This window comes from Nycticebus coucang, chromosome 10 (assembly GCF_027406575.1).
Source record: "Nycticebus coucang isolate mNycCou1 chromosome 10, mNycCou1.pri, whole genome shotgun sequence".
In the NCBI taxonomy this organism is placed as follows: Eukaryota; Metazoa; Chordata; class Mammalia; order Primates; family Lorisidae; genus Nycticebus; species Nycticebus coucang.
This window is the reverse complement of record NC_069789.1, coordinates 27,917,861-28,927,292: the sequence shown is the minus strand read 5'-3', so window position 1 is coordinate 28,927,292 and position 1,009,432 is coordinate 27,917,861. Positions and strand designations below refer to the sequence as shown.

The 1,009,432-nt window shown below is 38.2% G+C and overlaps 3 protein-coding genes across 7 annotated transcripts; 2 read left to right on the top strand and 1 right to left on the bottom strand.

Moving 5' to 3' along the window:
- Nucleotides 1-61,532: 61,532 nt before the first annotated feature.
- Nucleotides 61,533-94,602, top strand: LBR (lamin B receptor). Of its 5 annotated transcripts, none has more exons than XM_053604051.1 (14): nt 61,533-62,054; nt 67,249-67,427; nt 69,423-69,626; nt 73,096-73,179; nt 73,431-73,623; nt 74,660-74,856; nt 79,287-79,341; nt 81,814-82,005; nt 83,297-83,400; nt 84,530-84,655; nt 88,476-88,644; nt 90,999-91,079; nt 91,275-91,397; nt 92,432-92,566. In XM_053604051.1, exons 2-14 carry the CDS (start codon nt 67,263-67,265, stop codon nt 92,476-92,478), a joined length of 1,740 nt encoding a protein of 579 aa, XP_053460026.1. In that variant the 5' UTR covers nt 61,533-62,054; nt 67,249-67,262; the 3' UTR covers nt 92,479-92,566. The 5 variants fall into 5 exon arrangements, with proteins under 5 accessions (XP_053460026.1, XP_053460022.1, XP_053460024.1 ...); XM_053604047.1 differs by lacking the exon at nt 92,432-92,566 and adding an exon at nt 92,610-94,602 and having other exon boundaries at nt 61,536-62,054; XM_053604049.1 differs by lacking the exons at nt 61,533-62,054; nt 92,432-92,566 and adding exons at nt 62,065-62,359; nt 92,610-94,602.
- Nucleotides 94,603-98,206: 3,604 nt separating this feature from the next.
- DNAH14 (dynein axonemal heavy chain 14) lies at nt 98,207-961,127 on the bottom strand. Its single transcript, XM_053607548.1, is given in 84 exon segments — nt 98,207-98,419; nt 98,795-98,941; nt 109,972-110,132; nt 112,295-112,434; nt 113,957-114,069; nt 152,126-152,322; nt 153,649-153,812; nt 154,617-154,806; nt 163,499-163,685; nt 167,967-168,194; nt 170,817-170,919; nt 178,874-179,084; nt 188,189-188,345; nt 193,751-193,836; nt 204,369-204,605; nt 210,410-210,608; nt 210,696-211,105; nt 233,593-233,837; nt 254,945-255,066; nt 255,364-255,594; nt 268,387-268,602; nt 269,891-270,031; nt 287,102-287,197; nt 309,388-309,519; nt 311,376-311,535; nt 315,274-315,368; nt 332,458-332,583; nt 333,316-333,424; nt 335,884-336,065; nt 337,194-337,385; nt 339,961-340,122; nt 353,297-353,494; nt 435,189-435,359; nt 451,532-451,699; nt 454,156-454,293; nt 455,704-455,832; nt 458,337-458,524; nt 460,883-460,944; nt 466,559-466,694; nt 467,819-467,977; nt 502,958-503,074; nt 511,033-511,039; nt 517,678-517,697; nt 533,611-533,858; nt 537,363-537,441; nt 579,804-580,056; nt 580,820-581,028; nt 582,805-582,898; nt 628,234-628,449; nt 641,708-641,842; nt 658,162-658,251; nt 662,289-662,460; nt 672,268-672,344; nt 673,046-673,232; nt 673,834-673,902; nt 675,422-675,567; nt 677,353-677,406; nt 683,249-683,480; nt 692,195-692,471; nt 729,217-729,305; nt 741,420-741,538; nt 741,627-741,731; nt 744,465-744,636; nt 760,273-760,394; nt 778,503-778,748; nt 782,690-782,874; nt 784,418-784,787; nt 785,910-786,251; nt 790,794-791,138; nt 791,846-792,012; nt 799,793-799,890; nt 799,978-800,023; nt 800,484-800,763; nt 822,368-822,497; nt 834,890-835,137; nt 874,931-875,062; nt 877,434-877,578; nt 915,263-915,325; nt 921,071-921,186; nt 922,384-922,536; nt 923,631-923,761; nt 946,724-946,875; nt 953,506-953,643; nt 961,051-961,127. Coding segments are annotated over 84 exon segments (13,554 nt in total).
- Nucleotides 685,260-687,486, top strand: LOC128597293 (SPATS2-like protein). Its single transcript, XM_053607549.1, is given in 2 exon segments — nt 685,260-686,987; nt 686,989-687,486. Coding segments are annotated over 2 exon segments (1,677 nt in total). The 5' UTR covers nt 685,260-685,346; the 3' UTR covers nt 687,025-687,486.
- Nucleotides 961,128-1,009,432: the final 48,305 nt, after the last annotated feature.

The following is a 1,009,432-nucleotide window of genomic DNA, read 5'->3' as shown; positions in this document are numbered from 1 at the left end:
TTGTTGCCGTTGTCGTTGTTATAGCTGACTTGGGCCGAGTTTGAACCCACCAGCTTTGGTATATGTGGCCACTGAGCTATAGGCACCACCAGAGATTTTATTTTTACATCTGTTAACTACTAGAAAGATGAAAACTTCAAATCTAAGAAAAGTCTAAAATTGATAAATTGAATGTAATAAAGTTAGGATGACTGGGTATTTAGCATCAACATACTTTTTCTATGGAATGCTAATGGTCGAGTCACGTAAGAGGAAAAGTTGCTCTCTTTTGGTCAGGAGATACAGTTGAAAATTCCACAATATGAACTATATAAATTTATCTGTCTTTCTAAATAGTTTTCTTTATGAAGTACAGAATCATTGTGAAAGGGTCAATAAATAACTTGTTTTTAATGACTTAGGGTTTTTAAGAATCACATTGCTTTTTTTTTTTTTTTGAGACAGTCTCACTATATCACGCTTGGTAGAGTACTGTGGTGTCACAGCTCACAGCAACCTCAAACTCTTGGGCTAAAGTGATTCTCTTGCCTCAGCCTCCCAAGTAGCTGGGATTACAGGTACCTGTCACAATGCCCAGCTATTTTTTTGTTATTGTTGTTGTAGTTGTCGTTGTTTGGCAGGCGTGGGCTGGGTTCAAACCTGCCAGCTCCAGTGTATGTGGCTGGTGCCCTATCTGCTAAGCTACAGGTGCCACTTATTTCTATTGAAATGTGAAGGAATTGTATGTAAAGATCAAGAAAGGGGAAAATGACTTTTCAGTTATTATCGATGGTCTCTGTTGCACAAACTGCTCTAAACTGAGTGTTAATATCATTGAAGACACATGGTAAGCCTGGAATACTTGCTGATGAATTTAACATATAGAACATCTTTTATTTATTCTGTAAGTGTTTGAACCAAAAGATCACGGTTACTGAGCTGCATAGTTCTATGAAGCATATTAAATACTCCAATTAATAGTATAGAAGAAAAGCCTCTAGAAATTCTAGTACAGAACCACAGGATTCCTAGGCAGAGAGAGAAAATTACGGGCCCAGGTCGGTGGCTGAGAGTGAAGACAACAGATCATCTGAGTAGTACTCTTCTTTTATTGCACCTAATTAAGGTATACAATTTCTAGTGGTTAGAAAATTCAAATATACCTGTGAACTGGTCACTGGATTTGGTCTTTTGTCACCAAATAGTTCTGAGAGAGTAAAGCTTTCCATTTTAATAAAAAATTATTAGAAAAGTTTATGTAGTTCATTAGAGAACTAAGTCTAAAAGACTGATTTTTTTTCCATAAACACAAGGTCTGTATACAAATGACAGCCTCATAGTTTAGCATGTTGTAAATCTGATTTATCTGTTTTCCTTCAATTCCCAGAAAGATTCCTCCAGCAGATAACAGAATTCTGAAAACACATAAAAAGATCACTAATATAGAAACTGGTTAATGGCATGCGTTTGGTGGTTTTTTTGTAAGTGGTTATCCTGAGAAGACTTAGAATAGAAAATCATGTAGGGTGGCGCCTGTGGCTCAAAGGGGTAGGGTGCCGGCCCCATATGCCAGAGGTGGTAGGTTCAAACCCAGCCCTGGCCAGAAACTACAAAAAAAAAAAAATCATGCAGTTGGTATTTTGGATGACACAGCAACTAGCACTCTGAAGAAAAGAAAGCTACATTGACGGTATTAAATGGTAATTCTTCCAGCTTGGCGCCTGTGGCTCAAGCGGCTAAGGCACCAGCCACATACACCTGAGGTGGCAGGTTCAAATCCAGCGCGGACCCACCAAAAAACGACAGCTGCAACCAAAAAATAGCCGGGCACCTGTGCTCCTAGCTACTTGGGAGGTGGAGGCAGGAGAATCGCTTGAGCCCAAGAGTTTGAGGTTGCTGTGAGCTGCGATGTCACAGCACTCTACCCAGGGTGACAGCTTGAGGCTCTGTCTCAAAAAAAGAACATAATTCTCCCATCATGTCCAGAAGTTTCCTTTCTAACCTATAGAAACTGAGGAAATTGGTTCTTAGCTTAAACTTGAAAAATACACTATTGTAACGATACAAAACAAATATGTTGGGCTGCGCCTGTGGCTCAGAGGAATAGGGCACTGGCCCCATATACCAGAGATGGTAGGTTCAAACCCAGCCTCGGCCAAAAATTGCAAAAAAAAAAAAAAATACATTGGGCAGCTCCTGTGGCTCAAAAGAGTAGGGCGCTGGCCCCATATGCTGGAGGTGGCAGGTTCAAACCCAGCCCCGGCCAAAAACTGCAAAAAAAAATAAATAACAAATACGTAGGCTGGGCGCAGTGGCTCATGCCTATAACTTTGGGAGGCCAAAACAAGAGGCTCACTTCAGGCCAGGAGTTTGAGACCAGCCTGAGCAAGAAGAAGACCTCATCTCTTGAAAAACTAGAAAAATTAGCTGGGTGCAGTGGCAGGCTCCTACAGTCCTAGAAACTCTGGAGGCTGAGACTGGAGATCACTTGAGCCCAGGGATTTGAGGTGGCAGTGAGCTATGATGCCATGATGACACCACTGCACTCCAGAGCAAGGCCCTATCTCCAAGAAAAAAAAAGCCATAGAAAACATTTTAAAATTTGGTTCCTACACTAAAGCACATTTTTGCCCTCAATCACATCTGTGGAAGCTTTTTTTTTTCCTTAAGTTTAAAAGCATTTTAAAAACTATTCTCCAACTTCTTTTACCTGAGAAATATGTATCAGTATAGGCTTATTCTTACAACATGGCATTAAATGTTTTGAATTTTGAGGAGTTTTCCTAGACCCATGTATTCTGATGTTTGAGATCATCTAGGTGGACTAACTTAATACTGTAATGCTACGCCCTGTCTGATTGCTGTAAACTGCAAGGCTGTCCCCGTGCCAGCAGGAGACTAGGCAGGTGAAGGTCAGGAGGGATCAATGTGTAGACCTGAGCAAGTCCTGCAGCTCAAGAGCAGCTTTTGGAGAGCTGGCATTAGGCCATGACTTTACCACTAAAATTTCCAGGAAGAGGAGTGGTTTATCTCTGAGAAAAATAATTGGGGATGTTTATATATTTAGAAGAAAGCTCTATTTAAATCGGGTTATTTTCTTTCTACTTATTAAGGGAATGGGAGTTTGAAGCCTGAAGCAGGAATTTACAATTTTTATTACTTGAAGATACTGATGCCTCATCCTGTGTCAGTTGTAAAAATTTAGTTTTGACAGAGTATTTGATCCTCATGTAAAATATGCTTGTTTCCAAAAGCAAACATCATTGAAAGATGGTTTTGAGCCACTGTCTTTGCCACATGCTTAGATTTGTTTGCCTTTATCTGTGCTCCTCCTCTGAGCTCTGGGTTTCCGTTTCGCATGTGCAGTCTGGGCAGTTACTGGGCTGTGGCGGGCTGGTGTCCCCTGTCACTGTACTTGAGCTGTCACTTGTCCTCCAGGGCCTTCTACCTCTACAGTTCACTCCTGAGTTTCTTCATTCATTGTGTCCTCTGCGGCTAATGGTTGGTTTATTTCTTCTCTTTTGATCCAAAAGGGGATAAAAGGTCTGAAGTTCAGGATTCTGAAAGACAAATACTGTTTTGCTGACATTGTTTTACTTTGGTTCTTGGGTATGTATGTGTGTATGTTTTAGGGCTCATACCCTGTTAGTAGTAAGACATGCTTTTCATGATGTGTTTTTAACAAAAGTGGATCAACTAGAAAGAATTCTGTCTTGAGACATCTGTAGTTGATGCAGAATATTTCTGTAATCTTCAATTATAGTGCTTATGTATTGTTACACGTTTTTGTTTATGAAGAAGCCTCTCTACAGTCTGTAAATGTAGGAACACTCTGGAGCTGATGGAGGGAGAGGAAGATTAGCCACACCCATGTTGTGAGCAGAGCAGAATTTCAGGTAGAAGTCAGTCCTTCTAAGATCTAGTTGAAAACTTTCTGTTGAAAGCTTTCTATTGTCTAGCCTCTAGATTTTAAAACCAGGTACAGTGGTGCTCACCTGTAGTCCCCACTATGTGGGAGGCTGAGGGGGAAGGATTGCCTGGGAATTCAAGATTCATGTCCAGCCTGGGTCTTTTTATTTATCTTTTTATTGGGGGGGGGGGGAATACAGGTTCTCATTCTGTGGCCCAGTCTGGAATACAGTGGCCTTATAGCTCCCTGTAACCACAGGCTACTGGGTTCAAGTGTCAACCTCCCAAGTAGCTGGGACTACATAGGAGCATGCCACCATGTCCAGCTAATTTTATTTTTATTTTTTTTAAGGTTTTTTTTTTATAGAGACAGAGTCTCACTTTATAGCCCTCGGTAGAGTGCTGTGGCATCACACAGCTCACAGGAACCTCCAACTCCTGGGCTTCAGCGATTCTCTTGCCTCAGCCTCCCGAGTAGCTGGGACTACAGGCGCCCACCACAACGCCCGGCTATTTTTTGGTTGCAGTTAAGCCGGGGCTGGGTTTGAACCCGCCACCCTCGGTATATGGGGCCGGCGCCTTACCGACTGAGCTACAGGCGCCGCCCTAATTTTATTTTTTTATAGAGACAGGGTCTCATTCAGGCTGGTCTTGAATTCGTGGTCTCAGGTGATCCTCCTGCCTCAGCCTCCCAAAGTGCTAGGATTACAGGACTGAGCCACCACACCCAGCCTGACCAGTCTCTTTAATACATTGACACAAAGAAAATTTTTCCTTTGTGGGGCTACAGCGTATTTTTATGAAAATAGAATAAAAACTTAGAATAAAACGACCCTAGGGTGGTGCCTGTGGCTCAAGGAGTAGGGCGCCAGTCCCATATGCTGGAGGTGGTGGGTTCAAACCCAGCCCCGGCCAAAAACACACACACACACACACACACACACAAAAAGACCCTAAAACATCCATCAGTCAAAAGGTAGTTTTAAAACTTGAAAATAAGTAATTTGAAAACAGTTCATAACTTCTGTGGCAGTTAATGTGTTAAAAAAGAAAATGCCTTCTACTTGATCTAAAGGAAAGCTGGTTCTGTTGTGCTTTCTGCTGACCCTTTGGGGAGTCATAATGAGCATGTGAATGAACACAGGAAAGCTTTGTTGGCATTTATTTTTTGAGGCGTGGGGAGAATCAGTGATGACCCTTTCTAGTGAAAGAACAGCTTACAGAGTTTCTGTTATGAGATTTAGAATGTTCAAAACATTTGCCTTTTCAGACCTACCAAGTTGATAACTAAAGCATATAGTAAAATGGCACAATAGAAAAAAATTTAAAGGTGAATTTTGAATTTCTTAAGGTCCAAGTGAATGGTTGAGCCCATAACCTTTCATAGTCTACACTGCACATTGGAATTGCTTGTCATCTTGTTTTACTGTAAATCTTAGAACTAGAAATGTATATGTATGTCCTTAAAAATTATTCAGAGCTATTTTCTTTGCTAAAGATATAAACATTTGCAGCCCATGAACTGGAACTTTATAATCTGGGGGTGAGCCTAAGGTGGCATATACTGAAATAATGTTTGAAAGTAAGGTGACTTAAACGCATATAAGTCTGTATTTTTAATTTCTGCTTGCTTGGCTCAGATCACTTGAAAAAAAAAAAAAAACGGCATCTATCTCATTGTCAGGAAACATTATCTTCTAAGCTTGGCATCTACTTTTTTAAGAAGGGGAAAGCACCAGGCATGGTGACTCAGACCTGTAATCCTAGCACTCTGGGAGGCTGAGGTGGGTGGATTGCCTGAGCTCATGAGTTTCAGACCAGCCTGAGCCAGAGCAAGACCTTGTCTCTAAAAATAACCCGGTATTGTGTCCGGCGCCTGTAGTCCCAGCTACTTGGGAGGCTGAGGCAGGAGAATCATTTGAGCCCGAGAGTTCGAGGTTGCTGTGAATTATGACGTTGCAGCACTCCTCAAGAGTGATGAAGTGAGACTCTTATCTCAAAAAAACAAAACATAAAGAAGGGGAAGTAGAAGAGATGAGACCAGAAACCAAAATAGCTGGCAAGGTACTATCAGATGGCACCTGGGTTTTACATCAGAGTTTGAAATAGGAATGAATAAAAAGGAGGACCCCTTGTGAGCCAGCCTAGGACTTGCCAGAAAGTAGCAGCTCCTGCTGCACAATACAGTGCCTTCAAGATGATTTTCTGTGTGAATCGCATGCAATTTCTTGTACCCACAAAGTGTTAACCTCTCTGTGCATGACATGTGTCTAGAATGTGTAAAGTTGGGGTTCAGCAGAAAGGGGCCTAGTACTGTCACTGATGGATGGGTGGGCCTGCTGAAGTCATTGAATGTGATGTGATTTAGGTTTGCAGCATCAGACTCCTGTGTTTGCATTAAGCAACCATGTCATTGAATTCTGATTCATCTCCCTCTCAACTTTGTTTCCTACTTTGTAGCTTTGCTGGTTTTAACTGCTTCATGCTGCTGCTTGGTATCCTTCTTTTTAAATAAAAAGATAAAATACTTAATTCGAAGGAGACTTGTTTTATTTTACTAGTTGCTTGCAAATGATCAAAGCTGTATGACGTGAAAAACAGTTTAGTGTTTCCTTGTGTTGATTGTGATTCTGACCTTAAAATATGCTCAGTTCTAAAAGCTTGAGGAGCTGGTCAGGCATGGTGGCTCACGCCTGTAAGCCTAGAACTCTGGGAGGCCCAGGTGGGAGGGTCTTTTGAGCTCAGGAGTTAGAGACCAGTTTGAGCAAGAGCAAGAGCAAGATCCCATCTCTACTAAAATTAGAAAAATTAGCCAGAGCCACTTGGGAGAGTGAGGCAAGAAGGATCACTTTAGCCCAGGAGTTCGAGGTTGCTGTGAGCTATGATGCAACAGCAGTCTACCTAGGGTGACAGAGTAGGACTCTGTCTCAAAAAAATAAAAGTTTGAGGAGCTATATATGATTGGCCTTCTGCATTTCAGTTGATAACTGAGGAGAGTGTCAAGCAATCTGCTTTCCTTTCCCTCAATGCTGCTGTTCTTCTGTCCAATCATGTCCATAGAAAACTCAGTGGCTTACTGGCAACATCCAAGGTAACAGTACAGACTTCGTGAGGAGCCTGTTGACCTGTGTCCACATGCTCTCCACTTTCCTCTGCACTACCAAATACCCTGTGTTTTTCAATATCAATTGTATTTAGTTTGTGAACCAGGACTGGCACGGTTTCAGAATCATGCAACACTGTTCGATACTTCAGAGTTTCAGGGAGCTGAAGGTACACATAAAGCCTGGTGTTCTTATTTTATAACCATCTTACTCCTCACTAGATTTCCCCAGAAGCCAGGTGCTTTCCAGCCGAAAGTATCTTTAGTCTGGTTTGTAAGGAGTCTGCCTGTACATTGGTGTGCAGAGTGTGGTCTTTTCGATGGCTGAATTTTAGTTGTGGCATAATGTCTTTGTTTCTGTTCTCTGACCTCAGAGAAGTGAAAAGAAGACTTAAGACCCTTTCCTTTTTCACCAGCTTGGTTTCTAAATAGGCTTTTTATTTACCTCACCTCCTCTTTCCAGTGGGGAAGCCCCCAGAATAGTGATGAACTGGCCCCCATCTTTATGTTTTCATGTTATACTCTAAGAAACTATATGACAGGAGATGGATGCAGTAGCTCATGCCTGTAATCCTAGCACTCTGGGAGGCTGAGGCTTCGAGACCAGCCTGAGTCAGAGCGAGACCTCATTTCTAAAACTAGCTGGGTGTTGTGGCGGGCGCCTGTAGTCTCAGCTACTTGGGAGGTTGAGGCAAAAGAATCGCTTTAATTGGCCCCACATGCAGGAGGTGGTGGGTTCAAATCCAGCCCTGGCCAAAAAACTGCAAAAAACAAAAACAAAAAACAAGACTGCTTGGGCGGCGCCTGTGGCTCAGTGAGTAGGGCACCGGCCCCATATGCCGAGGGTGGTGGGTTCAAACCCAGCCCCGGCCAAACTGCAACAAAAAAAATAGCCGGGCATTATGGCGGGCACCTGTAGTCCCAGCTACTCGGGAGGCTGAGGCAGGAGAATCACGTAAGCCCAAGAGTTAGAGGTTGCTGTGAGCCGTATGATGCCACAGCACTAAGGGTGGTACAGTGAGACTGTCTCTACAAAAAAAAAAAAAAAAAATCGCTTTAAGCCCAAGAGTTTGAGATTGCTGTGGGCTGTGATGGCATGGCACTCTACTGAGGGCAACAAAATGAGACTCTTGTCTCAAAGAGAAAAAAAAACCTGGCTCGGCGCCTGTAGCCACATACACTGACGGACGGGTTTGAACCTGGCCCAGGGCAGCTAAACAACTATGACAACTGCAACAAAAAATAGCCAGGCATTGTGGTGGGCGCATGTAGTCCCAGCAACTTGGGAGGCTGAGGCAAGAGAATCGTTTAAGATCAGGAGTTGGAGGTTGCTGTGAGCTGTGACACCATAGCACTCTACTGAGGGCAACATAGTGACAGTATCTCATAAAAGAAAAAAACTATATGAAAAAATGATTTGTGAGGGCCCTCAGTTCCAAGTAAGATACTCTTGGAGATTATTGTCATGAGATCTGACATCAGAAGATTCTGTGTGTGACAGCAAGATAGCCAGTTGCTGCTAAATGATGTGCTTAGGTGAAGGCTGAAAGGGCAAGGGTAACGTGTCGTGAGGGCAGTGTTCTTTGGGACTTGGATTTTAGTCCTGTCCTCTAAGCTGTAAAGTGAAGTGTTTGGGTCTTTAGAGGTCACTGTGGCTCTAGTTTCTGTGGTTAGAGCAGCAGTTCTCAACCTGTGAGTCGCGACCCACAGGAACTGTATTAAAGGGCTGTGGCATTAGGAAGGTTGAGAACCACTGGGTTGAAGCGAGGAGGTACCTGGCTGTAGGAGGCTGGAGGCCATCTTCTACAGATGGCCTGAGCTGACAGTGATGGAATCACAGAGCTTGAGACAGCCTTTGTCACTTTGTCACCTCTCTGACAGCTGCAGACGCCAGCAGGAGAAGTTATGTGGGTGAGACTCAAGAATCCTCTCTGTAAATGAGGTGAAAAGAACCGCTAATTTTGTTGTTTCTCCTTGGCCACAGGCCTATCAAGCAAAAGCCTTTGGCTGAGGGGTAATTAACGTAGCATTAACCCAATTTTAATACTGGTGGGGAAAGGCATTGAAGATCTAGTCTTCAAAGCTCTTTTTTTTTTTTTTTTAGTTTCTGGCCGGGGCTGGATTTGAACCCACCACTTCTGGCATATGGGGCCGGCACCCTACTCCTTTGAGCCACAGGCGCCACCCCACAAAGCTCTTTTTAAAAGTCACCTGAGGGCGGTGCCTGTGGCTCAAAGGACTAGGGCGCTGGCCCCATATGCTAGAGGAGGCGGGTTCAAACCCAGTCCCGGCCAGAAACTGCAAAGAAAAAAAAAAAATAAGTCACCTGGTTGCCAGGCGTGGTGGCTCATGCCTGTAATCCTAGCACTCAGGGAGGCCGAGGCAGGAGAATCGCTTGAGGCTGGGAGTTTGAGACCAGCTTGAGCAACATAGTAAGACCCCTGTCTCTAATAAGCAATACAAAAATTAGCCAGGTACAGTAGTATGAACCTGTCATCCCACCTACTCAGGAAGCTACAGCAGGAAGGTTGTTTGAGCTCAGGAGTTTGAGACCAGCCTGAGCAAGAGGGCAACCCCGTTTCTATTAAAACAATAGAAAAAAAGTAGCCGGGTATCATTGTGGGTGCCTGAGGTCCCCAGCTACATGGGAGGCTGAGGGAGGAGGATCGTTTAAACCCAGGAATTGAGCTTGCTGTGAGCTAGTCTGATGCCACAGCACACTAGCCTCACTCTAGAGTGAGACTCTGTCTCCAAAAAAAATAATCTGAGAGGGCTGCGCCTGTGGCTCAGTGAGCAGGGCGCCGGCCCCATATGCCGAGGGTGGCAGGTTCAAACCCAGCCCCGGCCAAACTGCAACAACAAAAAAAGTAGCCGGGCGTTGTGGCGGGCGCCTGTAGTCCCAGCTACTCGGGAGGCTGAGGCAGGAGAATCGCCTAAGCCCAGAAGTTGGAGGTTGCTGTGAGCTGTGTGACGCCATGGCACTCTACTGAGGGCAATAAAGTGAAACTGTCTCTACAAAAAATAATAATAATAATCTGAGAAATGACAATGTCTATCATTCTTGTATGATTGTAGTTTTAAGTCATTGGTCCTGACCCCAAAATAAAAATTAGTCTGAGAAGCTGGGAGCTGGCTTGTGATATGTAACAGAGAGATAGGTCCTCCTGCCACAGCTCCTGACATTGGGTGGATTGTTGGAACCCTGCACGTGGGTCTTGTCACAGCCAGCGGGGAACCCAAGGTGAGGAGCAGGCTGTCACTGGGAAAGACAGGTCCCCATTGATGGGCCACTGAAACCCACGAGAGGACTGCTGTCAGGACTTCACAGCCAGCATTCCCCAGCATTTCCTAAAAGATGTTCTCTCCCAGAAAAATTTGCATGGGTTCATTAAAGGGTGGGATTTTTTTTTTTTTTTTTTTTTTTGTAGAGACAGCGTCTCACTCTACCGCCCTCGGGTAGAGTGCCATGACGTCACACAGCTCACAGCAACCTCTAACTCCTGGACTTACGTGATTCTCTCGCCTCAGCCTCCCGAGCAACTGGGACTACAGGTGCCCACCACAACGCCCGGCTATTTTTTTGTAGGGTGGGATTTTTCTTGATTTAAGGTGATTCCACTCTGTCTAGTAATCCAGGGCTTGGGGCACAACTGAATGGTAAGACACAAATCACCAGTGTTAACTACGGAAATGTATTTTTTAACTGGGAGCTATTCAAATTCCCAAAACTCCTTTGTTTCCTAGGTTTTAAGAAAAGGAGAAGAGCCCGGTGCAGTGGTTCATGCCTGTAATTCTAGCCACTCTGGGAGGCCGAGGCAGGTGGATTGCCTTAGCTCAGGAGTCTGAGACCAGTCTGAGCAAGAGCAAGACTCATCTCTAAAATAGCCCAGGGTTGTGGCCAGCACCTATATAGTCCCAGCTACTTGGGAGGCTGAGGCAGGAGGATTACTTGAGCCCAAGAGTTTGAGGTTGCTGTGAGCTGTCACGCCATAGCATTCTACCGAGGGCAACATAATAAGACTCTGTCTCGAAAAAAAATTTTTTTTTAATTTAAAAATAAAACCAGGGCTTGGCACCTGTAGCTCAAGCGGCTGAGGCGCCAGCCACATACACCAGAGCTGGTGGGTTCGAATCCAGCCCAGGCCTGCCAAACAATGACAACTACAACCAAAAAATAGCTGGATGTTGTGGTGGGCGCCTTTAGTCCAGCTACTTGGGAGGCTGAGGCAAGAGAATCATTTAAGCCCAGGAGCTGGAGGTTGCGTGAGCTGTGATGCCATAGCACTCTACCCAGGGCGACAGCTTGAGGCTCTGTCTCAAAATAATAATAATAATAATAATAATAATAGGGCTGTGCCTGTGGCTCAGTGAGTAGGGCGCCGGCCCCATATGCCAAGGGTGGCGGGTTCAAACCCAGCCCCAGCCAAACTGCAACAAAAAAATAGCCAGGTGTTGTGGTGGGCGCCTGTAGTCCCAGCTGCTTGGGAAGCTGAGGCAAGAGAATCGCGTAAGCCCAAGAGTTAGAGGTTGCTGTGAGCCGTGTGACGTCACTCTACCCGAGGATGGTACAGTGAGACTCTGTCTCTACAATAATAATAATAATACTAATAATAATAATAATAATAAAACCAGGTTTGATTTTTCCTTGCAGATCTTTTGTCTTGACTAAACGCTTAATGGCATCATGTCTCAGATGCTTTCTTGCAACCTGGTGATGTAAACAAAGGATAAAAATAGCTACTTGAAATGCCTGCAAGTTAGTAAAAGGCAAGAAGAGTTGGAATTCTAGATTTTCGAGCTGCTTTCTGGAATCTTCATGGAATAATGTAGCAGGAGTGACTACTGAACAACAAGGATGGGTTGGGGCTATAAACTTAAAAAGAATGATTATAAAGAGGGGTGTGCCAAAGGGCCAAAGATCTAAAAACTATGTATAGAGCTTAGAATGGGGGGTAACCATGGAAACCATCATTTTCAGCCCTGCCAGACAGTGATATCTTAGAGGCAGCTGGTCAGTCATTGGCAGAGCCAGTGCCCCCCTCCCTGGAGCTCACTGCCTCAGCAGAGGAAGCTCTTAAGTGTGGGGAGGAAGAGGTGTAATTGGAATTCAGAGAGGAGCCAGGTCCAATATAATTTACTCAAGATAGTAGCTCATCTTAAAGTTCTCCTTTCATGATAAACCCCATTACAAATGCACAAGGGCCTTAACATCTGGATAAGAATGAAGAGATACAAGCCACATAGCCAAACCTGGAGTGGGGGGTCTCCTGCTGCTTTTTACTTTCCTTCCGGTGAACTACAAGGCGAGGAGGAGGAGAGAGCATTTGTTATTTGCCTCTAAAATACAGCCTTGCTGTAAGTCCATATGTGCTTGGGGAGAGGGGGACAAGGAGATGAGTGAACAATTTTAGCCTAAATTGATTTACCAAAAAACATTATTAATACAGCACAAGTGTAACAATAATACAGAAACATAAAGAAACAATGTATGTTGCTAAGGTAGCAGAGAAGTCAGTTCATCCGAAATTGGCAGATGAGCTGGGCTTCCAGAATGACAGGTGTCATCAGGGGTCAGGGGCCAAGGGCCTTTCTGGCAAAGAGCCACCGGCAGGGCCTGAAGGTGTGAGAGCACAAGGGCTGTTCATGCAGCCTATGAAGGGGTGTGGTTGGAAGCGGGAACCATGGAGTGGAGGTGTAGGATGCGGGTCTGAATGAATGGGATAGACTTGGGAGCCTTTTGCTCTTTCCTCTGAAATCCAACACAAGCCACATCAGATTCCATGGGTTCTAGAGGGCTTCAGAGGTGCTAATGAGAGAAAGTGAGTTGGATTCTGTTTTATAAAGGAAAAGAATTTAAGATGCTGGCACAGGCCAGCACTTGGGAGACCAAGGGTGGATTGCCTGAGCTCACGGTTCAAGACCAGCCTGAGCCAGACAGAGCAAGACCTCATCTCTAAAAATAGCTGGACGTTGTGTCCGGAGCCTATAGTCCCAAGTACTTGGAAGGCTGAGGCGAGAGAATCGTGTGAGCCTGAGAGTTTGAGGTTGCTGTGACCTGTGATACCACAGCACTCTACTGAGGGCGACAAGTGAGACTCTGTCTCAAAAAAAAAAAAAAAAAAAAAGATGCTGGTACAGAAGATGCAGAAATGGTTGATACAGACTCTGTCGTACAGAAACCATGGGGGCATCTGGGTTAACATTCTTCACCATGTTTAGGCCCATATTAGTGGAAAATATATAACCATTTTTAAAAAGCTATCCCCCCAAAATTTATTTTTGAGATAGAGTCTCACTCTATTGCCCTAGGGAGAGAGACTTGGTCTCAAAAACAAAAATAAAAGCCAGGTGCAGTGGCTCACTCCTTTAAGCCTAGTACTCTAGTACAGCTGCCTCTAAGAAATCACTGTCTGGCACGGCTGGAAATGATGGTTTCCATGGTTACCCCCAATTCTAAGGAGGGGGTATGGTTTCCATGGTTACCCCCAATTCTGGGAGGCCAAGGCAGGTGTATTGTTCGAGCTAAGAAGTTCGAGACCAGCCTGAGCAAAAGTGAGACCCAGTCTCTACTAAAAACAGAAAAACTGATGCAAGAGAATCTCTTGAGCCCAAGAGTTGGAAGTTGCTGTGTGCTATGATGATACCATGGCACTCTACTCATGGTGATAGTGTGAGACTCTTGTCTTCAAAAGAAAAAGAAAAAAAAAATACAACAATAAAAATAATGCAAATTGTAAAATATAACAACCATTTAAATAGCATTTACATTTTCTTAGATAATAGTCTAGAGATGATCCAAAGTATACAGGAGGATGTGTAGGTTATATTTGGTATCAGGGTTCGGAGCATCTGTGAATTTTGGTATCCACAGGGGTCCCTGAACCAATTTCCAGCTAATACTGAGTGAAGACTGTATTTTTTTTATTCTGTTTATAAAAGTAACAAGTTAGCATTGAAGAATAATAAGACATGGGGTGGCACCTGTGGCTCAAAGGAGTAGGGCACTGGCCCCATATCCCAGAGGTGGTGGGTTCAAACCCAGCCCCGTACAAAAACTGCAAAAAAAAAAGACAACACTAAAGGTTTAAAAAATTAATAGTTCTACCACCTAGAGATAACATGGATACACACTCACTATATATTCTCCCAGATCATATTCTTTTTTTGCAGTTTCTGACCAGGGCTGGGTTTGAACCCGCCACCTCCAGCATATGGGGCTGGTGCCCTACTCCTTTGAGCCACAGGTGCTGCCCTATTCTGTTGGTATTTATGACCCTTTACAAAGTTTAATACTATAATGTGAATTACTTTCTATATCTACAAATATTATATAGATCTAATAAAATCTCACTAGAGTTGGGCGGCGCCTGTGGCTCAGTCGGTAGGGCGCCGGCCCCATGTACCGAGGGTGGCGGGTTCAAGCCCGGCCCCAGCCAAACTGCAACCAAAAAATAGCCGGGCGTTGTGGCGGGCGCCTGTAGTCCCAGCTACTCGGGAGGCTAGCTGGGAGGCTGAGGCAAGAGAATCGCTTAAGCCCAAGAGTTGGAGGTTGCTGTGAGCTGTGTGAGGCCACGGCACTCTTCCGAGGGTGGTACAGTGAGACTCTGTCTCTACAAAAAAAAAAACTCACTAGAGTTGGTGGAACTTGCGGTGCCCGACCCTGAGCCAGTCACCATGGCCAAGTTACTTTTCTCATTGAAGAGGCCTAGATCAGGGCCAAGCCAGAGCTAGAGATAGGGGCTGCACCACCAACCCATGTGGGTAGACAGCAGTGGGGCAGAGCAGTTCCTGAGGACTTCTGAGCCCCTTTCCTAGGAGGGCAGTAGATGCTGGGTAGGGGAAACCAACGCATTTGTATGCACAAGGCCTCTCCATCATGTACAGTTAGTTTCTAAAGAAAGACTCCCAAGAGGACAGTTGACAAGACAGGCACATGTCCGATGTTCCTGGGTGTGCTCAAAGTACTTGAGCCTTTGCCAATGTGAAGGGAGAAAAGTGGTATCATGTTACTCTTTTGATTTAAATATTGTATTAGGGCTCTCCAGAAAAACAGAACCAAGAGGGCACGATGTGCATATATATATATATATATTTTTTTTTTTTTTTTGCAGTTTCTGGCCGGGGCTGGGTTTGAACCCACCACCTCCCGCATATGGGGCCTACACCCTAATTGCCAACTAATTTACATTGTACATGAACTTTATGGACGCCCTTTCCCCCGCGCCCGCACATGTATGTACACGCACACATTGGTATATTTATTATAAGGAATTGACATCACAGGATTATAGAGGCTGAGAAGTCCCTACATTTTTTTTTTTAAGACAGAGTAGGGTGGGTAGGGTGCCGCACTGTCACAGCTCACAGCAACCTCCAACATCTGGGCTTAGGCGATTCTTCTGCCTCAGCCTCCTGAGTAGCTGGGACTTACAGGCGCCTGCCACAACGCCCGGCCATTTTTTTGTTGCAGTTTGGCCAGGGCCGGGTTTGAACCTGCCACCCTCGGTATATGGGGCTGGTGCCCTACTCACTGAGCACAGGAGCTGCCCAAGTCCCTAAATGTTGTAGTGTGAGTCAGCAAGCTGGACGCCCAGGACAGCTGATGGTACTGTTCAGTCAGAAGGCCAGCATGCTCAAGACCCAAGAGGAGCTGATGTTTCAGTTAAGTCCCAAGGTAAGAAAAGAGATTACGAATGTCCTGAAGAAATACGGCAAGGGGATCACTTTTTTTACTTGCCAGTTTTTTTGCTCTATTCAGGCCTTCCCGATTGGATGAGGCCGGTCCATGTCAGAAAGGGCCATCTGCTTTATTCCATCTCATCCAGAAACACCCTCACTGGAACACCCAGAATAACGCTTGATCTCGTCTGGTTGATCCCCCCATGACCCAATCAAGTTGACATTTAAAATTAACCATCACAGATATGTGGGCTGCCAAAGACCTGGCCGGCACTGGGAATAAGACTTGTCTACTTTAGGCCACATCAAAATACCCTCGGCTTCCTCCCCCACCAAGAGGAAGGGGAACTGTGTAACGTTTACTTCCTTCTTCTGACCGGAAAGAGGCTTTGCCACCATTTAATCACCAAGAGGGAAAAGTAGAACTCAGTTATCTGCGCTGCACCCCATTACTATTCCCCAGTTCCCTCTAATTTGAAGCCAGCCTGTTCCCGCGGCCCCGGGGACGCTCCACGCGGACGCCGTCCTGGACGCGGGCAGGCTCCGGGCTGGACGCTCAGCACAGCGGCGGGCAGCGCGTGCGGGTCAGGGGCAGGGGCAGCCCCGGCGCCCACCGGGTCGGGAGAAGCGTGCGAGCACCTGGCCAGGACACGCCTCAGCAGAAGGTCACCAAAAGCGGTTGTTGGACAGAGGAGCCAGCCTCGACGCCATCGTGTCTCTGGCTGCGGCGGGCTGGCAGGGCCGTGCCCAGTGTCTGCAGTGTCCCGTCTGTGCTTTCAAAGGCGGCGTCATCCCCCCGATTCCCTACGGCCCTCGCTCCCCTTCCCGCCGGCTCCTAGCTTGCATTCATATCCTGGTGCCGAGCTTTGCAGGGAACTGCTCAGTCTTCAGGACAGCAGAGGAAGGAGCAGGGAGGGGTAACTGGACCTTCCCAAAGCCCGAGGGTTCCGGGCCCGGTGGGGGCGGGGTGCGGGCGGGAAGGGGCTTGGGCCACCCCTGGCCAGCGCCCTCCGCAGCGCGTCCCGCCCACACGGGTGTGCAGCGCCCTCTGCTGGCAGATGGCCGCTCTGTGCTTCCCCTACGTCTTGACACTGGATGGGAATGGTTGAGAAGACAGAGAAGTTAAGTAATTTATCCAAGGTGAATGCGGGCATTTGGGCTGAAGAGACCGTATTAAGTCCAAGGTCTTTAGTTACGTAAACAAATGACCACAGAGCTTTCCCCTCTGCCCAGCACACTCCACTGCTCCTGCAAGCTGTGCTGAGCCCTGGGCACCCAACTTTTGGAGGATCATCAGCAAACTGCAGCATGTTCAGAGTGGCTAAAATGGTGGGGGACTCAAAAGCCAGTCCTAAGAGGAACAGAATGGGGTGTTTTAGCCTGGAAGAGGGACACAGGGAATATGAGAGGACTCCACACACAGGAAGGGCTGCTGTGGGGAGGAGGTTCTCAGCCAGAGAGTCTGCGGTGGAGACTACAGACAGGCAGGTTTCTGCAATCCAGAATGTTCCACTGGCCAGGGCTGTCCTCCGACGGAAGGGACTGCCTCAGGTAGTGGACTGACCCCACTCACTGGAGGCCTAGATAACACCTGCCAGCCGCTGGCTGACTGGTTTGGGTGGAATTTGGGTGGACATGATAAGGGTCCTCGTGGTACCTACAGCTTCTTTGGGGGCTACAGGTTACTATTAATCAACAAGGCAGGAAGTGTGACCACACCCTGGGATTGGGAACAAGGCTGTCTTGTCTCTCCCATGTGGTCGAAGGCAGGTCACTGGATCTGAGTGCTCCAGGGAGGTGGGTGCCACACAAGGGGCCTGCCTGGCTCAGGGCAGGTGCAGTGTGGAATCGGAGGCACAGATATCACCTGTGAAGTGGTGGGAACTGAGGCACAAGAACAGGGGGCTGCAGGTTGAATTCTTCGGGAGCCTGACCCTGAGTCAGGAGAAGATCAAAAGATGTATTGTGGCTCACGCCTATAATCCTAGCACCCTGGAAGGCTGAGGCAGATGGATTGCTTGAGCTCAGGAATTTGGAGACCAGCCTGAACAAGAATGAGACCTTGTCAGGACGTTGTGATGGGTGCTATGTTGCTCAGGGTGGTCTTGAATTCCTAGACTCATGTGATCCTCCCACCTCAGCCTCCCAAACAGATTTCTTTTATCTTTTCTTTTCTTTCTTTCTTTTTTTTTTTTGAGACAGAGTCTCATTTTCTCACTCTTGGTAGAGTGCTGTGGCTTCACAGCTCACAGCAACTTCAAACTCTTGGGCTGAAGCGATTCTCTTGCCTCAGCCTCCTAAGTAGCTGCAACTATAGGCACCACCACAATGCCCAGCTATTTTTAGAGATGGAGGCTCGCTCTTGTTCCAGCAAGTCTTAAATTTGTGAGCTCAGGCAATCTGCCCACCTCGGCCTCCCACAGTGCTAGGATTATAGGAGTGAACAGGGTTGATTTCTTAGTAGCCCTGCCCTCCATGGCTCATATCTAGCAGGGTGCATGGATAGGGGCCTCAAGTGGCAGCAGCACAGGGGTCTAGGCATAGGGGTGCTGTGTGCCATTTGGTGTGATCAGTAGGCAAAGCCAGAGCAGAAAGGGTGACATCGTCAAACTTGAGCTTCTCCCTGACCTCCAGTGCTGGTCCTTGCCCCCAGCCTGGCCCAGTGTGCTGGTTGCTTGTGGGATCCAAGGTCTCTCTTCGCCTGCTGTGTCTGTCTGCTCATTTCCCTTTCAGCAGCAAAGGCCCAAAACAGGCTACAGGGACACTAGAGGCCACCCCTTGGGATGTCCAACCCCCACCTGTTCTCATCCCCACTTTTCTCTGGTCCAGCGGTCCAGCCTTGCCTGGTGAGGGGCCCAGCTCCTTACTTGTATTGACAGGAGGACCAGCCCCTGCAGATGACCACTGCATGTGCCCAGAGTTCAGGCAGGGCTACCTGTGGACCCCCTACCCGACCATGCCTTTCTTCCACTTCGTCCTACTCTTTGTCCTGAGGTGGGTACAGGGTTCATGGTCACTCAAAACTACATTCATCTCCCTAAAACAGTAAAAATAAGCCAAGTATGCCTGGATGTGATTCTTGCTCCCTGAAATCCTGATGGGGCTGTTCATGGTGGGGTGTCATCCCCAACTCTGATTCTTCACTCCAGCTTCTAAGAGCTTTGACCTCCCAGGGCAGGACTGTGAAGCAACTGAGACTGCTAGAAGGAATGGTGACCAGAGGGCCCTGTAGCTACAGGACAGGTGAGAGAGTCAGGGCTTCCCCACACACACCAGGACCCATCCACCAAGCATAAACAAGGAAGCATTCTGTCCCCTTGGGGCTCAGGGCTGTTCTATCTCCACACAGGGCATGGAGACCCAGCGTACCTGAGAGAGTTATCTGAGGTCAGCCAGCTGTGGTTATCTGCTCTGGAATCTGGAGCCCCTGGTGCCAAGTCTGGGCCTTGAAAACATCAGATCACATTGCCCATCACTGAGAACACTATTTCCAAGTTTGCCATATTCTCTCTTCTCCTAGATACTTGGGCGAGAATGTTTATGTTGGATCTTAAGCACCAACTGTGCGCTGGGAGCTGTGCTGGATGCATCTTAGCCCTGGTTCATGTGGGGCCTCATTGAGATTTGTCCTGAGAGTACAGGCAAGCTTCAGACACCAGAAAGTCCATCTTCATGTTGTTTGTGTGCCCACGAGTCCTTCTCCAACCCCAGCTGGTTTGAATTTCTTTCATTTAGCCAAAAGACCTGATGATCATATTCTTGGCTATCAGTGACCTTTTTGGAGGCAGTGTCCAGATTCCCCCAGCAAGGCTGGGGGGAAAGTGAGCATGTTCTCCACGGGGTGGTCTGCAGCCAGAGCTGGGTTCCCACTCTGGTTGGCATAAAACGGTTTTCCTGAGCCATGTCTGCTACTTATGCAAGAGTTCATGGATCCAGGAGGCCCAGTCTTCATCACAAATTTGCTATAGTGGATACCCCCATCTGGGAATGGGCTCTGAGGGCCCTGGGAGGTGCCAGGAGAGAACAGATGGAGCCAGCCCATACTCTGAGGCTGAGCACCCTGTGGGTTGTGGTGAGAAGTGGGTGGCTTAAACAGCAGATAGTTATTGTCTTACAGCTCTGGAGGCTGGAGGCTGGAGTCCAAGAGTGAGGTGTTGGCAGGGGTGGCTCCTTCCAAGGCCCCTCCTTGGCTTGGAGACGGCTACCTTCTGCCTGTGTCTTCACATTGTCTTCTCCTCTATATGCATTTGTGTCCATATTTCTCTTTATAAGGACACCAGCCATATTGGGTTGGGTCCCACCTTAATGACCTCCTTCTGCCTTGATTACCTCTATAAATAACCTATTTGCGAATGAGCTTACAGTCTGATATCCTGGAGGTTAGGACTACAGCATATGAATTTGGGGGGGTGGGGAAAGGACAAAATACAACCTATAACATGCTCCACTCTAACTTGCCATGGTTCCCAGTGTCAAGGGCAGGGACCTCTTCTTCTATTTCTGTATCTGTCCCATGGTGCCTATTGCCTACGGCAGGGGCCTGCGTGGCACATTGCCTGCTTGTAGTACACCATCCTGACACACAGCTAACTTCATGTAGGTGATCATGGGTGACTCAGGATGCCTGAGTGTGGGGGGCAGGAAGTAGGGGAAGATGGGAGAAGAAACACCCTAAGTCTTGTTGCTGGCCCAGAAGTCCCTATGCACCCCTCTGCAGGGGCACCCCTCTGCAGGCATGAGACAATTTTCTCTAATTGTCATCACAGGGCGTTTTGCATCTTTCTGGGAGGAGAGCAGAGGGGTGGACTGTGCAGGTGTAGCAGCTGCAGCCCTGTCTGCCACCTTGGAAATTCTAACTCACAAATGGCTATGGTGGGGGGATGCAGGTGCAAGGGCTTAGGGTTGCCAGATATAGGAAATAAAAATACAGGATGTCCAGTTACATTTCAAAATTGCATGGGACATACCTCATTAAAAAAATGCCTTCCTGGCTTGGTGCCTGTAGCACAGTGGTTACAGAGCCAGCCACATATACCGAAGCTGGTGGGTTCGGACCCGGCCCAGGCTAGCTAAACAACAATGACAACTGCAACAAAAAATAGCGGGAGTTGTGGTGAGCACCTGTAGTCCCAGCTATTGGGAGGCTGAGGCAAGAGAATCTTTTAGGCCCAAAAGTTTGAGATTGCTGTGAGCTGTGATGCCACTGCACTCTACCGAGGGCAACATAGTGAGACTCCGTTCTCTGTTTTTATAAAAAGTATCTATAATTATTATTATTAGTATAGATATTTATTTAAAGTAATACATCTACAGATGAAATAATTCTTAAATTTTATGTTTAAGGGATAACCATCTTCATAAAAATACTTTGATGTCAGCTGCATCAATAGATTTCAACTATACAATTACTTCTTTGCCCATTCTTCTCTCTTCTTTCCCAAATAACCTCTTTCAGGTATGGTTCAAAGTAGAATTTATCCTCTTCATATTTTGTCCACTGTTCCTTGGGCAAGATCCCCAGCCTCATCGCCTCGACTTCTTGTTTAGTTGTTAGACTAAAGAAAAGACCTTTCTGAGGGGGACATGTGGGCAGAGACATCAGTGAAATCAGGGAGGGTGCAGTGCAGCTGTGGGGAAAATAATGGAGGCAGAAGGAACAGCACATGCAAAGGCTGCGGTTGAGGAACCACAAGTAGGCTGGTGTGGTAACTGGTACTGTCTCAAATTTTAATAGAGCTTGTTGAAATGCAGATTCTGGGCAGGGCCTACTGCCTTCAACAAGAGCACTTGCATGTGTCTTACTCCTTAAATTTTCTGCTGGCAGTTTATGGGGTGAAGGGTGTGTGGAGGGGTGGAATACATGGTACAGTCTCAGAGCTGGGAATACTCTCCGGGACCACCTGGTCAGACCCCTCCCTTTACTGATGAGGAGACTGAGTTCCAGGGGGTCTCTAAGGATGTAGTCCACAGGGTTTGGTTACCAGAGTAGAGCACGGCTCTGTGCTACAGCCAAGGGCCAGGTCCTAAGTTCAAGGGCGTTTTTGAGAGAAGTCTGGGGAGCAGTTGCATGGTTTCGTAGGAGCCCCCACCCCACACCTGTGCTGTTGTTTTGTGGTTAAGAACTTCCTGCTTGGCTCTGTCTGGCACTGCAGATTCCCCAGATGTCATAGGTGTGGCCCAAGGCTCTCAAGGTCATTTCCACTTTCTTTCTTTCTTTTTTTTTTTTTTTTTTTGGTTCTTGGCCAGGGTTGGGTTTGAACCCACCACCTCTGGCATATGGGACCGGCACCCTACTCCTTGAGTCACAGGCGCCGCCCCTTTCTTTTTTTTTTTTTGAGACATAGTCTCACTATGTTGCCCTCTGTAGAGTGCTGTACCGTCACAGCTCACAGCCACCTCAAACTCTTGGATTTAAGACATTCTCTTGCCTCAGCCTCCCAAGTAGTTGGGACTACGGGCGCGCGGCTATTTTTTGTTGCAGTTGTCATTGTTGTTTTAGCAGGCCAGGGCTGGGTTCAAACCTGCCGACTTTGGTGTATGTGGCTGGCACCATAACCACTGTACTTATGGGCGCCAAGCCCTCATCTCCACTTTCTGGCTTCCTGTGTCCTTGATCTCTGGGAAATACTTGCAGGCCTAACGTTGAGTCCCTTACTAGAGTTCATTTGTTTCTTCTTGTTTGAAAATACACGAGAGAGAGAAACGACCATTAGAACTGTCACTGGGGGCAATAGCCCTAGAAAGATCCTGTCCCTTCTTTCTCCAAGCAGGCCCATCCATCACAGGCCACTGTGGAGGAGGAGCCTCACTCACCAACCCTCAATGGCCGCTAAGCCCCGTGGCTACACAGACTTTCGTCTCCGAGCCCTCGGGGTCGAGCAGCAGGAAAGGCAGCCTTGGGGGCGCTCGAGCAGCCCCGCCCAGCCGGCCGCGCCCCAAGACTCATTTCCCGCCTCTTTGAGGGCTGCAGCCGAGAGCGGGAAGAGAAACCGGAAATGACCTCACCCCCCGCACCCGGCAGCAGAGAGGGCGGCTCCCCGCAGGCTGCGCAGCGGGGTGCGAGACCTGAAGCTGTAGGCCTCGCTCCAGGCTCCACCCTCCTCTTCTAGTGGGCGGGGCTTGGAGAACTTGAGCACCCCTCTTGATCTGAAAGGCCTCCGGTGCAGTCGGTGCTTAGCTGGTGGCTATAGCCCTGCTGCTTGGAACAGCTACAGTGACCGTCGTTTCAGCCACACCCACGGGGCAGGGAGCAAGAGACCTGGGTTGTGTCCAGCTCTCCACTTCAGGGGCCCAGCACAGCCACTGAGTGGGTCTCATTTTCTGAGGGGTTCTACCTCTTTCTTGCCTGTCCTCCCAGGGATCATAATGGGAGTGTGTGTTGGGGGTGGGGAGCTGTGACTCATCGAGGAGAGAAGACGCATCTGGGCTACCCTGAACTGTAACTCCCACCTAGAGATTCTCTCTGCTTCCTCATCCTCTTACTAAAGAGTTGCTTTTTTTGTATGAGTTAAGAGGGTTACTGGTGTAACTGGTTCATGGTACTTGAACTTGAAACAAAACATTTCCTTACACTGAAGTTAAATCCAAGACTTCACTTCCTGAGGGAGTCCATCCACCCAATAGGAATACCCAGGTTCTACGGGCTCTGGAGTCTTGAGGCTTTTCAGGGAGACAACATTAACTGAAAAATGACGAGGTTCATGAATTTGGAAAGGAGAGCTTATTTCTCATGAATGGCCTGTGTGTGGCCATTCCAGATCAGCTGGGAAACAGAGATCTGGCCGGAAACCAGGAACATGTACTTCAAGGTAGGGACAATGGAACTGGAGTTTATGCTGAGCAGTGTGGCCAAATATACCTATTTAACAAGCTGTAGGAAGGGTCATGAATATTTATGAAAGGAGGAATACCTGCACTCAAGCTTTATGCCCTTTTGTGGGGTCATAAAGGTGAACTGAGGACGTGAAAGCCCTCTTTCTGCACGCGCTCAATAGACCGGACAAAACCGCTTCATCTGGAAAGATGCGTTAACTAGGCCGTTTCCTGCCAGTAAACCGTCAAAGCCGGTCAAACCGTCAAAGTGGAGATTTGTATTTGGCTGGGGCAGAGATCAGGGAATAGCTCGAGCCCTGAAATATCTCTTATGGCAGGGGAAGACTCTCTGTGGTGGTGGTGATGAGAGGAAAATTCCTCTCTCCTGAGGATGCTTCAGAGGAGGCTCATGCCAGTGGCATTTTACTTCACAGTGAATTAGCAGAGTTTAACACCTCCCTAGGAATCTGTACGTATGACCTCAGACAGGAGGCTGCCCCCACAGAAGGCTTAAGTTCTGGATTTCTCAAGACTGCTCAGACCCTTAAATTAATGATTATAGAAATAGTAGGAGCTGATCTGCTTCCTCAGAGAAACTGCTGGCATCTTTGTTCTCTTCCTCAGCTTACCTTTTGGGCTAATGAGCAAATAGCCTTCAATAAAAGCTGGGTGGAGAGGGTACTGGTTCCCTGAGTTCCCACCTTTGAAAATTCTATTCTGTGTGTCTTGTTTCCTTCCTTCCTTCCTTCCTTCCTTCCTTCCTTCCTTCCTTCCTTCCTTCCTTCCTTCCTTCCTTCCTCCCTCCCTCCCTCCCTCCCTCCCTCCCTCCCTCCCTCCCTCCCTCCTTCCTTCCTTCCTTCCTTCCTTCCTTTCCTCTTTCTTTCTTTTCATTTCTACTTTTATATTTCTTCAGTCAGTCACCGCCAGATCCACAGGTCTTAACAAACCCTGCCCCGGGGGCAGGACCCCGGTTGGTAGCCCCTGGTTCTGGCCTTGAGGCTGCCAGGAAGCACAGGGCAGAGGCAATCAGTGTGCCTGTTATGCAGATTCTCAGAGGAGCAGTGTGGTTCCACAGTCAGTGAGCCAGACTTTCTATCCCCAGCCACCTTGACCCTCCTTCCCTCATACTTCTTGGCCCCTGAGCTGCCCTTCCTGAGAACTAGGCAGGTCCCCAAGGCACCTGGCACTCCATCGTGCTTTGGTGGCTGGACGCCTGCTTCCCAGCAGCTGTGTCCCTGGCCATTCCTCCAGAGCCACTCTTCCTCTCATCATCCCGCCACTCCTGACAAAGGAGCTGAGGGCTAGAGCAGGACTAGCTTGCTGGATCCAGGGTGGCTTGGGGCAAGGCCATTCCTCATCTTGGTTTTAACAAGACAAAGCTGTGTTGCTTCACCAGGAGATGGAATGAGTGGGGGCACAGACACCTCCTGCCATGCCTGGCTTCGAACAAAACAATTTACCCTGCGGTCGCTGCCAGCCTGTTCTGGGAGCCCAGCAGGTCCAAGACACTGCAACCGGAACGGGGTTGTGAGCAGGCAGGAAGCAGGGACAGCCACGTTGTCTGGGTAGAGTGGCAAGGGTGTTTGCCAGAAACTTCCAGCAGGCCATCTGCTCTCAGACAGCACAGCACATACCCTCAAGACAGGTAGCAGGGGTGACTGAGCTACAAGAGGGCTCCCTGAGGGGAGTTTTTTTTTTTTTTTTGTTAGAGACAGAGTCTCACTTTGTTGCCCTCGGTAGAGTGCTGTGGCATCACAGCTCATAGCAACCTCTTGGGCTTAGGTGATTCTCTTGACTCAGCCTCCTGAGTAGCTGGGACTATAGGCGCCCACCACAACACTTGGCTATTTTTTGTTGCAGTTTGGCCGGGGCTGGGTTTGAACCCACCACCCTCGGTATATGGGGCCGGTGCCCTACCTACTGAGCCACAGGTGCCACCCCTGCTTTTTCTAATTTTAGTAGAGACAGGATCTCGCTATTGCTCATGCTGGTCTCTCTACTTGCATTTTAATGTGTTTTAAACAGCCCATGATCCTCGATGTGACTTTGCAGCCCTCTGGGCCTTGGTCGACTGCCACTCTTGCCTGCCCTCCAGACCCCAGCAAACAACAGCAGACCTGAGGGGGGAGGAACAAACAGCGGAGGAGATAAAGGGAGTTCGTCCTTCGAGTTCTTCAGAAGCAACCCATTCTTCCTGGCTACGCAGGTAGGGCCAGTGAGTTCTACTTTGTCCCACATCAAACACACAAGGATGGCCGGATGCAGACAAGGAGGGGCTGAAGGAGAACTGAGATCACCTCACAGCTGGGTGAGGTGGCAGACATGGTGTCTGTCTCACAAGACCCACTGCTGGTGGAGGGACAGGCCTTTTCTTTCACTAATACTCAGTAGGTGCTGATTAGCAATTTGGGTCTGAGAGGTTGTGCTTCTTGAACTAGAAATCATGGATGGGGCCCTTGTTGGGATAACAGTCAGAAGTGTGGGTGACAGAGGGGAGGGTCACTGACTCTTCTTTTATTCTGGGAGGGGAGCTGGTTGGTGGGTGGTTTATTCATTCAGAAGCCATTTATCTAGAGGAGGTGACAGGTAAAGGTCCTAAGGGTGGGCAGTGTCATATCTGGTGTCAGCAGGTGGCTGAGACAGTGTGGGACTCACAGAGGTTAAGGAAGCTGGAAATGATCAGTGACACCTGGCTGGCTACTAAGGCTGTGGTTGCCACCTTTGGGATAGATTGTATTTTTCTCAAGTATGGCAGAAAAGAGTAGTTGTGATAAGCTGAGTTTCTGAGCAGAATCTAAACTTTTTTTTTTTTTTTTTTTGGTAGAGACAGAGTCTCACTTTATTGCCCTTGGTAAGTGCCATGGCATCACACAGCTCAGAGCAACCTCCAACTCCTGGGCTTAGGCGATTCTCTTGCCTCAGCCTCCCGAGTAGCTGAGACTACAGGCGCCAGCCATAACACCCGGGTATTTTTTGCTGTTGTTGCTGTTTGGCGGGGGCCAGGTTTGAACCTGCCACACTCGGTATATGGGGCCAGTGCCTTACTCACTGAGCCACAGGTGCTGCCCACAGAGTCTAAACTTTGACCAAATCCTGTTTCAATTGATTTTGTAGCATGATAAAAAAAAAAAAAATACTCTGTAGCTGAAAAAAAACCCCAGATCTTGGCCAGCTATACTTTACTGTTGAAATCCTGAATATGGCTGGGCATGGTGACTCATGCCTGTAATCCTAGCACTTCGGGAGGTAGATGGATTGCCTGAACTCACAGGTTTGAGACCAGCCTGAGCCAGAGCAAGACCTCGTCTCTAAAAGTAGTGAGGCATTGTGGAGGGTGCCTGTATTCCCAGCTGAGGCAAAAGAATTGCTTAAGCCCAGGAATTTGAGGTTGCTGTGAGCTGTGATGCCATAGCACTCTACTGAGGGCGACAAAGTGAGACTCTGTCTCAAAAAAAAGAAAGAAATCCTAAATATGTTCCCAAATCAGTCCCACAGAGCCTCTGCCACTGCTGTCCACTCTGGGTAGACAGGCTGTGGGTGTCAGCATCTTGGGGTGCAGGGAAGGCAGCCCCAGAAGCCTCCAGGCTGCACAGGCAGGACAGAGGCCTGGAGGTACAGGGACTCTCAGAGATGCTTCCTCTGCTAACAGGGGAAACCCAGGCCTGTGCTCCCTGTGGCCTCACGTGTCCCTTGTTCCTCCCCAGATGGTCTCCCTGGGTCCCTCCACACCCCCCACTGTAATCTGACCCTGTCCACTTGTGGGGGTCAGGGTCTCAGTGGCTCCTGTCAGTTCATCCCCCTGATCCCCTGCTCCCTCCTAAGACATGAGACTCTCAGGTTTTTGTTTTGTTTTGTTTTCTTTCTTTTTTTTTTTTTTTTGCAGTTTTTGGCCAGGGCTGGGCTTGAACCCGCCACCTCCGGCGGGCCAGCGCCCTACTCCTTTGAGCTACAGGCGCCGCCCATGTTTTTGTTTTCTTTTTAAGGCAAGCATGAAACAAAGTTTATTGAGAAAGAGAAGGTTTACCACAGACAGGGAATGGGTCTCCATTGCCAGGGCAAGTAGGCAAAGAGGCCTTGAGCATAACTGGGGTTCCTTTTATATTGCCTGGGTTGGACCTACCTCGTGATTCAGAGGTCACATTGGAACCAGAGTCTTACTGCACATGCTACCTTTGGCATGCTACCAGAAGGCCCCTTTCTTCCCGATGGCCTGTGCCTGACCGAGCTGAAAACCAGAGAAGGTGGCATAAGCCAGGGACCCCAAGCCACAGCTTCTGAGCCACTGCAGCCATTCCAAGCCTCCCTTCCTATTGGCTGAGTTGAGTGACATCCCCCCACCAAGTCCGTCATTATCCCCAAACCAGGAGTTTGGGCATTTTGAGCCAGTAATGTTTATTATTATTATTTTTTGTGTGGCAGGGGATAATTTGAAGGCTTTTTTCCAGGGTGATACTGAGCCTCTATGCTCCCAACTGCTTCCTGGTCTCCCACTCCCCCAGACCCCCTTGCGACCAGGCCTGGGTTCCACCTCTTCAAATGGGCTCATTGTGAGCTTTGAGCTGAGCTGGGTGGCCAGGTACCTGCAAACTTTGCACAAAAACCCAACAAGGAGAAGAGGAGAGGAGAATGAGGGTGGGGAGGAAGGATTTTTCTCTTTCTTTCCTTTCTTTCTCCTCCCCCCTTCCTTCCTTCCTTCCCTCCTTTCTTCTCTTTCTTTCTTTTTCTTCTTTCTTTCTCCTTCCCCTCTCCCTCCCCCTTCCTTCCTTCCTTCCCTCCCTCCTTCTCTTTCTTTTTCTTCTTTCTTTCTCCTCTCCTCCTTCTCCTTTTTCTCTCTCTCTCAACTGGTCTTGGCCTAGTGGCCTCTGGACTCCCCGCGCCACTGGAACTGCCACTGGGATCAGAGCCCCTGCTGCCTGAGACTCTCAGTCTTCATCCTCTGTCCTCTCTTCTCCCTCCTAGACACCCACATGTGGTCTCGATCATGCCCAAGGGGAACAATCTATGCCCAGGAGTCTGTTATTTGTAGGCTTCCTATGCCTCAAGTTTTTGTTTCACATGACCCACTGTAGAAATCACTGTTGGACAGCCCAGAAGCATCTCAGACACATCATGGCCAAGGCCTATTCCCTCTGTCCCAACATATGTGTGCAAGCATGTACACACACACACTCACACTCATGCTCAGCTGGTGACTCATTCCAGAGGGCCCTGCCACACCTCCAGATTCAGGTCCCCATTCACTGCCACTGTTGTGGCTCAGACCTTCATCATTCCACCCTCAACTACTACTGATCACCTCCTTAATGCTCTCTCACCCTACGCAGTTGGTCTCCCTACTCCCATCCATCTTGATAACTCCTTTCTCGAACAAGAAAAAAAGAGCAGCTTTATGGATATATAATTCACAGATCATACAATCCACTCATTTCAAATGTAGAATTTAGGCCTGGTGCCGTGGCTCATGCCTGTAATACTTGTACTCTGGGGGGCAGAAGCCGGAGGATCACTTGAGCTCAAGAGTTTGAGATAAGCCTGAGGAAGAGCAAGACCCCGTCTCTACAAGAAATAGAAAAATTAATCGGGTGTTGTGGCAGGTGCCTGTAGTCTCCAGATACTTGGGAAGCTGAAGTAGAAGAATCACTTGAACCCAGGAGTTTCAGGTTGGGGTGAATTAGGCTGATGCCACTGCACTCTAGCCTGGGCAACAAAATGAGACTCACTCTCAAAAAATGAAAAGATGTAGAATTCAATGCTGTTTAGTAAATTCACCAAGTTGTGCAACTACCTCCACAACCAATTTACCAGTTGTATAAAACATTTCATCATTCCAAAAAGAAAGCCTGTGCCCATTAACAGTCACCCCCATCCCTGCCCTCAACTCCCAGTCTGAGGCCACCATTAATCTTCTGACTGGACATTTCATAAAAAAGACTCATGCAATATGTGATCTTTTGTGACCAGCTTCTTTCACTTGACATGATTTTTTTTTTTTTTTTTTTTTTTTGTAGTTTTTGGCCAGGGCTGGGCTTGAACCTGCCACCTGCCGCATATGGGGCTGGCGCCCTACTCCTTTGAGCCACAGGCGCCACCCGCACTTGACATGATTTTTTTTTTGTTTGTTTTTTTGTAGACTATACCGCCCTCGGGTAGAGTGCCATGAGGTCACAAGGCTCACAGCAACCTCCAACTCCTGGGCTTATGCGATTCTCTTGCCTCAGCCTCCCGAGCAGCTGGGATTACAGGCGCCTGCCACTACGCCTGGCTATTTTTTTGTTGCAGTTTGGCCGGGGCTGGGTTTGAACCCGCCACCCGTGGCATGTGGGGGCGGCGGCCTACTCACTGAGCCACAGGCGCCGCCCACTTGACATGATTTTTAAGGTATATCTTTCTTGTAGCAAGTGTGTATGGCATTACCACATTTGCCAATCCATTCATCAGTTGATGGACTCAATAACAAATGGATTGTTCTATCTTTTGACTATTATACTAGTTAATACAAACTTCTGCTAGGAAAGTCATGTACCACTTTTTGTGTGGACACATGCTTTCAATGCTCTCCATACCTAGCAGTCACATGGGACCTGCCAAACTATTTTCCAAAGTGGCTGCACAATTTTATAATTCTCCCTGTAGTGAATGAGGGTATTTTTACTCTAGCCCCTCTGGTGTCTGTGCAGCAGTATCTCACTGTGGTTTTGATTTGCATCCGCCTGATGGATAATGATGCTGAGCATCTTATCATGTGTTTATTGATAATTATCTTCTCTGGAGAAATGTCTATTCAGATCCCTTGCTTGTTGTTTATTTCTTTGAGACAGAGTCTCACTTAGTCACCCTCGGTAGAGTTACTGTGGCGTCATAGCTCACAGCAACCTCAAACTATTAGGCTCAAGTGATTCTCTTACCTTGGCCTCCTGAGTTTCTGGGACTACAGGCACCTGCCACAATGCCCAGTTATTTTTAGAAATGGGGTCTTGCTCTTGCTCAGGCTGGTCTTGAACTCCTGAGCTCAAGCAATCCTCCCATCTCAGCCTCCCAGAGTGCTAGGATTATAGACATGAGCAAGGATTATATAGGATTATAGGCACTGAGCCCAGCCTCCTTGCTTGTTTATTAAGCTTATTTTTATTTATTTATTTATTTTTGAGACAGAGCCTCAAGCTGTCGCCCTGGATAGAGTGCTGTGGCTTCACAGCTCACAGCAACCTCCAACTCCTGGGCTCAAGCGATTCTCCTGCCTCAGCCTCTCAAGTAGCTGGGACTACAGGCACCTGCCACAACTCCCGGCTGTTTTTTGGTTGCAGCCGTCATTGTTGTTTGGCGGGCCTGGGCTGGATTCAAACCCGCCAGCTCAGGTGTATGTGGCTGGCGCTTTAGCCCCTTGAGCCACAGGCGCTGAGCCCTTATTAAGTTTATTACTGAGTTCTCCACATAGTCTAGAGACAAGTCTCTTATCAGACATAATGATTTGCAAAATTTCTCCATTCTGTGGGGTATTTTTTTACTTTCATGACAGTGTCCTTTAAAACACAAAAGTTTTGGCTGGGCATGGTGGCTTATGCCTGTAAATATCTAATAGTGAAAGGAAGGAGGAATTAAAGCATCTTAAAAGGAATCACCCATTCATTTAGATGTTCAAGGGATGCAGGCTGGCTAGAACAATCCTGAAGAAGAACAAAGGTGGACAACTCACACTTTCTGATTTCAAAACTTACTTACAAATCTACAGTAATCAAGACTGTGGTAGTGGCATAAGTTTAGAGACATAGATCAATGGAATGGAATTGAAAGTCCAGAAATACACACTCACATTTACAGTCAAATAATTTTGGCAAGGATGCTGGAACAACTAGATCACCACATACAAACGAATAAAGTTGGAACTCTTGAGTGGGGAAATAAATGTTCATTCTCGTGTTTTCAAAAATACTCTAAAAATCACAATCATTCTGAGTCACTCTTTTGCTTAAACATTTCTAGTAATTCTCTGTGGACTGGGACAATTGTCACACTGGTTCTGGCGTCCTGAGACTAGACATAATGGGTGATGATGTGGGAGAAGCAACAGGGAGCAGCCAGCTCGTGTTGGACAACAGTCCTGCTATTCCTCTGACTTCTCCATCACCCTGGCCAGCCACGCAGCTGAGTCACAGTGGTGACATTGACAGTCTGGTCTTTGTAGGCAGCAGGGCCTTAACCCACATATACCTCTGGATCCCTGTGGGCATCTGTTAAATGTGGATTCCTGGAGCCAGTCATTCAGGTCTGTCTCACACCCACCGTGTACTAAGTCCTTTGGATACTGGATTTTCATCTTCAAGGGTTCTTGGTCTTGGTGACTCAAAGAATGAATCCACAGACCACAGATCAGTGTAAGATAAGATTTATTTACAGAAAAGAAAAGAATACAAAAACACCAAAGCTCCTGGCAGAGGGAACCCAGATTGGGGAACAAGCTCTCTGTTCCCTCTCTCCTGACTTTTTGTCCAGGGGAACCACCTGGGGTCATTTAGCAGGAACTCAGTTGTTACATTTAGGGGGCATGGGTCAGCTAAAGTTACAAAGAGCTGCTACAATCCCTTTCATTCTGAGGCCTAGGAAACCTACATGAAATTGACCAGGCCTAGGAAACTTATATGAAATGAACCAGGCCCAGGACAGGTGGGGGTTCTCTGTTCAGCAGCAAGTGCAAGGGGAGGGGAGACCTAAGGTGCTGGTGTCTACCCAGCAGTTGTCTGGCCCCTCTGGCTCTTGGAGCCTCCTGAGGGGCCCCCAGGTCTACCCTCCAGCCTGCTTGTTCCTCTGCCTGCCACCACACCAACACTGAGCGGGGTGGGGGGTGGGGCAGCCACTCCGCCCCTCTGCTCCACTGAGGTGGCTGGGGAGCCACCTGTCCTGTATCACTTTTAGGGCAGGGTTTCATTCTAGTGGAGAAAAAGCCAATGACAAACAGGCTAACATGGATACCACTGGTTACAGCAGAAAACTAGAGTTCTGGGAGGGCTATGCGAGGTCAGGTGACCAGGGAAGATCTCTTAGGAGATGGCATTTCAGCTAAGATCTGAATGACCAGAGGGAGTCTCCACTGAAAATCCTTTTGTGATAGTGAATGTCCCCTCCCCAGGGTATCCTAAACTGACCTGACCATTTTTATTCTTCCAGCAATGACCATTTTCATTTTTAGTTGTGTTTGTATCATGTTCTCTCCTGCTTGTAAACATTTTCATGGTGCAGGAAACTGCACTACCTAGAAGCACTCCTTTGGTCAAGGTCATACAGCTGTCAGATTAAAATCTGTTTTTTTGTTTTGTTTTGTTTTATTTTGTTTTTTGTAGAGATGGGGTCTTGCCCTTGCTCAGGCTGGTCTCAAACTCCTGCTAGGATTACAGGCGTAAGTCACTGCATCTGGCTAATAGAATGATGCTCTTGACCATTACCCTATATGCCACTTCCTCCCAATATAGATCCAGCAATGTCCCATCCAGCAGATTTCTCCACAGACGACATGTACCCAAACATATGTTCTGCTATGAACCTAAAATTTGAAGCATTCTTTTTTCAATTTTACTGGGGTAAATATACATAGAACTTACCATTTTAACAATGCCGAAGTGCACAGACCAGCGACAGTAAGTACATTCATGTTGCTGTGCAACCTTCACCACCATCTGGCTCCAGAACTTTTTCATCTCCCAAACTGACACTCCCTATCTGTCAAATAGTAACTCCCTTTTTTCTCTATGATTTGACCACTGTAGGAATCTCATTTAAGTGGAAACATGAAGTATTTGTCTTTTTGTGTCTGGCTTATTTCACTTAATATGTCCTCAAGGCTTGTCCACGTTGCAGCACATGTCAGAATTTCTGTTCTTTTTAAGGCTGAGTAATGTTCCACTGCACGTAAATGCCACATTTGGTTCATCCATCCATCTCTTCATGGACACTTGGGTTGCTTCCATCTTTTGGCTATTGCGAATAGTGCCGTTATGAACATGATGTAAGAACCATGTTTCTGTGTATTGATTAAAGAAATCAAGCCCTCAGTGTCCTTAACCTAAAGCAGGCTCCCCCTGACTGGTTAGGCAGGCCAGTTGGGGTCCTGAGGGCTGCCCTTCCTGCAGGTGGGGTGGGAGCTACTGGAGGGAAGATGCTGCCATCTCTGCCCCAAGTGTTCCTCCAGCATCCACTGCAGCCCTCAAACATCTCCTGCCTCCTACACTGGCTGGTGAGCCCCCCCCCCCTCCAGGACGAGTGCTGAGTCGTGTTCCTCCTGTTCCAACAGTTTGTAATCCTCCAGCTGGTACCTTTTAAAACTCCAGTTCTTGTGGCGTGGCACGTCCCCACAGGAGAGGGACTGCCCGGCCACAAAGAACTGAGCCTCCCTCAGGTCCGTGGTGCTCAGACTGGGGTTCCACAGAGTACTCCAAAGTGGAGACCTGGAAGTGTCTTGGAACATTTTGTGCATGGTGACTCCCTCTCCTGGGCTGCTTTAGGTGCCACTCCTGTTTGGGGTGTCATAATGGCTGGACCAAGTGTCCCTAATTGAGATAGGATGCCTCTCAGAAGGTGCTCCAGGATGTAGGGGTCCAGGTAGGGCCCGTCCTCCATGGAGGCTGCTCCTGTTTCCTTTCCTGGTGTCCTTTTTTTTGTCTTCACTTCTCCCCCCAACATCTCGGACAGGTGGGGACAAAGTGAGGGCAGTCTGAAGATTTCTCAAGGCATAGTTCTTAGACACTTTATTTGTTCATTTTTGTTCTGTCCTACCAAAGGAGTCCCTCAGGGCTTGTCTCCAAAAACTCACCAGGTTAAATCACTCAGCCCTCCAGAGCCTGGGTAGAAACCAGGAACTGTCGTACTCAGCAAAAGGACCCCTTAAGGCCCCTAACTGTCTCAGCCTGAGTCCCTGCACATCTCAACCTCCACCACCCCCCACCACCCGCTGCAAAATCCAGGAACAGGTTTCAGAACAGAATAAGGGAGTTCCCAAAGACTCCTAGCCACAGGTAAAACAATGGTGGAACTTACCCCAAACCCCTAGCAATGGCTAAACAATGGTGGAAAGCTTACTCAAGCAAAATTTCCCAAGCCAAGTTTGTCCCCATGCCAGCTGCCACGATGTAACCCCCTGACTCACTGTAACCCTGCCCTAGTGCCAACCGCTGGCTGTAGCCCCCCTGAGCCAACTCTGTAACCCCACCTCTGGGCTAACTTTCTGCTTTTGTTTTTGCTTGCTTGCATGGCAACAAAAATGGTATAAAAGACAGCCTGGTTTTCTCTTCAATGCTGTTTGCCCTTTGGGCAGCAACCCACCTGCGCAGGTGTAATAAATCACCATCTGATTTATACCTAAAGTGGGATCTGAGACTTTCTTACAGGTGGCAAATAAATACAACAGAATTAAACCACAGGGTACTGCAAATGGTGACCAGATCACACAGAGAAATGTTTCTTTCTCCACATTTGCTATTCAAAATGTATCTATTACACCACAGCCACCCCTGTCCTTGTGAAGAAATAACCTCAAGCCCCTCAGAGGCATTCTGTGGCGTAATGTACAGTCAAGTCTGAACTCTAATTCACTATACAAGCACTTAGGGAGCATGTCCTGTGCCCCACAAGCCTTGTTCTGGGGCTTGGATGCAACCGGGAACAAAACAGACACATACCCTGGCTTGCAAGAGCTATTCCTTTAGCTCAGAAAGACTGACAAGCATAAAAGGAAAGCCATGTAGATAGTGCTCGGGGGGATGGCCATGCAGCTGGGTTGGTGATCAATACAATGATCAGGAAAGGCTTCACCAAGAAGGGAAATAGAGCAAGACCTAAAGAGGAGAGAGAGAGCTGTGGAGGTGTTGGGGAAGTATTCCGGGAGCAGAGGCAGCATGTGTGAAGGCCCTGAAATGGAAGCTGACAGCAAGGAGGCCACTGTGGCTGGAGCTGAGTGAGCATAGGGTAGGGTGGCAGGGGAAGGGCCGGAGGGGTGGGCAGATTCTGAAGGGCCTTGTGCATCATAGTGAAAGATGGGGAGCCACCAGAAGATTTTAAGCAGAAAAATGACCTCACTTACCATTAAGAAGACCACTCGTGGGGCGGCGCCTGTGGCTCAGTGAGTAGGGCGCTGGCCCCGTATACCGAGGGTGGTGGGTTCAAACCCAGCCCCGGACAAACTGCAACCAAAAAATAGCCGGGCGCTGTGGCGGGCGCCTGTAGTCCCAGCTGCTTGGGAGGCTGAGGCAAGAGAATCACATAAGCCCAAGAGTTGGAGGTTGCTGTGAGCCGTGTGACACCACGGCACTCTACTGAGGGCCGTAAAGTGAGACTCTGTCTCTACAGAAAAAAAAAAAAAAGAAGACCACTCGTTGGCTGTGTGCAGAGTGGTCTGCAAGGCAAGGGCAGAGCAAGGGACCAGTTAGGGGCTGTCGTAATAATTTAGGCAAGAGACGGTGGTAGTGGGGCCATGAGAAATGGTTAGATTTCTGGATATACAGCATTTTGGAGGTAAAACCAACAGGATTTTCCAACAGGCTAGATATTTCTCTTCTAACACAGTGTGGAAGAATAAGAACATGGGACCAGGTATCAACAAGCCTGGCTTCTAGTTCTGGGTCTGCCTCTTAGCCTTGAGATACTGATAAACAAATCAAATTCTCATAGCCCAGTTTCCTTCTTTGTAAAAAGGAGGTGAAAAATGCCTACCCCTTTACTTCACAGGTTATTTGGTTTTTCTTGAGGCAGAGTCTTACTTTGTCACCCCAAGTAGAGTACGGGGGCATCATAGCTCACAGCAACCTCAAACTTCTGGGCTTAAATGAGTCTCTTGCCTCAGCCTCCTGAGTAACTAGGACTACAGGCACCCGGCCATTTTTAGAGACAGGATCTTGCTCTGGCTCAGGCTGGTCTTGAACTCCGGAGCTCAGGCAATCCACCTGCATTGGCCTCCCAGAGGGCTAAGATTACAGGCGTGAGCCACTGCACCCGGGCTTCATAGGCTATTTGTGAAGATCACAGAAGAAACTGCGGGCAAACACTCACTGAAAGCCACAGAGTAGCACAAAAACAGATGATTCATTCATCCACAGTTCTATCAAATCTTGAAACTCAACAATTGGGTTCAGTTGCAATTGTTTCTGCCCACCAGTAGCATCTCTTACTTGGGAGGTGGGTGCCAGAGGGATAGGCCCGCTTTTTCTCTGTTGAGGTACCAGGGGTGGGGACTTCCCCCACACTTCCCCTCCCACTTCCCTGTAGGGAAGCAGTGGTGAAATTGCGTAGATTATGACTCAGGCAGGGGTGCCTAGCTGGGGTCAGAGGGATGCTGAAATTCAACCAAAGAGTGTCCTGCTTCAGGCCCAGGTGTGGGCTGCATCTGCCCCAGGAAAAGTTTTGCTTTGTTTTATTTTGTTTTCCTCTGATTTGCACAAGACAGAGGCTTTAGGCAGCTCAAGTAATTCAGGCTGAGAAGGGTAGGGAACGATGTATGTGAGCATAGCTCTTTCCTTCTAGTGTTTTCTTTGCCTGCAGTTTTGTAGGAGGAAAATTCTCAGGAGAAATCTTTCAAACCTGGATTGATGTGGGTGGGACAAGGCGAAATTGGGGCTCCAGGATCATTTGAATGGTAGAGATCAAATTGAAATAAGCAACCAGGGATCTTACCGAAGGCCCCTTTGGAAGCAGCAGCATTTCAGGGACAGGCGTGCCTCAGGCTGATGTGACGCGTGCCTCTGTACTCCATCCCAGAGGGTGCCCAGTGTGTAGAGGATCAGCTTCCACCTCTTCTTGACCTCCTGCTTCCTTCCTCAGTTGCCCAGCTCCTGACCCTGTGACCTCTCATTTCCTGAGCCTCGGGTCCCAGGAAGCACTTGTGGTTCCCCTTTCCCAGCCTCTCCTGCGGTGATGGGGTGTGGGTGGCAGCAGGTTACCCCCACTGGCCTTAGACTACAGTGAAAGGGCTGCACATTGTCAAGGTCATTTGCACATTTTTGAGGTCATCGTCTCTCTTGCACATTTCCCACGCCAGGTGATCGTGACAACCGGCTTCATTCTTTGGGTTCTGCTATGAGTTGGCTGTTGGGTGAGCCCCGGGTTTTTGCCATCCTGAGTCTAGGTAGCCTTCCACAGAAAGCAGTACCCCAATTACCCTCTGGGGAGGCACCCTTCCCACTCTCCCACCTCCCTCACTTTCATTTCTGGGCCTCTCCTCAGGAGAGCAAATGCCCCAGTCTGAGCAGCCAGGTGAAATTAGACTATGAAAGGCCACTGGGCGGGAGGATTCCCCAAACTAAACTCCCTGCAGAAGTGGAGGCCAGAGCTGGGAGATTCTGGCTGGAGGACATCTTGTGAGCTCCTGGGTTGAGCTCTGCCTGAGGCGTCTGTCCTCAGATCTGTCCCTGACTTTTCTGTTACATACCAATAAAGTAATTTTCCTTTTTCTTTTTCTTCCTCTTGCAGGAAGGAAAGATCCTTACTGTAAATTGCAATTCAGAAAGAGCCCCTGCCCACAACTACATAAGCAGAATAAGAGCTTACATGGGTCACTGTGATCTTGCCCTTGACACAAAGCTCAAGGTCCTTGGCCAAATGAAGCTAAGCTGGTAAAGCTGGGGCTGTGCAGGCTTGTACTTGTACATATTTTATTTATTTCACTATGTGGTGCAATATCACAGTACTAGGTAACTGGAAAAGGACAGTCTCTGGAATTCTGGAGAATCATGAGAAATGTGTCAGAAGCTTGTCCTGCCTCCAAAGTGACCTGGAGGGGTGGGACCCATGAGCCAACTCCCCTGACAACCTGTGACTCCTCCTAGGTCCTCAGCTGCCCCTGGGCACAGCCTGGACTGTCTTGCCTCCCTGATTTGGCTCTCTCTGTGTCCTCTGCTGGGGACAACTTTCCCACCTCTCTTCCTGTCTGCTAAAATTCTGCTAACACTCCACAGCCTGTCTTGGATACCACTTCCTCCTGTTACCCTTGCTTGCTAGTCCCTGGCATGTGAGCTTTCTCATTCTCTCTCTCTTGAAGACTTCCCTTCGACGCCACCGAGACCTGGCCGAGTCGCCTCCCAACTAATTGTGTGACTGTGGGCGTGCCACTTGAGTTCTTTGAATCTGATTGTCTTCACTTGTAAAACAGGAGTAATAACTCTCTACCTTTACAGCACAGACATTGGAAGGTCCAGAGAGAGGCAGGGCCCAGATTGAATAGCCCAAATCAACTGCTCACAGACTCCTGTGCTTCACCATAGATGGTTCCAGACACAGGTTTCTGTGACTCAAAATCTTCAGGTCTGGCTGCAAACTTCCCTGTGATCACAGCTAACAGGGTCAGTGGGCCAGGCCCAGAGAGAGGGTTGGGCAAGGGCTTTCCACATACCACTTGTCAGAGAATAGCCCAGGTTCCTGTCAGTGTCCAAGAATGAGAGGCTTTTGAGAACCCTGAGCTGTAAGAAATCCCCAGGTTGAATTTATACAGAGAGGGAGGACAAACTTCTGAGAGACTCACAGGACCTTTAGCCAGGACAACCTTAACAAACCCCCTCAAGCTCAGCTTCCTCTGCGTTGTGCTTAGTTCAAGGCTTAAACATTCATCGTGCTTCTGTCAGATGAAGAGGAGAATAAGTATCATTCCAGGCTGAAGTAATGAACAGTCCAGAGGCAATGAAGACAGAGATGTGCCCAACAAGGCTGAATGTTTTGATCAAACATTGTGGGTTTCCAAAGATCTCTTTATACCAGAAATATGTGTTTGGCCGATAAAACGCTGAATAAAATTCATCATGTTTCCAGAGCCAAGTCTCATTCTTCTGAGGTTGGGGAGAGGACAGAATCAGACCATATAGTGATGCTTTGAAGAGGGATTATTCTGGGAATGAAGCCCCATTATAGTGGACACAGTTCTGAGTCCTTGGATGAGAAGGAACAGAGGGACGGACTGACCAGCTGTGAATCCTCTGTGGGGAAGGAATCCTCACGACCCTGACAAGAGTACAGCCATTTTGGGAGATAGCTAGCGAGAGAAGGCAAGCCAGGAACCCAACTGCACGACCACAGCAACTTCCTGTAAATCCTCACAACCCTGACAAGAGTACAGCCATTTTGGGAGATAGCTAGCAAGAGAAGGCAGGCCAGGAACCAAACTTCACGACCACAGTAACTTCCTGTAAATCCTCACAACCCTGACAAGAGTACAGCCATTTTGGGAGATAGCTAGCGAGAGAAGGCAGGCCAGGAACCAAACTGCACGACCACGGCAACTTCCTCACCACACTCTTGGAATACTGGGAAACATGAGAACAAGCAATCTCCTATCCTAGTCCTGGCTGACATGGGAGACAAGGCTGTGGTGAGAAGATTAACACTTCTTTGAGGGAGTAATTCTAAGATCAGTCCCTGACACAGCATCATTCACTCTGCAGAGAAAAGATGACTTCCCTCACCTGTCGTAACCCCCACCTACACTCTGACTACACTAATAAAAGCTTCTTGAAACTGTGTGAAAGGGAGCTGACTCCTGGTCAGACTCCATGCTGCTCTTTTCTAATAAAGTGTTTCCTGATACCCGGACTGGCCTCCTTTCCTTCTCACGGACTGTTGTGTGTGCTCAATTCTGTCTCAGCTTCTAATTTGGGAGGAAGATGGTTTAAGGAGATAGTGAGTCCTGGGAAGGCCTGGGAAGGAGGGGACTGGACAGCTGTGGAGTAGGGTGGGAGGGGCTGCCGAGGGGGCAGAACAGGAGAGGGCAGGAGTGAGAGGAAAGGGGGCTTCTCCCTCATCTAAATTCCAGGCACATGTCCTTTCCTGGCCTGTCTGACGCTTTCCTTCATGGAGGTTCTCAAGAAGTGCCTTTGCCTGGTCCACACGGGCCACCCTGCAAGCCCACTGACTCTCCTACTGGAGGGGGCCGGGTCATACCCCATGTTCTGACAATCCCAGACCCAAAAGGATCTGCCCCAGACATTGTGCTGAATCTCTACACAATCCCTCAGACTGCTTCTCATGTTATGTTCTTTCTGGCAACAAAATTGGATCATTAAAAATGTCTTTGAAATTCAGCCTTCTTTCTAATCACAGGAGGAACAATCTTCTGGGAAGAGGTCTTTCCCCACATGCTCTGGGAACTTCTTGGCAGGACGCCCTTCCTTCAGGAGGAAGCCCAGCCCCACAAGTGCTGAGGCTGTGATCCGTGTCCTGTGAAAGCAGGAGTCTGGGCAGGGGCACTCAGGGAAAAAGGCAACCCTGTGGGGAAGGGCAGGGGCTCTCAGGCAGAAACCCATCAACTTTTCTGACTTGGACTTGACTTGGGACACGCTCACCAGCTCTCCAGCACCCAGGTCTCCCAGGGGATCCTGTGGCCATACCCAAAGTTTAGGAATTCAAGCTCTGTGGACATAATCTCCCTCATATTAAAATGTTCCTTCTGCTGCACGCAATCGGCCTTATATTCCTGGAGATTTGGGGCTGGTGGGGGAGGTGGAGTCACGATGGCTTTCCAGTATGGCTCATGCTACTGCACACAGCTCCTCTCTGTTTTCAGGAACCAAACAGAGCCTGGCAGGCCAAAGCCCGGGAAGGGGCTTCCGGGAAACACCTGGGACAGCTGGGCAGCGGCGAGGGGTAACGCTAGCTAACTGAGGGGCTTCCCGTGGCCTGCAATGGCCAGCCTGTCCCAACCCTGAGGACTCTACCTCCTGCGTGTGTTCTTCCTGGAGCCATGCTTCCTCTCCCAGCCTGGGAGTGTAGTTGTTTATTTTGATGTCCAAGAATGCTAATCGAGATCAAAGTGACTGGACTGTAGTTCACTGAGGTGGCGCCACAGTGCGAAGGTGTTTTATTAATACCACACACCCCGGTCAACTCTTTCAGGGCACCAGCTGTTGGGGCTTCCCACCGGGAACGACACACCCTAACCCACTTTGTGAGCTAATAATATCTAATTATTCAGACATTTTCTCAAATAAGTGTGATGGAGCCACTCCTAGTCTTGCTTTTCCAGTCTTACTTACCTGCAGAAGTAGGTGCGGCTGGTGCCAGGTTCAGGGATCTGGGAATGCAGAGAGCTGTCGGAGGAGCTTTGGGCTTCAGTTTCTCTCTCACCTGATGGTCCCAGACACCTGGAGAGCAGTGAAATTCTCCTGCCTGGGCCCTCAGGGTGCCTTTGAGGTGACTGTCACAAGGTAATCATGTTTTCTCCAGGCTATGTCAGGATGCTCCAGTTCATCAAAGTTCAAGTATTTCTCTCCTCAATTGGCACATCCCTATTAAAACTCTCTGCTCTCTTCTCCAGCAATTTTTCAGTAAAAACATTTTCTTGGTCCGCCTGTCCAGTTTTTCTGTTGGCTCCGACTCACATGGCAACTCTTGACCCTCTGTGAGTCTTCCCCGAAGATTTTTCAAGACCAAGCAGGTCAACAGACAGGCAGCTGGGCTCTCTACCTGCTGAAATGCCCTGAGACCCAGAGAACAGCTGGACAGGGCATCAACGTGTGTCCCACATGTCTCCCCGCCTTAGCCACAGACTGACCAATGTTGCTTCCCACTCAAATTTAACCACAGAGGCACCTATTAGTTTTTAGGGAAAGTCAAACTCTATTTTTGATCAAATTGTATCCATGCAAACACTCTTCTTACTGTCCCATTTTGACGATGTGTATAGAGGATTAAACAACATACTACAACAGCCACCAATATCATAACTCATCTGAGGAATTACTGAGAACAAGACATTCTCCTGGCAAGCCTGGAAATCTCTTGTGATGTGGCGCCTGTGGCTCAAAGGAGTAGGGCACCGGCCCCATATGCCAGAGGTGACGGGTTCAAACCCAGCCCCGGCCAAAAACAGCAAAAAAAAAAAAAAAAAAAGAAATCTCTTGTGACTTGGAAGGCAAGCCACCAAGTAACTCAGAAATACTGGAGGAGCAAAGTTCAGTCCTGTAGTAGTAAAGCTGATGTTAAACATTAAGCATTTTATGGCAGTTCCTTGAAGGATTAGTGGAGAAAAATTGCATGTAGTATTTTGGAGATCATTCCCTTGTCACCCTTGAAGATCATTTCCTTGAGTACATACTCTGTTGGCACCTATGAGATCATGTCTCCGAGCATGCAGCCCCTGCATGTCTTTGCTTAGTAATCTTTCTGCCCATTATGTATCTTCTCAATAAAAGGACTCTGTGAGAAGTGCTCGGGGCTGTCCTGCACCTGTGGTTAGCCTCACCTCTTGCAGCGTGTGCTGTCAATCCGTGTCTCATGTGATCATTTATGTGGTTGCGACATCTGGCTCAGTCAGCAGGACCTGAACCGGACCACGTATAGAAGGGGGAAGACACTCATACATAAGTGAAGCCTTCAGCAAACACAAGTGGGAGATTACAGGGAAGCAAAGGGTAATTCCCTGTCCATTGAGTCACAATATCTCTGGCTTTTAAAAACATTATTAAAGTCGACTGGAGTGAAAGTGAAACAAAAAGTTTTTGAAGAATTATTTAAACATGTTAAGAAACATTGGTTGGTTCATTCTGGGAAATATTTACAAAGTTTCATGCTGCCAGGATCTGGGTGCTACCCTGTAGGACAAAGTGTGGCTCCTCTCCTGCGGTGCCAGCAGTGAGAGCGCCGTTTTGTTCTTAATACCAGCCTCATAAGATGAGCTTCCTGGTTTTCATATTGCAACATAAACCAAACCACAGGGGTTATGACTTCTCTGTGTTTCTGCTTTCATGACCCACCAGACAGTGCAGCAAGCCCTGCCCGCTTCCTGTTCACGTGCGTGGGCACGGACCATTTGCTTCAGGATGTGAAGTTGATAGCTAAGCCGCTCCCCAGTCAAGCTCCCCAGCCCATCTAACCTACTCAGAATCACCTATCTTCAGAATAAACCATTTTTGCCTATGTAACAAACACTAGCCAACATCCAGACTCCAGGCCTTTGAAATGAAATGTGGGTCAACTCTCTACTGACGCACAACAATTTGTTATCTGTTGTATTTATTTTATTTTATTCCTTTGATGGTATAGCCAATGTTTCCAGGAGAGCTATTAAGAAAAGGTTTTTCTGATAGAACTAAGTTAGGAGCTGGGTAAAAACAAATAGCCCGAGAGGGGGCTGTTTTGTAATTATTACAAAGGGTACAGAAAGCGTTTTAAAAGGACAGCTAGCCAGACAGCAATGGGCTGATTGTGTGCATTCAGCCCACCGTGGGCACAGCTCTGGGTTGGCACAAAGGGGACATCGAAGTCACGTATGACAAGACTTGCTTTATCGTGTTCACAGTTTATGAGTCAGCAGCCACATTAAGCAACCAGTATATACTTAGGGACTCCAAGGTGAAGGGACAGACACTTCCCAGCACAGAGACAACTCTTTGGGACCCACATGGGATTCCAGCTGCTCTTGGCTGCCTCTCTTAGTCCTCCATACATCACACACCATGGCCTCTGAGTTACATGCCTTTGTTCCCTTCCCAGCTTAAATCCTACTCCGCGGTCATCTGGGGCAAGTCATCCCACCATTCTTCCAGTTTCTTCATCTACAAAATGGGGTTAACTGTACCCACCTCACAGGAAAGTGGAAAAACTACTAGAGCTATCACAGGTAAAATGCTGGCACCTGGTGGAGTTTTACTAACTATTAGGTAATATCATGCATTTATGCATTCACAGACACTGGCCAGCCTGCAGGAGCTGCAGCATTGCTTCGGGCAGGACCAAGCCTTGGTCTGAATCAGTGATTGTGAAGTGGCGTGCTGTGGCTCACTGGTGTGCCATGAGAGGATTTTAGGTATGGGTGAAAATTTTTAAAGACCATTAATTAAATTATTTTCAAAAGAAGTTCAAAGTATGTTTTCTTTCTCTTTTTTTGGATAACATAATTTTTTTTTTTTTTAAGAGACAGAGTCTCACTTTGTTGCCCTCGGTAGAGTGCTGTGGCATCACAGCTCACAGCAATATCCAGCTCTTGGGCTTAGGCGATTATTCTCTTGCCTCAGCCTCCCAGGTAGCTGGGACCACAGGTGCCCGACATAACACCTGGCTATTTTTTTGTTGCAGTTTGGCCGGGACCGGGTTTGAACCCACCACCCTCATTATATGGGGCCCACGCCCTACTCACCATGCCACAGGCGCCGCCCTGGATCACCATAATTTAAGTGTGCTAGGAACTTTACCTACAGGTTTAAGTGTGCTGTAAGATAAAAAAAGGTTGAAAAACACTGGTCTAACTCCTCACATTTCCTTAGTTTTTTTCTCTTCATTATATCCTTTCTAAATACTAATGCCAAGATACACAACTCCTGTCTCACCCAGAACACTCACTGGGTGGCCCAGCTGAGAACCCAGCTTCCTGGAGGAGCCCTTCTGCTCAGCAAGGTCTCCGTCACCTTCCTTCCCAAGTGAAGTCACAGTATGCTCCTGAGGAGTACCACTGGACAGTGATGCAGTGACATGGGACAGTCTTGTAGCCCTGTAACTCCCCTGTGCATGTCCATGTAACCACAGCAACTAGGTCAGCCCAACAGGGTGGCGCTTTTCTTCCTCTGCTCTTCTTCCCTCTTACCCTCTTTTGTCCTCCCCCCCATGTGTTTCTTTATCCATCAACTTTATTGGCTTATTCAAGGACAAGGACCCTGAGCCACTAACGTGAGGAAATAGAGCCTGGACTCGGTCTGCAGTGAGAGGCCCCACACGTACATCATGCAGACACGCAGACATGTCATACCAGCTGCGAGGGTGACACGGAGCCTGCGTCTTTGCTACCCTGGATGTGTCCTCTCTGCCACCAGGCAGCCCTCAGAGGGCTCTGGGCGCTCCAGGCCTGACCCTCTCTGCTGCAGATTCCATCATGATCCAGGGCCTTCCTCCTCCACAGAAGCCTCAGGATAAAGGTGTTGCCTCTTGGTTCTGTCACGCTTGGGGTGATTTCCATGTGAATCTAGCCTTTTCTTTTCTTTTTTAAAAAACTTTTCTGTTTAGAAATTTGAAACAGAAAACAAAAAAAAAGGAGGGAGCAGACATTGTTTTATTCTCTCTGAAGCCCTTCGGGGGAAGAACAAACCCAGAGGCTTTCAGCTCCTGTGCTTTTGGTGCTAGCCTCTCAGATAGATAAAGTTCTAGAAGGGTTTCTGAGAGGTGCCCTCTTCGTCCAGGCCGAGAGCAGGACAGGCAACCCAGACAGCTGCCCTGGAAGTGTGAAACCTGCCCGAGAGTTCACCGACTCTAAGCTACCTTAAAAAAACCCTTTGTTCTTAAAAAAAAAAAAAATGCTTTGTTCTTGTGGCTTTCTCCATCATTTCTATTTGGGGATTGGAAGCTGCTCTTTTTCTTGAAAGAAATACGAACAGAAATGTCCCCTGCAGCCGCTGCCTGAGGCGGAGCCAGCAGAGGGAGCTCAGCATTCCCATCAGTTATTAATTCATGGGATCCAGAGTTTCTAAGCCTGAGGCGGAGCCAGCAGAGGGAGCTCAGCATTCCCATCAGTTATTAATTCATGGGATCCAGAGTTTCTAAGCCTGAGGCGGAGCCAGCAGAGGGAGCTCAGCATTCCCATCAGTTATTAATTCATGGGATCCAGAGTTTCTAAGCCTGAGGCGGAGCCAGCAGAGGGAGCTCAGCATTCCCATCAGTTATTAATTCATGGGATCCAGAGTTTCTAAGCCTGAGGCGGAGCCAGCAGAGGGAGCTCAGCATTCCCATCAGTTATTAATTCATGGGATCCAGAGTTTCTAAGCCTGAGGCGGAGCCAGCAGAGGGAGCTCAGCATTCCCATCAGTTATTAATTCATGGGATCCAGAGTTTCTAATGTTTGGCACGCGGACAAGGGAAGCAAACATTAAAAAACGACCCATACCGTATAGGGCAGAAGTTGTTATAAAACATTCCTGGGCCTATGACCAGACAAAGCAAGTTCATTTCAACATGGACAAGTGTGGCAATGTGACCTGTAGGATCCCTAAGTTTGATCGCTGCACCTGCCATGTGCCCAACTCCCAAGCCCTCTCATTCTGAGGCCAGCACTTTCTTCCTGTAGCCTCAGACTTGCCTCAGTCTATACTGACCTGTGGGGTGAGGAAGGTCTTAAAGGTCCAGGTGTGAATTTGGTGGGTTCTTCCCATAAAATGTGTCTAAAAGGTGGGGCAGAGAGAAGGCCTTGGTGTGTCCAGGAAGGGGCAAAGAACTTGTTCAAGTAATCTGAAGGACTTCTGCCATCTGGTCCCTTGCATTTTATAATAACATGTGACCCAAATACTACAAATATACTTAGGCAGAGTAGTTTCTGATTCTAGAGTATTTCCAAACACTAGGAAAGACATTTTTCTAATTTAAGGATGCCAAAGAACTCTTCTAGCTATCTCAGTCCAGGGCTGCTGGGACTAATTATATACACAGGGGTGTTTTTCCAGCCAAAAGCTTTACTCCAGGGAACCGGGGAACCAGTCTCCTGCTGTGGGGGGCAGTGTTGTGAACCAGCAGGCTTGACAACTGTTCCAAGCATCTAATTGTACTATAGCCACATGGATCCTTTTTGAAAAGCCTTGTTTAAATAATTCCTCAAAAGCAGCATACTTCATTTTCCCCCTCATTAACCTATACCCTATTTTGATAAACATACATTTCAGGCAGTCCTGGAATTTGTTTAAAAATTTGTTCAAAATTTTGTTTTCAAATTTCTTCTGTAAGAGTTTGATGCATATTTGCTGAATGAGTTAATAAAGCAATGAATCAAAACTATTGATTGTTTATTATTGAAATTAAACCCTACACTAGCCTGGTGAAAGGTAGGTATTATTAATTTTTCCATTTTACAGATAAGGAAACAGTCTGAAAATAAAATGTAGGCACTTTGCTTAGGAGCCCAAGTGTAGCTGGAGAGGCCAGGGTTCAAATTTCAAATGCTGGTGTCTCTGACTCCGAAGTCCATGTGATCTCTGTTACTCACTTTTGCTGGTCAGTATTCCCCCATTACTTTCTCTTTCTTTCTTTTTCTTTTTATGAGACAGAGCCTCACTCTGTTGCCCAGGTTGGAGAGCTGTGGTGTAATCATTGCTCATTGCAGCCTTGAACTCCTGGGCTTAAGCCATCCTCCTATCTCAGTCTCCCAAGTAGCTTTGACCACAGGTGTGTGCCACCATGCCCTGATAATTTTTTAAGTTTTTATAGAGAAGGGGTCTCACTATGTTGGCCAGGCTGGTCTTGAACTCCTGGCCCCAAGTAATCCTCTTACCTCCCAAACTTCTGTAATGACAGACTTGAGCCACCATGCCCAGCCTCTCTCTAATATTTCTATCATGAGTTCTCAGAATTGAAAGAAAACTGTTTTTCCCTTTAGTTATCATTTCCCTGTATAAATAATTTTATTTTTTTATTTTTATTTTTTTTTGAGACAGAGTCTCACTATGTTGCCCTCTGTAGAGTGCTGTAACTCTCTGGGCTTAAGTGAATTTCCTGCCTCAGCCTCCCAAGTAGCTGGGAATACAGGCACCTGCCACAACACCTGGCTATTTTTTGGCTGTAGTTGTCATTGCTGTTTGGCAGGCCCAGGGTGGGCTCGAACCTGCCACCTCTGGTGTATGTGGCTGGCGCCCTATCTGCTTGAGCTATAGGCGCTGAGCCCCTGTATAAGTTTAAAGAGAGATATCACATTGTACTTTAAATGCTTACATGTCCAAAATACTTGCCCTGATAAATTGTGTACAATGAACGTGGTTTGATACTTCATTTTTCTCCCTGGAAATCCAGGGGAGTTAACTATAGTTTCACGGACATTCTCTAATACATTCACTGTTGGAAAAATGTTTTCTTGCTTTGCAAAGGACAATCCATGGACATAAAAACACTTTGAAGCTCAATTCTTTGCCACCTTGAATTATGCTGAGATGAATACAGTTGGGCGTAATAGTTTGTTTCTACATTAACTTACACTTGGTATTTTATGTTTAAGCCATTCTCAAGTCATATCTTCCTTAAGAAATTGGAAGAGTTCTTCACTAACTTGCTCACATTTTTCTTAGCTTTAGACTTGCCATAAGAAATTGGAAAATTTTTGAGCTATTCTATATATGAAACCATTTCATGTTGTATTAAAAAATGTATATGATGCAAATACCAGTTAGTCTCTTAGAGCAATGATTCTTAATTTAATGGGCACATCCTAAAACAAAATTTCCAGTGGTTTAACTGAGCATATATGATATAACTGGGTTGAAAAAACATAATTTAAAATCATACTATTTGGCTTGGCGCCTGTGGCTCAAGCGGCTAAGGCGCCAGCCACGTACACCTGAGCTGGCGGGTTCGAATCCAGCCCGGGCCCGCCAAATAACAATGATGGCTGCAACCAAAAAATAGCCAGACGTTGTGGCGGGCGCCTGTAATCCCAGCTACTTGGGAGGTGGAGGCAGGAGAATCGCTTGAGCCCAGGAGTTGGAGATTGCTGTGAGCTGTGATGCCCACAGTACTCTACCCAGGGTGACAGCTTGAGGCTCTGTCTCAGAAAAAACATACTATTTATGTTATTAAAAGAATATTAGTAGTGTTCAAGATAAACAAAGCTGGATGCTAGGTAAAGTGATGAGAACAGATTTTAATCAATAATATACTATCACAATAGGGAAAAGAAGCCACCATGAACTGAACTTAACTTCAATTCGTACAGAGGTTTTATTTTTATTTATTTGTTTATTTTTAGAGACACAGAGTCTTACTTTTGTCACCCTCGGTAGAGTGCCGTGGTGTCACAGCTCACGGCAACCTCCAGCTCTTGGGCTTAGGCGATTCATCTTGCCTCAGCCTCCTGAGTGGCTGGGACAACAAACGCCTGCTACAAGGCCCAGCTATTTTTTTGTCGCAGTTTGGCTGGGGCCGGTTTCAAACCTGCCACCCTTGGTGTATGGGGCCTGCGCCCTACTCACTGAGCCACAGGCACTAGGTTTTAAAGGAAGAATGAGGGAATAAGGAGTGAGTGAGCAGGGCCTCGGGAGTTGGGAAGGTGAAAAATTACAGGAAGTGGGAAGGAGATTAGGTCCAGCTGAAACCCCTCTGTGTTTATTTACTGTTCTTATGCAAGTTAGGTGCCTCCCCTCCCACAGAAGCCAGGGAAACATGGACCCTGTCTTTAGGCATTGACTGGAACCAACGATGGATTCTTTGGGTAGCCTTGCATTTTCTCAGGCAGGCACTGTAAGAGATGTGGCCTTGAGCTGTTAGAAGCCATGTTAGTTAGTCACTAATATGGACAAGCTATAGTTAAGTCATCTGTTCAAGTCCTTGTAGGCTACGGTTGAAATGTAGTTGAGGAAAGGGCTCAGAGAAGGCTGGTGGAGTTTGGCCATCGAGAGCATCTTTGCCGTTAGTATTTTTTTTTTGTTGCAGTTTGGCTGGGGCCGGGTTTGAACCCGCCACCCTCAGTATATGGGGCTGGCACCCTACCCACTGAGCCACAGGCACCGCCCTGCTTTTAGTATTTACGGATATTATTGAGTAGGTATTAATAAGCAAGGAATTTATGTTGCCCTTTTGAATATTAGTATAATATTAAGACTTATTAGTAATAGGAATCCCTAATTTGACTTTATGAATTGAAAACATTAAGAAGGGAGCTGCATTCTGTGAGATTTGTGATCAGGGCTGTAGAATTTTTCCATAAGCTCATACATTATCCACAAGGCATATGGGCAGCAAAGGTACGTTTAAGGACATATGTTTAGCACAAAAGGATCTGAGAAGCCTGCTTTGGCCAGTGGGAGGAGCCGTCTCTAGGCAGGACTGACAAAGGAGAGGTGGGAACCAGACATCTCTCCCGGTCAGGGTGGTAGTCCTGGCCTTGACTTACAGGCCAGTGAGTATTCTCTAGGAGGCTAAGAAAAGGAACACCAGAGAACATTAGAAAAAGTAAAATAGGAAAAAGAAGTGAAAAAAGGTAAAAGGGGAGGAGCTATATATTTGCAGAAATGACAATTTTTAAAAAATTCAGATCAATATGTGGGTACAAATGAGTAGGTTACATTGTTTGCATTTGTTAGGTAAAGTTTAAGTTGTGGTTGAGCTCTTTGCCCAGGGGATGTGCTGATTAGGTGAGAGTTTACCTATCCCTCTCCCCTATTCCTTCTCCTCCCTCATCCTATCCTTGAATTTAGTTGTGTTTTTCTCTCGTGCAGGTGTACAGGTGTGTAGTTCTTTGTCTGTTGGTTTCATGTTAGTATTGGATACTTTGGATACTTGCATTTCCATTTTTTCTTTCTTTCTTTTTTTTTGAGACAGAATCTCATTATGTCACCCTTGGTAGAGTGCTGTGGCATCACAGCTCACAGCAACCTCAAACTCTTGGGCTAAAGCGATTCTCTTGCCTCAGCCTCCCAAGTAGCTGAGACTACAGGCCCCCACCACAAAGCCCAGTTATTTTTTTGTTGTGGTTGTTACTGTTGTTTAGCAGGCGGTTTGAATCCGCCAGCCCCAGTGTATGTGGCCAGTGCCCTAACCACTGAGCTATGGACACCAAACCTTCTTTTTCATTCTTGTGATACTTTACTAAGAAGAATGAGAATTCTTCTGGGTAGCGCCTGCGGCTCTAAGGGGTAGGGCGCCAGTCCCATATGCTGGAGGTGGTGGGTTTAAACCCAGCCCTGGCCAAAAACTGCAAAAAAAAAAAAAAAAGAATGTTCTTCTACTCCATCCAGGTTAATACAAAAATGTAAAATCTGCACCTTTTTATAGCTGAATAGTATTCCACGGTACACATACACCACAACTTATTAATCCATTCACGAGTTGATAGGCATTTGGGTTGATTCCACATCTTGGTGGTTGTGAATTGAGCTGTGGTGAAGATTCTAGTGCAAACGTCCTTATGGGAAAATGGTTTATTTTTTTTCTGGATAGATGCCTAGTAATGGGATTATGGGATCAAATGGAAGGTTTACTTTTAGGTCTTTGAGGATTCTCCACTCTTCTTTCCATAGAGGTTGTATTAATTTGCAATCCTATGAGCAGTGTGAAAATGTTCCTTTCTCTCCACCTTCACACCAGCATCTGCATCTCAGGGACTTTTTGATGTGAGCTATTCTCACTGGGGTTAGGGGATATCTCAGAGTGGTATTGATTTGCATTTCTCTGATGATTAGAGACAAAGAGGATTTTTTCATGTGTTTCTTGGCCATTCATCTGTCTTCTTTGGAGAAGATTCTGTTAATGTCTATTGCCCACTTATAAATGGGATTCTTTGTTCTTTTCTTGTTGACATAATTTGAGTTCTCTGTAGATTCTAGTTATCAGCACTTTGTCAGATTTGTAGCATGCAAATATCTTCTCTGAAGTTTCTGAAGGCTGTCTATTTGCTTTAGTTTTGTAATCTTGGCTGTGCAGAAGCTTTTCAGCTTGATCATGTCCCATTTATTTATTTTGGTGCTGTTGTATTTGCCAAGGGGGTCTTTATAAATTATTTTCCCATGGCAGGGTGTGGTGGCTCACACCTGTAATCCTAGCACTCTGGGAGGCCAAGGCTGGTGGATTGCTTGAATACAGGAATTCGAGACCAAACTGAGCAAAAGTGAGACCCCGTCTCTACTAAAAATAGAAAAACTGAGACAAGAGGATCGCTTGAACCCAAGAGTTGGAGGTTGCTGTGAGCTATGACACCACAGGGAGACAGCTTGAGTCTCAAAAAAATTAAAATAAAGAAAAATAAATTATTTCTCCAGTCAAGTTTTTTGTACAATTTCTTCTAGAATCTTTATTGTTTCATGTCTTAAATTCAAATCTTTTATCCAGCGAGAGTCAATTTTTGTCATTGGTGAGAGGTATGGGACCAATTTTGATCTTCTACATGTGGCTAACTAGTTTTCCCAATACCATTTATTAAATAGGGATTCTTTTTCCCAGTGCATGCTTTTGTTTGGCTTGTCAAAGATTAGGTGGCAATTTGTGGCTGGTTTCATGTCTAGGTTCTCTATTTTATTCCGTGGATCTATATCTCTGTTTTTGTGCCAGTACCATGCTATTTTAATCACTATTGACTTGCAGTATAACCTGAAGCCTAGTAACATGATGCATCCAAATTTATTTTTGTTTCCTTTAATTGCATTAGCAATTCTGGTTTTTTTCCTGGTTCCATATGAAACAAAGTGTTATTTTTTCAAGTTCTTCAAAGTATGACATTAGTGCCTTGCTGGGGATTGCATTAAATCTGTAGATTGCTTTGGGTAGTATGGACATTTGAACAATGTTGATTCTTCTCACCCATGAGCATGGTATGTTCTTCCATTTGCTAACATCTTCTGTTATTTCTTTTCTCAATGTTTTTGTAGTTCTCTGTAGAGATTCTTCATGTCTTTTGTTAGGTATATTCTCAAGCATTTCATTTTCTTTGATGCTACTGTGAAGGATATTGTGTCTTTTTTTTGAGACAGAGTCTTACTTTGTCGACCTCAGTAGAGTGCTGTGGCGTCATAGCTCACAGCAACCTCCAGCTCTTGGGCTTAGGCTATTCTTTTGCCTCCGCCTCCCAAGTAGCTGGGACTACAGGCGCCCGCCACAACGCCAGGCTATTTTTTGGTTGCAGTTTGGCTGGGGCTGTGTTTGAACCCGCCACCCTCGGCATATGGGGCCGGCGCCCCACTCACTGAGCCACAGGTGCCGCCCGTGTAGTTGTCATTGTTGTTCGGCAGGCCTGGGCTGGGTTTGAACCCGCCAGCTCTGGTGTATGTGCCTGGCACCCTACTCACTGAGCTATAGGTGCCGAGCCATCTCTCACTCTTTGATTCTTTCCTCTGTGACTCTTTGACCATGGGCTGGGTTATTTTAATTCTGGTACCTTATTCTGTACTCTGTAGGATCATCTTTTTGTCTTCTTCCCAGAAACTGTCTCAGAATATTCACTTTTAAGTAACAAGGCAAGAATCACTGTAATCTTTATATTATACTTAGTGCAATTAAACCTGCTTAAAGCATGTTTGAGGGAGATGATATAAAATATTGATAAAAGATGAATATTTAAAGCCAAATTTGCATAATTATATTAAATTTCTTCATTTTACTAGAGCAAGAGCAACCTAATTGTACAACATAAAACCTATTTGGAGCACAGTAGTATTTTGAATCATTTTACTCATAACATACAACTACATAAATGACTAAAAATATATGTGACTATTATAACCTTTTAAACAAATTAGATAGAATTACAACGTAGATTTACATAAAAGTTGTACGGAGTCGGCTTGATTGTTATTCAACAACTCTGAATATTAATTAACCTGAGTACTTCAGCAGAAAAAAATTGTATATTCATGCTAAATTACTTAATATATTTTGCATGCTTAATTTTGATACAGGAGGCTAGGATCCCAAGAGATTTCACTAGTGTAACAAACAATAAAACAAATTTCAGAGTGACAACTCTTATGACTCTGAATTGAGTGTTCCTAGACATTCCAGGATTAATCATATCTTCAAACAAAATTTCATTTTCAGGTCTACTTATATGTTACGTGGCTATACAGGCATATATTTTACATACTTAATGTGATGGTTTGAGTGTATATCCCCTCCAAAATGCATATTGAAATTTAGTTGCCATTGTAAAAGTGTAGAAAGAGGGACCTTTAAGAGGTGATTGGGCCCTGAGGGCTCCACCAAATGGTGAGACACCTTCCCTTACAAAAGGGAGAACTGCCGGAGGGTCATGCAGGAAGAAAGCCCTTTCCAGATGCTGGCACCTCCCCAAGCCTCTAGAACCAAGAGCCAATGCATTTTTGCTCATTATAAATTACCCAGTCTGTGATATTCTATTATTGAAGCACACACACAAAAAAGGACTAAGACACATTTTAAAATCTCAGTAAAATGATACTTTCCCTAAGTAATATAATAAAGAAAGATTTATCTTGAGTCATCCACAAAGATTCTGTTTGTAAAATTCCAAGAGTACAAAGTCATAAGCCTTGTCATAGCATTAATCTACAAAGTAGCATTGTAGCAACACACTTTAAAAATGTTATTTCTGGAATACAGTAACGTCTCAGGATATAAAATCAGTGTCCACAAATCAGTAACCTTCATATATACTAACGACAGTCAAGCTGAGAATCAAATCAAAAACACAATATCGGGCGGCACCTATGGCTCAGTGAGTAGGGCGTCAGCCTCATATACCGAGGGTGGCAGGTTCAAACCCGGCCCCGGTCAAATTGCAACAACAACAACAACAGCAACAAAATAGCTGGACATTGTGGCGGGTGCTTGTAGTCCCAGCTACTTGGGAGGCTGAGGCAAAAGAATAGCCTAAGCCCAAGAGCTGGAGGTAGCTGTCAGCTGTGATACTACGGCACTCTACTTAGGGCAACAGCTTGAGGCTCTGTCTCAAAAAAAAAAAAAAGAGTGAGAGAAAAGGGCAAGTTCATATGCAAAGTGCACTCAAGAGAGGGCAGGGATAGGGGAGCTTTGCCCCAAAATGTAGACAAAATGTCTGCAAGCTATATTCTTTTTTTTTATTAAATCATAGATGTGTACATTGATATGATCATGGGGCATCATTCACTAGCTTTACAGACCATTTACCAAGTGCAAGCTATATTCTAATCCCAATTAACCTGGGAAGTCTCTAGCTGACAATGACAGTGGGATCATGTAATAGGAATCATATATGGCAGCTAGAAGTCACTGGCTGGGAGAATCAAGAGGCTGCTCAGGAGACCAAATGGATTTGGGAGGAGGTGTGTAGACAGACCTGAACTTTGGAATCCTCAGCCCTGGGTTAGAATTTCTGCTTCAGCCCTTAACTGGTAGGTGCACCCTTGTGCAAATTGTTTACCTCTGCGTCTTGGTTTCCTCAGCCTACACGTGGGAATGACACCTGTCTCATTTGATTTAACATGGCAGAGCCTTGTTAAACAATAGCCCCCTCTCCTCTCCTTTCCTTTCTCCATCACCCTGATGCCAACTGTAGTTGCTCCCCAGTTTTCCTAAAGGGCAGGGTGCAGTTTTGGAGACAGAGTGGGAGCAGCAGCTGAAGAGACATTGAGTGCTAAACATGAACAATGATGGGCTGAGCCTTACCTTCCTGCAGAAAAGAAGCAACATGGTAATTATACGTGACAAAGATGGACACGTCCCATTCTATACTTGAGCCCCATTTGTCTCTGAGTACAGACCCTGGGTGGGAGGTAGGGTGGAAGGCTGTCCACACACGTTAGCAACTGTGCCAAGACAAGCCAGGCACCTGCTTAGGGTCTAAACCCCAGATGAAATAGGTTTAGAACAGTAGGTTCTAAAAAGAAAGTCACATATTCTGGAGTAAGAAAGATGATAGCAGAACATAGGTGAGAGGATGTTTAGCATAGTGAGGGACAGAGTCTCTGCCATGGGGCAGCAACCTGTGGCAGGGGGAAAGAGAGACACCTGAGCTTGGCTTCTTCCTCCACTCCCGCTGGTGGAGTGTTCATCCAATGAGGGCTGTACTGTTTTTTGCCTTAATCCAGTCTGTGGAAGCTCTGTATCTAGACCAAGAAGGAGAATGTTTACTACAGCTTGGCTTTTAGGAGAACACATATGATTTAATTTCATGATTAGCTAATCCATTAATTTACTCAACTGGGAGAGATGCAATAAGAAATAAGATAGGCTTCCGGCCTTTCAGGAGTGCAGATACCATTAATATGGGAACTCAGTGACAGATGACTCTGGGGAGGGTGAAGAACAGCCACCCTTTACAAGGAGAGACATACCAAGCAATGTATGAAAACAGCTTGTCTTCTGCAGACCTGGGAAGTGGAATGGGAAAGGCAGGATGGACACAGAACAAAAGGGCGGGAGTTGAGCCCACTGCCAACCCATTAAGGCGGTGTTGCTGAAGGCCCTCTGTGTGTCATGCTTTGGAGTTTGAATTTTTTCATGTATTCAGAATTTTCGGGACTCTGCACATCCAATTTTTAGGCTGAATTTCTAAGTAGTTATTAATCACAAAATGGTAAAAGTAAAATAAATTTGAATAATAATTATTTCCTGGACAGTCAAGGACTTTTTAACGCTAAGATTAACCTAGCAGGTTAGATTTTTCAGTTAGAATAGTATGAATAAAAACACTGAAGATATAGTCTTATGTTTAAACATGGACTACAGGGGGATTCAAAGGATTTAAACGCTTTGTTTAAAAACAAAACCCAAACATGACATATCTGCTATTGAAAACACCCTTTCAATAACCCTTTCAAGATTATCCCACATCACAAAGTCCCAAAACACCAGATGCTAGTGTGGATGTGGAGAGAAGGGAACACTTCTACACTGCTGGTGGGATTGCAAACTAATATAGCCTTTTTGGAGAGAAGTTTGGAGAATCCTCAAAGATCTAAAAGTAGACCTTCCATTTGATCCTGCAATTCCATTACTAGGTATCTACCTAGAAGAACAAAGATTATTTTATCACAAAGATGTTTGCACTAGAATGTTTATTGTGGCTCAATTCATAATTGCCAACTCGTGGAAGCAACCTAACTGCCCATCAATCCATGAATGGATCAACAAACTGTGGTATATGTATACCATGGAATATTATGTAGCCATTAAAAAGATGGAGACTTCACATCTTTTACCTGTATGGAGTTGAAATACATTCTTCTTAGTAAAGTATCACAAGAATGGAAAAATAAATATCCAATGTACTCCATGCTAATATGAAATCAATAAACAATTATATGCTCATAAGAACAATAAAACACTAATATTATCCTGTTTGGAGGTAGAAGGAAGCAGGACAGGAGGGGGGGAAGACGTTTGGCAGAAGGAGGGAGGGCATGGGATGGGATCAAAAAAATGAGGACTTTGGGAACTTGAAATAAAATGAAGGTATACTGAGAGTTATGATTACCTGATACACCTTCTAATATGTATAATTGAATTTAACCCTCACAGTTACCTTGCAGAATGAGTCCACTTATTATCCTCAATTTATAGATGAGGAAATTAAGATCTAGAAAACTTGGTAGGGCAGGGCTAAGGACAACACTGGAGCTTCCAACACTGCATTCCTGGTCTAGTGCTACTTCCACAGTCATTCTGTGACCTTTCATTAAAGCAACAGAATGTTTTGATAGATGTTAATAATATTAATGTTATTCTTATTTTTTTTCCCATTATAGGCCCTTACTCCACTCAAGTTTGTTCTCACTAGTTTCTCTTCATACTGAGTCTTGGGACAATCTTAGAATTGCTTCCCTCATTCTTTTTTTTTTTGAAGCAGAGTTTTATTATGTTCCCCCTCGGTAGAGTGCTGTTGCATCACAGCTCACAGCAACCTGCAACTCTTGGGCTTAAGCAATTCTCTTGCCTCAGCCTCCCAAGTAGCCGGGACTACAGGCACCCGCCACAATGCCTGGCTATTTTTTTTTTTTTTTTTTTGTTGTTGTTGTTGCAGTTGTCCTTGTTGATTTTGGGTGGCCTGGGCTGGGTTCCAACCCACCAGCCCTGGTGTATGTGGCAGGTGCCCTACTCATTGAGCAACAGGCGTCCTACCCACTGAGCTATGGGTGCCCTACCCACTGAGCTAGGAGCACTGCCCGCTTCCCTCATTCTTTCCCCCTAACCAATTAATTGACCAAACAAATCAACCATTCAATTCAATAGTCATCTATTATGTGCCAAGAACTAAAACAAAAGTAACATAGACTATCTTCAATAGAATTAAAATTTAATAAATTCTGCCACTTAATTCTATTCTTCTATCTGGCCTGGTGGTAAGGAATGTAAATCAAGGCTGCATGTGCCTATGCCTTTGATCTTCTTGCTAACTCCTGTGCCTGGTGTAGAAGTCGCTTTGGAATCAGGAAGACCTTGGTTTGCCCTTTCTGATTCTCAGTGTCCTCATCACAGTTAAACTTCCTTAATTCTTATTTTTAATTCTTTATTTTTTTTAATAAAAAAAAAGTGAATGAATTTCCTTTGAAGTTTTAAGAGCACATTAGTTCTGCAGCCAGGAAAGAAATAGTTTCCCCAAATGAGAAAGTGTCCTTTGTTGGAGCACATAAAGGGAACCTCATGGCACACCTGTGTGCCCTGGTCAGATAGAAGAGGGGGCCACATCAGCACCCAATCCCATTTCAAGCACCCCCTAACGTACCTCAGCCAGTCTCTTCAGCTAGGTTAGCAGGTCTGAACCCTTAATCCGAGGCTCAGTCTTCTGAGAAGACAGTGGGTTCTGCATAAGCTTGTTAGAGCAGATTTCTAGTGTTTTCTCTTTCAGCTTCAGAGAGGAAAGTGTGAGGGAAAGCCTTCAGTAAGGTCACCATCACCTTTCTCTTTGCCGGTGCTTCTTAAACTTAGGCCTGTTTCTACCAGAATCTTCTGGAGAGCTTGCTAAAACTCAGATGCCTGGGCCTACCCAGAGCTTCAGGTTTAGTTGGTCTGAGATGGGCCTGAGAATTTGCATTTCTTACACGCTCCTAGGTGTGCTGTGCTGCTGAACAGGAACTACCCATGGGTTCCTTGGGGAACCCATGCACTTTGCAAATTGGTTTTCGAGGCCGTGTGGCACAGTGGGTGTAGAATGTGGAACCAGGTTGCCTTGGTAAGCCTGGGGAAGTATTAACCTCCAGGTACCTTTTCCATTTCAACTGTGATGTCATCTACTCCAGACAGCTGTCTTGAGAGTTAAAACAGTTAAAACATAAGAAGCACTTTGAGGAGCAGCTGGCAGAGGTAAAAACTGAACGAATACTTATTAGTTGTTACTATTATTACTACACCAGAGCCTGCTGCTTTTTTTTCTCTGTCACCAAGACATTAAGGTACACATACCTCACATCTTCTAAGTTCCTCCATTGACGCTGAAGACAGCGGTATACTTGGATCTACCTGTTCAATAGTTTCCTCTTCTAATTTGTTTATTAAAAAATAAATATTTAATATTAAAAATATTTAAATATGAAGAAAGAGAGGATAAGAGCTTCAAATATGTATATAGTATGTAGATGTTTCAAATAAAAATTTAATTGCTATTGAGATGGATATAATGAATGCATCATGTTAACCATGAACTCCATTTCTGTGAGAACAGAAACCATTCATATCAAACTACATCTGCAGAAATGTGTTTTTATTAGATGGCTTTTGGGGTGCTTCTACTTTATGAATAAAGGCTTTCTGCAGTTTCCAGTAAACAAAAGTTTGTTTCTTATTAAATAGTACCAACCAAACCCAACTGGATCTCATGCTGCGTAAAACTTTACCTAGACTTATTTCCCGAAAGAGATGTTTCAATCCTGATAGCCAAGTTCCTTTAGAGAACTGGAGCCAAATAGTTGCACATTGGAACATATTCCACTAGAGTGCTGATATTTCATATGTAAAGGTTTCCTGGGCCCATGTGTGTTTTTTGGTTGGTGTTAGTGGCAGTGCTGAGAGGGTTTGCTTCTCCTCACTTGTCCTTTATCACGTAAACAGGGAAGAGGACTGTGCCACTCATGGCCACATTACCCACAGTGATGCCAAGACATGGACTTTTACTTTATAGGTTCCGAAAACCTACAACTTGCTAATTGTGGTGGACAAGCATCTTTCTGAGAACTAAACCTGAAAATCCCCTACTTCCAAGTCTACACAATCTTTAGTATTCTTTAAAAAGAAAGAGAAAAATATCAACAGTTCCTTTATTGAGAAATTAGCCTAGATATTTATCTGATTTTTCACAATACGCTTCAGTCCACTAACCAGAAATGAATAAAAATTATTGCTTGACTTCTCTGATGTCAAATAGGTTTTGTTTTTAAAAATTTCTTCAGTAGGTAATTTGTAAGGCTAATTAAACTGATTCTACTAATTTACATTGTTTTAACTGCAATATAGGATGAGACTTTATGAACCTGATCTTTAATGAGTTTTTTTAAATGAATCTTTTTCTTTCACAAGTGGAAATGATCCAGAAAATGTGTACCTCAAGGGAAATCCAATGAAATCTTGGTTCTGTGTAAAACGTATGAGAAAAGAATAATGTAGCACTACTTGGCTATGAGGAATAGTATTTATCTTGGGTCCCCATAGACCTGGTATAGTGTTTTCATTTCTGTCATTTACAGAGAACAATTCTACAAGGCAGGGCTAATATTTTATCTAAAGAGTTCAGGCAACTGAGGCTTGGGGGTTTGCAGAAAACCACTTAGGACTTCTGACTTTGGAGTACGATGTGCAGTCCATGTCAGAACTGGTTGTCGGGAAAGGCTCTGATGAACTCATACACACTGGATGTGAATGACTGAGAAATCCAATGTATTCACTTTTTTTTCTTTTTTAAGTAGTAAACCTGGGTGTTTGGTAGTTACAAGTGTGAGAAAATGAGGGCTCTGGGCCCCTGAAATACGAGGATATAAATGAAAAATCCTATTTATTATTATAATTTAACATACAATTTAACTTGCATAATTTAAGATAGTGCTTCCAAAACAGAAATTCCTACTTAAATTTACCTAGTAGGGGTGTTAAGAAATACTTTGATTAAAACCACATTGCAAAATGGGGAACTTCAATGGACTGCTTTAAACTCTTCCACCCCAAAGTAAGGAAGCCAACTAACAGATAATGATGACTTGCAAGAACCCCCCTCCCAAAGGTTTAGCATTCATACCGGATTCCGAGTCAACAAGGTAATGATTTAGCGTTTTGAAGGTAAACTAAAACCAGGGTTTTGTGTTGCAGAACAAGCGACGTTGCGGGGTGTAATGCACAGCACTTCTCGTTCCATGCTCCGTCGTCGTTTCTACCCCATCTCCCCAGGAACTTCCCTTGAAAAAAACCCTTCTCTTCATAGGAAATCTTCGAGTTGCGTTCACAATCCTTCCCTCCCGCCACTGGCCGTGGTCTCTGGTCCCGGTCGGTTTCTACTGAGGCGCAGAGGTAGCCCGGACAAAGGAGCCCCTGCTCCCCTTGGAAGCACCCCCCACGGAGGCTGCTGCAGGATTTTAACACGCGAAGGAGAGCACGCGTAGCGTCTTAGAATAAATTTCGGACTGGGATATATAGACAACACTTTGCAAAGTTATTATTTTCTTTGTAGTTTTTTTTATTGTTGGAGATTCACTGAGGGTGCAAAGAACCACGTTACCTCGATTGCTTGTGTCAGATAAAGCCCCTCCCACAATTTTTTTTTTTTTTTAAATCTCTTTCCCCAAGCCACCTTGTACCCCAAGCCCTCTGCAGTAAATCGCCAGGAGGCTGTGACCGGCACCAGGAGGGAAGGGCGGGGAGCGCGCGGGATCCGTGGGCCGCCAGGGCGTCTGGACCGCGGAGATAAGGCGGGATAAACACAGGACTCGGAGCAGCACCAGACGCCCGCCCGCCTGCCTCAGCTTCCCGGGCTCACCCGCCTCACCGCGGCTGGAGGACGCACCACCGCGTGCGACCAATCGACAGCGCCGGCGACGATTCAAAAGGCCGAGGGGCCAATGGGAACGCTGGGCGGCTCCACCGGTGGGGCGGGGCGCGGCGGGGCCGAGGAGGCGCGCGCCCGGGCCGCGGGATCGCCCGGCACGAGAGCGCGCGGAACGGCGGCTGGGGCGCTGTTCTGCTACCCTCCTGGAGCCGTTCGTGTTCCCGCAGCGGACCTGCGCAGGTGAGCGCCTCCGCCTCCGCCCCCGCCCTGCTCACGGCTCCCCGCGGCGCGGCCTCCGAGGGGCAGCGGGGGAGGGCGCGGACCCCGCGGCGGGCGGGCTGGGGTCCCTGGGCACCGAGCCTGGCGCTGCAGCCTTGCCCTCCCCTCCCGCCCCCCTCCTCCTCCTCTACCGGCCGGCCGGTCGGTCAGTGGGTCGGGGCGGCGGCTGCGGAGGCTCTAGCTGGGCCGGGCCGGGCCGCTGCGGAAATGGAGCTGCGCGTTTGAAACTGCGGACGTTTCCCTCCATTCCTTGGGGTACGCGGCGAGTTGGTGTCTCGTGGCGGCGGCGGCGGCGGCCGGGAGGGTTTGTGGGCCCCTTTGTCCCGCCCCGCTCGCCCTCCCGGCCCCTCCGAGCGCGGGTGTGACAGCTGAGTGGGTGGCTTGGCGGTCCTGCCGGTCGGGAGGCAGGAAATTTGCGGCAGCCTGGCGAGGCGGGGCAGGGGGCGCTGCAGTTGGCTTTAATTCGGCGCGGGTTGTCAAGGGCTTGGAGGGTCCTGGTGCTCGCGGTTTGGTGACTCCAGGCGGAGATTTCAGGGTTGCTAGCTTGGACGTGTTGAATTCTGTCGCTCGGATGGTCTCAAAAAACAAATATTGGGGCAGGGTTGAGTGCTCCTGCTAGGCATGATCCTTTTTTCACCTTTTGAAGGTTTAAAAAAAATCTCAATGACAACCTGCCTCGCACTTCCAACAGCCTCAAGGGGCACTTAGTAAGCACTTGATTACAAGAGGGCCTTGTTCCGGTAGCTTCATCCAGAGTGCCGGGAGTTGAGGGGACACGGTAGATAGATTGACTGGATTGCGCGTGGATAACCCAGGGGTTCAGCCTGCAGCGAGTCGATTTGCTCCCCTGTAGCGAGGCGCTGCGCCCGGGCAGCGCCGGGTTGGACCCAGATCCGGGGGATCTTGCACGCAAACGCGTGTAGCTTTGTAGTTTCCCGTTGTAGTAACTGCTCTGTGGGAGATGGTGGGGCTACAGAGAAGAACTGGGGGCTTGGTTGGGGTTCTTATTTAGACTGGGCAACAAATCCAATTTAAGTTTTGTTTCTTAGAGCTGCCTGGGGAAGCGGAAAAAGCGCGAGTAGGAGGGGAATAATGAGTTGCCTTCAGTTTGTATTGGGGAAAAAGGCCCCTCTGCCTCTGCCCTTACAGGCAGGAAGGTGGAGTGTCTGTTGCTTGGTGCAGCAGGAGCACCGGGGTTTCTGTTCCCTTTTTACCAAGTAGTCCTACCCGTGGCTCAGGTGTTGAAGGGAAACTCAACAGTTTCTTGTTTTCTCCCACGTTTAATTAATTTGAAGAAGAGAAAGAAAGATGACCAAAACCTCTAGTGACACTCATCAGCACAGAATAGCAGCAGAGAATTGTCACCTTAGTGACATACTGGAGCTGATATGTGTGAAGGTTCCAGTGCCAGTTAACACTGAAGTTAGCAAGATCTGGCTTAATAGAGAAAAGCCTGAGGGTCCCATGATTTTCTCTTTTGGGGGAGTGAGGACATTGTGTTCAGTAAACAACAATTTTTTTTTTTTTATGAACACACTTGATTAAAACATCCCTTATAGGGCGGCGCCTGTGGCTCAGTCGGTGGGGCGCCGGCCCCATATACCAAGGGTGGCGGGTTCGGACCCGGCCCCGGCCAAACTGCAACCAAAGGGTGGCCGGGCGTTGTGGCGGGCGCCTGTAGTCCCAGCTACTCGGGAGGCTGAGGCAAGAGAATCCCTTGAGCCCAGGAGTTGGAGATTGCTGTGAGCTATGTGAGGCCACGGCACTCTACCGAGGGCCATAAAGTGAGACTCTGTCTCTACAAAAAAAAAAAAAAAAAAAATCCCTTCTAAGGAAAGCCTATGCGTGTGTATCTTGACTCCCTTAGGTGAGTGCATAAAGACATGCTCAGATGTTGTGGAGCTTTTGTGTCCTACCTGGCCCAGTTCACTCTTTTCTTCTTTTTTTTTTTTTTGAGACAGAGTCGCCCTTGGTAGAGTGCTGTGTAGTCACAGCTCACAGCAACAGCAACCTCAAACTCTTGGTCTTAAGCAATTCTCTTGACTCAGCTTCCCAGGTAGCTGTGACTACAGGCGCCCGCCACAATGCCCAGCTACTGGCTCATTCACTCTTGTGGGAGATTATACAAGTCTGAGGATGTGATTGCACCATATGCTCACGTTTGACAATTGTGTGTGGATGTTGTGTAAAGTGGGGTGTGCCTCATGTTGAGCTCATCCTTTGGAACATTTGTGTATAAGATAGTGGTCTCCTAAGGAGAGTGCTGGTTTGTTTAACAACCAACTCAATTCTTTTTTAAAAAAATTAGAGACCTAACAGAAATCGTCTAGGTAATTTAACACAATCATTTTACTTAATTGGTAACAGAAATATCTTTTGGCACTGTCCTGTGTTCAGTATTATACACATACTGTGTATGATGTATAATAGTATAATGGAAAGATGCCAGTAAGTAAATTTTTTAGAACATACAGTACGATCTGCTGTTCAGCACCTTTTAAGTCTGCTTGTGGCCCCTAAGTCCTGAAGAGCTTGCATTTCTTTTTTTTTTTTTTTTTGTAGAGACAGAGTCTCACTGTACCACCCTCGGGCAAGAGCTTGCATTTCTAAAGTTTATAAAGGCTCAGCAGGCAGCCGTAGCTCAATGGGTAGGGTGCCAGCCACATACACAGAGGCTGGCAGTTCGAACCTGGCCTGTGGCCAGCTATGACAACAACAACAAAAGTAGCTGGGCCTTGTGGCTGGTGCTTGTAGCCCCAGCTACTTGGGAGGCTGAGGCACGAGAATCGCTTAAGCACAAGAGTTTGAGGTTGCTGTGAGCTGTGATGCAATGGCACTCTACCAAGGACAACATACTGAGACTCTGTCAGGAAAAAAAAAAGTTTGTAAAGAGTTGTTTGAAGGTTGAGCGTCTTCATGTAGAAAGACAGTTGCCTTCTTTGAATCCTGGTTGAGCGATGTAGGGAAGCTAGTACTAGTAACTGGTTTGATTTGGGAGGGGGGTCCCGGGGAAGGAGGAGACACTGGAGAAGAGAGAAGCTAAGTGTTGAAATAGGCACAGCTGTTGTTACCTTCCCTTTTTGCACCCTTCTTCCCCTCTGAAGGCGTCCTTTGCCTCCCCCTTCCTAAGTGCCCCCTCAGGTGACTCCTCAGCCAACCCTGACTTAATCCTTAAAGCATGTGGGCTTCTTCCATTCATTACCCCCAGTGATGCTATCTCTTAGAAGAAAGCAGGCTCTTTTGCCTAACGTGTTAATTGACTGCCATCCTGTAATCATCTGATGAGTACTATTTTCTTTTTCAAAAAGGCATTATCTATTTAAATAAGTGAAACTTGTTAAGTTTTTTCTTAGGTGATTAACAGTGAAGAAAAGCAGACTTTCTTTTTTTTTTTGTAGAGACAGAGTCTCACTTTATGGCCCTCGGTAGAGTGCCGTGGCCTCACACAGCTCACAGCAACCTCCAACTCCTGGGCTTAAGCGATTCTCCTGCCTCAGCCTCCCGAGCAGCTGGGACTACAGGCGCCCGCCACAACGCCCGGCTATTTTTTGGTTGCAGTTTGGCCGGGGCCGGGTTTGAACCTGCCACCCTCCGTATATGGGGCCGGCGCCTTACTGACTGAGCCACAGGCGCCACCCGAAAGCAGACTTTCTTATGGGAGGTATAGGTAATGCAATGTTCTCCTTAATTCCATAAGAGTCTTCAGAAGACTCTAAATGTTGCTGTTGTGTCCTTAGCTCTTAACAAGAGCTGGTGAGGAATATACATTTATATGTTTGGATAATATATCGAGAATTGCTTACGTGGTGAGATGAAGGTGATTTAGGGAGAGAAAAATCCTATAGCGCAGTGTCTACTTCTTTTTTTTTTTTTTTTTTTTGTAGAGACAGAGTCTCACTTTACCGCCCTCGGTAGAGTGCCATGGCATCACGAAGCTCACAGCAACCTCCAGCTTTTTTTGGGCTTACATGATTCTCTTGCCTCAGCCTCCTGAGCAGCTGGGACTATAGGCGCCCGCCACAATGCCCGGCTATACAGTGTCTACTTCTTGAACTAGGCCCCAGCTAGCTAGTTCACGTAGTGTTGGGGAAGGTTGATGGCACTAGTTTTCTAGTGTGGAAATGGGAATCTGCTGGTCAGTACAGGGAGAAACATTACTACCTAGCAGCTGTAAGGACCTAGCAAACGATTGATATTTTAAAAAGGGTGGCAGGCAAGCCTCATGTGAGAGGCGTTTTTGCAGATTGTTTGTGGCTTCTTGGAGTGTTGCAAATACAAGGCTTCGTGGACCATGTCTTGAATCAGTGGAAAAGAATGTTGTAATTGGGGGTAATTGTTGTAGGCTTGAGAGAGGCTATGAGCTAGCCTAGGTAGGTGGTCGGCAGAGTTACTTGGTGTGCATTTGGGCTCTTTAGCTATAAGAACTGAAAACTTAATAACCCCCAAATTTGCTGTTCAATTTAGATTTGGAATTATTTTTCTTTATGTTGGTGGATGATAGTAATACTAATTGTATATTCTTAATTTTCCATCTGTTTCATAGTTTGTTTTTAATAAAGGCTACTAGTTAAAAATATAAAATGCATTTTTAAAGGCTCTATAAGATGATATACAAATTGACACATTAGAAAATCTCTCCTTTGTAAGATTACGCCTGCTTTTTTGATTAGCAAGAAATAAGGCCACTGTAGTTGAGTAGCATTTTGCATAGTAGTGACAATGTGGTGGCTATATATGTTGTCATAATTAATCTTTAGCATCACGTATGTACCACATAAGTGTGTAAAGTGGATAAATCATCCTCTATAAAGTGATTCCAAATAAGGTATAATGTAGCAAAAAAAGCAGCTTCGGTATTGTCCTAGCTCTACCCTTTTATAACATTTGTTTTTCTGACCTTGAACAAGATAGTTAACTTTAGCTTTCAGTTTTCTCATCTTTCAAATAAGGAGTTCCATACTTTCTCCTCCAGAGGCCTTTTTGGCCCTAAATTTTTTTTATTAAAAAAAATTTTTTTTGGCAGAATGGTGTGTGGCCCTAAAGTCTTGACTGGCTAAATCAGGAAAGTTGTATTTTAGTGATCAACCTATGATAAAAGACAACCATATAACTGTATCCATGTATTGACTCTATTTTTTTCTTTAAAACCATTCAGTCTACTTTTAGAAAATGCCGAGTAGGAAATTCGCTGATGGTGAAGTGGTAAGAGGTCGATGGCCTGGGAGTTCACTTTATTATGAAGTAGAAATTCTGAGCCATGACAGCAGTTCTCAGCTTTACACTGTAAAATACAAAGATGGAACCGAACTTGAATTGAAAGAGAGTGATATCAAGGTAAGAGCTCCTTTGTTTGATCAGACTATGTTTATAGGAAGTGCGAAATAACTATAAGTGTGATTTCAAAGCTCAGCGTTGTAAGGAGGCACAGGGTTGAGCTCCTGCTTTGGGTGAGATACTGTTTTTGGCTTTGGGAATTGCATGAATGAGCCACAATGCTTTGTTCCCAATAAGCTCGCAGTTACAGGGAAAGACAGACATTTATACTTGTTGTTTCCCTGGGCTTAATACATTCTGTGACTGGTTGATGGTGTTGAGTATATCAAGGGTTTCTGTCCCCTGAAACTCTTTAGAGGTAATGACAGCTGAAGCAAGTGCTGAGAACAAAGAGGAAAAAATTGGTTGAAGTTGGGGCTGCTTCTGCAGAGAGGGTAGCATGCCAAAGGCTTGGGGGTTAGGTGGCACAGTCAGCCAGGTGCTGGAAGGGTGGTGGGCCAGGGCCAGTGGAGGGTAAGCAGGACCCAGACTGGAGGGTTTTATTTCCCAAGTCAGGGCTTCATCCTGAACACTTAAGTTTTGATCAAGAGAGTGGCATTAATTAGATTTGAGTCTAGCCCAGGGCTGCTTAACTATCTAGTTAGGACCTGGGTTTTAAACTGTCCAATCCATGGTGTATAAATACTTATGAAAAGTGCCATAAAAATATATTACTCGAAAAAGGAAAAAAAAAAAGACTTGCAAAACAAAAGCCTTGCATTTTTATCATCAGATACAATAGACATAAAATTACTTCGTCAAAATGCTATAAAAATTTCCACATACCTCCTTTCGATTTTGATTGTTCCTTGAAGATCAGTAACAAACAGTTCCTCGATTCATGGCATATGTACCACACTTTGAGTGTTCTAGAACAGGAGCCAGCAAATCATTTGATTAAAGGGATGGATGGTAAATGTTTTAGGATTCATGGGCCATATGGCTTCTGTAGCTCCAGGCAATATGGACGGGATTGGACTTGGCTGTGTTCCAATAAAACCTTATTTATGGGCACTGAAATTTGAATTTCAGATAATTTTGATGTATAGGAAATATTGCTCTTTTGATTTCTTCACAGTCATTTAAAAAATGTAAAAGTCGTTCTTAGCTCAAGAGCCAAACAAAAACTGGGGTAGGAGGATTTGGCCTGAAGCATAGTTTACTTTTTCCAGGTCTAGATCCCTAAAAGCAATGGAAGGAGTGATTTGGAGTGGGTGAGGACATGGTAAAACAATTTCCAGGAATCCAAACTTACTCATTTTCAAGATCTGCTTGTCTGTTTTGTTCAGAGTGAATCTCTGGAACTAATTTCTTTTTTTTTTTTTTTTTTTTGCTGTTTGTGTGCTGATTCTGTTGTCCTATCATCTCAGTTTTAATCAATGTTAATTGTAACCCTTCTTGCATATGTTCCTGGGAATGTATACATCTATTTGTTTAGACACATTTCGTTTCTTGGAAATATCTTCAAAGGACAGTGAGAAAGGGAAAGACTGCGTTTGTCGTGTGAGAGATGGATCACGATTGCAGCATTTTTCTTTCTTTTGTTTTTTTTTTTTTTTTTTTTTTGTAGAGACAGAGTCTCACTTTATCGCCCTTGGTAGAGTGTCGTGGCATCACAGCTCACAGCAACCTCCAGCTCCTGGGCTTAGGTGATTCTCTTGCTTCAGCCTCCCCAGTAGCTGGGACTACAGGCGCCCACCACAACGCCCGGCTATTTTTTGTTGCAGTTTGGCCGGGGCCAGGTTTGAACCCGCCACCCTCGTATATGGGGTCGGCGCCCCACTCACTGAGCCACAGGCGCCGCCAATTGTAGCATTTTTCATTGGCTTCATCTGATAGGTTCTCAGATCCTGTGATTTCTCATGATGATTTTAGAGTTAGCAGTAGTATCACCTTTGTTACCCTCTTCTAGTTTGGGTAACATTTTATACAACATCTGATGATTTCCTTAAGTGCATACTTAAAGTGCATGTTATGATTTTTAGTAAAGCTCTTTGCCTTCTTCCTTCCTTCTAGCCTTTAACTTCCTTTAAGCAAAGGAAAGGTGGCTCAACTTCCAGTTCTCCTTCCAGACGCCGAGGGAGTCGGTCAAGGTCCCGCTCCCGATCCCCTGGTCGGCCACCAAAAGGCTCCCGCCGGTCTGCTTCTGCTTCCCATCAGTCCTATGTTAAGGAAGCAAGGAAGGAGGTGTTGGAAGTTAAATTGACTCCACTGAGATTGGTGCTTGTCTTCATCTTTATACAGTATCTTGTCTTCCCTTTTATGTACATATTTCCTCATGTTATTTGCAGTTAATAATATTAACATGTCAGGGAAACAGCAAATCTAAGGTAATGACTTTGAAAGATTACTTTAAAAAAATGTTTGGAATAGAAAGTATAGCTTTTTTTTTGAGACAGAGTCTCAAGCTGTGGCCCTGGGTAGAGTGCCGTGGCGTCACAGCTCACAGCAACCTTAGACTCTTGGGCTTAAGTGGTTCTCTTGCTTCAGCCTCCCACATAGGCAGGACTACAAGTGCCTGCCACAATGCCTGGCTATTTTTTTTTTGTTGTTGTTGTTGCAGTTGTCATTATTGTTTTAGTAGGCCCGGGCCAGGTTTGAACCCACCAGCCCCGGTATATGTGGCCGGTGCCCTAGCTATTGAGCTATGGGTGCCACCCAGAAAGTATAGTTGTTTTAAATACCAGTGAAAAAGAATGTTTTAACATTACCAGTAGTGCTATTTATTATTGTATTATTATTATTATTATTATTTTTTTTTTTTTTTTTTTTTTTTTGTAGAGACAGAGTCTCACTGTACCGCCCTCGGGTAGAGGGCCGTGGCGTCACACGGCTCACAGCAACCTCCAACTCCTGGGCTTACGCGATTCTCTTGCCTCAGCCTCCCTAGTAGCTGGGACTACAGGCGCCCGCCACAACGCCCGGCTATTTTTTTGGTTGCAGTTTGGCCGGGGCTGGGTTTGAACCCACCACCCTCGGCATATGGGGCCGGCGCCCTACTCACTGAGCCACAGGCGCCGCCCTATTATTATTTTTTTTGAGACAGAGTCTCACTTTGTTGCCCTCGGTAGAGTGCTGTAGCATCACAACTCACAGCAACCTCCAGCTCTTGGGCTTAGGTGATTCTCTTGCCTCAGCCTCCCGAGTAGCTGGGATTACAGGTGCCCACCACAACACCTGTCTATTTTTTTTGTTGTTGTTGTTGCAGTTTGGCCGAGGCTGAGGGTGAACCTGCCACCCTCAGTATATGGGGCCAGCGCCCTACTCATTGAGCCACAGGCACCGCCCTATTATTGTATTTTTTAAAAAAGCAATGTTTAAATTTGAAATAGTTGTAGTTTATAGGTTGAACTAAGTTTTTATAGCATATAAAAATTCATGTGTGAAATGAGATATAACTGTTAAAGAAACATAGTCTTGCTATCTTAGCATCATTATACTTGGTCCCTTTACCTTTTCGAAGAGATGCTCTTTTTTTTTTTTGAGACAGAGTCTCACCATATCACCCTAGGTAGAGTGCTGTGAAGTCACAGCTCACAGCAACCTCAAACTCTTGGGCTTAAGCGATTCTCTTGCCTCTGCTTCCCAAGTAGCTGGGACTATAGGCGCCCACCATAACACCTGGCTATTTTTTGTTGCAATTGTCATTCTTTGGCAGGCTGGGACTGGGTTCGAACCTGCCAGCTCCGGTGTTTGTGGCTGGTGCCCTGGCTGCTGAGCTACAGGTGCTGAGCCTGAAGAGATGCTCATTTTAATGGAATTACTTTCAAAGTGCAAGGTTGGAAATATCAGGGTGTATGGAACCTATAGATCTTGGATGATAACTATTTTAGATAATAGACCAAACAGAAAAAAATTAAAAAAAAAAGAATTAGCATAAAAGTCGTCTTTTATTCTATTTACTTAATATCTCTTTTTCTTGATAAAATGCAGACAGACTTTTAATAACCTAAAAAGCTACATTATATACATATTTTATAGCCAGCTTTAAAAAATTTTTAAATATTGGGAAAGCTTTTATTGCATTTTTTAATGCCATTTTTGTTGTATGGTGTAGTATGGATATGCCATAAATTATATAGATGTAACTTGTTAAAAGCTCCCTCACTGATTGACATTTAGTGTTTTATAAACAAGCATTTTATACAACATCTGATTATTTCCTTAAGGTAGATACTTAAAGTGGAACTGCTAGATTAGATACATAATACAAATTTGAATCTTTTTTTTTGGTAGAGACAGAGTCTCACTTCACCACCCTCGGTACAGTGTCGTGGTGTCTCACAGCAACCTCCAGCTCCTGGGCTTAGACAATTCTCCTGCCTTAGCCTCCCCAGCAGCTGGGACTACAGGCACCTGCCACAACGCTCGGCTATTTGTTTGTTGCAGTTTGGCCGGGGCTGGGTTTGAACCGGTATATGTAGCTGGCGCCCTACTCACTGAGCCACAGGCGCCGCCCCCAATTTTTTTTTTTTTTTGAGACAGAGCCTCAAGCTGTCGCCCTGGGTAGAGTGCTGTGGCATCACAGCTCACAGCAAACTCCAACTCCTGGGCTCAAGTGATTCTCCTGCCTCAGCCTCCCAAGTAGCTGGGACTACAGGCGCCTGCCACAACGCCTGGCTATTTTTTGGTTGCAGCCATCATTGTTGTTTGGCGGCCTGGGCTGGATTCAAACCCTGCAGCTGTATGTGGAGGCGTATGTGGCTGGCGCCTTAGCTGCCTGAGCCACAGGGTCCGAGCCAAAAATTATTATTATTATCCAGAAAATGTCATTCACTTTCTCTATTTAAAATCCCTCAGTGATTTTTTTTTTTTTTTTTTGTCTGGGGCTGGGCTTGAACCCGCCACCCCTGGTATATTGGGCTGGCGCCCTACTCCTTGAGCCACAGGCGCCACTCCCGCCCCAAATTTGAGGCTTTAATACATATTGCCAGATTTTGTCAAGAAAGTTTATATTAGTATCAGTAACATATGGATGCTATTTATTCATTTTTAGTGTTATAATAATTTTCTTTGCCAACGTGATTATCAAATATTTTCAGCTTACTGTTCTAACTTGCCTTTTGATAATTACTAGTGAGTTTGAACACTATAACCATTAGTGACTCTCTTTATCAGACAGATGACTTAGGCTAAGGAACTGATGCTGCATAATACTTTCTGTTATACTTTCATTTTTAATATTTAGGGACTACTATATTTTTCAGTGCAATCTCATTATAGTCTTGGTGACACAAGAGCCACAGACTGGCTTTCTCCTTACCAGTCGAGCCGTGGGCTGACTATATTTTGTATAAGTACCCACTGTTTCTTAATTTTCCAGTTTTGCTTATTTTGGGATAGTGAACGTATTTTCCTCTTTTTTTAACCAATTAATGAACTGATTTAGTAATTTTTACTTTATCTCCTCGTAGCAAATATTAATAGAGTGTCTGTCAGTGAAATTATAACTATTTAGTCTGATTATGTTACATGAAAGCTGATATATCCAATCTTTTGAAAACTGGGAAATTCTAGTTTTATTCTTTTTCTTTTTAATGAAATGAGGCTGAAATTCTTTAGAATTAAGACTGTGAAATCTTTAGTTAACTTTATTGCTTGATTTGACAGTAATAACATTTTTATCATTCTGTTCCTTTTTAATAAGATATAGTTCTTCTGATTAAAGTGTTTATATTCTTCATGTTAGAAGCCATTTGGAAATAGCATCATGAGATACAATGGGGAACCTGAGCACATTGAAAGGAATGATGCGCCTCACAGAAACGTGCAGGTATGAATGTGTTCATTTTCACCTCAGGTGATTATTTTTTTATTCTGTTAAAGTGACTCTCCCTCCAGAAAAACATTGAAAATTCTAATATTTCATAATCTGTTCTAAAATTCTGTCCTTAAATTAAAACTGTAAGAAGTTTATTAGTATACAACTATATTGAGATGTTAAATTAGTTAACATGGTATGTAGTAACATTAGTGGTAATTTTTGACTACAGATATTTAATACTTTAAAAAATTTTCAATTAGGAAAAGTTCCACTTGTCACAAGAAAGTGGTTATACATCAACACACTCTGGCCTACGTCCAAGAACAGAAGAAACAAAATTAAAGGAACTAGATTCTAAGGAAGAGAAACTTGTTACAAAGGGACTTACATCACTGAGAACCTTTGAAGCGACCTCATCACCAACCAAGGACTTGGAGTTTGGAGGAGTACCGGGTAGGCCTCAGAGCTAGGGCCAGGAAGGGGAGGTGGCATGGGCTAGTGACAGTTGTTAGAAGATGGACTGGAAAGGCCACACTGCAGAAATTGGAGGTCGCCATGGTAATGAGCCAGGTTGGGTCTGAGGAAGAGCCTTCCAGAGAAGGAATAGTGAGTACAGAGGTCAGAAGGGGGAGCATTTTGGGAGTAGGGAGGAGAAAGGATGCCCCTCGGGCCATGTGACAACTTTTGGCATTCTGTTCAGAGGTTTTAAGCAGAGAAGTTGAAGGTAATAAAGGAAGGTTGATCTGGGACTTGTGTGTAGTAAGGTTGGTGACCTGTGAGGGGTGGGGAGATCTGCTAAGAATCAGACCTGAGATGGCAGGGCCTGGCTTAGGCAGCAGTAGTGTCTATAAGCTGTCTACATGAAATGAGGTCAAAGAATCTGTTCTACCTGCTGGACAGGTTGATTGTATGTGAGGGTCAAAGATTTCACAAAACCTTAGAGTTGATGAAATTTTATGAGTTAGTAAAAGAAAATACTTGGGTAAGTGGCTCAAAATCCTGCATTGCTTAATTGCATTGTGTTTTGTAAATTATAACCTTTGACGAGCTGGTCTGTTACAGATAGTGTCCAGCATCACTTAAAATCTGTGTATAAGTTACATGTATTTGACACTATCTTAGGAATTTGTAATATAAAGTTTTTTGTTAGGATTGGATAATTTTTAGATGTTTTGATCTTCTGTTTGCTGGCATTTCAACACTTTGCTCCTCTGTGGTTGGAGGTTAAATGTTTTAAAGCGTGGTCTCTAGGGTGGGACTTGGCTGCTCAGTGCTGGACTTCTGCTCATTTATTACTCTTTGGATGCCCATGGTTGCTTGCCCACTGGCAATAATAGGTAGAGAGGGGAGTTTTAGTTGGTATGTTAGCAGTTGGTTTCAGACAGACCTGAGTTTTGACCTTAAATAAAATCTCAAATGATTCTTTAAATAAATAAATAAGTAGACTAGATTGAGATTTGAGCCTTGAATGTTCATTCGGTGTTTGCAGGTGTGTTTCTCATCATGCTTGGCCTGCCTGTCTTCCTCTTCCTGCTGCTGTTGATGGGTAAACAGCAAGATCCCAGTCTTCTCAGTTTCCCTCCTCAGTTGTCAGAGTTGTATGGTTTGTGGGAAACCAGAGTATTTGGAGCCTACCTCCTCTGGTTTTTTATTCAAGCTCTGTTCTACCTACTGCCAATTGGGAAGGTAAGTTTTTGTTAGTGGGGCATGGTATTGTGAGATTTTCCTCACATGTTTCCTCTCATGTATTGTGAGATTTTTCCTCTCTTCCGTGTTTATAGAAACAGGTTTATAGTGGTTTTAAGGTTAGAAGCTGTTGTTGGTTGTAATTCCTGAAATTTACTTGGTTTGTTAAGCCATTTCTCCTGTGTCCTATAATACTTATTTATTAAGCAGGACTTTAAAAATCTGGTTGATAATTATTGTGTAACTTTCCAAACCAAATAGAAAAAAATAACCTATTTTGCAGAATAGGCTGACTCTTGGTGGAGATTGCTGGAGAAAGAAAATTCCCTCTCAGTATGAGTCATTTCAGATGCAGGATTTTTTTTTTTTTTTGAGATAGGGTCTCACTATATTGCCCCTTGTAGAGTGCTGTAATGTCACAGCTCACAGCAACCTCTAACTCCTGGGCTTAAGCAGTTCTCTTGCCTCAGCCTCCCAAGTAGCTGGGACTTTAGGTGCCCGCCATAACGCCTGGCTATTTTTTTTTTTTTTTTTGTAGTTTTGGCTGGCGCTCTACTCCTTGAGCCCCAGACGCCATCCGCCCGGCTGTTGTTGTTGCAGTTGTCGTTGTTTTAGCAGGCCCGGGCCAGGTTCAAACCTGGCTGCTTCAGTGTATGTGGCTGGAGCCCTAATCACTGAGCTACGGGTGCTGAGCCTCAGATGAAGGATTTTAAATGATTAATTGATAGGCGACTGTGCTCATTGGACTGTTTTTTTTTTTTTTTTTTTTTTTGAGACCGTGTCACTCAGTTGGCCTGGGGTTGAGTGCTATGATGTCATAGCTCACCGCAACCTCAGATTCTTGGGCTCAAGCCATCTGCCTCAGGCTAGTCTCTAACTCCTGAGTTCAAGCGTCCACCTGCCTCGACCTCCCAGAGTGTTGGGATAACAGGTGTGAGCCACCGCACCTGGCCTTCAATGGACTTTAAAAAAAAGGCTGAGGCCAGGTGCTAGGATTATAGGTGTGAACCACTGCACCTGACCTTTCAATGGACTTTTAAAAAAAGGGCCGATGCTATGGCTCATGCCTGTAATCCTAGCACTCTGGGAGGTTGAAGCAGGTGGATTGCTTGAGCTCAGGAGTTAGAGAGCAGCCTAAGACAATCACAAGACCCCTTCTCTAAAATTAGCAGGGCTTGGTGGCAGGTGCCTGCAAGTCCCAGCTACTGGGGAGGCTGAGATAGGAGCAAATGGCAGCGGTAGGAGGATAGAGCTGTACTCTGGAAGGCCGAGATGAGTGGATTTCTTGAGCTCAGGAGTTCCAGACCAGCTTGATCAGGAGCGAGGCCTCTGTCTCTAAAAATAGCTGGGCATTGTGGCGAGCACCTGTAGTGCCAGCTATTTGGGAGACTGAGGCAAGAGAATCACTTGAGCCCAAGAATTTGAGGTTGCTATGAGCAGTGACACCACCACAGCACTGTACTATCAAGGGTGACAAAGTGAGCTTCTGACTCAAAAAAAGTATATATATACAGGGGCTGGACACAGTGGCTAATGTCTGTAGTCCTAGCATTCTGGAAGTCCAAGGTGGGAGGATTGTTTGAGCTCAGGAGTTTGAGACCAGTCTGAGGCATGAGCAAGAGTGAGACCCTGTTTCTACTAAAAATAGGAAAACGAGCTGAGTGTCATGGCAGGGGCCTGTAGTCCCAGCTACTCAGGAGGCTGAGGCAGGGGGATCATTTGAGCCCAGGAGCTTGAGGTTGTTGTGAGTACAGCACTCTTGCCTGGGGCAACAGTGTGAGACTGTCTCCAAAAACAAAACAAAAAAAAAAGATGAATTTCTAATTTGCATTTCTTTAAAAAATTGTCAAGAATGTCTTATGTTCTTTACAGATTCACGTAATATCTTCAAAATTTGTCTCCATTGCTAAGTATAATTTTTTCTTCCTTTAGTAGAATACTTTACATGGATATATTTAAAGGAACATGAGATTCTCTAAGCAATGAATAATTTATTTAGAGATCTTATTCTTTGGACTTTGCAAGTTTACCAGCTATCTGTAAACCAAAGGATCAGTTTTACCAGGCGGGGCAAATGGCAGTGGCAGGAGGGTAGAGCTGTAGACTTAAACACTGTGGTATTTCACCATAACTTCAGTGGCTCTCAGAAGGATTTTTGTGATATTGAATCATTAGTCATTTTAATGGTAAGGCTGTATGATTAAGTTCAGATTAATTTAGGGTAAGAGTATTTCAAACTAGATAATATTTATTAAGAAAAGTAGTTTGGGGCAGTGCTTATGAGTGCTGGCCACGTACACCCAGGCTGGTGGGTTCGAACTGGCCCGGGCCAGCTAAACAACAATGGCAACTGCAACAAAAAAAATAGCTGGACGTTGTGGTGGGCACCTCTGGTCCCAGCTACTTGGGAGGTTGAGGCAAGAAACTCACTTAACCCCAGGAGTTGGATATTGCTGTGAGCTGTGATGCTACGGCACTCTACCCAGGGTGACAACTTGAGACTGTGTCTCCAAAGAGGAGAAAAAAAAAAAAAGAAAAGCAGTTTTGGTGGTTAAAAGTCATATGTGTGTGTATATATATGTATATATTTTGTACAAATTACATATGTATTTACTAAAAATACCTATGTAAATATATATTATACAGTTATCTCTTGCTATCCTTGGGGGATTGATATTGGTTCCAGGACCTCATGCAAAGTGTTAGGATGTTTAAATCTCTGATAGAAAATGGTATAGTATTTGCTTGTAACCTATATACATCATCCTCGTGTACCCCCTCACTTCAAGATTACTTACAATACCTAATACAATGTAAATGCTATGTAAATGGTTAAATGCATATTTAGTACAGTTACAAGCTGAATATTTTTGATCTGTGGTTTTTTGAATCCATGGAGGGGGAACCCATGGATATGCAGGGTTGGCTATATATATGTATCTGTATATTCACTGGCTAAAGTCCAGCACAGTATTTTCTAGACACTTGGGATCTACCTATGATCCTTTAATAGGTAAGGATCATCTGAAATTAGCATGTGGGATTTTGTTAATCCGTGATCTCAAACAGATTTCACATTTCTACTCCTGGGAGAGGACAAAGGCTCACTAAAGAAATCCATAGCTGATGAAAGGATAAAAATAGTTTAGTCCAAGGCAAGTGATACTTTATTAGTATTTTACAGTTTAAAATGAATTGCTACATTTGTGAATAGTTACCTTAGGGAGTAAAATACATTGCTCAGCCAGTTGAGTCTGTTTCTTGAGTACCTTTCCCATGGATGGTACTGCTGAAGGTTGTGTGTGATGCCATCTGAAAAGATGAGATGGTCCTGATCCATGAAGCAGTCTCAGTCTTTTAGTGGAGATAAAAGAATCTCATGAAATGGTTAAATACCTACATGTGCATATTTGTATAAATAACTAAGTATTTAAGTAGCATGTGGTCCCTAATAGATTGTATAAGTGGGTAGACTCTGATCAAAGAGGACCTCACAGATGAAACACAGTGGAGTCATGCTCTTATTTTGTAAGCAGTAGTTTCAGATTTTAAAGCTAGGGATCCCCTGGATATAAAGGTTTTTTTTTTTTTATGAGACAGAGTGTCACTATGTTGCCCCGTTAGTGTACCGTGGCATCACAGCTCACAGCAACCTCTATTGGGCTTGAGCGATTTTTTTGCCTCAGCCTCCCAAGTAGCTGGGACTACAGGCGCTTGCCACAACACCCGGCTATTTTTTTTTTTTTTGAGACAGAGCCTCAAGCTGTCACCCTGGGTACAGCCGTGTCATCACAGCTCACAGCAACCTCCAACTCCTGGGCTCAAGCGATTCTCCTGCCTCTGCCTCCCAAGTAGTGGGGCTATAGGTGCCCGCCACAACGCCTGGCGATTTTTTGGCTGTAGCCATCATTGTTGTTTGACGGGCCTGGGCTGGATTTGAACCCGCCAGCTCAGGTGTATGTGGCTGGTGCCTTAGCCGCTTGAACCACAGGCTCCAAGCCCCAGCTATTTTTTGGTTGTAGTTGTCATTGTTGTTTGGCAGGCCCTGGGCCAGATTCCAACCTGCCAGCTCTGGGGTATGTGGCTGGCATCCTAGCTGCTGAGCTACAGGTGCCAAGCTGATATAAAGCTATTTTAAGCACATTTAGTTTTGTGGTGGTACATGGGATGGTTGGGAGGGAGGGTGGCTGTTGCAGTACTCTCAGTACTATGCTAAAAAGTTATTACCAGATTTATATGTAAGATAAATTTCCTGAAGTTAGAATTGCTTCATCAAAGGGCTTGTAATTAAGATTTTTAAAAATTGTTCCTAAATTTCCTTACTAACAGAGATCCTCCTCAGGCATTTTGAAATTTAAATGATTTTAGAAGAGATTTGTATATGAGATGATGATGTGTTTTTTACATTAAAAATTTTTTTTTGTCTTCAGGTTGTGGAAGGAATGCCTCTTATTGATGGAAGAAGACTCAAGTATAGATTAAATGGTGATTATTTTTTTCCCTAAATATTCAACTGATACTAAGGATTTGAGAGCTTAAACTTCCGAGTGTTGTACTTTTTAAACTATTAAAGCTGATTACATCAGAGTAGTAAATAGTAAATTATCTCTTAATAGTTTGACGGGCATGCAAATAAACTGCTTATATCCATAACCAGTGTAATAATTATGCCATGTAAAGTAACATGGCCTCTTGGTTGCTCTTTTCCATCATCCAGTATTATTTTCTTTCTTTTTTTTTTCCAGTATTATTTTCTTAATAGCATTTATCACCATTGGAAATCAGTGCAGTTGTCAAGGATTTTATCATCCTGAGGCAAGACCATGGCCTGAGAAGCCCTACACGGATGTGGGTGTCCTGGCCTACTCCTGGCCTTGCTCACATCCTCTGGGCTGCCTCGAACGTGTGTCACACACTCGTCTTGGGGCCTTTGCCTGGAGAGCTTCCCCCCCAGAATGTCTGGAAGCTCCATATCTGTCTTATTTATGCTGAGAGAAGTCTGCAGGTTCCTTTCTTTCCCCAGCCTGTTTTATTTTTCTCTTTGACAGTTGTGCCTTTCTAGCAGCAGCATATGTGTTCGTTAAGGTTTTTCCACTAGAACGCAGTTTCTGGGGCTGGAACCTGGGTGTGTTCCTTGTGGTACCCCTGGTGTCAGGGAAATGACTGGGCGGATAGTGGGCGCTTATTTCTGAATGCTGGGAATGAGGGCATTGTGGGCTGACTGAGTGGCTGAAGAAATAGGCAGACGTTGCCCCCACTTGGTCTGGCACACTGCATGGTGTGAGTATGTGCTGAGGGCATCCGTCTAGCTTTGACTTTTGAAGACTTTGGCAAAGTATAAATTTTACTAAAGTTCAATATTTTACTAAATTAGTGTTTTCTTTTTTTTGGAAATTACCTTACATATTTTAATGCTTGACCTTTTTATCCAGCCAATTCTCACCTTTCTAACTTTGAATACTTTTTATTGAGTGACTTCTCCAGCATCTGCTCTCTCTGCAATCACTTAATCACTAACAGGGGAGCCAGAGATATTCTAGATGAATTTTAGTGCCAAGCATGTGCAGCATCTAACTTAGCTCAGTGCCTGACCCCTGGTAGGTTCTTAATACTGTTTGCTGCTACTCTCAGGCTTTCTGTTGCTTTTACCAGACGTGTGCTGATGGGACATGTTCTATAATCTTTGACACCTCCAACCCCCAGTGTTGAGCTTACCATGCCAGAGAAGCTGTCTCGGAGGGGAGTGTTGTTTACTTTTTGCCATCAGGTCTTTCCATGTTAGTGTTTTTTGTGTTTCTCTCTGGGGCACCCATTCTTTTCTAAGCAGTCTTTTCCTGTATTTTTGCTTCCCTTCAAGAGGTGTGGGACATTCAGAGGCTGAGCACAGCACTTGGACATGGAGCTACTGGAGCTGCAGAGGAATGGCTGGTCTAACTGCTTGATCCTTTTAAAAATTTCCTCATCTAGTTACTCTAGTTTTACCATTATAAACTAAGGAGAGACCTAAGAAATTTTGAATGATAGAAGCTAGAGAGCAAAAAACTGCCTTGTCTACTATTCTTTTTTTAATCTTCTTACATTTTATGAAAACTAAATGCATATTTTAAAAGTTAAAATCATTAGAAGTTCTTTGGAACAAATGTGATATATAGAAAATAGGGATTTAAATAAATGTGAGGCAGCCGTTTTGCTTTGCAAAAGCTTTGGCCTTAGGATTCTTATAGGAACAGCAGCTACCTCTCTATTAAATGCTGTTTGACTTCTCACTTGGAGTACAGCTCTTTAGGCAGAACTATCATTTAGCCAAAAGAAATAATGGCAAGGCACTGAGCCTCTCTCTGTTGGTCACTGACTTGGGAGCTTTCAGGGCGCTGTTCAGCTTGGGAGTCCCTTTGTGCCCCTCACAGCCCCTGCCTGCCCTGGACGCTGTGCTGTGGCCTTCATTCCGAGGGTAGGGTCTTGAGAGGGTAGAACATGACTATAATTTTGAAACCATTATGGACAAGTTAGTGTAGGTATATAATTTTATAGCTACCAAGATTACCCTACCATTAGACTTTAAAATGTTTTTAACCCACCAGCTCTGTTAGCAGCTATTTGACTTTGCCCATGAAAGTTTGGATTATGTGAATTTTGAGGTTCTTTTCAGCTTTATAATAGTGAATTTGTGTGTGCATCTTTTCAGCTTTCCCTTAATTAAAAGCAGATAAAGACTATTTGAACTGAAAAATATTAATTGTAATTTAAGTGTATTAAAATATTTGAAAAATTATGTGAGATATGGTATCTATATTGAAATTATACCTTGGGGCATTGCTTATTGCAGATTTGTGTGTCTTTAATCTGAGTAATGAAATTAAGACTGTCAAAGTAACACTGCATCGTTTATAATGGTATAAGTCTTGTGTGAGCCCTGGGTTAGTGTTAATGTTCCTTTCTTTCCTTGTTTTTTTGAAGGATTCTATGCCTTTCTCCTGACATCTGCAGTCATTGGAACATCTCTCTTCTGGGGCGTGGAGCTTTCCTATGTGTACAGTCATTTTCTTCAGTTTGCACTTGCAGCCACTATCTTTTCTGTGGTCTTGAGTGTTTATCTCTACGTACGCTCTTTGAAGGCTCCCAGGAGCGAATTGTCACCGGCCAGCTCTGGTGAGCAGTGGTAAATTGCACCTTGGATAAGTGCATCTCAGAGCACTCCAGCAGCCATTTCTAGCCTTGAGTAGATTGCTGTTTTTCTAACTTCCTTTTATGGGAAATGAAGAGAAATAAGAATAGATAAAAAAGCTTAAAAAAGTTAAAGAAAAATGAGTTTGGGTGGCGCCTGTGGCTCAGAGTAAGGCATTGGCCCCATATATCAAGGGTGGTGAGTTCAAACCCAGCCCTGGCCAAACTGCAACAAAAAAATAGCCGGGCGTTGTGGCAGGCGCCTGTAGTCCCAGCTATACTTGGGAGGCTGAGGCAAGAGAATCGCCTAAGCCCAAGGTTTTGGAGGTTGCTGTGAGCTGTGACACCACGGCACTCTACCGAGGGTTAATAAGTGAGACTGTCTCAAAAAAAAAAAAAAAAATCTAAAAAAAAAAGAAAAATGAGTTTAAAGGAAGAAAATATTTTTGATTTTTCCTTTATACTTTCCTATTCATTTCTCTTCCTCCGTTAGTCATTTGATGACTTTACAGGCATCACAATTTATGTCAAATACTATTTTTTTGTCCAAAATAATAAACCCTTAAAAAAACAAAAAATAACAGAGGTTATAAATTGGTTGATTCTGACATAAAATATTTAAACAAGTGATTCTGACCTAAACTATTTAAACCATTAAAAAAAAAAAAAAAAAAAAAGGTTACTGGCCAGGTGCAGTGGCTCCTACCTCTGATCTTAGCACTTTGGGAGTCTAAGGTGGGAAGACCACAGAGGCCAGGGGTTAGAGACCAGTCTGGGCAATACAATAGACTCCATCTCTTGAGAAGATTTGGCTTATGCCTGTAATGTCAGCACTCTGGGAGGCTGAGGTGGATGGATTGCCTGAGTTCATGAGTTCAAGACCAGCCTGAGCAAAGTGAAACTAGCCGTGTGTTGTGGCGAGTGCCTATAATCCAAGCTACTTGGGAGGCTGAGGCAAGAGGATTGCCCAAGCCCAAGAGTTTGAGGTTGCTGTGAGCTGTGACACCAGGGTGATGGAGACTATGTCTCAAAAAAAAAAAAAGTAAAATTAAAAAAGACTCCAGTTTCCTTAAAATTGAGGGATCTAGGCCTCTGGGCCCCAAAGGGTCTAGGAGCTGCCTTTCAGTCGGGGCGGGCATCCCTGGGCTCCTTGGTCTGTCCTGCCCCTCTCTACTCTTCCCACCAGGACTGTCCTCAGGCTCTTGTAGGCCATAGTCCAGTTCTAAAGCCTCGTGAGTGGGTTTGGAACACTGGGTAAAAACTTCTCTTTCCTTAGGAAATGCTGTCTATGATTTCTTCATTGGCCATGAATTAAATCCTCGAATTGGTACTTTTGATCTCAAATACTTTTGTGAATTACGTCCCGGATTGATTGGATGGGTATGTCTTTTTTTCTAATTTCAATTCAGTAGTTCAAATTACTCTCTAGAAGGAAATGTAGACAATTTAAAAATCTATCTACTAAATACAAAATATTTTCTTGCTATAAATATTTTCCAGAGGTTTCAGATACCCTGTTATAAGTTCTAAAAAATTAAAGAGTTTTTCCTTGTTTTATTTTTATTATATCAGTTTATATTTATGTAGGAAAGTGATAGAGTGGATGAATTAATGTAAGAAAAAATGTATTTTCCTTTTTAAAAAGTTTTACCTCATTTTATACTTGCAGGAGAGTTGTAAAAATAGAGCAGAGTTCCCTTACATCCTTCATCCTACTTTATACAATGTTGACATCTGATAACGTAACCATAGTATAAGTTCACACTGCTACGGTGTTATTAACTACAGCCAAAGACTGAGTTTACCGATTTTTCCACTATTGTCCTTTTTCTGTTCCACACTCCATAGGATCCTACAATGCAATTAGTTGTTATTTCTTCTTAGTCTCCTGTAGTCTGTTGTTTAGTTGTTTTTTTTTTTTTTTTGAGACAGAGTCTCACTATGGCACCCACAGTAGAGTGCCGTGGTGTCACAGCTTATTGTAACCTCAAACTCATGGGCTTAAGCGATTCTCTTGCCTCTGCTTCCCAAGTAGCTGGGACTATACGCACCCACCACAATGCTTGGCTATTTTTTAGAGAGCGGGTCTTGCTCTTGCTCAGGCTGGTCTTGAACTTTTGAGCTCAGGCAATCCACCTGCCTCTGCCTCCCAAGTGCTGGGATTATAGGCTAGAGCCATTGTGCCCAGCCCCTGTTTGGTTCTTTTCCTTGTCTACTGTGACCTTGACACTTTTTGAGGAGTACTGGTCACTCACGGGGTCCGTCTGTCTCCTTATGATTGGAGTGAGGCTGTGTACTGTGGCAAGAACCCCATGGATGGTACTGCATCCTTCTTAAGTGCATCGTATTTGTGGTGCTGAGGTGTCTTATTCCTGGCGGTGGGTGTGTTAAGGTGGTGTTTTGCCAGGTTTCTTAGCTGTGATTTTATTTTTTTCTTTTTGTTTTCCCTTTGTAGTGCTCAGATTTCTAGGAAGGTAGTTTGAGATTATAGTGTCCCTTTTTATTTCAGGTTGTTATCAACTTGGTGATGCTTTTGGCCGAAATGAAAGTACAGGAACGTACAGCTCCATCCTTGGCCATGGTTCTGGTTAACAGTTTCCAGCTCCTGTATGTGGTGGATGCTCTCTGGAATGAGGTAATTCATTTTAAGAGCCAAGGCTTTGGAGTCAGCCAGTATTGAATGTGGGCGACATTACCTCTCAGAACTTCAGCTTCTTGCACACAAAGTGAGGGGAGTGCAGCCTGCCCCCAAGGCCTATTGTGAGGAGGACAGAGATGCTGTCTGTGCAAGTGAACGCTGACAGGTGGGACGTTTCCAGGCGTTTGATAGGGCTTCCATATATGTCAGCAGCTCTTTTATTTGAAAGTAATATTCTAAGTGTTGTAAGGTTGGTGGAACTTGGTTTTGTTTTTGTGAGTGGTGACCAATTTATATAAATAAAATTTAATCCCTAATTATGTCACTTGAAAATGGGTGGGTTATTTTTAGGATGGTGTTTTTTGGATTGTCGAGAAGCAGCTAGTTCTTAAATGACAGGGGAGATCTTCTATTGTTAGTGTTTCAAAATACATAGAGTAGCTCACATTAGATGAATATAAAATCCGAAACCAAGGTATGTGGAGAGAGCAGTTTAACCAAAGCCACGTTTCCAGCTCAGCTCTCTTCTCACACCTTGATGAGCCGTTAATGTTTCCTACTACTGGAAGAATGGTGAATGTGTATTTTCTCTGCCTCAGCTGCACACATTTCTTTTAAAAATTATTTCTTCCTCAAGCCTATTTTACAACTATTTTAACATACTTACTCTTACATTTGTGATTATCTCCGAATTCCAAATCCAGTTTTCTTTGAATTTTAATGTCCACAGCGGCAGCTGTACATCGTAGTGTTGCAAAACAATTTTTTCTGATGGTCTGTTGAGACGGTCTGTTGACATTTTGAGAGAAGGCCCCTTCCTTTTGATTTGGAGGCTTTTTTTTTTAACAAACTGTGCAATTTGGTTATCAGTGGACCATGTCCCATCAGGTTGGTCTTTAGTTTTGGGCTTCTATGCAAGACCACAGAGAATATTTAGACAGAACAACTTTGCAAGTTTGATATTTCAGTGATCTTCCTGTTCTTTAGGAGGATGAAGAAGGACCTCTCTGAGGCAAACAGATCTCACTTGCAAATAATGGGTTAGTGTTACCCTGATCATAGATATTGTGTTCCTGCCTCTTAACACAGCCCCTCTTTCAGAGCTTTGGAAGCTACAAAGATGGTGAGAGCATCCAATGTTGAAGACCTTTAGAATTCCAGGGCTACCCAAAATTAAACATGGTTTTGAAATTAAAAAAACTAGGCTCGGCGCCTGTAGCACAGTGGTTACGATGCCAGCTACATGCACTGAGGCTGTCAGGTTCAAACCCAGCCTGGGCCAGCTTAACAACAATGACAATTGCAACAAAATTGCCGGACGTTGTGGTGGGCGCCTATAGTTCCAGCTACTTGGGAGGCTGAGGCAAGGGAATAGCTTAAGCCCAAGAGTTTGAGGTTGCTGTGAGCTGTGACGCCATGGCACTCTATTGAGGATGACATAGTGAGACTCTGTCCCAAAAAAAAGAAAAGAAAAAAAAAAAGAAATTAAAAAACTACCCTTTTGTAAATGCACTTAGTAGGTTTATCTGCTGTTATGTAGTAAGTGGCTCCTAAGGAGCAGGTAAATTCCTTTTCACAAGTAAAATGATGTTTCACTGTTGCTTTATTACTTCAGAGACTTTTTTAACACCTTTATTGAGTAGCTCTCTAGTTAGCAGTGACTTTCCCGTCTGATGGTTTCTAGCTTTCTGTCATGTGCTAGTTCATATTTTGTATAGATTTAGCTAAACATTGACTTCTGTTAACATAAACTTCTGTTAACTTTTGTTAAGGCAAAAGTCTCAAGGCAGTGTTAATGTAGCCTCATAGATAGAGGATTGGATTTGGGACTTTTTTCCTTGCTTTGGTGGTATCTCAACCAGAGTATAATTAGAACTTCTTGAGGAAGATGTTTGATTTTCTTTATCATCTGGCTTTTCACCAGGCAGTTCAGCAGGTGCTTAATAATTTGCTTATTAGGTCCTTTGGTAGAAATATCCTTTGTACTGAGGAATAAGAAAACTGAGAATGTCAGTTTAACTATGAATGCCCCTTTCCTCCAAGCCTGTTTGTAAATGCCTTGCTCAGGAGCTGAGTGGGGCTGAGTGTCCTACCCCAGCTGGCACCAGATGTACGTTTTGTGCCTCCCACTGCCTGGTGCTCTTGTTGCTGTTCCTGCTTCTGATTTTAGTCTGTGCCCATCTTTTTATCAACTTTGTCCTGTTTTGGGCCAGGAAATCAGATGACACGTTTTAAAAGTTTATGTATGTAAGAGTAAGCACTTTGAGGAAAGTTCTCATTCCTCACGTTCTCATTCATATGTGGAAGCTAAAAAAAAGTTGGTCTCATAGACGTAAAAGTATAACAGGATAGTGGAGTCTGGGAAGGTGGGAGAGGGAGGATGGGTATGCTGATTATCCTGATTTGATCACTATACACTGTATGATTGCACCATCACCATGTCCCCCTAAATATGTACAGTTACTACGTATTGTATATGAAATTAGAACTAAAGAGAATAGGCACTCTGTTGTCTAAGGAGTGTGAACCTAAGGGCCTAGCTTTTGTGACACTGCTTTTTCTGTTCTGTGTTTTCTGTTACATGTGGCTTCTGGTTTTCTGTTCTTTGCGACAGCTGATTCTCCGTTCTATGTTGTGTTGTTTGCTTCCTGTGGTAAAATACTCTTTGGAGGTATTAGTCGTTTTCCTTAACCCAGAACTTTGATTCTTCAACAGAGCTTACCCTAGCTAATTTTTCTGTATCCATGGTGTATAGTGAAATTTGAGGCAGTTCAGGCTAGGTCTTGTGAGTTTTGACCATTGTCGTGACTCCACATTCTAGAGCTGGCCTGCAGATATCCAGCTCCAGAGGTGATCTGGCTTATGCTAACCAGACCAGAAGAGGGTAATGCACTTTTATTAATTTACATGAGAAATAAAACAGTTCACTGTGTTGCCAGGTAGCTTATTTTCTTCTGTGGAAAATCTACATGAAAAGCCAGATTGTGATCAGAAATTAGGTTGGGGCACATGGAATTAAAGAGAATTGATTTTTTTTTTTGAGACAGAGTATCATTATGTTGCCTTTGGAAGAATGCTGTGATGTCACAGCTCACAGCAACCTCAAACTCTGGGGCTTAAGTGATTCTCTTGCCTCAGCCTCCTAAGTAGCTGGGAGTATAGGTGCCCGCCACAACATCTGGCTATTTTTTTTGTTGCAGTTGTCATTGTTAGCAGGCCTAGGTCAGGTTTGAACCCACAGGCCCCAGTGTATGTGGCCGGTGCCCTAACCACTGAGCAACAGGTGCCGAGCTGAGAAAGAATTGATCTTATTATCAGGAAACATGGTTTGAACACTTTTCCCCATGTGAGGCAGGGTGCTAGATGCAGGGGTAAGAAAGGCAAAAACATGTGATCCCTATCTTTCAAAGACGTCTAGACCAGTGGAGAGAGAACAGTTTCTGTAACTCGCTGCTGGGTGTTGGCATCCGAGTGCCCAGTTCGAAGGGGGAGGAGCCAGGAAGGCAGCAGAGGGAGCAGAGCTCATGCTGAGGTTGGAGGGGAGATGCCAGACAGAGCAGGTGCCAGGCAAAGCAGGGAGGCATTTTAGCCATCTGTTATCTTAGGCACATGGAGGGCCAGGATGATGTGACAGCACAATAACCTAGTGTGATAGACAGGCCAGAGAAACCAGATCTCTCCCTCTTTAAAAAAAAAAAAAAAAAGTGTTGTTTGGTGACCTGTCCACGGCCCTTATACATTTGCCTATAAACTAGTACTTTATTTGAATACTTTAAAATAGAAGCTTTTTCTCCCTTTATCCCGTTTGTACTTGTAGGAAGCACTGTTGACCACCATGGACATCATCCACGATGGCTTTGGCTTCATGCTGGCTTTTGGAGACTTAGTGTGGGTTCCATTTATCTACAGCTTCCAAGCCTTTTACCTAGTCAGTCACCCAAATGGAGTGTCTTGGCCTATGGCTTCTCTGATTATTGTTCTGAAAGGTGGGTATGGATTTTGGTCTGTGTGTGTGAAACATGTACTGAGTCTGTTGTGGTCTGGTATCTACCTATTGGTAATGTGCCATTTTCAATTGTCATAATTAGCTCTAGTTGGAAGTAGTTTGTGATGAGTGAGTAATAAGATTCTGTTTCTTACAAAGAGAATTGATGGTTCAATCTTGGGTTCTTCAGTAGTTCTCAAAACAGATTTTTTTATTTTACTTATTTTTAATTTTTTTTTGAGACAGAGTCTTACTTTGTTGCCCTTAGTAGAATGCTGTGGCATCACAGCTAACAGCAACCTCAAACTCTTGGGCTCAAGTGATTCTCTTGCCTCAGCTTCCCGAGTAGCTGGGACTACAGGTGCCCGTCACAACGCCCGGCTGTTTTTAGAGACAGGGTCTCGCTCTTGCTCAGGCTGGTCTCAAACTCCTGAGCTCAAGAAATCCACCTGCCTTGACTTCCCAGAGTGCCAAGATTACAGGCATGAGTCACCTCGCCTGGCCCTAAACAGATTATTTTAAACCGTCTTGTTTTAAAATTTAATAAATTTAAATAAATAAATTTTGTTTTAGTAATGATTCATCTTTTCCCTTGAGTGCCTGCTTTTTGAAGGAAGACTGGTCTTGCCTTCCTAGGGCTCACTGGTGCTGTATGTGGTGTGAGGTGTGTGAATGATGCTAATGAGGGATGGAGATGATGAGAGTTCAGGGTAGAGAGAGAACTTTTCATGGGGGAATGTCAGTGTAAACCTGTTGTAGGATATGGTGTTTGATCTGAGTTTTAGTGGGTAAAATGTTTTTCAGGCATAGGAAACAACTCAGCAAGAGTGAGTGGGGACATGTAAGATGAGACTGAGGGAGAATGAGGAGTCCAGTTTGTGTGCAGCTCAAGTCCACGAGGGTAATTTGTGGATTTCCCTTCAGGATGATTTTACTTTGTCATCACTCTGTTTATTAAACACCTCCCCCACAGGTTAAGTAGTGAACATTAGCTTTGGACTTCTGCTATACTTAATAGTATTTGTGGTGGAAGAAATTCAAATCATTGGTTAAAATTAAGGTTTAGTTTCACCATTGTTAGGTATCAGTGTCAGCCATGCTCATGTGTTATTGAAATGGTTTATTTTACAGTTAAGCTAAAAATGGGAGTATCTTAGTCTGTGCTGCTCAAACAGTACCTGAGACAGGTAATTTGTAATGAGTAGAAATTTATTTGGCTCATGGATCTGGATGCTGGGAAGGCCATGAACGTGGCAGCATCCTATGGCAGAAGGCAGAGGGGCAAGAGATGGCGAGAGTGAGAGAGAGAGCAGGAGGGTCCCAGAATCGCTTTTATAACAAACCCACGTTTTGTTTTTCTTTTTCTTTTTTTTGAGACAGAGTCTCACTATGTCGCCCCGGGTAGAGTGCCGTGGCATCACAGCTTACAGCAACCTCAAACTCTTGGGCTTAAGTGATTCTCTTGCCTCAGCCTCCCAAGTAGTTGGGACTACAGGCGCCTGCCATAATGCCCAGCTATTTTTTGATTGCAGTTGTCATTGTTGTTTAGCAGGCCTGGGCCAGCCTCAAACCTGCCAGCTTCGGTGTATGTGGCTGGCGCCCTAACCACTGACCTACAGGCGCCGAGCCACAAACCCACTTCTGAGACAGTAAACCGACCCCTGTGATAGGGACACTGATTCATTCTCTTAAACGCCCCACCTTTCAAACTGTTGAGTTGGTGATTACGTTTCCAACACGTGGACTTTGAGGACAATTCAGACCATATCAGGGAATAGAGTTATTTCTTATTATTTATTGAGGACTGACAATATAATAGTTATAGTCAGTGATAACGTAAGGGCCTATTGATTTGACATTTTGAAACTTGAATTAAGTTATAAACATGGAGGTTTATAGTGGACTTCCCCATATTTTTAAAGTATGAGATGTTCTGGTACTGACTCTAAGCTCATATTTGATTAATCAAGTATTGTGCTATAGCCATTAGGTATCATATATGGCAGATGAGGTAGCCTGTAGTTTTGCTTACACAGAATACTGGCATTGATTTTATTGTAACGTGGGCTGTCTTAGAATTTATTTTTTTCATATATGTAACTATGTTTGTTAGTTCTGCCTTCAGTGTATTCCCTAGGTGGATGATGGAAAGTAGTGTGATGGATTTCAGGAGAGTTATTATCTTTTTACATTCTAGAATTGAGAGGTTTTGAATTATTGCTAAGAATCAGACTGTTTTCTGCTTTGAGAATTTCCTCAGAGCACAGAAATAATTTCTAAGAGAAATTACAAATGCTGTTAAGTATTAGATTATATCTAAATTTCTTAACATAGAAAAATATGTTAAAATTACAGTTTGTGGATATGTAATCTTCCGATGTGCAAATTCTCAGAAAAATGCATTCCGGAAAAATCCCAGTGATCCAAAGCTTGCCCGTAAGTATTGATTTATATTTACATTACATGTACATATACATATTAAATGAAGATTTTATGTCTCCTGGTTTAGAGCAGTGGTTCTCAACCTGTGGGTCGCAACCCACAGGAACTGTATTAAAGGGCCACGGCATTAGGGAGGTTGAGAACCACTGGTTTAGAGGTTGTTAAAGATGTATTTTCATTTTTATATAGATTTAAAAACCATTCATACTTCAACGGGAAAAAGTCTTCTGGTTTCTGGATGGTGGGGCTTTGTTCGCCACCCCAATTACCTGGGTGATCTCCTCATGGCTTTGGCCTGGTCCCTCCCATGTGGTAAGCATCTCAGAAAAGCACTCGTTTCCTTTTTAGCCACCCAAAAGATGTGTCTGTATGTGGGGACTGTGGACAGGGTCAGTGGGTCTTTTGTTGCCCTACGTCTAGGTCGGGTTGGCCATAGCAGATGAGACAGCTCCTGACCTAGGAGCTGTTTTCTTGTATATGTGGCTCCGCATTTATCCAGCTTCTGAGGAGAATTGGAAATTCATAGAGCCTGAAATTTTAAGCTTTTTTTTTTTTTTTAGAGACAGTCTTATTTTATCGCCCTTGGTAGAGTGCTGTGGCGACACAGCTCACAGCAACCTCCAGCTCTTGGGCTTAAGTGATTCTCTGGCCTCAGCCTCCCAAGTAGCTGGGACTATAGGCGCCACCACAATGCCTGGCTAATTTTTGTTGCAGTTTGGCCGGGGCCAGGTTCGAACCTGCCACCCTTGGTATATGGGGCTGGTGCCCTACTCACTGAGCCATAGGCGCCACCCTACTTTTAACTTCTAAAAGCAAATTTTTAAGTTTTCAACAGTGCCTGATAGCTTTTTTCTAAGGAGAATTTTTTTGAGACAGAGTCTCACTTTGATGCCCTCAGTAGAGTGCTATGACATCGAAGCTCACAGCAGCCTTAAACTCTTGAGCTCAAATGATTCTCTTGCCGCAGCCTCTGGAGTAGCTGGGACTATAGGTGCCCTCCACAATGCCTGGCTGTCCCTTTTGCTCAGGCTGGTCTCAAACTCCTGAGCTCAGGCAGTCCTCCCGCCTTGGCCTCCAGAGTGTTGGGAAACCTTTGGTTCTTAAGATGAAGAGAGGGAAGTTCTGTTTCTTTGTGTTTGTCCTCACTCCACAGGAGCTGTGCTGACTGGTCTGTAGGTGCTCCTGGTTGTGTTCTTCCCTGTCCCACGATGGAGAAGGGCAGTTTTTCTTCTTTTGAGTGAAGGAGGGCATGAAATGGAGAAATTCGCATTAAACATGAGGAAAATGTTCTAAGTATGGTTAGAATGGATTACTAACCACTCTTCTCTGATTTGCATTTAATTTAGATACTATCTTCCGCCACACACCAGTGGGTTTTTATGGGTCAGTATAGTTGTTTTTCCTCTTAATTGGAGAAAATGAAGTAATCTTATGGTTCATTTTTAGAGAATTGGGGGAAAGCTGGAAAAAATATTCTGTAGTGAAAATAAAAATACCTGATCCTATTTACTTTGTTATCTACAGGTTTTAATCACATTCTGCCTTATTTCTATGTGATTTATTTCACCATGTTGCTTGTCCACCGAGAAGCCCGTGATGAGAACCATTGTAAGAGGAAGTACGGCCTGGCATGGGAGAAGTATTGTCAGCGCGTGCCCTACCGCATATTCCCATATATTTACTGATTTTGGTCTGTCATATTTTAGAAAATATTCCTGCAATTCTGGCTTCCATTTGCAAAAAACAAGAAAAAAATTCAAAACTAAATTTCTTTTGTTGCACTGTAAATTTTTTTTCCCTTTTGAGTCAGGACTATAGATAGAGCCAAGTAGTAGATCTTTTAATACAAGTAGTAGATCTTTTAATATAGCCACGTTTTTATAACATAAGGAAAAATGCAAATAAGGATGTTAGATTTGCATTTTAAGAGGAAATTTTCAACCCTTAAGAATCTGAAAACAGTCTTATTATAAATGCACTATAAAGAATACTATTGATGTGTAGGGCTTTTGATTACTTTTCAAATTTTGGTTTTTTCTCTTTTGCCAGTTTTTTCTTAAATTAAAATTTTATTATATTTAAAATGCATTTGGTTTATTTTGGTAAGAGAATAGAATCTTCATTTGCTTCTCCTTAAATCATTTACTAGTTATGTAATTTGAAAGTAAAAACTGGGCCTGTATTAAATATTATATGTGAAGAGTGATGAAAGATTATTAGCAGACACTGTTTGAGGGAGACCATTAGTAGCAGTTGGCTTACCCTCAACTTCTTAAACTATGCTTGAAGATGTAAATACATAGCTTACTTTTATGTAATATATGGGGACTTTGGATTTTTCTGTATAATATTTTAAATGTGAGATGATTGTCAGGACTTTTTTTAACAAAAGCATTTTCAGTATTTTAAATTAAGTTTTATAAAGAAATACATGTGAATTAAAAATTTTGAAACAATTAGAATTCATTTAATATTGTATAGAAGATGCTGTTAAAACATAGGAAAAATATTTTTTTTAATCCAAAGTTTGTGAATTTGGCTTTGCTACCTCACTTGCAGGTGTTGGTTTCTTTGTTTTTTCCTTTATAAACTATTGCAAATAGAAAAAATAGAATAAATATATATTTTTGGAGTAACATCAGTATTTAAACGTTTTTACACAGATTGGTGTTTGAAAAAATTGCCATTTCAGGCTAATATTTTTATATATTTGACTTTAAAAAAATTCAACAGTATTTTTGCTGAACTGTTTTTGCTTCAACTATTTAGCTTGTGCAGTTTATACTGTATTTTTTTGTATATCCTTTATACTTACAAAACTTTACTTCCTATAAATGAGTGTTATCTAAAAACTTAAGTGTTAAAGTCATTTCTTTCAGTTTAATAGATGTGCATAAGGTAGCTGTAGCGATTAAATTCTAGTGAAGTTGATAAAGTCTCATTATTCATTGTCCTATGATGGAACAGTAAGCAAATTCATTGAATTTTTATATTCAAAGTTAAATTGTTTTCAGTACCTTAACCATAGAGGAATGTAATAAACATGATGTGTATGTCTGGGATTTTACTATACATTTTCTATATGAGCCATTTAGATATGCAGTGTTCACAATTTAAACTGTATGTAACTTAGCTAAAATGTGATCATGAAGTTGGTTTGCTATAGCATTCCTCATTCTATAATCTTTAAACATTGTTTTAGTGAAATTGTCATTGTCTTAATAGTCCGCAGTTTTTTTTTTTTTTTTTTGCAGTTTTTTTAATTTTGCTTTTCTCCTGACACCCAAAAGTGGTGTCCCAGTATGTTCTGTATTAGATTTGCCAAGGAAGCATTAGAGGAGGAAGAAGGACATTTAATTCTTTCCCTGGTAATGAAAAGAGCCTGTTATATCTACACAGTGCTTCAGTTTCTGGATATCAGCTACGATTTGTTTTTAATTTTGTCTTTGATGTGTTTATTTGACAAGTTTTGTAATGATGTCTTATGTTGGAAATAAAGTTGAAAATGTTGCCTTGATCACTTTGGAGTCTCATTTTTTTGTCTGCAACTCTGTGATTACTGGGACCAAGATAGGAGTCCTTAGATTACCACCCCACCAAGCGTCTGTATTTTTAGGGTCATTTACTTGGGTCCCTCCTGGACCACAGGGAGTTCAAAAGGCAAATGGGCACCCCTGGCAACCTGCTGTTAGGAAAACTAACTCCTTCAGGTTTGATGTAGTTAGTGCTCAATTATCACAATACTTTTACATGAATTTATATTAATCATAGAATCATTTATATGCATTTGAAAGGGGATACGTGTGAGAGACATTTACGGCTGCTGACAGTGTGTAGTGCTCATTCGATTCTCTGGTAGATTCTTAACTATGAGATGTGAAATGAGATCAGACAGCTTCATCTCTGAATTCCCCTTCCTGGCATGATACTACATAGTGGCATTTACATTGCAGAAGGTGGGTTTGTCAAAATTTGCACCAATACTAAACAAGTTAAAAATACCACATACAGGCTCAGCGCCTATAGCTCAGTGGCCAGGGTGCCAGCCACATACACCAGAGCTGGCAGGTTTGAATCCAGCCTGGGCCTGCCAAACAACAATGAGAACTACAACCACAAAATAGCCAGGTCTTGTGGCGGGCGCCTGTAGTCCCAGCTACATGGGAGGCTGAGGCAAGAGAATTGCTTAAGTCTAAGAGTTTGAGGTTGCTGTGATTTGTGATGCCATGGCACTCTACTGAGGGTGACAAAGTGAGACTCTTGGAGTAAAAAAAAAAAAATCACATGATTTATACTTTGTTCCTTAGTTTTACACTGTTTGGGAAACGATGAAGTATAGAATTTTAACAAATGATACAAGATGGGGTCTTACTACCCTGTTTCCCCAAAAATAAGACAGTGTCTTATTTTAAGGTGTGCTCCTAAAGATGCGCTAGGTCTTATTTTCAGGGGATGTCTTATCTTTCCTGTAAGTAGGTCTTATTTTCGGAGGATGTCTTATTTTCAGGGAAACAGGGTAGGTACAATTCACTTGCATATAGACAGTGCAGATTCCTAGAAACAAATAGGTGTTAATATTTTGCTCTTGGCTATTAAACTACTGTTGGTTATAAGTCCCACCCTTTCCACCTTGCCTCTTTACTACAGAGAGAATGGACTATTTGATCTTCATTTGTGTACACATGTGGTATTTCTGCCCATGGACCATTACCAAGGTAAGGTGATGCTAAAATGTGGCTTTGAATTCTAGCTCTGCTCGCCCTTGGCAATGTGGGCCTGGGCATATTACATTAGCTCACTGAGTTACCTCAGTTATAAAATGTGGCTGATATGTCTGAGGATTTTACAGGAATTATTAGTGCTCGATTATACTAAGAATAAAATTAACATAATTCTCTACAGAAATGTTAGATATTAATCTAGTTTACCAGATTCTCAGGATTTGTTTTAGTGAATTGTCATTGTTTCTTTCTTGGTTTTGGAGATAGAGTCTCACTTTGTTGCCCTCAGTAGAGTGCTATGGTGTCACAGCTCACAGCAACCTCAAACTCTTGGGTTCAAGTGATTCTCTTGCTTCAGCGTTTGGAGTAGCTGGGAGTACAGGTGCCTGCCACAACGCCTGGCTATTTTTAGAGATGAGGTCTCTGTCTTGCTCAGGCTGGTCTCAAATCTGCCTCGGCCTCCCAAGTGGTGGATTATAGGTGAGCCCCCAGGCTTGGTCTCATTGTCTGTTCTCTTTTTTCTTTTTTTTTTTTCCAGTTAGAATGGCTTTTATTAAAAAGTCCTGAAACAACAGGTATTGGTTTGGATACAGTTTTAACACTAAAATGTCTAAAAAATTGAAATTTTCAAAAATTCCTTATTTCACAGCCATAGGAACATGTTTCACATTGTTAAAGTTTTGTGGACTGTTAAGAGTCCAAGGACATTTGAGTTCACTCATCACGTCCATTCTGCGTGCAGTGTTCTCACTGGACAAGACATTCTGTTGTGCTTTCTCCTTGAATTCATTAATTAGGAAGTCAGTGCCCAAGGCCATGCCACAGTGCCTAAAATTCCTTCACGAAGGGACAGGATGTTTGTTGCAGATGTAGTCTAAGGCTCCAAGGGTAAACAGTTCTTGGGATATGGCTGCCATAGCAATGGTGTTGTTAGGATAATTCTAACAATCACAAACAATACAATTACAAAAATGATAATCCACATCATAATCCTTACACTTTGGACCATCCATGGCTGTCCTCCCAGTGATTTCCAGCGGGCACTGTAAGGGCTCCTGGGCTGCACTCCCAAAATAGACTCTGTGCTTTAGTTTACTCTGCCGTGGTCTCCACAAACATCTCAGCACTGAGTGGTGCGTTCTTTTTACCTGAAGATGTACATAAGTTGGTTCCCACTCTCATCCTGATGAAAACTTTGTTCTGTGAACTTTATTTCAGCTCAAATTTAATTAGCCGTTTTCTTGATTTCTTTATTCAGATCTTCAAAGTCTTCTTTTGTGTTTCCTTCTAGAATGCAAGTACGGGCTGCCCTTGGTCCCGGGAAGGATACTTCACCAGAAGATGACAGCGTGCACATCCTGGCTCCCGGCGGTATAACTTCTTAGAAAGCCGAGCCCATTTTCCTCACGGGCCGCCAAGTCGGGGCTTCCATGTGGGCACCGCGGAGACTTCTCCATTGTCTGTTTTCCATGGCCAGAAAGGGCTAGTGAAATCAAACTGGACTGCATTTCTTTAAGGGAAGAAGAGCCTTCTCTTTTATCTCAGAAGGCTATAGCCAGGCCAGCAGTGTAGTATTCTGTGTTTACTCAGAGCAGCCAGGGGAAGAATTCCAAAGAACCCTACCCCTGTATATTTTACTGTATATAACTGCACAAGTCACTTCATCAAAAGTTAATAAAAGTACACCCTAGCTGGGCATGGTGGCTCACACCTGTAATTCTAGCACTTTGAGAGACCAAGGCTGGAGGATCACTTGATGCCAGGTGTTCAAGATCAGCCTGGGCAACATATCAGACCCTTAAATAAAGAAAAATGAGCTGGGCGTGGTGGTGTGCACTTGCAGTCCCACCTACTGAGGAGGCTGGGATCACCTGAGCCCAGGAGTCTGAGGTTACAGTGAGCTATGTATGATTTAGCCACTGCACTCCCCATCCTGGATAAAAGGGCTTGTTAAAAAAAAAAAGAAAGAAAAAAGCCCTGATTATCTTGCCAAGTACAGTGGTTTTTACTGGTAGGAGAGTCAAACCTATTATACTAAAGGTTGTGCCAACCTGTGCTAAAGCCTAACTCAGCGTTTCTCAACCTGCGGGTCGCCATGACCTGTTTGTAACAATGAAAATGCATCGTGGTATTAGGGAGGTTGAGAACCACTGGTCTAATTCAAGGGACTTTGCATATCAGGTCTTAACGTGCTTAGAATAACAAGTAGCTGAGAGTCCCCTACAGGTTGAGAATTTCACCTACAGATGAAAGAGATTGTACCTGTTTAGTGTGTTTGAACACATAAATGTTTTTGTGAAGTGTGTTTCATGACATACACACGAATGTCTAACATACAAATTTGGTTGGAGTCAAAAATTAAAATACGTTGGTATGGAAACTTTTTCAAAAATTTATTCTTCATTCATTCTTCTCACATAGCAATGCAACCTGCATTGTGATCCAGTGGCTAGGATGTTTCTTTGTTGATAAATACACCGATGTTAAATAGTTCGTTGATAAACCAGTGGTTGCCAAAATTCTTGACCTCTCAGGTGTCTGGTATACTGGGCATTCAAAAGTGTAGAGTTCTGAATCTGCCTGGTTAGAAGCATTTGGTGTTTCATTTGAAATCTTAAAACAAAACAAAAAAGTCCAATAAATTGCACAGATCAAACAAATCAGTAGCTCACATTTTCTATAAGCTAGGTTTGGGGAGTTTGCTATGAATTTAAGATTAAATGGTTAATATAACTGCATATGGAAATTATGCCTGGATAATTTAAAGAGCAATTATGGCATATTCTTGAGAAGTAACATTGCATGTTAGTATAGCATATAGTTTAGGTTTTAGCAATATTTTGGGCTGTTGCAAATGTTTGCTGTCTGAGGTATATCATCAAATCTCCCTTGTTAAATTGTAGGGAATTGGGGTAGAAGGAGCGGTTTATATTACTGAGGAAAAGCTCAGACGTTTAGGACTTTGTGATAAACAGTTGAGTGGTTTACCTTTGTTGGTGCAAAGTATATGTCGGGAAAATCACAACACATCTCAAGAGGCAGCGAGTCTTCTAGTACTTTTTGTTCATGATTCCACCTTGCTCCCTCGATGAATAAGCCAAAAATGTAAACTCCAGTGTGTATGGGGTCTGAGCCCTAAGATGGAAGAGAGGAAGAGAGGTAGTGTCAGTGGTCCCCCAGAAGAAGCAGTGAGCCCAGCTAGAGGCTCCAACCCAGAGATGAGCCTAACCAGGGGCTAACCAGGTGGTGAACCTGACCATCTGGGGGGCTTCCCCTGACTCCCCAGGGAGGGCAAGCCCAAGGCATGTTGTCCCAAGTTCTAAGGTGAATACTTAATTCTTTTCCTACTCTGACACTTAAAAACGTTTGTAGGCTTTGGTCTATCTATATAATGATGAATCGACAAACATTACCGAATGTAATAACCCGAATTTCTACAATTAGAATCTTATAGCTGAGCTTTTTTAGGAGACAGAGCAGTTACAAAAGGATTAGAAAAGAGTGCCCTGTGCTCAAACATTGTTACCTATGTCTATCATGGTGGCTACCTCTATCATTTAGTCTCTGGAAATTTAAAAAAGGCTGGAAAGGGTTCCATATCATATCTTTAAATGATACAGGTTAAATAAATGATTGAAGTTAAATGATGAAAGATTAAATAAAGTGAGTTTCTGATGAGATCTGTGAAGTGGAAAATTTAGTTGCCAGCATCTCCAATTCCTGGTGACTCCAGGTATGCCTGTGAAGCTGTGCTCTGTCCCTACAGGACCCATCAGGCAGGGCTCTGCCTTCTCCTTTGATCTAGTAGGTCCCTGAGGAGAAGGGAGAGTGCAGCTGTCCTGAGCTCACCCTCGAGGCCCTTTGGGTCAGCTCCTGGACACAGGAGCTGCAGTGTTGAGCAGTCCACGCTGTGCTGCTCTTGGTGACACTTTCTGTGATGTTCACTGAGTGGAATGTACACCTGGAGGTGTAAACTGAGCTCATTTAATTCAGCACCTCCTATTTTGGCTTATTCTCTAACAGACTTTTAATGGGAGTTGCTTTGCATGTGACTTTCACTTCTCTTCCCCTTGACTCACATAAATGAAAAGTTTCACATGATGCAGTTGTCCTTTCATAAAAATCTTGGAAGATGTTAATCTAATGAATTTGACAATCTGATTTCTGTTTATACTTGTATGATTTGGCAGCGGCAAAAATGGGGCTTTCCTCTGAAAAGCCCACATTTCAGGTAATCTGTCAACATCCCATTTTGAGTGGTTGAACTCTCCAAAATGCCAAAAGTAATCTTACTTCACTTAAATGGAAACTGGTTCTTGGAATAAAGTAGAAATAACTAAGCACATCTGATTAAATGTATAGAAACAGAAAGTGAAGTTGGGACGGCAGCTCCTCCCCCCTGCTCTGGTAGCTTACACGCGCCTCTCTGCAGCCTTTCCATATCTAATGGGTTGTTTAGGAAGAGGTTAGGATATAGGCTAGCCTTGGGTTCAAAGTTTATGATCTGAACTCTTCCAATCCTACTTTCTTGACCTATAAAGTGAGGATAATTATCAAGGATTAAATAATTCTGATGGAGAGTTGAGCATGGTATCAGGAATACTGTAAATGCTCAGTAAACATTGGCTAATATGCATCAGGGCTGTCATTATCAGGTAGATTGTCATTTTCTCCCATCCAAGTACTAACCAGGCCCAACCCTCCTTAGCTTCCGAGATCAGACGAGTTCGGGCACGTTCAGGGGGGTATGGCCATAGACTTAGATTGTCATTTTCTGAAGGGTGGAAGCCAGAATTTGTTCATCTCTATATTCCCGACAGCTATGACAGTTTTGTGTACATATTTTCAAGTGAATAAATTAATAAACAATTGAAAAAAAGTCTAAAATACATATAAACTTCACAAATTTCTTCCATTTGCCACCTAATTTCTCCGTAAACTCCAGTAACAGGGCTGCCTTTCTACAAAAGGATACTCCACTGTCCTTGACATTTCAGACCAGGTGAATGCCCCCTATTTTGGATGAGTCTTTCCCTTGGAGATTGCCTCTTTGGAGTTCTACTTCTAGCAGAATTAGAGTCTGGTTCTTTTTTTTTTTTTTTTTGTAGAGACAGAGTCTCACTGTACCGCCCTCAGGTAGAGTGCCGTGGCGTCACGCGGCTCACAGTAACCTCTAACTTTTGGGCTTACGCGATTTTCTTGCCTCAGCCTCCCGAGCAGCCGGGACTACAGGCACCGGCCACAACGCCCGGCTATTTTTTGGTTGCAGTTTGGCAGGGGCTGGGTCCGAACCCGCCACCCTCGGCATACGGGGCTGGCGCCCCACTCACTGAGCCACAGGCGCCGCCCTAGAGTCTGGTTCTTTATGTACCACCCCTTTAAATACTTCTTTTTCTTCTCAGAGTCTTTTCTCCTTTAAGATGGATTCTTCCAGTTCCATCCTTCTCCAGTTTTCTAACGTTCAATCCTTCTATAAGTTCTCTGAATCATTTCCAAGTGCAGTCTGATGAATGCTGAGAAGAGGAAGGCCAGGACTGGACCAAGAGGCCAAACGGCATAATGCTGGCCATCTAAACACACCCTGAGTTTCAGAATGCAATCATAAAGGCATTGGGAAACAAGAAGTATCTATCCCCAGGGGCAGAAACTATGAGAGCTCTAAAGACAGAAGACATGAAGGTTTAGATTAAAGAAACCTCAGTCAATAACATGAACAGTAAAAACTAAATAATGATCTCACTCCTCCACTCAAAAACCCTCCGAATCCTACATACTGATCTCTAAAGAAAATATTGATGCAAAGCCTTGAATGAAATATTATAATTAGGATGATTCAATCTCAGGTAATATTTTAATATAATTAATCACATGGAGAAAAGTGAAAAATCATGTGATTATCTCCATAGATGCTGAAAAGATCTTTCACCACATTTAGCTTTCATTCTTCATAAAAATTCTTTTTTTTTTGTAGAGACAGAGTCTCACTTTATGGCCCTTGATAGAGTGCTGTGGCCTCACATAGCTCACAGCAACCTCCAACTCCTGGGCTTAAGCGATTCTCTTGCCTCAGCCTGCCAAGTAGCTGGGACTACAGGCGCCCGCTACAACGCCTGGCTATTTTTTTGGTTGCAGTTTGGCCGGGGCCGGGTTTGAACCAGTCACCCTCAGTATATGGGGCCGGCGCCTTACCGACTGAGCCACAGGCATACTTTAAACTCCAGATAGTCTAACTATGTAAGCCACCATTTTAATAAGATTAAAGATAAAAGCTGTCTGATTATTTCAATCAATGCAGAAAATCACTTAATAAATTCATTACCAGGCACATCTCCTGGTGACTCAACTATAACTCAGACCTTACCTTACAAATGCAAATGACGTAACCTAATCATATGTACCCTTATATTAATAAAAAAAATACCTATTCACGATTTAAAAAAATCTCAACAAACTAGGAATAGAAGGAAAGGTTTTTTTTTTTTTTTTTAAGACAGAGTCTATTTCACCCTTAGTGAGTGCTGTGGCTCTCAGCAAGCGCTACAGCTCACAGCAACCTCAAACTCTTGAGCTTAAGCGATTCTTTTGCCTCAGACTCCCAAGTAGCTGGAAACAGGCACCCACCACAACGCCTGGCTATTTTTTTGTTGCAGTTGTCATTTTGGTTAGCTGGCCTGGGCTGGGCTTGAACCTGCCATCCTCGGTGCATGTGGCTGGCACTGTAACCACTGTGTTACGGGTGCCGAGTCAGAAGGAAAGGTTTTGAATCTACCAAAACCTATAATTGACATAATACTTAATGATGAAATATTAAATGCTGTTCTGAGTTTTAGGAAAAAGACAAGAATGTTCATTATTAACTTTTTTTTTTTTTTACATAGAGCCTCAAGCTGTTGCCCTGGGTAGAGTACTGTGTCATCACAGCTCACAGCAACCTCCAACTCCTGGGCTTAAGTGATTCTCTTGCCTCAGCCTCCCAAGTAGCTGGGACTACAGGTGCCCGCCACAACACCTGGCTATTTTTTGGTTGTAGTTGTCATAGTTGTTTGGTAGGCCCAGGCTGGATTTGAACCCGCCAGCTCTGGTGTATGTGGCTGGTGCCTTAGCCGCTTGAGCTATAGGCACCGAGCCACATTATTTTTTTATTTTTTTTTTTACGAGCCACATTATTAACTTTTTTTTTAAATTTTTATTTATTTTCTTTTCTTTATTATTTTTTATTAAATCATAGCTGTGTACATTGATATGATCATGGGGTATCATTCACTAGCTTCACAGACCGTGTGACGCACTTTCATTACACTGATTAACATAGCCTTCCTGGCATTCTCTCAGTTACTGTGCCAAGACACTTACATTCCACATTTACCAAGTTTCACATATACCCTTGTAAGATGCACCACTGGTGTAATCCCAGCAATCCCCTTCCCTCTACCCATCTCACCCCTCCCTCCCCTCCCTTTCCCCCTTCCCCCTATTCTTAGGTTGTAACTGGGTTATAGCTTTCATGTGAAAACCTAAATTAGTTTCATAGTAGGGTTGAGTACATTGGGTACTTTTTCTTCCATTCTTGAGATACTTTACTAAGAAGAATATGTTCCAGCTCCATCCATGTAAATATGAAAGAGGTAAAGTCTCCATCTTTCTTCAAGGCCGCATAATATTCCATGGTGTACATATATCACAATTTATTAATCCATTCGTGGATCGATGGGCACTTGGGCTTTTTCCATGACTTAGCAATTATGATTGGGCTGCAATAAACATTCTGGTACAAACATTCTGGTTATGATGTAATTTTTGGTCTTCTGGGTATATGCCCAGTAGAGGGATTACAGGATTGAATGGCAGATCTATTTTTAGATCTCTAAGTGTTCTCCAAACATCATTCCAAAAGGAATGTGTTAATTTGCATTCCCACCAGCAGTGCAAAAGTGTTCCCTTTCCTCCACATCTGCACCAACATCTCTGGTCTTGGGATTTTGTGATATAGGCTAGTCTCACTGGAGTTAGATGATATCTCAAAGTAGTTTTAATTTGCATTTCTCTGATGATTAAAGATGATGAGCATTTTTTCATATGTCTGAAGGCCGCATGCCTGTCTTCTTCAGAGAAGTTTCTCTTCAAATCCCTTGACCAGCCTGTGATGGGATCCCTTGTTCTATTCTTGCTAATGCGTTTGAGTTCTCTGTGGATTCTGGTTATTAAACCTTTGTTGGAGACATAACCTGCAAATATCTTCTCCCATTCTGAGGGCTGTTTGTTTGCTTTACTTACTGTGTTCTTGGCTGTGCAGAAGATTTTTAGTTTGATCAAGTCCCAGTAGTGTATTTTTGAAGCTGCTTCAATTGCCCGGGGGGTCCTTCTCATAAAATACTCACCCAGACCGATTTCTTCAAGGGTTTTCCTCCACTCTCCTCCAGTATTTTTATAGTTTCATGTCTTCAGTTTAAATCTTTAATCCAGTGAGAGTCTATCTTAGTTAATGGTGAAAGGTGTGGGTCCAGTTTCAGTCTTCTGCAGGTTGCCAGCCACTTCACTCAGCACCATTTGTTAAATAGGGAATCTTTTCCCCACTGAATGTTTTTAATTGGCTTGTCAAAGATTAAATAACGGTAAGTAGCTGGATTCATCTCTTGGTTCTCTATTCTGTTCCAGACATCTACTTCTCTGTTTTTGTGCCAATACCATGCTGTTTTGATCACTATTGATTTGTAGTATAGTCTGAGGTCTAGTAGACTAATTCCTCCGGCTCTGTTTTTATTTCTGAGTAATGTCTTGGCTATTTGAGGTTTTTTCTGATTCCATATAAAGCGAAGTATTCTTTTCTCAAGATCTTTAAAGTATGACAGTGGAGCTTTAATATGGATTGCATTAAAATTGCATATTGCTTTGGGTAGTATGGACATTTTCACAATGTTGATTCTTCCCAGCCATGAGCATGGTATGTTTTTCCATTTGTTAATATTTTCAGCTATTTATTTTCTTAGAGTTTCATAGTTCTCTTTATAGAGATCTTTCATGTCCTTTGTTAGATAAATTTCCAAATATTTCATCTTCTTTGGCACTACTGTGAATGGAATAGAGTCATTACCAGTTTTTTCAACCTGACTATTGTTGGTATATATAAAGGCTACCAATTTATGAATGTTGATTTTGTAACCTGAGATGCTCCTGTATTCCTTGATCACTTCTAAGAGTTTTGTAGTACAGTCCCTAGTGTTTTCCAGATATACTATCATATCATCTACGAAGAGTGAAAGTTTGATCTCTTCTGACCCTATATGGATACACTTGATCGCCTTTTCTTCCCTAATTGTGGTGGCTAAAACTTCCATTCCAATGTTAAAAAGCAATGGAGACAATTGGCAGCCTTGTCTGGTACCTGATCTGAATGGAAATGATTCCAATTTAACTCCATTCAATATGATATTGGCTGTGGATTTGCTGTAGATGGTCTCTATCAGTTTAAGAAATGTCCCTTCTATACTGATTTTCTTAAGTGTTCTGATCATGAAGTGATGCTGGATATTATCAAAAGCTTTTTCTGCATCAATTGAGAGAATCATATGGTCTTTGTTTTTTAATTTGTTTATGTGCTGGATTACATTTATAGATTTACGTGTATTGAACCAGCCTTGACACCCTGGGATAAAACCAACTTGGTCATGATGTGTAATTTGTTTGATGTGTTGCTGGATTCTGTTTGTTAGGATCTTGTTGAATATTTTTGCATCTATATTCATTAGTGATATTGGTCTATAATTTTCTTTTTTTGTTGGGTCTTTTCCTGGTTTGGGGATCAGGGTGATGTTTGCTTCATAGAACGTGTTGGGTAGTCTTCCTTCTTTTTCTACCTTTTGGAACAGGTTGAGTAATATAGGTACTAATTCCTCTTTAAAGGTTTGGTAGAATTCTGACATGAAACCATCTGCTCCTGGCCTTTTCTTTTTAGGGAGATTTTGTATGGTTGATGCTATTTCTGAACTTGATATGGGGTCTGTTCAACATTTCCACTTGATTCTGGCTAATTCTTGAATGGTGACATGCTTCCAAGTATCGGTCAATTTCCTTCAGATTTTCATATTTCTGAGAATAAAGTTTCTTGTAATATTCATTAAGGATTTTTTGGATTTCTGATGAGTCTGTTGTTATTTCGTCTTTGTTGTTTCTGATTGATAATATTAGAGATTTTACTCTTTTTTTTCTGATTAGGTTGGCCAGAGGTTTATCTATTTTATTGACCTTTTCAAAAAACCAGCTTTTTGATTTATTGATCTGTTGTATAATTCTTTTGTTTTCAATTTCATTTAATTCTGCTCTAATTTTGGTTATTTCTTTTCTTCTACTGGGTTTGGGGTTGGAATGTTCTTCCTTTTCCAGTTGCTTGAGATGTCCCATTAAGTTGTTAACTTCCTCTCTTTCCATTCTCTTGAGGAAGGCTTGCAGTGCTATAAATTTCCCTCTTAGAACTGCCTTTGCGGTGTCCCAGAGGTTCTGATAGTTTGTGTCTTCATTGTGGTTTTGTTCCAAAAAATTGGCGATTTCTTTCTTAATCTCATCTCTGACCCAGCTATCATTCAGCATAAGGTTATTTAGCTTCCATGTTTTTGTATGAGTATGCAGATTCCTGTTCTTACTCAGCTCAAGTTTTATTCCATGGTGGTCCGAGAAGATGCATGGAATAATTTCTATTCCTTTAAATTTACTGAGGTTAGACTTGTGACCTAAAATGTGGTCAATTTTGGAGTAAGTTCCGTGGGCTCATGAGAAGTATGTGTATTCAGTTTTGTTGGAATGAAATGTTCTGTAGATGTCTGCTAAATCTAAGTATTGGATGGTTAGATTTAAATCTAAAATTTCTTTGCTCAGCTTCTTATTGGGGATCGATCCAACACTGCCAAAGGAGTGTTGAAATTGCCGAATATTATGGAACCAGGGAGGAAATCAAGTTGCTCATGTCTGTTAGACTTTCTCTTATAAATTGAGGTGCATTCTGGTTGGGTGCATAGATATTAATAATTGAAATGTCATCATATTGAGTCTTACCCTTAACAAATATGAAGTGACCATTCTTGTCCTTCCTTACATTTGTTGGTTTAAAGCCTATTGTGTCTGCAAATAAAATTGTGACACCTGCTTTTTTCTGATTACCATTTGCCTGAAATATGGATGACCATCCTTTCACCCTGAGTCTGCATTTGTCTTTTAAGTTAACATGTGACTCTTGTATGCAACAAATATCTGGCCTGAGTTTCTGTATCAGTTTAAGCCGTTCACATTAATGGAGAATATTGATAAGTCTGGTGAAGTTTTGGGTATCGAGTTTTTCAAAAGTCCAGTGGGCATTTTTAATCCTTTCACCAGTGTGGAAATTGGAGTTTGATCCGAAGTTTCTGAGTGAGAGTACTTTTGTGGTATAGGATTGGGTTCGTCATTATGGAGGATAGGTCTGAGAATATCTGGAAGAGCTGGTTTTGTTATGGCAAATTTGTTCAACATATGAATATCATTAAAGTATTTAATTTCTTCATCATAAATGAAACTCAGTTTAGCTGGATAAAAGATCCCGGGTTGAAAGTTATTTTGCTTGAGGAGATTAAACGTTGATGGCCACTCTCTTCTGGCTTGAAAAGTTTCAGCACGGAGATCTGCAGTCATTCTAATATTCTTCCCTTTGAAGGTAATGGTTTTCTATTATTAACTTTTTTTATTGAACATTGGACTAGAAGAAAATTGAAGAACTATATAAATGTTTGCATTAAATTTAAGATAGAGAAATAAAAATGACCTAAATAAATATTTATGATAGAAAGTCTAAATATTGTTAAGAGGTCAATTCTCCAAAAACAAAGACAACTTTAAAGAAAGGTAAAGTTGGAGAACCTTATGCTACCAGATATTAAGATTTACAATAATGCTACAGTACTTAAAATATTATGGTGTTGGTGCAAAGAAAGACATGTCAGTGGAACAAAATAGAGACTCCAGAAATAGACCCAGGCATATACAATTGTTCATGCAATTATCTATGACAAAAGTTAAAGTAGCAGAAGGATGGCTATTTTAATGAAAAAGAAATGGTAATAAGTTAGTTGGGGGCCCATGTGGAGCAAAAAGAACTTTGAGCCCCTCTCATACAAAACACAAACTCAATTTGATGCAGATCATAGACTATAAAAGGTAAAGCAATATAGTTTCTAGAAGATAACAGAGAATAAAGATGATATTTTCATGATCTTGGAGTAGGCAAAGATTTCTTTCTTTCTTTTTTTTTTTTTGTAATTTTTGGCCAGGGCTGGGTTTGACCCCACCACCTTTGATATATGGGGCCAGCGCCTACTCCTTGAGCCACAGGTGCTGCCCCAAAGATTTCTTAAATAGGACATAAAAAAGCACTAACCTTAAAGAAAATGAATATACTGGACTTTGGTATAACAAAGAATTTTTTGTTTATCAGAGGACACCATTAAGAAAATGAATTGGGAAAAAAAAAAAAAGAAAATGAATTGGAATGTCACATACTGGGAGAATATACTTTCAATATATATATTTGATATAGGACTTATATCCAGAATATGTAAAGAGTTTCTATAAATAAATAAGACAAAAACAGCTTAATTATTTAAAAAAATTGTCAAAAACCTCAGAAACTTCACAAAAGAGGAAATTCAAATGTCAATAAGCATTTTAAAAAGTGCTCAACTTCATTAACCATCAAGGAAGTATAAATTAAAAAAAAACCAGATACCACTATACACACACCAGAATGGCTAAAAGTAAAACACTAAAAATACCAAGTGTTGGCAAGGATGTGGAGCAGTCTTCCACTTACTGGTGGGCCTACAGACTGGTGCAACCTCTTTGAAAAACCACTTGGCAACTTCCACACCAAACATGGCTATCTATGACCCTTGGTTTATAGTCATGCACTACATAATGACACTTCAGGGAACAAGTGACCAAGGTGGTTCCATAACATGACAGTGAAACTGAAAAATTACTTTCATTTCATGACATCATAGACTGGAAACAACACATTACCTTTTCTATATTTAGATGCACAAACACCACTGTGTCACACTTGGCACAGTATCCAGTACAGTAACATGCACGACAGCTTTGCAGCCCGGGAGCAATAGGCCATGCCACACAGGCTAGGTGGGTAGCAGGGTATACCACGAAGGTCTGTGGTGCACTTGAAGATGTCCATACAGTGAAGAAATCACCTAATGATGCATTTCTCAGAACATATTCCTGTCACTAAGTGGCATATGCCTGTATTTATTTATTCATTACTATTTTTTCTTATTTTGATTGTAGTCAACCTGGGTATAAAATTGCTTTAGTTTGCATTTACCTGACTAGAGATATTGAGCTTACCTTCACTTTTTTTTTTTTTTTTTTTGCAGTTTTTTGGCTGGGGCTGGGCTTGAACCCACCACCTTCAGCATATGGGGCTGGCGCCCTACTCCTTTGAGCTACGGGTGCCACCCCCTTTCACTTTTTTTAATACTTTGACCAATATCTGCCCCTCAACTTTCCACCAGCATTGATCCTGGAGCATAAAAATAGATTCCTGGATTCTAGAACAAGTTGGAATTTAGTAAATGACAACCAGGGCTCTTCAAATCAGTAGGGGACAATAGTCAGAGAGTGGCGGGGCTGGGGTTTGTGCCCAGCATCTGGCTATCTATGCACTCCTAGACTGGGCAGCCTCCTGGGGTCTTTCTTACTGTGTTTGCTGAGGGCCAGTTTTGGGGGTGTCTACTTGGCACCTGGCTGAGCTCTAGACTGAGTGGGTTGCTGGGGGCAGGCATGTCAGTCAGGAACAGTCTTGAGAGGTTTGCCCACTGATTTGAAACAACACTTTTAAACTCTGACCTTAGCAGCATTCTGTCTTCCTCAATAAATGGGGATAAAGTTCATTCATTATACCAACTTCAATCTTTCATTCATTATTTATAATTTTTTATTTCCCCTAGAAAGAGAGCGGATAGATGAAGTTTGATGGCATTTGGACTTGAGGGAGGGAATGTGCCTCGTTTTTCATCTGCCCCTGTATACCTGGCCTGTGGTAAGTGCTGAATAAGGTTTTGTTGAGGGAATGATTGAATGAGTGAAAAAATGAAGATTTCCCTTTTCTAATCTTTTAAGTATTCCAGTACCTTAAAGGCTCTTGTGACTATGTTGAGTTTTTTTTGGATAATGATGGAGAATTCTTCTGTGTCATCGATGGTGTCAGAAATCACACGGTGGGTGAAAGTGAGCGAGTCCATGGAGATCTTTCGGGCCCTTCCATAGTCTTGAAGCACAGCAGTCAGAAAGGCTGTGGAGAAAAACCCACCCAGGTAGTGTCCTGTGAGTCTAAGGGATTCCTGCAGGGTTAGCGACACTGATGCCTCATGGGGAAGGAGGGGGAGACTGGAGGAGAAAGGTCAAGGAACAAAGAAGACAGGTTTGAGGCAGGGCTGGGTGGTAGGAGTGCCTCAGTCCACCCCCTTGCCCAGGTCTGGGTAAAATCTGGCTAGTCAGCTGTAGGGGCCTCCTGGACATTGTGTTCTTCTTGGTTCAGCACCCTTCCCATGTTCATTGCGTGGACCAGAGGGGCCATCGATCCCAACACCCTATCCATTTCTGGCCCAATCTTGGTTGATCATCCTTCCTCATCCTCTTGACAACAAAGACAGATCCCAGAGGCCAGTATGAGAATATGTCAGAGTCTTACTTAAGAAATGACACCTGGGTCCTGGGGAAGGAGAGCTCTTTTTCCTCTGGAGTTGCTAAGCTACTGCGGCCACTTTCCTCCGATTTTCTCTGATTGCATGTGTGGCAGGACACAGGTGAGAACATCTGGAGCTCCACACGCTGTTACTGCCACCCCTGTCTGTTTGCACTGCTCCCTATGCTCCCTGTTCCAGTGAATCACGTCAGCACCACTAGCTTTCCAAGCCAGAGACCTGGCAGCTGTGCTTTACCTTGTCCCCCTGCCCACTCGTGTCCCCTTCACACATGGAGTCCAGTTGGTTCTGTTTCCCACGTGTCCTTTTCCACACTTCTCTTCTGCCCCGCTCCCATGGCCTTCCTCCCACCAGCCCCAGTTCTGCCTGGACATTGGAGCAAACCCCCAGATGAGCAGAACCCCGTCCTCTTGCCCTTCATCCACACTGCAGCTGTTGGATGTGACCTCCCTGGCCTGAAACCCTTTGGTGGTTCCTCCTGCCACAGGGTGGAGGTGAGTCCTGCAGTGTGTCGGACTCCTCCCAGGGCGGCTGTGCCCGTCTTTCCAGCTTTGTGTACCATTCTCCCTCGGAGGGTCTTTTGTTCTGTCTGTAAGGAACATTTGCCTTCTCTATTGTGCCTCGCTCTCTCTTACCTCTGGTGCTCTCTCTGATGAGATTGCTATTCCCAGCTGGTGTAGTGGGTAAGCCAACTTTTAAAGTCAGGCTGAGTTAAAAGTCTTTGTTCAGTCACTTATTTTTTTGTTTTTGTACAAAGTTATATAACTTACTAGCAGTATAACTTTGGGCAGATTTCTTAACTTCTCTATGCTAAGTTTTCTATCTGGAAATAGGACTAATTATAGTAATAACCTCATAAGATTGTCATGAGACTTGAATGACTTAATTTATACAAAGTCCTTAAAACAGTGCCTGGTAGCCAGCGAATGCCATGTGAGCACGGCTATTTACTCTCTTCTTCCTCTGTCCCCATTTGGATGATACTCAACTTGCAGCAAGCTTCAACTCATCCTAGAAGTTATTTCCTCAGTGCCCCCACCTGGCCTAAAGTTAAGATACCCCTGTTTTATGCTCCAGAAGTATTGATTCATTCACATATTCATCCAGAAAGTCATTCCTCATTCTTCTAATATTTATAGAGGACTTTTATGGTGCTGAGTGCTGGGGATATGACAGCAGTGAAAGCAGATCTGGTTCCTGCCTTCATAGAGCTTACAGTCTGGGGTTGCCCCTTTACAACTCCCTGAGCACCCCCAGCCACACATTCTGGCTAAAGTCTCTTTCCTGTTGAACATCTGTGCTGAGCAGGTGGGATGAGGTCCCGAAGTAAACATTTAGTCATCATTTCTTGTCAAAGGAATAAAGCAATGGGTGCCTGAAGCACAGAATCAGTCTCAGTTAAGGTGCCCATCTCCAGTTCTTTGCTGTGGCCTTTGGGAGGGGTCTGGTGGTGGCCTTTGACACCACAGAATCAATGGCCTGGAGATGAGAGAGTGCCCTGCTAAGGCACAGGTGAAGCCTGGAAGGGTGGGTCCATTTTGGGAAATGAAGAGATTGGAATGAGGGAAGGAAGTGGGTGGGGAGCGAGAAGAGCGATTGCCTAAGTGCACACAAGAGACTCAGACTCAGGCAGTGTGGGGATCCAGGGACTGTCATCTGGGCCCCTCAATCCTAAGGGGAGGGGGAGAGGGCAGTGGTGGGGGGCATAAGTGCAAACTTGCTTGGGACTGATCCCAGTTCTAATGCTCACCTTGTGGGGAGAAGAAAGCTGGGAGCCAGTATCTTGCAGGAAATCCTTCAGAGTAACCACTGTAATTACTGTCCGAATCAACAGGGTGTTTGGATTTTGATGAAGCAGATTGCTTCCAGGATGTGACTAATCTCATATACCTAGTGGAAGGCAGACCACGGGTTGGGTGAGTTAAGGGCACAATTGTACACCTTCAGGGCATCTGGGCAATTCCCTCCACACTCCCCTAGGTTCCTCCCTTTACTTTTCCTCTTGACTTTCCCTGCTCAGGACTCTTGCCCTGTGCAGGCAGTCCCTGAATTATAATCACCTGACTTAGTGTACAGCTCACACATAGGAATGGAGGCTATTATGGTAAGTCCTCAAGTTGTAAATATCCCACTGACACATGACTTGTACTTACAGATGGAAGCTATTACAGGTAGTAGGTCAATAAACCTGCTCCAACTTAAATACAAATTTAACTTAAGGACAAACCTATGGAACTTATCTCTGTTATGACCTGGGGATTGCTTTTATTTGAATGGAAACAAGTTATGGTTTTAAGCTTGTGAGGGAAAAGAGAGACCCTAAAGTTTGGAAGATAGTGGATTTGGGAACAAGGGTAGGTCATAATCCTGGGAATCCTGGGTGGGCCTTGCTGAATCTTGTCTATGGTTTTTGAGTCATGACTTTTTCCAAAGGATTTACAGAAATGTGGGTCAGATGTCTGCATTTGTTCTTGATAAATGGTGTAAGAGGCAGTCTAATACAGACTTTGGAATCCAATTTTCTGGGTTCAAATCTCAATACTTCCATGTTCTAGTGTGAAACTTTGTGCAACTTAATCATGTCTCTGTGTCTCAGTTTCCTCATCTCTAAAATGGGGATGATGATCATGTACTTACTTTACATCATAGGATTACATACTAACCCCAAGTGAGTTAGTATGAGTGGAGCTTTTAGAAAAATGTTTGCCACACTGCAAGGTGCTTGTTAAATGTCAAGCTATGCTTTTTAAGCTATTTTTATTATGACTTAAAACACATTTGAAAATTATATGTAATTAGGGGCCAGGCACTGTAGCTCTTGCCTGTAATCCCAGCACTTTGGGGGGCTGAAGAGGGATAAAAGCTTGAGGCCAGGAATTTGAGACCAGCCTGGGCGACATAGTAAAACCCCATCTCTACAAAAATTAAAACTTAGTTGAGCATGGTGGTGTGGGCCTATAGTCCTAGTTACTGGGGAGGCTGAGCCAGGAGAGCCCTTGAGCTGAGGAGTTGGAGGCTGCAGTGAGTTATGATCACACCACTGCACTCCAGCCTGGGCAACAAAACGAAACACAGTCTCTAAAAACTAGCAAAAACAAATATATGTAATAATTCTTATTTCCTTTCACATTTTCCCTGCTAGTTTCTCGGGACACAATGTAGACTAACAGAGAGACAAAGGTACTAGATTCTACTTATAACTCTTTCTCTTGAAATGGAGTGGGCTTGAATGAAACTCTCAACTGCTTAGGTCTGCACTTCCTCAGCCCAAATGGAAGAGAAGAATCCCTCTCTTGCTTAATTCATATCTTACTGTGAGAAACCAAGGAGACCAAGCATGTGAAATTATGTTATAAACTATTAAGCTTTAAGCAAAAATGACGAAGAAATGTAAAGCAGGTTTCATCCATACCGACGATGTATTGCTGTGAAAGCCACTTTGGCCCATGTATTAAAGAAATTCAGTCGCTGAGTGAGATCGTTAACCCAGGAAGTCAGTGGCTTACATGACATGTAGGCGTGTTTCTGTTGGGATTTAAAGACAATCACATTAATTTTTCTTTTTAGATTTGTCTTTGGGGTTATTAGGAACACTTCTGCAATAGGCTCAATTGCTAGGGAGAAATAACTTGGCAGGAGGATGTCATTTTCCAACTGAAAGTCATAATAAAAAAATTTGAATATTATTGCCAGGGCAAAACAACATTACCTTAACAGTGCTTTGGATAAAACACTTGGAAACTTCCACTCTGGCTGAAGGCTTTAATCATTCTTCTCAAATCCTTAGCCCCCTTTCCTCCTTCCTGGAAGCTTCTCTTCACATTTCATTAGGTATGAGGCAACTTCAGCTTCCTGGCCTTTCCCCCTGCAAAGTTCTATAAACCTCCTCATGCTATCTACTCCTTCTCCCATTTTTCCTTCTATCCCTGAGTCAAGCTGACCCCTGCGACTGCTCTGCAGAGCACTTCTAGAGTATTGAGATATAATTCATATGCATACCATTTACTTGTTTAAAATTATGAGTCAATGGTTACCAAGTTGTGCAACCATCACTACAGTAAATTGTAAAACATTTTCATCGGGTTGGGCATGGTGGCTCACACCTGTAATCCCAGAACTCTGGGAGGCCAAGGTGGGCAATTGCTTGAGCTCAGGAGTTTGAGACCAGTTTGAGCAAGGCGAGACCTTGTCTCTAAAAAATAGCCGGGCATTGTGGTGGGCACCTGTAGTCCCAGCTACTTGGGAGGCTGAAGCAAGACAGTCACTTGAGCTCAAGAGTTTGACGTTTCTGTTAGCTATGATGCCAGGGCACTCTAACCCAGGACAACTGAATGAGACTCCAAAAAAAATAAAATAAAATAAAATAAAAACCCAAACCATTTTCATCATTCCCAAATAAATAAATATTTGAAAATAAAAAAACCACCCTTCTTGTATTCTTTAGTATTCATGTCCCAATTCCCAGTCACCCTGACCCCTAGGCAACCAATAATCTACTTTCTCTCTGTATGGATCTGTCTGTCCTGGACATTTCATGTAAATGGAATCATATGCTATGTGGTCTTTCTTGTGCAGAAGAACCACTGTTTTCAAGGTTTATCCATGTTGTGGCTTGTGCCAGTACTTCATTCATTTTGCTGCCTGAATAATATTTCGTTGTAGGGATGTATCACATTTTATTTATACATTTATCAGTGGATGGACGCACATGAGTTGTCTCCACACTTTGACAATTATGGACAATGCCACCATGAACATTCACGTGAAAGTTTTTGTGTGGATGTGGTTTCATTTTTCTTGGGTATATACCTATGAGTGGAATTTCTGGGTCAAATGGTAACATTGCTTAACTTTTGGAGAAACTGCAAGCTGGGGTGGGGAACCTGTGGCCTCCCAGATCCCCAGGTGTGGCCCCTTGACCGAATCCAAACTTCAGATTTGTTCTGTAAAATTTGGATTTGGTCAGAAGGCTGCACTCAAGGATCCAGAAGTCCACATGTGGCCCCAAGGCTGCAAGTTCCTGGCTAGACGATTTTCCAAAGTGGCTGCACCATTTTACATTCCCATGAGGATCTTTTTGATTCTACCCATCTTAGTAGATACAAAGTTATATCTTATTATCTTATTTAAATTTGTATTCTATGATTATACATGATGTCTAACATCTTTTTACATGTGTACATAGGTTTATAATCTGATACCGGATTCAGGGTTTTGGGAAAGGCCAGTGCTAATTATAAGGGGGAAATTTCATTTCTGGAGCAATAGTTTGGTGTCCAACATCATGTTGTTAATTTCCTACCCTGTTGCTACTAGAGCTTCCATAGCTGATTTTATTCTTTGTCTAAGGTCTAATAAACTTTGTATTTTTACAATTTGACCTTTTTCTTAGGGCCATGACACAGTAATATCTTCATCTTCTTGTTTTGCTTTATTTTTATTTTTTAATTTAAAAATGTTACTCAATTTTTTTTTTTTGCCTACGAAAGCAATATATTTCTGTTTTTTTCTGTCTGTGATGCTTCTATCTGGAAAAAGCAACACATGGTATATTGTCACTATAGAAATATGAGAATATAGAATAGTATAAGGCAGGTATAGAAATCATTAATAATTGTCCAGAGAAAATGGTAGTTTTGTATGTTTTTCTCCAGGTCTCTCTGTCTCTCTCTCTATACATTTATATACGCATAGCCCCCCTCATACATATATATACAGTTGATTCTCCTTTTTGCAGTGGTTACGGTCTATAAAGTTCACTGTGAACACTAAATAGCAAATATGCTGAACCATTGTTCCTGGGCTCAACATTTTCATCAGCCAATCAATATACAAACTTCTTTATGAGTGTTGATGTTAAAGACACCTCATCAAATATATTTTATTGATTCCTCTTTATTCCTTCTTGTATTTCAATTTTCCATTAGTATTTGCTTGTGCTGAAATTTCTGTTCATTCTTCTCTTTTTGGTTTGTTTCATTTCATCTTCGTTTTTATTTTACTTTATTTTTGAGACAGAGTGTCACTTTGTGACTCTTGGTAGAGTGCTCTGATGTCATAGCTCAGAGCAACCTCGAACTCTTGGGCTCAAGTGATTCTCTTGTCTCAGCCTTCTGAGTAGCTGGAACTATAGGTGCCCAACACAATGCCTGGCTATTTTTAGAGACGGGATCTCCCTCTGGCTCAGGCTGGTCTCGAACCTGTGAGCTCAGGCAATCCACTCACCTCGGCCTCCCAGAATGATGGGATTACAGGAGTGAGCCACTGTGCCTGGCCCTGATCTTCATTTTTAAAACAAAAGTTTTGTCTATGTTGTTCTAGTTTAACAGTTAGTTTCTTGCAACATTGAACTCACAGTCAACAACACTATAAGTCATTTCTGAACAGAGCTTCCCTAAAGCATGTATTTTCTCTAGAAGGCAAATCATAGCCTCTTACATTTAGAAACACTGGGGAGCATTTCGGCAGTATGCTTGGGAGCCATTTTAAACAGAGAAACCACCAACAAAACCCAAAAAATAACGTAAAACACTTGTTTACAATACCAGAGCAGAAATAAAATAGGAAGACTTAAACTGTCATGAGTGTTGATTTTAGTGTTAAAAAATTTTAGTGAGTAGGCAAATCATAAAAATCCATGAGAAATGAGGATGGACGTGGTGCGTGTATGTGCATACTTTTATCATTATTTATGAATTTTATGATCTTGGTGCTGTGGCTGCAGTTCATTCACTTTCACTACTGCGTCATCTATTTTATACACCATGTATTCATCCACTGTATTGTGGCATATTTGAGTTGTTTCAGCATTTTTACCATTATAATTTTTGTACATGTCTCAACATTCATGTGCAAAGACATATATACCTTTTTTAATTATTATTTTTATTAAGTCTTTTATACATAGATCATAAATACATTTATGCCATTTTCAATGTGTTGATTATTTGTACAAATTAGAGTGCTTACATCATACTTAATCAACATAGCTTTTACCTCATTTACCCAATTATAGAATTAGGACATTTGTATTCTACACATGATAGATCCAACTTGTACTTGCAATCTGCTCCATAGGTGTGGTCCCCCTACTATCCTTCCCACCCCCTCCCCTCCCCTTCACTCCTTCATCCTAGGCTAAAGTTTTGTTTCCATTTTTCATATGAAAGTGTGAGTGATTATAAATTGGTTTCACAGTAGTACTGAGTACATTGGATACTTTTTTTTCCCATTCCTGAGATACTTTACTAAGAATATTTTCCAGCTCCATCCATGTAAACATAAAAGAGGTAAAGTCTCCATTTTTTTTTACTGCTGCATAGTATTACATGGTGTACATATACCACAATTTATTAATCCATTCACGGGTTAATGGGCACTTGGGCTTCTTCTATGACTTGGCTATTATGAATTGAGCTGCAATGAACAATCTGGTGCAAATATATTTATTGCCAAATGATTTTTGGTCCTTTGGATATACATCTAGGAGAGGAATTGCAGAATCAAACGGCAGGTCTACATTTAGATCCCTGAGTGTTCTCCAAACTTCCTTCCAAAAGGAACGTACTAGCTTGCATTCCCACCAGCAGTGCAGAAGTGTTCCCTTTTCTCCACATCCATGCCAACATCTGTTGTTTTGGGATTTTGTGATGTGGGCTACTCTTACTGGAGTTAGATGGTATCTCAGAGTAGCTCTGGTTTGCATTTCTCTGATGATTAAAGATGATGAGCATTTTTCATGTGTCTGTAGGCCATGTACCTGTCTTCTTCAGAGAAGTTTCTGTTCATGTCTCTTGCCCACAATGAAATGGGATTACTTGTTTTTGGCTTAGTAATAAGTTTGAGTTCCCTGTGGATTCTGGTTATTAGACCTTTGTCGGAAGTATAACTTGCAAAAATCCTCTCCCATTCTAAGGGCTGTCTATTTGCTTTACTTAGTGTGTTCTTGGCAGTGCAGAAGCTGTTTAATTTGATCAGATCCCAGTAATGTATTTTTGATGTTGCTTCAATTGCCCAGGGTGTCTTCCTCATGAAGTATTCTCCCAGGCCAATTTTTTCAAGCGTTTCCCCTGCATTCTCTCTAAGAATATTTATAGTTTCATGTCTTAAGTTTAAGTCCTTTAACCAGTAAGAGTCAATTTTTCTAAGAGGAGAAAGGTGTGGGTCCAGTTCCAGTCTTCCACAAGTTGCCAGCCAATTCATCCAGCACCATTTATTGAATAAGGAATCTTTCCCCTAATTTATATATATATTATATATATAAATATATATATATATATTTTTTTTTGTAGAGACAGAGTCTCACTTTACCACCTTCGGTAGAGCGCCATGATGTCACAGGACTCACAGCAACCTCTAGCTCTTGGGCTTCAGCGATTCTCCTGCCTCAGCCTCCCGAGCAGCTGGGACTACAGATGCCTGCCACAATGCCTGGCTATTTTTTGGTTGCAGTTCAGCAGGGGCTGGGTTTGAACCCACTACCCTTGGTATATGGGGTTGGTGCCCTACTCAATGAGCCACAGGCGCCACCCCCCAATTTATATTTTTAATAGGCTTATCAAAAATCAAATGATGATAAGTGTCTGGGTTCACCTCTTGGTCTTCAAGTCTGTTCCATAGATCTACCTCTCTATTTTTGTGCCAGTATCATGCTGTTTTGATCACTACAGATTTATAGTATAGTCCGAAGTCTGGAAGCGTGATTCCTTCCGATTTGTTTTTATTTCTGAGTAATGTCTTGGCTATTCAAGGTTTTTTCTGTTTCCATATAAAACGAAGTACTAATTTTTCCAGGTCTTTAAAATATGACAGAGGTGCTTTAATAGGGATCGTGTTAAATCTGTAGATTGCTTTAGGTAGTATAGACATTTTAACAATGTTGATTCTTCCCAGCCATGAGCATGGTATATTTTTCCATTTGTTAACATCTTCAGCTATTTCTTTTCTCAGAGTTTCATAGTTCTCTTTATAGAGATTGTTCACGTCCTCAGTTAGATACACTCCCAGATATTTCATCTTCTTTGGGACTATTGTAAAGGGAATAGAGTCCTTGATTGTTTTTTCCCCTTGACTATTGTTGGTGTATATAAAGGCTACAGATTTATGAGTATTAATTTTGTATCCTGAGATGTTACTATATTCCTTGATCACTTCTAGGAATTTTGTAGTTGATTCCCTGGGGTTTTCCAGATATATAGTCATATCATTTGCAAAGAATGACAGTTTGGTCTCCCCTGTTCCTGTTTGGATCCCCTTGATTGTCTTCTCTTGTTTGGTTGCAGTGGCTAAGACTTCCATTACAATGTTAAAAAGCAGTGGAGACAGTGGGCATCCTTGCCTGGTTCCTGATCTGAGCAGAAATGTTTTCAATTTTACTCCATTCACTATGATATTGGCTGTGGGTTTGCTGTAGATGGCCTCTATCTGTTTAAGAAATGTTCCTTCTATACCTATTTTCTTAAGCATTCTGATCAAGAAAGGATGCTGGATATTGTCAAAAGCTTTTTCTGCATCAATTGAGAGAATCATATGATCTTAGTTTTTTAATTTGTTTACATGATGTATTATATTTATGGATTTATGTAAATTGAACCATCCTTGGGACCCTGGGATGAAACCCACCTGGTCGTGGTGTATAATTTGTTTGATGTGTTGTTGGATTCTGTTTGATAGGATCTTATTGAATATTTTTGCATCAATATTCATTAGAGATATTGGTCTATAATTTTCTTTCCTTGTTGGGTCTTTTCCTGGTTTGGGTATCAGGGTGATATCTGCTTCATAGAATGTGTTGGGAAGTATTCCTTCTTTTTCTATGTTTTGGAAAAGATTAAGTAATATAGGTACTAGTTCCTCTTTAAAGGTTTGGTAGAATTCTGATGTGAAGCCATCTGGTCCTGGGCTTTTCTTTTTGGGGAGATTTCTTATAGTTGATGCTATTTCAGAACTTGTTATAGGCTTGTTCACCATTTCCACTTCTTTCTGGCTAAGCATAGGAGGGTGGCATATTTCCAAGTATTGATCTATTTCCTTCAGATTGTCATACTTCTGAGAGTAGAGTTTTATGTAGTATTCATTAAGGATTTTTTGAATTTCTGAGGAGTCTGTTGTTATTTGGCCTTTATCATTTTTGATTGATGAAATTAGGAATTTTACTCTTCTACTTCTGGTTAGGTTTGCCAAAGGTTTATCTATTTTATTGACATTTTCAAAAAACCAACTCTTTGATTGGTTGATCTGTTGTATGATTCTCTTGTTTTCAATTTCATTTAGTTCTGCTCTAATTTTAGTTATTTATTTTCTTCTGCTGGGTTTAGGGTTGGAACGTTCTTCCTTTTTCAGTTGCTTGCAATGTCCCATTAAGTTATTGACTTCCTCTCTTTCTGTTCTCTTGAGGAAGGCTTGCAATGCTATAAATTTTCCTCTTAGGACTGCCTTTGCAGTATCCCAGAGGTTCTGATAGTTCGTTTCTTCATTATTGTTTTGTTCCAAAAATTTTGTAATTTCCTTCTTAACCTCATCTATGACCCAGCTATTGTTCAGCATGAGGTTATTTAGTTTCCATGTTTTCGTATGCATGTGGAGATTCCTGTTGTTACTGAGTTCAACTTTTATTCTGTGATGGTCTGAGAAAATACAAGGAATGATTACTGTTCTTTTAAATTTGCTGAGGTTAGACTTGTGACCTAAGATGTGATCAATTTTGGAGGATGATCCAGGGGCTGATGAGAAGAATGTGTATTCAGTTTTACTAGGATGAAATGTTCTATAGATGTCTATTAGATGTAGTTTAAGTCTAAGATTTCTTTGCTTAGCTTCTTTTTTGAGGATCTATCCAACACTGCCAGAGGAGTGTTAAAGTCTCCAACAATTATGATGCTGGTGGAAATCAAGTTGCTCATGTCAGTTAGAGTTTCTTTTATAAATTGAGGTGCATTCTGGTTGGGTGCATAGATGTTGATAATTGAAATCTCATCATGTTGAGTGTTGCCCTTAACAAATAAGAAGTGACCGTCATTATCTTTTCTTACTTTGATTTGTTTAAAGCCTATTGTATCTGCGAATGAAATTGCAACACCTGCTTTTTTCTGATTTCCATTTGCCTAAAATATAGATGACCATCCCTTCACCCTGAGTCTATGTTTATCTTTTAAGGTAAGGTGAGATTCTTGAATGCAGCAGATGTCTGGCCTGAGTTTTTGTATCCAGTCAGCCAACCTGTGTCTCTTTAGAGGGCAATTTAAGCCGTTCACATTAATTGAGAGTAATGATAAGCCAGATAGAGTTTTGGGTATCGAATTTTTTGAAAGTCCAGTGGACATTTTTAATCCTTTCGCCACTATGGAAGTTGGAATTTGATCAAACATTTCTGAGTGATTTTACTTTGGTGGTGGAGGATTGTGTTGTTCATTATGGAGGATAGGTCTGAGAATATCCTGAAGAGCTGGTTTAGTTATGGCAAATTTCTTCAACATGTGAATGTCATTTAAGTATTTAATTTCTCCATCATAAATGAAAGTCAGTTTAGCTGAATATAGGATCCTGGGTTGAAAGTTATTTTGTTTAAGGAGATTAAAGTTTGATGACCACCCTCTTCTGGCTTGAAAGATTTCAGCAGAGAGATTTGCAGTCATTCTAATGTTCTTCCCCTTGTATGTTATGGTTTTCTTATGTCTTACAGATTCTTTTTTTTTTTTTTTTTTTTGTAGCGACAGAGTCTCACTTTATGGCCCTCGGTAGAGTGCTGTGGCCTCACACAGCTCACAGCAACCTCCAACTTCTGGGCTTAAGTGATTCTCTTGCCTCAGCCTCCCGAGCAGCTGGGACTACAGGCACGCGCCACAACGCCCGGCTATTTTTTGGTTGCAGTTTGGCCGGGGCCAGGTCCGAACCCGCCACCCTCGGCATATGGGGCTGGTGCCTTACTGACTGAGCCACAGGCGCCGCCCCGTCTTACAGATTCTTACAGAAGAATTTTCTCCTTCATTTTAACTTTAGTGAAGTTAATTATAATGTGTCTATGAGAATTTTTGTTTGGGTTGGGTCGTGCCCGTTTTCTACAACTGTCTGCTATCTGAATTTCAGAATCTCTGGGCACGTCTGGAAAGTTCTCTTTAATTATTTCATGAAGCAAAGCATCTGTATCCTTTGCAGCAACCTCATCACTTTCAGGTATTCCTATAAGGTGAATATTAGATCTCTTCGAATTATCCCAGAGCTCTCTGAGAGAATGATCCGTTTTTGTTCTCCACTTTTTTCCTCTTTGAGCATTTGGGAGTGTTCAAAAGCTTTGTCTTCAGTGTCAGAGATCCTTTCTTCTGCCTGCTCCAGTCTGTTACTGAGGGATTCTACTGTATTTTTTAGATCTTTGAGGGCTGCAAAATCTTGCGTCAATGTGTCAAAATCTTTGGTCATTTTGTCATTAAATTCACTGTATTCTTGAGACAGCTTTTGAATTTCTGCTTTGAATTCTAATTGCATCATTTCCTCCATTCTGTCAATCTTATTTGCTATCCAAACTCTGGACTCGATTTCTGACATCTCAGCCATTTGTTTGTGAATGGAATCTTGTGCTGTGTCTGCTTTATTGTTTCTTGGGGGAGTCGATCTACTCTGATTATTTGTGTTGTCACAGTTTTTCCACTGATTCTGCTTCATGATTTTTTTTTCACTGTAGGCTAGGTGATCAGGTAAGGTGAAATTGGATTGAGGTTTCCTGGAGTTGTGGTTAACCAGCCCTTTGTTAAGGATCTGGGACTGATGACTGCAGCTTTTTCCCCTTTAGCTTTGCAAAGGACCTGTACAGTATTACAGTCTGAGGCTGAGGAAACCTGCTTGGTGTGGTAGGGTTAGGTGGCTCTGTCTTGTATTCAGCTGGTTCTTGTCCGATCCTGGTGGATCAGTGACTCTGGTGAAGTTTTAGCTGAAGATTGCTTTCTTGGAGTTGCAGCTTGCCTCAGCAAAGGTGGCCTGCAGTTATCTCACTTCTCTCTCTCGGCTCGGCTCCCAGTCTTTAACTTAATTGGGTATTTTCTGGATGTTATCCTTCCCTCTGGACAGGAGCTTCTGTCAGAGGCTGCTTCCAGTTGGCCATCTTGTCCCCTCTCCCCCATATATACTTTTTGTATACAACATTTCAGTTGGGATCATTTTGAATCTCTAAAAAGATTTTTATTTACATAACAATATAAGAAGCATTTCCCTCTTCTCTACTAATGCAGAAATTATATAATTTGCAAAAATTATTTCGGTAGTTGTTCTAAAAATACCAAATGCATAATTAATGTCTCAGTCCAAACTTCATTTATAATTTTATTCTCCTTGATAATACAAGACCTAAAAGTTCCATATACTCTCCTACCCTGGCTGATATGTTATTGTTGAAATTTTATTCTGGGTTTTTAAATTTCAAATTATTAGACATTCTATCCTTCTTAAAAAATTATATTGGACATTAGTAGTGCTGTTTTATTTTTGTCAGGATTTTTTAATGTTTACCGCATTTATCCTCTTCATTTCTTCTTGCATTTCAAAGTTTCCATTAGCATTTGCTAATGGTGAAATCTCTGTTTATTCCCCTCCTTTTGGTCTGTTTTATTTCGTCATCATTTTTAATAAAAAAAAGTTTTGTCTGTTTGTTCTAGTTTGATAGTTAATTGCTTTCAACATATTGAAGATACTATTCCTGCACCTTTGAAAGTTACCTTTTCTTCTTTCCTAGCTGCTGTTAAGATTATCTACAGTTTTCTTCAGCTTCATTAGGATGTATCTATGTTAAAGGTTTACTTTATTTACTTGTTTTGTATTTTAAATTTATTCTGCTTGGGATTCATTGGACTTCTTACATCTATCAATTCTGGAAAATTCTCAGTTTTTTTTTTTTTTTGTAGAGACAGAGTCTCACCTTACCGCCTTCAGTAGAGTGCCATGATGTACACAGGACTCACAGCAACCTCTAGCTCTTGGGCTTCCGTGATTCTCCTGCCTCAGCCTCCCAAGCAGCTGGGATTACAGGCGCCCGCCACAACGCCCGGCTATTTTTTGGTTGCAGTTCAGCCGGGGCTGGGTTTGAACCCGCCACCCTCGGTATATGGGGCTGGCGCCTTACTCACTGAGCCACAGGCACCACCAAATTCTCAGTTTTTATCCCTTTAACATTTGTCTCTGCTCTCTCTTCTCTCCCTTTGAGTTTCAATTACTCTTATGTTGGACCTTCCCACTTTCTTTCATGTTTTCCATTTGTTAATGGGGTGCATTTTAGTTAAATTATATTGATCTCTGCTTTGGTATACAAATTCTCTTTCCAGCTGCATTCAATCTCCTGCCAAACCTGCCACTGGATTTTAAAATTTATTTATTATATTTTTCATTTCTGGAGGTTCTGTTCGGTTCTTGTTCTAGTCTGGTATGCCATTGGTAATAGTTTCCTGTTCCCTGAAGATATGTAGCATATTTAAAACTCTATATGTCTTTAAACATAGTAAATATGATTAAATTCAAATATCTGAAGTACTTGGGTTCAGTTTGTACTTTTTTTTTTTTTGCTGTGGTTCTTACTCAAGGTACCTTGTTTTCATGTATATGTGGTCATTTTTGACTTATTTTTCATTTACCTTGTAAAGTATTGGTGAGATTTCTTGATACTTAGATGAAAAGTTTCTTTGGATTTATGATTGTTTTTCTGGGTGTACTTTACATTAAATTTGGACTGCAAATCCATAAAAGGAGGTAATTACTCAGAAGCAGGTTTTCTTCCTTCCTTTTCCCTCTCCACTCATTTATATGTAAAGGCAACTCTCTCAGAGACCCTTGTAGGATGAAGGAGCAGGATGACACTTGCTTCTGGTTCACCTTTAGCACGAGGGTGTAATTCTTTGGAGTACGTGTGTTTGTCTCACCTTGGATAGGATTTAGGATTAGCTTTTCTACCTTCCCTTCTCCCCCCACAAACTGCCAAAATGTGGGTAGTTGTGTCAGGATTAGCAAATACCCCTAGGGCAAAACACTTATCATGTTCTACCTAGCTATTTGTGTTCTTGTTTTCTCTTAAGTTTTAACCTGTTAATTTATTATTATTTTATCAGCTCTTTAATACATTTAGTAGTTATTGTTAAAATTTTGTAGTGGAGCATTTTTTTTAGACATAAGTTTGTGTTTTGTTTAAATCAAGTATTACTTATGCATATAAGAAGAAAAAGAAGGAAAAACAAGTGACATAAATAAATTGATTTAAGATACTCCTAAAACTTCTTCCAATTTAGGGTCTGAGGCTGAATGATTGATGTCTGCACAGTATCATTCTCTGTTCCTTCCAAGGCAACAGTGATGCAGCAATTCTTGGAGTCCTCCACTACTGTTTCCAGAGTTTTCTTCCATTGGTAAACATTCTGCCCATGTCACACGATTTTTTTGCACATATCCCAGCAAGAAAAAGATGTCCTGGTGGTACTATGAAGTATTTGGTTGCTTGGCATGGAGATATACCCCATCCCCAGACTAGATGAACTTTTGTTTTGGTTAGTTGAAGGGAAATGGGAGGACTCCTCTGACCCCTACCCGGAATCCATCCATTTATTAGTGAGGTAAGCATTTTATTTATAAACCCTCTCTGAGTCTTTTTACCTCTCCTTCCCTTATTCTCCTCTCTAATTCCTCTCTCCCTCTTCCTCCATTTCTGGGTTGAAAATTCTGATCCTCCATGCTCCTTAAATCCAGTGCTGGTCATGGACTTCCTGGGTGAGTCAGAGTCACCTGTCCAGTGCCTAGTGCATGGGGACACCATGCCCTGGGCCTGGACCACTCTTTTCAGGCTGGTTAGAAGTCTGTCAGGGATGCCTGGTGACCTCCCCAGCCCCAGCCTCAGCCGCCCCCTCCTCATCATAAGTTTCCTTTTCATCCTTGCTTTAGCCTCATCTATTTTTCTACCGCCAGTTTCCAATGTGGGGATCACTCAGTCACAGATTCCACCTTCTTTACCTTTAGGCTGCATTCTAACTCACCTCAAGCCCCTGCACCTTTATTCTGACCTTAAACCTAAACACTTCATATTTTTCTGTAATACCACTTGCCTATGTACAAATTAGACAATGGCTCACAATGGCCTGAAAATGGCATCTTTGACTTTTCAATCCTTACCCTCCTTGACAATTACTGTTGGAGATTGGGCAAATGGTTGGAAGTCCCTTACATCCAGGCCTTCCTCCTCCAAAAGATTCCTTCTTGGTGTTTTATCTTTTGAACCCTCTCAAATTTTTCATGCATGGCCAGAGCAGCCCTGCCCTAGCCACCTTAACCCCCACAACTCTCCTCTATTTTCCTTTGACTCAGCAGACAACTCTCCTCATTCACACCCCACCCAGCCTACCTCCGTCAGCCTCCTCTCTTCCTGCAGAATTCCACCCCTGTCTTCCCTCTCTCCACTTCTCCCCACCCACGTTCTACTGCCCATGGGCAGGACAGGGAAGATGGCAGACACAATTTCCCCACCTCATACTAGATTTAGCCATGCTGTTAGACCTTCTACTTCTGGACCACCACAACCTCTGTACCCTCCCTGAGAAGTTGCGGGAATGAAAGGTATCATCAGAGTTTATGTCCCATTTTCTCTCTCAGACCTGTTCCACATAAGTCATAAACTAGATTTGTTCTCTACAAATCCCACAAAATACATTCAAGAATTCAGATATCTAACCCAATCATATGATCTGACCTGGAATGACCTCACCTCTACCCTAACTTCAGAGGAGAGAGGACCCAGGCCCAGGTCCATGCTAAAAATCTACAAAGAACAGACTGAACCCTGTTGGAGGGCACTAAGGCTGTCCTCCTGGAATACCCCAATTAGAATTACCAAACTGACACTCCTGGAGTATAAGCCTGTAACCACAGGGTCCAGTGTCTCTTGGAGGGACTTAAGAAAGCAGCCCATAAGGCCATCAATTATGACAAACTAAAAGAAATAACCCAGAAACAGGATGAAAATCCTGTACAACTTTTATCCCATCTTAATAATAACCTCCACCACTATGTCACCGTATCACTGGAAAGCAACAAGGGCAGGCTCATTATCAACATGTATTTTATCTCCCAGTTTGCACTCAACATCTGGAAAAAACTCTGAAAATGCCCCAGTGCCCTCAGACCTCTCCCCAACAAGATCTTGTCAACATGGCCTTCAAGGTCTTCAATAACCAAGAAGAGGCCTCTACACGACAGCAACTCTCAGAGCTCCAGTTATTAGCTTCTGCCATTAGACAAACTCCAGCTAGTTCTTGAAACTCCTCTGGACAGTCCAGAAAAGGAAAACCTCCCCTGGGACCATGCTTTAAGTGCAGAAACTGGCCACTGGGCCAGGAAATGCCCAAATCCAACTTCCTCCAAGCCATTGTCTAGCCTGCAGAAGTCCTCAGTGGAAGTCTGAGTGCCCAGGTCCTTCTGCGGATCTGGTCCTCAATCACTCCTAGGACCTGGCTGAATTCTCCAACCTCTTGGGCTTGGCCACTCCTTGGGCCCTGGAGGTACAGGAGGCCACTTGGACAATCACTAAAACTGAACTCCAGGTAACTCTTCAGGTGGAAGGTAAGCCAATCTCTTTTCTCATTGACACTGGGGCCACTTACTCCACCCTACTCTGAGTATTGATGGCAATTTGCTATGGCCTCATGCTACCCTACCCTTGAGGTGCTCCCTTTCTGGACACTCTTTTTTACTTTCATTTCTCATGCAGCATCCCTCTACTAGGCAAAATTATGAGCAATCCTGATGATTCCCATTGGCTCCCACTTCTCACTACCCATCCTACTCCTCTTTAATCCCTCACCTACAACCCCTCCATTCTCTCAATCCAACCTTCCCGCAGACCCCATCATGTGGAATACCTCTCTTTCTTCTACCCAATTCCCATCATGGCCTTCAGGGGCATTAAACCCATTATCCTCAAACTCTTGTAGGCCAGTATTCTCAAACCTACTAACTCCCCCTACAATACTCCCATCCTTCCTATAAAACCCCTGATGATTCATGTTGGTTAGTGCAGGACTTACAGGCCATCAGTGAAATTGTTTAGTTTATTCTCCCTGTAATCCCTAATCCCTATACCCTCCTATCTACTATTCCTTCCAATACCTTCCACTACACAGTTTTAAATCTCAAGGACACTTTTTTTCTTTTTTTACCATCTGCATCTATGAGCTTTCCCAATCCCTATTTTCCTTCATCTGATCTGACCCTGATTTCTTCATCATCCAACAACTCACCTGGACAGTACTCCCACAAGGATTTAAAAACAGTCCTCATTATTTTGGCCAGTCACTTCAGGCTGACCTTCAGCAGTTAACATTATGAGAAAATTTCATAGTTCTTCAGTACGTAAATGACCTCCTCCTGTAAGGCACCCCCCCTCCACTGCCTCCTAGAAAGACATCATTCATCATGCTGCATCATTCACCTAGTCTTTTTCCTCACCACCAAAAGGTAAAAAAGTCCCCTTCCACAGCCCAGTTAACCTCTCCCTCTGTCCAATACCTAGCATCCTCTCGCAGGAATTAAAAAAACTCATCCCCCTGGACCATATTCAGGCCATCTCCTTATCCCTTCCACAAACAAAAAAATAACTTTCTCTCCTTCCTAGGGATTCTAGGATATTTTAGAGCTTGGATTCCCAATTTTGCAGCCTCAGCTAAACCTCTATACACTGCCACTCAAGGCCCCCCAACCCACCTCCTAGACCCACGCCAGCTTTGGTTAAGTTCCTTCCTTTCCCTATAATCCTCTGTGTCCCAAACACTCTCTCTTCATCTCCCTGATCTCTGCTATTCATTGTACTTCTCAGTGTCAGAACATCAGGAATGTGCAATAGGGGTCCTAATACAGAAACCTCCCAATAATCACCTCCCAATACATTTCTCGCAAAACAGATAGAATTCACAGCCCTAGGCTGGCCTTCTTGCCTCTGAACAGTGGCAGCCACATCACTCCTTTTTCTGGAAGCCCAGAAACTTACCTGCTATACCCCCATGTATCTACTTACCCCTCATAACATTCCATCTCTTTTAAAACACCAACATTTATCATCCTTACTTTCCGCACCTCACTTACTCCAGGTTCTAATCCTCTTTATAGAAACCCTCACCTCCACTTTCTCCCTGGTCCCACATATGACCTTTCATTTCCACTAGCTGCCCTCCACTCACATGACCTTCACACTTTTCAAAACTTGTTCCATGATTGCTGGACTTTAGTCATGGTAATCATACACCCTGTCCCCAACATCTCCCTCTTTCTCTTACCAAACCCTGAGGACACCTGGTTTATCAACAGCAGCTCTTCTAAGCCCACTGCCCACTTCATTGCCAGGGCAGGCTTTGCCATTATATCTTCTTCCTGCATTACCCCTCTACTACTCTGCCTCCGAAAGTTCTCACAACAGGTTCTCAGCCTTCACTAAAACCTTACAAATTGCATGAGGCCACTCCATTAACATATGCACAGATTCTAAGTATACTTTACAGATAATCAAACACCATGCAGCCATATGGCAAGAAAGAGGATTTATTACCACCCAAGACTCCTCTATTGTCAATGGCACACTTATTAAAAACCTCCTGAATGGGGAGCGGAGGAAAGATGGCCAAGTGGAGCCAGCTTTCCACAGAGGCTCCCATCCAGAAGGAGAGTTAAAGAACAGAAGTTTAGCAAGTAAGCTGATGGTTTGGAGCTGAGGCACGAGAGAAGGTCGAAGAACACACATCAATCTTGCTGAGATGAGCAGGGAAACAAACAAGGGGTACAAAATCCATCACCGAGCGGATGGGAGCCCCCTCCCCAAAGAGAATGGCTCACAGTATACTTTCTACAAACAAGAAGGCAGAATTCAGATATCTTTCTATTTTATTCCACAGGAGAGACCCTCTAAAAACCGGAAATCCTTCCCCTACTTGTGTGCCATGGCTCTCTCATGCCAGGCATAAAACTGTATAAAACTGTACACATTCCCTACCTGCAATTCTGAACTCCCAGCACTCCCCTCCACTCTCACTCTGGGGTCTAGAAGGCTGTCCCCCATGGAGTCCAGATTCTTGGGCATTTTCTCTAGAGGTGTAGACAAGGCATGGGCTGTTGCAGGTCTATGCTGATTCTGCAGCACAGGTGTAAGGAGAAGACAGTGGACTGAGGGAACCATATGGGAGAGGGAGAGGTAGTGCACAGAGCAGCAGCGGCAGCAGCGGGAACAATAGGGCTCACACCCCTGGGAATATTTTGGAGAGACTCTCTGTCCCTCTCTGGGCAACCAGAGAAAGCTGGGCATCTTCTCCGGTGGCAGCCACTGGTGGAACAGATTTGGGATGGAAACATAGGCCCCGTGAGCAAAGGCTATGCCTGAGGTGGCACCTGCCTGGGTGGAGTGCTGCAGGGATGGAGACTAAAATAGCACACACAGAGACAGCATACTCCCAGGGCAGGGCTGAGTCAGAAGGACTGCTTTAGTGAGCCTAAGAAGCACCCAGCCCCCAGGGGATCATAGCTGAGACAAATGCAGGTGGGGAGAGGCAGAAACTGAGAACTGAGTCTGAGCTCTAACTGCACCTGTCCCAACACAGAGTGCAGTGGAGACAGACAAGCCAGCTCCAGCCAGTGGCACAGACCAGGGCTGAGTTGTGGTTTCTGTGAACTCAAACAGCGCCTGGTCTCCAGGGAAATATAATCAGGACAGAAACACAAATTCTGTGAAAATATGTGTCAGCAACATCAATCAGGGGTGGGGCTAGAACTGAGTGAACCGCCCCAGCTGCCATTAACCACCTGAGGTTGTCAGGCCTCAGATCCCCCTGCTGGATGGTGGCAGAGTGTGGAGGCCTGGCAGAGGAGACATAGATCTCCCTGTGACTCAGGCGGGCACAACCCCCTGAAGCATCTGCTCATTGGAGGGAACTGAGTCACAGCCTTGTGGGGTTACCAGTTACTGGATGTGACAGAGGTGCAAGGTGGGGAAGGAGGCATCAATCTTCCCAGACTAATTCATTTGCTGGGGGGTTCCTTCTGACTCCACTGGATGCCAGAATGAGTCATTCTCAAGCTGCCAGCAGACCTCTGCTATCTAGTTGCCAGCGACCTTTTGAACTCTCCCACTTGAGACAGGTTGCTGACTGGGACAATTGATTTGGAGCTCTTGGACTGGACCAATCACCTGAAGACTATACAAAGTGGTACACTGGGTGTGTGTTTGTAGGAAGGTTCAATTTTCTTTTTCCAATTGTTGCCTGTGGGGGGGTGAGGTGACTTAATTGCTGGTATTTCTCCACAGCTGAGACTTCAACCCAGAGTAACTGATTCACTAGGGGCTAGAAACCAAATGAAAACAAGACAGAGCCACTTAGTCCCACCACACCAAGCAGGTCCCCAGTGTGTCAGGCCATAGCACTGTACAGGTCCTTTGCAAAGCTCTAGGGGAAAAGGTACAGACACCAGTCCAAGCTCTTGGGCAAAGGGCTGGTTAATCACTACTCCAGGAGCCCCCAACCCAACTTCACCTTATCTGCTCATCTAGCCATTTATGGTGTAAAATAATCATGGGGGTGGAATCAGCAGAAAAACTCTGGTAACATGAATAATCAGAGTAGATCAACACCTGCAAGGAATGACATGGCGGACACAACAGAAGATCCCATTCATAAACAAATGGCTGAGATGTCAGAAATCGAATTCTGAATTTGGATCGCAAATAACATAAATAGAATGGAGGTAAAGTTGGAATTAGAACTTCAAGGAGCATTTCAAAAGTTGTCTCAAGAATTCAACAAATTCAAAGACAAAATCACCAAAGATTTTGACACATTGTAACAAGAGCTTGCAGCCCTCAAAGATCTGAGAAATACAGTAGAATCCCTCAGTAACAGAATGGAGCAGGCAGAAGAAAAGATTTCTGAGATTGAATACAAAGCTTTTGAATGTTCCCAAATGCTCAAAGAGGAAGAGAAGTAGAGAGCAAAAATGGATCATTCTCTCAGAGAGCTCTGGGATAATTTGAAGAAAACTAACATTCGCCTTATTGGAATTCCTGAAGGTGATGAGGTGGCTTCCAAAGGCACAGATGCTCTACTTCATGAGATAATGAAGGAGAACTTCCCAGACATGACAGGAGATTCTGAAATTCAGATAGCAGATAGTTTCAGAACCCCAGCACAACTCAACCCAAATAAGACATCTCCTAGACACATTATAATTAACTTTGCCAAAGTTAAATTGAAGGAGAAAATTCTTTATGCAGCCAGACAAAATAAAACCATAACCTACAAGGGGAAGAATATTAGAATGACTGCAGATCTCTCTGCTGAAAACTTGAAGCTAGAAGAGGGTAATCATCAACTTTTAATCTCCTAAAACAAAATAACTTTCAACCTAGGATCCTGTATCCAGCTAAGGTGAGTTTCATTTATGATGGAGAAATTAAATACTTTCATGACATTCACATGTTGAAGAAATTTTTCATAACTAAACCAGCCCTCCAGGATATTCTAGACCTATCTCCTATAATGATCAGAGCAATCTTTCAAAACAAAAGTAAACTCACTCAGAAACTTTTGATCAAATTCCAACTTCCACAGTGGCGAAAGAATTAGAAATGTCCACTGTACTTTTGAAAAACTCAATACCCAAAATTCTACCAGGCTTATCAATATTTACAATTAATGTGAATAGCTTAAATTGTCCTCTAAAGAGGCACAGGTTGGTTGACCGGATATAAAAACTCAGGCCAGATATCTGCTGCATACAATAATCTCATCTTACCTTAAAAGGTGAATATAAACTCAGGGTGAAGGGATGGTCATCTATATTTCAGGCAAATGGAAATCAGAAAAAAGCAGGTGTTGCAATTTCATTCGCAGATACAATAGGCTTTAAATCAAGAAATTAAGGAAAGACAAGGACGGACACTTTATATTTGTTAACATTCAAAATGATGAGATTTCAATTATTAACATTTATGCACCTAACCAGAATGCACCTCAATTTATAAGAGAGACTCCAACAGACATGAGCAATTTGATTTCCTACAGCTCCATAATAGTCAGAGATTTTAACACTCCTTTGGCAGTGTTTGATAGATCCTCCAATAAGAAGCTTAGCAAAGAAATTTTAGACTTAAACTTAACCGTTCAACAATTGGATTTAATAGACATCTACAGAACATTTCATCGTAACAAAACTGAATACACATTCTTCTCATCAGCCCACGGAACATACTCCAAAATTGATCACATTGTAGGTCACAAGTCTAAACTTATCAAATTTAAAGGAATAGAAATTATTCCTTGCATCTTTTCATACCATCATGGAATAAAGTTCAAACTCAGTAACAACAGGAATCTGCATACTCATACAAAAACATGGAAACTAAATAACCTTATGCTGAATGATAGCTGGGTCACAGACAAGATTAGGAAGGAAATTACCAAATTTTTGGAACAAAACGATAATGAAGACATGAATTATCAGAACCCCTGGGATACCACAAAGGCAGTCCTAAGAGGGAAATTTATAGCATGGTAAGCCTTCCTCATGAGAACAGAAGGAGAAGAAATTAACAACTTAATGGGACATCTCAAGCAACTGTAAAAGGAAGAACATTCCAAACCCAAACCCAGCAGAAGAAAAGAAATAACCAAAATTAGAGCAGAATTAAATGAAATTGAAAACAAAAGGATTATACAGATCAATAAATAAAAAGTTGGTTATTTGAAAAAGTCAATAAAGTAGATAAACCTTTGTCTAACCTAACCAGGAAAAAAAGAGTAAAATCTCTAATTTCATCAATCAGAAATGGCAAAGATGAAATAACAACAGACTCCTCAGAAATTCAAAAAATCCTTAATGAAAATTACATGAAACTTTATTCTCAGAAATATGAAAATCTGAAGGAAATAAACCAGTACTTGGAAGCATGCCACATTCCTAGACTTAGCCAGAATGAAGTGGAAATCTTGAAGAGGCCTATATCAAATTCTGAAATAGCATCAACTATACAATATCTCCCTAAAAAGAAAAGCCTGGGACTCAGATGGCTTCACATCAGAATTCAACCAAACCTTTAAAGAGGAACTAGTACCTATATTACTCAACCTTTTCCAAAATATAGAAAAAGAAGGAATATTACCCAACACATTCTATGAAGCAAACATCACCTTGATCCCCAAACCAGGAAAAGACCCAACAAGAAAAAAAATTATAGGCCAATATCTCTAATGAATATTGATGCAAAAATGTTCAACAAGATCCTGGCAAACAGAATCCAGCAACACATCAAACAAATTATATACCATGACCCAGTGGGTTTTACCCCAGGGTCTCAAGGCTGGTTCAATATACATAAATCTACAAATGTAATTCATCACATAAACAAATTAAAAAACAAAGACTACATGATTCTCTCAATTGATGCAGAAAAAGCTTTTGATAATATCCAACATCCTTTCATGATCAGAACACTTAAGAAAACTGGTATAGAAGGGATATTTCTTAAACTGACAGAGGCCATCTATAGCAAACCCACAGCCAGTATCATATTGAATGGAGTTGAATTGAAATCATTTCCATTCAGATCAGGAACCAGGCAAGGTTGCCCATCATCTCTACTGCTTTTTAACATTGTAGTGGAAGTCTTAGCCATCACAACTGGGCAAGAAAAGGAGATCAAGGATATCCATATAGGATCAGAAGAGACCAAATTTTCACTCTTCGCAGATGATATGACTGTATATCTGGAAAACACCAGGGATTCTACTACAAAACTCTTAGAAGTGATCAAGGAATACAGCAGCATCTCAGGTTACAAAATCAACTCTCATAAATCTGCAGCCTTTATATATACACCAACAATATTCAAGCTGAAAAAACAGTCAAGGACTCTATTCTATTCACAGTAGTGCCAACAAAGATGAACTATTTGGGAGTTTACCTAACAAAGGATGTGAAAGATCTCTATAAAGAGAACTATGATGGGCAGTGTCTGTGGCTCAAGGACTAGGGCACTGGCCCCATATATCAGAGGTGGCAGGTTCAAAATTGGCCCTGGTCAAAAACTGAAAAATAAAAAGAATTATGAAACCCTAAGAAAAGAAATAGCTGAAGATGTTAACAAATGGAAAAACATACCATGCTCATGGGTGGGGAAGAATCAACATTGTTAATTCTATCCTACCAAAACTGATATACAATTTTAATGCAATCCCTATTAAAGCTCCACTGTCATACTTTAAAGATCTTGAAAAAACCATACTTCATTTTATATGGAATCAGAAAAACCTCGAATAGCCAAGACATTACTCAGAAATAAAAACAAAGCATGAGGAATCACGCTACCAGACCTCAGACTATACTATAAATCGATAGTGATCAAAACAGCATGGTACTCGCACAAAAAAAGAGAAGTAGATGTCTGGAACAGACTAGAGAACCAAGAGATGAATCCAGAAGGAGAGAGATTAAAGATGGCGGCCAAGTAACAGCTTCCCTGCAACTGGGAACAGTGAGTCTGGGGAGACAAGACTCCAGGTATCTCTGGCTGGTGGTATCTGCCTATAATCATCTCTTTGAGGATACAGGGAGCCAGCAAGGGACTTCTGGACCCCAAGAGGAGGACAAAGACAGTGGAAAACTGGCAAGTGGTTGCATGAGTTCGATTGACCTAATCACGCCGGCAACTGTAAGTACAAGCAGCAGTGAGACTGCAAACCAGAAAGGCCTTACCTGTGAACTGTTTCGGTGTTCTTGGACTTGGCACTCAGTTGAACTGCCTTTGGGAGAGCTTGAGCAGGAGTGTGGAGAACTTTGGGCATTGTCTGGGGCCCCAGACTGAGCCACTGAGATGGGCGCAGGAAGCCATTGTGAAAGAACTGCCCCGGCAAGCTCTGATCTCAGGGTCTCAGAGCAAGGATTGGGTGGGTCAAAGTAACCTACTGACTGAGCAGCCTAAAGACGGGGACTGAGCTGCCTTACAGCATTAAGGCAGCAGAGTGAGATGGTTTTGGCACACTGGAGCCTTGGGCTTTTGGCCTGGGTAGAGTGCCGTGACGTCACAGCTCATAGCAACCTCAAACTCCTGGCTTGGCACTGCCAAGACCTCCACAAGAGCTGTGCAGCGACCCCTGACCGGTGACCCGCACCCACCAGGCCTCCACATTTCCCTGACCAGGAACTGCAGGAGCCATGCAACCCTGCCTCCTGTGTTCTCCCAGCTTCCACACTACCCCATTCACCTGGACAGGGATTCTGGTAGCCATGTGCCCTTTGGAGCCCTCCCTGCCTCTGCAGAGCTCTTCTCCTGGCCAGAGACTGCTGGAGCCTTGGGCTCTCTGTGCCAAAGTCACTGGGCACCTGGCACTCCCAGAACCATGCGCACCACCCCCAGACCTGTTTCTGGATCTGGGTGTGCACAAACTGGAGCTGCTTCCACAACCAGAACTCTGTAGCTAGAGCAGCCCCAGAGGAACTACACAGGGTCACTCCCTACAAAGATCCAGTAACAATAGAGTGATCCCACTGGGGTCTAATCTTGGAGAGACACCTCCCCAACTCTGAGGACAGCCAGAGGCAATGGTGAAAAATAATCATAGGCGAAATCAACAGAAAAACTCTGGCAATATGAATAATCAGAGTAGATCAACTCCCCCAAGGATCAATGGGGCAGAAACAGCACAAGACCCCATGCACAAACAAATAGCTGAGATGTCAGAAATTGAAAGCAGATAAGATCGAATTAGAATTCCAAAAGTTATCTCAAGAATTCAACGGATTCAAAGACCAAATGACCAAAGATTCCCACACATTGAGACAAGAAGTTGCATCCCTCAAAGATCTGAGAAACACAGTAGAATCCCTCAGTAACAGAATGGAGCAAGCAGAAGAAAGGATTTATGACATTGAAGACAAAGCTTTCAGACGCTCCCAAACCCTCAAAGAAGAAGAGAAATGGAGAGCAAAAACAGATCACTCTCTCAGAGAGCTCTCGGATAATTTGAAGAAAACTAATATTTGTCTTATAGGGATCCCCGAAAGTGACGAAGTGGCTTCACAAGGCACAGAGTTTCTTCTCCATGAGATTATGAAGGAGAACTTTCCAGACATGCCAAGAGAGTCCGAAATTCAGATAGCAGACAGTTTCAGAACTCCAGCACGACTCAACCCAAATAAGACATCCCCAAGACACATCATAATCAATTTCACTAAAGTTAATATGAAGGAGAAAATTCTGAAAGCTGCCAGACAAAAGAAAACCATTACCTACAAGGGGAAGAATATCAGAATAACTGCAGATCTCTCTGATGAAACCTTTCAAGCTAGAAGAGGATGGTCATTGACTTTTAATCTCCTAAAACAAAATAACTTTCAACCCAGGATCCTGTACCCAGCTAAACTGAGCTTCATTTATGATGGAGAAATTAAATACTTCAACGACATTCACATATTGAAGAAATTTGTCACAACTAAACCAGCTCTCCAGGACATTCTTAGACCTATCCTCCATAAAGACCAGCGTAATTCTCCACCACAAAAGTAAACCCATCCAAAAAATTTTTGATCAAATTCCAACTTCCACAGTCGCAAAAGGATTAAAAATGTCCACCGGTCTCTCGAAAGGCTTATCAATACTCTCAATTAATGTGAATGGTTTAAATTGTCCTCTAAAGAGGCATAGGTTGGCGGACTGGATACAAAAACTCAAGCCAGATATCTGCTGCATCCAAGAATCGCATCTTACATTAAAGGACAGATATAGACTCAAGGTGAAGGGATGGCTATCTATATTCCAGGCAAATGGAAAGCAGAAAAAAGCAGGCATTGCAAGCCTGTTCACAGTCACAATAGGCTTTAAACCAACAAAAATAATTAAGGATAAGGATGGACACTTCATATTTGTTAAAGGTAATACTCAATATGATGAGATCTCAATTATTAATATTTATGCACCCAACCACAACGCACCTCAATTTTTAAGAGAAACTCTCACAGACATGAGCAACTCGATTTCCTCCACTTCCATAGTAGTTGGAGATTTTAACACCCCTTTAGCAGTCCTGGATAGATCCTCCAAAAAGAAGCTAAGCAAAGAAATCTTAGATTTAAACTCAACCATTCAACATCTGGACTTAACAGACATCTACAGAACATTTCATCCCCAAAAAACTGAATACACATTCTTCTCAGCAGCCCACGGAACATACTCCAAAATCGACCACATCCTAGGCCACAAATCTAACCTCAGCAAATTTAAAAAAATAGAAATTATTCCTTGCATCTTCTCAGACCATCATGGAATAAAAGTTGAACTAAATAACAACAGGAACTTGCATACCCATACAAAAACATGGAAGCTAAACAACCTTATTCTGAAGGGTACATGGGTTATAGATGAGATTAAGAAGGAAATCACCATATTTTTGGAACAAAACAACAATCAAGACACGAATTACCAGAACCTCTGGGATACTGCAAAGGCAGTCCTAAGAGGGAAATTTATAGCACTGCAAGCCTTCCTCAAGAAAACGGAAAGAGAAGAAGTCAATAACTTAATGGAACATCTCAAGCAACTGGAGAAAGAAGAACACTTCAACCCCAAACGCAGCAGAAAAAAAGAAATAAACAAAATCAGAGCAGAACTGAATGAAATTGAAAACAAAAGAATTATACAACAGATCAATAAATCCAAAAGCTGGTTTTTTTGAAAAGATCAAGAAAATAGATAAACCTTTGGCCAACCTAACCAGGAAAAAAAGAGTAAAATCTCTAATTTCATCAATCAGAAATGGTAATGATGAAATAACAACAGACCCCTCAGAAATTCAAAAAATCCTTAACAAATACTACAAGAAACCCTACCTCACAAATATGAAAATCTGAAAGAAATCGACCAATACCTGGAAGCACACCACCTCCCAAGACTTAGCAAGAACGAAGTGGAAATGTTGAACAGGCCTATATCAAGTTCTGAAATAGCATCAACTATACAAAATCTCCCTAAAAAGCAAAGCCCAGGACCAGATGGCTTTACGTCAGAATTCTACCAAACATTTAAAGAAGAACTAGTACCTATACTACTAAACCTCTTCCAAAATATAGAAAAAGAAGGAATATTACCCAACACATTCTACAAAGCAAACATCACCTTGATCCCCAAACCAGGGAAAGACCCAACAAGGAAAGAAAATTATAGACCAATATCACTAATGAATATAGATGCTAAAATACTCAATAAGATCCTAACAAAGAGAATCCAGCAACACATCAACAAAATCATACACCATGACCAAGTCGGATTTATCCCAGGGTCTCAAGGCTGGTTCAATATACGTAAATCTATAAATGTAATTCAACACGTAAACAAACTTAAAAATAAAGACCACATTGATTCTTTCAATTGACGCAGAAAAAGCTTTTGATAATATCCAGCATCCCTTCATGATCAGAGCACATAAGAAAATTGGTATAGAAGGGACATTTCTTAAACTCATAGAGGCCATCTACAGCAAACCCACAGCCAATATCATATTGAATGGAGTTAAATGGAAATCATTTCCACTTAGATCAGGAACCAGGCAAGGTTGCCCATTGTTTCCATTGCTCTTTAACATTGTAATGGAAGTTTTAGCCATTGCAATTAGGGAAGAAAAGGCGATCAAGGGTATCCACATAGGGTCAGAAGAGATCAAACTTTCACTCTTCGCAGATGATATGATCATATATCTGGAAAACACTAGGGATTCTACTACAAAACTTTTAGAAGTGATCAAGGAATATAGCAATGTCTCAGGCTACAAAATCAACACCCATAAATCTGTAGTCTTTATATATACCAACAATAACCAAGCCAAACAAACCGTCAAGGACTCTATTCCTTTCACAGTAGTGCCAAAGAAGATGAAATATTTGGGAGTATACCTAACAAAGGACGTGAAAGATCTCTGCAAAGAGAACTATGAAACTCTAAGAAAACAAATAGCCGAAGATGTTAACAGATGGAAAAATATACCATGCTCATGGCTGGGAAGAATCAACATTGTTAAAATGTCCATACTGCCCAAAGCAATATATAATTTTAATGGAATTCCTATTAAAGCTCCATTGTCATACTTAAAGATCTTGAAAAAATAATACTTCATTTTATATGGAATCAGAAAAATCCTTGAATAGCCAAAACATTACTGAGCAATAAAAACAAAGCAGGAGGAATCACGCTACCAGACCTGAGACTGTACTATAAATCCATAGTGATCAAAACAGCATGGTACTGGCACAAAAGCAGAGAAGTAGATGTCTGGAACAGAATAAAGAACCAAGAGATGGATCCAGCTACTTACCGTTATTTGATCTTTGACAAGCTAATTAAAAACATTCAGTGGGGAAAAGATTCCCTATTTAACAAATGGTGCTGGGTAAACCGGCTGGCAACCTGTAGAAGATTGAAACTGGACCCCCACCTTTCACCATTAACTAAGATAGACTCTCACTGGATAAAAGATTTTAACTTAAGACATGAAACTATAAAAATACTAGAAGAGAGTGCAGGGAAAACCCTTGAAGAAATCGGTCTGGTCGAGTATTTTATGAGGAGGACCCCCTGGGCAATTGAAGCAGCTTCAAAAATACATTACTGGTACCTGATCAAACTAAAAAGCTTCTGCGCAGCTAAGAACATAGTGAGTAAAGCAAGCAGACAGCCCTCAGATGGGAGACAATATTTGAAGGTTATACCTCCGATAAAGGTCTAATAACCAGAATCCACAGAGAACTCAAATTTATTAGCAAGAAAAGAACACGTGACCCCATTTCCGGGTGGGCAAGGGACTTAAAGAGAAACTTCTCTAAGGAAGACCAACGCAAAATCTACAAACACATGAAAAAAAGCTCATCATCCTTAATCATCAGAGAAATGCAAATCAAAACTACTCTGAGATATCACCTAACCCCAGTAAGAGTAGCCCACGTAACAAAATCCCAAAACCAGAAATGTTGGCGTGGATGTGGAGGAAAGGGCACACTTCTACACTGCTGATGGGAATGCCCACTAATACGTTCCTTCTGGAAGGATGTTTGGAGAATACTTAGAGACCTAAAAATAGACCTGCCATTTGATCCTATAATTCCTTTAGTAGGTTTATACCCAGAAGACCAAAAGTCACAATATAACAAAGACATCTGTACCAGAATGTTCATTGCAGCCCAATTCATAATTGCTAAGTTATGGAAGAAGCCCAAGTGCCCATCGACTCACGAATGGACTAGCAAATTGTGGTACATGTATACCAAGGAATAATATGCAGCCTTAAAAAAAGATGGAGACTTTACCTCTTTCATGTTTACATGGATGGAACTGGAACATATTCTTCTCAGGAAAGTATCTCAGGAATGGAAGAAAAAGTATCCAATGTACTCAGCCCTACTATGAAGCTACATTATAGCTTTCACATGAAGACTATAACCCAACTATAGCACAAGACTATGGGGAAAGGGCCACGGAAGGGGAAGGGACTGGGGAGGTTTTGGTGGAGGGAGGGTAATGGGTGGGGCCACTTCTATGGTGCATCTTAGAATGGGTACAGGCAATTGCACTAATGTACACAGCTATGATTTAACAATTAAAAAAAATTATATGTATAAGACCATACAACATATTAAAACACTCAAGATTATGAAAATAATTTGAATATATAAGAACGAGATGCAATAAATTTAATGTTCAAAATTTCAAGTGAAAAAAAAAAAGAGATGAATCCAGCTACTTACCGTTATCTGATCTTTGACAAGCCAATTAAAAACATTCAGTGGGGAAAAGATTCCCCATTTAACAAATGGTGCTGGGTGAACTGGCTAGCAACCTGTAGAAGACTGAAACGGGACCCCCACCTTGCACCATTAACTAAGATAGACTCTCACTGGATTAAAGATTTAAACTTAAGACATGAAACTATAAAAATACTAGAAGAAAGTGCAGGGAAAACACTTGAAGAAATTGGTCTAGGTGAACATTTTATGAGGAGGACCCTCCCCCCCATCAGGGCAATTGAAGCAGCTTCAAAAATACAGTACTGGGACCTGATCAAACTAAAAAGTTTCTGCACAGCCAAGAACACAGTAAGTAAAGCAAGCAGACAGCCCAGAATCCAGAGAACTCAAACGTGTTGGCAAGAAAAAAAAACAAGAAACAAAAAACAATTGATCCCATCTCAGGGTAGGCAAGGGACGTGAAGAGAAACTTCCCTAAAGAAGACAGGCACATGGCCTACAGACATATGAAAAAATGCTCATTATCCTTAATCATCAGAGAAATGCAAATCAAAACTACTTTGAAATCAGCTAACTCCTGTAAGATTAGCCCACATCACAAAATCCCAAAACCAGAGACGTTGGCATGGTTGTGGAGAAAAAGGAACACTTCTACATTGCTGGTGGAATGCATACTAATATGGTCCTTTTGGAAAGATGTTTGTAGAACACTTAGGGATCTAAAAATAGACCTGCCATTCAATCCTACCATTCTTCTACTAGGTATATATCCAGAAGACCAAAAACCACATTATAACAAAGATATTTGTACCAGAATGTTTATTGCAGCCCCATTCATAATTCTTAAGTCATGGAAGAAACCCAAGTGCCCATCGACTCACAGATGGATTAATAAATTGTGGTATATGGTATATGTGGTATATGTACACCATGGAATATTGTGCAGCCTTAAAGAAAGATGGAGATTTTACTTCTTACATGTTTACGTGGATGGAGCTGGAACATATTTTTAGCCAAGTATCTCAGGAATGGAAGAAAAAGTATCCAATGTACTCAGTCCTACTATGAAAGAAATTTATAACTTTCATATGAAATCTATAACCCAATTATAGCCCAATAAGAAGGGGAAAGGGGAGAGGGAGGGGAGGGAAGAGGAGAGGATGGGTAATTGGTGGGACCACACCTATGGTTCAGCTTAGAAAGGTACATGTGAAATTTACTAATTGTAGAATATATATGTCTCAACACAATAGTTAAGAAAATGCCGTGAAGGCTATGTTAACCAGTTTAATGAAAATATTTCAAATTGTATATAAAATTTACCCCATGATTGCATTAATGTACTCGGCTATGATTTAATGAAAAACAAACAAACAAAAAACCCTCCTGAATGTGGCCACTCTCCCAAAGAAAGTGGCCATCATCCACTATAATTGGATCTGTTTTATTGTTTATAAAGAATTCTTTATAAGGAATAAAATCCAATTTCCAAAAGCAACCAAAAAGCCAATATAGAAGCCAAATGGGCTGCTCAATGCCCCTACATTCCCCCCTACCCCAGAAGGCCAGTACTTGGTCCTTTGATAAAGTCTCTCCAGTATATTTCCACATGAAGAGAATGGTTCCTTCAACAGGGAAAATTTATTCTTCTTTCCTCCCAAGCACAGAATATCCTCTCTTTCCTCCACAATAGCCTTAACATTGGCTTCAGACCTCTTTATACCCTTCTTTCTCTGCTCCTTTTTCACCCATGACTATCTTTCCTTTTAAAACAAATAACTCAGTCTTGCACAATCTGCACCCTCATCTCCCTCCAGGGGGCCTCAAAAGCTCGCCTTTTCCCACACATCAGGCTCCAGGCCAAACCCCTGCATATGATTGGCAGACTGAGTTCACCCACATGTCCTCTGTACAACAATATAGACTTCTTCTAGTTTGGGTCGATACCCTCTCAGGGTGGGTTGAAGCCTTCCCCACGACAGGCAAAAAAACCTATGAAGTTGTCTCCACCCTCCTCCACTACATTATTCCTAGATTCAGCCTTCCCAACTCCATTCAGAGTGACAACAGCCCAGCTTTCATTAGCCAGATCACCTCCCAAACCTTATAAGCCCTAGGAGTTCAGTGGCACTTACATGTCCCTTACAGGCCCCAATAATCATGAAAAATAGAAAAAATGAATGACATCCCTTAATCAACATCTCACCAAATTAGTGCTCCAACACAAACAAGATTGGATTCAGACCCCCTCTTTTACAGCCCTTCTGAAATGGTGTATGACAAAACTATTATTCTAGGCCCTGGACCCCCTCCAGACTGTATCATAGGAGACTATTTTCCCATTCTCCACGAAACCAGGTACAAACTTAGAAAAAAAAAATAAACCAGCTCTTACCCCGACCCTCAGTAAAAAAAGTCAGAGACCAATTGGCAGGACAAGTTTTCCTCAGATCTCCCTTGCTCCATAGAACTCTATCTCCTTACCGGACAGGCACTCACACCATGCTTTATAGCATCCCCATGGCCATTTGCCTCTTAGACCCCCCAGTCTGGATCCACCAATCCTGAATAAAGCTGTGCCCTACAGAAAAACCTCCAACACTGGAAGATCCCCCACTGGAAATCACAAGGACTCTCCTCCACCACCTTAAAAGTCACCAGGATCCTCAAAGAATCCACCTCCACATAAATGTGTAACTTTCCTCCCCTATTTTTCCCTTTTCTCCAGAACTTCTCTTGAGATGCCTGACTACTCTCACATGTTCAAAGCTGGAATGATCTCTTGTAGCCTTTAGAGATCTGTGGCTACAAGATACCTTCCAAGACTTCCCCCCCTGAGGAAACCTAGATTTTCCTCTTCTTTCTGGCTATCCCTCCTGTCAGTCCTGGCCCATCTCCCCTCCCCCTCAACCCTGACTGAATAGGTTGTCTTACCCCTGAATCTCATATCTCCATGAATACCGCACCAACCCCCATTTCCATGTCAACTATGCCTGATTCTTTTTTTTTTTTTTTTTTTTTTTTTAGGACCAGAATTCAAAGTATCTGTGTAACTTTATTCAATAGATTTCTCCTCCATTTCCTTACTGATGAAATAAAGGATTAATAATCTCAAAGCTTCCTTCAATCTAGAAAATGCCATCTCTCTCTGATATTATATCACGAGTAACAACAGGTTCCATCTATCCCACAAAGTTGTTTTTTTTTTTTTTTTTTTTTAATTTTTTTATTAAATCATAAGTGTATACAATGATATGATTATGGGGCATCATACACTCACTTCATAAACCATTTGACACATTTTTATCCCAGTGGTTAACATAGCCTTTCCGGCGTTATCTCAGTTACTGTGCCAAAACATTTATATTCTACATTTACCAAGTTTCGCAAATACCCCTGTAATATGCACCACAGGTGTGATCCCACCGATTCCCCTCCCTCTACCCACCCCCCCCTTTCCCACTTCCCCCTATTGTTAAGTTGTAGCTGGGTTATAGCTTTCATGTGAGAGTCCCAAATTAGTTTCATAGTAGGGCTGTGTACATTGGATATTTTTTCTTCCATTCTTGGGATACTTTACTAAGAAGAGTATGTTCCAGCTCCATCCATGTAAACATGAAAGAGGTAAAGTCTCCATCTTTCTTTAAGGCTGCATAGTATTCCATGGTATACATATACCACAATTTATTAATCCATTCGTGGATCGATGGGCACTTCGGCTTTTTCCATGACTTAGCAATTATGAATTGGGCTGCAATAAACATTCTGGTACAAATATCTTTGTTATGTTGTGATTTTTGGTCTTCTGGGTATATGCCCAGCAGAGGAATTACAGGATTGAATGGCAGATCTATTTTTAGATCTCTGAGTGTTCTCCATATATCCCTCCAAAAGGAATGTATTAATTTGCATTCCCACCAGCAGTGCAGAAGTGTTCCCTTTTCTCCGCATCCACGCCAACATCTCTGGTCTTGAGATTTTGTGATATAGGCTAGTCTCATTGGAGTTAGATGATATCTCAAAGTAGTTTTGATTTGCATTTCTCTGATGATTAAAGATGATGAGCATTTTTTCATATGTCTGAAGGCCGTGCGCCTGTCTTCTTCAGAGAAGTTTCTCTTCAAATCCCTTGCCCAGCCTGCGATGGGATCCCTTGTTTTTTTCTTGCTGATGCGTTTGAGTTCTCTGTGGATTCTGGTTATTAAACCTTTGTCAGAGTTATACCCTGCAAATATCTTCTCCCATTCTGAGGGCTGTCTGCTTGCTCTGCTTACTGTGTTCTTAGCTGTGCAGAAGCTTTTTAGTTTGATCAAGTCCCAGTAGTGTATTTTTGAAGCTGCTTCAATTGCCCGGGGGGTTCTCCTCATGAAATACTCACCCAGACCAATTTCTTCAAGGGTTTTCCCTGCATTCTCCTCTAGTATTTTTATAGTTTCATGTCTTAAGTTTAAATCTTTAATCCAATGAGAGTCTATCTTAGTTAATGGTGAAAGGTGTGGGTCTAATTTCAGTCTTCTGCAGGTTGCCAGCCAGTTCACCCAGCACCATTTGTTAAATAGGGAATCTTTTCCCCACTGAATGTTTTTAATTGGCTTGTCAAAAATCAAATAGCGGTAAGTAGCTGGATTCATCTCTTGGTTCTCTATTCTATTCCAGATATCTACTTCTCTGTTTTTGTGCCAATACCATGCTGTTTTGATCACTATCGATTTGTAGTAAAGTCTGAGGTCTGGTAGTGTGATTCCTCCTGTTTTGTTTTTATTTCTGAGTAATGTCTTGGCTATTCGAGGTTTTTTCTGATTCCATGTAAAACGAAGTAATGTTTTTTCAAGATCTTTAAAATATGACAGTGGAGCTTTAATAGGGAGTGCGTTGAAAGTATATATTGCTTTGGGTAGTATGGACATTTTGATAATGTTGATTCTTCCTAGCCATGAGCATGGTATGTTTTTCCATTTGTTAACATTTTCAGCTATTTCTTTTCTTAGAGTTTCATAGTTCTCTTTATAGAGATCTTTCACGTCTTTTGTTAGGTAAATTCCCAAATATTTCATCTTCTTTGGCACTACTGTGAATGGGATAGAGTCCTTAACTGCTTTTTCAATTTGACTGTTGTTGGTGTATATAAAGGCTACCGATTTATGAATGTTGATTTTGTAACCTGAGACGCTGCTGTATTCCTTGATCACTTCTAGGAGTTTTGTAGTAGAGTCCCTAGTGTTTTCCAGATACACAATCATATCATCTGCGAAGAGCGAGAGTTTGATCTCTTCTGACCCTATATGGATACCCTTGATCGCCTTTTCTTCCCTAATTGCGGTGGCTAAAACTTCCATTACAATGTTGAAAAGCAATGGAGACAATGGGCAGCCTTGTCTGGTTCCTGATCTGAGTGGAAATGATTCCAATTTAACTCCATTCAATATGATATTGGCTGTGGGTTTGCTGTAGATAGCCTCTATCAGTTTAAGAAAAGTCCCTTCTAGACCAATTTTCTTGAGTGTTCTGATCATGAAGGGATGCTGGATATTATCAAAAGCTTTTTCTGCATCAATTGAGAGAATCATATGGTCTTTGTTTTTTAATTTGTTTATGTGCTGAATTACATTTATAGATTTACGTATATTGAACCAGCCTTGAGACCCTGGGATAAAACCAACTTGGTCATGATGTATAATTTGTTTGATGTGTTGCTGGATTCTGTTTGTTAGGATCTTGTTGAATATTTTTGCATCTATATTCATTAGTGATATTGGTCTATAATTTTCTTTTCTTGTTGGGTCTTTTCCTGGTTTGGGGATCAGGGTGATATTTGCTTCATAGAACGTGTTGGGTAGTCTTCCTTCTTTTTCTACATTTTGGAACAGGTTGAGTAATATAGGTACTAATTCCTCTTTAAAGGTTTGGTAGAATTCTGACGTGAAACCATCTGGTCCCGGGCTTTTCTTTTTAGGGAGGTTTTGTATAGTTGATGCTATTTCTGAACTTGATATGGGTCTGTTCAACATTTCCACTTGATTCTGGTTAAGTCTTGGAAGGTGGCGTGCTTCCAAGTATCGGTCTATTTCCTTCAGATTTTCATATTTCTGAGAATAAAGTTTCTTGTAATATTCATTAAGGATTTTTTGGATTTCTGATGAGTCTGTGGTTATTTTGTCTTTGTTGTTTCTGATTGATGATATTAGAGATTTTACTCTTTTTTTCCTGATTAGGTTGGCCAGAGGTTTATCTATTTTATTGAACTATGCCTGATTCTTACCTCAGACTCCCTCTTTCCCTAGCCACACTTACACGCCAGCACACTGCTATAATGTTACCAAAACCTCTGAATGTTCTTATGGAGGAAAGAAGTCCTGGACCGACAAAATAATGGGCACTTGAATGCCCCAGAGGTGGAGTTGGGACTACTGTCTGCTGGACCTACCTCATGCATGTAAGATTATCAGATGGAGAAAGAGTCCAGGGCATATCACATCAGCAAGAAACAGGAAAACTCATCCCCCCCCCCAAAAAAAAAGGAAGAAAAACTCTCTTTTAGTACAACCCCACCCCCTTCACCACATAAAGAGTTAAACCTCACTGTCCTGCAAAACCTACAGCAATACTCCCTTATTCCCTGGCTTTTAAACACCTCCTTCTCAGCTGCCCTGAACTCTTCCTCACTCCTCTCCCCCCCAGGATGCTGGATGTGCCTCTCCTTACACCAACATCTTTTCCATCCCATACCCATACCCAAGACATATAACTTCCATTCCAGCAGAGAAAAACATAGCTCTGTTTGGCCCGATATCTATGGGCTTTCCACCCCTAGGCTCCCCTAATTTAACCTGCTTCAATTTCACTAGTACAGGAGACTGTGGGCTTTGTAAAACCTGAGCCCTCCCAAATCGACTCTTCCCTTGTCTAACTCTTCCTGTACTCCTCTGGGAATATTTTTCCTCTGTGACTGCTCCATCTATTGGTGCCTGCATGCTAACCACTCCGGTCTTTGCATTTGAGTTTTCCTCACCCCACCAAATCTCTTTTGTAAATGACTTCTTCCTAACTCAGGCCCTGACGTATCCCCCTACTTCCAGATTAAAAAAAGCCCTCTTCCTCCATGTACTTCTTGGAACAGGTATCATGGCTGGACCTGGCACAGGCATTGCAGGAATTAGTACATCTCACTTTTACCACCAACTCTACCTAGAATTCAATGAAAATATGGAAAAAATAGCCAACTCTTTAGTTAACCTACAATCCCAAATTAGTTATTTAGCTTCAGTCACCCTCCAAAATCGCTGAGCCTTAGATTTAGTTACAGTAGAAAAACGAGGCACATGCATTTTTCTGGGAGAAGAATGTTATTTCTTTGTCAACCAGTCAGGTATAGTCACAGGAAAAGTAAAAGAGCTCTGAGAATGAATAAAACAGAGATAAACAAATATTGAATCATCTAATTCCATGTCATTTAATTCCTGGTCTCCTTGGTTACTTTCTATTTTATGATCTTTCTCATCCTCAGTTTTAGACCAATAGTCCTCAGTTTTGGACCAATAGTCCTCCACCTCATCTCCCAATTTATTGACCAGGCAGTCACCCTAAAAACAAACCGCTCATATCTTTGCCCTATGAGGATATCAACCAGTTCAGACTGAAGACCCAGGAATGTTCTGATGAACACCACCCCCTCCCTCCTCCCTTTTTTTCCTTTATAGGTAGCCCATGACCAACTCCTACAACAGGAAGCAGTGAAAGAGACACAACGTCCATTACCCCGTGTTCTTATAATAGACTAAAAAGACTGGGTTGATAGGGCTGAGCACAAAGGCCCTTAAAATAAAGCTGAGTACAAAAGCCCACTGAACAGGGCCAAGTACACAAGTCCCGCCCAGAAAAGGAAGAGTGCACCAACCTGGGAACCCCTGACCCTTATATTCCCGTCCTGCCCTGCCCCTTACACTGATTTCCTTTTTGAACTCAGCACACTCACATCTAAGTGAATAAATGGCCTAGTTGCCTACACTGTATCTGGACTCTGTTTCCTTTTCTTCATGTCTCAGAAGAACCTCTCACAAAGGGGGAGAGCAGCATATGAAATTTGATGTACTATGTGACTACACCATCAGAAACACACGTGCAGCAGAGACACAGGCATGAAATTCAACACGTTTACAACAATTATGTAACAAACTATATTTCTTGGTATTTCCCAAATTTTCTTTAAAGCACATGAATTGCTTCAAATAGCAAAAGCATAATTAAAATTACTATAAAAATAAATGAAATGCTGCCATATAAAACCCTGTCCCCACTTAAAATATTTAGAAATGTTATACTGACACATGTTCAGATTTGTAAAATGTGTATTATGGTTTAGTTGAAGGACATATCAATAAAGTGAAAATTTATCTAAAAACATTTTACACCTTTAAAAAGAATTCTTAAAAATGAATGAAGTTGGCTGGGTACCGTGGCACATGCCTATTATTCTTGCACTTTGGGAGGCCAGTGCAGGAGGATCTCTTGAGGTCATGAGTTCAAGAACAGCTTGGGCAAGAATGAGACCGTGTGGTGGGCACCTATAATCCCAGCTACTCAGGAGTCTGATGCAGGAAGATTGCGTGAACCCAGGACTCTGAGGTTGCAGTGAATGTGATGGCACCACCACACTCTAGTTGGAGTGACAAAGCAAGATCCTGTCTTAACAAAAAAAGTGATGAAGTTGGTTGGCAGTGAAAGATATGGATTGGAAGCCCCAAGTACATCTGCATCAGTCTTGTGCACTTCTGGCACCTGCTCAGGACTTCTCCTCCTCTTTCTTGGAGAACTCCTGTTCACTTCTGGGCAACTCACTGTCAGCTCTAGGTCTAAGAGTGGCCAGACCCTTGCCATTCACTTGTTCAGAAATTAGCACGGGACTTAATTCATAAGAAGGAGCAAAAGACAAAAAAAAATTTTCTGAGCTTTCTGAGAATATCCTCATTAGTTTTTCTGGACTAAATCATCTTTCTTTTTTTCAGATATCCAGTGGGAGCAGGGTACTAAGTTCACCCAAGGTCTTTGTAAACATTTAAAATATGAGTATGATAAAAAATCAAAAAAGCACAATAGGATATAACAAAATACAAGACTCAAGGTATTTCCCCCCCCCACAAGACCTTCAGTGTTCTCTCACATAAGGTAACCACTGTTAACAGTTCATGCTTTTTGTTTCAAAACTTTACTTGGATTTCTTGAATCTAAAATACACCTGCTTTTATAAGCATGAGTGCTTTAAATAGTATATATATGTTTTAATAATTCTTAAAAATAACTTATTTTCTGGGTGGTGCCTGTGGCTCAAAGGAGAAGGGCACTAGCCCTATATACCAGAGGTGGTAGGTTCAAACCTGGCTCCAGTCAAAAACTGCAAAAACAAACAAACAAACAAAAAACAAAAATCATATTTTCCTAAAAATTTTTAAAAATTCAACAATACATTTTATAGATCTTTACACATAAGCACATACCTCATTATTTGGATTCACCAGAGCTTAGGTAACCAGAATCTTACTACTATGTAGCACATATTCAAATTGTTTTCAGCATTATGTTATTACAAATCTCCTGTAATAAACATCCCTAAGATAAATTTAAATGGAATTGTCAAATTCCCCCGAGAGGTTGTACTAATACATAGTCATACCAAAAGGATGTCAGCATCTTTTAATAGTTACACAATATTTCATCATGTGTATGTACCATAGTTAGCTGAACCATTCCCTTGAACCTGGATATTTATTTCAAGGAAGCAAGTAAATAGGAAATAATAATAATTGCTTGCCTGCCACAGTGGAGGCACTTTCATCTTCAGAAAACAGTTAAATATTTCTTCCAATTCTTCAGTGAGGACGATCTCTCCCTTTATAGCAAGCTGAAGATCTTTTAAAGATTTATGTATGACAGATAATAACTTATCAAATCGTTCAATTTCTTGGTTCAAAAAGGTTAACAAGACAGAATGGATTAGGGGATCATAACCTGGATTTAAAAAAAAGACAAAATTTTGATAGTTTATAAATTAAAAAGAGGCTTTACATGGAGGGGAATAGGTTTTGAAAATTGAAGGAATTTCATATATTTTGATAAGAGGCTGATAAACATTTTCTGTAGAAGGTCAGATGGCAAATATTTTAGGGCTTGTGGGCCATACCCTCTGCCAAATCTAGTCAATTCTGCCCTTGTAGGAAGGAGCCATAGACAATATCTAAGTGACTGTATGTGGCTGCATTCCAATAAAGCATAGCTCACCTATGCACCTAAATGTGAATTTCACATTTGTGTTACAAAGTATGATTCCTTTTTTTTTTTTTTATTAAATCATAGCTGTGTACATTGATATGATCATGGGGCTTCACTAGCTTCACACTAGCTTCACACACCGTTTGACACACTTTCATCACACTGGTTAACATGGCCTTCCTGGCACAAAGTATGATTCTTTTTTTGATTTTTTTTTTTTTTTGTAGAGACAGAGTCTTACTTTATGGCCCTCGGTAGAGTGCCGTGGCCTCACACAGCTCACAGCAACCTCCAACTCCTGGGCTTAAGCGATTCTCTTGCCTCAGCCTCCCGAGTAGCTGGGACTACAGGTGCCCGCCACAACGCCTGGCTATTTTTTTTTGATTTTTTTAACCATTAAAAAGTGTGAAAACTATCTTAGTTTGCAGGTTGTATAAAAACAAGTGGTGGGCTAGATTTTCCCCATGAACCCTAATTTGCAGACCCTTGGTCAAGGCTTTACAATAGTATTATTTTGGGACACTATTGCTCCACATTTGATTTCAAAATGAATGTTTTAAAAGTGTTAGAATATAGATGCTAAAATTTAACTAGGAAAATTACCACAGTCCAGCAATGTAGCTCCTTAGAGCTGGGCCAGGAGCCAACTCTGGGGAACCAGGCCCCTCTCCCAGAGCCTGCCCTGACTCCACTTAGTGCCTCAGAGTCAAGAGGTCTTCTAGCAGAGGGATTGTCTAAACTTCACTGCCCAAAATGCTGTGCCAGCAGGCAGAGAGGTAGAAAGGCAGAGAGAACAGGGACCTAAAACTTTCCCAAGCAGAGCTGTCACTTTCTTCACTTTTGGTCTCAATGCCAACCGCCCCTCCAACTCCCAAACTGCAGGGTTAGTTTCTCTTGTTGCCTGTCTTCCAGCTGGGAGAAAAGGAGGTGGAGATTTAGTTTTCCATCTGTGTCAGTATTTTTACTTCGGTGGAACTTTTGTCCTGTTTCTACATTCCTTGTAATGTCAGAGTCTTTTCCTGAGGAGGCTTAGGTGAGAGGAAGAGGCTCATGTCCCATGCTCACCTTTGAGACTTTTAGAAAGAAATTCCCAAATGGGGCTGGACATCATGCCCTTCAATGTGCGTGGAGCCCCACCAGCACTGTCTCTTTTCTCAACTGTCAGTGGCAACCGCTTTTGCATGTCAGACAACATTTCCATCACCAGTTCATCATTACTCTGCTCAGGTCTACAAAAGAAATTAAGAGAAGAAGGTGATATACAGGGAGAAGGCGGGGATAGGAAGAGATTTGTTAAAGGATACAAAATAACAAATGGGTAGGAGGAATAAGTTCTAGTATTCTACAGCACTGTAGGGCGACTACAATTAACAATAATATATACTTTCAAATAGCTAGAAGGGAGGATCTTGAATGTCCCCCACAAAAAGAAATGATAAATGGGGCCAGGCATGGGTTCATGGCTGTAATCCTAGTACTCCGGGAGGCTAATGGGGATGGATTGCTTGTTTGGATTGCTTGAGCTTAGGAGTTCAAGACCAGCCAGAACAAGAGTGAGACCCCATCTCTTTTAAAAATAGAAAAATTAGTTGGGCATTGTGGCTGGTGTCTTTAGTCCCAGCTACTGGGGAGGTTGAGGCAAGAGGATCACTTTAGCCCAAGAGTTTGAAGTTGCTGTCAGGTATGATGCCGTGGCACTATGCCCAGGGCTTTGGAGTGAGACTCTGTCTAAAAAAAAAGATAAATGTTTGAGATGATGTATATGCTAATTACCCATCTGATCATTATACATTACATGTTTTTTTTTTTTAATTAAACCATAACTGTATACATTGATATGATCAAGGATTTATTGAGTAACTACTACAGGCTTGGTAATTGTGTGTGTGTGTGTGTGTGTATCTGTTTCTGTGTTATTGGAGAATTTAGTTTCTCTACCACATAGATTATATTTTTCTACACATCTATACTCTATCTCTTCAAATGAATATTTAACAATTTTTGATCAATAATTTTTCCTAGTGAGTTCTTACCGGATCTTGAGGTTGGCCCCAGTGGTAGTTCTTGGTTGCATGGTAATGAGATTTTCAATAAAGTTTTGGCTCTCAATCTCCCTGCAGCTCCTTATGGCCTCAGGGTGTACTCCCAAGATCTCTGGAGGATCATCATCCGGTAACGAATAGATAATGTGTAAGTAGTCCTTTACGCTTGCAGATTTAGGCACTGGCTGATAAAACTGAAAATTTAACCACTTTGTTAGTTTTTGTTTCCTTTACTTCTGCTACTTCTGAACACTTGGCTAGTTTTTGCCTGAGTAAGATATTTACTTTCAGAAATGCTTGAAGAAATTTTCCCATGAAATTTTATACAGAAGCTCTTCTCATTTGTATGTGATACATTGTGGACACTGTCAAAAGCACCATCTGGGACTAATGTAACATGTACATGTTATGCACATATAACATTCTTGTTGGGAAAAGAGGGAAAGAAACACTTTAAAGGAAGGCTAGGGCAATTCTGACCACCTCCTTCTTCAAGAAAATATATCCAGTAGATAATGAATGCAATAAATCTTGAACAAATCATTTTACTTTGGTAAAATCTATAGAAGGAATGTAACAATGATTTTAATAATACCACTGACAAATAAGAGAAATGCATTGTTTACATGGTCAGGAAAGTAGGTGGTGGTGGCTTTCTTGATATCTTCAAGAAAAATATTGAAGAAGTAATGAGATCCAGAGAGAAACATCAGAGTCACTGATTAAAAAAAAAAAAAATTACCTGCAGAAGCAGCTAAGATTTTTGAAAAAGAACAGAAAGAGCTAGCAATTTGGAATTGTTATAAAATTCCCAGTGCTTCAAAGCAGTTAGACAATTAAAACATATGATTTCAGAGTATGATTCTATTGTCTGATGTAATTCTGCCAATGCAGTTGTGTGCTGTTATGTTATTGCATACCTTATTCACGTAAAGCATACTTACTGTAATAGTCTGTATACAAAGACGATGCACATTTTACTTGTGGGGTGACTTAAAGGACACTTAATTTAACAGAAATGTTATTTCAAATAGTTTTAAAAATGAAAATCTTAAAAAATAAACAAACAAACAAACAAACCAACAGCATAGCTTTTCCTGTCTCGGCAAGTAGTAAGATATAATTTAATGTTTTCTTGACACAAGGCTCAGCGGAATAGACTATTACCAGTCATTCTATAGGTTCTTTACAAATGAATCTCCTTAAAATGTCACACTTAACCTTTTTGTCTATCTATCCACACTCTTAAGACCCTAGACAGAAATGTGGCTATGATTTCTTTTCCCCTTGATTATACCACACTCAAAAGGATCTCTCACAAGCAGACGTCTTTCTTTTCACCTTCTACTCACCGTTTTTTTTTTTTTTTTTGAGACAGAGTCTGGCTCTGTTGCCATGGACAGAGTTAGAGTGGGTGGCATCACCCTAGCTCATTGCAACCTCAAACTCCCGGGCTCAAGTGATGGTCCTGCTTCAGCCTCCTGAGGAGTTGGAACTACAGGAGTGCCCCATGAAGCTGGACGAATTTTTCTGTTTTTAGTAGAAACAGGGTCTCACTCTTGCTCTAGTTGGTCTGCAACTCTGAGCTCAGGCAATCTTTCAGCGTCAGCCTTCCAGAATGCTAGCTTCCAGTGGCATGAGCCACTGCACTCAACCAACTTCTTTATCTTTTTTTTTTTTTTAGGATGTCATTTTTTTTTGAGACAGAGTCTCAAGCTATCACCCTGGGTAGAGTGCAGTGATGTCACAGCTCACGGTAACCTCCAACTCCTGAGCTTAAGCAATTCTCTTGCCTCGGCCTCCCAAGTAGCTGGGACTACAGGCACAACGCCTGATTTTTCGGTTGTAGTTGTCATTGTTGTTTGGCAGGCCCAGGCTGGATTTGAACCTGCCAGCTCTAGTGTATGTGGCTGGCGCCTTAGCTGCTTGAGCTACAGGTGCCACCAAAAACATCATTTTTGATTTTATTTTTCTCTATACATCTGTTTATTTGGTTTCCACGTTTTGCCTTCACATAATTAAAAAGGCTTAAAATTTAATAACAATAACAATGTTTAAGATAAGGACTAGAAATAAAAACCTTGTAAAGAATGAACAAAGATAAATACATTTGGAAAAGAAATCAGACAATTACTGCAATGAAATATTGAGCAATAATAATAATACTAATAATAATGCAAAAAAAAAGTAAAAAGAGAAGTTAACTGAAGACTCCATACTGAACTTCTTTTTTTTTTTAATTAAATCATAACTGTATACATTGATATGATCATGGGGCATCATACACTTGCTTCATAGACCATTTGACACATTTTCATCACAATGGTTAACATAGCCTTCCTGGCATTATCTCAGTTACTGTGCCAAAACATTTACATTCTACATTTACCAAGTTTCGCAAATACCCCTGTAAGATGCACCACAGGTATGATCCCACCGATCCCCCTCCCTCCACCCACTACCCCCCTCCCCCTCCTCCCTTTCCATTTCCCCCTATTGTTAGGTTGTAACTGTGAGAGCCCCAAATTAGTTACATAGTAGGGCAGAGTACATTGGGTACTTTTCCTTCCATTCTTGAGATACTTTACTAAGAAGAATATGTTCCAGCTCCATCCATGTAAACATGAAAGAGGTAAAGTCTCCATCTTTATTTAAGGCTGCATAATATTCCATGGTGTACATATACCACAATTTATTAATCCATTTGTGGATTGATGGGCACTTGGGCTTTTTCCATGACTTAGCAATTATGAATTGGGGTGCAATAAACATTCTGGTACAAATATCTTTGTTATGTTGTGAATTTTGGTCTTCTGGGTATATGCCCAGCAGAGGAATTAGAGGATTGAATGGCAGATCTATTTTTAGATCTCTGAGTGTTCTCCATATATCTTTCCAAAAGGAATGTATTAATTTGCATTCCCACCAGCAGTGCAGAAGTGTTCCCTTTTCTCCACATCCACGCCAACATCTCTGGTCTTGAGATTTTGTGATATAGGCTAGTCTCACTGGAGTTAGATGATATCTCAAAGTAGTTTTGATTTGCATTTCTCTGATGATTAAAGATGATGAGCATTTTTTCATATGTCTGAAGGCCATGCACCTGTCTTCTTCAGAGAAGTTTCTCTTCAAATCCCTTGCCCAGCCTGCGATGGGATCCCTTGTTTTTTTTTTTGCTGATGCGTTTGAGTTCTCTGTGGATTCTGGTTATTAAACCTTTGTCAGAGATACACCCTGCAAATATCTTCTCCCATTCTGAGGGCTGTTTGTTTGCTTTACTTACTGTGTTCTTGGCTGTGCAGAAGCTTTTTAGTTTGATCAAGTCCCAGTAGTGTATTTTTGAAGCTGCTTCAATTGCCCAGGGGGTTCTCCTCATAAAATACTTGCCCAGACCAATTTCTTCAAGGGTTTTCCCTGCACTCTTCTCTAGTATTTTTATAGTTTCATGTCTTAAGTTTAAATCTTTAATCCAATGAGAGTCTATCTTAGTTAATGGTGAAAGGTGTGGGTCCAATTTCAGTCTTCTGCAGGTTGCCAGCCAGTTCACCCAGCACCATTTGTTAAATAGGGAATCTTTCCCCCACTGAATGTTTTTAATTGGCTTGTCAAAGATCAAATAGCAGTAAGTAGTTGGATTCATCTCTTGGTTCTCTATTCTGTTCCAGACATCTACTTCTCTGTTTTTGTGCCAATACCATGCTGTTTTGATCACTATCGATTTGTAGTAAAGTCTGAGGTCTGGTAGTGTGATTCCTCCTGTTTTGTTTTTATTTCTAAGTAATGTCTTGGCTATTTGAGGTTTTTTCTGATTCCACATAAAACAAAGTATTGTTTTTTCAAGATCTTTAAAATATGACAGTGGAGCTTTAATAGGGAGTGCATTGACATTATATATTGCGTTGGGTAGTATGGACATTTTGATAATGTTGATGCTTCCCAGCCATGAGCGTGGTATGTTTTTCCATTTGTTAACATTTTCAGCTATTTCTTTTCTTAGAGTTTCATAGTTCTCTTTATAGAGATCTTTCATGTCTTTTGTTAGGTAAATTCCCAAATATTTCATCTTCTTTGGCACTACTGTGAATGGGATAGAGTCCTTAATTGTTTTTTCAACTTGACTGTTGTTGGTGTATATAAAGGCTACCGATTTATGGATGTTGATTTTGTAACCTGAGATGCTGCTGTATTCCTTGATCACTTCTAGGAGTTTTGTAGTAGAGTCCCTAGTGTTTTCCAGATACACAATCATATCATCTGCGAAGAGCGAGAGTTTGATCTCTTCTGACCCTATATGGATACCCTTGATCGCCTTTTCTTCCCTAATTGCGGTGGCTAAAACTTCCATTACGATGTTGAAAAGCAATGGAGACAATGGGCAGCCTTGTCTGGTTCCTGATCTGAGTGGAAATGATTCCAATTTAACTCCATTCAATATGATATTGGCTGTGGGTTTGCTGTAGATGGCCTCTATCAGTTTAAGAAAAGTCCCTTCTATACCAATTTTCTTGAGTGTTCTGATCATGAAGGGATGCTGGATATTATCAAAAGCTTTTTCTGCATCAATTGAGAGAATCATATGGTCTTTGTTTTTTAATTTGTTTATGTGCTGAATTACATTTATAGATTTACGTATATTGAACCAGCCTTGAGACCCTGGGATAAAACCAACTTGGTCATGATGTATAATTTGTTTGATGTGTTGCTGGATTCTGTTTGTTAGGATCTTGTTGAATATTTTTGCATCTATATTCATTAGTGATATTGGTCTATAATTTTCTTTTCTTGTTGGTCTTTTCCTGGTTTGGGGATCAGGGTGATGTTTGCTTCATAGAACGTGTTGGGTAGTCTTCCTTCTTTTTCTACCTTTTGGAACAGGTTGAGTAATATAGGTACTAATTTCTCTTTAAAGGTTTGGTAGAATTGTGATGTAAAACCATCTGGTCCCGGGCTTTTCTTTTTAGGGAGGTTTTGTATAGTTGATACTATTTCTGAACTTGATATGGGTCTGTTCAACATTTCCACTTGACTCTGGCTAAGTCTTTGAAGGTGGCGTGCTTCCAAGTATCGGTCAATTTCCTTCAGATTTTCATATTTCTGAGAATAAAGTTTCTTGTAATATTCATTCAGGATTTTTTTGATTTCTGACGAGTCTGTTGTTATTTCATCTTTGTTGTTTCTGATTGATGATATTAGAGATTTTACTCTTTTTTTTTTTTCTGATTAGGTTGGCCAGAGCTTTATCTATTTTGTTGACCTTTTCAAAAAACCTGCTTTTTGATTTATTGATCTGTTGTATTATTCTTGTTTTCAATTTCACTTAATTTTGCTCTAATTTTGGTTATTTCTTTTCTTCTACTGGGTTTGGGGTTGGAATGTTCTTCCTTTTCCAGTTGCGTGAGATGTCCCATTAAGTTGTTAACGTCCTCTCTTTCCGTTCTCTTGAAGAAGGCTTGCAGTGCTATAAATTTCCCTCTTAGAACTGCCTTTGCGGTGTCCCAGAGGTTCTGATAGTTTGTGTCTTCATTGTTGTTTTGTTCCAAAAAATTGGCGATTTCTTTCTTAATCTCATCTCTGACCCAGCTATCATTCAGCATAAGGTTATTTAACTTCCATGTTTTTGTATGAGTATGTAGATTCCTGTTGTTACTCAATTCAAGTTTTATTCCATGATGGTCCAAGAAGATGCAGGGAATAATTTCTATTCCTTTAAATTTACTGAGGTTAGACTTGTGACCTAATATGTGGTCAATTTTGGAGTAAGTTCCATGGGCTGATGAGAAGTATATGTATTCAGTTTTGTTGGGATGAAATGTTCTGTAGATGTGTGCTAAATCTAAATATTGGATGTTTAGGTTTAAATCTAAGATTTCTTTGCTCAGCTTCTTGCTGGAGGATCGATCCAACACTGCCAAAGGAGTGTTGAAATCTCTGATGATTATGGAGCTGGAGGAAATCAAGTTACTCATGTCTGTTAGAGTTTCTCTTATAAATTGAGGTGCATTCTGGTTTGGTGCATAGATATTAATAATTGAGATCTCATCATATTGAGTATTACCCTGAACAAATATGAAGTGACCATTCTTGTCCTTCCTTACTTTTGATGGTTTAAAGCCTACTGTATCTGCAAATAAAATTGCAACACCTGCTTTTTTCTGATTACCATTTGCCTGAAATATGGATGACCATCCTTTCACCCCAAGTATGTATTTGTCTTTTAAGTTAAGATGTGACTCTTGTATGCAACAAATATCTGGCTTGAGTTTTTGTATCCAGTCAGCTAACCTATGCCTCTTTAGAGGACAGTTTAAGCCATTCAAATTAATGGAGAGTATTGATAAGTCTGGTGGAATTTTGGGTATCGAGTTTTTCAAAGGTCCAGTGGACATTTTTAATCCTTTCACCAGTGTGGAAGTTGGAGTTTGAGCTGAAGTTTCTGAGTGAGTTTACTTTTGTGGTATAGGATTGGGTTGGTCAGTGTGGAGGATAGGTCTGAGAATATTCTGAAGAGCTGGCTACTTATGGCAAATTTTTTCAACATATGAATGTCGTTGAAGTATTTAATTTCTCCATCATAAATGAAACTCAGTTTAGTTGGATACAAGATCCTGGGTTGAAAGTTATTTTGCTTTAGGAGATTAAAAGTTGATGACCACCCTCTTCTGGCTTGAAAAGTTTCAGCAGAGAGATCTGCAGTTATTCTAATATTCTTTCCTTTGTACGTAATAGTTTTCTTTCGCGGGGCTGCTTTGAGAATCTTCTTTTTCATGTTAACTTTAGTGAAGCTAATTATGATATGCCTGGGGGATGACTTATTGGGGTTGAATCATGCTGGGGTTCTGAAGCTGTCTGCTATCTGAATTTCAGATTCTCTAGGCCTGTCTGGAAAATTTTCTTTCATAATTTCATGCAGAAGGGCCTCTGTGCCCTTCGAGGCCACTTCATCATTCTCCGAAACCCCAATTATTCGTATATTGCTTTTCTTCGAATTATCTGAGAGTTCTCTGAGTGAGTGATCTGTTTTTGCTCTCCATTTCTCTTCCTCTTTGAGAGTTTGTGAGCATTCAAAGGCTTTATTTTGAATGTCAGAAATCCTTTCTTCTGCTTGCTCCATTCTGTTGCTGAGGGATTCTACTGTATTTTTCATATCTTTGAGGGCTGTAAATTCTTGCTTCAGTGTGTCTAAGTCTTTGGTGGTTTTGTCTTTAAATTCGTTAAATTCTTGAGACAACTTTTGAATTTCTCCTCGAATTCCTAATTCTATTTTATTAATCTTGTCTGGAATCCAAATTCTGAATTCGATTTCTGACATCTCAGCCAGTTGTTTATGAATGGGATCTTCAATCACATCTGCCATATCTTTTCTTGGGGGGGTTGATCTATTCTGGTTATTCACGTTACCAGAGTTTTTCCACTGATTCTGCCCCATGGTTATTTTACTCCCTTTGATTTTTCCCCTGGAGCTTTATTGAGGGCCCGTACAGTGTTGTGGCCTGAGAAACTGGGGCCCTGTCTTGTGTGGTGGTGCTAAGTGGTTCTGTCTTGTTTTCAGCTGGTTTCTGTTCGATCCTATTGTAACGTTTACTCTGGCTTGAAGTCTCAGCTGTGTGGAAAAACCAGCAATTAAGTCACCCCGCCTGCCCACCTCTGGCACCAGTTGAAAAAGGAGAATCAAACCTTCCTACAACCGCATACCCAGGGCACCACCTGAAAAGTCCTCAGTCTATTAGTTCAGTTCAAAAGGTCCAAATCGATTGTCTCAATCGGCACCTGTCTCGGGTGGGAGAGTTCAAGAGGTCTCTGGGAACCGGATCACAGGGGTCTGGTGACTTCTCTGATATGGCTTACTCCAGTGCTGCATGGAGTCAGGAGGAGCCACCTAGCAAATAGATCAGTCTGGGAAGGTTGATGTCTCCTTCCCCACTTTGCCCCTCTGTTGGACCCAGTCACTGGTATCTCTGCAGATGGCTAACCCAGTTGCCTGTAGTGAACAGATACTCCAGGGGTTTGCACCTGCCTGAATTGCAAGGAAGTGTGCCAGGCCCCTGCAGTCTGCCGCTATCTAGCAGGAGGAGATGGGGCCTGACATCTTTGAGTGCTTGATGCAGGTGGTGGGAGGGAGGTGTTCACTTAGCCTTAGCCCCGTCCCTGACTGATGTTGCTAACAGAACAGACAACTTTGCGGGGTTCTGTCTCTGTTTCTGCTAAAATCACCTACAGAAGATGGGCTGTTCTGAGTTCAAATGTCTTTGCTGCTGGAGGTTTGTGTCCAATTACTTCTCTGTGTTGGCCCTGCCCTGGAAGCTTCCCAGGTTTGTGATCAGCGTCAGGCAAATCCTTTGCTCACTTGGTGGCCTCCTCTGGTTGCCCAGGGAGACAGGGATTGTGGCTTCAGAATATCCAGAAGTAAGCCGGTTTGCTTTTGTTTGCATCCTTGTGATCACAGCTTGCCTCAGTGGTGTTGATGTGCGTTCTTCCACCTTCTCTCTTGGTGCGGCTCAAATCCACCAGGATACTTACTAAATTCCTGTCCCTTAAGTCTCCTTCTGGACAGGAGCCTCTGTTGAAAGCTGGCTTCAGTCTGCCATCTTGTCTTTCCCCCCCATACTGAACTTCAGAGTCAAGGCATTCTATGATAGACGTACTCTTATCTGACAATGTGAATGTTACTTTATCTTTTTTTCACTGTCCTACATAATGTCATATTTAATAGTATAGTGAGTAAATGACCTTTGCAATACTGAAGGTTAATAAAAGCCATTAAAAAATGAACATTAAAATTTATTGAAATATGTATTTTAAATATTGCAACAATGCTTATTTTAAATTAACTGAGTAATGTCAAAAGATAAATTCTTTTCTTACCTTATTACTACAGAAAGTGAAGTTATCCTTTAGCACTTCAGGATTACAAAATCGGTAGAGAAGGGTCTTCAGGCATCGCTTGTCCCAGCTGTCCGTCACCCGGCCACCATAAATCACTTCCCCAATCAGGTAGCGCAGTGCTTTCCATGGAATACTGGGGGATCGGCTCAGGGAATTGTCCAACACCTTTATCGAAACCTTTATAAAATCCACCAGTCTCTATTATTTCAGTGTGTTTCAGCTTACTCTGATGTTTTAACATCAACTCTCAAATAGGCACAGATATTTTCTCTTTAAATATGTGGAAACTATACATTTCTTGTTAAATTGTTCCTGAGTATTTAAAAGTTTTCATCACTATTATGAAAGTACCATTTTGCCAATTTTCATTTCTAGGTGTTCATGGTTACAGAAAAGTAATTGATTTTTATATATTTATATTTTTATCTAGTCTCTTTGCCAAATTCTCTGATTAATGGATTGTTTTTACTAGTCTCTTAGATTTTCTAGATACACAATTATATTACAACTAAAAGATAGTTTTCTCTCTTCTTATTCTCTTTTACACTGTTAATATGAGTTATGTAACTTTTTTCCTCATTGCATTTTCTAGAACTTCTAAGACACTGTTGAATGATAATGGTGGCAATAAGTATCCTTGTTTTTTATCTTATTTAAAACAACTTCAATATTTGACAACTTAGAATGACATTCACTGTTGTTTTTTGATGGCCTTTGTCATATTTAAGTAGTTCCTTTTAATTTTCTTTGAGTTTTTTAAAAATTTAAGAATGGCTCTAGAATTCATAATTAATGTCTTTTCTGTATCTATTGAGATGATCGTATAGATTAGGATTATGGATGCCTACTTATTTGGCCATTTTTGCATTCCTGGAATAAATCCAACTTGGTTATAATGTGCTTCTTTTTTTTATAAATTGCTGAAATCTATCAATATTTTATGTAGAATTTTTACAACTCAAGTGCTAAGTAAAATTAGTCTATAGTTCTTATGTATATTATCTTTAAATAATTATGTTGGTTTCACAAAATAAATCTGGGAGATTTGGAATATTTTAATATGAAAATATCTGTTAAAGTTTAAAATGAAGTAAACTATGAAACCATCCCATTTGTATTGTTTTTTATGGCAATTAATATACCCCAAATTTTCATTTAGTTTTGAGTCAATTTTGATAATTTATATTTTCTAGGAAATCAAGTCATCTAGATTTTCAAAGTTTGTCTTACCAAAACCCAATTTTTGAATTTATTTTTCCTTTTTGAATATATTTTATCAATATTAGCTTTTATATTTATCCTTTTCGGTTTTATTATTTATTTATGTGTCTTGCTCTGTTGCCCGACCTAGAATGCAGTGGCATCTCATCATAGCTTACTGCAGCCTCAGACTCCGGGCTCAAGTGATCCTCTTGCCTTTGCCTCCTGAACAACTGAGACTACAGCCACAGGCCACCATGTTTTGCTAATTTTTGAAATTTTTATTGTAGAGACAGGTCCTGCTATGTTGCCCAGGCTGGTCTTGAACTTCTGGCCTCAAGCAATGCTCACTGCGTTGGCCTCCCAAAGTGCTGTGATTACATGCGTGAGCCACTGTACCTGATCTTTTATTCTTTGTTAGTTTATTTTGTTGTTTCCTTTTCTTGTATTTCTTCTTTGTAATAAAGACATTTAAGGCCATAATTTTTTGTCTGAGTATAGCTTTTGTATTGTTATGCCCTTTTTGATATTAAACAGTCTCATTTCCATTGTGTTGGATATTTTGTAACTTCTTTAATATCCTTTTGATAAAAGGTTATCTAACGACATGCTACTTAATTTTCAAGGTAAGATTTTTTGGGGGTCAAATTTTTATTATTTATTAGATTGTGATCAGACAACATGGCCCACAACATCGTTAAAGATTTCTCTTTGTGTCTATGTTCATGACTGAGTTTTGTAACAGTTCCTTGGATATCTGAAAAAATATATGTTCTTTGTTGAAGGAATGTTCATCAATTTCATATTGATCTGTTAATCAATTTTGTTGACTATATTTTTCTATTTGTTTTATTTTTGGTTATTAGAACTGTCCAATCCAGATGGAATTCTTTTTTAAGTTTTCTATAATAATTACATATATATGTGTACATGTACATATGCTCGTGTTTATATATATGTATATGCTACAGCAGCCCCCAACATTTCTGGCACCAGGGACCAGTTTCATGGAAGACGATTTTTCCATGGATTAGAAAAGGGAGGGCTTTATGATTCTCATAAAGTGCAGGCAACCCAGACCTCTTGCATGTAATTTACAGTAGGGTTTGTGTTTCTATGAGAATCTAATGCTTCTGCTGATGTCATAGGAGGTGGAGCTCAGCTGGTGATGTAAGAGAGGGGGAGTGGCTGTAAATACAGATGAATCTTTGCTTGCTCACCTGCCTCTCACCTTCTCCTGTGCAGCTGGATTCCTAACAGGTCATGGACTGGTACCAGTCCAAATCCTGGGGATTGGGGACTGCAGTGCTTACAATAAGCTATTGTCTAATGGATGTAGATATCATATCGTATGATGACTGAGTCTACAAACTCTGAAGCCAGGCTACTCAGGATTGAATTATACCTGTTCTACTTGCTAATTAGGCAAGTTACTTAATCTGCCTGTATTCTGACAGTAAAATGAGGATAACACTACCCTTTTGACCAGGTGTAGTGGCTCACACTTGTAATCCCAACCCTTTTGGAGGTTGAGGTGGGAGGATTATTTGAGGCCAGGAGTTCAAGACCAGCCTGGGCAACAGAGAGATAGCCCATTTCTACAAAAATTAAAAAATTAGTCAGGAATGGCCATATGCACATAGTCTTATTTACTTGGAGAGGGGGGCTGAGGCAGGAGGATTGCCTGAGCCCAGGAGTTAAAGGTAGTGAACTATGATTGTGCCACAATATAATGGGGCAACATAGTGAGACTCCATCTCTTTAAAAAGAAATAGTACCTTATTTTCAAGGTCCTATTGTAAGGTCTAATTACTCCATAAAGCACCTTATACCATGCCTGAGAGTAAGCCTAGAGAGTAAACTCTATAAATGTTATCTATTTTTGTGACCATTACATATTCTTTATAAATTGTTTCTTTCTCCTATTTGCCATTTTTTTTACCTTAAATTCTATTTTGCCTGATACTAATATTGCCATCCTTGCTTTATCCTATTTTTATTTTCTTGGTAGTTTCAAGCTTTCTTTGTTAATTTAAGTGTTTTTCTTATGAATTGCATATATCTGGGTTTTGTTTTTTTAACACAGTTTAGTAGTTTTGTCTTTTAATGTGGGGAGGCAGTCAATTTATACTTAATATAATGGCTTGACTTTATTCCACTTTGCTTTACATTATTATTTTACTTTTTTGTCTCTCACTTTCCCTCTTAGTTTTGATAGTTTTATCAAATTATTATTTCTTTTTATTTTTCTTCTTTGTTAATATAGACATTATGCTGCTTCCTTTAAAGGCTATTTTTCCTTTCCTTGAATCCATTTCTCTATTCAAGTGGAAAGAAGATATCAATTATTTACCTATCAAATATCTAATGTATAGTGTAAATACTTCCTGCACGGGACTGCTTATCTTTTGATTGAGCTTTGAATAGTTGGATAGAAGCATGCTTTGAACGCATATCCTCTGACAGATATAGATATCCAAAGTGCAGCTGTTGGGTGTGGAACCATATATTGTGATAGGAAATTGAGCTGGCAGTGACAGCATTTTGTGAAAATTGAAAAGCCTAATGGATCCTTATAGAGGACACAGAAAGCTACCCATCTAGGGGAGGTCTAGGTGATAGGTACTCTGAGGCAGAATCAAAGGTTTCTCTGAAAGTTAAGTCCATCTGACATATAAATCAATGGGTAATTAAGGGTGACATGTCATGCACTGGAGGCAGAATTCAAAGAAAATGAACCTGGCAAAGATTTAAGTAGGTACTGCTCTCTGTCTATTTTAGCAATAATGAAAACACCAATAATAAAACACAAATAGAAGGCTCTATATAGAGAGTAGTAAAGAAAGACTATTAGGCTAAACTTGCCCCCTCCCACAAAGGGCCAATGTAATCTTGCTTGCTTAAAATGAATAAATAATACTGACAAATGATTCTTTGGAGCCAGTAATGATTATCTGGTCTCCCTTGCTCTGCTTTTTTTTTTTTTTTTTTTGGCCAAAGAAACTAAGAGATTAATTAGTTTGCCGGAGAGATTAAATACTTGTATAACTATAAGTGTTGGCACTGTAATTTGATTTCAGAAAAGCTGGCTTCAAAGTCTGTGTTTTTAAACATTAACCCTTTATTGCCTTATTACAGAGTTCTTTCTCTTACCACTATATAAAACGCTTAGTATTTGTGTAGGTACATAGTAGGCTCTCAGTTTGTATCTTACTGTTATTTATTTGTTATTGCTTATTTTGAAGAGACTATACTTACCTCCAAGTCTGAAGCATTAAATTTATAAATAATATTCCAGCCCAATATTCCATAATTTTTTCTTTCATTGATCACAGCATTGAAAAAACATAGGCTGAATAAAAGCTTTTTCCACCATTCTCCACAGTCACGTTTTTCAAACATCTCTTCTGTTACCTCTCCACTTCCAGTGAATCCAAATGTCTGAAGTAAATTACTTTTCAACCCCTGGGGAGATTCTACAGCAATCTTTAAAACAGATGTGAATAAAAATGACATATGAGGACAGATGCAGGAGTTGGTCCAGTGGGGACTCTTCTTTGTATAGCACTGGTAGAAAAACTAGCTAAGAATGTTAACTGTTCAAGATTCACTGGCAAATCAAAAATTTTATGTTATTCTTTTGCCCTTTGAAAACTTCTATGAAATGATTGTCCTAGATTTTCTATTGTTCCAATTTTTATTTTATTTATTTATTTTCTGAGACAGTGTCTCACTATGTCACCCTCGGTGTGTGCCATGGCATTACAGCTCATAGCAATCTCAAACTCTTGGGCTCAAGTGATTCTCTTGCCTCAGTTTCCCCTGAAGTAGCTGGGACTATAGGCGCCCATTACAAAGCCTGGTTGTTTTGTTTTGTTGCGGTTGTCATAGTTGTTTAGCAAGCCTGGGCCAGGCTCCAACCCGCCAGCCTCAGTGTATGTGGCTGGCTCCCTGCTCACTGAGCTACGGGTGCCGAGCCCCAATTTGTATTTTAAAATAGGAAGTACAATATTGTGATTACAAGTATTCCAGTTTGTTCTAAATATAGGTTTTGGGAAGCACAGCAGTTTAGAAAGTTTGACAATGAAGAGATTCTGTAGTCTAAACTTACATGTCAAGGCAACTAAGTGGCTGTTGCAAGGCAACAGATAGCAGAAACAGGTTGCAAGGCCTCAGCAAGGCAACAGATGTAGGGGACACCAAATCATAACAGAAAAACTGAGCTAACAAATGTATTGAATCATCATTGCTATTAAAAATGAGAAAAGCTAACTGGTTGTTACACTAAATTATTTCACTTGCATTGAAAATCCATTTGGTTGACTTCTTAACTAGGGTAATTGAAATGATGAGACTGGGGGTGGAGTGGGGAAAGAATCAATTGGAGGGCTTTTTAAGTAATGTGGCTGTTAAGTCTGAACTGTGAGGGGTCTGAAATGTTATCCCCTTTGCAAGTTCATATATATATATATACACACAAAAATGTGCACACATACATGAAAGTATATAAGAATAAAACTATTTTCAGGATTCATTGGTATATCAAAAATCTTGTTTTATTTTTATTGTATACCTTATACATATATTATCAAAATTACCTTACTTTCTGGGTTAATATCTTTCTGATATTACCTTGTCAGCATTATATGAGAATAGTTATTCATAGTACCTTTAATAGCAGCACTAACTTTACCACAACTATTTATAGTTTTTGCCAAGTTATTGGGCTATCGAAGGTTTTGATTTGTATCTCTCTGATAGCTAGAAGCTGAACTTTTGATTTTTTCATGTTATTGACATCTTGGGTCCTTTGCCCATTTTTTATGGGCTGTTAATGTTTTCCTTAATTATTGGTAGGTGCTTGTATTTGTATATTAAGAAAATGATTATCTCTGTCTGTAAATAGTGGTATAGGAAAAACTTCCATAAGCCAAGAATAATGGTATGTACTTATAGTCCCAACTGCTTGGGAGGATGAAGTGGGAGGAAGATTAAGCCCAGGAGTTAGAGGCTATAGTGTGCAATGATTCAGCACCTGTGGATAGCCACTGCACTCTAACCTGGGCAACATAGTAAGACCCTGTCTCTGAAAAACAAACAAAAACCCCATAACGTTTTATACAAGTACTAATGCATTAATTCTAACTACATTAAAATGCTTACACTGATGGACACAAAGTGGAATTAGATCAATGGGCCTACTTAAGAGGAAATGTCTTAAATGTCATTATTCCCCTGCTCCCACTACTTTTATCACCCAAAGTCCCCACTTCTGGCCAGAGATAAATGGCCAGAGTCTGACGCTGGAAGATAAATGGAAAGTCTTGAGTCTCAGACTATGAGTTGTGGGTCTCTCCATTCAATCCACGTGCTGCCTTCTCCAGGAGCAGGGTTGTTGGGAAGCGGTTCAGTATTGCCAGTTTGGGTACATGTATTTAGGAGATAGGCAAGAGGTGGGAGCAGTGTGACAGGAAGTTTCTTAGTTTTCCAAGAGTGAATCTGATTTACTCTCAGGCTAGATTAGGACTCTATCAGAAAAGTGCCACATCCACCTGATTTCCTCTATTCCATGCCAATTCTGTTAAAGTTGCAAGTGTGTATGTGCTCATGTGTCGGAGCACAGAATTCTGCCTATGCCATTGGTCAGTTGTCTCTGCCATTAGGACTCCATCTGGTCACTTGTTGAACAGAACTGACTAAGTCTTAGTATTTATTCAACCTCAATGGTGGATATGAATGGAAGTCACAGATAAATCCTTAGTTCCAACATTTTTGTAAATAATTCTAATCTAATTTCTGGCAGACTCATAATAACTGTAATATGTGTAGTTAAGGGGAACAGAGACAAGGAAAAAGCTAGAGAAGTGATGGACAGGAAAAGGTCACAAATCACATATTTTATAACATTCTTACTTGAGAAAACAAACATCTAAACTGTGAATTACTCGGAAGCAGGGATCTACTTTAGCATTCTCCCTGGTCTGCAGCATAAGGCTAAGTACAGACATCTAGTCCTCTCTTTTAAATTCAGAGTTATGAATGCAAGATGAGGTACATTCAAACAGGAATTCTTAGTCAATATTAAAATCTGTTATACTTTGTTCTTACCTTTAAACTCATTTGAAGAATAGGAATCGGAAAAGAACTATCTGATTTTGAGCTTAACCATAGTCTGAAATCAGGGTCTACTGTTAGAGCTGGATTATTAAATCTGCAAAATAAAAAGTTTTAAATGTTTTATAGTGAAAAATTTAAACACCGACATCTTCTTAAAGTCACACCATTTCAATCAATGCTTGAAGTGACCTTGTAAATCATTTTAATGTGAATGATCTTATTATATTACTATATGAGCCTTTATGTGGTAGCCTTCATGATTTATTTATAAACAGATTATAATCCATTGAATAAAACAGAAACCAATGAGTCCATATTGATATAAATACATAAATAAGCAGATGGAAGAAAAGGAAACTCCTCTCTTTCTTACAGTGGAACATAATTAAATAAATGTTAAGGAATTGTGGAGTTAGAAAGCCACCATTTGGTAAATTAGTATTTGGTAATAGTTCAGTGAAAAATTATCAATGGATACATGTGAAACTTGGTAAATGGTCTGTGAAGCTAGTGAATGATGCCCCATGAATATATCAATGTACACAGCTATGATTTAATAAAAAAAAATAAATTGAGAATGTAGGATATATCCTACAAGACAAAAAAAAAATTATCAATGGATGTTTAAGCTAGTGAGAAAAAGTTGGAAATATATACATGATCTGAAAGATCTCACAAGTGAAAGATACCACTTTAATCAAATAATCTGGTTAATTTCACTAGTAATGAACTAGATTGATACCATTTGCCTCTTTTTTTTGTTTATGTCTTTTATTTTTTAAATTTTTAGTTCAAATTAATATGAGGGTACGCATGTATAGGTTACATTATTTTCATTTCTAAGGTAAAGTTCAAGTTCTAGTTGAGCCCTTCACCCAAGGGGCATACTGAACACCTTCACGTTGTGAACATTAGGTGAGATCCCACCAATTGCCCTCCCTCCTTCCCCCTCCCCTCCCCTAGACTATATTTGTGTTTTTCCTTCATGTGGATGTGTAGTGGTTTATATATTGGTTTCACTACTGAGTACGTTGGATACTTCCCCCCCATTCTTGTGATACTTTACTAAGAAGAATGAGTTTCAACTCCATCCAGGTAAACACAAAAGATGTAAAGTTTATGGCTGAATAGTACACCATGGTATACAAATACCGCAGTTTGTTAATCCATTCATGGGTTGATGGGCACTTGGGTTGCTTCCACATCTTGGAGATTGTGAGTTGAGCTGCAATAAACATTCTAGTGCAAATGTCCTTGGGGTAAAATGATTTTTTTCTTCTAGGTAGATACCTAGGACTGTGGGATCAAATGGAAGATCAACTTTTAGTTCTTTGAGAATTCTCCATACTTCTTTCCATAGAGATTTTATTAGTTTGCATTCCCACCAGCAGAGTAGAAGTGTTCCCTTCTCTCCACATCCACACCAGCATCTGCAGTTTCAGGATTTTGTGATGTAGGCTAAACTCACTGGGGTAGGTAGTATCTCAGAGTGGTTTTGATGTGCATTTCTCTGATAATTAGGGATGGAGAGCATTTTTTTCATGTGTTTTTTTTGGCCATTTGCCTACCATCTTCAGAGAAGTTTCTGTTGAAGTCTCTTGCCCACTTATAAATGGGGTTTGCTCTTTTCTTATTGAGTTCTCTGTAGATTTTAGTTACCTACCCTTTTAGATTCATAGTATGCAAGTATCTTCTCCTATTCTAAAGGTTGTTTGCTTTAGTTGTGGAAGCAGCTGAAGATTTTAAGCTTGATCATGTCCCATTTATTTATTTTTGGTGTTGCTGCAATTGCTAAGGGGGTCTTCTTCATAAAATCTTTTTCGAGGCTTTTGTCAAGAGTTTTTCCCATACTTTCTTCTAGAATTTTTATTGTTTCATTTCTTAAATTTAAATCTTTTACCCAGCAAGTGTCAATTTTTGTCATTGGTGAGAGATGCAGGTCCAATTTCAGACTTTTACATATGGCTAACCAGTTTTCTCAGCTTTTATTAAATAGGGATTATTTTCCCTAGTGGATGCTTTTGTTTGGTTTATCAAAGATCAGATGGTGAAATAAGGCTAGATTTATCTCTAGGTCCTCTATTCTATTCCATAGATCTATATCTCTATTTTTGTGGCAGTACCACAAAACTGTGGCATGCTGTTTTGATCACTACAGACTTGTAGTATAACCTGAAGTCTAGTATCATGATGCCTCCAGATTTATTTCTTAAAATTATATTGGCCATTCAGGTTTTTTTTTTTTCTGGTTTTATTTGAAATGAAGTACTATTTTTTTGAGTTCTTCAAAGTATGACATTAGTACTTTGATGGGGATTGCATTAAATCTGTAAATTGCTTTGGGTAGTAAGGACATTTTAACAATGTTGATTCTTCCCAGCCCTGAGCAAGGTACGTCCTTCCATTTGTTAATGTCTCCTGCTATTTCTTTATTTTTTATTTATTTATTTTTTTGTAGAGACAGAGTCTCACTGTCCTGCCCTCGGGTAGAGTGCAGTGGTGTCACACGGCTCACAGCAACCTCTAATTCTTGGGCTTACGTGATTCTCTTGCCTCAGCCTCCCGAGTAGCTGGGACTACAGGTGCCCGCCACAATGCCCGGCTATTTTTTTATTGCAGTTTGGCCGGGGTTGGGTTTGAACCCACCACCCTTGGCATATGGGGCTGGTGCCCTACTCACTGAGCCACAGGCACTGCCCTTTCTTTTTTTTTTTAATATTAAATCATAGCTGTGTACATTAATGCGATCATGGGGCACCATACACTGGTTTTATAAACATTTTGACACATTTTCATCACACTGGTTAACATAGCCTTCCTGGCGTTTTCTTAGTTATTGTGTTAAGACAATTATATTCTACATTTACTAAGTTTCACATGTACCCTTGTAAGATGCACCGCAGGTGTAATCCCACCAATCACCCTTCCTTCCACCCATCCTCCCCCCTCCCTCCCTTCCTTCTCCTCCTTCCCCATATTTTTAGGTCATAACTGGATTATAGCTTTCATATGAAAGCCATAAATTAGTTTCATAGAAGGGCTGAGTACATTGGATACTTTTTCTTCCATTCTTGAGATACTTTACTAAGAAGAATATGTTCCAGCTCCATCCATGTAAACATGAAAGAGGTAAAGTGTCCATCTTTCTTTAAGGCTGCATAATATTCCATGGTGTACATATACCACAATTTATTATTAGTGGATCGATGGGCACTTGGGCTATAGTTTTCTTTTTTTGTTGGGTCCTTTCCTGGCTATGGAATCGGGGAGATATTTGCTTCCTAGAAAGTATTGGGGAGGATTCCTTCCTTCTCTATATTTTGGAATAGGCTATGCAAAATAAGCACTAGTTCTACTTCAAAGGTTTAGTAGAATTCTTGTGTGAAACCAGCTGGTCCAATGTCTTTCTCTTTTGGAAAATTTTGTACTATTGCTGCAATTTTAGTGCTTCAGTATAGGTCTATTCAAAATTTCTTATTATTTCTGGTTGAGTTTAGGAAGGTGATGTATTTCCAGGTATTAGTCCATTTCTTCTACATTTTCAAATTTCTGGGTATGAAGTTTTTGTAGTAATCATTGAGGATCTTTTGTATTTCTGTGGTATCTGTTGTTATTTCCCCTTTTTTGTTTCTGATTGAGGTTTTAGAGATCTTACTATTGTGTTCCTGATTAGTCTGGCCAATGGTTTATTGATTTTATTAATCTTTTTGAAGAAATAACTTTTTGTTTCACTGATCTACTGAATAATTTGTGTGTTCTCAATTTTATTTCATTCTTCTCTGATTGTGGTTATTTCTTCTCTTCTGCTAGATTTGGGGTTGAATTGTTCTTTTCCAGTTTCTTGAGTTGGTCTATTAGGTTGTTGACTTCCTCTTTTTCTGTTTTTTGGATGAAGGCATCTAATGCTCTAAATTTTCCTCCTATGGCTGCCTTTAGAGTATCCAACAGGTTTTGATAGCTTGTGGCTTCATGGTTGTTTTGTTCAAGAAATCTAATGATTTCCTTCTTAATCTTATCTTTAATCCAGCTGTCATTCAGCATAAGGTTGTTTAGTTTCCATGACTTTATGTGGAAATGAAGATTTCTGTTGTTGTTGAGTTCAACTTTTATTCCATGATAGTCTGAGGAGATACTAGGAATAATTTCTATTATTTTAATTTTTTTGAGTTTTTATTTGTGCCCTAAGAAATGATCAATTTTGGAGGATGATCCATGGGTTGATGAGAAGAATGTGTGCCTAATTTTTTAGGATGAAATGCTCTGTATATGTCTGTTAAGTCCATTTGTTCTAGGTTCATGTTTATATCTATTACTTGTATGTTTAGTTCTGCTGAGAGGATCTGTCTACTTCTGCCAGAGAGGTGTTGAAATCTCCAGCTATTATGGAGCTGGAAGATATCATATTTTTCAGATCATTTAGATTTTGTTTTATATATCTAGGAGAGTTTAGGTTGGGTGCATAGATGTCAGTGATTGAAATCTCTTCATTTTATATGCTTCTCTTGGTATATAGTGTCCATCCTTATCTTTCCTTATTTTTGTTGGTTTAAATCCAATTGTATCTGCAAATAAGATCATAACTCCTGCTTTTTTTCCAATTTTCAATTGGCTGGAATATTGTTTTCGATCCCTTCACTTTTAGTCTTGTTTTATCTTTAGAGGTTAGATGTGTTTCTTGGAGACAACAAATACTGGGTTTGAGTTATTTTATCCAGTCAGTCATCCTGTGTCTCTTTAGTGGACAATTCAAGCCATTGACATTTATTGACAGAATTAATTTATAGGTATGGTGGAGTTTGTTTGCCTTGTTTTGTGGAGGTTCATTGCTTAGTTTTATCTCTTGTGCCATTGTGGAAGCTTGGCTTTGTTCTTTAATTTCCAAGTGTGTTTACTTTGGTGATGGACCATGGTGCTGGTCAGTATGAATAATGGGTCTGAGTACTTCCTGTAGAGATGTTTTAGTTGTGTTAAATGTCCTTAGAATTTGCATGTCAGTAAAATATTTGATTTCTCCATTGCATATGAAACTCAGTTTAGCAGGATACAGATCCTGGGCTGAAAACAGTGTTGTTTAAGAAGGTTAAAATCTAACGACCACCCTCTTCTGGCTTGAAAAGTTTCATCTGGAAGGTCTACTATCATCTGCTCTTTTTCCCTTCGTAGGTAAGACTTTCCTTACATTTGGCTGCTTGCAGAATTTTCTTTCATATTGACATTAGCAAAGTTAATTACAATGTGTCTAGGAGTTTCTTTATTGGGATTTGAATCATACTGGGCTTCTGAAACTATCTGCTATCTGAATTTCTCTGTTGTCTGCAGTGCTTGGGAAATTGTCCACCATGATGTCTTGAAGTAGAACTTCAGTGCTTTTAGGACCATCCTCTTCCCTTTCAATTATCCCTGTAATTTGAATGTTTTATCTTTTGGAGTAATACCATAACTCTTTATTGGAATATTTTGTTTTTGTTATCTTTTTTCCTGTCTCTTTGAATGACTGGAAAGTCATGTCTTCAATTTCTGAAATTTTTTCTTCTCTATGTTCTACTCTATTACTGAGGTTCTCCACTATGTTTTGAAGCTCCTTGAATGCCCCTTTCAATTTCTTAAACTTTGCTATATCTTTCTTAATTATATCCCAGATCCATGGTGACTTTATCTTTAATTTCACTAATTTCTTGAGATGACTTTTAGAATATTTTTTGATTTCTTTTTCCATTCTCCTCAATTCCATTCATCTTAATTGCCATTCATATTCTGAATTCTATTTCTGTCATTTCAGCAATTTCTCTATGGATGATGTTTCTGCTATATTTCTCTTGTAATCTCTTGGGGGAGTTGATCTACTTGGATTTTTTAGGTTGCCAGGATTCTTCTGCTGGTTTCATCCCATTTTCTCCTTGTGTTCAACTTCCCAATTTTGACTTCTCTCAGTTCACTTCAGTTCAACTTTTCTCCTTCTGGATAGGAGTTTCTGGTGAAAGCTGCCTCTATTTGGCTTTTTTTTTTTTTAAGAGACAGAGACTTACTTTGTTGCCCTTGGTAGAGTGCAGTGGAGTCACAGCTCACAGCAACCTCCAGCTCTTGGGCTTAGGCAATTCTCTTGCCTCACCCTCCTAAGTAGCTGGGGCTACAGGCACCCCCACAATGCCCAGCTATTTTTTTTGTTGCAGTTTTGCTAGGGCAGGTTTGAACCCTCCACCCTCAGTATATGAGGCCAGCTCTCTACTCATCGAACCACAGTTGCCACCCCTATTTGGCCATCTTGACCTTCCCCATTTGCCTCTTGATATGATGTACTGAGAAGTATACAACCTCACTCCTGTGGTATTCTTGCCATACGCTTAACTGTAATCTAATCATGAGAAAATACCAGACAAACCCACAGTGACGGACACTTCAAAGCACAGCCAGCTCTCCATATCCATGAGTTCTGCAACCTTGGATTCAACGAACCATGAATAGAAAGTATTTGGGGAAAAAAAACTTCCAGAACAATATTTCATTGTCGCTGGCTCCTCCTTGTATGCCAGTCTGATATGTTCCATCACCAGGACCAGGAAAAAGCTCATAGTCAGTATAAATTCTTGAGGGACAAACTGGATCATCACAGGCAGGACCACCAGAACCTCATCTATGGCAGCCAGGTAGTTATGGAGAAGGTGGGGAAGACACATGGCCACAGCCCCTGTCAAGCAGCTTATTAGGGTCAGAGCTTTCTGGCAGGAAGCTGATGCTTCATGGTTATCTCCAGGCCAGTGTGGCATACAGATAGGCAACGGACCAGGGCCCTCATCTTCACTTCCAGCACCACAGGCACTTGGGGCTCCAAAGCTCCAGAATCTGGGTGTCACACCAGGATCTCTGGTTCTTCCCAGGGCCCCATGGTCGTTGTAGTAGCTCCAATGACTCTCAGATCTTGCAAGGGTCTCACTACATGGTGTCTGGTTGGTTCCAGCTTCCAAGTGGGAATTCTTGCCACCTCCCATCATTGCCCCTTTCTTCCCATCTTCTGATTCTCCTAAGTCATGAAATAATTATGGAAAAAAGAATTTTTTTTTTTTTAGAGACAGAGTCTCACTTTGTCACCCTTGGTAGAGTGTCATGGCATCACAGCTCACAGCAACCTCCAGCTCTTGGGTTTAGGCAATTCTCTTGCTTCAGCCTCCCAAGTAGCTGGGACTACAGGTGTCCATCGCAATGCCTAGCTACAAAAAGAGAAATTATTAAATAGTTTTAAACTGCTAAAGGAATAAATATGAGAATAGTATTAGAAAAGTTTTTAAATATTTAAGTCTTGTAGTTGCATTTTGGTTTTATAGTTTCCTTGTGTGTGTTCAAAGCATAAAAATAACAGCATGAAGAGTAAAACACAGTTTTACTGTAGAATGTACGTTATCATCCAAAGTAAAGCAGACAGAAAAGCAAAGCTGGAGAAAAACTATAGCATGTAATTAGTTAAAACATTACTAATTCAACACATTGCTAATTCTTCACCAAAAGTTACAGTAGTCAACTTTCAAATACTTCCACTGTAAACAAAAAGGCTGAACCTATGGGAATTTCTATCTGACTAAGTGCTTGGGAAGTACAGACTGGAAAAGGAGGTTGATTCAGAGAAAATCATAATAGAAACTAAATATGGGCTGCAAAATAAATCATCATTGAAAGTATGACTAAAAGCTATTATGCTTTGCTGTTTGGAATCACATAGAATATTAAAAACTATGCTTTAACTTATACATTGGCATATATAGTGTGTACAAACACACATATATCTATCCAGTGTAAAAGCTTGAGGAGAGAAAAATATAAACAAGATAGAGAACAAAAACTAAAGAGACCTTTTTCTCCTAAAAACTGATGTATTCTCAGAGTAGTTTTCAAATTATTGGAGAAAAAGAATTCATATAAGATAGCTTAAGTTTCCTTTGTGTAGCCTGCCATATTATTTTATCATAGTATATGCACCGTATATACACTGCCATTTCCATATTTACTTCAGTTTTGATAATTAATCTGATTCCTTAAAATAAATGTAAAATTCTTACGATTCTACAATAGTGCAAAGTCTTGGCATAAATGATGCTGCAAAGTGGCAGTTCTGGAGGAAGACCCATTGCTGTGTTTTGTTGAGTGCCTTAAAAATGAGATCTTCAGCTTTAGTTGCCTGGCCACGGCCCAAAGAAATCATGGTCACATGATCTGTTGTTCCTTTTAGCTCCTGTGCCAATCTCAGGAGAACGTTGGTGAGGTCAATTCCTGTGTAACAAAGTGGAGAAGTACACAAAACTGTGAGCTTAATTTAATAACAAACAGTGAGTTTAATTATTTCTTAAAAAACACAATTTTATTTAGTGGTGGTGTGAGAAGGTATAGCCATAGTGGAAAAAGAAAATTAGAGCCCAGAGTTCAAATTTTGCTTCTACTATTTACTAGTTGGGTGACTATGTTTCCTAACGTATGGGGATGATGATATCTAAAGACAGCCCCACCTGCTTATTGCCCACCATGCATCTACTTATCTCTTCCTCCTCTGTCATCCTACCCCAGTGTCATTTGAGATGGCCTGGTACCCAGCTAAAACACTACATTTTTAGCCTTTCTTGTGGCTAGCTATGGACATCTAAATTTTGGGATTAGGTTGAGGCAGCACAAATTTGTTGCAAAAGTGATGTATAATACTTTGGATACCTCCTTAAAGGGAAGAGGTGTGCCCTCTGCTTCCTTCTATTGTTTAGGACATGGCTGTGATGGCTAGAGCTTTAGCCACCATTTGGGTGAACTCTTGAAGAAATAAAAAGCACCTACTATTAGTGTGTCTGGCATATGGCCAGGTGCTTTGCACAGAAATGACTCAGGTGAGAAAGGCTCTAGGTAGAGGCACTCTGGACAAGGTTTTATGTCATGGGATCAAAATTTGAAAATGGTGAATCCTAAGGACACATTTGATTTGGAGACTATGAGGAACGGATAATTGGAGAAAATATTTTGCTTAGAAGAAAACATTTTACTTAGCATTTATAGAGCAAAGACAAGAAAATGAAAAAAATTAGAGTCTTTTTTTGGTTAGTTTATTTTAATTGTTTGTGATTCATTGAGGGCACAAAGAATTAGGTTACACTGATTACATTTGTTAGATAAAGTCCCATTTGTAATTGTGTCCCACCCCCAAGAGTTGTGCCATACACTGTGACACCCACCCCTCTCCCTATTCCCTTCTCCCTTATTTCCCTACCACCTCTTGTATTAGCTCATCTATTGCCTTTATATTAGAATTGAGTGCATTTGATTTTCTTCTCCATTCTTGTGATGCTTTACTAAGAAGAATGTGTCCCACCTCCACCTAGGTTAATACAACAGATATAAAGTCTCCATCTTTTTTAATGGCTGAATAGTATTCCATGGTATACATATAACACAGCTTGTAGGTCCATTCCTGGGTTGGTGGGCATTTAGGCTGTTTCCACATTTTGGTGATTGTAAATTGTGCTGTGATAAACAGTCTTGTTAGTGCAAATGGGTTTTTTTTTCTTCTGGGTACATGCCTAGTAATGGATTGCAGGATCAAATGAGTAGTCTAATTTAAGTTCTTTGAGGATTCTTCATATTCCTTCCAAAAGGGTTGTATTGGTTTTCAGTCCCACCAGCAGTGTAAAGTATTTCCTTCTTTCCACCTTCACTCCATCTGAAGCTTCGAGACTTTGTGATGTGGGTCATTCTCACTGGAGCTAGGTGATATCTCAAGGAAGTTTTGATTTGCATTTCTCTGATGATTAGGAATAATGAGCATTTTTCATATGTTTATTAGCCATTCTTCTGTCTTCTTTAGAGAAAGTTCTGTTCATGTCTCTTGCCTAGTGATATATGGGATTGGTGGGTCTTTTTTTGTTGATTAATTTGAATTCTCTGTAGATCCTAGTTATTAAGCTTTTGTCTCATTCATAATATGCAAATATCTTTTTCTATTCTAAAGGTTGTCTATTTGCTTTGTTGTTGTTTCCTTAGCTGTACAGAAGCTTTTCAGTTTAATTGAGTCCCATTTGCTTATTTTTGTTGTTGCTGCAATTGCTACAAAAATCTTTTTCATAAAATCTTTCCCCAGGCCAATATCTTCAAGTGTTTTCCCCACATTTTCTTTGAGGATTTTTTTTTTTTTTGCTGGGGCTGGGTTTGAACCCGCCACCTCCAGCATATGGGGCCAGTGCCTTACTCCTTTGAGCCACAGGCACTGCCCTGAGGATTTTTATTATTTGATGCCTTATATGTAAATCTTTTATCCACCTTAAGTCAATTTTTGTAAATGCTGAGAGTTGCAGGTCCAGTTTCAGTCTTTTTCTTTTTTTTTTTGTAGAGACAGAGTCTCACTGTACCGCCCTCGTGTAGAGTGCCGTGGTGTCACACGGCTCACAGCAACCTCTAACTCTTGGGCTTACACGATTCTCTTGCCCCAGCCTCCCGAGCAGCTGGGACTACAGGCGCGCGCCACAATGCCCGGCTATTTTTCTGTTGCAGTTTGGCTGGGGCTGGGTCCGAACCCGCTACCCTGGGCATATGGGGCCAACGCCCTACTCACTGAGCCACAGGCACAGTTTCAGTCTTTTAGTTCTTCCAACACTGTTTATTTATTGAATAAGTGTTCTTTTCCCCAATTTATGTTCTTGTTTGGTTTATCATATCAAAGATCAGGTGGCTGTTAGATGTTAGTTTCATCTCATGGTTTTCTATTTGGTTTCAAATATCAAAATCTCTATTTCTGTGTCAATACCATGCTGTTTTGATCTCCATAGCCTTATAGTATAGCCAAAGGTCTGGTAGGATGATGTTCCCAGCTTTGTTTTTATTACTAAGAATTGTCTTGGCTATATGGTTTTCTCTGGTTCCATACAAAATAAAGAATTATCTTTTCCAAATCTTGAAAGTATGATGATGGCATTTTAATGTGCATTGTGTTGAATTTGCAGATTGCTTTGGGAAGTATGTATATTTTGACAATGTTGATTCTTTCCAGCCAAAAGTCTGGTATGTTCATCCATTTGTTAATATCTTCTGGTATTTCTTTTTTTAGGGTTTCATAATTCTCTTTGTAGAGGTCCTTCACATTTTTTGTTAGGTATATTCCTAAGTATTTCATTTTTTTTTGAAGCTACTGTGAAGGGAATTGTGTCCTTGATTAGGTTTTCTTCTAGGCTGTTACTGGCATATACAAAAGCTACTGATTTGTGGACACTGATTTTATATCCTGAGATGTTACTGTATTTTTTTCTTTTTTATAACTTTCAGGAGTCTTGTATCTGAGTCTTTGAGGTTCTCTAAGTATAAGATCATATCTTTGGCAAAGAGGGAGAGTTTGACCTCCTCTGCCCCTATTTGGATGCTCATTATTTCCTTCTCTTGTCTGATTGTATTGGCTAGAACTTCCAACACTCTGCTGAATAGTAGTGACAACAGAGAACAACTTTGTCTGGTTCCAGTTCTAAGTGGAAAAGCTTTCATTTTTACTCTATTCAGTATATTAGTAGCTACGGGTTTGTCCTAGATAGCTTCATTCAGTTTAATACATGTGCTGCCTATGTCTATATTATTAAGTGTTCTAATTAGAAAAGGATACTAAATTTTATCAAATGCTTTTTCTGTATCTATGGAGAGGATCATATGGGCTTGGTTTTTGCTTCTGTTGATATGGTAAATTGCATTTATGGATTTGTGTATGTTAAACCAGCCTTGCATCCCTGGGATGAAACCTACTTGATTGTGATGAATGATTTTTTTTTTTTTTGGTATTTATACCAATGTTTGACAGAGGTTATATTGATAATGGGATTATGAATTGTCTTTCTTTTTTCTTTTTTTCAGTTAATATTTTCTTCTTCTTTTTTTATTTTTACATATATATGTGTTTATTAGGTTTCCATTTTTTTGCCTTCACAAAATTAAAAAGGCTTAAAGTTTAATAACAATAACAATGTTTAAGATAAGGACTAGAAACAAAAACTTCATAAAGAATGAATGAACATAAATACATTCAGAAAAGGAATCAGACAATTGCTACATCAAAATATTAAGTAATAATAATAATGCAAAGAAAGTAACATTCACATTGTCAAATAAGAGTATGTCTATTATAGAACACTTTGACTCTGAGATTCAGTATGGAGTCATTATTTAACTTCTTATTTTTTTTAAGTCTCAAAAAATAGACAACTAATATTTATAAATAAAAGTAAAAGATAATTTCAAAAAACAGATCATGCCAAATCTTATAGACAATAGGAAAAGAAGAAATACTTCAAAATCATTCTACTTGATCTGGGTACACCTGATATTAAAATTGGAGAAAATGTATTATTATAAAGGGGAAATTACAAACATATGTCACTTATAAATGGGAGTGCAATACCCTAAACAACATATTAACAAGTTGAATTAAAAATTAATATTTAAGTAATATACTTTGGTCAAAATTAAATCCAATTTATGTGAGAATTAGTCACTCTTTTCTTTTCTTGTTTCTTTTTTTTTCTTCTTTTCCTTTCCCTCATCCCTTCCCTCTTTCTCTGTCTGGTCTCCCCTTCCCCCATGCCCCACCATGTCACTAATTGTCATTAATTGTCTTCATATCAAAATTGAATACATAGGATTCATACTTCTCCATTCCTGTGATACTTCACTAAGAATAATGTGTTCCACCTCCATTCAGATTAGTACAAATGCTGCAAAATGTCCATTTTTATGGCTGAATAATATTCCATGGTATACATATACCACAGCTTACCAATCCATTCCTGGGTTGAAGGACATTTAGGCTGCTTCCACATTTTGGCAATTGTAAATTGGGCTGTCATAAACAGGCTAGTACAAGTGTCTTTATAATAAAAGGCTTTTTCCCCTTCTGGATAGATGCCCAGTAATGGGATTGCAGGATAAAATGGGATTCTAGGTTGAGTTCTTTGAGGTTTCTCCATACTTCCTCCCAGAAAGGTTGTATTAGTTTGCAGTCCCACCAGCAGTGTAAAAGTGTTCCTTTCTCTCCACATCCACACCAGCATCTGCAGGTTTGAGATTTTGTGATACAGGCCATTCTTGCTGGGGTTAGGTAAATCTCAGGGTGGTTTTAATTTTCATTTCTCTAATAATTAGGGATGATGAGCATTTTTTTCATTTTTTCATGTTAAACCAGCCTTGCATCCCTGGGATGAAACCTACTTTATTGTGATGAATTTTTTTTTTTTTTTGGTATTTATACCAAAGCTAGCCATTCGTCTGTCATCTTTAGAGAAGATTCTATTCATCTCTCTTCCCCATTGATGTATGGGATTGTTGGTTTTTTTCTTGTGGATTAAGTGAAGTTCCGTATAGATCCTGGTCATTAACATTTATCTGATTCAAAATATGCAAATATCCCTTCCCATTGTGTAGGTTGTCGATTTTCTTTGGTTGTTGTCTCCTTGGCTGTACAGAAGCTTTTCAGTTTAATTAAATCCCATTTGCTTATTATATGATGATTTTTTTTAATGTATAGCTGTAATCTATTGGCTAGGATTTTATTGAGAATTTTTGCATCTATATTCATTAGTGAAATTGGTCTGAAGTTCTCTTTTTTAGTTGGGACTTTTCCTGGTTTTGGTATCCAGGTGATGTTTGCATTATAGAATGTGTTGGGGAAGATTTCTTCCTTCTCAATGTTTTTGGAATAATTTCTGCAGTATGGATAGAAGCTCTTCTTTGAAGGTTTTATAGAATTCCACTGTGAAGCCATCTGGAACAGGGCATTTTTTTTTTTTGGGAGATTTTTATTGTTTTTTTGATCTCAGTTCTTGATATCAGTCTGTTCAAGAGATCTATTTCTTCTTGATTAAGTGTAGGGAGAGGGTGTGATTCCAGGTATCGATCCATTTCCTCCATATTGTCAAATTTGTGGGCATAGAGTTTCTTGTAGTAATCAGGGATAATTTTCTCAGTGTTTGTATATCCACAAAATTGATGGAGAAATCCATCAATTTTGAAGCTTAGTTTAGCAGGATACAGAATTCTGGGCTGAAAATTGTTTAAGTCTGCTGTCATCCTAATGGCTCTGCCTCTTTAGGTCAGTTGGCACTTACTCCTAGCTGCTTGCAGAATTGTTTCTTTTATCTTGACTTTGGACAGGTTCCTTACAATGTGTCTTGGAGAAGTTCTGTTTGAGTTGAGATCACCCAGGGTTCAATATTCATCTGAAAGGAGTGTGTCGAGATTGTTTGTAAAACTTGGTAAGTTTTCATTTATGATAGTCTACAGTAGGGCATCCATTCCTTTGGGGCAATCTTCTTCCCCTTTATTTTTATTTATTTTATTTTATTTTTTTTGAGAAAGAGTCTCACTTTGTGGCTGTGTCATCAGAGCTCACAGCAACCTCCAACTCTTAGGCTCAAGCAATTCTTTTGCCTCAGTCTCCAAGTGGCTAGAACTACAGGTGCCTGCCATAACACCCAGCTTTTTTTTTTTTTAGAGATGAATTTTGCTCTGGCTCAGGCTAGTCTTGAACTCCTGAGCTCAGGGCAATCCACCTGCCTTGACCTCCCAGAATGAAAGGATTACAGGCATGAGCCACTGCATCTGGCCTTCTTCCCCTTTAGGGATTCCTATTATTCATATATTTGTACACTTCATGAAGTCTCATAGTTCTCTAAGTGACCTGCTTTCTTTCTCTTCTTTTCTGTCTCTTTGCCTCCCTGGGTTAACTCAAAAACTTTATCCTCTAGCTCTGAGGTTCTTTCTTCTCCATGGTCTGACCTATTTTTGATACTTTCTACTGCATCTTTACATTCTCTGATTGTCTCCTTTATTTCCTTAAGCTCTGCCATATCCTTTCTATATTCTACATATCTCTCATCTGACTTTAGGTTCTGTCTTTCTGTTTTCTTGTCCATTTCTTTTATTGTCTTTATCACTCACATTTTCAATTCCATTTCTGTCAAGTCCATTAATTCTTTATAGGTGCAGTCTTCTGCAGTAGCTGCCTCATGGTCCCTTGGGGTTGGGGGGGAGTTCTTCTGTTTTAATTTTTCATGTTGCCTGAATTTTTCTGCTGGTTCCTTCTCATGTCTTCTTTTTTCATGTTCACCTCTGTGTCCCTCCTTTTCCTTCTTGCTTCCTCTTTTGCTTCAAATTCCTTTGTCTCAGAGATTATGTCAAAAGGAAGAGAAGTATACAACATAAGCAAGGAGAAACAAGAGGAAAAGAAAGAAAGAATAAAAAAGGAGAAAAAGAAAATAAAAAGAAAAAAGGGAAGGGGATGAAAGTAAAGAATTGAAGAACAGGAGAGAATGAGGACAGGAAGAGAGAATGAGAATGATAGAAGAAATACTATTGATTTCATGGTCAATGTCAATGTTAAGGCCACACTTGTAAACCAAGGATTTTGAGGGGCTGGGCTGGATATGTTCCTCTAAATCAGGAGCTCCTTACCAGCCTCAGCAAAGCCAAACTCTTTTTCTACCAAAAATAGAAAGAGAAAGAAAAGAGCAAAAACAAGAAGGAAAAAATAAATAAAAATGTAAAAGAAATAGAAAAATTCCACAGTGTGGACTTGTGAATGCTGTCTTCCCAGAGCCAAACTAGAATGGCTCTCTAGACCATGATCTCTTGGCCTCCTTGAATCAGACTACTGCTGTGACCTCCTGGCCAGGCCACAGTCATGCCATCCCATTACTCATCAAGAAAAGAAAAGATGAAACAGAAAAGAAAAAAAATAAAATAAAATAAGAATAGGTCAAGAAAATTAAAAATATAGTTGTATCAAATAAAGGAGAGAGAGGGAAAAGAAAAAGGAAAGAAAGAAGAAAAACCAAAAAAAGGAAGTGATAGCTGTTGCACAAGTGATTTATGTGGGAAAGATGAGGAAAGTACAAGAGTTTCTATCAAAAGAGAGATTGAAGAGGAGTGAAATGGAGAGAGGCTAAAATACTGTGACAAAAAATACAGTAGTCCTTGCTCATGATGAAAGTAAAAAATGGGAGGTAAGAAAAGAACCAGTCAAAAAAATTAGCAAAAACAAAAGACAAAAAGCCAAACAAACAAAAACTGAAACAGCCAAAAACAGCAGCAATCTCAGCAACATAGAAGAGAAAAAAAAAATACTTAGAAAAAATGTATATAGTGGGAAGGACCAACCTTAATAGAAATATATATATTGCAATATATTGCCACAAGGAATATATACATTCCAGGTGGTGTTGAATTTTCTTTTTTAGGAGACAGAGAACACAGCCAGCAACTCTATGGTTCTTATTCCTAACTTATTTGCCTTTGGCAATTGCCTGATTGTTTCCTCAGCATTCAGACCCTGTCAAGTTGGGATCTTAAAGCTCACAAGAATCCTTCAGGGGCAGGTCTCACACCTATTCCTGTGGGGTGCAGGAGTCTCTCAGCCTGTCCCAAGAGTGGAGTTCTGATCCTGGCAGGCAGAATCAAGACAGCTGTGCTGTAAGCCCCGGCTAAGACCTCACACCTTCCCACAATGGCAGATCCCTGGGCACTGAGACCTTCCGATTATGGCTGCCTTGTCAGCCACCAAACCAATGGCAAATCCACTCTAAGCAATATTCAAATGTAGTCCCTGTATTCGGTTCAAATCCACCCATTCTTCCAAGCTTTCCACTCAATGTGAATCTTCCCCCCTAAACCAAAAACTCCAGAAAGGCTTCCTCCTGTCCCAGACCTCCATGGAGTGGGGGTGGGGGTGGGGCTGGCCAATCCTGGCAGGTCACAATCATTTGCCTGATTAGTCAGATTTCTGCTGCTCTGTATCAATCCCTTTATCCAGCTCACCATCTCCTTGTTGTGCTTCCTGAGCTAGGACTCCTGAGCTAAACCCCGTGCCAGGTTTGGCTGGGTTCTCTCTTTCCCAGTCTTAGGAGGAGAGCTCAACTGAATGATCCTTCTGGTCTGATCTTGCTCCATCCCCTCATATTTGAAGTTTTGAAGAATACAAGGGTTGGACCAGGAGGCCCAAATTTCTGATAGTTTAATTCATAACATATATTTTTGTAAAAGTCAATGTTAATTAAAACAATTAATAAATGTATAGGCAATCACAACTTTCAGATCAGTAATATGTGTTTGAAAGGTATTTTCTGTGCAGGAAATTAGCACTGACTGATACATTTTTTCATATTTATGAATCTGAGTTTAATACCTCTTTATTCTTTTACATTAAAAAATTATTCTTAATACATTCTCAAAGTTTAAATTAAAGTTTTAATTGGTATTTTTCCAGAAATGTTTAAATTAGATTAGGAAAATATTTTAAACATAGAGTAACTTGACTTCTCCACATCTTTTGGGTGATAACATTTCATCATGTTCACTATTCACAAATAGCTTACCATGAGAGTAAATAAGTACCAATGGAGTTCTGGCATTGGATTGTTCAAATGATTCTTTCAGATTTACTTCAGTTCTTTGAAGATATTCACTTCCCATTTTTTCAATAATAAACTTTTTTACTGAATTTTTTAAATGTTCTGGTCTAAGGATTTTTACCTACAAAAGAAACTGTGTAAGATAAAGTAAATATAAAACTCCCTAAGGAATATTCCCTATGATAAAATGAACAAAAATAGGAAATATTCAGTATTTAGCTTTTCATCCAGAGTTTTCTGGTGTTTCTACTGCTGAGAAAGTTTAATGGGAGAGAGTCTACACATGATAGGGAGACTGTCACTGTGCTCTTGGCCCTCATGGGACCCTTCCTAGACATCAGGACTATGTTTTGCCTCTATTTCACTCACACTCTGAGTGAAGTCTCACTTTTAATGTAAAGATGCAAGTAACACTTCCTGATTCTACAAAAGGAGACCTTTTGTCTGAGTTTTTCCTGCTTTGCTATCCTTGTCTAGAGCAAGAAAATCCCATGGGAGCAAGAAGGATGAAAAAATCCAGGATGATACAACTGGAAGAGTACTAATTTTCTCATTAATAAAATGAAGACGAATGGCACAATCCTTGTATGTTTAAGCAAATAGAATACAAATCTGAAAAGAACTTTAGATGGACTAAAGGTTTTGGAAACAGTATACATATAATTAAAATTCAGAGTCTATTGGAGATTATTGCCAATTTTAGAAGAAAGACCTTTCCAATAAAAACTGTTTTATGCAAATCATTTACATGTTATACTTTTAAGTAATAACCATAAGATATGTCTTTGGCACATTCAGTACCCAGGATGCCATTATTTAAGGCAAAACTGAAACTGCACATTTGTGTGTCTGTGTAGATGTACTAGGTTGAATGATGGGAAGTTGTAATTTTTACCCATTAGAAAGTGCCAAATATTTGTAATTTTATATGTTTAACATAATACATTTAATCATTATGCCAAATTCTATTATTTTCTGTTACCTTTAGGGAAAGTTAATCTTAAAGTTTTATTTTAATGAATCACTTCTTTTTAAAAATGAAAAATTAAAAAATTTTTTGTCCAAATAGCAGAGTTTTTCCTGTACATTTAACTAATGAGACAATGTTAGAATGAGATCCAGTATATGCAATTAATGACACAGTATTAGAAGCAGTTGAGTGAAACAAATGACTAGGTGTGTTCCCCTGACACCATCACTGCAGAGTCTATGTTACCAAATGTGATCTTGATCCTTTGTCACCATCATGCTACTAGCTCCTCCTTGACTGTATTGGTTATTCAATCATTTATTAAATTTCTCAACTGTTAAAAATTTTAACCTCAAGGGCATTTTTTGAGGGGTGTGAGAGAAAGAGAAGATAGAAAAAATGGAGTTACATTAGCTCTTTTCTAAGCAGCCACAAATAGTTCTAAAATTTTCTGCATGTCCATATCTCCTCATTAAGATCTTTCCCCCCCTTCTCTTTATGGTCTAATAGGCAATAGCAGTCAAAAGGGGTGAAAAACTAGACAAAGTTCTTGTGTTCATGGAACTCAAAGATATTCTCTTTCTCTAGGTCAAGCCTTATTTCTACTACATTTTACCCTAGTATCTTATGTGGCAATCTCAATATCTTACAGGTCAGTCCCAGTTTTAAATATTCAAAATTCTTCTCTATATGTACATTCAATACTTTATTGGACCATGTCTTCTGACTTCTGGTTTGGAAAATAGAATCACTATACTCATAAGGGCTGTAGTTCACAAACTACAATCACTAGGAACTTATTGGGGGAAGGTAATGTAGCACGACTCTTAAAAGGTAGTTGTTTTTGTTCTTCAGATAATTCATACTTGCTACATAAAATTCAAGTGATACAAAGACATAAGAATTGAAAAATGATTTTCAATTTATAGAAAATAACCATAGACAGGGTTAGGGCTAGGGCTCCTTATAGATATTTTATGGCTCCTCATAGATACTTTCTACACATATACAAGCATCTCTCTACACCCCCTCCTTTCCCACAAACAGAGTTGTTCTATATAGATTGTTTAGCGTTTTGTATTTGTCAATTAGTGTAGCTTAAATGTATTTTCATGTCATGATAATCCCAGTAATCCACACATAGAGTAGATGTATCAATCTTCTGAACGTTGCTAGGTAGATAACAAAAATTAGAAGAGTGGGTTGGATAGCAGAAAAATAATTCTCCATTAGAAGAAAAATGAAGATGCAAATATGATATTATACAGCAACTAACATTCAACTTCAGTTTTGGGAAGTAATAGGTAGCATTAAAGACTGTACTGTGCTAGACCAAGGGCTAGACACTACTTAGCTCTAGCTATTGCCATTGAGGTATGTGGGCTCAATATTGACTGATTTTCTACCTTTTGATAAAGCCAGAAATATTGATTTTTATTTGAAATCTCTCAATATTCAAATTTTGGCTCAAAAATTAAGAAACCCAAACCCAAACCAGATACAAATACATGTTCATGGAAGAATTATTCACAATAGCCAAAAGGTGGAAACAACATTTGTTGTCCATCAATGGATAAAGGGATAAACAGAACGTGATTTATGCATAGAATGGAATATTACTTAGTTTCAAAAAGGAAGGATATTCTGAGACATGCTAACACATCAGTGAATTTTGAAAATATTGTACTAACTGAAATAAGTCAGACACAAAAAAACAAATATGTAATTTGAGACAAAAAGTAGCCAGGAGGAGGGAATGGGGAGTTACTATTTAACAGGTATAGAATTCCTATTTAAGATGACCACAAAGTTCTGGAAATGGATGGGAATGATGGTTGCACATTATTGTGAATATACCAATGTCACTGAATTTCACACTTAAAAAGGCTTAAAAGGGATTATTACGATTAAATGAAATAATGTATATATATATTTTATCACAAAAAATGGAGAACAATTCACCTTAGATGCATGTAAAATTTAAAAATTAGTGAATGATATTTATTTTAGTTATTTTTACTTAAAAACTTGCTATGGTCTGAATGTTGGTGTTCCCCCCACCCCATTCATGTCTTGGATGAATCTTCCAATGTGATAGTACAAAGAGGTGAATCCTTAGGAGAGGATTGGGTCATGAGGGCTCTACCTTCATGAATGGGGTTAATTCCATTACAAGATTTGAGGGGACCTATTTATCAGTGTGAGGACACAGCAAGGAGGCAAGTTCTCATGAAACTGAGGTTGAAATCCATTTGTTTAGTGATAAGTTGTACTTGAAAAGTTGGAAAAAACACCAAAACACAATGGCAAGACAAATCAAAAGCATATCTACTAAGCCAGAGGCAGTCTTTTTTAAAAATTCTCTATTTTCCATTTTTCTGGAGACAATAATAAAGCAAAGAGACAACCTACAAAATGGGAAAGGATATTTGCATATTTTCAATCAGATAAAATCTTGATAACTAGGATCTATAGAGAACTCAAATTAATCCACATGAAAAAAGCCAACAATCCCATATATCAATGGGCAAGAGACATGAATAGAACCTTCTCTAAAGATGACAGACGAATGGCTAACAAACACATGAAAAAATGTTCATCATCTCTATATATTAGAGAAATGCAAATCAAAACAACCCTGAGAGAATGGCTCACATCACAAAATCTCAAAACTGCAGGTGCTGGCGTGGATGTGGAGAGAAGGGAACACTTTTACACTGCTGGTGGGACTGCAAACTAGTACAACCTTTCTGGAAGGAAGTATGGAGAAACCTCAAAGTGCTCAAGCTAGACCTCCCATTTGATCCTGCAATCCCATTACTGGGCATCTACCCAGAAGGAAAAAAATCCTTTTCTCATAAGGACACTTGTACTAGACTGTTTATTGCAGCTCAATTTACAATCGCCAAAATGTGGAAACAGCCTAAATGCCCACCAACCCAGGAATGGATTAACAAGCTGTGGTATATGTATACCATGGAATAATATTCAGCTATTAAAAAAAATGGAGACTTTACATCCTTCGTATTAACCTGGATGGAAGTGGAAGACATTATTCTTAGTAAAGCATCACAAGAATGGAGAAGCATGAATCCTATGTACTCAATTTTGATATGAGAACAATTAATGACAATTAAGGTTATGGGGGGGAGGAAAAGCAGAAAGAGGGATGGAGGGAGGGGGGTGGGGCCTTGGTGTGTGTCACACTTTATGGGGGCAAGACATGATTGCAAGAGGGACTTTACCTAACAATTGCAATCAGTGTAACTTGGCTTATTGTACCCTCAATGAATCCCCAACAATAAAAAAAAAGAAAAAAAAAAAAAGGTATTTAAGCTTTAGAAAAAAAAAATTCTCTGTCTAGGGTGAATTTTTAAAATGTCACAAAAATAAAATTTAAGGCAGAAATCAAAAGAAGGATTATTGATGGTCCAGGCTGTCATTTTCTGAAAATTAAGTAGACATGAGATGATGTATTTTCTCCTCACTAAACTGGAAGGTAAAAAGATTTTTCAAACAATGGGGATCAATTTGGGGTTATCTACTTGGGAAAGCACAATATAGTATGACTTACAAGAGCACAGATGTTAGAGCCAAACTGTTTGAGATCCAATTCTGGATCTATTAGGCAATTTATGAGCATTGGCTTCCTAATCTGAAAAATAAGAGAATCTGCCTACTCTCCAAGACTATTATAGGGATTAAGTGGTATGATGTATATGAAGTCTTAACATATACTAAACTTTTGATGTCTCGGGGGAGCTCATAAATGATATCCATGCACATCTCTAACCCACCAGCCAGCTTCTGAAATAATTGAGAAATAGAAGAGTCAGGTAAAATATTGCCTTTATTAATAATAAAGGCCATGTTGATGGATACAGATTAAGTCTGAGGTAACAAGGTATTTCTTGATAATGAACTTAGAATTGGACATAACTTATCTGTTGCAAACAGTGCTGGTTAGCCATTGGCCTCCCCCTGAGGGACCATGGTCTGTTCCTGTACAATTTATGAAAATTGAGAAGTAGTATGGTGTTTGGAAAAAATTAGAAAATCAGAGAAGTAGTATGCTGTTTGCAGGCAGACACATCACAAAAAGGGACAGAGAGGAAAGGACTGAGGTATGCACTCTCAGTTCACCTCCCGTGTTTATCAGTCTGATAAGGCTTCCTCCTCTCTAGGGAGCAGTAAATGAAAGGGCAGACAGATGCTGGAAATGATATTCTAACTAGATTCTTTCCACATGAAAGAGACATTAAGGGTGGAGTACAAGTGCTTTCTTCTAACATCACTGTTTACTGAATGTTAACTTAAACAAAACAATACATTTTACTCATAAATATTTAATTTTTTTTTAATATTTAATTTTGAAGGGCTTAAGTTACTAATAGATTATTCAAAACATTTATAATATAAGGCAGCGCCTGTGGCTCAAAGGAGTAGGGCGCTGGCCCCATATACTGGAGGTGGTGGGTTCAAACCCGGCCCTGGCCAAAAACTGCAAAAAAAAAAAAAAAATTATAATATTAATATTTTGTCACAGCACATCTTACCAAAATAAGTCTTTGAAATGGAGTGAGTTTCTCCCAAGGAAAATTTATAGGATTACGCATATCTTCATTTTCATTCCAAACTTCACCTACATATAATTTAGAGAAGGAAACTGAGATCAATAATGAAGTACTTGGTATCACTAAAAGATATAATGAAAATTTGTTACAAAATTGTTAAGTATTTTTAAAAACATGGCTGACTTTTATTTCTATTTTATTTATTTATTTTTTATTTTTTGAGATGGAGTCTCATTTTCTTGCCCTGGTACAGTGCTGTGGCATCATAGCTCACAGCAACCTCAAACTCTTGGGCTCAAGTGATCCTCTTGCTTCATCCTCCCAAGGAGTTGGTACTATAGGCACTGGCCACAACACCTGGCTGTTTTTAGAGACAGGGTCTCACTCTTGCTCAGGCTGGTTTTATGCTTCTGAGCTTAACCAATCCACCTTCCAGAGAGCTATGATTAGAGGTGTGAGCCACCGCTCCCAGCCCCATGGCAGACTTTTCAAGTGAGCTTGGTTTCCTTAGGATTTGAGACATCACTACTTCCTTAATACCTCAAAAGAGGTAGACATTAAGGTAGATTTAAGTTTCAGCTTGGTCCAACTGAAGTGGTTGATGAATAGTGGTAAGATGATGGACAGGTGAAAGAATAATATGCAAAGCAAAGGGCATAGTCAATGCTTTATAACCTGCTCTAGCAGATGTGACATTTTTTCTGATAAATATAAACTAGTAACTCTAGAGGTTAGGGATTTCTATTCAAAACCCATCTGGAATATATATATGTATGTATTATATTTTTATTTCAGTTCCATTTTATATATAATATAATGGAGTAATACATATATATAAAATGGAACTGAAATAAAAATATAATATGGTTATGAAATTTTTGAACAATTAAATATTATATTTATATATTTTTTAATACTGACCCATCTACTACTTCAATAGAGTCCTAGTGGATCGGTCTTGCCACCTTGTCAGTCTTGTCTTCCTACCTTGAAAGGTGGGAAGTCTTTCAGTTTTCAACTGTCTCAGATGAAGTTATCATCTCTGCCTACTTTTTTCCCTATGGTATTTTCACATTGTCTAACTTTAAATACAACTTAGATGATAGAAATAGCTTTTTGGAATATTGTTATGTTATTGTTAAAAAACATGATACATTAACATATATATTTGGGGTTATTTGCAAAATAAAAAAATGTTCACTTTACAAAAAATGTCAATAAAGAGTTATTTAAAATAAAAGTTACTTTTGTCTTACAGTATAATAAATTATGGGTTATAAATAGATTAGTGATAGATGTAACAAAACAAAACAATGACTTAGAGAGAAAACACTAGGGGAGGAGGAGACTTTAATCAGAACTGGAAATCAAGAGGGTATAAAAGAAAAAAATCAGACATAATTGGCTAGATGAACATTTAAACATTTGTATAGTATAGATACTATAAACAAATCGATAATAAACGTATTTGGAAAAAATATTTGAGTAAAGAGGCTCAAATATATAATACAACAAAATGTTAATTATACGTAACACTAGTAAGATTCTTACAAATGGTCAAAAGGAAATAAACAATCTAGTAGGACAAAGTGGGATAAAGTATATGAATAGGCAAATCCAAATGACCAATACACATCAGAAAAGATACTTAATCAACTGAGGTCTGTGTTCTAACAAAAAAAGAACTAAAAAAGAAAAAAATACTTAAACTTTCTAACAGAGAAATTAAAATAAAAGTATTTCAAACATTTCAGATGTGCAAAAATTAAAAAAAATCAATACTCTTGTTGGAAAAGGGGCATTCATATTGCTAGCAGAAATATAAATTATCAGACTTTTAAAGAAAGCAAGCTGGCAGCAAAAAATGATTTACTTTTGACTCAGTAATTCCAATTCTGATTATTTATTCTATAGTAATAAACCTAAAGGAAATATGTATAAAGATGTTTATGTTGTTGCATGGCATAATTGTATATTATGGCAAAAATCTGGAAGCAAAGTAGGGGAAAATGTAGAAGGAAACAAATTAGGTTGTATCCTGAGTGGGGATGTTATGGATGAAAGTGGCAGGAAAAAAATAGGAAGATAAGTTCAAAATGAGAAAAGAAAAGGGAAAATATGTGCTAAAAATAGTAAATGATTTTCATTTAAAATAAGCACATAATTTTAAAAACACATCTGTTAAAATGAGGGTTGTTTTATGTAGGCTTGTTCAGACTCAGTGTTCAAAACTAGTGTGGTGTAATAAAACTAGTGCAGTCTACTTAATCTCTTTGAAATACTAATTTTTTATTAGGGTTTTCCATCAACAAAAATGAAGTTCAAAATAATCACTTCGGGAGGCAGAGCATGATGGCGGACAGGACGGATGTGTAGCCCACCTCTCCCAAGCCACCAGGTGAGAGGAAAGGCGGTCTGGACCTTCCCTGTGTGTGGATTATTGGAGTGGACAGACAGCTGGAGACGCCCAGCGAACTGGCGGTTTGCTACATATGAGGGGTAATTTAAAATCACAGACTCTGTTGTAGAGATTCATCCCTGCTTGGCCGTGCCGGCCAGCAGGCCCCTCCCCCATGGAGGTCAGCAGCTTGTAAATGCTGACAAAATCCAATTGACAAGTAATTAATCCTGAACTGAGGGAGGCATCCAAAAGGAGAGCCACTCAAAACCACAGGGAGCTGGGCAAACTGTTGGACAATTGAAGGGAAGGGATCCTGCCCGGGAAACAGACATTTTGAACTACCCAAAAGGGCGGGCACCTTTCCCCCAGGTGTTGGAGGGGGCTGGCGGTTCAGGCTGCGCAGCGAACTGGCGGACGCCCATCCAAAACTCTGAACCATAAAACTCAGAATAAATCCCCCAACCGCTCCAACCACGGGAACGGCTTGAAGCCTAGGACCCGGCTTTGGATTCTGGGGCTGCGGAGCAACTGAAGCCGTGGACCGGCTTTGGCTGCTGAAGCCCAGGGAACCAGCTACAGGAGATACCGCGCGAACTCAGCACCACTCCCCTTATGGCCGATTGCAGTCGCCAGTTTGCGGGGGAACCTGGGAGCAGAGTGGAGGGACTTAGGAAGCGTGGACACCTGCACTGAGTGGGAGGGTCGGTCACAAGTGCTGTCCGGAGGAGAACAGCCAAGGTTGCACAATTCTTAGGCAACAAACTTTTACAGAAACTCCAAAATGGCGATGGCCATGGAAGGTGGTTACCATGGTAATGGTATAAACTGTAAACCAGGTATAAGTCTCAAAACCACTCACAGCGCCACCTGGTGTCCAGAAAGTATATTGCAGTATGAATATATTCCTACGAAAGTTGATCCCTACAGCAGACATATAGACATTTATAGGTATATTTCTACCACAAGAATACTTTTGCAGTTGGTGCCTTTTTTTTTGTTTTTTGTTTTTCGTGGTTTTTTTTACATTTTTTTTGCTGTTGTTTTCTTTTTGTCTGATTTTCCCTCACCATTTTCTTAGAGGAGATTTCGATAATTTTTTATTATTACATTTTATATAGATATATTTTTTATTTCTATGTCTTCTAATTTTAATTTCTTCTTTCTTCTCACTTACCATTCCCTCTAACACCACTTTTCTCTCTCTTTTTTTCCTTTCTTTCAATTATTTTATGATTATCACTATTTTTATTGCAGTTGTTCTTATATTGCTGTTGTCGTGTCTATTGCTTGTATGTTTATGTGTTTCCGTCTATCTCTGTATCTATGGGTCCATGTGCCTGGTAACCTTTGTATCTATTTATTTGTTCATTTGGTCTCAATGAGCTTGGTGTTACGACCTGTAACCCTGAGCTCCTAACACCCCCCTCCACTCTCACTCCGTGATCTGGAGACCTGCCCCCTCAGGAGTCCAGATTCTTGGCTGAACTCTCAAGAGGTATAGACAGGACCTGGACTGCAGCTGGCCAGTGCTGACTCTGTAGCAAAGGAGCGAGAAGACAACGGTCGGCTGAGAGGGAATTACACTGGAGTGGTGGTGCCCCGAGGTGCAGAGCAACAGCCATCTTCAGCAATAACAAGGCCCACCCCCAGATATCCCATAGCCTCTCCTCCTGTCTTCCTGGGCAACCAGATGAGGCCGAGCATCGTCTCAGATGGCAACCACCATGGAACAGACCTGGGACTGAAACACAGGCCCCGTGAGTAAAGGGTTTTCCTGAGACGGTACCGACCTGGGTGGAACACGGGGACTAGAAAACACACCCGCAGAGCCGGGAAACTCCTAGGGTGCGGCTGATCCAGAGAACCGCTCTACTGAGCCTAAGACACACTGGCCCTTAGGGGATCACCAGCCTATAGACAAAGGAGGCCAAGAGGCTACAGCCAACAACTGATCATGCTGCGAATACAAACCTGCAGGACTAAAGACAGGGCCTGAGGCACAGGTTCTGGGAACTCAAATCAGCCTCTCTTCTGCAGAGGAATCTGGCAAGGTCAGAAACAAACTCCCACAGGGTTGTTCCCTTCACCCAGTAACATAAACTAAGGGTGGGGCTGGAACTGAGTGAACACCTCCAGCCTCCATCAAGTGCCCGAGGTTGACAGGCCACACCACTCCCTACTGGATAAAGACAGAGAATAGGGGACTAGTCGAGCAGACACAGACTACCTTGTGACTTAGGCAGGTGCAAACCCCTGGAGTATCTGCTTACTGCAGACAACTGACTGGGTCACAGCCCTGTGGGGCTAGCAGAGACTGGGTGTGACAGAGCTGCAAGGTGGGGAAGGAGGCATCAATCTTCCCAGACTGATCTATTTACTGGTGGCTCTTCCTGACTCCACGCAGCACTGGAGCAAGCCATTTTAGAGCAGTCACCAGACCCCTGTGACCCAGTTCCCAGGGACCTCTTGAACTCTCCCACCCGAGGCAGCTGCTGACTGAGACAATTGACTTGGACCTTTTGAACTGAGTCACTCACCTGGGGACTATCCAGGTGGTGCCCTGGGTGTGTGGTTGTAGGAAGGTTTGATTTTCCTTTTCCATTTGTTGCCTGTGGTGGGTGGGGTGACTTAATTGCTGGTATTTCTCCACAGCTGAGACTTCAACACAGAGTAACTGTTTCACTAGGGTCACATAGAAACCAGCTGAAAACAAGTCAGAACCACTTAGCCCCTCTACACCAAACAGGGCCCCAGTTTCTCAGGCCACAGCACTGTACGGGTCCTTGACAAAACACCAGAGGAAAATCAAAGGGAGTAAAACAATCATGGGGCAGAATCAGCGGAAAAACTCTGGTAACATGAATAACCAGAATAGATCAACCCCCCCAAGGAAAGATACGGCAGATGTAATTGAAGATCCCATTCACAAACAACTGGCTGAGATGTCAGAAATCAAATTCAGAATTTGGATGGCAAACAAGATTAACAAAATGGAATTAGGAATTCGTGGAGAAATTCAAAAGCTGTCTCAAGAATTTAACGAATTTAAAGACAAAACCACGAAAGACTTAGACACACTGAAACAAGAATTTGCAGCCCTCAAAGATATGAAAAATACAGTGGAATCCCTTAGCAACAGAATGGACCAAGCAGAAGAAAGGATCTCCGACATTGAAGATAAAGCCTTTGAACGCTCCCAAACTCTCAAAGAGGAAGAGAAATGGAGAGCAAAAATGGATCACTCACTCAGAGAGCTCTGGGATAACTCGGAGAAGGCAAATATCTGTCTCATAGGAATTCCTGAAACACATGAAGTGGCCTCACTGGGCGCAGAGGCCCTTCTGCATGAAATTATGAAAGAGAATTTTCCAGACATGCCTAGAGAACCTGAAATTCAGATAGCAGATAGCTTCAGAACCCCAGCACGACTCAACCCCAATAAGACATCCCCCAGGCATATCATAATTAACTTCACTAAAGTTAATATGAAGGAGAAAATTCTCAAAGCTGCCAGGAGAAAGAAATCTATTACCTTCAAAGGGAAGAACATTAGAATGACTGCAGATCTCTCTGCTGAAACTTTTCAAGCCAGAAGAGGGTGGTCATCAATGTTTAATCTCCTCAAGCAAAATAACTTTCAACCCCGGATCTTGTACCCAGCTAAACTGAGTTTCATTTACGACGGAGAAATTAAATACTTTAATGACATACATATGCTAAAGAAATTTGCCATAACTAAACCAGCTCTTCAGGATATTCTCAGACCTATCCTCCATAATAACCAACCCAATCCTCTACTACAAAAGTAAACTCACTCAGAAACTTCTGATCAAACTCTAACTTCCACAATGGCAAAAGGATTAAAAATGCCCACTGGACTTTCAAAAAACTCAATACCCCAAATTTCACCAAACTTATCAATGCTCTCCATTAATGTGAATGGCTGAAACTGCCCTCTAAAGAGACATAGGTTAGCTGACTGGATACAAAAACTCAGGCCAGACATTTGTTGCATACAAGAGTCACATCTTAACTTAAAAGACAAATACAGACTCAGGGTGAAAGGATGGTCATCCATATTTCAGGCAAATGGTAACCAAAAAAAAGCAGGAGTTGCAATTTTATTTGCGGACACAATAGGCTTTAAACCAATAAAAGTAAGGAAGGACAAAAATGGTCACTTCATATTTGTTAAGGGTAAGACTCGATATGATGAGATTTCAATTATTAATATCTATGCACCCAACCAGAATGCACCTCAATTTATAAGAGAAACTCTAACATACATGAGCAACTTGATTTCCTCCAACTCTATAATAGTCAGAGATTTTAACACTCCTTTGGCAGTGCTGGATCGATCCTCCAACAAAAAGCTGAGTAAAGAAATTCTAGATTTAAATCTAACCATCCAGCATTTAGATTTAGCTGACATCTACAGAACATTTCATCCCAAAAAAACTGAATACACATACTTCTCATCAGCCCACGGAACTTACTCCAGAATCGATCACATCTTAGGTCACAAGTCTAACCTCAGCAAATTTAAAGGAATAGAAATTATTCCATGCATCTTCTCAGACCATCATGGAATAAAACTTGAGATGAGTAACAATAGGAATCTGCATACACATACAAAAACATGGAAGTTAAATAACCTTATGCTGAATGATAGCTGGGTCAGAGATGAGATCAAGAAGGAAATTGCCAAATTTCTGGAACAAAACGACAATGAAAACACGAACTATCAGAACCTCTGGGTCACAGCAAAGGCAGTTATAAGAGGGAAATTTATAGCACTGCAAGCCTTCCTCAGGGGAATGGAAAAAGAGGAAGTAAGCAACTTAATGCGACATTTCAAGAGACTGGAAATGGAAGAACAATCCAACCCCAAATCCAGTAAAAGAAAAGAAATAACCAAAATCAGAGCAGAACTAAATGAAATTGAAAACAAAAGAATAATACAACAGATCAATAAATCAAAAAGCTGGTTTTTTGAAAAGGTCAACAAAATAGATAAACCTTTGGCCAACCTAATCAGGAAAAAAAGAGTAAAATCTCTAATCTCATCAATCAGAAATAACAAAGACGAAATAACAACAGACTCCTCAGAAATCCAAAAAATCCTTAATGAATATTACAAGAAACTATACTCTCAGAAATATGAAAATCTGAAGGAAATCGACCGTTACTTGGAAACACGTCACCTTCCAAGACTTAATCAAAAACAAGTGGAAATGTTGAATGGGTCCATATCAAGTTCAGAAATATCATCAACCATACAAAATCTCCCCAAAAAGAAAAGCCTGGGACCAGATGGTTTCACGTCAGAATTCTACCAAACCTTTAAAGAAGAATTAGTACCTATACTACTCAACCTGTTCCAAAAGTTAGAAAAAGAAGGAAGACTACCCAACACATTCTATGAAGCAAACATCACCCTGATCCCCAAACCAGGAGAAGACCCAACAAAAAAAGAAAATTATAGACCAATATCACTAATGAATATAGATGCAAAAATATTCAACAAGATACTAACAAACAGAATCCAGCAACATATCAAACAAATCATACATCATGACCAAGTCGGTTCTATCCCAGGGTCTCAAGGCTGGTTCAATATACGTAAATCTATAAATGTAATACAGCACATAAACAAATTAAAAAACAAAGACCATATGATTCTCTCAATTGATGCAGAAAAAGCTTTTGATAACATCCAACATCCATTCATGATTAGAACACTTAAGAAAATTGGTATAGAAGGGACATTTCTTAAACTGATAGAGGCCATCTACAGCAAACCCACAGCCAATATCATATTGAATGGAGTTAAATTGGAATCATTTCCACTTAGATCTGGAACCAGACAAGGCTGCCCATTGTCTCCATTGCTCTTTAACATTGTAATGGAAGTTTTAACCACCGCAACTAGGGAAGAAAAGGTGATCAAGGGTATCCACATAGGGTCAGAAGAGATCAAACTTTCGCTCTTCGCAGATGATATGATTGTATATCTGGAAAATACTAGGGACTGTACTACAAAACTCTTAGAAGTGATTAAGGAATACAGCAGTGTCTCAGGTTACAAAATCAACATTCATGAATCGGTAGCCTTTATATACACCAACAATAGTCAAGTTGAAAAAACAATTAAGGACTCTATCCCATTCACAGTAGTGCCAAAGAAGATGAAATACTTGGGAGTTTATCTAACAAAGGACGTGAAAGATCTCTATAAAGAGAACTATGAAACTCTAAGAAAAGAGATAGCTGAGAATGTTAACAAATGGAAAAATATACCATGCTCATGGTTGGGAAGAATCAACGTTGTTAAAATGTCCATACTACCCAAAGCAATATATAATTTCAATGCAATCCACATTAAAGCTCCACTGTCATACTTTAAAGATCTTGAAAAAATAATTCTTCGTTTTATATGGAATCAGAAAAAACCTCGAATAGCCAAGACATTACTCAAAAATAAAAACAAAACAGAAGGAATCATGCTAGCAGACCTCAGACTATACTACAAATCGATAGTGATCAAAACAGCATGGTACTGGCACAAAAACAGAGAAGTAGATATCTGGAACAGAATAGAGAACCGAGAGATGAACCCGGCCACTTACCGTTATTTTATCTTTGACAACCCAATGAAAAACATTCAGTGGGGAAAAGATTCCCTATTTAACAAATGGTGCTGGGTGAACTGGCTGGCAACCTGTAGAAGACTGAAACTGGATCCACACCTCTCACCATTAACCGAGATAGACTCTCACTGGATTAAAGATTTAAACCTAAGACATGAAACTATAAAAATACTAGAAGAGAGTGTAGGGAAAACCCTTGAAGAAATTGGGTTGGGCGAGCTTTGTATGAGAAGGACCCCCCGGGCAATTGAAGCTGCTTCAAAAATACACTATTGGGACTTGATCAAACTAAAAAGCTTCTGCACAGCCAAGAACACAGTAAGTAAAGCAAGCAAACAGCCCTCAGAATGGGAGAAGATATTTGCAGGTTATGTCTCTGACAAAGGTTTAATAACCAGAATCCACAGAGAACTCAAACGCATTAGCAAGAAAAGAACAAGGGATCCCATTGCAGGCTGGGCAAGGGACTTGAAGAGAAACTTCTCTGAAGAAGACAGGCGTGCGGCCTTCAGACATATGAAAAAATGCTCATCATCTTTAATCATCAGAGAAATGCAAATCAAAACTACTTTGAGATATCATCTAACTCCAGTGAGACTGGCCTATATCACAAAATCCCAAGACCAGAGATGTTGGCGTGGATGTGGAGAAAAGGGAACACTTTTGCACTGCTGGTGGGAATGCAAATTAATACATTCCTTTTGGAAAGATGTTTGGAGAACACTTAGAAATCTAAAAATAGATCTGCCATTCAATCCTGTAATCCCCCTACTGGGCATATATCCAGAAGACCAAAAATCACACCATAAAAAAGATATTTGTATCAGAATATTTATTGCAGCCCTATTCATAATTGCCAAGTCATGGAAAAAGCCCAAGTGCCCATCGATCCATGAATGGATTAATAAATTGTGGTATATGTACACCATGGAATATTATGTAGCCTTAAAGAAAGATGGAGACTTTACTTCTTTCATGTTTACATGGATGGAGCTGGAACATATTCTTCTTAGTAAAGTGTCTCAAGAATGGAAGAAAAAGTACCCAATGTACTCACCCTTATTATGAAACTAATGTAGGACCTTCACCTGAAAGCTATATCCCAGTTATAACCTAAGAATAGGGAGAAAGGGGAAAGGGAAGAGAGGGAGGGGGGAGGGAGGGGGATTAATGGGATTATACCTGCGGTGCATCTTACAAGGGTATATGTGAATCCTAGTAAATGTGGAATGTAAAGGTCTTAGCAAAATAACTAAGAAAATGCTACAAAAGCTATGTTAACTAATGTGATGAAAATGTGTCAAACGATCTATGAACCAAGTGTATGGTGCCCCACAATCATACTAATGTACACAGCTGTGGTTTAATAAAAAAAAAAAATCACTTCATTAGATTATTATGAAGATTACATTGAAATAACATCAATGCTTAGAATATAGTTATGTTTCTACTTTCATTTTTTAATAATGTAAGTTATTGAACTATAAAATTGAAAATCTATATACACACGTGTACTTGAGTTAGATTAAAACATTGACTGCATTCTTACTCTCCTCTGGTGGTTTTGTACTTTCCTTCGGTGAAACATTTTCTGGGCAGAAAGGTGTGCTGACCAAAGAATAAACATTCTCACTGTTCTTGAAATTATTCCATTGCAATACGTTTGATAAAAGGGATCTGCATAGAAGTGAAAATGGTTCCAGTTGACGGCTGACATACTGGCACTGCTTCCACCTGGTGCCTGAAAGCCACTGAAGATGTTGGTTTCTACGGATTGCAAATAAGCCTAATAGAAAAGGAAAAAAATTATATTAGAAGAGATAAATCCTTTACCTTTTAATTACTCATTAGAAAGCAGATAATTAACACAAATTTGTTATTGAGAAAAGAAGCTATTTACATAAATATTACTAAAAGGCAATTCTTTTTATTGTGGTAAAAACATATAATATAAAATTTATCAACTTAACCATTTTTAAGTGTGTAGTTCAGTTAGTGATAAGTACATTCATTTTGTTGTGAAACAGATCTCCAGAACTTTTTCTGCAAATCTGAAACTACCTGGGATGGAGGAACCTGCAAGCTTCTGATTTTAATATTCTTCTTTCTTATTCAACAAAGGAGGAAAGAAAAGCTTCATTTTTCTTTGCCACACCCCTTTTACTGAAAAGGTTTCTTCTGCAAAATTTGGATTCTGTCAAAAGGCACTTACAGACCTAGAGGGCCACATTTCACCTTAAGCCCTCAGGTTTAGAGTGCCCCTCCTTCCAGATCTGGAAAACCACCATTCTACTTTTAGTTTCTAGGAATTCCACTACTAAGTGGAATCATCCAATATTCGTCTTTTTGTGGGCTAGCTTATTTCGATTAGTGTAATAGCTTCAAGGTTTATCCATGTTGTAGTATGTGACAAGAGTTTCTTCTTTTTAAAGACTGAATAATATTCCGTTGTATATTTATGACACATTTTGTTTATCCATTTAACCAGTGGCGGACATTTGGGATGCTTCCACCTCTTGGCTATTGTAAATAGTGCTGCTACGAATGTGCATGTACAAATATCTCTTTCATATTTTGCTTTAAATTATTTTGGATATATGCTCAGTGTGGGATTGCTGAATCTTATAGTAGCTCTGTTTTTCATTTTTTGAGGAAACTCCATACTTTTTTCCATAGTGGTTGCACCATTTTATAATCCCATGAAGAGTGCATAATTCCTTCACGTTCTCATCAATACTTGTTGTTATTATTATTTTTTAGTAGCCATCTCAATGGGTAGGAGGTGATACCTCATTGTGGTTTAGATATGCATTTCTCTGATGATTAGTGATATTGATAACCTTTCATATGTTTGTCAGCCATTTGTATATAATTTTTGAAGAAATGTCTATTCATGTCCTTTGTCCATTTTTAAATTGGGTTATTTGATTTTTATTTTGTTGAGTTATAGGAGTTCTTTATATATTCTGCACATTAACTCCTTATCAGATAGATGATTTGCAAATATTTTCTCCCATTCTATAGGTTGATTATGTCCTTTGATGCACAAAAATTTTAAGTTTGATGCAATCCCATTTATCAACTTTTGTTTTGTTATCCATTCTTTTGGTGTTAGATCCGAAACGCCAATTTCTGAGTCCCATGTCACAAAGCTTTTCCCTTGTGTTTTCTTCATACAGAAGCTTTCTTGTACAGATGAATCACTTTTCTCTTGCTGCTTTCAAGATTCTGTCTTGCCTCTGACTTTAAACAGTTTGATTATAATGTGTCTTGGTGTGTTTCTTTTTTAATTTATGCTGGTGGCATTCCTTGAGCCTCTTGAATCTGTATGTCTATTTCTCTTCTCATATTTAGGAAGATTTTGTTGATAATTTTTTCAAATAAATTCTCTACTCATTTCTTTCTGCTTCTTCTCATTCTCCTCCTCCTTCTCTCTCTCCTCTTCCTTCTTGTCCCATAATGCATATATTGGTCCACATGCTAATCTTCCATAAGTCCCTTAGGATTTTTTTCCTTTTTTTCTTTTTGCTCCTCTGATTTGATAATTTAAATGATACATCTTCAAGCTTGCTGATTCTTTTTTCTGTCTAATTAAATCTGTTGTTAAATCCATCTAAGAAAGTTTCAGTTTAATTATTGTATTTTTCAGCTCTAGAATTTGTTTCATTCCTTTTTATAGTTTTTATGTCTTTGCTGATAGTCTCATTTTGTTCATGTACCATTTTCCTGATTTCATTTAGTTCCCTCACTGAATATCTTTATGACAGTTATTTTAAATTCTTTGTCAGGCAGCTGATAGATCTGCATTTATTTAGGGTTGGTTCCTGCAATTGTATTTTGTTTCTTTGATTGAGCCATGTTTCCCTATTTCTTTGTATGTCTTATAATTACTTTTTCTGGGATTGGGCACCTGGAAAAACAAATACTTCTTTCAGTCTTTGATACTTTGGTAGCTTTGTGCAGGGGAAGATCTTTACCAATTAGCTAAGCTGGAAGTTTTGGGATCTCTTTATATATATATGTTTTATTTTATTTATTATTATTATTATTTTTTTTTGTAGAGACAGAGTTTTATTTTATCATCCTTGGTAGAGTGCCATGGCGTCACACAGCTCACAGCAACCTCCAACTCCTGGAGCTTAGGCGATTCTCTTGCCTCAGCCTCCTGAGTAGCTGGGACCACAGGCATCCGCCACAATGCCGGGCTATTTTTTTGTTGCAGTTTGGCTGGGCTGGGTTGAACTCACCCCCCTCAGTATATGGGGCCAGCGCCCTACCCACTGAGCCACAGGTGGAGCCCATCTCTTAAATATTTTTATGATCTCTTGCTCCTCCTTATTTCTTCCTGTAAAACTGTACTTCTAATTTGCTCTGACCTTTGTCTTTAGTGGCTGCCAAACTCTGGCACCAGTCTTGTCAGTATTCTGAGTCAGGCAAGAGAGAAACCAGTCCCTTGGCAGGATCCTATACAAGCCAGAATATTGAATGCATTGTATCATTCATGTGTTTGTTTCCATACACCAGTGGAACTTTATATGGGAGGTTTCCTCCCAATTGCTTCGCATTATGCCATATGGCAGGAGGGCAGGAATAGACATGTGTCAAATGACGCAAAATTTCCTATCTCTTTCACTAGAATCTGTTCTTTGTTTTACAATGGCCCAGATGCTGTTGCTTCTCAACTGACTTCTAGAGTTCCACAGGTATGTGGATCTCTATATTGTCATTAACTTGGTGTCTCTGTGGGTAAGGAGAGGGTATAGTTTCCTAATCTGCTATCTTGCTGACATCACTCTTCCCCTACCCATAAAAGGCAAATTTTAAAGGAGATTTATATGTAAAAAATTGTAGGATGGACCTGGAACATATTCTTAGTAAAGTATCTCAAGAATGGAAGAAAATGTATCCAATGTACTCAGCCCTACTATGAAACTAATTTAAGGCTTTCATATGAAAGCTATAACCCAGTTATAACCTAAGAATATGGGGAAGGAGGAGAGGGAGAGAAGGGAGGGCGGAGGGAGGGTGATAAGTGGGATTACACCTGTGGTGCATCTTACAAGGGTACATGTGAAACTTAGTAAAGGTAGAATATAAATGTCTTAACACAATAACTAAAAAAAAAAAAGAAAACATTGTAACATTTGATTATGATTGGAATCCTGATAAGGGTTAAAAGTCTTTGTTATTTATCATGGTGCTCACTATTCAGTGCAAGAAAAAATTGGAAACAACTTAAGTGTCTAAGTTAAGGCAGGTGGTGAAATACATTTTGATATATCCCAAAATTGGAATGTTGTGGAAACATTAAATAAAGTCTAACTATATGGATAGAGATTACTTGTGTTGTTTATTTGAAAAATGATAGGCATACATGAATCTGTACAACTAAGTCATCTTTTCTTTTAGAAATACATAAATACACGTGTAGGAAAAATATAAAATACACAAAAATAATAGTGATACTATCTTTGGATGATGGAATCACAAAAATTTTATTCTTTTTTCTTATCAGAAATTCTAATGGTTTTAATAATAAACACATATTACTTTTATAGTTATAAAATTATACTGGAAGCTATTTTTTTTTTGTTTGTTTGTTTCATGAAGTACACTGGGAATGGTTTCATGATACCAAGTGCAATAGACACCTCTTAAACTGGCTGCCCAAAATGAAATCCCGGCTCCCTCCTTGCATGACTTTGTCTTTTGGTAATAGATGATTATTTCAGGTGTGGACTCCTGACCATGGCCGTAACACTCAGATTCATCCTCCTGGGAATATGGAATCTAGAACTTTGAGGCACAAAGTCTGAGAACTGTTCAAAGCTGAGTCATGTAATAGTAGTCACTGGTTCTATTGCTTTGGTGTTTGGTGTTTACATTTTTCTTGGGCTTTTCTGAAATACACTATAATCCTTCCAAAAAATTTTTTTTGAGACAGTCTCAAGCTGTCACCCTGGGTAGAGTGCTGTGGTGTCATAGCTCACAGCAACCTCAAACTCTTGGGTTTCAGCAGTTCTCTTGTCTCAGCCTCCCAAGTAGCTGGGACTACAGGTGCCCGCCACAATACCTGGCTTTTTTTTTTTTTTTTTTTGGTTGTTGTTGTCGTCGTTGTTTGGCAGATCCAGACTGGATTTGAGCCTGCCAGCTCCGGTGTATGTGGCTGGTGCCCTAGATGCTGAGCGACAGGCGTTGAGCCTCTTCCAGATTTTTTGATTGTTTTTGTTTAAACTATTTAGTTATTTTTTTGTCTTTTGCAAGCAAAATAATTGTAACAAATCCATAAGACCATTCACTGATTCAACAGTCAGTTACCAAACATCTACTTGGTACCATGCTTTGGTATAAGTAAAAACAAGCAAAAACCAAAACACAATAGAACTATCCATATTTATTATATACTTCATAGCAAATATTTTCATGTTTTTGTTCTGACTTCTAGTCTTTGCTAATAGTCTTCAAACACTTGACAAAGTTTAACTGAAATGAGCATTTTCCCCATAGTGTGAATGTTAGATTTCCTTTAACTTATATATTTGTGAGACTTAAAATGTACAACACAGCACAGTAACACAAATGTATTTAATGACATTTAAATGTATACTTAAAATTGATTAAGGTGATAAATTCTGTTATGTGTTTAATCGCAATGTAAAAAAGTATAGATATTACAAATACATAGCACAGGAACACTTGAAAAGATTGAATAGTTAAGTAATTTTTTCTAACCCTTTGGGATAAGGAAGATTTTTGTGGTTCAAATTTGCAAAAGGTTTTCACAAGAAAGTGAAGGAAAGTTTCTTTGGGTGAGGTAAAGTTTAACTCTTTATTTATTTATTTATTTATTTTTATTAAACCATAGCTGTGTACATTAGTATGATCGTGGGGCACCATACACTTGGTTCATAGATCGTTTGACACATTTTCATCACATTAGTTAACATAGCTTTTGTAGCATTTTCTTAATTATTTAGCTAAGACCTTTACATTCCACATTTACTAGGATTCACATATACCCTTGTAAGATGCACCGCAGGTGTAATCCCATTAATCCCCCTTCTTCCCACCATTAACCAAGACGGACTCTCACTGGATTAAAGATTTAAACCTAAGACATGAAACTATAAAAATACTAGAAGAGAGTGTAGGGAAAACCCTTGAAGAAATTGGGTTGGGCGAGTTTTTTATGAGAAGGACCCCCCGGGCAATTGAAGCTGCTTCAAAAATACACTACTGGAACTTGATCAAACTAAAAAGCTTCTGCACAGTAAAGTTTAACTCTTGATGGTATTTACTGTGTGTGTGCATGTTCTTAATAATTATCATTAGATATTTTGCTTTGAAAACTAGGAATACAAATAGTAATTGTCATTTATTTATTCATTTATTCAAAAAGTATGAGTGCTACTTATGTAATCAACATTATAGTGTATACAATGATGAATTAGTCTAAGAACTAATCTGCTTTCAATCTGCTTTCATTTTAATCAGTTATATAAGTATTCACCTTAGAGATCTTTTAGTATTTTATAAGGAGACATGTTTTTAACAGATTTTTATAAATTCAGAGTAATTTCTTCTACTTACTATTAAGTCTAGGCTGGAGTAAAGCACTTTTAATATTTATCAATATACCAGAATATAAAAATATATGCCATTCTTTTTCTGGTAGGAATCCAATGTCATCCTGCGTTAGATTTTCTTTAGCATTATTTTGCATGATTGTAGTGCAAAGTCGAAAAGAGAAGCAAAGTTTATCTTGATTAAATAGAGCTGAAGAAACTACCTATAGGGGAAATATAATTGTTAGGCTAGGTTATTTAATCACCTAGATTAAATAAGTGTGCAAAAGTTTTGTTAAAAAAAATCTCACCTTAAAAACATTTCTTGTCAATACAGTTATTGCAGTTTTAATATGCTTGTCTAAGAGATCTTTCTCATTTTCCAAGTTAGTATCTTTTGTAATCTTGTGAAGTTTTCTCAGAGATATTCTCTCCTTTTTCAAATTACTTTCTTGTTCTCTGATTTTGAAAATTACTGATGAAACAAAAATTTGACGAAACCATCTTAGGGAGAATTGGTACATGTAGTTAATTTGTGTAAGATCAGAAACCAGAAAGTAGAGCAGGGCACCTCTGGTAGCAATGGGGAGATAGGTTTTGCGTGTTGTTTGGATTTTATGTTCAGCTTTTTTTGTCGCTTTGATGCGCTTTGAAATTTCATTTGATGTCATTTTGGATTTTCTTAAGGTATCTAAAATTTCCTCATCATCCAATACACATCCTAAAGACAAACAAAAATACATTTAAATAAAACTGTAATAATAATAAATAGCTATAATATAAATAATAAATATTAATATTGATTAAATAATAATATTAAATAGCTGTTTCCTTATTCTATGCTCTTTATGTCACAGTTTTTACTATTGGCTTTTTGTTGGTTTTATGTCAGAGATTGGCTCTTATAATGTGAAGTTAGATCATATTTCTAATTAATTTGATTAATAGCACACATACCCTACTTCCCACTTTCTCTATCACTTCTTCTTCTTCTTTTTTTGTTTGAGACAGAGTGTCAGTATGTTGCCCTTGGTAGAGTGTGGTGGCATCACAGCTCACAGTTCTCTTGCCTCAGCCTCCTGAGTAGGTGAGACCACAGGTCCCCACCACAATGCCCGGCTATTTTTTGGTTGCAGTTGTCATTGTTGTTTAGCAGGTCCAGGCTGCCTTTGAACCACCAGCCTCGGGGGATGTGGCTGGTGCCCTACTCAGTGAGCTACGGACGCTGAGCCTCTCTATCACTTCTTTCTATTACTTTAGTGTTTGTAGACTCAACTTGTATTATGGGCATATAAGTGACCATTCTATCATAAAGAATATTTCTACTGTGACTCACTATACGAATGGAACAAATGTTAAAATAAAGTTTCCAGGATGAGTGTGGTGGCTCACCCTTGTAATCCTAGTACTCTGGGAGGCGAGTGTGAGATGAGTGCTTGAATTTAGGCACTTGAGACCAGCATGAGTGAGAGTGAGACCCTGTCTCTAAAAAAAAAAGAAAAGAAAACAACTAGCTGGACATGGTGGCACATGCCTGTAGTCCCAGCTACTTCGGAGGCTGAGGCAGGAGGATTGCTTGAATCCTCCTGAGGCAGGAGTTTTAGGTTGCAGTGAACTATGAGATACCACTGCACCCTAGTCATGGTGACACAGTGAGGCTCTGTCTCAAAAAATTTCCAGAAAATAACAACTATACCATTATTCCATGTTGTGGTCTAAAGTTTTGTATTCTATTCTATATTATTAAGCAAATAAACCTGATCATGACCAATGGAATTCATTTCTCAATCCACTAATAGATTCCAAATCCCCTTTGGAAAAGTATTTCTCTGTAAAACTCAGATAATAACAGATAATAATTGTACCCTCTTCAAATATTTAAGACATCTCTCCAATTTCCATCATAAACTCTTTTATTTTATGGGCTAAACTTTCCCATTTTCATGAAATGCCTTTTTTTTTTTTTGCAGTTTTTGGCCGGGGCTGGGCTTGAACCTGCCACCTCTGGCATATGGGGCCTTTCAGCCACAGGTGCCGCCCCCTGAAATGCCTTTTTTATGATACAATTTTTAGACTCCTCACTATCTTTGATTCCTTGTCTCTGGACACACCTTAGTTTGAAAAGAGCCTTCTTAAAATACAGCATCCAGAACTAAACATAATATTTCAGCTTGATATGATCATTGTAGGGAATAATGAGATTATAGTATTCTACAATTTGGATACTATATTCTTACTGATGCAGATAAAGCTTGTTAAGCAATGATTGGACCAAAGATGTGGGCTTAGGTCATAGTACTCACCCTACTACATCATTTCCCACAGGGGTTGAGTAGTCACAGGAAGGATAATATATTTACAAAGAGGCAATAAAAATGGCCAGATTTAATAAAATTTACAAAGGGGTAGGAAAAATTATATATAGAAATAAGAAGTCTATTAAGTTAGTTTTTCCCAAGAGCATCTTTTTTTAAAATTACTATTAGTGAAAGATTTTAAAAATATCTCAGACACTAATTATTATGGGCAACAAGTGATAGGAAATAAATGCCAAAGGCATAATAAAAGCATATAGTGCTCTTGAACAACTTTTCACTTGTCTCATTAAATCCATATTTTAGGCAAAGGTTATGGCAAAATATGATGGTTCATAAAATGGGAGTGGCTGTGCTTCTCAATTTTGCTACACTAACTGCATCACCTTCTATGTATATAATAAGTGCTTGGATATTTTGCTACCTAACAAGTTACCAGCTCATGGCTCTAACCTTATAAGAGAAACAGATATAGAAAACTTAACTGTGTAACTAGTCTTGTCATTAATAGAAGTCTGGCTTCTTCATGTTATAGAGAAACATCTTATTAGGTGTAATTAACACAGAAAAGGAATAAAGTCAGATCATTCCAGGCATAAATGTGTATTTAAAGTTTCCATAGTAAACAAATATACTTCTAAATGAAGATTTGCCTGTTTTTCTAAGATAAAATAAGTTTTGAGCTTTTTTGGGTAAGTATGGTGCCAAAAATCGAGTTATAGACTTCCTTTCTTTTAAACAATTCTCCATTCAACACATATCTCTTTTTGGAATTGGGCCAAGACAATTGCACTCTAAGGCTGCAACACTCTGGAAGATACTTGAGAGGAAAGACTTACTCTTCCAAATGTCTTCCCTACATAATTTTTTTTCTGTTTGATGTTTTAATTACAAAATGTCAAGTCTTACAAGGTCTTAAAATAATCATTTCCCCAAACAGTACAGCAATTGTATGCTGTAAAAATATTAGTTCTTTGTCAGACGTTGAGAACACGCTGAACAAGTCTGTGTTTCTACACATCTCAGCAGATCTTAGAGTGGCAATACTGGAATTCCTCATCACAGCCATTCTTGTATTGGCTGCAAGCCTCATAGCTAAGGGCTTTTGGTTGTAGCACTTTGTCAGGGAAGGGATGTCAATGGTAAGTTAAATACCTAACACTGGAGAACTACATTCCTTTGCTGGGGAGCATTTACAACCATAACATGGGGAAGGCTTAAATTAATAAAAATTTATTTCAGATACAAATTATTGAGGGTACAAATAATTAGATTTCATTGTGTTTGTTAGGTAAAGTTCAAGTTGTAGTTGAGTCCTTCACCCAAGGAGTGTGCTGTATACATGTTTTGTTTACATTGTGCTCACTCGCTTACCAATCTCCTTTTCTCCTCCCCTTTTCTTTCCTCCCTCCCCTGGAAATTAACTGTGTTTTTCTCTTGCATGGGTGTGTAGTTGTTTATATATTGATTTCATACTAGTATTGAGTACATTGGATACTTGCTTTTCCATTCTTGTGATATTTTACTAAGAAGAATGCTCTTCAGCTCCATCCAGGTAAATACGAAAGATATAACGTCTCCATCTTTTTTATGGCTGAATAGTACTCTATGATGCACATATACCACAGGTTATTAATCCATTCATAGGTTGATGGGCACGTGGGTTGATTCTGTCTTGGTGATTGTAAATTGAACTGGATGAACAGTCTCACAGTTCTTCCTTAGTCTTCCAGGGAACAAGAACAAGTCTGCCAGTTAAAGTACAGTGATGAATTTAAGCCTTCCCTGTACTTTAACTGGCAGAATTTGTGACTGTGAATGTGATTCCAGTTCTAGATGATCTTAAGGGATGACCCTTTTCTTGGTGGTATGGCCTCCTTTTAGCAACTGTGATGGTGGCTGGAGGATGAGCAAGAGGGTATGTGGACCAAGGATGTGGAAGGTGGGCCCACTACATCCCTGCCCCAAAGTACCTATGTTAACACTTGGTTAGCATTATCCTGCGTATCTTTCTATACACATGTGAAGATAGAATGGTAAGTGGATAGATTGTTCAATAGATAGATTTTTAAAATGAGAAATGGCTTCTACTATAACACCTACTATGTTTTAAATAACTAGTAAATTTACCTTCACTAAAATTAAGAAAAATAGAATGGATGAATCTGATAGAATTGCTGAGATAAATATTTCTTGATGACAACAGGTATTATTTCCTAAAACATTATTCTAAAATAATGAGAAAAAATTATGAAAGCAATTAAAATACTGAATCTTTATTTATTTATTTTTCTATTTTAATCCTTATTTCAACTTAAATGCAATAATAATTTGATAAGGTACATACATACAAAACCCATATATCCTGAATTAGAAAAGAGTTTCCGTGAGACTGTATCTCAAATCATCCCTCTAAATCCTAATTCTCTACTGGTAAAATTTTACCCAATATTTATTTTTCTTTTCACATGGCCCTTTTCTGAGCCAATTAAACGTATTTTTGTTTCATTTTGATTTATGCTGAATGCAACATAAAAATATAACAAGGTAAAAATAAACATTGTATAAGAAAACTAAAAAAAAAAAAGTGGCTTCCACAGACACACATGGTTTTCATCAAGTATATGTTTCCACAATGAATACTTATAAATATGCAAATAAAACATTACCCTAAATGCTTATCTTGCCATTAATGCCATTCAATTTCTAGGCGATGCCATTCTTGCTACGGAAAACATTTTTTTTATAAGTTTCTCCCCAAACTTAACAAATAGTATATTATAATTCCCAAAAAGTCTTAAAAAAACTTTCCAATGTGGAAGATTCACATGAAACTTTGTTTCTTCAAGAAAATAAAATCATTCTTACTATGGGAAGAAAAGAATATTAAAAGAAATCAGCCATGGGCAGTGCCTGTGGCTCAAAGGAGTGGAAGCTGGCCCCATATACTGGATGTGGCGGGTTCAAACCTGACCCAGGCCAAAAACTGCAAAAACAAACAAACAAACAAAAAAAAACAAAAAAAATTCAACCTTTTTTTATTTACATTTTTTTTATTGCTAAATCATAGCTGTGTACATTAGTGCAATCGCCTGTACCCATTCTAAGATGCACCATAGAAGTGGCCCCACCCATTACCCTCGCTCCACCAAAACCTCCCCCCTCCTTTCCCCTTCCTTGGCCCTTTCCCCATAGTCTTGTGCTATAGGTGGGTTATAGCCTTCATGTGAAAGCTATAATGTAGCTTTATAGTAGGGCTGAGTACATTGGATACTTTTTCTTCCATTCCTGAGATACTTTGCTAAGAAGAATATGTTCCAGTTCCATCCATGTAAACATGAAAGAGGTAAAGTCTCCATCTTTCTTTAAGGCTGCATAGTATTCCATGGTATACATGTACCACAATTTGCTAGTCCATTCGTGGGTTGATGGGCACTTGGGCTTCTTCCATGACTTAGCAATTATGAATTGGGCTGCAATAAACATTCTGGTACAGATGTCTTTGTTATATTGTGACTTTTGGTCTTCTGGGTATAAACCTACTAAAGGAATTATAGGATCAAATGGCAGGTCTATTTTTAGGTCTCTAAGTATTCTCCAAACATCCTTCCAGAAGGAACGTATTAGTGGGCATTCCCACCAGCAATGTAGAAGTGTGCCCTTTCCTCCACATCCACACCAACATTTCTGGTTTTGGGATTTTGTTATGTGGGCTACTCTTACTGGGGTTAGGTGATATCTCAAAGTAGTTTTGATTTGCGTTTCTCTGATGATTAAGGATGATGAGCTTTTTTTCATGTGTTTGTAGATTTTGTGTCGGTCTTCTTTAGAGAAGTTTTTCTTTAAGTCCCTTGCCCACCCTGAAATGGGGTCACGTGTACTTTTCTTGCTAATAAATTTGAGTTCTCTGTGGATTCCGGTTATTAGACCTTTATCGGAGGTATAACCTTCAAATATTTTCTCCCATTCTGAGGGCTCTCTGCTTGCTTGACTCACTATGTTCTTGGCTGTGCAGAAGCTTTATAGTTCGATCATGTCCCAGTAGTGTATTTTTGATACTGCTTCAATAGCCTGGGGAGTCCTCCTCATAAAATATTAACCCAGGCCGATTCCTTCAAGAGTTTTCCCTGAACTTTCTTCAAGTATTTTTTTATTTTTATTTTTATTTTTTTTATTAAATCATAACTGTATACAATGATATGATTATGGGGCATCATACACTCACTTCATAAGCCATTTGACACATTTTTATCACAGTGGTTAACATAGCCTTTCCGGCGTTATCTCAGTTACTGTGCCAAAACATTTACATTCTGCATTTACCAAGTTTCGCAAATACCCCTGTAATATGCACCACAGGTGTGATCCCTCCGATTCCCCTCCCTCTACCCACCCCCCCCTTTCCCACTTCCCCCTATTGTTAAGTTGTAGCTGGGTTATAGCTTTCATGTGAGAGTCCCAAATTAGTTTCATAGTAGGGCTGTGTACATTGGGTATTTTTTCTTCCATTCTTGGGATACTTTACTAAGAAGAATATGTTCCAGCTCCATCCATGTAAACATGAAAGAGGTAAAGTCTCCATCTTTCTTTAAGGCTGCATAGTATTCCATGGTATACATATACCACAGTTTATTAATCCATTCGTGGATCGATGGGCACTTGGGCTTTTTCCATGACTTAGCTATTACGAATTGGGCTGCGATAAACATTCTGGTACAAATATCTTTGTTATGTTGTGATTTTTGGTCTTCTGGGTATATGCCCAGCAGAGGGATTACAGGATTGAATGGCAGATCTATTTTTAGATCTCTGAGTGTTCTCCATATATCCTTCCAAAAGGAATGTATTAATTTGCATTCCCACCAGCAGTGCAGAAGTATTCCCTTTTCTCCGCATCCACGCCAACATCTCTGGTCTTGAGATTTTGTGATATAGGCTAGTCTCATTGGAGTTAGATGATATCTCAAAGTAGTTTTGATTTGCATTTCTCTGATGAGTAAAGATGATGAGCATTTTTTCATATGTCTGAAGGCCGTGCGCCTGTCTTCTTCAGAGAAGTTTCTCTTCAAATCCCTTGCCCAGCCTGCGATGGGATCCCTTGTTTTTTTCTTGCTGATGCGTTTGAGTTCTCTGTGGATTCTGGTTATTAAACCTTTGTCAGAGATATACCCTGCAAATATCTTCTCCCATTCTGAGGGCTGTCTGCTTGCTCTGCTTACTGTGTTTTTAGCTGTGCAGAAGCTTTTTAGTTTGATCAAGTCCCAGTAGTGTATTTTTGAAGCTGCTTCAATTGCCCGGGGGGTTCTCCTCATGAAATACTCACCCAGACCAATTTCTTCAAGGGTTTTCCCTGCATTCTCCTCTAGTATTTTTATAGTTTCATGTCTTAAGTTTAAATCTTTAATCCAATGAGAGTCTATCTTAGTTAATGGTGAAAGGTGTGGGTCCAATTTCAGTCTTCTGCAGGTTGCCAGCCAGTTCACCCAGCACCATTTGTTAAATAGGGAATCTTTTCCCACTAAATGTTTTTAATTGGCTTGTCAAAAATCAAATAGCGGTAAGTAGCTGGATTCATCTCTTGGTTCTCTATTCTGTTCCAGATATCTACTTCCCTGTTTTTGTGCCAATACCATGCTGTTTTGATCACTATCGATTTGTAGTAAAGTCTGAGGTCTGGTAGTGTGATTCCTCCTGTTTTGTTTTTATTTCTGAGTAATGTCTTGGCTATTCGAGGTTTTTTCTGATTCCATATAAAACAAAGTAATGTTTTTTCAAGATCTTTAAAATATGACAGTGGAGCTTTAATATGGAGTGCGTTGAAATTATATATTGCTTTGGGTAGTATGGACATTTTGATAATGTTGATTCTTCCTAGCCATGAGCATGGTATGTTTTTCCATTTGTTAACATTTTCAGCTATTTCTTTTCTTAGAGTTTCATAGTTCTCTTTATAGAGATCTTTCACGTCTTTTGTTAGGTAAATTCCCAAATATTTCATCTTCTTTGGCACTACTGTGAATGGGATAGAGTCCTTAACTGCTTTTTCAATTTGACTGTTGTTGGTGTATATAAAGGCTACCGATTTATGAATGTTGATTTTGTAACCTGAGACGCTGCTGTATTCCTTGATCACTTCTAGGAGTTTTGTAGTAGAGTCCCTAGGGTTTTCCAGATACACAATCATATCATCTGCGAAGAGCGAGAGTTTGATCTCTTCTGACCCTATATGGATACCCTTGATCGCCTTTTCTTCCCTAATTGCGGTGGCTAAAACTTCCATTACAATGTTGAAAAGCAATGGAGACAATGAGCAGCCTTGTCTGGTTCCTGATCTGAGTGGAAATGATTCCAATTTAACTCCATTCAATATGATATTGGCTGTGGGTTTGCTGTAGATAGCCTCTATCAGTTTAAGAAAAGTCCCTTCTATACCAATTTTCTTGAGTGTTCTGATCATGAAGGGATGCTGGATATTATCAAAAGCTTTTTCTGCATCAATTGAGAGAATCATATGGTCTTTGTTTTTTAATTTGTTTATGTGCTGAATTACATTTATAGATTTATGTATATTGAACCAGCCTTGAGACCCTGGGATAAAACCAACTTGGTCATGATGTATAATTTGTTTGATATGTTGCTGGATTCTGTTTGTTAGGATCTTGTTGAATATTTTTGCATCTATATTCATTAGTGATATTGGTCTATAATTTTCTTTTCTTGTTGGGTCTTTTCCTGGTTTGGGGATCAGGGTGATGTTTGCTTCATAGAACGTGTTGGGTAGTCTTCCTTCTTTTTCTACATTTTGGAACAGGTTGAGTAATATAGGTACTAATTCCTCTTTAAATGTTTGGTAGAATTCTGACGTGAAACCATCTGGTCCCGGGCTTTTCTTTTTAGGGAGGTTTTGTATAGTTGATGCTATTTCTGAACTTGATATGGGTCTGTTCAACATTTCCACTTGATTCTGGTTAAGTCTTGGAAGGTGGCGTGCTTCCAAGTATTGGTCTATTTCCTTCAGATTTTCATATTTCTGAGAATAAAGTTTCTTGTAATATTCATTAAGGATTTTTTGGATTTCTGATGAGTATGTGGTTATTTCGTCTTTGTTGTTTCTGATTGATGATATTAGAGATTTTACTCTTTTTTTCCTGATTAGGTTGGCCAGAGGTTTATCTATTTTATTGACCTTTTCAAAAAACCAGCTTTTTGATTTATTGATCTGTTGTATTATTCTTTTGTTTTCAATTTCATTTAATTCTGCTCTAATTTTGGTTATTTCTTTTCTTCTACTGGGTTTGGGGTTGGAATGTTCTTCCTTTTCCAGTTGCGTGAGATGTCCCATTAAGTTGTTAACTTCCTCTCTTTCCGTTCTCTTGAGGAAGGCTTGCAGTGCTATAAATTTCCCTCTTAGAACTGCCTTTGCAGTGTCCCATAGGTTCTGATAGTTTGTGTCTTCATTGTCATTTTGTTCCAAAAAATTGGTGATTTCTTTCTTAATCTCATCTCTGACCCAGCTATCATTCAGCATAAGGTTATTTAACTTCCATGTTTTTGTATGGGTATGCAGATTCCTGTTGTTACTCGTCTCAAGTTTTATTCCATGATGGTCCGAGAAGATGCATGGAATAATTTCTATTCCTTTAAATTTACTGAGGTTAGACTTGTGACCTAAAATGTGATCAATTTTGGAGTAAGTTCCGTGGGCTGATGAGAAGTATGTGTATTCAGTTTTGTTGGGATGAAATGTTCTGTAGATGTCTGCTAAATCTAAATATTGGATGGTTAGGTTTAAATCTAAGGTTTCTTTGCTCAGCTTCTTGCTGGAGGATCGATCCAACACTGCCAAGGGAGTGTTGAAATCTCCAACGATTATGGAGCTGGAGGAAATCAAGTTACTCATGTCTGTTAGAGTTTCTCTTATAAATTGAGGTGCATTCTGGTTGGGTGCATAGATATTAATAATTGAGATCTCGTCATATTGAGTATTACCCTGAACAAATATGAAGTGACCATTCTTGTCCTTCCTTACTTTTGATGGTTTAAAGCCTACTGTATCTGCAAATAAAATTGCAACACCTGCTTTTTTCTGATTACCATTTGCCTGAAATATGGATGACCATCCTTTCACCCTGAGTCTGTATTTGTCTTTTAAGTTGAGATGTGACTCTTGTATGCAACAAATATCTGGCTTGAGTTTTTGTATCCAGTCAGCTAACCTATGCCTCTTTAGAGGACAGTTTAAGCCATTCACATTGATGGAGAGTATTGATAAGTCTGGTGGAATTTTGGGTATCGAGTTTTTCAAAGGTCCAGTGGACATTTTTAATCCTTTCGCCAGTGTGGAAGTTGGAGTTTGATCCGAAGTTTCTGAGTGAGTTTACTTTTGTGGTATAGGATTGGGTTGGTCATTGTGGAGAATAGGTCTGAGAACATCCTGAAGAGCTGGTTTACTTATGGCAAATTTTTTCAACATATGAATGTCATTGAAGTATTTAATTTCTCCATCATAGATGAAACTCAGTTTAGCTGGATACAAGATCCTGGGTTGAAAGTTTTTTTGCTTTAGGAGATTAAAAGTTGATGACCAGCCTCTTCTTGCTTGAAAAGTTTCAGCAGAGAGATCTGCAGTTATTCTAATATTCTTACCTTTGTACGTTATAGTTTTCTTTCGCCGGGCTGCTTTGAGAATCTTCTCTTTCATGTTAACTTTAGTGAAGCTAATTATGATATGTCTGGGAGATGGCTTATTGGGGTTGAATCGTGCTGGGGTTCTGAAGCTGTCTGCTATCTGAATTTCAGATTCTCTAGGCATGTCTGGAAAATTTTCTTTCATAATTTCATGTAGAAGGGCCTCTGTGCCCTTGGCAGCCACTTCATCGTTCTCCGAAATTCCTATAACCCTTATATTGTGTTTTTTCGAATTATCTGAGAGTTCTCTGAGTGAGTGATCCGTTTTTGCTCTCCATTTCTCTTCCTCTTTGAGAGATTGGGAGCGTTCGAAGACTTTATCTTCAATGTCAGAAATCCTTTCTTCTGCTTGCTCCATTCTGTTACTGAGGGATTCTACTGTATTTTTCATATCTTTGAGGGCTGTAAGTTCTTGTTTCAGTGTGTCTAAGTCTTTGGTGGTTTTGTCTTTAAATTCGTTAAATTCTTGAGACAATTTTTGAATTTCTCCTCGAATTCCTAATTCCATTTTATTAATCTTGTCTGCAAACCAAATTCTGAATTCGACTTCTGACATCTCAGCCAGTTGTTTATGAATAGGATCTTCAAACACTTCTGCCGTATCTTTTCTTGGGGGGGTTGATCTATTCTGGTTATTCATGTTACCAGAGTTTTTCCGCTGATTCCGCCCCATGGTTTACTCCCTTTGGTTTTTCCCCTGGGGTTTTATCGAGGGCCCGTACAGTGTTGTGGCCTGACAAACTGGGGCCCTGTCTGGTGTGGTGGAGCAAAGTGGTTCTGTCTTGTTTTCAGCTGGTTTCTGTTTGATCCTATTGCAACTTCTACTCTGGCTTGAAGTCTCAGCTGTGTGGAAAAATCAGCAATTAAGTCACCCCGCCTGCCCACCTCTGGCCCCAGTTGGAAAAGGAGAATCAAACCTTCCTACAATCGCACACCCAGGGCACCGCCTGAAAAGTCCTCAGTCTATTAGCCCAGTTCAAAAGGTCCGAATCAACTGTCTCAATCGGCACTTGTCTCGGGTGGAAGGGTTCAAGAGGTCTCTGGGAGCTGGATCACAGGGGCCTGGTGACTCCTCTGACACAGCTCACCCCAGTGCAGCGTGGAGTCAGGACGAGCCACCCAGCAAACAGAGCAGTCTGGGAAGGTTGACGTCTCCTTCCCCACTTTGCCCCTCCGTCGGACCCAGTCACTGGTATCTCTGCAGATGGCTAACCCAGTTGCCTGCAGTGAACAGACACTCCAGATGTTTGCACCTGCCTGAATCGCAAGGAAGTCTGCCAGGCCCCCGCAGACTGCCGCTATCTAGCAGGAGGAGATGGGGCCTGACATCTTTGAGTGTTTGATGCAGGTGATGGGAAGGAGGTGTTCACTCAGGCTTAGCCCCATCCCTGATGGATGCTGCTAACAGAACAGAACAGAACAGACCACTTTGTGAGGTTCTGTCTCTGTTCCTGTCGTCGCCTACAGAAGACGGGCTGTTTTGAGTTCAAACGTCTTTGCTGTTGGAGAATTGCGTCTGAACACCTCTCTGGGTCGGCCCCGCCCTGGAAGCTTCCCGGGTTTGTGAGCCGAGTGGCCGGTGGCCTCCTCTGGTTGCGCAGGGAGACAGGGGGTGTGGCCTCAGAATATCCAGAAGTGAGCGTTCTGCCGTTAAAGAAAAAACGGCTGTTGATCTACCTCCAGGGAACTGCTGCTCTGGTGTGGGTGCTCAGGCGACCCTTTTCTCCTCTGTCCCGCGCCCCAGAGTCAGCACTGAGCGGCCGCAGTTTGTGCTGGGTCCACACCCCTTAAGAGATCCCCCAAGAATCAGAACTCTTGGAGGATGGGCCCCCAGACCCCGATTGGGAGTGGGGGGGGGAAGCTAGAGTTTCTTTCAGTTTTACGGAATACTACGGTCCGGGGAGGGCTCCTGCACTGCACCGCAGGGAGGGAGGTGCCGCCAAGGCTTGATTTCCCCTCAGCAGAGTGCCCTCTCCTCGCTCATGTATCCCAGAGTCAGCGCTGACCTGACGCAGCTCAGGCACTGTGCACTCCCCTCGAGAAATCACCCAAGGAGCCAAACTTCTGGGGGATAGGCCCTCAGACCCCGAGTGAGAGTAGGGGCTCTCAGCTCTCAGCGGGGAGGCCAGAGTCTTATTCAGTCTTGGGCCCCGTATGCCCGGGGAGGGTTGGTGCACTGCACCGCAGGGAAGTGCCGTGAGGCGTGACTCCCCCTCAGCCCGGTGCCCTCTCCTCACTCGCGCGCCTCAGAGTCAATGCTGACCAGTCGCAACTCGGGGACTGTCCACTCCCCTTGAGAAATCACCCAAGGATCCGAAGTCCTGGGGGACAGGCCTCCAGACCTCAGTGGGCGGGAGGGGAGCGCCGGGTATTCAGGGTTGCCGGCAAAGGATTCCCAAAGTTTTATTCAGCCCTATGTCCGGCAGGAGAATGCCATGGCACCCCAGTAGGGGAGGTAGGTCCAGTTTTTAGAAGGTCTCTCCCGTGGAGTGTAGTGGGAGGGCCTTTAATTTCTGCCCGCTTGTTCAATTGTGGGGCTCATATGCCGGTCTCATGGGGGAGGGGGACTCCCGTCCACTTGGTGGTGGATTTTGTACCTTTTGTTTGCGTCCTTGTGATCACAACTTGCCTCAGCGGTGTTGATGTGCGTTCTTCAGCCTTCTCTCTTGGTGAGGCTCAAGTCCACCAGGATACTTACTAAATTCCTGTCCCTTAACTCTCCTTCTGGACGGCAGCCTTTGTTGAAAGCTGGCTTCAGTCCGCCATCTTGTCTCTCCCTCTCCCTCTTCAAGTATTTTTATAGTTTTCTGTCTTAAGTTAAAATCTTTTATCCAGTAAGAGTCTATCTCAGTTAATGGTGAAAGGCGGGGGTCCAGTTTCAATATTCTACAGGTTGCCAGCCAGTTTACCCAGCACCATTTGTTAAATAGGGAATCTTTTCCCCACTGAATGTTTTTAATTAGCTTGTCAAAGATCAAATAACGGTAAGTAGCTGGATCCATCTCTTGGTTCTTTATTCTGTTCCAGACATCTACTTCTCTGCTTTTGTGCCAGTACCATGCTGTTTTGATCACTATGGATTTATAGTACAGTCTCAGGTCTGGTAGCATTCCTCCTGCTTTGTTTTTATTGCTCAGTAATGTTTTGGCTATTCGAGGATTTTTCTGATTCCATATAAAATGAAGTATTATTTGTTCAAGATCTTTAAAGTATGACAATGGAGCTTTAATAGGAATTCCATTAAAATTATATATTGCTTTGGGCAGTATGGACATTTTAACAATGTTGATTCTTCCCAGCCATGAGCATGGTATGTTTTTCCATCTGTTAACATCTTTAGCTATTTGTTTTCTTAGAGTTTCATAGTTCTCTTTGTAGAGATCTTTCACGTCCTTTGTTAGGTATACTCCCAAATATTTCATCTTCTTTGGCACTACTGTGAAAGGAATAGAGTCCTTGACTGTTTGTTTGACTTGGTTATTGTTGGTATATATAAAGGCTACAGATTTATGGGTGTTGATTTTATAGCCTGAGACATTGCTATATTCCTTGATCACTTCTAAAAGTTTTGTAGTAGAATCCCTAGTGTTTTCCAGATATACGATCATATCATCTGCGAAGAGTGAAAGTTTGATCTCTTCTAACCCTATGTGGATACCCTTGATCGCCTTTTCTTCCCTAATTGCAATGGCTAAAACTTCCATTACAATGTTAAAGAGCAATGGAAACAATGGGCAACCTTGCCTGGTTCCTGATCTAAGTGGAAATGATTTCCATTTAACTCCATTCAATATGATATTGGCTGTGGGTTTGCTGTAGATGGCCTCTATTAGTTTAAGAAATGTCCCTTCTATACCAATTTTCTTAAGTGCTCTGATCATGAAGGGATGCTGGATATTATCAAAAGCTTTTTCTGCATCAATTGAAAGAATCATATGGTCTTTATTTTTAAGTTTGTTTACGTGTTGAATTACATTTATAGATTTATGTATATTGAACCAGCCTTGAGACCCTGGGATAAATCCGACTTGGTCATGGTGTATAATTTTTTTGATGTGTTGTTGGATTCTGTTTGTTAGGATCTTATTGAGTATTTTAGCATCTATATTCATTAGTGATATTGGTCTATAATTTTCTTTCCTTGTTGCGTCTTTCCCTGGTTTGGGGATTAAGGTGATGTTTGCTTTATAAAATGTGCTGGGTAATATTCCTTCTTTTTCTATATTTTGGAAGAGGTTTAGTAATATAGGTACTAGTTCTTCTTTAAATGTTTGGTAGAATTCTGACGTAAAGCCATCTGGTCCTTGGCTTTTCTTTTTAGGGAGATTTTGTATAGTTGATGCTATTTCAGAACTTGATATAGGCCTGTTCAACATTTCCACTTTGTTCTTGCTAAGTCTTGGTAGGTGGCGTGCTTCCAGGTATTGGTCGATTTCTTTCAGATTTTCATATTTGTGAGAGTAGGGTTTCTCGTAGTATTCGTTAAGGATTTTTTGAATTTCTTAGGGGTCTGTTGTTATTTCATCATTACCATTTCTGATTGATGAAATTAGAGATTTTTCTCTTTTTTTCCTGGTTAGGTTGGCCAAAGGTTTATCTATTTTCTTGATCTTTTCAAAAAACCAGCTTTTGGATTTATTGATCTGTTGTATAATTCTTTTGTTTTCAATTTCATTTAGTTCTGTTCTGATTTTTGTTATTTCTTTTCTTCTGCTGCGTTTGGGGTTGAAGTGTTCTTCTTTCTCCAGTTGCTTGAGATGTTCCATTAAGTTATTGACTTCTTCTCTTTCCGTTTTCTTGAGGAAGGCTTGCAGTGCTATAAATTTCCCTCTTAGGACTGCCTTTGCAGTATCTCAGAGGTTCTGGTAATTCGTGTCTTGATTGTTGTTTTGTTCCAAAAATATGGTGATTTCCTTCTTAATCTCGTCTATAACCCATGTATCCTTCAGCATAAGGTTGTTTAGCTTCCATGTTTTTGTATGGGTATGCAGTTCCTGTTTTTATTTAGTTCAACTTTTATTCCATGATTGTCTGAGAAGATGCAAGGAATAATTTCTATGTTTTTTAATTTGCTGAGGTTAGATTTGTGGCTTAGGATGTGGTCGATTTTGGAGTATGTTCTGTGGGCTGCTGAGAAGAATGTGTATTCAGTTTTTTGGGGATGAAATGTTCTGTAGATGTCTGTTAAGTCCAGATGTGGAATGGTTGAGTTTAAATCTAAAATTTCTTTGCTTAGCTTCTTTTTGGAGGATCCTTCTAGCACTGCTAAAGGGGTGTTAAAATCTCCAACTACTATAGAAGTGGAGGAAATCGAGTTGCTCATGTCTGTGAGAGTTTCTCTTATAAATTGAGGTGCGTTGTGGTTGGGTGCATGAATATTAATAATTGAGATCTCATCATATTGAGTATTACCTTTAACAAATATGAAGTGTCCATCCTTATCCTTAATTATTTTGGTTGGTTTAAAGCCTATTGTGTCTGTGAACAGGATTGCAATGCTTGCTTTATTCTGCTTTCCATTTGCCTGGAATATAGATGACCATCCCTTCACTTTGAGTCTATATCTGTCTTTTAATGCAACGCCTGCTTTTTTCTGCTTTCCATTTGCCTGGAATATAGATGACCATCCCTTCACTTTGAGTCTTTATCTGTCTTTTAATGTAAGATGCTATTCTTGGATGCAGCAGATATCTGGCTTGAGTTTTTGTATCCGGTCCACCAATCTATGCCTCTTTAGAGGACAATTTAAACCATTCACATTAATTGAGAGTATTGATAAGCCTTTCGAGAGACCGGTGGACACATTTAATCCTTTTGCGACTGTGGAAGTTGGAATTTGATCCAAAAGTTTTTGGGTTGTTTACTTTTGTGGTGGAGAATTACGCTGGTCTTTATGGAGGATGGGTCTAAGAATGTCCTGGAGAGCTGGTTTAGTTGTGGCAAATTTCTTCAATATGTGAATGTTGTTAAAGTATTTATTTCTCCGTCATAAATGAAGCTCAGTTTAGCTGGGTACAGGATCCTGTGTTGAAAGTTATTTTGTTTTAGGAGATTAAAAGTCGATGACCATCCTCTTCTAGCTTGAAAGGTTTCATCAGAGAGATCTGCAGTTATTCTGATATTCTTCCCCTTGTAGGTAATGGTTTTCTTTCATCTGGCAGCTTTCAGAATTTTCTCCTTCATATTAACTTTAGTGAAATTGATTATGATGTGTCTTGGGGATGTCTTATTTGGGTTGAGTCGTGCTGGAGTTCTGAAACTGTCTGCTATCTGAATTTCGGACTCTCTTGGCATGTCTGGAAAGTTCTCCTTCATAATCTCATGGAGAAGAGACTCTGTGCCTTGTGAAGCCACTTTGTCACTTTCGGGGATCCCTATAAGATGAATATTGGTTTTCTTCAAATTATCTGAGAGCTCTCTTAGAGAGTGGTCTGTTTTTGCTCTCCATTTCTCTTCTTCTTTGAGGGTTTGGGAGCATTCCAAAGCTTTGTCTTCAGTGTCATAAGTCCTTTCTTCTGCTTGCTCCCTTCTGTTACTGAGGGATTCTACTGTGTTTCTCAGATCTTTGAGGGATGCAACTTCTTGTCTCAATGTGTTGAAATCTTTGGTCATTTGGTCTTTGAATCCATTGAATTCTTGAGATAACTTTTGGAATTCTAATTCGATCTTATCTGCTATCCAGATCCTGAATTCAATTTCTGACATCTCAGCTATTTGTTTGTGCATGGGGTCTTGTGGTGTTTCTCCCCCATTGATCCTTGGTGGAGTTGATCTCCTCTGATTATTCATATTGCCAGAGTTTTTCTGTTGATTTCACCTCATGTTTGTTTTTCACCGTTGCCTCTGGCTGTCCTCAGAGTTGGGGAGGTGGCTGTCCAAGATTAGACCCCAGCGGGATCACGCTATTGTTGCTGGATCTTTGTAGGGAGTGACCCTGTCTAGTTCCTCTGGGGCTGCTCTAGCTAGGGAGTTCTGGTTGCAGAAGCAGCTCTAGTGTGTGACACACCTGGATCCAGCAACAGGTCTGGGGGTGGTGCGCATGGTTCTGGGAGTGCCAGGCGCCCACTGACTTTGGCACAGAAAGCCCATGGCTCCAGCAGTCTCTGGCCAGGAGAAGAGCTCTGTGCAGAGGCAGGGAGGGCTCCAAAGCACACGCAGCTACAAGAGTCCCTGTCCAGATGAATGGGCTAGTGTGGAAGCTGAGAGGACATAGCAGGGAGGATGCAGGGTTGTGTGGCTCCTGCAGTTCCTGGTCAGGGAATCTGGAGGCCTGGTGGGTGTGGGTCACCGGTCGGGGGTCACTGCACAGCTCTTATGGAGGTCTGGGCGGCGCCAAGCCCAGGAGTTTGAGGTTGCTATGAGCTGTGACTTCATGGCACTCTACCCAGGGCAACAGCGCAATGCTCCAGTGTGCCAAAACTGTCTCACTGTGCCCCTAAGGATTAAGGCTGTAAGGCAGCTCAGTCCTTGCCTTTAGGCTGCTCAGTCAGTAGGTTACTTTGACCTGCCAAATCCTTGGTCTGAGACTCTGAGGGCAGAGCTTGCCGGGGCAGTTCTTTCACAATGGCTTCCTGCGCCCAGCTCAGTGGCTCAGTCTGGGGCCCCAGAAAATGCCCAAAGTTCTCCACACTCTTGCTCAAGTTCTCCCCAAGGCAGTTCAACTGAGTGCCAAGTCCAAGAACACCAAAACAGTTCACAGGTAAGGCCTTTCTGGTTTGCAGTCTCACTGCTGCTTGTATTTACGGTTGCCGGCGTGATTAGGTTGATTGAACACACGCAACCACTTGCCAGTTTTCCACTGTTTTTGTCCTCCTCTTGGGATCCAGAAGTCCCTTGCTGGCTCCCTGTATCCTCAAAGGGATGATTATAGGCAGATCCCACTGGCCAGAGATGCTTGGAGTCTTGTCTCCCCAGACTGGCTGTTCCCAGTTGCAGTGAAGCTGTTACTCGGCTGCCATCTTTAATCCCTTCCCTCAACTTTTAAAATAGGTAAACATCTATACCAAAAAAACCGGTCTTTTCCTATATCATCCCTTCAAATGTAACACAAAAAATGTTCACTACAATAATCTCTCAGATTACTTTCATATAAAAACTTCAGAATACATAAAGCACATATTTAAGTTTTCACAGATGCCATTTAGATTTCATATATTAAACAGCTACAGCGTAGCTCACAATGGCACAAATATGCTTAACACATAAACACTATTAATATTTCATCCATGGTTAACAGAAATAACTGCATGGTTTGAAAAGTGGTTTAACTTATGTGTGGTCATTAAAACTCAGTAAGTATAGTGTACCCTCAATGAATCCCCAACAATTAAAAAAAAAAAGTAAAAAAAAAAATAGAGCCCTAGTAAAAAACTTGAGAAGAGGTGGTTTTTAAAATGTTAGTTGCTTACTTACAATGTAGACTCCAAAATGGTATCGGTAGACTTTATGGATTCTGTTATATTAAAATCCATTAGCCTTTCTTGCACTTTAAAAAAGAAAAATTTTGGCTGTGCAGGCTATGTTAATCAGTTTGGTGAAAATATTCCAAATTGGGCTCTGTGTCTATGGCTCAAGCAGCTAAGGTGCTAGCCACATACACCTGAGCTGGCGGGTTTGAATCCAGCCCAGGCCCACCAAGCAACAATGACAGCTGCAACCAAAAAATAGCTGGGTGTTGTGGCGGGTGCCTGTAGTCCCAGCTACTTGGGAGGTGGAGGCAGGAGAGTCCTTTGAGCCCAGGAGTTGGAGGTTGCTGTGAGCTGTGATGCCACTACCGAGGGCGACACCTTGAGGCTCTATCTCAAAAAAAAAAAAAAGACAAATATTTCAAATTGTATATAAACCAGCACATTGTACCCCATGACTGCATTAATGTACACAGCTATGATTTAATAAAAACAATTTTTTTTGAAAAAAGTCAATAAGTAATTCAAATATGGTCATATAAAGGCAGGCAATTAATCCAATGTCACTATAAAAATCAAAGCCATGAAAATAAAGGCAGAAAACTTGTTTTCTCTACTTTTCATTTACATAGGTAGATATCAGGACCTTACTGTAGAAAATATAACAATTCTTACATATGGTTTCCCTAGAACATAATGGAGTTTCAGAAACTACAAAAGATGTATAGATGTATAGATCTATAGTTTATTTCATGAAATGCTTTTCTAGCCCATTTCAATTCTTCATTCATAATAAACAAATCTTTAACCCTAGCAAACTTCCTGGGGTCCTTTTGAATCAAGAAGATGATATCTTCAATTTGTACTTGACCTTGTCTGCCAATAGACAGTTCATTTCAGTAATGAACTCTATCAAAGTAGATATTCTTCAAGAGGAGCTATTCTTCAAGAAGATCTACTGACTTAGTAGAAGGATTCTTTTCATCTCCAAAGCCATACATCATACATCTCAATTCTTCAGAAAAAAAGTCTCTGTCTTTTACCCTGTCCATCTTCTGCACCTCCTCTGATTTCTTCATTTTCTTCCTCAAAAGCAGGGTCTTCCTCCTCATCTGCCACCCCATCAGCCCACCAGCCTACAGCACCTCGCAGGCTCCCACCCAGCAGGTTTCACTACTTGCACAGCCTCACTTCTGGTGACTTCCACATTAAAGTTTTGATTGCATTGTATTGTATTTTTAAATTAAAATACTTAACAGTTTTATTTTCACATTTCACAATACAAATGAAAACTTCCCCTTTTGGGGGTTTACTTCTTCCCTTCAAAACTATTCTCCCTTTGATAGGAAGGAGGAGCAAGTCTTCCTTACCATGCTATTCAGAAAACACCCAGAGTCACAGCACCAAGATCTCCTGGTGAGACAGAGCAAGTCATATGAAACTGACACACAGAAAACTCCGTTTACCCTTATCTGTCATTCCAGGACCAGTGGGCACCAATACGGGAAAGCAGGAGGTCTCATCATGGGGGGCCCAGGCATCATTGACATGTGACCTCCCATGGGTGGCCTCATTCCAGGACCAGGTCCCAGTGGCATCATCCCAGGATGAGGAGGATCCGGAAGATTGGGGGGAAGTGGAATCATCTCCCTGCAGGAGGAGGAGCAGAGAATGGAGTAGGAGGTACTTTTCCTTGTTGAAATGCAGCTGTTGTTTTGTCAATCAGGCTCTGGGCCTGCTCTTCCATCCATTTCTGATAGTAGTTAGTCCTTCACATTCTCCTTGTGCTTCCTCCCACTGCAGTGCGTCTTTCTCATAGATGGAGAGTCCTGGGTGAGATATGTATTCCAGTCGTCACAATAACTTGGACATATTCCCTCCTGGCTGTTGGTGACTCCTTTCTAATGTGAGTTTTTAAAAACAAGCCTCCATACCAGTGTGGGAGGAAAGAACAGTAGAGCAGGAGAAGGAAGTCTGCTCTGTTGGTAATAAAGCTCCAAGTTCATCCCATCATGGGATGATGTCCCCTAGAGACATGTGGTCCTTAAAAATCGTTTACCACTTCCTTAAGAACAATCTTGTTCCAACGGGTGCCAGTTTGGGCTGCAATCAGCTTCTTAAGGTCTCTAGTGGTGTCATGGGTGTGTCATTGCAAACAACGTCCATCATCCAGGCTGGAGCTCCAAACTCAAACTTCCAACGTGGAGACACCACAACTTCCAGCCTCAAGCGCTATGATGGAGGAGATTTTAAAAACCATGAGAGATTCTTTTGCAATCTCCACGCATTTGCAAACCACCACAATGAGCTCTAGAGGATGTCTTATCCTTGGCCAGAAGAAGCTGGTGAGAGTTTTCTAGCACTCTGGGATGCTGAGGCCAGTGGATTGCTTAGCTCCAGAGTTGGAGAGCAAGAGCAACACCCATCTCTATCACCAGTGGAAGGCCCATCCAATCTCCACTTCAGCCTTTCAGACCAACCTGAATCTTTATTTTTAAAAATGATAATACACATTTTAATTTTAAATATCATAGGTTGACTTCTCTGCATGAAATAAGAGGTGATTGCACTCAGATTTCTGATTTTGATTGCTTATTTTGTGATTTCATCATCAAGTAGTATTTGTTTGTTTTATTTTTAATTCTTGTTTTTTTTTTCTTCATGTTTTAAAATGGCCAAAATTACTTCTGGGGAATGTCTATTTCATACTCTATCAAAACTTTCTGTTTCTTTCCTTTTCACAAATTATATTTTATTTAGTGCTATTGGTAAATTTTTGCCTTTTTTTAAAACCTAGTTTTCATTTTACTAAAGTGTTTGGTAATATTGAGCTTGCACCCCAGACTATGAACCTTTAGATTAGACAAATGATATTTAATCAGTAGTGAACATTATAATTATGTAGCGAGCTTCAAAAATAAATACAAGCCAGGGTTCCTTTTGTCAAAGTTCAGATTCAGTAAATCTGTGGTGGTACCCACTGGGTTTGTTTTAAAAAGAAAGAAAAAAAGTGATAAACGTTATAGATGATATCTATATATCCCCTTAAATGAGAACCAAAGTATTTGAGAAAATTTAAATTTCCAGTGAGTCACAAGATAAAACAGAAAGGCAGTCCATTGTTAGATAAACTGTATACTGCCACAACTGAGTTAGGGACATACACTAGTGTGACTCAAGAATTTAAGTTTAGTTCCTGTAAAGACCATGGTTTCTCACAATGGTGCTGATTTTTGAGAAAAATAAAAAAAGAGGAACCTTCCCTCAGTCTTCTTACACTCCCTTGTCTAAGAAACTGGACAATGGTTTCTTAGATATCTCTTGTGGTGAAAAGGAAAACATTCTTTAACTATTTGAATAAACAGCATACTTCAGTGAGATATGTAAAAGTCATCATTCCCTTTTGAAAGATCTTTTGGTTTTTAATACTTGGGGGAAACCTAATCTTTCAGTTTCTATAATCTAACTTGAGACACGTTACAGATGTCAGGTGCCTGAAGTGTGGGCATAAACCCTAACAGAGAAATAACCAACCTTAGTAAGTTTTGCCTTACAACTTAACATTGATTATATGGTGGCCATGTACAAAGAAATAATGAACTAAAGTGAAGGTGGAAAGTGAGGAACATCATATTTCACAGTGTTTAAGCTTAGAAATGGGGTGGTTCACCTATATTCATTAGTTATCCGGTGGAAATGGAGATCTGGTGTTTTTGGTACCAATTCAGAATGCGATGCTTATCACTTTTCATTCTGCCTTTCACAGAGGTCTCTCAATATCATTAAATATCTTGACTTACCTTGTGTTTTCTGCAGTAAACTTAATGTTTTTTCCTCCAGTTCATTAAGAATTACAGTATCATGGGAAATATTCTCCAATAATTGGGAACGCTGTTCTTCTAAATGAGGAACTTCATGAGTTACTACAGTAGATAAGAGTTGATCTTGCAAACCTTGGAATGTTACCGCAAAATTGATTATAGTAACAAAGTTATAAACTGATGGAAGAAAATGGGGGTTGTCTATATCTGTAGACAAATATAACCTAAACGTGAGAAAGACATCAGTTATTCAAGGAACATACAGAGAAAAAAAATAAAACCAGTTCATTTAAGAAGGCAAAAAATATAATATCTTTCCTGAAAGTAAACAAGTTTAATTTTTTTGAGGCAGAGTCTCACTCTGTTGCCCTGGATAGGGTGCCATGGTGTTGTAGCTCACAGAAACCTCAAACTCCTGGGTTTGAGCAAGTCTATTGCCTCAGCCTCATGAGTAGCTGGGATTACAGGCATCTACCACATTGCCTGAGTGGTTTTTCTATTTTTAGTAGAGACAGGGTCTCGCTCTTGCTCATTCTGGTCAACAAGATTAATTTTTAGTGTTACTCAGCTTTGTACACAAAGTAGGTTCTCATATATTACACTATCTGAATACATTTTCTACTTACAAATTAAAAAATACAATCATACATTATGGCCAAGCCATTGTATTTGGTTTACAAATAAAGATAGAATAAAAAAAAAAAGCCAAATAGAACTTTTGATTTGCCACTGTGTCATTGTAAAGACTGGTTTTTATCCTGAGTGAGTGAGAAGTCAATAGAGGAACTTGAGGAGAGGAGTGATGTAATCTTTTTAAATTGGACCTCTGTAGGGGCTATTATGAGACAAGCCTGGGCAGAGGAGAGGGGAACAAGATGGAGGCGGGGAGGCTAGTTAACATGTGAGAGCTAATGGTGGCTTGGAGCAGGTTGGTGCCATTGGGAGTCAAAGTGAGGAGTGGTCAGATTAATAAAGCAGGGAGAATTCTTTTTTTTTTTTGTAGAGATAGAGTCTCATTTTATCACCCTCAGTAGAGTGCTGTGGCATCACACAGCCACACAGCTCACAGCAACCTCCAGCTCCTGGGCTTAAGTAATTCTCTTGCCTCAGCCTCCTGAGTAGCTGGGACTACAGGTGCCTGCCACAATACCTGGCTATTTTTTTGTTGCAGTTTGGCCGAGGCCAGGTTTGAACCTGCCACCCTCCGTATATGGGGCTAGCACCCTACCCACTGAGCTACAGGCGCCGCCCAGCAGGGAGAATTCTTCATCCCACTTTATGAAGGGTGAAATTCAAGCTCAGAAAGGTTAAATAAGTTGCCCATATCACTAAAAGTGAGAAAGTGACAGAGTGGGGTCAGTCATTAAAGTCTATCCTCTTAAAATAATACCTTCCACCACACATTTCTAACACAGGGACCAGGTTGTCAATTCAGGAAAATGTAATTTCCGTAACATTTCTAGAGTTGTTGCTTAATCAACCATATCATATCCAGCGAGAAAAAAGAATGGACTCATGCAGTGTTTTCCAAAGTATATCCTATACAACACTGAAGAGGGTTCAGTGAATGAAAGAGTTTTTTAGGTCTTATAGGAAAGATCCCATTTACCATTATTTAACCTACTGCTTTTATAAACCATGAGATCTCCCCCTTTGATTTTGAGTGACAACTATTAAGTCCTCAGAAATGTTAGTTTGAGGACCATACTTTGGAAAATGTCCTATAAACAGCAGGAAGGGGACTGGAAGAAAAAATTTTAGGGAGTAAGAATTTAGTGAGAGACTCTGCAGCTCTGTACAGTGGAGAAGACACACTGACCAACATATTTAAGATTTACCACTTCTACTCAACATCATACTATTAGAAATCCTAATTAGAGTAATCAGGCAAGAAAAATCAATACAGGGCATCCAAATTATAAAAGAGGAAGTTAAATTAACGAGATTTGATTAAACAAAAATCTTCTGCATAGCAAAAAAAAAAAAAAAAAGCATAGGAGTAAATAGACTGAGAATCTGGGAATCCACAACCAACTCAAACAACTCAGCAAGAAAAACAAAACAATTCTATTCAAAAGTGGGGATGACACAAACAGGCATTTTTTGAAAGGAGATAGAGAAATGCCTAACAAACATGTGAAAAACACGCTCAACATCACTAATCATCAGGTAAATGCAGATTAAAACCATAATGAGATACCATCTTCAATTAGAATGGTCATTATTAAAAATAAAAAAATGGTAGATGGGACAGAGCAAGATGGTGAACTAGAGACATCTCCTTGCTGTCTACTCATGGTGAGGTAGGTGAAAGTGGACTTCAGCCACCTCTGGCAGGGAGAATCTGCACAGCAAGATCGCTCTGGGGGCACAGTGAAACAGCAGGAGACTTCAGGAGCCAACAAAGAGGTCTGGAGCTGAGGAAAACCAATGCAGAAGATAGGTGCTTTGTAGGGGCAGAAGCTGGCCAGTTGGCCAACTCTCCCACAGAGGTCTGGGGATCGGAAAGGGCGGTCTTGTCATATTTTGATTTTGAACTGGGCTGCTTGCTAGAGAAGTGAGTTAGACTCAATCAGCATCTGGAGGCTGGGGTTGAACACCAGGCTGGGTGGTTTCCCCACTGCTGGCAGGGTGGTACCCTTGTGGGAAGGCCATGGGTGTGGGAAGAACAGTCTGTGGGGTCCTAGTGCATGGCTGTTTCTGCTAAATATGAGTGGCCAACCTTGGGGTGAACTGAGTGGTCTACACCCCCAAGGTGGGCTGCTTTGTTGTCAGGGAACACTTATGGCCTTCCTGGGAAGTCTGGCAAGAGCTTTAGGATCCCAGGGACTGAATTTTGAGGAAACTAACAGGCCCGGATTGAGGGCCAAGAAGTCAGGAAGACAAGATCAGATCTCCTTTCATTTAGCCAGTGGCCTACTGTTCAAGAAAACACATGCACAGTAAATCCAACATGTATTCTCTGTATCCTACTACCACAGCACCACCTGGTGTCCAAGAAATATATTGCAACACATGCATATTGTTTTACATTTTTTATTTCTTTTCTCAATAATTTTTCTTTAGATTTTCTTTTTTTCCCCTCTTTTTTTTTGGTTATGGTTTTATTTTAAAATTTTACTTTGTTCCATAGCAAAGGCTTCTCCCTTTTTGTTATAGTTTGACAGCCCCTTTTCTTCTTCTTTTTTAATTTCTCTCTTTTGGTAGAGATTTTTCTACTTTTCTCAGCTTTCTCACATACATTTCTTATAGGATAGCAAAGGCACCTTTCTTTTTCTCTTTATGTTATACAATTATATTTTTACTTTAAAAAGTCTATTATTATTATTTTTTATTTTTCTCTTCTCTGAGAGTTAGGGAGTCACAGCATTGGTCTGGCTGAGGGGTCCAAACAAACATTGGGCTGGCTCAAGGAAGCCACAAGCTCATGATCTTGGGTGTCTTTCTAGCTTTGGGCTTTGGAAAGAAGTTATTGGTATGTTTGCATTCTGATATACTGCTGATTTCTTTCTGTATTTGGCAGAGATAGGGTCTTTCTTTTGCCCAAGCTGGTAAGGAGCACTTGCCTTCCAGGGACTCAATCTGCTGGGTCTTCCAAAGTCCTAGAGCTGTGGGTGTGGTTAAAACACTCTGGCTAACACCACTATTTCTCCTGTTGGTCTCTCTCTGTCTTACTATCCTTTTTCTGCCCTTTTTATTCATTCTTTCCTTCCACCTCTCTTCTTTTCTTTTTACTCTTTATTTTTTTATTTTATTTCTCCCTTTTCATTCTTTACCATTACCTGCCTTTTGGCCTTATACCAAAAGGGCACTGGAACACCTAAGCTCTGAGACAAGGTAATTTAAAGTGAAGGAGGTAGTGAGAAGGAAAAAGAGGGGGAAGCCAGTGAACAAGTAGAAAGCACACAAGAGAAGAAACTGGCACCTGTGGCTCAGTGAGTAGTGTGCCAGCCCCATATACTGAGGGTGGTGAGTTGAAACATGGCCCAGCCGAACTGCAACAAAAAAATAGCCAGGCATTGTGGCAGGCGCCTGTAGTCCCAGCTACTGGGGAGGCCAAAGCAAGAGAATTGCCTAAGCCTAAGAACTGGAGGTTGCTGTGAATTGTGTGATGCCATGGCACTCTACCAAGGGTAATAAAGTGAGACTCTTCTCTACAAAAAAAAAAAAAAAAAAAATTCTGGTAATGTGAAAAACCAGAATAGAACACTCCTCGCCCACCCCAGGGATCATGAGGTAGCTACTGCACAGGATTCCACCTATAAAGGATTAATGGAAATGACAAAAAGGGAATTTACATTTTATTTTTTTTTTTAAGAAAGGGAATTTAAAATATGAGTGGCAAAAACAATACAGTGAATTGATGGGAAAGTAGAATAAAGGAACCAAAAAATGGACAAAAGATATGAAGAATATAGAAAGGCTATGGCAGAGCTTAAGGACTTAAAGGAGTCAATCAGGGAACTTAAAGAAGCAGCAGATAGCATCAATAACAGATTAGATCATGGAAAAGAAAAATCTCAGAGATCAAGGATAAAGCTCTTTAACTAACCCAAGCAGTTAAAGAGGCAGAAAAGAAGAGAGAGAAAGCAGACTATTCACTGAGAGAATTATGAAGTATTTAACCATATGAATTATAGGTATTCTTGAAGTAGAAGAAGAATACCTCAAAGGAATGGAAGCCCTACTGTAGTATCCCAAGTATCGCTAAAGACTTCAAGACACTCCTTTTATTTATTATTATTTTTTATTTTTTTGAGACAGAGTCTCACTATGTCACCCTTAGTAGAGAGCTGTGGCATCACAGCTCACAGCAACCTCAAACTCTTGGGCTGAAGCAATTCTCTTGCCTCAGCCTCTCATGTACCTGGGACTATGGGTGCCAGCCACAATGCCCGGCTATTTTTGTTGTTGCAGTTGTCATTGTTGTTTAGCTGGCTTTGGCTGGGTTCAAACCTGCCACCTTTGGTGTATGTGGCTGGCACCATAACCACTGTGCTACAGGCACTGAGCCAAGACACTCCTTTTAGAGGGATACTGAACTCCAGGTCATTGCAACACAAATAGAGCATCTCCAAGACACATTGTAATGAACCTGTGCAAAGTCAAGACAAAAGATAGAATTCTGCAAGCAGCCAGGAGTAAATGACAATTCACCTACAGGGGCAGATTCATCAGGATGACAGCAGACTTCTCAGCTGAAACTTTCCAAGTGAGAAGAGAATGGTCAGCTACCTTTAATCTTCTTAAACAAAATGATTTTCAGCCCAGAATTCTGTATCCTGCTAAACTATGCTTCAAAGCTGATGAAGAAATCAAATGGTTTATTGATATGCAAACATTGAGGAAATTCACCACAACAAGACCAGCTCTACAGGCAATAATTAGACCAATTTTCCACATTGACCATCACAATGGACCACCAGCAAACCAAACACCCGCAAACTAAAGAACAAATTCTAGCTTCCACAATGGCACAAAGGTTAAAACTAAGCAACAGACTTTCACAAAATAAGATGAAGAGAACTCTATCACACTTATCAATTCTCTTAATAAATATTAATGGCTTGAATTCTGCACTGAAGAGGCACAGGCTGGCTGATTGGATAAAAAAGCATAAGCCGTCCATATACTGTCTCCAGGAAACGCACCTAACCTGAAAGACAAAACAAGACTCAAGGTAAAGGGTTGGAAAACAATATTCCAGGCAAATGGAAACTCAAAGAGGGGTTGCAATCTTATTTTTAGATACAAGTGGATTTAAAACAACTAAACTTAAGAAAGACAAGATGGTCACTCTATACTGGTCAAGGGAACTATACATAAAGGGGACATTTCAATTCTAAATCTTTATGTGCCTGACTTAAATGCACCCAGATTTATGAAACAGACATTGATTGATCTGAGCAATATAACGTCATAATAGCTGGGGATTTTAACACCCTGCTGGTTGAACTGGACAGATAATCTAAACAGTAACTAAACAAAGATACAAGGGACTTAAATGTGACCTTAGAACAAATGGGCTTAATGGACATGTACAAAACATACCATCCCAAAGTTAAGGAATATATGTTCCTCTTACCAGCTCATGGAACATACTCCAAAATAGATCATGTCCTAGGTCACAAATCAAACCTCAACAAAATTAAAAGAATTGAAATTATACCTTGCATCATCTCAGATCACAAGGCAATAAAGGTGGAATTCAACTCCAAAAAAAATTTTAATTCCCACACAAAAGCATGCAAATTAACCTTATGCTAAATGATGACTAGGTTAAGGAAGAGATAAAAGAAATTATTAAATTATTGGAACAACAATGAGGCTACAGTAGCCTTTGTACATGCCAATAACAGCCAAATCACGACACTAACAAAGATGTAATTCCCTTCACAGTAGCTTCAAAGAAAATGAAATGCCTAACAAAAGAAGTGAAGGAATTCTACAAAGATAATTATGAAACCCTAAGAAAAGAATTAGCTGATGACATTAACAAATGTAAGAACATATCATGCTCTTGTCTATGCTACCCAAAGCAATCTACAGATTCAATGCAATCCCCATCAAAGTATGATGTCAAACCAGCATCATATCTTATAGAACTAGAAAAAATGGTTCCTTGTTTTGTATGGAACCAGAAAAAAACCCATATAGCTACGGCAATTTTTAGTAATAAAAACAATACTGGAGGCATCACCCATCAGTCTTTAGGTTATATTACAAGTCCACAGTGATCAAAACAGCATGATATTGACACAAAAATAGAGATATAGACAAATGGAACTGAATAGAAAACCAAGAGATGAAACTAATCTCTTATAGCTATCTGATCTTTGATAAATCAAACAAAAAACTTATAATGGGGAAAAGAACCCCGATTCAATAAGCGGTGCTGGGAAAACTGGATAACAACCTGCAAAAGACTAAAACTGGACCTGCAACTTTCACCACTTATGGAAATTGACTTAAGATTTTTAAAAGATTTCAATTTAAGAAATAAAATGATAAAAATCCTAGAAGAAAGTGTAGGAAAAACTCTTGAGGATGTTGGCCTGGGGAAAGAGTTTATATGTGAAACTTAGTAAATGTGGAATGTAAATGTCTTAGCACAATAACTAAGAAAATGCCAAGAAGGCTATGATAACCAGTGTGATGAAAATGTGTCAAACGGTCTATGAAACCAGGGTATGGTGCCCCATGATCACATTAATGTACATAGCTATGATTTAATAATAATAAAAAGAGAAGACTTCCATGACAATTGCAACAACAAAAATAAACAAATGGAACTTAATTAAACTGAAAAGCTTCTGCACAGCTAAGGACACAATAATTGAAGCAAACAGACAACCTTCTGAATGGGAAAAGATATTTGCATGCTATGAATCTGAAAAAGGCTTGATAACTAAGATCTATAGAGAACTCAAATTAATCAACAAAGAAAGAGCAAACAATCCCATCTGTCACTGGGCAAGAGACATGAACAGAACTTTATCTGAGGACAGATGAATGCCTAACAAACATGTGAAAAAATGCTCATAGTCCCTAATCATCAGAGAAACACAAATCAAAACCACCCTGAGATAACACTTAACCCCGGTGAGAACAGCCCACATCACAAAGTCTGAAAGTTGTAGATGTTGGTGGGGGATTGGACTGGGGAACTCTTTTGCACTATTGGTGGTACTGCAAACTAATACAGCCTCTTTATTTTTATTTATATTCTTATTATTTATTTATTTTTATTAAATCATAACTGTGTACATTTATGGGGTACAATATGCTGATTCGATATACAATGTGTAATGCTTACTTCAAAATGATTAACATTACCATCATCTGACTTATTTATTGTGGTAAGACATTTATACTCTACTCTTAGTAGTTCTGAAATGTGCCATTGCATAGTGCCCAATATGTTAGGTCCCACCAAATATCCTTCCTCCTCCCACCAACCCTCCTCCCTTTCCTTCTGTCTCCTCTCCCCCCCTACTTTGTAGATTATAGTTGTGTTTTATCATTCATATAAATGTGTAAGTGATTGTATATTGGTTTCATAATAGTATTGAGTACATTGGATACTGCCCCCCCATTCTTGAGATACTTTACTAAAAGGAATATGTTTAAGTTCCATCCAGGTAAATGTAAAAGATGTAAAGTCTCCATCCTCTTCTCGGCTGCATACTATTCTATGGTATACATATACTGGTTTTTTTTTTTTTTTTTTTTTATACCAAATTTGTTAGTCCATTCATGGATGATGGATATTTGGGCTGCTTCCATGACTTGGCAATTATGAATGGGGCTGCAATAAACATTCTGGTGCAAATGTATTTGTTGTTAAATTATTTTACTTATTTATTTATTTTTTATTAAATCATAACTGTATACATTGATATGATCATGGGGCATCATACACTCGCTTCATAGACCATTTGACACATTTTTATCACAATGGTTAACATAGCCTTTCCGGCGTTATCTCAGTTACTGTGCCAAAACATTTACATTCTACATTTACCAAGTTTCGCAAATACCCCTGTAAGATGCACCACAGGTGTGATCCCACTGATCCCCCTCCCTCCACCCCTCCTCCCTTTCCCACTTCCCCCTATTGTTAGGTTGTAACTGGGTTATAGCTTTCATGTGAGAGCCCCAAATTAGTTTCGTAGTAGGGCTGAGTACATTGGACACTTTTCCTTCCATTCTTGAGATACTTTACTAAGAAGAATATGTTCCAGCTCCATCCATGTAAACATGAAAGAGGTAAAGTCTCCATCTTTCTTTAAGGCTGCATAATATTCCATGGTGTACATATACCACAATTTATTAATCCATTCGTGGATTGACGGGCACTTGGGCTTTTTCCATGACTTAGCAATTATGAATTGGGCTGCAATAAACATTCTGGTACAAATATCTTTGTTATTATGTGATTTTTGGTCTTCTGGGTATATACCTAGTAGAAGAATTATAGGATTGAATGGCAGGTCTAGTTTTAGATATCTAAGTGTTCTCTAAACATCTTTCCAAAAGGAATGTATTAATTTGCATTCCCACCAGCAGTGTAGAAGTGTTCCCTTTTCTCCACATCCACACCAGCATCTCTGGTCTTGGGATTTTGTGATATGGGCTAATCTTATGGGAGTTAGATAATATCTCAAAGTAGTTTTGATTTGCATTTCTCTGATGATTAAAGATGATGAGCATTTTTTCATATGTCTGTAGGCTGTGCTCCTGTCTTCTTCAGCCTGCAATGGGATCACTTGTTATTTTCTTGCTAATACGTTTGAGTTCTCTGTGGATTCTGGTTATTAAACCTTTGTCAGAGACATAACCTGCAAATATCTTCTCCCATTCTGAGGGCTGTTTGCTTGCTTTACTTACTGTGTTTTTGGCTGTGCAGAAACCTTTTTAGTTTGATCAGGTCCCAGTAGTGTATTTTTGAAGCTGCTTCAATTGCCCGGGGGGTCCTCCTCATAAAATATTTGCCAGACCGATTTCTTCAAGAGTTTTCCCTGCACTTTCTTCTAGTATTTTTATAGTTTCATGTCTTAAGTTTAAATCTATAATCCAGTGAGAGTCTATCTTAGTTAATGGTGAAAGGTGTGGGTCCAGTTTCAGTCTTCTACAGGTTTCTAGCCAGTTCACCCAGCACTATTTGTTAAATAGGGAATCTTTTCCCCACTGAATGTTTTTAATTGACTTGTCAAAGATCAAATAATAGTAAGTAGCTGGGTTCATCTCTTGGTTCTCTATTCTGTTCCGTACATCTACCTCTCTGTTTGTGTACCAATACCTTGCTGTTTTGATCACTATTGATTTATAGTATAGTCTGAGGTCTGGTAGCGTGATTCCTCCTGCTTCATTTTTATTTCTGAGTAATGTCTTGGCTATTTGAGGTTTTTATGATTCCATATAAAATGAAATATTATTTTTTCAAGGTCCTTAAAGTATGACAGTGGAGCTTTAATAGGGATTGCATTAAAGTTGTATATTGCTTTGGGTAGTATGGACATTTTAATAATGTTGATTCTTCCCAGCCATGAGCATGCAACATTTTCAGCTATTTCTTTTCTTAGAGTTTCCTAGTTCTCTTTATAGAGGTATTTCATGTCCTTTGTTGGATAAACACACAAATATTTCATCTTCTTTGGCACTACTGTGAATGGAATTGAGTCCTTAACTGTTTTTTTCAGCTTGAATATTGTTGGTATATATAAAGGCTACCGATTTATGAATGTTGATTTTGTAACCTGAGATGCCACGATATTCTTTGATCACTTCTAAGAGTTTTGTAGTAGAAACCCTGATGTTTTCCAGATATACAGTCATATCATCTGTGAAGAGTGAAAGTTTGATCTCTTCTGACCCTATATGGATACCCCTGATTGCCTTTTCTTCCCTAATTATGGTGGCTAAAACTTCCATTACAATGTTAAAGAGCAGTGGAGACAATGGGCAACCTTGTCTGGTTTGTGATCTGAGTGGAAATGATTTCAATTTAACTCCATTCAATACTATATTGGCTGTGGGTTTGCTGTAGATGGCCTCTATCAGTTTAAGAAATGTCCCTTCTATACCAATTTTCTTACGTGTTCTGATATTGAACAGATGTGGGATATTATCAGAAGCTTTTTCTGCATCAATTGAGAGAATCATATGGTCTTTGTTTTTTAATTTGTTTATGTGCTGAATCATTTTTATAGATTTATGTATATTGAACCAGCCTTGAGACCCTGGGATAAAACCGACTTGGTCATCATGTATAATTTTTTGATGTGTTGCTGGATTCTGTTTGCTAGGATCTTGTTGAATATTTTTGCATCAATATTCATTAGTTATATTGGTCTATAATTTTTTTTCTTGTTGGGTCTTTTCCTGGTTTGGGGATCAGGGTGATGTTTTCTTCATAGAACATGTTGGGTAGTATTCCTTCTTTCTCTATATTCTGGAACAGGTTGAGTAACGTAGGTACTAGTTCCTCTTTAAAGGCTTGGTAGAATTCTGACTTGAAGTTATCTGGTCACGGGCTTTTCTTCTTAGATTTTGTATGGTTGATGCTATTTCAGAACTTGATATAGGCATGTTCAACATTTCCACTTGATTCTGGCTAAGTCTTGGAAGGTGATATGCTTCCAAGTATTGGTCAATTTCCTTCAGATTTTCATATTTCTGAGAATAAAGTTTCCTGTAATATTCATTAAGGATTCTTTTTTTTAATTTCTGAGGTGTGTGTTGTTTCGTCTTTGTCATTTCTGATTGATGAAATTAGAGATTTTACTCTTCTTTTCCTGGTTAGGTTAGCCAAACGTTTATCTATTTTATTGACTTTTTCAAAAAACCAACTTTTTGATTTATTGATCCATTGTATAATTCTTTTGTTTTCAATTTCATTTAATTCTGCTCTAACTTTGGTTATTTTCTTTCTTCTACTGGTTGGAATGTTGGAACGTTCCAACATTCCAATGTTCCATCCCCAACCTTTGGGGTTGGAATGTTCTTCCTTTTCCAGTTGCTTGAGATGTCCCATTAAGTTTTTAACTTCCTGTCTTTCCGTTCTCTTGAGGAAGGCTTGCAGTGCTATAAATTTCCCTCTTAGGACTGCCTTTGCGGTATCCCAGAGGTTCTGATAATTTGTGACTTCATTGTCATTTTGTTCCAAAAATTTGGCAATTTCCTTCTTAATCTCATCTATGACCCAGCTCTCATTCAGCATAAGGTTATTTAACTTCCATGTTTTTGCATGAGTATGCTGATTCCTGTTACTGAGTTTGACTTTTATTCCATGGTGGTCCAAGAAGATGCAAGGAATAATTTCTATTCCTTTAAATTTACTGAGGTTAGACTTGTGATCTAAGTTGTGATCGATTTTGGAGTATGTTCTGTGGCTGATGAGATGTATGTGTATTCAGTTTTGTTGGGATGAAATGTTCTGTAGATGTCTGTTAAATCCAAATGTTGGATGGTTAGGTTTAAATCTAAAATATCTTTGCTGAGCTTCTTCTTGGAGGATCGATCCAACACTGCCAAAGGAGTGTTGAAATAACCAACTATTATGGAGCTGGAGGCAATCAAGTTGCTCATGTTTGTTGGAGGTTCTCTTATAAATTGAGGCGCATTTTGGTTGGGTGCATAAATATTAATAATTGAAATCTCATCACATTGAGTATTACCCTTAAGAAATATGAAGTGACCATTCTTATCCTTCCTTACTTTTGTTGGTTTAAAGCCTATTGTATTTGCAAATAGAATTGCAACACCTGCTTTTTTCTGATTTCCATTTGCCTGAAATATGGACAACCTTCTTTTCACCCTGAGTCTATATTTATCTCTTAAGGTAAGATGAGATTCTTGTAGGCAGCAGATATCTGGCCTGAGTTTTTGTATCCAGTCATCCAACCTGTGCCCTTTAGAGGACAGTTTAAGCCATTCACATTAATGGGGAATATTGATCAGTCTGGTAAAATTTTGTGTATTGAGTTTTTCAAAAGTCTAGTGGACATTTTTAATGCTTTTGCCACTGTGGAAGTTGGAATTTGATCAAAAGTTTCTGAGTGAGTTTACTTTTGTGGTAGAGAATTGGGCTGGTCATTATGGAGGATAGGTCTGAGAATATCCTGAAGAGCTGGTTTGGTTATGGCAAATTTCTTCTACATGTGAATGTAATTAAAGTATTCATTTTCTCCATCATAAATGAAACTCAGTTTTAGCTGGATACAGGATCTGGGGTTGAAAGTTATGCTGTTTTAGGACATTAAAAGTCGATCACCACCCTCTTATGGCTTGAAAAGTTTCAGCAGAGAGATCTGAAGTCATTCTAATATTCTTCCCTTTGTAGGTAATGATTTTCTTATGTCTGGGTGCTTTCAGAATTTTCTCCTTCATATTAACTTTAGTGAAGTTATTTATGATGTGCCTGGGGGATATCTTATTTGCATTGAGTCGGCTGTGGTTCTGAAACTATCTCCTATCTGAATTTCAGAATCTCTTGGCATGTCTGGAAAATTCTCTTTCATAATTTCATGGAGAAGAGCCTATGGGCCTTGCAAAGCTACTTCATTGCTTTCAGGGATTCCAATGAGGAAGATGTTAGCCTTCTTCGAATCATTTCAGAGCTCTCTGAGAGAATGATCCGGTTTTGCTCCACATTTCTCTTCCTTTTTGAGAGTTTGGGAGCATTCAAAAGCTTTGTCTTCAATGTCAGAAATCCTTTCTTCTGCTTGCTCCACTCTGTTACTGAGGGATTCTACTGTATTTTTCAGATCTTTGAGGGCTGCAAATTCTTGCTTCGATGTGTCAATGTCTTTGGTGGTTTTGTCTTTAAATTTGTTGAATTCTTGAGACAACTTTTGAATTTCTCCTCGAATTTCTAATTCCAACTTTTGAATTGCTCCTCGAATTTCTAATTCCAATTTTCCTCCATTCTATTAATCTTGTTTGCAATTCAAGTTCTGAATACGATTTTTGAGTTCTCAGCCATCTGTTTATGAATGGGATCTTCACTTACACCTGTCATATCTTTCCTTGTGGGGCGGGGGTTGACCTACTCTGTTTTTTTATGTTACCGGAGTTTTTTTTTGCTAATTCTGCCTCATGATTATTTTACACCATTTGACTAAGTGAGTGGATAAAGAAAAGTTGGGTTCGGGGCTCCAGGAGTAGTGATTAAGCAGCCCTTTGCCCAAAAGCTGGGACTGGTGTCTGTATCTTTCCCCTGGAGCTTTGCTGAGGACCTGTACAGTGCTGTGGCCTGAGTAACTGGGACCTGCTTGGTGTGGTGTGGCTAAGTGGCTCTGTCTTGTTTTCTGCTGGTCTCTGTCCGACCCTAGTGAAACAGTTACTCTGGATTGAAGTCTCAGCTGTGGAGAAATACTAGGAATTAAGTCACCCCCACAGGCAACAATTGGAAAAGGAAAATCAAACCTTCCTACAACCCCACACCCAGGGCACCACTTGGATAGTCCTCAGGCAATTGGCTTAGTTCAAAAGGTCCAAATCAATTGTCTCAGTCAGCACCTGTCTCAGGTGGGAGAGTTTAAAAGGTCTCTGGCAACTAGATCGCAGGGGTCTGCTGATAACTCAAATATGACTTGCTCTGGTGCTCCATGAGGTCAGGAGGACCCACCCAGCAAATAGATTAGTCTGGGAAGGTTGATGCCTCCTTCCCCACCTTACTCCTCTTTCACCCCCAGTCACTGATAACCTTGCAAGGCTGTGACCTAGTTGCCTCCAATGAGCAGATACTCCAGGGGTTTGCACCTGCCCAAATCACAAGGAAATCTATGTCTCCTCAGCCAGGCTGCTGCTCTGTGCCACTATTTGGCAGGGGGAGGTGAGGCCTTACAACCTTGGGTGCTTGATGAAGGCTGGGCTGTTCAATCAGTTCCAGCCCTGCCCCTGATTGATGTTACTGACAGAAAAGAACAACTTTGTGGAATTTGTTTCTGTCCTGGCTAAATTCCCCTGCAGAAGAGTAGCTGTTTTGGGTTCACAGAACCTGTGCCTCAGGCCCTGTCTTTGCTCCTGCAGGTTTGTATTCACAGCATCGTTAGCTGTCAGTTCTAGCCTCCTGCCCTCCTTTGTCTAGGCTGATGATCCCCTGGGGGCTGGGTGCATCTTACACTCAGTAAAGTGGTCCATCTGGGTCAGCCCCACCCTGGGAGTCAGCCAGCACTGTGTGTGCATTTTCTAGTCTCCGTGCTCCACCCAGGCCGGTACCGCCTCAAGCAAACTTTTTAATCACAGGGCCTGCATTTCCATCCCAGATCTGTTCTGCCAGTGGTTAGCACCTGAGAAGATGCCTGGCCTCTTCTGGTTGCCCAGAGAGCTGGGGATGTGACTCCAGAATATCCAGGGGTGAGCCCTATTATTGCCAAAACGGCTGCTGCTCTGCGCCTTGGGACACCACTGCTCCTGTGTGGTTCCCTCTCAGCTGACTGTCTTCTCCTCACTCCCATGCCACAGAATCAGCACTGGCCAGCAGCAGTTCAGGCCCTGTCCACACCTCTGGAGAAAACCCCCAAGAATCTGGACTCTGGGGGGAGAGGCCTCCAGACCTCAGAGTGAGAGTGGAGGGGAGTGCTGGGAGCTCAGAATTGCATGTAGAGAATATATATAGTTTTACACAGTTTTATGCCTGGCACGAGAGTGCCATGGCACCCTACTAGGGGAAGTAGGTCCAGGTTTTTAGAGGGTCTCTTGTGTGGAGTGTAATGGGAGGACTTTTGAACTCTGCTCGTTTGTTTATGGCGTACTCCGAGTCGAGTTTGTTTATGGGGGATTCCTGTCCACTTGGTGATAAATTTTGTACCTTTCATTTGTATCCTTGGGGTCGCAGCTCACCTCAGCAGGGTTGATGTGCGTTCTTGAACCTTCTCTCTTGCCACAGCTCTAATCTGCCAGGTTACTTGCTAAATTTCTGTCCTTTAATTCTCCTTCTGGATGAGAACCTCTGTGGAAAGCTGGCTTCAGTCAGCCATCTTGTCTCCTTCCCCCGTTTGCTAGGATCTTATTGAATATTTTTGAATTGATATTAATTAATGATATTGGTCTTCTTTTTCTGTTTTGGAAAAGGTTATGTAATGTACCTCTTTAAAGGTTTGGTAGAATTCTGATTTGAAGCCATCTGATCCCGGATTTTTCTTTCTTGGGAGATTTCATATAGTTGATGCTATTTCAATGCTTGATATAGGTCTATTCTAATTCTTTGTGGCTCAGTCTAGGAAGGTGATGTACTTCCAGTTATTGGTCCATTCCTTCCAGATTTTCATACTCCTGTGGTAGTCATTTAGGACTTTTTTGAATTTCTGTGGTATCTGTTGTTATTTCCCCTTTATTGTTTCTGATTGACAATATTAGAGATTTTACTTTTCTGTTTCTGGTTATGCTAGTCAAAGATTTATCAATTTTGTTAATATTTTCAAAAAACTAAGTTTTTGTTTCATTAATCTTATGAATAATTCTTTTGTTTTCAATTATATTTAATTCTGATCTAATTTTGGTTATTTCATTTCTTCTGCTCGGGTTGGGGTTGGAACGTTCTTCCTTTTCAAGTTGTTTAACATGACCCATTATGTTGTTGACTTCCTCTCTTTCTGTTTTCTTGATGAGGGCTTCCAAGCCTATAAATTTTCGTCTGAGTACTGCCTTTGCAGTATCCCACAGGTTTTTTTTTTTTTTTTTTTTTAAGAGACAGAGTCTTACTGTACCACCCTCGGGTAGAGTGCCGTGGCGTCACATGGCTCACAGCAACCTCTAACTCTTGGGCTTACGCGATTCTCTTGCCTCAGCCTCCTGAACAGCTGGGACTACAGGCGCCTGCCACAACGCCCGGCTTATCCCACAGGTTTTGATCATTTGTGTCTTCATTATCATTTTGTTCCAAAAATTTGGTGATTTCCTTCTTAATCTCATCTTTTATCCAGTTATCGTTCAGCATAAGGTTATTTAGTTTTCATGACTTTGTTTGAATATGATTTCTGTTGCTTTTGAGTTCAACTTTTATTCCATGATGGTCCAAGAAGATACAAGTAATAATATCTATTCTTTTAAATTTTCTGAGGTTAGATTTGTGTCTTAAGGTATGATCAATTTTGGAAGATGATCTGTGGGTTATGAGAAGAATGTATATTCAGTTTAAACAACATAAAATGTGCTGTAGATGTCTGTTAAGTCCATTTGTTCTAGGGTCAAGTTTAAGCCTATTCTTTGTTTAGTTTCTTCTTGGAAGATGTATCCAGAACTGCCACAAAGGTGTTAAAATCTCCAAATATTATAGTGCAAAAAGATATCAAGTTGTTTATATCTGTTAGGATTTGCTTTATAAATTGTGGAGCCTTCTGGCAGGGCACCTAAAGTAAATTATTGAAATCTCTTCATGTTGAGTGTTTCCCTTGAGAAATATGTAGTGCCATCCTTATCTTTCCTTATCTTCATTGGTTTAAAACCTATTGTGTCTGCAAATCCATTTGCCTGTATTATAGATGTCCATCCCTTCACCTTGAGTCTTTTTTATTCTTTGAGGTAAGATGAGTCTCTTGTATGCAACAGATACCTGGCCTGAGTTTTAGTATCCAGTCAGTCAACCTGTGCCTCTTTATAGGAGAATTTAAACGATTAAACAGAATTTAAACAGTAATAGAGAATTGATAGGCTAGTAGTTTTTTGTTGTCATGTTTTTCAAAGGTCCAGTGCATATTTTTAATCCTTTCACCATTGTGGAAGTTAAGATTTGTTCAATAAATTCTGGGTGAGTTTACTTTTGTAGTAGACTATTGTGCTGGTCATTATGGAAAATGGGTCTGAGAATATCCTGGCCAGCTGGGTTAGTTATAGTAAATTTCCTCAACACGTGTATGTGAGTAAAGTATTTTATTTCTCCATCACAAATGAAACTCAGTTTAGCTGGGTATAGGATCTGAGGCTGAAAGTTGTTTTGTTTTAGGAGATTGAAGGTTGATGATCATCCTTTTCTGGCTTGAACATTTTCGACTGAGAGCTTTGCAGTCATTCCAATAGTCTTCCTTTGTAGACAATGCTTTTCTTATGTCTGGATGCTTGCAGAATTTTCTCCTTCATATTAATATTAACTTTGGCAAAGTTAATTACAATGTGTCTAGGAGATGCTTTATTTGGGTTGAGTCTTGCTGGGGTTCTGAAACTGTCTACTATCTGAATTTCTGTATTTCTTGCCATGCTTGGAAAATTCTCCTCCATTATATCTTGGAGTGGAGCATCTGCGCCTTTAAGACCATCCTCTTCTCCTTCAGGAATTCTTACAAGACAAATGTTTGCTCCTTTGGAGTGGTCCCACAACTCTCTCAGGGAATGGTCAGTTTTTGCTCTCCACTTCTCTGCCTCTTTGAGCATTTAGGATTGTTCAAAGTTTTGTCTTCAATTTCTGAGATCCTTTCTTCTACCTGCTCAACTCTGTTACTTAGGGATTCTACTGTATTATGAAGCTGCTCCTCAAATGACTTTCTCATTTCATTGAGCTCTGCTATCTCTTTTCTCATTATGTCCATATCCTTGGTGATTTTGTGTTTGAATCATCGATTTCTTGAGACAACTTTTGAACTACTCTTTGGATTTCTATTTCCATCTTTTCCTACATTCTATTTATCTTACTTGCCGTCCATATTCTGAATTCTATTTCTGACATTTCAGCCATTTGTCTATGAATGGCATCTTATGTTTTATCTCCTTTGTCATTTTTTGGGGGAATTGATCTACTCTGATTATTCATGTTGCCAGAGTTCTTCCATTGGTTCCACCCTCTGAGTGTTTTCTGCAACTTGGCAATTAAAAATGGTAGGGTAAGATTGGATTGGGGGCCCTAGGAAGTAACATTAATTACTTAACCAATAAGCTGGGGCTTGGGATTGTGGCTTTTCCCCTATAGCCTTACAAAGGTCCCTTTCAGAGCTATAGCCTGAAGACCTGCTTAGTGAGAGAGCGCAAGCTGTTTCGGTTCTGAAATCAGCCACCTTTACCCTAATCTTACCCAGATCAAGAGTTCTAATAAGTTTGATACAGACAATACAATCACTGCTCAACAGGTAGAGTTCAAAGGGTATCCAATGACCTGATGGTAGAAATCCATAGACAGTCCATCCAGCAAACCCAAGGGGATAGAACATGGTGAGCCACTAATTCAGGAAAGATGTCTGGCCTCTGTCAGAAAAAAGACATCAGCAGCTTCACCCTTGAAAGTCTGAGCAGTGCCCAGCTCTAGAAAGTCCAAACCGACATCAGCAATTCTGCCCTTGAAAATATGAACCAGGAATTAGCAGCCTGCCCTGGAAAGTCCCAATGGGGTGTCAGTGGCTCTGCTTTTGAAAATCTAAACCAGGCATCATCACCCCACCCATGAAAGTCAGCCCAGGGCATCAGTGGCTGCACTTGAAAGTCCGAACCAGGTGTCAATACCCCCACTCCTGTGAAAGTGCTAACAGGGCATCAGCCCCCACTGCAAATGTTCAAATCAGGTGTTAGTGCCCCGCCCACAAAAGTCTGAATTGGGTGTCAGGCCACCGCCCTCCGCATATTGTAGTGATTGTTTCTCTCTCACAGTAGACCCTCTCTTCCTGCCGAATACAGCCACTTTAGAAGGAACTCTGCAGAGTCCTCAAAGAACTCAAATTAAACCTCCCATTTGACCCTGCAATCCCACTACTAGAAAAAAAATTATTTTATCATCAAGACATATGCACTAGAATGTTTATCACAGCTCAATTTACAATATTCAAGATGTGGAAACAACCTAAACACCCATCAACTCAGGAATGGATTAATAAGCTGTGGTATGTGTATGCCATTGAGTACTATTCAACTGTATGAAAAACTGGTGACTTTACATCTTTTGTATTAATGTAGATGGAGTTGAAACACATTGTTTTTAGTAAAGTATCACAAAAATGGAAACGCAAGTATCCAATGTACTTAATTTTAGCAAGTAAAAGCAAGTATCAAGAATGGAAAAGCAAGTATCCAATGTACTCAATTTTATTATGAAACCAGTAGATAATCTTACACATGCTCACATAGGAGAAAAACCTAATTCCATGCAAGTTGGGGGAGGAGGAATAGTGACAAGAGGGGGAGGGGAAATTGATGTGTTTCCACTTAAAGGGCACAAAGTATGGCACACTTTTTGGGTGTGGGACACAACTACAAGACAGACTCTACCTAGCAAATTCAAAAATTGTGACCTGGTTGTTTGTACTCTCACAATAACCTGAAGTAAAAAAAAGAACAGTAGATGTTGGCATAGATATAGTGCAAAGGGAACATCTGTACACTATTGGTGGGAATGTAAATTAGTACAACCTTTTTGGAGATCAGTATGGAGATTTTCTCAAAGAACTCAAAGTAGATCTACCATTCCTTCCTATAATCCTACTACTGTGTTATCTATCCAGAGGAAAAGAAGAATTGATATATAAAAAGATACCTGTACTTGTATGTTTATGGCAGGACAATTTATAATCACATAGATACAGAATCAAAGAATTCCATAAAATATTTTTTGCAGCAACTTGTATGGAACTGGAGGCCATTATCATAAGTGAAGCAACTTGGGAACAGAAAAACAAATGCCTCATGTTTTCACTTAGTTATTGGGAGCTAAACTATGGCTACAGAAGGGCACATGGAGTGGTGGTATAAGTCACTGGAGACTCACAAGGGAGGCGGGTGGGAGGGAGTGAAGGATTAAAAATGACCGATGGGGTATGATGTATACTACTTGGGTGGCAGGTACACCAAAAGCCCAGACTCCACCACTATACAATATATACTTGTAATTGAATTCAACTTTTATCTTGTAACCCTATTAAAATAAAACAGGAAGAAAAAAAAGAATGTATAGTGAAAATTTACAAATAATAATAAAATATCAGTACTTGTTATTGTAAATTCCAAGTAGCCAGTTAGATTCTCATAGAACACTTTCATTGATTTCTGCCAAACTCATATATCCATAGCCAGTCTTGGTTTGATGATGGAAATTTTACTCCAATCCCCTGACTTTTTTCCCAATAAATTTATTGTCATTAACAACAATGATAACAAAAAGGAGTCATTATCACTTGGTAAAGGGTCAGCCTGTTAGAATTCCTGTGAAGAAGTTAATTCACTAGGTTTGAGATTTGTTAGTCTTCTAATTTCCCTTGCTGATTACTTGCTATTCTATTGGCAATCTTTTGATTATGAAACGACTTTCCTGTTGCTTTACCTACAAAGAGAGAATGCACATGAAGAACAACTCAAATATCTTATTTCCTAGGAATCACATTTTTGTGGTAATCAAATTTGACTATAAGCTGCTTTAAGTTGGCTAGTAGGAGCTTGTTTCCTGGAGTGCACTACTGCTGGGAACATGGGTACAATATTTTTACCTCCCTAGGCAAAATATCTTTTTGCTCTAGATATTAACTATGGATTTTGTTTTTATCTAAGGCAGCAGAAACTTTTCTTTCCCAAACAAAATTTTAGGCAAACAGATCAAATAGAGCTCCTCAGGATCAATAGGGCCAGGCTTCCTGCTTGTTACTCTCCCTGCATAGCTTCTGAAGAATCTTTATGGAATCTGCAGATTTCATCACAGTTTGAGAAGTGTTGGTTTGGAGTGAATTGATAAACATCTGTACTCTATTATATATATTGATGAGTGCAACTGTTAACACAAAACCTAAAAGAATATTTCAAATGCAATCTCACTTTTTCCTCTAGAAGCTTATCAGTACTGAAATAAAAGAACTTCAACATTATTTATCTTAAACAACATGGGCATTTGATTCAATTTTTTAACTATAAGAGACATCACCTAAATTTGGGATTGTATTCAACCTCAGAATCATCAATCTTTATGATATATTGTCCTCTTTTCTGATAGACATCCTTCTTCAAAATTGCCTTTAAACCAGGAGTTAATGTTTCCAGCAGATTCTGAAAAACACAATAAAGAAAACAAGAACAATCACCTTAAAACCAATTGGCTGAAAAGACAGCATTCAAAAAATTTAAATCTTACCAAATATTGGGACTCCAGTGAAAGACAGTTCTAACAGAATTAAACATTGAAAACTCACTGTATGTACGTATATATGCATGTATATTGCATTATTTTTTCCTGATAGTTACCTGTCATTTAAAACTTGTAGTCTTTATGCTCAGTGCATACAAAATAGTTGTCAGCTGCATAAACATATAAAAATAAGGGATTAACCCACACTGCCCAAATACCTGTAAGAGGATACTTCCTCCTATTTTCATAGCATTTTCAATTTTTTTTGTGTAATTGCTATCCTCAATGGAGAGCTCCTGCAGCGTTGGTCCTACCATCTGACGGATCCAGTTGTATGCTTGCTTATGTGGGTCAATCACCAGTGGCCACCGCTGGCTATTCATGATGAAGATGGCATTCTCTGTTGAATGCTGACCAAGAGGCAGCCCTTGATTATGCCATCGGCCGATCTGGAATGAAACCATAAGGACTTTCACTATTTCATAAACTTCTTCACATCTTTAGCATCTTACAGGATCATAGCCCATGAGAGGGTCTTTATCTAACAAATGCAATCAATGTGACCTGGCTCTTTGGACCCTCAATGAATCCCCAACAATAAAAAGTATTTGCATCTATGAAGCCTGAAATAATAGTGAATTATAAAAATATAATAATACTTACTTTATATTGCACCTACCATCCACCAAATGTGCATTATCTAGTGAAATTACTATGACAATTCTTGTTTCTCAGTTGGGGGACTGAGGCTAAAGGAGGTTGGGTACCTGCAGATAGTCATACTCTCAGTATAAGAGGAAGAGCTATAATTTGACTTAGAAGCTGACGTCAAACCTGAAAAGCTTTTCACTCTTTACACCACTTCTCTTTTCCTGCCATTCCTATTTCATGGCAGTAAGCAACAGGTTGTGAGAAAAAGGCCAAGATGGCCCATAGAGGTAAGAGAAGGAATAGGACACCAGGAGACTTTCCAGCAAAATGCAGCAAGAGTTTCTCTGAGAGAAGCCAAAGATACTTTCCAGTTTTGGAACTGAGGAACAAGGTTTTGTTTTTTAAGTCTATGAAGAATTGCATGCTCTGGAATTCAACATACAAAAGAAAATTGGCAAGATGATAATGAAGAATCCTGAAAAGTACAAGTATCCCTGTTGGCTGGACTGTAGATTGCATTTGATTAGATGCAAAGAGGACAGAAATAAATGGCAATGTGGTGAGAGAAATACACCTGAGCCCAATAAGCAGAGTTTCTTTTTTCAAAAATGAATCATTCTCTCGACTTTAATGCTTTTCTTTATTTTATCTTTAGGAAGTATTTCTAAAAAATTATTTATAAAATAAAGTATTTATAGAAAATTATTTCTAAAAAATTTCTTTATTTTACCTTTAGGAAGTATTTCTAAAAAATATCGTTTAGTTTTGCCTATTTTAAACTGTACATAAATGGAATCTTAAATCTTATCTTGTATTTGACTTCATCCATTTGCTGGGTAGTGTTTATTCATTCTCATTGCTGTAGAGCATTTCACTTTATGAATATATCAAGATTTACTTATTCATTCTTCTATTGAGGGCACTTGGATTGTTTCGAGTTTTTGGCTGTTGTGAATAATGCTATAATGAACATCCTTTTATATGGCTATTGATCCCATTTTGTACATATTTCTTCTGGGTAAAAAACTAAGAGTGGAATGTTGGGTCATAAGGTATATATATTTTTAATATTAGCACCTAATATCAGTTTTCTAAGGTGATAGTAGCGTTTTTTATTCTTACCAGCAATTCTGAGAGTCTCTGTTACTCAAAATCCTTGTTAATACTTGATATTGTCAGTCTTTTCCATTTTAGTCTATCTGGCAATTGTGTTTTGGTATTTCATTTTGAGTTTTATTTACATTCTGGCAATGATCCCTTTAACAAGGTTAAGCACCTGGATATGTTTATTGGCTATTCAGATATTCTCTTTTGTAAGATGCTTATTCAAGGCTCTTGCCAATTTATCTACTGGGTTGTATGTCTTTTGCTTACTCACCTAGAGATACTCTGGGTGGGTCCTTTGTTGAATAGATGTATTATAAATATCCTCTTCTATTTGTCTTCTTGTCAGTGGCATCTTGATGAACAGAAGGTTTAAATTTTGATGTAATTACATTTATCAATTTTTTCTTTGTGGTTAGTCTTGTTTAAGAAATCTGTTTTCTTAATCTACAAGCATCCATAATTTTCTCCTAATGTATGCTTTATTAATTTGCCTTTCACATTTAGGTCCATAATCCAACTGCATTTGAATTTTTGTATGTGGCGGGAAGTAATGGTCAAGTTTTTTTTTTTTTTGTCATAAATCAAATGTCTTTGTATGGTTGGGATTGTTTCTGGGCTTTCGATTCTGCTCCATCAGTGTAGTTGTTTTTCCTTACAGTAGTATTTACATGGACAAACAATACTGCTCTCCCAATTACTGTCGGTTTAAATTAAATCTTGATATTTGATTATTAAGTCCCCTCCCACAACTTTATTGGCATTGTCTTGGACATTTTGGCTCTTTGCCTTTTATTACACCTTTTAGAATTAGCTTGTCAAGTTACATGCACATGCATACACACACAAGTATACGCACACACACACAAACACACACACCCTGTTTGGGATATTGATTGGGATTTCACTGGATCTATAGATCAATTTAGAAAGAATTGGCAACTTAGGATATTGGGTCTTCCAAGTAATGAATTTGATGTAACTCTTTATTTATTTACATTCCTTAAAATTTATCTGTTACTTATAGTTTTGTTACAGAATAAGTTTTGCACATCTTGTGCTTGATTAATTTTTATGCTCTGATAAATTGTATTTAAAACACTGTACACTGTTGTTTGTATTGAAAAGTGCAATTGTGTTTTATTTATTTTTTCAGTTCAAAGATTTTATTGTATAAAAAGTTCCACCAGTCAGTAAATTTAGAGGAAACTAAAAAAAAAAAAAAAAGAAAAAAAATCAAGATTTTAGGGCTCTTATTTTTGTTCTTTTGTAATTGTGTAAAACATGGGGAAAAAGCAGAATTTTAATGTGAAGACTTTTTTGCTATAATTATTAGTTTTAGAGGCATTGTTAGTTTAGTGTGCATGCAGAGTCCATTTTCTATATCTCTCCCCAAGTATCTTCCTTTTTTAATTAAAATATAACTATATACATTTATGGGGTACAATATGGAACGTGTAAATCAAACTGATTAACATAACCATAACCTCACTTATTTATTTTTTGTGATAAGACATTTATAGTTTTCTCTTAGTTATTTTGAAGTGTACCCTTTCATTGTGCACATGAGGTGAGATGTCACCAAATGCCCTCCTCTTACCAATAACCCTCTCACCTCTTTTGGTAGACTATATTTGTTTTTTATCATTTGTATGAATCTGTAAGTATTTATATATTGGTTCAATTATTGAGTACATTGGATTTTTTTTTTCCATTCTTGAGATATTTTACTAAGAAGGATATGTTCCAACTCCATCCATGTAAACATAAAAGATGTAAAGTCTCCATCCTCTTTTATGGCTGCATACTATTCCATGGTGTATGTATACCACAATTAGTTAATCCATTCATGGATTGATGGGCATTTGGGTTGCTTCCATTACTTGGAAATTATGATTTGGGTTGCAATAAACATTCTGGTGCAAATGTCTATGTGGTAAAATGATTTTTGTTCTTCTGGGTAAATACCTAGTAATGGAATTGTGGGATCAAATGGAAGGCCAACTTTTGATTCCTTAAGGACCCTCCATAACTTCTTTCCATAAAGGTTGTATTAGTTTGCAATCCCACTAGCACTGTAGAAGTATTCCCTTCTCTCCATCCACATCCATGCCAGCACCTACAGTTTTGGGGTTTGGTAGTGGGCTATTCTTACCGGGATTAGGTGATATGCCAAAGTGGTTTTGATTTACATTTCTCTGTTGATTAAAAATGATGAGCCTTCAGAAACTTATCTGAAGATGACAGACAAATGGCCAAACAAACACATGAAAAAATGCTCATCTTTTTGTGTGTGTGGGCGGGGGGGGGGGGGCCAGGGCTGGCTTTGAACCCACCACCTCCAGTATGTGGGGCCAGCACCCTACTCTTTTGAGCCACAGGCACTGCCCGTGAGAATCAATTTTTATTAGTGGAGAGAGGTGTAGGTTCAGTTTTGGTCTTCTATAGGTTGCTAGCTAGTTCTCCCAGTACCATGTGTTAAATAAGGAATCTTTTCCCCAAAGAATGTTTTTGTTAGACTTACCAAAGATCAAATGACAGTACATGACTGGATTCATCTCTAGATTCTCTATTCTATTTCATATACCTACATCTCTATTTTTGTATAAGTAATCATGCTGTTTTGATCACTATAGATTTGTAGCATAACCTGAAGTCTGGTAGTGTGATGTTTCCAGTTTTGTTCTTATTTCTAATTATTGTATTGATTATTTGGGCTTTTTTTCCTGATTCCATATAAAATGAAGTATTATTTTTTCAAGTTCTTTAAAGTATGAAATTGGTGCTTTGATGGGGATTGAATTAAAACTGTAGATTGGGTAGTATGGAGCTTTTTTTTTTGTTTGTTTGTTTTGGAGAGAGTCTCAGTATGTCACCCTCAGTAGAATGCTATGGCATCACAGATCACAGCAACCTCAAACTCTTGGGCTCAAGTGATTCTCTAACCTCTGCCTCCCTTGTAGCTAGGACTACAGTGCAAGGCTATTTTTTTTTTTGTTGTTGTTGTTTGTTCAGCAGGCTCAGGCTGGAGTTGAATCCACCAGCCCTGGAGCATGTGGCTGGCACCCTAACCACTGAGCTATGGGTGCCAAGCCAGTATGGACATTTTAACAATGTTGATTCTTCCCAGCAATGAGCATGGTGTGTTTTTCCATTTGTTAACATCTTCAGATATTTCTTTTCTCAGGGTTTCATAATTGTCATTATAGAGATCTCTCACATCCTTTGTTAGATATATCCCCAGGTATTTCATCTTCTTTGGCACTACTGTAAAAGGAATAGAGTCCTTGATTATATTCTTGGCTTGACTATTGTTGGTATACATAAAAGCTACAGATTTTTAAGTATTGATTTTGTATCCCGAGACACTGCTATATTACTTGATCACTTCTAAGAGTTTTGTAGTTGAATCCCTGGGGTTTTCCAGTATAAGATCATGTCACAGACTTCTAGTACTATGTTGAATAACAGTGGCAACAATGGGCATCCTTGTCTAGTTCCACATCTGAGTGGTAATGTTTTGAATTTTACTCTAGTCTCCATGAGACTGACTATGGGTTTGCTGTAGATGGCCTCTATCAGTTTAAGAAATGTCCCTTCTATGCCTATTTTCTGAAGTATTCTAATCATAAAAGAATTCTGAATATTATCAAAAGCCTATCTGCAGCAATTGATAGAATCATAAGGTCTTTGTTTTTTATTTTATTTATGCGATGTGTTATATTTATAGACTTACATATGTTGAATTAACTTTATAACCCCGGGATAAAACCAACTTGATCATGGTGTGTAAGTTTTATTTATTTATTTATTTTTGAGACAGAGTCTAACTATGTTGCCCTTTGTAGGGTGCTGTGGCGTCACAGCTCACAGAAACCTCAAACTCTTGGGCTCAAGTGATTGTCTTGCCTCAGCCTCCCAAGTAGCTGGGACTATAGGAGCCCACCACAATGCTTGGCTATTTTTTGTTGTAGTTGTCATTGTTGTTTAGCTGGCCCAGGCTGGATTCAAATCCATCAGTCTTGGTGTATGAGGCTGGCACCTTAACCACTGTAATGCAGGCACTGAGCTGGTGTATAAGTTTTTTGCTGTGTCATTGGATTCTGTTCGCTAGGATCTTATTGAATATTTTTGCATTGATATTCATTAATGATATTGGTGTACAGTTTTTCTTTCCTTTTTTGGGTCCTTTCCTGGTTTGGGGATCAAGGTGATATTTTCTTCATAGAATGTGTTGGGGAGGATTCCTTCCTTTTGTATGTTTTGGAAAAGGTTATGTAATAGGTAGTAGTTCCTCTTTGAAGGTTTGGTAGTATTCTGCTGTGAAACTGTTCCTGGGCTTTTCTTTTTTGAGAGATTTTTGTATAGCTGATGGTATTTCAGTTCTTGACATAGGTATATTCAAAATTTCTAATTCTTTCTGGTGAGTTTATGAAGATGGCATACTTCCAGGTATTTGCCCATTTCCTCCACATATTCATATTTCTGAGAATAGAGCTTTTTGTAGTCATTGAGGATTTTTTTGAATTTCTGTGGTATCTTTTATTTACCCTTTACCATTTCTGATTGACATTACTAGATGTGGGGAGTGCGCTGTGGGTGGCAAGGGTCCCTGCAACCTGGGAAATGCTGAGAGCATGACCCCCAGCCACTTCTCCTCCTTTAACAACATTCTTTCCACCTGCCAGAAGTCACGGAGCTCATGCATACTTTCCTTGTTATTGGCAAGTACACAGTTTTTCCCTTTTAAGGTTGATCTCTACCCCATGTGTTAAGATTTAAAAACCTTGTTAAGAAATGTATAAATAAATCTGTTTCCACAGTTCAGGTGCTGGCTGCAGCTATCAGCTGTGTCAGTCCTCTGAACACCATCCTATCTGTCAGCTATCTTTCTTTGCCTTTCCCTGTCTTTCATGGCTTTATTTCTCTAGTTCCCACCATTTCCACTCAGGTCAACTCTCCCTTCCGGTCCTGGGTTGCAAGAGGTCTGTTCTCTCACCAGTACACAATTAGACATTTTCTTTTCTGTTTCTGGTTAGTCTAGCCAAAGGTTTATTAATTTTATTAATCTTTTCAAAGAACCAACTTTTTGTTTCACTGATCTTCTGAATGATTCTTTTGTTTTCAATTTCATTTAATTCTACTCTAAATTTGGCCATTTCTTTTCTTCTGCTGGGTTTGGAGTTGGATTGTTCTTCCTTTTCCAGTTGCTTGAGATGGTCCATTAGGTTGTTGACTTTCTTGCTGTTTTCTTTTCTTTCTTTCTTTCTTTTTTTTTTTTTGTCAACCATAGCTCACAGTAACCTCAGACTCTTGGGCTCAAGAGATCCTATTGCCTCAGCTTCCCAAGTAGCTGGGACTGTGGGCACCTGCCACAATGCCTGGCTATTTTTAAAGATGGTGTCTTGCTGTAGCTCAGGGCGGTCTCAAACCTGTGAGCTCAGGAAATCCGTCTGCCTTGGCCTCCCAGAGTGCTCTCAATTCAAGAGCCACCATGCCTGGCCTCTTTCTTTCCTTTTTTTTGAGACAGAGTCTCACTATGTGGCCCTCAGTAGAGTGCTATGGCATCACAGCTCACAGCAACCTCAAAGTCTTGGGCTTAAGAAATTCTCTTGACTCAGCCTCCCCAGTAGCTGGGACTACAGACACCCATCACAAGGCCCAGCTATTTTTTTTTTGTTGCCATTGTCATTGTTTGTTAGGTGGCCCTGGCCAGGCTTGAACCCACCAGCCTTGGTGCATGTGGCTGACACTGTAACCTCTGTGCTGCCGGCTCTGAGCCTCTCTTTTTTCTTAATGAAGGCTTCTAATGCTATAAATTTCCCTCTTAGAATTTGCCTTTACAGTATCCCACAGGTTTGATAGTTTGTGTCTTCTTTATCATTTTGTTCCAAAAGTCTGGTGATTTCCTTTTTAATCTCAACTTCAACCCCACTGTAATTCAGTTTAAGGTTATTTAGCTTCCATGACTTTGTTTAAGAATGAAGATTTCTGTTGCTGTTGAGTTCAATTTTTATTTCATGATGGTCTGAGAAGATATAAGGAATAATTTCTATTTAAAAAAATTTTTTTTTTTTGTAGAGACAGAGTCTCACTCTACCGCCCTTGGATAGAGTGCCATGAGGTCACATGGCTCACAGCAACCTCTAACTCTTGGGCTTACATGATTCTCTTGCCTCAGCCTCCCAAGCAGCTGGGACTACAGGTGCCCACCACAACACCTGGCTACTTTTTTGTTGCAGTTTGGCCGGGGCTGGGTTTGAACCCACCACCCTCGACATATGGGGCTGGCGCCCTACTCACTGAGCCACAGGTGCCACCCTATTTTTAGACTTGTGTCCTAAGTTATGATCAATTTTGGAGGATGATCCATGGGCTGATGTGAAGAATGTATATTCAGTTTTATTAGGATGACAGGTTCTGTAGAATTCTGGTAAGTCCATTTGTTCTAGGGTCAGGTTTAAGTATAATATTTTTTTGTTTAGTTTCTTCTTGGAGGATATATCCAAACTGTCAAAGGGGTGCTAAAAATCTCCAACTATTATAGTTCAGGAAGATATCAAGTTGTTCATCTCCATTAGAGTTTTTATTTTTTATTTATTTTATTTTTTTTATTAAATCATAGCTGTGTACATTAATGTGATCATGGGGCACCATACACTAGTTTCATAGACCGTTTGACACATTTTCATCACACTGGTTAACATAGCCTTCCTGGCATTTTCTTAGTTATTGTGCTAAGACATTTACATTCCACATTTACTAAGTTTCACATGTACCCTTGTAAGATGCACTGCAGGTGTAATCCCACAAATCCCTCCCTCTCTGCCCACATCCCCCCTCCCTCCCCTCCCTTTCTCCCTTTCCCCTCTTCTTAGGTTGTAACTGGGTTATAGCTTTCATGTGAAAGCCCTAAATTAGTTTCATAGTAGGCTGAGTACATTGGATACTTTTCCTTCCATTCTTGAGATACTTTACTAAGAAGAATATGTTCCACCTCCAATCCATGTAAACGTGAAAGAGGTAAAGTCTCCATCTTTCTTTAAGGCTGCATAATATTCCATGGTGTACATATACCACAATTTATTAGTCCATTCGTGGATCGATGGGCTCCATTAGGGTTTGCTTTATAAATTGATGAGCATTCTGATAGGGTGCATAAATGTTAATTATCAAAATCTCTTCATGTTCAGTGTTTCCCTTGACAAATATGTAGTGACTATCCTTATGTTTCTTTATCTTTGTTGGTTTAAAGCCAATTGTATCTGCAAATAAAATTGCAACCCCTGCTTTTTTTTGATTTTCATTTGCCTGTATTATAGATGTGCATCCCTTCACCCTGAGTCTATTTTTATCCTTTAAGGTAAGATGAGATTCTTGTATGCATCAGATATCTGGTCTGAATTTGTTTATCCAGTCAGCCAAAGTATGCCTTTTAGAGGACAATGTAAACAATTCACATTAATTGAGAGAATTGATAGGTATAGTAGTGTTTTGGCTGTTTTGTTTTTTGAAGTTCCAGTGCATATTTTTAATCCTTTCACTATCATGGAAGTTATGTTTTGTTCAATAAATTCTGAGTGAGTTTACTTTGGTGGTAGACTGTTGTGCTGGTCATTATGGAAAATGGGTCTGAGAATATCCTGGCCAGCTGGTTTAGTTATAGTAAATTTCCTCAACATGTGTATGTGAGTAAAGTATTTTATTTCTCCATCACAAATGAAACTCAGTTTAGCTGGGTATAGGTTCTGAGGCTGAAAGTTGTTTTGTTTTAGGAGATTAAAGGTCAATGATCATCCTCTTCTGGCTTGAAAGTTTTTGGCTGAGAGGTTTGCAGTCATTCTAATATTTCTCCCTTTGTAGACAATGCTTTTCTTATGTCTGGATGCTTGCAGAATTTTCTCCTTCATATTAACTTTGGCAAAATTAATTATAGTGTCTAGGAGATGCTCAATTTGGAGTGAGTCATGCTAGGGTTCTGAAACTATCTACTATCTCAATTTCTGAATCTCTTGCAATGCTTGGGAAATTCTCCTCCATAGTATGTTGGAGTAGAGCTTCTGTGCCTTTAGGACCATCCTCTTATCCTTTAGGAATCTCTATAATTCAGATGTTTAACCTTTTGGAATGATCCCACAACTCTCTCAGGGAGTGTTCTGTTCTTGTTTTCCATTTTTCTCCTTTGAACACTTGAAATTGTTGAAAAGGCTTGTCTTCAATTTCTGAGATCTTTTCTTCTGCCTGCTCAACTCTATCACTTATAGACTCCATTCAGTGGAGCTCCTTGAATAACTTTTCACTTCCTTAAACTCTGCTATATCTTTTCTCATATGTCTATATCCTTAGTGATTTTGCCTTTGAATTCATTAATTTCTTGAAACAACATGTGAACAATTCTTTGGGTTTCCATTTCTATCTTTTCCTCATTCCATTCATTTTGATTGCCATCCATATTCTAAATTCTATTTCTGACATTTCAGCTATTTGTCTCTGAATGGCATCTTCTATTGTATCTTCGTCATTCCTTGGGGGAGTTGATCTACTCTGATTATTCATGTTGCCAGAGTCCTTCCACTGGTTCCCATGAGTATTTTCTGCAATTCTGCAATTGAAACTGGTAGGATTGGGAGTCCCAAGAACTGAAGTTGACCAGCCCTTTAGCAATGAGCTGGGGCTTGCGATTGTGGCTTTTCCCTTACAGCCTTACAAAGTTCCCTTTCAGAGCCACTGCCAGAGACTCTGATGACTGGCTTGATTATGCAAGTTGGCTCTGTCTTGAAGTCAGCCAGCCTCTCCCCAATCCCAATGATTAAAGGTATTAGGCTAGATTTTCAGCTGTGAAAGGATACAGACACTTGAGGCACCCCACTCTCCACCGGTGACAGGTGGAGGAGGAGAATCTGTCCCTCTCCACTATAAAACAACCACTGCTCAACCTCAGAGGATCTCTGGATGGACAATCCTGTTCAAAAGTTCTAATCAGTTTGTCCCAGGAAGTACAATCACTGCTCATGAGGGAGAGTTCAAAGGTTCTCAAAAGGACAGACAGTAGGAATTTACAGACAGTCTGTCTGGCAAACCCACGGGGCTGGAGCCTGGTCCCCTCCAGTGAGTAAGAGAGTCAGGAAAGTTTGCCCACTAAAGTCAGAAGATGACCATCAGTGCCTTTTGCCCCTACTGTGCACGGTTAATGCACACCTTTCTCTCCCTGTGCCCCCTGATTCCACATGAGTCACTGTTTCTGCGCTGCTATCCAGTGGCTCACACAATGCCTGGGCCTCTTGATGAATTCACCTAACACTCTGGGTTCTGCAGGAGCCAGACATTCAGACCTCTAGGCAAGGTGTGGGGGTAGCGGGTGGGGGGAGAGTGGACTGTGTGATTAGAATTGTAGGGAAAATATTTGATCACTTTTATGCCAGGCAGGATGATGCCTAGGCTCACAGGTGGGACCTGCCTGGAGAAGGAGGACTGGAGTTTTACGGCTCTCTCCCATGGGGTAAAGTAAGAAGTCTTTGTTCCCCATTTACTTGCAGAGAGCCCACAATGGGCCTCTAGCTTGGAGGAGGTTTCTCCCATCCTGTTGGTGATGGGCTTTGATCCTGGAATTTGTTTCCTTGGATCCCCTTTCTTGGAGTAGCAGCTTATCTCAGCAGAGACGATGTGCACCTATCTTCTATCTATGCTCAGCTCCCCACCTTCAGCTTCACTGAGTCCACTTCTGCCCAGTTTCTCTCCCTCTGGACAGGAACCTCTGGTGAAAGCTGTCTTAGTTAGCCATCTTCTCTCTCTCTCTCTACAATTGGATTTTAATTCCAGAAACCGATATCCTTTTTTCCCTTTCCTCACTGTATTATCTAGGATCTGTAGTGTAAAGCTAGGGAGATAGTGAACATTCTTTTGCCACATACCTCAAAGGAAAAACTTTCCACAAGTGCATCATTATTTTCAATTGTTATTTCTTCTTTGACTTATGATTAGCATAGGAACATAATTCCTAATTTACAAAAATGGTAATTTTTCACTATCTTTTATTGACTTCCAGCTTAATTGCCTTTTGGTCAGGTAACATGCTTTGTTATGATTTCAGTCCTTTGAGAGTTTCTGAACCTACATTTTTGGCCCATTGGATGGTCAATGTTGTCAGTGTACTATATGTGCTTGCATAGATTATGCAAACTGCAGGTGTAGGCTACAGTGTTATATATTTTCCCATTAAGTAAATTTGTTGATTATATTCAAATCTTCTCTGTTCTTACTGCTTTTTATGTGCTTGTTCTAAGAATTCCAGAAAGAACAGTGTTAAAATCTTTCATGATTGTAGATTTGTCTATTTTTCCTCATAGTTCACTTAATGTTTTCTTTATATTAGTTGAGATCATGTTATTAGATGCAAGTTTAGAATTATTAACATTTTCTTGGAGAATTAAAGCAATTCTTACACTATAGTGAGCTTATTTTATTCTAGTTATCATTTTTTGTCTTGAAGTCTATTATGTCCTTCTGTTTTTGTAATCTATGATAAATCTCCCATTTTTTACTTTCGGGGATATACCCAGAAGACCAAAAATCACACCATAACAAAGATATTTGTACCAGAATATTGCAGCCCAATTCATAATTGCTAAGTCATGGAAAAAGCCCAAGTGCCCATCGATCCACAAATGGATTAATAAATTGTGGTATATGTACTTTCAATCCTTCTTAAGGGTTGGATAATCAATTTAAGTAGATATCAGCGGGGAAAATAATCTAAAATTATTCTCTTAATATTAAAAAAAGTACATGCAGACTTGGCGCCCGTAGCACAGTGGTTACACTGCCAGCCACATACACTGAGGGTGGTGGGTTCGAACCCGGTCTAGGTCATCTAAACAACTGCAACAAAAAAATAGCTGGGCATTGTTGTGAGCACCTGTAGTCCCAGCTACTTGGAAGGCTAAGGCAAGAGAATCACTTAAGCCCAAGAGTTTGAGGTTGCTGTGAGCTGTGACTCCATGGCACTATACTGAGGGCAATATAGTGAGACTGTCTCAAAAAAAAAAAAAAAAGTACATGCAGTTCTCTTTTATCCTTTAAACATCAGCAGAGGATTTATATAAATACACAATTATATGAATAATCATAGCTCTAGATTTTCAGCTGTGTCTAAGCTTACTTCCTGTAGTTCAATTCAGTTCATCAATTTTATTAATGAAAAGGGCTTTAGGGAGTGAAATTGCCTATATTCATTGGAATAAGGTAGTAAGATTGCAATGGGTAAAAAGATATTTTGTGATTTTTGCCCAGAGGATAAAAAACAAAGAGATTGAATTAATTGAGGCACTACAACTATACATAAAAAAATTTAAGGCCTTGAAACAAACTGTAGTATTTTCATTATCAAAATAAATTTGAGGAAAAGATCCCAGCCCCAAACTACACATAGCCAAAATCCAAATCAATAATAATAGCCACTTAACTGGATAATAGAAATATGTTACTACCTCATATTTTTCTGCCATGACTTCAATTAAAGAAAAGTTGGGAGACAAAGAAATGCCATTTTCACTGCAAAGCTTCTCCCATTTATTCACAATCAACTGGCGAAATTCTGGTGATAAAACTCCACTGTAGACAATGCATGCTGATGAAACAAGTATGTCACCCACAATTCCTCCCAATTTGTTGTCTATTTGATTGATTGTTTCTTGCCATCGAATCTAAATGTTAAAATGAAAATGAATTATTTGATATAAAATATGATAATGATGAGATATTTTAAAAAGTAATGGTCTCTGAGTTGCACCCATTATTGCTCTTACCATTATTATTCTCAAACTGTAGCTATATAAAGGTAATTAATGGATACTATTAAAAAATGAATTGTTTTCTGAGAGGAACATTAATCTTTTTATTGACTTTGTCAATAGTGTCATATTTGCTAAGACAAAATAGCCATTTCAAATCTGTTGTGTAATAAAGCAGGATAATTTTTAAAATATCAATTCATTATATTATGTTCAATAATAATAAAAGATAAAACTTATTGAATATTCACCTATTTCCCAGACAAATCTCATTTGACACTTTCAATTTCCTGTTAAATAAATCCTAGTGACTTCATTTTAAGAAGAAAAATTTGAAGTTTAGAGAAATTAAACAACTTGCTCAAGATTGTAGAACTTCTGAGGCATGTAGTTGGGATCTGACCTCTTCTCACCCTCTCTCTTCAATCATGTATGTGCTTGATTGGTCAACAAATAAAGCATATTGATCAAGAGCCCTCTCTTTTGGAAAGCTAAAATCTGAGACAATGTGATATGCCACTGCCTCTCAGTATATATACTTGGCTCTCAGGGACATCCATCAACTTTTGAGGGCTATAATCTCCCTTCACTTTCATAATCTTCTCCCCACTCTTCTATGACATGTATTTATTTAAGATATTAAGCTAAATTGAAATTATATTGAGAAATTTGTAACATCCCTCCTCCAGTTAAGAATAACTAGGGATTCAATATTAAATATGGATTTAAGGGCAGAGGAGGCAGATGAATTAGAGGAAAAATAAAATACAGATGAGATAAAAGGGGTCAGAAGATTGGTAGACCAAAATAAAATTTTCTTTTTCCTCCCTAATGAAATTGCCTCCCGTTTCGTTTGCCCATGTTTTATATATTCAGGTTGGATCGTTTCAGGGCTAGAAAAGGAAAACTAATGATGTATTCATTGGAAGTTTACTTTGGGCTTCATCAGACAAAAGAGTACTGATGTCCTAGGAACAAGAGAAAATAACCTAGGATCTTTTTAGTCTGTTACCTTTATTTTAAGCCTACTTGAACAAGATTTCTTTATTTTCTCTCCATAGGACTGTCTACTGTCCTAGAAATTGGAGAGTAAGATAGTTTTAGAAAGTATATGATGTAGCCTGCAGTGAAAATAATGTCTTGAGGTTTGTCAAGCCCCACAGAAAATAATGAAGCACATAAAACCTAAGGAAAGTCATGCCTTCTCATCTTCGAGGACAGTTAATAAGACTGACGCATGCTGCAAGCGCCTGTTGACCAGTTTTCTCCGATTTGCTAATACGTGTTTTTCATTAACAGTATCTTTGAAGGCTGCTTGCAGAGACACCAAGTGTTCTTCAATCTGAAAGACAATTAATTTTTTATTGAGAATAAGACATTTCATCCTTCATTTTCACATCCTGGAAAATCTTTCTGGATTAAATATACATTGTAGAAATAAAATGATTCCTTGATATTGAAGTCCATATTTTTAAAAAAAGCTTCTTCCTTCTTCAATAGGCTTTCTTATAGGCATTTGAAGATTATCAATTTCTGATTTATTTTTCACATAGAAAATTTCATATCATATTTGAGTTATTTCTCTAAGAAGATGGTTGAAATTGTTTTTCACCCCAGATACAATGAGCGGACCAAAGGAAAGCATGAGTTTTTGAAGTTAGGCTGGTATGATGGAAATGACTGCTAAACCGTCCTTAGGATGTCAGTGAAAAGCATATTTTCATGAATAGCTGATAAAATGTTTTTAAAAATTGTCACTTACCTTTATAACACTCATACTCAAAATATTTGGTGTATTGTTATGGAAATAATTAAGAATATAGTCCAAAATTTTGGCTATCGACAAATGCCCCCACATTCTTGACTCCAACCTTCCTTCTCAGTTTCATCTCCTTTATTACTCTTCTCCAGTTATATCACTCCTTAGCCAAATTGCTTGATTTTCTATCTCCCACATATTCCTTAAATTTCCTTGTCTCTGGGATTTGGCATTTTTTTTTTTTTAAATACATGGATCCTTCCTTAAAGGGAATTTAAGTAAACCCTAGCTGTTATTTAAAGTCCTGATCAACTTCCAGCTATAATGAAGCCTCAGCCTTGTCAAATCCACACTGACATATTGTTTATTACAGTTGTTTGAGAAGTAATTATATATTGCCAAATGTCATCTTTAGAGTTGTTGTCATATAGTCTTATTAGCCTTTATATTGTTATTTCTATTTTTGAACTATTTTTATGTCTCCTAAAAATCTTCAAAAATGGGGTTTAGCAGAGAGATTTGAACATGGTATATACAGTACGTTTAATTGTACAGGCAAAAGTTTGGTTTATAATTTCTTCTTTTTTTTTATTTATTTTTATTTATTTTTATTAAATCATAACTGTATACAATGATATGATTATGGGGCATCATACACTCACTTCATAAACCATTTGACACATTTTTATCACAGTGGTTAACATAGCCTTTCCGGCGTTATCTCAGTTACGGTGCCAAAACATTTACATTCTACATTTACCAAGTTTCGCAAATACCCCTGTAATATGCACCACAGGTGTGATCCCACCGATTCCCCTCCCTCTACCCAGCCCCTATTCCCACTTCCCCCTATTGTTAAGTTGTAGCTGGGTTATAGCTTTCATGTGAGAGTCCCAAATTAGTTTCATAGTAGGGCTGTGTACATTGGGTACTTTTTCTTCCATTCTTGGGATACTTTACTAAGAAGAATATGTTCCAGCTCCATCCATGTAAACATGAAAGAGGTAAAGTCTCCGTCTTTCTTTAAGGCTGCATAGTATTCCATGGTATACATATACCACAATTTATTAATCCATTCGTGGATCGATGGGCACTTGGGCTTTTTCCATGACTTAGCTATTATGAATTGGGCTGCAATAAACATTCTGGTACAAATATCTTTGTTATGTTGTGATTTTTGGTCTTCTGGGTATATGCCCAGCAGAGGAATTACAGGATTGAATGGCAGATCTATTTTTAGATCTCTGAGTGTTCTCCATATATCTTTCCAAAAGGAATGTATTAATTTGCATTCCCACCAGCAGTGCAGAAGTGTTCCCTTTTCTCCGCATCCACGCCAACATCTCTGGTCTTGAGATTTTGTGATATAGGCTAGTCTCATTGGAGTTAGATGATATCTCAAAGTAGTTTTGATTTGCATTTCTCTGATGAGTAAAGATGATGAGCATTTTTTCATATGTCTGAAGGCCGTGCGCCTGTCTTCTTCAGAGAAGTTTCTCTTCAAATCCCTTGCCCAGCCTGCGATGGGATCCCTTGTTTTTTTCTTGCTGATGCGTTTGAGTTCTCTGTGGATTCTGGTTATTAAACCTTTGTCAGAGATATACCCTGCAAATATCTTCTCCCATTCTGAGGGCTGTCTGCTTGCTCTGCTTACTGTGTTCGTAGCTGTGCAGAAGCTTTTTAGTTTGATCAAGTCCCAGTAGTGTATTTTTGAAGCTGCTTCAATTGCCCGGGGGGTTCTCCTCATGAAATACTCACCCAGACCAATTTCTTCAAGGGTTTTCCCTGCATTCTCCTCTAGTATTTTTATAGTTTCATGTCTTAAGTTTAAATCTTTAATCCAATGAGAGTCTATCTTAGTTAATGGCGAAAGGTGTGGGTCCAATTTCAGTCTTCTGCAGGTTGCCAGCCAGTTCACCCAGCACCATTTGTTAAATAGGGAATCTTTTCCCCACTGAATGTTTTTAATTGGCTTGTCAAAAATCAAATAGCGGTAAGTAGCTGGATTCATCTCTTGGTTCTCTATTCTGTTCCAGATATCTACTTCTCTGTTTTTGTGCCAATACCATGCTGTTTTGATCACTATCGATTTGTAGTAAAGTCTGAGGTCTGGTAGTGTGATTCCTCCTGTTTTTTTTTATTTCTGAGTAATGTCTTGGCTATTTGAGGTTTTTTCTGATTCCATATAAAACAAAGTAATGTTTTTTCAAGATCTTTAAAATATGACAGTGGAGCTTTAATAGGGAGTGCGTTGAAATTATATATTGCTTTGGGTAGTATGGACATTTTGATGATGTTGATTCTTCCTAGCCATGAGCATGGTATGTTTTTCCATTTGTTAACATTTTCAGCTATTTCTTTTCTTAGAGTTTCATAGTTCTCTTTATAGAGATCTTTCACGTCTTTTGTTAGGTAAATTCCCAAATATTTCATCTTCTTTGGCACTACTGTGAATGGGATAGAGTCCTTAACTGCTTTTTCAATTTGACTGTTGTTGGTGTATATAAAGGCTACCGATTTATGAATGTTGATTTTGTAACCTGAGACGCTGCTGTATTCCTTGATCACTTCTAGGAGTTTTGTAGTAGAGTCCCTAGTGTTTTCCAGATACACAATCATATCATCTGCGAAGAGCGAGAGTTTGATCTCTTCTGACCCTATATGGATACCCTTGATCGCCTTTTCTTCCCTAATTGCGGTGGCTAAAACTTCCATTACAATGTTGAAAAGCAATGGAGACAATGGGCAGCCTTGTCTGGTTCCTGATCTGAGTGGAAATGATTCCAATTTAACTCCATTCAATATGATATTGGCTGTGGGTTTGCTGTAGATAGCCTCTATCAGTTTAAGAAAAGTCCCTTCTAGACCAATTTTCTTGAGTGTTCTGATCATGAAGGGATGTTGGATATTATCAAAAGCTTTTTCTGCATCAATTGAGAGAATCATATGGTCTTTGTTTTTTAATTTGTTTATGTGCTGAATTACATTTATAGATTTACGTATATTGAACCAGTCTTGAGACCCTGGTATAAAACCAACTTGGTCATGATGTATAATTTGTTTGATGTGTTGCTGGATTCTGTTTGTTAGGATCTTGTTGAATATTTTTGCATCTATATTCATTAGTGATATTGGTCTATAATTTTCTTTTCTTGTTGGGTCTTTTCCTGGTTTGGGGATCAGGGTGATGTTTGCTTCATAGAACGTGTTGGGTAGTCTTCCTTCTTTTTCTACATTTTGGAACAGGTTGAGTAATATAGGTACTAATTCCTCTTTAAAGGTTTGGTAGAATTCTGACGTGAAACCATCTGGTCCCGGGCTTTTCTTTTTAGGGAGGTTTTGTATAGTTGATGCTATTTCTGAACTTGATATGGGTCTGTTCAACATTTCCACTTGATTCTGGTTAAGTCTTGGAAGGTGGTGTGCTTCCAAGTATCGGTCTATTTCCTTCAGATTTTCATATTTCTGAGAATAAAGTTTCTTGTAATATTCATTAAGGATTTTTTGGATTTCTGATGAGTCTGTGGTTATTTCGTCTTTGTTGTTTCTGATTGATGATATTAGAGATTTTACTCTTTTCTTCCTGATTCGGTTGGCCAGAGGTTTATCTATTTTATTGACCTTTTCAAAAAACCAGCTTTTTGATTTATTGATCTGTTGTATTATTCTTTTGTTTTCAATTTCATTTAATTCTGCTCTAATTTTGGTTATTTCTTATCTTCTACTGGGTTTGGGGTTGGAATGTTCTTCCTTTTCCAGTTGCGTGAGATGTCCCATTAAGTTGTTAACTTCCTCTCTTTCTGTTCTCTTGAGGAAGGCTTGCAGTGCTATAAATTTCCCTCTTAGAACTGCCTTTGCAGTGTCCCAGAGGTTCTGATAGTTTGTGTCTTCATTGTCGTTTTGTTCCAAAAAGTTGGTGATTTCTTTCTTAATCTCATCTCTGACCCAGCTATCATTCAGCATAAGGTTATTTAACTTCCATGTTTTTGTATGGGTATGCAGATTCCTGTTGTTACTCAATTCAAGTTTTATTCCATGATGGTCCGAGAAGATGCATGGAATAATTTCTATTCCTTTAAATTTACTGAGGTTAGACTTGTGACCTAAAATGTGATCAATTTTGGACTAAGTTCTGTGGGCTGATGAGAAGTATGTGTATTCAGTTTTATTGGGATGAAATGTTCTGTAGATGTCTGCTAAATCTAAATACTGGATGGTTATGTTTAAATCTAAGATTTCTTTGCTCAGCTTCTTTCTGGAGGATCGATCCAACACTGCCAAGGGAGTGTTGAAACCTCCAACGATTATGGAGCTGGAGGAAATCAAGTTACTCATGTCTGTTAGAGTTTCTCTTATAAATTGAGGTACATTCTGGTTGGGTGCATAGATATTAATAATTGAGATCTCATCATATTGAGTATTACCCTTAACAAATATGAAGTGACCATTCTTGTCCTTCCTTACTTTTGATGGTTTAAAGCCTACTGTATCTGCAAATAAAATTGCAACACCTGCTTTTTTCTGATTACCATTTGCCTGAAATATGGATGACCATCCTTTCACCCTGAGTCTGTATTTGTCTTTTAAGTTGAGATGTGACTCTTGTATGCAACAAATATCTGGCTTGAGTTTTTGTATCCAGTCAGCTAACCTATGCCTCTTTAGAGGACAGTTTAAGCCATTCACATTGATGGAGAGTATTGATAAGTCTGGTGGAATTTTGGGTATCGAGTTTTTCAAAGGTGCAGTGGACATTTTTAATCCTTTCGCCAGTGTGGGAATTGGAGTTTGATCCGAAGTTTCTGAGTGAGTTTACTTTTGTGGTATAGGATTGGGTTGGTCAGTGTGGAGGATAGGTCTGAGAATATCCTGAAGAGCTGGTTTACTTATGGCAAATTCTTTCAACATATGAATGTCATTGAAGTATTTAATTTCTCCATCATAGATGAAACTCAGTTTAGCTGGATACAAGGTCCTGGGTTGAAAGTTATTTTGCTTTAGGAGATTAAAAGTTGATGACCACCTTCTTCTGGCTTGAAAAATTTCAGCAGAGAGATCTGCAGTTATTCTAATATTCTTTCCTTTGTGCGTAATAGTTTTCTTTCACTGGGCTGTTTTGAGAATCTTCTGTTTCATGTTAACTTTCGTGAAGCTAATTATGATATGTCTGGGGGATGACTTATTGGGGCTGAATCGTGCTGGGGTTCTGAAGCTGTCTGCTATCTGAATTTCAGATTCTCTAGGCATGTCTGGAAAATTTTCTTTCATAATTTCATGCAGAAGGGCCTCTGTGCCCTTCGAGGCCACTTCATCATTCTCAGAAATCCCAATCATTTGTATATTGCTTTTTTTCAAATTATCTGAGAGTTCTCTGAGTGAGTGATCCGTTTTTGCTCTCCATTTCTCTTCCTCTTTGAGAGATTGGGAGTGTTCGAAGACTTTATCTTCAATGTCAGAAATCCTTTCTTCTGCTTGCTCCATTCTGTTGCTGAGGGATTCTAGTGTATTTTTCATATCTTTGAGGGCTGTAAATTCTTGCTTCAGTGTGTCTAAGTCTTTGGTGGTTTTGTCTTTAAATTCATTAAATTCTTGAGACAACTTTTGAATTTCTCGAATTCCTAATTCCATTTTATTAATCTTGTCTGCAATCCAGATTCTGAATTCAATTTCTGACATCTCAGCCAGTTGTTTATGAATGGGATCTTCAATCACATCTGCCGTATCTTTTCTTGGGGGGGTTGAGCTATTCTGGTTATTCATGTTACCAGAGTTTTTCCGCTGATTCTGCCCCATGGTTATTTTACTCCCTTTGATTTTTCCCCTGGAGCTTTATCAAGGGCCCGTACAGTGTTGTGGCCTGAGGAACTGGGGCCCTGTCTTGTGTGGTGGGGCTAAGTGTTTTTGTCTTTTTTTCAGCTGGTTTCTGTTTGATCCTATTGCAACGTCTACTCTGGCATGAAGTCTCGGCTGTGTGGTAAAATCAGCAATTAAGTCACCCCGCCTGCCCTCCCCTGGCACCAGTTTGAAAAGGAGAATCAAACCTTCCTACAACTGCACACCCAGGGCACTGCCTGAAATATCCTCAGTCTATTAGCCCAGTTCAAAAGGTCCAAATCAACTGTCTCAATTGGCATCTGTCTCTGGTGGGAGAGTTCAAGAGATCTCTAGGAACTGGATCACAGGGGCCTGGTGACTCCTCTGACACGGCTCACTCCAGTGCAGCGTGGAGTCAGGAGGTGCCACCCAGCAAACAGAGCAGTCTGGGAAGTTTGACGTCTCCTTCCCCACTTTGCCCCTCTGTCGGACCCAGTCACTGGTATCTCTGCAGATGGCTAACCCAGTTGCCCGCAGTGAACAGACACTCCAGGGGTTTGCACCTGCCTGAATCGCAAGGAAGTCTGCCAGGCCCTCGCAGTCTGCCACTATCTAGCAGGAGGAGATGGGGCCTGACATCTTTGAGTGCTTGATGCAGGTGATGGGAAGGAGGTGTTCACTCAGGCTTAGCCCCATCCGTGATTGATGCCGCTAAGAGAACAGAACAGAACAGACAACTTTGTGGGGTTCTGTCTCTGTTCCTGCTGAAATCGCCTACAGAAGGCGGGCTGTTCTGAGTTCAAACGTCTTTGCTGCTGGAGGTTTGTGTCCTCTTTGCTGCTAGAGGTTTGTGTCCAATCACCTCTCTGGGTCGGCCCCACCCTGGAAGCTTCCCGGGTTTGTGAGCAGTGTCAGGAAATCCCCCCACTCACCGGTGGCCTCCTCTGGTTGCCCAGGTAGACAGGGGGTGTGGCCTCAGAATAACCAGAATTGAGCCGTTCTGCTGTTAAAGAAAAAATGGCTGTTGATCTGCCTCCAGGGAACTGCCGCTCTTGTGTGGGCACTCAGCCGACCGTTTTCTCCTCTGTCTCACACCCCAGAGTCAGCACTGAGCGGCCGGAGTTTATGCTGGGTCCACACCCCTCGAGAGATCCCCCAAGAATCTGAACTCTTAGGGGACAGGCCCCCAGACCCCGAGTGGGAGTGGGGGGGGAGCTAGAGTTTCATTCAGTTTTATGCCCAGCCATATTGTTGCCCAGGGAGGGCTGCTGCACTGCACCCATGGAAGTGCTGCCAAGGCTTGATTCCCCCTCAGCAGAGTGCCCTCTCCTCGCTCACGTGTGTCAGAATCAGCGCTGACCTGATGCAGCTCGGGCACTGTGCACTCCCCTTGAGAAATCACCCAAGGATCTGAACTCCTGGGGGACATGCCTCCAGACCCTGAGTGAGAGTGGTGGGGAGTGCTGGGTGCTCAGCAGGGAAGCTAGAGTTTTGTTCAGTTTTGTGCCCGGCCGTATTGTTGCCCAGGGAGGGCTGCTGCACCGCACCACAGGGAAGTGCCGCCAAGGCTTGACTCCTCCTCAGCAGAGTGCCCTCTCCTTGCTCGCATGTCTCAGAGTCGGCGCTGACTTGACGCAGCTTGGGCACTGTGCACTCCCCTTGAGAAATCACCCAAGGATCTGAACTCCTGGTGGACAGGCCTCCAGACCCTGAGTGAGAGTGGTGGGGAGTGCTGGGCGCTCAGCGGGAAAGCTAGAGTTTTGTTCAGTTTTGTGCCTGGCCGTATTGTTGCCCGGGGAGGGCTGCTGCACCCCACCTCAGGGAAGTGCTGCCAAGGCTTGACTCCCCCTCAGCAGAGTGCCCTCTCCTCGCTCGCGTGTCTCAGAGTCGGCGCTGACCTGATGCAGCTTAGGCACTGTGCACTCCCCTTGAGAAATCACCCAAGGATCCGAACTCCTAGGGGACAGGCCTCCAGACGAGTGAGAGTGGGGGGGAGTGCTGGGTGCTCAGCGGGGAAGCTAGAGTTTTATTCAGTTTTATGCCCGGCAAGAGAACGCCACGGCACCCCAGTAGGGGAGGTAGGTCCAGTTTTTAGAAGGTCTCTCCTGTGGAGTGTAGTGGTAGGGCCTTTAATTTCTGCCCATTTGTTTAATTCTGGGGCTCTTGAGCCGGTCTCATGGGGGAGGGGGACTCCCGTCCGCTTGGTGGTGGATTTTGTACCTTTTGTTTGTGTCCTTGTGATCACAGCTTGCCTCAGCGGTGTTGATGTGTGTTCTTCAACCTTCTCTCTTGGTGTGGCTCAAGTCCACCAGGATACTTACTAAATTCATGTTCCTTAACTCTCCTTCTGGACGGGAGCCTCTGTTGAAAGCTGGCTTCAGTCCGCCATCTTGTCTCTCCCCTATATTTCTTTTCTTATGGTTTTGTAATTTTCTTTATAGGGGTATTTAGTTTTTCTTTATAGCTACTATAAAGGGAGTTGTGTCTTTAATTAGCTTCCCATCATGGCTATTATTGGTGTATACAAAGGCTACTGACTTGTGGACATTTGATTTTATATCCTGAGACGTTACTGTATTTTTTGATCACTTCTAGGAGTCTCATGGTTGAGTTTGTGGGGTTCTCTAAGTATAAGATCATATTATCAGCAAAGAGGGAGAGTTTGACCTTCTCTGCTCCCATTTGGATGCCCTTTATTTCCTTCTCTTGCCTGACTGTATTGGCTAGAACTTCCAGCACTATGTTGAATCGTAGTGACGATAGAGAAAAACCTTGTCTAGTTTGAATTCTAAGTGGAAAAGCTTCCAGTTTTACTCCATTCTGTAAAATGTTAGATGTGGATTTGTTGTAGATGCCTTTGATCAGTTTAAGAAATGTGCCACCTATGCCTATATTCTTCAGAGTTTTAATTAAAAAAGGATGTTGAATTTTATCAAATGCTTTTTCTGCATCTATTGAGAGGATCATAAGATTCTTGTTTTTGCTTCTGTTGATACAGTGAATTATGTTTATTTATTTGTGTATGTTAAACTAGTCTTGCATCCCTGGGATGAAGCCCACTTGATCATGATATATAACTTTTTTAATGAGAAGCTGTGGTCTATTGGCTAGTATTTTATTGAGAATTTTTGCCTTTATATTCATTAGTGAAATTGGTCTGAAGTTCTTTTTAGTTGGGTCTTTTCCTGGTTTTAGTATCAGGGTGATGTTTGCTTTGTAGAATGTGTTGGGGTAGATTTTTTCCTCCTCAATGTTTTTGGAATAATTTCTGCAGTTGGGAATATACTCTTCTTTGAAGGTTTGATAGTATTCTGGTGTGAAGCCATCTGGACCAGGGCATGTTTTGCTTGGAGATGTTTTGTTGTTTCTTTGATCTCAGTTCTTGAAATTGGTCTGTTCATGAGATCTATTTCTTCCTGGCTAAGTCTAGGGAGATGGTGTGATTCTAAATATTAATCCATTTCCTTCACATTGTCAAATTTCTGAGCATAGAGTTTCTTGTTGTATTCAGAGATAATCTCTTGTATCTCTGTGGCATCTGTTGTTATTTCTCCTTTATTGTTTTGATTTGAGGTTACCAGAAATTTTACTCTTCTGTGTCTAGTTAGTATGGCCAAAGTTTATCTATTTTATTTATTTTTTCAAAAATCAACTTTTTGTTTTGTTAATTTTCTGAATGATTCTTTTGTTTTCAATGTCATTAATCTCTGATTTAATTTTGGCTATTTTCTTTCTTCTGCTGAGTTTAGGATTAGATTGTTCTTCTTTTTCCAATTCCATAAGATGGTTTGTTAGTTTGTTAATGTGCTCTCCTTCTGTTTTTCAGATGTAGGCATCTAAAGCCATAAATTTTCCTCTCAGGACTCTTTTTGCTATATCCTACCAGTTTTGGTAGCTTGTGTCTTCACTGTTGTTATGCTCAAGGAAGTTAATGATTTCCTCTTTTATCTATTCCTGCAAACAACTGTCTTCAGCATAAGATTATTTAGGTTCCATGCCTTTGTTTGGAGACATTTTTGTTGGAGTTGTGTTCCACCTTTAATACCTTGTGGTTAAGAAGATACGAGGTCAAATTTCAGTTCTTTTGATTTTGTTGAGGTTTGTTTTGTGTCCTAGGATATGATCAATTTTGGAGACTGTTCCATGGGTCAATGAGAAGAACATGTATTCTTTAGCTTTAGGATGGAGTGTTTTATATATATCTATCAAGTACATTCGTTACTAGAATCACATTTAAGTCCCTTGTATCTTTGTTTAGTTTCTTTTTAGAGGATCTGTCCAGCTCTGTAAGAGGAGTGTTAAAGTCCCCTGCTGTTATGGTATTATGGGATATCATATTGTTCAGACTAAGTAAGGTCTGTTTCAGGAATCTGGGAGCATTTAAGTTGGGTGCATAAATATTTAGAATTGAAATGTCTCTCTGTTGTATTTTTCCCTTGACTAATATGAAGTGTCCATCTTTGTCTTTGTTGACTTTAGTTGCTGAAAATCTTCTGGTATCTGAAAATAAGATTGTGACCCCTCTTTTCTTCTGAATTCTATTTATCTAAAAATTGTATTCCATTCCTTATCCCTGAGTTTTAATTTGTACTTTGAATTTAGGTGTGTTTCCTTTCCTATAGACAACAAATGAATGTCTTGTTTTTTTTCTTGTTGTCCAGTTAGCTAGTTTATGCCTCTTCAGTTGGGAATTCAAGCCATTAACATTTATTGAGATAAATGATAAGTGTGTCATTCTATTCATCTTATTTTGTGAAAGTCTATTGCTTAGTTTCATCTTTTGCACATTGTGGAAGCTAGGTTTTGCCCTTTAGTTTCTGGGTGTTTACCTTGCTGGTGGTTTATTGGGGTGGTCAGTGTGTAGAATAGATCTAAGTATTTCCTGTAGAGCTGGTCTTGTTGTGGCAAACTTCCTCAATGTTTGCATATTAGTAAAAGATTTGACTTCTCTGTCAATTTTAAAGCTTAGCTTTGCAGGATATAGAATTCTGTGCTAAAAATGTTTTTTTGTTTAGGTAGATTAAAGATAGATGACCATTGTATTCTGGCTTGAAAGTTTCATTTGAGATGTCTGCAGTTATCTGGATGGATTTACCCAAGTAGGTCAATTGGCACTTACTCCTTGTGGTTTGCAGATCTCTTCTTTTGTCTTGACTTTGGACACATTCATCACAAAGTGATAGACAAACTCTATTCAAGTGGAGATGACCTGGGGTCTGATATCCCTTTGAAAAGAGTGTGTCAGAATCTTTGGTGATATTTGGGAAATTTTCATTTATAATATCCTCTAGTATGGTTATTTTCCACCTTCTCAGCAATTTCCTTCATTATTTTTATCATCCATATTTAAAATTGCCCTTCTGTCATTTCTAATATTTCTTTATTGGTGAAATCCTCTGCAGTAGCTACCTCCTGGTCTCTTGGTTGTGATGGTGGTGGTGGGGTTGTTCTGGTCTGGTTTTTCATGTTGCTAGGATTTTTCTGCTGTTTTTTCCTCATGAGAGTTTTCTTTTTCCTTGCCCTACTTTTCCCTTTCACTTCCTCTTGCTCTTTAAGTGACTGTGCCTCTGAGGTGTTGATGTGTCCTTTTGGTACAGGACTAAAAGGATAAGAAGATTGAAGGTCAAGAAGGGATAAAAGATAAAAAAAAAGAAAAAAAGAAGGAAAAAAAGAAAGGAAAGAAGGTGAGTAAAAGGGAAGGTTGACAAAAAAGAAGAGAGGTACAAAAAGAGAGACCAGAGTACAGTAGGGTACTTAGACCCACACTTAAAAAACTCCAACCTCTGAGGCTGATGGGTTGTGTGGTTCCCTTGATGTCTGCAGCTCTTTGTTAGCCTGAGCAGACACAGTATCCCACCTTCACCAAATAGAGAAGAAAAACAAAAATACTATAAATCAAATCAAACCAACCAAATAAAAACCTTACAGGATAAAATTGGGGGAAAAAAAATAACAGGGGTGGAAAAACTAGCAAAAATGAAGTTCTTATTATTAAAGAAGCAACAATGAAAAATTATATTTACAAGAGAAAACTGAAGAAAAGAAGAAAAAGAAAAATCTAGGGAGAAAATGTTAAAAAAAGAAAGAAAAAGAAAAAGAAAACAAAACTATATACATCTCTCTCTCAACAAGTGGCCTTCTGGGGTATAAGATACTAATCAGAATGCTGATACAATTGTATAAGATGAAGACTGGAGGCCTCTGCTGACTTCTTTGCTCTCAAACCCTGTAGGGTTGAGAGCCTGAATCTCTCCTCAGCCCACTTAATAGACATGCTTCGACCTTTCAAAACCACAACCTTTGGCTAAGCAGAGGCTTTCTAAGGAAAGCATGTGAGACTGGGATTTCTCCTGAAGTGGCTGCCTGCTTATCAGGTGCTCCAGAATCAGCCTCACTCTGTGGGCTGAGGCTGCAAGGCAGCTCTCCCACTACTGAACAATGAAAGCTCCATTCTTCCCTGGTGTCTTAGTCCTGGCTCTAGGTGCTATTCAAAGTCACTTGCTTACTGGCCCAAGGTCTCCCAGCATGGGCATCACTCTGGGATCCAGAGGGCCAAGCCTTCAGGGCAGCTCTCCCGTAATGGCTGCATGCAGCCTGCAGCCAAACAATGAAAGCTCTATTCTGGCCCAGTGGCTCAGTCCTGGCCTCTGGGCACAGCTTAGTCACTTGCTCACTTGCCCAAGGTCTCCCAAGGTAACTCAACTGACTGCCCAACTCCAAAAAAACAAAACAATCCACAAGGAAGGCTTCCCTGTCTGCAGACTCATATTGCTGCTTAGTTGCAGCCGTTGCAACTGCTGCAGCTACTCTGGCCTCAGACCTAATGCAAACACTTGCCACCTCTCCACTGCTTTTGTCCTTTTAGGGTCCAGAAGTCTCCCATTGCCTCCTTGTGTCACCAAAGGGATATTAGGTTCATTTGGTCTATTGTGCAATTTAAGTCTAATGTTGATTTTCTGTCTAGATGATTTGTCCAATGCTGAAAGTGGGGTGATCAAGTCCTTAGATATTATTGCACTGGGGTCCATCTTTAGCTCCAACAATATTTGGTTTATATAGCTGGGTCCTCTGATATTTGGTGCATATATATTTACAATTGTTATTTTCTCTTGCTAAATTGATCTTTTGTCATTACATAATGATTTTCTTAGCCTCTTTTTATGTTTCTTGACTTAAAGTCTATTTTATCTTTTATAAGTATGGTTACTCCTGCACACTTTTAGTTTCCATTTGCATGGAATTTCCTTTTTCATTCCTTCACCTGTAGTTTGTGTGTCTTTTTAGGTGAAGGTAGTTTCTTGTAAGCAGATAGGTTTTTTTTTTTTAAATTCAGCCAGTTTACATATTTTTCATTGGAGAATTTAAGCTGTTTATTGCATTTAAGACTGTTATCAATAAGTGAGGACTTCTGTAATTTTGTTAATTGGTTTTAGATTGTACTATATATCTTTTGTTTTATTTCTCTCATATCTTTGTAATTTGACAGTTTTCTATAGTAATAATATCTGATTCTCTTTCTCCTTTTTCCATGTATCTACTTTATTAGTGAGTTTTATATTTTCATATATTTTCCTGATGGTAGATATCATTCTTTCATTTCCAGATGTAGAAATTCCTTAAGCATTTCTTGTAGGGTTTGTTTACTGATGGATTCTCTTGTATTTTTCTGGTTGGGGGATCTACATGGATTTAATACGTTTGGGGAATTTGAGCTTCCTGAATCTGAATGTTACTATCTTTTTCAAGACTCAGGAAATTTTCAGCTACTATTTCATTAAATAGCTTTTCTATGCCTTTCCTTATCTCTTCTTTTGCTGGAACTCCCAAACTCTTTTTTTCTTTTTTTGGCTCTGTGCCTGTAGCTCAGTGGCTAAGGGTACCAGCCACATAAACTGGAGCTGGAGGGTTTGAATACAGCCCAGGCCTGCCAAACAAGGACAACTTCAACCAAAAAATAGCCAGGTGTTGTGATGGGTGCTTGTAGTCCCAGCTACTTGGGAGGCTGAGGCAAGAGAATTGCATAAGCCCAAGAGTTGGAGGTTTCTGTGAGCTGCGATGCCATGGCACTCTACTGAGGGTGACAAAGTGAGAACTCTTTTTTTTTTTTTTTGTCTGATTGAGTTATTTCAAAAGACCTGTTTTCAAGTTTGTAAATTCTTTCTTTGTCTAAAATAGAGATTGTTAGTTTTAATAATCTTTTCAAAGAGCCAACTTTTTGGTTTCTTTTATTTTCTGTACTTTTAAAGAGTCTCTATTTTGTTGATTTCTGCTTTACTCTTTTAATTATTTATTTCTGCTAGCCTTGAGTCTAGTTTATTTTTATTTGTCTAGTTCCTTGAGGCGCACAGTTAAGCTATTGATTTGAGATTTTTCTTGTTTTTTAATTTAGGCATTTACAGTTATAAATTTCTCTTTGGGTACTGCCTTTTTTGTATTCCATAAGTTTTGATATGTTGCATCTCATTTTCATTTGTCTCTAAGTATTTTGTAATTTCCCTTGTGATTTTTTTTCTTTGACCCATTGGTTATTTAAGAATATTATATTTAATTTTCAAATATTGTTAATTTCTCATTTTTGTCTGTTATTTATTTCAAACTTCATTCTATTGTGGTCAGAGAAGATACTTTCTATGAAATATGTTGACATTTTGTGTCCTACCAAATGGTCTATCATGGAGAATATTTTATGTGTGCTTAAAAAGAATGTGTATGCTGTTATTGTTGGGTGGAGTATTATGTGTATATGTCTGTTAGGTCTATTTGGTTGGTGTTATTCAAATTCTCTAATTGTTTTTCTTCTCCCTGGTTGTTCTATCTGTCATACCTTTTAAAATCCATGATTTTTGGCTTATTTAAGCTTTCAATTTTTTTTTAAATTGACATTTAGTGACTAAAAATGTCTTGGAAAACAAGGCATATTATTCAGGTTTTAAAATTATTTACAAAGAGGTTCTAGTAATTGTTATAAAAAAGAAGTGGACACTTTTGTTAAATTAAAAATTATTTCTTGAATGCTCTATTTTCCCAAATTGTATAATGTTTAATATTTTTCTTAAAAATGTTGAAGAAGGGCGGCACCTGTGGCTCAGTCGGTAAGGCGTCAGCCCCATATACCGAGGATGGAGGGTTCAAACCCGGCCCCGGCCAAACTGCAACCAAAAAATAGCCGGGCGTTGTGGCAGGCGCCTGTAGTCCCAGCTACTCGGGAGGCTGAGGCAAGAGAATCGCATAAGCCCAGGAGTTGGAGGTTGCTGTGAGCTGTGTGAGGCCATGGCACTCTACTGAGGGCCATAGAGTGAGACTCTGTCTCTACAAAAAAAAAAAAAAAAAAAAAGTTGAAGAAAATATTTCTTTTGTGGGTTTATTTCATTCATTGATTTTTGTGTGAGAAGGAAATAGGGTTAATATTAAGTGTTATACATTATGCAGGCATCATAATTGTTAAAATGTTGGCATATTTTTGTAAGTGATTGCTAAATGGTTCTGCCCCATGATCCAGAGAACACCTCTGCATGCAGGCACTAACCACCTTGGGCCTATACCTTCTTTTTAAACTCAGCCAGCCACCTCTAATACTTTGCTTCTACCCCAGGACAAGTGATCATTCTGACTGCTTGGTGCCTGTGCTTGCTAAATGTTTTGAATAAAAATATATTACTCCTGGATAGAAATATGTTATAGTGTCATACCTAAGTGTTATTATAGTGTCATAGTTAAGTGCATCAGATTTAGAGTTAGACCTAGGTTAAAATGTGGGCATCATTCACATAGTAGTTGGAGGTCTTCAACAAATTAAGTCTTTCAAATTTATTTTCTCCAATTTTAAACATCTACTTCTGAATGTTGTTTTGAAGATTAAATAAGAAAATGTATATAAAACACTAACACTATGTTCTTGTCACATAGGAAGTATTCAATAAGTGTTAGCTATTATCAGAACCTATCAAAATAAAATTATATAAAATATAAGATATAATGAAGTATTAGGAATAAAGTGATACATCAAAATAAAGTAAATTCATTTCAATTTATTTCCTTCAAAAACATCTAATTAATTTTATATATTTGAATTATAAAGAATGGTTATTGGCCCAGGTAGGTAACATAAGTGTTTGAAGTAAGTGGGGCTGATTATAACCAAATGCGAATACTAGCTTAGGTTGCCAGACCTCCTAAGTTTTCAAAGAGAAGATAAAAATTCAGATTTAAAATAAAATCTCCCAATTTTTAAATGTTGAAACCTTCATCAATATGTGAAGGTAAAAAGAGAGGAGATTGTATAGGCCAAAAGATGTCAACAGACTGAATTTGCAGGGTAGTGCACCATTTCTGAAGTATATTACTTTACCCCCAGCTCAAAATGCATGTGAAATAAATAGGTGACAGGGATATCAATTTTAATTCTAGTTTTCATAATGATAATGATACTTTTAATTTAAAATCAAGACATTTAAGAAATAATCATGCCTTTACAAAGCAACAGATAATTGATATAAAGAAGTGAAGTACAGATTTTTCAAGAACATGGATTGATACTGTTTAAGTCTTTGGTAGAATGAAGTTATAAAGATCTCTCAGGAGAAATTTGGTGAAATGGTAAAGTAAAATGTTAAAACAATGATAATTAACATCATAGTATTTTATTATGGGACAAGCACTAGAGCTTTACATATAGCATCTACATTATTTACTTAATTCTCATAATTAATCTCTTCTTTCCACATATTATCCCCGTTTTATCTTTAACTGATAAGCTCTACTAATATCATGACTTTTCCCTGATTTTTTTTGTCTAGTTTATAAATGCATTGAGAATTTAACAAGTACAATAACACTCACCAGCTGTAAACCTCTTTGTTTTTCTGCCAATCGTTGTCGTGCAACTTTAAGAGCATTTTGAGCTTCAGCTACTTGGACTTGTTTAGGGACCACCAGCTTAAAGAGAATGTCAGAGCATTTAATTATCAAAAAAATGAGGTTTACTGTTAAAAATATCACTTATATTTGAAACGCATTTATGGGGGGGGAATTGGGAGTGATTACACTAACTGGTTTTAATATTCTATCAAGGAAAGAAGCATTGAAGATGGCAGAAAAGACAATCTTGCCTCACCTACACCACCCTTCCTCCATCCAGTAGTACCATGCTAACACTCCAAGTGGAGAGAGAAACTGTGTGCCCAGAGAAGGATGAGTGAAGTGATTATGGAATTTGCACTGAAACTCAGGGCCACCCTGGCAGAAGGGAAACACAGCATGGGGTATAATTCTGCCAGTGCCCATGGGGGGAGTATTTAGACCAGCCTCTGTCCCCAAACTTCAGTTCTGGCTAGTCCCACCACTAGCTAAGAAAAAGCGGCCTGAAGGTTTGGACTAAATTCTTAAGGCAGTCAGGTTATAAAGGCTGCAATCCTTGGGCAATTCCTGTGGTGGTGCTGGTTCAGGGTCAGTGGACTTGGCATGAGACACTAGTGAGACACTAGTAAGGGTGACCAAACCAGGTCCTGTGTCACCTCTCCTCCAACTATAAGGCAGTGCAGCTCAGGAGAGTCTTCTTCCACTTGAGGAAGGGAAAGGGAAGAGCTCAGAGGACTTTGTTTTGTAAGTTGGGTGCCTGCTAAGCCACAGTAAAATAAAGCATCAAGCAGATGTTAGAAGTTTCTGGGTCCAGGCCTTAGTTCCTGTAAGTAATTTCTGGACCCACCTTCGACCAGTCGGGAAATATGCTGCCGTGAAGGGAAGAAGCCAGTCGTGGCAGGATTCACCACTTCCTGACTAGAGAACCTTTGGGTTTTGAAGAAACATCAGAGGCAGCCAGAAAATAGTCATCACAGACTTTGAGTGACACTGGGCTGGCTTCAGGGATGACCTGATGCTTGGGCTGTGAGGTAGTGCTCACATCACTCCTCTCTCAACTCTAGCAGCCCAGCTCAAAAGGTGAGGGAAGAGAATGAGAGGCTTTACCTGTAATCCAGGGAATGCTCTTGTATCTTACCTAAGTCCATCCTACTATGAAACTAATTTAGGGCTCTCACATGAAAGCAATAACCCAGTTACAACCTAAGAATAGGGGGAAGGAGGAAAGGGAGGGGAGGGAGGGGGAATGTGGGTAGAGGGAGGGGGACCGGTGGGATCACACCTGCGGTGCATCTTACAAGGATATATGTGAAACTTAGTAAATGTAGAATGTAAGTGTCTTAGCCCAATAACTGAAAAACGCCAGGAAGGCTATGTCAACCAATGTGATGAAAATGTGTCAAACGGTTTATGAAGCTAGTGTGTGATGCCCCATGATCATATCAATGTACACAGCTATGCTTTAATAAAAAAAAAAAAAAGGCAGTACCACCAGGAGTCTGCAAGAGTCACAGCATTACTATGCTTGGGTTAACCCCAGTGCTGATATAGCTTCAGTAACCAAATATTTATAGCATAACACCCAATCCCTTTCAAATACATGGGTAAAACTTTCTCAAGAAGGATTAATTCGAACAAGTTCAGACTGTGAGGATTAAAATAAATACTTAACTCTTCAATGTCCAGACGTTGACAAATATCCACAAGCTTCAGGAACATCCAAGAAAACACAGCTTCACCAAATGCACTAACTAAAGTACTAGTGACCAATTCTGGAGTGATGGAGATATGTGAACTTTCAAAGAATTCAAAATCTTTGTCCTGAAGAAGCTCAATGAACTTCAAGACATCACAGAGAAGGAATTCAGAAGCCTATCAGAGAAGTTTAACAAGGAGTTTGAAATAATAAAAAAAAATCAAGCAGAAATTCTGGAGTTTAAGATTTCAAACTGACAAACTGAGAATAGCATCAGAATCTCTCAATAGTAGAACTGACCAAGCAGAAGAAAGAATTGGCTTGAAGACAGGGTATTTAAAAACACACAAAAGGGAAAAAAAGAATAAAAGAGAAGGAAGCATGTCTATAAGATCTAGAAAATAGCCCAAAAGGGCAAATCTAAGAGTTATTAGCCTTAAAGAGGAAGTCGAGAAAGAAACTGGGGCATAAAGTTTATTCAAAGAAATAACAGAGAATTATCTAAACCTAGAGAAAGATATCAATATGTAGGTGCAGGAAGGTCATAGAATATAAAGCAGATATAACTCAAACAAGAATACCTCAAGGAATTTAATAATCAACCTCCCAAAGATCACAAATAAAGAAAAGGTCTTACGGGAAATAAGAAAGATGAAAGAAAGTAACATATAAAGGAGCTTCAATACCTGGTAGCAGAATTTTCAGTGGAAACCTTATAGGCCAGGAGAGAGTGGAATGACATAGTCAGAGGAAAAAACATCAACATAACCTTATAATATTATATCCTGCAAAAATATTCTTCAAGCATATAGAAGAAAGAAACACTTTTAGACAAACACAAGCTGAGGAATTTCATCAACACTGGATTTGTCCTATAAGATACACTAAAAGGAGTTCTTAAATCTGAAAGAAAAAGAGGCTAACAAAGGGTAAGAAATCATCTGAAGGTTTTCAACTCACTGGTAACAGTAAGTACAAAAATATCGATATTTTTGCATATTGCTGCAATAGGGTGTATAAACCATTTACATCTTGAGTAGGAAGGCTAAAAGACAAACTGTCAAAAATAACATTTGGAAAGAGCATAATTCGAAATGGATGGAAACAACAAAGTTTAAAAAGCAAGGGGGTGGATTTAAAGGATAGAATTTCTGTTGGATTTCTCATTGTTTATTTATAAACAGAGTTGTCATTTGTTTACAATAATTCATTATAAAATGTTTTTTGCAAATCTTATGGTAATCTCGAATCAAAAAAACACAAAAGATAAACAAAAAATAAAAAGCAAGAAATTAAAACGTACTAGCAGAGAAAATTCCTTTTAATAGAGGAAGACAGGAGGGAAGTGAGAAAGAGAGGACTACAAAATAACCAGATATCAAATAACAATATGGGAGTCATGTGTCCTTTTCTGTCAATAATAACATTGACTTCAAATGGACTAAACTCTCTTATCAAAAGACATAGGAGGGCAGAATGGATGAAAAAACAAGAGCCAAGTATATGATGTCTGTAAGAAACCAACTTCACTATAAAGACACACGTAGACTGAAAATAAAGGTATGGAAAAAATATTCCACACAAATGGAAACCAAAAAAAGAGTGCAAGTTGCTATTTATATCTATCAGATAAAACAGATTTCAAGATAAAAACTGTAAAAAGAGCCAAAAAATGATACAGGAGTCAAAATGCATTTAAATGTGCATCCAACATTGGAGCAGCTAGATATATAAAGCAAATATTATCAGAGCTAAAAATAGACCCTAGTATAATAATCAGTGAAGACTTCAATACTCCACTTTCAGCATTGGATATATCATCAAGATAGAAAATCAATAAAGAAACCATTGAACTTAATCTGCACTGTATGTCAAACAGACCTTAACAATATTTATAGAACATTTCATCTAATTAGCCACAGCATACACATTCTTTTCCTCAGCTCATGGATAATTCTCAAAGACAGACCATATATTTGTTATATGGACAGGCCATAAAACAAGTCTTGAAAAAAAACTGAAATCATACCAAGTATTTTCTCTGATCACATTGAAATAAAACTAAAAATCAAGAAGAACACTTGAAACTATACTAACACATGGAAATTAAACAATATGCTCTTGGATGACCAGTGGATCAATTAAGAGATAAAAAAAGCAGTTGAAAAAATTTTCAAAATAAATGAAAACAAAAACATAACATTATGAAAACCTATGGGGTACAGCAAAATCAGTAATAAGAGGAACAGTTATAGAAATAAGTGTATAAAAAAATAGAAAAACATCAAATAAAAAACCTACCTGTGAACCTCACAAAACTAGAAAAACAAGAGCAAATCTAACTCCAAATTAGTAGAAGAAAAGAATTAATAAAGATCAGAGCAGAAATAAATGAAACTGAAACAAAAAATGCAAAAGATCAAAGAAACAAAAGTTTTTTTTTTATGAAATCATAGCTGTGTACATTAATGCAATCATGGGTACAATATGCTGGTTTTATATAAATTTGAAATATTTTCATCAAACATTAAGACAGTCTTCACGGCATTTTCTTTGTTATTGTGTTAAGACATATATATTCTACACCTAGTAAATTTCACATGTACTCTTGTAAGATACAATGTAGGTGTGATCCCACCAACTACCTTCCCTCCACCCATCTTCTCCCCTCCCCTCCCTCTGATTTCCTCTTCTTCTTGGGCAATAATTGGGTTATAGCTTTCATAAGAAAGCTATATATTGGTTTCATAGTAGGGCTGAGTACATTGGATACTTTTTCTTCTATTCTTGAGATACTTTGCTAAGAAGAGTATGTTTCAGCTCCATCCATGTAAGCATGAAAGAGGTAAAGGCTCCATCTTTCTTTAAGACTGCATAATATTCCATGGTGTACATATACCACAAGTTATTAATCCATTTGTGGGTCAATTAGCACTTGGGCTTCTTCCATGACTTAGCAATTATGAATTGGGCTGCAATAAACATTCTGGTACAAATATCTTTGTTGTAATGTGATTTTTGGTCTTCTGGGTATATACCTAGTAGAGGAATTGTAGGATCGAATGGCAGGTCAATTTTTAGATCTCTAAGTGTTCTCCAAACATCTTTCCAAAAGGAATGTATTGGTTTGCATTCCCACCAGCAGTGTAGGAGTGTTCCCTTTTCTCCACATTCACATCAATATCTCTGGTTTTGGGATTTTGTGATATGGGCTAATCTTACTGGAGTTAGATGATATCTCAAAGTAGTTTTGATTTGCATTTCCCTGATGATTAAGGATGATGAGCATTTTTCATAAGTCTGTAGGCCATGTGCCTGTCTTCTTCAGAGAAGTTTCTCTTCAAGTCCCTTGCCCAGCCTGAGGTGGTATTGCTTGTTCTTTTCTTGCTAATACATTTGAGTTCTCTGTGGATTCTGGTTATTGAACCTTTGTCAGAGACATAACCTGAAAATATCTTCTCCCATTCTGAGGACTGTGTGCTTGCTTTATTTACTGTGTTCTTGGCTGTGCAGAAGCTTTTAGTTTGATCAGGTCCCAGTAGTGTATTTTTGATGCTGCTTCAATTGCCCCGGGGTCCTCCTCATAAAATATTCACCCAGGCCAATTTCTTCAAGAGTTTTCACTGCACTCTCTTCTAGTTATTTTTATAGTTTCATGTCTTAAGTTTTAATCTTTAGTCCAGTGAGAATCTATCTTAGTTAATGGTGAAAGGTGTGGGTCCAATTTCTTCTACAGGTTGCCGGCCAGTTCACCCAGCACCATTTGTTAAATAGGGAATCTTTTCCCCACTGAATGTTTTTAATTGGCTTGTCAAAGATGAAGTAATGGTAAATAGCTGGGTTCACCGCTTGGTTCTCTATTCTGTTCTATACATCTACTTCTCTGTTTTTGGGTCAGTACCATGCTGTTTTGATCATTATCGATTTATAGTATAGTCTGAGGTCTGTTAGCATGATTCCTCCCGCTTTGTTTTTATTTCTGAGTAATGTCTTGGCTATTCAAGGTTTTCTCTGATTCCATACAAAATGAAGTATTATTTTTTCAAGATCTTTAAAGTATGACAGTGGAGCTTTAATAGAAATTGCATTAAAAATGTATATTGCTTTGGGTAGTATGGACATTTTAACAATGTTGATTCTTCCCAGCCATGAGCATGGTATGTTTTTCCATTTGTTAATATCTTTAGCTATTTCTTTTTAGAGTTTCATAGATCTCTTTATAGAGATCTTTTTTTCCTGATAAGCAATTTTTTTATTAAGTCAAATACATATAGATCATGAATAGATTCATGCATATGTAGGGTACAATGTGCTGATTTTTTTTATACAATCTGACGTGGTTAGATCAAACCAATCAACATAGCTTTCACCTCATTTACTTGATTATTGTGATAAAACATCTATGTTCTACACTCGACAGATCTGATTTGTACCCTTGTCATATGCTCCATAGGTGTGGTCCCCCCGTTTACCCTCTCTCTGTCAAATCCCCTCCATTCCTTCCCTTCCCACTCCATTTCTCTCCTTTATCCTGGGCTATAGTTGTATTATATCTTTCATAAGAAAGTGTGACTAAATATAAGTAGGTTTCATAGAAGTACTGAGTACATTGAATACTTTTTCCTTCATTCTTGAGACATTTTACTCAGGAGAATATGTTCCAGATCCTTCTATGTAAACATAAAAGAGGTAAAGGCTTCATCTTTTTTTTTAAGGCTTTATAATATTCCATGGTATATATATACCACAATTTATTAATCCATTCATGGGTCAATGGGCACTTGGGGTTCTTCCATGATTTGGCTATTATGAATTGAGCTGCAATGAATAATCTGCTGCAAATATCTTTTTTGCAAAGTAATTTTTGGTCTTTTGGATATACTCCTAGTAGAGGAATAGCAGGATCCAATGGCAGGTCAATTTTTAGATCCCCAAGTATTCTGCAAACTTCTTTCCAAAAGGAATGTATTAGCTTGCATTCCCACCAGCAGTGCAGAAGTGTTCCCTTTTCTCCACATCCATGCCAATATCTGTAGTTTTGGGATTTTGTTATGTGGGCTACTCTTACTGGAGTTTGGTGGTATCTCAAAGTGGTTTTGATTTGCATTTCTCTGATGATTAAAGAAGATGAGCATTTTGCCATGTGTCTGTATACCATGTGCCTGTCTTCTTTGGAGAAGCTTCTGTTCAAGTCTCTTGCCCATAGTGAGATGGGATCACTTGTTCTTTTTTTATTAATAAGTTCGAGTTCTCTGTGGATTCTGGGTATCAGACCTTTGTTGGAAATGTAACCCGCAAATATCTTCTCTCATTCTGAGGGCAGTCTAATTGCTTGTAATTACTGTGTTTTGGGCAGTGCAGAAGCTTTTTAGTTTGATCAGATCCCAGTAATGTATTTTTTGGTATTGCTTCAATTGCCCTGGGGGTCTTCCTCATAAAGTTTTCTCTCAGACCAATTTCTTCAAGTGTTTCTTCTGTACTCTTTCCAAGAATCTTTATGGTTTCATGTATTAGGTTTAAGTCTTTTATCCAATGAGAGTCAATTTTTGTTAGAGGTGAAAGGTGTGGGTCCAGTTTGTCTTCTACAAATTGCCAGCCAATTCTCCCAGCACCATTTGTTAAATAGGGAGTCTTTCCCCTAATTTAAGTTTTTGATAGGCTTATCAAAAATCAAATTATGATTGCTAAGTCATGGAAAAAGCCCAAGTGCCCATCGATCCATGAATGGATTAATAAACTGTGGTATAGGGCAGCGCCTGTGGCTCAGTTGGTAGGGCACCGGCCCCATATACTGAGGGTGGCAGGTTCAAACCCGGCCCCGGCCAAACTGCAACCAAAAAATAGCCGGGCGTTGTGGCGGGCGCCTGTAGTCCCAGCTACTCGGGAGGCTGAGGCAAGAGAATCACTTAGGCCCAGGAGTTGGAGGTTGCTGTGAGCTGTGTGAGGCCACGGCACTCTACCGAGGGCCATAAAGTGAGACTCTGTCTCTACAAAAAAAAAATGAATAAAAAAAATAAACTGTGGTATATGTACACCATGGAATATTATGCAGCCTTAAAGAAAGATGGAGACTTTACCTCTTTCATGTTTACATGGATGGAGCTGGAACATTCTTCTTAGTAAAGTATCTCAAGAATGGAAGAAAAAGTATCCAATGTAACAACCCTGCTATGAAACTGATTTATGGCTTTCATATGAAAGCTATAACCCAGTTATAACCTAAGAATATGGGGAAGGGGAAGAGGGAGGGGAGGGAGGGGGGAGGATGGGTGGAGGGAGGGTGATTGGTGGGATTACAACTGTGGTGCATCTTACAAGGATACATGTGAAACTCAGTAAATGAAGACTTATAATTGTCTTAACACAATAATAATTAAGAAAATGCCAGGAAGGCTTTGTCAACCAGTGTGATGAAAATGTGTCAAACTGTGTATAAAACCAGTGTATGGTGCCCCATGATTGTATTAATGTACACAGCTATGATTTAATAATAAAAAAATAAAAGAAAGAAAATCAAATGATGATAAGTGCCTGGGTTCATCACTTGGTTCTCAATTCTATTCCATACATCTACATCTCTATTTTTGTGCCAATATCATGCTGTTTGGATCACTATACATTTATAGTATAGTCTGAATTCTGGTAGAGTGATTCCACCTGATTTGTTTTTATTTTGGAGTGATGTCTTGGCTATTAGAGGTTTTTTCTGATTCCATATAAAATGAAGTCCTAGTTTTTCCAGATCTTTAAAGTATGACAGAGGTGCTTTAATGGGAATTGCATTAAATCTGTACATTGCTTTGTGTGGTATGGACATTTTAACAATGTTGATTCTTCCCAGCCATGAGCATGGTATGTTTTTCCATTTGTTGACATCTTCAGCTATTTCTTTTCTCAAAGTTTCATAGTATTCTTTATAGCTATCTTTCACGTCCTTTGTTAGGTATACTCCCAGATATTTCATTTTTTTTTTTTGGCACTACTGTAGAGGGAATAGAGTCCATGACTGTTTTTTCATCTTGACTATTGTTGGTATATATGAATGCTACTGATTTGAGAGTATTGATTTTGTAGCCTGAGACACTGATGTATTCCTTGATCACTTCTAAGAGTTTTGTGGTTGAATCCCTGAGGTTTTCCAGGTATACAATCATATCATCTATGAAAAGGGAAAGTTTGATCTCCTCTGACCCTACATTGATACACTTGATTGCCTTCTCTTGACTAATTGTAATGGCTAAGACTTCTATTACAATGTTAAAAAGCAGTGGAGACAATGGGCAATCTTGCCTGGTTCCTGCTCTGAGTGGAAATGATTTCAATTTAATTCCATTCAATATGATATTGGCTGTGGGTTTGTTGTAGATAGCCTCTATCAGTTTAAGAAATGTCCCTTCTATACCAATTTTCTTCAGTGTTTGGATCATGAAAGAATGCTGGATATTATCAAAAGCTTTTTCTGCATCAATTGAGAGAATCATATGGTCTTTGTTTTTTAATTTGTTTATGTGATGAATTATATTTATAGATTTACATATATTGAGCCAGCCTTGAGACCCTGGGATAAAACCCACGTGGTCATGATGTATAATTTGTTTGATGTGTTGCTGGATTCTGTTTGTTAGGATCTTGTTGAATATTTTTGCATCTATATTCATTAGTGATGTTGGTCTATAATTTTCTTTTCTTGTTGGGTCTTTTCCTGGTTTGGGGATCATGTTGATGTTTGCTTCATAGAATGTGTTGGCAGTATTTCTTCTTTTTCTGTATTTTGGAAAAAGTTGAGTAATATAGGTACTAGTTCCTCTTTAAAGAGTTGGTCAAATTCTGATGTGAAGCTATCTGGTCCTGGGCTTTTCTTTTTAGGGAGATTTTGTATAGTTGATGCTATTTCAGAACTTGATATAGGCCTGTTTAACATTTCCACTTCATTCTGGCTAAGTCTTGAAAGGTGGTGTGCTTCCAAGTACTGGTCAATTTTCTTCAGATTCTTATATTTCTGAGAATAAAGTTTCTTGTAATATTCATTAGGGATTTTTTGAATTTCTGAAGAGTCTGTTGTTATTTCATGTTTACCATTTCTGCTTGATGAAATTAGTGATTATATTCTTTTTTTCCTGGTTACATTAGGTTTTATTGACCTTTTCAAAAAATCAACTTTTTGATTTATTGATCTGTTGTATAATCCTTTTGTTTTCAATTTCATTTAATTCTTTTCTAATTTTGGTTATTTTTTTCTTCTGCTGGGTTTGGGATTGGAATGTTCTTCCTTTTCCAGTTGCTTGAAATGTCTCATTAAGTTGTTAACTTCCTCTCTTTCCGTTCTCTTGAGGAAGGCTTGCAGTGTTATAAATTTCCCTCTTAGGACTGCCTTTGTGGTATCCCGGAGGTTTTGATAATTCACATCTTAATTAGCGTTTTGCTCCAAAAATTTGGTAATTTCCTTCTTAATCTCATCTGTGACCCAGCTATCATTCAGCATAAGGTTATTTAGCTCTCATGTTTTTGTATGAGTATGCAGGTTTCTGTTGTTACTGAGCTCAACTTTTATTCTATGATGGTCCGAGAAGATGCAAGATGTTTTAAATTTACTGAGGTTAGACTTGTGACCTCAGTGTGATGTGATCAACTTTGGAGTATGTTCCATGGGCTGATGAGAAGAATGTGTATTCAGTTTTGTTAGGATAAAATGTTCTGTAGATGTCTGTTAAATCCAAATGTTAAATCGTTAAGTTTAAGTCTGAAATTTCTTTACTTAGCTTTTTATTGGAACAAAAGTTGTTTCCCCCCACCCCCCAAGAAGCTTTTTATTTATTTATTTCTTTTTCTTTTTTTTATCAATATTAAATCATAGCTGTGTACATTAATGCGATCATGGGGCAACATGCATTGGTTTTTATAAACAGTTTGACACATTTTCATCACACTGGTTAACATAGCCTTCCTGGCATTTTCTTAGTTATTGTGTTAAGACAATTATATTCTACATTTACTAAGTTTCACATGTACCCTTGTAAGATGCACCACAGGTGTAATCCCACCAATCACCCTCCCTCTGCCCATCCTCTCCCTTCCCTCCACTCCCTCTCCCCCTTTCCCATATTCTTAGGTTATAACTGGGTTATAGCTTTCATATGAGAGCCATAAATTAGTTTCATAGTAGGGCTGAGTACATTGGATACTTTTTCTTTCATTCTTGAGATACTTTACTAAGAAGAATATGTTCCAGCTCCATCCATGTAAACATGAAAGAGGTAAAGTCTCCATCTTTCTTTAAGGCTACATAATATTCCATGGTGTACATATACCACAATTTATTAATCCATTCGTGGATTGATGGGCACTTGGGCTTTTTCCATGACTTAGAAATTGTGAATTGGGCTGCAATAAACATTCTGGTATCTTTGTTATAATGTAATTTTTGGTCTTCTGGGTACATACCTAGTAGAGGAATTATAGGATTGAATGGCATATCTATTTTTAGATCTCTAAGTGTTCTCCAAACATCTTTCCAAAGGAATGTATTAATTTGCATTCCCACCAGCATTGTAGAAGTGTTCCCTTTGGCATGGATGTGTTTTTTAAAAAAATAAATGAAATTGAAAACTTATAGCATGACTAAGAAAAAAAGAGAGAAAACCAAATAAACAAAATCATAGATGTACATTGGGTACTTTTTCTTCCATTCTTGAGATACTTTACTAAGAAGAATATGTTCCAGCTCCATCCATGTAAACATGAAAGAGGTAAAGTCTCCATCTTTCTTTATTTAAGTCAGCCCTACTATGAAACTAATTTGGGGTTTTCACATGAAGGCTATAACCCAGTTACAGCCTAAGAATAGGGGGGAGGGGGAAGGGGATGGGAGGGAGGGGGGAGGTGGGTGGAGGGAAGGGGATTGGTGGGATTACACCAGCGGTGCATCTTGCAAGGGTATATGTGAAACTTGGTAAATGGTCTGTGAAGCTAGTGAATGATTCCCCATGATCATATCAATGTGCACAGCTATGATTTAATAAAAAAAAAACAAAAATAAAGAAATTATAGATGCAGAAAGACATTACAGCTGATACTGTAGAAATCCAAAGGACTGTTAAGAGACTACTGTGAGTAACTATATGAATTAGAAGATGTAGAAGAAATGTAGAAATTCCCAGACACATACCACTTACCAAGATTGAACCAGAATGAAATCCAAAACCTAACAAAGCAATGGCATGTAATGAGACAGAAGCAGTAATGAAAAGTCTTCTACTAAAGAAAAGCCCAGTACCTGATGGCTTCACTCCTGAATTCTACCAAGCATTCAAGAAAGAAGTAATACCAATCCTACTTCAAGTATTATAAAAAACTGAGAAGGAGGAAATACTTCTAAACTCATTCTATACTGCCTACGTAACCCTGATATGATCTGTTAAGTATAGAGTATAAATATCTTAACACAATAATTATGAAAATGAGATGAGGTATATATTAACCAGTGCAATGTAAGCATTCCTAATTCTATATGAAATCAGCAGACTGTACCCCATAAATGCATTAATGTATATATGATCTATTGTTTATGATTTAATTAAAAAAACCAGACAGAAATATGACAAAAAAAGAAAATAATAGGCTAACATCTTTGATGAACATAGATGCAAAAATCCTCAGCAAAATACTAACAAACTGAATTCAACAACATACTAAAAAGCTTATTCATCATGATCAAGTGGGATTGTCCAGGGGATGCAAGGATATTTAATATACACAAATCAATTAATGTGATGTATCATATCAACAGAAGGACAAAAACCATATGATCATTTCAATTGAAGTGCTTTTGATAAAATTCAAAATCCCTTCATGATACAAGCTCTCAAAAAACTGGGTTTAGGAGCAATTTACCTCACCACAATAAAGGCCGTATGTGACAGACCTGCTGCTAGTATCAGTCTGAATGGGGCAAAACGGAAAACCTTTCTTTCCTCTGAGATGTGGAACAAGACATGGATGTCCACTTTTACCACTGTTATTCAACATAGTACTGGAAGTTCTAGCTAGAGCAGTCAGACAAGAAAAAGAAATAAAGACCATCCAAATTGAAAAGCAAGAAGTCAAATTATTTTTGTTTGCAGGTGATCTGATCTCATGTCTAAAGACTCCACAAAACTTTTAGCATTGATAAAGAATTATAGTAAAGTTGCAGTATATATACAAAATCAACATACAAAAATAAGTAGCATTTCTATTGGGTAACAGTCAACAATCTCAAAAAGGAACCAAGAAAGTAATCCTATTTACAATGGCTATAAATAAAATAAAATACCTAGGAATAAACTTAACAAAGAAGTGAAAGATCTCTATAATGTAAACTATAAAACATTGGTGAAAGAAATTGAAGAGGACAACAACAACAACAAAAAGGAAATATTTTTCTTGCTTATAGATTGGAACAATCAATATTGTTCATACCACACAATTGGCCATACTACCCAAAGCAATCTACAGATTCAATTTAATCTTCATCAAAATTCCACTGACATTTTTCACTGAAACAGAATAAATAATTTTAAAATTTATGTGGAACCACAAAAGATTCAGAATAGCTAAATTCATCCTAAGTAAAAAGAATAAAACTGGAGGAATCACATTACCTGATTTCAAATTATACTAGAGCTGTAGTACGAGAGTTTATTCTCTCACAGTTCTAGAGGATAGAATGTGAAATCAAACTACAGGAGGCCAATATTTCCTTGGAGTGCTCTCCGAGATAGTCTATTCTTTTCTTCTCCCAGCTTCTGGTGTTCCCAGGAGTTGGTTGGCTGTGGCTGCATCACAACATTTAGCCTTTTTTCCACTTCTATCTATAATGCATTGGTCCAGGCATTTGTAATCTCTTGCCTACTTTGGCATACGCCTTTCTACAAAACTGACTTGTCCAGAATGGCCTGCTTCACCACACTACCTGCATCCTGAAGTTTGCGGCCTGCCCAGGACTTTGGCTCTGCTCTCTTCCTGTTTGAAATCTACAGTAAATTGGAGGCGGAGCAAGATGGTGGCCAAGTAACAGCTTCCTTGCATCTGGGCACCGTGAGTCTGGGGAGATAGGACTCCAGGCATCTCTGGCTGGTGGGATCTGCCTATCATCACTCCTATGAGGATACAGGGAGTCAGCGAGAGACTTCTGGACCCCAAGAGGAGGACTAAAACCGTGGAAAACCGGCAAGTGGTCGCGTGTGTTCAATCTGTCTAAACCCGCTCACAACTGTAAGTTCAGTAGCAGCGAGACTGCAAACCAGAAAGGCCTTACCTGTGAACTGTTTTGGTGTCCTTGGACTTGGCACTGAGTTGAACTGCCTTGGGGAGGGCCTGAGCGGGAGTGCGGAGAACTTTGGCCATTGTCTAGGGCCCCAGTCTGAGCTGCTGAGTCAGACGGAGCTAATAGTGTTTGGCAGTGGGTCACACAGAACCATTGTCAGTGATCTGCCCCGGCAAGTTCCGCCCTCAGGGTCGAAGAGCTACAAATGGGTGGGAGCTGGTAACCCAGCAACCAAGTAGCCTAAGGGTGGGATCTGAGCCGCCTTGCAGCCCTAACCCTCAGGGGCAGAGTGAGACCGGTTTTGGTACACTGGGTAAGTGGATAGCCACTTCAGCAGTGATTCCAGCGAGAAAGCTGGGAAAGCTTCTGCTCAGCAAGTTTACAAGTTCAAAGTGCCTTTTAAGTGGGCTGAAGAGAGATTTAGGGTGTCTACCTGCTGGGGTTTGAGAAATCAGCAGCCTCCAGTCGTATCAGACCTGTGATTAACATCTCATACCCCAGAAGACCACATGTTGCCCAGATAATATTCAATAACATATACAAACTGCTTTGTTTTTGGCTGTGTAATTTTTTCTTTTTTTTTGTTTGGTTGTTGTTTTTTGTTTATTTTGACGTTGTTGATGTTCTTTTGTTTTTTAATTTCAATCTTTTCCATACAGATCCCTTTTTCTTTCTCAATTTTTCTAGTTTAATTATAATTTCCCATTGCTACCTTTTTTAATCACTAGAACTTCATTTTTGCTAGTGTTTCTACCACTATCATTTGGTTTTTCACCCAATTTTATCCCCGTAAAGTTTTCTGTTTGCTTGTTTTGGTTTGATTTATAGCATTTTTGTCTTTCCTCTCTACTTGGTGGAGGTGGGGTACTGTGTCTGATCAGGTTAGCAAAGAGCTGCTGACCTCAAGAGAACCACCCAACTGGGCACCCCCAGAAGGTGGGTTTTTTTTTAAGGTTGTGTCAAAGTACCCTACTGTACACCTATATTGCCCTGTCTCCCTCTTTCTGTGCCTCTCTTCTTTTTGTCAATATTCCTTATACCCACCCCCTCTCCTTTCTCTATCTTTCTTTTTTTTCTTATCACTCGGTCCTCCTTTCCTTCATCCCTTTTTTGCTCTTCAACCTTCTCACCCTTCTGGTCCTGTAACCCTTAGTCCACAGGCACAAGAACTTAAAGAGCAAGAGGAAGTGAAAGGAAAATTAGGCCAAGGAAACAGATAAAAGAAATCACTCATGAGGAAGAATCAGCAGAAAACTCCAGGCAACATGAAGAACCAGTCTAGAACAACCCCACCAAGGGACCATGAGGTAGCTACTGCAGATGATTCCACCTGTAAAGAAATGTTAGGAATGACAGAAAGGGAATTTAGAATACACATGTTGAAAACAATGAGAGAAATGATGGAAACAATGAAGGAAATTGCTAATAAAGTGGAAAATAACCAAAAGGAAATCCAAAAACAGAATCAAATAAGAGATGAACGATATACAGAATATAAAAAGGATATAGCAGAGCTCAAGAAACTGAAACGGTGAATTAGGGAACTTAAAGATGCAATGGAAAGTATCAGCAACAGGTTAGACCATGCAGAAGAAAGAATTTCAGAGGTAGAAGACAAAGTTTCTGAGATAACTCAGATAGTAAAAGAGGCAGAAAAGAAGAGAGAGAAAGCAGAACATTCACTGTCAGAATTATGCGACTTTATGAAGCGTTCCAACATACGAGTTATAGGAATTCCAGAAGGGGAAGAAGAATGCCCCAGAAAACGGAAGCCATACTAGAGAATATTATAAAAGAAAATTTCCCAAATATCACCAAAGATTCTGACACACTGCTTTCAGAGGGATATCGGACCCCAGGGCGCCTCAACTCTAACCGAGCTTCTCCAAGACACATTGTGATGAACCTGTCCAAAGTCAAGACAAAAGAAAAGATTCTGCAAGCTGCCAGGAGTAAGCGCCAGTTGACCTACAGGGGCAAATCCATCAGAGTGACTGCAGACTTCTCTAATGAAACTTTCCAAGCAAGAAGACAATGGTCATCTGCCTTTAATCTACTTAAACAGAACAATTTTCAGCCCAGAATTCTGTACCCTGCTAAGCTAAGCTTAAAAATTGACGGAGAAATCAAATCATTTACGGATATATAAACATTGAGGAAATTCGCCACAACAAGACCAGCTCTACAGGAAATACTTCAACCTGTTCTGCACACTGATCACCACAATGGATCAGCAGCAAAGTAAGAACTCAGAAATTAAAGGACAGAACCTAACCTCCACACTGATGCAAAAGATAAAACTAAGCAATGGACTCCCACCAAATAAGACGAATAGAATACTACCACACTTATCAATTATCTCAATAAATGTTAATGGCTTGAATTCCCCACTGAAGAGACATAGATTGGCTGACTGGATTAAAAAACACAAGCCATCCATTTGCTGTCTGCAAGAAACACACGTGGCTTCAAAAGACAAATTAAAGCTCCGAGTCAAGGGTTGGAAGACAACTTTTCAAGCAAATGGAATTCAGAAGAAAAGAGGAGTTGCAATCTTATTTTCAGATACATGTGGATTTAAAGCAACTAAAGTCAAAAACGACAAAGATGGTCACTTTATATTGGTCAAGGGAAAACTACAACAAGAAGACATCTCAATTCTAAATATCTATGCACCCAATTTAAATGCTCCCAGATTCTTGAAGCAGACCTTACTCAGTCTGAGCAATATGATATCTGATAATACCATCATAACAGGGGACTTTAACACTCCTCTTACAGAGCTGGACAGATCCTCTAAACAGAAATTAAACAAAGATAGAAGAGATTTAAATGAGACACTAGAACAACTGTGCTTGATAGACGCATATAGAACACTCCACCCCAAAGATAAAGAATATACATTCTTCTCATCACCCCATGGAACATTCTCCAAAATTGATCATATCCTGGGACACAAAACAAATATCAACAGAATCAAAAGAATTCAAATTTTACCTTGTATCTTTTCAGACCATAAGGCACTAAAGGTGGAACTCAATCTAACAAAAATGCTCAACCTGACCCAAAGGCATGGAAATTAAACAATGTTCTGTTGTATAACAGATGGGTGCAGGAAGAAATAAAACAGGAAATCATTAACTTCCTTGAGCATAACAACAATGAAGACACAAGCTACCAAAACTGTGGGATACTGCAAAAGCAGTTTTGAGAGGAAAATTCATCGCTTTAGATGCCTACATTCGAAAAACAGAAAGAGAGCACATCAACAATCTCACAAGAGATCTTATGGAATTGGAAAAAGAAGAACAATCTAAGCCTAAACTCAGTAGAAGAAAAGAAATATCCAAAATCAAATCAGAGATCAATGAAATTGAAAACAAAAGAATCATTCAGAAAATTAATGAAACAAGGAGTTGGTTTTTTGAAAAAATAAATAAAACAGATAAACCATTGGCCAGACTAACTAGAAATAGAGAAGTAAAATCTCTACTAACCTCAATCAGAAACGATAAAGGGGAAATAACAACTGATCCCACAGAGATAAAAGAGATCATCTCTGAATACTACCAGAAACTCTATGCCCAGAAATTTGACATGTGAAGGAAATGGATCAATATTTGGAATCACACCCTCTCCCTAGACTCAGCCAGGAAGAAATAGAGCTCCTGAACAGACCAATTTCAAGCACTGAGATCAAAGAAACAATAAAAAAGCTTCCAACCAAAAAATGCCCTGGTCCAGATGGCTTCACTCCAGAATTCTATCAAACCTTCAAGGAAGAGCTTATTCCTGTACTGCAGAAATTATTCCAAAAAACTGAGGAAGAAGGAATCTTCCCCAACACATTCTATGAAGCAAACATCACCCTGAGACCAAAACCAGGAAAAGACCCAAACAAAAAGGAGAATTTCAGACCAGTCTCACTCATGAATATGGATGCAAAAATTCTGAACAAAATCCTAGCCAATAGACTACAGCTTACCATCAAAAAGGTCATTTGTCATGATCAAGTAGGCTTCATCCCAGGGATGCAAGGCTGGTTTAACATACGCAAGTCCATAAACGTTATCCACCATATTAACAGAGGCAAAAATAAAGATCACATGATCCTCTCAATAGATGCAGAAAAAGCATTTGATAAAATCCAGCATCCTTTTCTAATTAGAACACTGAAGAGTATAGGCATAGGTGGCACATTTCTAAAACTGATTGAAGCTATCTATGACAAACCCACAGCCAATATTTTACTGAATGGAGTAAAACTGAAAGCTTTTCCTCTTAGAACTGGAACCAGACAAGGTTGTCCTCTGTCACCTTTACTATTCAACATAGTGCTGGAAGTTCTAGCCAATACAATTAGGCAAGACAAGGTAATAAAGGGAATCCAAATGGGAGCAGAGGAGGTCAAACTCTCCCTCTTTGCTGACGACATGATCTTATACTTAGAGAACCCCAGAGACTCAACCACAAGACTCCTAGAAGTCATCAAAAAATACAGTAATGTTTCAGGATATAAAATCAATGTCCACAAGTCAGTAGCCTTTGTGTACACCAATAACAGTCAAGATGAGAAGCTAATTAAGGACACAACTCCCTTCACCATAGTTTCAAAGAAAATGAAATACCTAGGAATATACCTAACGAAGGAGGTGAAGGACCTCTATAAAGAAAACTATGAAATCCTCAGAAAGGAAATAGCAGAGGATATTAACAAATGGAAGAACATACCATGCTCATGGATGGGAAGAATCAACATTGTTAAAATGTCTATAGTTCCCAAAGCAATCTACCTATTCAATGCCATTCCTATCAAAATACCTACATCGTACTTTCAAGATTTGGAAAAAATGACTCTGCGTTTTGTATGGAACCGGAAAAAACCCCGTATAGCTAAGGCAGTTCTTAGTAACAAAAATAAAGCTGGGGGCATCAGCATACCAGATTTTAGTCTGTACTACAAAGCCATAGTGCTCAAGACAGCATGGTATTGGCACAAAAATAGAGACAAAGACACTTGGAATCAAATTGAAAACCAAGAAATGAAACTAACATCTTACAACCACCTAATCTTTGATAAACCAAACAAGAACTTACCTTGGGGGAAAGACTCCCTATTCAATAAATGGTGTTGGGAGAACTGGATGTCTACATGTAAAAGACTGAAACTGGACCCACACCTTTCCCCACTCACAAAAATTGATTCAAGATGGATAAAGGACTTAAATTTAAGGCATGAAACAATAAAAATCCTCAAAGAAAGCATAGGAACAACATTGGAAGATATTGGCCTGGGGGAAGACTTCATGAAGAAGACTGCCATGGCAATTGCAACAACAACAAAAATAAACAAATGGGACTTCATTAAACTGAAAAGCTTCTGTACAGCTAAGGAGACAATAACCAAAGCAAAGAGACAACCTACACAATGGGAAAGGATATTTGCATATTTTCAATCAGACAAAAGCTTGATAACTAGGATCTATAGAGAACTCAAATTAATCCACATGAAAAAGCCAACAATCCCATATATCAATGGGCAAGAGACATAAATAGAACTTTCTCTAAAGATGACAGATGAATGGCTAACAAACACATGAAAAAATGTTCATCATCTCTATATATTAGAGAAATGCAAATCAAAACAACCCTGAGATATCATCTAACCCCAGTGAGAATGGCCCACATCACAAAATCTCAAAACTGCAGATGCTGGCGTGGATGTGGAGAGAAGGGAACACTTTTACACTGCTAGTGGGACTGCAAACTAGTACAACCTTTCTGGAAGGAAATATGGAGAAACCTCAAAGCGCTCAAGCTAGACCTACCATTTGATCCTGCAATCCCATTACTGGGCATCTACCCGGAAGGAAAAAAATCCTTTTATCATAAGGACACTTGTACTAGACTGTTTATTGCAGCTCAATTTACAATCGCCAAAATGTGGAAACAGCCTAAATGCCCACCAACCCAGGAATGGATTAACAAGCTGTGGTATATGTATACCATGGAATACTATTCAGCCATTAAAGAAAATGGAGACTTTACATCCTTCGTATTAACCTGGATGGACGTGGAAGACATTATTCTTAGTAAAGCATCACAAGAATGGAGAAGCATGAATCCTATGTACTCAATCTTGATATGAGGACAATTAATGACAATTAAGGTTATGGGGGGGGGAAGCAGAAAGAGGGATGGAGGGAGGGGGGTGGGACCTTAGTGTGTGTCACACTTTATGGGGGCAAGACATGATTGCAAGAGGGACTTCACCTAACAATTGCAATCAGTGTAACTGGCTTATTGTACCCTCAATGAATCCCCAACAATAAAAAAAAAAAAAAAGAAATCTACAGTAAATTTATATTCTCTTAAATTAAGCCTGCTCCAGTAAAACCCTTCAGGAGAGTTTCCACGATACTTTACTTTTTTCCCTCCTGAACCTTAATTCTCCTCCCTTGTGAATTAATATTTGTAAAGTACTTAGAACAATGTCTGGTACCTGCTGTTCTGTTAACATTTGTTCAACAAATAAAAATACATCTTAGGCACCAATTGTACTTTGTAGTAAAATGCAATCTACTTAGAAAGACTTTCTCCCACTATTGTCCTCTTCTCTATTGTTAATTATTTCAGCAGCATGCTGCTTTTCCTTGACACTTTCAAGAAACTTGTTAACAAATAAAAATACATTATATTCTCATGCATTAGATAAGAAAGATATAATCTGAAGTTTTTCTCAATCTACACTCAATTGAAATTTTATTTCATATAAGAAATATTCAACTACTTTTCAACAGTGGAATCAGAGATATATAACTGGCCATAAAAATGGCCCTAGTACTGGGGAAGTAGAAAAAATAGCATTGTATAGGCATGAAAACAGACACAAACTGAACAGAATAGAAAAATCAGAAATAAATCCACACATCTATAGTGAATTTATTCTTGACAGAGGTTCCAAGAACATACATTGGGACAAAGATAGTCTCTTCAATAAATGGTGCTGGGAAAACTGGACATCCATATGCAGAAGAATGAAACTAGACCCTTCTCTCTTGCTAGATACAAAAATCAAATTAAAATGGATTGACAACTTAAATCTAAGACCTGAAACTATGAAATTACTAAAAAAGACATTGGAGAAACACTTAAGACTTTGGTCTGGGCAAGGACTTGAGTAATACCCCCAAATCACAGGCAACCAAAGTTAAAGCAATGGAATGACATCAAGCTAAAAAGCTTCTGGACAGCAAAGGAAGCCATTAACAAAGTGAAGAGATAGCCCACAGTATGGGAGAAAATAGTTGCAAAGTACCCATCTGACAAGAGATTAACAACCAGAATATATAAGGAGTTAAAACAACTCAGTAGGAAAGAAAATCAGATAATCCAACTCAACATGGGCATAGGATCTTAACAGACATTTCTCAAAAAAAGACATACAAGTGGCTAACTGGTATATGAAAAAATGCTCAATGATAAGTTACGGTATACTTTAAAATAACTAAAAGTGTTAGAATTGGAATGTTCCTAACATAAAGAAGTGATAAATGCCTGAGGTGATGGATACCCCAATTACTCTGATTTGATTAATTCACATTATATGCATGTTTCAAAACATCATGTATACTATTTAAGGAAATGTAACTATTATGCACCCATAATAATTAAAAATAAAAATTAAATTATGCAAAAAGAAAGACATTTACAAGTCTTTCCTATAATTATATTTACATGTGGGATGTTATTGTGAAAGATATTCAAACAAACTACTATGCTCTTATTTGATAATGCAGTTGTCATAAATAAAAAAAAATCTATTAGGAGTATGATATCTATATGAGTTAGCATAACATATCCAATTAAAGTTTTTTTTTTTTTGAGACAGAGTCTCACTATATCACCCTGGGTAGAGTGCCGTGGCATCACAGTTCACAGCAACCTCAAACTCTTGGGCTTAAGTGATTCTCCTGCCTCAGCCTCCCAGGTAGCTGGGGTTACAGGAGCCTGCCACAATACCAGGCTATATTTTGCTTGTAGTTGTCATTGTTTGGCAGGCCTAGGCTGGATTCGAACCCTCCAGCTCCAGTATAAGTGGCTAGCGCCCTAGCCGCTGAGCCACAGGTGCTGAGCCAATTAAAGTGTTTTTTCATTAGGTATTTTTTCCACAGGAGTTCATTCAAACATTGTGAAAGAAAAATTATTTCTGGGACTTAGATGAATCATTTCTAAATCTCTACAGATATGTAGGAGGGAAAAGCATACCTTCTGTGCTTCGTGGTAGTTGTTCAAAGCTATGACCCATTGGCACATAGAGCAGCAAGCAACAGAAACCAAAGCTATCTTGTTTGGGTTGAAATCAGGTATCATTAAAATTTTTTTCAGCTTCATAAAAACCTTGAGAGAATACAGTTCATGCATTACATGAGAAAGATATAATCTAAAGTTTTTCTCAATCTATACTTGATGGAAATTTTATTCATATAAGAAATATTCAACTACTTTTCAACAGTGGAATCAGAGATACATACCTGGCTACAAAAATAGCCCTAGTACTGGGGAAGTGGAAAAGCCTTTATGATAAACATTCTGCTATTGCTATTTTGTTCTTGTAGAAGCTTTTATATGATTTTAAAAGAGAAACTCCATTTTAAAATAAAAATATACTAACTTTCTTAAAAAGCATAATCTGGCACAATGGCCATTGCAACCTTAACATAAAAATACTTCTGTGAGGACATTTACCCAGCAACTGCCCATCCAATCTCAGACTGGCACCCTTGTTATTGATCCTTGTAGCCAAAGGTAGTTATCTTAAAACAATTAAGCAATCCTTTCCATTTTTCCTTTGAAAACCTTTATCTTCCTTTACCTTCCTGAATATGCACATAGTTTACTGTGGCATATGTATTCCCGTTGCAATTCCCTATTCCTGAATAAATATCATTTTCTTTAAGAGAGCCTCTCTCTGTTAACAGTTAGGCTGACATTATCCTCTTCTTTCCATTAGCATAGATCATCATTGTAACTAATTAATTATCTCTCCAATTAGTTGTTTAATATGTGTCTTTCTTTACAATGTAAGCTTCATACAGCAAGCCTTGAAAACTACTCTTAAAGTCTCTTACAAGAAAGATGTTCTTTCAATATTTATTGAGCGAATTAATGAATACTCACCTCCTCAGTTTAGGACAATGCTGTATGTACACCTGCGAATTGATTAATCTGCCTGTAAGCTTAGATCTCAGCTCAGCTCCTATGTAATATCCCAGTTTCAATATTCTTCCAGTCCCTATCTGTTGCCACTTCTACATTTTCAGGTCCTTGTTATAGCAGCAACTATTTCCCAGTACCAAAATATGTATTAGTTTCCTGTGGCTGTTGTAACAAATTACCATAAAATGGATGACTTTTAAACAACAGTTTATTCTCTCACAGTTCTAGAGCATAGAATGTGAAATCAAGCTACAGGAGGCCAATATTTCCTTGGAGTGCTCTCTGAGACAGTCTATTCTTTTCTTCTCCCAGCTTCTGGTGTTCCCAGGAGTTGGTTGGCTGTGGCTGCATCACAACATTTAGCCTTTTTTCCACTTCTATCTATAATGCATTGGTCCAGGCATTTGTAATCTCTTGCCTACTTTGGCATACGCCTTTCTACAAAACTGACTTGTCCAGAATGGCCTGCTTCACCACACTACCTGCATCTTGAAGTTTGCGGCCTGCCCAGGACTTTGGCTCTGCTCCTTCCTGTTTCAAATCCTACGGTAAATTTATATTCTCTTAAATTAAATCTGCTCCAGTAAAACCCTTCAGGAGAGTTTCCACGATACTTTACTTTTTCCCCTCCTGAACCTTAATTCTCCTCCCTTGCGAATTAATATTTGTAAAGTACTTAGAACAATGTCTGGTACCCGCTGTTCTGTTAACATTTGTTCAACAAATAAAAATACATCTTAGGCACCAATTGTACTTTTGTAGTAAAATGCAATCTACTTAGAAAGACTTTCTCCCACTATTGTCCTCTTCTCTATTGTTAGTTATTTCAGTGGCATGCTGCTTTTCCTTGACGCTTTCAAGAAACTTGTCAAGTTTGGATGTGCAGGCAGTTTACTCTCTGATCTTTTAACTTACCATTGTCCGATGATTCTAATACAGAATTTCAATTTTAATAGTTCTATCTGACTTCATGTATGTATACATGTTATAAATGAGGGCTGCATTAATTATGCATTAACTAGAGATCAACTTTTTACCTTATCAGGTATGTTGTCCTTGTCAAGGTTAATCAATTTTTTTAAGAAACCAGTTTCTGAAAGAAGTAACTTTGCTGTTGCCCAGTTAGGTTTCTTTTGCAGAAGAATACACACTGCATTCATGACAGTCAGCACAAGGAAGGGAGGTCGTGTGTATACTCTGTGATAAATGGTGAAATATCTAATTACAGTACAATTAAAATAAAATATACTATAAGCTATTGCAGAAGATAAAATGCACAGATATTAACAGGTATTTTAAGAAGGAAAACTACTGTTGAGGAACAGCTACTTCACTATTTGTGTATCTTTGAAAATTTGACTCTCTTTAATATATGGGTACCTTTGCTTTAGGAAGATGAAATGCATAAAACCAAAATATATACAGAACATATGAGTTAGAGACTAATTATTTTTATTGTAAAAGTTTTCACTGTAGAGTTTTTTAAAAATAGGAACCCTCCTATTTTATTTTAGTGTTTATTCACTAATGACTACTTGACAGAGACACTGTCTGTGTATATGTGGGGGGTAGTTGAAGTCAGCCCTGTTCCTGTGATTTAAAGAGTGTGTAATGTCCCACTCTCCTTAAACACATCCTTTGGCATTTTTTTATCCAGATCAAAAGTTTCCACCATAAAGATAATTGATAGAACAGGGTCAGGGGAGGGAAGGTAGGTGAGAATTTATCTCTCAAGTCATTAACAGGGTGTTCACTTTTGAAACATTGGAGGCTGTCTCTTAGGTGTGTCTTACTTAACTGATATGCTACTGGATCATTAGATAAGAAGTTGACAGTTTGGAAAATATGGGATCAGAGTAACATTCATCAGATAGAAGTTTCAATGAGAGACCATGAGAGGGGTGGTGGAGACTTGGAACTAGGAGGGAAATCCATCCACAATATTGACTTTCCTCAGATGAAAATTGCACAGACTTCGAAAAGAAGAAAGGTAACAAAGCCAATTTTACATGTATGACATTACCCAAGAAGGTCTTCTGCCTTAAATTTCATAACTAGAAATTCTAATCTTTTTTTTTTTTTGCAGTTTTTGGCCAGGGCTGGGTTTGAACCGGCCACCTCCGGCATATGGGGCTGGTGCCCTACTCCTTTGAGCCACAGGGGCCCCCCGAAATTCTAATCTTTATGTTCATTTGGATTAGTAGTCTACTTGTAAAATAAAGATAGTTTTCAGGAGGATTGAACAACTAATTCATAAACTCCTTATTTGGAACTAATTTTTTAAATTTCTTTTCTGAGATTATCAATTTAGCCCTGCTGAGACAATAAGAAAGACTACAGAAGAACTGGGAAAAGAGAGACAAGGTCCACAGAAGAGAAGCTAGAGCTCTAACAACCAACCTTTCCTCAATTTTACCCGAGTTTGATTCTACTTTAAACAAATATGATATGGATATAGTTAAATCAGTATGAAATTATCTATGACATTTAATTTAAATGAAAGGGAAAATAGGGTTAAAATGACTGTAATTCAATATATGTGCCACTTTTCAGGAACAAATATCTGATTCAAAGTGAGACCTATCTATTCTGGAAATCTGCTTTGAAGTTCTCTATTACTTCACAGAAGTAGTCTATCTTGGATCCATCTTGATTTACCCTAATATGCATTTTTTACTATCTTTTCTTTTCTCATGGCTAATGTTGCAAAGTGGCAAAAGATTAAACTACCATAGGGAGATCATTTGCATTTTGATTATGGAAGCTAGGAAAAAGAATGCATGTGCCAGATGTCTCTGCTTCATGTCCTAAGATTAGCAACAAAGATGATATTATAAAGTAGCCTCATTTATGTGGCATTTTAAGTGGGCAAAGTCTTATGCACATTAAAAATATCACAAGCAGGAATCTATAAATACAAGCAAACAAGCAAGCAAGCAAGCAAACAAACAATGTATAAGCAAAGATTTCATGAACAAGGCTGGTTTTCTTTAGCTTTGGTAGTTCTAGGGAAAGAGAAAGGGTCTGTTTGATCATACGAAATCTCTTAGCAAGAAAGTAATCTTTACTGAGCAATTGTCTTATGCAACATTCTAACTTGATCAGTCTTCTCAATGTGTTTCACTGTTGCCTAAAATGGATGTTCAGAGATACGTTATACAGATAGAAGGTGGCATTGCCAGGATTCCAACCTCAGAAGCTTGGTGTGGCAGCCCATGACACACTGTTCATCAGAGATTAGGCTAAAAGGGATTTAAGCTGATCTTGCTCAGAAATATCTGCCAGAGAAAAAGCTAGGACAATAGAAATTTTTGGAATAAAGTCATGAGATACAAGGGGTTGGAGAGAGCTATGCTGGGGAAGGATTGGCCCTTCTTACTGCTTTGATGTCACCTCCTGACATACCCTCTTACTGAGTTTTGGCCATCTTGGTCTTTGGTAGTTTTTGAAATCTGAATTTTGTGTTAATAAAGTATTTCAAGAATGGGAAAAAAATCCAATGTACCCAATACTAATATGAAACCAACATAGAAACAACTACACAAAAGAAAAAACACACGTGTATAGTCTAGCAAGGGGGAGGGAAGAGGAGAAGAAAGAAAGGGTGAGGAAGGAGGGCAATTGGTGAGAACTATGTGAGGGTGTTCACATAGTTCTCTCTTCTTTGCCCTCTGGGTGAAGGGCTCAACTACAACTTGAACTTGACCTTACAATTGTAAATAATGTAACCTAAACATTTGTACCCTCATATTAATCTGAAAAAAAAAAAAAAGAATTTTGTGTTTTCCATTTCCTCTGCTCAGAACACTCTTCCTTTAGATACCTGTCTAGTTTTCTTTTAAACTTCATTCAGTGATCTGCCCCAATGTTACCTCATCAAAAAGAGCTTCCTCAACCATTACCTGCTATTATCTTAGTGCCTGGAATGGGGAGTATGCACTCAAGACATTTGCTGAACAAATAAATGAGTGCATAAAAATAAATGGATATGAATGAAGTTAAAAGGAAAAGGAAGTAAAAATTCACCTTCCTTCTCTTGTCTTTGTGCATTTGTGTTTTTCAACTTTAGGTGGATTAAATTCAATACTGTAATGTGTTTTATTCTTCACCATAAAAATAAATTGGTTAAAAAGAAATATATTTTATTTTTGATAACAAAATAATTATGCTATTTTCTATTCTTATTCCAAAAGTTAATAATGGTTTAAAATATCATGGTAGATTTGCTCTGTGTTTCCACATCTTTTATTGAAATATTACTTTCTATAAATAGTAGAAAACAATGTATTTCAAGATAATGCAGATTCCTATTGTTTTTTTTTTTTTGAGACAGAGAACTCAAGCTAAAAATTTTGCCAACAAACATTCAATTTAGAACTAAGAGGACCATATCTTTGTACCTCAAAGTATTTCATTCCTTCCTGTATTTTCTTACACTGTTTAATGCCCACAACCCCCAGCATTGAGTTTGGAAAAAGGCACAGCAAGGGGAAGTACTTCCTTTGCAATGTTAGCATTCCCTTGTGGTAATAGCCAGCATTGCAGTCTCAGGTATGTGTTATCCACATTCCTTCAGTTCCCACATGCTCTCTAGCTAATCTGGCATAAGCAGCAGCAGTATAAACATTGTCGTTTTATTTTCGAAACTATAGGCCAGGTAATAACTTCATTTTATAAAGATACACATTTTTACATCTCAGAAATTGGGATTGGTTCAGTTTATAACAAATGTCACATCACAGTTTAACTGGCAGCATTTTTTTCTTAGAGAATAAGAAATACTTGTACGGCTTATAATTGATGGCATCATAAAATTGATAAGATATGGTATATACCACACATAACAAAAATTTTAAAGTAACCAAGATGGTAAAAATTAAACATGTTTTAGCCTGAGCTTTTCCAACTCAAAAGGAAATTAACTATGTTCCTTACCTTAATTCAGCAATATCAGCTTTATCCAGGGAATTGAGAGCCACAAGTGCCTTGTCTAAGGCTGGAAGCACCCCTTTTAGTTCATTGGCAGTTTTCTGCAGTAAAAATATAAGCCCTCAAATACGAATGAATGAATATAGTTGTATATTTAAAGTTTTTATATGTCGATCTTGCAAAATAGAATTTGACATTTTTACAATCCCTATAAGTTAGGTATTTGCATGACTTGGATGTGCATACTTGCTTATACTGTTGGAAATGGGTTTTACAGTCCTGAATGTAGTGTATTATTCAACACCTGGTGAGAAGTTATCTAGGGGAAGAAAAACACGGAGTGGCTTCTGCCTTTTCTTTTAGGCTCAGTGTAGTATTAACAAATGCCCTTTTGAGGAATGGTCCAGTTAAAGGTAGAATTACAGGGAAAGTAAGGAAGCTTGAACTTCAGCCTCTTATCTGCATAGACCCCTTCCAATGTTCCAGAAGGAGTTCTGCCAAAATTCTGGCAGGGATATTTATATAGATATAAAAATAATATAATATAATATAATAATAATATAATATAATATATATATATTTTCCAACTCAACACCTTAGTTAGATCCCCAAAATTTTCACAACCACTCCACTGGTGTGTGTGTATATATATATATATATATATATATATATATATATATATGTATTAATATAAACTTTTCCTGTAGTGTCTGGTACAAGAAATATGTGGATAGTGAAGGAGAAAACAAAGTTTTCAATACTTGGTTCCAGAAGCTGGTCTGTGGAAAAATCTTTCCATTTATCAGATGAATAAAATTGTAAGTGGATGGTTAGATTTTCTTTTCTTTCTCTTTCTTTTTCTTTCTTCCTTTCTTCCTTTCTTTCTTTCTTTTCTTTCTTTTCTTACTTAGTAAGAAAAGTCTTACTTCTGTCACCCTGGGTAAAGTGCCAGGGCATCATTGTAGCTCACAGAAACCTCAAACTCTTAAGTTCAGGAGATCCTCCTGCCTCAGCCTCTCAAGTAGCTGGCACCTGCCATGATGCCTGGCTAATTTTTCTGTGTTTTAGTAGAGCCAGGATTCTTGCTCTTGCTTAGGCTGGTCTCAAACTCCTGAGCTGAAGCAATCCTCCTGCCGTGGCCTCCAAGAATGCTAGGATTACAGGCATGAGCCACTCCTGGTCAGGTTTAGATTTTCTTTGATAGCTACTCAAAATGGAAGCGGACTCCTTCAGGAGCATACTTGTTAAGCAGCATATGCTATTCTAAATCTTCCAGACATTCTTCTTCTTTTTTACTGGGAATTGTGTAAAATCAAATTCATCAGAATACCTGGGTTAAATTTTTTTTTTCTTCAAAGACCAGGACTTCCCAGGCCGGATTGCAGTGGTGCAATAATAGTTCTCTGTAGGCTTAAACTCCATAGACCCACAGATAGCTGGGATTATAGGCATTACACATCATGGCCAGAAAAATTCCTGGGTTTTTAAGTAATAATTGCTGCATTTGGAAAGATATTTTGGAATGTTTTGATGAAATAAGTGAGAAATTTCAGATTCATTACATAGAAATGCATGCAATGTGCCTTATTTTATAATTTTATTTATAAATAAATAATTAAGATAAAATTTGTGGAATATGAAATAGAAATGATTAAGTCATAAAATCAATTATTATTATTCTGATATAGAGGAGCAAATTAGAGTGAAAAATTTCACATTATACCACAAAGTGATAATTTATTAAGAGTAAAAAATAAATTTAGAATATAAGTAATGAAATGGTTCTTGGTTTGGTAATCCAATTAACAAAGAACAAATCACATGATCACATTGTAAAAATTTAATTTTTTATTGCATTTTCAAGAAATATTGGCATTAAAGAAAATAACATAAATATCAGAAAACATCTTAATAATGAGATCTGATAGAAAATTGGTTAAAGAATGTCATTATTTCAAACAGTACTTGACATTAGCCACTATACAAGAAATCTTGAAATGCCATTGCTGCTTATGCTAAATTTGATAACAATCCTAAAAACATTCATGACATTGTCAATGAGTTATAGATTTGAAAGAAACTTCTTAACAATTAAAAACGAAAAACACATTTCGATCAACTATGCTAACAATTTTTTAGGAAATGATATTACAAAATCATTTTTTTTTTATTGTTGGGGATTCATTGAGGGTACAAGAAACCACATTGCACTCATCACATTTGTTAGGTAAAGTCCCTCTTACAATTGCAAAATCATTTTTCATACAAAAAAGTGATCATAAAGTATGCAGTGAAAAAATGTAGGAAAAAAGTATTATAGGAGAGTGTAAGGCTAACCAATAATACTTTTCTAGATTTTGTGATGTTTATGATAATTTTGCATTTCATTGTGATTTCTTTACTTATTCTAAATAAATATTCACTTTCATATCTGATTGTGTACTAGTGATTTTGCATTCTTTTTAAAAATGTGGCCTCAAATTGTATTAGTTCTAGGCCCTAATGAACCTGGATTTGTCTCTGAAGCCAGAGGGGAAAAACAGCCTTCGTGGTATGGCAGCCCCTCTTTTGAATTTCTTTGTGCCCATTTCCATTTGGCCTCAAATTTTAAAGATAGAAATTAAGCTGTACTCATATATTTAATATATTGATCAACAGTAGTACCTTCAGGTGATTGACACAGGAAGGGCCAGTAATGTGCCCTTCCTGTTACTTTAATGCTCAGGACATAAGGAGGCCTTGCAGTTTACTTGTGTCCAAGCAAGGGAATTTACCTAATCTGTTATCTTATTTGAAATAAGTTAGCTCTTAAAACATGGACAGGTAACTTACGAAGATTTCTTAAAGAAACACTGGATTGAAGGTACTGAAGGTAATGGTAATAATAAAAGCATAGATGAACAAGAAAAAAGCAGGCTGACACTTTTTATTCTTGACATAAACTTTTCTTTAACCATGTTGTACAATAAAAAGTAATGGTGAGCTAATCAAATTTGATAAGAATCCAGCCAAAAAAATTTGAAATCACCAAGTCTATTTGAAATATACATTCACATTTACTATTATTGATAATAAATCTTGTCCTAGGTGTTTATTGGGCTTTGGAATATTAGCCAAAGATAGTAGCTCATGCATTTAATTTATAAATAATATTGGGGTAAAGGCACGTATATTTCTATTTTTTAAAAGATGGAGTTGTGTGATTAAAAACCGTTTGCACATGGAAGATGGGTAAAATTCCACTCTCCACTTCCTTTGAGCTGGAGTGCCTACAGATCAGACCAGAGTTAAACATTTGGTAATTTGCTAAACTACTCTAGCTCCTGCTGGGATTCTGATTAGAGAGTATGGAAGGGAATGTCTAGTTTAAAAAGAAGGGATTATTTAGTCAACAACAGAAGTGACACACATCACAAAGCTAGTCCCTAGAACTGCCTTTTTTTTTTTGCAGATGTTCTTCTTCTGATACAGCCCCAGTGAGTTTCTATTCATTGTAACCAGAAAGCCTGCTATGATTTTAGGTCTCTCAAGGATGGGAATAATATTTTTGTACAACATGAAGTACATTACTTTCTTTCTTTTTTTTTTTTTTTAGTGTAAGCCGAATTCACAGCAGAATCCCTTTATTGAAGAGCTGGCAGGCAACTGGCTCACACCCAACACAGGTGTGAAAGCAGCCCCAAATGTTTAAGGATCAGTTTTTTTTTATTATTAAATCATAGCTGTGTACCTTAATGCGATCATGGGGCCCCATACACTGTTTTTTTTTTTAATTTTTTTATTAAATCATAAGTGTATACAATGATATGATTATGGGGCATCATACACTCACTTCATAAACTATTTGACACATTTTTATCCCAGTGGTTAACATAGCCTTTCCGGCGTTATCTCAGTTCCTGTGCCAAAACATTTATATTCTACATTTACCAAGTTTCGCAAATACCCCTGTAATATGCACCACAGGTGTGATCCCACCGATTCCCCTCCCTCTACCCACCCCCCCCTTTCCCACTTCCCCCTATTGTTAAGTTGTAGCTGGGTTATAGCTTTCATGTGAGAGTCCCAAATTAGTTTCATAGTAGGGCTGTGTACATTGGGTATTTTTTCTTCCATTCTTGGGATACTTTACTAAGAAGAATATGTTCCAGCTCCATCCATGTAAACATGAAAGAGGTAAAGTCTCCATCTTTCTTTAAGGCTGCATAGTATTCCATGGTATACATATACCACAATTTATTTTTTTTTTTATTTTTATTTTTTTTTAATTAATTAATTTATTTTTATTGTTAAATCATAGCTGTGTACATTAGTGCAATCAAGGGGTACAATGTGCTGGTTTCATATACAATCCGAAATATTCTCATCAAACTGTTTGACGTAGCCTTTGTGGCATTTTCTTAATCACTGTATGTAGGCATTTGTATTCTGCATTTAGTAAGTTTTGCCTGTACCTGTTCTAAGATGCACCATAGGTGTGGACCCATCCATTACCCTCCCTCCACCCTTACTTCCCCCCTCCCTTGCCCTTCCTTGGCCCTTGCCCCATAGTCTTGTGCTATAGTTGGGTTATAGCCTTCATGTGAAAGCTATAATTTAGCTTCATAGTAGAGCTGAGTACATTGGATACTTTTTCTTCCATTCCTGAGATACTTTGCTAAGAAGAATATGTTCCAGCTCCATCCATGTAAACATGAAAGAGGTAAAGTCTCCATCTTTCTTTAAGGCTGCATAATATTCCATGGTATACATGTACCACAATTTGCTAGTCCATTCGTGGGTCGATGGGCACTTGGGCTTCTTCCATGACTTAGCAATTATGAATTGGGCTGCAATAAACATTCTGGTACAGACGTCTTTGTTATATTGTGATTTTTGGTCTTCTGGGTATAAACCTAGTAAAGGAATTATAGGATCGAATGGCAGGTCTATTTTTAGGTCTCTAAGTGTTCTCCAAACATCATTCCAGAGGGAACGTATTAGTGTGCATTCCCACCAGCAGTGTAGAAGTGTGCCCTTTCCTCCACATCCACACCAACATCTCTGGTTTTGGGATTTTGTTATGTGGGCTACTCTTACTGGGGTTAGGTGATATCTCAGAGTAGTTTTGATTTGCATTTCTCTGATGAATAACGATGATGAGGTTTTTTTTCATGTGTTTGTAGATCATGTGTCTGTCTTCTTTAGAGAAGTTTCTCTTCAAGTCCCTTGTCCACCCTGAGATGGGATCACGTGTTCTTTTCTTGCTAATATGTTTGAGTTCTCCATGGATTCTGGTTATTAGACCTTTATCGGAGGTATAACCTGCAAATATTTTCTCCCATTCTGAGGGCTGTCTGCTTGCTTTACTTACTATGTTCTTGGCTGTGCAGAAGCTTTTTAGTTTGATCAGGTCCCAGTAGTGTATTTTTGATACTGCTTCAATTGCCTGGGGAGTAATGGCAATTTTTTTAAAAGAAAAGGGAAAAACAATAAGGTGGATTGTCCTGTCTAGTCAGTTACCTCTACCTTCTTTGTTTTTGAGATCTCTCAAAACTCTGCAAGTTGTAGAAGACTTATAAATAGGCAGCTGATTCTTGTCCATCCAAATGCAAATAAGGCGAGTGTACTGGAAGGCAATCTGTCACCACCCTGTGGTAGACCGGTTTCGCATCTATTTGCAAATTTGTTTCAACATACTTTATTTTTTATTTTTTTTTTTTTTAATTTTTTTTATTAAATCATAAGTGTATACAATGATATGATTATGGGGCATCATACACTCACTTCATAAACCATTTGACACATTTTTATCCCAGTGGTTAACATAGCCTTTCCGGCGTTATCTCAGTTACTGTGCCAAAACATTTATATTCTACATTTACCAAGTTTCGCAAATACCCCTGTAATATGCACCACAGGTGTGATCCCACCGATTCCCCTCCCTCTACCCACCCCCCCCCTTTCCCACTTCCCCCTATTGTTAAGTTGTAGCTGGGTTATAGCTTTCATGTGAGAGTCCCAAATTAGTTTCATAGTAGGGCTGTGTACATTGGATATTTTTTCTTCCATTCTTGGGATACTTTACTAAGAAGAATATGTTCCAGCTCCATCCATGTAAACATGAAAGAGGTAAAGTCTCCATCTTTCTTTAAGGCTGCATAGTATTCCATGGTATACATATACCACAATTTATTAATCCATTCGTGGATCGATGGGCACTTCGGCTTTTTCCATGACTTAGCAATTATGAATTGGGCTGCAATAAACATTCTGGTACAAATATCTTTGTTATGTTGTGATTTTTGGTCTTCTGGGTATATGCCCAGCAGAGGAATTACAGGATTGAATGGCAGATCTATTTTTAGATCTCTGAGTGTTCTCCATATATCCCTCCAAAAGGAATGTATTAATTTGCATTCCCACCAGCAGTGCAGAAGTGTTCCCTTTTCTCCGCATCCACGCCAACATCTCTGGTCTTGAGATTTTGTGATATAGGCTAGTCTCATTGGAGTTAGATGATATCTCAAAGTAGTTTTGATTTGCATTTCTCTGATGATTAAAGATGATGAGCATTTTTTCATATGTCTGAAGGCCGTGCGCCTGTCTTCTTCAGAGAAGTTTCTCTTCAAATCCCTTGCCCAGCCTGCGATGGGATCCCTTGTTTTTTTCTTGCTGATGCGTTTGAGTTCTCTGTGGATTCTGGTTATTAAACCTTTGTCAGAGTTATACCCTGCAAATATCTTCTCCCATTCTGAGGGCTGTCTGCTTGCTCTGCTTACTGTGTTCTTAGCTGTGCAGAAGCTTTTTAGTTTGATCAAGTCCCAGTAGTGTATTTTTGAAGCTGCTTCAATTGCCCGGGGGGTTCTCCTCATGAAATACTCACCCAGACCAATTTCTTCAAGGGTTTTCCCTGCATTCTCCTCTAGTATTTTTATAGTTTCATGTCTTAAGTTTAAATCTTTAATCCAATGAGAGTCTATCTTAGTTAATGGTGAAAGGTGTGGGTCCAATTTCAGTCTTCTGCAGGTTGCCAGCCAGTTCACCCAGCACCATTTGTTAAATAGGGAATCTTTTCCCCACTGAATGTTTTTAATTGGCTTGTCAAAAATCAAATAGCGGTAAGTAGCTGGATTCATCTCTTGGTTCTCTATTCTATTCCAGATATCTACTTCTCTGTTTTTGTGCCAATACCATGCTGTTTTGATCACTATCGATTTGTAGTAAAGTCTGAGGTCTGGTAGTGTGATTCCTCCTGTTTTGTTTTTATTTCTGAGTAATGTCTTGGCTATTCGAGGTTTTTTCTGATTCCATATAAAACGAAGTAATGTTTTTTCAAGATCTTTAAAATATGACAGTGGAGCTTTAATAGGGAGTGCGTTGAAAGTATATATTGCTTTGGGTAGTATGGACATTTTGATAATGTTGATTCTTCCTAGCCATGAGCATGGTATGTTTTTCCATTTGTTAACATTTTCAGCTATTTCTTTTCTTAGAGTTTCATAGTTCTCTTTATAGAGATCTTTCACGTCTTTTGTTAGGTAAATTCCCAAATATTTCATCTTCTTTGGCACTACTGTGAATGGGATAGAGTCCTTAACTGCTTTTTCAATTTGACTGTTGTTGGTGTATATAAAGGCTACCGATTTATGAATGTTGATTTTGTAACCTGAGACGCTGCTGTATTCCTTGATCACTTCTAGGAGTTTTGTAGTAGAGTCCCTAGTGTTTTCCAGATACACAATCATATCATCTGCGAAGAGCGAGAGTTTGATCTCTTCTGACCCTATATGGATACCCTTGATCGCCTTTTCTTCCCTAATTGCGGTGGCTAAAACTTCCATTACAATGTTGAAAAGCAATGGAGACAATGGGCAGCCTTGTCTGGTTCCTGATCTGAGTGGAAATGATTCCAATTTAACTCCATTCAATATGATATTGGCTGTGGGTTTGCTGTAGATAGCCTCTATCAGTTTAAGAAAAGTCCCTTCTAGACCAATTTTCTTGAGTGTTCTGATCATGAAGGGATGCTGGATATTATCAAAAGCTTTTTCTGCATCAATTGAGAGAATCATATGGTCTTTGTTTTTTAATTTGTTTATGTGCTGAATTACATTTATAGATTTACGTATATTGAACCAGCCTTGAGACCCTGGGATAAAACCAACTTGGTCATGATGTATAATTTGTTTGATGTGTTGCTGGATTCTGTTTGTTAGGATCTTGTTGAATATTTTTGCATCTATATTCATTAGTGATATTGGTCTATAATTTTCTTTTCTTGTTGGGTCTTTTCCTGGTTTGGGGATCAGGGTGATATTTGCTTCATAGAACGTGTTGGGTAGTCTTCCTTCTTTTTCTACATTTTGGAACAGGTTGAGTAATATAGGTACTAATTCCTCTTTAAAGGTTTGGTAGAATTCTGACGTGAAACCATCTGGTCCCGGGCTTTTCTTTTTAGGGAGGTTTTGTACAGTTGATGCTATTTCTGAACTTGATATGGGTCTGTTCAACATTTCCACTTGATTCTGGTTAAGTCTTGGAAGGTGGCGTGCTTCCAAGTATCGGTCTATTTCCTTCAGATTTTCATATTTCTGAGAATAAAGTTTCTTGTAATATTCATTAAGGATTTTTTGGATTTCTGATGAGTCTGTGGTTATTTTGTCTTTGTTGTTTCTGATTGATGATATTAGAGATTTTACTCTTTTTTTCCTGATTAGGTTGGCCAGAGGTTTATCTATTTTATTGACCTTTTCAAAAAACCAGCTTTTTGATTTATTGATCTGTTGTATTATTCTTTTGTTTTCAATTTCATTTAATTCTGCTCTAATTTTGGTTATTTCTTTTCTTCTACTGGGTTTGGGGTTGGAATGTTCTTCCTTTTCCAGTTGCGTGAGATGTCCCATTAAGTTGTTAACTTCCTCTCTTTCCGTTCTCTTGAGGAAGGCTTGCAGTGCTATAAATTTCCCTCTTAGAACTGCCTTTGCAGTGTCCCAGAGGTTCTGATAGCTTGTGTCTTCATTGTCATTTTGTTCCAAAAAATTGGTGATTTCTTTCTTAATCTCATCTCTGACCCAGCTATCATTCAGCATAAGGTTATTTAACTTCCATGTTTTTGTATGGGTATGCAGATTCCTGTTGTTACTCGTCTCAAGTTTTATTCCATGATGGTCCGAGAAGATGCATGGAATAATTTCTATTCCTTTAAATTTACTGAGGTTAGACTTGTGACCTAAAATGTGATCAATTTTGGAGTAAGTTCCGTGGGCTGATGAGAAGTATGTGTATTCAGTTTTGTTGGGATGAAATGTTCTGTAGATGTCTGCTAAATCTAAATACTGGATGGTTAGGTTTAAATCTAAGATTTCTTTGCTCAGCTTCTTTCTGGAGGATCGATCCAACACTGCCAAGGGAGTGTTGAAATCTCCAACGATTATGGAGCTGGAGGAAATCAAGTTACTCATGTCTGTTAGAGTTTCTCTTATAAATTGAGGTGCATTCTGGTTGGGTGCATAGATATTAATAATTGAGATCTCGTCATATTGAGTATTACCCTTAACAAATATGAAGTGACCATTCTTGTCCTTCCTTACTTTTGATGGTTTAAAGCCTACTGTATCTGCAAATAAAATTGCAACACCTGCTTTTTTCTGATTACCATTTGCCTGAAATATGGATGACCATCCTTTCATCCTGAGTCTGTATTTGTCTTTTAAGTTGAGATGTGACTCTTGTATGCAACAAATATCTGGCTTAAGTTTTTGTATCCAGTCAGCTAACCTATGCCTCTTTAGAGGACAGTTTAAGCCATTCACATTGATGGAGAGTAAGGATAAGTCTGGTGGAATTTTGGGTATCGAGTTTTTCAAAGGTCCAGTGGACATTTTTAATCCTTTCGCCAGTGTGGAAGTTGGAGTTTGATCCGAAGTTTCTGAGTGAGTTTACTTTTGTGGTATAGGATTGGGTTGGTCATTGTGGAGGATAGGTCTGAGAACATCCTGAAGACCTGGTTTACTTATGGCAAATTTTTTCAACATATGAATGTCATTGAAGTATTTAATTTCTCCATCATAGATGAAACTCAGTTTAGCTGGATACAAGATCCTGGGTTGAAAGTTTTTTTGCTTTAGGAGATTAAAAGTTGATGACCAGCCTCTTCTTGCTTGAAAAGTTTCAGCAGAGAGATCTGCAGTTATTCTAATATTCTTACCTTTGTACGTTATAGTTTTCTTTTGCCGGGCTGCTTTGAGAATCTTCTATTTCATGTTAACTTTAGTGAAGCTAATTATGATATGTCTGGGAGATGGCTTTTTGGGGTTGAATCGTGCTGGGGTTCTGAAGCTGTCTGCTATCTGAATTTCAGATTCTCTAGGCATGTCTGGAAAATTTTCTTTCATAATTTCATGTAGAAGGGCCTCTGTGCCCTTGGCTGCCACGTCATCAGCCTCCGAAATTCCTATAACCCTTATGTTATTTTTTTTCGAATTATCTGAGAGCTCTCTGAGTGAGTGATCCGTTTTTGCTCTCCATTTCTCTTCCTCTTTGAGAGATTGGGAGCGTTCGAAGACTTTATCTTCAATGTCAGAAATCCTTTCTTCTGCTTGCTCCATTCTGTTACTGAGGGATTCTACTGTATTTTTCATATCTTTGAGGGCTGTAAGTTCTTGTTTCAGTGTGTCTAAGTCTTTGGTGGTTTTGTCTTTAAATTCGTTAAATTCTTGAGACAGTTTTTGAATTTCTCCTCGAATTCCTAATTCCATTTTATTAATCTTGTCTGCAAACCAAATTCTGAATTCGACTTCTGTCATCTCAGCCAGTTGTTTATGAATGGGATCTTCAATCACATCTGCCGTATCTTTTCTTGGGGGGGTTGATCTATTCTGGTTATTCATGTTACCAGAGTTTTTCCGCTGATTCCGCCCCATGGTTTACTCCCTTTGGTTTTTCCCCTGGGGTTTTTTCGAGGGCCCGTACAGTGTTGTGGGCTGAGAAACTGGGGCCCTGTCTGGTGTGGTGGAGCAAAGTGGTTCTGTCTTGTTTTCAGCTGGTTTCTGTTCGATCCTATTGCAACTTCTACTCTGGCTTGAAGTCTCAGCTGTGTGGAAAAATCAGCAATTAAGTCACCCCGCCTGCCCACCTCTGGCCCCAGTTGGAAAAGGAGACTCAAACCTTCCTACAATCGCACACCCAGGGCACCACCTGAAAAGTCCTCAGTCTATTAGCCCAGTTCAAAAGGTCCGAATCAACTGTCTCAATCGGCACTTGTCTCAGGTGGAAGGGTTCAAGAGGTCTCTGGGAACTGGATCACAGGGGCCTGGTGACTCCTCTGAGACAGCTCACCCCAGTGCAGCGTGGAGTCAGGAGGAGCCACCCCGCAAACAGAGCAGTCTGGGAAGGTTGACGTCTCCTTCCCCACTTTGCCCCTCCGTCGGACCCAGTCACTGGTATCTCTGCAGATGGCTAACCCAGTTGCCTGCAGTGAACAGACACTCCAGGGGTTTGCACCTGCCTGAATCGCGAGGAAGTCTGCCAGGCCCCCGCAGACTGCCGCTATCTAGCAGGAGGAGATGGGGCCTGACATCTTTGAGTGTTTGATGCAGGTGATGGGAAGGAGGTGTTCACTCAGGCTTAGCCCCGTCCCTGATGGATGCTGCTAACAGAACAGAACAGAACAGACAACTTTGTGAGGTTCTGTCTCTGTTCCTGTCGTCGCCTACAGGAGACGGGCTGTTTTGAGTTCAAACGTCTTTGCTGCTGGAGAATTGCGTCTGAACACCTCTCTGGGTCGGCCCTGCCCTGGAGGCTTCTGGGTTTGTGAGCCGTGTCACCGGTGGCCTCCTCTGGTTGCCCAGGGAGACAGGGGGTGTGGCCTCAGAATATCCAGAAGTGAGCGTTCTGCCGTTAAAGAAAAAACGGCTGTTGATCTACCTCCAGGGAACTGCTGCTCTGGTGTGGGCACTCAGGCGACCCTTTTCTCCTCTGTCCCACGCCCCAGAGTCAGCACTGAGCGGCCGCAGTTTGTGCTGGGTCCACACCCCTTAAGAGATCCCCCAAGAATCAGAACTCTTGGGGGATGGGCCCCCAGACCCGGATTGGGAGTGGGGCGGGGGGAAGCTAGAGTTTCATTCAGTTTCACGCAATACTACGGTCCGGGGAGGGCTCCTGCACTGCACCGCAGGGAAGTGCCGCCAAGGCTTGATTTCCCCTCAGCAGAGTGCCCTCTCCTCGCTCACGTGTCCCAGAGTCAGCGCTGACCTGACGCAGCTCAGGCACTGTGCACTCCCCTCGAGAAATCACCCAAGGAGCCGAACTCCGGAGGGATAGGCCCTCAGACCCCGAGTGAGAGTAGGGGCTCTCAGCTCTCAGCGGGGAGGCCAGAGTCTTATTCAGTCTTGTGCCCGGGGAGGGCTCCTGCACTGCACTGCAGGGAAGTGCCGCCAAGGCTTGATTTCCCCTCAGCGGAGTGCCCTCTCCTCGCTCACGTGTCCCAGAGTCAGCGCTGACCTGACGCAGCTCAGGCACTGTGCACTCCCCTCGAGAAATCACCCAAGGAGCCGAACTCCTGGGGGATAGGCCCTCAGACCCCGAGTGAGAGTAGGGGTTCTCAGCTCTCAGCGGGGAGGCCAGAGTCTGATTCAGTCTTGGGTCCCCTATGCCCGGGGAGGGTTGCTGCACTGCACCGCAGGGAAGTGCCGCGAGGCGTGACTCCCCCTCAGCCCGGTGCCCTCTCCTCACTCGGCGCGCCTCAGAGTCAATGCTGACCAGTCGCAACTCGGGGACTGTCCACTCCCCTTGAGAAATCACCCAAGGATCCGAAGTCCTGCGGGACAGGCCTCCAGACCTCAGTGGGCAGGAGGGGAGCGCCGGGGATTCAGGGTTGCCGGCAAAGGATTCCCAAAGTTTTATTCAGCCCTATGTCCGGCAGGAGAACGCCACGGCACCCCAGTAGGGGAGGTAGGTCCAGTTTTTAGAAGGTCTCTCCCGTGGAGTGTAGTGGGAGGGGCTTTAATTTCTGCCCACTTGTTCAATTGTGGGGCTACAGAGCTGGTCTCATGGGGGAGGGGGACTCCCGTCCGCTTGGTGGTGGATTTTGTACCTTTTGTTTGCGTCCTTGTGATCACAACTTGCCTCAGCGGTGTTGATGTGCGTTCTTCAGCCTTCTCTCTTGGTGAGGCTCAAGTCCACCAGGATACTTACTAAATTCCTGTCCCTTAACTCTCCTTCTGGATGGGAGCCTTTGTTGAAAGCTGGCTTCAGTCCGCCATCTTGTCTCCCCTCTCCATACACTGGTTTTATAGACCGTTTGACACATTTTCATCACACTGATTAACATAGCCTTCCTGGCATTTTCTTAGTTATTGTGTTAAGACATCTACATTCTACAATTACTAAGTTTCACATATACCCTTGTAAGATGCACTGCAGGTGTAATCCCACCAATCACCTACCCTCTGCCGACCTCCCCGCTCCCTCCCCTCCCTTTCTGTCTTCCCCCTATTCTTAGTTTATAACTGGGTTATAGCTTTCATGTGAAAGCCATAAATTAGTTTCATAGTAGGGCTGAGTATATTGGATACTTTTTCTTCCATTCTTGAGATACTTTACTAAGAAGAATATGTTCCAGCTCCATCCATGTAAACATGAAAGAGGTAATGTCTCCATCTTTCTTTAAGGCTGCATAATATTCCATGGTGTACATATACCACAATTTATTAATCCATTTGTGGATTGATGGGCACTTGGGCTTTTTCCATGACTTATCAATTATGAATTGGGCTACAATAAACATTCTGGTACAAATATCTTTGTTATAATGTGATTTTTGGTTTTCTGGGTATATGCCTAGTAGAGGAATCATAGGATTGAATGGCAGGTCTATTTTTAGATCTCTAAGTGTTCTCCAAACATCTTTCCAAAAGGAATGTATTAATTTGCATTCCCACCAGCAGTGCAAAAGTGTTCCCTTTTCTCCACATCTGCGCCAACATCTCTGGTCTTGGGATTTTGTGATATAGGCTAGTCTCACTGGAGTTAGATGGTATCTCAAAGTAGTTTTGATTTGCATTTCTCTGATGATTAAAGATGATGATCATTTTTTTTCATATGTCTGAAGGCTGCACGCCTGTCTTCTTCAGAGAAGTTTCTCTTCAAGTCCCCTGCCCAGCCTGCAATGGGATCACTTGTTCTTTTCTTGCTTATAAGTTTGAGTTCTCTGTGGATTCTGGTTATTAAACCTTTGTTGGAGACATAACCTGCAAATATCTTCTCCAATTCTGAGGCCTGTTTGCTTGCTTTACTTACTGTGTTCTTGGCTGTGCAGAAGCTTTTTAGTTTGATCAGGTCCCAGTAGTGTATTTTTGAAGCTGCTTCAATTGCACAGGGGATCCTTCTCATAAAATACTCGCCTAGACCGATTTCTTCAAGGGTTTTCCCTGCACTCTCTTCTAGTATTTTTATAGTTTCATGTCTTAAGTTTAAATCTTTAGTCCAGTGAGAGTCTATCTTAGTTAATGGTGAAAGGTATGGGTCCAGTTTCAGTCTTCTACAGGTTGCCAGCCAGTTCACTCAGCACCATTTGTTAAATAGGGAATCTTTTCCCCACTGAATGTTTTTAATTGGCTTGTCAGAGATCACATAATACTAAGTAGCTGGATTCATCTCTTGGTTCTCTATTCTGTTCCAGACATCTACTGTGTTTTTGTGCCAGTACCATGCTGTTTTGATCACTATCAATTTATAGTATAGTCTGAGTTCTGGTAGCGTGATTCTTCCTGCTTTGTTTTTATTTCTGAGTAATGTCTTGGCTATTCAAGTTTTTTTCTGATTCCATATAAAATGAAGTATTATTTTTTCAAGATCTTTAAAGTATGACAGTGGAGCTTTAATAGGGATTGCATTAAAATTGTATATTGTTTTGGGTAGTAGGGACATTTTAACAATGTTGATTCTTCTAAGCCATGAGCATGGTATGTTTTTCCATTTGGTAACATTTTTAGAGATCTTTATAGAGATCTTTCACTTCCTTTGTTAGATAAACTCCCAAATATTTCATCTTCTTTGGCACTACTGTGAATGGAATAGAGTCCTTAACTATTTTTTCAGCTTGTCTATTATTGGTATATATAAAGGCTACCGATTTATGAATGTTGATTTTGTAACTTGAGACGCTACTGTATTCCTTGATCACTTCTAAGAGTTTTATAGTAGAATCCCTTGTGTTTTCCAGATATACAATCATATCATCTGCGAAGAGCAAAAGTTTGATCTCTTCTGACCCTATATGGTTACCCTTGATCGCCTTTTCTTTCCTAATTGTGGTGGCTAAAATTTCTGTTACAATGTTAAAGAGCAGTGGAGACAATGGGCAGCCTTGTCTGGTTCCTGATCTAAGTGGAAATGATTTCAATTTAACTCCATTCAATACTATATTGGCTGTGGGTTTGCTGTAGATGGCCTCTATCAGTTTGAGACATGTCCCTTAAATACCAATTTTCTTAAGTGTTCTGATCATGAAGGGATGCTGTATATTATCAAAAGCTTTTTCTGCATCAATTGAGAGAATCATATGGTCTTTGTTTTTTAATTTGTTTATATGCTGAATTATACTTAAAGATTTATGTATATTGAACCAGCCTTGAGACCCTGGGATAAAACCGACTTGGTCATGATGTATAATTTGTTTGATGTGTTGCTGGATTCTGTTTGTTAGGATCTTGTTGAATATTTTTGCATCTATATTCATTAGTGATATTGGTCTATAATTTTCTTTTTTTGTTGGGTCTTCTCCTGGTTTGGGGATCAGGGTAATGTTTGCTTCATAGAACGCATTGGGTAGTCTTCCTTCTTTTTCTACATTTTGGAACAGGTTGAATAATATAAGTACTAATTCCTCTTTAAAGGTTTGGTAGAATTCTGACATGAAGCCATCTATCTGGTCCCGGGCTATTCCTTTTAGGGAGATTTTGTGTGGTTGATGCTGTTTCAGAACTTGATATGGGCCTGTTCAACATTTCCACTTGATTCTGGCTAAGTCTTAGAAGGTGATGTGCTTCCAAGTATTGGTCAATTTCCTTCAGATTTTCATATTTCTGAGAATAAAGTTTCTTGTATCATTCTTCAAGGATTTTTTTAATTTCTGAGGAGTCTGTTGTTATTTCATCTTCGTTGTTTCTGATTGATGAGATTGGAGATTTTACTCTTCTTTTCCTGGTTAGGTTAGCTAAAGGTTTATCTATTTTATTGACCTTTTCAAAAAACCAACTTTTTGATTTATTGATTTGTCGTATAATTCTTTTGTTTTCAATTTCATTTAACTCTGCTCTAATTTTGGTTATTTCTTTTCTTCTACTGGGTTTTGGGTTGGAATGTTCTTCCTTTTCCAGTTGCTTAAGATGTCCCATTAAGTTGTTAACTTCCTCTCTTTCCATTCTCTTGAGGAAGGCTTGCAGTTCTATAAATTTCCCTCTTCGGACTGCCTTTGTGGTATCCCAGAGGTTCTGATAATTTGTGTCTTCATTGTCGTTTTGTTCCAAAAATTTGGCAATTTCCTTCTTAATCTCATCTCTGACCCAGCTATCATTCAGCATAAGGTTATTTAACTTCCATGTTTTTGTATGAGTATGCAGATTCCTGTTGTTACTGAGTTCAACTTTTATTCCATGGTGGTCTGAGAAGATGCAAGGAATAATTTCTATTCCTTTAAATTTACTGAGGTTAGACTTGTGACCTAAGATGTGATCGATTTTGGAGTTATGTTCCATGGGCTGATGAGAAGTATGTATATTCAGTTTTGTTGGGATGAAATGTTCTGTAGATGTCTGCTAAATCCATATGTTGAATGGTTAGGTTTAAATCTAAAATTTCTTTGCTCAGCTTCTTATTGGAGGATCAATCAAACACTGACAAAGGAGTGTTGAAATCTCCAACTGTTATGGAGCTGGAGGAAATCAAGTTGCTCATGTCTGTTAGAGTTTAAAGTACATTACTTTCATTTAATAGTGTGTGTAGTAGGGACTCAATAAATATTTGCTGGGATAAAAATAAAAGGTATCCATATTTGGTGCATTATATATTTAAGAGCACTATATATTTGGTGCACTATTTATTTAAGAGCAATCAGTTTGACTTATTTCAGCTCTGAAACACCAAAGAGGTTAGGGAATAATTTTTCAAATCTCCAGATTATTTTTACTAACTATATTTCAATTTTACCTGAGCATAATCTTCCACAATTCTTATTTCTTCTGCCATAATTTCTTCATCCTGTTTAACAAGCATTTGAACTTTCTCAGCTATTTGTGACTCTTTCTGTAGTTTTTCCATTAGAGTTTCTGTTTCCTAATGGACAAAAATAGTTCTTAGAATGGATTTTAGTATGTGTGCTGCTGAAGCAAGCACTTTAGAATGGATTTTAAGAGAGATCATTTTGTTTTTAAAAAGAGAAATCAAGTAGCTCATTTCATTACTTTAAAATTTATCAAATTCAGCCTGAAATATACTTAACAGACTCATTAGATGTAAATACCACTTCATAAAATACACATAAAGAATAATGAATGAGATTTTTAGAATATATGAAAGACTGAAAGTTACCACAGAATCAAATATTTAACTAGGGAATCCTTTTATATAAACTTCTGTGAGTCAGACCATTAAGTTTGTGAACTCATCCTAGAAAAAGTGCTACATATCTCGTTGCTAAATATCACTATGCTCACCTTTGAAGTACTCTCCTTGGCCATCTGGTGACCATAGTGATAGTCAGCAAAGAGAATGTAGCACTTTTTCTAGGATGAACTTCTGAACTTAAGTGATCTCATATACTCATTATCACATTTAATTTTTAAAATGTAATAATGTTACTATTACATTTTATTGTTATTGTTGTTTTTTCATTTTACAGATAAGAAAATTGAGACTAAAAGAGGTGAAGTAATTTCTTCAAGGTTATTCAGCCTCATGGTAACAAAGCTGGAATTTTAGCTTATCCTTGTCAGGTATCAGACCTTTGCTTTCAAACACCATTGTATGACTATCAAGTCTTGAAAAGACATTTCAAATCAAATATACCTGTGTCTTTTGGCCTATTTGAGGGCCAAGAATAAAGAGCTCCTCCTGCATATCTGTAACTAGTGTGGTTGCTTCCAGAATCTTGGATAGACCAACATAGAAATGGTCCCTGAAGGAAAAATAATATTAAGACGTTTTAAGATATAATAAAATATTAGCAACCATAATTTGATTATATATTACAAGAATTATACTAAATTATGGCCAAATGGGGTTTATTTCAAGAATGCAAGACTGGTTCAACATGAGAAAATCATCAATCAATATCATTCATCATATCAACAGACTGAAGAAGAAAATTTGCTTCCATATTAATATTAATCCATATAAAAAAGCATTTGTTAAAATTCATGACAAAACTCTTTTAGAAATAGGAATAGAGAGAAATTTCATCACCTTGATGAAGAACAGGTATTATTAAAACAAAATGGATTCTTAAAGGAAAAACTTAAAAAGATAACTGAGCATCTGAGTCTCAGCTCTCACTAGAGCACATGCATAAAGACAGGCAGTTTGGGCTTTAATTGTCATAATTCCCCATAAAGGCATACCATACTTACTATTTATTTATTTATTTATTTATTTTCATACCTACTATTTAAACAGAATTTTTGGGGTGGAAAAGAGGCCCAGATTGGTTGAAGAGACCCAAACCACACTATTAACCATTCCTACTTTTTTCCCTCATCTACCCCTGGGAAACTGATCTACTGAAATCTGTGAGTAGCAACAAAGAGGAAGGTGGGGGACTATAACTTGGTGGCATTTTTGGCCACCTAGCTGTAATTGCTGGATATGTGCAGTTATGTATATTGATGATAATAATGAGCTTTAGGTGACAATGACAAGAGGTGAAGAAATTACTTCACCTCTTTTAGTCTCAATGTAGCCACACATTGGTGGGGTAAGAGATGGTCTAGAATAGTACAAGGCATTAAAGAAGAAAATATTGAGCCACCTAGAGAATGTGTCTGGGCATATGGTATAAGGCAAGACATGAGAAGACTGGAAAAAAAGGTGACAAGATTGTGACAGAATTTGGTCATGGTCATAATGATTACATGGCTGTGGATGGAGAGCAGCACTGGAGGTGAGGAGTGAAAGGAAGGTCCATACTTTCTCTTGACTCTTGCTTGTAGAGCACCTGGACAATTTACCTAGACTATTAACATTACCTTCAATTTAACTGCTGACCAACAAAAATCTTTACCTGTAGACTCTCAGAAATCTCTTAGGAGCTGCTGACCCCAGGAGTAAACAGCTAGCCTCTACTTGAAACAATAGAACAAGATAAATTTTTGGAACACTGACATTATTCTTTTTAGCTTCATTATATTCAGGCTATCTTAACTGCTCCAAATTTAACTAATGTTGAACCTGTGATGTCCCACCTGACCTTGTTAACAACAACATAATAAAATTAGACCTTTACTCCAAATTAGCAAAATGTTGCTACTGAGACTGCTGCTACTTATATAAACATCATGCCTGTACTTGCCTGCCACACACAAAATAGTCTAGACTCTATAGCATGAGTAGTAGTAAAAATTTACATTGCCCCTGACTTCCTGCTGGCTGGTTGAGGTACAGTATATGCAATTGCTAATAACTCTTGTTGCACTAGGATTAATTCTTAAGTGGGTTGGCTCCAGAAAGGGAGCCTTAGCTATTGCCTATCCTCCAAGTCCAAGGTATCATAGTCATGGTCGTTCTCATCCAATGTTCCCTAAGACAAATGGAATTGATTTGGTCCAACCCTCTATCAGTAGAATTAATTAGGGTTATCTGATGAAGTGGTCTGATTTTTAAAAAGAATTCTTAGCTGGAAAAATGACAGGTTTGGGTGATGGACTTGTAGAGGAATGGTTCCATAGTGGACCTTTGGCAGGCTTCATGTTTTTGCATAGGTCGTATGTTTCTGCATAGACAATAATTAACTACAACTATTCTAAGTGTTGGTAGAACACACTTGATCTTCCCAGAACACAAGAACATGAGGTGCTTGTGAGCAGATGCTATCAAATCATTTCCCACATTTCTTCATTTTCCCAGAGGTTGTCATGAGACACTTTCTCAGTGTTCACTGAGTCCTGATTAGGTATGTGGCTTTCTGCCTCACATTTTCTCCCCCACCTCCTCAAGTACAGCTGCTGACTATTAAACTGCTTCTGCATGACATGGGTTCCCCAGCAATAATGTTCCACTGTGTTTCAATCATCTGACCCCTTTTATTATATATTTTTTGTCATCCCACGGGACAGGGACATGGAGAGCGGTACTATTAGCTACTCTTGCTCTCATTGTCTATGTAAGTAATAAACTACCTGAACCGAACAAGGGCTTATTGTTTGCATACTGGCTGAAACTGTCAGCCTTGCATTGATATGGACAGGCTTTGAATGCACAGGGGAAATATCAATTTTATCTATTGTAAGATCTTTTGCACCTTCTGCCTTTTTCCTCCACCAAAAAGGCAGATTTGGGCTCATCATTTTACATTTGTGTCTCTTTTTATGAATCAAAGCACCAAAATAAAATATATGTTTCTGATTGGGCTCAAACTCTTACCTCTTTTTTTGCATCTCCTTTTCTCGTAAGCTCAAAATTTGTGCAAATGTTTCCATGAATTGCAAGTAATTATTGGGAGTGACATAATAATGTCTTCTAGTTTCTTGAAAGTATTTCGTGCTCAAATCTTTTATACTTTTGTGAATTTGGACACATGTTGAGGCAAGTTTTTCTTTTAAGTGCTGAAGAATAATAATTTTTAAGAATTATGAGAAAGCAATCTAAATATACATAAAAGAGCAAGTTGAACACTGGATAATTTGAAATATTTTATCATTTCTGAGATGTGAAGATGTAGAGAAAGGTCATGCATGAAAAGGACCAAGAAAATACAAGTTAGGCTAGGATGGGTGGTAGAGTGGAAGAGGTAATGATTAATGGCATATCAGACTCATTCTTCTAGACTTTATCCTCATTTCTGCTACAGTCATACAAGGATTTAGGGCACAAGCATCAATGGCTAAGGATTATGGTTGCCTTCCTTTTCTTTTATTTTTTTTTTCTTAAAATGGTTATTAATAGTCATATACTTCAGGAAGTATCTTGTAAGCAAATCAGAGTAGAAAGAGTATTCTCTTTGCCGAGATCAGAAAAGGATTCTGATTCAGATATAATATAGTCCTGGTTACCCATCTGCAGTCGGCTAAGCCTAGCCAATTACTGGTCACTTAATACAGCTGCATTTTCTTTTTGGTTTTACGTGGTCTTTATCTATCTTGACCTTTGCTTTTCTTGGACACTTGGACAAGTAAGGTTGCAGTCCCCTTTCTAAGTCTCACATTGAGTTTCAGGCTTCTATACATTTACGACTCCTTTGGTAAACAACTATTACCCCTTTTCCATCAGCTGAGGCCTATGAGATTTTCAGTGTAATCACTCTAGAATAGATGTTCACTTGTGGCTCAAATTCTGAGCTAATTATGTGGTTGTGACTTGTGCTCTCATTTGTTTGCTGTTGTAGCCAAGCCAAAACAATTTACAAAGAATTCACAGAAGGCTGCAGCATCCTCTCCATAGAATCTAGTATGCACAATGGAGATTGTTTTCCTTCATGGAAATCCACTGTTAATTATGGGGCAGAACAGTTAAAAAGGCCCAGGCAGATGCCCCGAATCTGGGCATCTTTGAAATAGAATGAATTGGGAAGAAAAACATGTGGGGATAAAGAGTCAAGACAAACACTTGACACATTTTATAATTTAGCTTATAGCTGCCTAATTTTGTCCATTTTGTTTTCATTACTATTCAGAAGCATAATACTATCAGATGCTATCAATAAACTGAAACCTTCATTTGCATTAGATACTTACCTCTCTTCTCCTGAAATTCACCTTTTCTCTTAAGAATGAATTCGCTACAAGAAGGAGAGCTTCATCTGGCCACTTCTTATACCAATCGATTGTGCAGGAGCTAATCAAAGAAGGGTATACTCTACAATTTTGGCGCAAATTAGGTCCTTCAGGACTCATGATTATGAAAATATGAAGATTTTTATATATTCTCTGAAATAGAAGTTGGTAAAATGTAATCCACTGCTTTGAAAGAATATTTTATTAAAAATTCCATTGAAAATTTATTTTAATTCTTTCCTTAATGGGTACATTACAGACTGATCAATTGTACATCAATTGCCTGTTATAAACAGAGCCCTTTCAAGCAAAACTAACAGACCCACAGAATCCTTCTGAGGAAAGTAGCCGTGTCCTTGTGCATATGACTCTGTCCTTTTGCCTTCAGTTGCATGGACCATGTAGGGGAGGCACTTGACCCAGAACATCCCTTACATAAATCAACTTTTATGAGGACATCTGGTGCTAGAGTTCTTTCTGTTCAGTAGTGGGACCTTATATCAGATGGTGATGGGTCAGACTATTTAACTCTTTTTTCTGGGGAAATGTGCATTAAGGCCACAGAAACTCAAAGTGAGAAAATAGTCAGATAAATTAGAGTTAAAAGAAACAGACTGACATTATAGGTAAAGCTCCACAGGAGGTAGAAATAAACTACAGCAAACAGATTACAGTTAAGCAATATTAGATACTATACAATTTTACTGGCCGTAGGGTAAGGGCTAGTTTCTTTGAAATTTGCCTGTATCCCCTTTCCTCATAGGACCTGGATATTCTTCTGCTGCTGTTTCTGGGTCTTTGGCAGGTCTGGCCATGAGGCACAGATTCCTTTCTTCTTATTTCCATGTGTCACTTTATAATAAACCCACACTACTGAAAACAGCCTCAGTGAGTCAGTGGTCCTTTTAACTCAGAGTCCAACTATATAAGGTGATGATGTCTTTAATTATTAAGCAACCTAATTTGCCAAATAAGTATAGTAAAGCTAAAAGAAAACTAAAGGGTAATATATTTTTTCTTTTCCCATTTGTCTTTAAAAATTTATAAAGACCAATAAAACTGCTAGATGCCAATGCAATACAGAAATATTTAAATTAAAAATAAAAGTACCTCTCTTTGCTTTCCCTATCCCCAAAACTCCTATTTGGACATTAACAACTTAAAGTGTGCTTTTATTATTTATTATTGTTACAAGACATGTCAAATCATTGTTGGAAATATAGTATAATGTATACATATAATGAAATAAATATTTAAAGTTACTTCTGACTAGGATTCTTAGTTTATTACTTTTAAAAAAATTTCTGGAGTATACTATTCTCCCTATTCTAAGTTAGAATTTCTTTGTTCTTCCTTACCATTCATAGTCTAGTGAATAAATTAAATATGTAAAGGTGTCAGATGCCACATGTTATCAGGATAAGTGCTATCTTTCTTTCAATCCAAGCATCAATTCTTATCACCTTGTTCTCTGTAATTAGATTCATTTTTGGATTTTTTTCTTTTTTAGAACTTCTTCTTGTGACAGATTACTATGTATCTGTTGAGGGATAGTAAGTGGCCAGGTTCAATTTTTAAATGACCTTATGATAGACAAAAACTGGCACCAGAAATAAGTTGACCTGTGGTCCTCCCCCAGTGAACATTTTGGTTTGGGTAATCATGTCTGTTCATTCACTAAGCCACTGGTCAGTCATCATGCTTCACAGACACAGAAAGCCCCATTCATTTGGTCTAGTAAGTCTATATCTCTCATCAAACCAGTTCTTTCAGTTACCCTGCTGCTAAGCTCATTCTGAATAGCTTCTACTCTATCTGGCCAATACCTTTCTGTATCCATCACCTTAGGGTCAACTCTAGGGCTATTCAAAGAGACGAAAGACTTCCTATTTCTTACGTTTCAGGACTTGTTACCAACATAGCTGAAACATAAACCTCATTAGCTAGGAAGGAATGTCAGTGTAAGAAATAATCTTGGGATCTTAGTTTTCATTTGCTTGCTTCCAGGATTTTTTTTTTTTTTTTTTAGAGACAGAGTCTCACATTTTCGCCCTTGGTAGAGTGCCATGGAGTCACACAGCTCACAGCAACCTCCAACTCCTGGGCTTAGGCTATTCTCTTGTCTCAGCCTCCTGAGTAGCTGGGACTACAGGTGCCTGCCACAATGCCCAGCTATTTTTTGTTGCAGTTTGGCCGGGGCCAGGTTTGAACCCACCACCCTCGGTATATGGGGCTAGCGCCCTACCCACTAAGCCACAGGCACCACCTGCTTCCAGGATTTTTTTAAACCACTGATGGCAAGTAAGGCTCAGACTTTTTTTTTTTTGAGACAGAGTCTCAAGCTGTCACCCTGGGTAGAGTGCCATTGTGTCATAGCTCACAACAACCTCCAACTCTTGGGCTCAAGCAATCCTCTTGCCTCAGTTGTTTTTCTATTTCTAGTAGAGATGGGGTCTAGCTTTTGCTCAGGCTGGTTTCAAACTCGTGAGCTCAAGCAATCCACCGACCTTGGCCTCCCAGAGTACTAGGATCAGATTCTTATTAATCTTTGATCTACCTAAGGTATGGTGTGTCTGTGGATAGGGATGGTGGTCATTATTTTAGCTTTAAAAACTCATTTAAAGAACTAAAGAAATTATATCCAACTTGAAAATCATGTAAAATTATAAACATGGTCTACTTTTAATTTAACATGACAGTTTAATAAAGTCAACCCACATAAAAGTACCTTTTGAAAGAATGAAAGTAAAAACTGCCTTTCATCCATATGATCAAACTGTTCATCAAGAGATTTGATATGTTTTGCAATAGAGTCCAGCTCATCATTTTCAAACAAGTCAAGTATTCTTCCCAAATTGATAATGCAGTTCAAATCTTCCATAAATAAATCCTTAGGTAAAACATATATTTAAACCATGAATAAGTAAATTATTCATATATTCTACTTTAAATTTACCAAATGGAGAAAGCAATAGTGATTAAGGAGAACTGGGACTAATTTTTTTAAAAAGCTAACATCTTAATTTAAACTTATCAAAACTTTTTTTTTCTGAGTCAAAATAAACTTCATTAATCCATCCATTCTAAAACACTAGAGAAACAAATACTTGGTACTGATAGTATGATGAACAACTGTATCAGGCACTGGGGAAAGAGATATGGGTACAATAATGAATTGTGTGGGAACCCTGCTTCAGGTAGTTTATAAGAGCCCTAAACATATCAATATTTTTCTTTGAATAGTAGTAGATGAACTGGAAACAACATGGCTGAGGATTATTTTATTTTATTTATTTATTTTTATTAAATCATAGTTGTGTACATTAATATGATCATGGGGCACCATACACTTGGTTCATAGACCGTTTGACACATTTTCATCATACTAGTTAACATAGCCTACCTAGCATTTTCTTAGTTATTTTGCTAAGACATTTACATTCCACATTTACTAACTTTCATATATGCCCTTGTAAGATGCACCGCAGGTGGATTATTTTAATTTAACCAAGTTTATATCTCTATAGAGTTCCATCTCTGATGCTAAAGATAACTGAGGAGAAAAAGTAGTGAAAGAAACTCTACCAGAAGAGTTAGTATGAAAGTATAAAAAGTATAAAAGTTATTATAAAAGTATGCTTTTGAGGAAATATCTAAGTGTTCTTTTAAAAAGGAAAGTATTAAAAAAGTCTGTAGCATTATCAACTCTCTTCAGGATAGATCTTACACACTCACAGGTTCATAATATTTCAGAATGGCAGAAATTTTGTGGGTAGTCTGGAGTAGAGGCCAACACTTTTCAAGTTTCTTCTGGCCATATCAATGCTTTACATGTGACTCAAAAAGAGTAGCAATCATTGTGTTTAATCACCTCTATCAGTTCACCATCATATATTAAGTGAGATAGAAAATCAGTTAGTCATCTCTGTTGAGCTGCTGAGCTGCTGAGCTGTTGGCATGTCCTCAGGCGAGCAGGTGGCTACATAACCACATCCAGGACCTAAGAAAGAGACCAGCAGTATCCCTGGATGTGTCCTGGATATAAGGACATAGAATATTCTTCAATACTGACCAAGTTAGGACACAAAACAATTCTCAACTTTTTTTTTTTTTTTGAGACAGAGCCTCGCTTTATCACACTGGGTAGAGTGCTATGGTGTCATAGCTCACAGCAACCTCAAACTCTTAGGCTAAGATGATTCTCTTGCCTCAGCCTCCCAAGTAGCTGGGACTACAGGCACCTGCCACAACCGCAATTTTTTAGAGACAAGGTCTTGCTCTTGCTCAGGCTTATTTTGAAGTTGTGAGATCAAGCAATCCACCTGCCTTGGACTCTCAAAGTGCTGGAATTGCAGGCGTGAGCCACCATACCTGGCCAATTCTTATATTAAAGAAAATTAAAATCGGTGATCACAGGGTCCTGAAAAGATGGAAGAAGGAGTTAAAATTGTCAGACAAGGAGGTGTAGGGACAGGAGCTAGAGGTTAGGGGTGAGAAAATAAAAGAAAGAGAAATAGACTGAGGGATTTAAAGATACTACAATGCTGGCTTTGAAGATGGGGGAAGAGACTGTGAGTTAAGAAATGAAGCTGACTTTTAGAAGCTACAAAAGGCAAGGAAACAGATTCTCCCCTAGAGCCTCCAGAAGGAATGCAGGCCTGCTTATCCTCTGATTTTAGCCTCGTAAAAGCCAGTTTGGATTTCTGACCTCCAGAACCACAAGGTAACAAATTTGTGTGGTTCTCAGTTAGTAGTAATTTGTTACAGCAACAATAAGAAACTAATACAGTGGTTAAGAATTCAGTGTTTGGGGGGAGGCGGAGCAAGATGGCAGCCGAGTAACAGCTTCCTTGCATCTGGGCACCGTGAGTCTGGGGAGATAGGACTCCAGGCATCTCTGGCTGGTGGGAACTGCCTATCATCACTCCTATGAGGATACAGGGAGTCAGCGAGAGACTTCTGGACCCCAAGAGGAGGACTAAAACCGTGGAAAACCGGCAAGTGGTCGCGTGTGTTCTATCCGTCTAAACCCGCCCACAACTGTAAGTTCAGTAGCAGCGAGACTGCAAACCAGAAAGGCCTTACCTGTGAACTGTTTTGATGTCCTTGGACTTGGCACTGAGTTGAACTGCCTTGGGGAAGGCCTGAGCGGGAGTGCGGAGAACTTTGGCCATTGTCTAGGGCCCCAGTCTGAGCTGCTGAGCCAGACAGAGCTACTAGTGTTTGGTGGTGGGTCACACGGATCCATTGTCAGTGATCTGCCCCGGCAAGCTCCGGCCTCAGGGTCACAGAGCTAGAAATGGGTGGGAGCTGGTAACCCAGCAACCAAGTAGCCTAAGGGTGGGGTCTGAGCCGCCTTGCAGCCCTAACCCTCAGGGGCAAAGTGAGACCAGTTTTGGCACACTGGGTAAGTGGATAGCCACTTCAGCAGCGATTCCAGCGAGAAAGCTGGGAAAGCTTCTGCTCAGCAAGTTTACAAGTTCAAAGTGCCTTTTAAGTAGGCTGAAGAGAGATTTAGGGTGTCTACCTGCTGGGGTTTGAGAAATCAGCAGCCTCCAGTCGTATCAGAACTGTGACTAACATCTCATACCCCAGAAGACCACGTGTTGCCCAGACAATATTCAATAACATATACAAACTGCTTTGTTTTTGGTTGTGTATTTTTTTCTTTTTTTTTTTTTTTTGTTTGGTTGTTTTTTTTGTTTGTTTATTTTGACGTTGCTGATGTTCTTTTGTTTTTTTAATTTCAATCTTTTCCACACAGATCCCTTTTTCTTTCTCAATTTTCCTAGTTTAATTATAATTTCCCATTGCTGCCTTTTTTAATAACTTCAACTTCATTTTTGCTAGTGTTTCTACCAATATAATTTGGTTTTTCACCCAATTTTATCCCTGTAAAGTTTTCTGTTTGCTTGTTTTGGTTTGATTTATAGCATTTTTGTCTTTCCTCTCTACTTGGTGGAGGTGGGGTACTGTGTCTGACCAGGTTAGCAAAGAGCTGCTGACCTCAAGGGAACCACACAACTGGGCACCCCCAGAAGGTGGGGTTTCTTAAGGTTGTGTCAAAGTACCCTACTGTACACCTATATTGCCCTGTCTCCCTCTTTCTGTGCCTCTCTTCTTTTTGTCAATATTCCTTATACCCACCCTCTCTCCTTTCTCTATCTTTCTTTTTTTCTTATCACTCGGTCCTCCTTTCTTTCATCCCCTTTTTTTTGCTCTTCAACCTTCTCACCCTTCTGGTCCTGTAACCCTTAGTCCACAGGCACAAGAACTTAAAGAGCAAGAGGTAGTGAAAGGAAAATTAGGGCAAGCAAACAGATAAAAGAAATCACTCATGAGGAAGAATCAGCAGAAAACTCCAGGCAACATGAAGAACCAATCTAGAACAACCCCACCAAGGGACCATGAGGTAGCTACTGCAGATGATTCCACCAGTATAGAAATGTTAGGAATGACAGAAAGGGAATTTAGAATACACATGTTGAAAACAATGAAAGAAATGATGGAAACAATGAAGGAAATTGCTAATAAAGTGGAAAATAACCAAAAGGAAATCCAAAAACAGAATCAAATAAGAGATGAATGATATGAAGAATATAAAAAGGATATAGCAGACCAGAAGGAACTGAAAAGGTTAATTAGGGAACTTAAAGATGCAATGGAAAGTATCAGCAACAGGTTAGATCATGCAGAACAAAGAATTTCAGAGGTAGAAGACAAAGTTCTTGAGATAACTCAGACAGTAAAAGAGGCAGAAAAGAAGAGAGAGAAAGCAGAACGTTCACTGTCAGAATTATGGGACTTTATGAAGCGTTCCAACATCCGAGTTATAGGAATTCCAGAAGGGGAAGAAGAATGCCCCAGAGGAATGGAAGCCATACTAGAGAATATTATAAAAGAAAATTTCCCAAACATCACCAAAGATTCTGACACACTGCTTTCAGAGGGATATCGGACCCCGGGTCGCCTCAACTCTAACCGAGCTTCTCCAAGACACATTGTGATGAACCTGTCCAAAGTCAAGACAAAAGAAAAGATTCTGCAAGCTGCCAGGAGTAAGCGCCAGTTGACCTACAGGGGCAAATCCATCAGAGTTACCGCAGACTTCTCTAATGAAACTTTCCAAGCAAGAAGACAATCGTCATCTACCTTTAATCTACTTAAACAGAACAATTTTCAGCCCAGAATTCTGTACCCTGCTAAGCTAAGCTTCAAAATTGACGGAGAAATCAAATCATTTACGGATATACAAACATCGAGGAAATTTGCCACAACAAGACCAGCTCTACAGGAAATACTTCAACCTGTTCTGCACACTGACCACCACAATGGATCAGCAGCAAAGTAAGAACTCAGAAATCAAAGGACAGAACCTAACCTCCACACTGATGCAAAAGATAAAACTAAGCAATGGACTCTCACCAAATAAGACGAATAGAATACTACCACACTTATCAATTATCTCAATAAATGTTAATGGCTTGAATTCCCCACTGAAGAGACATAGATTGGCTGACTGGATTAAAAAACACAAGCCATCCATTTGCTGTCTGCAAGAAACACACTTGGCTTCAAAAGACAAATTAAAGCTCCGAGTCAAGGGTTGGAAGACAATTTTTCAGGCAAATGGAATTCAGAAGAAAAGAGGAGTTGCAATCTTATTTTCAGATACATGTGGATTTAAAGCAACTAAAGTCAAAAAAGACAAAGATGGTCACTTTATATTGGTCAAGGGAAAACTACAACAAGAAGACATTTCAATTCTAAATATTTATGCACCCAATTTAAATGCTCCCAGATTCTTGAAACAGACCTTACTCAGTCTGAGTAATATGATATCTGATAATACCATCATAACAGGGGACTGTAACACACCTCTTACAGAGCTGGACAGATCCTCTAAACAGAAATTAAACAAAGACGTAAGAGATTTAAATGAGACCCTAGAACAATTATGCTTGATAGACGTATATAGAACACTCCACCCCAAAGATAAAGAATATACATTCTTCTCATCACCCCATGGAACATTCTCCAAAATTGATCATATCCTGGGACACAAAACAAATATCAACAGAATCAAAAGAATTGAAATTTTACCTTGTATCTTTTCAGACCATAAGGCACTAAAGGTGGAACTCAACTCTAACAAAAATGCTCAACCCCACCCAAAGGCATGGAAATTAAACAATCTTCTGTTGAATAACAGATGGGTGAAGGAAGAAATAAAACAGGAAATCATTAACTTCCTTGAGCATAACAACAATGAAGACACAAGCTACCAAAACCTGTGGGATACTGCAGAAGCAGTTTTGAGAGGTAAATTCATCGCTTTAGATGCCTACATTCGAAAAACAGAAAGAGAGCACATCAACAATCTCACAAGAGATCTTATGGAATTGGAAAAAGAAGAACAATCTAAGCCTAAACTCAGTAGAAGAAAAGAAATATCCAAAATCAAATCAGAGATCAATGAAATTGAAAACAAAAGAATCATTCAGAAAGTTAATGAAACAAGGAGTTGATTTTTTGAAAAAATAAATAAAATAGATAAACCATTGGCCAGACTAACGAGGAATAGAAAAGTAAAATCTCTAATAACCTCAATCAGAAATGATAAAGGGGAAATAACAACTGATCCCACAGAGATACAAGAGATTATCTCTGAATACTACCAGAAACTCTATGCCCAGAAATTTGACAATGTGAAGGAAATGGATCAATATTTGGAATCACACCCTCTCCCTAGACTTAGCCAGGAAGAAATAGACCTCCTGAACAGACCAATTTCAAGCACTGAGATCAAAGAAACAATAAAAAAGCTTCCAACCAAAAAATGCCCTGGTCCAGATGGCTTCACTCCAGAATTCTATCAAACCTTCAAGGAAGAGCTTATTCCTGTACTGCAGAAATTATTCCAAAAAACTGAGGAAGAAGGAATCTTCCCCAACACATTCTATGAAGCAAACATCACCCTGATACCAAAACCAGGAAAAGACCCAAGCAAAAAGGAGAATTTCAGACCAATCTCACTCATGAATATAGATGCAAAAATTCTCAACAAAATCCTAGCCAATAGATTACAGCTTATCATCAAAAAAGTCATTCATCATGATCAAGTAGGCTTCATCCCAGGGATGCAAGGCTGGTTTAACATACGCAAGTCCATAAACGTTATCCACCATATTAACAGAGGCAAAAATAAAGATCATATGATCCTCTCAATAGATGCAGAAAAAGCATTTGATAAAATCCAGCATCCTTTTCTAATTAGAACACTGAAGGGTATAGGCATAGGTGGCACATTTCTAAAACTGATTGAAGCTATCTATGACAAACCCACAGCCAATATTTTACTGAATGGAGTAAAACTGAAAGCTTTTCCTCTTAGAACTGGAACCAGACAAGGTTGTCCTCTGTCACCTTTACTATTCAACATAGTGCTGGAAGTTCTAGCCAATACAGTTAGGCAAGACAAGGAAATAAAGGGAATCCAAATGGGAGCAGAGGAGGTCAAACTCTCCCTCTTTGCTGACGACATGATCTTATACTTAGAGAACCCCAGAGACTCAACCACAAGACTCCTAGAAGTCATCAAAAAATACAGTAATGTTTCAGGATATAAAATCAATGTCCACAAGTCAGTAGCCTTTGTATACACCAATAACAGTCAAGATGAGAAGCTAATTAAGGACACAACTCCCTTCACCATAGTTTCAAAGAAAATGAAATACCTAGGAATATACCTAACGAAGGAGGTGAAGGACCTCTATAAAGAAAACTATGAAATCCTCAGAAAGGAAATAGCAGAGGATATTAACAAATGGAAGAACATACCATGCTCATGGATGGGAAGAATCAACATTGTTAAAATGTCTATAGTTCCCAAAGCAATCTACCTATTCAATGCCATTCCTATCAAAGTACCTACATCGTACTTTCAAGATTTGGAATAAATGATTCTGCGTTTTGTATGGAACCGGAAAAAACCCCGTATAGCTAAGGCAGTTCTTAGTAACAAAAATAAAGCTGGGGGCATCAGCATACCAGATTTTAGTTTGTACTACAAAGCCATAGTGGTCAAGACAGCATGGTACTGGCACAAAAACAGAGACATAGACACTTGGAATTGAATTGAACACCAAGAAATGAAACTAACATCTTACAACCACCTAATCTTTGATAAACCAAACAAGAACTTACCTTGGGGGAAAGACTCCCTATTCAATAAATGGTGTTGGGAGAACTGGATGTCTACATGTAAAAGACTGAAACTGGACCCACACCTTTCCCCACTCACAAAAATTGATTCAAGATGGATAAAGGACTTAAACTTAAGGCATGAAACAATAAAAATCCTCAAAGAAAGCATAGGCAAAACACTGGAAGATATTGGCCTGGGGGAAGACTTCATGAAGAAGACTGCCATGGCAATTGCAACAACAACAAAAATAAACAAATGGGACTTCATTAAACTGAAAAGCTTCTGTACAGCTAAGGACACAATAACCAAAGCAAAGAGACAACCTACACAATGGGAAAGGATATTTGCATATTTTCAGTCAGACAAAAGCTTGATAACCCGGATCTATAGAGAACTCAAATTAATCCACATGAAAAAAGCCAACAATCCCAGATATCAATGGGCAAGAGACATGAATAGAACTTTCTCTAAAGACGACAGACGAATGGCTAACAAACACATGAAAAAATGTTCATCATCTCTATATATTAGAGAAATGCAAATCAAAACAACCCTGAGATATCATCTAACCCCAGTGAGAATGGCCCACATCACAAAATCTCAAAACTGCAGATGCTGGCGTGGATGTGGAGAGAAGGGGACACTTTTACACTGCTGGTGGGACTGCAAATTAGTACAACCTTTCTGGAAGGAAGTATGGAGAAATCTCAAAGCACTCAAGGTAGACCTCCCATTTGATCCTGCAATCCCATTACTGGGCATCTACCCAGAAGGAAAAAAATCCTTTTATCATAAGGACACTTGTACTAGACTGTTTATTGCAGCTCAATTTACCATTGCCAAAATGTGGAAACAGCCTAAATGCCCACCAACCCAGGAATGGATTAACAAGCTGTGGTATATGTATACCATGGAATACTATTCAGCCATTAAAAAAAATGGAGACTTTACATCTTTCGTATTAACCTGGATGGACGTGGAAGACATTATTCTTAGTAAAGCATCACAAAAATGGAGAAGCATGAATCCTATGTACTCAATCTTGATATGAGGACTATTAATGACAATTAAGGTTATGGGGGGGAGCAGAAAGAGGGATGGAGGGAGGAGGGTGGGGCCTTAGTGTGTGTCACACTTTATGGGGGCAAGACATGATTGCAAGAGGGACTTTACCTAACAATTGCAATCAGTGTAACTGGCTTATTGTACCCTCAATGAATCCCCAACAATAAAAAAAAAAAAAAAAGAAAATTAAAATCATAATAAGTTTTTTATCTGATCCCAATGGAATAAAACTAGAAATTAATAGAACCTTCAAAAACAACAAATGCATGGAAATTAATCAATAGGTTCCTAAATGACCAATGGGTGAAGGAAGAAATTAATCATGGAACTTAAAAATTCTTTCAAACAAATGAAAAAGAAACACAACATACCAAAACCCATGAGACATGCCAAAACAGTACTAAGAGTATTAAGAAACACAACATACCAAAACCCATGAGACATGCCAAAACAGTACTATGTACTAACAGTACATAGCAATAAATGCCTATATTAAAAAGAAGAGATATTTCAAATAACCTAATGATATGTCTTAAAGAACTAGGAAAGCAAGAACAAACCAAACTCAAAATTAGTGGAAGAGAATAAATAACAAAGACCAGATCAGAAATAAACAAAATTGAGACTAAATATTACAATAGAGCAATAAAACAAAACTTTTTTTTTTAAGGATGAACACAATCAACAAATCATCAGTTGGGTTAACTAAGAAATAAAAACAGAAAAGACACAAATTCATAAATTCTGAAGTGGAAAAGGAGACATCACATAAGATACCACAGAAATACTAAAGGATCTTAGAGGCTACTATGTTAAATCATATACCAATAAATTAAAAATCCTTGAGGAAATGAATAAATTCCTGCATGCATACAACCTTGGGGTTACAAAGTCTTGGGGTTAAGCGATTCTCTTGCCACAGCCTCCCAAGTAGCTGGGACTACAGGCACTTGCGACAACACCCGGCTGTTTTTTTTATTGTAGTTGCCATTGCTGTTTGGCAGGACTGGGCTGGGTATGTGGCTGGCGCCCTAGCAGCTGAGCTTTAGGTGCCGAGTCATAGGATAGCTTTTACAAAAAACACAGAAAATAGCAAATGCTGGTAAGAATGTGGACAAAAGATAACTCTTATCATTGTTGGTGAAGTGTAAACTAGTGCAGCCATTATGGAGAAAAAAGCATGGAGGTTTCTTAAAACACTACAAATAGAATGAGCAAGATTGGACCCGAAGAAATGGAAAACATGAACAGTCAATAACAAGTACTAACACTGAATTGGTAAGGAAAAGTCTCCCCCAAAAGAAAATCCTATACTGGCTTCACTGCTGAATTCTACCAACCCTTTAAAAAAGAATTAATATCATTTCTTCCCATACTATTCCAACTCCTTCTATGAGGCCAATATAACTCTGATAGCAAAACCAGGCACGGTCATAACAATAACAACAACAACAAAGAAACCTACAGGCTGATGTTCCTGATAAATACAGATGCCAAAATCGTCGACAAAACACTAGAAAACTGAATCCAAGAGCACCTCAAGAAGGTAATACATCATTATCAAGTGGATTTGTTTCAAATATGTAAGAAGGTCCAACATACATAAATCAATAAATGTGATGCATCACATCGACAGAATGCAATACAATAACCATTTTGATCATCTCAATAGATGCATAAAAAGTGTCTGATAAAATTTAACATCCTTTCTTGATAAAAATTCTCAATAAATTAGGTATAGAAGGACATAATAAAGGCCATATATGACAAACCCATAGCTAGCATCATCCTGAACCAGGAAAAGCTGAAAGCCTTTACCCTGAGAATGGAACAAGATAAGAGTGCTCACTCTCACTATTCTTATTCAACATAGTACTGCAAGTCTTAGCCAGAACAATAAGACAAGAGAAAGAAATAAAGAGCATCCAATTTGAAAAGAGGAAGTCAAATTGTCCCTATTTGCAGATAACGTGATCTTATAGATACCTAAATACTCCAAAACTCTTAGGAGTGAAAATGAACTAAGTAAAGTTGTGGGATACAAAAATCAGTAGTTTTTCTATACGTAAAGAATGAACTAACTGGAAAAGAAATCAAGAACCCAATATCAGATACAATAGCCAAAACCACCCAAATACCTACAAATAAGTTTAATCAAGGAGCTGAATGAACTCTATGAGGAAAACTATAAAACATTGACAGAAAAAAACTAAAGAGGTACAAACAAGTGGAAAAGAATTCCATGCTCATGGATTGAAAAAACTAATATTAAAGTGTCCATATTATCCAAAGCAATCTATAGATTCAATGCAATGCCTGCAAAATATCAATGGTAGTCTTCACAGAAATAGAAAAAAAAAACATATAATTCTCATGGAACAAGTAAAGACCTCTAATAACCTAAGGATTCCTGAGTGAAAAAGAACAAAGGTGGAGGCATCACACTACCAGACTTTAAAATATACTACAAAGCTACGGTATCCTACATATTACGGTACTAGAATAAAACAGACACATAGCCCAATAGCACAGAACAGAGAACCAGAAATTATTCCACGTATCTACAGCCAACTCATTGTTGACAAAGGCATCAAGAACATACAATGAAATAAGGACAGTATACTTAACAAACAGTGCTGGGAAAATTGAATGCAGAAGAATGAAACTAGACTCCACCTCTCACCCTGTATAAAAATCAACTCAGTATGGATTAAAGACCTAAATATAACACCTGAAACTATACATCTAGTTGAAGAAAACACAGGGTAAAAATTCACGATATTGATCTGGGAAAGGATTTTATGAATAAGATTTCAAAAATAAGGCAACAAAAGTAAAAATAAAAGAATGGGCTACACCAAACTAAAAAGTTGTCTGCACAGCAAAGGAAAGAGTCAGCAGAGAGAAAAGACAATATATTGAACTGGAGAAAATATTTGTAAACTACTTATATGAGAAGGGATTAATATCCAGAATATTCAAGGAACTCAAACATCTCAATAGTAAAACCCCAAACAATCCAATTAAAAAATGGGCAAATGATTTGAACAGACATTCCTCAAAAGAAGGCACTCAAATGGCCAACAAGTATATGAAAAAAAGCTCAACATCAGTAATCATTAGGGACATGCAAACCCAAACCATAATGAGGTACCATTTCACTCCAGTTAGGATAGCTTTCCTTCTTTCTTTCTTTTTTTTTTTTTTGAGACAGAGTCTCACTATGTTGCCTTTGGTACAGTGCTATGGCATCACAGTTTCACAGCAACCTCAAAGTCTTGGGGTTAAGCGATTCTCTTGCCTCAGCTTCCCAAGTAGCTGGGACTACAGGCACTTGCGACAACACCCGGCTGTTTTTTTTATTGTAGTTGCCATTGCTGTTTGGCAGGACTGGGCTGGGTATGTGGCTGGCGCCCTAGCGGCTGAGCTTTAGGTGCCGAGTCATAGGATAGCTTTTACAAAAAACACAGAAAATAGCAAATGCTGGTAAGAATGTGGACAAAAGATAACTCTTATCATTGTTGGTGAAGTGTAAACTAGTGCAGCCATTATGGAGAAAAAAGCATGGAGGTTTCTTAAAACACTACAAATAGAATGAGCATATAATCCAGCAATCCCACTACTGGAAATTGATCCAAAGAAAACAAAGTCAGTATATCAATGAGATATCTGCACACCCATGTATGGCAGCACTATTCCCAGTAGCCAAAATATTCAATTAATGCAGGTGTCCAACAACATGTGACTGGATAAAGAAAATGTGATGTATATACACCATGGAATACTATTCAGCAATAAAAAGAGAATTCCTGCCATTCATAGTAACATAGGTGGAATTGGATGACATTATGGTAAGGGAAACAAGCCAAGAAGAGAAAGTTAAACACTATATGTTCTCATTCATTTGGGGAAGCTAAAAAAAGTTGATCTCATGGAAGTAAAAAGTAGAGCAGAAGATAATAGAGGCTGGCGAGTGTAGGGAGAAGAGAAGGATAGGGAGAGATTTGATAAAGGATACAAAATTACACCCAGACAGGAGGAATACACTTTTAGTGTCCCATCGCACTATAAGATAATTATAGTTATTAATAATATATTATACTTTCATGTAGCTAGAGGGAGGATATTGAATGTTTCAACACAAAGAAATGGTATTTGAGATGATGAATATGCTAATTATCCTAATCCGATTGCCTAACACTGAGCATTTCAAAACATCATTATGTATCCCATAGTATGCATAATTCTTGTTATTAAGTTTTAAAAAAAGGAGGGAATGGGCAAGCCACAGACTGGAAAACATATGTGAAAATACGTATCTGACAAAATTTATATTCTATAAGAAAGTCCTAAGCCTGATGTGTAATTAGAGCAGAAGAATAAAGGAGAGAAACATAAACCTCGGGGATGTAAGTACACACTGTAGATTACAGATAATGGACACAGATAATAGTTTTATATAAAACAGATTACAGAATTTATTCTGATACAAGATGGATGTTTTTAGCTACATATGTAATTACTTAGATTAATTCCAATTTATCAATTCAAATTAAAATAAAAGACTTAGAAAAATCTTTCATTGTAATGTTTATTCAAAACATTCTGTGGCATGATTACAAATATACAAACTCTGTGGGCTATGGCTGAATAAGAACAGAGAATAATGAAAAGAATTTATATGGTAGGCTAATAAGACTATAGATTGATATTTTCTTTTCAAGTATTAAATTTCTGAAGCGGGCTAAATAAATATAAACTTTAGCAAATAATAAAGACAAAAAATACTTACTTGTCCTGGGATTAAATTAAGAACCATCAGAACAGTGGGGTTCCCTTCTAATCCTGCTTGACTAAACACCTTTTTTAAGACTTCTCTGAATTCTGTGTGGGTGTAACTGTGAGATATAGAGACTCGATACAGTTTGTTATCTTCCATGTAACAGGCCAATGTTGCACAAGTTTCTTTTCCACATCCATCGATTCCAATCTTTGGGAAAAAAATACAACAGATGCCATCTATATATTGTTTGGGAATCTTTCAATGTACAGTTTTTTATTTGTGCTAGAAATTTTGAGAAGTAAAAATACCTTGACTATATTTATAACTTTTTTTGAAATATATTAAATATAATTTAAGTATTTTATCAAAGTTTTATAAGATACTCATCCACATTTAATATTTTTATTTTTCACAGCCTCTTGAAATACGAGATAATTTCACTGGAAAGATAATCTGAAAAAACAGCACAGATAGTTTCATAAACCATCATTATGTCACTGTTAGTATTTGATTCTTCATTTATAAGAAACTAGATAAATCTTTTACATTTTTGTTTATATTATTTTTTAAGTCAGGTTCTTTGTTGCCCTGGCAGAAGTGTAGTGGCTTATTACAATGTGTCTAGGAGATGCTCTGTTTATGGTGAGATGAACTGTGGTTCAAAATCCATCTAAGAGGAGTGTGTCAGAATCATTGGTGATGCTTGGAAAATGTTCACTTATGATATCCTCTATTAGGGCTTCCATACTTTTGGGTCTCTCTTCTTCTCCTTCAGGGATACATGTAATTTGTATATTTGTATATTTTGTGAAGTCCCATAATTCTCTAAGATTATCTCTCCTTTTACTCTCTTCTTTTCTTCCTCTTTAAATGCTTGAGTTAGCTCAAGTGCCTTATCTTCCAGCTCTGTGATTCTTTCTTCTCTAGGACTCAATCTGTTATTGATACTTTCAATATATCTTTAAATAGCCTGAATGACTCCTTCAAATTCATAATCTTTGATATATCCTTTCTGATTTCATCATGTCTTTCATTCATTTCTTGGGTCAATTTTTTGACTTCCTTTTCATTGTTATTCACTTTCCCTTCAATTCCCTTCATTGTTTTTGTCATCCATACTCTAAATTCCCTTTCTGTCATTTCTATAATTTATTTATAGGTGGGATCTTCTGTGTGCTACCTCATGATTCCTCTGGGGGTTGATCTATTCTGGTTTTTCACGTTGCCAGAAATTTTCTGTTGGTTTTGCCTCATGTACGTTTTCTTCTTGTTTACTTGCTTCTCCTACTAGTCCTCTCACTTCCTCCTTCTCCTTAATTTCCTTGTCCTTGTACCTGAGTGCTGAAGTATCCTTTTGGTACACAGATGAAAGGTAGAGAAGAGAGATGGGAGAAAAGACAGAAATAAAGATGTAAAAGAAAAGACAATAACAACAACAAAAACAATAAAACAAACAAAAAAAAAAAAGAAGAAGAAAGACAGACAGAAAGAAATGATAATGATAATGGCGTTTGGCAGAGGACAGTGACCTGCACCTGGAATCACACTCTAGAGGGCTGAGGCAGAAGGATTCTTTGAGATCAGGTGCTCGTCACTGTCCTGATCAAGTGTGAGACGCTGCTACCATCAATGGAAAAGAAAAGGAGAAGACCATGACATGGTGGCGGCTTGGGTCTGCAGTCCCTGGGAAAATTCAATCAGGAAGGACACAATAACACAGGGATCTGAGGCCTTTAAGAGTGAGGCCGGGTGGGGGGAGGAGACAAGATGGCTGACTGAAGCCAGCTTTCCACGGAGGCTCCCGTTCAGAAGGAGAGTTAAAGGACAAAAATTAGCAAGTAACCTGGTGGATTTGAGCTGCACTAAGAGAGAAGGTTGTAGAACGCATGTCAACCCCGCTGAGGTGAGCTGCGACCACAAGGATAAAAACAAAAGGTACAAAATCCATCACCAAGCGGACGGGAGTCCCCTCTCCCATGAGAACGGCTCAGAGTGCCCCACAAACAACCGGGCAGAGTTCAAAAGTCCTCCCACTACACTCCACGGGAGAGACCCTCTAAAAACTGAACCTACCTCCCATACTGGGGTGCCACGGCGTCCTCCTGCCAGGCATAAAACTGTATAAACTGTATATGGTCTCTACCTGGAATTCTGAGCTCCCAGTGCTCTCCTTCGCTCACACTGGGGTCTGGAGGCCAGTCCCGGTCGGTCAGTGGAGAGGGGACTGCACCAGAGTGGCAGTTCCCTGAGGCACAGTGCGACAGCCGTCTTTTGGTGATAATATGGCCAGGCATAAAACTGTGTAAAGCTGTGTGTGTTCTCTGCCCGCAACCCCAGGCTTCCAGTGCTCCCCGTGCTCCACTCTGCTCTCACTCCAAGGTCTGGAGGCCTGTCCCCCAGGGGTCCAGACTCTTGGGCGATTGCTCGAGGGGTGTAGACAGTGCTGGGCTGAAGCCTGTCGGTGCAGACTCTGGGGTACGGAGCAGAGAGAGGACGATTGGCTGGAGGGGAGCTACACCAGAGCAAACGATTCCCTCTTTTGCTAGCAATACGGCTCACTACAGAATATTCTGAAGCCACACCCCCTGTCGCCCTGGGCAACCAGAGACTCTGAGTTTGCCTGAGGCAACATAAACTTGCAAACCAGGGAAACTCCCAGGGCAGGGCTGACCCAGAGGTCCGCTTTACTAAACCTAAGATGCACCTGGCCCTCAGGGGATCGTCAGCCTATAGACAATACAAGAGCAAAGACAAGCTGATTTGGAACTCAATTCAGCTTCTCCTCTGCAGGGGAAACGCAGAGTTGTTCTTTTCTGTTCTGTCAGTAACATTAATCAGAGGTGAGACTGGACCTGAGTGAAAACCTCTCAACCTTCATCTAGTGCCTGAGGTGGTCAGGCCTCACCTCCTCCTGCTGGAGAGAGGCAAAGCACAGTGGCCTGGCAGATTTCCTTGTGATTCAGGCAGGTACAAACTCCTGGAGTACCGATTCACTACAGGCAACTGGGTCAGCCAACTGCAGGGCTATCAGTGACTGGGTGTGAAATGGTGCAAGGTGGGGAAGGAGGCAGCAACCTTCCCAGACTGATTTATAGGCTGGGTGGCTTCTCCTGACTCCACGCAGCACTGGAGCAAGCCACACCAGAGTAGTCACCAGATCCCTGTGATCCAGTTCCCAGAGACCTCTTAAACTCTCTCACCCGAGACAGGTGCAGACTGAGACAATTGATTTGGACATTTTTGAACTGAACCAATCACCTGAGGACAAATCAGGTGGTGCCCTAGGTGGTAGAAAGGATTGATTTTTCTTTTCCAATTGTTTGCCGGTGGGGGGTGGGGTGACTTAATTGCTGATATTTCTCCACAGCTGAGACTTCAATCCAAAGTATCTGTTTCACTAAGGTGGAACAGAAACCAGCTGAAAACAAGGCAGAACCATTTAGCCCCACCACACCAGACAGGGCCCCAGTTTCTCAGGCCACAACACTGTACGGGCCCTCGACAAAGCCCCAGGGGGAAAAATCAGAGGGAGTAAAACAACCATGGGGCGGAATCAGCGGAAAAACTCTGGTAACATGAATAACCAGAATAGATCAACCCCCCCCCCAAGGAAAGATATGGCAGATGCAATTGAAGATCCCATTCATAAACAACTGGCTGAGATGTCAGAAATTGAATTCAGAATTTGGATTGCAGACAAGATTAACAAAGTGGAATTAGGAATTCGAGGAGAAATTCAAAAGTTGTCTCAAGAATTTAACGAATTTAAAGACAAAACCACCAAAGACTTAGACACACTGATGCAAGAATTTGCAGCCCTCAAAGATATGAAAAATACAGTAGAATCCCTCAGTAACAGAATGGAGCAAGCAGAAGAAAGGATTTCTGACATCGAAGATAAAGCCTTTGAACGCTCCCAAACTCTCAAAGAGGAAGAGAAATGGAGAGCAAAAATGGATCACTCTCTCAGAGAGCTCTGGGATAATTCGAAGAAGGCGAATATCCGAATCATAGGAGTTCCAGAAACAGATGAAGTGGCCTCACTGGGCACAGAGGCCCTTCTGCATGAAATTATGAAAGAGAATTTTCCAGACATCCCTAGAGATTCTGAAATTCAGATAGTGGACAGCTTCAGAACCCCAGCACGACTCAACCCCAATAAGACATCCCCAAGGCATATCATAATTAACTTCACTAAAGTTAAAATGAAGGAGAAAATCCTCAAAGCTGCCAGGAGAAAGAAAACCATTACCTTCAAAGGGAAGAATATTAGAATGACTGCAGATCTCTCTGCTGAAACTTTTCAAGCTAGAAGAGGGTGGTCACCGAATTTTAATCTCCTAAAGCAAAATAACTTTCAACCCCGGATCTTGTATCCAGCTAAACTGAGTTTCATTTATGATGCAGAAATTAAATACTTTAATGACATTCATATGTTGAAGAAATTTGCCATAACAAAACCAGCTCTTCAGGATATTCTCAGACCTATCCTCCATAATGACCAACCCAATCATATACCACAAAAGTAAACTCACTCAGAAACTTCGGGTCAAACTCCAATTTCCACAGTGGCGAAAGGATTAAAAATGGCCACTGGACTTTTGAAAAACTCGATACCTAAAACTTCACCAGACTTATCAATATTCTCTATTAATGTGAACAGCTTAAACTGTCCTCTAAAGAAGCATAGGTTAGCTAACTGGATACAAAAACTCAGGCCAGATATCAGCTGCATACAAGAGTCACATCTTAACCTAAAAGACAAATACAGACTCAGGGTAAAAGGATGGTCGTCCATATTTCAGGCAAATGGTAATCAGAAAAAAGCAGGTGTTGCAATTTTATTTGCAGATACAGTAGGCTTTAAACTATCAAAAGTAAGGAAGGACAAGAATGGTCACTTCATATTTGTTAAGGGTAATACTCACTATGAAGAGATCTCAATTATTAATATCTATGCACCCAACCAGAATGCACCTCAATTTATAAGAGAAACTCTAACAGACATGAGCAACTTGATTTCCTCCAGCTCCATAATCGTCGGAGATTTCAACACTCCTTTGGCAGTGTTGGATTGACCCTCCAACAAGAAGCTGAGCAAAGAAATCTTAGATTTAAACCTAACCATCCAACATTTGGATTTAGCAGACATCTACAGAACATTTCATCCCAACAAAACTGAATACACATACTTCTCATCAGCCCATGGAACTTTCTCCAAAATCGATCACATCTTAGGTCACAAGTCTAACCTCAGTAAATTTAAAGGAATAGAAATTATTCCATGCATCTTCTCGGACCACCATAGAATAAAACTTGAGCTGAGTAACAACAGGAATCTGCATACTCATACAAAAACATGGAAGTTAAATAACCTTATGCTGAATGATAGTTGGGTCAGAGATGAGAGTAAGAAAGACAACGCCAATTTTTTGGAACAAAACGACACTGAAGACACGAACTATCAGAACCTCTGGGACATCGCAAAGGCAGTTCTAAGAGGGAAATTTATAGCACTGCAAGCCTTCCTCAAGAGAACGGAAAGAGAGGAAGTTAACAACTTAATGGGACATCTCAAGCAACTGGAAAAGGAAGAACATTCCAACCCCAAACCCAGTAGAAGAAAAGAATAAACCAAAATTAGAGCAGAATTAAATGAAATTGAAAACAAAAGAATAATACAACAGATCAATAAATCAAAAAGCTGGTTTTTTGAAAAGGTCAATAAAATAGATAAACCTCTGGCCAACCTAATCAGGAAAAAAAGAGTAAAATCTCTAATATCATCAATCAGAAACAACAAAGACGAAATAACCACAGACTCATCAGAAATCCAAAAAATGCTTAATGAATATTACAAGAAACTTTATTCTCAGAAATATGAAAATCTGAAGGAAATTGACCAATACTTGGAAGCACATCACCTTCCAAGACTTAGCCAGAATCAAGTGGAAATGTTGAACAGGCCCATATCAAGATTGGAAATAGAATCAACCATGCAAAACCTCCCTAAAAAAAAAAAAGCCCTGGACCAGATGGTTTCACGTCTGAATTCTACCAAACCTTTAAAGAGGAATTAGTACCTATATTACTTAACCTGTTCCAAAAGGTAGAAAAAGAAGGAAGACTACCCAACACGTTCTATGAAGCAAACATCACCCTGATCCACAAACCAGGGAAAGACCCAACAAGAACAGAAAATTATAGACCGATGTCACTAATGAATATAGATGCGAAATATTCAACAACATCCTAACAAACAGAATCCAGCAACACATCAAACAAATTATACATCATGACCAAGTTGGTTTTATCCCAGGATCTCAAGGCTGGTTCAATATATGTAAATCTATAAATGTAATCCAGCACATAAACAAATTAAAAAGCAAAGATCATATGATTCTCTCAATCGATGTAGAAAAAGCTTTTGATAATATCCAGCATCCCTTCATGATCAGAACACTTAAGAAAATAGGTATAGAAGGGACATTTCTTAAACTGATAGAGGCCATCTACCGCAAACCCACAGCCAATATCATATTGAATGGAGTTAAATTGGAATCATTTCCACTCAGATCAGGAACCAGACAAGGCTGTCCATTGTCTCCATTGCTTTTTAACATTGTAATGGAAGTTTTAGCCACTGCAATTAGGGAAGAAAAGGCGATCAAGGGTATCCATATAGGGTCAGAAGAGATCAAACTTTCACTCTTCGTGGATGATATGATAGTATATCTGGAAAACACTAGGGACTCTACTACAAAACTCTTAGAAGTGGTCAAGGAATACAGCAGCGTCTCAGGTTAGAAAATCAACATTCATAAATCGGTAGCCTTTGTATATACCAACAGCAGTCAAGTTGAAAAAACAGTTAAGGACTCTATCCCATTCACAGTAGTGCCAAAGAAGATGAAATATTTGGGAATTTATCTAACAAAGGACGTGAAAGATCTCTATAAAGAGAACTATGAAACTCTAAGAAAAGAAATAGCTGAAAATATTAACAAATGGAAAAACATACCATGCTCATGGCTGGGAAGAATCAACATAGTTAAAATGTCTATACTACCCAAAGCAATACATAATTTCAACGCACTCCCTATTAAAGCTCCACTGTCATATTTTAAAGATCTGGAAAAAACAATACTTCATTTTATACGGAATCAGAAAAAACCTTGAATAGCCAAGACATTACTCAGAAATAAAAACAAAGCAGGAGGAATTACGCTACCAGACCTCAGACTATACTGCAAATCAATAGTGATCAAAACAGCATGGTATTGGCACAAAAACAGAGAGATAGATGTCTGGAATAGAATAGAGAATCAAGAGATGAATCCAGCTACTTACCATTATTTAATCTTTGACAAGCCAATTAAAAACATTCAGTGGGGAAAAGATTCCCTATTTAACAAATGGTGCTGGGTGAACTGGCTGGCAACTTGTAAAAGACTGAAAGTGGACCCACACCTTTCACCATTAACTAAGATAGACTCTCACTGGATCAAAGATTTAAACTTAAGACATGAAACTATAAAAATACTAGAGGAGAGTGCAGGGAAAACCCTTGAAGAAATCGGTATGGGCGAGTATTTTATGAGGAGGCCCCCCTGGGCAATTGAAGCAGCTTCAAAAATACACTACTGGGACTTGATCAAACTAAAAAGCTGCACAGCCAAGAACACAGTAAGTAAAGCAAGCAAACAGCCGTCAGAATGGGAGAAGATATTTGCAGGTTATGTCTCCGACAAAGGTTTAATAACCAGAATCCACAGAGAACTCAAACGCATTAGCAAGAATAGAACAAGGGATCCCATCACAGGCTGGGCCAGGGATTTGAATAGAAACTTCTCTGAAGAAGACAGGCGTGTGGCCTTCAGACATATGAAAAAATGATCATCATCTTTAATCATCAGAGAAATGCAAATCTAAACTACTTTGAGATACCATCTAACTCCAATGAGACTAGCCTATATCACAAAATTCCAAGACCAGAGATGTTGGCGTGGATGTAAAGAAACGGGAACACTTTTGCACTGCTGGTGGGAATGCAAATTAATACATTCCTTTTGGAAAGAGATATGGAGAACACTTAGAGATCTAAAAATAGATCTGCCATTCAATCCTGTAATTCCTCTACTGGGCATATACCCAGAAGACCAAAAATCACATCATAACAAAGATATTTGTACCAGAATGTTTATTGCAGCCCAATTCATAATAGCTAAGTCATGGAAGAAGCCCAGGTGCCCATTGATCCACGAATGGATTAATAAATTGTGGTATATGTACACCATGGAATATTATGCAGCCTTAAATAAAGATGGAGACTTTACCTCTTTCATGTTTACATGGATGGAGCTGGAACATGTTCTTCTTAGTAAAGTATCTCAAGAATGGAAGAGAAAGTACCCAATGTACTCAGCCCTACTATGAGACTAATTTAGGGTTTTCACATGAAAGCTATAACCCAGTTACAACCTAAGAATAGTGGGAAGGGGGAAAGGGAGGGGAGAGAGGGGGGACCTGGGTAGAGGGAAGGGGATTGGTGGGATTACACCAGCGGTGCATCTTACATGGGTATATGTGAAACTTGGTAAACGGTCTGTGAAGCTAGTGAATCATGGCCCTAAAAAAAAAAAAGGGTGAGGCCAATGCCATAGTGCCCCCGCCTAGGCCTTAGGGCAAGGCTCTGTCTCAGAAATGGAAAACAGAATGAAGCTGGACCAAACAGACCAGAAAAGACAGAAAAAAACAAAACAAAACAATGAACCAAACAACCAAACAAAAAACCTTAGTAGTCGCTTAAGTAATTTATGAGGTCAAGATGGGAAAAATTAGAAAGAAATCCAAGATAGAGTGAAAGAGGAGAGAAAAATAAAGAAAATGAAAGAGAAAAAAAATGACAGGAAAGCCTGTATAAAAGATAGAAGCCTTAAAATCAAGAAACAAACAAACAAAACAACTCCAAAACAAAAACAAAATAACAACAAAAATCCTATGAAAACAAATATGTTTTGTTTTCAACCTCACTGCAACCTTAAACTCCTAGGCTTAAGTGATACTTCTGCTTCAGCCTCCCAAGTAGCTAGGACTATGGGCACCTGCCACTATTCCCAGCTAAGTTTTCTATTTGTAGAGATCAAATCTTGCTCTTGCTAAGGTTGGTCTTGAACTCCTGGCCTCAAGCAATCCTACTGCTTCAGTCTTCCAAAGTGCTAGGATTATGGGTTGTAATCATTAATAGGTTATTATAATATATGAATTATATACTATAATCATCTATATATAATCTATAGATAGATTATAGCAGTTTCCTTACTGAATAGTATTCTATTGTATGGACATACCACATTTTGTATCCACTGATGGACAGCTGGATTATTTCCACTTCTTGGCTACTATGAATAATGCTGCCACTAATATTTTCATAAAAACCTTTGAAAGGGGGTGGGGCTTTGGTGTGTGTCACACTTTATGGGGGCAAGACATGATTGCAAGAGGGACATTGCCTAACAATTGCAATCAATGTAACCTCAATGAATCCTCAACAATAAAACAAAAACAAAAACAAAAAAAAACCTTTGAAAGGACAGTTGTTTTAGTTCATGTAGATACACAGTAATGAAATTCTTCAGTTATTTGGTAAATCTATGTTAAACTTTGTAAGAAATGGCCAAACCACTTTCCAAAGCAGTTGTACTATTTCACACTCCCACCAGCAATGTATGAAAGTTCAGTTTCTCCATACTTGTCAACACTTGTTTTTAATTTTCTTTTTGATTATAGCCATTCAAGTGTGTGTTTAGTGTTATCTCACTGTAGTTTTAATTTGCATTTCCTTAATGACTAATGAAGTTAAATATCTTTTCATGGGCTTGTTAGTCATTCATGCATCTTATTTCATGAAACATCTATTAAATTTCTTCTCCATTTAAAAAAATACACTTAGAAGAGTTTTAAATTTATAGAAAAATTTCCAAGATAATGCAGGGAATTGTCACATATCCCATATACAATTTTCCTTATTATTAACAAAAAAACATTAATATATTACATTTGTTACAATTAATGAACCAATATTGATGTTATTAACTAAAGTCCATATTTTATTAATATATTCTTAGTTTGTGCCTAATGTCCCTTTTCTGTTCCAGGATCCTCTCCAGGATACTATACAGGGTAGACATAAAGTTCAAATTGCACACAAACTTTATGTTCGCCTTGTATTCAATTTACTAGTCCATATCCTTAGGCTTTTCTTGGCTGTGACTGTTTCTCAGAGTTTCCTTATTTTTGATGACTTTAACAGTTTTAAGGAGTACTGATTAGGTATTTTGTAGGAAGTTCCTCAGTAGGGATTTTCCTGATGTTTTTTTCATGACTGGATTGGGGTTATATGTTCTTGGGAGGATATCCATAGAGGTAAAGTGCCATTTTCATCACATCATATCAGTGAAAAATACTATCAACCTGACTTATAACTTTTGATGCAGATGTTGGTCAGCTGGATGAGGTAGTGTTTGTTAGGTTTTTCCACTGTAAAGCTACTCTATTTTTTCCCCTTTCTGTACTGTTTGGGAGGAAACTACCATGTGTCACCCTCAGTTAAGTAGTAAGGGCTTATGCTACAACTTCTTGACAGTTGGACTATCTATTGATATATACATTGCTTGGAATTCTGCATGCAGATTTATCTATTCTCCCCCATTTACTTATTTATTTAATCATTTATTCATGTCAGTATGGACCCAAGGATATTTATTTTGTACCGTGGATTATAGCCCAAAATTACTTTATTCATTTTGTTGTTCCAGCTTTGGCCATTGGGAACTCTTTCAATTGGCTTTGTGTCTTTGACATAGTGTCCTCCTCCCCTTTCTTTTTGCACTTCCTTTCTGGCACTAAAAGGTGCTATGCTCTAGGCTCATCTTGTATATTTTCTGTGTTATAATCACCCATTTTCTGGCACTAAAAGGTGCTATGCTCTAGGCTCATCTTGTATATTTTCTGGCTTATAATCACCCATTTTCCCCAGGAGCTATGGTTCCTTTTGTTGAGCATGGGATTAGAAACCAAGATCTGGATGCTGGGAATATTCATTTCTACTAGAGTGTCACTGCCTATAAGCCCTCTCAGGCTCATACAGCAAAGAAATAAATGTCTGTATACTAACTCTTGTATATATACATTCCTATATTATATTTCTATATGCAGTCATCAACATTAAGCTAAACATAAGTTCAAGTTATGTCTCTAACTCTAATCCATTACTGTATATGGATCATTCTAACTTCTTCCCCTCTGTTAATTGGTAACTTCCCACTCCAACAATGAGAAAACTGGCTTCCACCAACCACCATCCATTTACTCCATTATTCAATTCCAGGGTACATATGTTGTGGTATCAGAATGGTTAACTTTATCCCCAAGGGGAAACTACTAACCCGAGCACAGTACTTATGTACAGTTTCTTTTGCCTAGAGTCTTACAGACTTCACTCATTTCCAAAGTTCCTTAGGTCAGTTCCTTTCCCCCAACCTCTTTAGGAGTTTGTGTCACACATTTGCAACATGGTTTTATTGTTCTGTTACATTCTGATTTTATCCTGTGATTACCAGGCCTCCTAAGTTATTTTTTTAAAAATTTGTATACACTAAGGTTCTCTCTTTGTGCTGTGAATTTCTATGGGTTTTTATAATTATATAGTGTATTCTGTTCACCATTCTAGTATCATACAAACTTTTTAATACCCTAAAAAACATCCTGTGCATCACTTTCCCTTAAAACCAAACTCTCAGCAATCATTTATCTTTTACAATTTTCATTTTTTAAATTTTTTAAATTATTGTTAAATCATAGCTGTGTACATTAGTGCAATCAAGGGGTACAATGTGCTGGTTTCATATACAATCTGAAATATTCTCATCAAACTGTTCAACATAGCCTTCATGGCAGTTTCTTAGTTATTGTATAAAAACATTTGTATTCTGCATTTAGTAAGTTTCACCTGTACCCATTCTAAGATGCACCGTAGGTGTGGCCCCACCCACTACCTTCCCTCCACCAAAACCTCCCCCCTCCCTTCCCCTTCCTTGGCCCTTTCCCCATATTCTTGTGCTACAGTTGGGTTATAGACTTCATATGAAAGCTATAAATTAGTTCATAGTAAGGCTGAGTACATTGGATACTTTTTCTTCCATTCTTGAGATACTTTGCTAAGAAGAATATGTTCCAGCTTCATCCATGTAAACATGAAAGAGGTAAAGTCTCCATCTTTCTTTAAGGCTGCCTAATATTCCATGGTATACATGTACCACAATTTTCATAGTTTTTCCTTGTTTAGAATGTTATACAATTGGAATCAAGTAATATGTAGCCTTTCCAGATTGGTTTCTTTTACTTGGAAACATGCCTTTAAGATTCACCCATATCATTTTGTGGCTTGAGAGCTCATTTCTTTTTATTTCTGCATCATTTCCATTGTATCCACATAGGACAGTTCATTCATTTGCTTTACTGAAAGACATCCTGGTTGCTTCTAGTTTTTGGTGGTTATGAATACAGTTGCTATAATTATTCATGTGCAGGTTTTGTGTGGACATGTTTTCAAAGCAGTTAGGTAAATATGTGGGAGCACAATTTCTGGATCATATGGCAAGACTATCTTTAGCTAGCTTTGTAAGAAGCTACTGCCTATCTTCCAAAGAGACTGTGCTATTTTGCACTTCAAGCAACAATGAATGTAGCTTCTTGTGCACTGTATCCTTATGAATAATTGCCATTATCATTTATTTGGATTTTGATCATTTTAATAGGTATGTGGTAGTATCTCATAATTGTTTCCCTTAATGACAATTGAAATTGAACATCTTTTCATATACTTTCATGAGATATGTTTATTTCTTTCCTCTTATTCTTATTTGACATGTAATAAATGTACATATTTATGGAATATGAAGTATTATTTCCATATATGTATGCAATGCATGATGACCACATTAGGATAATTAGCATATTGATCACCTCAAACATTTATCATTTGTGTTGTGAATATTCAAAGTCTTCTCTCCTAGCTTTTGAAAATATAGTAGAATCTCTAGAAGTTGATCACCCAAAGGACTGTAACAAACTGGTCAACCTATAGAGGTGGCCAACATAAGGAACCAGGCCTACTGTACTGATATGTATATGTAGTGCATGTCCAGTTTATAAAAATTAGGTCAATTTAAGGAGGTGGTCAATGTAGGGAGTGGTCAACTATGGAAGTTCTACTGTATACAATACATTACAGTTAATCATATTCAGCCTATGGTTCTACAGAACATCAGAACTCATAACTCCCATCTAGCTATAATTTTATATCCATCGACTAAACTCTCCCCATTACCCCTACTCTTCCCAGCCTTTAACACCCACAATTTTACTCTCTACTTCCACTAGCTTGAAATTTTTTCTCAGCTCCCACATGTAAGTGAGAACACGTCGTTTTTATTTTTCTTTGCCTGACTTATTTTGCTTAATATAATGTCCTCAAGACTTTTCCATGTTGTTACTTATTGCAGAGCTATTTATAATAGCTAACAACCTAAATGTCCATCACCAGAAGAATGGATAAAGACAATGTGGTATATATAAACAATGAAATACATGTAATATTCATCCACAAAAAAGTATCTGTTTATTTTTAATTAGGTTGTTTGTCCTTAGGAATTTTTACAAATAAGATTACATAGAATGTGCATAAAGGTGGTTTTACTTCTTTTCCCCCCAACCTGGACGCCTTTTCCATCTCCCTTTTATGCCTCATTGTACTGGCTAGAACCTGTAAGTATACATAGAGTGTTAAGTGGAAATTGTGAGATGGAACATTCTTGCTTTGTTCTCAATTGTAGGGGAAAAACATTTAGTTCTTCACTGTTAAGCATGAAGCTAGGTACAGAGTTTTCATAGATGTCCTGTGTAATTAGGTTGATGAAGTTCTCTTCTTTTCTGCTAAGAGGTTTTTTGGTTGTTGTTTTAATTGTAAGTGATGCTGGATTTTGCTAAATTCTTTTTTCTCAGTCTATTGAGATTACACACACACACACACATAAATATGTACAGTATATGATTTGATGTTCTGCTATATGTATACATTGGGAAATGATCACCACAATCAAGCTGATTAATATATCCATAACCTTCACATAGTTACCATTGTGTAACTATGTATGTATGTATATATGTGTATGACAATTAAGATCTACCCTCTTAATTTTCAAGTACATTATATAATATTATTAACTACAATTATCATGCTGTGTATTAGACATCCAGAATTTATTTATCTTGTATCACTGGCTTACACTGTATATCTTAATTTATCACAACCTACTTCAGATTAATAGTAACTTAATTTCACACCAGCAGTGCATCAAAAAAAAATAGTAACTTAATTTCAGAAAAATTTAGAAAGTTTGCTGCAATATAGCTCCATTTCCTCTCTTCTTTTGTGCTATTTATAGTTACATATATTACATCTTTATACATTATAAGCCTAACAAAATTTGTAATTATAATTTTATGCTATTATTTTTGAAAGCAGTTATGAGTGAAAATTATATATTTATGGTCGATAGTAGGCAGAATACCCCGTTGGCACCCTGTTGTCCTCCAAACATGTCCACATCATGATCCCTGTACTCTATGAATATATTATCTTACATGGCAAAAGAGACTTTGCAGATGTGATTAAGATTAAAGACCTTGAAATAGTGAGATTATCCTGGATTTTCTTGGTGGGGCCAGTCTACTTTAATCAATTTATCCTTGAATGCAGAAGAAGAATGAATTTTTTTTCTTTCTTATTTTTTAGTTTTGTTTTTGAGACAGAGTCTAAAGCTGTCACCCTCAGTAGCTCACAGCAACCTCAAACTCTTGGGCTTAAGTGATTCTCTTGCCTCAGCCTCCCAAGTAGCTGGGACTACAGGCACCCACCACAACACCTGGTTATTATTTTTGTTTCAGTGGTCATTGTTGTTTTAGTTGGCTGCAGCTGGGTTCAAACCTCCCTCAGCTGGGTTCATACCTCCCTCAGTGTATGTGGCCAGTGCCCTGCTGACTGAGCTATGGGAGCTGCCAGAAAATTTTCCTGATTTAGAAAGAGAGATGTGTGATGAATGAAGGATCAGAGAGATATGATGTTGCTGGCTTTGCAATGAAGAAAGGTAGCCCCAAGAAATGCAGGAAGCCTCTAGAAGCTAGTTAGCAAGGAAACAAATTCCCTTTTGAAGCCTCAAAAAAAGAATACAGTTCTGCCTACACTTTGATTTCAGTCCAGTGAATTCCAGGTCATACTTCTGACTTGCAAAACTGTAAATAATAAACTTGTTTAAGCTACTGTATTTGTGGTAATTTGTTTCATAGGCTCTAGAAAATTAACATATGGCCTTATTATTTATGTAATTGCTTGTACTGGTGCTGTTTACTTTTTGTGTGCACTTAAGTTACCATATGGTGTCATTCTTTCTCAGCCTGAGATAATTTCCTTAAGTATTTATGTAAAGCAGCCAATAGAATCTCAGTCTGTTTATCTGGGATTATCTGGGATGTCTTTATTTCTCTTTCAATTTTTATTTATTTTTTTATTTTTTATTAAATCATAGCTGTGTACATTAATGTGATCATGGGGCACCATACCCTGGTTTCATAGACCGTTTGACACATTTTCCTTTCTTTTTTTTTTTTTTTGCAAAGGTCTCAAATGTTTTTATTTCTTTTTTTTTTTTATTAAATCATAGCTGTGTACATTGATATGATCATGGGGCATCATTCACTAGCTTCACAGACCGTTTACCAAGTTTCACATGTACCCTTGTAAGATGCACCGCTGGTGTAATCCCACCAATCCTCTTCCCTCTACTCACCTCCACCCTCCCTCCCCTCCCTTTCCCCCTTCCCCCTATTCTTAGGTTGTAACTGGGTTATAGCTTTCATGTGAAAACCCTGAATTAGTCTCATAGTAGGGCTGAGTACATTGGGTACATTCTCTTCCATTCTTGAGATACTTTACTAAGAAGAATATGTTCCAGCTCCATCCATGTAAACATGAAAGAGGTAAAGTCTCCATCTTTATTTAAGGCTGCATAATATTCCATGGTGTACATATACCACAATTTATTAATCCATTCATGGATCAATGGGCACCTGGGCTTCTTCCATGACTTAGCAATTATGTATTGGGCTGCAATAAACATTCTGGTACAAATATCTTTGTTATGATGTGATTTTTGGTCTTCTGGGTATATGCCCAGTAGAGGAATTATAGTATTGAATGGCGGATCTATTTTTAGATCTCTAAGTGTTCTCCATATCTCTTTCCAAAAAGAATGTATTAATTTGCATTCCCACCAGCAGTGCAAAAGTGTTCCCTTTTCTCCACATCCACGCCAACATTTCTGGTCTTGGGATTTTGTGATATAGGCTAGTCTCACTGGAGTTAGATGGTATCTCAAAGTAGTTTTGATTTGCATTTCTCTGATGATTAAAGATGATGATCATTTTTTTCATAGGTCTGAAGGCTGCACGCCTGTCTTCTTCAGAGAAGTTTCTATTCAAATCCCTGGCCCAGCCTGTGATGGGATCCCTTGTTCTATTCTTGCTAATGCGTTTGAGTTCTCTGTGGATTCTGGTTATTAAACCTTTGTCAGAGACAAAACCTGCAAATATCTTCTCTCATTCTGAGGGCTGTTTTCTTGCTTTACTTACTGTGTTCTTGGCTGTGCAGAAGCTTTTTCGTTTGATCAAGTCCCAGTAGTGTATTTTTGAAGCTGCTTCAATTGCCCGGGGGGTCCTCCTCATAAAATACTCGCCCATACCGATTTCTTCAAGGGTTTTCCCTGCACTCTCCTCTAGTATTTTTATAGTTTCATGTCTTAAGTTTAAATCTTTGATCCAGTGAGAGTCTATCTTAGTTAATGGTGAAAGGTGTGGGTCCACTTTCAGTCTTTTACAAGTTGCCAGCCAGTTCACCAGCACCATTTGTTAAATAGGGAATCTTTTCCCCACTGAATGTTTTTAATTGGCTTGTCAAAGATTAAATAACGGTAAGTAGCTGGATTCATCTCTTGATTCTCTATTCTATTCCAGACATCTACCTCTCTGTTTTTGTGCCAGTACCATGCTGTTTTGATCACTATTGATTTGTAGTATAGTCTGAGGTCTGGTAGCATAATTCCTCCTGCTTTGTTTTTATTTCTGAGTAATGTCTTGGCTATTCAAGGTTTTTTCTGGTTCCATATAAAACGAAGTATTGTTTTTTCCAGATCTTTAAAATATGACAGTGGAGCTTTAATAGGGATTGCATTGAAATTATGTATTGCTTTGGGTAGTATAGACATTTTAACTATGTTGATTCTTCCCAGCCCATGAGCATGGTATGTTTTTCCATTTGTTAATATTTTCAGCTATTTCTTTTCTTAGAGTTTCATAGTTCTCTTTATAGAGATCTTTCACGTCCTTTGTTAGATAAATTCCCAAATATTTCATCTTCTTTGGCACTACTGTGAATGGGATAGAGTCCTTAACTGTTTTTTCAACTTGACTGTTGTTGGTATATACAAAGGCTACCGATTTATGAATGTTGATTTTCTAACCTGAGACGCTGCTGTATTCCTTGACCACTTCTAAGAGTTTTGTAGTAGAGTCCCTAGTGTTTTCCAGATATACTATCATATCATCCGTGAAGAGTGAAAGTTTGATCTCTTCTGACCCTATATGGATACCCTTGATCGCCTTTTCTTCCCTAATTGCAGTGGCTAAAACTTCCATTACAATGTTAAAAAGCAATGGAGACAATGGACAGCCTTGTCTGGTTCCTGATCTAAGTGGAAATGATTCCAATTTAACTCCATTCAATATGATATTGGCTGTGGGTTTGCTGCAGATGGCCTCTATCAGTTTAAGAAAAGTCCCTTCTATACCAATTTTCTTGAGTGTTCTGATCATGAAGGGATGCTGGATATTATCAAAAGCTTTTTCTGCATTGATTGAGAGAATCATATGGTCTTTTTTTTTTAATTTGTTTATGTGCTGGATTACATTTATAGATTTACGTATATTGAACCAGCCTTGAGATCCTGGGATAAAACCGACTTGGTCATGATGTATAATTTGTTTGATGTGTTGCTGGATTCTGTTTGTTAGGATGTTGTTGAATATTTCGCATCTATATTCATTAGTGATATCGGTCTATAATTTTCTTTTCTTGTTGGGACTTTCCCTGGTTTGGGGATCAGGGTGATGTTTGCTTCATAGAACGTGTTTGGTAGTCTTCCTTCTTTTTCTACCTTTTGGAATGGGTTAAGTAATATAGGTACTAATTCCTCTTTAAAGGTTTGGTAGAATTCTGACGTGAAACCATCTGGTCCCGGACTTTTCTTTTTAGGGAGGTTTTGTATGGTTGATGCTATTTCCGAACTTGATATGGGCCTGTTCAACATTTCCACTTGATTCTGGCTAAGTCTTGGAAGGTGACGTGCTTCCAAGTATTGGTCAATTTCCTTCAGATTTTCATATTTCAGAGAAAAAGTTTCTTGTACTATTCATTAAGGATTTTTTTGATTCCTGAGGAGTCTGTTGTTATTTCGTCTTTGTTGTTTCTGATTGACGAGATTAGAGATTTTACTCTTTTTTCCTGATTAGGTTGGCTAAAGGTTTATCTAATTTATTGATGTTTTCGAAAAACCAGCTTTTTGATTTATTGATCTGTTTTATTATTCTTTTATTTTCAATTTCATTTAATTCTGCTCTTATTTTGGATATTTCTTTTCTTCTACTGGGTTTGGGGTTGGAATGTTCTTCCTTTTCCAGTTGCTTGAATGTCCCATTAAGTTGTTAACTTCCTCTCTCTCCGTTCTCTTTTTTTTTTTTTGTAGAGACAGAGTCTCACTGTATGGCCCTCGGTAGAGTGCCGTGGCATCACACAGCTCACAGCAACCTCCAACTCCTGGGCCTAAGCGATTCTCCTGCCTCAGCCTCCCGAGCAGTCTCTCCGTTCTCTTGAGGAAGGCTTGCAGTGCTATAAATTTCCCTCTTAGCACTGCCTTTGCGGTGTCCAGAGGTTCTAATAGTTTGTGTCTTCATTGTTGTTTTGTTCCAAAAAATTGGTGATTTCTTTCTTGAACTCATCTGTTTTTGTATGAGTATGCAGATTACTGTTGTTACTCAGCTCAAGTTTTATTCCATGGTGGTCCAAGAAGATGCATGGAATAATTTCTTTTCCTTTAAATTTACTGAGGTTAGACTTGTGACCTAAGATGTGATCAATTTTGGAGAAAGTTCCATGGGCTGATGAGAAGTATGTGTATTCAGTTTTGTTGGGATGAAATGTTCTGTAGATGTCTGCTAAATCCAAATGTTGGATGTTTAGGTTTAAATCTCAGGTTTCTTTCCTCAGCTTCTTGCTGGAGGATCGATCCAACACTGCCAAAGGAGTGTTGAAATCTCCGACGATTATGGAGCTGGAGGAAATCAAGTTGCTCATGTCTGTTAGAGTTTCTCTTATAAATTGAGGTGCATTCTGGTTGGGTGCATAGATATTAATAATTGAGATCTCATCATGTTGAGTATTACCCTTATCAAATATGAAGTGACCATTCTTGTCCTTCCTTACTTTTGATGGTTTAAAGCCTACTGTATCTGCAAATAAAATTGCAACACCTGCTTTTTTCTGATTACCATTTGCCTGAAATATGGACGACCATCCTTTCACCCTGAGTCTGTATTTGTCTTTTAGGTTAAGATGTGACTCTTGTATGCAACCGATATCTGGCCTGAGTTTTTGATCCAGTTAGCTAACCTATGCCTCTTTAAAGGACAGTTTAAGCCGTTCACATTAATGGAGAATATTGATAAGTCTGGTGAAGTTTTGGGTATCGAGTTTTAAAAAGTCCAGTGGCCATTTTTAATCCTTTCACCAGTGTGGAAATTGGAGTTTGATCCGAAGTTTCTGAGTGAGTTTACTTTTGTGGTATAGGATTGGGTTGGTCATTATGGAGGATAGGTCTGAGAATATCCTGAAGAGCTGGTTTTGTTATGGCAAATTTCTTCAACATATGAATGTCATTAAAGTATTTAATTTCTGCATCATAAATGAAACTCAGTTTAGCTGGATACAAGATCTGGGGTTGAAAGTTATTTTGCTTTAGGAGATTAAAATTCGGTGACCACCCTCTTCTGGCTTGAAAAGTTTCAGCAGAGAGATCTGCAGTCATTCTAATATTCTTCCCTTTGAAGGTAATGGTTTTCTTTCTCCTGGCAGCTTTGAGGATTTTCTCCTTCATTTTAACTTTAGTGAAGTTAATTATGATATGCCTTGGGGATGTCTTATTGGGGTTGAGTCGTGCTGGGGTTCTGAAGCTGTCCGCTGTCTGAATTTCAGAATCTGTAGGGATGTCTGGAAAATTCTCTTTCATAATTTCATGCAGAAGGGCCTCTGTGCCCAGTGAGGCCACTTCATCTGTTTCTGGAACTCCTATGATTCGGATATTCGCCTTCTTCGAATTATCCCAGAGCTCTCTGAGTGAGTGATCTGTTTTTGCTCTCCATTTCTCTTCCTCTTTGAGCATTTGGGAGCGTTCAAAGGCTTTATCTTCGATGTCAGAAATCCTTTCTTCTGCTTGCTCCATTCTGTTACTGAGGGATTCTACTGTATTTTTCATATCTTTGAGGGCTGCAAATTCTTGCATCAGTGTGTCTAAGTCTTTGGTGGTTTTGTCTTTAAATTCGTTAAATTCTTGAGACAACTTTTGAATTTCTCCTCGAACTCCTAATTCCACTTTGTTAATCTTGTCTGCATTCCAAATCTGAATTCAATTTCTGACATCTCAGCCAGTTGTTTATGAATGGGATCTTCAATTGCATCTGCCATATCTTTCCTTGGGGGGGGGGGTTGATCTATTCTGGTTATTCATGTTACCAGAGTTTTTCCGCTGATTCCGCCCCATGGTTGTTTTACTCCCTCTGATTTTTTCCCCTGGGGCTTTGTCGAGGGCCCGTACAGTGTTGTGGCCTGAGAAACTGGGGCCCTGTCTGGTGTGGTGTGGCTAAATGGTTCTGCCTTGTTTTAAGCTGGTTTCTGTTCCACCTTAGTGAAACAGATACTTTGTATTGAAGTATCTGTGGAGAAATATCAGCAATTAAGTCACCCCACCCCCCACCGGCAAACAATTGGAAAAGAAAAATCAAACCTTCCTACCACCGTGCACCTAGGGCACCACCTGATTTGTCCTCAGGTGATTGGTTCAGTTCAAAAATGTCCAAATCAATTGTCTCAGTCTGCACCTGTCTCGGGTGAGAGAGTTTAAGAGGTCTCTGGGAACTGGATCACAGGGATCTGGTGACTACTCTGGTGTGGCTTGCTCCAGTGCTGCGTGAAGTCAGGAGAAGCCACCCAGCCTATAAATCAGTCTAGGAAGGTTGCTGCTTCCTTCCCCACCTTGCACCACTTCACAACCAGTGACTGATAGCCCTGCAGTTGGCTAACCCAGTTGCCTGTAGTGAATCGGTACTCCAGGAGTTTGTACCTGCCTGAATCACAAGGAAGTCTGCCAGGCCGCTGCGCTCTGCCTCTCTCCAGCAGGAGGAGGTGAGGCCTGACAACCTCGGGCGCTAGATGAAGGTTGAGGGGTTTTCACTCAGGTCCAGTCTCGCCCCGAGTAACGTTACTGACAGAACAGAATAGAACAACTCTGCGTTTCCCCTGCATAAGAGAAGCTGAATTGAGTTCCAAATCAGCTTGTCTTTGGTCTTGTATTGTCTATAGGCTGACAATCCCCTGAGGGCCAGGTGTGTCTTAGGTTTAGTAAAATGGACCTCTGGGTCAGCCCCGCCCTGGGAGTTTCCCTGGTTTGCAAGTTGGAGTTGCCTTAGGGAAACTCAGAGTCTCTGGTTGCCCAGGGAGACAGGGGGTGTGGCTTCAGAATATTCTGTAGTGAGCCGTATTGCTAGCAAAAGAGGGCTGCTGCCTTATGGCTCAGGCAACCGTTGCTCCGGTGTAGCTCCCCTCCGGGCAACCGTCCTCTCTCCACTCCCGTATCCCAGAGTCTGCACCGACTGGCTGCAGCCCAGCACTGTCTACACCCCTCGAGCAATTGCCCAAGAGTCTGGACCCCTGGGGGACAGGCCTCCAGACCTTGGAGCGAGAGCAGAGGGGAGCGTGGGGAGCGCTGGAAGCCTGGGGTTGTGGGCAGAGAACACACACAGCTTTACACAGTTTTATGCCTGGCCGTATTGTCACCAAAAGATGGCTGTCGCACTGTGCCTCAGGGAACTGCCACTCTGGTGCAGTCCCCTCTCCGCTGACCGACTGGGACTGGCCTCCAGACCCCAGTGTGAGCGAAGAGGAGTGCTGGGAGCTCAGAATTCCAGGTAGAGGCTATATACAGTTTATACAGTTTTATGCCTGGCAGGAGGACGCCGTGGCACCCTAGTAGGGGAGGTAGGTCCAGTTTTTAGAGGTTCTCTCCCGTGGAGTGTAGTGGGAGGACCTTTGAAGTCTGCCCGGCTGTTTGTGGGGCACTCTGAGCCGTTCTCATGGGGGAGGGGACTCCCGTCCACTTGGTGATGGATTTTGTACCTTTTGTTTGTATCCTCATGGTCGCAGCTCGCCTCAGCGGGGTTGACGTGCGTTCTACAACCTTCTCTCTTAGTGCAGCTCAAATCCACCAGGTTACTTGCTGAATTTTTGTCCTTTAACTCTCCTTCTGAACGGGAGCCTCTGTGGAAAGCTGGCTTCAGTCAGCCATCTTGTCTCCTCCACCATTTGACACATTTTCATCACACTGGTTAACATAGTCTTTCTGGCATTATCTTAGTTAGATTTACATTCCACATTTACTAAGTTTCACATATACCCTTGTAAGATGCATGGCAGGTGTAATCCCACCAATATCCCTCCCTCTGCCCACCTCCCCCCTCCCTCACTTCCCTTTCCCCCTTCTCCCTATTCTTAGGTTGTAATTGGGTTATTGCTTTCATGTGAAAACCCTAAATTAGTTTCATAGTAGGGCTGAATACATTGCATACTTTTTCTTCCATTCTTGAGATACTTTACTAAGAAGAATATGTTCCAGCTCCATCCATGTAAACATGAAAGAGGTAAAGTCTCCATCTTTCTTTAAGGCTGCATAGTATTCCATGGTGTACATATACCACAATTTATTAATCCATTCATGGATTGATGGGCACTTGGGCTTTTTCCATGACTTAGCAATTATGAATAGGGCTGCAAAAAACATTCTGGTACAAAAATCTTTGTTATGATGTGATTTTTGGTTTTCTGGGTATATGCCTAGTAGAGGAATTATAGGATTGAATGGCAGATCTATTTTTAGATTTCTAAGTGTTCTCCAAACATCTTTCCAAAAGGAATGTATTAATTTGCTTTCCCACCAGCAGTGTAGAAGTGTTCCCTTTTCTCCACATCTACGCCAACATCTCTGGTCTTGGGATTTTGTGATATAGGCTAATCTTACTGGAGTTAGATGATACCTCAAAGTAGTTTTGATTTGCATTTCTCTGATGATTAAAATTATGAGCATTTTTTCATATGTCTGTAGCTCATGCACCTGTCTTATTCAGAGAAGTTTCTCTTCAAGTCCCTTGCCCAGCCTGTGATGGGATAACCTGTTCTTTTTTTGTTTATATGTTTGAGTTCTCTATGGATTCTGGTTATTAGACCTTTGTTGGAGACATAACCTGCAAATATCTTCTCCCATTCTGATGGCTGTTTGCTTGCTTTACTTACTGTGTTCTTGGCTGTGCAGAAGCTTTTTAGTTTGATCAGGTACCAGTAATGTATTTTTGAAGCTGCTTCAATTGCCCGGGGGGTCCTCCTCATAAAATACTCGCCCAGACTGATTTCTTCATGGGTTTTCCCTGCACTCTCTTCTAGTAGTTTTATAGTTTCATGTCTTAAGTTTAAATCTATAATCCAGTGAGAGTCTATCTTAGTTAATGGTGAAAGGTGTGGGTCCAATTTCTTCTACAGGTTGCCAGCCAGTTGACCCAGCACCATTTGTTAAATAGGGAATCTTTTCCCCACTGAATGTTTTATATTGTGTTGTCAAAGATTAAGTAACGGTAAGTAGCTGGATTCATCTGTTGGTTTTCTATTTTGTTCCAGACATCTACTTCTGTGTTTTTGTCCCAGTACCATGCTGTTTTGATCACTATCAATTTATAGTACAGTCTGAGTTCTGGTAGCGTGATTCCTCATGCTTTGTTTTTATTTCTGAGTAATGCCTTGATTATTGGAGTTTTTTTCTAATTCCATATAGAATGAAGTATTATTTTTTCAAGATGTTTAAAGTATGACAGTAGAGCTTTAATAGGGATTGCATTAAAATTGTATATTGTTTTGGGTAGTATGGACATTTTAACAATGTTGGTTTTTCCCAGCCATGAGCATGGTATGTTTTTCCATTTGTTAACCTTTTCAGCTATTTCTTTTCTTAGAGTTTCATAGTTCTCTTTATAGAGATCTTTCATGTCCTTTAGTTTTTTTAAATATAGAATTTTTGAGTTTTTTTTAATCCTTTTTAATGGAATTTTATTTATTTATTTATTGGCTTAGAACAACAGAAATTTATTCTCTTTCAGGTCTGGAGGCTGAAAGTTCAAAATCAAGGCATTGGCTAGGTTGGTTCCTTTGTATACTCAGAGGGAAAATCAGTTCCATGCTTTTGTCCTTGCTGTGCCGTAGTTTGTAGCTGGTTAACTCCAATCTTGTCACGTGATCATTGTTCCCATAAATCTGTTGTATTGTCCTTCTTCTAAAGTTGCCAGTCATGTTAGATTTATGACCCACCCTACTTCAGTATGACTTCAGCCTATTGCATCTGCAAAGACCCTATTTCCAAATGAGGTCATATTCTGAGGTTCTAGGAGGGACATGTATTTTGAGAAGACTGTTCAATCCAGCACAATGGGAGGCCTGCCTTGTCTTTTAGTCAAAATAGAAAATAATAGAAAATTTGGGACAGGGGATCAGGAAGGAATGAAGAAAATGAGTGTCACCCACACTGAAAGACATAAAGATGCAAGTGAGGGGTGGTATTTATTGTATTTTCATTTCAATACACTAATCTTCCCCCTGCAAAAATTAGATACATTTTGGAAAAAGACATTAATTTAGTGCAAACTTAACTATATAGTTTCTAGTTGAGCACCTTAACCAGATAACCATAGCAAGTGAAAATTAAGAACAGCTTATATCACATGGCATTCAACTGCTGATTTCGCAAACGACTTCTATTCCAATCAAAAGCTTCCTGTATTAATCTGGAACGGACAAAAGTATCCATCTCAATCTTGCCCTAAGGCTAGATTTAGAGTTTTCCCACTCTTTGTCAGTATATTCCAAAGAGACTTGGATCAGCTGTTTTTTTTTCCAGTATGATACTGGATCATTCTGTTGATGACTTCATGGATTAGATGAGCAGGAAGTGGCTAATGCATTAGAGGCATTGGTAACACATGTTCCCACAGAGGGAGTATATCAAAATCCAATGTATCAAGTAATAGTCTGTTGAAGAATACTTACCTTTTTTAAAAAAAATTAAATCATAGATGTATACATTAATGTAGTCGTGGGGTACAATGTGCTGGTTTTATATACAATTTGGAATATTATCATCCAACTGGTTAACATAGCCTTCATGGCATTTTCTTAGTTATTGTGTTAAGACATTTATATTCTACACCTAGTAAATTTCACATGTACCCTTGTAAGATGCACCATAGGTGTGGTCCCAACAATTATCCTCCCTCCACCCATCCTCTCCTCTCCCCTCCCCTCCCTCTTCCCTCCCTTTCCCCTTCGTCTGGAGCTATAATAGGGTTATAAATTGGTTTTATAGTAGGGCTGAGTATATTGGATACTTTTTCTTCCATTCTTGAGATACTTTGCTAAGAAGAATATATTCCAGCTCCATCCATGTAAACATGTAAGAGGTAAAGTCTCCATTTTTCTTTAAGGCTGGATAATATTCCATGGTGTACATATACCACAATTTATTAATCCATTTGTGGGTCGATGGGCTTCTTCCATGACTTAGCAATTATGAATTGGGCTTCAATAAACATTCTGGTACAAATATTTTGTTATAATGGGATTTTTGGTCTTCTGGGTATATACCTAATAGAGGAATTGTAGGATCAAATGGCAGGTCTATTTTTAGATCTCTGAGTGTTCTCCAAACATCTTTCCCAAAGGACTGTATTAGTTTGCATTCCCACCAGCAGGGTAGAAGTGTTCCCTTTTTTCCACATCCATGCCAACATCACTGGTTTGGGGATTTTGTGATTATGGGCTAATCTTTTTTTATTTTTTTATTGTTGGGGATTCATTGAGGGTACAATAAGCCAGGTTACACTGATTGCATTTGTTAGGTAAAGTCCCTCTTGCAATCATGTCTTGGATATGGGCTAATCTTACTGGAGTTAGATGATATCTCAAAGTAGTTTTGATTTGCATTTTTCTGATGATTAAGGATGATGAGCATTTTTTCATATGTCTGTAGCTCATGCACCTGTCTTCTTCAGAGAAGTTTCTCTTCAAGTCCCTTGCCCAGCCTGAGATGGGATCACTTGTTCTTTTCTTGCTAATACATTGAGTTCTCCGTGGATTCTGGTTATTAAACTTTAGTGGGAGACATAACCTGCAAATATCTTCTCCCATTCTGAGGGCTTTCTGCTTGCTTTGCTTACTGTGTTCTTGGCTGTGCTGAAGCTTTTTAATTTGATCAGGTCCCAGTAGTGTATTTTTGATGCTGCTTCAATTGTCTGGGGGATCCTCCTCATAAAATATTCACCCAGGCCCATTTCTTCAAGAGTTTTCCCTGCACTTTCTTCAAGTATGTTTATAGTTTCATGTCTTAAGTTTAAATCTTTAATCCAGTGAGAGTCTATCTTAGTTAATGGTGAAAGGTGTGGGTCCAGTTTCAGTCTTCTACAGGTTGCCAGCCAGTTCACCCAGCACCATTTGTTAAACAGGGAATCTTTTCTCACTGAATGTTTTTAATTGGCTTGTCAAAGATCAAATAATAGTAAGTAGCTGTGTTCACCTCTTGGTTCTCTATTCTGTTCCATACATCTACTTCTTTGTTTTTGTGCCAGTACCATACTGTTTTGATCACTATTGATTTATAGTATAGTCTGAGGTTTGGTAGCGTAATTCCTCCTGCTTTGTTTTTATTTCTGAGTAATGTCTTGGCTATTTGATGTTTTCTCTGATTCCATACAAGAGAAAGTATTATTTTTTCAAGATATTTAATGTATGACAGTGGAGCTTTAGTAGGGATTGCATTAAAATTGTATATTGGTTCGGGTAGTATAGACATTTTAACAATGTTGATTCTTCCCATCCATGAGCATGGTATGTTTTTCCATTTGTTAAAATCTTTAGCTATTTCTTTTCTTAGAGTTTCATAGTTCTCTATATAGAGATCTTTCAGTCTTTGTTAGGTAAATTCCCAAATATTTCATCTTCTTTGGCAGTACTGTGAATGGAATAGAGCCTTGACTGTTTTTTAGGCTTGAGTATTGTTGGTATATATAAAGGCTACAGATTTATGAGTGTTGATTTTGTAATCTGAAATGCTGCTGTATTCCTCTATCACTTCTAAGAGTTTTGTGGTAGAATTTCTGGTGTTTTCCAGAATATAATCATATCGTCTGCGAAGAGTGAATGTTTGATCTCTTCTGACCCTATATGGATACCCTTGTTCGCCTTACTTCCCTAATTGTGATGGCTAAGACATCCATTAGAATTTTAAAAGGCAGTGGAGATAATGAGCAACCTTTCCTGGTTTTGATCTGAGTGGAAATGATTTCGATGTAACTCCATTCAATATGATATTGATGTGGGTTTGCTGTAGATGGCCTGTATCAGTTTGAGAAATGTCCCTCCTATACCAATTTTCTTAAGTGTTCTGATCATGAAAGGATGCCAGATATTATCAAAGATTTTTCTGCATCAATTGAGAGAATCATATGGTCTTTGTTCTTTAATTTGTTTATGCAATGAATTATATTTATAGATTTACATATATTGAACCAGCCTTGAGACCCTGGGATAAAACCCACGTGGTCATGATGTATAATTTTTTTGATGTGTTGCTGGATTCTGTTTGTTAGGATCTTGTTGAATATATATATTTTTTGTCACTAAATCAGTTTTATTAGAGTAAGATAATTGCAGATTTACAAGTCTTTTACCTCTCCATTACCTTACATTTGTATTTCTTTTTTTTTTTTATTGTTGGGGATTCATTGAGGGTACAATAAGCCAGGTTACACTGATTGCAATTGTTAGGTAAAGTTCCTCTTGCAATCATGTCTTGCCCCGATAAAGTGTGACACACACCAAGGCCACACCCCCTCCCTCCTTCCCTCTTTCTGTTCCCCCCATAACCATAATTGTCATTAATTGTCCTCATATCAAAATTGAGTACATAGGATTCATGCTTCTCCATTCTTGTGATGCTTTACTAAGAATAATGTCTTCCACGTCCATCCAGGTTAATACGAAGGATGTAAAATCTCCATTTTTTTAAATGGCTGAATAGTATTCCATGGTATACATATACCACAGCTTGTTAATCCATTCCTGGGTTGGTGGGCATTTAGGCTGTTTCCACATTTTGGCAATTGTAAATTGAGCTGCAATAAACAGTCTAGTACAAGTGTCCTTATGATAAAAGGATTTCTTTCCTTCTGGGTAGATGCCCAGTAATGGGATTGCAGGATCAAATGGGAGGTCTAGCTTGAGCGCTTTGAGGTTTCTCCATACTTCCTTCCAGAAAGGTTGTACTAGTTTGCAGTCCTACCAGCAGTGTAAAAGTATCCCCTTCTATCCACATCCACGCCAGCATCTGCAGTTTTGTGATTTTGTGATATGGGCCATTCTCACTGGTGTTAGATGATATCTCAGGGTTGTTTTGATTTGCATTTCTCTAATATATAGAGATGATGAACATTTTTTCATGTGTTTGTTAGCCATTCGTCTGTCGTCTAGAGAAAGTTCTATTCATGTATCTTGCCCATTGATATATGGGATTGTTGGCTTTTTTCATGTGGATTAATTTGAGTTCTCTATAGATCCTAGTTATCAAGCTTTTGTCTGATTGAAAATATGCAGATATCCTTTCCCATTGTGTAGGTTTTCTCTTTGCTTTGGTTATTGTCTCCTTAGCTGTACAGAAGCTTTTCAGTTTAATGAAGTCCCATTTGTTTATTTTTGTTGTTGTTGCAGTTGCCATGGCAGTGTTCTTCATGAAGTCTTTCCCCAGGCCAATATCTTCCAGTGTTTTTCCTATGCTTTCTTGGAGGATTTTTATTGTTTCATGCCTTAAGTTTAAGTCCTTTATCCATCTTGAATCAATTTTTGTGAGTGGGGAAAGGTGTGGGTCCAGTTTCACAGACATCCGGTTCTCCCAGCACCATTTATTGCATAGGGAATCTTTCCCCCAGGGTATGTTCTTGTTTAGTTTATCAAAGATTTGGTGGTTGTAAGGTGTTAGTTTCATTTCTTGGTTTTCAATTTGATTCCAAGTGTCTATGTCTCTGTTTTTGTGCCAGTACCATGCTGTCTTGAGCACTATGGCTTTGTAGTACAGTAATCTGATGTAGTACAGTAATATGTAGTACAGTATGCTGATGCCCCCAGCTTTATTTTTGTTACTAAGAACTGCCTTAGCTATACGGGGTTTTTTCCGGTTCCATACAAAACGCAGAATCATTTTTTCCAAATCTTGAAAGTACGATGTTGGTATTTTGATAGGAATGGCATTGAATAGATAGATTGCTTTGGGAAGTATAGACATTTTAACAATGTTGATTCTTCCCATCCATGAGCATGGTATGTTCTTCCATTTGTTAATATCCTCTGCTATTTCCTTTCTGAGGATTTCATAGTTTTCTTTATAGAGGTCCTTCACGTCCTTCATTAGGTATATTCCTAGGTATTTCATTTTCTTTGAAACTATGGTGAAGGGAGTTGTGTCCTTAATTAGCTTCTCATCTTGACTGTTATTGGTGTACACAAAGGCTACTGACTTGTGGACATTGATTTTATATCCTGAAACATTACTGTATTTTTTGATGACTTCTAGGAGTCTTGTGGTTGAGTCTTTGGGGTTCTCTAAGTATAAGATCATGTCATCAGCAAAGAGGGAGAGTTTGACCGCCTCTGCTCCCATTTGGATTCCCTTTATTTCCTTGTCTTGCCTAATTGTATTGGCTAGAACTTCTAGCACTATGTTGACTAGTAAAGGTGACAGAGGACAACCTTGTCTGGTTCCAGTTCTAAGAGGAAAAGCTTTCAGTTTTACTCCATTCAGTAAAATATTGGCTGTGGGTTTGTCATAGATAGCTTCAATCAGTTTTAGAAATGTGTCACCTATGCCTATACTCTTCAGTGTTCTAATTAGAAAAGGATGCTGGATTTTATCAAATGCTTTTTCTGCATCTATTGGGAGGATCATGTGATCTTTATTTTTGCCTCTGTTAATATGGTGGATAACATTTATAGACTTGCGTATGTTAAACCAGCTTGCATCCCTGGGATGAAGCCAACTTGTTCATGATGAATGACTTTTTTGATGATAAGCTGTAATCTATTGGCTAGGATTTTGTTCAGAATTTTTGCATCCATATTCATGAGTGAGATTGGTCTGAAATTCTCCTTTTTGTTTGGGTCTTTTCCTGGTTTTTGTATTGGGGTGATGTTTGCTTCATAGAATGTGTTGGGGAAGATTCCTTCTTCCTCAATTTTTTGGAATAATTTCTGCAGTGCAGGAATAAGCTCTTCCTTGAAGGTTTGATAGAATTCTGGAGTGAAGCCATCTGGACCAGGGCATTTTTTGGTTGGAAGCTTTTTTATTGTTTCTTTGATCTCAGTGCTTGAAATTGGTCTGTTCAGAAGCTCTATTTCTTCCTGCCTGAGTCTAGGGAGAGGGTGTGATTCCAAATATTGATCCATTTCCTTCACATTGTCAAATTTCTGGGCATAGAGTTTCTGGTAGTATTCAGAGATGATCTCTTTTATCTCTGTGGGATCAGTTGTTATTTCCCCTTTATCATTTCTGATTGAGGTTACTAGAGATTTTACTTTTCTGTTCCTCGTTAGTCTGGCCAATGGTTTATCTATTTTATTTATTTTTTCAAAAAACCAACTCCTTGTTTCATTAATTTTCTGAATGATTCTTTTGTTTTCAATTTCATTGATCTCTGATTTGATTTTGGAGATTTCTTTTCTTCTACTGGGTTTAGGCTTAGATTGTTCTTCTTTTTCCAATTCCATAAGATCTCTTGTGAGATTGTTGATGTGCTCTCTTTCTGTTTTTTGAATGTAGGCATCTAAAGTGATGAATTTTCCTCTCAAAACTGCTTTTGCAGTATCCCACAGGTTTTGGTAGCTTGTGTCTTCAGTGTTGTTATGTTCAAGGAAGTTAATGATTTCCTGTTTTATTTCTTCTTGCACCCATCTGTTATTCAACAGAAGATTGTTTAATTTCCATGCCTTTGGGTGGGGTTGAGCATTTTTGTTAGAGTTGAGTTCCACCTTTAGTGCCTTATGGTCTGAGAAGATACAAGGTAAAATTTGAATTCTTTTGATTCTGTTGATATTTGTTTTGTGTCCCAGGATATGATCAATTTTGGAGAATGTTCCATGGGGTGATGAGAAGAATGTATATTCTTTATCTTTGGGATGGAGTGTTCTATATGCGTCTATCAAGCACAGTTGTTCCAGGGTCTAATTTAAATCTCTTCTATCCTTGTTTAATTTCTGTTTAGAGGATCTGTCCAGCTCTGTAAGAGGAGTGTTAAGGTCCCCTGTTATTATGGTATTATCAGATATCATATTGCTCAGACTGAGTAAGGTCTGTTTCAAGAATCTGGGAGCATTTAAATTGGGTGCATAGATATTTAGAATTGAAATGTCTTCTTGTTGTATTTTCCCCTTGACCAATATAAAGTGACCATCTTTGTCTTTTTTGACTTTAGTTGCTTTAAATCCACATGTATCTGAAAATAAGATTGCAACTCCTCTTTTCTTCTGAATTCCTTTTGCCTGAAAAATTGTCTTCCAACCCTTGACTCGGAGCTTTAATTTGTCTTTTGAAGCCAGGTGTGTTTCTTGCAGACAGCAAATGGATGGCTTGTGTTTTTTAATCCAGTCAACCAATCTATGTCTCTTCAGTGGGGAATTCAAGCCATTAACATTTATTGAGATAATTGGTGAATGTGGTAGTATTCTATTCGTCTTATTTGGTGGGAGTCCATTGCTTAGTTTTATCTTTTGCCACAGTGTGGAGGTTAGGTTCTGTCCTTTGATTTCTGAGTTCTTACTTTGCTGCTGATCCATTGTGGTGGTCAGTGTGCAGAACAGGTTGAAGTATTTCCTGTAGAGCTGGTCTTGTTGTGGCGAATTTCCTCAATGTTTGTATATCTGTAAATGATTTGATTTCTCCGTCAATTTTGAAGCTTAGCTTAGCAGGGTACAGAATTCTGGGCTGGAAATTGTTCTGTTTAAGTAGATTAAAGGCAGATGACCATTGTCTTCTTGCTTGGAAAGTTTCATTAGAGAAGTCTGCAGTCACTCTGATGGATTTGCCCCTGTAGGTCAACTGGCGCTTACTCCTGGCAGCTTGCAGAATCTTTTCTTTTGTGTTGACTTTGGACAGGTTCATCATAATGTGTCTTGGAGAACCTAGGTTAGAGTTGAGGCGACCTGGGGTCCGATATCCCTGTGAAAGCAGTGTGTCAGAATCTTTGGTTATATTTGGGAAATTTTCTTTTATAATATTCTCTAGTATGGCTTCCATTCCTCTGGGGCATTCTTCTTCCCCTTCTGGAATTCCTATAACTCGTATGTTGGAAAGCTTCATAAAGTCCCATAATTCTGACAGTGAACGTTCTGCTTTCTCTCTCTTTTCTGCCTCTTTTACTATCCGAGTTATCTCAGAAACTTTGTCTTCTACCTGTGAAATTCTTTCTTCTGCATGGTCTAACCTGTTGCTGATACTTTCCATTGCATCTTTAAGTTCCCTAATTGACTGTTTCAGTTCCTTCAGCTCTGCTATATCCTTTTTATATTCTTCATATCATTCATCTCTTATTTGATTCTGTTTTTGAATTTCCTTTTGGTTATTTTCCACTTTATTAGCAGTTTCCTTCATTTTTTCCATCATTTCTTTCATTGTTTTCAACATGTGTATTTTAAATTCCCTTTCTGTCATTCCTAACATTTCTTTATAGGTGGAATCCTCTGAAGTAGCTACCTCATGGTCCCTTGGGGGGGTTGTTCTGGACTCGTTCTTCATGTTGCCTGGAGTTTTCTGCTGATTCTTCCTCATGAGTGATTTCTTTTATCTGTTTCCTTGCCCTAATTTTCCTTTCACTTTCTCTTGCTGTTTAAGTTCTCATGCCTGTGGATCTGAATAATATTTCTTCATTCCACTTTGGATTCAAAGTCTTTTTAATGGTTTTCGTTTGCACACTTGTAAGAATTCCATTCCTTGGGTCATATAATGTCACTCACACATAAGGATCACTAGCTCCCAAGATATCCTTCTTGGCAAGGCCTACTCCAGCGATAACTTTCACTCTCACGATTCGTGAATTTTCCTCGTCCTCCAGGAGCCCGAAGACCTCTACTGCGCAAGTTGCCATTTCCCCCTTGTTGAATATTTTTGCATCAATGTTCATTAGTGACGTTGGTCCATAATTTTCTTTTCTTGTTGTTTCTTTTCCTGGTTTGGGGATCACGTTTATGTTTAGTTCGTAGAATGTGTTGGGTAGTATTCCTTCTTTTTCTGTATTTTGGAAAAGGTTAAGTAATATAGGTACTACTTCTTCTTCTTCTTTTTTTTTTTTTTTGTAGAGACAGAGTCTCACTGTACCACCCTCGGGTAGAGTGCCATGGCGTCATACGGCTCACAGCAACCTCTAACTCTTGGGCTTACGCGATTCTCTTGCCTCAGCCTCCCGAGCAACTGGGACTACAGGCACCCGCCACAATGCCCGGCTATTTTTCTGTTGCAGTTTGGCCGGGGCTGGGTTTGAACCTGCCACCCTCTGCATATGGGGCCGGCACCCTACTCACTGAGCCACAGGTGCCGCCCTGGTACTACTTCTTCTTTAAAGGTTTGGTCAAATTCTGATGTGAAGCCATTTGGTACTGGGCTTTTCATTTTAGGGAGATTTTGTATAGTTGATGCTATTTCAGAACTTTATATAGGCCTGTTCAACATTTCCACTTCATTCTGCCTAATCTTGGAAAGTGGCATGCTTCCAAGTATTGGTCAATTTTCTTGAGATTTTTATATTTCTGACAATAAAGTTTCTTGCAGTATTCATTAAGGATTTTTTGAATTTCTGAGGAGTCTGTTGTTATTTCGTCTTTGTCATTTCTGATTGATGAAATTAGATATTTTACTCTTTTTTTCCTGGTTAGGTTAGCTAAAGGTTTACCTATTTTATTGACCTTGTCAACATACCAACTTTTTGATTTATGGATCTGTTGTATAATCCTTTTGTTTTCAGTTTCATTTAATTCTGCTCTAATTTTGGTTATTTTTTTTCTTCTGCTGGGTTTGTGATTGTAATGTTCTTCTTTCTTTTCCAGTTACTTGCAATGTCCCATTAAGTTGTTAACTTCCTCTCTTTCTGTTCTCTTGTGGATGGCTTGCAGTGCTATAAATTTCCCTCTTAGAACTGTCTTTGTGGCATCCCAGAGGTTCTGATAATTTGTGTCTTCATTATTATTTTGTTCCAAAAATTTGGTAATTTCCTTCTTAATCTCATATATGACCCAGCTATCATTCAGGATAAGATTATTTAGCTTCTATGTTTTTGTATGGGTATGCAGGTTCCTGTTGTTGCTGGGTTCAACTTTTATTCCTTGATGGTCCAAGAAAATGCAAGGAATAATGTCTATTTTTTAAATTTTCTGAGGTTAGAGTTGTGACCTAAGATGTGATCAGTTTTGGAGTATGTTCAGTGGGCTGATGAGAAGAATGTGTATTCAGTTTTGTTAGGATGAAATGTTCTGTAGATATCTGTTAAATCCAAATGTGGTATGGTTAAGTTTAAGTCTAAAATTTCTTTACTTAGGTTCTTATTGGAGGATCTATCCAACACTGCCAAAGGAGTATTAAAATCTCTGACTATTATGGAGCTGGAGGACATCACATTGCTCATGTCTGTTAGAGTGTCTTTTATAAATTTAGGTCCATTCTGGTTAGGTGCATAAATGTTAATAATTGAAATCTCATCATGTTGAGTGTTACCCTTAACAAATACGAAGTTTCCATCCTTACCTTTCCTTATTTTTATTGGTTTAAAGCCTATTGTATCTGTGAATAAAATTCCATTTGCCCGAAATATAGATGACCATCTCTTCATCCTGATTTTATATTTATCTTTTAAGGTAAGATGAGATTCTTGTATGCAGCAAATATCTGGCCTGACTTTTTCCATCCAGTCAGCCAAACTGTGCCTCTTTAGAGGACAATTGAAGCCATTCACATTAATTGAGAATATTGATAAGCCTGATAGAATTTTTGGTATCCAGTTTTTCAAAAGTCCAATGAACATTTTTAATCCCTTTGCCACTGTGGAAGTTGGGAGTTTACTTTTGTAGTGGTGCACTGGTCATTATGGAGGATAGGTCTGAGAATATCCTGGAGAGCTGGTTTAGTTATGGCAAATTTCTTCAACATGTGAATGTCATTAAAGTATTTAATTTATCCATCATAAATGAACCTCAGTTTAGCCTGATACAGGATTCTGGATAGAAAATTATTTTGTTTTAGGAGAGTAAAAGTTGATGACCACCGTCTTCTAGCTTGAATGGTTTCAGCAGAAATTCTATATTCTATAATTCTCAATCTGCAGTCATTCTAATATCCTTCCTCTTGTAGGTTATGGTTTTCTTACGTCTGGCTGCTTTCAGAATTTTCTTCTTCATATTAACTTTAGTGAAGTAAATTATGATGTGCCTGGGGGATGTCTTATTTAGGTTGAGTCATGCTGGGGTTCTGAAACTGTCTGCTATCTGAATTTCAGAATCTCTTGGCATGTCTGGAAAGTTTTCCTTCATAATCTCACGAGGAAGAGCCTCTGCCTTGTGAAGCAATTTCATCACTTTCATGGATTCTGATAAGGTGAATATTTGTTTTCTTTGAATTATATCTGAGCTCTCTGAGAAAATGATTCATTTTTGCTCTTTGTGAGTTTGGGAGTGTTCAAAAGCTTTGTCTTCAATGTCAGAAATCCTTTCTTCTTCTTGCCCCATTCTGTTACTGAGGGATTCTACTGTATTTTTCAGCTCTTTGATGGCTTCAAATTCTTGCTTGCCTCAATGTGTCAAAATCTTTGTTGATTTTGTCTTTGAATTCATTGAATTATTGAGATAACTTTTGAAATGCTCCTTGAATTTCTAATTCCAACTTTACCTCCATTCTATAAATCTTATTTGCAATACAAATTCTGAATTCCATTTCTGACATGTTAGCCATTTGTTTATGAATGGGATCTTCAGTTGTGTCTGCCATGTTGTTTCTTAGGGGAGTTGATCTACTCTGGTTATTCATGTTACTGGAGTTTTTTTGCTGATTCTGCCACATGATTATTTTATAACATTCAACTGGATGAGTGGATTAAGGGAAGTTGGGTTTGGAGGCTCCTGGAATAGTGATTATTCAGCCCTTTGTCCAAGAGCTGGGACTGGTGTCTGTGCCTTTTCCCCTACAGCTTTGCCAAGGACCTGTACAGTGCTATGGCTTGACACACTGGGCACCTGCTTGGTGTGGTGAGGCTAAGTGGCTCTGTCTTGTTTTCAGCTGGTCTCTGTCCTACCCTAGTTCAGCTGTGGAGAAATACCAGCAATTAAGTCTTCCTGCCCGCCTTGGGCAACAACTGGAAAAGGAAAATCAAACCTTCTCAGAACCACACACCCAGGGTCCCACTTTGTATAGTCCTTGGGTGATTGGTCCAGTCCGAGAGATCCAAATCAATTGTCCCAGTCAGAACCCTGTCTCAAGTGGGAGAGTTCAAAAGTCTCTCGCAACTAGATAACAGGGGTTTGCTGGTAGCTTGACTATGACTCGTTCTGGTGCCCCATGGAATCAGAAGGACCCACCCCACCAGCAAATGAATTAGTCTGGAAAGGTTGATGCCTCCTTTCCCACCTTGGACCTCTGTCACACTCAGTCATTGGTAACCCTGCAGGGCTGTGACCCTGTTCCCTCCAATGAACAGATGCTCTGCCAGGGATTTGTGCCTGCCTGAGTCACAGGGAGATCTATGTCTCCTTGGCTAGGCCTCCACATTCTGCCACCATCTTGTAAGGAGAGCTGAGGCCTGACAACCTTGGGTAGTTAATGGAAGCTGGGACAGTTCACTCAGTCCCAGCCCTGTCCCTGGTTGATGTTGCTGACACTTATATTTTTGCAGAATTTGTGATTCTGTCCTGGCTGTATTCCCCTACAGACCAGGTGCTGTTTGAGTTCACAGAAACTGTGACTCAGCCTGTGCCACTGCCCAGAGCTGGAGTGTCTGTCTCTGCTGCAGTCTGTGTTGGGGCGGGTGCTGTTAGAGGTCACACTCACCTCTGAGTTCCAGCATCTGCCTGTCTGCCTTTGCCTCAGCTATAATCCTGGGAGGGCTGGGTGTTTCTTAGGCTCACTAAAGTAGTCCTCTGGCTCATCCCCTCCCTGGGAGTATGCCATCTCTGCACACATGTCTTCAATTCTCTGTCCTGCCCCACTCTGCCTAGGCCAGTACTGAGTCAGGCATATGCTTTGCTCACAGGGCCTGTGTTACTGTTCCTGATCTATTCCATTAGTGTCTGCCACCGGAGAAGATGCCTAGCTTTCTCAAGTTGCTCAGAAAGACAGGGAGTGTCCTTCCAAAGTATCCCCAGGGTGGGTGAGGGGGGCACCGCCTCACCCTTTCCTGTTTGGTTCCTTCAGTTCACCATTTTCTCCCTACCCCTGTGCCACAGAATCAGCATAGACCTGCAACAGCCCATGCCCTGTCCACAGATCTCGAGAAAATGCCCAAGAATCTGGTCTCCATGGGGGACAGGCTTCCAGACCTCCGGGTGAGAGTGAAGGGGAGTGCTGGGAGTTCAGAGTTGCATGTAGAGAATATATACAGTTTTGTACAGTTTTATGCCTGACAGGAGAATGCCATGGTGCCCTAGAAGGGGAAGGAGCTCTGATTTTTAGAGGGTCTCCCCTGTGGGATAAAATGGGAAGACTTTGAACTCTGCTCGCTTGTTTGTAGAAAGTATACTGTGAGATGTTCTCATGGGGGAGGGGACTCCCATTGGCTTGGTGATTGATTTTGTACCTATTGTTTGTATGTTTGGGGTCACAGCTTGCCTCAGCAAGGTTGATATGCATTCTTCAATCTCTCTTGGCTCAGCTCCAAACTATCAGCTTGCTAAACTTCTGTCCTTTAATGCTCCTTCTGGATGGGAGCCTCTGTGGAAAGCTGGCTCCAGTCAGCCATCTTGCCTCCACCCCCATGAATAATTACCTTTTACCATCTCCCCTTTACTAGGCACTACTGACATTTTTAATTGAATACATTTTGTTGTGGGAGGGATATCCTGAGCATTGTAGGATTTTTGAAGCAAACTTAACCTCTTCTTACTAGATACCAGTACTCCACTCCCACCAAAGTAGTGACAACCAAATATGTCTCCAGATTTTTTCGTATCTCTCCTGGGGCGGGACGGGGGGACAAAAATTAGAAAATAATGATTTAATGCATAGATTTAAGTTGAAAATAGATTCAGTTTATTTACCCAAAGGTATTTAGTGTAAAGGTTATCTTCAACACTTTTCTCTAGTTTTTCCATACATAGGTAATGTTTCATACTCTGTGCCTAAAGGGAGTTAAGTTATTAACTCTGGTCATTAAGGTAGTAGAGAGATTTCTTTTCTTTTCCTTCCTTTTTTTGCAGTTATTTTTATTCTTATTTTTTTTGGCTAGGGCCGGGTTTGAACCTGCCACCTCTGGTATATGGGGCCGGCACCCTATTCCTTTGAGCCACAGGTGCTGCCCTTTTTTTTTTTATTGTTGGGGATTCATTGAGGGTACAAAACCAGGTTACACTGATTGTATTCGTTAGGTAAAGTCCCTTTTACCCCCAAAGTCCCTTTTACCCACTCTTGCCCCCAAAAGGTGTGGCACACACCAAGGCCCCACCCCCTCCCTCTTTCCCTCTCTCTGCTCTTTCTTTCCCCACCCCTACCTCCTTCTTTCTCTCTCTGCTCTCCCCTTTCCCCACCCCACCGTGTCCTTAATTGCCATTAATTGTCCTCATATCAAAATTGAGTACATAGGATTAATGCTTCCCCATTCTTGTGATACTTTACTAAGAATAATGTGTTCCACTTCCATCCAGGTTAATACAAAGGATGTAAAGTTTCCATTTTTTTTTTTAACAGCTGAATAGTATTTCATGGTATACATATACCACAGCTTGTTAATCCATTCCTGGGTTGGTGGGCATTCAGGCTGTTTCCACATTTTGGCGATTGTAAATTGAGCTGCAATAAACAATCTAGTGCAAGTGTCCTTATGATATAAGGGTTTTTTTCCTTCTGGGTAGATGCCCAGTAATGGGATTGCAGGATCAAATGGGAGGTCTAGCCTGAGTTCTTTGAGGGTTCTCCATACTTCCTTCCAAAAAGATTCTATTGGTTTGCAGTCCCACCAGCAGTGCAAAAGTGTTTCCTTCTCTCCACATCCTCACCAGCAACTGCGGTTTTGAGATTTTGTGATGTGGGCCATTCTCACTGGGGTTAGATGGTATCTCAGGGTGGTTTTGATTTGCATTTCTTGAATAATTAGTGATGATGATCATTTTTTTCATATGTTTGTTAGCCATTTGTCTGTCTTCTTTAGAGAAGGTTCTATTCATGTCTCTTTCCCATTGATATATGGGATTGTTGGCTTTTTCATGTGGATTAATTTGAGTTCTCTATAGATCCTAGTTATCAAGCTTTTGTCTGATTCAAAATATGCAAATATCTTTTCTCATTGTGTAGGTTGTCTATTTGCTTTGGTTGTTGTCTCCTTAGCTGTACAGAAGCTTTTCAGTTTAATGAAGTCCCATTTGTTTATTTTTGTTGTTGTTGCAATTGCCACAGAAGTCTTCTTCATAAAGTCTTTCCCTGGGCCAATATCTTCCAGTGTTTTTCCTATGCTTTCTTCGAGGATTTTTATTGTTTCATGGCTTAAATTTAAGTCCTTTATCCACCTTGAATCAATTTTTGTGAGTGGAGAAAGGTGTGGGTCCAGTTTCAGTCTTTTGCATGTGGATATCCAGTTCTCCCAGCACCATTTATTGAATAGGGAGTCTTTCTTCTAAGGTATGTCCTTGTTTGGTTTATTCAAGATTAGGTGGTTGTAAGATGTTAGTTTCATTTCCTGGTTTTCTATTTGACTCCAAACTGGCCATACCACCCTGAACACTCCTGATCTCTTCTGATCTCAGAAGCTAAGGAGGGTCAGGCCTGGTCAATACTTGGATAGGAGATTTTTTTTTCAATTTCAGATTAATATGAGGTTGTAAATTATTAGGTTACATTGTATTTCTAAGGTAAAGTTCAAGTTGCTATTGAGTCCTTCACACAGGGAGTGTACTATATACTCTTACATTATGAACATTAGGTAAGAGCTTACTAATACCCCTCCCTCCTTCCCTTTTCTTCTCCCTTATCTACCTCAACTTGAATGTTTTTCTCTTGTGTGGGCATGTAGTTCTTTTTCTGTTGGTTTCATGTCAGTATTGAGTACATTGGATACTTGCTTTTCCATTCTTGATACACTTTACTAAGAAGAATGCTTTTCAACTCCATCCAGGTAAATACAAAAGATGTAAAGTTTCCATCTTTTTTATGGCTGAATAATGTTCCATGGTATACATATGCCACAGATTATTAATACATTCATGGGTCGTTGGGCACTTGAGGTTTTTCTGCATCTTGGCAGTTGTGACTTGAGCTCCAATAAACATTCTAGTGCAAATGTCCTTGTGATAAAATGATTCTTTACTTCTAGGTACCACAATCATATTACTTAGTAATATCCAAAGGAAATCTACTTTTAGCTCTTTGAGCATTCTCCATGCTTCTTTCCATAGAGGCTGTATTAGTTTACAATACCACCTGTAATTGAAAAGTATTCCCTTTTCTCCACATCCATGCCAGCACCTTTGGGATTTTGTTATGGTGGCTGTTCTCACTGGGTTAGGTGATATCTCAGACTGGTTTTTATTTGCATTTGCATTCCCTCTGATGAGTAGAAATGATGTGCATTTTTTTTCATATGTTTGTTAACCACTTGTTTTCTTCAGAGAAGGTTCTATTCATGTCTCTTGGCCAGTGATAGATGGGGTTGTTTGCTTTTTTTTGTTGATTAATTTGAGTTATCTCTAGATTCTAGTTATCGATCCTTTGTCAGATTTATAACATGCAAATTTTTGTTTCCATTCTGAAGGGTGTCTGTTTGCTTTGATTGTTGTGTCCTTAGCTATGCAAAGCTTTTTGGCTTAAGTCTGATTTATTTATTTAATTCATGCTGCCATTGCTATTTACATTGCAATCTTTCCCCAGGCTAATGTCATCTAGAGTTTTTCCCACGCTTTACTCCAGGATTTTCATCATCTTGTGTCTTAGTGTGTGCTTGTGTTTGGTTTGTCAAAGATTAGACAGTGATATATGGCTGGGTCCATCTCTAAGTTTTCTATTCTATTCCATAGATCTATACCTCCATTTTTTGTCACTGTAGCCTTGAAGTGTAAACTGAAGTCTGGTAACAGGATGCCTCCAGATTTGTTTTTAACTTTTAAAATTGCATTGACTATTTGTTTTTTTTTTTCTGTTCCACATAAAATGAAGTACTGTTGTTCTCAAGTTCTTCAAAGTATGATGACAGTGACTTCATGGGGATTGAATTAAATCTGTAGATAGCTTTGGGTAGTAAGGACATTTTAATGTTGATTCTTCCCAGCCATAAGCAAGGTATATTCTTCCATTTGTCCATGTCTTCTGGTATTTATTTTCTCAGGGTTTCATAGTTCTCTTTATAAAGATCCTTCTCATCCTTTGTTAGATATATTTCCAGGTATTTAATTTTCTTTGAAGCTACTATGAAGGGTATTGTGTCTTTGATTTGATTCAGAGCTTGTCTGTTATTGGCATACATGAAGGCTACTGATTTGTGGACATTGATTTTGTATCCCAAGACATTACTGTATTCATATATCACTTCCAGAAGCCTTGTGGTTCATATCCTGTGCTTTTTCAATATAAGATCATGTCATCTGCAAAGGGCAAGAGTTTGACCTCCTCTCTGTTCCCATTTGAATACCCTTGATAACCTCATCTTCCCTGAGTGTATTGGCTAGAACTTCCAGTACAATGTTGAATAGCAGTGGTAATAGGAGACATACTTGCCTGGTTCCAGGTCTAAGTGTGAATGGTTTCAGTTTTACTCAATTCAAGATGACATTGGGTGTCGTTTTATTGTAGATGTCCTCTGTCAGTTTAAGAAATGCCCCACCTATGCCTATTTTCTTAATTCCCTTTAATTAATCCTTTTGCACATATCTATTTAAATAAAGGAGTGTTTAAATGAAGTTTTAGCTTTTCTGAATGCCAGAAAAAAAGTCCTTTTTGGAATAAAAGCCATAAATTAAATAACAAAATAGTTATAATAAACTATAACATAAATAACTAAATAGCAGGCATAAATAATAACTTAAACAGTCATAAATAATATACTTTATGTAACTGCCTTAATGTGTTGGATGATGACTATTCATCAATTTTATTCACATCAAATGCCTTCCAAAAGCAGATACCATTTTTATGTGTTCACACATTTCTTGTGCACACTGTAGAGAGGAAAAGAGTCATGTCCTGTGACTCAATTATTGTGATTTTTCATAATATGTATAAATAAAACTTCTGTAAGAAAAGTAGATGTTATGGAAATTTCTTAATTTTCATTTTGCAAACTTAAAATACATTTGAAAAATTTAAATTCCTACCAGTAACATGTGACTGTCTGGTAGTCGAAGGACTCTTGTGGCTCTTATGATGTGGTCTATGGCTTCCTTGAAGAACACCAGAGAACTAGAAATCTAGTAGAGAAAATATGACAAATAAACTGATTACAGGTATGAAAAAATCAAATGTGGATCGTGGTTTTACATACAATTTACTTATAGAAATGAAAATTACTATTTTATTACCCAATGGTATACATCTATTAATCTGGTTTGCATTAATGTTTAGGGAAAGTAAATTTGCACAGTAAGGATTATGGTTATGCTGATATTCTTGTGAGCAATATTATGGAGGTGGCAGTAGGGTTTAGAAGAGAGTGAAGAGAAGAACAAGCAGTATCTAGGCTGCTTTTCAATTTTTCTGTCTTGGCAGGTAGGACAAATGGTGAGAGGAAGAGACTTAGGAAATTGTACTCCGGTATCTGTGATTTTTTGGGTGCTTTTGTTGCAACACACCTCTGCCTGCAACAAAATGTGAAAGTTGTAAAAAGTCATAACCATTTTTCTGTCCCCTGTTGCTACTTTATATCTGGTTGCCACACTCTCTTTTGTATGTTTTAAACTTCATTAGCTCTATTTATTTAACTCCTTAGATCCTCAGTTATACACCTTGTCTTTAAAATTACATCCTACTGAGTGGATGTAATTATGAATTACAAATCTTTGGGAAAAAATAATAAGAAGTTAACTGATGACTCCCCAGACTGAACCTCAGAGTCAAAGTATTCTATAATAGACATACTCTTATCTGACAATGTGAATGTTACTTTCTTTGCATTATTATTATTATTATTGCTTAATATTTCAATGCAGCAATCGTCTGATTTCTTTTCTGAATGTATTTATCTTTGTTCGTTCTTTACGAGGTTTTTCTTTCCAGTCCTTTTCTTAAACATTGTTATTGTTATTAAATTTTAAGCCTTTTTAATTCTGTGAAGGCAAAAAGAACTACAAAATAAGAGGAAACTATATAAAACTGTACGTCTAGTGGTCAGCTTGGATTTGAAGGCACACTTTTCTCCCTAGTCTCTCTCCTCTCCCTTTCTCTTTCACACATACATCTTAAAAATATTTTATTTGACACACACATATATGCATAAATAAATAAATATATACATGTATAGCACTTCTCAGATTTTTATACAGTATATGGCTTTACCTCCAAAGATGTTGAACTCAACTTCATCTGGCATTCCTTAAGTACACTGGCGAGTTTATTATAGTCACTGGTATTCTGATAGATTTTTTTTCTGTGAGGCTTGTATATATCCAGGAAGTCCACAAATACAGTTGCATCATTCATCAGGTCTTCTTCAGTCCATGGAATCTATTGTAAGGTAAGAATTTGACATTATCTGTTAACAGCACAATTCTTTTCAAAAAATGAAACTGATAATCAAAACTAATGTTATATAACTCTCTCAGAGAAGCTCCTGGAATGGTAGATATGAGACTTAGGAGTTCTCAACATTTTTTGTGCTGTTAGTACTTTTTGAAAGTAAAACCTGTGACCTCCATCTCAGATAATTTTTAAAATTTCTATAGTACAGGTCATTCCATGGACACAATGCAGCTGTGGTGGACTACAGGAGGTAGCAGGAGATCTGGAGCTGTGGAGTTCTGATTCAGTAGGGGAGTGCCTAGGAGCACATGGGGATCAGCCCTCTTCCCACAGAGGTCTTAGGAGGAGAGGAAGCCATTCTACAGTTTTTGGATTTGTAGGGAAGCTGCGCATTGAGTGGAAAGCTGGGAAGAGCAGTGGACTTGAACAGTGTACAGTAATTAGGCTTGAATACCAGGTGAAGTAGATTTACCATTGGCTTATCTGGGGGCAGGGCTGCCATGGTGGGAAGGTCTGTGGATAGACCTGTCTGCAGGGGCCTAGAACATGGCTGTTTCTGATGTGCCTGCTGAGATTGGGTTTCCACTCTTGGGGCAAACGGAGTGGCTCTTGCACCCCTGGGAACAGTTGTTGGCAACAATTTAGAGACTTGTCTCCTAAGGATTCTGGAGAGCTTTAAGACCCCAACATGGTGGGGACTAAATGGTGAGGAAACAATTAGGTGCTCACTGTGGGCAACTAACTCGGCATGACAGGACCTGTTCTCAGAAGCTAGCGAGTAGCTTCTGGCGTGTGTTCTCTGACTCCTAAAACCATAGCCCCATCTGGTGTACTGGAAATACATTGCAATGGGACTATATTGTTTGCTTGTGTGTCTATATCTGTATTCATATTATAGTTGCTCTCTTCTGATATATATTTATAATATATATAATATATATTTAAATATTTTAAGTATTTTTTATAAATATATCTTTATTTAAAAATTTTTAAAGTATTTTTTTTTGTTTTCTCTTTTTTTGCTGAGGAGTTGTCTTTGGGTATTTGAAGTTTTTTTTTGTTTGTTTTTGCTAATTTGTATGGTTGGTTCTATTCTTTTTTTTATTGTTAAATCATAGCTGTGTACATTGGTGCAATCAAAGGGTACAATGTGCTGGTTTCATATACAATCTAAAATATTCTCATCAAACTGTTCAACGTAGCCTTCATAGCATTTTCTTACTTATTGTATGTAGGTATTTGTATTCTGCATTTAGTAAGTTTCACCTATACCCATTCTAAGATGCACCATAAGTGTGGCTCCACCCATTACTCTCCCTCCACTCAACCTCCCACCCTTCCCCACCCTTGGCCCTTTCCCCATATTCTTGTGCTATAGTTGGGTTATAGCCTACATATGAAAGCTATAACTTAGCTTCATTGTAGGGCTGAGTACATTGGATACTTTTTCTTCCATTCCTGAGATACTTTGCTAAGAAGAATATGTTCCAGCTCCATCCATGTAAACATGAAAGAGGTAAAGTCTCCAGCTTTCTTTAAGGCTGCATAATATTCCATGGTATACATGTAACACAATTTGCTAGTCCATTCGTGGATCGATGGGCACTTGGGCTTCTTCCATGACTTAGCAATTATGAATTGGGCTGCAATAAACATTCTGGTACAGATGTCTTTGTTATGTTGTGATTATTGGTCTTCTGGGTATAAACCTAGTAAGGGAATTATAGGATAGAATGGCAGGTCTATTTTTAGATCTCTAAGTATTCTCCAAACATCCTTCCAAAGGAACATATTGTGTGCATTCCCACCAGCAGTGAGGAAGTGTTCCCTTTTCTCCACATCCATGTCAACATCTTTGGTTTTGGGATTTTGTTATGTGGGCTACTCTTACTGGGGTTAGGTGATATCTCAAAGTAGTTTTGATTTGCATTTCTCTGATGATTAAGGATGATGAGATTTTTTTCATGTGTTTGTAGATTGTGCATCTGTTTTCTTTAGAGAAGTTTCTCTTCAAGTCCTTTGCCCAACCTGAGATGGGATCACTTGTTCTTTTCTTGCTAATACGTTTGAATTCTCTGTGGATTCTGGTTATTAAACCTTTATTGGAGATATAAACTGCAAATATTTTCTCCCATTCTGAGGGCTGTCTGCTTGCTTTACTTACTATGTTCTTGGCTGTGCAGAAGCTTTTTAGTTTGTTCAGGTCCCAGTAATGTATTTTTGATACTGCTTCAATTGCCTGGGGAGTCCTCTTCATAAAATATTCACCCAGACATATTTCTTCAAGAGTTTTCCCTGAACTTTCTTCAAGTATTTTTATAGTTTCATGTCTTAGGTTTAACTCTATTATACAGCGAGAGTCTATCTTAGTTAATGGTGAAAGGTGTGGGTTCAGTTTCAGTCTTTTACAGATCGCCAGCCAGTTCAACAAGCACCATTTGTTAAATAGGGAATCTTTTCCCCACTGAATGTTTTTAATTGGCTTGTCAAAGATCAAATAATGGTAAGTAGCTGGATTCATCTCTTGGTTCTCTATTCTGTTCCAGACATATACTTCTCTGTTTTTTTGTGCCTGTGCCATGCTGTTTTGATCACTATCGATTTATAGTACAGGCTCAGGTCTGGTAGCATGATTCCTCCTGCTTTGTTTTTATTGCTGAGTAATGTTTTGGCTATTCGAGGTTTTTTCTGATTCCATATAAAAGGAAGTATTATTTTTTCAAGATCTTTAAAATATGACAATGGAGCTTTAATAGTAATTGCAGTAAAATTATATATTGCTTTGGGTAAAATCAACATTTTAACAATGTTGATTCTTCCCAGCTATGAGCATGGTATGTTTTTTCATTTGTTAACATCTTCAGTTATTTCTTTTCTTAAAGTTTCATAGCTCTCTGTGTAGATATATTTCACGTCCTTTGTTAGGTATACTCCCAAATATTTCATCTTCTTTGGAACTACTATGAAAGGAATAGAGCCCTTGACTGTTTTTCCAGCTTGGCTGTTGTTGGTATATATAAAAGCTACAGATTTATGGGTGTTGATTTTGTAGCTTGAGATATTGCTGTATTCCTTGATCACTTATAAAAGTTTTGTATTGAATCCCTACTGGTTTCCAGATATACGATCATGTCATCTGCAAAGAGTGAAAGTTTGATCTCTTCTGACCCTATGTGGATACCCTTGATCGCCTTTTCTTCCCTGATTGCAATGGCTAAAACTTCCATTACAATGTTAAAGAGCAATGGAAACAATGGGCAGCCTTGCCTGGTTCCTGATCTAAGTGGAAATGATTTCAATTTAACTCCATTCAATATGATATTGGCTGTGGGTTTCCTGTAGATGGCCTCTATGAGTTTAAGAAATGTCCCTTCTTAGCCGGGCGTTGTGGCGGGCGCCTGTAGTCCCAGCTACTTGGGAGGCTGAGGCAAGAGAATCGCTTAAGCCCAGGAGTTGGAGGTTGCTGTGAGCTGTGTGATGCCACGGCACTCTACCGAGGGTGATAAAGTGAGACTCTGTCTCTACAAAAAAAAAAAAAAAAAAAAAAAAGAAATGTCCCTTCTATGCCAATTTTCTTAAGTGTTCTGATCATGAAGAGATGCTGCATATTATCAAAAGCTTTTTCTGCATCAATTGAGAGAATAATATGATCTTTATTTTTTAGTTTGTTTGTGTGCTGAATTACATTCATAGATTTACGTATATTGAACCAGCCTTGAGACTCTGGGATGAATCCCACTTGGTTATGGTGTATAATTTTTTTGATGTGTTGTAGGATTCTGTTTATTAGGATCTTATTGAGTATTTTTGCATCAATATTCATTATAATATTGGTCTATAATTTTCTTTTCTTGTTGGGTCTTTTCCTAGTTTAGGGATCAAGTTGATGTTTGCTTTGTAGAATGTGTTTGGTAATATTCCTTCTTTTTCTATATTTTGGAAGAGGCTTAGTAATATAGGTACTAGTTCTTCTTTAAAGGTTTGGTAGAATTCTGACATAAAGCCATCTGGTCCTGGGTTTTTGTTTTTAGGGAGATTTTGTCTGGTTGATGCTATTTCAGAACTCGATATGGGCCTGTTCAACATTTCCACTTGATTCTGGCTAAGTCTTGGTAGGTGGCATACTTCCAAGTATTGGTCGATTTCCTTCAGATTTTCATATTTCTGAGAGTAAAGTTTCTCATAATATTCGTTAAGGATTTTTTGAATTTCTGAGGGATCTGTTGTTATTTCATCATTACCATTTCTGATTGATGAAAATAGACATTTCACTCTTTTTTTCCTGGTTGGGTTGGCCAAAGGTTTATCTATTTTATTGATCTTTTCATAAAACCAACTTTTGGATTTATTGATCTGTTGTATAATTCTTTTGTTTTTAATTTCATTTAATTCTGCTCTGATTTGGTTATTTCTTTTCTTCTGCTGGGTTTGGGGTTGGAATGTTCTTCCTTCTCCACTTGCTTGAGATGTCCCGTTAAGTTATTAAGTTCCTCTGTTTCCGTTTTCTTGAGGTAGGCTTGCAGTGCTCCGAATTTCCCTCTTAGGACTGCCTTTGCAGTATCCCAGAGGTTCTGGTAATTCATGTCTTGATTGTTGTTTTGTTCCAAAAATATGGTGATTTCCTTTTTTCTTGTCTATAGCCCATCTATCCTTCAGCATAAGGTTATTCAGCTTTCATGTTTTTGTATGGGTATTCAGATTCCTGTTGTTATTTAGTTCAACTTTTATTCCATGATGGTCTGAAAAGATGCAAGGAATAATTTCCATTTTTTAAAATTTGCTAAGGTTAGATTTGTGGGTTAGGATGTGGTCGATTTTGGAGTATGTTCTGTGGGCTGATGAGAAGTATGTTTATTCAGTTTTGTTGGGATGAAATGTTCTGTAGATGTCTATTAAATCCAGATGTTGAATGGTTAAGTTTAAATCTAAAGTTTCTTTGCTCAGTTTTTTTTGGAGGATCTATCCAGCACTGTGAAAGGGGTGTTAAAATCTCCAACTACTATGAAACTGGAGGAAATCAGATTGCTCATGTCTGTTAGAGTTTCTCTTATAAATTGAGGTGCATTCTGGTTGGGTGCATAAATATTAATGGTTGAAATCTCATCATATTTAGTATTACATTTAACAAATATGAAGTGTCCATCCTTATCCTTCCTTATTTTAGTTGGTTTAAAGCCTATTGTATCTGCAAATAGGATTGCAAGTCTTGCTTTTTTCTGCTTTCCACTTGCCTGGAGTATAGATGACCATCCCTTCAACTTGAGTCTATATTTTTCTTTTAAGGTTAGATGAGATTCTTGTATGCCGCAGATATCTGGTCTGAGTTTTTGTATCCAGTCAGCCAAACTGTGCCTCTTTAGAGGACAATTTAAACCATTCACATTAATTGGGAATATTGATAAGCCTTTTAAGAGTCCAGTGGACATTTTTAATCCTTTCCAACTGTGGAAGTTGGAATTTGATGAAAAGTTTCTGGGTGGGTTTACTTTTGTGGTGGAGGATTACACTGGTCTTTATGAAGGATAGGTCTGAGAATATCCTGGAGAGCTGGTTTAGATACGGCAAATTTCTTCAACATGTGAATGTCATTAAGATATCTAATTTCTTTATCATAATGAAACTCAGTTAGCTGGGTACAGGATCCTGGGTTGAAAGTTATTTTGTTTTAGAAGATGAAAAGTCAATGACCATCCTCTTCTAGCTTGAAAGGTTTCAGCAGAGAGATCTGCAGTTATTCTAATATTCTTCCCTTTATAGATTATGGTTTTCTTTCATCTGATTGCTTTCAGAATTTTCTCCTTCATATTAACATTAGTGAAATTGATTATGATGTGTCTGGGGGATGTTTTATTTGGGTTGAGTTGTGCTGGAGTTCTGAAACTGTCTGCTATCTGAATTTGAGAATCTCTTGGCATGTCTGGAAAGTTCTCTTTCATAACCTCATGAAGAAGAGAGTCTGTGTCTTGTGAAGCCACTTCATTGCTTTAGGGGATCCCTATAAGATGAATATTGGTTTTCTTCAAATTATCCCAGAACTCTCTGAGAGAGTGATCTGTTTTTACCCTCCATTTCTCTTCCTCTTTGAGAGTTTGGGAGCATTCGAAAACTTTGTCTTCAATGTCAGAAATCCTTTCTTCTGCTTGATCCATTCTGTTACTAAGGGATTCTACTGTGTTTCTCAGATCTTTAAGGGCTGAAACTCTTGTCTCAATGCATTAAAATCTTTGGTCATTTGGTCTTTGAATTTGTTGAATTCTTGAGACATGTTTTGGGTTACTGCTTGGAATTCTAATTCAATCTTATTTGCTATCCAGATTCTGAATTTAATTTCTGACATCTCAGCTATTTTTTTGTGCATGGGATCTTGTGCTGTGTCTGCCCCATTGATCCTTGGAGGATTTGATCTACTCTGATTATTCATATTGCCAGAGTTTTTCTGTTGATTTTGCCTCATGACTGTTTTTCACCATTGCCTCTGGGGGTCCACAGAGTTGGGGAGGCGTCTCTCCATGGTTAGACCCCAGTGAGATCACTCTATTGTTGCTGGATCTTTGTGGGGGTGTGTGTGTGACTGTGTAGCTTCTCTGGGGCTGCCCCAGGCAGGGAGTTCTGGTTGTGGGAGCAGCTCCAGAGTGTGGCACATCCAGATCCAGCACAGGGCGGGGGGTGGTGCACATGGTTCTGGGAGTGCCTGGCACCCGGTGACTTTGGCACAGAGAGTCCAAGTTTCCAGCAGTCTATGTCCATGAGAAGGGCTCTGAGCAGAGGCAGGGAGGGCTCTGGAGGGCATGCAGCTACCAGAGTCCCTGGCCAGATGAGCAGGCGGGTGTGAATGCAGGGAGGGTACGGGAGGGAGGATGTGGGGTTATGCAGATCCTGGGATTCCTGCTCAGGGCGTGTGGAGGCCTGGTGGGTGCAGGTCATGGGTCACAGCGCTGCTCGTATGGAGCTCTTGGTGGCCGCGGGTCATGGGTTGCGGGTTGTGGGTCACAGCCCTGCTGGCATGGAGGTCTGGGAGGCTGTGGGTTACGGGTCATGGGTCACAGCGCCGCTGGCATGGAGGTCCGGATGGCTGCGGGTTATGGGGCATGGGGTGTGAGGCCACGTGGTTGCCGGTGGAGATCCTGGTCTGGGGGTGTTTGGCGTGGCCCCCTGAGTCTCTTGCTGTGGAGGGCAGTTGGACCGGTGGACCAGGGAGGGCGGGCACTGCTCAAGAACCTTCTCCCTCAGTCTCAGCAGGGGTTAGGCTTGTGGTTCATTGGGTAAGGGGGAAGGGCATACTGGAAGTTCAGAATGGCAGGGAAGATCTTAGTTCGATATTTCTGCCTAGCAAGAGAATGATCAGAGTCACGGAGTGGTCCCTCTGAGGAAGTAGTCCCCACTTCCCACAGCACTCACCCCTGGGGTTAGGCAAGAGGTCCACCCTTCACCACTTGTCTGTAGAAAACCTGCAGGAGCAAACAAAGATAGAAAAGAAAAGAGACAGAAAAACAAAGAGAAACACAGCTTTCTTGGGCAAGGGGACAGATGCTCCTCCTTCCAGATGAATTTTGTATCTGAAGTTTGGTTTCTTGGAGTCCCAGCTTGCCTTAGTAGAGGTGACCTGCAGTTATCATCTCTCTCTCGGCTGGGCTTCCAGTCTTCAGCTTAATTGGGCTGTTTTGGACATTATCTTTCCTTTTGGACAGGAGCCTCCCTCGGAAGCTGTTCTCAGTCGGCCATCTTGCCCTTCCATCAGCCATTTCCCCGGTTGGTTCTATTCTTAATTTCCATTTTTACTTTCTTCAAGAGTAAGGGCTCCTGTATTTTTGTCATGGCATTTCAGCCTAATTTATTCTCTCTCTCTATTTTATTTCTATTTCTTTCTCTCTTTCAGTAGAGAATTTTTCTCAACTAACCCATGTAAATTTTTCATACAGCAGCTAAGATATTCCTCCCTTTTTCTTTCTTTTTTCTGCTTCCTTCTTTCTCCTTTACCTGATACAACTGTAGTTTTAATTTTCATTATCTATTCTTATTTTTTTCTCTTTTCTATGAGTGCTTTGATGTCACAGCATTGGTCTGGCTGGGAGGTCACAGCAGTGGCCTGTCTCAAACAGATCAAGAGGCCACAGTCTAGAAAGGCTTTGGGAAGACAGTATTGGTAAGTCCATACTACTGAATTTTTCTTTTTCTTTTTTCCCTTCTTTTTTGTTTTTGTCTCTTTTCTTTCTCTTCCTACAGTTGGCAGAGGTGAGGTCTTGCTTTGCTCAGGCTGATAAGGAGCTTATGATATTGAGGGACCCACCCACCTCTAAAATTCTTGTGTGCCAGGTGTGGCTGTAGCACTGTGCTGAACAATACCATTTCTCTTGCCACGTTCCTTCTCTCTTTCTGTCAATTTTCTCTCTTGTTCTTCAATTCTTTCCTTTCCTCCCATTTCCTTTTTTCCCTTCTCTTTTCTCCTTTGTTTCTTTTCCTCTTCTTTCTCCCTCCTCACTCTTTACGCTTTTATTCCTTTTGGCATTTGGCATTATACCAAGAGGCCACCTTAAGACCTAAGCTCTGAGGTAAGGTTATTTAAAGCAAAGGAAGCAGTAAGAAGGAAAAAGTGGAGTAAGGAGGTGAACAAGTAGAAAATGCAGATAAGGAGAAATCAACAGAAAAATTTTGGCAACATGAAAAACAAAAACAGGACAACACCCCCAAGGATCCATGAAGAAGCTCCTGCAGAGGACTCAACCTATAAAAAATTAATGGAATTGACAGAAAGGGAATTTAAAATATGGATGATAATGGCAATAAAGGAAATTTACAAGAAAGTGGAAAAACAGAACCAAAAAACAAAAAATGGATAAAAAGCATGAAGACTATAGAAAAGCTACATTAGGGCTTAAGGGAATGAAGGAATCAATCAGGGAGTTAAAAAATGCAGTAGAAAGTATCAAAAACTGATTAGACCATGGAGAAGAAAGAATCTCAGAGCTAGAGGATAAAGTTCAAGAGCTAACCAGATAGTAAAGAGACAGAAAAGAATAGAGAGAACACAGAATAATCCCTCAGGGAATTATGGGACTTCACAAAGTGTTCAAATTATATGAATTATAGAGATACCTGAAGGAGAAGAAGATTGTCCCAAAGGAATGGAAGCACTACTGGAGGATATCATAAGTGAAAACTTCTCCAGTTTTATTAAAGATTCTGACAACTCCTTTCAGAGAGATTTTGAAACCTGGGTCATCTCAACTCAAATAGAGCTTCTCCAAGACACATTATAATGAAACTTTCCAAAGTCAAGACAAAAGAGAAAATTCTCCAAGCAGCCAGGATTAAAGGTCAATTGACCTACATGGGGTAGATCCATTAGGGTGACAGCAGACTTTTCAGCTGAGACTTTCCAACCCATGGGAGAATGGTTATATACCTTTAACCTTCTTAAACAAAAAAATTTTCAGCTCAGAATTCTGTGTCCTGCTAAACTAAGCTTCAAAATTGACAAGGAAATCAAATGGTTTATTGATATGCAAGCACTGAGGAAATTCACCACAATAAGACCAGCTCTACAGGAAATACTTAGACCTATTCTCCACATTGACCATCACAATGGACCATCATCAAAGTAAATACCCCAAAACTAAAGGTCAAAACTTAGCTTCCATGGTGGTGCAAATGATAAAACCAGAAGTTCTCAACTATAATACAGTTTCTTGTGATCCACAGTAACTGTATTAAAGGATTGTGGCATTAGGAAGGTTGAGACCACTGGATAAAACTATGCAACAAACTTTCACAAAATAAGATGAATAGACCTCCACCACACTTATCCATTCTCTCAATAAGTGTTAAAGGCTTGAATTTCCACCAAAAAGGATGGGGAATTCAAGCCATTTCCCCACTAATCAGGCTGGCTGATTGGATAAAAAAGCACAAGCTATCCACATACTGTATCCAGGATATGCACCTAACTTTGAAGGCCAAATCAAGACTCAGGATTAAGGGATGGAAAACAGTATTTCAGGCAAATGGAAAACATAATAAAGTGATGCAATCTAATTTTAAGATACAAGTGGATTTACAGCTACTAAAGTTAAAAAAGATAGAGATGGTCACTTGATCACTTCATACTGGTCAAGGGAGCAGTACAACAAGAGGACATTTCAATTCTACATATTTATGTATGCAACTTAAATGTTCTCAGATTTATGAAACAGATTTTGATTAGTCTGAGTAACATGATATCCCATGACACTATAATGTCTAGGGACTTTAACACTCCTCTGACAGATCCTTAAACTAAACAAAGATACAAAGGACTTAAATGTGACCTCAAAACAAATGGGCTTAATAGAGATATACAGAAATACCATCCCAAAGCTATAGAATATACATTTTCTTCTCAGCCCATGAAACATACTCTAAAATAGATTATATCCTAGGACACAAATCAAATCTCAACAGAGTTAAAGGAATCAAAATTACACCTTGTATATTCTCAGACTGTGAGGCAATAAAGGTGAAACTCAACTCCAACAAAAATTTTCATCGCCACCAAAGGCATGTAAATTAAACAACCTTATGCTGAGAGTTGGATGAAGGAAAAGATGACAGAGAAAAGTTTTAAATTCTTCAGACATAAAAATGAAAGTACCTATTACCAAAAGCTGTGGGATAATGCAAAAGCAGTCAGTCACAAGAGGGAAATTTATCACATTAGATGCATTATATATATATATATATATATATATATATATAAAACAGAAAGAGTGCACATCAGCAAACCAATGAATCATCTTAAGGAAATATAGAAAGAAAAAAACAATCCAATCCCAAACCTAGGAGAAAAAAAGAAATAACCAAAATTAAACCAGAGGTTAATGAAATTGAAAACATAATAATCATTCAGAAAATTAATAAAATAAAAATTTGGTTCTTTGAAAAAAATAAATATAATTGATAAACCTTTGACCAGATTTACTAGAAACAGAAAATAAAAATCTCTAATAACCTCCATCAGAAACAAAAAAGGAAAAATAGCAATATCTCAGATACCACTGAGATACAAGAGATTATCTCTGACCACTACAAGAAACTCTATGCCCAGGAACTTAACAATGTAGAGGAAAATGGTCCAATACCTGAAATCACACCCTCTCCCTAGACTTGACCAGGAAGAAATATATTTCTTTAACACACCAATATCAAGCACTGAGATCAAAGAAACAATAAAAAAACTTTCAACAAAAAAATGTCCTGGTCCAGATGGCTTCACACCAGAATTCTATCAAACCTTCAAAGAAGAATTTATACCCATACTGCAGAAATTATTCCCAAAAATTGAGAAGGAAAGAATCTTCCCCAATACATTGTATAAAGCAAACATCACCCTGATATCAAAACCAGGAAAAGACCAAAATAAAAAGGAGAAATTCAGACCAATTTCACTAATGAATATAGATGCAAACATTCTCAATATAATCTTAGTCAATAGATTACAAATACACATTTAAAGATTATACATCATAATCAAGTAGGCTTCCTCCCAGGGATGCAAGGCTGGTTTAACATATGCAAATCCACAAATGTAATTCACCATATCAATAGGAGCAAAAACAAATACCATGTTATCCTTTCAGTAGACACAGAAATCACTTGATAAAATTAAGCATATTTTTCTAACAAGAACACTTAAGAATATAGGCTTGGTGGCACATATCTTAAACTGACTGAAGCTATCTGTGACAAACCAACAGCTAATATCATGCTGAATGAAGAAAAGTGAAAGCTTTCCCACTTGGAATAGGAACTAGACAAAGATGTCCTCTATCAACAGAAAGTTTTAGCCAATGCAATCAGGCAAGAGAAGGAAATAAAGGGCTCCTTTGGGAGCAGAGGGGGTGAAATTCTACCTCTTTCTGATGATGTGATCTTATACTTAGAGAATCCCAAAGTGTACATATACCACAATTTATTCCATTCATGGATCGATGGGCACTTGGGCTTTTTCCATGACTTAGCAATTATGAATTGGGCTGCAATAAACATTCTGGTACAAATATCTTTGTTATGTTGTGATTTTTGGTCTTCTGGGTATATGCCCAGCAGAAGAATTAAAGGATTGAATGGAAGATCTATTTTTAGATCTCTGAGTGTTCTCCATATATCTTTCCAAAAGGAATGTATTAATTTGCATTCCCACCAGCAGTGCAGAAGTGTTCCCTTTTCTCCACATCCATGCCAACATCTCTGGTCTTGAGATACCCCATGAACATATCAACGTACCCAGCTATGATTTAATAAAAAAAAAAAAAAAAAAAAAAGAGAATCCCAAAGAATCCACTGCAAGACTTCTGGAAATTATCAAGGAATAAAGTAATGTCTCAGGATATAAAATCAACGTCTACAAATGTAGCCTTTGTATATGCCAACAATAGCCAAATAGAGAAGTTAACCAAAGACACAATTCCCTGAATAGTAGCTTCAAAGAAAATGAAAGACCTAGGAAAATACCTAACAATAGAGGTGAAGGAACCCCAAAGACTCAACTGCAAGACTTCTGGAAATGATCAAGGAATACAGTATGTCTCAGGATATAAAATCAGTGTCCACAAATGTAGCCTTTGTATGTGCCAAGAATAGCCAAGAAGAGAAGTTAACCAAAGACACAATTCCCTGTAGCTTCAAAGAAAATGGAAGACCTAGGAAAATACCTAACAAAAGAGGTGAAGGACCTCTACAAAGAGAATTAAACTCTAAGAAATAGCAGAAGACATTAACAAATGGAAGAACATACATGCTCATGGCTAGAAGGCATGAACATTGTTAAAATGTCTACCCTACCCAAGCAATCTATAGATTTAATGGAATCTCCATTAAAATACCAACATCATACTTTGAAGATTTGGAAAATACAGTTCTTCATTTCATATAGAACCAGGAAAAAAATCCTGTATAGCCAAGGCAATTTTTAGTAATAAAAGCAAAGCTGGGGGCATCACCCTATCAGACTTTAGGCTGTATTATAAATCCATAGTGATCAAAACAGCATGGTATTGGCACAAAAAATAGAGACACAGACATTTGGAATTGAATAGAAAATCATGAGATGAACTAACATCTCATAGCCACCTGATCTTTGATAACAAATAAACAAGAGAAATACAAATACACTGGAGAAAAGAATTCCTATTCAATAAATGGTGCTGGAGAATTGGATAACTACAAGTAAAAGACTGAAATCAGACCTGCACCTTTCATCACTCAAAAAAATTGATTCAAGATGGATAAAAGACTTAAATCTAAGGCATGAAATGATAAACATCCTAGAAGAAAGTGTGGGAAAATCTCTTTAAGATGTTTGCCTGGGGAAAGATTTCATGCAGAAGACTTCTGTGGCAATTGCAACAACATAAATAAATAAATAAACAAATAAATAAATAAGTAAATAAACTGAAAAGCTTCTATATAGCTAAGGCTACAACCACCAAAGCAAATAGATATCTTCACAATAGGAAAAGATATTTGCATGTTATGAATCTGACAAAGGCTTGATAAATAGGTTCTACTTTGAACTGAATTAAACAACAAAAAAAGAGCAAGCAATTCCATCTATCACTGGGCAAGAGACATGAATGATCCTTCTCCAAGGAATACAGATGAATGGCTTACAAGATATGGAAAAATGCTCATTGTCTGTAATCATCAGAGAAATGCAAAGCAAAACCCTGTTAAGATATCACCTAACTCCAGTGGAAATAGCCTACATCACAAAGTCCCAAAGCTGCAGATGCTTGCGTGGAGGTGGAGAGAGGGGAAACATTTTCATATTATTTGTAGGACTGCAAATTCATACAGCCTCTTTGGAAAGAAGTATTGAGAATCCTCAAAGAATTCCAATTAGATCTTCCATTTGACCCGGCAATCCCACTACTAGGCCTCTACTCAGAAGAAAAAAAATTTTATCATCGGGACATTTGCACTAGGTTATTTATTGCAACTCAATTTACAATCACCAAGATGTGGAAACAACCTAAATTCCCATCAACTCAGGAATGAATTAACAAATTGTGGTACATACATAGCATGGAATACTATTCAGCCACAAAAAAGATAGTGACTTCACATCTTTTTATTATCCTGGATGGAGTTGAAACATATTCTTAGTAAAGTATCACAAGAATCAAAAAGCAATTTTCCAATGTACTCAATACTAATATGAAGACAGTTGACAATCTAATGCATGCCCACATAGGAGAAAAATTCATTTCAACTCAAGTTGGAGGGAGGGGTAATGGGGGGAGTGGAGGGGGAAAGCTGTGCTCCCACTGAATGGGCACAGTGTGGGGGTGTTTGGTACACCTTTTTTAGTGTGGGACATTACTGCCAGAGAGACTCTACCTAACAAAATCAAATATTTTGACTTGGTTGTACCCTTACATTAACCTGAAATTAAAAAAAAATGTACATAGTACAATACAGGGATTACAAAGGAAACCAAATACATATGTTATAATACTTTTTTTTTTTTTTTGAGACAGAGTCTCACTATGTCACCCTAGGTAGAGTGATATGGTGTGACGCTCACACCAACCTCAAACTTTTGGGCTTAAGCGATTCTCTTGCCTCAGTCTTCTAAGTAGCTTGGACTACAGGTGCCCGCCACAATGCCGGGCTATTTTTCTGTTGCAGTTGTCATTATTGCTTAGCTGGAGGTTGGGTTTGAACCCGCCAGCCTCCGGGTATATGGCCGATGCCATAACCACTGTACTATGGGTGCTGAGCCAGAATTTGTTTTTTTTTTTTCTTTTTTTGAGAAAAAGCCTCAAGCTGTTGCCCTGGGTAGAGTGCTGTGGCATCACAGCTTACAGCAACCTCCAACTCCTGAGCTTAAGTGATTCTCCTGCCTTTGCCTCCCAAGTAGCTGGGACTACAGGTGCCTGCCACAATGCCTGGCTGTTTTTTGTTTGCAGCCTTCATTGTTGTTTGGTGGGCTGGGCTGGATTCAAACCTATTTATATGGCTGGTGCCTTAGCCGCTTGCGCCACAGGCGCTGAGCCAGAGAATATAGTTTTATTTAAGAACTTACAAAGAGTCTGTGGATCCAAGATTAAGAACCCCTATTGCTGGAAATATCCTGCAATTCCACTGACAATTTGAGAAAAATAATCTTCCCTTAGTCAATTGTTAATTACCATCACAGTATTGCCTATCTTGCCTATCTTTCATACCAAGGTAATGGGCTGCCTCTTCTTTGAAGTTTGAACATTGCCCTCTTCCCTAAAACTAGATAGATTAAATTGCTGCTTCCTTCTTTGTTCTACCAATATGTGTATTATGTGTCAGAACACTTTTAGGTTGTAAGGTGCTTGGTGGCAGGGTCCACTCTAGTTCTATGTAGTTCTCAGCAGCATTCGCAAGATGCTTGTTTGACAAATGGTTAAATGAAAGTGGAGGGGAGGTTTGGTTTAATAATTAAGAGATTATCTGTCATCAGATATCCTGGGTTTAAATAATGGCTCCACCACTTAACTAGTTAGTTGTTTGACCTTGGGCAAGTTCTTCATCTGTAAAATGAGGATTATAATAGGACCCACATCATAGGGTATTATGAGTTAAGATTAAAGCAAGTAATAATATGTAAAAGTCTTAAAACAGCTCTTGGCACAGTGTACTAATTATTATTAGAGTTATATTCTATTTCTTTAAAAAGTCACTGATTAAGTAATATTGTTTAAACCTGAATTCTCACATGACCAGTTTACACCTTTACATACGTAAGGAAACTTTGGGTAATATAATTTTTATTTATTTATTTTTCTTTCTTTATTTTTTTATTAAATCATAGCTGTGTACATTGATATGATCATGGGGCATCATTCACTAGCTTCACAGACCTTGACACACTTTCATCACACTGGTTAACATAGCCTTCCTGGCATTCTCTCAGTTACTGTGCCAAGACACTTACATTCCACATTTACCAAGTTTCACATATACCCTTGTAAGATGCACCGCAAGTGTAATCCCACCAATCCCCTTCTCTCTACCCACCTCCTCCTTCCCTCCCCTCCCTTTCCCCCTTCCCCCTATTCTTAGGTTGTAACTGGGTTATAGCTTTCATGTGAAAGCCCTAAATTAGTTTCATAGTAGGGCTGAGTACATTGGGTACTTTTTCTTCCATTCTTTTTTTTTTTTATTCTTAAATGACTGTGATTCTTTACTGGTGCAATAGATGTACCTTTTGTATGCCAAACCATTTCTTGACTTTTTTTTTCTTTTTTATTTATTTTTTTTATTGTTAAATCATAGCTGTGTACATTAGTGCAATCGCTTGTACCCATTCTAAGATGCGCCATAGATGTATTCCCACCCATTACCCTCCCTCCACCAAAACCTCCCCACTCCCTTCCCCTTCCTTGGCCATTTCCCCATAGTCTTGTGCTATAGTTGGGTTATAGTCTTCATGTGAAAGCTATAATTTAGCTTCATAGTAGGGCTGAGTACATTGGATACTTTTTCTTCCATTCCTGAGATACTTTGCTAAGAAGAATATGTTCCAGCTCCATCCATGTAAACATGAAAGAGATAACGTCTCCATCTTTCATTAAGGCTGCATAATATTCCATGGTATACATGTACCACAATTTGCTATTCCATTCGTGGGTGGATGGGCACTTGGGCTTCTTCCATGACTTAGCAATTATGAATTGGGCTGCAATAAACATTCTGGTACAGATGTCTTTGTTATATTGTGACTTTTGGTCTTCTGGGTATAAACCTACTAGAGGAATTATAGGATTGAATGGCAGATCTATTTTTAGGTCTCTAAGTGTTCTCCAAACCTCCTTCCAGAAGGAACATATTAGTGGGCATTCCCATCAGCAGTGTAGAAGTGTGCCCTTTCCAACACATCCACGCCAACATTTCTGGTTTTGGGATTTTGTTATGTGGGCTACTCTTACTGGGGTTAGGTGATATTTCAGAGTAGTTTTGATTTGCATTTATTTGATGATTAAGGATGATGAGCTTTTTTTCATGTGTTTGTAGATCTTGTGTCGGTCTTCTTTAGGGAAGTTTCTCTTCAAGTCCCTTGCCCACCCTGAGATGGGGTCATGTGTTCTTTTCTTGTTAATATGTTTGAGTTCTCTGTGGATTCTGGTTATCAGACCTTTTTCAGAGCTATAACCTGCAAATATTTTCTCCCATTCTGAGGGCTGTCTGCTTGCTTTACTCACTATGTTCTTGGCTGTGCAGAAGCTTTTTAGTTTGATCAGGTCCCAGTAGTGTATTTTTGATACTGCTTCAATTGCCTGGGGAGTCCTCCTCATAAAATATTCACCCAGGCCGATTCCTTCAAGAGTTTCCCCTGAACTTTCTTCAAGTATTTTTATAGTTTCATGTCTTAAGTTTAAATCTTTTATCCAGTGAGAGTCTATCTTAGTTCATGGTGAAAGGTGTGGGTCCAGTTTCAATCTTCTACAGGATGCCAGCCAGTTTACCCAGCACCATTTGTTAAATAGGGAATCTTTTCCCCACTGAATGTTTTTAATTGGCTTGTCAAAGATCAAATAACGGTAAGTAGCTGGATCCATCTCTTGGTTCTTTATTCTGTTCCAGACATCTACTTCTCTGCTTTTGTGCCAGTACCATGCAGTTTTGATCACTATGGATTTATAGTACAGTCTCAGGTCTGGTAGCGTGATTCCTCCTGCTTTGTTTTTATTGCTCAGTAATGTTTTGGCTATTCGAGGTTTTTTCTGATTCCATATAAAATGAAGTATTATTTTTTCAAGATCTTTAAAGTATGACAATGGAGCTTTAATAGGAATTCCATTAAAATTATATATTGCTTTTGGCAGTATGGACATTTTAACAATGTTGATTCTTCCCAGCCACGAAAATAGTATATTTTTCCATCTGTTAACATCTTTGGCTATTTCTTTTTTTAGAGTTTCATAGTTCTCTTTGTAGAGATCTTTCACATCCTTTGTTAGGTATACTCCCAAATATTTCATCTTCTTTGGCACTACTGTGAAAGGAATAGAGTCCTTGACTGTTCGGCTTGGTTATTGTTGGTATATATAAAGTCTACAGATTTATGGGTGTTGATTTTGTAGCCTAAGAAATTGCTATATTCCTTGATCAATTCTAAAAGTTTTGTAGTAGAATCTCTAGTGTTTTCCAGATATACGATCATATCATCTGCGAAGAGTGAAAGTTTGATCTCTTCTGACCTTATGTGGATACCCTTGATCGCCTTTTCTTCCCTAATTGCAATGGCTAAAACTTATATTACAATGGCTAAAACTTCCATTACAATGTTAAAGAGCAATGGAGACAATGGGCAACCCTGCCTGGTTCCTGATCTAAGTGGAAATGATTTCAATTTAACTCCATTCAATATGATATTGGCTGTGGGTTTGCTGTAGATGGCCTCTATTAGTTTAAGAAATGTCCCTTCTATACAAATTTTCTTAAGTGCTCTGATCATGAAGGATGCTGGATGTTATCAAAAGCTTTTTCTGCATCAATTGAAAGAATCATATGGTCTTTATTTTTAAGTTTGTTACGTGTTGAATTACATTATAGATTTACGTATATTGAACCAGCCTTTAGACCCTGGGATAAATCTGACTAAGTCATGGTGTATATATTTTTTGATGTGTTGTTGGATTCTGTTTGTTAGGATCTTATTGAGTATTTTAGCATCTATATTCATTAGTGATATTGGTCTATAATTTTCTTTTCTTGTTGGTTCTTTCCCTGGTTTGGGGATCAAGGTGATGTTTGCTTCGTAGAATGTGCTGGGTAATATTCCTTCTTTTTCTATATTTTGGAAGAGGTTTAGTAGTATAGGTACTAGTTTTTCTTTAAATGTTTGGTAGAATTGTGACGTAAAGCCATCTGGTCCTGGGCTTTTCTTTTTAGGGAGCTTTTGTATAGTTGATGCTATTTCAGAACTTGATATAGGCCTGTTCAACATTTCCACTTCGTTCTGGCTAAGTCTTGGTAGGTGGTGTGCTTCCAGGTATTGGTTGATTTCTTTCAGATTTTCATATTTTTAAGAGTAGAGTTTCTTGTAGTATTTGTTAAGGATTTTTTTAATTTCTGAGGGGTCTGTTGTTATTTCATCATTACCATTTCTGATTGATGAAATTAGAGATTTTACTCTTTTTTTCCTGTTTAGGTTGGCCAAAGGTTTATCTATTTTATTGATCTTTTCAAAAAACCAGCTTTTGGATTTATTGATCTGTTGTATAATTCTTTTGTTTTCAATTTCATTTAGTTCTGCTCTGATTTTGGTTATTTCTTTTCTTCTGCTGCGTTTGGGGTTGAAGTGTTCTTCTTTCTCCAGTTGCTTGAGATGTTCCATTAAGTTATTGACTTCTTCTCTTTCCATTTTCTTGAGAAAGGCTTGCAGTGCTATAAATTTCCCTCTTAGGACTGCCTTTGCAGTATCCCAGAGGTTCTGGTAATTCATGTCTTGATTGTTGTTTTGTTCCAAAAATATGGTGATTTCCTTCTTAATCTCATCTATATCCCATGTATACTTCAGCATAATGATGTTTAGCTTCCATGTTTTTGTATGGGTATGCAGATTCCTGTTATTTAGTTCAACTTTTATTCCATGATGGTCTGAGAAGATGCAAGGAATAATTTCTATTTTTTTAAATTTGCTGAAGTTAGATTTGTGGCCTAGGATGTGGTCGATTTTGGAGTATGTTCCGTGGGCTGCTGAGAAGAATGTGTATTCAGTTTTTTGGGGATGAAATGTTCTGTAGATGTCTGTTAAGTCCAGATGTTGAATGGTTGAGTTTAAATCTAAGATTTCTTTGCTTAGCTTCTTTTTGGAGGATCTATCCAGGACTGCTAAAGGGGTGTTAAAATCTCCAACTACTATGGAAGTGGAGGAAATCGAGTTGCTCATGTCTGTGAGAGTTTCTCTTACAAATTGAGGTGCGTTGTGGTTGGGTGCATAAATATTAATAATTGAGATCTCATCATATTGACACTTTAACAAATATGAAGTGTCCATCCTTATCCTTAATTATTTTGGTTGGTTTAAAGCCTATTGCGTCTATGAACAGGATTTCAATGCCTGGTTTTTACTGCTTTCCATTTGCCTGGAATATAGATGACCATCCCTTCACCTTGAGTCTATATATGTCTTTTAATGTAAGATGCGATTCTTGGATGCAGCAGATATCTGGCTTGAGTTTTTGTATCCAGTCCGCCAACCTATGCCTCTTTAGAGGACAATTTAAACCATTCACATTAATTGAGAGTATTGATAAGCCTTTTGAGAGACCGATGGACATTTTTTTTTTTTTGTAGAGACAGAGTCTCACTGTATTGCCCTCGGGTAGAGTGCCGTGGCGTCACACGGCTCACAGCAACCTCTAACTCTTGGGCTTACGCGATTCTCTTGCCTCAGCCTCCCGAGTAGCTGGGACTACAGGCGCCTGCCACAACGCCCGGCTATTTTTTTGTTGCAGTTTGGCCGGGGCTGGGTTTGAACCCGCCACCCTCGGCATATGGGGCCGGCGCCCTACTCACTGAGCCACAGGCGCCGCCCGACCGATGGACATTTTTAATCCTTTTGCCACTGTGGAAGTTGGAATTTGATCAAAAATTTTTTGGATGGGTTTACTTTTGTGGTGGAGAATTATGCTGGTCTTTATGGAGGATAGGTCTAAGAACGTCCTGGTTTAGTTGTGGCAAATTTCTTCAATATGTGAATGTCGTTGAAGTATTTAATTTCTCCATCATAAATGAAGCTCAGTTTAGCTGGGTACAGGATCCTGGGTTGAAAGTTATTTTGTTTTAGGAGATTAAAAGTCGATGACCATCCTCTTCTAGCTTGAAAGGTTTCATCAGAGAGATCTGCAGTTATTCTGATATTCTTCCCCTTGTAGGTAATGTTTTTCTTTCGTCTGGCAGCTTTCAGAATTTTCTCCTTCATATTAACTTTAGTGAAATTGATTATGATGTGTCTGGGGGATGTTTTATTTGGGTTGAGTCATGCTGGAGTTCTGAAACTGTCTGCTATCTGAATTTTGGACTCTATTGGCATGTCTGGAAAGTTCTCCTTCATAATCTCATGGAGAAGAGACTCTGTGCCTTGTGAAGCCACTTTGTTACTTTTGGGGATCCCTATAAGACGAATATTGGTTTTCTTCAAATTATGCGAGAGCTCCCTGAGAGAGTGGTCTGTTTTTGCTCTCCATTTCTCTTCTTCTTTGAGGGTTTGGGAGCATTAGAAAGCTTTGTCTTCAATGTCAGAAATCCTTTCTTCTGCTTGCTCCCTTCTGTTACTGAGGGATTCTACTGTGTTTCTCAGATCTTTGAGGGATGCAACTTCTTGTCTCAATGTGTCGAAATCTTTGGTCATTTGGTCTTTGAATCCGTTGAATTCTTGAGATAGCTTTTGGAATTCTAATTTGATCTTATTTGCTATCCAGATCCTGAATTCAATTTCTGACATCTCAGCTATTTGTTTGTGCATGGGGTCTTGTGCTGTTTCTGCCCCATTGATCCTTGAGGGAATTGATCTACTCTGATTATTCATATTGCTAGAGTTTTTCTATTGATTTCACCTCATGATTGTTTTTCACCATTGCCTCTTGCTTTCCTCAGAGTTTGGGAGGTGTCTGTTCGAGGTTAGACCCCAGCGGGATCACTCTATTGTTGCTGGATCTTTGTAGGGAGTGACCCTGTCTAGTTCCTCTGGGGCTGCTCTAGCTAGGGAGTTCTGGTTGTGGAAGCAGCTCCAGTTTGAGACACACCCGGATCCAGCAACAGGGCTGGGGGTGGTGCGCATGGTTCTGGGAGTGCCAGGCACCCAGTGACTTTGGCACAGAGAGCCCAAGGCTCCAGCAGTCTCTGGCCAGGAGAAGAGCTCTGTGCAGAGGCAGGGAGGGCTCCAAAGCGCACGCAGCTACCAGAGTCCCTGTCCAGATGAATGGGCTAGTGTGGAAGCTGGGAGGACATAGGAGGGAGGATGCAGGGTTGTGTGGCTCCCGCAGTTCCTGGTCAGGGAATCTGGAGGCCTGGTGGGTGTGGGTCACTGGTCGGGGGTCACTGCACAGCTCTTATGGAGGTCTGGGCGGTGCCAAGCCCAGGAATTTTAGGTTGCTATGAGCTGTGACTTCATGGCACTCTACCCAGGGCAACAGCCCAATGCTCCAGTGTGCCAAAACTGTCTCACTCTGCCCCTAAGGATTAAGGCTGTAAGGCAGCTCAGTCCCCGCCTTTAGGCTGCTCAGTCAGTAGGTTACTTTGACCCACCCAATCCTTGCTCTGAGACCCTGAGGGCAGAGCTTGTCAGGGCAGTTCTTTCACAATGGCTTCCTGCGCCCAGCTCAGTGGCTCAGTCTGGGGTCCCAGACAATGCCCAAAGTTCTCCACACTCCTGCTCAATCTCTCCCCAAGGCAGTTCAACTGAGTGCCAAGTCCAAGAACATTGAAATAGTTCACAGGTAAGGCCTTTCTGGTTTGCAGTCTCACTGCTGCTTGTACTTACAGTTGCTGGCGTGACTAGGTTGATTGAACACGCGCAACCACTTGCCAGTTTTCCACTGTTTTTGTCCTCCTCTTGGGGTCCAGAAGTCCCTTGCTGGCTCCTGTATCTTCAAAGGGATGATTATAGGCAGATCCCACTGGCCAGAGATGCCTGGAGTCTTGTCTCCCCAGACTCGCTGTTCCCAGTTGCAAGAAGCTGTTACTCAGCCGCCATCTTTAATCTCCCCCCTTTTTCTTCCATTCTTGAGATACTTTACTAAGAATAATATGTTCCAGCTCCATCCATGTAAACATGAATATAATTTTTATTTTGAGGTACTGTGGCTGACCTTTGCGAGGGCAAGACTCGACTCCCATAAGTATGTTCTTACCAATTTTCTACTCCTCTGCATCTATTTCTTGGTCTGTAAAATCTCAAAACTGAGTTCTGATGGGCATTTATAGGAGTTTTGGACTTTCTCTTGAGACAGTAATAAGCTCATTTTAGATTATTTTTATGGAAAGTCTCTCTATGTATATTCCTTCCTCCATTCTTCAAAAATTCAATTATCCCAGATATATTTACCAATCACCAACTAGGGGTGGGAAAATGCTAAATTCCAGGGATTTATTAAATGATGAAAATTAATGACTTCATTTTCATGGAACACACAGGTTACAGAGAGAGATAAGTAATTACATTATAATAAATTCTATGATAGGAAAAGTCCACAGTCCTATGAAAATATAAAAAAGGGAGGGAGACAAGATGGTGGACTGAACCCAGCTTTCAACAGAGGCTCCCATCCAGAAGGAGAGTTAAGGGACAGGAATTTAGTAAGTATCCTGGTGGACTTGAGCCTCACCAAGAGAGAAGGTTGAAGAACGCACATCAACACCCCTGAGGCAAGCTGTGATCACAAGGACGCAAACAAAAGGTACAAAATCCACCACCAAGTGGATGGGAGTCCCCCTCCCCCATGGGACCGGCTCAAGAGCCCCACAATTAAACAAACGGGCAGAAATTAAAGGCCTTCCCACTACACTCCACGGGAGAGACCTTCTAAAAACTGGACCTACCTACCCTACTGGGGTGCCGTGGCGTTCTCCTGCCGGGCATAAAACTGAATAAAACTTTAAAAATCCTTTGCCAGCAACCCTGAATCCCCAACACTCCCCTCCCGCCCACTGAGGTCTGGAGGCCTGTCCCCCAGGAGTTCGGATCCTTGAGTGATTTCTCAAGGGGAGTGGACAGTCCCCGAGTTGCGACTGGTCAGCATTGACTCTGAGGCATGTGAGTGAGGAGAGGGCACCGGGCTGAGAGGTAGTCACGCCTCGGCAGCACTTCCCTGTGGTGCGGTGCAGCAGCCCTCCCCGTGCATCAATACAGCCAGACATAAAACTGAATGAAACTCTAGCTTCCCCCCCCCACTCTCACTCGGGGTCTGGGGACCTGTCCCTCAGGAGTTTGGATCCTTGGGTGATTTCTCAAGGGGAGTGCACAGTGCCCGAGCAGCGACTGGTTAGTGCTGACTCTGAGACACGCAGGCGAGGAGAAAGCACTCTACAGAGGGGGAGTCACTGTACTGAGGGGGAGTGCCTCGGCGGCACTTCCCTGCGGATTAGGTGCAGCAGCCCTCCCCGGGCAACATTACGGGGCCGGGCACAAAACTGAATAAAACTCTAGCTTCCCCGCTGAGAGCTGAGAGCCCCTACTCTCACTCGGGGTCTGGAGGCCTATCCCCCAGGAGTTCGGATCCTTGGGTGATTTCTCGAGGGGAGTGCACAGTGCCCGAGCTGCATCAGGTCAGCACTGACTCTGAGACACGTGAGCGAGGAGAGGGCACTCTGCTGAGGGGAAATCAAGCCTTGGTGGCACTTCCCTGTGGTGCGGTGCAACAGCCCTCCCCGGGCGGGCGTAAAACTGAATGAAACTCTAGCTTCCCCCCCACTCCCAATCGGGGTCTGGGGGCCTATCCCCCAAGAGTTCAGATTCTTGGGGGATCTCTTGAGGGGTGTGGACCCAGCATAAACTGCGGCCGCTCAGTGCTGACTCTGGGGCGTGAGACAGAGGAGAAAAGGGTCGGCTGAGTGCCCACACCAGAGCAGCAGTTCCCTGGAGGTAGATCAACAGCCGTTTTTTCTTTAATGGAAGAACGCTCACTTCTGGATATTCTGAGGCCACAACCCCTGTCTCCCTGGGCAACCAGAGGAGGCCACCGGTGAGCGGGGGATTTCCTGACACTGCTCACAAACCCGGGAAGCTTCCAGGGAGGGGCCGACCCAGAGAGGTGATCGGACGCAAACCTCCAGTAGCAAAGAGGACACAAACCTCCAGCAGCAAAGACGTATGAACTCAGAACAGCCCGTCTTCTGTAGGCGATTTCAGCAGGAACAGAGACAGAACCCCGCAAAGTTGTCTGTTCTGTTCTGTTCTGTTTGCAGCATCCATCAGGGATGGGGCTAAGCCTGAGTGAACACCTCCTTCCCATCACCTGCATCAAGCACTCAAAGATGTCAGGCCCCATCTCCTCCTGCTAGATAGCGGCAGTCTGCGGGGGCCTGGCAGACTTCCTTGTGATTCAGGCAGGTGCAAATCCCTGGAGTGTCTGTTCACTGCAGGCAACTGGGTTAGCATCTGCAGAGATACCAGTGACTGGCTCCGACGGAGGGGCAAAGTGGGGAAGGAGACGTCAACCTTCCCAGACTGCTCTGTTTGCTGGGTGGCTCCTCCTGACTCCACACTGCACTGGGGTGAGCCGTGTCAGAGGAGTCACCAGGCTCCTGTGATCCAGTTCCCAGAGACCTCTTGAACTCTCCCACCCGAGACAGGTGCTGATTGAGACAGTTGATTTGGATCTTTTGAACTGGGCTAATAGACTGAGGACTTTTCAGGTGGTGCCCTGGGTGTGCGGGTGTAGGAAGGTTTGATTCTCCTTTTCCAACTGGGGCCAGAGGTGGGCGGGCGGGGTGACTTAATTCCTGATTTTTCCACACAGCTGAGACTTCAAGCCAGAGTAGAAGTTGCAATAGGATCGAACAGAAACCAGCTGAAAAGAAGACAGAACCACTTTGCTCCACCACACCAGACAGGGCCCCAGTTTCTCAGGCCACAACACTGTACGGCCACTCGATAAAGCCCCAGGGGAAAAATCAAAGGGAGTAAAATAACCATGGGGCGGAATCAGCGGAAAAACTCTGGTAACATGAATAACCAGAATAGATCAACCCCCCCAAGAAAAGATACGGCAGATGTGATTGAAGATCCCATTCATAAACAACTGGCTGAGATGTCAGAAATCGAATTCAGAATCTGGATTGCAGACAAGATTAATAAAATGGAATTAGGAATTCGAGGAGAAATTCAAAAGTTGTCTCAAGAATTTAACGAATTTAAAGACAAAACCACCAAAGACTTAGACACACTGAAGCAAGAATTTACAGCCCTCAAAGATATGAAAAATACACTAGAATCCCTCAGCAACAGAATGGAGCAAGCAGAAGAAAGGATTTCTGACATTGAAGATAAAGTCTTCGAACGCTCCCAAACTCTCAAAGAGGAAGAGAAATGGAGAGCAAAAACGGATCACTCACTCAGAGAACTCTCAGATAATTCGAAAAAAAGCAATATGAGAATTATAGGGATTTCTGAGAACGATGAAGTGGCCTCCAAGGGCACAGAGGCCCTTCTGCATGAAATTATGAAAGAAAATTTTCCAGACATGCCTAGAGAAACTGAAATTCAGATAGCAGACAGCTTCAGAACCCCAACACGATTCAACCCCAATAAGTCATCCCCCAGACATATCATAATTAGTTTCACTAAAGTTAACATGAAAGAGAAGATTCTCAAAGCAGCCCGGCGAAAGAAAACTATTACGTACAAAGGTAAGAAGATTAGAATAACTGCAGATCTCTCTGCTGAAACTTTTCAAGCCAGAAGAGGGTGGTCATCAACTTTTAATCTCCTAAAGCAAAATAACTTTCAACCCAGGATCTTGTATCCAGCTAAACTGAGTTTCATCTATGATGGAGAAATTAAATACTTCAATGACATTCATATGTTGAAAAAATTTGCCATAAGTAAACCAGCTCTTCAGGATATTCTCAGACCTATCCTCCAAAATGACCAACCCAATCCTATACCACAAAAGTAAACTCACTCAGAAACGTCGGATCAAACACCAACTTCCACACTGGCGAAAGGATTAAAAATGTCCACTGGACCTTTGAAAAACTCGATACCCAAAATTCCACCAGACTTATCAATACTCTCCATTAATGTGAATGGCTTAAACTGTCCTCTAAAGAGGCATAGGTTAGCTGACTGGATACAAAAACTCAAGCCAGATATTTGTTGCATACAAGAGTCACATCTCAACTTAAAAGACAAATACAGACTCAGGGTGAAAGGATGGTCATCCATATTTCAGGCAAATGGTAATCAGAAAAAAGCAGGTGTTGCAATTTTATTTGCAGATACAGTAGGCTTTAAACCATCAAAAGTAAGCAAGGACAAGAATGGTCACTTCATATTTGTTAAGGGTAATACTCAATATGATGAGATCTCAATTATTAATATCTATGCACCCAACCAGAATGCACCTCAATTTATAAGAGAAACTCTAACAGACATGAGTAACTTGATTTCCTCCAGCTCCATAATCGTCGGAGATTTCAACAGTCCTTTGGCAGTGTTGGATCGATCCTCCAGCAAGAAGCTGAGCAAAGAAATCTTAGATTTAAACCTAACCATCCAATATTTAGATTTAGCAGACATCTACAGAACATTTCGTCCCAACAAAACTGAATACACATACTTCTCACCAGCCCACGGAACTCACTCCAAAATTGACCACATTTTAGGTCACAAGTCTAACCTCAGTAAATTTAAAGGAATAGAAATTATTCCATGCATCGTCTCGGACCATCATGGAATAAAACTTGAATTGAGTAACAACAGGAATCTGCATACTCATACAAAAACATGGAAGTTAAATAACCTTATGCTGAATGATAGCTGGGTCAGAGACGAGATTAAGAAAGAAATCGCCAATTTTTTGGAACAAAACGACAATGAAGACACAAACTATCAGAACCTCTGGGACACCGCAAAGGCAGTTCTAAGAGGGAAATTTATAGCACTGCAAGCCTTCCTCAAGAGAACGGAAGGAGAGGAAGTTAACAACTTAATGGGACATCTCAAGCAACTGGAAAAGGAAGAACATTCCAACCCCAAACCCAGTAGAAGAAAAGAAATAACCAAAATTAGAGCAGAATTAAATGAAATTGAAAACAAAAGAATAATACAACAGATCGATAAATCAAAAAGTTGTTTTTTTGAAAAGGTCAATAAAATAGATAAACCTCTGGCCAACCTAATCAGGAAAAAAAGAGTAAAATCTCTAATCTCATCAATCAGAAACAACAAAGACGAAATAACAACAGACTCATCCGAAATCCAAAAAATCCTTAATGAATATTACAAGAAACTTTATTCTCAGAAATATGAAAATCTGAAGGAAATTGACCGATACTTGGAAGCACGCCACCTTCCAAGACTTAACCAGAATCATGTGGAAATGTTGAACAGACCCATATCAAGTTCAGAAATAGCCTCAACTATACAAAACCTCCCTAAATAGAAAAGCCCGGGACCAGATGGTTTCACGTCAGAATTCTACCAAACCTTTAAAGAGGAATTAGTACCTATATTACTCAACCTGTTCCAAAATATAGAAAAAGAAGGAAGACTACCCAACACATTCTATGAAGCAAACATCACCCTGATCCCCAAACCAGGAAAAGACCCAACAAGAAAAGAAAATTATAGACCAATATCTTTAATGAATGTAGATGCAAAAATATTCAACAAGATCCTAACAAACAGAATCCAGCAACACATCAAACAAATTATACATCATGACCAAGTTGGTTTTATCCCAGGGTGTCAAGGCTGGTTCAATATACGTAAATCTATAAATGTAATTCAGCACATAAACAAATTAAAAAACAAAGACCATATGATTCTCTCAATTGATGCAGAAAAAGCTTTTGATAATATCCAGCATCCCTTCATGATCAGAACACTCAAAAGCACTTAAGGACTCTATCCCATTCACAGTAGTGCCAAAGAAGATGAAATATTTGGGAATTTACCTAACAAAAGACGTGAAAGATCTCTATAAAGAGAACTATGAAACTCTAAGGAAAGAACTAGCTGAAAATGTTAACAAATGGAAAAACATACCATGCTCATGGCTAGGAAGAATCAACATTATCAAAATGTCCATACTACCCAAATCAATATATAATTTCAACGCACTCCCTATTAAAGCTCCACTGTCATATTTTAAAGATCTTGAAAAAACATTACTTCGTTTTATATGGAATCAGAAAAAACCTTGAATAGCCAAGACATTACTCAGAAATAAAAACAAAACAGGAGGAATCACACTACCAGACCTCAGACTTTACTACAAATCGATAGTGATCAAAACAGCATGGTATTGGTACAAAAACAGAGAAGTAGATATCTGGAACAGAATAGAGAACCAAGAGATGAATCCAGTTACTTACCACTATTTGATTTTCGACAAGCCAATTAAAAACATTCAGTGGGGAAAAGATTCCCTATTTAACAAATGGTGCTGGGTGAACTGGCTGGCAACCTGCAGAAGACTGAAATTGGACCCACACCTTTCACCATTAACTAAGATAGACTCTCATTGGATTAAAGATTTAAACTTAAGACATGAAACTATAAAAATACTAGAGGAGAATGCAGGGAAAACCCTTGAAGAAATTGGTGTGGGTGAGTATTTCATGAGGAGAACCCCCCGGGCAATTGAAGCAGCTTCAAAAATACACTACTGGGACTTGATCAAACTAAAAAGCTTCTGCACAGCTAAGAACACAGTAAGCAAAGCAAGCAGACAGCCCTCAGAATGGGAGAAGATATTTGCAGGGTATATCTCTGACAAAGGTTTAATAACCAGAATCCACAGAGAACTCAAACACATCAGCAAGAAAAAAACAAGGGATCCCATCGCAGGCTGGGCAAGGGATTTGAGGAGAAACTTCTCTGAAGAAGACAGGCGCACGGCCTTCAGACATATGAAAAAATGCTCATCATCTTTAATCATCAGAGAAATGCAAATCAAAACTACTTTGAGATATCATCTAACTCCAATGAGACTAGCCTATATCACAAAATCTCAAGACTAGAGATGTTGGCGTGGATGCGGAGAAAAGGGAACACTTCTGCACTGCTGGTGGGAATGCAAATTAATACATTCCTTTTGGAAAGATATATGGAGAACACTCAGAGATCTAAAAATAGATCTGCCATTCAATCCTGTAATTCCTCTGCTGGGCATATACCCAGAAGACCAAAAATCACAACATAACAAAGATATTTGTACCAGAATGTTCATTGCAGCCCAATTCATAATAGCTAAGTCATGGAAAAAGCCGAAGTGCCCATCGATCCACGAATGGATTAATAAATTGTGGTATATGTATACCATGGAATACTATGCAGCCTTAAAGAAAGATGGAGACTTTACCTCTTTCATGTTTACATGGCTGGAGCTGGAACATATTCTTCTTAGTAAAGTATCTCAAGAATGGAAGAAAAAGTACCCAATGTACTCAGCCCTACTATGAAACTAATTTGGGGCTCTCACATGAAAGCTATAACCCAGTTACAACTTAACAATAGGGGGAAGTGGGAAAAGGGGGGTGGGTAGAGGGAGGGGGATCGGTGGGATCACACCTGTGGTGCATCTTACAGGGGTATTTGCGAAGCTTGTTACATGTAGAATGTAAATGTTTTGGCACGGTAACTGAGATAACGCGGGACAGGCTATGTTAACCATTGTGATAAAAATGTGTCAAATGGTCTATGAAGCGAGTGTATGATGCCCCATGATCATATCAATGTATACAGTTATGATTTAATAAAAAAAATAAAATATGCTGCAAAAATAAAAATAAAAACCTCCAAAAAAAAAAAGAAAATATAAAAAAGGGCTATTTAATCTGGAAAGGAGATGGAGTTGGCCAAAAAGGAGACGGTGTTGGCCACCAGGAGGTAGGAAGCATGAGCTACATATTTTTCAAAAATTTACCTTTATTATAAAATGACAAATTATGGATGTATATATTTATGGGATAAAAAGTAGTATTATGATTTGTGAATATAATATGAAACAAGTTAATTGACATATTATTCAGCTCAAATACTTATCATTTCAGGTGGCAAGAAATTTGATATTTACTCTCTCAGCAATTCTGAAATGTACAATGTACTATTATTAACTATGATAGTGATAGAATCAGATTGCTGACCTACCCAGATAAAACTAACCACTCAGGATGGATCCCTTTCCTAGGAAGCATATCCCTTCCAGAAAATAGTAAATGCACCAATCCTTGCCTCTCTGACTCTTTTCCCACCTACCTGTCCAGGTAGAAATCCCCATCCACCATTGCCCGTGTGTAGAATTCCCTTTCAGATTTCACTCTACTTGCAGGCAGGTGGAATAAAGGCCATATTGACCACACACGACTGGGACTCCATTTTCATCTCGCGTCTTGGAATAATCTTTCATCTTTGGGTCTGTAAACTCTCATATGGAGCTATGACTGAGATGGGGAGAAGCCCCTTTAGGAGGGCTGAAGTATACCCCAATCAGACCCATTCTTCCAATGAGAGAAAGGAAAATGGGAAACCTCTCCATCCCTGACTAAACTTCGTCCATTTAATGGCGAGGGGAACATTTGTCTAAAACTCCTTTTCTGAACTTTTAAAAACTTCTCTTCCTATTCTTACTCTTAATTCCTCTTTCCCTCTCCCTCCATCTCTGGGCCTCTCTCAAGCATCCATATATAGTCTCTTTCTGCACCTTTTTAAACTTCCTTTCCCTCTGGTCATGGCTTCTTGACTGGTGGTCACATGTAGAAGATCATTCTTTGGGTGTTTAAGGTAACACACAAAGACCAAGCCCTCTCTAACCAAGGTCATACATGGAGATGGGGCATTCTCTCTGACTCCAGCCTCCTATTGTCTCTTACAAGCTCACCTGTCCAGTGCCCTCTCAGGGGTCTGGATAATTTTTTCCCAGCTGATAGCCACATGCAGAGGCCAGGTCATCTCTGGCTGCAGCCTTGGCCATTTCACCCCTCCTTAACCTCATTTATTTTTTTGCCTCAAGTTTTCGATATGGGTACTACTCACTCATGGATTCCCCCTTATTCACCTCTAACCTGTCTTTTAACTAACTTCAAGCCTCTAAATCTCTGTTCTGGCCTCAAACCTAAATGTCACATCTCTTTCTGTAATACTGCTTGGCCTATGTACAAACTTGACAGTGGCTCACATTGGCTTAAAATGGCACCTTCAATCTTTCAATTCTCCCTGATCTGATTAACTACTGTCAAAAATTAGGCAAATGGTCAGAGATCCCCTTCATCCAGGCATTTCTTTTACTCCAAAATATTCCTTCTCTGTGTTTATCTTGCAAACTCTCTCAGATTCTACTCGTGCAGGGGTCACCAGCTTCCTCTGACCCATAAGAATCTCTATTGTTTATTACTAACCTGGCAGAAAGCCCTTCCCCTTCTGCCTTTCCATAGCCCCTCCTGCTCCTTTCCAACCCTGCACCTACAATTCCTTCATTTTTAAAATCACAACCCCTGGTAAATTCCTCTGTGTGGGATACCTCTTTTCTGTCTATAGCCTCCCATCATTCACCCATTCTCATTGTCCTCCAACCCTCACATCCATATTCATCCCCCCTCTCTTCACTGGCCCCACCCACCCTCCACTGCACATGGTAGAAAGAAAAAAATGGCAGAATTCCCTCAGGACATTCAGACCCCCAGCCTTCAAGGTATGGCAGCACCTCTTAGAGCTCCAGTGTTTAGGCAAGACTCCATAGGGCACTCGAAAAAACACAATTTTTTCCCTCAAGATCATGCTTTAAGTGCAGCGGACCAGACTTTTAGGCAAAGCAGTCAGCCTATGAAGGTCTTTATTGGAAGTCTGACTGCCTAGGTCTTTTTGAAGATCTAATTTTGCAGTTGCTCCTAGGACCTAGTGAAATTCCTGGCCTCTTAAGCCTAGCTGCAAAAGACTGACAATCCTGGAAAAGTAAACCGACACCATCCTGGAAAACTAAACTCCAGGTATTTTTGCTAGTGGAAGGTAAGTCAATTCCTTTTTAACATGGGAGCAACCTTTTCATCACTTCCATCTTAATAGCCAGAGATCTTGGGGATGGGTATTAATGTCCACTCAAGATTATTGGCAGCCATGACAATTTCTGTTGGCTCCTGCCTCTCACTGTTCACCTTTCTCCTTAGTTATTATTCCTTAGTTATTATCTTGAGAGGGTCACTAATTATGATTTTTTTGCATTCTCAGTTTCGGACCAGTAACCCTCCATCTCATCTTTCAATTTATTTACCAGTCACTCCCCCAAACAACTGGCCCTATGTGGATATCAACCACTTCAAACTGAAAAGCCAAAGTGTTCCTATAAACATCACTCCTTCCTGTACCCTTCCCATTCTATTTTTAGAGACAGTGCACTCAATCCCTTATGGCGCAGGAAACAGCCAAAGAGACACCACACCCATCACCCTGCCTCCTTATAATAGATTAGAAAGACCAGAATGATAGAATCAGATTACGGACCCACCCAGATAAAACTAACCCACCCAGGAAGGATCCCTTTCCTAGGAAGCATATCCCTCCCAGAAAATAGTAAATGCACCAATCCCTGCCTCTCTGACCCTTTTCCCACCACCTGCCCAGGTAGAAATCCCCATCTGCTGTTGCCCACCTGTGGAATTCCCTTTTGGATTTTACCCTACCTGCAGTCAGGTGGAATAAAGACCACAATGACCATGCACAGCTGGGTCTCCATTTTCCTTTCATCTCATACCTTGCAATAATCTTTCCTCTTGGTCTGTAACCTCTCTAATAGAACCTTCATAGTTGACCACCTCCCTACCTTGGCCACCTCCTTAAGCTGACATACTTTTCACAGACTAGACATGCACCACATGTATGTATCAATACAATAGGTCTAGTTGCTTATGTTGACCCCACTTTATGTTGGCCAGTTTGTTACAATCCTTTGGGTGGCCAGAAGTTCTATTGTATATTCACCATACTGTGCAATATATGACTAACTAAATATATATTAGTACTTCTCTGATTTTTCTCAGAAACACATTGTTCCTCCTAACTGAGGTTTTGTATCTTTTGGTGACCATCAACTCCTTATTTCTCCCAATCCCAAGCCTCTGCTAACCACTGTTCTACTTTCTGCTTCTATGACATATTGCTTTAGATTCTACATATAAGTGAAAACATGTGGTGTTTGTTTTTCTGTGCATGGCTTATTTCACTTAGCATAATGGTTATGAGCTGAATCTTGAAGGACGACCAGGGGAAACCTGCAGGTTGTAAAGGAAGAGGCAATAGGCCTATATTGCATTCTGGATAGAAGAAGAGACTGAAATGCTCAGATTTATGGAATGAATGGGGGCTTGGAATGTAGTGCCAGTCACCAAAGTAGGGAATACTAGGGCAGGGCATCTCTGTTGTAGATAAAGTTCAATGGCTGGAGGCTGAGAATGGGTTTATACATGCTGAGTGTGAAGTGCCCAGACTAACATGAGATAGATTTGGAAGTTGAGACTCTTTATACCAAACCACCTGCCTATATTTGAATTGTAAATGTAAAGCCTAGTTCTTCTCAGTATTACGATAGCTTATATGTGTATTGAGTCCTTACTCTGTTTCAGAAGCTATTCTAAACATTTTACACAAATTAGCACTATTAATTCTCACTACAGTCCTATGAGATAGGTACAATTACCACCCTTACTTTAAAGATGAGGAAACTGAGACACAACAGGATCACTTTCCCAAGAATGACTCATAAATGGAGAAGCTGGGCTTTCGGCTTGGGCAGAGCCTGTCTTTGTAATCCCTTTTTATTCAACTGCTATTCAGGCTGTTAGAGAAGAAAAAAAAAAATGATAGAAGAGTGAGCTAGAGACTCTGGTGTCTGAGTGAAGGAAATTGGAAACAAGATGACTCTGAGCATCACCAAAGAGCAGCCTCAAGGAGGAAAAGGAAGAAGAGGTGCACACTAGATAGAGACTGGAAGATTCTAGATAAGTGAGTGAACATGGTGGTCAATGTGAGGGTGGAAAGGAGTTAACCTTGGGTCCTAATGAAAGATTATTGGGCGGCACCTGTGGCTCAGTGAGTATGTGAGCCGAGGGTGGCTGGTTCAAACCCAGCCCCGGCCAAATTGCAACCAAAAAATAGCTGGGCGTTGTGGCGGGCGCCTGTAGTCCCAGCTGCTCGGGAGGCTGAGGCAAGAGAATCGCGTAAGCCCAAGAGTTAAGAGGTTGCTGTGAGCCGTGCTGCACTCTACCCGAGGGCGGTACAGTGAGACTCTGTCTCTACAAAAAAAAAAAAGAAAAAAAAAAAGAAAGATTATTATACCAGATGTTTTAAAGAGATCAAAGGAGATGAGAAATATGAATCATATCAGTAAGGATCTGGCTGAATAACAGAAAATTTGGATGGAACTAAAAGAAGTAATGATAAAACTTTCCAGATATATATATATATATTTAATAGACAGGATCTTGCTCTACTGCCCAGACTGGCCTTGAATTCCTGGATCTAAGGACTCCTCTGATCTCAGCCTCTGGAGTAACTGGAGTATAGGCTTATGGTACTTTGCCTGGATCCAAGAAATAATTTTTAAAAGCTTTCTGAATTTGTGACTTATCTCAGAAAAAAAATATATATACACACACACATATTTATAAAATAGACTTACACTAAGTCATGGGCTACAAAATAACATTTCAGTCAATGATGGACCACACATATGCTGGTCTATCACCTAGTGACATCTAGCCATTCTAATGTAGCACAACGCATTACCTACATGTTTGTGATGATGCTGGTATAAATGAACCTACTGAGCTATCAGTTGTATACAAGAATAGCACATACAGTACATAGTGGTTGATAACGCTAATAAATGACTATACTATTGGCTTACATATTTACTATCCTTTTAATCATTGTTTTAGAGTGTACTCCTACTTGCATACATATAAAAAAATTAACTGTAAAGCAGTCTCAAGTACATCCTTCAGGAAGTTTTCCAGAAGAAGGCATTGTTATCATAGGAGAAAACAGCTCCATGCATGTTACTACCCTTTAAGATCTTCCAGTGGGACAAAATGTGGAGGTGAGAGAGTGATATTGATGATCCTGACCCTATGTAGGCCTTGGTTCACGTACGTGTTTGTGTTTTTAACAAAAAGTTTCAAAAGTTAAGCATTAATGTACACAGCTACGATTTAATAAAAAAAAGTTTCAAAAGTTAAAAAAAGGTTAAAAATAAAAAAGCTTATATAATAAGGACATAGAGAAAAAAATATGTTTGTACAGTTGTACAATGTATTAGTGCTTTAAATTATCCTATTATAAAGGAGTCTAACAGTTAAAAGAACTGAAAAGTTTATAAAGTAAAAATGTTACAGTAAACTAAGGCTACTGAAGAAAAAAATTTAAAAAATACATTTAGTGTAAGCTACGGTAATGGCATAGGTCTTCACCTTCACTCATCTGACTCACTGACTCACTTAGAGCAGCCCTACACAGATGTATCATTTTTATGTGGTATTTTTACTATACTTTTTCTAACTTTAGATATATTTAGATAAACACTTACCATTGTGTTATAATTGCCTACAGTGTTCAGTACAATAACATGTTGCACAGGTAGCCTATACAATGTGGCCTAGGTGTGTAGTAGGCTATACATTATTATGTTTGCATAAGTACACTTTGTGATGTTCACACAAAGATTTGTTAGATTCACCTAACAATGAATTTCTCAGAAGGTGTTCCATTGTTAAGTGATAACTTGACTAAATATACACATATATGTTATATTCTGAGTTTATATGCATGAATGTATAACTATCTTTATCTCTATGTATAAAATTTGTATTATAAAATTCTCTTTTACTGTTGTAAAATATTATTTCTTGGACTGCGTAGGATGAGAGAAAGTGTTACTACCAAAGAAGACATAAAAAGAAAAGAAGAGTCACTGGTGGAAAGGAAATATTTTTAATTTTCTTGAGAGAAGATGGCAAAGAAGTCTTAGCAGTGGAGCTGAGCTCGCTGGTTCATTTAGTCACATTCGTTTTGTGTAACTCAGTACACTGAAACACTTTCCTTTGTGACCTAGACTAAAAAACAGGCATTGCGAAAACTAAAGTTCAAATGGATGGAGAAGAAGAGTCTTCCTGAGAATGGACAGATTGATAGTCCTAAAAACATAGGCAGTTTTGAGGCTCCTAATAGGAGCAAAGAATGAGCAAAGACAATAAGATCTTATCATCTCCACGACATCTATACTTTAGACATTTTCAAATGAAAATGGAATTGTTGAGATACTTTACTAAGAAGAATATGTTCCAGCTCCATCCATGTAAACATGAAAGAGGTAAAGTCTCCATCTTTCTTTAAGGCTGCATAATATTCCATGGTGTACATCTTACAAGGGTATATGTGAAACTTAGTAAATGTGGAATGTAAATGTCTTAGCACAATAACTAAGAAAATGCCAGGAAGGCTATGTTAACCAGTGTGATGAAAATGTGTCTAACAGTCTATGAAACCAGGGTATGGTGCCCCATGATCACATTAATGTACACAGCTATGATTTAATTAAAAAAAACAAAAATAATATTTATAAGTCAAAAAAAAGAAAATGGAATTGTTAATAAAATAAACTTAATTAATGGTATAGAAATGTTTGAAGACTTTTATAAAATAATATTTTTGCTCAAGAATCTATTTAAAATAATTTAAAATATAAACTTACCTGAAAATAGGTCCTAAATTCTTTTGAAAGCAACTGGAAGAAAAGCCTTTGTTCAGTGGCATCATTTAAGCGATCATAAAACACTCGAGTTGCTTCATGAATAAAAAGTCGAGCAGCCATCTCTCTGGAGTTAATAATAACCTTTTCAGCTTGCAGCAATCCTAAGAGAAGCTATTTTTAAAAACATTTTTTAAACATCATCACATTAATATATGAAGTAAAGACTCACATTTTGCAGCTCATGTCACATAAAAACAATTATTCAAGGTAAGAATTGTCAATTTCTACAAGAAGTAATCGAAGTTTTGATGAGATGGGAAAGTTATAAGTCAGAAAAAGGCATTTAATGACTCTTGGTGGAGGGACATTAGGGATTCCTCAGCCACATCTAATGGAGGCCTTGTGATGGGAGTCTGGACCATAGTGCTGACTTGGAGGCAGGGTGTTGAAGGTGAAAACTCATGGGATAAGCGTCTAACTAACATGCTTTTCATTTTCTCCCCTTTTATAACTTCATGTTGACAGTACCAGTGAGTAGGAAATAAATAGAGAGATAGACGGAGAGATACAGAGAAAAAGAGAGAGACTAAATTCAGTAAAATTACATCTCCTCAACTTAAAAAAAAAAAAAAAACTAGAGAAAGAAAAAAAGTGAGGCAAGATTGCTGACTAGAGACATTGGTCGCTAGATTATCTCAGAAAGAAGGAAATGTCTTAGATGAGAACAGCTCTGAACACAGCCCAGGTGTAAACCTGAGGGAAAAGTTCCCAAACCTACTAGAGAAGGGAAGAAGTTGCAAAGCAGAACAATAAGGAGCAAGATTTTTGGTAAAGATCAAGCTCTATTGAAAGGGTAGGTAGAGTGTTTAATTTTCCTCTCCTCACATCTTTTGCGGTCTGCAGGCTCTTGAGCTGTTGAAGAGCTAGCTTCTTTACTCTCACGAGCCCTAAAGCTGCTACTGTCAGTGAACTGAGAGCTTCTTCAAAACACAACACGGGGCTCACTCCCCATCACCACAGACCCAGAGATGAGGAGACAGGTACCATACTGCTTTTTCATCCATTGTGTACTTTTGTCCTGCCCTCGGAGCTTCATCTCCCAAGACCTGCTCAGACTATGGTGGCCACAGAGGACTGGTGAGCCCCAGAAGAACTGTGTGATCTCAGAATTTGGACATTCAAGCTGGGCTGCCTTTGGGGGAGAGGAGAGTATAGCAAGCTAGGGGAGGGGCCCTTGGGACAAAGGGACCAGGGTGCCAGCTTTCCTCCATTTAGACTCTTCTTCCTCTCCCTCATATTATAGCTGCCAAGACAGCTGTGGCAGTTCCCAAGTAGGTTGGTATGTGTGCCTCAAGGATAATTGAGCTGAGGTTTTCAGAGCTGCTGTTTTTAATTTGTCAGCAATGCTGACCACACCTAGGTTTCCATAAAGAGTGGGGCTTATGCCTTTCCTCTTAATACCTGCAGCAGACCAAGGGGTGCTCAGACTATGAGCTCCTTGCCTGCCAACCCTCCCTGGTGCTGCTTGCCTGACAGATCCAGCACAGCAGAGCATAACCCAAAGCGGAGAGTCATTAAGACTACTTGAGCAGTCCGTGGACAACTAGAACCAGCACACTTCTTTTGGCATAGTCAAGGATTGAACTTGGGGGACCAGAAGACTGGACCACAGGCTGGATCCTATACTCTTAGGACTCAACCTTGTTGCACAGTGGGGGAAATTTGAGAACTAATCCTGAGAAACAAAGGAGCCCAACAGGCAGAAATAAAAGGAGCATGTGGTGTGGGTCCAAGCTGGAGTGCACTTGTGGAGCACCCTTCCTCCCACAGGAATACTCTGCAGTCAGTCCAGGGCAGGATCCTTGACAGGGAAAATTCCAGCTTGCAGAAACATTTCTGGCAAACTTGGCTGGTTTAGGTTGCTGCTTGTGCCCAGATACCTGAAGGAGACCCCAGGTCAGGGGAGGAGGGAGAAAAGAGCAACCCACTTTCACCTGCCAGACTATGAATCCCAGACTGCCTCTCTCTGTGAGTAGGGCCATGTCAGCAACTCCAGGTGACTTTTCTCTGCAGCCTGAGAGCTGATCCTTGACCCCTGCCAGGACAGCTCTTGGGCTTTTGTGGAGCCTTGAATGCAGGCTCACCTTGTCCAGGCACACATAGTCTCCCTTCTCCCACTTGCTTTGGATGTGGTGAAGCACAAAAAGGAGTGACTTGTGAGCTTTAAGACCTCACCTAGGACATGCCAGTGCTCCTGATTGGCTAGAGCCAGTTACAAGCCCCCCAGAACACCACTGCTGTTTTCCGCAAGTGCCACTTACTGGCAGGGAGGACAACTAGTACAACCCAGTACAGCATTTACTGATTCATTTATATAGGTCTTGGCTGAATTCCACCCACAAGTGTCACCTACTGATTTAAATATTAAACTAGGCATCCAAATATAATTCATATTATTAAGAAGGATACGAGGCTGGGGGAAGAGAAAGAATTTAAAAGACCTCCATCTCCCCTTGTTTACAAGAGACAGGGAATTTGCTCACATAGTACATCACTATTGCAGCTTACAAATAACTAGCAATGAGAAAACCACCACACTAAGGATATCTATAACTGAAGTATTTACCAGAACAGAGATCCCCAGCAAAGTGCCCATAAGCAAAGCCAAAGATCCTTACTCAATATATGCAATAGGGATACTCCTAAGAGGGACAGGGGAAAAAGTCCCATATAAACAAAAGACAATCCTACAATAAGAAGCAACAGCTACTCCAGGTATGAGGAAATCAGCACAAGAACTTCAGAAGCATAAAAAATCAGAGTGAAAGGAACCTCTGCAAAAGCGTCACACCATCTCTCTGGCTAACCAAAAAGAAAATACTGAAATAGCACATAAAAATTTCAAATACAGATTGTAAGGAAGGTTAATGAGATCCAAGAGAAAATGGAAAACCAACTCAAATAAACCATAAAAATAATTCAGGTAATGAATAAAAAAATTACTAAAGATATAGATATATTTAAAAACACAAAATAGAACTTCTGGAATTGATAAACTCATTTAGAAGAATACAAAACATGTTGGAAAATTTTATGAATAGACTAAACCAAACAGAATAGTGTCAGAGTTTGACAACAACTAATTTTTTTTTGAGACAAAGTCCACTCTGTTGCCCCATGCTAGAGTGCTGTGCTATAAACCTGGCTTACAGGAACCTCAAACTCCTGAGTTTAAGTGATCCTCCTGAGTAGCTGGGACTATAGGCACCCACCACAATGTTTGGCTAATTTTTCTATTTTTAGTTGAGACAGGGCCTCACTCTTGCTCAGGCTGGTCTCAAACTCCTGAACTCAAGCAAGCTACCTGCCTCAGTTTCCCAGAGTGCTAGGATACAGGCATGCTCCACTGTACTCAGCCTGAAGACAATTCTTTTGAATTATCCTACTCAAAAACAAAAAAGAAAGGGCTAGGCATAATGGTTCATGCCTGAAATCCTTGCACTCTGGGAGGCAAAGGCAAAAGGATCACTTGAACTCAGGAGTTCAAGACCAGCCTGAGCAAGAACAAGTCCATGCCTCTATAAAAAAATAGAAAATTTAGCCTGGCATGGTGATGCAGGCCTGTAGTAACAGGTAGTTGGGAGGCTGAGGCTGAAGGATCACTTGTGCCAGGAATTTGAGTTTGCAGCGAACTCTGATGATGCCATTGCTCTCTAGCTAGGGTGACAGAGCAAGATTTTGTCTCAGGAAAAAAAAGAAAAGAAAAGAAAAGAGTAAAGAACCAAGAGAAACCATACAGTATACATTCTTTTTTTGTTTGTCTTTGTTCTTTTGGCATATTATTTTAAGGTTCATCCAAGTTGTTGTGTGTATAAATAACTCATTTCTTTTCATTATTGCCTAGTATTTTATTGTATGAATATAGAAAAATTTGTTTATCCATTCACTTTTTTTAAACAAAAAAGAATGTATACTGTATGGTTCCATTTATGTAAATTCTAGAAAATTAAAACAATACTGACAGAAAGCAATTCTGTAGTTGCCTGAGGGGGTGGTGGCAGAAAGGCTTTGAAGAAGGATTACAAAGGGCACAGGGACACTTTTAGGAATAATGGATATGTTCATTATACTGATTGTTGTGATGGTTTCGTGGTGTATACATGTGTCAAAACTCATCAAATTATACAGTTTAAATATAAGCAATTTATTGTATGCCATTAAATGTACCTCAATAAAACTGTAAAAAAATGCAAAGGAAAAAAAAAGAATCAAGAGGAATATACAAAATCTACAAAAATATGGGATTATATAAAATGACCAAATATAAGAACCCCAAATATCCCAGAAGGTGAAGAAGAAAGAGCAAAAGCCTGGAAAATCTATTTGAAGGGATAATTCAGGAAAACTTCCTTGGTCTTGCTAGAAATTTAGCATCCAGATACAAAAATATTGATGAATACTTGCAAGATTCATAGCAAAAATGGTATCTGCAAGGGCATATAGTCATCAAACTGGCCAAAGACAACACACAGCTCCTACAAGCTGTGAGGTGAAAACATCAAGTAGAATAACTTACAAAGAAAAACCCAATAGACTTTTCAACAAAAACCTTACAAGCCAGAAAGGAATAGGTACTAAATTTACTTTCCTTAAGGAGAAAAATTCTCTAGCCAAGAATTTTGAACATTGCCAAATATAAATAAAGTCTCTTTCCAAGACAAGCAAACACTAAGAGAATTTGTCACCACTAGACCTAGTCTACAAGAAATGATTAAAAATGTTCCATACATGGAAATTAATAACCAATACTCACTAGCATAAAAGCACTAAAAAGTTAAAACTCACAGCTTTTATAAAACATTAGTACAAGGGAGAGAATAAAGCAACTATGTAATAATCAGAATGATGTCCGGTAGAGTATTCAATATATAATCACTAACTTTGAATGTGAACAGTCATAATGCCCCCTTAAAAGATAGAGCTTGGCTGAATGTATAAAATGTAAACCCCAAATATATGCTATTTCCAAGAAACCCATTTGACTTGTAAAGATTCTTACGGACTCAAGATAAAGGAGTGGAAAAAATATTACATGCAAATGGCAACCAAAAGTGAGCAGGAGTAGCTATTATAATATCAGAAGAAATAAGATTTTTATTTATTTATTTATTTATTTATTTATTTATTTATTGTTGGGGATTCATTGAGGGTACAATAAGCCAGGTTACACTTAATTGCAATTGTTAGGTAAAGTCCCTCTTGCAATCATGTCTTGCCCCCACGAAGTGTGACACACACCAAGGCCCCACCCCCCTCGTCCTTCCCTCTTTCTGTCCCCCCCCATAACCACAATTGTCATTAATTGTCCTCATATCAAATATGAGTACATAGGATTCATGCTTCTCCATTCTTGTGATGCTTTACTAAGAATAATGTCTTCCATTTCCATCCAGGTTAATACGAAGGACGTAAAGTCTCCATTTTTTTTAATGGCTGAATAGTATTCCATGGTATACATATACCACAGCTTGTTAATCCATTCCTGGGTTGGTGGGCATTTAGGCTGTTTCCACATTTTGGCGATTGTAAATTGAGCTGCAATAAACAGTCTAGTACAAGTGTCCTTATGATAAAAGGATTTCTTTCCTTCTGGGTAGATGCCCAGTAATGGGATTGCAGGATCAAATGGGAGGTCTACCTTGAGTGCTTTGAGGTTTCTCCATACTTCCTTCCAGAAAGGTTGTACTAGTTTGCAGTCCCACCAGCAGTGTACAAGTGTTCCCTTCTCTCCACATCCACGCCAGCATCTGCAGCTTTGAGATTTTGTGATGTGGGCCATTCTCACTGGGGTTAGATGATATCTCAGGGTTGTTTTGATTTGCATTTCTCTAATATATAGATATGATGAACATTTTTTCATGTGTTTGTTAGCCATTCGTCTGTCGTCTTTAGAGAAAGTTCTTTTCATGTCTCTTGCCCATTGATATATGGGATTGTTGGCTTTTTTCATGTGGATTAATTTGAGTTCTCTATAGATCCTAGTTATCAAGCTTTTGTCTGATTGAAAATATGCAAATAACCTTTCCCATTGTGTAGGTTGTACCTTTGCTTTGGTTATTGTCTCCTTAGCTGTACAGAAGCTTTTCAGTTTAATGAAGTCCCATTTGTTTATTTTTGTTGTTGTTGCAATTGCCATGGCAGTGTTCTTCATGAAGTCTTTCCCCAGGCCAATATCTTCCAGTGTTTTTCCTATGCTTTCTTGGAGGATTTTTATTGTTTCATGCCTTAAGTTTAAGTCCTTTATCCATCTTGAATCAATTTTTGTGAGTGGGGAAAGGTGTGGGTCCAGTTTCAGTCTTTTACATGTAAACATCCAGTTCTCCCAACACCATTTATTGAATAGGGAGTCTTTCCCCCAAGGTATGTTCTTGTTTGGTTTATCAAAGATTAGGTGGTTGTAAAATGTTAGTTTCATTTCTTGGTTTTCAATTCGATTCCAAGTGTCTATGTCTCTGTTTTTGTGCCAGTACCATGCTGTCTTGAGCACTATGGCTTTGTAGTACAGACTAAAATCTGGTATGCTGATGCCCCCAGCTTTATTTTTCTTACAGAGAACTGCCTTAGCTATATGGGTATTTTTCCGGTTCCATACAAAATGCAGAATCATTTTTTCCAACTCTTGAAAGTACGATGTTGGTATTTTGATAGGAATGGCATTGAATAGGTAGATTGCTTTGGGAAGTATAGACATTTTAACAATGTTGATTCTTCCCATCCATGAGCATGGTATGTTCTTCCATTTGTTAATATCCTCTGCTATTTCCTTTCTGAGGATTTCATAGTTTTCTTTATAGAGGTCCTTCACCTCCTTCGTTAGGTATATTCCTAGGTATTTCATTTTCTTTGAAACTATGGTGAAGGGAGTTGTGTCCTTAATTAGCTTCTCATCTTGACTGTTATTGGTGTACACAAAGGCTACTGACTTGTGGACATTGATTTTATATCCTGAAACATTACTGTATTTTTTGATGACTTCTAGGAGTCTTGTGGTTGAGTCTTTGGGGTTCTCTAAGTATAAGATCATGTCATCAGCAAAGAGGGAGAGTTTGACCTCCTCTGCTCCCATTTGATTCCCTTTATTTCCTTGTCTTGCCTAATTGTATTGGCTAGAACTTCCAGCACTACGTTGAATAGTAAAGGTGACAGAGGACAACCTTGTCTAGTTCCAGTTCTAAGAGGAAAAGCTTTCAGTTTTACTCCATTCAGTAAAATATTGGCTATGGGTTTGTCATAGATAGCTTTAATCAGTTTTAGAAATGTGCCACCTATGCCTATACTCTTCAGTGTTCTAATTAGAAAAGGATGCTGGATTTTATCAAATGCTTTTTCTGCATCTATTGAGAGGATCATGTGATCTTTATTTTTGCCTCTGTTAATATGGTGGATAACGTTTATAGACTTGCGAATGTAAACCAGCCTTGCATCCCTGGGATGAAACCTACTTGATCATGATGAATGACTTTTTTGATGATAAGCTGTAATCTATTGGCTAGGATTTTGTTCAGAATTTTTGTGTCTATATTCATGAGTGAGATTGGTCTGAAATTCTCCTTTTTGTTTGGGTCTTTTCCTGGTTTTGGTATCAGGGTGATGTTTGCTTCATAGAATGTGTTGGGGAAGATTCCTTCTTCCTCAATTTTTTGGAATAATTTCTGCAGTACAGGAATAAGCTCTTCCTTGAAGGTTTGATAGAATTCTGGAGTGAAGCCATCTGGACCAGGGCATTTTTTGGTTGGAAGCTTTTTTATTGTTTCTTTGATCTCAGTGCTTGAAATTGGTCTGTTCAGGAGCTCTATTTCTTTCTGGCTGAGTCTAGGGAGAGGGTGTGATTCCAAATATTGATCCATTTCTTTCACATTGTCAAATTTCTGAGCATAGAGTTTCTGGTAGTATTCAGAGATAATCTCTTGTATCTGTGTGGGATCAGTTGTTATTTCCCCTTTATCATTTGTGATTGAGCTTACTAAAGATTTTACTTTTCTATTCCTCGTTAGTCTGGCCAATGGTTTATCTATTTTATTTATTTTTTCAAAAAACCAACTCCTTGTTTCATTAATTTTCCGAATGATTCTTTTGTTTTCAATTTCATTGATCTCTGATTTGATTTTGGATATTTCTTTTCTTCTACTGAGTTTAGGCTTAGATTGTTCTTCTTTTTCCAATTCCATAAGATCTCTTGTGAGATTGTTGATGTGCTCTCTTTCTGTTTTTCGAATGTAGGCATCTAAAGCAATGAATTTTCCTCTCAAAACTGCTTTTGCAGTATCCCACAGGTTTTGGTAGCTTGTGTCTTCATTGTTGTTATGCTCTAGGAAGTTAATGATTTCCTGTTTTATTTCTTCCTGCACCCATCTGTTATTCAACAGAAGATTGTTTAATTTCCATGCCTTTGGGTGGGGTCGAGCATTTTTGTTAGAGTTGAGTTCCACCTTTAGTGCCTTATGGTCTGAGAAGATACAAGGTAAAATTTGAATTCTTTTGATTCTGTTGATATTTGTTTTGTGTCCCAGGATATGATCAATTTTGGAGAATGTTCCATGGGGTGATGAGAAGAATGTATATTCTTTATCTTTGGGATGGAGTGTTCTATATGCGTCTATCAAGCACAGTTTTTCTAGGGTCTCTAGATTTAAATCTCTTCTATCCTTGTTTAATTTCTTTTTAGAGGATCTGTCCAGCTCTGTAAGAGGAGTGTTAAGGTCCCCTGTTATTATGGTATTATCAGATATCATATTACTCAGACTGAGTAAGGTCTGCTTCAAGAATCTGGGAGCATTTAAATTGGGTGCATAGATATTTAGAATTGAAATGTCTTCTTCTTGTATTTTTCCCTTGACCAATATAAAGTGGCCATCTTTGTCTTTTTTGACTTTAGTTGCTTTAAATCCACATGAATCTGAAAATAAGATTGGAACTCCTCTTTTCTTCTGAATTCCTTTTGTCTGAAAAATTGTCTTCCAACCCTTGACTCGGAGCTTTAATTTGTCTTTTGAAGCCAGGTGTGTTTCTTGCAGACAGCAAATGGATGGCTTGTGTTTTTTAATCCAGTCAGCCAATCTATGTCTCTTCAGTGGGGAGTTCAAGCCATTAACATTTATTGAAATAATTGATAAGTGTGGTAGTATTCTATTCATCTTATTTTGTGAGAGTCCATTGCTTAGTTTTATCTTTTGCCACAGTGTGGTTAGGTTCTGTCCTTTAATATCTGAGTTCTTACTTTGCTGCTGATCCATTGTGGTGGTCAGTGTGCAGAACAGGGTGAAGTATTTCCTGTAGAGCTGGTCTTGTTGTGGCAAATTTCCTCAATGTTTGTATATCCGTAAATGATTTGATTTCTCCGTCAATTTTGAAGCTTAGCTTAGCAGGGTACAGAATTCTGGGCTGAAAATTGCTCTGTTTAAGTGGATTAAAGGTAGATGACGATTGTCTTCTTGCTTGTAAAGTTTCATTAGAGAAGTCTGCAGTCACTCTGATGGATTTGCCCCTGTAGGTCAACTGGCGCTTACTCCTGGCAGCTTGCAGAATCTTTTCTTTTGTCTTGACTTTGGACAGGTTCATCACAATGTGTCTTGGAGAAGCTCGGTTAGAGTTGAGGCTGGGGTCTGATAGCCCTCTGAAAGCAGTGTGTCAGAATCTTTGGTGATATTTGGGAAATTTTCTTTTATAATATTCTCTAGTATGGCTTCCATTCCTCTGGGGCATTCTTCTTCCCCTTCTGGAATTCCTATAACTCGGATGTTGGAACTTTTCATAAAGTCCCATAATTCTGACAGTGAACGTTCTGCTTTCTCTCTCTTCTTTTCTGCCTCTTTTACTATCTGAGTTATCTCAAAAACTTTGTCTTCTACCTCTGAAATTCTTTCTTCTGCATGGTCTTACCTGTTGCTGATACTTTTCATTGCGTGTTTAAGTTCCCTGATTGACTGTTTCATTCCCTTCAGCTCTGCTATATCCTTTTTATATTCTTCATATCGTTCATCTCTTATTTGATTCTGTTTTTGAATTTCCTTTTGGTTATTTTCCACTTTATTAGCAGTTTCCTTCATTGTTTCCATCATTTCTTTCATTGTTTTCAACATGTGTATTCTAAATTCCCTTTCTGTCATTCCTAACATTTCTGTATAGGTGGAATCCTCTGAAGTAGCTACCTCATGGTCCTTTGGCGGGGTTGTTCTAGACTGGTTCTTCATGTTGCCTGGAGTTTTCTGCTGATTCTTCCTCATGAGTGATTTCTTTTATCTGTTCCCTTGGCCTAATTTTCCTTTCACTTCCTCTTGCTCTTTAAGTTCTCGTGCCTGTGGAAGTTGCAGGCAGGTTTAGACGGATTGAACACACGCGACCACTTGCCGGTTTTCCACTGTTTTAGTCCTCCTCTTGGCGTCCAGAAGTCTCTTGCTGACTCCCTGTATCCTCTCAGGGGTGATGATAGGCAGATCCCACCAGCCAGAGATGCCTGGAGTCCTATCTCCCTAAACTCACGGTGCCCAGATGGAAGGAAGCTGTTACTCGGCTGCCATCTTGCTCCAAGAGTCACATCTTAACCTCAACTGCTGAAGGCCAGGGCCCCTCAGCCGCGCGCTGGCTACGGTCGCTTCCCAGGATCCCCCACCAAGAAATAAGATTTTAAATCAACAATGGTAAAAAGATGAAGATGGTCATTACATTAATATTAAAATTAATATTATATTGATTTTTATTAATATAAAATAGTTTATTATTTGAAATTGCACATGAACTATGTGGATACCCTGTATAATGACAAAGGCATCAATTCAACATGAAAATATAATAATTCTAAATATACATGCACCTAACACAGAAGCTCTCAGATTCATAAAACAAATTCTACAGAGCCAAGGAAAGAAACAGTAACATCATAATAGCTGTGGACTTTACACTCCATTTACAGAACTAGACATATCATTGAGGTAAAAGATAAACAAAGAAACAATGAACTTAAACGGGACTCTAGAATAAATGGATTTGTCAGATATTAACAGAAAATTCTGTGCAAAAGCTGCAGGATACACATTCTTTTCTTCAGCACCAGGAACATTTGTCAAGATGGATCATATGTTAGGGCACAAAACAAGTCTCATTAAATTTAGAACAATTGAAATTATACAAAGTATCTTCTCAGATCACAGAGAATAAAACTGGAAATCAATTCCAAGAGAAATTCTCAGAATTACACAAATACATGGAAATTAAACAACCTGCTGCTGGACAATTCTTGGGTAATTCACAAAATGAAGATGGAAAAAAATTTTCTGAATTGAATTATGAAGATAACACAAGCTTCTCAAATCTGAGGGATACAGAAAAAGCAGTGTTAAGGGGGAAGTTGACCGCCTTAAATGCTTATGCCAAAAGGCACTGGACAAAGAACAAACCAAACCCAAATTTACCGAAGGAAAGAAATAACAAAGCTCAAAGCAGAACTAAACAAAAACCTAACTAACTAAAACAAAAAGTTGGTTCTTGGAAATGATCAATGTAATTGATAGACCATGAGCTAGATTACCAGAATAGAAGAGAGAGAACAAATAAGTTCAATCAGAAATCAAAAAGGAGACCTTACAACTGACAGCACAGAAATACAAAATATCATCTGTGACTATCATGAAAACCTCTATATGTACAAAATATAAAACCTGGGAGAAATGAATAAATTCTTGGAAGCCCACAACCTTCCTAGCTGAATCAAGAAGAAATAGAAAGCCTGAACAGATCAATAATCAATAGTAAGACCAAAACAGTAATAAAAAGTCTCCCAACAAAAAGGTCACAATCCAGACAGATTCACATCCAAATTCTACCAGACCTATGAAGAACAACTAGCATTAATTCTACTGAAACTGTTCTGTAACAGTGAGGAGATCACACTCCTTAACTTGTTCTATGAAACAAGTATTATCTTAATACTAATGCCAAGAATTGACAAAGCAAGAAGGGAAAACAATAGACCAATATCTCTTATAAATATAAATGCAAAATTCCTCAACAAAATAGCAATAAACTGAATTGAATAGCACATCAAAAAGATAATCTACCATGATCAAGTGAGTTTCATTCCAGGGATGCAAGAATGAATCATTATATGTATGTGATTCACCACATGGACAGTAGTAAAAACGAAGACCATATGATCTCAAGAGATGCAGAAAAAGCATTTAATAAAATCCAACAGGAATTCATGACAAAAACCCTTAATAAACTAGGCATAGAAGGAACATACCTTAGAATAATAAAAAGCATATATGATAAACCCATAGCCAGTACCATACCAAATGTGGAATAGTTGAAAGCATTTTCCCCAAGACATGAACAAGACAAGGATACGTACCAACACCACTTCTATTGAAAATAATACTGGAAACTCTAGTTGGAGTAATCAGGCAAGAGAAAGAAGCATCCCTGTTTGCTGACAATGTGATTTTATATCTAGAAAATCCCAAAGACTCCACCAAATGACTCCTGTAACTGACAAATAAATCTGGCAAAGTCACAAGTTACAAAATTAATATACATAACTCAGTAGCATATTTGTATACTATAATAGCCAAGTTTAGAGGCCAGTCAAGGCAATACCATTTACAATCGCTTCAAGGAAAATAAAATACTTAGGAATATACTTAACCAAGGAAGCGAAAGATCTCCACATGGAGAACTACAAAACACTAATGAAAGAAATCATAGATAACACAAATAAATGGAATCCAATGCTCATGGATTGGAAGAATCAACATTGTTAAAATGTTTGGGGGGATTTGTAGATTTAATGCAATTCTCGTCAAAATACCAACGTCATTTTTCAAAAATCTAGAAAAAATAATTCTAAACTTTCTAAGGAACCCCAAAAGAGCCCTAATAGCCTAAGCAATCTTAAGCAAAAAGAAAAAATCTGGAGGCATCACATTACCTAACTTCAAATTACACTACCAGGCCATACTGACCAAAACAGCATGATATAAATGTATGCACATAGACCACTGGAACAGAAGAGAGAACCCTGAAATAAAACCACATAGCTATGATCAACTGATTTTTGATGAAACAGACATAACAATACACTAGGGAAAGGATGCCCTAATAAATAAATGGTGCTGGTAAAATTGGATATCCATATGCAGAAGAATGAAACAGTACCTCCATCTCTTATCAAAACAATTTACTCAACATGGATTAAAAATGTAAATGTGAGAACTGAAATCATTAAAAATTGTAGAAGAAACTATAGGAAAACCTCTTTTAGACATTTACCTCAGCAAAAAATTTATAATTAAGTCTCCAAAAGCAAATACAGCAGCAGCAGCAGCAGCAGGAAAACAGGACTTGATTAAATTAAAAAGGTTCTCCATAGCAAAGGAAATAATCAATAGGATAAAGAGATACCCTACAAAATGGGAGAAAACATTCACAAACCATACATCTGACAAAGGACTAATATCCAGAACCTACAAATAACTCAAATTAGCAAGAAATAAACAAACAACCCATTATATTAATAAAAGTGGGAAAAGACATGAACAGAGTTTTTAAGCAGAAGGTATATAAATGGTTGACAAAGATATCAGAAAATGCTCCATATCACTGATCATTAGGGAAATGAAAATTGATTACGTTTTTTTTTTTTTTTTTTTTTTTTGCAGCTTTTGGCCAGAGCTAGGTTTGAACCCACAACCTCCAGCATATGGGGCCAGCGCCCTACTCCTTGAGCCACAGGGGCTGCCCGGGAAATGAAAATTGAAACCACAATGAGATACTACTTTAACCTTTTCAGAATGAGCATATAAAAAAAAATTAAAAAAAGAGATCACTGATCATTAGGGAAATGAAAATGGAAACCCTTTTCAGAATGAGCATATAAAAAAATGTAAAAAAAGAGATGCCATGAAAAAAGAATGTTTATGCATTGTTGATGGTTCTGTAAATTAGTATAACCTCTATGGGAAATAGTATGGATATTCTTCAATGCACTAAAAATAGACCTATCTTTTGAACCAGCAATCTCACTATTGGGTTATCTACCCAAAGGAAAGCAAGCCATTTCAAGAAAAAGACACTTGTACCCAAATGTTTATCCCAGCACAGTTAACAATTGCAAGGATATGGAATCGACCTAATTGTCTATCACCTGATGAATGGATAAAGAAAATATTATGTATATGGAATACTACTCAGAAATCAAGCAAGAGAAAGATATAAAGGGCATCCCAACTGGGAAAAAGGAGGCAATACAATATGATCTTATATCTAGAAAACCTTAAAGACTCTTACAAAAGATTCCTAGAATTGATAAATAAATTCACCAAAGTCTCACGTTACAAAATCAATGTACACAAATCAGTAGCATTTCAATATATTATTATAATAACAATCAAGCTCAGAGTCAAATCAAGAATTCAATACCAGTTAAAATAGCTGTAAGGAAAATAAAATACCTAGGAAAATACTTAACCAAGGAGGTGAAAAATCTCTACAAGGAGACCTACAAAAACACTAATGAATGAAATCATAGATGACACAAACAAATAGAAACACATCCCATGCTCATGGAATAGAAGAATCAACATTGTTAAAATGTCCATACTGACTAAAATGATTTACAGATTCAATGCAATTCTCATCAAATACCAATGTCATTTTTCACAGATCTAGGAAAAATAATTCTAAACTTACTAAGGAATGAAAAAAGAGCCCAAATGGCCTAAGTAATCTTAAGTAAAAAGAGCACATTTGGAAGCATCACATTACCTAACTACAAACTATACCACAGGGCTAAAATAGCTAACTAAAATAGCATGGTACTGGTATAAAGGTAGAAACACAGACCATGGAAACAGAATGTAGAACCTAGAAATAAAACCATATGGCTATGACCAACTGATTTGTGACAAAGCAGACAAAACACACTGGGAAAAGGATGCCCTATTCAATAAATGGTGCTGAAAAATTAGATAGCATATGTAGAAGAATGAAATAGGATCCCTAATACTCATCATATACAAATATTAACTCAAGATGGATTAAAGACCTGAAACAATAAAAATTTTGGAAGAAACAAAATTCTTCTAGACATTAGTCTAGGCAAAGAATTTATGACTAGGATTCCAAAGGTAAATACAGCAACCAAAAATAACTAAATAAATAAGTGGGACTTCATTAAATTAAACATACATCCAACCAAGGGCTACTATCCAGAATCTACAGAGAACCAAAATTCTTTTAGACATTAGTCTAGGCAAAGAATTTATGACTAGGACTCCAAAAGCAAATACAACAACCAAAATAACTAAATAAATAAATGGGACTTAATTAAATTAAAAATGCATCCAACAAAGGGCTACTATCCATAATCTACAAAGAACTCTACCAAATCATCAAGAACAACAACAAAAAAAAAACAATCCCATTATAAAGTGGACAAAAGACATGAATAAAAATTTTTCAAAGGATATATAAATGGCCAACAGAAATATGAAAAAATGCTCAGCATTACTAATCATCAGGGAAATGCAAATTAAAACCAAATGAGACACCACCTTCCACCATCAAAATGGCCATTATTAAAAAAAAAAAAAAAAAAAAAAGACATTAGTGTGGATGTGGTGAAATAGGAATGCTTTTACACTGTTAGTAGGCCTATAAATTAGTGCAACCTCTATGGAAAAAATTATGGAGATTCCTTAAAAAATAAAAGTAGACCTCTTACTCAATCCAGCAATCCCACTACTGGGTATCTAGCCAAAGGAAAAGAAGCTGTTAACCGCAAAAATATACCTGTGAATGTATTATTGCAGCACAAGTCATAATTGCAAAGATGTGAAATCAACCAAAGTGCCCATCAGTTGATGAGTGGATACAGAAAATGTGGGACTTATATATATCATGGAGTATATCTCAGGCATAAAAGGGAATGAAATTATTTCATTTGCAGTAATTTGGATGGAACTGGAAACCATTATCCTAAGTGAAGTATCTCAGGAATGGAAAAGCAAATACCACATGTTATCACTAATAAGTGAGAGGCAAATACTGAGTACATATGGTCTTAAAGAGATATAAAGGACACTGGAAATTAAGAAGGGAGAAGGTGGGAGATGGGTGAGGGATAAAAACTTGCTTACTCAGTACAATGTACACTGTTCTAGTGATGGCTACACTAACAGCGTTATACAGTTCATCCATGTAACAAAAACACTTGTATCCCCTAGTATCTAGAGATAATAATTGTAAAAAAATAAATGCAAAGTCTCTAGAGAATTAATTTTGGAACAAACCTTAAACACATCTCGAAGATTAAACATGTAGTGACATTTTGTTGGAGTCGGTAACATATTCTGACGTACTTGATGGTATACAGCTAGGCAACAAGATATTATCTGATGCTTACTTTTCTGAACATCGGCTGTGAAGTTATTGATGGAGAAATACATTCCCAAGTGAACCTTTAAAAAGAAATGCTATAATTTAGTTTGTCCAATATTTTAAGTATAGACTATTTCTGGTTACACTTTATTAAAAATAGATTTTTTCTTTTTTTACCATAATGTAGGACTAGTTTCAGTAGAATTATTAAAAGTAAAATCCATTTAAAACAGGATGGTGGGCCTGAGATGCTCTCTCTGCTGTTGCATTTCCTGGAGGCCTCATGTTTCTTGGTTGCAGCCTCTGTGACCCTGGTGACCTGTAGGTTCTGGGAGGTTCATTGAGGGGACACAAGGACACTCTGAAAGTCAGGAAATAGCCACTCCATCACCGAAGCACAGAGACAAGGAAAATTAAGAAGAGGAAGAGAGAAGAGAAAGAAGAGGAAGGACGTGAACAAGAAGAAAACACACATGAGTAGGAATGAACAAAAAAATTCTACCAATATGAAATACCAGAACAGATCAATCCTTCCAAGGGATCACAAGGCAGCAATTACAGAGGATCCCATGGATAAAGAACTTGTAGAAACGACAGAAAGGGAATTTAGAGTATCCATGGCAAAAAAGATGAAGAGAATTGTAGGGACACTGGATAACAACCTAATGAAAATTGAAAAATTGCCCCCAGAAATGAATGAAAGACCAGATGAAATAAGAGAGGATATATTTGAGCTTAAGGAATTGAAGGAGTTATTATGGGAAGGGAACACTTTTACACTGCTGGCGGGACTGCAAACTAAAACAACCTTTTTGGAAGGAAATATAGAGAACCCTCAAAGAACTCAGGCTAGACCTCCCATTTGATTCTGCAATCCCATCACTGCGCATCTACCCATAAGAAAAAAAATCCTTTTACCATAAGGACACTTGCACTAGACTGTCTATTGCAGCTCAATTTAAAATTGCCAAAATGTGGAAACGGCCTAAATGCCCACCAACCCAGGAATGGATTAACAAGCTGTGGTATATGTATACCATGGAATACAATTCAGCCATTAAAAAAATGGAGACTTTACATCTATTGTATTAACCTGGACGGAAGTGGAAGACATTATTCTTAGTAAAGAATAGAATGGAGAAGCATGAATCCTTTATACTCAATTTTGATATGAGGACAATTAATGACCTAGTACACAGTAGGGGGTGGAGGAAGGAGAGGGCAGCAAGAGGGAAGGAGTGAGAGGGGTCGGGGGTCACGGTATGTGACACACCTTTTGGGGGTGGGATCCAATTATAAGAGGGACTTTACCTAACAAATACAATCCATTTAATCCGGTTCTTTGTATCCTCAACGAATCTCCAACAATTAAAACAAACATGTAATATAGATACGCATACACATGTGAGATATATGTATATATATCTATATCCTGCATATCAGATTAAATGAGAACAGAAATAAAAGAAAATATGGGTACTTTGAAAAAGTAAAATAAAATAAAACAGGATGGTGGACTATAAAAAGAAATTTTGGTTGCTGCAAACTGGGAAAAATTTCAATTGGTCTAACTTTGGTGAATTGTGTAAAAGCATGTGATTGTGTTCTGCAGACAATTTATGCTTCACCTCTGTATAAACTAGATATGTTGGGAATTCTTCCATTTCATTTCTCCTCAGTAGATAGTACTAAAAAGAAGCATAAAGTGATAGAACTATTACCTCAGTCTGGACCTAATATATAGGTATATTTTCTTCTAAAAATTCTGAAACAACTTACTAGAAAAATGGTTCAACTTGAAATTTAGTGGGATTAGAAAAATAAATCATGCACCTAAAATAATGAGGAGGTATATGGCACATTTCCTGTGTGAGGGACATAGCTACAACTTAGACTTTGCTTTACAAATGCAATCAATGTAGCCTGATTGTATGTACCCTCATACTAATAAGAAAAAAGAAAAAAAATCTTATGTGAGATTACTAAATTCTCCAAAATGAATCTTGTGTTTTCTTCTTTATAAAATTTAAAACTGACTTTTTAAAGTCAATTTTTAATAAGTATTTCCTAATTTTGATGTAGGTGATCAGTAGTCTACACTTGAAAGAAAATCCTGTTTTAGAAGAAAGTATGCAAATCTAGACAGAGGTAATAGTATATGCAGTATGTTTTGCTCAATGATAAAATGAAATGAGCAAATCAATTCAAGCAAAAATCAGGGTGTGCTTATTAAAAATGAAGATTCCTGAGCTTTATTTCAGATACACTGAATCAAAATCTCTAAGAATAAAGTCCTGAGATCTGCATTTTAAACATGCATTAAACAGGAAAGGAACCACATGTGTTTTTTATGCACAATAAATTAAGCTTTTGATATATAGAGACAAATTATAACAAAAGGCCAGAAAATACAGTCAGAAATAAAATCCATCCTCTCAGGAGAATTTTCTTTCATTATTAGAGGATTTACGTTTTCACATAATTCCGCATTTTATGGAATTAATTTTTTCAGTGGAAAATGAATTAGATGTATTACCTGGAAAATCGTACGTAAGGCACCTGGTGAAGGATGAGGCATTACCAGTATAGAGAAATGTTTGAGAAGACGTGGGCTGATATCATTCCCACCACCTAGAGGAAAACAAGCTGCAACTATTGAGAGATCTTGAATATTCTGTGGGAAGAATAAAATGGAAGAATAACTAAATGTATCTGTAGGAAGTGAACTATATAACTACTTCTCTGCCCCAAATGAACAAAAGATTTTAAAACGTGTAGACAAAAAGATTAAGATTACTATTTACTGCAAAACAAAAATTGCGATGGTAATAGAAATCTATAGCTTGGGAAGTAACCCAACTTAAAATACAATTTCAAGACGTGTTACTTTTAGGAGATTTCCTAAATGAGATAGGGAAATGGCTTATTTGTAAAAGAAATCATTGGAAAATAATCAACATGTGAATGAGGCTAGCAAAAAGGCTTCTGGTGATAAGTGAGAAGAGTCTGTTGAGTGTGTCTTCAAAATGGCCAGGATTGGCTTGAGGTGAGAAGGTGTTTGATTGTTAACAGAATACTATGTAATGGTAAATTGACATACTACAGCATCCTAGCTTTCTATGGCTGGGTGAAATCAAAACAGATAATTTAGTCTACTCAGAATAAAGTTCTTTTCATAGCTTTATTCTTGCTTGTGCCCAAGGCCACAGAAATCCCATGAAAGGTATGCTTTCCGGTCAGTACAGGAAATAGCCAGAAGCTATTTTCTGCCTTCTCTTTTTTTATAGTTTACTGGATTCTCCCTGGTAGGCTGCATCTGTGTTCTTCCTTTCTGCTATCTGAGCTGATGGCACTCACAAGCCAGTGTACCTCATTTAGCATCATAGGCTCAAGTTTGTTTGAGACATAAAACTGTAAAGCAACCATCTAATTTTACTAATGAGCAATATGAGCCCCAGAATGTTTGAGTGGTAGAGTCAGTTCTGAAACATATGTCTTACGATTAACAGAGAAGGAACAGAGAGAAAAGTGCATTTGAACATATTTTGTTTTTTTCTGAAAACTTAAGCCATTCTGATTTAGTTCGATGTAACAAAGATAATTTCACAGGATTACCTTCTTGAGAGCTGTTTTGATTTTACAATCCTTCTGTTAATCTTTGACCTATGTTCTTGAAAATAAAGATGTAGATGGGGCTTATACAGAGATTAAGGATGTATTTGGTAGGCCACATTTTTACTAGTTTTTCTATAACTCAATTTTGATGCATTGAAAAATTTGATTAACTATTAATACAGTTAATACTAGTGAGCATTAGATACAGAAACTAAATCTCTAGGACATATTTGCAATTCTTAGTAAGATTTAAACTGACTAAAATTAGAATTTCTATTTCTATAACCCCCACAGGCTCAATTGCAAAGATCTAATTGGCCTGGTTAATTTAAGGTCTCAACTTTGCTTAGCATGTACATATGGTTAGACTATCTACATTTCTCCCTTTATTCATTCAACATTGCTATAAATATTTAATTCATTGTAAGTAACAGTATTTAGTGAGAACAAAACTTAGTATATACTGTACCTTCCATACATTTTTTCCAGTTTCATAAACTCCTCCCAAATCTAATAATTGTCTTATCAATTCTAAGGGTGGCTCTGCTCCATATCTATCTGATGCTGACATATTCACATCATCAATGAATATTACAATCTTAAAGATAAAAGATTTTAAAACATATTATAATTTGTAAGGTTTTACATATAGCAAACAATACTTTTCTTTAAATTATGAATTATGAATATTAATAATGCTATGGGGTAAGAACAAAATTATATATGATGTCTGTTTTTCTATTAAAAACTGCAGATCAGGCTCAGCACCTGTGGCTCAAGCAGCTAAGGCGCCAGCCACATACACCTGAGTTGGTGGGTTTGAATCCAGCTTGGGCCCACCAAACAACAATGATGGCTGCAAACAACAACAACAAAAATAGCTGGGCATTGTGGCAGGGGCCTGTAGTCCCAGCTACTTGAGAGGCTGAGACAGGAGAATTGCTTGAGCCCAGGAGTTGGAGGATGCTTTGAGCTGTGATGCCACAGCACTGTACCCAGGGCCACAGCTTGAGGCTCTGTCTCAAAAAAATAAAATAAAATAAAAACAGCAGATCAGGTGGTGCCCCCTCAGTGGGTAGAGTGTCAGCCACATACACCCAGGCTGGAAGGTTTGAACCCAGCCTGGGATAGCTAAACAACAATGACAACTACAACAATAATGACAACAACAGCAACAACAAAAACCTGCAGATCAAATATTATTTTGAAAATATGACGTTAGAAAACAGTTTTAAAAATAGAAATTCAACTCACCCTCTATAGATCTATCATAATTATGTCTGGTAATAGTTAGAAATGTAATATAATTGTGGCTATTATACTGGAATGTTGCTATTATTCACTCAATATCTATTTTCTAAGTGCCTACTATTGGCAAGGCACTGTTGTGTGTATTTAGCTTTAATTCACATGCACCATGGTTTGGGAATAAAACTATCATCTGGAATTAGACTTTTAAAATTCTGCTTCAAATGCTGTTGTCATGAACAATAAACAAAACATTCAGACTTATTTTTAATTTTTAAACTTGTGTTACTTCCCACCTTTATATTATATGCTAAAGTGTACTGACTGTAATCTCTGTGTGTATTAGCCCTGTTAGATTGTATTTATTTTTTTAAACCAGGCACTTGTTAGAAAAACATAAATAGCCTTTTGTTTGATCTACCTAATTATCTAATTTGTAACTGTCTGTATTTTTTTTTTTTAAAGTAGGACATTCAGCTTCCCCTCAATATATTCTATCACAAAGTGACTGAAATTTCTCTTGCTTGCGTTTTCTATTGGCATAATCCTTCCGCAAGCCCTAATACTGTGCTGGTCTGCAAGGGTTGAGGTGTGATCCTACACAGTGCCAACAGTAGGGGTCAGAGGAGGCCTATATCACCCCTTCCCCAGCTCCAAGCAGCCTAGCTTGGAGTGATCCTTCTGACTGGAAGAAAAAGAGGGACAAGAGTAAGAGACTTTGCCTGGTAATCCAAGAAATTCTCATTTATCATACTCAAGTCCACCAAAGCTGTGTATCTAGGGGTCTGCAAGAATTGCAGCATTCCTGGGTTTAGAGTGTTCTCTACTGCTGAATGGCTGCAGTGACTGTAGGCTTAGGTTATAACACTCAATCCCCTTTGAATTCATGGAATGGTCTCTCAAGAAAGTCTTAAGAAGGATGGATACAAACAAGCCCAGACTGCAAAGATGGAAATAAATACCTAACTCTTTAATGTCCAGACATTGACATATGTCTATAGCATCAAGAACATCCAAGAAGGCATGATTTCACCAAATGGACTACGTAAGGCATCAGTGACCAAGTCTCAAGTGCTGTAGATAAGTGACTTGTCATTCAAGGAATTCAAAATAATTGTCCTTAGGAAGTTCAATGAACTTCAGAATAACAGAGAGAAAAAATTCAGAATTCTATCAGAGAAATTTAACAAGAAGCTTAGAATAATTAAAAAATCAAGCAGAAATTCTGGAGTTGAAAAATTCAATCTGAAAAACTGAAAAATGCAACAGAGTCTCTCAAAAGCAGAAGTGATCAAGCAGAAGAAAGAACTATGAGCTTGAAGATAGAGAAGAAAAAAAGATCAAAAGATGAAGCACGTCTACAAGATCTGCTAAAAAGTCTCAAAAAAGCAAATCTAAGAATTGCTGGCCTTAAAGAGGATGTGTATATATATAGAGAGATCAGGATAGAGGTTTATGAAAACAAAGAGTAACAGAGAATTTCTAATGTACAGAAAGATATGAATATTCAGGTACAAGAAAGTCAAAGAATACCAAACAGATTCAGCCCAAATAAAACTACCTCAAGGCATATAATAATCTATTGGTGTGATTAGATTGTTCAAATTTTAACTCTTTCAAAATTTCTAAAGTTTACCCAGGTAAGCAAAGACTCAGCAAGTTTATCCATATCTTCAGTTAAAATGAAGGACATATGAAGCACATTCTTAAAAGCTCTTGTAATTGAATTGAGCCATGTTCTAGGAATATTCAGGAGTGTATGTTACACATATCTTTTTAATTAGCATTAATTAAAATAATTTATCACTTGAACAACATAAGCATATTATTTAACAGGTATAGGAGGTGTTTTACCCTGTTGTTTTGTGGTGGTCCAAGAGTATCTTTAGCTCTCCTTATCAACTTCTTAAGAATCTTCTCCTTGGTTTTGGCAGCTGTCATACTGGTGCTAAAATTTATTGAGGAGACTATAATTCCTCCATTTCTATTATTTTTAGAAGAATTTTCATTAGTTATAACTTCTGGTTTTTTAGTAGCATTATCTATGATAAAAAAAGAAAAACAAACTTAGAACACTTTAAGACTATTTTTGATTTAAGATGTCAAGAAATTTAAAAATTATACAATTGTATGATATTGTCATTTTAAAGAAATTATTCTCATAGAAGGAAAACCAACTTTGGGATATTGCCTTACTTTTTTATGGTAAACAGTATCTCTTTGCAACCATAGCCAAATTCAATTGTATGAAAGCTCAGAGAATTCTCTGTTCATCTAAGTGTGACAGACCCATATAATTTAAGATCTAAAAATAATAGAGGAGAGTGCAGGGAAAACTCTTGAAGAAATTCGTCTGGGCGAGTATTTTATGAGGACCACCCCCCCGGGCAATTGAAGCAGCTTCAAAAATACACCACTGGGACTTGATCAAACTAAAAAGCTTCTGCACAGCCAAGAACACAGTAAGTAAAGCAAGCAAACAGCCCTCAGAATGGGAGAAGATACTTGCAGGTTATATCTCCGACAAAGGTTTAATAACCAGAATCCACAGAGAACTCAAACGCATTAGCAAGAAAAAAACAAGGGATCCCATGGCAGGCTGGGCAAGGGATTTGAAGAGAAACTTCTCTGAAGAAGACAAGCGCATGACCTTCAGACATATGAAAAAATGCTCATCATCTTTAATCATCAGAGAAATGCAAATCAAAACTACTTTGAGATATCATCTAACTCCAGTGAGACTAGCCTATACCACAAAATCCCAAGACCAGAGATGTCGACGTGGAAGTGGAGAAAAGGGAACACTTCTGCATTGCTGGTGGGAATGCAAATTAATGCGTTCCTTTTGGAAAGATATATGGAGAACACTCAGAGATCTAAAAATAGATCTGCCATTCAATCCTGTAATTCCTCTTCTGGGCATATACCCAGAAGACCAAAAATCACAACATAACAAAGATATTTATACCAGAATGTTTATTGCAGCCCAATTCATAATTGCTAAATCATGGAAAAAGCTCAAGTGCCCATCGATCCACGAATGGATTAATAAATTTTGGTATATGTACACCATGGAATATTATGCAGCCTTAAAGAAAGACGGAGACTTTACCTCTTTCATGTTTACATGGATGGAGCTGGAACATCTTCTTAGTAAAGTATCACAAGAATGGAAGAAAAAGTACCCAATGTACTCATCCCTACTATGAAACTAATTTGGGGCTTTCACATGAAAGCTATAACCCAGTTACAACCTAACAATAGGGGGAAGTGGGAAAGAGAGGGGAGGGAGGGGGTGGTGGGTAGAGGGAGGGGGATCCGTGGGATCATACCTGTGGTGCATCTTACAAGGGTATTTGCGAAACTTGGTAAATGTAGAATGTAAATGTCTTGGCACAGTAACTGAGACAATGCCAGGAAGGCTATGTTAACCATTGTGATGAAAATGTGTCAAATGGTCTATGAATTGAGTGTATGATGCCCCATGATCATATCAATGTACACAGCTATGATTTAATAATAAAAAAAAAGATCTAAAAGTAGCAAGCATCTCTGTGCACCAAAGTCATAAAAATGAAGGCATATTTCGTAAATGAAGATCATCCAGAGGGTAATTTGGAATGGTGGTATGGCAACTTAAAACAAAAACAAAATCAAAATCTGCCTCTGGCAGGAATTTTGTGGGCTGGTTTCCTCTCCATTTCCACTGTTATCTCTGGGCCACTACATTTTTTCTCATTGAGAAATGGTGTTGCTGCTCTCAAAACTACTGAGTCAGAATTTTGAAGATGAGGTTCCTGAAACTCCACATTACTAATGTATGGCCTGATTTGAGAACTCCTAAAGAAACATAACTTCTCTATTGTACTATGTCTAAAAGCAGGAAAGAATACATTAGAGAGATATTGCCTTCCATTACTTCTGGACTTGGTCTATGGTTCCACTGATAGGCCAAGTATCAGCTTTCTGGTAAGTAGATAAATACTCCTCTACTATAACCATTCCACTTTTTGAGTAGGGCAGAATAGTTTGAAAGGCTATTGGATAGTTTTTCAGAACTTAAAAAATTTTAAATTACCAGTTGAAATCCTCATTTTGCTATTTCTTTTTTTTATTGTTTTGGAATTCGTTGAAGGTACAAAGAATTAGGTTGCATTGATTGTGGTTCTTAGGTAAAGTCCCTCTTGTAATTGTGTCCCACCCTCATGAGGTGTGCCATACACCATGAACCCCCAGCCCATTCCTTCTCCCCTCTCACCATTCCCTCCTTTCCCTACCCCACCCCCTGTATCAGCTCATCTACTGCCTTCATATTAGAATTCTGTTATCTCTGAATACATATAAGAAATGATATATATGATTGAGTTAGAAACATTTTGAAACTGTACCATAGTATATACCTGGATTTCCAGTTGGTGTCTTATGAGTTTCGGAAATCAAGATGTTGATATTCTGTTTTAGGCTATTGAAATAAAATGTTTTAAGGATTCAAATTTAGTTTATTTACCATAATGGCTGTATTAACAACAATAACAACAACAAAAAAGGAACAAAATGTGGTTGATTTTACTTCTATTTCCTACAAGAAAACAATTTTGTTTTCTGCTTGCACTTTCATATATAAAATTAGCATCACCATTAGAACTAATATCAAAACTAACAAAATATGAGCTTACTTTAACAAGAAAACTAGGCAAGACTATTAGGTATTTTCTTTGGCTAATAAGCCATTAGTTCCCTTGTGCTTTTATAAAATGCATTTTGCCTATGGATCATTCAGAAAAAGCCCCATTCATCTTTATTTTGGCCTTGTTTTTAGGTATTTGTTTTTCTTATGTTTGATTGAAAATATTAAATAGCTGTCTTTATCTATTGTTAAAATTCACTTTAGTTTAAAAATTGAGCATATCGCAAAACATTTTTTCAGACTTCATTATTTATGACATTTAGGTAAAGAATGATTCCTAGCTCATGCCTGTAATCAGAGCACATTTAGAGGCCAAGGTAGAAGGATTGCTTGTGGCCAGGAGTTTGAGACCAATCTTAGAAACATAGTGAGATCTTATCTCTACAAAAAAATACAAAAATCAGCCTGGTGTTATGACAAACACCTGTTTCGTTCCAGTTACCTTGGAGATTGAGGCAGAAGGATTGCTTGAGCCCAGGAGTTTGAGGTTACAGTGAATTATGATTATGCAACCACACTCTACCCTGGGCATTAGAGTGAGACTCTCAGAAAAAAAAAGGGGAATATTTTTTATTGTATTGTATCTTAAATGTTTCAAATATTATTTCTCTGAATTTTAAGGCCTTATTTAAGTGTAATAGGAAACAATTTCAAATTCAGTAGTATAATAGGGTAGATGATGGTGGCTTGGACTAAAAGTAGCATTGGAAAAAGAGAAGTAGAGGAATTTAAGACGTACGTGAAGACAGAATAGACTTGACTAGAAGACTAGATGTGGGTAGGGGAAAATGGAGACTCAGGCATTGGGAGGAATCAAAAGGGCTCTTAGAGATGGATTGGTGAGAGGAAAGAGGGAATTCAGGAGTGTTTCCCAGGAATCAGGCTTGAATCACTGCTTCTAATTTATTGAGATGAGAAACACTGGAAGAAGACAGGTTTGAAAGAGATATTAAGAGTTGACATTTATGAGGTATCCAACTATATGGCATAGACAGTTGGGTATGTGAGTCTAGTGATATTTCATCTTCTTTTTCAATTCAAACAACAGCAGCCTTTGGTAACAGAAATAGAAACAACTTAAAAAATTTTCACTTTTTACTTACACAATTTATATCTCTAAGGCAATAAAATCAATATAATGGAAAACTTTACTTGTATGCTTTGGGTGCATTTTACCTGAAGAAAAATAGTTTATATTGGTACTTTATGTTACATAAAACAATTGAGAATTTAAACTCAGTTATATTTATATTAATGTAAGAATTCACCACTTATAGGAATGAATCTAGTTATTAATACTTTGGAAAAGTAAAAAAAAAATCTTTTTTTTTGCAGTTTTCGCCTGGGGCTGGGTTTGAACCCCCCACCTCTGGTATATGGGGCCGGCGCCCTACTCCTTTGAGCCACAGGTTCTTCCTGGAAAAGTAAGTTTTTTTCTCAATAGAAAATCAGAATAGACCAACAATAAGTAAAAAGATTGAATCAGAAATAGAAAGTCTCCTGTCAAAGAAAAACTTGGAAGTGGACAGTTTTATACTGAATTTTACCAACCATGTAAAGAGGAATTAATACCAATCCTTCTCAAACTCTTTCGAAAACTTGAGGTTGAGGGAATATTTTAAAACCTATTTCACAAGGCCAGAATTACCCTGATACCAAACCCAGAAAAGTACATTACAAGAAAAGAAAATTATAGCCAATATCCCTGATGAGCATAGATGTAAAAATCCTCAACATACGACTAACAAAACCAATTTGACAGCACATTAAAAGAATAATTCACCATGATCAAGTGGGATTTATCTCAATAAATTTGATATGTCATATTGACAGAATGAAGGACAAAAGTTATACAATTATATCAATAAATGCAGAAGAAACATTTTGACAAAATTCAACACTTTCATAAAAAAAAAAAAACCTCTCAACAAATTAGGTATAGAAGGAAGGTACTTGAACACTAGAAAGGGCCATATGTGACAAGCCCACAGCTAACATCATACTCAGTAGTGAAAAGTTGAAAGAATTTCCTCTGTTATCAGGAACAAAATGAAGATGCCTATTCCCACCACTTCTTTTCAATATATGGGGATGGGGAATCTGAAGCCTTGGGGCCACATGCGACCTTGTTTTGCGAGTGTGACCTTTTGATTGAATCCAAATTTTACAGAACAAATCCTCACACTTTATGGGGGCAAGACATGATTGCAAGAGGGACTTTGCCTAACAATTGCAATCAGTGTAACCTGGCTTATTGTACCCTCAATGAATCCCCAACAATTAAAAAAAAAAAAAAGAAATTTAAGGAATTTGTTCTATGAAGTTTGGATTTAGTTAAGGGGCTGCAGGCTCTAGCCAGAGAATTATGCAAGAAAAGAAATAAAATTCATTCAAAGAAGAAGTCACATTTTCTGTGTTTCTGACAACAGGATCTTGTATGTAAGGAACTCTAAAGACAACACCAAAAAAAAAAAAATCCTACTAGAAATGATAAACTCAGAAAATTTCAGGATACAAAACCAACATACAAAAAGCAAGTCACATTTCTATAAGTTAACGTGAACTACCTAGAAAGAAACTAAGAAAACAATTCCATTTACAATACCATAAAAAAATAGTTAGAAGTAAATTTAACCTGAAGGTAAAACATCAGTATATTAAAAAATCTAAAACACTGATGAAAAAAATTGACAAAAATACAAATAAGTGGGAATATATCCTGTCTTCATGGATTGGAAAAATTAATATTGTTTAAACATCCATATTACCCAAAGTAATCTATACATTTAATGCAATCTCTATCAAAATTACAATGTCATTTTTCATTTTTCCTGTGGAACACAAAAGACCTGACTATCCAAAGCAATCTGGAACAAAAAGAGCAAAGATGGAGTCATCACATAACTTGATTTATAATCAAATCAGCATAGTACTGGCATAAAAACAAACATAATGACTAATGAAACAATACCAAGAGCCACCCATACACTTACAGTCAACTGATTTTCTTTTTTTTTTTTTTTAGAGACAGAGTCTCACTTTATGGCCCTCTGCAGAGTGCCGTGGCCTCACACAGCTCACAGCAACCTCCAACTCCTGGACTTAAGCAATTCTCTTGCCTCAGCCTCCCGAGTAGCTGGGACTACAGGCGCCCGCCACAACGCCCGGCTATTTTTTGGTTGCAGTTTGGCCGGGGCCGGGTTTGAACCCGCCACCCTCGGTATATGGGGCCGGCGCCTTACCGACTGAGCCACAGGCACCGCCCAGTCAACTGATTTTCAATAAAGGTGCCAAGAATACTCAATGAGGAAAGGACAGTCTCTTCAATAAATGGTGTTGTGCAACCTGGATATTCACATGAAGAAGAATAAAATCGGACTCTTATCTCATACCACATATGAAAATCAACTCAAACTGAATAAAAGACTTAAATGTAACACCAGAAACTATAAAACTACTAGAAGAAAGTGTAGGGGAAAAGCTCCACAACATTGGTCTGGGCAATGATTTTTTTTTTTTTTTTTTAGATAACATAACCAACAAAAGCATAAATAGTGAAATGGGATCGTATCAAATTAAAATGCTTGTGAACATCAAAAGGAATAATTAACAGAGTGAAGAGAAAACCCAAGGAATGTGAGAAAATATTTTCAAACCATACATCTGATAAGAAGATAGGATTCAAAATATACAAAGAACTCAACTCAATAGCAAGATAACAAATAACCTGATTAAAAAATGGGTAAAGGACTCGAATAGACATTTTTCAAAAGAAGATATAAAAATAGTTAGCACATTTGTGGAAAAAATGCTCAATATTGGTATACATCAGGGAAACACAAATTAAAATTATAGTGAGTCACATTATCACTTCAAACCTATTAAAATGGCTATTATCTACAAGGCAAAAAATAACAAATGTTGGCGAGGATGTGAAAAAAGAGAATCCTGTACCAGGTAAAAAAAGTACAAATTCACAGTAAGAGTCCACTGAAAGCTTTTAGGTGGGTGGAGATGTGATTAATTTTCCTTCCTTCCCCCTATAGAGTATTTATCATACTTTTTATTGGAGTATAATGTATATAAAGAAAAGACAGCATGGGGGCTAGGTGTGGTGGCTCATTCCTATAATCCCAGTACTTTTGGAGGCTGAGGCAGAAGGATCCTTGAGCTCAGGAGTTTGAGACCAGCCTGAGCAAGAGCAAGACCCCATCTCTACCAAAAATAGAAAAAACTAGCCAGGCACCATGGCCTGGCACCTGTAGTCCCAGCTACTCCGGAGGCTGAGGCAGGAGGAACTAGTGACTCAGTGAATTTTGCAATGAACTCTGCACCCTAAGAGTACCTTCCCACTCCCCCAGAGTAACCACTATCTTGACTTCAAACTATTTGCATGTTTGTGTACTTTACATATACATGAAGTCATAGAGTGGGTATTATATGGTTTTTTTTTGGGGGGGGGCATGTTATTTGGGGAGAAAAAAGAGAAGCCTTTACATAGGTGTGGTGAGAATATAAATTCGTACAGACACTATAGAAAATAGTATGAAAGTTCCTCATAAAACTAAAAATAGAATTACCATATGATTCAGTGATTCCACTTCTGTGTATATATTCAGAAGAAATGAAATCTGTACTCCCATGTTCACTGCAGCATTATTCACAATAGTCAAGTTATAAACTCAACTTGTGCCCATCAATTGAAGGGATTAAAAATGTAATATAAAATGTAATACATAATGTGTATATATATATATTTGCAATGAAAGGCTATTCAACTTTAAAAAAGAATGAAATACTATCATTTGCAACAATATGAATGAACCTGGAGAACATTAGGCTAAGTGAAACAAGCCAAGCTCAGAAAAACAAATACTGCATAATCTCATAGAGTGAGATTAGAATAGATAGAACAGAGTAGAATAGTAGAAGCAGGGGATGGGAATAAGGAGGGAGGAAAAGGGGGGATGTTGGCCAAAGGGTATAAACTTTCAGTTGAACAAGAAAATATCTATTGCCCAGCATGGTGATTGTAATTAATAAAAAGTATTATATATTTCAAATCGCTGAAAGAATAGATTTAATTGTTCTAAAATGATAAGTATCTTAGGTGATGGATATGTTAATTAGTTGATATAATCATCCACAGTGCATACATACATCAGAATACGACATTGTACCCCATAAATATATACAATTATTATTTTTCAATTAAAAATAAAAATTTAAATGAAGAAAATTAAAGAGAGATTAGGAAAAAGTTTTCATTTTCTTTTTTGAACAATTCTGCATTTTTACATAACAGATTTTCTTTTTAATAACAAGGCACATTTATATACTAAAGCAAACATTTTTACCAAACAAATCAAGTTTAGTGCTTAATGTATACAACCTTGATTTTTTAATTTCATTATATAATAGGACATCTCCCAAAATTGAACCATATTTTATATCAAATGTTCCTGCACCCTCTAAATTTTCAAGCATTTGGTTAATGGCGGCAGTTTTCCCAACACCAGATTCTCCTAAGGGGAAAAAATACATTAGGTTAGATTTATATGCAAGAAAGTGACACATGTTAACATATTAAAATGAACCAATAACATTTTCCTTCATCTGAAAATTATATGAAAAATATATTTTTGTTATTCCCTTTCAAAAATATGGTTGAGAGTGGCTAAATTAGGGAGTTGATATATGAAACCCTCTCAAGTTGTTGGAATTGTTTACATCTTTTACAAAAGTATGGATTAGGAGTTAACCATTATTTTTATGTAATGTTCATTTAGGCCTATCACAAATCTTTTTGATTATATACCACAATAGAAATACTCTATACATTGAAATTCCTTGAAAATGTTTACTAACACCATCTGAGGGAGAAATTTGATGATAAGCTCCTTATTGAACCAGAACAGGAATTCTTGAGTTTACAATTTCCTAAATATTAAAGTCAAAAGAAAAATTTCTAAAAAAAAGAGAAAAATTTCTTAGACTAAATTAGCAGCAAGATATAGGTTATCTGAGAGTTACATTGCTTGTATTCTTGAATATGGAACTGGGAAAGCAATACTATGGCACTGGTGATAGGCAACACAAGTTAAAGAACTGGAAAAAGTAATCAATGAATTGAAATAGTGTTAAAGAGTAGGAACTGTATCAAACTCCTTTGATAATGGTAAAAGAAAAGTTTTAGTACTGGGTTAAGGGGCGGCACCTATGGCTCAAGGAGTAGGGTGCCAGCTCCATATACCGGAGGTGGTGGGTTCAAACCCAGCCCTGGCCAAAAACTGCAAAAAACCCCCCCAAAACAAAAAAACTGAGTTAAGGACTTGCGTATAAATTTAATTAAACCAATAATGTTACCAGTTAGGACCTCAGTACAAAGGCTATGGAGGCCAAACATAGATTAACTCATTAGTTCTACTTCTGGAATTGGCCCTAAAGGTACTGCAAAGATGAAAAAAGATTTATAATATCCTGTATTCACAAACGTGCGGAAGTGGTCATTCATATACTGTTGGTAACAATATAAATTGATATAGTAACACAAAATTTTCAGGGCATATTTTTACCCACTTACAAAATAATCTCAGTCTAAACCTTCCCCTAACTCAGAAATTCACCTTCTGTCAAATATTTTTAATACCTGTGAGAAGAACAGGGTAGGAATTCTTTAAAAGAAGGCTCATGAGAAAAGACAGGCATATAGTAGTTCTGGTAGCAGTATAATTAATGCCCTCTCTACATTCTGCAATCTTCAAGAGGTTTTCACCAGATCCTTGATGATCAATTAGTACTGAAGGTCCTAAGTTAAAAAAAAAGTTTCAAATAACCTACAAAGAAATATTCAGCTAATATTTTATGTACTTAATACTTTCTAGAAAAGTCTGCATGTTACAAAGCAATTTAAACATATACAGATAAGCCAAACTTGTTACAAGAGCCTGACATTTCTGTTGATTTCACAAGTTGTACTTCTCAAGCATAAACTCACTGCATACATCCCAAGTCCCCCATAAGCAAATGCCATGACTTTCCTGCCACCAAATTTGCTAATCTGCCCTCCTGTGTAAGCATCTCTTTCTCTAAAGTCCTGCAAGAATGAAGTAGCTCTTCTGTCAAAGCCTCCTGCAATCCATTTTTTCCCCCTGCAATCCTTTCTTAGGAACTTCACTTTTTGAGTAACTCTTCTCCCCTACTATTATCAATCTGTTCCTTTCAACTGGAATTTTCTATCATACAAATATGTATGAACTAGTATGTCTAATCTTTTTATTGATTTAACTATTTGAAACTGACATTTTAAAAAGTAAAAGCCAGTTGAATATAGGCAATTTAATTTAAAGCACCCCCCCAAACAAAACTTCCTAGGATGCTACAGTTTTCCATAAATATTTTCCTACCCACTGCTTTTCCCTATTACATGGCCATATTTCTAAAGAGTTAAATACAACATGGACTTAGGTACTCATATGTTATTAATTTTTAAATTAAAAATTAGTGGAATAGCTAATACATTCACACAACATGTAATTTAAAAGTATTCATTTAAATACATAATTTAATATGTTCTCACTCCTGTATTCCAGTTACCCAGTTCACATATTTCGTATACTGTTCAGCCATTTCCTTTTTTTCAAACTTGGTGGATTTTAGAGATCCTTCTATATTAGTAATTCTTTTCTGATTAATATCATTCCATTTAATAAATGTTTCATAAATTTTTCACCACTATTTCAGTGATGGTGGATATCTATAGTATTTCCAATGTTTTACTATAATTATACACTGAGTTTATGTAACATGTGATTCTACATATATGTGGAATAATTTCTTATAAATGGATTTGTTGTGTCAATACAAATGGGCCTATGATTTATAATTTTGATGGGTATTGACAAATTGCCCTCCAATGTTTGAGAGTCTGTATCCTCCTAACCTTTGCAGTATTACAGATTAAAAATTCCATCCAATTAATTTAATTCACATTTTCATGTTATGAGTCACCTCTCTTTAAATTTGAGAGCAATTTTGTTTTCTGTGAACTATTTATATTCTTTACCCATTTTTTAATTATTATTAAATCATAGCTGTGTACATTAATGCAATCATGGGGCACCATACACTGGTTTTATATACCATTTGACATATTTTCATCACACTGGATAACATAACCTTCCTGGCATTTTCTTAGTTATTGCATTAAGACATTTATATTCTACATTTAGTAAGTTTCACATGTACCATTGTAAGATGCACCATAGGTGTGATCCCACCAATCACCCTCCCTCTGCTCATCCTCCCTCCTCCCCTTTGCTCCCACTCCCCCTTCTCCATATTCTTAGGTTATAACTGGGTTATAGCTTTCAAATGAAAGCCATAAATTAGTTTCATAATAGGGCTGAGTACATTGGATACTTTTTCTTCCATTCTTGAGATACTTTACTAAGAAGAATATGTTCCAGCTCCATCCATGTGAACATGAAAGAAGTAAAGTCTCCATCCTTCTTTAAGGCTGCATAATATTCCATAGTGTACATATACCACAATTTATTAATCCATTCATGGGTCTATGGGCACTTGGGCTTCTTCCATGATTTGCCATGAAATGGGCTGCAATAAACATTCTGGTACAAATATCTTTGTTATAATGTGATTTTTGGTGTCCTGGGTACATACCTAGTAGAGGAATTATAGGATTGAATGGCAGGTCTATTTTTAGATCTCTAACTGTTCTCCAAACATCTTTCCAAAAGGAATGTATTAATTTGCATTCCCACCAGCAGTGTAGAAGTGTTCCCTTTTCTCCACATCCACAACATCTCTGGTCTTGGGATTTTGTGATATGGGCTAATCTTATGGGAGTTAGATAATATCTCAAAGTAGTTTTGATTTGCATTTCTCTGATGATTAAGGATGATGAGCATTTTTTCATATGTCTGTAGGCTGTGCGCTTGTCTTCTTCAGAGAAGTTTCTCTTCAAGTCCTTTGCCCAGCCTGAGATGGGATCACTTGTTCTTTTCTTGCTCACATGTTTGAGTTCTCTGTGGATTCTGGTTATTAAACCTTTGTCGGAGTCATAACCTGCAAATATTTTCTCCCATTCCAAGGGCTGTATGCTTGCTTTATTTACTGTGTTCTTGGCTGTGCAGAAGCTTTTTAGTTTGATCTGGTCTCAGTAGTGTATTTTTGAAGCTGCTTCAATTCTCTGAGGGGTCCTTCTTTTAAAATATTCACCCAGACATATTTTTTCAAGAGTTTTCCCTGCACTCTCTTGTAGTATTTTTATAGTTTCGTGTCTTAAGTTTAAATCTTTAATCCAGTGAGAGGCACATCACCTTCTAAGACTTAGCCAGAATCAATTGGAAATGATTAACAGGCCTATATCAAGTTCTGAAATAGCATCAACCATAAAAAATTTTCCTAAAAAGAAAAGCCCAGGACCAGATGGCTTCACATCAGAATTCTACCAAACCCTTAAAGAGGAACTAGTCCCTATATTACTCAACCTTTTCCAAATATAGAAAAAGAAGGAATACTACCCAACATGTTCTATGAAGCAAACATCAATCTGACCCCCAAACCAGGAAAAGACCCAACAAAAAAAGAAAATTATAGACCAATATCACTAATGAATATTGATGCAAAAATATTCAACAAAATCCTAACAAACAGAATCCAGCAGCACATCAAACAAATTATACATCATGACTAAGTCGGTTTTATCCCAGGGTCTCAAGGCTGGTTCAATATATGTAAATCTATAAATATAATTCATCATATAAACAAATTAAAAAACAAAGACCATATGATTCTCTCAATTGATGCAGAAAAAGCTTTTGATAATATCCTGCATCCCTTCATGATCAGAACACTTAAGAAAATTGGTATAGAAGGGACATTTCTTAAACTGACAGAGGCCATCTACAGCAAACCCATAGCCAATATTGTATAGAATGGAATTAAATTGAAATCATTTCCACTCAGATCAGGAACCAGGCCAGGTTGCCCATTGTCTTCACTGCTATTTAACATTGTAGTGGACGTTTTAGCCATTGCAATTAGGAAAGAAAAGGCCATCAAGGGCATCCATATAGGGTCAGAAGAGATCAAGCTTACACTCTTCACAGATGATATGATTGTATATCTGAAAACACCAGGGATTCTACTAGAAAACTCTTAGAAGTGACTAAGGAATACAGCAGCATCTCAGGTTACAAAATCAACATTCATAAATCAGTAGCCTTTTAAAAAATTTATTTTTAATTTAATTTTATTATTAAATCATAGCTGTGTACATTAATGTGATCATAGGGCAGCATACACTGGTTTTTATAGACCATTTGACATATTTTCATCACACTGGTTAACATAGCCTTCTTGGCATTTCTTAGTTATTGTGTTAAGACATATTCTACATTTACTAAGTTTCACATGTACCCTTGTAAGATGCACTGTAGGTGTAATCCCACCCATCACCCTTTCTCTGCTCATCCTCCTCCCTCCCTCTCCTCTCTCTCCCCCTTCCCCATATTTGTAGGTTATAACTGGGTTATAGCTTTCATATGAAAGCCATAAATTGGTTTCTTCGGTAGCCTTTGTGTATACCAACAATACCAACAATAACGAAGCCGAAAAAACAGTCAAGGACTCTATTCCTTTCACAATAGTGCCAAAGAAGATGAAATATTTGGGAGTATACCTAACAAAGGACATGAAAGATCTCTACAAAGAGAACTATGAAACTTTAAGAAAAGAAATAGCTGACGATGTTAACAAATGGAAGAACATACCATGCTCATGGTTGGGAAGAATCAACATTGTTAAAATGTCTATACTACCCAAAGCAATATATAATTTTAACACAATTCCTATTAAAGCTTCATTGTCATATTTTAAAGATACTTTGTTTTATATGGAATCAGAAAAAACCTCGAATAGCCAAAACATTACTCAGCAATAAAAACAAAGCAGGAGAATCACACTACCAAACCTGAGACTGTACTATAAATTGATAGTGATCAAAACACCCTGGTATTGGCACAAAAACAGAGAAGTAGATGTCTGGAAGAGAATAGAGAACCAAGAGATGAATCCAGCTACTTACCATTATTTGATCTTTGACAAGCCAATTAAAAACATTCAGTGGGGAAAAGATTCCCTATTTAACAAATGGTGCTGGGTGAACTGGCTGGCAACCTATAGAAGATTGTAACTGGACTCACCTTTCACCATTAACTAAGATAGACTCTCACTGGATAAAAGATTTAAACTTAAGACACGAAACTATGAAAATACTTGAAGAAAATCCAGGGAAAACTCTTAAAGGAATCGGCCTGGGTGAATATTTTATGAGGAGGACTCCCCAGGCAATTGAAGCAGTGTCAAAAATATACTACTGGGACCTGATCAAACTAAAAAGCTTCTGCACAGCCAAGAACATAGTGAGTAAAGCAAGCAGATAGCCCTCAGAATGGGAGAAAATATTTGCAGGTTATAGCTCTGAAAAAGGTCTAATAACCAGAATCCACAGAGAACTCAAATGTATTAGCAAGAAAAGAACATGCGATCCCATCTCAGGGTGGGCAAGGGACTTGAAGAGAAACTTCCCTAAAGAAGACCGACGCAAGATCTACAAATACATGAAAAAAAGCTCATTACCCTTAATCATCAAATAAATGCAAATCAAAACTACTCTGAGATATCACCTAACCCCAGTAAGAGTAGCCCACATAACAAAATCCCAAAACCAGAAATGTTGGCGTGGATGTGGAGGAAAGGGCACACTTCTACACTGCTGGTGGGAATGCCACTAATACGTTCCTTCTGGAAGGAGGTTTGGAGAACACTTAGAGACCTAAAAATAGACCTGCCATTCAATCCTATAATTCCTTTAGTAGGTTTATACCCAGAAGACCAAAAGTCACAATATAACAAAGACATCTGTACCAGAATGTTTATTGCAGCCCAATTCATAATTGCTAAGTCATGGAAGAAGCCGAAGTGCCCATTGACCCACAATGGACTAGCAAATTGTGGTACATGTATACCATGGAATATTATGCAGCCTTAAAGAAAGATGGAGACGTTATCTCTTTCATGTTTACATGGATGGAGCTGGAACATATTCTTCTTAGCAAAGTATCTCAGGAATGGATGAAAAAGTATCCAATGTACTCAGCCCTACTATGAAGCTAAATTATAGCTTTCACATGAAGACTATAACCCAACTATAGCACAAGAATGTGGGGAAAGGGCCAAGGAAGGGGAAGGGAAGGGGGAGATTAGGGTGGAGGAAAGGTAATGGGTGGGGCTACACCTACGGTGCATTTTAGAATGGGTACAAGCAAAACTTACTAAATGCAGAATACAAATGTCTACATACAATAACTAAGAAAATGCCATGAAGGCTACGTTGAACAGTTTGATGAGAATATTTCAGATTGTATATGAAACCAGCACATTGTACCCCTTGAATGCACTAATGTACACAGCTATGATTTAACAATTAAAAAAAAAAAGAAAAAAAAAAGACCTAGAACATCCATCACTCAAAAAAAAAAAAAAAAAAAAGTCAAGCTGAAGAAACAGTCAAGGACTCTATTCTGTTCACAGTAGTGCCAAAGAAGATAAAATATTTTGGGAGTTTATCTAACAAAGGACATGAACTATCTCTATAAAGAGAACTATGAAACTCTAAGAAAAGAAATAGCTGAAAATGTTAACAAATGGAAAAACATACCATGCTCATGGCTGGGAAGAATCAACATTGTTAAAATGTCCATACTACCCAAAGCAATATACAATTTTAATGCAATCTCTATTAAAGGTCCACTGTCATACTTTAAAGATCTCAAAAAAATAATACTTCATTTTATATGGAATCAGAAAAAAGCGTGAATAGCCAAGACATTACTCAGAATTAAAAACACAGCAGGAGGAATCATGCTACAGACCTGAGACTGTACTGTAAATCGATAGTGATCAAAGCGGCATGGTACTGGCACAATAACAGAGAGGTAGATGTATGGAACAGAATAGAGAACCAAGAGATGAACCCAGCTACTTACCGTTATTTCATCTTTGACAAACCAATTAAAAACATTCAGTGGGGAAAAGATTCCCTATTTAACAAGTGGTGCTGGGTGAAGTGGCTGGCGACCTGTAGAAGACTGAAACGGGACCCACACCTTTCATCTTTATCCATTTTTATAGAAAATGAGTTTCTGATGTTTTAAAGTTTGGTTTGTGAAGGCTCTTTATGTAATAAGAAAATTAGCCCTTGTGATTTGACTTTATTTATTCCTTATTTATATGATTGTGTGAGCCTATCTTTTCTTGTTGGCTTCTACAATTTGTGATATATGTAGAAATACCATCTCCACTCCAAGATTATTTAAAATTTTCACATAATTTCTTTTACTGTTTGTATGCTTTTAAAGAAAACATTTCATTTTTAATTTACCTGTCACTTGGTTGAACTAATGCCATTTGTTGAATTACCCACTTTCTTCAGTGATTTGAAGTGCCTACTTTAGGAATTTGCTAAATTCCTAAAAATGTTTGTGTCTATTGCTGAGCATCCTCTTTTTTTAATGACTGTTTAAAATTTTTTTTTAAGTTGTACTATGATTATTATATTTGTTTGAGCTAGTCTGTCCTCATTATTTCTTGGCTACTCTTACTTGTTTAACTTTTCTATATGGAATTTGGAATCAGAATTATGCTCCTGTGGTATGTTTATTGGGATTATCTATACTTCATGGAATAATATAGGAAGAATTAACATCTTTAGTATATTAGATCTTCTTACTCAAGAGCAGGGCATGCTTTTTTTATTTGTATATTTCAGAAATATTTTCAAGTTTTCTTCAAATCGATTGTCTTATTAAACTTAATTTTAAGTATTTAATTTTTTTTACTTTTTGACTTTATAAATGAAATCTTTTCCTTTATCTTACAACTGGTTTTTGTTTGTACATATGAAGAATATTGATTCCTATGTAATGTTTTGTATTTAGTTTAAAACTAAATTCTTGTTTACAGAAGTTTTAGTAGATTGTTGGGTTTTCCAGATATTATTAACCACTTCTTTCTAAATTTTATATCTCTGATTTCTCTTTTCTAATTGCATTGGTTAGCATCTATAAAAAGACATTAAATTAAAATACAGTAGAGCCCTCTATAGCTTGCCACCTCACTACAATTGACAGCCTCCTTAAGTTGACCTAATTTTCATAGAATGGGTATATGCCACATGTATGTATTAGTACAGTAGATCTAGTTTCTTATGTTGATCACCTCTGTATGTTGACCAGTTTGTTACAGTTCCTTGGGTAGTCAGTTTACAGAGGTTCTACTGTATTGGATTTTAATGATAATGCTTCAAGTTTTTACCCCTTAAGTAGACTCTATTGTTGTTATTGAACTCTTAACTCCTGTTGTATTTTTCATGTCTAGAAGGTCTATTTGGTTCTTTTTCAAACTGTGTCACTTTTAAATAGATTCTTATTATTTTCAGGTATTTTCAAGGTTAATTTTTATTTTTTTAAATGCAGTAAGCATGGCTATCTTAGAATATACACCTCATAATTCCATATTCAAGGCTTGTTAATTTGTGGCTGCAATTTTGTTTTAGTTATTTATCTTTAATAAAGTATTAAATTCCAAAAAATTATTTGTAGAAATAACTTAAGGTTGGGTAATAGTTCTATTATTCAGAAAATATTTCCATTAGCTTATTAAGTGGATCCTGGGAGATTAGAGAGGGAGTACCTTAATCCCAATTTAAGGTTTAAAGTTCCTTAGACCCTCATAGTGATCCAGACAGTGTATCTGGCCTCAGATGATGTATACCTGGATAGGTAAGTGCTGCTTAATTTAGTTCACCTTTATAGAGACAGTATAGGCCTTCATCAACCCAGATTAAATTATAGATGTACATGTGTGAAAAAGTGGGGGAAAGGAAACTTTGAGTTTTGTCCTCTTTGACCCCTGAATAACTAAGCTAACTATATGACAACTTGACTGATTCTATCAAAATTTCATGTAATTAGTTAAATCGATATTGTACTCTCAATAATCACTATAAACTTTTCAGTAGTTTGTGGTGAATTCAATATTACTACAAAATTCATATTTAAACCCTTCAGACAGAAATCTGAATAAAATATATTATTCTTGATCTGTGAGTAAAATGTTTCCTTCAGATAACAACTTCACCATAATAGTGGTAAAGAAAATTCTGGCATGGTCTGTCACATCTGTACTCAATATTGGGATGTATATATATATATCATATAAATATATGAAATAAAGAATAAATATACATATCTCAACATCAAATATATATATATCTCAACATCTTATAAGCCCTTAGCGTTTGGGTTCCAGGAGAAAGGGCTTCATGTTTTTTCCTTTCAACCTGTTCCCCTATACCAACATCACATCAAAAGGTCTTGTCTAGCCATAGTTCTATTTTTTTTTTTTATACTCAGTCTATTTTCCTCCATTACCCCCAATTTAATTAAGGGTACTATAAGGCCATCTGAAACAATAGGTTTTGGTGGAAAGGCAACACTTCAATCAGATCTTTGCTGTTAAACTGGCTCCCACCTAGCAGAGAGCATTTAATATGAGCCTTTTGAGAAAATCTTAGGTTCAGAGTATTATCTTTTGATGCTTGGGAGGTAGAAACAGTTAACATTTTAAAAATCATGAGAGACCAATTTACTAGACTTTCAATTTAGATTGCAGGCTGCAGGGGGAGAAAGTCTCCCTTATCAGAACTTTTTATCTTTGCTCACAAACTAGTGAGCTTTTATCTAAAATAATATTTTTCTTACTGGGCTTCAACAAGGACAAAAACATAACCAATGCACACCAGCATTACGGCTTTCAAGCCACTTGTCCAGGAGTTATAGGATTGGTAAACAGATGGTTTGCTTCCAAGATACCACAAGTAACAGCTTTGCCAGATGTTTAGTCATGGCATATCAAGGGTCAAATCTGCAGCATTGTGCCCACTGCTCAGCATCTGACTTTTAAGTCATTGTCAGGTATTTCAGGATTTAAAAATTGGATTAATGTGCTGGTACAAATGATTAGGTTACAATGTTTGCATTTGTTAGGTAGAGTCTCTATTCTAGTTGTGTTCTGCACCCAAAAGGTGTGCTGTATACCCTTATGTTGTGCTCATGAAGTGGGCACAATCCCTCTGAGGTCCTCCCCTTTTCTCCTCCCTTCCTCTTTCACCCTGTCTCATATTGAATTGAATTGAAATTTTCTGTTGTGTAGGTGTGTATTAGATTGTCTACTGGTTTCATATTAGTATTGACTACATTGGATATTTGCTTTTCCATTCTTGTGATACTTTACTAAAAAGAATTTCCTTTACTTTTCCTTTCCCCTTTCCTTTCCTTTCTTTTCTCCCTCCCTTCCTTCCTTCCTTCCTTCATTTATTCCTTCTTTTCTTTCTTTTACTTTCTTTCTTACAGAATTTCACTTTGGCACCCTTGGTAGAGTGCCATGGCATCATAGCTAACAGCACCTTCAACTCCTGGGCTCAAGTGATCCTCTTGCCTCAGCTTCCTACACCTGGCTATTTTTTAGAGAAGGGGTCTTGCTCTTGCTTGGGCTGGTCTTGAATTCCTGAGCTCGGGTAATCCACCCACCTCAGCCTCCCAGAGGGCTAGGATTATAGGGGTGAGCCAACACGCCTGGCCAAAAGAATGTGTTTCAACTCTATCCAGGTAAATACAAAAGATGTAAAGTCTCTATCTTAATTTATGGGGACAGAGTATTCCATGGTATACATAAACCAGATTGCTAATCCATTCCTGGATTGATAAGCATTTAGATTGTTTCCACATTTTGGTGATTGTAAATTGAGCTGTGATAAACAATCTAGTGCAAATGTCTTTATGAGAAAATGATTTTTTCTTCTTCTGGGTAGAAGCCTAGAAATGGGATTGCAGGAACAAATGGAAGGTATATTTTGAGTTCTTTGAGGAGTCTCCAAACTTCTTTCCAAAGAGACTGTATTAGTTTGCAGTCCCTCCAACAGTGTAAAAGTGTTCCCTTCTCTCCACATTTGTACTAGCATCTGCAACTTTGGGACTTTGTGATGTGGGCTGTTCTCACTGGGTTTAGGTGATATCTCAGGATGGTTTTGATTTGCATTTCTCTGATGATTGGGGATGATGAGCATTTTTTCATGTTTGTTAGCCATTCATCTGTCTTCTTCAGAGAAGGTTCTGTTCATATCCCTATCCTAGATAAGATTGTTAGATTTTTTAAATTGATTCATTTGAGTTCTCTGTAGATTCTAGTTATCAATCCTTCATCAGATTCGTAACATGCAAATATCTTTTTTCATACAGAAGGTAGTCTATTTGCTTATTGTGTCCTTAGCTAAGCAGAAGCTTTTTAGATTAATTAAGTCTCATTTGTATATTTTTTATCATTTCAAGTCTTAGATGTAAATGTTTTATCCATCTTAGTTAATTTTTGTAAATGGTGAAAGGTGCAGGTCCACTTTCATCTAGTGGTTTTCTATTCTGTTCCAGATGTCAGTAACCAATACCATGCTGTTTTGATCACTGTGGATTTGTAACATAGCCTTCAAGTCTGGTAGAGTGATCACACTGGTTTTGTTTTTATTACTAAAAATTGCCTTGGCTATGCTGTTTTTTTTTTCCTGGTTCCATACAAAATGGTGAATTATTTTTTCCATACTTCTTCAAAGTATGTTGTTGGTATTTTAATGGGGATTGCATTAAATCTATAGATTGCTTTGGGTAGTATAGACATTTTAACAATGTTGATTCTTCTCAGCCAGGAGCATGATATGTTCTTCCATTTGTTAATATCTTCTGCTATTTCTTTTCTTAGGGTTTCTTAATTCTCTTTGTAGAGGTCCTTCACCTCTTTTGTTAGGTATATTTCTAGGGTGTTTGATTTTCTTTGAAGCTACTGTGAAGGGAATTATGTCATTGATTTGATTTTTATCTTGACTGTTATTGGCATTTAAAAAGGCTACTGATTGTGGACATTGACTTTATACTCTAACATGTTACTGTATTTCTTGATCACTTCCAGGAGTATTGTGATTGTATCTGTGGTTTTCTAAGTATAAGATCATGTCATTGGCAAACAGTGAGAGTCTGACCTTCTCTGCCTCCTTTTGGATCCCTTTATATCCTTCTCTTGCCTCATTGCATTGGCTAGAACTTCCAGCACTATGTTGAACAGTGATAGAGGACATCTTTGTCTGATTCCAGTTCTAAGAAGCAAAGCTTTCAGTTTTACTCCATTCACTATGAGATTGGGTTTTTCATGGATGGCTCCAATAAGTTTAAGAAATACGCCATGTTATGCCTACTTTCTTAGGAGTTATTGTTAGAAAAGGATGCTGAATATTTTTTATTGTTTCAAGTTAATTGGGGGTACAAAGAATTAGGTAACAATGTTTGCATTTATTAGGTTAAGTTCCTCTTATAATTGTGTCCCACCCCAAGAGGTGTGCCGAACATTCTAACATTATGCCCAGTAAGTGTGCGCACACCCATCTCCTTCTCTCCTCCCTTCTCCCCTTCTTAGTTTCTTGTTTTACCATCCCTCACCTTGAATTGATTTTGAGTTTTTGTCTTATGTGAGCATGTATTCAATTCTCTACTGGCTTCACATTACAATTGAGTACACTGGATTCTTGCTTCTTCATTCTTGTGATACTTTACTAAGAAGAATGTGTTCCAACTCCATCCAGGTTGATACAAAAGATGTAAAGTCTTCATTTTTTTTTTGAGACAGAGTCTCAAGCTGTCACCCTGGGTAGAGTGCCATGGTGTCATAGCTCACAGCAACCTCCAACTTGGGCTTAAGGGATCCTCTTGCCCCAGTTTTTCTATTTTTAGTAGAGACGGGGTCTTGTTTGTGCTCAGGCTGGTCTCGAACTCATGAGCTTAAGGAATCCACCTGCCTCAGCCTCCAGAGTGCTAAGATTACAGGCATGAGCCACGCACCCAGTGTCTTCATCTTTTTTAATGGCTGAATAGTATTCCCTGGTATACGTGTATCCCAGCTTTTTAATCCATTGTTGGGTTGGTGGGCATTTAGGTTGTCTCCACATTTTGGCTGTTGTAAATTGAGCTGCAATGAACAGTCTAGTGATAGAATAGTCTTGATAGATAGAATAGTGCAATGAATAGTCTTGGCCTTATGATAAAATAATTTTTTTTCTCTAGGTCTGGTAATGGGATTGCAGGATCAAGTGGGAGGTCTAATTTGAGTTCTTTGGGAATTCTTGATTATCAAAGAAATGCAGATCAAAACCCCCTGAGATATCACTTAATCCTAGTGAGACTAGCCCTTATGAAAAAGTCTCAAAGCTGCAGATGCTGGTATGGATGTGGAAAGAAGGGAACACTTTACACTGTTGGTGGGAGTGTAAACTAATACAACTTTTCTGGATGCTAAATTTTGTCTAATGCTTTATTCTGCATCTATTGAGAGGACCATATGGTCCTTTGTTTTTGCTTCTATTTAAATGGTGAATTACACGTTCAGATTTGCGTATTTTTTTTTTTATTGTTGGGGATTCATTGAGGATACAATAAGCCAGGTTACACTGATTGCATTTGTTAGGCAAAGTCCCTCTTGCAATCATGTCTTGCCCTCATAAAGTGTGACACACACCAAGGCCCCACCCCCTCCCTCCCTCCCTCTTTCTGCTTTTCCTCCCCCCCATAACCTTAATTGTCCTCATATCAAAATTGAGTACATAGGATTCATGCTTCTCCATTCTTGTGATGCTTTACTAAGAATAATGTCTTCCACTTCCATCCAGGTTAATACGAAGGATGTAAAGTCTTCATTTTTTTTTAATAGCTGAATAGTATTCCATGGTGTACATATACCACAGCTTGTTAATCCATTCCTGGGTTGGTGGGCATTTAGGCTGTTTCCACATTTTGGCAATTGTAAATTGAGCTGCAATAAACAGTCTAGTACAAGTGTCCTTATGATAAAAGGATTTTTTTCCTTCTGGGTAGATGCCCAGTAATGGGATTGCAGGATCAACTGGGAGGTCTAGCTTGAGTGCTTTGAGGTTTCTCCCTACTTCCTTCCAGAAAGGTTGTACTAGTTTGTATGTTAAACCAACATCGCATTCCTGGGATAAAGCCTACTTGTCATGTATAATTTTTTTAATGTGTAGCTGTAATTTATTGGCTAATACTTTATTCACTATTTTTTTTGCATTGATATTCATTAGTGAAATTGGTTAGTGAATTGTAGTTCTCCTTTTTACTTGGGTCCTTTCTTCGTTTGGTATCAAGATAATGTTTGCTTCATAGAATGTGTTGGGAAGGTTCCTTCCTTTTCAATGTTTTGGAATAGGTTCTGCAGTATAGGTATAAGCTCTGCTTTGAAGGTTTGATAGAATTTTGGTGTGATGCTGGTCAGAGTCAGGGCTTTTTTTTGTTGTTGGAAGCTTTTTATTGTTTTTTTAATGTCGGTGCTTGATATTGGACTATTTAAGAGATCTATTTCCTCTTGGTTAAATCTAGGCAGATGGTGTGAGTTTTTTGTAGTAGTCAGAGATAATCTCTTGTATTTTGGTGATAGATGTTATTTCCCCCTTTTTTGTTTCTGATTGAGGTTTTTAGAGATCTTTTCTCTTTCTAGTTAATCTGGCTAAAGGTTTGTTGATTTTGTTTATCTTTTCAAAGAACCAATTTTTGTTTTATTAATTTTCTGAATGATTCTTTTGTTTTCAATTTCATTTATTTCTGATTAACTTTGGTTATTTCTTTTCTTCTGCTAGGTTTGGGATTGAATTGTTCTTCCTTTTTCATTTCTCTTTCTTTTTTTGTTTGAGATAGAATCTCACTATGTCACCCTTGGTAGAGTGCTGTGACATCACAGATCACAGCAACCTCAAACTCTTGGGCTTAAGTTATTCTCTTGCCTCAGCCTCCTCAGTACTATAAGAGTCAGCCACGATGCCCAGTATTTTTTTTTTTTATTGCAGTTTTCATTGTTGTTTTAGCATGTCTGGGCCGGGCTCGAACCTGCCAGCCTCGGTGTATGTGGCTGGTGCCCTACTCACTGAGCTATGGGTGCTGAGTCACTTTTTCACTTCTTTGAGATGCTTTATTAGGTTATAGATGTGTTCTCTTTCTGCTTTCCAGATGTAGGCATCTTCTGTGATAAATTTCCCTCTTAGGACTGTCTTTGCAGTATCCCACAGGCTTTGGTAGCTTGTGGCTTCATTGTTGTTCTGTTCAAGGAATTTAATAATTTCCTCTTTATCTCCTCCTTGATCCAATGTCACTCATCATAGGGTTGTTTATTTTTCATGCCTTTTAGTGGGGATGAAAATTTTTATTGGTGTTGAGTTCAACCTTAATTGCCTTGTGGTCTCAGAAGATAAAAAATATAATTACAACTTTTAATTTTTTTGAGGTTGGATTTGTGTCCTAGAATATGATCTATTTGGATTATGATCCATGGGCTGATGACAACTTATATTCATTAGCTTTGGAATGGTATGTTTCTATATGTCTATTAAGACCAATTGTCCTAGGGTGGCCCTTAAGTCTCTTGTTTAGAGGCTCTGTCCAGTACTGTGAGAGGGGTTTTGGAGAGTCCTAAGGTATTATGGTGTTGTAGGATACCATATTGCTCAGACCAATTAAGGTCTGTTTCATAAATCTGCAAGCATTTAGGTTTGGTGCATAGATAATTAGAATTGAAACGTCCTCTTGTGTATTGTTCCCTTGACCAATAAGAAGTGACCATTTTTGTCTTTCTTAACTTTAGTTGCTTTAAATCCATTTATATCCAAAAATAAGATTGCATCCCCTCCTTTCTTCTGATTTCCACTTGCCCAAAATACCATTTTCTATCCCTTTATCCTGAGTCTTGTTTTGTCCTTTGAGGTTAGGTGTGTTTCTTATAGACAACATATAGATGGCTTGTGCTATTTTATACAGTCAGCCAGCTGTGCCTTTTCAGTGGGGAGTTCAAGCCATTTATATTTATTGAGAGAATTGACAAGTGTGGTGAAATGCTTTTCATTTTATGCAGGGAGAATGGGGACCAAAGACCCCATTCTTGGCAGGGGAGGGCACCCTCAGAAAAAGGGAAAATTAAAAAGTAAGCTGAAAGAGTAAGAACAAAGAAAAGTCAGCTAAATTTAATTTGTCACTTGATTGAATTAATAAAAGCTTGTTTGACTTCATTATGGGTGAGGGGAACAATTATATAGTGGGGATAAAAATGTAGTAAGTTTAACAACCTGTGTTCTGGCTTGACCAATTAGTTGAGAAATGAGGTCCAAATAAATAGTAAGAGTTTTTGAGGTATTATTTGGAAGAAAAATCCATTCTAAAATGTGGGTATTCTGTACAATTATTCCTGTAGGAGAATGAGAAGTAGGAAAAATAAAAATTACCATGGGTTCATTTAAATTTATTCTACAAATTTGAGCTTCTCAAAATTTCTTTCTATGAGTTATAGTTTATTAGTAGTTTCTGGAATTAAATTATGAGGACTTTTTATATCAGGGGATTCCCCTAAGATAGCATTTAAATGAGTTAAAGAATTGGTTTAAATACCTAAGGATGGATGAATCCAGTTTATCCAGTTATCCAGTGATAACTTAATAATTTTTGAAAATCATTAAAAGTGTTAAGTTTATCTTTTCTAATTTCTACCTTTTGAGGTCTTAAAAAATTATTTTCAAGCCTCATTCCAAGATACTGATATGGAGAAGTAGTCTGAATTTTATTACTAGCAAAATTAATCCTATCTTGGCGATGGCTGTTTGTTAAGTCCTTGAAACATGCAATTAATTTTGAGCGAGTAAGTGCAGCACAAAGAATGTCATCCATATAGTGAATAATATAACACTGAGCATGCTGCAGTCTGATAGGGCTAAGAATTTGACCCATATATAGTTGACAAATAGTAGGGCTACTGAGTATCCCCTAGGTCATACTTTTCATTGATATCTCGCTGTTGGTTCCTGATTATTTATTTTGGGAATACTGAAAGCAAACTTTTCACAATCAGAAGTAGCTAAAGGAATATTAGAGAAACAATCCTTTAAATCTATTATTATTAAGGCCAATGTTTAGGTATCATTGCCAGAGAAGGCAATCCAGGTTGAAACGTCCCCATGGGTTGAATAATAGTATTAATGGCTCTTAAGTTTGTAAGTATACACCATTTGCCTGATTTCTTTTCAATGACAAAAAAAAGGTGAGTTCTATGGAGATAATAAAGAAGATTCAATATGACCAGCTTGAAGCTGTTCTTTTACTAAGGACTCCAAAGCCTCCAGCTTAAGTTTTGGTAGTGGCCACTGCTCTACCCAAATAGGGTTTTCAGTTTTCCATTTTAAAGGAATGGGTGCAGGAGGCTTAACAGTGACCATTCTCAAAAAGATTACCCCAAATCTCTTCAGTTAATGTTACTTTGGGGAGCAATAGGAGTAATTTTTCCATCCTCTTTTCTTCCTAAACCTTTTCCTGGTGTAAATCCCATTTTTTGCATTATGTGTTGACTCCGAAGTTTGTAACTTGCAGGAGGAAAAGAAATGTCTATGCCCTATTGTAAATCTCGGCCCCATAAGTTAATTGGAATGGGCACAATCATAGGCTTAACAGTATCCTTCTGTTATTCAGACTTTCAAAATTAAAAATCATGGCACTTTGAGAGACTTTTTATTAGGTGTGTCAACTCCTATTAATACAGTGTTAAGAGCTTGTCTGGGCAAGTGTAAAGGCCATTGTTTATTTAAAATAACAGAAACGACTGCTCCAATATTTACAATGCCTAAAAAAGGCTTTCCATTGATAGTGACTATACATAAAGGGCCTTCCTTCTGTAATTTGTTCTGTCCAATAAGAGACCTTACCAGTTGGGTCAGTACTTCCAAACCCACCAGATCACTTCTGATTAGAAGTTCTGGTCTTTATATAAGGGAGGAATATTAATTGAGCTATATGGTCTCCTGCTTTAGCTTGTCAAGGAATATTTGAACTAATTATAATTTGAATTTCTTCCTCATAATCTGAGTCAATAACTCCTGTATGAATTTAAACACATTTTAATGTAAGGCTTGACATTCCTCATAAAAATCGTACAACCCCAGGGGGAAGGGGCCCCTAAACCCCTGTTGGTACTTTAAGGGGAGGCTCCCTGGTAATAAAGAAATATCTATAGTGCTGCACAAGTCAATGCCAGCACTGCCTATTGTGGTGGGGGACAGCTGTGATACTGTGACCTGCTGGTTTATTGACTGTGATTTTGGAACGTTATCATTGGAGGGTTTTGTTGAGGGACAAAACTCTGGAGTGGAAATGACCCATTTTTTAGTCTGGGCCTGGCCCCACATTCAGTTTCTCTGAACTGTAGTGAGAGGTTTACCTTTAATATCAAATTTGGAGCAACATAACATTTTCTAATGTTTTCTCTTCTTACATCTAGGACACCCGGTAGGTGGTTCTTTTTGTTTAACGGAATTAACTCCTTTTTCCTTGGAGGAGGATTGTTGACATTGTTTTTTAGTATGTCCCATTTGGCCACAAGAATAGTACTTTCCTTCAAAGCCAGTGCTAGGGCCTTTTGCTTTCAAGCCAGCTAAGGCTTGGACACTAAGTGTTGCATTGTAAAAAGGACCTCCTATGTACATACACATTTTTATATACATAAAAAGTCTGTTTTCTCCTGGAGGAACTTTATTTTTTACTGGCCTTATGGTGGCCTGGATTCCAATATTTGCAGCTTCATATGCCATGAGTTCTATGATCATTTTTCTTCCTGCCTCATTGGGCAATATCTTTTCTGCCATGTCTTATAGACATGCTATGAAATCTGGGTGAGGCTCATTGACCTTCTGTCACCCTGTTGTAAAAGATGGACAGGTTTTGCCCTCATTTTGGATTTTGCTCCAGGTTTCTAAGCAACTTTGGTGTAGTTGCTCAATGGCCTTGGGGGTGATTTCAGCTTGACGGCTGATATCATTAAATTCTCCAGTTTTTAATAATTCATCCTCTATAATCAGGATATTTCTCTGTATTACTATGAGCTGTAATTTGCACAGCGTGTGACCACCAATTATGGAATTGCAGAAATTGAGATTTGTTCAAGCTAGTTCTTGCTAAAGGTTCCCAGTCATAAGGCACAAGTTTTTGTGCTTTGGTTATAGATTTTAAAGAATTCGGAACAAAAGGAGAGTTGGCATCATATTGTGACACTGTAGCTTTAAGATCTTTTAAAAGTTTCAAGGCTTCCCACCATGCCCGTTGGGGCCCAGTGGTCCCTCCTGATCATCTGCCACTGGGTCAGGAGATATTAAAATAACTGGATAATTCCATGCTTCCTCTTCTCCTCAAGCCCTTGCTTCCATTATGTTGCGGTTTATGCAAGAATCCATGAGCGGGCAGGTTTATGACTTGGGCTAAAAAAGTTGTTTAGCGGCTCAAGGATCTTTTTTGTATTGTTATTACATTTAATAGAACTATCTTCAGGGAATTAATCCACATGAAAAAAGCCAACAATCCCATATATCAATGGGCAAGAGACATGAATAGAACCTTCTCTAAAGAAGACAGACGAATGGCTAACAAACATATGAAAAAATGCTCATCATCCCTATATATTAGAGAAATGCAAATCAAAACCACCCTGAGATACCATCTAACCGCCATAAGAATGGCCCACATCACAAAATCTCAAAACTGCAGATGCTGGCGTGGATGTGGAGAGAAGGGAACACTTTTACACTGCTGGTGGGACTGCAAACTAGTACAACCTTTCTGGAAGGAAGTATGGAGAAACCTCAAAGCACTCAAGCTAGACCTCCCATTTGATCCTGCAATCCCATTACTGGGCATCTACGCAGAAGGAAAAAAATCCTTTTATCATAAGGACACTTGTACTAGACTGTTTATTGCAGCTCAATTTACAATCACCAAAATGTGGAAACAGCCTAAATACCCACCAACCCAGGAATGGATTAACAAGCTGTGGTATATGTATACCATGGAATACTATTCAGCTATTAAAAAAAATGGAGACTTTACATCCTTTGTATTAACCTGGATGGAAGTGGAAGACATTATTCTTAGTAAAGCATCACAAAAATGGAGAAGCATGAATCCTATGTACTCAATTTTGATATGAGGACAATTAATGACAATTAAGGTTATGGGGGGGAAGGAAAAGCAGAGAGAGGGAAGGAGGGAGGGGGGCGGGGTCTTGGTGCATGTCACACCTTCTGGGGGCAAGTCATGATTGCAAGAGGACTTTACCTAACAAATGCAATCGGTGTAACCTGGCTTATTGCACCCTCAATGAATCCCCAACAATAAAAAGTACAAAAAAAAAAAAAAGAGAAATGTTTCCAGGGACAGGCTGGTAATGAGGGTCTGGAGACAGGTGTCTTGAAGATATAGTAAACTTTGTTGGTTGCCTTGCAGGTGGTAGCTGCTGTGGCTGCCTCAAGGCTTTTTGAAAGGGAAGAGTGGATGGCTTTAAAGGTGGGGGAGGTGTAACTCCTTCAGTATCAAAATCTATGAGTGACTCTGCAGACAGGGGAACTGACTTCTGTACATTTTCTCCAACATCCTGTACTGAAACCTCACTTAAAGAATCTTCTGAAGTTTCTAGATTTTTATGAGAGCTATTTAATGATTCTGCCAATGTGAACAATTCCTCAGCACAAGATGGTGGCATAAGCAGTGCAGGAATAGTAGCCCAAACTGAATAAGTTGAAAGAGGGAGAGAATGACCCGATTTCTGAGCTTGAATAAACTCTCTGCCTACCCTTTCCCAATCAGTGATGTTTAAAACTCCCTCCATTGTAAACCAGGGACAGAAATTTGACAGCACGTCAAACAAAGAACACAGAACCTCTGAACTGACAGAGACCTCCCTTTCTTTAAGAACAAGAGTATTAGTTTAAAATTAGGAGAGAGGTGAGACTTGGAATTTCCCATTGTTACTTTGAAAATGCTTCTGGATGCTTTGAGGAATTTAACCAAAGCTGAGAAGTTTCATTTCCAGGAATTGATGGCTGAGAACAAATTACCTCACAAATGTCGTTCAGGTGAACTTCAGAATCCACAGGAACCCATTGGACACCAAATGTTGGTGGGCTCCAAGGGTCAAGCCCCACGTTGGACACCAAATTTTGGGGTCCCACCCCAAGGGCAGGGTCCCCTAAGACTGACTAAGGGTTGGCGCGGCCAACTGAAGAAATATAAAGTTTAGGAACTATAAAGTTAGGAATGACGATAAAGAAAGACATGAGACACAGACTAGAATTTTCAAAGGTAGGAGCTCATGGGACCACCACATGTTCATGAGCTCTGGTGAGTCTTTGTTCCACATAGTTTTTATTGAAATCTATATGCCCAGCTGGCAAGCTGAGGAGGGAACAAAGACACCAGCAATTTCTCTGAGTGAGCGTATCAGTTCTTATTGATATTAACTTTAAAGATTTGAGCAGTTTTGGAGTATCTGAAACTTAAGCCTCATGTGGGGAAAGGCTCCTGTCTGGAGTCACACACACAGAGTCCTAGGGTGGTGTTAAACTCTGCTAGTTCACTGTGGAGTAAAACACCACTGGTATTAATCTCCTTTGAGGAATCAGTGAGAGAGAGACTTTTTCTTCTTATCACCACCACAGAGGATTTTCCTCTGCGATAAGGGGTGTGAGCCCTTTTACCGTATCTCAGGTAAAAGGGCTCACATCCCTTTTACCGTCTCTGCCCTAGCCAAATGCAAATCTCCACAATGGGTATCTGCTTTGTTTAATGGGCAGGAAATGACCTAGAAGGTGCATATATTCTAGGTCTTGTTCATAATCTCTTTTATGACCATTTAGTTCCTCAGAGTGTTCACAGACTCAGCAGGGTATCACCGTAAGCTGTATCTCCAATAGGCCAGAGTTTCAGGAAAGGTCACAAACTTGTTCAGATAAGAAATTTAGCAATGGCTAGCTTAAAGGTAAATGAGCTGACTTTTCTTCCTTTGAGGCCCAGGCGCCGCCCCCTTCAGCTTCCTGTTTTTTTTTTCCTTCAGCTTACTTTTTAATTTTCCCTTTTTCTGGGGTGTCCTCCCCTGCCAAGAATGGGGTCTTTGGTCCCCATTCTTCCTGCAATCTTATTTAGTTGAAGTCCTTTGCTTAGTTTTATCTTTTGTGCCATTGTGGAAGCTAGATTTTGTCCTTTAGTTTTGGGGTGTTTGCTTTTCTGGTGGTCCATTGTGATTGCCAGTGGAGAGACCAGGTCTGAATTTTTCCTGTAGAGCTGGTCTGATTGTAGCAAATTTTCTCCCTGTTTGCATATCAGTAAAAGATTTGATTTCTTCATTGAATTTGAAGCTTCATTTAGAGGGATACAGAATTCTGGGCTGAAAATTAATTTGTTTAGAAAGGTTAAAGGTAGATGGCCACTCTCTTCTGGCTTGAAAATTTTCAGCTGAAAAGTCTGATGTCATCCTGATGGATCTATCCTTGCAGCTAATTGGTGCTTACTCCTGGATGCCTGCAGAATTTTCTCCTTCTTCTCAGCTTTGGACAGGTTCATTACAATGTTTCTTGGAGATGCTCTGTTTGTGTTGGGACAATCTAGGGTTTGATATTCCTCTAAAAGTAACCTATAAACCCATGAATGGATTAACAAATTGTGGTATATGTATACCACAGAATACTAAGCAGCCATAAAAGAGGATGGATACTATACGTCTTTTATGTTTACCTGGAGGGAACTCAAACATATTCTTTTTAGTAAAGTATCTCAAGAATGGGGAAAAAGGTATCCAATATACTCAATACTACTATGAAACCAATATATAATCACCTACATATTCATATGAATGATAAAACACAATTATCATCGAAAAAGAAGGAGGGAAGAGGAGGGAAAGGGGAGAGCAGGGGCAATTGTGGGAGGAGGGAGAGCATTTGGTGGGACCTCATCTATTGTGCATAATGAATGCTACATTTCAAATCTATTAAGAGTAGAGTATAAATGTCTGACCACAACAAATAAGTAAGTGAAGTGATGGCTATGTTAATAAATTTGATATAAGCATTCCACATTGTATATCAAATCAGCACACTGTACCTTATAAATATACACAGTTATGATTTAATTAAAAAAATAAAAAATAAAGTGACATGCTCTGCAGTTTACTGTTTGTAACTTGCTTTTCTCACATACAAATATATTATAAAAACTTTCATTTCAATAAATATATAACTGTTTTATAAAAAATAAAAGTAGAGTGTCAGAATCTTTTTTTTTTTTTTGTAGAGACAGTTTCACTTTATTGCCCTTGGTAGAGTGCCGTGGTGTCACACAGCTCACAGCAACCTCCAACTCCTGGGCTTAGGCGATTCTCCTGCCTCAGCGTCTAGCTGGGACTACAGGCGCCCGCCACAACGCCCGGCTATTTTTTTTTTTGTTGCAGTTTGTCTGGGGCTGGGTTTGAACCCGCCACCCTCAGTATATGGGGCTGGTGCCCTGCTCACCGAGCCACAAGTGTCTGAATCTTTGACAATGCTTGGGAAATTTTCATTTATGATATCCTCCAGTAGTACTTCCCTTCCTTTGGTTCATTCTTCTTCCCTTTCAGGGATATGCATAATTTGAATGTTTGAACAGTTTTTTTTTTTTTTTTTCTTAAGAGACAGAGTCTCACTTTGTGGCCCTCGGTAGAGTGCGGTGGCATCACAGCTCACAGCAACCTCCAGCTCTTGGCTTAGGCCATTCTCCTGCCTCAGCCTCCCAAGGAGCTGGGACTACAGGCACCCGCCACAATGCCCGGCTATTTTTTTGTTGAAGTTTGGCCGGGGCCAGGTTCGGAACCCACCACCCTTGGTATATGGGGCTGGCACCCTACTCACTGAACCACAGGCATTGTCCTGAATAGTTTTTGAAGTCCAATAAATCTCTAAGCAAATACTATGCTTTTTTGCTATTCTTTTCTCCCTCCTTAAATGTCTGAGTTAGCTCAAGAGCTTTTTTTTTTTTGGCTGGAGCTGGGTTTGAACCTGCCAATTCCAGCATTATGGGACCAGCACCCTACCCCTTTGAGCCACACATGCTGCCCTAGCTCAAGAGCTTTATCTTCTAGCTATGAGATTCTTTCTTCTCCATGATCTAATCTGTTATTGATACTTTTTACTGCATCTTGATATTTCCTGATTGACTCCTTCAATTCCTTAAGCTGTGATATATCTTTTGTAACTTTTTAATTTCTTTCATTAATTGTTTGGGTCAGTTTTTGAATTTCTTTTTGGTTATTCTCCACTTTTTCTTCTATTCTCTTCATCGTTTTTGCCATCCATATTTTTAATTTCCTTTCTGTTATTTCCACAATTTCTTTGTAGGTGGAATCATCTGAGGTAGTTACCTCATGATCCCTTCTTTGGGGAGGGGTTGTCAAGCTATCGAAATCTGTTCTGGTTTTTCATGTTGCCAGAATTTTTCTGTTGGTCTTCTCATGAGTGCTTTTTTTTCTTGTTAACTTCCTTCCCCTACTTCTTCCTCTCACTTCCTCCTTCTCTTTAGATTACCTTGTCTCTGTGCTTAAATGTTGAAATGTCCTTTTGGCACAGGGCCAAAAGGAAGAGAAGGATATAGAGTGAGAAGGGAAAAAAGAAAGAAAAAGGAAGAAAATATATGGGTAGAAGGGAAAAATTGAAAAAAAAAAAAAGGAAAGAAGAATAGAAAGAGAGAGACAGGAGTAATAGTGGTGTTCAGCAGGGTGCTTTGAGTCACACCCACAATTTCAGGACTCAGGGGGCCAGGATGGGTGGGTTCCTTGAAGCCAGGAGCTCCTTACCAGCTTGAGTAAAAACTATGCCAAATACAGAAAAAAAATAAGCTACCAATACCACTCTTCAAAGGCCTATACTAACATCCTGAAGAACATCCTAGACATTGGGCTCAAGGCCTCTTTGACCCAGGCCAATGCTGTGTCACCCCAGGCCAGGACTCAGAGTGAGGCTCTGTTCCATAAATAGAATCCAGAATGAAACAGAATAAAACAAATGATAATAATAATTAAAATAATAAAAGTATATAAAGAAAATAAAAAATAAAATTATATATTATGTAAAAAAATCTTAGTTGTTTGAGAAATTTATGTGTGAAAGATAAGAAAAACAGACAAATCTCTTCCAAAAGAGAGGAAAAAGGAGAAACATAAAAGAGAGAAGTAAAGTGTCAGAAAACTATAGCAAAAAGGGAGCTTTGATATTGAAGAAAATAAATATTAAAAAAATAAAATAAAACAAACAAAAAAACTAAGGAAAAAGTTGAAAAAACAATCACAGTATATTGCCTGGATACCAATATATTGCCTGGATGAATGTAGGAAAAAAGAGAAAAAAGGAATGCAATATTTCCTAGACACCAGTGGTGCTCTGTGATAAGAAGATGCAAAACACACACCCTGATTCTGCTGTATAAGCTGGGGGCTGGAAGCCACTGTCTAGTTGCTGAGAAACCCAGTCAGGTCTTTCTGATTTATTTGCTTTCAGTCAGGGGTTGTTGACTTTACTAGCATCCAATCCCCATAGGTTTTAGAGCCTGAAACTCTTGCCAGGTGACTTAGGAGACATGCCTCAACCTTCCAAACAGTGCTCCTTGGCCACAAAGTGGCTTTCCCAGAAGAATGGGAGCCACCCAATTCACCCCAATGGTGGCTGCCTGAGCTCAGCAGGTGTGCCAAAACCGGCCTTGCACTAGGACCCTGCAAGTTCTTTCTACTGGAAAGCCCCCCACTCAATGGTGGTACCTAGCTAGTAGCTGAACCAATGAAAGGTCCATCACCTTGGTGGTTCAAACCCAGCTGCCAGCCACTGTTCAAGTTTACTTGCTTGCTTAATCCCTCACAGGTAGTTCTGTTGAGCACTCATGTCCAAAAAACAGACAGACAAACAAACTGCAGGGAAGAACTTCCCTGTCTCTAACCCTCTGCCAGAGGGTCACTGTCTTCTGCTTGCACCCAGGCACTTGCTTTCTGTCCTGGCCTTCCACAGTTCCTGACCTCCTCCTTGGCTGTTGTAGTCCCCTGACAATTCACTGTGCCCCCAGAGTGATGTTTCTGGGCAGAACCCCCCAGCCAGAGGTGACTGGAGTCCTCTTTCCCCAGTCTCACCATGACTGGCTGTTAAAGAGATGTCTCTAGTCCATCATCTTCTCTCTGATATTCAGGATTTGTTTTATAGCATTGCCTCATGTGTAACTATTAAAATATGTATTATGACACAAGTTCTGTCTGCTTTAAAAAAGATCCAAATATAATAATGGCTTTTAAAAGACGGAATTTTATTCCTGTCCAGAATTTATATGTTAGCTTCACAATCCAGGCTTCTTTTTTTCCCTTGCCATCCTCAACATGTATCTTCTATATCTAAGTCCTTGGTGGTTGCTTTAGGTCTCACACAGCATCTCCAACCCAGGAGCAAGAAGGGAAAAGGAAAACAGAACAAGACAAATGTACATTCCTTCCCTTTAATTGTATAATATAAAATTTGCCTGATTCATTTCTATTCACACTTCATTGTCTAGAGCCTGGTCACATAGCCCCACCTAGCCACTAGGGAGGTTTAGGTGGATGATGAAATGTCTGCATCAATTTTTTTTTTTTTTTTTTGGTTTGAGTCACTGCAAAGAATAGAGAGGGAGTGACAAGCAGCAGTCTATGTGACATAGGGTATGAAAACAAGAGGAATATGGAAAAAAAGATGGTCAGTTTACCATAATATTATAAAATTAACTCTTATTACTATTTAAATTTTTCATCATTTGCCTTTACCTTTTCCCACTTTGCAATCGAAGAAGGAACCATTAATTATATGTTCCTCTAGGCTCCCCCACAACAAAGTGGGTAGATATATTAGAACACTGATTGCTTAATTAATGTCTGGAATGAATAAATGACTTAATGAATGTTGAGTGAGCCCTCCCCCCCAAATATCCTGATAATAACAGATTAGGATTGCTCTCTTTTTATTTTCTATTTTTTTTAAGTAAAATTTTAGATGTTTTAAAATTAAATTTTACACAAGAAGTATTATGAGGAAAAACTACTCAAATTGCGTAAGGTGATTTTTGAAGCATGTCTAGGATGTCCAAACTCTCATGTTATAGTTTACCATGGAAAAAATTATATGGTGACATTTAAAGTTCTATTGTAGATTTGGTTTAAAAGCTTGGTAGGGCTTCTACCCTCCAACTAGGGTAAGTTGTGACAAGAGGATGTAAGTTTTAGATTTGGAGAAAGTATTTCTGATTTCCTATAGGATAGGTATAATAGGATGTTGAGTTATGTACAAATGATAATCAGTTTTTTTTTTTTTAATTTTTTTATTAAATCATAACTGTATACAATGATATGATTATGGGGCATCATACACTCACTTCATAAACCATTTGACACATTTTTATCACAGTGGTTAACATAGCCTTTCCGGCATTATCTCAGTTACTGTGCCAAAACATTTATATTCTACATTTACCAAGTTTCGCAAATACCCCTGTAATATGCACCACAGGTGTGATCCCACCGATTCCCCTCCCTCTACCCACCCCCTCCTTTCCCACTTCCCTCTGTTGTTAAGTTGTAGCTGGGTTATAGCTTTCATGTGAGAGTCCCAAATTAGTTTCATAGTAGGGCTGTGTACATTGGGTATTTTTTCTTCCATTCTTGGGATACTTTACTAAGAAGAATATGTTCCAGCTCCATCCATGTAAACATGAAAGAGGTAAAGTCTCCATCTTTCTTTAAGGCTGCATAGTATTCCATGGTATACATATACCACAATTTATTAATCCATTCGTGGATCGATGGGCACTTCGGCTTTTTCCATGACTTAGCAATTATGAATTGGGCTGCAATAAACATTCTGGTACAAATATCTTTGTTATGTTGTGATTTTTGGTCTTCTGGGTATATGCCCAGCAGAGGAATTACAGGATTGAATGGCAGATCTATTTTTAGATCTCTGAGTGTTCTCCATATATCCCTCCAAAAGGAATGTATTAATTTGCATTCCCACCAGCAGTGCAGAAGTGTCCCCTTTTCTCCGCATCCACGCCAACATCTCTGGTCTAGAGATTTTGTGATATAGGCTAGTCTCATTGGAGTTAGATGATATCTCAAAGTAGTTTTGATTTGCATTTCTCTGATGATTAAAGATGATGAGCATTTTTTCATATGTCTGAAGGCCGTGCGCCTGTCTTCTTCAGAGAAGTTTCTCTTCAAATCCCTTGCCCAGCCTGCGATGGGATCCCTTGTTTTTTTCTTGCTGATGCGTTTGAGTTCTCTGTGGATTCTGGTTATTAAACCTTTGTCAGAGTTATACCCTGCAAATATCTTCTCCCATTCTGAGGGCTGTCTGCTTGCTCTGCTTACTGTGTTCTTAGCTGTGCAGAAGCTTTTTAGTTTGATCAAGTCCCAGTAGTGTATTTTTGAAGCTGCTTCAATTGCCCGGGGGGTTCTCCTCATGAAATACTCACCCAGACCAATTTCTTCAAGGGTTTTCCCTGCATTCTCCTCTAGTATTTTTATAGTTTCATGTCTTAAGTTTAAATCTTTAATCCAATGAGAGTCTATCTTAGTTAATGGTGAAAGGTGTGGGTCCAATTTCAGTCTTCTGCAGGTTGCCAGCCAGTTCACCCAGCACCATTTGTTAAATAGGGAATCTTTTCCCCACTGGATGTTTTTAATTGGCTTGTCAAAAATCAAATAGCGGTAAGTAGCTGGATTCATCTCTTGGTTCTCTATTCTGTTCCAGATATCTACTTCTCTGTTTTTGTGCCAATACAATTCTCTGTTTTGATCACTATCGATTTGTAGTAGAGTCTGAGGTCTGGTAGTGTGATTCCTCCTGTTTTGTTTTTATTTCTGAGTAATGTCTTGGCTATTCGAGGTTTTTTCTGATTCCATATAAAACGAAGTAATGTTTTTTCAAGATCTTTAAAATATGACAGTGGAGCTTTAATAGGGAGTGCGTTGAAAGTATATATTGCTTTGGGTAGTATGGACATTTTGATAATGTTGATTCTTCCTAGCCATGAGCATGGTATGTTTTTCCATTTGTTAACATTTTCAGCTATTTCTTTTCTTAGAGTTTCATAGTTCTCTTTATAGAGATCTTTCACGTCTTTTGTTAGGTAAATTCCCAAATATTTCATCTTCTTTGGCACTACTGTGAATGGGATAGAGTCCTTAACTGCTTTTTCAGTTTGACTGTTGTTGGTGTATATAAAGGCTACCGATTTATGAATGTTGATTTTGTAACCTGAGACGCTGCTGTATTCCTTGATCACTTCTAGGAGTTTTGTAGTAGAGTCCCTAGTGTTTTCCAGATACACAATCATATCATCCGCGAAGAGCGAGAGTTTGATCTCTTCTGACCCTATATGGATACCCTTGATCGCCTTTTCTTCCCTAATTGCGGTGGCTAAAACTTCCATTACAATGTTGAAAAGCAATGGAGACAATGGGCAGCCTTGTCTGGTTCCTGATCTGAGTGGAAATGATTCCAAATTAACTCCATTCAATATGATATTGGCTGTGGGTTTGCTGTAGATAGCCTCTATCAGTTGAAGAAAAGTCCCTTCTAGACCAATTTTCTTGAGTGTTCTGATCATGAAGGGATGCTGGATATTATCAAAAGCTTTTTCTGCATCAATTGAGAGAATCATATGGTCTTTGTTTTTTAATTTGTTTATGTGCTGAATTACATTTATAGATTTACATATATTGAACCAGCCTTGAGACCCTGGGATAAAACCAACTTGGTCATGATGTATAATTTGTTTGATGTGTTGCTGGATTCTGTTTGTTAGGATCTTGTTGAATATTTTTGCATCTATATTCATTAGTGATATTGGTCTATAATTTTCTTTTCTTGTTGGGTCTTTTCCTGGTTTGGGGATCAGGGTGATATTTGCTTCATAGAACGTGTTGGGTAGTCTTCCTTCTTTTTCTACATTTTGGAACAGGTTGAGTAATATAGGTACTAATTCCTCTTTAAAGGTTTGGTAGAATTCTGACGTGAAACCATCTGGTCCCGGGCTTTTCTTTTTAGGGAGGTTTTGTATAGTTGATGCTATTTCTGAACTTGATATGGGTCTGTTCAACATTTCCACTTGATTCTCGTTAAGTCTTGGAAGGTGGCGTGCTTCCAAGTATCGGTCTATTTCCTTCAGATTTTCATATTTCTGAGAATAAAGTTTCTTGTAATATTCATTAAGGATTTTTTGGATTTCTGATGAGTCTGTGGTTATTTTGTCTTTGTTGTTTCTGATTGATGATATTAGAGATTTTACTCTTTTTTTCCTGATTAGGTTGGCCAGAGGTTTATCTATTTTATTGACCTTTTCAAAAAACCAGCTTTTTGATTTATTGATCTGTTGTATTATTCTTTTGTTTTCAATTTCATTTAATTCTGCTCTAATTTTGGTTATTTCTTTTCTTCTACTGGGTTTGGGGTTGGAATGTTCTTCCTTGTCCAGTTGCGTGAGATGTCCCATTAAGTTGTTAACTTCCTCTCTTTCCATTCTCTTGAGGAAGGCTTGCAGTGCTATAAATTTCCCTCTTAGAACTGCCTTTGCAGTGTCCCAGAGGTTCTGATAGCTTGTGTCTTCATTGTCATTTTGTTCCAAAAAATTGGTGATTTCTTTCTTAATCTCATCTCTGACCCAGCTATCATTCAGCATAAGGTTATTTAACTTCCATGTTTTCGTATGGGTATGCAGATTCCTGTTGTTACTCAATTCAAGTTTTATTCCATGATGGTCCGAGAAGATGCATGGAATAATTTCTATTCCTTTAAATTGACTGAGGTTAGACTTGTGACCTAAAATGTGATCAATTTTGGAGTAAGTTCCGTGGGCTGATGAGAAGTATGTGTATTCAGTTTTGTTGGGATGAAATGTTCTGTAGATGTCTGCTAAATCTAAATATTGGATGGTTAGGTTTAAATCTAAGATTTCTTTGCTCAGCTTCTTTCTGGAGGATCGATCCAACACTGCCAAGGGAGTGTTGAAATCTCCAACGATTATGGAGCTGGAGGAAATCAAGTTACTCATGTCTGTTAGAGTTTCTCTTATAAATTGAGGTGCATTCTGGTTGGGTGCATAGATATTAATAATTGAGATCTCGTCATATTGAGTATTACCCTTAACAAATATGAAGTGACCATTCTTGTCCTTCCTTACTTTTGATGGTTTAAAGCCTACTGTATCTGCAAATAAAATTGCAACACCTGCTTTTTTCTGATTACCATTTGCCTGAAATATGGATGACCATCCTTTCACCCTGAGTCTGTATTTGTCTTTTAAGTTGAGATGTGACTCTTGTATGCAACAAATATCTGGCTTAAGTTTTTGTATCCAGTCAGCTAACCTATGCCTCTTTAGAGGACAGTTTAAGCCATTCACATTGATGGAGAGTAAGGATAAGTCTGGTGGAATTTTGAGTATCGAGTTTTTCAAAGGTCCAGTGGACATTTTTAATCCTTTCGCCAGTGTGGAAGTTGGAGTTTGATCCGAAGTTTCTGATTGAGTTTACTTTTGTTGTATAGGATTGGGTTGGTCATTGTGGAGGATAGGTCTGAGAACATCCTGAAGAGCTGGTTTACTTATGGCAAATTTTTTCAACATATGAATGTCATTGAAGTATTTAATTTCTCCATCATAGATGAAACTCAGTTTAGCTGGATACAAGATCCTGGGTTGAAAGTTTTTTTGCTTTAGGAGATTAAAAGTTGATGACCAGCCTCTTCTTGCTTGAAAAGTTTCAGCAGAGAGATCTGCAGTTATTCTAATATTCTTACCTTTGTACGTTATAGTTTTCTTTCGCCGGGCTGCTTTGAGAATCTTCTCTTTCATGTTAACTTTAGTGAAGCTAATTATGATATGTCTGGGAGATGGCTTATTGGGGTTGAATCGTGCTGGGGTTCTGAAGCTGTCTGCTATCTGAATTTCAGATTCTCTAGGCATGTCTGGAAAATTTTCTTTCATAATTTCATGTAGAAGGGCCTCTGTGCCCTTGGCTGCCACTTCATCAGACTCCGAAATTCCTATAACTCTTATGTTATTTTTTTTCGAATTATCTGAGAGCTCTCTGAGTGAGTGATCCGTTTTTGCTCTCCATTTCTCTTCCTCTTTGAGAGATTGGGAGCGTTCGAAGACTTTATCTTCAATGTCAGAAATCCTTTCTTCTGCTTGCTCCATTCTGTTACTGAGGGATTCTACTGTATTTTTCATATCTTTGAGGGCTGTAAGTTCTTGTTTCAGTGTGTCTAAGTCTTTGGTGGTTTTGTCTTTAAATTCGTTAAATTCTTGAGACAACTTTTGAATTTCTCCTCGAATTCCTAATTCCATTTTATTAATCTTGTCTGCAAACCAAATTCTGAATTCGACTTCTGACATCTCAGCCAGTTGTTTATGAATGGGATCTTCAATCACATCTGCCGTATCTTTTCTTGGGGGGGTTGATCTATTCTGGTTATTCATGTTACCAGAGTTTTTCCGCTGATTCCGCCCCATGGTTTACTCCCTTTGGTTTTTCCCCTGGGGTTTTATCGAGGGCCCGTACAGTGTTGTGGGCTGAGAAACTGGGGCCCTGTCTGGTGTGGTGGAGCAAAGTGGTTCTGTCTTGTTTTCAGCTGGTTTCTGTTCGATCCTATTGCAACTTCTACTCTGGCTTGAAGTCTCAGCTGTGTGGAAAAATCAGCAATTAAGTCACCCCACCTGCCCACCTCTGGCCCCAGTTGGAAAAGGAGAATCAAACCTTCCTACAATCGCACACCCAGGGCACCACCTGAAAAGTCCTCAGTCTATTAGCCCAGTTCAAAAGGTCCGAATCAACTGTCTCAATCGGCACTTGTCTCGGGTGGAAGGGTTCAAGAGGTCTCTGGGAACTGGATCACAGGGGCCTGGTGACTCCTCTGAGACAGCTCACCCCAATGCAGCGTGGAGTCAGGAGGAGCCACCCTGCAAACAGAGCAGTCTGGGAAGGTTGACGTCTCCTTCCCCACTTTGCCCCTCCGTCGGACCCAGTCACTGGTATCTCTGCAGATGGCTAACCCAGTTGCCTGCAGTGAACAGACACTCCAGGGGTTTGCACCTGCCTGAATCGCGAGGAAGTCTGCCAGGCCCCCGCAGACTGCCGCTATCTAGCAGGAGGAGATGGGGCCTGACATCTTTGAGTGTTTGATGCAGGTGATGGGAAGGAGGTGTTCACTCAGGCTTAGCCCCGTCCCTGATGGATGCTGCTAACAGAACAGAACAGAACAGACAACTTTGTGAGGTTCTGTCTCTGTTCCTGTCGTCGCCTACAGGAGACGGGCTGTTTTGAGTTCAAACGTCTTTGCTGCTGGAGAATTGCGTCTGAACACCTCTCTGGGTCGGCCCCGCCCTGGAGGCTTCTGGGTTTGTGAGCCGCGTCACAGGTGGCCTCCTCTGGTTGCCCAGGGAGACAGGGGGTGTGGCCTCAGAATATCCAGAAGTGAGCGTTCTGCTGTTAAAGAAAAAACGGCTGTTGATCTACCTCCAGGGAACTGCTGCTCTGGTGTGGGCACTCAGGCGACCCTTTTCTCCTCTGTCCCGCGCCCCAGAGTCAGCATTGAGCGGCCGCAGTTTGTGCTGGGTCCACACCCCTTAAGAGATCCCCCAAGAATCAGAACTCTTGGGGGATGGGCCCCCAGACCCCGATTGGGAGTGGGGCGGGGGGGAAGCTAGAGTTTCATTCAGTTTCACGCAATACTATGGTCCGGGGAGGGCTCCTGCACTGCACCGCAGGGAAGTGCCACCAAGGCTTGATTTCCCCTCAGCAGAGTGCCCTCTCCTCGCTCACGTGTCCCAGAGTCAGCGCTGACCTGACGCAGCTCAGGCACTGTGCACTCCCCTCGAGAAATCACCCAAGGAGCCGAACTCCTGGGGTATAGGCCCTCAGACCCCGAGTGAGAGTAGGGGCTCTCAGCTCTCAGCGGGGAGGCCAGAGTCTGATTCAGTCTTGGGCCCCGTATGCCCGGGGAGGGTTGCTGCACTGCACGGCAGGGAAGTGCCGCCAAGGCTTGATTTCCCCTCAGCAGAGTGCCCTCTCCTCGCTCACGTATCCCAGAGTCAGCGCTGACCTGACGCAGCTCAGGCACTGTGCACTCCCCTCGAGAAATCACCCAAGGAGCCGAACTCCTGGGGGATAGGCCCTCAGACCCCGAGTGAGAGTAGGGGTTCTCAGCTCTCAGCGGGGAGGCCAGAGTCTGATTCAGTCTTGGGCCCCCTATGCCCGGGGAGGGTTGGTGCACTGCACCGCAGGGAAGTGCCGCGAGGCGTGACTCCCCCTCAGCCCGGTGCCCTCTCCTCACTCGCGCGCCTCAGAGTCAATGCTGACCAGTCGCAACTCGGGGACTGTCCACTCCCCTTGAGAAATCACCCAAGGATCCGAAGTCCTGGGGGACAGGCCTCCAGACCTCAGTGGGCGGGAGGGGAGTGCCGGGGATTCAGGGTTGCCGGCAAAGGATTCCCAAAGTTTTATTCAGCCCTATGTCCGGCAGGAGAACGCCACGGCACCCCAGTAGGGGAGGTAGGTCCAGTTTTTAGAAGGTCTCTCCCGTGGAGTGTAGTGGGAGGGGCTTTAATTTCTGCCCACTTGTTCAATTGTGGGGCTACAGAGCTGGTCTCATGGGGGAGGGGGACTCCCGTCCGCTTGGTGGTGGATTTTGTACCTTTTGTTTGCGTCCTTGTGATCACAACTTGCCTCAGCGGTGTTGATGTGCGTTCTTCAGCCTTCTCTCTTGGTGAGGCTCAAGTCCACCAGGATACTTACTAAATTCCTGTCCCTTAACTCTCCTTCTGGACGGGAGCCTTTGTTGAAAGCTGGCTTCAGTCCGCCATCTTGTCTCCCCCCCGATAATCAGTTTTATATAAAAAGCTAAAGCTAAAGAGGATTAAGTATTAACACTAACATATGAAATATAACTCAGAGATTTTAGGTAAATATAACCATCTACTTGTATTTATTGAGACAAAATATTGTATAAAACAACCTTGGTATTTTGGTATTTCCAACTGAAATAAATTTAGAGTTAGAACATTCTGATAGCTCTGGATACTTTCTGTCAAAAACTATTGCACCCAAACTTTGAAATTCTTCAATGAGAGAAACCTGATCTCAAAGCAATTCAGTTCAAATGGCATTTATTGAATTTATATTTGCAAGAACTCTATTAAGAAGCTTCATCATTAAGTTCCTGTCTCAAACCACTAACTAGGCCTCCAAAGTGCAATAGTTTTCTCTATCTTTCTGCTATATGTAGAAGTAGAAAATTAAGAATTAAAACAATGTAGCATATATGGGTATTTTAAAACTGTGACTCTTTTCTAATTAGTAATTTCCTTTATAACTAAATACGAATTTTTAAATGTTTTTCTTATCTTATAAGTAGTATTTTCTATTTTCTCCTTTCAGTAATCACAACTAATTAAAATAAATTTAACTGTTAGTAAGACTTTCAGTGCATTAGACTTTTATAATGTGCATCTTAATCAAATGCATTCCAAATTTCTCAGAAAGTTATGTTCAAAGGTTACTTTTAAAAGGCACATTTGTAAACATAGGTCTCAACTGATCTCTACCCAAACTAAGAATACATTAGTCCTCAAAGATGCTGACATAGCTACTTCTATAAATATTCAATATTTTAGAGAATCAATACAAGTATTAGTCTTATAATTATTCTTACCTCTTTGAATTAGTGTCTGATCACTAGGCACTAAATCTGACCAGGGCATGAATTCACATTGTTGTATATCTAAAAAGTACTCAAAGATAGAACTTTCATCAGTTGGTAGCTTGAGGCCTAAATCCAAAAATAATACACAAATGAATTCAAGTAATAAAGTTGTTCAATTATGAAAATTTTCACCAACCATATGAACGCTATATGGCTATAACTCCCAGGCTATACCCAACTTTATAAAATAGGCCTTTAAAATATTTTTCCAATATTTAATGTAGAAGAGCAAAGTTTTATTAACTTTTTGTCCTTTCTACATCCAAAAGCAAGATGAATTATGATTTGATATTCTTTGAAATCATACCCCAAAGTGCTGCTTATTACCATGTGTTTGGATGATTAAATGCCCAAAACAAATTGATTGTGGTCAAACCAATACATTATAGAACTTTGATAGTTATTTGTAAATGACATTTATTTTTACCCTGTAAAACTAATACATTTCTTAGAAAAGTTTAGGAATATAGAATAAAACGAATTTTATTATGGATTTACTACATAAAGAAAAATGTAAATATTTCATATATTCTTTCAATTATTTATAGCATTTTACATACAGTAAAATTCATTTTCATACCCTTTAGGATTTTCCATACAAATTGAGGAGCATTTTGTATACAGTTCTATGAGTTTTTTCTCAGATGCATGGATTTTTGTTATATGTAGGACACAAAACAATTCTAAAACTCTAAAGAAATTTCTCACTGCTACCTCTTTTGTATTCAGACCCTCCTCCTAGTCCTAATCCCTGGCAACCATTGATTTGTTCTGTTTTTGTGTTGCGTTTTCTAGAATGATGTAAAATGTGTAACTATGATAGTTAATTTTATGTGCCATTTTGACTGGCCTAGGGGATGTCCACATAGCTGGATGTGTCTGTGAGGGTGCTTCCAGAAGAGAGTAGCATTTAAATCAGTAGACTGAGTAAAGAAGGCAAGGAAATGTGGGTGAGCCTCATCAAATCTGTTTATATCTGAATGCAACAAACAAGCAGAGGAGGGGAAGATTCTCTTTTCTAGAGCTAGGGTTGTCTTCTCTTGCCCACTGACATCCGAGCTCCTGGTATTCTGGTCTTTGGACTTGGGCACTTACCAGCATACCATCCCCTCTTCTTGGCCTTGGACTGGAAATTATGCCACTAGCTACTCTGATTCTCAAAGGCTTTGGACTCAGACTAAAATTATCTTGGTTATGCAGCTTGCAGATGGCATATCATGTGACTTCTCAGCCTCCATAAACACATGAGCCAATATAGCAACACATATTCTATTGTTACTGTTTCTCTGGAGAACTTGATCAATATAGTAACTGTTTGATACTAGGTTCTTTCAGTTAGCATAATGCATTTGAGATTCACTCATGTTCTTGCATGTATCAAAAATTCATCCCTGTTACACATTCCATCATGTGTATCTGACCCATATACAAAATTAGGAAACCACTCACCCATTAAAGGACATTGAGTGTATTTCCTAATTTTGTCAATTGTGAATAATACTGCCATAAATATTTGCATAACTTTTTTCTTGGTGTGAATGTAAGTTTTCATTTCTCTAGGATAAATATTTAGAAATGAGATTTCTGGGTTATATGGTAAGTATACATTAACATTTTAAGAAAATGCCATACTGCTTTTCAGAGTGAGTAAGTGGCTGTATCATTTTTGTCTTTCCATTAGTAATATATGAAAGTTCTTGTTGTGATACATCCATATTTACACTTAGCATTGTTGGTATTTTTAAATTTAATCATCCTAATAGGTACATAATGGTATCTCACTGTGATTTTCATTTCCACAATGACTAATAATGTAGAGCATCTTTTCATGTGCTTATTCACCATTTGAACATCTTCTCCGGTGAAATGTGTATTGTTTCTTTCTTTCTTTCTTCTTCTTCTTCTTTTTTTTTTTTTTTTGTAGAGATAGGGTCTTGTTATGTTTTTCAGGCTGGAGAATAGTGGTATGATCATAGTTCAGTGCAGCCTTGAACTTGTGGGCCCAAGCAATCCTCCCAGCTCACTCTCCCAAGTAGTTGGGACTACAGGTGTGCACCACCATGCCCAGCTAATTAAAAAAATTTGATTTTGTAAATATAAGGTCTCACTGTGGTGTCTAGGGTGGTCTTAAACTCTTGCCCTTTAGTGATCCTGTCTTTGCCTCTCAAAGTGCTAAGTGTATAAGCATAAGCCACCACACCTGGCCTAGTTTTAAGATATATATATATATATATATATATATATATATACATACACACACACATACACACACACACACGCATATGTATTCTGGGTATAAGTCCTAGGCTGAGTGTGATTTGAAAATATTTTCCATCCTTGTAGACTGGACAAATGTATGTTGTGATTCAGTCTGCTTGTTGAGCAAGAGAGGCCTTACTTCATACAGTCTGCTAAAATAAATTCCAAGCTAACTCAAATAAAACCCTTTTGTAAATGATTATATTATTAAAAAAAAAAAGAAAATATTTCCCTTGAAATCTGTGTCTTGTCTTTCTATATTCTTAACAGTGTCTTCTACAAAGCAAATATTTTTAAATTTTAAATTATGTTTTCTTTTGTGGACCATAATTTTGGCGTTGTACAAATAGAACTCTATGCAAAGGACACAAAGGATTTTCTCTTGTCTTTTCTCAGAATTTTATAATTTTACATTTTATATTTAGGTCTATCACCCATTTGTGTTAATTTTAATATATAATATTAGCCAATTTTTTTTAAGGGAAGCATGACACAAAGTTTATTGAGAAAGAGAATGATAGGTTTATGGAGTAAGAGCAAGATATAAGCTTATAGAACAAGGTATATTCTCCATAGGCAGTGAGCAGGCCCTAATTGCTGTGACAAAGAAAATGCAAGGAAGCCGAGTTAATACTTTTTTTTTAAACATATGGATATTCAGTTGTTCCAGCACTATTTGATGAAAAAGCTGTTATATTAGTTTTCTAGGGCTTCCAAATAAAATGCCACAGATTAGGTAAACTGAACAACAGAAATTTATTTTCTCTCTTTGTGTGTCCAAATTTCCTCTTCCTACTAAGGACATCAATTAGAGTGGATTAACTATGTTGAAGTTTTTGGAATCAAAGATTCTCACTATGAAAGAAGGGATATATAATTATGGAATGTGAGAAAGCAAGAAAAAAATGCTGTAAGATTGAAGACATCATATAAATTCATGATTTCTAAAATACATGTATGTGTGTATGCATATTTATATATGTTATGTATATTTATATATGCGAGCATATGTGTATGTATATGTATATAAAACATATCTACTGCTTTGCTTTTCTTGCTCAAATGACCGTGAAGCAAAGATACACTAGTAGGCAGCGAGCATATCTGCTACCCAAATATTGGTCTGTAACTCTATTCATCACTAAAAGGCATCTGAGATTCTTGGAAAAATAGCTGGTTCCTTCAGACATTTTGAGGCCATGTTATTTGGGGTCTATAAGATTTAGAATTATGTCTGAGAATTTAGACCTTTATTTCTTGTGATGATTTTTATATAAAATTCTGATTCGTTTGACAGTTTGTATTTGCAGTGTCTTTTTTTTTACTTTCCAGTTTCCTTTCTAGTTTTTTAGATATGTCTCTTGGAAACAGCAAATAGTTTTACAGTTTAAAAGAAAATCTAACAATATTTGTCTTTTAATTAAAACAATTCATCCATTTATATAACTGTAATTACTAATACAGTTGGATTAAAATCTACTATTTACCGTAAGCTTTCTATAAGCAGCACCTGCTCTATGTTTCATTTACTTTCCTTTCTTGGTATAAATTGAATAATTTAAAAAATTATTTCATTTTTCTCCCTCTGTAAGTTTGGAAATTGTATGCTATTAACTATATTTTTAGTAAATATCTTAGAGATTATAAGATTAATTCTTGACAAAATTAAGATTGGAATAATATTAGTTCTTCTAATCCATTACTATTATCTTCCCTCTTGAAAGATGTAAGAACTTTGGAATACTTCAACTTCTTTCACTTTCTTTCCACTCTTATCTGTACTTGTTCAGTATTTCAATTCTCCATGTCTTTTAAATCCTGCAAGTTACCAGAATTATTTTTATCTTTATTTTATATAATAAAGATTCATTTGTATTTATCCACACATGTATCACTTTCAATGTCTTTTATTTGTTCCTTAAAGTGCCAACTCTCATTTGAAATAAATTTTCTTCTGTTGAAGAACAACATTTTCTTTTATATTTTACTTTTATAAATAAAATGTTTACATTTTATATTTAGGTCTATCACCCATTTGTGTTAATTTTAATATATAATATTAGCCAATTTTTTTTACACATAACTTTTACGTTTACTATTATAATAAATTGTCTCTATTTTTGTTAGCCTGAAGGAGTTATTTTACCTTTTTGCCTATGTAATGTTGCATTTATTTTTATATAGGGAAGGTATGATATAAAGGCCTTCTTCCATTATTTTTCTGCATGTAGATTCCAATTTTCAGAACACCATTTATAGAAGAGACTATCCTTTCCTCATTTTGTGTTCTTGGCACTTTCGATGAAAATTGGTTGGCTTTAAATGTGTAGATTTATTTCTGAGCTCTCTATTCTGTTTGATTTTATGCCAGTACCATGCAAGTATGTTACTATAGCATTGCAGTATATTTTGAAGTCAGGTAGTGTGATGCCTCCAGCTTTGTTCCTTTTGCTCAAGATTGTGTTCTCTATTTGGGATCTTTTGTATTTCTATACTAATTTTAGGATTTTTTTTTTATATTTAATTTTGAGAAGAATGCCATTGGTATTTTGATAGGGATTGCATTGAATGTGTAGATTGCTTTTGGCAGTATGGACATTTTAAACATTAACTCTTCCAATACATGGTAGATATTTCCATTTATTTGTGTGTTATCCAACTTCTTTTATCAATGTTTTAAAATTTTCAGTTTAAAGATCTTTCACTTCTGTGGTTGAATTTATTCCTAAGGATGTGTGTATGTGTGTAAAGGCTTGTTACTATTGTAAATGAGATTCTTTTCTTGACTTTTTTCAGATAGTTTACTGTCAGTGTATAGTATATATATTGTGTGAAACTTTACTAAATTTAGTAGTTCTAACATTTTTCTTGGGAAGTCTTTCGTTTTCTATATATAAGATCATGCCTTCTGCAAAAAGGAACAATTTAACTTCTTTCTTTCAAGTATGGGTGTTTTTTCTTTCTTTATCTTGCCTAATTGCTCTGGCAAGGACTTCCAGTACTGTGTTGAATTGAAGTGGTGAGAGTGAATATCCTTGTCTTGTTTTGGATCTCAGAAGAAAAGTTTTCTTTTCTTCCCCATTGAGTATGATGTTGGCTGTATGTTTGTCATATATGACCTTGATTATGTTGAAATAAATTACTTACATTCTTAAGAGAATTTTTTATCATGAAAAGATGTTAAATGTTGTCAAGTGCTTTATCTGTATCTATTGAAGTGATCATATGGTTTTCATTCTGCATCTTTTAATGTGATGTATCCCACTTATTAATTTGTGTGTATTGAACTATCCTTGCATGACTGGGATAATCCCACTTGATCATGGTGAATATTTGTAATGTGCTGTAGAATTTGTTTATTATTATTTTGCTGAGGATTTTAGTATGCATGTTCATAAGAGTTATTGGCCTATAGTTTTCCTTCCTTCTTTCTTTTTTAATGTGTTCTTCTTTGGCTTTGGTATCAGGGTAATGCTGGCCTTATTTAATGAGTTTGGAAGTATTCACTTATGGAATTTTGTTATAGCAGCACAAATGGATGAAGATGGCTATCAGTTCATTACTTCTAAGAAGTATGTAGTTTGCTTTCTTAACTTTTTGATAATTATAGTTTCAATTTCTTTCTTTTTTTTTAAGATGGCAGTGAACCATTACAAGAAATTTTATTAACATACTCTCTAATAATCACAAACCTATACAGCTATGTTCAGTATTTTCAAGGAGAGTGACTTTTTCTGACAAAACATTTATAGCCAATTGTGGGACTCTGCCAAAAAATGATGGCATTTGCAATAACAGAATCGACAGTTTAATCAGTAAAATGGAATGACAGACATGAAGAAAAAGGTAGATAAGAGTTTGGCTGACCAAAACTAACCATTTCTCAAGGCTGTGTTAACTGGGTATTTAGTTACCTGGGACCTAACTTACTTGGGGATTGTGATGGGACCAGCATAGAGGCCACCCATATCCAGCCTGTTCTGACAACCAGGATGTCTACTCATTTTTTCTATGACCCTTCCCGAGACGTGCCAGTTAGAGATGGCATGATGGACATTCTACAGAGCTGAAGCAATGGCCCACAAGGGCCAGGGCTACCACACTGGTGACTGTGCTGCTGGTGCCTGTGATGGCTCTTCTGGAATCCATATCTTACACACGATGGCTATCGGCAGGAAGAACTTCCGCAGGACTGCTCAGAGCTCAGGGATCAAGTCAAACTGCATAATCTCACACAAGTAGGGGTAGTACATGGAAGCATGTGCTTTGAACTTTTCATCATTTATTTTGAGGGTTTTAGTTAGAAGTAACAACAGGACACTTGTCCAGGTCTCCCAATGGCTTTCAAAATTCACTGTGATGAAGTAGGCAAGAGTTTCACTGCACACAGTTAGAAGTCACTGCTGTATTTCTTCCCAGGAATTTCTGTGGTTCTCATCAACATACATTCAAACAGAACCCTCAAACAACAGTCCAAACTGCTGCGTTCTTGTTTTAGAAGATTGGGTGCTCGTAATTGGAGTTGAAGTTTGAGAATGAATGGGACTCCTGCAAGCAGTTCAACAGCTTGAAGAGGTTCTGGGAGGATGTACTTAACGCATGTGTACTTATACATGCCCTGGTCCTCCCTCTCTTTGTGGATATCTGCATCCAGTGTGTCTCACTGTGCAGCAACCATGTGCTCTGCATCCTCCTTTTTGTTCGTGGCAGTGTAGAACAGGATGCTGTCAAAGGTCTGTATTAATTCCAGCTGGACCTAGTTTAAACTAAGTGTTGAGTACATGTGATGCTTGTTTTCCATTCTTGTGATACTTTACTTAGGAGAATATTCTCCAAATCCTTCCCAGTTGTTAGAAAAGATACAAAATCTTTTTTATGGCTGCACAGTATTTGGTGGTGTACATACACCACAGTTTATTAATCCATTTATGGTTGATGGGAACTAGGATTTTTACTTATCTTTGTGATTGTGAATTGAGCTGTTATAAATATTTGAGTGCAAATGTCCTTATGGTAAAATGACTTTTGTTCTTTTGGGAAAATACCCAGTAATGGGATTGCAGGATCAAATGGAAGGCCTACTTTTAGTTCTTTGAAGAATCTCCATCCTTCTTTCCACAAAGGCTATACTAGTTTGTAGGCCCACCAACAGTGCATGAATACTCTCTTCCCTCCACCATTATGGCAGCATCTGCTATTATGCAACCCTCTGATATGGGTCATTCTCACTGAGGTGAGGTAATGTCTCAAAGTGGTTTTGATTTGTATTTCTCTGATAAGGAATGTTGAACATTTTAAATGTGTTTATTGGCTATTCATCTGTCCTTGTGAGAAAAGATTATGTTCCTGTCTCTTTCCCTGTTTTTAATTGGGTTCTTTGCTCTTTTCTTGTTGATTTGCTTGAGTTTTTTGTAGACTCTGGTTATTAACCCTTTGTCAGAGTCATAGCTTGCAAATATCTTCTTCCATATTTAGTTTGTCTCATTGCTTTTTTGCGTTCTTAGATATGCAGAACCTTTTTAGCTTGATCATATTCCATCTATTTATGTTTGTTGTTGCTGTGATTGCCAATAGGGTCTTCTTCATAAGTTATTTTCCTAGGTTAATAAGATTTATAGTTTTTTTATACATTTTTCTAGAATTTTTATCATTTCATGTCTTAAATATAAATTTTTTATCCAATGGGAGTTAAATTTCATAAGTCATGAGAGATTTGAGTCTTCATTTACATGTGCCTAACCAGTTCTCCCAGACATTTATTAAACAATTATTCTTTCCGCCATATATGTTTTTCTTGGCTATATCAAAGATCAGATGGCAATATGAGGCTTGTTTCATCTCTAAGTTCTCTGTTCTGTTGCATGGATCTTTGTCCCAATTTTTATAGATGCTGTTTTCATCACTATATACTTGTGCTATAACATGAAGTCCACTAGTGTGAATCCTCCAGAATGGCATTGACTACTTGGGTGTTTTTTCCTTGTTCCGAACAAAAAATGTAACTATTGTTTCAAGATCTACAAAATTTGTTCTTGATATTTTAATAGTGATTGCATTAAATCTGTAGATTGCCTTGGGTAGTGTAGACATTTTAACAATGTTGATTCTTTCTAGCCATGAGCATGGTATGTTCTTCCATTTGTTTTCTTCTCTATTTCTTTTCTCAGTGTTTCATAGTGTTCTTTGTAGAGATATCTTACATCCTTTGTTATGTATATTTTATTTAATTAATTAATTTTTTGGGGGGATTAATTGAGGTTACAAGAAATCAGGTTACACTAATTGCATTTGTTAGGTAAAGTCCCTCTTACAATCATTTTTTTTTTTTTGAGGAAATGAGATTTTTATTTTTTTTTAGAGTAGTTTCTTTCTTTTATATTTATTCACTTTTATTTTTTATTAAATCATAGCTGTGTACATTGATATGATCATGCAGCATCATACACTAGCTTCATAGACTGTTTGACACATTTTCATCACAATGGTTAACATAGCCTCCCTGGTACTATCTCAGTTACTGTGCCAAGACATTTACATTCCACATTTACCAAGTTTTGCATATACCCCTGTAAGATGCACCGCAGGTGTAATCCCACCAATCCCATTCCCTCTACCCACCACCCCCTCCCTCCCATCCCTTTCCCCCATCCCCTTATTCTTTGGTTGTAACTGGGTTATAGCTTTCATGTGAAAGCCCCAAATTAGTTTCATAGTAGGGCTGAGTACATTTACCTTTTCTTCCATTCTTGAGATACTTCACTAAGAAGATGTTCCAGCTCCATCCATGTAAACATGAAAGAGGTAAAGTCTCCATCTTTCTTTAAGGCTGCATAATATTCCATGGTGTACATATACCACAATTTATTAATCCAATCGTGGATCGATGGGCACTTGGGCTTTTTCCATGATTTAGCAATTATGAATAGGGCTGCAATAAACATTCTGGTACAAATATCTTTGTTATGATGTGATTTTTGGTCTTCTGGGTATATGCCCAGCAGAGGAATTACAGGATGGAATGGCAGATCTATTTTTAGATCTCTAAGTGTTCTCCATATATCTTTCCAAAAGGAACGCATTAATTTGCATTCCCACCAGCAGTGCAGAAGTGTTCCCTTTTCTCCACATCCATGCCAACATCTCTGGTCTTGAGATTTTGTGATATAGACTAGTCTCGCTGGAGTTAGATGATATCTCAAAGTAGTTTTGATTTGCATTTCTCTAATGATTAAAGATGATGAACATTTTTTCATATGTCTGAAGGCTGTGCGCCTGTCTTCTTCAGAGAAGTTTCTCTTCAAATCCCTTGCCCAGCCTGCGATGGGATCCCTTGTTTTTTTCTTGCTAATGCGTTTGAGTTCTCTGTGGATTCTGGTTATTAAACCTTTGTCAGAGACATAACCTGCAAATATCTTCTCCCATTCTGAGGGCTGTTTGCTTGCTTTACTTACTGTGTTCTTGGCTGTGCAGAAGTTCTTTAGTTTGATCAAGTCCCAGTAGTGTATTTTTGAATCTGCTTCAATTGCCCCGGGGATCCTCCTCATAAAATATTTGCCCAGACCGATTTCTTCAAGAGTTTTCCCTGCACGTTCTTGTAGTATTTTTATACTTTTATGTGTTAAGTTTAAATCTTTAATCCAGTGAGAGTCTATATTAGTTAATGGTGAAAGGTGTGGGTCCAGTTTCAGTCTTCTACAGGTTGCCAGTCAGTTCACCCAGCACCTTTTGTTAAATAGGGAATCTTTTCCCCACTGAATGTTTTTAATTGGCTTGTCAAAGATGAAATAATGGTAAGTAGCTGGATTCATCTCTTGGTTCTCTATTCTGTTCCAGACATCTACTTCTCTGTTTTTGTGCCAATACCATGCTGTTTCGATCACTATCAATTTGTAGTAAAGTCTGAGGTCTGGTAGCTTGATTCCTCCTGTTTTGTTTTTATTTCTGAGTAATGTCATGGCTATTTGAGGTTTTTTCTGATTCCATATAAAATGAAGTATTATTTTTTCAAGATCTTTAAAGTATGACAGTGGAGCTTTAATAGGGATTGCATTGAAATTATATATTGCTTTGGGTAGTATAGACATTTTAACAATGTTGATTCTTCCCAGCCATGAGCATGGTATGTTTTTCCATTTGTTAACATTTTCAGCTATTTCTTTTATTACAGCTTCACAGTTCTCTTTATAGAGATTTTTCACATCTTTTGTTAGGTAAATTCCCAAATATTTCATCTTCTTTGGCACTACTGTGAATGGGATAGAGTCCTTCACTGCTTTTTCAACTTGACTATTGTTGGTGTTTATAAAGGCTACCCGATTTATGAATGTTGATTTTGTAGCCTGAGATGCTGCTGTATTCCTTGATCACTTCTAGGAGTTTTGTAGTAGAGTCCCTAGTGTTTTCCAGATACACAATCATATCATCTGCGAAGAGCGAAAGTTTGATCTCTTCTGACCCTAATGGATACCCTTGATCACCTTTTCTTCCCTAATTGTGGTGGCTAAAACTTCCATTACAATGTTAAAAAGCAATGGAGACAATGGGCAGCCTTGTCTGGTTCCTGATCTGAATGGAAATGATTCCAATTTAACTCCATTCAATATGATATTGGCTGTGGGTTTGCTATAGATGGTCTCTATCAGTTTAAGAAATGTCCCTTCTATACCAATTTTCTTAAGTGTTCTGATCATGAAGCAATGCTGGATATTATCAAAAGCTTTTTCTGCATTGATTGAGAGAATCGTATGGTCTTTGTTTTTTAATTTGTTTATGTGCTGAATTACATTTATAGATTTACATATATTGAACCACTTGGTCATGATCTATAATTCGTTTGATGTGTTGCTGGATTCTGTTTGTTAGGATCTTGTTGAATATTTTTGCATCTACATTCATTAGTGATACTGCTCTATAATTTTCTTTTCTTGTTAGGTTTTTTCCTGGTTTGGGGATCAGGGTGATGTTTGCTTCATAGAACGTGTTGGTAGTCTACCCTCTTTTTCTACCTTTTGGAACAGGTTGAGTAATATAGGTACTAATTCCTCTTTAAAGGTTTGGTAGAATTCTGACATGAAACTGTCTGGTCCCGGGCTTTTCTTTTTAGGGAGGTTTTGTATAGTTGATGCTATTTCCAAACTTGATATGGGCCTGTTCAACATTTCCACTTGATTCTGGCTAAGACTTGGAAGGTGATGTGCTTCCAAGTAACGGTCAATTTCTTTCAGATTTTCATGTTTCTGAGAATAAAATTTCTTGTAATATTCATTAAGGATTTTTTGAATTTATGAGGAGTCTGTTGATATTGCATCTTTGTCATTTCTGATTGATGATATTAGAGATTTTACTCTTTTTTTCCGGATTAGGTTGGCCAGAGGTTTATCTACTTTATTGACCTTTTCAAAAACCAGCTTTTTGATTTATTGATCTGTTGTATTATTCTTTTGTTTTCAATTTCATTTAATTCTGCTCTAATTTTGGTTATTTCTTTTCTTCTAGTGGGTTTGGGGTTGGAATGTTCTTCCTTTTCCAGTTGCTTGAGATGTCCCATTAAGTTGTTAACTTCCTCTCTTTTCGTTCTCTTGAGGAACACTTGCTGTCCTATAAATTTCCCTCTTAGAACTACCTTTGTGGTGTCCCAGCGGTTCTGATAGTTTGTGTCTTCATTGTCATTTTGTTCCAAAAAATTGGCAATTTCTTTCTTAATCTAATCTCTGACCCAGCCATCATCAGCATAAGGTTATTTAACTTCCATGTTTTTGTATGTGTATGCAGAGTCCTGTTGTTACTCAGCTCAAGTTTTTTTTCTTGGTGGTCCGAGAAGATGCAAGGAATGATTTCTGTTCCTTTAAAGTTACTTAGGTTACTGACCTAAGATGTGGGCGATTTTGGTATAAGTTCCATGGGCTGATGAGAAGTATGTGTATTCAGTTTTGTTGGGATGAAATGTTCTGTAGATGTCTGCTAAATCTAAATATTGGATGGTTAGGTTTAAATCTAAAATTTCTTTGCTCAGCTTCTTGTTGGAGGATTGATCCAACACTGCCAAAGGAGTGTTGAAATCTCCGACTATTATGCAGCTGGAGGAAATCAAGTTGCTCATGTCTGTTAGAGTTTCTCTTATAAATTGAGGTGCATTCTGGTTGGGTGCATAGATATTAATAATTGAAATCTCATCATATTGAGTATTACCCTTAACAAATATGAAGTGACCATTCTTGTCCTTCCTTACTTTTGTTGGTTTAATGCCTTTTGTATCTGCAAATAAAATTGCAACACCTGCTTTTTTGTCATTACCATTTGCCTGAAATATGGATGACCATTCTTTCACCCTGAGTCTGTGTTTGTCTTTTAAGTTAAGATGTGACTCTTGTATGCAAGAAATATCTGGCTTGAGTTTTTGTATCCAGTCAGCTAACCTATGCCTCTTTAGAGGACAGTTTAAGCCATTCACATTAATGGAGAATATTGATAAGTCTGGTGAAGTTTTGGGTATCGAGTTTTTCAAAGGTCCAGTGGACATTTTTAATCCTTTTGCCTGTGTGGAAGTTAGAGTTTGATCCAAAGTTTCTGAGTGAGTTTACTTTTGTGGTATAGGATTGGTCATTGTGGAGGATAGGTCTGAGAATATCCTGAAGAGCTGGTTTGGTTATGGCAAATTTCTTCAACATATGAATGTCATTATAGTATTTAATTTCTGCATCATAAATGAAACTCAGTTTAGCTGGATACAAAGTCCTGGGTTGAAAGTTATTTTGCTTTAGGAGATTAAAAGTTGATGACCACCCTCTTCTGGCTTGAGAAGTTTCAGCAGAGAGATCTGCAGTTATTCTAATTTTATGCCCTTTGTATGTAATGGTTTTCTTTCGCCAGACTGCTTTGAGAATCTTTTCCTTCATATTAACTTTAGTGAAGCTAATTATGATATGCCTGGGGGATGACTTATTGGGGTTGAATCATGCTGGGGTTCTGAAGCTGTCTGCTATCCGAATTTCAGAATCTGTAGGCATGTCTGGAAAATTTTCTTTCATAATTTCATGCAGAAAGGCCTCTGTGCCCATTGAGGACACTTCATCATTTTCAGAAATTCCAATTATTCGTATATTGATCTTCTTAGCATTATCCCTGAGTTCTCTGAGAGAATGATCCCTTTTTGCTCTCCATTTCTCTTCCTCTTTGAGAGTTTGGGAGCGTTCAAAGGCTTTATCTTCCACATCAGAAATCCTTTCTTCTGCTTGGTCCATTCTGTTGCTGAGGGATTCTACTGTATTTTTCATATCTTTGAGGGCTGTAATTCTTGCTTCTGTGTGTCTAAGTCTTTGGTGGTTTTGTCTTTAAATTCGTTAAATTGTTGAGACAACTTTTGAATTTCTCCTTAAATTCCTAATTCCATTGTATTAATCTTGTCTGCAGTCCAAATTCTGTATTCGATTTCTGACATCTCAGCCAGTTGTTTATGAATGTGATCTTCAATTACATCTGCCTTATCTTTTCTTGGGGGGGGGGTTGATCTATTCTGTTTATTCATGTTACCAGAGTTTTTCTGCTTATTCTGACCCATGGTTATTTTACTCCCTTTGATTTTTCCCCTGGGGCTTTATCGAGGACCTTTACAGTGTTGTGGCTTGAGAATGGGGCCCTGTCTTGTGTGGTGGGGCTAAGTGGTTCTGTCTTGTTTTCAGCTGGTTTCTGTTTGACCCTAGTGTAACATTTACTCTGGCTTGAAGTCTAGCTGTGTGGAAAAACCAGCAATTAAGTCACCCCGCCTGCCCACCTCTGGCACCAATTGGAAAAGGAAAATCAAACCTTCCTACAACCGCACACCCATGGAACCACATGAAAAGTCCTCAGTCTATTGGTTCTGTTCAAAAGGTCCAAATCAATTGTCTCAATTGGCACCTGTCTCAGGTGGGAGAGTTCAAAAGGTCTCTGGAAACTGGATCACAGGGGTGTGGTGGCTACTCTAATATGGCTTACTCCAGTTCTGCACGGAGTCAGGAGGAGCCACCTAGCAAATGATCAGTCTGGGAAGGTTGATGTCTCCTTCCCCACTTTGCCCCTCCATCGGACCCAGTCACTGGTATCTCTGCTGATGGCACACCCAGTTGCCTGTAGTGAACAGGTACTCCAGGGATTTTCACCTGCCCGAATCGCAAGGAAATCTTCCAGGCCTCTGCAGTCTGCCACTATCTAGCAGGAGGAGGTGAGGCCTGACATCCTTGGGTGCTTGATGCAGGTCCGGGGGGGGGCGGGGGAGAGGTGTTCAGTCAAGCTTAGCCCTGCCCCTGATTGATGTTGCTAACAGAACAGACAACTTTGCAGGATTCTGTTTCTGTTTCTACTAAAATCGCCTGCAGAAGACAGGCTGTTCTGAGTTCAAACATCTTTGTTGCTGGAGGTTTGTGTCTGATTACCTCTCTGAGTCGGCCCTGGCCTGGAAGCTTCCCCGGTCTGTGAGCAGCATCAGGCAAATCCTTTGCTCACTGGTGGCCTCCTCTGGTTGCCCAGAGAGACAGGGGGTGTGGCTTCAGAATATCCAGAAGTGAGCCGTTTTGCTTTTGTTTGCGTCCTTGTGGTTGCAGCTTGCCTCAGCGGTGTTTATGTTTGTTCTTCAACCTTCTCTCTTGGTGCAGCTCAAATCCACCAGGTTACTTATTAAATTTTTATCCATTAACTCTCCTTCTGGATGGGAGCCTCTGTGGAAAGCTGGCTTCAGTCCACCATCTTGTCTCCTACAATCATGTTTTGCCCCCCAAAGGTGTGGCACACACCAAGACCCCACCCTCTCCTTCCTTCCTTCTCTTCTCTCTGCTTCTTCCACCCCCAACATGTCATTAATTGTCCTCATTTCAAAATTGAGTGTAGGGAAGTGCCAGCCCCATATGCTGGAGGTGGTGGGTTCACACCCAGCCCCAGCCAAAAAGTACAAAATTGAGTACATAGGATTCATGCTTCTCCATTCTCGTGATGCTTTACTAAGAATAATGTCTTCCAATTCCATCCAGGTTAATACAAAGGCATTAAAGTCTCCATTTTAAAAAATGACTGAATGGTATTCCATGGCATACATATACCACAGCTTGTTAATCCATTCCTGCGTTGGTGGGCATTTAGGCTGTTTCCACAATTTGGTGATTGTAAATTGAACTGCAATAAACAGTCTAGTGCAAGTATCCTTATGGTAAAATGATTTTTTTCCTTCTGAGTAGATGCCCAGTAATGGGATTGCAGGATCAAATGGGAGGTGTAGCTTCAGTTCTTTGAGGGTTCTCCATACTTCATTCCAAAAAGATTGTATTAGTTTGCAGGCCCACCAGCAGTGTAAAAGTGTTCTCTTCTCTCCACATCCATGCCAGCATCTGCAGTTTTGAGATTTTGTAGTATGGGTCATTCTTGCTAGGGTTAGATGATATCTCAGGGTGTTTTTGATCTGCATTTCTTTAAGAATTAGGGATGATAACTATTTTTTCATATGTTTGTTAGCCATTCATCTGTCTTCTTTAGAGAAGTTTCTATTCATCTCTCTTGCCCATTGATATATTGGCCTTTTTCATGTGGATTAATTTGAGTTCTCTGCAGATCCTAGTTATCAAGCTTTTGTCTGATTCAAAATATGCAAATATCCTTTCCCATTGTGCAGGTTGTCTGTTTGCTTTGGTTGTTGTCTCATTAGCTGTGCAGAAGCTTTTCAGTTTAATTAAGTCTCATTTGTTTATTTTTGTTGTTGTTGCAATTGCCATGGCAGTCTTCTTCATGAAGTCTTTTCCCAGGTAGATATATTTCAGTGATTTTCCTATGCTTTCTTTGAGGATTTTTTTTTTTGGCCGGGGCTAGGTTTGAACCTGCCACCTCCGGCATATGGGACCGGCACCCTACTCCTTGAGCCACAGGCGCCGCCCTTCTTTGAGGATTTTTATTGTTTCATGCCTTAAATTTATCCATCTTGGATCAGTCCTTTATTCATTTTGAATCATTTCTTGTGAGTGGAGAAAGGTGTGGGTCCAGTTTCAGGCTTTTACATGTGGATACCCAGTTCTCCCATCACCATTTATTGAATAGGGAGTCTTTCCCCCAAAGTATGTCCTTGTTGGTTTATTGAATATTAGGTGGTTGTAAGATGTTAGTTTCATTTCATTTTCTATTCAATTCCAAATGTCTATGTCTCTATTTTTGTGCCTGTACCATGCTATTTTGACCACTATGGCTTTGTAGTTCAGCCTAAATTGTGGTATGCTGATGCCCCCAGCTTTGTTTTTATTACTAAGAACTGCCTTAGCTATATTATTTTTTTTCTGATTCCAAACAAATTTCAGAATCATTTTTTTCCAAGTTTTGAAAGTATAATGTTGGTATTTTTCCACCTGATTTTATTTTATTATTTTTTTAAGTCATATACGTATAGATCATGAATACATTTATGCATATGTGGGGTACAATGTGTTGATCTTTTTTATACAATCAAACTAATCATCATAGCTTTTGCCTCATTTACTTGATTATGATGTTGGTATTTTAATAAGGATGGCCTTGAATTAGTAGATCGCTTTGGGAATTACAGCCATTTAAACAATGTTGATTCTTTCCAGCCATGAGCATGGTATGTTCTTCCATTTGTTAATGTCCTCTGCTATTTATTTTCTTAGGGTTTCATAATTTTCATTATATATGTCATTCACTTTTGTTAGGTATATTCCTGGGTATTTCATTTTCTTTGAAGCTATGGTGAAGGGAGTTGTTTCCTTAATTAGCCTTTCATTTGACTGTTATTGCCATGTACAAAGGCTACTGACTTGTGGACCTTGATTTTATGTCCCGAGACATTACTGTATTATTTGATGACTTCCTGGAGTCTTGTGGTTGAGTCTTTGGGGTTCTCTAAGTATAAGATCATATCATCAGCAAAGAGGGAGAGTTTGACCTTCTCTGCTCCCATTTGGATTCCCTTTATTGACTTGTCTTGCCTAATTGTATTGGCTAAAACTTCCAGTGCTATGTTGAATAGTAATGGTGACAGAGGACAACCTTGTCTGGTTCCAGTTTTAAGAGGAAAAGCTTTCAGTTTTACTCCATTCAGTAAAATATTGCTGTGGGTTTGTAATAGATAGCTTCAATCAGTTTCAGAAATGTGCCACCTATGCCTACAGTCTTCAGTGTTCCAATTAGAGAAGGATGTTAGCTTTTATCGAATGATTTTTCTACATTTATTGAGAAGATCATATGGTCTTTATTTTTGCTTCTGTTAATATGGTGGGTAACATTTATGGACTTGTGTATGTTAAACCAGCCTTGCATCCCTGGGATGAATCCTACTTGATCATGTTGTATAACTTTTTTGATGATAAGCTGTAATCTATTGGCTAGGATTTGGTTGAGAATTTTTGCATCTACATTCATGAGTGAAATTCGTCTGAAATTCTTCTTTGTAGTTGGTCTTTTGCTGGTTTTGGTATCAGGTTGATGTTTGATTCACTGAATGTTTTGGGGAAGATTCCTTCCTCCTCATTTTTTTGGGAATAATTCTGTATTACATGAATAAGTTCTTCCTTGAAGGTTTGATATAATTCAGGTGTGAAGCCATCAAGATCAGGGCATTATTTTGATTCCAAAAATTGATCCATTTCCTTCACATTGTCAAATTTCTGAGCAGAGAGTTTCTGGTAGTATTCAGAGATGGTCTCTTGTATCTTTGTGGCATCAGGTTTTGTTTCCCCTTTATCATTTCTGATTGAGGTTAGTAGAGATTTTACTTTTTGATTTCTAGGTAGTCTGAGCCAAGGTTTATCTATTTTACTTATTTTTTCAAAAAACTCAACTCTTCATTGGAGAAGATGGCAGCCGAGTAACAGCTTCCTTGCATCTGGGCACCGTGAGTCTGGGGAGATAGGACTCCAGGCATCTCTGGCTGGTGAGATCTGCTATCATCACCCCTGAGAGGATACAGGGAGTCAGCGAGAGACTTCTGGACCCCAAGAGGAGGACTAAAACTTTGGAAAACCCGCAAGTGGTCGCATGTGTTCAATCTGTCTAAACTCACCCACAACTGTAAGTTCAGTAGCAGCGAGACTGCAAACCAGAAAGGCCATACCTATGAACTGTTTTGGTGTCTTTGGACTTGGCACTCAGCAGAACTGCCTTGGGGAGAGCCTGAGCGGGAGTGCGGAGAAATTTAGCCTTTGTCTAGGCCCCAGTCTGAGCCGCTGAGCCAGACAGAGCTAATAGTGTTTGGCTCTGGGTCACAGGCAGCCATTATGAGTGATCTGCCCTGGCAAGCTCCGCCCTCAGGGTCGCAGAGGTAGAATTGGGTGGGAGCTGGTAACCCAGCGACCAAGTAGCCTAAGGGCAGGGTCTGAGCCGCCTTGCAGCCCTAACCCTCGGGGGCAGAGGGAGACCAGTTTTGGCACACAAGGTAAGTGGATAGCCACTTCAGCAGTGATTCCAGCGACAAGAACTTCCCTGGGAAAGCTTCTGCTCAGCAAATGAACAAGTTCAAAGTGCCTTTTAAGTGGGCTGAAGAGAGATTTAGGGTGTCTACCTGCTGGGGTTTGAGAAACTAGCAGCCTCCAGTCGTATCAGAACTGTGATTAACATCTCATACCCCAGAAGACCACGTGTTGCCCAGACAATATACAATAACATATACATACTGCTTTGTTTTTGGTTGTGTTTTTTTTTGTTTATTTTGATGTTGTTGATTGTTGTTTTGTTTTGTAAGTTCAACCTTTACCATACAGATCCTTTTTGTTTCTCAATTTCTCTAGTTTAAGTATAATTTCCCATTGCTGCCTATTTCAATAATTAGAACTTCACTTTTGTTAGTGTTTCTAGTGCTATTATTTGGTTTTCCACCCAATTTTATCACGTAAAGTTTTCTGTTTGCTTGTTTTGGTTTGATTTATAGCATTTTTGTCTTTCCTCTGTACTTGGTGCAGGTGGGGTACTGTGTCTGATCAGGTTAGCAAAGAGCTGACGACCTCAAGGGAACCACCCAACTGGGCACCCCCAGAAGGTGGTTTTTTTAAAAGATTGTATCAAAGTACCCTGTACACCTATATTGCTCTGTCTCCCTCTTTCTGTGCCTCTCTTCTTTTTGTCAATATTCCTTTTACCCACCCCCTCTCCTTTCTCTATCTTTCTTTTTTTTCTTATCACTCGGTCCTCCTTTCTTTCATCCCTTTTTTGCTCCTCAACCTTCTCACGCTTCTGGTCCTGTAACCCTTAGTCCACAGGCACGAGAATTTAAAGAGCAAGAGGAAGTGAAAGGAAAATTAGGGCAAGGAAACAGATAAAAGAAATCACTCATGAGGAAGAATCAGCAGAAAGCTCCAGGCAACATGAAGAACCAGTCCAGAACAACCCCGCCAAGGGACCATGAGGTAGCTACTGCAGATGATTCCATCTATAAAGAAATGTTAGGAATGACAGAAAGGGAATTTAGAATACACATGTTGAAAACAATGAAAGAAATGATGGAAACAATGAAGGAAACTGCTAATAAAGTGGAAAATAACCAAAAGGAAATTCAAAAACAGAATCAAATAAGAGATGAACTATATGAAGAATATAAAAAGGATATAGCAGAGCTGAAGGAACTGAAACAGTCAATTAGGGAACTTAAAGATGCAATGGAAAGTATCAGCAACAGGTTAGACCATGCAGAAGAAAGAATTTCAGAGGTAGAAGACAAAGTTTTTGAGATAACTCAGATAGTAAAAGAGGCAGAAAAGAAGAGAGAGAAAGCAGAACGTTCACTGTCAGAATTATGGGACTTTATGAAACGTTCCAACATACGAGTTATAGGAATTCCAGAAGGGGAAGAAGAATGCCCCAGAGGAATGGAAGCCATACTAGAGAATATTATAAAAGAAAATTTCCCAAATATCACCAAAGATTCTGACACACTGCTTTCAGAGGGCTATCGGATCCCAGGTCGCCTCAACTCTAACTGAGCTTCTCCAAGACACATTGTGATGAACCTGTCCAAAGTCAAGACAAAAGAAAAGATTCTGCAAGCTGCCAGGAGTAAGCGCCAGTTAACCTACAGGGGCAAATCCATCAGAGTGACTGCAGACTTCTCTAATGAAACTTTCCAAGCAAGAAGACAATGGTCATCTACCTTTAATCTACTTAAACAGAACAATTTCCAGCCCAGAATTCTGTACCCTGCTAAGCTAAGCTTCAAAATTGATGGAGAAATCAAATCATTTACAGATATACAAACATTGAGGAAATTCGCCACAACAAGACCAGCTCTACAGGAAATACTTCAACCTGTTCTGCACACTGACCACCACAATGGATCAGCAGCAAAGTAAGAACTCAGAAATTAAAGAACAGAAACTAACCTCCACACTGATGCAAAAGATAAAACTAAGCAATGGACTCACAAAATAAGATGAATAGAATACTACCACACTTATCAATTATCTCAATAAATGTTAATGGATTGAATTCCCCACTGAAGAGACATAGATTGGTTGACTGGACTAAAAAACACAAGCCATCCATTTGCTGTCTGCAAGAAACACACCTGGCTTCAAAAGACAAATTAAAGCTCCGAGTCAAGGGTTGGAAGACAATTTTTCAGGCAAATGGAATTCAGAAGAAAAGAGGAGTTGCAATCTTATTTTCAGATACATGTGGATTTAAAGCAACTAAAGTCAAAAAAGACAAAGATGGTCACTTTATATTGGTCAAGGGAAAACTACAACAAGAAGACATTTAAATTCTAAATATTTATGCACCCAATTTAAATGCTCCCAGATTCTTGAAACAGACCTTACTCAGTCTGAGCAATATGATATCTGGTAATACCATAATAACAGGGGACCTTAACACTCCTCTTACAGAGCTGGACAGATCCTCTAAACAGAAATTAAACAAGGATATAAGAGATTTAAATGAGACCCTGGAACAACTGTGCTTGATAGACGCGTATAGAACACTCCATCCCAAAGATAAAGAATATACATTCTTCTCATCACCCCATGGAACATTCTCCAAAATTGATCATATCCTGGGACACAAAACAAATATCAACAGAGTCAAAAGAATTCAAATTTTACCTTGTATCTTCTCAGACCATAAGGCACTAAAGGTGGAACTCAACTCTAACAAAAATGCTCGACCTCACCCAAAGGCATGGAAATTAAACAATCTTCTGTTGAATAACAGATGGGTGAAGGAAGAAATAAAACAGGAAATCATTAACTTCCTTGAACATAACATTAATGAAGACACAAGCTACCAAAACCTGTGGGATACTGCAGAAGCAGTTTTGAGAGGAAAATTCATCGCTTTAGATGCCTACATTCGAAAAACAGAAAGAGAGCACGTCAACAATCTCACAAGAGATCTTATGGAATTGGAAAAAGAAGAACAATCTAGCCTAAACTCAGTAGAAGAAAAGAAATATCCAAAATCAAATCAGAGATCAATGAAATTGAAAACAAAAGAATCATTCAGAAAATTAATGAAACAAGGAGTTGATTTTTTGAAAAAATAAATAAAATAGATAAACCATTGGCCAGACTAACAAGGAATAGAAAAGTAAAATCTCTAGTCAGCTCAATCAGAAACGATAAAGGGGAAATAACAACTGATCCCACAGAGATACAAGAGATCATCTCTGAATACTACCAGAAACTCTATGCCCCGAAATTTGGCAATGTGAAAGAAATGGATCAGTATTTGGAATCACACCCTCTCCCTAGACTCAGCCAGGAAGAAATAGAGCTCCTGAACAGAAAAATTTCAAGCAGTGAGATCAAATAAACAATAAAAAAGCTTCCAACCAAAAAATGCCCTGGTCCAGATGGCTTCACTCCAGAATGCTATCAAACCTTCAAGGAAGAGCTTATTCCTGTACTGCAGAAATTATTCCAAAAAATTGAGGAAGAAGTAATCTTCCCCAACACATTCTATGAGGCAAACATCAACCTGATACCAAAACCAGGAAAAGACCCAAACAAAAAGGAGAATTTCAGACCAATCTCACTCACAAATATAGATGCAAAAATTCTGAACAAAATCCTAGCCAATAGATTACAGCTTATCATCAAAAAAGTCATTCATCATGATCAAGTAGGCTTCATCCCAAGGATGCAAGGCTGGTTTAACATACGCAAGTCTATAAACATTATCCACCATGTTAACAGAGGCAAAAATAAAGATCACATGATCCTCTCAATAGATGCAGAAAAAGCATTTGATAAAATCCAGCATCCTTTTCTAATTAGAACACTGAAGAGTATAGGCATAGGTGGCACATGTCTGAAACTGATTGAAGCTATCTATGACAAACCCATAGCCAATATCTTACTGAATGGAGCAAAACTGAAAGGTTTTCCTTTTAGAACTGGAACCAGACAAGGTTGTCCTCTGTCACCTTTACTATTCAACATAATGCTGGAAGTCCTAGTCAATAGAATTAGGCAAGAATAGGAAATAAAGGGAATCAAATGGGAGCAGAGGAGGTCAAACTCTCCCTCTTTGCTGATGACATGATCTTATACTTAGAGAACCCCAAAGACTCAACCACAAGACTCCTAGAAGTCATCAAAAAATACAGTAATGTTTCAGGATATAAAATCAATGTCCACAAGTCAGTAGCCTTTGTGTACACCAATAACAGTCAAGATGAGAAGCTAATTAAGGACACAACTCCCCTCACCATAGTTTCAAAGAAAATGAAATACCTAGGAATATACCTAACGAAGGATGTGAAGGACCTCTATAAAGAAAACTATGAAATCCTCAGAAAGGAAATAGCAGAGGATATTAACAAATGGAAGAACATACCATGCTCATGGATGGGAAGAATCAACATTGTTAAAATGTCTATACTTCCCAAAGCAATCTACCTATTCAATGCCATTCCTATCAAAATACCAACATCGTACTTTCAAGATTTGGAAAAAATGATTCTGCGTTTTGTATGGAACCGGAAAAAACCCCGTATAGCTAAGGCAGTTCTCTGTAAGAAAAATAAAGCTGGGGGCATCAGCATACCAGATTTTAGTCTGTACTACAAAGCCATAGTGCTCAAGACAGCATGGTACTGGCACAAAAACAGAGACATAGACACTTGGAATCAAATTGAAAACCAAGAAATGAAACTAACATTTTACAACCACCTAATCTTTGATAAACTAAACAAGAACATACCTTGGGGGAAAGACTCCCTATTCAATAAATGGTGTTGGGAGAACTGGATGTCTACATGGAAAAGACTGAAACTGGACCCACACCTTTCCACACTCACAAAAATTGATTCAAGATGGATAAAGGACTTAAATTTAAGGCATGAAACAATAAAAATCCTCCAAGAAAGCATAGGAAAAACACTGGAAGATATTGTCCTGGGGAAAGACTTCATGAAGAAGACTGCCATGGCAATTGCAACAACAACAAAAATAAGCAAATGGGACTTCATTAAACTGAAAAGCTTCTGTACAGCTAAGGAGACAATAACCAAAGCAAAGAGACAACCTACACAATGGGAAAGGATATCTGCATATTTTCAATCAAACAAAAGCTTGATAACTAGGATCTATAGAGAACTCAAATTAATCCACATGAAAAAGCCAACAATCCCATATATCAATGGGCAAGAGACATGAATAGAACTTTCTCTAAAGACGACAGACGAATGGCTAACAAACACATGAAAAAATGTTCATCATCTCTATATATTAGAGAAATGCAAATCAAAACAACCCTGAGATATCATCTAACCCCAGTGAGAATGGCCCACATCACAAAATCTCAAAACTGCAGATGCTGGTGTGGATGTGGAGAGAAGGGAACACTTTTACACTGCTGGTGGGACTGCAAACTAGTACAACCTTTCTGGAAGGAAGTATGGAGAAACCTCAAAGCACTCAAGGTAGACCTCTCATTTGATCCTGCAATCCCATTACTGGGCATCTACCCAGAAGGAAAAAACTCCTTTTATCATAAGGACACTTGTACTAGACTGTTTATTGCAGCTGAATTTACAATCGCCAAAATGTGGAAACAGCCTCAATGCCCACCAACCCAGGAATGGATTAACAAGCTGTGGTATTTGTATACCATGGAATACTATTCAGCCATTAAAAAAATGGAGACTTTACATCCTTCGTATTAACCTGGATGGACGTGGAAGACATTATTCTTAGTAAAGCATCACAAGAATGGAGAAGGCTGAATCCTATGTACTCAATTTTGATATGAGAACACTTAATGACAATTATGGTTATGGGGGGGCACAGAAAGAGGGAAGGAGGAAGGGGGGTGGGGCCTTGGTGTGTGTCGCACTTTATGGGGGCAAGACATGATTGCAAGAGGGACTTTACCTAACAATTGCAATATGTGTAACCTGGCTTATTGTACCCTCAATGAATCCCCAACAGTAAAAAAAAAAAAAAATGAAGTTGTTAAAAAGAAAAAAAAAAGAATCATTCAGAAGATCAATGAAACAAAAAGTTGGTTTTTAAAAAAGATTAACACAATTGAGAAACCTTTGGCCAATTGATAATCCTTTCCAGAAATAGAAAAGTAAAATTTCTAATATCATCTATCAGAAATGATAAAGGAGAAATAACAGCAGACACTTCAGAAATTCAAAAATTCTCAATGATTACTACATAAATCTCTTTTCCAAGAAATATGAAAATCTGAAGGAAATGGACCATTACCTGGAAGCATGCCACCTTCCTAGACTCAACCAGAAAGAAGTAGAAATCTTGAATAGGCCTATATCAACCACTAAAATAGCATCAACAATACGAAATCTCCCTAAAAAGAAAACTCCAGGACCAGATGGCTTCACATCCGAATTCTATCAAACCTTTCAAAAGGAAGTACCTATATTATACAATATTTTCCAAAGCATAGAAAAAGAAGGAATACTTCCCAACACATTCTATGAAGCAAATATCACCCTGATACCCAAACCAGGAAAGGATCCAACAAAAAAAGAAAATTATAGACCAATATCATTAATGAATATTGATGCAAAAATATTAAATAGCAAAGATCTTAGCAAACAGAATTCAACAACACATCAAAGAAATTATACACCATGATCAATTTGGTTTTATTCCAGGATTACAGGGTTGGTTCAACATACGCAAATCTGTAACTGTAATACATCACATCAATAAAATAAAAAACAAAGACCATATGATTCTCTCAATTGATGCAGGAAAAGCCTTTGATAATATCCAGCATCCTTTCATGATCAGAACACTTAGGAAAATAGGCATAGAAGGGACATTTCTTAAACTAATAATCTACAGCAAACCCACAGCCAATATCATATTGAGTGGTGTAAAATTGAAAACATTTCCACTCAGATCAGGAACAAGGCAAGAATGCCCAATGTCTCCACTGCTAGTCAACATATTAATGGAAGGCTTAGCCATTGCACTGAGATAAGAGAAGGTGATCAAGAGTATTCAAATAGGGTCAGATGACATCAAACTCTCCCTCTTCATTGATGATATGATCCTATACTTGGAAAATACCAGGGACTCAACTTCAAAACTCTCAGAAGTGACCAAGGAATACAGCAGGGTCTCAGGATACAAAATCAATACTTACAAGTCAGTAGCATTTATATACGCTAACAATAGTCAAGCTGAAAAAACAATCAAGGACTCTATTCCTTTTACAATAGTGCCAAAGAAGATGAAATATCTGGAAATTTACCTAACAAAGGATGCGAAAGATCTCTATAAAGAGAACTATGAAACTCTGAGAAAAGAAATAGCTAAAGATGTTAACAAATGGAAAAACATATCATGCTCATGGCTGGGAAGAATCAACATTGTTAAAATGTCCATACTACCCAAAGCAATCTACAGATTTAATGCAATCCCTATTAAAGCACCATCATCATACTTTAAATAACTTGAAAAAATAGTACTTAATTTTATATGGAATCAGAAAAAACCTCAAATAGCAAATACATTACTCAGAAATAAAACAAATCAGGAGGTATCACATTACCAGACTTTAGGCTATACTATAAATCTATAGTGATCAAAACAGCATGGTACTGGCACAAAAACAGAGCAGTAGATTTATGGAACAGTATAGAGAAGCAAGAGATGAACCCAGCTTTATGGAACAGTATAGAGAACCAAGAGATGAACCCAGCTACTTATCATTATTTGATCTTCGACAAGCCTATCAAAAATATTCGGTGTGGGAAAGACTCCCTATTTAACAAATTGTGCTGCGTGAACTGGCTGGTGAAGCATAGAAGACTGAAACTGGAAACCATGGAAAGTTTTATTTTATTTTATTTTATTAAATCATGACTGTGTACAAGACACGAGAACCAAGCAGAAGACAGAATTTCAGAGCTTGAAGACAAAGTTTTCAAATTAACCCAGAGTCAAAAATAAACAAGAATCAAGATCAAGAAAACTGAACAAGCTATCTCAAAATCATGAGATTATGCAAAATGAACAAATGTAAGAATTATAGGTACTTGTGGGGGAAAAGAAGAAAAATTGTGAAAAACAGTTGAGAGAATATTGGAGGAAACTTCCCTGGTGTTAGTAGAGATTTAGATATTCAGATATAAGGTCAGAGGATGCCTGGAAGTTTGAAGGCAAACAAGACATCTCCAAGGCACATAGTCATCAGCCTTGCCAATGAAAGGGAAAATCCTACAAGCTGAAAGACAAAAGCAAAGTTAAACTCATCAGACTAACAGCCAACTTCTCAGCAGAAACTTTACAAATCCAAAGGATTTGGGGTCCCATTTTAAGTCTTCTTAAACAGAGTAACTGCTAGCCAAGAATTTTTTTTTTTTGGCAGTTTTTGGCCAGGGGTGGGTTTGAACCCACCACCTCTGGTATATGGGGCCAGCTCCCTACTCCTTTAGCCACAGGTGCTGCCCTACTAGCCAAGAATTTTTTGTAGGAATCTTTGTCATTGGTCCAAGGAATGTTCAGCAACTAGTAGTTTAATTTCTATGTATTTATGCAGTTTTAAGAGTTTCTCTTGGAATTGGTTTCTCGTTTTATGTTCCACTGTGGTCTGAGAACATAGTTGGTATGATTCTGATTTTTCTAAATTTGCTGATATTTTTGTGGCCTAACTTACGATGATCTATCCTAGCAAGTGTATATTCTACAGTTGTTGTGTAGAATTCGCTGACATTGTGTCCTGAAATGTGGCTTCTCTAACATTCCTCTCCAGAATAAGAGATTCTTCTGGATTCTCTTGGTAGATCCTCTTTCATAACTGTTTTTTCCATATCCTCCTCAGTCCTAGACAAGTTACAATTACTAATTCTTTGTTTAATGATGCCCATAATAGAGTTTATCCGGACTACTGGATTTCTCTTTTAAATCACTACATTTTTCATGTCCAGTATGTCTATATGGTTCTTTTTCATAGACATATGTTCTTTGTTCATTTCTACTTATTTTTGTTTCATAATTCCTTACTTTAAAATGGATCTTTTTGAAAACCTTAAACATTTATATTAAAATCTCTGTGAGGTAATAATAATTTCATCAAGAATGAACTAATACTATGAGTAATTTTGGTGGTATTCTTTCTTTAGTTTTCATTACTTGTTGAACAGTTTTTATTTGCAAAATGATTGTGAGTATAAGGTTTTTTTGCTCTTCCTTTTTTTTCTCTTCTGTGTTTCTAGTCTGGCTTCCACCTGTCTCTTTTTCCCTTTCTATATTCCATCCTGATCTAGTTTTACATTGGGATTTCAGGTGACAGGGCAAAATTTCATATTCACTGTTTAAAGATAAATAATTGAAATAATGAATAATTTATTAACTTGTCTTTAGTTTTGCAGGGAGAACCAATATAGAGTTTGAAGTATTTCTGCCTGACAAGTAAATCAATGCAGTTTATTTATCTTTTTTTTTTTTTTTTTTTTTTTGTAGAGACAGAGTCTCACTTTATGGCCCTCGTAGAGTGCCGTGGCCTCACACAGCTCACAGCAACCTCCAACTCCTGGGCTTAAGCGATTCTCTTGCCTCAGCCTCCCGAGAAGCTGGGACTACAGGCGCCCGCCACAACGCCCGGCTATTTTTTGGTTGCAGTTTGGCCGGGGCCGGGTTTGAACCCGCCACCCTCGGTATATGGGGCCGGCGCCTTACCGACTGAGCCACAGGCGCCGCCCGCAGTTTATTTATCTTTAGGAGTTAGAGGCATGGAGTGAAATCATTAACTTCAACAAGTCTACATGCAATGCTCCAAGATTAAAAGTTAATTTCCATTGGAAATAACATAAAATCTTTGCCATCCAGCTATATTAAGTGGAAATTTTTATAAATATAGTAATGTGCCGCATAACGTTTCAGTCAATGACAGACTACATATATCACAAGGTTCCTATAAAATTATAACAGAGTTGAAAAATTTCTACTTTCTAGTGATGTTGCAGCTGTCATGACATTATAGCTATTGTAATGTCATAGCATAACTCTTTCCTCAGGTGTTTATGGTGATGCTGGTGTCAATAAGCCTATTGTGCTGCCAGTTGCATAAAGGTATAGCACTTACAATTATGTACCGTATATAATACTTGATAATGACTGTTATAGGTTTATTTATTTAGTTGGCTATACTTTTTATTATTTTAGAGTATACTCTCTCTGTCTCTGAGAAGCCCTCAGCCTTGGGCAGGCCCTTCAGGAGGTATTCCAGAAAAAGGCATTGTTATTGTAAAGATGATACCTCCATGTATATCACTGCCCCTGAAGACCTCCTAGTGAAGGTTGAAGACACTAATATTGATGGTCCTGTGTAGATCAAGGCTATTATGGGTGTTTATGTGTTAGTTTTTACAAAAAAGTTCAAAAAGTAAAAAAAAAAAGTTGAAACTAGATAAGGATAGATTAAAAATATTTTTGTTTAGTTGTACAATGTGTTTGCATTTTAAGCTAAATGTTATTATAAAGGAGTCAAAAAGTTAAAAAAATTAAGTTTATAAAAGTAAAAAATGGTACAGTAAGCTAGTGTTAATTTAAATGAAAAAATTAAATAACTTTTGTGTAGGATTAGTGTACAGTGTTAGAAAAATCTATAGTCATTTACAGTAATATCCTAGGTTATTATGTTTACTCATCACTCATCCACTGATTCACCCAGAGTAACTTCCAGTCCTGCAAGCTTCATAATTCATGATGTCCTATACTGGTGTAATATTTTATATGGTATTTTTACTTTACATTTTTTACATTTAGATATATTAATATACATTAGTATTAAATATTTACTGTTTTCTTATTATTTCCTACTGTAGTCAGTGTAGTAACATGTTATACAGGTTTATAGACTAGGAACAGTAGGCTAACCATAAAGTCTAGGAGTATAGTAGGCTACACTGTCCAGCTTTGTGTAAAAATACTCCATGATGTTCGCACAATGATGAAATAGCCTAACAGCACATTTCTGAGAATGTATATTCATTGTTAATCAACATATGACTGTAGCCTCAAAAGGGCATTTTAAGAGTTACATCAAACAAATCAGTAGAATTTGTATTTTCTATTTATTTATTTTTTAATTAAATCATAGCTGTGTACAGAGATGTTGGCGCAGATGTGGAGAAAAGGGAACACTTTTGCACTGCTGGTGGGAATGCAAATTAATACATTCCTTTTGGAAAGAGATATGGAGGATTTGTATTTTTGATGTACTGTTTTTAGTTCTCATCTTTATTTAATAAGGTCTTCTAAATGCATTCATTATCAATATTTTGTCTCTTTTTGGTGCCTACAACTTTATGTGTTCAAAGTTCCTTTAATCAATAAAAACTAATTGAGAAGGTTTATTACTTTAAAGTATTAAGTTAGATTCCATTTGTTAGAACTTATTAAAAAAGCACAAGTACTAAAGAAATCTAAGGATTTATATAATAATTAAAATTAAAAAATGAACATAATACTTTTTTCTTTTTGCATTATTTTTTGACCGGGGCTGGGTTTGAACCCACCACCTCTGGTGTATGGGGCTGGCACCCTACTCCTTTGAGCCACAGGTGCCACCCATAAATATAATACTTTAATATTGCTTTTCTACGGAACGTCCTTTTACATGGTGGAATGGTTAATACAGATCCAGCTACATAGTTGATGGGCTCAGCTTAGCTGAGCTCATCATTTTAAGTCTTTATCTTTTATTAACATTATAGCTTCTTATACTATCTAAGATCAAAAAGGAATCTAGTTTTCTTCAGTTCCTTTCCTTGGAATGAGGGTGTTAAGTATATTTCTTAGCCCTCTTTTACCTTTAATCTTCACCTTTTGAAAGATGGACCTAATCAATATAAGCCTAAGCTTAATTTTTAATTAGTATTCTAAAATAAACACAATTATGACTTTTGATCCAGAACTTACCGACTTGCAAGTTGTTTTCAAATAATTCATGAATAAGTTTGTTAAAATCATATGCTACTTTTGCAAGAGAATCAGCTTCTAAACTGGGACAAAATATTATATCATCTTTATGTCCATCTTCACGGTTTAAAGTTCCTCCAAATGCCCAAGTAAATGCAAACACAAAAAGCTTTTTAATCATTACTGTCAATTTATCAGGATTTTTCTCCAGGTACCACGTAATTTCATCCCTGCAATAAGTACATATGGAGAGAATGAAGGTTAAAACTTTTAGAAAGCAGTTTAGAAATTTATTTAAATATCTTATCAAACTTCATTATTACCACCTGTAATACAGTTAAATGTTGACATAAAAGTTTCTGAGTTCATGTATAATTTTCCCTTTGATAGCATGTAACAATGTAAATTATACATTGTTACTATGTTTATTTCTTTTTTTGTTTTTTATTAAATCATAATTGTGTACTACTATGTTTGTTTCTGAAGAACTATATGTGTAAGAGATTTATAGTCAAACTTCATTGAAAATATACCTTTAATATATGTTTTTATTTAATGTGTGTACGTACAAGAGCTGACATTTAAGTTTATCAACTCATCCTAGAAAAAGTGCAACACATAGAGGGATGGAGGGAGGGGGGTGGGGCCTTGGTGTGTTTCACACTTTATGGGGCAAGACATGATTGCAAGAGGAACTTTACCTAACAATTGCAATCAGTGTAACCTGGCTTATTGTACCCTCAATGAATCCCCAACAATAAAAAAAAAAAGAAAAAGTGCAACATAACACATTGTTGAATACAACTATAATCACCTTTGAAGTACTCCCCTTGGTAAGCTATGTACCAACACCAGTGCTTAGTCCATCCTTCAAAGCAATTTTGGAACTCATTCTAGAATGGCCATCAGAACTGTCATTGAGAAACACAAAAACAAAACACAAAAACATGCAACAATAATAATGAACTCCACTCAGCCAGACACTGCCACATGTTGACATGAACATAACTGTGAGACACTGATAAACCAAGGTTATGAAACATTATTGAGCTGTTTGTACAGTGCTGCCAATGTAAGCACATAGCGGAAAGTTCACAAACTTAATTGTCACACCTTAGTACAACAGTTCTGATGGTCTTTTTGAGAAAAAGACTTCCAAAATTGCTTTGAAGTGTGGACAAGGCATTGGTGTTGGTGCATAGCTTCCCAAGGGAAGTACATGAAGGTGAACAAGATACTCAACAATGAAGTACGTGGCATTTTTTCTAGGATGAACTTGCAAACTTAATTGCCAAAGAATGTGTACTTTTACAATATGCCTTTACTAAATATATGTTTAATATGTTTTTATCTAATATATGTATATATGTTTCCCTTTTATTTTAGGTCAACTTATTAGTCAAGCATTTGCTTCTCTTTTGGGAAAGATCTGATAATACTTCATTTTCTGTGAAAAGGCATAAATGAATAATCATTCATCCTGTATTCCTCTCAACCAAATTCTGAGGGGCTGATTTAGTCCAACTTGATTTAGTTCAATCTGGCTGTAAAACCAGGTAGTATAAATCTGGGGGGAGTCCTCTCTAGTCTGGATCAACCAGGGTTATCCATTGTTAGTCGGATTCTGAAATTATCTATAGTCACAGGGTTAATGGCAATAGGGCTGAACAAGAGGTTTGGGCTGGATTTCAAGACATTTTGCATAGTTTAAGATTTAAAATTATCCACAAATTGCAAAAAATATGTCACTGACCAAGAATTTAACTGGAATTTTTTAGCAACCATTCATGTACAATTCATTTGCACAGTTTCTGTCTGAATTTTAAAGCCATGTGTAACAGCTCATTCAGCAAATATTTACTGAGTGGCTACTAAATATCAGTTACTCTGTACAAAACATCATCTGATCCCTTTTTCACAGAATTAGAAAATTAATAGTAAACCATGATAAGTGCAAAGAATGAAGAATCAAGCCTATCATGGAGAATAATAGTAGGGATAACTAATTTAGATTGTGAAAGTCAGAGGCTTTTTGAAGAAGCAACTATTAAACTGAGACCTGAAGTTGAGATTTGGTAAAAGATAGGAGGAAGAACATTTTGGGAAGAAGGAATACATGTGTCAAGATCATGAGGTCAAACTACTATGGCATATTGGAGGAACTGGGGAAAAACAAACAAGTGTTATTTGAGCACAGTTAGAGAGAGATTAGGAGATTATTCTGGAAAGGTAGGCAGGGCTTTTAAAGTTGTACCAAGATATTTTTCTTTCCACTCTGAGTGTAAGGAGAAGTTATAAAAAAACATTATATATTTAAAAAAGATCAAACTATTGCATATAAGTACCAGAAGACATGTGCAAGCGTATTAATTACAGCATGATATTTTAATAACAAAAATTGAAAACAAGGTAAATGTTTATCAGTGGATAAATAAACTGTGATGCTGTGATATATGTATATAATGACAATGGATTATTTGCAGTGAAAATGAATGAAGAACAGATACATGTGCAATATACTAATGGGAGAAACGTAATGGTGAACAAAAAATGCAAGTCACAGAAGCTCATTCAGAGTGATTATTCATTTAAAGTCCAAAAGGGCACAAAACTGAAAAATATAGTATTTGTGAATGTATTAATAAACACAAAATCCAAGATCACAGTTATCTCAGATGATGGGATGGCATAAGATACAGGGAGTATGTGGGTGACTTGAAAACTAACATAATATGTTTTTTCTATAACTATGTGTATATGGGCATTTGTGGCATTGCTATTTATATCTTATGCATATTTTATAAATATTTTTATATGACTACTAAGTATGTAATAAAAATTCAAAATAGTCTCTTCTTGTTATGTTGAGAATGAAGTACAAGAATCGGAGAAACCAATTAGAAGGTTATTGCAACAATAGAGGCAAGAGATGATGGTGTGTTGGGAGGCTGTAATCAAGATGGTGATAAGTGAAGGGATGTGAGTTAGAGCTGACAGGTAGAGTGGGGACCATATTTTGAATATGTTATTATTTAAAAGCAATTATGAAATAAATGTCTCAGGGATTTATAATGAGATGTAGGAAGGATCCAACAGTGACTCTTATCTTACAAAATGGTAGAAGAAATGTAGAACTAATTATTTACATAGCTGTAATTTACTCAGAATTTACTATGTACCAGGCTCTATTCTAGATAACAGATCATATTGCTATTTCAGTTTTACAAGTAAAAAAACCAAAGCTTAAAAAATAGTAACTGGTTCAACGATTCACAGCTCATAAATAGCAGATTCGTGAAATAAATTCATGTCAATTTTATTCCTTCTTAAATACGTACAGAGTAATCTGCGGCCTTAAGGCCACCTGTGGCCTTCTAGGTCAATATGTGCAGCTTTTTGGCTGAATGAAAATATTATAGAACACATACTTTTATCAAAAGAGATGCAAGAGAAAAGGATGAAACTTTCCTTGCTTCTTTTGGTGCTTAAAGAACAATCTTGAAATCAGAAAGCCCAGGTTCCCCACCCCTGGATTATTTCAAAATTTAGCATAAAAATTGGGTAATCTTGTATTAGCTATAAATAGGACTCTAAGTAGGAATAATATAAATTTAAGAGATTTTTGATTTTATGAAATCACAGAAGTATTGGTTTATTGAGAAGTCATCTTTTGTGTATTTGAGTGTTTGGCACCTAGTGGGTACTAAAATATTTGTTAAATGAATGTAACTGACCTTTCTTCTATATCTTTGAATTTGGTAGAATCTTCTTGAGAATTCACTTCCTCAGTTGGAGTGTCACTCAAATCATCATCTTAAAAGGAAAGAGTATTTTTATACAATTAACAGCAGACCTGAAATTTACCTGGCTAATTGATGACATTTAACCTTTAACATTGTTTAGTAAGGGAACTATCATAGGAGAACATCTTAGTTACACATAAGAATTAATGGGATAAAGTGAGAATTACTTTTGTAAGTAAAAGAGGAGCACAGAATATTCTTACAATTGCCTGAATTGATTTTTTTAATTTATTTGAAGCATTGAGCTGCATATTATTGTTCATTTTTTTCATAAATTCGATTGTTCCAAAATGAAAACTTTGAAACATTCAGGGACTACCTCCAAATATAGTGCACATTACAAACTAAACAATAGATGGGTCCTTCTAAAGTAGAGCATGAAAAAAGCAGCATGTTTATAAGTAAGAATTTTATCAAACATACAGCAGGTGTGCTTTAGACAGATGATAGGTGTCTCTCTCCCTTCCCTATCACCAGATTTTTTTGACCAAGTTATCCATTCTACAGAGTAATGCAAAGAGTAATCAATCATTCTCTTTAGCTTATTTTTTCTTTTATAATATTTGTTTTCTTAATATTAAAATACATTTCCTTCAGAACATTTAGAAAATACATGTAAGTATGCAGAAGAAAATAATTATCCATAATTCTATCACTTATAGATAATAGCCATAAAATGTTGATGCATTCCCTTCACAGGGCCTAGGGGAGTGTTAGTTTGCCTCCTATGGGTAAGTGGCAGCTTGAGTGGGAAATGGAGGCCGCCCAGGTTAAGAAATGGGTTGGAATTGTGTGCACATGAGTGCTTAGAGAGTCTTTTATATAAAGACAAATTATGTAAAATGTATTAATATTTTAAAATTTAAACTTAAATAAAAAATTAAAAAGAGACTTGGGCTCTTTTCCTGCTTTATTATTTTAAGCCTATCTTAATGTCATTAAAAGTTCTCTGAAACACAATTTTGTTGCATCATAATTTATTAACCCATTCTATACCTGTTAGAATTCAGATTACTGAATAATTTGCTATGAATAAATTTCTTTTCACATAAACATTTGTACAATTCTGTGATTATTTCTTTACAAAAAGTTCCTAGAATAAAATATACCAGGCCAGAATATCTTTTTTTTTTTTTTTTTTTGGTACAGACAGAGTCTCACTGTACCGCCCTCGGGTAGAGTGCCGTGGCGTCACACGGCTCACAGCAACCTCTTAACCCTTGGGCTTACGCGATTCTCTTGCCTCAGCCTCCCGATCAGCTGGGACTACAGGCGCCCGCCACAATGCCCGGCTATTTTTTGGTTGCAGTTTGGCCGGGGCTGGGTTTGAACCCGCCACCCTCGGCATATGGGGCTGGCGCCCTACTCACTGAGCCACAGGCGCCGCCCTTAGGCCAGAATATCTTGATGTTTTTAGCTTATATTGACAAATAGCTTGCCAAAAAAGGCTGAATCAGGTCATACCTCAGTTACCTTCTGTGAAAGTTTATACTTCATCACTTTGTAGCCATCAATATGTTTCATTATTTAAGAAAATTCCTTAATTAATACACAAAAATTTTATCCTATTTTTATTTTATTTTATATATATATATATATTTATTAAATCATAGCTGTGTACATCATTATGATCATGGGGCACCATACACTTGTTTCATAGAATATTTGACACATTTTCTTTTTTTTTTTATTAAATCATAGCTGTGTACATCAATATGATCATGGGGCACCATACACTTGTTTCATAGAATATTTGACACATTTTCAACTCATTAGTTGACATAGCCCTCCTGGCATTTTCTTAGTTACTTTGCCAAGACATTTACATTCCACATTTGCCAAGGCTCACATGTACCCTTGTAAAATGCACCACAGGTGTGATCCTTTCAATCCCCCTCCCTCAACCCACATCCCCCCTCCCTCCACACGCTTTCCCCCTTCCCCCTGTTCTTAGGTTGTAACTTGGTTATAGCTTTCATGTGAAGGTCCTAAGTTAGTTTCATAGTAGGGGTGAATACATTGGATATTTTTTCTTCCATTCTTGAGACACTTTACTGAGAAGAATATGTTCCAGCTCCATCCATGTAAACATGAAAGAGGTAAAGTCTCCATCTTTCTTCAAGGCTGCATAGTATTCCATGGTGTACATATACCACAATTTATTAATCCATTTGTGGATCGATGGGCACTTGGGTTTTTTTCCATGACTTAGCAATTATGAATAGGGCTGCAATAGAGATTCTGGTACAAATATCTTTGTTATGATGTGGTTTTTGGTCTTCTGGGTATATGCCCAGCAGAGGAACTACAGGATTGAATGGCAGATCTATTTTTAGATCTCTAAGTGTTCTCCGTATATCTTTCCAAAAGGAATGTATTAGTTTGTATTCCCACCAGCAGTGCAAAAGTGTTCCCTTTTCTCCACATCCACGCCAACATCTCTGGTCTTGAGATATTGTGATATAGGCTAGTCTCACTGGAGTTAGATGATATCTCAAGGCGATCAAGGGCATCCACATAGGGTCAGAAGAGATCAAACTTTTGCTCTTCGCAGATGATATGATTGTATATCTGGAAAACACTAGGGACTCTACTACAAAACTCTTAGAAGTGATCAAGGAATACAGCAATGTCTCAGGTTACAAAATCAACATTCATAAATCAGTAGCCTTTATATATACCAACAATAGTCAAGCTGAAAAAACAATTAAGGACTCTATCCCATTCACAGTAATGCCAAAGAAGATGAAATATTTGGGAGTTTATCTAACAAAGGATGTGAAAGATCTATATAAAGAGAACTATGAAACTCTAAGGAAAGAGATAGCCGAGAATGTTAATAAATGGAAAAACATACCATGCTCATGGCTGGGAAGAATCAACATTGTTAAAATGTCCATACTACCCAAAGCAATATATACCTTCAATGCAATCCCTATTAAAGTTCCACTGTCATACTTTAAAGATCTTGAAAAAACAATACTTTGTTTTGTATGGAATCAGAAAAAACCTCGAATAGCCAAGACATCACTCAAAAATAAAAACAAAGCAGGAGGAATTATGCTACTAGACCTTGGACTATACTACAAATCGATAGTGATCAAAACAGCATGGTACTGGCACAAAAACAGAGAAGTAGATGTCTGGAACAGAATAGAGAACCAAGAGATGAATCCAGCTACTTACCATTATTTAATCTTTGACAAGCCAATTAAAAACATCCTGTGGGGAAAAGATTCCCTATTTAACAAATGGTGCTGGGTGAACTGACTGGCAACCTGTAGAAGACTGAAACTGGATCCACACCTTTCACCACTAACCAAGATAGACTCTTACTGGATTAAAGACCTAAACTTAAGACATGAAACTATAAAAACACTAGAAAAGAGTGCAGGGAAAACCCTTGAAGAAATTGGGTTGGGTGAGTTTTTTATGAGAAGGACCCCCCGGGCGATTGAAGCAGCTTCAAAAATACACTTTTGGGACTTGATCAAACTAAAAAGCTTCTCCACAGCCAAGAACACAGTAAGTAAAGCAAGCAAACAGCCTACAGAATGGGAGAAGATATTTGCTGGTTATGTCTCTGACAAAGATTTAATAACCAGAATCCACAGAGAACTCAAACACATTAGCAAGAAAAGAACAAGGGATACCATCACAGGCTGGGCAAGAGAATTGAAAAGAAACTTCTCTAGAGAAGACAGGCGAGTGGCCTTCAGACATATGAAAAAATGCTCATAATCTTTAATCATCAGAGAAATGCAAATTTATCCTATTTTTAAATAAAATTTCCTGTCATTATCTATGAGATTAAATATTTTCTTAAAAACTTTTATTGGAAATTTAGGTACTTGTTCAAAGATCCCTGTGATCTGATAACTTTTATATCTGTCCCCCTACTCTGTCCCCAGTCATTTTATAGCTGAGAATGTTCATGAAGAATATCCCATATAAGTGCATACTGTATTCTATGGTAGCAGCAATGGCATTGAATATTTGAGGGTTACATAGTCTTGAAAAATTTTAGAGAGTAATTTAAAAATTTTCTCATTGTGGTAAAATTATATATATTATAATAGAATTTACCATTTTAACTATTCTTAAATATAAAGTTCAGTGGTATTAATTATAGTCACATTGTTGTGCAAGCATCACTAGTATCTTCAGAACATTTCATTGTTTCATTTTGAAATTCTATACAGTAATTCCCTTTTCTCCTCCATTTCTCAGTCCCTGAGAACCACAGTTCCACTTTCTATATCTTTGCATTTGACTATACTAAATATGTCATTTAAGTGGAATGATGTAATATTTTTCCTTTTGTGTTTGGCATATTTCACTTACATTATGTCCTCAAGGGTCTCCATTTTGTGTCAGAATTTCATTCTGTTTGAAGGCTAGTAGTCCACTGTGTGTGTATACATACCCTGTTTCCCCGAAAATAAGACAGTGTCTTGTTTTAAGGTGTGCTCCCAAAGATGCGCTATGTCTTATTTTCAGGGGATGTCTTATCTTTCCTGTAAGTAGGTCTTATTTTCGGAGGATGTCTTATATTCAGGGAAACAGGGTATATACATACATATATATGTATGTACACACACATATATATATTCAGGGAAACAGGGTATATACACACAGGGTATATATTTTTGGAGGATGTCTTATATTCAGGGAAACAGGGTATATACACACACATATATACACACATCACAGTTTGTTCATTCTTCCATTGATGAACATATATGTGATTTCCACTTTTTGGTCACCATGAATAATGCCTGTATGAACATTGGTATACAAATATCTACTCGAATCCCTGGTTTAAATAATTTTGGGTACCTTTCTGTCTTAGGACTGCCTTTGCGGTATCCCAGAGGTTCTGATAATTTGTGTCTTCATTGTCTTTTTGTTCCAAAAATTTGGTAATTTCCTTCTTAATCTCATCTATGATGCAGCTATCATTCAGCATAAGGTTATTTAACTTCCATGTTTTTGTATGAGTATGCAGATTCCTGTTGTTACTAAGTTCAACTTTTATTTCTTGGTGGTCCAAGAAGATGCAAAGAATAATGTCTATTCCTTTAAATTTACTGAGGTTAGAGTTGTGATCTCAGATGTGATTGATTTTGCAGTATGTTCTGTGGGCTGATGAGAATGTGTATTCAGTTTTTTTGGGATGAAATGTTCTGTAGATGTCTGTTAAATCCAAATGATGCATGGTTAGGTTTAAATCTAAAATTTCTTTGCTCAGCTTCTTATTGGAGGATCTATCCAACACTGCCATAGAAGTGTTAAAATATCTGACTATTATGGAGCTGGAGGAAACAAGTTGTTCATGTCTCTTAAAAATTGAGGCACATTCTGGTTGGGTGCATAAATATTAATAATTGAAACCTCATCATATTGAGTATTAACCTTAACTATTATGAAATGCCCATTCTTATCCTTCCTTACTTTTTTTGGTTTAAAGCCTATTGTATCTGCAAATAGAATTGCAACACCTGCTTATTTCTGATTTCCATTTGCCTGAAATATAGACGACCATCCCTTCACCCTGAGTCTATATTTATATTTTAAGGTAAGATGAGATTCTTGTATGTAGCAGATATCTGGCCTGAGTTTTTGTATCCTGTCAGCCAACCTGTGCCTCTGTAGAGGACAGTTTAAGCCATTCACATTAATGGAGAATATTGATAAGCCTGGTAAAATTTTGGGTATTGAGTTTTTCAAAAGTCCAGTGGACATTTTTAATCCTTTCACCACTGTGGAAGTTGCAGTTTGATCAAAAGTTTCTGAGTGAGTTTAATTTAGTGGTAGAGGATTGGGCTGGTCATTATAAAGGATAGGTCTGAGAATATCCTGAAGAGCTGGTTTGGTTATGGCAAATTTCTTCTACATGTGAATGCCATTAAAGTATTTAATTTCTCCATCATAAATGAAACTCAGTTTAGCTGGATACAGAATCCGGGATTGAAAGTTATTTTGTTTTAGGAGATTAAAAGTCAATGACCATCCTCTTCTGGCTTGAAAGGCTTCAGCAGATAGATCTGCAGTCATTCTAATATTCTTCCCTTTGTAGGTTATGTTTTCTTATGTCTGTCTGTTTTTAGAATTTTCTCCTTCATATTAACTTTAGTGAAGTTAATTATGATGTGCCTGGGAGATGTCTTATTTGGGTTGAGTCATGCTGGGGTTCTGAAATTGTCTGCTATCTGCATTTCAGAATCTCCTGGCATGTCTGGAAAATTCTCTTTCATAATTTAATAGAGTAGGGCCTCTGTGCCTTGTGAAGCCACTTCATTGCTTTTAGGGATTCCAATGAGGCTGATATTAGCCTTCTGAATTATCCCAGAGCTCTCTGAGAGAATGATCTGTTTTTGCTCTCCATTTCTCTTCCTCTTTGAGAGTTTGGGAGCATTCAAAAGCTAAGTCTTCAATGTCAGTAATCCTTTCTTCTGTTTGCTCCACTCTGTTACTGACAGATTCTATTGTATTTTTAAGATCTTTGAGGACTGCAAATTCTTGTTTCAATGTGACAAAATCTTTGATGATCTTGTCTTTAAATTCATTGAATTCTTGAGACAACTCTTGAATTTCTCCTTGAATTTCCAATTCCAACTTTTCCTCCATTCTATTATTCTTGTTTGCAATCCAAACTCTGAACTCAATTCTGACATTCTGGTCATCTGTTTATGAATGAGATCTTCAGTTACGTCTGCCATGTCTTTCCTTGGAGTGGTTGATCTACTCTGGTTATTCATATTACCAGAGTTTTCCCACTGATTCTGCCCCATAATTATTTTACACCATTTGACTTTTCTCCTGGAGCTTTGCCAAGAACTCGTACAGTGCTACGGCCTGAGAAACTGGGGACCTGTTTGGTGTGGTAGGGCTAAGTGGCTCTGTCTTGTTTTCAGCTGGTTTCTGTCCAACTCTAGTGAATCAGTTACTCTGGGTTGAATTCTCCGCTGTGGAGAAATACTAGCAATTAATTCACCCTGCCCCCTACAGGCAACAATTGGAAAAGGAAACTCTAACCTTCCTATAAACACACACCCTGGGTACAACTTGGAGAGTCCTTGGGCAATTGGCCCAGTTCAAGAGGTCAAAATCAATTGTCTCAGTCAGCACCTATCTCACGTGGGAGAGTTTGAAAGGTTTCTGGCAACAAGATTGCAGGGGTCTGCTGACAACTCAAATATGACTCCCTCTGGTGCTGCGTGAGGTCAGGAGGACCCACCCAGCAAATAGATTAGTCTGGGAAGGTCCATACAATGCTGTTTTGATCACTATTGATTTATAGTATAGTCTGAGGTCTGGTAGCATGATTCCTCCTGCTTTGTTTTTATTTCTGAGTAATGTCTTGGCTATTCAAGGTTTTTTCTGATTCCATATTAAAAAAAGTATTGTTTTTTCAAGATCTTTAAAGTATGACAGTGGACTTTAATAGGGATTGCATTAAAGTTGTATATTGCTTTGGGTAGTATGGACATTTTAACAATGTTGATTCTTCCCAGCCATGAGCATGGTATGTTTTTCCATTTGTTAACATTTTCAGCTATTTCTTTTCTTAGAGTTTTATAGTTCTCTTTATAGAGATCTTTCACGTCCTTTGTTACATAAACTCCCAGGAGGACCCACCCAGCAAGTAAATTAGTCTCAGAAGGTTGATGCCTCCTTCCCCACCTTGCACCTCTGTCACACCCAGTCACTGATAACCCTGCAGGGCTGTGACTCAGTTGCCTCCAATGAACAGATACTCCAGGGGTTTGCACCTGCCGGAATCACAGGGAGATCTATGTTTCCTCAGTCAGGCTGCTGCTCTCTGCCACTATCCGGCAGGGGGAGGTGAGGCCTGACAACCTCTGGGTGCTTGATGGAGGCTGGGGCTGTTCATTCAGTTGCAGGCCAGCCCCTGATTGATGTTACTGACAGAACAGAACAACTTTGTGGAATTTGTTTCTGTCCTGGTTAAATTCCCCTGCAGAAGAGAAGCTGTCTTGAATTCACAGAACCTCGACCTCAGACACTGTCTTTGTTGCTGCCCGGTCTCAGCTGCAGTTTGTATTCACTGCATGGCTAGCTGTCAGTTCCAGCCTCTACCTGCCATCCTTTGTCTAGGCTAATGATCCCCTGAGGGCCAGATGCATCCCAGACTCAGTAAAGCAGTCCTCTGGGTTAGCCCTGCCCTGGGAATCTGCCAGCTCTGCACATGCATATTCTAGTCCCTGTGGTCCCCCTAGGTCAGTACTGCCTCAGGCAAACCCTTTACTCATGGGGACTGCATTTCCATCTCAGATCTGTTCTGCCAGTGGCTGCCACCAGAGAGACAGGAGTTGTGACTCTGGAATATCCAGGAGTGAGCCCTATTGTTGCCACTGTGGCTGCTGCTCTGTGCCTCAAGGCACCACTGCTCCTGTATGGTTCCCTCTCAGCAGACCGTCCTCTCCTCACTCCTGTGCTGCATAATGAGCAGTGACCAGCAGCAGTACATGCCCTGTCCACACCTCTCCAGAAAATACTGAAGAATCTGAACTCCTAGGGGACAGGGTTCCAAACCTCAAAGTGAGAGTGGAGGGGAGTTCTGGGAATTCAGAATTGCAGGTAGAGAATATATACAGTTTTATGCCTGGCAGGAGAGCGCCATGTAGGGGAAGTAGGTCCAGTTTTTAGAGGGTCTCTCACATGGAGTATAATGGGAGGACTTTTGAACTCTGCTTGTTGTTTGTATGGAGTACTCCAAGCTTTCTCATTGGAGAGGGGACTCCCATCTGCTTGGTGATGGGTTTCACAACTTTTGGTTGTATTCTTGGGGTCGCAGCTCACCTCAGCAGGGTTGATGTGCATTCTTCAACCTTCTCTCTTGGTGCCTCTCTAATCCACCAGGTTACTTGCTAAATTTCTGTCCTTTAACTCTCCTTCTGGATGGGAGCCTCTGTGGAAAGCTGGCTTCCGTCAGCCATCTTGCCTCTGCCCCCTTTTGGAATAATTTCTACAGTATGTGAATAAGATCTTCCTTGAAGGTTTGATAGAATTGTGGTGTGAAGCCATCTGGACCACAGCATTTTTTTCTTGTGTGTTTTTTTTATTGTTTCTTTGACCTCAGTGCTTGAAATAGCTCTGTTCAGGAGCTCTATTTCTTGCTAAGTCTAGGGGGAGAATGTGATCCCAAGTATTGATCCATTTCCTTCTCATTGTCAGATTTCTGGGCATAGAGTTTTTTTGTAGTATTCAGAGATAATATCTTGTATCTCTGTGGGACCAGTTGGTATTTCCCCTTTATCATTTCTGATATTTTCACCAGAATGACATTTGCACCAGAATGGAATTGGAAACAGAAGAACAATCTAAGCCTAAACCCAGTAGAAGGAAAGAAATATCCAAAATCAAATCAGAGATCAATGAAATTGAAAACAAAAGAATCATTCAGAAAATTAATGAAACAAGGAGTTGGTTTTTTGAAAAATAAATAAAATAGATAAACCGTTGGCCAGACTAACTAGAAATAGACCTACCATTCAGAAATAATGAATTATTATTTATGAATGAAAATTATTTTAGAATAATTTCATTGTGATTGAAAATTATTTTGGAAGAATTTTGGAATTATTTGAATACAAGGAATACAGCAGTCTCTCAGGATACAAAATCAATACTTACAAATAAGTAGCTTTTATATATACCAACAATAGTCAAGCTGAAAATATGGTCAAGGACTCTATTCCTTTTACAGTGGTGCCAAAGAAGATGAAATATGTGGGAACTTACATAACAAAGGATGTAAAAGATCTCCATAAAGAGAACTATGAAACTCTGAGGAAAGAAATAACTGTAGAGGTTAAGAAATGGAAAAACATAACATGCTCATGGCAGGGTTGAATCAACATTGTTAAAATGTTTATACTACCCAATGCAATATACAGATTTAATGCAATCCCTATTTAAAATAACAATGTCACACTTGAAAGATAGTTTGTTTCAGGAAAATAGAAAAGAGGAAATCATGAACTTCCTTTACCAAAGCAGCAATGAACACACAAGCTACCAAAACCAGTGGGATACAGCAAAAGCTGTCCTGAGAGGAAAATTTATACTTTTAGATGCCTACATCTGAAAAAAAAAAAAAAAAAGAGCACACCAACAAACTCACAAGCCATCTTTTGGGAAAAAGAAGAACAATCTAACTCTAAACCCAGCAGAAGAAAAGAAATAGCCAAAATTAAATCAGAGATTAATGAAATTAAAAACAAAACAATCATTCAAAAATCAATAAAACAAAAAGTTATTTTTTGAAAAAATAAATAAAATAGACAAAATGTTTGCAAGACTAACTAGAAACATAAAAGCAAAATCTCTGGTAACCTCAATAGGAAATGATAAAGGGGAAATAACAACTAATCCCACAGAGATACAAGAGATCATCTCTGAATACTACCAGAACTCTATGCTGAGAAATTTGACAATGTGAAGGAAATGGATCAATATTTGGAATCACACCCTCTCCCTAGACTTATCCAGGAAGAAACAGAGCTCCTGAACAGACCAATTTCAAGCACTGAGATTAAGAAAACAACAAAAAAGCTTCAAACAAAAAAATGCCCTAGTTCAGATGGCTTCACATCAGAATTCTATCAAACCTTCAAAAAAGAGCTTATTCATATAATGCAGAAATTATTCCAAAAAATTGAGGAGAAAGGAATCTTCCCCCACACATTCTACGAAGCAAACATCACCCTGATACCAAAACCAGGAAAAGACCCAAACGAAAAGGAGAATTTCACTCCTGAATATAGATGCAAAAATTACCAACAAAATTCTAGCCAATAGATTACAGCTTATCATTAAAAAAGTCATACATCACGATCAAGTAGGTTTCATCCCGGGGACGCAAGGCTGATTTAACATACGCAAGTCTATAAACGTTATCCACCATATTAACAGAGGCAAAAATAAAGACCACATGATCCTCTCAATAGATGCAGAAAAAGCATTTGATAAAATCCAGCATGCTTCTCTGATTAGAACACTGAAGAGTATAGGCATAGCTGGCACATTTCTGAAACTGATTGAAGCTATCTATGACAAATCCACAGCTAATATTTTACTAAATTGAGTATAACTGAAAGCTTTTCCTCTTAGAACTGGAACGAGACATGGTTGTCCTCTGTCACCTTTACTATTCAACATAATGCTGGAAGTTCTAGCCAATACAATTAGGATATAAAATCAATGTCCACAAGTCAGTTGCCTTTGTATACACCAATAATAGTCAAGATGAGAGGCTAATTAAGGACACAACTCCCTTCACCATAGCTTCAAAGAAAATGGAATACCTCAGAATATACCTAACAAAGCAGGTGAAGGGCCTTTATAAAGAAAATTATGAAATCCTCAGAAAGGAAATAGCAGAGGATATTAACAAATGGCAGAACATACCATGCTCATGGCTGGGAAGAATCAACATTGTTAAAATGTGTATACTTCCCAAAGCAATCTACCTATTAAATGCCATTCCTATTAGAATACCACATCGTACTTTCAAGATTTGGAAAAAATGATTCTGCGTTTTGTATGGAATTAAAAAAAAAACCCATATAGATAATGCAGTTCTTAATAATAAAAATAAAGATGGGGGCATCACCACACCAAATTTTAGGCTGTACTACACAGCCATAGTGCTCAAGAAAGCATGCTACTGGCACAAAAATAGAGACATAGACAATTGGAATCAAATAGAAAACCAGGAAATGAAAGTAACATCTTTTTTTTTTTTTTGAAAGTAACATCTTACAACCACCTAATCTTTGATAAATCAAACAAGAACATACCTTGGGGGAAAGACTCCCTATTCAATAAATGGTGTTGGGAGAACTGGATATCTACATGTAAAAGACTGAAACTGGACCCACACCTCTCTCCACTCACAAAAATTGATTCAAGATGGATAAAGAACTTAAATTTAAGGCATGAAACAATAAAAATACTCAAAGAAAGCATAGGAAAAACACTGGAAGATATTGTACTGGGGAAAGACTTCGTGAAGATGGCTACTATGGCAACTGCAACAACAAAAATAAACAAATGGGACTTCATTAAACTGAAAAGCTTCTGTACAGCCAAGGAGACAACAACCAAAGCAAATAGACAACCTACACAATGGGAAATGATATTTGCATATTTTGAATTAGACAAAAGCTTGATCTCTAGAATCTATAGAGAACTCAAATTAATCCACATGAAAAAAGCCAACAATCCCATATATCAATGGGCAAGAGACATGAATAGAACCTTCTCTAAAGAAGACAGACGAATGGCTAACAAACATATGAAAAAATGTTCATCATCCCTATATATTAGAGAAATGCAAATCAAAACAACCTTGAGATATCATCTAACCCCAGTGAGAATGGCCCACATCACAAAATCTCAAAACTGCAGATGCTGGCGTGGATGTGGAGAGAAGGGAACACTTTTACACTGCTGGTGGGACTGCAAACTAGTACAACCTTTCTGGAAGGAAGTATGGAGAAACCTCAAAGCACTCAAGCTAGACCTCCCATTTGATCCTGCAATCCCATTACTGGGCATCTACCCAGAAGGAAAAAAATCCTTTTATCATAAGGACACTTGTATTAGACTGTTTATTGCAGCTCAATTTACAATCGCCAAAATGCGAAACAGCCTAAATGCCCACCAACCCAGGAATGGATTAACAAGCTGTGGTATTAACCTGGATGGAAGTGGAAGACATTATTCTTAGTAAAGCATCACAAGAATGGAGAAGCATGAGTCCTATGTACTCAATTTTGATATAAGGACAATTAATGACAATTAAGGTCACGGGGGGTGGGTGGAAGGAAAAGCAGACAGAGGGAAGAAGGGAGCAGGGTGGAGCTTGGTGTGTGCCACACCTTCTGGGGGAAAGACACGATTGCAGGAGGGACTTTACCTAACAAATGCAATCGGTGTAACCTGGTTTATTGTACCCTGAGTGAATCCCCAACAATAAAAACAAAAACCAAGAAAGCCCAGCAACTGCCCATAAATAGCATAAAGACATCCATACCCATATATTGAAGAACATTCAGAGAAAAGAGAGGACAGGTTGTTAATTGCATTAATGTTTGCAATTGTGTAACTCCTTCGTTTTGTCTATATGGGAAAAGATAATAAAATGAGCTTCAGAATTATATCCAAAAAAAGAGATAAGAATACAATAGAATAACATATTCACATAGTGAGAATAAAATGTCTATTCACTTAGAATTCTAACCCTGTTAATCAAGACTTTAACATAAGATTACAGAAGATCAATCTGGGTGGTCAGGGCATGATGGCAGACAGGAAAGACATTTACCGGAGTTGTCCTGGAGCAACAGAAAGAGAGGGCTAGAGCAGTCCCAGCATGGAATATTGGCATGGAGTGGTAATTCAGAGTGTCCAGTGAGGTAGTGGTCTATTGGACTTACCGGAGACCCAGCACACTAGGCAAGATTCTGTGAGCATGCCCCAGCTGTGGCAGTAGCAGCAGCTAGCCCCCCACCCTCATGGAGGTCCCAGAGGAAGCCTTTAGCTGTTTTTAGTTCTTGGGAGAAGCCGGGCATTGAGTGGAAAGATTGGAGAACTATGCCTGATTTGGGTGCAGTCTGGAGAGGTTCTGCTGTGTCTGGCAGCTGGTGAAGCATCCATGTGGGGAATCCCCGGGCAGGGGCTGCCACTGTTGTAAAGGTCTCCAGAAGGTTGTAAGGGCAGGCTGGGGGCATAAGGCATGGTAGTCTGAGTTCCACCTGTGGGGAGCAGACCTACACTTGTGATAGGTCCAGGGACTCTGGAAAGATTGGAGAAGTGTGCACTCCTCAGTGGACTTTGGTGGCCAGATTGGGGTGCTATCTGGAGTGGTTCTGCCATGGTCTGGTAGCAGGCGGAACATTCATGGGGGAAAGTCCCTAGTTGGGGGCTGCCATTGTCACAAAGGTCACCAGAAGACTGTTAGGGTGGGCTCCTGCTGGGGGCTTATGGTGTAATGGTCACTAGGAACTGGGAAACAGCACTAACACTGGGAACCAGAGACGTTAAAAGCTATGTTGCTTGTCCCCCAAATTTACTACACCACCTGGTGTCCAGGAAGCATATTGCAACATAAATATATTCCTACTAAAGTTGGATCCTGATGGTATATATATATATTTGTGTGTGTGTATTTTTTGTTTGTTTGTTTTTCTTTTCTTTTTTGGTGGTATTTTTCCCCCTCTTCTTTCCTTCCTCTATTGGTAGCTGAGATTGCTTACATCAGTCTATTTGACCTTTTTTTCCTCTTTACTTTGTTTCAATGTGTTTAGTTTTTTGCTAAGTTGTTTGGTTGGTTCTTTTCCTAACTTCCCTTTTTATATTCAACAAGAGCAACGGTTCTTGTATCTTTTTTTTTGTTGTTGTTTTTGCAGAATTTTAGCTTGATTTATTCTCTCTCCCTACTTCACTCCTCAGTATCCTCTCAGTTGATAGAGACTCTTCTACTCTTCTCTTCTCTCCCACATAAAGTTCTTCTGCATCAGTGAAGATATTCCCCTCATTTTAAAATTTTCTTCTTTCTTTCTTTATTCCTCTTCCCTCCCTCTCCTTTAATTGATTCAATAGTACATTTAATTTCCTTTATCTATTCTTTTATTTTTATTTTTATGTTTTTCTTCTTTTTCAAACTTTTCTTTGTTGTGGGTGGGTGTGACACAGTGGTAGTCTGGCAGGTAGACAACAGCAGTTGTCTGGTTCAACGAGGCCAGGAGAACTTTCAACCATTGGCCCCAGGAAGAAAGTATTAGGGAGGTCATGCTGTAGAACTCTTCTATTTTTTTTCTTTTCTCTTTCTTTTTTCATCCTAACTCAGTTTTTCTGTCTTGGTTCCTGTGTTTGCTTTTGCTTTTTTTCTTTTCTTCCCATTCTTGGCAGAGGAAGAGTCTGGCTGTGTTCAGGCTGGTAAGGAGAACCTGATTTACAGGAACACAACCAGCCTAGCTTCTCAAAACCCTTGAGCTATAGGTGCAGCCATAGCACCATGCTGAGAAATAACATTTTTTTCTATCACTCTCAATCTCCCCTCCTGTCCTCCTTCTTAATTGTTCTTCAATTTTCTTCTGTTATTCTCCCTCCTCCCATTTTGCTTTTCTTTGTTTTCTTTTTCTTTCATTTGTTTTTTGTTTACTCTTTTCTTCTTTTTTCTCCTGTTTTTCCTTTTCTTTCCTCTTGCTTCTCCTTGCTTTCTCAAACCCTCCTCAAACTTCATACCAAGAGGCCTCTTCATCACTTAAAATCTGAGATAAACTATGTTGATTGGTTTGATGTAACCACATCAGATTGTATATGAAAAAATAGGCACATTGTACCCTACGTATGCATGAATGTATTCATGATCTATGTGTATTTAACTTAATTGAAAAAATGGAAAAAAATCTGAGATAAGGTAATTTGAAGCAAAGGAGGAAGTGAGAAGGACAAAGGTGCACAAGGAAGTGAACAAGAAGTAAGCACACAAAAGGAGAAACCAAAAGAAAAATTCAGGCACCAGAGGTGACAGCACCACCAAGGAGGAGGCCCTTTGGCTTCTGAACTGGACACAAGAGGGAGAGCTGTGGGCAAGGCACTGTGCCTCACAGGGTACCAGGAAGGCACCCAACCACCAGAGGCTCCTGACCAGAAGGAGAGTTAAAGGACAGAAATTTGGCAAGTAACCTGGTGGATTAGAGCTGCACCAAGAGAGAAGGTTGAGAATGCAAATCAACCCTGCTGAGGTGAGCTGTGACCCCAAGGATACAAACAAAAGGTACAAAATCCATCACCAAGCAGACGGGAGTCCCCTCCCCCATGAGAACAGCTTGGAGTACCCCATAAATAAGCAAGCAGAGTTCAAAAGTCCTCCCATTATACTCCACAGGACAGACCCTCTAAAACCTGGACCTACTTCCCCTACTAGGGTGACATGGTGCTCTCCTGCCAGGCATAAAACTATATAAAATTGTATATATTCTCTACCTGCAATTCTGAACTCCCAGCACTCCCCTCCACTCTCACTCTGAGGTCTGGGACCTGTCCCACAGGAGTCCAGATTCTTGGGTGATTTCTCAAGGGGTGTGGACAGGGCCTGGACTGCAGCTGGTCAGTGCTGATTCTGTGTACAGGAGTGAGGAGAGGATGGTTAACTGAGAGGGAACCATGCTGGAGCGGCAGTGCCCCGAGGTGCAGAGCAGCAGCTGTTTTTGGCAACAATAGGGCTCACCCCTGGATATTCTGGAGTCACACCCCCTGTCTCACTGGGCAACCAGAGGAAGCCAGGCATCTTCTCAGGTAGCAAACACCGGCGGAACAGATCTGGGACAGAAATGCAGGCCCTGTGAGTAAAGGATTTGCCTGAGGCCGTACCAGCCTGGGTGGAGCACGGGGACTAGAAAACACATGCACAGTGTTGGCTGACTCCCAGGGCAGGGCTGATCCAGAGGACTGCTTTACTGAGCCTAAGATGCACCCAGCCCCCCAGGGGATCATCTGCCTAGACAAAGGAGGGCAGGAGGCTAGAACTGACAGCTAACCATGCTGTGAATACAAACCTGTAGCAGCAAAGATAGGGCCTGAGGCACAGGTTCTGTGAACTCAAAACAGCTTCTCTTCTGCAGGGGAACTTAGCCAGGACAGAAACAAATTCCGCAAAGTTGTTCTGTTCGATCAGTAACATCAATCAGGGGTGGGGCTGGAACTGAGTGAACATCCTGCAGCCTCGATCAAGCTCCCGAGGTTGTCAGGTCTCACCTCCCCCTGCCAGATAGAGGCAGAGAGCAGTGGCCTGGCTGAGCAAACAGATTTCCTTGTGACTAAGGCAGGTGCAAACTCCTGGAGTATCTGCTCATTGGAGGCAACTGGGTCACAGCCCTGTGGGGTAATCTTTGACTGAGAGTGACAGAGATGCAAGGTGGGGAAGGAGACAGCAACCCTCCCAGACTAATATATTTGCTGGGTGGGACTTCTTGACCTCACGGAGCACCGGAGCAAGTCATATTTGAGTGGTCAGCAGACCCGTGCGATCTAGTTGCCAGAGACCTTTTAAACTCTCCCACATGAGACAGGTGTTGACTGAGACAAATGATTTGGACCTTTTGAACTGAGCCAATTGCCCGAGGACTATCCAAGTGGTGCTCTGGGTGTGTGGTTGTAGGAAAGTTTGATTTTCCTTTTCCAATTGTTGCCTGTGGGGGCAGGGGCAGGGTGACTTAATTGCTGGTATTTCTCCACAGTGGAGATTTCAAATCAGAGTAACTGTTTCACTAGTGTTGGAAAGAGACCAGCTGAAAACAAGACAGAGAAACTTAGCCCCACCACACCAAACAGGTCCCCAGTTTCTCAGGCCGTAGCACTGTATGGGTCCTCGGCAAAGCTCCAGGGGAAAAGTGAAATGGCGTAAAATAATCAAGGGGTGGAATCAGTGGAAAAACTCTGGTAACATGAACAACCAGAGTAGATCAACCCATCCAAGGAAACATATGGCAGATGTAACTGAAGATTCCATTCATAAACACGTAGTCGAGATGTCACAAATCGAATTCAGAATTTGGACTGCAAACAAGATTAATAGAATGAAGGAAAATTTGGAATTAGAAATTTGAGGAGAAATTCAAAAGTTGCATCAAGAATTCCATGAATTTAAAGACAAAACCACCAAACATTTTGACACATGGAAGCAAGAATTTACAGTTCTCCAAGATCCTAAAAATACAGTAGAATCCCTAAGTAACAGAGTGAAGCAAGCAGAAGAAAGGATTTCTGACATTGAAGACAAAGCTTTAGAATGCTCCCAAACTCTCAAAGAGGAAGAGAAATGGACAGCAAAAATGGATCATTCTCTCAGAGGCTAATACCCACCTCATTGGAATCCCTGAAAGCGATGAAGTGGCTTCACAAGGCACACAGGCCCTTCTCCATGAAATTAATAAAGATAATTTTCCAGACATGCCAAGAGATTCTAAAATTCAGACAGCAGACAATTTCAGAACCACAGCACGACTCAACCCAAATAAAACATCTCCCAGGAACATCATAATTAACTTCAATAAATTTAATCTGAAGGAGAAAATTCTGAAAGTATCCAGATGTAAGAAAACCATTACCAACAAAGGGAAGAATATTCGAATGACTGAAAATATGTCTGCTGAAACCTTTCAAGACAAAAGAGGTTGGTCATCGAGTTTTAATCCCCTAAAACAAAATAACTTCCAACCACAGATCCTGTATCCAGCTAAACTGAGTTTCATTGAAAGTAAATACTTTAATGACATTCACATGTTGAAGAAATTTGCTATAACCAAACCAGCTCTTCAGGATATTCTCAGACCTATCCTCCATAATGACCAGCCGAATTCTCTACTACAAAATTAAATTCACTCAGAAACTTTTGATCAAACTCCAACTTCCACAGTGGTGAAAGGATTAAAAATGTCCACTGGACTTTCAAAAAACTCAATACCCCAAATTTTATTTATTTTTTATTTACTGTATATATATATATATTTTTTGTAGCGACAGAGTCTCACTTTATTCTTGGTAGAGTATTGTGGCATCACAGCTCATAGCAACGTCCAGCTCATGGACTTAGGTGATTCTCTTGACTCAGTCTCCCCAGCATCTGGGACTACAGGTGGCCGCCACAACACCTGGCTAATTTTTATTGCAGTTTGGCTGGGGCCAGGTTTGAACCTGCCACCCTTGGTATATGGGGTCAGCACCACACTCACTGATCCACAGGTGCCGCCTAACCCAAAATTTTACCAGACTTATCTATATTCCATTAATGTGAACGGCTTAAACTTTCCTCTAAAGAGGCACAGGTTAGCTGGCTGGATACAAAAACTTAGGCCAGATATTTACTGCATACAAGAATCTCATCTTACCTTAAAAGATAAATATAGACTCAGGGTGAAAGCATGGTGGTCCATATTTCAGGCAAATGGTAACCAGAAAAAAGTAGGTGCTACAATTCTATTTGCAGATACAAGAGGCTTTAAACCAACAAAAGTAGGAAGGATAAGAATGGTTACTTCATATTTGTTAAGGGTAATACTCAATATGATGAGATTTCAATTATTAATATTTATGCACCCAAGCAGAATGTGCCTCAATTTATAAGAGAAACTCTAACAGACATGAGTAACTTGATTTCTTCCACTCCATAATAGTCAGAGATTTCAACACTCCTGTGGCAGTGTTGGATAGATCCTCCAATAAGAAGCTGAGCAAAGAAATTTTAGATTTAAACCTAATCATCCAACATTTGGATTTAGCAGACATCTACAGAACATTTCATCCCAACAAAACAGAATACACATACCTGTCATTAGCCCACAGAACATACTCCAAAATTGATCACATCTGAGGTCACAAGTCCAACCACAGTAAATTTATGGGAATAGAAATTATTCCCAGCATCTTTCCGGACCCCCATGGAATAAAACTTTACCTCAGGAACAACAGGAATCTGCATACTCATACAAAAACATGGAAGTTAAATAACCTTGTGCTGAATGATATCTGGGTCATAGATGAGATTAAGAAGAAAATTATAAAATTTTTTGAACAAAACGACAATGAAAACATGAATTATCAGAACCTCTGTGATACTGCAAAGGCAGACCTGAGAGGGAAATTTATAGCACTGCAAGCCTACCTCAAGAGAATGGAAAGACAGGAAGTTAGAAACATAATGGGACATCTCAAGCAACTGGAAAGGGATGAACATTACAACCCCAAACGCCGTAGAAGAAAAGAAATAACCAAAATTAGAGCTGAATTAAATGAAATTGAAAAGAAAAGAATTATACAACTGATCAATAAATCAAAAGGTTGATTTTTTGAAAAGGTCAATAAAAATAGATTAACCTTTGGCTAACCTAACCAGGAAAAAAAGAGTAAAGTCTCTAATTTCATCAATCAGAAATGACAAAGACGAAATAACAACAGACTCCTTAGAAATTCAAAAAATCCTTAATGAATATTACAAGAAACTTTATTCTCAGAAATATGAAAATCTGAAGGGAAATGACCAATACTTCGAAGCATGTCACCTTCTAAGACTTAACTAGAATCAACTGGAAATGTTGAAAAGGCCTATATCAAGTTCTGAAATAGCATCAATCATACAAAATCTCCCTAAAAAGAAAAGCCCAGGATCAGACGGCTTCACATCAGAATTCTACCAAACCTTTAAAGAGCAACGAGTTTCTATATTACTCAACCTGTTCCGAAATATAGAAAAAGAAGGAATACTACCCAACATGTTTTATGATGCAAATATCACACTGATCCCAAACCAGGAAATGCCCCAACAAGAAAAGAAAATTATAGACCAAGATCACTAATAAATATAGATGCAAAAATATTCAACAAGATCCTAATGAAGAGAATCCAGCAACACATCAAACAAATTATACATCATGACCAAGTCTGTTTTATCATGGGGTCTCAAGGCTATTTCAATATATGCAAATCTATAAATATAATTCAGCACATAAACAAATTAATTCAGCACATTAAAACAAACAAAAGCCATATGATGCTCTCAACTGATGCAGAAAATGCTTTTGATAATATCCAGCATCCCTTCATGATCAGAACACTTAAGAAAATTGGTATAGAAGGGACATTTATTAAACTGATAGAGGCCATCTCAGGCAAACCCACAGCCAATATCTTATTGAATGGAGTTAAATTGAGAACACTTAAACTCAGATCAGGTGACAGACAAGGTTGCCCATTGTCTCCACTGCTCTTTAACATTGTAGTGGAAGTTTTAGCCATCTCAATTAGAGAAGAAAAGGCAATAAGGGTATCCATGTAGGGTCAGAAGAGATCAAACTTTCACTCTTTGCAGATGATATGATTGTATACCAGGAAAACACTAGGGATTCTACCAAAAAATTATTAGAAGTGATCAAGGAATACAGCAGCATCTCAGGTTACAAAATCAACATTCATATATCTGTAGCCTTTATATATACCAACAATAGCCAAGCTGAAAAAACAATTAAGGACTGTATTCCATTCCCAGTAGTGCCAAAGAAGATGAAATATTTGGGTGTTTATATAACAAAGGACGTGAAAGATCTCTATAAAGAGAACTATGAATCTCTAAGAAATAGCTGAAAATGTTAACAAATGGAAAAACATACCATGCTCATGGCTTGGAAGAATCAACATTGTTAAAATGTCCATATTACCCAAAGCAATATACAATTTCAATGCAATCCCTATTAAAGCTCCACCGTCATACTTTAAAACTCTTGAAAAGGGGGGCGGAGCATGATGGTGAACAGGACAGACGTATAGCCCACCTCTCCCAAGCCACCAGGTGAGAGGAAAGGTGGTCTGGACCTTCCCTGTGTGTGGATTATTGGAGTGGATGGACAGCTGGAGACACCAAGCGAACTGGCGGTTTGCTATATATGAGGGGTAATTTAAAATCACAGACTCTGTTGTAGAGATTCTTCCCTGCTCGGCCGTGCAGGCCAGCAGGCCCCTCCCCTACGGAGGTCAGCAGCTTGTAAATGCTGACAAAATCCAATTGACAAGTAATTAATCCTGAACTGAGGAAGGCATCTGAAAGGAGAGCCACTCAAAACCACAGGGAGCTGGGCAAACTGTTGGACAATTGAAGGGAAGGGATCCTGCCTGGGAAACAGACATTTTGAACTACCCAAAAGGGCAGGCACCTTTCCCCCAGGTGTTGGAGGGGGCTGGCGGTTCAGGCTGCGCAGCGAACTGGCAGAAGCCCATCCAAAACTCTGAACCATAAAACTCAGAATAAATCCCCTGAGCGCTCCACCACGGCTTGAAGCCTAGGACCCAGCTTTGGCTTCTGGAGCCGTGAAGCTACTGAAGCCGTGGACCGGCTTTCGCTGCTGAAGCCCCGGGAACCAGCTACAGGAGATACCGCACGAACTCAACACCACTCCCCTTATGGCTGATTGCAGTTGCCAGTTTGCGGGGGAACCTGGGAGCAGAGTGGAGGGACTTAGGAAGCGTGGACACCTGCACTGAGTGGGAAGGTCGGTTGCAAGTGCTGTCCAGAAAAGAACAGCCGAGGTTGCACAATTCTTAGGGACAAACTTTTACGGAAACTCCAAAATGGCCATCGGCCATGGAAGGTGGTTACCAGGGTAACGGTATAAACTGTAAACCAGGTATAAGTCTCGAAACCACTCACAGCGCCACCTGGTGTACAGAAAGTATATTGCGGTATGAATATATTCCTACGAAAGTTGATCCCTACAGCAGACATATAGGTATTTATAGGTATATTTCTACCACAAGAATATTTTTGCAGTTGGTGCCTTTTTTTTCTGTTTTTTTTTTGGTTTTCGTGTTTTTTTTTTTTTTTGCTGTTGTTTTCATTTTGTCTGATTTTTCCTCACCATTTTCTTAGAGGAGATTTCGATAATTTTTTATTATTACATTTTATATAGATATATATTTTTTATTTCTATGTCTTCTAATTTTAATTTCTTCTTTCTTCTCACTTAACATTCCTTCTAACACCACTTCTCTCTCTCTCTTTTTTTCCTTTCTTTCAATTATTTTACGATTATCACTATTTTTATTGCAGTTGTTCTTATATTGCTGTTGTTGTGGCTATTGCTTGTATGTTTATGTGTTTCTGTCTGTCTCTGTATCTATGGGCCCACATGACTGGTAACCTTTGTACCTGTTTATTTGTTCATTTGGTCTCAATGAGCTTGGTGTTACGACCTGCAACCCTGAGCTCCTAACACCCCCCTCCACTCTCAATCCGTGATCTGGAGACCTGCCCCCTCAGGAGTCCAGATTCTTGAGTGAACTCTCAAGAGGTGTAGACAGGGCCTGGACTGCAGCTGGCCGGTGCTGACTCTGTAGCAAAGGAGCGAGAAGACAACGGTCAGCTGAGAGGGAATTACACCGGAGCGGTGGTGCAACGAGGTACAGAGCAACAGCCGTCTTCAGCAATAACAAGGCCCACCCCCAGATATCCCATAGCCTATCCTCCTGTCTTCCTGGGCACCCAGATGAGGCTGAGCATCTTCTCAGATGGCAACCACCATGGAACAGACCTGGGACTGAAACACAGGCCCCGTGAATAAAGGGTTTTCCTGAGACGGTACTGACCTGGGTGGAACACGGGGACTAGAAAACACACCCGCAGAGCCGGGAAACTCCTAGGGTGGGGCTGATCCAGAGAACCGCTCTACTGAGCCTAAGACACACCTGGCCCTTAGGGGATCACCAGCCTATAGACAAAGGAGGCCAAGAGGCTACAGACAACAACTGATCATGCTGTGAATACAAACCTGCAGGACTAAAGACAGGGACTGAGGCACAGGTTCTGGGAACTCAAATCAGCCTCTCCTCTGCACAGGAATCTGGCAAGGTCAGAAACAAACTCCCACAGGGTTGTTCCCTTCACCCAGTAACAAAAACTAAGGGTGGGGCTGGAACTGAGTGAACAACTCCAGCCTCCATCAAGTGCCCGAGGTTGACAGGCCACACCACTCCCTGCTGGATAAAGACAGAGAATAGCGGCCTAGTCGAGCAGACACAGACTACCCTGTGACTTAGGCAAGTGCAAACCCCTGGAGTATCTGCTTACTGCAGACAACTGACTGGGTCACACCCCTGTGGGGCTAGCAGTGACTGGGTGTGACAGAGCTACAAGGTGGGGAAGGAAGCAGCAATCTTCCTAGACTGATCTATTAACTGGTGGCTCTTCCTGACTCCACACAGCACTGGAGAAAGCCATTTTAGAGCAGTCACCAGACCCCTGTGATCAAGTCCCCAGGGACCTCTTGAACTCTCCCACCCGAGGCAGCTGCTGACTGAGACAATTGACTTGGACCTTTTGAACTGAGTCACTCACCTGGGGACTATCCAGGTGGTGCCCTGGGTGTGTGGTTGTAGGAAGGTTTGATTTTCCTTTTCCATTTGTTGCCTGTGGTGGGTGGGGTGACTTAATTGCTGGTATTTCTCCACAGCTGAGACTTCAACACAGAGTAACTGTTTCACTAGGGTCAAATAGAAACCAGCTGAAAACAAGTCAGAACCACTTAGCCCCTCTACACCAAACAGGGCCCCAGTTTCTCAGGCCACAGCACTGTACAGGTCCTCAACCAAAAACCAGAGGAAAATCAAAGGGAGTAAAAAAATCATGGGGCGGAATTAGCGGAAAAACTCTGGTAACATGAATAACCAGAATAGATCAACCCCCCCCCAAGGAAAGATACGGCAGATGTAATTGAAGATCCCATTCACAAACAACTGGCTGAGATGTCAGAAATCGAATTCAGAATTTGGATGGCAAACAAGATTAACAAAATGGAATTAGGAATTCGTGGAGAAATTCAAAAGCTGTCTCAAGAATTTAACGAATTTAAAGACAAAACCACGAAAGACTTAGACACACTGAAACAAGAATTTGCAGCCCTCAAAGATATGAAAAATACAGTAGAATCCCTTAGCAACAGAATGGACCAAGCAGAAGAAAGGATCTCCGACATTGAAGATAAAGCCTTTGAACGCTCCCAAACTCTCAAAGAGGAAGAGAAATGGAGAGTAAAAATGGATCACTCACTCAGAGAGCTCTGGGATAACTCGAAGAAGGCAAATATCTGTCTCATAGGAATTCCTGAAACAGATGACGTGGCCTCACTGGGCACAGAGGCCCTTCTGCATGAAATTATGAAAGAGAATTTTTCAGACATGCCTAGAGAACCTGAAATTCAGATAGAAGATAGCTTCAGAACCCCAGCACGACTCAACCCCAATAAGATATCCCCCAGGCATATCATAATTAAATTCACTAAAGTTAATATGAAGGAGAAAATTCTCAAAGCGGCTAGGCGAAAGAAATCTATTCCCTTCAAAGGGAAGAACATTAGAATGACTGCAGATCTCTCTGCTGAAACTTTTCAAGCCAGAATATGGTGGTCATCAACGTTTAATCTCCTCAAGCAAAATACTTTCAACCCTGGATCTTGTACACACCTAAATGAGTTTCATTTACAACGGAGAAATTAAATACTTTAATGACGTACATATGATAAAGAATTTTGCCATAAATAACCAGCTCTTCAGAATATTATCAGACCTCCATATATTATCCTCCATAATAACCAACCCAATCCTCTACTACAAAAGTAAACTCACTCAGAAACTTCTGATCAAACTCTAACTTCCACAATGGCAAAAGGATTAAAAATGCCCACTGGACTTTCAAAAAAACTCAATACCCCAAATTTCACCAAACTTATCAATACTCTCCATTAATGTGAATGCCTTAAACTGCCCTCTAAAGAGACATAGGTTAGCTGACTGGATACAAAAACTCATGCCAGACATTTGTTGCATACAAGAGTCACATCTTAACTTAAAAGAAAAATACAGACTCAGGGTGAAAGGATGGTCATCCATATTTCAGGCAAATGGTAACCAGAAAAAAGCAGGAGTTGCAATTTTATTTGTGGACACAATAGGCTTTAAACCAACAAAAGTAAGGAAGGACAAGAATGATCACTTCATATTTGTTAAGGGTAAGACTCAATATGATGAGATTTCAATTATTAATATCTTTGCACCCAACCAGAATGCACCTCAATTTATAAGAGAAACTCTAAGAGACATGAGCAACTTGATTTCCTCCAACTCTATAATAGTCGGAGATTTTTATACTCCTTTGACAGTGCTGGATCGATCCTCCAACAAAAAGGTGAGTAAAGAAATTCTAGATTTAAATGTAACCATCCAGGATTTAGATTTAGCAGACATCTACAGAACATTTCATCCCAACAAAACTGAATACACATACTTCTCATCAGCCCACGAACTTACTCCAGAATCGATCACATCTTAGGTCACAAGTCTAACCTCAGCAAATTTAAAGGAATAGAAATTATTCCATGCATCTTCTCAGACCATCATGGAATAAAACTTGAGTTGAGTAACAACAGGAATCTGCATACACATAAAAAAACATGGAAGTTAAATAACGTTAACTTCCATACTGAATGAAAGCTGGGTCAGAGATGAGATCAAGAAGGAAATTGCCAAATTTCTGGAACAAAATGACAATGAAGACACGAACTATCAGAACCTCTGGGACACCACAAAGGCAGTTCTAAGAGGGAAATTTATAGCACTGGAAGCCTTCCACAGGAGAGCGGAAAGAGAGGAAGTAAGCAACTTAACAGGACATCTCAAGAGACTGGAAATGGAAGAATACTCCAACCAAAATCCAGTAAAAGAAAAGAAATAACCAAAATCAGAGCAGAACTAAATGAAATTGAAAACAAAAGAATAATACAACACATCAATCAATCAAAAAGCTGGTTTTTTGAAAAGGTCAACAAAATAGATAAATCTTTGGCCAACCTAATCAGGAAAAAAAGAGTAAAATCTCTAATCTCATCAATCAAAAATAACAAAGATGAAATAACAACAGACTCCTCAGAAATCCAAAAATCCTTAATGAATATTACAAGAAACTTCACTCTCAGAAATACGAAAATCTGAAGGAAATCGACAGTTACTTGGAAGCATGTCACCTTCCAAGACTTAATCAAAAACAAGTGGAAATGTTGACAGGCCCATATCAAGTTCAGAAATATTATCAAGCATACAAAATCTCCCCAAAAAGAAAAGCCCGGGACCAGACGGTTTCATGTCAGAATTCTACCAAACCTTTAAAGAGGAATTAGTACCTATACTACTCAACCTGTTCCAAAAGGTAGAAAAAGAAGGAAGACTACCCAACACATTCTATGAAGCAAACATCACCCTGATCCCCAAACCAGGAAAAGACCCAACAAGAAAAGAAAATTATAGACCAATATCACTAATGAATATAGATGTAAAAATATTCAACCAGATTCTAATAAACAGAATCCAGCACAATATCAAACAAATTATACATCATGACCAAGTTGGTTTTATCCCTGGGTCTCAAGGCTGGTTCAATATACGTAAATCTATAAATGTCATTCAGCACATAAAGAAATTAAAATCAAAGCCCATATGATTCTCTCAGTCGATGCAGAAAAATCTTTTGATAACATCCAACATCCATTCATGATCAGAACACTTAAGAAAATTGGTATAGAAGGGACATTTCTTAAACTGATAGAGGCCATACACAGCAAACCGAGAGCCAATATCATATTGAATGGAGTTAAATTGGAATCATTTCAACTTAGATCAGGAACCAGACAAGGCTGCCCATTGTCTCCATTGCTTTTTAACATTGTTATGGAAGTTTTAGCCACCGCAATTAGGGAAGAAAAGGCGATCAAGGGCATCCACATAGGGTCAGAAGAGATAAAACTTTTGCTCTTCGCAGATGATATGATTGTATATCTGGAAAACACTAGGGACTCTACTACAATACTCTTAGAAGTGATCAAGGAATATAGCAACGTCTCAGGTTACAAAATCAACATTCATAAATCAGTAGCCTTTATATATACGAACAATAGTCAAGCTGAAAAAACAATTAAGGACTCTATCCCATTCATAGTAATGCCAAAGAAGATGAAATATTTGCGTGTTTATCTAACAAAGGATGTGAAAGATCTATATAAAGAGAACTATGAAACTCTAAGGAAAAGATAGCAGAGAATGTTAATAAATGGAAAAACATACCATGGTCATGGCTGGGAAGAATCAACATTGTTAAAATGTCCATACTACCGAAAGTAATATATACCTTCAATGCAATCCCTATTAAAGTTACACTGACATACTTTAAAGATCTTGAAAAAACAATACTTCGTTTTATATGGAATCAGAAAAAAACCTTGAATAGCCAAGACATTTCTCAAAAATAAAAACAAAGCAGGAGTAATTATGCTACCAGACCTCAGACTATACTACAAATCGATAGTGATCAAAACAGCATGGTATTGGCACAAAAACATAGAAGTAGATGTCTGGAACAGAATAGAGAACCAAGAGATCAACCCAGCTACTTACTGTTATTTAATCTTTGACCAGCCAATTAAAAACATCCAGTGGGGAAAAGATTCCCTATTTAACAAATGGTGCTGGGTGAACTGGCTGGCAACCTGTAGAAGACTGAAACTGGATCCACACCTCTCACCACTAACCAAGATAGACTCTTACTGGATTAAAGACCTAAACTTAAGACATGAAACTATAAAAATACTAGAAGAGAGTGCAGGGAAAACCTTTGAAGAAATTGGGTTGGGTGAGTTTTTTATGAGAAGGACCCCCCTGGGTGATTGAAGCTGCTTCAAAAATACACTTTTGGGACTTGATCAAACTAAAAAGCTTCTGCACAGCCAAGAACATAGTAAGTAAAGCAAGCAAACAGCCCAAAGAATGGGAGAAGATATTTGCTGGTTATGTCTCTGACAAAGGTTTAATAACCAGAATCCACAGAGAACTCAAACGCATTAGCAAGAAAAGAACAAGGGATACCATCACAGGCTGGGCAAGAGAATTGAAAAGAAACTTCTCCGAAGGAGACAGGCGAGTGGCCGTCAGACATATAAAAAAATGCCCATCATCTTTAATCATCAGAGAAATGCAAATCAAAACTACTTTGAGATATCATCTAACTCCAGTGAGACTAGCCTATATCACAAAATCTCAAGACCAGAATTGTTGGCGTGGATGTGGAGAAAAGGGAACACTTCTGCACTGCTGGTGGGAATGCAAACTAATACATTCCTTTTGGAAAGATATATGGAGAGCACTTAGAGATCTAAAAATAGATCTGCCATTCAATCCCGTAATTCCTCTGCTGGGCATATAGCCAGAAGACCAAAAACCACATCATAACAAAGATATTTGTATCAGAATCTTTATTGCAGCCCTATTCATAATTGCTAAGTCATGGAAGAAACCCAAGTGCCCATCGATCCACGAATGGATTAATAAATTGTGGTATATGTACACCATGGAATACTATGCAGCCTTGAAGAAAGATGGAGACTTTACCTCTTTCATGTTTACATGGATGGAGCTGGAACATATTCTTCTCAGTAAAGTGTCTCAAGAATGGAAGAAAAAATATCCAATGCATTCAACCTACTATGAAACTAACTTAGGACCTTCACATGAAAGCTATAACCAAGTTACAACCTAAGAACAGGTGGAAGGGGGAAAGCATGGGGAGGGAGGGGGGAGAGAGGGGGATTGAAAGGATCACACCTGTGGTGCATCTTACAAGGGTACATGTGAGCCTTGGCAAATGTGGAATGTAAATGTCTTGGCAAAGTAACTAGGAAAATGCCGGGAGGGCTATGTCAACTAATGAGATGAAAATGTGTCAAATATTCTACGAAACAAGTGTACGGTGCCCCATGATCATATTGATGTACACAGCAATGATTCAATAAAAAAATAAATAAATAAATAAAAAAGAAAAGAAAAGAAAAAAGAAAAACCGGAAGAATTACTTTTAATTGAATTAAAAGGGGCAGAGTTTTAAAAATCAGACTGCCATGAAAACTGCTTTACTCAAATCTTTGATCCACAGACATAATTAGGTTACTTATGAGGACAACTGAAGTTTATACATGTGAGCAAGTTCCAGTTATGTCATAAGATTGGATCCAGCTTTCTTTTGCAAGCTGGAGAGTTTGTATAATATTACTATCCTATGGCTAGAGTTTTGAGATAAAAATGTATTGTAATGGGGTCAAACCGAAGGTATATTTCAAAATAACTAAGAGTAAATTATAAATGTCTTACCACAAAAAAGTAAATAATGTATACGTTAATCAGTTAGATTTAAGCATTCCACATTGTATATCAGATCATCATATTGTGCCCCATAAATGTGTACAGCTATGATTTAATTAAAAATTAAATTTAAAAATCCATTGTAAAAAAAAAAAAGAAAGATGGAGACTTTACCTCTTTCATGTTTACATGGATGGAGCTGGAACATATTCTTCTTAGTAAAGTTTCTCATGAATGGAAGAAAAAGTACCCAATGTACTCAGCCCTACTATGAAACTAATTTAGGGCTTTCACATGAAAGCTATAACCCAGTTACAACCTAAGAATGGGGGAAGGGGGAAAGGGAGGGGAGGGAGGGGGGTGGTAGGTAGAGGGAGGGGGATTGGTAGGATTACACCTGTGGTACATCTTACAAGGGTATATGCGAAACTTGGTAAATGTGGAATGTAAATGTCTTGGCACAGTAACTAGGAAAATGCCAGGAAGGCTATGTTAACCATTGTGATGAAAATGTGTCAAATGGTCTATGAAGCTAGTGTATGATGCCCCATGATCATATCAATGCACACAGCTACAATTTAATAAAAAAAAAAAGCAAAAGAAAATTAGAGTAGAATTAAATGAAATTGAAAACAAAAGAATTATACAACAGATCAATAAATCAAAAGTTGTTTTTTTGAAAAGGTCAAAAAAATAGATAAACCTTTGGCTAACTAATCAGGAAAAAAAGAGTAAAATCTCTAATATCATCAATCAGAAATGACAAAGATGAAATAACAACAGAAAAAATTCAAAAAATCCTTAATGAATATTACAAGAAACTTTATTGTCAGAAATATGAAAATCTGAAGGAAGTTGACCAATACTTGGAAGTACATCACCTTCCAAGAATTAGGCAGAATCAAGTGGAAATGCTGAATAGGCCCATATCAAGTTCTGAAATAGGATCAACCATACAAGACCTCCCTAAAAAGAAAAACCCGCGACCAGATGGCTTCACGTCAGAATTTTACCAAACCTTTAAAGAGGAATTAGTACCTATATTACTCAACCTGTTCCAAAAGGTAGAAAAAGAAGGAAAACTACCCAACACGTTCTATGAAGCAAACATCACCCTGATCCCCAAACCAGGAAAAGACCCAACAAGAAAAGAAAATTATAGAGCAGTATCACTAATGAATATAGATGCAAAAATATTCAACAAGATCCTAACAAACAGCATCTGGCAACACATCAAACAAATTATACATCATGACCAAGTTGGTTTTATCCCAGTGTCTCAAGGCTGGTTTAATATACGTAAATCTATAAGTATAATTCAGCACATAAACAAATTAAAAAACAAAGACCATATGATTCTCTCAATTGATGCAGAAAAAGCTTTTGATAATATCCAGCATCCCTTCATGATCAGAACACTTAAGAAAATTGGTATAGAAAGGACATTTCTTAAACTGATAGAGGCCATCTACAGCAAACCCATAGCCAATATCGTATTGAATGGAGTTAAATTGAAATCATTTTCACTCAGATCAGGAACTAGACAAGGCTGCCCATTGTATCCACTGCTCTTTAACATTGTAATGGAAGGGTGGTGCCTGTGGCTCAAGGAGTAGGGTGCCGGTCCCATATGCCGGAGGTGGCAGGTTCAAACCTAGCCCTGGCCAAAAAAACATTGTAATGGAAGTTTTAGCCACCTCAATTAGGGAAGAAAGGCGATCAAGAGTATCCATATAGGGTCAGAAGAAATCACACTTTCACTCTTTGCAGATGATATGATTGTATATCTGGAAAACACCAGGCATTCTACTACAAAACTCTTAGAATTGATCAAGGAATACAGCAGCGTCTCAGGTTACAAAATCAACCCTCATAAATTGGTAGACTTTATATATACCAGTAATAGTCAAGCTGAAAAAACAGTTAAGTACTCTATTCCATTCACAGTAGTGCCAAAGAAGATGAAATATTTGGCAGTTTATCTAAAAAAGGATGTGAAAGATCTATATAAAGAGAACTATGAAACTCTAAGAAAAAAAATAGTTGAAAATGTTAACAAATGGAAAAACATAGCATGTTCATGGCTGGGAACAATGAACATTGTTCAAATATCCATACTACCCAAAGCAATATATAATTTTAATGCAATCCCTATTAAAGCTCCACTGTCATACTTTAAAGATCTTGAAAAAACAATACTTTTTTTATATGGAATCAAAAAAACCTTGAATAGCCAAGACATTATTCAGAAATAAAACAAAGCAGGAGGAATCACACTACCAGACCTCAGACTATACTACAAATCGATAGTGATCAAAACAGCATGGTACTGGCACAAAAACAAAGAAGTAGATGTCTGGAACAGAATAGAGAACCAAGAGATGAATCCAGCTACTTACCATTATTTGATCTTTGACAAGCCAATTAAAAACATCCAGTGGGGAAAAGATTTCCTATTTATCCAATGGTGCTGGGTGAACTGGCTGGCAACCTGTAGAAGACTGAAACTGGACCCATGCCTTTCACCATTAACTAAGATAGACTCTCACTGGATTAAAGATTTAAACTTAAGACATGAAACTATAAAAATACCAGAAGAGAGTGCAGGGAAAACCATTGAAGAAATCAGTCTGGGCGAGTATTTTATGAGGAGGACCCTCCGGGTAATTGAAGCAGCTTCAAAAATACACTACTGGGACCTGATCAAACTAATAAGCTTTTGCACAGCCAAGAACACAGTAAATAAAGCAAGCAAACAGCCCTCAGAATGGGAGAAGATATTTTCAGGTTATGTCTCTGACAAAGGTTTAATAACCAGAATCCACAGAGAACACAAATGTATAAGCAAGAAAAGAACAAGTGGTCCCATCTCAGGCTTGGCAAGGGACTTGAAGAGAAACTTCTCTGAAGAAGATAGGCGCATGGCCTACAGACATATGAGAAAATTCTCATCTTCTTTAATCATCAGAGAAATGCAAATCAAAACTACTTCGAGATATCATCTAACTCCAGTAAGATTAGCCCATATCACAAAATCCTAAGACCAGAGATGTTGGCATGGATATGGAGAAAAGGGAACACTTCTACACTGCTGGTGGGAATGCAAATTAATACATTCCTTTTGGAAAGATGTTTGGAGAACACTTAGAGATCTAATAATAGATCTGCCATTCAATCCTATAATTCCTCTACTAGGCATATACACAGAAGACCAAAAATCACATCATTACAGAAATATTTGTACCAGAATGTTTATTGCAGCCCAATTTATAATTGCTAAGTCATGGAAAAAGCCCAAGTGCCCATCAATCCACGAATGGATTAATGAATTGTGGTATATGTACACCATGGAATATTACACAGCCTTAAAGAAAGAATCATGTTTACATGGATGGAACTGGAATATATTCTTCTTAGTAACGTATTTCAAGAATGGAAGAAAAAGTATTCATTATACTCAGCCCTACTATGAAACTAATTTATGGCTTTCACATGAAAGCTATAACCCAGTTACAACCTAAGAATGGGGGAGGGAGGGAGGGGGGAGGGAGGAGGGAGGGGGCAGAGAGAGGGAGATTGGTGGGATTACACCTGGGGTGCATCTTACCAGGGTATATATGAAACTTAGTAAATGTAGAATGTAAATGTCTTAACACAATAGCTAAGAAAATGCCAGTAAGGCTATGTTAACCAGTGTGATGAAAATGTGTCAAATGGTCTGTAAAACCAGTGTATGGTGCCCCATGATCGCATTAATGTACACAGCTATGATTTAATAAAAAAAATTGTTTTGTTTAAGAAGGTTAAACTAATGAACACTCTGATTTGAAAAGTTTCAGCTGAAGTTCTGCTGTCATCCTGCCATTTTTCTCTTTGTAGACAAAGAGTGTTTTTACTCTTGGCTGCTTGCAGGATTTTCTTTTTCACACTGACTTTGGTGAAGTTAATTACAATGTGTCTAGAGGATGCTTTATTTGGATTGAGTCATGCTGGGGTTCTGAAATTGTCTACTATCTGTATTTCTATGATTTCTATGTCTCTCACAATGCTTGGAAATTGTCCACCATAATTTCTTGATGTAGAGCTTCAGAATTTTAGGACTATCCTCTTCTCCTTCAGGAATCCCTATAATTCATATATTCAATCTTTTGGAGTAATCTCATAACTCTCTCAGTGAATATTCTTTTCTTGTTATCTCTTTTTTTTTCTTTTTTATCTCTTTGAATGTTTGGGTTAGTTCAAAAGCCTTTTCTTCAACTTCTGACATTCTTTCTACTCCATATTTTACTCTATTTACTGAGGCTCTCTACTATGTTTTGAAGCTCTTTGAATGCCTCTTTCAATTCCTTAAGCTTTACTATATTTTTCTTACTTATGTTCAGATCTATGGTGAATTTGTATTTAATTTTGTTGATTTCTTGAGACTTTTGAACTACTTTGTGGATTTCTACTTCCATTTTCTCCTTAATTCCATTCATTTTCTTTGCCTTCCATATTCTGAATTCTATTTCTGACATTTCAACAATTTCTCTATGCATAGTTTTCTGCTCTATCTCCCTTATAATCTCTTGGGGTAGCTGTTCTGCTCTGATTTTTCATGTTGCCAGGATTCTTCTGCTGGTTACTCCCCATGTGTCTTTTCAGCTTATTTTTTTTTATATGAATTATACTTTTTTTTTTAGCTGAAATGTTAGTTTTTTCCCTAAACAGGTATTGAGGGATAATCTAATTGGGGACTTTGGACAGCACCCAGAGACCTATTGAGCAACGAAAACTGGTGGGGTGAGATCAGATCTGTGGGCTCCAGAAAATGGAGTTTATCACTTCTTTGCCAATAAATGGGTGTTTGTGCTTGTGACCCTTTCCCAATAGCCTTCGGCAGCTCCTTTTTTAGTGGGGAGGGTAGTGTGAGAGTATCTGAGGGCCAGCCTTGCTTGGATAGCACAAACTGATTCTGTCCTGGTGTCAGCCTGTCCTCTACTCACTTTAAAGGAGCTGCTTTATTTCACTGGTGGCCCTGCTATAAAAGATTCAAACTGCTGTTGTCCCCTGATAGTGACAGCTGGAGGAGGGGAATCCATAGGGTAAAACCACTTCTTCTGCCCCCCACAGTGCCAACTCCACTTTCTGTAAAATTCAAGTTAACTACTAACTGGGCCCCCTGCTAGTGGTGGCTGGAGGAGGGCTATCAGCAATAGTTCTATCTTTCACCACTCTGGCAGCACAAATTTACCTTGTGCAAACCACTTCACAGAAGCTTCTTTGTCGTCCTCCCCCTCCCACCACTGGCTACAGACTGTATACAATGCAGCCATCATCCGAGGATAGGGAGGGGAGCTGGGAGTTGCCAGGTATACACACTGGGCAGGATCTCTCCAAAGGTCCCCCTTTGCAGGAGGGAGAGCCAGGAGAGAACAAGCCATGCCAGTGTTAGTGCTATGGAGCTATAATTTCTCCTTGTAGTGGGGGGCAGGTCACACTTAGCTCAGTGGTCCTCACTAGTAGACATCTGTTAGATATCTCATCAAACACATTAGACTCTGCAGGAGGCAGTTCTTTAGGCAACCGGAGAGGGGGGATGGTCTGTGGTCTCAGGAACATGGAGACAAAATTTGTTCACTTTTTTTGTCCAACAGGATAGGAAATCAAGAGTTAGAAATTCGTAGGTGCAGGAGAACTAGGACTTTGTGGCTTTCTCCTATGGAGTGAGATTTGAGGTCCTTTGTTCCCTGCTCACTCAGGGCAAGCCTGCAGGAGCCCCTCCCCATTGGGGGAGTCTCTCTTCCCCTTTGGCTCTGGGCCCCTTCAGTTGAGTTTTTCCATACTCATCTCTTTTCTTCCTCTTTCTTGCCCTTGAAGTTTGTTTCAGTGAGGATGATATGCACCTTGAATTTTTTCTCCTTGTGTTCAGCTCCCCAAGTTTGACTTCTCTGAGTTCACTCAGTTCAACTTTTCTCTTTCTGGATAGGAGTTTCTGATGAAAGTTGCCTCTAATCAGCCATCTTGCTCCCAACCCTGAATTTTTTTTATAGCTTCTTCTATGAAACATAGTTTATCTTCAGTGTTTTATGTCCTCAGGCATAAATTTACTTCTGCATATCTGTAAGCTTTGGTATGTAATGCTTATTTTCTGTATTTCTTTATTACCTCCCTCTCCAATCAAAATGGTTAGAAAATCCAGGTAAAACTCAAGGTCAGAGCCTTAGTTAATAGTTTTATGGAAAATCTTATAAAGAATACCTGTCCACACAGGTGCCTTTAGAAGATGAGGCATGCTTCCAACCATGGTATCTTGTTAGATAGATAGAAATAAGCTTAGTTAACAGTGACATAATGGTTACTATAGAGTTTCTGGTTTGGGTTATGAAAAATAGAGTTTTTAGATAAAAGTCTTCTTTCATGGGCAACGTGATTTCCTATAATTTTGGAAAAGCTTTGTTTTAAACTTTCCAAGGACTATAGACTCCAAACTGTTTGGGACACTATAATTATTAAATGTTTTAGAAAACCACATTTGTTCACTTACAGTGCTACATTAAATTTGACAAAGGCAGTTCTTTGATAAACAACATTATAATTAATTATTTGTGATTTCTTCTTTGTTTTGTAACTTCATTAGTATATAAATTGCCTAAGTTGACTGGCAGATAAGCGTTAATTGACTTTTCCCCTGTAGGTCTACTACTATTTCACCTTCTGTATTTGATTGGTTTATTTTCAAAAAGCAATGAAATGTGAAAATTTCTCTATCCTGTTGTAACCATACTGCATAGGACATCTCCTGACACATAGAAACTGATCAATAAATACTTATTAAAGGAAATAATTCAGTCCTAAATAGAATTTTCAACATAATATCCCCAAGGATTACTTATGACACCACTTTTCAATTTGATAAAGGGCTTTGATAAAAAACCCCGAAAGTAGAATCATACTTAAATGATAAAAAGTGAATGCTTTACAGCTAAGGAGATAACAACCAAAGAATATAGACAACCTACACAATGGGAAAGAATATTTGCATATTTTGAATCAGACCAAAGCTTGATAACTAGGATCTACAGAGAGCTCAAATTAATCCACATGAAAAAGGCCAACAATCCCATATATCAAGGGGCAAGGGAGATGAATAGAACCTTCTCTAAAGAAGACAGATGAATGGCTAACAAACATATGAATAAATGGTCATTATCCCTAATTATTAGAGAAATGCAAATCAAAACCACCCTGAGATATCATCTAACCCCAGCAAGAATAGCCCACATTACAAAATCTCAAAGCTACAGATCCTGGTGTGGATGTGGAGAGAAGGGAACACTTTTACACTACTGGTGGGACTGCAAACTAATACAACCTTTTTAGAAGGAAGTATGGAGAACCCTCAAAGAACTCAAGCTAGACTTCCCATTTGATCCTACGATCCCCTTACTTGGCATCTACCCAGAAGGAAAAAAATCCTTTTGCCATAGGACACTTGCACTAGACTGTTTATTGCAGTTCAAGTTACAATCGCCAAAATGTGGAAACAGCCTAAATGCCCACCAACCCAGGAATGGATTAACAAGCTGTGGTATATGTATACCATGGAATACTATTCAGCCATTAAAAAAATGGAGACTTTACATCCTTTGTATTGGCCTGGATGGAACTGGAACACATTATTCTTAGTAAAGCATCACAAGAATGGAGAAGCAAGAATCCTATGTACTCAATTCACATATGAGGAGAGTTGATGACCCAGAACACAGTGGAGGGTGGGGGAAAGGGAGAGCAGGGAGAAGGAAGGAGGGAGGGAGGTGGGGGAAGGGGGAGTAAAGCCAGGGAAAGAGGGAGGGGAGTGGGGAGTCATGGTGTGTGACATACCTTTTGGGGGCAGCACATAATTATAATAGGGACTTTACCTAATAAATGCAAAAAATGTAACCTTGTTCTTTGTAGCCTCAATGAATCCCAAACAATAAAAAAAATTTTTAAAAAGTCAATGTTTTTTCCTCAGATTAATAGTGTTAATATATCTGCTTTCAACACATCTGTCCAATATTCCTATGCAGTTTCTACTCAATACAATAAGTTTTAAAAAAGCATACTAATTAGAAAGAAATTATATTTTATTCACAGATGACACATTCATTTATGTAGTCAATCCAAAGGAGAGTACCAAAAAACAAACCAACAAAAAGATTAATGAAACTAATAAGTAAATTTAACAGATATGCAGAATATATATCAATGTACAAATATCAAGTGCATTTCTAAATACTAATAATGACTAGAAATTGAAATTTTAAAATATCATTTATAACATTACAAATTTAATTATTAGAGATAAATTTAAGAGAAATATACACTAAAAATTATAAGTCATTGCTAAGAGAATTAAAGAAGATGTAAATTGGGTGACATATCATGTTTACAGATCTGAAGACTCAATATTGTTAACATGTCAATCTTTCATAAATTAACCTATAGATTCAATGAAACTCCAAAGGCCAATAAGCACATAAACAAATGATCAATGTCATGAGACTCTGGATAGATGCAAATTAAAACCACAGTAAGATATCACCAAAATTAAAATGTCTGTCAATACTAGGTTTTGGTGTAGATGGCAAGAAACTAGCACTGTCATAAAGTTGGTGAAGATTGCCACCTGATCCTTGATAAACCAAATAAAAGCGTACACATGGCAAAAGAATCCCTATTTAACACATGGTGCTGGGACAACTGGTTAGCTACATGTAAAAACTGAAATTAACCCACACTTCTCACCACTTACAAATCATGATGGATAAAAGATTTAAATCTAATGCACAAAACAATAAAAACTCTAGAAGAAAGCATTGGAAAAACTCTTAATGACATAGGCTTTGGGAAAGATTTTATGAAGAAGATCCCATTTGTAACAGTAGGAACATCAAAAATAAATACATGGGACCTGATCAAAATTAAAAGCTCATGCATAGGAGAAGACATTTGTATGTTACAAATCTGACAAAGGGCAAATAACCAGAATCTACAGAGAACTTTTAAGCAAATTGATAAGAAAAGAGCACACGACCCCATTAATGACTGGGCGAGACACATGAACAAAACCTTCCTCCAAGAAGACATAATGGCCAAAAACACAAGAAAAATTGCTTATCGTCCCTAAGCATCAGAAAAGTACAAATCAAAACTACTTTGAGATATCACTTAACTCTGGTGAGAATAGCCCACATCACAAAGCCCCAAAGTTGCAGATGCTAGTGAGGGTGCAGAGAAAAGGGAGTACTTATACACTGCTGGTAGGATTGCAAACTAGTTCAGCCTTTTTGGAAAGCAGTATAGAGAATCCTGAAAGAGCTAAAAGTAGATTTTCCATTTGATCCTTCAATCCCATTACCAGGTATCTGTCCAGAAGAAAAAAAAAATCATTTTAAAGGACATTTGCCCTCAAATGTTTATAACAGCTCAAGTCACAATTGCAAAGATGTGGAAACAACACAAGTTCCCATCAACCCATAAATGAATCAGTAAACTGTGGTATATGTATGCCCTGGAATACTATTCAGCCATAAAAAGATGGAAACTTTACATCTTTTGTGTTGATCTGGATCCTTAGTAAAGAATCTCAAGAATGGAAAATTAAGCATCCCATATACTTAATATTAATTTGACACTAGTATATGAACACTACAGGCCTAAATGAGAAAAACGAAACAAAACAAAACAAAAACACGGGGAATAGGGGAGAGGGAAAGGGGTTCAATATGCTTGACCTAATGGATACAATGTAGGGGTACATGGCACACCTCCTGGGTTAAGGACTCAAATACAACTTTTCCTAACAAATACAAACAATGTAACCTATTGTATGTACCCTTATATTAATCCCACTCCCAAAAAGGTAAGAAACCAATAACTGCTGCCACGGGAGTGGTTTAAAGGGAAGGCTTATACACTATTGGTGGGAATGTAAATTAGTACAAACTCTATGGAAAACTGTATGGAGATTTCTCAAAGAACTAAAAGTAGATTTATAATTCAATCCAGAAATCCACTCCTGGGTATCTACCCAAAGGAATAGAAGGCATTATACAAAATAAGTTAATTGTCCATCAACTGATGAGTGCATAAAGAGAATATGATATGTATACACCATGGAATACTATTCAGTAATAAAAAATGAGAAAATGTCCTTTTCAGGAACTTGCATGGGACCAGAGGCCATTATACTAAGTGAAATAACTCAGAAATGGAAAATGAAATACCACATATTCATTTAAAGTGGGACCAAAACTATAGATACTTAAAGTCATATAGAATAGACTAACAGATAGTGAATACTTCCAAGGTTGGAAGTATTTATCCCTTTCCTCGTGAGAACCTATTGGGTATAATATATACTATTTGGTACATATACTATTTGATGGGTACACTGAAAGCTCATATCTCACAACTGTACAATAAATCTATGTAACAAAACTGCACTTGTACCCCTTAAATACATTGAAATGGTAAAATTTTAAAAAGACAAAAGGAAAAAATATTTGAAAAATACTTATAAATATAATGATATAACAACTGTTGGTAGGATTGCAAACTAATACAGACTCTTTGGAAGGAAGTATGGAGAATGCTCAAAGAGCTAAAAGTAGACCTTCCATTTGATTCCACAATCCTATTACTAGGTATCCACCCAGACGAAAAACAAACAAACATTTTACCGTAAGGACATATGTACTTCACCACTCAATTCACAATCGATGGGCATTGTGTTGATTATATATATATATACCGTAGAATACTATTCAGGCACAAAAAGATGGAGAATTTACACCTTTTGTATTAACTTGAAAGGAGCTGAAGAGCATTCTTCTCAGGAAAGCATTGCAAGAATGGAAAACCAAGTATCCAATTTACTAATATGAAACCAGTAGATGAACAACTACACACCCACATGAGGGAAAACACAATTTCAAGTTGGGGGGAAGGGGGCAGAAGGGGAGCAATGGGAGGAGGGAGATTGATAAGCTCTCACCTAGTAGGCACAATTTAAAGGTATATAGCACACCTCCTGGGTAAAGGGCTCAGTTGTCAATTGGACTTTACCTAACAAATGTAACCTAACATTTGTACCCTCACGTTAATCAGAGATTAAAAAAAAATTTCTTTCTGGATGTTCTGGTATATGAATGTTAACCTTTCAACTTCTTTCATCTTTCATCTTTTCACATATACACATACACACGCGAACATTTATGTATTATATAGATGAGTATTTTAATGTGCTTAAAATATATAATATTTAATCTCTTTAGCCCTTCCGATGCATTCTCAGGGAGTGTTGACTGTTCTGGTTCTTACTAATTTGTTTCTCAACTAAGCAATCCGGCATTTAACTTATTTATTGTGTTTTTAAAACTATTATTTCTTTACTCCTAACCTCTAGTTTTATCTTTTAAACTACTTCATGCTTTGTTTCCAGTACTCTCATGTTCCTGGCTTGAGCTTCTAAGGGATTTAGAGGTGTGCATCTGGGGAAGGAGTAGATATTCTTGAAAGCAGAGAACTTGTGTGTTAAAAATCCGTATCTACCCTGGCATTGCTCTTTGCTAGGCATGGTCTATCCTTTTTAATCATTTAAGCTTCGAGATTTGAAGGGAGGCAGGAGGAGAAAATATGTTTTTACTTGATCCTTAACCTAGTCAGGCTTCACTCTCAATATGATATTTTGTTATTTCCCCTAGCTGTGCTGTGCTATGCTAACTGGCAAAGGCAAGGAGAATAGCCCATTAAGAGTCATGAGGAAAGGGCGGTGCCTGTGGCTCAAAGGGGTAGGGTGCCGGCCCCATACACGGGGCTGGGAGATGGTGGGTTCAAACCCAGCCCCGGCCAAAAAAAAAAAAAAAGAGTCATGAGGAAATGGAGAAAGGGTAAACCTAAATGCTATCTCTCTCACTGTATCTCTTATTCATGGCACCCAGCTCTTTTCTGTTCAGGTTCGCTATTTCCTCCTCCTGGGATCTAACTATCCTATGCCATTCCAAAGATTTATCAAAATACTTATATTAGTTTAAAAGATTCAAAACTGGTTTTGGAGAGAGTTAGGAGCCTGTGTTAATTTGCTATCTTACCAGGACCTACATGGTAGCATTTGAACATAAGCACTCTAACAGCAGAGACCATGCCTTTATCCATAAATCTGCTGATCTCTCCTTAAGGATATTTTATTACTTTCCATGTTTATGCCTTTGTATGATTATAGTTTATACCTAGGATTTTGAACAGTTTTCTCTACTATTTATAGCTATAAGAATCTTTAAGAAATAGCAAAACCATTTTTGCCTAATAGAGACCCTGTAATGGTTCTTTATACTCATTTTTCTTGTGACTCTTCAACACTTCAATATGTTATTAACTTAATTTTGACCTGCTCCCTTATAAATGGTTTTTAGTTTGTTCCATGTACATGTCAGTTGTTGGTCAAAATAGACAGAAAAGTCCTGTATTTCCAGGAATTTTGTAAAACCCAATTTAAGATGATAAATTGGCATTAACTAGCTAAGATACTATATCCTTGACTAAGTGAAAAAAAAATTCCCCAATATGACTTAGGGAAAAAAAAAAACTCACTTTTTCCAAGTCCTCCACATTCAATCAGAATTTCAAAGAAAGCATCAAGAATTCTGCAGAGGGTTATGACAATTGTTACATCCTGTGTAGGATATGGCTGAAATTTCTCATACTTCTTTATAAATTGTAGTCCATCTGTGATACTTTTTTTAAACAGAAGGTCAAGACAATCCACTCCTGATTTACTTATAACTTTAGAAGTTTTCAAAAGCCATGACTTAGCATAAGGCTCCCATCCTAGATCAACAGGATCCTAATAACAAAAAGCACAATATGGTCTTACATATATAAATACAAATATAGCATCCTCCTACTTTCTTATTATCTTTTTACTTCACCACTGCCTCCTACAAGATTTGGTCTATACTTATCATTCATTTAAAGGGCAAATGATCAGAACAGCTTATGGAGTTACTTTTCTGGAATGATTTGTGATTTTTAACCATGGTCTTACGAGAGAAAAAGCAATTGGGGGAAGTGTGTTGAGACTATGTGCATGTAGTGAGGGGAACTGCCCTCCCAGAAGCCAGTCAGTTCTATACTTAGCTTTACGCATCACATTCAGTTAAGCAGATTTGACTGTAGCGTTAATTAAATTCTAGCTAATAATTTCAGGTACAGAAAATATTTATTCTTTGTTGTGTCTTCTACTTACTCACCACTGTTTTCTAAGACTTGGAGTGAGTACGAAAAGGACCTAGAGCAATATTCCTCTAGTGGAAAAAATAAAATAATAGTAGCAGCCTAACATGTCTATTGAAAGCACTACTTACCACAGTTGTAGAAAATACTGACACTCCAGTTACTAAGAAAATTATTAACAACATTAGCGGTTACATTCATATTCAATTCTAGATTATGAGGCTTTGGGAGGTACAAAGCTTCTGAACTACTGTGGTCACACTGCTGAATACACAGGCAAAAAGAAAGTAAACATAAAATTCTGTAGATAATGGCTGGTTATTATCCTAAACAACATCTTTTCTTTGTTAAGAAATTTGTTATTACAAACTTACCATATAGACCATTGCACATCGACTGACAGTAGCAGGACTGGCCTGAGAGAGACTGTCCACTTCAAAAATCAGTCTTATTTTATTAGTTAAAGCTATTCTCTCGCTGTTTGCTAGGCATAATGTTCTAGTGTCATCTAGCACAGAGTTCAGATTTTCTACCCAAAAGGTATCCACAGGACCATCTAAGATAATCCACTGCCAATCAAAATCTGGAGAGAAAAATATTCATAATGTAACTGAGAATGATGTCAATCTTCTTTCATTATAATCTTATAATTTTATATTTAGAAAATATTTTCTGAGATGAAAATGATACCTAAAAAACATGTGAATGTGTTTATATGTAGCCTCCAGTATTTACTAAATATCAACAAATATTCATACTATACATTTGATAACACTTTAAGCATTGTTTAAACATTCTTAGATTGTTAAACAGGATAATTAACTCTTAAATGTGGATAGGAGAAAGATTCATGATTTTATCTTTTTCATAATAATATGATTTGTGAGCTTGCCCCTTACACCCTGCAATATTTTTCAGATATATTTCCCCTGAGATGGCAAAGCGAAATTAGACACCTTTGAGGAAAGAATCAAATGGACAGAGATTAGAGTATAGGGTGGACATAAAGTTTGTGTGCTAATTAGTAAACTAATTTAAATTGCACATGAACTTTATGTCCTCCCCATATATCGCACTTGGAAGCCATTTACTCCTCTTTCCACACTGTCATAGTCCCTTTGGGCTGCTATAACAGAATACCTCAGGCTGGATGACTTACAAAGAGAAATACATACATTTCTCACAATTCTGGAGGCAGATTTGGAGTTTGGTGAGGGCTGTCTTTCTGGTTCACAGATGGTGTCTTCTTCATCTTTACACAATGAAAAGGATGAGGGGTCTCTCTGGGGTCTCTAATATCATTCATGAGGATAAACCCTTATGATCTCATCACCTTCCAACCCCTTACCCTTTTAATATCATCACCTTGGGTGTTAGGATTTCAACATATGAATTTTGTGGGGACACATTCAGACCATAGCATTACACTCTGTAACTTCAGCTGTTCTTATAGTTTTAGAAAAATTCTGTTGGTCAGGACAGGGGAGTTGTTAATAGGTCTGTAATGCAGAAAAAAACTAGTTTACCACTGAAAGAAATTTAAGTATCTCAGAAGAATCAAAGAGTAGAGTTGGGAAGAATCAAAGAGTCCATATAGCTACTACTGCTAAGATGGGCTCTGACTAGCTGAAATATCTGCCCTAGTGACTGTCAAAAAGCCTTGTGAAAGAAACATTATACCTAATCATTGTACTCCTCCCAAAATGACATACAAAAATGAGGGAAGCAGAAGCAGAAGTAGAAGCCTCTTTCAAAGTCTGGATCATAAATGTACTACTGGTAGATGTGTTGATACGAGGTTCAATCTGTAGTAGTGAAAGCAGTGTTTGGAACTCCTCTACAAGACTTGTCAGCTTCTTGTGCATAGGACAAACAGGAACCTTGTCATATACATACATTGTCCCCTGCCTCATAGCAAAGTGTCTGGAAAATCATGGGTGTGTATTTCATTCTTGGGATGTATTACCTGGCCTGAGAATGCATAGATTGTTTGGATTTTCACTTCACAGGGAAAACCAGGGGCAACCCACTTGCTACCACTGCTTTTCACATCATTAGTTATTTCTACCTTTAGTATCTACCTGTTCTTGTGAAAGACTAATAGTCATTTATAAAATGAAGGGCTATTTAAGCCCTGTACTTATACAGCATGATAATATATGTATACATTATAATATGTGATAATACTATATAAATTTTAAGTAAACACAAGATAAAAAATAAAATGTAAAACAAAATATCACTATTCAAAAATGTATTTGAAGATATAAATATAACTAATATTGGTTCAAAGTTTGTTTCCTACATTATTTCTATAAATAATACAAGAATGATCTTTATTGAAATTAGTAACACTTACTGTGACTTTCTGAAATTTTAACATCTTTCTGCATCTCCTTCTCAAAAATAAGATCATCAGCATCTGCTATATCAGATGTTTCAAGTTTGAAAATCTAAAATATATAATCAATAATATTTAAATTTTTATTTGCTGACATTTTCCAACCCTATCCATACATTTTCTTTCTCTCTCTCTTTTTGAGACAGAGTCTTGCTCTGTCACCTGGGCTTGAGTACAGTGGCATCATCATACCTCCCTGCAACAAATTCTTTTTCTTTCTTTCTTTCTTTTTTTATTAAATCATAACTGTGTACAATTATGGGGTACAGTGTGCTTATTGGATATATCATGTAAAATACTTAAGTCAGACTGATCAACATAACCAGCATCTCACTTACTCATTCGTTGTGGTAAGACATTTATACTATACTCTTAGTAGTTTTGAAATGTACCCTTGCATTATGCACAATAGGTAAGGTCCCACCAAATACTCTCCCTACTCCCACCTTTCTCCTGCCCCTCCACTCTCCCTCTTCTCCCCTACTTGTGTTTTATTGGTCATTTGGTGATGATATGTTGGATTCATAACATAATCTAGTACATTGGATACTTCCCCCCCATTCTTAAGATACTTTACTAAAAAGAATGTGTTTCAGTTCCATCCAAGTAAATGTAAAAGCTGCTAAAAAGCTTCTTTTTTATTGTTTGGGATTCATTGAAATACAAAGAATTAGGTTACACTGATTGTGGTTGTCAGGTAAAATTCCTCTTGTAATTGTGTCCCACCCCTAAGGGGTGCGCCATACACCATATCCCCATCCCCCATCCCCCTCCGCTCTCTTTGATCTCTCATTCCCCTACCCCCACCACCTTGTATTACATCATCTATTGCCTTCATATTAGAATTGAGTACATTGGATTCTTGCTTCTCCATTCTTGTGATGCTTTACTAAAAAGAATGTGTTCCACCTCCATGCAGGTTACTACAAAAGATGTGAAGTTTCCATCTTTTTTAATGGCTGAATAGTATTCCTTGGTATACATCTACCACAGCTTGTTAATACATTCCTGGGTTGGTGGGCATTTAGGTTGTTTTCCACGTTTCGGCAATTGTGAATTGAGCTGCAATAAACAGTCTAGTACAAATGTCCTTATGATAAAATGATTTTTTTTTCTTCTGGGTAGATGGCTACTAATGGAGAATTGGGGAGGTCTAACTTGAGTTCTTTCAAGGTTCTCCATACTTCCTTCCAAAAACGTTGCATGAGTTTGCAGTCCCACTTGCACTGTGTAAGTGTTTCCTTCTCTCCACATTCACACCAGCGTCTGCAGCTTTGAGATTTTGTGATGTGGGCTATTCTCATTGGGGTTAGGTGATATCTCAGCGTGATTTTGATTTGCATTTCTCTGATGATCAGGGATGTTGGGCATTTTTTCAAATGTTTGTTAGCCATTTGTCTGTATTCATCAGAGAAGTTTCTGTTCAGAGGTACATGGGATTGTTGGATCTTTTTATGTTGATTAATTTGAATAATCTGTCCATTCTAGTTATCAACTCTTTGTAGATTGATACTCTGAAAATATCTTTTTCCATTCTGAAGGTTGTCTTTTTGCTTTACTTTTCATGTCCTCAGCTTGCAGATGCTTTTCAGCTTAATTAAGTCCCATTTGTTAATTTTTGTTGTAGTTGTAATGGCCACTGAAGTTTTGTCATAAAATCTTTCCCCAGTCCAATAGCATCAAGAATTTTCCCCACAGTTTCTTCTAAGATTTTTATCATTTCATGTCTTAGATTTAAGTCTCTTATCCATCTTGAGTCAAGTTTTGTAAGGGAGAAAGGTATGGATTGAGGTTCAGTATTTTGCATGTGGATAGTCAAATCCACATGCAACATCTGTTGAATAGGGATTCTTTCCCCCACTGTATGCTTTTGTTTAGTTTATCAAAGATCAGATGGCATATAGAGAATGGTTTCATCTCTTTATTGTCTATTCTGTTCCATATGTGTATGTCTGTATTTTTGTGCCAATAACTGTACTGTTTTTATTACTGTGGACTTGTAATTTAGCTTGAAGTCTGGTAGGTTAATACCTCCAACTTTGTTTTTGTAAATAAGAATAGCTTTACCTGTACAGGGTTTTTTATCTGGTTCTAAAAAAAATGAAGTTCTATTTTATCCAGTTCTTCAAAACATGATGTTGGCATTTTAATGGGGATTGTTTTGAATCTGTAGATTGCTTTGAGTAGAATAGACATTTTGACACTGTTGATTCTTGCCAGCCAAGAGCATGGTATATTGTTCCATTTGTTAGTGTCTTCTGCAATTTCTTTCCCTAGAGTTTCATAATTCTCTTTGAAAAGATCTTTCACCTGTTTGTTAGGTATATTCATAGGCATTTCTTTTCTTTGAAGCTACTGTGAAGGGAATTGTGTCCTTTATTTGCTTCTCAATTTGTCTGTTATTGGAGTATACAAAGGCTACTGATTTGTGGTTATTGATTTTATACCCTGAGACATTACTGTATTTCTTGATGATTTCCAGGAGTTTTGTGGTTGAGTCTGTGGGGTTTTCTAAGTATAACATATCATCAGCAAAGAGGGAGAGTTTGACCTCCTCTGCTCCCATTTGGATGCCCTTTATATCCTTCTCTTGTCTGATAGCATTGGATTGGCTAGAACTTCCAGAACTATGCTGAATAATAGTGGTGCTAGTGGACAACCTTGTCTGGTTCCAGTTCTAAGTCAAAAAGCTTTCAATTTTACTCCATTCAGTATGATGTTAGCTGTGGGTTTGTCATAGATGGCTTCAATCAGCTTAAGAAATGTGCCACCTAGGCAAGATGGTGGCCGAGAAACAGCTTCCTTGCATCTGGGCACCGTGAGTCTGGGGAGATAGCACTCCAGGCATCTCTGGCTGGTGGGATCTGCTTATCATCACCCCAGTGAGGATACAGGGAGTCAGCGAGAGACTTCTGGACCCCAAGAGGAGGACTAAAACAGTGGAAAAATGGCAAGTGGTCATGTGTGTTCAATCCGTCTAAACCCACCGGCAACTTTAAGTTCAGCAGCAGCGAGACTGCAAACCAGAAAGGCCTTACCTGTGAACTGTTTTGGTGTCTTTGGACTTGGCACTCAGTTGAACTGCCTTGGGGAGAGCCTGAGCGGGCGTGCAGAGAACTTTGGCCATTGTCTAGGGCCCCAGTCTGAGCCGCTGAGCCAGACAGAGCTAATAGTGTTTGGCTGTGGGTCACAGGGAGCCATTGTGAGCGATCTGCCCCGGCAAGCTCCGCCCTCAGGGTCGCAGAGCTAGAATAGGGTGGGAGCTGGTAACCCACCAACCAAGTAGCCTAAGGGTGGGGTCTGAGCCGCCTTGCAGCCCTAACCCTCAGGGGCAGAGTGAGACCGGTTTTGGCACACTGGGTAAGTGGATAGCTACTTCAGCAGTGATTCCAGTGACAAGCACCTTCCTGGGAAAGCTTCTGCTCAGCAAGTTTACAAGTTCAAAGTGCCTTTTAAGTGGGATGAAGAGAGATTTAGGGTGTCTACCTGCTGGGGTTTGAGAAACTAGCAGCCTCCAGTCGTATCAGAACTGTGATTAACATCTCATACCCCAGAAGACCATGTGTTGCCCAGACAATATTCAATAACATATACATACTGCTTTGTTTTTGGTTGTGTTTTTTTTTTTTTTTTTTTTTGGTTTGGTTGTTTTTTTTTTTTGTTTATTTTGAGGTTGTTGATGTTGTTTTGTTTTTTACTTTCAACCTTTTCCATACAGATCCTTTTTCTTTCTCAATTTTTCTAGTTTAATTATAATTTCCCATTGCTGCCTTTTTCAATAATCAGAACTTCATTTTTGCTAGTGCTTCTACCACTATTATTTGGTTTTTCACCCAATTTTATCCTGTAAATTTTTCTGTTTGCTTGTTTTGGTTTGATTTATAGCATTTTTGTCCTTCCTTTCTACTTAGTGGAGGTGGGGTACTGTGTCTGATCAGGTTAGGAAAGAACTGCTGACCTCAAGGGAACCACCCAACTGGGCACCCCCAGAAGGTGGGTTTTTTTAAAGGTTGTGTCAAAGTACCCTACTGTACACATATATTGCTCTGTCTCCCTCTCTGTGCCTCTCTTTTTGTCAATATTCCTTTTCCCCACCCTCTCTCCTTTCTCTACTTTTCTTTTTTTTTTCCTATCACTCGGACCCCCTTTCTTTCATCCCTTTTTTGCTCTTCATCCTTCTCACCCTTCTGGTCCTGTAACCCTTAGTCCACAGGCATGAGAACTTAAAGAGCAAGAGGAAGTGAAAGGAAAATTAGGGCAAGGAAACAGATAAAAGAAATCACTCATGAGGAAGAATCAGCAGAAAACTCCAGGCAACATGAAGAACCAGTGAAGAACAACACCGCCAAGGGACCATGAGGTAGCTACTGCAGATGACTCCACCTATAAAGAAATGTTAGGAATGACAGAAAGGGAATTTAGAATACACATGTTGAAAACAATGAAAGAAATGATGGAAACAATGAAGGAAACTGCTAATAAAGTGGAAAATAACCAAAAGGAAATCCAAAAACAGAATCAAATAAGAGATGAATGATATGAAGAATATAAAAAGGATATAGAAGAGCTGAAGGAACTGAAAGAGTCAATTAGGGAACTTAAAGATGCAATGGAAAGTATCAGCAACAGGTTAGACCATGCAGAAGAAAGAATTTCAGAGGTAGAAGACAAAGTTCTTGAGATAACTCAGATAGTAAAAGAGGCAGAAAAGAAGAGAGAGAAAGCAGAACGTTCACTGTCAGAATTATGGGACTTTATGAAGCATTCCAACATACGAGTTATAGGAATTCCAGAAGGGGAAGAAGAATGCCCCAGAGGAATGGAAGCCATACTAGAGAATATTATAAAAGAAAATTTCCCAAACATCACCAAAGATTCTGACACACTGCTTTCTGAGGGATATCGGACCCCAGGTCGTCAACTCTAACCGAGCTTCTCCAAGACACATTGTGATGAACCTGTCCAAAGTCAAGACAAAAGAAAACATTCTGCAAGCTGCCAGGAGTAAGCTCCAGTTGACCTACAGGGGCAAATCCATTAGAGTGACCGCAGACTTCTCTAATGAAACTTTCCAAGCAAGAAGACAATGGTCATCTACCTTAAATCTACTTAAACAGAACAATTTCCAGCCCAGAATTCTGTACCCTGCTAAGCTAAGCTTCAAAATTGATGGAGAAATCAAATCATTTATGGATATACAAACATTGAGGAAATTCGGCACAAGACCAGCTCTACAGGAAATACTTCAACCTGTTCTGCACACTGACCACCACAATGGATCAGCAGCAAAGTAAGAACTCAGAAATTAAAGGACAGAACCTAACCTCCACACTGATGGAAAAGATAAAACTAAGCAATGGACTCTCACAAAATAAGATGAATAGAATACTACCACACTTATCAATTATCTCAATAAATGTTAATGGCTTGAATTCCCAACTGAAGAGACATAGATTGGTTGACTGGACTAAAAAACACAAGCCATCCATTTGCTGTCTGCAAGAAACACACCTGGCTTCAAAAGACAAATTAAAGCTCCGAGTCAAGGGTTGGAAGACAATTTTTCAGGCAAATGGAATTCAGAAGAAAAGAGGAGTTGCAATCTTATTTTCAGATACATGTGGATTTAAAGCAACTAAAGTCAAAAAAGACAAAGATGGTCACTTTATATTGGTCAAGGGAAAACTACAACAAGAAGACATTTCTATTCTAAATATTTATGCACCCAATTTAAATGCTCCCATATTCTTGAAACAGACCTTACTCAGTCTGAGCAATATGAGATCTGATAATGCCATAATAACAGGGGACTTTAACACTCCTCTTACAGAGCTGGACAGATCCTCTTAACAGAAAGTAAACAAAGATATAAGAGATTTAAATGAGACCCTAGAACAACTGTGCTTGATAGACGCATATAGAACAGTCCACACCAAAGATAAAGAATGTACATTCTTCTCATCACCCCATGGAACATTCTCCAAAATTGACCATATCCTGGGATACAAAACAAATATCAACAGAATCAAAAGAATTGAAATTTTACCTTGTATCTTTTCAGACCATAAGGCACTAAAGGTGGAACTCAACTCTAACAAAAATGCTCAACCCCAACCAAAGGCATGGAAATTAAACAATCTTCTGTTGAATAACAGATGGGTGAAGGAAGAAATTAAACAGGAAATCATTAACTTCCTTGAGCATAACAACAATGAAGACACAAGCTACCAAAACCTGTGGGATACTGCAAAAGCAGTTTTGAGAGGAAAATTCATCACTTTAGATGCCTACATTCGAAAAACAGAAAGAGAGCACATCAACAATCTCACAAGAGATCTTATGGAATTGGAAAAAGAAGAACAATCTAAGCCTAAACTCAGTAGAAGAAAAGAAATCTCCAAAATCAAATCAGAGATCAATGAAATTGAAAACAAAAGAATCATTCAGAAAATTAATGAAACAAGGAGTTGGTTTTTTGAAAAAATAAATAAAATAGATAAACCATTGGCCAGTCTAACGAGGAATAGAAAAGTAAAATCTCTAGTAACCTCTAGAAATGATAAAGGGGAAATAACAACTGATCCCACAGAGATACAAGAGATCATCTCTGAATACTACCAGAAACTCTATGTCCAGAAATTTGACAATGTGAAGGAAATGGATAAATATTTGGAATCACACCCTCTCCCTAGACTCAGCCAGGAAGAAATAGAGCTACTGAACAGACTAATTTCAAGCACTGAGATCAAAGAAACAATAAAAAATCTTCCAACCCCAAAATGCCATGGTCCAGATGGCTTCACACCAGAATTCTATCAAACCTTCAAGGAAGAGCTTATTCCTGTACTGCAGAAATTATTCCAAAAAATTGAGGAAGAAGGAATCTTCCCCAACACATTCTATGAAGCAAACATCAACCTGATACCAAAACCAGGAAAAGACCCAAACAAAAAGGAGAATTTCAGACCAATCTCACTCATGAACATAGACGCAAAAATTCTCAACAAAATCCTAGCCAATAGATTACAGCTTATCATCAAAAAAGTCATTCATCATGATCAAGTAGGCTTCATCCCAGGGATGCAAGGCTGGTTTAACATACGAAAGTCTATAAACGTTATCCACCATATTAAGAGGCAAAAATAAAGATCACATGATCCTCTCAATAGATGCAGAAAAAGCATTTGATAAAATCCAGCATCCTTTTCTAATTAGAACACTGAAGAGTATAGGCATAGGTGGCACATTTCTAAAACTGATTGAAGCTATCTATGACAAACCCACAGCTAATATTTTACTGAATGGAGTAAAACTGAAAGCTTTTCGTCTTAGAACTGGAACCAGACAAGGTTGTCCTCTGTCACCTTTACTATTCAACGTAGTGCTGGAAGTTCTAGCCAATACAATTAGGCAAGACAAGGAAATAAAGGGAATCAAATGGGAGCAGAGGAGGTCAAACTCTCCCTCTTTGCTGACGACATGATCTTATACTTAGAGAACCCCAAAGACTCAACCACAAGACTCCTAGAAGTCATCAAAAAATACAGTAATGTTTCAGGATATAAAATCAATGTCCACAAGTCAGTAGCCTTTGTATACGCCAATAACAGTCAAGATGAGAACCTAATTAAGGACACAACTACCTTCACCATAGTTTCAAAGAAAATGAAATATGTATACAGTTCTGATTTAATAAAAAAAAAAAAAGAAAATGAAATACCTAGGAATATACCTAACGAAAGCGGTGAAGTACCTCTATAAAGAAAACTATGAAATCCTCAGAAAGGAAATAGCAGAGGATATTAACAAATGGAAGAACATACCATGCTCATGGATGGGAAGAATCAACATTGTTCAAATGTCTATACTTCCCAAAGCAATCTACCTATTCAATGCCATTCCTATCAAAATACCAAGGTCGTACTTTCAAGATTTGGAAAAAATGATTCCTCGTTTTGTATGGAACCGGAAAAAACCCTGTATAGCTAAGGCAGTTCTCTGTAACAAAAATAAAGCTGGGGGCATCAGCATACCAGATTTTAGTCTGTACTACAAAGCCATAGTGCTCAAGACAGCATGGTACTGGCACAAAAACAGAGACATAGACACTTGGAATCGTATTGAAAACCAAGAAATGAAACTAACATCTTACAACCACCTAATCTTCGATAAACCAAACAAGAACATACCTTGGGGGAAAGACTCCCTATTCAATAAATGGTGTTGGGAGACCTGGATGTCTACATGTAAAAGACTGAAACTGGACGCACACCTTTCCCCACTCACAAATATTGATTCAAGATGGATAAAGGACTTAAATTTAAGGCATGGATCAATAAAAATCCTCCAAGATAGCATAGGAAAAACACTGGAAGATATTGGCCTGGGGAAAGACTTCATGAAGAAGACTGCGATGGCAATTGCAACAACAACAAAAATAAACAAATGGGACTTCATTAAACTGAAAAGCTTCTGTACAGCTAAGGCGACAACAACCAAAGCAAAGAGACAACCTACAGAATGGGAAAGGATATTTGCATATTTTCAATCAGACAAAAGCTTGATAACTAGGATCTATAGAGAACTCAAATTAATCCACATGAAAAAAGCCAACAATCCCATCTATCAATGGGCAAGAAACATGAATAGAATTTTCTCTAAAGATGACAGACGAATGGCTAACAAACACATGAAAAAATGTTCATCATCTCTATATATTAGAGAAATGCAAATCAAAACAACCTTGAGATATCATCTAACCCCAGTGAGAATGGCCCACATCACAAAATCTCAAAACTGCAGATGCTGGCGTGGATGTGGAGAGAAGGGAACACTTTTACACTGCTGTTGGGACTGCAAACTAGTACAACCTTTCTGGAAGGAAGTATGGAGAAACCTCAAAGCACTCAAGCTAGACCTCCCATTTGATCCTGCAATCCCATTACTGGGCATCTACCCAGACTGAAAAAATCCTTTGATCATAAGGACACTTGTGCTAGACTGTTTATTGCAGCTCAGTTTACAATCGCCACAATGTGGAAACAGCCTAAATGCCCACCAACCCAAAAATGGATTAATAAGCTGTGGTATATGTATAACATGGAATACTCTTCAGCCATTAAAAAATATGGAGACTTTACATCTTTCGTATTAACCTGGATGGAAGTGGAAGACATTACTCTTAGTAAAGCATCACAAGAATGGAGAAGCATGAATCCTATGTACTCAATTTTGATGTGAGGACAATTAATGACAATTAAGGTTATGGGGGGGAGGAAAAGCAGAAAGAGGGACAGAGGGAGGGAGGTGGGGCCTTGGTGTGTGTCACACTTTATGGGGGCAAGACATGATTGCAAGAGGGACTTTACCTAACATTTCTAATTAGTGTAACCTGGCTTATTGTACCCTCAATGAATCCCGAACAATAAAAAAATAAAGAAAACAAACAAAAAAACAAAACAAATGTGCCACCTATACCTATTTTCTTAAGTGTTCTTGTTAGAAAAGGATTCTGAATTTTGTCAAATGCTTTTTCTGCATCTATTGAAGGGATCATATGGTCTTTATTTTTGCTTCTATTGATATGATGTATTACATTTATGGATTTGCATATGCTAAACCAACCTCGCATTGCTTGGATGAAGCCTACTAGATTGTGATGTATAATCTTTTTAATGAGTAACTGCAATCTATAAGCTAAGATTTTTGTTGATTATTTTTGCATTGATATTCATTATTGAAATTTGTCTGTAGTTCTCCTTTTTGGTGGGTCTTTTACTAGTTTTGGAATCAAGGTGATTTTTGCTTCATAGAATGTGTTGGGGGAAGGTTCCTTACTTTTGGAATAGGCTCTGAAGTATTTGCACAAGTTCATCTTTGAAGGTATGATAGAATTCTGATGTGAAACCATCTGGTCCTGGCCTTTTTTGTTGTTGTTGGAAGCTTTTTAAATTGTTTCTGCAATCTTAGTGCTTGATATTAGTCTGTTCAAGAGATATATTTCTTCCTGGTTAAGTCTAGGCAGATGGTGTGATTCAAGATATTAGTCCATTTCCTCCACACTGTCTAATTTCTTCTTTTTTTTTAATATCATAACTGTGTACATTACTACATTTGTGGGGTACAATGTGCTGATTTTATATATCATTTGGAATGTTTACATAGAACTGGTTAACAGCGTTCACCTCAGTTATTTAATTGTTGTGCTTAGACATTTATACTCTACTATTACTATATTTGACATGTACTCTTGCAATATGCATAGTAGGTGAGGTCCTACTGATTACCCTCCTGCCACCCATCTATCCCCTCCATCCTTTTGCCCTCCCCTTTTCTCCTTCTTTCTGGGTTACAATTGTATTATATCTTTTGTATGAAAGTGTAGGTGATTACATATTGATTTCATAATAGTATTGAGTACATTGGGTATTTTTTTCCAATTCTTGAGATACTTTACTAAGAAGAATATGATCCAGCTGCATCCATGTAAACATAAAAGAAGTGAAGTCTCCATATTTTTTATGGTTGCATAGTATTCCACGGTATACATATACTACAATTTATTAATCCATTCATGGGTCAATGGGCACTTGGGTTTCTTCCATGACTTGGAGAACATTAATTGGGCTGCAATAAACATTCCTGAGCAAATGTCTTTGTTGTAAAGTGATTTTTGGTCATTTGGATATATACCTAGTACAGGAATTGCAGGATTGAATGGCAGGTCAACTTTTAGTTCCCCAAGTGCTCTCCAAACTTCTTTCCAGAAGGGATGTATTAGTTTGCATTCCCATCAGCAGTGCATAAGTGTTCCCTTCTCTCCACATCCATGCCAACCTCTATAGTTTTGGGATTTTGTTATGTGGGCTACTCTTACAGGAATTAGATGATATCTAAAGTGGTTTTGACTTGCATTTGTCAGATGATTAATGATGAGCATTTTTTCATGTGGTAGGTCATGCACCTGTCTTCTATAGAGAAGCTTCTGTTCAAGCCTCTTGTCCACAATGAAAAGGGATCACTTGTTCCCATAAGTTTGAGTTTTGTGTGGATTCTGGTTATCAAACATTTGTCAGAAGTATAACCTGAAAATATCTTTTCCTATTCTGAGTGTTGTCTGCTTGCTTTACTTACTGTGTTCTTGGTGGTGCAGAAGCTTTTTAGTTTAATCAGATCCCAGTAATATATATTTGGTGTTGCTTCAATTGCCCAGGGGGTCCTCCTCATAAATCATTCTCCAAGGCAAATTTCTTCAAGTGTTGCCCCTGCACTCTCTCCAAGAATCTTTATAGTTTCATGTCTTAAGTTTAAATATTTTATCCAGTAAGAGTCAATTTTTGTTAATGGTGAAAGGTGTGGGTCCAGGTTCAGTCTCCTACAAGTCACCAGCCAGTTCACCCAGCACCATTTGTTTAATAGGGAGTCTTTCCCCCAATTTATGTTTTTGATAAACTTATCAAAGATCAAATGATGATAAGTGTCTGGTTTCATCTCTTGGTTCTCTATTCTGCTCCATGCATCTACCTCTCTATTTCGTGCCAGTACCATGCTGCTTTGAGCACTACAGATTTATAGTATAGTCTGAAGTCTGGTAGCACGATTCCTCCTGATTTGTTTTATTTCTGAGTAATGTTTTGGTTATTTGAGTTTTTTTCTGATTCTATAAAAAATGAAGTACTATTTTTTCCAAGATCTTTAAAGTATGACAGTGGTATTTTAATAGGGATTGCATTAAATTTGTATATTGCTTTGGGTCTTATGGACATTTTAGCAATGTTGATTCTTCCCATCCATGAGCATGGTATTTTTTCCCATTTGTTAACATCTTCAGCTATTTCTTTTCTCAGAGTTTCATGGTTATCTTTATAGAGATATTTCATGTCTTTTGTTAGGTAAATTCCCAAATATTTCATCTTCTTCAGTACTACTGTAAAAGGAATAGAGTCCTTGACTATTTTTTGACTGTTGTTGGTATATATGAAAGCTACTGATTTGTATTGATCCTGAGATGCTGCCATATTTCTTGATCACTTTTTTTTTTCTTTGCATTTTGGCCAGGCCTGGGTTTGAATCCGCCACGTCTGGCATATGGGGCCTGCACCCTACTCCTTTTAGTAGCTACAGGCACTTCCACTTCTTGATCACTTCTACGAGTTTTATAGTTGAGTCCCTGGGGTTTTTCCAGGTGTAAGATCATATCCATCTGCGAAGAGTGAGAGTTTGGTCTCCTCTGACCCTATTTGGGTACCCTTGATCGCCTTTTCTTGACTAATTGTGATGGCTAAGACTTTCATTTCTATGTTGAATAGCAATGGAGACAGTGGGTATCCTTGTCTAGTTCCAGATCTGAGTGGAAATGTTTTCAGTTTTACTCCATTCAATACAATATTGGCTGTGGGTTTGCTATAGATAGCCTCTATCAGTTTAAGAAATGTGCCTTCTATACCTATTTTCTTAAGTGTTCTGATCATGAAAGGATGCTGGATATTATCAAAAACTTTTTTCTACATCAATTGAGAGAATCATATGGTCTTTGCTTTATATTTTATTTATGCAATGTATTATATTTATAGATTTATGTATGTTGAACCAAACTCGAGACCCTGGGATAAAACCAATTTGGTCATGGTGTATAATTTGTTTGATGTGTTGTTGGTTTCTGTTTACTAGGATCTTATTGAATATTTTTGCATCTATATTCATTAAAGATATTGGTCTATAATTTTCTTTCCTTGTTGGGTCTTTTCCTGGTTTGGGGATCAGGGTGATATTTGCTTCAGAGAATGAGTTGGGAAGTAGTCCTTTTTCTATTTTTTTGGAAAATGTTATGTTATATAAGTATTGGTTCCTCTTTAAAGGTTTGGTAGAATTCTGATGTGAAGCCATCTGGTCCTGGACTTTTCTTTTTGGGGATATTTTGTATAGTTCATGCTATTTCAGTACTTGATATCAGTGTATTCAACATTTCCAATTCTTTCTGGCTGAGTCTAGGAAGGTGGTGTACTTCAAGGTATTGGTCTATTTCCTGCAGATTTTCATATTTCTGAGAATAGAGATTTTTGTAGTATTCATTAAGAATTTTTTGAATTTCTGAGGTGTCTGTTGTTTTTTTGCCTTTATCATTTCTGACTGAAGATATTAAGGATTTTACTTTTCTGTTTATGGTTAGATTAGCAAAAGGTTTATCAATTTTGTTAAACTTTTCAAAAAAACCAACTTTTTGATTCATTGATCTGTTGAATGATTCTTTTGTTTTCAATTTCATTTAATTCTGCTCTAATTTCAGTTATTTCTTTTCTTTTGCTGGGTTTGGGGTTGGAATGTTCTTCCTTTTCCAGTTGCTTGAGATGGCCCATTAAGTTGTCGACTTCCTCTATTTCCATTCTCTTGATGAAGGCTTGCAATGCTATAAATTTCTCTCTTAGGACTGCCTTTGCATCATCCCACAGGTTCTGACAATTTGTGTCTTCATTATCGTTTTGTTCCAAAAATTTAGTAATTTCCTTTTTAATCTCGTCTATGACCCAGCTATCATTCAGCACAAGATTATTTAGCTTCCATGTCTTTGAAGGAGTATGAAGATTCCTGTTGGTATTAAGTTCAAGTTTTACTCCACGAAGATCCAAGAAAATACAAGGAATAATTTTTATTGTTTTAAATTTGCTGAGGTTAGACTTGTGACCTAAGATGTGATCAATTTTGGAAGAAGTTCCATGGGCTGATGAGAAGAATCTGTATTCCGTTTTGTTAGGATGAAATATTCTAATTTCATCTGCTAATAGGTATCTGCTAAGTCAATTTGATCTAGGGTCAGATTTAAGTCTAAAATTTCTTTGCTTAGTTTATTCCTGGAAGATCTATCTAACACTGCCAAAAGGTTGTGAAAATCTCCAACTTTTATGGTGCTGGAAGGTATCAAATCATTCATGTCTGTTAGGGTCTCCTTTATAAATTAAGGAGCATTCTGGTTGGGCGCATAAATGTTCATAATTGAAATCTCTTCATGTTGAGTGTTTCCTTTGACAATTATGTAGTGACTATCCTTATCTTTCATTACCTTTGTTGGTTTAAAGCCTATTGTATCTGTGAATAAAATAGCAAACCTTGCTTTTTTCTGATTTCCGTTTGCCTGAATTATCGATGACCATCCCTTCACTCTGAGTCTATTTTTATCCTTTAAGAGAAGATGAGATTCTTGAATACAGCAGATATCTGATCAGAGTTTGTGTATCCAGTCAGCCAACCTTTGCCTCTTTAGAGGATAATTTAAACCATTCATATTAATTGAGAGAATTGATAAACTTGGTAGTGTTTTAGGTGTCAATTTTTTTTGAAAGTCCAGCAGACATTTTTCATCACTTTGCCATTGTGGAACTGGGTTTTGATCAAAAATTTTTGAGTGAACTTACTTTGGTGGTAGAGCATTGTGTTGGTCATTGTGAAGGATGGGTCTGAGTATATCCTGGAGAGCTGGTTTAGTTATGGAAAATTTTTTCAACTTGTGTATGTCATTAGAGAGTTTGATTTCTCCATCACAAATGAAAATCAGTTTAGTAGGGTACAGGATCCTGGGCTGAAAGTTGTTTTGCTTTACAAGATTGAAGATTAATGACCATCCTCTTCTGGCTTGAAAAATTTCAGCTGAGATACCTGCAGTCATTCTAATATTCTTTCCCTTTTAGGTATGATTTTCTTACATCAAGCTGCTTGCAGAATTTTCTTCTTCATATTAACTTTGGCAAAGTTAATCACAATGTGTCTAGGAGACATCTCCTGTCTAGGAGATGCTTTATTTGGATCAAGTCTTGCTGGGTTCTGAAGCTATCTGCTATCTGAATTTCAGTATCTCTTGCCGTGCTTGGGAAGTTCTCCTCTATTATATCTTGGATTAGAGCATCTGTGCCATTAGGAACATTCTCTTCTTTAGGAATTTTTATAATGTTTGCTCTCTTGGAGTGGTCCCACAACTCTCTCGTAGAGTGATCCGTTTATGCTCTCCACTTCTATGCTTCTTTGAGCATTTGGGATTATTCAAGAGCTTTGTCTTCAATGTCAGAGATCCTTTCTTCTGCCTGCTCCATTCTGTTACTGAGGGATTCTACTGTATTTCTCAGATCTTTGAGGACTGCAAGTTTTTGCCTCAATATGTCAAAATCTTTGGAGATTTTGTTTCGAATTCATTGAATTCTTGAGACAACTTTTGAATTACTCCTTGAATTTCTAATTCCATCTTTAGTTCCATCTTATTTGTCATCCAAATTCTGAACTCAATTTCTGACATCTCAGCCATTTGTTTATGAATGGGATCTTCTATAGTTTGTCCTTTGTCGACCCTTAGGGGATCTACTCTAATTATTCATGTTTCCAGAGTTTTTCTGCTAATTCTGCCCCATGGTTATTTTTACTGTTTGGCTAGAGAAGCAGGTAAGGTGAAATTGGATTGAGAGCTCCTAACCCTTTACCAAAGAGCTAAGACTGGTGACTGCGGGTTTTGCCCTATAGCTTTGCAAAGGTCCTGTTTGTTACTGCAGCCTGAGACTCTGGGGACCTGCTTGGTGTGATGGGGTTAGGTAGCTGTCTTGTATTCATCTAGACTCTGTCCAATCCTAGTGAATCAGTGGCTTTGGGCTGAAATTTCACCTGTGGTGAAATATAAGCAACTCAGTCACCCTACTCCACATGGGCAACAAGTGGAAGTGGAGAATCAGACCTTCCCACCTCAACACAACCAGGGTACAACTGTGGGCATCCCTGGGTGATTGGCCAAGGTCAAGAGCTCTAAACCAATTGTGCCAGTCACCACAAACACAGATCAAGTGGGAGAGTTCAAAAGGTCTCCAGCAATTAGACAGCAGGGGCCCACTGGCAGCTCACATGTGACTCACTCCAGTGCTTCATGGAGTTAGAAATAGAAATGCCTGCCCCACCTTGCAGCTCCACCACACCCAGACATTCGTAACTCAGTGGGGTTGTGTCCCAGTTCCTTCCAATGAGCAAAGAACTTGAATAGATATTTCTCACACAAGACATATAATTGGCCAACAGGTATAATGAAAAAAAAAATGCTCATCAGGGAGGTATAAATTTAGACTACAACAGGTATCATTTCACACCTGTTACAATAGCTATTAACAAAACAACCAAAAGATAGTAAGTGCTAATGATGATGTGGAGAAGAGGAAACCCTTGCATACTGTTTATGGGAATGTAAATTAGTGTAGCTCTTATGAGAAACAGTAAGAAGGTTCCTCAAAATACTCAAAATATAACTGCCATATGATGCAGCAATACCATTACTGGGTATATATCCAAAGGAAATGGAATCATTATGTTAAGGAGATACTTGCATTCCCATGTTCATTGTAACATTATTCACAATAGCCAAGATATGAAATCAATTTTAGTGTCATGTTCATCAATGGATGAATGTATAAAGAAATGTGGTGTGCACACTCACAATGGAATACTTAAAAAAAGAAGTAAATCCTGTCATTCACTATAACACGGATGAACCTAGAGGACAGTATGCTAAGAGTGACAAGCCAGGCATAGAAAGACAAAAACTGCATAATCTTACTTATATGTAGGAACGTCAAAAGTTGAATTCATTAAGCAGAGAGTAGAAGAATGGTTTCCAGGAATTAAGGGGTGAGGTGGAAGGAAATGAGGGATGTTCTATAAAGAATACAAAGTTTCAATTAGTATGAATAAGTTCTAATGATCTAGAATACATCATGTTGTCTACAGTTAACAATGCATTATGTATTTGAAGATTGCTAAGAGAGGATCTTAAATATTCCCCTTATAGAAAAGACAACTATATAAGGTGATAGATTTGTTGATTAGCTTGATTGTATTAATCATTACACAATGTATACATATACCAAAACATCAAGCCATAAATGGTAAACATATAACTTTTTTCAATTAAAAAATAGTGGGGTTTTGGTTGAAAATTTCTGTATATATTAATTTGATGGAGATTGACATTTTTGTGATGAAATTCTTTCCATATGGGAATATGGCGTATCCTTCATTTAGTCAAATTTCCTCAACTGTCTTTGTTTCCCTGCCCTATATCCCATAGGACAAGTTTCTTTCTTTTATATTCATTCTAATACATTTTATCAATTCTTACTACTTATAACATTATTGTTCTTATTTCTACATCTAACTGGCAAGCATTAGAATTTTATCACAATGCTGCTCTTACAGAGATGATCAACAGTGGTGACTAGATCAGGTTCCATGCTATCTATGAAAATTATACAGGCAAAGAGGAGGGAAGGACCTTGCTCTACAGCAGGCCTTCCTACCAATACAGAGACCTGACTGGAGGTCGTGCAGCTGTACTGCTCCAGAGAGAAGGTATGGCTGACTTGGTAGTTCTGGGCACTGACTGCTGCCATTATGACATCCCAATACCAGAATGCTACTTCTGCCCAGGGGTCAGATCTGTGACTGCTGCCTCTTCCTTACCTCTGTTAGATGGGGAAGAAATGGAGAAGCCTAGTGCCATGGGCAGGTGATCTGCACCCCTGCTGTTGCTGTCACTGCTATCAGGAGACATGAGAAGACTGGGAGACCATGGTGGGTACCTGTTGCTGTGGCCTGGGCAATCCTTTTCAACTCAACCTCCTGCAGGACCCGGGGGGAGTGCATGCCCATGGCCCTCTGTGCCCACTGTAGGGGTGGATAGACTTCCACTGCCACTGTTGCTTATTCCCAAGAGGCTCCAAGCAGGGCAAGAGCCACTTCAGGTACTGCCTTTGCATTTTGGAAGACTGCAGGGTATGGACCCGCATGTAGGTACCTTGTGTGCTGTGCCCTTTGGGTACCCCACTCCATCCATACACATAGCATTGTGGCTACACTGGTCTGCACATGTACATGCTGTATCCTGTAGACCTGGTCTGTCTTTCATTGGTGCCCTTCCCCACAGACCCCCTTAGTCCCAGGTTCCCACTCTGTCACACACATATGCTGTGGGTCCACTCTACAGCAAGGGCCCATTCTGTTTTGCAGACCTATTCTGCCCCATGAGCCTATTCTGTTGCCTATGCCCATGCATGTGTGCTGTGTCCAGCAGAACTCTTCCATCCATGCACTGTCTGGTCCAGCAGGCCATCCCTACCTTGCATGCACATAGTGCAGCATGGATCCACTCTACCATAGCAGCCTGGTGACAACCACAGGGGAAGAGGTTGAGCAACACTGTTAAAGGCTTACAGTGCATCAACCCCTCTGCTGCCTGATAAGCTTTTGGAATAGGACCCAAGAACAACATCCAGAGACTCATCCTCATCTTCACTGAGAAAAAGAGGTCCCAGCAGAGGAGAACTAGGTGTACTATATCTGCTATCTGCTTTGAACTGAGAAAAGAGGCTTTTCTCTGCTTTGAACTGATGAGAAGGAACCAGCCAAAAAACTCTGGCAACATGAAAAACAGGTTGTCTCGACACCTCTAAACAACATAGTAGTGCTTAGGTAAGAAATTCCAACAAAAAAATTGTTGAAATGACAGATAGGGAATTCGGATCATGGATGTCAAGTAAGACGAATGGAATTGAGAAGGTAGAAAACCAACTCAAAGCACCCAAAAGGAAAACAAAACAAAACAAAACCTCATGACATGAATAAAAAATTGATCAAAGAGACAGATAAGAGATAACATAACTTAAAGGAATGAAGTTATTTAGAAAATTTCAAAATACAGAAGAAAGCTTCAACAGCAGTTTAGACAATGAGAAGAAAGAATTTCAGAGCTTGAAGACAAGGATTTTGAAGATACCCAGTCAGTAAAAATGTAGAGAAAAGAACCAAGAAGAACGAACAATTACTTTGAGAAATATGGGACTATGTAAAGTGAGCTAACGTAAGAATCACAGTATAGTTGAGGGAAAAGAAGAAAAGGTAATAAGTAAAGAAAATCTATTTGAGAGAATAACTGAGGAAAATTTCTCTGGTATTGCTAGAGATTTAGAGATCAAGACACAAGGTGATTATCAAACATCTGAAAGATTCATAGCAAATAAAATATCACTGTGACAAAAAGACATCAGCCTACCCAAAGTGAAAGTGAAGGAATCTTACAAGCTGTCAGATGAAAGCAACACAGAACTCATCAGAAAGGAAAACTCATCAGACTAACAGAAGACTTCTCAGCAGAGACCTTTCAATACCAAAGAGATTAGGGTCCGATCTTTAGTCTTCTTAAATAGAATAACTGCCAACCAAGAATTCTGTACCCTACAAGACTAAGTTTCATAAATGAGAGAGACATAAAATTTTTCCCAGACAAGCAAACACTAAGAGGATTTTTAATCACTGTACCTCCCCTACAGGAAATGCTTAAAGTATGTAGTATATGGAAAACAATAATCAATACTGACTAATGTAAAACCATCTGAAAATTAAAGGTCACAACTCTTACATAACAGTATGACAAGGGAGAGAACAAAGCAACTAGATTTCATGTACCATGATGAACTTCTGTTGCAAGAACAGTATCCCACATATCAATACAAACATTGAACATAAATGGTCTTAATGCTCCATTTAAATGATGCAATCTGACTGAACGAATATGAAAACACACCCAGGTACATACTGTCTCTAAGAAACCCATTTAACTTGAAAAGATACTCAGACTTAAGGTAAAGGATTGGAAAAAATATTCCACGTGAATGGAAACCAAAAGTGAGCAGGAGTAGCTATTCTTATATCAGATAAAATGTATTTTAAATCAACAATTATAAAAAAGACAAAGATGGCTGTTATATCTTCAGCAAGAATATATAAAAATACTAAATATATATGCAACTAACACAGGAGCTCCAGACTTATAAAAAAATTATACTAGATATAAAGCAAAGAAATAAACAGAAGAATTATAATTGCTGGGGACTTCAACAATCTACTGACAAAACTGGACAGATCAATGAGACAGAAGATCAACAAAGAAACACTGGACTTAAAAAGAACTATAGAATAAATGGATGATGATGGTGGACAGGACGGACGTGTAGCCCACCTCTCCCAAGCCATCAGGTGAGAGGAAAGGGGGTCTGGACCTTCCCTGTGTGTGGGTTATTGGAGTGGACAGACAGCTGGAGACACCCAGCGAACTGGCGGATTGCTATCTATGAGGGGTAATTTAAACCACAGACTCTGTTGTAGAGATTCTTCCCTGCTCGGCCGTGCCGGCCAGCAGGCCCCTCCCCTACGGAGGTCAGCAGCTTGTAAATGCTGACAAAACCCAATTGACAAATATTTATTCCTGACCTGAGGGAGGCATCCAAAAGGAGAGCCACTCAAAACCATGGGGAGCTGGGCAAACTGTTGGACAATTGAAGGGAAGGGATCCTACCCGGGAAACAGACATTTTGAACTACCCAAAAGGGCAGGCATCTTTACCCCAGGTGTTGGAGGGGGCTGGCGGGTGCCGATCCAAAAGGGAAACTCTGAACCATAAAACTCAGAATAAGTTCCCCGAACGCTCCAACCATGGGAACTGGCTACAGATGCTGAAGCTGCGGATCCGGCTTTGGCTGCAAAAGCCACGAACTTGGCTTCAGCCCCAAACTTGGCTTCAGCCCCGGGAACCAGCTATAGCAGCTAAAACTGCAAACCCGCCAGCGACCACATGAACTCAGCACCACTCCCCCCACAGCTGATTGCAGTCGCCAGTTGGCAGGAGAACCTGGGAATAGAGTGGAAAGACTTAAGAAGCATGGACACCTGCACTGAGTGGGAAGGTCGGTCGCAAGTGCTGTCTGGAAAAGAACAGCCGAGGTTACACAATTCTTAGGCGACAAACTTTTACAGAAATTCCAAAATGGCAATTGGCCATGGAAGGTGGTTACCATGGTAACAGTATAAACTGTAAATCAGGTATAAGCCTCGGAAACACTCACAGCGCCATCTGGTGTCCAGAAAGTATATTGCAGTATGAATATATTCCTACGAAAGTTGATCCCTACAGTAGACATATAGATAAATACAGGTATATTTCTACACGCAAGAATATTTTTGTAGTTGGTGCCATTTTTTTGCTTTTTTTTATTTTGGTTTTCTTTTCTTTTTTTTTGTTTTGGTCTGTTTTTTCCTCACCATTTTCTTGGAGGAGATTTCGATAATTTTTTTTATTACTTTTTATATAGATATATTTTTTATTTCTATGTTCTCAAATTTTAATTTCTTCTTTCTTCTCTTTTAACATTTCTACTAACACCACTTTTTTCTCTCTTTTTTCTTTCTTTCAATTATTTTACGATTATCACTATTTTTATTGCAGTTGTTCTTATATTGCTGTTATCGTGGCTGTTGTCTGTATGTCTATGTGTTTCCGTCTGTCTCTGTATCTATGGGCCTGTGTGCCTGGTAACCTTTGTATCTGTTTATTTGTTCATTTGGTCTCAATGAGCTTGGTGCTACGACCTGCAACTCTGAGCTCCTAGCACTCCCCTCCACTCTCACTCCGTGATCTGGAGAACTGCCCCCCACCCACAGGAGTTCATATTCTTGGGTGAACTCTTGAGAGGTGTAGACAGGACCAGGACTGCAGCTGGCCAGTGCTGACTGCTGCAAAGGAGCAGAGCAACAGCTGTCTTCAGCAAGGTATGATTTTCTTACATCAAGCTGCTTGCAGAATTTTCTTCTTCATATTAACTTTGGCAAAGTTAATCACAATGTGTCTAGGAGACATCTCCTGTCTAGGAGATGCTTTATTTGGATCAAGTCTTGCTGGGTTCTGAGGCTATCTGCTATCTGAATTTCAGTATCTCTTGCCATGCTTGGGAAGTTCTCCTCTATTATATCTTGGATTAGAGCATCTGTGCCATTAGGAACATTCTCTTCTTTAGGAATTTTTGTAATATAATGTTTGCTCTCTTGGAGTGGTCCCACAACTCTCTCATAGAGTGATCCGTTTATGCTCTCCACTTCTATGCGGTAAGTAGCTGGATTCATCTCTTGGTTCTCTATTCTGTTCCAGATATCTACTTCTCTGTTTTTGTGCCAATACCATGCTATTCGAGTTTTTTTTCTGATTCCATATAAAACGAAGTATTGTTTTTTCAAGATCTTTAAAATATGACAGTGGAGCTTTAATAGGGAGTGTGTTGAAATTATATATTGCTTTGGGTAGCATGGACATTTTGATAATGTTGATTCTTCCCAGCCATGAGCATGGTATGCTTTTCCATTTGTTAACATTTTCAGCTATTTCTTTTATTAGAGCTTCATAGTTCTCTTTATAGAGATCTTTCACGTCTTTTGTTAGGTAAATTCCCAAATATTTCATCTTTTTGACACTACTGTGAATGGGATAGAGTCCTTGACTGCTTTTTCAACTTGACTTGTTGGTGTATATAAAGGCTACCGATTTATGGATGTTGATTTTTGTAACCTGAGACGCAGCTGTATTCCTTGATCACTTCTAGGAGTTTTGTAGTAGAGTCCCTAGTGTTTTCCAGATACACAATCATATCATCTCCGAAGAGTGAAAGTTTGATCTCTTCTGACCCTATATGGATACCCTTGATTGCCTTTTCTTCCCTAATTGCAGTGGATAAAACTCCAATACAATGTTGAAAAGCAATGGAGACAATGGGCAGCTTTGTCTGGTTCCTGATCTGAGTGGAAATGATTCCAATTTAACTCCATTCAATATGATATTGGCTGTGGGTTTGCTGTAGATGGCCTCTATCAGTTTAAGAAAAGTCCCTTCTATACCAATTTTCTTGAGTGTTCTGATCATGAAGGTGTGCTGGATATTATCAAAAGCTTTTTCTGCATCGATTGAGAGAATCGTATGGTCTTTGTTTTTTAATTTGTTTATGTGCTGAATTACATTTATAGATTTACGTATATCGAACCAGCCTTGAGACCCTGGGATAAAACTGACTTGGTCATGATGTATAATTTGTTTGATGTGTTGCTGGATTCTGTTTGTTAGGATCTTGTTGAATATTTTTGCATCTATATTCATTAGTGATATTGGTCTATAATTTTCTTTTCTTGTTGGGTCTTTTCCTGGTTTGGGGATCAGGGTGATGTTTGCTTCATAGAACGTGTTGGGTAGTCTTCTGTCTTTTTCTACCTTTTGGAACAGGTTGAGTAATATAGGTATTAATTCCTCTTTAAAGGTTTGGTAAAATTCTGACGTAAAATCATCTGGTCCTGGGCTTTTCTTTTTAGGGAGGTTTTGTATAGTTGATGCTATTTCTGAACTTGATATGGGTCTGTTCAACATTTCCACTTGATTCTGGCTAAGTCTTGGAAGGTAGCGTGCTTCCAAGTATCGGTCTATTTCCTTCAGATTTTCATATTTCTGAGAATAAAGTTTCTTGTAATATTCATTAAGGATTTTTTTGATTTCTGACAAGTCTGTTGTTATTTCGTCTTTGTTGTTTCTGATTGATGATATTAGAGATTTTACTTTTTATTTTTCTGATTAGGTTGGCCAGAGGTTTATCTATTTTTTGACCTTTTCAAGAAACCAGCTTTTTGATTTATTGATCTGTTGTATTATTCTTCTGTTTTCAATTTCATTTAATTCTGCTCTAATTTTGGTTATTTCTTTTCTTCTACTGGGTTTGGGGTTGGAATGTTCTTACTTTTCCAGTTGCTTGAGATGTCCCATTAAGTTGTCAACTTCTTCTCTTTCTGTTCTCTTGAGGAAGGCTTGCAGTGCTATAAATTTCCCTCTTAGAACTGTCTTTGCGGTGTCCCTGAGGTTCTGATAGTTTGTGTCTTCATTGTCGTTTTGTTCCCAAAAATTGGCAATTTCTTTCTTTCTTTCTTTTTTTTTTTTTGTAGAGACAGAGTCTCACATTATGGCCCTCGGTACAGTGCCGTGGCCTCACACAGTTCACAGCAACCTCCAACTCCTGGGCTTATGATTCTCTTGCCTCAGTCTCCCGAGTAGCTGGGACTACAGGCGCCCGCCACAACACCCGGCTATTTGGTTCCAAAAAATTGGCGATTTCTTTCTTAATCTCATCTCTGACCCAGCTATCATTCAGCATAAGGTTATTTAACTTCCATGTGTTTGTATGAGTATGCAGATTCCGTTGTTACTCAATTCAAGTTTTATTCCATGATGGTCCAAGAAGATGCAAGGAATAATTTCTATTCCTTTAAATTTACTGAGGTTAGACTTGTGACCTAAGATGTGGTCAATTTTGGAGTAAGTTCCATGGGCTGATGAGAAGTATGTGTATTCAGTTTTGTTGGGATGAAATGTTCTGTAGATGTCTGCTAAATCTAAATATTGGATGTTTAGGTTTAAATCTAAGATTTCTTTGCTCAGCTTCTTGCTACAGGATCGATCCAATACTGCCAAAGGAGTGTTGAAATCTCCGACGATTATGGAGCTGGAGGAAATCAAGTTACTCATGTCTGTTAGAGTTTCTCTTATAAATTGAGGTGCATTCTGGTTGGGTGCATAGATATTAATGATTGAGATCTCATCATATTGTGTATTACCCTCAACAAATATGAAGTGACCATTCTTGTCCTTCCTTAGTTTGATGGTTTAAAGCCTACTGTATCTGCAAATAAAATTGCAACACCTGCTTTTTTCTGATTACCATTTGCCTGAAATATGGATGACCATCCTTTCACCCTGAGTCTGTATTTGTCTTTTAAGTTAAGATGTGACTCTTGTATGCAACAAATATCTGGCTTGAGTTTTTGTATCCAGTCAGCTAACCTATGCCTCATTAGAGCACAGTTTAAGCCATTCACATTAATGGAGAGTATTGATAAGTCTGGTGGAATTTTGGGTATCGAGTTTTTCAAAGGTCCAGTGGACATTTTTAATCCTTTCGCCAGTGTGGAAGTTGGAGTTTGATCCGAAGTTTCGGAGTGAGTTTACTTTTGTGGTATAGGATTGGGTTGGTCATTGTGGAGGATAGGTCTGAGAATATCCTGAAGAGCTGGTTTACTTATGGCAAATTTTTTCAACATATGAATGTCATTGAAGTATTTAATTTCTCCATCATAGATGAAACTCAGTTTAGCTGGATACAAGATCCTGGGTTGAAAGTTATTTTGCTTTAGGAGATTAAAAGTTGATGACCACCCTCTTCTGGCTTGAAAAGTTTCAGCAGAGAGATCTGCAGTTATTCTAATATTCTTTCCTTTGTACGTAATAGTTTTCTTTCGCCGGGCTGCTTTGAGAATATTCTCTTTCATGTTAACTTTAGTGAAGCTAATTATGATATGACTGGGGGATGACTTATTGGGGGTTGAATCGTGCTGGGGTTCTGAAGCTATCTGCTATCTGAATTTCAGATTCTCTAGGCATGTCTGGAAAATTTTCTTTCATAATTTCATGCAGAAGGGCCACTGTGCCCTTCGAGGCCACTTCATCATTCTCAGAAATCCCAATTATTCGTATATTGCTTTTGTTTGAAATATCTGAGAGTTCTCTGAGTGAGTGGTCCGTTTTTGCTCTCCATTTTTCTTCCTCTTTGAGAGATTGGGAGTGTTCGAAGTCTTTATCTTCAATGTCAGAAATCCTTTCTTCTGCTTGCTCCATTCTGTTGCTGAGGGATTCTACTGTATTTTTCATATCTTTGAGGGCTACAAATTGTTGCTTCAGTGTGTGTAAGTCTTTGGTGGTTTTGTCTTTAAATTCGTTAAATTCTTGAGACAACTTTTGAATTTCTCCTCGAATTCCTAATTCCATTTTATTAATCTTGTCTGCAATCCAAATTCTGAATTCGATTTCTGACAGCTCAGCCAGTTGTTTTTTAATGGGATCTTCAATCACATCTGCCGTATCTTTCCTTGGGGGGTTGATCTATTCTTGTTGTTCATGTTAGCAGAGTTTTTCGACTGATTCCACCCCATGGTTATTTTACTCCCTTTGATTTTTCCCCTGGGGCTTTATCGAGGTCCCGTACAGTGTTGTGGCCTGAGAAACTGGGGCCCTGTCTTCTGTGATGGGGCTAACTGGTTCTGTCTTGTTTTCAGCTGGTTTCTGTTTGATCCTATTGTAACGTTTTCTCTGGCTTGAAGTCTCAGGTATGTGGAAAAACCAGCAATGAATTCACCCCGCCCGCTCACCTCTGGCACCAGTTGGAAAAGGAAAACCAAACCTTCCTACAACCGCATACACAGGGTGCCACCTGAAAAGTCCTCAGTCTATTAGTTCAGTTCAAAAGGTCCAAATTGATTGTCCCAATCGGCACCTGTCTCGGGTGGGAGAGTTCAAGAGGTCTCTGGGAACTGGATCACAGGGGTCTGGTGACTCCTCTGATATGGCTTACTCCAGTGCTGCGTGGAGTCAGGAGGAGCCACCTAGCAAATAGATCAGTCTGGGAAGGTTGATGTCTCCTTCCCCACTTTGCCTCTCCATCAGACCCAGTCACTGGTATCTCTGCAGATGGCTAACCCAGTTGCCTGTAGTGAACAGATACTCTAGGGGTTTGCACCTGCCTGAATTGCAAGGAAGCCTTCCAGGTCCCTGCATTCTGCTGCTATCTAGCAGGAGGAGATGGGGCCTGACATCTTTGAGTGTTTGATGGAGGTGGTGGGAGGGAGGTGTTCACTCAGGCTTAGCCCCGTCCCTGATTGATGCTGCTAACAGAACAGAACAGAGCAGACAACTTTGTGGGGTTCTGTCTCTGTTTCTGCTAAAATCGCCTACAGAAGACGGACTGTTCTGAGTTCAAATGTCTTTGCTACTGGAGATTTGTGTCCGATTACCTCTCTGTGTCGGCCCTGCCCTGGAAGCTTCCCGGGTGTGTGAGCAGCGTCAGGCAAATCCTTTGCTCACTGGTGGCCTCCTCTGGTTGCTCAGGAAGACAGTGGGTGTGGCTTCAGAATATCCAGAAGTGATCTGCTTTGCTGTTAAAAAAAAAAACGGCTGTTGATTTGCCTCCAGGAACTGCTGCTCTGGTGTGGGCACCCAGCCGACCCTTTTCTCCTCTGTCTCGCTCCCCAGAGTCAGCACTGAGCGGCCGCCGTGTATGCTCTGTCCACACACCTCGAGAGATCTCCCAAGAATCCGGACTCCTGGGGGGCAGGCCCCCATACCCCCGAGAGAGAGTGAGGGGAAGCTAGAGTTTCATTCAGTTTTATGCCTGGCTGTATTGTTGGCTGGGGAGGGCTGCTGCACCACACTTCAGGGAAGTGCCACCAAGGCGTGGCTCTCCCTCAGCCGAGTGCCCTCTCCTCGAGTGCCCTCTCCTCACTTGCGTGTCTCAGAGTCAGCGCTGGCCAGTCGCGGCTCGGGCACTGTTCACTTCCCTCGATAAATCACCCCAGGATCTGAACTCCTGAGGGACAGGCCCCCAGACCTTGAGTGAGAGTTGGGGGGAGAGCTCAGAGCTCAGTGGGGAAGCTAGAGCTTCATTCAGTTTTATGCCTGGCCGTATTGATGCACGGGGAGGGCTGCTGCACCGCACCGCAGGGAAGTGCTGCCGAGGTATGACTCCCCCTCAGCCCGGTGCCCTGAACACACTCGCATGCTTCAGAGTCAGCACTGACCAGTTGCAGCTCGGGGACTGTCCACTCCCCCTCAACTCCTGGGCGACAGGCCTCCAGACCTCAGTGAGTGGGAGGGAAGTGTTGGGGATTCAGGGTTGTCGGCAAAGTATTTTTAAAGTTTTATACAGTTTTATGCCTGGCAGGAGAATGCCATGGCACTCTAGTAGGGGAGGTAGGTCCAGTTTTTAGAAGTCTCTCCTGTGGAGTGTAGTGGGAGGGCCTTTCATTTCTGCCCGTTTGTTTAATTGTGGGGCTCTTGAGCTGGTCTCATGGGGGAGGGGGACTCATGTCCACTTGGTGGTGGATTTTGTACCTGTTGTTTGCGTCCTTGTGATCACGGATTGCCTCAGCGGTGTTGATGTGCGTTCTTCAACCTTCTCTCTTGGTGTGGCTCAAATCCACCAAGATACTTACTAAATTCCTGTCCCTTAACTCTCCTTCTGGATGGGAGAATCTGTTGAAAGCTGGCTTCATTCCACCATCTTGCCTCTCCCCTCCCGGATTCAGAATTTGGATGGCAAACAAGATTAACAAAATGGAACTAGGAATTCGTGGAGAAATTCAAAAGCTGTCTCAAGAACTTAACGAATTTAAAGACAAAACCACCAAAGACTTAGACACACTGAAGCAAGAAGTTGTAGCCCTCAAACATATGAAAAATACAGTAGAATCCCTTAGCAACAGAATGGACCAAGCAGAAGAAAGGATTTCCAACATTGAAGATAAAGCCTTTGAACGCTCCCAAACTCTCAAAGAGGAAGAGAAATGGAGAGCAAAAATGGATCATTCTCTCAGAGAGCTCTGAGATAACTCGAAGAAGGCAAATATCCAACTCATAGGAATTCCTGAAACAGATGAAGTGGCCTCACTGGGCACAGAGGATGTTCTGCATGAATTTATAAAAGAGATTTTCCAGACATGTCTAGAGAACCTGAAATTCACATAGCAGATAGCTTCAGAACCCCAGTACGACTCAACCCCAATAAGACATCCCCCAGGCATATTATAATTAACTTCACTAGTGTTAACATGAAGGAGAAAATTCTCAAAGTGGCCAGGCGAAAGAAAACTATTACCTTAACAGGGAAGAACATTAGAATGACTGCAGATCTCTCTACTGAAACTTTGCAAGCCAGAAGAGGGTGGTCATCAATGTTCAATCTCCTAAAGCAACATAACTTTCAACCCCAGATCTTGTACCCAGCTAAACTGAGTTTCATTTATGATGGAGAAATTAAATCCTTTAATGATACTCCTATGCTGAAGATATTTGCCATAACCAAACCAGCTCTTCAGGATATTCTCAGACCTATCCTACATAATTAACCAACCCAATCCTCTACTACAAAAGTAAACTCACTCAGAAACTTCTGGTCAAACTCCAAATTCCACAATGGCAAAATGATTAAAAATGTCCACTGGACCATTGAAAAACTCAATACCCCAAATTTCACCAAACTTATCAATACTCTCCATTAATGTGAATGGCTTAAACTGCCCTCTAAAGAGACATAGGTTAGCTGACTGGATACAAAAACTCAGGCCAGATATTCGTTGCATACTAGAATCACATCTTAACTTAAAAGACAAATACAGACTCAGGGTGAAAGGATGGTCATCCATATTTCAGGCAAATGGTAACCAGGAAAAAGCAGGTGTTGCAATTTTATTTATGGATACAATAGGCTTTAAACCAACAAATTAAGGAAGGACAAGAATGGTCACGTCATATTTGTTAAGGGTAAGACTCAATATGATGAGATTTCAATTATGAATATCTATGCACCCAACCAGAATGCACTTCAATTTATAAGAGAAACTCTAACAGACATGAGGAACTTGATTTCCTCCAACCCCCTAATAGTCAGAGATTTTAACACTCCTTTGGCAGTGATGGATTGGTCCTCCAACAAAAGCTGAGTAAAGAAATTCTAGACTTAAATCTAACCATCCAGCATTTAGATTTAGCAGACATCTACAGAACATTTCATCCCAACAAAACTGAATCTATATACTTCTCATCAGCCCACGGAACTTACTCCAAAATCAATCACATCTTAGGTCACAAGTCTAACTTCTGTAAATTTAAAGGAATAGAAATTATTCCATGCATCGTCTTGGACCATCATGGAATAAAACTTGAGATGAGTAACAACAGGAATCTGCATACTCATATAAAAACATGGAAGTTAAATAACCTTATGCTGAATGATAGCAGGGTCAGAGATGAGATCAAGAAGGAAATTGCCAAATTTTCGGAACAAAATGACAATGAAGATATGAACTATCAGAACCTCTGGGATACCACAAGGGCAGTTCTAAGAGGGAAATTTATAGCACTGCAAGCCTTCCTCAGGAGAACAGAAAGAGAGGAAGTAAGCAAGTTAATGGGACATCTCACATGACTGGAAATGGAAGAACACTCCACCCCAAATCTAGTAGAAGAAAAGAAATAACCAAAATCAGAACAGAACTAAATGAAATTGAAAACAAAAGAATAATACAACAGATCAATAAATCAATAAGCTGGTTTTTTGAAAAGGTCAACAAAATAGAAAAAACCTTTGGCCAAACTGATCAGGAAAAAAAGAGCAAAGTCTCTAATCTCATTAATCAGAAATAACAATAGACTCCTCAGAAATCCAAAAAATCCTTAATGAATATTGCAAGAAACTTTACTCTCAGAAATATGAAAATCTGAAAGAAATTGACTGTTACTTGGAAGCATGTCACCTTCCTGGACTTAACCAAAATCAAGTGAAAATGTTGAACAGGCCCATATCAATTTCGGAAATAACATCAACCATACAAAATCTCCCCCCAAAAAAAGCCCGGGACCAGATGGTTTTACATCAGAATTCTACCAAACCTTTAAAGAGGAATTAATACCTATATTACTCAACCTGTTCCAAAAGTAGAAAAGAAGGAAGACTGCACAACGTTCTATGAAGCAAACATCACCCTGATCCCCAAACCAGGAAAAGACCCAACAAGAAAAGAAAATTATAGACCAATATCACTAATGAATATAGATGTAAAAATATTCAACCAGATTCTAACAAACAGAATCCAGCAAAATATCAAACAAATTATACATCATGACCAAGTTGGTTTTATCCCTGGGTCTCAAGGCTGGTTCAATATACGTAAATCTATAAATGTAATTCAGTACATAAAGAAATTGAACTCAAAGGCCATATGATTCTCTCAGTCGATGCAGAAAAATCTTTTGATAACATCCAACATCCCTTCATGATCAGAACACTTAAGAAAATTGGTATAGAAGGGACATTTCTTAAACTGATAGAGGCCATCTACAGTAAACCCACAGCCAATATCATATTGAATGGAATTAAATTGGAATCATTTCCACTCAGATCAGGAACCAGACAAGGCTGCCCATTGTCTCCATTGCTTTTTAACATTGTAATGGAAGTTTTAGCCATTACAATTAGGGAAGGAAAGGCAATTAAGGGTATCCACATAGGGTCAGAAGAGATCAAACTTTCGCCTTTCACAGATGATATGATTGTATATCTGGAAAACAGTAGGGACTCTACTACAAAACTCCTAGAAATGATCAAGGAATACAGCAGCGTCTCAGGTTACAAAATCAACATTCATAAATCGATAGCCTTTATATATACCAACAATAGTCAAGTTGAAAAACAATTAAGGACTCTATCCCATTCATAGTAGTGCCAAAGAAGATGAAATATTTGGGAGTTTATCTAACAAAGGATGTGAAAGATCTATATAAAGAGAACTATGAAACTCTAAGAAAAGAGATAGCTGAGAATGTTAACAAATGGAAAAATATACCATGCTCATTGTTGGGAAGAAGCAACATTGTTAAAATGTCCACACTACCCAAAGCAATATATAATTTCAACACAATTCCCATTAAAGCTCCACTGTCATACTTTAAAGATCTTGAAAAAAAAAATACTTCATTTTATGTGGAATCAGAAAAAACCTCGAATAGCCAAGACATTACTCAAAAATATAAACAAAGCAGGAGGAATCACGCTAACAGACCTCAGACTATATTACAAATCGATAGTGATTAAAACGGCATGGTACTGGCAGAAAAACAGAGAAATAGATGTCTGGAACAGAATAGAGAACCGAGAGATGAATCCAGCTACTTACCGTTATTTAATCTTTGACAAGCCAATTAAAAACATTCAATGGGGAAAGATTCCCTATTTAACAAATGGTGCTGGGTGAACTGGCTGGCAACCTGTAGAAGACTGAAACTGGACCCACACCTTTTACCATTAACCAAGATAGACTCTCACTGGATTAAAGATTTAAACCTAAGACATGAAACTGTAAAAATACTAGAAGAGAGTAAAGGGAAAACCCTTGAAGAAATTGGGTTCAGCGAGTTTTTTATGAGGTGGACCCCCCCGGGCAATTGAAGCTGCTTCAAAAATACACTATTGGGACTTGATCAAACTAAAAAGCTTCTGCACAGCCAAGAACACAGTAAGTAAAGCAAGCAGACCGCCTTCAGAATGGGAGAAGATATTTGCAGGATAACCTTTGTCTCTGACAAAGGTTTAATAACCAGAATCCACAGAGAACTCAAACGCATTAGCAAGAAAAGAACAAGGGATCCCATCGCAGGCTGGGCAAGGGACTTGAAGAGAAACTTCTCTGAAGAAGAGAGGCATGCATCCTTCAGACATATGAAAAAATGCTCATCATCTTTAATCATCAGAGAAATGCAAATCAAAACTACTTTTTGATATCATCTAACTCCAGTGAGACTAGCCTATATCACCAAATCCCAAGACCAGAGATGTTGGCATCGATGTGGAGAAAAGAGAACACTTCTGCACTGCTGGTAGGAATGCAAATTAATACATTGCTTTTGGAAAGAGATATGGAGAACACTTAGAGATCTAAAAATAGATCTGCCATTCAATCCTGTATTCCCTCTACTGGGCATATATCCAGAAGCCCAAAAACCACATCATAACAAAAATATTTGTACCAGAATCTTTATTGCAGCCCTATTCATAATTGCTAAGTCATGGAAGAAACCCAAGTGCCCTTCGATCCACGAATGGATTAACAAATTGTTGTATATGTACACCATGGAATACTATGCAGCCTTGAAGAAAGATGGAGACTTTACTTCCTTCATGTTTACATGGATGGAGCTGGAACATATTTTTCTCAGTAAAGTGTCTCAAGAATGGAAGAAAAAGTACCCAATGTACTCACCCTTATTATGAAACTAATTTAGGACCTTGACATGAAAGGTATAACCCAGTTGCAACCTAAGAATATGGGGAAGGGGGAAAAGGAGGGGAAGGGAAGGTAGGTTGAGGGAGGGGGATTAATGGGATTACACCTGCAGTGCATCTTACTAGGGTATATATGAATCTTAGTAAATGTGGAATGTAAAGGTCTTAGCAAAATAACTAAGAAAATGCAAGGAAAGCTATGTTAACTAGTGTGATGGAAATGTGTCAAACGGTCTATGAACCAAGTGTATGGTGCCCCATGATCATACTAATGTACACAGCTATGATTTAATAAAAAAAATAAAACACAAAAAACCCACAAAATATACTGATAGGAAACAGCAACAACAAAAAAGAATACATAGACCTAATAGACATATATAGGATATTCTATCCAAAACTGTAGAATACACATTCTTCTCATCAGTACATGGGTCATTTACCAAAATTGATCATGTGTTAGCCCACAAAACAAGTCTCAGCAAATTTAGAAAAACTGAAGTCATTCCAACTTCTCATATTATAGTTGAATAAAACTAGAAATCAATATAAGAAGAATTCTCAAATCTTTAAAAAGATATAGAAATTAAACAACCTGCTTCTGAACAAATTCTTGGTTCTAACAAAGTTAAGATGAAAATAAAAAGATTTTTTGAACTGTGCATAAAATGTGACACAAGAATCCATAATCTATGGGATACAGAAAAAACAGCATCAGGAAGGAATTTCATAGCCTTAACTGCTTACACCAAAAAGATAGAAAAATCACAAATTAGCAACTTAAAGCACCAGGAGAAGAACAAATCAAACCCAAAACTAGTAGGATAAAAGAAATATCAAAGTTTAGAACATAACTAAATGAAATGGAAATCAAAAAACAATACAAAGGCTCAATGAAATAAAATGTCCTTTGAAAAGATAAACAAATTTGATAGATAATTTGCTAGATTAATCAGAAACAGAAGAGAAAGGATTTAGAGAAGCTCAATTGATAATGAAATGAGACAATACACCAGATATCACAGAGATACCTAATATAATTTATGATTACCAAGAAAACCTCTACACACACAAACTAGAAATCTATATGAAATGGATAAATATTTAGAACACAAGACTTCCCCCAAATGAACCAAGTATAAATAGAAATCCTGAACAAGCCAACAATGTGTAGTAAGACTGAAACAGTAATAAAAAAAACCTCCCAACTAAAAAAAAATCCCCAGATGAGATGGATTTTTAGCTAAATTCTACCAGACCTGGAAGGAGGAACTGGTACTCATTCTACTGAAAGTGCTCCATTAGCATTAAGAAGGAGGGAAACCCCCCCATTGAAGGGAGTATCACCATGACACAAAAGCCAGAAAAAGACACAACAAAAAAGAAAACTAAAGATCAATATGTCTTATGAATATAGATGAAAACATCCTTAATATTCTATTAGAAAATAAAATTCAACAGCACATCAAGAAAACAATCTACCATGAACAAACGGGATTTATTCCAGGGATGCAAATTTTGTTAAATATATGCAAATCAATAAATGTGATTCACTAGATAAACAGAAGTGTAATAATCCCACTAGGTTCCAACAAAGCATATGATAAAATGCAGCATCTCTTCATGATGAAAATCCTCAAAAAGTAGGCATGGAAGGAGCATATCTCAAAATAATAAAAATCATATATGACAAATTCTCAGCCAAATTCATACTTGAATGGAGGGAAAATTGAAAGCATTCCTCATAAGCAGCAGGACACAAATGCCTACTGTCAGCACTGTTATTCAACCCAGTAATGAAGTTCTTGTCAGAACAATCAGGCAAGAGAAAGAAATAAAGGGCACCCAAATTGGGAAAAAGGAGGTTAAACTATCCCTGCTTGCAGCACTATGATCTCGTACCTAAAAAACACTAAAAACTCCACCAAAGACTCCTAAAATTGATAAATAAATTAAGCAAAGTTTCAGGTTAAAAATTAATGCACATAATTCAATAGGACTTCTCTTTTTCTAATTTCTGATTATTATGGGTACAACATAGTGGCATATCTTTATTGGCTGCATTTAATGTCTTGGTACAGGAATATAATTTGAACTAATCAAATCAGGGCAATTTGAGGTATTCATCATCTCAAGGATTCAACTTTTTTTATGTGTTAAGAACACTCCAATTCTACTCTCATAGTTATTCCAAAGTATATCCTAACTTATTGCTGATTACAGTCACTTAGTTATGCTATCAAAACAATAATATTTCTATATACTAATAATCCAGCTGACAGTCAAATCAAGAACTCAATACCATTTACAATAGCTACAAAGAAAATAAGATACATAGGAATATACTTAATCAGGGAGATAAAAGATCTCTACCAGGAGAACGAGAAAACATTGATAAAAGAAATCATAGATAACACAAAGAAAATAAATAAACATCTCATTCTTATGAGTTAGAAAAATAAGCATCATTAAAATGTCCATATTATCCACAGTAATTTACAGGTTCAATGCAACTTCCATCAAAATTCAAATATCATTTTTCATGGATCTAGAAAAGTAATCCTAAATTTCGTATGGAAGCAAAATGGAACCCTAATAGCCCAAGCAATAATGTGCAAAAAGGGCATCCAGCCATCGTTTCTTGGAGAGTGGTTAGCGTTCTTCTGTGCTTCTGGTGTTAATGGCACTCTGGGATGTGGCTGTGGCCTTCATGCAGAAGGAGTGGAACCTATTGAGTCCTGCTCAGAGGAGCTTATATGGGGAGGTGATGTTGGAGAACTACAGCCACCTGGTTTCACTGGGAATTACATTTTTCAAACCAAAACTCATCATACAGCTGGAGCAAGGGGATGAGCCCCGGAGAGAGGAGAATGAATGTCTTCTGGACCTTTATCTAGCTAAGACTTCACCAGAATCACTGACCCACCAGGATTGGACAAGAACTAGTTGAATACAAGACTGAGCCTCCTTACACCACCACACCAAGCAGGTTTCCCCAGCCTCAGACTGTAATACTGTACAGGTCCTTTGCAAAACTAAAGGGGAAAAAGTTGCAGTCATCAGTCCCAGATCCTTAACAAAGGGCTGGTTAACCACAACTCCAGGAAACCCAAATCCAATCTCACCTTACCAGACCACCTAGCCAACAGTGAAAAACAATCATGAGGCAGAATCAGTGGAAAATCTCTGGCAACATGAACAATCAGAGAAGATCAACTTCCCCAAGAAACAGTAAAGCAGACAAGCACAAGATCCTATTCACAAATGGCTGAGATGTCAGGAATAGAGTTCAGAATTTGGATAGCAAATAAGATCAACAACATGCAGGAAATGATGAAATTAGAATTTAAAGCAGAAATTCAAAAGATGTCTCAAGAATTCAAGGAATTTAAAGACAAAATGACCAAAGATTTTGGCACATTAAAACAAGAATTTGCAGCCCTCAAAGATCTAAAAAATACAGTAGAATCCCTCAGTAACAGAATGGAGCAGGCAGAAGAAAGGATCTCTGATATTGAAGACAAAGCTTTCGAATGCTCCCAAACACTCAAAGAGGAAAAAAAGTGGAGAACAAAAGTGGATCATTCTCTCAGAGAGCTCTGAGATAATTTGAAGAGGTCTAATATTCGCCCTATGGGAATACATGAAAGTGATGAGTTTGCTGCGAATGATACAGATGCTTTGCTTCATGAAATAATTAAAGAGAATTTTCCAGACATGCCTAGAGATTCTGAAATTCAGATAGCAGACAATTTTAGAACACCGGCATGACTCAACCCAAATAAAAATTCCCATAGACACATTATAATTAATTTTGCTAACGTTAATATGAAGGAGAAAATTCTGAAAGCTGTAAGATGGAAGAAAACCATTACATACAAAGGGAAGAATGTTAGAATGATTGCAGATCTCTCTGCTGAAACCTCACAAGCTAGAAGAGGATGGTCATAGACCTTTAATCTCCTTAAACAAAATAACTTTCAACCCAGAATCATGTTCCCAGCTAAACTGAGTTTCATTTATGATGAAGAAATTAAATACTTCAATGACATTCACCTGTTGAAGAAATCTGCCACAACTAAACCAGCTCTTCAGGATATTCTCAGACATATCCTCCATAATGAACAACACAATCCTCCACCACCAAAGTAAAAGCACTCAGAAATTTTTGATCAAATTCTAACTTCCATAGTGGCAAAAGGATTAAAAATGTCCACTGGACTTTCAAAAAACTCAATACCCAAAACTCTGCCTGGTTTATCATTACTCTCAATAAATGTGAATGGCTTAAATCGCTCTCTAAAGAGTCACAGGTTGGCTGACTGGATACAAAACTCAGGTCAGACATCTGCTGCATTCAATAATCTCATCTTACCTTAAAAGATAAACATAGACGGGGTGAAGGGATGGTCATCTATAATTCAGGGAAATGGAAATCAGAAAAAAGCAGGTGTTGCAATTTTATTCAGATACAATAGGCTTTAAACCAATCAAAGTAAGAAAAGACAATGATGGTCACTTCTTATTTGTTAAGGGCAACAATCACATGATGAGATTTCAATTATCAACATTTATGCACCCAACCAGAATGCACCTCAATTTATAAGAGAAACTCTAACTGACATGAGTAACTTGATTTACCCCAGCACATAATTGTTGGAGACTTTAACACTTCTCTGGCAGTGTTGGATAGATCCTCAAAAAAGAAGCTAAGAAAAGAAATTTTAGAATTAAACTTAACCTTTCAACATTTGCATCTAATAGACATCTATAGAACATTTCATCCTAACAAAACTGAATACACATTCTTCTCATCAGCCCATGGATCATCCTCCAAATTTGATCACATCTTAGGTCACAAGTCTAACCTCAGCAAACTTAAAAGAATAGAAATCATTCCTTGTATTTTCTTGGACCACCACGGAATAAAAGTTGAACTCAGTAACAACAGGAATCTCAACATGCATACAAAAACATGGAAACTAAAGAACCTTATGCTGAATGATAGCCGGGTCATAGATGAGATTAAGAAGGAAATTACCAATTTTTTGGAACAAAACAACAATGAAGACATGAACTATCAGAACCTCTGGGACACCGCAAAGGCAGTTCTAAGAGGGAAATTTATAGCACTGCAAGCCTTCCTCAAGAGAATGGAAAGAGAGGAAGTCAATAATGTAATGGGACATCTCAAGCAACTGGAAAAGGAGGAACTTTCCAACCCTAAACCCAGCAGAAGAAAAGAAATAACTAAAGTTAGAGTAGAACTAACTGAAATTGAAAACAAAACAATCATACAACAGATAAACCAATCAAAGAGTTGGTTTTTTGAAAAGGTCAATAAAATAGATAAACCATTGGCTATCCTAACCAGAAGTAGAAGAGTAAAATCCCTAATTTCATCAATCAGAAATGATAAAGGTCAAGTTACAACAGACTCCTCAGAAATTCAAAAAATCCTTAATGAATACTACATAAAACTCTACTCTGAGGAGTATGAAAATCTGAAAGAAATAGATCAATACTTTTAGATCTCTAAGTGTTCTCCATACATCTTTCCAAAAGGAATGTATTAATTTGCAATCCCACCAGCAGTGCAAAAGTGTTCCCTTTTCTCCACATCCACGCCAATATCTGTGGTCTTGGGATTTTGTGATATAGGCTAGTCTCATTGGAGTTAGATGATATCTCAAAGTAGTTTTGATTTGCATTTCTCTGATGATTAAAGATGATGAGCATTTTTTTCATATGTCTGAAGGACGCATGCCTGTCTTCTTCAGAGAAGTTTCTCTTCAAGTCCCTTGCCCAGCCTGCGATGGGATCCCTTGTTCTTTTCTTGCTAATGCGTTTGAGTTCTCTGTGGATTCTGGTTATTAAACCTTTGTCAGAGACATAACCTGCAAATATCTTCTCCCATTCTGAGGGCTGCCTGCCTGCTTTACTTACTGTGTTCTTGGCTGTGCAGAAGCTTTTTAGTTTGATCAAGTCCCAATAGTGTATTTTTGAAGCAGCTTCAATTGCCCGGGGGGTCCTTCTCATAAAAAACTCACCGAATCCAATTTCTTCAAGGGTTTTCCCTGCACTCTCTTCTAGTATTTTTATAGTTTCATGTCTTAGGTTTAAATCTTTAATCCAGTGAGAGTCTATCGTGGTTAATGGTGAGAGGTGTGGGTCCAGTTTCAGTCTTCTACAGGTTGCCAGCCAGTTCACCTAGCACCATTTGTTAAATAGAGAATCTTTTCCCCATTGAATGTTTTTAATTGGCTTGTCAAAGATTAAATAACGGTAAGTAGCTGGATTCATCTCTTGGTTCTCTATTCTGTTGTAGACATTGACTTCTCTGTTTTTGTGCAAGTACCATGCTGTTTTGATCACTATCGATTTGTAGTATAGACCTACCATTCAATCCTGTAATTCCTCTACTGGGCATATACCCAGAAGACCAAAAATCAAATAGTAATGAAGATATTTATACCAGAATGTTTATTTCAGCCCTATTTATAATTGCTATATCGTGGAATAAGCCCAAATGCCCATCGATCCACGAATGGATTAATAAATTGTGGTATATGTACACCATGGAATATTATGCAGCCTTAAAGAAAGATGGAGACCTTACCTCTTTCATGTTTACATGGATGGAGCTGGAACATATTCTTCTTAGTAAAGAGTCTCAGGAATGGAAGAAAAAGTACCCAATGTACTCACCCTTATTATGAAACTAATTTAGGACCTTGACATGAAAGCTATAACCCAGTTACAACCTAAGAATAGGGGGAAGGGGGAAAGAGAGGGGAGGGAGGGGGGAGGTAGGAGGAGGGAGAGGGGGATTGGTGGGACTACACGTGTGGTGCATCTTACTAGTGTATATGTGAATCTTAGTAAATGTGGAATGTAAAGGTCTTAGCAAAATAACTAAGAAAATGCCAGGAAGGCTATGATAACTAGTGTGATGGAAATGTGTCAAACGGTCTATGAACCAAGTGTATGGTGCCCCATGATCATACTAATGTACACAGCTATGATTTAAAAAAAAAAAAAAAGAAAGAAATAGATCAATACTTGGAAACATGCCACCCTCCTAGACTTAGCCAGAAAGAAGTGGAAATGTTGAACAAGCCTATACCAAGTTCTGAAATAGCATCAACTATAAGAAATCTCCCATAAAGAAAAGGCAAGGACCAGATGGCTTCACATCAGAATTCTACCGAACCTTTAAAGAGGAACTAGTACCTATATTACTTAATCTTTTCCAAAACATAGAAAAAGAAGGAATACTTCCCAACTCATTCTATGAAGCAAATATCACCCTGATACCCAAACCAGGTAAAGACCCAACAAGAAAAGAAAATTATAGACCAATATCTCTAATGAATATTGATGCAAAAATATTCAATAAGATCCTAGCAAACAGAATCCAACAACACATCAAACAAATTACACACCACAACTAGATGGGTTGCATCCCAGGGTCCCAAGGATGGTTCAATATACATAAATCCATAAATATAATACATCACATAAACAAATTAAAAAGCAAAGACCATATGATTCTCTCAATTAATGCAGGAAAAGCTTTTGACAATATCCATCAGAATGCTTAAGATAATAGGTATAGATGGAACATTTCTGAAACTGATAGAGGCATCTACAGCAAACCCATAGCCAATATCATAGTGAGTGGAGTAAAATTGAAATAATTTCCACTCAGATCAGGAACCAGGAAAGGATGCCCACTGTCTCCACTGCTTTTTAACATTGTAATGGAAGTCTTAGCCACTGCAATCAGGCAAGAAAAGGCAGCCAAGGGGATCCAAACAGTAGCAGAGGAGACCAAACTGTCACTCTTCGCAGGTGATATGATTATATATCTGGAAAACCCCAGGGAATCAACTACAAAATTCCTAGAAGTGATCAAGGAATATAGTAACGTCTCAGGATACAAAATTAACACTCATAAATCTGTAGCCTTTATATACACAAACAATAGTCAAAGGGAAAATACAATCAAGGATTCTATTCCCTTTACAATAGTGCCAAAGAAGATAAAATATCTGGGAGTGTATATAACTAAGGATGCGAAAGATCTCTATAAAGAGAACTATGAAACTCTGAGAAAAGAAATAACTGAAGATGTTAACAAATGGAAAAATATACCATGCTCATGGCTGGGAAGAATCAACACTGTTAAAATGTCTATACTACCTAAAGCAATTTACAGATTTAATGCGATCCCTATTAAAGCACCTGTCTCATATTTTAAAGACCTGGAAAAATTAGTACTTCATTTTATATGGAAACAGAAAAAACCTCGAATAGCCAAGACATTACTTAGAAATAAAAATAAATCAGGAGGAATCACGCTTCCAGAGTTCAGACTATATTATAAATCGATAGTGGTACTGGCACAAAAATCGATGGTACTGGCACCAAAATCAAGAGGTAGATGTATGGAACAGAATTGAAGACCAAGAGGTGAACCCAGACCTTATCATTATTTGATTTTTTATAAGCCTATTAAAAATATAAATTGGGGGAAAGATTCCCTATTCAATAAATGGTGTTGGACGAATTGGCTGGCAACTTGTAGAAGACTGAAACTGGACCCGCACCTTTCTTCTCTAACAAAAATTGACTCTCACTGGTTAACAGACTTAAACTTAAGACATGAAACTATAAATATTCTTAGAGAGAGTGCAGGAGAAATGCTTGATAAAATTGGCCTGGGAGAATACTTCTTGAGGAAGACACCCTGGGCAGTTGAAGCAACATCAAAAATACATTACTGGGATCTGATCAAATTAAAAAGCTTCTGCACTGCCAAGAACACACTAAGTAAAGCAAATAGACATCCCTCAGAATGGGAGAGGATTTTTGCAAGTTATACTACCGACAAAGGTCTAATAACCAGAATCCACAGAGAACTCAAACTTATTACTAAGCAAAAACAAGTGATCCCATTTAATTGTGGGCAAGAGACATGAACAGAAGCTTCTCTGAAGAAGACAGGCTCATGGCCTACAGACACATGAAAAAATGCTCATCATCTTCAATCATCATCATGCAAACCAAAACCTCTCTGAGATACCATCTAACTCCAGTAAGAGTAGCCCACATCATAAAATCCCAAAACAACAGATGTTGGCATGGATGTGGAGAAAAGGGAACACTTCTGCACTGCTGGTGGGAATGCAAGCTAGTATGTTCCTTTTGGAAGGAAGTTTGGAGAACTCTCAGGGATCTAAATGTAGATCTGCCATTTGATCCTGCAATTCCTCTTCTAGGTGTATATCCAAAGGAAAAAAAAATCATTTGGCAATAAAGATATTTGCACCAGATTGTTCATTGCAGCTCAATTCATAATAGTCAAGTCATGGAAGAAGCCCAAGGGCCCATCGACCCATGAATGGATTAATAAATTGTGGTATATGTATACCATGGAATACTATGCAGCAGTAAAAAAATGGATACTTTACCTCTTTTGTGTTAACATGGACGGAACTGGAAAATATTCTTCTTAGAAAAGTATCTCAGAAATGGAAAAAAATATCAAATGTACTCAGTACTGCTTTGAAACCAATTTATAATAACTCACACTTGCATATGAAAAATGAAACACAATTTTAGCCTAAGATGAAGGAAGGAAGAGGAGGGAGAGGGCTGAGGAGGGGGTGAGAGAGACAGTAGGGGATAGTAGGGAGACCACAACTATGGAGCACGTTGCAAGTACAAGTTGGATCTATCATGTGTAGAGCACAAATGTCCTAATGTTATAATTGGGTAAATGAGGTGAAAGCTATATTGATTAGTATGATGTAAACATTCCAATTTGTACAAATAATCAACACACTGAAATTGGCATAAATGTATTTATGATCTACATGCAAAAGACTTGATAAAAAAAGAAAAATAATGTGCAAAAAGAACAAATCTGGAGGCATCGTATTATCTAACTTCAAATTGTACTACAAGGCTGCAGTAACAAAAACAGCATGGTTCTGGTAGAAATGTAGGCACACAGACCAATGAAACAAAATAGAAAACATAGAAACAAAACAATATAGCTACAACCATTTGAATTTTGACAAAGCAGACAAAAACATATTCTGGGGAAGGTATAGCTCATTGAATAAACGGTATTGGGAAAAATCACACAGCCAGATGCAGAATGAAACTGGATCTCTGTTTCTCCTCATGTACAAAAATTAACTCAAGATGGATTAAAGACTTATATGTAAGACTTGAAACCAAGTAAAATTCTAAAAGTAAACATACGGAAAACTCTTTTAGGCAACAGCTTAGGCAAAGAATTTATGATTAGACTTCAAAAGCTAATATAGCAACAACAAAAATAAAAGAAAATGGGACATAATGATACTAGTTTCTGCACAGCAAAGCAAATAATGAACAAAGTAAACAGACGATCTACAGAATGGGAGAAAATATTCACCAAATTATGAATCCAGCAAAGACCAATATCCTGAATCTACAAAGAATGGAAACAAATCAGCAAGAAAAATAAAAAACAAACAACCCCATTAAAAAGTGGACAAAAGATAGGAACAGAAATTTTTTGAAAGAAGATAGAAAAATTGCCAAAAAACATATGAAAAAATGTTTAATATCAGAAATTATCAGGGATATGAAAAAAGTTAGGGAAGAATTGATGGTACTACATAAAATCACAACTATAAAAGTAACACCTAGAACAAAAAAAATGGACTATTGGCCTTCCAAATTATCAGAAAGAACACACAAATAAATCAAAGCAAACACAAACTGGATAATAAAAAACAATCATAACATAAAATAAATGACAACAGTAACCTAAAAAAGTTATAATCAATATATGCAAATGGAATAGTTTAATGATAAAAAGAAAAATATTATTTTATAATAATATTAAGTAAATGTTAAAATGTTCTAAAAATAACAGAAACTATCAGAGACAATATTCTGTAATCACAATGTAATAAAATTAAAACTTAGTAATGTCATCAGCAATGTGAAGATTCTATTACCTAAGAATTAAAAAAAAAACAAACAAAAAAACAACTTGCAAATAATTTTTGCATCAAAGAGCAAACAAGCCAGGCATGGTGGCTCACATCTCTAATCCCAGCATTGGGGGAGGCTGAGGCAGGAGTAGTGCTTGAGGCCAGGAGTTGGAGACCAGTCTGAGCAACATTTTGAGACCTCCTATCTACAAAAATTACCAAACTTAGCTGGGTATAGTAGCATACACCTGTAGCCCAGCTACTTGGGAGCTTGAGGCAGGAAGATTGCTTTAGGCCAGTCTGAGCTTGCAGTGAGCTGTGATTATGCCTCTGTACTTTAGCCTGGGTAATAGAGACTCTGTCTCAAAAAAAAAAAAAAAAAATCCCAAAACAAACCACAAACAAAGAAAGAAACAAACAAAAAACAGAAAGGTAAAAAACCCAAAGAGCAAACAAACAGAAATTGCGGAACATCTATGAAATAGATTCTAAAAAAATGCTGATGAAGAAGAACTAGTTTTAAGGATAGTAAAACTTGTTACAAAGCTAGTGTAACTAAAATTGTGTCATTTTGCTATCCACAGAGGGGCAGAATAAAGAATGCAGAAATAGACTCAAATACACATAGCTCTTTTTCATTTTATATTAGTGGGAAAGAGAAGAATTATTCAATTGTGTCAGAATAATTTTCCATATGGGAGAAAATTAGGAAAGTAAATTACACACATGTGAAAGAAACGTTTGAAGAGTTTATTGTATGGTGGTTATTAAGCAACCATCAATACATTAGAATAATCTTATGTTAAGGCAAGTCTTTCCAGGTGTGACTGAAGAATAGAAGCTAACAAAGAATATACTGATAAGCTTAAGTTCTTGAAATAGAGAAAATATGTGTAGTGCATAGGACAAGTGATTAATTACCTTTTAATATAGAAAACATTCCCATACCAATATAAAATATAGCAACACTCAATACAATTTTTACTTTCTTGATATTAGATTATTATATTTCTAAATCAAAAGGAATGTGTATATAGTTAAAAATCTCAATATATATTCCCCAAGTTATCTTCAGACATGTATAAATTTCTACTTCACCATCTAGCAAATGAGAAATACTATTTTCCTTTATTTAGCTTTGCTAATCTGGATTTAAATGTCATCTTTTAGTAGTATATTTTAGCTAACAATGTTTACCAGTTATCTCTACTTAATACTAATGAAGTATAACTTGCTAAATTATTTTTTGCTGTTCATATTTATCCCTTGGTAAATCTTTTATCACTTACCTTATTCAATTTCCCACTGAAGCTTTTTAAAATCCCATTAATTTATAAAGTATATTGCTGGTGCTGGAATCATTAGACTAGTAGACTTAATTCATGTTGTGTTCCTTTAAAAGCAAATACTTTTAACTTCATTCTGTTGTTTACCTGCTACTTTAAAACTCAATGGCTTGCTTTTTGTTTTTTAAATAAATTATTTTTCTCTTTCCATAACTGTTTACAATATTTTTAAAATTCACTTTACACTAATAAAAATTTACCTTTACCAATCTTTGGATAAGCAATTAAATAATTAAACAATCCACAGTAAGTCAAATAAAAATACTCATTCAATACTAAACTTACATTAGATAAATCTGAGATTCTTGTCCTTATTCTATAATCAATTTCTTTCCTTGAATGACTTGAAGTGTTAAAATATACATAACTTCGAATCATTGCTGTTAATAATCCATCAGTCCATTCCATAGTGTTAGGATCCAGTTGTCCATACAGTTCACCAAGAGTGATACACTTTGGATTTAAAACACAAATATCTACATTTCCTCTTCTTCCTAAAATCTGGGAAAAGTCCAGTGTGGTTTAAAAGACAATAATTATGGTACAATTATTTCATTTTTTGCATTGCTATTACCAAAGGGTTTTAGAAGAAATCTTTCCTGGCAAAGACAGACTCCCTAAGAAGGTTGCAATTTTCAAGAGGCAGTAAAATTAACTTATCAAAATTATCTGTAATCTTTTAATTAAATTCTGAGAACTGCTAACAGTACCTTCAACCCCCTAAATGGGAAAAAATCCCAGTGTGCCTAATTCAGGAACATAAATTTATGGCCACTCTATATAAGAACTGGGGTGCAGTATGTTTGGAGGTAGGGGCGAGCATAGAGGTTAGAGACAGCAAGATATACTTTAATTTTTAGGTCAGAATTGGTACTCAAGAAGACCAAATTTCCAACATTCTAACTAACCTGAGTGTTGCTTGAAGTGGAAAAATTACAGATGTAAATACCTACATTAAGCAAGAAAGATCTCAAATCAAAAATCAAACTTTACATCTTAAGGAAACAAAAAGAGCAAACTAAACCTCAAGTCATCAAAAAGAAGGATATAATTATCAGAGTGTAGATAAACAAAATATCAAATAAAAAGTAGGGAATAATCAATAATTCCAACACTGGCTTTTTGAAAGATTAACAAAATCAACAAACTTTAGCTAGATTGTCTAAGAAAAAAAAAGAGAAGACACAGATAAATATCACCAATGAAAGTGTGGACATTATTTACCTTATGGAAATTAAAAGAATTATAAGACAACATTATGAACAATTTTGCACCAGCAATTATATAATCTAGATATAATGAAAAAATTCCTGGAAGCAAATTACTGAAACTGACTCAAGAAGAAATAGAAAAATCTCAACAGACAAATGACAAAGACTTTGACTCAGTATCAAAAACTCCAACAAAGAAAATTCCAAGTCAGATGGTAGATGAATTCTACCAAACATCTAAAGAAAAATTAAGACCCATCCTATCTGAACTTTTGGGAATAGAAAAATAGGGAACACCTCCTAAAACAGGTAATACTGCCTAACACAAAGCCAGTGTTCTACAAGGCCAGCATTACCATGATACCAAACTGAAAGATATCACAAGAAACAATATCCTTTGTGCATAGAGATGCAAAGATCCTCCCTAAAGTGCTAATAAAGTGAATTCAATAGCATATTTAAAGGATTCTACACCAAGACAAAGTAAGACTCATCCCTAAGAAAATCAATCAATGTAATATACAATATACAATAATAAAACAAAGGAAAGATACCACACGATCACATCAAGAGTTGCAGAAACAGCATTTAACAAAATTTTATACCCTATCATAACAAAAACACTCACAAAATTAGGAATAGAAGGGAACACTTCTTTAACATAATAAACAGTATTTATGTAAAACCCACAGTCAATATCATATCAATGGTGAATGATTGAAAGCTTACCCCTAAAATCACAAATAAGACAAAGATTCCTTTTCTCACCACTGTTATTAAATCTTGTAAGGGAAATAAATCCAGGCAATTAAGCAAGGAAAGAAATAAAAAGCAGTTGAATTGGGAAGAAAGAAGTAAAATTATATCTAAATACCAAAGAATTCACAAAACCACCTTTAGAAGTAATCAAAAAACTCTGCAAATTTGCAAAGTACAAGATCAACACACAAAAATCAGTTGTTTCTATACAACAGAATTTAAAAAACAATACCATTTACAACAGCATCCTAAGAATAAAATGTCTATGAATAACTTTAATGAGAAGGGAAAGATTTATGTACTAAAACTGAAATATTGCTGAAAGAAATTGAAACTTAAAAAATGAAAAGATACCTGCATTCATTGACTGGAAAACTTAATGCTGTTAATATGATAATGTTCACCAAAGTGATCTATAGATTTAATCCAAACTCTACCAAAATTTTAATGATCTTTTCTGCAGAAATGGAAGAGCCATTCCTCAAATTCAAATGGCATTGCAAAGGGCCTCAAAAAGCAAAAATAATATGCAAAAAGTAAAACAATTTGGAGAACTCATACTTTCTAATTTCAAAACTTACTATAACTTACTATAGAAATATCTGCTTTGGGGATAAAATCTGATAACTCCAGTGGATGCCTGAAACTGCTGATAGTACCAAGCCTTGTGTATACTATGTATTTCCTATAATAATGATAATATAATAAATAATAAGGATATGATATAATAATAAAAATTATATGAATGTGGTCTCTCTTTCTCAAAGTGTCTTATTGTGATGATGTAAGACAATAAAATCCCTATGTGATGAAATGAAATTAGGTGAATGATGTAAGCTTTGTGAAGTAGTGTTTAAAACTTAATAATAAGCTGTGGTATATGTACACCATGGAATACTATTCACCCATTAAAAAGAATGGAGACTTTACATCCTTTGTATTTACCTGGATGGAAGTGGAACACATTATTCTTAGTAAAGCATCACAAGAATGGAGAAGCATGAATCCTATGTACTCAATTTTGATATGAGGACAATTAAGGAGACGGTGGGGGTGGGGGAAGAGGAGAGCAGAGAGAAAGAAGGAGGGAGGGGTATGGAAAGGAAGAGCAGAGAGAGGCAAGGAGGGAGGAGGGTGGCACCTTGGTGTGTACCACAACTTTTGGGGGCAAGGCACTAGTATAAGAGGGACTTTACCTAACAAATGCAATCAGTGTAACCTGGGGTTTCTTGTTCCCTCAATGAATCTCCAACAATAAAAAAAAATAAAATAAAAAATTATTTATTTCTGGAATTTTCCATTTAATATTTTCAGACCATGGCCACAGGAAACTGAAACTGCATAATGTGAAACCAAACATAATTGGGGACTAGTGTACAAAGGTATATGGTAATCGAAACACATATATGCTGGCCTAAAGATAGACATAGAGAGCAATGGAATAGAACGACGAGTCCAGAAATAAACCTACACAAAGACCATTCAATGGGCGAAAAGAATAGTGTCTAACAATTGGTGCGGGGAGAACTGGATATCCACATGCAAAAAAATGAAGTTGGTTTCCACTTTACTCCATATAAGTTAACTTAAAATGAATAACTTAAATATAAGAGCTAAAACTATGAGAAGAAAACCTAGGAGGCAAGTCAGCATTACCTTAGATTTGACACCAACAGATAAGCAATAAAACAAAAGAAAAAACTGAATTTTATAAAAACTAACAACTTGATTCGGGAGCAAGATGGCAGCCGAGTAACAGCTTGCTTGCATCTGGGCACCGTGAGTCTGGGGAGATAGAACTCCAGGCATCTCTGACTGGTGGGATCTGCCTATCAACACCCCTGCACGGATACAGGGAGTCAGCGAGAGACTTCTGGACCCCAAGAGGAGGACTAAAACAGTGGAAAACCGTCAAGTGGTTGCGTGTGTTTAATCGGTCTAAACCCGCCCGCAACTGTAAGTTCAGTAGCAGCGAGACTGCAAACCAGAAAGGCCTTACCTGTGAACTGTTTTGGTGTCTTTGGACTTGGCACTCAGTTGAACTGCCTTGGGGAGAGCCTGAGCGGGAGTGCGGAGAACTTTGGCCATTGTCTAGGGCCCCAGTCTGAGCCGCTGAGCTAGACGGAGCTAATGGTGTTTGGCGTTGGGTCACAGGAAGCCATTGTGAGCCATCTGCCCCGGCAAGCTCTGCCCTCAGGGTAGCAGAGCTAGAATTGGGTGGGAGCTGGTAACCCAGTGATCAAGTAGCCTAAGGGCGGGGTCTGAGCTGCCTTGCAGCCCTAACCCTCAGGGGCAGAGTGAGACCAGTTTTGGCACACTTGGTTAGTGGATAGCTACTTCAGCAGTGATTCCAGTGACAAGCACTTTCCTGGGAAAGCTTCTGCTCAGCAAGTGAACAAGTTCAAAGTGCCTTTTAAGTGGGCTGAAGAGAGATTTAGGGTGTCTACCTGCTGGGATTTGAGAAATCAGCACCCTCCAGTCATATCAGAACTGTGATTAACATCTCATACCCCAAAAGACCACGTGTTGCCCAGACAATATTCAATAACATATACATACTGCTTTGTTTTTGGTTGTGTTTTTTTCTTTCTTTTCTGGTTTGGTTGTTTTTTTTTTTTTTTGTTTATTTTGATGTTGTTGATGTTGTTTTGCTTTATAAGTTCAACCTTTACCATATAGATCCTTTTTCTTTCTCAATTTTTCTAGTTTAATTATAATTTCCCATTGCTGTCTTTTTCAATAATTAGAACTTCATTTTTGCTAGTGTTTCTACTGCTATTATTTGGTTTTTCACCCAATTTTATCCCGTAAAGTTTTCTGTTTGCTTGTTTTGGTTTGATTTATAGCATTTTTATCTTTCCTCTCTACTTGGTGGAGGTGGGGTACTGTGTCTGATCAGGTTAGCAAAGAGCTGCTGACCTCAAGGGAACCACCCAACTGGGCACCCCCAGAAGGTGGGTTTCTTTTGAGGTTGTGTCAAAGTACCCTACTGTACACCTATATTATTCTGTCTCCCTCTTTCTGTACCTCTCTTCTTTTTGTCAATATTCCTTTTACCCACCCGCTCTCCTTTCTCTATTTCTCTTTTTTTTCTTATCACTCGGTCCTCCTTTCTTTCATCCCTTTTTTGCTCTTCAACCTTCTTTCCCCTCTGGTCCTGTAACCCTTAGCCCACAGGCACGAGAACTTAAAGAGCAAGAGGAAGTAAAAGGAAAATTAGGGCAAGGAAACAGATAAAAGAAATCACTCATGAGGAAGAATCAGCAGAAAACTCCAGGCAACATGAAGAACCAGTCCAGAACAACCCCGCCAAGGGACCAAGAGGTAGCTACTGCAGATGATTCCACCAATGAAGAAATGCTAGGAATGACAGAAAGGGAATTTAGAATACACGTTGAAAACAATGAAAGAAATGATGGAAACAATGAAGGAAACTGCTAATAAAGTGGAAAATAATCAAAAGGAAATCCAAAAACAGAATCAAATAAGAGATGAACGATATAAAGAATATAAAAAGGATATAGCAGACCTGAAGGAACTGAAAGAGTCAATTAGGGAACTTAAAGATGCAATGGAAAGTATCAGCAACAGGTTAGACCATGCAGAAGAAAGAATTTCAGAGGTAGAAGACAAAGTTTCTGAGATAACTCAGATAGTAAAAGAGGCAGAAAAGAAGAGAGAGAAAGCAGAACGTTCACTGTCAGAATTATGGGACTTTATGAAGCGTTCCAACATACGAGTTATAGGAATTCCAGAAGGGGAAGAAGAATGCCCCAGAGGAATGGAAGCCATACTAGAGAATATTATAAAAGAAAATTTACCAAATATCACCAAAGATTCTGACACACTGCTTTCAGAGGGCTATCGGACCCCAGGTCACCTCAACCCTAACCGAGCTTCTCCAAGACACATTGTGATGAACCTGTCCAAAGTCAAGACCAAAGAAAAGATTCTGCAAGCTGCCAGGAGTAAGCGCCAGTTGACCTACAGGGGCAAATCCATCAGAGTGACCGCAGACTTCTCTAATGAAACTTTCCAAGCAAGAAGACAATGGTCATCTACCTTTAATCTACTTAAACAGAACAATTTTCAGCCCAGAATTCTGTACCCTGCTGCTAAGCTTCAAAATTGATGGAGAAATCAAATCATTTACGGATATACAAACATTGAGGAAATTCGCCACAACAAGACCAGCTCTACAGGAAATACTTCAACCTGTTCTGCACACTGACCACCACAATGGATCAGCAGCAAAGTAAGAACTCAGAAATTAAAGGACAGAACCTAACCTCCACACTGATGCAAAAGATAAAACTAAGCAATGGACTCTCACCAAATAAGACAAATAGAACATTACAACACTTATCAATTATCTCAATAAATGTTAATGGCTTGAATTCCCCACTGAAGAGACATAGATTGGCTGACTGGATTAAAAACACAAGCCATCTATTTGCTGTCTGCAAGAAACACACCTGGCTTCAAAAGACAAATTAAAGCTCTGAGTCAAGGGTTGGAAGACAATTTTTCAGGCAAATGGAATTCAGAAGAAAAGAAGAGTTGCAATCTTATTTTCAGATACATGTGGATTTAAAGCAACTAAAGTCAAACAAGACAAAGATGGTCACTTTATATTGGTCAAGGGAAAACTACAACAAGAAGACATTTCAATTCTAAATATCTATGCACCCAATTTTAATGCTCCCAGATTCTTGAAACAGACCTTACTCAGTCTGAGCAATATGATATCTGATAATACCATAATAACAGGAAACTTTAACACTCCTCTTACAGAGCTGGACAGATCCTCTAAACAGAAATTGAACAAAGATATAAGAGATTTAAATGAGACCCTAGAACAACTGTGCTTGACAGACGCATATAGAACACTCCACCACAAAGATAAAGAATATACATTCTTCTCATCACCCCATGGAACATTCTCCAAAATTGATCATATCCTGGGACAAAAAACAAATATCAACAGAATCAAAAGAATTCAAATTTTACCTTGTATCTTCTCAGACCATAAGGCACTAAAGGTGGAACTCAACTCTAACAAAAATGCTCGAACCCACCCAAAGACATGGAAATTAAACAATCTTCTGTTGAATAACAGATGGGTGCAGGAAGAAATAAAACAGGAAATCATTAACTTCCTTGAGGATAACAACAATGAAGACACAAGCTACCAAAACCTGTGGGACACTGCAAAAGCAGTTTTGAGAAGAAAATTCATCGCTTTAGATGCCTACATTCGAAAAACAGAAAGAGAGCACATCAACAATCTCACAAGAGGTCTTATGGAATTGGAAAAAAAAGAACAATCTAAGCCTAAACTCAGTAGAAGAAAAGAAATATCCAAAATCAAATCAGAGATCAATGAAATTGAAAACAAAAGAATCATTCAGAAATTAATGAAACAAGGAGTTGGTTTTTTGACAAAATAAATAAAATAGATAAACCATTGGCCAGACTAACGAGGAATAGAAAAGTAAAATCTCTAGTGACCTCAATCAGAAATGATAAAGAGGAAATAACAACTGATCCCACAGAGATGCAAGAGATCATCTCTGAATACTACCAGAAACTCCATGCCCAGAAATTTGACAATGTGAAGGAAATGGATAAATATTTGGAATCACACCCTCTCCCTAGACTCAGCCAGGAAGAAATAGAGCTACTGAACAGACCAATTTCAAGCACCAAGATCAAAGAAACAATAAAAAATCTTCCAACCAAAAAATGCCCTGGTCCAGATGGCTTCACACCAGAATTCTATCAAACCTTCAAGGAAGAGCTTATTCCTGTACCGCAGAAATTATTCCAAAAAATTGAGGAAGAAGGAATCTTCCCCAACACATTCTATGAAGCAAACATCACCCTGATACCAAAACCAGGAAAAGACCCAAACAAAAAGGAGAATTTCAGACCACTCTCATTCATGAATATAGATGCAAAAATCCTCAACAAAATCCTAGCCAATAGATTACAGCTTATCATCAAAAAAGTCATTCATCATGATCAAGTAGGCTTCATCCCAGGGACGCAAGGCTGGTTTAACTTACGCAAGTCCATAAATGTTATCCACCATATTAACAGAGGCAAAAATAAAGACCACATGATCCTCTCAATAGATGCAGAAAAAGCATTTGATAAAATCCAGCATCCTTATCTAATTAGAACATTGAAGAGTATAGGCATAGGTGGCACATTTCTAAAACTGATTGAAGCTATCTATGACAAACCCACAGCTAATATTTTACTGAATGGAGTAAAACTGAAAGCTTTTCCTCTTAGAACTGGAACCAGACAAGGTTGTCCTCTGTCACCTTTACTATTCAACGTAGTGCTGGAAGTTCTAGCCAATACAATTAGGCAAGACAAGGAAATAAAGGGAATCCAAATGGGAGCAGAGGTGGTCAAACTCTCCCTCTTTGCTGATGACATGATCTTGTACTTAGAGAACCCCAAAGACTCAACCACAAGACTCCTAGAAGTCATCAAAAAATACAGTAATGTTTCAGGATATAAAATCAATGTCCACAAGTCAGTAGCCTTTGTATACACCAATAACAGTCAAGATGAGAAGCTAATTAAGGACACAACTCCCTTCACCATAGTTTCAAAGAAAATGAAATACATAGGAATATACCTAACGAAGCAGGTTAAGGACCTCTATAAAGAAAACTATGAAATCCTCAGAAAGAAAATAGCAGAGGATATTAACAAATGGAAGAACATACCATGCTCATGGATGGGAAGAATCAACATTGTTAAAATGTCTATACTTCCCAAAGCAATCTACCTATTGAATGCCATTCCTATCAAAATACCAACATCGTACTTTCAAGATTTGGAAAAAATGATTCTGCGTGTTGTATGGAACCGGAAAAAAACCCGTATAGCTAAGGCAGTTCTCTGTAACAAAAATAAAGCTGGGGGCATCAGCATACCAGATTTTAGTCTGTACTACAAAGCCATAGTGCTCAAGACAGCATGGTACTGGCACAAAAACAGAGACATAGACACTTGGAATAGAATTGAAAACCAAGAAATGAAACTAACATCTTACAACTACCTAATCTTCGATAAACCAAACAAGAACATACCTTGGGTGAAAGACTCCCTATTCAATAAATGGTGTTGGGAGAGCTGGATGTCTACATGTAAAAGACTGAAACTGGACCCACAGCTTTCCCCACTCACAAAAGTTGATTCAAGATGGATAAAGGACTTAAATTTAAGGCATGAAACAATAAAAATCCTCCAAGAAAGCATAGGAAAAACACTGGAAGATATTGGCCTGGGGAAAGACTTCATGAAGAAGACTGCCATAGCAATTGCAACAACAACAAAAATAAACTAATGGGACTTCATTAAACTGAAAAGCTTCTGTACAGCTAAGGAGACAATAATCAAAGCAAAGAGACAACCTACACAATGGGAAAGGATATTTGCATATTTTCAATCAGACAAAAGCTTGATAACTAGGATCTATAGAGAACTCAAATTAAAGCACATGAAAAAAGCCAACTATCCCATATATCAATGGGCAAGAGACATGAATAGAACTTTCTGTAAAGACGACAGACGAATGGCTAACAAACACATGAAAAAATGTTCATCGTCTCTATATATTAGAGAAATGCAAATCAAAACAACCCTGAGATATCATCTAACCCCAGTGAGAATGGCCCACATCACAAAATCTCAAAACTGCAGATGCTGGCGTGGATGTGGAGAGAAGGGAACACTTTTACACTGCTGGTGAGACTGCAAACTAGTACAACCTTTCTGGAAGGAAGTATGGAGAAACCTCAAAGCACTCAAGGTAGACCTCCCATTTGATCCTACAATCCCATTACTGGGCATCTACCCAGAAGGAAAAAAAATCTTTTTCTCATAAGGACACTTGTACTAGACTGTTTATTGCAGCTCAATTTACAATCGCCAAAATGTGGAAACAGCCTAAATGCCCACCAACCCAGGAATGGATTAGCAAGGTGTCGTATATGTATACCATGGAATACTATTCAGCCATTAAAATAAATGGAGACTTTACATCTTTCGTATTAACCTGGATGGAAGTGGAAGACATTATTCTTAGTAAAGCATCACAAGAATGGAGAAGCATGAGTCCTATGTACTCAATTTTGATATGAGGACAATTAATGACAATTAAGGTTGTGGTGGGGGAAAGCAGAAAGAGGGACAGAGGGATGGGGTTGGGGCCTTGGTGTGTGTCACACTTTATGGGGGCAAGACATGATTGCAAGAGGGACTTTATCTAACAATTGCAATCAGTGTAACCTGGCTCATTGTACTCTCAATGAATCCCCAAGAATAAAAAAAAAATCTAACAACTTATGTGTATTAAAGGTTATTACCAAGAAAGGGAAAAGATATCTCATAAAATAGGAGAAAATATTTGCAAATCACGTATCTGCTAAAGCTTTAGTGTCCAGAATCTATAAAGAACTCTTACAATTGATAAAGACAATCTAATTTAAAAATGGACAAAAAGCATGAACAGACATATCTCCAAAGAAGATACACAAATGGCCAATAAGCATCTGAAAAGGTATTCAACCTTCACTAGTCATTAGGAAATGCAAATCAAAACCACAATAATATTCTATTTCATATCCACCAGAATGGAAAAAAATAGGGAAAGTAAGTGTTGATGAGAATGTAGAAAAATAGGAAGGTTCATAAATTGCAAATGGCAATTTAAAACAGTGTAATTGCTGTGAGGAACAGTTTGGTTCTTCACAAAACTGAAAATTAAACACAGGATTACCATACGACCCACCAATTCTACTGCTAGGTATATATCTCAGAGAAATGTCAACATGCCACTGAAAAACTTATACATAGATGTTTAATACATCATATTCTTTATATCTAAAAGGTGGAAACAATCCAAATAACCATCAAGGGATGAACAGATAAATGAATGGATAAACAAATATTCTATACAATTAATATTCAACTATAAAGTTAAATGAAGTACTGACACATGCTATGACATGGATAAACCTCAAAAACATATGCTAAGTTAAAGATGTCAGACACAAGAGACTTCATAATGTATGATTCCTTGTATACAAAACTCTGGATAGGCAAATCCATAGAAACAGAAAGCACATTGCTGGTTGCCAGGGAAAGGGGGAGAGAATGGAAAGTGAATTCTTAATGGGAAGGGGGTGTTCTGTTGAGAGTAATAATTAGAAGGAGGTGATAATTATGCAACATTGTGGATGCACTGAATGTAACTAAATTTTACACTTAAAAAAGATTAATTAGAGGGTGCCTGTAGCTCAGTGGTGAGGTTGTGGCCACATGCACCAGGGCTGGTGGGTTGGAACCCCGCCCAGGTTGGCTAAAACAAACAAACAAATATAAAAAAAATAGCCAGGTGTTGTGGTGGGCGACTGTATTCCCAGCTACTTGGGAGGCTGAGGCAAGAGAACTGCTTGAGCCCAAGAGTTGGAGGTTACCGTGGGCTATGATGCTATGGCACTCTACCAAAGGTGACAAAGTGAGACTCTGTCTCAATAATAAAAAAAAAAAGATTAATTAGATGTTTCATGCATTTTACCTCAATTTTTACCTGGTAGTACATGGGGACGTTATACCCTACCACCCAAGTAATCCTACTCGTGGGTATACAATTTCTAAGGACACATACACACCCAGGGGCATATACTAAAAGCATAAGAGAGGGTTTGGTTTTTATGATGACGAGAAAAGAGAAGTGAAGTTTAGGAAATAAAAACTAAGAAAATGCTACAAAAGCTATGTTAACTAATGTGATGAAAATGTGTCAAACGATCTATGAACCAAGTGTATGGTGCCCCACGATCATACTAATGTAGACAGCTATGGTTTAATAAAAATAAATAAATAAAAAAAATAAATTAAACAGAAGGTCTTTGAGCAGGCCATTGAAAAGAAAGTTATGAACTAAGGAGGATCGATAAAGCAATTCCATTATCCAAGGTCCTACCATCATCCCTAAATATGATTATTGTAATTATATACTTTTAAAACAAAAATTTAAAACTATTAAACATGAAAGAATCAATAAATAAATTATAGTATAGTCAAATATACCGAATACAGTCATTGGAATAATACTTGTGAGAAGTCTTTACTAACTTGGGTTGATTCTTAGCATAAAAGTGAAGATGCCAAGATTAGAAAAATTGAGCTTACTTATATAACATACTACTTCAATTATTTTGGAAGTGGAAGACATTATTCTTAGTAAAGCATCACAAGAATGGAGAAGCATGAATCCTATGCACTCAATTTTGATATGAGGACAATTAATGACAATTAAGGTTATGGGGGGGAGGAAAAGCAGAAAGAGGGATGGAGGGAGGGGGGTGGGGCCTTGGTGTGTGTCACACTTTATGGGGGCAAGACATGATTGCAAGAGGGACTTTACCTAACAAGTGCAATCAGTGTAACCTGGCTTATTGTACCCTCAATGAATCCCCAACAATAAAAAAAAAAAATTTAATTAAATAAAAAAAATATATATATAGTGTAGGAAAAAATAATCAAAGGAAATGTAACAAAATGCTTTTAATCATTTTTTCTAGGTGATTGTTGCTTTTTATTGCTTATTTTCCAAACTTCTCACAATTGTATGTAACTACTTTTGTACTTAAAAAACTTTTTAATAAAGAAAATTACTGCCCATAGTCTTGTGGTGAGGATTAAAGGGGGAAATTCAAGTAAAAGTGTTTTATTATAGCACGTAGCACTTTATTATAGCGTTTAACATTATAATATAGCACTTTATTATAGCATTTAACATTCTATAAATATTTGTTATTATTTAGTTACTATTATTGCTATAGTAACTCACTTCTTATTAATTATAATGATTAAGAACTAATGGAGATCTGTTGAGGAGAGTTTAGAGGAAAGGGATAAAAGATTATGAACCATTACATGCATGATTTTAAAGTAGGATATTTAATATTAACTGAAAAAAATCCATGAAACTGAGAATCTGATTTTCTAAAACTTTTGGAATTACCAACAATGAGTTTTTAAATAAAGTAACTGAAGTACATACTATTTACTAGAGTCCAATTTCATAGTGAATAAAATATTTTATGTCTAGGAAAGGGCTAATCTAGAAATTCAAGGACAATTTAACAGTGGTAGCGGATCTCTTAATATCAACATAAAAGATAAAATATATGCTAAAAATAACTTAATAAACTCTAGCTGTTGAAAAGCCAAAGTATAATGGGAATAGAAAAAGTATGATAAAATATATTACTCACTAGAGACAAAGTGCAAATATCACATTAAATGCAGAAATATTAAATACATTCCAGATGAAGTAAAGAACAAATATTCTAGTTCACATTGTCATAATGTCACAATCCTCTAACATTAACATAGAAGATTAATCAAGTCATTAAGAATATGTTATAAAAAATTGGAAAAATCACAAAATTATTTTTAGTCAAAGATCATTCTATTGATACCTAAAAATAAATTAGAAGTTAGAAGTCCATTTAGTCTAAGATGCCTAAATAAAAATAATATATAATTCAATAATTTTATTTTATTGAGCAGTTACCAGTTTGAGAACGAGATGAAAGAATCTTACTCACTGTAATGATTGCTAAGTACACAATCCCTGGCAATAAATTTAATAAGTAATAAAAATACCTATGTGAAGAAAACATAAAATGTTAACTAAAGTATAAAATAAGATATGAACAAGTGGGCAAACATTTTATTTAGTAGAATGTTACCTTTGAAGTAGAGTACCCTTCTTCCTCTGATAAGACGTCTACAGCTGGTAATAGTACTAATGCTTTTTCTAAAATTCTTCTGACCGTTGTTTTACCTCCACCTGTTGGGCCTACTAACATCACACCAACACAAGCCTAAAATAAAATTTGGAGGTTATTCATTCAGAAAATAATTTTAAAAGTCTGTTTACAAATACATCTCTGCCTATATCCATTGACTCTTCCTTCAAATTATTGTTCATTTCATTATAAACTGGCTTTTGCTTGAAGTCTCATTTTAAAATTCAATTTTTCAATTCTTTATATTTAAGTAGCTTTCCCTGGGTTTGGGCTCTGTAATGTAGTTTATGAGGATTTTTCTCCTTTTCTAACTTTTCTCTTTTTATCTAAGCTCTGACTCTCATTTCCATGTGATTCTTCCCTAATTTTACCTTATCCCTTTTTCTCTTCTACATAACCCCTATCCAATCTTATTACTTTGACCTTTAACTATGGCCTGGATTCTAATGACTCCCTAATATACACGTTTTCCCCAGTCTTTTGTTTTAAGTGTGAGAGTGAAATTTCAACTAGTCTACCAAAAATTTCCATCTGAATGTCTCATATGATTCTCAAACTCAACAAAATCTAATCTATACCTTTTTTCCTCCCTTATAGCTTTTCTTATTTCCCTAATCTAGTTAAATAAAACAGCTATGTACTAATTGTCCAATGCATAATGTTTGCCTTTTTTTCATCTCATCTCTTGCAAAACTTTGTTTGTTTTCGTCATCTCTCCATTCCAACCACAGTGGCCTTACATTGGTTTTGTGGACTCAATGTTTGTGCCTCCCTTGAAATGCATATGTTGAAGTCCTAACCCGCAATTGATGACATTTGGAGGTGGTGACTTTGAAAGTTAATCAGGTTTGGATGAGTTGAGGGTGGGTCCCCTATGATGGATTAGTTTTCTTATAAGAAGAGGAAGAGAAACCAAAATTCTCTCCCTCTCCCTCTCTCCTTTCTCTTTTTCTCTGCTATGGGAGGACCCAGAAAGAAGGTTGCTGTCTGCCATCCAGGAAGAGGGGTATCACCAGAATAAAATCTGTCAATAAAATCTTGATCTCGGACTTCCTTGTTTTTAGAATTGTGAGAAATGTCTGTTGTTTAAGCCACCCAGTCTATATTTTTTTATAGCAGCCTAAGATTCCTGTGCCCTCACCATCTCTCCCAGACTGTTTTAAAAGCATTAAATAAATTATTTTTTATTATGTATCATATAAATATATTAAAATTCAAATATGGATAAAGCTAAAATATCTTTTCACTTACTTCACTATCTCTGTACCATGGAGGTACTGATATGACAGACCCAGACTCTACACATCTGGCAAAATGAGAATGGAAATTGCATATTCAAAAATGAAGCTATCTTGCCCCTAGTGGGTTATAAAAAGTGGCAGCCAATGCTCAGGGATAAATTCTATTCCCTGCTTAACCTTCTGAAACGAGGCTGCTGGTTAAATGGAGCTCTTTGATTCACAGATTCCAATAATCTGTGAATTCAGATTAATGAATCTTGTATACTGATGGTTCAGCTAAACTGAAACCTAACATCTCTCATTGTTCAGCTTCAGCTATGAAGAACCAAAATCAGACTGGTTTACTCTATTTAGTAGACAAAACTCTGACTCTATGGCTTTGCCAATGCCCAAGCTATTTTGTCTGCCACTTGAAAAACTATAAACTAGGTGACTAACGGTACACTCCCTTTGGGGCTGTCAAATCTGGAAATAATTGATGGCTGCTAACCAAATTATCTGAGTTACTCATGGGCCCATGGTGAGGATCCATTATGTAATGAGACTGTTGTGCAGAAAAAAGGTATTAATTGATCATGCGCTGCCTAGATTGCTAATATTGCTGTATTTGATACAACATTATACCAGACATTAAAATGTTCAACATTATAGACTGGTACATACTAAAGGACTATGTGTTTCTGATGTAGAAGCTACTACTGAATGCTAGATTTATGACTCCTGCCAAAAGTTGATGCACTTGTTTCACAGTGGGGGAAGTCATATCCAACAGGGCATGACCTCACAACCTCCTGGCAGATTGACTATGTCAGATGTTTGATCACCTCTCTTAGGACTATTGGTGATGCCTTATTGATGTTGATACGATTTCAGCTGACCAGTCCAATCAACTAACTCCAGCCATGCCATTGTCTCTTGAGACTAATTTGTATCATGTTTGAATTTCTAATTTCTAAATTTCTAAAATGATTTGCAGTTTGATGATGGTATACCTTTTATTGTAAAAGTCACTCAACAATTAGCAGATGATCAAGGTATCTGATGGACCTTTCACACTCCCTATGATCCAAAGGCATTTAATATTTAGTGCTGGAACAGCTGCCTCAAAAACTGACCTAAAAAAACTTCTGATGCTGTCTCTTTCATGTTCTTTGCCCACATGCCTTACCAAGGAATTTTATTCACTGAATGTGGTTATCCCCAGAAAGGGATCATTTCCTTTCATCTGCTTTGTGTGTGATTATCAGTACGAAAGAGATGAGGGATTATAGAGACTCATTTTGAAAATCTGGGATTTAGCCCTGACCATTCCAAAACATGGTGCTTCTTTCTTTCCTCTAATGACAACCACATGTCACCCCAGTTGGGACACCATTCCATGTGGAAGGCTTCCAAAATGGGGCTGAGGGATTAAAATTTAATTCTTGTTAAACTACCTGGATTCTCTCAGGTTGATGTAATCTTAGATCATAAGAATAAAGACAATTTGATTGAGTACACTGTCAGCTGAGTTCTAAAGTGGCCCAAGAAGGCCAAAGTGAAGGATACAATAGTTCTCTATAAGTTTTATGAAAATACCCTTACATTCTACATTTACCAAGTTTCGCAAATACCCCTGTAAGATGCACCACAGGTGTGATCCCACCGATCCCCCTCCCATGATATCAATGTATACAGTTATGATTTAATAAAAAAAAAAAAAGAAAATACCCTTACATCCTGCTTGTATCTAGCCTTTCAGTATAAAAGGTTTGAGTGTAATTAGAATGGGTCAATTTACTGAAATGAGACCTGCTAATTTTGTGGCAGTGTAATGAAAGAAAAAGTCTAGACACCTGAAGAGAAAAAATATTTCAGACTCTAGAGGATATGGGGGAACTTGAAAATATTTTGTCTTTCATAACCGCCCTTATAATCTTCCTCAAAAAGGAAAATGCCCTGAGGTAGTTATTCCAAACTAATGAAGGAATCTTGATATAACTGACTTTTGGAACTATCATTTCCTGACAGTTGGAAGTGACTATGATTTAATCATTATTCTGCTGAACCTTACAGAAAGGTCTATCAGAAATAACAGGGATAATCTCAGCTATAGCATCTTCAGTGAAAAATACTTGTCAAAACCTCTAGATATCTTGGATATCTTCTCCACCCCTATTCCCATTGCTCAGTCATCCCTTGGGACAGGCAAATGCCATCTGGCTGATAGCAAACAGATAAGGTTAGACTGACTGTGTATAAGTAGTCATTTCAAAAATAAGAACTAGACCTAATTATTAGAACTGAACCAAGAACCCATGTTGGAGTCATTATCAACCTGTATCAAGATCTCACTTAGGGAAAACATTAATTAAGATTGAATTTCTTATGTAGAAGCCAGACATTAACTTGACTCCCTCCTAAAAATATCCAGTGCTTAAAAAGCATCACCTTGAACCTAGAAGACATTCAGATCAGCCTCAACTGATAGGCCAGATGTATTATATGTCTAGAATTGGACTAGACATTTCTTCCTTTGTGGGCCAAGGTGAAGTTTGTGCAATTGACAAGAAATCATGCTATACCTAGGTTAATGCCTCAGAAATCAAGAAGAATGATCAATATAGAAACTTAAGGAGAAGTCTACCTGGCTTTCTAAGGTGACTTCTTATGGAATTAATTTAGTTGTTTGGGCCTGGGACCTTGGATGGGCATGATTAATACTTAATAATTTATTAATAATTAAATAATAATTATGTTAGCCTCAATAATTTATCAATAATTTATGTTAGCCTCATCCTGCTGTTTGAAGTCCTATTGATAGAACCCTTAATTATTACAGATCCTGCATAAGATAAACTGAATGTATTTTTGGGCCTAGCCCTTGTCAGTCAGATTAATCAGAGTGGTCAACAGAGTGGCATACTCATGGGAAAATTTTCCAGAAGCTAAGATGGTGTATAAACATGGGGTTGATATTGTTGGGAGACAATTTTGTAATGGGTCTCTGATATTTCTACATGCCTTCTGATCAGAGGCACTAGCAACTTTGTTCAATACTGTATTTTCAAGGATGTTTGTGTAGGAAACAGTTTTTGAAGAGAGAGGTAGCATCTCCTCCTATTAGGATAGGGGACAGATTTATTTTCTATTCAAAAGAAAAAAATACTGGGTTTGAGGCAGGAGCCCTGTGTTACCTCAGTGGGTCGGATTGAGCAGGGATTTGCCTCGATTCCAGACAAGCTGTTATTACATACCACAAATCCTGAGGTTTGTAGAAAAATCATTCTCCTGACTCCCCTCTGGACTGTCTTGTCAATTTTATTGAGTTCTTCAGATTAAGAAGTATTTAAAGCCATGTGTTTGGAATTGTTTCATTCCTTCTCTTTCTTTCTCTCTCTTTCTTTCTTTCTTTCTTTCTTTCTTTCTTTCTTTCTTTCTTTCTTTCTTTCTTTCTTTCTTTCTTTCTTTCTTTCTCTCTCTCTCTCTTTCTCTCTCTCTCTCTCTCTCTCTCTCTCTCTCTCTCTCTCTCTCTTCTTTTCTTTCTCTCTGATATGTTAAAAATAAAGCTAAGCCAGTGAAAGGCAAAGTAGGATAGTTTAATGCTTAATAATGTGGTCATTGATAAAGCAGCATAAATAATGCAGTTGTTATGAACCAGATTCCTTTTCCCAATGCCCTGTTATAGCTTGACTAGGGCAGGAGGTGTTCCTTTGGAGTCCTGACCCCAAAGTGCTTTGTGCCCAGAGCCGTAGAGACAGGTGTTGCGTGCAGCTGGGACCAGTGGGGAATGCCCAATTCCACGCTGGGAACATGCGCCTTGTAGGGGCTGCAAATGGCCCACCGAAGGGCTCTTTCTGGAAGGCACATGGTGGCTGGGCGGCCTTTCTGGGGGCTGAGACTGAGCGGGTGTCCCGACCTGCTCCGTGGAGGTGTCTGGGCAGCTGGTGGGGAAGAGACACCCAACGCCCTCTCCTAGAGGCCGTGGGGTAGGCACAGTTGGGCAGGTCCATGGAGACAGTGTCTCCCCGCTTCCCGGGGGAAAATTCCACATTAGAAATGAGTCTGAGAAGAATGGTAAAGAGAGACCTAAAGTATATTAAGGTAGGCACCACAGCCGGGCTGAGGCGCTTGGAGAGAGGTTATGTCGCTCTCTGTCTTGGTTAGAGCCGTTTGGTAGCTCGACTTCAGTCTGAGGCAACATTACAGATTTATTTGGGATTTAAGGCTTAGTTAAATATGCCCTTCAAAAAGTTTTATGACTTTTTAAATATGCTACTTTTGTTATCTGGATATTAATAAGACCCAGAATGAGGGTCAGGGAGCAAGGAAGCTGTTCCCATGTCAATTACCCGGGGCTGTATTTTTGTGCTCCTTATTATTCTTGGGTATATCTAATTTACATCTAAATGTACTGACTAATTTTGATCCAATCATGTCAGAAATCATAGGTGCTGTGTGGGAGGAGATGACAGCCCTACCAGCAGGGATTGCCAGAGTGAGAGTCCCTTGGGGCAATGATTTAATGCCCGAGTCAGGCAGGGCTGTCAGAATTGGAGGCCAAATTATGACACCTAACACTGGCAATGGGCCTACACGGAGGCTGCATGGGGCAGCTGCGAGGTGAACGGGTGAGGACCCCACCTCCACCCCAGCTTCTCCTCCTCTCCTCCCTGCCATCCACTCAGCCCTGCTGGCCACTCTGGGCCCTGAAAAAAGAAAGAAAGAAAGAGAGAGAAAAAGAGAGAGAGAGAGAGAGAGAGAGAGAGAGAGAGAGAGGAGGGGGGAGGGAAGGAAAGGAAAGGAAAGGAAGGAAGGAAGGAAGGAAGGAAAGAAGCAAGGAAGGGGAAAGAAATAAAGAAAGAAAGAAAGAAAAAGAAAGAAAGAAAGAAGAAGGAAAGGAAGAAAGAAAGAAAGAAAAAAGAAAGAAAGAAAGAGAGAGAGAGAAAGAAAGAAAGAAAGAAAGAAAGAAAGAAAGAAAGAAAGAAAGAAAGAAAGAAAGAAAGAAAGAAAGAAAAAGAAAAAGACAGACCTCCTTTCGGGGCTAAGGTTGGGTGTGTTTGGTCCTAATATCCTTATAAGACTGGGGTAGGGGGTCTCCAAGCTCAGGGTTTTTTCTCCTGTAACATAACTTACCATGTGTGCAAGTACACATATGACTGACCTGGCCATTGTATTAGCCTATGGAAATTAGTCTTAGGGAACTGGCACAAATGTTGTATGGCTACAGCTATTGCTATAAGTAATAAACTACCTTCTGGCTCTGATTCAGGAATCTTATATCTTCTGACAATATAAAACTGTGGCAAGCTAACTTGTTACCTTACAATCAGGGTAGAATCTTAACAAATATGCTCATGGACAAAAAGATGTAATGTAATATCATAATATGAAAACTCTCATCATAATTATGAATTCGATTCTATCTCAATTAAAACCTGAACAGGATTTTTCTTTTTGGTAGAAGTCAATGGGCTGATTAAAAAAAAACCTATGAAAGAGAAAGCACTTGGGCTAATTCTGTGACTTGACAATATGAATTGGGCTGTAATAAACATCTGGTGCAAATGTCTTTGTTGTAAAATGATTTTTGAACATCTGGGTATATACATAAGACCAATTGCAGGATTAAATGGTAGGTCTACTTCTAGTTCCAATTGTGGTATATGTATACCATGGAATATTACCCAGCCGTAAAAAAGATGGTGACTTCACATCTTTTATGTTTACTTGGATGGAGCTGGAACATATTCTTCTTAGTAAAGTATCTCAAGAATGGAAAAAAAAAGTATCCAATGTGCTCAACACTACTATGAAATCAATATATAATCACCTACATGCTCATACGAATGGTAAAACATAACTACTCCAGAAAGGAGGAGGGAAGAAGAAGGAAAGGGGAGGAGAGGGGGAGGGTGAGGAGGCAAGGGGGAAGGTTGGGAGGAGGGAGGGTATTTGGTGTGACCTCATCTAATATGTATAATGCAATGGCACATTTCAAAACTATTAATAATAGAGTATACATACTGCACTCAAGGGTGGAGCAAGACAGTGGCTGAGTAACAGCTTCTTTGCAACCGGGTGTGGTGAGACTGGGGAGAGAAGACTTCAGACATCTCTGGCTTGTGGGCTTTGCCCAGAAACATCCCTTTGAGGACCCAGGGAGACAGCAAGAGATTTCTGGACCACAGAAGTAGGGGTCCAGAAAGCAGTGGAGAATGGGCAAGTGGTTGTGTTCAGGTAGTGGCTGCCACTGCTCTATCAACAACAGCAGCACAGTTGCAAACAGTAAAGGCCTTTCCTGTAGGCTGTTTTGTTTTTTATGGACTTGGGCACTCAGTTGAACTACCTTGGGAGAACTTGGGCAAGAGTGTGGATGTGTTTAAGCATTGTCTAGCGCCCCGGACTCAGCCAGAATGGAACTAATATTGTTTGACTGTGGGCTGCCAGAAGCCATTATGGGAGAACTGCCCCTGCAGGCTCTGCCCTCAGGGTCGCAGAGCTAAGCTCAGGCTGAAAGAACTTGGGTGAGTGCTCTTGTGACTGAGCAGGCCAAAGACTGGGACTGAGATGCTGGGGAAGAGTGGAGCGTTCAGGATTTGGCAGTAGAAAGGCTGCCTTGCAACCTCGGCCATTGAGGCATAGAGTGAGACCAGTTTTGGTGCACTGGATAAGTGGGCAGACACTTCAGGAGACATCCTGGTGAAAAACACTTTCCTGGGAAAGCTTCTACTTAGCCCAGGTTAATAGTTTAAAGAGTCTTTTAAGTGGGCTGAAGAGAGATTTAGGATCTCAACCCAGTGGTGTTTGAGTAATCAGCAGAGATTTTCAGTCTCCATCTCATATAGCTATATCAGCATTGTGATTAACATGTCATACCCCAGAAGATCACCTGTTGCCCAGACACCAGACAATATTCAACAAGATTTATATATTGCTTTTATTTTTTGTTTTTAATTTTAACATTTCCCCTCTAGATTTTTCTTTTTTTCTTTTCTTTTTCACTTTTCTGGTTTAAATATAATTTTCCATTGCTGCCCTCTTTAATAATAAGAGCTTTTTGCTAGTGTTTGTGCACCCATTATTTGTTTTTTCCTTCAATTTTATCCCATAAGGTTTTCTGTTTGTTTTGGTTTGATTTTTAGTATTTTTGTCTTTTCTCTCTGTTTGGTGGAGGTGGGGTACTGTGTTTGTTCAGGCTTACAAAGAGCTGCTGATCTCAAGGAAACCACCCAATTCAGCACCCCAAGAGGTTGAGGGTTTTTAAGGGTGGGTCAAAGTACCCTACTGTACACCTTTATTACTCCTGTCTACCTCTTTCTGTGCACTTCTTTTTATCAATATTTTCTTTTATTCACCCTCTCTAGTTTCTCTTTTTACTCTTTTTAAATATTTTTTTTCCTTCTTGCTCTTCAATCTTCTCATCCTTTGGTAAGGACCAAAAGACTCATTGAAATTGTAGGCCAGAGGCACAATAACTTAAAGAGCAAGAGGAAGTGAAAGGAAAATTAGGGAAAGAAAATAGATAAAAGAAAACACTCATGAGGCAGAATCAGCAGAAAAATCCTGGCAACATGAAAAACTAGTCCAGAGCAACCCAACCCCCAAGGGACCAGGAGGTAGCTACTGCAGAGGATTCCACCTATAAAGAAATGTTAGAAATGACAGAAGGGAAATTTAAAATACAGATGATGAAAACACTGAACGAAATGATGGAAACAATGAAGAAAATTGCTGATAAAATGGAAAATAACCAAAAGCAAATCAAATAAGAGATGAACAATATGAAGAATCCAAAAAAGATATAGCAGACCTAAAGGAATTGAAGCAGTCAATTAGGGAACTTAAACATACAATAGAAAGTATCAACAACAGATTAGACCATGCAGAAGAAAGACTTTCAGAGGTAGAGGACAAAGCTCTTGAGATAACTCAGATAATCAAAGAGGCAGAAAAGAAGAGAGAGAAAACAGAATGTTCATTGACAGAATTATGGGACTTTAAGAAGTGTTCAAACATAAGAGTTATAGGTATCCCAGAAGGGGAAGAGGAATGCCCCAGAGGAATGGAAGCCATCCTAGAGAATATTATAAATGAAAATTTCCCAAATATCACCAAAGATTCTGACATACTCCTTTCAGAGGGATATCGGACCCCAGGTTGCCTCAACTCAAATAGAGCTTCTCCAAGACACATTGTGATGAACCTGTCCAAAGTCAAGACAAAAGGAAATTTTTCAAGCTGCCAGGAGTAAATGCCAATTGACCTACAGGGTCAAATCCATCAGGGTGAACAGAGACTGAAACTTTCAAGCCGGAAGACAATGATTATCTACCTTTAATATAATTAAACAGAACAATTTCCAGCTCAGAAAAAATTCTATATTTTGCTAAGCTAAGCTTTAAAATTGATGGACAAATCAAATCTATTACTGACATGCAAACACTGATGAAATTTGCCACAAGACCAGCTCTACAGGAAATACTTCAACCTGTTCTACACACTGACCATCACAATGGACCACCAGCAAAGTAAACACCCAGAAATTAAAGGACAGAACCTAGCTTCCACAATGATGCAAAAGACAAAACTAAGCAATGCACTCTCACAAAATAACATAAATAGAACTCTACCACACTTAGCAATTCTCTCAATAAATGTTAATGACTTGAATTCCCCACTGAAGAGGCATAGATTGACTGTTTGGATTAAAAAAACCCATAAGTCATCCATTTGCTGTCTGGAGGAAACACACCCAGCCTCAAGATTAAAACTCAGAGTTAAGGGTTGGAAGACAATTTTTCAGGCAAACGGAATTCAGAGGAAAAGAGGAGTTGCAATCTTATTTTCAGATACATGTGGATTGAAAGCAACTAAAGTCAAAAAAGACAAGGAAGGTCACTTCATATTGGTCAAGGAAAAAATACAACAAGAAGACATTTCAATTTTGAATATTTATGCGCCCAACTTAAATGCTCCTAGATTCTTGAAACGGACCTTAATTAGTCTGAACAATATGATATCCTATAACACCATAATAACAGGAGACTTCAATACCCCTCTCTCAGAGCTGGACAAATACTGTAAACAGAAATTAAACAAAGATATAAGGGACTTAAATAAGACCCTAGAATAACTGTGCTGGATTGATGTATGTAGGACACTCCATCCCAAAGCTACAGAATATACATTCTTTCAATTGGTCCATGGAACATTCTCCAAAATTGATCATATCCTAGGACACAAAACAAACCTCAACAGAACCAAAAGAATTGAAATTTTACCTTGTATCTTCTCAGACCACAAGGCATTAAAGATGAAATTCAACTCCTACAAAAATGTTCAACCACACACAAAGTCATGGAAATTAAACAAGCTTATGCTAAACGACAGTTGGGTCTTGAAAAAAATGAAAGAGGAAATCATTAACTTCCTTGAGCATAATAACAATGAAGACAACCTGCCAGAACCTGTGGGATACAGCAACAGCAGTCCTGGGAGGAAAATTTATTGCTTTAGATGCCTACATCCAAAAAAGAGAAAGAGTACATCAACAAACTCACAAGACATCTTATGGAATTGGAAAAAGAACAATCTAAGCCTACACCCAGCAGAAGAAAAGAAATATCCACAATTAAATCAGAGATCAATGAAATTGAAAACAAAAGAATCATTCAGAAAATTAATGAAACAAAGAGTTTGTTTTTTTAAAAAAATAAATAAAATAGATAAACCTTTGGCAAGACAAACTATGAATAGAAAAGTAAAATCTCTAGTAACCTCAATCACAAATGATAAATGGGAAATAACAACAGATACCACGTAGATATAAGAGATTATCTCTGGATACTACAAGAAACTCTATGCTCAGAAATTTGATAACGGGAAGGAAATGGATCAATATTTGGAATCATACCCTCTCCCTGGACTTAGCCAGGAAAAAATAGAGCTCCTGAACAGACCAATTTCAAGTACTGAGATCAAAGAAACAATAAAAAAATCTCTCAACAAAAAAATGCCCTGGTCCAGATGGCTTCACACCCGAATTCTATCAAACCTTCAAGGAAGAGCTTATTCCCATACTTCAGAAATTATTCCAAAAAATTGAGAAGGAAGGAATCTTCCCCAGCACATTCTACAAAGCAAACATCACCCTGATACCAAAAACTAGCAAAAGACCCAACTAAAAAGAACTTCAGACCAATTTCACTAATGAATATAGATGCAAAAATTCTCAACAAAATCCTAGCCAATAGATTACAGCTTATCATCAAAAAGTCCTACATCATGATCAAGTAGGTTTCATCCCAGGGAATCAAGGCTGGTTTAACATATGCAAGTCCATAAACGTTATTCACCATATCAACAGAAGCAAAAAACAAAGACCCTATGATCCTCTCCATAGATGCAGAAAAAGCATTTGATAAAATCCCGCATCCTTCTCTAATTAGAATACTGAAGAGTATAGGCATAGGTGGCACATTTCTTAAACTGATTGAAGCTATCTATGACAAATCCAGAGCTAATATTTTACTGAATGGAGTAAAATCGAAAGCTTTCCCACTTATAACTGGAACCAGACAAGGTTGTCCTCTATTGCTATTACTATTCAATATAGTGCTGGAAGTTCTAGCAAATACAATCAGGCAAGAGAAGGAAATAAAGGGCATCCAAATGGGAACAGAGGAGGTTAAACTCTCCCTCTTTGCTGACAATATGATCTTATACCTAGAGAACCCCAAAGACTCAACCACAGGACTACTGGATATGATAAAAAAATATAGTAACACCTCAGGATATAAAATCAATGTCCACAAATCAGTAGCCTTTCTATATGACAATAACAGTGAAGATGAGAGGCTAATTAAGGACACAACTCCCTTCACCATAACTTCAAAGAAAATGAAATACTTAGGAATATACCTAACAAAAGAAGTGAACAACCTATATAAAGAAAATTATGAAACCCTAAGAAATGAAATAGCAGAGGACATTAACAAATGGAAGAACATACCATGCTCATGGCTGGGAAGAATCAACGTTGTTAAAATGGCTATAATTCCCAAAGCTATCTACCAAATCAAGGCCATCCCTATTAAAATACCAACATTGTACTTTCAAGACTTGCAAAAAATAATCCTTAATTTTGTATGGAACCAGAAAAAGCCCCATATAGCTAAGGCAATTCTTAGTAATAAGAAAAAGGCCAGGTTCATCAGCCTACCAGACTTTAGGCTGTACTATAAGGCCATAGTGGTCAAAATGTATGGTACTGGCAGAAAAATAGAGACATAGACATTTGGAATTGAATAGAAAACCAGGAAATGAAGCTAACATTTTATAGCCACCTAATTTTCAATAAACCAAACAAGAACAGACACTGGGGGAATGAATCCTTATTCAATAAATGGTGCTGGGAGAACTGGATATCTGGAGAGGTACTGGCCCTCCACCAAAGCAAGTGACATGGCCTCATGTGCTCCCCGAGGAACGTTGCCCTAAGATGGAAAAACTTCTTTTTTTTTGACATGCCTGGGCTAGTAAGAACAATCAGTTAAATGTTCACAGAAAGGAAAGTTACCGGAGGGCTTTGCACGGTTGCAGCTGGGGGCTGGGCACCTGTGGAAGTTGCGGGAAGAAGTGCTCTGCTCTATTCTCCGTTTAGCAAACTATTCTTTCTTAAGTTTTAGGGAACTAATTAATTAAGAACAAGACAGCTAGAAGCCATTGTGGTTAAGCCTTCAGCAAAGTGTGGAGCAAAGGTTCTTGATCTAGAACTAACTATGTAAGTGTCTAGCAGCATATGTGCTGAACAAAGAATTTCTTAGCAATCTTTATGATTTCACCATTATATGTTCCTTTTTCTATTTCTATATCTTTTTTTCTTTTGACTAGTGCTGTGTATAAAAACACCCAATAAATGTGGGTAGTTACCAATGGCCTGAGCGAGCCTTGGTCTTCCCCTCATAATAATCATTCTGTGTGCAGTGCTTATCTCTGAGTCTCTGAGCATCTAGTTCTGAGGACAATAACAGATATCTACACGTAAAAGACTGAAACTGGACCTGCACCTTTCTCCACTCACTGAAATTGATTCAAGATGGATAAAAGACCTAAATTTAAGGCATGGAATGATAAAAATCCTCAAAGAAATCACATGAAAAACAATGGAAGGTATTGGCCTTGGGAATAAGAAGACTTCATTATGAAGTGGCAATTGCAACAACAAAAATAAACAAATGGGACTTTATTAAACTGAAAACTTCTGTACAGCTAAGGAGACAACAACCAAAGTAAATAGACAACCTACACAATGGGAAAGGATATTTGCATATTTTGAATCAGACAAAAGCTTGATAACTAGGATCTATAGAGAACTCAAATTAATCCACATGAAAAAAGCCAACAATCCCATATATCAATGGGCAAGAGACATGAATAGAAACTTTTCTAAAGAAGACAGATGAATGGCTAGTAAACATGAAAAAAAATGCTCATTGTCTCTAATTATTAGAGAAATGCAAATCAAAACCACCCTGAGATATCATCTAACCCCAGTGAGACTGGCCGACATCACAAAATCTCAAAACTGTAGATGCTGGCATGGATGTGAAGAAAAAGGAACACTTTTACACTGCTGGTGGGACTGCAAACTAATACAACCCACTATGGCCTTGTAATAGGATTTACAGGATCAAATGGGAAGTCTAGATTGAGTTCTTTGAGGATTCTCCATATTACTTCAAAAAAGGGTGGTTTTGATTTGTATTTCTCTAATAATTAGAGATGAAGAACATTTTTTCATATGTTTGCTAGCCATTTCCATTTACCTAGAAGGAAAAAAATACTTATACCACAAAGACACTTGCACTAGACTGTTTATTGCAGCTCAGTTTACAATTGCTAACATGTGAAAACAGCCTAAATGCCCACCAACCCTGGAATGGATTAAGAAACTGTGGTATATGTATTTCATGGAATACTATTCAGCCATTAAAAAGATGGGGACTTTAAATCCTTTGTGTTAACCTGGATGGAAGTGGAACACATTATTCTTAGTAAAGCTTTACAAGAATGGAGGAGCATGAATCTTATGTACTCAATCTTGATATGAGGACAATTAATGACGTAATACATGGTGGAGTGTGGGGGAAGGGGAGAGCAGAGAGAGAGAGAAGGAGGGAGGGCTTTGGGCAAAGGAAGAACAGAAAGAGGGAAGGAGGGAGGGGGTGGGGTCTCGGTGTGTGATATACCTTTTGGGGGCAGGACACAATAATAGGAGGGACTTCACCTAACGAATGCAATCAGTGTAACCTGGTATCTTGTACCTTAATAAATCCTCAACAATTAAAAAAAAAAGAATAGAGTATAAATTTCTTACCACAACAAATAAGTAAGCAAGGAGATAGTTATGTTAATCACTTAGATGTAAGCATTCCACATTGTATATCAAATTAGCACATTGTACCCCATAAAATGCATTAATGCCCACAGTTATGATTGAATAAAAAAATATTAATTGTTGGTTATAGTTCTGCAAGATATAGTTCTGCAAGTTCTCCTTAGATATGAAGAAGAAAAGGGATCTCTAGGGATCTCTCTGTGTTATTCTTTATAACAACATGTTAATGTGCCTTTATTTTAAAGTAAAAGAAGTTCAATTAAAAATTCAATCAACTCTAAAAAAAAAAAGAGAAAGCTAAGACAAATAGCTTAGAAAGATTTGAAAATTACAGCTTAGAAAAATTTGCAAATAATAAAGATTAAGTATGAAGACTTATGATGAAAATATGGTAATTAAGACTGTGTGGCATAGCTATAAAGTCAGGGAAATAGATCAAAAAATATATAATAAATAAATCAAGAAATCAATTCTATTAGATATAAGAACTTGACACATAATAGAAGCAACAAATCAGTATGGAAAAGTCTTGGGAAAATTGGTTATCCAGGTGTGGCACCCATAGTTCAGCGGTTAGGGTGCCGGCCACATGCACCAGGGCTGGTGGGTTCACACCTGCCCTGGGCCTGCTAAACAACAATGACAACAACCAAAAAATAGCCAACAATAACCAAAAACAGGCGTTGTGGCGGGCACCTGTAATCTCAGCTACCTGGGAGGCTAAGGCAAGAGAATTACTTAAACCCAAGAGTTTGAGGTTGCTTTGAGCTATGATGCCATGGTACTCTACCAAAGGGTGACATATTGACACTCTTTCTCAAAAAAAAAAAAAAAAAAAAAAAAGAAAGAAAGCAAATTGGTTATCCATTTGGAGAAATATAGATCCTTACCTGAAACCTTACAGAGAAACATTCCAGACAATTTAAAAATAGGAAATGCAAATTATCTAAAATTTTTAGGGAAGAGGTGATAGAGTAAGATGGTGAAATACAATCTGCTAGCCATCATTCCCAAATTGAACAACTATCCATGCAGGAAAATGTCTTCACAAGATCTAAATAATCAAGTGAGAGATCATAGTACCTGATTTTACCATAGTATCAAGAAAATATGCATTGAAGTGGGTAGAAAGAACAGAACAGTCTCACACTGCCTACACTGCTCTCCCTCAACCCCAGGCAGTAAAGAACAGAGAGAGTCTGTCTGTTGGGAGTGGGAGAGGAAATTGTATGTGGGACTTTGCCCAGCAACTTAGTACCAGTCCCACCCCAGTGAAACACAGCACCGCGTATAACCTTGTGGGCCCTCATTAAAAGCTGGTGTCCACTAAGAGAGCATTTAGACTTGCCCTAGGCCAGAAGGGAATCTGCCTCAGCAGCAGGAACCTGAGTCCCAGTGCATTTCACCACTGACTAAAGTGGCATGAAGGCCATAGCAACTTTAGCCCTTGAGTGACCTCCAGTGCTGTGCTAGTCTGGGAGGTCATAGGGTTTGTCTTTATGATATAAGCGTTTTCTTAGAAAACACATTTGCAGGGGTTTTATAAGTATGTATTTGGGGATGAAGTTAAACAGATTAAATTCTTGAGAGTTAACATGAGGGATCAAATAATAAAGTTTAGGGAAATAGTTAATTAATAAATTACTTTATTTTGAAGAATATTATATGTGTAACTGCTCTCTTTGTATTATTAATTATGTATATTGTTATTACTATTATTATATTTTCCCTCTTGATCTTACCCAGTGAAATCCAGGCCATTCTATACTTACTTCAAGTTGATTATAAAACTGTATGATCTTCTCTCTCTGAGATGGCCATTTTTGTAAGCCTAATTCTTGTGTTGCAATAGCTATTGCTTTCTGAAAGGAAATAATAATAAATAATTTAAAATGCATTGCAAATTGAACTCTTAAATTTTAATTTACTGCTCTTTAACATAGTAGTTCTTAATTTTTTTAGTTCACCAAACTTTGTCTCTGAGAATAGTGAAGAATATTATTATTCTCTCTGGAAAAATGCAATACATATGAAATTCTATGTTCATAGACCTCTGGTAGCTCATGGACCATCCCCTAGATTAACAACTCATGCTTTAAGAAATACTTACTTACTATTTGTTACCAGTATACTCCCATCCAATTATCCTACACTAAAAGAAAATGTAAAAGTTCTTTAACTTTTTGCAATTCTACTCACTGTTAAGGAAGGCTTTCAGTTTTGTAAAGATTATGTTAATGTTTCAATCCACAGAGAACTCAAACGCATCAGCAAGAAAAAAACAAGGGATCCCATCGCAGGCTGGGCAAGGGATTTGAAGAGAAACTTCTCTGAAGAAGACAGGCGCACGGCCTTCAGACATATGAAAAAATGCTCATCATCTTTAATCATCAGAGAAATGCAAATCAAAACTACTTTGAGATATCATCTAACTCCAATAAGACTAGCCTATATCATATTTTAAGATAGCAAATAAAAATTGTATAATTGAAGTCATGATGTTGTTATTTATACATTATTATATGTTATTAATATATTTCAAGAAGTGGATGCAGCTTGATCTTAAAAGATATTTAATATTTTTTACAAATGTAAAGGAGGGATTTTTCAGTTTGGATATAAATGATAACTATGTCTACAGCAAAAATTGGCATGTACCACAGCATCAAGATAGATTTCTGTAAAGAAACCATGTAATCTTTCAAAATTTACATAAACAAGGAAAGAAATTAATGAAATAAATATTACAATCAATCTCTTAAATTAGTTTGAGGAACATTTTATGAGGTTTCTTAGAATGCATACTGGTTGCAGCCCATCCAACTTTAAAGGAAAAAATGACCACATACTTTGCAATCAGGTTTAAATGTGGCATACTTTTCTAATTCCAATGTTATAAACTAGCAAAGAATGTTTGCTTATTCCACCACTTCTACTGTGACATACTCTTGAGTATACAGACATGTAGCAATAATGGGGGGGTTAGTCTCGCAGTGCCTTGGAAGGGCCCAAATTTGCCTTAAATCTTCCTCAATCAAATAAGTATTTTGTTTATTAGTACTTGAGAGAATTTGAATGTAGGATGGGTTCAACTGCACAAAAGGAAAAGATTTTTTTACCACTTTTTTTTTTATATAGATACAAAGTGAAGAGGCCACCTCTTAGCACTGAAATGGTATGTAGTAAGTACATGAATATGCCTTGTTTAATTACAGAAAATTCCCAAACTTGTACTATTTTTTTTTTTCCCATGTAGAAAGACAGGAACATTTCCAAAGCTTTCCTGGACAGCGGATTAATGACCAGTAGCTTTAGTTTGTTTGTACATAGGTACAGTTGGAGCACTATGTATGTACTCTTTGGACTACTTTGACAGAGTAGGTTTTTGAATGTAATAAGATAAGTCAACTTGAGTTGTAATATATTTTGGGGAATCAGTTCACTACAAATTGTGACTGTAAACCTTGTACTGTAAATGTTTTGCAGTTTTCCCCCAATAAAATTTTTGGGAAAAAAAATTGGCATTTACCCTTTCTTTTCTGATCTCTCCCTTACTTTTCATTCCTGTGTCCCTACCATGAGAGAGAATAAAGTGGCTGAAGGAGATACTCGGTAGGACTATACAGAGGAGCCAGCCAATCAACTGAGAGGCTTTTTAAAATGGCAAACCCTTTTAAATGCAGTTTTTGATGTGGTGGCTATAAATTCTCTGAATTTAATAGTATAAGGCTTGATACCTGCCTGGATATAAGCAAAAAGTCACATAAGTGTAGAATAAAAATAGCATTAGATGCACAGAAGATTAACAGGCCACTTTTGTAAGCCTAATTCTTACAAATAACAAAAAAAAAGATAGATAGGTCATCTTGCCGGGCTAAGGATTTCCACAGATTTCTAACTTTGGAAGAATTGAAATGAAATCATAATCCCTAAAGTATTCACAGTCCTATATAATGTTACTTGGAGCCAATTGGGTGACAAAGTATATCTTATTTGATGATGTGGTTTTAGTAATTCTCAGCTAATCTTTTGGTCACTCCGAGATAATTATTCCTACGCACTTTGGATATTGTTATAGATAGATATGTGAATAAGTTGGAAGATTACAGTTGCCTATTATATGTGATTCATATTCTTGCATCTCAAATGAACAAACTGCAAATAGCATACCTTCAGAGTCTTCAGCATAGTCATTGTATAAGACATTGAAAATTCAACATTAAATAAAAGACTAAATTACTCCAAATTTTACATTAAAATAATACCTTTAAGTAACACTTCTATGAACCATACATTATAATTTTTGGTTTGAGTAACAATTAAACAATTGAACGCTTACTTATTAATGTAAAAATTATACAAATGGGGGGTGTAGCTGAAAAACTAATATTCTTGTATAGAAAACTGTTCCATAAGGTCAGCCTGCCACATATTGACTTGTAAAACTGATAAAAGATGAATATTTAATGAGGCTTAAAAGTAGAACCATTAGTGTGCATGTAGAAATGCTATTAGAACAATAATGCTACTTTTCAAATTGTGACTTGAACAATGCTAAAGGTAACACAATAGCACCCAAAACTTATAACTGTGAGAAAGGAGAGTAGGGAGTTTGTATGTCTTGTCTGGCAGAGATAGAAAGATGCTCACATAAGACAGAGAAAGCAAAACTTGTCAACAGACATTTTCCTTCCTTTTTTTCTATCAAAGTAAAAAATCCTCAAACCGTAAAAATAAATTGAAATCGTCAAAATTTTTGTAATAGTTTAGAGACAAATATCTCCACTATACTTCTCCTAGAAACCTCACAGAGCAAAAAAGGAAAATATACCAAATTTCATTTTCCCCAACATAAGGAAACAAAGAAAATCTGTAAAAAGTCTAAAACACATATAAGTATTAAAAAGATAGCCAAGCTTAGTTAAATTAGACTTTGTATTTACAAACTATTGGTCCAGAAAAGTCCAACTGCTTTCAATTATGAGGAACAAATAATCTCTCAAACCTCATTATATCACCTAATGAATGGTCTTTTCTTTGTATAGACTGAGTCAAAGTTATAAGTGTGCCTTTGACCCAGAAGTTTAAAATTATTTTTTAAAAATAGGTAGGATCTCAGGGAAAGGAATCAGTAAATTTAGTGGCTTGATACATGATAAAGGCCTGGAAAAGTCAGAAAAAAAGGAGAAATTCAGGGTAGAAGGAACAGGGAGAAGAGGCAGACATGGAGAAGAGAGGAAGGCAACTAAACTGTGAAAGGCATTATATACCAAAATATTTAATTTCAATTTTATACTGTAGGCAACATTGGTCCAATGGTTGCTTTACTAATGTAACATAGTTTTTAGGAAAGCAACTCTGGTAGCCATTTGAAAACATACCTGAATGCAGGGAGTGGTAGGAGGCTATATAATAGTATGAAGAAGAGATATTGGGATCCCACTTAGACTAAGGCAATGAGTATGAGGTTATACATGTAAGAGAAACAATAAAGGGCTCTACAATTATATAATTTTAATGATTAAAAATATTTACATTTAATTCTTTTTCATAAATTTGATCTCATTTGGTTATCAAAGGACCCCTGGGAAGAACAGGGAAGAACAGGCATTATTATCATCATCTCAAAGATGAAAAAATTGAGGGACAAAATATATAATGCTTTTTATTGCTGAAAGTTACACAGTTTTTTTGTTTGTTTGTTTGTTTGAAACACTGAAAGGTACTTTTTCCCCTGTGGGGAAATATATATCCTCAGGGATTTTTACCCTCCAAATTACAACAGGAATAGAGTCTTTCAGGAAGATTTGTAATATTTTTAATCAACATCTAGTTTAATAACTTAATTGATATTCTACATCTAAATGACAGGGGATGATTTTCAAAGTTTTTTTTTTACCTCCAATGCAAGTTGACTTGCTTTTGAAACTATCACTCCAGGAAAAATATCTCCTATAATCCTTTCAAAAAGTGGGACATCTTCAGGAGGACATTTTGGCAAACTAGCTTCTCTTACAGCCTCAATAATGATCAGAGTTTCCTCTGCTTCAGAAAGATTGTCAATATAGTCACTTTAATGGTAAAAGAAAGGAGACACAAAGAGCAAATTAGTAAGTCCATTTTTCTCACATTAAAGACAAGTAATATTCTTCTTTAGAGTGACTATCCCAATGTCCTTTCCTCTTCCCCCTCAGTGGATAGAAGTCTTGTATTTGGGGTGGGATTAATCATGTTTTCAGCTCCAGGGATTTGCTGTGCCTGGTCTAGAATAATTAACAATGTCAGTCCTTGGACACTGATCAGGGATGGGTATTGTACCAATTATAAGTAAGGGTTTTCAGTTGCAAGTAACAGACATGAATTTAGGCTAATATAAAAAGAAAAATAACATATAGATTTAAAAAAAAAATAACAGGGCCAGAACTAGGCTCACAAGCTATGAAGTTTGGAACAATGCCAAATCATACTACAGAACTAATCTTGTGATGCCATGACTGCCACCAACAATTGATCCAGAGAGCGATGCCTGTCATACCAACACATTACTGATGTTGGCACTAGAGCTGCTCTCTGCCTGTGCTATTTCTGGTAACTGGCTATAGCTACTGCCACTGCTGTGACCCTTGCCAGAATAAATTCTGTGTATAGTCTATTTCTTTGTCCACCAGCTTTGAGTTCAGATTCTGAGGCAGCTGTGTCTGATTTTCCAAGGTTGTATGTCAAAGATATAGTTACAAGGAAGTTTGGGAAAGCAAGTATATGGCATAATAAATATTTGTTAAAGGAACATAACCTCAGCTCTAGTCAATTATTGCCATTGCAGTAACTTGGATACAGTGATTGAAGGGTAGACAAATAACCTGTGCATTCAGAGTGAAGTTCAGGACTTCAGTGTCTCTTGTTACTTACTATCAGAAGCCATCCTGCCATCAAAAAAAAAAGCCAGATGAAGACAAGCCAGTCCTTGGAGGATTGCAGTCTACCTAAGAGAATTTAATCTGAAACCCTAATCAAAGTAATCATATTCCACCTCATCTATGATTTTCTGATTAGATAAAACAATACATTTCCTCTCCTGTTTAAGCCAACTTAAGTTTTCTGTTAATTTTAACAAAAGCCTCCTAACTATTATAAGTTACCACAAAATACACCTGTTATCCCATAATAACATTATTTCATATATTAGATACTTTGGTATGTATTGTATATGTTAAACACATAACCAAAAAGTAAGTAACTACATGTGATAGGATACGACTTTTGAGATGGAAAGGAAGAAAAGTATTCCCTGCAGAGGTGTCCCTTCCATTTTTCTGTTTATCAATGTCTGAAATTTTAAAAATCAGGATGGTGATAGTTTCTAAAGTCTTTTATCCCTAGCAAAAATAATTATTGTTAGATAATATTTACTAGGTACTTTTTACTAAGAATTGTGATTAATTCTTTAACAAGTCATTTCAGTAATCTTGCCAACAACCTAAATAAGTAGAGAGAGATTGATCCTCAGTAGGTAATGTGCCCAATGTTATATAAATGGTAATGGCTGAACTGGGCAGGGGAGGCAAGCATTAAATACAGATAGGGAGAGATAATGGCTTATATAAAATATTATATTGTTATAAAATACTATTATCAGATAAAGGCAAAACTTCATTAAAATATTGCAAAAGAGTAGTTTCAGAAATGGCTTATGAAATTACCATCAGATCTATCTACTGTAATTTAAGAACAAGTAATAAAAGCTTTTTTTTTTTTTTTTTTATTTTATAAGGCTCAGTGAGTAGGGCGCCAGCCCCATATGCCGAGGGTGGCGGGTTCAAACCCAGCCCCGGCCAAACTGCAACAAAAATATAGCCGGACGTTATGGTGGGTGCCTGTAGTCCCAGTCACTCGGGAGGCTGAGGCAAGAGAATCGCGTAAGCCCAAAGTTAGAGGTTGCTGTGAGCCATGTGATGCCACGGCACTCTATCGAGGGCGGTACAGTGAGACTCTGTCTCTACAAAAAAAAAAAAATAAAAATAAATAAATAAAAAAGCTTTTAGATTAATGTCAACATTGAACTAAAATTTAAGAAAAGGATAGTGATTGTGACCTTATTTTACCTGTTATGATTAACTTCATGATACAAGTTCTTGGGAATTAGTTGAGACTTATTTTGAGGTCTAGTATAGTAGTAAGATTTCTAAAATGTTTCAACTGTTATTAGTAATTCTCTAGATGCTGACAAGTGAATCGTTCCTACCAAGGGGTTCTTTGGAAACCTTAGCTGTTGGATAATTAGTTTTCTTTCTAAACAAAAGAAGCAATTTAGAAAATTCTTTTAAGAAAAAAGAGTGCAAAAATGCCTATGGTAGGCAGAAAAATACCCTCTGCAAAGATATATTCACTTAGCAGGGGTCCTCAAACTACAGCCCGCAGGCCACATGAGGTGGTGTGATTGTATTTGTTCCTGTTTTGTTTTTTTTTACTTCAAAATAAGAAATGTGCAGTGTGCATAGGAATTTGTTCATAGTTTTTTTTTTTTAAACTATAGTCCAGCCCTCCAATGGTCTGAGGGACAGTGAACTGGCCCCCTGTTTAAAAAGTTTGAGGACCCCTGGTAGAGTCTATGAATGTTATCTAATATGGCAAGAGTGGTGATTAAGAATCATTTAAGAAGATTATATCATCATCAGAAAGTGATAGATTGACTTCCTCTTTCCAGATTTGTACACCATTTATTTCTTTCTCTTGCCTGATTGCTCTGGCTAGAACTTCTAGCACTATGTTGAAGTGGTGACAGTGGGCACCCTAAAGCTTTTCAAAGGAAGGTAGACAAATGACTAATAAACACATGAAAAACTGCTCAGCATCACTAATCATCAGGGAAATGCAAATTAAGAACACAATGAGATACCACCTTCCCTTAGTTAGAATGGCTTTTATTAAAAAGCCCCAAAACAATAGATGCTGGCATGGATACAGAGAGAAAGGAATGCTATACACCACTGGTGGGACTACTAATTAGTACAATCTATATGGAAAACAGAATGGAGAGTCTTCAAGGCACTAAAATTTGGCCTACCATTTAATCCAGCAATCTCACTACTGGGTATTTATCCAAAGGAAAAAAAGTCATTTTATCAAAAAGTTATTTGCACATGAGTGTTTACTAAAACACAATTCACAATTGCAATGATGTGGAATCAACCCAAATGCACATCAAGTCTTTTGTGGCTTTTGGATTTTGAGTCTTAGTTTTAAAGGTCTTTATATGCCATTTTGGACATTTTGTTTCTTCAAATACTTTTATGTTTTAAATTTTTACCTTTAAATTCTTTGGTCCTTTTGGAGTGTATCCTTAAATTATGTGGACTATGGTTACAATTTTATTTTTATCCAGATGTCTATTTAGCTTCCTAATACCCCTTTTTGTCCACAGATTTATGATGTATTATGCCTAAAGCATAAATTCCTATTTCTGGCCTTTCAATACCATTTTAATGATTTGTCATTCTTCCCAGGAGCCAATATCACAATGTTTTAACAATAATTACAGAAGCTTTATAATATGTCTTACTATTTAAAGGGATATTTGCCCTTCATTATTCTTGCTTTTCACTATTTTCCTAGCTACTCATATTTATTTTTCCACTTGAACTTTAGCATCAGCTTTCCTGAAGGCAAAAAGAAAAAGTATTTTTACTAAGGCTATACTTAGTTAATAAATTAAAAATTAGAATATTTAAATCTTTATGATGTTATGTCTTTTAAGATGTTATGATGAGTCTGATTCAAGATGGTTGACTAGCTGTAGCCAGTGTAAGTCTCTCCAATGGACAGGGCTCGAAATTAATGACGATGTATATTCACACTTTGAATACAGAGAGAGAATACTGAATTCCAACAAAGTGACAGAAATCAGAAAAGCAGAGAAAAGCAAAGCTGGGCACTCTACTCAGCTGGAATCAGCAGGAAGACAGAAGGAGTTCCCTGACATGGGGAAAATGGGAATGAGAGATTCCACAAGCCTGCCAGAGACTTTTAAAATCCTAGATACAGGGGGTGGTGCCTTTGGCTCAAAGGAGTAGGGCTCCAGCCCCATATGCCAGAGGTAGCGGGTTCAAACCCAGCTCCAGCCAAAAACTGCAAAAAAAAAAAAAAATCCTAGCTGCAGGAGAACCCCAAGCCCTCGTGGCCCCCCAGGCGAATACAAAGACCTATCTGAGAGTGTGCAGAAGCATTGCTTCAAGTTGGATGAAGCCTTGCAGGCTTTTGAGCCCTGAGCCAATCAGAAAGCCCAGTCCCCAGAAGTCTCTGTCCTGTTCTCAGGCTATACCCTATGCTGCACTACCACAGGACCACCAAGGGAGTTGGGGGTGGGACTCAGGTGTGGGCACTTTTGGGTATCCTAAGGACAGAAACTGTTGCTGCCACTGAGGGAAAACGATCTGAGCAGTCTGAACCCCCAGCTGCCTGCCTCTACCTAGAGGAACCTGTTCTCCTTAGAGGCAAGTTTATGGCACAACTGGCTCTCTCACACCTGAGTATTCTAGCTGCAGCCCAAAGCCATTCTGGGAAATGAAAAGGGAGAATTTAAATAAGCTTAATCATAAATGTAAAAGGAGCCATTACCGGGCGGTGCCTGTGGCTCAAGGAGTAGGGTGCTGGCTTGCACATACCCAGGGTGGCATCAAGCCTGGCCCCAGCCAAAACTGCGTGGGGTGTTGGGTAAGGTACCATTACCATAGATAGCACAGAAATACAAAAGATCATTAAGAAGTCTAAACACTACAATTAAATAAGTGAGGTGAATGATATGTTGACCAGTTTGATGTAAACATTCCAAATTGTACACAAAATCAGCACATTATACCCTATAAATGCAGTAATGTACACAGTTATGATCTAATAATAATAATAAAAAAGAATACTATGAACATCTGTATGCCCCCAAAATAGAAAATGTGGAGGAAATGGATAAATTCCTGGAAACATACAACCTTTCAGTTCTTAACCAAGAAGAAAAAGAGACCCTGAACAGACCAATAATGACTAGTAAAACTAGTGAGATTGACTCAGTAATAAAAAATCTCCTAACCACCTAGCCCAGGATCAGATGGATTCACCTGAATTCTATCAGCTATTCAAAGAAGAACAGATACCAATTCTACTGAAACAGTTCCAAAAGATTGTGAAGGAAGAGATCCTCCCTAACTCGTTCTACAGTGCCAGTATTACCCTGATGCCAAAGCCATGAAAGGATTCAATGAAGAGAGAAAACTACATACCAATATCCCAGATTACCTCAACAAGAAACTAGCAAACTAAGTCCAATGGCACGTGAAAAATATAATACACCACAATTAAGTGGGTTTTATCCTAGGGATGCAAGGATGACACAAGTCAGTAAATGTGATTAACCACATAAAGAAAATTAAAAGCAAAAAACCATATGATCATATCAATGGATGTAGAAAAAGTGTTCAAAAGGAATGGTAAAACATAACTATAGTCCAGAAAGAAGGAGGGAAGAGGAGAGGGGAGGGGAAGGAGGGGGAAGCTGAGAGAAAGGAGAGTTTTTTTGGGATCCAACCTAATGTGCATAAGGCTATGATACATTTCTATACTATTAAGAATAGAGTATGAATGTTTTTGCCACAACAAATAAGGAGACAGTTATGTTAATCAGTTAGATGTAAGCATTCCACATTGTATATCAAATCAGCACATTGTTTCCCATAAATGCATTAATATACACAGTTATGATTTAATAAGAATTAAAAAAGAGCATCTCTTCATGATAGAAACACTAAAAACTTGGAATATAAGAAATATACTTCTAACCAATAAAAGCCTATGTGACAAACCTGTAGCCAACATCATATTGAATAGGGAAAAAAGCGATTGCTGGTTCCACATTTTGGCGATTGTAAATTGAACTGCAATAAACAGTCTAGTACAAGTGTCCTTATGATAAAAGGATTTCTTTCCTTCTGGGTAGATGCCCAGTAATGGGATTGTAGGATCAAATGGGAGGTCTAGCTTGAGTGCTTTGAGGTTTCTCCATACTTCCTTCCAGAAAGGTTGTACTAGTTTGCAGTCCCACCAGCAGTGTAAAAGTGTTCCCTTCTCTCCACATCCACGCCAATATCTGCAGTTTTGAGATTTTGTGATGTGGGCCATTCTCACTGGGGTTAGATGATATCTCAGGGTTGTTTTGATTTGTATTTCTCTAATATATAGAGATGATGGGCCTTGGTGTGTGTCACACTTTATGGGGGCAAGACATGATTGCAAGAGGGACTTTTACTTAACAATTGCAATCAGTGTAACCTGGCTTATTGTACCCTCAATGAATCCCCAACAATAAAAAAAAAAAAAGCGATTGCTGGGAGGAGGGAGGGCATTGGGTAGGATCTTGCCTAATGTGCACAATGCAAGGGTATATTTCAAAATAACTAAAAGTGAATTTTAAATGTCTTACCACACAAAATAAGTAAGTAAGATGATGGCTATGTTAATCAGTTTGATTTAAGCATTCCACATTGTATATCAAATCATCACATTTTACTCTGTAAATGTATACTTATGATTTTAATTAAAGATTAATAAAAAAGGAAAAAGAAAAGTAAAAATAAAAGAATAGGGAAAAAGTTGAAAACATTCCCCCTAAGAACTGAAACAGACATGTATGCTCACTTTCCCCACATCTATTCAAAATAGTACTTACCGGAAGTTCTAGCCAGAGCAATCAGGCAAGAGAAAGAAATAAAGGGAGTCCAAATTGGAAAAAAAAAAGTCAAATTATCTCTGTGTTGCAGCTTGTATAGCCTATGGCAAGGAGGAGTGAGAGTTATAAGAAACATCTATATAGCCCAATAATGGAACACCCTGGTGAAAAGGGCATAGGGAGGGATTTAGCTCTCTTACGAAGCTTGAAAGCGAGATGAGAGGGTTAGAGAATTGGCAGTCTCTGCACCTGTGGTGTTAAGAATCATATTAGGCTGGAGAAGAAGGCAGTCGGGACCGTGCACATTCTATCATGGACCTGCTTACTCTGACTTCGTTGCTTCTCCTGCCTGCAGAACACCAGCACCAGTGTCTCTCTGCTGAAGCTTACTAAGCTCTGCTAAAGACTGCTACTGCTAAGATCTATTTTTCTAAGACTGCTTTACTCCCTCAAAGATTATCTTTCTCTCTTTCTCCCTTCTTCTAGGGCAGATAGCCCTCAGGCACCTAAGAGCAATTGTTCCTGAGCGAGATTAACAGCATAGCAGTCTGCATCCAGAACCTAGATAAGCAGGGAGCCAGAGACCTGGCTAGTCCTGGGAACTGATAAGTGGCCACCACGAAGGGACCCTGACATCTCTGTTTGCTGATGATATGATCAAATACCTAGAAAGCCCAAGGACTCACCAAAAGATTGGTGAATAAATTTGCCAAAGTCTTAGGTTATTAAAATCAGTGTATGAAAATTAATTCCATTTTTATACATTGGTATTGACTAAGCTGAATACCAAACCAAGAACTCATTCCCATTTACAATAGCTGTAAAAAAACCAACCAAACTAAAAAAAAAAACCTTAGAATAAATTTAACCAAGGGGGTGAAAGAGCTCTACAAGAACTACAAATCACTGATTATAGAAATTATAGATGATCCACAGAAATAGAAAATAACATACTAATGATCAGAATAATTAATATTATTCAAATGACCATACTACCCAAAGCAATCTACAGATTCAATGCAATTGAATCAAATACAACAAATTTTTAACAGAATTAGGAAAAAAATTTAAAAATTCATATAGAATCAAAAAACAGCCCAAACAGCCAAAGCAATACTAAGCAAGAAGAACAAAAGTGGAGGCATCACATTACCTGTCTTCAAATTATTCTACAAGTAGAAACATAGATCAATGGAGCAGAAAAACTAATCCAAAAATAAAACCATATACCTAAATCAACTGATCTTTGACAAAGCATTGAAAAACATCCACAGGGAAAGGACACTGGAGGCTATAAATGGTGCTGGGCAAACTGAATAGCCATATGCAAAGAATAAAATTGGATCTTCATTTCTCATCATATACAAAAATTTACTCAAGTTTAATTAATTTAAATGTAAGACCTAAAATAATAAAAATCCTAGAGAAAAATCTAGGAAAAACTATTCTGGGCATAGGTCTACCCAAGGAATTTATTACTAAAACACCCATAAGAAATGCAACAAAACAAAAATAGACAACTAAACTAAAATGTTTCTGCATATCAAAAGAAATAAAATAGTAAATAGATAACTTATAGAATGGGGTAAAATATTTCCAACTGTATGTCTGACAAATGACTAATATCCAAAATCTACAAGGAGCACAAACAACTCAGCAAGTAAAAAACAACCCATCAAAAAGTGGAAAAATGGCATGAACAGGCATTTTTCAAAAGAACAAAAACAAATGGCTAAAAAAATACATGAAAAAATGCTCAACATCATTATTCATCATTGCAGGGAAATGCAAATTATAACCACAATGAAATATCATCTTATTCTAATTAGAATAGCCATTATTAAAAGTAAAAAATAAACAGATGTTGGTGTGTAAACAATGAAAAGGGAAGGCTTATCCACTGTTGGTGGGAATGTAAATTAATACAATGTCTATGGAGGTAAGTACAGAGACTTCTCAAAGCACTTAAAGGTAGATCTACCTTTTGTTCCTGCAATCCCACTACTAGGTATCTATCCAAAGGAAAAGAAATCACTATGTCAAAAAGACACCTGCACTCAACTGCAAAGCTATGGAATCAACCTGACTGCCCATCAACTGATTAGCAGTATATACACATACCATGGAATACTAGTGGTATAAAATGTGGTATATATACAGATACCATGGAATACTATTCATCCATAAAACAGAAAGGAATAATTTCTTTTGCAGCAACTTGGATGGAGGACTGGAGGCTATTATCCTAAGTGAAGTAATTCAGGAACAAAAAATAAATGCTGTATGTTCTTACTTGAAGTGGGGACTAAGCTATAGCAATGCAAAGAAAGGCAGAATGTATGATGATAGACACTGGAGAGTTAAAGGAAGGTATGAGGGATGAGAAATTACTTATGGGGTACAATGTACACTATTTGGGTGATGGGTACACTAAAAGCTCAGACTACTATATAATATATATCTAACAGAATTCAACTTCTTACCCCCTGAGTCTTCTGAAATTTTAAAAAAGATGTTATGATATTATAAATGTGGTGTGTTATTTCATTTATTCACATTTTAATTTACTTCAGTCCTGTGTTAAAGTTTTCCTCAGATGAGTTTTACACATTTCTCACATAGATATGCTCATATAGGTTTGACATTTCTCATTAACTTATTTCATTAGCTTCCTGATGGAATATTTTATTCTATTATATCTTTTAGCATGTAAATGTAAAGAACTTTTTGTTTTTTGAAAAGCAAAGGCTGTATTAGGGAAAGTACTCAGTGATTTTGTGCATTTTTTCCTCTTCATTGATATCCTTAGATAACCTCTAACATATTTTACTATGACACTCCATGGGCTCCATATTTTATTTTTTATTAAATCATAGCTGTGTACATTAATGTGATCATGGGACACCATACCCTGGTTTCATAGACCGTTTGACACATTTTCATCACGCTGGTTAACATAGCCTTCCTGGAATTTTCTTAGTTATTGGGCAGAGGGAGGGAGATTGGTGGGATTACACCTGCAGGGCATCTTACAAGGATGTATGTGGAATGTAAATGTCTTGGCTCCATATTTTAACTTGTCATCATTACTTAAAATTCTACAAATTATTTCTCCTATGTTCTATAACTCCCTTTTACTTAACACTCAATTCAAAATGCAACTGACCTTTTAAACTCCCGTTTCTTCTTGCCAGCCATTACTAAAACTGTCTTCAAGGACCTCAAGCCAAAATCATAATGATCCTATCAAACATTAAAGTATTTGAGTTATTAAAATTCATAAAGAAAAATGGAAAAATTTGAAAATAACTATATACAGTATATACTGAAATTACTGGTCACCTATTCTATGAGAGGAAACAGTGTTATGAATCCAAGAACCCCTCAGCTCTGCTTCTCATGCTTTTATTTCTCTTCCAAATTGATACCAATAAAAGCCTTTCTTAAGAGAAAGGTTAAGAAACAAATATTCATTAATCTTGTAGATCCTAGAACAACAATTGTCAAAGTGTGGTACTCAGATCAGTAGCATCGGTAACACTTGAGAAACTGTTAGAAATGAAAATTCTCAGGTCCCATACCAGACACACAGAATTCAAAACTCAGGGAAAAGCCCAATACTTTGTATTTTAACAAGTCCTCTAAATTATTTTGATGTACAATGAAGTTTGAGAACAACAGTTCTAGATATTAACTTCCTTTTCCAGAAGTCTATAATTTAAAATAACAGATGCTTGATTACTCCCCAGATTATGGAGGAAAAGCTTGGATTCTTGACTGATTTTACATTTTGCCTTAAACGTAATCTCATACATAGACTTCATTTGTTGATAGGAATTCTAGCTCCAGTATTTGGTAAGGTCTCAGGTCGTTTCTGGACCAGAAAGGTCTTATTGATTTTTATATAACCACTTTTAAACATTCGGAGAAAAGCAGTTCTTTACCTGTTGTGACAGCTGTTTGCTAGCTAATTCATAAAGGTTAGCTAGCCTTCCAGAGAGTGGTTTTGCAGATTTGAAACCAAATGAAAACAGTATTACTTCAGCAACCATTTGATAATGGGGCACCATCATTGCCACTGGGCGAAACAGAGATTTTAAGTTATCTGGAAGCTCTACTCGACCTCTATGCCTGAAGAGGAAAAGAAAATAAAAACAAAAACCCCAGCACTTTTCAGTTTTTCAAATGAAGAACCACATCATATACTTTTCTCCCAAATAATTCTATTGCTTTCTATGTGACCATTATCTGACAGTAAAAATAGTTTTTATTGTACATTTGATCTCATGGTGCTTCTTGGTTTATCATATTTTCTTCCAGTGTCTCTTCCTATAATTCACCTCACAACAGTTCCCTCTGATTCCCTGGGTTACCGTAACATTCATTCAGATACTTATTGAACTTGCCCAACATCCATTCCTTATAACCACCATATTCTCATTCCTCTTGCCACTGTCATCAGCTTTTCTGCCTGTGTCCTCTTTGTGAAAAACTGATGACCTTTTCCTTCCTCTTTGAATATTCATGAAGTGAAAATGTGTCTTGGTGAGATTATCTATATGAACAGCTATAAAGTTGTAGCTGTTAATAAATAATGTGGGTAGTAGAAGTGTTCAGAGGTTGACTGAGCATGAATGACAAACATACAGTGTCAGACAACTCCATTGATAAATAAGATTTTAAAAAAGGAGTTTGGTCTGTGTCCTCTCCCGCCAGACTCATTAATACTTACCCAGGATTCATGGTGATAAATATTGCACAAGACAAATTAATACGAACTTCTTTTCCTTCCAGAACAAACCTATAAGACATTATAACATTCAGCACTCGAACTGTTTCCTCTAGTCCCAAATATATTAGTGAGTTAGGGGACTTTTTTAAAAGTTGTGTTACATTTAAATCCAAACAAACCATATCAGAAAAAAAAGTAAGAGAAAGAGAAGAGGTTCATCTTGAGCCAAAGTTGTGACCTCTGCTGGGATCCAGATATACTTGATTATGTATAAAGTTGTCTGATGAGCTTTATGGGACCTGGGCCTAGAAGATACCCATCTGAATGAGTGGACTTACACAGGAAAAGGAACCTGAGGAGACCCTTAGGGTATAAAAGAGCTCTGCCTGGATCCTACAGTAGAATACAAGTGGGACACAACAAGAGTTCCTGCTTCATCATGGAACACAGCCTAAGTCCCAAGTCTCCCTGCACCAAGTTAAAAAACTTTGGTACCACTGTGAAATAGAATCCTTGGCATGAACATCAGTATCCTATCATCAGCACCAGTGGTAGAGACAATGGGGGAAAATCCTATGGTGATTTTTTGGATAGTTGATATCAAAGAGGGTGGTCAAAATGGGAAAGCAATTGGGACAAAATCTGAGGACTCTTTGGACAAAAAGGGGAAGACTTTGCAGAGGCAAAGACTTGTTGAAAGGTGACTTACTATGAGCCCCCCAGCTACATCCATAGACATACGAGGCCTGGTAACACTAGTTTTAACAGTTTCAACAAAATCCATGAGAGTAAAGCCACAATTTAGTGTCCATTAGCTTAAGTTAGAAATACTGTAGAACCTCTGTAAGTTGATCCACCAGGAGACTGTACCAAACTGGTCAACATACGGAGGTGGTGAACATAAGGAACTACACTGATATGTACATGTAGTGCATGTCTGATCTATGTAAATTAGGTCAACTTATGGAGGTGGTCAGTGTAGGCAGGTGGTCAATTATGGAGGTTCTACTGTATTAGATTATAATACAAATTTTAAATCCACTAATTCATTTATGCATGTAAAGTAAATCATGTGAATTCCAAATTTATCTGCTGAGAAAAAATTTTTGCTTGTATCACAAGACACTAGTAATCTAAACAAATATTGTTAATATAGAACTTTTCAATAAAAGCACATTAATTCAGAGTAATGAGACAAGAGTTTCAACTATGTGGCCAGGATAATTTCTTTTTTAAAAAGGATGCAGGATTAAAGAAAAAAAAAGGGCAACTTTTGTTTGTTTTTTTCAAATGCAATATCCTAAGATGAAAAAGTAATAAGAGAATTTAAGCTGAAAGAAAAAGTAATTAGAACATATTTTCATCAGTGTCCTGGCAGCTCAGGAGACTGTTCAAAGAGTTTTATCTATTTTCACATAATTTGCCAAGTAAAGAAAACACTCAAGATAAATGCCAGTTATTTTGGTACATGCTTTCAAAAAAACTCCCGAAATCTCAAACCCTTGTTGTAGAATACATTTAACAATTTACTAAACAGTAAATGTGTATCAGATTTTCACTCAAAAGTATAAACACATTCAACAAATACCTGACAGAATAGCTGTCTTTCGCAGCCTTAATTGTTAGGATCTGTGAGGCAATGACAGAGAGAACTTCCATATCAATTCGATTGAATTCATCAAAACAACACCATGCTCCTGACTGAACTAGTCCAAAGAAGAATTGTTTCACTACCTTTAAAAATAAGAAGATTGCCAAAATTATTATAACAGTGTGAAATTTAATTGGGATATTAATTTGTATACATTCTTCCAATCTTACCCAATCCAAGCAAACACCTGTTACATTTCCTCCCCTCAGGCATTTTCATAGGGCTGAAATCAGCAGCTGCTTAGACTCCAGACCAGTTAACTATTCTGCCTGTGTCTTGTAAAAGCCTAAACACGCCATAGCGAGCTAAAGCTCAAGGACTGTACAAACAGGGCCACAGTACAGACAGATTGCACATTGCATAGAGCAGTGTCAGACCACTCTTGCGGCTGCCATTCACCTCACAGAACTGCCCCTTGGTGCACTGACTTTAGGACAACTCTCCATTGTAAAGTGTCAGAATCAGGGGCTCCCTTTTCTGAATCAAGTAAAGACTGTGGGTTTAGTGGTTGGCTGCTGTTGGTTAAAGCAGAGGATTGAGCTGGACCCATTGTAGATTCTGGGCCAGACTGGAATGTGCCCAGTGAAGGTATGTATGTAGCAGCCACTAAGCTTCTCCCACTTGCTAGGATTCAGGCCCAGGTTGTCCAAGTGCACCAATGTTCCCTGAGAGGCTGAAGTCTTGACTGAAATCTTTTGAGCTGTAGATGTTAGCAACTAAAACAAAACGACAAAATGAACAAAAAACACTGACAGGCTACACAGAACTTCCAGAGGTAGGTCCAAATTGAGGGATGCCCAAACTAAACTATATCAGGAATTTTGGTAAATACCACAGAAGGAAGAACAAGAGACCCTTGAACAGGGATAGATACAGAAGTTGGTTCCTCTCATTGGGTAGCAGAAATCAGATCTTGTCTTTATTTAAAATTCTGATTTTTTTTATCATGGATTTTTTTTGGCATTAATTTTGATTTCAAAATATTACACTAAAATATTTTTTATCTTGATTACTGGGCTTCTTAGCTTTCCTTTATATTCTTCTCAGCAGGCAAGTGCCTCACTCACCTCACCCCAGATAGCCTTTCTGGGCCTCATTGGAAGGTAGTTTCCAGGGAAGAGGCAAGAGACTGCATTTGGTAAGTGTTCTACAAATAATAATTCAGTCAACTTATTCATGTTTATTGATATTTTTAATGTGCTAAATGAGCATACATTGGAAATGCAAGAACTGACTGGTAATGAATGTGCTTTGAATAGCAAATAAAATGACAGCAATAAAATGTAAAATCTTTAAACTCAATATGCAAAACAAGTTGCAGTATTTTGAAACAGAGCAAATTTGCACAATGGTACATGCAATTTTAATGACGCATACTTCAGTATGTTATAACATATTCATTGCTTGGATAATGTGCACATAAAATAAGACTGACAAACTAGTGATCATCCTCTACGTGAACTCCCAAACATTTGTGTGAATTGTAATGGCCTTGATCTTAAAGAGTATAAAAAGCTAGGACTTAATTTTATATTAATAAAACTGTACTCTTAATTGTATTATATATTTATGTACATATAAGATTTTATTTGAAAAGAATCCTACAGTCAAAAATTTTGAAAACCACTATCTTACCGAGTAATTTACTTAAACTAAAAGCAACATATGTGTTTTTAAGTTTCTATTACATTCTAGGTTTCTATTCTATTCTATTCTTATCCTATTCATTGAAAAGAATAGTGTTTAAAGGTCTATTAATACTTAATGTCTAAGATAGATATTTTTCCTTTTCTTTTACTCTTCAGTGAATTGTTATATGTATACAGTATAACAATTTTTTTTCCTAAGTATATATGTTTAAGATTTACCTTGTAATCCAAGTCCTCAAAACAGTTGAAGACCACACAATGTTTGCCTAAGGACTGGAAAGCAAAAATATTATTTTGACATATATCTTGAATTATGACACAAAATACTAATATTAAAACTGTCACAGTATTAAAATGTCTTTGTTATTTTAACAATACTCTTACAATATAAAGATGCATTAGATACCAATTTAGAGATTTAAAAAACTCCATGTAGTATTATGTAAATTCCATATACTGTTACAGCTCAGTCAATAAGTTCCTAGAATGCTGAGGTCGCGTTTTTACACAAATCTACAAATAAGAACTAGGAAAAATATCAAAGTGTTGCAAGCTATATACTTTTTTTTTTTTCAAGTGTAGTTTTTTTTTTTTTTTTTATTGTTGGGGATTCATTGAGGGTACAATAAGCCAGGTTACACTGATTGCAATTGTTAGGTAAAGTCCCTCTTGCAATCATGTCTTGCCCCCATAAAGTGTGACACACACCAAGGCCCCACCCACCTCCCTCCTTCCCTCTTTCTGTTCCCCCCCATAACCATAATTCTCATTAATTGTCCTCATATCAAAATTGAGTACATAGGATTCATGCTTCTCCATTCTTGTGATGCTTTACTAAGAATAATGTCTTCCACGTCCATCCAGGTTAATACGAAGGATGTAAAGTCTCCATTTTTTTTAATGGCTGAATAGTATTCCATGGTATACATATACCACAGCTTGTTAATCCATTCCTGGGTTGGTGGGCATTTAGGCTGTTTCCACATTTTGGCGATTGTAAATTGAGCTGCAATAAACAGTCTAGTACAAGTGCCCTTACGATAAAAGGATTTTTTTTCCTTCTGGGTAGATGCCCAGTAATGGGATTGCAGGATAAATGGGAATCTAGTTTGAGTGCTTTGAGGTTTCTCCATACTTCCTTCCAGAAAGGTTGTACTAGTTTGCAGTCCCACCAGCAGTGTAAAAGTGTTCCCTTCTCTCCACATCCACGCCAGCATCTGCAGTTTTATTTTATTTTATTTTATTTTTTTTTGTAGAGACAGAGTCCCACTTTATGGCCCTCGGTAGAGTGCCGTGGCCTCACACAGCTCACAGCAACCTCCAACTCCTGGGCTTAAGCGATTCTCTTGCCTCAGCCTCCCGAGTAGCTGGGACTACAGGTGGCCGCCACAACGCCCAGCTATTTTTTGGTTGCAAGCATCTGCAGTTTTGAGATTTTGTGATGTGGGCCATTCTCACTGGGGTTAGATGATATCTCAGGGTTGTTTTGATTTGCATTTCTCTAATATATAGAGATGATGAACATTTTTTCATATGTTTGTTAGCCATTTGTCTGTCGTCTTTAGAGAAAGTTCTATTCATGTCTCTTGCCCATTGATATATGGGATTGTTGGCTTTTTTCATGTGGATTAATTTGAGTTCTCTATAGATCCTAGTTATCAAGCTTTTGTCTGATTGAAAATATGCAAATATCCTTTCCCATTGTGTAGGTTGTCTCTTTGCTTTGGTTATTGTCTCCTTAGCTGTACAGAAGCTTTTCAGTTTAATGAAGTCCCATTTGTTTATTTTTGTTGTTGTTGCAATTGCCATGGCAGTCTTCTTCATGAAGTCTTTCCCCAGGCCAATATCTTCCAGTGTTTTTCCTATGCTTTCTTTGAGGATTTTTATTGTTTCATGCCTTAAATTTAAGTCCTTTATCCATCTTGAATCAATTTTTGTGAGTGGGGAAAGGTGTGGGTCCAGTTTCAGTCTTTTACATGTAGACAGCCAGTTCTCCCAACACCATTTATTGAATAGGGAGTCTTTCCCCCAAGGTATGTTCTTTTTTGGTTTATCAAACATTAGGTGGTTGTAAAATGTTAGTTTCATTTCTTGGATTTCAATTCAATCCCAAGTGTCTATGTCTCTGTTTTTGTGCCAGTACCATGCTGTCTTGAGCACTATGGCTTTGTAGTACAGACTAAAATCTGGTATGCTGATGCCCCCAGCTTTATTTTTGTTACAGAGAACTGCCTTAGCTATACGGGTTTTTTTCCGGTTCCATACAAAACGCAGAATCATTTTTTCCAAATCTTGAAAGTACGACGTTGGTATTTTGATAGGAATGGCATTGAATAGGTAGATTGCTTTGGGAAGTATAGACATTTGAACAATGTTGATTCTTCCCATCCATGAGCATGGTATGTTCTTCCATTTGTTAATATCCTCTGCTATTTCCTTTCTGAGGATTTCATAGTTTTCTTTATAGAGGTCCTTGACCTCCTTCGTTAGGTATATTCCTAGGTATTTTATTTTCTTTGAAACTATGGTGAAGGGAGTTGTGTCCTTAATTAGCTTCTCATCTTGACTGTTATTGGTGTACACAAAGGCTACTGACTTGTGGACATTGATTTTATATCCTGAAACATTACTGTATTTTTTGATGACTTCTAGGAGTCTTGTGGTTGAGTCTTTGGGGTTCTCTAAGTATAAGATTAGGTCGTCAGCAAAGAGGGAGAGTTTGACTTCCTCTGCTCCCATTTGGATTCCCTTTATTTCCTTGTCTTGCCTAATTGTATTGGCTAGAACTTCCAGCACTATGTTGAATAGTAAAGGTGATAGAGGACAACCTTGTCTGGTTCCAGTTCTAAGAGGAAAAGCTTTCAGTTTTACTCCATTCAGTAAAATATTGGCTGTCGGTTTGTCATAGATAGCTTCAATCAGTTTTAGAAATGTGCCACCTATGCCTATACTCCTCAGTGTTCTAATTAGAAAAGGATGCTGGATTTTATCAAATGCTTTTTCTGCATCTATTGAGAGGATCATGTGATCTTTATTTTTGCCTCTGTTAATATGGTGGATAACGTTTATAGACTTGCGTATGTTAAACCAGCCTTGCATCCCTGGGATGAAGCCTACTTGATTATGATGAATGACTTTTTTGATGATAAGCTGTAATCTATTGGCTAGGATTTTGTTGAGAATTTTTGCGTCTATATTCATAAGTGAGATTGGTCTGAAATTCTCCTTTTTGTTTGGGTCTTTTCCTGGTTTTGTGTCAGGGTGATGTTTGCTTCATAGAATGTGTTGGGGAAGATTCCTTCTTCCTCAATTTTTTGGAATAATTTCTGCAGTACAGGAATAAGCTCTTCCTCGAAGGTTTGATAGAATTCTGGAGTGAAGCCATCTGGACCAGGGCATTTTTTGGTTGGAAGATTTTAGATTGTTTCTTTGATCTCAGTGCTTGAAATTGGTCTGTTCAGGAGCTCTATTTCTTCCTGGCTGAGTCTAGGGAGAGGGTGTGATTCCAAATATTGATTCATTTCTTTCACATTGTCAAATTTCTGGGCATAGAGTTTCTGGTAGTATTCAGAGATGATCTCTTGTATCTCTGTGGGATCAGTTGTTATTTCCCCTTTATCATTTCTGATTGAGGTTACTAGAGATTTTACTTTTCTATTCCTCGTTTGTCTGGCCAATGGTTTATCTATTTTATTTATTTTTTCAAAAAACCAACTCCTTGTTTCATTAGTTTTCTGAATGATTCTTTTGTTTTCAATTTCATTGATCTCTGATTTGATTTTGGATATTTCTTTTTTTTCTACTGAGTTTAGGCTTAGATTGTTCTTCTTTTTCCAATTCCATAAGATCTCTTGTGAGATTGTTGATGTGCTCTCTTTCTGTTTTTCGAATGTAGGCATCTAAAGCGATGAATTTTCCTCTCAAAACTGCTTTTGCAGTATCCCACAGGTTTTGATAGCTTGTGTCTTCATTGTTGTTATGTTCAAGGAAGTTAATGATTTCCTGTTTTATTTCTTCTTGCACCCATCTGTTATTCAACAGAAGATTGTTTAATTTCCATGCCTTTGGGTGGGGTCGAGCATTTTTGTTAGAGTTGAGTTCCACCTTTAGTGCCTTATGGTCTGAGAAGATACAAGGTAAAATTTGAATTATTTTGATTCTGTTGATATTTGTTTTGTGTCCCAGGATATGATCAATTTTGGAGAATGTTCCATGGGGTGATGAGAAGAATGTATATTCTTTATCTTTGGGATGGAGTGTTCTATATGCGTCTATCAAGCACAGTTGTTCTAGGGTCTCATTTAAATCTCTTATATCCTTGTTTAATTTCTGTTTAGAGGATCTGTCCAGCTCTGTAAGAGGAGTGTTAAGGTCCCCTGTTATTATGGTATTATCAGATATCATATTACTCAGACTGAGTAAGGTCTGTTTCAAGAATCTGGGAGCATTTAAATTGGGTGCATAAATATTTAGAATTGAAATGTCTTCTTGTTGTATTTTTACCTTGACCAATATAAAGTGACCATCTTTGTCTTTTTTGACTTTAGTTACTTTAAATCCACATGTATCTGAAAATAAGATTGCAACTCCTCTTTTCTTCTGAATTCCATTTGCCTGAAAAATTGTCTTCCAACCCTTGACTCGGAGCTTTAATTTGTCTTTTGAACCCAGGTGTGTTTCTTGCAGACAGCAAATGGATGGCTTGTGTTTTTTAATCCAGTTAACCAATCTATGTCTCTTCAGTGGGGAATTCAAGCCATTAACATTTATTGAGATAATTGATAAGTGTGGTAGTATTCTATTCATCTTATTTTGTGAGAGTCCATTGCTTAGTTTTATCTTTTGCATCAGTGTGGAGGTCAGGTTCTGTCCTTTAATTTCTGAGTTCTTACTTTGCTGCTGATCCATTGTGGTGGTCAGTGTGCAGAACAGGTTGAAGTATTTCCTGTAGAGCTGGTCTTGTTGTGGCGAATTTCCTCAATGTTTGTATATCCGTAAATGATTTGATTTCTCCATCAATTTTGAAGCTTAGCTTAGCAGGGTACAGAATTCTGGGCTGAAAATTGTTCTGTTTAAGTAGATTAAAGGTAGATGACCATTGTCTTCTTGCTTGGAAAGTTTTATTAGAGAAGTCTGCGGTCACTCTGATGGATTTGCCCCTGTAGGTCAACTGGCGCTTATTCCTGGCAGCTTGCAGAATCTTTTCTTTTGTCTTGACTTTGGACAGGTTCATCACAATGTGTCTTGGAGAAGCTCGGTTAGAGTTGAGGCGACCTGGGGTCCGATAGCCCTCTGAAAGCAGTGTGTCAGAATCTTTGGTGATATTGGGGAAATTTTATTTTCTAATATTCTCTAGTATGGCTTCCATTCCTCTGAGGCATTCTTCTTCCCCTTCTGGAATTCCTATAACTCGTATGTTGGAACGCTTCATAAAGTCCCATAATTCTGACAGTGAACGTTCTGGTTTCTCTCTCTTCTTTTCTGCCTCTTTTACTATCTGAGTTATCTCAGAAACTTTGTCTTCTACCTCTGAAATTCTTTCTTCTGCATGGTCTAACCTGTTGCTGATACTTTCCCTTGCATCTTTAAGTTCCCTAATTGACTCTTTCAGTTCCTTCAGGTCTGCTATATCCTTTTTATATTCTTCGTATTGTTCATCTCTTATTTGATTCTGTTTTTGAATTTCCTTTTGGTTATTTTCCACTTTATTAGCAGTTTCCTTCATTGTTTCCATGATTTCTTTCATTGTTTTCAACATGTGTATTCTAAATTCCCTTTCTGTCATTCCTAACATTTCTTTATAGGTGGAATCCTCTGCAGTAGCTACCTCATGGTCCCTTGGCGGGGTTGTTCTGGACTGGTTCTTCATGTTGCCTTGAGTGTTCTGCTGATTCTTCCTCATGAGTGATTTCTTTTATCTGTTTCCTTGCCCTAATTTTCCTTTCACTTCCCCTTGCTCGTTAAGTTCTCATGCCTGTGGACTGAGTAATGGGCTGATAGCAATCTGAATGAACATCTTAATAGCAACAATGCTATATACTTAAAATACCATTAAAGTTTGTGTAACAGGAAAATAAAAAGAACTTTTTTTGTTCCAGATATAGAAAGCACTTACTCTTGCTAGATCTTTGACTGTCTCAGTTTTTCCTGTTCCAGCTGGACCAGCAGGGCAGCCTCCTAGATTGAAATGTAGTGCTCCTGTAAGAGTCAGCCAGCATCGGTCTGTGAGAGGCGTAATAACCAACCTTGGGGTACAGCCCAAATACTCATAGCCATAAGTAAAGCTGGCATCTCCTTGTGATACATAGCACAACTTGTGTTTTTCATTCCACTTATATTGTAAATGTCTGCAAACAATATCATAAATGCTCCTATTATATGGTGAAATTATTTTTATTTTTTCACATGCAGAAACAATTAAAAAATAGAAATACAAAAATTAAAATCAAGTGAGGAGAGTAATTTAAAATTCATCAATGACTGTATTAACTATGAAATATTAGAATTCAAAAGACTACAAACAATGAGCATGCTTCCCTCTGAGGCAAATGACCTTGTTGAATCATGCTGCTTTGGCGTGATGTCAGCTTAAATGGAGGATTTATATAAGAATCATGTCTAATGAAGTTTATTTTGATTTCTAGTAAGATTTTACTGAAGATAATTTTCATCAATTCAACAATCTGGATCCTTATGATAAGGGTACTTGACAGTAATGCTATTTGTTTTATGTATCAAAATATTTGAACTTTGGAGGAATTTATTTGCATTCATCTTATGAACACTGTGTAGCTAACCATAAATTTTCTCCTATGCAAGACTTTGAGTTAAATTTATGAACTACAGTAGAACCTCTGAGGGTTGACCACCCAAGAGACTGTGACAAACTGGTCAACATACAAAGGTGCTCAACATAAGGAACTAAGCCTACTGTGCTGATACAAACATGTGGTGCATGTCTAGTCTATGAAAATTAAGTCAACTTAAGGAGGTGGTCAGTGTAGGGAGGTGGCCAACTGTGGAGGTTCTACTGTATTTGTAGCTTTGTATTCATTCTTGACTCTATGTTATGTCTCCATGAGTGCTGATTCAATTTTCTAAATAAATATTTGGGCATTATCAATGAAGAAACAGCAAACGATATTTTGGAAAGAATTTTACATTTGATATTTTTAGAAAACACTAAAATATCATCATGGGGTAAATCATAACATTTTTAATGATTTAGGGCTGTTTTTATTTTGAATTACAAGTGGAGTCAGGCACAATATCTTCTCAGCAGTTAGAGTTACAATTTTTCACAGGTGCTGGTTTTTCCCTTTGCCTTTCTTCTCTAGTTCCACACAGTTTCAATTTGTGCTATCATATAGTAGCTTAGTTTTAAATTCCTTCCAGAGCAACAGGGAAAATTATAAAGAAAGTTTTAAAATGAGTAAATTTTTAAATTAAGTTTAAATTAAAAATAAATTTAAATGAATTTGAACTACCATCTTTAAGTGTCAGATGAGAGAGCATATATTCATAAGAGAGTGAGAGAAGTATTTGTTGAAGAAAATGCACTTTCTTTACCTCTTTCATGTTTACATGGATGGAGCTGGAACATATTCTTCTTAGTAAAGTATCTCAAGAATGGAAGAAAAAGTACCCAATGTACTCAGCCCTACTATGAAACTAATTTGGGGCTCTCACATGAAAGCTATAACCCAGTTACAACTTAACAATAGGGGGAAGTCGGAAAGGGGGTGGGTGGGTAGAGGGAGGGGGATCGGTGGGATCACACCTGTGGTGCATCTTACAGGGGTATTTGCGAAACTTGGTAAATGTAGAATGTAAAGGTTTTGGCACAGTAACTGAGATAACGCCGGAAAGGCTATGTTAACCACTGTGATAAAAATGTGTCAAATGGTCTATGAAACGAGTGTATGATGCCCCGTGATCATATCAATGTATACAGTTATGATTTAATAAAAAAAAAAGGAGTTTGCTATCCTAAGAATAGGCATTTGTTTTATGATTCAAGTGCTAAAGCATTATTTAAATAGAAGATCAATTTATTTAAATAAAAGGGCAGTAAAAGCAAGTTGATAAAGATGGCCAGTTAGGAAACAGAGCTTATCTGCCTGCTGATAAAGCCGGCAGCTCCAGACTGTGCGCCCGGAGCCCTGATTTGGACACCAGGAAACCTTAAAAAGGCTTATTCCATTAAAAGCAAGATGGCTGAACTGAATACTCACTTGAATGTCAAGGAAAAGATCTATGCGGTTAGATCAGTTGTCCCCAATAAAAGCAATAATGAAATAGTCCTGGTGCTACAGCAGTTTGATTTTAATGTGGATAAAGCCATGCAAACCTTCGTGGATGGCAGTGCAATTCAAGTTCTAAAAGAATGGAATATGACAGGAAAAAAGAAGAACAATAAAAGGAAAAGAAGCAAGTCTAAGCAGCGCCAAGCCAACAAAGACGCTAGAGACAGGGCGGAGAGGCCTGACGTGGGGCCCCTGCAGCCTCAGCCCCTGCAGCCTCAGCCCCTGCAGCCACAGAGCAGACTCGTGAACTGCTGCAAGAAGGACAGCTCGTCCACCCACTCTGCCAGCGAGAAACCAGCCCTGCCCCCTAGACAGAAAAAGATCTCGATACTCGAAGCACTTTGTGGGGTCACAGAAGGCAACAGACTACTGCAACAGAAACAATCCTTAGATGGGAACCCCAAACCTATACACGGAACAGCAGAGAGGTCAGATGGCTTACAGTGGTCAGCTGAGCAGCCTTGTAACCCAAGCAAGCCTAAGGCGAAAACATCTCCTGTTAAGTCCAATGCCCCTGCAGCTCATCTTGAAATAAAGCCAGATGAGCTGGCAAAGAAAAGAGGCACAAATATTGAGAAATCAGTGAAGGATTTGCAACGCTGCACTGTCTCCCTCACTAGATATCGCATCATGATCAAGGAAGAAGTGGACAGTTCCGTGAAGAAGATCAAAGCTGCCTTTGCTGAATTACACAACTGCATCATTGACAAAGAAGTTTCATTAATGGCAGAAATGGATAAAGTTAAAGAAGAAGCCATGGAAATCCTGACTGCTCGTCAAAAGAAAGCAGAGGAACTAAAGAGGCTTACTGATCTAGCCAGTCAGATGGCAGAGATGCAGCCGGCCGAACTCGGGGCAGAAATTAAGCACTTTGTCAGCGAGCATAAATATGATGAAGAGCTCGGGAAGGCTGCCCGATTCTCCTGTAACATTGAACAGCTGAAGGCCCAAATAATGCTCTGCGGAGAAATTACACATCCAAAGAACAACTATTCTTCAAGAACTCCCTGCAGCTCCCTGCTGCCTCTGCTGAACGCTCACACAGCAACCTCTAGGAAACAGAGTAACTTCTCCCGGAAATCATCCAATCACAACAGGCCCTCTGAGGGCAAACCAGCAAACCCCAAAGTGGTGAGCAGCCTTCCCATCACTGCCGACCCCTCTCACCAGCCCATGCCAGCTAACAAGCAGAATGGGCCTTCTAGCCAGAGACGAAGATTTAATCCACAGTATCATAACAGGCTAAATGGGCCTGCCAAGTCCCAGGGCGGTGGAAACGAAGCTGATTCAATGCGGAAGGGCAATGCCCTCCATGAACACAGGAAACAGCCGCACAACGGTTTCCGTCCCAAAAACAAAGGCGGCACCAAAAATTAAGAGGCCCCCTTGGGGACAAAGACCCCGGAGGCCCCAGCCTATTCTGAAAAGCCCAGAAGAAGGCAGCACGCTCCAGACGCCTCCGAGGCCAGGCCCTTCCAGGGTAACGTGGGGAGGGTCTCACAGTGCAATCTCTGCCCCACGAGAATAGAAGTCTCGACAGACACCACGGGTCCTCTCAGTTTCTGCTGTGACGTTGGTGGCCTGAGCTAGGAGAGAAAAGAGCAGTTTTCACTCACTTTGATTCCCTGCCCGAGGTGCTGACCCAACTGGCTGCCAAAAGAGAGTCAATCAGAATATACAAATCCTGTATGGTTGTGTCATCCTCTCGTAAATCATTTTTACTAATTGTAATAATCAGCTCTAGCTTGCTTCATAATTTTCATGGCTTTGCTTGATCTGTTGACGCTTTCTCTCATCAAGACTTTGCAGCATTTTAACCAGGCAGTATTTACTCATTTGTTAGGAAAATCAAGATGTGGCTGAAGATCAGAGGCTCAGTTAGCAACCTATATTGTAGTGGTGATGTCAGTTATTGATCGTCTTTAGAGAGTTAATGTTGAAAAAAAAAAAAAGAATTCTTAATGATCAGACAAAGATGATCTGCTGAGGACACGTGCGCTTTTGTAGAATTTAACATCTGGTGTTTTTCTGAAATATATATATATATACATATATATATACATATATTGCTTTATTTGAAACAAATTAAAATATGCTGCATTTGAAAAAAAAAATAAATAAAAGATCAATTTCCAGAGCCTCCCCTAAAATAGAAGTTCTCAAATTTTTTCAGTTTACCTCAGTAACTTTTATCATGAGGATCCTCAGCCAAAAGAAATAACTTTTTATTAACTTTAAGGTCTCTTTTTATCAACTTTTAGGCCCAAATAGCTTAATAAGTATTTTTGTCTTAATGACTTAGTTCATTTTGGGGGAAAAATTGTACAAATAAATTGAAAGAAAAAATTATGTTATTTCATTCTTTAATAACAAGATACTTATTAATGGGATGTGTAAGCTTGTTGTGCATTGCACCGGTTCTCAAACCTTGTGATCAGGAGGACTAAAGATTGCCAACATCATTTCCTGTGTCATAAGGATTTTCATGGAATACTTTTAATCAGGGAAACTGCCAAAAACCTAGTTTTGTAAGGGTAAGAAATCACTAAAAGGTATCTAGCATGATCTTGTGTTAAGTCTGTGAACTATTTTAAGCAGCTAGTATGTTTGATATTCAATAGATGTACATTGCTATTATTCCTTGTAAGTACTCTTTTAGTAGGTTGGGGCACCTTGGCACTTAGTTTGGGAACTGTAACCCTAAACTCAGATACAAGCACAAGCACTGTCAGAATATATATTTACATACGTATTCTATATTTACATACATATATACATATAGCACGTATACGTGTGTATGTATATACATATATTCTGTTTTTTAAAATGAAATTATTTGTTTACTTTTTTTTTTTCTTGTTTGGGATTCATTGAGAGTACAAAGAACCAGGTTATACTGGTTGTTATGTAATTGTGTCCCACCCCCAATAGGTGTGCCATAAACTGCAACCCCCCACCCTTCCTTTTTCCTCCTCCCCTCTCCCTGATCCCTCATTCCCTTGCCTACCCAACTCCCTGTATTAGCTCATCTAATGCCTTTATATTAGAATTGAGTACATTGGATTCTTGCTTCTCCATTCTTGTGATGCTTTACTAAAAATAACGTGTTCCACCTCTATCCAGGTTAATACAAAAGATGTAAAGTCTTCTGCATAGCTGAGGACACAACAAGTAAAAATATATTTTCAGGGTATCAAACTGACAAAGGGTTGATAACTAGAATCTACAGAGAAGTCAAATCAACAGAAAAAAAGTAAACAATCCCATCTACCTCTGGGAAAGAGATATGAACAGAACCTTCTCTGATGAAGTCCAGACAAATGGCTAACAAACATTTGAAAAAATGCTCATTGTCCCTGATCATCAGAGAAATGCAAATCAAAACCACCTTGAGATATCACTTATCCTTAGTGAGAATAGCTCACATCACAAAGATTCAAAGCTGCACATGCTGGTGTGGATGTGGAGAGAAAGGAACACTTTTACACTGCTGGTGGGACTGCAAACTAATACCTTTTTGGAAGGAAATGAGGAGAACCCTCAAAGAAGTCAAACTAGACCTCCCATTTGATCCTGCAATCCCATTACTGGGCATCAACCCAGAAGAAAAAAAAAATCATTTTATCATAAGAATATTTACACTAGACTGTTTATTGCAGTTCAAGTCACAATTGCCGAAATGTGGAAACAGCCTAAATGCCCTCCATTCAAGCAATGGATTAACAAGCTGTGGTATATGTATACCATGGAATACTATTCAACCATTAAAAAAGATGGAGACCATATTCTACTGTTTTATTTTGTAAGAGAGCTAATAAATAATAATGAAATACTAGACTTTATGCAGAGTAATGGTTCATAAACATGCTACAGCTTCTTTGGTAATTAAAAGAATATCCTTTGGGTTATCTATTCATTTTGTTGACTTGTTTCCTTAGCTTTCCAGAAGATTTTTAGCTTGATGTAATCACACTGTCTATTTTTGCTTTGTTGCCTATTATTTTTTTTTTATTTTTTGATAGAGACAGAGTCTCACTTTATCACCCTCTGTAGAGTGCTATGGCAGCATAGCTCACAGCAACCTCCAACTCCTGAGCCTAGGTGATTCTCTTGCCTCAGCCTTCCAAGCAGCTGGGACTATAGGCACCCACCACAAAGCTCAGCTATATTTTTGTTGCAGTTTGGCCGGGGCCAGGTTTAAACCCACCACCCTTGGTATATGGGGCCAGCGCCCTACCCTTTGAGCCACAGGTGCTGCCCTGGTTGCCTATTCTTTTGTGGTCCCACACAAAAAGCTTTTGGCCAAACCAGTGTCTGGCCAAACTTAATTCAAGTCTTCAGTCAAATTGATTTGATTGTTGAGTATGGTGAGAGATAGGAGTCTGGTTTCATTCTTCTGAAAATGTTAATACTTATTAAGTTTTCCCCAGCACCATTTATTGAAAAGATAGTCTTTTCCTCTTTGTAAGTTTTTGATGTCTTTGTTGAAGATGAGTTGGTTGTGAATGTGTGGGGTTATATCTGGATTCTCTATTCTGTTCCATGGGTCCATATGTCTGTTTTATGCTAGTATCATGTAATTTTTGTTTCTATAGCTTTGTAATAGATTTTGAAGTGAGATAGTGTGGTGTCTCCAGCTTTGTTCTTTTTGCTCAGGATGGTTTTGGTTATTGGAGTCTTTCGTGGTTCCATATAATTTGTGGGTTTTTTTCTATTTCTGTGAAGAATGTTATTGGCATTTTGATAAGGATTGCATTGAATTTTTTTTTAATTAAATCATAGCTGTGTACATTAGTATGATCATGGGGCACCATACACTTGGTTCATAGACCGTTTGACACATTTTCATCACACTAGTTAACATAGCTTTCCTGGCATTTTCTTAGTTATTTTGCTAAGACCTTTACATTCCACATTTACTAAGATTCACATATACCCTTGTAAGATGCACAACAGGTGTAATCCCATTAAACCCCCTCCCTCCACCTACCTCCCCCCTCCCTCCCCTCCCTTTCCCCCTTCTCCCTATTCTTAGGTTGTATGGAGCTGGAACATATTCTTCTTAGTAAAGTGTCTCAAGAATGGAAGAAAAAGTACCCAATGTACTCACCCTTATTATGAAACTAATGTAGGACCTTCACATGAATGCATTGAATTTCTAAATTGCTTTAGGAAGTATTGTAATTTTAACAAATTGTTCTTCCAGTTGATAAACATAGAATATCTTTTCATTTCTTAAAATGTCCTCTCCTAGTTATTTCTTTAGAAGAAAATTTATAGTTTTCTTATATAGAACTTTCACTTCTTTGGTTAGACTGATTTCTAGATATTTTATGTATTTTTTACCTATTGTAAATGAGGTTGTTTCCTTGATTTATTTTTCAGATTGCTTAATGTTGGCATCCATAAGTGCTACTGATTTTTGTAAGCTGATTTTTGTATCCTGTGACTTTACTGAATTAGTTTATAAGTTCTAACAGTTTTATGGTTGGAGTCCTTAGGTTTTTCTAGGTGTTCATGTCATCTGTGAACAAGACTAATTCAACTGCTTCCTTTCTGTTTCAGATGCATTTTATTTCTTTCTATTGCCTAATTGCTCTGGCCAGAACTCCCTAGAGTTTAAAGGAAATTGTCATACCTAAAATAAATTTATGATACTACAGAATTTCTTAAAAATTAACTTTTCTTGAGGAAAAAACACCTTAAAAGATATAGGCAAGACACCTGTTTCTCTATAAACAAAGAAAAACTTTAAAAAATTATTCAAAAGTTTGAAATGCCACATTTATTACAGGAATCTTACTCTTAATCTCCTTGTCAAAGGTAGTAGCTTTTTATTTTTATATTTTACTAATTAACTCTGGGTAGAAGGATGGTAGTTTGGAGTTAACGAGTTGGTAGTAAATGTTCTGCAATTTGTTTTTCCATCCTAGCCTATTCCAGAATTGACAGCACAGGGGAAGGAAGAGGCTTGAAGTAGAGTTCTCAATACCCACGAACAAGTATTATTCTCTGTCTGAATGCCAAAATGCAACTACTAGAAGAGAATTAATTAGGTTTAAAAGATAAAAGAGAAGTAAAAATGACAGGATGGAAAAAAAGAGAAAGAAGGAAAAATAGGAATATGGTACAATACTCCCCTCCAATCTATGGAGATTACATTTCAAATCCCCTGATGGATGCCTAAAACTGCATATACAGTAGAACTGCCACTGACAGAGCTGACCACTGCCCTATATTGACCACCTCCTTAAGTTGATCTAATTTTCAGAGACCAGACATGCACCACATGTATGTTGACCAGTTTGTTATAACCCCTTGTGTGGTCAACTTAGAGAAGTTCTACTGTAGTTCCAAACCCTATATGTACTGTACTATGTTTTTTCTGACACAAACATACCAATGTTAAAGTTTAATTTAGGCACAGAGATTAACTGCAATGACTGATAATAAACTACAATTATGACAATATATTATAATAAATGTTATGCAAATGTGGTTTCTCTTTCAAAATGTCTTGTTGTATTGCACTTACCTATTTTCAGACTATGGTTGACTGTGGGTAACTGAAACCATAAAAAAAAAAACCACAGAAAAGGGGAGACTACTACTCAAATTCCAGTTTGATTAGAATTTCGATAAGTCCCTCAAAATTAAAATGCTAGTTTGACAAAGTTTGAGGGTGAGGAATCAATTTACCTAAAAATATGTTTATAAGAAGTTACTGCACATAGTTATAACTTAGATTTACCTACCTTGTCCACTCAAAATTCTCTGCATTGAAGATATTTTTAAGTAGTAAATTTACCACTATATCTCTGCAGTAAACATAAAGGGTAAGCAATGCCCCTAGTACAACTTTTGTTCGAGAGTTACTAGTATCCAACACTACCAGCTCTGCAATTTCTTCTAGATGACGTATCACACCAGCATGGACTTTTTCCATCTCTTCTCTTGAATGAAAACTTCTAAAACTTTTAAGACAATCATTATAAAACATGATCTGGCTCTGAAAAGATAAGAGATATGAATGATAATTGAAACAGATTTTATTTTAAATTAAAACAGATATTTTCATGAAGTATATGTGGTATATGTGTGAGTACATTTATGTGTACACAAAAGAGTTTATACATTTAAACATATTTGAGGGTTAAAGATTGAACTTTGAATAATGTTTACAGGAACCTTATTCATTTGTACTTTATTATTTTTGTGTTCTTAATCGATCATCGTTAAGTAAGAATGTGGAGACAGTAACAATGGTTAAAAACTCCAGAAGAAATTAGGTCTGTTTTTTCTACTGAACTCAGAATTAATTCAGGGTGTCCTGTATTAATCTGCACACAAACTTTATGCAAATCCTATATACATTAAGTCTTCAATAATAGTTTTAGAGTTCATATAAATTGTTATTTCACTCATCTTTTTCACTCTACTCTATTCTACTCTAATATGAGGAAATTGTCCTCTTTCCTCATATACCAGAGCTATTTTAAGAATGCTGGATTAAAATCAAGTTGACTCTGGAAGTTAAAAGAGGGAGAAACATCAAGATATTTTATAGGTTTCTGGCTTGCACAATTGGGTAAGTTGTGATTCCAGTCACTTGCTAAAATAGTAACTATGGAAAGAACAGTATGTTGTGGCTAATGGGGTATGATTAATTCATTTGGGGATATACTGACTTGAATTGTCTAAGAAACATAGTAGAAGGAGGTGGAGCATGATGGCAGACAGGACAGACGTGTAGCCTACTTCTCCCAAGTCATCAGGTGAGAGGGAGGGGTCTCTGGATCTTTTCCCCTCATGGATTATTGGTGTGGACAGACAGCTGGAGATGTGCACGGAATTGGCAGATTGCTGTATATGAGGTGTGATTTAAAACCACAGACTCTGTTATAGAGATTTTCCCTGCCTGGCTGTGCTGGACGGCAACCGGCCCCTCCCTCATGGAGGACAGCAGTTTGCAATTCCTGGCAAAACCCAATTGATGAAAATTTATTCCTGAGTGGAGTTTGGTGACCAGATAGGGGTGCCTCTCAGAGCCACAAGGGGCTAAGCAGCCTGATGGAAAATTGAAGGGAAAGGATCCTGCCTGGGAAACAGACATTTTGAATTGTCCAAAATGGTGGACACCTTCTCCCAGAACAACAGGAGTGATTAAAGAGATCGGACCATTCCTGGTGGGGAATATTGGTGTGGACTGGTAGTTCAGTCAGTGATGTGAATTGGTGGGTGGCTGGACTCAAAAGTCCAGATTCAAAAGGGAGACTCTCCATGTAAACACGAAAGAGGTAAAGTCTCCATCTTTCTTTAAGGCTGCATAATATTCCATGGTGTACATATACCACAATTTATTAATCCATTCGTGGATTGATGGGCACTTGGGCTTTTTCCATGACTTAGCTATTATGAATAGGGCTGCAATAAATATTCTGATACAAATATCTTTGTTATGGTGTGATTTTTGGTCTTCTGGGTATATGCCCAGTAGGGGGATTACAGGATTGAATGGCAGATCTATTTTTAGATCTCTAAGTGTTCTCCATATCTCTTTCCCAAAGAACTGTATTAATTTGCATTCCCACCAGCAGTGCAAAAGTGTTCCCTTTTCTCCACATCCACGCCAACATCTCTGGTCTTGGGATTTTGTGATATAGGCTAGTCTCACTGGAGTTACATGATATCTCAAAGTAGTTTTGATTTGCATTTCTCTGATGATTAAAGATGATGAGCATTTTTTCATATGTCTGAAGGCCACGCGCCTGTCTTCTTCAGAGAAGTTTCTCTTCAAGTCCCTTGCCCAGCCTGCCATGGGATCCCTTGTTCTTTTCTTGCTAATGTGTTTGAGTTCTCTGTGGATTCTGGTTATTAAACCTTTGTCAGAGACATAATCTGCAAATATCTTCTCCCATTCTGAGGGCTATTTTCTTGCTTTACTTACTGTGTTCTTGGCTGTGCAGAAGCTTTTTAGTTTGATCAAGTCCCAATAGTGTATTTTTGAAGCAGCTTCAATTGCCCGGGGGGTCCTTCTCATAAAAAACTCGCCCAACCCAATTTCTTCAAGGGTTTTCCCTACACTCTCTTCTAGTATTTTTATAGTTCCATGTCTTAGGTTTAAATCTTTAATCCAGTGAGAGTCTATCGTGGTTAATGGTGAGAGGTGTGGGTCCAGTTTCAGTCTTCTACAGGTTGCCAGCCAGTTCACCCAGCACCATTTGTTAAATAGGGAATCTTTTCCCCACTGAATGTTTTTAATTGGCTTGTCAAAGATTAAATAACAGTAATTAGCTGGATTCATCTCTTGGTTCTCTATTCTGTTCCAGACATCTACTGTGTTTTTGTGCCAGTACCATGCTGTTTTGATCACTATGGATTTGTAGTATAGTCTGAGGTCTGGTAGCGTGATTCCTCCTGCTTTGTTTTTATTTTTGAGTAATGTCTTGGCTATTTGAGGTTTTTCTGATTCCATATAAAATGAAGTATTATTGTTTCAAGATCTTTAAAGTATGATAGTGGAGCTTTAATGGGGATTGCGTTGAAATTATATATTGCTTTGGGTAGTATGGACATTTTAATAATGTTGATTCTTCGCAAGCATGAGCATGGTATATTTTTCCATTTGTTAACATTCTCAGCTATCTCTTTTCTTAGAGTTTCATAGTTCTCTTTATATAGATCTTTCACGTCCTTTGTTAGATAAACTCCCAAGTATTTCATCTTCTTTGGCAGTATTGTGAATGGAATAGAGTCCTTAACTGTTTTTTCAGCTTGACTATTGTTGGTATATATAAAGGCTACCGATTTATGAGTGGAAATGCACACTAATACGTTCCTTTTGGAAGGATGTTTGGAGAATACTTAGAGATCTAAAAACAGACCTGCCATTTGATCCTATAATTTCTTTACTAGGTATGTACCCAGAAGACCAAAAATCACAATATACAAAGACATCTGTACCAGAGTGTTTATTACAGCCCAATTCATAATTGCTAAGTCACAGAAGAAGCCCAAGTGCCCATCGACCCACGAATGGATTAATAAATTGTGGTACATGTATACCATGGAATATTATTCAGCCTTAAAGAAAGATGGAGACTTTACCTCTTTCATGTTTACATGGATGGAGCTGGGACATATTCTTCTTAGCAAAGTATCTCAAGAATGGAAGAAAAAGTATCCAATGTACTCAGCCCTACTATGAAGCTAATTTATAGCTTTCACATGAAGGCTATAACCCAACTATAGTTCAAGAATATGGGGAAAGAGCCAAAGAAGTGGAGGGGAGGGGGGAGGTTGGGGTGGCGGGAGGATCACCGGTGGGGCTGCACCTATGGTGCATCTTAGAATGGGTACAGGTGAAACTTACTAAATGCAGAATACAAGTGTCTTCATAAAATAACTAAGAAAATGCCTAACTAAAATAACTAAGAAAGCTATATTACACAGTTTGGTGAAAATATTTTAGATTGTATATGAAACCAGCATATTGTATCCCTCGATTGCACTAATGTACACAGCTATGATTTAATAATAAAAAAAGAAGTTTGAGATAATAGGTATTATTGTGGACCCCATTTATCTGGACCCCATTTATCACATGTATCCTTAAAATTGAGTCAGTTTTTCTTCATCTAAGCAGAGTGAGATATGACTACAGAAGAATTATCAGAGAGATACAACATTTCTGAGTTTGAAGACGGAGGAAATGGCCACAAGGTAGGGAATGCCAGGGGCTTCCAGAAGCTAGAAAAGACAAGGAAACAGACTTCCACCCATGACCCTCCAGAAAAGAACACAGCTCTGCTGACAACTTTGTCTTAGCCTACAGAAGCCTGTTTTGGCCTTCTAACCTTCCAAACTATAAGAAATTTGTCATATTTTAAGCACCCAAGTTTTCAGTAACTTTTTAATAAAAGCAGTAGAAAACTAATGCAATGAAATATAGTGACAATTCTAGGAAAATAATTTATAGTTTATTTTCATTCAACATTATGAAAAAATTTTAAAGTATTGGAAAGTTGAAGGAATTATTCAGTGACTGTCCATATATATCTAGTGCATACTTTCTACAATTAACTTTTTTCAATATTTACTTTATCACAAATATGTCTATACACATATATCTTATTTTTAATGCATTTCAAAGCAATCTACAAATATCAGTAGCCTTCATAATTGTTCATTTTCCAAATCTTTGCTTTCTTGACAATGTAGCCACAAACTAAATACTTGTACAATAATACTTCATTTTATTGTGCTTCACTTTTTTGTGCTTTGTAGATAACATGTTTTTTTACAAATTGAAGGTCTATGGCAACCTTACATCAAGCAAGTTCATTAGTGCCATTTTCCCAACAGTAGGAGCTCACTTCTTATCTATGTGTCACATTTTGGTAATTCTTGCAATATTTCAAACATTTCTTTATTATATCTGTTGCGGTGATCTGTGAGAAGTGACCTCTGATGTTATTCTTTTAATTATTTAGGGGCAGTATGAACTGTGCCCATATAAAATGGTGACTTAATCAATAAATATTATGGGTGTTCTGACTGCTCCACTGTCCAGCTGTTCCCTCATATTTCTCACTCTCATAGGGCCTCTCTACTCCAAGAGACACAATAATGCTGAACTTAGGCCAATTAATAACCTTACAATGGGTTTAAATGAAAAGAAATTTCACATGTCTCTCTTAAAATGAAAAGTTACAAATGATTAAGCTTAGTGAAGAAGATATGTCAAAAGTTGAGATAGGTTGAAAAGTAGGCCTATGCAAGTCAAACACTTAGCCAAGCTGTGAATGCAAAAGAAAAATACCACTCCAGTGAACACAAAAATGATAAGAAATTGAAACAGCCTTACTGCAGATATGATAAGGTTTGAGTGGTGGGGAAAAAAAGATCAAACGAGCCCCTACATTTCCTTAAGCCAAAACCTAACCCATTAAGGCCCTAACATGCATCAGTTTTATGGAATTCTACAAGGTCAGGAAGCTTTAGTCTAAGAATTGTTAGAAGATAATAGAGGTTGGTTCATAAGGCTTAAGGAAAGACACCGGTGTATAACATAAAAGTAAAAGGTGAAACAGCAAGTGCTAGTGTAGAAGCTATAGCATGTTATCCAGAAGCTTGAGCTAAGATAATTGTGAAGGTGGCTATAAATAGCAACAGATTTCCAAAGTAAATAAAATGTCTTCTATAGGAATATGATACCATGTAAAGTTTTTATAGCTAGACATGAGAAGCCAATGCCTGGTTTCAAGCTTGAAAGAAGAAGCTGACTCCCTTGTTAAGAGGGTAGTAGTGTAGCTGGTGACTTTAAATTGAAGTCAGTGCTCATTTACTATTCTGAAAATCCTAAGTCACTTAAGAATTATGCTAAGTCTACTCTGTATATGGAGCAACAAAGCTTGGGGCCATGGCACGCCTGTTTCCAGCATGACTTATTGGATATTTCAAGCCCCTCTATTCAGAACTACTGATCAGAAAAAAGATTCATTCCAAAACATAATATTATTGCTCATTGAAAATACATCTAGTTGGCTGGTGCCTGTGGCTTAAAGGAGTAGGGCACTGGCCCCATATGCCAGAGGTGGTGGGTTCAAACCCAGCCCTGGCTAAAACTGCAAAACAAACAAACAAACAAAAAAATCATTTAAAAAAGAAAAAAAGAAAATATATCTAGTCATTCAAGAGCTCCAATAGAGATTAATGTTGACTTCATGCCTGCCAACATAACATCTATTATTCATCCCATGGATCAAGAAGTGTGACTTTCAAGTCTTATTATTTAATAAATACATTTTGTACAGCAGTTGTGGACATAGTGATTCCACTGATTGATCTAAGCAAAGTAAATCAAAACCATTTTAGAAAGGATTTACCATTCTAGATGCCACTAAGAACATTTGTGATTTGTGGAAGGAGGTCAAAATATAAACATTAACAGTAGTTTGGAAGAAGTTGATTTCAACCCTCATGGATGACTTCAATGGTGTCAAGACTTCAGTGCAGGATATAACTGTAGATATGGTGGAAATAGCAAGAGAACTAGAATTAGATATAGAGTTTGAAGATGTGACTGAATTGCTGTGATCTCATGATAAAACTCGAATGGATGAGGAGCTGCTGCTTATGGATAAAGAAAGAATGGTTTTCTTAAGATGAAACTACTCCTGGTGAAGATTCTATAAATATTGTGGAAATGACAACAAGGATTTAGAGTATCCTACAAATGTAGTTCATAAACCAGGGTTTGAGACAATTGACTATAATTTTGAAAGAAGCTCTATTGTGGGTAAAGTGCTATCAAAAAACATCACATACCCATTACCCTCCCTACACTTACGGTGCATCTTAGAATGGGTACAGGCAAAACTTACTAAATGCGAATACAAATGTCTTCATACAATAACTAAGAAAATGCCATGAAGGCTATGTTAAACAGTTTGATGGAAATATTTCAGATTGTATATAAAACCAGCACATTGTACCCCTTGACTGCACTAATGTACACAGCTATGATTTAATAAAAAAAAAATCACATACTATGGAGTAATCTTTCATAAAAAAAGAACCTACCAATGTGGCAAACATCACTGTTGTCTTATTTTAAGGAATTGCCACAGCCACTTCAGTCTTCAGCAACCAGCACCCCGATCAGTCAGCAGCCGTCAACATTGAGGTAAGGTGTTCTACTAGCAAAAAGTTTACAACTTGCTGAAGGCTCAGATGGTTGCTAGCGTTTTTCAGTTATAAAGTATTTTTAGTTAAGTTATGTAATTTTTTAGATGTATATGTTATTATACACTTACTGGACAACTGCTATATAGAATGAACATAACTTGTATGCACTGTGAAATCAAAATTTCTTGTGACTTGCTTTTATGCAATATATACTTTATTGCAGTGATCTGAAACTAAACCAACAACATCTCCAAGGTATGCCTGCATGTATACATTAAAGTGGCCTTGACTTACCACAATGAGTACCACTTGTCCTGGACGAGATACTACCCATACAGGAAAAGGCTGGCAGGTCCAGTCTTCAACCCCTTGACTTACAAATCTATAAACAAAAAAATTATTTATATTATTTATATCTAATCACTGATTATAGCCATTTAATGATTAAGCATAACAAAGTCACAGGGGAATTTTTTTTAAGATCTCTGATTTTTTTTTTCTAATTTAGGTATATGTATCAGACCAAATACAAGAGGTCACAAAGCCTTAATCCATGAATAATGCATAAATCTTAAATTCTTCTTTAACATTATTCCACTTTCCAATAGGCCATTGAGTTTCTAGGATGATAAAAATATATTAAACTAAGAAATGACATGTCTTAGCTTTGAATTACTAATACTATCAATGTAAAAATCTGTATTTAAAATAATTTCTACAAAATAGAATACTGGGCTCAAACCAGCAAATCAATTTTATTTATTTTTATTTCATTTATTTGAGATAGGGTATCACTTTGTCACCAGAGATAGAGTGTCCTGATGTCATCATAGCTCACTAAAGTGATCCTCCTGCCCTATAGGCATGCACCACTATTCCCAGATAAATTTGGTATTCTTTGTAGAAACAGGGTCTAGCTCAGGCTGGTCTCAAACTCCTGGCCTCAGGCAATCCTCCCATCTTAGCCTCCCAAAATGCTAAGACTTCAGGTGTGAGCCACCACATCTCACCCCAGTATGATTTTATAGTGATGTCCTGCATTTATTTAGCTTAAAAAATTATAATGGAGAGAATAGAATAGAATTTATGAAAAATATGCATGACAATTTTATTTAAGGCAAATATTATGCAGCATATTAGGTAAATATGCACCAACAGTATATGTTTTGATATTGTTATGGAATTTTTTTAATACAGAAGTTTTAAATTTCTTTATAATTAAGTTCATCAGTCTTCTGCTTTACAGTTCCTCTATTACTGAACCATCTTTTAGAAAGTCTGCACCTAAATTTCATTAAATTTCTTCTAATATTTAAATAGCTTTTTAAAAACTTTTCAACCTTAAATTCATTTAGAATTTGTCTGAATATCTGGAAATATCTGTATTACATCTTAAATTTTTTTATTATTTTTGGGGATTTATTGAGGGTACAAAGAACCAGGTTACATTGATTGTATTTGTTAGGTAGAGTCCCTCTGATACTTGTATCCCACCCCAATGAGTGTCACACACTGTGACCCCCTCTCGTTCCCTCCCCCTGCCCACCCATCCCCTACCTCCACTGTGTACTAGGTCATTAATTGTCCTCATATCAGAATTGAGTACATAGGATTTTTGCTTCTCCATTCTTGTGGTGCTTTACTAAGAATAACGTGCTCCACTTTCATCCAGGTTAATACAAAAGATGTAAAGTCTCCATCTTTTTAATGGCTTAATAGTATTCCATGCTACACATACACCATAGCTTATTAATCCATTCCTATGTTGGTGAGAATCTAGGCTGCTTTAGCATTTTGGTGATTGCAAATTGAATTGCGATAAACAGTTTAGTGAAAGTGTTCTTATGGTAAAAGGATTTTTTTTTTTTCTGCTGTGTAGTTGCCCAGTAATGGAATTGCAGGACCAAATGGGAGGTCTAGCTTGAGTTCTTTGAAGGTTCGCCATACTTCCTTCCAAAATAGTTGCACTAGTTTGCAGTCCCACCAGCAATGTAAAAGTGTTCCCTTTCCTTCACATCCATGCCAGCATCTGCAGTTTTGAGATTTTGTGATGTGGGCTATCTCAATGGGTTTAGATGATACCTCAGGGTGGTTTTTTTTTTTTTTTTTTGCAGTTTTTGGCCAGGGCTGGGTTTGAACCCGGCCACCTCCGGCATATGGGGCCGACACCCTACTCCTTTGAGCCACAGGCGCCGCCCTCTCACGGTGGTTTTGATTTGCATTTCTCTAATAATAAGGGATGATGAGCATTTTTTCATGTTTGTTAGCCATTCGTCTGTCTTCTTTAGAGAAGATTCTAGTCATCTTTCTTGCCCAGTGATATAAGGAAATGTTGGCTTTTTTCATATTGATTTGAGTTCTCTGTAGATCAAGCTTTTGTCCAATTCAAAATGTGCAAATATCCTTTCCTATTGTGTAGGTTATCTACTTGCTTCGGTTGTTGTCTCCTTAACTGTACAGAAGATTTTCAGTTTAATTGAGTTCCATTTGTTTATTTTTGTTGTTGTTGTAATTGCCACAGAAGTTTTCTTCATAAAGTCTTTTTCCAGCTGATATCTTCAAACGTTTTTCAAATGCTTTCTTTGGAGATTTTTATTGTTTCATGCCTTAAATTCAGGTCTTTTATCCATTCTGAATCAATTTTTTGGGAATGGAGAAAGGTGCAGGTCCTGTTTCAGTCTTTTACATGCTGTTTTTACCACTATGGCCTTGTAGTAGAGCCTAAAGTCTGGTAGGCTAATGCCCCAGGCTTTGTTTTTATTACTAACAATTGACTTAGCTATACAGGTTTTTTTCTGTTCCATACAAAATTAAGAATTATTTTTTCCAAATCTCGAAAGTGTGATGTTAGTATTTTAATAGGGATGGCAATGAATCTGTAGATTGCTTTGGAAAGTATAAACATTTTAACAATGTTTTTTCTTTCCAGCCATGAGCATGGTATGTTCTTCCATTTGTTGATATATTCAGCTATTTTTTTCTTAAGGTTTCATAATCTTCTTTATAGAGGTCCTTAACCTCTTTTGTGAGGTATATTTCTAGGTATTTCATTTTCTTTAAAGCTACTGAGAAGGGGATTGTGTCCTTAATTAGCTTCTCATCCTGGCTGTTATTGGCCTATACAAAGGCTACTGGCTTGTGGACATTGATTTTATATCCTGAGACATTGCTGTATTTTTTGATCACTTCCAGGAGTCTTGTGGTTGAGTCATTGGGGTTCTGTTCAGAATAAGATCATATCATCAGCAAAGAGCGAGAGCTTGACCTCCTCTGCTCCCATTTGAATGCCCTTTATTTCCTGCTCTTGCCTGATTGTATTGATTAGAACTTCCAGCATTATGTTGAATAGTAGTGGCATAGAGGACAACCTTGTCTGGTTCTAGTTCTAAGAGGAAAAGCTTTCAGTTTTACTCCATTCAGTAAAATACTAGCTGTGGGTTTGTTGTAGATGGCTTAATCAGTCTAAGAAATTTAAATTTTTCTTTTTTTATTGTTCGGGATTCATTGAGGGTACAATAAGCCAGGTTACACTGATTGCAATTGTTTAGTAAAGTCCCTCTTGCAATCATGTCTTGCTCCCATAAAGTGTGACACACACCAAGGCCCCAACCCCCTCCCTCCGTCCCTCTTTCTGCTTCCCCCCCATAACCTTAATTGTCATTAATTGTCCTCATATCAAAACTGAGTACATAGGATTCATGCTTTTCCATTCTTGTGATGCTTTACTAAGAATAATGTCTTCCACGTCCATCCAGGTTAATACGAAGGATGTAAAGTCTCTATTTTTTTTAATGGCTGAATAGTATTCCATGGTATACATATACCACAGCTTGTTAATCCATTCCTGGGTTGGTGGGCATTTAGGCTGTTTCAATATTTTGGCGATTGTAAATTGAGCTGCAATAAACAGTCTAGTACAAGCATCCTTATGATAAAAGAATTTTTTCCTTCTGGGTAGATGCCCAGTAATGGGATTGCAGGATCAAATGGGAGATCTAGCTTGAGTGCTTTGAGGTTTCTCCATACTTCCTTCCAGAAAGGTTGTACTAGATTGCAGTCCCACTAGCAGTGTAAAAGTGTTCCCTTCTCTCCACGTCCACGCCAGCATCAGCAGTTTTGAGATTTTGTGATGTGGGCCATTCTCACTGGGGTTAGATGATATCTCAGGGATGTTTTGATTTGCATTTCTCTAATATATAGAGATGATGAACATTTTTTCATGTGTTTGTTAGCCATTCGTCTGTCATCTTTAGAGAAAGTTCTATTCATGTCTCTTGCCCATTGATTTATGGGATTGTTGGCTTTTTTCATGTGGATTAATTTGAGTTCTCTATAGATCGTAGTTATCAAGCTTTTGTCTGATTGAAAATATGCAAATATCCTTTCCCATTGTGTAGGTTGTGTCTTTGCTTTGGTTATTGTCTCCTTCGCTGTACAGAAGCTTTTCAGTTTAATGAAGTCCCATTTGTTTATTTTTGTTGTTGTTGCAATTGCCATGGCAGTCTTCTTCATGAAGTCTTTCCCCAGGCCAATATCTTCCAGTGTTTTTCCTATGCTTTCTTTGAGGATTTTTATTGTTTCATGCCTTAAATTTAAGTCCTTTATCCATCTTGAATCAATTTTTGTGAGTGGATAAAGGTGTGGGTCCGGTTTCAGTCTTTTACATGTAGACATCAAGTTCTCCCAACACCATTTATTGAATAGGGAGTCTTTCCCCCAAGGTATGTTCTTGTTTGGTCTATCGAAGATTAGGTGGTTGTAAGATGTTAGTTTCATTTCTTGGATTTCAATTCGATTCCAAGTGTCTCTGTCTCTGTTTTTGTGCCAGTACCATGCTGTCTTGAGCACTATGGCTTTGTAGTACAGACTAAAATATGGTATGCTGATGCCCCCAGCTTTATTTTTGTTACAGAGAACTGTCAGGGTTTTTTCCGGTTCCATACAAAATGCAGAATCATTTTTTCCAAATCTTGAAAGTATGATGTTGGAATTTTGATAGGAATGTCATTGAATACGTAGATTTCATTGGGAAGTATAGACATTTTAACATTGTTGATTCTTTCTGTCCATGAGCATGGTATGTTCTTCCATTTGTTAATATCCTCTGCTATTTCCTTTCTGAGGATTTCATAGTTTTCTTTATAGAGGTCCTTCACCTCCTTCATTAGGTATATTCCCAGGTATTTCATTTTCTTTGAAACTATGGTGAAGGGAGTTGTGTCCTTAATTAGCTTCTCATCTTGACTGTTATTGGTGTATACAAAGGCTACTGACTTGTGGACATTGATTTTATATCCTGAAACATTACTCAACTTTTTTTTTTTTTTTTATTGTTGGGGATTCATTGAGGGTACAATAAGCCAGGTTACACTGATTGCAATTGTTAGGTAAAAGTCCCTCTTGCAATCATGTCTTGCCCCCATAAATTGTGACACACACCAAGGCCCCAACAGCCTCCCTCCGTCCCTCTTTCTGCTTCCCCTCCCATAACCTTAATTGTCATTAATTGTCCTCATATCAAAATTGAGTACATAGGACTCATGCTTCTCCATTCTTGTGATGCTTTACTAAGAATAATGTCTTCCACGTCCATCCAGGTTAATACGAAGGATGTAAAGTCTCCATTTTTTTAATGGCTGAATAGTATTCCATGATATACATATACCACAGCTTGTTAATCCATTCCTGGGTTGGTGGGCATTTAGGCTGTTTCCACATTTTGGCGATTGTAAATTGAGCTGCAATAAACAGTCTAGTACAAGTGTCCTTATGATAAAAGGATTTTTTCCCTTCTGGGTAGATGCCCAGTAATGGGATTGCAGGATCAAATGGGAGGTCTAGCTTGAGTGCTTTGACCTCCTCTGCTCCCATTTGATTCCCTTTATTTCCTTGTCTTGCCTAATTGTATTGGCTAGAACTTCCAGCACTATGTTGAATAGTAAAGGTGACAGAGGACAACCTTGTCTGGTTCCAGTTCTAAGACGAAAAGCTTTCAGTTTTACTCCATTCAGTAAAATATTAGCTGTGGGTTTGTCATAGATAGCTTCAATCAGTTTTAGAAATGTGCCACCTATGCCTATACTCTTCAGTGTTCTAATTAGAAAAGGATGCTGGATTTTACCAAATGCTTTTTCTGCATCTATTGAGAGGATCCTGTGATCTTTATTTTTGCCTCTGTTAATATGGTGGATAACGTTTGTGGACTTGCGTATGTTAAACCAGCCTTGCATCCCTGGGATGAAGCCTACTTGATCATGATGAATGAGTTTTTTGATGATAAGCTGTAATCTGTTGGCTAGGATTTTGTTGAGAATTTTTGTATCTATATTCATGAGTGAGATTGGTCTGAAATTCTCCTTTTTGTTTGGGTCTTTTCCTGGTTTTAGTATCAGGGTGATGTTTGCTTCACAGAATGTTTTGGGGAAATTCCTTCTTCCTCAATTTTTTGGAATAATTTCTGCAGTACAGGAATAAGCTCTTCCTTGAAGGTTTGATAGAACTCTGGAGTGAATCCATCTGGACGAGGGCATTTTTTGGTTAGAAGATTTTTTATTTTTTCTTTGATCTCAGTGCTTGAAATTGGTCTGTTCAGGAGCTCTATTTCTTCCTGGATGAGTCTAGGGAGAAGGTGTGATTCCAAATATTTATCCATTTCCTTCACATTGTCAAATTTCTGGGCATAGAATTTCTGGTAGTATTTAGAGATGATCTCTTGCATCTCTGTGGGATCAGTTGTTATTTCCCCTTTATCATTTCTGATTGAGGTAAGTAGAGATTTTACTTTTCTATTCCTCATTAGTCTGGCCAACGGTTTATCTATTTTATTTACTTTTTCAAAGAACCATCTCCTTGTTTCATTAATTTTCTGAATGATTCTTTTGTTTTCAATTTCATTGATCTCTGATTTGATTTTGGATATTTCTTTTTTTCTACTGAGTTTAGGCTTAGATTGTTCTTCTTTTTCCAATTCCATAAGATCTCTTGTGAGATTGTTGATGTGCTCTCTTTCTGTTTTTCGAATGTAGGCATCTAAAGCGATGAATTTTCCTCTCAAAACTGCTTTTGCAGTATCCCACAGGTTTTGGTAGCTTGTGTCTTCATTGTTGTTATGCTCAATGAAGTTAATGTTCATGTTCTATTTCTTCCTGCACCCATCTATTATTCAACAGAAGATTGTTTAATTTCCATGCCTTTGGGTGGGGTCAAGCATTTTTGTTAGAGTTCCACCTTTAGTGCCTTATGGTCTGAGAAGGTACAAGGTAAAATTTCAATTCTTTTGATTCTGTTGATATTTGTTTTGTGTCCCAGGATATGTTCAATTTTGGAGAATGTTCCATGGGGTGATGAGAAGAATGTACATTCTTTATCTTTGGTGTGGACTGTTCTATATGCGTCTATCAAGCACAGTTGTTCTAGGGTCTCATTTAAATCTCTTATACCTTTCTTTAATTTCTGTTTAGAGGATCTGTCCAGCTCTGTAAGAGGAGTGTTAAAGTCCCCTGTTATTATGGCATTATCAGATCTCATATTGCTCAGACTGAATAAGGTCTGTTTCAAGAATCTGGGAGCATTTAAATTGGGTGCATAAATATTTAAAATTGAAATGTCTTCTTGTTGTATTTTTCCTTTGACCAATATAAAGTGACCATCTTTGTCTTTTTTGACTTTACTTGCTTTAAATCCACATGTATCTGAAAATAAGATTGCAACTCCTCTTTTCTTCTGAATTCCATTTGCCTGAAAAATTGTCTTCCAACCCTTGACTCGGAGCTTTAATTTGTCTTTTGAACCCAGGTGTGTTGCAGACAGCAAATGGATGGCTTGTGTTTTTTAATCCAGTCAGCCAATCTATGTCTCTTCAGTGGGGAATTTAAGCCATTAACATTTGTTGAGATAATTGATAAGTGTGGTAGTATTCTATTCGTCTTATTTTGTGAGAGTCCATTGCTTAGTTTTATCTTTTGCATCAGTGTGGAGGTTAGGCTCTCTCCTCTAATTTCTGAGTTCTTACTTTGCTGCTGATCCATTGTGGTGGTCAGTGTGCAGAACAGGTTGAAGTGTTTCCTGTAGAGCTGGTCTTGTTGTGGCGAATTTCCTCAATCATTGTATATCTGTAAATGATTTGATTTCTCCATCAATTTTTAAGCTTAGCATAGCAGGGTACAGAATTCTGGGCTGGAAATTGTTCTGTTTAAGTAGATTTAAGGTAGATGACCATTGTCTTCTTGCTTGGAAAGTTTCATTAGAGAAATCTGCGGTCACTCTGATAGATTTGCCCCTGTAGGTGAATTGGCGCTTACTCCCGGCAGCTTGCAGAATCTTTTCTTTTGTCTTGACTTTGGACAGGTTCATCACAATGTGTCTTGGAGAAGCTCGGTTAGAGTTGAGGCGACCTGGGGTCCAATATCCCTCTGAAAGCAGTGTGTCAGAATCTTTGGTGTATTTGGGAAATTTTCTTTTATAATATTCTCTAGTATGGCTTCCATTCCTCTGGGGCATTCTTCTTCCCCTTCTGGATTTCCTATAACTCGTATGTTGGAACGCTTCATAAAATCCCATAATTCTGACAGTGAACGTTCTGCTTTCTCTCTCTTCTTTTCTTCCTCTTTTACTGAGTTATCTCAAGAACTTTGTCTTCGACCTCTGAAATTCTTTCTTCTGCATGGTCTAACCTGTTGCTGATACTTTCCATTGCATTTTTAAGTTCCCTAATTGACTGTTTCAGTTCCTTCGACTCTGCTATATCCTTTTTATATTCTTCATATCATTCATCTGTTATTTGATTGTTTTTAGATTTCCTTTAGTTTATTTTCCACTTTATTAGCAGTTTCCTTGCTTGTTTCCATCATTTCTTTCATTGTTCTCAACATGTGTATTCTATTTTTTTTTTTTTTTATTGTTGGGGATTCATTGAGGGTACAATAAGCCAGTTACACTGATTGCAATTGTTAGGTAAAGTCCCTCTTGCAATCATGTCTTGCCCCCATAAAGCGTTACACACACTAAGGCCCCACCTCCCTCCCTCCATCCCTCTTTCTGCTTCCCCCCCCATAACCTTAATTGTCATTAATTGTCCTCATATCAAGATTGAGTACATAGGATTCATGCTTCTCCATTTTTGTGATGCTTTACTAAGAATAATGTCTTCCACGTCCATCCAGGTTAATACGAAGGATGTAAAGTCTCCATGTTTTTTAATGGCTGAATAGTATTCCATGGTATACATATACCACAGCTTGTTAATCCATTCCTGGGTTGGTGGGCATTTAGGCTGTTTCCACATTTTGGCGATTGTAAATTGAGCTGCAATAAACAGTCTAGTACAAGTGTCCTTATGATAAAAGGAGTTTTTTCCTTCTGGGTAGATGCCCAGTAATGGGATTGCAGGATCGAATGGGAGGTCTAGGTTGAGTGCTTTGAGGTTTCTCCATACTTCCTTCCAGAAAGGTTGTACTAGTTTGCAGTCCCACCAGCAGTGTAAAAGTGTTCCCTTCTCTCCACATCCATGCCAGCATCTGCAGTTTTGAGATTTTGTGATGTGGGCCATCCTCACTGGGGTTAGATGATATCTCAGGGATGTTTTGATTTGCATTTCTCTAATATATAGAGATGATGAACATTTTTTCATGTGTTTGTTAGCCATTCGTCTGTCGTCTTTAGAGAAAGTTCTATTCATGTCTCTTGCCCATTGACAAATGGGATTGTTGGCTTTTTTTCATGTGGATTAATTTGAGTTCTCTATAGATCCTGGTTATCAAGCTTTTGTCTGATTGAAAATATGCAAATATCCTTTCCCATTGTGTGGGTTGTCTCTTTGCTTTGGTTATTGTCTCCTTAGCTGTACAGAAGCTTTTCAGTTTAATGAAGTCCCATTTGTTTATTTTTGTTGTTGTTGCAATTGTCATAGCAGTCTTCTTCATGAAGTCTTCCCCCAGGCCAATATCTTGCAGTGTTTTTCCTATGCTTTCTTTGAGGATTTTTCCTCTTAAACCTTCTCACCCTTCTGGTCCTGTAACCCTTTGTCCACAGGCACGAGAACTTAAAGAGCAAGAGGAAGTGAAAGGAAAATTAGGGCAAGGAAACAGATAAAAGAAACCACTAATGAGGAAGAATCAGCAGAAAACTCCAGGCAACATGAAGAACCAGTCTAGAACAACCCCGCCACTGGACCATGAGGTAGCCTCTGCAGATGATTCCACATATGAAGAAATGCTAGCAATGACAGAAAGGGAATTTAGAATACACATGTTGAAAACAATGAAAGAAATGATGGAAACAATGAAGGAAACTGCTAATAAAGTGGAAATGACCAAAAGGGTATCCAAAAATAGAATCAAATAAGAGATGAGTGGTATGAAGAATACAAAAAGGATATACCAGAGCAACAGTAACTGAAACAGTCAATTAGGGAACTTAAAGATGCAATGGAAAGTATCAGCAACAGGTTAGACCATGCAGAAGAAAGAATTTCAGAGGTAGAAGACAAAGTTCTTGAGATAACTCAGATAGTAAAAGAGGCAGAAAAGAAGAGAGAGAAAGCACAACGTTCACTGTCAGAATTATGGGACTTTATGAAGTGTTCCAACATATGAGTTATAGGAATTCCAGAAGGGGAAGTAGAATGCCCAAGAGGAATGGAACCCATAGTATAGAATATTATAAAAGAAAATCTCCCAAATATCACCAAAAATTCTGACACACTGCTTTCAGAGGGATATCGGACCCCAGGTCACCTCAGCTCTAAACGAGCTTCTCCAAGACACATTGTGATGAACCTGTCCAAAGTCAAGACAAAAGAAAAGATTCTGCAAGCTGCCGGGAGTAAGCGCCAATTCACCTACAGGGGCAAATCTATCAGAGTGACCGCAGACTTCTCTAATGAAACTTTCCAAGCAAGAAGACAACGGTCATCTACCTTTAATCTACTTAAACAGAACAATTTCCAGCCCAGAATTTTGTACCCTGCTAAGCTAAGCTTAAAAATTGATGGAGAAATCAAATCATTTACAGATATACAAACATTGAGGAAATTCGCCACAACAAGACCAGCTCTACAGGAAATACTTCAACCTGTTCTGCACACTGACCACCACAATGGATCAGCAGCAAAGTAAGAACTCAGAAATTAAAGGACAGAACCTAACCTCCACACTGATGGAAAAGATAAAACTAAGCAATGGACTCCCACCAAATAAGATGAATAGAAAAGTACCACACTTATCAATTATCTCAATAAATGTTAATGGCTTGAATTCCCCACTGAAGAGACATAGATTGGCTGACTGGATTAAAAAACACAAGCCATCTATTTGCTGACTGCAAGAAACACACCTGGCTTCAAAAGACAAATTAAAACTCCAAGTCAAGGGTTGCAAGTCAATTTCTCAGGCAAATGGAATTCAGAAGAAAAGAGGAGTTGCAATCTTATTTTCAGCTACATGTGGATTTAAAGCAAGTAAAATCAAAAAAGACAAAGCTGGTCACTTTATATTGGTCAAGGGAAAAATACAACAAGAAGACATTTCAATTCTAAATATCTATGCACCCAATTTTAACGCTCCCAGATTCTTGAAACAGACCTTACTCAGTCTGAGCAATATGATATCTGATAATACCATAACAACAGGGGACTTTAACACTCCTCTTACAGAGCTGGACAGATCCTCTATAGTGAAATTAAACAAAGATATAAGAGATTTAAATGAGACCCTAGAACAACTGTGCTTGATAGACGCATTTAGAACACTCCACCCCAAAGACAAAGAATATACATTCTTCTCATCACCCCATGGAACATTCTCCAAAATTGATCATATCCTGGGACACAAAACAAATATCAACAGAATCAAAAGAATTGAAATTTTACCTTGTATCTTCTTAGACCATAAGGCACTAAAGGTGAAACTCAACTCTAACAAAAATGCTCGACCCCAGCCAAAGACATGGAAATTAAACAATCTTCTGTTGAATAACAGATGGGTGCAGGAAGAAATAAAACAGGAAATCATTAACTTCCTTTCTCTAAAGATGACAGACGAATGGCTAACAAACACACGAAAAAATGTTCATCATCTCTATATATTAGAGAAATGCAAATCAAAACAACCCTGAGATATCATTTAATCCCAGTGAGAATGGCCCACATCTCAAAATCTCAAAACTGCAGATGCTGGCGTGGATGTGGAGAGAAGCGAATACTTTTACACTGCTGGTGGGCCCACAAACTACTACAACCTTTTTGGAAGGAAGTATGGAGAAACCTCAAAGCACTCAACCTAGACCTCCCATTTGTTCCTGCAATCCCATTACTGGGCATCTACCCAGAAGGAAAAAATTCCTTTTATCATAAGGACACTTGTACTAGACTGTTTATTGCAGCTCAATTTACAATCACCAAAATGTGGAAACAGCCTAAATGCCTACCAACCCAGGAGTGGATTAACAAGCTGTGGTATATGTATACTATAGAATACTATTCAGCTATTAAAAAAAATGGAGACTTTACATCCTTTGTATTAACCTGGATGGAAGTGGAAGACATTATTCTTAGTAAAGCATCACAAGAATGGAGAAGCATGAATCCTATGTACTCAATTTTGATATGAGGACAATTAATGACAATTAAGTTTATGGGGGGAAAGCAGAAAGAGGGACGGAGTGAGGTGGGTGGGGTGGGGCCTTGGTGTGTGTCACACTTTATGGGGGCAAGACATGATTGCCAGAGGGACTTTACCTAACAATTTCAATCAGTGTAACCTGGCTTATTGTACCCTCAATGAATCCCCAACAGTAAAATAGTAAATAAATAAAAATAAAAATAAAAATAAAAAATAGATGCCCAAACTGATTTCTTCAAGGTTTTTCCCTGCACTGTCCTCTAGTATTTTTATAGTTTCATGTCTTAAATTCAAATCTTTAATCCAATTAGAGTCTGTCTTAGTTAATGGTGATAGGTTTGGGTCCAATCCCAGTCTTCTGCAGATTGCGAGCCAGTTCACCCAGCACCATTTATTTAATAGGATTTCTTTTCCCCACTGAATGTTTTTAATTGGCTTGTCAAAGATCGAATAACGGTAAGTAGCTGGATTCATCTCTGGTTCTCTATTCTGTTCCAGATATCTAATTCTCTGTTTTTGTGCCAAAACCATGCTGTTTTGATCACTATCGATTTGTAGTAAAGTCTGAGGTCTGGTAAAGTGATTCCTCCTGTTTTGTTTTCATTTCTGAGTAATGTGTTTGCTATTTGAGGTTTTTTCTGATTCCATATAAACGAAGTATTGTTTTTTCAAGATCTTTAAAGTATGACAGTGGAGCTTAAATAGGGAGTGCATTGAAATTATATATTGCTTTGGGTAGTATGGACATTTTAATATGTTGATTCTTCCCAGCTATGAGCATGGTATGTTTTTCCATTTGTTAACATTTTCAGCTATTTCTTTTCTTAGATTTTCATAGTTCTCTTTATAGAGATCTTTCATGTCTTTTGTTAGGTAAATTCCCAAATATTTCAACTTGTTTGGCACTACTGTGAATGGGATAGAGACCATAACTGCTTTTTCAACTTGACTATTGTTGGTGTATATAAAGGCTACCGATTTATGGATGTTGATTTTGTAACCTGAGAAGTTGCTGTATTCCTTGATCACTTCTAGGAGTTTTGTAGTTGAGTCCCTAGTGTTTTCTAGATACACAATCATATCATGTGCGAAGAGCGAAAGTTTGATCTCTTCTGACCCTATATGGATACCCTTGATCACCTTTTCTTCCCTAATTGCGGTAGCTAAAACTTCCATTTCAATGTTAAGAAGCAATGGAGACAATGGGCAGCCTTGTCTGGTTCCTGATCTGAGTGGAAATGATTCCAATTTAACTCCATTCAATATGATATTGGCTGTGGCTTTGCTGTCTATGGCCTCTATCAGTTTAAGAAATGTCCCTTCTAGACCAATTTTCTTGAGTGTTCTGATCATGAAGGGATGCTGGATATTATCAAAAGCTTTTTCTACATCAATTGAGAGAATCATATGGTCTTTGTTTTTTAATTTGTTTTTATGCTGAATTACATTTATAGATTTATGGATATTGAACCAGCCTTGATACCCTGGGATAAAACCAACGTGGTTGGTGCATAATTTGTTTGATGTGTTGCTGGATTCTGTTTGTTAGGATCTTGTTGAATATTTTTGCATCTATATTCATTAGTGATATTGGTCTATAATTTTCTTTTCTTGTTGGGTCTTTTCCTGGTTTGGGGATCAGGGTGATGTTTGCTTCATAGAACGTGTTGGGTAGTCTTGATTCTTTTTCTACCTTTTGGAACATTTTCAGTAATATAGGTACTAATTCCTCTTTAAAGGTTTGGTAGAATTCTGACATAAAACGATCTTGTCCTGGGCTTTCTTTTTAGGGAGGTTTTGTATAGTTGATGCTATTTCTGAACTTGATATAGGCCTATTCAATATTTCCACTTGATTCTGGCTAAGTCTTGGAAGGTGACGTGCTTCCAAGTATCGTTCAATTTCCTTTAGACTTTCATTTTTCTGAGAATAAATTTTCTTGTAATTTTTATTAAGGACTTTTTGGATTTCTGGCGAGTCTGTTGTTATTTCTTCTTTGTTGTTTCTGATTGATGATATTAGAGATTTTACTTTTTTTTCTGATTAGGTTGGCCAGAGGTTTATCTATTTTGTTGACCTTTTCAAAAAACCAGCTTTTTGATTTATTGATCTGTTGTATTATTCTTTTGTTTTCAATTTCATTTAATTCTGCTCTAATTTTGGTTATTTCTTTTCTTCTACTGGGTTTGTGGTTGGAATGTTCATCCTTTTCCAGTTGCTTGAGATGTCCCATTAAGTTGTCAACTTCCTCTCTTTCCGTTCTCTTGAGGAAGGCTTGCAGTGCTATAAATTTCCCTCTTAGAACTGCCTTTGCGGTGTCCCTGAGGTTCTGATAGTTTGTGTCTTCATTGTCATTTTGTTCCAAAAAATTGGCGATTTCTTTCTTAATCTCATCTCTGATATAGCTATCATTCAGCATAAGGTTATTTAACTTCCATGTTTTTGTATGAGTATGCAGATTCCTGTTGTTACTCAATTCAAGTTTTATTCCATGATTGTCTGAGAAGATGCAAGGAATAATTTCTATTCCTTTAAATTTACTTGTGACCTAAAATGTGGTCAATTTTGGAGTAAGTTCTGTAGGCTGATGAGACGTATGTGTATTCAGTTTTGTTGGGATGAAATGTTCTGTAGATGTCTGCTAAATCTAAATGTTGGATGGTTAGGTTTAAATCTAAGATTTCTTTGCTCAGCTACTTGCTGGAGTATCGATCCAAGACTGCCGAAGGAGTGTTGAAATCTCCAATGATTATGGAGCTGGTGGAAATCAAGTTACTCATGTCTGTTAGTGTTTCTCTTATAAATTGAGCTGCATTCTGGGTGGGTGCATAGATATTAATAATTGAGATCTCATCATATTGTGTATTACCCTTAACAAATATGAAATGACCATTCTTGGCCTTCCTTACTTTTGTTGGTTTAAAGCCTACTGTATCTGCAAATAAAATTGCAACACCTGCTTTTTTCTGGTTACCATTTGCCTGAAATATGGATGACCATCCTTTCACCCTGAGTCTGTATTTGTCTTTTAAATTAAGATGTGACTCTTGTATGCAACAAATGTCTGGCTTGAGTTTTTGTATCCAGTCAGCTAACCTATGCCTCTTTAGAGGGCAGTTTAAGCCATTCACATTAATGGAGAGTACTGAGAAGTCTGGTGGAATTTTGGGTATCGAGTTTTTCAAAGATCCAGTGGATATTTTTAATGTTTTCGTGAATGTGGAAGTTGGAGTTTGATCCGACGTTTCTGAGTGAGTTTACTTGTGTGGTATAGGATTGGGTTGGTCATTGTGGAGGATAGGTCTGAGAATATTCTGAAGAACCGGTTTACTTATGGCAAATTTTGTCAACATATAAATGTTATTAAAGTATTTACTTTCTCCATTATAAATGAAACTCAGTTTAGCTGGGTACAAGATCCTGGGTTGAAGGTTATTTTGCTTTAGGAGGTTAAAAGTCGATGTCCACCTTCTTCTGGCTTGAAAAGTTTCAGCAGAGAGATCTGCAGTTATTCTAATATTCTTTCCTCTGTACGTAATGGTTTTCTTTTGCTGGGCTGCTTTGAGAATCTTCTCTTTCATGTTAACATTAGTGAAGCTAATTATGATATGCCTGGGGGATGACTTATTGGGGTTGAATTGTGCTGGGGTTCTGAGGCTTTCTGCTGTGTGAATTTCAGATTCTCTAGGCATGTCTGGAAAATTTTCTTTCATAATTTCTTGCATTAGGGCCTCTGTGCCCATCGAGGCCACTTCATCATTCTCAGTAATCCCAATTATGCGTATATTGCTTTTCTTCGAATTATCTGAGAGTTCTCTGAGTGAATGATCCATTTTTGCTCTCCATTTCAATTCCTCTTTGAGAGATTGGGAGCATTCGAAGACTTTATCTTCAATGTCAGAAAGCCTTTCTTCTGCTTGCTCCTTTCTGTTGCTGAGGGATTCTACTGTATTTTTCATATCTTTGAGGGCTGTAAATTCTTGCTTCAGTGTGTCTAAATCTTTGGTGGTTTTGTCTTTAAATTCGTTAAATTCTTGAGACAACTTTTGAATTTCTCCTCGAATTCCTAATTCCATTTTAGTAATCTTGTCTGCAATCCAAATTCTGAATTCGATTTCTGACATCTCAGGCAGTTGTTTATGAATGGGATCTTCAATCACATGTGCTGTATCTTTTCTTGGGGGGGTAGATCTATTCTGGTTATTCATGTTACCAGAGTTTTTCCGCTGATTCCCCCCCCATGGTTATTTTACTCCCTTTGATATTTCCCCTGGGGCTTTATCAAGGGTTTGTAGTACAGTGTCGTGGCCTGAGAAACTGGGGCTCTATCTTGTGTGGTGGGACTAAGTGGTTCTGTCTTGTTTTCAGCTGGTTTGTGTTCGATCCTATTGTAACATTTACTCTGCCTTGATGTCTCAGCTGTGTGGAAAAACATCAATTAAGTCACCCCTCCCACTCACCTCTGGCACCAATTGGAAAAGGAAAATCAAACCTTCCTACAACCGCATACCCAGGGCACCACCTGAAAAGTCCTCAGTCTATTAGTTCAGTTCAAAAGGTCCAAATCGATTGTCTCAATCGACACCTGTCTCGGGTGGGAGAGTTCAAGAGGTTTCTGGGAACTGGATCACAGGGGTCTGGTGACTCCTCTGATATGGCTTACTCCAGTGCTGCATGGAGTCAGGAGGAGCCACCTAGCAAATAGATTTGTCTGGGAAGGTTGATGTCTCCTTCCCCACTTTGCCCCTCCATCGGACACAGTCACTGGCATCTCTGCAGATGGCTAACCCAGTTGCCTGTAGTGACAGATACTCCAGGGTTTTGCACCTGCCTGTATTGCATGGAAATCTGCCAGGCCCCTGCAGTCTGCTGCTATCTAGCAGGAGTAGGTGGGGCCTGACTTCTTTGAGTGCTTGATGCAGATGGTGGAGGGAAGGTGTTCACTTAGGCTTAGCCCTGTCCGTGATTGATGTTGCTAAAAGAACAGAATAGAACAGACAACTTTGTGGGGTTCTGTCTCTCTTTCTTCTAAAATCGCCTGCAGGAGATGGGCTATTCTGAGTTCAAATGACTTTGCTCCTGGAGGTTTGTGTCCGATTACCTCTCTGAGTTGGCCCTGCCCTGGAAGCTTCCCGGGTTTGTGAGCAGCGTCAGGCAAATCCTTTGCTCACTGGTGACCTCCTCTGGTTGCCCAGGGAATCAGGGGGTGTGGCTTCAGAATATCCAGAAGTGAGCCATTTTGCTGTTAAAGAAAAAACGGCTGTAGATTTGCCTCCAGGAACTGCTGCTCTGGTGTGGGCACCCAGCCGACCCTTTTCTCCTCTGTCTCACGCCCCAGAGTCAGTACTGACCGGCCGCAGTTTACGCTCTGTCCACACCCCTCGAGAGATCTACCAAGGATCTGAACTCTTGGGGGACAGGCCCCCAGACCCTGAGTGAGAGTGGGGGGGAGTGCCTGGAGCTCAGCGGGGAAGCTAGAGTTTCATTCAGTTTTATTCCTGGTGGTATTGTTGCCAGGGAGGGCTGCTGCACCGCACCGCAGGGAAGTGCCGCCAAGGCTTGACTCCCCCTCAGCCGAGTGCCCTCTCCTCGCTTGCGTGTCTCAGAATCAGCGCTGACCAGTCGCAGCTCAGGCACTGTGCACTCCCCTCGAGAAATCACCCAAGGATCCAAACTCCTTGGTGACAGGCCCCCACACCCTGAGTGAGAGTGGGGGGGAGTGCTGGGAGCTCAGCGCGGAAGCTAGAGTTTCATTCAGTTTTATGCCTGGCCATATTGTTGCCCAGGGAGGGATGCTGCACCACACCACAGGGAAGTGCTGCCAAGACATGACTCCCCCTTAGCCGGGTGCCCTCTCCTCACTTGCAAGCCTCAGAGTCAGCGCTGACCAATTGCAGCTCAGGGACTGTCCACTCCCCTTAAGAAATCACCCAAGAATCCGAACTCCTGGGGGATAGGCCTCCAGACCTCAGTATGAGTGGAAGGGGAGTGTTGGGGGTTCAGGGATGCCAGCAAAGGATATTTATAGTTTTATACAGTTATATGCCTGGCAGGAGAATGCCCTGGCACCCTAGTAGGGGAGGTAGGTCCAGTTTTTAGAAGGTCTCTCCCATGGAGTGTAGTGGCAGGGTCTTTAATTTCTGCCTGTTTGTTTAATTGTGGGGCTCTTGAGCCGGTCTCATGGGGGAGGGGGATTCCCATCCGCTTGGTGATGGATTTTGTACCTTTTGTTTGTGTCCTTGTGATCACAGCTTGCCTCAGCGGTGTTGGTGTGCGTTCTTCAACCTTCTCTCTTGGTGCAGCTCAAATCCACCAGGATATTTACTAAATTTTTTCCCTTAACTCTCCTTCTGGACAGGAGCCTCTGTGGAAAGCTGGCTTCAGTCCACCATCTTGTCTATCCCCTCTCCTATTTTATGTATTTTTTCAAAACCCCCCAACTTTTTGTTTCATTAATTTTCTGAATGATTCTTTTGTTTTCAATTTCCTTTATTTCTGATTTAATTTTTGCTGTTTGTTTTCTTCTGCTGGGTTTAGGCTTAGATTGTTCTTCTTTTTCCAATTCCATAAGATGGTTTGTAAGTTTGTTGATGTCCTTTCTTTCTGTTTTTTTCTTTTTTTTTTTTTTTGCGTGTGGGCATTAAAAGTGATAAATTTTCCTCCAGGACTACTTCTGGTGTATCCCACAGGTTTTCGTAGCTTATGTCTTTATTATTGCTTTGCTCAAGGAAGTAAATGATTTCCTTTTATCTCTTCCTAAACCCAACTATCATTTAGAATAAGGTTTAATTTCCATGCCTTTGTGTGGAGTTGAATATTTTGTTGGAGTTGAGTTTCATCTTTATTGCCTTGTTGTCTAACATAAGGTAAATTTTCAATACATTTGATTTTGTTGAGATTTGATTTGTGTCCTAGGATATGATCAATTTTGGAGAATGTCTCATGGGCTGATGAGAAAAATACATATTTTTTAGCTTTGGGATGGAATATTCTATATACGTCTATCAAGCACAGTTGTTCTAGGGTCACATTTAAGTCCCATGTAGCTTAGTTTTTGTTTAGAGGATCTGTTCAGCTTTGTAAGAGAAGGAGTGTTAAAGTCTCTTGCTATTATGGCATTATAGAATAAACTATTGCTCAGACTAATTAAGGTTTGTTTCAAGGATCTGGGAGTTTTTAAGTTTGGTGCATAAATATTTAGAATTGAAATTTCTTCTTGTTTCCCTTGACCAATATGAAGTGTCCATGTTTTCTTTTTTGACTCTAGTTGCTTTAAATCCACTTGTATTTGAAAATAAGATTGCAACCCCTCTTTTCTTTTGATTTCCATTTGCTTAAAAACTTGTCTTCTATACCCTAAACCTGAGATTTAATTTGTCCTTCAAGGTAGGTGTGTTTCCTGCAGGCAGCAAATAGATGGCTTTTTTTTTTTAATCCAATCATTCCGCTGGTGCCTTTTCCATGAGTAATTCAAGCCATTAACATTTATTGATATAATTACAAGTGTGGTGAAATTCTATTCATCTTATTTTTTAAAAGTCCACTGCTTAATTTTGTTTTTTGCATCATTGTGGAAGCTAGGTTTTGTCCTTTAGTTTCCAGGTGTTTACTTTGCTGCTGGTTCATTATGATGGTCAGTGTGTAGAATAGGTCTAAGTATTTCCTGTAGAGCTGCTTTTGGTGTGGCAAGCTTCCTCAGTGTTTGCATGTCAGGAAATGATTTGATTTCTCTGTCAATTTTAAAGCTTAGCTTAGCAGGATATAGAATTATGGGCTAAAATTTATTTTGTTTAAGTAGACTAAATGTAAACAACCATTGTTTTCTATATTGAAATTTTCATCTGAGAAGTCCCCAGTCACACCAATGGATTTGCCCCTTTAGGTCAATTGACACTTAACTCCTGGAAGCTTGAAGAATTTTCTCTTTTGTCTTAACTTTGGACAGGTTCATCACAATGTACCTTGGAGAAGCTTGATTTGAGCTGAGATAACCTTGGGTCCAATATCCCTCTGAAAGGAGTATGTCAGAATCTTTGGTGATATTTTGGAATTTTCATTTATGATATCATCTAGTAGGGCTTTCATGCCTCCAGGGTGTTCTTATTCCCCTTCTGGGATACCTATAACATGTGTGTTTGAATGCCTCATGAAGTCCTGTGATTCTGCCAGTGAATGTTCTACTTACTCTCTCTTTTTTTTTTTCTGTTTCTTTAACTGCCTGACTTAGCTCAAGAGCTTTATTCTTTACCTCTGAGATTCTTTCTTCTGCATGATATAGTCTATTATTGATACTTTCTACTGCATCTTTAAGTTCCCTGATTGACTGCATCAACTCCTTCAGCTTTGCCATATCATTTCTATATTCTTCATATCATTTATCTCTTATTTGATTCTGTTTTTGGATGTCCTTTTGGTTATTTTCAACTTTCTCAGCAATTTCATTCATTGATTTTACCATACATATTTTAAATTCTCCTCTGTCATTTCTAACATTTCTTCACAGATGTAATCTTCTGCAGTAGCTGCCTCATGATCCCTGGGGTCTAGTTTGGTCTAGTTTTTTATGTTGCCAGGATTTTTCTGCTGTTTATTCCTCATGAGTGTTTTCTTTTTTGTCTGTTTCTATGTCCTAATTTTTTCTTTCAATACCTCTTACAGGAAAGTTACCTTGCCTCTGACATAAGGTATTGAAGTGTCCTTTTGGTAAGGGACTAAAAGGATGAGATGAGTGAAGAACACAAAGGGATAAAAGACGAGAGAGAGAGAGAAAAGATGAAAGTGAAAGGAAAGGGGATAAGTAAAAGGGAAGATTGAGAAGAAGAAGAGAAAGAGAGAGAGAAGAAGAATAGTGGGTACATTAGGATACTTTGACTCTCACCAACAAATCCCAACCTTTGGCGGGGGAAGTTGGATTGGATGAGCTCCTTGATGGTTACAGCTCTTTGCCAACTTGGGCTGATGTAGGACACCACCTCCACCAAATAGAGAAGGAAATAAAAAATACTGTAAATCAAACCAAACCAACCAAACAAAAAAGCTAAAGAGATAAAATTAGTGGAAAAAGCAAATATCAGGGGTAGAAAAAGAAGGAAAAATGAAGTTCTTATTATTAAGGAAGGCAAAAATGAAAAAATATATTTGCACAAAAACCATGAAGATAAAAAGAAAAAGAAAAATCTGGGGGTGGGGGGAATTTTGAAAAAGAAAAAAAATTGAAAAGAAAAGATGAACAGAAAAACCAACAATAATAAAAAATTCAACAACAACTACAATAACAACAAAAACTATATATAAATATCTTGCTGAATATTGCCTGGGCAACAGGTCCTCTTCTGGAATATGAGATGCTAATTACAATACAGCTATATAAGATGGAGACTGGAGGCCTCTGATGACTTCTTTGCCCTCAAGCCCTATAGAGTTGGGAGCCTGGATCACTCCTCAGCCCGCTTAATATACACATCTCAACTTTTCTAATCTGTGTCCCTTGGCTAAGCAGTAGCTATCCAGGAAAGGGTGTGTTGCACTGATCTCTCTGCAGGTGGCTGCCTGCTTGTCAGATGCACAGGAATGGCCTTGCTCTAGGATGCTGAGGACTGAGCCTGCAAGAAAACATTCCCACAATGGCTGTGTGCAGCCTGCAGCTGAACAATAAAACCCCCAATCTGCCCTGGTGAAAAAGTCTTGGCCTCTGGGTGCTGTTCAAAGTCACTTGCACACTTGCCCCAGGTCTCCCAGAATCAGCCTCACTCTAGGACTCTGAGAGATGAGCCTGCAAGGCAAATCTACCACAATGGCTATGTGCAGCCAAACAATGAATAGTAGAGAGTTTCAGAACTCCACCAAGACTCAATTTGAATAAAGCATCTCCTAGAAATATTGTAATTAACTTTTCCAAAGTTAATATGAAGAAGAAAATTCTGCAAGAAACCAAATGTAAGAAAAGAATTACCTACAAAGGCAGAAATATTAGAATGACTGCCGATCCCTTAGATGAAACCTTACAAGGCAGAAGAGGATGGTCACTGACTTTCAATCTCCTAAAACAAAACAACATTCAGCTCAGAATCCTGTATCCAGCTAAACTGAGTTTCCTTTGAGATGGAGGAATCAAATACTTTATTAACATAGACATATGGAGGAAATATGCCATAAATAAGCCAGCTCTCCAGAAAATACTGAGACCTATCTTCCATAATGATCAGCACAATGGTCTACTCACCCAGAAACTTTTGAAAACACTTAACTTCCACAATAGTGAAAGGATTAAAAATATCCCCTGGACATTTGAAAAACATGACACCCAAAACACTACCATGCCTACCAATTCTCTCAATTAGTGTGAATGGCTTGAATTGTTCTCTAAACAAGGACAGGGTAACTGACTGGATACAAAAACTCAGGCCAGATTTCTGTTGCCTACAAGAGACTCATCTTACCTCAAAAGATAAAAAAAGACTCAGGGTGAAGGGATGGACATCTATAATACAAGCAAATGGAAATTAGCAAAAATCAGGGGTTGTAATTTTATTTGCAGATGCAATAGGATTTAAACCAACAAAAATAAGGAAAGACAGGGATGGACACTATGTATTTGCCAAGGGAAACACTCTACATGAAGAGATTTCAATAATTAACATTTATGCACCCTACCTAAATGCTCCTCGATTTATAAAGAAAATCCTAATGGATATGAACAATGTGATATCTTCCTGCACTATAATAGCTAGAGATTTTAACACCCTTTTACCAGTTCTGGATAGATCCTCCCAGAAGAAAATGAACTAAGAAATAATAGACTTAAACTTGGGGCGGCGCCTGTGGCTCAGTGAGTAGGGCGCCAGCCCCATATGCCAAGGGTGGCGGGTTCAAACCCAGCCCCAGCCAAACTGCAACAACAAAAAAAATAGCCGGGCATTGTGGCGGGCGCCTGTAGTCCCAGCTGCTCGGGAGGCTGAGGCAGGAGAATCGCAAAAGCCCAAGAGTTAGAGGTTGCTGTGATTCGTGTGACGCCATGGCACTCTACCTGAGGGCGGTACAGTGAGACTCTGTCTCTAAAAAAAAAAAATAGACTTAAACTTGACTATAAGACAAATGGACTTAACATATATCTACAGAACATTTCATCCTAATAAACCTGAATACACATTCTTCTCATCATCCCACAGATCATCTTACAAAATTGATCAAATTTTAGGACACAAATCTAATCTCAAGAAATTAAAAAGAATAGAAATTATTCCTTCTATTTTCTAAAAAAATCAGGGAATAAAAGTTGAACTCAACAACAACAACAGGAATCTTCATACTGAAACAAAGTTATGGAACTGAATCATCTTATCTTGAACAATAGCTGGGTCAAAGAAGAGACTAAAAAGGAAATCTTCAAATTTGTGGAACAAAATGATAATGAAGACCCAAATTATCAAAATATGTAGGATACTGCAAAGGCAGTCCTAGGAGGGAAATATATAGTGTTGGAAGCCTTCTTCAAGAAAACAAAAGGATGGAAGTCAACAACTTAATGGGTCATCTGAAGCAACTGAAGACGAAGAACAATCCAACCCCAAACTCAGCAGAAGAAAAGAAAAAACTAAAATTAGAGCAGAATTAAATGAAATTGAAAACAAAAGCATCATTCAGAAGGATCATTCAAAAGGATCAATGAAACAAAACATTGTTTCTTTGAAAAGATGAACAAAATTGATAAACCTTTGGCTAGCCTACCCAGAAACAGAAAAGTAAAATCTGTAATAACTTCAATCAGAAATGATAAAGGTGAAATAACAACAGATTTCTCAGAAATTAAAGAAGTCCTCAATCATTACTACAAAAACTCTATTCTCATCAATATGATAATCTGGAGGAAATGAACAAATACCTGGAAGCACACCACCTTCCTAGACTCAATCAGAAAGAATTACAAATATCATCTTAATCCCCAAACCAGGAAAGGACCCAAAAAAGAAAGAAAACCTTAAACCAATATCATTAATGAATATTGATGCAAAAATATTCAATAAGATCCCAGCAAGCAGAATTCAATGATACATCAAAAAAGTTACTCACCAGAATCAAATTGGTTTTATTCCTGGGTTAGAAGTTTGGTTCAACATACATAAATCTATAAATATAATACTCTACATAAATAAAATAAAAAAGACATGATTCTATCAATTCATGCTGAAAAATCTTTTGATAATATTCACCATCCTTTCATGATAAGAACACTTAAGAAAATAGGCATAGATGGGACATTTCTTAAACTTATAGAGGCCATATACAGCAAACCCACAGCCAATATTATATTGAATGCAGTAAGACTGAAAATATTACCACTCAGATCTGGAACTAGACAAGGATGCGCATTGTCTCCACTGCTATTCAATATAGTAATGAAATTTCTAGTCATCACAATCAGGCAAGACAAGGGGATAAAGGGTATTAAAATGGGGTCAGAGGATGTCAAACTCTCACTCTTCACTGATGACATGATTTTATACCTGGAAAAAGTGAAGGACTCAATTAAAAAGCTCTTAAAAGTGATCAAGGAATATAGCAGGGTCCCAGGTTAAAAAATCAATACAAATCAGTGGCTTTTATATATGCCAAAAATAGTCAAGCTGAAAATGTAGTCAAGGACTCTATTCCTTTTACAGTGATGCCAAAGTTAATGAACTATCTCAGAATTTATCTAACAAAGTATGTGAAAGATCTCTACGAGAAATCTGAAACTCTGAGAAAAGAAACAGCTGAAGATGTTATCAAATGGAAAAAACATACCGTGCTCATGGCTGGGAAGAATCAACATTGTTAAAATGTCCATACTACCCAAAGCAATCTATAGATTTAATGCAATCACTATTAAAGCACCAATGTCATATTTTAAAGACTTTGAAAAAATAGTACTTGGTTTTATATGAAATCAGGAAAAATCTTGAATAGCTAATCCATTAGTCAGAAATAAAAACAAATCAGGGAGTAACACATCACCAGACTTCAGGCTATACTATAAATCTATAGTGATCAAAGCAGCATGATTGCGGAGCAAAAATAGAGATGTAGATATATGGAACAGAATAGAGAACCTAGAGGTGAACCCACTTATCATCATTTGATCTTTGATAAGCCTATCAAACACTGATTGGGGGAAAGATTCCGTATTTAACAAATGGTGCTGGGTGAACTTGGTGGCACCCTGTAGAAGACTGAAACTGGACCCTGACCTTTCTCCAGTAAGAAAAATTGATTTTCACTGGATAAAATATTTAAACTTTAGCCATGAAACTATAAAAATACTAGAGGAGGGAAAACACTTGAAGTTGGCCTGTGAGAATGTTTTATCAGGAAGACTACTCCCCCACCCCCACCGGCAACTGAAGCAACACCAAAAATATATCACTGGGATCTGATCAAACTAAAAAGCTTCTGCATAGCTAAGGGCACTGTAAGTCAAGGAAACAGACAGCCTTCAGAATGGGATAAGATAGTTGCAGGTTATTTTTCTGACAAAAGTCTGATAACTAGAATTCTCAAAGAACTCAAACTAATAAATGAGAAAAGAATAAACAGCCCCATTTCTTTGTGGGCAAGAGACTTGAGAAGAAGAAACTTCCCTGAAGATGACTGGTGCATGGCCTAGAAACATGAAAAAATGCTCATCATCTTTAATCATCAGAGAAATGCAAACCTAAACTATTTTGAGATATCACCTAACCAGTAAGATTAGCCCACATTAAAAAATCCAAAAACTGCAGATGTTGGCATGGATGTGGTGAGAAAGGAAAACTATACTGCTGGTGGAACTACAAACTAATACAGCCCTTTTGGAATGAATTATAGAGAATTCTCTAGGAACTAAAAGATGATCTACCATTTGATCTTACAATTCCATTAATAGGTATTTAAGCATAGGAACAAAAATTACTTTACAGGAAGGCTCCTGTGGCTCAATGGGTGGGACACCAGCCCCATATACTGAGGGTGGTTGGTTCTAGCCTGGCCCCAGCCAAACTACAACAAAAAATAGCTGGGCGTTGTGGCTGGAACCTGTAGTCCCAGCTACTTGGGAGGCTTAGGCAGGAGAATCGCCTAGGTCCAGGAGCTGGAGGTTGCTGTGAGCTGTGATGCCACAGCACTCTACCAAGGGCAATAAAGTGAGACTTTGTCTCTAAAAAAGAAAAAAATCTTTTTACAACAAAGACATTTGCACCAGAATGTTTAGTGCAGCTAAATTCACAATAGCCAAATTGTGGAAGCAACCTAAATGCCCATCAACATATGAATGAATAAATAAATTGTGTTCCATATATACCATGGAATAATACACAGCCATAAAAGAGGGAGACATTACATCTTTTATGTTTGCCTGGATGAAGCTGGAACATATTCTTGTCAGTAAAGTAATTCCATAATGGAAAAAAAAGTATCCAATGTACTCAATACTGTTACAAAACCAATGTAGATATTCTTACTTAGTCATACAAATGATATATCACAAATATATTCCAGAAAGAAATTGGGGAGAGGAGGGAAAAGGGAAGGGAGATGGGAGGGTGAGGTGAGATAGGGTATTTTGTGCAGGTGCACGGTTTTCAGCACCCCAGAAAGGTGGCTTTGTCCCATATGTGCTCCTCGTGGTATGAGAACCTAAGATGGGAAAATTTCATTCTCAGCTATCAGTAAGACTCAGGGGTTAATTTTTCCCTGCTTTCTAAAACAGCAGAGATGCAGGGGTTAATTCCTCCCTGCTTGCTGAAAAGGCCTTGAGAAATGTTTCCCTGAGGTGCCTGCCAAGTCATAGCTGGAGATTTAGCACCTATCTGGAGCTAAACTGTTGCTCTTCATTCCCTAACTTCAAATTACACAAAAGTTTCATTTAACCTTTTAGGGAGGTGGGTGAACAGAACTGACAGCCTGGTGTCCTTGTAGTTTATCTTTAATTTATATGCTCCAGACGTAGAAATGACATGTAGATGCTTTGTAACATTTATGCTGAGGAGAAAATTTTTATGGCAGTCTCAACTAGTGCTTTTGTTCTTTATTCTTACTTATTCTTATCTGATGAGTTTGGATATATGATACAGTGAATAAAGATGAACGATGGCTGTAGGCTTGAGCAAGCCTCCAGTCTTCCCTTACTTAATAAATCATTCTGTTTGCAGTGACATCTCTGTGTTTGTTGGTTTGGCTAGTGAACAGCAACAATTTTGTGGTATCTCACCTAACATACACAATGCAAAGGTACATTTCAAAAAAACTAAGAGTATATTATAAATGTAATATACTCAATATAAACAACTAAGAGTATATTATAAATGTTTTCCCACAAGTGAGGTGATGGTTATGTTAATTAGTTTGATTTAAACCTTTTACATTGTGTATCAAATAATCACATAGTATCCCATAAATGTATACAGTATGATTTAATAAGAATTAAGTTTAAAAAATAAATTAAAAAGGTTGAAAAACATTGCACTAGGGAAATGAAAGTTATAACCACAATGAGATATTACTACTCACCTGTCAGAATGGCTATAATCAAAAAGACCAAAGATAACTAGCATTCGTGAAAATGTTGAGAATAGGGAACCCTTGTGCACTGTTGATGAGAATAAAATCCCTATAGATGCTATGGAAAATAGTATAGAGGGTCCTCAAAAAATAAATAGAATTATCACATGATCTAGCAATCTCACTTTTGGGCATACATGTATATCTAAAAGAAATGAAATCAGTATGTTGAAGAGACATCTACATTTCCATATGTGTTGCAACATTATTCACAAGCCCAAGATATGGAAGGAAGCCACCAGGGTGTCCATCATCAGATGAATGGATAAAGAAAATGCAGTATATAATATACAATGCAATACTACTAATATTTGTTCTTACAAAAGAAGGAAATTCTATTATTTGGGATAACATGGAGGAACATGGAGGACATTATACATGCCAAATGAAATAAGCCAGGCCCAGAAAGACAAATATTACATAATCTCATTTATGTGTGGAATGTAAAAATGATTCTTTACTCACAATAGAAAGTAAAATGATGGTTATCTGAGACTAGGGTGGGGGTGGGGGTGATGTTGGTGATGAGTGGCAGGGATGGGGCAGAGGAGAAGTTGGTCAAAGAGTACCAAGATTAAGTGAGGAAAGGAGAAATAATTTTTAGCATTCTATTGCTCAGCATGGTGATTACAAGAATGATAACATCTTCTGTATTTCAAAATTGCTAAAAAAATGACTTGAAATATTTTCACACCAAAAAATAAGTGATGTGTGGTGATAGATAGGTTAATTAGTTTGATCTAATCATTCTGCAATGTATACTTTCATGAGGACATTATGTTTTATTCCATAATATATACAATTACTATTTCTCTATTAAAAATACAAAATAAAACATTTAAAAAACTTTTCAAACTATGAATAGGATAAAACATCTTTAGTTTGATAGAGTATTTTCCACAAACCTTTGTATCATGGCCAAGCACTAGATGCTTTCCCAAAAAAATTGGAACAAAAAAATGTGTGCTCACTGACATCTGTACTTTTCAGCATTATACAAAATTTATTATTCAAAACAAGACAAAAAGAAAATGATATTTTAGAAAAAAATTATAAAGAAAGAGACAAAAATATTATTAGTAAATAACAAGACTATGTAACCAAAAATTTCCCAGGGCAACAATAGAAAAAAAAGCTTGTCTGTCTTATTTAAATGCCCAGATACATTTTTCCCCCAGGATTCCTTGCCTACATAAGTCCCTCTTTATATGTAAGATGACATCTGGTTCTTACCACATCACCCAAGAATAAGAAGTGGCACAAAGGAGAGCCAGCATAGTTATTTATGTCAGTAAATTATAATCTCTGTTCTAGAAACCTTGTATGGTCATTCAGAATAAGATTAATAAATGTAGATATGAAAACTTAAATATGAATAGCCTTTCTATAATTAAAAATAATTAGAAATGCAATAAAACTGTTCTAGGTAAATTAGTATTAAAAGTTCACACACTGAGGTTTTATCTTCATTCTAGCAAGGATAGATTAAAATATATAAAGGGTAACATTAAAAAGACTAAACCAACTAAATTCCAGGAGGTAAAAGTGAAACAGAAATGCATAGTGAGGTGAGCAGAAACTAGAGGCCTATTGATCACTAAATCTTTTGAAAGTAAGCAGAGGTAGACATGAGTTCAGATCCTGGCCTGTTTTCAGATACATACGAACCTCAATGTACACAAAAACTATCTGAATATTGTTCACGATTACTCTCTCAAACAGATATTTACACCATTAATAAGATTACCTTCCATTTAGTCATGTGTCATTATGCTCTATCAAAACCTTATGCATAAGGGACTTTACTTCATACTCTTTTCTGGAAACCCTCAGTTTAGACTAGTAGATAATCAAGTTTTGAAAATGTATATATGTATATTTTATGATTTCAGAATTTGAAAAATGTACTTACTTTTTTAGCACATCAAACATGCTTTTCTCTATATTTAGCAGCCACTGTTCTATAGCACTTCTTAAGCGAATTTTCCTAAAATTTGTTTCAAAAATAGTATTATGAAGAATTATTTTATGTCAAATTTCACTCCTTTAATAAGCCTATAGGATAAGTTTTCTACACACTTTTATAATATTCATGAGTGATTATAATATTATTATACATAATGCTGTCTTTAGGATTTTCTAGATGTTAATTTGGAAAGCCATGCAGAAAACATTACCTTGCTTTAAGAAATTCTGACATCAAGACCATAAAGAATGTAAAAAACAATAAATAAACTCCAGGAAAAATAGAAATATACAATATAAATAAATTTTTACTAAAAATGATTGAATTCTTCATTAGATCTTTTAAACAGCAGGGTCAGGTCAGGGGTTTTCATATGTATATCTTGAAACAAACTTGTAACCCTGGGATAAAACTGACTTGATCATGGTGTACAACTTTTTTGATGTATTGTTGAATTCTGCTTGCTGGGATCTTATTGAATATTTTTGCATCAATATTCATTAATGATATTGGTTTATGGTTTTCTTTCTTTGTTGGGCCCTTTCTTGTTTTGGGGATTAAGATGATATTTGTAATTCTTTCTGATTGAGTCTAGGAAGGTGGTGTGCTTCCAGGTATTTGTTCATTTCCTCCAGATTATCATATTGATGAGAATAGTTTTTTGTAGTAATGATTGAAGACTTTTTTAATTTCTGAGAAATCTGTTGTTATTTCACCTTTATCATTTCTGATTGAAGTTATTACAGATTTTACTTCTCTGTTTCTGGGTAGGCTAGCCAAAGGTTTATCAATTTTGTTCATCTTTTCAAAGAAACAATGTTTTGTTTCATTGATCCTTTTGAATGATCCTTCTGAATGATGCTTTTGTTTTCAATTTCATTTAATTCTGCTCTAATTTTAGTTTTTTCTTTTCTTCTGCTGAGTTTGGGGTTGGATTGTTCTTTGTCTTCAGTTGCTTGAGATGACTCATTAAGTTGTTGACTTCCATCCTTTTGTTTTCTTGAAGGCTTCCAACACTATACATTTCCCTCTTACGACTGCCTTTGCAGTATCCTACATGTTTCAATAATTTGGGTCTTCATTATCATTTTGTTCCCCAAATTTGAAAATTTCCTTTTTAGTCTCTTCTTTGACCCAGCTATCATTAAGGATAAGATGATTTAGTTCCATGACTTTGTTTCAGTATGAAGATTCTTGTTGTTGTTGAGTTCAACTTTTATTCCCTGATGAATTGAGAAAATAGAAGGAATGGTGGTGGAGACAAGATAGCTGATGAAGCCAGCATTCCACAGAGGTTCCCGTTCAGAAGGAGAGTTAAAGGACAAAAATTTAGCAAGTAACCTGGTGTATTAGAGGTAAGCCAAGAGAGAAGGTTGAAGAATGCACATCAACCCCAATGAGGTGAGCTGTGACCCCAGGGATACAAACAAAAGTACAAAATGGATTGCCAAGCAGATGGGCATCCCCTCCCCAATGAGAACAGTCATAGTATCCCATAAACAAATGAGCAGAGTTCAAAGGTCTTCCCATATATTTAGAGGGGAGAGACCATCTAAAAAACTGGACCTATGTCCCCTACTAGGGTGCCATGGTGCTCTCCTGACAGGCATAAAACTGTATGAAACTATATATTATCTACCTGCAATTCTGAGCTCCCAGAACTCCCCTCCACTTTCACTCTGAGGTCTGGAAGCCTGTCCCCCAGGAGTCCAGGTATTATCTTGAGAGATGTGGACAGGGCATGGACTGCTGCTGGCCAATCCTGATTCTGTGGTATGGGAGTGAGGAGATGACAGTCGGCTGAGAGGGAACCACACTGGAGTGGGGGTGCCCCGAGGCACAGAGCAGTAGCCACTTTTTTGGCAACAACAGGGCTCACCCCTGGATATTCCACAGTCACACCCCCTGTCTCTCTGTGCAACCAGATGAGGCCAGACATCTTCCCTGGTGGCAGCCACTGGCAGAAAAGATCTGGCATGGAAACGAGGCCCTATGAGTAAAGGGTTTGCTTGAGGTGGTACCGGCCTGCATGGAGCCCAGGGACTAGAAAACACATGCACACAGCTGGAAGAATCCCAGGTGGGACTGACCCAGAGGACAGCTTTACTGAGCCTAAGATGCAGCTGGCCCTCAGGGGATCATCAGCCTAGACAAAGGAGGTCAGGAGGCTAGAATTTACAACTAACCATGCTGCAAATACAAATGACTGGGCAGCAGCAAAAACAGGGCCTGAGCTGCAGGTTCTGTGAATTCAAAACAGCTTCTCTCTGCAGGGGAATTTAGCTGGGACAGAAACAGATTCCACAGAGTTGTTCTGTTCTGTCAGAAACATCAATCAGGGGTGAAGCTGGACCTGAGTGAACAGCCCCAACCTCCATCAAGCACCGAGACTGTCAGGCTTCACCTCCCCCTGCCAGATAGTGGCAGAGAGCAGTGGCCTGACTAAGGAGACATAGATTTCCCAGTGATTCAGGCAAGTGCAAACCTCTGGGGTATCTGCTCATTGGAGGCAACTGGGTCATAGCCCTGTGGGGTTGTCAGTGACTGGGTGTGACAGAGGTGCAAGGTGGGGAAGGAGACATCAACCTTCTCAGACTAATCTATTTGCTGGGTGGGTCCTCCTGACCTCACGGAGCACTGGAGCAAGTCATATTTGAGTTGAGTTCTCAACAGACCCTTGAAATGTAGTTGCCAGAGATGTTTTAAACTCTCCCACTTGAGTCAGGTGCTGACTGAGACAATTGATTTGGACCACTTGAACTGGGTGAATCGCATGAGGACGTAATATTTCTCCACAGCTGAGATTTCAACCCAGAGTAACTGATTCACTAGGTTCGGACAGAGAACAGCTGAAAACAAGACAGAGCTACTTAGCCCTACCACACCAAGCAGGCCCCCAGTTTCTCAGTCTGTAGCATGTACAAATACTTGGCAAAGCTCCAGGGGAAAAGGTACAGACACCAGTCCCAGCTTTTGGGAAAAGGGCTGGTTAATCACTACTCCTGGAGCCCCGAACCCAACTTTTCTTTATCCACTCATCTGTCATGGTGTAAAATTATCATGGTGCGAAATCAGCAGAAAAACTCTGGTAACATGAATAACCAGAGTAGATCAACCCCCCTCCAGGAAAGATATAGCAGACGTAACCTGAAGATCCCATTCATAAACAGATGGCCGAGATGTCAGAAATTGACTTCAGAGTTTGGATTGCAAACAAGATTAATAGAATGGAGGAAAAGTGGGAATTGGAAATTTGAGAAGAAATTCAGAAGTTGTCTCAAGAATTCAACACATTTAAAGACAAGATAACCAAAGATTTTGACACCTTGAAGCAAGAATTTACAGCCCTCAAAGATCTGAAAAAATAAAATAGAATCCCTCAGTAATAGAGTGGAGCAAGCAGAAGAAAGCATTTCTGACATTGAAGACAAAGCTTTTGAACACTCCCAAATTCTCAAAGAGGAAGAGAAATGGAGAGCAAAAATGGATAATTTTCTCAGAGAGCTCTGGGATAAATCGAAGAATGCTAATATCTGCCTCATTGGAATCCCAGAAAGCAATGAAGTGGCTTTGCAAGGCACAGAGCCTCTTCTCCATGAAATCATGAAGGAGAATTTTCCAGACATGCCAAGAGATTCTGAAATTCAGATAGCAGACAGTTTCAGAACTCCAGCACGACTCAACCCGAGTAAGACATCCCCCAGGCACATCATAATTAACTTCACTAAAGTTAATATGAAGGAGGAAATTTTGAAAGCAGCCAAATGTAAGAAAACCATAACCTGTAAAGAAAAGAACATTAGAATGACTGCAGATCTCTCTGCTGAAACGTTTCGAGCCAGAAGAGAGTGGTCATCAACTTTTAATCTCCTTAAACAAAATAACTTTCAACCCAGTATCCTGTATCCAGCTAAACTGAGTTTCATTTATGATGGAGAAATTAAATACTTTAATGACATTCACGTGTTGAAGAAATTTGCCATAACCAAACCATCACTTCAGGATATTCTCAGACCTATACACCATAATGACCAGCACAATACTTTACTACAAAAGCAAACTCACTCAGAAAATTTTGATCAAACTCTAACTTCCACAGTGGCAAAAGGATTAAAAATGTCCACTGGACTTTCAAAATTTTACCATGCTTGTCAGTATTCTCGATTGATGTGAATGGCATAAACTGTCTTCTAAAGAGGCACAGGTTGGCTGAATGGATACAAAAACTCAGGCCAGATATCTGCTGTATATGAGAATCTCATCTTACCTTAAAAGATAAATATAGACTCAGGGTAAAATGATGGTTGGCCATATTTCAGGCAAATGGAAATCAGAAAAAAGCAGGTGTTCTAATTCTATTTGCAGATACAATAGGTTTTAAACCAACAAAAGTAAGGAAGGATATGAATGGTTACTTCATCTTTGTTAAGGGTAATTCTCAATATGATGAAATTTCAATTATTAATATTATGCATCCAACCAGAATGCACCTCAATTTATAATAGAAACTCTAACAACACGAGCAAGTTGATTTCCTCCAGCTCCATAATAGTTGGAGGTTTTAACACTCCTTTGGCAGTGTTGGATAGATCCTCCAAGAAGAAGGTGAGCAAAGAAATTTTAGATTTAAACCTAACCATCCAACATTTTTATTTAACAGACATCTACAGAACATTTCATCCCAACAAAACAAATACATCTACTTCTCTTAAGCACACAGAACATACTCCAAAATCAATCACATCTTAGGTCTCAAGTCTAAACTCAGTAAATTTTAAAAAAATAGAAATTATTCCTTGCATCTTCTCGGACCACCATGGAATAAAAGTTGAACTCAGTGACAACAGAAATCTGCATACTCATAGAAAAACATGACAGTTAAATAACCTTATGCTGAATGATAGCAGGGTCATAGATGAGATTAAGAATGAAATTTCGGGATTTTTGGAACAAAATGACAATGAAGACACAAATTATCAGAACTTCTGGGATATGACAAAGGCAGTCCTTAGAGGGAATTTTATAGCACTGCAAGCCTTCCTCAAAAGAATGGAAAGAGAGGAAGTTAACAACCTAATGGGACATCTCAAGCACCTGGAAAATGAAGAACACTTCAACCCCAAACCCAGTAGAAGAAAAGAAATAACCAAAATTAGAGCCAAATTAAATGAAATTGAAAACAAAAGAATTATACAACAGATCAATAAATCAAAAAGTTGGTTTTTTTAAAAGGTAAATAAAAATGATAAACCTTTGGTTAACCTAACCAGAAAAAAAGAATAAAATCTTTAATTTCATCAATCAGAAATGACAAAGATGAAATAACAGACTCCTAAGAAATTCAAAAAAAATCCTGAAGAATACTATAAGAACTTATACTCAGAAATATGAAAATCTGAAGGAAATTGACCAATACTTGGAAGCATGTCACCTTCAAAGAATAGCCAGAATCAAGTGGAAATGTTGAACAGGCCTATATGAAGTTCTGAAATAGCATCAAGCATACAAAATCTCCCTAAAAAGAAAAGCCCAGGACCAGATGGCTTCACGTCAGAATTCTACCAAATCTTGAAGGAGGAACTAGTACTTACATTACTCAACCTGTTCCAAGATATAGAAAAAGAAGGAATACTAATAAACACTTTCTATGAAGCAAACATCACCCTGATCTCCAAACCAGGAAAAGACCCAACAAGAAAAGAAAATTATAGACCAATATCACTAGTGAATATAGATGCAAAAATATTCAACAAGATTCTGACAAACAGAATCCAGCAAGACATCAAACAAATTATACATCATGACCAAGTCATTTTATCTTAGGGTCTCAAGGCTGGTTCAGTACATGTAAATCTATAAATATAATTCAGCACATAAACAAATTAAAAAACACAGACAATATGATTCTCTTAATTGATGCGGAAAAAGCTTTTGATAATATCCAGCATCACTTCCTGATAAGAACACTTAAGAAAATTGGTATAGAAGGGACATTTCTTAAACTAATAGAGGCCATCTATAACAAACCCACAGCCAATATCACATTGAATGGAGTTTAATTGAAATCATTTCCACTCAGATCAGGAACGAGGCAAGGTTGTCCATTGTCTCCACTGCTTTTTAACATTGTAATGGAAGTTTTAACCATCACATTTAGGGAAGAAAAGGTGATCAAATGTATCCATATATGGTTAGAAACATCAAACTTTCATTCTTCACAGATGATATGATTGTATATCTGGAAAATACCAGGGATTCTACTACAAAATTCTTAGAAGGTATAAAGGAATATAGCAGCATCTCAAGTTACAAAATCAACATCCAGAAATTAGTAGCCTTTATATATACCAAAAATAGTCAAGCTGAAAAAACACTTAAGGACTCTATTCCATTCACAGTAGTGCCAAAGAAGATGAAATATTTGGGAGTTTATCTAACAAAGGACATGAAAAATCTCTATAGAAGAACTATGAAACTCTAAGAAAAGAAATCGCTGAAAGGGTTAACAAATGGAAAATCATACCATGCTCATGGCTGGGAAGAATCAACATTGTTAAAATGTCCGTAGTACCCAAAGCAATGTACAATTTTAATGCAATCCCTCTTAAAGATCCACTGTCATACTTTAACAATCTTGAAAAAAATAATACTTTGTTTTATATGGAATCAGAAAAAACCTCAAATAGCCAAGACATTACCCAGAAATAAAAACAAAGCAGGAGGAATAATGCTACCAGACCTCAGACTATACTATAAATCGATAGTGATCAAAAGAGCATGGTACTGGCACAGAAACAGAGAAGTAAATGTATGGAAAGAAATAGAGAACCAAAAGATGAACCCAGCTACTTACTGTTATTTCATCTTTGACAAGCCAATTAAAAACATTCAGTGGGGAAAAGATTCCCTATTTAACAAATGGTGCTGGGTGAACTGGCTGGAGACCAGTAGAAGACTGAAACTGGACCCACACCTTTCACCATTAACTAAGAGACACTCTCACTGGATTAAGGATTTAAACTTAAGACATGAAACTATAAAAATACTAGAAGAAAGTGCAGGTTAAACTCTTGAAAAAATTAGTCTGGGTGAATATTTTATGAGGAGGACCCCTGGGCAATTGAAGCAGCTTCAAAAATACACTACTGGGACCTGATCAAACTAAAAACCTTCTGCACAGCCAAGAACACCATAAGTAGAGCAAGCAGACAGCCCTCAGAATGGGAGAAGATATTTTCAGGTTATGTCTCCAACAAAGGTTTAGTAACTAGAATCTACAGAAAACTCAAACGTGTTAACAAGAAAAGAACAAGTGATCCCATTGTAGGCTGGGCAAGGGACTTGAAGAGAAACTTCTCTGAAGAAGTGAGGTGCATGGCCTACAGACATGAAAAAATGTTCATCATCCTGAATCATCAGAGAAATGCAAATCAAAACTACTTTGAGATATCATCTAACTCCAGTAAGTTTAGCCCATATCACAAAATCGCAAGACCAGAGATGTTGTGGATGTGGAGAAAAGGGAACACTTCTACACTGCTGGTGGGAATGGAAATTAATACTTTACTTTTGGAAAGATGTTTGGAGAACACTTAGACATCTAAAAATGGACCTGCCTTTCAATCCCATAATTCCTTTACTAGGTATATACCCAGAAGATCAAAAATCACATTATGACAAAGATATTTTCAGCAGAATGTTTATTGCAGCCCAACTGCTCATTGATCCACCAATGGATTAATAAATTGTGGTATATGTACACTATGGAATATTATGCAGCCTTAAAGAAAGATGGACACTTTACCTCTTTCATGTTAACATGGATGGAACTGGAACATATTTTTCTTAGTAAACTATCTGAAGAATGGAAGAAAAAGTATCCAATGTACTCAGCCCTACTATGAAACTAATGTATGGCTTTCATATGAAAGCTATAACCCAGCTATAACCTAAGAATGTGAGGAAGGGGGAGATGGAGGGGAGGGGAGGTGGGAGAATGGGCAGAGGGAGGGTGATTGGTGGGATCATACCTACAGTGCATATTATAAGGGTACATGTGAAACTTACTAAATGTTGAATATAAATGCCTTAACACAATAACTAAGAAAATGCCAGGAAGGCTATCTTTAACCAGTGTGATGAAAATATGTCAAATGGTATATAAAACCAGTGTATGGTGCCTTCTCATTGCATTATGTACACAGCTATGATTTAATTTAAAAAAAGAAGATAGAAGGAATAATTTCTATTCTTTTTAATTTCTTGAGATTAGATTTGTGTCCTAAAATTTGATCAATTTTGGAAGATGATCTGTGGGATGATGAAAAGAATGTGTATTCAGGTTTATTAGGATGAAATGTTCTGTAGGTATCTGTTAAGTCCATATGTCTTATAGTCAAGTTTAAGTTTATTATTTCTTAGTTTATTTTCTTCTTGGAGGATCTATCCAGAACTGGTAAAAGGGTGTTAAAATCTCTAGCTATTATAGTGCAGGAAGATAGCGCATTGTTCAAATCCATTAGGGTTTTCTTTATAAATCGAGGAGCATTTAGGTAGGGTGCATAAATGTTAATTATTGAAATCTCTTCATGTAGAGTATTTCCCTTGGCAAATACGTAGTGTCCATCCCTGTCTTTCCTTATTTTTGTTGGTTTAAATCCTATTGCATCTGCAAATAAAATTACAACCCCTGGTTTTTACTAATTTCCATTTGCTTGTATTATAGATGTCCATCCCTTCACCCTGAGTCTTTTTTTATCTTTTGAGGTAAGATGAGTCTCTTATAGGCAACAGAAATCTGGCCTGAGTTTTTGTATCCAGTCAGCTACCCTGTCCTTGTTTAGAGAACAATTCAAGCCATTCACACTAATTGAGAGAATTGATAGGCATGGTAGTGTTTTGGGTGTCATGTTTTTCAAATGTCCAGGGGATATTTTTAATCCTTTCACTATTGTGGAAGTTAAGTGTTTTCAAAAGTTTCTGGGTGAGTAGACCATTGTGCTGATCATTATGGAAGATAGGTCTCAGTATTTTCTGGAGAGCTGGCTTATTTATGGCATATTTCCTCCATACGTCTATGTTAATAAAGTATTTGATTCCTCCATCTCAAAGGAAACTCAGTTTAGCTGGATACAGGATTCTGAGCTGAATGTTATTTTGTTTTAGGAGATTGAAAGTCAGTGACCATCCTCTTCTGCCTTGAAACGTTTCAGCTGAGAGATCTGTCGTCATTCTAATGTTGGACTATACTGCCTTTGTAGGTAATTCTTTTCTTATATCTGGTTTCTTGCAGAATTTTCTTCTTTAACTTTGGCAAAGTTAATTACAATATTTCTAGGAGATGCTTTATTCAAATTGAGTCTTGGTGGGGTTCTGAAACTGGCAACTATCTGAATTTCTGTATCTCTTGCAATGCTTGAGAAATTCTCCTCACTAATAGAGCATCTGTGCCTTTAGGATCATCCTCTTTTCCTTCAGAAATTCCTATAACACAAATGTATGATCTTTTGGTGAGATCCTACAACTCTCTTAGGGAATGATCAGTTTTTCTTTCCTTTTCTCTGCCTCTTTAATCACTTGGTAAGATTCAAAAGCCTTATGTTCAATTTCAGAAATCCATACTTCTACATGCTCAACTCTATTTCTGAGGGATTCTACTGTATTTCAAAGCTCCTCAAATAATGTTTTCATTTCCTTGAGCTCTAATATCTCTTTTTCCATTGTGTCCATCTCTTTATTGATTTTGTGTTTGAATTCATTAATTTCCTTCGACAAATTTTGAACAACTCTTTGGATTTCTCTTTCCATGTTTTCCTCTATTCCATTCATTTTATTTGCCATCCATCTTCTCAGTTCTATATCTGACATTTCAGTTGTTTGTTTATGAATGGCATCTTCTGACATATCTCCTTTGTTATTCCTTGAGGGAATTGATCTACTCTGAATATTCATGTTACTAGAGTTCTCCTGCCAGTTCTGCCCCATGATTATTTTCTGAAGTTTGGATAGTAAAACTGGTAGTGTGAGTTTGGATTGAGAACCCTAGGAATTGTAGTTAACCAGCTCTCTACCAAAGAACTTGGGCTGGTGGTTGTGACTTTCCTGAACAGCTTTACAAATGTCCCTTTCAGACCTGCATCCTGAGACTCTGAGGACCTGACTGGTGTGATAAGTCTAGGTGGCTCTCTCCTTCAGTTAGCTAGCCTCTGTCCAATCATAATGAGTCACAGATTTAGGTCGAAATATCAGCTGGGGAGGGATACAAGCAATTGAGACACCCCACTCCCCAGCAATCAGAACTGCGGGAGGAGAATCAGTCCCTTCCACTAGAACATAACCACGGCTGAACCTTAGAGCATCTCCAGGTGGACAGGCCAGGTCATGAGCTCCAATCCAGTTTTCCTAGGTAGCACAATCACTACTCAACTGGGAGAGTTCAGAAAGTCCCCAGCAATCTAACAGCAGGGATCCCCAAGATGCTTCGACCCCAAAACCCAAGATGCTGGAGTCTGGCTTGATCTGCTGCTCAATGGAGTCAGGAAGGACCTCCCAGCAAAAGAGTCAGTGCAGGGGAGTCAGTGCCTCCTTCCCCACCTTGCACCATAGCCATGCACTGCCACCATAGCCATGCACTAACCCCATGGGGCTTTGGCCTGGTTCCCTTGAGTAAGCAACATTGCCAGGGATATGCACCTGTTAGAGTCAAAAGGGAGTCAGTGCCTCCTCTCCCACTGCACACTGCCACTGGCAACTCCAAGGTGCTGAGGCCTGGTTCTCTATAGTGCACAACAGAATTTGGGTAGTGTTCAAGCAGAGCGTGTGCCAGGATGGTCTGGTGGGCACCATCACAGCACGTTTTTCTTCCCTACACAGTCTGTGCCACTGCCCCAGCCATGCTCCACCACCAGCAAACATGAGGGGCTGTATCCTGCCTTCCTCCAGTGGCCAAAAAAATTGTGGAAGTGCTACACCAAAGTCTGACCAAGGGTGTGAGGCCCATTGCCTGCCAGGTGCAATGGCATTTCTCTCTCTCCTGCTTGTTTAACTTTTCCCACACCCCACAACTTCCACTTGAGTCACTATTTCAGCATTGCAGTCCTGCTGCCCACACAATACCCAGGCATGTCACAGAATTGCCAAACACTCTGGGCTCTGCAGGGGGTAGGCCTATAGTCCTCCAAGAAAGGGGAGAAGGGTGGACTGGGAGTTCAGAATTGCGGGCAAAATCTTTGTTCAATTTTACGCCAGGCAGGAGAATGCCTAGGCTCACAGGTGGGACCTCTCTGGAGAAGGAGGCCTGGTATTTAGTGGCTCTCTGCTGTGGGATAAAATAAGAGGTCTTTTGTCATTGCTCACTTGTAGAGAATACACAGCAAGCCACCCTCTTGGAGGAGGGGTCTTGAGTACTCTTGATGATGAGTTTTGTACCTGGAATTTGTTTCCTTGAAGTTGGAGCTTGCCTAAGCAAGGATGATGTGCACTCATCAATCTTCTTTCTCAGCTTAGGTCCCGAACTTCAGCTTCATTGAGTTCATTCTGTCCATTATTTCTCCCTCCAGATGAAGTCTCTGTCAAAAGCTGGTCCAGTTGGCCATCTTCCATTTCATTCTTAAAATTAATTTACATCAGAAGCCACATACCAGAAGTTGGATAATCCTTCCTGGGGCTGGCCAGTTGCACCAGTGTAATGGAAGGACCTCAATAATTATTATTGCCTGGGAGCTGATCATGATAAAACCAGACATATGTGGAAGCAACAGTGCGAGTAGTATCAACAGCCTCAAGCAATTAGAAAGTTTCCTTCCTATCTATGCTCATATAATAAAATCAAAAAGAGGACAAGACTAAAAACTTAGGCAACTTAAGGTAGAGCTTAATGACAGAGCAAAAGGCAAGTGCAAATTAGACTGTCCCCAGGAGTTTGAAGATTACTTTCTTTACTGTTAATTAAAGCAAAGATGAGAAGTTTATGTATCATAGGGTTTACAGGAAGGCAAAAGTGTATTTGCTCAAGGATATTATCTTTGAAGAAATAGTTTGCTTAGCAAACTTTATGAAATATTAGAAATTTCAAAGAAGTATTAAATAATGAATATGTATGGAGTCTAAACATTTAGGTTATAATATTTATCATACTTTGGCAACAGAAGACCTTCTCCTTCAGCAGATATGAGCATTTTTACAGCAGGAGGGCCAATTTCATGTTTCCATATCAATAAGTGTTTTACATTTTCAAAACATTTCACAAGATGAGGCTGTGAAACAGAAACAAATGTCAGTAACATTATAAAACCCTGACCCTCTCAGGAGATAATATTGCTGAATAGAGAATAATATTATTACCTGTACAGATGCAGGATTTCTGCTATTTGCTAGAATATCAAGAAGCTCAGCATTGCTCAGAAAGTAAAATCTTGGGAAAATAACTCTTTTAATTTCAAGATAGTCCTGTCCAGAACCGAAAGAAATTCAATTCAAAATATGTTTAGTCATGATATGAATTACATCCTTATTTAGGACTACATTTACTAACAAAGGCCCCAATATTAAAGTTATAGCATGCATAGTAGAATCAGTCAAAATAACATCTCATGCTTAATGAAAGCTATACTTAAAAAGCAAAAATTTTCATAAAGCAAATCTAAAATGAAAACCAAAATGAATGAACACCCTCAACTCTGACACACACAGACACCCACACACATACACACTCCATTTTCTTATTGATTATTAATAAAGCCCAGTATCTTGGTATTATCAGCATTGATTTCTAATGCTTTCAACTTTCTGCTCTTATTTCCTATAGGTGGAGTTATCATCTTGGAGAATAAGTTATCATTTCACATATGATGTCACATTTGACTGTACAGAGAATTTCTACACTTTCTATCCCTCTCCACAACTTAGAGGCATTAACTCTGGTCTTAAGTAACTCCTTTTCAGAGGAAGAAATGCTCCTTCACTCATTCCAGGCTAAGTCACCCTTGGCTTTATTTATTACTCTCCCCTATTGTCACCTCACTCTTGCAACAAGTCTTCCTTTAAATTGTTCTCATTGAAAAACCATAGGAAGTCCTCCTTTTCCCTTTATTCTCTTCTAGCTGCTGTCTACTTGCCCATCTTCTCTACACACAAGTTCCTGAAAAGATAGTCTCTTAACTCAAAATCTTTATATACTCATCTGTCAGTTTCATCTGTCAGTTATCTCACATTCCGCCATCTGGCCCCCAATTTACCAAAATTGCTGGGAGCTTTTTACTCGTCATGTTGTATGGTATTTTCATATCTTTTAACACTGTTGACTCTTTTGTTTTGACTTCTGGCATTTCACTCTTCCATCCCTCAGCCACTTTTTATATTTTTCACTTGAGAGTCCCTTTTGTCCCCTAAACCTTAATGTTGACATCTCTTGAGTTTTATCTTCATCACTCTTCCTACACATCATCCTCTTCTTGAATTATTTGATACCTACATGCTTGCTCTTCAGTTCAGATCATTTCTTATGCCCCAGATTTATATAACCAATCACTAATTGAAGATGTTAGCTTTAATGTACCATAAATAATAGATTTTCAACATGAACCAAGCTTGTTTCCACACAAGCCACCTTGTCCTCTACCTCCTATCTCTGTGTATGAGTAGCTTCCACTTCTTTTGCTAAGCTGTCAAAATCCAGGACCTATTTCCTTTATCCTCTACTTAGCTGATGCTCTTGGCTCCACCTGAAGTTTTGTCACCAATGCTTTGTGTTAGCCCCCAAATTTCCAGTCTGGTTTTTAAATATCTGTTTTTACTGTCTCCAATCCACATTCTCGGCTTCTTTCCAGAAAGATATTTCTCAGGTAAATTATTTCATTCTTAAAATCCTTCAGTGGCTACTCATAAAGTTAAAACCCATTGTGATATTCAAGACCTTTTACCCACTGTCCCCTGTTTCCTTGGAGAATCTCATCTCTGACCATTTTCCCATTTGCAGCCTATGTTTCATCTGTACCATCCTGTTCACAAATTCAGACTGCGCCATACTTGCTAATGGCTCTATGTCTTTGTTCTTTTTACCTTTGCCCAGGTGCTTTTGTTACCCACCTACTCATCTCTATTCAGACTCTTTTACCTAAAGAACACCTGCATTTCTTTCAAGACCCAGGTAAGGTTATCATTTTCCCCAAGCTGATTTAATTTCATCCCTTTTATATAGTCATACCATCCAACCTATCATAGCATATATCGCATTTTATCATACTATCACCTTACTTTTTTGTTTCCTAAAATAAATTTTGAGTTATATAATAGTAGGGAACATGTCTTTTATTTTTGTAGTTCCAACACATAAGCACCAGTGCATGGTACCAAGTAGGTGCTCAATATGTTAATAAATGGAAGACTACTAGTCTGTAATGATCCCCAGTAATAGTCAAAAAATGTCTAAGAAAGAATTGGAAGGGTTGCCAAAGGCTATTATTAACCACAACTATTATGAGTGTGGCCCCTTATTCCTGCCCTAGAGCACAGATTTGAATAGAGGAGGGCCTGCCTAGGCAGAATACTTCTTATAGGCTGTTATAGCTGATAAGCATTTTGGAGGAATTACCACAACCACTGTGACTTGTGTTCATCAAGGAAAATTGATGAATAACTGAGTAAAAATCTTGGTTATGAATTAAAGTGATTATATGCACTATGAATCACAATTATTAAATCTAATATTAAACGATATATATGTCTGATATTGAATGTTCTGGCAGTGTAAAAATTTATGGAATCAATAATTTAATTTACAACTCATAAAAATATTCTAGTTCAACTTTTGATGAATTTACCAACTTGACAATAATGTTGCTGATAACTGTAACCTTCATTAAGGACTTTCTTTGTGCTAGCTCTTATACTTTAAATGCATCATCTCATTTAACACAAAGACTCTCAAGGTGAGGTTATTTTCAATTTAAGGATAAGGAAATCTGGGCACACAAAAGTTTGGTACTTTGTGAAAAGTCATAAATAAAATAAACATTTTATTTTACACTGTAGATAGGAAGAGTTTGAAAAATTATTGGCAACTGGAATCAAGAACAATAATCTGCATTGAAATTAGTTTCTGTAATAGATTACATAATAGTACTTTTACTTTACTTTTGTAAGGTTAAATAATTCTCCACTATAGAATTGCTATAGTTTTACCTCAAGGCTTTTCTTTATACTTTCAAGATGTATATTACAATTTTGCAAAATTTCCAGTATTCCTGCAGAGTTGGTTATTTGCAAAGCATTCTGTTTGTTTTGTACTTTTGACATTATTTCTTTCCATGTGGCAATCACCTGAACAAAAAGCTTTTTTTCTGCTGGGAGCTGCCTTTAAAAATAAAATTAAATGAAATTTTATTTTTTGAAGGCCCTATAATTAAAATCTATAATCTAAATACATTGTCTTCAAAATATTGTTTATCTTTTAAAATGTTAGATATATTTTTCATGATGAATCATTAATTAAAGATACTTTTTAAGAGCCTAGTAATGTAAAAGTGATTTACATAGTAAGAGATACTAGGAGAAATTAGACATACAATCATCATTTAACTTATACTTTAGAATTATATTTAGCATGTAGTGGAACATACATATATATACCAGTTCTACATAAAGCAAGAAGGGATTTATGTACTAAGAAATGTAATTTTAAAAGGGCTACTGAAATTTTAGAGAAAAATTGGATCTGGAAAAAGCTCCCCAGAGAAGAAAATATTTAATTTAGGTTTTAAAGGAGTAATAGGGAAGTAAAACTCAATGGAAATCAAGCAGGAGGATGTGGGGAGGAGAGGATGGAAGGAATCACACCTAACATGTACAATGTATACTATCTGGGTGATAAGCACACTTATAACTTAGATCAGATTCAAGCAGTACAAAAGCAATCCACATAATCAAAGTATTTGTATCCTAATAGTATTCTGAAATAAAAATTAAAAAAAAAATAAAGGATGAGTAGGGCTTTGATGTATAAGGGAAAGACTGAGGTGGCATTCAGCCTAATAACAAAAAGGATAAAGGTATGTATAAAAAAATTAAAATTGTTATCTAATATTAGAGGATAAAGAAAGGTAAGGCTGGTGTCAGTCTTGATGTTGCAATTTATTTTCTCCCCTTGGAAAAGGGAAGCAAAACCCACATGTGGCATTGTAGTTCAATTATAATATTAATTTTAGTTTTGTGTCTGCTGCTATGCAAGTTGAATGAGGGAAGTATTTTCAAAAGTTGCCTGGTCTAGTTCTTTTAGTTTCTCTGTTTTTCCCAGCCCACCACCATTCCATTCTAATCTCAACTTGATTGAAGCTCTTATATGTATGTGGGAGAACATTGATTGGCTTAGAAATTGAAGTGGGGAGGAAATTAGAGGGAAAGCCTTTCTCTTCCCCTCTTCATTCATCTAGTGTTACTTTGAAACTGCTGTTCCCTCTTGAATATTCTCAGTGTTGGCAGATATCTGTAGGATATATTGCTGGGGTTTTTAGAGTCCCCCCAACAGGAACATCTATATTGCACCATTCCTTGGCTCTCTCCAGCTGAACTCTTAACAACCATTCTTCCTGCTCTTGTTCTAAGTGGTACACTCCTGGGATTCTCCTGTTATGGCCATAGCCATCTTTGGTGGAAATCTTTCAAGATGGCTCTAGTTTAGAACCTTCTAGTATGTCTCCATGATCTCAGTCAGCATTTCTTGACTTGAGCACTGTTGACATTTTAGACAAGATAATCTATTTTTGTGTGCATGCGTGTGAGAGAAGACTTTCCTATGCACTGTAGGGATGTTTAATAGTATTCTGGTCTATATCCACTGAATGCCAGTAGCACCTCCACATTTGTGACAATTAAAAATGTTTCCAGACTTTGAGCAATGTCCCCTAGAGGACAAAATCACCTTTGTGATTCATGTATTCTTGTATTTCTTCCTTGCTGTGCTAGTAAAGGCTGCTTCAAAATCCTTCAGAGGAGAGACAAGCCCTAATTTCTTTTTTTTTTAATTTTTTTTCTCATGATGCTTATTATTTATTATTAAATCATAGCTATGTACATTAATGCAATCATGGGGCACCCTACACTGGTTTTATATACCATTTGACATATTTTCATCATACTGGTTAACATAGCCTTCCTTTTCTTAGTTATTGTGTTGAGACATTTACACTCTACATTCAGTAAGTTCCACATGTACTCTTGTAAGATGCACCAAAGGTGTGATCCCACCAATTACCCTCCCTCCACTCATCCTCCCCCTCCCCAACCTCTCCCCCTTCCCCATATTCTTAGGTTATAATTGGGTTATAGTTTTCATATGAAAGCCATAAATTAGTTTCATAGTAGGGCTGAATACATTGGATACTTTTTCTTCCATTTTTGAGATACTTTACTAAGAAGAATATGTTCCAGCTCCATCCATGTAAACATGAAAGAGATAAAGTGTTCATCTTTCTTTAAGCCCATGCCCTAGTTTTTAATGGTCCTACTCTGCAGGACAATATATGCCAAACTCGCCCAAGAATCCTCTCACCTTATCCTATTGGGTGATTGGCCTAAAAGTCCTGCAGCCTAGAAAAAATATTATCAAGATGGAGACTTAAATCTCCCCTTCTGTTAAGTGCCCCTTCCATCTCAATGGGAGGCAGGTTCTAGCACAGTCTGCACAATTAGTTTGGAGTGGGGGTAAATGGCAAGCATTCTTCACTGCCATTAATTAAATCCCTTTAAAGAATTTTCTCCTTTAACGAATCTCTTGTCCCTTTCTTCTTTTCTGTCCCTGCCCCAGTATGAGAATTTACTGTCCTTCTCCATTAGTCAAAGACAGATCTATTACAAACTAATTTTTCTTTCATTTGGACTTATTGTATAGGAGCCTTCAGCATCCCTTAATTAAAAGCCTTCTTTTCAACCTCAGCAAATCCCATAAAAGAACAATTTAGTTACATTTTGAACTCCCTTGTTTAAGAGTCTAATCTCTCCATTAATTAAAAAGTATCTAGTAAAATATAGTATTAAAGTTTGAATTTAAGTCTCAAAATTGTTGCATACATAAAGGGTATACTCCTTAGGTGCATAGTTTCAACTTTGAGAACTTTGTAAATAATTACATATCAACAGAATAGAAGGGAAGGGGTTTCAAGATGGCTGACTAGAAGCATCCAGTATTCGCCTCCACAAAGAAACAGAACTGCAAGTAGAGAATCACAATTCAAATGGATCATCTAAGAGAGAATACTGGAATTCAACAGAGAAGTGACAAGGAACACCTAAAGCAAGAAAAGAGAGGGAATCAAGGCTGGGATCATCTGGGAACCTTGAAAGGCTCCCTAACATGGGGAAAGGGTAAGTGAGTGATCCCCAGATGTATACATTCCCACTACAGATTTATGCATTGTTAGCCAGGATTGAGCCCCCTTACACTGTGGAGCCTGAGACTAAGAGGGAACTGCATGGAGACCACATGAAGGCATTGCTTCATAAAGGGAGTTTATAGTGTGTCCCACCTTCCCCAGCCCAAAGCAACTACAGTAAAGTGCTATATTGAGAGCCCAGCCCCAATCAGACTGCATTCTGTCCAGGGGAAAAGTAGTTTGTGCATATACTACTATATGCACAAACTTTCTATATCCCTGAAACCCCACTGAAATTCCCCTTCCTGAAGCCACTACAGTAGTTGGCTGCTGCTGTCAGGGCTAAAGCACAAGCCATTGGCAATACCTTATTACCCATAGCTGTGAAACAGATGCACATTTTCATGCACCTGAAGACAATTCTGTTGCCCCAGCCACTGCCAGAGACTACTTCTACTATACTGTACCATAAAACCAAAGTGCAAGTAAAGTGAATGCTCCTCAAGTGTCTGCATGTAGCTGCTTCCACTGATAGCAACTTGAGATCCCAAGTAAAAGGCTGCAGTGCAGCCACTGCTGCCCTATCCAAACATTGTGCCTGGGAATCATTCTCTATCTACCAGATCCAGTACCTTCATACATTACTGGGAACCTAAGGATAGGTACATCCAGCCTGGCATCCTCCTAGGACCCCTGCCACAAAGACCTACGTATGCTGTTCTGGAGCTTGGTGACTGGCCAGCCCAATCCATTACTATCGGCATCTGAGCTTACTTCCCAGGGGCCTGAGATTTGGTTCACCTAACCTGCTGCTATATCATCCAAGTACTTGTCTTTGTTAATAAGCATACAAACAAACAGAATAAATGGAAAGACATCCATGCTCACGGATCAGAAAAATTAATATTTTTAAAATGAACATACAACCCAAAGCAATCTATAAATTCAATATAATCCCAATGAAAATGCCAATGTTTATCATGTTTTACAGAAATAGAACAAAACAACCTTAAAATTCATATATAATCAAAAAATAGCCCCCATAGTCAAAGCAATCTTAGTGAAAGAAAAAAGCTGGAGGCATCACACTACCTGACTTCAAAACGTAATATAAGTTAAAGAGTGTCAAAAACAGTATGGTATTGCTATAAAAACATAGACATATGGAACAGAATAGAGGGTAGGTATAAATTCACTTATTTATAGCCAACTGATTTTCAACAAAGGTGTCAAGAATATACACTAGGGAAAGGACACTCTTTTTAATAAATGGTTCTGGTAAAATTGGATGTCCTTATGCAAAAGAAACTAGACCCTTTTCACTCACCATATACAAAAATCAACTAAAGATGGATTAACGATTTAAAATAAGAGGCCAAACTACTAGAAGAAAACATTGGGAAAACACTTTCAGACATTGGCCTAGGCAAAGAATTCATGACTAAGATCTCAACAGCACAGGCAACAAAAACAAAAATAGAGAAATAGGATTATATTAAATTAGCGCCTGTGGCTCAGTGAGTAGGGCGTCGGCCCCATATGCTGAGGCTGGCGGGTTCAATCCCAGCCCTGGCCAAACTGCAACAACAACAACAACAACAAAATAGCCAGGCGTTGTGGCGGGCGCCTGTTGTCCCAGCTGCTCAGGAGGCTGAGGCAAGAGAATCGCGTAAGCCCAAGAGTTAGAGGTTGTTGTGAGCCATGTGACACCACGGCACTCTACTCGAGGGCGGTACAGTGACACTCTGTCTCTACAAAAAAAAAAAAAAAAAGAATTTGAATAGTAAAGGAAATAATTGACAGAGTAAAGAGAAAACCTACTGGATGAGAGAAAATATTTTCAAACTATTTGACAAGTGACTAATATCCAGAATACACAAGAAGTCGAACAACTCAATAGCAAAACAACAACAACAACAACAAAACCCAAGATGTGTCTGTAGGTCATGCCCCTGTCTTCTTCAGAGAAGTTTTTCTTAAAGTCCCTTGCCCAGCCTGAGATGGGATCACTTGTTCTTTCTTGCTAATACGTTTGAGTTCTCTGTGGATTCTGGTTACTAAACCTTTGTCAGAGACATATCCTGCAAATATCTTCTCCCATTCTGAAGGCTGTCTGCTTGCTTTACTTGCTGTGTTCTTGGCTGTGCAGAAGCTTTTTAGTTGGATCAGGTCCCAGTAGTGTATTTTTGATACTGCTTCAATTGCCCGGGGGGTCATCCTCATAAAATATTTTCCCAGGCCAATTCCTTCAAGAGTTTTCCCTTTACTTTCTTCTAGTATTTTTATAGTTTCATGTCTTTTTTTTTATTGTTGGGGATTCATTGAGGGTACAATAAGCCAGGTTACACTGATGGCATTTGTTAGGTAAAGTCCCACTTACAATCATTTCTTGCCCTCAGAAGGTGTGGCATGCACCAAGGCCCTGCCCCCCTCCCTTCTTCCCTCTCTCTGCTTTTCCTCCCCCCCATAACCTTAATTGTCATTAATTGTCCTCATATCAAAATTGAGTACGTAGGATTCATGCTTCTCCATTCTTGTGATGCTTTACTAAGAATAATGTCTTCCACTTCCATCCAGGTTAATACGAAGGATGTAAAGTCTCCATTTATTTTAATAGCTGAATACTATTCCATGATGTACATATAATACAGCTTGTTAATACATTCCTGGGTTGGGGGGCATTTAGGCTGTTTCCACATTTTGGCGATTGTAAATTGAGCTGCAATAAACAGTCTAGTACAAGTGTCCTTATGAGAAAAGGATTTTTTTCCCTCTGGGTAGATGCCCAGTAATGGGATTGCAGGATCAAATGGGAGGTCTAGCTTGAGTGCTTTGAGGTTTCTCCATACTTCCTTCCAGAAAGGTTGTACTAGTTTGCAGTCCCACTGTCAGTGTAAAAGTGTTCCCTTCTCTCCACATCCACGCCAGCATCTGCAGTTTTGAGATTTTTTGATTTGGGCCATTCTCACTGGGGTTAGATGGTATCTCAGGGTGGTTTTGATTTGCATTTCTCTAATGTATAGCGATGATGAACATTTTTTTACAAACAAGAACATACCTTGGGGGAAAGACTCCCTATTCAATAAATGGTGTTATGAGACCTGGATATCTACGTGTAAAAGACTGAAACTGGACCCACACCTTTCCCCACTCACAAAAATTGATTCAAGATGGATAAAGGACTTAAATTTAAGGCATGAAACAATAAAAATCCTCAAAGAAAGCATAGGAAAAACACTGGAATTTATTGGCCTGGAGAAAGACTTCATGAAGAAGATTGCCACGGCAATTGCAGCAACAACAAAAATAAACAAATGGGACTTCATTAAACTGAAAAGCTTCTAAGGAGACAGCTAAGGAGACAACAACCAAAGCAAAGAGACAACCTACACAATGGGAAAGGATATTTGCATATTTTCCATCAGACAAAAGCTTGATAACTAGGATCTGTAGAGAACTCAAATTAATCCACATGAAAAAGCCAACAATCCCATATATCAATGGGCAAGAGACATGAATAGAACCTTCTCTAAAGAAGACAGATGAATGGCTAACAAACATATAGTTTCATGTCTTAAGTTTAAATCTTTAATTCAGTGAGGGTCTATCTTAGTTAATGGTGAAAGGTGTGGGTTCAGTTTCAGTCTTCTACTGGTCTCCAGCCAGTTCGCTTAGCACCATTTGTTAAATAGGGAATCTTTTCACCACTGAATGTTTTTAATTTTCTTGTCAAAGATCAAATATTGGTAAGTAACTGGGTTCATCTTTTGGTTCTATATTCTGTTCCATACATCTACCTCTCTGTTTCTGTGCCGGTACCCTGCTGTTTTGATCACTATCAATTTTTAGTATAGTCTGAATCCTTAATAATCAGAGAAATCCAAATCAAAACTACTTTGAGATATCATCTAACTCCAGGAAGTTTAGCCCACATCACAAAATCCCAAAACCAGAGATGTTGGCGTGGATGTGGAGAAAAAGGAACACTTCTACATTGCTGGTGGGAATGCAAACTAATAGGTTCCTTTTGGAAAGATGTTTGGAGAATACTTAGAGATCTAAAAATAGACCTGCCATTTGATCCTATAATTCTTCTATGAGGTATATATCCAGAAGACCAAAAATCACATTATGACAAGGTATTTGTATCAGAATGTCCATTGCAGCCCAATTCATAATTGCTAAGTCATGGAAAAAGCCCAAGAGCCCATTGACTCATGAATGGATTAATAAATTTTGGTATATGTACACCATGGAATATTATGCAGCCTTAAAGAAAGATGGAGACTATACCTCTTTCATGTTTACATGGATGGAGGTGAAAAATATTCTTCTTAGCAAAGTATCTCAAGAATGGAAGAAAAAGTACCCAATGTATTCAGCCCTAATATGAAACTAATTTATAGCTTTCATATGAAAGCTGTAACCCAATCTCAGAACAAGAATTTTGGGAAAGGGGCAAGGGAGGGGAAAGGAGAGGGGAAGATGGATGGAGGGAGTGTAATTAATGGGTCCACACCTATGCTGCATCTTAGAAGTGTACGGCTGAAACTTACTGAATGTAGAATATAAATGTCTGAACACAATAACTAAGAAAATGCCATGAAGGCTATGTTAACTAGTTCAATGAAAATATTTCAAACTGTATATAAAACCAGCACATTGTACCTCAGGATTGCATTATTGTACCGAGCTATGATTAAAAAAAAAAAAAAAACTAACAAAACTCCCCCCAAACCACTACCAGAAACAATAAAACCCCCAAACAACAAAAACTAAAACAAATAAACTCTTTAAAAAGTGGCCAAAGAACATGAGTCGACATTTCTCAAAAAAAGATAAACAAATGGCCGAAAAACATATGAAAAAATGCTCAACATCATTTATCAGGAAAATGTAAATGAAATCTCCCAGGAGATATCATGTTATATCATCAGAATGACTATTATCGAAGAGTTGAAAAATAATAGATGTGTTAAGGATGCAGAGAAAAGGAAATGCTTTTGGGGGGATTTAAATTAGTAAATTCTTCATTGAAAACAGTATGGAGGATCAGAGAGACAAGATGGCTGACTGAAGCCAGCTTTCAACAGAGGCTCCCCTCCAGAAGGAGAGTTAAGGGACAGGAATTTAGTAAGTGTCCTGATGGATTTGAGCCGCACCAAGAGAGAAGGTGGAAGAATGCACATCAACACCGCTGAGGCAAGCTGTGATCACAAGGATGCAAACAAAAGAAAAATGGCTCACTTCTGGATATTCTGAAGCCACAGCCCCTGTCTCCCTGGGCAACCAGAGGAGGCCACCAGTGAGCAAAGGATTTGCCTGACGCTGTTCACAAACCTGGGAAGCTTCCAGGGCAGGGCTGACACAGAGAGGTAATCGGACACAAACCTCCACCAGCAAAGACGTTTTAACGCAGAACAGGCCGACTTCTGTAGGTGATTTTAGCAGAAACAGAGACAGAACCCCACAAAGTTGTCTGTTCTGTTCTGTTCTGTTAGCAACATCAATCAGGGACAGGGCTAAGCCTGAGTGAACACCTCCCTCCCACCACCTGCGTCAAGCACACAAAGATGTCAGGCCCCATCTCCTCCTGCTAGATAGCGGCAGACTGCACGGGCCGGGAAGACTTCCTTGCAATTCAGGCAGGTGCAAACCTCTGGAGTATCTGTTCACTATAGGCAACCGAGTTAGCCATCTGCAGAGATACCAGTGACTGGGTCCAATGGAGGGGCAAAGTGGGAAAGGAGACATCAACCTTCCCAGACTGATCTATTTGCTAGGTGGCTCCTCCTGACTCCACGCAGCACTGGAGTAAGCCATATCAGAGGAGTCACCAGACCCCTGTGATCCAGTTCCCAGAGACCTCTTGAAATCTCCCACCCGAGACAGGTGCTGATTGAGACAATCAATTTGGACCTTTTGAACTGAATTAATAGACTGAGGACTTTTCAGGTGGTGCCCTGGGTATGCGGTTGTAGGAAGGTTTGATTTTCCTTTTCCAACTGGTGCCAGAGGTGGGCGGGTGGGGTGACTTAATGGTTGTTTTTTCCACACAGCTGAGAGTAAATGTTACAATAGGATCAAACAGAAACCAGCTAAAAACAAGACAGAGGGCGGCGCCTGTGGCTCAGCGGGTAGGGCGCCGGTCCCATATGCCGGAGGTGGCGGGTTCAAACCCAGCCCCGGCCAAATTAAAAAAAAAAATAAAAAAAAAAATAAAAACAAGACAGAACCACTTAGCCCCACCGCACAAGACAGGGCCCCATTTTCTCAGGCCACAACACTGTACAGGACCTCGATAAAGCCCCAGGGGAAAAATCAAAGGGAGTAAAATAACCATGGGGCGGAATCAGTGGACAAACTCTGGTAACATGAATAACCAGAATAAATCAACCCCCCCAAGAAAAGATATGGCAGATGTGATTGAAGATCCCATTCATAAACAACTGGATGAGATGTCAGAAATTGGATTCAGAATTTGGATTGCAGACAAGATTAATAAAATGGAATTAGGAATTCGAGGAGAAATTCAAAAGTTGTCTCAAGAATTTAACGAATTTAAAGACAAAACCACCAAAGACTTAGACACACTGAAGCAAGAACTTACAGCCCTCAAAGATATGAAAAATACAGTAGAATCCCTCAGCAACAGAATGGAGCAAGCAGAAGAAAGGATTTCTGACATTGAAGATAAAGTCTTCGAATGTTCCCAATCTCTCAAAGAGGAAGAGAAATGGAGAGCAAAAACGGATCACTCACTCAGAGAACTCTCAGATAATTCAAAGAAAAGCAATATACGCATAATTGAGATTTCTGAGAATGATGAAGTGGCCTCGAAGGGCACAGAGGCCCTTCTGCATGAAATTATGAAAGAAAAATTTCCAGACATGCCTAGAGAATCTGAAATTCAGATAGCAGACAGCTTCAGAACCCCAGCACGATTCATCCCCAATAAGTCATCCCCCAGTCATATCATAATTAGTTTCACTAAAGATAACATGAAAGAGAAGATTCTCAAAGCAGTGCGGCAAAAAAAAACTTACGTAAAAAGGAAAGAATATTAGAATAACTGCAGATCTCTCTGCTGAAACTTTTCAAGCCAGAAGAGAGTGGTCATCAACTTTTAATCTCCTAAAGCAAAATAACTTTCAACCCAGGATATTGTATCCAGCTAAACTGAGTTTCATTTATGATGGAGAAAATAAATACTTCACTGAATTCATATGTTGAAAAAATTTGCCATAAGTAAACCAGCTCTTCAGGATATTCTCAGACCTATCCTCCACAATGACCAACCCAATCCTATACCACAAAAGTAAACTCACTCAGAAACTTCGGATCAAACTCCAACTTCCACACTGGCAAAAGGATTAAAAATGTCCACTGGACCTTTGAAAATCTCGATACCCAAAATTCCACCAGAATTATCAATACTCTCCATTAATGTGAATGGCTTAAACTGTCCTCTAAAGAGGCATAGGTTAGCTGACTGGATACAAAAACTCAAGGCAGATATTTGTTGCATACAAGAGTCATATCTTAACTTAAAAGACAAATACAGACTCAGGGTGAAAGGATGGTCATCCATATTTCAGGCAAATGGTAATCAGAAAAAAGCAGGTGTTGCAATTTTATTTGCAGATACAGTAGGCTTTAAACCATCAAAAGTAAGGAAGGCCAAGAATGGTCATTTCATATTTGTTAAGGATAATACGCAATATGATGAGATCTCAATTATTAATATCTATGCACCCAACCAGAATGCAGCTCAATTTATAAGAGAAACTCTAACAGACATGAGGAACTTGATTTCCACCAGCTCCATAATCGTCGGAGATTTCAACACTCCTTTGGCAGTATTGGATCGATCCTCCAGCAAGAAGCTGAACAAAGAAATCTTAGATTTAAACCTAATCATCCAATATTTAGAGTTAGCAGACATCTACAGAACATTTCATCCCAACAAAACTGAATACACATACTTCTCATCAGCCCATGGAACTTACTCCAAAATTGACCACATTTTAGGTCACAAGCCTAACCTCAGTAAATTTAAAGGAATAGAAATTATTCCTTGCATCTTCTCGGACCATCATGGAATAAAACTTGAATTGAGTAACAACAGGAATCTACATACTCATATAAAAACATGGAAGTTAAATAACCTTATGCTGAATGATAGCTGGGTCAGACATGAGATTAAGAAAGACATTGCCAATTTTTGGAACAAAATGACAATGAAGACACAAACTATGAGAACCTCTGGGACACTGCAAAGGCAGTTCTAAGAGGGAAATTTATAGCACTGCAAGCCTTCCTCAAGAGAAGGGAAAGAGAGGAAGTTAACAACTTAATGGGACATCTCAAACAACTGGAAAAGGAAGAACATTCCAACCCCAAACGCAGTAGAAGAAAAGAAATAACCAAAATTAGAGCAGAATTAAATGAAATTGAAAACAAAAAGATAATGCAACAGATCAATGAATCAAAAAGCTGGTTTTTTGAAAAGGTCAATAAAATAGATAAACCTCTGACCAACCTAATCAGTAAAGAAAGAGTAAAATCTCTAATATGATCAATCAGAAACAACAAAGACGAAATAACAACAGACTCCTCAGAAATCCAAAAAATCCTTAATGAAAATTACAGGAAACTTAATTCTCAGAAATATGAGAATCTGAAGGAAATTGACCAATACATGAAAGCACATCACCTTCCAAGACTTAGCCAGAATCAAGTGGAAATGTTGAACAGACCCATATCAAGTTCAGAAATAGCATCAGCTATACAAAACCTCCCTAAAAAGAAAAGCCCGGAACCAGATGGTTTTACGTCAGAATTCTACCAAACCTTTAAAGAGGAATTAGTACCTATATTACTCAACCTGTTCCAAAAGGTAGAAAAAGAAGGAAGACTACCCAACACATTCTATGAAGCAAACATCACCCTGATCCCCAAACCAGGAAAAGACCCAACAAGAAAAGAAAATTATAGACCAATATCACTAATGAATATAGATGCAAAAATATTCAACAAGATCCTAACAAACAGAATCCAGCAACACATCAAACAAATTATACATCATGAACAAGTTGGTTTTATCCCAGGGTCTCAAGGCTGGTTCAACATACGTAAATCTATAAATGTTATCCAGCACATAAACAAATTAAAAAACAAAGACCACATGATTCTCTCAATTGATGCAGAAAAAGCTTTTGATAATATCCAGAATCCATTCATGATCAGAACACTCAAGAAAATTGGTCTAGAAGGGACTTTTCTTAAACTGATAGAGGCCATCGACAGCAAACCCACAGCCAATATCATATTGAATGGAGTTAAATTGGAATCATTTCCACTCAGATCAGGAACCAGACAAGGCTGCCCATTGTCTCCATTGCTTTTCAACATTGTAATGGAAGTTTTAGCCACTGCAATTAGGGAAGAAATGGCGATCAAGGGTATCCATATAGGGTCAGAAGAGATCAAACTTTCACTCTTCGCAGATGATATGATTGTGTATCTAGAAAACACTAGGAACTCTACTACAAAACTTGTAGAAATGATCAAGGAATATGGCAGCGTTTCAGGTTACAAAATCAACATCCATAAATCAGTAGCCTTTATATACACCAACAACAGTCAAGTTGAAAAAGCAGTTAAGGACTCTATCCCATTCACAGTAGTGCCAAAGAAGATGAAATATTTGGGATTTACCTAACAAAAGACGCGAAAGATCTCTATAAAGAGAACTATGAAACTCTAAGAAAAGAAATAGCTGAAAATGTTAACAAATGGAAAAACATACCATGCTCATGGCTGGGAAGAATCAACATTATCAAAATGTCCATACTACCCAAAGCAATATATAATTTCAACGCACTCCCTATTAAAGCTCCACTGTCATATTTTAAAGATCTTGAAAAATCAGTACTTCGTTTTATATGGAATCACAAAAAACCTCGAAAAGCCAAGACATTACTCAGAAATGAAAACAAAAGAGGACGAATCACACTACCAGACCTCAGACTTTATTACAAATCGATAGTGATCAAAATAGCATAGCACTGGCACAAAAACCTAGAAGTAGATGTCTGGAACAGAATAGAGAACCAAGAGATGAATCCAGCTACTTACCGCTATTTGATCTTTGACAAGCCAATTAAAAACATTCAGTGGGGAATAGATTCCCTATTTAACAAATGGTGCTGTGTGAACTGGCTGGCAACCTGCAGAAGACTGAAATTGGACCCTCACCTTTCACTATTAACTAAAATAGACTCTCATTGGATTAAAGATTTAAACTTAAGACATGAAACTATAAAAATACTAGAGGAGAGTGCAGGGAAAACCCTTGAAGAAATTGGTCTGGGTGAGTATTTTATGAGGAGAACCCCCCGGGCAATTGAAGCAGCCTCAAAAATACATTACTGGGACTTGATCAAACTCAAAAGCTTCTGCACAGCCAAGAACCCAGTAAGTAAAGCAAACAAACAGCCCTCAGAATGGGAGAAGATATTTGCAGGGTATATCTCTGACAAAGGTTTAATAACAAGAATCCATAGAGAACTCAAATGCATCAGCAAGAAAAAAACAAGGGATCCCATCGCAGGCTGGGCAAGGGATTTGAAGAGAAACTTCTCTGAAGAAGACAGGCGCGTGGTCTTCAGACATATGAAAAAATGCTCATCATCTTTAATCATCAGAGAAATGCAAATCAAAACTACTTTGAGATATCATCTAACTCCAGTGAGACTAGCCTATATCGAAAATTCTCAAGACCAGAGATGTTGGCGCGGATGTGGAGAAAAGGGAACACTTCTGCACTGCTGGTGGGAATGCAAATTAATACATTCCTTTTGGAAAGATATATGGAGAACACTCAGAGATCTAAAAATAGATCTGCCATTCAATCCTGTAATTCCTCTGCTGGGCATATACCCAGAAGACCAAAAATCACAACATAACAAAGATATTTGTACGAGAAAGTTTATTGCAGCCCAATTCATAATTGCTAAGTCATGGAAAAAGCCCAAGTGCCCATTGATCCACGAATGAATTAATAAATTGTGGTATATGTACACCATAGAATATTATGCAGCCTTAAAGAATGATGGAGACTTTACCTCTTTCATGTTTACATGGATGGAGCTGAAACATATTCTTCTTAGTAAAGTATCTGAAGAATGGAAGAAAAAGTACCCAATGTACTCAGCCCTACTATGAAACTAATTTGGGGCTCTCACATGAAAGCTATAACCCAGTTACAACCTAACAATAGGGGGAAGTGGGAAAGGGAGGGGAGGGAGGGGGTGGTGGGTAGAGGGAGGGGGATCGGTGGGATCATACCTGTGGTGCATCTTACAGGGATATTTGCGAAACTTGTTAAATGTAGAATGTAAATGTTTTGGCACAGTAACTGAGATAATGCCAGGAAGGTTATGTTAACCATTGTGATGAAAATGTGTCAAATGGTCTATGAAGCGAGTGTATGATGCCCCATGATCATATCAATATATACAGTTATGATTTAATAAAATAAATAAATAAATAAATAAATAAATAAAAAAGAAAACAGTATGGATATTTCTTAAAAAACTATAAAAAGAACTATTATTAAATCCTTTATCCTATTACTGGGTATTTGCCCAAGGAAAATCTCCATTATAAAAAAAGGATACCTGCACAAGTATGCAAAGATTTAGAATCAACTTAGTGTCCATCCATAGGTGATTTGATAAAGAAAATGTGATAGGCTGGGTGTGCTGGCTCACACCTTTAATCCTAGCACTCGGGGAAGCTTAGGCAAGGCTGAGACAGGTAGATTGCTTGAGCTGAGGAGTTTGAGATCAGCCTGAGCAAAACAAGACTCTGTTTTTACTAAAAACACAAAAAACAGCTAGGTGTTGTGGTGGGTGCCTATAGTCTCAGCTACTTGGGAGGCTGAGGCAAGAAAATTACTTGAGCCCATAAGTTTAAGGTTGCTGTGATCTATGGCTGCAAGTCATTCTATCCTGGGGCAACAGAATGAGAATGAGGGATGAGAAAATACTTAATGGGTGGAATGTACTCTATTTGGGTGATAGCTACACTAAAAGCCCAGACTTTGCTAGAACACAATATATCCATGTAACAAAACTGCACTTGTACCCCCTAAATGTGTGAAAACAAACAAAAAGAAAATGTGATATATATATATATATATAATGACTATGATTCAGCCATAAAAATAATGAAATTATAATCATTTTGAAAGGCTTATTTCTTGATTAGTGACATAAAAATATAAATAATTGGGAAAGAAGAGTCAGATACATAATTTTAATCCTGAATCCACAATATTATGTATATATTTCATTCTGTAATATTAGTGTGGTTTGTGGTTTTGATATGAATAATAAACAAATTTTTAGCAGCATTTATAAATTAATGAGAATTTTATTCTGTGGACCAGATAGAAGAATAGAGATCCTGGGAAACTGTTAAAAATAAATAAGTAAAAATAATAATTTTGCACATTATACTATCATAACTATTAAAGAAATTTTTTCTTAAAGATGACAGAAAATATATTACCAACCATGCATTTTTAACTATATGAGTATATTTTAAACAGTTACCTTTGTATTTCCAAAGAATAAAAGATTGGTTCAAGATAAAGCCAATTTCTTTGACATTTCATCCATTCTTCAAGGGTGTAAGAGAAGAGAGCCAAGTTTTGATCCCATTCTGTCACAAGATCCTACAAGGATTAAAAACTCACAGACATATGAAATCTAAATATATGAAATTATTCTATAAGAGTCACATAACAGAAACTGAAGTCAAAGGTGATTCATTGACATGCAGAAAATAATTAATAGAAAGTCATATAAAAGAATACAGCACTAATATATTTAGTTTGGGGAAAGATTTAAGATTTCCTGTTCACTCAATTTTCTGTTTTATTTATTATGCAATATAGGATGCCATTGCACATGAACTTTATGTACATAAACATTTTTGTATATAAATACTTTTGTAAATGATTTAAATAGCTGACACATATATGTAAATTAACATGAATGTTTCCAATTCAACACATTTCCTACTTCCTATTGCAGAAGAAACATAACCAAAAATTTGTTTGGTATGCATAGTAGTTCAGTTCTTTCTTCAAGCATTTTTTGCACATACGTACATGTACATGTAATATCTTTAATAGTTTATTACTAGTGGATAGGAGAAAATATTTTCAAACTATCCATCTAACAAGTGACTAATATCCAGAATACACAGTAAGTCAAACAACTAACTCAACAGTAAAATAATAACCAAAAACCCCAACAAACTCCTCCCCAAACCACCTGCAGCAACAAAAAATCACCCCAAACAACAAAAACCAAAACAAATAATCCCATTAAAAAGTGAGTAAAGGAAAGCGGACGGGCAAGATGGCCGACTGGAAACAGCTTCCAAAAGAGGCTCCTATCTAAAAGGAAAGATAACGTCCAGAAACAGCCCAATTATGCTGAAGACTGGGAGCCCAGCTGAGAGAGAAATGTTAACTGCAGGTCACATCTGCGGAGATAAGCTGCAAATCCAAGAAACCAACCTTCAGGTACAAAATTCATCTGAAAGAAAAAGTGTTCATCCCTCCCCCAAGAAACCTGTGTTTTTTTTGTTTTTCTGTCTCCTTTCTTTTTTTTTTCTCTTTATTTGCTCCTGTGGGTTTTCTACAGACAAGTGGTGAACTGTGGACCTCTTGTCTCACCCTATGGGTGAGTGCTGTGGGAGGTGGGGACTACTTCCCCAGAGGGACCCTGCTGTGACTCTGAAGACTCTCTTGCTAGTCAGAAAAACTGAACTAAAGTCTTCCCTGCCATTCTGAACTCCCAGCACACTCTTTCCCCCTTACCTAATGAACCAGAAGCCTAAGCCCTGCTGAGACTGAGGGAGGAGGTCCTAGATCAGTGCCCCCTCTCCATGTCTTCTGGATCAAGTGCCCCCAGCAGAGACTCCGGGGGCCACACCGAGCCTCTCCCCACCCTCTGCCAGGCAACCTTGCCTGTTCAGCCACCCATTCCTGCCTAAGCCAGGGACTCCGTCGGCTACCATGTGACTCTGCACCCCACACCCACAGGGCCTCCACATGCCCACCTCAGCCAGGGATTTCACCCATAATTGCATGGCCCCACACCAGATACTCCCAGAACCGTGTGCACCATCCCCTGCCCTGTTGCCGGATCTGAGTGTGCCACACTATGGAGCTGCTGCCACAGCCAGAACTCCCTGCTGAGGCAGTCCCAGAGGAGCTACACAGGGTCACTCCCCACAAAGGTTCAGCACAATAGAGTGATCCCTCTGGGGTCTAATCTTGGAGAGACACCTCCCCAACTCTGAGGATGGCCAGAGGTAGTGGTGAAAAACAATAATGGGGCAAAATCAACAGAAAAACTCCGGCAATATGAATAATCAGAGTAGATCAACTCCCCCAAGGAACAACAAAGCAGACACAGCACAAGCTCCCATGCATAAACAAATGGCTGAGATGTCAGAAATCAAATTCAGAATCTGGATAACAAATAAGACTGAATTAGAATTTCAAGCAGCAAGCCAAAAGATATCTCAAGAATTCAACTAATTCAAAGGCAAAATGACCAAAGATTTTGACACATTGAGACAAGAAGTTACAGCCCTCAAAGCTCTGAGAAATACAGTAGAATCTCTCAGTAACAGAATGGAGCAAGCAAAAGAAAGGATTTCTGACATTGAAGACAAAGCTTCCAAATGCTCACAGACTTTCAAACAGGAAGAGAAATGGAGGGCAGAAACTGTTTACTCTCTCAGAGAGCTCTGGGATAATTCAAAGAAAACCAATATTTGCTTTATAGGGATCCCCAAAAGTTACGAAGTGGCTTCACAAGGCACAGAGACTCTTCTTCATGAGATTATGAAAGAGAACTTTCTGGACATGCCAAGAGATTCTGAAATTCAAATAGCAGACAGTTTCAGAACTCCAGCACGACTCAACCTGAATAAGACATCCCCCAGACACATCATAATCAATTTCACTAATGTTAATATGAAGGAGAAAATTCTGAAAGCAGCCAGATGTGAGAAAACCATAACCTACAAGGGGAAGAATTTAGAATGACTGCATATCTCTCTGCTGAAACCTTTCAAGCTAGAAGAGGATGGTCATCGACTTTTAATCTGTTAAAATAAAATAACTTTCAACCCAGGATCCTATATCCAGCTAAACTGACTATCATTTATAATGGAGAAATTAAATACTTTCATGACATTCACATGTTGAAGAAATTTGCCATAACTAAACCAGGTCTCCAGGATATTCTCAGACCTATTCTCCATAATGACCAGTATAATCCTCCACCACAAAAGTAAACTCACCCAGAAACTTTTGATCAAATTCCAACTTCCACAGTCACAAAAGGATTAAAAATATCCACTGGACTTTAAAAAGGCTTATCAATATTCTCAATTAATGTGAGTGGTTTAAATTGCCTCTAAAGAGGCACAGGTTGGCTGACTGGATACAAAAACTCAGGCCAGATATCTGCTGCATACAAGAATCTCATCTTACCTTAAAAGATAAATATAGACTCAAAGTGAAGGGATGGTCATCTATATTCCAGGCAAATGGAAAGCAGAAAAAAGAAGGTGTTGCAATCCTATTCACAGGTACAATAGGCTTTAAACCAACCAAAATAATTAAGGATAAAGATGGACACTTCATATTTGTTAAAGGTAATAATACTAATTATGATGAGATTTCAATTATAATATTTATGCACCCAACCAGAATGCGCTTCAATTTATAAGAGAAACTCCAACAGACATGAGCAACTTGATTTCCTCCAGCTCCATAATAGTCAGAGATTTTAACACTCCTTTGGCAGTGTTGTATAGATCCTCCAAGAAGAAGCTGAGCAAAGAAATTTTATATATAAACCTTACCATCCAATATTTGGATTTAGCAGACATCTACAGAACATTTCATCCCAACAAAACTGAATACACATTCTTCTCATCAGCCCACGGAACATACTCTAAAATTGATCAAATCTTAGGTCACAAGTCTAAGCTCACCAAATTAAAAAAAAACAGAAATTATTCCTTGCATCATCTCAGACCATCATGGAATAAATGTTGAACTCAATAACAACAGGAGTCTGCATACTCATACAAAAACATGAAAGCTAAATAACCTTATGCTGAAGGACAGATGGGTCTTAGAAGAGATTAAGAAGGAAATTAACAAATTTTTGGAATGAGAAGACAATGAAGACACGAATTACCAGAACCTCTGTGATACTGCAAAGGCAGTCATAACAGGGAAATTTATAGCACTCTAAGCCTTCCTCAAGAAAACAGAAAGAGAGGAAGTTAACAACTTAGGGACATCTGAAGCAACTGGTGAAGGAAGAAGATTCCAACCCCAAAACTTGCAGAAGAAAAGAAATAACCAAAATTAGAGCTGAATTAAATGAAATTGAAAACAAAAGAATTATACAACAAGATCAATAAATCAAAAAGTTGGTTTTTTGAAAAGGTCAATAATATAGATAAACCTTTTCCTAAGCTAACCAGGAAAAAAAGAGTAAAATCTCTAATTTCATTAATCAGAAATGGTAAAAACGAAATAACAACAGACACTTCAGAAAATCAAAAAATCCTTAACAAATATTACAAGAAATTTTACTCTTAGAAATATGAAAATCTGAAGGAAATTGACCAATACTTGGAAGCACGCCACCTACCAAGACTTAGCCAGAACGAAGTGGAAATGTTGAACAGGCCTATATCAAGTTCTGAAATAGCATCAACTATACAACATCTCCCCAAAAAGAAAAGCCTGGGACCAGATAGCTTCACATCAGAGTTCTACCAAACCATTAAAGAAGAACTAGTGCCTAAATTACTAAACCTCTTCCAAAATATAGAAAAAGAAAAAATACTCTCCAACACATTTTATGAAGCAAACATCACCTTGATCCCTAAACCAGGGAACAACTCAACAAGAAAAGAAAATTATAGACTAATATCACCCCTGAATATAGATGCAAAAATATTCAATGAGATCCTAAAAAACAGAATCCAACAACACATCAAAAAATTATATAGCATGACTAAGTGGGATTTATCCCAGGGTCTCAAGGCTGGTTCAATATACGTAAATCTATAAATGTAAGTCAGCACATAAACAAACTAAAAAATAAAGGTCGTATGATTCTCTCAATTGGTGCAGAAAAAGCTTTTGATAACATCCAGCATCACTTCGTAATCAGAACACTTAAGAAAATTGGTATAGTAGGGACATTACTTAAACTAATAGAGGCCATCTACAGCAAACCCACAGCCAATATTGTATTTAATGGAGTTAAATTGAAATCATTTCTACTTATATCAGGAACCAGGCAAGGTTGCCTATTGTCTCCATTGCTCTTTATCATTGTAATGGAAGTTTTAGCCATTGCAATTAGGGAAGAAAAGGTGATCAAGGGTATCCACATAGGGTCAGAAGAGATCAAACTTTCACTCTTCACAGATGATATGATTGTATATCTGGAAAACACCAGGGATTCCACTACAAAACATTTAGAAGTGATCAAAGGATACAGCAGTGTCTCAGGCTACAAAAGCAACACCCATAAATCTGTAGCCTTTATATATACCAACAATTGCCAAGCTGAAAAATAGTCAAGGACTTTATTCCTTTCACAGTACTGCCAAAGAAGATGAAATATTTGGAAGTTTACCTAACAAAGTACATGAAAGATCTCTATAAAGAGAGCTATGAAACTCTAAGGAAAGAAATAGCTGAAGATGTTAACAAACAGAAAAACATACCATGCTCATGGCTGGGAAGAATCAACATTGTTAAAATGTCTATACCACCCATAGCAATATATAATTTTAATGCAATTCCTGTTAAAGCTCCATTGTCATATTTTAAAGATCTCGAGAAAATGATACTTCGTTTAATATGGAATCAGAAAAAAGACTCGAATAGCGAAAACATTACTCGGAAATAAAAACAAGCAGGAGGAATCACGCTATCAGACCTGAGACTGTACTATAAATTGATATTGATCAAAACAACATGGTACTGGCATAAAAATAGAGAAGTAGATGTCTGGAACAGAATAGATAACCAAGAGATGAATCCAGGTATTTACCATTATTTGATCTTTGACAAACCATTTAAAAACATTCAGTGGGGAAAAGATTCACTATTTAACAAATGGTGCTGCGTGAACTGGCTGGCAACCTGTAGAAGACTTAAACTAGACCCTCACCTTTCACCATTAACTAAGATAGACCTCTCACTGGATTAATGATTTAAACTTAGGTCATGAAACTATAAAAATACTAGAAGAAAATGCAGGGAAAGCTCTTGAAGGAATTGGCCTGAGTAAATATTTATGAGGAGGACCGCATGGGCAATTGAAGCAGCATCAAAAATACACTACAGGACCTGATGAAACTAAAAAGCTTCTGCACAGCCAAGAACAAAGTAAGTAAAGCAAGCAAACAGCCTTCAGAATGGGAGAAGACATTTGCATGATATGTCTTCGACATAGGTTAAATAAAAAGCATCCACGGAGAACTCAAACATATTAGCAAGAAAAGAACAAGTGATCCCATCTCAGGCTGGGCAAGGGACTTGAAGAGAATCTTCTCTGAAGAAGACAGGTGCATGGCCTACAGACGTATGAAAAAATGCTCATCATCCTTAATCATCAGAGGAATGCAAATCAAAACTACTGTGAGATACCATCTAACTCCAGTAAGATTAGCCCACATCACAAAATCCCAAAACCAGAGATGTTGGCATGGATGTGGAGACAAGGGTACACTTCCACATTGCTGGTGGGAATGCAAACTAATATCTTTCTTTTGGAAAGATGTATGGAGAACACTTAGAGATCTAAAAATAGACCTGCAATTCGATCCTATAATTCCTCTACTAGGTATATATTCAGAAGACCAAAAATCACATTATAACAAAGATATTTGTATCACAATGTACAAATTATGCAGTCAAATTCATAATTGCTAAGTATTGGAAAATTCCCAAGTGCCCATCAACTCATGAATGGATTAATAAATTTTGGTATATGTACACCATGGAATGTTATGCAGCCTTAAAGAAAGATGGAGACTATACCTTTTTCATGTTTACATGGGTGGAGGTGGAAAATATTCTTCTTAGGAAAGTATCTTAAGAATGGAAGATAAAGCACACAACGTACTCAGCCTTAATATGTAACTAATTAATAGCTTTCATATGAAAGCTATTGGTGGGACACATCTTAGAAGGTTACAGGTGAAACTTACTAAATATAGAATATAAATGTCTGAACACAATAACTAAGAAAATGCCATGAAGGCTATGTTAACCAGCTCGATGAAAATATTTCAAACTGTATATAAAACCAGCCCATTGTACCTCAGGATTGCATTATTGTACACAGCTATGATTTAATAAAAAAAAAAAAAAGACAGACACTAGATCTGCACATTATACCACTTACAAAAGTTGATTCAACATGGATAAAAGATTTAAATACAAAGCATACAATAATAACAGTCCTAGATGAAAGTGTAGGAAAGAAACCTGCGGATATTAGACTGGGGAAATATTTTATGGGGAAGACTTCAGTTGACTTAACTAAATTGAAAAGCTTTTTCACAGTTAAGGATTTATCTTTTTATTATCTTTCTCCTTTCTTTCTTTACTCCACTTTCCTTTCTCTCCTCTATTAGATACAATGGTATTTTTAATTTCCTTTATCTATTCTTATTTTATTGTTATTTCTTTTTTTTTTTTTGCCGACAGCTGGGGGAGGGGTCACAGCTATGGTCTGGCAGGTAGGCTACAACAGTTGTCTTGCTCAAGAGGGCTAAGAGACCTTTCTATCTCTGGCCCACGGATGATAGTATTGGGAAGACCACATTGCAGAATTTTTCTATTTTGTTTGCATTCTTTTTTTTTTTTATTAAATCATAACTGTATACATTGATATGATCATGGGGCATCATACACTCGCTTCATAAACAATTTGACACATTTTTATCACAGTGATTAACATAGACTTTCTGGCATTATCTCAGTTACTGTGCCAAAACATTTACATTCTACATTTACCAAGTTTCGCAAATACCCCTGTAAGATGCACCACAGGTGTGATCCCACCGATCCCTCTCCCTCTACCCACTCCCGCCCTTCCCACTTCCCCCTATTGTTAAGTTGTAGCTGGGTTATAGCTTTCCTGTGAGAGTCCCAAATTAGTTTCATAGTGGGGCTGTGTACATTGGGTACCTTTTCTTCCATTCTTGGGATACTTTACTAAGAAGATGTTTCAGCTCCATCCATGTAAACATGAAAGAGGTAAAGTCTCCATCTTTCTTTAAGGCTGCATAGTATTCCATGGTATACATATACCACAATTTATTAATCCATTCGTGGATCGATGGGTACTTGGGCTTTTTCCATGACTTAGCCTCGTTCTCAGAAATTCCTATAATCCTTATGTTGCTTTTTTTCGAATTATCTGAGAGTTCTCTGAGTGAGTGATCCGTTTTTGCTCTCCATTTCTCTTCCTCTTTGAGAGATTGGGAGCGTTCGAAGACTTTATCTTCAATGTCAGAAATCCTTTCTTCTGCTTGCTCCATTCTGTTGCTGAGGGATTCTACTGTATTTTTCATATCTTTGAGGGCTGTAAGTTCTTGCTTCAGTGTGTCTAAGTCTTTGGTGGTTTTGTCTTTAAATTCGTTAAATTCTTGAGACAATTTTTGAATTTCTCCTCAAATTCCTAATTCCATTTTATTAATCTTGTCTGCAATCCAAATTCTGAATTCGATTTCTGACATCTCAGCCAGTTGTTTATGAATGGGATCTTCAATCACCTCTGCCGTATCTTTTCTTGGGGGGGTTGATCTATTCTGGTTATTCACGTTACCAGAGTTTTTCTTCAAAGGTTTTCTCTGCACTCTCCTCTAGTATTTTTATGGTTTCATGTCTTAAGTTTAAATCTTTGATCCAGTGAGAGTCTATCTTAGTTAATGGTGAAAGGTGTGGGTCCAGTTTCAGTCTTCTACAGGTTGTCAGCCAGTTCACCCAGGTTAACCATTTGTTAAATAGGGAATCTTTTCCCCACTGAAGGTTTTTAATTGGCTTGTCAAAGATTAAATAATGGTAAGTATCTGGATTCATCTCTTGGTTCTCTATTCTGTTCCAGACATCTACTTCTCTGTTTTTGTGCCAATACCATGCTGTTTTGATCACTATCGATTTGTAGTATAGTCTGAGGTCTGGTAGCGTAATTCCTCCTACTTTGTTTTTATTTCTGAGTAATGTCTTGGCTATTCAAGGTTTTCTCTGATTCTATATAAAGAGAGGTATTATTTTTTCAAGATCTTTAAAGTATGACAGTGGAGCTTTAATAGGGATTGCATTAAAATTGTACATTGCGGGGCGGCGCCTGTGGCTCAGTCGGTAGGGTGCCAGCCCCATATACCGAGGGTGGCGGGTTCAAACCTGGCCCCGGCTGAACTGCAACCAAAAAATAGCTGGGCATTGTGGCGGGCGCCTGTAGGCCCAGCTGCTTGGGAGGCTGAGGCAAGAGAATCGCTTAAGCCCAGGAGTTGGAGGTTGCTGTGAGCTGTATGATGCCATGGCACTCTACCAAGGGCCATAAAGTGAAATTCTGTCTCTACAAAAAAAAAAAAAAAATGTATTTAAAAAAAAATACTGCTTTGGGTAGTATGGACATTTTAACAATGTTGATTCTTCCCAGCCATGAGCATGGTATGTTTTTCCATTTGTTAATATTTTCAGCTATTTCTTTTCTTAGAGTTTCATAGCTCTCTTTATAGAGATCTTTCACGTCCTTTGTTAGATAAATTCTCAAATATTTCATCTTCTTTGGCACTACTGTGAATGGGATAGAGTCCTTAACTGTTTTTTCAACTTGACTACTGTTGGTATATATAAAGGCTACTGATTTATGAATGTTAATTTTGTAACCTGAGATGCTGCTGTATTCCTTGATTACTTCTAAGAGTTTTGTAGTAGAGTCCCTAGTGTTTTCCAGATATACTATCATATCATCTGTGAAGAGCAAAAGTTTGATCTCTTCTGACCCCATATGGATACCCTTGATCGCCTTTACAATCCCTTATTTCAATGGGCAAGAGAGATGAATAGAACCTTCTCCAAAGAAGACAGATGAATGGCTAACGAACAAGAAAAAATGCTCATCGGTCCTAATTATCAGAGAAATGCAAAGCAAAACTATCCTGAGATATCTCCTAACCCTACTGAGAATGGTCCATATCACAAAGACTCAAAATTGCAAATTCTGGTGTTGTAGTGGAGAGAAAGGAACACTTTTTCACTGCTGGTGAGACTGCAAACTAATACAATACTTTTGGAAGAAAGTATGGAGAATCTTCAAAGACCTCCCATTTGATCCTGCAGTCACATTACTGGGCATATTCCCAGAAGGAAAAAAAAAATTTATCATAAGAACATTTGCACCAGACTGTTTATTGCAGCTCAATATACAATTGCCAAATTGTGGAAACAACCTAAATGCCCACCAATCCAGGAACTATTCAGCCACTAAAAAGGATGGTGACTTTACATCTTTTGCATTAATTTGGACGAAGTTAATATACATTCTTCTTCTTTTTTATTATTAAATCATAGCCGTGTACATTAATGCAATCATGGGGCACCATATGCTGGTTTTATATGCCATGTGACATATTTTCATCACATTGGTTAACAGCCTTCCTGGCATTTTCTTAGTTATTGTTTTAAGACATTTATATTTTACATTTAGTAAGTTTCACATGTACCGTTGTAATATGCACTGTAGGTGTGATCCCACCGATCACCCTCCCTCTGCCCATCGTTCCCCCTCCCCTTCCCTCTCTCTCTCCTCCTTCCCCATATTCTTAGGTTATAATTGGGTTATAGCTTTCATATGAAAGCCATAAATTAGTTTCATAGTAGGGCTGAGTACATTGGATACTTTTTCTTCCATTCTTGAGATACTTTACTAAGAAGAATATGTTCCAGCTCCATCCATGTAAACACGAAAGAGGTAAAGCCTCCATCTTTCTTTAAGGCTGCATAGTATTCCATGGTGTACATATACCACAATTTATTAATCCATTCGTGGATCGATGGGCACTTGGGCTTTTTCCATGACTTAGCAATTATGAATTGGGCTGTAATAAACTTTCTGGTACAAATATCTTTGTTATAATGTGATTTTTGGTCTTCTGGGTATATACCTAGTAGAGGAATTATAGGATTGAACACCAGGTCTATTTTTAGATCTCTAAGTGTTCTCCAAACATCTTTCCAAAAGGAACACATTAATTTTCATTCCAAACAGTTGTGTAAAAGTGTTCCCTTTTCTCCACATCCATGCTAACATCTCTGGTCTTGGGATTTTGTGATATGGGCTAATCTTACTGGAGTTAGATGATATCTCAAAGTAGTTTTGATTTGCATTTCTGTGATGATTAAGGATGATGAGCATTTTTTTCATATGTCTGTAGGCTGTGCACCTGTCTTCTTCAGAGAAATTTGTCTTCAAGTCCGTTGCCCAGCCTGAGATGGGATCACTTGTTCTTGATTCTCTGTGTATTCTAGTTATTAAACCTTTGTAGGAGTCATAACCTGCAAATATCTTCTCCCATTCTGAGGGATGTCTGCTTGCTTTATTTACTGTGTTCTTGGCTGTGCAGAAGCTTTTTAGTTGATCAGGTCCCAGTAGTGTATTTTTGAAGCTGCTTCAATTGCCCAGGGGGTCCTCCTCATAAAATATTTGCCCAGACCGTATTCTTCAAGAGTTTCCCTGAACTTCCTTCTACTATGTTTATACTTTCGTGTCTTAAGTTTAAATTTTTAATCCAGTGAGAGTCTATCTTAGTTAATTGTGAAAGGTGTGGGTCCAGTTTCAGGCTTCTACAGGTCACCAGACAGTTCACCCAGCAGCATTTGTTAAATAGGGAATCTTTTCCCGCACTGAATGTTTTTAATTGCCTTGTCAAAGATCAAATAATGCTAAGTAGCTGGGTTCATCTCTTGGTTCTCTATTCTGTTCCAGATATCTATCTCTCTGTTGTTGTGCCAGTACCATGCTGTTTTGATCACTATCGATTTATAGTACAGCCTGAGGTCTGGTAGCATGATTCCTCCTGCTTTGTTTTTATTTCTGAGTAATGTCTTGGCTATTTGAGGTTTTTTTCTGATTCCATATAAAGAGAGGTATTATTTTTTCAAGATCTTTAAAGTATGATATTGGAGCATTAAAAGGGATTGGATTAAAATTGTACATTGCTTTGGGTAGTATAGACATTTTAACAATGTTGATTCTTCCCAGCCATGAGCATGATATGTTTTTCCATTTGTTAATATTTTCAGCTATTTCTTTTCTTAGAGTTTCATAGTTCTCTTTATAGAGATCTTTCATGTTCTTTTTTTAGATATACTCCCAAATATTTCATCTTCTTTGGCACTACTGTGAACAGAATACAGTCCTTAACTGTGCTTTTCAGCTTGACTATTTTTGGTATATATAAAGGCTACCGATTTCTGGATGTTGATTTTGTAACCTGAGACGCTGCTGTATTCCCTGATAACTTCTAAGAGTTTTGTAGTAGAATCCCTGGTGTTTTCCAGGTATACAATCATAATCTGCGAAGAGGGAAAGTTTGATCTCTTCTGATCCTATATGGATACCCTTGATCGCTTTTTCTTCCCTAATTGCAATGGCTAAAACTTCCATTATAATGTTAAAAAGTAGTGGAGACAATGGACAACCTTGCCTGGTTCCTGATCAGAGTGGAAATGACTTCAATTTAACTCTATTCAATAATATATTTGCTGTGGGTTTGCTGTAGATGGCCTTTATCTGTTTAAGAAATGTCCCTACTATACCAATTTTCATAAGTATTCTGATCATGAAGTGATGCTGGATATTATAAAAAGCTTTTTTTGTGTCAATTGAGAGAATAATATGGTCTTTGCTTTTTAATTTCTTTACATGTTGAATTATATTTATAGATTTACATATATTGAACAAGCCTTGAGACCCTGGGATAAAACTGCCTTTTTCATGATATATAAATTTTGATTGATGTGTTGCTGGATTCTGTTTGCTAGGATCTTGTTAGGATCTTGTTGAATATTTTTGCATCTACATTCATTGGTGATATTGGGGTATAATTTTTTCATGTTGTGTCTTTCCCTGGTTTGGGAATCAGTGTTATGTTTGCTTCATAGAATGTGTTGGGTAGTATTCCTTCTTTTTCTATATTTTGGAACAGCTTGAGTAATATAGGTACTAGTTCCTCTTTCAAGGTTTGGTAGAATTGTGACGTGAAGCCATCTGGTCCCGGGCTTTTCTTTTTAGTGAGATTTTGTATGGTTAATGCTATTTACGAACTTGAAATAGGCCTGTTCAACATTTCCACCTTATTCTGGCTAAGTCTTGGAAGGTGATGTACTTCCAAGTATTGGTCAATTTCCTTCATATTTTCATATTTCTGAGAATTAAGTTTCTTGTAATATTCATTAAGGATTTTTTCACTTTCTGAGGAGTCTGTTGTTATTTTGTCTTTGTCATTTCTGTTTGATGAAATTAGAATTTTTACACTTTATTTTCTAGTTAGGTTAGTCAAAGGTTTATCAATTTTATTTACCTTTTCAAAAAACCAACTTTTTGATTTTTTGATCTGTTGTATAATTCTTTTGTTTTCAATTTCATTTAATTCTGCTCTAATTTTGGTTATTTCTTTTCCTCTGTTGGGTTTTGGGTTGGAATGTTTTCCTTTTCCAGTTGCTTGAGAAGTCCCATTAGGTTGTTAATGTCCTCTCTTTTCATTGTCTTCAGGAAGGCTTACAGTGCTATAAATTTCCCTCTTAGGACTGTCTTTGCGGTATCCCAGAGATTCTAATAATTCGTGTCGTTTTGTTCCTTGTCGTTTTGTTCCAAAAATTTGGTAATTTCCTTCTTAATCTCATCTATGACCCAGCTATCATTCAGCATAAGGTTATTTAACTTCCATGTTTTTGTATGAGTATGCAGATTCCTGTTGTTACTGAGTTCAACTTTTGTTCCATGGTGGTCTGAGATGATGTGAGAAGTAATTTCTATTCCTTTAAATTTACTGATGTTAGACTTGTAACATAAGATGTGATCAATTTTGAAGTATGTTCTATGGGCTGATGGGAAGTATGTGTAATCAGTTTTGTTGGGATAAATTGTTCTGTAAATGTCTGTTAAATCCAAATGTTGGATGGTTAGGTTTAAATCTAAAATTTCTTTGCTCAGCTTCTTATTGGAGGATCTATTTAACAGTGCCAAAGGAGTGTTAAAATCTCTGACTATTATGGAGCTGGAGGAAATCAAGTTGCTCATGTCTGTTAGATTTCTCTTATAAATTGAGGTGCATTCTCCTTGTGTGAATAAATATTAATAATTGAAACCTCATCATATTGAGTATTACCCTTAACAAAAATGAAGTGACCATTCTTATCATTCCTTACTTTTGTTGGTTTAAAGCCTATTATATGTGCAAATAGAATTGCAACACCTGCTTTTTTCTGATTTCCAATTGCCTGAAATATGGATGACCATCCTTTCCCTCTGAGTCTATATTTATCTTTTAAGGTAAGATGAGATTCTTGTATGTAGCAGATATCTGGCCTGAGTTTTTGTATCCAGTCAGCCAACCTGTGCCTCTTTAGAAAACAGTTTAAGCCATTCACATTAATGGAGAATATTGATAAGCCTGGTAAAATTTTGGGTATCGAGTTTTTTTAATGTCCAGTGGACATTTTTAATTTTTTTTGCCACTGTGGAAGTTGGAGTTTGATCAAAAGTTTCTTAGTGAGTTTACTTCTGAAGTAGAGGATTATGCTGGTCATTATGTAGGATAGGTCTGAGAATATCCTGAAGAGCTGGTTTAGTTATCGTAAATTTTTTCAACATGTGAATGACATTAAAGTATTTAATTTCTCCATCATAAATGAACTTCAGTTTAGGTGATACAGGATCCTGGGTTGAAAGTTATTTTGTTTTAGTAGATTAAAAGTCGATGACCACCCTCTTCTGGCTCGAAAGGTTTCAGCAGAGAGATCTGCAGTCATTCTAACATTCTTCCCTTTGAATGTTATGGTTTTTTAACGTCCAGCTGCTTTCAGAATTTTCTTCTTCATATTAACTTTAGTGAAGTTAATTATGATGTGCCTGGGAGATGTCTTATTTGTGTGAGTCATGCTGGGGTTCTGAAATTGTCTGCTATCTGAATTTCAGTATCTCTTGGCATGTCTGGAAAATTCTCTTTCATAATTTCATGGAGAAGAGCCTCTGTGCCTTGCAAAGCTACTTCATCGCTTTCAGGGATTCCAATGGGGGCAGATATTAGCCTTCTTTGAATTATCCCATAGCTCTCTGAAAGAATGATATATTTTTCTCTCCATTTCTCTTCCTCTTTGAGAGTTTGGGAGCATTCTAAAGCTTTGTCTTCAATGTCAGAAATCCTTTCTTTTGCTTGCTCCACTCTGTTACTGAGGGATTCTTCTGTATCTTTCAGATCTTTGAGGGCTAAAAATTCTTGCTTTAATGTGTGAAAATCTTTGGCGATCTTGTCTTTAAATTCGTTGAATTCTTGGGACAACTTTTGAATTTCTCCTTGAATTTCCCATTCCCACTTTTTCTTCATTCTATTCTTCTTGCTTGAAATACAAACTCTGAACTTGATTCTGACATCTCGGACGTCTGTTTATGAATGGGATCTTCAGTTATGTCTGCCATGTCTTTCCTTGGAGGGGTTGATCTACTCTGGTTATTCATGTTACCAGTGTTTTTTCGCTGATTTTGCCCCATGATTATTTTACACCATTTGTATTTTCTCCTGGAGCTTTTCCAAGGACCCATACAGTGCTACAACCTGAGAAACTGGGGACCTGCTTGGTGTGGTGGGGCTAAGTGACTCTGTCTTGTTTTCAGCTGGTTCTGTCTGACTCTACTGAATCAGTTACTCTGTATTGAATTCTCAGCTGTGGATAAATACTAGCAATTAAGTCACCCCACCCCCCACAGGCAACAATATAAAAGGAAACTCAAACCTCCCATAAACGCACACCCTGGGTACCACTTGGATAGTCCTTGGGTGATTGGCCAAGTTCAAGAGGTCCAAATCAATTGTCTCAGTCAGCACCTGTCTCGGGTGGGAGAGTTTAAAAGGTTTCTGCCAACTAGATTGCAGGGGTCTGCTGACAACTCAACTCAAATATGACTTGCTCCAGTGCTCCGTGTAGTCAGAAAGACCCACCCAGCAAATAGATTAGTCTGGGAAGGTTGATGCCTCCTTCTCCATTTTGCACCTCTGTCACACTCAGTCACTGATAACCCCGCAGGGCTGTGACCCAGTTGCCTCCAATGAGCAGGTAATCCAGGGGGTTGTGCCAGCCGGAATCACAGGGAGATCTATGTCTCCTCAGCCAGGCTGCTGCTCTCTGCCACTATCTTGTTAGGGGGAGGTGAGGCCTGACAACCTCGGGTACTTGATGGAGGCTGGGGCTGTTCACTCTGTTCCAGCCCTGCCCCTGATTGATGTTACTGACAGAACAGAAAAACTTTGTGGAATTTGTTTCTGCCCCAGCCAAATTCCCCTGCAGAAGAGAAGCTTTTTCAGTTCAAAGAACCTGTACCTCAGGCCGTGTCTGTGCTGCTGTAGTTTGAATTCACAGCATGATTAGCTGTCAGTTCGAGCCTCCTGCCCTCCTTTGTCTCAGTTAATAATCCCCTGAGGCCGGGTGCATCCCAGGCTCAGTAAATCATTCCTCTTGGTCAGCCCTTCCCTGGAATCTGCCAGCTCTGCGGGTGCATTTTCTAGTCCCCACGCTCCACCCAGGCCAGTACTGCCTCAGGCAAATCCTTTACTCCTGGTGCCTGCGTTTCCATCGCAGATCTTTTCTGCCAGTGGCTGCCACCAGAGAAGATACCTGGCCTCCTCTGGTTGCCCAGAGAGACAGGTGCTGTGACTCTGGAATATCCAGGGATGTGCCCTGTTGTTGCCAAAAAATGGCTGCTGCTCTGTGCCTCGGGGCACCACCACTCTGGTGTGATTCCCTCTCAGCCGACCATCCTCTCCTCACTCCCATGCTGCAGAATCAGCACTGACCAGAAGCAGTCCATGCCCTGTCCACAGCTCTCACGATAATATCCAAGAAACTGGACTTCTCGGGGACAGGCTTCCAGAACTCAGAGTGAGAGTGGAGGGGAGTGCTGGGAGTTCACAATTGCAGGTAGAGAATATGTTTTATAAAGTTTTATGCCTGGCAGGAGAGCGCCATGGCACCCTAGTAGGGGAAGTAGATCCAGTTTTTAGAGGGTCTCTCCTGTGGGATATAGTGGGAGGACTTTTGAACTCTGCTCATTTGTTTATGCGGTACTCCGATCTATTCTCATGGGGGAGTGAACTTCCATCTGCCTGGCGAAGCATTTTGTACCTTTTGTTTGTATCCTTGGGGTCGCAGCTCACCTCAGCAGGGTTGATGTGTGTTCTTCAACTTTCTCTCTTGGCACAGCTCTAATCCACCAGGTTACTTGCTAAATTTCTGTCCTTTAACTCTCCTTCTAGACGGGAGCCTCTGTGGAAAGCTGGCTTCAGTTAGCCATCTTGTCTCCGCCCCTCTGGATTTTTTTTCTTTTTTAAAATTCTCTTCTTTATAGCCAGTTCCTTGGCCTTTTTCCTATTGTTTTTTTTTTTAATTTATATCCCTCTTTCACATCATTTGGATGTGTCAAAAGAAGACTAATGTTTTCAATACCACTGAAGATTTCATTAACCTTCCTCAGTCAATAACGATAAGTGTTTCTGGTGAAGCAGAAGCTGCACACTTGTCAAAGGTCAAAGGCCGTAGCCTCAAGGGGTCCCCAGATGCAGGAAAAGTGAAATGCCCACTCCTGGGCTCTCACAGTCAAGGATACTTCTAGGTTAGGGGCTCAGCTGTCCCAGCCTTTGACGCCAGGGACACACCCTACCAAACAGGTTTGGGATTTGCCTTCCTGAGATTGACAGGAAGGCAAAACAAAATATGGCTGTGATTTCAGAACCAACACTCTGGAAACCCCCTGCACTCCTTTTCCCCTCCTGTGCCAGAGACCACAGACACCTTCATCTTCACTCGCCACCTTCTCCATGCCCTTTCCTACATTCTTCTTAGTAAAGCATTATAAGAATGGAGAAGCAAGAATTCAATGTACTCAATTCTGACATGAGGACAATTGACGCTAATACATGGTGGGAGGAGGGGGAATGGAGGAGTGCAGAGAGGGAGGTATGTATGGGGCCACAGTTGTGTGACACACCTCTTGGGGTCAGGAATCTCTTATTAGAGGAACTTTACCCAGCAAATGCAAGCACTGTAACCTGGTTCTTTGTACCCCCAATGATTCCCTCCCCCCAAAAATATTAGGTATGTTACTGAATATGGGGCTGCACAGTGAGGCACTTTTTAATATATTTTTAAATATATAATCTAAATTTATCTTGAATTAAACTTTTTGATATTTGCTTATGAATAATTAATGCTTCCATAAAGAAACTGTTTTTAGTATTCTAAATATTTCACCATTTTTATATGAGTAACATACAATTCAAAAGCATTATAAAATTGTAGAATACATCACTTCTTGTTATTTTGGCTAAGATCAAAGGTAGTATATGTACTTATCAGTATAATGCAAAAAATTAAAGTGATTAGTAACTATAGAAAATGAATACATTTTTTCTTTGTTATAGTATTTACCTTAATGGGACCAATATAGGAAGATCCTTTTATTGTTGAAAGTATGACTTGAGATTCTTCTAATTGTGATAACATGTCATCTATAGATGAAATTATTAGGATAGAGCAAATCTCTGAGTGGTGAAGAACTAAATGTAAAGGAGTAGTGTTCCAAAGATCAATAATCTTAAAAAGCATTTTTTCAAGAGCAGCTTCATTAGTTGCTGAATTTGATATATCATTTATTTCATTTTCATATTGAAACATCTGAAATAAATAAATTATTCTTTAATCTTAAGAGGAAAAATAGTTCCTGATACATTTAAAATGGAAAAAGTTAAATGCTTGTTTTGAAAGGCACATAAAAGTATTGAAGATCTGATTCTAGTTAGGTTTACATCCTAATCAGAGATTTCATGGCCTAAACTTCATGACACAACCCTTTGCATTTTTAAATCATTGTATTTCACATTATTCATGCTCAATGAAAATTTATAATTTACCTCTGATTTCAGTCAAAGTAAAGAATATATATGCTCTGTATACATGCAGATGGTGGTATTATTTCCTTCAGCTTTCTTCTGCACTAATTAAAACTGCTTGCTTAATTTTTGACATGTTTTTACTTTTTATAATAATTATTGGTATATATTTGTCTAAGAGAATGTAACTCTAATGGACCCAGATTTCCACGTTTTCCCTTTCTTTGCTTCATTTCCTTAAGAATAAGTGTTATCTCAAAATACGGGAGTGGAATATATGTATATAGCTCTTTTTGCCATGTATACTGACTTTCAATTCTTATGGGACAAGATTAAGATATAAGATCTCCAGATTCACTCACTGTGATAGAGATATTCAGAGAGCTTCTTATGTCCACCTTTTAGAATGAATGAGCCAGGTTTATTGCTTTTAATCCCTGTTTAGGAGTAAGAATCTATTAGTATTCCTATATGTCGTTTCCACTGGGTTAAAGAATGATGCTTAATCCCTATGTGTTGGTAAGGCAGCTCAGTGGGGACAATGAACAAATATGACTAGTTCTTATCATCTTTTTTATGGGCCTTCCAAACATGGATATAAGGATGGTAGGATAAGGTGACTGCCTGTGGACTTCAATAAAAACTTTGAGAAGGTAGCCTAACTTTTTATATAGACTATTCAGCCAAAGGCAGGTAAGGAACATAGGAACATCAATGTTCTATGCTGAAGAAAGAATTTTGTACCTAATACTAACATTCTGAGATTGCCAAAAACTAAATCCAGAAGCTAATAATATGTAAAGCAAAGTTTCTGCCAAATGAATCTAGCTAGCCCTGTCAAGTCCTTATGGTCAAAGCTTAGGGCCTGACAATTTTCTAATTGACTTTGGTAATATCTGTGTGGTTTCAGATGAATCTTAATGCCTATAATTAATTATTTACTTTTACTATAAAGCATATGGCATGTGATCATTGAAAATGATCAACCATAAAATGGCATACTATTCACTCTTCCCTATTAACTTACTTTATGATGCGTTTTTCATGTGATAGGCTGTTCAGAGCCTGCACAATAGTGTGGACCAAATGGCTATCATGACAATTTATTAATCTGATAGGATCATAAATGCACTGCTAATATTCCTATCCTGGAAAATCATGAGGCAAGTTTTACTAAATAAAGGCTGAGTTTCTGGGCCAAATACTATCCATGTAAAATCTAAATAAATATTATACTGGGTAAGTTGGCAGACTTCTACAAGATGAGGAAAACCATCCAGGAACTTTTAGAGTTTACTTGAGATTATCATCAGACTATCTCCTTATCCCCTCTATTATTATAATTAACTTCAAGATGGAGAAGGTCTTATTTTAATTCCCAACTGTAGCATTTTTTGAGGCTGAAGACTTTGTTTGCTTTTGTTTAGATGTCAAACTGTCTTAATTTTGATGCTTCATAAACTACATGAGCGTTTCTTTTTGAAGTATCCATTCATGTTAGAAATGTAAAGATAGCTCACTAAAACTTCGAGGTATTACAGGCTACCATTCCCATGTAGGCCACTAGCTACTGCCTTATATCCTTACCTACTTTTGCTTGCTGCTAGTCTTAGTCTGTCAAATTCTCACCTTATACACCTAACTTGCCAAGAAATTGTCATGATAATCCAAGAATGAAGATGAAAATATCATTGAAATTGTGCTGTTTTTTCAGCATGCTGATTTTAATAAACTCATCAGTTGGTATTGGCCCTTATGTTCTGAAATTATCTAGCTCTCTTGCTGAATTTCATTTTGGAATATATATAGATTATGAAACTATGATAATAATTCAGAAAAAGTTGAGAAATAAGATATGATGAGCAAGAAAAGATACAATAGTTATTTTATAATTTTTCTAGTGTTAACAATTAGGAAAATGGAGCTAATATTGAGGTCAGGAAGACAAAGGAGGAATAAACTTTGAGAGATGGAGAATGAAGACTAATTTTTTGACATTAATTTTGTGATATAGCTTAGACTTATTAAACAAGAAATTGAAAATGTGAGTTTGGGCTCGGCACAGATAGCTCAGCGACTAGGGCACTAGCCAAACACACCCGAGCCTACCAAACAACAATGACAACTACAACAAGAAAATTGCCAGGCGTTGTGGTGGGCACCTGTAGTCCCAGCTACTTGAGAGGCTGAGGCAAGAGAATTGCTTAAGCCTAAGAGTTTGAGGTTGCTGTAAACTGTGATGTCACAGTACTCTACTAAGAGTAACATAGTGAGACTCTGTTTCTAAAGAAAAAAAAGAAAAGAAAAGAAAATGTGAGTGGCACTGAGGAGGAAGGTTGAGATTAGGGGTGATGACATAAAACAATTTTAAAAAATCAATTAAAGGTTTCTTTTAAAATTCTTCTTTTTAAAAGTGTTCCCTTCTCTCCACATCCATGCCAGCATCTGCAGTTTTGAGATTTTGTGATTGCTGGTGGGACTGCAAACTAGTACAACCTTTCTGGAAGGAAGTATGGAGAAACATCAAAGCACTCAAGCTAGACCTCCCATTTGATCCTGCAATCCCATTACTGGGCATCTACCCAGAAGGAAAAAAAATCCTTTTATCATAAGGACACTTGTACTAGACTGTTTATTGCAGCTCAATTTACAATCGCCAAAATGTGGAAACAGCCTAAATGCCCACCAACCCAGGAATGGATTAACAAGCTGTGGTATATGTATACCATGGAATACTATTCAGCCATTAAAAAAATGGAGACTTTACATCCTTTGTATTAACCTGGATGGAAGTGGAAGACATTATTCTTAGTAAAGCATCACAAGAATGGAGAAGCATGAATCTTATGTACTCAATTTTGATATGAGGACAATTAATGACAATTAAGGTTATGGGGGGGAAGCAGAAAGAGGGACGGAGGGAGGGGGTTGGGCCTTGGTGTTTGTCACACTTTATGAGGGCAAGACATGATTGCAAGAGGGACTTTACCTAACAATTGCAATCAGTGTAACCTGGCTTATTGTACCCTCAATGAATCCCCAACAATAAAAAATAAAAAATAAAAAATTCTTCTTTTTAAGTTCACTAAAAATTATTCCCCATGTTCCTCATTATGAGATCATTTACCAAAGAATTGTAGCTATAAAATGTTTTCAATTACATTAGATATTATCAAACATGAAACATTAAATATACATGAAGCTTATTGTTAGACATGAAGTTAGACATGAAAAAGAAACTTTTAAACCATAAAATATTATAAAAATTATATTTTATAACAAAACTTTCATGGCAAATCAAATAGCTGTCAATTATGCATTTTAAATGTAATGTTGAGTTATTGGTAGCACTATTCTAACCTGGTCTTAATATATTTTCATCTCACATAAAAATGAATGTAGTAGTTTTGATTTTTCCATTCTTATGTATTCTCTACGAGAAGCAGAACTTTTCAATAATGAAACACTAATTTCATTTGTCACACATGAAAAACAATATTACTATTTTCTAATCACCTAGATAATTATTGTATCATGAATGGATTATCTATTGTCTCCAATTAAACATATTTCCATATAACCTATTATCTATTAATATATTCATATTTTCTAGACATTTTATAAGCATCTCCCTTTCCTAATTCTGATTCATTGTAGAGTTATTTTCCTACTTAAAATTCACTCCTCCGGTACTTCAATCTACCTTTTTCAAACTATTTATATTACCTTGAGGATTCGAAGGTTCTCTAGTGTACAGTTTTTATCAACTGACTTTCCAACAATCTCCTGAAGAGCTTCCCAATGCCGTGGCTTGAGACAGGGGTTGCCCAGAGCTATCATGATAGGCAGTTCTTGCTTAAACTGTGTCACTGATTGCTGAAGATGTGTTACCATATCATTGCTAGGTAAACCTATAAATAACAATGGGTCAGTGGGCTCACATGTTAATTATATTTTTAAACAGAAAAAAATTGAGAAAATAAGAATTTTTCTTTAAAATGTGGTGCTAACCAATATAATAATAGTTATTCAGTTATTAGTCCGCATTAAACTAATACAAATAATGAGCTTTATTAACATCGCCCCCCATAAGAATCAACTATGGATTAAAATAAAGAGAAATAGTTATCAGGACTTTTAGGGACAGCCATATTATCTTAGAAAATTTGATACCAGCGATGATCAGCTACCACAGGGTTTCCCTGGTTTTCACCAACAAGCTAGAAATATAAGACAGATGGGTGCACACACATTAGGAAGACTGCTGTATATGTAAGGCTTTTAAATTTTTCTAAGTAAGGAAGAAAATCAAAGGAAAAATTACCAACACTATCATTTCATAAAAACAATGTTTTAACATCAAATATAGGTGACAAATTTGCCATACATTAGCATTGGTTTGTCCTCTGGCATTGAGAAACCACTGATGCACAGGTCTCAAAACTTCTGAAGTTTCAACCCCTATAATCTTTTCTCTTAGAAACTTAGAAAAGCGGATATAACACGGAAATAGCCAAAGTTAGGGACTCAGGAGAATTGAAAACTACACTCATACTCTCAAAAAACTAATTTATATAGATAGACCTTCTTTTAAAAAGCCATAATGAACAGTAAAATGTTTTCCAATATCTGGTTAAACAAAAGGTCAAGGGGATAACTTTGGTTTTTGCCAATCTAGACTTTGGCAAGCAGCAAGATTTTGTGTGGGAAACTATGTATAAAATAAGGAGTTGTATACTTTTTATTTTATATACTATTGTTTTGTGAAGCAAAATATTGAGAGGTAATTTGCACAATGAGTGGTTATGTTAAAGCACTGAGACTACGATATGCTCCCAGTTTTTCTCCTTTCTAAATGCTTTGATGTAGTTATATTTCTTGTGTGATTTAAAAACAAGCAAATTAAAGTGTTTTTCTGGCTTTTCTATAGAATAAATTTTAGCTTGAGGTCTAACTGAATCTTAGCAAAGATATTCTCTTGGCCAGGTGAACAAGATTTTCCTTTTGGAAGTTATAAGAGCTTGCAAAATACTCTTACAGGAATAGTATTTCTGCATTCGCAAAATTTCAAATTTAATGATTAGCATAAACAAACCTCTTGAAATGGCATTTTAGCTGTTTTTTTCACTGCCCAAAAGGATATTAGAGGCATACAGAGGATTTGAGTATTCTGACCAGTACCTTAAGAAGAGCCAGAATCAGAGCAAAGTGTCCAGGGTTCTACCCAGAGAAACAACTTTTAAATAAAACAAGAACTGTTATCAATAACTTAATAATTTTTTTTCAGATTTAATCTCTTTCTTGCTTCAGCAAACAATTCCTATCTACACTCCTGAATTGTTGCTCCAGTTCAGGGAACAAATTAAGAAACAAAACCAAGGATAATGATGTTGCTTCTCAGAAGCCATTTTGTGTGTTATTCTAGATGGGAAAATTTGAGAAATATATTTTTACCTTTTTCCAGCATAACAATTATCTGTGTCCATTTTGAAACATTTCGCTGTACTAGCTCTGTATCAATATTTTGAAGAGAACAATTCCTCCATTCCCAAAAGAATGCTCCCCACTCCCCTTGTGCTTCCCATAATAATTTTCTCAAAGTTAAGTCATATTCAATGTCAGTGATATCCGAAAGCACAATCTGTGTAATATCTTCCACATTAAGAGAATGCATATGAGATTGGTAATCATTGAAACAATTCTGATAACTTGAACATGCTTTAGCTCTGTTAGCTAAACTTGTAGCTTCCTCTGAGAGAGTCTGGATCATTTCCATTTCTGTTGACACTCGAGTACCAATGTATAACAGAATAGGAGTTCTTATCTAAGAAAATAACAGTAAGACATTTTATGAGACCAAAACATTCGGAATTTAAACATGTGTTACTGACAGGTAAAACATTTTACTATGTAATCTAAGCTTTAACATGGTAAGTGGGTGAAGCTGCCACTACCATTACCATTTGGCCCAGACAAAGGCCCAGAAGATTTCAGGTTTTTCTGTTTGTTTGTTTTTTAATTTTTTAATTTTATTTATTTTTTATTATTAAATCATAGCTGTGTACATTAGTGTAGTCAAGGGGTACAATGTGCTGATTTCATATACAATCTGAAATATTTTCATCAAACTGTTTAACATAACCTTCATGGCATTTTCTTGGTTATTGTATGAAGACATTTGTATTCTGCATTTAGTGAGTTTCGTCTGTACCCATTCTATTGTGCCATGAGGCCCCTTGGCAGGCTGTTGAAGCCTATGGTAAAAATTACTAGCTCTGCTGCTATTTGTTGCCTACATTCATTTATAGTCAAAAAAATACTAAATTTCAGTTAGAGGCTAGTGAAAATAACAATGAAATTTTATTTATCATTCAAGGTCACAAATCACCAAAATTCGGTCAGTGAATCACATGTTACAATACTTGGATTTTATTATTACACTTACAGTATAGTAGTATATTATAATATGATAATATACAATAATATTAATAAAATAATATATTACAATTATATTGTTATATTATAATAAACTAAATAAATTTATTATTATAAATTTATATATAATAAATAATATAATATAAATTATAATATAATAAAGTATAATACAATAATATATTATTTAATATATTATAATATTATATTATTTATCCAAGACTGCATAGAAAGCAAATAGCCAAATGCTTATACTTACATGAGATTAAGATAAAATGATGGGACCACACCTATGGAGCATATTGCAAGGGTACAAGTCAAATTTATCAAGTATAGAACACAAATGTCTTAACATTAAATAAATGAGGTGAAAGCTAAGATAATTAGTTGGATCTAACCACTCCAATTTATACAAAAATCAATACATAAATCCCATACAGGCATAAATGTATTCATGATCTATATGAATTAATAAAAGGAAAAAAAAAGAAAAGAAAAATAAAAAATTGCTTACTTTAGCCTTTAAATTACTAACATCAGTTCGTAGACCAGTCACATATGATTCTAAATTATCTCTGAATTTAGTTATGGTGGCATCTTTGTTTGTTTCATTTAACTTTATAGATGTTTTTAGTTGACCAAACTTGATAAGAAGGATTCTGTATATGGCAAATTGCTCTTCTGGAATATGGACCTGGTAATTCCTTACAACAGAATATAACTGAGCAATTGTTAAATACTTGTCTTCTATTGTAGATATTTTTTTGGAAATTTCATCCAAAAAAGTAAAATGTATCACAAATTCCTCTATTTCAGTGGGATCACATTCCAGTTGTTGCAATGATGAATCTACAAGCTGAAATCATTAACATATCAATTATTGTTATGTAACGACTTTCTACTATTTTAGAAGACTAATTACTCTCTTTAGTTTCTCTGACTTACATAACTATAATTTCATAAAAAATGAAAACATTCCTAAACATAATTCTAAGTATTATTTAAATATTAGGGCATCAATATGAGAAAATCCTTCTACTGTTTATAAAAGGCACTTGAATATATCTCACATAAAAATAAATGTTACCGTGACATAAAAGAAGTGTTATAATGAATAATGGCTTTTAAAAATGAATGTAATGTAAGTAGCAAAAATATGATTGAAAAGTGAACAGTGCATAATAAGTGCTACCACTTTGGGGGCATTTATGTGCTATGTTCTTTAGGTACATTATCTCACTTTATTTAGATTATATGTTTGCTAATTAGATATTTTTTCCCCTAGTTTTCAGAGGTTGAAACTGAGTCTCAAAGGGATTCATTGAGTTACAGAACTATGATTCAAACCTAAATATTACTCCAAGTTCCGTTCTGTCCCACCCTACTCCTATCCATTATAAACATATTAATAATAATGGTCATAATTTTTACAAGTAAAATTTATAAAGTAGTTTAATTTCAATACTGAGATTGTATTTTTTATATTTTTCTTATGTTTCAAAGCATACCAATAGAGAAAAGCATTTAATCACAAAGAAACTAAGAGAGGAAGAAAGAACAAAGTATAATGCAAAATAACCAGAAAACAAACAAAAATGACAGTCATAAATCCTTATCTATTAATTATATCAAATGTAAATAGACTAAATTCTCCAAACAAAAGGCACAGAGTGTCTGAATAGATAAAAAACAAAACCCATCTATACACTCCCTATGAAAGACTCAAACTTTAAGGATGTATATAGACTGACCGTGAATGGATGTAAAATAATATTCCATGAAAATGGAATGTATGAAAAAGTAGGAGATATATTTATATTAGATAAAACAAATTTTAAGGCAAAAATTTAAAAAAACAAATGATAAGAGAGTCAGGTCAGAATGAGGATATGACAGATGAAAATATATATGCTTTAAGTTTAGAGGACTATATATAAAACACAAATAGATTTGAAGGTAGAGATAGATTGAAACACAATAATGGTAAGCAGCTTCAACCTCCTACTTTCAGCAATGGACATACAATCCAGACAGAAAGCTGATAAAGAACATTTATTAGACTTAAAACTCATTCTGCTAAATGAACCTAACAGACATATACAGAGCATTCTGTCCAATGAAGCAGGATACAGCTGTGTGTCACGGAAGATACTTGCCAATATGGTCCCTCAGGAAGCCAAAGCTAGAGATGCCATAGCCCAGGGTTTCAAGGACTCTATGAGCCAGGAGAATGTCATAGCTCCCCAGCTAAGTCCTAAGAACAAGGCTCAGGCTCAGAAATAAAATACAGAACAAAACAGAACAAAAAAAGGGATATCTTGGCTGTCATTTAGGAGATTAATGAAGGAAAGATGAGAAAAGTAAAAACATCACCACAAAATAAACAAAGGAGAGACAAGAAAAAGAAGAAAAAAGAAGGAAAACCTGTAACAAAGATGGAAATCTTGGTATTAAAAAATTATATTAAGAAATACATAATACAATATATTGTCTGGATACTAAATGGCACTCTGGGGTTAGAAAACGTGGAGGGGGTGCTTCTGCTGCTCCTGTGTGTTGCGGGGGCAGGAAGGAAGTTACTAGCTAGTTGCTGTGGAGACCTGGCCTTGTTTTCTTGGTTTATTTAATAATAATCTGGATGGGATTGTTGGGCCAGCATTTGGTGGGTGTCTCTGCAGGATTCAGCCCAAGGGTGTCTGTGGTGCCCAGCAGGTGGAGAGCTAACTCATGTGCTGGGACCCTGGGTCTTCCTCCCCTGAGGCTCTGTCACAATGGTGGCATCCATCTACCAGCCTCCTGCCAAATCCACCTTCCCTGTGCCATACAAGTTTGTCCATGGGCTCAGATCCACCCAACATGGTTCCAGGAACTCCCAAGTTAAAAAAGCTATAGAATGCCTTCTATGTGTCCAATTGTTTGCCAAAGGGCTGGTTTCTGCACACACGCCAGAGACCAGTGAGATTTCAGTTCCTGCTCCTTTCTCCCCACTTCCTTTGCCTAATGGGATAGCCCTTCCCAGAGTTTGGTCTGGTCCCCCGTCCACCACAAAAGGGGATACAGTTTGGGGTAGGGGAGACTCTCCTGTTGGCTTGATCCCTTCAGGATTGCATGTGTAGGCTTTGTCTGTAGGTTACTAGACACCCTTACACCTGCTTTTTATGTAGATATTCCTTCTCTGCTGGCCTCTTTGGATCCTGGAGTCACTTGCTGTCTTACTGTGCCCTCACAATGATGTTTCTGAGTGGGAAAATCCAGTAAGAAGTGGCTTGAGTCCCCTGGCCCTGATCTTATTGAAAGCAGCTGGTGAGATGTCCCTAGTCTTCAATCTTGGAGTTGCCTCTTTTTAAGAGTCTTAACACATGTATACATCAATGTTCATAGACAAACTACATCCATAAACAAAATATAGATAACTTCTATTGTCCCCAAAAGATTCCTGTGTCTGGTTATTGGTGCTATAAATTAAATTTGTCTTTTTCTTTTGTTTGTTTTTGTAGTTTTTGGCTGGGGCCGGGTTTGAACCTGCCACCTCTGGTACATGGGGCTGGTGTCCTACTCACTGAGCCACAGGCGCCGCCTAAATTTGCCTTTTTCAAATTTCATATACATGGAATCATATAGTAGATATTCCTTTGTTTTTGTCTCCTATTCCTCAAAAGGATCTTTTAAAGTTCATCTAAGTTGTTGCGTGTGGCAATTAATTCCTTTTTGATGGTTATATAGTATTAAAATAAATATCACATTTTTCTTATCTATTTACCTGTTGGTAGATACTTGGATTGTTTCCAGGTTTCAGCAAAGTGTCTTATGACTAATTTGAGTGGAAGTCTGTGGATTTGTTTTCATTTCTCATGGGTAAATAATATGGCATGGGACTGCTGCATCAAATAATAAGTGAATATTTAACTTTAAAATAATTGCCATTTTTTCAAAGTGACTGTACCATTTTCAATTCTAACCTGTATTGTATGAAAATTTTAATTCCTCCAAATATTTTGTATTGTCAGTCTTTCTAATTATAGTTATTCCAATGGATGTGTAGCGTGTTGTCATTATAGTTTTAATGCTCATTACTCTTAAGAGTATGATGTTTAATATGCATTGTATCTTTATGCCATTTCCTTTTGTGAAGTGTGGTCAAATATCTTGCCCACATTTTATTAGATCATTTGTCTTACTTTTTGTTTTTGTTGTTGCTGACACAGAGTTTCACCCTGTTCCTTGAGCAGAGTGCAGTGGTGTCATCATAGCTCACTGCAGCTTCAGACTCCTGGGCTGCAGGCATCCTGCTGCCTCAGCCTCCCACAGTGCTAGGTTTGCAGGCATGAGCCACCACATCCAGCTTTCTTACTATTTTTATTGGTACTTTGGTTTGTAAGAGTTCTTTATATATCCGGGATATAAATCCTTTGCAAGATACACATATTCCAGTATTTTCTCTCTTTAAACATGTGATTCCATTGTTTTCTTGCTTACATAATTTCTCTCCAGAATTCTACTGTATTTCTTGTTTTGGTTTCTTATTGACTTTATTTTTTGTTTAGCTTCTTTCTGCTTTTAAGATTTTCTATACTGTTTCACTGTTTCAAACTGTTTCACTGGTTTGCAGTAGTTTGCTTATGTTTTTGGTGCCTCTTTATTTCACTGGTTTCATTGAACTTGTCAAAGTCATTTGTTTAATGTTCACCAAATTTGGAATTATTTTGCTATTATTTTTCTTTTTTCTTTTCATTTTCTTCTTCTTCTTGCAGATTTTGGCCGGGGCCAGGTTTGAACCCACCACCCCTGGCATATGGGGATGGCACCCTACTTCTTGAGCCACAGGGCTGCCCACTATTATTTTTCATATATCTTTTCTGTCCATCCCTCTCTCCTCTCTTTATGGAACTTAATAAGACATACGAGAGATAATTTGGTATATCCTATAGGTTACTGAGTATTTGTTTTTGTTTGGCTATTTGTTCTCTCTGTGCTTCTTTTGTTATGATGCTATTGCTGTTTCCACAAGTTCATATCTTTTTCTACAGTATCTAATCTGATATTAATCTCATCAAGTAAAATTTTCATTTAAGATACAGGTAATGTTCCATGTTTATGGGTTTCACATCTTTGGATTCAACCAAAGATGGAATGAAAATATTTTAAAAATATATAAAAATAGAAATATATATAACAAGTAGTTACATAGCATTTACATTGTATTAGGTATCATAAATAATCCAGAGGTGACATTTTTTTGAGGAAGTGATATTTGATCAAAGACTTAAACAAATACATTACACAATGGAATTTTATGAGGATACTATTAATCATGTATATATCCTAAGTACATATTTAAAAATAATAATTTACCATATCTGAAACATTCTTATGCAATAGGAATGTTTGAAATACTTACTTCCAGTAGATATTCACTCTTTTTTTCAATTAGAGATTGTAAGAGTGTGTGGCTCAAATGTATAATGTTCTCAACATAAGGTAAACATTCTGACTGATAATCAAGACTAAGAACGTTGAAAACACCAATGCGCTTTTCAATGGCCATATTTGTAATATGTCTAAAATAGTTTCTGAATCTACTTAGTATAGCTTCAAACTCTGTTGATGTTAATTCTCCCATAGATGATATTTTCATACTCATAATTTTGGCTTTCTCTACCATGGTACAATACTTTCTAAACTTCCAGCTGTAAACATTAACTAGGCCCATTGAATTACCAATAATAGTCAGGAGACTCACAACCTGTAAATAAAAATATTAGAAAAGTTAATCACAATTTTTCATAAAAGTGAAAAAAGTATGGTTTGATATGATAATAGTTTCTTATGTGAGGTTTACTTATTAAGAACCTCTATTAAATATCTAAATATTTTGGGAACATAAGATTTTAAGAAGTTTAGATGCTTTTGAATATTTTACTTTTATGTTAGGGCTTACTAGGCTATTTGACTTTATGATTAGCATGTCCCTTTTGAACTACTATACTGGAGACAGCAATCATTTATGTCCTTGCTTATCACCCTGTTTTAAAATTGGGCCAGTCTTTTATCTGACTTCACCTAATTCACCGAAGACATAGCTAATATGGATTGAGTAGAATCTTGACCTAAGCTAAGCCATTTAGATTCTCTGGTAAATTTGGACAAAAATACCAAGTTAGATGGTAATGGGAAGAGGAGGGACATGACAAGTCAACATATTGGCAAGCCAATATCAGAAGAGAGCCATAAAAGGGAAAGTTCATTTTCATAGAAGTTGGAGAAAACACACAGAGGTGAGCAAAGATGAGAGATCATATGAAAGACAAATGGGAGATCAGCTGGAAATGATTTTTCAATTGTTATTCATTAGGATCTTCTAATTTTCAGTAATTCCTTTATCTAAGAATTTGATTGTGTTTCTGCTTCTTAAGCCAAGCATTCACTTAAATGAATTGCTTTTAAACTTACTTTATTTTGGTAAGCAGGATCCATTTCAAAAAGGATTTCACAGTCTGGCCATCTGGTCTGCCTCTTATATTTTACTATACTGTCTGTCTTATTAGCTAAATCCAGAATTGAAGAGAAATCAATAAACACAGACAGGTGAGGATCTTGGTGAAGAGGTGTAATTGTGGCTAAAATACATAATTCAAAAATTAATACTTTCAGAAGTCCCACTGAAAGCAACACTTTAAAATTATCTTTGACATCTGGAATAATTGAAAACTGAAGCTTGTGTACTATGACAGACTGTATTCTATACTGATAGATGGAACTACAGGTAGCTGTAAACATTTAGATTTAATATTATAGAAACACAATACTCATAGGTAACTGGGAGAAATCAAGAGTTATGATTTAAATAGAAAATGAGAATAAAATATTCAGCAAACAGATATTTGAACTGAATCTGCTATGCAGAGATTATTAATCCATCATGAGGGTACAAAGATTAGGAGACACAGCCTCCTCTGCTCTCAAGGAGTTCATAGTCTAGCTGGACAATTGGATGTCCGTAGGCCAATTATAATGATAATGATAACTTTTACCTACACTTCACTTCTTATACAAAAATCAACTTAAGATAAATCAAATGTCTAAACATAAACACAAATCTATAAATCTTCTTTTTTTTGTCATTCTTTTTTTATTATTGTTAAATCATAGCTGTGTACATTAGTGCAATCAAGGGGTACAATGCGCTGGTTTCATATACAATCTGAAATATTCTCATCAAACTGTTCAACTGTTCAACGTAGTTAAAGAACCTGTCATTCTTTATTTTTTTCTCTTTTTTTTTTTATTAAATCATAGCTGTGTACATTGATATGATCATGGGGCATCATTCACTAGCTTCACAGACCGTTTACCAAGTTTCACATATACCCTTGTAAGATGCACCGCTGGTAGGGGGGAGGTGGGTAGAGGGAAGGGGATTGGTGGGATTATACCAGCGGTGCATCTATAAATCTTCTATAAGAAAACACATGTGATCTTGATTTAGATACACAGCGTTTAGATACAAAACCCAAAGCATAATCTATAAAAGTCTAATAAGCTATACATTACCAAAATTAAGTAGTTTAGTTTAATTAAGGAGAATGAAAAGATACCTATTTGAATAAAATATTTGTAAGTAATATATATGATATAGGACTTTGTATCCAGAGCATATATAAAAACCTCTCATAACCCAACAATATCTAAAAAATCCCCAATTTAAAAATATGGGCAAAATATCTAAAGAATCATTTAATGAAAAAGATATGTAGATAGAAAATTAGAATAAGATGAACAGTACCATTAGTTACTCATACAATGCAAATTACCATGAGATATCACTACAATGTATTAGATGTACTAGAATGCTAAAATTTTTTTAGAAATCTGATAATACCAAGTGGTAATGAGGAAATAGAGCAATTAGAAACTCTTACACATTGTTAGTAGGAATGCAGAGTGATATCACTTTGTAGAACAGTCCGGCAATTCTCATAAAGCTGAAACATACTACCCGTATTACTTGGCAATTTCACCTTTAGATATATACCCAAGAAAGAGGAAAATTTACATTCATCCAAAAGGCCACATTTCCATTTACATGACATTCTGGGAAAAGTATAGCAATAGGGAGAGAAATCAGATCAGTGGTTGCCAGGGATAAGGAGTTGGGACTACAAAGTGTCCATAGAAGGGAATCTGAGGATAATTGAACTGTTTTGTATGGAACTGCAATGGTAAGTATGTAAGTGTGCATTTGTCAAAACCCACAATACTGTACTTACAAAGTGAATTTTAATCGTGTGTAAATTTTAAAAAGTCAATCAAGATGTTGGGAGAAGCCAAGATGAAGTGCAGACTGTGACAAATTAATCTAACTGTATTACAAATGAACAACATAATCTCATTGAAGAGGGTGGGAAAGAAAAAAGTTGACTTAAGCAACTTTAGGTAATAGTGTTTGGACTGGAAACAATAAGGTAGATTAAAAACAATAAAAAAAAAACCTCAAAAAACTTTACACAAACATTGTACTTTAATTGCCCCTTTTTTTTTCAGAGGTTTGGTATGACAATACTGAGATTACTGTTCAACTATAGTCAAATCTGGACAGGGATTCATTCTGAAAAATGCATTTCCAGGTAATTTCTTTGTTGTGTGAACATCATGAAGTGTACTTACACAAACCTAGATAATCTGAATACTATAAGAAATTATATGCCCAGAAATTTGACAGTGTGGAGGAAATGTATCAAAACTTGGAATCATAAAGAAGCAATTAAAAAAATCTCCCAACAGAAAAATGTCCTGAACCAGATGACTTCACACCAGAATTCTGTCAAACATCAGAGCTTATTGCAGAATTTATTCCAAAATTATCCCAAATTATTCTAAAAACTTGAGAAGAAAGGAATCATCCCCAACACATTTTACAAAGCAAGCATCACCCCAACACCAAAACCACACACTTTCATAAGAATGGTAAAATACAACTATAGCCCAGAAGGAAGGAGGGAAGAGGAGGGTGAGGGGAGGGGAGGAGAGTGGCTGGGTGGAAGAAGGCTAACCAGTGGGACCTCACCTATTGTGCATATTGCAAGGGTAGGTGTCAAATTTATTAAGAGTATAAATGTCTTAACACAATAATTAAATAAGTGAGGTGAAGGCTATGTTAACCAGTTTGATATAAGCATTCCAAATTGTATATAAAATTAGCACATTGTACCCCATAAATGCAGAAATGTACACAGTTATGATTTAACTAAAAAAAATTGAATAGAAAACAAAAAAGAAAAGAAACACACTTGATTAATGGAGCGTCTTACAATGCCCATAGTGTGATCAGATAAAAAAACAAAACAAAACAAAAAGAAAACAGGAAAAGACCCAGTTAAAAAGGAGAACTACAGGCCAATATCACTAATGAATACAGTACAATGTGCTGGTTAACATAGCATTCACCTCACTTATTTAATTGTTGTGTTTAGACATTTATACTGCCATCCACGACAAACCCATAGCTAATATTATACCAAACGGAGTAAAACTGAGACAATTCTCACTTAGAATTGGAAACAGACAAGGATGTCTCATCACTACTACTATTCAACGCAGTTCTGGAAATTCTAGCCAATGCAATCAGGCAAGAGAAGGATATAAATGGCATCCAAATGGGGGGAAAGGAGTTTAGACAGTCACTCTTTGCCGATGTCATGTTCTTATATTTAGAGAACCCCGAAGACTCAACCATGAGACTCCTGGAAGTAATCAAGAAGTACAGTAATATCTCAGGGTATAAAATCAATGCCAAAAAATCAGTAGCCTTTGTATATGCCAAAAACAGCCAGGCTGAGAAGCTAACCAAAGAAACAATTCCCTTCACGGTATCTTCAAACAAAATGAAATACCTAGGAATATACCTAATAAAAGAGGTGAAGGACCTCTACAAAGACAATTATGAAACACTGAGAAAAGAAACAGCAGAAGACATTAACAAATGGAAGAGCATACAATGCTCATGGTTAGGAAGAATCAACATCTTTAAGATGTCCATAATTCCCAAAGCAATCTACAAATTCAATGCCATCCCTATTAATAGACCCAACAGCATACTTTGAAGAACTGGAAAAAATAGTTCTTTGTTTCATATAGAAAAAAAATACCGTATAGTCAAGGCAATTCTTAGTAATAATAACGAAGCTGTGGACATAATTGTACCAGACCTGAAGCTATATTGCAAGTCCATAGTGATCAAAGTAGCATAGTATTAGCACGAATAGACAGACAGACATCTGGAGCCAAACTGAAAATCAAGAGATGAAACTAATATCTTATTGCCACTTCAGCTTCGATAAACCAAACAAGAGCATACATTCAGGAAAAGAATCTCTATTCAATAAATGGTGCTGGGAAAACTGGTTGATTCAAGATGAATAAAATATTTAAATCTAAGATGTAAAAGGATAAAAATCCTAGAAAAAAAGTGTAGGAAAAACTCTTGAAGATGTCAGCTTGGGGAAAGATTTTATGAAGAAGACTTCAGTGGCCATTGCAACAACAAAAATAAACAAATGGAGCTTAAACTTAAAAGCTTCTACACAGCCAAAGACACAAAAATCAAAGCAAATAGACACCTTCAGAATGGGAAAAGGTATTTGCATATAATGAATCTGACAATGACTTGATAAGTAGCATCTATAGAGAACTCAAATTAATCAACAAAAAGAGTTAACAATCCCATCTATCACTGGGCAAGAGACATGAATAGAACCTTCTCTGAGGAAGACAGACCATATGGCTACCAAAAATATGAACAAATTCTCATAGTCTGTAATCAGCAGAGAAAGGCAAATCGAACCCACCCTGAGATATCACCTAACCACAGTGAGACTGGCCCACACCACAAAATCCCCAAACTGCAGATGCTAGCATAGATGTGGAGAGAGGGGAACACTTATACACTCTTGGGACTTCAAACTAATTCAGCCTCTTTGGAAAAAAGTATGGCGAATCCTCAAGGAACTCAAATTAGACCTCCCATTTGACCCCTCAATCTCAGTACTAGGCATCTACACAGAAGAAAAAAAATCATTTTATCATAAGGACAACTAGACTGTTTATTACAGCTCAATTTATAATTGCCAAAATGTGGAAACAACCTAAATGTCCACAAATCCAGGGATGGATTAACAAACTATGGTATATGTATACCATGGAATACTATTCAGCCATAAAAAGATGGAGGCTTTACATATTATGTATTAACCTGGATAAAATTGGAATGCATTCTCCTTAATAATGTATCACAAGCATGGAAAACCAAATACCCAATGTACTCAATATTAACATGAAGCCAGTAGATGATCTAATACTCATCCACATAAGAGAAAAACTCAAGTCAATTCAAGTTGTGGTGGGAAGGGGATTGGTGTGCTTAATGGACATAATATAATAGCATATGGCACACCTTTTGAGTGCAGGACACAACTATAAGAAGGACTGTACTGAACAAATGCAAATATTGTGACCTAGTTGTTTGTACCCTCACATTAACCTGAAATATAAAATAATAAAAAAAATCACCTCAAAGTCATGAAAAACAAAGAAAGATTAAGTATCAGACATAAATTGAAAAATAATTAAGAGAAATTATAATTAAAAGTAATGTCTGATCATAGACTGAATCCTGAAACAGAAAATAGGTATTAGTTAAACTTGGAAAACACACATAAAATCTGTCATTTCTTTAATACTCTTGTGCTAATATTAATATTTGTCCAAGGTAGACAAAGTGAGACTCTGCCTCAAAAATAAATAAATTAATTAAAAATAAATTACTGGAGAGAAAGAAGTTTACAAAGGAAGGCATCACACATCAGACTTCTATAATATTAAAAGCTAGAAGGCAGTGGAACAAATCTATGGACTACTAAGGAAAGTGGGTAAATGTGTGTGGACTCATCCTAATAAGAAACTACAGCTTTCTACAATGTGTCTAAGTATATAATGTTGCAAAATATTAGTATCTCTGGATCTTACTGAGCAACAAACCTCTACCTGGATGAGTTAAAATGGAGTGGAGCAAGAATTATACAACCTTTGTGGCATTTCTTAATTTAAAAACAAATACCTTTTTTTGCATGTTTCACCTTAACAGTACAATGCAAACTTTAAAATAAATATGGGATTTGAAGAGACTTACTGATTCAATTTTAGCCAGTTTGGGGGAAAGAAGAAACATAATAGGAGGTAGTAGTTACAAAGCATAGTGAAAAATATTGAATTCTTAGGGCCTGAAAAGGCCAAGGAAGAGGAAGGGAGGGGGGAGGTTAAGGTGGAGGGAGGCTAATGGGTGGGGCCACAACTACGGTGCATCTTAGAATGGGTACAGGCGAAACTTACTAAAGGCAGAATGCAAATGTCTACATACAATAACTAAGAAAATGCCATGAAGGCTATGTTGAACAGTTAGATGAGAATATTTCAGATTGTATATGAAACCAGCACATTGTATCCCTTGATTGTACTAATGTACACAGCTATGGTTTAACAATAAAAAAAAATAAAATAATGTATTATATACCCCTAGATTTGAAAGAAGGAACTTTAAGCTCAGCAAACTATGATGATATGATTGGAGACAATGACACATTTATGGAGCTGCCAAGTGTTTTAAGATCTTTGTAAAACTTATTCTGAGAAAAGTATAAATTCTTTGGCTGACTGTAATTTCAGATTATTTATGTACACATAGCAGGAAAATAGTCATTTAAAATCTACTTAAGGTGGAAATTATATCTCCATTATATTATGACATAAAATATATATATATATATATATTTTATTTATTTATTTATTTATTTTTTTATTGTTGGGGATTCATTGAGGGTAAAATAAGCCAGGTTATACTGATTGCAATTGTTAGGTAAAGTCCCTCTTGCAATCATGTCTTGCCCCCATAAAGTGTGACACACACCAAGGCCCCACCCCCCTCCCTCCTTCCCACTTTCTGCTTCCCCCCCATAACCATAATTGTCATTAATTGTCCTCATATCAAAATTGAGTACATAGGATTCATGCTTCTCCATTCTTGTGATGCTTTACTAAGAATAATGTCTTCCACGTCCATCCAGGTTAATACAAAGGATGTAAAGTCTCCATTTTTTTAGGCTGAATAGTATTCCATGGTATACATATACCACAACTTGTTAATCCATTCCTGGGTTGGTGGGCCTTTAGGCTGTTTCCACATTTTGGTGATTGTAAATTGAACTGCAATAAACAGTCTAGTACAAGTGTCCTTATGATAAAAGGATTTCTTTCCTTCTGGGTAGATGCCCAGTAATGGGATTGCAGGATCAAATGGGAGGTCTAGCTTGAGTGCTTTGAGGTTTCTCCATATTTCCTTCCAGAAAGGACTTAAATTTAAGGCATGAAACAATAAAAATCCTCCAAGAAAGCATAGGAAAAACACTGGAAGATATTGGCCTAGGGAAAGACTTCATGAAGAAGATTGCCATGGCAATTGCAACAACAACAAAAATAAACAAATGGGACCTCATTAAACTGAAAAGCTTCTGTACAGCTAAGGAGACAATAACCAAAGCAAAGACACAACCTACACAATGGGAAAGGATATTTGCATATTTTCAATCAGACAAAAGCTTGATAACTAGGATCTATACAGAACTCAAATTAATCCACATGAAAAAAGCCAACAATCCCATATATCAATGGGCAAGAGACATGAATAGAACTTTCTCTAAAGACGACAGATGAATGGCTAACACACACATGAAAAAATGTTCATCATCTCTATATATTAGAGAAATGCAAATCAAAACAACCCTGAGATATCATCTAACCCCAGTGAGAATGGCCCACATCACAAAATCTCAAAACTGCAGATGCTGGCGTGGATGTGGAGAGAAGGGAACACTTTTACACTGCTGGTGGGACTGCATAAAATATATTTTTCATTTGCCTTAGGTGTCATAGAATTGTATAGCACATCAACTGAAAAAAATCCAAGCTTGGGAGGCGCCTACGGCTCAAGGAGTAGGGCGCTGACTCCATATACTGGAGGTGGAGGGTTCAAACTTGGCCCTGGCCAAAACAAACAAACAAACAAACAAAAACAAACAATACAACAACAACAAAACAAACAAAGAAGTCCAAACTTTAGGCTATTTTTTTCTAATTTTCATCTTTTATGCACTCTAAGGCTATATGTATAATTCATACGTCCTCAAGTATTTCAAATTCACATTATTTGATCCCAGGAACTATGAGTTTATGATCTATTAATATTTCATAATGCTTGCTACATCCTTTGAAAAAAGCATCAGATGCCTAAATTTAAGAAAATATTGCCAAAGAAGATAATGCAGCTCCCTAAGCTTTTAAAATACTTACTTATACATTTTTCAATATTAGTCACCATATTTTGAATTTTTACTGAAAACTCCAATCTGTTGGGATCTATAAAGAGATTTGTAGGGAATTTTAGTAATCTAGAAGAGAAAACAATAGAAGCATATTTCAGAAGAATATAGTAGCTAACACATACAATTATAATTTTTATAATGTGTAATACTTACTCATCGTTCATATCTTTGCTCTCAAACTCAGTTGTAATTTCTGTGTCTATTAGAATTGAATGAAAGAAAAAGAGAACAAAATTGATTTATATTCACATCAAATAAAATAACCAGTTGATAGATATCAGTGCTTTACAAATATTATAATAAACTAAAGAGTTCATGTAAAGGGCAGTATTGAAGGAGCATAACCCAACTTTAGCCTCTGATTAAAGACAGCTGAGAACTAACATCCCAAGTCTTATTTATATTGATGAAGTTGTGTTCATGCCCTCTCAGTAAGAATCTGTTAATGTATATGTATTCAGATGAAAACAAATAATGGTGTTACACAAATTACAATTGATGTGTAAATTCATGCTCTCCACAGCACTGTTTACCTTAAAGTTTATAAAAGTCATAATCTATAAATTGATAATATATGAAATATTAAAAATTTCCCCTCATTTGTATTTTCCAGCTCTTATGTTATTTCTCCTTAATTTTTAATAGTCTATTTGTCTTACCTGAAAGAATATATTCAAGATTATGAATAAATTTTTGTGGTGTTTTGGCTTTGGGGAGAAATTCTTCCTTTGAATTAGTTTGGGCACAACTGTCTTCATTTTTTGACATTTCATTTTCTTTAGACATCACAAATTTTTCAGGGCACTGGTCAGACTCATGAAAGTTCTCTTCAAAATTTTCTAGAGAATCACTCTCAGGAATTCTCAAGCATAGATTTATTTTAAATATTGGTGCAGATATTTTTCTCAAATCCTTCTCCACTTTAGTAGCACTCGAAACCTAATTTAATAGATACGTTAGGATGCCAGTGACAATATATAGCATAACATTTAATTTAGGATAATAACAACAAAAATCTTAAATGATAAATAATAGCTTATTTTAACATCATATTACTATTTACCTGATGCTCACACACTTTTTTTTTTTACTTTGTCATTAAGTCTGAAATGACACATCATAAGGAAGGAATTTTCCCCCAAAGGCTGTGTAAATAGACATCAGTATAAATACATATTAATCACTTAAAGAATATTAAAAATAAAAATTCTTAGGCCTTATATCCAGAGATTTTGAATTAAAAACCAGAGGCATCACTCATAATCCTTTAAAAGTTGAACGGGTGATTCTACTGCATTCTCAGGTTTAAGAACTACAAGTCAAGAATACACTTTAAATCCATAACTAATAGATCCTAGTTCTTCATTTTAAAATATTTATACTAGTATAGTTATTCCCACAAGAAAAAAACCTAGCATATAAATATCTTATTGTTCTTAAGCTTTGTCTAGGCTTGAGTTTTCAATGTATTGATCCTTCATATCCCATAAATAATCTGTTATGTTCTAGGCATCTATTGCATAATTACTGCTAAGTGTTTCTCAGGGTAATGATAGAAGTCCAACCTCTAGTTCTAGTCATTTAGCAAATAAAGGCAGTCAATTGTATAAACAAACTCCATTAGCAGCTTATGAAGCTGCTGGGAAAAAAAAGTGTGTGTAGATACTGAAGGTGATACACAAGTCTTAAAAAGTTCACACAAACAGATACAAGTTTCTATATGGGATGATGAAGAAGCTGTAGAAATGGAAAGTGGTGATGGTTGCATAACACTGTGAATGTACTTAATGCCACTGAATTATACACTTAAAAATTATTAAAATGGTAAATTTTATGTTTGCATGTTTTGTCACATAAAAGAAAGTTCACACAAGAGTTTCTTACAAATGTATAGTGTAACCAATTAGCTTTTTCTGGAAAATAATCTGTAATTAACTCTGGAAATGACTGGGGCCCTCAAGCCATATGTACTTTCTAATATTATAGTATCAAGTCATTCTGAAAATATAATTATAGTTACTATTTGATGAGTGCTTATCACATCCTAGACACTACAGTTGAACAAGTTACCTCCCCCTCATCCTCATAATAACCCTAGGAAATAGAAATTATTACTCACATTGTGTAACCAGTGTCAAGTGCCTTGTTTTGAAAATTTTCTGTCCATTTCTTATTATGAAATCATGACCTTTACCCTACTTCTTTCCATCAGACACTCTGTTGTGTAAGTTTCCCCTAACTATGTGCTTGTTCAGAAACTCAGTCTAGAGATTGAGTCTTGAAATAATTCAGACCCCCCGGGGGAGATAGGATCACCATTAATCTATAAATAAATAGGGTCCAGATGGCCCTGCAGTAGATTCATCTTGTGGAGCAACAATTCAAGATAGTTATCAGGACAAGTCAGTTGGAAATTTGTGACTCCAAAGTCTGTCATTATAGTATGAACTGGGGCTTAAAAATATTTTTAAGTACTTACTTAAGTACTTACTTTTCTTAGTAAAGAAATATTTTGGCAGTTATGCTTTTTGTGCCAACAAGAATGTACCAGTAAATAGTCTGATTTCCTCTAGATTAAAAACTGCAAGGGAAAAATAGTCACATCTAAGTGAAACTATAAATTCTACACCCTATAATGGGGGGTGAAGGAATGAGTAGGAAGCACCAATGATTACCAAATCTATGACTTTACTTCTTATCCCTTTCTCGAGATGATGATCTACGAGTTCTGACCATTAAGTTCACCAACTCAACATAGAAAAAGAGCTGCATACCTCATTGGTGAATAAGCACTTATGATCACCTTTGAAGTCCTTTTCTTGGGAAACTATGCACTCATGCTAGCATCTAGTCTACCCTCCCAAGAAATTTTGGAACTTTTTCTGGACATCAGAATTTCCACTATCTTATCCTTGATGTCCTGAATACCATAAAATGTCTTCCTTTTAATATTTCCTTTATTCTTGGATAAAGAAAAAAGTTATTGGGGCTAGAACAGGTGAGTAGGGAGGGTGTTCCAATAAAGCTATTTGTTTACTGGTGAAAAATTCCATCACAGACAGTGCCATGTGAGCTAAAGCATTGTCTTGATGCAAAAACCATACCTTTTTCATGCCAAGATTTTCAGTTAAAATTTTCCTAAATTTTTCTCTATCAATTTTTACTTGGTCTGCTATGCTTTTCACAGCTGGCTGATGACTCTGATGCACAATTGAACACATTTTAGCAATGTTTTCATCATTTCAACTGGCCACCCTGACCTCTCTTCATTAGTCACACTTTTTATCCCCTCAGAAGAACATTTAATCCATTTGTACACCACTGTTTTCTTCATGACATTATCCCCATAAACTTGAACTAACATGTTCCTAATTTCACTTCCACTCAGGCAAGCACTGTCACATGTTGATACAAATACAGCTGCAAGACACTGATACACTAATGTTATGAGAACTTACAGTGTTGTTTGTACAGTGCTGCCAATGTAAGCACATGGTGGCAAGTTCATGAATTTAATTATCAGATCTCATATATGTGCAGCATTCTTATAGATATTTTCATCTGACTGCTCATAGATACTTCTGACTTAACATATCCCAAAATAAACCAGTAGAATCCCTCAGTAATAGAGTTGACCAGGCAGAAGAAAGGATCTCTGAAATTGGAGACAAAGCTTTTGAACATTCCCAAGTACTCAAAGAGGCAGACAAATGGAGAGCAAAAATTGATCATTCCATTAGAGAGTTGTGAGATCACTCCAAAAGATCAAACATTTGTCTTATAGGAATTCCTGAAGGAGAAGAGGATGGCCCTAAAGGTGCAGATGCTCTACTCCAAGAGATTTTGGAGAATTTCCTAAGCATTGCAAGAGACACAGAACTTCAGATAGCAGATAATTTCACAACCCCAACAAGACTCAATCCAGATAAAGCATCTCCTAGACACATTGTGATTAACTTTTCCAAAGTTAAGACAAAGGAGAAAATTCTGCAAGCAGCCAGACATAAGAAAAGCATCACCTACAGTGGGAGAAGCATAAGAATGACAGCAGATCTCTCAGCCGAAATATTTCAAGCCAGAAGAAGATGGTTATCAAACTTCAGTGTCCTAAAACAAAATAACTTATAGCCCAGGATCCTGTATCAGCTAAACTGAGTTTCATTTGTGATGGAGAAATCAAATAGTTTAATGACACAGATATGTTGAAGGAATTTCCCATAACTAAAACAGCTCTTCATGATATTCTCAGACCCATCTTCCACAATGACCAGAACAATGCTCTACCTCCAAAGTAAACTCTCCCAGAAATATATGAACAAAACCCAACTTCCACAGTGGTGAAAGGATTAAAAATGTCATCTGAAAATCATGACACTCAAAACACAACCAGGCTTATGAATTCTCTCAATTAATGCAAGTGGTTTAAATTGTCCTCTACAGAGGCACAGGCTGGCTGACTAGATACATAAACTCAGACAGGATATCTGCTGTATACAAGAATCTCACCTTACCTTAAAGGATAAAAATAGACTCAGGGTGAGGGGTTGTATATTACAGGAGTTGTATAATACAGGCAAATGGAAAGCAGAAAAAAGCAGGCGTTCCAATTTTAGTAGAAGATACAATTGGCTTTAAACCAACAAAGATAAAAAAAAGATAAGGAAGGTCACTACATATTTGTCAAGGGAAACACCAAACATGAAGAGATTTCAATAATTAACATTTATGCACCCTACCAGAATGCTCCTCAATTCATAAAGCAGACCCTAATGGATATGAACAACTTGATATCTTCCTGCACTATGATAGTTGGAGAATTTAACACCCCTTTGACTGTTTTGGATAGATCCTGCAAGAAGAAATATTAGAATTAAAACTCACCTAGAACAAATGGACTTTACAGACCTCTACAGAAGATTTCATCCTAATAAAACTGAATATACATTCTTCTCATCAGCCCATAGGCCAGCCTCCAAAATAGATCATATCCTAGGACACAAGTCTAACCTCAGCAAATTTAAAAGTATAAAAGTTATTCTTTATATCTTCTCAGGCCACCATGGAATAAAAGTTGAACTCATCAACAGCTGGGTCAAAGATGAGATTAACAAGGAAATCACCAAATTTTTGGAACAAAATTATAATGAAGACACAAATTATCAAAACCTGTGGAATACTGCAAAGGCAGTCTTAAGAGGGAAATTTATAGCATCAGAAGCCTGTATGAAGAAAACAGAAAGAGAGAAAGCCAATAACTTAATGGGTCATGTCAAGGAGCTTGAAAGGAAAGAATATTCCAATACCAAACCCAGCAGAAGAAAAAAACAAAAATTAGGGCAGAATTAAATGAAAATGAAAACAAAAGAATTATTCAGAAGATCAATGAAATAAAAAGTTGGTTTTTTGAAATGATTAACAAAATGGATTAGCCTTTGGCCAACCTAACTAGAAATAGAAAAGTAAAATCTCTGATATCATCTATCAGAAAATAGAAAGGAGAAATAACAACAGACGCTTCAGAAATTCAAAAAATCCTCAATGATTACTACATAAATCCTCAATGTTTATTACATAAACTACATAAATTGCTACATAAATACTACATAAATCTACTCCCAGAGATATGAAAATCTGAAGGAAATAGACCAATACCTGGAAGCACACCACCTTCCTAGACTCAAACAGCAAGAATAAAAAATCCTGAATACATCTATATCAATGACTGAAATAGCATTAACAATACAAAATCTCCCTAAAAAGAAAAGTCTGGGAGTTGGCCTCACATCCTAATTCTATCAAACCTTTCAAGAGGAACTTGTACCTATATTATACAACCTTTTCCAAAGCATAGAAAAAGAAGGAATACTTCCCAACACATTCTACAAAGCAAATGTCATCCTGATCCCCAAACCAGGAAAGGATCCAACGAAGAAAGAAAATTATAGACCAATGTCATTAATGAATATCAATGCAAAAATATTCAATAAGATCTTAGCAAACATAATTCAGCAACACATCAAAAAAAATTATACACATTGATCAAGTTGATTTTATTCCAGAGTTACAGGGTTGGTTCAACATATGCAAATCTATAAATATAACACATCACATCAGTAAAATAAAAAACAAAGACCATATGATTCTCTCAATTGATGCAGAAAAAGCTTTTGATATTATCCAACATCCTTTCATGATCAGAACAATTAAGAAAATGGGCATAGAAGGGACATTACTTAAACTAATAGAGGCCATCTACGGCAAACCCACAGCCAATATCATATTGAGTGGTGTAAAATTGAAAACATTTCCACTCAGATCAGGAATGAGGCAAAGATGCCCACTGTCTCCACTGATATTCAACATAGTAATGGAAGTCTTAGCCATCACAATCAGGCAAGAGAGGTGATCAAGCATACTCAAATAGATCAGAGGACATCAAACTCTCACTCTTTGCTGATGATATGATCCTATACCTGGAAAATCTCAAAAACTCAACTTCAAAAGTCTTAGAAATGATCAAGGAATACAACAGCATCTTAGGGTACAAAATCAATACTTAGAAGTCAGTAACTTTTATATATGCCAACAATAGTCAAGCTGAAAAAACAGTTCAGGACTCTATTCCTTTAACAATAGTGTCAAAGAAGATGAAATATCTCATAATTTACCTTAAAAAGGACATGAAAGATTTCTATAAAGAGAACTATGGAATCAGAAAAAACCTCAAATAGCAAATACATTAGTCAGAAATAAGAAAAAAATCAGATCACATTACCAGACTTCAAGCTGTACTATAAATCTATAGTTATCAAAACAGTATCATACTGGCACAAAAACAGAACTGTAGATTTATGGAACAGAATAGAGAACCAAAAGATGAACCCAGCTACTTATTATCATTTGATCTTCAAAAAGCCAATCAAAAATATTCAGTGGGTGAAAGAGTCCCTATTTAACAAATGGTGCTGGGTGAACTGGCTGGTGATGTGTAGAAGACTGAAACTGGACCCCCACCTTTCATCATTAACAAACATTGATTAGAAATGAAAATATAAAAATACTATGAGAAAGTGCATGGAAAACACTTGAAGAAATTGTTCTGGGAGAATATTTTATGAGGAGGACCCCCTGGGCAATTGAAGCTACACAAAAAATTCAATTACTGGGACCTGATCAAACTAAAAAGCTTTTGCACAATCAAGAGCATAGTAAGTAAAGCAAACAGACAACCTTCTGAATGGGAGAAGATTTTTGCAGGTTATGCTTCTGACAAAGGTCTGATAACTACAATCTACAGAGAACTACAACTAATCAATAAGAAAAGAATAAATAACCCCATTTTTATGTGGGCAAGGTACTTGAACAGAAATTTCTCTGATGAAGACAGGTGCATGGTCTAGACACACATGAAAAAATGCTCATCATCCTTAATCATCAGAGAAATGCAAATCAAAACAACTTTGAGATATAATCTAACTCCAATAAGATTAGCCCACATCACAAAATCCCAAAACTACAGACGTTGGTGTGGATGTGGAGAGAAGGAAACACTTCTACACTGCTGGTGGGAATGCAGGCTAATACGACCTTTTTTGGAAAGAAGTTGGGAGAACACTCAAGGAACTAAAAGTAGACCTACTGTTCGATCCTGCAATTCCTTTACTAGGAATTTGATCACCCAGATGATCAAAAATTATTTTACAACAAAGACATTTGCACCAGAATGTTTACTGCAGCCCAATTCATAATAGCCAAGACATAGAAACAGTTCAACTGCCTCTCAACCCATGACTGGATTAACCAAGTGTGGTATATGTACACCATGGAATACTATGAAGTCATAAAAAAGATGGAGACTTCAGAGGGGAGGGGAGGGAGATATGGGAGGAGGGAGCGTACTTTGGCGGACCTCACCTAATGTGCATGATGCAATGCTACATTTCAAAACTATTAAGAAATGAGTATAATTGTAATGGATGTGTTACTTAGTTCAATGTAAGTATTTTACATTGTATATTGAAGCCATACCCTAAGCCCCATAAACACATCAATGTACAAAGTTATGATTTAATAAAAATAAATAAAAAATTAAATAAAGTAAAAAATACCAAAATTAAGAATTTGTATCACCAAAATATCTTTATGGGGACAAAGTTGTGGGGAAGGATATACAGCAAGTATCTGGAGAAATGAAGAAAGGTACTGGTAATAGAAATGTAACTTCTACTGTTGGTGGAGAGCAGGATGGCAGTATTACAAAATGAAGTGCGGATATCCCATAACTATATCCCCAAACCCAGAAATCTACACTCCAGTTTATAAAGCAAAGAGAAATTTTTATGCAATCCACAAGAAAACTACTAAGAGGTTGTTTATCACAACCAAGTACTGGTAAAGTCTCAGAAATAGCTTAAATATTTATGACTAGGAGAATAGGTACATAAAATTTAACATATGGAAATATTATGTAGTGGTTAGGAACAATAAATTATATGTCTATATGTTTTTTGTGTATATACTGTAATGACACTTAGGGAATATGATTTGGGGATATAAAGCACTTAGATTAAATAAAAAGGTGCAAGATTTTCATGGAAAAAATTATAAAAGACATTAAAGAGTACTTAACATAATCATAATAAGAAGACTCAATATAATGAAATATTTCTATGAAATATTAAATAAATTAAAATAAATAATTCCGAGGGGAGGGGAAAGATGGCTGACTGGAGTCAGCTTTCAACAGAAGCTCTCATCCAGAGGGAGAGATAATTGGCACAAAAAAACCCAATAAAGCTGAAGATTGGGTGCTGAGCTGAGAGAGAAGATGGATAGCTTCACATCATCTCTATTGAGGAAAACTGCGACTCCAGGGAAGCAAATTTCAAGTACAAAAACCATCCCAAAGAGGATGAGTGTCTGCCCCTTTCCCCAAGAAAGTGGCTTGCTGTGAAATCTCTACAAGCAAGTGGTGAACTAAAGATCTCTTGTCTCACCGAATGGGAGACAGTCGCTGGAGGCTGGGACTCCTTCTCCAGGAAGACCCTGCTGTAAGCCTCATCATTCTCTTGCTCTGTATGAAAGTTGAACTTTTCCCTACCCAGTCCAGCCTTCCCCCATCGCCTGGTGACCTAGAAGCCCAACCCCTGCAAAGACTAGAATATCGGCAGTTCTTTGCCAGGACCGGGCATTGCATGGGCTGCAGCAGCACAGATGCACTGAAACAGTGAATCCAGTAGCAGTGCAGAAAGTCTGGCCTGCCTCTGCAAAAGTGGAAATCAGCAAGTGGAGGTTCAAGATGCTGTATGGTGTTTGCAGGCTCGGGAACCTGTGGGGAGGCATAGGGACCCTGTGCAGAGGCACCTACCACACAGCATCAGCAATAGTAGAGCCATCCCACCAGGGTCAAATTTCAAAGAGATACCTCCCCAATTATGGGGACTGCCAGAGGGAGCCAGGCCTTGCCCTGCAGGGGTACCAGAAGAGCAGTGCAGCTGGGGCGGAGGCACATTCTCTGAGGGAGAAAATCATTTGCTGCTTTGTTAACCTCTGGTTAGGAAAAACCTCAGGAGGAACACTCCCCAGTTTCCATTGAGCACTCGAGGTAGTCAGGCTTCAGCTCCCCCGCCGGCAGGTGTCAGAGTGTGGTGGCCTGGCCAAGGAGGCATTAACTCCCGTTTGACTCTGGCAGGTACAAATCCCTGGTGCATTTGCTCATTGTAGGGAACTGGGCTACAGCCCTGCAGGGTTACCAGTGACTGGTGTGATGGAGGTGCATGGTGGAGAAGGAAGCACTAGTCCCCTGGACTAACTCTTTTGCTGGGCAGGCCTTTCTGACTCCACAGAGTGCCAGAGCAAGTCACACTTGAGCTGCCAGTAGGACCCCAGCTGCCCAGTTGCTGGAGAGCTTTTGAACTCTTTCACTTGATATGCATTTGTGCTGACTGGGAAAATGGCTTTGGAACTCTTGACCTGGGCTGATCACCTGGGGAACCTCCTGGGTTGTACCCTGGTTGTGTTGTAGTGGGAGGTTCTGATTCTCCTCTTCCAGTTGTTGACCATGGGGGCAGGGTGTCTTAGTTGTTTGAATTTCTCCACAGCTGAGATTTCAGCCCAAAGCCACTGCTTCACTAGGATTGGGCAGAGACTAGCTGAATACAAGACAGAGCCACCTAGCCCCATCACACCAAGCAGGTCCCCAGACTCTCACGCTGCAGTATTGAACAGGACCTTTGTAAACCTGTAGGGCAGTGGTTCTCAACCTTCCTAATTCTGCAACCTTTTAATATAGTTCCTCATATTGTTGTGACCCCTAACCATAAAATTATTTCTGTTACTACTTCATAACTGTAATTTTGCTACTTTTCTGAATTGTAATGTAAATATCTGATATGTAGGATGTGTTTTGCGATGCTCTTAGGGTTTGTGACCCATAGGTTGAGAATCACTGTTACAGGTGAAAAGCCACAGTTACCAGTGCCAGCTCTTTCATAAAGGGCTGGTTAATTATAACTCTGGATCCTTCATTCCAATTTCACTTTACCAGCTTCTCTAGCCAAATGATGAAAAATAATCATGGGGTGGAATCAGTGGAAAAACTCTTGCAACATGAATAATCAGAGTAGATCAACTCCCCCAAAGAATGACAAATGAGACACAACAAAAGATCCCATTCATAAACAAATGACTGAAACGTCAGAAATTGAGTTCAGAATTTGAATGACAAATATGATTAACAGAATGGAAGTAAAGTTGGAATTAGAAATTCAAGGAGTAATTCAAAAGTTGTCTCAAGAATTCAATGAATCAAAGACAAAATCCCCCAAAATTTACTCACAATGACAAAAGAAATTTCACCCCTTAAACTTCAGAGAAATCCAGTAGAATCCCTCAGTAACAGAATGGAGCAGGCAGAAGAAAGGATCTCTGACATTGAAGACAAAGTTTTTGAATGCTCCCAAATGCTCAAAGGGGCAGAGAGATGGAGAGCAAAAATGGGTCATTCCCTGAGACAGTTGTGGGACCACTCCAAGACAGCAAACATTCCCCTTATAGGAATTCCTGAAGGAGAAAAGGATGTTCCTAAAGGCACAGATGTTCTATGAAGAGAACTTCCCAAGCATGGCAAGAGATACCGAAATTCAGACAGCAGACAGTGTCAGAACTCCAGCACGACTCAATCCAAACAAACCATTTCCTAGACATATTGTAATTAACTTTGCCAAAGTTAACATGAAGTAGAAAATTCTGCAACCAGCCCGCAAATGTAAGAAAATCATAACCTACAAGGGGAAGAATATTAGAATGATTGTAGATCTCTCAGCTGAAACTTTTCAAGCCAGATGAGGATGGTCATTGTTCTTCAATCTCCTAAAACAAAACAACTTTCAGCCCAGGATCCTGTACCCTGCTAAACTGAGTTTCATTTGTGATGGAGAAATCAAATACTTTAATGACATTCACATGTTGAAGAAATTTTCCACAACTAAACCAGCTCCAGGATATTCTGAAACCCATCCTCCACAATGACCAGCACAATGCTCTACCACTAAAGTAAGCTCAATCAGAAATTTTTGATCAAAACCCAACTTCCAGAGTGGTGAAAGGATTAAAAACATTCACTGGACTTTTGAAAAACTCGACACCCAAAATACTACCAGGCTTATCAATTCTCTCAATTAATGTGAACGGTTTACATTGTCCTCTAAAGATGCAATGGTTGGCTGACTGGATACACAATATCAAACCAGATGTCTGCTATATACAAGAATCTCATCTTAAAGGACAAATATAGACTCAGGGTGAAGGATTATAATTCAGGAAAATGGAAATCAGAAAAAAGAAGGGGCTGTAATTTTATTCACAGACATGATAGGCTTTAAACCAAGAAAAGTAAGGAAAGATAAGGATGGTCACTTCATATTTGTTAAGGGAAACACTCAACATGAAGAGATTTCAATTATTAACATTTATGCACCCAACCAGAATGCATCTCAATTTATAAGGGAGACCCTTACAGACATGAAAAATTTGATATCTTCTACCAACACAATAGTTGGAGATTTTAACATCCCTTTGGAAGTATTGGATAGATCCTCCAGTAAGAAACTAAACAAAGAAATTTTGGATTTAAACTTGACCCTACAACAAATGGACTTAAACGATATCTACAGAACATTTCATCCTAATAAAACTAAATATACATTCTTCTCATAAGCCCATGGAACAGCCTCCAAAATTGATCACATCTTAGGTCACAAGGCTAACCTCAGCAAATTTAAAAGAAATTATTCCTTGTATTTTCTTGGACCATCCAGAATAAAAGTTGAATTAAACAATGTCATGAATCTTTATACTCACACAAAGACAAGGAAGCTAAATAATCTTATGCTGAATGATAGCTAGGCGATAGATGAGATTAAGAAGAAAATTGACAAATTTTTGGAACAAAATGATAATGAAGACACAAATTATCAGAACCTGTGGGATAGTGCAAAGGCAGACCTAAAAAGGAAATGTATAGTGTTGCAAGGCTTCCTCAAGAGAATGGAAAGAGAGGAAGTTGATGACTGAATGGGACATCTCAAGCAACTGGAAAAGGAAGAATATTCCAACCAAAACCCAACATAAGAAAAGAAATAACCAAAATTATAGCAGAATTGTATGAAATTGAAAAGAAAAGAATTATTCAAAAGATCAATGGAGCAAAAAGTTGGTTTTTTGAAAAGATTAACAAAATTGATAAATCTTTGGCTAACCTAACCAGAAACAGAAAAGTAAAATCCCTAATGTCATCAATCAGAAATGATGGGCAGCACCTGTGGCTCAGTGAGCAGGGCGCTGGCCCCGTATAACGAGGGTGGCGGGTTCAAACCCAGCCCCGGCCAAACTGCAACAGAAATGACAAAGGTGAAATAACAGCAGACAACTAAGAAATAAAAAAAATCCTTAATGAATACTATGAAAAACTTTGTTCTCAGAAATATGAAAATCCAAAGGAAATATACCAATATCTGAGAAGAATATGTTCCAGCTCCATCCATATATTCTTCTCAGTAAAGTATCTCAAGAATGGAAGAAAAGTATCCAGTGTACTCACCCCTACTATGAAACTAATTTAGGACCTTCACATGAAAGCTATAACCCAGTTACAACCTAAGAATAGGGGGAAGGGGGAAAGGGAGGGGGGGGTAGAGGGAGGGGCATTGAAAAGATCACACCTGTGGTGCATCTTACAAGGGTAATATGTGAGGCTTGGTAAATGTGGAAGGTAAATGTCTTAGCAAAGTAACTAAGAAAATGCCAGGAGGGCTATGTCAACTAATGTGATGAAAATGTGTCAAATGGTCTATGAACCAAGTGTATGGTGCCCCATGATCATATTGATGTACACAGCTATGATTTAATAAAAAAAAAGAAAAAAAAAAGGAAATATACCAATATCTGAAAGCACACCACCTTCCTAGACTGAGCCAGAAAGAATTGGAAATTTTTTTTTTCCTTTTTTTTTTTTTTTTTTTTTTTGTAGAGACAGAGTCTCACATACCGCCCTCAGGTGGAGTGCCATGGCATCACACAGCTCACAGCAACCTCTAACTCTTGGGCTTACGCGATTCTCTTGCCTCAGTCTCCCGAGCAACTGGGACTACAGGCGCCTGCCACAACGCCCGGCTATTTTTTTGTTGCAATTTGGCCGGGGCTGGGTTTGAACCCGCCACCCGCGGCATATGGGGCTGGCGCCCTACTCACTGAGCCACAGGCGCCGCCCAGAATTGGAAATTTTTAATAGAATTATATCAAGTACTGAAATAGGATCAACTATACGAAATTTCCCAAAAAGAAAAGTCTGGGACCAGATGGCTTCACATCAGAACTCTACCAAACCTTTAAAGAGGAACTAGTGCCTATATTACATAACTTTTTCCAAAACATAGAAAAAGAAGGAATACTTCCCAACACATTCTATGAAGCAAATATCACCTTGATCCCCAAACCAGGAAAAGACTCAACAAGGAAAGGAAATTATAGATCAATATCTTTAATGAATGTAGATGCAAAAATATTCAATAAGATCCTAGCAAACAGAATACAGGAACACATCAAGCAAATTATACACCATGCCCAAGTTGGTTTTATTCCAAGGTCTCAAGGTTGGTTCAATATATGTAAATCTATAAATATAACACATCACATAAAATAAAAAGTAAAGAAAATATGATTCTCTCAATTGATGCAGAAAAAGGTTTGAAAATATCCACCATCTTTCATGATCAGAACACTTAAGAAAATAGAAATAGAAGGGACGTTTCTTAAACTGATAGAGGCCATCTACAGCCAACATCGCAATGAATGGAGTAAAATTGAAAACATTTCATTCAGATCAGGAACGAGGCAAAGTTGCCCATTTTCTCCACTGCTTTTTAACATTGTAATGCAAGTCCCAGTCACGGCAATCAGGCAACAGAAGAAGGTGATCAAGGTGATCCAAATAGGGTCAGAGGAGATCAAACTTTCACTCTTCACAGATTATGATTTTATACCTGGAAAACCCAAGGGACTCAACTACAAAACTCTTGGAAGTGATCAAGGAATGCAGCAGCATCTAAGGATACAAAATCAATACTCACAAATCAGTAGCTTTAGTAGTTAAGCTGAAAAAAAAAACAGTTAAGGACTCTATTCCTTTTTACAGTAATACCAAAAAAGATGAAATATCTCGGAACTCACCTAACAAAGGATGTGAAAGATTTCTATAAAGAGAGCTATGAAACTCTGAGAAAAGAAATAGCTGAAGATGTTAACAAATGGAAAAACATACCATGCTCATGGCTGGGAAGAACCAACATTGTTAAAATGTCCATACTACTGAAAGCAATATAAAAATTTAATGCAATCCCTATTAAAACACCTCTGTCATACTTTAAAGATATGGACAAAATAGTACTTCATTTCATGTGGAATCAGAAAACACCTTGAATAGCCAAGACATTACTCAGAAGTAAAAGCAAATCAGGAGGAATCATGCTACCAGACATCAGCCTATACTATAAATTTATAGTGATCAAAACAACATGGTACTAGCACAAAATAGAGAGGTAGATGTATGAAACGGAACAGAAAATCAGGAGATAAACTCAGACACTTATCATTTGATCTTTGATAAGCCTATCAAAAATATAAATTGGGGGAAAGATTCCCTATTTAACAAATGGTGCTGGGTGAATTGGCTGGCGACTTGTAGAAGACTGAAACTGGACCTACATCTTTCACCATTAACAAAAAATCAACTCTCACTAGATAAAAGATTTAAACTCAAGACATGAAACTATAAAGATTCTATGAAAGCTATAACCCAGTTATAACCTAAGAATATGGAGAAGGGGGAGAGGGAGGGGAGTAAAGGAGAGAGGATGGGCGGAGGGAAGGTGATTGGTGGGATCACACCTATGGTATATCTTACAAGGGTACATGTGAAACATACGAAATGTAGAATATAAATGTCTTAACACAATAACTAAGAAAATGCCAGGAAGGCTATTTTAACCAGTGTGATGAAAATATGTCAAATCAGTGCATATAAAATCAGTGTATGGTGCCCCATGATTGCATTAATATACACAGCTATGATTTAATAATAATAAATAATAATAAAAAAGATTCTTGGAGAGAGTGCAGGAGAAACACTTGAAGAAATTGGCTTGGGAGAACATTTTATGAGGATGATCTTCTGGGCAACTGAAGCAATACTAAATATACATTACTGGGAACTGATCAAACTAAAAAGCTTCTGCACAGCCAAGAACATAGTAAGTAAAGCAAGCAAGACAGTCCCAGAACGGGAGAAGATTTTTGCATGTTATTTTTCTGACAAAGGTTTGATAACCAGAATCCACAGAGAACTCAAACATATTAATAAGAAAAAAACAAGTGATCCCATTTCATTGTGGGCAAGGGACTTGAACAGAAGCTTCTCTGAAGAAGACAGGCCCATGGCCTACAGACACATTAAAAAATGCTAATAATATGTAATCATCAGAGAAATGAAAATCAAATTCACTTTCAGATATCATCTAACTCCTGTAAGAGTAGCCCACATAACAAAATCCCAAAACTACAGATATTGGCATGGATGTGGAGAAAAGGGAACACTCCTGCACTGCTGGTGGAAATTCAAGCTAATATGTTCCTTTTGGAAATAAGTTTGGAGAACACTTAGGGATTTAAAGGTAGACCTGCCATTCAATCCTGCAATTCTTGTACTAGGTGTATATCCAAAAGATGAAAAATCACTTTACAACAAAGATATTTGCACCAGATTGTTTATTGCAGCTCAATTCATAATTTTCAAGTCACAGAAGAAGCCCAAGTACCCATAGACCCATGAATGGTTAATGAATTGTGGTATATGTATACCATGGAATATTATGCAGCCTTAATAAAAATGGAGACTTTATCGCTTTTATGTTTACCTGGATGGAGCTGGAACATATTCCTCTTAGTAAAGTATCTCAAGAATGGAAGAAAAAGTATCCAATGTACTCAGTACTATTATGAAACCAATTTATAATCACCCACACTTTTTATATGAAAGATAAAACACATATGAAAGTGTAGCCCAGAATGAAGAAGGGAAGAGGAGGGGGATGCTAGGGGAGGGAGGATATTGGATGGAGGGAGGGTAAATGATGGGATCACACCTATGGTGCATATTGCAAGGGTATATGTCAAATCTAATAAGTGTAGAGTATAAATGTCTTAAAACAATAATTAAGTAAGTGATGCAAAAGCTATGTTAACCAGTTTGATGTAAGTATTCCAAATTGTACATAAAATCAGCGCATTGTACCCCATAAATGCATTAATATATATAAAAAAGTTGTAAACCAGCATCACATATTACATTATTTGAAATACCAAAAAAAAAAAGAAAAATAATAAGAAATAAGTACAGGGAGGCTGAAAAACAGTAAGGACTCTATTCTGTTCACTGTAGTGCCAAAAAAGATGAAAGATTTGGGAGTTTATCTAACAAAGGACGTGAAAGATCTCTGTAAAGAGAACTATGAAACTCTAAGAAAAGAAATAGCTGAAAATGTTAACAAATTGGAAAAGATACCATGCTCATGGCTGGGAAGAATCAACATTGTTAAAATGTCCATACTACCCAAAGCAATATACAATTTTAATGCAATCCCTGTTAAAGCTCCACTGTCATACTTTATAGATCTCGAAAAAATAATACATTATTTTATATGGAGTCAGAAAAAACCTCAAATAGCCAAGACATTACTCAGAAATAAAAACAAAGCAGGAGGAATAACGCTACCAGACCTCAGACTATACTACAAATCGATAGTGATCAAAACAGCATGGTATTGGCACAAAAACAGAGAGGTAGATGTCTGGAATAGAATAGAGAATCAAGAGATGAATCCAGCTAATTACCGTTATTTAATCTTTGACAAGCCAATTAAAAACATTCAATGGGGAAAAGATTCCCTATTTAACAAATGGTGCTGGGTGAACTGGCTGGCAACCTGTACAAGACTGAAACTGGACCCACACCTTTCACCATTAACCAAGATAGACTCTCACTGGATTAAAGATTTAAACCTAAGACATGAAAATATAAAAATACTAGAAGAGAGTGCAGGGAAAACCCTTGAAGAAATCGGTCTGGGCAACTATTTCATGAAGAGGACCCCCTGGGCAATTGAAGCAGCTTCAAAAATACACTACCGGGACCTGATCAAACCAAAAAGCTTCTGCACAGCCAAGAACACAGTAAATAAAGCAAGCAAACACCCCTCAGAATGGGAGAAGATATTTGCAGGTTATATCTCTGACAAAGGTTTAATAACCAGAATCCATAGAGAACTCAAATGTATAAGCAAGAAAAGAACAAGTGATCCCATTGTAGGCTGGGCAAGGGATTTGAAGAGAAACTTCTCTGAAGAAGACAGGTGCACGGCCTACAGACATTATGCAGCCTTAAGGAAAGATGGAGACTTTACCTCTTTTATGTTTACATGGATGGAACTGGAAAATATTCTTCTTAGTAAAGTATCTCAAGAATGGGAAAAAAAAAAGTACCCAATGTACTCACCCCAACTATGAAACTAATTTAGGGCTCTGACATGAAAGCTATAACCCAGTTACAACCTAAGAATAGGGGGAATGGGGAAAGGGAGGGGAGGGGGGAAAGGGGGAAAGAGAGGGGAGGGAGGGGGCATGTGGGTAGAGGGAGGGGGATTGGTGGGATCACACCTGCGGTGCATCTTACAAGGATATATGTGAAACTTAGTAAATGTAGAATGTACGTGTCTTAGCCCAATAACTGAAAAACGCTAGGAAGGCTATGTCAACCAGTGTGATGAAAATGTATCAAACGGTTTATGATGCTAGTGTGTGATGCCCCATGATCATATCAATGTACACAGCTATGATTTCATAAAAAAAAGAAGAAAAAATGCTCATCATCTTTAATCATCAGAGAAATGCAAATCAAAACTACCTTGAGATACCATCTAACTCCAAGATTTGTGATCTAGCCCAAATCCCAAAATCCCAAGACCAGAGATGTTGGCGTGGATGTGGAGACAAGGGTACACTTCAACACTGCTGGTGGGAATGCAAATTAATACATTCCTTTTGGAAAGATGTATGGAGAACAGATAGAGATCTAAAAATAGATCTTCCATTCAATCCTACAATTCCTCTACTAGGTATATACCCAGAAGACCAAAAATCACATTGTAACAAAGATATTTGTACCAGAATGTTTATTGCAGCCCAATTCATAATTGCTAAGTCATGGAAAAAGCCGAAGTGCCCATCGATCCATGAATGGATTAATAAATTGTGGTATATGTACACCATACATAGAGTATTATGCAGCCTTAAAGAAAGATGGAGACTTTACTTCTTTCATGTTTACATGGATGGAGCTGGAACATATTCTTCTTAGTAAAGTATCTCAAGAATGGAAGAAAAAGTATCCAATGTACTCAGCCCTACTATGAAACTAATTTATGGCTTTCATATGAAAGCTATGACCAGTTATAACCTACAAATATGGGGAAGGGGGAGAGGGAGGAGAGGGAGGGGGGAGGATGGGCAGAGGGAGGGTGATTGGTGGGATTACACCTGTGGTGCATCTTAGAAGGGTACATGTAAAACTTAGTAAATGTAGAATATAAATGTCTTAACGCAATAACTAAGAAAATGCCAGGAAGGCTATGTTAACCAGAGTGATGAAAATGTGTCAATCTGTTTATAAAACCAGTGTATGGTGCCCCATGATCGCATTAATGTACACAGCTATGATTTAATAATAAAATAAAAGAAATAAATAATTCTAACAGGCTAGAAAAATTATAAAGAAAAAAAGTGGTAAAGCATTTGTGAGAAGTACAAATGGCAAGAGCCTGGCTCCTTACCTTGGAAGATGAAAATAGTCTCAAGAATAAAACACTTAACTGGCTTTGAACAAGTTAAAAGATTATAAAGCAGCTAAGCTGGTTGTAATAGACTAACAGTACAGATTAAAAGGTAATTAACATCTTCCCTGTTTTATAATATACATTCCATTTTAAGAGTTAATTCTAACACGTACCCTTTGTGCACTCTCCTATACATTGTTCCCCTTAAGTCTTAGGCAAGACCACCCATATATCATGTGTGGGCAGACAGTCTCCTTGGTTCCTGAATAATCATGATATATCAGCTAATGCTATATTGTAAATGTTGTTGAAACACAATAAAATGTCTGGTGAGATTTCAGATGAGGCAGCATTCTCTCAATGTGTTTTCTGATGTTTGCCTCTCTGAGCCTTACTGGTTGTTGCTCTGGCAATAGCTGAGTATGAGAATATTTATCATGCTGACCTCTGCTTTATCCAGGTTCCAAGAAAGTCAGCAGGGGAAAATAGTAATTAAGTGCCCCAACATACTTACAAATTCTAAGCAATTTATATCAAATTCCAAATAGAGTTTGATTCTAAAATGTAAATTGAAGAGCAAATGGCAGAGACTAGGCAAGACACTGACAGAGAAAGAGAAAAAGGGCATTCTGCCCGACCATATAGGAAGCCTTATTTCAAAGCTATGGAATTAATCCAGTATGGAATTTGGGAATTCCCACAGTCATAGCCAAATAGACAAACAGAACAGAGCAGCGTTCAGAAACAGAAGCTACAGTATGTGGACTCATCTAATAAATAATAAAGAATCGAGCTACCACTGCATATCAGCAGTGAAAGGACAACCTGGTAAATAAGTTATGCAGAATGCAGTGGTTACTCATATAGAAATAAATGAAGGTAGATCCCTATCACACACCATCTACAAAAAATCACTTCCAGATAAAGATAAATATAAAGGGAAAGCTTTAAAACTGTTAGAAAAATATAGGACAATATCTTTATGACCTCAGTTTGGAGAATAATTCCAAACATTAACATAAATTAAAGTATCAATTAATTCCATTACATGGAGAGTAAGAAATTTTGTTAATAAATACATAAAGGGAATAAAAATAATGTGTTCTAGTAGATAATTGCAATATATAAAGAATTCCTACAAATTAATATGAAAAAACAAAATATTCAAGAAAAATGGAGAAAATATGTAGAAAATAAGTCTCCCATGATGTATGAAAAAATGCTTAAACAAATTAGTCATAAGGTAAATGCAAGTTAAAACCTCAGTAAAATGCCATTTCACACCTATCTAATGCCAAATACATTAACTGTTGATTAGAATTGGTGAGGATATGGAACAATAAAAACAAAGTATATTAAAGGTCACTTATATTGCTGTAGTCATTTTGGAAAAACAATTCCACATTACTTGCTATAGTTAAATGTACCTTTTTGCCAGAAATTACACTCCTTTGCAATATATAAACCAATACATAGTAACACATTTTCATATGTATCATAGGAGACATTTAAGAATATACATAGCAGAACTGTTTGTAATAGTAAAAACAAAAAGTGAAAACAACTTAAATGTATATCAGCTACAGAATGAGTAAATAAATTGCTTCATCAAGAAATGATAATATCTTCCTATTTTATGTCATTGTGCTGTTTATGTTCTTTAACAGTAACTTTGAACCATGAACCTTCATTCCTGAAAATAGTGTTTTTACATGTAACAGTGTGTCTTCAGTAAAACTGAGTATATGCTCCTCCTGATTATTTACCTATATATGTACATATAATGCTCTTCATTTTTAAAGAACACCTTGAATGACATGTTTTCATTACAGGTATAATTGATCTAATTTTATTGTGACTTTTTCTATTCCAAAGGTGCTGTTTGAGAAAATTCTGCAAAGTACACTGTTATTAAACAGATACCAAAGTAGAAAAAAAAAAAAAAAAGAGAAATGATAATAGGAGGCACTGACAACTTTCAAGCTGGGTGAAGACTCGATGGACATTTGCTTATTCTTGCAGGTGTGATAGACTTTATAAATGTAATGCATGCATATTATACAAAGTTTAGACAACATAGAAAGGTATACATAAGAAAACAAAAATTTTACCCGTTTATCACCACAGATAACCACTGTTAATATTTTTGTGCATGTATTTCCAGACTTCAAACTATGGAATTAAGTGTATTCAGTTTTACTAAAGCATGCATACATTTTCCTTTGTTACCAAATATACCTAAAATGCTTTTTAAAAGAAAAATATGTATGAAGTACGTATTATACAGTGATTATACAATGCTATCTCATAAAAACACTACTTTTACCAAATAGAACAAGCACTTATGACATAGTTTAAATCTCAAGAAAATAACACTTGGGGAACAACAAATTCTTCATGGCAAGAAAAGATTTCCTTACATAGTTTCTTTAAAATTCTTCCAAGGTTTTCATATTTAGCTTCTGTCATTTTTAAGTTAGGAACATAATCAAAAAAGGTGCTTGTACAAAAGCAAAGAGAGTTCTATTAATAATACAGTAGTGGAAGAAGTAGGAAGTGGTTGCTACTTTAGCCTGGATGGCCTTCTCTGACCATTCCCATGTAAAATAACATACAGTATAATTCTGTAGTCTCTTCTCTTCTTAAATTGTCTTCATAGTACTTACTCATCACTTACTTCATTTATGTCTCCTCTTATACAATATATGCTCAAAAAGGTCAGGGAATTTGTTCTGCTGACTGCTGTATTTCAGTCCTTAGTCCAGTGCCTGGGACATAATAATTACTCAATAGGGTAATTAGGGCGCCAATCCCATATGCCAGAGGTGGCGGGTTCAAACCCAGCCCTGGCCAAAATACACACAAACACACACGCACACACACAAAAAATAATTACTCAATAATTACATGCCAAATGAATGAACAAATGACCCAAATGAGATAAATGCTATTATCTATCTAGCACCTATCTGGGGGGGTGGGGTGAGGGATGTTGGGTAAGGAATTGTGAATAGTAACTATAATATTACACCTTAAATTTCAAAATATATTCATTTTACATCAAAAAAGTATTTGTTTTTCTTCTTCAAAGAGCATTTTACCTCATTAACTTCAGTGTGTGTTTTTACTTCTGATGTTAGAACACAAGTTCCATGTGAGTTTGAAATATTAACAAGTTCTTCCCAAACATCTGTCATCTTTTCAGTAGAAAAGCTGTCCATGGTTGTTGCTCTAAATTGAGAAGGAAAAAAATAACTTAAAAAATCATATATATCACTAATATTAAAAAAAATAAAGAAGTTTTACAACTCAACAACAAAACAACCCAAGTAATAAGGTAGGCAAAGGACTTGACTAGACATTTCTTCAAAAAATATGTACAAATGGACAATAAGCACAAGAAAAAATGCTTAACATCACTAGTCATTACAGAAATGCAAATCAAAATTATAAGGCAGTAATGTATTAGTTTATGCTAATTAGGATGACTATTATTCTTTTTAAAAACAGAAAATAATAAAATGTTTATGAGGATTGGAACCCTGGTGTATTGCTGGTAGAAAGTAAAAATGTACAGCTACTGTGGGAGACAGTAGGATAGTTCCTCAAGTCAAATATAGAATTACCATATAATCCAGCTAGTGCACTCAAAAGAGCAGAAAGCTAGGACTCAAACAGATATTTGCACTCCATTCTGTAGCAGCATTATTCACAATAGCCAAAAGGTACAGTCAAAATGTCCATCACTAGATGAATGCATAAATAAGATGTGGTATATTCATGCAATGGAATATTATTCAGCTTTAAAAAGGAGTAAAATTTGGCCATAGTGATCAAAACAGCATTGTACTGGCATAAAAGTAGAGACATAGACATTTGGAATCAAATAGAAAACCAGGAAATGAAACTATCATCTTATAGCCACCTAATCTTTGATAAACCAAACGGGAACATACACTGGGGAAAAGAATCCTTATTCAATAAATGGTGCTGGGAGAACTGGATATTCACATGTAAAAGAATGAAACTGGACCTGTACCTTTCTCCACTCACAAAAATTGATTCAAGATGGATAAAAGACCTAAATTTAAGGCATGAAATAATTAAAATCCTCAAAGAAAGCATAGGAAAAACACTGGAAGATATCAGCCTGTGGAAAGACTTTATGAAGAAGACTTCCATGCAATTGCAACAACAAAAATAAACAAATGGGACTTAATGAAACTGAAAGCTTCTGTACAGCTAAGGAGACAACAACCAAAGAAAACTGACAAGAGGGGAGACAAGATGGCGGACTGAAGCCAGCTTTCAACAAAGGCTCCCGTCCAGAAGGAGAGTTAAGGGACAGGAATTTAGTAAGTATCCTGGTGGACTTGAGCCTCACCAAGAGAGAAGGCTGAAGAACGCACATCAACACTGCTGAGGCAAGTTGTGATCACAAGGACGCAAACAAAAGGTACAAAATCCACCACCAAGCGGACGGGAGTCCCCCTCCCCCATGAGACCAGCTCTGTAGCCCCACAATTGAACAAGTGGGCAGAAATTAAAGCCCCTCCCACTACACTCCACGGGAGAGACCTTCTAAAAACTGGACCTACCTCCCCTACTGGGGTGCCGTGGCGTTCTCCTGCCGGACATAGGGCTGAATAAAACTTTGGGAATCCTTTGCCGGCAACCCTGAATCCCCGGCGCTCCCCTCCCGCCCACTGAGGTCCGGAGGCCTGTCCCCCAGGACTTCGGATCCTTGGGTTATTTCTCAAGGGGAGTGGACAGTCCCCGAGTTGCGACTGGTCAGCATTGACTCTGAGGCGCGCCGAGTGAGGAGAGGGCACCGGGCTGAGGGGGAGTCACGCCTCGCGGCACTTCCCTGCGGTGCAGTGCACCAACCCTCCCCGGGCATACGGGGCCCAAGACTGAATAAGACTCTGGCCTCCCCGCTGAGAGCTGAGAACCCCTACTCTCACTCGGGGTCTGAGGGCCTATCCCCCAGGAGTTCGGCTCCTTGGGTGATTTCTCGAGGGGAGTGCACAGTGCCTGAGCTGCGTCAGGTCAGCGCTGACTCTGGGATACGTGAGCGAGGAGAGGGCACTCCGCTGAGGGGAAATCAAGCCTTGGCGGCACTTCCCTGCGGTGCAGTGCAGGAGCCCTCCCCGGGCACAAGACTGAATAAGACTCTGGCCTCCCCGCTGAGAGCTGAGAGCCCCTACTCTCACTCGGGGTCTGAGGGCCTATCCCTCCGGAGTTCGGCTCCTTGGGTGATTTCTCGAGGGGAGTGCACAGTGCCTGAGCTGCGTCAGGTCAGCGCTGACTCTGGGATACGTGAGCGAGGAGAGGGCACTCTGCTGAGGGAAAATCAAGCCTTGGCGGCACTTCCCTGCGGTGCAGTGCAGGAGGCCTCCCCGGACCGTAGTATTGCGTGAAACTGAATGAAACTCTAGCTTCTCCCCGCCCCACTCCCAATCCGGGTCTGGGGGCCCATCCCCCAAGAGTTCTGATTCTTGGGGGATCTCTTAAGGGGTGTGGACCCAGCACAAACTGCGGCCGCTCAGTGCTGACTCTGGGGCGCGGGACAGAGGAGAAAAGGGTCGCCTGAGTGCCCACACCAGAGCAGCAGTTCCCTGGAGGTAGATCAACAGCCGTTTTTTCTTTAACGGCAGAACGCTCACTTCTGGATATTCTGAGGCCACACCCCCTGTCTCCCTGGGCAACCAGAGGAGGCCACCGGTGTCACGGCTCACAAACCCAAAAGCCTCCAGGGCGGGGCCGACCCAGAGAGGTGTTCAGACGCAATTCTCCAGCAGCAAAGACGTTTGAACTCAAAACAGCCCGTCTCCTGTAGGCGACGACAGGAACAGAGACAGAACCTCACAAAGTTGTCTGTTCTGTTCTGTTCTGTTAGCAGCATCCATCAGGGACGGGGCTAAGCCTGAGTGAACACCTCCTTCCCATCACCTGCATCAAACACTCAAAGATGTCAGGCCCCATCTCCTCCTGCTAGATAGCGGCAGTCTGCGGGGGCCTGGCAGACTTCCTTGCGATTCAGGCAGGTGCAAACCCCTGGAGTGTCTGTTCACTGCAGGCAACTGGGTTAGCCATCTGCAGAGATACCAGTGACTGGGTCCGACGGAGGGGCAAAGTGGGGAAGGAGACGTTAACCTTCCCAGACTGCTCTGTTTGCGGGGTGGCTCCTCCTGACTCCACGCTGCACTGGGGTGAGCTGTCTCAGAGGAGTCACCAGGCCCCTGTGATCCAGTTCCCAGAGACCTCTTGAACCCTTCCACCTGAGACAAGTGCCGATTGAGACAGTTGATTCGGACCTTTTGAACTGGGCTAATAGACTGAGGACTTTTCAGGTGGTGCCCTGGGTGTGCGATTGTAGGAAGGTTTGATTCTCCTTTTCCAACTGGGGCCAGAGGTGGGCAGGCGGGGTGACTTAATTGCTGATTTTTCCACACAGCTGAGACTTCAAGCCAGAGTAGAAGTTGCAATAGGATCGAACAGAAACCAGCTGAAAACAAGACAGAACCACTTTGCTCCACCACACCAGACAGGGCCCCAGTTTCTCAGGCCACAACACTGTACGGGCCCTCGATAAAACCCCAGGGGAAAAACCAAAGGGAGTAAACCGTGGGGCGGAATCAGCAGAAAAACTCTGGTAACATGAATAACCAGAATAGATCAACCCCCCCAAGAAAAGATACGGCAGATGTGATTGAAGATCCCATTCATAAACAACTGGCTGAGATGTCAGAAGTCGAATTCAGAATTTGGTTTGCAGACAAGATTAATAAAATGGAATTAGGAATTCGAGGAGAAATTCAAAAACTGTCTCAAGAATTTAACGAATTTAAAGACAAAACCACCAAAGACTTAGACACACTGAAACAAGAACTTACAGCCCTCAAAGATATGAAAAATACAGTAGAATCCCTCAGTAACAGAATGGAGCAAGCAGAAGAAAGGATTTCTGACATTGAAGATAAAGTCTTCGAACGCTCCCAATCTCTCAAAGAGGAAGAGAAATGGAGAGCAAAAACGGATCACTCACTCAGAGAGCTCTCAGATAATTCGAAAAAAAATAACATAAGGGTTATAGGAATTTCGGAGGCTGATGACGTGGCAGCCAAGGGCACAGAGGCCCTTCTACATGAAATTATGAAAGAAAATTTTCCAGACATGCCTAGAGAATCTGAAATTCAGATAGCAGACAGCTTCAGAACCCCAGCACGATTCAACCCCAAAAAGCCATCTCCCAGACATATCATAATTAGCTTCACTAAAGTTAACATGAAAGAGAAGATTCTCAAAGCAGCCCGGCGAAAGAAAACTATAACGTACAAAGGTAAGAATATTAGAATAACTGCAGATCTCTCTGCTGAAACTTTTCAAGCAAGAAGAGGCTGGTCATCAACTTTTAATCTCCTAAAGCAAAAAAACTTTCAACCCAGGATCTTGTATCCAGCTAAACTGAGTTTCATCTATGATGGAGAAATTAAATACTTCAATGACATTCATATGTTGAAAAAATTTGCCCTAAGTAAACCAGCTCTTGAGGATGTTCTCAGACCTATCCTCCACAATGACCAACCCAATCCTATACCACAAAAGTAAACTCACTCAGAAACTTCGGATCAAACTCCAACTTCCACACTGGCGAAAGGATTAAAAATGTCCACTGGACCTTTGAAAAACTCGATACCCAAAATTCCACCAGACTTATCCTTACTCTCCATCAATGTGAATGGCTTAAACTGTCCTCTAAAGAGGCATAGGTTAGCTGACTGGATACAAAAACTTAAGCCAGATATTTGTTGCATACAAGAGTCACATCTCAACTTAAAAGACAAATACAGACTCAGGGTGAAAGGATGGTCATCCATATTTCAGGCAAATGGTAATCAGAAAAAAGCAGGTGTTGCAATTTTATTTGCAGATACAGTAGGCTTTAAACCATCAAAAGTAAGGAAGGACAAGAATGGTCACTTCATATTTGTTAAGGGTAATACTCAATATGACGAGATCTCAATTATTAATATCTATGCACCCAACCAGAATGCACCTCAATTTATAAGAGAAACTCTAACAGACATGAGTAACTTGATTTCCTCCAGCTCCATAATCGTTGGAGATTTCAACACTCCCTTGGCAGTGTTGGATCGATCCTCCAGAAAGAAGCTGAGCAAAGAAATCTTAGATTTAAACCTAACCATCCAGTATTTAGATTTAGCAGACATCTACAGAACATTTCATCCCAACAAAACTGAATACACATACTTCTCATCAGCCCACGGAACTTACTCCAAAATTGATCACATTTTAGGTCACAAGTCTAACCTCAGTCAATTTAAAGGAATAGAAATTATTCCATGCATCTTCTCGGACCATCATGGAATAAAACTTGAATTGAGTAACAACAGGAATCTGCATACCCATACAAAAACATGGAAGTTAAATAACCTTATGCTGAATGATAGCTGGGTCAGAGATGAGATTAAGAAAGAAATCACCAATTTTTTGGAACAAAATGACAATGAAGACACAAGCTATCAGAACCTCTGGGACACTGCAAAGGCAGTTCTAAGAGGGAAATTTATAGCACTGCAAGCCTTCCTCAAGAGAACGGAAAGAGAGGAAGTTAACAACTTAATGGGACATCTCACGCAACTGGGAAAGGAAGAACATTCCAACCCCAAACCCAGTAGAAGAAAAGAAATAACCAAAATTAGAGCAGAATTAAATGAAATTGAAAACAAAAGAATAATACAACAGATCAATAAATCAAAAAGCTGGTTTTTTGAAAAGGGCAATAAAATAGATAAACCTCTGGCCAACCTAATCAGGAAAAAAAGAGTAAAATCTCTAATATCATCAATCAGAAACAACAAAGACAAAATAACCACAGACTCATCAGAAATCCAAAAAATCCTTAATGAATATTACAAGAAACTTTATTCTCAGAAATATGAAAATCTGAAGGAAATAGACCGATACTTGGAAGCACGCCACCTTCCAAGACTTAACCAGAATCAAGTGGAAATGTTGAACAGACCCATATCAAGTTCAGAAATAGCATCAACTATACAAAACCTCCCTAAAAAGAAAAGCCCGGGACCAGATGGTTTCACGTCAGAATTCTACCAAACCTTTAAAGAGGAATTAGTACCTATATTACTCAACCTGTTCCAAAATGTAGAAAAAGAAGGAAGACTACCCAACACGTTCTATGAAGCAAATATCACCCTGATCCCCAAACCAGGAAAAGACCCAACAAGAAAAGAAAATTATAGACCAATATCACTAATGAATATAGATGCAAAAATATTCAACAAGATCCTAACAAACAGAATCCAGCAACACATCAAACAAATTATACATCATGACCAAGTTGGTTTTATCCCAGGGTCTCAAGGCTGGTTCAATATACGTAAATCTATAAATGTAATTCAGCACATAAACAAATTAAAAAACAAAGACCATATGATTCTCTCAATTGATGCAGAAAAAGCTTTTGATAATATCCAGCATCCCTTCATGATCAGAACACTCAAAAAAATTGGTCTAGAAGGGACTTTTCTTAAACTGATAGAGGCTATCTACAGCAAACCCACAGCCAATATCATATTGAATGGAGTTAAATTGGAATCATTTCCACTCAGATCAGGAACCAGACAAGGCTGCCCATTGTCTCCATTGCTTTTCAACATTGTAATGGAAGTTTTAGCCACCGCAATTAGGGAAGAAAAGGCGATCAAGGGTATCCATATAGGGTCAGAAGAGATCAAACTCTCGCTCTTCGCAGATGATATGATTGTGTATCTGGAAAACACTAGGGACTCTACTACAAAACTCCTAGAAGTGATCAAGGAATACAGCAGCGTCTCAGGTTACAAAATCAACATTCATAAATCGGTAGCCTTTATATACACCAACAACAGTCAAATTGAAAAAGCAGTTAAGGACTCTATCCCATTCACAGTAGTGCCAAAGAAGATGAAATAGTTGGGAATTTACCTAACAAAAGACGTGAAAGATCTCTATAAAGAGAACTATGAAACTCTAAGAAAAGAAATAGCTGAAAATGTTAACAAATGGAAAAACATACCATGCTCATGGCTAGGAAGAATCAACATTATCAAAATGTCCATACTACCCAAAGCAATATATACTTTCAACGCACTCCCTATTAAAGCTCCACTGTCATATTTTAAAGATCTTGAAAAAACATTACTTCGTTTTATATGGAATCAGAAAAAACCTCGAATAGCCAAGACATTACTCAGAAATAAAAACAAAACAGGAGGAATCACACTACCAGACCTCAGACTTTACTACAAATCGATAGTGATCAAAACAGCATGGTATTGGCACAAAAACAGAGAAGTAGATATCTGGAATAGAATAGAGAACCAAGAGATGAATCCAGCTACTTACCGCTATTTGATTTTTGACAAGCCAATTAAAAACATTCAGTGGGGAAAAGATTCCCTATTTAACAAATGGTGCTGGGTGAACTGGCTGGCAACCTGCAGAAGACTGAAATTAGACCCACACCTTTCACCATTAACTAAGATAGACTCTCATTGGATTAAAGATTTAAACTTAAGACATGAAACTATAAAAATACTAGAAGAGAATGCAGGGAAAACCCTTGAAGAAATTGGTCTGGGTGAGTATTTCATGAGGAGAACCCCCCGGGCAATTGAAGCAGCTTCAAAAATACACTACTGGGACTTGATCAAACTAAAAAGCTTCTGCACAGCTAAGAACACAGTAAGCAGAGCAAGCAGACAGCCCTCAGAATGGGAGAAGATATTTGCAGGGTATAACTCTGACAAAGGTTTAATAACCAGAATCCACAGAGAACTCAAACGCATCAGCAAGAAAAAAACAAGGGATCCCATCGCAGGCTGGGCAAGGGATTTGAAGAGAAACTTCTCTGAAGAAGACAGGCGCACGGCCTTCAGACATATGAAAAAATGCTCATCATCTTTAATCATCAGAGAAATGCAAATCAAAACTACTTTGAGATATCATCTAACTCCAATGAGACTAGCCTATATCACAAAATCTCAAGACCAGAGATGTTGGCGTGGATGCGGAGAAAAGGGAACACTTCTGCACTGCTGGTGGGAATGCAAATTAATACATTCCTTTTGGAGGGATATATGGAGAACACTCAGAGATCTAAAAATAGATCTGCCATTCAATCCTGTAATTCCTCTGCTGGGCATATACCCAGAAGACCAAAAATCACAACATAACAAAGATATTTGTACCAGAATGTTTATTGCAGCCCAATTCATAATTGCTAAGTCATGGAAAAAGCCGAAGTGCCCATCGATCCACGAATGGATTAATAAATTGTGGTATATGTATACCATGGAATACTATGCAGCCTTAAAGAAAGATGGAGACTTTACCTCTTTCATGTTTACATGGATGGAGCTGGAACATATTCTTCTTAGTAAAGTATCCCAAGAATGGAAGAAAAAATATCCAATGTACACAGCCCTACTATGAAACTAATTTGGGACTCTCACATGAAAGCTATAACCCAGCTACAACTTAACAATAGGGGGAAGTGGAAAAGGGGGGGGTGGGTAGAGGGAGGGGAATCGGTGGGATCACACCTGTGGTGCATATTACAGGGGTATTTGCGAAACTTGGTAAATGTAGATATAAATGTTTTGGCACAGTAACTGAGATAACGCCGGAAAGGCTATGTTAACCACTGGGATAAAAATGTGTCAAATGGTTTATGAAGTGAGTGTATGATGCCCCATAATCATATCATTGTATACACTTATGATTTAATAAAAAAATTAAAAAAAAAAAAAGAACAAAGCAAACTGACAACCTACACAATGGGAAAGGATATTTGAATATTTTGCATCAGACCAAAGCTTGATAACTAGGATCTACAGAGAACTCAAATTAATCCACATGAAAAAAGCCAACAATTCCATATGTCAATGGGCAAGATGAATAGAAACTTCTCTAAAAAAGACTGATTAATGGCTAACAAACATATGAAAAAATGCTCATTATCCCTATCTATTAGAGAAATGCAGATCAAAACCACCCTGAGATATCATCTAACCCTAGTGAGAATGGCCCACATTACAAAATTTCAAAACTACAGATGCTGGCATGTATGCGGAGAGAAGGGAACACTTTTACACTGCTGGTGGGACTGAAAAAAAATAGAACCTTTTTGGAAGGAAGTATGGGACAACCCTCAAAGAACTCAGGCTAGACCTCCCATTTGATTCTGCAATCCCATTACTGGGCATCTACCCAGAAGGAAAAAAATCTTTTTACCATAAGGACATTTTCACTAGACTGTTTATTGCAGCTTAATTTACAATCGCCAAAACGTGGAAACAGCCTAAATGCCCACCAACCTAGGAATGGATTAACAAACTGTGGTATATGGATACCATGGAATACTATTCAGCCATTAAAAAGATGGAGAATTTACATCTTTTGTATTAACCTGGATGGAAGTGGAGCAGATTATTCTTAGTAAATCATCACAAGAATGGGGAAGCAAGAATCCTATGTACTTAATTCTCATGAGGATAGTTGATGACCTTGTATATGGTGGAGGGTGTGGAAAGGGGAGAGCAGAGAGAGGGAAAGAGGAAGGGGATGGGGGGTTATGGCATGTGACACACCTTTTGGGGGAGGGACACAATTATAAGAGGGACTTTACCTAACAAATGCAAAGAATGTAACCTGGTTCTTTGTATCCTCACTGAATCCCCAATGAATCAGCACCAAGCCAGACGGATATCATTTTGAAAGCCAGATCATGTCTTTTCTCTGCTGAAAGCACTCCGGCAGCTCCTCATAGCCAAACCCACAGTCCTTATAAGGCTCTGAAAAGCCCCACACAAAGCAGCCCATTCCTGCTCTAACCTCATCTCACCTTATGCACTCCCTGCCTCCAGTGGGGTTAATTAGACTCCTCCTTGCAGACACGTTACTGCCTCAGGGCTTTTGCACTTCCTGTTTTCTATGCTTTTAATTCTGCTTCCTAGAAATATGCACCCCGTGGACCATCACCCACACCTGCTCTTACTTGCCTCTCTCCTAGGCCACGATGCTAACAACCCTCAGCGTCCTATCTGAGCAGCAGAAGCACACATTCTCCATCGTTCCTTTCTCTTTTCTCCACAGCATTTATCGCCATCTACCATGCAGTATCTATTCCTTTTTATGTTTGTTGTCTACTCCCTACCAGATGCTTACTAAAGCCTAAACAGACAAAGAGGAAGAGGCTCTGTGATCTCGAAAGGACAGTTTTAAACCACGAGGGTGCTTGCGTGCTAATGTGTGCGCACGTGGTACACGCAGAACCGGGACTTGCTTTCTTTAACACGTGTCTCCTGGTCGCATGTTCGTGAGGGAGCAGACCTCAGCCAATGCACGTTACAGACACTATGAATAACTGTGAAAGGACTTTAGAAAAAGTGGCCATACACACTGGCTTATCTTAGTCTGCAGAACAGTGGCCATACACGCTAGCTTATCTTAGTCTGCGGAAGTGTATTAAGAAAGCTAGACCCAAAATACATCAAAAAAGATAAAAAAATTCTAAGTATAAAATAAAGTCTAAATGGTTACAGTAAAAAAAGAAATAAATAAAATTGAGAAAGCTAATGCAAAATGCACATGAAAATAAAAAAAAAACAAAAAGGAGTGAAATTCAGATACACGCTATAATGTCAACCTTAAGATATTATGCTAAATTAAATAAGTCAGACACAAAGGCACAAACATTGTATAAATCCACTAATATGAGGTACTTAAGTATGTAAATCTATAGAAACAGAAAGTTACCATGGCTAGAGGCAGAGAGGGTAACCGGTTGATACATAGTATTCATTGTTAACAAGTATAAAGCTTCCATTTGGGGTGATGAAAAAGTTCTGGAAATGGATAGTGTTGATGGTTGCACAACATTGTCCACTGTGAATGGACTTAATGCCCCTGAATTGCACACTTACAAATGGATAAAATTATTTTGTATTATGTATAATTTACTGCTACAAAATCTTGTCTCATTTCATGAAAATGAGGAAGAGCAGGAAGTGAAAAAATTGAGGAGAAAACCTACATATTTTATGAAAAGTAGTATATACTAGATAGGAAAATCACTAAATAGTTGTGTTCTATGTAAGTTAAAGTCCTGGCCCTGGTTCAAACTAGTTATAAGGCCTTAGTGTTATCGATTCAGTAATAATTAGAGAAACAGAATAGATTATCTTTAATATTTTTAAATTCATTTTTTCAGCTCTATAGTTATGATAATGTCTGATTTGACTAAAATGATATTGCTAAATTTGGGTAGTTTTGACAAATTATAAAGTATTCCACCATCTGAATTAACATTTCATGTTTCACAAGTTACTGTGGATAGATTCAGTTGTGGAAAATAAGAAAATGCTTTGTTTTCAACAGTAGTATTTAAATAGAAGGTAAAAATATTTTTCAAATAGTTTCTTAGTTGGAGAAATATTCAATAGATATTTCTTGCGATTAACTCAAATTCTAATTGGACCTCGTAGCTCCTTCCTTAATCATCCTCATGTATCTTGAAGATGTAGGTCTGAACTTGGAAGTCAGTCTATGACCTATGACCAATTTTTACCAGGTGTCCTTTATTTGCTAAAGCTGACAAACCTATTCATTGTTTATTTGAAATTCAATTGGCTAAGGTCTGCTCCCTCATACATGAAAGTCAGATCCATGTCTTTTCTCTGCTGAAAAGAGAGCAGCTCCTCATAGCCAAAGCCAAAATCCTTTCAAGGCTCTGAAAAGCCCCACACAAAGCAGCCCATTCCTGCTCTAACCTCATCTCTCCTTATGCGCTCACCTTATGACTCCTAGCTGCATACACGTTACTGCCTCAGAGAGTTTGCACTTCCTGTTTGCTCTGTTTTTAATTCTGCTTCCTAGAAATATGAAGCCCGTGGACCATCACCGACATCTGCTCTTGCCCGTCTCCTATGCCACGATGCTAACCCTCAGCTAACCTGATGGATGTTTTGACTGTAACTTTTGGCTATTGTGAATAATGCTGCTACAGAATGGAGTGCAAATATTTGTTTGGGTCCTAGCTTTCTGTTGTTTCAAGTGCACTAGCTGGATTATATGGTAATTCTATATTTGACTTGAGGAACTATCTGACTGTCTTCCACAGTAGCTGTACATTTTTACTTTCTCCCAGCAATACATCATGAAACAATGAAATTGAAATTGAAATTCAAATAAAAAATGAATAATTTTTAGTATAGGTAATATTTGGCACTTACTTATATAAAGAAGGATTTGTTATTTATCTGAAATTCAAATTATATGGAGAATCCTGAATTTTATATGGCAACCAGACCAATGCAGAATTTCAAGAAAAAATTTTGAAATTTTTCTTAAATGTTATAGACAATATAAGTATTACCAAACAATAGGTTTAGGTAATTGAAAAAAGAAAAAAAAAGTCTTCTACAGGAAGAATTTTCAAATCCTAGCTTAAATTATTGTATATTCCCTCCATAAATGGCAATATACTAAGAAAATTATGATTAAAAAATACTTTTCTAAGTAAAAAAGTGATTTACCTGATGAGCTCTTCATTCTTCTTTTCCACTGAAAATGGAATTCTAGCAGAATCATTAAATAATTCCAAAAGTAGTGTGATTGCAGTGTTCATAAGTTGTCGAATGAGTTCTTGAAATATGTAGTCAACTAGCATCACAAACCTGAAATTTTTTTCTAATAAACGTCGATATTTAGGGAGCTTGAAATGTGTTGTGTCATCTGAGTGTTTTGACTCAAAATATTCTTTGATTTCTTTCTTTTCTGCAACCTAAATTTAATAAACAATTGAGACAAGTGATGATTTTCTATGTTAACATACCATGATCTTTATGTTCTCTTATTTTAATTTTTTTAATTATTATGGGTACCTAATAGTTATATATATATTAATAGGATACATGTGATCTTTTGATACAGGCATACAATGTGTACTAATCAAAGCAGGGTAATTTGGGTATCCATCACCTCACGAATTTATCATTTCCTTGGGTTAGGAACATTCCAATTTCACTCTTTTGATTATTATTGTTTTTCTAATTTTTTTTTCCAGTTTTTGGCTGAGGCCAGGTTTGAACCCACCACCTCCGGTATATGGGGCTGGCACCCTACGTCTTTGAGCCACAGGCACCTCCCACTCTGTTCTGATTATTTTAAAGCAGAGGTGCCAAAACTTTTTTTCTCTGTAATGCATTGGAAAAATAGAAGCTGTCTTGGCACTTATGAGTTAATATTTAGCTTCCCCCACATATTAGTGAGAACATGTAAGATTTGTCTTTCTGTGCTTGGCTTATTTCACTCAACACAATGTTCTTCAGTTACATCAATGGAACTAATTACAGCATTTTATTCTTTTTCATGGCTGAATAATATGTGTATTCCATTGTGTATATGTACTATATATTTTTTATCTATTCATCTGCTACTAGATGCTTAGGTTGATTCCAAAATCTTGGCTATTGTAAATACTGCTGCTATAAACATAAAAGAGCAGGTATTTTTTATTTATATATATATATATATTTTAATTAAATCATAGCTGTGTACATCAATATGATCATGGGGCACCATACACTTGGTTTATAGACCATTTGACACATTTTCATGACACTAGTTGGCACAGCCCTCCTGGTATTTTCTGAGTTACTTTGCTAAGACATTTACATTCCACATTTACCAAGCCTCACATATACCCTTGTAAGATGCACCACAGGTGTGATCCTTTCTATGCTTCTCACTCTACCCACATCCCCCCTCACTCCCCACCCTTTCCCTTTTCCCCCTATTCTTAGGTTGTAACTGGGTTATAGCTTTCATGTGAAGGTCCTAAATTAGTTTCATAGTAGGGGTGAGTACATTGGATACTTTTTCTTCCATTCTTGAGATACTTTACTGAGAAGAATATGTTCCAGCTCCATCGATGTAAACATGAAAGAGGTAAAGTCTCCATCTTTCTTCAAGGCTGCATAGTATTCCACGGTGTACATATACCACAATTTATTAATCCATTCGTGGATCATTGGGCACTTGGGTTTTTTCCATGACTTAGCAATTATGAATAGGGCTGCAATAAATATTCTGGTACAAATATCTTTGTTATGATGTGATTTTTGGTCTTCTGGGTATATGCCCACCAGAGGAATTATAGGATTGAATGGCAGATCTATTTTTAGATCTCTAAGTGTTCTCCATATCTCTTTCCAAAAGGAATGTATTAATTTGCATTCCCACCAGCAGTGCAAAAGTGTTCCCTTTTCTCCACATCCACGCCAACATCTCTGGTCTTGTGATTTTGTGATATAGGCTAGTCTCACTGGAGTTAGATGATATTTCAAAGTAGTTTTGATTTGCATTTCTCTGATGATTAAAGATGATGAGCCTTTTTTTATATGTCTGAAGGCCGCACGTCTGTCTTCTTCAGAGAAGTTTCTCTTCAAATCCCTTGCCCAGCCTGCGATGGTATCACTTGTTCTTTTCTTGCTAATACGTTTGAGTTCTCTGTGGATTCTGGTTATTAAACCTTTGTCAGAGACATAACCTGCAAATATCTTCTCTCATTCTGTGAGCTGTTTGCTTGCTTTACTTACTGTGTTCTTGGCTGTGCAGAAGCTTTTTAGTTTGATCAAGTCCCAATAGTGTATTTTTGAAGTTGCTTCAGTTGCCCGGGGGGGTCCTTCTCATAAAAAACTCACCCAACCCAATTTCTTCAAGGGTTTTCCCTGCACTCTCTTCTAGGATTTTTATAGTTTCATGTCTTAAGTTTAAATCTTTATCCAGTAAGAGTCTATCTTGGTTAACGGTGAAAGGTGTGGGTCCAGTTTTAGTCTTCTACAGGTTGCCTGCAAGTTCACCCAGCACCATTTGTTAAATAGGGAATCTTTTCCCCACTGAATGTTTTTAATTGGCTTGTCAAAGATTAAATAACGGTAAGTAGCTGGATTCATTTCTTGGTTCTCTATTCTGTTCCAGACATCCACTTCTCTGTTTTTGTGCCAATACCATGCTGTTTTGATCACTATCGATTTGTAGTATAGTCTGAGGTCTGGTAGAGTAATTCCTCCTGCTTTGTTTTTATTTTTGAGTAATGTCTTGGTTATTTGAGTTTTTTTCTGATTCCATATAAAATGAAGTACTGTTTTTTCAAGATCTTTAAAGTATGACAGTGGAACTTTAATAGGGATTGCGTTGAAGTTATATATTGCTTTGGGTAGTATGGACATTTTAACAATGTTGATTCTTCCCAGCCATGAGCATGATATGTTTTTCCATTTATTAACATTCTCTGCTATCTCTTTTCTTAGAGTTTCATAGTTCTCTTTATATAGGTCTTTCATGTCCTTTGTTAGATAAACTCCCAAATATTTCATCTTGTTTGGCATTACTGTGAATGGGATAGAATCCTTAATTGTTTTTTCAACTTGACTATTGTTGGTATATATAAAGGCTACCGATTTATGAATGTTGATTTTGTAACCTGAGACGTTGCTGTATTCCTTGATCACCTCTAAGAGTTTTGTAGTAGAGTCCCTAGTGTTTTCCACATATACAATCATATCATGTGCGAAGAGCTAAAGTTTGATCTCTTCGGACCCTATGTGGATACACTTGATCTCCTTTTCTTCTCTAATTGCGGTGGCTAAAACTTCCATTACAATGTTAAAAAGCAATGGAGACAATGGGAAGCCTTGTCTGGTTCCTGATCTAAGTGGAAATGATTCCAATTTAACTCCATTCAATATGATATTGGCTGTGGGTTTGCTGTAGATGGCCTCTATCAGTTTAAGAAATGTCCCTTCTATACCAATTTTCTTAAGTGTTCTGATCATGAAGGGATGTTGGATGTTATCAAAAGCTTTTTCTGCATCGATTGAGAGAATCATATTTTGTTTGTTTTTTACTTGTTTATGTGCTGAATTACATTTATTGATTTACGTATATTGAACCAGCCTTGAGACCCTGGGATAAAGCCAACTTGATCATGATGTATAATTTGTTTGATGTGTTGCTGATTCTGTTTATTAGAATCTTGTTGAATATTTTTGCATCTATATTCATTAGTGATATAGGTCTACAGTTTTCTTTTCTTGTTTGGTCTTTTCCTGGTTTGGGGATCAGGGTGATGTAGGCTTCATAGAACGTGTTGGGTAGTCTTCCTTCTTTTTCTACCTTTTGGAACAGGTTGAGTAGTATAGGTACTAATTCCTCTTTAAAGGTTTGGTAGTATTCTGATGTGAAACCATCTGGTCCCGGGCTTTTCTTTTTGGGGAGGTTTTGTATGGTTGATGTTATTTCCGAACTTGATATGGGCCTGTTCAACATTTCCACTTGATTCTGGTTAAGTCTTGGAAGGTGACAAGCTTTCAAGTATCAGTCCATTTCCTTCAGATTTTCATATTTCTGAGAGTAAAGTTTCTTGTAATATTCATTAAGGATTTTTTGGATTTCTGAGGAGTCTTGTTATTTCGTCTTTGTCATTTCTGATTGATAAGATTAGAGATTTTACTCTTTTTTTTCCTGATTAGGTTGGCCAACAGTTTATCTATTTTGTTGACTTTTTCAAAAAATCAGCTGTTTGATTTATTGATCTGTTGTGTTATCTTTTGTTTTCAATTTCATTTAGTTCTGCTCTGATTTTCGTTATTTCTTTTTTTCTACTGGATTTGGGGTTGGAGTGTTCTTCCTTTTCCAGTTGCTTGAGATGTCCCATTAAGTTGCTAACTTCCTCTCTTTCTGTTCTCCTGAGGAAGGCTTGCAGTGCTATAAATTTCCCTCTTAGAACTGCCTTTGCAGTGTCCCAGAGGTTCTGATAGTTCGTGTCTTCATTGTCATTTTGTTCCAAAAATTTGGCAATTTCCTTCTTGATCTCATCTCTGACTCTGCTATCATTCAGCATGAGGTTATGTAACTTCCATATTTTTGTATGAGTATGCAGATTTCTGTTGTTACTCAGCTCAAGTTTTATTCCATGATGGTCTGAGAAGATGCATGGAATAACTTCCATTCCTTTAAATTTACTGAGGTTAGACTTGTGACCTAAGATGTGATGGATTTTGGAGTAAGTTCCGTGGGCTGATGAGAAGTATGTGTATTCAGTTTTGTTAGGATGAAATGTTCTGTAGATATCTGCTAAATCTAAATGCTGTATGGTTAGATTTAAACCTAATATTTCTTTATTCAGCTTTTTGTTGGAGGATTGATCCATCACTGCCAAAGGAGTGTTAAAATCTCCGACTATTATGGAGCTGGAGGAAATCAAGTTGCTCATGTCTGTTAGAGTTTCTCTTATAAATTGAGGTGCATTGTGGTTGTGTGCATTGATAATAATAATTGAAATCTCATCAGATTGAGTATTATCCTTAACAAATATGAAGTGACCATTCTTGTCCTTCCTTACTTTTGTTGGTTTAAAGCCTATTGTGTCTGCAAATAAAATTGCAACACCTGCTTTTTTCTGGTTACCATTTGCCTGAAATATGGATGACCATCCTTTCACCCTGAGTCTGTATTTGTCTTTTAAGTTAAGATGTGACTCTTGTAAGCAACAGATATTTGGTCTGCTTTTTTGTATCCAGTCAGCTAACCTATGTCTCTTTAGAGGACAGTTTAAGTCATTCACATTGATGGAGACTATTGATAAGTTTGGTGAAATTTTGGGTATCAAGTTTTTCAAAAGTCCAGTGGACATTTTTAATCTCTTGATCATTATAGAAGTTGGAGTTTGATGAGGAGTTTCTGAGTGAGTTTATGTTTGTAGTGGAGGATTGGGTTGGTCATTATGGAGGATAGGTCTGAGAATATCCTGAAGAGCTGGTTTGGTTGTGGCAAATTTCTTCAACTTATGAATGTCGTTAAAGTATTTAATTTCTCCATCATAAATGAAACTCAGTTTAGCCAAGTACAAGATCTGGGGTTGAAAGTTATTTTGCTTTAGGAGATTAAAAGTTGATGACTACCCTCTTCTGGCTTGAAAAGTTTCAGCAGAGAGATCTTCAGTCATTCTAATGTTCTTACCTTTGTAGTTAATGGCTTTCTTTCACTGATAACCTTCAGAATTTTCTTCTTCATGTTAACTTTAGTGAAGCTAATTATGATATGTCTGGGGGAAGACTTACTGGGGTTCAATCGTGCTGGAGGTTGGAACTTCTGCTATCTGAATTTCAGAATCTCTAGGAATGTCTAGAAATTTCTCTTTCATAATTTCATGCAGAAGGGCCTCTGTGCCCATCGATGCCACTTCATTGTTTTCCGGAACTCCTATTATTCGTATATTGACTTTTTTCGAATTATCCCAGAGCTCTCTAAGAGAATGATCCGGTTTTGCTCTCCATTTCTCTTCCTCTTTGAGAGTTTGGGAGCGTTCAAAGGCTTTATCTTCAATGTCAGAAATCCTTTCTTCTGCTTGGTCCATTCTGTTGCTGAGGGATTCTACTGTATTTTTCATATCTTTGAGGGCTGTAAATTCTTGCTTCAGTGTGTCTAAGTCTTTGGTGGTTTTGTCTTTAAATTCGTTAAATTCTTGAGACAACTTTTGAATTTCTCCTCGGATTCCTAATTCCATTTTATCAAGCTTGTCTGCAATCCAAATTCTGAATTTGATTTCTGACATGTCTGCCAGTTGTTTATGAATGGGATCTTCAATTTCATCCGCCATATCTTTCCTTGTGGGGGTTGATCTATTCTGGTTATTCATGTTACCAGAGTTTTTCCACTGATTCTGCCCCATCGTTGTTTTACTCCCTTTGATTTTCCCCTGGGGTTTAGTTAAGGGCCCATTCAGTGTTGTGGCCTGAGAGACTTGGGCCCTGTGTGGTGTGGTGGGGCTAAGTGGTTCTGACTTATTTTCAGCTGGCTTCTGTTTGGCCCCAGTGAAGCACTTGCTCTTGGTTGAAGTCTCAATTCTTTGAGTCGGCCCTGCCCTGTAAGTTTCCTGGGTCTGTGAGTCACCTCAGGCAAATCCTATACTCAGCGGTGGCCTCCTCTGGTTGCCCAAGGAGGCAGGGGGTGTGGATTCAGCCATCTCAGGGAACTGCCATTCTGATGTGGTTCTCCCCCAGCCTCACTCCTGTGTCCCAGAGTCAAGACTGACCAGCTGCAGTTTGGGCACTGTCGAAGCCCCGACAGATCCCCCAATAATCTGGACTCTCAGGGGACAGCCCTCCAGATCCCAGAGTGAGGGCGGGGTGGGGCACCGGGTGCCCCAAGCCCCTGGCAGTGAGCACACTCAGTTCCTCCCAATCTTTAGCCGCACAGCCACAGCCGAAGCCTCCAGGTTTCAGAGTGAGGGTGGGGTGGGGGTAGTGGTGGAGGCCCAGGGCCACCAGCAGTGAACACACTCAGTTCCACTTAGTTCTTTGCCTGGCCACCTGCAAGGTGCTCAGGTCTCCAGATCACAGAGTGAGTGCGGGGGGAGCGCTGGGAGCCAAGAGCCGCCAGGAGTCCAGAGCCGCAGGAAGCCCAGAGCCACCAGGAGCCCAGAGCCGCTGGCAGCAAGCACACTCAGCTCTTCCCAGTCTCTCACCCGGCCACACCGCCGCAGCTCAAGCCTTCAGGCTTCAGAGTGAGGCCGGGGTGGCGGGAGCAGCTGGAGCCCAGAGCCACTGACAGCGTACAGCCTCAGTTAGACCCAATTCCTTGCCTGGCCACACGGCAGGCACTCAAGTCTCCAGACCACAGAGCAAGGGTAGAGGGAGCACGGGGAGCCCAGAGCTGCCGTAGCGAGGTCACACAGTTCCGCTCAGTTTTATGCCTAGTTGTATTGTTGCCCAAGGAGGGCTGCTGCACCACGCCTCAGGGAAGCACCGCCCTGGTGAGGGTCACCCTCCACTGACTGTCCTCACCTCTTTCCCTTGCCCCAGAATCAGCGCTGACCAACCACAGCTCGGGGACTGTCCTCTCCCCTCTAGAAGTCACCCAAGAATCCGAACTCCTGGGGGACAGGCTTTCAGACCTCAGAGAAAGTGGAGGGAAGTGCTGGGAGCTCAGAGTTGCCGGCAAAGGATATTTACAGTTTTATACAGTTTTATGACTGGCAGGAGAATGCCTAGGCACCCTAGTAAGGGAGGTAGGTCCAGATTTTAGTAGGTCTCTCCCGTGAAGTGTAGTGGGAGGGCCTTTGATTTCTGCCCGTTTGTTTGTGGGGCTCTTAAGCCAATCAGATGGGGAGGGGAGACTCCCCTCCGCTTGGTGGTGGGTTTTGTACCTTTTATTTGCGTCCTTGTGGTCGCAGCTCTCCTCAGCGGGGTTGATGTGGTTCTTCAACTTTCTCGCTTGGTGCTGCCCTAATCCATCAGGTTACTTGCTAAATTTTCGTCCCTTAACTCTCCTTCAGGACGGGAGCCTCTGTGGAAAGCTGGCTTCCGTCTGCCATCCCTCCAGGCCAGGTATCTTTTTAATACGCTAACTTCCTTCCTTTTGGGTAACTAGCAGTGAGACTGCTGGGTGACATGACAGTTCTATTTTTACCTTTTGAACATACTATCCTTCATAGTGGTTTTTTAATTGATAGTCCCACAAATAGTCTGTGAGGATTTGAAGGTTTCCCTTTCACCATATTCTGCAGCATTCATTACTCCCTGGTTCCTTTTTTTTTGCTTATTAAGTCATATATACATAGATCATGAATACATTTATGCCTTTTCATTAAAATATTATGGGTACATAATTCAATGTGTTGATTATTTGTATTTTAACTGCAGTGAGGTAACATCTCATTGTAGTTTTGATTTGCATTTCTCTGATGACTAATGAGGTTGAGCATTTTTACATATACCTATGTGTCATTTGTGTCTCTTCTTTTGAGAAATTCTAGTTTACAGTATTTTTATTAGCCTGAGTAACATACTGGAACTCAACTTATCAACAATTTTCATAAAACTTCACTTCATGTTTTCACTATATTTAAACATCAAACAAAAAGAACACAATTTATCTGTGTTGGGGCCTATGAAGTTTGGTGCCTCACTTATAAGCAAATAACAAGTTTTGGAAATCAAACAAGGAAATACATACAAATAAATATCTACATGTTCCTACACAGAGGGACCTTCTTCAAATACACTGAATTTTACCCAAGGGGGAGAGTAAATATGAATGTAAAGTTTCCTAAAACCAGTCCAATGCTGCCTCCTCTATGCTAGGTTATAGGAATTTGACTTTTTAAACACATATATGCTATGTAAAACACAACTAAGAAAAAATTTAAGTTTACCAAACCTGATGTTAGAGTTTCATTTGAAAAATAATATAATGACATGCCATAAGACAATTGCTAGGAGGTTATTGGAGAATGACATGTTTTGGACAAAAATATAGAATGACATCAGTACTACAATAACCACCAAACACTTCTAAATTGTGCTTAGAAAAATAATCCTGAGGTTATTCAAAATAGTTCCTTTTAGGGACATAAATACTTTTTACTCTAAAAGAACTTTGAAACTCTAAAGGTATTTTGGGTTTTATTTATTGGTTTGATCATGCTTTTAATTTCTTTATTCCACTGATATTAAATATCTGGTAATAGTCATCATTTTCAACTTGTATTCTAATTTTTTTAAAAAAGTAATTGTATTAGTTTTTATGCTTCCCTTCTTCATGTTTCATTTTATTCACATATATTTTCTTTTTAAAAAACAATTGGTTAAGTGCCTCACTATTCACCCTTCTTCTCTATTGCTGCTGCTGCTGTTGCTGCTGTTTCTTTTCCTCCTGATTACAGCTACCGTTTATGAGAGTTTACCACATCAGGTCTTACAACAATCATTTGACACACAGATATGGTGAAGAGGCAATATAATTTGTTTATAGCTGAGACAGAGGATGAACTGATCATAAGTGAGGAGGACATTTTTCACTAATTCAGATAATGAACAAGAAAAATTTGTAGAGGCACAAGATGAAATTATTTGTTCTGAAGAAGAGAGTGAAGAGCAAGAAAATGATGACGGTGGTGAAGAAAAAATGCAAATATGGAGCCCAAGAGAAGACCACATCCAGCTGTAAAAATAGAATAGCCTATAGCTCAGATTATGGCACCATCAGGAATGATATGGAACTCACAGCCAAAAATGGATCAGGATGATAACAAACAGCTAATACTATGAGGACTTAACCAGGAGTACAATCAAGAATAGAACCCAAATCTCCCTTAGATGCTTTTCAACTATTTACTGATGATAAAATTATGGATGTAATTATCAAATTTACCAACCAGAAACTACATCTAGTCAAAGAGTTATATAAGGACATATACATCCAAAATTCTGGCAATTTTGTAAAAGAAGTATTAGGACTAATTGGAATTCTTCCAAATTGTGGTTTGTACTGGAAAAATAAAGACAACATCCAAGATCTCAGTGAGGAGACTTTTCTGTTTTGCTGTGCTATGTTTTCAGAATACAGAATGTGACTCCTACTGAAATGTCTGTTTTTATGATGCTATAACACGTGAAGCTCACAGATAGCTTATAAATTTGCTCTAGTTTGAGAATTTTGGAATATGGTTATGAATAAGCTCTCATGTACTATAATCCTTATGAGTCTGTTGCTCTCGATGAGGAATTGGTGTCTTTCCATGGGCATTGTCCATTCAGACTTCATATACCAACTAAACCTGGAATTACAGTAAATATTTTGTGTGATTCTTCTGCAAACTACTAAGAGTAGTTTGCAGCAAAGCCACACATAGAGAAATCAGAGGACCTTCCAAGAAATTACAATAATGCTTTTGAGATTGTAAAAAGACTAGTTCAGAACTGTAATTTGGATCAGTACAGAAGAAATAAATGTTACCAGGCACAATAAGTTTACCTCCCTCACTGTGGCTTTCTACTTGTTCAAAAGAATCTAACCACAGTTGGTACTGTTGTCAGTGATAAAAGGGATTTGCTTCTAGAACTCAGGTGCGCATTAATGAAAAACTCTTCATCCATACAATAAGATTTGCCTTCTCTCCCTATGTGACATTAGTAATTATGTCCCAAAGACATGAAAGGTAGTTGCAGTACTTCCCACCCAGCGTGAAGATATGAAGGTAACAGATAACAAAAATAATCTAATTTTATAATGCTACTAAAGCAGGTGTTGATATACTTAATAAGTGCATAAGAATGTATTTCTGTCACTGAGGAACTCAGCATTGACCCCTCACAATTTTCTTCAACATCATTGACATTGCAGCAAATAATTTGTATGATTTTTTTTAGGAAACAAATAGCCACTGCTCACCACTTCCTTCAAAGAAACAATCTAGAAGAAGATACTTTTTGAAAGATTTGACAGAACATTTCTGTGAAGAAAACATAAGAAGGTGTATCCAAAATGTGCATGGTCTCCACAAAATATCAGTCAAGGACAAGGTGTGGTGATAAGAAGAACAGTTCATTTCAAACCAAAAGGAAGAGTATGAGACAAGCAGCGAAAAGCTTACCAAAAAAAGGGAATTGCTACCTTTGTCTCTGTGAAAGAGATAAATGAAGGCATGCAGTGAATGCAGCAAATACATCTGTCCCAGCCACACATTAAAAGAAAATATAAAAATAACACGCAGAGAATGTACAGACACACATAAAAAGAAGAAAATATAATGACAAGAACATGCAGAGAATGTGATTAAAGTGTTGTTAGGTACTTATACAATGATATGTAAATCAATGGGCTTTTCATGAAATTAAAAAAATAACATTTTTTGCAGTATTGGCCATGTCTCTCTGGAGGAATGATTTACCAGTGTAATGCTATTCTCTATTGATATAATATTTGCTTCAAAAAAAGATGGGCTAACAAAAAAAGATGGGGTAGTTCATATACCAATTAAGAGAGCAGTCATACTAGACCTGGAAAACAGAATACTAACTTTATTCATAATAAAGTAATATTATTCCCCCCGGTATTACTCATGGCATACTACTCCCTGCCTTAGCTGCATGAAGGACAAGCTTCTTTGTCTAAACCTAAATTCAAATCCCTCCCTAACCAACTGTGCCTACCTTTCCTGGATTCTCTCTCAGTGAACACTCAAACAAACTTTTTTCCCCCTTTTTTGGAGGGGGCTATATTCTCCCAGGAGCTTGTACATGATTTGAAAAACTTGTGTTCATAATTCATGGATTTTTTTTACTAATAAGTGATGAAGCAGAGTCTACTAACTATTCAAAATAAAGACTTTTATGAAAATTTTTTAAAAAATTCAAATTTGAGAGTACAATTGTTTAGGTTACATTGTTTTCATTTATAAGGTAAATTTCAAGTTATAGTTGATCCCTTCACCCAGGAGCTGTGCTGAACACCCTCACATTGTGCACATTAGGTTAGAAACCACCAATCATCCTCCTTCTGCCCTCCTCTCCTATTTCAGCTCTCCCTTTCCTTTCACTAGGTACTTGGGTTTTTCTTTTCTGTGGGTGAGTAGTTGTTTATACATATATTAGTTTCATATTAGTATTGAGTACACTGAATACTTGTTTTTCCATTCTTGTGATACTTACTAAGAAGAATGTGTTTCAACTGCATCCAGGTAAACACAAAAGATGTAAAGTCTCCATCTTATGGCTGAATAGTACTCCATAGTATACATATATCACACTTTGCTAATCCATTCATGGGGGCGTTGGGCACCTGGGTTGCTTCCATGTCTTGGCAATTGTGAACTGAGCTGCAAAAAACATTCTAGTGCACATGTCCTTCTGGTAAAATATATTTTTTTCCTGTTGGATAGATACCTAATGGCTTGTAGGTCAACTCTTTTTGAGACTTCTTTGAGAAGTCTACATATTTCATTCTGTAGATGTTGTATGAATTTGCAATCCCACCAATAGTGCAAAAGTGTTGCCTTATCTCCATACAATAGCCAGCATCTGCAGATTTAGGATTTTGTGATGTGAGCTAATCTCACTGGGATTAGGTAATATCTCAGAGTGTATTTCTCTGATGATTAGGGATGATGAATCGTTTTTCATGTTTGTTGGCCATTCATCTGTTTGCTCTTTTTTAGTTGATTTAGTTCTCTGTAGATTCTAGTTATCAGCCCTTTGTCAGATTTATAACATGCAAATATCTTCTCCCATTCTGAAGGTTGTCTGTTTGCTTCAGTTGTGGTACCATTAGCTATGCAGAAAGTCTTTACCTTGATCATGTCCCATTTATTTTTTTTGTGTTGCTATAATTGCCAAGGGATTGTTCGTCATAAAATCTTTTCCAAGGCTGATTTAGTCAAGAGGTTTCCCCACACTTTCTTCATGCCTTAAATTTAAATATTTTATCCAGTGAGAGTCAATTTTTGTCAGTGGTGAGAGGTGCATGTCCAATTTCAGTCTTGACATGTGGCTAATCAGTTCTCCCAGTACTTTTGTTAGATAAAATTCTTTCCCCCAAAGTCTGCTTTAGTTGGGTTTATCAAAGATCAGATTGTGATATGTGGCTAGGTTCATCTCTAGGTTCTCCATTCTATTTCACAGATCTACTGCTCTATTTTTGTGCCAGGACCATGCTGCTTTGACCTGTAGCATAACCTGAAATTTGGTAATGTGAAGCCTCCAGATTTGTTTTTATTTCTTAAAATTATATTGGTTATTTGGGTTTTTTTCTGGTTCCATATAAAAATGTATGAACATTTTAACAATGTTTATTTTTATTTTTGCAGCCTCAAGCATGGCATGTTGCTCCACTTGTTAACATCTTCTATTATTCTTTTTCTCAGCATTTTATAGTTCTCCTTATAGAGATCCTTTGTTAGATATATTTCCAGGTATTTCATTTTCTTTGAAGCTACTATAAGGATGCTTCATAATACCACTGTGAAGGGTATTGTGCCTTTGATTTTATTATCAGCTTGATTGCTATTGGCAAATATGAAAATATCCCAAGATGTCACTAATATTTCTTGATCACTTTTAAGAGTTTTGTGTTGAGTCCCTGGGGTTTTCCAGGTATGAGATCATGTCATTTGCAAAGAGCAAGAGATTGACCTGCTCTGCCACCATTTGAATACCCTTAATAACTTTCTCTTGCCTGCTTGTACTACCTAGAACTTCCGACACTATGTTAAACAGCAATGGTGATAGTGATTATCTTTCTCTGGTTCCGGTTCTAAGTGGAAATGCTTTCAGTTTTACTCAATTCAATATGATATTGGCTGTGGTTTCTTTTTTTTTTTTTTTTTTATAGAGACAGAGTCTCACTGTACTGCTCTCGGGTAGAGTGCCGCGGCGTCACACGGCTCACAGCAACCTCTAACTCTTGGGCTTACGCGATTCTCTTGCCTCAGTCTCCTGAGCAGCTGGGACTACAGGCGCCCGCCACAACGCCCGGCCATTATTTTGTTGTTGCAGTTTGGCTGGGGCTGGGTTTGAACCCTCCACCCTTGGCATATGGGGCCGGCGCCCTACCCACTGAGCCACAGGCGCCGCCCTGGCTGTGGTTTCTTTTGGCCTCTAGCAGTTTAACAATTGTGTCACCTATGGCTATTTTCTTAAGTGTTCTTGTCAGAAAAAGATGCTGGATTTTTTTTTTTTTTTGAGACAGAGTCTCTCTATGTCACCCTTCGTAGAGTGCCGTGGTATTATAGCTCATGGCAACCTCCACCTCTTGGACTTAAGCAATTCTCTTGCCTCAGCCTCCAAAGTAGCTGGAACTGTACGCACCTTCCACAATGCCTGGCTATTTTTTGTTGCAGATGTCATTGTTGTTTAGCTGGCCCAGGCCAGGTTCCAACCTGCCACCCTTGGTGTATGTGGCTGGTGCAATAACCACTGTGCTACAGGTGCCAAGCTGAGGATGCTGAATTTTGTCAAATGTCTCTTCTGAATAAATTGAGAGAACAATATTGTCTTTGATTTTGCTTTTATTTATGTGGTGAATTATATTTATGGATTTATGTATGTTGAACCAACCATGGATCCCTGGGATAAAACCATGATGTTTAATTTTTTTTAATGTGTAGATGTATCTTATTTGATAGGATCTTACCAAATATTTTTGTGTCAATATACATTAATGATCATGCCCTAAAGTTTCCCTTTTTTTGTTGGGTCCTTTGCTGGTTTTGAAATCAGGGAGATAATTGCTTCATTGAAAGTGTTGGTGAGGATTCCTTCCTTCTCTAAGTTTTGGATAGGTTATGCAATATAAGTACTAGTTACTCTTTCAAGATTTGGTAGATATCTGCTGTAAAGCCATCTGGTCTAGGGATTTTCTTTGTTAGAAGATTTTGTATTGTTTCAGTGTAATTTCAGTGCTTGATAATAGGTCCATTCAAAACTTCTAATTCTTTTTGATTGAGTTTAGGAAGGTAGTATGTTTGCAGCTATTGGACCACTTCCTCTACATTTTAAAATTTCTGGGCACAGAAATTTTTGTAGTAATTATTGAAAAATTTTTGTATTTCTGTGGTATTTATTGTAATTTCCCCTTTTTGTTTCTTACTGAGGTTATTAGAGGTCTTACTTTTCTGTTTCTTGTTAATTTTTCCAAGGGTTTATTAATTTTATTAATCTTTTCAAAGAATTAACTTTTTGTTTCACTGATTCTTATGTTCTCAATTTTATTTAATTCTGTTCTAATTTTAGTCTTTCTTTTATTCTGCTAGGTTTATGGTTGATTGTTCTTCCTTTTACAGTTGCTTGAGATGTCCTTTAAGTTGTTGATTTGGTCTCTCTGTTTTCTGGATGAAGGCGTCTAATGCTATAAATTTGCTTCTTATGACTGCCTTTGAAGTATCCCACAGGCTTTGATACCATGTAGCTTCATTATCATTTTTTTATTAAATCATAGCTGTGTACATTAATGCAATCATGGGGTACCATGCACTGGTTTTATATACAATTTGAAATATCTTCATCACACTGGTTAACATAGCCTTTCTGGCTTTTTCTTAGTTATTGTGTTAAAACATTTATATTCTACATTTAGTAAGTTTCACATGTACCCTTGTAAGATTCACCATAGGTAATTGGTGAGACCACACCTTTGGTGCATTATCATTTCATTCAAGAAATGTAATGATTTCATTTTTTTCATTGTTAAATCATAGCTGTGTACATTAGTACAATCAAGGGGTACAATTTGCTGGTTTCATATACATTCTGAAATGTTCTCATCAAACTGTTCAACGTAGCCTTCATGGCATTTTCTTAGTTATTGTATGTAGACATTTGTATTCTGCCGTTAGTAAGTTTCATCTGTACCCATTCTAAGATGCACCGTAGGTGTGGCCCCACCAATTGCCCTCACTCCACCCTAACCTTCCCCCTCCCTTTCCCTTCCTTGGTCCTTTCCTCATAGTCTGGTGCTATAGTTGGGTTATAGCCTTCATGTGAAAGCTATAATTTAGCTTCATAGTAGGGCTGAGTACATTGGATACTTTTTCTTCCATTCCTGAGATACTTTGCTAAGAAGAATATGTTCCAGCTCCATCCATGTAAACATGAAAGAGGTAAAGTCTCCATCTTTCTGCTCACTCTCAGAAAGCCTTTGGCAGCACCCCAGTTTGTTGGGGCAGGCATCCCCTTTGGGCACCAGGCATCTTCAGTCTAGTCACGCCAAACCTGATCTCTGTTCTCTTTCTTCCTCTTTCTTGCCCTTTCAAGTTTGTCTCAGTGAGGTTGATGTACATCTTGATTTCTTCTCCTTGAGTTCAGGTCCCCAAGTTTTGACTTCCAAGTTCACTTCAGTACATCCTCTTTCATTCTAGACAGGAGCTTCTGGAGAAGCCTGCTGCTAGTCAGCCATATTGTCCCTCCCTCCTTTTATGAACATCTTTACAACTTACAGGATCATCGAGACCATTGTGTCCAGCTTCTTGAAGAAATGGTTCACCAGGTTCCTACTGAGGGTTCACTTGAAGAAGTTCATGGGTACAAGCCACTGTACTGCAGATCCAGATGCAGACGGCAAAAGCAAAGGATTTCCCTGATTGGCAGTGTTATGAAATAGCCAAATGTGGTGATACCTTGAGCTGTTAAGCTGTCTCTGCAGCTGCCTATCCCTGGCATCTGTCACCAGCATGCAATTTTCCATTTGCCTGGCCTCATTCCCTGGACTGCTGATGCCCATCACCCCATTGTCCTCTGAGTTTGTTCCCACTCTGTAGTGATGTAAGTGTGCAGGAATGCAGTAAAGACCCTGTCCTATGCCAGCAGCTCTTGATAGGAGCCCATCTTATTACCTCAGACACTGTCTCCATTCAGGTAGGATATGTCTCTTCCCAGCCTGAAAAGGTATCTAATCTACTAATACAAGTTTAGGTATCTGAGTAAAATCAATTTTTCCAATCAATGAAACCTCACTGACTTGTTGGGTTCTCTGTACAGCAGGTTGTCTCTTTAATTGTTTTAAGTGCACAAACAATCCATTGCAAATGAAGTCCTCCCAAATGAAGTTTCCCCAAATCCATTAAGGCATCACACTCCCAATGTGTGCATTCATGAAGATACCCCGCAAGAAGTGAAACCAAAGCCTCAACAAATCCATGAGACTTTTTCCACCATTTGCCATTTTAAATGTCAGAGTGTTCCAGTCTTTAATTTTAAATGAGATCAAAATTTAGCCAGGGTATCAAGGCTCCAGCAGCCACTTTAGAAGCTATGCTAGTCAGCTGATTTCTTCTTGTCATGCTGATCACCTGCTTGGGTTCAGCCACAGCTAGTATCAGGGCCATTATTTCAATGGCATACTTAGTATCCTTATGTTCCTCTGTCCAGAAATCCCCCTTTTCCTAAATGGCAGTGGACTCAATTATCCCATGCATCTTCATCTTCATCTTCCCTCCTCCATATAGCATGATAAAGAACCCTCTTTTGAATCAGAGGTAGCCAAACAAAAAGCAAAGCCCTATATCCAAATGGAAATTGCATGCATCCTGGAACTGAAGAGAGGGAAAATATAAGGAAATATATTTAATGCAATAATGGGAGGAAACTTACCAAGAGAGGGAAATGAACATCCAAGTTCAGGAATCTCAAAGAACCCCAACTCTAACACAAGTAGGTTATATCAGAGGGAAATTATATGCAAATTGTTAATAGTCAAAAGGAAAGTGACCAAGGGAATTCATTACCTGTAGCCTATGAAAAATTCTCAAGGAAGTCTTACATTTAAAAGTGAAAGATGATAACTGTCACCATAAAACCATTCAAAACTATAAAACTCACTGGTAGAACTAATAGACAAAGAAGAAAGAGAAAGGAATCAACCATATTACTACAGAAAACCACCATCGACACAAATAAGCAATAAGAGGGGAAGGATGAAGGAAAGAATATTCAAAACAACAGGAAAAATCAATAAAATGATAGGAGTAAGTCCTCATCCATCAATTATTACCTTGACTGTAAATGGATTAAATACCCCATTAAAAAAATATAGAGCAGCTGAAAGAATAAAACACCAAGAATCCACTATATGCTGCTAACAAGACACTTACCTCACCTATAAAGACAGACTTAAAGTAAAGGAATAAAAAAAGACAATCCATGCAAAGAAAAGCCAAAAGCAAGCAGGAGTAGCTATACTTATATTTGACAAAGTAGATTTTAGGTTAAAAGCTGCAAAAAGAGAGAAAGAAGTATATTATAAAATAATAAAGGGACAAAGAGAGTGCAATAATTGTAAATATATATTGTACTCAACACCAGAGTACCCAGATATATGGAGCAAATATTAGGTCTAAAGGGAGAGATAGACCCAAATACATTAATAGTTGGTGACTTCAATACACCATTCTCAGCAGTGGAGAGATTAACTGGACAGAAAATCAACAATGAAGCAGTAGATTTAAACCACATCATAGGTTCAAAGGTCCTAAGAGACATTTAATCAATCAATATTCTTTTCATCAGCACATGGAACATTCTCCAGGAATGACCATATGGAAAGACACGAAATAAGTTTCAAAAAAAGTTTATAAATTGAAATCATATCAAGCTTCTTATCTGACCACAAATGTATAAAACTAGATATCAATAACAACAGAAACACTGGAAACTATGCAAATACAGGAAAATTAAACAATATTGGATGACCAATATTGACCAACAAATGGATGAAGGAAGAAATTAAGAATGAAAATAAAACATTCCTTGAAACCAATGAAAATAAAAACATGGCATATCAAAACCTATGGGATGCAACAATAGCAGGATTAAGAGGCAAGTTTATACCAATAAATGTCTACATCAAACACTAAAAATATTTCAAATTAACAGCTTAATCATGAACCTCAAGAAACTAGAAAAACAAAAACAAAACAAACCCCAAATTAGAACAAAAAAAGAGAAAAGAAATAATAAAGATCAGAGAAGAAATAAAGGAAATAGAGTCTGAAAATATTACAAAGGTCAAGGAAACAAAAAGTTGAATTTTAGAAAAGATAAATGAAATCAACAAGCCATTAGCTAGACTAAGAAAAATGAGGGAGGATTTAAATAAATAAGATCGGAAATGAAGAAAAATGGGTCATAATAGGTACCACAGAAATAGAAAGGATTATTGGTAACTACTATGATAAACTATACATCAATAAATTTAAAAATCTAGAGGAAATGAATCTGGACATATACAACCTACTAAGTTAATCCAAGAGAAATAGAAAACCTTAACAGACCAAAAACAAGTTACAAGATTGAATCAGTAATGAAGATTCCTCATACATATAAAGGCCAAAGACTGGATGGCCTCACCACTGAATACTACAGAACCTTAAAAAAAATTAATATCAATTCTCAAAGTATTCAAAAAAATAGACAACAGAGAAAATTCTTTATAAGTCATTCTATGAGGCCAGCATAACCAAAACAAAAAAGGGCATAACAATATAAGGAAACTACTTGCCAATATCACATATAGATATTAATGCAAAAATCCTCAACAAAATATTTGCAAACCAAATCCAACAACACATCAAAAAGCTAATTCACCATAATCAAGTGAGATTTATCCAAGCAATGCAAGAATGGTTTAACATATGCCAATTAATAAATCTTACAAGAAATAAACAGAATGAAAGACTTAAACTATATGATCATCTCAATCAAGATGGGAAAAGATTTCGATACAATTCAACATCTCTTCATGATAAAAACTTTTAATAAATTCAGTATCAAAGGAAAGTACTTCATCATAAAGGCCATATGAGAAACCCATAGCTAACATCTTATTGAATAGGAAAAGGTTAAAATAGAGCAAGGATGCCCACTCTCAACTTTTTTCTTCAACATGGTATTGGAAATCCTCGTCAGAGCAAATAGGTAACAGAAATAAATAAAGGGCAGCCAAACTGGAAAGGAAGAAGTCAAATTGTCCCTGTTTGCAAACAACTTGATCTTATTATCTTGAAAAACCCAAAACTCCACCAAAATACTCTTAGAACTAATCAACGAATTCAGTAACATGGCAGGATACAAAATTAATGTACAAAACCCAGTAGTATTTGTATACATGAACAACAAACTCTTTAAAAAGGAATCAAAAAGTCAATCCTATATACTATAGCTACAAAAAATAAAATAGCCAGGAATAAATTTAAGCAAGGACTATTATAAGGAAATTCACAAAACACTGATGAAAGAAACTGAAGACAATACAAATAAATGGAAGAACATTTCATGTTTATGAATTGAAAAATTAATATTTTTAAATAAAATAATATGGGCCAAACATGGTGGCTAACACTTGTATACCCAATACTTTGAGACACTGAGGTGGGAGAATTGTTTGAGGCCAATAATTCTAGATCAGCTAGATAACATAGTGAGACCTTGTCTTGATAAAATTAATGTATGTATATGTATGTGTCTATTTATACACACACACACATATATACATGGAATATATATATACACACATACACATATGTATATGTATACTATAGGATAATATTTAGAAATAAACTTATCCTACATCAAGCACACAAAGTAAATTCAGTGTGAGTTTAAAATGACATGCTTTTCTTCCAGAGGCTTAAGACGCTTGGACCCCCCCTGGGTTACTCACAGAGTTAGGCTCTTTGGAAAATTCCTTAGGCCTTTTCTCTGAAGCAGTGCACCCCATGAAGCCTGAGATCCAAGGGCATGCCGCCCTTCCTCAGAGATACGGGCCAGAGGGTTGACATATGTTAACAACATATTGTCAGAGGTCTATAGGTGGTCTGCCCTGAAGGAAGGTCACAGTCATTACTTCATACTGAGTAAACTGAGTGAATGCTTGAAGATATTCTTCTATTAATTCTGTTCCCCATAGCTGTTTTTGTCTTTGTGCCCTGCTCGGAAAACTAGTCACTGTTTAAAGGAAGAGATTTACTACACAAGTAGTTACATTGATATGATAAATTTCCTTTCAAGTTCAAATTCAGCTAATAGATGATGGATTAGGTGTGTACATGACTGGAAGAGTATGAAACTTAAACGTGGAATAAAGAACTTTGCTATATGCCATCAAACGGTGTATAGTCTGTTTCTTGACTTAATAATTACAGGAGCAGGTTTACACCTACAGCAAAGCTGCTGCTCGTTCATGTCTCGGGTCACGCAACATATTGGCGTAGTCGGCAGGATCAGAGGATAGCGAAGGAGCAGTAAGACTTTCTGGACACCGGGCTGGAGGACGGCGGCCTCCACCAGGACGCCTCGGAGCGATCTTCGCTGAAGCCGGTTGAGGTAAACTTGAGAACCCTGTAACTGGGACAGTGCAATTGCCACGCAGAGTATGTGGGACGTCTCCAGCATATCAAGAAACATGGGAGGGAATAATATGAGTCTTCAGCTCTCTTCTTCTTTGGAGGACCAATATATTGCCATTTTAAAAACTCTGATTTCTGCCACTAAAATTCCAGTAAAAACCAGTAACCTGAGGGAACTTTCCTGTGTGGTTGTTAAGCATTGCCGCTGGTTTACACCTGACCGGAAAGTCCAGCTTAATTTAAAAGTCTGGAAGAAAGTGGGTCAGGCTCTGCGTCGTGCCCACCAAAAAGGCAATTTTATAAGCAGGGAAATTTGGGCAACTTTTAAACTGGTTCAAATTGCGTTGGAACCGTTTCAACCGTGTTCAGAACAAGATTCTGAGACTGAGGACATTGGCGCTGACGAGTTGCCACCCCCTCCTTCTTTGCCCGAGCTGGATAAGTTACACCAGCCAGAGCAGATTGCGGAAATTCTCAGAAATTCTGAACATGAGTGTGATTTGCCAGCTTCCCATTCTGAATCCCAATCTGGTAAGCCTCAAAAGAAATATGTGGGTGACCTAATTAGTCTTAAAAGTGATGCAGAGACCTGTCCAGAATTAGTGGAAATGGCTGATGAATCAGCTCAAAAAGAGTCTGAGTTTGAACACCTTAAAAAGGTTATGACTGAAAATTTTCATACAATGAATCAAAGAATTGCCTTCTTAGAAAAGAAGGGAGCTGCAATACTCTCCTCTAGAGCAAGCTCTAAAGCAGGTTCTTGTAAAGATGTGCTTCCACCTTACAAGCCTCTAACTCCTTCTGCACCAGCAGGTCCTATAGGCTGGAGGGAAGGCCCCTTCTATCCTGTGTGGCCTAATCCTCCAAATACTCGCTTCACAGTACAGCATCACTTTCCTTTAGATATTTCTGAATTGGCTATATCTAATGAAAACTCAGTTCAAATTTCAGAATCAGGTTATAATAAGGAGTCTGTTGTACAAGCATATCCTGTTTTCAGGGAAATTCAAGAGAATGGTCAATCAGGAGTTGCTCAGCATGCTCCTATACAAATAAAATTTTTAAGAACAATGAAAGATGCCGTTTTCGCCTATGGACCCACTTCACCCTTCGTAATTGGCATTTTAAATTCATATTGCACAAATCATATTTTTATTCCTGCTGACTGGGAAACTTTAGCTCGTACTACCTTGAGCCCTGGTCAGTTTTTACAATTTAAGGCTTGGTGGCTGGAAGAGGCAACTTTGCAAAACCGAGCTCAAGGAACTCCAGTTAACTCTTTAATGGGTTCTGGCCCTGCGGCTGACATTCACCAACAGCTGCAATTAACACAAGATTTATTAATGCAGGTTAAAGATGTTTGTATTAGAGCTTGGCAAAGACTAGAGGAAAAAGATGGGGTTAAACAATTTTTTACAAAAATCATGCAAGCAAACAATGAACCATACTCTGAATTTGTAGCTAGACTTCAGACAGCAATTGAAAGGTCTGTTCCTGGAGAGCAGGCCAGACAGATGCTTCTATTACAATTAGCATTTGAGAATGCCAATTCAGATTGTAAGTTAGCCCTGACCCCCGTCAAGAATCAGGACAATGTTTCCATTGAACAATATCTCCGCACCTGTAGGGATATTGGTTCTGGAGCATTTCAGGCAAAGCTTAATGCTGCCGCCTTGGCGGAGGCACTTAATGGGACTAAAAAGAAGGCAAAATGTTTTAATTGTGGGAAAATAGGGCATCTGCCTTCTGAATGTTGCAAGGCTAAAATTGAGAGTACTACAGCTGCGGTAACTCAGAATGTTAAGCTGCAAGCACCTCGCCTATGCCGCCGCTGTGGAAAAGGTAAACATTGGACTAATGAATGTAGATCTGTTAGAGATAAAGACGGCAAACTCCTGCCACCCAAAGTAGAATTTATTCTGGCTCAGGAATCAAAAAACGGGATATCAGGCCCAGCTCAGGGCCTGAAAACAAATTCGAGCAATTAAGGTCCATTTCCAGTGGACAATGGGGTAACACATGCACAGGCGAATCAGAACAATTAATTGAAATAGAGCCTGTAAAATTACATGTTCAAGATCTCTTTCATGCAACTCAAGGAAGTGCAGCATTAGACATACCAATACTATATGAGGAAGAAATCTTAGCTGGACAAAAACCTAGAAAACTTCAGACTGGAATATATGGCCCTATTCCACCAGACTCTGTGGGACTTATTTTGGGTAGAAGCAGTTTAACAATGGAAGCTTTGAACATACATCCTGGAGTTATTGATTCTGATTTTCAAGGGGAAATTATGCTTATGGCTTCTTCTACTCAAAATATAAAATTAAAAGCTGTCAAATAATTGCACAAATTTTAATACTGCCCTATCATAAAGGACAGGTCGCTCCCGTAAAGCGGGAAGGTGGCTTTGGCAGCACAGGAAAACAGGTTTTTTGGCATACTTTCCTTAATGACTCTAGACCTCAGTGTACAGTAACTTTTGCTGACAAAATAACAATCACTGGACTAGTAGATTCAGGAGCTGATGTTTCGATAATTGCTTCCTACATGTGGCCTAAGTGCTGGCCAAAAAAGAAAATCGAGGCTACTTTTGTTGGTATGGGAACTTTAACTGATATTGAACAAAGTACAAATATTTTAAACTGCTCTGGCCCTGAGGGTCAGAAAGCTCAACTACGCCCTTATGTGGCTCCTATTGCATTATCTATTTGGGGCAGAGATCTTTTACAACAGTGGGGAGCTATGATTACTATTCCAACTATTTCCAAACCAGCCAAGACTATAATGATGAATATGGGTTATAATCCCATTGACCCCACTCCTACTTTAAAACCTGAAATTGTAAGAATGGGAAATGACAAAACTGGACTAGGCTTGCCTGCTCTTCATGAGGGTTTTACATAGAGGCTCCTGTTCAGTGCTTCGCCCTGCCGTTAAAATGGTTAACAGATAAACTCATATGGGTTGAACAGTGGCCGCTCCCTTATGAAAAATTAGAAGCGCTTCATAATATAGTTCAAAACCAGTTAAAATCAGGCCATATAATGCCCAGTACCAGTCAATGGAATAGCCCAGTATTTCTAGTAAAAAAGAGATCTGGGAAATGGAGAATGGTGACTGATTTAAGACGAATCAATGCAATTATTTCTCCGATGGGAAACTCCCAATCTGGAATACCTAACCCATCTCTAATTCCTAGAACTTATTCTATCATCATAATTGATTTAAAAGACTGTTTCTTTACCATTCCCCTTCATCCTGAAGATGCCGAAAGATTTGCTTTCACTATTCCTGCCTTGAACTCAGAAAAACCTGCAAGACGCTTCCATTGGAAGGTCCTTCCTCAAGGCATGTTGAATAGCCCCACTTATGTCAACTTTTTGTAAATCAGCCTTTAGAGATAGTAAGGACACTTTTCCCGGAGGGTATGTGCTTACATTATATGGATGATATCTTAATAGCACACCCTGATAAGGAAAAGTTACAACAGATGTTTGAAGCTGTAAAGGAAAACTGCCAGCAGTTTGGACTTGTAATTTCTGAGGACAAAATACAGTGTACAGATCCATGGGAGTATTTAGGATATAAAATAACTAGACAAAAAACAATTCCACAAAAAGTAACTATTAGAAGAGATACTTTAAAAACTCTGAATTATTTTCAAAAACTATTAGGAGATATAAATTGGATTAGACCTAGTTTAGGAATTCCCACATATGCTCTAAAAAATTTGTTTGCAACCTTAGAAGGACCAGCTGATTTAAAAAGCCCTAGAGTATTAACTGCTGAGGCAGAAAAAAAATTACAGTGGATAGAACAGCATATCCAGCAATCTTAGATAGATAGAATTGATGAAGTCGGTCATTTTTATTTATATGTGTTTCCTTCCAATCATTCTCCTACTGGACTGTTAACACAAGAAAATAATTTTATAGAATGGTGTTTTCTACCTAACAAGACAGTTAAGAAAATGGAAACATGTATATACAAAATAGCCGCAATAATTTTAAAAGGACGTCAAAGATTTAGATAATTAATTGATAAAGACCCAGAAAAAATATTTGTGCCTCTTACTAATTCTCAAATTAATAATTTATTTATCTTCAACATTGAATGGCAAATTGCTCTTTCAGATTACCTAGGAATTATAGATAACCATTATACTAAGGATAAAAAAATTCAATTTCTTAAAAAAACCAATTGGATATTACCAAAAGCTATTAAAGAACATCCGTTAGATAATGCTCTCACTTTTTATACTGATGCTAACAAGAAAGGAATTGCAGGATATATAGGAGAAAAAATACAAAAGGTCGAACAGTCTCCTTATCAATCTGTTCAGAAAGCTGAATTATTTGCTATACTAATGCTACTAAGTGATTATCCAGATCGAGAGATAAATATTATTAGTGACTCAATCTTTTGTACAATTGTAGTACAAAACATTGAGACTGTTACTTTAACTGAAAATAATTCAGAAATATATAAATTTTGTAGTTTGACAAATAAATTTGTTGTTTCACAAACTACAAAAGTTAGTAAGAGCCAGAGTAAAAGGTATTTATATTACACATATTAGAGCCCATACAGGATTACCCGGACCTTTATCAGAAGGCAATCATATGGTAGATCAATTAATAGGGTCAGTACTTACTGCCCAACAAGAACATAATATTCATCATTCTAATGCAAGATCATTAAAACAGAGACATGGCATCACTTGGCACTCTGCCAGAGCCATAGTCCGATCTTGCCCCACTTGCCAACCTTTAGTATCACCTCCTTTACCCAAGGGAGTTAATCCTAGAGGATTGAAATCTAATCAGCTATGGCAAATGGATGTGACTCAATTTCCAGAATTTGGTAAGACAAAATATATACATCATACTGTAGATACTTATTCTCATTTTTCATGGGCAACAGCATTATCATCTGAAAAAGCAGATGCTGTTATTACACATCTATTAGAATGCTTTGCTATTATGGGCAAACCTGAAACTATAAAAGCACATAATGGATCAGCATATATTTCAAATAAATGCAGAGAATTTTTTAGTCTCCATCAAATAAATCATTTAACAGGTATTCCTCAAAATAGCCAGGGTCAGGCTATAATAGAAAGACAGAATAGAACATTAAAAGATATGCTCAAAAGACAGAAGGGGGAAGGACAGTATACCACCCCAAAAAACAGATTATCTTCAGCACTATTTACTTTAAATTTTTTAAATTTGAATGATGAAAATGAAACTCCAGCATTTAAGCACTGGAGTGTGGTTACACCCTCATCTACTAACCAACCAGTATATTACAAGGACAACATCAATAATCTGTGGATCCTCGCCACTGTGGTAAAATGTGGAAGGGGATTTGCTTATATTTCCACAGGAGACCATAACTTTTGGGTTCCAGATAAAAATATTAAACTCAGAAGAGTTACCCATGGAGAAACAACGACAGAGAAATCGGATGAAAATTCGAGTGAACAAATTAGCCACGAGATTCCAGCGTCTAACCTTGACCCACAAGAATGGAAAGAAGAAAAAGATGACATCAGAACACCCAGAAATGGTGACCATGCAACAAATGCAGAAACTGGGGAAAGCCGCCGTGACAATTATACACAAACAAAAGCGTAAGTTAACACCTGTAAATATTTTTTTAGCAATGTTTGCTTTCCTTATGTTAACTGTAGAAGGAAAGGAATTTCATTATTGGACATATGTTCCTAATCCACCGCTACTGCGAGGGGTTAGTTGGACAGAACCCACAGTCCCCGTATTTACAAATGAATCTGTCTGGCTCCCAGGACCTTTTAATACCCGAGGACCATTTAAACCTGAAGAAGAGGGAATGAAGCTTGTTAATTATACTTCAGAGGTCACCGGTCCTCCTATTTGCTTTGGTCAACAATATCAGTGTTTAAATATATCTGTACAGTACTGGCTAAGTCATTACGACCGGCCAGCTTCTGGGAATGATGTCAAACATGAGATGTTTATGCTAAGTGCTAATTCCATCTCTCGTTTTATCCCGGGTTTTACTCCTATAGATGTGGAAGCTCCTCCTTGTAAGGAGCACAGTTTTACATTACAAAGGGAATGGGTGCATTGGACTCGATGTAAAGGAAATCAAACTTTTTTCTTAACTAATACTTCTAAAGGTCCTATAATGGACTGGAGTCCAAAGGCAACTTTACTGGACAGCAATAAGAGACCTATTAACATTGAGTTGCCAAGAGATGAGTTTACCTATCTTATAAATAAAAATAAAATCAGTATTAATATGACAACACCTATGAGTTGGACAGATGTTGGGTTTGCACCCCCCGCACCTGGAATTTATGGCTTTCCTAAACAAAATCATTTGTGGAAAGTAGCAGCAGCTCTAAAACCTATGAAGGGTTGGACTGGTGGATTGTTTTACCATCAAACCACCACATCTCATACTTGTGGTATGGAATTTACTGTTCATGATGAAAGATACATTCAAGCTTGTGTTCAATTACCCTTTGTGTGGCTTAAAGGCAACATAAAGTGGAATGAAAAAACAGGAGAATTATTTTGTCCTGTGTGTCAACTGTTTACTTATATTAATAGTTCTCTAAGTTTTAATCCTCAAAAGGAACAGCTGTATTTGTTGAGAGCCAGGACAGGTGTGTGGATGCCAGTGAATTTGACCAGACCGTGGCAAGAATCTCCTGCCCTGACAGTTCTTCAACTTCTGGCTGATCGAGTGTTGAGAAGAACAAAGAGATTTATTGGATTTTTATTTGCTATTATTCTAGAAATTATTGCTGTGACAGCTTCTGCTGCTGTCTCTGGCGTGGCTTTAACTCAAGGGATCAAAACACATAATTTTGTGGCTAATTGGCATAAAGACTCTGAACAATTATGGACTGCTCAAAAACAAATTGACATGGAGTTATATAATGAAATTGCTGACTTAGAACAAGCTGTTGTTATGTTACGGGATGAATTAGTTAGCTTAAAGAAACAAATGAAGTTGAAATGTGATTGGAATATAACTACTTTTTGTATAACCCCTGTTAAATATAATGAGAGTAAATTTCCTTGGGAGATTGTTAAAAAGCATTTGTTAAACCATGATAATTTGACTGAGGAAATTGTAAATTTACAACATGAGATATATTCCACTTTTGAAAATAAGTTACAAAGGATAGATGGAGATCAGATTTTACAAAGCATAGCTGATGGAATTGAACGAATGAATCCTATCCCAAAAATACAAGGACTTATAGGAAGTTCTGTAGGATCATTAGCATTATTTTTAATTATTGGATTCATTTTATATTTGATTTGTAAACGAGTGAAGCATGCACAAAGAGAAAATGAACGTTATGCGCAAGTGTTTGCTTTAATGATGACAGATATGAATAATATTCATCAAAAACAAAAGGGGGAAATGTAGGATAATATTTAGAAATAAACTTATCCTACATCAAGCACACAAAGTAAATTCAGTGTGAGTTTAAAATGACATGCTTTTCTTCCAGAGGCTTAAGACGCTTGGACCCCCCTGGGTTACTCACAGAGTTAGGCTCTTTGGAAAATTCCTTAGGCCTTTTCTCTGAAGCAGTACACTCCGTGAAGCCTGAGATCCAAGGGCATGCCGCCCTTCCTCAGAGATACGGGCCAGAGGGTTGACATATGTTAACAACATATTGTCAGAGGTCTATAGGTGGTCTGCCCTGAAGGAAGGTCACAGTCATTACTTCATACTGAGTAAACTGAGTGAATGCTTGAAGATATTCTTCTATTAATTCTGTTCCCCTATAGCTGTTTTTGTCTTTGTGCCCTGCTCGGAAAACTAGTCACTGTTTAGAGGAAGAGATTTACTACACAAGTAGTTACATTGATATGATAAATTTCCTTTCAAGTTCAAATTCAGCTAATAGATGATGGATTAGGTGTGTACATGACTGGAAAAGTATAAAACTTAAACGTGGAATAAAGAACTTTGCTATATGCCATCAAACGGTGTATAGTCTGTTTCTTGATTTAATAATTACAGGAGCAGGTTTACACCTACAGCAAAGCTGCTGCTCGTTCGCGTCTGGGGTCACGCAACAGAATACACATATATAGACACATATATGAGAAAATTTGGACAATTAAGTTTGTGAATTCATCCTAGAAAAAGTGCTACATACCTCATTGCTGAATATCACTATCATCACTTTCAAGGTACTCCCCTGGAGAAGCTATGTACCAATGCTAGCACCTAGTCCACATTTCAAAGCAATTTTGGAAATCTGTTTCTGGAATGGCCATCAGAGCTGTCATTATATGAAAGTCTGACAAGTAAGTTCACAAATTCATCCTAGAAAAAATGTTACATATTTCATTGCTGAATACCACTATGGTCACCTTAAAAGTACTCCCCTTGGCCATCTGGTGACAATGCAAGGTATATGGCACACATTCTAGGTGCAGGACACAACATTGTAACATTGCAACCTAATTGTTTGTACCCTCACATTAATCTGAAATAATAATAAAAAAAAAACTATCCAACCATCTAGAAAGTCAGTGTAATCCCTATGAAAATATCAATTACATTCTTCAAAGAAATAAAATAAAAATCCTAATTTTTTTATGGAACCATGGAAGACTCTAAATAGCCAAAGCACTCCTGAATAAAAAGAAGAAAGCTGGAGGCATCACACTACCAGATCTCAAAAATATGCTACAAAGCTCTGGTGACCAAAACAACATGGTACTGGCATAACAAAAACAGATGCACAGACCAATCAGAATTAGAGAACCCAGAAATTGATCCACGTATCTACAGCCAAGTTATTTTTGACAAAGTACAAATATAACTAGCATATTCTCTAGCAATCCTGCTACTGAAATGTATCCAAAGCAAAGGAAATCATCCTATTAGAGAGACAAGAACATTTACTGGAGAAAGGACAGTCTGTTCAATAAATGGTTCTAGAAAGTGGAACATCCACATGTAAAATAATAAAACTAGACTCCACCTCTCTTCCAATGCAAAAATCAACTAAAAATGGATAACAACATAAATATAAGTCCCATACAATACAACTGCAATAAGAAAACACAGGGAAATTCAACCAGGACATTGATCTGGGAAAAGATATTATGAATAAGACTCCAAAAGCACATGAACCAAGAACAAAGTAAATAAGATTATATCAAACTAAAAAGAAAGCTTGGCAGCTCTCCTAGCTCAGTGTATAGGGTGCCAGCCACATACACTGAGGCTGGAGGGTTCGAACCTGGCAGAGACCAGCTAAAACAACAATGGCAACTGCAACAACAACATCAAAAACAAAAAGAAAAATAGCCAGGCATTGTAGTGGGTGCCTGTAGTCCCAGTACTTGGGAGGCTGAGGCAGGAGAATCACTTAAGCCCAAGAGTTTGAGGTTGCTGTGAGCTGTGACACCACAGCACTTTTCCCCAGGGTGACAGCTTGAGACTCCATCTCAAAAAAAAAAAATAATAAAATAAAATAAATAAAAAGAAATAAAAAGAAAGGTTCTGTATAGCAAAGAAACAACTAAGTGAAAAGACAACCTACAGAATGGGAGAAAATATTTGTAAATTACTCATCCAACAAGGTGTTAATATCCAGAATACATAAGAAAAAACCATATCAACAAAACCCCCCAAATGACACAATTTTTAAATGAGCACATGATCTGAATAAACATTTCTTGAAAGAACATATAAAAATAACCAAAAAATATATGAACAAACCAACATCACTAATCATCAGAGAAATGCAACCAAAACCCTAATGAGTTATCATTTTACCCCAGTTAAGATGGCTATTATCAAAAAGATTTTATGAAAAGATAAGGACACAGAAAGAAAGGAACTTTTATATACCCTTGGTATTATGCAAAATAGTATAGCCACTATGGAGAATAGTATGGTGTTCCCTCAAAAGGTATAAATAGAGCTATCATATTATCTAGCAATCCCACTACTGGAAATTTATCCAAAGTAAAGGAAATCATTACATTCGACATCTCTGCACCCCATGTTTATTGCCCCACTATTCACAGTAGCCAAGATACACAATTCATCTAGCTGTTTAACAACAGATAAATGAATGAATAAAATGTGGTGTACATGTGTGTATACACCATGGAATATTATCTAGCCATAAGAAAGAATGAAATCCTGTCATTTGCATCAACATGGATGGAACTGGAGAACATTATGTTAAGTGAAATAAGCTTGGAACAGAAAGTTAAAAATTCCATGCTTCTACTTATATGGGAAGCTAAAAAACATTGACCTCAGAGTAGTAAACAGGCTGGGAAGAGCAGGAGGAAGGGGGAGATAGGACAATATTTGTTAAAGGACATAAAATTACAGATGGAAAAAATAAGAGCAAGTGTTCTATACCATTGTAGGGTGACAGCAGTTAACAATATTATCTAGTTTCAAATAGCTATAAAGAGGATGGTGAACGTTCACAAAACAAAGAAATGGTAAATATTTCAGTTGATGTATATGCTAATTACCCTCATCTAAACATCAGACATTTTATGTATTAAAATATCACATGATTATGTGTAATTATTATATGTGAATTCTTAAAATTATGTGTAAAAGCATTCATGTATTCATTTCCAAAATTGTATGCATGCCAAATATTCCTGGAAAGTCAAATTTTTAAGAAAGATTTACAATAATGAAAACTCTTTCTAAGGAATAGTGCCTTTGAAACTTAAAGCATGCGTCATATTTATTAAAAACTCCATACCTCAAAGATATATGGAGAACACTCAGAGATCTAAAAATAGATCTGCCATTCAATCCTGTAATTCCTCTGCTGCGCATATACCCAGAAGACCAAAAATCACAACATAACAAAGATATTTGTACCAGAATGTTTATTGCAGCCCAATTCGTAATAGCTAAGTCATGGAAAAAGCCCAAGTGCCCATCAATCCACGAATGGATTAATAAATTGTGGTATATGTATACCATGGAATACTATGCAGCCTTAAAGAAAGATGGAGACTTTACCTCTTTCATGTTTATATGGATGGAGCTGGAACATATTCTTCTTAGTAAAGTATCCCAAGAATGGAAGAAAAAGTACCCAATGTACACAGCCCTACTATGAAACTAATTTGAGACTCTCACATGAAAGCTATAACCCAGCTACAACTTAACAATAGGGGGAAGTGGGAAGGGGGGGTGGGTAGAGGGAGGGGGATCGGTGGGATCACACCTGTGGTGCATCTTACAGGGGTATTTGCGAAACTTGGTAAATGTAGAATGTAAATGTTTTGGCACAGTAACTGAGATAACGCCAGAAAGGCTATGTTAACCACTGTGATAAAAATGTGTCAAATGGTTTATGAAGCGAGTGTATGATGCCCCAAGATCATATCAATGTATACAGTTATGATTTAATAAAAATAAATAAATAAAAAATAAATAAATAAAAACTCCATATCTCCTCTGACATTTTTACATTACCCCTAATAAAGAGCTCTAAAATCTGTGAATCCTCTGAACTTGGGAAAATTAACAGGGACAAATGTAGTCCAGTGTAATCAAATTATATCAAGTTTGAGTCTAGACTCTTGAACTTTCAGTAAGATTTCTTCTCAGAGGAGAAAATGCCAGAATTTTTGTGGGAAATCCTATAGCATTTGTTCTCAGACCAGCAGCATCAAGCATCAACTGTGACCTTTTTAGAAATATAAATTCTATCATACTCCTACTATTTCATAAAAGATTGAAAGACTAAATGGCAAGTTCAAAATGTCAGACTAGAGACATTTAACTGGCAGCTCTCAGAGAGATCAGGGGTATTCTAGCCACCTCTTTCTGGATTGTCGCTCCCAGAAACGTTTTTCTGGGGACACAGTGAGATTGTGTGGGATTCCAGGAGCTGAGAAGGAGGTCAGGAGCCCTGGAACACTGGCACAGAAGGCCACTACAACATCCGAGCAAATAGACAAGTAAAATTAAAGAGAATGAGAAAGCAAGAGTAGTGAGCAGGAGAAAGAAGTGAACAAGAAGAAAACACACATAAAGAGGACCAACAAAAATTCTTGCAACATGAAAAAACAGAAAAGAGCAACTCCCCCAGGAGATCATGAGGCAGCTACCACAGAAGATCCTACATGGAAATGACAAAAAGGGAATATAGAATTATGGATACCAAAAACAATGAAGGAAATTGAAGGGAAAGTGGAAACCCACCAAAGGAAAATCCAAAAATTGACCCAAGAAAGGAATACTGAAATTTAAAAGGATATATCAGAGCTTAAGGAATTGAAGGGGTCATTCAGGGAACTTAAAGATGCAGTAAAAAAATATCCATAACAGATTAGACCAAGGGGGAGAAAGAACCTCAGAGCTAGAGGATAAGGCTCTTGAGGTAACTCAGACAGAAAAGAAGGAAGTAAAAGCAAGGTGGCACCTGTGGCTCAAAGGGGTGGGATCCCAGCCCCATATGCCAGAGGTGGCAGGTTCAAACCCAGTCCCGGCCAAAAACTGCAAAAAAAAAAAAAAAAAAAAACGAAAGAAAGAAAGAAAGAAAGAGAGAGAGAGAAAGAAAGAGCAGAGCATCTCTTAGAGAATTATGGATTCCACAAAGAGTTCAAAAAATACAAATTATAAGAATCCCTGAAGGAGAAGATCATGCCAAAGGTATGGATGGCCTACTTGGAGGATATAATAAATTAAGATTTCCCAAGCATCACCAAAGATTCTTACACTCTCCTTTTAAACAGATTTGTCTCACTGCAACCAGAACATCTCCTAGAAACATTGTAATAAACCTGGCCAATGTCAAAATGAAAGAGAAAATTCTGCAAGCACCAGGAGTAAGCACCAATTAACCTACAGAGACAGATCCATCAGGGTGACAGCAGACTTTTCAACTAAAAATTTCAACATCAGAAGATGGTGATCATCTACCTTTCTTACACAAAACAATTTTCAGCCTAGGATTCTGTATTCTGCTGAACTAAATTTCATTTTTGATAGAGAAATCAAATCTTTTCCTGACATGCAAACATTATGGAAATTCGCCCTAATAAGACCAGCTCTGCCGGAAGTGCTCAGACTCTTGCTTTACATTGACCATCACAATGAACCACCAGCAATGTAGACGCCCAGAAACTAAAGGACAAAACCTACCTTCCACAATGGTTCAAGGAATAAACCTAAGCAATGAACCCTCACAAAATAAGATGACTAGAACTTCACTACACTTATAAATTCTCTCAATAATGTAAATGGCTTGAATTCTCCATGGAAAAGGCACAAGCTGGCTGACTGGATAAAAAAAAAAAAGCACAATCCAAGTACATGTTATCTTCTAGAAAAACATCTAACCTCTAAGGACAAAACAAGAGGGAAAGGGTTGGAAAATAATATTTTAGGCAAATAGAAATCAGAAGAAAGGAGGGGTCATAACTTTATTTTCACAAGTGGATTTAAGGCAACTAAAGTGGAGAAAGACAAAGATGGTCACTATGTACTGGTCAAGGGAACAATAAAACAAGAGGACATTTCAATTATAAATATACATGCCCTGATTTAAATGCTCCTATATTTAAGAAATGAACACTAATTGTTCGAACAATATGATACCCTACATTGCAATAATAGCATGAGATTTCAACAGCCCTCTGACAGAACTGGCTAGATCCTCTAAACAGAAACTAAACAAACAAGGAACTTAAATGCAACCCTAGAACAAGTGGGCATAATGGGCATATACAGAACACACCTATCTCAAAACTAAGGAATAGACATTCTTCTTATCAGCCTATAGAACTTCCTCGAAAATAGATCATATCTTAGCTCATAGCTCATCTTAGCTCAATCAAACCTAAACAAAATTAAAAGAATTGAAATTATGCTTTGTTATCTTTTCAGACCATAAGAATAAAGGTAGAGCTCAACTACAACAAAAACTTTTATCCCCACATGGAGTTATGAAAACTAAACAACATTGTGCTGAATGATACCTTGGGTCAAAGAGGAGATAAGGAAATTGTATTCCTCAAACATAATAACAATTAAGTCACATGCTACCAAAACATGTGGGATAATACAAAGCAATCCCAAGAGGGAAATTTATTGTATTAGATGTCTATATCCAACATGTAGGAAGTGTACACATCAAAAACCTAATGAATCATCTCAAGGAAATGGAAAAGGAGGACCTAGCAGAATAAAATAACCAAAATTAAATTAGAAATAAATGAAATTAAAAACAAAAGAATGATTCAGAATATTAATGAAACAAAAATTTGGTTCTTCTAAAAGATAAACAAAATCAATAAACCTTTGGCCAGAGTAACTTGAAACAGAAAACTAAGATATCTGATAATCTCAAATCAGTTATGAAAAGGGGAAATAACAACAGATACCACAGAAATACAAGCGCTCATCTCTGATTACTACAAAAAACAAAAAACAAACAAACAAAAAAACAAAACTCTTGGCCCTGAAATTTGACAATGTGAAAGAAATGGACCAATGCCTGGAATCACACAAACTCCCTAGACTGGTATTGAACAGATCAATATCAAGCACCAAAATTGCAGCAGCAATAAAAAAGCTCCCGACAACAACAACAACAACAAAAACAAAACCCCCTGAAACAGATGGCTTTACACCAGAATTCTATCAAATCTTCTAAGAAAAGCTTGTTCCTATACTGCAGAACCTATACCAAAACACTGAGAAGGAACCCTCCCAACATGTTTGATGAAGCAACCTGATACCAAAATCAGGAAAAGATCTAACAAAAATGGTGAATCATAGATCAATTTCACTAATAAAAATCAATCCAAAAATACTCAATAAACTTCTAGCGAATAGAATGCAGGTACACATTAAAACATATATATATATATATATATATATATATATATATATATATACATCATGATCAAATAGGCTTTATCTCAGAAATGTGAGTTTTGTTTAACATATGCAAGTCTATAACTATAATTCAGCAAATAATTAAAATAGAAAACAAAGTTCACTCAAAATATATGAGGAAAAAGCATTTGATAAAATTCAGCATTGTTTTCTAACAAGAACATTTTAGAAAATAGGCATAGATGTCACATTTCTTAAACTGATAGAAGAAAACTAAGATAAACCCACAGCCAATATCATAATAACATTGGAGTAAAACTGAAAGTATTTCCACTTAGAATTAGAACTAGAGAAGGATACCCACTATTGCCAATACTATTCAACAAAGTTCTAGCCAATTCATTCAGGCAAGAGAAAAATATTAAGGGCATCCCAATCAGGGCAGAGGAGGTCAAACTCTCACTTTTTGCTGATGATATGATCTGATACGTAAAAAACCCCATGGACTCAACCATAAGCTCTTGGAAGTGATCAAGAAATGCATTAATGGCTCAAGGTATGAGATCAATGTCCACAAATTAGAGTCCACAGAGAACGCAGATGTTATTAGCAAGAAAAGAACAAGTGATCTCATCTCAGGCTGGGCAAGTGACTTGAAAAGAAACTTCTCTGAAGAAGATAAGTGCATGGCCTAAAGATATATGAAAAAATGCTTATCATCTTTAATCATCCAAGAAATGCAAATCAAAACTACTTTGAGATAACATCTAACTTCAGTGAGATTAGCGCGTATCACAAAATCCCAAACCAGAGATGTTGGCGTGGATGTGGAGAAAAGGGAACACTTCTACGTTGCTGGTGGGAATGCAAACTAATGCTTTCCTTTTGGAAAGATGTTTGGAGAACACATAGAGATCTAAAAATAGACCTGCCATTCGATCCTACAATTCCTCTACTAGGTATATATCCAGAAGACCAAAAATCACATTATAACAAAGGTATTTGTACCAGAATGTTTATTGCAGCCCAATTCATAATTCTAAATCATAGAAGAAGCCCAAGTGCCCATTGACCCATGAATGGATTAATAAGTTGTGGTATATGTACACCATGGGATATTATGCAGCCTTAAATAAAGATGGAGACTTTACCTCTTTCATGTTTACATAGATGAAGCTGGAACATATTCTTCTTAGTAAAGAATCTCAAGAATGGAAGAAAAAGAATCCAATGTACTCAGCCCTACTATGAAACTAATTTATAGCTTTCATATGAAAGCTATAACCCAATTATAGCCTAAGAATATGGGGAAAGGGGAAAGGAAAGGGAGTGGGGAAGATGAGTGGAGGAAGAGTAATTGGTGGGACCACACCTATGGTGCATCTTACAAGGGTACATGGGAAACTTACTAAATGTAGAATATAAATGTTTTAACACAATAACTAAGAAAAAGCCAGAAAGGCTATGTTAACCAGTGTGATGAAATATTTCAAATTGTATATAAAACCAGGGCATGGTACCCCATACTTACATTAATGTACACAGCTATGATTTAATAATAATAAAAAAGAGCAAACAATCCCATCTATCACTGGGCTAGAGACACGAGCAGAACTTTCTCTGAAGAGTACAAATGGCCAAAAACTTATGAAAAAATTCTCATTGCCCCTAGTCATCAAAGAAATGTAAATAAAACCATCCTGAGAATAGCCCACATCACAAAAGTACCAAAAGTACCAGAACTACAGATGATGACACCTAACCCCCCATGAGAATAGCCCACATCACAGAAGTACCAAAAGTACCAAAGCTGTAGATGCTGACATGGATGTGGAGAGAAGGGAATATTTTTACATTGCTGCTGGAATTAAAAACTAGTACTACCTCTTTGGAAAAAAGTATGGAGAATCCGCAAAGAACTCAAAACAGACCTTTCATTTGATCATGCAATTTCATTACTAGATATCTACCTAGAAGAAAAACATCATTTTACCATAAGGACACTTGCCGTAGATTGTTTAACCACAGCTCAATTTACAATCAATCACCAAGAATTGACCCACATGCCCATCAACAAATGAATGGATTAATAAACTATGGTATATGTATACCATGAAATACTATTCAGCCATGAAAAGATGGAAAGTTTATATTTTTTATATAACCTGAATAGAGTTGGACCACATTCTCTTTAGTAAAGTATCACAGGAATGGAAAAGCAAGTATGCAATGTATTTAATACCAACATGAAGCCAATAGATGAACTAATACACATCCACACAAGAGAAAAACTCAATTTAATTCAAGTTGGGGGTGGGGGGATAACGGGTGGATGTGGCACAGGGAGAGGGAAGAAGGAGGGAGGTTGTTGTGCTCTCACCTAATGGGCACAATGTAAGGGTATATAGCATACCTCCTGGGTGAGGGGCACAACTACAACAGAAACCTTACCTAACGAACCCCAACACCATAATCTAATCAACTGTATACTCATTGTCTGAAAATTTTTAAAAAGAATAAATGATATATAAAAGATAAAAATAAATAAAAGATAAAGGAAATGGAAATCCTCAGGGTATGCCTACTAGAACAGAAATCTAGGTAATTCTTTGGTCATGGAATTTTGAAAACTACTGTCCTTACTCTTTAAATATGTCAAATATCATAATGAAATTCCAAATAATTATAGTAGAGATAACATCAGGCCTTTGTAACCTCACTCAGGAAATGGGAAAATTCCTTGAAGAATGTAGCCCCTTGGGACCTGGCTGATGTGCTTGCCAGATTAAGGAGCTATGCCACAAATAGAGGCTCATAACCTGTTTGAAAGGTAACAACTGAAGAGAAAAAAAAACGCAAAGATTTAGCGATACTGAATGCTTTAATAATAATGTTAAGGACCATCATTTCTCAGTTTTATAATTTCACCTTTATTAATTCTACATACTTCCATGGGGTGAATAGTTTTGGTAATTATCAAACATCAGGTTTGGAAGTGGGTCTAACAGATTCTTGTCTGAAATTAATTTAAGAGAAATCTCTTAACAGGTATTTATGAACAGATTCTGGGATCTGATTCAATATCAGCTGAATAGGAAGAAGTAGAATGACTCTGAGTGATATTTTACTTTTATCTCAGTGGCCTACCTAATAATCTTGTCAATTACTTTTTGATTTATACTATCTTTGGCCAAATTTTCTGCATGGCTGGGCTTGAGAAGGTTATGGAACTATGAGAAATAAAGATAAGGAATGGGAGGTGTTCAAACTTTGCAGTTTTATTTGTCATTAAATAGCTGCACTTCATCTTCTTGTCAAGAGGTAAAACCTTAAGGCCATTAGCAACCCTCTATTCATCACAAGTTCAATTCAGAGAAATAATATATAAAAATAGTTTGAGGGACACCTACTCCATCCATTCCTCCAGAAAGCTTCAAGTATCCACCTATATTCAGCTTAAATAGCAGAGGCAACAAGTCCCTAACTAGATGATACCACATCATCTAGTTCCTCAACATACTTCATTTGTTGAATTATGCATTCATGTATTGCCATTACTGTTTGGGAAACTATATAAAACAGCCCTGTGAAAGGAGTAATACATATAGCATATAAGAATGTTTTGAGGACTTTGCTCATTATATTATGGAGTTTTCTTTATAAAATCCTTAGCAAAATTTTGTTTAATCCTTATGTTTCTCCTGAACAATGGGTATTTCTTTATCTGTGAATTTTGTAACTAATCACATTAGCCTTTGTATGTCAGAGCAAGTTAAACTGTAAGCATCTTTATGTTGCATATATAAACATATATATTCATTAATACATATGTACACACATGCATTTTGTTTTTGCATTTTACACCCACCTGGAAAAGTTTTTGTATATATTAAATGCATGGTACTATTATTAACCACCTTTATTGCTCTACCTGTCCATTTCTGATACTTTTTCCAGGGATGGAATCACCTGCTTCAGTCAGTACATAGCAATTCTGGTAAATAAGAAATAATTAAAGAATTACCTTCAAAAATGTACTTTGCATCTTGGAAGCTGCTTTATCTCTAACATCCTCAAGTTTTTTCATTGCCTGGGTAGCTTGTTGTAACTGCTCTTCACAAAATTCATCTAGAGAATAGGTTCGAGAACTATCCAGCTAATAAGATGATAGTAAATGTTGAGTGTTGTAAAGTCAAAATCCATGTACCAAAACAAGAGATAAAATATTTGATCATATTTTTAAATCAGAAAGAAGACCATACTTTATTATTTCTTCTTTAGGTACTTTATGCCTTATATGCTATCTGCCTTATATGTTATTTAAATTCAAACACTAATAGTTAAATCTAACTAAATATTAATTAAAAGACATAAAAATATGTTGTTATTTCAAGTGATAACTAAGATTAATCCAAAGCAGAAAAATGTAAGAGTAGAGGTGTTTTTGAAAAATCTGTGAACACAGGGAACCCACCAATCCTAGGAATTACTTTTACTTGTGAAGTCACAATTACTTGTAAAACTTAAAATCATAAACATAAAATGAGGCTAAAATTGAATAATCCAGTCAGGTACATTTTATTGTGAATTTATTCCGAATCCAGGAGGGAGGAATTCCTATCAACTATGCTACAAATTTTTCTCAAGTAATCTCAGACTGTAATGTTCCATCAATTCGTGTATGTACGTACGTTCCATCATTCTTCCTCCTTTCAGTATTATTTTTCCTAAACTGTGTTCTCTTGTGAAAATACATTTTCATTAATAAATATGCTCTTATCTTTAACTCTAGTTATGCTATGAAAATGAATAATTTGTCTTTTCACAAAACAAAACAAAAAGAAAGTAATTCTCCTGCCTTAAAATTTTGAGTTTAATCTTTGAGTTCTCCTTCTACTAGTCCTGTATCTGATTACCAGGTCCCAATATTTCCACTCATATGTATCTCAGAAATCTGTCTTCCTTTCTGGTCTCACCACCAACATCCTAACTGAAGTCCTTATTGTTTACACCTGTATTATCCCAGTGCCTACCCACTTCCAATTCCTGTCACAGGTATCATAATTGTTTTCCTAAAATAGCATGTCTAGAAATTTTCAATAGTTGTTATTTGAGAGTAATTCTAAAAATTTATCCAACATAAGAATTACCTGAGGGAATTGTTAAAAATGTAGATTACCAGCACTACTTACTACTTGCTTCCTCAAAAGGAGACACTAATATCTACATTTTTATTAAACACCCAAGCTTCTACCCAATAAAACCACTCTTAAATATGAAATATAATCTAAAGAGTCAACTCTACCTGATTCTTCAGACTTGGATAAGCAACACTCTCTCTTGAACTGAGTTTTATCAATTGAAAGTAAAGATCTGGATAAAATGATCCACATATATTCTTTAACCTCTAGTTCTAAAAATTTCACCCCCTTTAAAGGTGTGCTTTCATAATATTCCATGGTGTACATATACCACAATTTATTAATCCATTCGTGGATCAATGGGCACTTGGGTTTTTTCCATGACTTAGCATTTATGAATAGGGCTGCAATAAATATTCTGATACAAATATCTTTGTTATGGTGTGATTTTTGGTCTTCTGGGTATATGCCCAGTAGAGGGATTACAGGATTGAATGGCAGATCTATTTTTAGATCTCTAAGTGTTCTCCATATCTCTTTCCAAAAGGAATGTATTAATTTGCATTCCCACCAGCAGTGCAAAAGTGTTCCCTAATAAATGTGGAATGTAAAGGTCTTAGCAAAATAACTAAGAAAATGCTACGAAAGCTATGTTAACTAGTGTGATGAAAATGTGTCAAACGATCTATGAACCAAGTATATGGTGCCCCATGATCATACTAATGTACACAGCTATGATTTAATAAAAATAAATAAATAAAAAAATAACATAAAAATAAATAAATAAAAAAATAACATAAAAATAAATAAATAAAAAAATAACATAAAAAAAATGTGCTTTCATCCCAGCAGAGTATACTCATTAATACCATTTATGGCATTAACTTCTGAACATTCCCATTCTTCATATTAATAACGTTGCTTTATCCCCCTTACCTCTTTATTGTGGATCTTCACTGGTGTCTGCATCCCCAGGCAGTACACAGTTTTCCAATGCTAAATGTACAACTGGCCACCTTCCAATCTCTGGCCCAGCTTGATTCTCTTGGCTAAAAATCTTTGTTTTCTCTCTATCTGAGTCTGGCTTCTCCATGTACAGTTTCAGAAACTCCTATTCTTGCAAACCATCCTCACTAACCCACTTTAGGAGTTTCCCTACCTTGTGGGCATATTAAGACTCTACTTTTCCCTTGTTTTATTATTCTTGACCTGAAATTCATGACCCAACCTAACTTTCAAAAAATATATATTGAATGCCTTACTCACATCCATAGAAATGGTTTACTTATGGATTAATAAATCTATATTTGCTTTGTTCCAAACTCTATTTCATTTTCCTCATTTCCATATATCAATATTAGCTTGCAACATTGTACCTTTACCAACCTTTACAAGGCATATTGTAGGCATATTATCTTCATGTTCATTACAGTTTTTGAGAGTAACTGCATCTTCACAAAGTCCTTTTATGTAAAGCAGACAGGCTTGAAATAACTCATCAGCCCAGAAAAGATGGCGGCACAAAAATGACCTGAAAGTTAAAAAGTTTCCACAGATTTTCTCTCATTCAAAATGAATGAAATTAATTTGGAGATAACAAGCCTAATTTTCTTTATATCCCTGTAGTCAAAATGTATTACAGTTACCACATTTTAAATGATAAAGTTTAGGAGTTGTATTTGGCTGATAATGAATGTTGCAGGCATGGCTTTGGGTCCTGGGTGGGTTGAATAAGAGCAAAATAGGAGGAGTAAAGAACTAATGATATTATTCTGTTATGTCATAGAGTTCTAAGAGTTCTAAAATATCAGGCAGTGTAGGATAATATTTAAAAATAAGCATATCCTACATCAAGCACACAAAGTAAATTCAGTGTGAGTTTAAAATGACATCCTTTTCTTCCAGAGGCTTAAGAGGCTTGGACCCCCCTGGGTTACTCGCAGAGTTAGGGTTTTGGAATTTCTTAGGCCTTTTCTCTGAAGCAGTACACCCCGTGAAGCCTGAGATCCAAGGGCATGCCGCCCTTCCTCAGAGATACAGGCCAGAGGGTTGATATATGTTAACAACATATTGTCAGAGGTCTATAGGTGCTCTGCCCTGAAGGAAGATCACAGTCATTACTTCATACTGAGTAAACTGAGTGAATGCTTGAAGATATTCAATTCCCCTGTGGCTACTTTCATCTTTGTGATCTCCTTTTAGCTACCTGTCCCCAAATTAGTCACTGTTTAGAAGAAGAGTTTTACTACAAAATGATTGTATTGATATGATAACAAAATATTTCCTTTCAAGTTATATTTCCTTTCATGTTAAATTTCAAATAGGTAAAAGAAGATAATGATGAGACTAACAGATAATAGATTAGGTATGTACATGACTGGAAAAGTATAAAACTTAAACTTGGAATAAAGAACTTTGCTATATGCCATCCCACCGTGTATAGTCTGTTTCTTGACTTAACAATTACAGGAGTGAGTTTACACCTACAGCAAAGCTGCTGCTCGTTCATGTCTCTGGTCACGTAACAGGCAGTGTTATCTAAGAGGAATTATATGTCCTCAATTATTATTTATTATAAATGTATAATTTATACAAATTATATACATTTATTATTATTTAGATTTATAACAATAAACTTAATAAATTTCTTCAACTTATTTTTCCTCCAATTACAAGAAAATCACTAACTGGATTAGGGCCTATTTGGAGAATGCCTCTTTGTTTCTTTTCTTTTTGGTAGAGACAGAATCTCACTTTATGGCCCTCTGTAGAGTGCCGTGGCCTCACACAGCTCACAGCAACCTCCAACTCCTGGGCTTAAGTGATTCTCTTGCCTCAGCCTCCCGAGCAGCTGGGACTACAGGCGCCCACCACAACGCCCGGCTATTTTTTGGTTGCAGTTTGGCCGGGGCTGGGTTTGAACCCGCCACCCTTGGTATATGGGGCTGATGCCTTACCGACTGAGCCACAGGCACCAGATCATAAATACATTTATGCATATGTGGGGTACAATATATTGATTTCTTTTTAATACAATCTGACATGGTTACATCAAACCAATCAACACAGCTTTCACCTCATTTACTTGATTACTGTTTTAAGACATTTATGTTCTACACTTGACAGATTTGACTTGTACCCTTGCAATATGTTCCATAGGTGTGGTCCTGCTTTTTAACCTCCCTCTATCAAACCTCTCCCCTCCTCTCCCTTCCCATGCCATTTCTCTTTCATCCTGGGCTATAGTTGTGCTCTATCTTTCATAACAAAGTGTGAGTAAATATAAGTACATTTCATAGAAGTACTGAGTACACTGAATACTTTTTCCTCCATTCTTGAGATACTTTACTGAGGAGAATATGTTCCAGGTCCCTCCATGTAAACATAAAAGAGGTAGTTGTGGTATATGTATACCACGGAATACTATACAGCTTAAAAAAATAGAGCCTTTACCTCTTTCTTTTTCTCTTCTTTTCTTTTTTGGAGACACAGTCCCACTTTGTCACCAGGCTAAAGTGAAGTGGCCTCATCATAGCCCATTGCAATCCAAAATTCCTGGGCTCACCTGATCCTTCTGTCTTAGCCTCAAAAGTAGCTGTGGTACCAGATACTTGTGGACTATACAGAAAGCCCACTGTCTAAAGGACAATAAAAGGGCCAGCCTAGCAAGACAAAAAATGTTAGGCAACCACTGTGCTCAGCTAATTTTCTGTTTTTAGTAGTGATGGGGTCTCACTCTTGTTTGGACTGTCTCAAAATACTGTGCTCAAGCAATCTTCCTGCCTTGGAGGATTGTTTCCTAAATTTTCCAACCATCTATATAATAATGTAGGGAAGATAAGCCTTTTTCTCCCTGCCCCTTTGTACTGGTTCAATCAGGGTCACAAAGGTGAAAAAAATCACTGCTAACAACACCAAAAATAATAGAAAGACAGAACTGGAGGAGAAAAGAAGAGAGCAGAAGAAATAAGGTTCCATAAAAATTGGAATGTAAAGCAAATGTCCTTGTGCAACAGTGCATGGAGAATGTGGGGGGCACTTTGCCCTTTATGATCTATGTGGTGTGGCTTATTTTAAAGGTTATTAAATTCATAAGAAATATAATGATCAGAAAATAACTCTTTCTTGTCTTTCTATTTTACAATTGAAAACTTTATAATACCACAAAGCTAGTGAAGCTTCAGTTTCCTGGACCCTTCATTTGCACTGAGTATTCTAAAACCTTGCATTACTTATTATAAAATAAGTCTCCACAAATTATACAATCTTCATGTAACATGAAACTACTCCCGGATATGGAAAAATTTGTTGACATTTCTCTGAATATATGATATAGGGGAAAAGAGAGGGTAAAGACAAGTGGCATATCATGAAATATCACACAAAGCAAATATAATCTTATTAAGAGGATGACTATAAAAAATTCAGGTAATAATGAATTCATACTACTTAGTGTTGGTTGAAGCATTCTTTTTCCCTTTTAAAAATATACTCAATTTTGGTTTAATATTTTAACACACATATGAATAAACTGGGAAGGGTGAGTATAAAAATAATTTTAGGCATTAAAAATATAAAAAAATTAGTTTTAATGCATGTTTTGACAAGAAAAAATAATATATCAAATTATTACTGTATTCAAGTATAAGTATTATGAGGAACTCACCACAAATTTCTTTTGTCACAGAAGAAAACTAAACATGTGCTCCAAAACTTTACTCATACACCAGCTAGAACTTCTTGGTATGATAGCATATATCACAAAAGACTATTAAAACTCAGGTATAAGATTCCAGAAAAAATAGAATAGACATACTTTTTGTTATTCTTTCTGCTGAGCACAACTAAAATCTCTGGATATTATATATAAAGTAACCATAAGAAGACAGTGAAAGGCGGAGAAGAAAAGGAAACCTGGTTAGGAGTGACATGGTGCTAAGTTCCCTAGGTATTCTTTTTGCTTCATGTATCTCATTCTTGAAGCTGAAGAAACTAGTAACCTGGAAACACCAATAGGGAAGGACACAAAAAGCCCACTGTTTAAAGGACCAGAAAAGGGCCAGCCGAGCAAGACAAAAAGTTTTAGGCAATAGCCATTCTAGTCCAGCCAAATACCACAGAGGAAAAAAGGGTTGGGTGTGGAGCCTAAAGTTCTGCTCTTGGAAAACTGTAATGAGGTATTCAAATGCCTCCATGGAAGTTTTCATGGAAAGCCAAGACGGGAAATGGGACATTCATCCCCACTGGATGGTAACACACAAGAAAATAGAAATAGTCAAGCAAAGAAATAGAGGGCATAAAGAGAACCAAATAGAAACCATAGAACTAAAAAATACATTGACAGAATTTTTAAAAACTTGATGAATGGGTTTAATGACAGAATGGAGTAGATAGAGAAGCAAAGCAGTGACCTAAAACATCTCTCATGAAGCTGTGCAACTATAAAAAAAGATCTAGCATTTGTGTCTGGAGTCTCAGAAGGAGAGGATAATGAAGGCAGGGCTGAAAAAATCCTTGAAGAAATAATGAGTGAAAATTTCCAAATTTAACAAAAGATACCTAAACCTAGAGATTAAAGAAACTAAGGAAATTCAAAACACGATGAGGACAAAGAAATCCACATCAAGACATAGCAAAATTAAAATTCTAAAAACTAATGGCACAGAAAAAATTTCAAATTAATTAGAGGAAAAACATTTTATCTATATAAGACAAACAATTCAAATGACCATGGAAGTCAGAAGAAAGTGACACAATATTTTTCATGTTCTGAAAGAAGAGGATTGTCAACCCAGAATCCTATATTTGTCAAAGAAGGGAAAAGCAAGACATTCTCAGATAAAGGAAATGTAAGAGAATTTGTTGCTAATAGACCTACCTTAAAAGAATGGCTAAAGTTCTTTAAACAGAAATTAAACAACCAAACAATAAAAGAAGGAACATTGGAACATTAGAAAGAAGAAGAAAAAAAATGTTAAACAAAAATATGAGTAAATGTTAGACTATCCTTCTCAAGAGTTTTCTGATGGTTTCATTATGGTAGCAAAAATTATAATAGTGATAGGGTTCCATCCAAATGTATGTAGAAAAATATATAATACATTAAAAACAGAAGAGGGTAAACAGGTATAAAGGTAAGTTTTCTTTTTTTTTTAATTAAATCATAGCTGTGTACAGTAGTATGATCATGAGGCACCATACACTTGGTTCATAGACCGGTTGACACATTTTCATCACACTTGGTAACATAGCCTTCCTGGCATTTTCTTAGTTATTTTGCTAAGACCTTTACATTCCACATTTACTAAGATTCACATATACCCTTGTAAGATGCACCGCAGGTGTAATCCCATCAATCCCTCTCCCTCCACCTAACTTCCCCCTCCCTCCCCTCCCTCCCCTCCCTTTCCCCCTTCTCCCTATTCTTAGGTTGTAACTGGGTTATAGCTTTCATGTGAAGGTCCTACACTACTTTCATAATAAGGGTGAGTACACTGGCTACTTTTTCTTCCATTCTTGAGACACTTTACTAAGAAGAATATGTTCCAGCTCCATCCATGTAAACATGAAAGAGGTAAAGTCTCCATCTTTCTTTAAGGCTCATAATATTCCATGGTGTACATATACCACAATTTATTAGTCCATTCGTGGATCGATGGGCACTTGGGCTTTTTCCATGACTTAGCAATTATGGATAGGGCTGCGATAAATATTCTGATACAAATATCTTTGTTATGATGTGATTTTTGGTCTTCTGGGTATATGTCCAGTAGAGGGATTACAGGATTGAATGGCAGATCTATTTTTAGATCTCTAAGTGTTCTCCATATCTCTTTCCAAAAGGAATGTATTAATTTGCATTCCCACCAGCAGTGCAAAAGTGTTCCCTTTTTTCCACATCCGTACCAACATCTCTGGTCTTGGGATTTTGTGATATAGGCTAGAATCACTGGAGTTAGATGATATCTCAAAGTAGTTTTGATTTGCATTTCTCTGATGATTAAAGATGATGAGCATTTTTTCATATGTCTGAAGGCCGCTCGCCTGTCTTCTTCAGAGAAGTTTCTCTTCAAGTCCCTTGCCTAGCCTGTGATGGGATCCCTTGTTCTATTCTTGCTAATGCGTTTGAGTTCTCTGTGGATTCTGGTTATTAAACCTTTGTCGGAGACATAACCTGCAAATATCTTTTCCCATTCTGAGGGCTGTTTGCTTGCTTTACTTACTGTGTTCTTGGCTGTGCAGAAGCTTTTTTGTTTGATCAAGTCCCAACAGTGTATTTTTGAAGCAACTTCAATTGCCCGGGGAGTCCTTCCCATAAAAAACTCGCCCAACCCAATTTCTTCAAGGGTTTCCCTGCACTGTCTTCTAGTATTTTTATATTTTCATGTCTTAGGTTTAAATCTTTAATCCAGTGAGAGTCTATTTTGGTTAATAGCGAAAGGTGTGGGTCCAGTTTCAGTCTTCTACAGGTTGCCAGCCAGTTCACCCAGCACCATTTGTTAAATAGGGAATCTGTTCCCCATTGAATGTTTTTAATTGGCTTGTCAAAGATTAAATAACGGTAATTAGCTGGGCTCATCTCTTGGTTCTCTATTCTGTTCCAGACATCTACTTCTCTGTTTTTGTGCCAGTACCATGCTGTTTTGATCACTACCGATTTGTAGTATAGTCTGAGGTTTAGTAGCGTGATTCCTCCTGCTTTGTTTTTATTTCTGAGTAATGTCTTGGCTATTCGAGGTTTTTTCTGATTCCATATAAAATGAAGTATTGTTTTTTCAAGATCTTTAAAGTATGACAGTGGAGCTTTAATGGGGATTGCGTTGAAATTATATATTGCTTTGGGTAGTATGGACATTTTAACAATGTTGATTCTTCCCAACCATGAGCATGGTATATTTTTCCATTTGTTAACATTCTCAGCTATCTCTTTTCTTAGAGTTTCATAGTTCTCTTTATATAGATCTTTCACGTCCTTTGTTAGATAAACTCCCAAATATTTCGTCTTCTTTGGCACTATTGTGAATGGGATAGAGTCCTTAATTGTTTTTTCAACTTGACTATTGTTGATATATATAAAGGCTACCAATTTATGAATGTTGATTTTGTAACCCGAGACGCTGCTGTATTCCTTGATCACTTCTAAGAGTTTTGTAGTAGAGTCCCTAGTGTTTTCCACATATACAATCATATTATCTGTGAAGAGTGAAAGTTTGATCTCTTCTGACCCTATTTGGATACCCTTGATCACCTTTTCTTCCCTCATTGCGGTCGCTAAAACTTCCATTACAATGTTAAAAAGCAATGGAGACAATGGGCAGCCTTGTCTGGTTCCTGATCTGAGTGGAAATGATTCCAATTTAACTCCATTCAATATGATATTGGCTGTGGGTTTGCTGTAGATGGCCTCTATCAGTTTAAGAAATGCCCCCTCTATATCAATTTTCTTAAGTGTTCTGATCATGAAGGGATGTTCGATGTTATCAAAAGCTTTTTCTGCATCGATTGAGAGAATCATATGGTCTTTGTTTTTTAATTTGTTTATGTGCTGAATTACATTAATAAATTTATGTATATTGAACCAGCCTTGAGACCCTGGGATAAAACTGACTTGGTCATGATGTATGATTTGTTTGATATGTTGCTGTATTTTGTTTGTTAGAATCTTGTTGAATATTTTTACATCTATATTCATTAGTGATATTAGTCTATAATTTTCCTTTCTTGTTGGGTCTTTTCCTGGTTTGGGGATCAGGGTGATGTTTGTTTCATAGAACATGTTGGGTAGTCTTCTTTCTTTTTCAAACTTTTGGAATTGGTTGAGTAATACCGGTACTAATTCCTCTTTAAAGGTTTGGTAGAATTCTGACGTAAAACCATCTGGTCCCGGGCTTTTCTTTTTGTGGAGATTTTGTATGGTTGATGTTATTTCTGAAATTGATATGGGCCTGTTCAACATTTTCACTTTATTTTGGTTAAGTCTTGGAAGGTGACGTGCTTCCAAGTAATGGTCAATTTCCTTCAGATTTTCATATATCTGAGAGTAAAGTTTCTTGTAATATTCATTAAGGATTTTTTGGATTTCTAACGAGTCTGTTGTTATTTCGTCTTTGTTATTTCTGATTAATGAGATTAGAGATTTCACTGTTTTTTTCCTGATTAGGTTGGCCAAATGTTTATCTATTTTTTTGACCTTTTCAAAAAACCAGCTTTTTGATTTACTGATCTGTTGTATTATTCTTTTGTTTTCAATTTTATTTAGTTCTGCTCTGATTTTTGTTATTTCTTTTCTTCTACTGGATTTGGGGTTGGAGTGTTCTTCCATTTCCAGTCACTTGAGATGTTCCATTAAGTTGCTTACTTCCTCTCTTTCTGTTCTCTTGAGGAAGGCTTGCAGTAGTATAAATTTCCCTCTTAGAACTGACTTTGTGGTGTCCCAGAGGTTCTGATAGTTTGTGTCTTCATTGTCGTTTTTTTCCAAAAATTTGGCAATTTCCTTCTTGATCTCATCTCTGACCCAGCTATCATTCAGCATAAGGTTATTTAAATTCAATATTTTTGTATGAGTATGCAGATTCCTGTTGTTATACATCTCAAGTTTTATTCCTTGATGATACGAGTAGATGCATGGAATAATTTCTATTCCTTTAAATTTACTGAGGTTAGACATGTGACCTAAGATGTGATTGATTTTCGAGTAAGTTCCGGGGGCTGATGAGAAGTATATGTATTCAGTTTTGTTGGAATGAAATGTTCTGTAGATGTCTGCTATCTAAATGCTGGATGGTTAGATTTAAATCTAGAATTTCTTTATTCAGCTGTTTGTTGGAGGATCGATCCATCACTGCCAAAGGAGTGTTAAAATCTGCAACTGTTATGGAGTTGGAGGAAATCAAGTTGCTCACGTCTGTTAGAGTTTCTCTTATAAATTGAGGTGCATTCTGGTTGGGTGCATAGCTATTAATAATTGAAATCTCATCATGTTGAGTTTTACCCTTAACAAATATGAAGTGACCATTCTTGTCCTTCCTTACTTTCGTTGGTTTAAAGCCTATTGTATCTACAAATAAAATTGCAACCTGCTTTTTTCTGGTTACCATTTGCCTGAAATATGGATGACCATCCTTTCACCCTGAGTCTGTATTTGTCTTTTCAGTTAAGATGTGACTCTTGTATGCAACAAATATCTGGCCTGAGTTTTTGTATCCAGTCAGCTAACCTATGTCTCTTTAGAGGGCAGTTTAAGCCATTCACATTAATGGAGAGTATTGATAAGTTTGGTGAAATTTTGGGTATTGAGTTTTTCAAAAGTCCAGTGGACATTTTTAATCCTTTTTCCATTGTGGAAGTTGGAGTTTGATCAGAAGTTTCTGAGTGAGTTTACTTTTGTGGTAGAGGATTGGGTTGCTTATTATGTAGGATAGGTCTGATAATATCCTGAAGAGCTGGTTTGGTTACGGCAAATTTCTTCAGCATATGAATGTCACTAAAGTATTTAATCTCTCCATCATAAATGAAACTCAGTTTAGCTGGGTACAAGATCCAGGGTTGAAAGTTATTTTGCTTTAGGAGATTAAACGTTGATGACCACACTCTTCTGGCTTGAAAAGTTTCAGCAGAGGGATCCTCCCTCAGAAAGGTCCCACTTGTGAGCCTAGTTATCATCCTGCCCAGCATAAAACTGAACAAATACACTCCCCGCAATACTGAACTTTCAGTACACCGTTCCCTCCTTGTCTGGTGGTCTGACAGTCTACCCTCTGCAGAACCCAGAGTGTGTGGCTAATCCCTAGGAGGTCTGGGCAGTGTACAGATAGAAGTGTGGAAACAGTGATTCGAGTGGAGGCCGGGGAGCGGGACACGGGAAGAGAGGGACTTTGGGAAACAAAAACACATGTGACATTGCCCTGCAAGTGCAGTGCAGACACACTCATTCTGACAACTGGTTGGGAATTTAACGGGTGGGTGGGTGGTGACCCCTGTTCTGATTTTCAAGGGTGAAGCTGATGACTCCTGGTTTGGACATCTAATAGTGGCACAGCTGGCACTGGTTTGGAATTTCAAGGGTGGAGTGGCTGGAACCTGGTTTGGAATTTCAAGGGTGGAGTGGCGGGGGGGGGGATGGCAGGGCACCACAGAAGCTTGTATCTCTCCCAAGATGAGATTAAATCCTAATACATCAGGAAGAACTCTAGAAAAATGAATATCAGAGTAGATCAACTCCCTAAGGAAGGGCAAAGGAAATAAAACAGAAGATGCCATTCATAGGTAAATGGCTGAAATGTCAGAAATAGACTTCAAAATATGGATGGCAAATAAGATTAATAGAATGGAAGAAAAATTTGAAGTTGAAATTCAAGGAGTAGTTCAAAAGTTGTCTCAAGAAATCAATGAATTCAAAAACAAAATCTCCAAGGATATGGACAGAATGAGAAAAGAAACAGCAGAGCTTAAGGACATGGAAAAGTTATTCCAGGAGCTTTATAATACAGTAGAATCCCTTGTTAATAGAGTGGAGCAGGCAGAGGAAAGGATCTCAGAAGTTGAAGACAAAGCTTTTGAATGCTCCTAAACACTCAAAAAGGCAAAGAAGTAGAGAGCAAAAATTGATCGTTACCTGAGAGAGTTGTGGGGCCACTCCAAAAGAGCAAACATAGGAATTACTGAGAGAGAAGGGGATGTCTGAAGACACAGATGCTCTACTCTAAGATAGAATTGAGGAGAATTTCCCAAGCATGGCAAGAGATACAGAAAAACAGATAGTAGACAGTTGCAGAACCCCAGCACCACTCAATCCAAATAAAGCATCTCCTAGACACACCATAATTAACTTTTCCAAAGTTAAGATGAAGGAGAAAATTCTGCAAGCAGCCAGACATAAGAAAAACATTATGTAGCTTAAGAGGCTAAGGCGCCAGCCACATACATCAGAGCTGGCAGGTTTGAATCCAGCCCAGGTCTGCCAAAGAACAATGAGAACTACAACCAAAACAATAGCCAGGCATTGTGGCAGGTGCGTGTAGTCCCAGCTACTTGGGAGGCTGAGGGAAGAGAATCACTTAAGCCCAGAACTTGGAGGTTGCTATGAGCTGTGATGCCACAGCATTCTACCCAGTACACAGGGTGATAGCTTGAGGCTCTGTCTCAAAAAAACAAACAAGCAAATAAACAAAAAAACTAAAAGCAAAGCAAATATTTCTCCTATAAAAGGAGAAATATTGGAATGACTACACATCTCTCAGCAGAAACTTTTCAAGCCAGAAGAGGATGTTCATCGACCTTCAGTCTCCTAAAACAAAACCACTTTCAGCCCAGGATCCTGTATTCAGCTAAACTGAGTTTCATTAGTGATGGAAAAATCAAATACTTTAATGACTTACACACATTGAAGAAATTTGCCATGACTAAACCAGCTCTCTGGGAAATACTCAAACCCATTTCCATAATGACCAGCTCAATGGCCTGCCACCAAAGTAAACTCACCCAGAAAGCCTTGAACAAAACCTACCATCCACCATGAAGAAATGATCAAAAATTTCTACTGGATATTTGAAAAACATGACAAACAAAACACCACCATGCTTATCAATTCTCTCAATTAATGCAAATGGCTTAAATTGTCCTCTAAAGAGGCACAGCTTGGTGGACAAGATACAAAAACTCAAATGAGATATATGTTGCATATGAGAATCTCATCTTACCATAAAAGATAAAAAAGGATTCGGGGTGAAGGGATGGTCATCTATAACACAGGTAAATGGAAATGAGAAAAAAAAAAAAAACAGGGGTTGCAATTCTATTTGTAGATACATTAGGTTTTAAACCAACAAAGACAAGGGAAGATGGACACTACTTATTTGTCAAGGGAAACACTCAATATGAAGAGATTTTGATATTTAACATTTATTTACTCTACTAGAATACTCCTCAATTTATAAAGAAAACCCTAACAGATATGAACAATTTGATATCTTGCTATACTATAATAGCTAGAGATTTTAACACTCCTCTGGCAGTGTGGATAAATCCTCCAAAAAGAAACTAAACAAAGAAATAGTGGTCTTAAACTTGATCCTACAATTAATGGACTTAACAGACATCTACAGAACATGTCATCCAAATAAACCTGACTATACATTATTCTCATCAGCCCATGGATCATCCTCCAAAATAGATCATACCTTAGGACACAAGTCTAATCTCAGCAAATTTAAAAGAATAAAAATTATTCCTTGTATTTTCACTAACCATCACAGAACAAAAGGTAAACTCAACAGCAATAGGAATCTTCATACTCAAATCATGGAAACTAAACAATCTTATGCTGAATGATAGCTGGGTCAAAGATGATAGTAGAAGGAAATCAGCAAAATTTTAGAACAAAATGACAATGAAGACGCAAATTATCAAAACCTGTGGGATGCTGCAAAGGTACACCTAAGATGGAAATTTATAGCATTAGATGCCTTCATCAAGGAAACAGAAAGAGAGGATGTTAACAACTTAATAGGTCATCTCAGGCAACTGGAAAAGGAAGAACATTCCAAACCCAAACCTAGCAGAAGAAAAGAAATAACCAAAATTAGGGCAGAATTAAACAAAATTGAAAACAAATGAATCATTCAGAAAATCAACAAAACCAAAAGTTGGGTTTTGAAAAGATTAACAAATTGATAAAACTTTGTTAACCAAACCATAAATAGAAAAGTAAAATCTCTAATACTGTTAATCAGAGACAATAAATGAGAAATAACAACAGACATTTCAGAAATTAAAAAATCCTGTATTATGACTACAAAAACTCTATTCTCAGAAGTATGAAAATCTGAAGGAAACAGACCAATACCTGCAAGCAAGCCGCCTTCCTAGATTCAGCCAGAAAGAATTAGAAATTTTGAATAGACCTGTATCAAGCACTGAAATAGCACCAACTATGCAAAATCTCCCCCCAAAAAATTCTGGGACCAGATGACTTCACCTCAGAATTCTACCAACCCTTTAAAGAGGAACTGGTACCTATATTACATAACCTTTTCTAAAAAATAGAAAAGGAAGGAATACTTTCCAACACATTCTATGAAGCAAATATCACCCTGATTCCCAAACCAGGAAAGGACCCAAGAAAGAAAAAAAACTATCTTTTAATAGATATTGATACAAAAATATTCAATGAGATCCTAGAAAACAGAATACAACAACACATCAAACAAATTACACACCATGATCAAGTGGGTTTTACCCCAGGATTACAAGATTGGTTCAACATACACAAATCTATAAATATAATACATCACACAAATAAAATAAAAAACAAAGACCATATGATTCTCTCAATAGGTACAGAAAAAGCTTTTGAAGATATCCACCATCCTTTCATGATCAGAACTTTTAAGAAAATAGGCTTAGATGAGTCATTTCTTAAACTGATAGAGGCCATCTAAAGCAAACCCACAGCCAATATCATATTGACTGGAATAAAATTTGAAATCATTTCCACTAAGATCTGTAAGTAGACAAGGATGCCCTTTGACTCCACTGCTATTCAACATAGTAATGGAATTTCTAACCATCACATTCAGGAAAGAGAAGACAATCAGGGGTACCCAGATGGGGTCAGAGGAAATCAAACTGTCACTCTTCACAGATGACATGATCTTATACCTGTAACCCTCAGGCACTCAACTACAAAACTCTTAGAAGTGATCAAAGAATACAGCAGCATCTCAGGATATGAAAACAATACTTACAAATCAGTAGCTTTTATATATACCAAGAATAGTCAAGATGAAAATACAGTCAAGGACTCTATTCCCTTTACAGTAGTTCCAAAGAAGATGAAGTATCTGGAAATTTACCTAACAAAGGATGTGAAAGAGCTCTATAAAGAGAACTATGGAACTCTGAAAAAAGGAATCACTGAAGATGTTAACAAATTGAAAAACATACCATGCTTATGGCTGGGAAGAATCAACATTGTCAAAATGTCCATATTACACAAAGCAATATACAAATTTAATGTAATCCCTCTACCTCTGTCATACTTTAAATAACTGAAAAAATATTACTTCATTTTATGTGGAATCAGAAAAAAACTCAATTAGCCAAGACATTGTTCAGAAATAAAAACAAATCAGGAGACATCACATTACCAGACTTCAGGCGATACTATAAATCTATAGTGATCAAAACAGCCTGGTACTGACACAAAAATAGACAGGTAGATATATGGAACAGAAAAGAGAACCAAGAGATTAACCCAGCCACTTATCATCATTTGATCTTTGACAAGCCTATCAAAAGCATTATTGGGGGGAAAGATTCCCTATTTAACGAATGGCACTGGGTGAACTGGCTGGCAACCTATAAAAGACTGAAACTGGGCCCTTCACCTTTCTCCAGGAACAAAAAATTGATTCTCACTGGATAAAGATTTAAACTTAAGACATGAAACCATACCGGACATTAAACCTAAGACATGAACTATAAAAATACTAGAAGATAGTATAGGAAAAATACTTGAAGAAATTGGCCTATGAGAATTTTTTAGGAGGAGGACCCCTGGCAGTTCAAGCAACAGTGAAAATATATTATTGGGATCTCATCAAACACTGCACTGCTAAGAGCACAGTAAGTAAAGCATGCAGACAGCCTTCAGAATGGGAGAAGATATTTGCAGGTCATGTTTCTGACAAGGGTCTGATAACTAGAATGCACACAGAATTCATACTAATCAATAAGAAAAGAACAAAGAACCCCATTTCCTTGTGGGCAAGAGACTTGAACAGAAGCTTCTCTGAAGAAGACCGTCACATGGCCTACAAACACATGAAAAAATGCTCATCATCTTTAATCATCAGAGTAATGCAAATCAAAACCACTTTTAGATATTATCTAACTGCAGTAAGATTAACCCACATCACAAAATCCAAAAATTTCATATGTTGGCAGGGCTGTGGAGAGAAGGGAACACTTCTACACTACTGGTGGGAATGCAAGCTTTTTTTTTTTTTTTTTTTTTGTGGTTTTTGGCCGGGGCTGGGTTTGAACCCGCCACCTCCGGCATATGGGACCGGCGCCCTACTCCTTGAGCCACAGGCGCTGCCCGGGAATGCAAGCTAATAGTCCTTTTTGGAAAGAAGTTTGGAGAATACTCAAAGTAGGCTTAAAGTAGGCCTGCCATTTGATTCTGCAATTCTTCTACTAGGTAGATACACAGATGATCAAAAATCATTTTACAACAAAGACATTTCTATCAGAATGTTCATTGCAGCCCTATTCATAATTGACAAGTCATAGAAGCAGCCTAAGTGCTCGTCGACCCATGAATAATTTATGTATACCACGGAACATTATGCAGCCATAAAAAAGATGGAGACTTAACATCTTTTATGTTTACCTGGATTGAGTTGGAACATATTATTCTTAGTAAAGTATCTCAATAATGGAAGAAAAAGTATCCGATGTACTCAATACTATTATGAAACCAACATATAGTCACCTACACTTTCATATGAATGATAGAACAAAACTATAGTCCACAAAGAAAGAGGGAAGAGAAGGGAGAAGAGAGGAGATGTGAGAAGTCAGAAGGAGGGAGGGTGTTTCTTGGGACATCTTCTATTGTGCATAATGCAGTGGTACATTTTAAAACTATTAAGAGTGCAGTATAAATGTATTACCACAACAAACAAGTAAGTGAGGTGTTGGTTATGTTAACAAGTTTGATGTAAGCTTTCCACATGGTATATCAAATTAGCACATGGTACCCCATAAATGCATTAATGAATACAGTTATGATTTAATTAAAAAAATAAAAGAGATTATTACCGACTACTCCCCAAAACTCTATGCCCAGAAATTTAACAATGTGGAAGAAATGGACCAATACTTGGAATCACACTATCTTCCTAAACTTCACCAGTAAGAAATAGGTTTCTTGAACAGACTGATATCAGGCACTAAGACTGCAAAAACAATTAAAATGCTAACAACAACAACAACAACAACAACAAAGCCTGAGACCAGACGGCTTCACATCAGAAGTCTGTTAAATCTTCGAAGATGAGCTTGCACGTATATTACAGAACCTATTCCAAAACATAGAGAAGGTAGGAACCTTACCACAAAACGTTCTATGAAGCAACCATCACCCTGATTCCAGGAAAGGACCCAACCAAAAAGGAGAACCAGAGTCCAATTTCATCAATGAATATCAATGCAAAAATACTCAACAAAATCTTAGCTGATAGATTACAACTACACGTTAAAAATTATACATCACGGTCAAGTAGGCTTCATTCAAGGGATGCATGGCTAGTTTAACACACACAAATCCAAAAAAGTAATAAATATATCAATAGAGACAAAAACAAAGACCATATCATCCTTTCAATAGATGCAGAAAAAGCATTTGAAAACATTCAGCATCCTTTTCTAACAAGAAAATAGGCATAGGTGGCACATTTCCTAAGATGATTGAAGTCACCTACAACAAACCCACAGCTAACATCATACTGAATGGAGTAAAATTGAAAGCTTTTCCACTTAGAACTGGAACTGGACAAGGATGTCCCATATCACCTCTTTTCAACATTGTGCTGGAAGTTCTAGCCAATGCAATCAGGCAAGATAAGGAAATAAAGGGCATCCAAATGGGAGTAGAGGAGATCAAACTCTCACTATTTGCCAATAATATGATCTGATACTTAGAAAACCCCAGATACTCAACCACAAAACTCCTGGAAGTCATTAGGAAATACAGTAATGTCTCAGTATAAAATCAATGTCCACAAATCGTAGCTTTTGTATATGCCAATAGCAGCCAAGTTTGAGAAGCAAATAAAGGACACAATTCCCTTCACAGTACCTTCAATGAAAATGAAATACTTAGGAATATACCTAACAAAAGAGGTGAAAGATCTTTTCAAAGATAATTATGAAACCCTAAGGAAAGAAATAGCAAAGCACACTAACAAAAGGAAGAATACATCATGCTCTTGGCTGGGAAGAATCAACATTGTTGGAGGCGGAGCATGATGCCGGACAGAACGGATGTGTAGCCCGTCTCTCCCAAGTCATCAGGTGAGAGGTAGGGGGCTCTGGATCTTTTCCCCACATGGATTATTGGTGTGGATAGACAGCTGGAGACATGCAGTGAATCGGCGGATTGCTGTATATGATTTGTAATTAAAAACCACGGACTGCTGTAGAGATTTCCCCTGCCCACAGTGCTGGTGGGCAGCCGGCTCCTCCCTCATGGAGAACAGCAGTTCGCAGTTCCTTAGGAAACCTAATTGATGAAAATTTATTCCTGAGCAGAGTTTAGTGACCAGAAAGGAGTGCTGCTCGGAGCCACAGGGGGCTAGGCAGCCCAGTGGAAAATTGAGTGGAAGGGATCCAGTCCGGGAAACAAACATTTTGAATTGTCAGAAATGGCGGACACATTTTCCCAGAACAACAGGAGTTATTAAATAGACCAGACCATTCCTGGCAGGGAATATTGGTGTGGACTAGCAGTTCAAGCTGTGCGGCAAACTGGCGGGTGGCTGGACTCAAAAGTGACCATCCTTTCACTCTGAGTCTATATTTATCTTTTAAGTTAAAGTTTGACTCTTGAATGCAGCATATATCTGGCTTGAGTTTTTTAACCAGTCAACTAACCTGTGCCTCTTTGGAGGACAGTTTAAGCCATTCACATTAATGGAGAATATTGATAAGTCTGGAAAAATTTTGAATATCGAGTTTTTCAAAAGTCCAGGTGACATTTTTAATTTCTGCAGTGCTGTGACCCAGTTGTCTCCAATGAGCAGACACTCCAGAGGTTTGTACCTGCCTAAATCACAAGGAAATCTGTATTTGCTCAGCCAGGCCTCTGATCTCTGCCTCTGTCCTGCAGGGGGCCGTGAGGTCTGACCACCTTGGGCACTTGATGGAAATCACCAATATTGGGAAGAAAATGACAATGAAAACACGAATTATCAGAACCTCTGGGATACCACAAAGGCAGTCCTAAGAGGGAAATTTATAGCACTGCAAGAATTCCTCAAAGGAACAGAAAGAGATGAAGTTAACAACTTAATGGGGCATCTCAAGCAACTGGAAAAGGAAGAACATTCCAACTCCAAACCAAGTAGAAGAAAAGAAATAACCAAAATTAGAGCAGAATTAAATGAAATTGAAAACAAAAGAACTATACAAAAGATCAATAAATCAAAAAGTTGGTTTTTTGAAAAGGTCAATAAAATAGGTAAACTTTTGGCTAACCTAATCAGGAAAAAAAGCGTAACATCTCCAATTTCATCAATCAGAAACGACAAAGACGAAATAACAACAGACTCCTCAGAAATTCAAAACATCCTTAAAGAGTATTACAAGAAATTTTATTCTTAGAAATATGAAAATCTGAAGGAAATTGACCAATACTTGGAAGTAAGTCACCTTCAAAGACTTAACCAGAATCAAGTGGAAATGTTGAACAGCCCAATATCAAGTTTTGAAATAGCATCAACCATACTAAATCTCCCTAAAAAGAAAAGCCCAGAACCAGATGGCTTCACTCTACCAAACCTTCAAAGAGGAACCAGTACCTATATTACTCAACCTGTTCCAAAATGTAGAAAAAGAAGGAAGACTACCCAACACTTTCTATGAAGCAAACATCACCCTGATCCCCAAAACAAAAAAACACCCAACAAGAAAAGAAAATTATAGACCAATATCACTAATGAATATAGATGCAAAAATATTCAACAAGATCCTAAGAAACAGAATACAGCAACATATCAAACAAATTATACTTCATGACCAAGTCGGTTTTATCCCAGTGTTTCAAGTCTGGTTCAATATACGTAAATCTATAAGTGTAATTCAGCACATAAACAAATTAAAAAACAAAGACCATAGGATTCTCTCAATTGATGCAGAAAAAGGTTTTGATAATATCCAGCATCCCTTCATGATCAGAAGACTTAAGAAAATTGGTATAGAAGGGACATTTCTTAAACTGATAGAGGCCATCTACAGCAAACCCACAGCCAATATTGTATTGAATGGTGTTAAACTGAAATCATTTCCACTCAGATCAGGAACCAGACAAGGCTGCCCATTGTCTCCAATACTCTATAACATTGTAATGAAAGTTTTAGCCATTGCAATTAGGGAAGAAAAGGTGATCAAGGGTGTCCATATAGCTCAGAAGAGATCAAACTTTTGTTCTTCACAGATGATATGACTGTATATCTGGAAAACACCAGGGATTCTACTACAAAACTCTTAGAAGTGATCAAGTAATACAGCAGCGTCTCAGGTTACAAAATCAACATTCATAAATTGGTAGCCTTTATATATACCAACAATAGTCAAGCTGAAAAACAGTTAAGGACTCTATTCCATTCACAGTAGTGCCAAAGAAGATGAAATATTTGGGAGTTTATCTAGCAAAATACATAAAAGAACTCTATAAAGAGAACAATGAAACTCTAAAAAAAGAAATGGCTGAAAACATTAACAAATGGAAAAACATATCATGCTCATGGGTGGGAAGAATCAACATTGTTAAAATGTCCATACTACCCAAAACAATATACAATTTTAATACAATCCCCATTAGAGCTCCACTGTCATGCTTTAAAGATCTTGAAAAAATAATACTTTGTTTTATATGGAATCAGAAAAACCTCAAATAGCCAAGACATTACTCAGAAATAAAAACAAAGCAGGAGGAATCACGCTACCAGACCTCAGACTATACTATAAACTGATAGTGATCAAAGCAGCATGGTACTGTCACAAAAACAGAGAAGTAGATGTATGTAACAGAATAGAGAACCAAGACATGAATCCAGCTACTTATCATTATCTGATCTTCGACAAGCCAATTCAAAACGATCAGTGGGGAAAACATTACTTAATAAATGGTGCTGGGTGAACTGGCTGGCAATCTGTAGAAGACTGAAACTGGACCCACACCTTTCACCATTAAGTAAGATAGACTTTCACTGGATTAATGATTTCAACATAAGACATGAGACTATAAGAATACTAGAAGAACGTGCAGGGAAAACCATTGAAGAAATCATTCTGGGCAAGTATTTTATGAGGAGGACCCCCAGTGCAATTGAAGCAGCTTCAAAAATACACTACTGGACCTGCTCAAACTAAAAAGCTTCTGCACAGCCAAGAACACAGTAAGTAAAGCAAGCAAACAGCCTTCAGAATGGGAGAAGATATTTGCAGGTTATGTCTCCAACAAAGGTTTAATAACCAGAATCCACAGAGAACTCAAACATATAAGCAAGAAAAGAACAAGTGATCCCATCACTGGCTCAGCAAGGGACTTGAAGAGAAACTTCTCTGAAAAAGACAGTTGCACGGCCTACAGACATATGAAAAAATGTTCATCATCTTTAATCATCAGAGAAATGCAAATCAAAACTACCTTGAGATACCATCTAACTCCATTAAGATTAGCCCATATCATAAAATTCCAAGACCAGAGTTGTTGGCGTGGATGTGGAGAAAAGAGAACACTTCTACGCTGCTGGTGGGAATGGAAATTAATACATTCCTTTTGGAAAGATGTTTCGAGAACACTTAGAAATCTAAAAATAGGTCTGCCATTCAATCCTATAATTCCTCTTAGGTATATACCCCAGAAGACCAAAAATCACATTATAACAAAGATATTTGTACCAGAATGTTTATTGCAGCCCAATTCATAATTGCTAAGTGATGGAAAAAGCCCAAGTGCCTATCAATCCACAAATAGATTAATAAACTGTAGTATATGTACACTATGGAATATTATGTAGCCTTAAAGAAAGATAGAGACTTTATCTCGTTCATGTTTACGTGGAAGGAGCTGAAACATATTCTGCTTAGTAATGTATCTCAAGAATGGAAGAAAAATTATCCAATGTACTCAGCCCTATTATGAAACTAATTTATGGCTTTCATATGAAAGCTATAACCCAGTTATAACCTAAGAATATGGGGAAAGAGGAGAGGGAGTGGAGGGAAGGGGGAGGATGGGCAGAGCGAGGGTGATTGGAGGGATTACACCTGCGGGACATCTTACAAGGGCATATGTGAAACTTAGTCAATGTGGAATATAATTTTCTTAACACAATAACTAAGAAAATGCCAGGAAGGCTATGTTAACCAGTGTGATAAAAATGTGTCAAATTGTTTATAAAACCAGTGTATGGTGCCCCATGATTGCATTAATATACACAGCTATGATTTAATATTAATAATAAAAAAGAAAAGCCTGGGAACCACTAACAGCACCACCTGGTGTCCAGAAATCATATTGCATTATAAATATATTCCTACTAAAATTGACCACTACATCATACGTATAGATGTATATTTATATATATATATATATATATATATATATACAAGAATAATATTTTTGTGGTTGGTACCTTTTTGTGTCTCTCTCTCTCTTTTTCATCTTTTGTTGGAGGAGCTATTTGTTAATGTAGAAAAAATTTTTTCTTTCGTTAATTTTTATTTTTTTATTTTTAATTTTTTTCTTTCTTCATTTTTACCTTTTTTATGAACACTCTTTTTTTTTTCTTTCTCTCTTCCCCTTCTTCTATTTTTATGGTTTATGAGGGTGCTTACATCAGATTTTTAGAGGTTATTATTTTTTCAATTATTTTACAATTATCATTATTTTTATTGTAGTTGCGTTTTTTGGTCTGTATGTCTATGTGTTTCTGAGTGCTCGTGCATCTGTGGACTTGTGTTTCTGGTAGGCTTTTTATCTGTTTATTTGCTCATTTGGTCTCAATGTGTTCGGCATTTTGCTAAATCCTTGGGTTGGTATTTTCCCTAACTCCAATTTTCACATTCAACAAGAAAAGTGGGAATGGGGGATGAGGGCTGATTGGAGCCAGCTCTTAACAGAAGCTCCATTCTGGACGGAGAGATAACTGCCAGAAAGAACCCAACAAAGCTGAAGGAGGGGAGCTGAGCTGAGAGATAAGATAAATAATTGCTCATCCTCCCTTCTGAGGCAAGCTTCGACTACAAAGAAACTATTTACAGGTACAGATATCATCCCAAGAGGTTGTGTGGCTGTCCCCTCCCCTAAGAGAGTTGTTTGCTTACTGTGCGATCTCTACTGGTGAGTGATAAACTAAGGCTCTCCTTCCTCACCCCACCAGAGGGAATTGCTTGAAGTTGAGAATCCTTCTCAAGAAAGCCCCTGCTGTGAGTCCAGCAATTCCCTTGTCTGGCAGGAAATTTGAACAAAATATTTTCCTTGCCAGCTCGATCCTTCAGTCTACCCCCCACCCCCAGCCTGGCAGGCTAAAGTCCAACTACTCCAGAATCCAAAATGTCTGCATTTCTTGGCGAGGACTGGGCATTGCATAGACAGTGGAAGTACAGCTGTGCTGTACCTGTGAATCCAGTAACTGTACAGAAAAACATAGAGGGTAATGTGACTGACCTGGCCCCACAAAAAGAGTATCTCAGCAGTAGACAGAGGCTTGGGTTCCTGCACTGCAGGTGGAGGCTCGGAAACTGCTGAGGTGTACAAACCCAAGAGGAGGCACCTCCCACCCAACTTCAGCATTAGTAGAGTGATCCTTCTGGAGTCCAACTTTGGAGAGTAAGCCCCCCAACTCTATGGCCTGCGAGAGGGAACCAGACCTTGCCCTATAGGAATTCCAAAGCTTCAGAACAGCCACAACAAAGGTGCAGTGGCTGAGGGAGAAATTGTTTTGCTGTCTGGATATTCTCAAATATGGGCTGAGCTCAGGTGGAACTTTCTTCAGCTGCCATTGAGCACCTGAGGCAGACAGACCTCAGCTTCCCCTGCTTGATGGTGGCAGACTGTGGTAACCAAAAGGAGGAGGCAATGACATCACTTTGATGCTGGAAGGCACATAGCCCTGGACATTTGCTTATTGAACAGAACAAGGCCACAAAGCCTTGCTTATTGGAGACTGTCATTGGAACTACCAGAGACTGGGGTGACCAAAGTCCAGTGCTGAAGGATGACCAAGATCAGGCAAAAGGCATCAACCCCCTGGCTCTAACCCTCCTACTGAATGGGCCTCTCTGACCATTCAGAGCACCAGAGGTGCTCAAATCACACTTAAGCTTCCAATATACCCCTAACATCTATTTGCTAGAATCCTCTTGAACTCTCCAGCTAGTGAGTGGTGGCTGTCTGGGACAGTTGGTCTGGAACTCTTGAACTGGACAAATTACCCAAGGACCCTCCAAGGTGAGACCCAGGTTTCACTGTTGCGGGAAGGTTTGATTGTCCTCTTCTAGTTATTACCGGTGGGGGAAGGGATGTCCCTGGTTGCTTGTATTTCACCAAAGCTGAGACTGCAACCTAGAGCTACTGATTCACTAGGATTGGACAGAGATCAGCTGAATACAAGACAGAGCCAACTACCCCCACTACACCAAGCAGGCCTCTACAGTCCGAGTCTGTAGTACTGTACCGGTCCTTTGCAAAATTGTACAAGAAGAGCATCTTACAGGGGTATTTGCGAAACTTGGTAGATGTAGAATGTAAAGGTTTTGGCACAGTAACTGAGATAACGCCAGAAAGGCTATGTTAACCACTGTGATAAAAATGTGTCAAATGGTCTATGAAGCGAGTGTATGATGCCCCATGATCATATCAATGTATACAGTTATGATTTAATAAAAAAATAAATAAAAAAAAATAAAAAAAAAAAGAAGAGCTGCAATCACCAGTCCCAGGTCCTAGGTGAAGGGCTGGTCAACCACAACCGTAGAAGTTTCCAGTCCAATTTCACCTTACCTGCTCATCTTGTTAACCACTGAAAAACAATCATGGGGCAGAATCGGCAGAAAAGCTCTGGCAACATGAATAAACAGTTCAACTCCCCCAAGGAATGACAAAACAGCCAATCTAGAGGATCTCATTTACAAACAGATAGCTGAGATGTCTGAAATCGAATTTAGAATTTGGATTGCAAACAAGATCAACAGAATTGAAGTAAAGATGGAGGTAGAAATTGCAGGATTAATTCAGAAAATGTCTTAAGAATTCAATGAATTCAAATACAAAATCACCAAGATTTAGACACATTGAGAAAAGAAATTGCAGCCTTACATGATATGAGAAATACAGTAGAATCCCTTAGTAACAGAATGGAACAGGGAGAAGAAAGGATCTCCAACATCCTAGACAACATTTTTTTTTTTATTAAATCATAACTGTATACATTGATATGATCATGGGGCATCATACACTCGCTTCATAGACCATTTGACACATTTTTATCACAATGGTTAACATAGCCTTTCCGGCGTTATCTCAGTTACTGTGCCAAAACATTTACATTCTACATTTACCAAGTTTCGCAAATACCCCTGTAAGATGCACCACAGGTGTGATCCCGCCGATCCCCCTCCCTCTACCCACCACCTCCCACTCCCTTTCCCACTTCTCCCAATTGTTAGGTTGTAACTGGGTTATAGCTTTCATGTGAGAGCCCCAAATTAGTTTCATAGTAGGGCTGAGTACATTGGGTACTTTTTCTTCCATTCTTGAGATACTTTACTAAGAAGAATATGTTCCAGCTCCATCCATGTAAACATGAAAGAGGTAAAGTCTCCATCTTTCTTTAAGGCTGCATAGTATTCCATGGTGTACATATACCACAATTTATTAATCCATTCGTGGATCGATGGGCACTTGGGCTTTTTCCATGACTTAGCAATTATGAATTGGGCTGCAATAAACATTCTGGTACAAATATCTTTGTTATGTTGTGATTTTTGGTCTTCTGGGTATATGCCCAGCAGAGGAATTACAGGATTGAATGGCAGATCTATTTTTAGATCTCTGAGTGTTCTCCATATATCTTTCCAAAAGGAATGTATTAATTTGCATTCCCACCAGCAGTGCAGAAGTATTCCTATTTCTCCACATCCACGCCAACATCTCTGGTCTTTAGATCATAGTTCTCTTTATAGAGATCTTTCATGTTTTTTGTTAGGTAAATTCCCAAATATTTCATCTTCTTTGGCACTACTGTGAATGGGATAGGGTCCTGCTTTTTCAACTTGACTGTTGTTGGTGTATATAAAGGCTACCAATTTATGGATGTTGATTTTGTAACCTGAGATGCTGCTGTATTATTTGATCACTTCTAGGAGTTTTGTAGTAGAGTCCCTAGTGTTTTCCAGGTACACAATCATGTCATCTGCGAAGAGCGAAAGTTTGATCTCTTCTGACCCTATATGGATACCCTTGATCGCCATTTCTTCCCTAATTGCAGTGGCTAAAACTTCCATTACAATGTTGAAAAGCAATGGAGACAATGGGCAGCCTTTTCTGGTTCCTGATCTGAGTGGAAATGATTCCAATTTAACTCCATTCAATATGATACTGGCTGTGGGTTTGCTGTAGATGGCCTCTATCAGTTTAAGAAAAGTCCCTTCTAGACCAATTTTCTTGAGTGTTCTGATCATGAAGCGATGCTGGATATTATCAAAAGCTTTTTCTGGATCAATTGAGAGAATCATATGGTCTTTGTTTTGTATATGTACACCATGTGATATTATGCAGCCCTAAATAAAGATGGAGACTCTACGTCTTTCATGTATACATGAATGGAGCTGGAACATAGTCTTTTTAGCAAAGTATAACCAAAATGGAAGAAAAAGTATCAAATGTACTCAGCCCTACTATGAAAGTAATTTATAGCTTTCATATGAAAGCTGTAACTGAACTGTAGCCTAGTAATATAGGGAAAGGGGAAAGGGAAGGTAGGGGAGGGGGGAGGCTGGGTGGAGGGAGGGTAATTGTTGGGACCACACCTACGGTGCATCTTACAATGGTACATGTGAAATTTACTAAATGTAGAATATAAATGTCTCAACACAATAACTATGAAAATGCCATGAAGGCTATGTTAACCAGTTTGATGGAAATATTTCAAATTGTATATAAAACTAGCACATTGTACCCCATGATTGCATTCATGTACACAGTTATGATTTAGTAAAAAAATTATTAAAAAATAAAAAAACTATAAAAATAGGAACATTAAATAAATAAAAAGGGATAAAGTCATTAAGTGGGTGTAACAGTTATAAATATACATACACATACATACAATGAACATTAGAGCACCTAAATGTGTAAGTCAAATAGTAAAGGAACAAAAAGGAGAGGTATATTGCAATGCAACAATAGTAGAGGACTTTAGTGCCCTGTTTAATAAGAAAATGTTGAAGTTAAACAACACTTTAGACCACATTGATCAAAAAGACATATACAGAACATTAGATCCAACTGCAACAGAATGCCCATTATTCATTCTCAAGGGCACATGGGTCATTCTTTAGGCCACAAAGCAAGTCCTATGAATTTTAAGAGGATTGAAATATCAATTATACTTTCCAAATACTGTGGTATAAAAATAGAAATCCATAGAAGAAATTTTAGAACCACAAATAGATCAAAATTAAATATCTTCTCAAACAACCAATAAGTCAATTAATAAATTTAGAGTGGAATTTAAGAATATCTTGAGACAAACAAAAACAGAAACACAACACACCAAAACTTATAGGATGTAGCAAAAGTAGTTCTAAGAAAGAATATTATAGCAATAAATGCCTACATACAAAAGGATAAAAGTCTCAAACAACTTAAAGTTACAACTCAAGAAAAAAAAGAACTATGCCTAAAGTTAGCAGAAGGAAAGAACAGTAAGAACAGCAATAAATGGGTCTGATGAGCTGGTTACTGAGCTTGGGGTCCCCTCTGCAACTGTTGCATCTCCATTACCGTTGAAGTGTCTGTGTAGCAGCCTCTGTCACCTTGTGACCTACAGGTACTCTGAGATCTGTAGAGAGGACACAAGGACATCCTGGAAGCTGGGAAATGGCACTGTTGACATTCGAAGATGTGTCTATATAATTCTCTATGGATGAGTGGGCCTGCCTGGACCCTGCTCAGCAGAATTTGTACTGGGATGTCACGTTAGAGAACAACAGAAACCTGGTCTTCCTAGGTCTTACTATTTCTAAGCCAGACCTCATCAGCTGTCTGGAGCAAAGCAAAAAACCCTGAAAGGTGAAGACACACCAGACAGTAGTCAATCACCTGGCTATATCTAATCATTCTACCCAAGATTATTTGCAAGAGCTGGGCACAAATATTTTATTCCCAGAGACAATCCTGAGAAGATATCAAAGGTGTGGCCCAGAAAATTTTAACTTAAAAAAGGACTGGGAAAGTGTGGATGAGTGTAAACAGCAGAAAGAATGTTCCAGTAGATGGGACCAGTGTTTAACAGATACCCATAGCAAAATTTTCCAATGTAGAAAATGTTTGAAAGTCTTCAGACAATTTTCAAATCTAAACAGACATAAGATGATATATACCGTAGTGAAAACTTTTCAATGTGAAAAGTGTGTGAAAGCCTGTTACCTATGGTCACACATTCCTGAACATAAGATAATCCAATATTGGAGAAAAACAGTACACATGTAAAGAAGGTAGCAAAGTCTTCAAATCTTGCTCAAGACTGCCTAAGCATAAGAGACTACATACTGTAGAGAAACTCTGCAAATGTGAAAATTATGGCAAATATCTTAGTCACAGATCAAAATATTTTAACCATAAGAGTATTGACACTGTAAAGAATGTGATACACTTACCAACCAGTATAGACAGCTTTCTGTACATCAAAGAATTCATTCTGGAGAGAAACCTTACAAATATCAAGAATGTGGAAAAGCCTTTAAATATTACTCACACCTTTCCAGCCATAAAAAATTCATTCTGGAGAGAAATCCTACAAGTGTGAAGAATGTGAAACTCTGGACATAAAAGAATTAATTCTGGAGAGAAACTTTGTAAATATGAACAGCATGACAAAACATTCAACTCACATCCAAACCTCACTGTACATAAAAGAAATCATACAGAAGAGAAACCCTCCAAATATAAAGAACGTGGAAGAACATTTACCTTGTGTTGATAAGTTGCTAAGCAAAAAGGAATTCACATTGGAGAGAACATGGTGGGGGTGGGGGAAGGGGAGAGCAGAGAGAGAAAGAGGGAGGGAGGGGTAGGGAAAAGGAAGAGTAAAGAGAGGGAAGGAGGGAGGGGGGTGGGGCCTTGGTGTGTGCCACACCTTTTGGGGGCAAGACATGATTGTAAGAGGGACTTACCTAAAAAATGCAATCAGTGTAACCTGGTTTCTTGTACCCTCAATGAATCCCCAACAATTAAAAAAAAAAAAGAAAGAACAGCAATAAATGAAATAGAGATTAGAAAAACAATAGAAAAGATCAACCAATTTAATCATTCACACTTGCATATGAAAAATGAAACACAACTTTAGTCTAGGATGAAGAAGGGGAGGGAGAGGGGAGGGGAGGGGGTAGGAGGGATAATAGGGGATAGTAGGGGGACCACACCTATGGAGCACATTGCAAGTACAAGTTGGATAGATAGAACACAAATGTCCTAATGCTATAATTGAGTAAATGAGGTGAAAGCTATGTTGATTAGTATGATGTAAGCACTCCAATTTGTACAAATAATCAACACATTGAAAATGGCAGAAATGTATTTATGATCTATGTACAAAAGACTTAATAAAAAAATAATAAAAAAAGGAGAAGAATCTAAAAATAAAAAATAAAAATAAAAAAAAGAAAAGATCAACAAAACTAAGAGTTGTTTTTTGAAAAAAGTAAAATCAACAAACACTTAGCTGGGGCGGCACCTGTGGCTCAAAGGGGTAGGGCACTAGCCCCATATAAAAAGGTGTGGTCAAACCCAGCCCCAGCCACAAACTGCAAAAAACAAACAAACAAGCAAGCAAGCAAACAAGCAAACAAGCAAAAAAACCCCACTTAGCTGGACTAAGGGGAAAAAGAGAGAAAACTCAAATGAATAAAAAATGAGAGAGGCTACATGACTGAAACAATCATGTATCAATAAATTAGTAACCTAGAAGAAATGAATAAATTCCTATATAACATGTAACCTACTGAGACCTAGTTATGAAAAAATGCAAAATCTGAACAGACCAAAAACAAAAGTAAGAAAAATGAATTTGTAATAAAAAGCCCAGAACCTGATAGCTTCACAGTGGAATTCTACCAAATATTTAAAGAACTACTACCAATAATGCACAAACTCCTCTAAATATCAAAGAGGACAGAATACTTCTAAAATTCTTTTTATAAGGCCAGCATTATCTGAATATCAAAGCTAGGCAAGAATATTATAGAGAAGAAAATTGTAAATGGTTGTAAATTAAATGTAGTTGCAAATATCCTCAACAAAACACTATCAATATTAATTTAATAATACATTAAAGAGATCATTCATCATAATCCAGTGAGATATATCCCTGGCTTGCAAGGATGGGTTGACATATGCAAATCAATAAATGTGACACATTACATTAACAGAATGAAGGACAAAAACCATATGATCATTTTATTAGGTATAGATCTTCATTTGATGAGCTTCAACATTATTTCATGATAAAACTGTCAAAAATTACGTATAGAAAAATGTACCACAACCACAATAAAAGCCATAATATAATAAGCTCACAGCTAACATTATTATACTCATTGGCAAAAAATCGAAAGCTTTTCCTATAAGACCCCCCAAAAGAAAAGTATTTCCACTCTCACCACCTATATTAAAGATAGCATTGGAAGCTCTTGCCTGAGCAGTTAAGCAAGGGAAAGAAATGAAAGTCATCCTAATAGGGAAGAAAGAAGTAAAATTGTTGCTGTTTCCTGACTACATGCTCATAAATATAGAAAATCCTTTAAGAATTTCACCAAAAAAAAGATAGAATTAATAAAAAAGTAAAGTTGCAGAATAGAAAATCAATATATAAAAATCACTAGTGTTTTTATACTCTAATGACAAACTATTCAAAAAAATAAATCAAGGGAATAATACCAATTACAATATCTGAAAAAAAGAATAAAATACTAGTGAATAACTTTTGCCAGGGGGTAAAAAACTGAAAACTATAAAATGTTAATAACAGAAGTTGAAGGAGACACAAATAAATGAAAAGATATACATGTTCATGGATTGGAAAAATTATTATTCTTTTAGAGACAGAGTCTCACTTTGTTGCCCTCAGTAGAATGCCATGACGTCACAGCTCACAACAACCTCCAGCTCTTGGGCTTAGGCAATTCTCTTGCCTCAGCCTCCTGAGCAGCTGGGACTACAGGTGCCTACCACAATGCCTGGCTATTTTTTTGTTGCAGTTTGGCTGGGGGTGGGTTTGAACCCACCACCCTTGGTATATGGGGCTGCCACCCTACCCACTGAGCCACAGGCACAAGCATAAAAATTATTACTTCTAAAATACTCATACTACCCAACAAAATTACAGATTCAATGCAATTGCTATCAAAATTCTAACTTCCTTTTTCATAGAAATACAAAATATCCTAAAATACATACGGAATGACAAAAAGCCCTGACCAGCCCAGGCAATCATGTGTGTAAAGAATAAAGCAAGATGTACCATACTACCTGATTTCAAACTACACTAAAAAGCTATAGTATTTAAAATAGCATGGTACTGGCATAAAAACAGACATATAAACCAATGAAACTTTTCATAAACCCACATATATATAGTTAATTGTTGACAAAGGTGCTCCATTTTTGACACATAATGGAGAAAGCACAATATCTTCAATAAATAATGTTGGGGAAATTGAATATCCATATACAGATGAATTAAACTGGAACATTATCTTATACCATGTACAAAAATCAACTCAAAATAAATTGAACATTCAAATGTAACACCCTAAACTGTAAAACTACTACAAGAAAACAAAGAATAATACACAACACTGATCTAAGCAATAATTTTTGGATTTGACTCCCAAAACACAGGAAACTAAGCAAAACTAGACAGATGATATTACATCAAGCTAAAAATCTTGTGTTCAATAAACAACTTAAAATACAACTTAAAAATTGTTAAGAAAAATGTTTGGAAGCCATACATTCAATAAGAGGTTAAAGTCAAATAATTTAAGGGACTCAACTCCATCATAAGAAAACAACCCAATTTTAAAATGGGCCAAGGACCTAAATAGGTATTTCTCTAAAAAAGACATACAAATTGCCAACAGATACATGAAGATCTTTAATATCACTAACCATTTGGGAAATGGAAATTAAAACCACAATGAGATATCACCTCAAATCTGTAAGAATGGCTACTAAGAAAAAGATAAAAGATAATAAGTGCTAACAAGGATACAAAGAAAAGGGAATTCTTATATTCTGTTGATGAGAATGCATAGTAGTACAGCCATTATGGAAAATTATGCAGAGTTCCCTCAAAAAAACTAAAAACAAAATTAACATATTATCCAACAATCCCACTTCTGAGTATTTACCCAAAAGATTGACAAATCTTTTGTCAAAGAAATGTCTGCATTTCCACGTTCACTGCAGTGCTACTCACAACAAAATAGTAGTTTTGGAATAAAACTAAATGTCCATTAACAAATGAATGGATAAAAATACATGGTTGTACATGCAATTGAGTACTATGCAACCTTACAAAAGAAATTAATTCTGTCATGAGACAATGTGAATAGAATTGGAGAAAATTATGCTAAGTGAAATAAACTAGGCACAAAAAGACAAGTACCCCATGTTCTCACTTACAAGTGGAAGCTCAAACAATCAAAAACTCATAAAAGCAGTGAGTACAATGAGTGAGAATGATGTTATTTACCAGAGGCTGTGAGTGGTGGTGGTGGTGGGAATGGGGAAATGAGGGTCAAAAGGTAAAAAAACCTCAGATCAGAGTTGTGATCTATTGCACAGCATGGTGAATACAGTTAATGATAGTGTGTCGTATGTTTCAAAATCACTAAAAGAAGAAATTTTAAATGTTTTCACTATAAAAAAAATGGTAAATTTGCTTGGTGCCTGTAACTCAAGCAGCTAAGGTACCATTCACGTAAACCAGACCTTGCAGGTTCAAATCCAGCCCAGGCCTGCCAAACAACAATAACAACTACAACCAAAAAATAGCTCAGCATTGTGGTGGGCACCTGTAGTCCCAGCTACCTGGGAGGCTGAGGCAAGAGAATCACTTAAGCCCAGGAGCTGCAGGTTGCTGTGATCTGTGATGCCATGGTACTCAGAGTGACAGCTTGAGGCTCTGTCTCAAAAAAAAAAAAAAATTAAATAACTATTTGGCATTATGGATATGTTAATTAGCTTTATTTAATCATTCCACATTATATTCATGAATCTTAAATTCACTTTGTACTGCATAATTATATGCAACTATAATTTGTGAACAATAAAAATAATACTTAAATCATAAAAAAGAAAGAATAATTAGCACCAATTCTACACAATCTTCCAGAAAATAAGAAGAGGAAAAACCTTCCAGTTCATTTTATTGAAGCTAAATAATCCTGATATCAAAATATTATCCAACAAAATTATCAAAAATCAGTTAGTATTGCATTATGACCAGCTGGGATTTATTTCAGGTATTCAAAACTGGTTTAGTATTCAAAAATTGATATAAGCTATCATATTATCAGGTTAAAGAAGAAAAACCACATGATCCAATCAAATGACACAGAAAAATCACCTGACAAAATTCAGCGCACTTTTATGATAAAAAAAACTCTCAAGTTGGGTGGCACCTGTGGCTCAGCCGGTAGGGCGCCGGCCCCATATGCCGAGGGTGGCGGGTTCAAACCCAGCCCCGGCCAAACTGCAACAAAAAAATAGCCGGGCGTTGTGGCGGGCGCCTGTAGTCCCAGCTACTTGGGAGGCTGAGTCAAGAGAATCGTCTAAGCCCAAGGATTGGGACGTTGTTGTGAGTTGTGTGACTCCACGGCACTCTACCGAGGGCGATAAAGTGAGACTCTGTCTCTAAAAAAAAAAAAAACAAAAAAAACTCTCAGGAAAGTAGGAATAGAATGAAACTTTCTCAATCTGACAAGAAGTGTTTATAAAAAACTTACAGCTAACATCTTAATAGTAAAAGTCTCCAAGCTTTCCCCTAAGATAATGACCAATTCAGGGATGTGTATTCTTCACTATTACTATTCAACATATGCTGGAAGTTCTGTCCATTATATAAAGCAAGAAAAGAAAAGAAAGGCATACAGATCTAAAAGGAAGAAATAAAACTGTCTCCAGTCACACCTAACATGACTTTTTAGTGAACCCCAAGAAATACACAAAAAATTCATAGAACTATTAAGTGAGTTCAGCAAGGTCACAGTATATAAGATCAATATACAAAAATCAATTGTAATTCTATATGTATGCTAGCAATAAACACATGGATACATAAATTAAACATATGAAACAATTTATAATTATTCAAAATAAAAAATACTTAGGAATAAATCTAACAAAATATCTGTGGTGATTAATTTTGTGCATCAACTTTACTGGGCCACCAGATACCTGAATGTTTATTTCTTAATAAATATTATTCTGGGTGTTTCTGTGAGGTGTTACTGGATGAGATTAGTATTTGAATTGGTAGACTGAATAAAACACATTGCACTCCCAATGTGAATGGGCCTCATTCATTATGATTTGAATATCCTCTACAAAACTCATGTTGAAATTTAATTGCCACTTATGATTATTAAAGGGTGGGACTTTTATGAGATGATTAGACCATGAAGTCACTGATCTCATGAATGAATTAATAGCTTCACTGCATTTGCTTGCATTCCCACAAGCAGTGAAGAAGTGTTCCCTTTTCTCCACTTCCACGCCAACATCTTTAGTTTTGGGATTTTGTGATGTGGGCTACTCTTACTGCAGTTAGATGATATCTCAAAGTGGTTTTGATTTGCATTTCTCTGATGATTAAAGATGATGAGCATTTTTTTATGTGTCTGTAGACTGTGCGCCTGTCTTCTTCAGAGAAGCTTCTGTTCATATCTCTTGCCCACAATTACCCATAATGAAATTGGATCACTTGTTATTTTCTTATTAATAAGTTGGAGCTCTCCATGGATTCTGGTTACTAGACCTTTGTTGGAAATATAACCTTCAACTATCCTCTCCCATTCTAAGGGCTGTCTACTTGCTTTACTTACTGTGTTTTGGCAGGGCAGAAGCTTTTTAGTTTGATCAGATCCCAATAATGTATTTTTGATGCTGCTTCAACTGCCTGGGGGGGTCCACCTCATAAAGTATTCTCCCAGGCCAATTTTTTCAAGTGTTTCCCCTGCACTCTCTCCAAGAATTTTTATAGTTTCATGTCTTAAGTTTAAGTCCTTTAACCAGTGAGAGTCCATTTTTGTTAGAGGAGAAAGGTGTGGATCCAGTTTCAGTCTTCTACAAGTTGCCAGCCAATTCACCCAGCATCATTTGTTAAATAGGAAATCTTTCCCCCAATTTATATTTTTGATAGGCTTATCAAAGATCAAATGACGATAAGTGTCTGGGTTCATCTCTTGGTTTTCAATTCTGTTTCAAACATCTACCTCTCTATTTTTGTTGCAGTACCATGCTATAGATTTATAGCATAGTCTGAAGTCTGGTACCATGATACCTCCTGATTTGTTTTTATTTCTTTTGGAAAGAAGTTTGGAGAATGCTCAGGGATCTAAATGTAGACCTGCCATTTGATCCTGCAATCCCTGTACTAGGTGTATATCCAGAAGACAAAAAATCACTTGGGAACAAAGATATTTGCACCAGATTGTTTGTTGCAGGTCAATTCAGAATTGCCAAGTGCCCATCGACCCATGAATGGATTAATAAATTATGGTATATGTATACCATAGAATACTATGCAGCATTAAAAAAGATGGAAACTTTACCTCTTTTATGTTTACATGGATGGAGCTGGAAAATATTCTTCTTAGTAAAGTATCAGGAATGGAAAAAAATATCCAATGTACTCACTACTACTGTAAAACCAATGTATAATCACTCACACTTTCATATGAAAGATGAATCACAACTATAGCCCAGGATAAAGGAGGGAAGGGGGAATGGGAAGGGAGAAGGGTAGTTTGATAGAGGGAAAGTTAATGGTGGAACCACACCTATGGAGTATATTACAAGGGTACAAGTCAAATCTATCAAGTATTGGGTGGTGCCTGTGGCTCAAAGGAGTAGGGCGCCAGCCCCATATACTGGAGGTGGTGGGTTCAAACCTGGCCCCAGCCAAAAACTGCAAAAAAAAAAAAAATAATATATATATATATCAAGTATTGAACACTGTGATTAAGTAAATGAGGTGAAAGCTATGTTAATTACTAGGATGTAAGCACTCCAATTTGTACAAATAATCAACACACGGAATCCCACAAAGGCATAAATGTATTCATGATCTATGTATATATGACTTAATAAAAAATAATAAAAAATTAAAACATTTGCTCTACAAAAGACCCTGTTAAAAGGATGAAAAGACAAGCCACACAGGATTGGTCAGTAACAACCCTGTTTTCTTACAACCCCTTGGTCTAATCCTTGTGTTCCAACCATCTCAAAGAATATCACTTTAACCAGAGGGAGAAGTTGAGTGAAAGCCCAAGTTTCTACATTTATGCCCTCCCAGGTCAGTAAAGCTTTCAGGCCAGAGAGTTATTTTATAATTTAGCATATTAGCTAATGGTCTAATGCCTGGAATCTAGTAGACACCAAATAAATATTCTTGAATTTTTTAGAAAAAGGCAAAAGAAAAACTGGGAGAAAATATTTATAAACTACATATCTGACAAAGGACACATATTTAGAATATTAAAAGAACTCTCAAAACTTAATGGTAAAAAAGTAAACAATTCAATTAAAAAATGGAAAAAAAGACATGAAATAAATTTCACCTAAAGGGATATACAGATGCCAAGTATATGAAAAAATATTCAACATTAGGGAAATACAAATTAAACCACAATATTAGAGGAAAGCAAAATGAAACTATGATATTACTACACACCTATAAAAATGTCTGAAGTGGAAAACAGTGACAAACACCATTGGTGTCAAGGATGTAGAGGAATTGAATCACCCATAGTGAATCACTTTTGGCGAGCATGAAAAATGATGCAATCAATCTGGAAAACCATTTGGTATTTTCTTAAAAAACTAAATGCAATTACAATGTGGTCCAGCAGTTGCACTCTTGGACTTTTATCCAAGATAAATGAAAACTTAAGTATACAAAAACCTGTACACAAATGTTTATAGCAGCTTTATATGTAATAGCCAAAAACTGGAAATATATACTTCAACAGGTAAATTGTTAAAGAAATGGGAGAACATCCTTGACATGGAATGCCACTGACCAACAAAAAAAGAAATATTGCTGTATACAGCATCCTGAATGAATTTCTAAAAAGTTATGCTAAATGAATAGAATCAACCCCAAACTACACTACATTTCTATGTTTTACTCAACACATAATAATTTTACATATTATGGCTACATGTGATATTTCAGTATATGTATACAATACGAAATAATCAAATCAGGGAAAGTTAGCATATTCATCACCTCGAAGTCTTATCTTTTCTTTGTGTTTGGTAACATTGAAAATACTCTCTTTCAGCTACCTGAAATTATCGTTTTGTCATCTTATCATGCCATAGAACAACCCATTTTATAGTGCCATAGGACACAAGAACTTATTCCTCCCATATGGCTATAACATTGTATCCATTAACCAACCTCTCCTTAACCTCTTCTACCCACACCCTTCCCAACCTCTTATAACATAATTCTACATTCTGCTTCAATGATCTCAATTATTGAGCTCCCATGTATGAGAGCATGAAGTATTTGTCTTTCTATGCTTGATTTATTTCAAGTAAAATAATGTCCTCCAAGCTTGATGTTGCCTTAAATGGTAAGATTTTAATCTTTGTATGGGTAAATAATATTCTGTTATGTATATATACCATACTATTTTTATATATTCATTTGTTGATGGACTTTTAGGTTGATTCTGCATCTTGGTTATTGTGATTAGGGCAGCAATAAACTTGGGGGTACAGTTATCTCTTCAATATACTGATATTCTTTCCTTTGGATAAATATTCAAACCCAGAAGGAATGTTGGATCATATCATACCTCTGTTTTTAGTTGCTTTTTTTGTTTGTTTGTTTGTACTTTTCATGGTAGTCATTCTATCTGGAGTGGGATAATATGTCATTGTGATTTTGATTTGTTTTTCCTTGTTGATTGGTGATGTTGAATATTTTTCATCTGATTGTTGGCTATGTGTATATTTTCTTGGTCTCAAGTGATCCTTGTACTTCAGCCTACCAAAGTACTGGGATTATAGGCATTGAGAAACACACCCAGCCAACATTCTTTTTTTGAAAACCACTTTATTGAGATATGATTGACATACAAAAAGCTGTACGTAATCAATATATATAGCTTGATGCATTTGGAGATAAGTGCATGTCTGTGAACTATTGCTCCAATCTATGCCATAAACATATCTTTCACCTCCAAAAGTTTCCTTCCAAAAGGAAATTGGAAGGAAATACCAATTTGAAATACCATTTCTCTTGAAATACCATTATTATTTGTAAGAAGAACATTTTTGAAAAGACAAAGTTACAGAAATAGAGAACAGATTGGTGGTTGCCAAATGTTAAGGAGAGAGAGAGAATGGCAGGGAAGTGGGTATATCCATAAGAGGAGAACATAAGGGATCATGTGGTGATAGAAACGTGTCTTGATTACTTAAATGTTTTGCAAGATGTTACCATCTTGGGAGAAACAAGGTAAAATGTATGCGAGATCTCTCTATATTGTTATTCATAACTGCATCTCAATCCATAATAATCTCAAAATAAAAAGTTTAATAAAAATAACAATAAAAAACACTTGGCTGCTGGAGATTTTAGAAGGTAAAATTAACTATAATCTATCTAAAATAGCTTAATCATTCCTCTTCCTGGAAGTAAAAGGTTAGATAAAGTGACCAAGGGAACTCATCAAGGTTTTTCATAATACCATCACCATAGAATGGTATACTAGGAAATATAGTAAATGTTTAATAGTCTTTAAAAGAATACAAATGTGTTAAGTTTAATAATAAAGGTAATGGAATGAGACTTTTTAATCACCGAATGAAAATTCAGTTATATCTGCTACCAAGCTACATTTTTAAAATATAGCTTTCTTTTGAAATTTTTATAAATATGTTACATATCAAGACTTACCTACTCTTCTCTGTCTTAATTCTTTTAACATTCAATTTCCAGGTAACAAATGCTTTATTAATTCTGAAAGGAAAAATACTTATGTTTATAAATCATATATTTATAGGCAACAAATTTAGTAAAGGTTAGTAATATTAACCCCAGTAAGAGTAGCCCACATCACAAAATCCCAAAACAACAGATGTTGGCGCGGATGTGGAAAAAAGGGAACACTTCCGCAATGCTGGTGGGAATGTAAGCTAGTACGTTCCTTTTGGAAGGAAGTTTGGAGAACACTCAGGGATCTAAATGTAGACCTGCCATTTGATCCTGCAATTCCTCTTCTAGGTGTATATCCAAAGGACCAAAAATCATTTGGCAATAAAGATATTTGCACCAGATTGTTCATTGCAACTCAATTCATAATTGCCAAGTCATGGAAGAAGCCCAAGTGTCCATTGACCCATGAATGTATTAATAAATTGTGGTATATGTATGACATGGAATACTATGCAGCAGTAAAAAAAAATGGAGACTTTACCTTTATGTTTACATGGATGGAGCTGGAAAATATTCTTCTTAGTAAAGTATCTCAGGAATGCAAAAAGAGTACCCAATGTACTCAGTACTACTGTGAAACTAATTTATAATAACTCACACTTGCATATGAAAAATGAAACACAACTTTAGTCTATGATGAAGGAGGGAAGGGGAGGGTGAAGAACAGGGAAGGGGTGGGAGGGATAGTAGGGTATAGTAGGGGGACCACATGTATGGAGCACATTGCAAGTACAAGTTGGTTCTATCATGTGTAGAGCACAAATGTCCTAATGCTACAATTGGGTAAATGAGATGAAAGCTATGCTGATTAGTATTATGTAAGCATTCCAATTTGTACAAGTAATCAACAAACTGAAATGGGCATAAATGTATTTATGATCTATGTACGAAAGACTTAATAATAAAATAAAATAAAACAAAAAATAAGATTTTCTTATATAATATTTCCAAAAAAAAAAAATTCTCCAAATTTCATTCATCCTGAGCTATCTAAAGTAAACAGTAAACCATATAAATTTTCTCCCAAACTATTAACAGAATATAAAACTAAAGATAAATGTAAGTGAAAATCCTTATACTTCTCAGAGATGCAGGATTCATGTAGCTGCAACATTTCAATTAATATTAAAAACCATAAAATATGTTATTTTCTTATACATTATTGGCTTATTTTGAAAAGAGATTTCTATTTCGAAAAGTTAAGATTTATTTTTTTATTTTTTTTGAGACACAGTCTCACTATGTCACCCCTTGTAGAGTATCATGGCATCACAGCTCACAGCAACCTCAAACTCTTGGGCTTAAGTGATTCTCTTGCCTCAGCCTCCCAAGTAGCTGGGACTATAGGCACCTGCCACAATGCCCAGCTATTTTTTGGTTGCAGTTGTCATTGCTGTTTAGCAGGCCAGACTGGGTTCGAACCCACCAGCCCCTAACCACTGAACTATGGGTGCTGAGCCAAGATTCAACTTTTATTTATAATAAAAAGCCACATTGATAAAGACATTTTTGTTAATGATAAGTAAAAAATTAATATATGTCATTTTGATATTATTTAATGCTTATGTAAAAAACATGCATCTATAATTTTTTTTTTTTTTGTAGAGACAGAGTCTCACTGTACCGCCCTCGGTAGAGTGCCGTGGCGTCACACGGCTCACAGCAACCTCTAACTCTTGGGCTTACGCGATTCTCTTGCCTCAGCCTCCCGAGCAGCTGGGACTACAGGCGCCTGCCACAACGCCCGGCTATTTTTTTTTTTTTGGTTGCAGTTTGGCCGGGGCTGGGCTTGAACCCGCCACCCTCGGCATATGGGGCCAGCGCCCTACTCACTGAGCCACAGGCGCCGCCCATGCATCTATAATTTTAAAAACTCAAAGAACCTACATGAGAAAGAATTGAAAAATTTCTCTGGTTAGTATTCATCATTTATAATTTTCATTCATGAAATAGAAGTGCCAACTGTTTCTATTAATGTAAATATCCTTCAACTTCCCTAAATGAATATTACTGCATAGTCTAGTGCCATATCACAATCCCTCCTTCAGTAGCCTTTGTATTTTGAGCACACCACCCTTAAATAGACTTTGAGATGTGATACTTGTTTGCCAAAGTGAGATTCCTTCTGTAGCTGGTAAGAGCCAGTTGGGGAGAGGAAAATTATGGGATAGGAGTGTGTCCAAGAAGCCAATCAAACAACCAGTCTTGGAGATTACATTGGCTGATCTTAAATCAAAGAAGGCTGAAAGAGGCCTGAAACCATCCAAGCAGTTCAAGACAATGCCATCATGATGTCCTTCAAATAACCGTAACTTGAAAATTAGAAATTCCTCAAACAAATATAGTAACTTGACCTTAAACTGGGTTCCAAAGAGGCATTACAAATAAGTTCCTATTTCATTTTAATTTACATCCACAGAATTATAGTATTTCAGGATTGTAGAAGATCCCTGAAAACCCACATGAATCCAGGGGAACCCAGTGATGGTGGAATATGTATCTGTACCAGGCCGTATAAACATCTCCGACCATCCTATCTAAGGTAGTAACACACACACACACACACACACACACACGCCTCTGTTTTATTTCTTTGTTTTATTATCTTTATGAACCTTATTACTATCTAAAATTGTCTTGTTTCTTTTCTTTTTTTTTTTTTGCATTTTTTGGTCGGGGCTGGGTTTTGAACCCATCACCTCTGGTATATGAGGCCGACGCCTTACTCCTTGAGCCACAGGTGCCGCCCCATTGTTTATTTTCTAGTTTATTTTCTATCTTCCTCCAGTAGAAAGTAAGTTCTATACCAACAGAGCTTTTCTATATATTTTTCACAGTTTTATCTCTAGTGCTTCTACGTAGAATGAAAGAGGTACACAGCATTTGTTCAATAAATGACTAACTTCACTGCCACAAAATTCATGCAGTTCTCTTATAGAAAAGTTTATTAGGTCCTTGGTTATTTAAGCTATTTACCATATTAAATATAACAATTTAAAATATTATTCATTCTTTTCCTGGTCCCTAGCAGACAAGAATACATCCCAAGAAAAGGCTGACACTAGAGGAGAAACAAGAAAACTATAAAACTAGACACAAACACTAAAACAATAGTCTGGAACTACTCTGGTTCCTGGGACTCAGGAACCATGATGTAATGGGTTATGATGTAATGTTACGTACCTTAGAACTAGATAAAACTAAATATCAACAAGTTTCTCCAACTTTCCTTACTCTGTTTTATTTTCCTTTATAACATTTAATCACCACCTGATATTTACATATTTATATGTTTATTTCCCTCTTTCTACTATAAAAAATTATTTGAAATTATTATTTGTTTTGTTCAATACTGTATCATCAGCATCTAGAACAGTGGTCTCAACCTTCCTAATGCTGTGGGCCTTTAATACACTTCCTCTGGGTCGTGACCCACAGATTGAGAACCGCTGATCTAGAATAATGCCTAGTTCTTAGCAGACTCTCAACTTTTAATAAATAAATAAATGTATGGAAAAATAATAAAGTAAGGTCAACATAGTTGACTCTCAAACAATAGGGCTTTTAACCGCTAAGTTCACATATATGTGAATATTTTCCTTCTTCTGCCGTTCCTGAGAAAGCAAGACTGAAACTGGGCCCAACAGAGTTAAAATGATCTGGTAACCAGTAAACTTTCTTGAGCTCCATAACAAAAAAGAAAACACTTTATTACAATCCTCTTGCAACAAATGGATCGATAGGCTGAGACTGATTAGGACCCATACAGCTGGCTGGAACTAGGCAGAATACACTTACTCACCTGATACGTGACCTTTTGACATCATAGGGCTAAAAACTCCACCCTCAGATCATGCTAACCCTGACATTTTCTGAATATGTGACCTATGAAGAAGCATGTAGGGTCAAAAACAACCCTTTCCTTCTAGCCAATCATTCTCCGGCCATGAAATCCCACTTTTTCAAAATTTCACCCTTAAATCTATGGCTACATGGGAAGTATAGGGAAACAGATTTGAACCTGATTCCCATCTTCCTGTTTGGCTGCCTGGCAATAAAATTTTCTCACTGCAAAAATCCAATGCTTTGGCATTTGGCTTTCCATTGGGCAAATGAACCCAATTTGGTTCAGAGACAAGACCAACTCCTCTTCCTCATTCTACTGCATGAAAGCATTTTTTTTTTACATTTATGTACTTGCCACGTTTATTTCTATAACACTCTTTTAATCACCCCAAAGTACCCAAAGCCATCCTAAGCTGATGAAAACATAAGGTCCATCTATTACCTAGAACTCCGATTCACCTTGGACCAGTGGTTCTTCTCATCTGGGGATTTTTTTGTCTTTTCTTCTTTTTTTTTTAATTGTTGGGGATTCATTGAGGGTACAATAAGCCAGTTTACACTGATTGCATTTGTTAGGTAAAGTCCCTCTTGCAATTGTGTCTTGCCCCCCAAAGGTGTGGTACACACCAAGGCCCCCCCCACCTCCCTCCTTTCCTCTCTCTGCTTTTCCTTTCCTCACCCCTCCCTCCTTCTTTCTCTATCTGCTCTCCACTTCCTCCACCCCCACCGTGACCTTAATCATTATTAATTGTCCTCATATCAAAATTGAGTTCATAGAGGACTCATGCTTCTCCATTCTTGTGATGCTTTACTAAGAATAATGTCTTCCACTTCCATCCAGGTTAATACGAAGGATGTAAAGTCTTCATTTTTTTAATGGCTGAATAGTATTCCATGGTATACATATACCACAGCTTGTTAATCTATTCCTGGGTTGGTGGGCATTTAGGCTGTTTCCAGATTTTGGCAGTTGTAAATTGATCTACAATAAACAGTCTAGTATAAGTGTCCTTATGATAAAAGGATTTTTTTCCTTCTGGGTAGATGCCCAGTAATGGGATTGCAGGATCAAATGGGAGGTCTAGCTTGAGTGCTTTGAGGTTTCTCCATACTTCCTTCCAAAAAGGTTGAACTGGTTTGCAGTCCCACCAGCAGTGTAAAAGTGTTCCCTTCTCTCCACATCCACGCCAGCATCTGCAGTTTGGGGAATTTGTGATGTGGGCCATTCTCGCTGGGATTAGATGGTATCTCAGGGTGGTTTTGATTTGCATTTCTCTAATAGATAGGGATGATGAACATTTTTTCATATGTTTGTTAGCCATTTGTCTGTCTTCTTTAGAGAAGGTTCTATTCATGTCTCTTGCCCATTGATATATGGGATTGTTGGCTTTTTTCATGTGGATCTTTATTATGATCCACTTCCATTTAACAAATAGTAAATATATTTTATCTTTCTTCCTTAGCATTTTCTTTTGTCTAGCTTACTTTATTATAAGAATATAGCATATCATATATATGTATGTATAAATAAACATAATAATATGTGTTAATTGACTATTCTCATTATTGGTAAGGCTTCCAGTCAACAGTAGGTTACTAGCAGTTAAATTTTGGAGGAGTTGAAAAGTTGTACTCAGATTCTCCACTGCATGAGAATGGTCAGCATCCCTAATCCCCATAGTGTTCAAGGGTCAACTTGACTATAAAGTATTTTTACAATATTTATCCAAAAAGATTAAAATTAAGAGTTTTAATATTTAAATAAGATTCATTTATCTAAAAAATTTTTATGGAATACCATATTTCACCAGTTATTTCCCACAAATATGGCATTACTATAGTAGAACCCAGATGTTACCCAGGCAATTGCTCTTTCAACAGGATCAGACTACAAAGAACTGGTTTCATTTTCTTTCATCTCACCGGAAATTGTAAAATATCTTAAACTGCCGTAATAAATAGTAAAATCTTCTTTCTGACAGCCATTCTGGAACAGATACAAGTTCTACTTCCTCTTTATCATCACCTATTTTAATAACCTAGAAATATAAAGTGCAAAAGTATGACTTTATTTCATTTGAAAATATGTATTATTTTCAAGAAACTAAGAAAGCCTATATTTGACTCATAACTTTTTGCCTTCATAATGAAGCTTCTTCTACATCTAAAACCTTCAACCACTTTACCTACACTCAAATTTATTTCCCTTAAACATACTGCTTCTATACTTGCCATTTGCTAATGCTATTTCTTGTGCTTCCAAAGATAGAATATAAGAAAAACCTCCTCCGCACCCTGAGATATTTTCACAAATAGCTGCTCAATTTTGTCTCATAATTTTCATATTTTCTATAAAAGTAATGTTTATGAACTTAATTTTAGCTACATTTCTGTATACTTTTATACAAAGTAACAGATATTATAATATATATGGATTGTAAAGGGCTTTAAAAGTCCAAGGTGGCTTATAATCCCACTACCAGATTCTTCATTTGACATTCAAAGACTACATGCCCTTCCTCAAGGAATTCTCTCTCTTCCCTCAAATCCCTCTCCCTCATCCAAAGGTTAACATTTTAAAAACATTTCTTCTAGAGATAAAAGTATGCCTATATCAGCACATCTGTATCTATGTATATATTTTATTTATAGAGCAGTTGTCCTTGCATTCTTATGCGATATTGCACATTAGAAACTTTTCCACATCTGCACATACAAAACTACTTCATATAGATGTGGTTTTTCCCAGGCACACGTAAGAGTTTATTTTAGTTCGGAAGCTGGGAAAGCAGAGAAAGGCAGATAGTCATAAAACAAATGGTCAAAACAAGTAATTGGATAATTTCAACTTGTGTTAAGTATCAAAGAGCTATATAAGAGTATAGTAGGAAGATTTCTACATTTTACAATGAAGTTTCTGACAAATGTGCTAATGAAGAGCATCCTTTTCTTTATTATTATAATTCCTATTATGCCAGCAAATGCCCACTCCTTAAAAAAAGTATACCAAATATTAATAAAGTACTTGAGAGGTGAAAAAATTCTTAAAATTGAATCCTCAAACCTAAATTTCTACAAAGAAGAAAAAATGTCACTATTCAATAACTTTTTCAAGGAGAAATCTTATACCTAAACTCTTCCTCAAATGACCAGGTATCTCTGAATAGATTAATTTATGCAATTAAAATCTAAATTGGATAATATTTTTCTATTATAATTACAAATGCTGATATTACCTTTGATATAAATGAAGCAGTAGTAATCCAGTATTCTTTACAATGTTTAGCTGTATGGGAAGAGACTACCTGAAGATCATATGGATTGTAAAGAGCTTTAGAATTATTCCGAGGAAGGCAATATACAAATTCTCCATCGTCTTTCAGACATTCCTGAGATTAAAAAAAATTTAATTAGACTAAATTAACTATTAAAGTGGCTAAAAAGATTGCTGATAAGTTAAAATAATTTTAATATAGATTAAAAATAAGAACAACGTCATTGAGGAAGGCTAATATCAAATTGTGTCTATAATCAAAATTTAACAAGATCTTACAGAAGATTTAATATATTCAAATATATAACATGATATAGTGACAAAAAATTCAGAAAAATGTATCTATATGCTTACTAACACTTACTAGTAGGCATTGGCTAACCCCCAAAACTTGACAATACACCTTTTACATATATACCACCTTCCAGTAAATTTGTCTGCCTTTTGGGCATATCAAATTTATCATTTATTTTGAAAATGAAGGTGGTAACAATAGGTAATATTTGTTAAATAAGCAAAAAATATTTAATAATTGGTTCACATACATTATCTCTATAATCACAAGTTTAAACTCTTAAATTTATGAGAACTAAGGTTTCAGATGTAGGTGTAGGAAGAGAAGATCCTATTCAATCTTAAATCAGGTATAATAAATGAGGTTTCAAGATATAGACTTTCATTCCTTTCACAGCTTCTACCCTCTAGTCATGAGACCTTGGAAAAGCTAAAATTTCTATGAAGAAAGAGGCCAGTGGGAAGAGGCCAAGGAGAAAATGGAAAGCATAAAGAAATACAGAGAAGATCAGATAGAAAATTAGGTACCAGGGAGTAAGAGAGTGAGGATACGATATCAAAAAAAAGATTATGATTGCTTTTTAAATCACAAAAAAAGCTGATATTCAGAAACAAAAGAGTAGACTCAAATTTCAGGCAGATGGTGCCCTTTCCTGGGAACCCAATGAGTTACAAGAAGTGGTAAAAATGAGACAGATGAAAATATTTTGAAGTGTTATAGATTTTTATATGCCTTATCCATTCTCCATTCTTTAAAAAGTAAAATGAAATGATGTCAAATACTTTTGCATTTGCCATGATTACAATGATTATATTTTGAAATTAATGTAATGCCTGAAGTGGATTAAATAAAAGTTAAGATATAATTTCAACATCGATTTTTAAAGATCAAAATGGAATAAAATAGAATAATACCTTTATAGTAGTCTTCTGACTTGAAATTTCACAACTTTTGTATTTCAAACTGTATTGTGGTAGTATAGTTTGCCAACCAAGCTTTTCTCTTAGCCTAATAATATTTCTTATCATGTCATCATCTTCTGGTTCTGGCATAGAACATTTTAAAAAGTCCAATGTAAGTGAAAATATGGGCATCACTTAACGATAATGTATAATATTCCAAATTTTTCTACATAGAGAAAAAATTTAATAGTAACTTATACTTAACCTTTACATAAAGGTGATACATATATAGGAGGAGAAAATATAGTGTAAAATTCAGTTTTAACAGGAGCTGAAAACAGGGAACAGTATTTAACTATTTAAGAAAGATATCACAAAAGATCTAATTCCATAATTACACAGATAGTTAGCAAAAGAAGATACTAGGAACAGAAGCCAGGTATTAGGCTTTTCCTAATAAATCCCTGAGCTATTCTGGAGCCAGTAGGATCAGAAAATCAGGGATGACAATGTGGGGTGGAAATATTCTTCCTAAGAATATGCATCTCATATGTCATAGACCCTTTTCCGATCGTATCTTTCTTGATCTCTTGGCTGGCAGCTAATGATTCTCTCTTTGATATAGTCTCTATTCTTGGCTTTTATTCACTGTGCTATACAGGTTGGTCCTTAAACTTCTTTTTTGATAGAACAAATCATGCACGGAGAAACAAGTAAAAAGCCATACTGGCCAAACTAACAATGCTAAGAAGTTACATTTCTGGTCCTCCAGAAAATAACAAATACCATCTGACTAAAACAACTTCTTTATTAAGGATTAAATGAGACTTGAACTCTTAGATAAAACAGTGCTATTACTAGGATGAGACAGGAACCTCATCCTTTTTTTTTTTTTAAAGACTAAGTTCTTTCTTAAATTTTATGCCATAGGCGCCTCACCTGTCATCTGAGTCTGAGCCTTTTCAGTTGCTTAATAATGGAAATTAATTAAAAATACTTTTGAAAAGAAAGCTAGCTAACACTGGACCTTAAAAGAAGAGGAGATATATTAAAATTAATATTTAGAAGCTCACATAAACTATGTCCAGCAAAGGGATAAATGACACTATAGATCCAGATTTAAAAATGTATAACTTCTGTATATACAGAAGTCAAAATAATGTGATGTTGACTTAGAAAAACTGATGAGTAGAACAGATTAGTGTCTAGAAATATAACCATGTATAAAAGATAATCTGGTAAGTGAAAAAGGTACAATTCTAATCAACAGAGGAATGATTAACTATTCAACAAGTCAAAATAGGAAAGTGATTAGCCATTTAGAAAAATATGCAATTATTGTAAGCATAAATTATAGATTGATTACAGATATAAATGTGGAAAACAAATTATAGAAATAGAAGAAGAAAATATGGGAGAATATGTTTATAAACATTGGGTAGCAAAGACTACCTGAAAAAGAATCAAAGTACATTGAAAATAAAACAATGTTAAATTTGACTTCCTCAAACTTAGCAACTCATACAAGGAAAGCCACCATACACAAGGTTAAAATATAATTAACAAGTTCAGAAAAGATGTTTATAACCTATATAACAGGCTAGAGATTAATATACCAAATATGTAAATAATTGTCAATCAGTAAGAAATAAACGATACTGTCATAGAAAGATGAGCAAACAATTCACAGGAAAAAACCAACAGCCCATAAATACACAAAAAAGTATTAAACCTCATTAGTAATCAGGGAATTGAAAATTAACACAAAGGAAAAGCATTTCTCACTCAGACTGGAAAAAAAATTAAAAATTGGAAAATATCAAAAAAATTAAACATCTAGAGCAAGATGGCAGACTAGAGACATCTAAATACCAGATACTCACAGTTAGATTGGGGATTCCAACCACCTCTGGCTAGAGTGGCCTGCCCAGAAACATTGTTCTGGGGACACAGTGAGATAGTAGGCGACTTCAGGAGCCCATTCTCAAACTTAGCAAGTAGGAGGTGGCCGGGAGCAGTGCAGTACCAGCACAGAAGGCAGGTGCCTGGGTGTGGCAGAGGCTTGCTGGCACTCTGGCAGAGTGCTAGAGACAGAGAAGGTCTGTCCTGCAATTTTCTTGGACTTGGGTGCTCACTGAAGCTTTCTGGGAGGGTTTAAATGACCAAGTGAACTTGAACAGTAACCAGCAATGAGGAATGAACTATCAGGCAGGGTGGAATTCCCATTGGTTTGGCTGATGCTAGGGCCTGTCATTATGGGAGGGCCTCCAGAGGCCAATAGCCCACAGGGTCCCAGCACATGGCTGGCTCTGGCATGGCTGCTAAGTTAAGCAGCCACACTAGGAGTGAGTTGGGCTGCTTCCCATTCCCTAGAAAAGCCTCTTGTGGCCAAGGAGCACTGAGCTAACACAGACATTTAAGAGAAGAGAGTAAAAGCAGAGCACTGCTTAGAGAATTATGGGACTTCATGAAGTATTTAAACATACAAATTATAGGTATCCCTGAAGGGAAGAAGAACAATCCAAAGTTATGGAAGTCCTACTGGAGGATATCATAAATGAATATTTCCCAAACAACACCAAAGATTCTGACACCCTCCCTTTAGGTGGATCTTGAACCAGGGTTCATCTAGAATACTTAAGAATATAGGTATACGTGGAACATTTCTTAAACCAATTGAAGCCATCTATGACAAACCTACAGCTAACATTATACTGAATGGAATAAAACTGAAAGTTTTTCCACTTGGAACTGGAACCAGACAAGAATGTCCTCTATTACTAGTACTATTCAGCATAGGGCCGGAAGTTCTTGCCAATGCAATCAGGCAAGAGAAGGATATAAAGGGCATCCAAATGGGGGCAGAGGAGGTCAAACTTTCACTCTTTGCCAATGATGTGATCTTATACTTTGAGAACCCCAGAAACACAACCACAAGACTCCTGGAAGTGATCAAGAAATGCAATAACATCTCCGGGCATAAGATCAGTGCCCACAGATCAATCACCTTTGTATACTACAATAAGAGCCAAGTCAAGAAACTAGTCAAGGACACAATTCCTTTCACAGTATCTTCAAAGCAAATGAAATATTTAGGAATATATCTAACAAAAGAGATGAAAGATCTTTTCAAAGATAATTATAAAAACCTACAAAAATAAATAGCAGAGGATATTGACAAGTGTAAGAACATGCCGTGCTCTTGGTTGGAAAGAATCAATATTGTTAAAATGCCTATACTACCCCAAACAATCTAGAGGTTCAATGCAACCCCCATTAGTAACAATAGCATACTTTGAATAACTGGAAAAAATAGTTCTTTGTTTTTGTATGGCACCAGAAAGACCTCTGTATAGCCAAGGCAATTCTTAAAAAGCCAGAGGCATCACTCTACCAGACTTTAGGTTATATCACAAGTCTACAGTAATCAAAACAGCATGGTATTTGCACAAAAATAGAAACATAAGACATATGGAACAGAATAGAAAATCAAGACATGAAACCAGTCTCTTATAGCCATCCGATCTTTATAAACCAAACAAAAGCATACAGTGGGTGAAAAATCCCTATTTAATAAACGGTTCTGGGAGAAGTGGATAACCAAATGCATAAGACTGAAACTGGACCAGCACCTTTTACCACTTATAAAAATTAACTCAAATACCCCTGTAATATGCACCACAGGTGTGATCCCACTGATCCCCCTCCCTCCACCCACCCCCCCTCCCTTTCCCACTTCCCCCTATTGTTAAGTTGTAGCTGGGTTATAGCTTTCATGTGAGAGTCCCAAATTAGTTTCATAGTAGGGCTGTGTACATTGGGTACTTTTTCTTCCATTCTTGAGATACTTTACTAAGAAGAATATGTTCCAGCTCCATCCATGTAAACATGAAAGAGGTAAAGTCTCCATCTTTCTTTAAGGCTGCATAGTATTCCATGGTATACATATACCACAATTTATTAATCCATTCGTGGATCGATGGGCACTTGGGCTTTTTCCATGACTTAGCAATTATGAATTGGGCTGCAATAAACATTCTGGTACAAATATCTTTGTTATGTTGTGATTTTTGGTCTTCTGGGTATATGCCCAGCAGAGGAATTACAGTATTTGCGAAACTTGGTAAAGGTAGAATGTAAATGTTTTGGCACAGTAACTGAGATAACGCCGGAAAGGCTATGTTAACCACTGTGATAAAAATGTGTCAAATGGTTTATGAAGTGAGTGTATGATACCCCATGATCATATCAATGTATACAGTTATGATTTAATAAAAAAAAATTAACTCAAGATGAATAAAAGACTTAAATCTAAGACATGAAATGATAGAAAAAAATTCTAGAAAAAAATGTGAGAAAAACTCTTGAGGATGTCAGCCTGGGAAAGATTTTATGAAGAAGACTTCAGCAGTAATTACAGCAACAATAAAAATAAACAAATAGAACTTAATTAAACTGAAAAGCTTCTGCACAGATAAGGACAGAACAATTAAAACAAATAGACAAGCTTTAGAATGAGAAAAGATATTTGCACGTTACAAATGTAACAAAGCCTTGATAACTAGAATCTACAGAGAACCCAAATTAATCAACAAAAAAAGATAGCAAACATCTATCACTGAAGAAGAGACATGAACAGAAACTTTTCTGAGGAAGACAGACAGATGGCTAACAAACATACAAAAAAAATGCTCATAGTTCCTAATCATCAGAGAAATGCAAATCAAAACCAGTGAGAATGGCCCACATCAAAAAGTCCCAAAGCTGCAGATGCTGGTGCAAATGTGAAGAGAAAGTAACATTTTTACACTGTCAGTGAGAGTGCAAACTAATATAGCCTCTTTGGAAAGAAGTATGGAAAATCATCAAAGAACTCAATATAGACTTTCCATTTGATCCTTCATTCCCATTACTAGGCATCCATCCAGAAGGAAAAAAAAATTATCATAAGGACATTTGCACAAGATTGTTTATCACAGTTCAATTTACAACACCAAGATGTGGAAACAACTGAAGTGCTGATTAACCCATTAATGGATTAATAAACTGTGGTATATGTATACCATGAAATACTACTTAGCCATAAAAAAGATGGAGACTTTACATCTTTTTTATAGTAACCTGGATGGAGATGAAACACATTCTTCTTGGTAAAGTATCACAACAATGGAAAAGTAAGTATCCAGTGTACTCAATACTAATATGAAGCCAGTAGATGAACTAATACATGCCTACACAAGAGAAAAACTCAATTCAAGCTGGGGATAAGAGGAACAAGAGAGGAGGGTAGATGAGAGGAGGGAGAGAAATTGGTGTGCTCCCAGCTAAAATGTACAATGTAAGAGTATATGGCACACCTCCTAGGTGGGACACAACTACAACAGGAACTTTACCTAACAAATGAAAACTGTATTACTGTAATGTAATCATTTATACCCTATTAATTGTAATAAATAAATAAAATAATTTTTTAATGTATAAAAATTGTGAAACAGAAAATGTTGACAATAATATTTCTCTTGTGCAATATTATAAAAGTATAAATTAGCACATTCGTTTTTGATGATTTGGCAGGTTTAACAGATTTAATAAAGACTGCTGGGAAACAGAAGCAATTTAGGGCAAATAAAACAAAGAATACATCTTCAGAATAAATAGTTAGGAACACACATCTTCCAAAAAGCTACAAAAATACAATTTTCTAAAAAAGAGTTTAATTCATGACAGAATTATGAGTATTCACTAAAAACAAGCAATACATTATGTACTTAACATTAGAGGGTGATACACCTCCCTAGAATGCTGAGTGTATGGGTCTGATCCAAGATAACCATTCTTTTCTGTTTTTTCTTTTTTTTTTTCTGAGACAGAGTCTCACTTTTTCACCCCTGGTAAAGTGCCATGGTGTCATGTTTCACAGTAACCTCAACCTCTTGGGGGCTCAAGGTATTCTCTTGCCTCAGCTTCCTGAGTAGCTGGGACTACAGGTGCCTGCCACATTCTTTAAGAAATATGAGAAGACTGGTGCACATCCTGTTTTCACGCTGAGTTAAGAAAACAGGTATGAAGGGCAAGGTCAAAAATTCACAAAGTTCAAGAGGCAGACATCTAGAGAAAAATCATAAACAAGAATAGGTAGCACAATAAAGACCGAATTAATTTTGTCCGTTTTAACACAATACAAATCTTTTGTTAATAGCTACAATAAAACCTCATCAATGAATGTTGAGGCTAAGCTTCCAGATCTCTCACTTTATAATTTTATGAGGAAGCAATACTATATGATAGAATTTTCAGCAGGGGTGAGGGATAGAGTGAAGGCAATATTAAAGAAGAGTTCTGGCAGCTAAGGGTAAAACTACATATCCACTTCCTCAGGATAAAAACAAATACTTTCCTTTAAAATTTTAAAACAGAGTTTCTGCTGATTGGGAATTTACAATATAACGAGCATATTATTTTATAATGTGAATATCCTTGTAATGAAAGATAATATGTGAATCATCAAATGAGTAATACTGTTAGTAAGTGCTGCATTAATCTTAAATAAAGAGACTTTAAACAATGTAAGGATTTAGATGGATGAAAAGCAAAAGAGGGAAAATTAGACAAGATGTCATCTAAAAAGAGTGAGTTAATTCCAAATGAATCCATCAACATGGATGAATATGAAAAGAACAGCAGGTTGCAATAGGATACAATAAAATGACATGTATGCATACATATTAAACTTTTATTGAAGCATAAATATATATACGCAGCAACTAGTATGCTCATAGTTTAATGAATTTTAAAATTTAACATACTCCTGCAATCAGTACATGAATCAAGACAGAAAAAAAACAATCAATCCTAGCATTCCTGAAGTCTATTATGATCTATGAACAATAGACTTAATAAAAAATAAAAATAAAATTATGTTAAAAAACAAACAAACAAAAAAAACCCTTCCAGTTACCATTCCCACTTCACCCCATTCCCACAAGTGATGACTATATTGATTTCTAAGATGAGAGATGAGTTTTGTTGTCACATCTCATTCCTGACACCACTTACTAGGGCCCAGGACTGGCCAGGTCTTCGCCCGGTTTAACTAGGTTCCTGATGCAGACTGCTAAGTTACCTTGCTCAGGTCTGTTAGGTGCCTAGTTTAGCACCTAGGTATCTGTTAGTTCTGTTAGGTATCTAGTTTAGCTGGGGGAAGAGAGAGAAAGAGAGAGAGAGAGAGAGACTTAGAGGGGGTAAAGCAGTCTTAGAATAGATAGATCTTAGTCTTTAGCACAGCTTGATAATCTTCAGCAGAGAGAATGGTGCTGGCATTCTGCAGGCAGAAGAGGAGACAGAGTCAAAGTAGGCAAGTCTGTGATAGAATGCGCATGCTCCTGACTGCCTTCTCCTCCAACCTAATATATGGCTGATCTCATGCCTCTGAACGCCACAGATGTAGAGACTGCCAATTCACCACTGCTGTCATCTTGTGAGCTCTCATGCCTGTTAGAGCTAAATCCCTCTCTATGCCCTTTCCACCAAGGTGTTCTCTTATTGAGCTATACAGGTGTTTCTTATAACTCTCACTCCTCCTAGCCATAGGCTATATGGGCTGCTACATTTTGTCTATTTTTTTCTTTATGTAAATGAAATCACAGTATGTGTTCTTCTATATCTGTAGCTATATCAATATTGTGTGTGAGCTTCTGTATACACAATAAAATGCCAATTTAGGAGAAGTATTAGTTATCTGTGGCTGTTTATCTAGCTGTCCTAAAACTCTGAGGTCTAAAACAATAAATATTATTTCACAGTTTCTATGGATTAGAAATTCAGAGAGGCTTTGGTAAGTGGTTCTGACTCAGAGTTTCTCATGAGGTTGCAGTCAAAATGTTTGCCAGGGCTGCAATCAGCTGAAGGCTCAAATGGGTCACCTTCCTGGATAGCTAACACACATGGTTATTAGCAGGAGGCCTCCATTCTTCACCACATGGACTTCTCCCTAGGGCTGGTTAAGTATCTTCAGGAGGTGACAGCTAGCTTCCATTGGAGAGAATGATCCAAGAAAGAAGGTAAGAGATGCTGCTGCTATACCTTTTATGACTGAGTCTTAGAAGTTACACTCTGTCACTTTCACCATATTGCTTGTTAGAACTAAGTCATTAAGTTTGGCTCTTCTCTCCCTTTAAAGAGGGAAATTAAGACTCCACATTTTGGGGGAAGAAGTGGCAAAGAATTTGGACAAATTTTTAAAAACTACAATGGGTAAATGTAAATGTAGAAAAAGTATAGGAAGTCGGAGCATGATGGTGAATGGGATGGACATGTAGCCCACCTCTCCCAAGTCATCAGGTGAGAAGGAGGGGGCTCTGGATCTTTTCCCCACATGGATTATTGGTGTGGACAGACAGGTGGAGACATGTAGCTAATTGGCATACAGATTGCTGTATATGAGGTGTAATTTAAAACCAAGGACTCTGTTGTAGAGATTTTGCCTGCCTGGCCAAACTGGCCAGTTGCTGGCCCCTCCCTCATGAAGGACAGCAGTTCGCAATTCCTGGCAAAACCCAATTGATGAAAATTTATTCCTGAGCCAAGTTTGGTGACCAGAAAGGGGTGCCATTCAGAGCCACAAGGGGTTAAGCAGCCTGATGGAAAATTGAAGGGAAGGGATCCCGCCTGGGAAACACATTTTGAATTGTCCGAAATGGTGGATACCTTCTCCCAGAACAACAGGAGTGATTAAATAGACCAGACCATTCCTGGCAAGGAATATTGGTGTGGGCTGGCAGTTCAGGCTGTGCGGTGAACCGGCAGGTGGCTGGACTCAAAAGTCCAGAATCAAAAGTGAGACTCTGAGCCACAAAACTGAGGAAAAGGTCTCCGAGCACCGCAGTGGCGGGAGACGGCTGCAACAGAAGCCAGCGGCAGCCAGCCCCTCCCCCACAGATGATTCCAGTTGCCAGTTTGCGGGAGAGTGGAAGGATTTGTGAAGTGTGGACTCCTGCACTGAGTTGGGAGGTCAGATAGGAGCTCCGGAACAGAGCAGCCGAGGTTGGACAACAATTAGGAAACAAACTTTATAGAAACTCCAAAATGGCGATGGGCCAGGTAGGGTGGTTACTGTGGTAACAATGTAAACTGTGAATCAGGTATAAGCCGGGGAACCGCTCACAGCGCCACCTGGTGTCCACAAAGTATATTACATTATAAATATATTCCTATGAAAGTTGATCCCTATGTCATACATATAAGATGTACATTTGTATATACATATAAGAATAATATTTTTGTGGTTGGTGCCTTTTTTTTTCTCTCATTATTTTCTTGGAGGAGCTACTGTTGATTTTTTATTTTTTAATTTTTTTCTATTTTTAATTTTTTCTTTCTTCGTTTTGAACTTTTTTATGAGCACCACTTTTTTTTCCCTTCTCTCTTTTTCTTTTTCCCTTCTTATGGTTTCCGAGAGTGATTACATCAGATTTTTAGAGGGTTATTTTCATTCATTTGTTTTGTTTGTTTTTTCCCTTTTTTTCAATTATTTTATGATTATCACTATTTTTGTTGTAGTTTTTTTTTTTTTTCATTGTCTTTGTGTCTATGTGTTTATGATTGCTCGTGCATCTCTGGGCTTGTGTGTCTGGTAGCCTTTCTATCTGTTTGCTCATTTGGTCTCAATGTGTTTGGTGTTTTGCTAAATCCTCAGGTTGGCTATTTTCCCTAACCCCAATTTTCACATTCAACAAGAACAAGGGGGAACAATGAATGACTTCTGATTGGAGCCACCTCTCAATAGAAGCTCCAGTCTGGAGGGAGAGATAATGACCAGAAAGAACCTAACAAAGCTGAAGGAGGGAAGCCGAGCTGAGACATGAGATAGATAATTGCTTGTCTTCCCTGCTGAGGCAAGCTTCGACTCCAAAGAAACTATTTTCAGGTACAGACCTCATCCCAAAGAGGTAGTGTGGCCATCCCCTCCCCTAAAGAGTTGCTTGATTTCTGTGTGATCTCTACTGGTGAGCGATAAACTGAGGCTCTCTTCCTCACCCCACCGAAGGGAATTGCTGGAAGTTGGGACTCCTTCTCCAGAGAGCCCCTGCGGTGATTCAAGGAATTCCCTTGTCTGGCAGGAAATTTGAACAAATATTTTCTTGCCACCTTGATCCTTCAGCCTACCCACCATGCCCCCACCCCATCCCTGCCTGGCAGTCTAGAAGTCCAACTCCTCCAGAATCCAGAATGTCTGCATTTCTTGGCTAGGATCAGGCATTGCATAGATGGTAGCAGTACAGCTGTGCTGTACCTGTGAATCCAGTAACTGCACAGAAAGACAGAGGGAAAGGTGAATGACCTGGCCCCCCAAAAAGGGTATCTTAGCAGTAGACAGAGGCTTGGGTTCCTGCATTGCAGGTGGAAGCTCGAAAACTGCTTAGGTGCACAAACCCAAGAGGAAGCACCTCCTGCCCAACTTCAGCATTAGTAGAGTAATCCTGCTGGAGTCTAACTCCAGAGAGTCATCTCCCCAACTCTGTGGCCTGCCAGAAGGAACAAGACCTCACCCTATAGGGATTCCAGAGCTCCAGAACAGCAGCAACAAAGGTGCAGTGGCTGAGGAAGAAATTCTTTTGCTGTCTGGATATCCTCAGGTTTGGACTGAGCTTAGGTGGAACTTTCTTCACATGCCATTGAGCACCTGAAGCAGGCAGACCTCAGCTTCCCCTGCTGGATGGTGGTAGACTGTGGTAACCATGAGGAGGAGGCAACTACACCTCATGTTGACTCTGGCAGGCACATAGAACTGGCACATTTGTTTATTGGACAGAACAGAGCCCCAGAGACTGGGTTAACAGAGACTGCTGGTGGGAATACTAGAGACTGGGGTGACCAAAGTTCGGTTGTGAAGGATGACCAAGGTGGGGTAAGAGGCATCAACCCCCTGGCTCTAAATCTCCTACTGGACAGGCCCCTCTAGCCCCTCAGAGCACCAGAGGTGCTCAAATCACACTTAAGCTGCCAACAGACCCCTAACATCTAGTTACTGGAGTCATCTTGAACTCTCCAGCTAGAGAGTGGGGCTATTTTGGACAACTGGTCTGGAACTCTTGAACTGGACAAATTACCCGAGGACCCTCCAAGGTGGGACCCTGGTTTTACTGTAATTGGAAGGCTTGATTGTCCTCTTCCAGATATTACTGGTGGGGGAAGGGACGTCCTAGTTGCTTATATTACACCAAAGCTGAGACTGAGTGTAGAGTAAAAGGGTTTGAACACAATAATTAAGAAAATGCCATGAAGGCTATGTTAACCATTTCAGTGAAAATATTTCAGACTGTATATGGGACTGGCACATTGTATCTCATGATTGCATTATCGTACACAGCTATGATTTAATAATAAAAAAAGAGTTAAAAAAAGATCAATAGAAAATCAATCATAAAGTAGTGGGGCCTTGAAAATTGGGAAAGTGACATCTTGGAAAATTCTTACCATACTAAAGACTTTGTTCTTTGAAATTTTGCTGAGCCTCCTTTGCCAGTCGAAATATTATCCCAATATTAACCCAAGCCTAAATTTGGGGAAAAAAGTAAACAACCTCTTTTGAGGTTGTCTCAATGGAAACTACTGATATTCCTCATGAACTACCTCCAAAGCTTCTGCTAGAGGTCTTAATCTTAGATTTATAACGAGGCTTATTCCTGACAATGCCATGGACCAAGTAAAAGGTGTGACTCATAAAGACATACCATAACCCCTCTGTCCAAGGGCTTGAAAAATATTTCCAGTTTATATTTACGGTAGTCTAAAGACTGGGTCTGAAAAATGATTCTAAGAATGATGAATAAAAACTGAAGAAATGTAAAAAAAAGAAAGAAAAAGTATAAAACCATAAATGGAACAGATAGTCACCAGTTTCAGGATAGTTGTTATCTGACTCTTAACAGTAACCTCTAGGAAAGAGAACAGGGAGAGGGAATGGTGGAGAATGGCTTTAGCTGCTCTGTAATGTTACAGTTCAATAAGTATGTAACATTGCTGTGTAACAAATTATACACTTAGTGTCATCAAACACCCTAAATTTATTATCTCACTTTTTCCTCCGGTCATGAATCTGGCAAATTTTAGCTAGGTCCCCTACTCAGGGTCTTCCAGGGCTGAAATAAAAATGTCAGCTGCCTATATTCTTATTTGAAGGCTAGGCTACTCCTAGGGTTTTGGGTGGAATTCATTTCCTTGTGGCTATATGACTCAGGTCCCCATGTGGTGGTTTTTTTTTTTTTTTTTTTTTTTTGCTAGCTGTTGGCCAGGTACTATTATCAGTTACTTTTAACCACTTATGGGTCCTTGCCATGTGGCCCCATTCACAGTGTGGCAGTAGATCATTCAAAGGCAATGGGAAGGCCTCTGCTATTGCTTCTGGTCTCATCAAGGGCTTATCTGATTAGGTCATAATTACCCAGGATAATCTCTCTTTTGATTAACTCAAACTCAACTGATTAAGGGCCTTAAATATATCTGTAAAAATGCTTTTGTCATACAACATAACATAAAAGCATGGGAATGATATTCAATCAAATTCACAGGCTCTGCCTTCATTTAAACGTTAGGAATCAGAACACAGGAATACTAGAGGATATCTTATAATTCTGCCTACTATAACTTCCTTTTTGAAAAATGACAATATGTTAACATTAGTGAATACATGATTAAAAAAAATTAGAGACAAGTCTGTTGAGCAGTCTGTAGTGCAGTGGCATGATCATGGCTCACTTTAACCTCCCATTCCTGGGGTCAAGTGATCCTTCTACTTTGGCCACCCAAAGTCCTGAGATTAAGTTATAAGCCACTGTGTGTGAACTATTTTCTTGAACTTTTTATATCTTTAATGTTTCATAATTTTTTAAGAACATGAAAAAAAATCCTATGTACCTTTAGCTATCTATGTATTCATGAATTCATAGAAGCTAAATAAAGAGATCTAATAAAGAAATATCATCTTTAAAGGATTAGAGTTTTATTTATCTGGCAGTCATTAAGCCTGAATTGTTGGCCTTTCTTATACTGGATATCAATTTCAAAACACTAAAGAACAATGTGCCAATATATAAAGAATTCTTCATGTGTAGCAACATGTGCCATTGAAATAAAAGTCACCATATTAATCTTCCAGATAAATAACAAATTACTACAAATTTAGGGCTTAAAACAACACATATTATCTCACAGTTTCTGTGGGTCAGGAGTCTTGATACAGCTTAACTGGATCCTCTGCTTTAAGTTTCAATGTCTGAAACTGAGGATAGGGCTGGATTCTAATTTGGAGGCTGTACTGGGAAAAGATCTGCTTTGAAGCTCCCTTCAAGTTATTAGCAGAATTTCTTTTCTGGGGCCATAGGAGTCATAGAAGCTTGTTTCTTCAAAGCCAACAAAGGAGAGTGAGAGAGACACTAGAATGAATCTGATAGCAATAGGGAATCTTCTACAACATAATATCATCACAGCAGTGACAGCCCATCACCTTTCCAATCTGCAGTATTCTATTGCTTAGAAGCAGTCACAGGTTCCACCCACACTCAAGGGAAGGAGACTACTATGTCTATGCACGTTTTGTAGTGAGGCATTTATAATTTTGAGGATATTTCTTTTTAAAAAGGAAGAAGCATCTGTGAGTGAGGGGCTCTAAAGTTTAAGCTTCAATAGCTTTATGATCAATCCACCTTTGTCATGGTATTTCAGTGAAATTAGAAAAGGAGACTTTTCCTATAAAACTTAAAATATTAATACAAACACAAAATTCAAGTGTAGAGACAATACAAATAGGAAACTTCAGAAGAGGAAAATCTTTTTCAGTGGAACTATTTGAGGATTTGAGACATAAAATTGTAAAATAGAACAATGCCAACAAGTTTTACTACCATCATGTTTTACTGCAAATTTATCTTATTTATAGTTCTAAAACAATGCCTTTAAAGATTGCTAATTAAGAACACAGTCATTCAGGTAAAGGATTAATAAATTTTGGTATATGTATAACACGAAATATTGTGCAGCATTAAAAATGGAGACTTTACCTCTTTTTTTTTTATTAAATCATAGCTGTGTACAATAATGCAATCATGAGGTACAATGTGCTGGTTCCATACACAGTCTGAAATATTTTCACCGAACTGGTTAACATAGCCTTCATGGCATTTTCTTATTGTGTTCAAACACTTATACTCTACACTTAGTAAACTTCACCTGCACCCTTCCAAGATGCACCCTAGGTGTGGACCCACCAATCACCCTCCCTACCCCTCCCTTGCCCCCTTCTCAATATTCTTGTAACTGAGATTGGGTTATAGCCTTTGTATGAAAGCTATAAATTAGTTTCATATTAGGGCTGAGTACCTTGGGTTCTTTTTCTTCCATTTGTTGGATACATTGCTAAGAAGAACATTTTCCACCTTCATCCTTGTAAATATGAAAGAGGTAATAGTCTCCATCTTTCTTTTCAGCTGCATAATATTCCATGGTGTACAAATACCACAATTTGTTGATCCATTCATAAGTTGATGGGCACATGGGTTTTTTCCATGACTTATCAATTATGAATTGGGCTGTAATAAACGTTCTGTTACAAACATCTTTGTTATAGTGTGATTTTTGGTCTTCTGGTTATGTACCTAGTAGAGGAATTATAGGATCAAATTGCAGATCTATTTTTAGATCTCCAAGTATTCTCCAATCATCGTTCCAAAAAGACCGTATTAGTTTGCATTCCCACCAGCAGTGCAGAAGTGGTCCCTTTTCTCCACATCCATGCCAACATCTCTGGTTTTGGGATTTTGTGATGTGAGCTAATATTACTGGAGTTAGATGATATCTCAAAGTAGTTTTGATTTGTATTTCTCTGTTGGTTAAGGATGATGAGCATTTTTTCATGTGTCTATAGGCCGTGTGCCTGTCTTCTTCAGAGAAGTTTCTCTTCAAGCCCAGCCTGAAATGGGATCATTTGTTCTTTTCTTGCTAATACGTTTGAGTTCACTGTGGATTCTGGTCACTAAACGTTTGTTGGAGGCATATCCTGCAAATATCTTCTCCCATTCTGAGAGCTGTCAGCTTGCTCTACTTACAGTGTTCTTAGCTGTGCAGAAACTTTTTAGTTTCATCAGGTCCCAGTAGTGTATTTTTGATGCAGCTTCAATTGCCTGGGGGGTCCTCCTCAAAAAATATTCACCCAGGCCAATTCCTTCAAGAGTTTTCCCTGGGCATTCTTCTAGTATTTTTATAGTTTCATGCCTTAAGTTTAAATCTTTAATCCAGTGAGAGTCTGTATTAGTTAAAGGTGAAAGGTGTGGGTCTAGTTTCAGTCTTCTACAGGTCGCCAACCAGTTCACCCAGCACCATTTGTGAAATAGGGAATCTTTTCCCCACTGAATGTTTTCAATTGGCTTGTCAAATATCAAATAACGGTAAGTAGCTGGGTTCATTTATTGGTTCTCTATTCTGTTCCATATATCTACCTCTCTATTTTTGTGCCAGTACCATGCTGTTTTGATCACTATTGATTTATAGTATAATCTGAGGTCTGGTAGTATAATTTCTCCTGCTTTGCTTTTATTTCTGAGTAATGTCTTGGCTATTCAAGGTTTTTTTCTGATTCCATATAAAATGATATATTATTTTTTTGAGATCTTTAAATTATGACAATGGAGCTTTAATAGGGATTGCATTAAAATTGCATATTACTTTGGGTAGTATGGACATTTTGACAATGTTGATTTTTCTGAGCCATGAGCATGTTATGTTTTTCCATTTGTTAACATCTTCAGCTATTTCTTTTCTTAGAGTTTCATAGTTCTCTTTATAGAGATCTCTCACGTTCTTTGTCAGATAAACTCCCAAATATTTCATGTTCTTTGGCTTTACTGTAAATGGAATACATCCTTGATTGTTTGTTCAGCTTGGCTATTGTTGGTATATAGAAAGGCTACAGATTTATGGGTATTGATTTTGTATCCTGAGACATTGCTGTATTCCTTGATAATTTCTAAGAGTTTTGTAGTAGAATCCCTGGTGTTTTCCAAATATACAATCATACCATCTGCAAAGAGTGAAAGTTTGATTTCCTCTGACCCTATATGGATACCCTTGGTCACCTTTTCCTCCTTAATTTCGATGGCTAAAACTTCAATTGCAATGTTAAAGAGCAATGTAGACAATGGACACCCTTGCCTGGTTCCTGATCTGAGTGGAAATGGTTTCGATTTAATGCCAGTCAATACAATATTGGCTGTAGGTTTGTAGATGGTCTCTGTTAGTTTAAGAAATGTCCCTTCTGTACACATTTTCTTAAGTGTTCTGATCATGAAGTGATGCTGGATATTATCAAAAGCTTTTTCTGCATCAATTGAGAGAATCATATGGTCTTTTTTTAAATTTATTTATGTGCTGAATTATATTTATAGAGTTACATATATTGAACCAGCCTTGAGACACTGGGATAAAAACCACTTGGTCATGGTGTATAATTTGTTTGATGTGTTGCTGAATTCTGTTTGCTAGAATCTTGTTGAATATTTTTGCATCAATATTCATTAGTGATATAGGTCTATAATTTTGTTTTCTTGTTGAGTCTTTTCCTGGCTTGGGGATCAAGATGATGTTTGCTTCATAGAATGTGTTGGGGTAGTATTCCTTCTTTTTCTGTATTTTGGAAAAATTTGAGAAATATAGGTACTAATTCCACTTTAAAAGTTTGGTAGAATTCTAAGGTGAAGCCATCTGGACCTGGGCTCTTCTTTTTAGGGAGATTTTGTATAGTTGATGCTATTTCAGAACTTGATATAGGCTGGTTCAACATTTCCACCTCATTCTTGCCAAGTCTTGGGAGGTGGCATGCTTCCAAGTATTTGTTGATTTCCTTCACGTTTTCGTATTTCTGAGAATAAAGTTTCCTGTAGTATTCATTAAGGATGTTTGAATTTCTGAGGAGTCTTGTTATTTAGTCTTTACCATTTCTGATTGATGAAATGAGAGATTTTCATCTTTTTTTCCTGGTTAGGTTAGCTAAAGGTTTATCTATTTTATTGACCTTTCCAAAAAACTAACTGTTTGATTTATTGATCTGTTGTTGTATAATTCTTCTGTTTTCAATTTCTTTTAATTCTGCTCTAATTTTGGTTATTTCTTTTCTTCTACATGGTTTGGGATTGGAACGTTCTTCCTTTCCAATTGCTTGAGATGTCCCATTAACTTGTTAATTTCCTCTCTTTCTGTTCTTTTGAGGAAGGCATGCAGTGCTATAAATTTCCCTCTTAGGACTGCTTTTATGGTATCCCAGAGGTTCTGAAAATTCGTGTCCTCATTGTCATTTTGTTCCAAAAATTTGTTTATTTCCTTCTTAATCTCGTCTATGACCCAGCTATCATTCAGCATGTTATTCAGTTTCCATGTTTTCATATGAGTACACAGGTTCTTTTTGTTACTGAGTTCCACTTTTATTCCATGATGGTCTGCGAAGATGCAAGGAATAATTTCTATTCTTTTAAAATTGCTGAGGTCAGATTTGTGATCTGAGATGTGATCAGTTATGGAGTATGTTCCATGAGCTGATGAGAAGAATGTGTATTTAGTTTGTTAGGATAAAATGTTCTGTAAATATCTGTTAAATTCAATTGTTGGATGGTTAAGTTTAAATTTTCTTTGCTTACCTTCTTTTTGGATGATCCATCCAATGCCACTAAAAGGGTGTTAAAATCTCCAACTACTATGGACCTCGAGGTAATCAAGTTGCTCATGTCCGTTAGAGTTACTCTTATAAATTGAGGTGTATTTAGGTTGGGTGCATAAATATTAATAATTGGAATCTCATCATATTGAGTCTTGCCCTTAACAAATATGTAGTGACCCTCCTTATCTTTCCTTACTTTTGTTTGTTTAAAGCCTATTGTATCTGCGAATAAAATTGCAATGCCTGCTTTTTTCTGTTTTCCATTTGCCTGGAATATAAATGACCATCCCGTCATCCTGAGTCTATATTTATCTTTTAAAGTAAGATGAGATTCTTGTATGCAGCAGATATCTGGTCTGAGTTTTTGTATCTAGTCAGCCACCTGTGCCTCTTTAGAGGACAATTTCATCCATTCACATTAATTGAGAATATTGATAGGCTTGGTAGAAATTTGGATATCAAGTTTTTCAAAAGAGCAGTGGACATTTTTAATCCTTTCACTACTGTGGAATTTGGAATTTGATCAAAAGTTTCAAAGTGAGTTTACTTTTGTGGTGGCGAGTTTCACTGGCCATTATGGAGAATAGGTCTGAGGATATCCTGGAGAGCTGGTTTAGTTATGGCAAATTTCTTCAACATATAAATGTCATTGAAGTATTTAATTTCTCCATCATAAATGAAACTCAGTGTAGCTGGGTACAGGATCCTGGGTTGAAAGTCATTTTGTTTTATGAGATTAGAAGTCAATGACCACCCTCTTCTGGCTTCAAAGGTTTCAGCAGAGAGATGAGTAGTCATTCTAATATTCTTCCCCTTGTATGTTATGTTTTTTTTTTTTTTTTTTTTTTTACGTCTGGGCTGCTTTCAGGATTTTCTCCTTCATATTAACTTTAGTAAAGTTAATTATGATGTGCCTGGGGTATGTCTTATTCGACTTGAGTCATGCTGGGGTTCTGAAACTATCTGCTATCTGGATTTCAGGATCTCTTGGCATGTCTGGAAAGTTTTCTTTCATAATCTCATGAAGAAGGGCCTCTGTGCCTTGTGAAGCTACTTCATCACCTTCAGGAATCTCTATAAGGCGAATATTGATTTTCTTTGAGTTATCCCAGGCTGTCTGAGAGAATGATCTGTTTTTGCTCTCCATTTCTCTTCCTCTTTGAATGTTTGGGATCGTTCAAAAGCTTTATCTTTGATGTTGGAATCCCTTCTTCTGCCTGTTACATTCTGTTACTGAGGGATTCTACTGAATTTCTCATGTTATGTAAGGCTGCAACTTCTTTTCTCAATGTTTCTAAATCTTTGGTGATTTTGTCTTTGAATTCATTGAATTCTTGAGACATCTTATGAGTTAATTCTACAATTTTTACCTCCATCTTTACTTCCATTCTGTTGATCTTGTTTGCAATCCTAATACTAAATTTGATTTCAGACATTTCAGCTATCTGTTTGTGAAAGGAATCCTCTGGATTGGCTGTTTTGTCATTCCTTGGGGGAGTTGAACTGTTCTGTTTATTCATGTTGCCAGAGTTTTTCTTCTGATTCTGCCCCATGATTGTTTTTCAGTGTTTAGCAAGATGAGCAGGTAAGGTGAAATTGGACTGGAACCTTCTACATTTGTGGTTGACCAGCCCTTCTCCTAGGAACTGGGACTGATGACTGCAGCTTTTCCTGTACAATTTTGCAAAGGACTGGTACAATACTACAGTCTGTGACTCTAGAGGCCTTCTTGGTGTAGTTGGGATAGGTGACTCTGTCTTTTATTCAGCTGATCTCTCTCCAGTCCTTGTGAATCAGTAACTCAGGTTGCAGTTTCAGCTTTGGTGAAATACAAGCAACTAGGACATCGCTTCCCCCACCGGTAATATCTGGAAAAGGGCAATTAAACCTTCCTATTATAGCAAAACCATGGTCCCACCTTGGAGGGTCCTCGGGTAATTTGTCCAGTTCAAGAGTTCCAGACCAATTGTCCCAGACAGCTCCCACTCTTTAGCTGGAGATTTCAAGAGGACTCCAGCAACTAGATTTTAGGGGTATATTGGCAGGTCAAGTGTGATTTGAGAGCCTCAGGTACTCTGAGGGGTCAGAGAGGCTCATCCAATAGGAGGTTTAGAGCCAAGGGATTGATGCCTTTCACCCTACCTTGGTCGCCCCAGTCTCTGGTATTCCCAGTGGCAGTCTCTGTTAACCCAATCTCTGGGTTCTGTCCAATAAGCAAATGTGCCAGGGCTATGTGCCTTCCAGAGTCAAAGTGAGGTTTGCCTCCTCATGGTTACCACAGTCTACCACCATCCAACAAGGGAACCTGAGGTCTGCCTGCCTCAGCTGTCAATGTCAGGTGAAGAAAGTTCCACCTGAGCTCAATCCAAACCTAAGGATATCCAGACAGCAAAAGAATTTATCCCTCAGCCACTGCACCTTTGTTGCAGCTTTTCTGGAACTCTGCAATCCGTATAGAGTGTGGTCTGGTTCCCTCTGGCAGGCCACAGAGTTGGGAGATGACTCTCCAGAGTTAGACTCCAGCAGGATTACTATACTAATGCTGAAGTTGGGTGGGAGTTGCCTCCTTTTGGGTTCATGCACCTCAGCAGTTTCCGAGCTTCCACCCACAGTGCAGGAACCCAAGCCTCTGTCTACTGCTGAGATACCCTTTTTGGGGGGCCAGGTCATTCACCTTTCCCTCTGTCTTTCTGTGCAGTTACTGGATTCACAGGCACAGCACAGCGGCACTGCTACCGTCTATGCAATGCCTGATCCTAGTCATGAAATGCAGACATTTTGGATTCTGGACGACTTGGACTTCTAGACTGCCAGGCCAGAAGGTGGGGGTGGGGTAGGTAGACTGATGGATCAAGGTGGCAAGGAAAATATTTGTTCAAATTTCCTGCCAGACAAGGGAATTCCTGGACTCACAGCAGGGGCTCTCTTGAGAAGGAGTCCCAAATTCCAGCAATTCCCTTCAGGGGGGTGAGGAAGGAGAGCCTCAGTTTATCACTCACCAGTAGAGATCACACAGTAAGTAAGGAACTCTTTTAGGGTAGGGGACAGCCACACAACCTCTTTGGGATGAGATCTGTACCTGAAAATAGTTTCTTTGGAGTCAAAGCCTGCCTCAGCAAGGAAGACGAGCAATTATCTATCTCATCTCTCATCTCATCTCCATCCTTCAGCTTTGTTGGGTTCTTTCTGGATGTTATCTCTCCCTCTGGATTGGAGCTTCTATTGAGAGCTGGCTCCAATCAGCCATTGTTCCCCATTGCCCCTTGTTCTTGTGAATGTGAAAATTAGGGGTTAGGGAAAATAGTCAACCTGAGGATTCAGCAAAACACCAAACACATTGAGACCAAATGAGCAAATAAACAGATAGAAAGGCTACCAGACACACAAGCCCACAGATGCACAAACAATCAGAAACACATAGACATACAGACAAAACAAAACCCAACTACAATAAAAATAATGATAATCATAAAATAATTGGGAAAAAAATGTGAAAACAAACAAACAAAAAACCAAATAAACAAAATAACCTCTAAAAATCTGATGGAAACACTCTCAGAAACCATAAAAAGGAAGAGCAGGAAGCAAGAAGGAGAAATAAAAATTGGTGTTCATAAAAAAGTTAAAAAAGAAGAAAGAAAAAAATTAAATAGCAAAAATAACAATAAAAATATAAAAAATAAAAAATAATTAACAATAGCTCCTCCAAGAAAGGATGAGTAAAAAAAAGAGAAAAAAGTCACCAGCCACAAAAATTTTATTCTTGTATATATATAGAAATATACATCTATATGTTGGACGTGGGGGCAACTTTAGTAGGAATATATTTATAATGCAATATAATTTCTGGCCATCAGGAGGTGCTGTGAGCAATTCCTAGACTTATACCTGATTCACAGTTTACAATGATAGCATGGTAAGCACCCTATGTGGCCGATAGCCATTTTGGATTTCTATAAAAGTTTATTTCCTAATTGTTGTCCAACCTCGGCTGCTCTGTTCCAGACAGCACTCCTGTCCAACCTCCCAACTTGGTGCAGGAATTCATGCTTCACATGTCTTTCCACTCTGCTCCCATGTTCTCCTGCAAAATGGCAACTGTAATCGGCTGTAGGGGAGGGGCTGGCTGCTGCCAGCTCCCGCTGCTGCCGTCTCCCATTGCTGCGCCCGTGGAGACCTTTTCCTCAGTTTTTGTGGCTCAGTCTCACTTTTGAGGCTGGACTTTTGAGTCCAGCCACCTGCCAGTTCACTGCATAGCCTGAACTGCCAGTCCACACCAATATTCCCCACCAGGAATGGTCCGGTCTATTTAATCATTCCTATCGTTCTGGGAGAAGGTGTCCACCATTTTGTACAATTCAAAATGTCTATTTCCCAGGTGGGATCCCTTCCCTTCAATTTTCCATCAGGCTGCTTAGCCCCTTGTGGCTCTGAGCAGCACCCCTTTCTGGTCACCAAACTCTGCTCAGGAATAAATGTTCATCAATTGGGTTTGCCAGGAATTGCAGACTGCTGTCCTCCATGAGTGGGGGCGGCTGCCGGCCAGCATGGCCAGGCAGGGCAAATCTCTACAACAGAGTCCATGATTTTAAATTACACCTCATGTACAGCAATCTACCAATTCTCGGAGCGTCTCCAGCTGTCTATCCACACCAATAATCCATGCAGGGAAAAGATCCGGAGCTCCCTCCCTCTCACCTGATGACTTGGGAGAGGTGGCTACCCGTCCGTCCCACCTGCCATCGTGCTCCGCCTCCCAACTTTACCTCTTATATGGATGGAGCTGGAATATATTCTTCTTAGCAAAGTTATCTCAAGAATGGAAGAAAAAGTATCAAACGTACTCAGTACTATTATGAAACCTATATATAATCACCCACACTTTCATATGAATGATAAAACACAACTATAGCTCAGAATGAAAGAAGGAAGAGGAGGATGAAGGGAGGGGAGAAGTGAGGCTGTGTAGAGAGAGGGTAATCAATGGGACCTCACCTATGGTGCATATTGCAAGAGTACATGTGAAATCTCTTAAGAGTAGAGTATCAATGTCTTAACACAACAATTAAGTTAGGCAAAGGCTATGTTAACCAGTTTGATGTAAGCACTCCAAGTTGTATATAAAGTCAGCACATTGTACCCCATAAATGCATTAATGTACACAGTTATGTTTTAATAAAAGAAGAACAGTCTTTGAATAGTCTGCCAATTTTTTAATCCAATGTCATTTTAGATTTTTGAAAAAGGATTTAAAAATTATAATAATTCTTTAAGCAACCAAACACATAAAATTTAGTAAGACTGTTTTTTCTAAAATTGGTGTCCAACAAAAGCACACAAAGCACAAAATAATTTGGAAAAGTCTAGTGTTTTCTAAACAAGCTGGGTCAGTGATACCACATACCTGTTTTATCATATGACACAATACTGGCTTTCTTAACTTTTGCACGATCCTGAGTGCAAAGCTTTTTTTCTTTTAATTTCCCTTTTTTCTTATGGAAAGCTGATTCTGGAGCAACTATACATTGTTGAGGTATACTTTCTTTAAGGTAATCTGAAAATAAACCATTATTAACTAAAAGACTAACATGAGCTATAAATTATCAATAATACCATAGTAATTCCACATACAAAGCAATAAAGTCAATCATTATATAAGGCAGAATAATACAGTAGTTAAGAGCTCAGGCTCTGAGTTCAGTCACCTGGCATTCAAGCTTAGATATAAACTTAGATACTCATAATTCTGGGATTTACTTACTTTATTCACTCTGAAATGAGAATTGTCATAGTAAGAACGTCATAGGGTTGTTATAATAATTAAATTAGTGAATACATTTAAAGCACATAGTAAATGCTTACTAAGGTAAATGTAAGTTATTAATTTTATTATTATACTAAATCTTTAAAGTATGAATCTTCATATGAAATAAATACAGAAAAATGCCCTTTTTAAACTGTAATTTGATAACTTAGCAAAGAAAATATATAGATGTATAGTATAAATGCAGAAAAGAAACAAAGGGCCTATTTCTCATTTCTTCCATGGCTTGCCTAATTGGTGGATCTTCAACATGTAGAAGAATGGGGAAATTATTAAAAATATGACTTTTAGGAAACAAATTTTACTTGTTCTTCTAATTTATTTAATGGACATAGCACTACAATCTAACAGGAGATAAGACACAATAACCAGAAACAAAACAAAAAGAGTACAAATAGTACAAGCAATAAGTTATATTTCAGCCAATAATCCTAATTCAGAGAGAGAGATAATTTCCAAACTGTACAATCAGAGGAGACCACACAACTGTTCTATTCCAAGGAATCAAATGTTGAAAAATGGCAAGGTTTTTAATTGTGGTATAGTAAGAAGGAAGGTGGCTAGAGATCAGAAAAAGATGCAAAAGCAACAGGACTGTTCAGGAAATCACAATGAAAAAATTTGGGCTTTTGTGGAAAGTTTGTGTGAGGTAGTTATGAAAACATTTCTTCTTGTTAACCTCTCTTCCAAGTTTTTCATACCACCTTGCCTTAATAGAAACCTAGTTACTCTCTTTAGACACTACGACATGGACTCCTTTCCAGTAGTGGTTGTTCATACTTCCACACTCCAAATACCTGAAGATTGAAAATGAGCTTGTTTTCCTCCCTGTCCCCATTAACCACTTCTAAATCATTACAACTTGCCCTCCTTAAAAGTAAAAATGAAATGAAATGAAATAAATATCCTTCTCCTTTGAAGCTCTTCACTCTTCCACTCTTCTATGGCATGTATTAATTGCCTGATCACTCGATTTATCTGGGGCTCCAGGGAAGGTTCATTTTCTCCATATTAAATCTTCTACTAAGTGATGATTTCAGTGCTCCTGAATTAAGACCTGTCTGAGAACATTCTACTCTCCCCTATTCTGTAGATGTCCTCATATTTCTGATCTACTTCAACCAATCACATCCAATCTTATATCATAGCATTTGTAATCACTTGCCTTCTACTCTTCTAGCTTGCTTAATACTACCAACATACCATTGATTAACCACATCAGTCTCCTGTCCATTTACTTTCTTACAATCCATAATCTCTCCACATTATTAATACTGTCAATATCCAAAACTTGGGCTTCCTTTTTGTCTCATCTGTGTGGCAAAATACCAGTCCTGGATGAGCCCAACTCCATGTGTTCTCTGTGCCTACATCTGTAACATCCTAGCGCTATTGGATTGGTAACACTCCAATAATTATCCTTTTCCTTGATTCATTTCAATTAACCACAAATGGACAAGGATCACAAACCAAAGATTTTGTTTGTCTGATTAACTTACCCTTCTCCCTTTTTAATGACTATTTCAGATTTCTTCATGCTCCTCAAATCTCTAAACCTTTACCTTCCAGCCCCTCTCCTACAACTTATCTCCAAGTCTACTTCCCAGGGAACACAAAAACATCAGATGGAACTTCCTTCAGCTTACCATTGCCAGCTAAACCAAACAACTGACATTTGCACCCATTGCATCTCTTCCTCTTGCCCTCCTGACTTAGTAAAGGCTTTCCTCTCATCCACGGCCTTTGGTTTAGATCCTATCTCTTTATGCCTATGCACTAACTATTCTTTTTTTTTGCAGTTTTTGGCCCGGGGCTGGGTTTGAACCCACCACCTCTGGCATATGGGTCAGCGCCCTAACCCTTTGAGCCACAGGCACGGCCCAATTAACTATTCCTTTTTCTTTGGCACATCCAAGTAGTTCCCATCTTAAATAATCCCCTACTTTTTTTTTCTTACCTCAATCAACTCCCTCCAGTATCAGCATATATCTTGCCTTTCTTCCCTGCTAAACTTCTCAGAATTGTTACATATAGTCACATTTCTATTTCCTGATTTATTATCCATTTCTTAATCCAATCCAGCCTGGCTTTGGAATGCCATAACAGCACTCAAGTAACCATATTCTTGAGGTCAGTAAATTTAATGGACATTTTCTAGTTCCTCATTTTATTTATCAGTATTCTTGATAAGTAAAGATAAAGATCACTCCTTCCATTTTAACAGAGTCTTTTCATTGACTTCTGTAACACACCACACTCATTCTTTTTTGTCATCCTATTTGGCCTAACTCTGACCAATTCCAGTTGTCCTTCACAGCCATCCTCCTTTTTCTGGCTTGTAATTGCTATAGCTCCTTGGCCCTGTTTTACTCTTGCCTTATTTATACACTCTCCCCAGGTGATTTCACATATAGACATGACTTAAGCTTTTATTCACATGATTATTTCCAAATTGCTCCCAGTCTCACTGCAACTTCTCTGAGTTCCCAACACATATATTCAATTCAGATATACCAGAGGTACTCCAAATGTAACATGCACAAAATTGAACTCATGATTCCTCCTCCAGACCCCATAAATCCTAACCTTGTTTATAAGACTTCCTATTTCATGAATGGCACCATTCATTATATTAATCAAGCCAAAAGCTTAAGTATCCCCTCTGTTAAGACTTGTTTTTAAGACTTCCTATCTGCACAAATGGCATCATTAATTATATTAAACAGGCCAAATGGCTAAGTATCATCTCTGACACCTCCCTCTCTCTCACCAACCATCATCATAATTGATAATTCTACCTTCAGAATATCTTAAGTCTCCTAACTTGTCTCCCTCCATCAATTCTTAATCTCCTACAACCTATTCTTTAACCTACAGCCAAAATGATCTTTTCAAACCAGAAATCTGATTGTGTGAACACCTTGCTTAAAACCTGTCCATGCTCCTGCTTTAGGATTGTGTGATAATTATGGAAGTTTACCCTGAGGATTGTTGCATTAAGTATTATAGCTTCTCACAGAAAGAGTTTCAAATATTAGTGACAGAGAAATTTATGTAAATAATTCAAGCAAAAAAGTTCAGCTCAGCTAATGCAATTTTGTCCCTGTGTTACACAAATGATCTCCCAATTCTCTTTTGTTTCCAATGTTGCATTTTCAAGCTGTTGATCTCAAAACATATATATGATTAAGGCTATGTGCGGTGGCTCATGCCTGTAATCCTAGTACTCTGGCAGGCTGTGTTGAGTGTATTGCCTGAGCTCACAGGTTCAAGACCAGCCTGAGCAAGAGCGAGACCCCATCTGTAAAAACAGCCAGGCATTGTGGCAGGCACCTGGAGTCCCAACTACTTGGGAGGCTGAGGCAAGAGTTTGGGGTTGCAGTGAACTATGATGCCACGGCACTCTACTGAGGGTGACCAAGTGAGACTCTGTATCAAAAAAAAAAAAAATATATATATACACACATGTACACATATGATTAAAATATGTACCAATTAATAATTAGCAGGAAAATATGAAAAACACTGAAATTTATTATTAGATCAATGCTATATTTATACTTTTCACTTAATTAAACATCTCTCCCCTAGTTTGTTATAATGATGCTTACAGATCATCAAGGAGCAGATTGAAGTCCGTATTTCAACTTCTTTATGGAATATAGAGAGTGCCAAAAATATATATACTCATTTTAAGAGAGGAAAAAAAACTGTATTAAGTTTGTAATACTCAAGTCATGTTTTACTTCTGCAATTCCATGATCATCATGACTTGTATTTATCTTTTTTTTAACCAGTATATATTGATTATATACTATTTTCCACAGAGTTTGTACTAATTTGCAGTCCATCCCACAGTGGAATCAACCTAAGTGCCCACCAATTCATTAGTGGATTAACAAAATATGGTGTATGTATACTACGGAATACTACTCAGCCATGAAGAAGGATGATTAATGTCTTTTGCAACCATTTAGGTGGAATTGGAGACCATTATGCTAAGTATCTAAGGAATGTAAAAACAAACATCACATGCACTCAGTATTAAATTCGAACTAACTGAAGAGCACATATGTGCTTAGAGGGAAGTAAAACTTAATGGAAATCAAGCAGGGGGCAAAGGGGAGGAGTGGATGGGAAAACCTACCTAATGGCTACAATGAACACTATCTGGGTGATGGATAGACTTATATCCATGACTTAAGCATTATAAAAGTGATCCATGTAACAAAAATATTTGTACTCCCATAATATTTTGAAATAAAAATATTCCATAGTCTTATTCGAAAAAAAACCTTTCCATGGCTCCTCAAAGTATAATGACAAAAATCTTTAACATGACCAACAAGTCCTTGTTTTGACTGATCCTTCTATTCTTTCTAGCCTTACATTTCTGTCCTCTCTTTCCGAGTGGGGAAAAAAAATACCACAAAGGTCAGAGAACTCCTACTTTTCACTCTTATTAGAAAAGAAGATAAGTAAGTAAACACTAGCTAAGTAACATCCAGGTTCTCCCTCTGTTTTAATCTGATTAAAACATTCTGGCTCAACGGAGGCCAGAAGATCTGGAGTGTAGGCCTCTTCAGGAAATCAAATATACACATCTTCAGGCAGAGGATAAAGACAACAGCAGGTATATACCTAAATAATATTTGCAGTATGTATAATATTTAATAGATAATCCAGGAGGAAATACAGTCAGGCAGGCATCACTTGATGACAGGGATATATTCTAAGAAATGCATCATTAGCAATTTTATTGCTGTGAGAACATCATAGAGTGTACTTACACAAACTTAGATGGTATATTCTACTACACACATAGACTACAAGGTATAGCCTATTTCTTGTAGTCTACAAACCTGCACACATTTTAATGTACAGAATATTATAAGCAACTGTAACACAATGTTATTTGTATATCTAAACATAGGAAAGTTACAGTAAAAATATGTATTGTTATTTCATAGGACCACTGTTGTGCGTTCAGTCCATTGTTGACCAAAACATCAATATGACTATGTATTGTTCTCTAAAATGATGGAAGCATTTTCCAGTGCAGAGAGAAAAGGAAACTATAATTTCGGCAGACTCTAAAATACCTGAGAAGCAACAACATTTAAAGATGGAAATATAAAAACCCATTAAAGAGACTGAAAATGAGCAGGTAGAATTGCAGGAAAAAAGCCAGATGAATGAATATTTTTCCTCAAAAATTGAGGGAAAAGAAAGAAAATAAGTGGTCAAGGAATACAATGTTGCAGAATAGTGCCATAACATAAAAATTATTTTATTTATAAATAACTTATTTTTATAAAGATATAGCCAAAGGGGAGTATCTGGTGACCTGGGAATAGTCTGATCAGTATAGTTAAGGAGGCAGAATCCAGGCCCAGGAGCAAATTAGAAGTAAGGAAGTGGAGGTAGGAAGTCTAGGCTACTATTACAAGAAGAAGCCTGATCATATAGTGGTAAGTGTGAGAAGAGAACACAAAAGTAAAGATGTTTCTTTTTGTTCTGTTTTGCTTAAGATTGTTAAGCATGTAGCATGTTTGTGTGCTGACAGAAAAGATTTGAGTGAAGACAACTGATAGACCTCAAGTTCTATTATAGATATGGCAGAAGTTGAGCTCCAGAATGAGGTGGTGGGATTCACCTTAAAAGAGAGGAAGCACAGCTACCCTCTGAGACAAATGCTGCAGGTGAGGCTGAAAACTTATAAAAATTGTGGATATGAAAGAGCTGTATTTAAAAAGGAAGTGATTTAAAAAAATTATAATTTGGAAATGGTAGAATTTGGGCAAGGGAGAAGGAAAGAAGACTTAAAAAATGGGGGTATACAGAGGAATAATCAGAATACTAGTAGAGCAACAGCCAGAAGGCTTCAGGGACTTAACAGAATTTTGACCTGCCTTTAACCTCTTAAGTAAAGAAAAGAAAGGGAAAGAAACGAAAGAGAAAAGGAAGGGAAGAAGTGAGTCGGGGAGCGAGGGAGGGAGGCAGGAGATAGGATGGAGGAAAGGAAGGGATTGGGGGGAGGAAACAAATGACCTGCATGAAAAAATGATGTAAACTGTAAATTGCTATAGAAATATCAGATATTTTGACATATCAGTGGCGTTTGTGATAGTCCTATTACTTTTATTATTATTATTACTTTATTTTGTTTATGTTCTCTTTAAAAAGCAAGCTTTGTATTTGAAGACATTGCTAATTGCTATGACTAATAAAATTTTTGAAAGTAAACTCTGGTGTTTCATTGTTTTATTTGCTTGCTTTCTTAATTCTATGAAAATTTCTTTTCATCTCCATAAAACAGAACATAAATCAACATGCCTGGATAATAATCTTCATCAATTTCTTCTGTTTTCTCTGACTTCAAGCGTTTAGAGGATGTTCTAACTGTTTTATATTTCATTGTTTCCTTTTCTGCTATTTCAGCTGGTTGTTTCCCAAATTTCTTGACATCTTTATATTTTTGTTCTTCATATTTGAAAGGTCTAATATAACAAAGAAAACAATTCTAAGAAAATAAATGAATAATCACACCAATAAAATACTGAGCGATGAACATATTACCTAAAATTTCATATTTACAAGTAAAACAGCTTCTTAGGTTTAATAAATCCTATAACATTTTCTATAACTTAAAGATTAAATATTTATTCTATACTTAAAATACTGTATGATTATCTATCCTTTCAAGTAATTTTTGATAGGCATTTTCATAGGCACATCTAAAAAATTCACATGGAGAAGCTAGATATTAAATACTAAATAGATCTAACTAGGACTACCATAATAAAATATATACAAAACATTAAGCTGGAAGGTACTTGCAAATCTTGACCTCATTTTAGAAGATGAAGAAATGTTACCCAATTAAGTTTGTGTTAGAATGGAATCAGAGCACAGTTTTCTGAAATTTCATACTTATGTGCATATATTGCCCTCCTTTATGGAAAAATAAAACCCAACAAACTCACAAAAAGATAAAAACCAAAATCTTTTTATTGTTACAATTTTTTATTAAATCATCTCTGTGTACACTAATGCAATTATGGAGTACCATGTGCTGGTTTTATAAACAATTTAAAATACTTTCATCAAACTGATTATCATAGCCTTCACTGCATTTTCTTATTGTGTTAAGACATTTATATTCTACACTTAGTAGATTTAACATGTACCATTGTAAAATGTACCATAGGTATGGTCCCACCAATTACTCCCCCTCCACAAATCCTCCCCACCCCCTTTACCCTTCATCTTGGGCTGTAGTTGGGTTATAGCATTCATATGAAAGTATGGATGCTTATAAATTGGTTTCATAATAGGGCTGAGTACATTGGATCCTTTTTCTTAAATTCTTGAGCTACTTTGCTAAGAAGAATATGTTCCAGTTCCATCCATGTAAACATAAAAGAGGTAAAGGCTCCATCTTTTTTAAGGCTGCATAATATTCCACAGTGTACATATACCACAATTTAATAATCCATTTGTGGGTCGATGGGCACTTGGGCTTCTTCCATGACTTAGCAATTATGAATTGGGCTGCAATAAACATTCTGGTGCAACTTTCTTTGTTATAAAGTGATTTTTGGTTTTCTGGATACAAACATGGTAGAGGAGTTAAGAAAAGAAATAGCTGAAGATGTCAAGAAATGGAAAAACATACCATGCTCATGGCTGGTAAGAACCAACATTGTTAAAATACCTAAAGCAATATACAATTTTAATGCAATCCCTATTAAAGCACCAATGTCATACTTTAAAAACCTCGAAAAAGTAATACTTTGTTTTATATGGAATCAGAAAAAAACCTCAATTATCCAAGACATTACTCAGAAAAAAAAACAAATCAGTAGGAATCATGCTACAGACCTCAGACTATACTATGAATTGATAGTCATCAAAACAGCATGGCACTGGCACAAAAACAGAGAGATAGATGTATGGAACAGAATAGAGAACCAAGAGATGAACCCAGCTACTTACCATCATTTGATCTTCAATAAGCCAATCAAGAACATTTAGTGGGGAAAAAACCCCTATATAACAAATGGTGCTGGGTAAACTGGCTAGCAACCTGTACAAGACTGAAACTGGACCCACACATTACACCATTAACAAAGATAGACTCTCACTGTATAAAAGATTTAAACTTAAGACATGAAACTATAAAAATACTAGAAGAAAGTTTGGGGAAAACACTTGAAGAAATCGGCGTGGAAGAATATTTTATGAGGACCCCCCCCAAGGCAATTGAAACAACACCAAAAATACATTACCAGGATCTGATCAAACTAAAATCTTCTGCAGAGCCAAAAACACAGTATGTAAAGCAAGCAGACAGCCCTGAGAATGGGAGAAGATATTTGCAGGTTATATCTCTGACGAAGGTTTAATAATCAGAATCCATAGAAAACTCAAATGTATTAGCAAGAAAAGAACAAGTGATCCCATCTCAGTGTGGGCAAGGGATTCGAATAGAAACTTCTCTGAAGAAGACAGGCACGTGGCCTACAGACACATGAAAAATGCTCATCATCCTTAATCATGAGAGAAATGCAAATCAACTTTGAGATATCATCTAACCCCAGTAAGACTATTCCACATCACAATATCCCAAAGCCAGAGATGTTGGTGTGAATGTGGAGAAAGGAAACACTTCTGCACTACTGGTGGGAATACGAACTAACACATTCCTTTTGGAAAGATGTTTGAAGATCACTTAGGGATCTAAAAATAGACCTGCCATTCGATCCTGCAATTCCAAAATCTTTTTAGTACATTAAACAACTGTTCACTCTGTAAATGCTAGAAAAATCTTTTCATAAGAACGAAATACAGAATCACTGCCTATAACTGACTTATACAGTATATTTTTATAAGGCAGAGGAAATTCAGAGTTCTCTAAAGCCTTATATGTACTTCTCAGCAGACATCAGTACTACTGTACCTGTTGATATGTTATACAAAAATACTTACATAGTTATATTTTTTCTTTTTTAATTTTTTAATTTTTAAATATTTGGGTACATACATGGTAGTTATATATCTTTATATATAAGGATCACATATAAAGTTAATTTTACTGCAAAGTACAAGGCACTGCTTGAGAGACTTATTTTTGAGCGTCTCTTAGTAAGGCTAAGATTAAATCTGAGGTGTTAAATAGTCCTTCCTGAAGCCATCAAGAAAAAAAATCTGTGACATTGCATACAGATGTAGGTGATATTAAAATAGAAGTCTTCTGTGAGAGAACACCCAAAACATGAGAATTTCTTGGCTCTTTGTGCCAAGAAATTACTACAATGGCTGTATATTTCATAGAAACATCAAAGATTTTATGGTTCAAACAGGAGATCCAATAGGTACTGGAAGAGGAGGTAACAGTATCTGGGGAAAGAAGTTTGAATATGAATATAGTGACTATCTTAAGCACAATGTGAGAGGTGCTGTATCTATGACTAACAATGGCCCCAATACCAATGGATGTCAGTTCTTCTTCACCCATGGCAAGCAGGCACATTTGGAAATGAAATACACAGTATTTGGAAAGGTAATAGATGGTTTGGAAATTCTAGATGAATTGGAGAATCTACCAGTAAATGAGAAGACCCATCGACCTAATCCATTTGCTCAGTAGCTAGAATAGACTTGGACAAATACTTGACAAACTATTTTGCAGGACACACCTATTGTGATTTACCCAGTTTTAATTATGTCAGAGATTGCATCATCTTTCTGCTTGTTTACAACTAAGATCTGTGATGAAATGTTGGTATCGAGGGGAGCCCAACAGCTTTTATCCCTATTCTTAGAGCATATTCTTTATACCGACTACTATCCAATGTATTTTTAAAATTTTAATATACAAATATTTTTGTTACATATAAACTTTCATTTTATATGCTGATCCTCAATTAAATGCTGCCATTTTTGAGTAACCTAATTACATACTATTACCTTATATAGTCCAAAAAATAATAAATAATTTTTTATTTTTAATTATTTGTGTACATACATAGTAGTTATATATCTTTAGAGGTTACCCAGGATCTTTTGATACAGGCAATAATGTGCATTAATCAAATCAGGATAACTGAAGTACCTATTAACTCAGGTATTTATCATTTATTTGTGTTAGAAACATTCTAGTTCCATAAAGTTTACCTTAATTTATTTTTGATTATAGTCACTTTGATGTGCTATCAAAGAATACTGTTCATGCTGTCTAGCCATCTATTTTTGTACCCATTAGCCATCCTTATTTTATTCCCCATTCCTTTACCTTTCCCAGCTTCTGGTATCTGTCATCCTACTCTGTCTCCCTGAGATAAATTATTTTAATATTAATATTTAGTTTCCATGTGAGTGAGAACATGTAATATTTGTCTTTCCATGCTTGGCTTATTTCACTTACATAATGTTCTTCAGTTCCATCCATGTTGTTGCAAATGGCAGGATTTCATTCTTTTGTGTGGCTATGTAATATTCCATTATGTATATGTATCACAATTACTTCATCTATTCATCCACTTATGGACATTAAAGTTGATTCTATATCTTGGCTATTGTGAATAGTATTGCAATAAACATGGGAGTGCAGATTCTTTCTGGTGTATTATATGCCCCTCTTGTAGAGACATACCCAGCAGAGACTGCTGGTCGTACAGTGGTTGTATTTTTAGTTTCTTGAAGAACTTCCATATTGTTTTCCATCGTGGTTGCACAAACTTACATTCCCACCAACAGCGCACAGTGTTCTCCTTTCTCTATGTCCTCACCAGCATTTATTATTTCCTATCTTCTTGATAATAAGGCATTTTAACTAGGGTGAGATGATATCTCGTTATAGTTGTGAGTTGCATTTTCCAATAATGTTGAGCATTTTTTTCACCTGCCTGTTCACCACTTGTACATCTTTAGAGAAATATCTATTCAGATGCTTAGCCCATTTTATAAGTGGATAATTTGATTTTTTTCCTATTGAGTTTTTGGAGCTCCTTATATATTTCAGTTATGAATCCCTAGTCAGATGGGCAATTTGAAATATTTTCTCCCATTCTGTAGATTGTCTTTTTCCTTTGTTGACTGTTTTATTTGCTGTGCAGAAGATTTTTAGCTTTTTAGATTTTTAGTTTTAATCTCATTTGTGCAATTTTTCTTTGGTTGCCTGTCCTTTGGGCATATTATTCAAAATGTCCGTGCCCAGACCATTTCCTCAATGGTTTCAGGATTTAAGTCTTTAATCCATTTTGATTTGATTTTTGTATTTGCAAGAGATATGGGTGTGGTTTCATTTTTCTGCATATGGAATATCCAGTTTTCCCATAACCATTTATTAAAGAGACTATCCTTTCCTCAAAGTATGTGCTTGGCAACTTTGTCAAGGATACGTTCACTATAGATATGTGAATTTATATCTGGGTTTTCTTTTCTGTAATATTGGTCTGGGTGTCTGTTTTATGCCAGTACTATGGCTATTTTGGTTACTACAGCTTTATTTTTAATTTTTTGAGAAACCTCCATACTGTTTTACATAGAGGTCGTACTATTTAATATTTAGTTAAATATGTATATGAGTGTTCATCTTTTTTTGCATCCTTTCCAGCATTAATTATTGCCTTTTGATAAAGACCATTTTAGTATAATTTGAAGTCAAGTAATGTGATTGCTCAGTTTTGTTCTTTTGCTTAAGATGGATTTGGCTATGCTGGGTGTTTTAGGGCTCCATATAAGTTTTAGGATTATTTGTTCTATTTCAGTAAAGAATGTTATTTGTATCTTTGAGGGGATTGCATTGAATCTGTAGATTGCTTTGAGTGGTATGAATATTTTAAAAATGTTGATTCATTCACTCCATAAGCATGGAATATCTTTCCATTATTTTTTCATTGTCTTCAATTTATTTCACCGATGTTTTCTAGTTTCATTATTGAGATCTTTCACTTCTTTAAAGGGGTTAAGTTTTTTTCTAGGTATTGAATTTTATGTGTAGGTATGGTAAATGGGATTACTTTCTTGGTTTCTTTTCTAGATTGTTTGCTATAGAAATATAGAAATGCTATTGAGTTTTTATGTTTTGTACACTGTAACTTCATTGAATTTATTTCAATTTCATTTATTTCTCCTCTGATCTTTGTTTCTTTTTCTAAACGAATTTCAGATTTGTTTGTTCTTGTTTTTCTAGCTGAGATGGGTGATTAGATTACTGTTTTTTGTTTGTTCGTGGGTTGTTTTGTTTTGTTTTTTTAGACAGAATCTTACACAGCTTCCCAGGCTAGAGTAGTATGGTATCAGCCTACCTCACAACAACCTCAAACTTTTGGGTTCTAGTGATCCTCCTTTGTCAGCCTCTGGAGTAGCCTCTGGCCCACAATGCTTGGCTAATTTTTCTATTTTTGGTAGAAAAATACCAAAAATCCTAGGATTACAGGCATGAGGCACTGCACCCAGTCCCTTTTTTGGCTTTTTGATGTAGGCACTATTGCCATAGACTTTCCTCATAGTGTGCTTTTACATGTACTTATCCCATAGGTTTTCATATATTGTGTTTTCTTGTATTTGTTTTGAGAAATGAAACAAATGAAATATCTCAAATAATAATGTATTTTTGAGGACAAATAAATCATAACTTCTTGAACTTATTTACAAATAGTTTATTAGGTATTCTTAAATCCTTTTCCTTTGAGCACTTTGCAAGTTCTAATTTTTGGTTTATAAACATCTTGAAATGTTTTCTCTCTATAAAAATATTTGTCTATGCCCTTTGTCCTTTTTTTGGTACTGAATTATTTGCCATTTTCTTAACAATATTTTGGAGGTATTTATATATTTTGGTTAGTAATCTTTGGCTATTTATTTTTTTGTGGTTTTTTGGCCAGGGCTGGGTTTGAATCTGCCACCTCCAGCATATGGGACTGGCGCCCTATCCCTTTGAGCCACAGGGGCCGCCCAAACTTTGGTTATTTTATATCTCTTGTTTGGACTTGCTTTTTACTTCTTGATGTCTTATAAATAGAAGTTATTAATTGTAATATAATTTATCTTTCCCTTTATGGTGTGTGTCATTTGTGCCACCTTTAAGAAATTTTTCCTTACTTCAAGATGATGACAAAATTAACTTATGTTTTCCTAACAATATTAAAGTTTGGCTTTTCACAACTTTTCAGATTCATATGTGTTCTTAAATCCTTGATTTTGGGGCATGGTGCAAAAGGTAGACCCTTACCTGCTCCAAATAAATAGAGAATTGTCATAACACCATTACCGAACACCCTCATCCTTTCCTCACCAACCTGCAATACTCAAAATATATATAACTGTCTCTCCCTGAGTTCTTTATTTTATTTGTCTTTGTTTCTGTATCACACTGATTAATATAACTTTATAATAAGATAATAAGTTTTTATAGCTGTAGGTCAAGAATCACATTTACTTTTTCTTAAAGAGTACTTATATGTTCCTAGACTTTTGTTTTTCTATATATATTTTGTCAAATTCTCAATGGAACTGTATAATTTTCTTCACAAAGATTAGAAACATATTATTTTTAAAAGGAAATTTTCTAGGTAGTTTACTTTTCATTACTATTAGAAATGGTACATTTTTCCCTCCTGAGATGTCTCAGTTGTTGGTTAATTTATCTACCCATCAACTTCCCTCTCACTTTTTTGGTATATCCAAGGTTGGTCTGAAGGAAGAAACCAGCAACCAGTATAAATGTAACTATCTTAGTAGGAATTATGCTCTGAGAAACTCAGGTTTTCTAAACTCTAGAAACTCAATTAATCCTCCTTGACAATTTAAGTTTTTCACTATCAGAATGGCTTACCACTGGAAATATATAGTTGGAATCTTCAGAAAAAAATTCTTATCACATTATATCTTATTTTTACCTCTGTTTTGTGTTGCTTTCCTCCTTGTCTTCGTCTTGATATATTGTAGGCAAAGTAATGGGTATGAATGTTTCCATATTCTTTCTGAACTAAATTATGAAGTAACTTGCTGTAAAAAAATATATTGACATTATTTTCTTTAATATAAAAGACAATTTAAGAGATATACTTATTGATATTCAAAACTACACATATAGTTTCCAAATTCTGATGTAGCTTAATATAATATTCTGATTACCTTCAAATATTTCTTGTATAATTCTAGACTATTCACTAAGCTAGCTGTCCTCAGGGAAATCCTCACATAAAATAAAACAATAGGAAGTGGGTTTTGAAATATGGAAAAGTCTCATTTGATAACTGAGAAGAATCTAACAAGATACAGAAAGTTTCCAAATAAAGATGATGAACTACATGGAAGTACACTTTAACTGAAGATTTTGAGCCTAGAATCAATGTATGGAGGAAAAGTCTTTACATAGCAAGTTAATATGATTCAGAAAAACCAAATAAGAGAGAATTAAGAGACCAGGACAAGAGTAGTTCTTACTAGAATAAATATGCCAGAATTTCCACAGTAGGTATGAAACTGACAAACTACAGCATCAATATAGGACAGTCTATCTGTTGATGAGACTTAGCATGCAGAAAGAGTCCCAGTCATGACCTAAGAATACCAAGAATGACCACAGGATTATTCACTGAAGCTAAGAACTGAAGGATTGACCTTTTCTCAGACCTTAATATAAAATAAAGAAACAGATCCTAAGGGAGATAGATCCTACTGGATTCAAAATCATCCCTGAATCAAGCTGGGCACAGTGGGCTCATGCCTGTAATCCTAGCACTCTGGGAGGCCAAAGTAGGTGGATAGTTTGAGCTCATGAGTTCAAGACCAGCCTGACCAAGAGTAAGACCCTGGGTATTGTGGCAGATCCCAGTGATCCCAGCTATTCAGGAGGCCGAAGCAAGAGGATCACTTGAGCCCAACAGTTTGAGGTTGCTGAAGCCATGGAACTCTATCAAGGGCAACTAAGTCAGACTTTGTCTCAAAAAAAAAAAAAAAAAGGAAAAAAAATCATCCTTGAATCGAATCCATTCTTGATTTGCAATAAAGCAGCAGTCAGTAAAATTTTTCTAAGAAAACTTAAAAGTAAATGTTTCAGGCTTTGTGAGATGAAATGCAAAACTGAGACTATTACATGGGTATTTATATAAGCAAAGAAACAAACACATTTCTATAAGCAAAGAAACAAACACATTTCTACAAATGTTTTATTGATTAGATATATGATAATAATAATTGAATATAATTTTTTAGTAATACAGACCTATAAGAAAAATAAAATTCTTTATTTAGAATGATAGCTCAACTGAGATTCAAAGTTTGTGTTGCCTATCATGAATAATGTTTGCCAGTTCATGCCTAGGCCTTAAGGAGATCTTTTACCTTCCACTTTCCCTCTTGAAGACATCTACTATGTAACATAACCACATCTACACTAAGATGACCATGCTCAAAATCAAATGTATGTCAGTCATGTGGAAAAGCTTGTATGAAAGTATGTAAAATAGTACAGAAGCACCAGAAATATGAGTGAAGGCTTCTTCTACCTTCCAGCCCAGCTTAGCCATCAAATGAATGCAGTCAACTACATTCACATGGCTCACATGGAGCAGCAGAACTACCCAGTTCATTACAGTATCAGGAGAAAGAATAAATATATTTTTAGGATGGTTTGTTACACAGCAATAGATCATTTACATAACATTTAACATCTATGTGACACAGGATTAGCCTCAAGAATTTAAAAAGAACTCCATAAGGGCAAATCCATGAGAACAGGACAGAAAACACATAAACAGATAGACTAACGGCATGTATAGGCATTTCACAAAAGAAGAAACAAAACTAAGAAGAGATGTTCAATATCATTAGTAATCAGGACCATGGAAATTATAATCACAAGTTACCGTTCTGTCATTCAAATAGAAAAAGTTATGATAAAACCAAGCAAAGAGGTTGTAAATCAATAATATCTCATCTATTTCTGGAAAGAGTGTACAACTATTGTTTGACATTATCTTATAAAACTCAACATCAGTATACCCTATAACTCAGCAATTCCATTTTAAGTGCCTACACACACAGACCCCCCCCCACACATATACTTTCTACACAAACAGAAGACATTTGTAGGAACTTCCAAAGTAATACTGTGTATAATATCTAAAAATTGGAAACAACACTAAAATTCCATCACTGTGAGAATAAACAAATTCTGATTCAGTCATACAATGAAATATAATAACACAGAAAATACAAGATTAATCTTAGTAAAAAGCACTGAGTAGGGGGTAAAAGCAATTATTAAAACCCTCATGCTGAATACTTTGAAAACAACTAAAAATATATTATTTAGATACTATAATATATGGTAAAACTTTCTTTCAAGGCAAGATAATAAAAACAAAATTCAGGAGGAGAAATGGCAGGCAAGAAGATGAAATAATGGAGATGTTCATAGATAAAAATTATTTCTTAATATTCTAATTCTTATCTTCCTTGATGGATTTTCAAGTGCTTATTTGAACATATAATTTTTAAATTAGGTTTGACAGAGTATAGGCCAAAAAGATTATAATTAATACAATCCTATGTATCTGAGAGTCCTACCCATTCTGTCAAAAAGACCAAAAGTTTATTGGTATAATGGTTTGTGAGATAGTCAATGCCAGATTGACAAAAAAAATCAATATCTTCAAAATACTGAAAAGAAAATAACTGGCAAGAATTTTAGACTCAGTTATAACATCATTGAATGCATACAAAAATTAAGATTATCATTCATAGGACTTCAATTACAGAATAATTAAGTATGTACTTCAACAGGAAGAAAAGTGACCCAGATATGAGGCATAGAATAGTATAATATTAGTAATTGTCTAGATTTATATAATGTGGTAGACTGAAAAATGGCCTTCTCTAGGACAACCCAATCCTAATTCCCAGAATCTGTGAATATGTTACTTGATACTAACATACTTGTGGTAAAAGGTACTTGTGGATGTGATTAAGGATGTGAGAAGGAGAAATCATCCTGGATTCTTGGGGTGATCACAGTGTAAATTGCAAGCATCCTTATAAGAGGAAGACAGGAGGATCAGAGAGAGAGAAAGATGTAATCATGAAAGCAGAAGTCAGAGAGGAGAGAGGATGTAATACTGCTGGCTTTGATGATGGACCCCTACCCAGGATGAAAGCAGCCTCTGAAAGCTGAAAAAGGCAAGAAAACAGATTCTCCCCTATAGCTTCCAGAAGGAATTTGGCACATACAGTTTAGACATTTGACCTTCAGAACTATAATAAACACGTATTGCTTTTAGCCAGTAATTTGTGGTAATTCCAGAAGCAATAAGCAAATACATATAGTTACATATATTTGCTGATTGAAATCTTCACAAACCCCCTCTGCATTAGGTGCTATATATACAGTTCAAAGCAATTTTGGAGCTCTTTTTCTAGATATCAGAGCTGTTATATGAGGTCCGACAATTAAGTTTGCAAATTCATCCTAGAAAAAGTTGTTTGAAGGTGAACTAGCCACTGGTGGTGCAAAGCTTCCCCTGGGGAGTACTTTGAAAGTGACAGTAGTGATATTTAGCAATGAGATATGTAGCTTAAGTTTGGAAAATGTAATTGTTCAATCTCATATAATTTTTTCTAGCTTAAGTTTGGAAAATGTAATTGTTCAATCTCATATAATTTTTGGTACTATATACAGGGTGTCCATAAAGTTAGTGTGCAATTTATTATGTTAAACTATTTTTTTGAGACAGTTTCACTTTCTTGCCTCCAGTAGAGTACTGTGGTGTCATAGCTCACAGCAACCTTAAACTCTTTGGATCAAGCGATCCTCTTGACTCAGCTTCCCAAAGAAGCTGGGCCTATAGGCACCTGCCATAATGCATACAACATCATTGAATGTTTTTTTAGAGATGACAGCTATTTTTTTTAGAGATGACATCTCACACTTGGTCAGGCTGGTCTCGAACTCACGAACTCAAGCTATCTACCCACCTTGGCCTCCCAGAGTGCTGGGATTACAGGTGTGAGTCACTGTGCCTAGCCTGTAAACTATTTTTAATTGCACACAAACTTTATTTCCACCCTGTACGGTATATGCATTTTACATACATAAAACTTAGGATATATATATGTGTGTGTATAAATATATATACACACACAGTCCCTGGGTTATGAATGAGTTAAGTTTTGTAGGTTTGTTCTTTTTCTTTTTTTTATTATTTTTTATTTCAAAATATTACAGGGATACACATGTTTTGGTTACACGGTTTGTTTTTTACATTTCAGGTTAAAATTGTAAGTGTGCCCTTCACCCAGAATGAGTGCATTATATATGTTAGGTGTGAATTAACCCAAATTCTCCTTTCCACCTATTTGATTCCCATGGGTTTTACTTTCCTATGTGCAAACAAGCATTGATCAACTACTTCCAACTTAATATTGAGTACATATGTGTTTGTCCTTCCATTCTTGCAATACTTTAAAGAATGGTTACCAAGTGGATCACCATTTTTAATGGCTGAGTAGTACTTCATAGCATACAAATATATATTTTATTAATCCATTCATGTAATGATGGGCATTTAGGTTGTTTCCACAGTCTTACAATTGCGAATTGTGTTGCTTAACACGTTCAAGTGCAAGTGTCTTTATGATAAAATGTCCTTGTTTTCTTTGGATAAATATGTAGGTTTGTGCTTAAGATAAATTTGTATGTAAGCTGGAACAGACACATTTATGTATTACCTGTAATAGACACTTTTCATAAGTGCAAGTTGTATGTCAGCCAAATCTTTGTAACTCAAGGACTTACTGTAATAGCTTCCATAAGTGTGAGTTATATGTAACTCAGATGTTTGTAACTCAGGATCTGTATGTATATAGGGTATACCAAAGGTTGCCATAAATAGGAAAAATTGACAAATTCATATTTTACATTATATATTATACATTTAGTGTTTTTATATTTATATATCAACCCATAGAGACATATTTTACAAAATTTTGTAATGAATATTTTGTAAATGACAGTACATTTAGCTACAGTCTCCCATTTTCTCTTAAGTACGCATGTTTGGTAACCTTTGGGATACCCTTTATATCAGCGATTCTCAGCCTGTGGGTTGCAACCCACAGGACTGTTTAAAAGGGCCGCGGCATTAGGAAGGTTGAGAACCACTGCTTTATATAAAACTTTATACAAATACAAAATTATATATATACTTTTATATATACATGGTTATAAAATTTTTATATATTTTATATAAGATAAAATATAACTTTTTATAATGACATATATAACTTTACATATTTTATATATAAAATTTCATGTATAAAATGTAGTAAATTTTTACTATATATAAAAATTTTTACTATATATAAAATTTAGTATATATTTTATATAGAATTTAGTATGTACTGTACATTTTATACATAAGTATTTTTAATATATAATGTTTAATATATTTAGGTAACAAAATATGTAAAATTTTTATTTTTTCAATATATTTTTTAAAATTTAGTAAGTATGCATATTTTTCATTTTTTGTTATGTGTGTGAATTGTATCATGCTGAAGTGAAGGCTTTCAGTATACTCATCACCAGAATAGTGAACATTGTACTCAACAGGCATAATTTTATCCCTACTTCCCTCCCACCCATCTTCCATAGTTTCCAATATCTATGGCAATTCATCATGAGCTTAAGTATTGCCACTTATCCCAATTATAAGTGAGAACATATGCTAGTTTTCCAACCTGAGATACCTCACTTAAGACAATGGTCTACAGTTCCATCCAAATTGTTGCAAATAACATTATTTCATTCCTTTTTATGGCTGAGTAGTACATTACATGAGTGAGTGTGTATGTGTGTGTCTGTGTATCTATATATATATATATATATATATATATATAGACACCATGGTATAAGTGTCTATATGTAGACACATTTTCTTTATCCACTCATCAGTTGATGGGCATTTACATTGGTTCCATATCTTTTGTAATTGTGAAATGTACAGCAATAAATATTCAGGGGTCTTTTTGATAAAAATGACTTCTCTTCCTTTAGTAGTGGAATTTCTGGATCAAATGGTGGGTCTATTTTCAGTTCTTTGAGAAATCTCCATATTGCTTTCTATAGTGGTTGTACAAATTTACATTCCCACCAACAGTGTACAAGCGATCCTTTTATATCACAACCACATCAACATTTATTGTTTTTTGTTTTTGTTTTTACTTCCTAACAATGGTGATCCTGACAGAGGTAATGTGGTATCTCATTCTGGTTATAATTTGCATTTCCATAATTATTAGTAATGTCAAGCATTTTTTTGTTGCTGTCCATCAGCCCAATCAACAACACAGAGATATCACTGCAGATGGAATGATTAATTAAGGGAAGACTGAGGCTCACTCAGGCCTACAGCCTTATTTATCTTTATTCACTGTATTATATATTCAAACTCATCAGATAAGAATAAGCAAGAATAAAGAATAAAAGCATTAATTGAGACTAGTATAAAAAAGTTCTCTTCAGCATGAATGTTGCAAAGCACATACATGTCATTTCTAAGTCTGGAGCATATAACTTGAAGATAAACTACAAGGACACCAGGCTATCTGTTTCTGTTCACCCACCTTCCTAACAAGTTAAATGAAGCTTTTGTGTAATTTGAAGTTAGGGAAGAGTAGCAGTTCAGCTCCAGACTGGTGCTAAATATCCAGCTACAACTTGGCAGGGACCTCAGGGAATCATATCTCAAGGCCTTTTCAGCTAGCAGGGAAGAATTAACCCCTGCGTCTCTGCCGTTTTAGCAAGAAGGGAGAAATTAACCCCCAGTCTCCCTTAAAGCCGAGAATGGAATTTTCCCATCCTAGGTTCTCGTACCACAAGGAGCACATATGAGACAAAGCCACCTTTCTGGGGTGCTGAGAACCGTGCCCCTTCATTTTTTCTCTCTCTCTTTTTTTTTTTTTTTTGGCCATATGTCTATCTTCTTTAGAAAAGAGTCTGCTCTTGTCTTTTGCCCACCTTGTGATGGGGTTATTTTTTTCCTTGATGATTTGTTTCAGTTCTTTGGAGATTCTGCATATCGCCCTTTGTCAGACATGTAATCTGTGAATATTTTCTCTTATTATTTTTTGGTTGTCTGTTCACTGTGTTGATTCTTGGCTTGTTATTAGTATGTGGAAATGCTATGATTTGTGTAATTTTTAAACCTAAAACATTACTGAATTTATTCCTCAATTATAGAAGCCTTTTTGTGGTATTTTTAGGATTTTCTATGTATACCATTATCTTGTTGGCAAACAGGAATAATTTGATCTCCTCTTTCCTGATTTGGATATCCTTTGTTCCTTTCTCTTTTCTGAATGCTCTGGCTAGAAATGGTGACTGTGGGTATGTCCTCTCTCTCTTAGGGAGAATGCTTTCAACTTTTCCCCATTTAGTATAATATTGCCCATGGGTTTATCATATATGGTTTTTATTATTTTGAAGTGTGGTCCTTCTATATCTAGTTTGTTCAGAATTTTTGTCATGGAAGGGTGCTAGATTAAAATTAAATAAATTTTTTTCTCTGCATCTATTGAGATTACATATGTGGTTTTTTTTTGTTTTTGTTATTGTTTTTTTTTTTTTACGATACAGTCTCACTATGTTGCCCTGGGTAGAGTGCTGTGGCATCACACCTCACAGCAACCTCAAACTCCTGGGCGCAAGTGATTCTCCTGCCTCAGCCTCCCGAGTAGATGGGACTACAGGCACCTGCCACAACTCCCAGCTATTTTTTTGTTGCAGTTCGTCATTGTTGCCCAGCTGGCTCGGGCTGAGTTTGAACCCCCAGCCTTGATGCATGTGGCTGGCGATGTAACCACTGTACAGCAGGTGTCGAGCCTGGTCTTTGTTTTTATTAATCATTATTTAAGTGGTGAATCACATTTATTGATTTATATATGTATATTGAACCCTCCTTGCATCCCCAGATGTAGGATGAATCCCACTTGATCACAGTGGATTATATTTTTGATGTGCTGTTGAATTCTGTTTGCTAGTATTTTGTTGAGGATTTCTGCATGTATATTCATATTGGTCTGTAGTTTTCCTTGTTTCCTTTCCTGGCTTTGGTACCCAGGTGATACTGGCTTTGTAGAATGAGTTAGGGAGGATTCCCTTCTACTTAATGTTACAGAACAGTTTCAGTAGAATAGGTGTGAATTCTTTGTAGGTCTTATAGAATTTGGTTATGAATCTAGTTTGAGGCTTTTTATTCTTGGCAGAGTTTTTACTAATGTATCTATCTTGTTATTCATTATTGGTCTGTTCAGGATTTCTATTTCTTCCTGATTCAAGCTTGGGAATTCATGTGTTTCCAAGACCTTTTCCTATTTCCTCTAAATATTCTAGTGTGTGTGTATGTAGAGGTTTTTATAGAAGTCATGATGTTTTATATTTCTATGATATCAGTTATAATTTGTCCATTTTCATTTTTTTAAGGCAAGTGTGAAACAAAATATATTGAGGAAGAAAAATATAGGTTTACAGAGTAAGAACAAGGTACTGGCTTACAGAGCAAGATATGTTCATAGACAGTGAACCGACTCCCATCATCAAGCCAAAGAAAAGACAAAAGGGATCCATTTTCATTTCATTTCTTTTCTTTCTTTTTTTTTTTTTTTTACTTCCTCTTCTGGTTAATCTAGCAAAAGTTTTATAATTTTGTTTACTTTTTAAAGAGTAAAATTTTTGTATTGTTAATCCTTTGTAATTTTTGTTTCTTTTAGATCTGCTCTGCTCTGAGCTTTGTTATATCATTTCTTCTGTTAGCTTTGGATTTATTCTTTTTCTAGTTCCTTGAGCTGTTGGCATTAGGTCATTAAATTGTGATCTTCCTATCTTTTTGATATAAGCCTCTGAAGCTATTAAATTTCATCTTAACACCACTTTTTATGTATCCCATAGATTATGGATGCTTATTCTATGTCATTAATACATAAGATTCTATGTATTTGATTTATATCTTAATTTCATCATTTACCTGAGGATCATTCATCATCAGGTTGGTTAATTTCCATAACCTTCTGTAGATTTGAGAGTGTCTCTTGGAATTGACCTCTAGTTTATTCCACTGTGGTCTGAGAAGACACATGGAATGAATTTGATTTTTCCGAATTTGTTGAGAATTGCTTTGTGGAGAATGTTCCACATGCTGATGAGAATCAGCAGTACAGCTGTATAGTCTGTAGTTTGCAGTAGAATTTTCTGTATATGTCTACTAGATACATTTGTTATGGAATCCCATTTAATTCCAGTGTTTCTTTCTTGATCTTCTGCCTTGATTTATTGTCCATTTCTGTCACTAGAGTGTTGAAGTCCCCAGAAATTATTGCTATTTATTTTTTTACTTAGATCCAGTAGAATGTTTTATGAATCTGAGATCTCCTATTTTGTGCATATATGGAGGATTGTTACTTATTCTTTCTGAATTTCTCTCTTCATCATTATATAATGCTTGTATTTGTCTTTCTGTCCATTGTTGGCTTAAAGTCTATTTTATCTGATATGACAATAGGTACTCCTTCTTGGTTTTAGTTTTTATTCATGTGAAATATGTTTTTCCCATCCCTTTACCTTAAATCTGAGCATCATTCTGAGTTTTATGGGTTTCTTGGAGACAATATATACTTGAGATTTGTTTTTTTCATCCACTCAGCTTCTTTTATTTATTTATTAGTGATTTTTAAAATTTGAAAATATTAAGGAAATAGAATGTTTTTGCTACATGGCTTCAGTCAGGGCTACAAATGTGCTCATCACCCAAAGTGTTCATTGTACTTATTAGGTGGTTTCTTTGTCCCCAATTCCTTGTCCTCACCCTACTTGATTTCAAGTGATTTTTACTTCCCTCTGTGCACTTATATGCTCATCAATTAGTTCCAATTTACTAGAGATTATATGTGATCTTTGCTTTCCCACTCTTGGGATATACTTCATTTAAGATAACAGTATCCAATTCCCTCCAAACTTCTGCAAAAGGCATTAATCTGTCCTTTATGGCTGAGTAGTACTCAGTGGTATACATATACCACATATTGTTAATCCATTCATAAATTGGTGGGCACTTGGGCTGATCCTGGATCTTTGCAATAGTGAATTTTGTTGCTATACAAATTTGAGTGCAGGTATGTTTTTGATAACATCACTTCTTTTCCTTCAGATGAGTGGTTCTCAAGCTATAGGTCGCAACCCACAGAAACTGTATTAAAAAGCTATGGCATTAGGAAGTTTGAGAACCACTGCTTCAGATAGAGAGTAGTAAGAATGCTGGATTTAATAGTAGGTGTACTTTTAGGTCTTTGAGAAATTTCCACACTGTTTTCCATAGGGCTTATACTAATTTGAAGTCCCACCAACAGTGTAAGAATTCCTTTCTCTCTATATCTGTGCCAGCATCTATTAGTTTTGTAAGTTTTAATAGTAGTCATTTTAATGGGAATAAGGTATTATCTCATTGTGGCTTTAATTTGCATTTCCCTGAGAATTAGTGACACTGAGCATTTTTTTTATTACATTAGTTATCCATTTGCCTATCTTCTTTTGTTTGTGTCTGTATCTCTTGCCCATATTTAAATGTTTTTTTGTTTCTTTGTTTTGTTTTTTCTTGCTGATTTGTTTGAGGTTTTTATAGATTCTGGATATTAGTCCTTTACTGGATATATAGATTGTAAATATTTTTTCTCATTCTGTAGGCTATTTTCTCTGTTGATTACTTCCTTAGCTATACAGAGCTTTTTAATTAAATCAAGTCCCATTTATTTATTTATTTTTGTTGTTGTAATTGCCATTGGGGTCTTAGTCATAAATTCTTTGCCTAAACAAATATCTAGAAAAGTTTTCTTTACATTTTCTTCTAAAATGCCTATGGTTTCATGCCTTACATTTATGTATTTTTAATCCATCTTAAATAAATTTTTGTGAAAGGAGAGGTATCCATCCTGTTTCATTCTCTACATATGACTGTCCAGTTTTCCCAGCACCATTTATTCTATTCAATAGAATATTCGGCTTCTTTTCTCCAGTATACATTGTTGTCTGCTTTGTCAATGATCAGTTGGTGGTCGTTGATGGTTTTAAATCTGTGTTCTCTATTCTCTTCCATTGGTTTATGTCTCTATTTTTGCATCCATACTATGATGCTTTAGTTACTATAGCCTTACAGTATAGTTTGAAGTCTGGTAATATGATTCCTCCTGCTTTTTTTTCTTTTTGCTAAGGATTGCTTCAGCTATTATGTGGTCTTTCCTATTTCTACACAAAGTATACAATTATTTTTTCTAGATCTGTGAAATATGATATTGATATTTTGATTGATAGGGAGGGCATTGAACCTTTACACTATTTTGGATGGTATAGACAGTTTACCAATGTTGATTCTACCAATCCATAAGCATGATATGTTTTTCCATTTGGGGGGTTGTCATGTGTGAGTTCTTTCCTCAGTGTTTCATAGTTCTCCTTGTAGAGAACTTTCATCCCTTGGTTAAGCATATTCTTAGGTATTTGATTTTCTTTGTAGCTATTTTCTTTGTGAATGATATTGAGTCACTGATTTAAGTCTTAGCTTGAATGTCACTGATTTAAGTCTTAGCTAGAATGCAATATATTTCTGTACATAATTTTATAATCTGAGATTTGCTCAATTTATTTATCAATTCCAGGAGTCTGTTAGAAAGGCCTTTGGGGTTTGCCAGATAAAAGATCATATCATCAGTGAAAAGTGATAGTTTAAGCTACTCTTTCCTGATCTGGAGACCCTTTATTTCTTTCTCTTGCCCAATTGATCTATCTAGGACTTTCAGCACTATGTTGAATAGAAGGGGTGAGAGTGGGCACTCTGTCTCATTCCAGTTCTTGGGGGAGTACTTTCAACGTTTCCCCATTCAATTTGATGTTGGATGTGAGTTTGTCATACATAGCTTTTCTATTTTTGAGATATCTTCCTTATATGCCTAGTTTTTTGGGGGGTTATCATGAAAGCATCAACATGTTTTTGTCACATGTTTCTCTGCATTTATTGAGATAGTCAAATGGTATCTGGTTTTGCTTCTATCCATGTTGTGAATAATATTTATTGATTTATGTATATTGAACCATCCTCAAATCCCTGCAATGAAGCCCACTTAGTAATGGCAGATTTCTTTTTCTTTTGATGTTGAATTTTCAGTTTGCTAGTGTTCAATCGAAGATTTTTGTGTCATTATTCATTTGGAATATTGGTCTGTAGTTTTTCTTATTGTGTCCTTTCCTGGCTTTGGAATCAAGGTAATACTGCCTCCATAGAATAAATTAGAGAGGATTTCCTCCTTCTCAATATTATAGAACAGTCTGAGTGGAATGGTTGCCAAATTTTCTTTTATAGGTCTGGCAGGATTCAGCTGTGAATCCACTAGGTCTTACACTGTTTTTGTTGGAAGACTTTCTATTACTACTCCATCTCACTATTCATTATTGTTCTGTCCAAGATTTCTATTTCTTACTGAGTTTTGGCATGTGTGTTTCCAGGAATTTGTACATTTCCTCTACATTTTCTGGATTATGTGCATAGAGATTTTCATAGTGTTCATGGATGTTTTGTATTTCCATGTTATAAATTATAATATCTCCTTTTTCATATCTAATCAAACTTAGTTGTATCCTTTATCTTCTGTTCCTGGTTAATATATAAAAAGACCTTTCAATTTTATCTTTTCAAAGAAGTAATTTTTGTTTTGCTTACCTTCTGTATGTTTTTCTGCTTGTTTTCCATTTCATTTTGGTCTGCTCTGACTTTATTATTTGTTTTCTTCTGCCATCTTTGGATTTGGTTTGTTCTTTTTCTAGTTACTTGAGATGTGTTATCAGGTTGCTAATTTGTTGTTTTTCTGACATTTTGATGTGGGCATTTAAGGCTATGAATTTTTCCCTTAGGAATGCTTTTGCTGGATTCCATAGATTTTGATTTCTTGTTTCCCCTTAGTTTTTCACTTCTAGGAATATTTTGATTTCCATCTTAATTTTATTATTGACCCAATCATCATTAAATAGCAGGTTGTCTAATGTCCATGACTTTGTGTAGAAGTGTACAATGCTCTTGCAATTTATTTCTAGTTTTATTCCTCTATGCTCTGAGAAGATACAGGTATGATTTTGATTTTTTTAATTTGTTGAGATATGTTTTGTGGCCTAAGATATGATCAATCTTGTAGCATGTCCCATGTGCTGATGAGATCAATACATATTCAGTAGTTTGGGGATAGAATAATCTGTAAACGTCTGTTAGGTCCATGTGTTTTAAGTTCCCATTTAAGTCCAGCATTTATTTTTAGTTTTGGTGATTTTTCCAGCTCTGACAGTGGGATGTTGAAGTCCCTGGTAATTACTATACTCTTATTTCTCTTTATTCTATTTGAAAGCAGTCACTGTGTATTAAATGACCAGATTACAAAAATAATCATGATAGATACCTTAGTTCATTCTTCTAATTAGCCTGTTGATCTGATATCCCCTCTTGCCAGCATCCTCACCTTCTACAGAGTTGTCTTTTTCTTTTTTTTATTCCACCTCATGGAGGTGATAAAAGGTCCACAAGAATTTATTTGCTTCTTTAAAGTGTTTTCCAATGGTATAGATCTCATGAATTGGATCCTCCAGGCAGGATCCAATTTACTGAAAGATTGAGCAATCAAACTGTTATCTGTCAGCAAAATTTGCTTCTCATTTTGTCAAAATCATGTTTGTGGATAAGTTCATTTACTGACTCAAGGCTGTGGTACCCCCATGCACTATATGGTTATACAATCCTCAGCATGCTAATCAAAGCCTTGTGGAGCTTAACAAAGGCTCTACTGAAGATCTGGCAAAGGCAAAAAAAAAGCTACAATACCTTTCAGACCTTTGGGCTCACATCACTGATACCTCTGATACTGATGAAAAACATCAATCTGGGTACTGCAGGTACAGAGAAGTTGCCAGCTTTTCTTGCCATCCTAGTCATTTGTATTTCAGTTCTGTACATTTGTCTATATTTTCCTTGCAATAATGTTTAGCTTTTTCTTTTTTTTTTTTGTAGAGACAGGGTCTCACTTTATGGCCCTTGGTAGAGTGCCATGGCCTCACACAGCTCACAGCAACCTCCAACTCCTGGGCTTAGGCAATTCTCCTGCCTCAGCCTCCCGAGCAGCTGGAACTACAGGCGCCCACCACAACGCCCGGCTATTTTTTGGTTGCAGTTTGGCCGGGGCTGGGTTTGAACCCGCCACCCTCGGTATATGGGGCCGGTGCCCTGCTCACTGAGCCACAGGCGCCGCCCAATGTTTAGCTTTTTCATAAATAAGTTTCCTCCTTATCTTTCAAATCATCTTTTGGGCAAACTTCTTTCTCAGGTTCTTGATCCTCAGATCTGAAAAATTATTTTGCTTTTTGTTTAGGGTTTCTGGCACAGCAAGAAAATTCTTTTTCTTCTCTTCAACAACCTCCATGGTTCCAGCTAGAAAAGAGCACTACTATTTATTTATTTGCTTAGTTCTAATACAATCTGTTTTATGTACCTGGGAGCACCTGTGCTAGATGTATATATATGTAGACTTGTGATGTCTTCCTATTGAATTGCTCCCTTTACCACAGTATAAAGATCATATTTCTTTACCACTGTTGATTTAAGGTCAGTTTTGTCTGACATGAGAATTGCTACATCTGCTCTCTTTTGACTTCCATTTGCATGACATATTTTTTTCCATGCTCTCACATTTGAGTCTGTGTGCATACTTGTGGTTTCCACATGACTAGTGGAGACAACAGTTATTTGGGTTGTGTTTGTTCAACCATTAAGACAATCTATGTCTTTTGAGTGATACATATAAACTGCTAACATTGATAGAATTGATATGTGGGATGCTGTTCTGTTTGTCATGTTGAGTAGACCATATTAGTTTGTTTTCTCTCTTGTGCTATTATTTTATGTGTTGTGAGTTTTAACATTTTGGGGTGATTTTACACTGGTAGGTATCTATTATGTTAATTAATTCATAATGTAGTTCTGAATATTTCCTGCATAGCAGGTATATTTATGACACATTCCCTCAGTGTTTGACCTAATTTCTCCATTAATTGTGAAACTTTGTTTGTAGGATACAAAATTCTAGGCTGGCAATTGTTCTGTTTAAGAAAATTGAAAATGGGGACCTACTACCTTCTGACTTGTGAGGTTTCTGCTGAGAAGTCCTCTCTTAGCCTGATGGATCATCCTTTGTATGTCAGTTGTTGTGTATATGTTGCTGCTGTGTAGAATTTTCTCCTTCATTTTGACATTGGCCAGATTCATTATTATGATCCTTGAACATGTCCAATTTGCTATGAATCTTCCCAGAGTTTGATGGCTATCTTTTATCTGGAAGTATGAATCTCATGATACCAGGGAAGCTTTCTTCAATAATTCCCTTGAATAGATTTTCCATGCTTTTAGCTCTTTCTCCTTCTCCCCTGGGGACACCCATAACTTGTATGTTAGTTTGTTTGCATAGTCCCATATATTTCTAAGTGATTGTGCCACCTATTTTTCTTCTCTTCTATGCTTTTTAAAATGACTCCATTAGCTCAAGAGCCTTGTCTCCTTGGTTTAGCCCATTGCGGAGGCTTTCTGCTTTGTTTTGAAATTTCCCTTAATTACTCTTCTTCTTTTTTGAGACATAGTCTTACTTTGTCACCCTCAGTAGAGTGATATGGCATCATAGCTCACAGCAATCTCAAACTCTTGGGCTCACGCCATTCTCTTGCCTCAGTCTCCCAAGTAGCTGGGACTACAGGTGCCTGCCACAACACCTGGCTATACTCTTTCATGAAGTTCTATTATAGCCTTTCTTATGTTGTCTAGCTCTTTAGTGACTTTTTCACTAACTTCCTGAAATAGTTTTTTTCTCTTTTTATTGATTTCTACCTTTCTCTTGAATTCCATTCATTTTATTTGCTAGTTATTCAGGATTCCATTTCTATTGCATCAGCAATTTCTTTGTTGCTGGAGTTCACTACTTTAGCTCCACTGTGATCCCTTGGGAGTGCCAATTGTTCTGTTTCTTCATGTCATGAAGAGTTCTTTTGCTGGCTTTTCTCATCTGAAACTTCTTCTCTTGACTCAGGGCTAAAAGGTTTTCAGGGCATCTATTCCTTGCTGGGAACTCTTCTGCTTAATTACAAGAAGGGCAGTTCCCTATATAGTGCTTATTTTTGCTACTCTGGATTGTTGATGAAGCAGGGGAGGGGTGTGTACACCTGATGCCTATAATGCAGCACTTTTGGTTTTTCCTGTTCACATATAACTGCCACTGTTCAAGCCTTTGCCAGATGTTGGATCACTCACATCACCTGCCAACAGGGCACACATGAGCAGCAGGACTCCTTACTCCCCCTTAAGCCTGCAGAGGAAAGGGAGAAGCAGCAGTCTCAGACCAGACCCCTGAGCAGAAATACTCTTCCATGGTTGGGAGGTCACAATGATGTCAGCTATAGAACCCAAGACTTGCAAACCAGATATACTAATTCATTTGGAAAGCCTCTAGTCAGGTCTCTGGATTGGTCCAGATGCCTACTCCAAAGGAGGGGCCCTCCCACTGCTGCAGCTGAAATATCCTCAGGTGAAGAGAGGATCTCAGGATGCTCTCCTCTGTCCCTTCCCCACTTGCAGGTGCCTTCCCTAATTACTCTTGTCTTGTTGAGAAGTCCAGACCACTTCTTTCTTCTTCACTTTATTCCTATCTCTTCTCTGTGGTTTCCTAGTAATGTTGTTTATATGATCAATAAAAATGTGGGTATCTATTCACAACTTTCAATACTCTCCAAAAGAGCAGCATTGTGCAGGCAACTTCTAGTCCTCTATCTTCTCTGAGATACTATTTTTTTTTTTCAGTGATGGGACCTTGCTGTGTTGCCCAGGTTAGAGTACAATGCAAAGTCAGAGCTCACTGCAGCCCCAAAATCCTGGGTTCAAGTGATCCTCCCATCTCAGCCTCTCAAATACCTGGACTGTAGGCATAAGCTACTGCACCTGGTGACACTAGTCTTATACCCACTAATACATGAGTAAATTAGTATTATCTCCACTCTGTGTAATTAGGGAACAACATAAGTGGTGCATCCAAAGTTTAAACTTAGGAAGTCTGAATCCAGGGTTCATACTCTTAATATGAACTCTTATATAAGGGATCTTTTACAAGAAACACAAGTATATTGGAAAGATTACAAAAAAATAACAAATACAAAAATTATTTCATGTCTGGGAACATAATAAATTACTGTATTTTAAAATTTAAAACTAAAATACAAAACAGTAACAAGGGTGGGTGGGAAGAGGAAGTTCAATGAGTATAAAATAAGATCCGTGTGAGCAATAGAAGCACTTACTTAAAAAATATATATATATATATATTTTTTTTTTTTTGTAGAGACGGAGCCTCACTTTACCACCTTCGGTAGAGTGCCATGATGTCACAGGACTCACAGAAACCTCTAGCTCTTGGGCTTCCATGATTCTCCTGCCTCAGCCTCCTGAGCAGCTGGGACTACAGGTGCCCGCCACAATGCCTGGCTATTTTTTGGTTGCAGTTACTTAAATCTTACTGTATTTTTCAGACAAATTTATATACAAATATGTATTAAAGATAGACACTAAAATAACATATACCTATTTTACAGGACCTCACCTGAGATGACAAAAAAGAAAGAAAGAAAGAAAGAAAGAAAGAAAGAAAGAAAGAAAGAGAAGTGTACAGAACATAAAAACCAGTGCTAATCCAAAAGAAGACTGACAAGATTAATATACAGAAAACACAAAAGATAAATATTTCTTGGCTTTTTTTAAAACAGTAATCAGGTGATATAATTGGATTAATATCCTTTATTAAGAGATATTAAAAAATCAAATTAGACAATCTACAAATATATGCTGCCTATAAAACAAACATAAAATAAAACTATATTAAAAAAATTAGATATAAAGAAAAAAGGAAACACAGAATTACATATGATCCAGTACTTATATGTATACCCCAAAGAACTGAAAGCAGGAATTATATCACTCTTCACAACAGCATTGTTCACAATAGCCAAAAGATGGAGATAACTCAGATAAAGAGATAAACAAAATATGGTATGCGTAGTATACAGAGGGTGCCAAAAAATGTATACACATTTTAAGAAAGGAAAATCTATATTCAATTTTTAATAATAAAATTTGACTTCTGCAGTTACAACAGGTGTGCAAAGTGACTTATATTCGTCTTTTGTTTTTGACACATTATATATTATAATTTTAATAGTTTTTTACTTTCTTAAAATGTATATACATTTTTGGCAGCTTATGTATATACACAATAGAATATTACTCAGCCTTAAAAAAGGAATGAAATTCTTATATATACTACAAAATGGATGAATTTTGAAGACAACATGCTGAGTAAAATAAGCCAGACAGAAAACAACAAATTCTGTGTAATTCCACTTATATGAGCTAAAAATTCCTACAGACAGAAAGTAAATTAGAGGTTGCCAGGAGCTAAAGGGAAGGGGTAGTTGAGAGTTACTTTTTTATGGTACAGAATTTCAATCAGAGGTAATGAAAAAGTTCTGAAGATGAATAATGGTTATGATTACACAACAATGAGAAAGTACTTAATGTCACTGAAGTATACACTTAAAAATGGTTTAAAATGGTAAATTGTACATTGTAAAAATTTTATCACAATAAAAAAAAGGAGTGGAAAAAGGCCATGCCAATTCTAAACAAAAGAAAAGTGGTATGAAAATATTCTATCAGACAGAGTTTAGGGAAAAGCATTAATAAGAAAAAATTGAGACTACATAATAATAGAAAGGATAATCCATCAAGAAGCTACAGCAAGGAATGTATTAATTTGCATTCCCACCAGCAGTGCAAAAGTGTTCCCTTTTCTCCACATCCACGCCAACATCTCTGGTCTTGAGATTTTGTGATATAGGCTAGTCTCACTGGAGTTAGATAATATCTCAAAGTAGTTTTGATTTGCATTTCTCTGATGATTAAAGATGGTGAGCATTTTTTCATATGTCTGAAGGCTGCACGCCTGTCTTCTTCAGAGAAGTTTTTCTTCAAATCCCTTGCTCAGCCTGCGATGGGATCCCTTGTTCTTTTCTTGCTAATGCGTTTGAGTTCTCTGTGGATTCTGGTAATTAAACCTTTGTTGGAGACATAACCTGCAAATATCTTTTCCCATTCTGAGGGCTGTTTGCTTGCTTTACTTACTGTGTTCTTGGCTGTGCAGAAGCTTTTTAGTTTGATCAAGTCCCAGTAGTGTATTTTTGAAGCTGCTTCAATTGCCCGGGGAGTCCTCCTCATAAAATACTCGCCCAGACCAATTTCTTCAAGGGTTTTCCCTGCACTCTCCTCTAGTACTTTTATAGTTTCATGTCTTAAGTTTAAATCTTTGATCCAGTGAGAGTCTATCTTAGTTAATGGTGAAAGCTGTGGGTCCAGTTTCAGTCTTCTACAGGTTGCCAGCCAGTTCATTCAGCACCATTTGTTAAACAGGGAATCTTTTCCCCACTGAATGTTTTTAATTGGCTTGTCAAAGATTAAATAACGGTAATTAGCTGGATTCATCTCTTGGTTCTCTATTCTATTCCAGACATCTACTTCTCTGTTTTTGTGCCAATACCATGCTGTTTTGATCACTATTGATTTGTAGTAAAGTCTGAGGGCTGATAGCATGATTCCTCCTGCTTTGTTTTTATTTCTGAGTAATGTCTTGGCTATTCGAGGTTTTTTCTGATTCCATATAAAATGAAGTATTGTTTTTTTCAAGATCTTTAAAGTATGACAGTGGAGCTTTAACAGGGATTGTGCTGAAATTATATATTGCTTTGGGTAGTATAGACATTTTAACAATGTTGATTCTTCCCAGCCATGAGCATGGTATGTTTTTCCATTTGTTAACATGTTCAGCTATTTCTTTTCTCAGAGTTTCATAGTTCTCTTTATATAGATCTTTCACGTCCTTTGTTAGATAAATTCCCAAATATTTCATCTTCTTTGGTGCTACTGTGAATGGGATAGAGTCCTTAACTGTTTTTTCAACTTGACTATTGTTGGTATATATAAAGACTACTGATTTATGAATGTTGATTTTGTAACCTGAGACACTGCTGTATTCCTTGTTGCACTGCTGGTGGGAATGCAAATTAATACATTCCTTTTGGAAAGAGATATGGAGAACACTTAGAGATCTAAAAATAGATCTGCCATTCAATCCTGTAATTCCTCGGCTGGGCATATACCCAGAAGATCAAAAATCGCATCATAACAAAGATATTTGTACCAGAATGTTTATTGCAGCCCTATTCATAATTGCTAAGTCATGGAAAAAGCCCAAGTGCCCATTGATCCACGAATGGATTAACAAATTGTGGTATATGTAGACTATGGAATATTATGCAGCCCTAAAGAAAGATGGAGTCTACCTCTTTCATATTTACATGGATGGAGCTGGAACATATTCTTCTTAGTAAAGTATCTCAAGAATGGAAGAAAAAATACCCAATGTACTCAGCCGTACTATGAAACTAATTTAGGGCTTTCACATGAAAGCTATAACCCAGTTACAACCTAAGAATAGGGGGAAGGAGGAACGGGAGGGGAGGGAGGGGGCAGGTGAGTAGAGGGAGGGGGATTGGTGGGATTACACCTGTGGTGCATCTTACAAGGTTATATGCGAAACTTAGTAAATGTGGAATGTAAATGTCTTAGCACAATAATTAAGAAAATGCCAGGAAGGCTATGTTAATCATTCTGATAAAAATGTGTCAAACGGTCTGTGAAACTAGTGTATGATGCCCCATGATCATATCAATGTACACAGCTATGATTTAATAAAAAAAAAAAAAACCCAAAGAATTAAGGTTTTATAAGCCAGGGAAAGTTTTGTTTCTGTTAGGTAAAGGGATTTCTTCGTATGTTATTTTAATGAAAGGGAATTTCATAGGTAAAAACCAATATTTCCTTTTTGTGTGTGTTTTTTTTTTTTTTGGCTGAGGCTGGGTTTGAACCCACCACCTCTGGCATATGGGACTGGTGCCCTACTCCTTGAGCCACAGGCACCTCCCGGTAAAAACCAATATTCAAAATTATAAAACAAATAGAATTATCTGTGTATAATCACTGCATAAAAAGCTTGTAGGAGACTCAATAGAAATTCTTTAGTTGACAAATGTGGCTTGAAGGGGTAATAAATTTTTTTATGGCAAAAAAAAAGAAGCTACAGCAAGTATAACTTGTGTAACATGGTCTCAAACACTGCCTCAAGATATATCAAGCAAAACCTTACAGAAAATTTGATAAAATTTTACAAACAAGTCAACTATATCACTTATTTATAGATCAAGTGGGTAAAGAAGTAGCAAGTATGTAAAAGATTTGATCCTCACAATTAAAATATATTTGACCTCAGAGGTACATGTAGAACCCCGTATGTACTAGTTATTTCCTTTTTAATCACATAATTTATAAAAATTAACCATATCCTAGGTAAAAAAAGATGAAAATAACTTACAAAGAATCAATGTTATGCAGACCATTTTCCTAATACAATGCAAATAAATCAACATTAAATAAAATCTTAACAAACCAGTTCAGTAGCACATCAATAAAATAATTCACAATGACCAAGTGGGCTTCAAGCAAGGATGGTTCAAAATATGCAAATCTATAAATGTAATTCACTCCATAAATAGATGAAAAGACAAAGACCATATGATCCTTCCAATTCATGCAGAAAAAGCACTCAACAAAATTCAGCATCCTTTTATAAGAACACTCAAGAAAATCAGTATAGACAGGACATACCTCAAAATTATAAAGGCCATATACAACAACATCCTATTGAATAAGGAAAATTTGAAAGCATTCCCACTTAGAACTGGAACCAGACAAGGTTACCCACTTTCATCACTTTTATTCAACATAGTGCTAGAAGTTCTCATCAACACAATCAGGAAAAAATGAAATCAAGGGAGTCCGAATGGAGAAAGAATAGATCAAAGTATCACTTTTTGATAAAAATACAATCTTTTATCTAGAAAGTCCCAAAGATTCAACCAAGAGACTGTTGGAACTGATAAATAAATTCAGCAAAGTCTCAGGTTACAAATTCAATGTGCACAAATCTGTACCCTTTGTATTCTCCAACAACAGTTAAGCTGAGAATCAAATCAAAGATGCAACACCTTTCACAGTAGCAACAAAGAAAATAAAATACCTAGGAACATACTATTTAGCTAAGGAGGTGAAATATCTCTACATGCCGAACTATAAAATACTGAGGAAGAAATCATAGAGGCATAGAGGATATAAACAAATGGAAAAACAACATGCTCCTGGAGCAGCAGAATCAACAATGTTAAAAAGAGCTATATACTAACCAAAGTGATTTATAGATTCTACATAATACCCATTAAAACTCCAATCTTGTTTTTCACATATCTGGGAAAAGCAGTTCAATGCTCTGTATAGAACAATAAAAGACCCAAATAGAAAAAGAAATCTTATGTAATAAGAACAAATCAGGAGGAATCACTTTACCAGGCTTCAAACTACACTACAAAGCTGCAGTAACCAAAACAGTGTGGTAGTGGCACAAAAACAGAGACATAGCCCCATGGATCAGAGCTGAGAACTAAGAGATGAAACCATCCTTGTTCTCCCTTCTGATTTTTGATAAAAGCAGACAGAAACACACAACAGGGAAGAGAATACCTATTTAGTAAATCATGCTGGGAAAACTGTAGAGCCATGTGTAAATGACTGAACCAGGATCTGCACCATTCACAAAAATTAATTCACGAAGGATAAAAGTCTTAAACCTAAGGCATAAAGCTATATGAATTATGGAAGAAAATGTTGGCAAAACTCTTATAAATATCAGCCTATGGAAGGAATTTATGAAGAAGACCCTAATGGCAATCACATCAGCAGCAACAACAACAACAAAAACAATGGAACCTAATCAAATTACAAAGTTTCTGCACAGCCAGCAATACAATCAATAGGGTAAACAGACAACCTACAGAACTGGAAAAAATGTTTGCAAGCTATACATCAAAAAAGGGACTGAAAATTAAAATCTACAAAGAACTCAAGCAAATCAGTAAGAAAAAATAAACAACTCCATTAAAAAGTTGGCAAACGGATCAAACGGGAGGGGTTTAACTTGAGTTCTTTGAGGGTTCTCCATTCTTCCTTCCAAAAGAGTTATATTAGTTTGCAGTCCCACTAGCAATGTAAAATCATTCCATTCTCTCCACACCCATGCAAGCATCTGCAGTTTTGAGATTTTGTGATGTGCACCATTTGATCTTGCAATTCCATTACTGGGCATTTACCCAGAAGGAAAAAAATTCTTTCCTTTTCTAAAGGCCAAGGCAGAAGGATAGCTTGAGCTCTGAATTTTAAGAACAAGCCTGAGCAAGAGCAAGACCCTTTATCTACTGAAAATAGGAAAACATTAGCCCAGCTAATGACTCTGAACCCAGGAGTCTGAGAATTCTGTGAGCTAGGTTGATGCCATGACACTTTAGCTTGGGCAATAGAGTGGGACTCTGTCTCAAAAAAAAAAAAAATTACTGTTTGTGCATAATTTTTTTTTAAGACAGAATCTCACTCTGTCACCCTCAGTAGAGTGCCATGGTGTCAGCTCACTTGAGCAATTCTCTTGCCTCAGCCTCCCAAGTAGCTGGGACTACAGGTGCCCCCCACAATACTTGGCTATTTTTGTAAGAGGCAGGGTCTCGCTCTAGCTCAGGCTGGTCTCAAAACTTGACAACCTGGGAGCCTTGGCCTCCCAGAGTGCTAGAATTGCAGGAGTGAGTCACCATGCACTGTTGTTTGTGTGTACCTTAATTTAAATTACTTCATTGCTAAAAAATTTTGACATAAAGACATGAAGTGAGCATATGCTGTTGGAAAACAGTGTTGACCAACTTGCTTAATGCAAATTGCCACCAACCTTCATTTTGTAAAAAACACAATTGTCTGTGAAGTGCAATAAAGTGAAGCAGAATAAAAAAAAAAAACCCTTTTACCATAAGGACACTTGCACTAGACTGTTTATTGCAGCTCAGTTTACAATCACCAAAATGTGGAAACAGTCTAAATGCCCACCAACCCAGGAATGGATTAACAAGCTGTGGTATATGTATATCATGGAATACTATTCATCCATTAAAAAGAAGGAGACTTTACAGCCTTTGTATTAACCTGGATGGAAGTGGAACACATTATTCTTAGTAAATCATCACAAGAATGGAGAAACAAGAATCCTATATACTTAATTCTCATCTGAGGACAATTAATGACCTAGTGCATGGTGGGAGGAAAGGGGAACGCAGAGACAGTGAAGGCAGGAGGAGGGTAGGGGAAAGGAAAATCAGAGAGAGAGAAGGAAGGAGGGGGGTGGGAGAAGGAAAGAGCAGAGAGAGGGAAGAAGAAAGGGTTGGGGGGGTCTCAGGGTGTGACATAACTTTTGAAGGCAGTACACAATTATAGGAGGGACTTTACCTAACAAATCCAATCAGTGTAACCTGGTTTCTTGTACCCTCAATGAATCTCCAACAACAACACAAAATTTTTTAAAAGTTGGCAAAAGACACAAATGGCACCTTTTCAAATGAAGACAGTCATTTTTCATTTTTTCATGAACACATGAAAAAAATCTCAGTCTCTCCAATCATCAGGTAAATGAAAATCAAAACCACAATGAGATATCAGCTAACTCCAGTGAGAATGTTTCATATCAAAAGGTCCCAAAGCAATAGATGCTGGCATGGATATAGAGAGAAAGGAAAACTGATTCATTACTGATGGGACTGCAAACTAGTACAACCTCTATAGAAGGTAATATAGAGGTATCTCAGAGAACTAAAAGCAGACCTTTTGATCTAGCAGTCCCACTACTAAGCATTTACTCAAAGGAAAAATAGATATTTTATCACAAAGACACTTGCACTCAAATGTTTATAGTAGCACAATTCACAATTGCAAAGATGTGGAAGCAACCCAAGTACCCATCAATTCATGAGTCAATTAATAAAATGTGGTATATGTAAACCATGGAGTACTACTCAGCCATAAAAAATGGCAACCCATATCTTTTGTAACAACCTGGATAGAAGTGCAATATAAAACATGCAATGAATAGAAAATCCTTATAATACACAAAATCTTTTGAAAATAAAGAAAAGCTACTGAATTCATTCCTTAAAACTAAAATAGCAACCATTCTCAAATGGGACAAGAAAACACAAACACACAAAAAAATTATAGGCAGTAAACATAAATGCAAAAATCCTGAAAGTTAGTAAATCAAACTCAACAATATGTGTACATAAATATGTGTGTATGTGATATTATATTTTACATATGTGTGTACATATATACAAGATTGGACAATTAGGTTAGTGAGCTCATCCTGGAAAACTACATACCTCATTGCTGAATACTCATCACTACGGTCACCTTCAAAGTAATACCCTGGGGAAGTTATGCACTGACACCAGAGCCTAGTCTACCTTTCAAAGCAATTTATTTATTTTTTCTTTCTTTTTTTTTTTTATTAAATCATAGCTGTGTACATTAGTATGATCATGAGGCACCATACACTTGGTTCATAGACCGTTTGACACATTTTCATCACACTAGTTAACATAGCATTCGTGGCATTTTCTTAAGTTATTTTGCTAAGACCTTTACATTCCACATTTACTAGGATTCACATATTCCCTTGTAAGATGCACCGCAGGTGTAATCCCATTAATCCCCCTCCCTCCACCTCCCTCCTCCCTCCCTCCCCTCCCCTTCCCCCTTCTCCCTATTCTCAGGTTGTAACTGGGTTATAGCTTTCATGTGAAGGTCCTACATTAGTTTCATAATAAGGGTGAGTACATTGGGTACTTTTTCTTCCATTCTTGAGACACTTTACTGAGAAGAATATGTTCCAGCTCCATCCATGTAAACATGAAAGAGGTAAAGTCTCCATCTTTTTTAAGGCTGCATAATATTCCATGGTGTACATATACCACAATTTATTAATCCATTCGTGGATCAATGGGCACTTGGGCTTTTTCCATGACTTGGCAATTATGAATAGGGCTGCAATAAACATTCTGGTACAAATATCTTTGTTATGATGTGATTTTTGATCTTCTGGGTATATGCCCAGTAGAGGGATTACAGGATTGAATGGCAGATCTATTTTTAGATCTCTAAGTGTTCTCCATATCTCTTTCCAAAAGGAATGTATTAATTTGCATTCCCACCAGCAGTGCAAAAGTGTTCCCTTTTCTCCACATCCACGCCAACATCTCTGGTCTTGGGATTTTGTGATGTAGGCTAGTCTCACTGGAGTTAGATGATATCTCAAAGTAGTTTTGATTTGCATTTCTCTGATGATTAAAGATGATGAGCATTTTTTCATATGTCTGAAGGCTGCACGCCTGTCTTCTTCAGAGAAGTTTCTCTTCAAGTCCTTTGCCCAGCGTGCGATGGGATCCCTTGTTCTTTTCTTGCTGATGCATTTGAGTTCTCTGTGGAAACTGGTTATTGAACCTTTGTCGGAGACATAACCTGCAAATATCTTTTCCCATTCTAAGGGCTGTTTGCTTGCTTTACTTACTGTGTTCTTGGCTGTGCAGAAGCTTTTTAGTTTGATCAAGTCCAAATAATGTATTTTTGAAGCTGCTTCAATTGCCCTGGGGATCCTTCTCATGAAAAAATCGGCCAATCCAATTTCTTCAAGGGTTTTCCCTGCACTCTCTGCTAGTATTTTTATAGTTTCATGTCTTAGGTTTAAATCTTTAATCCAGTGAGAGTCTACCTTGGTTAATGGTGAGAGGTGTGGGTCCAGTTTCAGTCTTCTACAGGTTGCCAGCCAGTTCACCCAGCACCATTTGTTAAATAGGGAATCTTTTCCCCACTGAATGTTTTTAATTGGCTTGTCAAAGATTAAATAACAGTAATTAGCTGGATTCATCTCTTGGTTCTCTATTCTGTTCCAGACATCTACTTCTCTGTTTTTGTGCCAGTACCATGCTGTTTTGATCACCATGGATTTGTAGTATAGTCTGAGGTCTGGTAGCGTGATTCCTCCTGCTTTGTTTTTATTTTTGAGTAATGTCTTGGCTGTTCGAGGTTTTTTCTGATTCCATATAAAATGAAGTATGGTTTTTCCAAGATCTTTAAAGTATGACAGTGGAGCTTTAATGGGGATTGCATTGAAATTATATATTGCTTTGGGTAGTGTGGACATTTTAACAATGTTGATTCTTCCCAACCATGAGCATAGTATATTTTTCCATTTGTTAACATTTTCAGCTATCTCTTTTCTTAGAGTTTCATAGTTCTCTTTATATAGATCTTTCACGTCCTTTGTTAGATAAACTCCCAAGTATTTCATCTTCTTTGGCACTACTGTGAACGGGATAGAGTCCTTAATTGTTTTTTCAACTTGACTATTGTTGGTATATATAAAGGCTACCGATTTATGAATGTTGATTTTGTAACCTGAGACGCTGCTGTATTCCTTGATCACCTCTAAGAGTTTTGTAGTAGAGTCCCTAGTATTTTCCAGATATACAGTCATATCATCTGCAAAGAGCGAAAGTTTGATCTCTTCTGACGCCATGTGGATACCCTTGATCACCTTTTCTTCCCTAATTGTAGTGGCTAAAACTTCCATTACAATGTTAAAGAGCAATGGAGACAATGGGCAGCCTGGTCTGGTTCCAGATCTGAGTGGAAATGATTCCAATTTAACTGCATTCAATATGATATTGGCTTTGGTTTTGCTGTAGATGGCCTCTATCAGTTTAAGAAATGTCCCTTCTATACCAATTTTCTTAAGTGTTCTGATCATGAAGGGATGTTGGATGTTATCAAAAGCTTTTTCTGCATTGATTGAGAGAATCATATGGTCTTTGTTTTTTAATTTGTTTATGTGCTGAATTACATTAATAGATTTACGTATATTGAACCAGCCTTGAGACCCTGGGATAAAACCGACGTGGTCATGATGTATGATTTGTTTGATATGTTGCTGGATTCTGTTTGTTAGAATCTTGTTGAATATTTTTGCGTCTATATTCATTAGTGATATTGGTCTATAATTTTCTTTTCTTGTTGGGTCTTTTCCTGGTTTGGGGATCAGGGTGATGTTTGCTTCATAGAACGTGTTGGGTAGTCTTCCTTCTTTTTCTACCTTTTGGAACAGGTTGAGTAGTATAGGTACTAATTCCTCTTTAAAGGTTTAGTAGAATTCTGACGTGAAACCATCTGGTCCCGGGCTTTTCTTTTTGGGGAGATTTTGTATGGTTGATGATATTTCTGAACTTGATATGGGCCTGTTCAACATTTCCACTTGTTTTTGATTAAGTCTTGGAAGGTGACGTGTTTCCAAGTAACGGTTGATTACCTTCAGATTTTCGTATTTCTGAGAGTATAGTTTCTTGTAATATTCATTAAGGATTTTTTGGATATCTGAGGAGTCTGTTGTTATTTCGTCTTTGTTATTTCAGATTGATGAGATTAGAGATTTTACTCTTTTTTTCCTGATTAGGTTGGCCAAAGGTTTATCTATTTTGTTGACCTCTTCAAAAAATCAGCTTTTTGATTTATTGATCTGTTGTATTATTCTTTTGTTTTCAATTTCATTTAATTCTGCTCTGATTTTGGTTATTTCTTTTCTTCTACTTGGGTTTGGGGTTGGAGTGTTCTTCCATTTCCAGTCTTTTGAGATGTCCCATCAAGTAGCTTACTTCCTGTCTTTCCATTCTCCTGAGGAAGGCTTGCAGTGCTATAAATTTCCCTTTTAGAACTGCCTTTGCGGTGTCCCAGAGGTTCTGATAGTTCGTTTCTTCATTGTCATTTTGTTCCAGAAATTTGGCAATTTCCTTCTTGATCTCATCTCTGACCCAGCTATCATTCAGCATAAGGTTATTTAACTTCCATGTTTTTGTATGAGTATGCAGATTCCTGTTGTTACTCTCTCAAGTTTTATTCCATGATGGTCCGAGAAGATGCATGGAATAACTTCTATTCCTTTAAATTTACTGAGGTTAGACTTGTGACCTAAGACGTGATTGATTTTGGAGTAAGATCCGTGGGCTGATGAGAAGTATGTGTATTCAGTTTTGTTGGGATGAAATGTTCTGTAGATCTCTGCTAAATCTAAATGCTGGATGGTTAGATTTAAGTCTAGAATTTCTTTACTCAGCTTTTTGTTGGAGGATCGATCCATCGCTGCCAAAGGAGTGTTAAAATCTCTGACTATTATAGAGTTGGAGGAAATAAAGTTGCTCATGTCTGTTAGAGTTTCTCTTATAAATTGAGGTGCATTCTGGTTGGGTGCATAGATATTCATAATTGAAATCTCATCATATTGAGTCTTACCCTTAACAAATATGAAGTGACCATTCTTGTCCTTCCTTACTTTTGTTGGTTTAAAGCCTATTGTATCCACAAATAGAATTGCAACACCTGCTTTTTTCTGGTTACCATTTGCCTGAAATATGGATGACTATCCTTTCACCCTGAGTCTATATTTGTCTTTTAAGTTAAGATGTGACTCTTGTATGCAACAAATGTCTGGCCTGAGTTTTTGTATCCAGTCAGCTAACCTATTTCTCTTTAGATGGCAGTTTGAGCCATTCACATTAATGGAGAGTATTGATAAGTTTGGTGAAATTTGGGGTATTGAGTTTTTTGAAAGTCCAATGGGTATTTTTAATCCTTTTGCCATTGTGGAAGTTGGAGTTTGACCATAAGTTTCTGAGTGAGTTTACTTTTGTAGTAGAGGATTGGGTTGGTTATTATGGAGGATAGGTCTGAGAATATCCTGAAGAGGTGGTTTGGTTATGGCAAATTTCTTTAGCATATGAATGTCATTAAAGTATTTAATTTCTCCATCATAAATGAAACTCAGTTTAGCTAGATACAAGATCCGGGGTTGAAAGTTATTTTGCTTGAGGAGATTAAACATTGATGACCACCCTCTTCTGGTTTGAAAAGTTTCAGCAGAGAGATCTACAGTCATTCTAATGTTCTTCCCTTTGAAAGTAATAGTTTTCTTTCGCCTGGCCACTTTGAGAATTTTCTCCTTCATATTAACTTTAGTGAAGTTAATTATGATATGCCTGGGGGATGTCTTATTGGGGTTGAGTCATGCTGGGGTTCTGAAGCTATCTTCTATCTGAATTTCAGGTTCTCTAGGCATGTCTGGAAAATTCTCTTTCATAATTTCATGCAGAAGGGCCTCTGTGCCCAGTGAGGCCACTTCATCTCTTTCAGGAATTCCTATGAGTTGGATATTTGCCTTCTTCGAGTTATCCCAGAGCTCTCTGAGAGAGTGATCCATTTTTGCTCTCCATTTCTCTTCCTTTTGGGAGCTTGGGAGCATTCAAAGGCTTTATCTTAGATGTCAGAGATCCTTTCTTCTGCTTGGTCCATTCTGTTTCTAAGGGATTCTACTGTATTTTTCATATCTTTGAGGGCTGCAAATTCTTGCTTCAGTGTGTCTAACTCTTTGGTGGTTTTGTCTTTAAATTTGTTAAATTCTTGAGACAGCTTTTGAATTTCTCCACAAATTCCTAGTTCCATTTTGTTAATCTTGTTTGCCATCCAAATTCTGAATTTGATTTCTGACATCTCAGCCAGTTGTTTGTGAATGGGATCTTCAATTACATATGCCGTATCTTTCCTTGGGGGTGTTGATCTATTCTGGTTATTCATGTTACCAGAGTTTTTCCACTGATTCTGCCCCATGATTGTTTTACTCCCTTTGATTTCTCCCCTGGTGTTTTGTTGAGGACCCGTACAGTGCTGTGGCCTGAGAAACTGGGGCCCTGTTTGGTGTAGAGGGGCTAAGTGGTTCTGACTTGTTTTCAGCTGGTTTCTATGTGACCCTAGTGAAACAGTTACTCTGGGTTGAAGTCTCAGCTGTGGAGAAATACCAGCAATTAAGTCACCCCACCCACCACAGGCAACAAATGGAAAAGGAAAATCAAATCTTCCTACAACCACTCACCCAGAACACCACCTGGATAGCCCCCAGGTGAATGGCTCATTTCAACAGGTCCAAATCAATTGTCTCAGTCAGCAGCTGCCTTGGGTGGGAGAGTTCAAGAGGTCCCTGGGAACTGGATCACAGGGGTCTGGTGACTGCTCTAATATGGCTTGCTCCAGTGCTGCATGGAGTCATGAAGAGCCACCCAGTAAATAGATAAGTCTGGGAAGATTGATGCCTCCTTCCCCACCTTGCAGCTCTGTCACACCCAGTCGCTGCTAGCCCCACAGGGCTGTGACCCAGTCAGTTGTCTGCAGTAAGCAGATACTCCAGGGGTTTGCACCTGCCTAAGTCACAGGGTAGTCTGTGTCTGCTCATCTAGGCCGCTACTCTCTGTCTTTATTCAGCAGGGAGTGGTGTTGCCTGTCAACCTCGGGCACTTGATGGAGGCTGGAGGTGTTCACTCGGTTCCAGCCCCACCCTTAATTTATGTTACTGGGTGAATGGAACAACCCTGTGGGAGTTTGTTTCTGACCCTGCTAGATTCTTCTGCAGAGGAGAGGCTGATTTGAGTTCCCAGAACCTGTGCTTCAGGCCCTGTCTTTATTCCTGTGGGTTTGTATTCGCAGGACGATCAGTTGTCGGCTGTAGCCTCTTGGCCTCCTTTGTCTATAAGGTGGTGATCCCCTGAGGGCCAGGTGCGTCTTAGGCTCAGTGAAGCGGTCCTCTGGATCAGCCCCACTCATGGAGTTTCCTGGCTCTGTGGTTGTGTTTTCTAGTCCCTGTGTTCCACCCAGGTCAGTGCTGCCTCAAGCAAACCCTTTACTCACGGGGCCTGTGTTTCAGTCCCAGGTCTGTTCCATGGTGGTTGCGATCTGAGAAGATGCTCGGCCTCATCTGGTTGCCCAGGAAGATAGCTTGGGTTGGGCCTTGTTATTTCTGAAGACAGCTGTTGCTCTGCACCTCAGGGCACCACCGCTCCAGTGTAATTCCCTCTTAGCCGACCATCGTCTTCTCGCTCCTTTGCTACAGAGTCAGCACTGGCCAGCTGCAGTCCAGGTCCTGTCTGCATCTCTTGAGAGTTCACCCAAGAATCTGGACTCCTGGAGGACAGGTGTCCAGATCACGGAGTGAGAGTGGAGAGGAGTGTTAGGAGCTCAGAGTTGCAGGTCGTAACACCAAGCTCATTGAGACCAAATGAACAAATAAACAGATACAAAGGTTACCAGGCACATGGGCCTATAGATAAAGAGACAGATGGAAACACATAGACATACAGGTAACAGCCACAACAACAGCAATATAAGAACAACTGCAATAAAAATAGTGATAATCGTAAAATAATTGAAAGAAAGGAAAAAAAGAGAGAAAAAAGTGGTATTAGTAGGAATGTTAAATGAGAAGAAAGAAGAAATTAAATTTAGAAGACATAGAAATAAAAAATATATTTATATAAAAAATAATAAAAAAAATTATCGAAATCTCTAAGAAAATGGTGAGGAAAAAACAGACAAAAACAAAACAAACAAACAAAAAAAAACGAAAACCAAAAAACAAACAAACAAAAACAAAACAAAACAAAAGGCACCAACTACAAAAATATTCTTGCGTGTAGAAATATACCTATATATATCTATATGTCTGCTGTAGGGAGTAACTTTCGTAGGAATATATTCATACTGCAATATACTTTCTGGACACCAGGTGGTGCTATGAGTGATTCCGAGGCTTATACCTGATTTATAGTTTATACTGTTACCATGGTAACAACCTTCCATGGCCCATTGCCATTTTGGAATTTCTGCAAAAGTTTGTCACCTAAGAATTGTGTAACCTTGGCTGTTCTTTTCCAGACAGCACTTGTGACCAACCTTCCCACTCGGTGCAGGTGTCCACGCTTCTCAAGTCTTTCCACTCTGTTCCCAGGTTTTCCTGCAAACTGGCGACTGCAATCGGCTGTAGGGGGAGTGGTGCTGAGTTTGCACGGTGGTTGGAGGGCTTGCGGTTTTATCTGCTGTAGCTGGCTCCTGGGGCTGAAGCCAAATTCATGGCTTCAGCAGCCAAAGCCGGTCGCGGCTTCAGTAGCTTCCCAGCTTTAGCAGCCAGAGCTGGGTCCGCAGCTTCAAGCCGGGTCCGTAGTTGGAGTGTTGGGGGACTTATTCTGGGTTTTATGGTTCAGAGTTTCCCTTTTGGATGGGTGCCTGCCAGTTCGCGCGCAGCCTAAACTGCCAGCCCCCTCCAACACCTGGGGGAAAGGTGCCCGCCCTTTTGGGTAGTTCAAAATGTCTGTTTCCCAGGCAGGATCCCTTACCTTCAATTGTCCAACAGTTTTCCCAGCTCCCCGTGGTTTTGAGTGGCTCTCCTTTCGGATGCCTCCCTCAGTTCAGGAATAATTATTTGTCAATTGGGTTTTGTCAGCATTTACAAGCTGCTGACCTCCGTAGGGGAGGGGCCTGCTGGCCAGCACAGCTGAGCAGGGAAGAATCTCTACAACAGAGTTTAAACAGGGTTTAAATTACCCCTCATATATAGCGATCCGCCAGTTCACTGGGTGTTTCCAGCTGTCTGTCCACTCTAATAATCCACACACGGGGAAGGTGTGGATTTCACCTGATGGCTTGGGAGAGGTGGGCTACATGTCCGTCCTGTCCGCCATCATGCTCCGCCCCTTTCAAAGCAATTTAGAAACTCTTTCTGGAATGGCTAACAGAGCTGTCATTGTACTTGGTCTGACAATTATGTTTGCATCCTTACATAGCTTCCTGGGGAAGTACTCTTTTTTTTTGTTTGTTTGTTTGGTATTTTTTTTTTTTTTTTGAGACAGAGTCTCATTCTGTCCCCCTGGGTAGAGTGCCATTGTGTCATCATAGCTCACAGCAACCTCAAACTTTTGGGTTCAAGCAATCCTCTTGCCTCAGCCTCTTGATTAGCTGGGACTACAGGCATCCTCCATGATGCCCGGCTAATTTTTTTATTTCTTGCTAGAGACCAGGTTTTAATCAGGCTAGTCTTGAACTCCTGACTACCCACTTCAGCCTCCCAAAGTGATAGAATTACAGGCATGAGCCATCATGGCTGGCCCCACTTTCACTTTGAAGTAATAAGGTATATGCAGCACTCTTTCTTTTTTTTGAGACAGAGTGTTACTTTGTCACCCTTGGTAGATAGATTGCTGTGGCATCACAGCTCACAGAAACCTCAAACTCTTGGGCTCAAGCAATCCTGTTGCCTCAGCCTCCCAAGTAGCTGGGACTATAGGTACCCACTACAACACCTGGCTATTTTTAGAGGCCAGATATTCTCTTGCTCAGGATGGTCTCCAACTCCTGAGCTCAAGCAATTCACCCTCCAGGGTCTCCCAGAGTGCTAGGATTATAGGCATGAGCCACGTAGCCAGCCCCCCAATTATAAATTGAACTTCATTTACTATAACTTTTTTCCTTTATAACATTTTATTTTTTTTTAACTTTGACTCTTGTAATAACACTTGGCTTAAAACACACTTCACACAGCTGCACACAAATACTTTCTTTGCAACTGCATTTTATGAACATTTTTCTGTTTTAATCTTTTTTTCACTTCTTAAATGTTTTTGTTAAAAACTGGGCCACAAACACATGCATTAGCCTAGGACCATACAGAATCAGGATCATCAATATCACTGCTTTTCATTTCCCCCTTTTGTCCCACTGGAAGGCTTTCAAGGAGAATAACATACAAAACTGTCCTCTTCTCTGACAGGTAAAAAGGCCTTCTTCTGGAATATCTCCTGAAGGACTTTACTGAGGCTGTTTTACAGTTAACTTTTTTTTTTTTTTTTTTTAGAGACAGAGTGTCACTTTGTTGCACTTGGTAGAGTGTTGTAGCATCACAGCTCACAGCAACCTCCAGCTCTGGAGCTTAGGTGATTCTCTTGCCTCAGCCTCCCAAGTAGTTGGGACTACAGGCACCTGCCACAGTGTTTTTTTCAATAAGTAAAAGAAGGCTTTCTAAAATAAAATACACTCTAAAAATAAAAATTATAGTAAATACATAAACCTGTAACATATTTATTATCAAGTATTATGTATTATACATAATTGCATGAGCTACGTTTTTTTATAGGAATAACAGAATGGTGAGTTTTTTTTTTTTTTTTTTTACACCAGCAGCATCACAAACAGGGGAGTGATGAGTTGAGCTGCAACATCATGACTGCTAGGACTAGATCACCAGGTGACATGAATTTTTCAGCTCCTGTATATAATTACAGCCTTATGGAGCTGGCAACGTTATTCGTCGTGTATGTGTACTTGCATACATAACTTCCTAACATAGTTTATATCAAACTGCAAGTACAGTATCTATTAGCATAATTCACTATATCTGTGTTGTGTGTATATATGTGTATATTAAACAATCTGTGTATATCTGTGTTGTGTGTATATATGCATATATTAAACAATAAATGGAGGCTAGGTTTTTCAAAGGGCTCACTCATTATTCATTTATAATTGAAAACAACAACAACCCTTCAGTCTGAATATAGGACCAGGAGAGAACACTTGGCCTTGCTGACAGAGCAAGAAAGTCCTACTGAGAGGAAAGCTCTCAGGGCGAGGCTCTCAGTCCGAGCGTCTGCCAGCTGAGCACTCAGCGCCAGGACTTGCCTAGGGTGTGCCAGGGCCAGCCGCATCCTTTCAGTCCCCAGACCCACACCGACGACCCTAGGCCGCACATACCGCTAGTACAGCTGGTTCCAGTTAGACGCTGGCCACTCTTACCCACGGCACTGTAGCCTGATGGCTGCCTTTGCACACGTCGCCAGCTCCAAGCCAGGGAGACTCAGAGGGACTCACAGGCTCCGCCCCACCCACCGGACTCCCCCAGCTCTGGCTCCTCGGCTGCTTGCTGTAACTGCCTAACGACCAAACCGCCAAACTCGCTGCAGCCCTTCGCCAGGGCTCGGGGCGGGCACCAAGGTGGCGCAGTGCATGCTGGGGGCGGGAAAAATGAGGCTGGCAAGTGATTAGGGGCTGAGTCTCCTTGGAGATTCCACCCCGTTGATGCCTCAGCCCTGATTGCCTCCGTGACACTGACACTGACACTGACAGTGCAGAGGCGGCTGGGAGATGCACGATGTGGCCCATAAGTGTGCAATAAAGGAAGATCAAGTATAATTCTACAGAGTTAAAGACTCTAGTCTGAACTATATACCATCTACATGGCTACCTGGGTATGGCCTAAAGCAGGAGGAACTTCACGGAATGGGAAGCTCTGGCACCTTTGAAAGATGTAACTTAAGACTGTCACCACTTGTGGTCATGAACTATCATTTAAAAGCCTCAGTTATTAGTAAAAGGATTATATATACAATGAAGTAGGTATACAAGTTCTAAGATAAAAATAATTATATATGAAAATATCCTATTTCTTTTAAAGTGTCTTATAAAAATTTAATCAATGAACGTCCTTTATTTCACTCAACAACTACAGTATTGAGGATTTACTATGTGCCAGGCACTGAGGTTGGCAAACAAAACACTGTCTTCATATTTGTCTCAGGGGACCACAGAAGAGAAACAATGTAGCAATTTTTTAGGTCTACTATATTTAAGACTGTTATTAATTTTTAAAGAATCAAGTTCCCATTTTTAATATGAATAAGCTTGAATATACAACCATTCCACATATCACAATATGTATTTAGGATAAGTTTGAGTCTTTGGGATTGGGGGGAAGATGGCGACTGGAGACAACTTTCAACAGAAACTCCTGTCCAGGTGGAGAAATAAAGGACAGAAAGAACCCAATAAAGCCAAAGGTCAGGAGCTGAGGTATGAGAGAAGATAGATAATTGCATGTCATTTCTGCTGAGGCAGGCTGCCACTCTAAGAAATCAAATTTCAGGTACAGAACTCATCCCAAAGAGGATGAGTGTCCGTCCTCTCCCCCAAGAAGAGTTTTTTGTTATCTGTGGGATCTCTGTAAGCCAGCAGTGAAGAGAGGACATCTTGTCTCTCCCCACAGGAGAGAGTTATTGGAGGCTGGGACTCCTTATCCAGAGAGACTCTGCTGTGAGCCTGGGCATTCTCTTGCCGGGCTTGAAAGTTGAACAAATATTTTTGCTACCATTTTGAACTCCCAGCCTACTCTTCCCGCATGACTGGCGGACTAGAATCCCAACCCCTTCAAAGACTGGAATGTCTGTGGACCTTTTCTAGGACCAGGTATTGCAAGGGCCAGGACTGGGCATTGCAAGGGCAGTGGCAGCAAAGCTGTGCCATAACAGTGAATCCAGCAGCAGTGCAAAAAGTCATGATGGAGGGAGGGTGTCTGGCCTGGCTCTGTGAAAGTGCAAATCAGCGACAGGTGTGTGGCTTGGATACTGGATACACACCGGATACAACCCAAGGACTAAAATGTTATGTAACTTCTTTAAAATTCATTGTGATATAAAAATTTAGTAAAAATGTAATTTTCCTAAATATATCATGAACTATATTTTAAAGTTACACTCAACTATCAGATTTCATATCACTGTATGTCTACTATTAACAAAAAAGTTGTTTCCTACTGCTTTGTCAAATAGATTTTTTGGCTTCATATATAAGTCTGGACAATTAAATTAAAGAACTCCATCCTATGGAAAGTGCTATATACCTCATTGCTGAATATCACTATGGTCACTTTCAAAGTACTTCCATTGTGAAGCTCTACATCAACACTAGTTTACCCTTCAAAGCAATTTTGGAACTCTTTTTCAGTAAGGATTGTCAAAGCTTTCATTACATGAGGTCTGAAAATTACGTTTACAAACTTGTCCCAGAAAAAGTGCTTTGAAGGGTGGACTAAACATTGGTGTTAGTGCATATCTTCCCAAGGCAGGTAATTTGAAGATGACCATAGTGATATTCAGCAGTGAGGTATGTAGCACTTTTTCTAGGATGAATTCAAGAACCAAGGTTAGTGTCTCAAGCCTACAATCCCAGCACATTGGGAGAGGTCAAGGCAAGGCAAGTGGATTGCTTGAGCTTATGAGTTTGTGACCAGCCTGAGCAAGAGCAAGACTTCATCTCTAAAAATGAGCTGGGTGCTTGTAGTCCCAGCTACTGGGGAGGCTGAGACAAGAGAATCACTTGAGACCAAGAGTTTGACATTGCTGTGAGTTCTGACATCAGGGCACTCTATGAAAAGTGAAAAGTGAGATTCTGTGTCAAAAAAAAAAAAAAAAAAAAGGAAGAAAGAAAGAATGAACTTAGTTGTTTCTCTTTTGTTAAATGCATGTACATATTTTCACCATGATATATATGACGTTAATGGAGTTATTTTTGAAGTTGTCACTATGATTCAAAAAATCCCAATGATTGATAATCCGTGTACACTCTCACACACACACTTACCAAAGAAATATCATGTTTTTAATCATACCACTTCCTTGATAAATTATTTATTAACTACATATTGCTTTGCATTATTACAATTTGAGTAATGAGAAATGGTATGTACGTTTATTTTTACTTAACTTATAAAAATGAATAAATTGTATGTATATTCTTTAATCTTAATTTTATTGCTTTTGGTAATTCGTTTTTTTTTTTTTTTTTCCTTTGGAGACAGAGTCTTACTCTGTTGCCCTTGGTAGAGAGCTATGGCTTCACAGCTCACAGCAACCTCCAACTCTTGGGCTTAAGGGATTCTCTTGCTTCAGCCTCCCCAGTAACTGCGACTACAGGTGCCGACCACAATGCCCAGCTATTTTTTGTTGCAGTTGCCACTGCTGTTTTAGCTGGCTGGGGCTGGATTTGAACCTGCCACTCTCAGTATATGGGGCTGGTGCCCTACCCACTGAGCCACAGGCTTAATAATTCATTTTAAAAAACACATTCATGATTTTATCCTAATACTTTCTGTACTAATTTTTTAAATGTTTATTAATAAATTTGTTTGAATGAAAAAATGAAGCTAGATTTTATGATGAAAAGTCAGGATAATTTGGCTAATTGATTTGGTGATGGTAATTATATAGCAGACATTTCCCACAAATTAAATGAGCTAAATCCACACATTGATTGTTTTGACAAAAAAATATTATTGAAAGACATAAAAATGTTGTATTTAAAATTGTACTGGCAGGGAGGGAGCAGGATGGTGGCTGAGTAACAGTGTTTTCTCAACTGGACTAAGTGAGATTGGAGAGAGAAGACTCCAGGCATCTCTGCCTTGGGGGCTGTGCCCAGAAACATCCCATTGGGGACGCAGGGAGACAGTAAGAGACATCAGGACTCCAGAAGGAGGACAAAAGCAGTGGAGAACTGGCAAGTGGCTGCAATCCATCTGAGGCTGCTGCAGCTTCAACTACAACAGCAGCGAGATTGCAGACAGGGAAGGCCTTCCCTATGAGTTGTTTTGTTTTGTTTTTTGGACTTGGGTACTCAGTTGAATCATCTTGGGAGAACTTGGGTGAGAGTGCGGGTGACTTTTATCATTGTCCAGGGTCTGGGACTGAGCCACTGGGCTGGAATGAAGCTAAGATTTTTCGGCTGTGGGCCGTGCATGCAGCCATTAAGGGAGAACTGCTGAAGGATTCACCCTCAGGGTTGCAGAGTGAGGCTCCAGTTGGGAGGTCTTGGGTGAGTGATCTAGTGACTGTGAGCAGCACCAAAGGCCTGGACTGACATGCTGGGGAAGAGCAGAGCTTTCAGTGTTTGGCAGAGGGCTGCCTTGCAGCCTCAGCCCTCGGGCATAGAGTGAAACCAGTTTTCCTACACCAGATAAGCAGATAGCTATTTCAGGAGAGATCTCAGTGATGAGTGCTTTCCTGGGAAACCTTCTCCTTAGCCAGGGTTAATGTTTTAAAGTGTCTTTCAGCAGGCTGAGGAGAGATTCAGGATCTTAACCCTGTGGGGTTTGAGGGCAAAGAAGTCAGCAGAGGCCTCTAGTCTCCATCTCATACAGCCGTATCAGCATTGTGATTAGCATCTCATACCCCAGAAGATCACCTGTTGCCCAGACAATATTTAGCAAGACATATATACTGCTTTGTTTTTGGTTTGGGTTTTCTTTTTATTTCAACATTTCCCCCTAGATATTATTTTTCTTTCTTCATTTTCCTAATTTAAATATAATTTTCCATTGTTGCCTTCTTTAACAAGTAGAATTTCATTTTTGCTAGTGTTTCTGTCCATGTTATTTGGTTTTCCTCCCAATTTTATTCTGTAAGGTTTTCTGTTTGTTTTGGTTTGATTTATAGTATTTTTGTCTTTCTTCTCTATTTGGTGGAGGTGGGGTACCGTATCTGCTAAGGATGGCAAAGAGTTACTGACTTCAAGGGAACCATCCAAACCCCCAGAGGTTGGGGTTTTTTAAGGTGTAGGTCAAAGTACTCACCTGTACACCTTTATTACTCCTTCCGTCTTTCTGTGGCTCGGTTCTTTTCATAAATATTACTTTTTACTCACCCCCTCTCCTTTCTCATCTTTCTTTCTTTTTTAAAAAATCTTTTTTCTCTTCTTGCTCTTCAATCTTCTAATCCTTTTAGTTCTGTTCCAAAAGGACTCATTGAAACCTTAGTCAAGAGGCATGGTAACTTAAAGAACAAGAGGAAGTGAAAGAAAAATTAGGGCAAGGAAATGGATAAAAGAAAACACCCATGAGGAAAAATCAGCAGAAGAATCCCAGCAACATGAAAAACAAGCCCACAACAACCCTACCAAGGGACCATGAGGTAGCTACTGCAGAAGATTCCACCTACAAAGGAAAATTAGAAATGACAGAAGCGGAATTTATTTATTTATTTATTTATTTTACAGTTTTTGGCTGGGGCTGTGTTTGAACCCACCATCTCTGACATATGGGGCCAGCGCCCGACCCCTTTGAGCCACAGGCGCTGCCCCCAGAAGCAGAATTTAAAATACAGATGAGGAAAACAATGAAGGAAATTGCTGAGAAAGTAGAAAATAACCAAAAGGAAATCCAAAAACAGAATCGAATGAAATTAAGAATATAGAAAGGATATAGCAGAGCTGAAGGAATTGAAGCAGTCAATTAGGGAACTTAAAGATGCAAAAGAAAGCATCAAGAACAGATTAGATCATGCAGAAGAAAGAATTTCAGAGGTATAGGACAAAGTTATTGAGTTAACTCACATAGTTAAAGTTGAAGAAAAAAGAGAGAGAAAGCAGAATGTTCACTGACAGAATTATGGGACTTTATGAAACGTTCAAACATATAAGTTATAGGTATCCCAGAAAGGGAAGAGGAATGCCCCAGAGGAATGGAAGTCATAACAGAGAGTATTATCAATGAAAATTTACCAAATATCACCAAAAATTCGACACACTCCTTTCAGAGGTATAACGGACCCCAGGTCACTTAAATTCAAATACAGTTTTTCCAAGAAACTCTCTTTGTGATGAACTCTGTTTGTGATGAACCTGTCCAAAGTTAAGATAAAAGAAAAGATTTTTGCATGCTGACAGGAATAAGTGCCAATTGACCTACAGGGGCAAATCCATCAGGGTGACTGCAGACTTCTCTAATGAAATTTTTCAAACCAGAAGACAATGGTCATCTACTTTTAATTTACTTAAACAAAAAAATTTCCAGACCAGAATATTATATCCCGCTAAGGGAAGTTTCAAAATTGATGGAGAAATCAAATCTTTTACTAATATGCAAACATTGAGGAAATTTGCCACAACAAGGCCGGCTCTACAGGAAATACTTCAACCTGTTCTACACACTGACCATCACAATGGACCATCAGCAAAGTAAGCACCCAGAAATTAAAAGATCGAACCTAGCTTCCACAATGATACAAAAGATAAAATAGTAAGCAATAGACTTTCACAAAATAAGATGAATAGAATTTCACCACACTTATCAATTATCTCAATAAATATTAATGGCTTTAATTCCCCCACGTCATCTGAAGAGGCACAGATTGGCTGATTGGATTAAAAAATGCACGCCATCTATTTACGTCTGCAAAAAACACACCTAGCCTCGAAAGATAAATTAAAACTCAGAGTTAAGGGTTGGAAGACAATTGTTCAGGCAAATGTAATTCAGAAGAAAAGAGAAGTTGCAATCTTATTTTCAGATACAAGTAGATTTAAAGAAACTAAAGTCAAAAAGGACAAAGATGGACACTTCCTATTGGTCAAAGAAAAAATACAACAAGAAGACATTTTGATTCTAAATATTTATGCACCCAACTGAAATGCTCCCAGATTCTTGAAACAGACTTTACTTAGTCTGAGCAATATGATATCCTAAAACAACATAATATTAAGGGACTTTTAACACTCCTGTTACAGGGCTGGAAAGATCCTCTAAACTGAAATTAAACAAAGATGAGGGACAGAAATGAGACCTTAGAACAACTGTGCTTGATACACATATGTAGAATACTCCATACCAAAGCTAATGAATATACATTCTTCTCCATGGCCCATGCAACATTCTCCCAAATTGATCATATCCTCAGACACAAAACAAACATCAACAGAGTCAAAAGAATTAAAATTTTACCTTCTATCTTCTCAGACCACAAGGCATTAAAGGTATAACTCAACTCTAACAAAAATGTTCAATTCTACACAAAGGCATGGAAATTAATCTACCTTGTGCTGAATGAGAGTTGAGTGCAGGAAGAAATAAAAGAGGAAATCATTAACTTCCTTGAGGATAACAGCAATGAAGACACAATCTACCCAAACCTGTGGGATACAGCGAAAGCAGTTCTGAGAGGAAAATTTATCACTTTAGATGACTACATCTGAAAAACAGAAACAGAGAGCATCAACAAACTCATAAGCCATCTTGTGGAACTGAAAAAAGAAGAACAATCTAAGCCTAAACCCAGCAGAATAGAAATGTCCAAAATTAAATCAGAGATTAATGAAATTGAAAGCAAAAGAATCATTTAGAAAATTAATGAAACAAGGAGTTGATTTCTTGAAAAAAAATAAATAAAATAGACAAACCTTTGGCCAGACTAACTAGAAATAGAAAAGTAAAATCTCTAGTAACCTCAATCAGGAATGATAAAGGGGAAATAACAACAAATGCCACAGAGATACAAGAGATTATCTCTGAATACTATGAGAAACACTATGCCCAGAAATTTGAAAATGTGAAGGAACTGGATCAATATTTGGAATCACACTCCCTCCGTAGACTTAGCCAGGAAGAAATAGATCTCCTGAACAGACCAATTTCGAGCACTGAGATCAAAGAAACAGTAAAAAAATCTCCCAAAAGAAAAATGCCCTGGTCTGGATGGCTTCAAACCAGAATTCTATCAAATCTTCAAAGAAGAGCTGAGGCCCATACTACATAAATTATTCCAAAAAATTGAAGAGGAAGGAATCTTCCCCAACACATTCTACAAAGCACACATCATCCTGATACCAAAACCAGGAAAAGACACAACTAAAAAGGAGAACTTCAGATCAATTTTGCTAATAAATATATATGCCAAATTCTCAAAAAAATCCTAGCCAACAGATTACAGCTTATCATCAAAAAAGTTATACATCATGATCAAGCAGGTTTTATCCCAGGAATGCAAGAGTGGTTTAACATATGCAAATCTATCAACATTATTCACATCAACAGAGGCAAAAACAATGACCATATGGTCCTCTCAATAGATGCAAAAAAAAAAAAAAATCGATAAAATCCAGCACCCTTTTCTAATTAGAATACTGAAGAGTATAGGCATAGGTGGCACATTTCTTAAACTGATCAAAGCCATCTATGACAAACCCACAGCTAATATTTTACTGAATGGAGTAAAACTGAAAGCTTTTCCTCTTAGAACTGGAACCAGACAAGGTTGTCCTCTGTCACCATTATTATTCGACATAGTTCTGGAACTTCTAGCCAATACTATTAGGCAAGAGAAGGAAATAAAAGGCATTCAAATGGGAGCAGAGGAGGTCAAACTCTCCCTCTTGGCTGACAATATGATCTCATACATAGAGAGCTCCAAAGACTCAACCACAAGCTCCTGGAAGCGATCAAAACATATAGTTATGTCTCAGGGTATAAAATCAATGTCCATAAGTCAATAGCCTTTGTTTACGCCAATATAAGCCAAGATGAGAGGCTAAGTAAGGACACAACACCCTTCACCATAGCTTCAAAGAAAATGAAATACCTAGAAATATACCTAATAAAAGAGGTGAAGGACCTCTATAAAGAAAATTATGAAACCCTAAGAAAAGAAATAGCAGAGGATATTAACAAGTAGAAGAACATACCATGCTCATGGCTGGGAAGAATCAACATTGTTAAAATGTCAACATTGTTAAATTCTCAAAGCAATCTACAGATTCAATGCCATTCATATTAAAATAACCTACTTTGTACTTTCAAGACTTGGAAAAAAAATGCTTCATTTTGTATGGAACAAGAAAAAAAACCTGTATTACTAAGGCAGTTCTTAGTAATAAAAACAAAGTTGGGGGCATCAGCATACCAGACTTTAAGCTGTACTACAAGGCCTGTTTTGTAGTGGTCAAAACAGCATGATACTGGCACAAAAATAGACACATAGACATTTGGAATAAAATAGAAACCCAGGAAATGAAACTAACATCTTCCAGCCACCTAATCTCCAATAAACCAAACAAAAACATACACTGGAGGAAAGAATCCCTATTCAATAAATGGTGCTGGGAGAACTGGATATCCACATGTAAAAGACTGAAACTGGACCCACAGCTTTCTCCATTCACAAAAATTGATTCAAGATAGATAAAAGACCTAAATTTAAGGCATGAAATGATAAAAATCCTCAAAGAAAGCACAGGAAAAACATTTGACGATATCTGCCTGGGGAAAGACTTTATGAAGAAGACTGCCATGGCAATTGCAACAATGAAAATAAACAAACGGGACAGGACTTAATTAAATTGAAATTCTTCTGTACAGTTAAGGAGACAACAACCAAAGCAAATACACAACCTACACATGGGAAAGGATATTTGCATATGTTGAATCAGACAAAAGCTTGATAACTGGGCTCTATAGAGAACACAAATTAATCCACATGAAAAAAAGCCAACAATCCCATATATCAATAGGCATGAGACATGAATAGAACTTTCTCTAAAGAAGCCAGACAAATGGCTAGGAAATGTATGAAAAAATGCTCATCATCCCTAATTATTAGAGAAATGCAAATAAAAACCACCCTGAGATACCATCTAACCCCAGTAAGAATGGCCCACATCACAAAATCTCAAAACTGCAGATGCTGCCGTGGATGTGGAGAGAAGGGAGCACTTTTGCACTGCTGGTGAGACTGCAAACTAATACAATCTTTTTGGAAGGAAGTATGGAGAGCTCTGAAAGAACTCAAGCTAGACCTCCTATTTGATCCTGCAATCCCATTACTGGACATCTACCCAGAAGGAAAAAAAATCCTTTTACCATAAGGACACTTGCACTACTAGACTGTTTATTGCAGCTCAATTTACAATCACCAAAATGTGGAAACAGCCTTAATGCCCACCAACCCAGGAATGGATTAACAAGCTGTGGTATATGTAGACCATAGAATACTATTCAGCCATTAAAAAGGATGGAGACTACATCCTTTGTATTAACCTGGGTGGAAGTGGAACACACTATTCTTAGTAAAGCATCACAAGAATGGAGAAGCAAGAATCCTATGTACTCAGTTTTGATATGAGGGCAATTAATGACCTAGTACATGGTGGGGGATGGGGAAAGGGGAGAGCAGAGAGAGAGAGAAGGAGTGAGGGGGTCGGGAAAAGGAAGAGCAGAGAAAGGGACTGAGGGGGGAAGGGAAGAGTAGCGAGAGGGAAGGAGGGAGGTGTTGGGGGGGTCTCAGTGTGTGATACACCTTTTGGGGCAAGACACAATTATAAGAGGGATTTTACCTAATAAATGCTATCAGTATAACCTGGTCTCTTGTACTCTCAATGAATCTCCAACCATAAAAGAAAAATATATTAGCAAAGATGTATTAACATTATCTAAAATAATTTTGGGTGGCACCTGTGGCTCAGTGGGTAGGGTGCCAGCCCCATATACCGAGGGTAGTGGGTTCAAACCTGGCCCCGGCCAAATTGCAACAAAATAATAGCCAGGCATTGTGGCAGCTACTCGGGAGGCTGAGGCAAGTGAATCGCCTAAGCCCAGGAGTTGGAGGTTGCTGTGAGCTGTGTGATGGCATGGCACTCCACCAAGAATGATAAAGTGAGACTCTGTTGTTCTAAGCTTCAAAGCAGAAGTTCTTGCTGCTGCAGCCTTTGTTCAGAAGTACTTTGAAATCACATCCACTGCAATGATTATTTCTCTCATAAAGTCCAGCCTTGACAGCAGCAGAAGCAGCCAAATTAGGATTCAAATGGGTCATGATGTTACGAATAATAGCATTCATCTCAAGAAAGTGTTGCCTACACTTTAGAAACTTTCTGCCATAGGACCAGGAGTTACAAAGTAGAAGCTGACAGAAACTGTGAGACATAAACATAAAATTAATTTTTTTTTTCATTTAGAGATTAGGAAGATATAATCATTTGACATTTATTCCCTTTTCCCATATACCAAATAAATAAGTCCTATTCTGTTTCTAACGCCTAGTCTTGGTGGATAATTTTGTTTAGCCTTGCTGGAAGAATTGAATAAGGTTGTCAGTCATTGGAAAAGTCCTGGGAGCTATTTTGGCAAGAAGGACTAGCTAAGTGTCAGTGGTTGGGGATACAAAGATCAGATCAATGGTGTGACCTTTGTTCTCATGGTTACACCTTCCAGAGAATGGATGCAGAAATAGGTCATTGCTGAAAATAAAGACAATTTGTAGTGTGGGCAAGAGAAAGGAGCCCTAAAGCCATCCTGGAAAAATGGAGTCAGGGAAGGATTTCTGAAGGAATGAATTCCATCAACCAGTGGAATGGTGGAGACATAAGTAAAAAGAAAGACCCAGAAGCAAGAAATGGCACAGGAAATGGTGCTCTTAACAGTACGTTGTTGCTTATGCACAAAGTGGTGGATGAGAATGATGAAGATGATGCTGGAAAGGTGGGCAGAGACAGTATCTCTGAGAACCATGAAAAGGATATTCATGACCTGGAGGGGTGGCTCACACTTATAATCCCAGCACTTTGGGAGGCTGAGGCATGAGGATTGCTTAAGACCAGGAGTTGAGACCAGTCTGAGCAAGAGTGATACCTTGTCTCTATAAAAATTAGAAAAATTATCCAGGTGTGGTGGTACATGCCTGTAGTCCCAGCTATTACAGAGCCCAAGGCAGGAGAATCACTGGAGCCCAGGAATTCAGGGCTGCAGTGTATTATGATGATGCCACTGCACTCTAGCCTGGATAACAGAGCAAGATTCTGTGTCAAAAAATGAGACAGAGGGGAGGGGAGGAGAGAAGAAAGGAGAGGGGACAGGAAAAGAAAAAGATATCCATAGGGTTCTTGAACTTCCTAATGCCGTGATGTATTTTCATTGTTACAAAGAGGTCGTGAGCACAGGTTGAGAACCGCTGCCACAGAGGATGGGTCTGTGGAGAAACTGCAACCAAAGGAGGAGTATGACGTGGATTACAATTTTTCCAGGTGCCAAGGGTGAAAGTTAGATGTAGGGCAGGCAAAACAAAGAGCAAGGGAACAGAGATGAGAAATCCTCACACCATTAGAATTGAAGTGACCAACTCAAGAATTCTTTTACAGAATAGAAACAGAGGCCAGAAGAGGTAAAGGAATTATGTCAACATCTCTCTCATTGTCTCAGCTTAGGAGTGAGCCTTGACACTTAAGTGATATCAAGGGGAATTATGAAAAGGGACAAGTGTGGGTTTTAATGCTTCCCGAATGTCCCCAGAGCAAAAGGGTAGGTATCAAGATATTTCTGAATGTTTGACTTGCCTGCAGCCTTTATTTTTCCCTCTCTCATCCCCCCACCCCAGACTTTACACACCATAGCTCCTGATACCAAGGAACACATTCTCTTCTCTAATAAGATCTATGGTTTAACAGTAAAGAAGGAGGCAGAAATCTTCCTGGAGAAGTAGATGTTCCCAGGCAAGTGACAGTGATAGATAAGAATTCAAAATTAAGAATTGGGTTGGCTGAGGCTTTAGAGTTCTGGGGTTAGGTAATAGGTGAAAGGGATGAGAGTAGACCAAGAATTCACTGTCAAGGACCTACAGCTCTATCA

Bases quoted from the DNA above. Each gene is read 5' to 3' on its own strand.
- LBR (XM_053604047.1), top strand. From the start codon at position 67,263: ATGCCGAGTAGGAAATTCGCTGATGGTGAAGTGGTAAGAGGTCGATGG. The intron at 88,645-90,998 runs GTGGGTATGGAT...TTAAAATTACAG, and splicing joins TCTGATTATTGTTCTGAAAG to TTTGTGGATATGTAATCTTC. The intron at 91,398-92,609 runs GTAAGCATCTCA...TGTTATCTACAG, and splicing joins GGCCTGGTCCCTCCCATGTG to GTTTTAATCACATTCTGCCT.